At 36.3% G+C, this 1,153,433-nt stretch overlaps 2 protein-coding genes across 2 annotated transcripts; one reads left to right on the top strand and one right to left on the bottom strand.

The window, feature by feature from the left end:
• Window positions 1–158,217: 158,217 nt before the first annotated feature.
• Window positions 158,218–158,559, bottom strand: LOC145667137 (protein GVQW3-like). Its single transcript, XM_081734878.1, has one exon. It carries the CDS (start codon window positions 158,557–158,559, stop codon window positions 158,218–158,220), a length of 342 nt encoding a protein of 113 aa, XP_081591004.1.
• A 242,067-nt stretch (window positions 158,560–400,626) lies between these two features.
• Window positions 400,627–1,142,361, top strand: LOC145666310 (uncharacterized). The gene is made up of 14 exons (XM_081733400.1): window positions 400,627–400,718; window positions 500,276–500,379; window positions 622,229–622,630; window positions 819,912–819,993; window positions 1,030,240–1,030,375; window positions 1,049,129–1,049,411; window positions 1,055,843–1,055,876; window positions 1,072,817–1,073,419; window positions 1,076,207–1,076,613; window positions 1,077,206–1,077,374; window positions 1,079,465–1,079,539; window positions 1,107,275–1,107,451; window positions 1,138,074–1,138,250; window positions 1,141,989–1,142,361. Exons 2-14 carry the CDS (start codon window positions 500,315–500,317, stop codon window positions 1,142,109–1,142,111), a joined length of 2,733 nt encoding a protein of 910 aa, XP_081589526.1. The 5' UTR covers window positions 400,627–400,718; window positions 500,276–500,314; the 3' UTR covers window positions 1,142,112–1,142,361.
• Window positions 1,142,362–1,153,433: the final 11,072 nt, after the last annotated feature.

Raw genomic sequence — 1,153,433 nt, 5'->3', positions numbered from 1 at the left:
CCTCGGAAGACTTCTATTTCCATTACTGTCCTTGCTTTTATTTCCGCACTGAAAGAAAAATATATACAGTAGTTTAAATGATCAAATATCAATGTAATATCATTTACCCCTCATTTTGTAAGTTGATATACATTTCCTTTGATTAAATTACAAAATTTGCTGTTTTTTTTTTTTTTTTTTTTACAAATTTACAGTAAATTTATAAGAAAATGTGTTAGCTTTATTGATAAAAATGTAATTTTACACAATTCCATATTAATAATTTTACTTTATAGATGTAAATTGATTTATATAGAGGCTTGGCAAACAGATTGCCATCGTTTTTTGTAAATTTACCTATGATTTTTTTTTTTACAGTTCGTTCACATTTCAGATATTTACTAATAATGTTTTGTTCTTCCCAAAACATCTATCTTTGCTTTTATCTCTTATTCGCATTTCAGACTTTACAATTAATGTTTATTCTTCTCGCAGAACACTTCTATCGCCATTCCTATTCTTGCTTTTATTTCCTGTTCACATTTTATATGTTTACTAATAATGTTTTTGTTCTTGCTAAAGATTTCCTTCGCCATTCCTATTCTTGCTTTTATTTCCTGTTCACATTTTAGATGTTTACTAATAATGTTTTTCTTCTTGCTAAAGATTTCCTTCGCCATTCCTATTCTTGCTTTTATTTCCTGTTCACATTTTAGATGTTTACTAATAATGTTTTTCTTCTTGCTAAAGATTTCCTTCGCCATTCCTATTCTTGCTTTTATTTCCTGTTCACATTTTATATGTTTACTAATAATGTTTTTGTTTTTGTTAAAGATTTCCTTCGCCATTCCTATTCTTGCTTTTATTTCCTGTTCACATTTTATATGTTTACTAATAATGTTTTTGTTTTTGTTAAAGATTTCCTTCGCCATTCCTATTCTTGCTTTTATTTGTGTTCACATTTCAGATCTTTATTAATGATGCTTCTCTTCTTTTTTAAGGCTACTTTCGCCATTCCTGTTCTTGCTTTTATTTCCTCTTCACATTTCAGATCTTTACTAATAACTAACTAACTAACTAACTCTATGGCCTATGGAACCCGGAGGTTCAATGCCGCGTTCACAAAAGCTCTCCACTGACTTCTATCCTTAGCTAACTGCATCCAGTTTCTACTTTGTATTCCTATCTCTGCGAGATCCATCTTAATATTATCCTCCCATCTGCGCCTAGGTCTTCCTAATGGTCGTTTTCCTATGGGTCTTCCAGTCAAGACTTTGAAAGCGTTTCTACTTTCTTCCATTCTAGCTACATGGCCTGCCCACCTAAGCCTCCTAGACTTGACGACCCTAACAATGTTGGGTAAACCGTATAAACTATGTAGTTCCTCGTTATGAAGTTTCCGCCATTCCCCATTCTCGTTCCTCTTGGGTCCGAATATTCTTCTCAGGATCTTGTTCTCAAATACTTTCAGTCTATGTTCTTCCCTCAGAGTAAGTGACCATGTTTCGCAACCATACAGAACAACAGGCATGATTATCGTTTTATATATTTTAAGCTTCAAATTCTTCGACAGAATTCGCGACGACAAGAGATTTTGAATCGAATAGTAACACGAATTCCCTGCTTTTAGTCGGCATTTAATTTCTTCGTGAATATGATTTTCGTCTGTTAATATTGATCCTAAATATTTGAAAGTATCCACTTTATCAAAAGTATTATTTAATATTTTAACGCCTCCACAATTTGAAGTATTACGGTCCCGACGCACTTCCATGTATTTAGTTTTCTCTGCATTTACTTCTAAACCCATGTCCCTGCAAGCATTTAATAAGATCTCTGCATTTATTTCTACTGTTCTCCTATCATCCCCTATTAGATTTACATCATCAGCATATGCCATCACCTGATGAATGCCGTTCAACTCTAGGCCCTGGTTGCTATCTTTGATTTTCCTTATAGCGTATTCCAGCACAAAGTTAAATAATAATGGCGACAACGCATCTCCTTGTTTCAGGCCATTTTCGACGTGAAAGCTCGTGGACAAAAATTTTCCTACCCGGACTTTACTTTGGGATTCACTTAAGCATAACTTAATTAATCCAATTAGCTTTCTCGGTATTCCAAGTTCTGTAAGAACGTTGTACAATGTTTCTCTCCTAACCGAATCGTAAGCCTTTCTAAAATCAATAAATAGTTGATGTACCGGCGTATTGTATTCCCATTTTTTTTCGAGTATTTGGCGAATGGTAAATATTTGGTCAATAGTTGATCGATTTCGTCTAAATCCGCACTGATAATCTCCAATAATTTCATCTGCGTATGGGGTCAGTCTTGCTAATAGAATATTTGAAAGGATTTTATAGGATGTTGACAGAAGAGAAATGCCTCGATAATTATTACAGTCAGTTTTGTCGCCTTTCTTGTGAATTGGAACAATGATTGATTCTTTCCATTCTTGTGGCAATTCTTCCTTGTTCCAGATAAGGAGAATGAGTTTGTGTATCTTGTTCCACAATTTTTCGCCTCCAGCTAAAATTAACTCAGCCGGAATTTCATCCACACCCGGAGATTTGTGTTTCTTTAATTTCTTTATAGCGGCTTCTACTTCTATTCGATTGGGTTCTGGAATATACGGTTCTGCGGTGTGTATCTCCTTTTCTCCACGCGCATTAGTTTTTGGCTGCGTGTTCAGCAAATCGTCAAAGAAATCTTTCCATCTATTTAAGAGGCTATCCGTATCGGTGAGAACTGTTCCGTCAGCTTTCTTTAATATATAAGCACGAGGTTGATAGCCTTTCTTAAATTCGTTAATCCCCTTATACATGTCCCGAATATTTTTATTTTTACTATTATCTTCAAGTTCCTTAATTTTAGCTTTCAAAAAATCGCGTTTCTTTGTTCTAAAAGTTTTGGAAGTTTCCCGCCTGATATCTGCGAAATTTTGTGTAGTTATTTCATTCGGATTTTGTAGCCACCGCAATTTTGCCTGTTTTCTCTTCTCTGCTAGTTTAATGCATTCTTGGTCGAACCATGGTTTGTTTCTACGTATTTCCGCGTGTCCCAATTTTTCTACTGCTGAACTTTTAATGCTATCTCTAATTTCAATCCAAGTATCCTCAACACTAGTGCACTCCGAGTCTTCTAAAACCGAGAATCTATTCGAAACTTCAATCTGGTATTCCTTTCTTACATGGCTCGCTTCTAATTTCTTTAAATTAAATCTCTCAGTTTTCGGACATTGAATATTACCTTTATTGAACGATAACCTCTCCCGTATTATCGCTACTACTAGGTAGTGATCAGTGTCACAATCAGCCCCTCTAAACGACCGGACGTCAATTATGCTAGATTGCCTTCTTCTATCTACTAAAACGTGATCAATTTGATTATGTGTTCTTCCGTCTGGTGATGTCCAAGTGTATTAATGAACGTCGCGATGTGGGAATTTTGTACTTTTTACGATTAGGTTTTTGGATGTTGCAAAGTTCACGAGTCTAACACCGTTGTCATTACTTTCCTTATGCAAACTTTCGTTCCCTATGATCGGTTTGAAAATATCCTCTCGTCCTACCTTCGCATTGAAATCCCCTAATAGAATCTTCATATGGTATCGCGGGAGTTGGTCAAATATCCGTTCCACTTCTTCGTAAAAACTATCTTTTATATCGTCACCCTTATCTTCAGTTGGAGCATGTACATTTAAAACAATAATATCACACCACCGTCCCTTGAGAGTAATAAAAGAAAGTCTGTCAGTAACAAATTCAACCCGTTTAATTGCTGGTAATATTCGTTTGTGAACGAAAAACCCTGTTCCTAACTGGTGATTTTTATTTCCTTCCCCGTAAAAGAACGTAAAATTTCCGGAATTCTCAGACCCATTTCCTTCCCATCTAACTTCCTGAACTCCTACTAGGTCCATCCTGTATTTCTCTAACTCACTCGTAACAGATTTTAACGCGCCTGCCCTATAAAGACTTCTAATATTCCATGTTCCAAATCTCATGTCCATTTTCTTTTGCCGAGGTCGTGCCAAGTTATCAGTCCTTGTCCGAGGCTTTTGTGAATGTTTCTGAACAAGTACCTTTTTTTACAGGATGAGGGTGTTAGCCTTACCCAAACCCCCAAGCTGGAGGACCACTCCTAATCGTCTGTCCGCGACTGCTTATTCAGTATATTCGCAGCTAACCTCTATATCTAGAGGCCTTCTCCTCGATCCGCAACCTGAGGACGCGCCATGCCGTGGTGACAGGAACCCACGTTAATCTTTACTAATAAACGTTTTTATTGTTCCTAAAGGCTTCTCCCTTGTCATTCCTATCTTTGCTTTTATTTATCCTTCACAATTCAGTCTCCATTAATAATCTTATCCTATTCCTAAGGGTTTCTTCCTCCATTTTTATCCTCGCTTTCATTTCTTGTCCATACTTCAGATCTTTGCTAACGGTGGTTTTCACTTCCTATTGGTTTTGTTTTGCCCTTCCTATCCTTGATTTCACATTTCAAATCGTCACTAATAATGCTTCCTTTATTTTATTTCCCGTTTCCAATTCAGGTCTTCTTTAATGACGCTAGTTAGGTATCTAAAAACCAGTCTCTTGTTCTGCTGCCTTTTATACAGCTTCCTCAATTTCATTCACCATTGCTTTCGCCTTTTTAATGTCTATTTTAATTTAAAATTATTCATAATTTTCAATCGAAGTTACTAATATTTTACTTATTTTCATTTCAGATTCCACTGGAAGAGCAGCTGAAATCAGATTATAAATTGAGACAAGCTATTGAATTTCTTTCCTCCGCCTGGTTGTGAATTCGGTTGGATGACCTGTTCCCAGAAAATGTTTTTACAGAGACAAAGCCTATGAAATAAACAGGATGACCACTTTATCTCGGACTTGCGGGCTTTCTTATAATATGTTGAATGTTAAAATTTCTTTGGTTTAAGGTAATGCTCCGGGACAGTGGACCAGCCCTACAGTATTTGTGGGATGCGTTATGAATTTTATGTACCATGACCTGGAATGTGTAAGAGCGACCATACCCTGTGACCTAGTCACCCGCGGACAAACCTGTGATCCGATATTCCAGCAAAATCCTAAGAACATGAAACTTAGTTATACATACAGAGTGTAAATGAATTTCTAACAACTATGTTTATCTCCTTCTCCCTTTCTCTCTCTCTTATGACTTTCCTTCTTCTTCTTTTATTGTTTTTTTTTTTTTTTTTTTTTTTTTTTGCTTAGAACGGTGTCGACAGTTTGATGATTCGCTTGCACCTTACTCGGTCCCAAATATCATCCTTTATTAACTTCTATTCTTCTAACTCCGTAATCAGTCTTCCCGTCTTCTGTTTGGTCTTTGCTCTCTTTTCACTTCTGCTTCCATCTTTCTTTCTCTCGTGCCGACATAATTTCTTGTCGATTATTTTATCTTGTACTTTCCTCAGCATCTTAGCCATCTTAACGCTGTCTCTTATTTTTTCGTTTCTGATCTTATCCAACCTCTTAACGCCACACATCCATCTCTGAGCATTTTTATTTCGTTCACGTCTAGTTTTCTTCTTTTACGTCCTCTTGATTTCCCAACTTTTTGCTCCGTACAGGATTGCTGGCTTTACTACGGTCTTGTAGGCTGTTCTGTGAAATGAAATGAAATCTTTGAGTATTACGTCCCACGGTTATGCCGGGTAGGCTAAAGGAGACGGTGATTATGAGAAATGAATAAAATGGCGGAATGAAGAAAGTGGGAGGAAACGGGAAAACCCCGAGAAAACCCACGCACACGGTGTTTGTCCACCACAAAGTTCACTTGGAGGGGGCTGGGATCGAACCCGGGATCCCAAGCACCAGAGATGAACGCTCTACCACTGAGCCACCGCGGCCCTGTAGGCTGTTCTGTGAACATATGTGAGCAAATTTGGGTTCTCATTGGAATTTACATTTTACGAAACTGACGCAAATAAGTTTTCGCCTTCAACGTAGGAGACATGAATTTGATTTTTGTCTACTACGTTAGGCTATATGTCCATATCACAATGAGATCAGTTCTGCAGGATGACAAACTCCGAATAACTAGAAATGTCGTAATCAAGAAATAATGGTATCATCAAAAATCGAACACATAAATACTGGAGCTTGTCAAATGGATATTATGGATCCACTATTAAATTTTGGGTACTTTACAATTTTGTGAATAGGGCTCACGAATATTTTGCGAATAGGAAGTGTACTGCACTTAGGAGCTCAGCACTCCTAAATACTTTCGCAGTCGGCTCCTCTAAGAATTCCATTCTCTCCTCCTCCCTTCTTCTGCACTCCTTCGTCCCTAAATTTAAATCAAAACTTACCTAAACAAAGCTTAATTAGTGAATCGCCAATTTATTACAATTAAATGCTACTTACTAGATTCTACAAGCCAGAAGTACTGTACAAAAAAATAAGTGGGAAAGTTGTCTTGAGATTTCTTATGCTAGCGTTAATCATATCAGTATAGTAGAAAAGAGATTTAGTTCATGAAATAATATACAGACTGGTCCAAAAGTGTCGAAACTCTGAAATAAAATCCAAATCGTTCAGAATTGGGAAAGAAAGGTAAAAGTGATGATAAAAGACGAAGGGGAAAATCTTTTGAAAGATATGGCACTATCGGCCGCCATCTTGAAATGGCGGGAACTTTTTTAGGTGGCAACCCTATCGTATGAGTCATTAAATAGAATTGAATTTTTTTCAAGAATCCAGTGGTGAAATGGTTTTCGTCTACGACCAAACGTTGCAAAGATTTGCACTTACCTTGAGATAACACTGCGGGTAATGAGTGGCCTACTGACCGATATTACAGCAATTGTTCAATGTGCAATTCCTTCTGAGCAATCGTCAAGTGTATTCACTGCTGCCAGTCATTCATTAACCTGCCCAGCATGCTGGCACACGCGTCAATAATCCTGTGTTGAAGGGGTTAATGTTCCTGATCTTGGTAAGATACACAATGGATTTCACTTAGCTCCATAAAAAAAAAAAAAAAAAAAAACATTAGAGTGAGATCTGGGGAACGCAGTGGTCATTCCACAGGTCCTCGCCAGCTTATCCATCTTTGTGGGAATTGCTTATCGAAGTACTCGCTAGCACATAATCCGAAATGATAACATAATCCCTATCATGTTGATAGAACAAAGGGAAAGAGCCTTCCTCTAACGCGACGGACGGCAGAATTTCCTCCTCAAGCATGTTACGGTAGGTAATTGCATATAAATTGTCCTCAATGAAGAATGGGCCTACAACACGGGTACCCCACACACCATCACTTTGTCAAAGCCAACGATCCGAAAATCGTCGTACGAATGTAGATTGTTGTCACACCAATATCAGTGATTTTGCTTGTTCACCTCGCCCGACACAAAAAAGTGACCTCGTCGAGAACAACATGTCATATGCGAATCGAGGATTCGGTCTGATCTGTTTCGCGGCCCACTCACAGAATTCGACTCGGCAGTCTGGATCATCCTCAATTAGATGTTGGAATAGCTGTATCTTGTGTGGGTGCCACTTATTCACAGATACGATTCACAGGATGGACGTGCGGTATACACCACATTCTTGGGCTAGGGGGTGCGGGTGGAACTTTTCGCGAATTATGTTAACACAGCAGTGGATGTACCTTCGTTCGTCGCTGTGCGAGGTGTACCTGATTTGGTTTGTTTTCTACCGACCCGGTTTCCTTAAATTTCGCTATAACTTTCCACACTTCACTATTGAAAATAGGCTCCCGTTCTGCATCATGCGCGTTTAAGTCGTCTGCGATCTGTCTTTTGCTGCGGTCTCCTGAGATCAACACTTCTCTATCCCCTCATAACTTGTTAGTGCCATTCCGTGTTACGTAATCTGAAAGAAAAAAATAATCTGTTAAAACTTTGCAAAAACATTTCACCACTAGATTCCTGAAAAAATTCAGTTCTATTTGATGTATCTCAAAATAGGGCTCCCATTTTAAAAGTTCCCGCCATTTCAAGATGGCGGCTGATGGTGCCATATGTCCGTAAAGATTTTCCCCCTCGTCTGTTTTCCCCCTTCCGTTTTCCCACACTTCCGGACCGCCCTGTATACTGTGCACATATCATAAACGTTTTCTCTTCACTTAACACTATTCGATGTTCCTTGATTTTAGAAAACTTATCTAATATTTTTTGAAAGTTGGGTAGATGTCAGGTGACTTTCGATTGTCAGAATAGGCAGAGCTTTCAATTTGACATCTTCCATGGAGTTTCTCTGGAAGTTTTGGAAATTCCTGGAAGCCACACCGACAGAGGTGAAGATATATGCTGTACCATTACTGCATAGATTCGGGGGCGCTTCTATGTTAATGTAGATAAGTGTTTTTGTACTTATAGACCAACTGAATAGATTCGAAGGTATACGACGCTTCTATCAAATGCAAAAGATCCTTTATTTTGCTCTCTCTTTCAAAAAGATTTGAAAAATAAAATTAATTAATTAATTAAAATTTTACACCTTTAAGAAATTTTGCTCTTTAGGCATATGTCTAATCGGCCTAACGAGAAATACGAGCCTCTCTCTGGAGAAGGATAACAGTGATAATTTCAGAAGGGAGACTGAAAAAAGTGCAAAAAATTGTGCTAAAAAAAAGATACTAAAACACAGGTTGAACCTAATCAGAGAAATGCCCAAGGGTAAGAAATTTCATAGCTCGGGGAAAGAATTGTAGGGGAGAAAAGAAATTATAGATATTATTAAGAAGAGGAAGAGAAACTAGTTGGGACATTAGCTAAAAAGGAACTGTATCGTAAGGGACGTCCTAGAGAGTATGATGGTAAGGAAGAGAGGGAGAGGGCGAAGGAGACTACAGTTAATGGACGATATCAAAACAGAAAAATCGTACGTGAGGACCAGGGGCGGATCCAGGACGAACTTCTGGGGGGGGGGGCGGTCGGTAGTAATACTGCTACTTAGAGCTACTTTTAAGAGCTCCAAACTTTTTTTTATGGATGGGTTTATTTATATATAAAATAAGAAAGTTTACTCTTCTGGGCCTGGATCCGCCCCTGGTGAGGACGAAGAGGTTGGCTGAATACCGTAGAGCATGGAAGCGTATCAGTTGCGGAAAGTGAACTGCCAATAATGGTAGAATGCCTATGGTGATGATGATTATGATGATGATGATGATGGGGAAGAATCAGCACTGAATCACAATGTGATGGAGAGGACAAATCACACACAGGTCACTTACGGTCAAGAAATTGTGCCCTCCCTGTAGAACCATACAGTATGCTTAGCACGTATCCTTGTAATCTTCGCCGTTCTAGAATTAATTGAACGACTGTATTTGGTACCTTTCCTTATCACACGATGAAAGACATCTTTTTGTAAGCTCATCTAAATTGTCAAAACTGCAAGAAAGACCACTATATACAACCTAAGGATTTTTTTTTTTTTTAGTATTGGTGGAAAATTGGTCAGAAAATCTACGAACACTCTGTATACTATATAGAATAAACATACATAACTTAAGAAAAATGAAAACCCTCAGATTTGAAGTCTAATAAAACAAAGAAGTATAAAAAACAGAGTGAAGCGTGAAAAGAAGTATGCGTAAATTTCACGCATCACTGGCTTTGTACTGAAAAGAGAAGGACTTCTCTTGCCAGAGTCATGGTCGCACAAGATATACTGCCACTCCCGATACCATCTCTCAAACCAATTCGTGGGCGAAGTTCGTTTGTAGAATCGTGAGTGGACGAAACACCTTCCAAAAATCTTTGAAAAAACTACAAGAATGTTACTTCTTTAAACATTAGGCCAGGATATCAGTTGGACGATCCATCTGGCAGTGGTTATGAGAAACAATGGTTGAACACGTCAACACACTGGAAAAAGGGTTATCTTCCGAGTGCGATCTTCCAGTAAATCATCTGCTCGTTCACTCTTCTCTCCAACAACAGTAAAGAAGATAATAATAACGAACCATTTACAGAGGATATTTCTTTCGTTGGAATCAATTTGTTTTCCACATTCCCTCAATGATTTCGTGTTATCATTGCAACTGATACACCCACGAAACTAGCTTCCTATAGAATACAACTTAGAGTAGATCACGCCTAGCACTTGACTTTTGAGTTCAATACGCTACATCGAGGCTTTTTTGTTCAGGGGTTTATAAAAGAAGCATCGTTCATTATGGTGCTCCAAAAGACCAAGTCAGTAGCATCATCAGGAACCTGAGTTCCAGCAGACAAACATTCTGCGATGAACCCAGGAAATGGTCCGACAACCCTCCCCCCATCACGCAAAATGTTATTATACCGTAGCATCAAACCCGCGTGTCACTGTTTGACAATATTGTTCATCACTTCTTCTCCCTGTAAACCATTTCTCTTCGTCTTCGATATTGAAAATTTGCGAGTGATTAATACACACACAGTATCATGGTTGGATAGCGGTGGTCCATAGTAGAACACTTACTTCTGGTATGTGGGGTTCGATCCCAGTTCACACTAAGTGCGTTTTATGGTAGTTGTGCTTGGGTTTGGGTAGGTTTCTTCCGTTTCCTATCACTTTCGTTATTCCACAATTATCATCCACCTCATCATCACCATCTGCCTTAGCTTATATATAATACGGGTTTGAGACCTAGTGAACGAGAGAGAAAGAGAGAGAGAGTGAGAGAGAGAGAGAGAGAGAGAGAGAGAGAGAGAGAAAGAAAAAGGTCCCCCTCTTAACGGGTGCATAACGCAAAATCCCTTCTTACTTACAGCCTAAAGCCTTTTCTATTTCAACTGTGCCCCTTCTCGAAAGAGGAGTAACAAGTTGCTGCGACTGAGATTGAGACTGCGACTAGTATTTATTTTCGTTGTTGGCCAATCGACAGAGCGTTAATTTTCCTTTGGAATAAAATCTAGCAACTGTCATGGAATCGTATGAATTATTTTCAATGCACTGGCGAACGGCATTGCTTCGTCCTTTTGCACCGATCATCTCAACTATTTCTCGAATCTTTCCATAATAGTTCATATATATATATATATACAACTGCACCTCTCGTACAACTTTCTGCAATCTGTTTTCAGTTTAAACGAGTCCCCATTACGGCGAAACTAAAATACCTCTAATTTTACAGTAATTATGTGATATCTTCAAATAGATAAAAGATAATCGAAAAGTGGAACAAGAGCTCCCTAGGCAATATTATTTTACATGAAATACCGTTATCATAACTCAGTTATCTGCTTTCCATTGCCAGCCCTTTAGAAATTCGGCATTTATTTTCGCGTTTCTAAGTGCCTGCAAACGGAAAGCTACTGGGTGATTCGTGACAACGGTAACTTATGTAAAATAATATTGTCTAGGGCGATCTTGTTCCACATTTTGATTATCTTTTATCTATTTGAAGATATCACATACTTAGTTTAAAATTAGCGGTATTTTAATTTCGCAGTAATAAAGCCTCTTAAAGATCCCAGCGAGAGAGCAGACTGATCATAGTGTCTTGTCTGTAGAGAGCACTAAAATAGTTTGAATGTAATGGACACGAGAAGTATAGGTGTGTGTGTACGGTCTATTGTGTGTGGATCTTCAATACCATAACGATTCCAGCGAATGCCAATTCTACAATCAAGTGATTTAGAACGTATAGTAAGGGTACAAGAGGTAGGCTGGTCGCAGCTTGGAATTGTCAATGGTCCATCGATGGCGTACACAAGGCAAGTGGAGGGTTCTCGCTGCAGACGTATCCGTACGAACGCACCGAGAGTGCCTGGATACAGTGATTGTTCGGGTCACTTTAACTGGCAGAACACCAACCGTCTGATCTTCCGTGTTACTTTCACATGAATATCCCTGAGATTTGGTTAACGCTGAGAATGTCTTCGTAATATCAAGAGGAACTGCAGTAGCCAAGCGGATGGTGGGTGTTGGTATTCACTGATAAAAATAATTTCTCTCTCCCGACACACTGACGCCCGTATGCGCATCCCCAGACATACAGGTGAGAGTAACAATATTCTCTCACTGCAAGCAAATAATGTACTAGTGCTCCATTTTGCTGAAGACATACTCGATCGATAAGTCCTCGAGGTTACAGTCGAGCGAGCTACCAGTCTTTTAATATCTTAGGTTACATGGTAGTAGCACAGTCAAACGAATATGGGCTGAACAGGTATGTTGGAGATATTGCAGCCCAAGTCATGCCATGAAGAAGATTCAATTTCAACTCTTCAAAGAATTGATGATTTTCTTAATAATCGCGATAGACCTTTTACACTGCGTACTTATAAAGAAAAAATCACCTGAGGAAACAGTCTGGAAAACGTTGAATACACTGACAGTAAGTAAACTAAATACAAGAAGCCCCGCGTAGCGTAGTCGCTAACGCTCTCGCCTTCGGTGCGAGCGGTCCCGGGATCGACTCCCGGTCGGGGCATTTGGTCGAAAAAGTGTAAAAAGCTTTTTCAGGCTAGTTATTCTGAATGAGGTTTTCCTCATTAACACCAGGAAAATGCCTGGGTGGTACCTAACGTATAGGTCTCAAGCCACTTCCTTTCTTCTCCGGATAGCGTGCTCACCGAGGAACGTCATCCCTCATGCGTGACGGGCTGAATGGCCATAGGTGCCAAAAGCACAGAAATCTAAATCCTAAACTAAATACAAAAGATACAATACATTATGCCTGCAATAAAACACAACAGTTGCATAACTATCTGTAATGAAACGTGAACAGGGTGCGAACTTAAATCTCACATAGTAGGGATAATGGGATTTTTAGCTCACCCTGTACATGAAATAAAAAGTACAAGTGTTGATTTGCAGAAGCGAAATAGTGACACGCCTACAGAGGTCGGCGAACGAAAACAAGAGTTGAAAGAGAATCTACACGTACTAACTGAACCAGAAGCCTCGAGAATATGGTTGAAGATTTATAGCCTTCAGTTGGAACAGAGTTTTGGCTTATCTAATTTCTCTTTATGCAATAACATGGCGACTCCTTCTGTTGCCTTTGGTTTAGTTTAACTGGAACCAATGCACAGGTTATACTTTTACAACATTATAAATTACCTCAAACAGACTACAACTACCGAAGTATTCCTTACTCTTTTTGTCTGTTGGGATACGGTAAGCTTTGGGTTCTTAATACATGGTAGGGCTTTTCAAATACTAAAGAATGTGTTTGTTATCAACGAACTTAAAGAAATATGTGTGTGTATGTGAATGTCTGTCTATTACTTGCGATTTTTTCAATTTTGAGCCCTGAATTCGATGGAACATCAAAAACTGTCTCAATGTCTCAGAAGTGATGGGAATTTTTCGCGTTATTCTTGCCGTTCCCAAGATATTGGCCAAAAATGTTCCGGTTTTGGAAGATTTAAGGAGTCATATATCGGGAATGTAAGTCATAGAGTAATGATATTAGGGTTGATCAATACCAATATTGATTCAATAAATATTACGTCATTAGTTATTGATTCAATAATTATAGCGTCATTAGTTATTGACTCAATAATTACTGCGTCAATAGTTATTGACTCAATAATTACTGCGTCATTAGTTAATGATTCAATAATTATTGCGTCATTAGTCAATGATTCAATAATTATCGCGTCATTAGTTATTGATTCAATAATTATCGCGTCATTAGTTATTGAGTCAATAATTATTGCGTCATTAGTTATTGAGTCAATAATTATGGCGTCATTAGTTATTGAGTCAATAATTATTGCGTCATTAGTTATTGATTCAATAATTATTGTGTCGCTAACTATTGACTCAATAATTACTGCGTCATTAGTTACTGATTCAATAATTATCGCGTCATTAGTTATTGAGTCAATAATTATTGCGTCATTAGTTATTGAGTCAATAATTATTGCGTCATTAACTATTGATTCAATAATTATTGCGTCATTAGTTATTGACTCATTAATTATTGCGTCAAAATAAATATATATTTTTTCTAGTTTCATTTAATTAATTGTCTACAATTTGTATTAAAATTTTTTAATTATTTTATTACAATTATAATTTATTATCTATTATAATGTATTATCTATTAAGTTTAATCAAATAAATTTCATATAAACTTCGAAAAAAATTATCTTTCTAAGTACGTTCTGGCAATGTCCTTCAAGCGTTCTCAACTGGTGCATTGATTCATATATGTTTCATATTTGGACAAAAGTTAAGCAAAAATTAAAATTGCATAATTAATCATAACTTAGGACTATATTCAATAATTATAATGTGTATTGTAGTGTTGATAATGTCAAAATAAAAAGCTTGTTGAATGTATTCTTTAGTTTCAGCTTCATCTCAATAGATGGCGTGGTTATTGTATAAGATTATTTTTTATCTTTACAAAAGAATTCGTTTTCGCCTCAAAAACTACGCATGAAGATTTACAGTCATCCATATCATGTTGTTCAAGTTAATGAAAAAAAATGAAATGAAATCTATTAGTTTAACGTCCCATGACTATGTCCTTTTAGAATAAGAGAGATGATGGTGAAATCAAGTGAATGATGATGGAAGAATTGGTGGAATGAGAAAGTGGAAGGAAACGGAAGTACTGTGAGAAAGCCCACGAACACGATGTTGTCCACCACAAATTTATTTGGCTGGGGATCGAACCAGAGACCTCAAGCACCAGAGGTGAGACCTCTACCACTTTTTTCTTGTTTTCTTTTAAGTGAACTGATTTATCAAACGTTCTTCAGTGACTTAATTACCTAATTTTCACTAAGTTTTTCTTAATTTTTACGTTTTTCCATTAACTTATAAGGACAGAAAGACGAGAATAGAAACATTGAGAACAATTAAAACTCCAGAGATTTACCCACCGAGAATCGAGCTCAGGACCGCGTACAGAAAAGACGTACGCGCTAGCCACTAGACCAGCTGCCAGGGCACCACTGAGATCCATCATGCCCCCTTTAATTTAATGAGATCCATCTATTGGAATGTATCTCACTTTCGATGTTTCCTTTCCGTAATATACTAACAGTATTAAAGAATTTCTTTATTTTTAAAGATTGTTCAATCGTAAGAGATGATGTTGGAATTTGAAGAATGGATAAAAGTGTGTTTAGCTTCAAGTTTCTAATGCTGAGGGTGTGTTCACTGTTAATAGGATACTTTAAAGGTTTTAGCGCTATACTTCATTTAATTGGGAAAGCTCCTTCGTGGCTAAACGGTTAGTGTGCTCGTCTTTGGCGTGGAAGACAATCATTCTATTTCCAGCGAGAGCTCATGTTGTTCGGAACCCACATTATGCCGTAGGCCCACGTCTCATAGAGCCTCGCAGTTGAAACGGATGCTAAACTCAAAATCAAATCAAAACAAATCATTCCATTGGATGTGTTTGTCATAATTTCCCGTTACAAGTGAACATAGCGTGATAATTTTGTAAAAACTATTTTGTAAAAGTGAAGTTCATCAAATAAAGTTATTGATCAGTTATTGAATTTGTTCATTACTGTCGTACAGTGAGAGTTATAAGTTTGTATTTTTGTCCAATCATCTGTCCATGATAATTCTTGAACAAAAGCGTATTTTTGAATTCTCTCTTTTTTTTTTTTGTTCATCATATAGCTAAAGTGATTATCTCGAACGATTTCGTTAATGTAATCAATCCCTTAACATCTTCAAAGCTAACGGCGAAGTTAACGGTCAATATCTATATCCCGTTGTCTATATCATCCCCTAGCTTCTATGCAACCCGCATAGTAGCAAAGATATGTTGGTTGTCTATAATAAACGGATATGGTTCTCTTTACTGTCTTTTAGCACAATTTATTTTCTTTTATTCTAACGTTATACTTATAATAAAAAAAAATGTAAATCCTTCTTAGAACGGAACACGGGTCCCATTGCTTGATGATTCGTTATGGTGTTCATCTCGATGTTTAACCTAGCAATATTATACCTAAGTATAAATAGGGTTTGAGTAATAGTGTTGGATCCTGAAAGTTGTCAGATCCATGAATCACCAGACCCAACGATCCGGACGAATCCAGTGACCTACAAAGACCAAAAGGAAAACACAGTTGCTCAGTAGTGGAGTGCTTTATCTTGTGCGTGGGGTCTCTGGTTCAATCATCGTCCAAGTAAGTTGTGGTGGACAACATCGTGTCCGTGGGCTTTCTTAGGGTACTCCCGCTTCCTCCTACGTTCTCATTCCATCTGTTCTTCCCTCATAATTCACTTCTCTTAATCATCATCTACCTTAGCCTAACAGGCATAATTGTGGGATGTTAAACTGAAATATTTTACTTCATTTCATTTTACGAAGACCACGAAACTTCAACATATACATTGATAACAGCAAGTTTGCTAACTTCATTCTAATAAAGCATGATTCTCACACTCTCATCATTTCATCTCTATAGATACAGTATATGGAGAACTTGGACCACTTTAGAACTCACCTTTTTGAACATAGACATATTACATGACCAGTTCTTGCCTTCGGCATAGACGACCCGAATTCGATTCCTGAGCATCCTTGTGGCTACGTGCTTAGCATAACGATTTGGATTCCTGGTACGAATGCATGAGACATTGAGAATAAGTCCACATCTTAGTGAAATTGTTCTTGCAAGATTACACTCACCAAAGAGCTAGATTAAACGTATAATATGTTATTAAATTCTGGTAGACAGTGAAAGGGCTCACACAGAAGTTCAAATTCCATCCGGTAGATGGCGATAGCTGAAGACTGTTTGATACCATTCTACACCAAGATGTGTAGCTTCTACTACTTTTATTTTAATAGGATAAAAAGTGAGGTACGGATAACTATCGTTAAACATACAGTTACTCGTTAAGATATAAAGGGATTCACTCCATTAACGAATCCGACCGTGATAATTACTCTACTTCTCTATTGCTTTCGTTCAACCGTTATCGTGTGAAGTAACGGACAGAGTTACAGTCACCGTTACCCGTTAAGATGTTCACGGACTGGCTCCATTAACAAACTCGGCCGTGATAATCGCTCTAGCTGTCTATTGCTTTTGTTCAACCGTTATCGTGTGGAGTAACGGATAAACATAAGTCACCGTTACCCGTTAAGATGTGCACGGATTGACCTCGGCCGTGATAATCACTCTAGCTGTCTATTGCTTTCGTTTAACCGTTATCGTGTGGTGTAACGGATGGACGTAAGTTTCCGTTACCCGTTAAGATATAAAGGGATTCACTCCATTAACAAATCCGGGCGTGATAATCGGTCTAGCTATCTATTGCTTTCGTTCAACCGTTATCGTGTGGAGTAACGGACGCAGTTACAGTCACCGTTACTCATTAAGATGTTAAAGGATTGACTCGTTAGCGACTTGGTTGAGATAATCGCTCTAGCTATCTATTGCGAAAAAAATAAATAATTTCCATCCCTTCAAGAATTATTGTGTGGAATGATGGGCATACTAGATAATAATGCCTTCGCATGAAAATCCAATGAAAATAATAATAAAAGAAATAGTCCACATGTATTTTCTTTCACCAAGCTAACACGCCTCTATGTATCTCCCTTATATATCCTCATGACATACCTTTTAGCTGAATGATCATTTTGATTCTGACGAGAACGCATCCGCTTCCAAAATATGTAATTTATTCTGATTGCATTTGTGTGTCCAGCTACGATTGTAAACATAAAACTCAAATGTACTATAGGAATGAAGCTAACAGCGGGTTTGAGATATGAGATAAACTTTCTTCTTGCTACTGCATATAGTTTCAATTTTGTCTCAAATTACTGTATAACCACAAATCCGGTTGCTTTCTCTAATGTCTTATTATGTTGAATGGGCACAACACAAGAAAATTGTCACGTTCCATGGAATCTCAGAGACACCAGATGGCTCTAAGAATATTGAGAAATCAAACCCACTAATATTACCTTCGCTAAAACAGAGAGTCGGAAATTGAATATGCCAAATTGCTTTATATGACACTACATTCAGTAAATGAGTATAACATAGTTTGCTAACAGTTATACAGGATGTTCGAATTGAAACGTCCTAATTACAAATGCCTCCCCGCTGATCTAGTTGCTAGCGCGCTCGCCTTTGGTGCAAGGAATTCCGAGTTCGATGCCGCTGGGAGAAACTTTAAAATTGACAAACTCATCACGGTGTTTGGGATTTTACCTTAAACTATACGTTCACGACTCATATAGCCCCGGTGCTGAAGAGAGATGCTAAACCAATCCACTTCACTTGCATTTGATACATCCAAGTGAATTACACACTAATGAATGGACATATTCCTAAAATTTCTGTGAACGTACATACAATTTTACGCTAGATAAGTTGCTCCATATACGGCATCTCTGTTTTAATGATTTGGAATCCTTCCAAAAATTTGCCACGATTATCGCTTTGGTTGAATACACCATGTCCTTGAGAGTTCTCACAAGAAAAAAAAATAATGTCAGGTGATCGCGGTGACTGGGAAATTGGACCGCTTCTTTCAAATCCCTTATCCAATGTGTCCAAATTGCCCAATGTCGATGTGGAGGTGCTTCATCGTGCTGGAAGAAGAGACGTGCATGTTGATGTTATATGTAAGGGAACGTGATATATATGTTCCAGTTACAATATCGTTCAATAAGTGACACCAAATATTGATCTTTCAATCTTTGAACTGTTTGGCTGAAACTCCAGGACTGGTCGAGGATATTCGGACACTCGTACAATGTGGCGATTTATCCGCCTAGATAAGTGATGCTTTCTATGAAAATAGTACATTGATCAAAAGGTTATTGTCATTCCCGCGCTCCAGAATGTCTTCGACACAAACGTAGAACAAAAACTTTCGGGACGTGGTGCATCAGAAGGATATTGAACATTAGGTGCGTGGGTAAGGTATCGCATGAAAGAGTATTGTAAATGGCAGGAGAAGAAAAGCAGTATGCTGAAGAACATTTCGAAAAAAAACAATTGAACACATTATGAGACTCGGAGGAATCACGCTGTTGACTAGAAAAATATATGGAGAGAATGTCAATGCTAGGGATGGCCACATTTTCCGGAAAATGGAAAACGGAAAATATTTTTTCCGGAAACCGGAAAATTGTAAACTGAAGACGGAAAATTTTCCGGAAAACGGGAAACGGGAAATTTTCCGGAAAATCGGAAGACGAAAAATTTTCCGGAAAAAACGAAAAACGGAAAATGTGATTTCCGGAAACCGGAAAACTCTTTTTCCGGAAATGGCCATCCCTAGTCAATATCAGAAGGAAAAATACCAAATGTAGGCCGCGATTAAAATATATATAGACCAAGTAATCCAAAATGTATGAAAGAAAAACTACAAGAAAGCAGAAACTCTGGTACAGAGTAAAGAAGAGTAGAAAGCTGAGTCAAAGACAGCTGAACCAAGAAGAAAAAGGTACACCTTTACAGGAACAGGTCAATCCATATTTCAATTATACAAAAGATATGCTCATTTCCTACAGTGTTAAGAAGCACATTCTTCACAAAGCACCTCATTACTCAGATATTCCTTTGCAAACGTAGTATTTTTGCGATTCTCACTTTCTATAGTGTCGAGCAGTGGCGTACGCAAAGAAGAGGCAATGGCGGTCCTAGCCTCGGGTCGGGGGGCCTAGTCCCCCCAGTTTTTTCAATGGCAAAAATAATTTAAGCTATTATCTATACAGGCTGGCCCAAAAGTAGGTGTACACCCCTGCATTGATCAAGTATAACATTCTAGTTTATGGGTTTATTTGCTTCGGCTCTTCCGCGCTTAAGATGTAAGTAAAAAACACAATAAGAACAAATAATAAAGAAACTAAGTCTACCTGAAGGGTAACAATAAGAAATGATATAAAATGCAATGAGCTGATCATTACGGTACTGTATACCTGAAAGTTGATAGCAAATTCATGATGTACCTATCATACTCTGCGTCTGGCTTCTCCCAGATTTTACAGTAGTTTCTTCTAGATCCGCCACTGAGAAGGGGTTCGAGTTTTAACCTCCTTTTGATCCATACATCATGAAAAATGAACATTTATTATATTAAGAAATGTAGACAAACATATTGAATCGATAGGCCCATTCACTTAGGTGCTTGAACTCCCCTTTCCGCCCCTTGTTGTTGAATTCTACACTGTGTTGTTGTTGCGTACACTACTGGTGTTAAGAGACCACATCACTGCGAAATTAAAATACCGCTAATTTTACAGTAATTATGTGATATCTTCAAATACATAAAAGATAATCGAATCGATAATCAAATACATAGAGCTCCCTAGACAATATTATTTTACATGATTCACCGTTATCATGACTCACTTGTCTGCTTTTGATTTCCAGCTATTTAGAAAAAAATGAAATGAAATCTTTCAGTTTTACGTCCCACGATTATGCCGTGTAGGATAAAGAAGATGGTGATGATGAGAAATGAATGAAATAGTGGAATGAAGAAAGTGGAAGGAAACGGGAAAATCCAGAGAAAACCCACGCACACGGTGTTTGTCCACTACAAAGTTCACCTGGCGCGAGCTGGGGTCGAAGCAAGAACCCCATGCACCAGAGGTGAACGCTCTACCACTTTTCAGCCATTCAGAAAATCGGCATTTATTTTCGCGTTTCTAAATGGCTGCTAGGTGACTCTTGATAACGGTACCTCATGGAAAATAATATTGTCAAGGGCGCTCTTGTTCCATATTTCGATTATATTTTATCTATTTGAAGATATCACATAATTATTTTAAAATTATCTGTATTTTAATTTCGCGGTAATTAGACCTCTTAAGAATCCCAGGCTTTACTAGTGATACGTAGACGGTAAGGATATTAATGTTAGATGGGTTCATTTAATTAACAAATGTATTAATCTACATAAATATCTCGATCATCACGGGTAATTGACCTTCGGATTCAACTCCAGTACCTCTAGCTTATGACGCAAGAACATATAACCTTAACCTATGCCCAATAGATTTCATACTGAACAGCGAGCACCAAAATAATGATTAAACACAGTGCATCATCGTTTTTAAAACCAGTCCAAAGAATATGAGGAGACAGTAATTTGATTTCAATGCTAGGAAGTTGGTACTCCGTTATAAAATAAAAATAAAGAAAATTAGAAATACATCTATGCAGACATATCGGTGATTTTATTGTTCGCACTGATTGGAGTCGAACTCTTTGTTCACCTGTCCTGGTGTTCATGTGTGTAGCGGTGAGTATAAGCACTTTACCCTTCAATCTCTCAATCTGTTGCCATTCCATTTCTTTTTCCTTCTTTCTTTTAATGTATTATGTACGTGAATGACCGCCATTTATCGAGAGGCAACTAGCAACCAAAACGTATTCTTCGCATGGGATTGTCTACAATGCAATGGAACGAGGAGTCATCCTCTCCGCACATTATCCGATCCCAATTAAAGAGTTATCGCCCTATCACATCTTCAGCTATCATCTTTTCGGGCTTCGTTTTATTTGACTTGCGGCTGCTTTTGTACCGAAAGATATTGTTAGTGGAAGGTAACAAAAAGCGGGAGGGGGGATCTTAAGCCCCCCGTTCACTCTCTCCATTTGGGAAACCAGTTTTTGTACTTTTGTACACCTATGAGGTTTTCCAGTTTGATTTTTTTTAAAATCCACTTTATGGCTGTTGTAAAATGTTCCTCTTTTTTATTCTTGGCTTTTTATCTTTATTTTTTATATCCCAATGTATTTCTATCTCTTTCTTCTTTTGGTACAGTCTGCCTCGATTTTTCCCGCCATTCCATTCGGCTTTGCAATCTGAGCGACGCCAGAATGATTGTCCCATAGTTTTGTGACTTCTCAAAGAACCTATTTTTTTTTAGTATTATTATCATCTCGTCTTTCGGTACTTTTTTGAAAGAAAGGAAATAAGACATAAAAATAGTTTGAAAGAATGAGACATGAGGGAGATGTGAAATTTCGCACTTTGGTGATGCAGGAGATGGCTGGAATCGATTGACACAAATGCAAGGTAAAACTCAAGGCCTTTCACACAGCTTTGAACCCTTCTGGTGACTGTTCACTGAAATACTCGTACATACACATATTCTCAGGTTTAGGCATTAAACTTTATGTTTGTGGAAGTCATTGTGGTATGGTGTTTCAAAATCCCTGACAGAGATGGTGTGGGTCAATGAAAACTTGACTCATGACCCACTGACCCACTACCACCGTATCCCACGGCCCACTGGACCCATGATCCACTCTGAACTACGGCCAACCATGACCCACCAACCACTGTGACCCATTCTGACCTACCATAACTCTGACCCATGACCCATGCCCTTTTCTCCACTGACTAAAGAGTTTACACTTGTAATAAAACAAAGCTGTGAAATTATCATTAATCGAAGTTTGAATTTCTACGGTAAATCGTTCAAACACCGCTCTGTTACAATACCAGTGGATCTAACCTTTACGATATACAATGGTGAAGTGTTCGTCATGGACCATATTACAATGAATTTCAATTTAATTATCATATATAATTATTTTCTTATTGAATTGAAGATACTTTTCAGTGCAAAATAAGAAAGTCTGAAATGAAGATAAAGTAGGCTAACGTAGATGAAAAAATAAAATAAAATAAAATAAAATAAAATAAAATAAAATAAAACTGTAAAATTCGATTCCGTCTCGAGAGTTTGTGTAGACCTATGTCCCATTGCTATTATTGCAATTACAAATATCAATATCCAAAAGTGCCTAAAGTTCTTTTTTACTTAAATATACTCATTTCAGGTAACTAAATACAAACAAATGAAAAAGAAAGAAAAATGGAAGCCTTGAAGGTAAAATGTAGACAAATTCACCAATGTTCAGAAGATTCTGTCTACAATACGCTGAGCAGAGTGGGTCGGTGGGTTAGAGTGAGTCAGGACGGTGGATGGTGAATCACAGTGAGTCACGTCCTGTTCACTCACGACCCAATGACCCAGTCACAAATCTTGAACCATTTGACCCACGACCTACTGGCCCACACCATCTCTGATCCCTGAAGCATACAGAATTCAGTTGATGGTTCGTAATCGCAGTGCCCCCACCAGCTGATCAGTGTTATCATCATCAATGTTCTGTCACTATTGGCGGATCACTTGTCTCAAGTCTAGAAGCTTCCATGCATGATGTATTCAGCTAACAACTTTGTTTTGACGTAAGAGTTACCTATCCAGCAATTTCAGCCTTTCCATTCTCTTTATTACGTTTCACCATACTTTGTTTTATACCTATCATCAGATAATTTCTTCTTGCTTAATATTCAAACAAGTTTATTTACTTCTTTTAATTATTTTTCTATTTTCTTTTTCTCTCCTCCAAACACTTACTCTTATTTACTACCATATCTTGTGTCACATTTCTAATAACACAATTTCTTCGTAAATGATGAAGTATCCAGTTTTTCTTTCCTCTTTTTTGAAGTCTTTTTCATTTCTTCTTTTCTTATAATTTTCAATATCACTTACTCACTGTGTTTTCGTTTTATCCTGCTAATTTTCCAATTCTTCTCTACTCTTATATCATTTTTCCTAATTGCTACGTTTCTGCTTAGTACAATTCAATTGCCTGCATAAACATTTTTTTTTTTTGTAATTGTAATTTCATTTAATGAGAATAAATATTCTGCTGGAAATTATCTTATACAATGATAATTAGAGATGCGCACGAGATGAGTCGAGACAGGATTTTCCTGACAAAATTCGAGTCGAGACACGGCTCTTCCAATAGTAAAATATACATTTTTCTAGTCGAGACATCACTTTTACAGCACATTTTCGAGACGAGACAGCCATAAATCTTGTCTCGTGCGCATCCCTAATGATAATTAGAATGTAAATGATTCCTTGTGAAACCTATTGTTATTTGATTAGGAATAGAATTAGGAATTAGGTTTCTGGGCTTTCGACATCTATGGCCATGTTATCCAGTCACTTAGGACGGACGACATCACTCGGTGATCACGCTATCTGAGAAGAAAGAAGCGACTTGGAACCTATATGTTAGGTACCATCCCGGCATTTGCTTGGTGTGAATGAGAGAAACCCAGGAAAATCACTCGGGATTGCTGGCCTGAAAAAGAACTTTTACAACTTTTCGATCCAGCGTCCCCACCAGGAATCAAACCCTTGGACCGCTCGCCCCAAAGACGAGAGTGTTAGCAACTGCGCTACTCGGGCCACTATTGGTATTCGAGAAGCTTGAACAATTCTACGTTTTCAGGACAAGACAATGTTCGTTCTCAAATATAAAGCGCCCTTCTAATGTGTATTCAGGAGACAAAATTTAGCCGAAAAAACACCATATTACACTCTGGTAAATATGGTACACAGGGTGTTTCAAAACAACACCGACAACGTTTGGGAGGTGATTCCTGACACCAAGATAAGACGAAAATATAGACCAACCGACCAACCTGGGTGCACAAACACTTTCTTTTGGAGTTATAGGCTGCCGAAAACATGAAGAAATTAAGTTTAAGGGTCCATAGATCCAAAACTATGAACCCTACCGTAATCGACTTAAGACTTCACTTAGGAACTTAGTATGTGCCCTATCCAAATATCCATGTTTTAGAATTATAAGGTACTCACACAACAGTTTTTATAGAGGGAGTTTGGCTAATTTGAAGTGCTCATGAACCGCAATACTCTGGAATAAGAATATTAGGATAGGGCATATACTAGTTCCTAAGTGAAGTCTGGACCCGACTATTGTAAGTCCCATAGTTTTGGAGCTATAGACCTTTAAAGTTAATTTCTCGATGTTTTCAGTAGCTTTGGAAAGGAAGTGTTTGTGCACCCAGGTTGGTCTATACTTTTTGTCTTATCTTGGTGTCAGGAATCACCTCCCAAACGTTGTTTTGAAACACCCTGTATATGACATTAGCAGAAATATTCATTCTTCTCACGGGAAGAAAATGCTTATGCAAAATCTTTGAAGTTGAGAAATGGATGAAATATAATATATATAAGGACGAGCAATACCTGTCCCTATCGATTCTCGGTTCATTTTCCCACAAGAAGAATAAAGTCTAATGCAAAAGGATTCAAAGTTTCTAAATATATGTAACCTGGACTACAGAAACAAGGTTTCGGTTGCCTATCTCACAGGCACTATGATTTCACTGTATAATTTTCTTAATAAATTTGACCACCTCATCTCCCATCGGCGTCGAGTCGAAAGCCGATAAAAATGACTTGGAACGTGTTTAGATCTAGTGAGAAGATATAGCCTCTATTGGAGGAGCCTGAAAAGATATATCTACTGGTAGTTGTGAGTGACCCTTCCTACGTGAAAGTCTCATGACGGTTACACACAAACACCCCCCCCCCCCCACAATTTTACATATTAGTACAGAATATAGATAGGCTATAAAATCGAACAATTTCTTGACAATACATGTACTTTCTGGAGTGGGTTAAAAATAGAGGTGCATAGGAATACTGAACACTAACTTATTGGGAAATCCCTTCATAAAACACCTTTGGGAAGGCCAAAGAGAAGACATAGACGTAAGACAGAAAGTTGGTTCTTAGTAAGAAAGCCATAATTCTGGCTGAAAACGCAAGGCACAAGATATCACTGCTTTTTCTTATGGCTTTTACTTTTCGTAGATATTTCTTAATCCGTAGGTTGGTTTAGAGTTTATCACTTCTTTTCAGCGCAAAAGTTGTGTAAACGATACCTATGTTGAGCTCCTTCCTGTTTAAGCGGTTAGCGTAGGGAGGGAGCTCATGTGCGGTTTCGGTTCCCGGCAGAGCTCATGTGCTTCAGATTCCACGTTAATCAATAGGTGCACGTCTCATATAGCCTCACTGCTGAAAGGAAAGTTAAAATCAACTAAAATCAACTTAACGAGACTTATGTTGCTTTTAGGTGGGTTTGGTTTGGTTTGTTTGAGTTTAATGTCCCATGATTATGCCTGTCTATCTGTAAAGGAGTCTTGGACCTACTGATTATAGTGAAATCCGACCCGCTTTTTTCATTCAATTATTTCCCCACTGGAATGGAACCCGGGACCGCGGATACCAAAGGCAATCGTGCTAGCCACTAGGTGGCTTTAGGTGGGATCGAACCTCGTACTGCACAGTAGCCAGTTCGCTACTCTTAATTAAGTATAACAATTTTCTGATAGCCATATTTTACAATAGAGGGGCATAGTGGCTCAGCGGTAAAGCTCTTACCTCTGGTGGATGGTCTGATTTGATCCCCGGTCAAGTATGTTTGTGGTGGGCAACATTGTGTTCGTGGGTTTTCTCGGGGCCCCCCACATTCTCATTCCATAAATTTCTCCATCATCATTCAGTTACCTTAATCATCCGTCTCCCTTAGCCTTAAAGGGCATAATCGTAGTACGTTAAACTGAAAGATTTCATTTAATTTATATTTTACAACACTTGTCCTCAAGATTGCCAGAACATTTTACTTTTTTCAAAAAAAAATAAAAATAAATAAAAAATAAGGTTCTGAAATGAGGCTCAAAAAGTGAAAGAAAAATACCTCCTCAATTTCTGAAGGTATTTTAATAACGTGAAAGACGTAGAAATCACGGACAATTGAGAGAAAGATTTTTATTGCTATTGCATTTTAGTTTGTGTATAGCGACTGCGGTTATATTGGACAAGATAAACAGCAAAAGGTGGCTTGGCTTGGTTTTCAGACGCATCGTGGTTGAGGCCATGATTTCACAGACAAGAATCTAGCGCCCACGACAAGAGAAGACAAAACAAGGGAAGAAGCAGCTCATATAGTAACCGAAGAGGGGACAAGATTACACCGTAATTCGTGGTCGCAAAGCCCACAATTACTTGCGTCGTGACATCGACCTGTCTTAGATACCGTGGCAACTTGTAGTTAGTGACGCCATTTTCTTCTCTCAAGTGATTGTGTTTTGTTTTTATATTTTTCTATTTTCTTCTCTCTCCTCCCATCTACTTGAAAGATAACAGTGTATATATTTCCCCTCTTTTTCACTGAACAATGAGGCTTGTTTTCACGTGACAGGAGCTGGCTACACTGCCACAGAAGAAGTTGGCGACAAAGGTGTTATTATTCTGTGACATGCTGCAAGGTTAAATGGTTCTCGTGATGAGCCTTTTTTTATCTAGCGTGTACACACATATAAAAACGGTAAAGGGCTTTTAAAAGTATTTAATATGACTAAACATTTATTTAAAAAGGGTTTGTTGCTGTAATTTTCTAAATTTATTTATTAGTTTAAAACTCCAAAATAAAGATTTAATGATACCTTATATCCATATATGAAAGAAGTGGTATAACCATAGAGTTTGTTTGTTGTACATTAAAAAAAAAAAAAAATAATAAACTCATTACGTTCATTTTTATTTTTTATGTGTTTACATGTTTTTCCTTGCTTTTATGTAGAGGTTATGAAAATATTATTTTTTAGCGCTGCATAGAATATGCTATCATCATAATCGGCTGGATTATCAACTCATTATAATTAGGGAATAGCCATAAATGGTCCAGTAAAATATTAATTTTGAAAATCGATAAATCGGGACAATATGCGTCCCGACGAGTGTCCGGTCGGGACGCGGGACAAATAAGTCAGAAATCGGTACAGGCCCGACAAAATCGGGACCGTTTGTAACCCTGGTTGCAGCAGACCTGGATTAACGCCTAGGCTGAATATGCTGGAGCCTAGGATGGCCTATTTGACTCCCTCCCATATTTCTTACATATTCAAGAATAAATTAAATTGTACAATAAATTTTTCATGTGGGCATTTCTGTATTATAGATTATGATATAATTTTTCCTTTTCGGGTGGTCCTGGTCTTACAAATTTGCTTTGAATAATGAGATTTGTGTAGCCAGACTAAGTCCTGGACCCATTAGTCCTTGTTTATGCATCGCAACTGTACGCGTGAGTTTATTTGTCGCGCATGTCACGGAACATCGAGTAAATGGTGCTGTTTATGCAACACTTTTCTTCGTCTCGATACACAAATAGCATAATTTAACTCAATGTTCCTGGACTCTCGCGTACAATTGCGATACATAAGGTTTTATAGTTCACACTTAAGTCTAAAGTATAAAACTTTCTTCACGTATTAAGTAGGTACCAAGAACAACAGCAGCTTCAAATTCGGAAAGTGGAAATACATTTGAAATGATGCTATTTTTTGGATGGCTCCGGGTTGCATCCCACAAAGGCGCTTCTTCTTCTTCTTCTTCTTTTTTTTTCAAATGATTCCTTGCAAGTTTATGAGCAGAACATGATACAGTACAATCATAGTAAACAAAACTAAACGTTGGCTTGTAGATAACGAAAAAAAGGAAAGAAAAATGAAAATAGAAATAACGTTCTGCGTAGGTAGTTTTGATTTAAGAGGTCTAATTACTGCGAAATTAAAATACCGCTAATTTTACAGTAATTATGTGATATCTTCAAATAGGTAAAAGATAATCGAAATTTGGAACAAGAGCGCTCTAGACAAAATTATTTTGCATGGGGTACCGTTATCACGAGTCACCTAGTAGCTTTCCGTTTGCAGCTATTTAGAAATGCGAAAATAAATGCCGAGTTTCTAAATGTCTGGAAATCGAAAGTAGATAAGTGAGTCGTGATAACGGTATCACATGTAAAATAATATTGTCTAGCGAGCTCTTGTTCCACTTTTCGATTATCTTTTATCTATTTGAAGATATCACATAATAACTGTAAAATTAGCGGTAATTTCGTTTCGTCGTGATGGGGCCTCTTAATTTGCTTTTCAATTTAGTGCACCTTACAGCAGCGAAGCTATGAGATGTGTATCTACAGCTTGAAGTGGGTTCCGAACCATAGGAGCTCCCGTCAGAAATCGAACCCATGTCTTGCACACCAAAGGCACGTACGCTAACCATTTAGTCATGAGGGCGCTCTGGGTAGGTAGCTATTTGTATATACAAAGTTTATGTTGTTATTCCAGTTTCAGTAAATCATATTCAAGTCGTTTGACTGAAAATTTTGAGAAAATAAATTAGATTGGGGGTGTTCACTTTACTGTCGGGGGGGTCGGTGACTCAGATAAGTTTGATTAAACAAACAAACAAACAAAACATTGATTTAGTACACACCTCTGATGCTAGGAGTCTGTTGTTCTACCCCAGGCCAAGTGAATTGATGTTGGGCAACATCATGTCTGTGGGTTCTCCCGTTTCCTCCCGTATTTTCATCCCACCTATTCTATTGTAATCGTTTACTTTCATGTATTACCTGGCTTTTTATAGTGTAAAAGGCAGAAGCGTGGAACGTTCAACTCCAGATTTCCTTTTATATACGTAATTCGAAAAGTGCGGAGTTTCTCCTTAGACGCTTCAAAATTTCCATCAGATTTAGAATTCCTTTGATGCAGTCAAGTCTGTTAGTAGTAGCAAGTATGAACATGATCAACACAGTAACTTAATAGTAGCAAGTGTGAACATCATTAACACATTAATTTCCAACGTACAAAATAACGAATAAACATGACTCGAACCCTCGACTTCTACAAGACAAGGGTCATCTTAGGTGGACAAATTGTAATTACTGTAAAAGAAAGTAATAATTCCAACGAAATTACAAGAGGAAAGAGAAAACTTTCTAACATGTTTCTGTTATATAATGTTTTTATTTTACATTGCTTCGTGAAATTTTAAAGAACTTCTGTTAAAATCTCCTAACGATTTCCAACAAAAGATTTTGAAAATGTAATAAAAAGAGCATGGCTTTGTAACTTAATTATGCATTTGCAAAAAAAAAAAAAAAAAAAAAAAAAAAAAAAAAAAAAGCTACGTGTGTCTTATAATGTTTAGCAGATAATCTTAGTTTTATTATCAATCAATAATGGCTGAACCTCATATGAAACGTTAACCCTTCTTGATAGCTATTTAGTCTTTCACCTGCTTTAACTAACTAACTCTATGGCGTATGGAAACCGAAGGTTCAACGTCGTATTCACAAAAGCTCTCCATTGACTTCTGTCGTTAGCCAACTGGATCCAGTTTCTGCTTTCTATTCCCATTTCTGCGAGATCCATCTTAATATTGGCCTCCCATCTGCGCCTAGGTCTTCCTAATGGTCGATTTCCGATTGGTCTTCCAGTTAAGACTTTGAAAGCGTTCCTACCTTCTTCCATCTTTGCTACATGACCTGCCCGCCTGAGCCTCCTAGATTTGATAACCCTAGCAATGTTTGGTAAACCGTATAAATTATGTATAAAGGTAAACAAGAAAGTTCTGTCGCTTTTTCACCCACCACCTTCGAACATCAATATGTCACCTAAGACGTATCTGGGAGATCAAAAATAGTCCCCATCCGCATCGACGAACTTCTGTCAACGTTCTGAAAGGTCATGGATTCCATCGCGGTACAACTTAGTGGGCAGTGAAGCGAAGAAACTATCAAGTGGGCACTAGCCAACTGACCACCGTTCCCCAGATATTGGCCCAGAAAGTTCAAATTTCGTGAGATTTAAGTAGCCATATCTCGGGAACCGTAAGTCATGAAGAGATTTTACGAATTGTTCAATTTTGAGCCTTCCATTTTGAGCATATGTCTTCGTAAAACAACATATTGTATAACGTTTTAACAGAACTCTTAAACAAAACACGTGGAAAAAATTGAGTACTGAAGGAAATTATAAATGGATAGATATATTACAAGAATTGTTTAATAAGTATAATAATAAAGTACATAGAACAATTAATATAAAGCCTGTATAAGTTAATAAGAAAAATTAATTCTTCTTAAGTTCCTTCTGGCAATGCTCTTGGAGCATTCTCAACTGGTTAATTACGGGAAACTGTACTCAAATTGTCTCTCCATTCTGGAATTGTTCACAAAACCAATTTCATAAAAAAAAAAAAAAAAAAAAAAAAATTGCTGATGGTATGTTAAAAGATACCGAATCCGTGATATTCACACAATTCCATGTTGACTGTGTTATATTGTATATATATATATAAATATTCTAGAAGCATCTCTCATTCATTTTATCCTATCATTTGCTTGCAATTTTATTTTGTATAAAAAGAAAAACTGATGTTCTTGTAATTCCATTTTTCTTGTCTCTTTGATTTAATGTTTAGACAAACAGAAACAAAAAATTCAATTTTAGATAATGTTTAATTGAACATGATGGCTTTTCAATATAATTTGGCTAATGTGTATTATAATTAAAAAAAAAACACTATATATGTATAAACAAATTTCTTTATTTCATTCATTAAAAAAAAACTAATGACATGACATGCATTTATCAAGCAGACAAGGATATTACGTTGGTGAAAACGTCTCGAGTTGGCTTGGTGCCCTGCGAGTCAGCCCTGAACTCGGGGATATCAAGAATGTCGCCGCTCGTCCGTTGGGATGACAGGTTGACAGCTCGCTTGGAGACCTACGGGACCTCTGACTCCCCCCTCCCCCTCACTGTGTAAATAGATACACCAGAGACTAACACAAAGTGTTCTAAAATCACATATGTAAAGCTCTGAGGAATATGGAGTACATATATATGGGCATTACAATCGGAATTAAATGCTTTCAGAGTTTTAATTAAAATACCGTTAATTATTTTGTTCTATCTTTCCCTCTGGTTTAATGTTTCTTCTGTAGTTGGTATACACACATATGATAATAACAATGCTACGATAGAAGAGAAGAAAGTAAGGTGACCGTGAAGTACAGTCGAACTTGAGATTTGAACGGATTTACACATTCTGTGACCCCTACATACGGAAAACGTGATTTTCGGGTGTCTGTCCACCTACCCCAGGGCCGGCCATGTGTGAATGTCCAACGCGTCCATTGGCACGGGGCGACAAAATCTCTCACAACTATTTAAAACAAATATTTCTTGTTGGAAACAGACTTCGTGATGATGATAATAGTTAAATTTACTAAGCTGACTTTCTATTTGAATACTACATTCATAGATCATGTTAGATCGCATTAGTTTAAGAACACATGGACAGTGCTAAAGCAAATGGTTAAACAAATCCCAGTATAAATTACTTGATTGTTGTCAAATACAAGAACTGAATTCTCGAACAGTAGCGAACACCTGTTCCAATTAGTTATTTATCACAATTTTGATATGAAGCCAATCTTGTCTTTGTTACAAAGAAATTGTTTATCATTGAAGGTGGAAACATTTTTTAAAAAAAATTAACAGATGTAGAAGGAAAATCAAAAAAAAAAAAAAAAAACAAAAATAAAAGAGCTACTTGCACTGGAATTGCAAACTGATATATTGAGATTGATGCTCGATATTAAATTTTATGAAAAAGATTAATTTCTTTCCTCTACAGGTGTGTTTGCTTTATCTTACAGGTTGACTGCCAAGGTGATTTGAAGGTACTGCTCCCAGGAGGCCATAAATTTCTTCTTACCTTTGGCTCAATTATGGATAGTCATGTCAAATTTTTGTCGCGATATTTTGCTTCTCCAGAAATTGCACCAATGGGAGCCGAGCACCATATGTCATGCTCATGTTCTCACAGTAATTTGTGACAATGAGCATCATATATGATGCTCAAGAACCTAAATAGGTTAGTAATTTGTGATATCGAGCATGAGCATCATATATGGTGCTCATGGCCCCCTCAGAAAAATAAGGTGAGCACCACATATGATGCTCATGGCAGTCAACCTGTTAACGTAATAGATTATTATTTAAAAAAAAAAAACAGACACAACGAGATAATATTTGTAGTGTTTAGGTCTTTCTGAGTGCTAGTACTCTTTCCCTCCCCTTCGTTGTTCATCATTGGGTAGCATTCTTAATATCGTGGCTTTTAAGAATTGTTCTAATGGTCCAACTGATCTCAAGATATGGACAATAAAAAATCGGTTCACCATGCATTTCTATGGGAGTAATTATGCTTTTCATTATTGTTAGATAGATTACCCGCAGTGTTGTTGAGAGAACCGGGTTAGTATAACGCTTAGGATGCATTATACTTATATGTTGCGGAATACAACGCTAAAATGAAACTAAATGGCTCTAAAGACTGAAATATGGGGGATGAGTGCACAAGGGAATCAAGTCCATTTTTTTTTTTTTTTTTTTGGTCATTTCGGACCTATTTTAGATTTAAGATCTTTAGCTGAAGCACGGTGCGAGCGGTCCTGAGTTCGATTCATGACGGGAACACTCGGTTGGAAAGGTGTAAGAGCATTTTCAGGACATTCATCCTGTGTGAGGTTTTTCCTCATTTAGACCAGGCAAATGCCGGGATAGTACTTAATATAATGGTTCCAGGCCACTTCCTTCCTTTCTTCCTCACTAATCCTCTAGGCAGTGTGATCACCGAGGAACGTCATCCCTCATAATGTGTAACGGGCTAACATGGCCATAGATGCTACAATGCCAGAAATCTAATTCCTAATTCTAAGCCCTAATATATCTAAAGCTCCTTTGAGTGCTTAAAAGGGCATTACGGTGGTAGAGCGCTTACCTCTGGTGCGGGAGGTCCCTGATTCGATCTCCGGCCAAATAAGTTTGTGGTAGACAACATCCTGTCCATGTTCTTTTTTCATTGTACTTCCTTTTCCTCCCACATCATCATTCCATCAATTCTTCTATCATCATTCACTTGCCTTAATCATCTGTCTCCCTTAAGAGTATTCATCCCAGCGAAATTAAAATACCGCTAATTTTACAGTAATTATGTGATATCTTCAAATAGATAAAAGATAATTGAAATATGGAACAAGAGCGCCCTAGACAATATTATTTTGCGTGAGGTACCGTTATCACAAGTCACCTAGTAGCTTTCCGTTTTCAGCCGTTTAGAAACGCGAAAATAAATGCCGATTTTCAAAATGGCTCGAAATCGAAAGCAGATAAGTGAGTCGTGATAACGGTTTCTCATGTAAAATAATATTGTCTAGGGCGCTCTTGTTCCACATTTCGATTATCTTTTTATTTGTTTGAAGATATCACATAATTACTGTAAAATCAGTGGTATTTTAATTTCGCCGGGATGAAGACTCTTAAACTGAAAGATTTCATTCCACTTTTCAGTCCACATAGTGTAATTAACTTACATAGTGTAAAAACAGTGTTCACTTTTCTATGTATTTAAGCGAAATGCACAGTCACAAACATAAATATACAGAGATAAAAGACTTTGGCTCCAACCTCTACTTATTTATGTCCGTGGCTGTACAAACTTTTATATCCTTTTCTCGTAAGTTTGGTTCTAATTGGACTTGAATCTCTTGTGCTCTCAAACGCCCCACATTTTCTTTTGAAATATTCGTGCATCTTACGGTACTTAATTTAATTTCATGTAAAATGTTATATTTAAGCGTACGCTTATGAAAATTTATGAAAAAATAAACCAAACTCATTCACGTGCATAGGCGGAGTTAGGAATTAGTTACAGGGGGGCACGGTTAATACAAATCAGAATTGAAGGAGTAGAATTTTTGTTCTTTGTCAAAAAATTGGGGGGCAATGCCCCTATGCCCCCATAGCTCCGCCCATGTTCACGTACACTATGAAACTACTATTTTTTTTCTTTTCCCCTTTTTAAATGCACTTTTAAATAAAATGGCGCAATTTAAAAACGATTTTTCTTCAATACTTTATCCTTTCTGATTTTGTTTCGTTAGTTGCGTTCTTTTATAACAGCAGAAGACAACTGCTAATGAAGCAAACTTTCTCCTGCAGCTGTGAACCCACCCTCATCAGCGAGGCACGAGCTCCAAGGACGTGCAAAGGAAACGTTGTAAATAGCTGACTAAAAGGAAACGTTGCATACTTGACACCTCGTCAACGAACACCATATCACTTTCCACCTTCTAATCGCCTCTCTGGCAAGCGCAAGGAATTCTGGGAAAGAAGATCATTACTGCCACATGGAGGTGGAGGAAATTCCACACAATTCCTGGGGTTGTTCTTCTCCTTCTTCCCCATTCGTTTTTGGTCCAAATACACATACACACGTAATTAAGGGGTTCGGCCAGTTTTGATTGACATCCACCTGATGACGCCACTGTCCGGAGTCTGACGGAGGTCACACGGTTTGGATGTGAGTGCTTCCTTCAAATGAAAACTAAACGAAGATTGCCAGGTGCATAGCATTTATTATATTCTGTTCTATTCGTTTGGAAAATGTCTTCCCATATTTCTCTCGACGTCTCTTCTTTTACACCCACCTTTAGTTGACACTATATTGATTGGTCGGAGCTTATATATATAGTGGCGGATCCAGGATATGATCAAGGGAGGGGCTATAGCCATAGTTTGCCTCTTTATCCAGTGTAAAGCAAGATTGAAGTCCATTTTATCCAGTGTGTATCTGAGCGTCAAGGGGGAGCTATAACCCCTATAGCTCCCCCTTGGATCCGCGCCTATATATATGAGAGATTATATGACACCGAGGTTATGTGAGAGGTGGACCTAAATTTTCAGGTGGAATCAGTCGTAACCACAGTAATACGTGCAGATCAATAAGGCTCTCCTACCGGAAATCGAACCTGGGTGCCTGTATAACAAAGGCATGTGAACTTCCCACTGGCTAGGGACATGAGCGTTGTCGTCTCGTTTTTAGACACGAGACGAGACGAGACGAGAAATTTCTCGAGTCTTATGAACACCGCCAGTTCACTGAAGTCTTAGATCTCAGACACTGTTTTCATGAACGTTCACCTCTGGTGCTTGGGGTCTCGGGTTCAAACCCTGCTACCGCCAAGTGAACTTTGTGGTGGACAAACACCGTGTGCGTGGGTTTTCTCGGGGTTCTCCCGTTTCCTCCCACTTTCTTCATTCCACCATTTCATTCATCTTTCATCATCACCGTCTCCTTTAGCCTAACCGGCATAACCGTGGTACGTAAAACTCAAAAAGTTTATTTCATTTCATTTTCACTGTTTTCATGATACATAATTTATATAGTATTAAGACTATAAATTGATAAAATGATTGTACGAAAAAAATGAAAAGCATTTATTAACGTTTAAAGCAACGAAAGGCATTACACAATATAATCCAATAGTATAAAATATAGTTTAAGTGTTGTTATACTACATCCTTCATGAATTTTTCGTAACGCGAAAAGATTCTCATAATTTCTAGATGAAATTGAGAAAAACAATCAAAGCATAAATTTTGTCCATACATTTACAAAAGGTGACGAGATGAGGGTAGCTGTTCGAGAATCAAGACGGAACGAGAAATAATTCTAAAGGAATCAAGATGGGACGAGACTAAAATAGAATTACGAGATAAGACTGGAAAACCTTATTTCTCGTTTCGTCTCGTGGGCACCCGGGTTCGATTCCCGGGAAAGCTCCTGTGGTTCGGATTCCACGTTAATCAGTAGCTTCCGTCTGATATAGCCTCGATGCTGAAAAGGAACGTTAAACTCCAAATCAAATCAAATCGTCTCGCGGGCAATACTGGAGAAAACAGAGAAGTGTCTGCTCTTTAGTTGAGTTGAACGGTATGCAACCTGCAACATGATAGTGCGATGTGGGTTATCTAACTTTAGGAGTTTCTGAAATAAAATGTCAACCCCTCATAGGATATGCATTTTACAAATTCTAAATAGCCAATGGTTTCAACCCTACAGTTATCTACAAGTATGCCAGGCTTACGATGAGGACTTGTATAAAAGACAAACATAGAAACATTCAACTTTATATATTCTACAGTGTGACCAGAAAGTCCCTTTACTCCTGCACTTTCTTTTGGCCTAGCTATGAAGACATTCGGATCTCGCGAACTCCGATAAATAGCACATTCATCAGAGAAAATAACGCATATCCGAGCAAAAATAGTGGAGAATGTCTCTAACAAGATCCTACGAACGGAACTTTAAACGGGAATTCAGATTATTATCTAGGATTTATTTCCGAAGCAAGCACCCATACTGGCAATCGAACTCGGAGCCACACATATAGTAACCAGACATGTCATCTACTCATTCAACAAGAACTACATATATATCTTTTATTATTGTTGCGATAAGTACTGTTCTAAAGACTAAAATACGTATAATCGGTTACATAAGAAAATCAGACTTAACTGTTATTGTATGGAATTTGGACATTATTATTATAATTATTGCATTTTTTTTTCAAATTTTAGGAAGATTGGTTTACCAAAAACTAATGTATATATTTACTCTGCCTGTCCGTTCGGGAGACAAAAAATCTCAAGAATTACTTAATGGTGCACCATTATTTTGGCCAGGGTGTACAGGGTGGAAATTTAGGAATCGAGTCCGTTAAAGGAGGTGGCCCATTCAGTTTATCGCAAGATACAAACAACCAAAAATATAGTTTTCCCATGTATTCCTATGAGAGTAATTATTAATATCACCCTTGCTTGATAGATTACCCCACAATGCTGCTGAGATTAGCGGGTTAGTATAATCCTCAGGATACAATCTGTTCCAGAAATACAACATTAAAGTGAAAAAAAATGGCTCTCTACTCGACAAATCAAGATCTAAATATTTTCTATTTTAAAATATTGATTCATTTAAAAACATATGCCATTTGATTTAAAGCAAAATGTTATGTTTAAGCCTAAGCTTGAAAAAATTTAGCTTGTTAAGCTAGTTGGTCTAACAAAAACCGAAACCAAACTATTTGAAGTGGTGTACATTGCAACAGTTGTAGTTCATATTTATTCATTTGTTTTCGGTACGTTTATTTGCTTTGTCAAGTGAGATATTTGAATCAAATATCTAATTTAAAAATCTATTAAGAAAAGGGTAGTTCAATATATTTTTGACTAAAACTAGGTGATCCTGCGCTCTCTACATAGCGGATCATTCACATATGAACATGAATCTTTTTCCTTGTCATTCCTCACAATATCTGTACATGTCCCTTTATAGATGCAAGTGAAAAGAGGTCTTGATAAAAATCAACAAAGGATACCATAAAGGGGAGATTTTTTTCGATTATTTCTTCAATATCTCTCAACGTTTGCAAGATTTGAGCCTACTTTCGGTTGGAGTTTCTAATTCATGTATGATCAGTGTTTTCTTTCTTCATGTATTCAGTATATAATAAGCAAATACATTACACACACAATTAATTATAATATCAGTGATATACTGTGTTCATTGGGAAAAACACTCCAAACAATAAAGATTCATCTTAGACTGGAGAGATCGTTATCTTTTGTTTTTCATTACCGTTTGGAAATGAAACAAACGCCGGAGAGATATACTAACCCCATATTCAATTGCGTGGTGTTGGAATGTATAATTCGTATAACGATGCTTTACTTTTTTTTAAAAAAAAATCAACACTTCCAGTGTACCTCTTAAAATGTAATAAAGAAATAAGGACCATTTTTAAATATTCAATTAGAACTGAACAATCTACACAAAATTTGCAATCGATCAGTGAAAATGCCATCTTTCTAGAGCCTATGGTTCCCGAGAACTCACTGTCGAAAAGATTGGCCACAAACATATAAACTTTTCTTGATCACAAACATATAAACCTAGCATTTTAATATAACCCCATCAGGAAGTTGTCCTTTGTACCCCATCAGGTACTTGTCCAAAGTTGCCGACCTTTTGCCGAGGCGGTAAGCGGTCGAAAATCGTAAAATAAAACGCCCTTTGTCGACTCTTTGCCAACTGTTGCCGACCGTCAGAGTCGGAAAACCAGTCGGAAAGACCTCTTTCCGACCCTCTGCCAACTCCTTATGCCGGCCTCTTTACAACGGCAGCGCCGGCTCATTTAATGCTCATTTCCGGCTGTTTACCGACTGCTCGGCAAAGCATCTATTCGTCGCGGTCGAAAATCGCGCTGAAAGACGCCGACGTCCGGCGCCGGCAATCCGACCGCGGCATCTGGTCGGCATGGACAAATTTTCCGACTGTAGGTGACAGAATCCTGATGGGGATAGATAGTAATATCGTATTATGTTGTAAAAATATACTGAAGCAGTTTTCTGTTAGCCTAAATTCTCCATCTGTTTAGCATTTCACTGTATGATACGACATATTTTTACACCAGCAGCGCCAATAATAATAGTTTAAGATTTTTTTTTTTTTAAATCAGTAAATGGTAGAGAATGTGATACTTATCGTGAGCTTCAAGGGCTATCGAACAAGAGGTTAGGAATCACTATTCTTGAATTTTGAACAAACTGAAAATAAATAAAATAAAAGTATTTGGTATGTTCTGGCAACACTGTCCGCAACTCTACTAAAGTTTGAGAAAGACTAATCGTGGATATATAGTGGAGCAAGAAGGAAATATTTCTGGAGGTTGTCAGAGGTTCAAAAAGATTGCTGGCAGTTTTATATCAACCTCTCGAGGCTCTAATAACTGTCCTTCTGTTATTATCGGTGTCAGCCAGGAATAAGTTTCCCTAGATATCATATCCTCCAGTTCTTTAGTGAAGGGCTGTCTTCACTCGCAGACGCCTGATTTCTTTGGGCGAGTTCCGCCCACAGTTAGACAACTGTCTAATACCTGGAGTCTCGAGATTGGCACTTAATTTGGCGACCAGTCACTGCAGATGCGAAACCATCATTTTCTATCCCACTTATTTCTTTTCCTTCTATCTCCTTCCCACTATTTCTATTTCTTTCTTTCTTTCTTTCTTCTTATTGCTTCCCCTTTTCTCTCAAGTATCGTTTCCTCATGTTGCTTCATTTTTATTTTTATTTTTATTTTCTGTAAACTCTTAGTAATACTGGCTGGCTTTTGGACACTTAGTCACGAAAAAAAAAAAAAACGCAGCCCCTGGCTCAGGTCCCACGATTCCTGGTCCAGAGTCAATAAGCTAGGATACATAGGACCACTCTCTCTAAATTTTGTAGTGGGTACTTTGGACCTTCCGCAAATTTCGGGAGGAGAGTGAAGAACCACAAAATTTACTTCGGAAATTTCTAAATTTAAAAATTCGGTATAGTAATATATGATTAGTAGAGCTCCTTCGTGGCTAAGCGGTTTGCGTACGCGCCTTTGGCGTGGGAGAGCCGGGTACGATTTTTGGCGGAAGCTCATATGGTTCGGATTCCACGTTAATAAGTAGGTCCACGTCTCATATAGCCTCGCTGCCTAACGGAACGTTATACTCAAAATCAACTCAACTAATATATGATCTGTGTATGTACCTCTGTAAGTTTGGTTAGTCCATTTCGTCCCCTTTTATGAATTAAAAAAAGTGACAAAATGTAAATTTCCAAGGCTTTTGACCTTTTATCATATTTGATGAGGCTTTATTAATAGTTATATGGTTGAGTATAGGGGTACATTCTCTTTTATAAGACGTAGGTTTATTGATGATCCCGTCTTAAATTTTGGGAGGGGTGTGTTGACTCACCCCTTAAATTTGGAAATAGTGAGAAAACAAAAATTGGTAAATGTTTTCTAGGACTCGAATATATAACTTTCTAAATTTAGATGTTCCAGCTTGTTCCCTACTGTGGGCGGAAAGTTGCCAAAATATTCGTATTATTATGTGTTTACAACGTTGTCGGTTATTGGCCACATTTACCTTCTTTTATAAGCCTTTACTACAACATACGGTTATATGGTTGTATGCAAGTCTCTATTCTCTATTATAGGACATAGCTACATTGATGCATTCCTCTTAAATTTTGGTAGGGGTATGTTGGCCCACTCCTTAAATTGGGGAATTGTTAAAAAAAATAAACAATGGTAAATGCTTCTATGTCTCGAAATATTATTCTGTAGATGTGGATGGTTCAGAACAAGATCCTGAGTCGAATATTCGGACCCAAGAGGAACGGGAATGGGGAATGGCGGAAACTTCATAACGAGGAACTAAATAATTTATATGGTTCACCCAACATTGTTAGGGTCGTCAAGTCTAGGAGGCTTAGGTGGGCGGGTCATGTAGCTAGAATGGAAGAAAGTAGAAACGCTTTCAAAATCTTGACTGGAAGACCAATCGGTAAACGACCATTAGAAAGACCTAGACGCAGATGGGAGGACAATATTAAGATGGATCTAGCTGGGATAGGAATACAAAGTAGAAACTGGATGCAGTTAGCTAAGGATAGAAGTCAGTGGAGTGCTTTTGTGAACGCGGCATTGAATCTCCGGGTTCCATAGGCCATAGAGTTAGTTAGTTAGTTAGATGTGGATGGTGCACCTTGTATTTTTCTATGATAAAAGAAATGACAAAAGTTATAAGTAAGTAAGTAACACTATATTTTGGCTGATAATTCGAACGAGCATGAGACAGGGTTTAGAATGTAGTACTCCTAAGTTCACTAAGATGAAGATTTACTGCAAGATATAATCATATGGATAAGAATATTGGTATCTGCTTTTGAATACGAGGACATGGGTTCCATGATACACCACTTGAAGGGAATTTTGGGAGGGGGTCACCATTAAATTTTGAAAATTCTCGAAACTAAAAAATGGAAAACGATCTCTAGGACTAAGGTATACTGTATATACTTCAGTAAATTTACATAGTCCATGTTGTTTAGTTCTATGAATAAAAATTTGAAATAAAAATCAAGTTTAAGAACTTTGTGACCTAACCCATCCTATAAGAAATGATTATATATACTGTAACACATAATTATATGAATAAAAGCAGGGTCTCATTTTGATTTATTAAACATGAATATCTTGAGAGATTTTCTTCTTAAATTTTGGGAGGAGTACATTCGTCCATTCCTCAAATTTAGGAATTGTCAAAAAAGTAATCTTATCTAGAATTTGGGTGTATATACTTTTCGTAAATTAAAATGGCTCGGGTTGAATTCTTGCATGTATAAAATACTGTCAAAATATGTATCAAATGGATGAATACAGGATTATGAACTGAAATTAAAAGAGACAGTGATTCAATGGTGAAATGACAAGTGTGGAAGCACAAGGGAGAACCTAAGAAAACCCACGTACACGATGTTTGTACACCTTGTACCGTAAAATATTATTATTAAAATTTGTAAGATCACGAATTAAAATCATGTACAAGCACCATTTTGAAGTTAAGGGAGTTAGAAGTAAAAAAAAAAAAAATAACTACAGGATCCCATATAATGGCTAAACAGTAAATAATAACAGTAAAAGAACGTCTAAAAACAAAGCTTTTCTTGGACGTACTAAAAAGAAGATAAAATGATGAAATTCATTGAACACTCTTATTAAGATTGAAACAAAGTTTTTATGGTATAAACATTAAATGGGACTAAGGCTAAAAGCATTGGAAACTCTTTCTAAGATTGATGAGATAAGTTTTTATGGATTAAAAATTAAATGAGATTAAGGCTAAAAGCATTAAGCATTCTGTCTAAAATTCATAAGATAATCATTTATGGATTAAAAATTAAATGGGACTAAGGCTAAAAGCATTGGAAACTCTTTCTAAAATTGATGAGATAAGTTTTTATGGATTAAAAATTAAATGAGATTAAGGCTGAAAGCATTGAGCACCCTTTCTAAGATTGATGAGATAATTATTTATGGATTAAAAATTAAATGAGATTAAGGCTAAAAGCATTGGTAACTCTTTCTAAGATTGGTGAGATAAGTTTTTATTAATAAAAAATTAAATGAGATCAGGACTAAAAACATTGGGCACTCTTTCAAAGGTTGTTAAGTTTCAATGGACTAAACATTGAATGCGTAAACATTGGGCGCTTCTTCTAAGGCTGAGTAATTAAGTTTTTATGGATTAAACATTAAATGGAACTAAGGCTAAAAGCATTGGGCACTTCTCTTAAGGCTGAGTAATTAAGTTGTTATGGATTTAATGGGTCTAAGACTAAAAGCATTGAGCACTCTTTCTGAGATAGATGAATTAAGTTGTTATGGATTAAACATTAAATAGGACTATGGCTAAAAGAATTCTATGCTCTTTATAAGGTTGGGAGATTGTTTTCTTTATGTATTAAACGTTTAATTTGACTAAGGCTAATTCATTGAGCACTTTTCGTAGGTTTGATGGATACATTTTTTTTTACGGATTAAACATTGAATGAACTAACAGTAAGACTAAAAGTAGTAAGCTTTCTTCTTGAAGTTGGGCGATAAAGTTTCTTATGGATAAACATCAAATTGCGCCAATGCATTTATTCTTCACCTAATTTTTTTCGTTTACCCTACAAAATAAGAACTCTTTCTTTTTGTGCATTTTATAAAAGAATTCTTTTTTTAAAAATTTAAAACTATTTTTTCCAATCCAGATGTGGTTATGTTGCTCACATTCAGTTTAGTGGCTGTAGAACCGACGTTGATTCGTCCTGATAACCGTGATGTATGACAAACAAGCTCTGCATGAATTAAAATGAATAAAATGAAGAAAGAGGGAGTTCAGCGGACTGTATATGGATCATCTTGTAAATCATCATACGTTCTACGATCACTAGTTCTTCAAGGGACCGAAAAATTAAGAAGTTTTCATGGATGATCGTATATAGAATACGTCTAAGGAATGTCCCACAGATTCCATACCTGTCTCTGGGAATTCAGACTCGCAGTAGAAACTTTAAGAATAGCGAAAATGTTAATGGGATTTCCCGGAATTTCAAAGGGATGTATCTGTTACGATAAAAGCAATTGAATGCTCAAAAATTGTCCTGTGACTACCTTGCAGTGTTCTGAAATTTACCAGAAAAGTTTCATAAGAAGCGCCGTTTCCGAAACATAGACAGAAATCTGGATTCATATAGGTTGTACACGGACCCATCGGTATATCGATATCCTGGAACTTGCATCTCTGTGCGCCTCAAAAAATTTCTTTTAACATTCATAATGGTTCCTACCTTCTCTTTTAACTTCACTGCACCCTCTGTCAAGCCACTTTTGGAATATTTCTTTCCAAACCATGCTGTATTCAGATAATAGATTACCAATATTAGTTTTTGATGATCACGATTTTCTAGAGTAAAGACAAACCAAGGAAGTAAGATTAAAAAGAGAGAGAGAGAGAGAGAAAAGACGTTTTTATTCAGAATCTGATATGTTGCAGAGGTAGAAGACTTGTCTGCTAAAGCAAAGAACGTAAGGTTCTTTTCAGAAGAAAATGATGCTAACAGTTTCTGGGTAAGGAACAAGTCATTCTTACAATGACATGCGATGGTAAGAGGCTTTTTTATTATTGATATTAGAGTGACATGTTTGTATGTAACGCATTGTCTACATATTAAATCATAACAAAATTACTTTTTATTATTTTTTAAAACACATTTTGATGCTCATCATGCTATTGTCTGGAAGAAAGAAATAAAAAAAAAAAAAAAAAAATGGAAAATGATAATTTTCCCCAAGGTTCTAACCAAAGTTGTTTTGTTAGCTGTGTCTGTCATGGAGGCGACTTTACCGCCCCTGACAATCATTCTTTTCTGAGTGGGAGGAGCTTGTGTCCTCATCACACAGGTTACCTCCCACCTGTCAACCTGCCCTTAACAAGTGACGGGTACCTCGCCAACCTGGATTTTTGTGGAGTCCTTTTTACCTTCTGCGGCTGCACTGATAGGACGAGCATATACGTTCCTTCTCTTCCCTCTTGGTTAGTTTTTTAGTACTTTTTTTCTCGTTTGGTTCTTTCTAAAAGCTGAGTGTGGTTCTGTAGGACCGAGATAAGATCGAGGACTCTTTCTCTTTCTCTCGCTTGGTGGAGAAGACGACCCGACCGCTGGCCACTGTGGGAAAACGTAGGGTGTGGCGCAAGGACGCATTGAGCACGCGAAACAGCAATCACGTCCTTATGCTGACAGAATCAATCTTTTCGCACTGCCCATCTGAAACTCATAATCCACCAGGTTTTACGACAACGCGTAGCTTCTTTCTCACAGTGGAGCCTAGATTTATAGCGGAGTTTCATAATTGAGGTCGTGTCTGTCCCTTATTTTTCATCCTGGTTCTCTTTCTGATTTGCTTCTTCTTCTGTCGGAAGACAAGCGCCCCGTCATCTACATTTATAAGGACGGCTGGAGGAAGAAGGATTAAAATACGGTTGTGTCTCTTCGACTGCTGGGAACACGGGAAGACTCCCCCAAAATCCAATTCCCTCAGCCGCCTTTCTTTGTTTCTTATGTACAAAGAAACCAATCAGAGACTTTGATACTCTTCTCTAGACCTTATTGTCTTTCCTTCGTTGTTCTTTTTTTTCTCTTTTACTGCCGTTTGAGGACCCCCGGTAGACACATTGGCAGCTGCAATCCATAACACCCTTTCTACCCAACGCCGTTCACTGCTTACGGTGCGGACAGATATCTTCAAGATTTTTCAATTAGCTATATCATTCTTCATCTCTATCTTCATATTTTATATAGATATATCCTCTATCATATTTCTTTCTTTCTTTCTTTCTTTCTTTCTTATAGATTTAATTTCTTTTTCTGGATGATTTCTTTTCTTGCTCAGTTAGTGGTATACAGGGTGAGCTAAAAGTATCTTTTCACTCAAACATTGGAAGAGAAAACGAAGAGCAATTTACTCTTTATTATTCTTTTATTGTCACACGTTTATGATTCGGGGCTAAAGGAGACGGTGACGATGATAATGGACGAAATAATGGATTAAAGAAAGCGCTAGGAAACTAAAGGATTCCGAGAAAACCCACTCATATGGTGTTTGTCCACTACAAAACCCACATGGTACGAGCTGGGGTCGATTCTTACTCCTTTCACTGTACAAATCTATACAAAGTTTGTTCAAAGTGGAAGCCACTTTTTTTTTTCTCAATGCACAGTTCATATTATTGACTCATAGGACACAGAACGTATTTTTAAATTTGCACTTAACTCTCTTGAAGGATAACAGTTGTTCAAGCACATCATTGTTTGATATGACGGCGAATGAATGCGGGCATATTTCTTCTCAACGTTTGCTTCCACCAATGGTGAGTTCTTATTGTATAAAGGTAACTAAGAAAGTTATGTCGTGTTTTCACCCATCATCTTCGAACATCGATATGTCACCTAAGATGTACCTGAAAGATCAAAAATAGTCCCCATCAGCATCGACGACCTTCTGCCAACGTTCTGGAAGGCCATGGATTCCATCGCGGTAGAACTTGGTGGACCGTGAAGCGAAGAAGGTATCAAGTGTATTTTGCATTTCTACTAGGGATTTAAATTGGCATCCTCTAAGGGATTTTCCAAGGGTGATAATCAGACGGTGCAATGTCCGGCGAGTATGGTGAATGCAATAGTGTTTCCCTTCCAAGGTGTAGAATGGTGTCCCGGGTCGTCCTAGCTACGTAGGGCTTAGCGTTGTCCTGTAACAGGAGAATCCCTGTGCGATTCAGAAGTGCTGGCTCCAGAGTTTTGAGTTTTCTTGAACATGGCTCAGCTGCTGATAGTACACAGTAGCAGTGATGCTTTGACCAGCTGGTGTTAGTTCCCGATGCACGATTCCGCGAGCATTCCACCAAACACACAAAAGGACTTTCTTCTGGTGCAGTGCTGGTTTCGACTGTTTTGGAACCGGTTCATTTGGTGCTAACCAATGATGACGGCACCGTGGAGGTTCGTACAGAACCCACTTCTGATCACATTTCAACTTCCTGTCCAGAAATGGCTCCTACCTCAGACGAGACAGAAAGAAACACGGATCTCTCCTCATGTTGCCTTCTGGCCCGGGGCCAAATCATATGGGACTCATCGACCCAACTTGTAGTGCTTCCCAAGTTGATGGAGGTGCTGCCGAATGCTTTTCCTCTCACACTGAATTGTACCTAGTTCTTCACATGTCTGGCCACTGTTAGCCTCAATTACTGCCTGAAGATCTTCATTTTGTACATGTGTTGGTCTTTTAACACGTGGTACGTCTTCGAGTGTTTCGTCACTGTCCTTAAACTTGTTGAACCACCGCTGCACTGTCCGCCCGACCGTCGTACAGCATACAGGCCCTTATGACGCTCTGTGGAAGTCCCATGTTCACTCTGTCCTTACGCAAGTTCACGGTGTAACAGAACTGCCACATCAGGTAGTATATTGGATATGCCCACAGCAACAACTGACCTTCGCCTTGTTTACATTCGCATTCAACTCACGGTGTGAGGGCCAATTGAACACAGACCTCCACAAAAAGTGACAGAACTCTCTTGGTTACCTTTATATTTACACCAACATTGTAGCACAAAAACACGTTCCTCTCTGGTTAGTTCTTGACCCATTATAACAAAACGAGCTACAGACATAACACAACAGTACACACTACATTGGTTACACTAGATGGGCGAAGCATGACATTCTTTCGCCACTACTTCCGGTAGCATTTGTTTCCAATAGGTTTCAAAGAAATATGTTTGATATTGAACTTATAATGTTTGAACTTATGCTTCGTCTTGACCTGTTGGGTTGGACTATAAGTTATAGATGTGTCAGACAGAGAATTAAGATTGATGAACAAGATAAAAATTGGTTGACTAGAACATATCTTTGACTCGATTTCTAGAATGTAATACTTTAGTTTACTAGTAATTTACAAATTACGAATAATCACGAATAATTTAGTAATACTTTTCGGCAATCGTGATTTGTGCAGTGGTTTAATTTTCTTGTATTATATGAGGTGTGTCCGAGAAGAAACCGAACATTCGAAATAGTGCGTCAACCGGCAGAGGGAGCGCGCTGCGGGGGTGTTGAGCACACCTAGCTGTAAGTTTAGACAGCAAACTGCCATTTACCTCATTTCACTATGACCGTTAGTCGCCGAGCTACAGCCGCTGAAGTGAGCACGTGCACAAGCTATTCGTCGGATAAATGATACTAACAGTGACAATGGAAAGAGCTTGAAAAACAACGTGCGTGTGTGACATTTTGCTAGAAACTTGGTAAAATACATATTTAGTCTACAAAGACATTTTAGTTGCTATTGAACTAGTTCAGCTTCTCGTTCAAAAGAAACACTCATGGGTTCAAAGATCAAGGTGATGGTGTGTTTTTGGAGTGGAAAGCCATTGTCCATCATAAATTTGTATCAAGTGTCAGATGGTAAGCAAACAGTTCTACCAGGACATTTTAACGAGGTTGCGAAATGTTGTGTGCAGGAAGAGGCCTGAATTGTGGGGAAATCAGACTTGGATGGTGCACCCCGCCAATATGTTTACTCACGATTTGCTTCTCATCCGCGGGGGCGCAGTGGCTCAGTGGTAGAGCGTTCACCTCCAGTGCTTGGGGTCCCTGGTTCGATCCCAGCTCGCGCCGTGTGGACTTTGTGGTGGACAAACACCGTGCTCGTGGGTTTTCTCGGGGTTCTCCCGTTTTCTCCCACTTTCTTCATTCCACCATTTCATTCATTTCTCATAATCACTGTCTCCTTTAGCCTAACCGGCATAACCGTGAGACGTAAAACTCAAAGATCAGACTCTCGTTGTGCTCCATTCACTTTATTCCCCGGACCTAGCCCCAGCATTTTTTCCTGTTTCTGAAACTTGAAATCATATTGAAAGGATTTCGTTTCTAAACCATAGAGGAGAATCAGGACAACGCGACAAGAGACCTGTGCACCATCCCATAAAGTGCGTTCCAGGAAGCTTTTCCAAAAATGGAAGAAACGTTGAGAACGGTGTATTGCCAGTAGATGGGGCTACTTTGAGGTGACAGTGCTTGAAATATTGTACAATAAGCAATAATGATGTTATAGTAAAATTCTGGTTTCTTTTTGAACATACCTCGTATATACGTTGTGCAATGCCCAGGGCCGTGCCGTGGAAAATCAGCGCCCGGGGCGAGAGTACACGACAGCGCCCCCATACATATATTCCAAGCAATTTTTCCTATCTTTTTTCCCTTTTTCTCCCGAATTTTTCGCCCCCCTTACTTCGGCGCACGGGGCCGTTGTCCTGCTCGCCCCTCCTCCCACGGCACGGCCCTGGTAATGCCTGTTTCCAGTGTCAGTGGCTCATCAGTGGCGTCCACGGTACAGAGGTAGATAGTTTCTATGGGTGATGTGATCCTGTGACGCTCCGGGAAGTCAGGTTGCTTACGTAACAAGGTTTCATTTTTTTGTGTGTATTAAAACTGAGGTGGTTAGCGCAACAGTGGTCTAACCCGCATTTTTAAAAATGGAGAAAAATCAAGTTAAACTTAAACACTTTTTTTTTTTTTTTTTTTTTTTTTACAATATATATATGTACAATGTATGACACATTCAACCACTTGTGGTTGCATTAGGTATATTGTACAAAAAGCACATGTATTTAACTTTAACTTGATTTTTCTCCAGTTTTAAAAAAATGTGGATTGGACCACAGTTGCGATCACCCCCTCAATTACTCCCTCTTCTTCTTACGGCGACAGATCAATAGCGAAAAGCCTAAAGTCCTCAGTAGAATCGAACCCAAGACTATACACACACATAAACAAACAAGTATGCTTGCTATCGAGCAACATGAAATAATATTTTATTTACTTGTGAGCAACTATAGTGAAATAACTTTATATTCTGGGAAGTTATTAGGAAACTGAACGTAAGAGTGACTGCCTTGTCATATTCTTCAGGAAACAACATGACCTGCTCTCTTCGTAAGATGTATAACTTTGACACAAAACTATTTATACACTTCAAAATATACTGTAATTAGGTTAACCTTATTGAAATCACCTGGTTGAAAAGCAAGCATCGTGTGACTGAGGGGTTTGTCATTGACTTCCTGTTAAAGCTCCAAAACACGGCAACCCGCAGCTTCCGAAACTGACGTCATAAGTTGAAGGAAAGCTCTGCGGGGATTCTTTTGAGAAACAACATGGCGACCGACGACAGGCATCCGGACAAATACAAACTAGAGCTGTCAGAAGACGTCTTGACATTGAAAGGCGTAAAAGAAAAAGAAGAAAAGGGGGGACAACTGTCCAAACAACCTGCCAATCCTCTAACACTCACTACAACAGCAAAAGAGAAAAGACATATGAATAAAAAAAAAAGAAAGTAAAAAGAAAGAAACTTGGTGCAAGACGAAATTCTTGTTCAAACGACAACATTCGTGGCGAGTGGCTTCTTCATTTATCGTTGTAGAGAAGAAGAAGGAATCAAGGAAACATATGAAAGATTGAAACTTGTGATACATTTGCCTGATGACGTACACACATATGATGCAAAAATAGTCCAAGCATGTATCGTAAGGGTGTGTCTTTTTAATAGACCGTACAAGTCAGCATATGGCCTCGTACACCATATTCATCTCAAGCTATACTTAAGGAATAAGTGGCTGTTCAGTGGAGACTCACTAGGGAAGTCACATTGGCAAAAATTAAAAAGAAAACATACTTTCGAGACAGTAGAATTTTACGCTGTTTTTTCTTTCTTTACGTTGGTTTACTTTACCTTGATTTGAGACTATCAAATTTCATCCTATTTTCCACTGAAAAGTGTCTACTATTCAACTAGGCAATAATTATATATGATAATTAAATTGAAATTCATATGACCAATGACAAGCACTTTACCATTTTATATCGTGAAGTCCCGGTATTATGACAGAGTGGTACTTGAGCGATTGACAGTAGAAATTCAAACTCCGATTAGTGATAATTTCACAGCCTTGTTTTATTACAAGTGTAAGCTCTTTAGTTAGTAGAGAAGAGGACGTGGATCATGGGCCAGAGTTGATGACAATAGGTTTTGGTGGGTCAGAAATGGGTCACAGTGGGTCAGACTGCTTCATGGTGGGTGATGGGCCGTGCATCACGGTGAGTGGTGGGACAGTGGGTCATGGATCAAGTTTTCATTGACCCACGCCATATATGATTCTTTGCTGTAGAGTGTGATAGACCTAAGCAATTTTTAATTTTAATGTTTTAATTTATTTTTAAAAAATACTGATGTTCCATCTAAGAGACCAGACCACCAGGACAAACATGTAAGACTATAGTTTGAGAAACACTAATACAAAAGGCGTCCCTAAGAAAGACAATTTACAATGCATGATATTGTCGGATGAAAACATAGTTTTCATGTATGTCTCCTAGTCGTTGTCATTCGTTTTCCCACGCATTCGATACTAGGAGGAATGTGTATGATAATGGAAATGCATGGGAGGCGACGCAGCAAGGACCTCTCATCCCTGGCTCCACCCATTCAATTCGGGGGCATCACGTTTCTAGTCAGCCACCCTTGAGGAGATAGAATCCGGTGGACACATTCTCTTCCATCATGTGAAGTGCAAGCAGACTGTGTTGTGTGAGAACTCGAACAAATCCCAACCCTTCTGGTCCTCACGAAGATAACGCAAATGTAACATTCTCGACAGAAAGTGCGTGCGGCAAGACCATAGAATTCCAGCTGATGTCACGTGTTCCATCCATCCACCCACCTCATCTCTCTCTCTCATCTTGGGAAATCACGTTTGTTATCCGTAACAAAGCCTTTGATAAATTAACAGAGGAGTTTGTCGTCAACGTTCTAAATATAAGCTTTCTATAATCACCTTGTTTTGAATTTACGGGTACAAGAAGTTATTCTTCTAATATTTTTCCAACCAAAACAAATATCAAACTTATTTTAGAATTGCTTTAATTAATATTTTCATAGAAATTATATAATAGAAACATATCAGCCAGCACTTTCTCATTTTCTATAAATTATTTCACAAAACAAACATTTATTTATCAACGAACTTTAAAAAGTTTGTTACTGAATTCTCTCTCTCTCTCTCTGTCTGTCTCTGTGTGTGTGTGTGTGTGTGTGTGTGTCTATTATTTGCCCTCCATTCGATAGATCAGAAACTATCTGGAAATTTTCGCGTAACTCTTACCGTTCCCGAGACATTGACCAAAAAGGTCGGATTTCGGGAGATTTAAGGAGCCATATTTCGGGAACTGTAAGTCATAGAGAGATCATATTGGTGTTGGTCAATACCAAAATAACGTTACCTTCTGCTGTTTTCTAAAATGTGGCCCTATATTGGTCAAACGGTCAATGATTGATGGTTGTGGTTATTGAGACTTTTTCTCAGGATCACATCTACATCATATCACAGCAGCGTTTCCCAACCGGTGTGCCGCGGCACACCAGTGTGCCACAAATGGGCCGCTGGTGTGCCGCGAGGAAATCGAAACAAAATTATTAATTCTATAGCAACCGAATTGCAAGACATAGGAAAAGAAATGTATATTTTTGTATTTCACATTACTATGAATTTCTACCATGGAAAAAATACTGTAATTGAAATATATTATTCTACATCTATTACTGTGTAGCAGACAGTATTTCGGCTCGTACACATTTGCACGGTTAGCTGCTATGTTACGCTTCAATTAAGAGTCATACTAACACCGATAAATGGAAGCACTTGTACGGTACGCGTCAAATGAACGTTCGTAGAACACTCATTCGCACGTGAATGACAGAACAACACTTTGTTCAATAGCTGTGTTTTGACTTCCACGCATCAGAAGCTGTGTGATTGCAATAATATGCACCGGTTTTGGTTAAAACAGCAAAGTTAAAAGTACAAGACATTTGTTTGTTCGTTCGTTATTTAGTGATATTCATTCTTACTGAAAGGTTGGATACAGTTTTCGAAAAAGAAAGTGTATGTTTAAAAATCTGAGTCCTTTATTTCATTGCAATTGTTATCTATTTTAAAATTAGAATAAAAAATAAGCGTAATGAATTAGCATGGGGGAAAACCAGTGATCGAGCTTTCATCTCTGTGAGAAGGAGATCAGTAATCACAGAAAAAAATCACATGGTATCACATGGTATTTTATATTTGCAAATAATAATAATAATAATAATAATAACAATAATAATAATAATAATAATAATAATAATAATAATAATAATAATAATAATAATAATATCTATAAGTGTGCCGCGAGAATTCAAGTTACACCCGTAGTGTGCCGCAAGTTGAAAAAGGTTGGGAAACGCTGTATCACAGTTTCAGCTATTTTAATCGAAATCCAGAATATCACTATCTTCGGCTGTTTTCAAAAAAGTGGCCTGGAGTGGCCAAATGATCAGTGATTTGTGGTTGTGTTCGTTGAGATTTTTTCTTAGGAACACCATATCTACAACATATCACGGTTTCAAGCAATTCCACCGAAATCCAATTTCCGTAAGGATTGTGCGCGGTCCTTCGTCATTTCGAAAGGAGCATTCCCCTGCAACCCTTTTCTCGCAAAAACGAGAAAGAAAACGAATTTCCTACTTTGAAGTCATCTTTGCATCGGCAGAGCTTCGTTTCTTTAAAGTGGCCCTTTTAATCAAGGGGACACTTTTTTGAAAAGTGGCTCTTTGCCCCCCTTAACCTATTTTCCGAAAGAAAAAAAATACGTATCGATTTATTTTCGGTACCAAGTTTGAAGAAAATCGGATGACGAGAAGCCCTTGTGAAGCTATCTCCTTTATACTTTCACTTTTTGGACTTGACGGGTGTTTGCCCCGAATCTTCAATCCGTATAAAACCTGTAAAAGTAAGTAAGAAAAACTAATTCTTTTAAACTTCGTTCTGGCAATGCTCTTGGAGGATTCTCAACTGATTTTCTTTCTAATATCTCCCAATATTGTTGAATATTATTTCAATTGAGATTATTAACAATTCACGGTTAGTAGGGATGGTACCGAGACCGAGACGGACTTTTATATACCGAGACGAGACCGAGACCGTGTATTGCTCCTGGATAAAAGTTATCACGCTTGTGTGATACTCTCTTTTGTAACTTCTATTTGAGTTCAACAGATGGAATGTATTACACTGTTATGCACCACATCAACTTCCAATTTCTGGTTGGAAGTTGCCAAGTTACATGGTAATACTATAGTGTACTGTTTTTACAAGATGTTAAATATTGATTTTAGCTGGATACGAACCTCTGTATTAACTGTTAAACGCTGTCGTGTTCTGCAAGTAGACGTCTATAAGGTGTTAGTTTGGGTCCCAACTTCCTTGCAATTCAATGACTTCGAAACAGTTCTTAGGTTCTCTTCGATTGAAACAGCTTTCTTTTTAATTATCGCAGTTCTACGATGAAACTTCCGAGATTCCTTCGTGAAAACTGAGCTAAACTTTGGCCCGATGCAACGGAGTCGCCACCCTCGCTCAAATGGCTTAGGGAAAATGAAACTTAGAAGATGAACAGATTCTAGGGGACATGAGAGTTAACGTTTGTGAAAGTATGAATAGTGTAGTACCAAAGTATATAAAAATGTATTAATGATTGACCTTAATATACAATCTGTAATTATAATAGTTATAATTAAAACTCAAGTAACGTAATTTCGGTTAAGTCTGTTTATCATCAATGATACAGATACAAATTCTATCGACAAAATTAAGAATTTTAATTGGATTCTTCTCGGTATTTATTATCATGCATCCTTCTTCTGAACAGTAAGGAGAACGGACTTTTACAGACTCAGTAAGATACAGATTAAAATGTTAAATATTCAAATTTATATTTCTTCGATTTGGAAGAAAACTTTTAATGCTTTAAACGCAGGTATGTTTCGGAAGCAAACGAAGTACACGGTTATTACTATTATTCACTATTCTTCATTCGACCGGTCCTTTATATATATTTTCTTTATTTTTTAATAGTAACTTCTTATTCTTTACTTAATAACACAATTACCATTTTATTAATACATTCATAATAACTCATTCAGCAAATAATTCGTTCTTTCTTTATACGTTAATAAATACCAAATCATATTTTATTGTTTTTAAATAACATATACCGACGTACATATACTACGAAGCTTCCATATCTACCACTTTAAGCAAACATTATCTACTCTGAGTCAATTGGTCCGTAAATTGTACAGTAATCATTAAGTTTAAAGATATTCCAATTCTGTTTCTGCATGCTTCGATAGACAGTTATATACTAGTAAATAAATGATATTGAATAATTTAGTAGAGAACTTCTAAATTGACATTACAAATAGTCGTAGAATTTAACAGTACACATGAAATTTGGAATTACTTGGTTATTTTCATATTCCGAAATAAATCATTTGGAAGATAATATGGTGGCAAAAGATGATAGGGGAGAGAGAAGAATCTCTCCCGAATAGTTTAAACTTTAGCAATTCATTTTATTAATTATTCCTTCCTTCTCAATAAAATTTTATAATTATTTACTCTGTTTTACCTGATATGTTATTTTAATATTTCAAACTCGGCTTTCGCAGGTTAATACGATATTTTCCAAAATAATCACCAACTTCTAAATCACTATGTTAATACACGTATATATTTTTTTTCGTTTCGAAAACAATTTATTAATTTTCTGTAATTTCAAGTTTTACATCTTGAGATGCAGATCAAAAACCAATTGTAATACAAATTTAAAATTCTGAGATACGGATTAAAATCCAAATTGTAGTTCATGAACATCTAGTAATGCGCTAGGTACAGGTATATTTTAGTGGCGCATTACAACCGAGACTGACTTTTAAATACCGAGACGAGACCGAGACCGAGACAGACCTCTATAAATCGAGACGAGACCGAGACGAGACTTAGCTCAGTCTCGAAAGTCTCGGTCTCGTCTCGAATATTGATATTGATTGATACTAAAATTGCCTTCACTCAAAATTTGTTTCGTTGCTGTGTTAGATAATATGAGAACGGTTGACTGATGTACATTGGCGTATTTAGGGGGTGGTTATCGGGCTCAAACCCCTCCCGAAATAAATTTGTGATATTTTTTTGCATTGCACGTACAACCCAAATATTTCTTACTCGTTTCTCAAGCCTCTCCGGAAACAAAATTCACTGCTGATACAAATAGAATTTTCTCTCTCTGTCTGTCTGCCAATCTCTCTCTCTCTCTCTCTCTCTCTCTCTCTCTCTCTCTCTATATATATATATATATATATATATATATATATATATATATATATATATATGGTCGCGGTGCCACCTAGTTCCGCCCTGCATAGGTTCCCGGGGCCCAATTTTAATTTTAAATGGAAGCAAGGGGTGAGTGGTACCTCATTCGATAGACCTTGAAAAACTAAAAAACGTTGTGGCAAAAGATCTTTCATATCGGGCACTGTATTCAAAATGGCCGACAAGACATGTTGCCTCTATCAGATAGAGTAAAAGGTGCAGTACCACTAATATCAAAAAGGTTGAGCATAAATGAACCAAACAAAAACTCAAATAGAAAATGTCATGTGGCACATCGATTGATATTGTCGCGGAGGCTCCCATGGCCACCCTTCATGGGGGTCCAGGGCGCAACCTCAAAATTGTAAATGGAAACATGGGGCGAGTGATACCTCGTTCAACATATTTTAAAAACTAAATTGTGCTGTTGCAAGAGATTGTTCATATGAGTCACCGTTTTCAAAGTGACCACCAAGACATGGTACCTGCATCAGGTAAAACGTCCAGTATCACTAATATGGAAACACCAGAACAAATATTCGAATAGGAAATCACAGAGGGTATTTATCATTCTATAGCTCGGGAATGTTGCAACAGTCGAAAAGATGATTAGAGTGAAAGTGCCATAATGGAAAGGAAGAAATCTAACTCCTATAAATTTATCCTAACCTCACTCCGTAAGTGAGTGAAGCGGGAAGGATCGGTGAAATTGCAAATGAGAGCCTTAGTTTTTGCAAATTGTATCTACGAAACAAAGTTATTTGAACTGTGTTTTTATACGAGATAAATGTCTCTGTAATGGGATAAAGTAAGATGTAAAATTCTTGTTAAATGGTACCTTCCATTTTGATTGCGGGCAATGATTTGATGCAAAAATGAATCAACTGAAATGCGAAACCAATTTGTCGAACAATGCAATTTTAGAACAAAGTTTACAAACGTTGATTTTGTTCAACAGTCGTCTGCATGATATTAGTTCGCTTCTTTTCCTTCTATGTCTTCTTGCGTGTGATAGAATATGAGTTTCACTGAGATGTCCACAGTCACATTCCGAATAACTTTCAACGGTAATTTCAGTTGTGATCCTTAGTAACGAAACGGTACATACTGATGCAGATATGTCCCAAAAATCTTGCACGCATTGCGTTAAATTATCAGGGGCGAAGAGTCGGTAAAATGTTGTTAAACTTGAATTTCACCTTATTTTTATTCACCTTATTTCACTTTATGTTTATTCATTATAGTACCAGTCATTTGTACACACAACTGTTTCAGACAAACCATATCTATTGCAAATAAAAGTGAGGTTCTCATTTGAGTTTACCATTCATTCCCGCTTCACCCACTTACGGACAGATCGGAAAGATAATTTTCTATCATTTCCCCTTTTGCATCATGTCAATTATACTTTAATAATTTTTTTCTCCGTTGCATTATACTCGATCCGTGGAATGATAAATAGCCTCTGTACTTTCCTACACGAGTTTTATTCTGTTCATTTATCTCCAACTATTTTCATATTAGGAGTCTAGTGGTACTGGACGTTTTATCTGATACAGGCACCATGTCTTGGCGGCCATTTTGAAAACGGTGACCCATATGAAAAATCTTGTGATACAATACTGTTTAGTGTTTCAAAATGTATCCAACAACGTATCACTTGACCCATATTTCTGTTCAAAATTTCTAAGTTTGGCCCCCTTGAAAGGCAGCCGTGGGAGCACTGCGAGAACATTACTCGACGCGTCCCATGCCTTTCCTGTTTCACTTTCTGACTGTTCGTTTATCTCCAACTGTTTTCATATTAGTGGTACTGGACGTTTTATCAGATACAGGCATAATGTCTTGGCGGCCATCTTGAATACGGTGACCAATGTGAAAAATCTTTTGCCACAACGCTTTTTACTTTTTAAAGACCTATGGAACGAGGTATTATTCGCCCCATGTTTCTATTTAAAATTTTAAAGTTTGGCTCTGGTACCCCATGAAGAGCGGCCCCGGGAGGCTCCGCGACAACACTATTCGGTGTGGCTCATGGCATTTCCTATTTGAGTTTTTGTTCGGTTCATTTATGTTCAACCGTTTTCGAGATATATTCGTGGAAAGATTAAAATGGGCCAAAATGGGCTATATATATCCGCGGACCCAGTATATGATCAAAGGAGGGGCTATGGTTTGCCGCTTTATCCAGTGTAAAGAAAGAAGGATTGAAACCCATTTTATCCAGTGTATACCTGAGCGTTAAGGGGGGCCATATAGCCCTCCCCTGTTATGTGATATATATATATATATATATATATATATATATATATATATATATATATATATATATATATATATATATATATATATATATATATATATATTAAAAATGCTGAAATTTTGTACAAAATTGGGAAATTCTAGATACTCTGAAATATCACCAGATAAACAATGTTGCTAAAAGCAAAATAAAGTTGCATTTTCTCAAATTGCGCTACGTAAAGTATTACATATTTCTAATTTAGTTATTTAACAAAACCACAATAGCCCATACATTATTTAGTGTAACAAAGGACAACACAGTATCATTAACATCAACAATTTGGAAATCTCTAATAACTCAAATAGCATTGACCGTGCAATGCGCATGAACTGTAACTTAGCGTCAAATACTGTGATCATGGTATAATATATTTCGAATGAATGAGGGAACAAAGATACAAGAAACGGAAAATTTAAATGTTTCTAAAGACTTTACTTCGAAAACGCGCTGACATATCACGTCTCATCATGCAGATGCTTCCAAAAGACTTAAATGCTTATAACGCCATTTACAACAATTGTTATTTCAAATCGTTTCAGAGATACCAAACACATTGGTAGTGATTGTTATACTGCTTAAAATGACGTATTTGTATTAAATTTTTATAATGATTATTGCTTTCCTTTGCTTCTATAACATTACAACAATAGTTTTTTGTGGTTTTAATTACAACAAGTGGCAGTTACATTATTTTAAGCACCGTTGACCACTTAAATAAATTGCTAAATATTGTTCTAAATATGTGCAAATAACGTAGATGAACTGCAAGATATTTTAAAATCATTCGTAGTTTGTTTTATGGTGCAAGAATGTTTCAAGAGAAGACGTTTTTCACAGTCTTTGGGCTACTTATAATGTTAATGTTTAAGTCTTCGTTCCAGCAATAGATCTAAATGCGAATTGTAACTGAAATTAAATTTAACTGATATATTTTCAGTAACACTAGTTGTTCCCTATAAGCCTTAGGCCTGGTGTACACTTTAGATTAAGACCGTGCTTAATTAAAAGTTCTAATTACATTTCACTTGCTTTAGTTTGATCACCAATCACCTCAAACTCGATCCATACCATATAGCTATATGCAATTATTCAAGGACTTACAGTTAGTAATATACAGTGTTCACTTTTGTTTTGTTTTGTTTTAGTTTAACGTCCCACAGTTATGCTAGGTCGGCTAAAGGAGACGTGGAGCTAATGATTATAGTGGAATCGGAATCACTTCGATCGTTCAACTTTACCACTACCGGAAATCGAACTCGAGACCACGCGAACCGAAATCAAGAGTGCTAGCCGCTAGACCAAATGGGGGTCCTCACATTATGTTGATTTAAATCATTCAGTCAGTGCTGCCAGATCCGAAGATTAAAAAGTAGCGTGTCTGTACTCCGAAAGTAGCGAATTCGAACTATTTGTAGCCCAAATATATAGAAATGAATACTGATTATGCTAATGAAATAATTTAATATGAGCTGGAAAATGTGCTGGACGTATTGCAAGAAGAAATTATGATCGACGGGCGAAAACAATTCTAGACTGGACACCACAAGACAAAAAAGTCCTAGGGAACCTCCGCATACAAGAAGGTGTGACGAAATCAAGAGCCACTGAGGAGTAACCTGGAAAAGAATTGCCCAAGTTAGATAGTTGTGAAGACTTGGAAAGACCTTCATCCAGCAATGGATTGATAATGGTTGATTATGATGATGGTGATGATTTTATTATATCTAAACCTCGGAGGTAAACTAAACCAACTTTTACTAGGTAAGGTAGGGTAAAAATGGATCCAAAATTTAATGAAAATCATATAGCGAAAAAAGTATTTTTGGCTATTCAATCCATCATGTTGCAGCAAAACTACGAAAATTAATACAAAAGAAAACTAGAAAGTTAAGAATCACTTGTTTTGGCGAGTGAGAAAAAAATAGATACAGATAACTCGAATTACCTATTTACTTATATAATATGTATGTCCATGTTTCGCAAGTAATTTTTAATCAATACAAAATGTCAACGTAATGAACGCAAGATTAGTTTTCTCGAATAAAGATTGCCTGCACCGTTGAGAGCTCAGGAATAAGATTAATCTATGTTACGGCACTGGATATGTGCTTACGTAATGCATTACGACCTTATGAATTTGTATAAGCAAAAGAATGCACTTAAAATGAGACGCGAATTATGCGAAACATCGGACTTTGATTCTAACTTGTTTTGTGATCCAACTTGAGACCAAAGATGAGTGCAGTTGCTCCCACCACAAGGTTCAGGACGTTCGTGTTATAAAGTGTCAATTAAACACGGAGATGTGAAATGGTAATAAAGCATTTCATCAATTTCAAACAAAATACGTATATTGTAGTAATAATTTACCCTATTTGTTAAAATAATGAAAGTTATATTCTGTTTTTAAAATGACAGTAAAAGAAGAATGTATTGAATAATAAATGAGAAATTGTAAAGTTTCAATTTCGGTACAATTAAATACACTCGTGCTGCTATGTGTTGTGTTATCCGTTAGAAGGTATTGAACAATTCTGATTCAAAGGAAGGAAATAAACTACTGCATAGTACTGGAGTTAATTTAACAGAGTTTAAATATATAGGCAGTTCTGAGGTTATATGAGACAAAGTCTATTGCTGAAAGTGAAATATGGGTTCTATTAGGGCTTTAGGGTGATATACCCACTGATCATTGAACCTGGAATACGCGCATGGAAAGCATTAGCACTAGCAAATTAGCTATGAAGAGGTACACCATACCATTATTCTAAGTCAAAATGAAAGGAAAAAAATAAGCGGAAACGACAGACTGTACGAGAATAATACTTTCACTATTTTAATTTCAACTATTTATTTCGAGACTTTCGAGACTTTCGAGACGAGACAGAGACTTGGTACTCGAGACCGAGACCGAGATCAAGACAAGCATCTGGTGACCGAGACGAGACCGAGACCGAGACGGTGATTTTTTACTCGAGACGAGACCGAGACCGAGACCGTTATTTATCAATCGAGACGAGACCGAGACTGTACAAAGTCTCGTCTCGTCTCGTCTCGATACCATCCCTAATCGGTTTGTATTCTCCACGAGACGAAAAATTTCTGGAATTTCGTGACCAAAGATCTTAGATCGCAAACACTTTTGGTGTTAGATGATTCATAGTATAAAAACTATAAATTGATAAAGAGATTGTAGAAACATAATGAAGACAATTTTATCAAGGTTGAAACATATATTTTAATAATAAATATGCCTTAAATGTTGTTATATCACACTCTTCGTGATCTTCTCTTGACACAGAAGCGTTCAGGTAACGTCTATGAAATGAAATCTTTTAGTTAACACCCCGCGACTACGCCCTTTAGGCTAAGATAGATGGACAATTAACGCAAGTAAATGAAGATGGAAGATTTAGTGGAATGAGAGTGTGCGAGAAAAACGGAATACCCCGAGAAAACTCAAGGACACGATGTTGTGAGGATTATACCAGGGACCCCATGCACCAAAGATAAGTGTTCTAACACTGAGGCACTGTGCCCCCCGCATATTGAAAATTGAAACCCCACAGGACAAATATCGATTTTGGTCGTAATAAGAAGAACAATACCCGGGTTCGATCCCCGGCGGGAGCTCATGTGGTTCGGATTCCACGTTAATCAGTAGGTCCACGTTTCATATAGCCTCGCTGCTGAACAGGACGTTAAACTGAAAATCAACTCAACTCAAGAAGAACACTTTAATACTGTAATTTTTCATTTAGATTTATCAAGTGAAAATATTCTACAATTCTTGCTTCCCAGTTCAGAAGTCTTGAATTCAAATCTAGTGGACAAAACTCCTGACTACGAATTTTGCAGGGTTTTACTCGATCTCACCAAGCAAATGACGAGGTGGTACATTTAAATAAAAATCCTACCATTCTTTCTCCCCACTTTTTTTTTCATTATTATTTACTGTAAAATTATTTCAGTGGCTGTTAAATTGGCCTAGATACATAGCCTACACACATTTTTAAAAATAGAATTTTCCAAGCCAATGAGTGAACAATTTGGTACTCGGGAAGCCTGGAAGAAAAAAAAACAGAGAGAGTGGAGGGGAAGACAAATTAATTTTTAAAAATGAAAGTCGTTAACTCATCTCAAGAAAGAAAAAAAAATAGAAAAAAATTAGAGACAAAAAAAAATCTTTAATACAATTGTCTCTTCAAGAAGGATGTCACAAAATTGTTCGTAAAAGTAATAGAAGCGTCTTCCAGCATTGTTTCCGCTACTCTGGTTGACTTTTTTTTGTTGTTGTTTCCTTATGAAATTCTTTTCTTTTTTATTAATTAAATTATCCTTTCTTATGTGAAATGAAAAAAGAACTAAAAAGGAGGGGATGTAAAGAAGAAGCGAGGGTAAGTGAAGAAAAAAATAAATAAAAAGAAGAAGCGATAATCTCTCAAGTTTCACGCTAAGTTTCCTCTGCAAACGACCAAAGATCTTGTCACATCACTTTGTCCCCCAGCCAACAGGGTTTCCATATCATGTTACTAGGTACTAAAACAGAATTTTAAGAATTCCACTCAATAAAACTATTCGTATCCTTAGTTTATCGTATTCGGATTAGATTGTTGTTCTTGGGTTGTTGTTCTTTTCAGCAGCGAGGTTACATGAGACGAGGATCTACAGTCTAATGTGGGATCCGCGTCGGCAATTGAGCCCGGTATCCTACTCCAAAGACCTGTACACAAACCATACGTATATCTACGAGGGAATTCGTACACAGACCAGAGATGGCCATCTTGCAGTCGTAGGTCATTCGGCCTCGCACGAGCTCAGAGACTCCGCTAGCAAATAAAATGAGATCTTTCAGTTTAACATAGGGGCGGATCCAGGACAGACTTTTTTTGGGGGGGGAGGTGGGTTGTAGAACTGCTACTTAGAGCTACTTTTAAGAGCTGGAAACTCTGGGATGGGTTTCATTTATATATAAAATAAGAAAGGTTTCTCTTCTGGGGGAGGGTGATCTTCCCCCTGGATCCGCCTCTGGTTTAACATCCCATGTTTTATGCCCTTTAGGCTAAGGGAGACGGATGATTAAGGCAAGTGAATGATGATGGAATAGTTAGTGGAATGAGAATGTGGGAGGAAACGAGAGTAAGCGAGAAAATCCACGGACACTATGTTATTCATCACAAACTCACAATGCCTGGGTCAAATTAAAAAAAAAAATCCTCGCATCAGAGGAAAACAGTCTACCACTGAACTACTCTGCCTTCCTGCATTATTGTTTGTGTCTTTTCTTTGATAGTTTATCTTATAATTTGTTTCAACATACTTTAGGACTGATAGTTCTGAAAGGAAACGCGATGTTGCCAACTCTTATTGAAGAAAAATTACAGCTGTTCCCTAATGAGAAGACAAATTAGAAGGAATATCATTACTTGATGGAAGTGTAATTTACTTCAAGAGTACAGGGTTTTTTGTTCCCTCTGAAAGAGTAATCTGAACAGATCTGATGTGAATCAACTCCTAATCATCCATTTGGGAAATACACGAGATATATTCAATCGTGCTCATGAGAGATACACGAGATATCAAGGATGTTATAAAATAGATGATCTGCCCATACAACAAAATCGTGAAGCCATACGTCACAGTTTCGCCACACCTACTCTGCCCACTCCGCACCACTAAGATCGCAATGTTTCGAGCCAACAATCATGGCGGAAACGAGAGTAGCGAATCAGACGTGCCGGCTCAGACGATGCTCGGTTGTTTTTTGGCTTCATTGGGTTCACATGATGAAGATAGGTATGGGCATATCCTCTATTTTATAACATCCTTGCGAGATATATTTATTCGTACTACATCATCACAAATTCCATCTTTCCAGCACTTTCTTGTACCTAGCGACTTTCTTCCATTCGGAACAAAGTGTTGAAAAGTCGTCGATTTGCCTCTATTTTGACGAAATAACTCGTCCACACAAGACTTTTGATCCTCATTAGGGTTATTATATTCGTGTTATGGTATAGCTCATCCAACTCATGGTTATACTGTACCTGCCATTTCTTCTATATTTTGATCTCTTATTGGGCCGGAGATCTTCCTTATTACTTTTCACAAGAAGATTATTCATTTCTTGTTTCTAGATAAACTTTCATATCCATATAGTACTACAGATTAGATCAGTGTCTTATGTATTATAACAAGGTGTTCAACTTCGACTACAGACTGCAGTGACTCAAATAGTTAGCTGAAGCTAAAGTAGGCTCTGTGCCTTGCTTTAATGAACATCATTCCTAAGTATTTGAACTAGATGCAGATGCTAAAGTTGCTTGCTTTAGGAAGAACTAAAATCCAGCAATAGAGAAAGAATATTGTCTGCAACGGAAACAGACATCGGCACATCTGTTAGCTGCTAACAATTAATTGCTAGCGTTGCTCACAATACAGAATTTAAGACGTTCTCATGTCGTCTCAAATCTTGTCTAAAAACGAGACAAAAGTCGACACGAGAAGTATATTTTCAAATTCGAAATGAGACGAGAAACATTACATTTTTAGTTGTGTTTTCGAGACGAGATGATAAATTTCTCGAATCTCATGCGGAACACTATTTTACTCAGATCTTAGACCTTAAACACTGTTTTAGGTTACATGATCTAATGCACAAAAGTTATAAATTGATAAAGAGATTGTACGAACACAATGAAGGGCATTTATCAACGTTTAAAGTTACGCAAGATACGCAAGTTAATACACAATATAATTTAATAATGAACATACAAGATTTGCCCGTAAAATAATGAGACTTTGTTTGGTAAGAGAAATTTATTGATTCGATCACTACATATTGTTAAAATTCTTCAAAATAGTCTTCCTGGGGGTCGATACATCGCTGTCGACGTAATTCCTATGTCCCAAAGGTTTCCTGGAAGTTAGCTGCCGTAACCTCTTTCAGAGACTCTGTAAGAGCTGGTTAGATGGCGGGAATATCGTCCAAATGGTGACCTTTCTCTTGAGATTTGGGAACAAAAAAAAAAAGTCTGGTGGGTTCACATCGGGACGGGACGGTGGTTTCGGCAGGGTTCCAATCCCTATACGGGCCAGGTAGGCGGTGTGTGCTGGAGCGTTGTCGTGGTGGAGATTCTAGCGATCCGCAATCTCCAGTTGTTTCCGTTTGACGTTTCTGTACAGGCGCCAAGTCCTTTTTTTGTGCGTGCAGAAAACAGCCTTTGAGCCTCGCGTGATCCTTACTGCGTCAGAGCTCCCACAAGATTGCCGCCTGCTGCATTTCTTACGTTAGTTTAGACCCCAACCACATATCACCGAGAAGCTCGCTGCTGGTAACTGGAGCGCCGCGAGGTGGCCAGTCTCATTATTTTACGAACAAACCCTGTAGTTCAAATGTTTTTATATCACACCCTTCGTGGATCTCTCTTGGCGCGAAAAGATTCTGATAACTTCTAGATGAAACTAATGAAAAAAAATTGAGGGCATAAATTTGATACATAAATTTACAAAATGAAAGTAGAAACTTTTCGAGACGAGACGAGACGAGAAACGCTTTCCGATAATCTAAAAACGAGAAATAATTCTTCGAGTATCGAGACGAGACGAGATTCTCGTCTCATTTCGTCTCGTGGTCAGCACTATTTAAAGTTGATGACAAAGTATGTAAAAATAAATCAATGAATCAATGAGCCAATGGAAATTAAGAGATGAAGTAAAGGACCACCTTGGTTGAGACTTCATTGTATAATCATGGCTCCATTGTATATGTCAGTTAATATTCAGGAAATTGTATCAAATTTTGCATTATTTTCTCTTTAAAGAATCATTACCAGTCCTTATTTGTGGTATAGTATAAGAATACTACATTAGTTGGCACCATTGGATGCTTCTTTGGCGGCACAAGAAGAGAAAAAAGTAATCTTTTTTCATCTCCCAATTTCGTTGTGTTCCAAAGCACACCTGTTCCTCTCAGATGACAGAGTTTGATATAGGAAAGTCGTAGCATCTGAGTTCTATTCCATCTTATTTTGTTGTCTTTTCAGTTTGTTTTTGTTTTGATTTGTCTTCTGCAGAAAGAGAAGATGCCTGTGAGACGGATGACAACAAGAAATGATTCAAAGAGAGGACCTCCTGCGAGACGTGTCGGATGTTTCAACCAAGGTGAGAACGGATTCCTGTCATACAATTTTATTTGCCGACACTCTGGGCACCATTTTGTTTGGCAAACGTCGTACAAACTCCTAGAGGGCTATGGCCGGTCGTAAATGAAAAGCTTTCATGTATCTCGACCATCACCAAACTTCTTCGTCTTAACGAACAATATAGAATCTCTTATCCCTCTCTCTCTTTTCTTCCATCTTAAATTCTATTATATCCCTCGTGATGTACACTGACCAGCCAAAACATAATGACCATCCGTTACTTTTTAAATGAAGTCGTTGTTAGGCTGATATAAGAGGCTGGGCTCACTAGAACCGCTCGCCAGTAGATCAGTTAGTGTGATGCTTGTGTATAGAATGGGGAAGGTCAGTGATAAATCAGAGTTTAATAGTGGCCAGATTGTAATGGCGGGACGACAGGAAACCAGCATCTCGGAAACAGCGTGACTTGTCGGGTGTTACTGAGGTACTGTGGTTAGTGTCTTCTAAAAGTGAGAAAAGGGCAATGAAATCATCACCAATTATAAAACATGAGGCACCCACACCTCATTCAAAACATCAGAATCCGTTGACTATCAAGATTGGTACAATAGGATGAACCACATGAACAGCCGCTGGGAACCAATGCACATATAACCACATAGCCACACGAGAGAGCTCTACTTTTTCTCATGCCTTCCGGCGATTTCAACATCTTATCAATATTCTGTTCAGATTTTATCAATATTCTGCTACAAGTACCGTTATCATCTGGAAACCATATACACCTAACCCCTCTATTTCCTGCCAGAATACCGTCTTCGATATGCAGACCCTATTTCCTAGTTAGATGAGTTAGTTAATTCATAAATGAATTTCATTGTTTGAACTAAAATTTGGTCGTGGGTACCAAATCATTTACTGATCCATTTATAGGATTAGGAATTAGATTTCTGGGCTTTCGGCATCTTCTATAGCCATGCCAAATATGAGAGATGACCTCTCTTGGCGATCACACTACCCAAGAAATTAGAGAGGAAGAAAAAAGCATGGAACCATTATATGAGGTACCGTCCCGACATTTGCCTGGTGTGAATAAGGAAAACCCAGGAGAACCTCACCCAGGATAGCTGTTTTGAAAAAGCTTTCACAATTTTTCGATTGAATGTGCCTACCGGGAATAGAACTCGGGACCTCTCACACCAAAGGCGAGAATGCTAGCGAAGACGCATGCAGGGTCACATACGCAGTAGTAAACGTTTAGTTGTTCAACTTTTCTGTGACTAAACAACTGTTTTACATCCAGTCCTGGAATGAAAATTACGTATTATTATTATTATTATTATTATTATTATTATTATTATTATTATTATTATTATTATTATTATTATTATTATTATTATTATTATTGAAGAGAAACGAGAACCCAATATAAACCCTGGATAATAGCAGGCATTTTGGAAATGATGGAGAAAAGAAGGAAGTTCAAGATAACAAACAATGAAGAGGAATACAGAAGATGCAGAAATCACATCAATAGAAAAGCAAAGACGCCCAGAGAAAACTGGATTAACAATTTGTGCAAGGAAATTGAGGAAAATATAGTCAAAGGCAATACATAAACTGCACATAGAAAGGTTAGAAAACAGTTCGGTGAGTAAAAAAAAACGCACAGGCATTCTCATAGACAAGAACAAGACAAGGCTAATAGGAGAGGAGCAGATAACAAGATGGACGGAATACATTGAGGAACTCTACAAAGGAGAAAGAGTGAACGAAGAAGAGAGAGAGAAGGAAGAAGACGTCGATGAAAATGAATTAGGACCATCAATTTTACAGTGCGAATTTGACAATGCTTTGGAGAAAATGCAACATGGTAAAGCCCCAGGAATAGATCAAATACCAAGGATCTCGGAATAGCAACAAAGAAGAAACTATTTAATCTTATTAATGAAATGTACATCTCGGGAAAAATACCAAAAGACTTGGAGAAAAACATATTGGTATCTATCCCGAAGAGAGAAGGCGCACGTTAATGCGAAGAACACAGAACGTTAAGTTTGCTTTCCCATGAATGAGAAATACTGTGAAAAATTATCGCGCAACGAATAGAAGGAAAAATCGAAGAACGGCTATAGGAGGACCAGTTTGGATTCAGGAGGAAAATGGGAACAAGGGAAGCAATACTGAGTCTACAGCTGATCATGGAACAGCACATCAGGATAAACAAACCAATTGTGATAGCATTTGTAGATATAGAAAAAAGCTTTTGACACCGTAGATTGGAATATCATGCTAAGAGCGTTGAAGAATGTGAGAGTGGATTACAGAGTTGGAAATAATATACCAACTTTATAGAAACCAGACAGCTGTTATAGGAAGAGATCAGAAGGAAGCAAGCATAAGTAAAGGAGTGAGGCAAGGATTTGGACTTTCACTTCTCCTGTTCAACGTCTATATAGAAGAGGCTATGAAAGAATTCATGATAAATACGAGAAAGGCGTAAAAGTAAATGGTCAGGTTTTCAGTGGGGATGTTCGATATAAGGCTGAGGACCCATCGAACTTCGGGAATGAAAATTTGTCGAGTTGTCATCGGTTACTCGAAAGAGTTCGAGTATTTGAAATTATCGAAGTTTCGTGTAGGTCTATTATTGAAATTTCGAGTATTATCGAAGTTTCTGGTATTATCGAAAGTTCGAATATTATCGAAATTTCGAGTATTATCGAAAATTCGAATATTATAGAAATTTCGAGTATTATCGAAAGTTCGTATATTATCGAAGTTTCGGGTATTTTAAAGTTCTAGTATGATTAAAATTTCAGATAATTTTGAAAATTTGATTACAGAAATTTCGGGTATACGCGAAACTTCGAATATTAACAAAATTTCTGGTATTCTTGAAACTTCCGGTATTATCAAAATTTCGAGTATCATCCAAACTTTCAATATTACTGACATTTCGGTTAATGTCGAATCATGGCCTGTCAAGTGTAATTTTCTCAAGTCGAGTTCCGAGCCGATTCACTGTTTTTGACGTGGAGTTAGATAAATGGTTCGCTCGTTCAACTCGTTTTAACTCGTTTTGAAATCATGGCCTGATTACACTGAAAAACGAAAGCCATGATAAATGTAAACAATAATATGAAATACTTTTAGTGTTGCTCACGAGAGGGGACACTGCTCGCATCTCGTCTTGTCTCGATAACGAGACCACAAGAGTTTTTTTTAATAACGAGGTTAGTTCTCCTCGGTTCAACTGAACCGGTGGCTCTAGCCGGCTCGGTTGGATGAGCTGTTGGCTCGGCTTACTTCTCTGTTCGGCTCGATAGTGAATGAGCTGTAAGCCGAGCTGCTCGAGTCGTTGACAATTCTAAACCCTGGCCGAGGAGTTTTGAAGATATTTGGAAAGTACCCTATAAATTTAACAGTGTTTGGCTCGAGCCCGAATACTCAACCTAGACCCTCAACCCAAATTCAAAAGCTCGTGAACAATGCCCTTAACTCCTAGACTTCACGACTACTGAGGTTGGCAATCAACTATTTTTTTTAGTATTCAAATACAAACAGCCTATCTTTTATGTTTATAAGTCATTATTATTATTATTATTATTATTATTATTATTATTATTATTATTATTATTATTATTATTATTATTATTAATTTGAAGTAGTAGTAGTATCATTGATAATAATTATATTGTCTATGTAGGATACTTGAAGAGAGTACTTGAAGCTACACACAGGATTTTGCTGAACTCGACTCGAAAACTGCACCCGAATTCGAGTCGAGTTGAAGGAAATTTTTCGAGCCGAGTTCTCGAATCCGTACGAGTAACGTAGTATGCCATTTTAGTCAATGTTACATTATATGAAAATGTTCATATAGCTGTCAAATAAGAATTTGTTCTTGCATCTACATTCAGCGATTCAGGACATGCAATAATAATAATAATAATAATAATAATAATAATAATAATAATAATAATAATAATAATAATAATAATAATAATAATAATAATAATATGGTTGTAGTAGTACGAAAAATTGAAGTAATAAGAATTTTTTTCACATATTCAAAGTTTCGGACCTAAAAGTAACGCGTTAGTAACGCGTAACTTTCGAAGTAGGGTAACAGTTACTTTTTGGGGGCAAGTAACGGGTTACTAACGCGTTACATTTTAAGAGAAAGTAAAGTAACTTGTAACGCGTTACATTTTTAGAAGTAACTTACCCAACACTGGTTCCAATCATCATGGGTTTTGTCTTTCTAACATTTATTTTCATCCTATATTCTTCACAGTCCTTCCCCAACTTTTCTAACATCCTATCCGCACATGTCCCTTTACAACACAAGTGGAGGATGTCTTGATAAAAATCGGGAAAGGGTATCATAAAGGGGACGTTTTTAAAATTATTTTTTTAATATCTCGCACCGTTTGCAAGATTTCAGCCTACTTCCGGTTGAAGTTTCTTATTTATGTATGATCAGTGTTTTCTTTCTTGTTGTATACAGTATGTAATAAGAAAATACATTACGCACACAATTGATTATAATGTCAGTGATATATGGTGTTCATTGGACAAAACACTCCAAATAATAGATTCATCTTAGACCGGATAAATGGCTGTCGTTCGTTTCTCATTATAATTTGCCATGAAACAAACACCTGAGAGATATACTACCCCGTATACAAATGTGTTGGAATGTATAACTCGTAGGATATGCTGCTTTACTTTTAAAAAATGAAATTAAATTAAATCTCTGAGTTTTACGTCCCACGGCTATGCCGGCCAGGCTAAAGGAGACGGTGATGATAAGAAATGAATGAAATGGTGGAATAAAGAAAGTGGGAGGAAACCCACAGGGTGTTTTTCCACCACAAAGTTCAATTGGCGGGAATCAGGATCGAACCCGGGACCCCATGCACCAGAGCTGAACGCTCTGCCAGTGAACCATCGCGGCCTCCACTCTTTAAAAAAAATTCAACCATTCCAGTATAACTTCAAAAATGTAATGAAGAAATAACAGCCGTGCTTTTTAAAAATATTAATTAGAACTGTACAATCTACACACTTGCAATCGATCAGTGAAAACGGCATCTTTCTAAGGAATATGGTGTCCGAGAACTCACTCTCTAAAGGATTGGCCACAAAATACATTATAAGCTTTTCTGGACCATAAACATATAAAATTAGCATTTTAATAAAGAATACAGATAGCTGAACCTGCGCTCTCTACACAGCTCATCATTCACATTTGAGCATGAATCTCCTTGTTATTCCTCACAACATCTGTACATGTACCTTTACACACACAAGTGAAGGACGTCTTGATAAAAATCGGCAAGAAGTAACATAAAGGGGAGATTTTTTCAACATCTCGCACCATTTGCAAGATTTGAGCCTACTCCCGGTTCGAATTTCCAATTATGTATGACCAGTGTTTTCTTTCTTCTTGCATGCAGTATGAAATAAGCAAATACATTACACACACAATTAATTATAATGTCAGTGATATATGGTGTTCATGGGCCAAAACACTCCAAACAATAAAGGTTCATTTTAGCCTGGAGAAATTGTTATCCTTCGTTTTTCATTATCATTTGGCCATGAAACAAACGCCTGAGGGATGCACAACCCTTTATACAACTATGTTGTGTTGGAGTGTATAACTCATAGGATATGACGTTCTACTTTTTTAAAACATCAACACTTCCATTGTATCCCTAAAAATGTAATAAAGAAATGTCGGCCATGTTTTTTTTTAAATATTCAGTTAGAACTGGACAATTTCACAAAATTTGGAATCGATCAGTGAAAACGGCGTGTTTTTAATACTTGTGGTTTTCGAAATCTCATTTTTGAAAGGATTGCAGACACACATATAAACCTAGCATTTTAATATATAGATTAAAAGTTAACCATTATATTTTCATCTTCGTTAACAATGGAGGGAGAACAAAGAGAAACACAGAGAAAGAGAGAAGCTAAAATGTTGATTTTGTTGTAAGAATTAGCCAGCTAATAAGTGAGTGATAGTTTAAGAGTAATTTTTGCAGCAGAGTCAAACAATATTTAAAAAAAAGGAGAAGAAGAATTGTCAGAAGTGGATCGCCAAGGGATATGTCCCTCTTACACCTGCTCAATGAAGTTAATTACTTTCACGTGATTAACCAGCTCGATGATTGAGTTTGAAAAATCTTTCTTTGCACGCAACCAATTTTCTCTATGGTCTCCTTTTTTCCATTCTCTCAAAAAACAATCGTTACCTCTTTCTATATTATGGTGGTGGGCATACCTTTATAAAGTTCCGTGCTAAAAACTCATTCCAAGAGTTTTAAAAATAAAGAAAAAGTACTTGAATTCTTCAATTTGTTGTTTCTCGTTTTTTTAAAGACATCAAGATTAAACATTTTATGAACTGATTTGACTAACTTTTACGTTTAGTTGAAACAGTTAATCATTCTTAACGGCCGCTGATGAGTAATTAGGAACTATTTTTTCTATACTAATCACTAATAACTTTAGTAGTAAGGTACACTATTATTGACCTCAAATAAATAAATAATAAAATTAAAAATTAAAAAAAAATTAAAAATGATATCAGAGACATTTAAAACTAAACTACTGGCATAACAGACCTAGGGCTCCAGGCCTTACCACCCGGCTTATTGCACTCATCTTTCTGGGCTAATCTGTAGTCAGCATATCGGATTCTCAGATGTTAACAAGAAACAACAAACAAGATACACAGAAAATAAAAGAAAGACTCGACTTATACAGTGGGTTTTCGTTAACTCGAAGCTGGAAAGAATAGAAAAGAATTCTAGTTTTTCGAGTAATCAAGGTTCGAGATACCAAGGTGACCCCAACAAAAATTCGAGATATCGAGGTTCCGCGTTTTTCATGAAAAGTGACTATACAACCTCTATAACTCGAAGTTTTATTTCTTTAATCTCTATAACTCGGAGTTTTATTTCTTTAACCTCTATAACTCGAAGTTTTATTTCTTTAATCTCTATAACTCGAAGTTTTATTTCATTAATCTCTATATCTCGAAGTTTTATTTCTTTAACCTCTATAACTCGAAGTTTTATTTCTTTAACCTCTATAACTCAAAGTTTTATTTCTTTAATCTCTATAACTCGAAATTTTATTTCTTTAACCTCTATAACTCGGAGTTTTATTTCTTTAATTTCTATAACTCGAAGTTTTATTTCTTTAACCTCTATAACTCGAAGTTTTATTTCTTTAACCTCTATAACTCGAAGTTTTATTTCTTTAATCTCTATAACTCGAAGTTTTATTTCTTTAACCTCTATAACTCGAAATTTTATTTTTAACCTCTATAACTCGAAGTTGTGAAAGTTCCTTAAATTAAATAAGATGACTAGTAAAAATAAAATACTAGACATAAGTAAAACACAATTACAGTGCACTCGAGCTATCGACATCACATCAAGAGAAATTCGATTTATGTAGATGTAAGCTTCGAGTCGTAGAGGTTTGCAGATACGAAAGTTCGAGTTACCGAGGTTTTTAAATATGATTATAAAACTCTTAAAATTCAACTTGTCGAGGTTGTATAATAGTTTTTAAACATTCGACTAACAGACGTTATTTTACATTAGGTGTTGTGAAGAGCTCAAGGGAATGTGAAGAAAATCGAGACATCAAGGATTCGAGTTATCGAGGTTAAACTATAGTTTTTAAATTACCATTAATTCGTTTTCATTTATCTATTTATTTTTATTTTTAATTTTATGTTGTTCTAGGCCGCGCTAAATCATAAATTTACCATTCAGCTCTGAACAAAAGATCTTCGTCCATAATGGAAGGTTATCTTTCTACTCTAGTATAACTTTTTGATATCATCCACAGTAGAAGGTAACCCTCTTGCTCTAGTAATCCCTTTTGAAAAAAAAAAAAAAAAAAAAAAACTGGTTGAGATCAAATTTTACCATCGTTTCAAATTTTGCTGCAGGTGGCAAGGTTATTCACACATATAAGAATTTCATGCTTTCTATTAGTATATTACTGTACATGACTTATGGCCGTGTGCACCAACGAAGTTCAACTGTTAAACGAGGGTCATAACCAAGTAAAAATTGTTTACTCGTGGTGTCATTATTTTTTCCATCACAGTTACGATCACTGAAATTAGAACGACTCTGAACTCTGTGCACACTATCTCGAGAGTCGAAAAGACCGGTATGCAATATGCTTTCTTCATTTGTTATTTTGTTAAAGGAAGATTAGAGACAAAAGACGACAGCCAATCAGAGTCGATTTTACAAATTGACCCGAAGTTTACTTAAACGAGATCTACTGAACTTCGACTTTCAATGCTTCAACAAAAGTCCTGGAACCACGTTTAAACTTGAAACTTTAATGTTGAATGCATTTGAGTGAACGCTCGTTTAAATTTTGTTGGTTCACAGGCTATTAAACATATAATAATATTTTACACCTGATTCTGTTTGTAAACATCAATAGGCCTATTTGCTTATTATTTATAAACACACCCACGTGCGTTTCTACCACAAATTACTACATGAAGAAAACGACAAGAATCATCTTCACCACTTGTTCATGTGATAGAAGAGAAACTCCAGCGCCACCGCTTCTCAGAAGAAAGTATAAACATCATGCATCGCCATAATCAACACTAGTTTCGGAGGTCAACTCCCCTCTCTTAGCTTGCCTGGAACTCTGAGAGATCTATACTAACCCAAGCCTCTTAGCTTACCTGGAGCTCTGAGATATATAACCTAACCTCAACCTCTTAGCTTACCTGGAACTCTGGGACATCTAATCTAACCCACGCCTCTTAGCTTGCCTGGAGCTTTATGAGATACTAACCTAACCCAAGCCTCCTAGCTTCCCTGGAACTCTGGAAGTTCTAATCTAACCCACACTTCTTAGCTTCCCTGGAGCTCTGAGAGATCTATACTAACCCAAGCCTCCTAGCTTGCCTGGAGCTTTGACAGATTCCTAACCACAACCTCCCAGCTTGTGTGAAGCTTCGTGGCTTTCTTTTACGCCTTGCTTGCTTGGAGCTTTGCGAGACTCCAACCTCTCTTTGCTTGCCTGGAGCACTGAGACTCCTAACGGATTTCCAGTCGGCTCGCCTGAAGTTTGTGAAAAGCTTTCCCTAGGTTGCTTGGGCCTTGGAACACCTATTCACTCTATTTAGTGAATTTTTGTATTGGTCTTATTGTTAGCACCACAATATAGTGATTCTGTATTATATTGTTTTACAATAGTACTTTTTATAATAAAAGGTCGTGGGAGAAAATAGATTCCTATGTATAAATTTCTCTACCTTCTACCTTATCAATGTAATTTTACAATATGTATTTCTCAAACTCAAGCAGGAAGCAATTTCTATTGCTCTTCCCAAATGACGTCCTTGGTTGAGATGTTAGAATTTAATGGCTATTACTTTTTAAGAATTTAATGGCGATTACTTTTTTAGAATTCAATGGCGATTACGTTTTAGAATTTAATGGCGATTACTTTTTTAGAATTTAATGGCGATTACTTTTTTAGAATTTAATGGCGATTACTTTTATCTAGAAACGGTTCCTTAGACAACAAAGGGTAGCCCATCTATAATTGCAGTGATTATTCATTAAGAATTGAATACAACTGTAGTATACAGATGAGTTTTTGTGAGAGTTGGAGAGACATTTATCCAGTAGCGGATTGACAAGGGTTGATTATCATGATAACAAGCATAACGCTTCAATAAATTTCATAATCATAAGGTTCCAAGTTCAAGCTTACAAGATACGGGTTCGTGGCTCACATATTATTCAAACAAAACTTTTCTTAACCTCTGAACATAAAAACCCGAGAATACTCGTATATTTAATTTTATCGAAAATATAAAATCCCGAGTATACTCGTGTTAACTTGAATTTACCCGTACATATTTTTAAAATACGATTTTACTCGTTTTCTTATGTTTCTGTGTATTTTTGCTAGATAGTGGTGTTGAAGTTGTTGTTTACGTGTCTTTCCGGTAGATGTCACTTTAATCTCCTCCATTCAGCATTGCAGTTTGTTTTCGTCCGTAGCTGAATTAATTACAAAGTCCATAAAATATAAATAACTATTTAAGTATACTTATTGGCAGTGGCGTATTTACGATTTTGTTTCGGGGAGGCTTTGCTAACTTTCGTGGGGGTCTTTGCCTGAAAATGTGAAAATTCTGCAAGATATTTCATATAATTTACTATAGTAGCCCTAAGTAAGATTTCGGGGGGGCTTAAGCCCGGAAGCCCCCTAAATACGCCACTGCTTATTGGTATTTTAGTACGGTTTATGTGTTTATTTTGATTGTTCCAATGCGTTTTCTTGATTATTTTCCAAAGTTCCATAGGTAAGATTGGTTCCATTGCAAGCACGAGTATACTCGGGATTTTTTAAAACGATTTTCCAGATGCATGTATCTCATTACTGAGTGGAAACAATCAATGCTATCATCATCCTTTATAACGTTCTTAAGTAATTATTTCTGTTTCTGTTCAAAATCTTTATGTTAAGAGGTTACTGTCATATAAGATAAAAACAGTGATATCTTTAAATATACATAGATATAGACGCTGGACAAATGCCTTTCCAACATTATTTTTTGTATCTGTTCCTTCATACTCTTATTATAAAACAACAATTCACTTTGAATCAGCAAATATGTTAATAAAAGTTTATTATAGAAGAAGAATTATTAATTGTCTGTCGGATCAACGCCGAGGCCAAAGTGCTTAAGGTAGAAACTTGAAATTTGATCAGTACATATGGCTTGTAACGCGTAAAGAACCACTAAAAGGAATTTGGAAAGTCAACTTGGAAGAACGGGGTGTAGGTTGTAATTATTATATATATATATATATATATATAAGATACGAAATAAAAGGAGTTGGGGTAATTTACTAAGGTGTTCATATGAAGTACTAGAATTCATGCGAAACTTCAAATTCGGACGAATCCCATATTTTCTCCCATTCACCATAGGTTGGCGGGCAATATGACTAGTCTTCCTAATCTCATCAAGATATTTTTTTCTTGATCATTCTCTTTCTGATCTTCTTTCTGTTTTCCCTTTCAATCATACCTTGATCCAGTCTGAGTATCGAATAAGGTGACCAATCATGTTGTTCCTTCTTTTTCCTATTATTTGCATGATTTTTCTTTCTTTATTAGCTTTCTTTAGCACGCCTTCACTTTTCTTCTTCTCCATTTACTGGATTACTAGCATTCTGTGCCAGCACCAGACTTCAAACGCTTCCAGTTCCAGAACGCTTTCTTCACCGTCCACGTTTCTGACCCATATAGTGCGACTCTCCATATCAAGGTCTCGACGAATCTCTTCCTCACTCCCGACACCTCTTTGGTGTTAGTCTTCTTCTCTTCCCAATGGAAGCCTGCTTTTCTTGTGCTATACCGGAAGCCACGTCTTCTCTGCCTGCGAAGATTATACTTCAGAGATGGCATGGGTCAATGAAATTTAACCCTCGAGCCACTGACATATCATCTACAGTGACCACTCTGACCCACTACCCACCACCCACCGTGATCTACTATGACCCACTAAGTCTCACCACTCACTAAAATCCGTCGTCGTCAAATCTGACCCATGATCCACGCCATAGGCGTCTCTGGCATGCTAAAATTGGGGGGGACGGGGACGACTAGAGTACTAGTCGACCCCAACTAAAGTTACGTCAAAATTACGTGTAAACTGGAATCTAGTTTACTAAATGGGTCCCCTCTTTCTACCTTTACCAACACAATTCATCATAATTTTCTTCTACCACTAGTAGGCTACCTGTCCCCCCCCCCAAAAAAAAGAGAGAAAAATTTAGTTTCTATATAATTTGGTTCTAGGTAATTTCTTCACTTTGACATTCCTACTGGTAAGTTCTTAAACGCATTTGCAGCAATCTAGTTTTATATTCCTCATATATTTCGAGTTATTAGATAACAAAATCTGTCTTACGATGACACGTAAGTTTTAAAACAGTCTCTAAAAGAAGTCTTACGATGACACTCTTGATTTGATTGCGAATTTCGAATTTTTCATTTTTCTTCTTCTGTATTCTTAATAAACTTAAAAGGTATATTATCTTCCCTGTTTTTTATTTCGCAGTATGTTTCTGAATTTGTCCAATGAACCATCCTCGTTAACTTCATTTCCCGTTTCATTGTCTAAAATATAGTTTGTTCTTGCTATCATCCCGTTCCTCAATGTATTCTTTCCATCTTCCTTAAGTTGTAATTCGCTTATTTAGGTTCATTTCCATCTGTATTTTCTATATCCCTTCTATTTAAAAAATATATACCTGCATATAGATTATTCAAATTTTGATATCCTTTTTAATTCCTCTAGTCACCTTCGCTTCTATGTGTATTGTCCCTGCTTTTGTATAGATTTCCTTCTTACGAAATTCGCAGATTAACTTTCTATACATCCTTTCCTTCCCTTCTCCAGTCTTTCTTTGTCATGGAATCCAATTGTTGCTAGTTAAGCAATGAAAAAAAGTGTGTGCCTGCAGCCGAGACTATTTTGACTAACCAAGAACTATAACTTTAAAAAAAAGTGGCACACTGTCACAGTCAGGCGGACACACACATGTCAGGCGGACAGTTGAATCACACCAACCTAATATTTCCCAACGGACATAACTTTTATTTGTTCTCCTATGTTTATACTTCTTCTATATACATCTAAATATTTTCAGCATTGATCCATTTGGGGGAGGACGCGTCCCCCTGTCCCCCCCACCAGAGACGCCCATGATCCACGCCCTCCTCTCTACTGACTAAAACGTTTACACTTGTTAGTTACAATACCTTATCTTTACGATATAAAATGATAAAGTGTTTGTAATGGGCCAAATTATTCAATTTAATTATCATATATAATTATTTCCTTGTTGAATTACAGATACTTTTCAGTCGAAAATAGAATCAGATTTGACAGGCTCAAATCAATGTAAAGTAAGCCAACGTAAAGGGGAAAGAAAGTGTGAAATTCGACTGTGTCTCGAAAGCCAAGTAGTAAGTCCTATTGCTATTATTATAGTTACAAATATCCGTATCAAAAAGTATCTGAAGTTCTTTTTCCATTTAGATATACTCATCTCTGTAAGTAAATAGAAACAATGAGTAAGTTCACTAGTTGTCCAATAGAGTGCAGTTGTATACGGGTGGAGATTCTTGCTTTCATTAAATTGTACTGTGTAAATAATAAATAGAAAGATGGGGTTGCAAGATTTTTTAATGACAACTACAAGATTCTTGCAGCGTGGCAATCTAGCTTTAGATAATTTTGTTTCGAATGTTAGTCTGTGCCAAAGAAGGACAAAGACTTGAGTTGTTAGTAGAGGAAATGAGAAAAAAAAGATAGAGTGCATAAAGAAAATATATACTAAGAACGAAAAACTGTGTAATTATATATATATTTTTTTTAGCTGCTTGTATTTTAGCCCGAAGTAAAAAAACAGGTCAATGGAAGTCTTTTGTGATCAGATAACACGGATAGTATTATCATAACATGTTGCAATTTTATAATTCATCTTGGTTGAGTCTTCAGTAAAGAAAGGGCGGAGAGGAGAAACTTTGGAAATTAACAAACTGTTGATGCCCTAGAGACAAGCTTTGCTTCTTTGCTCTATTTCGTTGTAGATGAACGGTTAGAATAGGCAAATGAAGCGTTTAATTTCACATAAGATGGTTATCTCATTTCCAGCACGTGTCCGTCCGCCATGGTTTATTACCAGACAGATTCATCTGTTTCCACTTCAATGTGATGAAGAAGTTTTGCTCCGTCTTGGGTCTTTACAAAAATTAACAACCAGGTAGGTGGGTGGGTTAGAAGCAAATTACAAACTTCCTCTGTGCTCTCTAATACAGGTTTGCGATAACTTAGAAGAATCAATATTTCTTAACTTGGAGACAGAATTTTATCCAAGGGACATCAAATTTTCACATCAGAGCATTGAGGCTGTGGATTAATATACAAGTATACTGTATTTTTCTCCTGTTTTCTGCAGACGGTTACAGTATCTCTTTGGTAGGGATTTTTAAAATATTGTATATACAATGTGCTTGCACGTTTTCCAATCAAGTTGGATGCAAGCTTGGCCGACTTGAAATTCAAAACTTACAGCAACAGGTTTCCAAGTTGTCTTTTCTACTAGGCATTGAAAACCCAATTAACAAATATCTGACTCGTAATTTTTGACTTGTAACGGCTATCCTAGTAGTTATGCAATTAATCAAAAAATTACGAAGCAAATGGGTCACTTTAGTTTGCACGCCGCCAGTCATGCCGAATTCAGTCACGGATCGCCACTACTTCAAATTTTCGTAACCTAACATTTGAAAGCAGTGGCGCGTAGGGGACCGTGACCCTACTTGACCTAGATACGTCAAACAAGAAGTAGCCAATGTATAATAGAGCAGAATTAGAAAATACATAACTTACACACCCTAATAGCAGATACAACTTGCAATTCACTTGCTGTAAGCTTGCATCCGGCTTGATTGGAACGTGTGCAAGTATGCCGCAAATCGAATTTCAGTAACGAAGTTACATGGGGTCAACTTTGCATTCAGTGTTCCATTCAAGCTTGACGCAAGCATTTTACATTAGCGACAAGTCAACAGCCAATGAATGGCCAGTGACGCTATGATGCTCTGCGAAGGATCTAAAATATCGCTTGCAAGTACAACAAAAGGCAGATTGTATGAAAGCACGCGTTGAAAGGGTAAGCCTAAAAAGTCAAAAGCCAACTGACCGTAAGCTTTCTTGCTACTTGGGCACATTTATCGAACCTTCACCTTAAGCAGGGGGTCAAGCACTGGCGGATCCACGTGGGGGGCGGAGGGGGCGACCGCCCCCCCCAAAGGTATTCTACTTCCAGCATGTATCGTTCGGAAATACAAATATTGTCTTTTCCCGGTCGATCCAATCTGTGTAACAAGCCTAGTAGAGTCTAATCAAAATGTGTGGTACTTAATGGTACTTAATATAGACATATTTGAATTGTGAATACTTCTGTCCGTAGTTCCTTGGGACGGTTACCATAGGCCGCAAACGAGAGAGAATGATTCATACGTTGAACGAATAGCTGTAGGAAGAAGGAAAGGCGGTTCTCTTTGTGAACTAAAAATTATATTTTAAAATTGTATCCTAGAAAAAAAATGTGGGGATGGAATTCAAAACCTGAAACTTCAATTACCTTTACCTTGAATAAAGAGAAATATAGAATATTCAGCGCTCCTTACTGTAAAGCTCTCTAAATCTGAGATGAGACTTTTAGGTTGGTTGATTGATTGATATGTATTTACGTCGTTTGTCAAAAGTGATGCTTTACAGAACGAGAACCAGAGTTTAAAGTTGGATCTGAACCACTGTAGTGCGTTCGATGTTCACTCACCGGGCATCAAACCACAGAACCTCATGCATCAAAGATCAAAGGTACTCTCGGTAGATACTACATCAACAAAGAACTGTGACTTTTGAGGTTCAACACGGAAACATTCATTGTGACTTTTAATGGCATTTCATCTTTTCTTGGGAAATAATACAAGCTACAAGCTGTTGTGGTTTTGATCTTCACACAGGCCAAACAACTTAAGCTAGAAACTTGAAATTCGGATAGTAGATAGGATTTGTGATCTAGGATAGCACTAAGGAAGGATTTTTGGGAAATTCAAAGAAAGGAAGGGGGAAAGGGGTGGAAATTATTTTAATAAGATGGTCATTTCTAAAAATCCCTTAAGGTTAGAGACTTGAAATTTAGATTGGGATTCCTAATTTAAAGTAATTTGACACGCGTTTCGACATTTTTTGATACTTTAGTAAAATGGGGAAAAAATGTGGAAAGAAAAGGGGCGGGGATTGCAATTATTATAATAAGATATTTAAGAATCTTTGAAGGTTAGAAACATGGAATTTGGTATATGGACTTCTCACTTAAAACAAATCAATACATATTTCAGCGTTTTTGTATTCTTCTTCTTCTTATTATTATTATTATAAGATGACTATATCTCGGAATCACTTACGGATATATGAAAGTTGCTAGTTTGATTATTCATTTAAAATAATGAAACATGGATTTGAGCATTTTTTGCCACTTAACGTAGGAGGGCAAAAATAGAGGTAAGACCGTGAGAGTTCACTAAAATGTTTGTGAGGTGTTTAAATTTCGTGACAGCGTTTTAGCTCAATCCAATTCTATATGAAAGACACAGAAGGAAGAACGCGAAATATTGTGTCACAGTACCACGTAGAAGCATTTGCTATATTGTGCGAAGCCGTATTCCGAAGAAATTGGGGTTCTGGGAGCGAAATCCCACCTAAGCGAAGGCTACTATAATATACTTTTATTGTTGTTGTAAGCATGACTATAATTATACATGTTTCTAAATGCTGCTTTTAAGAAATTACCTAATAGAGCCAATTTCCAACCCCCTGTTCCTAATCTGGTCTAATGCGTTTTCTTCTTTACATACTCAATTATACCGCTGCAAAAGCGGAGTATTCGGACAAAATACCCTATACGGTGCTCATGGTTCCGGGTTCGTTCCCGGTAAGGGTACATTTTAGCGAAAAAGGTGGTTCGAATTCCACTATAATCAGTAAGTGCACGTCTTTTTTAGCCGTCATGTCATTGCCATGGAACGTTAAACTCAAGCAACAAATCAAAATACCCTATGTACAGCGGTCTATACTTTTGTAATAATGTCCTATATTTGTCTTCTTGCTCTCTCCTGTTTAAGAGGAAAATTCCTGGATGTACCAGAAATTGAATTCCTTACACATTCATCTTTAAATACATCAATTGAGTACAGTTGGGAGCTTTTATTGAGAAATGAACAATTCCATGGGTGTCAAAGTTTATCAGTCAGTGACTCCCCAACTCCTCGTGAATCCTGGGTTCTATACCAATCATAGAAATGTTTTCTTCACCTTTGATACGTCAGAAGATTTTGGTACAATTTATATAGCCGCAATCTTAACGCGCACTTAAGGAAATGTCAACAATGTTGACAAACTGAAATCATGGTGAAAAACGAAACGTAACGCAAATTTAACATCTTGCCCTCAGGAAATGTTATTCGCATAGCGCCAGAGATCAAAGATGATGTCCCTCTCAGAGAGGCACTGAAAAAAAATGTCATGGATACGGATCGACGACCGGAACATACTCTCTCATTCTATTGGATAATGAAACTGATAGATTTATGTCAAGCTTCATGTTTTCTTGCGATCACTTTAGTGAAACAAAGGGAAGCTATATTTATATACACAGAGGAGAAATGGGACAGGCTTCGTGGCAGATAACAATTAACAGAATAAATACCATCGTCAATATAGCGCTTTCTTTTGTGTAAGTATTGTTTAATACAGCGCATCTGATAAATCGCGGTGACTAAGTGTGAAGTGAATCATGATACCGCCACGCCTCCGAAACGGAAGTGCGTATTTAATTTAAATCTAGAGAAAGAATATAATTTCATTTTTTAAAAGAACTTACAAATTCGGGTCATAACATATTATATGGGAATCAAGTTTACACCCCTCCTCCAGCCCCGGATTCATGTGTCCCATTTTTCCAAATTGAAATTCTGGTCACTTTGAGGCTATGCTTATCTTCCAGGAAGCGAACCGCCCCCTCCAAATGATTCTTCTGGATCCGCTAGTGGGGTCAAGTAAAATGAATCCCATATACAGTTCTTATTTTGTATTATTTACAATCACTGGATTAGATGTAGTTAATAATACGACATCTAAAATATAATTACGATATTTATAAATCTAAATAAACGGTGTTTTCCTTATGCATGCAGAATATAATTGGATATTAAAACTTTCTTTAACGTTTGTGTTTATGGACAAAACGGTTGCCGCGCACAACAAAAGAAATATTGACTCTGCACATATTCTTTAAACAAATCTAAATTAACATTATATTGTTTGCCAACCATTAAAATATCCGGTATTTAGTATTAGTTAAAAGTATAATTACCAGTGTGTTGTTTTTTAAATTTAAATAACAATGATAATAGATAATTACCCACGAAATACATTAAAGGTATTAACACAATTATTCAACATGCAAATTCAACGTTGATTTGTTTACATCCGTTACTTTCTCATTTGCTCACCACTTCTAATTCCAAAGCGTGATTACTTCATAAACACTCTGATCAAAACAATGCTCTTCTCTAAATGTAATATACAGGGAATATTTTCAGTAATTGTAGTCAGGATTTTTCCTTTTTGTATGATAGAATCAGCACTTCAGTGTAAAATTACAACGCATAACTGACAATATTGTTGTCATATTGTCTTTGTTGAATTATAATAAAAATGATGCTATTTATTTGATATGGAAGAATGTTATTATCATCAGAAGTAACAAGTGTGTCACTGTTAGAACATGTGAGAGGTACAGTGTTCCCTTTAATTTTATTTAGTTCGACACAGTGGCGGCCGGTGGATTGTGGTTTCGGGGGTTGCAGTACGAACGATAAGAGACAGAAGATATGAAGTTGACTCATTGACTAATCAACATAACTTTAGATGCAAATGCTATGTGACATGTTAAATTAAATAAAATTCTGTTTTTAAAAACTAAAAAATGCAGAACATTTTATCCGATTAATCACCTTAATTAATTTAGTAAGTTCATTCTCCTCTCTTTGATTGGAGCAAATCTGTCTAATACATGCTGGTTAAACTCTGGTATTCTTATTGTCAGGTCTTTTTCGATGGAAAGCATAACCAATGGTGATAACCTTTCTTGGGACATTCAATTCCTTGAAAGTGTCAATTCTTTCTCATGTGGAAAAAACTTTTCGTCTTTTGTTGACGCCATAGATACTGTCAATATTAATTTCAAAGCTTTGTAGATTTACTAAATATTTTTTTCTACATTATTGCCAACGATTCATTCTAGCAAACTCAGTCCCTGACAGTGATCCGAATTCCTCTTCAGCGTTGACTGAAGAGAGTTCGTAGCAGAGATTAGTGTTATAGAAAAATGTACATTGAACACACTTTATTCACAGTTTATCCAGGAAAATTTAAAATAAATTGAGGAAATGTATCTGGTGCAAACAACACTACTGCATAAGATATCCTGTAAATTTAAACTGGATTTTTTTTCGAACACTCTCCTGAATTGCCCTTTGCTTGTTTTATCTAAACCTTAATTGCAAATTTTTCCTCAGTTGAAAGCTGGTCAATGTTTTTTGTAAGTTATTTACAGAAGTCATGGTATACATTCGTTCAGAATTTGCAGGTTATTTACAGAATTAGAGCGCACACAATGAAATTAAACCTAATAATTAAAAACCAAACCAGCTGATACAAAATAGGTACTGGTATATGAATTCCGAATATCACATATTCATACATCAACATACACACATGTGCGTAAAAAACTACATTCCAAATCATCCGTCTTGCGTGTTACGCAATGCACGATGAACACAATATACTTCCACATGAGGCGAAACAAAGCTTACCAAAGTGATATGTTCTTGAAAAGAAACCTCGATGGATCAGCATGTAACAGAAGTCAAAAAATCAAAGAACATCAAAACAAACAGCCCTGCCAGTTCTACATCCAGAAATGTTAACTGGGAGGGGTCCAAAGTATTTGAGGGAGGTCCAATACGTCTACATAATATGGAACCTGTCTTATACTGCACCCGAAAAGACGATAAGTAATTCTTACTTACTGTCACCTATATTTTTTTAGAAAAAAAATGATAGAACGATAATTTTTATAAGAAAAGAAGAGTACATGAGGAGGCATAATATAAAATATTTAGAATACATCAGTCGTTTCTCTGTTAAACAAGTATAGTTTATTAAGAAAGTCTACAAATATTAGTCAAGTTTCGAAATTTTGGGGAGGTCCGGACCCGGTGAACCCCTTCGTGGCTACGCCCCTGAGCATTGCTAACTAGTCCCAAATTCAATGTGGCGTTCCGCATCATACAGTTTTATGTGGAAATTATCAAGAGTATAAAATATACTTATTTTATAAAAGAAATATGTTTATACTAAAATACTATCCACAGAGGGGGAGGAGAGCGATTCTACATACAGACTTATTAATATTTGATTCACAAATTACTGTAGAAGAAGCCTTCATTATCAATATAAGCTAAGAATTAACTTGTAAATGCGGGTCTACTTTCATTCATTTTCTCCTCTACTAGATGTTTTCTTTCTTATTTTGTAATTTTTCAATCACTTTTTTAAATTGTCATTATATTGATTTGCCTCAGTATGGTCCCGTAATTTAAAAATATGAATGCATAAAAACAAATTCCATTTGTTAATTGCTAGTGAAAGAAAATTCAGAAATCTTATTTAGCGCGACAAACCTTCTCGTTCACTGGAAACCGTGCTGTGTTGCAGAAGCACTGCAACGACCAGTCCCTTTAACTTCTGAGATAGGGGAAAGGAGACTTAACATTCGCTCCAATTGCCGCGCTGAAGGAATCTGGTCGTTGCATGCTCGCTGCAACACAATGTAAATTAGAGACTCTGTGACGGATTATTTTTCGCTTTTTGAAACGGATTAACGGAACGGACAGTTACAGAAGTAAAAAATATGTTATTTAAAGTGTATATATGCAAGTATTAAAAAGTATTTTTTCTGTTCTTTACTACTGTTGATAATAATATTTTTTTCTTGAAATACTTTGGTCTTTGCGCAACGCTGCAACACTAACATTAGCCGCCACTGGTTCGACATAATGTTTCGATTTAAAAAAAAATGACTTATCTTTGAACAATATTTGTAGCTAAATTAAATTAAAGTTTAGATAAAGGCCAATGCCCCTCTTGGCCATATGGTTAGTGAAGTCGTCTTTGGCTCGGGGGACCCGAATTCCATTCCCGATCAGAGTTCATCTGATTCGGATTCTCTGTAGATCCATGTCTTATATATCATCGGTGTTAAACGGGATGCTAGGTTCCAAATTAATCAATCAATCAAAAAAGGTAATCATAATTGTGGATTAAATCTTATTACTGTCATATTGCTACTGTCGTAATGGAAAGCTTAATAAATGATTAGCCTACCTCAGTTTGAATTTCATCGTAATGGATAGTGTAGTAATCGTACAACATTAGTGTTATTTCGTTAAAACCAGTGTTGGGTAAGTTACTTATAAAAATGTGACGCGTTATAAGTTACTCTACTTTCCCTTAAAATGTAACGCGTTAGTAACGCGTTACTTGGCCCCTAAAAGTAACTGATATATTAGTTCGAAAGTGGGGCCGCGGTGGCTCAGTAGTAGAGCGTTCACCTCTGGTGCTTGGGGTGCCGCGTTCGATCCCAGGCCCCGCCAAGTGAACTTTGTGGTGGACAAACACCGTGTGCGTTAGTTTCCTCGGGGTTCTCCCGTTTCTTCCCACTTTCTTCATTTCCACCATTTCATTCATTACTCATCATCACCGTCTCCTTTAGCCTCACCGGCATAACCGTGGGACGTAAAACTCAAAGATTTCATTTATTTTCTACTTCGAAAGTTACGCGTTACTAACTCGTTACTTTTAGATCCGAAACTTTGAATATGTGAAAAAATTCTTATTACTTCAATTTTCCGTGCTACTATTACTACCATTATTATTATTATTATTATTATTATTATTATTATTATTATTATTATTATTATTATTATTATTATTATTATTATTATTATTATTATTATTATTATTATCGCACGTTCTGAATCGCTTTATGTAGATGCAAGAACAAATTCTTACCTAACAGGCATATCCACTATTATAAAAGGTACATATCCAATAATGTACTAAAAATATTTTAGAATATTTGCGTTCCTTTCTCTGTTGAATCAAATGTTAACAGAACTTTCTTTCCACATAACTTTTGGTCATTATTGTGTTTCCATATAATAATAATATCTATTTTTAACTTGCCTCCCTCCCCCGTTTCCTTCATACAAAGCTCCTCATAAGAAAGAGTAAGAAAACTTGCTGTAGTTTTTTTTTTAAATTTTTAACGTTGATTCTTCTTTTTCTCGTTTCTTTTGGTTTCATCCTTCTTTATTTCTTTCATTTTTGGTTTCGAAGGGGGGTCTGGACTCCCGACCTCCTTGGCTATGTGCCTGATCCCAGGCAAGTTCCCCCTCTGAGAATCGAACTGGGTTCATTCGCACAGAAAACATGATACTGTGGAGGATTGTCGGATATTGAAATTTCTGTACCTACATTTTATACAGGGTAGCGCAGATAAAAGTAGCCCGTATAAGAATAAAGGAAATGTAGTGAAATTACACAAACTAAGAGCTGAACTGAACTTACCACTTATTTACAATGAAAAATAGAGTGAAAAATAGATAGGAAAAGTACATTTATAGATGTTGAAAGTGACCCCCTGCGAAATCAATTCATAGCTCTTCACATGTAATCATATTCAGATGCACCCTACGTAAAGTTCGGATATCGATGGCTGCAACTTCATGGCTAATGTTGTCTTTCAGTTCCTGTATCAGTGTGGATTAGCTTCATAGATCTTGCTCTTCAGGCATTCCCACAGGAAGAAATCACGTGTTGTTATATCCGGCGAATGTGGTGGCCACAAACTTTTACGACAGTTCGTTCCTCAGTGAAAACATCATGGACTCGTTCCAGGGATACCTTAGAAATGTGGCATGTTGTTCCATCTTGCTGAAAAAAAAAGAACAGTATTGTTTCTCGTATTCAGGGAGTTGAGCACAAAATACATCAAAATTTCCGTATATGCAACAGTGTTGAGAATAGTGTCAAAGAATATCGGTCCAATGATGCGCGTTCCTGTTACACCACACCAAACGCTGATTTTTTTCATTATGGAGTGGTTGCCGACAAAGAATGTTAGGGTTCTCCATTGCCCAGTATCTTGTGTTCTGTGAATTCACATGACCGGAAAGATGAAACCATGCTTCATCACTCATGATGTAAAGGAAAGGGTCTAACAAACCATCCTTGATGTTATTCAAAAGCCACTTGCAGTAATATGCACGTCGATTGTCGTTGTATATTATTGATTGTTGTATGTCGATTGTTGTATATTATTGATTGTTGTACGTCGATTGTTGTATATTATTGATTGTTGTATGTCGATTGTTGTATATTATTGATTGTTGAACAAATAACAATTCGATAATTGCATAAACTGTCCATTGTTGTAGTTGTTTACTGAATTTCAGAAGCCGAAATATTGCATTCGCATTCAAAGGGGATGTGGACTACTTTTAACTGCATCACCTTGTACGAAAGGTCTTATAAGTAATACTAATACCAAAGCGCTCTGCTAATACGACCATAAAGTGCCAAGACTCTGTGACACCCAACTTCAGCTGCGTTATGGTAAGCGTAAGCGGGCTAAAACCTGACTTCGGACAGAATTCTCGGACAAACACATTGCAAGATAGACGTGTTGTATGTATATCTCTACTGCGATGTTTTATAAAAAATATTTCTTATTTTAATGATTAATTAAAAATAGTTTCGGTACATTCATAAAATTAACTGTTTTATACTTAAATTCTGGTTTCGGCTCGGCGACTAACCTCTGAGACACGGAAGTCTTTTCTATGTTAAGAAGACAACGTGATTAAAGCGTAGGACAAACTTGCTGGCGTTTGAAAGCAGCGCTCCTTCTTTCTTTAAGAGTATTCATCCCGGCGAAATTAAAATACCGCTAATTTTACAGTAATTATGTGATATCTTCAAATAGATAAAAGATAATCGAAATGTGGAACAAGGGCGCCCTACACAATATTATTTCATATAAGAAACCGTTATCACGACTCACTTATCTGCTTTCGATTTCGAGCCATTTTGAAAATCGGCATTTATTTTCGCGTTTCTAAACAGCTGAAAACGGAAAGCCACTAGGTGACTTGTGATAACGGTACCTCACGCAAAATAATATTGTCTAGGGCGCTCTTGTTCCGTATTTCAATTATCTTTTATCTATTTGAAGATATCACATAATTACTGTAAAATTAGCGGTATTTTAATTTCGCCGGACGAGTAAAAGGGCTGCTGTGTTGCCACGTCTTTCACCTACTCAGTTACTGCAACGCCTTTGCTTAACCATATCCCTTCACCATATGGCAATGCCGTGTCAGTTAGCCTACTCGCCACCAACGTTTTCCACGCTATACTTGTGTTTAAAAATAGGAAGAAGATGTCAAGACATAATACGAGCATGTTCAGAAACATTTTTACTTACTCTGAGGGAAGAACGCAGTCCGGAAGGATAAAACCCTGAGAAGAATGTTCAGACCCAACAAGAACGAAAGTGGGGAATGCCGTAAATTTCATAACGAGGAACTGTATAATTTATTCCTTTTGGTTTGTTTTCAGTTTAACATCCCACTGATATACCTGGGCGGCTAAGGGAGACGTGGATCTATTTATTATAGTGGAATCCAAACAACTTTTCAGCTGTAGCCCCATCGGGAATCGAACCCGGGACCACTCACACAAAGACAAGCGTGCTAGCCACTGGGCTATATAATCTATACCGTTTACCAAAACATTGTTAGGGTGATCAACTCTAGGATACTCTAGTGGGCAGGCAAGAATGAAAGAAAGTAGGGACGTTTTCGAAGTTTTTATTGGAAATCCAATCGAAAAACGTCCATTAGGAAGACCTAAGAGCAGATGGGAGAACAATATCAAGATGGATCTTGTAGAAATAGGAATACAAAATAAAAACTAGATCCAGTTGGCTAAGGACAGAAGTCAATGGAGAGTTTTCGTGAACGATGTATTGAATATCAGCGTTAAATAGACGATAGAATTAGTTAGACATAATTCTAGATGAAATAGTTTTACTGTATCAGGAACGTGACACAAGGCTAGCCTCCGAAATATTGGTGGCTTTTCGTTTGTTTTAGAAGTCTGCACGCATTCTGGGCTATTTTACAAACTCAGGCATTCGTATTCGTGATGTTTACAGCAGAAAAAAAATAAAGAAAAAATAAAAGTGGAATGAGTTGCTTCTGGAATCTTCTTTTTATTTGTCATATCTTTCACACGTCCACCTTCTCTCTTTCTGTTCTATTGTGCTCTCGACTGTCGCGTAACAGATCTCGTTCTCAACGTCATTCCCAACCGCACTCATATTTTATCTTTCTATCTTGTTACTCTTCTGTAGCCATGTAATGCGATGTCCTATGATTCTCTTCTTCTTCTGTTGTCACTCCGGAGGTCCTTTGAAGATGCCATGCAGCGACACCAACTCATTCATCAGAACACGTTTTTTGTGTGACGGGCGACAAACACCTTCTCTTCCTTGTTTTCTTCGTGTATATAGATATATATATATAAATGAAACACCAGATGGCGCAACCATATAACAGCTGTGTTCATAGTACACGGTCAGATTGTCTCTTCATCTCAGTAAGAAATTATATCTCATTTTGAATGCTCACATCTGAAATGCAAACATTAACAGAACATGCATACAATAACCTTACTATACAGATACAAATCTCACAAAGCTGTCCTTACTTCATTTTTACTTATCTTCATCGGAGAATTTAAGAAATACTAGCTGGAATTTAAGAATAAAAGTGCTTTATCCATCTGAGGTTAGTGGAAAGGCTTCTATCTTAGGATAATACAATAGTAAGATTAATAACTGAGATTACTGGTAAGACTTGGATCTGAATATTCTCTAAGACTTCAACTGAAGTTAATAACATAACTTAACATTTGAGTTTAGAGCAAGACTTAAGATCTGAGGATAATAATAACGTAGGATATTAACGTGCTAATTACGTTATCGGTTGATAGTAACAAACCTTAAAAATGAATCAGCTGATCATACAGTAATACGATGAGGAAACATAACATTCATCATCATAGAAGTCTGCCATTATTGGTAGATCACTTGCTGCAGCTGAGAAGCTTCCATGCTCCACGGTCTTCCGCTATCTTCTTCGTCTTCACGTAGGATTTCTCTGTTTTGATATCGTCTATTAATTGTAATTTCCTTCTCCCCTCCCTTTCTTTCCTGCCACCATACCTTCTATCACGTCCATCATGATCCATACAGTTCCTTCTTAGCCAATGTCTCAACCAGCTTCTTTTCCTCTTCTTAATAATATCTAAAATTGTTTCTTTCTCCCCTACCATTTCTAATACCCTCTCATTCGCTTTACGCTCGACCCAACTAATTCTTTCCATTCTTCTCTACACCCACATCTCGAAAACTTCCAATCGTTTTTCATCATTTTTGCATACTGTCCATATTTCTTACCCATTCAGCACAATGTTCCATCCGATGGATTTTATGAGTCTTTTTCTCAACTCTTTATTAAAGTCCACAAAAAAATATCTTCTTCCTCCTAAAGACTTCTTTCGTCATTCCTATCCTTGCTTCTATTTCACGTTCACACTTCATATCATCACTAATAATAGTACCCAGGTAAGTATAACATTAGGTCAGGTTATATTACATGAAAATAGAAAATCTATCCCTATAGAGTCGAATATTTTGTTTACAGGAGTCTTGAATATTGTTCAGTCTTATTTTTAAAAAAAGGCCACCCATCTCTCTTTAAAAGGCTATAATTTGACAACTACATAGGAAATTCAAATAGTTTTTTTCTAAATAAGGATTCCATTCGATGTGAGAAAATAAACATTTCCTTGATTTAATTCCAAATGTGGATTTGAGAACTGGGTCCAAATTAGGGATGGCCACATTTTCCGGAAAAATGGAAAATATTTTTTCCGGAAAGCGGAAAATTGAAAACGGAAGACGGAAAATTTTCCGGAAAAACGGAAACGGAAAACGGAAAATGTGATTTCCGGAAACTGGAAAACTCTTTTTCCGGAAATGGCCATCCCTAGTCCAAATGTCATTTAGAGTACAGAACTCTTCAAGGAAAAGTAAGTGGCTAATTGAAAAAAAAAAAAAAGACTGTACGTAGTTAGTGTACCAATTAAAACTTACTTTTCTGATCAACAGCACAACCATCTAAAGGGTTGGATAAGAGATGGCGCTGTAAACACTTAGTATTGGGTAGCTTTGCTCTCAGTTTTTATTCAATTTTTACTATTTACATTTCAATATTTTTGACAATTTTGATATTTGTTACAATTTTAATATACTGTGATACAATTTTAATATGTTCATGCGCCGCTTATCCTTCCCTATTACATTAACAGCGTGAAAAACAATTATAATTAAAACAGGCTAATTCGGCCATTTTGGCACTAGCCATCTTAATACATAATCTTATTTCAGAGAATTTTCATTTAAAACAAAATTAGTGAAACAGTCCACAGGACTCTAACGCAGGGACTTCCTTCATATAAATCTCTCGTAAGGGAGGTAACTGGAATTGGAACTGGAACCGTCTAAAGATCATTAGCGTCCATTCCCGGATCTTCAATGAATCATTTTTTTCTCCTGTTACAAACAATTAGCCTCATGCAATTGTCACCAGGTGTCACAAGAAGGTCCGGCTGGTATTCTCTTGGATAACGCTACACTTAGATTGTGACCTATGTGGAAAAAATTGGATTTGTTTATTTTCAAAATATATTATAATATATTAAGTTATAATCAACGTGTAACAGATTATCAAGCATCAATTGAATGATAATTTGATAATACAAATGATAAAATGGATTCTTAATTAGGTTCCTAGTATTGAAACTTCTGGGCCTAACATGTATGTTTTTTATGTCTTTGTTAAAAATATGACAGTAGGTCTATTGACCATTTTTTCAATGGCTATGATTTTACCTATTTCAAGTAATAGTTATATCTTGATTTTAGAATTGATTTTAGAGTGCAGATCAATTTTAAGAGTACCATAACTGCACATCCAGTTTGGAAAAAAATCTTTCACTCTAACGTACCATGAACATGTCTGTTAGGCTAAGGAAGACGATGATTGATGCATGAATGATGAAGGAAGACTTGTTGGAATGAGAAAGTGGGAGAAAACGGAAGTATCCCGAGAAAACCCACGGACACGATATTGTCCACTACAAACTTACTTGGCCGGGGATCGAACCAGGGACCTAACGCACCAGAGGTAAGTGCTGTACCACTGAGCTACGTGCCCCCTTTCCAGTTTGGTTCTTATAACATATCTAAGATTAATGGTAAGACTTGTATCTAAGAACAAAACTTGCGTCTGCACTTAGTAATAAGGATATAGGGACAAAATCGCTGGGCCAAAACCTAACCGCCCAACATCCCGCAAGTTAAAATCTTGCAAGGCCATAACTTCGCCGTCCAAAACCTTTTCGACCAAAATCCCACAAACCAAAATGTCACGAGGCCAAAACTTCTATGATACTGAGATGAATTGTAAGATTTGCATCTGAGAAAAATAATAAAAAGATGTACATCTGTGGTGCTGGGGTGAATTGTAAGATTTGCATCAGAAAATATAATAAAAAGATGTACATCTGTGGTGTTGAGGTGAATTGTAAGATTTGCATCTGACAAACGGTAATAAAAATATGTACATCTGTGATACTGAGGTGAATTGTAAGATTTGCATCTGAAAAACGATAATAAAAAGATATTCATCTGTGATACTGAGATGAATTGTAAGATTTGCATCTGAGAAAAAATAATAAAAAGATGTACATCTGTGGTGTTGAGGTGAATTCTAAGATTTGCATCTGAAAAACGGTAATAAAAAGATATTCATCTGTGGTACTGAGATGAATTGTAAGATTTGCATCTAAGAAAAAATAATAAAATGATATTCATCTCTGGTGTTGAGGAGAATCGTAAGATTTGCATCTGACAAACGGTAATAAAAATATGTACATCTGTGATACTGAGGTGAATTGTAAGATTTGCATCTGAGAAAAGGTAATAAAAAGACATAGAATACATCCGTGGTACTGAAGTGAATTGTAAGATTTGCATTGGGAGTAATGATAAAACTTGCATCTAACAACTGAGAGTCAGGATAAAGCTAGTCATATTACTTGAGAATTAATTAAATTAAAAGTTAAGTGTCTGGCCTTCAGGGACTTTTAAATATAATACACAAATTGAGCATCCGAAACATAAGTGAAGTATGCTCTTTTACACACGTTTCACTCTTGTAAGTTATTGAAGCATTTTCTGCCTTTTCGCTCTCCTACCTAGATCCTTCTCTAAGGATAACATTAAAAAAAAAAAAAAAAAAAAAATCGCGAGTTCAGAGTAAAGTTGGAAGAAATTGACTATATATCTGGAGAGCAGTCAAAAGATATTGGCAAAAGTTGGTGCTGAAACTTCTAGAATGAGAGTCACGTAGAGTTCTTGCGGCTACATCTTTGATGTGTGTTTTATGCAAGAGACAGATTGGGGAATAAATAGCATATACCTTTAATTTCCTGTTCTAAAGTAATTTATGTTTAACTAACCTACCTCTCCGAATATGCAGAATACAAGTGCGTGCGGGATATGTTATTCTTGCAACTAATAAGCGAAAGACGTAGGTGTTCTTTTACCATACATTCGGAAACTGTTTGACAGAGGCTTTTCCCAGTTCTATTTTCGTACATTTTTTTTAAACCAACCCAACTCTTGATTGACAGAAAGGTATTTCAAAGGTGAAAGACGTATATTGGTCCCCTGACGCCTAGCGTGTCGCAGGCAACGTACGTCAAATGTCAACATATGATGAGCGCGTCGCCCGTCACGTATTCTTACTCCGCTTTGGAGAAACATTTTCGTGGGCTGTCGGTTTCGATGCACGAAACTGTCAGTTTGTGCGACAGAAGAAAAACAACCCACGTGAATGCATGATTCTCAAAATATGATCTTGGTTTCAAACGTATATATACATAACGTATATATACGTATATATATAACACATGTACAAAAGAACACAGCGTTATAATCGCCGTGTCACAACTTCAAGACATGTAAACCAAGAATATGTTTCCCAGAATGCTGTGGGCAAGAGACTCATCATGTTTGTGTCAAGCGTAAATTTGACAAATGTCATGTGTCAGTCAGTTTGATTCCGCCCTCTTTTTATGCTATACCATTACCACAAGTAGAAAATAGGATTCACTTTTGATAAAGAGAACTTTTATATCTAAGTGTCAGTGGAAATAGTTTTGTATACGGACTATTTATTTGTATATTTTAATTTCTTTACTCTAAAGTGGTATGAGAACAATAAAAAGTAGAAATATAAAATTTATCAGCTGGAGCCAAGTATAAGAATATATTTAACCTGTAAGAATATAGTCCCAATTCACTGTTACACTTAAATGTATTTCCATGTCCCTGTGTGTGTATATATGTGTGTGTGTGTGTGTCTGTTTGGTATTTGCGAATATTTCAATTTTGAGCCCTGCATTCGATAGAGCATCAGAAACTATCTAAAGAAGTGTTGGAATTTTTCACGTCACTCTTACCGTTCCCGAGATATTAGTAAAAAAAAAGTTCCAATTTTGGGAGATTTAAGGAGCCATATCTCGGGAACCGTACGACGTAGAGAGATAATATTGGTGTTGACCAGTGGTCACCGGTTGCTATTTGGTACCAAAATGTTTACCATCCACTTAGGTATTGATCAACATCAATATTATCTCTCTATGATTACCGTTTCCGATATATTGGCCCAAAAGGTTCGGATTTCGGGAGATTTAAGGAACCATATCTCGGGAACCGTAAGTCATAGAGAGATCATACTGGTGTTGATCAATACATAAGAGGATAGCAAACATTTTGGTATCAAATAGTAACCGGTGGTCACTTTCTAACTGATCACCGTTCCCCAGATATTGGCCAAAAAAGTTCTGTTTTTGAGAGATTTAAAGAACTCATAGAGAGATTATATTTTGCGAATTTTTCAATTTTGAGTCCTCCATTTTGAGCACATATCTTCGTAAAGCAACATAACGTAGAGCGTTTTAACAGAACTCAACAAAACATGTGGAAAAAATTTAGTAATTACTCAAGGAAATTATAAATGGATAGCTATATTACAAGAACTATTTTATAGGTATAATAGTAAAGTACATAGAACAATTGGTATAAAGCCTGTAGAAGTTAATAAGAAAAATTAATTCTTTTTAAGTTCGTTCTGGCAATTCTTTAGGAGCATTCTCAACTGATTAATTTTTGATTTCCAAATACCCGTTATACAAGGATATGAGAAGCTTTATATAGGTTATAGAACGGATATGTTCATTATCTGTCAAAAACCATAAGCTATAGCAAATGAAAACGAGATATTTCACTTTTCTGTCTTATAATTTACATCCTTTAGGCTAAAGGAGACGGAAGATTAATGAAAATAAATGATTTTGAAAATTTATAGAATGAGAATGTGGGAGGAAACAGGTGACCTTAAGTAAAAACAACTTTCAGACACTATTTTATTCACCACAAACTAACTTGTTCTGGGATCGAACCAAGGGTCCCCTTGCACCAGAGATAACACTCTACAATAAATGATAGCGATAATGTTTTCTTGTGTAGTTGATGCTGTGTCCTAATGTCATAATAGATTACATCTATTAACTCCGTATTCTAGTTAGAAATGGAATTATAGTATCATTTTCGATTTCAATTTGATTATCACACAAGTGAAAAAGGTAACACATTGTGACAAGTTTTTTTTTTTTAATGGATTCAACACAGTGATGCCAGATCTAAAGATTAAGAAGTAGCGAGGATGAGCTCCAAAAGTACTGGATTTGAACTATTTGTAGCCGGAATTTAAAAATGAATACTTTTGCAACTACATACTTTTACTGATGATCCTTACTGATGTAATGCAAACACTTGGAGTTGAAAATACATCAGATGTAGAGGTAGGCAACGGTCAGATGGCGACTGCAGCTCAGGTGGCGCTGTTGAAGGTGGCGTGTTAGTTCGAATTCTGTTCCAAGTGAGAAGGAGTACAATACAACGGTAGTGTGCAATGAACTCAGCAGACCACAATAGGATAAAAATAGTGCCCTTTCTGGTTTTCAAGGAAATACATATTTGTTTACCTTAGTTTTGTGGGCTCTGAGATACAGTTTACAAAATTTACAGTGCGCTTTTTCACTTGTTTAATTTGTTTGCTAAATTCTTTCTAAGCGAGCCATGCATTTTCAAAGTTTTTATTATACTTACTTCACCTACTCTTTATGTTAATATGGAAGAATAAATAATTAAAGATAGCCCCAAAAAGTATAATGTCGCTCAATTTGATATTTTGGTAGCGAGAACAGTTAAAAAAATCTTTCAATCCTCCACCTGTAGCTCAATCTGACACCATTTGTTCAGTATTGCAAGAACAGTTTACATTTCTTCCCTTATCTTCTCCATAATCGGAAACAGAATAATCTACTGTACTATTTTCGGTTTCAATATTTATCTACACAGAAGAAAGACTGTAAGAGATAGCGGGAAACTTCTCTCTCTCTCTCTCTCTCTCTCTCTCTCTTTTTTTTTTTTATGTGGAATCAGGATCCCAAGATCAGAAACCCAGCTTTCTAAGTTCATGTTCTCCTACTTAAACCGAAAACCACACTGAGAAAAAAAAATGTAGGTGGCGTACTTAAAAAGATAGGTTGCATGCGTAATTCCTGTAGTTTCTGGACTTAACGTACAACAGACGTATAACTGAAAACGCATGTTTTATAATACTTTGTGTATAAGTGTTCCATCTGTACGTACCTTCCGTATGAAACAATATAGGCGGTCAGGATCTCACATGCAAATGGACGTGTATAACATATAGTTGAGGAATGTATATGCATATGCATGTGCAATACGGAAAACTGTTAGATGTCAGATATCCTGCAACGGCATGATGTTACATCTAAAGGCAGTGCGTATGTAGCATATGAATAATATATACTCCATACTGATTTCTGTAGTAAGCAAGAGCATTCCGTATATTTGTATAATATGCCACTGTCAGGAGAACGGATTCTTCTCAGTGCACAATAGTTTGAAAATTTACTGCAGTTTCACAAGTAAAACGAACCCTCTTGTTTAATAATCCTACGCATTATACATATGAGACGCATTTTCTTTTTCTTAACAAATCTTTCAAGATGAGTGGCAATTGCCCACTTTTTAGCAACCCTATTGTTGATAGATTTCAAACACAAACAATATGATCATTTTCGAAATTTGGAAGAAGGTGTCTACCAAGTCTTATTCAATTCGGATAAATTTTGCGAGAGTTACTGGAACAGACAAACAAACGCACGGAAACCCATATTCGTATATGCCAAACTCGCTGCTCTCACTTCAAATATTCCTTACTTCTTGTGTAGGAAGTGTCATTTCTAATCTTAAATCCCGATCTTTTTCTCGATTTCTTGTCTCTAACTTTAGTTTTCCCAGACATTATTTTGAAATAGGGTATATAAGGGAAAAGAACGAGCCAAGATATACCTGCTTGATTGACGTCATTTATCTGATTCAGATGAATGGAGTAGAGTTTGCTAGCAGGCAAAACAGAAACAAGTTGTCATAATATTTCAGTGTGATAAGAAGTTACATGTAGTCAATATTTAAAATCCAACTGTTATATCATTAATCCTGTGAACATTCTGTACTTCAATTCTACATGATTCGCTATCAGTTTACAATGTATAGTCTTGAATAATAGTAATAATAACTAGACACAAAAACATATGACCGAAACGTGTTCCGTCGGCTGAGATTCGACTGCATTTTCATGACACAAGTCCTTGCAAGTACAGCTCACAGATGACGAGAAGAACCCTAGCAGAAGTAGTGTGACGTAGGTATGGGCTCGCCCACTTTTCGCCCGGGGGTTTCAAGTGACACCACGGAATAGCACACATATAACTTTACTCGGAGTAGCAGACAACATCTAAGTATAGACCACACCTCAAAAACCGAAAATGGACTTTACCGTGTCGTTGACCTTTCCCCGCTTCCCCTGTTTTAGGGTTCTTCTCGTCATCTGTGAGCTGTATAGGCTACCCAAAAACGCGCTCATTTATTTAGACAGTTTTTGAGCACTATAAAGTGTAGGTCTGACCGTGGTTAGATCACAATTCCCCCCCTATGAATACTACGTCCCTGGATTTTTAACTGTTGAGACACGTAAAAGTAAAAATGCGTACCAGGTCAAAATTAACAACGTCCATGAACTGTAGCAGCACATAACGCACGTATGTATCAACGTAGATATTCCAGAACTGAAGAAAAACTCCTTGTGCTATGCATCGAACGGATCTGACTGATATGTTAATCACTCTTACTGGAGTAACATTAGGTAGAAACCAATATCGGGTTTCCATTACTTTCTAGTCTCAAATTACGTACATATCACATACCCCCCCTTTTGATTTCAAAAAGTGTCGATTGGACTCACTATGATAGTCCCTAAGATAGACGTCATGATGGTTTATGCCATCTTAGATAAAGCCTCACCCTCAGAAGCGATAGCGAAGATTTCCTCCCAATTACTGCTGTTATATTAAACTTGCAAGGGTACATCCAGACTTTTGAATCATTGTAATTGTGAGAGTATGGTCTCGATAGAAAAAGAAATACATACAGTGGCGTGCACGAAGGAGAGTGTACGGGCTTTAACTCCACTCTTCTTTAAGATATTATGAGAAAAATGCACATTTACCGTATTAAGATATTATTAGAAAAACTTGAAACGAAATGGACTTGAAAGCGTGAGCACTATCCTTTGAAGAAATTCTGTCTGGGCTTCTGCTCCAATCAATTTTCAAATTACTGTCCTCGTCTTGTATTCAGCTTCCCGTGGGTTCGCAACTTGGTACAACTGAGATTATCTTATACTAGAAAATATAGGGATGGTCCTTTTGCAGAAAAAAATTCAGTAATTAATACCTTATCATTGCTTTCTATGTTTAGAGTCATAAAATGGTCATAGAACGGTCATAAAAATAAAAATTTAAACGTGTTAATATCGGAATTAATATGAGTTTTTGTGTTTTGCGCTCTTACACCGAAGATATTAAGAACATGAACTACTAATAACTCAACGACCGAGACTTGAATGTGGAGCACAGACCATCATACAAGATTAATCCCACAAGGAGGTAGTACCCCACCACACAATTCCGCCATCAAGAGAGATGGATTACTGGACCTGCGTGTTAGTATTAAGAAATAAATAACCTAACAATTAACTCTGACTTAGTTTCATTGCTGTGTGGGATGCTTAAAAAAAGAAATTCTAGAGAATCGTTGTGCTAAAAATTTGAAGAGAAATATTCCCCTCACGAAATAGCTCAACGATTGACCACTGTTTCCCCTCCTTTTCTCTTGTCTTATAAGGGCAAAAAAACATTCAGATGACAGATGTTACCACTCTGCAAGATCCTCCATAGCACGAGAACATTTCATTTCCCCGATTCACATTGACAAATAACGCCAACTTGCCTGAAGGGGGAGAGATAGCCGTCCTGGACGACACAAGACAAACCCCCTTCACCCCTTCCTGCAATAACTCACTACTCTCCTAAGGGTAGCAAATGACACACATACACACACACACATGTCAAATATATAGAGAGAAGCAAGCGGAGAGGAAGTTCGTAGATTGGAAATAGGACGGGAGGAATTCCTGATATTTGTCAAACTCATTTCAGAAGAAGAACTCACAAAGTTGGGAAAGAAGGGACAAATTACCTGAGGACTGTAGATGCTCCCTGTTCGCTAATAGAGGATTCGGGTTTACAGGCATTTTATTGCCCCAATAATGGCCTATCCTTGAAAGTGAACTGTACGCTCTCCCTCTCTCGTTTTCTACTGACCAGTACGTACCAGGACTTGGACTCCTAATGGACACCACGCCTTCTTCATGAGTGTGTACCAGGAGAATAATGTACACGCTACTCTACAAGAATAATGGATCTTGCTTTAGTTTTGTTCTATAAAATATGGTCTTCACCATATCTACTACTTTAGGAGAAACTTTTTTTTTTTTTCAGAAATATCTATTTTGATTCTCCTTCTTCAGAATAGCTCAGTTAAGAGAATGGATTGTGGTCATATGTAATTCCGTTTTGAGAAAGAATTTACTTAACCTATTAATAATGCTCCAAAGTTTTATACAGGGTGGCTACAAAGTCTCGTTACGCCCTGAAAATAAATAACATAAACCACTAAACGTAGGTAAATAACTACACGGAAAGAACTGAATGACATGAACAACAATGCTTTCGAGAAGTTTTATTGAGATAGGAAACATTAAGTGTCCAAAGGATCAGTCTGTCGACCGTTATTCTCATGACAAAGGATAATACGCCACCAGAGTGCTGTTACCCCTGAAAATAAGTAACATAAACCACTAAACGTAGGTAAATAACTACACGGAAAGAACTGAATGACATGAACAACAATGCTTTCGAGAAGTTTTATTGAGATAGGAAACATTAAGTGTCCAAAGGATCAGTCTGTCGACCGTTATTCTCATGACAAAGGATAATACGCCACCAGAGTGCTGTTACCCCTGAAAATAAGTAACATAAACCACTAAACGTAGGTAAATAACTACACGGAAAGAACTGAATGACATGAACAACAATGCTTTCGAGAAGTTTTATTGAGATAGGAAACATTAAATGTCCAAAGGATCAGTCTGTCGACCGTTATTCTCATGACAAAGGATAATACGCCACCAGAGTGCTGTTACCCCTGAAAATAAGTAACATAAACCACTAAACGTAGGTAAATAACTACACGGAAAGAACTGAATGACATGAACAACAATGCTTTCGAGAAGTTTTATTGAGACAGGAAACATTAAGTGTCCAAAGGATCAGTCTGTCGACCGTTATTCTCATCACAAAGGATAATACGCCACCAGAGTGCTGTTACCCCTGAATATAAGTAACATAAACCACTAAACGTACGTAAATAACTACACGGAAAGAACTGAATTACATGAACAACAATGCTTTCGAGAAGTTTTATTGAGACAGGAAACATTAAGTGTCCAAAGGATCAGTCTGTCGACCGTTATTCTCATCACAAAGGATAATACGCCACCAGAGTGCTGTTACCCCTGAAAATAAGTAACATAAACCACTAAACGTAGGTAAATAACTACACGGAAAGAACTGAATGACATGAACAACAATGCTTTCGAGAAGTTTTATTGAGACAGGAAACATTAAGTGTCCAAAGGATCAGTCTGTCGACCGTTATTCTCATCACAAAGGATAATACGCCACCAGAGTGCTGTTACCCCTGAATATAAGTAACATAAACCACTAAACGTACGTAAATAACTACACGGAAAGAACTGAATTACATGAACAACAATGCTTTCGAGAAGTTTTATTGAGACAGGAAACATTAAGTGTCCAAAGGATCAGTCTGTCGACCGTTATTCTCATCACAAAGGATAATACGCCACCAGAGTGCTGTTACCCCTGAAAATAAGTAACATAAACCACTAAACGTAGGTAAATAACTACACGGAAAGAACTGAATGACATGAACAACAATGCTTTCGAGAAGTTTTATTGAGACAGGAAACATTAAGTGTCCAAAGGATCAGTCTGTCGACCGTTATTCTCATCACAAAGGATAATACGCCACCAGAGTGCTGTTACCCCTGAATATAAGTAACATAAACCACTAAACGTACGTAAATAACTACACGGAAAGAACTGAATTACATGAACAGCAATGCTTTCGAGAAGTTTTATTGAGACAGGAAACATTAAGTGTCCAAAGGATCAGTCTGTCGACCGTTATTCTCATCACAAAGGATAATACGCCACCAGAGTGCTGTTACCCCTGAAAATAAGTAACATAAACCACTAAACGTAGGTAAATAACTACACGGAAAGAACTGAATGACATGAACAACAATGCTTTCGAGAAGTTTTATTGAGACAGGAAACATTAAGTGTCCAAAGGATCAGTCTGTCGACCGTTATTCTCATCACAAAGGATAATACGCCACCAGAGTGCTGTTACCCCTGAATATAAGTAACATAAACCACTAAACGTACGTAAATAACTACACGGAAAGAACTGAATTACATGAACAACAATGCTTTCGAGAAGTTTTATTGAGACAGGAAACATTAAGTGTCCAAAGGATCAGTCTGTCGACCGTTATTCTCATCACAAAGGATAATACGCCACCAGAGTGCTGTTACCCCTGAAAATAAGTAACATAAACCACTAAACGTAGGTAAATAACTACACGGAAAGAACTGAATGACATGAACAACAATGCTTTCGAGAAGTTTTATTGAGATAGGAAACATTAAGTGTCCAAAAGACTATTCTGTCGACCGTCATTCTCATGACAAAGGATAATACGCCACCAGGTTCTTTGCGACATTTTGCCGAGCATTGCAGTAAAAGTTCATTCACAGCTTGAATGAAAGCTTGTATCACAACTTCTGTCAGTTCAGCAGTGGTGTCGAAACGGTTTTGTGCAACGATGCCCTTTATGAACCCCCATAGCGCATTATCACAGGTGATAAGGTCTGGGCTTTATGGTGGCCAGTCAAGTTGGGAGGGGAAGACGCGGACTACCGCGACCAATCCAACGCCAAAGAAAGACTTCCGTAAGATATTCACGTACAGTAAGGGCATAATGCGCAGTTGCCCCATCATGCTGAAACCAACATTAGCATTTATCACGGGATAACAGGAAAACTTACATTAGTTTTTATCAAGGGGTTACGGGACTTTGTGGCCACTCTGTACTGCAACTGCAATTTTTTCTCTAGCGAATATGATTGCCATGTACGCATAATTGAATTTAAAAATATATACAGGGCGTTGTTACACTATTTCTTAGTTTTATGAGGTCCATAATCTACGTCGTTCCCCGACTTAAACCCATAGTACAGCGTAGAATTTCAATGTCAGAAGATGTGAAATATCATAAATATTACTTTGTCCCATAAGCTATCCAATTATTTTGTGGTTGGCGCTAACAACTTTGAAACAAAAGTCTTGGATTTGTTTTCGAGTCAGATCACACAGATTAAAATTTGATAACAACTTACATGGCATTCAGTATATATATGTAAAGGTAACCAAGAAAGTGCTGTCGCTTTTCCATCCACCACCTTCGAACATCGGTATATCACCTAAGACGTACGTGAAAGATCGAAAATAGTCCCCATCAGCATTCACTACCTTCCTCCAACTTTTTGGAAGGTCACGGATTCCATCGTGGTAGAACTTGGTGGGCCGTGAAGCGAAGAAGGTATCAAATGCAAAATGCACCTCTACTAAGGATTTGAACTGGCGTTCTCTAAGGTGATTGATCAAGGAATGAAACAGGTGATAATCGGACGGTGCAATGTCCGAATACTATGGCGGATCGAATATTGTTTCCCATCCAAGACGTAGAATGGTGTCCCGGGTCATCCTAGCCACGTGGAGCTTAGCGTTGTCCTGTAACAGGAGGACCCCTTTGCGATTCAGAAGTGCTACCTCCAGAGTTTTGAGTTTTTCCTGAACAGAGCCCAACTGCTGACAGTACACAGTAGCATTGATGCTCTGACCAGCTGGTAGCAGTTCCCAATGCACGATGCCTCGAGCAGTTCACCAAACACACAGGAGGACCTTCTTTTGGTGCAGTGCTGGTTTCAGTTGTTTGGAATCGGTTCATGGGGTCATAACCAATGATGATAGCACTGTGGAGCTTCATACAGGACCCACTTCTCATCACATGTCAACACCCTGTCCAGAAATGGCTCCTTCCTCAGACGAGACGGCAAAGAAACACAGGTGTCCGCTCGCGTTGCTTTCTGGCCCGGAGTCAAATCATGTGGAACCCACCTACCAAACTTGTAGTGTTTCCCAAGTTGACGGAGGTCCTGCCGAATGGTTTGTTCACTTACACTGAATTGTAGTCCCAGCTCCTCACATGTCTGGCCACTGTTAGCCTCAATTGCTGCCTGAAGATCTTCATTTTGTACATGTGTTGTTCTTTCGGCATGTGGTACGTCTTCGAGCGTTTCGTCATCGTCCTTAAACTTGTTAAACCACAACTGCACTGTCCGCGTAGTCACGACACCCTCACCAAAGGCCTGGTATATCTTCCTCTCCGTTTGACCCCAGTTTAAACTCGTATATCATATACACCCTTATGACGCTCTGTGGAGGTCCCATGTTCACTCTGTCCTTACGCAAGTTCACGGTATAACTGAATTGCCACAATTAAGTAGTATGTTTGATATACCCACACCGACAACTTACCTTCACCTTATCTCCATTCGCATTCAACTCACGATATGAGGGCCAAGGAACACAGACCTCCACACAAACCGACATATCTTTCTGCCGCTTTGTGTGGAGGTCTACATATATATACTGTTTCCAGATAAATTTAAATATTAAGTTTCACAAATAAAAGGAGAGAAGAAGCGGCAAATAAGCTCATTCATTGCCAAGGGAATAAGGTCCAGTTTTTGACATTTTGGAGACATTTTGTCTTTGAGATCTTTATCTGAAGCTCCTTTACAGATGGTGATCAGAAAAATGGAAACACCTGTAGTCGGCAACACGTCAGATGTATGGGTTGGCAGTGGTGTCACCGGACCGCTTGTGATGGTGTGTTAGATCGGTCTCCATACTACGTCAGGCGCAGTGGAACAGCAGTGTCCAGTGGCTGCAGCAGACGGATTTAGTGTAAAATGGGAGACTTCTCAGATTTTTAAAGAAGGCAAATTGTTGGTGCGCGGTTATGTGAAGTGAGTGTGACGGCAGTGGCTAGTGTGTTAGGTGTGTCGCGTGGGTCAGTGTCGAAGGTGATGACGGCCTACACAACACACGGGAAAACCACATCGGGGAAGCGGAAAAGTGCGCGGAAGAAAATCATGAGTGACAGGTCACGCCGGGTATTAAAGCGCATTGTCACGCAGAACCGTCGTGCCACTGCGGAGCAAGTGACGGAGGAACTCAATCAGCACCTCCCCCACCCTGTTTCGACAATCACAGTCCGCCACGAATTACATGACATGAACTTACGGGGTCATGTTGCACGGGCGAAACCGCTCATCAGCGACCATAACGCTTTCGCACGCCGCAAATGGTGCCTCGACCATGCAACTTGGACTGTTGAGGACTGGAAACGTGTGATATGGTCGGATGAGTCACCCTTCACCCTCTTCCCAACCACGGGCCGTGTTTATGTGTGGAGAACGCCCAAAGAAGCTTATGATCTGCAGTGTCTCCGCCCAACTGTGAAACATGGTGGCGGCTCGGTGATGCTGTGGGCCGCAATATCATGGTTTTCATTGGGTGCTGTGGTCACACTTAGCGAACGAAACACTGCCAACGATTATGTCGCAATTTTAGGAGACCACTTGCATCCTATGGTCCGGATGTTGTTCCCGGACAATAACGCCATCTTCCAGGATGATAATGCACCCATTCACACAGCTGGCGTTGTTGCAGCGTGGTTTGAGGAATATCGGGATGAAGTTCAACACCTCTCCTGGCCCGCGCAATCCCCAGATCTCAACATAATTGAACATCTGTGGTCCGTCTTGGAAATACGACTCCGGCGACGATTTCCACCTCCATCCTCTCTCACAGAGCTGGCCGATGCCCTGCACGAGGAATGGTGTAAAATTCCACTTGCTACCATTCACGACCTCTATGCCTCCATCCCACGTCGCATCAAGGCTGTTCTGAAGGCGAAAGGTGGCCCGACACCATATTAATCTGGCAAGTTGCAATTTCGTTCAGATGTTTCCATTTTTCTGATCACCATCTGTAAGTGTTTATCTCTATCTGAAACTCCTTTTAGGGCTTATTTCTATCTGAAGCTCCTTTTACAGATTATCTGTGTCTGAAATTTCTTTCAGAGGTTATGTCGTTCTGGAACTCCTCTCAGAGTTTATCTCTAACTGAAGCTTTTCCAGAGTTTATTTCTATCTGGAGATGCATTCAGAGCTTATTTCTATCTGAAGATCATTTCAGAGTTTATATGAAGATCCATTCAAAGTTTATCTCTACCTGAAGATGCTTTCAGAGCTTATCTCTACCTGAAGATGCTTTCAGAGCTTATCTCTATCTGGAGATCCTTTTAGAGCTTATGTCTATCTGGAATTCCTTTCACAGTTTATCTCTATCTGAAGCTCTTTCCAGAGTTTATCTCTATCTGAAGATCTTTTTAGAGTTTATCTCTATTTGAAATCCTTTCAGAGTTTATCTCTATCTGAAGCTCTCTCCAGAGTTTATCTCTATCTGAAGATCCTTTCAGAGTTTATCTCTGTCTTAAGATCCTTTCTGTATCTATCTCTATCTAAAAATCCTTTCAGAGTTTATCTCTATTTGAAGGTCCTTCAGAGTTAAAAAAATTCATGTCCAAATATTGTAAGTAACTAATAATGTAAACAACAGTGTGCATTTTTCCACGTACTTTAATGGTACCGTACGAAGTTTAATCTCTGTTTTCTCATAACTTTCTCGGACTTGCTTCTATTGTGTTCTGAGCATTCCATATGAAGATCTTAGGGACTCGCATACTCCTGGATTAGAAGTTTCTACCTCGAGATCGGCCACGGTAAGAATAGTAATTGAAACTCCGAGTAAAGGTAATTTCCACACAAATAAAATCTTAACTTTTATTCATGTATTCTGTAGTTACTCGCCAATTTTTCGAGAGCCGAGACGAGATTAGCTTCTACACATTTTATGGGACGAGGAAACTTTATTTCTCGTCTCGTTGGTAGCAGTAGTAACATCCCACGAACTGCTAGTTTCTCGTTAGACAATGTGTGGTCAGCGTATGTTCTTTTCTTTTAGTTAAAGTAATTTCTTATTGCCTCTCTCTCTCTCTCTCTCTCTCTCTCTCTCTCTCTATATATATATATATATATATATATATATATATATATATATATATATATATATATAAATGTAAGTGACTATGTGACTACTTCGTAACTCTTAAACTACCCAACAGATATCTATCAAATTTTCAAGATGGATGAGGTTCTGGCCTCGGACTGCTTTAATCATTTTACTTTGACGGTGTAACTTAGGGGAGGGAGAAGGGATATATATATATATAAGATCGAAAATGACTGATATTGTTGCCGAATCCATAGTTTTCGAGGTCACTAAGATGAACAGTGACATTTCCAATGCTGGTTAAATCCAAATTCAGCCCCTCAACTTGGGAGAGGGGGAGATATATAAAAATAATCGAAAATGACTGATATTAGTGTCGAATCCATAGTTTTGGAGGTCACTGAGACGAACAATGTCACTTTCAATGCCTCTTAAATCCAAATTCAGCTCCATTAGTACTCCGAAGGGGGATGGTGACACGTAAAAATAATTGAAAATGATCAATATTAGTGTCGAATGTATAGTTTTAGGGATCCCTAAATTGTTTGTTGACAGTATTGCGCCCTTTATGTCCAACATGAAAGGTATTTTTCCCGTGAGAAAAACGAGCATTCTGCTAGTGCTGGATAAAATTAATAATTCTGTCATGATCGAGAATCAAACCCAAGACCAAGCACATTAACTTCAGTCCATTATCTGAATCCAGCGGCTTATTCTTTATGTCTGGCCTGAATCAGATATCACTTCTGTCTGAGTCAGATTCACTCTTTGTGATGGACAACCGTTGAAAGTTTCAACCCTGCAAACACGATGTATTTGGACTGTAAGTACAGAGTTTGATAGCCATTTCCCCTCCTTCTAATTTGTCTTACGAGTGATTAAACAACTATTTGACACATACATCTAACTCAATTAAACCTTATTTGGGGGAGAAAGGAAAAACTTTGACATTGTATAAGAGAGGGGGAAAACGTAGGAAAAAAATATCCTAAAAAAGCCGTGTTTTAGGGTAGATATAGCAGACAGGGGTGCCTTCCCTTCTGTGTTTGTGTGAAGGGAGATTTGGGGATATGTTATGTGACGAAGCGACACACATTCATCACGTTAACTGCTCCGAGTTGTAGCACAATAAGAAGGGAATCATTTCCCCCTTCTTTCTCCTTCTAATTTCAAAGGAAAACAAAATCATTCATTTAGAAACTAAACCAAGGCAAGGAAAGGAAAGAAATGATGCTTCCGTTAATTTAAAATATTTTTGGAAAGTTAATAATATTATTATTGAATCAAGTAAATAAATAAATAATATATTTTTATTGCTTAATTGAAAATGAAATGAAATGAAATCTTTGAGTTTTACGTCCCAGGGTTATGCGGTTAGGCTAAAGGAGACGGTGATGATGAGTAATGAATGAAATGGTGGAATGAAGAAAGTGGGAAGAAACGGGAGTACCCCGTGGAAACCCACGCACACGGTGTTTGTCCACCACAAAGTCCACTTGGTGGGGGCTGGGATCGAACGCGGGACCCCATGCACCAGAGGTGAACGCTCTGCCACTGAGCCACCGCGGCCCCTCGCTTAATTGAGACGTTAAATTGGAACTAAAAAGTCTAAGTGAATTACCAGTATTATTACTCATGGCTATGTTTAATACTATATTTTAACATTTGAGATGATACAAGAAACATGACAACACTGTTATTATTAATAATTATTATTTTGTCTATTACACTGAGAAAAACTATATGCCGTACGTAAAAACGTAGGTTACATGTATAAATCTTGTAGGTATTGAACTTAACGTACAGTAAACGTACAACTAAAAAAGTATATTTTATAGTACTTTCCATACAAGAGTTCCGAATAAGTGTTCTTTCCGTACGAACGAAAGAACTGTACATAGGCGGTCAGGATCTCACATATAGATGTACGTATGTAACATATTGCTGACGTATGTAACATACGTATATGTATGTAATATACCGAAGATGTCATACATCCTGCAACGGCTTGATATACCGTAACACCTAAGCGGGAAGAATATGTAACATATGAATAACGTATGTTCCGTATTGATATCCGCAGTAAACATAAGGATTCCGTATATTTGTACAATATCATTGTCCTGATAACGGATTTTTCTTATTGTAGCAGGTCCTGGGACTAATGATGTATTATTATTGTTATTTAGGCTCGGACCTGGAAATGTCTCTACCACTTTTCTGAATCTTCAGCTTCCTCTTTTAACTCCAAATATTTTCTTCTATTCTTTAATCGGTCAGTTGTGTTATTATTATTCCAGGCTTTCCTTCCATCTTTCTTTCTATGGCGGTATGAGGAAAATAATTTCTTCGCAAGATGTGACCAATCCAATTGTTCTTCCTACGAAGGATGCTCGTTCAAAGCATCCTCTTCTCTTCTATCCTTTTGAAAACATCTTCATTTCTTACTCTCTCTGTCCATTTTATCTTCTCCATCTTCCTTCAACACCACATTTCGAAGCTCTCTAAATATTTCTTCTCTAACTTCCGCTATGTTCAAGTCTCTGAACCATACAGTCCAATACTCCATATATAGCATTTGACCAACTTCTTCTTTAGTCCAATATTAAGCCTGCTAGTTAAAAGCGGTCTTTTCTTGTTGAATTCTTCTTTGGCTACGGCAATTTTTGACCTTAAATCTTTGGTGTAATAAGCATCTCTCGTCAAAAAACTTCCCAGATATTTGAAATGATCCACCTCTTGAAGTTTTCTATGCTTTACTCTGAGCCGTAAAGGCGTGTTTTCCATGGGTTATTCTCATGACTTTGACATTTTTCGACATTGATTTTCATTTCATATTGATTCTTAGTGTCAACTACTTTGTTCATTGGGGCCGCGGTGGCTCAGTGGTTAGCCGGTGGGTGTAGCCGAGCGGTCTGAGGCGTTAGGCTGATGATCGTGAAGTGAAGCCCATTGGGGGTTCGAGTCCCTCTGAAGAGCAAGGGTGGAATTTTAACTGTCCTCGATGTTTCTGTGTTCGTGTCCCTGTCGTGTCTCGTAGTCCTGAGAAGTGGTTAAAATAGAAAAAATAGTCAGGAAGTTTAAAAAAGTGGTAGAGCGTTCACCTCTGGTGCTTGGGGTCCCGGGTTCAAACCCTGCTCCCGCCAAGTGAACTTTGTGGTAGACAAACACCGTGTGCGTGGGTTTTCTCGGGGTTCTCCCGTTTCCTCCCACTTTCTTCACTCCACTATTTCATCATCACCGTCTCCTTTAGCCTAACCGGCATAACCGTGGGACGTAAAACTCAATAATTTCATTTTTTTACTTTGTTCATTATCTCCTGTGGTCCTTGATCGCTTCTAGTCATAATAACCATACCTTGTTTATGATCTTCCTTTCAACCTTGAAATCTCCAATTTCTATTAATGCTTCTTTCATTAAAAAATTAATGTAAATGTTGAATAATTGGGGCGACATGCTATATCCTTGCCTGACTCCTCTTGCGATCTCTACACTATTGGTTTATCTTTATTCAAGCGCAACTTCATTCGTTGTTCTATATACAGGTTGCGAATGAGTCGTTGGCTTTAAGTATTTTCACAAGTTTGATTTAATTCACCCGGTCAAAGCTTAGTGGTATTAAAAGCACAAAAGCAACTCTTTCTTTACTTAAAGAACTCGCTCTGATATAATTCTCATCAACCCAATAGCATTTCTGGTGCCCTTTTCTTTCCGAAATCCAAGTTAATCTTCCTCCAACGTCTCTTCTACCTTCTTTTCAGTCGCCTGTTCAGTATGCGTTAGAGAATCTTTCCCGTGTGGGAAATAAGGCTCATAGATATGATCACTACGCTTCTTTGCTTAATTTTTCTTGGGTATTGCAACCTTTGTAATCTTTTTACCATTGTCCACTCAGAAAGCTCTTGTTAATACGTGAAGTCAGTACTTTCATTGCATTGTCTTCTAACTCCTTGAGCAAATCTCTTGGTGTGTCGTCGTCTCCAGTGGCCTTTCTCCTTCGCATGTCCTTCATGGCTTGTATTACTTCACTTTCCAATATACTGGGCCCTTTTTCTTCATCATCCACCTCTTCCTTTGCTTCAATCGCAAAAACTTTTTCTGACGATTCTTGTAGTCATACAGATCCTTTATGTACTCCTCTTAGATTCTAATGATTCTTTTTTGGGGCCGCGGTGGCTCAGTGGTAGAGCGTTCACCTCTGATGCTTGGGGTCCCGGGTTCAATCCCAGCCCCCGCCAAGTGAACTTTGTGGTGGACAAACACCGTGTGCGTGGATTTTCTCGGGGTTCTCCCGTTTCCTCCCACTTTCTTCATTCCACCATTTCATTCATTATTCATCGTCACCGTCTCCTTTGGCCTAACCGGCATAACCGTGGGACGTAAAACTCAAAGATTTCATTTCATTTTCTAATGATTCTTTGATGGTCAGTGAGTACATGGCCTTGTTGACCTTCGATACCAAACGTTCGTATATTTTTGTTAGTTTTCCCTCCTAATTCTTGTGCTTCCTGATACATCAGATCATATCTGCCACGCTACTGAAGTTCGATTATTCCTTCAAATATTTGTCTCATATACTTCTCTTTGGCTTTGTCCATCTCTCTTCTCAATTCATTATTCAGCCTTCTGTATTCTTTGATGTCCGTGGTTTTTGCTCTTCCGTGTTCCTCCGTCTTCTTAAGCATTGTTTCAGTTTTCCGTGGTTTTCTCGGTGCTCTTTCCAATGTTGTAGTGGAGTGTCTAGTAGAATCTGTTTAACTTTTCCCCACCTATTTTCTTCACTGCCTTCCATATCACCTATTGTATGCAATTTTTCTTCAATTTCTTCTTTCACACACTGTTCATACTTCTTAGTCGTTCTATTTTCGATTTCTCCTCCTATTTTTCTTGATTGACTTTAACCAGCTTTGCACTTCCGACACTAGGAGATTGTGATCTGAATCAATGTCTGTTCCAGATAGCGTCTTTATGTCTCGTACACTATTCCTGAAACGTTGGTTGACAACAATGTAATCGATTTAGTAGCGTTTCTTATCTCCTACATTTCTCCACGTGTACAGCTTATTTTTTCTCTTTTTCTTAAAGCACATATTCGTCACCACTTTATATTATTGTTACTTACAGAGTCGATAAGCATCATTCTCGTCTGTTTCTTCTACGTAGTCCAAATGATCCCACCACCTTATTCGAGTTCCTTCTTCCACTACACTGTCGAAGTTTCCCATTACTACGGAGTTGACCTTGCCTCTTCCTGATGAAACATGTCACTAATGTGTGACATGGGTACTCCTAACCAGAGAGGGCACTATAGGGGCGAGGAGGGGCGACCGCCACCCCAATATTTTTCTTGTCCCCTTACCCCCATTTTTCTATGTACGACCGATGATTACTACTACTACTACTACTACTACTACTACTACTACTAATAATAATAATAATAATCATGATATGCACAACCGATAATAATAATATTCAAAGCAAAACAAATATGGTTGCCTCGCCTCCCCAAAATTCTTCTTTCCTCCCCTCTTGCCCTCTATTATTACGAGTCTGGCGCCGCTACTGCTTCTAACAGTAACATGAATAGTTCTAATAATGACATGAATACCCCTGACACTTACATGAATATTCCTAACAGTGACACACACATTCTTCTAAAGTGACATGAATGCTGCTATCAGTGACACACATACTCCTAAAGTGACAGGAATACTCCTAACAGTAACATGAATACTGTTAACACTGAACACACATATACCTCTAAAATGACATGAATACTGTTATCAGTAACATACATACCCTTAAAGTGACAGGAATACTCCTAATAGTGACATGAATATTCATAAAGTAACAAGATTACTTCTAACAGTGACACACGCATACTTCTAAGAAACATGAATACTGTTAACAGTGACACAAACATACTTCTAAAGTGACATGTATACTGTTATCAGTAACATACATACTCCTAAAGTGACACAAATAGGTCTAACAGTGACATGAATACTCGTAAAATGACATGATACTCGTAAGTGGCACACATACTTCTAAAGTAACATGAAAACTGTTATCAGTAACACATACATACTTGTAAAGTGACATGAATACTATTACCAGTAACATACATACTCCTAAAGTGACAGAAATACTCCTAACAGTGACATGAATACTAATAAAGTGGCATGAATACTCCAAACAGTGACACATATAGCTCTCTTAATGATGCACATATTACTTCTAATAAACATCCGTTCAGCTTTGTGATGTTTTGATAAACCAATATTACTCTAATTTAATTTTCGTCCAAATTTAGATATATTTCCTGCATCTTTCCTTATACGAAGATTTTTAATCGAAGAGAACGGAAAGTGGGCAAATACATCTCTCTCTCTCTATCTGTCTCTGCATTTTCTTCCCCGCTTAGCCACCCGTTAGAGATCTTAGAGAGAAAGACTGTGAAAGGACGCAAGGAAAGCTAAAAGGGAGGTGTGTCTCTTCGGTTGTGAAGTCCAGAGTGAAATTAGCCATTAAATCTGTAAAATGTACGACCCCAGGAAAAGAGAAGAAAAGGGGGAGAAAGATAAGTGAAAGAGACGAAGCTTTTCTCCAGTCTTTCCCGGTTTGTAAAAAGAACAGAACTCATACTTCTGTTCGAGTGTAGAGGGCTCTTATCTCAAGGAGGTCAACATGTCTTTCTGAAACTCACATATGGATTTTATAGCAAGCACACTATTTCACATTGATAACTAAATAATACTGTACAAGTTAACTTTTTCTCTCTCTCTCTCTTCGGTTCTTCTTCAATATATCTCTGTCTTTTCCATCATTTTCGAACGGGTAAGCGGCCACGATGGCTTAGTGGTAGAACACTTCCTTTTGTGTGTGGAGTCTCCGACCACACGAGATTCTGGAGAACATCGAATCAGTGGCGGATGTAGAAGGTAAAAATTGGGCGGGGGCTGGGCGGCCAGAACCCAGACTATGATAGGTATATCATGAGTTTACTATAAACTTCCAACAATATATAAATAATAGTTTAAATTATTCTTGCCACTCAAAAAAGTGGGGTCGTAGGCCACCGGCTCCGGGCTAGATCCGCCACTGCATCGAATTCGTGTGTTTTCCCGGGATTCTCCCGCTTTCTCCCAAATTCTTTCTTCACTAGTTATTTAATATCATTCACTGTTATTAATTCATCTGTGGGGCCGCGGTGGCTTAGTGGTAGAGTATTCACTTCTGGTGCGTGGAGTCCCTGATTCGATCTCAGCTCGCGCCAAGTGGACTTTGTGATGGACTAACACCGTGTGTGTGCATTTTCTCGGTGTTCTCCTGTTTCCTCCCACTTCATTCATTCCACCACCTTATTCATTTCTCTTCATCACCGTCCCCTTTAGCCTAGCCGGTTTAACTGTGGGACGTAAAACTTAAAAATTTCATTTCATTTTTTTTTCATTACTCCACTTGTCTCTTTTAGTCTAAAGAGCATATCCGTAGGGAGTAAAACTATTTTTCATTTCATTTCACTTTCACAACTGTTAAAAACCGAGATCTTTATTAGTGTTCAGTTGTTTGTTGAGGTTTAACGTCCTTTTTTAAAGCACCGAGGCTGTATGGGACGTGGACCTACGTAGACGTGGACATGGACGTGGAATCCAAACCATCACAATACGTCCAACGCTCTCCCGCCGGGAATCGAACACGGGACCATGTACACCAAAGCCCACGTGCTAAACAATAGACTAATGGGGACGGTTATTAATGCTCAGAAAGCGCACAAATATTAGGAACTAACCATTTAACAACTACTATAATTTTGGAAATATATCTAGTTTAAACTCACTTAGATGATTAATGTGAAATCGAAAAGTTCTACTTGGAAGTTCGCCAAAGAAAGGGCGTAACCCTTTACTACCCGGAACCGGATAATGTGCAGGTCCGTCCAGAAACTTATGCTGTTTACAGGCGAGATACTTTATCAAAAACAACAGCAATGTTATTTCCAAACTACAAAAGGGTCTTTTGAATTCTGACCTTCAAGGGCTCAATACATTTTAGATAACCTGGTAATATATGTAGGGATCGGAAAACTTGGTGGATATGTAAATAAGGTGAGATTATAGTTTGAGTTCGAATCAATCTGAAATTAGTTTGCTGACTGCTTTTATCTTATGACAGTTCTATACTGATTTCCTCTCGGTTAAGTATAAAGTAGTATCTTGGGATAAACATTATTTAAAATCAAGGGTAAAAGTGGATCAAGAAAGGTACGGGGACGCATGACGTAACGCCGTCCCCTGTGCCTAACTTTGCTCATTGTAATCTTTAGGCAGTCGATTGACGCCATATAAATTTTTAGAAGTGGGGGAACGACGTCCTCAGCGTTCTCCCTCACTTTTACTCCTGTTTAAAATGCTTTACCTTCTGTAGAAGGCTACGTGCAAATATCAAATAAACATTATAACTCTGAAATATAAATATGGACAGGAGAACTAAAATAGTTGTGAGGAAAGAAAAGCCAATGAAGAAGTGTTACAAAGAAAAAAGAAAAATAGATCAATTTGAAGAAAAGGCTAAAAGAGAGAAAAGAAGCTGGTTAAAGTACTGTTAAAGAAGAAACTGAATTTAAAGGAATGTGATATAAAGTATAGTAGCAGGTAAAGAAGAGAGGGGAAGAAGTTGATTACAATTTAGGAATGATAGAGGGAATAAAGTATATCAAAATAAAGAGATTATCAGAGAACTGCATATAGAGAGGCTCTCCATTTGCGAAAAGAACTTACCAATAATAGCAGGAAACTTACGATGATGGTGTGTGTGTATATATATGGCATAAACGAAAAGGTCGCTTCAAAGCTTTTTCTCTGCAGAAGAAAGGGTCAATAGACTTGTATTTCTTTCACGTGAAAGGGAAGGGAAGGGGAATCTGTACAGATAGAGAAAATATTGAAAAGGCTGCATCTGAATGCAAGCAGTAAAATTTTCAAAACAGCGTCATTTCGATCGAGTGCTGTAGGTAGCGTAGGATTCGCATGTCTTGTGTGGTCATCGAGCGTACAAGGGGTCACAAAGTCAATGAAAAAACATTACCCTGAGTGAGCTGGACTTTTCCAAAACGCTCCTTTTTTTCCATTTCTTTTTTGTATGAGGAAAAAGCGCTCCATTTCTATCTGTGAATGTGCTGTTATATAGAAACGATGCTTTTGAGGCACAACGCGGGATTTCGAACGCTAAAAAGACTTATCGTTTAAGCTTTCTAGAGTTTTGTTCATTCAGTCGCTTATTCATCTGATGAACCCAAAATAAAAGAGGAAAAAAAAAGGATCGAAAGTCTTTTCAAGGAATAAGCAATGGTGTGTCTCATATACTGTCCGTCCTTGCCTCTATACTCGAAGCATCAAAAGCTCAAAAAGGCTAAATTCCCGATCTCTTCGACTTTTATTTTTTTTTAAATACTTTACTCCCTTCAACACTAGCTTTTATGTACGTCCTTCTTTCCCCCTCCCCCCGATTCCTGTTTCTATGACCTCAGTCCATCCGTCTGTCCATTGATTTCCTTCCATTTTAATGATTTCTCTATCATCTGATGGCAGCCAGATTCATCTGATGGACTTTTGATGGCAAAGTTCCGCCCGAAGCATTAAAAGATTATTTTACGGCTTTTTATTTATTTATTTTTTTTATCTTGGTTGCTTTTCACTCACTTCCTTCTTCTACCCTTCGTTTTCTCTGTCTTTTTCTACTTTTCGCATCATCGTCATCTCTCTATGCTTTTGGAGTCCACTTTTTTTTTTTTTAATTTTTGGTAGAGGTTGATATTACAACTTTATCTTAATGAGAAAGACAGAATCCATATTTAAGATACACACAAACAGGTCATATGGACTAGCAAGCAAAATTTGTATTTGCTAATAATAATGCTCAGGTCCTTAATTTGAACAAATCACACGGTGGGTAATTAGCAGAGGGCTCGTTCGATCTCCGCCCACGTTAGCTTCTAATGAACTATTTCGTGTCTTCCCGTTTCACCCACATTTTCATGCGACTAATTTCGCTATGTTGATAGCGTACGCGCCCTTTAGCACGGGAGCAGACATGGAGTGGGTCAGTGGGTCGTGGACCAACAGGACGTTCCACCACCCAGCATCACCCATTTTGACCCACTACGACCCACCGATCCACTCTACTCAGTGCATTGTAGACAGCATGTTCTGAACACTGGTGAATATGTCTACGGTTTACTTTCAAGGCCTCCATTTTTCTTCCTTTGTCATTTGTTTCTATTTACTTACCTGAGATGAGTATATCTAAGTGAAGAAAGAAGTTAAGATCTTCATCCCGGCGAAATTAAAATACCGCTAATTTTACAGTAATTATGTGATATCTTCAAATAGATAAAAGATAATTGAAATATGGAACAAGAGCGCCCTAGACAATATTATTTTGCGTGAGGTACTGTTATCACAAGTCACCTAGTGGCTTTCCGTTTTCAGCTGTTTAGAAACGCGAAAATAAATGCCGATTTTCAAAATGGCTCGAAATCCAAAGCAGATAAGTGAGTCGTGTTAACGGTTTCTCATGTAAAATAATATTGTCTAGAGCGCTCTTGTTCCACATTTCGATTATCTTTTATCTATTTGAAGATATCACATAATTACTGTAAAATTAGCGATATTATAATTTCGCCGGGATGAAAACTCTTAAGGCACTTTCGATATTGATATTTGTAATTGTAATAACAGCAATAAAACTTATTGCTTGGCTTCCGAAACACAGTCGAATTTTACACTCTCTTTTCCCCTTACGTTAACCTACTTTACCTTGATTTGAGTCTTTCAAATTTCATCCTATTTTCCACTGATAAGTATCTGTAATTCAACAATGAAATAATTATATATTGATAATTAAATTGAAATTCATTGTAATTTGGTCCATGGCAAACATTTTAGCATTATATATCGTAAAGGTCAGATCCTCCGGTATTGTAACAGAGCGGTGCTTGAGCAATTGACTGTAGAAATTCAAACTTCGATTAGTGATAACTTTAGAGCCTTGTTTTATTATAAATATAAGTGTAAACTTTTTAGTCAGTGGAGTGGAGGGAATGGATCATGGGTTAGAGTTGATGACGATGGGTTTTGGTGAATGGTGGGTCAGAGTAGATTATGGTGGGTGGTGGCCGGAGTTGGTCACAGTTGATCACAGTGGGTCACGGTGGGTTGTGCATCATGAGCCAAGTTTTCATGGATCCACGCACGGGAGACCCGGGTTCGATTTCCAGCAGGAGTTCATGTGGTTTGAATGTCACGTTAAATTGTAGGTATACATCTCATAAAGCCTAGGTGATGAAGAGGGTCACTAAACTGGCGAGGGAACATTCCGATTTGATGAATTCAATTGTGAAAATTGTTGCTACCACTGGATTCAGCACGAAAAGAAACAGAGAAAAATGGTATTTAGTGGCAGACCGTATTCAGGGTGGATGATAAGATAGAACGCGAGGGCAAAGTGCGAAGATAGAACGTAGAAAACGTCTAGAAATGCCATGTTAATTTTGAAACGAGTAGAGGGATTGAGATCAAATGTTGAACTTGTAGAAGCTTCATTGAATAGACTTAATGTGAACCATAGGGGTCATCTGAAAACCCGCCATATTGGAATTAGCTCAAAAAGAATATACGGGAAAAGGGTCATGTGGCATATGGCTCTTAACGCACACCGTCTATTGAAATCAATAGTGACCGATACAATTTGAGACCTCTGTTTAATTGCAACTGTTATGGAACTTAAGAATGATTTTGCGGTTGATACAAAAATGGAGACAACAGTGGGCACATTTGAGAAACGATAAAGACAGACAATCGGGCTCGTCACAGCTGTCTCCGGTATTGAAATGGAAGCAGTAGTCGATAGGTGTCATGAATGCGCTAGGTGCTGTTTGGAAATATCCAATTTTGTAGAAAGCATATCTAATCATAGCTTAGAATCTTTGTGCTTTAAACTGGAAGTGGGTGAATAATTGCAAGTTAGTGAAGTTGTCCCGTTGTCATATTTTGAAGTCAGATTACAGAAAAATTGGCTGTTATATATTTTACGAAATTCGTATACGGACGGAAGAAGAAGACATTCAACAGTTGTATGAGTGACGTGCAACCATCAGGGTTAAGGAATGGGGAAAGTTCAATATTGTCCGGTTTCTGCACCAACTCTTCATCTTTATTGGTTCTCCATGAATTAAGGAGGAGCAGCAGTTTTATCTGCTATATAGAAGGCCAGAAAACGTCTGTCATGAACTCTTTCAGATTGTCCTTGGTCATATTCGCACTTTTATCAGCATATGAACAAATATTGTGTGGATCGGGATGTTGGCTGGAAAGTGGCCTCATTCACGTTTGTGGTTGTTCCTCATTCACATCACTTTACGACAATATTGACACATTGCCACAGCATGGAACGTATTACGTACGTCTCAAACTGTATTGACCACTATTGATTTCAATAGATGAGGTGCGTTTAGAGCCATATACCACATGACCCTTTCCCATATATTCTACTATCGCTAATTCCAACATAGCGGCTTTTCAGATGCCTCCCATAGTTCACATTAAGTCAATTCAGTGGAGCTCTACAGGCATTCCTCATATCCAACATTGACCTCAATCCCTCTACTCGTTTCAAAATTAACATGGCATTTCTAAACATTTTCTACGTTCTATCTTTGCACTTTGCCCTCACTTATTATCCACCCTGTATACGGTCTGCCACTAAACACTCTTGTTTTTCTCTGGTTCTTTTGGTGCTGAATCCAGTGCTAGCAACCATTTTCAGCAATTGAATTCAACAAACGGAATGTTACATTGTGAGATAAAATCAAATCGGTCCACCAATCCTTTCATAACAGGGACGCCCGAAGAAAATTTTCTAGAGGGGTGCCCATCTCCATGGTTGCTATACTATGTCTGATATTTTTGGTATTTAATATACGTGGTTTGCTATACTACGTATACATTTTCGTGAGCCGAAAAGGGGTGGGCGGAGCCAAGGAGTGAATATTTTAACAGTACAAGAAATCGTAGTATCTGATGCTGAAAGAATGTTTTCACAACTCAAGATAATATAATACCTAATTCAGAATATTTTCAAAACAAAAGACAATATAGTATCTGATGAGAATTTTTTAAAAAATGTGCAGAATGAATGTTTTCAAAACAAAAAGAAAACAATATTTATGTTGAAAGAATGTTTTCACAACACATGGCTACACAATAAAATTAGTGAATATTTTAACAGCACAAGGAAATGTAGTGTCTGATTTTGGAAGAATGTTTTTACAACTCAAGGTAATATAATATCTAGTACTGAATATTTTCAGAACACAAAACAATAGAATATCTGATGGGGAAAGATTTCTTTCATCTTGTGGAGAAGGAATGTTTTCACAACACAAAGAAATATAATAATTATACTGAAAGAATGTTTTCACAACACAAGATTACACAATAGAATGAGTGAATATTTTAACAGCACAAGGAAATGTAGTGTCTGATTTTGAAAGAATGTTTTTAGAACTCAAAGTAATATATCTGGTGCTGAATATTTTCAGAACACAAAATAAAATAGTATCTGATGAGAAAAGATTTGTTTAAATCTTGTGCAGAATGAATGTTTTCACAACACAAAGAAATACAATATTTTTGCTGAAAGAATATTTTCACAACATAAGGCAATATAGTATCTGATACTAAGCAATTATTCTCATAATAAAAGGCAATATTAAATCTTATACTGAAACATGTTTTTACAGCTGAAGACAATATAATACTTTATGCTAAAACAATGTTTTCACAATAAATGCAATACTAGTAATAGTAGAAGGTCTATAAGACGTCGAGCCAGCAAATAAATTATCTCGAGTCAGTTGGCTATAACACAAAGAACACAAGGTTTGACCACCAAAATTTCTCTTGGTATGGAATAGTATCCTTGTACTACTCTGTGAGAGTTCCTTCGTGGCTAAGCGGTTAGCATACACGCTTTTGGTATGGAAGACTCGGATTCGATTCCGGCAGGAAATCATGTGGTCCGGATTCTACGTTAATCAGTAGGTCTCGTCTCATATTGCCTCGCTGCTGAAAGGGACGTTAAAGTCAACTCAACTAAACTCTTATCACTGATCCACTGTGTTCTTGTTTGTGAAGAAAATACCATCTGAAAGAAGTGTTATCAACTGTCTGTATTGTTGATGAGAATTGTAGTGGATGATAGTATCTTCCCTTTTTCCTTTTCAATCATTCTGTTGACGAACGTGAAAGGGGTGATGACGTAACGAGCGCCTTGTGTGAAGGTGTGATTGCTATTTCTACCATTTCACTCTTGGTCTGTTTTTCGTGGCGTTTCGTACACGCGCGAGTGAGCGGACATTTATCCATCCATCTTCTTCTGACATCCGAGTCAACCCCACTCCCCTTTCTTTCACCCTCTCAAATGGACTGGAAGAATTTGTGTGATTTCCACTTCCCGTCGGCTGGCTGTCCTGCTTTTAACGATCGCGAAATTGCTAAGTCTAAACTGCAAGAATTCTACGATTACACAATAGTAAGAAATTTAATATAGTTGCATGTAAGTGTTTACAATGTACTTGTGAGAATTATTCCTATCTTTCGTAATTTAATCAAACTTTCTAAAATTGAATTTGCCTGTACAAAGGCTGTACTAAGCTTCCTAATTACACATACGCGAAATTTTGTTTCCTGTAAATATTTGAAGTAACAAAAACATGATTTTTTCCCTTTGTTTTGGTCCCTGAGTCCTCACAACCACGTTAGAAGTGTTCGAGTGTGAAATGGTTTGAAATTGGTTCTGCTATTTTGGACAAACCGCACGCTCTAAGTTTTTAATACTTGTCCAGATAAAGAAAGAAGAAAAGTTCTGTCCCTTTAGAAGAAATAATGGTAATTTAATTCCCATATATCTAGATATATATTGGGGTTAAATTTTTATTTATTTATTTATTCACATAATCAACGCTAATTTAATTACTAAGTACACTTGTTTACTTCTTTGCTTTACTTTATGTGTTATTAACTTTTTGGTGTAACTTTATTACACTGTTACGATAGTATTTGAAAGTTAAAGAACATATTAATGTCGATTCATGGTCGAAAACAAGAAATATTAAATCAGAAATAATTATGTAATTATAACGTCAAAAGAAAAACTCTTATTAACTTACTTTACTGGAACTGTATTTACTTTGTAAAATATTCTTATTTGTTTATTAATTTACTAACAGCTTATATTTATTTACTTTTCTAAAAATGTGCTTATTTACTGATTACTTTATTATTATTATTATTATTATTATTATTATTATTATTATTATTATTATTATTATTATTATTATTATTATTATTATTATGTATTATATATATAATAAAGGTTCGGGCCTGGTAATATTTCTTCCACATTTCTTGAATATCAGCTTCCTCTTTTAACTCCCAATATTTTCTTCTATTCTCCAAACCATCAATCAGTTGTGTTCTTCTTCTTCCTGTTCCCCGCTTTCCTTCCATCTTTCCTTCTATAGCAGTATGAAGAACACAATTTCTTCGCAAAATATGTCCAATCCAATTGGCCTTCCTACTAAGTATATTGACTGAAAACGTCCTCTTCTCTCCTATCCGTTTTAAAACATCTTCGTTTGTTATTCTTTCCTTTCATTTTATCTTCTCCATCTTCCTCCAACACCACATTTCGAAGCTCTCTAAATATTTCTTCTCTAACTTCCGTAATGTCCGAATATCTTAACCATATGGCCCAATGCTTTATATCAGTGGTTCTCAACCTAATTCCTATCATGAACCCCATTTTATCACATCCTCTTCCTAGTGCCCCCTCTTATGGTTTTTTGTTTGTAATAAGCTTGTGTGGGACTTTTGATATATCTATTGCGGAGATTTCACGATATACATCTATTTCTATAACAGTAGAATTCATTTCTTGTATATAGTGGATACAGTAACTTTCCAAAAAGCGAATGGATTAAAACCAAGTTTGGTCAGTTCATTCATATTACAAATATCGAATCTGACCCGTCATACTGTTTCAAACTGGAAGCCGTTTGAAAATTTTAAAACTCATAACTCCCTTAAGTTTAGGGGTCATATGATAAGTAAATAAAGTGATTTCTTATTTTGGTTTTAAAAAACTTGGACAGTTGTTTAAAAAGTTATTGGGCATTTTAATTTCCGAGAGGTTGCAACTTTGAGTTACCTCATATTGTGAATTTGGTTTATTGTTGTGTATGTGTTCAGTACTATCAAAAACTAGTAAAAGAGACTTGTTTACATTTAAAATTTAGGAAACAAAATCCCACACCAAAAAGCTACCTTTATTATGGTCAGCTTACTGGAAAAACAGACTATTCGCTCACACACATATACGTATCTCATTAGCTTTGAATTTAATTGTATTTCATTATGCGGGTTTTGTTGCATTTGTATTAGTCTGGTATTTCAATATGTACTTCTCATTAGTTTGATATCGTACCTCTTTCATTGAAATTCATTTTTAAACAACTGTGCATCTATTGAAAATATTTAGTAGAGCTTATCTTTTGTTGTTCTTAACAGTATGTACCACATAAAAATAAAAATATGCCTATCAGAACAAAGTTCAAAATAATATTTAAAATTATTTTCCAATATTAGATTCTAATAATGTCTTCCGATTATCTTCGGGACCCCCTATGGGTCGCGACCCTCAGATTCAGAGACCCTGCTCTATATATAGCACTTGATCAACTTGTTCTTTAGTGCAATACTTCTGAAATATGTTTCTTTACTTATTACTTTGCTTAAGTGCTTTACTTATTACTTAAGTGCTTTACTTATTTACTTTGCTTAAGTGCTCATTATCTACTGGTTTACTTATGCATGCTTGTTTAAGAAAGTTAACTTCCCTTGTTTAATAATTGTGGCGTGGACTCTGGATTGTTCTCTAATGGAGGTTGATAAGTCATGAGTTTAATCGAGGATTACTTGCCTCAATATCGAGCTCGTTAACCATTGCATATCAAAAACTATAGTTGAAGAAGAAGTCAGGGAAATGAAATGAATGGAACTCCATATTACGAAGTATCACTCTACGCATTGTAATTTTCTATATTCATCCTTTTGTTTATCTCTTTTGACGGTAAAGTTTTCATTCTAATTGCGAGTATTTAAAACACGAGAATGTAGGTTGAAAATAACGCCCATTTATCTAAATAACATGAAGAATTTAGACCCCCCTAAAAGTTAAAAATATTCACTTTTAGCAATTTTCCTGTGGGTTAGTCCCGAAAACCTACAATCATGCCAAATTTCAACTTTTAACGTCAACCGAAAGTACCTGTTATTTTGTCAGTGAATGAGTGAGTAGTTCATGTAGTTTTATATTTACAGATGTAACTTGAGGTAATGCAAATACTGCAGTAGGTGATTCGTACCATCAAAAGAAGACAAAAATTCCTCTTGCATGTTGTCGAATTCCGGGTCGTGTACAAGTGACAGGGGTACAACGTGGAATCGAAACTCAAATCTTGACAATTGGAACAGAATAGAAACATGTGCACATCAATGCACCATGCAAGAGGAGGACTTTTTTGTCTTCTTTTGGTGTGCCAAATCACCTCCCGAAGTATGCCATCTTTCTGTTCCGTTGCAATTGTCACGATTCGATTTTCGATTCCAAGTTGGCAAACCTGTCACTGCATTACCTCCCATAACACCCTATATATATATATATATATATATATATATATATATATATATATATATATATATATATATATATATATATATATTGTTAATGGATTTTAATAATTCATTTTATTAATTTAAAACATTGTTCATTTTAATTTTAAATTGTAAGAATTCTCAAAAATTATTTGTTTTAGTTATAGTATGTGTAATGTTTAAAAACATAGTCTGCAAATGTAAATAATGTAAATTATTTATGTAATTGTAAGCATCTTTGTAATTTCATGTTTCACAGCAACACATTGCATCGGACAGCGTTACGTAAGTTATATAAATACAAAATGCTAACATAACGCTCCATTTGAAGAGAAATTTGTTAACACAAATTTCTTCAAAATCTCATATAGACGTGGATAATTTTTAACCCAAATTTTAAAAGCCATCCACTGTAATGCACGCATCTTTGGTTGTATAAATATTCCAGTCTTTTTGGTCAAAAATCAATAAAAAGTAAAAAAGTAAGTCATAAAATGTTCGTAAACAGTCAACAGTTAATAAACTAAAGAGCAACAACAGTTGTTATCAAATAATTAGCAAAATAATAGAACTCCAAAATTAACTTAAAAATCGTATCGCTAATAATTAATAAACTAAATTTGGTGCTAAAATACTCCAAAAACTGCAGCATTACGCAAAAAAAAAAAAAAAAAAACTTTCGTAAATTACAGGTCAAAAATCATCAAATTGCAAATATAAATCAGATAACCTTTCCTACTTATACATTAAAAATTAATCACCCACCTAAATTTACATAATTAACCTATATTTCGCTACACAAACACATACTTCACACACTAAATTTTAAACAAAATACATATTATCTCTTATAACAATAAATCTGTTTTATTTAACTCTACAATTCTATTTTACCATCTCAAAACAATAGTAAAAAATCCCCAAGCTCTATGTCCTAAGCACATTATAAATACATTCTTAAACAAATTAATTTAAAATGTACCTTAAACTATTATTACCAATCTAAATACGCTCAAATTCGCTCTACCAAAATTAAAGCTACATTCCACTCAAATTTTACAAAAATAACAACCCATGTTAACAATATATATATATATATATATATATATATATATATATATATATATATATATATATATATATATAGAGAGAGAGAGAGAGAGAGAGAGAGAGAGAGAAAGAGAGAGAGAGGATACAGGATGTCCCAGGAGGAAGGGGTAATATTTTGGGAAATGGTAGTATGGGTGATTCTAAGCAAAAAAGTTCATATGGACATAGATCCTAATCTCAACGATTTGAGAGCTACAGGTTTTGAACCATTTTTTACTTTATATTGTGTATTGCTCACCCTGTAGTTATTCTAGAGAAGTGCCACATAGCGGATTAGAAAGATGATGGAATGGCCTTTCCAACGATATGAAATATGTGGCACTGGCGTCTTTGAAAGAGGAGTTATTGAGGGATATTTGGAACCAGTGTTGCCATCCAATAACCTTAACTTTCTTAAATTTTCGGCAATAGCTTCCCTTTCAAAGACAACACTGCCACATGCTGCATACCGTTGGAAAGGTAATTCCATCACCTTTCAAATTCGCCATATCTTACCTCTTCACACAACCTGTCACTCTCAAATCGTTGAGATTACGACCTATATTCATATGAACTTTTTTGCTTAGAATCACTCATACTACCATAATACTGCCCTTTCCTCCTGGGACACCCTATATATATATATATATATATATATATATATATATATATATATATATATATATATATATATATATATATATATATATATGTGTGTGTGTGTGTGTGTGTGTGTGTGTTTCTGTACAACCTTAACTTTAATATTTTACAGTACAATGATCTTGTGAATAAGATCTTAAAGACTATCTCGTTCTATTTTAAACACTCTGTATATAACTTGAAAGCGAACTTAGAAACTTCGACATTGCTTAGACGAAAGTGCTGGACTCTAATGTTCACATTTCCTCATGAAGCTAAAACTGAGATAAGATTTGAGACCAAAGTCTTGTTGGACATTCCATATAATTCGGCGACGACAGAGAATTTACAAATATGATTTATTCATTCATAAATTACTATCTACCTCAGTGAAGGACAAATAAACAAAAGATAAAACAAGACTTCGATGCACACCTGCTTTTGTTTGTAATGTCTTCGGGCAGTGTGTTCAGATCCTTTTATTTTCTTCCACCATAGCACTTTGGAAACAACACAAAATACTTTGAATATATTTTTCCTCATTCTCTTCTATTGTGGCGGGTATTTTCCTTGGTTTCTTGGTTATCAGATTCACGAAGCTTCCCGAAGCTGTCACCGTAGCATGGGCTTCTCCACGATTGATGGGATGAAACGCAGCGGGTGAAAAACCCATAGAGCATCTCTCACCAGTCCTCTGTAATAAGGACAACCAACAAATACAGATTAGTTCATCAGAACAGCTTTTGCGGTGCTTTTACAACTAAAATGAGAAGACAATGTATCTTGCTTTTTATTTATTTATTTTTTTAAAAAGTTCGTAGTGCGAACCCTCGATACAATGGCATCGCTAAACTTTGTGTAAAGAGAACTTATAGCATCTCTCCAATCAATATCAGGATGATATTAGTTTGACTAATGGAAAAATTTCTTATGGATTGTAATCTTATAAGTGGAAGTATTTTGTGCAAGCACACTGAGAAAAGAAAATCGTATGCGGAGTATGTTAAAAAAAAACAAAAATAACGTAAGTTACATGTGTAAATCTTGTAGTTTTTGGACTTAACGTACAGCAAACGTATAACTGAAAGCGTATGTTTTATAATAGTTTCCGTACAAGTGTTGCATCTATACAGGATCTCTCATACAAATGGACGTATATAACATAGAATTGACGAATGTAACATACGTAAATATACGGAAGGGTCCATTTAGTTGTAGTGTGACATCTTCAAATTCGAATTTTATCTAGCTCGAATTTTGTCCATTTTTTGTCCATTTTTCTCCACAAAAGAAATAATTTTGTACCACTCAAATAAACAAGCAAGAGACATTTCAAAATTTGGTCACACCATTTAGTTGTAGTGCGACATCCTGAAATTTGAATTTTAACTAGCCCATAATTTTGTCCAATTTTTGTCCATTTTTATTCACCCAAGAAATTTTTTTTTGCACCATTCAAATAAACGAGGAGGGCCATTTCAAAATTTTGGACACTTCTATCACCTGTAATGCGACATCTTCAAATTCGAATTTTAACTAGCTCAGAATATTGCTCAATTTTTGTACACCCAAGAAAAATTTTTGTGCCATTCAAATAAACGAGGGGGGGAAATTTCAAAATTAGGACACTTTGATCACCTGTAGTGCAACATCTTCAAATTCGAATATTAAGTAGCTCAGAATTTTTTCCAGTTTTTGTCCATTCAAGAAAACATTTTATACCATTAAAATAAACTAGGGAGCGCTACTTCCAAATTTTGTCACTTTGATCACCTGTAGTGGAACATCTTCAAATTCGAATTCTAACTAGCTCAGAATTTTGTCTAGTGTTTGTTTATTTTTGTCCACTCAAGAAAAAAAATACGCCATTAAAATAATCGAGGGATGGCCACTTCCAAACTTCGGCACTTCGATCACCTGTAATGCGACATCTTCAAATTTGAATTTTAACTAGGCAAATGGTTATCGATCTGAACCCAGATATTCACATTGTCAATATCTTGCGATGTTTGGTTTATGTTGAATTTTGAATCGGATCCCATTGAGTGCCCAAAATGCAACTTTGTGATATTTTAGTACACATATGAGACTACAATCTGGAGAATTTTGAATAAATTCACAGGGACATTTCTATGTGAAGTTCAAAATTCAAATTTGAATTTGAATTTTTGAAGTGTTAATTTTTATTGTACAGGTTTCCCCAATATAATACAACTTGTAGACCAATCTTTAAGCTTTCCTATGGTGTTTGTTTTACGTCCTTAGTGCACATATTAACCATTTTATGACAATTTTTAGTAATCATTGTAACTGAAAAGATGCCCTTTTTGACATTGTTTAACACCCTGTATGGGGATACTTTCAGGAGGAGAGAGGTAATATTTAGGATTTTTTCATCTCCCACTGTAAGAAAGCTGTGCACCAATTTTACAAAAATCTGAGATGGTCAAGTCTGATGACTTATTGATTTGACATGGAATGACCCTTGTACAAAAATTTACAAAAATTGGACAAAATTCTAAGCATGTTAAAATTCAAATTTGAAGATGATACACTACAGGTGATCGATGTGTCCAAAATTTCAAATGGCCCTCCGTTGTTTAGTTAGATGGTACAAAATATTGTTTGATGGTAAAAGTGTAAGAAAAATCGGGAAAATATATAAGCTAATTAAAATTTGAATTTGAGGATGTCACCCTAAAGGTGATTGAAGTATCCAAATTTTAAAATAGCCCTCCTTCAAAAGTGGACGAAACTGTAAGCAAGTTAAAGTTTCAATTTGAAGATGTCGCACTGCAGATGATCGAAGTGACCAAGTATTGAAATGGTCTTTCTCCGTTTATTTGAATGGTACAATTTTTTTTCTTGGTTGGACAAAAATGAACTAAAATTGGACAGAATTCTGAGCTAGTTAAAATTTGAATTTGAAGATGTCGCCCTACAGGTGATCTAAGTGTCCCAAATTTTGAAATGGCCCTCCCTCGTTTATTTGAATGGTACAATTTTTTTTGTTGGGTGAGCAAAAATGAACAAAAATTGGACAAAGTTCTCGGCTAGTTAAAATTCAAATTTGAGGATTTCGCACTACAACTAAATGGTGTGGCCAAATTTTTAAATGGCCCTCTTTCGTTTAATTGAATGGTACAAAATTGTTTTTGGATGGACAAAAATGGACAAAAATTGGACGAAATTCTGAGTTAAAATTCGAAATTGAAGTTGTCGCACTGCAAGTAAATGGTCATTATACGGAAGACTGTTAGATGTCAGACATCCTGCAATGGCATGATGTAGCATCTAATTGCAGTGCGTTTATAGCATATGAATAACGTATAGTCCGTACTAATTTCTGTAGTAAGCAAAAGGATTCTGTATATGTGTACAATATACCGCTGTCCGGAGAACGGATTTTTCTCAGTGCAACAAGCAGGGGGGTCCACTGGGTACGTATCTCCCAGAAAAATCCGTAACGTGATATACATTTCCACATTTTGTTAATAAAATTATACTTACTTAACAAAGAAATTTTAAATGATACTAAAGATTTGATCTTACTCATCATCTATACTGTTTTTTTTCTGACGAAAACAATTAGTTTTATATATATATATATATATATATATATATATATATATATATATATATATATATATATATATATATATATATATATTTTGTAAGAGGTGGTCGTACTTAAAAATTTATTATCTTTCTTTTCCTGCAAAATAAGACCCGTTCGATACTACATAATAGTGTTTTATATTATTTGGACCCCACCAAACTTTGGATTCCTCCCAACAAAAAATTCTGGGTGCTTGCCTATGCACAAGTAACATTATTATGATTTTACACAAGAAAATTTGAGAATACGTGTGGTAAACTTTTATATTATGGGATTTCTCAAGGTTCTGTTTACAGAAACTGCAACGTAGCCAACATGAGAGGCGAATTTGTATATATATTTAAAAATCATTGTTTTATAGCTATATAATATATCTGAACTTTGACTAACAATTAGTTTAAACTTGAATTTATTCTGAAGTAAAATAGTGGATAGAATTAGCGTGAAGAAAATGAAATGATATCTTTCAGTTTAACGTCCCACGCTTATGCCCTTTAGGCTAAGTGAGAAAAATGATTCAGACAAGTGATTGACGATGGAGGAAATGGTAAAATGAAAATGTGGGAGGAAACGGGTGTACTCCGAGAAAACTCGCGGACACGGTGTTGTCCACCACAAACTTACTTGGACGGAGATCGAACCACGGACCCCACGGACCAAAAGTTAGCACTCTGTCACTGAGGCACCGTAGGAAATAGGAATGAAGGATAATATTTGAGGACACTCCACAATGACGTCTGCGATCTTGAATTTTACTTGATAATCTTGAATAAAAACCATAGAATGTGAACTGAAATTACAACCCAGATTAGTTCTGGAATACCAAGAGTATAATTCTTTACTTTTTATGTTTTATGTGGTATGTGCATGCGAATTGTGTCGTCAAATACAGTGGAAAGACATAGTAACTGAAGAAACTCAAATACGGGTGAGAAATAAATTGAATGATGCAATATGCGAGAACACTCTATATTGTGAATCGTCCAAATTATGTACAAGTCACGACCACAAAGTAAGTGTACTAGGGCCCTCGCGGGCAGAGGGAATATGTTATTGCTATGTTGGTCACACTGTCGTGTATCTTAGCTCCTATCCAGTGGTAAAAGTGAGAAAGGAACGCGATGGGAACGCCGTTTCCCGCTCCCAGAAAATATCCGTGGCGTTCCCCTACTTACTAAAAAAAAATACAATGGACAAAGATAGGCACGGGGGAAGGCATGACGTACAACGAGATACTTTGTATCGATTGATAATTACCTGTATTTTTGGGCAGAAAGTGCTTCTACATAAGCACTATACCTGATATAATGTTAATTTAAAAATAACAAAAGAAGAATGTTTTTAATATATGTAAGAAATATACATTATTGTATAATTGGTTGCTAGGTAGTTGTTTATAGATACATAATTAACATGTTTGATAGTTAACAACAGTTTGTGTGAATATACGTTAAAAGAGAATCAACGAATAAATTATTTACTACTCATCATCGACTTGTAATTTCAGTATAAAAGGTGAGAATACTAGTGGATATAATTACGGAAGATATTTTAAGGTGTGAACAATTACGGCCACTAAAGATTTACTTATGTTATTAGCCGAACCAGGGTTGGCGACCACCTTTGGTGAGTCGTTGTAAAATTTTGGTTTACCTCACCTGGGAGCTTTGTAAATTCATATCCTGAAGTACAAAGTAAGGGGTGAATTTACTTCAGTAATAAGGTTCATGTCTACGAACTTAACTATACTTAGAAGTGGTAAAATAATCACAAGAAAAATTATGCTCGGTGAGGCAATGGAGAAAGAAACTGGTGACAGTGGTAACGACGAACAAAATACAGCTCCTGTTGTACCTGAAGTGTTGACATTTGAAGACAAAATCTTAATGGCTTTACAGCGACAAGAACAAAAGTTAGCCCAGATGTCGGAAGAATTAAAGCATACGGTTCAGCAGAAATCCGAGGAATCCAGTAAACAGTACGAGGAATTAAGTAGACGGTTGGAGCAAATAGACCAAAATTCAGAAGATACGAAACAATCTGTGATCCAGGCGGTGAAAGACCTTACATTACAATTTGATGAAAAGTTAAAAAGAGTATCAGAAGATTGCCAGGATAATTACAACCATGTAATCCAAGAAGTCAATTGTGTAAAAAAGGATTTGGAAGTAATAGAATCTTCTGTACGGCAACAAAAGATTCAGGTTACGGATAATTCTAACCAAATACGTGCAAATACTCAGTTGATATCTACATTACAAGAGGATATTAGGATGTTACAAATTAAGGACAACGCATACCACAACAACATGGTTAATGATCATTTGGAGTTCCCTTGTTCACAAGAGATGACCTCGCATTCACCAGTAACAGATCAACGTGGACCTCATATTATCTCATCTTCAAGTAATCCATCCGATGAGGACATTATTTTGGAAGGAATTCATTCAAGGAATAAAGATGGGCGGAAAAGAGATGGTGGAACCACAGATAATGCAGTAGGTAAAAATTGTCACTCAACACGAACACGAAATGGTGAAAGGAAGGTAAAGTTAAGTGTAAAGATGAGTGAAATACGTGCTATGAGTAAGTTTAGTGGTAAATGTAATGAAAATGCTACCTCTTTCTTAGAAAAATTTCAAGATGAGTGCAATATAATGTGTATAGATAAATCGCAATAAATGAAACTAATCCCTCATTTATTACTCCCACCATGTTCTTTATGGTTTAAAGCAGTACGAGATCACATCAATACATATGAGGAATTCAAAGCAGCGCTGATTGCAAATTACGAAACGACTTTTTGCTTGCAAACAGAGATGCCACGATTAGAAACCAACCTTTTAATCCTCGTTTGCACAAATCTGTTGTCGATTTTGTCGTAAATACATATAACGAATTAAAAGTCGTAAATCCGTTGCAATCGGAATCCAGAGTGATTGCATCAATTCGAAATTTGCTACCGTTTAAACTACAACAGATCCTGTTTTCTACCCAGTGTATGAGTCTTAATCACCTATTAACGCTTGTCCAATGTTATGAAACTCAATACCACGCTCAGAATCATCAAGCAGGATTAGGCAAAATTAAAAACAATTCAGATCACCTTGTACCTGTTCGGAATCTAAATATCCGTAATGCAGACAATACGGAATATAACCTAAGTCGAGCAAATTTCAACAATCAGAACGGACAAAATAGGCGAAGATATGTTGGGAATCCACCTAACCTAATTAATCGTGGCAATCCGTATGTTAGACCATATAACCAAAATAGATTTAAAAATAGACGAAATACATGGCGAAATTCCAGGAATACAATAAACTATATGGATACACGTAATCGTAATTCAAGAGATGGCATTTCGCATCCAAATCAAGATAATGACACAATTCCTGTACAGAACAATAATACGGGACATAATCACGATTGTGCAGTACAATGTACTTTATTAGAATCATATGCAGGTACGAATTTAAATTGACTGCAATTGATGAAGTAAGGGTTGAGCCCATATCAGCTATAGATTCTTATCAACATTTATCTTCAAATTTATGTGTTAATGTTAATAATGAAAACAACCCTTATGACTTTTAGATATTTTATCATGTCTGTTTCAACAAATGATAATTTTCAAATGATTTTAATTCTTTCTTGTTAATGTGAAGAATTATAATTCGATTCGTAATTGATTAATCACAAAAGGTTATTTCCATTATATTGATCTGTGTTGAAACTTTGTTGTCAAAGATTATGTTAAATATAAGATTCATTCTATTAAGCTAATTATTCGACGGCTGTCTTTATGAGCTACCTTATATGTTATTCGAATAAGATCCTTTTGTATCATGACGCCTTATTGATATAATGTATATTTTAAAATATCATCTAACATAATTACTATATGTATAATGCGCCCTGGAAAGATCAAACATCTTTTTCTTAATATGATCGTTTTTAATAATGATTGAAACTATTGATCATTGTGATTTATGTTTTAAAATGTAATTGACTTTTACAATTTTTGACTTCGCACCCTTCAGTGATTAGATTAATAAGCGACGACGTTTCTATAATAAAATATAAATATTAATGAAATAAAAGATTTATTATAAATGTATTTCTATAAAGGAAGCTTAATAAAGTTATATACGAGGGTCGATCAAAATGTAAAAGGACGTAATTAATAGAATATCATTATTATAAACGGACCAGTGGTTCTTAAATATAAAAGCCAAGCTCGCTTGTAACTTTTATATTCAGTCCCGTCGTCGGGCGACATTTTATACAACGAGATACTTTGTATCGATTGATAATTACCTGTATTTTTGGGCAGAAAGTGCTTCTACATAAGCACTATACCTGATATAATGTTAATTTAAAAATAACAAAAGAAGAATGTTTTTAATATATGTAAGAAATATACATTATTGTATAATTGGTTGCTAGGTAGTTGTTTATAGATACATAATTAACATGTTTGATTGCAAAAACAGTTTGTGTGAATATACGTTAAAAGAGAATCAACGAATAAATTATTTACTACTCATCATCGACTTGTAATTTCAGTATAAAAGGTGAGAATACTAGTGGATATAATTACGGAAGATATTTTAAGGTGTGAACAATTACGGCCACTAAAGATTTACTTATGTTATTAGCCGAACCAGGGTTGGCGACCACCTTTGGTGAGTCGTTGTAGACGTCATGCGTCCCCGTAACTTTTCAGATCCACTTTTACCCCTGCTCCTAACCCCCTTTCCAGCAAGCCCAATCACGCGTCAGTACGACCAAAACTGTGGCCACAGTAACGTCTCTCGTGAAAGATGTCGATAAACTCTGCCGCCAAGTGTGAGATTCGCAGTCTTATAAGTTATCTCGTTGTGAACGGCAAATCTTCGTTTGAAATTTTTTAACAAGATCAAAACAATTGAGAAGGGCAATACAGGACAAGAGGAGGGGAGTGCTGAAGAAGGGAGTCTGCTTTCAGCACAATACTAGACCGCATAGGTCAATGCAACAAAGCAACTTTTGGAGTCATTCGAATGGGATGTTTGGAACCAGTCGGCTCATTCCCCTGACTACTATCCATTTCATAAAGATAGGCCCCTGACTTCGCGGTGCTGCCGTGACGTCCAGTCAAAACTTATATTTCATTGTCGTACCTCGTTGGAATTGCTGGAATGTTGTCTTTTCAATATTTAAGACATAAAAATTTTCTTTGTACTATGTAGTGAGAAAAAATAAAAATCAATGAAAAAGTGCGTATTTTTTCGTAATTTTTTGGTAGATCAATGTTTATAGAGCTATATCTCAGAAAAGAGATCACGTGAAATAATTTCCTGTGTAAAATATGTAGGTGCATCCATTAACTATTAGTTGTGAAAAGTTCAATTTTCATCACTTGATATTTTTTGTGTAATTAAAACAAATGTACGACGCTCTGATCTCCTTTACCATGGTAGGTAGAGAAACGTACAAAAGACTGTTCGAAAATTTGGAAGTCTAATGTTCCAAATATTTGGAACTATTAACAAAAAAGGGTTTAGTTGGTAGAGTATTTATTTAAAAAAAAAATGTTTACTTCAACATATTCTCTGAGTTAAGCGATGAGCCATGTTGCAGCCCAATCTTTAAATTCCCCGCGCTTATATGAAGAAACAGCATACAGTAAATGGAAGTGCGGCAACGCTGTCGTGCAGTGTTGTCGCGTTCAGGAAGCTTGTAGCGCGAAGCCTACTTCATAAGAATGTAATAGGAAAAGTATTTATTATAACCTTTCACAACATCATAAAAATATTAATGCATGTACACTCATGTCCAAAATTATTGTCGCATGTCTATAAATATGTTATTGTAGGAATATAATTTGATAACGAATTCGCCTGGTATTTCTTATAATGTTAGTATGTGTATAATCGGCAAAGACATGTAGGCTATGTGGAAAATTTCATGTCAAAAGAGCAGTAAATAAGAAGAATAAAACGAAACTAAAATTTTCTTATCCATTTAGCAACATTTTGTTTTACTCATGCTAATTTTCGTATTCTTTTCCTATGAAATTTACCACAAATATACATTTCCCGACTCTACATATAGTGTCAGTATTAAAAGTACCCTGCAAAATCATTATCAAATTATATTCTTACAAGAAGACAGTTATAGATATGCGACAATAATTTTGGACATGAGTGTACACATTTCAATGTAATCGAAATAAAACATTGAAGTAACACATTCAAAAACACATCTCTTAATCTATTTACTTCATTCACTTTCGTCATGGCTTTGTTGACTCATCGCTGCTCCTGCTATCTTCCCTAATATTTATAAACAATGGCTCCATTTCTACCTCAAGATCTATCAGTATACATATTCTCCAGCTTACGAACATGTTAAAAGTTAAAAAGAAATGTACTGTAGCCTTGGCAATCACGTGTTCACCCAAGTTCTGCGATCAATTCCCCTGCCGAACGAAAGAAAACAATGCAATGAGTAGGTGACGAGGGTTGTATTTGCGTCTAATCACGTCGCACTGATTAAGTCTTCAACACTTTCCTTCGGTTCGTAGGCGTCAAAAACTTACACACGCGCTCATATCATATGGGTTCATTGCAATGAGACGGACGAATGGGCATTTATATTTTCGCGAGTATATCTTGTGCTTTTTGATTTTTAAAAAATGGATATTCCTTCACGAGCGGCGGTATTACAAAAAGAAGAGGCAAAATGTTTAGCGATAATGAAATTGCAGAACTGATGAATGACTCCGACTCAGACGGTTATGAGTTAGTATATAATAGTAAGGACATTGATTATTCTGTGCTCAGTGGCGTATCCGGGAGTGAACAAGATAGTAACTCTATTTCAAGTAAACCTGAGGCTGCGCCGAAAAAAAAAACGCGTCATTCCTATTCAAAGGCAGATTCTAATGTAGCTTAGAGCTCTTAGATCTGAAAACAGATTTTCTGTGAAGTGTAAACTCAATATTACATATCAACTAAGGTTGTATCATATAATAAACCTTGTGCGTGTTTTTGTTTCTGTGCAAGTGTATTTTGTACTGCGTGCAATAAGTGAAAAACTGACAAAAAGCAACAAAGTTTCGAGGACCATCACATGCAAATCCAAACAAGATAAGAGTTCGCTTTTCTAATTTTGAACACTTGGTACATTTACTGTATATCCTGTTAATTTCTAAGAAATTGGTTTAAAATCTGTGGAGACATTATATTTTTTAAAAAAATCTAAAAAGTGCCGGACAGTGTGCATGACAAGTTTAAATACCCGTCCGGCTGAGAGTGTATACGCGTCAGGAAAATGTGGCAACGTAGCACTCCGTATAAACTTCGATAGCGAAGGGCGCAAAGCAAAGAAAATCATAATGTCATATTTGTGATTGCTTATCTTTTAAAACAAGTCAAAACAGTTTGGTTGAAAAAGCTACTTTAAGATCTTTCTAAAAGTTTTTTCAGATTGTTAATACACCGCAGCAATTCAGAGATAATGATGTCTCACTTTTTGCTGAATAACAAGAAAATTACTACGAGTTGAGTAATGAAATTTTCAGAACTTGCAGGTAGTATATGCATCTACATATCGTGCACAGGAAATTATTTCATGTTATCTCCTTTCCGAGATATAGTCCTATAAACATTGATTTACCAAAAAAGTACGAAAAAATACGCACTTTTTCATTAATTTCTATCTTTTTCTCATTTTACAGTACAAAGAAAATTTTATGTCTTAAGTATTGAAAAGACAACATTTCAACAATTCCAACGAGGTACGACAATGCAGCATTAGTTTTGACTGGACGTCACAGCAGCACCTCGAAGTCAGGGGCCTATCTTTATGAAATGGATAGTAGGCACCTTCAGACTATCATTTGTCCATCTCCCTGAAGATGCACATGGGTGGGGAAAACATTTCAACTGACGAGAAAGTGAAGGTGGAGATGAAGAATTGGGCAAAAGAGGTGACGGCAGACTCCTTTGAAAATGGTATAAAGAAATTGATCCCTCGTCTCACTAAGTGCATCGAGATGGATGGCGACCACATGGAAAAATAGTTCACATAGGTACTGATGCAACCATATAATAGTTTTGTTTGAAATATTTTTTAAAATCCACAAAAATCTAGTACACTTATTTTCTGGACGTGCCTTGTGTGTTTTCTGTGTTGCATATAAAAATATAAATAAATAAATAAATAAATAAAAACAAAAATGGTGGAGGAAAGAGTATAGTGTATATTTAAAGAAAAAAGTTTTTTTTTTTTTTTTGCTTTTTCAGCCCTTGTTCTCTCCTGGGCGCTGGGCGCTAAACTTGAAGAAACACACAGTTCGAAACTTGTAAACTTCTCTATATGATGCCATCACAAATCTCTGATTACTTCAATTACATTTCTGTGACTCTTAAGAAATCGGACAAAACATTCCGTTGGATGAACGAGCTTCTCATTACATCTTTAATAGTAAGCGCTTGAGATTAGTAATAGTTGTGGTTGCAATGTTGCTCAATCGATAGTTAACGCATGACAGAAATGTCGTATTGAAACATCGCCTTAGCAGCTCCGGTGTATTAAACGTTTTGATCGTGTAACGACTAACAACTCCTGCGGAGGTGATGATTTCTCCCCAGGCGTCCCTTGGCCACTGAAAGGGACTAAGGTACATAGAAAATAATGAAGCGTGAAAGATAGTTTAGCTGCCATCACAAAATGAGAAATGGGCTACTCTACCATTCGATAGCAACATGGTGTCCCTTAAGAAAAAGAAGGATTTTGTAATTAGGATGTTTCTGCAGTTTGGGCGCGGTGGCGTCACCTCTCAGCAGGAAATCTTCTCGTGTTAATGTGGAAGAACAAACCATATTGAAATTGCAATTTCCCCCCCACCTAACCCCTCTGTTTCAAATATTTGACCCTCTTTTATTTTCTAAAGTTATAAAATAAGTCAGTTAGAACTTATTTTGTGTCTATAATGTTTTATCCCGCTATAATGCGCGTTCGTTTGATCCGTGTGGTCTCGTGTTCGATTCCCTAGAGGACATATACGAGGGAATGCTGAAAATTAATGTGTCCTATTTGTTTACTAGGACGTAAACAAATATTTTATTTTGAGTACCATTGCATTGTATTAATGACACTTTTGTCTTTAAATGTTACAGGTTTCAAACTTGTTATCTCTGGGGCCCAAGACCGATAAAAAAAAATAAAAAAAAAATACTGGCACATAACAATATTATGTCAGTGAAACGGTAACAGCGTACGGAGATCGAATTTCTCACAGCAGAAGGTGTGTTCCCCATTCATATGTCTAAGAGAATAACGGTTACTGGGCGGACTGTGCAGACATTAGTACTTTCAAACATTGGGCTATAAGTGCTCGTACAAAAATTCCCGCGAAGAGTGAACCCTCCATTCGATATGCAGAAATCTAATTCAAGAGACCATTTAGAAGTGGCCTTGTGAAGGAAACATTTTCTAAAATTCAATATTTTAATAATACAATAGATCTAACGTAGATAGAGAATAAAATAACTTTTCAAATAACCAGTTAAGAAAACAGAAAATTTCAATTAAATATAAATTTTAAATTTGGCTTAAATACGAATTTCAAGAATATTATATTTTTACGAATGAATTCACATAGTTCGCATTTTAACGAATTTTTATTGAAAATGTATTTTTTTTTAATTTCCTGATATCTAGTGTTGCCTATGAGAAGAGATATTTCTCTTTTTTAAAAAATGAAATTTTTGAATTTTACGTCCAGCGGTTATGACGGCTAGGCTAAACGAGACGGTGATGATGAAAAATGAATGAAATGGTGGAATGAAGAAAGTAGGAGGAAACGGGAGAACCCCGAGGAAAACCCACGCCCACGGTGCGTCTCGAAAACGAGACGAGAGTCGACACGAGAAATACATTTTTAAATTCGGGATGGGACGAGAAAAATAGTTCTCGTCTCGTTTTTGAGGTGAAAAATTTTAAGTCTCGTGGGCCGTGGGACTATTTCATCCGAGAATTAGATTTCAGATAGCTTTAGTGTTAAATGATTCATAGTAGGGACCGCGGTGGCTCAGTGGTAGAGCGTTCACGTCTGGTGCTTGGGGTCCAGGGTTCGATCCCAAGCTTTGTGGTGTACAAACACCGTGTGCGTGGGTTTTCTCGGGGTTCTCCCGTTTCCTTCCACTTTCTTTGTTCTACCATTTCATTCATTACTCATCATCACCATCTCCTTTAGCCTGACCGGCATGACCGTGGGACGTAAAACTCAAAGATTTCATTTCATTTTCATGATTCATAGTATAAAACTAAAAATTGATAAAGTGATAGTACAAATACAATGAAGAGTATTTATCAACGTTAAAAGATATCCAAATCATTAAACAATATACTTCAATAAAAAAAATATGGTATAAAGGTTGTTATATCATACTGTTTGTGGACTTTTTGTGACGTGAAAGGATTGTGATGACTTGTAGATGAAATGGAGGAATTATCAGGGTACAAAACTCCGAAACGAGAAGAAAAACCTAATATATCCAAGGATGTTATAAATAGAGGATCTGCATATGTTTATTTATCCTATTAAATCGATGAAGCCAAAAAAACAATCGAGCATCGGCACGTCTGATTGGCTACTCTCGTTTCTGTAATTGTCTGATTTGCTACTTTTGTTTCCGCCATGATTGTTGGTTCAAAACATTGCGATCCTATTGGGCGGAGTGGGCAGAGTAGGGCGGGCGAAACTGTGACGTATGGCTTCAAGATTTTGTTGTAAGAGCAGATCCTCTATTTTATAAGATCCTTGAATATATGTAAAGAGATATTGCTAAAGTAGGAGGAGAGCAGGTATTAATTGCTCCATCAAAAGACAGCCATCCTGTAATCTAGAATGCAAATAAGAAAAAAAAATATATATATATATAATTGTCACAAGCGAATTGTAGAAAATAATGTATCAGGGGGCTTGTAGCCTACAATATTTTCACATAAAATTTGTTCTATTTTGTTCTATACCAGGGATGCAAATAACCACTCGCCCGGGGAGAGTGGTTCATCGGTGCGGGAGAGTATTTAATATCATACCGAAGGTAAGTAAATGATTTCTATTGTGGGGTGTGGGTTACTAGCTTTTTCCTTGGGCGAGTAATATTTTGTTTCTTATTTGCATCCCTGTTCTACACACTCACGTTTATCCCTTATTAACATATCAGATATATAAAAGCAATGGAGCAGAAGACACAGGTTTGATTTCCGGTAGAAGCTGATGTATCATAGTTCGAATTCCATGTTGAAATGTCTCATATAGCCTCGCTGCTGAAAAGAACGCTAAAGTCTAATCAATCAACCAATTAACGATACTTATGTTGGTTCTTGATTTATTTATACATTTACACTGAGAAAAATCCGTTATTTGGACAGCGGTATATTGTACAAATATACGGAATTCGCATGTTTGCTACGGAAATGTGTACTGAGCATGCAGTATCCATATGCTACATATGCACTGTCCTTTTCCCGTTTACATGTTAGACCCTACATCATACCGCTGCTGGATATCTGACATCTAACAGTTTTCCACATATTTCATACATATACGTATTTACACACGTCAGCTATATCTTATATATATATATATATATATATATACATGTCCATTTGTTCACATCCTGTAGCTCTCAAACCGTTGAGATTAGGACCTATGTTCATATGAACTTTTCTGCTTAGAATCACCCATACTACCATTTCCCAAAATATTGTCCCTTCCTTCTGGGACACCCAATATATATATATATATATATATATATATATATATATATATATATATATATATATATATATATATATATATATATATGTGTGTGTGTGTGTGTGTGTGTGTGTGTGTGTGTCCATTTGTATATGAGATGCTTGCTGCTTATATACAGCCTTACGGAAAGTACGTATAGATGAAACACTTAAACGGAAAGTACTGTGAAACATACGTTTTCAGTTATATGCTTACTGAACAATGTTATATATAGTTGTACTTTAAGTCCCAAACCTACAGAATTTACGCATGTAACATACATTTTTCATACGCCATATACGATTTTTTCCTCTGTGTGTTTTTGTACATTAGTAGAGTTGTGTATCTTTAACCATCATTGGATATCAAGGATAATAACCAAATTTTCTGATGATGAGCCTTTGTGAACTATTTTGTTTGGAATAATCAAGAGTACTTGTTCGTTGATTGAGATAACAATACAGAGTGGATACTTAGTGATGGCTAACGAATTTTCCTTTTTCACGATATGACTTGATCGATCGAGAAGACGAAATTGGATGAAAACAATGATTTTGTTGATCAACTTTCTTTTCTTTTCTTTTGTTTTTTCCGCCTTTCTGGTTCCTCTACTTTTCGTCCATCTACTGGGAGTGATCCAAATGAGGGGAGGCTGAGAGGGAATCGGGGTTTGAGTCACGAAAGACGCAATGACACGGCCATCAGCGTCACCTGTTCTCAGCTGATGGGAAAGTCGTTAGCTCCACACTTGATGTGTCTTAGATCAATTCTCAAGGAGCCTGCGAGAAGGAAAAAAAGCGACTTAAAAAAACCGTTGGTAACTGCTACGAAGAAAATGACCTTTTGCGTTTAGCTCATACTATACATGTTTCTACTATACCAGTGTCTCTCAACCTATGTTGGGTTGCTGTCTCAGAAGTGTTCCAAAAAACTCCTGTAATCCATCAATGTAGGCCTATTTTCTTCAACGATACCTTAAGTTACTTAATATCAAGAAATCATAACTCAATATTTCATAACAAATGAAAATGCATCAGAATATCTGTGAGAATTGTTAAATATATCTATCTGTCTAAATAAAAAATTAAGTAACTATATTTCCACTTAATAGCTCTTGAACCATGCGACAAATCTATATCAAATTTTCAACATAGATAATATTCGGGTCTTGGATGGTTTTTATCATTTAACTTTGATGGTGCAACTTACGGGAGGAGGAGGGGGATCATATATATATATATATATATATATATATATATATATATATATATATATATAATGAAAGTGACTACATTTGTGACGTAATTATTCTTGAACCAGCCGACCGATCTCGATCAAAGTTTCAACATAGATGAGGTTCGGCCTGGGATCCTTTTTTCTTTTACATACTATTATTTCACTTTGGCAGTGCAACTTATGGACGATGAGGGGGGGGGGGATATATAAAATGATCGGAAATGATCGATATTAACGTCGAATCCATAGTTTTCGAGGTCGCTGAGATGAACAGTAACACTTCCGATGCCGTTTAAATCCAAATTCTTCCCTGCAACTTGGCTGGAGGGGAGAGAAGGCATATAAAAATGATCGAAAATGACCGACATCAGAAAGCGCATCAATAATAGCAAAAGTCACTGACTAACGGAAAATATTACTAATTTTTCTAATTTAACCCAACGAAACGGGTAATTGACTCTGAGTTATTGATAATGATTTGTTGTATCTGAGCCTTTATTTAACCCACTGCAGTGTAAAAATTCAAAATGTGCCTGATTGTTAACATTTTCCAAATTTATTTATTTTGAGTGTACCCAGAAACCACCACACGTTTACACAAATACTAATGTTCAAAGTTCGATATTGTTACGGCCTGGTTCTAATACACACAGCAAAGCCCGTTCATGTTCAATAGAATTTCTTCCATTTTTAAATAGGTAAATTGGAACAATACAATTTAATTGCAATTTAACCGTAACAATACACAGAGGGTTTCATTCAAATCTTCGTATTTTCTATTATAAGGAAGTATTAATGAAAGGATAAACAATTTAAGAGAATTGAAAAAAATACTGATAAACTTTATTTTCTACACACTAATTCATCTTAACATTTGCCTCATTGGTATCACGAACAATATCAAGTTCGTATTTAACTTCTTGCCCTGTTATCGTGTTGCAATCGTATCACGGATTGGGGTTTTTAACTCGGGAATGCTATTCATTGGAGTCGCCAACAGAGGATCCTTTAACGTATGCCCAGAGGAAGAAATACAGGTGAGTGAGGTCCGGTGAGGTCACCATGTAGGTCCATCGTGTCCAGTTCAGTGGTTAGGAAATGTCGAATTGAGAGATTTTGAAATATCCAGACCACTTGTGGGAGAGCTCTATCGTGTTGGAAGATGATGTCCGTTACAAAACAATTATTGGGGGGTACAGAAACTACTTTATCATGTCCTAGTACACAAATCCTGTTATTGTAACTTCGTTAATGATCCCCTTCATTAGACCATACCAAACATTCAATTTTGGGCTCTCCAGGACGGACTTCTGGGGGGGGGGGGCAGTAGGTCGTAATACTGCTATTTAGAGCTACTTTTAAGAGCTCTCGGATGGGTTTTATTTATATATAAAATGAGAAAGTTTCCTCTACTGGGGGAGGGCGATCGCCCCGATCGCCGCCCCCCTGGATCCGCCCCTGTCCCGGACATGCTCTATGTACGCATATGGGTTTTCAGATCTCCAGATTTGTACGTTATGCCGGTTGACAATCTCCGACACACAAAACGTTGCTTAGTGTCAAAAGAGATATGATTTATGACAAAGAAGAGGCAGGATTCATGACAAAACACTGTAGCCAAGGGCGCCCATCAGGGAAGGTAAGGTGGGGCGCTCGCCCCCTATAGGAAATTGTACTTGGGAATTTGGGAGACCCGGGTTCAATTCCCGGCGGGAGTTCATGTGGTTCGGATTTCACGTTAATCAGTAGGTCCACGTCTCATATAGCCTCGCTGCTGAAAGGGACGCTAAACTAAAAATCAACTCAACTTGGGAATATCGAAAACCCAATAGAATTTTTACATTAGTTACAGCAAAATTTGAAACTATATTTGAAATATAGCTTATACTTGCCCCCCCCCTTCCTTCGAAACTACAACATGAGCGCCCTTGACTGTAGCATTTCCGTATCAAATTCTTTGGCATGGGCTTGTCATCTGGTTTCAGTTGTTACACAATCTTAACTTTATACTGATACAACCGAAGCCGCTTGTCCAGAACTTGATGCACTATTATTGGAAGCACTATTGAATTGCCTAGATCAGCGTTTCCCAACCTTTTTCAACTTGCGGCACACTACGGATGTAACTTAAATTCTCGCGGCACACTACGGGTGTAACTTAAATCCCCGCGGCACACTCATAGATATTATTATTATTATTAGTAGTAGTAGTAGTAAATAGAAAATACCGTCGTATTTTTTTCTGTGATTACTGACCACTTTCTCACAGAGAAAAAAGCTCGATCACTGGTTTTCCCCCATCGTAAATCATTATATTTATTTTTCATTCTAATTCAAAAATAGAAAACAATTCCAATGAAATATAGGACTCAGGCTTTTAAAAATAAACTTACTTTTTGAAGACTGTATCCAACCTTTCACTAAGGAAGATCACTAAATAACAAACGAACAAACAAATCACTTGTACTTTTAAAACAGATGGAGGTAATTTGTATGAGTGTTTGGTTTGTCGAAAGGATAGAATGAGATTTTAAAATTTCAAGTTACGAAATAACCTGTAACAATAAAGAAGTAATAATAGTCATAACAATGATAATAAATACTTTTTTTTGAACATTAAAAATGTACAGACAGGTAACACAGTGTGAAACTTATAATTAATTAACATGGTTATTATACGTTACAATTTTAAAATATTAATAAAATTATGTTTTCGAAATAGTCTGTGTAGTAGTAATGTATGTATATTACAATTATACACATTAATATATTACAATTACAGTATTTTTTCCATTGTAGAGGTTCATAGTAATGTGAAACAAAAATACACATTTTTCCTGTTTTGTAATTTGGTTGCTATATAATTAATAATTTTGTTTTCATTTCCTCGCGGCACACCAGCGGCCCATTCGCGGCACACCGGTTGGGAAACGCTGGCCTAGATGCTTGGTGGATGGATTTTTTCGGGTTTCTCTAAAAGCCGTTCCATTTTCTCCCACTTTTTCATCTGAGACACGACGGCGGAGCTACATCAGATTGTTTTAGGACACTGTCGATTTTTAGAAACTTACCGAACAACAGCCTAATTGATTTAGCATCAGGTGCCCTGGAAACCACAACATGGGTGCCCTTGGGTGCAACTCCTCTGTATACTCGTCTGAAATTTCGTTGTGGGGAAACCACAAATTTAGTCTCAGTATATCACACCATTGTCTGCACGCATTGTTAAAGAATCATCTTTTTTATTTATACGACCGTAACGCAGAGTAGTGAATAAACGGACAATTTTAAGTTATGAAAACAAAACTTGAAGATCTGGCTTTTCATTTGGAATTATAGTTATTACACAATTTATAGTACTTCGTCCACAGTAATTAATTGAAATTGAGGAGATTTGAACGGAACACTCTGTATTATTGTGTATCAAATCTCAAATCCCAAATCTTTTTGCCCAAATTTAGGGAAATTTTAATTTTCTTAGTTAGCAACACTGCGCGCAGACAAGTCAAATTGATGTCAACAATTAGGTATCCAACCGAGGTATCTACCCGACAAGTCTTAAAGAGTTTCTGTCTACAACGAAGTAAGTTACAGGAAAAAAAAGAAAATTAGAAAATTCTCGAATTTGGGACTTTGAGAAGGAAATTCGACATCCAGAAGAAAAAGAAACTAATATGATAAACTAGGGTTCAATCATATTTGACCAAAAAAAAAAATATCCCGACATCTAAATTAGTGTTCATACAGGAGTGACCCACCCGTGTGTGGCACTTTGGCCAGCTAGGTCCGAAAGGGTTAAACTGAAAGATTAACTTTCATTTCATTTTTACACTATTTTTACCATGAAACACTCATGAACTGCAGCACATAGTATTTGTAAGTTAGCAACACTGAGCATTCATGTACTGCGTCTATCTTCTATTAGAACTACGTGTAGTGATTTTGAGTAGTATGCTAAGTGGGGTAGTGCAATTCGTGTCTGCAATACACCAAGCGTTAGTGGTGTAAGCTAATATGGGGCGATTTTCAAAGAGAGCAAATTTTTGGAGTGCGGTTAATTAGAATAGCCTGTGAGTATCTTAGGGGTATCGAAAACAACAGTGATCAAAGTGACGGAACTACACAGTTAGTGGAAAGGTATAATCGGAGAACTGGTGGCCATTTCAAGAGTGAATATATATGTAAACTAAGACTAAGGAGATTAATGTTACCCACAATTCAAGAAGAACATTTTTATAATGTAGATATATTCTGGACGAGACGAGGCGAGAAGCAAAACAATTCCTGTCTCCTTTTTGAAACGGAACGTTTGATGATAGGTGTCATTACACAGTATTGTTAATTAATATGACTTAATGCCGTTATATCACAACTTTCGTGGACTATTCGTAATGCGGAAAGATTCTGAGAACTTCTAGATAAAATTAAGAAATAAAAACAGTACATAAATTCAGGGGCGTCATTTAGGGGGGGCAGGGAGGGGCAATTGTCCCCCCCCCTGAGTTTGAGATTTATATAGACTTTATCAAAAGAATAATGGTAAATCAGTGAAAAACGAGAAATTTTACTTAAATCAAGGGGTCTTGCCCCCCCCCCCCAAGCAAAATCTGAAATGATGCTCCTGCATAAATTTTGTAAATAAATTTTAAAAAATGAGATGAAACGAGAAAACTTTTTTTCTAGAATCGAGACGGGATAGACTTCTTCAAATTTATGGGGCGAGATCAGACAGCTTAATTTTCATCTCGTCCCATCTCGTGGGCAACACTAAGTGAGACAGATCGCCGAATATGGAACAAGTTTGTCGTAAGAACCTTTGAACAGATGCGACCCAAATTTAAAAAAAAAAAACTACCTCTTGTGCGTGAGGTCCCTGGTTTGTTCCCCGGCCAAGGAAGTTCGAGGTGGACAACATCGCCCACATAGCACAAGTACGTCCACGGGATACCCGAGACTGAGCCCGCAACGGACGACGGGACATCCCGGGATTATCCGAATGTTCTCCCGGGACATCCACAGGATTTCCGAGGGGGACCCAGATGTCCGCTAATATCCCACGATAGGGATATTCAACGGGACCACGAAGGGGTGTCTATTGGTTTTCCCTCGGACCCCCTGTCCCATCTGGGACGTCCCGTGGACATCCTACATGGGAATCCTTCAGGACGTCCCATGCAGGACGTCCATGGGATGTTTTCTCATTGTCCCGATAATCTCGGGAACCGAATGGGATGATTGGGATCAAAATGGGACATCCCAGGGACGTAGTATGCTATGTGGGCGTGTCCGTGGAGTACTCCCGTCTCCTCCCACATTCACATCCCACCAATTCTTCCACCATCATTCATTTGAATTAATCATCCGTCTTCCTTAGCGTAACAATCATAATCGTTGGACGTTTAACTGAAAGATTTCATTTGATTTTTTTTTTTTAAATTTCATTTAGATCGAAACTGAATCAGCATCTGAATAACCTGGCCCTGTAATAACAGTGAGGGAAACATATGCGGGGTGTGCAGAACTCTAACTGGTAAGCGTTTAGATAAGCACTCGGATAGAATTTGACAGCGTTCTCTTCATTCTCTGGCGATTAAGTTCCGATTTCATTAACCAATAGAATTAATCAGATTGGATAAGTATATGATGACATGGCCTTAACTGCCACTTAAGCAAATAATTTTGCTAAACTTTTCGTTTAATTTAAATAAACTTTTGTTATTTTCTTCCTTAAATAAAGCTCACCGAATTCATTTCCTTTATTTAAAACATCTTACTTTATTTTATCGCCACGCCAAATTTGATTCACTTTTGGTAATTTTTACGGAATATCATAATAGTTTTGCTATGCTTAATCATTTTTTTTTGTTAATTTATGTAAAGTTGTGTGTTAAATACTTTGCCATATAAGTAACTACATAAAAATAAAAACAAATGTAGCAAACAACGCAACGCATCCGAAGATCCGCTGCGTGTGGTTAGTCGTTTCAATTACCCGACGTCCGTGTTTTCATTAACCATGCAAACAGCTAATTGTCATCGTCTCCTCGTAGTGACAACCCATTCATGCTAATTGCTCGCCGACAACATGTCACAAGATAGTCATTTGTCTCGGCTAAAAAGGTGTTGACAGATTGGTTTTCCTTTTTTTTTTCTTTCTTTCTTTCTTCCTCCATTGATTAGAGAGAAGATCGCTCGACTACAAAGCGAAACAGCAGATGGTAGCATAGAATAGCGACACATGCGCTCGCTTTTCAATTTAGTACTTTTATTTAATATATATATATATATATATATATATATATATATATATATATATATATATATATATATATATATATATATATATATACATATGCTAGCGAATCAACAAGTGGAATTATTGACAATTACTGCTCATAATATTCTGCAACAAATGGCGGCTCTTCAGGGGATCACATAAAAAAAATGTTGTTGCTACATGTTAAGGGAAGAGAGCTAACTTAATGTACAAATACTTTTATATATCTTTCCGAAGCTCTATGAAGCTTTCTTCTCTCATATTTTGAAGTTTTCGCTACAAGCTAATGGAATAAAGATAACCCAATACACAAATGCTTACAGCTTTCTTTCATTAGGTCTTTAGTTTTCGCTACAAGCTAATAGAATAAAGATAACCCAATACACAAATGCTTACAGCTTTCTTTCATTACGTCTTTATTTTTCGCTACAAGCTAATGGAATAAAGATAACCCAATACACAAATGCTTACAGCTTTCTTCCATTAGGTCTTTATTTTTCGCTACAAGCTAATGGAATAAAGATAACCTAATACACAAATGCTTACAGCTTTCTTCTATTAGATCTTTAGTTTTCGCTACAAGCTAATGGAATAAAGATAACCTAATACACAAATGCTTACAGCTTTCTTCCATTAGGTCTTTATTTTTCGCTACAAGCTAATAGAATAAAGATAACCCAATACACAAATGCTTACAGCTTTCTTTCATTAGGTCTTTAGTTTTCGCTACAAGCTAAGGGAAGAATTCTTAACTAATGTACCAGTTCACAGCTTGCTGAAACTGTATGATGTAGTGACGTATTTAGAGAGTTACCAGGCTCAAGCCCCCTCTCAAATTAATTTGTTAATTTTTCGCACTCCACGTACAATAATCCCTCTTACTATTTCTAAGAATTTCATATCTTCTTACCATTTTCACACGCTCTTTGTTCAGAAACAATATTATATTTGTCAAATTTCATTCCATGTAAGAACTGTGTTCTTTTTCTCTCTTTCTTTCTTTCATTCTATCCTTCTGTTTCTTTTTCTTAGTTGTTATTATCTTTTGTTTTTCCTATCATATTTTTGACAGTTGTTAGTTGTGATTCAAGTCGGCAATCATAAGTAACAGCAGAACTAAGAAGAGCTGAAAAGCGAAAATTGTGTTCACACCAACTTGCACTGATATCAAATAATGGAAGTTTTAGTTATTATAGCAAAGGAATATTTACATCGTTTATTCATAAAGGTAAATGTTTGAATTAAAGAAAATCAAGAAGGGGGAATAAGTAGCCCGGGAAATTAGATAGACCAAGAGAATGCTTCCTTTTTCTTCTATGAATAGAATAAAAGGTTAGATTACTGCTAAATTCTTGTGTGTATCGTATCATATCAGATTCACCAGTCTGTAATTCTAGCCATTAAAACTGCAATCAGTATATTTCAGCTTCAACTTGTCTTAACATTTTCTTTCACTAAAAACGTACACAGTTAATACTGAATATTTCTATTTTTTTTTCTAATATGAAATCAGTTAAGTTGAAATGAGATCCCAAATATTCAACATGTGTTTGCAGGAGCGTTATTTCAGATTTGTCTTCGGGGGTTAAGATCCTACACCGACATACGATTTTCACTTTTTTTTTCTAGTACAGACTATTAGCAGACAATCGATTGAAATATATTTAATTCTCAAACTCAGGTGGGCAATTGCCCTTCTTACTTCTCCGTGTTGTGTATACCCCCCCCCCCCCCATGAAACAAAATCCCAAATACAGCACTGCTATGAAGCTTTCTTCCTTTTGGTTACAAGTTTTCACTACAAGCTAAGAGAAGATAGCAAACATAATGAATTAATTCTTGTATAGAACTTTCTGAAGATATATGAACCTTTTAATACTTGCAATATATAACAATGCTTATTTATAATAATTATTAATTTTTATTTTGCCGAATGGACTGTTTATTTATACATTGGATCAATAAATATACAATTAAGTAGCGGATTGTAAGTATCGTTAAGGTTATCCTAAGGGTGATGTTTCTACTCCTAATAATAACACGCACACAATACTTCGTAATATGTTTTCCCTGTGGAGGAAAGTGTTTATTTAAGATATTTTCTCTCTTTTCTTTTCTTTTCTTTTACAAGATTGAGAGAGAGGTTCATCCGAGTAGTACCAGGTTTTGGGATCATGCATATTCTTGCTAGTTTCCAGGTCTTTCTTGGCATGTTCCGGAGAGCTTTAGGCGTGATTGTCTTCGGATCACCTGTTGTACTTCTCTTGGTGTTGTTAGTGCTTCTGGAGGGGGTGCATCTTCAAACACTGTGTCTTCAATGGCCTGGCGGACCGCTTCCTAGGTGTCGGCTGGTGTGGATAAGTTGTTTGGTTGAAAGGTGTTCTCCAGATTATCAGCGAATAGTTCCGCTTATTCCTCTCGCTCGTAGAGCAGGCCTTGGGGACCTTGCAGTGGGTAGTTCCGTTTACCGGAAGAAGGTCTTGAGAGCACTCGGACCAATTTCCAAGGGTCTCTGTTCGGTGTGTTCAACTCTTGAAGTCGTTGGTTCCATGATGCTAACTTTAAGCGCAGCAATCTCTTACGCACTCTGGATGTGAGGTTGTTCCAGAGTGTTTTGTATGCTTTGTGTCGTGTCCTCTGCCATTGCCTTTTTGGTCCATCTCTTCATGTGCACCAGAACCGTTGTGCGGTGTTCTGCTGCATTTGTGGATCTTGCTTCTATTGGTGTGGTTCTTGTTGCCAATCTTAGAGCTGATTGCATATGTGCGTTGAGAGTCTCCATCGTAGTGTCCAGGTGCTCTGGCGTATCCACTGGAAGACGTGGGTTCACCATTTGGACCAGCATTTGCCTGTAGTATCCTCAGTCCGTGGTAATGAGCTTGGGAAGGTTTGAAGATTGGATGTGTGTCTAATGGCGATAGTCTGAATTAAGGAATATGGTCTGAATTCAGGGAATTCAGGGATTGCAGTTGTGCCATCCAGTAGGGCGAGGTTCGCTCCTAGTACCATGTCCAATACATCAGGTCTATCACCGTTGTAGGGGTAGTGCGTCGGTTCTGTTGGGGCCGACGGAATGAAGTCAATGGTCCGCAGTACTCGATGAAGTATGTAATCTTCCATGTTCTTTTGACACCCTGGAATTCTATTCGTGATGCTTACTGTTGAGGTCACCTCCAATCAGGACACGATGTGGGAGTCGTTGCAGGATCCGAAGATCTCCATGGTCCCAGTTCTTGTTTGGTGGTCGATATGTTGCCAGTATTTGTATTGGTCCGTCCGGCGAGTGAAGTGTGATGCCCATGACCTCGAGGGATTGGAGGTGGATGGAGGAGTGTGTCATGAAGTAAGGAGTTTCTGATCAGAATAGCTGTGCCACCCTGTGTGAAGGCACCAGGGCGGTCATTCCAGTGGATTGTGTAGTTGGGGAGGCGGAAGGAGATGGGTGATTTTAACTTGGTTTCGAAGACGAAAGCTAAGTCTACACGCTCTCGCCGGAGGAAATCTTCGAGGATTAGTTTTTGGGTGCGGATCCCATCCGGGTTCCAGTGCACTACCCTGAGGTCACAGGAGATTGAAGTTTTAATCTGTGCCATCATAGACCAGTGAGGTGACCAATTCAAACATCATTGTTATGCGGGATACTGGATCCTCAGTGGTTAGTATTTTTCGTAGGCCTGTCTTTATCTTTTCCAGGAAGGTCTTGAGATTCAGTCCCTGGAAAAGGTCTCTGATGTCCTTAACTATTGTTAGAATTGAGGTCGTGTCGCTGCTACCTTGGCGGTCTGCTGGGGTTACGTCAGTCCTGGCGTTCTGTTTTGGTCTCTGTTGGGCTTCTGCTCGGTGTGGTATGTTGCCTTGGGGCTTGTTGTTGCTGGGCTCTTTGTTGGAGTCTGTCCTGTTGGAGGTGACTGTTGCGTAGTGGTGGTTCCTTTGCCGTGACTGGTAGCAGCCTCATTTTGGCATGGTGCTTCCGGCTTCCTTTGTGGCTGTCTTCGTGCTTTGGCTGCTTTGAGTGTGAGCCACCCTTGGTAGTTAGCTGGGTAGGAGCCATCACAGTTTACACATTTGGCAGGTGTGTCCCGGCTGGTTTTGGGACACAGTGTGGTTAGAGTCTTCACATTTGAAGCACCTGGGAATGGCTCGGCACATTCTTTGTGAGTGGCCCATACGATGACATCTATGGCATTGGAGCACATTTTGGCCACGGTACGCTTCCACTTCCACTCGATAGTTGAACATCGTTTAAGTTATGTATCTCGGAGATTCCCGGCACTTTTCTAACGACACTAGGAAGAGATGGAATAGGGGCCGCACACCGTTAGGGTCACTGCGTCCCTTCAGCTGCCAAAAGTCTTGCAGTGAGTATTCTAGATCTTGAAGTTCGTTGAAAATGCCCTGCGGCGTGGTGTCAAAGGAAGCCTGCGTATCACCGCCTTGAAGTGGCGCGCAAACTTAGGTATCTCTGATGCAAACGATCGGTTAATTTGAATGCAATATATATTTCTATTTTCTCGTGATCTGCCATTGAGTGGCAGGTAAACTTGATATGTGCTGGGGCGCCTTTTATATCATATCTTCGTGAATTCTTGTTGATCCTCGTTGGTAGTGATGACGTAGTCGTCTTCGGGTCACATGTTGAATGATCACTTTCGTCGTTTGCTGGGTGTTGTGGTGGTCGAGAATCTTCATCGTCATCATATGTAGCGGATATTATAGTATTGAATTCTCTTTTCTAAATCTCAGCGGTGCCGAAGTTTTTGGCTGACAATCAGGTCCTATTCGTGCGGTTTGAGGTGCTAGGCTGACAATCAGAGGCTAAACATAGTGAGTCCGAGACCCACTAAAGAGAATGATCGTTATCTTTTGGTTACTGTGTTCGTGTCCCTGTGGTATTGGCTTAAGTAGAATTTGAATAAGATTAATTAGAAGACCATGAAGCCAAGTGTTCCAATTGGAGTGAACTAAAAGAAAAAGTGATACAACACCTATCTCTGCTACGCAGGGTCCCTGGTTTGATCCCAGACTACACATGTTTGTTCAGAACAACATTGTGTCTGTATGTTGTCTCAGACTTCACACTTCTAAATTTTTCTAGGCTTAAATAGGAAATGAATAGGCCCCACTCCAACTCATAATCCTCTGTGTCATTGAATTTGTTGGTTCCTAAGTCAGAAGAAAATTTTTGGAATCTTACATACATATACAGACGAAATTTGAAATAATTTTAAGTCGCGTTTATCGTCACGCTTTAAATCGAGCATTATTTTAATACATACAAGTGTGTGTGTGTGTGTTTAATATCATTCTTTCTAGAATTTATCCAATTTAAATGTGACAGTGTTATATTTTAAATTCTTACAATCCAGTTTTACTAGGCAGATAATTTAGTTTTACGAAATATTTGATCATGTAAACTTATATATATATATATATATATATATATGTATGTATGTATGTATATATATAAACAAGCTCTAAAAGACAAACCTCGTGTACAGGGGTAACAGTGAGGGGAAACGCGGGAGGAATCCGTTGCCCCACTTTCAAACAATACCTTTGGCCTCCCTCCACTTCTTAGCGTCCCTTGGTAGGCATTGAGGACGGCATGACGTCATATATTCTCCTATCTTTTCAAATCTACTTTTACCACTGCTCGTCTACATTATTAATGTTTCACACATCAAGTACTAGGCCGAAACTCGTAGGCTCCCACTAATAGAATACTTTCATCGCTTTGCTTCATTGTTGATTAAATAGATTAAGTGAACAGCATGTAATGCAATTCCAATATATATTTCCAGGGACTCAGTGATAGAGGGGTATCTAATTTGATCTTAGGCCAGGCGAGTTCATGGTGCAGATCACGGTGTTCATGGATTTTCTGTTCTTCCGTTTCCCCCCATATTTTCATTCCACCAATTCTTTCATGAGCATTCACTTTTATTATTAATACGTCTACTTTAACCTATAGGGAACAAACGTGAGTAGTAAAACTGAAATATGATTTCAAATCTGTTTTTTTTTTCTAACGTTAAATAATTCAATATTACAAGGGTGAATCAAAAAGTAAGGTGAATTGTTGATTTACAGAAAAGCGTACAGAGATACGTCGATGAAGCTTTACTATGTTTGAAGTATGGTATCACACTATTATTCGAAGAAGGAACCGTAGTTGTCTAAACATTTATTCCAACGTGGCACCAAATCATCCATGCCCTGTTCAAAGAAATGTGGTTCCAGATTACCTAACCAGATACGTGTAGCCTGTTGTGCCTCTGTCAGTGTCTGGAAACGCTGCCCACGGAGATGTTGCTTCAGGGGGCCGAACAAATGGTAATCCGACGAGGCTAAATCAAAGCTATACGGAGGGTGATCGAGAATTTCCCACTTGAACCCGCGGAGGTGTGTACGGGTCCGTTCGGCTGTATGTGGACGTGCGTTATCATGCGGTAACAACACGCTCTCTCGGAGTGCCCCCCGCTGTTTCTGCCGTATGGCTGCTTTCAGCCTGTCCAGGGTTTGTCAGTAGGTGTCTGCATTAATGGTCGTACCCTTTTCCAGAAATTCAACATGAATAACACCGAGAAGGTCCCAAAAGAAAGTAGCCATTGTTTTCTGGGCAGATGCTATTGTCTTGCATTTCTTGGCCTGTGGTGACGATGGATGTTTCCATGTCATGCTCTGACGTTTGGATTCAGGTGTCCATAGAGGTATCGGAGTTTCATCGCCCGTTATGATGCCATGAAGGAATCAATTTCCTTCGTCGGCATAACGTGTGAGGTGGCTCAGGGAAATGCCCATTCGCTGGTTTTTGTGTTGATTACTCAAAAGCTTGGGTACCCAGCGCGCACACACTTTTGTGAAGCCCAGTTGGTCATGGACGATACCGCTTACGGAACCATAAGAGATATTCAATTCATTGGCAATGTCCTGCAACCGCACTCTTCTGTCTTCACGAATCATGGCATCGACGACAGCCACATTCGTGTCGGTGATGGACGTTGATGGTCTGCCACTTCTGCCATCATCTGTGACAGTACTCCTACCACTTGCAAATGCGCTACACCACACGTACACTTGTTTCAGCGACATAACACTATCTCCGTAGACCTGCACCAATTCTCGATTAATATCACATGGTTTTGTTCCCTTGGCCCAGAAAAAACGAATGACACCGCGCACTTCCTCCTTGGTGTAATGTTCCAGTCGTTGCGCCAACTTTGAGTTGTTCTCAGCACCAGACGGGTGGACATAGAATGTTGTACAAGCCGTCACACTTCTATTACCAGATTACCTGTAACATGGAAAAGAATTAATTAGCTACACACAATACTATGGGTTTGACAGGCAATTTCACCTTTGTATTAAGCCAGGGGTACCCACAAGGGGGGGCTGAGACGCAAACTGCGTCATTGAAATATTGTGGGGGGGTTAAAAATCCATATAAATATGTTTGATGGGGGGGGGGTAAAATTAATCGAAAAGAAGATTTTTTTCATGGAAGAACACCTACGGATAGACAATTGGGGGGGTGCGTCATGGACATAAGGGGGGGTGGGCACCACTGATTAAGCACTTGAAGAAATTAAAACGAATTGAAACTGATTATATAACGTTGAAGCTTTTGTGATGAAGATGGTATACAAGTCTCTCTCTCTCTCTCTCTTGTATCTGATAATTTGCCTGTTGGGAGTACCGGGTTCTTGTTTGGAACCCCTGCCTCCTATATGGGCTGAATGAGCATGTTTAGTAAACGCATATTAGCTGATGTTGAAAGGCAACAGTCGCACCTTCGTGATGTATGTCTGTTAATACCGATAGATGGAATTAAGTAGTGGTCCTGATTTTCATACGAAAACTTTAGTAACTACCACATCTAGAAGGAAATATTGTAACTGCTGTAATTAAATGCATTATAACAAACTTTCTCGCTTCCTAAAACAAATTGTACTTTCTTTTATGTCAAACAATCTTTCTTTTGACAAATACTAGGTCGTCCTTTTTCGTAAGTATGTGTTTAGTTGGAAGCACTGCCATCTAGAGACAGAGAATCTCTCTCTCTTCTCACTGCCGCTGCTGCATGCAGCTGAACTTAGAGAGGAAGATTGGATTGGGAAGAAGGGAAAGGGGGAAGCGATGGAAAATCCGGTCATAGCCACATCGCGACACAAACAGGAACCCTCTGCTCTCTTTCGCCCTCGTGCCTAACAATAATTCATCTCAACGCTTTGCTTGACAAATTTGCGTTCAACTCGATTCAGTTTTTTGGTCTCCGTTTTGTGTCCGAGAGATGGCGCTATCACGCCCCATCAGACACGACGAGCGGTTTAGTTTGATCTCAGCTTCTGACTTTTTTTATATTTGTTTAGGACGAAGGAGGGAGCGATAGTCTTTTGTGTTGTTTATTTCTTCTTTTTTTTTCTTTCTTCCCCTTCCGGAAGTGTGCTTGGCTTTTGTCGCACGACCCACATTGTTGATGTTGAGATGTCTTTGTTGTGGCAACATGCTCCATGCATCTCTTCAAATGATGGCGATGCCAACTTTTTTTTTTTTTTTTTTTTAATGTTCTAGTCTTAGTGAAAGAAAAGAGAGACATGACACTTTGAAACTTTTATTTTTATTTTATTTGTTCAATTTTCGGAATCATAAAAAAATACTTTCACTGTTGATTTTTTTTGTTCATGTCAGGAGAACATATGTCATATACATTACGAGTTACATCATACACTTGCTTCTCTAAGAAAATTCTAATCTACTGTACTTACAGTACTAATGGCAAGGTCGTAAAAAAAAAAAAAAAAGGTTAAACCTTAAGAATAAAAGAATCCTTATTCCAAGGATATGACTAAAAGTGCGATTTTATGAAGGATAAAACTGGAAACCCAATCGGGAAACTACCTGGACGAAGATGGGAAGACAACATTAAGATGGATCTCACAGAAATACAAACTAGAAAATGGATCCAGTTCGCTAAGGACAGAAGTCAGTAACTTGTGAATCCGTCATTAATCTTGAGATTCCATAAGCAACACAGTTAGATAGTTAAAGTTGAGAATTTTGATGATTTACAACCCTCCAACCGTTGTTACTGAAAATGAACGTTATTTTCCGGAACAACAAACTGATCAATGAATGCAAATAACAACGTAGTGGGTTCCTTTCTCCATCCACAGGCCCTGACTGAGTTTAGTCCGATGAATCGTTTATTAATGAGATGGCGGAGATTTCTCCAAGTTTCAACTCCCATCCTACAATCATATGTCCTTTCAATGGAACACTTATATTAACGTAATTACAATTGGGGTGTGAAGTTTTGAAAATTTTGAATACAATAATTTTAAGAGCAAAACTTTAACTTTAGAAAATGGTTTTTAAACACATTATTATTATTATTATTATTATTATTATTATTATTATTATTATTATTATTATTATTATTATTATTATTATTATTATTATTATTATTATTATTATTATTATTAAGTATTCTGCCTTTCGGCAGATCCTGGGACTAATGAGCTTTTATTATTATTATTATTTATTCAATTTCATATTTGGGTATGGAAATGTTTCTTCCACGTTTCTCGGTCTTCAGTTCCTCTTTCAACTTTCAGTATTTTCTTCTATTTTTCAGATCATCGATCAGTTGTGTTCTTCTTATTCTTCGTTTTCCTTCAATCTTTCCTTCTATGGCGGTGTGAAGAAGACAATTTCTTCGCAAGGTGTGTCCAATCCAATTGGCCTACCTACGAAGGATGCTGGATAGAAGTGTCCTCTTCTCTCCTATCATTTTAAAACATTTTTATTTGTATCTTTCTCTGTCCATTTTATCTTCTCCATTTTCCTCCAACACCACATTTCGAAGCTCTCTAAATATTTCTTCTCCTAACTTCTGTAATGTTCAAGTCTCTGAACCATACAGTCCAATATTCCATATATAGACTTGACCAACTTCTTCTTAAGTCCAATGTTGATCTTACTAGCTAAGAGTGATCTTTTTTTGTTAAATGCTTCTTTTGCTATGGGAATTCTTGATCTGATCTCTTTGGTGCAGTAAAGTGTATCTCGTCAAAATACTTCCCAGATACATAAAATTATCGACCTCTTGAAGTTCTTTTAGTTCTACTCTGACCCGTAAGGGCGCGTTTTCACGGGTTAGTCTTATGACTTTCGACTTTTCGATGTTGATTTCCATTCCTTTTCGAACACATGTTACGATGTTGTAAATTAATTAATCAGCCTGAGAGTTACTTTTTTTTTTTAATATCATAAATTTGGACACGGTGGTTTAACGGTGAAGTTCACTGCTCTGCTGTGAGGGAACTTATCCCAGGCCATCTGAGTTTGTAGAGGACAATATCGCCTCGGTAGATTTTTTCGAGGTCCTCTTTTTTCTCCCACATTATAATTCCACCAGTTATTTTCATAAACTTTTAATGATCATCCGTCTCTTTTATCCTTAAGGGTTATACCTTTGGTATGTTAAATTAAAGATTTAATTTTCTTTCCTTCAATGTCTCTCGCAATTATTTTATTGATTACAAATTGATAGAAGCTGGAGTTTTACATTTCTGTTAAATTCACTTTACGACGCAAGGACTATTACAAATAGGGGAAAAATGATACATTTAGTTTAACGTTGCCGGTTAAGCTCCGAAGAGAACGAAAAGTTTTAGCTTAACGTCCCACGTTATACCCTTTAGGCTAAGGAAGATGGATGATTAAAGCAAGTGAATGATGATAAAAGAATTGGTGGAATGAGAAAGTGGGAGGAAATGAGAGTACCTCGAGAAAACCCACCTATACGATGTTGTCCGCTTAGTCGCGGATCGAACTAAGAGCTCCACGCACCAGAGGTAAGCACTCTACCATAGAGCCACCGTGCCTCCCTTCTGAAGAAGATGAAGGAGAGAAAATAATTGCAATGTGTTTGTGGAATAAAAATATGAAAAGACGGGAGCGAAGAACTCCGCGAAAATTCACCAATACGATATTGTTGACCATCCGTTCATATATCCTTAGATCTAAGAAGGGATCCTTCTGACCAGAAGTAAGTGTTCTACCACTGAACTACGATGCTGTTGTAATAAACAAAATTTACATACCTCTGTGGAAGTATTATCTTATCTGAAAGTAAAATTGGTATCCAGTTTTTAAGAAGAGGTTAGATATCGTCTCTGCTATAACATAAACATCTTTTGTTTTCAAACGGATAGGAGAGAAGAGGAAACTTTTAGCTAGCATCTTTTATATGAAGGCCAATTGGATTGGACACATCTTGCGAAGAAATTGTCTTCTTCAAACTGCCATAGAAGGAAAGATGGAAGGAAAGCGAGGAATAGGAAGAAGAATAGTACAACTGATCGATAATATGAAAGAAGGAAGAAAATATTGGGAATTAAAAGAGGAAGGTTACGATCGAGAAACGTGGAAGAAGCATTTTCAGGCCAAAACCTAATATATATATCTAATTATTTCTAGTCAGAAGAATACCTTCTTAGATCTAAGGATATATATATATATATATATATATATATATATATATATATATATATATATATATATATATATATATATATATATATATATATATATATATATATATATAACACCTCATTAGTCCCAGTACTTGCCAAAAGGCAGAATAGTGAAAATAATAATATTGTTATAAACGTAAAAAAAAAAGAAAAAGAAAAATCTTACGGTAGTCTACAAATTCACGAATGATTCATATAGAGAGTAAAATTTTAGAATTTGAATATGAATAAACGACGTATGAAACAGAAAGTACTGAATTTAAGTTTCGTTATAAATTTGATTTGACTTCCATGATAATAAAGTGTTAGAATGACGTATATGATTGCATGAATTTGATGGACTGTGGTATAAAAAAAAATCTGCTAATGCATTTGTATATTTTCAGCATCGAGGATATATCAGACCGGATGTATTGATTAATAAGTAATACGTATAATATTATTTTGGAGTAACAATGGGGGTGGAACGGTGGCTCAGTGGTTATTTCCTGTTAATGAAATCAGTTATGCGGGCACTAGTCCATTAGTGTGTCACAAATTTCCGCGTACAATTGGCAAAGTATATGGAAAAACTGTAATTCAGAGTGTGTCACAGAAGATGTTAGAAGTGCATGGTACTGTCTCATTTATGACTTATTGCCTACAAATGAGAAATTGCTTTCTATCCATCGTGTAGTGCAAGCGGGGTGTTTTTTATGTGGTCAACTTGATACTTTACTACATAAGGGCCGTGGTGGCTCAGTGGTAGAGCTTTCACCTCTGATGCATGGGGTCTCAGGTTCAAACCCTGCTCCCACCAAGCTAACTTTGTGGTGGACAAACACCGTGTGCGTGGGTTTCCTTGGGGTTCTCCAGTTTCCTCCCACTTTCTTCATTCCACCATTTCATTCATTTCTCATCATCACCGTCTCCTTTAGCTTAGCCGGCATAAGCGTGGGACGTAAAACTCAAATATTTTATTTCATTTTTTACTTTACTACATCGCATCACGTTTTGTATTTTAACACAACCAATTTGAGATTCCTTGTGTTTGATGCTGGGACATATTTATCGACAACCAGCATCTACTTTGTCTCCCTCCGTCTTTCGATTTTCTAGCCATCACTGGTACCCGCAGACCAAACTAAATGTGATTAATTGGATGAACGGACATTTTATATTCTATATGTTACAATATCCTACCAAGTTGTCATATTTGAATTTTATCTGGTATTTACAAACTCGGAGACTGCATTTATTTAATATAACTTCTCAAACAGAAACAAAAAATTTTTGCAAACTTCTTACGCATTTTGTTTGTACAACACTAACGTATTTTTTGTTTCCTGTAGCGACTCACTTCTCTTGATTTGTTGTGTTTCAATGTATTTGTCAACATTCATATAAAATAAAAAGTTAAAAATGTGGTAGACCGTTCACTTCGGATACGTGGGATCCCTGGTTCGATCCCAGCTCGCGCCAAGTGGGCCTTGTGGTGGGCAAATACCGTATTCGTGGGTTTTCTCGGGGCTTTCCCGTTTTCTCCCACTTTATTCATTCCACCATTGCATTCATTTCTCATAATCATCATTTCCTTTAGCCTGGCCGGCATAACGTGGAACGTAAAATTTAAGGATGTCATTTAATTTTATTTTGGAGTAAGAATAGGCAATAACGGTACCTTCAAAAGATGTATGCTTTTAAATTTATACTGGGATTTTTTTTTTTGAAAATAACAAAGAGCAGTAGAAAACTAAAAATGAATCCTAATCATTCACATTTGTATCCGTGGCAAACACGTTCACTGTAATCGAACCCGGAACCACGCACACAGAAAGCTTTGCTTTAGCTCGTCGCGAATTACAGACACGAACGGAAACATTCTGTTATGAAAGTAGAGTTCCTTCATGGCTATATGCTTAGCATAGACTTTTTTGGCGCCGGAGATCCGAGTTCGATACCCTTTTTGAGTTTGTGGTTCTCATGTTAAACTGTAGGGACACGCCTTATATATTCACGCTCCTGAAGCGGATTTTAAATCGCCAATAGATCCAATACATCTTTGTTATAGAAGTAGATTTGCATAATATTAAATAGATAGGGTGAGTTGCTCAATCTCCATACCAGGCATATCCTTTGCTAATGCCTAGAGGATATATATTTCTCCTCCAGATAGACATTAAAGTACTAATAAAACATTGAAAATGCCAGGAATACAGTCTAACATTTTTATAAGAAATTGTTACTGTGTGTCAGGCAACCACGCTTAACGTCTACGTGTTGTTGGTTCCATAACTATCTTAGCACGCTTTTGTTCAATTTCGCACTCTCTCACTCAGGAGTAAACCTTTTAACCGCTGATTTCTCATTGTTCGATAGACTTGAAACTTTGTACATATATGTTTTTGAGAAAAGACATACATAATATATTTTTTAATGTTACTTTATTTATCTCGTCTTTAAGTTCTTCACACCAATATACTACAGAATATGATTAATATTAATATTCTCTTTTTTTCTTTTATCTTCCATCGTGGTAAAAAATTCTAGTGCAAATACGTTCAATTATTCAGTTTGAAGACTTCGAATAAATGGTTGTCACATCAAGTTTTCCTGCTTCTTTTTTTGTTTGTTTGTTTTTGTTTTAGTATTTTACCGTTTCTTAACCAGGGGGTCATGGCAATATTGTTCTTATGTCACGTAAGATTTTTTTTTTTGTAGGGGGAGGGAGGACGGGTCTCGCTTTTATAATATAACAGTTGAAATTCACCGCACGACGAAGGGACAAGTCTCTGAGGACATAAGGGCTGTAGTGGAACAGACGAAATAAACGGGAGGATACGAACCACATTTTGGTCCTCAAGACAATTTGTCCTTCTTGGTTATGTACAGTTGACCAGGGACTTCACCCGCAAAAAAGAAGACAAAAACTCTCCAGAGATTGAGAGCTAAGGGACATCTTGCGACTTTGCGATCTGATCATGGCTTAAGACTTTTTTTTGTCTTTTTCTTTTTTCTTTTTCTTTCATTGTCCATTTATGTGCTGGAATGACGGCAACAGACGACACTCTTGCCAAATGAAAAAAAAATAGTTGTTTCGTTGTGAATAGCAAAAGAAGTTGTTCTTCTTTACTTCAATGCCAGGAAAATAAAACTGAAAAACCGAACGCAAGAAAAAGTAACAAAAAACACAATAAGACACGATTAGTGGAATTTTACGCTAAAATGAAGTTTCCGAGAAATTGAATTTGAATTTGTTTTTCAATACCGTTCTTCCGAAGGCTGTTCTAAAGAAGCATTTCCGGATGACTTTTTTTTTTTCCTTAGCATTACAAATGTAATATTGTGACGGCAACTTCAATCAAGATTGGTTATTTTTGTTTGTTTAATTTCTTTACTATTTGAGTTACTTATTTAAAAAAAAAAACGTTTAATACAGTAAACCCACAATTTTGAGTAGGTTAATTATCCATCTCCCATACTCGTAGGCACCGAACTTGAAATCAAAGCTTCCTATTTCATTTCATTTTCACACATATTTGCAGGTTTGTATTATCCGCTTGACTTTTCTGAAGAGGACGTGATTAATTGAACTCGTCCGATGCTCACCAAGCTTGAATTGCTGGACGGTCCCGGGTTCGATTCCAGATGGGGACACTCGATCGAAAAGGTGCAACAGCTTTCTCGGGTCAGCCATGCTGAGTGAGTTTTTCCTGAGTTTTCCTCATTCGCACAAAGCAAATGTCGGAATGGCACCTACCATAATAGCCCCAGGCCACTTCCTTCCTTCCCCAGTACTTTCTTAGTCTTCAGTTCCTTGGGTAGTATGATTGCCGAGTGACGTCATCTCTCATATGTATGTTGGGTTAACATGGCCATTGATGCCGAAAACTCAGAAAGCTAATTAATAATTTTTATCCCTGAATTATTGGATAACCTTAACAAGCTTAGTATAAAACAATATGACAAGCTTAATATGCAGACCTTTAATTCCGGAGCTATAGGCAACCGAAGTTGGAGTTTGGACATTGACACACTATTTAAAAAAAATCAAGAAGACGCCTCACCAAGGGCGTCCATGTTGTGGTTTCCAAGGGGGGGGGAATATAAGCGACATTTCAAATATAGTTTCAAATTTTGCTGTAACTATTCTAAAAATTCAATTGAGTTTTTGATATTCCGAAGTACAATTTCTTCAAGGGGAGCGAGCGCCCCACCTTGCCCCCCTAATGGGCGCCCTTGCGCCTCACATCTCAAATTTTTGAGATCTGTACAAATTGTTCCCTTTTATGCCTTGTAGGTTTAAATTTTTGACATTCTTATGGTTTGTCTGTCTAAAATTTATATTGTTTCACCCAAATTGGACTGTTAAGGGTTCCCAAGATTTGAAAGAGGTACATTTAAATTGTGATAATTTTGTCACCTGTAACGCTTCATATGTTGAAATATTGACTTACTCGAATTGTGATAGTATCACTGTAAAATTTCAGGACAGATGCATTTATACTCAACCCAAATGTTGTCAATTTTTGTTCGTAATGGTTTATAATCTTGAAATTTTAAATTGCAGGATTTGAGTGGCTCATATTTAAATTCTTCCTAAGATTAAAAAAAAAAAAAAAAAAAAAAAACTTCTTATGGACTAAACTTCGAATTTAACAGCTTCAACATATAAAACGTTGTAGACGAGAGAATTGCTAAAGCAAAATTTGAATGTACCTCGAACAAATTTTTGGGAAAAATCAATTATCCAACTTGAGAAAGACTACTAAATTTCAGATTTATGAAATAAATTGCCAAGAAGTTTTAACATACAAGTTATAAAAGATAGAATTGACTATAGCATGAACTCCGAAAAAAAAAGTTTACGTAACGGCCCGATTTGTGGGCCTAAGTCGCTCCATGCCATCTGTTAATGATTGGTGGAACTACGTTCATCCTAGCAAAGAACGCTTGGTCAGCACGCCGTGTCGTCCTATCGCTAACCTGCGTACCGGGACTTTTTTTTTTAGATCTATTGGCGGTGACGTCTTTTATTCAAGTGACTTCCCAGTTTGCCTGACGACGCTGATTGGACGCCGAAAATTGGGGAAGCACACGCCAGGAATCGAACCCAGTACCACGTGGACATAAATCCAACGCATTAACCATTAGATTACGGAGTCCCCATAGAACGAACTGGTTATTGTATGTAGTATGTAATGTATTGTGTTGTTTAACATGCATCAGTTCCCATTACAAGAGTAATTTCTTACAGTCTGAGATGTAAGGTGAACATCAATAGCAAATCCTGTCTTGTGTGAAGAAGAGGTGTCCAAAAGTGAGAGACCGGCTTTCGGGTTCGTTCGAGTTGATCTCGAGCTCGATAATTGTGCGAGTGCAACTTTGAAGACAGTGAGCCTGAGTGCACGTGAGTAGCCCGAGTGAACCCTGATTACAAAATGGCCACCTGCTAAATCGTACATGTGGCTCTTTGTTCGTTTTCAGATAAGGACACATTGAATAACCAGTTTCTTATCACTTTCTTTAATTCATTCGACACAGATAACTTTTCGGTAGCTTAAGCTTCTATATTGGTCTTTCAGGATCTATTTTTCAGAAACCACTGTTTTAATTCTTATAAAATCAGCTTTGGTACAAGTGTCAACTGAACAAGTACTGTAGCAGTCTTCTCTTAACTAGAAAGCATGAAAAAAAGAGGAAATATGAAGGAATAAATTTTAAAAAAGAATAAGCTTAACGCGAAAGAACTTCCTGAGCTGAGGACGCAAATGCAGACTGTGCAAATGATTCCGGGAATTGCTACCTGAGTCCCAACCTTGTGTTCCGGATTTGCAACATGAGCCTGCTCTCTTCATTTCCCTCACAATTTCCCGAGGAAAAGATATGCCTCCCCTCCCCCAGCTTGAAATCTCTCCAGCCTCCTCCTTTTATCTTTTCCTGTTCCTGGAAATATCACAGAGAAACAGAGACTTTCCAGCGACCACTATTATGTATGATAATTTCCCATAAATAAAAGTAGTTTGTAAATATAGCAAGTTGTCACAATTACTTCACACGTTTTCTTACTATACAGTTAGTCATAAAACATTCCCGGAATATAAAGATCACCCATTTCTATGTGCTTTCAGTTATACATGTACAGGTACAATATGCTTCAAAAGTTTATAAAGCATACAATGTTCAAAGATAAATTTTAGTGAAATTATAAAAATCGCTTGCAATTAAGAATCACTGTTTATTAGTTCTTAATTTAATGTAGCAGCTAGCACATTTACAAGGGAGTATCAAAAACTAAGGTTACAAAGCTGGAGTTTCGTCTGTTATAGAGGAATGAGGAGTATGCGGTAATTTTAATACATGGAGTTGGCAACAGTGCAGAGATTCAGGATTCGCCACCTATGGCACTAGTTGTAGGTAAACACAAATGGCGGCTCGTTTGGAAAATTGGTCTCGCGAAAAAGTCCGCTTAGTTATTAGATTTCTGTGGGCGAAACATGTAACTGAGGCTGAAATTCACCGGCAGCTGGTAGAGGCTTACGGACAGACTGTAATGTCTCTTTAGCACGTGGCAGAATGGTGTCAAAAGTTTGTGATTGGTAGAGAACATGTCATCGATGAGCAGCTCAGTGGTCAATCCAGCACGACATCATCATCGACCATCCTCCCTGCAGCTCGAACCTCACACCAAGCGACTTTCAACTGTTCCCACACTTGAAGGAGTACCTAGGAGATCTTTTCGCTTCAGAGGAGGAGGTGAAACACTTCGTGAAAACGTGGCTGAACGCTCAAGGACAGGATTTTTACCAGGAGGACATTTTAAAAGCTGATTCCACGATGCGATAAGGGCCTCAACCGATATGGAAACTATGATGAAAAATAACCTAGTGTATGTACTGTCTGTTGGCTGTATTGGTTGTACGAAATAATATATACACGTTTCACTGCAAGCTTTGTAACCTTACTTTCTGATCACTTCTCGTGGCTGAACAGGCAAAGACAGGATATTTACCAGAAGGGAATCTTCAAACTCACCCCACGATGCGATAAGTGCCTCAACCGATATGGAGACTATGTCGAAAAATAACCTAATGTATGTTCTATCTGTTGGCTGTATTAGTTGTATGAAATAATATATACACGTTTCACTGCAAGCTTTGTAACCTTACTTTCTGATCACTTCTCGTGGCTGAACAGGCAAAGACAGGATATTTACCAGAAGGGAATCTTCAAACTCACCCCACGATGCGATAAGTGCCTCAACCGATATGGAGACTATGTCGAAAAATAACCTCATGTATGTTCTATCTGTTGGCTGTATTAGTTGTATGAAATAATATATACACGTTTCACTGCAAGCTTTGTAACCTTACTTTCTGATCACTTCTCGTGGCTGAACAGGCAAAGACAGGATATTTACCAGAAGGGAATCTTCAAACTCACCCCACGATGCGATAAGTGCCTCAACCGATATGGAGACTATGTCGAAAAATAACCTCATGTATGTTCTATCTGTTGGCTGTATTGGTTGTATGAAATAATATATACACGTTTCACTGCAAGCTTTGTAACCTTACTTTCTGATCACTTCTCGTGGCTGAACAGGCAAAGACAGGATATTTACCAGAAGGGAATCTTCAAACTCACCCCACGATGCGATAAGTGCCTCAACCGATATGGAGACTATGTCGAAAAATAACCTCATGTATGTTCTATCTGTTGGCTGTATTGGTTGTATGAAATAATATATACACGTTTCACTGCAAGCTTTGTAACCTTACTTTCTGATCACTTCTCGTGGCTGAACAGGCAAAGACAGGATATTTACCAGAAGGGAATCTTCAAACTCACCCCACGATGCGATAAGTGCCTCAACCGATATGGAGACTATGTCGAAAAATAACCTCATGTATGTTCTATCTGTTGGCTGTATTGGTTGTATGAAATAATATATACACGTTTCACTGCAAGCTTTGTAACCTTACTTTCTGATCACTTCTCGTGGCTGAACAGGCAAAGACAGGATATTTACCAGAAGGGAATCTTCAAACTCACCCCACGATGCGATAAGTGCCTCAACCGATATGGAGACTATGTAGAAAAATAAACTAATGTATGTTCTATCTGTTGGCTGTATTGGTTGTATGAAATAATATATACACGTTTCACTGCAGGCTTTGTAACCTTACTTTCTGATCACTTCTCGTGGCTGAACAGGCAAAGACAGGATATTTACCAGAAGGGAATCTTCAAACTCACCCCACGATGCGATAAGTGCCTCAACCTATATGGAGACTATGTCGAAAAATAAACTAATGTATGTTCTATCTGTTGGCTGTATTGGTTGTATGAAATAATATATACACGTTTCACTGCAAGCTTTGTAACCTTACTTTCTGATCACTTCTCGTGGCTGAACAGGCAAAGACAGGATATTTACCAGAAGGGAATCTTCAAACTCACCCCACGATGCGATAAGTGCCTCAACCGATATGGAGACTATGTCGAAAAATAACCTCATGTATGTTCTATCTGTTGGCTGTATTGGTTGTATGAAATAATATATACACGTTTCACTGCAAGCTTTGTAACCTTACTTTCTGATCACTTCTCGTGGCTGAACAGGCAAAGACAGGATATTTACCAGAAGGGAATCTTCAAACTCACCCCACGATGCGATAAGTGCCTCAACCGATATGGAGACTATGTAGAAAAATAAACTAATGTATGTTCTATCTGTTGGCTGTATTGGTTGTATGAAATAATATATACACGTTTCACTGCAGGCTTTGTAACCTTACTTTCTGATCACTTCTCGTGGCTGAACAGGCAAAGACAGGATATTTACCAGAAGGGAATCTTCAAACTCACCCCACGATGCGATAAGTGCCTCAACCTATATGGAGACTATGTCGAAAAATAAACTAATGTATGTTCTATCTGTTGGCTGTATTGGTTGTATGAAATAATATATACACGTTTCACTGCAAGCTTTGTAACCTTACTTTCTGATCACTTCTCGTGGCTGAACAGGCAAAGACAGGATATTTACCAGAAGGGAATCTTCAAACTCACCCCACGATGCGATAAGTGCCTCAACCTATATGGAGACTATGTCGAAAAATAAACTAATGTATGTTCTATCTGTTGGCTGTATTGGTTGTATGAAATAATATATACACGTTTCACTGCAAGCTTTGTAACCTTACTTTCTGATCACTTCTCGTGGCTGAACAGGCAAAGACAAAATATTTACCAGAAGAAAATCTTCAAACTCACCCCACGATGCGATAAGTGCCTCAACCGATATAGAGACTATGTTGAAAAATAACCTCATGTATGTTCTATCTGTTGGCTGTATTGGTTGTATGAAATAATATATACACGTTTCACTGCAAGCTTTGTAACCTTACTTTCTGATCACTTCTCGTGGCTGAACAGGCAAAGACAGGATATTTACCAGAAGGGAATCTTCAAACTCACCCCACGATGCGATAAGTGCCTCAACCGATATGGAGACTATGTCGAAAAATAAACTAATGTATGTTCTATCTGTTGGCTGTATTGGTTGTATGAAATAATATATACACGTTTCACTGCAGGCTTTGTAACCTTACTTTCTGATCACTTCTCGTGGCTGAACAGGCAAAGACAGGATATTTACCAGAAGGGAATCTTCAAACTCACCCCACGATGCGATAAGTGCCTCAACCGATATGGAGACTATGTCGAAAAATAAACTAATGTATGTTCTATCTGTTGGCTGTATTGGTTGTATGAAATAATATATACACGTTTCACTGCAAGCTTTGTAACCTTACTTTCTGATCACTTCTCGTGGCTGAACAGGCAAAGACAAAATATTTACCAGAAGAAAATCTTCAAACTCACCCCACGATGCGATAAGTGCCTCAACCGATATAGAGACTATGTTGAAAAATAACCTCATGTATGTTCTATCTGTTGGCTGTATTGGTTGTATGAAATAATATATACACGTTTCACTGCAAGCTTTGTAACCTTACTTTCTGATCACTTCTCGTGGCTGAACAGGCAAAGACAGGATATTTACCAGAAGGGAATCTTCAAACTCACCCCACGATGCGATAAGTGCCTCAACCGATATGGAGACTATGTAGAAAAATAAACTAATGTATGTTCTATCTGTTGGCTGTATTGGTTGTATGAAATAATATATACACGTTTCACTGCAGGCTTTGTAACCTTACTTTCTGATCACTTCTCGTGGCTGAACAGGCAAAGACAGGATATTTACCAGAAGGGAATCTTTAAACTCACCCCACGATGCGATAAGTGCCTCAACCGATATGGAGACTATGTCGAAAAATAACCTCATGTATGTTCTATCTGTTGGCTGTATTGGTTGTATGAAATAATATATACACGTTTCACTGCAAGCTTTGTAACCTTACTTTCTGATCACTTCTCGTGGCTGAACACGCAAAGACAGGATTTTTACCAGAAGGGAATCTTCAAACTCACCCCACGATGCGATAAGTGCCTCAACCTATATGGAGACTATGTCGAAAAATAAACTAATGTATGTTCTATCTGTTGGCTGTATTGGTTGTATGAAATAATATATACACGTTTCACTGCAAGCTTTGTAACCTTACTTTCTGATCACTTCTCGTGGCTGAACAGGCAAAGACAAAATATTTACCAGAAGAAAATCTTCAAACTCACCCCACGATGCGATAAGTGCCTCAACCGATATAGAGACTATGTTGAAAAATAACCTCATGTATGTTCTATCTGTTGGCTGTATTGGTTGTATGAAATAATATATACACGTTTCACTGCAAGCTTTGTAACCTTACTTTCTGATCACTTCTCGTGGCTGAACAGGCAAAGACAAAATATTTACCAGAAGAAAATCTTCAAACTCACCCCACGATGCGATAAGTGCCTCAACCGATATGGAGACTATGTAGAAAAATAAACTAATGTATGTTCTATCTGTTGGCTGTATTGGTTGTATGAAATAATATATACACGTTTCACTGCAGGCTTTGTAACCTTACTTTCTGATCACTTCTCGTGGCTGAACAGGCAAAGACAGGATATTTACCAGAAGGGAATCTTCAAACTCACCCCACGATGCGATCAGTGCCTCAACCGATATGGAGACTATGTCGAAAAATAACCTCATGTATGTTCTATCTGTTGGCTGTATTGGTTGTATGAAATAATATATACACGTTTCACTGCAAGCTTTGTAACCTTACTTTCTGATCACTTCTCGTGGCTGAACAGGCAAAGACAGGATATTTACCAGAAGGGAATCTTCAAACTCACCCCACGATGCGATAAGTGCCTCAACCGATATAGAGACTATGTCGAAAAATAACCTAATGTATGTTCTATCTGTTGGCTGTATTGGTTGTATGAAATAATATATACACGTTTCACTGCAAGCTTTGTAACCTTACTTTCTGATCACTTCTCGTGGCTGAACAGGCAAAGACAAAATATTTACCAGAAGGGAATCTTCAAACTCACCCCACGATGCGATAAGGGCCTCAACCGATATGGAAACTATGATGAAAAATAACCTAGTGTATGTACTGTCTGTTGGCTGTATTGGTTGTATGAAATAATATATACACGTTTCACTGCAAGCTTTGTAACCTTACTTTCTGATCACTTCTCGTGGCTGAACAGGCAAAGACAAAATATTTACCAGAAGGGAATCTTCAAACTCACCCCACGATGCGATAAGGGCCTCAACCGATATGGAAACTATGATGAAAAATAACCTAGTGTATGTACTGTCTGTTGGCTGTATTGGTTGTATGAAATAATATATACACGTTTCACTGCAGGCTTTGTGACCTTACTTTTTGATCACTCTTCGATCTTTGCTACCTTCTGTATACTACTACATTTTGTTGATAGGTTTCTGTGAGTTCTTGAAATATCCTAATTAAATTATTTCGCAGTATTTATCATAATTTAATCGAATTTATTATTATTCTCCTTTGGTATACATAAAATACTAAACATTTCATTTAAATTTAGTCTATAATACCAAAAAAAAAACTTCCTTTTCGCTCAAGCCATATAAAATGCTAAACACTACATTTTTGTAGCAAAACTTCTTAACGCTTCTACTTTGTTTAACCTACAAAGACTAAAGCATTCCACATCAAAAGATCACTTTTAATCAGCAGCCTTAATATTGGACTAAGGAGAAAAAAAAAAAACTGGTCAAGTGCTATGTATCGAGTATTACGTATACTGTATGATTCAGATACCTGGACATTACGGAAGTTAGAGAAGAAATACTTACAGATCTTCGAAATGTAGTGTTAGAGAAAGATGGAGAGGATAAAATGGAGAGAAAGAGTAACAAACAAAGATATTTTAAAACGGATAGGAGAGAAGAGGATGCTTTTAGCTAGCATCCTTCGTAAGAAGGCCAATTGGATGGGACACATCTTGCGAAGAAATTGTCTTCTTCATACCGCCATAGAAAGAATGATGGAAGGAAAACGAGGAATAGGAGGAGGAAGAACAACCCATCGATGATTTAAAAATAGAAAAAAATATTGGGAGTTAAAAGAGAAAGCTGAAGATCGAAAAACGTGGAAGAAACATTTCCAGACCAAAATCTAAAATTAAAAAAAAAAAAGACCCCACATTAATCCCAGAACCTGCCGAAAGACAGAATACTTAATAATAATAATAATAATAATAATAATAATAATAATAATAATAATAATAATAATAATAATAATAATAATAATAATAATAGTTGAATAGCGCCAACATCAAATTTCACATAGTTGTTCAAATGATACAATTTTTGGGTAAGTTGACAAAACCGAAAAATTGACAATGTGCCTAGTCAAATGTCCTGAATTTTGAATTGTAAAATCTGATCACCTTTCAGTTGTGGATTTTAAACGTGCTTAAAAAGTTCGTTACTGAATTCTGTGTGTGTGTGTGTGTGTGTGTGTGTGTGTGTGTGTCTGTGTGTGTGTTATTTGCGAATTTTTCAATTTTTAGCTCTCCATTTTGATAGAGCATAAAAAAAAAACTATCGAATTTTTTGAGTCAGTCTTTTCGTTCCCGAGATATTGGCAAAAAAGTTCCAATTTCGGGTCATTTAAGGAACCATGTCCTGGAAGCCGTAAGTCATGGAGAGATTATATTTTGCGAATTTTTTAATTTTGAGCCCCCCCATTTTGAGCATGTGTCTTCATAAAACAACATATCGTAGAACGTTTTAACAGAACTATTAAACAAAACACGTGGAAAAAAATTAGTAATTACTCAAGGAAATTATAAATGGATAGATATATAACAACAATTGTTTAATGAGTATAATAATAAAAGTACATAGAGCAATTGGTATAAAGCCTGTAGAAGTTAATAAGAAAAATAATTCTTCTTAAGTTCTTTCTGGCTCCTGCTGTTGGAGCATTCTCAACTGATCATTTCTGAGGTCATAAACATCCAGATTTGTTAAATCATAGGGTACTTTATTGTAACTTTAGTAGGTTGAGATAAATAAGTATATAGGTAGATAGAGAGATGAATGGAGCGGAAACAAAAAGGAACATATGCATATACATGGTCGCATATATGTACATATACACGCACACACATCCATGCGCTGTGAATTCATCTACTCATTGATTGAACAAACTTGCCATTTGAGGATGACAGGAACATTGTTGAGATCAAAAGCCGCGTTTAATCGGGCAGAAACTGTCCTCCGAGATCAATATTCCACGCTCCACAGCACATTTTGCATACAACAATGGGATTGAGAGGCCTGCAGTATTTGATTACACAGATATGTTGGACATTGATAATCTGACACACGATCTGATCATCCCTTTCATGCTATTATGTGCTGTTATTTCTTTAAAAGTGACACACACGCATCACAGCGACTACTCATCTATCAACTGAGTCTCTTTACATAACTACACAAAAGCATCGCCGATTGAATGTAGGGAGTTCTAATGCAACGTTTTTACAGAAATGAGATTAACGCAGAAGACTGAATTTTATTAAAAGAAAATATCTTACTGGCTTTACTTGCATCAATTTATTATCTGTAACGCCAGTTTTGAACCTTGTGATATTTACCAATTAGCTTTATCAATTACCAAGTTCATATAAGAAAAACATTTTTAACCCTAAAAACACCAAGATGGGCCCAATAGGCCGTTATACATTAACCAAGCTTTTTTTTTAAGTGTAAACTAAAATTAACCTAACCGAAACTAACCTAACCTAACCTAAACATTGTAAAGCATTAATATTCTATAACAAAATCCTTTAAAATAAGTTTATAATATGTATTGATAAGTATTGATAGGCATGGGTCCAACGGACCCACCTTGGGCATTTCTGTATGTAAAATACCTTGGTGTTTCTAGGGTTAATAAATCTCATTTCAGTACAAAGACTGTGTAAGACGTGAGTCTACAATACAATGTCAAATTGAAACAATATGTACAATGTGATCTAGGAGGGATCGCTCATTTATCAAACCACAGGCGATAGCTGTAATAAGGGTCGGGTTTAGGGGGAGTACACCGGTGCATATGCACACCCCTTCGTTGTAAATATACACTATCTAAAATGAGAAGCTTGCAGTGAAAATAGCAACACTTTCGTATGGATTTATAAGTACCCATCACATTCTAAGTATCCATGATTAAAGAAATTCCTGATCTACAGCAGCAAGCTAATTATATACTGAAAATTGTACTGATACAAAACAGCTGTGGCTCATTTGCTAAATCTTTGGCTTTGCATTCGGAAAGTTGCGCGTTCGATTCCCAAGACCAGACACAGCATTTCTAGGGCATCTCCTCATTCACACCACAGGTGCCTAAAGACATTTAAAAATTCAAATTGAATTCAAATATATTGGTGATTATTGGTACATCCCCGTCATAAAATCCTGGATCCGGCCCTGGCTGTAATTACAATTAACTCATTAATGAATCCAGAGAAAGAAAACAGACCAAATAGAACAAAGATTTCTTGAGGCAGAAGCAACAAAAGTTTGTGTACATTATCAAAAATTTTGAAATGGTATTCAAGTAAGTCAATGCATTCGAAAGTTATTGGAGAAACAAAATTTAGTGATAGGAAAGTACATTTGCTCCCGAAACAGACTACATGACTCAACATAAGATAGAAAGTAAGACAATTATAGCTTATAATAATTTTAAGTTGAGGACAACTTAAATGAAATGAAATAAAATTTTTAAATTTTACGTCCCATGGTTATGACGCCCAGGCTAAAGGAGACGGTAATAATGAAAAATGAATGAAACGGTGTAATGAAGAAAGTGAAAGGAAACAAGAGAACCCCAAAGAAACCCTTGCACAGGTTGCACTGAGAAAAATCCATTCTCCGGACAGTGGTATATCGTACAAATATACGGAATCCTCTTGTTTACTACAGAAATCATTATGGAGCATACGTTATCCATATGATACATATGCACTGCCCTTAGATGTTACATCATGCCGTTGCAGGATATCTGACATCTAGCAGTTTTCCGTATATCACATGCATATACTTATGTTACATTCCTCAGCTATATGTTATATGCGTCCATTTGTGTGTGAGATCCTGACCGCCTATATTGTTTCATATGGAAAGTACATATAGATGGTACACTTATACAGAAACTGTTATAAAACATGTGTTTTCAGTTATACGTCTGCTGAACGTTAAGTCCAAAAACTACAGGAGTTACGCATGTAACTTACCTTTTTAAGTACGTTGTCTCCCACAAAGTTCACTTCACTCGACCTGGGATCGAATTAAGGATCCCATGCACCAAAAATGAATGCTCTACTACTGAGCCACCTCGGCCTCTAGGACAATTTAATGAATTATAATCACTACCCTTATTATTATAATTCTACAGATTAATTACATGGATAAAACTATTCAAAAAATTATATTATTTTACATTTGTAGCACATAGGGACGTCATTTGTCCGGTGCAACTATAAAGGTGTTGATGAATAAAGGAATAAGTAATTTATTATTCAACATATTTAAGGCTTCCGTTTCAGCAACTAATCATAACTTCTTCAAAATTGGATTTTGAGAAATAAAAAGCATCTTAAGTTTGATCTAACAGACTTAGATTTGATCGATCTATGTATCAGGCCATTATTTTAATAACAGTGCACATTCTAGTAACTATAAATATCATCAACGAAAGTGAAACAGATTTATAATTTTGGCACAGATTTACTATACGAATCGACGTATTTGTAAAATTTACGGAACAAATTTATAATATTTTAATAGACTAGTGTGTAAATAATCTAAACATGTTGTGTTCTTACCTTTGAGACGTGTGTCTACGTTGAAATACATTAATGAAAGTCTATCTGTTAAGCACTGATTCATTCGTAAAAAAAGCCATTAATCACAGTATACAAAATGAAGTGAAGTAAAATATATGAAGTCAGTGTGCTAACTTATGACGCGCAACCATAGAATTGTTCGAGACTTAATAGATCCAAATATTTGTGAAATTTACATTAGTAATGCATTACTTTATATTGGAACACAAATATGCAAGCAATGAAAACATTATCGGGATATTACCTATAACGTCCTTAGTAACGTACAAATACACAATCCAACACTTAAAGTAAGTACTTTTACACCGTATATACTAGTATTATGCGTTATCCTCCTTTATATATGTACCTACCGTCGCTGACGCGCCTGCTCATACAGACGCACTTTCACGTTACTGCTCGGGCCCCTCTCACTCGGTTAAACTGTTCACTCGAGCAAATGGTTCTACCAAAAACAAAATTTATAAGTAAAATATGATATGAAACACTTTTCGTGAAGGAATGAAAGGGTTAAAATAAGTAATTTCAGTCATTGCACCGCATATTGAAATGGGTTTTGAATGATAGTGTAAGTATTGTATATTTAACTATTTGCTGAAGCGGAAGGCGGAAGAATACAAGAATGCAAATAGGGTAGAAGTAAATGCGGGAATTTCCACGTCATACGTTAGTCATGGACGTGTGCGATGGATGTAATGCAAACATACTACTTTATTACAAAGAATTGTGTGATAAAGAGCGTCATATTATAAAGTTTCTGCAGCGTCATGGTATGATGAAGTGTAAAATCAACTGTGCAAAGTGTGGAAAAGAAGTAAAAATTCAGGAATTTCTCCTTACAGTGGGCTATTTGTACCTGGCGAAAGCACTAAAGCCGTTTTGAAGGTAAGAATTATTACGAGTATTTTAAGTGTGTTTGAAGGTAAGAATTATTACGGATATTTTAAGTTTTTTCCCACTATCTTCGTTTATGCGTATACCCCCGTCGCTGACGCTCCTGATTCCTAAGGACGCACCCCCTAGCTACCACTCGTCCCCCTGCTGCGCCCCTGCCCTGACTCAGTTAGATAGCATTCGTGTTTTTTCAGTGGCCACCTAGCACATGTTGGTTTGTGGTTTATTACTACGTCCTCATTTAGTCCATGTTCTGCAAGAAAAAAAAAACGGAAAATGCAAGAAATTTGCCAAAATTAGGTACAACAGTCTGCTCGAGTAATGCCCTGTTAGATAGCATTCATGCTTTTTAGTGGTCATCTAGCAGAAGTTAGTCAATGTCTTTTGTACAATACTTCTTAAGTTGTACATACTCTGAAGTTCTCCTAAATTGAATCTGCACAATACAAAAATGATTGTTTACGATACAGAGAGTCAATTTATTGAAAAAGAAGTATGATATATATATGCAATGAATTTTGTATGGATTCGTACAATAAATCTACACCACAATTTCAATATAAATGCTATCGTGAAATAGTTAACTGCAAGATTTTACTAAATTTCGGTTGTAATTAGTTAACGAAGTTAGTTTCTTCCTTAAAATAAAATTTCAATGCCAGTATTTTATGGTATGCCAGTATGAAAGAAAAAGCAACATAGTTGGGAACAGGGTCGGATTAAGGAATTTCTGAGGAGGGTGCACCAATAACTACCAGTACATTTGAATTAATTTGATTTTAAAAAAAAAAATACCTTTATGCATCTGCGATGTGAATGAGTAATCGTCCTGAAATGCCAAGTGTCTGCTCTTGGTGAATTCTTTTCTTTGAACTTTTAGAAAATTGACTTAAACTATTAATCTTCCAAAACTTACCTTTGTTTTAAGCCTAAACGGAAACACGACAACAGAAAATTTTGAAAGTGTTCCTATTTTCATTGCTTTAGATAGTGTATATTTACAACGAAGGGGGGTTCACGTGCACCTTTGCAACCCCTAAATCCGGCCCTGGTTGGGAATGTACGACATTACACAAGAATCTCATCCATATTTCAATACAATAGATAATATTTATAGGTCATAATTAGAATAGCATCATAATAACAATAATGAAGATATTCGCTCATCAACATTAAGGTAACTTCAAAATTTAAAATGTGAAAACAGATATTGAATCAAAATAGAATATTTATGAGATGCAACGTGGACTATTTAAGCAAAGTCAGCTATCAAAATTCTCATCTGAGCAGGAACTTGTTACGGAACCAAAATAGTCGCTAACAACAGAAGAGCAGGACCGAAATTCTTAACATAATTTTAAAACACTATTGCTAGTTGTTTTGGAGCTTAAAGTCTGTTTTTAACCCCGAGGCTATATGTGAACTTACACTTCAACATGGGATCCGAACTACAATAGATCCTACCGAGAATTGAAGATGGCTCTCCCGCACCAAAGGTGCGTATGGTAACCATATAGCCACGGAGGATATTACATATTTTTTTAACGAGTAGCAATGTAATACGTGCACACCACGTGAAGGAATTTAGTTTGTTTGGAATGATATTTTCTACTAATATTGAAACCGGAAGTGCTAGTACATTTCTATCACTTCCGGTTTTAGTGGAGGTTAGGGATGTGCACGAGACGAGTCGAGACAGGATTTTCCTGACAAAATTCGAGTCGAGACACTGCTCTTCCAATAGAAAAATATATATTTTTCAAGTCGAGACATCACTTTTACAGCACATTTTCGAGTCGAGACAGCCACAAATCTTGTCTCGTGCGCATCCCTAGTAGAGATATTAGAAAATGAAATGAAATGAAATCTTTGAGTTTTACGTCCCACGGTTATGCCGGTTAGGCTAAAGGAGACGGTGATGATGAGTAATGAATGAAATGGTGGAATGAAGAAAGTGGGAGGAAACGGGAGAACCCCAGAGAAAACCCACGCACACGGTGTTTGTCCACCACAAAGTTCACTTGGCGGGGGTTGGGATCGAACCCGGGACCCCTAGCACCAGAGGTGAACGCTCTATAGAGATATTAGAGTGAAGATGGAACATATCCTTGGGAAGCTTAATTGATAGCATAAAATCGCTTATCTCTATTTATTACCGTTTTTACACAGTAAATATGAAGGGGTTTTGGTAATCAAATTCCTTAAGAGGTCCCATCACTGCGAAATTAAAATACCTATAATTTTACAGTAATTTATGGTAATTTTACAGTAATTACCACGATCATCTTCAAATAGATAGAAGATAATCGAAAGAGGAATGAGAGCTCGCTAGACAATATATATTTTACATGAAACACCGTTATCACGACTCACTTATCTGCTTTCGATTTCCAGCCATTTAGAAAATTGGCATTTATTTTCGCATTTTTAAATGCCTGCAAACGGAAAGCACTAGGTGACTCGTAATAACGGTATCTCACGCAAAATAATATTGTCTAGGGCGCTCTTGTTCTACATTTCGATTATCTTTTATCTATTTGAAGATATCACATAATTACTGTAAAATTAGCGGTGTTTTAATTTCGTCGTGATTAGGCCTCTTGAAAGGAAGGGTAAATGAGGTAGTACTTCTTCACGAACGTAAGTACAATTGTAATGCCGAGAAACTCTACGAGATTGAGAACACACCAGGTAATGAGGTTCATTTTAGGTGTTAGAGTAAAGTTGATGCTACATTCAGTGGGAGGAGGTTTGTATCGGATAATTTTGTAAAAACGCTCAGCTCTGAATTTAACAAATACTATAAAACCAATTGAGCTGAATTCGAACCAAAGAAGTTTAAATTACAAATAATACGATTTGAAAGAGAAAGAAAAGTTAAAGATTGGGAAAAGTACAGCTAATGCTCCAGATGTGTATTGTGTGGAAATTGCCTCCGGAGCATCGAATGGTGTTATTTCCCATCGCCTCGTCTCGTCAGTGACCGATAATCATGACTCGACGATTCTTTTGGAGACAGCTTTCGGAGGAAGAAACGTTAAAAAAGAAAAAAAGAAGAAAAAGAAAGAATGAAGACAATAGCCCAGTATGTCCCCTCGCACACTCACAGACCAAAGAAAGAAAAGAGAGGAGAAGAGAAGGAAAAACCGCCGAAACGAACGAGGTGGCGAAAGGTCACCAAGAAATGGGACTCCCACGTTCAGGCGTGACAGGGAGCCGACCAGAACCAACCGATTTGTCGACAAGAAGATTAGAATTTGATGATAGGGGCATGTCGCAATGTCTCACATCCAAATGTCCTTTCGCTCAATGTTGCAAACTGATCATATATTCTTTTAAATATTTGTATTTATGCTTTGAAGGTTGCACAGACTTTTGTCCCAAACCAAGGTGCCCACAAGGAAGTCAACACAAAACCTTTCAATCTTTAGTTTAACGTTTCACGATTATTTCCATTACCCTAAAGAACACGATGATTCACACAAAGTGTTATAATGATGGAAGAATTGGTGGAATGAGAATTCGGGAGGACACAGGAGTACTCCGAGGAAACCCACGGACACGATATTGTCTATCACAAACTTACTTGACCGGGGATCGAACCAGGGACCCCACACAACAGAGGTAAGCGCTCTACCACTGAGCCCCGTCTCCTTTAGCCTAGCCGGCATAAACATGGGACGTAAAACTCAAAGATTTCGTTTAATTTCATTTCACCCACTGAGGCACAGTACGACTGGCCTTACACGATTTATCTGGCTTTCGGGATCGGATTACGGAACACTTTTCCATATATATATATATATATATATATATATATATATATATATATATATATATATAATTTTTTATTTGTATAGCCTTGCTTTAAAAAAGAGTTAATATTATCTTCTTCATCACCACAATTTTCATTCTGGCATTACCGGCAGATACTTCAGCCCAAGTAAAAATGTATGTACAGTAAAGCCCCTTCTTTACGATTGCTTTCCAAATTGGCCACTGATTTAAGGTGTGAAATTTTCCGTAAAATTAAGCATGACCAACCTAGACAGATTTCATCCTAAATTGACCAGTTTTTCGAAGTTAAATATCTTCTCTGGAACTTTGGATGACCAACATAAGCAACTATACTGTACAACAAACACTATGAATTAATTGTGTCCGAGATAAACTTTTTACGCAGAAGTTGTGAACATGGTTGACTTACAGCGTTATAACTGAGAGATGACAAACTAATTTATTTTGTATTAGCTGTAAGCGTCGGTGGTGGCTGGGTTTTAATTCAGAACCTGAATGAAAAAAAAAGGAAGTCTATTACCCGGCAATTTATCCTTTGCTGTTATGTAAGCCCACATACCCACACTGCAGTACGGGTTGCATACAAGTGTGGCGTTCTTAGAAACTGCGAGAAACCTTGCATATTTTCAGTCCCCTGCAACCCTTCCGGAGCCGCAAAATCAACAAAACAGCTTCGTACGGGATTAGGTTCTTGTAAAGATCTGTGGGGTATGTGTACAAAATTTGGTAGCTGTAGGATACTTCTTTCTTTGTAAAAATGTGATAGAAGACAGACAGACAGACAGACAGACACACACACACACACACACACACGTTAAAGAAAGAAAAAATACAGTGTTTATATCTCCTCCCCTCCTTGATCAAATGAATAAAACCTATAAAGCTAGCCATTCTCTTTTGGAAGAAGAAATTATAAGTGTATGCTTATTTCAACTCGGAGAATTGATTAACGAGTAGGTAGCAACACTGACCAATCCCAGAAGGTGATCTGTTGAGGCTAACAATAGTAAGGTAAAAGCTATTGCCTCACGACACAAGAAGCTACAATCAAATGCCTATTTTTCTTTTCTCTCACTAATTTCCTTCATCGTTTTTGTCTGGATGTTTCTATCAGACGTGACGTCACGTTCTGGTGGCAGTAACGTCTATAAAGAAATACAATTCAATGCGACTCCATTACGACACCTAAAGTCATCCTTCTTCACCAACCATACTCAACGTCTCTACCAATGAGATTCCTTCTCTCTTTTTTGGTTCCATGTTGCAAGGGGAAAACACTGATAGTTATCCTATTATGTATATTTCCTCGTACGATACTTTTTTTCCATTATTATTATTTTAAATAACCTAAAAGTCAGTATTGTTGCCAACGAGACGAAAAATAAGGTGTTTCAGTGGCAACGCTACAGGGGGATACGAAGTGGCGACCGCCACCCCAATATTTTCCCTCGCCCCCTTCACCAAGGGCGCCGATTTCTCTGTAAATTTGGGGGGTCCCATTCAGATGCAGAAAGTATATATATGAGGATTTTAAGACAAATTGCATTCAAATTATGCCAAATATTGTACATTCATAAATACAACAGGGGCCCACATGAGCTTTGGGGTCTCGGACCCCCCAGAATCGGCGCCCTTGCCCTTCACCCCCATTTTTCTATATGTAACCGGTGAATAATAATAATATCTACAATCTATAATAATATACAGAGCGAAATAATTGTGGTTGACTCGCCCCCCTCCAATTTTTCTTGTCTCTCTTCTTGCTAAACCAGTGAGCCTAGCGCCACCACTAAGGTTTTCTCGTATCATCTCGTAACTTTCGTAGCAATCTCGTCTCAAAATTATTCTAATCTTGTTTCGAAATTTATGTATAATTTATACCCTGACTTTTTTCTTAATTTCATCGAGAAGTGATAATCCTTTTGCGACACAAGAGATACACGAAGGGTGTGATACGTATAACAACATTTATTAGTGGAGTATGTTGTGTAAAGACTTGTATATATTTAAACGTTGATAAATGCTCTTCGTTGTGTTCGTACAATCAATTTATCAATTCATACTTTTCTACTATGAATCACTAAGATACTAAAACAGTGTTTGTGATCTAAGACGGGGGTGAAGTAATGTTGTCCACTTGTCTCGTGCAATTTGTCTGTCATATTTTTCTTACTATCTCGAATTTTAAAAAATGTACTCAGTGGTAGAGCGCTTACCTTTGGTGCGTGAGGACTCTGGTTCGATTCCCAGCCGAATAAGTTTGTGATGGACAATTTCTGTCCGTGGGTTTTCACGGGGTATTCCAGTTTTCTTCCACTTTCTCATTCCACCAATTTTTCCATCTTCATTCACTTGATTTAATCATTGTTTCCCTTAGAATAAAGACGATAATCATGAGACGTTAAATATTTTATTTTCAAATATTTCATACAACAATAAGCCAAGTAAGCATTTTTATTTATTTATTTATTTATTTATTTAATTATTAAGTTAGAATAGATGTCTGGATTCATCATATGGCATCACACAACGTATCTTTGTATTTTGTTAATTCGATGAATTTTAACCTTTCTACGACGACCAGGGATTTGTACGAAATAGTAGACCCTCACGTTGGTGGCCTCAGTGATCCCCCTAACTATTACAGAGTCAAGATTGATACATCGTTGGAAAGTTTATGGAACACAAATTCCAATGAGGTAACATATGTGCAATTCCCGCCCTGTTCGTAGAATAAAAAGGAGGAGAAATAAAAAAAAGGCATTTAAAAATATGAAAAAATAGAATTTGGACGGGCTGACAACCTTACAGTCACCCTAAATTGACAAAATTATGCTAAGTGTATGCAACTCGCTTGTAACACTAATATGAAAAATGGTAACCATTGCTGCAATACAAAGCGAGATACAAATTCAGAACAAAATTCCTATAAAAACGTCCTGTATATCATTTTCGAACTGTTGTTGCAGACCTTCCGTATCGCAGCAATAACTATTTAAAAGCCTTTAGGTCATCAAACAATTAAGGCGAATAGAGAATTATGCTTCCACACCAATTCAGTAAAATATATATTGTCTTTCATAGAACCGTCCTGGTGTAATTTACGTCAAAAAACTAAGACTAAAAAAATGGCCAACTTTGCCCCCTCCCTCCCATGTGAACAACAAGTACACATACAGGGTATTACTTCATTGTTTCATATAACAATTTTTGTGAGTGTATCCCCAAGGGGTAAATAGCCCCCTTTAAAAAAGCTAATACAAAAAAATAACACAAACTTTACCCTCCCAGTCCGCCATGTTACCCACACATACATAAAATTCACATTGGCAAGAAGACATTGATACCAAAATTACCTTCCTAGCTTAATTCGGGGCTGAGCTATTGAGGTTTAAACCCTTAACGCAGCAGCTGCGTCAATGGACGTTAATGGTTCAATAAGTTATGAGTTATTGGTTGGTTGATTAGGATTTTAATGACTGTTTTCAGCACTTATGCTATATGAAACGTGGCCTACATACAGGGACATAAGCAAAGGGTGGATCCTTAAAATCTGAACGCCCGAAACCTCAACTTCTCTGTTAATTTAATCTAATGTTAAAGGTGATGTTACACATTTTAATATAATTTTACCTCATATTGAATTTGCACTTCCCGAAATAAATTTCTGCGTATGTCCCTGCCTGCCTAGTGAAGTTCCCACTGGAAATCGAACTCCCACTGAAAACATTACATATTGTACACTACAATAAAGATTTCTTTTATAATATTTTAGAGAGTATTATAGAGTATTGGTGTTGCATAGTCCAACCTGATTTTAGTATGGAGATTGGAGATGCTGTATCGTTGAATTATAAGAACTTCACGCGTAAATAAAACAGAACATAAGATTCAGTATTTTCTTACGAAGAAGCAGGGAGTGATAGTTTATAAATTTACGTGTGTGTGAAAGAGAGGGGATAGGGTGAGAGAAGAGCGGAAGGAACTGTTGATGTGTTGTCTCGTCACCTCCAACCCCAACACAGCCATCAACGAACGATAATTGACTATCGACCCTTCTCACAGCCATCCCCAATCGATCAATCGATACACAAGGCTTTCGACAATTCTTCTTAACACAATTTGGCTGTGATGTTGAGGTTCACATATATGGCAAGCGGCAACTCCTACAATGACTTTTGAAATAAGTTTGCGATCTCCCTCTTTAAGATATATACTAACAATATATTTGCTTTATTAACTTGTAAATAAATAAGTTCTTTATCAATAGTGAGGTTAAATTGGATAATACTTAGAGTCTAAAGTGAGATCTGAACCGCTGAAGAGAGTTCAATTGACTCTCACCGGGAGTTAAACTCGGCACTTCCTAGACCAAACACAGTGCGTTGACCACTAGGCAGCCAAGGAGGTGAACCAACTATCAAAGGATCATTTTTATTTGTACTGTATTTCAATGTTTAATGGAGTCATTTCCAAGTATACAGTTTCTGACGTCACAGCTCCTTCTTATCTTCTCAGTTTGAGGGGAAGGAGATCGCACGCAGCCTGACGTTGATAAAAGACAGTATATAGTTACTATGATACAAGAACATGAGTAACGTAGTCGATTGTTTTGCAGGCATACTACTCAATGATGTTTTGTATTAGATTGTTTTGCAGGCATATTACTACATGATGTTTTGTATTAGATTGTTTTGCAGGCATACTACTCCATGATGATTTGTATTAGATTGTTTTGCAGGCATACTACTACATGATGTTTTGTATTAGATTCTTTTGCAGGCATACTACTACATGATGTTTTGTATTAGATTGTTTTGCAGGCATATTACTACATGATGTTTTGTATTAGATTGTTTTGCAGGCATACTACTACATGATGTTTTGTATTAGATTGTTTTGCAGGCATACTACTACATGATGTTTTGTATTAGATTGTTTTGCAGGCATATTACTATATGATGTTTTATATTAGATTGTTTTGCAGGCATACTACTACATGATGTTTTATATTAGATTGTTTTGCAGGCATACTACTACATGATGTTTTGTATTAGATTGTTTTGCAGGCATACTACTACATGATGTTTTGTATTAGATTGTTTTGCAGGCATACTACTACATGATGTTTTGTATTAGATTGTTTTGCAGGCATACTACTACATGATGTTTTGTATTAGATTGTTTTGCAGGCATACTACTACATGATGTTTTGTATTAGATTGTTTTGCAGGCATACTACTACATGATGTTTTGTAGGCATACTACTCCATGATGTTTTATATTAAATTGTTTTGCAGGCATACTACTCCATGATGTTTTGTATTAGATTGTTTTGCAGGCATACTACTACATGATGTTCTGTATTAGATTGTTTTGCAGGCAAACTACTACATGATGTTTTGTATTAGATTGTTTTGCAGGCATACTACTACATGATGTTTTGTATTAGATTGTTTTGCAGGCATACTACTACATGATGTTTTGTATTAGATTGTTTTGCAGGCATACTACTACATGATGTTTTGTATTAGATTGTTTTGCAGGCATACTACTACATGATGTTTTGTATTAGATTGTTTTGCAGGCATACTACTATATGATGTTTTGTATTAGATTGTTTTGCAGGCATACTACTACATGATGTTTTGTAGGCATACTACTCCATGATGTTTTATATTAAATTGTTTTGCAGGCATACTACTCCATGATGTTTTGTATTAGATTGTTTTGCAGGCATACTACTACATGATGTTCTGTATTAGATTGTTTTGCAGGCATACTACTACATGATGTTTTGTATTAGATTGTTTTGCAGGCATACTACTACATGATGTTTTGTATTAGATTGTTTTGCAGGCATACTACTACATGATGTTTTGTATTAGATTGTTTTGCAGGCATACTACTACATGATGTTTTGTAGGCATACTACTCCATGATGTTTTATATTAAATTGTTTTGCAGGCATACTACTCCATGATGTTTTGTATTAGATTGTTTTGCAGGCATACTACTACATGATGTTCTGTATTAGATTGTTTTGCAGGCAAACTACTACATGATGTTTTGTATTAGATTGTTTTGCAGGCATACTACTACATGATGTTCTGTATTAGATTGTTTTGCAGGCATACTACTACATGATGTTTTGTATTAGATTGTTTTGCAGGCATACTACTACATGATGTTTTGTATTAGATTGTTTTGCAGGCATACTACTACATGATGTTTTGTATTAGATTGTTTTGCAGGCATACTACTACATGATGTTTTGTAGGCATAATACTCCATGATGTTTTATATTAAATTGTTTTGCAGGCATACTACTCCATGATGTTTTGTATTAGATTGTTTTGCAGGCATACTACTACATGATGTTCTGTATTAGATTGTTTTGCAGGCAAACTACTACATGATGTTTTGTATTAGATTGTTTTGCAGGCATACTACTACATGATGTTCTGTATTAGATTGTTTTGCAGGCATACTACTACATGATGTTTTGTATTAGATTGTTTTGCAGGCGTACTACTACATGATGTTTTGTATTAGATTGTTTTGCAGGCATACTACTACATGATGTTTTGTATTAGATTGTTTTGCAGGCATACTACTACATGATGTTTTGTAGGCATACTACTCCATGATGTTTTATATTAAATTGTTTTGCAGGCATACTACTCCATGATGTTTTGTATTAGATTGTTTTGCAGGCATACTACTACATGATGTTCTGTATTAGATTGTTTTATAGGCAAACTACTACATGATGTTTTGTATTAGATTGTTTTGCAGGCATACTACTACATGATGTTCTGTATTAGATTGTTTTGCAGGCATACTACTACATGATGTTTTGTATTAGATTGTTTTGCAGGCGTACTACTACATGATGTTTTGTATTAGATTGTTTTGCAGGCATACTACTACATGATGTTTTGTATTAGATTGTTTTGCAGGCATACTACTACATGATGTTTTGTAGGCATACTACTCCATGATGTTTTATATTAAATTGTTTTGCAGGCATACTACTCCATGATGTTTTGTATTAGATTGTTTTGCAGGCATACTACTACATGATGTTCTGTATTAGATTGTTTTGCAGGCAAACTACTACATGATGTTTTGTATTAGATTGTTTTGCAGGCATACTACTACATGATGTTCTGTATTAGATTGTTTTGCAGGCATACTACTACATGATGTTTTGTATTAGATTGTTTTGCAGGCGTACTACTACATGATGTTTTGTATTAGATTGTTTTGCAGGCATACTACTACATGATGTTCTGTATTAGATTGTTTTGCAGGCATACTACTACATGATGTTTTGTATTAGATTGTTTTGCAGGCATACTACTACATGATGTTTTGTATTAGATTGTTTTGCAGGCATACTACTACATGATGTTTTGTATTAGATTGTTTTGCAGGCATACTACTACATGATGTTTTGTATTAGATTGTTTTGCAGGCATACTACTACATGATGTTTTGTATTAGATTGTTTTGCAGGCATACTACTACATGATGTTTTGTATTAGATTGTTTTGCAGTCATACTACTACATGATGTTTTGCAGTCATTAGTGCAGTCACTTTATCACTTTATAGTATTTTTTATACTATAAATCATGCATCACTAAAACATGAACTTGAATACTTGGGTTGACTAATGTTGAAATAAGCCACTCGTAAAAGTTTCACGTCGCTGAAATAAGCGTCTCGATTCTTATTCCGTAAAGACACTAAAATTGTCATGTTTCTTGTCTCAAATTTAGAAGAATGCTATTCGTCTCATTTTTGAAAAGAAACGATAAATTCTTCGAAACGAGATATTTCCTAAATAAAGTGCTTTGTCTTCTAATTAAGGTCATTTCGTGATCACTGTGAGTGTGTTAACTTTTCAATCAAAATGTTACGTTTATCATTGAGATTTTAGATGCTTATATAGACGCAAGATTTTATCTACTGCAACTGGCATCTTTGTTAACAGCACCTGAGGTCAGACTCTTGGATTAACCTGGAAATGGACTTGGGAGTTTGATGAAAGGATAGATTTCGTCTTATTTTACGAGATGAGATTAAGATGTAACCTTTCCTCGGGGTGCTCCTGTCAACGGGTCTCTTCCTCGTAATATTTGGTTGGTTGCAAAAGAGGGATGGGGAGAGATGGGGGCGAAGGAATGGAAAATGTCCAGTGCAATCCTTCTCTCATCTGTAAAGTTACCGAAGCAGCTTAGAGGTAACTCTGGCAAACAGCTTCAGGGGACAATCTCCTCCGAAAGTTATTATTGAAGTTTAACTAACGTTATATCAATTTAATACATAGTACTTACTTATAGGTGCGTTTTCCCAGTATCAAACTTAAAACCAAGATTATTTACAAAAACTGGGTATATGCATATAGGATGAACCTAAAAGATGTGTACAAACTCCGGGAGGTGATTCGTGACATCAAAAGAATACAAAAATTCCTCTTGCATGTTGTTAAATTCAGCGTCGTGTACGAGTTACAAGGGTGCCAACTTGGAGTTGAGTTGATTAGGAGTTTAACGTCTCTTTCAGCAGCGAGGCTATATAAAACGGGACCTATTGATTAATATGGAATACGAATCACATGAGCTCCCACCAGAAATCTCTCACGGCAAAGACACGTACGCTAACCACTTAGCCACGAAGGAGTTCAAGGCACCAACTTGGAATTGAAAATCGTATCCTGACAATTGGAATGGAACAATATATGAAAGGGTGAACAATTAATATTGATATGCCCTCGTAATGTTTAAGCTAATAAACCAAAAATATTGAAATTTTGAGCCGCTAACATATGAGCAGGGAGACATTGTTTAGTACATTCTGTGGTACCACAGGGTTTAAAGTGTTGCCAACCCAAAATAAAATTTGTGTTTTTTTTAACGGCACTACCATACTTTAGCTTATTACATATTTCAAATCTACATATAAAATGAAAACTTACACTACCAGACTTATCATGCATTGTTGCAAACTAAGGACGCTACAGTATCATAAATATCGAAAAGCAACCTAATTTTGGAAGGTTCTGCAACAGTAATAACACAAGTGATACAGACGGGGAAATGCACGTCCAAAGTAAGTTATAAAATAACAGACAAATTCTGACCAAAGCATATACTATTTAATAAAGAATATCGTTTACAGTTTCGGCAAAGTATATTTGCCTTCATCAGACTCATTATCTGTAGTTAGTATTTTATTATATTTTAATAAGCACATGCGCAAATTTTCAACTTGGGCTGGTTTTTATCCTCTTTTTCCCTCTAATTCTTCACAGATTTCAACCTCAACAAATGAGTTTATTTCCTGAAAGCTCATGACAAGTTTCATCAAAGCCGGACAAATACTACAACAGTTCATGTGAAACGGAGAGACAGACAGACGAATCGATAAATACAGAAATACATATTCATTCGAATGTTAAAAGCTTAATGCACTCGTTCCACTAACAAGTAAGGGACCATATGGTTGTCGCGCAAATCAGATGCAGACATACGCCATCCGATTGAGCATGAAAAGATATGGAGGACACAGAAATATAAGGTGCTAAGGGCCATAGGGAGCGGAGCGAGGAAAGAGGAAACATTGAATGTCGACAAAATTGGAGAAAGTCAGGAATGACGGGAAAAGTTAATTTCGTGAAAACAGGGAAAGAAAGTCAACCAAAAGGACGAAACTAAACATAGCAAGGGCATCAAGGACGAAGAAAGATCATAATCAGGGTTGCCATCCGGACCGCAGTGTTGCCAGCGCTGCATAACATTGATATGGAAGATATAGCACAGTATAGCAATTCATGCACAAGGAAAAATATTAGTAACACAAAAGACAATTGAAAAGACTCTGTACACGTGCGTAAAAAGGTTTAACGTAGTCGTGAGTGAATATTACACCCGCGTGAATACAAATGGAGGAAAACAGAGAACAGTACGCACCATTTGTAGTTTAATTGCAGTTGACGTGAAGGTCATGTGTACCCCCTTCACTTTCATGTCTATATTTGTCCTCCCTCATGTACATTATTCACTCACGACTATCGTTAAATCTTTTTATGCACGAGTACAGAGTCTTTTCAATTGTCTTTTGTGTTACTAATATTTTTCCTTGTGCATGAATTGCTATACTGTGCTATACCTTCCATATCAATGTTATGCAGCGCTGGCAACACTGCGGTCCAGATGGCAACCCTGATTATGATCTTTCTTCGTCCTTGATGCCTTGCTATGTTTAGTTTCGTCCTTTTGGTTGACTTTCTTTCCCTGTTTGCAAGAAATTAACTTTTCCCGTCATTCCTGACTTTCTTCAATTTTGCCGACATTCAATGTTTTCTCTTTCCTCGCTTCGCTCCCTATGGCCCTTAGCCCCTTAAATTTCTGTGTTCTCCATATCTTTTCATGCTCAATCAGATGGCGTGTGTCTGCATCTGATTTGCGCGACAACCATATGGTCCCTTACTTGTAAGAAAAGTTTTGCCGACTTACAGTGTTATACAAGAGACCTCAAATTTTGCGTCTGCTCTCAAAAATGAAGCGGGAAGTTTATTTCCAGTGGGCAGTCTTAACCAAACCTCCTTAGTGCTCGAAGACATGTTATGTCTTTAATAGTACATTTTATTGTAGTCGAATTAACAATAAAGCGTACTAATATATTTAAATGTTTACATAATTTAATTCTGGAAACCTTAACGAAACTTTTACTTTCACAAAAATAATTAAGGATTTAGGATCTAAATCCTAAATCTAAATCCTAAATCCTTAATTATTTTTGTGAAAGTAAAAGTTTCGCTAAAGTTTCCAGAATAAATCAATTTTTCGCCTACAGCTCCAACAATTAAGTTTTCTAGAATCAAAACTTTTCCATTCATTGCTCCAACAATTAAGTTTTCCTGAATATAGATTGCTTTGGTTGCCTTAATTAACTTTTCCAGAATATTTTCTTCCCTTCGTTACCTCAACAATTAACTTCACCAGACTTTTTTTTTTTTCAACCTATAACCCCAATTAACATTTTAAGAATAACATTGTTTTCCAGTCCATAGCTCTATCAATTAAGTTTCTAGAATATATACAGTTTTCAGTCTATAATCCAATAAATAAATTTTCCAGAATTAAAATTTCAGTCCATAATCCCCAATAATTAAGTTTTCCAGAATAAGTAATTTTTTTGGTCCATAACCTTGACTGTAGTCGTTATTACTTTGTCTCTATTATAATGCCATAAATATCCTAGGTTCGATTCCCGGTGAGGACACTCGGTCGAAAATGTTTAAATACTTTTCCAGGCCAATCATCTTCAGTCAGGTTTTCCTCATTCACACCAGGCAAACATCGGGATGGTACCTAACATAGGTCCCAGGCCGTTTCCTTCCATCCCTTTCCTCGGATAATGTGGTCGACAAGGAACGTCATCTCTCATACGTGACGAGCTAACATGGTCATAGATGCCGAAAGCCCTGAATTCTAATTCCTAATCCTAATTCTGTAATGTCAAAATGACACAATTCTGTAAACTAATTATTTGAAACCTGCATATCATAACATATACAGTCTTTATTCATGTGGTTACTAATGTTGGTGAAAGAGAATATTCCGTTTCTACTTATCTTCAGATTACACCTTGTTTTATCATTAATTTTCCTATTGAAATTCTCTTCCGTTTTTTCCATATATGTTATCATGAATATATCTTAAGAGTCTTCATCCCGGCGAAATTAAAATACCGCTAAATTTACAGTAATTATGTGATATCTTCAAATAGATAAAAGATAATCGAAATGTGGAACAAGAGCGCCCTAGACAATATTATTTTACATGAGAAACCGTTATCACGACTCACTTATCTGCTTTCGATTTCGAGCCATTATGAAAATCGGCATTTATTTTCGCGTTTCTAAACAGCTGGAAACGGAAAGCCGCTAGGTGACTTGTGATAACGGTACCTCACGCAAAATAATATTGTCTAGGGCGCTCTTGTTCCATATTTCAATTATCTTTTATCTATTTGAAGATATCACATAGTTACTGTAAAATTAGCGGTATTTTAATTTCGACGGGATGAAGACTGTTCATCAGATGTGACATACAATTGTTCGTTAACTTGAAGCAACATTTGCCAATCATATCATGCTTTCTCTCTCTTGATCTACTATTTACTGCAGAAGGCTATCCTCAGTTGATGTCGGAACGAAAGTTGTAACTGAGTTTTGATTACACTCGTCCTTTTGTGGTTTTCGTCTTCCTTTTCTTGCTTTGACGGTGAGTCGTGAGTTACCATTTCGTGTATTTTTGATGGCCGCAGCGAAACAAATTGAGTTTCTGCTTTCGCGTCCTTGTATTCGGTGACATCTGCTGAATTAATCGAAAAAGAATAATCTCCTCACAACAAGAGGTTTTTCGTAGTGACCAGATGCCGGAGGAAAACTCTATAGGATGGAGGAGGTATCTGGAGACAAAACAATGTCTTGCTTACAACCTCCTGCAGGGTTTCAATCAGTGCTACCAACTAGAATAAGAAATCGTGTGGCGTCATATGGATCTGAGATAGGTAACGGGCATTTATTTGTTTTATAAAATCTCAACTACAACCTACGAGCTCAATTGGAACTAGAATAAACTCGAGAATAAGATAATAAAGAAGAGCGCGATTTAATTTGATTTGATTTTTAGTTTAGAGTCCCGTTCAGCAGCGAAGGTATATGAGACGCGGACCTACAGCTTAACGTGGAATCGGAATCACACGAGTTCCGTCTGGAATCGAACCTGAATCTCCAACGCTAAAGGCGCGTGTGCTAACCGCTTAGCCACGAGAGAGCTCTAAGGCGAGCACGAGAAAAATATACATTAATTAATGAATGAAACAGCAATATCCACCGTTATTGGTGGAGATACTGACAGATTGACTTCGTTAATGAATTCGGTCGAAAAACTCGCTCTAGCTGTCTTCTGCAAAAAGCATAATTTTAAAAAAAAGGTTTTCTTCAAGAGTTATCGTGTGGGATAGCGGACGGATGAACTAACGTCTCCCCAGTGTCTCATCCTAATATTAACAAACAAAACAACAATGTGAAAGGAAGTTGTCGGATATGACTACTATCCCGGCATTCCCGTGGTGCAACTGAGAAAACTTCGGAAATAACACAACCAGAACAGCCTGCTGCCTGATTCAAACCGCAATCTTTCGATGCCGAGACAGGAACGCTAGCCACTATCTTGCATCCAAGTACATTCTGTTATTAATTTATTTATGTAGAGCTCCCTCGTGGCTAAGTGGTGTGCGTACGCGTTTTTGGCATGGAAGGCTCGGGTTCGATTCCCGGCGGGAGCTCATGTGGTTCGGATTCCACGTTAAGCTGTAGGTCCACGTTTCATATAGCCTTGCTGCTGAAAGGGACACTATTTTTAAAAAAAAAAATCAAATCAAATCAGAGTAATTCATGTAGCAAATACAAGGAGAAAATGGCATATACATATTGGCTGGATAAATCGGATATATCCGGATTCCGTAAGAATTGTTTCCGTTTCACACATTGACCGTATGCCATGTCGCTTAAGGATTGGAGCAGCCATCTTCCTGTTGCAGTATATATGCCCTCTCCCAGAATCTTGTTGATACAGATATTATACGTATACAGAGGGTGTATGGAACTATAATACAAACATTGTAATATAAGAACAGATTGACAGGGAAGTAGGAAGCGTAATTTGGCAGGAAAAAAGTAGAAAACACAAGTATTGGACGTAAGTGATAGGTATCATGTTTGTGATGTCCATATCCCTCAGATAGTTGTCTCCTTCCCCACTTCTTTCCTTTGTTATTGGCACGGAACATACCCCTATTGCAGCTATGACTCTAAAAATGCCGTAGTTGGAATACAGGTAATCATTTAGTGTTGCCTATTGTCGAGTGAGGTTGTCATCTATCTAGTGCTTCTGGTGTTTTAGGCAAGATTACAGCACAGAGGTCCCTTCGAAAGTTTCTCTTTTCGACAAATACAACGTTTACCTATAAGTACTCTCCTCTTTATTCCTTCCATTGTGAGTCACTATAATTAAGTGGCAGACTTCTCTTGTGTATGGGATCCTTGAATCGATCCCAACTACCACCACTTTTTTTTTTTTTTTTTTTTTAAATATTAGCGTCCTGCTTTCCATGCAGTATACGAACACTACATATTGCAGTATATTCTCTACGGCCTTGGTTAAGTATTTTTCCCACAGACAACTACATTGATGTTATTTTCTAGTATTGGCCACTTGTTCCGTAAGTTACCAGATACCCTTAAGGTTGCAGGGTATTTTTTCCGTCTCCGTGCAGAAGAATCCTAATATTAAAGGTCTTTGCCTTGCGATCGAAAGTCCAGTAGTTTGTCATTCTGACAGATTTTCTAGAATTGGATTAAACTGATTAGCGTTTAAGGTTACTTTTCAACACCGAGGCTTTATGAAACGAGACCTACTGCTTCAAGTGCATTGTATCCGAGGCAAAATACCCCCAAACAGAATCGAAACCAGGATCACACACAGACAAATATCTCTTAATTATTTTGTAGATCCGTCCTGAAGACAAGAAAGTCTTTAGGTCTTTAGGCCTTGATGGATCAGCATAAATTTTGTCCAGGGTGTAAAGGGTCAGAAATTAGGAATAGATTTCGTGTATGAAAGTAGTATACAAGCCGGAAATCGCAGAAACCAATCACTTCCGGTTCTAATGTGACCGTTAAAGAGCAAAAACGGTAATAGATAGCGAGAAGCGGTTTCCTGCGTTCGATTAAGCATCCAAGAAAATATTCCATGTCTATCCTTAGCTCAGTAGATCTACTAAAACCGGAAGTAATAGAAATCCGTTATAACTTCCGGTATGAATATTAATCTATATAGAGAAAATGATATGAGACACCGAGAAAAGTTTTTTTGGAATCCATTTAGCATTCTAAGACTGGTATCACTTTCTCTCTTAGCCATCTGTACAAACCGGAAGAGACAGAAATTAACCACTTCTGATTTTCATATTGATAGCTATACAGTAAAATACTTAACTCTGTATTAAATCCGGAAGTGGTAGAAATGCACTACTACTCCGGTTTTAGTATTAATTGAGAGAATATCACATTCTACAAACCAAATTCCTTACCAACCAAACCAAATTCGCGCTGTACCAATGACAATATTACTTCTTATTTAATAATTAATTTGATGATTTTAACGTATCCTACGTAATTTGATGTTCCAGGAATCGTTTACACATTTTTGTTAACTTGTTTCTGGATTGAAGTTGATAAGTCTTGTTTTTCTTTTAAATTTTTTGTTCGTTTTGTTTTACGTCCCTATCCAACAGTTAGGTTATGAAGGATAGAACCTACTATAAAGGCGGGCTCCAAACACCACCGGAACTTGAATCCTTTGCAGTTGGACTAGTTCTCAGACTATCATGCAAGGAAAACAATTACAATATAGTCCTTTCCCACCACACAATCTTGTTTTCAATCTTTTAATTGAACTAGCTTTTAATTCAATAGCCTAAACACTCTGGTCAATGCAGAAGCACACATTATATCCTCGTATTAAGTGTATGCTTTTACCGGGAAATGACCCCAAGGAAAACATAGGTATAAATGAAGTAAAATGAAATTAAGACTAGCAGTTTAAAGTCCGACGATTACGCCCTTTAGGCTAAGGGAGAAGGATGATTAAAGAAAGTGAATGATAATGGAATAATTGGTCGAATGAAAATGTGGGAGGAAACAGGAGTACTACAAGAAAATTCATGGACACGTGGTTGTTCCATCACAAATTTATTGAGCCGTGAATCAAATCAGGGATCCCACGCATCAGAGGTAAGCACTTAGTCACTGAGTCACTGTGCCTTCCACAGGTATAAGGTAACCTTTCGGTTGTATAGAAATTACCTGCTACTTCGACTTGATTTTCAGTTATTAGGATCATACAGTGGGACCGTGAATGAAAGCAATTTTTTGTGATAGATAGATAGAGCGATTAATTTAGATTGAGTTCCTTATAAGAGTCAATCCTGTAACATTTTCACAGGTAACAGTGACTTGATCTTATAGTATAGTTTAAAATCCACTAGATCTCCTAGTTTCTATGCAACTTGTACAGCAACAAATCATTGTTGGTTGCCTGTGGCTAAGGCTATGCCTTATTTTACTTCAAGATCATTAACCTTAGTTTCCTTTGATGCTCGTTAATCTTTGTGTCAGAAATTAATCAAATATCTATAATATTGCTTGGCTTTTATGCAACCAGTACAGCACCAAAACATTGTTGATTGCTGAGACAAAAGGATATGTAACTTTTTTTTTTTTTAATGCAAGATCATTAGCCTTAGTTTCGAGTGATACTCGTTCCTCTGTTTACCAGGAATTAGTTTTAAATCATTATTCCCTAGCTTTTACGCAACCTGTACAGCACTATAGCATTGTTGGTTGCATATAACAAAACTATACTTTTTTTTTCTTTTTTGCTGCAAGAATATTAGCCTTAGTTTCGTGTGATTACTCGTTACTCTCTTTACCAGGATATATTTTTTATTAGATTCGTATTATCATTATGAGTAATTAATTAAGAAAAACCTCTCTTGCTGTGACGTAACACGTGCTACAGTTGAAAACCTATCAACTGCTTATGTACGTATGCATAAAATAATTTCTGGATAGGTTTCTATACTATGCTGTCTGGTTCATGTTTTATTCGTTTGACATTTTTGTGTATTATTGTGCGTGGGACAGGAGCAACGTGACAATTCGAATGTATTTCCCTCAAAACAATATGTTAGCAGTGCGGAGACAGCTGAGACTGTCCAGAGGGACGAAGTGGCATCGCTTCTTCAGAGCCCCCTGGTGTCATGTTATTATCTTCAATCCCTTGTGGTGGTGTCCCAAGGGGGGCTTTCTTCAAAGACGCCACAAACGTAATCGCCTCGATGAGTGTCCCTGGAGTTCTTCCACCAGCGGACGACCTCAAGTGTCGCATCCTCACGCACGTGATGCTGTCGACCCACAAAGAGAAGTGTCGGAATGTGATGGGCTTCTCTCTTACTTTTTCCCCAATGGTCCTCGATTCAGTGTTGCAAACCATTCATCTTCGCCATCGTTGTAGTATAAAAAAAAATTCTTAACATAGAATGATATATCCTCCTCCAGCATTTTTCATTTTTTTTTCAAAATATTTGCAAAATATTGTAGAAAAACTAAAATTTCTCTTCATAACTATTTAGTATTTAGAAAATGATAGTTAGAGAAATTGTTTGTGAGCTCCTCCCTGGTTAAGCGGTTAGCGTACACGCCTTTGGCGTGGGAGACCCAGATTCGATTCACGGTGGAAGCTTATGTAGTTCGTATTCCACATTGATCAGTAGGTCCACGTCTCATATAGTCTCGAAGCTGAACGGGAAGTTAAACTCAAAATCACCTCATCAGAAATTGTTTGTACTGTCGCTTCAATGGCGTAAGCAGAATTTCATCAAGGAGGTTCAAGTATTCCTTCGAGATAAGAGTGATTTTTGTTTGTATACCATGTAATAAATATTTCTTTTTTTCATAATTACTTACGCAAGGGAGGTTTAAATCCCGAAACACCACTGGTCTCTATATTCCTAATATGACTATTATCAAGGAAAGAGTTTTTAAATAAATTAAGAGAGAAGCAGCCCATACATATGTACATATGATGATAATAATATGTTTATCATCATCATCATCATAGGTATTCTGCCCTTATTGGCAGGTCACTTGCAGCAGCTGAGAAGCTTCCATGCTCCACGGTCCTCCCCTAACCTCTTCGTCTTCACGTATGATCTTTCTGTTTTTATATCTTTAATTAATTTCAGTCTCCTACGCCCCCTCCCTCTCTTTCCCGCCACCATACCTTCTACGACGTCCCCCATGATACAATTTCTTCTTAGACAATGTCCCAATCAGTTTTTCTTCCTCTTAACAATATCTAGAAGTGTTCTTTTCTCCCCCAACATTTCTAACACCCACTCATTCATTTTCCGCTCCACCCAACTAATTCTTCCATTCTTCTCCACACCCACATTTCGCAGGTTTCCACTCGATTTTCATCACTTTTACGTAATGTCCATGTTTCCGCTTCATACAGTACAACACTCCACACGAAGCATTTTATGAGTATTTTTTTCAACTCTTTATTCAAGGTCCCACAAAACAAACTTTTCTTCCTCCTAAAGGCTTCTTTCGCCATTCCTATCCTTGCTTTTATTTCACGTTCGCATTTCATGTCATTACTAAGAATACTACCCAGATATCGAAAACTATTCACTCGTTCTATTTTCTCCCCTCCCACTTTTATATTTGACACAGACCTCTTCGTTCCAATCAGCAATCACCATGGCTTTTGTCTTTCTAACATTTATTTTCATCCCATATTCTTCAAAGTCCTTTCTCATTTTTTCTAACATTTTATTGATTTTCTATTCAGATTCTGCAACAAGCGCTATATCGTCTGAAAATCTTATGCATCTAATCATTCTACCTCCTACCGAAATGCCATCATCATCATGTAAACTCTTTTTCACAATCTCTTCTAGATAGACATTAAATAGTGTTGTCGAACTTCCCTTCCAATTGCACTCTCTTCCGTCAGCTCTTCTCCTATCCTAACACTTACTTGTTTGTTCATGTATAAGTTTCTTATAAGCAGTGATGAAAATTTTCCGGAAAATTTTCCGATTCATAAAAACATGCTCCACTTATTCCTACATCGTTGTTTAACCGTGATGTGAGGTGGAAAACTTTCTTCTATATTTTTCCGGAAAATTTTCCGTTCTTAACAAATATCAGTGATCAAGTAACAGTTCCTCAGTATTCAAAAAATTATTGAAATCATGTATAGAAATGTTAAAAAGTGAAAGATCATTTAAAGAATCTGAAAATTTTCATGGCTCAGACAATTTTCAGTACTATGTAGGAACAAGTGAAACAATTTTTCATGAATCGAAGTATTTTCTGTCTTGTATGGAAAAATTGAAGAACTTTTTATGAGTCGGAAAATTTTCATCATTTTGAAGCAAAAAGTAAAACAACTTTTTGTGAATCAGAAAGTTTTATTGCTCTGTAGAAGCAAGTGAAAGGAATATCCATGAATCGGAAAATTTTCATCACGATGTAGAAAGAAGTGAAAAAACTTTTCATAATCCGGACAATTTTGGATATTATGTATAGTGGTGTTTAGTGGAAAATTTTCCACTATATTTAACTGCACATTCAGCTATAAAATTCAATTCCTGTAGAGGGAAGTTAGACAGCAACAAATTATCATTTTTCCAATTATCTTTCGGAAACCAGAAAATTTTGTAATATTTCAAGTTGGGAAGTAAAAATATATAGTGTTTATCTGTGTGTGTGTGTGTGTGTGTGTGTGTGTGTGTTTGTGTGTATATATATGTGTGTGTGTGTGTGGTGTGTGTGTGTAAAATGCAGGGAACACACATCGAGTTCGTAGAGAACAAATATCCCATTCCAATATTTAAAATGTAAGAAGAAATTGAAAAGAAACCTTTTTGAATTTATCAATTTCAGAAACAGAAAATTCCACTATTTCTTCACATGTAGGACTGCCTATATAATGAATTAACTACATAAAAGTTCCTTATGAAGATTATTTTTGTAACAGAAAATAAGAAAAAATGATTTTATTGTGTTTAACACTCGTAAATCATAATTTCAATATTGGAATTTTGTATAATCTACATCTTAGAGCAGGTATTTGTATTGTAAAACTACCATTATTATGTATAAAAATGTATTAGAAATAATGACGATTCGATAGAACAAGTATATATATACAGTAGTGGACCCAGGATATGATCAAGAGAGGGGCCAAACCATTGTTTACCGCATTATCCAGTGTAAAACAGGATTGAAGTTCATTTTATTCAGTGTATACCTGAGGGTCAAGGGGGGCTTATATATATATATATATATATATATATATATATATATATATATATATATATATATATATATATATATATATATATATATATAAGAGAAATATGTTTTTTTATTTTGTAAATTAAAATGAAATTACTTCTTGCTTTTAGAACGCAGCGCCAATAGTGCAGCTTTTTATGTTTCCTTTATTATTTTATTGGAAGAACAGCTACAAAAATCAGTTTCCTTATTACTTATATTTCACTTTCTCTTTTGAATGAATATATTGTTGAGGCATGTTATTGATTTTATTCAAAAAAAATTATTTTTAATAAAAAAAATATATTTAATAAATTAAATGTTAAAAAACTAAGTGTTATCACATAACGTAAACACGTGTGTGTGTTTATGTGTTAACATCAATGTTGTGTGTATGTAATAAATGTTCTACGGCTAAACGCTTGGTCGTCAATTCGTAAAATATTGTAATTTGTATTTGTAATGTTTTTAAATTGTCATCAAATTGTCACATTGTAACATTAACACACTTTAACTATAATATAATCGTTGAGTTCGCAAAAATTTGTAAGTCTAAAAATTTAATCACGATATAATTCGGGTAAAACCAACGTTTTACCAATAGCTAAAATATACAAAAAGTCAACAACAATAAATTCCAAAATGTCTAAAATATTCATATAAAACCTTATAGTTTTTAAAAATTAAAATCAGTCTCAAAAAATCAATCTCAAAAATCATTATACATTAAATATTCGCATAATTACTCATATCACAGTAATTAATTCTCTATAATTCAAAATCCAGTATTAGATCAGGAGATCTAATAATTCAATAAACCATTATAATAAATAATGGTACACAATAGTCGACCATTCTAAACTATTAGCAATAATATAAAAATCGTCCAAAACATCAATAGCAGTTCCAGTCATCAATTATATAAAAATACGTGTATCTCAACTATGTTTAAATTCATCGTGGTTAACTTCCTAGCTGCTTAAAAATATATAATCTTACATTTATATTCAGTCAACAATCAATCACAATAATACACAAGCTTTAATAAAAATACAAAATTTTAATTCAAAATCAATTAATGTAATTTCTTTCCATCATCCTGTACCTACTCATTCTAAATGGTAAATAACAACAATCTTCAACCGTCATTTTACATTTCATCCCCATGCTATATAAGCACAACGGTGAAAGGTTGTTATGGTGGAGATGCTGGTTTTTGTAGCGTTATATAAGCACAACGGTAAAAGGTTGTTAATATGAATAAATAAATGTTTATTTCCTTAAAATGGTCAGTATTTGCTTTCATGAGTTACTTAAACTCGAACTTAGGGTAGTCAAAAATTTACATTAGGCACTTTATATTATATCTACGTATTTATAAATGCTGCAGTATGTAAATCTATAAAAGTAGTAAAGCTATGAGAAAACCGTCTTATGCGTATTAAACTGACGAAATCTAATATTGTAGGATCAAAGGTGGATCCTGAGGGAAGAATGCATTGAAGTTTTTGAAACATTCTTGAAATGAAGAAGCGTTAGATTTTCACTTCATGAAACTTTTTAAGACAATATTTATTACCAATAAATTTTACGGCTAAACAACGATGTAGGAATAAGTGGAGTATGTTTTTATGAACCGGAAAAGTTTCCGTTTCAAAATTTTCCGGAAAATTTTCAGAACTGTACAGAACTGAAAATTTTTCGATTCATGAAAAATCGTTTTACTTGTTCCTACATAGTACTGAAAATTGTCTGAGCCATGAAAATTTTCAGATTTTTTAAACGATCTTTCACTTTTTATCTTTTCTATACATGAATTAAATCAATTTTATGAATACTGAAGAATTGCTTGATCACTGATATTTGTTAAGAACTGAAAATTTTCTGGAAAAACATACTAGAAAATTTTCCACCTCACATCATGGCTAAACAACGATGTAGGAATAAGTGGAGTGTGTTTCTATGAATCGGAAAATTTTCCGGAAAATTTTCATCACGGATGTGCAGTTAAATATAATGGAAAATTTTCCACCTAACATCACTATATATAATATCCAAAATTGTCCGGCTTACGAAAAGTTTTTCCAATTTTTTCTACATCCTGATGAAAATTTTCCAATCTATGAAAATTCCTTTCACTTGTCTCTACAGAGCAATAAAACTTTCCGATTCACAAACAGTTGTTTTACTTTTTGCTTCAAAATGATGAAAATTTTCCGAATCATAAAAAGTTCTTCAATTTTTCCATGTAAGACAGAAAATATTTCGATTCATGAAATTTTTTTTACTTCTTCCTACATAGTACTGAAAATTGTCTGAGCCATGAAAATTTTCAGATTCTTTAAACGATCTTTCAATTTTTAACGTTTCTATACATGAATTCAACCAATTTTATGATTGCTGAGAAATTGTTACTTGATTACTGATATTTTTTAGAACGGAAAATTTTCCGGAAAAATATAGCGGAAAATTTTCCACCTCACATCACTACTTATGAGTCTTCGTTCTTTCCATTCAAACCCTATCTTCTTTAGAACTCTCAACAACAATATGTTGGTATTTGTAACTAATACATAAACCGAGGTTCCTTTGCAATTTGCATCAGAATAAAATAGTGTTTTGCTGCAGGAAGAATATTGCTTTAAATACTGGGGATCTTGGCTTTTTGGGCTATTTTTGAGACTTTCAGTCAAGCAGCTACTGCATCGTCACTATTTATCCTAAGATCATGGTTCATACCTCATTCTCTTCAGAATAGAGCTGGCTTTCAAATGGTACCACTTGCATGCTCATACCATATACCAGAAGCGGGAAAAATGTCAAAGTGAAAATTTCGGAGGGAAAAATTTTTTTCTCGAACTTTGGCCCCCCCTGGACCCCCCTGTGTGATCGTAGCCATCTAAAAAAATCTGATAAATAGTACTTGGTATACTGAATATGTGTGCCAAATTTCAAGTTTCTATCTTGAATAGTAAGGGCGGGAGAATTTTTATCAAAAATTCCCACAATGCCCCAAATCACCATAAAACACTATGATCTCAGGAAAAAAATTCCTGAGACATCCCTAATTACCCTAGGACTATAATCCGCCAATCATTCTCTTCAGAATAGAACTGTCTTTCAGGCGGTACCATTCACATGTTTCCATCATGTATCTAAGGCGGGAAATTCCTGAAAAAGGGGATTTTTGAGCAAAATTTCCCTTTTTTCAACTTTTGCCCCTCTGGACCCCCTGTTTTTACGCAGAAATAGGAAAAAAACTTCTGGTAAATACTACTCTGTGGACTGAATGTTTGTGCAAAATTTCAATCTTCTACGTGAAAAAATAGGCCCGCCAGAAAAAATTTCCCTACCATGCCCCACTTTTACCCTATACAGAAGTATATTTGGTTAAAAAATCACTGAGATGGCCCTAATTACCCTAGAATAATAGTTCGACCGTCGTTCTCTTCAGAATAGAACTTCCTTTCAGACGGTATGACTCGCGTGGTCGTATCATGTATGTGAGGCGGGAAAATGACGACAAACGGGATTTTTGGGGTAAAAAATCCCTTTTTTTTAACCCTTTGCCCCTCTGGTTCCCCCTGTTTTAACACTGACATCGAAACAAAAAATCTGGTAAATACTACTCGGTGGACTGAATATTTGTGCAAAATTTCAATCTTCTACTTCAAAAATAAGCCCGCCAAAAATATATATACCGACAATGCCCCAATTTTCCCTATATAGAAGTATATTTTTTAAAAATTCCCTGAGACATCCCTAATTACCCTAAAATAATAATTCGACCGTCGTTCTCTTCAGAATGGAACTGCCTTTCAGGCGGTATGACTCACGTGGTCCTATCATGTATGTAAGGCGGGAAAATGACGAAAAACGGGATTTTGGGGGTAAAAAATCCCTTTTTTTACCCCTTTGCCCCTCTGGTTCCCCCTCTGTTTTAGCACTGACATCGGAACAAAAAATTTGGTAAATACTACTCGGTGGACTGAATGTTTGTGCAAAATTTCAATCTTTTACGTTCAAAAATAAGCCCGCCAAAAAATAATGAACATAGGCTTAAAAAGGGAAAAAATACATTTTAAGATTATGACGTCATCACCTCCCATGTCTGGACGCAGGACGGTCTGAAGCCATACGTAATGTCTTCTACAATGTCTCTGGACTTGAAAAAAAAAAACCGGACGAAAAAGCTCAAATAGAAGAGAAATAACGCAATGTACCATGAAAAACGCGTATGGTACAAAATGTACCATAAGATCCCCAAAGGGTTAGAACTCTCAACAACAATATGTTGGTACTTCTAACTAATACATAAACCGAGGTTCCTTTGCAATTTGCATCAGAATAAAATAGTGTTTTGCTGCAGGAAGAATATTGCTTTAAATACTACTACTACTACTACTACTACTACTACTACTACTACTACTACTACTACTACTACTACTACTAATAATAATAATAATAATAATAATAATAATAATAATAATAATAATAATAATAATAATAATAGATATTATGATTTTCCCTTAGCCTTCTGGATACATGCTCACTTTAGGTGTACGATTTCGCACGTTCAGCCAGATTTGTGCTTATACCTTCAGGTAGGCATTGGGATTTGTTTTTCTTCCTAGAATATTCAAATTCATCTAAATATCGATCTCATATTTTTATCGTAAAGATTTCTTCTTTCTTCGTATGCGATAGTAAAAGATGAAGTGACAATTTCATGCACCTACAAATACAGAGTCCAAAAATCCACAAATCAAAAGTTTACTTTAAAATACGATTGCTGTTAAGGATCTAGTTTCTTGACTATAAGCGATCCTTGATCGTTCAATGGACAAATATTAATTGACGTTTACATTATCTTGGCTTGCTTCCATTTTCCGTGTGAATCTTTGTGAGTCAAGGCTTAAAAATATGTACAATGTTATACTTCAAAAGAAAAGTGTGCTATATATCGTTTCAGGTTCGTAGCAGACTTTCCCTAAAGAGAAAGAATTGAAAAAAGCTATGCCATGGAGTTGAATTGTTGCCTTTTACTATAGCATTACTTTTAAACATTGATTGATGTCTGTAAGTGAATATTTAAATTATGTAGTAATTCCTACTTTGTTCTTGCGTACGTAATATCCTCATCATAATTCTTCAATTACTCCTCAACTTCTTAATTCCCTTATTTTCACACATTCTTTCACAATTTAGGAAAGAAGAAACTGGCCACACTATCCCTGCTTTTCTAGGCTAATAGTTTATCTATTTCTATTAGGCAAAAGAGTTAAAAACTTGCTTACGTATAGAACACCCACACAAATACATGAAAACTAGACACGTGATTAAAAGAGAGATGGTGCCTCAGTGTATGCCGTTGTGGTATCAAGCGGTGAGGCAATAACGATCGGGGATTCGAGTCCCTCTAAGGACCTTGATAATTTTTAACTCTCCTCGATGTATCTGCGTTCGTGTTGCGTCCAAAAGCACAAGAAGTAGAAAAAAGAATGAAGAAAAAGAGGATTTTCTTTTCTTTTTTTTTTTTGCAAGTTTTAAGAATCTCGGTTTAAAGTTAAACTAAAGCACTTAGCGTAACAACCCTTTATTTCTGAACCTGAGCTGCTCCAACGCCATCTGTTGGCGACTGGCTAAACTACGTCCAGGATAGCAACAAACACATAGTCAACGCACAGTGTCGCCCTGTTTCTAGACTTAGTCTCAGTCACATCTTTTATTCACGTGACTCCCCAGTTGGCCTCACGACGATGGGTGGAGGCTGAAAATTGGGAAAAGTACCGGCCGGGAATCGAACCCGGGACCACACGGAGTCCAGTGAATCCAATGCTCTAACCACTAGACAAGAAACTTCCCTTGGTACGACAAATATATGATTCATTCGCAGCCATGTGCGTTTGTGGTGGACACAGGTAACACCATGACTGTACGTTTTCTCGGGGGTTCTTCCGTTTCTCTGGATATTTTAACCTCACCAATTCTTTCAATAATCATCTGTCTTCTTTAGCCTAAACGGCATAATTGTGAGATGTTGAAGATATTTTTTTTTTTTAAAAAAAAAAGATAATCTATTAGGGATAAATACTGTTAAGAGGCCTCATCCCGGCGAAATTAAAATACCTCTAATTTTACAGTAATAGAGTGATATCTACCAATAGATAAAAGACAATTGAAATGTAAAACAAGAGCGCCCTAGAGATTATTATTTTGCGTGAGGTACCGTTATCACAAGTCACCTAGTGGCTTTCTGTTTTCAGCCGTTTAGTAACGCGAAAATAAATGCCGATTTTCATAATGGCTCGAAATCGAAAGCAGATAAGTGAGTCGTGATAACAGTATCTCATGTAAAATGATATTGTGTATGGCGCTCTTGTTCCACATTTCGATTATCTTTTATCTATTGGGAGATATCACTTAATTACAGTAAAATTAGCGGTATATTAATTTCGCCGGGATGAAGTCTCTTAATTGGTACTAAAATAATGGACAAAGTAGAACTAAACGTAATCTGTGATATTCTCTATGGTGTTGCTACTTTTTGAAACGTTACCAATTGTTTGTTAGTACTGGAGAAACAGAAAACTTACCATTAGGTACAGATGAACAGCACTCTGTTTTGCAGGTCACTAGAAATTCTAAAAGTAGTGAAACAGTTGATGGTGAAAAATCTTGTTATTTACCAACCATGCACCGCTTATTTCCGTTTCGTTGAAAGCATCATCAGCGGCATTTCCTTGGTCCGTAATCTTGTCAGTGGGGGGGCTTTCCTTCAACCTCCTCCCCCATTTAAACAATTTCCTCTTGAAGGAGAATGAAAAAAAGAATTGGGCGCAAGGGAAAGTTAAGAAAATGGGTTGTTGACAACGGTCATTTGCTTTAACAAAAGAACTACCACATAGATAAACTACCGTCAACACGCTTCAACTACATTTTTTTAAAATTATTTTTTTTTGTCGTGGATGTCTCTCCGACGGACCACCCAATGACAATGGCAGTGGTAGTAATCGCTTCAGAAGGCTACCTTTGGATGGTGACAATAGGCGATCAGATTACGTAGATAAACCTAGTTTAAAAGGCAAAATAATGAAAGAAAAAATAAATAATAAGTATCTACTGAGTAGGAATCTTTAAGTGCACCTACGTGAGCACTGTTCAACAATTTGGGTGACCAAGTGTTCGAACACAAACAGCAATTGGATTAAAATTTCGTGGCCATTCTGACTAAGTGCACGGCTATTCGAAGCGTTCCTAACGCGCTTTTATGGCTCATGCGTTCGCTTGGAATACGCTCACCATGTATTTAAATGTGGATGGTTAATTACAATGAATGCGTTGCAAACGCGAAAGGAATAAAAACACGCAGAATATGTAGGATCGAGTGTATACTTGGTGCGTTTCGGAACAATAGGCCGTCTGCTGTTTCGGAATCAGTAAAAGATGTCTAAAGGAAGAGAAAATAGAAAAAAAAGACATGTTGCCAGGCAAGGGGATTTTAGCAAGAAACAGCTGCTTGGAAGATGCTTTGTGTAGAATATTGGAATTGTGCTGTATAAAGTTTATGCGTGTATAACAAACGAAAATTCACAAAAAATACAAGAAAATTCCTAAATATTAGCTAATAACAAAAAATCTATGTAACACAATAGGGTTATTTGTCGTGATTCGCATAAATGAGAGTAAGTGTGTGGTAGTAAGGCCTGGAAATCCTAATTGACTCACAGTATGATTTATAACTCTGGCGAAAGTAGAATTACCGAGTAGCCATCTAGGTCGCATTCGGTGTGGGGGGTAACGGATCGGAAACGCATCCTCGAATAGCCATAGTCTAAAAGATAAAACACTAAAAGAAATAATTAAGTATCTATTGAGTAGTAATCTTTGAGTGCCTCTACGTGAGCACTGGACAACAATTTGGGTGACCAAGTAGCCGGATTCAAATCTTATGGCCATTCTGACTGAGAATTAGGATTTTTTAAAAAAAATCAAAATTATGGTGTTCATAAATATGGTATTTCTTTCATTTTGATGGCAATACTTCCAATTACCAAATGGCACTCTTCACTTTCATAGACACACCTCACTTGTTACACTGGGCGAGAGGAGAACAATAATGCTATAAATCTCCCTGATAAACAATGTCAAAATGGTTGACGTTACACCAATACACGTAATCAGATTATTCATACGCATTCGTAACTAATGAGAAATGCAAGGTACGTTACTTATAGCGATGGATAAGCCACAGTAGGTTACCTCTTGCGAGTATTTCAACAAATCGATAAACCTCATTGGGCGGAATAAAATGGTATGGGTAATTGTACAGAATTTTCGAGGAAATCGGCATAAACAAGTTTTTTAAACTTAAAAATTTAGTGTGATTCAATATCATTAAAAAAAGAAATAAAACAAACCATTTTAGAATTACACTCAGCAGAATCATGCTAGAATCCTATCACACTAAAAAAAATCAGAATAATCACGTAAAAGAATTACCCAACCTTTTGAAAATTTCAAATTCCCATAGAGACGATCTAAAATTGTACAACTTTTCGCACTATGAAGTCTGTGTTATATAACAGTATTGATGTGATATGATTTTGAGTTTAGTGTCCCTTTCAGCAGCGAGGTTGTATAAGATATGGACCTACAGCTTAATGTAGGCTTCGATGCGTATGCGCTCCAGCTGGGAATCGAACTCGTGCCTCCCTGGCTAAAAGGCGCGTCCGCTAACTGCTTAGCCACAAGAAAACTCCTCTAAACAGTATTCACTGCAATATATGGCCAATACCCTTTATATATATATATATATATATATATATATATATATATATATATATATATATATATATATATATATATATATATATATATATATATATAATTATAAAAAATTATTTTTTTCTCTAAGGTTCTGTAAACCTCAATAGTTTTCCAAGGCTCATGGACAATTCCAATAGATAGTTGCTTTAATAATAATAATAATAATAATAATAATAATAATAATAATAATAATAATAATAATAATAATAATAATAATAATAATAGTGCGACACATAAAGACCTCGGAGTAGTATTCGATGAGGAACTTACATTTACTGATCCCATTACTGTTACTGTGAAGAGTGCTATGAGCATATGGGTATTCTTTACAGATTTACTGAAATTCGCGATCTCAAATCACTCAGTATTTTCTTCAAAGCTTCTGTATCTTCTAAAATTGAATATTTCTCACCGATATGGAATATGACCTATGCTTGAAACTTAATAAGTTTTGATTCTGTTCTTAACTTTTTTCTTTCCATTGTCGAACAAAGTGTTCCATCAGTGCGTAGTGTTAATAAAAGATAGCTCGAAACAAGCTTAATATTTAGACTCCACTTATTCAACGCATGGTTGCAGACTTGTTGTTTTTCCATAAAATTATCAATGGCAATATTAACTCCGAATTATTGGTCTCCGTTCTCAATTTTTGCGTACCTTCTCGACTTACTTGCAGTCCTATGCTACTAACATATGTAGCACCGAGACTATCAATTATACAGCGCCCCTTGTACTTCAGGCTCGCATCATTGTATAACAATTTATTGTAGCCAAACTCAAACTATCACTTACCTCAGTATGATGTGCTTATTCCGTAGAAAGTACGAAAAACTCGATTTAGGGGCCGCTCAAAAATTTTGTGGGCCCCTGATCCAAAAAATGCAATATATTTCATTCAATCAAAAATTTTCTTGTACGTTTCATATCTGGAGAACTACATAGCCAAACTCAAACTACCACTTAACTGAGTATATTATGCTAACTCCGTTAAAAAAAAAAAATTAAAAAATACGTAAACTCGATTTAGGGGCCGTTCAAAAATTTTGTGGCCTCTGATCCAAAAACTAATTATTGGCCAAGATCGTAATCATGTGATCCATTTTTGGACCATTCCTAAAATTCTTGTTTGTTATTTCTTATACACTTTATTACATTGTTTCAGTGTAAAATGGGTATAGATCCGCATTTGAAACATAAATAATAATAATAATAATAAATAGTATGTCAGAGCTAATGATTGATTCCTTATCGGATAGTGGTATTTAAATACCAGTGAACATTCACGTTTGAGTTTTAAACCCAACACAGAAAAATCTATTTCTATTTATTTCCACGGCATCTAATTATATAGTTGTGACAGAAACTCATTTACAATCTGCGTAACAGTGAAACGAATATTAAAAGTATTCTGTTTCTCTTCTATGCAAAGTCCAGTTATTCTCTTACGTAACTGTTACGTATGAATGTTGTAAGTATGAGTATTTTGAATAGCGTAAAACCATCTGTCTGTCAATTGACTCCTTTTTTTTTTCCCCTAACAACTACCAAGTGTCTCCGATCTGTCAAAAGGTTTCACAATAAGTCGTGACATAGGTTCATGTTTTCCCAATGTTCATGAGCTCTTTGCGATCAGCCACAGAGGACTGGTGGATGTCGTCCCAGAAAGCCAGTTGCCAATTGCGAAGGCTCACGCGCTGCTGGAAACAACACGCAGAGATTTTCAACTGAAAAGAGAGAAAGAAGGAAGGAATGAAAAAAAAAGTTCCAATTGACACACAGTACTTAGTACTTAGAAAGGTGGGACAGAGAGTAAAAGATCACGATGTTCATGCTTGTAAATACACATACCTGGTATGTACAGTTTAATTATTTTTTTGCTTTCGTTTGTCAAGTTTTGTAACATGTATGTGACACTTATAGGTCTACACTAATTTTTTTTCTTGTTTGCGTGTTTAAAAGAACATATTTTTACTTGTTTTTACAACTCGAGAAAAACTCAGTTTTTTTCTTCCAATACTCAATAAAAAATGAAAGTATTGTCTATAGATATAAGTTCCTAACATCTACCGAAAGTACAAAGTATGTTGGGGAGAATGTAATGAAACCTTTCAGTTTAACGTCCCACGATTATGCCCTTTAGGCTAAGGGAAACGGTGATTAACCCTTTTAGGATTTCCATTTTTTCAAGTAAATTTTAGACTTTCAGTCAAACAACTTCTGCTTCTTTACTATTTATACTAGGATCATGGTTCATACCTTTTTTTTTTTTTTTTTTTTAAGAATAGAGCATCATTTCGAACGGTACCACTCGATTGTCCGTGTTATAAACCAGAAACGGGAAAATCGGGAGTTCTTTCGAAAGAAAAAATTGCGTAACTTTTGAGCCCATCTAGCCCAGACCTTGGGTTTACCTAGGAATCTAAAAATCTCTTGAAAAATATATAGTTATGTACACAATCTGTATGCAAAGTTTCAATCTGATATCTTGTAAACTAAGAGCGGGAATTTTTTTTTTTTAAAAATTTGCCTTGAGATAAAAAGTCAAGCCCCTCCGTCCCACTTGGTGCCGCCAAGTTGACCATTCGGGTCCAAAACGCATCTGGGGTGTTCTTTGGGCAATGCTTGACTTGACCAATAAAAGAAACGGGTTCAATACATGATATATGAGCTTAATAATCATTTAAATACATCACTACTCCATGTTACAAATTCGTACCAAAAATTCCAAAAGGGTTAAAGCAAATGAATGATGATAGAAAAATTAGTGGGATGAGAAAGCGAGAGGAAATTGGAATTGGCGGAAATGGAGGAAATTTAGCCCGAGAAAACCCACGGACGATGTTGTGCGCTACAAACTTACTTGACCAGGACTCGAACCCGAACCCACCCTTAGCAACAGGTTCCATCTCATACAGCCTGAGTGCATTACAATTCATGAAGAAAGATCCAGCATGAACTCCCCGTAGCCCATTTGGCAGTCTGTTTTCTACTGAGTACTTTTACTCATGAGACGAGTCCCATCTCGTCTTGTAAATTTTGCTCTTAATTTCACCTAGGAGTTATCAAAAGCCTTTCGCGTCGCGAGAGGCAAATAAAGGGTGTGATATACAACATTTAAACAATACTTGCTAATTTGCGTATCTTTAAAAGTCGTTAAATACATAATCATTCTATCAATGTATACCTTTTATGCTTTGAATCATGTAATACTTAAACAGCGTATGAGATCTAAGAGTTGGGTAGAGTAGCGTTGCCGACGAGAATCGTGTAATTTTTCATCTCGTCTCAATAAACGATAGGAGAATTGTCATGAAACTCGTAACTTTTATCGAGATAAGACGGAAAATTTGTTGAACACTGCTTACAGATGCATGAATGGTGTTTTGTAAATGCTTTAACTTTGCCATTTCTATTATCTTCGCCAGTCGCTACAGTCTTTGTCAATATCTGTGGTTTCCAGGTCTGTCCCCTTCTTCGTTTTGTTTATTGAGAATATGGAAAAGCACACCAGAGAGAATAGGGAGGTTTAAATTTAGTAAGAAAGGAGAAAACATGATCCATATTCTGTATCCAAATAGGATATCGCAATCCTAGTTGGGAATCTCAGAAAGCTGTCTTTAACACTTTAGGAACTGAGGTTTCTCTCTTTCCTCTATGGCACTTAAAACTTTTACGTGTTAATTTCGGTCGCTTGGTTGGATTAGGGTTTCAGCACCGAGGCGATATAAGCCGCGGACCTACAGCTTAACATGGGATCCGAACCACATGAGCCCCTACCAGGAATCGAACCTGGGTCTCCGCTTACCGAAGTCATCTTGGTACCAGGTGTCCCAAAATTAATAAAATTAATAAGCAATCCACCATTATTGTGTGTGTGTGTGTGTGTGTGAGAGAGAGAGAGAGAGAGAGAGAGAGGAGTGTTTGTTAAAGAACACGCATACTACAGACTCACATCGACACACGAAGCGGTATGCGTACCAAATCTCGCGGCCAAAAGATCCCCAGCCAAAATCTCGCATTGCTGAAACCTCGCGGGCAAATATCTCTCCCAGCTAAAATCTCACGTAGCAAAAATCTCGTCGCTCAAAACTTCGCGGTCCAAAATCCCGCCTGGCCGAAACCTCTCTGTCCAAAATCTCCCGCACCAAATCTCGTTGGACTAAAACTTGCAGACCGACATCTAACCAGGTCAAAACATCACTATAACAATATAGAGTAGGCTACATAAGAGTTTCTGGGGTCATAATAATAATAATAATAATAATAATAATAATAATAATAATAATAATAATAATAATAATAATAATAATAATAATAATAATAATAAAGACTTAAGTCATGGGATCAGAAACGCTTACTTTAGATACTAGAAGCATAGAAGAAATAATAGGTTCAAAAAATGGATAGGCCTAATAGTGGAATAAACTCAAATTAGTGAAAATCTTATCCATCCAATATACTTTAGTTCAATTATTTGGTAAATATGAACTGCGAATTTGTCGTATAGTGTCAGTAGGCGCATCATCACTTCAGCAAAATACATTTCATGCAACAGTGGGTAGGTTTAAATTGTGTAGATAGATTGATGGGATGCACGTCAAAGGAAGTATGTGACGTCGTTACGCATGACACGAAGCCTCGAATTATGTAATTGTCATTATACCTATAATTACTATAGTTCATTAAATATTTTTAAATGATCATGTGTTTCAACGTTTTCTAAATATGGATATTTGTTTTTGGGACACTCTGTATATTCGCTGGAAATGTTTCTGGGTAAATGACGCTTTTATAGGATAAACATGTTCGAACACAGAAGAAGCAAGATAATATTACATTCATTACGATTTTGGTCGCCGGTAGATATGGTCTATTCTAGGCATCCCAAACCTTCACATAAGCGATAAGCGTACCAAATTTCACATAAGTAAATCCCCACGCTAAGCGGGTTTGCATATCCAGGCTCCTAACTATGAAAATATTTACGATCACTCCAACCCCAATCATTTCACAGATTCAACCTGTTGTATATAAGTTATTAGGACGTAAAATTGAATGTAATTTATACGAAAAACCCTTTTATGCATTGCAAGACCTGTAACGTCCAAATATTCACCACAAACTTATAGTTGTATCGACATAAACAAACAAACAAAAAAAGTGTGGAGCAGGAAACCACTTTACACAAAAGTCAAAAGAGGTCATTGAAGACATACGAACTGGTCGAGCGGTTTGTGTCACTAGTCTATCAATCAGAAGTTTCTGTGTTCAAACTCTGTAGAAAATATTCGGTTTTTTTTTTTTTTTTTTTTTTTTGTTGAAAAGTGTGTTCCTATTTTCATCAGAGGACTCAGAACATTTCTTTGAATAAATCTTTGGAAACTACTTTTCTCTCAAATTCGATTAGAAGCGAACATTATATGAATTGAAAATCTAACATCCACAGCTGAGAACAAAATATTAAGTATGTTCAATATGTCATTATTATCCTTTGATTTGTAGTGAAAAACTAATTATAAGCATTGACAATTTCAGAAGATTCTCCCCCGGTAATGGTCAATATATGAATGAGAAAAAACTGATAAAACATTATTAGTCTACTTTGAGCATGATCGAAGATAACTTATGGCCATGAAGAGGAAATTTATGTCGACAGGGTCTCAAATTCTCCGACAGGTCATGCCCTAAAATCTTAACTGTTTGAAAGGTATCCTTAACAAATAGAATATTACATTTATTTCTCCTTCTACGTTTTGAAATGGAAAAATCATAATTTTAAATAGAATTATAATACGATAAGCATAAAGATTTATACAACTAATAAAGTAAATATTTTTGTGTAAGCTATCGATTTCTATTCGGATTAAAACTCGAATACTCGTTTGCATCAAACTTTAAAGTAATTCCTCTCTCTATATATATTTCCTACTGGAAAGCATGTTTAACTCCAATTACTTAATCAATATTTTTAATAATATATTTTTATTGTAATACTCTTACTATTCAATGTTGTATGCACTTAATTTCTCAAAGCAAAACCTCACAAATGTATAATTGACTAGTAAATATTATCAAATAAATTATCATTTAGTTTACGTAAACATTGCATCGCCTGATTTGAAACTTCGTATTTTAAATAATAATAATAATAATAATAATAATAATAATAATAATAATAATAATAATAATAATAATAATAATAATAATAATAATAATAATAATAATAATAATAGTAGTAGTAGTAGTAGTAGTAATAAAATCATAGCCATATCTTTATCAGAATTTCAGGCTTAGTCAGTAAATGAATTCAACATATTCTCTATTCGAAGCTCTATTTAATCGAATCAGATAGAAATACGAAGAGGAACTTCGAGAACAGGTAAAAGAAAAATGTTACTTTGGTGGGTTTGGAAGTAACTTTTAAGAGTTTTTTTTTTAACAAATTACAGACAAATGCCTTGGACACTTTTTTCTTTTCTTTAAGTTAACTGATTCACCGAACGTATCTGACATATGAGTAACTTGTCTCTATTTTCTACTCGGTTATACACGTTTTACACTCTTTTCCATTAACCTTGAACGACAAGAACACGAACACAAAAACATCCACATAGGTATGACAGTTAAAATTCCTAACTTCCCCCACGGGGAATCGAACCCGGGACCACATACACCTGGGGCACACGTGCTAGCCACTAGACCAGCGGGAAAAGCAAATGAAATGTATTTTGTAGTGTCTGAAGTTTATAGCTATTTCACCCTGTTGTAGTATGTCTATTGATGTTTTAATGTTTACCGTATTCGTTACTTTGAGGAATGATATATATTATTGATATAGGTTTTATTACATATTCGGCCATAAATATTATATAAATTATCAGAATTATTCATGATCTTCCATGGAAATTCACTGGTGCATGCGCAGTAGAAACAGAAGAACACAACTTTCTGATGTTGGTCAGAACACAAATTTCTAACAGGATGTCTGAATTCCTTGGTGGAAAGTAGTAGTTCCCAACCTAGGGACCCGCAGCTTCCTCCTGAGTAAGCATGAAGAGCGAGTAAGGTGGCGAAAGCTACTGGCATAAAAGAATTGTGCAATAAATAAATAAAGCACTACTTATTATGACTTTCAAATTCAGCTTGACAATTTTATAATTGCCGTTTTACAAAAACATCATATTGCACTAGGAGGGTATGCAAAAGTCTTGCTGGAAATAAATATAAATTCCTGGGATTATTATTATTATTATTATTATTATTATTATTATTATTATTATTATTATTATTATTATTATTATTATTATTATTATTATTATTATTATTGGTCTCCTACTTCTTGGCCAAGATGTGAAATATTCACTACCTTCTTCATACCGCTAAATCAATTTCTTCACTGTTTTCTCGTCACAGCTCATACCCCTAGCTATCTGAATGGCAATTTGTCTAATTGTTGCTCGACCTATGATTTTCCCTCGCATAGTAACAGATAGTTTTCTACAGCTTTTAGAGAGAGGTATTTTGACAACCTGTAGAAATTTGCATTGTGATTCGTATTAGCAATGACAGTAAAGTGGATATTTCTGTTCCTACTGTGCATAATCAGTATCATTATATCAGAAGTATTCCGCCATTACCAGCGGGTCACTTACCGCAGCTGAGAAGCTGCCATGTTCCACGATCTTCTGTTAACCTCTCCATCTTCACATACGATTTTTCTGTTTTGATATCGCCAATAGCCTAATTCTGTTTCTATACAGTCTAATTTGTCCTCTCCCTCTCTTCCCTGCCACCATACCCTCTAGCACATCCGTCATGATACAGTTCCTTCTTAACAGTTTCTACAGTTTCGTCCATGTTTATGTCCTATAAATACAGTAAAATACAGTAAACGAAGCATTTTATGAGTCTTTTTCTTTACAACTCTATTCGTGGTCCCCTCAAAATACTATTTCCTCCATCCTAAAGGCTCTTTTCGCCATTTCTATCCTTGCTTTTATTTCACGTTCGCATGTCATATCATCACTAGTAATAGTACTCAGCTATCGAAAACTAATCACTTGTTGTTTTTTCCCGCTCCTACTTCTATATTTCACACCGATCGCTTCGTTTCAATCACCATGGATTTTGTCTTTCTAACATTTATTTTCAGCCCATATTCTTCACAAGCCTTTCTCAAGTTTTCTACATCTTACTAATTTTCTTTTTAGATTCTGCAACAACAACCATATCAACCCCAAACCGTATACACCTCACCATTCTATCTTCTACGGAAATTCCATCTTCATTATGTAGACTCGTTTTCGTTATCTCTTCTAAATAGTTATTAAATAAAATATAATCGGCGGAAGATATAACCTCTGTTGAACTCATCTTCCAATTACACTGTCTGTCTACTGTGCATGCACCAGTGAATTTCCATGGAAGATCATGAATAATTCTGATAATTTATATAATATTTATGGCCGAATATGTAATAAAACCTATATCAATAATATATATCATTCCTCAAAGTAACGAATACGGTAAACATTAAAAAATCAATAGACATACTACAATAGGGTGAAATAGCTATAAACTTCAGACACTACAAAATACATTTCATTTGCTTTTCCCGCTGGTCTAGTGGCTAGCACGTGCGCCTCAGGTGTATGTGGTCCCGGGTTCGATTCCCCGTGGGGGAAGTTAGGAATTTTAACTGTCATACCTATGTGGATGTTTTTGTGTTCGTGTTCTTGTCGTTCAAGGTTAATGGAAAAGAGTGTAAAACGTGTATAACCGAGTAGAAAATAGAGACAAGTTACTCATATGTCAGATACGTTCGGTGAATCAGTTAACTTAAAGAAAAGAAAAAAGTGTCCAAGGCATTTGTCTGTAATTTGTTAAAAAAAAAAAACTCTTAAAAGTTACTTCCAAACCCACCAAAGTAACATTTTTCTTTTACCTGTTCTCGAAGTTCCTCTTCGTATTTCTATCTGATTCGATTAAATAGAGCTTCGAATAGAGAATATGTTGAATTCATTTATTGACTAAGCCTGAAATTCTGATAAAGATATGGCTATGATTTTATTACTATTATTATTATTATTATTATTATTATTATTATTATTATTATTATTATTATTATTATTATTATTATTATTATTATTATTATTATTATTATTATTATTTAAAATACGAAGTTTCAAATCAGGCGATGCAATGTTTACGTAAACTAAATGATAATTTATTTGATAATATTTACTAGTCAATTATATATTTGTGAGGTTTTGCTTTCAGAAATTAAGTGCATACAACATTGAATAGTAAGAGTATTACAATAAAAATATATTATTAAAAATATTGATTAAGTAATTGGAGTTAAACATGCTTTCCAGTAGGAAATATATATAGAGAGAGGAATTACTTTAAAGTTTGATGCAAACGAGTATTCGAGTTTTAATCCGAATAGAAATCGATAGCTTACACAAAAATATTTACTTCATTAGTTGTATAAATCTTTATGCTTATCGTATTATAATTCTATTTAAAATTATGATTTTTCCATTTCAAAACGTAGAAGGAGAAATAAATATAATATTCTATTTGTTAAGGAAACCTTTCAAACAATGATAATTTCAGGTCATGACCCGTCGGAGAATTTGAGACCCTGTCGACATAAATTTCCCCTTCGTGGCCATAAGTTATTTTCGATCATGCTCAAAGTAGACTAATAATGTTTTATCAGTTTTTTCTCATTCATATCTTGACCATTACCGGGGAGAATCTTCTGAAATCGTCAATGCTTATAATTAGTTTTTAATTACAAATCAAATGATAATAATGACATATTGAACATATTTAATATTTTGTTCTCAGCTGTGGATTTTAGATTAGCAATTCATATAATGTTCGCTTCTAATCGAATTTGAGAGAAAAGTAGTTTCCAAAGATTTATTCAAAGAAATGTTCTGAGTCCTCTGATGAAAATAGGAACACACTTTTCAGAAAAAAAAACCGAATATTTTCTACAGGGTTTGAACACAGAAACTTCTGATTGATAGACTAGTGACACAAACCGCTCGACCAGTTCGTATGTCTTCAATGACCTCTTTTGACTTTTGTGTAAAGTGGTTTCCTGCTCCACACTTTTTTTGTTTGTTTGTTTATGTCGATACAACTATAAGTTTGTGGTGAATATTTGGACGTTACAGGTCTTGCAATGCATAAAAGGGTTTTTCGTATAAATTACATTCAATTTTATGTCCTAATAACTTATATACAACAGGTTGAATCTGTGAAATGATTGGGGTTGGAGTGATCGTAAATATTTTCATAGTTAGGAGCCTGGATATGCAAACCCGCTTAGCGTGGGGATTTACTTATGCGAAATTTGGTACATATGAGCCAATGATATAACACGTGATGGTTCAAACATAAGCGAGAAAGTAAAGCATATGTTATCATGAAGAAAATATTTTTTTTACATAATTAAATCAAAAAGATGAAACAGAAGCAGCAAACTAATTTGTTAGTTCCTCGTTCTTTTGGAAGAAAGCGTGCAAAGGTTAGAATTGGAACTTGAAGGTAATGTGCATGCCTTGAGGCTAAATGAAAAATGGCAAAAAAGAGTCTCCAGTGCTGGAGGTGAAGTATCTGCCTTGTGACCCCTGTCTTTCTCCTGTCGGTGCTCCTGTAGACCACAGAATCGTGCGTGACCTGTCCTTTCAACAGTCTTCACGGAGATATCAATTCTCGTTGACATACTTTGGAAACTTCTTGTGTACTTTTAAACGACATAGATCCACGATCTCTGCATTTGTACAGTACTTTAAATTTAGTACAATTGATCTATTACTATTTAAAAGAATAGTGCATTCTGTGCTACTACAAACCTAGTAGCATTGACGTTGCTAGGCTATCTTGTTTACCGCGCAACTGAAACTATAGTGTCCAGATATACAGGGTGATTAAAAAAAATATGTATTTGGAACAGATATACTTGAAAAAAATAGAATACAAGTTGAATGTATTGAATATATCTATATTTATTCAATATGTCCTCTACCACTGGTACAAAGAATATCACAGACGTAAGTCTACTCAAATTCTACCCAAATTCAGGCAAACATGTCTACCGTCTGCTATAGAAGTAGTGATTCGAATTTTCAGCTCTTCCAGGCTTTTTGGCAGTAGTCGGACGTGGAAGTGGTTCTTGATATATTCCAATAAGCAGAATTCACAGGAATACATGCGGGCCAGTCCATGGTAACAAACGTACACTGGTAGACCTAAAGCTATTAAGGTGGCAGACTACTAAAAATGATTCAAAAACTAATTATTTTTCTTTTGCCCGTTTTTCGTAAGTGAAAAGAGATAATGAAATGTAACTTACCACAATAATAGGTAATGTTATTCTACACCCGAAAATATGAATCGGAAGAATTTTCAGTGTTGCCATCCATTGAAATTACAGTGTGGCCTGAACATGAATTACCCGAAAATCTAGGTTAAGGCAATTATTAAAATAACAAAAAAATACGTCTAGAATGAACCACCATGAATAAATTTGTTATTAATAACTGATAACAGAATAGGAGCTCACTGAATTTTTCAAAAATGAAAAGAAAGCAAAGAAAAATATTGGACTATTTTACAGTGAAAGAGAGCAGTAACAACTAAAAAAAAAGAAAGTCATATAAACTGCATATAAATTGTTCAATTTATAATGTTTCTTTTTATTATTTTCAATCTGAATAACTCAGTGTGCTACAATATCAATGCCAATAAACTGCGTACATGTGTTTCTATTTTATGGTTATTTGTGTTATTGTGTTTTCAACCCGACTAATTCAGTGTACCAAACTAGTTTTGAGGAAGAGAAAGGTATGTACATATATTAAACATGCTGAAGTAATTTTTTCTAGTACTGTACTGTATATTGTTATGATTACCTTACATACGTACATTATTTAAAAGTAGCTGTCGTGGTATTGCTTATTAAAATTTTACAATCAAGTAATACTAGAAATCCTATTCTAAAAATACACCAATCACACTTAGGCCAATTTTCTGTAAGTTGGCTACCTGTCTAAGTTGGCCACTTATCAATGGAACCGATAGTGGCCAACATAGACAGGTTTCATTGTATTATACTATTGGTTAAAATGTATGTAGATCCCAAACTGAGAAGGGGGACGATTGCTGCCTCCGTAAAGCCCTAAATGACGCCCCAGGAAGTAATGCATTGGTCCAGTCATGTTGGTTTATAATTTTCTTCATATTTTCATGTGAGGATTCATTTGTCCGAAAGTTGAGTTGATTTTAGTTTAGCGTCCCTTTCAGCAGCGAGGCTATATGAGACGTGGACCTACTGATTAACGTGGAATCCGAACCACATGAGCTCCCGCCGGTGTCTTGGTGTCCTTTCCAAACACTGTGTACCTCTATACATAATGGAATTACAAACTGAATAAAGTTTTCTGATCAGAAGTAAAACTGTTGTAACGTCATTAACAGCCACACGCGAACTCCTAATAAGTAATTACGTTGAGTGTTGTCACCATTAAGAAGAGTTAGCTTATTTCAACAGGGGTCAGAAGACAAATCAAATCCGAGCTGTTATATCCGATAAATCAAATCCGAGTCCAGCAGGCTAACGGGAAGGGGGGAGGATGAGGTAAGTTACTTTAACATGTAAAATGTAACTTACCTCTTAATATGTAAAATTTAACTTACCTTACATATTAAGAGGTAAGTTGCATTTTCTTCAGATACAATCCTCTGTATAGGTATAATAGCTTTATGAGATGTTGAACTTAGGCTAGTGACTAACGTTCTTGTTTCGCATTCGAAAAATTTCCGGGCTCAAATTCGATAGTTAGTCATCCTGATATATATATTAGTTTTCTTTTTTCCCTCACATCCACCACACGAATCAAGAAATTTTACTTTAAATATCTTTCCGATTTTATTCCACTTCCTTCCCCATTAGTGTAGACTTTTGAATTTAAATTTGATTTTTAGCGTTCCTTTCAGCAGTGAGGCTATATGAGACATGGACCTATAGCTTGACGTGGAATCTGAATCATATGAGCTCCAACCGGGAATCGAACCCGCTAACTGCTTAGTCATGAGACAACTCTTGTAGATTTTTAGTATTAGACTGAAAGTTGACCTCCCAGGTTGTCTTTGGAAGTGTGGATAGTAAGCAATGCTACCTTTTTAAAATTCTTGGCGCTAAGGATTATGTGCTATCTGTCGCACTTTTAACTGGGTGGTCCTAGTTGTCACTGTATTATAACTTGCGTCATCGTCAGCGTGTGCTTCATATAAGTATGCTCTGATGGCGGCTCTTAAGGGACCACGTCCATAAACATTTAACTTTTATCACTACTACAAGGTAAGAAAAGAAAACTTTACGTTTGTTAAGCCTCCTTTCTTAATTATATATAAAACCGATGCGAGTTCCTTCAAGAGCCGCCACTAGTTGTTCTTCAAAGATTAATTTATCGCTTATGGAGCTTCAGATCGTCTTGTAGCATTCAGATGAGTTTTTTTTTGTGTGTGTATTTCTTTCGTGTTTAATTCTTTTTTAGCCATATTGGCAATATGTCGTGTCGTAGGCGTGTCCAAGACTGGAACAAAAAAATCAGAAAAAACAAAAGAAAGGAGCGAGTGAACGGGAGGGTGTGCCGTGTACCACAATGATTGTGTTTTGTTCTTCCGTTGGAGAAGTTGTCGATAGAAGCAGGGTAGGTCGGGTGATGAATGACCCTGGTGACCTGGAATTGAGATTCCAGCTGACTCTTCTCACCATTACAGCCGTGAAAGAGCGCAGCAGGAGTTCGACAGCTTGGTCAACCGTCGCTCGTCAAAGAGGACGCCGACTCAATCAGATAGAGAGGCATCCCATATAATAGCTCGGAGGTATTATAAAGATAATCAACTTAGGATGTTACAGCAAGAATCAATTTATTTAATGAGTACCATTCTACATACATTATGAAATTACCGATAACGACAGATTCATTAAAATATAAATTATAAACTTTTGTATTTTTTTTAATTTCATAGAATAAATGTGTAGCGTAGAGAAAGATGTTTGTTAGCTGTCGTTAGTTCCACAGGAAACGAATACCATGTCTACAAATGAACAATATATACGGTATATTATTTCTGTGTATCAAACAATGGTGGATGTTGAGGGTAATCATATCAGTAAATAAAATATATATATAATTTAAAGAATACTTACCTTTTATTATGGACAGATATGGATCGTATCAGGGGTAAAAGTGCGGGGAACGCGGGGTAATGCAGTCCGGCACTTCTAGAAAATATCTGTAGCGTCCCTCCACTTTGTAAAAAAATACAATGGGCGAAGATAGGCAAGGAGACGTTACGCGTCCCACTACCTTTTCAGATTCACTTTCACTCCTGGATCGTATTAGTAATGCTGTCCATGAGAAGAGAAATCCCTTGTCTTGTTTCGATTCTCGAAGTTTTTTTTTTTTTTTTTTTTTTTTTGTAGACTCGTCTCGCCTGGATTTACAACAGTACATTGTATATTTATAATTTTGGGCCATAAAATATTCTAAATTTGTACTACGCTGGCTGATTTTAATATCAGAAGAAGAGAAGGAAAATAGATATAAAGTTAATGTTAATATATAAAGATATTCAAAACGTTTAAAAAATAATAAGACTTTGGAACGTCGTTGTCAGGATAACCAGGTATAAATAAATGGAATCAAAAAAAAAAAGGACGGAGTATGTATTATTTAATGGCTCAAATTTATTATAAAAGGAACCAGTGGTTTATGATCGTTGTTGTATTATACGTTATAATCGTATAATCGTTTCCTTCCGCCGAAACCCGGGAAGGAAGGTCCGGGAAGTGAAGGAAAAGTTTGATTTATATCGTTGTATATGGTGCCGAAACCCGGGAAGGAAGGAAAAGTTACCGGGAAGTGAAGGAAAAGTTAATTTAATAATCGTTGTATATGGTGCCGAAACCCGGGAGTGGAAAGGAAAAGTAATTGTATCGTTTTCGAAGCATAGTAAAAAGCGATCAAGATTGAGCCATATATTAATTGTACTTTTTTAAAAAGTGGCCGAATTATATATAGGAACATTATTAATGTTACCGATAATGGAACAATGGACAACCAAGTAATAAATTCATCCGACAACATGTTGGAAGCTCTAAGAGAAATATCACGGCAACTCAAAGACCAATCACATCAAATCAAAGAACAGGCTCAGGACCAAGCTGAACAGTTTGCTAAGGTGAACCAGCAATTGGAAAGGTTGGATCAAAAGGTAAATCAGCAAACTCAACATTTTGATGAGCGATTAGAGCAATTGCAACATCTTAATCATGGCTTACAACAACAATTGCAACAAATGAACCAACAAATTGTAGTCAAACTCGAACTTTATGATGAAAAAAGGGAGAAGATAGTACAGAAATTCACAGACTCACAAGGTTCTGTAGATATTGTAGAAATTGAAGTTACAGTTAATAAACACATAAAGCTGAGTGTAATGGATCAAAACAACGAGAATGCAGAGAACGATGGTTGTTCCCAAGAGAATCGCCATGACTCCAGAATTTGTCTTCCATCCCGTGGTAGTGCACAGACCAACAATAACTTACAGTGCTTTGATTCTGTCCTGTTTTGCAAATCCTTGAAGCGAAGGGAAGCAAAGAACTTACTTCCGATAATATTGCGAGGCTAAAATGGTTTGATAGAAAAGGAAACAAGTCAGATGCAAATTATCCGCCTGGTAGCGAGGAGGTTATTTCCAAGAAGCAGGACAGTGACACAGCAGATGCCCAGAGGAAGATTCCATGGAACCGAAACCGTGGTAGGACAAAATACCGTGAATATTGTGGCAGAAATGGGTACAGCCTTATTAGAAGACACGACATTTCATCACCAGTCAAAAGGATGAGGACTGAATCGAATGTTAGCGGTAATATGGTCGAACTTAACCTTAGTAGTGTCAGTAAATGTGATTGTGTGACTCAACCTAATTCTAGTGTGGTACGATTACGTTCGCCTAAGAAACATGTAAGCATTAGATCTAATCACGTTCGATGGAGATTTCGTAGAAATCCCATAGATAACGAAAATTCTCAAAGTAAGAAACAAAGAACTGTAGATGTAAATAACACACAAGACTGTATTCCGGTTTGTGATGCAACCCAAACAAATTAATTGGTCATGTAACTTAACCTAATGTAGGGGCGTCTAAAAGGACATATCAAATTGATTCTTAATATGGCCAAATGCCTTAATGTTATGTGTTTTCTTTGATATTTGTATTATCAATTTCATTATTCGTGTTCTATGTTATTGAAGTATATTTAAAAGCATCTTTGTAATGCTAGGGTATATGTTGAAGTTAATAAGTTTGTTTTCTATAAGGAATTTATTGGTCATGTAACTTAGGATGGATTTTCGATGTCAGAGAAGATTGTATTCAATTGATTTTGCTTTCATTATGATTTCGTTTGTTATTCGTATCTTATTTGAGCTCTATGATGTTAATAAGACGTTAATTATTATGCTGTCCTGATTATTATCGATATTTCAATCTTAATCTATATTTTGTTTAACTATATCTTATATTCGATCATGTTATGTTCAAAGAATAACTATATAAATATCACATACATCTTTCTCGAAATATTCTTCGTGAAGCCTAAGTAAATAATTAATAGCTTGTAACCTGCATTTAATGGACCCGAAAAAGGACTTAAAATCAAACAACTTGCAAATGAAATTTCGAATGTGCCTTATTGTCGTTGAAATGTATAAATAAATGAAAATGATGATAAAGTTTAAAATAAATATGATGATAAATATAATAATAATATTGTTATAAAATTAAATATGATATATATGTATATTTATATGAATTGTAATTTTCAAGTATACGAGGTGCATTCGAAAACTCAAATGATTAACATGTAAAATAAACCATCCAGAATTCTTTTTCTTTTTATGAAGTTAATGAATAAAAAGAAACGTCCGTCGGGCGCCATAATATACAACTGTACATTATATATTTGTAATTTTGGGCCATAAAATATTCTAAATTTGTATTAGGCTGGCTGATTTTAATATCAGAAGAAAAGGAAAATAGATATAAAGTTAATGTTAATATATAAAGATATTCAAAATGTTTAAAAAATAATAAGACTTTGGAACGTCGTTGTCAGGATAACCAGGTATAAATAAATGGAATCAAAAAAAAGGACGGAGTATGTATTATTTAATGGCTCAAATTTATTATAAAAGGAACCAGTGATTTATAATCGTTGTAGATTCACGAAAAGCTCTCCTCGTGTCGTTTTGCAAATTTATGTACAAAATTTGTGCCGTGATTTTTTTTGTTAATTTCATCTAGAAACTGCCAGAGTCCTTCAGCGTTACTAGAGTCGCTGTTACGGGAACCTCATATTTCCATATGCTTGAGCGTCACTAGAGGTCCGTGAAGTACGTGATATGACATTTAAACCATATTTATTATTGGTTTAAATATGGTACACATTCACCCCGTAAAAAGAAGGCCAAAATGTCGAAATCGAAAGTGAAATCGATGTTGATTGCATTTTCTGACCGTCGTGGCATTGTCCATAAGGAGTTTGTATCTCCTGGACAGAATGTAAATGCAAGATTTTACGTGGAAGTGCTCACGGAAATAGGATCACACGCGTGCGACCAGACCTGGTGGGGAAATGGAAGCTCCACCATGTCAACGCAGCGTGCCACGGCGCGTGGATTGTGAGGGATCTCCTGACCAAATTCGGCGTTTCCTAACACAATAGTCCCAGAACGCTTCCTTCCTTCCCCAATTCTTTCTTCCTCTCCAATTTCCCGGGCAGTTTGATCCCCGAGGGACATCATCTCCTCGTACATGACGGGCTAACATGACCATACATGCCGAAAGCCCAGAAATCTAATTCCTAATCATAATCCTTAAATCGGATGATTCTCTTTGAAACACTCTGTATTATGGTGAACAGACATTTGTTTCCCTAGTTAATAGGCCATCAAAATTAATGCTTAAACTTTGTCAATCTTTCATTAAAAAAAAAAAAAGTTTCTCCATTTGATCTTTAGAATAAAATTGCATACAACAAACCTGTTATTAAATCTTCATTTGGGGCATAAAAAAAATTATGAGATGTTTTATTAGCTATATTGTAAATACAGCGTGCGTACTTACAACAAAGATTTACTAAAAACATTAATAAAGACGAATTTATTTCCGTAGTAGCGACCTCCCTTAGGAATCACATTTTGCAAAACCCTATGATTAGCACGGGGTAACTTAGCTTGTTAGTGAGTTTACTTTTTGATAGATATATTAGTTGAACCTGCGCTCTCTACACATCACGTCATTCACAAATGGGCATAAATCTCATTGTCATTCCTCATATCTGTACATGTTCATTTACAGACACAAGTGATAAACGCCTTGATAAAAATCGGTAAGGGGTACCACATAAAGGGAAGATTTTTTCAATAACTGGCGCCGTTTGCAAGATTTGAGTCTACTTCCGGTTGGAGTTTCTAATTCATGTATGATCAATGTTTTCTTTCTTCTTGCATGCAGTATGTAATAAGCAAATACATTATATACACAATTAATTAGACCTATAATGTCAGTGATATGTGATGTTCGTTGGGCAAATCACTCCAAACAATTATAAAGACTCACCTTAGACTGGAGAGATGGTTATCCTTCTTTTTCTTATCATCATTTGACCATGAAACAAACGCCTGAGTGATATAGAATCTTGTATAGAAATATGTGGTGTTGGAATGTATAAATCGTAGGATATACTGCTTTACTTTTACAAAATTTCAACACTTCCAGTGTACCCCTAAAAATTAAAAAAAAAGAAAAAGAAAAGAAAAGAAATAACGGCCATTTTTAAATAAATATTTAATTAGAACTGAACAATCTACATAAAATTTGGAATCGATTAGTGAAAACGGCATTTTTGTAGAGTCTATGGTTCCCGAGAACAAACTGTCGAAAGGATTGGCCACAAACATATAAACGTCCACAAATTATCTTTTCTAGCATTTTAATATTAGATAGATGTGATTTTTTAAATATCTTATTTCAATTTCTTGCAAATAATAATAACAATTTTTATAGATTATTTTGTTCTTCACAGCATCTGTTTGTGGACACAGCCAGTGCTTAGAAGTGTGAAGGGTAGCTGGAAGAACTATCGATCAGCCGTGTCCAAGGGTCCACATTGCTAAGACAAGTTCAATTACCTGATTAATTGCACAGCTGTACGGAGAAAGACACTGAAAGAAGGACGCTACTCAAACGAGACCCAGAAGACACTCCAAGTCGAGAACCCAATTAACGGAGACGAGGGCGCTGGCAAATTGAGAGACAACCAACACCTTGCCCTCACGCTGACCCCCGACAACACAACCTCATGATGCTGGGGTTTTGCAGGAGACAGAAAACTACCCCTCTCGGAGTCCATGAAATGTGACGACCACTGCGAAAGCTAAGTATATTTTGTGTCGTGTTTGGTGCATTAGGAACCGCAAACGATCCACGTTTTCTCTCTGCAATTAACGTCGGATGATGCGATTTGTCTGGATGTTAAGATGGCTGGGAAGGGGACAAATACAAGGAAAGCAAATCACACGTTACGCCTTAGATGTCAAATGACATCACACTCTACTCATGTTATTATTTGTCTTTGTAGATAATCAAACCAACGGAGGAAAACAGTTAGCATTCGTGCTGCTTAAGAGCCTGCCTTACTAAAAATAATACGAAAATTATCATTTTCTTTTGCTTGATTATTCATCAGTGAAAGGAGATAATGAAATGCAAGTTGCCACAATCATAGATAATGCTATTCTACAACAGAAAATATGAACCTGAAGAATGTTCAATGTTGCCATCCATAGAAATTACAGTGTTGCCATAAAAACAATTTCCCTAAAATCTATGTTAAGGCAGCGAGTAGAGGAACAAACTCAACTGCATTTGGTTGCGTATCATATTGTTTTGGTTTCCTGTGAACTACTTTTAAAATAATAGTTGTATTTAGTTTGTAATAAACTAAATAGTTTTAACATACAGTTATTAAAACTAAATAATAATGTTAATTAAAAAGTAGTTCACAAGAAACCAAAACAACATGATACGTAATCAAATGCAGTTCAGTTTGTTCCTCTACTCGCTGCCTTAATTTAGGTTTTAGGGAAATTGTTTTTCTGGCAACACTGTAATTTCTATGGATGGCAACACTGAACATTCTTCTGGTTCATATTTTCTGTTGTAAAATAGCATTATCTATGATTGTGGTAACTTGCATTTCATTATCTCCTTTCACTGATGAATAATCAAGCAAAAGAAAATGATAATTTTCGTATTATTTTTAGTAAGGCAGGCTCTTAAGGTTAGTTTAAAGGGACAGGTTTTGCCGACAGATGGCACTACAGTCTTCGTATCTCTCCCATGTATTTTTTACTTTTCACGAAACTTCACGATTTCTCATACAAATTTCAACGTAGAGACTTCACATTTTTAGAAAAGAAACTCTATAATCAATCGAAGGCAATAATCCGTGCCGATTTTTTTTATCCTGAATTTTATTATGGCAACGAACTGTTTCAACAATGAAAAAATTAAATAAAATATCGGCACGGATTGTTCCCTTTGATAGGTTATGAAATTCCTTCTCTAAAAATTTGAAGTTTCTAGGTTGGAATTTGTAAGAGAAACTGTAAATTTTTGTGAAAGGTAAAAATACATGGGAGAGAGACGAAAACTGTAGTGACATCTATGGGCAAAACTTGTCCCTTTACATCAACCTTAAGAGTCTGTCTTACTAAAAAATAATACAAAATTTGCGATTTTTCTTTTGTTTGTTTTTCATAAGTGAAAGGAGATAATGAAATGCAATTTACCACAATCATAGATAATGTTATACTACATCAGAAAATATGAACCGGAAGAATTTTCAGTGTTGCCATCCATAGAAATTACAGTATTGCCAGAATAACTTTCCCCCTAAAATCTAAGTTAAAGCAGCGACTAGAGGAACGAACTCAACAACTGCATTTAAATACGTATCGTGTTGTCTTGGTATTCAGTGAACTACTTTTTGAATAACACTATTATTTAATTTTAATAACTGTATGTTAAAACTATTTTGTTAATTACAAACTAAATATAACTATTATTTAAAAAGGAGTTCACAGAATACTAAAACAACATGATACGCAATCAAATGCAGTTGAGTTTATTCCTTTAGTCACTGCCTTAACTCCTTGGCTCGATCTCAGCTTGTGCCAAGTGGTCTTTGTGGTGGACAAACATCGTGTGCGTAGGTTTTCTCGGGATTCTCCCATTTTCTCCCACTTTCTTCATTCCACCATATCATTCACTTCTCATCGTCACCGTCTCCTTTAGTCAAGCCGGCATAACCGTAGGACGTAAAACTTAAAGATTTCATTTCATTCATTCACTGCCTCAACTTAGATTTTGGGGGAGTTGTTATTATGGCAACAATGTAATTTCTATGGATGGCAACACTGAAAATTCTTGAGGTTCATAATTTTTGTTGTAGAATAACATTATCTATTATTGTGATAAGTTGCATTTCATTATCTTCTTTTACTTATGAATAAACAAGCAAAAGAAAAATGGTAAATTTTGTATTATTTTTAGTAAGGCAGGCTCTTAATCGACAAGTCCTGGGCCCAAATCTTCGCGACTGGCCATCCCAACAGACAGTGGCGTAACCAGGAATTATGTTTTGGTGAGATTTCAACTGATGCAATTCCAGGACAGGAAGTATTTTCCAGTTTTTAATTGTCTCTATTTGTAATTACTACTACACTTACAACAGCTATTATTATTATTATTATTATTATTATTATTATTATTATTATTATTATTATTATTATTATTATTATTAATAATAATAATAATAATAATAATAATAATAATGACAAAATAATAATAGATTATTAGCCCTATTAGATTATACGTTTTGCTGTATGTTTTACTGGTTGCTTAAATTAAATTAAATGAAATTTTTCAGTTTGACTTCCCACGGTTATGCCCTTAGGCTAAAGGAGACGAATTAAGGCAAGTGAGTAATGATGAAAGAATTGGTAGAATGAGAAATGGGAGAGAAAACCCACGTACACGATGTTGTTCACTACAAACTTACTAGGCCAGGGATCGAACCAAAAATCCCACGCAACAGAGATAAGTGCTGCTCTACCACTGAGTTACCTTGGCTCTTCCCCTAACTTAAATCTTACATTATTATTATTATTATTATTATTATTATTATTATTATTATTATTATTATTATTATTATTATTATTATTATTATTATTATTATTATTATTATTATTAGTAAGTATTCTGCCTGTTGGCTTGTCCTGGATTAATTAGTTTCTTTTTCTTTTTTAAGGTTTGTGCCTGGAAATGTTTCTTACACGTTTCTCCATCTTCAGCTTCCTTTTCTAACTCCCAATACGTTCGTCTATTTTTTTTAAAATCATTGATCAGTTGTGTTCTTCTTCCTATTCCTCTCTTTCCTTCCATCTTTCTTTCTGAAGCGGTATGAAAATTACAATTTCTTTGCAAGATGTGTCCAATCCAATTGGCCTTCCTCCACGCTTCCTCTTCTCTCCTATTCATCTTCGTTTATTACTCTCTCTGTCCATTTTATCTCCCCCATCTTCATCCAACACCACATTTCGAAGCTCTCTAAATATTTCTTCTCTAACTTTCGTAATGTCTAAGTCTCTGAACCATTCAGTCCAATGCTCCATATATAGCACTTGACCAACTTCTTCTTAAGTCCAATATTAAGACTGCTACTTTAAGAGTGATCTTTTCTTGTTGAATGCTTCTTTAGTTATAACAGTTCTTGACCTAATCTCTTTGGTGCAGTAAGCGTCTCTTGTCAAAATACTTCCCAGATACTTGAAATTCTCGACCGCTTCAAGTTCTCTTTGTTCTACTCTGACCCGCAAAGACGCGTTTCCTTGGGATGACGAAGAGTATGGTACGACAACATTGTAACCACATGTATTATTGGAGTGTGTTGTGTAATGACTTATGTATCTTTAAAAGTTGATAAACGCTGTTCATTGTGTTCGTACGATCACTTTATCAATTTATAGTTTTTATATTATAAATCATGTAACACTAAACATATGAAATAAAATGATTTTTTTTTTAATTTTACGTAGGACGCTTCTGCCTTTTAACCTTCACTGGACCACGTACACCAAAGACACATGTGCTAGCCACTAATACACCAAGGAGGGCAGAACAGTATTTGAGAACTAATGAACTAGTTTGCCTGCGCGACCTGCGAAATTTCTCGTCTCGTCTCGATACGCGTTTTTCCAGTGGCGGATCTAGAGGCGCCATCCAGAACCCGGACTATGATAGATATATAATGAGTTTACTATAAACTTTCAAAACTATAACTATAACAAATAATATTTGGTCTAGGAATTAATTCGTGCGGGTGGACAAGAGATGGCGCAACGAACGGAGCGTCCCACAGTTCCGTGTATCCACACATGTGTTGCAAACCCCTGTCATCGCGTATCGTTCGTAGTATAGGGCAGTGGATTAAAGCGTCAACAACACCAGTTTGTAGTTAAGTGAACATGGCGCAATTTGTGCCTGATAAAGTGTTTTTGCGGGTTGTCCTGCTGCATTACTTTAACATGCAGAAAAGTGCGACTGAAAGTCATCGTATTTTGGTGGAAGTGTATGGTGACCATGCTCTAGCTGAGCGAACGTGTCAGAAGTGGTTTGCACGGTTTAGAAGTGGTGATTTCGGCTTGGCAGACCAAGAGCGAGCTGGACAGCCAAACAAATTTCAAGACGAAAAATTGACAGCATTGCTCGAGCAGGATTTGTGTCAAACGCAGGAACAACTTGCAGCAGCATTAGGCGTTGATCAAACAACAGTCTCCAAACGCTTGAAAGCCATGGGAATGATTCAAAAGATGTCACATTGGGTTCCACATGAATTGAAAGACAGAGACGTTAAAAGACGAAAAACCATTTGCGAATTGCTGCTTCAACGACAGAGCAGAAAGGGGTTCCTTCATCGAATTATTACGGGTGATGAGAAGTGGATCCATTACGAGAACCCTAAACGAAAAAAGGCCTGGGTGAAACCAGGTGAACCAGGTCCATCACAACCAAAAGGAGATGCAAAGGTTATGCTGTGCATATGGTGGGATATGAAAGGTGTGGTGTACTATGAGCTGCTGCAACCGGGTGAAACTATGAATGGAGAACGTTATCGACGACAATTAATGCGTTTGAAGCAAGCTCTGGCCAGAACACGACCAGAATGGGAGAACAGACATTATAAACTTATTGTTCAACATGATAACGCTCGCCCACATGTCGCAAAACCGGTCAAAACCTATTTAGAAAATGTCGGATGGGAAGTTTTACCCCACCCGCCGTATTCACCAGACGTTGCTCCTTCGGACTACTACTTGTTCGATTGCATGAACAACGATTTGATTGGACAGCGGTTTACTTCTTCAGAAGATATCGAAACATGGGTCTCTGACTGGATCGCTTCCAAGGATGAGGACTTCTTTCGCCACGGAATCCGTACATTGCCGGACAGATGGGCGAAAGTGGTGGCTAGCGATGGACAATATTTTTCTTAAGGTATTTATATTTTGTGTTTGTACTACAGCTTCAATGTGTGCGTACCAACCGCACGAATTAATTCCTAGACCAAATAACTTCAATCAGGGCCAGATTTAGTGTATATTCAGATCCGTTCTGAATATACACTATCTAAAGTGAGTCACTGGAAGTGGAAATAGCAATACTTTCCTAAAATTTCATCTCATGTTTCCATTTCGGGTTTAAAAGAAAGCGGTTTTGCTAAACACAATAGTTTAAGTCAGATTCTCATAGACATCACAGATGCCTAAAGGCATTTAAAAAATTAAATTTGATTCAAATGTACTGATAGTTATTGGTGCACCCTCTCAGAAAATTCTGGATCCGGTCCTGACTTAAATTATTTTTGTAACTCAAATAACTGAAGGTCTAGCCCCTCAGACCCCGAGATAGATCCGCCACTGCAAGTGCACTAAACAGGTCCTTTCCACTATATTTTGTTTTATTCTAAAAGAGCTGGATCGCAGGGCCACACCAAAATGTCGTATCTTTTAATGTATTAAGCGAACTTTGTTCATTTTAGTATACCAATATTTTAGCAATTCATGCAATACTTTATAAGGCCAGAACATATTGAGCACATTGCAGTTAGGAAAGTGGGCAGGGGATAAAATAAAACGAGAGAGAGACAAGATAATATTTTTAATTATTTTCTTTCGAAATTTTCTCTTATCCCCTCTCCTTCCTCTCTCTCTCTCTTAACAATGCCTTTTGCAAATACACTCCCTGAGAGTCTATGTTCTCTGATACACATTCACCTCCGCCCTTACCTACAAAACGACCGAGAAATTTACTAGATAGGGTCCCGCCTTGCATGCGCGGCAGCCATCTTCCAACCCCCGGACAGATTTACTGCAGGATGGCGTGACCAAAACCCAGCCCCAGGACCATATCTTCTCTCTCTCTCTCGTCGGTGAGTTATTGGTAACGGCTTTGTGTTTAGTGTGTTGTGTCGACCCGCCCAGAGCAGAAGCAGTCTCAGTCGTTTGACAGGCGACACATGCATCTCCTGTTTGTTGGACTCTTCATCTGTCGAGGATATCCTTAATGACACGTTCAATGATACCATTCTTGTTAAATGAATCGGCAATTATGTTCCCAACAGTCGATTCTAAAGATGTTTCTGTCTTCATTTCTCTCTCTTTCTCTCTTGTATGTTTCCATTCTCTGTGTGCATTAGACTGTGTCCAAGTGAATCCCTTTTGTCCTTTAGCACTATCTCCCTTTCTGGTAAAAGTAAACTACTTTGTTCTAACTTGGAATGTTCATGGACGCACAAAATGTGTTATCGGATCAATGACCCTTACCATCATATTGGAATCTCTTCATTTACCAAAATAAAACTTGTGATTTAAGTTTGATTTTTACGATAATAAACATAATACTTCACAAATTAATGGTTTCTCCGAACAAATGCAACTGCAAATCTTAATTAATCTTCAAAGCTACTAGACTATAACTTAATATTTATGAATCTAAATTTTCTATGTTCCAGTTTACGTCTTTTTAAGTCCCTGTCCAACATCAAGGTTATGAAGGATTAGACCTGCTATTAACATGGACTCAAAATAGGGTGGAGCGAAAAAATCAAATTTTCGAGGATCGTGTTCTAATAGGGTTTAAAAGTTGCGTATTTGCGTGTTAATCAATGGAAATGTAATGAAAAATATCACTCTTTGGATCTTCAGTTCTCGCAAACAGCCTAAATTTGAAAAAAAAAATATGAAAAGCACCAAAATTTACCTTTACGCGAGAAATATACAGATTACGTTTTTAAAAAAAAATATAGGGTTAAAAACTTTATTTTAGTTGTGTGAAGTCATGTTTGTTAATAATTCGTTAATGTGAGTGATTTTATATTTGGTCTAGGAATTAATTCGTGCGGTTGGTACGCACACATTGAAGCTGTAGTACAAACACAAAATACATAAATACCTTAAGAAAAATATTGTCCATCGCTAGCCACCACTTTCGCCCATCTGTCAGGCAATGTACGGATTCCGTGGCGAAAGAAGTCCTCATCCTTGGAAGCGATCCAGTCAGAGACCCATGTTTCGATATCTTCTGAAGAAGTAAACCGCTGTCCAATCAAATCGTTGTTCATGCAATCGAACAAGTAGTAGTCCGAAGGAGCAACGTCTGGTGAATACGGCGGGTGGGGTAAAACTTCCCATCCGACATTTTCTAAATAGGTTTTGACCGGTTTTGCGACATGTGGGCGAGTGTTATCATGTTGAACAATAAGTTTACAATGTCTGTTCTCCCATTCTGGTCGTGTTCTGGCCAGAGCTTGCTTCAAACGCATTAATTGTCGTCGATAACGTTCTCCATTCATAGTTTCACCCGGTTGCAGCAGCTCATAGTACACCACACCTTTCATATCCCACCATATGCACAGCATAACCTTTGCACAGTGAATATCTCGTTTTGGTTGTGATGGACCTGGTTCACTTGGTTTCACCCAGGCCTTTTTTCGTTTAGGGTTCTCGTAATGGATCCACTTCTCATCACCCGTAATAATTCGATGCAGAAACCCCTTTCTGCTCTGTCGTTGAAGCAGCAATTCGCAAATGGTTTTTCGTCTTTCAACGTCTCTGTCTTTCAATTCATGTGGAACCCAATGTGACATCTTTTGAATCATTCCCATGGCTTTCAAGCGTTTGGAGACTGTTGTTTGATCAACGCCTAATGCTGCTGCAAGTTGTTCCTGCGTTTGACACGAATCCTGCTCGAGCAATGCTGTCAATTCTTCGTCTTGAAATTTGTTTGGCTGTCCAGCTCGCTCTTGGTCTGCCAAGCCGAAATCACCACTTCTAAACCGTGCAAACCACTTCTGACACGTTCGCTCAGCTAGAGCATGGTCACCATACACTTCCACCAAAATACGATGACTTTCAGTTGCACTTTTCTGCATGTTAAAGTAATGCAGCAGGACACCCCGCAAAAACACTTTATCAGGCACAAATTGCGCCATGTTCACTTAACTACAAACTGGTGTTGTTGACGCTTTAATCCACTGCCCTATACTACGAACGATACGCGATGACAGGGGTTTGCAACACATGTGTGGATACACGGAACTGTGGGACGCTCCGTTCGTTGCGCCATCTCTTGTCCACCCGCACGAATTAATTCCTAGACCAAATACTTTTTATTTTCATAATGACTTTGCAGCTCTTCGCTCATTTCTCAACGTTCTTTTTTCATGAAATGGCCCAGAACTCACTACGAGAGAGGGTTACAATTCTAGTTCCACCCACACCCTACCCAACTTTCTTACCAAGTAGGGTATGCTAAATTATGTTGATTTAGTCAAGGACGTTGCCTTATATTCAGATTTTTTTAAAATCATATTTTGGCATTGTGAGTCTTGAGAGCAAAGTTGCTCTAATGTAGCCATCTCTGTTTTCTTGTCCGCACACTTTTCCTGCAGATTCTGTGACAAGTTTGACACATCTTCCAACTTCCTGAGTATGGCATGGAAAATTTAAGAAGTCAAACTCATGACCAGATTTGTCGTACATAAGTGATGTCATACATAAGTTTCTGTTGTCATGCTTTCGAACACTGGCGGGGAGACAGCTTACATTTTCTCCAATCTATCAGCTCACTATAGTCCGTGGCATCAAAATTTATTGAAGGTGTCATAAAAGTTCTAACAAATTTCCTTTTCGGATCTTGATTTCTTGTCTCTAGCACTCTCTTGTGACCTACTCTTGTACGTATTTTCTCTCATCCACTGTCATAGCCAATAATATATTCTCTGGATGACAGAAGAACGCGTTTCTCTCAATCACAGGATAGGTGATTCTTTTAATGTTGTTTAGCAAATGTCTAATTGTTTGAACTACATTCAAAATATATTTAGGTCATATTTCACTGACTGATATCTCTTTTTGTCGAAGCAGATAGGGGCATATGTCTTTATAAAGTAGTTTATAAACACTTTGAGTTCGTTAGTAGGATTAGTTTGAGAAACGTACAATCGTAAGACCAGGTTTGTATACGTCAGTCATCGGAAGTGACTGAGAGGTCCAGGATCTCTTATAGTCACATCTGGAATACACTGTTTTGTCTGAATTGCTCTGTTAGAACTTTTATGGCACCTTCAATAAATGTTGATGTTACGAACGACAATGAGCTGATAAATTGGAGAAAATGTCAGTTGTTTCCATCCCAGAGCTCAAAAGATTGACAACAGAAACTATCTTATCACTTGTGTATGACAAATCTGCTCGTGAGTTTGACTTCTTAAATTTTTCATGCCATACTCAGGAAGTTGAAAGATGTGTCAAACTTGTCACAGAATCTGCAGGAAAAGTGTGCGGACAAGAAAACAGAGATGGCTACATTAGAGCAACTTTGCTCTCAAGACTCACAATGTCAAAATTTTGATTAAAAAAAAAAATCTGAATTTAAGGCAACGTCCTTGACTAAGCATACCCTAATTGGTAGAATGGTTGGGTAGGGTGTGGATGGAACTCGAATTGTAACCCTCTCTCGTGGTGAGTTCTGGGCCATTTCATGAAAAGAGAACTTGAGAAATGGGCGAAGAGCTGAAAAGTCATACGCTATAAAATTTCTTTTAAAAAATTAATCTGTATATTTCTTGCCTAAAGGAAATTTTAAATTTAGGACATTTGCGCGAACTGAAATCCAAAGTGTGATATTTTTCGTTACTTTTCCATTGATTAACACGCGAATACGTAACTATTGAGCCCTATTAGAATTCGATACTCGAAAATTTTATTTTTTTGCTCCACCTTAACAAAAAACCACTACCGGGCTTGTGCCCTTCAAGCTAGTCTAATGGCTAGTACGCGTGACTTTTGTGCAATTTGTCATGATTTCGATTCCCAGTGGAAGAACGTTAAAATGTTAACGTATTGTTGAGGGTCGGATTTTACCTTTAACTGTAGGTTAACCCGTTTCATATGCCGAAAAGGCACTTCAAACAAACAAACAAACAAAGGACTAGGCTACATCCGGTGCTCAAACTATGGAGCATGATCAATCCTCTCCGTATAGACCGTTCTTCATCACACTTTCTAGCTTGCTGTAAGAGTTTTAAAGCTAGAAGGATAAGACTGCTTTCTACTCGAATGGTATGTGGTCAACCCATTTGCTTACATTGTCATTAATTTTATTTTCCAAAACGAATTTCTTTTTTACCTCCTCAATCATCTGGCGACAACAAAAATTCTATCTTCACCAAGAATGAAAGCCGTGATCATGCGCTATAATCTAATGTACGGTATATTAATAATTGTGTTACGGTAGCACACTATATTTACAGAATATGAATCAATAGGATTATAATATTGATTACAGAATTTTAATGAATAGGACAATATTATTCCATGAGAAACGTGAAAATTTAGTTACATCGGAGATCTGTCCCCCCCTCCCCTCACAACCTCATATGACGTTTCTGATTCAAATCAAAACTGTTTCGGTGAAAACAGGACGTATAGTAACCCTTGCTTTAATATTAGATATAGCTTCATAATTTTAACATTTTTCTCTCTTAAGTTAACGATTTAACGTGCTAGCTATCAATTTGAATTATCACAACTTTGAATTCAAAAGGATACAACCATTTTTGTTGTTGACTCTGAAAATCAAAAGCTATACGAAAATTCTAAAATTAAAGAGGAAAAGTAATTTATGAAATACTACGATCACAGATCACCCAACTAATATTGGCCGTGTGTCAGTTCCAATCCCGTGTGAGTTCGTGTAATTCCATGAAGCTGTTCGCAGCAGTGCAGTGCCATGGACAGTCAATGCTCGGGACGAAGGTATACGACGGCGTCCCCGTACATATGAGTGATGCGACACACTAGAGGCGAAGTACCACCATGGTTGGCGAGCAGCATAAGAAAATTTTCAAAAATAAGCCCTGCTTTTCCTTGAATTTGAACACTTTTTATTACTTTTTACCTTCCATTTTATATGTGTGCATATGCATTTTCCTAACAAGAGTAACATTATAAGACCACTTCCAAAAGCAGGAAAAGGATTTAAGTACATATTAGTAATATTCCAAGTAATTGTTATTCTCTCTTTTATTTATTTATTTAATTTATTTATTTAACAATCACCAGATACAGCTCAGAGGCCATTTTACATTGGATATCCAACAACAATAATAACAATGGAAAGGATTTGGGAAGGTATCGGCCAGGGCCTGTTTAGTAGGTACCATCCCAGCATTTGCCTGGTAGGACTGAGGGAAACCCTGGAAAACCTCAGTCAGGATGGTCGGTAGCGGGATTCGAACCCACGACCTCCCGAATGCGAAGCCAACGCTCTACCACTTGCGCTACTTCGCTCGGATTATTCTTTCCTTCTTTCTTTCGTCCCCTTGCGCCCCCTTACTTCGGCGCCCGGGGATGTTCGCCCCGCTCGCCCCCCACGGAGCGGCACTTTTTAGCAGGAAAAGGTATCATATTTACAACAACCTTACAAACCATTGCAGAAGAGAAGCCACCCCAGGGACAGTAAGACTTAAGTGGGACAGAGATTTTTTTTTTTTTTTTTTTGGTCAAGTACCGTAACAATTGAATGAAAGAATATTAGGCGACAATCAGTGTCTGCATTTAGTCTAAAGAAAACAAGAAAAAAGTTAGAAACAATTAGAGCCTCACGATTTAATTAAAATTCCCTGGCCGCCTCCATTCATCAAAAGGAAAAAGACCTATTTGCATGCTGTTTAGGCGCTCTTGGAGGTCTCATCCATTTAAGTGTCACCCTTTACATACTCACGGGGGAGGAAGAGAGAGAAGTGTTTCCCGTCGCTACTTTCTCAGTCTGCAATCAGAGGAATTATTATGTGAAAAGGAGGGAATGAAATAAAAGAAAACAATTCTTTTGTATATTGTTTTGGTATGTTACAAATTGGTTATCTGATTCTGTTTCTTAATAGTTATTCACAATAGATAATCACACAGTGAAATAGATTAAAAATATACATCGACATCTAGACATACGGAAATACTATAATTACCGTACAAGTACCTATATATCTTTGACTAAGAAGATCCATACAGTTGATTCCAAGATATAGACAATCAAAAATCACTTCCTCATGTATCATATGACAGGGATTTGCCCCTTGACTACCAGGCAACCTTTCTAGCGGTAAAGTTGTGTGGGTTGCATATATTTAAGTAATACTTCAATTTTTATTAAGGAGTTTGACTATGGCAAACCAAACTTATTCACGTGGTATGCACTGTGGCACTGTTATTTATTTAAGACTAGGAAACAAACAAACAAACAAACAAACAAAGAATCGGTCCAATTTACTTTTATTAATATATCATATCATCCCTACGTTCACCAGTCTAAAACAAAATATCCAATTCGTACTTAATTCTGATAGCCACTACTGCTGAAACTAGTATTTCGTTTGTCTGTTTATATATATATATTTGAATTCAGTGTCCCTTTTGTAAGCATCGAGACTATATGAGACATAGATCTTCCGCTTAAGGTGGAATCCGAATCATCATGAATTCTCTCCCACCAGAATTGAACCTGTGACCACGTGCAACAAAGTCGCGCGTGCTTGTCACTAGACCAAGGGAAGCACTCTGTTACGTCATGATTTAAAGGTAAATTTAGTAATATGTACTCTATGAACTTTGTTATAAGTATGTTCAATATAATGCAGCTATAATTCATTTCTCACTAGAATATTCAAGACGTCTATTAAATTTCTCCTTGCAGGTAGAGAACACGAAAAGGTTTTTCCAGGATTCTATTACTTTTATCTAAGGAGATGGTTAACTGTGACTGTTGATTTAGCAAGCATCTTCGTGGGAACTTGGCCCTAAGGTGCAACAGAGAGAGGTAAGGTGCAGCACCAAAAAGAAAACGCCAACTTGATTCAAAGTGGACTGACCAAAAGTTTTACCACATGAACACAAACATCTGTAAACGGACTGCCAAAAGGGTAAACACCGTATGTATTCGCTGAGCAGAAACTTTGCGAGATTCATCACGCGTAAATGAAATAAATCTAATCTAATCGCTTTTCCACAAGTCGCTTATCAAACTGGACGCCGTAATGAGATGTAAATTGGAAACGGCTGCAAGGCATTTGGTCTTGCATTTCGCATCCTAAGAGAATTAATTACCCTCAAAGGCCGCCACTTAAACTCTATAAGGAGCTTCCGCTGTGACTTATTATACAGCTTCTTTTCGGTGCAATTGTTATCCACTTCCGCGCTCCAAATCTCACGAGATATATGTGTTGCCGGACAACACAGAAATCTGCACAAGAAGATGAGGAAGAAGGAGAGGCCAAGAAACAGTTTGAAACTCAAACAGAGCGGCTGTAATATGAAAACAAGGTAATAAAGGAGTTAAACCCTTCCTTAATTACATTACCTGAGGCGCGTTATTGTTTCTTCAATGATTGTAGTTATTTTCCACTCACCCAGTGAAACTACTCTGAAGGGTTTCTGAGATGGAAGCAACCGTCTGCAATAAATACTCTTCTTTTAGACTATACAAGGAAAATGTACTCTCTAGCAATATATCTTGATTCATATACACAAGTACAGCTTTATTTATTTTACGGCATTTATTTGTTAACTCAACAAACCATGTGCTCAATTATAAAGTTGGTATAACATATAGGCTTTTACTTCAACTTTATACAAGTTGCAAATAAAATATGACATCCCAAACAACAAAAAACATAAAAAGTAAAAGTTTCAATTCCAAATTTATTTCTAGGCTATGAGTATTCATATTTATTTATTTTCCTTAGCTCAGTAGTATTTCTTTATTTCTATTAGATTTATTTGTAAGATTAGTAACATTATTGTTATTATTATAGTCGTGTCGCAGTATGAACTGTCTTTCAATCGCTAAAGCACAAAACAGCACTCTTGTCATTGGCTACTGATGACTTAATTCTTTTTTTTTTTTGCCAGGAAGGCAAGATTGTCTAGCGATACTTCATTTTTTAATTGCATATTAGTATAAATTTATTTAAAAAAAAAACGTGTTTCTCAAACTGAAGGGGGCTTACTTTAGCCCCACTGTCCTCATAAAAGACGCCCCTGCTTTAGTTAAACCACTTTATCTTTTTAAAATTATACAATATTATTAACGTAAAGTGACCAAACTGTCCAAAGATAATTCATATATCAAATTGATAGATCTCGTTGTGCTGAACAAAATGATATAGTGAAAATCCTCATGCGTAGTTTTCGACAAAACCGAAAAAAAAGATTTTCTGTAATCTTAAACATTGATTCTATATGATAAATACGTCACCTTTAAGATGAAGTTTATGCTGAAGTATGTTTTTTATGAATTTCTCGTTATCACATGTGTCAGTATAGTGTGCCCGGGAAGTACGTATACTTCTGTACCTTACTAGTTCCTTATTAGGAGATTTAATTTATTTATTACTAATATTAGTAACACATTTTATTATTATAGTCATGTTGCCGTATGAACCGTCCTCTAATCGCTAAAGCAGAAGACAGCGCCCTTGTCATTGGCTGCTGATAACTCTGTGACCTTGAAAGCACTCTGCTGTTGCCACGTCACGCTTCACAAGCAAAAACCGTAACCGATTGGGGAAGTTTAGGGGTCTGCGATAAATGGCAACACAGCATTGGCTTCATGTGATTGCAGGTCAGCGAGGGCAAATGAGAGGGTTGGGCCAGGCCGGGAGTAACAAGGGCGGAAGAACAATTCAATAGCTCTGCCGAACAACGTTGCAAAGCGACAATTTCTGTCACATTAAGATTTTAACGGGAAAACGGTACTGCAAAGTTCCAATTCTATGTAACATCATTTGATATAAAGGCATAGTTTGAAACTGAAGAAGTAAATTTAAAGCTTATACATAATCAACATATATATTGTTGTCACTTGCAACTTTGTTTGGCGGAGTCATTCACTTAATGTTTGTTGATGTAACTAATATTGTTGTCGTTGTTCTACTGTTGGTGGTCTGAGTTCGCCTCACTCGATCATTCTGTGAGCTCAAATGGAAGACAGAAGTTTGTTTTCTATTGAAGAAAGTTGAAGTGTATGTGTGTGTGTGCTCATCAATGTCCTCAACCTAGCCCTGACCTCACGATATCCGATAACTCGTTGGTGGGTATTATCAAGATGCAGTTTGCCGAGCGTCGCTACAGAAGCAGGGTGAACTTCAACAAACAGTACTTGATGCCTTCGGTATGATCGAATCTGTAGTCTTGGAAAAAATATCATAAAGAGCATGGCGACGAATTCAATTGTTAATGCAACATAATGGAAACATATGGATCCTTTGGACAACGAACCGTAAGTTTATTACTATATTATTTTAATAAGAAATTAGAAAGGAATAAGGGTATACGTCATTTCCACAGGTACTGTAAATAGCCTCTATAATGAGATGCAGCCCAAAATTGTGAATAATTCTTGATCTCTTATTTTCGTTAAAATATGTTATTTAACAAAGCAGAGACAAATATACTAAGTCAGGTTTTCTCAAGATAGAGGTCGCGATTTTTAGGGGTGTTGCAAGAGAGTTTCATGGGGTTGCGAAGATAAGCGGAAGACAGATGAATTGACCAAATTTGGTTTTAACCCATTCAATTTTAGGGAAGTTACTGTATCCACTATATAAATAAATGGATTATACTATTATAGAAATAGATGGATATCGTGAGATCTCCGCAATAGATAAATTAAAAATAATACACAAGCCTATTACAAACCAGAAATTATAAGGAAGGTTGCTGGCAAGAGGATGTGATAAAATGGGGGTCGTCATAGGAATTAGGTTGAGAACCACTGTACTAAGTGATAGATGTCTTCAAACTCAAAAATAATGCAGGAGCATCATTTGGAAAGGGTAGGGAGCAGTTGCCCCCTTGAGTTTGAGGAACACTTTTAAAAAAGTGTGTACTAATAGAATACTTAAAAAAAACCTTCAAACTCCTATGTCGGTAGACACTGCCCCCTCTCTCTGGGCAAAAACTGAAATGACGCCACTGGCAAAATGAGAAGGTTAAGCTCTAATTCTCATGCGTAAAAATTGAGAAAAATATTTTTTTTACAGCTAGAAATATGTCATTTTGTTGCCAATAATCTATACTTATGCATAGTGTAACTTAATTAACGTAACAATCATCTGGAGGTGATTACTGACACTGGGATAACCAAGAAAAGATCATGTGAACATATAGCATATTGGGCACCTTGACAGAGTTAACGAGGGCCGAAAGTGTGGGAACAGTACGTTCGAAGCGGTAGATATTGACGTGGAAAGAGACACAAACGAACGTTCGTCGGGAAGATCACGGGAGATGTTCAAACTGTCCGCCATGGATAGCAATGACAACGCCAGGTCATGGATTGACGAACCTGTTTGAAGACAGCTGGACCATGGCCAACAATTGTACAGGCGTTATGGACATGCTGTTACAAGTCGTTGACATATTTGACAGAAGTAAAATACACCACACTTTTAATATGTCCCCATGGATAAAAATCCAGTGGTTTTAGGTCGGAAGACCGGGCAGGCCAATGCATTGAACCGCCACGACCGACCCAACGTCTTGTGAAACTGTTGTTTAACCACCGACGGACATTCACACTGAAGTTCGCGGAAACCTCATCATGCATCTACCACATCTTGCGGTGAATCGTTAGGGGAAGAATTTCCAGTAATTTGGGCAATGTATCCTTCAGGAAAGTCAAATATTGTGCTCCATTCAGTCTACAGGGTAAAATGTATGGACCGATTGGTTGATCATGGACAATACCTCGCCACACATTGAGACCAAATTGGTGTTGAAGATGAGTGACAAGCGTACCATGGGGATGCGGATTTGTCTGCGTATGAGTGTTATGTATGTTGATGATATCATTTGTTCCAAACGTGACCTTGTCAGTGAACAGTACTGATGGTTGAAACAGCATGATGGTAGTGGTCTATTGCATGAACCACTGATAGAACTCTTCATGTGATTGGAAATCCGCTTCTGTTAGTTCTTGTACCCTTTGCGGGTTGTATAGATACAAGGTATTTTCATGTAACACACACCACACAGTCATGTGACTAACATGCATTTCATGGCTATGTTCCCTCGTACTCGTACCTGACCCATTGTCTGCAGCTTAGCGTACGCGTCTTTGGTGCGGGAGACCCGGGTTTGATTCCCAGCGGGAGCTCATGTGGTTCGGATTCCACGTTAATCAGTAGGTCCATGTCTCATATAGCCTCGCTGCTGAAAAGAAACTCAAAATCAACTCAACTCAACTCATCTAACATACGTTCGTTCATAGCGGGATAAAGCAGTATCCACATGGGCAGGTAGTACGGTCCCTGTTTCACACACGCACTGATAAAGTGCTGCAAAATTTATGCCACACCGATAAACTTATGCATGATGGATGGTGTCGTTAGGATAGATCATGCTGGTTCACGCCCATCGCTATCTGCACGAGTGTACACGAATAGCATGTCGGCCTGTTCGTGGTTCGAATAACACACTATGTTTTAGTCGAGCATTTCTACTTGTTCTATTCAACATTCACAGCACAATGACCGCGCTCTTGTACTGTAGCGTCTTGAATACAAGCGCCACCTTGTGTGGGAACCGAACAACTACGTTTTGAACACCAGAGCCACATGTAGACTTTCTAGACCATCGTCTCTAAGTTTATTGGTTTTCGATATCTACCGCTTCGAACTTACTATTCCCATACCTTCGGACCTCGTTAACTCTGTCCATATATTCATAAGACTTTTATTTTGCTTATCTGGATGTCAAGGATCATATCCCGACGTTCTTTTAGGGTAGGAACATGCCGAAGATACCTCGCGATCGAGGTCGAGGTTTAAGTCGCGGTCGCACCTTCGATACTGGCACAAACACATGGATTCAAATGGGTAAGCGCATGTCCAAGATGTACGCTACATCGCGACCTAGAGGTCGACCGCGAAGGTGAATTAGTGGTCGCGATGATGAACAACTGAGTTTTTTTTTTACATCGATGTTCAGCGGAAGCACCGCTGTGGCTCGTGTTCTCATTGGCTCTCCCTGAAGCGCTGCACGGAATAAAATTTTCATTTGTTTAGAATTTCGTCTGTAGAGAATTGTGTGTGTCTATGCTCGAGAGGTTTCGCTGCACTATTATATTTAATTATGTAAGACATATTAATAGAACTAATGAGGAATGTTCCAGCAAATATGGAATAAGAAAAACAAACAATATCATAATAGGCACGTTTTAAATAGAAAATGGAAGAAAATAGCAAACTGAAATGGGAATGTCAGATAAGTTATTTATTTGAGAATTATACTATAGCTTATTAAGGCAGTGGCGGTCACAGGGAGGGCGCTTTTTGGCTGAAGTCCGTAAGTTGTAGAATTTTTAAAGAAAAAAAGAAGCTACTGTTAATCATATCTATGGTTAAAACCTGCATGCCCCCCTTCAATTCCGAGATTAATAAAAAGGGTTTCTTCTAAATTCGTTATTGATATAAGGTAAAGAAATACCGGTAAAGACATTCATGTATCCATAGGGAGGAAACGTCGAATAATGGAATTGCAGTGCCGAAACGTCATTTGCTGCAGTTAATACCTCCTCCTCCTCGAAACCTGAAGACATACCTGATTCATTTATTTATTTATTTATTTATTAAATTTTATGGGAAACGATTTCTCGCCTGAGTGCTGAAAGAGGGCATTTTTTTTTTCACAGAAAATTGAATAAAAGGTAAAAGTCTTTGATTTAGAATATTGATAGAGATGAACAAGAGATGAGACCCAAATATTTTTGCGAAACAAGAGACGAGATTTTGACATTTCTCGTATCTCGTCTTGCGTCCATCCATATTTATAAACTGTTCGGTCCTTTCAATTACAAAATATGGTTTTGCAATGATTTTTATGCATTGACGGAATAATTTCCATGCGCCACAGCAATGTTTCTCCTTAAACTGAGAACTTAACAGCGAGGGTGCGACCTCCTCGCTATGTGCGCCCTTCATCAATCGCGACCTAGACATCGAGGAAGGGACCGCGACTTAAACCTCGACCTCGATCGCGAGGTATCTTCGACATGCATTTAACCTTACGTTAGTAAAGTTACACCCTGTACATATAATAATGTGTGTTGTGTTTGAATAGAAATCACATAGAAGATAGCCACCTAGAAGTACCAAATTTAATACACAGCTAAATCTTAGCAGATCTAATTGCGCACGAAGCAGTTTGTTCTGTTTTTAGCTCGATAGAAGGGGAACAGGAAAATCAATAGTTATGCACATTTCTTCTATGATAATTTCTAAGACCGCCTAGTCTGTATGCAACCCCCATTACTTCCATGTCGTGCGGGCTTACATAACAGCAGAGGATAAATACACCGACAATGGAATATAAACATTCGTCTTCCTCTTGCTTTATCTAGGTTCTTAATTAATGCTCGGCTGCGATGAGTGATTACAGCTAGTAATTGACACTTTTAATTCTACTGGAATCAGATTGTTTATTTGTTTAGTCATTGTGCATGTAAAAAACGAGTTCTCTGTTAACTAATAGATTGTACTTATTGTTTTATTCCGTGACATGCATGTTCCAAACAATGACGCTTACTCATAAGGTTCGTAATTATCGGTAACTTGAAGTTTCTCCCCTTCCATATTTGTTTTAAAATAAATTTGACATATATGAGAAATTTGGATTACTTAATAGAAATAATAATTGAGAATACAAAAATTTTTCTTAGTTTGGCTGTAAGCATTTATGCTTCATTTGGTACTATTGCAGATGTATTGTTTAGAATTTTCATTTAAATTTTAATTCTAAAAGAAATTGGAAACCAGTAATAAGTCTCAATTAAAGAGAAAATTCAGCTTCCTATGATTTCAGAAAATCTTTATCATAAGTACTAGTGATGTATGCAAAGTGGGGAGGATTCTGGGTTTTAATTCACCTTGAACAGGGTATTATGATAAAAGATATTATGATAAAATAAACATTTATCACATTAAGATATAATTAATCTTCTCCATCTTCCTCCAACACCATATTTCAAAGCTCACTAAATTATTTATTCTTGGACAGAAAGAGTAACAAACGTACATGTTTGAAATGGATAGGGGAGAAGAGGACGTTTCCAGCCACCATCCATCGTAGAAAGACCAATTGGATTGGACACATCTTGCGAAGAAATTGTCTTCTTCATACTGCCATAGAAGAAAAGATGGAAGGAAAGCGAGGAATAGGAAGAAGAACACAACTGATTGATAATTTGAAAATTAGAAGAAAATATTTAATTAAAATATTAAATTTAATTGACCTTTAAACTCAACGTTTAATGCATTTGTTCTGTACAGCATTTCCCCCTAATTTTTATTCTAAAAAGCGATTAGTAAAGTTTTCAGCTAGAATCTGACAAAGTCTAAACTCCTAGTATGACGGACAATAACTCAGAAATGGTTATCTGCAAAGGAAAACATTTTACATGTGTTGGAGTTTCACGACCGAAGCTATATGAGACGTGAATATACGTAGAGCTTAACGTGGAATACGATGCACATTAGCTTCAACTGGAAATCCAACCCTGGTCTCGGTAATACCTCATAGCCACAAGTGTGTGTATGATTTCTTCACCACTGGAATCGCATCAGATATCCTTCACACGAAGAGTGAGCAATCTATCACTGGGTTTCCATGTTCCTCTGAAAATCATTACAATTACTTTTAATTAATTCGTTTATTATAAAACGTAATAGTTATAAATTAATGTTATTTTAGAACATTACATTTAATTAACGAAAGCGAAAGAGATAGTAACGAAAAGGGTATATTTCTTATTGTGGCTATTATGGTGGATGACGACCTACATCTAATGGAATTGTGGCGAGTTTTGGGCCCTCATCACAGGATTCTGCATTAGGTCCCAACTTCGATTCCATGTGGGGACATTTGGTCGAAAAGGTGTAAAAGCTTTTATAGGCTAATCATCCTGAGTGTGATTTTCCTAGGTTTTCTCATTCACACCAGGCAAATGCCGTGATGGTACCTAACATAAGGTCCCATGCCGCTTCCTTCCTTCTCAAATAATTTCTTCTTTTCCCTTCCTCGGATAGTGTGGTCACCGAGGGACGACGTCCCTCATACGTGACGGGTTAACATGGCCATAGATGCCAAAATGCCAAGAATATCTTAATACTAGATTCCCGGTGGGAAAGGTTTCAAATTTTTTCATAATTCACTTTAAACTCTGGATCCAGGTTTCATATAGCCTCGGAGCTAAAGTAACGCTAAATTCTAATTCGACCAAACAATTTAGCCCTCATTTGGTGAGCATTACTTATTGCTTACACTGCCCACATCTCGAGGGTAAGCACAAACAAGAACTAATTATTGATATAGACAGGAGCACGAAAAATACCTATGCTTCTAGCAATTTACAAACTCAGGTACTACACAGGATTGAAATTGCAGTCACATTTTTAGGAAGTAAAGCAGTTTACCACTAAGCCACTAGTAAAGATTAAAGCAGAATTCTTTCTTACAATCCATTGTGTGTGTAATAATACATAAGCAAAGCCAATATTATCAGCAGCAGTAGTTGAAGCATTTTTGCTCCTTTTCCCGCTCTCAGCAGAAACCAATCAGCCTGAGAGACTTTTCCCTGGGACCACCGATTACCTTGAAATATAGATCGGAAATGAAGACATATGACAATTTTTCCGTTAGATTGAATTTTGGGATCGAGATTAAGGCTGAACCTCTAGTTCCGGGTCACGTCTAACCAATAAGCTTCTAGTTCGGAGGTGACGGTGACAAACGACAACTGGCACGGCTACGGTTCTCTCCCTCCATCTCAATATTTCCCCTCCCCTCTCCTCTATCCCAATAGGTGATGTGGCCAATTTAGCAAGCTTCCCTCTGATAGATTGACACTATAAATGTCAAAAGCTTTTCTTTTTTAAAATCCAAATGACTGACGAATGTGCTTGGTTTCCGTATGCTTAAAGTTAGTTAAAGAAAATGTTTCAACTTCACTCAATGCTACAAGATAAGGTAATATCATATATAGAATTAAGATTTCTGGTTTACAATAACATATTCTGTAAGGCCATATTATTATATGATGATGTGAATTAAGTTGTACACGCAGTTTCTGTTTCAATTTCCAATATTATCTATTCTGGCCAGTTTATCCATTGGCCTTGTGATATTACTGATTCAGACTGTTGCTCAAGTCTTTTCCCTTGGTGCGCTGTAGTCGAACTACATTAGAATGAACCGAAAAAAATGCAAAATTGTCTTTTCAAGTTGTAATACCGCGGAGAAGTTGAGAATTAGGAGGATTAAAAAGAAGTAAAAAAAGAAATAAAGCTGCTTTATATTTTCCGGTCGCGCACGTGCCCTAAAATTTGCGGAAATTAGAAAATTCACATTTAGAAAGATTCACATTCGTACGACACTTTTTATCTTATTTAACTTATCAATATTTAAATGTAATAGCTCCAGTAAAATCTTACTTGAATCAATAATGATTTAGAAAAATAATTGCTTAAATCGGTCAAGGTACTCTGCTTGCGCAACGGCTGTCAATTCTAAGAAATTCATGCGCTTGTTGTAAGAATTTTGCAATTTTTCGGTCCCTCTACTAGGCACGTTATAGTGTCATGTGCTCTAGTTTCCACTTGCCAGCGCAAATGAAACCTCTTTTATGATACATATAGACCTACTTACTCTATGGTAATAACTACGTGGGTACTCGGAGGTAACACAGTGAGTGCTTATTCGATTATCTAGTAGTTACTTGCATCCTGGACACCACTAACCAAACATCATAGCGATTGTGCATCTGAATTTTGTTTGTCATTAGCCTACTACGGATTGGCGGATTGATTTTTAGACTTGCAAATTATGGTATGAGGACTTATAGAAAGTCTTTAGGAAAGTTATGCTCTTCCTTTTATCTCCCTGTCGAAAATTGACCGCAAAAAAGACAAGATATAGGAAGAAAAGTAGGTTTCATCTGATTTCTGCTAGAACCAGACGTATAGAAATCAAACATTGTGTTTCTAACTTTGGTCACCATAGAACAAAAAGGGTAATATATAGCAAGAAACGATTTCATGAAATGGACTCAGGGTCCCAAGAATAAATTTTAGAAGTTTTCTCGTGGCTATATAGTTAGTGTGTGAGTCTTCGACTCAGAAGACTGGGTTAGATTTCCGGTAGGTTCTCATGTCGTTTCGGATTCCACATTATTTGCAGGTCTATGTCTCATATAGTTTCGGTGATAAAATATATGCTAATTTCCAAATCAAATTAATTAATTTCATCTACTAAGATCAAAGGCTGTAGAAATCTACAATCATATTCGGTTTCAATATTGATCTCTTTAAAGCAAAAATGGTAAAAGATAGCAAGAAACGACTTTTTAATATGGATTCAAAATTCATCTTTGTTGCCTATTAAAGTCGGAAGTAGTAGAAATTGACAATATCCTATTTGATCATCCTAAAGATAATTGTAAAACTTAAAAAGAAATCTTAGCCGAATTTATATACGTAACCTACTTATTTAAAAATAAGTACATAGGCAGCATAATGTACTATGAATGTTCTGAGAGATCCCTGATGGCCAAGCAGTTAGCTTAATCGTCTTTGGCAGTGATCTGGGTTCGATTTCTGACGGGAGCTCATATGGTTCGGATTCCACGTTAAGCTGTAGATCAACGCTTCATATAGTTTTGCTGCTGAGAAGGACACTAAACTAAAAATCATATCAAATCACATCGATCACCAATAAGTGTTCCGAAACTTTGCAGTAAACCCCTGTACAATTATGCAACCACAATTTCGCTCGAGAATGTATGGTTGCCTATAATCATGATATTTTGACGTATCTAAGGGAGCATCCATTATGATATTTCATAGCTAGCTTCGAAAATTACCATTAGGTCCATAGGATGGCCTGGAAACTCTACTCTTTCAAATAAACAAACAAAAAAGAATTATCAGAATTGGTGCACCTAAATCTAAGTTATGCGAATATGCCCAGAACATGTATATATATAAAAGGTTGGCTTGGTTTCTTTTAACATCCTACGAGCTTAGCCCTAGGCTGCTAAGGGAGAGGTGGACCAACTGATTATAGTGGAATCCGAACCACTTCTTTCGATCAACCGGGAATCGAAGCCGGAACTACGCACACCAAACGCAAACGTGCTAGCCACTAGGCCAAGCGGGGATCCATATATAAAAGGGCTGGATTGAGTATTTCCTCTTTTGTTTCGAAGTCGATTAAGAAAGATGGAAATAGGCCTAGATAAAGAAAAGCATTTTTATTGAAAAATGGATTTAGTGTCCCAAGTACAGCTTTTATCTTTACCAATCTCTCTCTATTGCAACCGGAAGAGAAGTACTTCTACTACTTCTACTACTTCCGGTTTTAATATTCAAATCATATAATTTGGAAACCTTTCAATGCAACTCACTTTGTTTCAATCTAGAAGTCAATTGTAAGAGATTATACCTTGTATCCCAGTGGAACTTGTTTATTCATTTCGTATATAAAATGACTTGCTACTCTCAGTGAAACGGCACTGACTCTACATGACAGTTTGCTGAAGAAAAGATGTTTCTTGCAAGTAACTTGAATAATGCGATGCATAGAAGACAGATTCTACTACAAACTTCAAAACTAATTCCAGAAGAAGTAGGGGACGAGCACATTGTACAAACGAACGCATCTGTCAAAAAGAGTTCCTTAATTACTTACCTTTTCCGTCACCAGCGTCAACCCTTAACTAGGAAGGAAAAGAGTGACTGTCGGAGAAGCATTTACTTAGCGTCGTCACCCTTGTACGTATTTAAACGGGAGCTACTTAGCTGTTCTTGATGACCCCTTTAGCTTCTGCAGCGAGCGACTATATATTGCGAGTAACTTTCTTCCCCGTTCATCAGCAGGGCCGAAGAAAACCAAAGAAATGAAGTTTCTGTCATCCTCTTCCAATAACATTCCACACGTCGCGTCGCTCCCCTCTGACACTTGTACTGCTCTTAGATGCTGTCGCATTCCTTCCTTTCTACCTACTTGTAAGTTGTTACATGTCCTCTGGCCCCATCCCCTTGAAATTAGCCATGGCAGATAATTACGTTTCATAACTCAAGCAGGACTTTAATTACCCCAAGGCTGTCATCCGACTTGTCAACGCAACCAGAAGAGGAAAGGGAGACACTTTTGTTTCCCCTTCTCAGCTCCACATCAGTCCTCCTCTATGCTTTAACAATTACCAACAGATATTATCGAAGTATAGTGGAATACTGGCGGGTTCTTCATTCAATTTCTGGAACTACTGTGATCCACAGTTCACTAAGTATTCTCCCAGTGCTCACACTTAACAGAAATTGTTATAAAATCATGCTAAGCATGATGTGTCTGATAAATTTTTGCAGAGGAGAAGATTGCGAACTAAGTTTGTTGATTACAAGTAACATCAGACGTATGGCAGTGTTGCCAGAGGTACAATTTTTATTTGATACGTATTTCCTAATTTTGTGCGTAAGTTTTTCAAAACAAACAAACAAAAATGGTATGTTCAAGCTAACCACATTTGTGTAAAAACAGTTGTATACATTAAATCTACTTCGTACTTTATGTATTGCGTTGAACATATAAAACTATTTCACATGTCATCAAATATGAAAGTATTTACAGGGTGGCACACAAAATGATTAACCATTTTTAATTGAAACTTTTATTAGTAAGAATATTACAGGAAACTAGTGCCAAAAGAAAAAAAAATATATTGTGGAGAAATACTAATACAGAACGTATTCGGTATGGCTGGCTGTCTTATTTAAACGAACACGCATGTTATTGATTATTCGTCGGTACATGTTTTCCGTAATTTCACTGGATTGATTAACATTGATTCCCTGGAAGCTCATATAGAAGTGATTTCATGTTAAGCTGTAGATTCACATCTTATATAACCCCAGTAATTAAAAAAGGACATTAAATTCCAAGCAAAACAAACAAAACATTGCTTTAAGAAAAAATGAAATGAAATCTTTCAGTTTAACGTCCTACGGTTATATCCTTTAAGCTAAGACGATGATTAAAACAAGTAAATAATGATGGATGAATTGGTGGAATGATAGAGTGGGAGGAAACGGAAGTATCCAGAGAAAATCGATGTTATCTACCACAAACGTACTTGACCGGGGATCAAACCAAGGACCCCACACACCAGAGGTAACCACTCTACCACTGAGCCATCGTGCTTCGGAATCTAGGGACCACAGATCAGAAATCTGACAAAGTTTTTTTCTCAGTTCCACCAGGGGAATGTTGCGTGGTACCTTTGAATATAGGCGTCGGTTGATTTTCGTTTCCACTGATGTTGATGCTATTGGTTTTTGATTTGTGATCTATTCAACATCTCCTATAGATCCCTTCTATGTTCTGCACTTGATACCCAGGTTCGATTCCTGATTGGAGCTCATATGGCTCAGATCTCACGTTAACCTGTAGGTTCAAGTTCCGTATGGCATCGAAGCTGAAATGGACGCTAAAACCGAATCCAACCAACTATCCAATGGACTACTAGCAGAAATGACCATCCCTCCAAGTGCTTAGGTGTTACACAAGGGCGTCGATCCTGAGGATGACCAGGTGGCCGGCCCCCCAAAAGCTCATGTAGGCCCCCTTATTGTATTTGTGAATATACAATATTTGGCATAATTTGAATGCAATTTGTCTTAAAATCCTCATATATATGTCGTCTGCATCTGAACGGGTCTCCCCAAATTTACAGAGAAGTCGGCGCCCTTGGTGTTATACTCCCATATTTATCATTCTTATCCCAAATTTACCATATTCTAGTTTGATTGTACCATTTTCGATTAAAAATTATGTCCCCCCCCCAAAAAAAAAATCATGGCGTAATCTGCGCTCTAAATGCTGTCTGTGAACTCTCCTATCTTCTACAGTAGATTGGTTCAATATCAGACATCAGACCAACTTCGTATTCTTGGTTTCAAATTATAATGAAGCAATTGGATGATCCTTATCTATATCTATATCTATATCTATATCTATATCTATATCTATATCTATATCTATATCTATATCTATATCTATATATATATTTCTATATATATATTTCTATATGTATATATATATATATATATATATATATATATATATATATATATATATATATATATATAAACTAAGTAACTAACTCTATGTCCTATGGAATACAGAGGTTCAATGTCACATTCACAAAAAACTCTCCTATGACTTCTGTTACTTCTGTTCTTAGCCAACTGGATCCAGTTTCTACTTTAATTCCTATTTCCACGAGACCCATCTTAATATTGTCCTCCCATCTGCGCCTAGGTCTTCCTAATAGTCGTTCTCCGATTGGACTTCTAGTTAAAACTTTGAAAGCGTTCCTATTTTCTTCCACTTTGGATACATGATCTCAGCCTCCTAGATTTGATGAATTTTTTCTTGAAACTTATTTGTTAAAATTAAAAGTTTCACTAAACAACGTGTTGATGTCTTGAATTTGCTGCTGCTTGTTGCTAATTGTAAAAGTAAGAAATTGATGTATTAAAAAAAAAAAAAAGTCATTCACATAACTTGAACACTCTGACTTCTGTCTATCGCCATTTTTTCTCCAAATCCAACTTTTTTTGGGGGGGGGGATTTAAAAACTACAATAATTATCCCACCTACTAGGATGGAACTGAAATTGAAGTCTCAAGCTTTATAAGTTATTATGAACTAGGAATACGATCGTGTCCATTATGATTAATGAGACGTTATGATTAAGTCTTTAAGATAAACTTCACTTTAACAGTAATATTTTGCAAAGATGATATATCAATCGATAGTTGGCGTTGAACTGAACAAAATTACATAGTCGACGGTAAATTCACATGCGTAATTTCCGAGAAAGTGGAGAAAAACAACTTTAATTGCAAATTGATAGGTTTTGTGTTCCCGAAATATATTGTTTTTTGTTTATTTGTTTGTTCTATTTTAAAGAAACATATTCTTAAATAGTAAACTGTATCTACAGGGTGGCCCAAAAGTAGGTACACAGTACCGTACTGATCAGCTCATTGCACTTTAAATCATTTCTCATTGTTACCCGTCAGGCAGACTTAGTTTCTTTATTATTTGTTCTTAATGTGTTTTACTTACATCTTAAACTCGGAAGAGCCGAAACAAATAAACCCATAAACTAAAATGTTATAGTTGATCAATGCAGGGGTGTATACCTACTTTTGGGTCACTCTGTATTCTAATTTACCTGTAACGGTGATACATATTTGGCATATATTGATTTATTTATCATTAATCCGTTAATAGTTTAATAATAAATAAATAAATATGCTTTTAACGTTGATGAACAAACTATTTGTAAAACGGTAAGAAAAAATAAAAGTACAGTACTTGTTATGTTCTAAACAAACTATGAAATTGGATTACAGTATAACCACCAGTGTCGTATTTACGATTTTGTTTCGGAGGGGGCTTTGCTAATTTTCGAGGGGAAGGGGGGGTTTGCCTGAAAATGTGAAAATTTAGCAAGATATTTCATGTACTTTACTATAGTAAGTAAGATTTCGGGAGGGGCTTAAGCTCGGAAGCCCCACCTAAATACGCCACTGATAACCACGTTTACCTGTACTAACTGGGACCAAAAGCAATCCGGAAAATCAAAAATCCGGATAATCCGGGTAATATGGATAATAAGTAAAAGAAATTCTTAAATAAACCGACTTACCATTGATTACAATAACTTTTCACATCATTTCTTAACAAAGAATTGGTCCACTGTCTTCTGTTTCAAACACGTGTGGCTTTAAAATGAAGCATCAAAGTGCTTTCTCAAACTCGACAAAAAGCATTCTATTTACAGTATTACCATAATTTATTGTACAATCTATCAGGAACTGTACACCTAATCAAAATAAAAAGCGAATGTTTGGTGTACTTATAGTTACGTTCTTACTATCACAGTTAAGGGGCCTCATCCCGGCGAAATTAAAATACCGCTAATTTTACAGTAATTATGTGATATCTTCAAATAGATAAGAGATAATCGAAATGTGGAACAAGAGCGCCCTAGGCAATATCCTTTTACATGAAAAATCATCACGACTCAATTATCTGCTTTCGATTTCAAGCCATTTTGAAACGCATTTATTTTCGCGTTTCTAAGCGGCTGAAAACGGAAAGCCACTAGGTGACTTGTGATAACGGTACCTCACCCAAAATAATATTGTCTAGGGCGCTCTTGTTCCACATTCAATTATCTTTTATCTATTTGAAGATATCACATAATAACTGTAAAATTAGCGGTATTTTAATTTCGCCGGGATGAAGCCTCTTAAACATTATTATGTATGTGAACATTAAACTTAAGAAATGTCCACAAATCTGATCCAGATTATCCAGAGATCACGAGCAAAGAGGGCCGGATGAACGAGGTTGTATTGTATTTGGAGTTTTATTGCATCAGTTCAACAAATCCAGGGCCAGATTAAGGGGGAGGTCTTAGGGGGGATGTAGCCCTAGGCCTCCAGGAGGACAGGGACCTCTACTCTCATCAAAATCTCAACAGACTATCTAGAAAGAATCATAAAGATACAATCATCACCATAAAATAAACTATGACCAAAAATATAAAACCTATTCCCTTAACTTTCCTCCTGTACTTTCACAGAAATGCATTAGGCGAAGTCAGCAGGGGCCACATATATTTTCTAGCCCCGGGTCCATATATTTTCTAGATGGGTTCATCCGGTTCTGAATTTATCTCAAACATTTTTTATTATTACCACAGCATATATCCTGTAATAAAAAAGATCTTTTGTTTAGTAATTAGTAACAATAACAATATTCAATAATATGCTCATAACGTAGCAACAAATCAGCAGTGCAAAACTGTTCAAAGAGACAATCTACTTTGGAATGACAAATTTTGCTCCTTAGTCAGCTGTGACGTTGAATGTTATATTAGCATGAGCAGTAGCCCAGAAAATTTTGATCTGCAACTCTGCCTTCGCGGTAAGCAAGAGAGTTGTTTTGTTTAATACTGAAAGTGAACTAGAGTATAAGTGAAAGTATAAAGTAATTTGACGAATATATCTCCCATTTCTTTCTGCTATAATTGAAACTTGTAAACCATGTAGTATTTATATAATATGTCAGTCAAGTTATCATGATGGGTTAGAGAGCTTTTGTTATTTCTTTAAAAGCACTTGCAATTTCAACGGCCGAATATAATTGTTTCGTGCTCATTATAAACCATTTGAAGGAGTACTCCGTCAATTTACTGGTTTTTCATTATAGTTTTATGAATGTCGCTTAATGTTAAAGAATGATCATACGAAGTATAAAGAAAAAAAGAGGGAAATAAACATACTGAATCCTTTTATGGATCAAATTTATTGATATCAACTTAGTAGGTGGTCTCGTTCTTTCGAGTGAGTTTATGAGCGACAAGTCACAAAAAGCAAATAAGAAAAAAAATCATTTTACCTAAGACAAAACACTAACGCCCTGCGTGAGCTTTTACAGGGCAATTTGCAGACGATTTTTTTTCTACTCCCACAAGTACTAGTTGGATTGGAACTAGATTTTTTTTTTTTTTTTTTTTTGAAAGGACGGAAAGAGCATGTAGTGCACAGGCAATTAAGGGCCAATCCTTAGCACCCAAAGAGTCTTGTAGATGTTGGTGGAGATACCAGCGACTTGTCTGTGTCGTTTTAGACCTGTCTTAAAGACTCCTTAATTGTTTTTCTTCCACATTATCCTTAACGATCCCCGGCTTAACAACCGCTAAACGATCTCCTCCATCATATGCTTTTATCTTCTCTTTCTTCTTCTTCTTCTTTTCCTTTTTGTTTTTTATCCTTTCTGCTCGATTCTCTGATAACAACATTGATTGAATTTAGTAAGAGTAGTGTCCAAAAGTTGTCGGTAGGGGTCTTGATGACTAAGTGCCGTATAACACACAACTTTTTTTAAAAAAAAATTATGGTTATATTACAAAACTCTTCTGTGGGAAAATGTTCTTCCTAGATACCACTTTTACTCTCACTTCTTATCTAGTAACTGGGCACATCGTAGTATAATGGTTAGATCGTTAGACTGACGTCCACATGGTCGATTCCAGGCAGGTGCTCCCAATTTTCGGCGTCCACCCAGGGTCGTGAGGCAAACTGGGGAGTCGCGTGAATAAAAGATGTGATGGCCACTAGGTTTAAAGAGCTCCTTATACGCCTTTTAGATACAGGGCGATGCAGTGTGCTGATCACGTAGTTCAGCCGGTTGCTAACAGATGGCGTTGGAGCGGATCAGCCCACAAAAAGGGTTGTTACGCCCAGTAGTTTGATGTAAGCGCCTTTGGTCATGGGATCCCGGGTTCGATTCCCGGCGAGAGAGAATTGATCGCATTAGAGTAAGTGATATGCACCGAGACATGTGGCGACACTTGTTTTCTCTTAATTTTGTCAACTTTTAGATTCAATCAAGAGTGTGACAATTTTTGCTGACGATTTTGCTTTAGTTCTGAATGATAGAACTTAACGCTTTACTTGCATTAGAACACCACTTCTCTTGGGAGGAGTCAAGTCAAGCAGTACCAGATCTGGCCAAAAACAGATGAGTGACCATTCCTACTCACAAGATGGTATTAGCATTGTGACATTCACTTAGCTACCTGAGAAGAATTGAGAAGCTACTTGGAAGAAGGAAGTAGCAAACTCCAGTCTAGAAAGCCAGAATTAAAGACGAAGGAAACGGATGTGTTGATCACACATCAATTGAAAGTCAAGAGTGACACAAATTGGCTAGTAGGCTCTGAGTCTTTTAAGGGCTGTTGCGCCAGGAGGTTAGTTTCTTTTGTTTCTAATTGGTTCAAGTTTAATTTTCCTGTTCAACTCTCAGGTTATACTACATATGAAGCTAGAATTTATATGAAATCATAATCACCTGAATTCCTACCGGGAATCGACCACGGTCCTTCCACACTAAAGGGAAGATAGCTAATTATTAGTCTGACACATTCCCTCTGAATGTGCCTCCCTATTTCCCTTGCATTATCCCTGACATACAGGTGAATTTAGGCATCTAGGTTTCAAAACCGTATACAGAAATAATAATAAAAAAAACGACCAAGGAGAGGGGAGGGATACGGGACGAAGTAAAGTCAGTATTAAATATAAATAAGTTAGTGCTAAATTTAACGTCCCGCGATTTTGCACGGAGGCTAAAGGAGACAGTGATGAAGAATATGGAATGAAGAAAGTGGGAGGAAACGGAAGAACCCATGCACATTGTTGATTGTTTATCATAGAGCTGGGATCGAATCAATGACCCCCACATCAGAATTGAGAACTCTACAGTTGAGCCACCACGGCCCCTGTGATTAACTTAGAACTTTACTGTTATCCAATAAAACATTTTTTTTGGGGGGGGAAGACAGTGGTAAATTAGGAGGCCTTACTTCTCTCTAATTACACGTATGAGCGAGTCATCACTTTGATAATACACTTTCCGGACGGGACGTTCTCAAGACTTTATCTCTTAGGCAATCCAAATACATATCCTAGTATTGTGTGTTTAAGCTATAATGTTATTATGTTTTACACAGACACTTACTTTTGTGAGTGTGTCTCTTAACAAATAAAACAAAAACCATGCTATTTAGTGAGTGGCCAAACTAATGTCTTCACAGTAAGGTTTGCCAGATGCTATACAATATATGTAGGTGATATGCAATCATCATTATTGAGGGGAAGCTGCTTCGTAGACTTTGGATAATGAACCCGGTACCGTCTAACATATATATCAGCACTCTTCCCTTCTCTGTCACTTATGAAGCTTATGGGGAAGGGAGATACATAATAAAGCCAAGCCTTCACCTGGAAGTAGTATTTCCTTCTGTATCTCCTCACGTTATACATCTCCTTTTATATATATTGCCACAGAGTCCCATATCCCCGAGCGCCACGACCACCTGATATAATTTAAAACAGCCGTTGTCTTGAGGTAGGACGGTCCTTTTCTTGTTTATTGTAGGGCATAAATTCCCTAGTGACAGAGTAATTAAATAACTAGCTAACCGCCCTTTTCTCTGTCTGCTGCACGCAGAGTCGTAGCTACAAACATTTAGAGGCAGAGAAGTAGCGCTTGAAACACACTTAATTATAGGCCTCTTTGCTTCCATTTTCACTTCTGTTAAAGTCTTCTTACCAAAGCTACGAAACAAACACTTTAAAACCTACAAAAGTGTAACTTTCGAAGTACTATTAAGATTACAACATTTAAATACAGTGTAACCTCCCATAACCGACACCTCTGTAATAAGGAATTATTATTATTATTATTATTATTATTATTATTATTATTATTATTATTATTATTATTATTATTATTATTATTATTATTATTATTATTATTATTATTATTATTATTATTATTATTGACTTGGCACAAATATGGGCGCGAGTATTATTATGGGACAGAACTCTCCCTTTTACGGACACACTCCAAGAAGGACACGACATTGACAATTTTCTTCTCCCTTTAAGACTTTCTCCGCTGGTCTAGTGGCTAGTGCAAGCGCAATGCAGTGCCGTGGGGGCGAGCTGGGTGACGGCTCCTGGCGCCGAAGTAAAGGGGGCGCAAAATTCGCGAAGGGAAAAGAAAAGAAAAAAGAGAGGAAAATTTACATCACATATTACTAATATGTATTTAAATCCTCTTCGTGTTTTAGAAAGTAGTCCTATAATGTTACTTATGTTAGGAAAATGCATGTACACATATATAAAATGGAAGGAGCAAAAGTAATAAAAAGTGCTCAAAATCAAGAAAAGCAGAGTTTATTTTTGAAAATTTTCTTACTCTTCGGATCAACCATGGTGGTGATTCGCGGTTGGTCTATTGACCTCACTCACATCGTCTCGGGCGCTGATTTTCTACGGAGCGGCACTGCGTAAGCATCCTTAAGCATCCTTATTGAATGGTGTCCCTTGTTTGATTTCCGGTGGTACAGCCTTGAAAAATTGAAAGCATAACAATGGTTCGGATTCCATCTTAAACTGTAGGCCCACGTATCATGTAGCTTCGGTGCTGAAACGGATGTTAAATTATAATCAAACAAACATTTTCCTGTAACGTTTATGTAATCTTTTGAAAATAATACAGTTTCTTGGGGTGGGGTATTTTCAGCGATTGCACAGTTGCAACATATATATCAATCAACTCGCCTTGATGAACGAAAGCGGCCAGCACCGGAATTGGTCACTTCCGGTATACGGTACCTAATACAGTTTCAGGAGGTGCGGTGTTTCCAGCGATTGCACACATGTTTATCGAACTGTGTACTGGAAGTGGTTTACTGGAAGTTGTGAATTCCGGTACCAATCGCCTTCTATTGTCAAGACGAATTGATTGATATAAATATTATCTGTGTGCAATTGTTCGAAATACTCGTTTCCTGGAAACTATTAGGTACCACATACCGCAAGTGGTTGACTGGAATGACCGATTCCGGTACCGATTTCTCTCTTTCGTCAAGTCGATGCATGTATACACTAGCCGGGAATACCCCACCTCTGGAAACTGTATTAGAGACCGTGTAGTGGAAATGATTGACCAGAAGTGACCAATTCCGGTACTGATTGCTTTCTTTCGTCAAGACGAGCTGATCGATATATATGTCGCATGTGTGCAATCGCTGGAAACCCTCTCCTTGAAACTCTTTTATTCTCACCCTCTTCATGACTGACAGATATTACTTTCAGTTCATTCGTATATTCAGCACAGAAAATAGTTTACTCAATTTGAAAATGAATCTATAATGCAGTGGAGTAAAATCTCATCTCCACAAAATGTCTTCGTCATAAGTCAGTGAGTCACCTCACAGAAAAGCTGCCAACTGAATTTGAAATGGGCCGCAGTGGCTCAGTAGTATAGCATTCACTTCTGGTGCATGGGGTCCTTAATTCGATCCCAGCTCGCGCAAAGTGAACTTTGTGGTGAAAAAACATCATGTAAGTGGGTATTCTCGGGATTCTCCCGTTTTCTCTCACTTTCTTCATTCCACCATTTCATTCATTTCTCATAATCGACGTCTCCTTTAGCCTAACCGGTATAACCGTAGGACGTAAAACTTAAAGATTTCATTTCATTTCATTTTCATTTTTGAATTTGAAATTTTCCATTTCTCTATCCATAACAAATTTTCAGTATTTAATAATATAATGTTGCATTTTCTTATTTTTTTTTAGTACGGTCATTATACAAATACTTGAGAATAAAAACTACTGTTTCTGCAGTACTCATATTTCGCAGTATCCACCCTTATGAATAATCCAACAATGATACTTTTGTCTCTTTACAAAGGGGAATTTCCCTATCATTCATCCAGAATTATTTCGTACAGAGAAGAATATTTCGATATTAGCTTATATTTACTTTTATCACAAATGTAAAAAAAATAAAATAAAAAAATGAAATATTTGTTTTACGTACCACTATTATGCCGGCTAGGTTAAAGGCGACGGTGATGATGGGACATTGCAATGGTGGAATGAATAGTGTGTGGGGAAACGGGAGAACCCCGAGAAAACCCACGAACACTGCGTTTGTCTACCAAAAACCCACTTCGAACTGAGATCGAACCAGGACAAGATCGAGCAGAGGAACGCTCTACCACTGAGCCACAGTGCACCCCCCCCACGCACAAATGTAAGGGGAATTAATTGTAAAAGTATGCATAGAATTACCACATTACTTGTGATTAATGTAAATTTGTGTAACTTCTATGTATGAGGATCTGCTTGAGGAGATCAAATTTCCCCATTTATACACGGACTTCACATTTTTTATTAGTGTATTATTATACGGGTGATTCTATTTGAATGATCCATTTTTATGAAATCCTGATGTTTTCATATTTTTCTTATTGTACTATAAATTGGTCCCCAATAGAGATAACATTAATTATCATTTTCATTTTTAATTGATTAATTATTTTGTTTTATTTTTTATTTTCAGGTACATAAAAAGACGACGTTGAGATTTAACAAAGAGGAGAGAATAGCCAGTGTAAAATTACAAGTACGAGGACCAACCAATGAAGCGGTACAAGACACTTTTGTCCAGAAATTCCACAAGTCAGCTCCAACATTAGACGACTCATTAACAAATGGTGATGATCATTCACACAAGATCATGTATCTGAGAAGATAATTGATATAGTGAAAAATTCAATAAGCAGCATCCCGAACTCATCTACGCGCTGGAAAACCGTGCGTTTCACCGTTTTGGAAAATATGTTTACAACACTCACGTTCTGCAAAGTCTGGACGTGGAGGGTTATGCTACTTGAGTTGCTCTGGGCACTGATCTGTTCTAAGACGTTAGTGCAAGTTCTTTAATGGACCTTTTATGTGTGTGGTATACGGCAGACACAACAGTCGTGTGGGCTTATGAACTACCTAACGAGAATATAGAATGGAATCGAGATTGTCTCAAAGTCAATATATGGTTAGTCTTAACTAAGAACAAGATGTACGGTGCATTCTTCTTTGTTGAATCAACAGTGAGGGAAGTAACCTACCTCGATATCCTCTATATTACTCGAATCGCAAATCCAGAAAGTTAGAATCACGGTTTCCACAAGATGAAACACTATCACGTTTGTAAAATGTGCCCACGATTTACGTCACTCAAAACAGATTGTTTGGTCGAGGATCGGATTGAATGTGGGCAGTTCGATCTTTGGACTTTTTTTTTTCTGCCTCGGGATTCATAAAATAAATTGTGTACTGAACGGAGAAGAATGTGATTAACGCGCATATCCTAAGGCAAATTCAAAATTTATGTCGAAAATAGAGCTTTATTTGTTTGTTTTTGTAATCACAATTTCATTGAATTGATTATTCTAAGAGATGAGGGCGTTCAAATATTTTTCGTAAACTTATTTTCATGGTGCGAAGAAAAGGTATTACAGATATAATAGCTCGTATTTTCAACATCACTAAATACATAAAAAAAAAAAAAAAAAACTTCTTCTGATGTGTCATCCCAATTAGGCAAGTATGACTTTCTTTAAGATTTTCTTTACATCTTTGTTTCTAATTTCACCAAAACGAAGTTGATTTCTATACAGGATGAGTCAAAATTATGCTCCCGATTTCAATGATTATTATTTTCCTTTTAATAACACGTATGCAAACAGCGATTACACACACTGATTGATGACCTCAAAAAGTTTTTTTTTAACATATTATAAATATTCAATATGCGATCCAAGACTCACACGGCACACATCAAGTACTACCATGAGCAAAATAAATGACGCGTCTCTTTATTTTGAAGTTTTTTGAAAATATCTCCGTTTTCTTTATATGTTCGAAATTTCGGAAGGTTTCCCCAGCAGGACAGGTTAATAACAAACCCGTTTTTAATATTTGTGTTAGATATTAGCTTAAAATAAAGAAATTAGAAGCAAAAAACATTAAATCGACAGAAATCTCGAGAATTACCAACTCTGCTAAAGTGGGAAATTTTCAAGAACGCGAGGGAATTCTGCAGTTCAACACGAAGCAGCGACATCTATGTCGTTGAGAGAAGCGTGGATTAGATCTACAAACGAAAATTTTAACGAAATATTTCTAGTATGTCTTATTATATGCATTATCAGCGAACTCCAAATATATGAATCTATGCTAAGTATTAACGTATAGATAGTGCAAATAGTGGAAATTACCTATGGAAAAAGACGAATTGTTAGCCCAATCGTAATGAAAAATCGTCTTTACTGTAGAACAGGTTCGGCTTACGTAAGAGAGCAAATAGCTCAGTTAAGTAAAACAACGAGTTTGTATACCGAAGGTAGACGGTTCGAATCCCGTGGAAGTACTGTTGTCATTTTTATCACTAAGGTTATTTTATTTATTTTTTATTTGGGAAAGAATCAAATTGTAACATATGTGTAAAACTCATGACGATACCAAAAAAAGAAAAAAAAGATAAAATATCGTCGCATTTGCATTAGTGTCTCTAATTTTTGTTTGCAAACAGATTCGTAATTATTTCCCCTGTGCTCACTGATGCATAACGAATGTTTTCCAGTAAATGTTAATTCTAATTTGGAGAATTTTATAGTTTCACAATGTTTCTCACTACATAGTCTTCTATCTACGTGTTTGGATATTTTGATAACAGATTTCCCTATTAAATGTTTAATTTTCTCTATAAATATTTGTCTTAAATTGAAATTGTTTTGATTTTACTACATAAGCAAAGTTGCCCGAAGGAGGGGAGCTCAAGTAATAGATATTCTACGTAAAAGCAACCTATTGTAGAATGATGATGCTTCTTACCTTCAGCACATAATCTTAACGTTAGAGAGTCAGAGAGAAAAATCCTGGTTTTTCCTCCTCTATGACCACCCATCTTAAACCTCTACATATCATTGTTCGTCTCACATAATTTCGGCTCTCCAAAGACATTCATATTTATTATTATTATTATTATTATTATTATTATTATTATTATTATTATTATTATTATTATTATTATTATTATTATTATTATTATTATTATTATTAATGAATATGCCACCCTTACATAATGTTGTAACTTTACAGATCTTAGTTTAAAGTGCTTTCTTTAGTAATAATTTGAGCAACCACGTCACAAAATTTAAAATGTATGAGGGGGCACGACGTTTTATTTCCCCTCCTCTCTTTTCAGCACCCTCCAACAGAAGGTATATAATTTCTGAGAAGCAGGGCAGACAAAATGAATAAGAAATATATTTAGAGCATCCTTTCCTCCTTCGTGAATGTAATATCACGTAGCATTTTTTATTCTACTGAAGACGACTCTAGGCCGTTATGGTTAGGTAACAAAAGAAATACCTAATATATTTATAGCGCCCCTTATCTGTAATATAACCTCTTCTTTATTTGTTCGAGGCTTCCTTACACAACCAAGGGTGACAAAAAGAATAGGAAAAGTGTCTAAAGATTACAAAAGACTTTATATTTTGTCAGAAACAAGGCAGTATATACACAACATTGCTTTCGTTAACAAGTGTTTCACCCTTGAGTCGCTTATAAAATTATGCAGAATAACTTTTGCCGATCATTGTTCTAGAGGGATTTGTCCAGGATGGTTTGGTGTCGAGCTAATAACGATAAGTATATTTATTTACATCACTGTTAAAGAAATAGCAAACTTTCTGAAAGGAACTTACTTAGGAAACAGATCTTCCTTCTACTTAGCCAGAGCCCACTCTGAAAAATTGCATCTGGCATTCTGAGTGAAAGTTCTATGAGACTATTAGAAAAATATATTCCCGTTTTCACGCTGATGGTAGAGTTTCTTAAACAGTTATTGAATTACGTTCGAAGGGTAGGCGTAAATAGCGCCCCCGCAACAATGTGGCGTGGGGACCGCACAAGCTGCAAGGCCAAAAAATATACAGAAAGTACGCAGGGGTGGAGCAGGCCAAATTTTCACACGGGCAAAGTGACTTTTTGGCGCCCTTCCCCTAGTAGTAGCCTATATTTTACATTTTATCATAGTGTTTTTAATAGTTTAAACCAGGAGCGTCATTTCAGATTTTGCTTTGGGGGGGGGAAGACCTCTTGATATAAGTAAAATTTCGCGGTTTTCACTGATTTACTACTATTCTAATGATAAAATCTATATACATCTCAAACTCACGGGGGGCAAATGCCCCTCCCTGCCCTCCCTAAATGACGCCCCTATTTTAAACCCATTTTCAAAAAGAAATCCATTACCTAGGAAAATTTCACAAAGAATATGGCCCGCTATAAACAATACCAACTCCACCCCCCCTGGTCTAGTGGCTAGCACGCCTGCCTTCTGTGGTACCGGGTCCAATTCCCGGTGGATTACTGTTGAACGATAAAAGTGGTTCGGATTCCACTATAATTAGTATCCACATCTCCCTTGCCCATTAAGGCATAACCGAGGAACGCTAAACTCAAGCAAACAAACAAACAATACTTAATTCCCGGCACTCTTTATTCTACATGCCATCTCTCAATTTCTCGATACAGCCCCCTTAGTACTATGAAACTCTCTTCTTCCATAGTGAAATGGAAAAAGATCATATAATTGCCACTACTTTACAAGAATATAAACCAAAAACGTCAGTAGAAAGCACATTATAAAATTTACTTTTTGAGGCTCGTTTTGGTGCCCCTTGAAAGTACGGACGCATAACTAAGGACTGCGGAGGAGAGGTTAACCTTCATGTTATGCCACTGGTTTGACGTGTTTGAAATGTTCAGTAAGTGATCAGTTGGTGAAATAATTTCGACGGTTACTGATGTTTAAAGTTTAGCTAAGACAAAGCTACCTAATCAAATACATTTGATATCGCGATGTCACAATTTGATTTTTCCTCACATAAAAAAGATAAAAACAATAGTAATAAAAACCCTTACTCGTACTGGGCTTTTAACTAACTAACAACCTAATTCTTACAGACTAGTTGCTCTGACCAACTGAGTTTCGATTTCTTACGCGAAAGAAGTCTGTTATATTAAGAGGCATGCTTTTCATTATCAAAACTGTTCGAAGTAATACGAACATGGCTTAAGAACAGAGACGGAACTGAATTACCACTCGATTGACCTTGAGGGCAAATCACCAAAGCGTAGCTATAAACGTAAGTTCAGCATGCATTTCTCTGGAGTTGTGTTCAGTATTCCTATCTGCCAGTCATGCTTGTTCGTAGGAGTAATATGTTACAAACCTAACCTTTCGATAGAGCACAATGACAGAGAATCAAAATTAATGAATTCTTGCCCTTGTGAACTTGGGATACCACCATGTGCAATAAAACTGTCGCGTCTTCTGAAGTGATATTTTTTCGAAAATAACTCGTTTTCCTTTATATATCCGAAGTTTTTGAGGGTTTCAAAATGAGGAAACGTTACTGACAAACAAGGACGCATTTAGGTGGGTCCAGGTGGTCCGGACTCCCCTCTGAAATCCCAACTTCTCTGTAAATTTAGCCTAAATTTAAGGATTATCTTTTAAATTTTATTATAATTTATCCTAATATTGAAGTCGGACTTCTCCCGAAATAAATTATTGCATACGTGCCTGCTGACAATTTTCAATATATTCCTTAAATAAGTAAAATAACAAAATTAGGAGCAAAAAGCTTCAACACGGGCTAACTTTTGTCCACTGCCAATATTGTTAGAAGGGATATTAATAGCAAAAACTGCTAGGCAATGCTAAACCTTGGAACTTCACTCCGAACAGCAAGCTTATTATTGAGAACTACATATGAAACATTTTATCAAAACTTATCTAGCTTTTACCTGGCATGAAATTATTATATACACCAAAATTCACTCTCCTAAAATGTGTATCTAAACATTGCTCTACGTATCTTCGAAGCAATGAAAATTATTTATCGAAATATGTGAGCAGGGAATTCTAACAGCCAGCCATTTTATTTAAATCGTAGTAAACCCTGTAACCGGGCGTTAACGTGAAGACAAAGCTTGGTCCATTGGTAAAGTGTTGGAAGAATATAAACTCAATGTTCGTAGGTTCGAATCTATCCACTCACCATAACATTTTGTTCGTATGTGTAACGATGAAATAAGAAAGAAAAAATGTATAACCATTAAGACAAAACTTCAACCAAGTCTGAAGAGAAAAATACTAAAATAGTAATACAATGACGTCAACCAAAAATTATTTCCTGTAGCGTTTGGACGAAATTACAGCTGTTAACAATTGCAGAAATAAAAACAGGCTGTAATGCAGTCTAGACTTCTGAATGCATTTACTTCCTGAAAACTTCCGTCTCGTCTTTGGTATGCCGTTAATCATTGTAAAACCTTTCAATTGGAAGTGAAATGACACAAACTAAAACAGTTTTAAATCAATAAATGTCTATGTGTAAAAGTAGGTGTCTTTTATCTGTAGTTCTGAGTTCCTTTTACTTTGAAGTGACAAATGAGAGAAGAAAGTATGGTGTTCGAAAAAAAAAATCAAATTTGAGATTTCAACGAATTTACACGTATTATAGCCCCTAACACCGAAAAAGTTATTTTTCGATACATGTCCATCAGTTCGTCCGTCCGTTCGCTACACTTTTCTGTGCACTCGCCTAGAAGCCATACCTCGCCTAGAAGCCATACTTGAACATACCGTAAATTAGTTGAAAAATTTACGGTATGTTCAACTTATCTGCACCAAATTTTAGTTTAAGATTTTCATAGTATTTCCTATAGTTTTTTTTATTTCCCTCCTACTCCCAAAACAAGGGTAGTTTCCTGTACGATGAAAATAAAAAAAAGATATTTTCTCATAACTGGCTCTAACGATCTTGTTTTCTTTCTTTTTTTATAAATCAATATTTAATTAGCAACCCTATTTTGTGGTATAAGGCATTTATCTGAAAAAATCTACAAGGGGTAGTTTATACTAAGGGGGTGAGTTTTTTCTCAGTGATTTTCTCAAAATGGACTCAAATGTTTTCGTTCATATTTCATAAATAAAGATTTCATTAATAACTTATCAATATGGCATAACTCGTTTGTCCTAAAAAAATGCGAGGGGTAGTTTATTCTTGGTGGAGTGTTGTCTGGGCGATTTTCTCAAAAACGACTCAAAAGAGTTTATTCATATTTCAAAAATAAATATTTCGTTAATAACCGAACAATATGGCAAAACTCGTTTGTCCTGAAAAAATATGCGAGGGGTAGTTTACTCTTGGGGGTGTTTTTCCTCCACGGTTTTCTCAAAAATAAGTCAAGCAATTTTGTTCGTACTCAGAAATAAATATTTCATTAAAAACCTAGTAATATGGAATATCTCGCTTACCCTGAAAGAATCCTCAAGAGATAGTTTCTTCGGGGAGTTATTTTTCCCTCACGATTTTCTCAAAAATTACTCGGACAATTTTATTGATAATTCATAAATAAGTATTTCATTAATAACCCTATATTTTAGTATAAGTCATTTCTATGAAAAACAATTACAACGGATAGTTTATTTTTGGGGTCAAGGTTTTTTCCCCGAAAATTTTCTCGAACGACAGGCGATTTTGTTCAAATTTCGCAAATAAATATTTCATTAATAACCAAAAGTATATCTTAACTCATTGTTCGAAACAATTCCCAAGAGGTAGGTTACTCCTGACGTGTTCTTTTTGAACGACTTTCCCAAAGTGACTCATTTGATTTTTTTCATATTTCATAAAAATGATTGCATTAATTGGTCTATTATATGTCTAATGAAAATGTGCTCAAAGTGTGAGTTAGTTTTGTAGTATGGATTTTCTTCAATCGAAGTTTTTTATTCGATAATCTGACATTCGATGTATTTGAATAATACGATAATTTTATTCGTATTATCCAAATACACACTTCAGTAACAACTGCGGCCTAACACAGTTAAGAAATTGAATTGAAAAAGTTTAGTGCGGTGGCCCTGTAATTGAATATTTTTTTAGAAACTCCCTAGCTTTTTGTGGTAAACTCAGGCTTTTCTTTTTCGAGCGACAAAAGAGAGAAGAAAATATAGTGATTGTGAAAATAATATCAAATTCAGATTTCAACGGATTTACATGTTTCATGGCGTCTACATACCGAAAATGTGACTTTTCGACACCCGTCCTTCCGGTCCGTCCGTTCGGCACACTTTTATATGCACTCGCCTAGAGGCCATACCGTTCAACTTATCTACACCAAATTTTAAACTTAGGGTTTACTTAGTATTCTTACAGGAGCTTTTCCATTTTTTCCTACCACCTAAAATAAGTGTGGTTTACAAACAGCCGAAAATCGAAAAACGCTATTTTCTCAAAAATGGTTTTAACAATTTTGTTTATTTTTCATTAATCAATATTTAATTAACAACCCTATATTGCAGTATCAGATATTTCTCTTAGAAAAATTTACGAGGGGTAGTTTATTCTTGGAGGTGACTTTTTCTCGACGATTTTCTCAGAAAAGACCCTGGCGAATTTTGTACACACTTCATAAATAAATATTTGACCTTACAACATGGTATAAGTCAATTGACCTGAAAAATATATGAGTAGTAGTTTATTCTTGGACTTGAATTTATTCCCAGTGAGTTTCTCAAACACGACCAGTTGGCAACCCTGTATCTCGACAACGAAGCTGAATTCGAAAACTGCAAGAGGACCATTTGTCTCCTTTTGATGTCACGAATCACCTCCCGAAGTTTGTGGACATCTTTCAGGTTCACCCTTAATGAAGCTTCTTTTCGAAAAGTTAACTATTAACTTTAGGCATTGTTTATCTTTTTTTAAATCACAAATGTCGTTATTAATTTTAAGGCAGAGAACTACTTCTGAGAGAATAGATCTTGAAAAATAATTTTAAAACTTAGACTTTTGTTTTCGAGACATTCCTGACAAGACGAGACATTTTACAAGCTATCTCGTGTCCAAAACATTTGCCTCGTATTATCTTGGATGTCACAAAGCGCGTCTTGTCTCTTTCTCGAGATATGTCTTATCTCGTGCGCATTCGTTAACACTTGGGAAGGATTATCTTTCTACTCAAAGCATTGTTTTTATAATGGTTGCATATTTATGATAATTGCTGTCCACATAAATTACAGTCCTTTCAGTTGAATTAATTTTTATTATTATTATTATTATTGAAATTGCAATATCTAGTTTAACGTTGGACGATTATGCACCTACGCTAAGGGAGAATGATGATGAATGAAATGGTGAAATGAAGAAAGTGGGAGGAAAATGGAAAATCTCAAGAAAACACATACCCATGCACACGGTATTTGTCCACCTCAAATTTCACTTGGCACGAAGTGGAATCGAGCCACGGACCCCCTGCACCAAAGGTCCCTGCAATGCTTTATTATTATTATTATTATTATTATTATTATTATTATTATTATTATTATTATTATTATTATTATTAATAATAATAATAATAATAATAATAATAATAATAATAATAATAATAATAATTGAAGCGAGCTTAACGAGTTTCAACCGTACGACTCAACCAACGTTTGGGTGCCTGTTCGTTCGTCTGCTCCTCTCATAAAAGACATTTCATTTTAATGAAACTAGTAAGTGCCTTCTTTTAGCTCTGCGAAGTAACTATTGCTTGGAATATGAATCTGCAAAACATAAGAGGTAAAATTAACCAAATAGTGCAAGTTTCCACTTATATATACAAAACAATTTTGCAATATCAACTACGTGAATCTTGTCCCATAAAGAAGCCGAAACCCCTACACCGAAGAGCCCTCCGAGATTTGATCATTGTCCACACGGACTGAAATTGTCATTTGAAGCCAAGACTTTAATATGAAGCCAATAATTTCTTTAAAATAGACGGAAAATTCGGAAGTTATAAGCATTTTCATATTTTTGCCTTTTCCTATAAGGGAGCCGTAGCCCCCTATACTGAAGACCCCCCCCGGAGATTTGATCATTGTCCACTCGGACTGAGTTTGTCATTTGGAACCAACACTTTAATACGAAGCAAAATATTTCTTTAAAATAGACCAAAAATTCGAAAGTTATAAACATGTTAATAATTTTGCCTTTTCTCATAAGGGGGCCGTATTAGCCTACACTGAAGAGCCCCACGAGATTTGATGATTGACCACTTGGACTGAAATTCTCATTTGAAACCAAAACTTTAATATGAATCCAAAAATTAAACTTTTACATCAATTTAAACTGACTGGGTTCCAGTTCCCCCCACTATTGTTTAGTTTAGTTAAGTGGTAATTTGTGACAGCTTCACATCATCAAAAGAATATTTCACTTCCCCTCCCCTCCCCCAGGAGTTCGTGCTGGATCCACCACTGGAATCAATAGACACTCTTCCTATTCTTTTTGTCACCCTTGATTGTGTAGGGGCTCCCTCGTACAAATAAAGAAGCGGTAATATTACAATCAAGGGGCGCTATTTATTAGGTATTTTTTTAGTTACCTACCCCTAACCGCACAGGGCCATCTTTCGTAGAATAAAAAATATTACGTGATATTCCAATCATGAAAGGGGAGAGGATGCTGTAAATATATTTCTTATTCATTTTGTCTGTCCTGCTTATCAAAAATTACTTTCTGTTGGAAGGCTACTGAAATGAGAGGGGCAAAATAAAAAGTCGTACCCCCTCCTACATGGTTGCTCAAATAAGTACTAAAGAAAGCATTTTAAACTAAGATATTTAAGATTTAAACTAGGAATCTAAGATATCCTACATTATGTAAGGATGGCATATTCAGGATTATTATTATTATTATTATTATTATTATTATTATTATTATTATTATTATTATTATTTGAATGTTTTTGGAGCACCGAAATTTTGTGAGACGAACAATGATATGTAGAGGTTTAAGATGGGTGGTCATAGAGGAGGAAAAACCAAGATTTTTCTCTGTCTGACTCTCTAACGTAAAGATTATGTGCTGAAGGTAAGAAGCATCATCATTCTACAATAGGTTGCTTTTACGTAGAATATCAATTACTTGAGTTCTCCTCCTTCGGTCTACTTACCTTATGTAGTAAATTCAAAACAATTTCAATTCAATACAAATACATTGTAAAACTTTTCCCTAATTAAACATCTAGGGAAAATTAAACATTTAATAGGGAAATCTGTTATCAAAATATCCAAACACTTAGATAGAAGACTATCTAGTGAGAAATATTGTGAAACTTTATAAAATTCTCCAAATTAGAATTAACATTTACTGGGAAACATTCGTTATGCGCCAGCGAGCATATGGTGAGCAGTGAGCACAGGGGAAATAATTACGAAACTGTTTGCAAACAAAATTAGGGACGCTAATGCAAGTGCGACAACAGCATTTTTTCTTTTCTTTTTTTTTTTGGTATCGTCATGAGTTTTACACATACGTTACAATTTGATTTTTTCCCAAATAAAAAAATAACCGTAGTGTAGTGATAGAAATGATAAGGGCACTTCCACGGGATCGAACCCGCTACCTTCAGCATACAGACTCGTTGTTTTAACTAACTGAGCTATTTGTTTTTTTACGTGAACTGAGCCTGTTCCGGTAAAGACGATATTTCATTACGATCGTCCTACCAATTCGTCCTATTCCATAGATAATTTCCACTATTTGCTCTATCTTTATGTTAATACTTAGCATATATTCATATATTTGAAGTTTGCAGATAATGCATATAATAAGACATACTAGAAATATTCGTTAAAAGTTTAGTTTGTAGATTTAATCCACATTTCTCTCAATGACATAGATGTCGCTGCTTCGTGTTGAAATGCAGAATTCCCTCGTGTTCTTGAAAATTTCCCACTTTAGCAGAGTTGGTAATTCTCGAGATTTCTGTCGATTTAATGTTTTTTGCTTCTAATTTCTTTATTTTAAGCTAATATCTAACACAAATATTAAAAACGGGTTTGTTATTAACCTGTCCTGCTGGGGAAACCTTCCGAAATTTCGAACATATAAAGAAAACGGAGATATTTTCAAAAAACTTCAAAATAAAGAGACGCGTCATTTATTTTGCTCATGGTAGTACCTGCAAAACTTTTCCTAGTATGTCAGGGTCGATGTCGGCTACGGGTGCTGTGATGCGTTCACGCAATTCAACTACAGTTGTAGCAAGTGGCGACACAAATACTCTTCCCACAGAAATGCTATTGAACTAGCACAACGGACTTAGTCGCATGAAAATCAAGCACACTGAATGCTCTTTGGGTTGTAGAAGCCATATTGCTCACTTCGACTAAACTGCCTCCTTATAGACGTGTACATAACTACGCCTCTGCAATAAAATGAGCAAAAAAAAAAACTATTTGAGATTTACAACGACTCACCAAAGGTAGTCGTCAACCTGGTTCGGCTAATGATATAAGTAAATCTTGAGTGGTAGTAATTGTTTACACATAAAAATATCTTCAATAATTGTATACACTATTATTCTCACCTTTTCTATCGAAATTACAAGTCGATGATCGGTATTAAATGGTTTATTAGTTGATATTCTTTCAACGTATTTTCACTCAAACTGTCTTGCAAACATACATGTTGATTAGGTATCTATAAACAACTACATAGCAACGAATTATACAATAATGCATATTTCTTTACATATATTAAAGACATTCTTCTTTTGTTATTTTAAATTAACATTATATCAAGTATATTGCTTGAGTATGAGCACTTTCTGCCCAAAGTACAGGTAATTATTAAACGATACAAAGTATCTCGTTGTATAAAAATGTCGCCCGACGATGGGACTGAATATAAAAGTCACAGGCGAGCTGGGCTTTTTTATTTAAGAACCACTGGTCCGTTTACAATAATGATGTTACATTACTTATGTCCTTTACATTTTGATCGCCCCTCGTATGTATCTTCATTAAATTTCATATATATATACATTTATAATAAATCTTTCATTCCATTAATATTCATCTTTGACAACAAAGTTTCAACACAGATTAATATAATGTAAATAACCTTTTTTGTTTAATCAATTATGAATCAAATTATAATTCTTCACATTAACAAGGCAGAATTAAAATCATTTGAAAATTATAATTGGTTAATGAGAATTAAAGAAAATTAAATTAAGTAAAAATCAAAAATTAAACGTAACCTACGTTCAGACGAACAAAAGGAAGAAAATAAATCTATTTTTACACAAACAGAAAACACCCTTTTTTTTCTTAGTCTCCTTCATTCTTATTAATTTGAGCAAGAATGTCAGGTGCAACTAGTCTCTTCACTAAACGCATCCATTTTTCTCTTGTATACTGGGTAGGCCTCCAAACTTTCAACTCGTCTATATTACGAAGTCCAATTGACGTACCCGTTTTAGCGTTCAACAATTCAAAAACTTTAGGGTTTATTTCCTTAAAACATAAATAAGGACCTGAGAAAATGTCACAAAATTTATAAATCTTCTTTAACAACGCATTACTTTGTGAATGTTGTTTAACAAAAACTAAGTCATTGATCTTGATTCGATATTTTCCTTCTTGCAAAGACTCTAATTGAGAATTACGTTTCACAAATTTGTTATGTCTTCGGATTTTTACCATATTCACTAAATTGGAAGAATCTACGATTGTTGAATTTTCTAACTTGACATTAAAATGTTGTTCCACAGGGAAAATCAAATCAGAACCGTTATGTACATTAGCAGGAGACACGCCCAAAGTGTCTGATATCGAATGATTCAAAAGATACGTGATTTGATTGACATGCTTAATCCATTCGGCATGTTTATCTTTACAGAAGTGTCGAAACAACATACCAAAATTACGATGCACATTTTCTACAACAGAGCTGCTAGGGTGGTACGGAGTTACGAAATGAATTTTAATGTTAGCCTTGTTCATAGCTTTGATAAACACATCACTTTTGAACTGTGAACCATTGTCACATAATATGTGTTCGATAGGACCACAATGTGGAATGTATACGTTCAAGATTTTATTTACGATAGCAGCGGAAGTTGCTCTACGCAGAGGATAAGCTACCACATAACGCGAAAAGATATCCATGGTAGTAAGTAGATAAGTTTCTCCGGTAGCTGCTCTTGGTAACGGTCCATATAGGTCGATAGATAGAAACGAATGTGGTCTCTCTGGTGTTATTGAGAGCATAGGTTTATGTACAGCCTGGTAGTTATGTTTGATTCGCATACATTCAACACAGTCCTTGATGTGGTTTTTGATTTGAACTCTCATTCCTCTCCAATAAAAGGATTTGTTAATCAATGCACATACCTTTACATAACCAAAATGACCAAAATCGTCGTGATAGGCTTTTAATATACGGGTTGTCAGCGTAGGTGGAATGCAAATTTTGTTTCTAGACTTGAATTTGAAATCTTTAATAAGTAGAATTTCGTTGGATAATTTAAATCTAGAATTCCATTGTTTGGGGCAATTACATCTCTCACTGCATGAAGACAAATGCTCCATGATTTGGTTGTATTCCGGATAATTCATTTGATGTTCTCTTAGATCTTCCATTGAAATGGTAGCTATTTCATCCTGCAAGACCTTAAATTCGTTGATGGACAAAATATGTTGTTCTTCTCCAGGAAACAGACGTGATAAGGTATCTACGGGTCCATTATCTACCCCTTTAATGTGATGTACTTCAAAATCATAAGATTGAAGCTCCAACGACCAACGAAGTAGTCTGTTATTATATCCTTGTATACTGTTGAGGTATCGTAATGAATTATGGTCGGTAAGTACTATGAAATGACATCCGCTGAGGTATGGAGCAAATTTTTGTATCGCAAAACGTACGGCCAAAAGTTCGATTTCCGTTGTGGTGTATCCTTTCTCAGCTTTCTTCAAAGTACGGCTAGCACAATGGATAACGGCCGGTTCCTCAATGGTTGGATTTGGTTGCCAGAGTACTGCAGAGATTCCAAGTTGAGAACCGTCGCACTGGACATAGAAAGGAACGTCATATCGAGGGTGATTCAAATGGATGTTTCGCTTCACGCTCTCCTTCAACTTATTAAAACTGTGTTCTTGAATCGGACCCCATTGCCATGGTACTCCTTTCTTTATAATCATAAACAAAGGTTGGGCTATCTCAGCAAATCGCGGGATGGCTTTGCGAAACCAATTGAAGAGCCCTAATACTTGCCGTGTCTGTTTCACATTTAACGGCGCAGGCAGATCCTCTATGGCTTATACTTTAGATTGACTGAATTGTAAACCAGAAGCATCAATTTGATAGCCAAGAAATTCTATAGAATTTTGTAGACATTTTGATTTCTGTAGGTTGACAGTAAGACCCGAACTTTCCAATCTATCCAAAACTATATCTAAGTACTTCAAGTATTCCTGCGGATTCTTTCCCATTATCAAGATGTCATCAGCGTAGGTTATCACGTTGCTGCGCAAGTCTTGTCCTAAGACTTTATTTAAACAGGAAGCTAACGCCGCACTACCATTGATAAGCCCAAAGACTACACGGTTGTACTCATATAAGTGACCTTCAAAACTAAATGCCGTGTACGGTTTCGAATCCTCATGGAATTCGACCTGATTATAAGCCATTACGAGATCTAAATTTCCGAAGACTGCATTCCGTTGTAAAGAGGCTAGTATTTCTTCCACTGGAGGATACCTCACTTGTTCCAGATCAATATGGCAATTCGTGCGTCTCAAATCCAAAACTACACGTAGAGAACCATTTTTCTTAGGAACTACATGTAATGGATTAAGGTGAATGCTTCGTGAAGGCCTAATGATCCCATCTCTTAACATATCGGTAATTTGCTGACGTACATTTTCCCTGTATCGGTAGGGAATTATATAGGGCTTAGTCACAATGGGTTTATCTGTCTTAACCTTAAAAGAATAAACAAAATCCTTACAACACCCAGGAAGTTCTGAGAAAACATTTTTATGTTTATATAGAATATCTTTAAAGTGGGTTTTTACTGTATTATCTATAAAATCAAGACTACTTTCAAGTGACTTAACACACTCAGAAAACAATACATCATCTTTTGAATCCATCAAATTTTGTGTGACTTTCGATTAGTTGATTATTTAATTTATCGCTTTCTGAACTTACAGAAACATTATTCAATACATTAGGAACATTATTATACTGACAAGCAATATCATCTGATTTTGGGATCAGTTTCTGAACGATTTCCTGAGGTATGCCGGGTATAGTTAACGTTTGATTTCTAAAATCAAGCATGACACGCAATTGAGATAATAAATCTAAACCAATAATTAATTTTTCATTCAATTCCTTTATCACTAGAATAGGGATTGATATTTTCAAATCTTGAATAGATATTGTCACACGAGTAATTCCAGCTACTCTCTTTTTATGTTTGCCAGTAAAATCGACTATAATGAGATTCTCAGCCTTTTGTAATTTAGAATTCGAGTAATTACTAGTAATTGCTTTCCATGATGAATATGATAATAGAGAGGCGTTTGCGCCTGTGTCAAGTAGAGCTTCGGTGCTTAACCCATTGATTTTGACAGGTATTTTAGCTGTACTGTATGATTTTAAAAATACAAAATTTTCTTCAACATCAAAACCATCATTGACATTATCATCTTCGGACCAACAACGATTTACTACAGGCATAAATTGATACTGACATCTATTCACTGCTATTTCCGAATAATTATTTACAGATACGTCATTTAAAAGTTCGTTTTCATCATTAACATGAACATGTAAGTTTGAAGATAAATGTTCATAAGAGTCAATAGCTGCAATGGATTTAACATGATCACATAAATTTGAAAGTAAATGTTCATGAGAATCTATAGCTGATATGGGTTTAACCCCTACCACATCAGCTACAGTTAGTTTAAATTCATACTCGTGTATGGTTCCAATAAAGTACATTGTACTGCACAATCGTGATTATGTCCCGTATTGTTATTCTGTACAAGAATTGCGTCATTCTCTTGATTTTGATGCGAAGTGCCATCTCTTGAATTACGACTACGTCTATCCATGTAGTTTACTGTATTCCTTGAATTTCGCCATGTATTACGTCTATTTTTGTATCTATTTTGGTTATATGGTCTAACATACGGATTGCCACGGTTGATTAGGTTAGGTGGATTCCCAACATATCTTTGCCTATTTCGCTCGTTCGGATTGCCTAAATTCACTCGATTTAGATTGTGTTCCGTATCGTTCGCATTACGGATATTTAGATTACGAACAGGTACAAAGTGATCTGAATTGTTTTTAATTTTGCCTACTCCTGCTTGATGATTCTGAGCGTGGTATTGAGTTTCATAACATTGTACAATCATTAATAAGTGATTAAAACTCATACACTGGGTAGAAAACAGGATCTGTTGTAGTTTAAACGGTAGCAAATTTCGAATTGATGCAATTACTCTAGATTCCGATTGCAACGGATTTACGACTTTTAATTCGTTATATGTATTTACAACAAAATCAACAACAGATTTGTGCAAACGGGGATTGAAAGGTTGATTTCTAATCGTGGCATCTCTGTTTGCAAGCAAAAAGTCATTTTCGTAATTTGCAATCAGCGCAGCTTTAAATTCCTCATATGTATTGACGTGATCTCGTACTGCTTTAAACCATAAAGAACATGGTGGGAGTAATAAATGAGGGATTAGTTTCATATATTGCGATTTATCTATACACATTATATTGCACTCATCCTGAAATTTTTCTAGGAAAGAAGTAGCATTTTCGTTACATTTACCACTGAACTTACTCATAGCACGTATTTCACTCATCTTTACACTTAACTTTACCTTTCTTTCATCTTTCCGTGTTCGTGTTGAGTGACAATTCCTACCTACTGCGTGATGTGTAGTTCCACCGTCTCTTTTCCGCCCATCTGTATTCCTTGGATGGATTCCTTCCAAAATAATATCCTCATCGGATGGATTACTAGAAGATGAGATAATGTGAGGTTCACATTGATCTGCTACGGGTGACTGCGAGGTCATCTCCTGTGAGCAAGGGAACTCCAAATGATCATTAACCATGTTGTTGTGGTATGCGTTGTCCTTAATCTGTAGCATCCTGATTTCCTCTTGTAATGCAGATATCAACTGAGTATTCGCACGTATTTTAGTAGAATTATCCGTGACCTGAATCTTTTGTTGCCGTACAGAAGATTCTATTACTTCCAAATCCTTTTTTACACCATTGACCTCTTGAATAACATGGTTGTAATTATCCTGGCAATCTTCAGATACCCTTCTAAGCTTTTCATCGAACTGTGAGGTGATGTCACTCATCGCCTGGATAATAGATTGTTTCGTCTCTTCGGATGTCTGCTCCAATCGTTTACTTAATTCCTGATACTGTTTGCTGGATTCCTCGGATTTTCGCTCCACCGTCTGTTTTAATTCCTCATACTGTTTGCTGGATTCTTCGGATTTCCGCTCCATCGTCTGTTTTAGTTCATTGGACATCTGAGCCAGATTTTGTTCTTGTCGCTGTAGAGCCATTAAGATTTTGTCTTCAAAGGTCAACACTTCAGGTACAACAGAAGCTGTACTTTGTTCTTCGTTACCACTGTCACCAGTTTCTTTCTCCATTACCTCACCGATCATCATTTTTCTTGTGATTATTTTACCACTTCTAAGTATAGTAAAGTTCGTAGTCATGAACCTTATTACTGAAGTAAATTCCCCCTTCTTTGTACTTCAGGATATGAATTTACAAAGTTCCCGGGTGAGGTAAACCAAAAATTTTACAACGACTCACCAAAGGTAGTCGTCAACCTGGTTCGGCTAATGATATAAGTAAATCTTGAGTGGTAGTAATTGTTTACACATAAAAATATCTTCAATAATTGTATACACTATTATTCTCACCTTTTCTATCGAAATTACAAGTCGATGATCGGTATTAAATGGTTTATTAGTTGATATTCTTTCAACGTATTTTCACTCAAACTCTCTTGCAAACATACATGTTGATTAGGTATCTATAAACAACTACATAGCAACGAATTATACAATAATGCATATTTCTTTACATATATTAAAGACATTCTTCTTTTGTTATTTTAAATTAACATTATATCAAGTATATTGCTTGAGTATGAGCACTTTCTGCCCAAAGTACAGGTAATTATTAAACGATACAAAGTATCTCGTTGTAGATTGCATTTCGGAAATAAAATACATTAGCAAGAAATTATCATTACTGTTCGAATAATAAATTAACGAAATCAGAATCATCATTTTGACTCACCTGGTATTTATGTTCGTTTGTAGAATAACGTTCCGAACATTTTTAGGAGTTTTGAAACACCCTGCATGAAAGTGATGGAAGGTAAAAGTGATTTGATGTCACTTAATAAAAAAGAAAGTTGATCGTTCCGCATCATTGTGATGTGCTCAGTGGACACTACTATCACATGTTATATAAAGTGTTTCGAAACAACACCGACTATGTTTGGGATTTGATTCCTAACACCAAGATAAGACAAGAAGAACAGACCAAACTGGGTGCACAAATGCTTCCTTTTGGAGTTATAGGCTGCCGAAAGCATGAAAAAAAAATGAAATTTAAACGTCCATAGCTCCAAACTATGGGACCTGCCGTAGTCGGGTCAGGATTTCACTTAGGAACTAATATGTGCGATATCCAAAATCCAAAAATACATGTTTCAGAATCCTAAGGTACTCTTGCAACAATTTTTATGGAGGCAATTTGGCTACTGACATATAATTTGAAGTAGGCCTACTTACCAACTACCTCTAGAAAAGTTGTTGCTGTAGTACCGCAGGATTTTGATACAAGGATATTTGAATAGGCCCATACTAGTTCCTAAGTGAAGTCTTGATCCGAATAGTTTTGGTGCTATGGACTTTTTAAAGTTCATTTTTTCATGTTTTCGGCAGCCTATAACTCCGGAAGGAAGCGCTTGTGCACCCAGATTGGTCTATACTTTTTTTGTCTTATCTTGGTATCAGGAATCACCTCTCAAATGTTGTCGGTGTTGTTTTAAAACAGCCTGTATACTCGTTCATTTGTCTTATTGGAAGTATTTTGTTTTACCAGTACTCAGGAGTCTTGAAGTCTTGCAAAGTAAATAATTGCTCTATTTCTCTCTTTTTATAAAAGTTTTTGTCTTTTTTCTTATACGTAATAAAAAATATGCTTTCTCTCTGTCTTTTTTTTTTTTTAAATCTATATGTGATCCTGTGAGAAACATGAATGGTCTACAGGTTTCTTTGAAATTGCTTTTCTTCAGGCAATACTGTTGATGTTACAATTTTCTTTTTTATTTTATTATGATAAAATAAAATAAATGGTATTTGTGGAATGCATAACAAAAGAAAATACACATACTCTTGCGTATCAACAACTCACCTTCTGGGAAGTTTGGCAAAGCGTGATTTTTTTTCCAGTGACCTTGAATGTTTCTCTGATGCTTCAGCCTCCAGAAATTTTGGGAGTCTTGCAGTCTGTGGAGTCAAGTTGTTTGCACGCAACAATATAACGAGACATCAACAAAGACAATGCATTGCGTAACTTAAGTTCTTCAGACAACTTTTGCTCCAATCATTAGTGTATTTCCATTTTGAGACGCTAACTACTTTACTGTAACAGTAATTATGAAACAGAATTTATTCCTTTAAAAAAAAAATCCGTGCAATAAAACCTTGAAAAATTTAGTCTAATTTTGAGTGTTTTTACTTGCTATCCATAGAAGGTTATGTTTTCTTTTCACGGAAAATATGTTCATTGTTTCCTGTTTTCCATATTAACATCAAAATTGTGGTTTATTTTCTTGTTTAAGAATTCCATCTGTGTGTATTGATGGTGGCAATTTGAATTACCGTGTATAAAAAGGCCAGAACACGGGGAACGGGATTCACAATCCTATCCTTGGACTACTGCCTTACTGACCTCGCCTAGCTGAATGAAACCTTCCAGTTTAACGTCCTACGTTAGGCTAAGGGAGACGATGATTAAGGCAAGTGAATGACGATGGAAGAATTGATGGAATGAGAAAGTAGGAGAAAACGAGAGTACCCCTAGGAAGCCCATGGACGCGATGTTGTCCACCACAAACTTACTTGGCCGGGATCGAAGCAGGGACTCCAAGTATAACAGGTGAACGCTCTACCACTGAGACATCGTGCCCCCTCCCTAATTGCATTAGGGTAAGTTTCCTAAAACTTACCCTCAAGTAGAACACTTAGGTACTCCAATACGAGGGTATATCCAAAAATTCTCGGCCTGATACTGAAATATCGGCACTGGTAATAACCCGTTGATGGCATATAGTGCCACCTATAGAAGATATTATGTATCAGTTTGATTTGAACCAGTCGCTGTGATTTGAGCTTGTTTATTGCACGACAATGCTTCAGTCCATACGACTGTGGTTATCAGGGCTCTAGTGCTAAATGTGGACTGTAGAGTGGCTGCAGACTCTCCTTGAAACTACAGTCTTTTACTACAGCCTTGGCAACTACAGTCGTGTGGCCTGAATCATTGTCATGCAGTATGCAAGTTTAACACACAGCAACTGATTCAAATGAAACTGATACACAATTACTTCCATAGATGGCACTATTTGCCATGAACGGCTTATTACCAGTAAAAACTTTTGAAAATACCCTCGCACCATAACTTGTCCACGAGACACCCTTTGGATGTCTTCATATCCATTCCCAATTTCAGAACATTCAAGCTTGTAATAGAAACTTCAAAGATAAAGGAAAGTATCCACGAGATTTTCCTTGGTTTTCAATGAGATTTGGCTATAACGGGACCATATTTGGATTTCAAAAGTCGTTTTGTGATTATCCCAGAAAGCATCCAGGTGTATCCCAAAGGAATCAAGCTGGAAGCCCCATTTACAGAATATAAGCTGATATCTAGATCCCCACAGGACGTACATGGGACGTCTACAGACAAAAATAGGACTCCCGTGGACATACTGATGTCGGAAACCAGCGTCCCAACCTCGAAGAGATATCCTGTACTGTGGTGTGGGTGTGGTACATAGGGAACCGATAGCTTTGGGAACGGAAAGGTCAGGATTGTAGTCTTCTTCGACTCTTCCTCTTTCCTAACACCATATTCTCTAGCACGTCATACAATTCTTTATTAGCCAACGTCCGTAAATATAGAAATATGGGGCGATAAGAGTATGGAATACAGGTTCTCGTTTTTGAGTTTCCAGTAACAGTGGGTGTTTATCCTCGTAATGTAGAGGCTGCTTCTATTGAGAAATGACTCGATCATAAAGGTGTTAATTGGCTTGACTATCGTACAGGATATCAGTAGTAATCGTAAAACATTTGAGAAACATTTTCCATGTTTTTGATGCATTCTATAGTTTATTGTAAACCATAGCTGAAATATTGTATTCTCCACTACTAGTGCTTCTTCACCAACATTGCATTAACCTTCTTGAAAAGACTGACGCTTTCATCGGAATTGATGAAGAAATTCCAGAAATTCTGTTGTGGCTATTGTCGAATGGAAAGAGATCAACAACATTCTATTATCTTGGATTTTTCTCTTTCTCATTCTTTTGCCTTCTTTGATCTCTCTTGAATCTGGACGTAAGGCTAAAAAGAAGACGAAGAATAGAATCGGTAAGGACAATAAGATGGCAGACTTGTTGTCGCCAATAGATCACTGGAAACTGAAAGCTTTTTCACAGGAAGATGCGCTCGGCTGGGAAAGTCATGTAGCGTCTTTGTTCAAAAGTAACAGCAATGTCTTGTGTCTTCTGTGTTCAGGCAAGTCCTTTGGACAGAAACACAAAATGGATAATGAATCGTACTTTTAATTATTTCTTTAATTTAGCACGTTTTGCGTCCAGAATAACCAGCACATGGCAAACCGTCTCTTGTGGGGGCTTCCCACAGCCACGGCTTGCTGTTATTTTATCATTTGTTCATTTCATTTCCTTCTTTGTCAACACATAATGTCCTGACTCGCTTGAAGAGTTTTGACTGAACGTAGCATGTACAAAAATCAGTTATTTTTTCTTCTTCGTTTGTAAGTGTACAAATAAATAATAGGAAAGACTCTTCTTCAGAATCGGAAAAGTATAATATGCATTCATTTAGTAAACTCCCAGGTACAACCTGAAAGCAGGAATGAACTGACTTGCCATCCGAGAAATGCCCCTATGACATTTTTTTATAGTGTCTCTCGAAATAAATTACAGTAAAGCCCGATTATCCGCGAGTGCAACGAAAAACAATTAACCCTGCTGCAATCGCGCTCAATTATGTTCATAAGTAGTCTCTGCCGACTGACATTCCATAATCAGTCGCTGCAAATAAGTAGGCCTATTGTGTAAAACATAACTAGAATGTTAGGAATGATAATAAAAAAAAGAAAAAAAGAATCAAAAGATTGTGATGAAATAAAATGAAATCTTTTAAGTTTTACGTCCCAGGGTTATGCCGGTTAGGCTAAAAGAGACGGTGAAGATGAGAAATAAATGAAACGGTGGAATTAAGAAAGTGGGAGGAAACGGGAGAACCCCGAGAAAACCCACGAGCACGGTGGTTGTCCACCTCAAAGTTCACACGGCGCGAGCTGGGATCGAACCAGGGATCCGAAGCACCGGAGGTGAACGCTCTACCACTGAGCCTCCGCGCCCCCAAAAGATTGTGATCTTGGCCAAGAATTTTAGGAATGATTCAAAAGAAATGCAGGAGCTCCTCAGTGGCTAAGCGGTTAGCGTACGCGCCTTTGGCGTGGGAGACCCGGGTTCGATTCCCGGCGGGGGCTCATGTGTTTCGGATTCCACGTTAATCAGTAGGTCCACGTCTCATATAGCCTCGCCACTGAAAGGGACGCTAAACTAAAATCAACTCAACTCAAAAGAAATGCATCAAAAGATAGCAATCTTGGCAAATAATTAATTTTTTGATCAGGGGCCAAAAAAAATTTTTGAACGGGCCCTCAATCGAGTTTTCGTTTTTCTTTCTTTCTTTGTTTCTTTTTCTTTCTTTTTTTAACGGAATAAGCACATCATACCGAGTGAAGTGATAGTTTGGGTTTGGCTACACTATATGTGTAGTTCTCCACGTGTAAGACCTACAAGAAATGTTCTGCCTGATGGATTGACGAAAGTGAGAGGGAACGTACGCATACGGTGTTTGTCCACGACAAAGTCTAAGTGCCGGGAGCTGGGATCGAACTAGGGACATTACGTACAAGATTTCAGCGTTCTAAAACTGAGCCCGCTGTTACATTAATGAAAGTGCATGATAATAAAAGGAATTAGTGACATGACAATGTCGAAGAAAACGAAATATTAACCGAGTGATGTGTACTTCGTCCATCGTTTCGAGAACATACATTGTTCCCATCTTCAGGGTCAGTATGAGATAACCAGATAAGAGAGTATATACATTCAGTTTCTCTGTCTAGATTGGTTCACTCGTACTGACCCTGAAGATGAGAGCAATGTCTGTTCTCAAAACGCTAGACGAAGTACGCATTAACTGGTTAATATCTCGGGAACAGCTGTTTCCAAATGTGAATTCTCTTTGGCCAATGTAGACTTTTATTTACTTTGGTAATAAGATTTTCTATATTCTTTTGCGAAAATGTAGTTATTTTCGAAGAGAAGTGGGTGGCCAGGTTTTAAAATAAGATTATACAATTTTTCGGTTCTGTATATGAAAGACTCGACTCTTTCAGCTCTTCCTGCTGTTCTAGGGCCTAGCCAACACCACCGTGCGACGTTTCCGGGTTCGATTCCTGGTGGTTGTCTTGAAATTTGAATGCATTACAGTGATTCGGATTTCATTCTCAACTGTAGGTCCACGTCTCATATGGTCTTAGTGCTGAGAAGAACGCGAAACTCCAATTCAACAAGGGGACGCGATGGTTCAGTGGTAGAGCGTTCACCTCTCGTGCATGGAGTCCTTGGTTCGATCCCAGCTCGCGTCAAGTAAACTGTAGTGGACAAACACCGTGTGCGTGGGTTTTCTCGGGATTATCTTGTTTTCTCCCACTTTCTTCATTCCACTATTTCATTAATTTCTCATCATCACTATCTCCTTAAGCCTAATCTGCATAACCCAGGGGTGCCCACAAAGGGGAGCTATGACGCAAACTGCGTCATTGAAATATTTGGGGAGGATAAAATCTATATAAATATGTTTGAGGGGATGTAAAACTTAATCGAAAAGATTTTTTCATGGAAGAACACCTACGGATAGACAATTGTGGGGGGAGGTGCGTCATGAACATAAGGGGGGGTGGGCACCAGTGCATAACCGTACGTAAAACTTAAAGGTTTCATATCATTTCATTTTCCCCATTCAACAAATCGACCATTTTATTATATATAGAAAGAGATTTTATATACTGATATATGTGTAACTGCAATTTGTTTGATTAAGGAAAATTGTGTGCGTTGGAAAAGAATGTAAAGAACTGAAAGAGATGGCCAAATACACGTAATATGTATGTATGTTGTAGATTTGAGTTGTGTGTGAGAATGTGTCACCTTGTAACCTTCTACCCTAGCGTCAGCAAACAGATCGTTAAGTGGGGGAAAGTGAGCCTTATAGAGGAGACGGAGAGAAAGAGAAAGGGCTACAGATGCCAGCAAGTGAGGATCTCCTTCTGATGAGATGTGATGGGAGAGAGAGAGAGAGAAAGGATTTACGCGACTGTAATGAGAAGACGCGAGAGGTTGAAGATGGTTGTCGTCTTTTCGTTTCTTGAGGGACGGACAGACGGACGTGTAACATAGAATGAGTGGCAGGTTCATTTTGGTCTCTCCCTCAGTCAAAAAGAGAAAAAACTCCTTCACAGAAGAAGACAAAGCGACTGGGTGGACGTGTGGAGTGGAGATGCATGCTCTAACTTTTTTTTTTTTTTCCTTTTCTTTTAACTTGCTCGCTTACCATTTCGAAATTACCGATTTACAGATTGTATCGCTGGCGGCCAATGAAAGTACAACAACAAGGTTGAATGCGATTCACAGCATTTGGAGAATGGTGTTCATACATTGCATTACGAGAGAGAAAATTAAAGGGATCAGAACTCAAAGATAACACAGTTATAAATAATTCTTTTTCTTCATCGCATTCTTCTTATACACAAAAGTTTCTTTAAAGCCACCCAAGAGAAGATGGTTCTCTTTCTGTTCGTGTTTCTCGTAGATTACTAAAACGACTCATTGATTAATTATCGGAGTTTAAACCTCGTTTTTAACAATTCGGTGTATCAGACATAGACCTACTGTTTAATATGGAATATGTATGTACAGTACAATTACACACTAAATATTTTCAACGAATTTAAAAAGTTCGTTCCTCAATTCTCTATGTATCTGTGTGTGTGTGTGTGTGTGTGTGTGTGTTTGTTCTATTATTTGCAAATTTTTCAATTTTCAGCCCTCCATTCGGTAGAACATCAGAAACTATCTAACAAAGTCATGGAACTTTTCGCTTCACTATTACTGTTCCCATGATATTTTCCAAAAACAAATCAAATTTCGGAAGATTTAAGAAGTCATATCTCGGGGGCCACAAGTCATAGAGAGATGATATTGGTGTTGATCAATACCTAAAAGGATATAAGTAAACATTTTGGTACGAAATTGTAACCGGTGGCCACTGGGCAACCGGTCAGAATTCCCCAGATATTCGCCAAAAAGTTCGGATTTTTTGAAATTTAAAGATCCATATCTCGGGAACCATAAGTCATAGAGAGATGATATTTTGCGAATTTTTCAATTTTGAACATTAACAGAACTCTTAAAGGAAACACGTGGAAAAAATGTAGTAGTCAAGTAAATTATAAATGGATGGCAATATTACAAGAATTGTTTAATGAGTATAATAATAAAGTACATAGAATCAATTGGTATAAAGCCTGTAGAAGTTAATAAGAAAAATTAATTCTTCTTAAGTTCCTTCTGACAATGCTCTTGGAGCATTCTCAACTGGTTATTTTTCTTTTCCTTTTTTCGTTTTTCTTTGTTTAAATAATTTCGGGCCGAACAGACTAATTGTAATTAGGCCTAAACTTTCCTCAATGAACTGGGAACGGACTCGCTAATGAATTATATGTAACGCTATGGAATTTTGTTTCTTAATAGTGGCGAACGGTGACTCAGAAATTAGGGTAAGAGCTTGCATTGATGATTTTTGAACTTTAGCATCACTTTCAGCACAGAGGTTGTTACATGAGACATGGACCTATAGTTTATATGGTAGAATTCAAATCATCATAATACATTCAAATTACTATGGCTTTCGGTCCCATTAGGAATCGAACACGGGACAACATGCACTAAACCGCGGTGGTCTAGTGGTAGAGCGTTCACCTCTGGTGCATAGGGTCCTTGGTTCGATTCCAGCTCGCGCCAAGTGAATTTTGTGGTGGACAATCCGGCAAACTGCAAACTTAACTTTCTCGGAAACTGCAGCAATAATTAAGTCTGTACCAATAATTCGATTTAGCCCAAAGCTGCCTTTACCGTAGACTTAAGGAGCCTAATTAATTTTTAACATACATCAGAAGTTATTAACTCAAGTGTTTAACTATTGCTTACAACAAATAAAGTACGAAAAAATGTAGGCTCTTACAGAACATCGTAGTCTTTTTACTGTTTCTTACTAGACAAGAACTTACTTCTTCTTGCTAGGCAAGGGCTTACTTCCTCTTGAAACGTGTAAGACACATAACTGCGGAAATGAATCATGTCACTACGTCTAATTTATCAATATAAAGTACTTTTATAAAGTGCATGGTTAAAGTTTACGATGTAAAGATTTAACTTTCTTAATATTTTAAGTAATTCTTGGCACTTAATTTAACTTCGAGGATGCAAAGTGCAGTGGCTTTTCTTTTTCTAGCTGGAAGCCCTTTACTCGTGCCTTGCATTTTCCACCAAGATCAAACTGTGGCATCACAGTTGCCACGGCAACCGAGAAGTTTTGTGAAGGAATAGCACTTTCCCAGCAAATGGACTTTGCATTTCAAACGGATTGCTCATGCAATAAAACTGCTGTCGAGTGCGTAACAGACTCAATGCGTAAATATACTTTCTGTATGTCAATATACGCGATAACCAGATAAAAATCATAAGTTCATTAAAGCTCTTCGCTAAGATATTATTATTATTATTATTATTATTATTATTATTATTAATTTTAGTTACTAACTTACTGACAAGGGAGAACATAAAAAGAAAAGAAAGTGACGCAGATGGTGTTTGCAAAATGGTATTACATGATCTAATTAGAACAACTCTCCAAAAGTGCAGAATTGTGGGTGTTCAACATTTATGATGCCCGAAACTGGGCACCCAAATTTCTGATTTACAAGAAAAGGTTTCGAAATAGTTTATTTATTTATTAGTTCATTTAAAACCTTTTTACAGATACAACCTGGCTCACTTTCTATATTTGTATTACTCTTTATAATCTTTAAAGTTCTTTATAAATACTACGTGGGTCACTTTCTATGTTTTCAATATTTTCTATGACCTTTAAATTCTTCATTTAAAAAAATAAGTTTATTGAAGAACGTTTAGATCGGTAAACTGAGTATATTTACTTCCGAACTCCCTCGTGGCTAAGCAGTTCGCGCACGAGCATTTGAAATGGGAGACTGAGTGAACTTATGTAGGTCTAATTCGGATCACATGTTAAGTTGTAGGTCCACGTCTGACATAGCCTTGCTGCTGAAAGGGACATTAAAGTGAAATCGAAACAAACCATTTATTTCATAGCGAAAAAAAACCGCCACTCCTTTCTTAAAAGGGAGGATTTTAGATTTAGCACTTAGATGTCAAAACTAGTACGGTATGTTATCTCACTCTAGTAACACCGATAACGAACTAATAGTTAATAATTTGTTTAATATTTTGAATCAACAATCGCTAAAATGATAGTGTTACTTGTAAACAAATGACTCATACAGTGTAGATACGAGGGTAAGTCAAAACTTATCCAGAATGTTGACATAACTCTTCTTACATTGTTCATTTGACTTCTGCCTAGTTTGTTTTATTGTTATGCTGTTTTACTCACTATGAAAGTTTGATCCTAATTCCTTCATTCGTCTTATGTTGCAGTTAGATCATGGTTGCTCCATTAAAGTTTGCACCAAAGAGGAAGAACGACCGGGGATCCGGTTTTTGTGGTCGGAAGGTGTATCAGCGGTCGCAATCCATCTAAAACTTTCACCACAATACGGGACCACTGTCTTGCCGCAACTGAGTGTCTACGCATAGATTGAAAAATTCAAAAAAAGTCGCACAAGTGTTACGCACGAGGAATGAGCCAAATGTGCATCTACGGTCACAAATGATGACAACATGGAGCTTGCACTGACATGATTCTGTTAGACAGACGAATGACTATTGATGAAGTGGCACATAATCTGGAAATTAGTCATGGTTCTGTGTACGAAGTTATTCACAACAGACTTGGGTTCCACAAAGTTTGTGCAAGATGGGTTCTAAAACAACTCACAATGTTGCATAAACTTACGCGCTTGGAGACATGCCAAAAACATTTGGATCTTCATGGTAACGAATCTGATGGCTTCTTAGACAGAATCATCATTGGTGACGATAAAATGGATCCATCATTATGAGCTGGAGAGTAAACGAAAAAGTACCGGTATGGAGTGGATACATGTACAATCGCCCAGCAAGAAAAAGTTCAAAACCCAACCATTCGCAGGAAAACTGATATTTACCGTTTCTTGGGATGCACAACGTCCAGTACTGGAACATTATCAGCAGAGTGACACAACAATAAACAGTGTGTATTTCAGTCACATGTAGGCATGGGCGCGAGACCAAACGAGACGAGAACTGAAACAAGTCTCGTCTCGTCTCGCAAAATCAAAAGCTGTTCTCGTCTCGCGTCTCGTCTCGTCTCGCAGACCTAAGTTCTCGTCTCGCGTCTCGCAAAATTTTGGAAGTCTCGTCTCGCGGTCTCGCGCGAGACTTCTCGCGTTGGTCTCGCGGTCTCGCAAATCAATACTGGAATAATGTAGTCTTCATTCGACCCTTTTAAAATAATGTATACTCAAAGCTTACATAGTTTTGTTTCATAGTTGCATTGTTACACAATGCTTATCCACTCATTCCGATTCACAATGCTTGATTTTACACCCCACATTCTCGGTATTAAAAAATATACTCAATATAAACTCAAACTTATATTCAATACAAACCGTCTTTCGCAAACTGAGGAATGGAATGAAATTCACGCAACGAACCAAGCTCATCGGAAATAATATTTCAAACTGTTTGCAATTTGAAACACTAGTTTTTTCCTCAAAATCAAAACAAAACCATAAAAAAGTAGTGGAGTACCGACAGCATTTTTCTCCCCAGTGACGACGCTAGCTTTAAGTTCTTCGGGGGGCAGATACATTTTCAGGGGGCGGCTATTTGCCATGCCAAATATGACATATTTATTACGTTTGACTTATTTTACATTACATTGTGTAATTTCGTTGCTGTTTTTATATTAGACCTATATGATTATAACTTAAACTTATTTCAGGTAAAGTTTGTAACTAACAAATAAGTAACGTCTGCATATGAAATATTTTTCAATGAAACTTTTGAAATCTAAACATAAATTGAATTACTTTCGTGTATGCTACGAGTAACACATTCGCCCAGTACTATATGCTACGCATCTCTCTCTCTCTATTTATATATATATATATACGGAGAGAGAGAGAGAATTTACGAGGAGTTGCTGAAAATGTCCTAGTCCAATCCAGAAGGAGTGTAGGTACTAGGTAGAAAAATGAAACCGCAGTTTAGAAAAACATATCTCTGTATGTACAAATACAAATTTGCATATTAATAATGAAATTCTTATTGTTTCTCAGGCTTCTGAAATGATTATGTGTGCCCAAACAGATAATTTCACGAACATCCAGATCCTAACTGTTATAACATTTTTGTTACACCAAGGAAAGTCACCGAAGTATATTAATTAGGAAATCAGTGAAACACCATGGGACTCTCATCCGTTATATACAGTGGTGAAGAAGTAAATGGCTTAGTATAAACGTGGCGATTTCTCAACAAATTATGCTTTACATCCAGGATGATTAAAAGCAATGACTCTTCCCGAAATCATGGATGCAATTTGTGACAGTATTCTTGAAAATTGCAGCATTTCAGCCAGTGGTGGATATAGCCCGGGGCTGGAGGGCCAAGGCTACCCCAGTTTTTGAGTGACAAAAATAATTTAAGCTATTATTTATATAGTTTCTAAAGTGTATAGTAAACTCACGATATACATATCATAGTCTGAGGTCTGGCTGCACCCCGCTTTCTTAGTTTTTACCTTCTCAGCAAAACTTGTGTCAGAGATTCTGGGCATTTCTTTGGAACTCGTCGGTAGCATAATTCAGAATGGCTTGGGTATGCTCAAGTTCTCGACATAATGGGTTCCCAAAATATCTGTCAGGAGAATAAAAGAGTGACGGCATTAAGAGAAGTCTTCTTTCGATTTGACCGTAATGCTGATCAATTTCGCTCACGAATAGTAACCATAGATGAAATATGGTTGTACCACTATGATCCTGAATCGAAACAACAGTCAATGGAGTAGTAGCGCTCATTTCTCCAACGCCCCAAGAAGTTCAAGACACAGAAGTAGGTTGAGAAACTGTTTGCAACATTCTTCTGGGATAAGTATGGAGTCGTACTCATAGACTACCTCCGCAACGGTCAAATAATTAATCCAGAATCTCTACATTACTTACAAAACTGAAAGAAAAATTCAAATTTCAACGCACTGGAAAATGAAAAGAAAGGAATTCTCTCTCTCTCTCTTTTTTTTTTCAGGAGAATACATCTGTCCATCAAGCCCCTGCGAACACAACTGACATTGCATAACCTAGGATTTCAATGTCTAGATCATCGTTCTTATTCCGCAGATTTAGCTCCGTCTAACTATTACGTGTACTTATTTCCCAAACTTAAATAACACTTGAAAGGACGCCATTTTAGATCTGATAGGGATAGTGCTACGAACAGTGGTGCGAGGAAATCTTCAGTTTTTTTAACTTTTCTGCAAAAACTGGAGCACTGCACAAGGTAGTATATTGACTTTCGGGGAAAGTGTAGAAGAAGTAAAACTTTACCATTCCACGTGCACTCCTTCTGGGGTTGGGCTACGAATTTTTCAGCAGCTCCTAGTCAATATGGTAGACGTCACGTCACTACTTTGAAACAAAATAAGTAAGGGAGCAATAGTGTAAGCCAATTACTAACTAAAGATCAGCACTCTGACAATACGTTTTATTGGGAATCAATTTAATTCCATAAATTTATTATTATCATTTGCAGGAAGGGAAAACACAACTCATTTTATCCCCTTCAAAAAAATTAAGCCCTGGTAGTTGCTAACTAAGCTGTTATAAGCACATCCTCTGAATATTGAAAGCTGTGAATAATGTTTCAGAAAAAATAAGTATAGAACCTTTAAATAAAACAAAATATGAAACTGAAAACTTCAAACCTGGATAAATACAAACAAGTTATGAAACTGGTTTTACCTTTCTTTTGTTTCCAATCGAAGTTGATCCAATGAGAAGAAAACAAGTCGACCAAATCTACTATTGCTCGCTAGGCACAATAATTAAAAATCATAAGAAGTATAACTAAAATTTACCTCAAAAGGCGCTGAATTAGAAAACAGAAATACTCAGACGCTCAAAGAAGAAAGCTTGAGGACTTATCTACCACATAGTAAATCCATGGAAAGTACAGTAGACTACAATTTGACAATGAGATTGATTATGATACTGATATAAAATACTACATGTAGAATGTTTAAAGATTGTAGGAGTTTAGGGGGGGCAGTCTAGGTAGCAGTCAGAAAGCAGAAGTAGCTACTAAGGGGCGATCGCCCCCCTTGCCCCCCCTCTGGCATCGTAACTGTTTCTCTCCCTCAATTTCTGACGAATAAAAGCTAAGCAGATATCAGTTCTGGTTTTGGTGAGAGAATCCGTCTTGCAGCCATAAATCCATTTATCCTAAATTTATGTTTACGGAAAGAAACAACTGCTTTATTTTGACTAAAAAATTTTCCTTCTTAAACAAGCCAAGAGGCCCTTTTTCTGCCTTCATAAAACAAGTTACCGTAAGAAAACAATTTGGTGGGCAGGGGGAACAAATCTGTTCTAAACCCAGAGGCTTTACATCACATTGGAACTAAACACTTGCCTTTTTCCCTCATATATATATATATATATATATATATATATATATATATATATATATATATATATATATATAATGCATTGAAAATAGGAAGAAGAAAGTCAGAGTATCAGGGACAGGCAGAAACAGAGAGAGAGAGAGAGAAGATACGGTATCCTCTGACCGACGCCTCGAATTTCTGCACTGAAGGAAAAATCAAAGCGAGCTGTATATTGTTGAACTAGGATATTTTTACCGAGGGTGCAATAACAGAAGACCGGAAACCGCAGCCGCGAATATGCAATGTTACCTAAGTTCATTGTTTCCATCTACAAAATTTTCCGAAAAGACGTCTTCCAAATATGTTCTCCATAAAGAAATAAAAAAAATGCATTGTACTGATGTTTGCTATCCTGCTTTTATGATTTATCAAGATGTAGTCTCATCATCAGGAGGAGGGTGGATACACAAGGCAAAACGTGTCGTTTTTTTCCCCCGATTTTCCTCCCCCTCCTCAAGAACTTTATGACCAAAGATCTTGGCTCACGACCCCAAAGAGAAAATAAAGAAAACAGTGTAGATAATGGAAGAATCTATTTTATTACATTTTGGGAAAGTAGTGACAAAAAAAGAAAAAAAAAACTAACACAATCTTTATTTCTTGAATCTTTTGTCATGAGGAAATATCCTAAAATAACTAGATTTTGATTTACCTTGTTAACTTAAACCTATCATGAAATCAGTAATTGTGACAATCTGACCAAACCATTTCAAGAAGCAAGAACAGCTAACTAAGCATCTATCAGTGTTGCCGAAAAGTCACAACACTTAACCCGTTAACTAGATACTTTGAAACTTCCAAAATAACAGTAAAACAAAAAAAAATCAATAGAAATTTCATAATACAAAGGAAAATTGTATTTTTTTATTTCCACTAGTCGACACTAGTAATTTCCACTAGTAATTTATAGTAAATGTTCAAATAAATGCTAGCCCAAAAGTTAAGAAATAAACTATTAGTTACTGACTTGCCTTCGTCTGCGATTGTCTCTACGATTTCAGGTGATGATGTTGTGTGGAAGGGATGTTTCGATGAGAACCATGCACTTCTAAGGTATCAATTTTGTAGAACATTAACATCTTTGGGGAGTTCATAATTATGACAGCATTGTTCCTTACTGCAACGTACAGCACGAACGCACAATATTGATTTACCTTTTCTGGACCCATTCTGTTCGAGGTTTGGGGACGAGCAAGTTCAAACAAATTTTCTTTAAATTTGACTTCACTCGAAATAAAAATATGTTATATCTACTCAAGAACTCGGTTCAAAAAATCTCCAATTCGACTCGATATTTGCTCAAGTTTCGAGTAGTGTCGGGACCAAACAAATTTAATTCTATAGTATTAGTAGTTTTTATATTAACTAGTGATAGATGCGCTCACGAGATGCGACAAGAGGAAAAATTAGTCTATCTTGAGATGTCGTTAATGTATTATCTCGAAACAAATATGAACTGTTTCTTGAATATCACCAGCCCTGGTCACGAAGCGAGACAGATTTGATTTTGTCTCGCCCAATCTCTATCTCTCGCCTCAAAAACAAGATTAAACAAAACAAAATACGGAAATTTAGCTGTTTGTTTAGGCAAATAGTAAACATTTTCACTTTCGGTATGACCAGGCCTGAATTCAATTCATTTTTGGTGTTTATTTAGCGTGGTAATGGTACAAGAGGAGTTACATAAAGAATAAATATGCGAAATCAGTGGACAATTTACTGAAGATATTTTCAGCAAAACAATTATTGTTGTTCTCCTTCTTTTGCGAAAGCTTCATCCTCAACCATATAAGTAAGTGTCTACACGTTCAGCCGAATCTGATCGAATTCATCATCTGAACCGTCTAAATTCTTGTCAGCTTGTCAGAACTTTTCTCGAAACTGTTTTCGTATTTAAAACATGGATGATAAGTTCCGAAGGCTTTTGGCAACAACAGATCCTTTCATTTCTTCTTTAGGCAAATCCTTTCATAAGAAAATGAAGAATTTGTCATCTGAAGCTGTAAACCTTTTAATTATTTCCAACACGGAAGCTGACAAAAATTTAGACGACTCAAACGAAGGAGATGAAGGGAATAACTTCCATGGAGATTCGGCTGAACATGTAGACAATACCTATAGAGTTATTCCATGTGGAAACGACAAATTATGCCAAAATCTTCGTGCGGTCGCATTCGAGATTTGAGTATTTGTCTGAACACTTATCAATATGTGATAGGAAGGAAAATGGAATGGTTTGTAATGCACGCCATTCATGTTGAAGATACGACCATAGTTGAATATTAAGTTATGTTCATTTTCTTGGAGCTCTATCGAGATTGAAAAAATAAATAAATAAATAAATTCAAAATTGCACTATAGATATGTGGACAGTCTTTTTCTTTACCACGTAGTAGTGACGCAAATACACATTTTGGGTTACGAAATATTTGGATCTTTTTAGTCCAAGTCGATGAATTAAACCAAAATTATATTTTCGGAAGAAGTATTGAAAAATTTGTTGTGTCAAAGGGAACGTAATTTTGAGAGAATAATAAGTATCATCTGTACTTTCTATAGAAAAAAAATCATCTTTTGTGTTTCTAATTCTTATTAGTGCTAGTGGTATAAAGTATATAGTGCATAGAGAACGGATGCTGAGCTATGCCCCCTCTAACTTCTGATCGGAAATGACTAAAACGCTCAAATTTGTGTTTCTGAGCATCACTAAAGTATCTGTTTTCATGTTGTCACTTTATATTGTTGTTGTTGCTCCAAAATACAAAAAGAAGAAGAAGAAGAAGAAAGAAAGAAAGAAAGAAAGAAAGAAAGAAAGAAAGAAAGAGAGAAAGAAAGAAAGAAAGAGAGAAAGAAAGAAAGAAAAGAAAGCAATACATATCAATCTCTAAAACAGATGTGACCATTACAACTTTTTGAAGCTCCAACGCTACATCAAGATTGTTGTGTTGTCTGCATTCCAGGGTCTGAAACCGCTACAAACAAAATCAAATTTTGCAAGTAATTACAAACAATCGTGAACTGAGTCTACTAAAAGGAGTGAAAACAGAAAAACACGACTCTCGTTTGTGATTGCATTCCTTTCTACACCCGGACTTTGTTTACAAGAATGTTTTTGTGTAATTTTACAGCTGCTAAGAAACGTGAAGCAGCAAGGAACGTGCAGCCACGTAAACACATGCCGGGACAGAAGTAAGTCGAAATACAAATTGAAATTTTCACCACTTGTGGAGGAAGCATATTTCTTGCTGGAATCAAAATATTGTTAGTATTCCACTGTGCCTTTTTGTTCCACACGGTTTAGAACTTTATAAATATTTCTGGTTATTATCATTCACATAATCGACCGTCTTGCTCGATTTTTCTCTTTCAGGTGGAATGACTCTATATGGTTGAGGACTAAGCTTTCGAAAAATAAGGGGGAGAAGAACAATTGTTTAACTGAAAAATTAAAATGACTTCATTAAGTTTTATTTTAGTTAATAAATGACTGGTAGATTGACTCTGTCCTAGCTATTGAAGTAGACAAAGTATCTTTCCCTCTCGAATCTCAAACTTTTTCAGACGCAGTCCGCTATATGGATCCGCAATTTTGAATTTTTAAATTTTAATGTCAAATTAGTAAGTTTGTAATCAACAAAGTCAAATGCACCAATGTACCAAGTCCAGTTCGCCAATTTTACTTTTTCCAAATTTTGTCCTCCATTCTTTTTTATTTGATGTCAAATTGATAATTAACAAGATCAAAAGCCTCATTATAGCAATTTTTTTTGTCCATTTTTACTGATTTTGAATTATGACCACGTTTCAACCATTTGATCCATAGTTTATCGATCTCTGTGCGTCGCCCTTTTGGACCGTCGGTCTCCTGGCTGTCGCTTTCTTTGTGCGTCGCCTTTTGACCCGTCGATCTCTTGGCTAACGCTCTCCTGGTTGTCGCTCTTTTATCATCACTCTCTTTGCTGGCGCTCCGCTGTCGGTACACCCATGTTTATTACAAAACTCGATCCTGACATTATTAACTATCTTCTCTTCAATATGTATGATGGTACTTGGAAAAGAATACCATATCAATATCACAAATGTAAACTATGCGAGACCGCGAGAAGTCTCGCGAGACTTCTCGCGCGAGACTTGCTGAAGTCTCGTCTCGCGTTCTCGTCTCGCAAAAGATATCAGGTCTCGTCTCGCGTTCTCGTCTCGCAAAATATTATAAGTCTCGTCTCGCGTTCTCGTCTCGTTTGCGAGACGAGACGAGACGAGACTTCTCGCGTTCTCGCGTCTCGCGCCCATGCCTAGTCACATGCTTACTGACAGGCTAATGTCTGCAATTCGAGGCAAACTTTTATCTATTTGAAGATATCACATAATTATTGTAAAATTAGCGGTATTTTAATTTCACCGTGATGGGGTCTCTTAATTCCCCCCCCTTCATTCCAACGTTGTTGTGATATCGGAAAAAGAAATCATACAAAAATGGATTCCAGGATTTTCTCTTTATTCTTTCACTTTACTCTCCGTTGACCCTATGTGTAGTGGAACAAGAGAACGGAGAATAAGATAGAATGAGAGAAAGAGAGAGAAAGAGAGAAAGAAAGAGAGAGAGAGAAAGAAAGAAAGAGAGAGAAAGAAAGAAAGAAAGGGAGAGAGAGAGAAAGAGACGGAACAGCTTCATTTGAATGTAGGACTCGTTTCTTTCCTTTTCAAAACTGAAAAAATAAAGAAAAATAAAAGAAACAAAAAACACCAAAAAAATGTTCAGAGGTCTTGTGAAAAGTTACAATTCGTCGCTGAGTGATGCGACCTAAAGTTTCTTTCTGCCGGCTTCTTTACTCGGAGACATAAATTTGCACCCCATGTCGTTCGAGGGCTTATTGCAGAGTTTAGCGAGAAGCGGGAGCAGTTACTTGTGAACTGTAAGCCCATTCCTTCAGAATGGAAGGCTCCCTCCGGTGACACAGAGTCCTGAGTGCCGCAATCTCTTTTCTGTCACCTGGTGTCATATCAATAACGAGACTCAGAATCCCTCGAGACAGGGACTCGACTCTTTGCGACGCCGTCCGCATGTTGATCGTTCTACTTGCCTCGCTATCTTCGTTCCCCCGCGACACATTATGTGGCTTGGCCCTTGGCAGACTGAGATATCACCACAAACGGGGAGGAAGGGAGAGACGTCTCCTTTGGGACGACCTTACGGCGGTGACTCGGGTCACCCCCAGTCATTACTCACTCCCTTCTTCCCTTCCCAGAAAGCAACCCCCACCACTTTAGTTTCGTCGGAAACCACCTCTACCACCTGCAGCCGCAAAAGCCACTATGTCGCAAGACATGGCAACAGATTCATCCATCAAGACCCGCAAAAAGTGCTACGTGCCTGTCCTGCAAGTTGCATACTTTTTCAGGATAGAAACAACCTGCTTTAAAAGTGGTCGTGTATAAATGTTGAGGTCTTTACACGCGATTCTTTAGCTTTCCAGACTTTGTTTTTCTGTTTTCCCCTTCTTTCCCTGTACAGCTTTTGTGCATTCAGTAAACGAAAGTGAATGCCAATAAATAATTATGCGTGGTTCTTAATAGTAAATGAACACTGTCCATTATAAGAAACAATCAAGCAGTATTTATTTATTTCTAGATTTCTTAGTGAAACCAATTAGAGGCGAAAAGCTCCTTTCGTTGGTCATCACCGAGACTATATGAGACGTGAACTTACAGTTTAAAGTGGAATCCGAACCACCGTAGTGCGTTCAAATCACAATGCTTCCCTACCGAGAATCGAACCTGGGGTCCGTCCATCAAAGGTCAAACTAATCACTAGACCAGCAGGATAATTGAAGGTAAAGAGAAATTTCGAATGGTCCTGTAACATGGAGGGTGAATATAATATTTAATCGTTAGCAGATTGTATTTATCTTTGAGTTTAACGTCCCACGATTATGTACTTTAGTTTGAGGGAGACGTTAAGGCAAATGAATGATGATGGAAGAATTGGTGGAATGAGAAAGTGGAAGGAAACGGGATTACCCTCGAGAAAACCCACGGGAACGATGTTTTCTACCACAAACTTACTTGGCCGGGGGTCGAACCAGGGACCTTAGGCATCACAGATTAGCGCTCTACTACTGAGTCACCGTGCTCCTTGCAGATTGTATTATAATTACAAATTAGCACATGTATAATTATGTATCAGCACAATTTATTATAATTATATACAGATTAATCGAAAATACCAAAATTACTTTTTTATCCTTTAAGTAATCTCTAACCATAAGAATAGCATAATTATAAACATTCGAAAAGTGAGCATGGAAAAGATTGGGAAAAATTAATTGGGTGGCAGAACTGTAATCAGAAAGGATTGTAAAATAAGTGTCAGATAGCTTTAAAAAAAATACATATACTATTACTGGAAACAGCTACCTTGTGTTTTCATGGTTTACGCACATGTCTTCAGTGTAGGGGTTCCCGGTTCGATTATCGGTGAGAGCTCATGTGGTTTGGATCTCGCTTGGGGGCGTGGTGACTCAGTGGTAGAGCGTTCACATCCGTTGCTTGGGGTTCCTGGTTCGACCACAGCTCGCGCCGTGTGGACTTTGTGCTGGACAAACACCGTGCTCGTGGGTTTTCTCCCGTTTCCTCCCACTTTCTTCATTCCACCATTTTCACTCATCTCTCATAGTCACCGTCTCCTTTAGCCTAACCCGCATAATCGTGGGACGTAAAACTTAAAGATTTCATTTTCATTTGGATCTCGCTTTAAGCTGTATATCATGTCTGGTATGGTCTTAGTGTTGAGAAGAATGCTAGACTATAAATCAATTAACCAATAAGCTGTGCTGTTAACGGGACCTAACGCTTTTTAGATACAATTATACTTCGAGGAAGGTAATAAAAGGTGTAAAGACGAAGAGATCGTTGGGATGAATACTTCTTAATTTGCTGCAACTCAGCTTCCAATTAGGGCATAATAGTTACAATGATTAAATAATTCTCCGCTTTTGAACTCCTGCAAATGTGAAAGAAACTTGTAATACATGTGGTAACTACTACCACTACTACTACTACTACTACTACTACTACTACTACTACTACTACTACTACTACTACTACTACTACTACTACTACTACTAATAATAATAATAATAATAATAATAATAATAATAATAATAATAATAATAGTAGTAGTAGTAGTAGTAGTAGTAGTAGTATTTTTGTAAGAATTCCGTTACATGATCTTCACATACCATAACATAAATTATTACATATCTGTCGGTCCATATGTGCAAGGACATACAAGGATTTGTTTGATTTACTTTGATCCAAAAATACCTGACTGGTCTACAATGTGCTTTTTTTTTTCAAGAACACGTGTCTACATACATACTAATCCAATGGATTCATTACTTAAATTCTTTTATAGGAGACATTGATTATCAGACAGCCAATTAAATTAGAATAATCTTTGTTTGTTGAAACGTTTCAATGAAAACACGTTTTTTACCCAAATAAGTGGCATTGTGATGAGGATTGTAAGAATAATTAAGTGGTATAAACTCATTTCAATAGTCGCATAGTGTCATCAGTGGCCCAATTTTTGTTTTCTCTTTGGCGTGGGAGATCTAGGTTCGATTCCCGGTGGGGGCTAATGTGGTTCGGATTTCACGTTTATCAGTAGGTCCACGTCTCATATAACCTCGCTGCTGTGAGGGACGTTAAACTCAAAATCAACCCAACTTTTTGTTTTTTCAGAGAGTTTAACAGAACCGAAAGATATTCATACACAGACTGGTTTCGAAATTATTCACTAATAAATCAAATAGATGAGATTAAAGGGCTGCAGATTGCGTAAGATTGGAGCAATGATAGGTTGTATTGTTTAGTAAGAATTTATAGATCAGTAATTGATTTTAAAATTGTTGTAAGATGATTGAAAGCCTTGAGTATGTTGAAATTAAATATTGGGGAGAGAGTAGGTAATTCGAACTAAATAAATTCTTCTAAAGTTACGGATTCTTAAGGTCAATACATTTAAAAGGCAAAAGATGTGTAACTGATTTCAATGGCGTATACAGAATTTCGTCTAGGGAGTCAAGTACCCAAGCTAATATCGTCTCACAACACAAGAGGCTTTTTTGATCGGTTGATTATCCATAATCCCTTTCAGTGCAGAGGCTATATGAGACGTGGATGGGCCTATAGCTTGACGTAGGAGCGGACGCGTAAACTAAAGCATATTACAATGTTCTGAATGGTCGAGTCTTAAATAATGTAAACTAAGTTTTATTCCTTCACATTTCATTTTTAAAAAAGATTCGTCTTATAAAAATGCCTATAAAGTTCTTTTAAGTCTTTTCTTTAAAATATTTTCAGTGTATCTCTGTTTTGATGTTCCTCTGCACACAACGTGGCCTCGGAACAGGAACATCAAAACAGAGATACACTGAAAATATTTTAAAGAAAAGACTTAAGGTTAGTGTAAAGGGACAAGTTTTACCGATAGGTGTAACTACAATCTTCGTATCTCTCCCATGTATTTTTTTTTTTTTTTTTTTTTTTTTTTACCTTTCACGAAAATTTATAATTTCTTTTACAGATTTAAACCTAGAGAGTTCAAATTTTTAGGGAAGGAACTCCATAGCCTATCAAAGGGAACAACCCGTGCTGAATTTTTATTTAGAATTTTCTTTATTGTTGAAACAGTTTCATTGTTAAAAATTTAGATAACCATTTCAACAATCAAGTAATTTCAACAATGAACAAAATTCTAAATAAAAAATCGGCAGGAATTATTGCCTTCGATAGATTATGAAGTTCCTTTTCTAAAAATTTAAACTCTCTAGGTTGAAATTTGTAAGAGAAATCGTGAATTTTCGTGAAAGGTAAAATATATATATGGGAGAGATACGAAGACTATAGTGCCATCTATTGGCAAAACTTGTCCCTTTAAACCAACCTTTAAAAAACTTCGTAACCATTTTTACAGCGGCCCACAGACAGAGATTGGTAATAATCCTTAGATTATAGCAGCCTCAGGAATTGATATTAGAAAAAATCTTCGTAGCCCGTGGCGTCCTCGGGAGAAAGTTTTCGTAGGTAAGTGATCAGCTTCGAACTGATAATTTACCCGCCTCGTCGTCTTCTTTTATAACTATCTTCTTGGAGGGAGAACCCATGCAGGGGCAGTCGGCTTTTTCGTAGTGTTCCGAATCCTCTTGGTTTCTTGCTGGAAGTCTGGTCGCCTTCCGTCGTCTGCTATTGTTTGCTTATGATTGTAAAAATATGTGTTTGTAATGAGGACATGAGGCTTGCAGTGCGTGTAGGTTACAGATGGCCCGAACCGGTTTTCGGCTCTGAACTGATCCAGTTCTAGAAGATCCGGTTCCGGAACCGGGTTTTTGGAGCAAGGTTTGGAACCGGTTCCGGATCCGGTATGGAACCGGAACTTTGTGGCCATCCCTACGCTAAACCCGGGCTGCTGGCAGGCTGTGAACAGTGTGCTAAATGAAACGGTGGAAGCGACAGGTAGGCGCCCAGGCGGCGGCCGCTTGTCTCATTTGGCTAGACAAACTGGAAAACTTATTGGCTAAACAGGCAATCTCATTTGGCTAAACACCCACTGGTGGCTCAAAATTTTTTTGGGGGGGAAAGCGGGTCTGGGCGGGGAAGGTACAAGTGCATGGTCCTCTTTGCAGTGTTTTGAAGGTAAACTTTGTGCCTCCTTTACGGTTCTTTGGGGGGGGGGTTCAGATTCAGGTCTGAAACCGGTTCCGGATCCTTACAATGTAACCAAGAGGAAGCTCGCAAGATTTTTGTTTAAATATTGTAGTACTGTAAGTGTTTTTTTTTTTTCCCTTCATAATATCTTGTTAAAGAGGGTGGGTAGGTAAAAATCTAGAATTCTCCCTTGATATTAACTGGACGCATGAATGACATTTCAGCTAAAAAGTGACGTGGGAGCACTGCAATGCCTCAACTCAAAGTGGCACCCAAAGATAGTACGATACTGTAAACTAAAAAACAAATTACTTAAACGCTGTTTGATATACTTTCCATGAAAGAAATGTGACAACAGGGCATAAAAGCTTTGGCTCTTGATAAATTTGTCAAGTTACGTCTCATGAGCTGTAATAGCTACATCTACTCTTGTACTCTTGAGTATAACATGTTTTCCTTAAGTGGATCACTATAATACGAAATACTTTTACTTCATTGATTATCATTGAACATTAAAGCTACAACAATGATGACACATATTTCAAATAACTGATGCTATGTTGCCAAATGTATTATTTCTTATTATTCATGTATAAGTCACACCCTTAAATTTCGGCGATTTGAGGGATCATCATCATCATAGTATTCTGCCGTTATTGGAGGGTCACTTGCCACAACTGAGAAGCTTCCATGATCCACGGTCTTTCGCTAACCTCTTCGTCTTCACATATGATTTTTCTGTTTTGATATTGTCCATTAATTGTTGTCTCCTTCGACCTCTCCCTCTCTTTCCTGCCACCATACCCTCTAGCACATCCCTCATGTTACAGTTAGTTCTTATCAAATGTCCCAACCAGTTTTTCTTCCTCTTCTTAATAATATCTAAACTGTTCTTTCCCCCCCCACCATTTCTATCAACCTCTCATTCGTTTTCCGCTCAACCCAACTAATTCTCTCCATTCTCCTCCACACTCACATTTCGAAAGCTTATAATCGTTTTTCATCGTTTTTATGAAGAAAATACACGCAATAATACCTAGTATTTTAGTAAAATTCAATTACATTGCAGTTTAGCGCTTAAGTATTTAATTCTATGGTTTATTAAAACTGAATGTTTATAATTGCGGCAGTAGCTTACATTTTGTGTCTAGTTTAGTATCAAGGCAATTCAGTTAGCATTGTTATTAACCACCTATCTAGTGGTCTATCAAATGGTCTCTTTCCTTCAAACTTTTCGACTAAAATCCTATTCACCCAGTATGTAATTAACAAACAAACAAACAAAAAGCTTCCTTCATTATCGGGAGGTTTGGTCCTGAAACCTAGCTGAGGATTTCCCAGGGTTTTTTTTTTTTCTGAGTTGCACCAGGCAAATATCAGAATAGTGCCTTCAGAAATATACAGACTTATTTATACTTATTGTTATCATTTGTTTATTTACTCACTTAACGAACTCCCATAATATAGCACGTAATAGTGTCTACAGAGGCACGTGTTGAAGCTATCTCTCTCGAAAAAATATTGTGAAAGTGAAGTGTTGCCTTATAAGGTATACCTGCTTCTGTTGAAAGATCTTTGTCTCGGCTCGCATTAAGTTATGGTAATTCTTTCTCGTCTAGTTTCATGGGACTTCTAAGGCGAATTTACATTGAAATCATGAACAATCAACAACAATTGCGGATCTAGAAGGTAAAAAGTGGGAGGGGGAAGCCATACCCGGACTACGATAAATATATCATAAAATTACTATAAATTTTCAAAAATATATAAGTAATATCTTAAATTATTTTTGTAACTCAAAAAACTTATGGTGCCTTGGGCTCCCGGCCCCAGGCTAGATCTGCCACTGATCAACAGCAATTATAAAGGAATGAATCGGCTATACTTAAATGTACCATCACGTCATTCGCCTGGTGGATATGATTTTAAAAAGACTGCAATAGCTCCTTCGTGGCTAAGCGGTCAGCGTATGCGCCATTGGAGTGGAAGAACCGGGTTCGATTCCAGGGTGGAGCTCATGTGGTTCGGATTCCACGTTAATCAGTAGGTCCCACCTCATATAGCCTCGCTGCTGAACGGGACGTTAAAATAAAATTAACTCAACCAAAAAATGCTTCAAAAATCAGCTGGAGAGGCTACTGGCGGAATCGAAGCCGGAACCTTCTGTTTCCTAAGCAAATACTCTAGCTACTACCTCACATCCGGTCAAAAGATTGTTGTTGATTTTAATGACCCGGTAGAGGTTAGCGTGGAAGGCTATAGCCTACCTGAAAATTGGTTAAATTAATTAATAAGAAATAGTGGCGTTTCCTAAACATTCAACATTTAAGCTTAGAAAACATAACCTGACTAAATTGAACATAACTCCTTACTTGGTTGAAGTGTTTCGTCCAGTTGACAGAAAGAAAGAAAAAAACAGTTCATACTTTTCAGTTGAATTAATTGACTGTTATGTACGTCGTGATAATAAAATTAAAAAATAAAAAGAAAAAAATCATCTGCTCCAGTTGTAATTAGTACGTTGTGTTTAGTGACAAGTGTCTTCTGCTTCCGCTGTCCTTTTGATAAACAAAAGGAACTTAAAAAAAAACAAAAGGTTGTAGTTGTTGTAGACGGAGCGAGAGATATAAAAATATGGCTGTCGTTGGAAGCAGCTGACTGTGGCATGTTGTTCTGCTTGGTGAGTCTGTGACAATGCAAAACATGAATATGTTAAAGACAAAACAAAGTGTTGTGTCCTGCGAGCAATTCTTTTTCTCTTCCGATGGGCTACTCGAAATGAATTCCTCTCCTCTCCTCTCTGCCCCGTTTTATTCTTCATTACACTTTTGCGTCTTTTCTTTTGTTTATAATGTTAAGTAAAAAAAAAAAAAAAAAAAAAAAAAAAAGACAAAGAATTCCGACATCAAAACTCTCCAGTTCAAGAACCTCTAGTATCTGATAACCAAACCATATTAATTCACTATACGGTATACCGTATTCTCATAGGAAACTTAGCTTATATAATGCAATCTACATTTATTTATATTTTGGTTTTACGTCCCACGTGTCTTTTCTTTAGACTAAGAAGATGCTGGAAAGTGAACGATGAAAAAGACAATACAACATCCATGTCTTTACCAGGATTCGAACTCGTTATAATGACATCTTGCGATCTCCAGCATAATATTTTAGACCGCTCCACCGGGCCAACTGGCTTCACTAATTTCTTTTCTAAATGAAGTGAGGATTAGGAACCGGTGCGCGGAACCGGATTAGCTCGTCACGTATAAGAGATGATGTTCCTCTGGGATCACACTATCCGAGGAAAGGGAAGGAAGAACGTGGCCTAGGACCAAGATGTGTGAATGAGGAAAAACTTACTCAGGATAGCTGGGCTAAAAAAGTTTTTACACTTTTTTCGACTGAGTGTCCCCACTGGGAATGTTTCTAAATGAAATCAGCTTTGACTATAGAAGTATAGTAGGCTGAATTCTTCTTCATAGCTAAGTAGTTCGTGCTTTCGTGCATGTTTGCGGGTTCAATCCCCATTGGGTGTAGCAACTCTAATAAATCAACTCCGGTATTTTACATTAGCTTATGGTTTGCTCGCTAAGCACGTGACTTTGGTGCAGGGAGTCAAGGGCGCCGACTTCTCTGTAAATTTGGGGGGGGGAGACATTCAGATGCAGAAGGCATATATATGATGATTTTAAAACAAATTGCATTCAAATTATGCCAAATATTGTATGTTCATAAATACAATGCGGAGACTCACATGAGCTTTCGGGGGGGGGGGGCAACCTCGGTGCCCCCAGGATCAGCGCCCTTGCAGGGAGTCTACACCTGTGTATGTTCTATTCCCGGTGAGAGAGCATTGAAAAATTTGAACGCATTATTGTGGTTCGGATTATTCTTAAACTGTAGTGGGGGGAGAGGCGGTGACTCAGTGCCAGCCCTCTCTACTGGTCTAGCAGTTAGCTCGTACGCCTTAGGTACACGTAGTCACGGGTTCGATTCCGGTGGATAAGACTTTGGATTTTTAACTGTCTTCGATGTTTTTGTGTTCGTGTCCCTGTCAAGTCCTGAACAGTGGTAGAAAGAGAGAATAAGAATCAGGAAGTTAAAAAAAGTGGTAAAGCGCTCACCTTTGGTGCGTGAAGTTCCTGGTTCTATTCCCGGTCAAATAAGGTTCTGTCCGTAGGTTTTCTCGAGATATTCACGTTTCTTCCCACTTTCTCATGCCAGCAATACCTACGTCATCATTCATGTTCTTTAATCACCCGTCTCTCTTAGAGTAAAGGCGATAATTGTGGAAAAGTAAACTGAAAGATTTGATTCTCTTATAGCCTCGATGAATAAAGGAACGCACATCGAATTTTCTCTTGCTTTTCTAGATTAAATAAATAATACAACAATAAATACTACTATTGGTTGATTTGGAGAGTAACCTATCTTCAGCACCGAGACTGTACGAATCTATGAAGGCTTCAGATTGGAACTGACAAAATACGAAAACCTGATTGACAAGGTAAGAGCCTTTTTTGAATAACAAGAATAAAATTCAGATTTGAAATTGAGAAGTATGGCCATTAGAGTAAATTTGCATCTGAGGTTATAAAAGACGTAAACTTACAGCTGAACATAGGATTCGAACCCGGGTCTACCGCGTCAAAGACACGTCTGCTAACTATTTAGCAATGGGTAAGCTCTGATACTACTACTACTATTTATTATTATTATTATTATTATTATTATTATTATTATTATTATTATTATTATTATTATTATTATTATTATTATTATTATTATTATTATTATTATAGTAAGAATACACCTTTTATTAAAAGGTATTTTGCAAGTCACTTTTGATAGCACATAATGGTAGTAGTTTAAGGACACAAGTCGAGGTTGTTTTTTTTTTTTTTTTTTTTAAATAACTCATAAACAATACAAGTGCTAATTAATCATCGGATGACTCAGCTATACCTTTTGAAAAGTTGTCAAACGCAATGCTGTTGTAATCTAGAATTAAAAACGCCTCCAGTAAACTACCTCTGCAATGACATTTATGTTTGAATATTTGCGATGCTCATTTGTTAACTGACAAAACGGAAAGTATTAAAAAGGAGAAAGGCATGCAAAGGCGATTCTGTCCTCTGAAAGCTCTCGCATCTTTTTTTCTCCAACAGTTAGATGACAAGAGACATTCCATTCTAGTCAGCAGGCGGCTGAATTGCATTGTGGGACAACTTTTATTTCTTAAAAAACTAGTTAACGATATATTACAAATCCTGTTCTTTTAATTCTCGCAGATAGGTGAACTGGGATTATATTATAAGTTTAAAAAAAAAAGTCAAATCAGTTCTAGATCAAGTTGTACTTAAAATAAGGAACTGTTTTGTTTTTCTACTACAGTGAGCAAAAGAAAAAAAATTAGATCCCACACAATTTTTGTTGTATTTGACAGAGAGACAATGTAAAAACCGGTTGAAAAATCTCGCAAACAATGCCAGTAGAAGTTCTTTCTTTTGTAACATATCAGATGTCACTGGACTTTTAATTGCTTCCATTGTTGCAAGACATATTATCCCAATTGGTACATTATCCAATTGATAAATAAGTTATCTTCTGTTCATTAATTTGTAACTCTTCGTTCAACCTATTGTATGTTAATACTTAATACTTGCGCATGAATATTCTATTTGATTAAATGAATGTATTATTTTGAAATGCGTTCTGTGATAACACGAAACATACTAAAGAGAATTACTTAATCAGTAATCCACTTAATGAGAAACCCCCACCCTATCACCTAAAAAATTGATTTGGAGAAAGCTTTCGATACTGTCTGACATAATGAGTTAATCTATAAATTGTATTCCTACTACTTATCAGCTGTCTATTATTCGTCTTATACGTGATGTAATTGGAAAGTTTCAAGACTGGACAATTAATGTAAGAATGACACTACGAATTCCCTTCGAAGTAGTCCTATGGTGACTGAATACAGCAATTCCAACAATGTTCCGACTTTTAGAAGCATTCCTGGAAATCCTCTTCTGAGACAAATTTTATCCCTATTTGGTCAAATCTCTTCCCTTTGGCAGTTTCAATTTCTGAAATGCAGAAACCATAGGGCCAAACCTGGAAGGGGGCTCAGATGACACAGGAATTTGGAATTAGGTTAGTGTTAGAAGATTAGGAGGCATTATCGTGATAATAAAAATTATCGTGATGTAGGATCAAATTCTTGGCATGCCAGACTGTCGGTCTCTTGAGCCAAATATTTTCGCGAAATCATTCGAGAACATTTTTATAGTATAACTGGCTAATTTTATGCCTTCTTCGAGTGTATTCATTGTGCACAACATCGATGTAATAATAATAATAATATCACTCAACTTATTTCACATTCGAATGACTTTGTCTTGATCTTCTCTGTCATATTGAGTTTGGGCCCTTACACTGCAAAATTGCCTTTTAATTTCGGGGACATACCCATATATACGTACATTACTCACCACCATGCCTAAGATAATATTCAATAAATATAGGTGATTTCTATCCCGATTTAAGAGCACTTAGGGAATCAAGCGCATAAATAATCCAACTCGAATATTCAATATAAAATCACAATATTCACGATAACATTCTGCTGTAATACTGAAGTGCTTGATATTTATTTCGGCTAGTGCTGGATGACTGGGTCACTGGGTCTGTGTATGTCTCATCAGGCGAGACCCAGACTCGGGTGACTCGGACAAAAGTCATGACCCAAGTCATTCGGATGACCGGTGCTATTACGTCATCTTCTGAGTATTCCGGACTCAAAGAAAGCTGAAGCTACCACCAACCTCATTGATCTCCTCCAAAAAGAATGCGTATCTTTAATTTTTATTGTTCCGGATGGATAAAAAGAGTTTCTCAACGATCTTGTACAATTTCTTTATGAGCAGGCTCAGTGGTAGAACACTCACATCAGGTGTGTGAGGTTCTTGGTTCGATCTCCGGTCAAGTAAGTTTGTGATGGATAACATAGTGTCTTGGGGTTTTCTCAGGGTACTCCCATTTCCTCCGATATTCTCATTCCACAAATGCTTTACTTTCATCATCATTCACTTGCCTTAATCATCTTTCTCTCTTAGCCTAAAGGGCATAATCGTGGAACGTTAAACTGAAAGATGGATAGACAATTTCTTAGTTTAAAGAATTCTCATACAATGGTACAATTCATTTAGTTACACTTTTACAAGTAAATGAAATGAAATCTTTTAAGTTTTACGTCCCACAGTTACACCGACTAGGCTAAAGGAGACGGTGATGATGACAAATGAAGGAAATGGTGCAATGAAGAAAGTGAGAGGAAACGGGAGAACCCCGAGAAAACCTACGCACATGGTGTTTATTCACCACAAAGTTCACTAGCTGGGATCGAACCAAGGACCCCATGCACTAGAGGTGAACGCTCTACCTCTGAGCCACCGCGGCCCCACTTTTAAAAGTAGTATGCGTGTAAAGGAGTATATTTATCTTTGGTAAGAAAGGACAAACAAATAGTCTGACCCACGAGACGAAAAGTATGTTTCCAAATTCGAGACGAGACGAGAAACAATTCTCGTCTCATTTTCGAGATAAAATTCTAGACGAGACGAGAAATTTCTCGAATCTCGTAAATAGTACTAGTTCCCCAATATTTTATCTCAAAGACCATTTTAGTGCTACATAATTTAGAATAAGAAAAGTATAAATTGATAAAGTGATTGTGCGGACACAATGAAGACGATTTATCAACGTATAAAGATATGTAAGTCATTACACAATATACCGGTACTCTAAAAACAAATACATGGTTTACATGTTGTTATATCACACCCTCCGTGGACCTCTCGTGACATGGATGGATCCTAATAACTTCTAGATGAAATCAAGAAATAAATCAGGGAATAAATTTTGTTCATAAATTTACAGAACGAGACGAGAAAATGTTGTACAAAAATTTACGAGACGAGGCTAGAAAACCTTATTGGTCGTCTCGTTCGTGGGTTTTCTCGGGGTTTTCTCCCACATTATCATTCCACCAATGCTTCCATCACCGTTCAGTTCCACTAATCATCGTCTCCCTTAGACTAACAGCCATAAAGTGGGGCGTTAAACTGAAAGTTTTGATTTTTTTTTGGCTTTGTAATTGGCTACGTCGTACAGTACATACATAACAATTTATTTCTTTCAGCCGAATAAAAAAGAAATAGGTATTTTTGGCAACGAATGAGACGCTTTTTAGAGTTACATAAGTTTTTTTTTATTTTCTCGTAAACTACGCATGTGAATTTACTCACAAGCACGTTGTTTTGTTCACCGAGATGTGATCTATCTACTAATATGAGTCTTAACTTCCAAAAAATGGATCAAAAGATTGCGATCTTGGCCAATAATTAGATGTTGGGTCAGGAGTCACAAATTTTTTGAACGGCCTCTAAATCGAGTTTTCGTATCTTTAACGGAATAACCACATCATCCTGAGTTAAGTGGTAGTTTTGGTTTGGCTACAGTATATGTAGTTATCGAGATATAAGGCGTACAAGAAAATATTTGATTGAATGAAATATATTGGATTTTTTGGATCAGGGGCCACAAAAATTTTGAATGACCCCTAAATCGAGTTTTCGTATTTTTAACGGAATAACCACATCATCTGAGTTAAGTGATAGCTTTGGTTCTCCAGATATAAGGCGTACAAGAAAAATTTTGATTGAAATAAATTGGATCTTTTGATCCAAAAATTAAAATCTAAGACAATTATAGGCTATTTCTCAGTAACCTTATTACTTATATCTACGTCGTTCTGCGTAACAAAAGGGCATATTTCAATATCAGTTCTTCTACAGCATCCATTTTTACTTTTACAGAGAAATTCGCTTTCCTCCATTTCCTCGAAAATTACACATGAGATTTTTAGACTCATGCGTAAAATTTTGTTCAATGCAAAAAGATTTATGGATTGGTATATGTCTCACCTCTCGTCAATGTATTTTCCATTAAACTCTAAAATATTCTAAATTTAGCTGCTAAATAAAATATACAGGCAAATTTATGATATGATCCGACCAGGTGCCCACCCAAGGATTTTTGTTGTTGGGGGTCCAAGCTTTGGTGGGGTCCAGTTCTACAACCCGCTGCTTGTATATAGTGAGTTTAGCGTCCTATTCAGCAGCGAGGCTATATGAGACGTAAATCTACCTTTCAACGTGGGATCCGAACCACCTGAGCTCCCATCAGGAATCGAACACGACAAATGCCCGTACGCTAACCGCTTAGCCACGAGGAAAGTCTATCTATGTAGAATTGAACGGGTATTATTTTGCACCCGAAATGACGATAAGGAATATTGTAAAATACTTGCAATATGTTTTTTTTTTAAAAAAAAAAAAAAAGAACTAGATTGTTTTTATAAGAGAAAGAGTACAGATGAAGTGTAAGATTAAATTTTCATTTTACATCAATCATTTCCCTGTTAAGCAAGTTATTGAGAAAGTGTACAAATGTACATTGAGTTAGGAAGTTTTGGAGGAGGGTGTCCCGAAGCCGGTGGACTCCCTGTCAATGTGCCCCTGGATCGTACGCAGATTGCCCAAAGGTCGTTAAATTGTATAAAATTGAGTTTCATTTAATTTAATATTTTTACAGCAAGATGTTATAGGATAGAGTAATAAGGATTTTTTTTTCATACGTAAGTTCTTTCTTCATATCCTCTTTGTTCTTTGCATGGTTTTGAGAAGACATTGGTCTCCGATCATTTTCGGAGATCTGTCACATGGAGGCTTCGTTTGACACGCTTCCAGTGTGTCGTGCGTGTGGCATCTGCTTTTAATGTCCCCACGACGCTTAGAGCAACGTTAAAATGCTGATCACGAGAGGCGTTAGTCGATTCCACATTCACACGATTAATAATCGGGAGAAAAAACACGGTCTCCAAAGCATATGGCTTGCCAAAGGAGAAAGAATTCGGTGACTGCCACTCGCGTCACGTATGCTATATGTGTTACGCAAATGACAAACTTCCAAACGATTTCTCTAGCACATATTAGATATTCAGGGGAGTCCAAAGACACGTTTAATCGCTCATAGATTGTATAATTTGTATTTTTTTAAAAAAAGACGAATAATTTCCCGTTGCTCTACTTTTCTAACGTGTAGTTTTTAAAGAACTAAAGTTTCCCTATAGCTCTGTTTAATTCACGAGATCATTATTGAGATTAATGCGTATCCATTTTGCTTATTTTGTTAGAATAATTACTGAAAGCAAGTGCAGCCTTTATTGTGACGGGGTTCTAGGAGGGTAATTGCAGCAAGGCACTACCATGAGGCCCAGAGTCAAACGCCGCCGCGACATCTTGAATGAGTCAACTTCAAGAGGTCCTAGGTAAGACATCAGCGCGAAGCCTTGGACGAAAGTCCTGGACAAGTCACTTCCACGAAGTTGTGGATGAGACAACTGCGCAACGTTGTGCCTGACGTACCGCTTCAAGGCTCTGAATTAACTATTTAGACGACGCTCTGGCTGAGTCGCCGTCTCGACGATTTCGACTGGGTACATCGTAATAAGAAACTTTTATTTACTTTGGGGACACTCACTACAATGAACATTTTAGGCTTTTATTTATATACAGTGGTCCCGGGTTCGATTCCCGGTGGGGACACTCAGTCGAAAAAGTCTAAAACCGTTTCCAGGCCAGCGATCATGAGAGAAGTTTTCCTGGGTTTTCCTCATTGACACCAGGCAAATGCGGGGATGGTACGTAATATATACTGCTTTCTTCTTTCTCCAATTCTTGCATCAAAAGTAAGCGCTCAACCACTGAGCCATCTTCCTCCCTGAATGTTAAAAGACGGGTTAAACTTAATTGACTTACAAAAATGCCTTTCTGAGTTGATTTTTTGTAGTTTGCATACTCATACAACAGCAAGGTTATCAAGGACGGGGCGTCCTATTGACGTGAACTCTGAACCACAACCAGCCCATCATACAAAATCAACTTCCACAGTGAAGGCCGTTTCCCACCGCACTATTCCGTCTCGAAGATTATAAGCTGTATCTCCTTTCAATAACAAATACAAATACACATACCCAAGAAATATAAATATTTCTGACATGTCACGTTTTTATTTTACACTTGAAATTCCGTGTTTCGTACCCAGCTAAAATTCAATCTTTGTTATATACATATATAGTGCACACGAACAAACAAGGAGGGATAATAAAGAAAAACGAATGAAACCTGTCATATTTGCGTGAGTGCTTAGGATTTCCTTTGTTCGTTAAAAAAGACCAGCTAATGACGTAACGAAAACTGAAAAAAAAAATACTAATAAAAAAATAAAAGGTCCGTCTTTTCTCTCATAAGAAGAAACAACAGAGTGTTTATAAATTCAAATGCGGTTTTTATCAGTAAAGCTGATTTAATTGTCCTACGAAAAATTACACGGTGCGACGATCAGAAGTCAGTGTCAAAGCTTGGGGACCGGATGCAATGTTGCCGCGTAGTCTCAAGGACTACAATTCTTTGGTTATTATTCCCCGGTGTGACTTCGTTACAGAAAGATAATATGATCTTGCAAATTGCATGGAACATTTATGGTGTACAGGAGGTTGCTTTAAAAAAAAAAGTCTGCAATGATTGTATGTAGTTACTCAACAGCTAATTATCTTTGTCAGTTCGTGAGTTTTTATTTGTTATTACGTGTTTCTATGTAATATATGTGAAAAAAAACAGAAACATGGCTTCAATTGTAAATATACCAGGAATTCTTCAGTTTAATTACTGTTCGAGTGTACTGCATATACAAGGTGATTCAGGTTGACATATTCAGCTAGAATTCGCTAATTAACGGTAGATCATGTTAAATTTATACACCAGGATATTCTGGAAGAAGGATATTCCACAGAAAAGTCATTAGATCTCTAATGCGGCTGACATAAGGTCAAGTTCAGAGATAGAGTGGATCAGTGGATCGTGAGTCAAGTGGGCCATGATTTGTGAGTGGGTCCTGAGTCAATAGAACGTTACACACTGAGGCCCACCACCCATAATGACCCACTTAGACCCACCGACCCACCTTGATCATCCAACCTAGATGACTCACTATGATTCACAGACTCATTCTGCTCAGTGCATTGTAGACAGCATTTCAACACTGGTGAATAGGGATGCGCACGAGTCGAGTCAAGACAGGGTTTTTCTGACAAAATTCGAGTCGAAACACGACTCTTCCAATAGAGAAATACAGATTTTTCGAGTCGATACATAACTTTTACAGCACATTTTCGAGACGAGACAGCCACAAATCTTGTCTCGTGCACATCCCTACTGGTGAATTTGTCTAGGCTCTACTTTCAAGGCCTCCATTTTTCTTCCCTTTTCATTTGTTACTATTTATTTACCGAGATGAGTAGTATATTACCTAAGTGAAAAAAGAACTTCACACTTTTGGATATTGATATTTGTAATTGTAATAATAGCAATAGGACTTTATTATTTGACTTTCAAGACAGTCGAATTTTACACGTTTTTTCCCCCTTCCTTTACCTTGGCCTATTTACACTAAAAAGTATCTGTAATTCTACAAGGAAATAATTATAGGCCTATATGATAATTAAATTGAAATTCATCATAATGTGGCCCATAACAAACACTTTACCATTTTATGTCCTAAATGTTAGATCGATCGGTATTGTAACAGAGTGGTGCTTGAGCGATTGACCGTAGAAATTCAAACTCCGATTAGTGATAATTCCACAGTTTTGCTTTGCAATAAGTGTAAACTCTTTAGTCAATGGAGAGGAGGGCGTAAATCATGGGTCAGAATTAATGACGATGGATTTTGGTGCGTGATGGGTCAGAGTGGGTCACGGTGGGTGATGGGTCAGTGAGTCATGGATCAAATTTTAATTGACCCACGCCATCTCTGTGCAGGTTATGCCGAATTACAGGACGGTTGTCGAAACAGTGTATTTAAACAACATAAATTACTGTATTTGCTATGTGCAATAGGAAAGTTTGAAGCTGAATGTGGTAGGTGGTCCCAAATGGAGAACATTCAAATTTGACCGCGTTATAGTGGTTCGGATTTACTGTTTGATTCATTGATTGATTTGTTTGTATTGATGCCCTTTCTCAACAGAGAGGTTATATAGGGCGGGATTTGTAATTTATAGATCTGAGTCAGTGAAGTACATTCAATGTTCTTCTTCCGGGAATCATACCCGGAATCTCTAGAAACAAAGATACACACGCTAGTCACAAGATCAACGAGAATTTGGAATTGCCATTCTACTCGTGATAGAAGGTGAAAGAATGAAAAATGAAATCTTTAAGTTTAACGTCCCACGGTTATGCCGGTTAGGCTAAAGGAGACGGTGATAATGAGAAATGAGTGAAATGGTGGAATGAAGAAAGTGGGAGGAAACGGGAGAACCCCGAGAAAACCCACGAGCACGGTGTTTGTCCACCACAAAGTCCACACGGCGCGAGCTGGGATCGAACCAGGGACCCCAAGCACCGGAGGTGAACCCTCTACCACTGAGCCACCGCGCCCCCCAAGGTGAAAGAATCATTCGTCGAGATTTAGAATTTCCACTCTTAAAGCAAATACCAGTGTCGAATGGAATTTCTTCGTGGTTAAGCGGTTAGCGTACGCGCCTTTGGAGAGGGAGAGCAAGGTTCGATTCCCGGCGGGAGCTCATGTTGCGCGGATTCTACGTTAATCAGTAGGGCCCGTCTTATATAGCCTCGCTGCTGGAAGGGACGGTAAACTCAAAATCAACTCAACCAGTGGCGAATCTAGAAGGTCAAAATTGGAAGACCAGCCAGAACCTAGACTATGATAGGCAGTGGCGTATTTAGGGGGGTGGCTTCCGAGCTTAAGACCCCCCCCGAAATCATACTTAGTATAGTAAAGTAAATGAAATATCTTGCAGAATTTTCACATTTCCAGGCAAAGCCCCCCCCCCCGAAAGTTAGCAAAGCCCCTCCCGAAACAAAATCGTAAATACGCCGCTGATGATAGGTATATCATTAGTTTACTATAAACTTTCAAAAATATATAAATAATAGTTTAAATTATTTTTGTCACTCAAAAAACTTGGAGGACCCAGGCATTCCGGCCCCGGGATAGAAAAAAATGAAATGAAATCTTTAAGTTTTATGTCCCACTGTTATGCCAGCTAGGTTAAAGGAGACGGAGATGACGAGAAGTGAATGAAATGATGGAATGAAGAAAGTGGGAAGAAATGGAAGAACCCCGAGAAAACCCACGCACACGGTGTTTGTTCACCACAAAGCTCACTTGGCGCGAGCTGGGATTAACCAAGGACTCTCTACACCAGAGGTGAACGCTCTACCACTGAGCCACCTCTGTCCGACCTCAGGATAGATCCGCCACTTGCAAACACTTATGGACGGTGCAAACTCCCAAAACTTTTAACCTCGTATAAAATAATTTGATTTAAAGTTTATGAATGTTTGGTTACTTTCTTTTGTCGGAAAGTCACCATTATAGAATGCAGAAAGCGTCGTCTTTCATCTTCCTTCCACGGGAAGACTATTTCTTCTGTCTCGACCCTTCTCAACCTCCGAAGATGTCCTCCGCTACTTTGTTCCTTTCCTTCCTCTCTTTCTTCTTGCATCTAATTCAAGAATATCGTATTATCCGCTCTTTTTTTTCTTTCCCCGCGTTTCTTTCCAGCCGTATCCTCAGAATGAAGTGTTCTTCGCAGCACATTCGTTATCGCATAGCTAAAACGCGTATTAAACCGTTAGTTATGGACCCATTACACGAAAATTATGAGATAAGGCAAATGCTAGGCCGAGATTAGCACTTTCACAGCCTAATAAAGAATGTCCTCACTGCGAAATCCTTTAGCGGTTGCACTTCTTCCACGGAGGTTGGGGAAATACGCTCTCAGTGCCTCAATGGATAAAACAAAGGGGAAAAAAAGTTCTTGAAGGTCCAAGGCATTAGATAGAATAAACTAATTTTTCAAGTCGACAATACTTTATATTGTTGTATAATTAAACTTTTCATTAAGCTAAGTTACAACCCTTAATATTGCATTAACATTTCTTTGTTATAAATCTTGCTTGGATTAAAAAAAAAAAAAAAAAAAAAAAAAAACTAGAAGAGCAAAACTAAAGAACTACTAACCAATTTTATTCAAATATTGAAAGAGATTGATAAACAAGTACGAGCTCCTCTCTTTCGTAGTCTAGGCCAGTGGTTCTCAACCTTTTTTGATTCACGTCACACTTTTCTGAAAGTCAAAGGCATTGTGACACGTTTCATATTTTTATAAATAATAATAATATCTATTATAAAAATTAAATCAATTAGTTTTTTTTTTAAGTAATGACTCTATACAGGGTGGCCCAAAACTAGGTATACAGTACCGTACTGATCAGCTCATTGCCTTTTATATAATTTCTTATTGTTATCGATCAAGTGGACTTAGTTTCTTTATTATTTGTTCTTAATGTGTTTTTACTTATATTTTAAGCTCGGGAGAGTCGAAGCAAATAAATCCATAAACTAGGATGTTACACTTGATCAATGCACGGGTGTATACGTACTTTTGGACCACCCTGTATAGCACTAAGCATTATTGCAACCGTTGGAGGTGTTGACTGCTACAGTCTGTCTAGATTTTAATTAATTTGTTGTGGTTTTCCTGTTCTTCTCTATAACCTCAAACGCATTGCGTGTAAACAGGCCCAACATAATTACTTCTCTCATAAAGTATTTATCTTATCTTACCTTTAATAAAGAAATCAATTGTCTTTCTCCTCTTCTTCTCCTACAACTGAAACTTTAAGCAGAAAACTCATCCTAATCTATCAAAACTATGGTTATAGGATTTACTCTGAGATTTTGAAATCAAATACAAAACCGGTAGGATTTATATTATTTTATTTACAGAAAAAAAAAGCAGAAAGTTCTTCCCGCCTTAACTAAATAATATTAGTATCTTTTGACTAAGTTATCTTCATTTCTGGGTTTAAATATTTCAATTTCTGTGTGCATCACTCAGCACCAGAGATCCCTAAATTCTTCTAATCGGAACCCCACTGTCCGTCACTTCGAACCACCTTTAACCGATGTTTACTTCTATCAGGAAAGCCTGACTCCAACTTTCCATCAGTAATAATAAATAAATAAATAAATTAAGACGAACTCCCCTATCTTAGTGTTCTGGTTACGTGTTTGGTTCGATCCCCGATATAGGGGATTTATTTTGTAATTACCGTATAGCCTTATCGAAATATGATTCAAAGACTCTACGTGGTTGTATTTTTGCCTTTGTGCTTACTTCTGTTTTTTTCGTATTGTACTCCTGAAATACTACAAGGTTTTCTTGTTGTTCTCGAAATCACTAAAATGTAACATTATATCGTTGTTCGGCGGGGTGCTTCACTTATTTACTTCAATAGTAATAAAAACGGTGTGCATGTATAATCTTAACTCTATTGTACTGTACTTATCTACCATAAGAAAATTTAATTCATATTCAAAATTACATATAATTCCATGATTATATTTCTACTGTATTTAATAATAAAAATAACAATAGGCATTTATATTAATATAATCATATAATTTTTGAGGAGAATAATTTGGTGTGCCGTATTGAGTTATGTATTTAACTGATGCTCAGGCCTGTAGCCAGCCCAAAAATGTAGGGAGGCCCGGCTGAAGTTAGGGGGGGGCGATGCAACCATATTATGGTTCATCACCATATTATAGTTCATTTGCCAGTCTACCGTGAAAATTTTAGGGTAGCCAGCCAAAATTTAGGGGGGCGGCCCCCTAGACCCCCTGGATACGGGCCTGCTGATACTGTGCCTCGAATAGAAAGAGGTTGCGGAATACTGCCCTAAAGAATGGAAAGTCACTATATGTGTTTGGTGTCCGCGCTTTACCGGGGATAGGTTCGGGTCGGCTTGTGTGTGGTATTATATTTCTCTATAACTACTTTGAGCTCCTTCGTGGCTAAACGGTTAGCGTACGCGCCTATGGCGTGGAAGACCCGGGTTCGATTCCCGGTGGGGGCTCATGTGGTTCGGATTCCACGTTAATCAGTAGGTCCACGTCTCATATAGCCTTGCTGCTGAACGGGACGTTAAACTCAAAATCAACTCAACTCAACTCTATAACTACTTGCTGGATCTGAAGGAGTAACCAAAGTGGATTCAACAGCTGGGATATTAAAGTGTGGAAAGCAACAGGAAAGTACCACCGCTATTTTTCCTAGTTTACTGTACGAAGAAGAGGAAAAGAATTACCAAATACAGTATTTCCCTTCGAAACGTCAAAAGGAATATATTTTTGTTCTCTCTCAAGATAAATAAATTAACAAGGGGACGTAGTTAAAGGAGACTTTCCAATTGACAGCAATGTTGGTAGGTTGAGTTGATTTTGAGTTTAACGTCCCGTTCAGCAGCGAGGCTATATGAGACGTGGACCTTCTGATTAACGTGAAAGCCGAGCCAGATGAGCTCCCGCCGGGAATCGAACTCGGGTCTCCCACGCCAAAGATGCGTACGCTAACCGCTTAGCCACGAAGGAGGTCTAGCAGTGATGGTAGTTGATCATAATATGACTACAAAGGAAATTATCTCATAGTAATTAAATTTAGTAGCTTCGCTGTTCGCAGAGGCCTACGACTGGCCAGATGGCTTTGATTGAATGATGTACGGTAATACATTAGTTTCCAAGCTAAGATCTTTCTTGTCTCCCAGACTGTCTGTTAAACATAGGTTACAGAGCAGCATCACAGTAAATTAATATTGACTGACGAAGATAGAAACTTGCTTGAAATAATTCTAAAAATGTATTGAAATAATTAAGTTCACAATAAATAAATTAATAAATAAAACATGTCACCTGGTAACCCTGACTTAGTAGTTCTTTCCCCTATAGATTCTGTTCTCTCTGAGGAGAGCTATTTAGGAGGATTGAAGGATTTCAATCTACTTAAATTCCATTCAAGTTTCGCCTTTTTCGCTCCTGCAACGAAATTTGTGAGTTGACAAGAAGAACGCGGCTACGATAGGGAATCCCCTGAGGGTCTTCCCCCGATCACTTTCGCTTTTTTAACGCTTTGTATATATCAAGGTTGGGGAAGACGGTGCTACAGGGAGGGAAATTCTATGGTAATTACCGTATTCATACAGAAATATCGTTGCGGATGCTAATTGTCACATCTTAATGCCCTAGCGGCGAAGGACATTCATGCATACTGTTACAGAAGATTAATTAAGTGACAAAATATACGTTTGCATATGCTTTTTGGCAAGCCAAAAATTACAGAAGATGCTCCAATGAAATGTTTCACCAATGTATTCAGTGAAATAGGTAACCAAGTAAGTTCTGTTGCTTTTTCACCCACCATCTCCGAACATCGATATATTACTTAAGACGTACCTGGAAGATCAAAAACAGTCCCCATCAGCATCGACGACCTTCTGCCAACGTTCTGGAAGGCTATGGATTCCATCGCGGTAGAGCTTGGTGGACCGTGAGGCGAAGAAAGTATCAAGTGCATTTTGCACCTCAACTAGTGATTTGAACTGGCGTCCTCTAAGGCGATTGTCCAAGAAATGGAACACGTGATAATCGTACGGTGCAATGTCCAAGGAGTATGGCGGGTGAAATAGTGTTTCCCATCCAAGACGTAGAATGGTGTCCTGGGTCATCCTAGCCACGTGGGCTTAGCGTTGTCCTGAAACAGAAAGACCTTTTTGCGATTCAGAAGTGCTGACTCCAGAGTTTTGAGATTCTCTTGAATACTGATGAACTGCTGACAGTACACAGTTGTATTGATGTTCTGATCAGCTGGTAGCAGTTCCCAATGAATGATGCTGCGAGCAGTCCACCAAACACACACAAGGACCTTCTCAGCAGTGCTGATTTCGGCTTTTTTGGAACCGGTTCATGGGATGCTAACTAATGATGACGGCACCGTGGAACTTCGTACAGGACCCACTTCTCATCACATATCAACAACCTGTCCAGAAATGATTCTTTCCTCAGACGAGACATTAAAGAAACACAAGTGTCTGCTCGTGTTGCCTTCTGGCCCGCAATCAAATCATGTGGGACCCATCGACCCAAGTCTTGTAGTGCTTCCCAAGTTGATAGAGGTATTGCCGAATGATTTCTTCATTGACATTTAATTGTAGTCCCAGTTCCTCACATGTGTGGCCACTGTTCACCTCAATTACTGCCTGAAGATGTTAATTTTGTACATACGTCGGTCTTACGGCACGTGATGCGTCTTCGAGTGTTTCGACACCGTTCTTAACTTGTTAAACTACCGCTGTACTGTCCGCGTAGTCACGACACCCTCACCAAAGGCCTGGCATATCTTCCGCTATGCTGTAGCGGGGTTTGACCCCAGTTTGAACTCGTACAGCTTACACGCCCTTATGATACTCTATGAAGGTCCCATGTTCACTCTGTTCTTACGCAAGTTTAGGGTGTAACTGAGCTGCCAAAACCAAGTAGTATATTAGATATACTCACACCCACAACTAAACTTATCTCCATTCGCATTCAACTCACAGTGTGAAGACCAATTGAACACAGACCTCCACAAAAAGCGACAGAATATTCTTTGTTACCTTTATAGGATTGTTAAGACTACCACTCCATTAGCATAAAACGTGGAGGAAAATGAGTGAATAATTGAATATCAATCTAATTCATTTTTCTTTAATTTCTTTTTCAGTTACGGAATGATCTTCCTTTTCATTCCTTATTTTTAATGTAATGCACTTTCCATTTTCGTGTATCATAATAATGGGGATTGAGCAAGTTTTGATTTGAAGAAAAATTATGTCAGGAAACAGGTGACGCTCCTGTCCAATGATCTTCATGAAATGATACAACAGAAATGGTGATGGGGTGACAGGAATTATCTTAGCAAAACTGTCAAGTATGGTTCACCAAAATATTTTATAGTTAACTTTTTGATTACTGAATTTTGTATGATCACCATTAGTCACTTTCTAAACCTTTGTATCCTAAATCGCATCTATGTGAATGGTATTTTATTGTCTGTATTCTATCCTTAGCAACGAATATACCTATTTCATTGTGTACCTTGTAGCATACATTAATGATATCAGTTTATTCCTTAAAGATAGTGGAGCTCTGGCAACGGCAATTTTAAACTCGTAACCCTTTGAACCGTAATTCATATTTTAAATCTCCAAGTTTAAGTCTGAGTACTAACATATATGCAATTAAGTAACATAGAGGCAACTCCTCTGCAAACAAACTAAAATCATTTTGAGCTATTTCGTTTTGATATAAGTGTACCAATCTGTATGGAATAACGTTCAGAAAACAGAAAAAAATTTCTAGATTAGACTGCGGTTGATTAGACGGAAATCGAATCTTCCGTCTTTGCTAAATTATTATTATTATTATTATTATTATTATTATTATTATTATTATTATTATTATTATTATTATTATTATTATTATTATTATTATTATTATTATTATTATTATTATTATTATTATTTTATTATGTACGAAACTTGAGATGTAAAGAACATAAGAAATTGACGGTTCTCTAGTATTGTTCTAATTTTAAAACTTCCAACCCTGTGTGGTTGCAGTTGACTTTTAAGAGCCGTGGGGACAAGGGGGATGCTGTGTCAGAGGAGAGACGGAAAGAAGCGGAAACGCTGTTTGTGTAAGACGACGTGTCGCTCCCTGTCGAGCAACTACAAATCACAAGACCTCCGGCTCATTCATGTCGAGTCCCGGAATGAAACCAGTTCAATTGAATTAGTGTTTTTTTTTTCTTTCTTTCTTTTACAACAAAAAAATGCCATGAGGGAGGAGAGAGGGGTTACATTAGAAGGGGAAGAAGAATGACGCGGTCTCTTTGTCATACCGCCAAGGGTCATATAAAATAAATTAAAACCAGGAGCAACAGCTTAGTACTTCTTCCCTACTTTGTCTCGGGTCTCTTACCCTAATGTATTTTCTTTTCCGTGTCACAATACATGATTAAAAAACACAGAAGAAATGAAAACAAAGGGAACATGTGACAATTTCAGTAGCACCGAGAATTAAAAAGGGAAGAACAATGTTGATCAATGGATTAGATAAATCGTTCTGCATCTTGCAATACGTCGTATGTTAAAATTTGGGTATTTTTTTTTTTTTTAGTTAACACCAGTATTGGATCTGGTGGCACTTGTTTCGTCATCTGGCAGGGTTTTTTTTTTCCTCCCCTGTAAAGTTATGATTTTCAACATACGACCTATTGCAAAATACAGAACGAAATGTGCCATATAAAAGTTATGAATATCTCTACCGTATTTACTCGAATATAAGCCCTTTCTAATGTATATAAAAATGAAATCTTTCAGTTTAATGTCCCACGATTGTGCCCTTTAGGATAAGGGTGAAGATGGTTAAAGCAAGCGAATGATGATGGAAGAATTGGTAGAATGAAAATATGGGAGGAAACAGGAGTACCGCGGGAAAACCTACGGACATGATGTTGTCCACCGCAAACTTATTTGGTCAGGGATCGAACTAGGGACTCCATACAGAAGAGGTAAGTGTTTTAGCATTGAGCCACCGTGCCCTCTGCATCCTAATGTGTCGGTTTTGAGAATCCGATCATTGTTTATATAGCTATAAGATCACTAGATAAAGTTCACGCAACTACCAAACCAAGTCCTATCGTTGGCTACAAAATTAATTACTTTGTTAGAAATACATTTCCAGGTAAGTTGCCATTAATACCTGTATCCATTCTGATATGTTTGAATCTACTTGCAGTGTTATATCTACCATAAAGACAAAACATAAAGGTAGAAACAAGAAACACTAAACTACTTGTAGATAGTGGAAAGACTAACGTGATTCCGTATCCTATCATTGTAGGCAACACACATTACTTCACTCCCTGCAGGTTGCATAGAAGCTAGGGAATGTTTAAAAAATTCAAACGGGACACGGATTGTCATCGTTACAAGTGAACATGTTAACGGATTGACTCCATTAACGAACTCAGCCGAGATAATTGCAATAAGGAAATATATTTATCCTTGTACCATAGGCAACCAACATTTCTTTGCTACTGTGCAGGTTGCGTAGAAGTTAGGGAATGTTTTTTCTTTTAAATGGAACATAGATAGCCAGTGGCGTATTTAGGGGGGCTCACCCGGCTGAAGCCCCCATTGAGTACGAAGGGTTTTTTTTTTAATGTAGCCCTACTTGCAGTGATAAAATAAAAACTCACGAAATTGTCACCTAACGTCCCTTGTCAGAATGCAGAACAAAAGGCAGCATATCTGCAACAGAACGACCCATGCTTCTTCACCTCCGCCCCTCTTCCCACCACACACACATACCAACAACAAACACTTTTAACAAGGGAATATGTAGCGGAACGCTTTAAAGCCTCACTCCAATTCGGCTCTATCAATTCTTGGCACTTTTCTCCAGCGATGTATTAATACAGTGTATATATCTATATCTATATCTATATCTATATCTATATCTATATCTATATCTATATCTATATCTATATCTATATCTATATCTATATCTATGTATACATATATACACAGGGTCGGAGCCAGGATTTTCTGAGGGGGTGCACCAAATAATTGGCAGTACATTTGAATTAAATTTGAGTTTTTAAATGTCTTTGTGCATCTGTGGTGTGAATGAGGAATTGCCTTGGAATACTCTTAATGAATCCTGTACCTCCAACCTTCAGAAAATTGAGTGAAACTATTGATTTTGCAAAACTCACTGCCAGCTTCTCACTTTAGGTAGTGTATATTTACAACGAAGGGGGGTGCACGTGCATCTTTGCACCCTCCTAAATCCGGTCATATATATATATATATATATATATATATATATATATATATATATATATATTGTGTGTGTGTGTAGTAGCCATACTTGCATATCTGGATTCTTATTCAACACAAAATAGGCCTATGTTGTATTTAGTTTTGCTCCAAAATTTTCAGCCCCCTCTTTGAAAATTCCTGGATACGCGCCTGTAGATAGCCACCGTTACCAATGAAGATATTAACGGATTGACTCCATTAATGAATTAGGCCGAGATAATTGCAATAAAAAAGCTACTTATCCTTGTATCATAGGCAACCAACATTACCTCGCTAATGTGCAGGTTGCATAGAAGCTAGGGAATGTTATATATTTTAAACGGAACATGGTTAATGATCCTTTACTCGTTAAAATGTTTACGGATTGACCGTTCACGAATTATAGTGTGGAGTAACGGATGTACAGATACACTAACGTTTCAGTCTTAAAAGTCCCACTGCATTACGCTAATAAAACAATTTTATAATTAAAGAGCATATACCGATATTTGTCAGAATTTCTCATGTTTGTCCAAAAACGTATTATGTGATCATAAATATCAATCACGAATTTTAGCCTCACATTCCTTTTAAAAGGTCACTTATATTCGAATTAATACGATATTTATAAAATTTCTACATACGACAGCTGTCTATTTATACAGTAATCATTAATAACAATTAAGGGAAAAGTGAAAGGAAATAATAGCAGGCATTGATAGCATTACCATTAAAATATTTAGTTTGTTTTTATGGTTGAACCATGTCTTCCTAATCATAATTTCCTAATTTGAAAAATATTTTTGTACTTTGGTTACAAAATACAGGGTTTTTATTTTAAAACAACGTTGCCATAAAATAGGGCTTATGTGTTGCTACTGAGCATGATATTATGGTCAAATATCATAAGAATATTTTCAGTGATTAGTAGCAGTTTCGTTGAAATATCTTCCTACACAGCAAGAAACCACAAATAAAAAAAATTAAAAAGAACTTTCGTGGAACGTAAGAGGTAAAACTTCTACAATACTAAATTTGACTGTTCCCAGTTGACGAAGATTAGAAGTATTTAAAGAAGCCACCTGCAAATCATGTATATGAATATTGAATGAAAGCAATAATGTTAATTAAAGATCACTGAAGTTATAATTCGTGCGGATAACGCAATAGAATACGATGTTGCTTGAGAGCAACAATGTCAAATAAAAGATTAAAGCTACCATCTGGAATTTGCCTGATAAAACTGCTAAAACTCAGGAAATACCACGATCACGATTTCCAATGTCCGTATTCGAACGAAAGACCTCCCGACTCTAATACTAAAAAAGATCTTTCTGACTTATTTTCTCTTTCTCAAACTTTTCATAACTACTTGACTCGGCAGGAACATCAACACTAAGGAGGCCGCGGTGGCCCAGAGCTAGAACCTTCACCTCTGGTGTGTGAAGTCCCTGGCTCGATCCCAGCCCTCGCTAAATGATCTTTGTCGTGGACAAGTAGATTTTCTCGGGGTTCCCCCGTTTCTTTCCACTTTCGTCATTCCACCATTTCATTCATTGTCATCATCGGAGTCTTATTTAGCCCACAGCACACTGCATATAATCGTGGGACGTAAAATTGAAAGATTTCATTTCACTTTGGTTTACAAACACAGAAACACCGAAGATAGTGAAAAACAACCCTGCTCTTCAGGACTGAATCCCAATGGGTTTCGCCTCACAGATCGACAACCTAACACCTTACACCGCTCGACTACACCTTACCTCACTACTGGTAGCCAATAGCTTATGATCGCTTCGCAAATCTTTGGTACAGATCTGAGTTGATACTATGAGACAACCATTTCTCACTTGACTTTGTCGGTCATAGTTTTTTTTTTTCTCATTCTCAGTACAACAGACGACTAGATATACGGAGCATCAAACAAGTTCATTTTAGCAAAAGTATCAATAGTGAAGATGATTGTTTTGCAAATATACCACTTATAGCAGCATGATTACTGGTAAACTATCAAAATTTATCTATACAATTTACCGTAAGTTGTTGGTATTTCTCTCTGTACCACTGGTCAGAAGGAAGGCAACGTCTGGGTAAAGGTAGGACTTCACATTTTATAGTCTTCTTCACCTGTAGCATGGTAATACACTGAAAAAAATCCTCAGCTTCACACTCCGATCGGTTTTAATCCCCCCAGGTACCCATCTATTCCATTCAATTAGATGGCGGGTTTTAACCTTTGGACGAACTTCTGGGCTTACTTCCTTGCCTTCCTTCTTGATCTTGTGATGTCATTGGTATAAATACGTAGTTGTTTGCGGAGCGATTACAACTGTCGCGTATCCCTATTTTTCATTTGCCTGTAGGTTGGTTCTGTGTTCATTTGACTGGACTTTGCATTTTATAGATGTTCCTTTGTGGAGCTCCTATGTGGAGGTAGGATGGAGGTTTTGATGTTTCTCCAAATAATGATTACGCATTTCACATTGGATAGTTGAAATCTTAACTCAGACTAGAGTGATAGAACGTTGCCGCTCGCAAACGGACCGATCGTGAGACCCACTTGGTCCTTACTGACTGACCAACAGCGGATTTATGATGGTCAGTTACTATCAGTTAGTGCCATTCTAGAAACAACAATAATAATTGCATTGAGAACAGGCTGTGAATCAACCAGTTGATTTGCGTCATATGGCTAGCCATAGCCCTTCGTCGGCAGTAACGGAGGTTTAGGTCTGTGGAGAAATTAGGAGTCTAGAAAAGCATAATTTTGATTGTATGCATTGTATGATGGGAAACATAGTTGGTAGGAAAAGAACGAAGACTAGGTATACACTGAAACAAAAGCTTTTAGAACAAAATATTTTGAGGGGAAAGGAAAGAAATAATGAGTGAATGAGAAAATCACACAGTTCGGAACTTCACAGTGGTTATCACTCAGCAAACTACTATCCATTTCATAAAGATAGGCCCCTGACTTGGCGGTGCTGCCGTGACGTCCAGTCAAAACTTATATTACATTGTCGTACCTCGTTGGAATTGTTCGAATGTTGTCTTTTCAATACTTAAGACATACAAATTTTCTTTGTACTGTGTAGTGAGAAAAAAATAGAAATTAATGAAAAAGTGCGTATTTTTTCGTACTTTTTTGGTAAATCAATGTTTATAGGACTATATCTCGGAAAGGAGATAACATGAAATAATTTCCTGTGCACGATATGTAGATGCATATATTACCTGTAAGTTCTGAAAATTTCATTACTCAACACGTAGTAATTTTCTTGTTATTCAGTAAAAAGTGAGACATCATTATCTCTGAATTGCCGCGGTGTATTTACAATCTGAAAAAACTTTTAGAAAGACCTTAAAGTAGCTTTTTCAACCAAACTGTTTTGACTTGTTTTAAAAGATAAACAATTACAAATATGACATTATGATTTTCTCAGCTTTGCGCCCTTTCCTATCGCAGTTTATACGGAGTGCTACGTTGCCACATTTTCCTGGCCCTATACACTCAGCCGGACGGGTATTTAAACTTGTCATCACACTGTCCGGCACTTTTTAGATATTTTTAAAATTTTATGTCTCCACAGATTTTGAATCAATTTCTTAGAAATTAACAGGATATACAGTAAATGTGCTAAGTGTTCAAAATTAGAAAAGCGAACTCTTATTTTGTTTGGATTTGCGTCCTCGAAAATTTGTTGCTTTTTGTCAGTTTTTCACTTACTCCACGCAGTACAAAATACACTTGCACAGAAACAAATACAAGCACAAACTTTATTATACGACACAACCTTAGTTGATATGTAATATTGAGTTTACACTTCACAGAAAATCTGTTTTCAGATCTAGGAGTCCCAGTACTTCTCTTTAGTGTTGTACATTTCGAAGCACTTTCCCACGCAAAGTCCAACTTTATATATCAGGCAATAAACCAGGGATGCAAATAAGCAACAAAAGTTTACTCGCCCAACAAAAAAGTTACTAGCCCACATCACATAATAAAAATAATTTACTTAACTTCCATATGATATTAAATACTCGCCCGCACCGATGAACCACACGCCCCGGGCGAGTGGTTATTTGCATTCCTGCAATAAACGCTAATATTTATTAAAAACTTTCTTTCACCTTGCGGATGCTACGTACTTGTAGTTTGGATTCCACGTTTATCAGTGGGTCCACGTCTCATATAGCCTCACTGCTGAACAGGACGTTCAATTCAAAATCAACTCAACTTTTTTTTTTTTTAACTATAAAACTTCATCGGTAAAAACGGCTGAAACACTTTATATGCGGAATACTCTGCAGATAGCCCAGCATTTTGATCAATTCCCGGGACACCACTAAACAGGGGTTTTGCGTTTACTTGAATTTTATCGCTCCAAGCTACATCAGAATCTGTCTTCGAATAGGAACGACACGTTTTTTTTCTCTCTTTCCCGGCGCAGCCTCAGGTTCACTTGAAACCGAGTTAATACCTTGTTCACTCCCGAATACGCCACTGAGCACAGAATAATCAATGTCATTACTATTCATTACTAACTCATAACCGTCTGAGTCGGAGTCATTCATCAGTTTTGCAATTTCATTATCGCTAAAAATTTTGCCTCTTTTTTTTTTTGTAATACCGCCGTAAAGGAACATCCATATATATATATATATATATATATATATGCGTGTGTAAGTTTTTGACGCCTACGAACCGAAGGGAAGTGTTGAAGACTTAATCAGTGCGACGTGTTTAGACGCAAATACAGCCCTCGTCAGCTACTCATTGCATTGTTTTCTTTCGTTGAAAGAAAACAGAGGACCCATTCTGTGTTACTGTACATTCGGCAGGGGAATTGATCGCAGAACTTGGGTGAACACGTGATTGACAAGGCTATATTTATTTTTAACCTTTAACATCAGTGATGTAATGCTTGAATTTTCGGTAGGCATACGCTCGATCGTTTTCAAAAGTATAGTGTATACACAAGAGTACTTGGCGCATACGCACCCCAATATACGTTCATTCTTTCGTAAATTTAAGGTGAGTATACGCTGGATTATAAAAATTTTAGGTAGGTATACGCCGTATACTCCCGCATACGCCCCATTACTTCCCTGTTTAACATGTTCCTAAGCTGGAAAGTGTGTATACTGATATGATAGATCTTGAGGTAGAAATGGAGCCATTGTTAATAAGTGTTCAGGAAGATAGCAGGAGCAGCGATGAGTCAAAAAACCCATTACGAAAGTAAATGAAGTAAATAGATTAAGAGATGAGTTTTTTGATGTTTTACTTCAACGTTTTATTTTGATTACATTGAGATGTGTAATGCATTATTATTATTTTTATGATGTTGTGAAAGATTATAATAAATACTTTTTCCTATTACATTCTTTATGAAGTAGGCTTCGCGCTATAGGCTTCCTGAACGCGACAACACTGTACGACAGCGGTGCCGCACTTCCACTTACGGTATGCTGTATCTTCATATAAGCGCGGGGAATTTAAAGATTGGGCTGCAACATGGCTCACCGCTTAACGCAGAGAATATGTTGAAGTAAAAAAACATTTTAAAAAAATAAATAAATTACCAACTAAACCTGTTTTGTTAATAGTTTCAAATATTTGGAACACTAGACTTCCAAATTTTCGAACAGTGTTTTGTACGTTTCTCTACCTACCGTGGTAAAGGAGATCAGAGCGTCGTATATTTGTTTTAATTACACAAAAAGTATCAAGTGATGAAAATTGAATTTTTCACAACTTACAGTTAATGGATGCCTCTACATATTGTACACAGGAAATTATTTCACGTGATCTCTTTTCTGAGATCAGAGTTTTTTCTGATACTTTCAAACGTAAATAGCTACAGGAGTTGAGTTGAGCCCGCCCCGCTGGTCTAGTGGATAACACGGGCGCCTTTGGTGCGCAGGATCTCGGGTTCAATTCCCGGTGGGACAGCATTACGATGGTACAGATTTCAGCTTAAAATGTAGGCCCATATTTCAGATAACCTCAGTGCTGGAAAGAGAGGCTAAATGTCAACAAACGAGTAAAGTGTAGGACTTAGATTTGTCTTGGAGACAAATGGTTAAACATTTCGTCTTCGGCATAGGAGACACGGGTTTGAATTTTGATTGGAGTTTGGTTGTACCCTGTATTACGTTGAAGACACACATTTCACCTAGACTTAGTGCTAAAAATGGGACTTTGAACTCCGAAGAATGAATCAAGAATAGGTCTTCTATAGGTCTTATTTCGTTTTTTTCGAATATTGGTGTTACTAAGCTATATAACCAATGCCAATATTAAAAAACGTATCCAAGAAAACTTATAAACAACGTATCATTGACGATCAATTGATTCTCTTGCCATACGCAACGAAGTAGACACAATTATCCCCGAAGATAGTCCTGACCCTTCTCAACGTTGATGTTGTGAGTCGGGGGTCGGGGAAGGGGAGGACTTTCTATGAAAAGAATAGCCCATAAACTAAAGTGTTTGGGGATAGCACGTACGTGAGGCTACAATTCAACTAGAAAAAGGACCATAGCCTTCATGTTCATGTCGCCATAGGACGTGCAAGTCATCCCAAAATTCGTCATTTCCGGGGAAGAAGCTCTTTTCTTCTGCTCTAGTATCATTTGATCTCTACTGTCTCGTCTGAGGGGAAGGGGAGACGAAGAGGAAGAAGGCGAATTGAAGGAAAAAGATTGCCCAAAGGCCAGAAATCAATAACGTTTGATTTCCTACAAGCAGCGTTCATTTACGATGTTTGTGGCCAAAGCTACTTTTCGTTTTCCTTTTTTTTATCGTTAAAGTAGGGGGAAGAGGTGAACAAGAAGATGCAGTGAACGTTAAATGTTATTGAGTACGACATTTCATTTCATTTTATATAAACTGTAAATTATTACAATTTAACATTATAAATTTTTTTTCTTGTCTCTTACGCTGTGTGGACGCGAAAGTTGATCATTAAATTGCAGCGATTGAAAGACTTCCAAACCAGACATGTCGTGGGTTAATGAAAACGACCCATCACCCACGTGACCATGACCTACTGGACAAAAGACCCACCATGACCCACCACCCACCAAAACCCATCCTCATCAAGTCTGGTCCATGATCCACGCTTTCCTCTCCACTGACTAAAGAGTTTACACTTGTAATAACACAAGACTATGAAATTACCACTAATAGGAGTTTCAATTTGTATGGTCAATCGCACAAGCACAGTTGTGTTACAATACCGGTGGATCTGACCTTTATGATATAAAATGGTAAAGTATTTGTCATTGACCATGCTACGATGAATTTCAATTTAATTATCATCTATAATTATTTTCTTATTGAATTGAAGATACTTTTCAGTGCAAAATAAGAAAGTCTGAAATGAAGATAAAGCAGGCCAACGTAAAGGAAAAGAAATAAAATGAAACAGTGTAAAGTTCGAGTGTCTTGAAGGCCAAGTAGCTTTTTGAGTAACAAAAGTAACGGAAGATTTTACTTATATATTTTTGAAAATTTATAGTAAATACACATGATACACCTATCATATTCAGGGTTCTAATTGCCCCCTCCCAGTTTTTACCTTCTAAATTTGCCTCTGGCTGTATGAGTAGTCTGTAAACACCTGTTATGTTAACGAAGCTACAAGAACGCTTTATGAATAATCTGTGAACACATGCTATGTTAACGCAGCTAAAACAATTTTGTATGGGGAATCTGTGTAGTGAAATTAAGTATGCCTGCTATGACAACACAGCTAAAACAATTCAGGTGCGCGTTTCGAAAAGAAGAAAGTCGAATGTGTTCTAACAAATTGCTTTCCCTCATTTGCAATGTTCATCTCTTCTCCCTTGCTATTTCGAACAGTTCATCATAATCTTCCTCTCATTTCACTCAACTATTTTTTTATTCTTCTCTATACTCGCATTTCGAAGCTACGTGATCGTAATCGCATTTTATAATATGCATGTTCCTGCAGGGTAATGCTGAATACTGTACACGAAATATTTAATAGATCTATTTTCATTAATTTTTATTCAGTCTCCAACAAGAAACAGTTTTTGTTTCAGTAACTTTCGTTTTCAATTTTTCGTCTAAAGTAAACAAGACGTTTTTCTTTACTGTCAGTTTCTAATAATAAATTACTCTTACATCGTTTATCAATACACAGTAGCTAACGATTGCTTAGTGCTTTTGTTTCTCTTCAAGAATGTGTCATTGCCAAGGAAACTTTGTTTGCCATGAACTGTAGTCGCCCCGCAACTACACTATACGTTGGAAATGTGAAGAATCTGACTACTAATAGACAGCAGTAACGCTAACTTAAATTTGGTAGTAGAAGAGGATGAACAATGAATCTCTTGCAGCAATCCATTGTCTTCTTCATAGCGTCATAGAAGGAAAAGGAGGAATGGGAAGAAGAAGAACACAACTGATCGATGATTTAAAGAATAGAAGAAAATATTTGAAGTTAAAAGAGGAAACTCAAGATCGAGAAACGTGGAAGAAATATTTCCAGGCAGAAACCTTTAAAACTAAATTAATTAATTAATTACATTAAAATGAAACCTAGTTAGTCCCAAGACCTGCCAAAAAGGTAGAATACTTATTAATTATAATAATTCATTGACGAAGACTTTATTTTAAATTTATTAAAGAAAGAATAATGTTTTATCTTACTTTGTTACGTGAAATATGAAAAGTACTCAATAGTGTTAAAAACGAACTTTAAAAATTTCACTTCAAAGTTGGATTGTTTCATTCAACAGATTCCGTCTGCGCCGTTTGGTTAGGCAACCATCTACACATTTTCAAGCGAAAGGTAGGAAAGATGCTTTCTAACCCCCTCTGACACTAACAAACATAGACATAGAAGAAGAATAGCTAAAAATTATAGAATAACGTAAAATATACGCCTAAAAGAAAAAAAAACAACAATGGTTGTTTATTTTTTGTCTATATCATCTTTTTCGTTTCAGTTGTTCAATATTTCCTCATGTGCGTTTGTTCATATGCTTGTATGTCCGTTTTTCATTTTCACCCAAGTACCAAGAACGATAAAATACGACATATCTATGTCAGCAACGAAGATGCACCTAACATTTCTACAGGTATGCAAAGAGTTAAAACACTAAATATTGGGTAGCAGAAGTTCCTCAGCTCATTTTATTTCCACTTCTCAGCCGAGGTCGCTGGCGTGGTAGTAATCTTTTAATATCTCTTTTATAAGCGAGATAGTTTGGTGAGGAACAGTATATACTGTGAGGATTGATATTATATGACGGTCTGTGCACCCGCCTTCATAACTTTGACACTGTATAAGAATGCGAGAAAAAGAGGGAAAAATCATCTACCCTTCTGAAGTGAAGCACGTTAAGATGGTTCCCTAAATCAAGGAAAATTAAAAGGGAATGCATTTTTGCACATTACTATCTACAGACGCGCACCCAGAAATTTCTGTTATGAGAAGTCCAAGGTTTGGGGGGGGGGGGGCGGAGTCCAATAATATAGGGCACTACGTTTATGTAGTATCGAAGGTTGTTATTTTACAGTCGAAAAATAAACAACAAGTAATTTTTAAGTACTGTCACCTATAGGCCTACTGTCACTAAAAATGAAAAATTAGGTCGTTTTTAGCAACAAGAAAATAGTTCAGATGTTGAGTAAGTTCAAATCTTTAGTCTATGTCAAGCATTTGTCTGCTAAACAAATATAGTTTTATTAAGAAAGTGCACAAATGTATGTCGAGTTACGATTTGGGGGGGAAGGTCCGGGCCCGGTGGACCCCCTTGGGTACGCCCCTGACTACATATCAAATATCTGTTTTGCATCTGTATAGCATCTATTTTGCGCTTCTTGCATTCGTAAAGAATATGCAGACACTATTTTCCACATACATACACTATTTAGCATTAAGAGTCCAATCACCGCGAAATTAAAATACGGCTAATTTTACAGTATATCTTCAAATAAATAAAAAGTAATTGAAAAGTGGAACAAGAGCTGGCCAGACAATATTATTTTACATTAGATACCATTATCATGACTCATTTATCAGCATTTGATTTCCAACCATTTAGAAAATCGGCATTTATTTTCGCGTTTCTAAATGGCCGCAAACGGAAAGCTACAAGGTGACTCATGATAACGGTACCTCATGCAAAACAATATTGTCTAGCGCGCTCTTGTTTCACATTTTGATTATCTTTTATCTATTTGAAGATATCACATAATTACTATAACATTAGTGGTATTTTAATTTTGCAGTGATAAGGCCTCTTAATCTCACTGATTTAGTATTGTAAAATGTTAATCTTAATACGATATGATTCTTTCTTTGCGCTATATGAATCTTAAAATCTGTCGTAGTTTATATAAAGGTGCCTTTAATTAATTGCTGGGAGATTATCTTGATAAACAAAATCTATGCAATCGATATCAATCTTAACCACCACCTTCGCATCCTACCAATTACAATTCATGCTATAAGTGGCGACAACTTGAAGTAACAAGATGCGTTCTTGTAAGCGATTGACGAATTCCCTCTCATATATCAGCTTTCTTCTGTTGTTGTACCCTCCCCGATTGCTAGAATCGATTTCCATTCTTCTCCCCCGTCCCTTCCCACGGAAGGGTAAAAAGATGTGTGGTGGTGGAAGGGTCAAAATAGTCCCTGTGTTCATTTCCCCCTCCCCCTCTGCTCTTCCTCCTCCGGCGAAAGTGAGTCATTCATCTGCAAAGGAGACATCCAAGCCCTTTCTCTCCATACTTTCAGCTGATTGACTTCCAACGCATTCGGATATATGAACAGAGAACTAATTCATTTACGCACTAAACGAACGTTTACTTGTCATGGGTCATACTAGAAAGGGGTCATCAAAGGGTGAACGTTCATTGTCATTGATATTGTCCATTACAAAGAATGAAGTGGTACGAAATAAGTTGGGTGGAAATATTTTCAAACAGTACAAGCATAAGCAAGGGAGACGCTGTAGCCTAGAGGTTTAAGAGCTGGACTCATGTCCGAGAGGTCCCGGGTTCGATTCCGGTGCTTCAGAATTTTTTTCGTCCACTCAACGTCGAGAGGTAAACTGGGGAGTCATGTAATATGCTTGTTAGAGGCAAGGCGACGCAGAGCGCTGACCACGTACTAGTAGCTAGACTGTACGTAGTTCAGCCGGTGACTAACAGATGGCGTTGGAGAGGCTTAGCACCAACAAAACTGGATGTTGCACCATGTGGTTTGGTTTGGTTAGAAGACTAAACAACAAAAATTTTAAGAATAACCCAAAAATGGATCGAAAGGTTACGATCTTGACCAGTAATTAGTTTTTAGATCAGGAGCCACAAAATTTTTGAACGGTCCCTAAATCGAGTTTTCGTATTTTTTTACGGAATAAGCACATTATACTGACAAGTAACACTTCCCGAGTGTAACACTCCGATTTTGATAAAATTTGCTAGGTAGATACTACACACGAAATAAACGAATACGTGTGTCTTTTTTTATTTTCTGCGGGAAAACTGTTTTAGAAGCAAAAGCCTCCACCCAAAATTTTGAAATTTGACGCACGAAAGGCAAAAACAAGTGAACCAAAGTTAACGAAATTGTACACAAATATTGTAGACGTAAAATGAGGGAATACGTGTTTCGTATTTTCCTGGAAAAACTGGTTACGTGGGGCAAGGATCTCTCCAAAACTTTGATCATGAAATAACAAAAGTGCTAATAACAGTACGTCAGATGTGTGTAAAGCACATGTAGAATTGCAGCGAAAGTTTGTGTAGGGACAATGAAATAAATGAATACGGTTTTTTTTTTATTTTCTGCGGAAAAACGGTTTTTGGGGCAAAATCCCCATCCAAAATTTTGGAATTTGACGACCGAAAGGCAAAAACAAGGGAACCGAAGTGAATGAAATTATGCACAGATATTGTAGACATAAAATGAGGGAATACGGGCTTCTTATTTTCCTGAAAAAAAAAATAAATAAAACCGTTTAGGTGGGACACAGACCCCTCCAAAATTTGATAGTGAAATATCAAAAGTGCTAATAACAGTATGACAGAAGTGCTTGAAGGACATGAAGAATTCGAACGACACATTGTGTAGCGACAATGTACAAAAAATAAACGAGTACGTTCTTTTTATTTTCTGCGGAAAAACGGTTTAGGGGGCAAAAGCCCCCACCCAAAATTTTGAAATTTGAGGCCCAAAAGGCAAGAAGAAGTGAACCGAAGTGAACGAAATTGTGCACAGATATTGTAGACGTAAAATGAGGTAATTCGGTTTCGAATTTTCTTCAAAAAAAGAGGTTGAATGGGACAAGGACATTCTAAACTGTTGATTACGAAATATCAAAAGCGCAAATAAGCATATGTCAGAAGTTCCTAAAGAGTATGGATAATTGCAACGAAATTTCGTATAGGGACAATGCGCAAAACAATAAACGAAACATGTTTTTATTTGTGCGGAAAAACACTGTTGGGGAATAGGCCCAATTGTATAGACACTATGTAAAATAAGGCCTTTCGTGTTTCTCAAGTGTCTCTATCCGTTTTTCTTCAAAGTTGTCACATCAACAGCAAACAGGAAATTAATCGACATGTGTTTTGTTCATGCGGAAAAACATTCTAAGGGTTAAACGTGCCTCCTGAAATACTAGAAAATACGCTATACTGTTTGTGCTTCTTGTTGTTCTGCCAAATTTGAAGAAATCGGATGGAGATACTTGTGAAGCACGAAGGGCCTTATTTACATATCCAGTATCTACATACAGGTACAATTTCATTCGCTTCGGTCCACTCAACGCCTCGGTCCGCTCAACAGTTTTTTTTTCTTTTGAGGAAAATACGAAACATGTATTCCCTCACCTTATCTCTACGATATTTGTGCACAATTTCATTCACCTCGAACCACTCCTTCTTGCGTTTCGGGCCTCAGATTCAAAAATTCTGGGCGGGATATTTGCCCACTAAAACCGTTTTTCCGCAGAAAATTAAAAAAAAAACGGTGTTCGTTTATATTTTGCGTATTGTCCCTATACAAAGTTTCGTTGCAATTCTTCATGTCCTTTACGCACATCTGACATACTCTTATTAGCACGTTTGGTATTTCGTGATCAAAGATTTGAAGGAGTCCGTGCCCCATCCAACCGGTTTTTCCAGGAAAATACGAAACCTGTATTCTCTCATTTTATGTCTACAATATCTGTGCACAATTTCATTCACTTCGGTTCCCTTGTTTTTGCCTTTCGAGCGTCAACTTTCAAAATTTTGGGTGGGGTCTTTTGTCCCCTAAAACGGTTTTTCCGCAGAAGATAAAAAACACACATTCGTTTATTTCATGGGTAGTACCTACCTGCCAAATTTAATCAAAATCGTAGTGTTACAGTTGGGAAGTACTACTTGTGAGTTAAGTCATAATTTGGGATTAGTTATATTATATGTAGTTCTGCAGATATAAGGCGTACAAGAAAATTTTTGATTGAAATATGTTGGATATTTGATCAAAAATATTAGGGGAAAAAAACAAGAAGTAGTATCACGTGAAGAAGTTTGGTTTATATGGTGCGAGATTTTTCTCGATATTGAAAACGAAAGTGGTAATAGAATTTTATCACTTCTGTGTTTAGGAGCGAGATTAGAGTGGAGATAGATTTATTCTTCAAACGCTTAATTGACTACAGAAAACCAATTCATGCTATCTATTTCGGTTTGTTACTCTACAGTGATCAACGATGGGCATGGGGGGCTCAGTTGTAGAGCGCTTACCTTTGCAGCATGGGGTCCCGGCTCGATTCCCGATCAAGTAAATTTGTGGTGGACAACATCGGGTCCAAGAGTTCTCCCTTTGCTCTCACATTATCATTCCACCCATTCTTCCATTATTATTCACTTGCCTTAATCATTGACCTCTCTCTGCCTGAAGGGCATAATCGTGGGACGTTAAACAAATATTTCATTTCGTTTTCATTTCTACAGCAATCAATGTTAAAACCGGAGATGGTTGATTTCAGCCACTTCCGGCTTATATAGTGGGTTAAGAAAGAATATAGTACTTATTTTTTGAATGTTAAATTGACACTTCCCCTCTAAAAATGTGCTTTGCTCGTTTTTATCGTTTTTGCTGTTTGTAGATTCAATATGGTTGTAGTGAGTTTCTATCACCTCTGGATTTGATAGAAAGGTAAGGTTGGGAAATGTATTCTTAGATTACATAAAACTCCTTCAACATACTTGATTTCTAACTTTTGACTCTCCATATTGTGGTCCAAAATTCTTGGCAGCATCCCATCAAGTTTTCTAAACTCATAACGTTCTTTCCAGATTTCATAACAAACATCAGATCTTCTACCTCTTCCTAACGTACCATCTTCTTTATTCAAGTCCTTCACTATCTCTTTAAAGTTGCTTTTAAATACCATTGGTGACAGGTGCAGAGATGGTCACCCTCACTCATTTTTGCCCTCAAGGAGGACCGCCCTCACCCTTATTTCGGTAGATGAGGGTGTCTGAGGGTGAGAGTGAAAGAGTCTATTGAGGGTGAGGGTGGCTGAGGGTGAGGGTGAGGGGGTCAACTGAGGGTGAGGGTGGCTGAGGGTGAGGGATTCGATTGAAGGTGAGGGTGTCTGATTGCGAGTATGAGGGAATCAACTGAGGGTGAGGGTGGCTGAGGGTGAGGGTGAAGGTGTCGGTTGAGGATGAGGGTGAAAGTGTCGATTGAGGGTGAGAGTGGCTGAGGGTGAGGATGAAGGAGTGGACTAAGGGTGAGGGTGGCTGAGGGCGAATATAGGTAGTCAACTGAGGGTGAGGGTGAAGGAGTCATCTGAGGGTGAGAGTGGATGAGGGTGAGGGTGAGGAAGTCGATTGAGGGTAAGGGTGAATGAGGGTATGGGTGAGAGAATTGATTGAGGGTGAGGGTGAGGGTGGGGAGTCAATTGAGGGTGAGGGTGAGGGAGGGTCACATCTCTGGACAGGTGACATCCCTGTCGAAGTTCAGGGAAGAGTCCTTACCTCTGGTGTGTAGGGTCTATCGTTCAATTACAGGCCACGTGAATTTGTGTGGCCAACATCGTACTTCTGTATTCATGGGTTTTATAGGCGTTTAGCCGGTTTCTCCCACATTATCATTCCACTAATTCTTCCATTATCATTCACTTTCATTAATTATCTGTACCCTTACACTTAAAGAGCATAACCGTAGGATTTAATGTTGAAAGATTTCATTTAATTTTTAGTGTCAAGCAAAAATATTGTAAAACCACTCTTTACGGCATTATGAATCCATTGCAAAAGATTTTTTGAGTTTAGCGTCCGATTCAGTAGCGAGGTTATATGAGACATGGACCTACTGATTAACGTGGAATCCAAACCACATGAGCTCTCTCCGGGAATCGAACAGTCACGAGGAGCTCTAGGGCACTATATTTTTACAATTCAACTTGGTTTGTTTGTAGAGATGGTTACGAGAAGAGACAAGGCACAATTTTTCTTTTGTTGAGAACAAATACATTCCGAGACATTTTTTGAGACGGGACATCCTGAATTATTGTCTTATATTGGTTTAGTAAAGAATATGATTCAGTTACGGTCTTTTGTTTTTGCGGTAATGAACCTACAATTCTTTAAGTTGGTTAGTGAGGTGAATAAATCTATCGATTAACTTTTGCAGAAAGAAATATAGAGTACTTTTAAAGAAGCTTTGACAATACGATATCGAAATAATGTTTCTCTTCTGTGGTCTTCTTTGATAGACAACACAACAGAAGCAAAGAAGTTAGGGTGAGTCAGTGAGTGAGAGAGAGAGTTTACCACATACATCAGGTTAAGACTAAGTGAGCAACGTACAATATTCTTTACATTCATGTCTCTTTCGGGAATACTTAGATGGACACAAGTCCCTTTCGCCCAGTTTACCCCGACTTTCCCTATACCCAAGTGAACTGTTTGTATCCGCTATCCCATTAAGCTTCGGTTGTCCACCTCACTCAAGCTTTGCACGACGCCAGAATACTTCACTGCAATTTGGCCTGTCTTTTCTCTTCTACAAGCTAGAAAAAGAAACAAGAAAACAAAAACCTGGTAGCCATACCACTAACGGAAATTCCAATACAACACTCTGGAACAAATATCCCAACTCATAAAAAATAATTGTAATTCAATAAGGAAATATGTATATTTTTTAAAATGTTAATATTTCAGTACATAAATTAAATCCCTGGTTTAGGAATTCCGAAGATTCGTCACCACAGAAATAAAAAGCTATGAATCCAGTCCAATCACATCATTATTCCTTCCGTAAGATTCTACTTTATACATTGTATTAGCCTGGGCCGCGGTGGCTCAGTCGTAGAGCGTTCATCTCTGTTGTATGGGGTCCTTGGTTCACTCCAAGGAGCTTTGTGGTGGACAAAAGCCGTATGTGTGGGTTTTCTCGGGGTTCTGCCGTTTCCTCTCACTTTATTCATTCCACCGTTTCATTCATTTCTCATTATCAGCGTCTCCTTTAGCCCCACTGTCACAACTGTGGGACGTAAAACTTAAAGATTTTCGTTCCTACTTTCAAAGTATTGGTTTTTCAGAATCTTTCTGACTAAAATTATAAAATTATGTGCATGTTTCGCAAGTTTTCTTTTCTTTTCTTTTCTTTTCTTTTCTTTTTTTTTTTTTGATTCCTCAATTTAACTATTCCTAAATGTATTTGGCTACGTAAACGTGTTGTAACTACATCCATTTATTGTTTTACTTTGTTCGTGCATTTCTTTGTATCTTTTACCTACGAATATTCCTCTTAAAACATCTGTTTAAAAATGAATTTAAATCTGTAAGTTTCACATCCCAGGATTACGCCGTCTAGGATGAAGGAGACGGTAATGATGAGAAATGAATGAAATGGTGGAATGAAGAAGTTGGGAGGAAACGGGGAACCCTAAGAAAATCCACGCACACGCTGTTTGCCCAATACAAAGCTCACTTAACACTAGCTGTTATCGAACCCAGGACCCCATGCACTATAGGTGAACGCTCTGCCACTTATTTTTTAAGAAAAACTTCTTGACTAATTTTCTACTTCACCTAATTTTCAGGCCTACTAGACTCGACAGAAACATCGAGGACAGTTAAAATTCGACTCTTGCTACTACTGAGGGACTAGAACCCCCAACGGGTTTCACCTTACGATCATCAGCCTAACGCCTCAGACCGCTCGGCTACACCCACTGGAGACCACTGAGCCACCGTGGCCTCAACTTTTGTAGAGATATGGCAATTTTGTTGCTACCTTGTCTAACATTAGTTAAAAAGACAGAACTTTTAGTTTATTTTTCGATTATTAGCATATAAGACAGCACTTTGTTTCATTTTATTCTATTACTAGCTGAAATACCCATTCTTCGGATGGGTAAGATAAAATACTGTATCTATGTAAACAAACTGAACAACGAAAGAAGAAAAATATAGGTCATTTTCTACTACTTTTACATATCCCGGTAAACGCCCCCTGAGACGACCTGGTTCGAATTTTAAAAAAACGCGTCTGCCTCCAGCCGATGAGGGCTGTATTTGGAAGTCAACGCGTGTGGGAATATCACCATTGATCTCAGCGACTGTGGAAACTATGAATTTAACACTAATATCGATCATTTTGGATTACTTTTACATGTCCCGGTGAACGCCCCCCCTGAGACCCCATTGGTTCGAATTTTGAAAGAAACGCCTTGTCTTTGTCTGGGGCCTGGATCAAGGTACCCGTGACCAAAAGTTGGTAACTCTCGATCCACTCATCTAGTCCCCATGCAGCACACAGACACACAAACAGACAGACAGACACACAAAGAAACTCTTTATTTGATTTATTTATATTAGATTAGATTAGCCAAAAAGACAACTCTTCATTCCATTTTCTTCTATTATTAGACAATAAGGTAGCACTTTGTTTCATTTTTTTATATTACGTAGCCAATAAGACATCGTTCATTTTCTTTTTATTATTATCCAAAGACAATACTTTCTTTCATTTTCTTCTATTATTAGTTCATAAAACAATACTTTGTTTCATTTTCTGTCATTGTTGGGAAATAAAATAGCACTTTGTTTCATTTTGTTCTATTATTAGCTATGAAGAAAGCACTTTGTTTCGTTTTCTTCTATTATGATATTAGCCAATAAGACAGTACTTTGCTTCATTTCCTTTAATTATTAGCCAGTAAAATTAAGTTCTTGTTTCTTTTATTTTTCAAAGTGTAGGTCATGATTTATTTTGATTAATAGTCTTTACTTAATGAAGCAAATATTATGAACTGCATAGCGAACATCTAATAGAATCCTTGTGGTATTCGAAATTTAATTTCGATTACATTAAAATATAAGTGCCTAACTTTGTTTTGAATTGTTTAATCTAAAAAAGCCAACTTTTAAATCGTTTTAAGTAGGCTACATAAACAATAAACTAATAACAATTATAGTTTACTGAGTCAAAGGCTTTCGATATATCAATGTACTTTTTCACAACAGAACAAATAGGTGTATAATATGTGAAATGTCTAAGATTTCTTTTAAATGGATTATCTTTATGGAAATCATATTGTGAGTCATGTAACTTGGTCTTCGGCTTGGGCAAGTTTTGGTATTTTATAATAGAAATTGTTCCAAATATCATTTTATTTGCATTTACAAGCGTTAAGGTCCAGCATGATTATTTATTTATTTATTTTATTGGATTGGATTTGAACCAAACAGGTTAGAACCCATTTACAGTATTCATACCTTGTTTACACTATTTTTTATAGATGCTATATATTATTACAAATTCCTTTTAATATATTTTTCTTAAAAGTTTCTATTTTCCAACTTAAATCAATTTCTTTAACATTTTTACTTATACTATTACAAATTGCACTTATTTTCCAGATTGATGATTTCTGGAGTATATTAGTCGTTGGTTTTCTAGAAGAAAGTACATCAAAGTTATCTGGTCGTGTTTGGAGATGGAACATGAATATCAAAAAATGAAATGAGGTCATTACAATCAATTTTACCATTAAATATTTTATAAAGAAATAGGCTTACCATGCCAAATAGAGTTCTTCCTTGTTCTAAAATCATTATACCAAAATTAGTATTTAAAGAGTAACTGCTATCTGTCTGTGGGTATATGTGAGTTGCTTTGTATGTTAGATGCCTTAAAAATTTTGAATTTTTTTTTCCAGTTTGGCTATGTTACTTTTGACGAACGGATTCCAAATAGTGGATTCCTAATTTTTAGATCATCTGCAAACAATAATTTATTTGAATTTTGTATGTAACTAGGAAGGTCATTAATAAATAGTAAGAAAAACAAGGGCCCCAGTTTGGAACCCCGAGGGACCCCAGACAATACTGAGTAATCATTTGATCGACATCCTTTATATACAACAAATTGTTTACGATTTTGTAAATAAGATGAGAAAAGTTTAATAAAAGACAACGAAAAATGAAACTGATTGAGTTTGAGCAATTGTTTACTATGGTACGAATAGACAAGTACTCAAATAGTTGCACACAATTTCTATTTAAAAAAGATTATAATTTTGATATCAGACTAGCAATTAGTTAGGCCTATAACTTTTAAACTTTTAACCATATTGTATACGTGGTTATCAACTTTGTCAATAGTATAGTATTTGAACACCCTACACATACATAATAAGAGTTGGATGGCGCTGCTCAAGAGGAGGAAGCCATCCTTTGATTTTTTTTTTCAGGAGTAGCCGTCGCTAGCTAACACATTGTATAGAGAGTTGGTTTGGAAACCTAGTCAGACAACATCCGAATGTGCTCTCCCACTCCATCTTTTGGTAATTAACGGAGCTGGAGCTGTTGGGTGCTAGTATCGACCGACGGTGGTGTACAACCAGAATGAAAAGAAACAGTGAAACAACCGTCACTCCTTCGTCCAAGAGTGTAATTTGGCGGTCAGAAGGGACGTGGCTGACATACAGAGGGCAGTCGGGTCAAGTGGAGAACAATCTCTGGCACTGAAGTTGATGTTAGAAGTTGGAACAGAAGAAGAAAAAGAAGAAGAAGAAGAAGAAGAAAAAGAAGCAGAAGAACAAGAAGTGTGAGAAGACCAAGAAGGGAGAAGGGTTTGAGAAGTTGCACAGAAACGAAAAAAAAAAATCTTTGACGCTTGTAGTCGACAGAACAGAAACAAAGGCTGTAAAAGAAAGGGTTTGGCATTTTTGTCGATATTCTATAGACCATGTTCCGTCGTCATTGATAGCGTAACAGCAACGTAGAATAGAATTTGATTCATCACATAGTGGGATAGGGCCAAAGATATTTGAACACACGTAACAAAAAAGAAATCACTAACATGTAGAAAGCTGAAATCTTTTACATTTTGGAGCTGACAAGAATGGATATCCTTGAAAATATGAGCAACGCATTTTACTATTCTGTGCGTTGCTAAGAGGCCTAACCACTGCGAAATTAAAATACCGCTAATTTTACAGTAATTATGTGTTATCTTCAAATAGATAAAAGATAATCGAAATGTGTAACAAGAGCGCGCTAGACAATATTATTTTGAATGAGGTACCGTTATCACGAGTCACCTAGTAGCTTCTCGTTTGCACCCATTTAGAAAGGTGAAAATAAATGCCGATTTTCTAAATGACTGGAAATCGAAAGCAGATAAGTGAGTCGTGATAACGGTATCTCATGTAAAATAATATTGTCTAGCGAGCTCTTATTCCACTTTTCTATTATCTTTTATCTATTCGAGTATATCACATAATTACTGTAAAATTAGCGGTATTTTAATTTTGAAGTGATCGGGCCTCTTAACTCTGTATTTCTAATATCGAAAGTTCGAACCCAGCTAGCTGCGTAAGACAAACAGTGGGCAGCAAAAAGAAATCAGCTAGTCTTCTAACTGGAACTAGTCTTCATTCTCTCTTCCTTCCTTCACACTAACTAACTAGCTCTATAGCCTATAGAACCCAGAGGTTAAATGCTGTGTTTACAAACGTTCTCCATTGACTTCTATCCTTAGTCAATTGGATCCAGCTTTTACTTTGTATTTCTGTTTCTGCGAGATCCATCTTAATATTGACCTTCCATCTGCGCCCAGGTCTTCCTTATGGACCTTTTCCAATTGGATTTCCAATTAAAATTTTGAAAGCGTTGCTAGTTTCTTCCATTCTGCTTACATGATCTGAGCACCTGAGCCTCCCATATTTGATAACCCTAACAATGTTTAGTAAACGCTATAAATTATGCAGTTCCTTGTTATCAAGTTTCCGCCATTCCCCATTCCCGTTCCTCTTGGGTACGAATATTCTTCTTAGGATTTATTCTCAAATATTTTCAGCCTCGTTCTTCTCTTACAGTAAGCTATCATGTTTCATAACCATATAGCACAACAGACATGATTATCGTTTTATATATTTTTTAAGCTTCAAACTCCTTGACAGAATTCGCGAGGACAAAAGATTTTGAGCTAAACAATAGCAGGAATTTCCTGCTTTTGGTCTGCTTTTAATTTCTTCTTGGACATGGTTTTGATCCTAGATATTTGAAAGTCTCCACTTTGTCGAAAGTATTATTTCATATTTTGATACATCCATAATTGCAGTATCCTTCACACTAATCTCATTAAAATATTCACTCTTATAAAGAGCATTACGTTCGTTCGTACTTCAATATTCGTTGTTACACAAGACTCAAGCAATAGGGCCATTGGTAACATAATCTCATGCATTAAGCGTTTACTATCTGAGAAGAAAGAGTGTAAAAACAACCATCATTTCCTTTACATTTGTGCAAACCTCTGTCTTCCTTTGTCTTTTTTTCAAATACTACTCCCAAATTTTGTAGAAAAGAATTCTCGTTTTCCCTTAAATCAACTGTTTCTCTTCCTTACTTTGTCACTTTGTTCTTAAATGAGAAAAGTATAGCGTAGATAGATAATTTGGCGTTGTTGAAGAGTCTAAATGTCAAAAGAAGAAGAGTATGAAAACGGAGTTGCATATGTAAGAGAGATTGATTAATTATTGAATATAGCATGGCATTTTGTATTGACGTCATCATTGGTAATGATGTCATGTATATATAAAGAACGGAGGAAGATTCCCACTAATTTAACATGGGACCACAAGGAAATAATACTTTTTTCAAACAAAAAAGTGAATAATCGAAATCGGTCCACCTATGTCGAAGTTATGCATGATCACACACCAATTAAGGTATAAACAGTGTCAACCATTGGCGAGTTTTATGGTCTTACTCCAAATACTATTCTTGCATCCTTATGAAGTTTGCATTGGGTCACACCCGTTAAGTTACTTCATGGTGTTACTTCGAAGACTATCACTACATCCTCTTGAAATTTATATGTAACTAACAAGAAAATTTATTTATTTATTTAATATACAACACAACAGGCTTAATGCCCAATTATAGTGTGTACATACAGTAAATATTACATATATAAATTTCTTAATTATTTCTACAGAAAATTTCTTGTTTCACATATGATCTGAACCTGTTTTCTGAAAGACTAAATACATCCACTTTATCAAGCTTATTTACAATATCATTGTATAATTTCAAAATATTCTCTTTCAAGCAAAAGGAATAATCAATATCGGTGCACCTAAGCAGAAGTTATGCGTGAACACGCACACACACACACACAAACAAAGAGTGTCTCCCAGGGCGAGGTTTCATCTTCAGTATCAAAATGTCCTGTTCTAACTTTGACGATCCAGTTCTTAACAGTGACGTATCACGCAGCATGGACCCCAAATTGTTTGTAGCATCTCATCGTGGATAGTTTTTGCAGACTGCTCTTGGAGGAAGAAGAACTTAAATGCTCTACTAGGTTCAACTCCAGTGAATTCCACTTACTGACCCACCATCTTTACTCCTCATCTGCAACAAAAATAGATTCAGTCGTCTAAGTGTTTTAGTTTTGGGTCACAAGCATATAGAAAGATGTAGCGTTTAAACAAAATAAAATTTATTGAAAATCGGACAATAGGAAGTGGACAAAGCTAAAGACTTCCCAGCACTTCCTCGTATTATGTACTATTCAAAAATGATGAAAGTTTACTTAAGAAAAAAGAAAGAAACATAAATGAAAAATGAATTGAAATCTTACGTTTCAGGTCCCACGGTTATGCTGGGTAAGCTAAAGGAAAAGGTAATGATGAGAGATGAATAAAATGTGGAATGGAGAAAGTGGGAGAAAACAGGAGAACCCCGAGAAAACTCATGCACACGGTGTTTGTCTATCACAAATCTAACTTGGTGCGAGCTGGGAGCGAACCAAGGACCCGTTGCACCAGAGATGAACGTTGTACCACTGAGCCACCAATGCCTAAGAAATACACAGACAAAGCAGAAACGCAATGAGGCAATATTGGGAAAAGTTATAGAAAGAATAACATTATCTGTACACACAAAACGAAAATAAAATAAAGGTTTAAGTGAGTATTTGAGAAGGAACTACATCCTGAGGAACACGATAGAAAATGTGGTGCAAGAATTAAAATAGCAAAAAAGTACATGTCATAATAATAATAATAATAATAATAATAATAATAATAATAATAACAATAATAATAATAATAATAATAATAATAATAATAATAATAATAATGTAAAGGTAAAATCTCTCTACAACTTTTGTTAGATTATTGAACATCCTCTGCATGATATGAGATACGAAATGATGTGAGATATGAACAGATTTGAAGCCGTGCGTGCTTTGCCTCTTCTGAAACAGAAGGGTTAATATCTTAAAACGTGATCTGTTGTTCTTGGCACTCTCGTTATCATGTGGACATGATTGCTTTAGCGGACGTTCTAACATGATATGGATGGTTAGAGCACATGATCACACGATGGAAAAAGGGTGGGGTTACCAAGAGACACCTCCCTGCTCCACTAGAAGTTATCGGTTTTAGTCGCACCCTTCGTAACAGTCAACTTGGATCTTTGATTTCCCCTGAACCCCCCACTCTTGATGTCTTGGGTGTGACACGTTGGAAACATTTTTTTCCCTTCCTGGTTGTAATTGTGATAAATAGTACTGTTAGCTATTAGGACAAAAGTAGGGGCGTAGGAGTTTATATGGATTATGCTGCTGTGCAATATCAAAGCAATGCCTGTGTACAACCAGAGGATGTATTTAGTTGAGTGTGCGTAGGGTCTTAACACTGGTTTCTATTTCATTCCATTTTTTCTTTTTCCATTAAATGATGGTCTCCTCTTCTGCATCCGGCAATATGTTCCCAGGGATGAAAATCACTGATAGCAAACCATGCGTAGCTTCTTATTAAACTACTCCGGTTAACCTTCATTTATTTTTTAAGATTAAAACGATGGCATACCTTTCCATCGAAACCTTCTTGATTTTTGACTTCCCTCGGTAGAAGAGAAAGAAATTACGAGGAGGAAAAAAACATTTTTGTATCTACGGTTGGGAAAATTATCCACGCGATGGAACCAACGGTTGTCATTTAGCGAGAGACCAATAATTACACACAGAGAGAGGTACAAGGGCAAAAAACTACAGCTTTTAAGGATTCCACGCCCACTATTATGAAACTACTACTTAGACCAAAAAATAATTTGCTATGAAAAGCATTAATGGTGTGTCTCTCTCTGTCATTTTCTATGTATATATATATAAAAAATAGGTATCAGATATCAAAGAAACAAAACATTTAACTCCATTTGAATATTACTTATATCTGGTACAGTTTGTAGTTCAGGCTTGATCATGAATCTAAAATGTGGTTTGGTCAACGAATAATATATGATGATTAGCACTTGAATAGGAAACGATCTTTTAGAAACTATTCATTCAAGTAATTTCGTCTTGGTACAAATTTCATCACGAACTCTCTAAATTCACACAAAGAGCAGCTGGCACAAACAATACACCTTTGTTACAAAGATGTCCAGGGACTTCAATTAGAAGTGGATACGCCGATGATCGATCATAAAAAATAAAATAAAATTTAAAGAAAATTACACAAGGTTGTCGTAATAATTAGTTGTAAAAATAAGAAGTACAGCAGTTTGATGGCGGGAAATCTTCAAATTTCTATGTTGCGACTAATATTAAAGAAATTATAATTGAGTTTCGTTTCACAGTATGAAATTACAAAAAACTTTCAAAATATGTCAATTCAATCCTCAAACTTAAAATAGTACATATGTAACTGCTGGTTGCAATAGAAGAATAAGATCAAAGATAGAACTTGTTCCTGAGACACTGAGGCTCCATATGAAGAAACCATTAGTCGCTTCGCTATCTCTTTCTCTTTTTGGTGTATGGCGATTAACATTAAAACTGATAAGAGAGAAGTGGACGATTTTTGATGAAATGGATACTTTCAAATATCTAGGATCAACATTAACAGATAAAAAAAAATGACGCAACAGCCCATTTCGTGGGCCTAAGCCTGCTCCAGCGCCATCTGCTAGCGAGCGGTTGAACTACGTCCGGTTGTGATGCTCTGTCTCTAACAGGCACACTAGGAGCTATCTAGAACTAGTGTTCGTCAAGTCTTTTATTCATGTGACTCCCCAGTTTGCCTCATGACTCTGGGTGGACACTGAAAATTGGGAAGCACCGGCCGGAAATCGAACCAAGGACCACGCGAACATGAGTCCAACGCTTTAGCCACTAGACCACATTTTCCACATTTACAGATCAACAAATCAAAACCACGAATAAATTAAATGTTGATTGAAAGAAAGGAATTCGTGTTATTATTCAAATCAAAATCCTTTTGTCTTCGCGAATATTGTTGAGGAATTTGGAGGTTAAAATATATAAAACGATAATCATGCCTATTGTATTGTACGGCTGCGAAATATGGTTCCTTAGTTTAAGGAAGAACGCAGACTGAGAATATTCGAAAATAAGACTCAAAGACGAATATTCGAACCCCAGACAGACGGAAGTGGAGAATGGCGGAAACTCCATAACGACAAATCGCATAATTTATAGGGTTTACCCAACATTGTTAGGGTCATTATACCTGGGAAGTTCAGGTGGGCAGGGCATGTAGCCAAAAAGTATATTAATTTTTATGTGACAATTTTGGATTTGGAAAATGAAATTTATTCTTTAAACTTATACTTCAAGTACAGGAAATTGCTTTAAGAAGTCCTTCGTCACTCTCAAAAAATGTATAAAATTCCTTACAAGTAAATTTTAAATTTTCCCTTATACAGTTCCCGTCATTTATTTAACATTATAACAAAATATATTAATCGCTGATAGATGGCGAAAGGTGACAATTTTAGATTTACAGAATAAAACTTACTTTTTAAATCTATACTTCGAACTAGATACAAATTTGAAGGAAAAAAAAGTTCATAAAGAGGCTGGTAAGAAGTTTGTACAGGTCAACGGCTTTAATCAAAATAACAGCAATATTTCCGGCCAGGCCGGTGAAAACTCGCAAATTGGCAACCCTACACTTATACACATATATACAGTATACCCGAGTCTACCGTTCTGCCCCAGCGGATGCATAATGCACTTCCAATCCTACCAAACGCACAGTTTAGAGCTTTACCACACATTATGGAGATTTTTCTCGCCTTGACTACGATGTTTCTCGCACTCTGTTGTAGTAGGTTACCGGTATTCACTTTTCATCATTTGTGAGCAAACACTTCGGAAATGGTTCGAACTCGTTACTCGTTACGTTTTATGTGATAGAAATTCGATCGAGTATGTTTGTCAGTCATATCATATGGCACCAAAACTTTAGTTTCTTCTTGTGGCCTTCTTTAAATGATTTAATACTATTGGTGATGCATGTTTAGGTGATTGCCGATGTCATAATTATTAACATGTCAGTCTTGCTCGACTTTTACCAAAATATCAATCTTTTTTGCTGTGCTTGATAGCCCAGTGCAAGAAGTATTTTGAACATTGAAATTTCAAGTGCGAAAGCTTGGTTGTTGCTTCTGACAGGGGCGGATTTAGAGGGGGCGATCGCCCCCCCCCAGAAGAGGAAAGTTTCTTATTTTATATATATAAATAAAACCCATCCCAAAGTTTGGAGCCCTTAAAAGTAGCAGTATGACAACCCACAGCCCCCCTCCATAAGTCGGTCCTGGATCCGCCCCTGGCTTCTGATAACGTATCTTGCCCATAAATAACACAAATTTCTTCAAGGCCTGCAAAGGATTTACATCTTTATTGAAATAAAATTGTAAAATGTAGCGGAATTTTGCGGGAAGTTCAGTGATCTTCATTGTACAATACTTTATGTCTGATTACAGATTGCAGATCTACTAGCGGGACCCGGACAAATCCGCCAAATGACAAATCTGCCAATTACCAAATGCGCCAAACGCGAAAATGACCAAATGTGCCAATTGTGAAAACGGACAAATCAGCCAATTGACAAATCTGCCAATTACCAAAACTGCCAATTACTAAATCTGCCAATTACCAAATCTGCCAATTACCAAATCTGTCAAACGCGAAAATGACCAAATGCGCCAATCGCGAGAAGGACAAATCTGCCAATGGACAAATCTGCCAATTGACAAATGGCACAGGGGCTGGTTGGCAGCAGGGGCTGGTTGACGAACTGCATATAACTCCTTCATTAATTAACATAATGAGCTGTTGCTGCTGTTAAAAGAGCGACCTATGGATGCAGTTGCCACCTTCATATGAAATTTGTAACTTGCGGATTATGGCATCTATTAGGTAAAGAGTGTTTTTGCCAGTCTGAAGTATTTTTTTCAGTTCTCCGTCACAACATAACAGAATCGTCACTACTTTGAGTACAGAGGTAAGTAATATAGCATTAGTTAGATCTGAACTTTGTTTTTATAGATACTCAAACAATAAAACGTAAATGCCAAACAATTGCTGAGTAATTACGACTTTGTTGCACAACATGGGCTTGGGGTTAGTTGGCTTATAGCATTTGGGGTTGGTTGGCAAGTGCGCCAAACAACCCTGTGTGGAATTTTATTTCATTTTACTTTTATTGTTATATTGTTTGTTCTATTGTTATGTAGTTTACAGTTCTACCAATATTTTACTTCAATGTTATAGAATAGCATGCACGTATTGGATTACTGTCAAAATTTAGAAATCGAGATAAGACTGTATGCCAGACTGAATTTTCTGAATAGGCCTAATTCTCAGGATCAAGAATATTTTGTATGTGCTCTTTTGTTACAAAAATAGAGGCCTAGCTATTGCTTTTTCTTTCTTTGTGGAAAGTAGGAAATAAACTGCATTTCTCAATAATTCAGCTAAAACATATCTTAGTTTCTCTTAGCTACTTTGTGAACAGCGGGAAATAAACTAGCTTTCTTGATAGTTCAGTTATTTTAATTACATTTTGAAATAATATGAAGAATTAACCTACACAAATCATATTAAAACTGATGTGGTTTGATAATCTTGTAGCTTTCAATGTCATGACAACCAAGCTAACTGAAAGAAAGAAGTTTTCATATTTCATAATGCTGATTCTTTTGAACGTTGTAAATAAAAGTCATTTCAAACTTCAAATAGTTTGAAATTCATTGCAATATATATAATAGAATTTTAAAAAATAACGTTTGTTTCTAATAAATCCATTTTTTTTGGTTTTTCTATATTTAAAAAGTATGCCAACTAGCCCCACAATATCAGCCAACCAGCCCCTTAGTAGGGGTCGGTTGGCATACTCCGTTTTAAAAGAAAGAAAAAAATTCTCGAAAACTGTAAGCAACAAAACAAAAACAAAAAATGAATTTATTAGAGGAAATATTGGTCTGTCCGTATACATCCATTGCAATACAGTGCACAATCTGTTCACAAAAAAATAAACAATGAAAAGTTCGCCAATCAGCCCCGGTCTCCCCTATATGTTTAACAAGTTGGTTATTTTGTGAAAATCGGAGAGACATATGATGTAAAATTTCAATAAATCGTACATGCTCTAACGCAACGAGAGATAATTTGTTTGTAATTATGTGTTAATTTCGATGAATTTATAACTGTTAAAAATGAATGTTCTTGTTATTTGCTGAAGTGATTGCCCCCTTTCTGCACTGAGGTTATATTTTGGGGGCCCCCGACCTCTTGGACATTGCCATATATACATGTTACAGTTGGCAATACTTCTTAAAATGACGTAGTTACGAGAAATTTTTAAAGCGATCGTTGCTTGTTTTTGTACTTTTGACACTTGAGTAGTGTTGTAAAATTTCCGGAAATTTTGAACCCGTTGGTAAAAAACCGTTTTTTCCGGTTTCTTTCCGGAAAATTGAAAAAATTGGGAAAATAACCAAAGTCTTTGTATCAGGTTAATTTTACTAGTAATGGAATCGTTTTTCCTCAAATGCGTGAAAGTTATTAGTTGAGAAACTTCAATATTGCGACTATTTAAAAAAAGAAGCAATCTAAAATAAAACTGTTGTAATTATTCTTTTGAAAATTAATAGTCTGCACTCATTTCCTTTATATGCTATTTTAGTCGTTTATTCGTGCTTGTGCATTAATTACAGGACTTTAACAGCTGCATGTACATCTACCATCATGAAGCGTTTCTGTTGCAACAAATAGAGTTCTTGAATGAAACTGAGTTCTTAATGTACTCTTTGATCTGTTGAAATTTTGTTAATTTTAACCAAATTACTTCTTAAAAGAGACAGCAGTATGCAAATTTCACTAATACTCATCCACTAAAACATATAATTACTATTATTTAATATTCTAATGTGGACTTTTATATAAACTTTATGCATAATATTTTGTATGTAAACAAATACCTGTTTTCTAGTGTGACAAATTATATAAAAATGAAAGTGACTATATTTGTAACTTAACAACTTTTGAACCACCAGACCGATCTCGAAAAAATTTTCAACATAAATGGTGTTTGGGCCTACGATGGTTTTTATCATTTCACTTTGAAGGTGCAACTTGGAGGAAGGAAGGGAAAATACATATTGAAAATGACCGACATTAGTGTCAAATCCATAATTTTCGGGGTAGCTGAGATGAACAGTGACTCTTTCGATGCTGTTTAAATCCAAATTCATCCCCGCAAATTGGGAGAAGGTGAGATGTATTTATATAAATGATGGAAAATGACCTATATTAGTGTCGAATCCATAGTTTTTGGTGTCGCTGAGATGAAGAGTAACTTCTGATGCCGTTTAAATACAAATTCGGCGCCATAAATTGGGGCGTGGGTTCGATGCTGTCTAAATCCAAATTCATCCCCGCAAATTGGAGAAGGGGAGATGTATATATATAAATGATCGAAAGTGACCGATATTAGTGTTGAATCCGTAGGGTTTGGGGTCGCTGAGATTAACATTAACACTCCCGATGCCGTTTAAATCCAAATTCAGCGCCGTAACTTCATTGAGGGCGAAGGATTGATATATTAAAAATGATCAAAAATGACTGGTATTAGTGTCGAATCCATAGTTTCTGGAGTCGCTGAGATGAGCAGCAACACTTCCGTTGCCGTTTAAATCCAAATTCAACGCTACAGTTTGGGGGAGGGAGAAGGGAAAAATGACCGAAAATAGCCGATTTAGGATTTAGATTTCTGGACTTTCGGCATCTAAGGCCATTTACCCCTTCACGTTTTTTGAGGGATGACGTTCCTCGGCGAGCACACAATCCGGGGAAAGGGAAGAAAGGATGGGGGAACAAAGGAAGCGGCCTGGGACCTAGGTTCCACCCTGGCATTTGCCTGGTGTGAATGAGGAAAATCCAGGAAAACTCATTCAGGGTGGCTGATCTGACACTTTTTCGACTGAGTGCCCCGAAAATGACCGATAGTAGTGTCGAATCTATAGATCTCGGGGTCGTTGAGATGAACAGTGACACTTCCGACGCCGTTTAAATCCAAATTCAGCCAACATCAATACTCCTAAAGGAGGAGGATAACGTAAAAGTAATTGAAAATGATTGATACAAGTGTCAAATTATTGTTTTTGGGGTACCAGTACATTATTGACAGTTTTGGTGCCCTTTTTGTTCAACATGAAACGTATTCTCCCCGTGCGAAGAACGCTTTTTTGCTAGTATTTATTAATAACGAACGGAAGTGTTAAATTTTTAATATATTTCTCGCTGCTCAAATTTACACTTATGCGGTGTATATGTATGTGTAAATAGGATAATCTCTCCTTCTGAGTTGTTCTAAAAATATACAATTAATAAAGAGGGATTTTTACCAGAAATGAGAAAACTAAAAATTAAACTTTAAACCTGTTGCTTTAAGTACTTTACTGCTAGCTAAATACATTGTATATATGCTGAAGACACGTTACAGCAAATAAGATTAACATCAGGCGAAGAAATAATTTTTAAATTGTATTTGCGGCTTTTGCCGATATTTCCGAAAGGTTTTTTTTTTTTTTTAATGGGTTCAAAGTTTCCGCAAATTTTACACAGCACAAGTAAGATACGTATCTCCATAAAATATATATTTCATTTTAACATACCGGTATTAATGATTCTGGCTTCGTTATTTTAATTCTTCCCTCTCATAAAGCGGGAACTTCATAAGATTACTTAAGATAATTTAAATGCATCTATCTTAATTTATTTTATTTTAGTATCTTTTGTAGCCATAACTCCATTCTATCATGGTGTTAACATTAAAAGAGAGGTACACATACATTTATTGACACAAATTTTCCCTATTCTAATACAAGAAACATAAACACTCAATGATCTTAACTGTAAACTAGTAAATATAAAATATTTTTCATTTTAAAAGCATAACGAAGTAAAATATTCGAAAATTTCAATTTTTCCCAAATTTTCCGTTTTTTTCCAAGCTCGGGAAAAAAAACGGTAAAAAATTGTTTTTCTTACCCAAAATTTCCGGGTTTTTTTCCAGGCCTTCACAACACTACACTTTATCAACAGTTTTTGGTAGTTGCGATTACCACATATTCTCCAAATTTCACGAGTTTTAGCAGTATTGCCAACTTTAACATTCATTATATCTCCTAAACGGTGTAAAATATCAAATTGCTGTAAACGGCATTATGATCATTACATCTTTTGACAATAATCTACGTAATTAAATGTGATACTTATCTCAGCTCTTTTTTCGAAATAAAGCCCATTGCAAGAAGTCAAGTTTTGAATTCCTTGTAGCTATTTTCTTCTGTTTGAAAGAATTACATCATATGCTGACCATAGTATTCGACTTTCGATGTGCAACGCACCATCCATCTCACTTGCGTCATTACTGTTGTAGGGACACCCAAAATTAGGAAGTTTCTGGATTTTGTGATATTATAGCATAAATAGTTTCCAACACTGAACAATAAAAGTGGTATTGTTTGTTTTCGATTTGTATGTAGACTTAAAATTTGTAATAACTTAACGCAGTGCTATTCAAAAAATAAAACTTGTGTTGAGTTGGCAACACTTTTCATCCGGTGATATTAACCAATAAGTGGCTAGGTGTCCCCCTTCCTACAGTTGCTTCATGCAAAGTTTCGCTTCCCTCCCTCTTTTAGTTTTTCTGTTATCACGGTTGGACATTATAAATGACGCACCCTGTATATATATATATATAATATATGCGAAATGGTGTCTAGTAGTAAACCAGAAAAAGACCCGCACACTGAGAATTAGTCGACGACGTATGGAACCGGCCGGGCTAGCCACTTATGTCCTACCCGTACCTCCTAGACTGGTAACTTCTTGTCCATGGTGAAACTTACAGCTTTCCCTAATGATAGGAAGGCGAACAGGGAGGGCTATCACCAACATGCTGGCCGGCACGGTGATTTTTGCCAAATACCTTCAGCTTGTAAACAATCATGCTAGGAAACAATAAGCCAAGACCCTCATTCTCCGGAAGCCGAACTGTGTCTGGGCAAGGCAACGTTCAGAATCACATGCAGGCAGAGGGTGCTAAGAATCCCCGGAGTTGCACACTAGGTTGCCATTTAAAACTGACCATGGCTACATATAATGCAAGATCCCTGGCTTCAGAAGCAAGATTTCAGGAGCTGGAAGAAGAGCTACAGAAATTCAACTGGGACATCGTCGGATTGAGCGAAGTAAGAAGAAAAGGAGAAGAATTAATCGAATTGAAGAACGGACACTTATTCTACTACAGAGGATGAGAATGTGGCAAGACCGGCAGAGTGAGATTTCTTATCAACGAAAAATTGAAAAACAAGGTCCTTGAGGTATATAGTATATCTAGTCGAGTAGCAAGGCTTGCAGTCAAATTCTCCCAGAGACAAGTGATTCAAGTGTATGCACCTCCCACAACCATTCAGAAGAGGAAGTGGAAGTGGAAATGGAAGATAGGTTGTTGTGGAAAAGAGTTGCAAAGACCTTCATCCAGCAGTGTATTGAGAACGGTTGACTATGATTATATATATATATACAGGGTGGTAGGTAACTCCACCGACAAACTTTGGGAGGCGATTCCTTATACGAAATGAAAGAAAAAAGTTCTAATAAACATGGCCCGAAAAATGCCTCCTTTCAGAGTTATGATCCATTGAAAATTCGCAAAATCATTTTTCAAAACTCTCTAACTTAGAAACTATAGGACCTATCCCAAGCGGTTTAAGGAATTACACAGGAACTGGTATAAGCTCTATCTAAATATCGATGTTTCAGAATTCACCGGTACCAGCGAAACGAACGCACCACTAGTACTTCAACTTCCTTTTTACAGTTCCTTTCACCGATAACAGAGGATGGTAAAACATGGATATTTAGATAGAGAACCTTAGATACACCTTTCATCCCTAGGAGGGTCGCAGGAGGATGATATGTAAAAAGTAATGTATGTAGGTATGTCTGCATGTATCTATATTTTGTCTAGCATAACTCTGGAACGTCCGGAGCAATTTTAACGAAATCTGGTGCACATATTACTTATAACCAGGAAAAAATGTTGTAGGGGTGAGATAGACCTATCATCCCCAAGAGGGTCACAGGGGGATGACATATACAAATGATCGAAAATAACTGGTATTAGTGTCGAATTCTTAGTTTTCGGGGTCACGGAAATATGTGGTGACAATCCAGATAGCGTTTCAGTCTCAGTAGAGGTCAGATACCCCTACAATCCCTAGGGGGTTTACAGAGGGAATGACGTACAAATAATCGAAAATGAGCGATATTTGTTTGGAATCCATGGTTTTCGGGGCTGTGGAGATGAATGGTGCCATACTCGATGGCGTTTCTGTCCAAATGTGGCTAAGAAACCCCTATCAACCCTTCGGGGTCACATGGGGGATGACATGTATAGTCGGTATGAACCGTATAATCAATCATTGAAATGTATATTGTTAGGGTAGTTGGGAGTTCAAATATTTTTATAAACCTGATCTCCCCGTTCGAAGGACGGGCATTTCAGCTAGTTTAACCAATAAAATACAAACCAGGGACATACACAGGCGATAGGTTCTGGTGGTCCGGTCTCAGCTCCTCCCCAAAAAGCTGCTTTTCTGTAAATTTAGTCTAATTTTAGGGGCGATTTTTCAAATTTTAAAATTTGTAAAATCCTCAAATTGAAATTGGACCCCCCCCCCTCTAGAAAGAAATTGCTGCGTATGCGCCTGATACAAACAGTAGAGGGAAAGTGGGTTGGATTGATTGTTACTACCGTTTTAAGAGTGATTCGCCCAATTAAATAGTGATATTCATTGGTTAATCTCAATTTAGGTGACAATCACTTTCTCCTCTGCATCGATCGGCATCAGAGTGGATAAATTTCGAAATAAATTCCAGCGAAAAATTGTATGGGTGTTGAACGCCTATCAAAAATCCTCTATAAATGTTTGATCCTACAAGCAACTATCTACTTAGTTAATTATTAGTGTTTAGCATTTCTTTCCAGCACCGAGGCTATATGTAACTTGGACCTACAGTTTGAGATGGGATCCGAACCACAGCAATGCCCCTAAACTTAAAACCTCTCCCACTGGAAATCGAACCCGGGACCTCCTGTGTGGCAGACATCTCCTAGGCACTAGACCTGTCTCAAATCCAGTCTCATGCGTAATTATAATATGTGCTTATCCTAGACACTTTTGTCCGATTATCAAATGAAAACCACCGATTAAGTTGAAAATTAGGTATATATATACAGTTACAGCAGTAATGAAAGTGATGTTCACTTTTGTATAGGTGAAAATTCTTTGCATCTCCTTAACATGCACAACAATATGTTCAAATAATATTTCGAACGTTAAATAAACCACTTGTAGACCTTGTAAACATATTTTATATTTAACTTAATAGTCGTAACAAGGTACAACCCTTTTTAGTAAGAACACTGTATAAAATGTGAAGTTTCAATACTATAAGAGTATCTTCATCAGACTTAAACACACTTTCTAGCGGGACGGGACATACGCAGGGTCTTGACACCCCGACTTGTTTGTAAATTTAGTCTAATTTCAGGTGAAATTTTACAAATTTTAATATAATGTAGCTTCACATTGTATTTGGACTCCTGAAAAGCTTAGGGCCTCTCCCAAAATAAATTCATGCGCAGTCTCTGGCTATCCATATTACTCGCACTTCATCGCTAACAAAAAAACCACTTCACGGTTTAGTTTGTATTGAAGAGTTTGCCAGAGAAAACATGTTGTGTAACGTTCTTTTGTACTTACAATGTGCCATCGCGGACGTAGTGGTGGTGGTGGTGGTGAGATATTGGGCGGGTGGGTGGGTGTTATTATTATTATTATTATTATTATTATTATTATTATTATTATTATTATTATTATTATTATTATTATTTATCTTTCTATGACTATACTAAGCAGAAACATGTCGCGTAAATGTGTTTGCCGTGCAGAGCAAATTGTTGTTTTTAACGAAGTGAAGCGGAAAGTGGAATTTCGCTCCTATCATAAAGAAAGCCTATCACTTGTACTTTGGCTGTAAAGTGGGAGATGTAGACAAGAAGTCAGCACCACATATATATGTTATAATACTTGTTCTACAAATTTGCGGGACTGGCTACACGGAAAAAGGCCATGCGTGCCATTTGCAATTCCAATGATATGGAGAGAACTGACAGATCATACTCCAAACTGCTATTTTTGCATAGTTCTTCCAATTAAAGGTCTATCCAAAAAAGAAAAAAGTGGACTGCTATTTATTCAAATATTCCTTGAAACGTTCGTCACTGTGCCACACTCTGAAGAACTAAAGATTCCACAACTTCCCGTACCTTACTCCAGTGTTTTACCCGATGAAGAGCAAAAGGCGAACAATGTCGACCCACATTGTCAAATTCTGCTGCAGATTCATCGTCTTCCACCGATCCTAACCTACTCAACCTGAATTAAATTACCTGGGGTTGTCAAAAAGTGGCGCAGAACTGCTGGCATCCAAACTCAAGAAGTGGGGAGCTTATTCTGAAGATCTAAAAGTGTTCGTGTTTTGAACACGTCAGATTCCCTAAACAATATTTTCAGTGGAAAGTGACATATTACGTTGTAACAATGTAGGCCTAACTGGTCTTATGAGTAAACTTAACATAGACGATAATCTCGATGAATGGCGGCTATTCATAGACGCATCAAAACATTCTTCAAATATATTCTGCGTAAACTTCCACAAATTGCTGAAGCTAAAATCAGGTAAGAATCCTTTTTAGCACTCAAATTCGCTAACTTCTCGATGATCCTGAATTTGATGCAGTGTTAGAAAATGAGGAGAGCATTGCATGAGATTCTTTCCGAAAAGTGGTGACGAATGTTTTTGGAAAACGAGCGGTCTCAGAACTATAAGGAAGTAGAGGTGCGCCAATACCTTCTACCAAGCAATAGGGTGTAATGTATCACTAAAAATGCATATGTTGCACTCCCACATTGTTTTCTTCCCAGAAAATTGCGGAGCAGTCATTCATGAACGTGGAAAACATTTCTACCAAGTTATATCTGTGATGGAGAAACGATATCAGGGCTACTGGAGCAACTCTGCTCTTGCCAATTGTTGTTAGACGGAAAATTCCCGATTTTATCCCAATTTCCCCTTTTCTCGTACAACACACACAGACACATATTATCATGATACCATTTAAAAGCCTGTTTTATTGTGAAGAGAATGACGTATAAGTCATGATACTCAAATAAATAATAGGGGCAGCGGTGGCTCAGTGGCAGAGCGTTCACCTCTGGTGCTTGGGGTCCCGGGTTTGATCCCAGTCCCCGCCAAGTGAACCTTGTGTGGACGAACACCGTGTGCGTGGGTTTTCTCCCACTTTCTTCATTTCACCATTTCATTCATTACTCATCATCACCGTCTCCTTTAGCCTTACCGGCATAAATGTGGGACGTAAAACTCAAAGATTTCATTTCATTTCAAATAAAAAATACTGTTCGGATTCATTTGATTTTATAGTTATCTCACTTTCTTCCTATATGAAATTTGGTATTGTCTAGCAGAACTGAGAAATATTTTTCCGTCATAACTATTGTAGGTATTACAATGAAACTTGGCACATGTATTACTTATAAACTACAGTACTTTTAAAGATACATTATATTTGGGTGCCTGTAGTCGGGGCCGTACCAGGGGGTGCTACATTTGAAAAAAGGGACTTTTGGACGGGAAATTTCCAATTTTACCTTGAATTTCCTTCTTCTTATACATCATGTACACATGCGCGTAGTACCATTTGCAAGCTTGGTTTATTCTGAAGTGAAGTTTATTCTGAAGTTATATGAACCAAGATAATCGGATGAACAGAACTGAAGCAATAGCTATTTAAGTGAAAGACCAAATAGAAAATTCAAGAATCTAAGTGTCAACACTACATAACACACATTTCTATCAATTACACTTAAACTCGAACCAATTCATCATTTTAATTTTTATTTTCGTATTCAGCATCCTCATTTGCATAAGAAAATGCACTTTTCTTTTCCGAAGTATTAAAATAGTTAAAAATTGTAGTCTCGGGTTCGATTCCAGTGAGAGGACATTAAAATTCAAACGCTTTACGTCACGTCTCATATAACCTAAGTACAGCAATGTCATACTAAACTCCAACAACCAACATCAGTAAACATTCATTTTGAAACATAATTGCGAATTTATAAAAGTAACACACATTAAAACCAAAATACCCCTTTTCCGCTCTCTTTCATAAATAATTCTTCTTCTTCTTTTGTGTAATACTGTGGGATGATGATTGAAGAATTCATCTAAAATAGAATGATAGTTCGGTGACTTATCCATTGGCAGATTTCTCCATTGGCGGATTTGTCCATTGGCAGATTTGGTTATTGGCGGATTTGTCAATTGGCAGATTTGTCCATTCTCACGATTGGCGCATTTGGTCATTTTCGCGTTTGGCGCATTTGGTAATTGGCAGATTTGGTAATTGGCAGATTTGGTAATTGGCAGATTTGGCAATTGGCTGATTTGTCCATTTTAGCAATTGGCGCATTTGGTCATTTTCGCGTTTGGCAGATTTAGTAATTGGCAGATTTGTCCATTTTCACAATTGGCGCATTTGGTCATTTTCGCGTTTGGCGCATTTGGTAATTGGCAGATTTGGTAATTGGCAGATTTGTCAATTGGCAGATTTGTCCATTGGCGGATTTGTCCATTGGCAGATTTGTCCATTTTCACGATTGGCGCATTTGGTCATTGGCAGATTTGTCCTAGGCCCCTACTAGCTACAACTGTTAGCTGCCAAATGATGTTAGACTTGACTTGGATGCGACTCATATACTCTGAGATTTGATTCACTAATGCCATCTCGTGTGCAAAAGGCTCATTATCTTTTTAGACAAACAGTATATACGTTGGATTACTGTATCTCCTTAATCTTAGTTAATTTAAATTCCAACCAATAGGCAGAACTGATAAATTTGAAAAAACACACATCATGTTTCATTTTAAAAAAAATAAATAAATAAAAGTTACTCTGGAAAAGTTTTCTTTACGTTAAGTATAAATTTATCTACTCACTGTTGACTTGTTTCAAGCTCAACAACAAGAATAATATTTTTATTTCGAAGAAAAAATAGCAAAATTTTCATGAAAATCGGGTCAATTTTACATAATGTACTAACACAATACCCGTTGTTCACACGGAGAGAATACTTTTATTTTGGATATAAAAGCTGAATTTGAAATTAAACTGCATCGGAAGTGTGACTGTTCATCTCAGAGATCACAAAAACTATGGATTCGATTCTAAAATCGGTCATTTTCTATAATTTTTAAATATCTCCCGCCCGTCCCTAAATTGCACCGTCAAAGTGAAATGATAAAAGCTATCCCAGGCCCGAACAGTGACGACGCCAGCGTTAATTTCTTATGGAGGCAAAGGAGGGGCAGAGACATTTTGGGGGGCGGCTATTTTTGCATACCAAAAATGATGGTTTTATGATGGTTGACTTACATTTCAATACAACGTGTATTACTTTATTGTTTACATATTATATAATTATAAATTAAACTTATTTTAAAAAAGGTAACGTCTATATATGAAATATTCTTTTCCGGGTTCGATTCCTAGTGGGAGATATTGGCATTTGAACCCATAACACTGGTTCGAATTTCACGTTAAGTGGTATGTCTGTCTCTCTCGGTACTGAGAAAGATACCAAACTCCTATCTAACCAATCTAATTGAAGATACCTTAGTGAATCTAGATTTAACTAATTTCACCGGCCCTGAAAGGGTTCGAAAGAATGTTTCGAATAAGATTTATGTACTTTTCTCCTAGAACCCGAATCTGCAATTAAAATAACAGGGCTCCTATATAATTTTTCAGTTTCCCCGACCACCCCTAAGTAGGGGAGCGGGAGGCAAATTTTAGCATAAGTAAATTTCTCCCAGCAAAATATTAACTTTTTATTTCATACATTTTTCATCCGATGCTTGTTTCTCAAGATATGTTGGAGTATGAAGTAGCAAAATTCACCCTATATATATACACTTTCATCCCTTATTTTAATGGGTCTCCTCCATTTTTAAGTCGTTTAAAAAGGGAGCATAAGTGGTCAAACATTTCCGATAATATGTAAGTTCCTGCAGCTGGTAACATCCACTGCAAATGTTTTCAGTGGTTAACATTTACAATTACATTACGAAAGAAATTTGATTAATACAGCACTACGTACTTTCAATCAAACACAATATCCAACCTGGCAATATAAAATACCGGATACTCCGTAAATGTACATTATAATACAATAATTTCAACAATTTTTTTTTTTTAAATCAGGATTTGCAGACTAAATCGGCTCCTCCAGATTTTGAGTGTCGCTTCCAAAATTCGTTAAATCGAGGGATGAGTATATATAATTATAATTATTATTTTCATATTCATTGAAAATGCGAAGTATCACTTTAAAATAAAATAAAATTACCGCTGCACTGGTAACTTGGCAGCAGATCTACCACCCTTCATTTCCTGTCTACTAGTCAATTTAAAAAATACGTAAGAGTTGAATTATTATTTAAAACTCTATCTATAAATTCTAATCCTTGGTGGAACCAACAATTCAATGTGTTTGTTGATGTGTGTATGCACTGCGAAATTCCATTTAAACAAATTCAGATCTTAGGTCACTGCACAAGAGTCAGACATTAAATGGATAATCTCTCTATTACTCACAAAACTGAAAGACAAATTGAAAGTTCAATGCCACAAAAACTTCATACATATAACACAACTGACATCATAGGGTTTCAATGTCTAGATCATCCCCCTTATTCCTTAGATTTCGTTTGATTTGACTATTATTTATCTCCCAAACTCAAGTAATAATTTCATGAACGCCATTTTGGACCTGATAAGGGTAGTGCTTAAAACAGTGGTGTGAGAAACAGTCTACAGATTTTTTTTTTTTTTTTTTTTTTAACTGGCCTTCGAAAACTAGAGTACCATGTAAGAAAATATTACATTTCAGGGAGAGAATATAAAATAGCCAAAATTTCTTCATATCACGTCCACTACTTCTGGGTTGGGCCACGAACTTTTCAGAAGCTCCTTGGTAATTTCTGCTCAATATGGTAGACGTCACGTCATGGCTTTTGAGACAAAAGGTAGAAATAGTACATACTAATTACTAGCTACAGATCAGCACTCTGACAATACATTTTATTGGGAGCTAATCGGTTCATTCCCATACATTTATTATTATTTGCAGTAAGGGAAACCATAACACTTTTCATTTCCCCCAAAAATTAAACATTTGGTACTCACAAATTAAGCTGTTATAAGCCGATCCTGTAAACACTGAGTATCGAGAATAATGTTTCAGAAAAAAAAAAATCTTTATACAAACGATAAAGAGTAACTGAAACCTTCAAACCTGGATAAATACACACGAGTTATTTAATATATATAATTAATGGTTTTACTTTTCTTTTGTTTCTAATCGAAGTTGATCCAATGCGAGGAATACAACTTGACTAACTCTACTATTATTGTTTGCTAGGCGTACCTCTGTTTTCAGTTGAATCGGATCTGCAATGCAACCAATTCTCCAAATAAGAATGTTGTCTATTCCTACTATTCATTTCTTATGAATATTAATAAAATTAAAATTCATAAGAAAGAACTTTAACTGAAATTTACCGGAAAAAGCGCTAAATTAGAAAACAGTAACATAATGCATTCTCAGAAGTTGAAAGAAGAAAGCTTGAGCAGTAATCCTCCGCATAATAAATGGATGGATAATATAATCTGACAATGAGATTGCTTATGGTACTGATGTATAAAATACCATGTTTAAAATGTTTTACGATTGTAGGAGTCTGGGGGCCAGGAGTAGCCAGGAGTCTGGGGGCTTGCCACTTGCCTTCTCTGGCGTTGTCACTGGGCCCGAACCTCATCTATGTTGAAAATTTGATCCAGATCAGTCGGGTGGTTCAAGTGTTATGAAGTCACAAATAATCACTTTCGTTTTTACATATAGAGATTTTTTTAAGATTAGGTAAATTTATCATAAGGTAACGAATAAGGATAATTGCTAATTCTTAACGGTAATTACACCATATTGAATCAAAGTAATTTTTATGAAATTATCGTGAAAAAATATTTTATTATCTCTTCTTTTGGATATTTGTACACTTGAGCGTATTTTATTCATTTTCTACTTCTCGTTTTTAACACTCATACTTCTTATTTACTTTCCAGCAATGGATTTACTCGTATTTCCGAAGTCTCAAATATGGTGCACACCAAGTTTCATTAGATTCCGCATACATTTTAGGTAATTTATCTTGGAATATAAAGACAGATACTCAAATGTATGTTGAGTGCAATGGCAGAAAATATTTATTTTCTTGTGATTTTAAAATTGGGCTCAATAATTTTGATAATTTTATCTTTCGAAAACGAAAACTTTTAGTTTTATGTCCCACGATTATTCCGGCTAGGCTAAAGGAGAGGGTGATGATGAGAAATAAATGAAAGGAATGTGGGAGAAAACGGGAGAACCGATAGAAAACCCACACACTCGGTGTTTGTCCACTACAAAGCCCATTTGGTACTAGCTGGAATCGAACCAGGGACCCCAAGCAATAGAAATGAACGCTCTACCATTGAGCCACCGCGACTCTTATTTTTCAAGTTATTAACAATGAATTTGGTGTTGATTTTGTTGGGCGATATTTTGGCATCAAACAAAAGGTGGTTTTCTTTATAATTCTAGAATCCACAACTCATGTTATGATTTATTATCTAGTTCAGTATCTGCTGTATGCCGATGGCGCACAGGAGGCTTCAGAAGATAAAAGGAAAACCAAGAAAGAAAAACATTTTGGACGGGATTAGGGCAGAAGGTTAATGATACACCTGATTCGCGGAATCCGTAGGCTCGTCTCCTGATCTTGGAGTGCCTCTGTTTCCAACCTGGTCGAGTCATTTTTCTTTGTCATCTTTTGATTCTAAATTATAGAGTAAGTTGCACAGGGGATCCTCGTCCTTGCTGGGCGAACACATGACCCCATTCACTTAACCTTCCTCCTGTGCCGTTTCCCCCAACTGCTAACTCCATGTTTGCGTGATACGAATGTATGTGTATGTGAGTGATTTTAAAAATCTTTGATTACACATACTAAAATGAGTTTTACATCTTGTCCATGCTATGTAGAACGAAAGCTAGCCTGGGAATAAAATCATTATTAGCTGACTAATTCTTTCTGAAAAACAATACAATCATAATTAATATCTTCGTTCTTTTAGAGGCTTTACGAAAAAGTTATTTTTGAATTAAATGGGAAAGCAATACTATACTACTACTACTACTACCACCACCACTACTACTACTACTATTACCACTCTTACTACTACTACTACTACTACTAATACTACTACTACCACCACCACTACTACTACTACTACTACTACTACTATTAACACTCTTACTACTACTACTACTACTACTACTATTACTACTACTACCACCACCACCACCACTACTACTACTACTATTACCACTCTTACTACTACTACTATTACTACTACTACTATTACTACTACTACCACCACCACTACTACTACTATTACCACTCTTACTACTACTACTACTACTACCACCACTACTACTACTACTATTACCATTCTTACTACTACTACTACTACTACTACTACTACTACTACTACTACCACCATCACCACTACTACTACGACTACTATTACCACTCTTACTACTACTACTACTACTACTACTACTACTACTAATAATAATAATAATAATAATAATAATAATAATAATAATAATAATAATAATAATAAAGCGCTAAGAGGCATAAAATTATTAATTACTATTGTGTATATTCTGGTTTGAAGTCATGCCAAGTGAAAAAAAAACTTAGTGGCTAATATAAAACTGCTTGAATGATAATTTTATAAGATTTTTGGCTCGACACAACTTCAAAAAAAAAAAAAAAGTAAATAATAGTACTAAATTATTTTCTGCTTTTAAACACTTTCTTATTATTATTTTCTACTTTTTAGTGCGTTTTTGAAGTTGGTTATTTTTCTTTTAAGTTCGTTTAAGTTTTCTGCTTTCCTTGTCCCAGACGCTTCTCGTAGTGAGCAGCCCGTCACATATAAAATGGATGGTATTTTGGCAAAAGTCAAGCAAGACAGGCATCTAAATAGGATTTACCTCCGTCCGGTATATTACCGGATAGTTCGGTTTTCGACATCCTTGTCCAGTATGACTTCAAAACCGGACGTTAAAATGTCCGGTAATTTTCCCTCTTACTAATCCTATTCTCTGTTCTATTCAGATTATTTTGGAGTGACGAAAGGAATCGTTTGTCGATGAACATGGTTAAAGTAGAGCTTATAATTCTCTTTGATATCTACCTATTAGTTCTGGGGAGAATATATATATATCTTATATATGTTAATTTTTCCTCTTACTAGTCCTATTCTCTGTTCTATTCAGATTATTTTGGAGTGACGAAAGGAATCGTTTGTCGATGAACATGGTTAAAGTAGAGCTTATAATTCTCTTTGATATCTACCTATTAGTCCTGGGGAGAATATATATATATATCTTATATATGTTAATTTTTCCTCTTACTAGTCCTATTCTCTGTTCTATTCAGATTATTTTGGAGTGACGAAAGGAATCGTTTGTCGATGAACATGGTTAAAGTAGAGCTTATAATTCTCTTTGATATCTACCTATTAGTCCTGGGGAGAATATATATATATATCTTATATATGTTAATTTTTCCTCTTACTAGTCCTATTCTCTGTTCTATTCAGATTATTTTGGAGTGACGAAAGGAATCGTTTGTCGATGAACATGGTTAAAGTAGAGCTTATAATTCTCTTTGATATCTACCTATTAGTCCTGGGGAGAATATATATATATATATCTTATATATGTTAATTTTTCCTCTTACTAGTCCTATTCTCTGTTCTATTCAGATTATTTTGGAGTGACGAAAGGAATCGTTTGTCGATGAACATGGTTAAAGTAGAGCTTATAATTCTCTTTGATATCTACCTATTAGTCCTGGGGAGAATATATATATATATATCTTATATATGTTAATTTTTCCTCTTACTAGTCCTATTCTCTGTTCTATTCAGATTATTTTGGAGTGACGAAAGGAATCGTTTGTCGATGAACATGGTTAAAGTAGAGCTTATAATTCTCTTTGATATCTACCTATTAGTCCTGGGGAGAATATATATATATATCTTATATATGTTAATTTTTCCTCTTACTAGTCCTATTCTCTGTTCTATTCAGATTATTTTGGAGTGACGAAAGGAATCGTTTGTCGATGAACATGGTTAAAGTAGAGCTTATAATTCTCTTTGATATCTACCTATTAGTCCTGGGGAGAATATATATATATATATCTTATATATGTTAATTTTTCCTCTTACTAGTCCTATTCTCTGTTCTATTCAGATTATTTTGGAGTGACGAAAGGAATCGTTTGTCGATGAACATGGTTAAAGTAGAGCTTATAATTCTCTTTGATATCTACCTATTAGTCCTGGGGAGAATATATATATATATCTTATATATGTTAATTTTTCCTCTTACTAGTCCTATTCTCTGTTCTATTCAGATTATTTTGGAGTGACGAAAGGAATGGTTTGTCAATGAACATGGTTAAAGTAGAGCTTATAATTCTCTTTGATATCTGCCTATTAGTTCTGGGGAGAATATATATATATATCTTATATATGTTAATTTTTCCTCTTACTAGTCCTATTCTCTGTTCTATTCAGATTATTTTGGAGTGACGAAAGGAATCGTTTGTCGATGAACATGGTTAAAGTAGAGCTTATAATTCTCTTTGATATCTACCTATTAGTCCTGGGGAGAATATATATATATATCTTATATATGTTAATTTTTCCTCTTACTAGTCCTATTCTCTGTTCTATTCAGATTATTTTGGAGTGACGAAAGGAATCGTTTGTCGATGAACATGGTTAAAGTAGAGCTTATAATTCTCTTTGATATCTACCTATTAGTCCTGGGGAGAATATATATATATATCTTATATATGTTAATTTTTCCTCTTACTAGTCCTATTCTCTGTTCTATTCAGATTATTTTGGAGTGACGAAAGGAATCGTTTGTCGATGAACATGGTTAAAGTAGAGCTTATAATTCTCTTTGATATCTACCTATTAGTCCTGGGGAGAATATATATATATATATCTTATATATGTTAATTTTTCCTCTTACTAGTCCTATTCTCTGTTCTATTCAGATTATTTTGGAGTGACGAAAGGAATCGTTTGTCGATGAACATGGTTAAAGTAGAGCTTATAATTCTCTTTGATATCTACCTATTAGTCCTGGGGAGAATATATATATATATCTTATATATGTTAATTTTTCCTCTTACTAGTCCTATTCTCTGTTCTATTCAGATTATTTTGGAGTGACGAAAGGAATCGTTTGTCGATGAACATGGTTAAAGTAGAGCTTATAATTCTCTTTGATATCTACCTATTAGTCCTGGGGAGAATATATATATATATATCTTATATATGTTAATTTTTCCTCTTACTAGTCCTATTCTCTGTTCTATTCAGATTATTTTGGAGTGACGAAAGGAATCGTTTGTCGATGAACATGGTTAAAGTAGAGCTTATAATTCTCTTTGATATCTACCTATTAGTCCTGGGGAGAATATATATATATATATCTTATATATGTTAATTTTTCCTCTTACTAGTCCTATTCTCTGTTCTATTCAGATTATTTTGGAGTGACGAAAGGAATCGTTTGTCGATGAACATGGTTAAAGTAGAGCTTATAATTCTCTTTGATATCTGCCTATTAGTTCTGGGGAGAATATATATATATCTTATATATGTTAATTTTTCCTCTTACTAGTCCTATTCTCTGTTCTATTCAGATTATTTTGGAGTGACGAAAGGAATCGTTTGTCGATGAACATGGTTAAAGTAGAGCTTATAATTCTCTTTGATATCTACCTATTAGTCCTGGGGAGAATATATATATATATCTTATATATGTTAATTTTTCCTCTTACTAGTCCTATTCTCTGTTCTATTCAGATTATTTTGGAGTGACGAAAGGAATGGTTTGTCAATGAACATGGTTAAAGTAGAGCTTATAATTCTCTTTGATATCTGCCTATTAGTTCTGGGGAGAATATATATATATATCTTATATATGTTAATTTTTCCTCTTACTAGTCCTATTCTCTGTTCTATTCAGATTATTTTGGAGTGACGAAAGGAATGGTTTGTCAATGAACATGGTTAAAGTAGAGCTTATAATTCTCTTTGATATCTGCCTATTAGTTCTGGGGAGAATATATATATATATCTTATATATGTTAATTTTTCCTCTTACTAGTCCTATTCTCTGTTCTATTCAGATTATTTTGGAGTGATGAAAGGAATCGTTTGTCGATGAACATGGTTAAAGTAGAGCTTATAATTCGCTTTGATATCAATCTGCGATGCGCGTAATTTACTGAAAAGTTCAACGCAGGAAGATTTACTGAACTTATCAAAACTGCTAACGGTCAATAAAAGTACATTTTCAAGAGTACAGCTAGCACTGCTTCACCCTCAGCTACATCTTCCAATTAAATAATGCATCCAGATCCAGTAAAAATATCTAAGGATTTTGAGACATTACCAGCCCAAGAAGAGCTGGCAAGACTTATTTTTCAAGTATATATTGTGCATGCCCAGTGGCGTATTTAAGGGGTGGCTTCCGGTCCTTAAGACCTCCCCACCCCCGAAATTTTATTTGCAATATTAAAGTAAATGTAATATTTTGCAGAATTTTCGCATTTCCAGGAATAAAGTTAGCAAAGCCCACCCGAAACAAAATTGCAAATACGCTACTGTGCACGCCATAATTATATTCCCAATTATACATTTTTTTGTTTTAAATATGGCGTATTATTGAAGGTAGACTACAAAAATTACATGTGCAGACTTAACCAAAATGGGAATAAGTAAGTTTTATAAATGCCACAAAAGAAACTAAAGTTATTAAATTCGAACTCCGAACCGCTCGGTTTTATGTGAAATAACCACTTTCAGGTTATTCACAGTTTTGACGACCGATGATGTCACAATCTTAAGAGTCTTCATCCCGGCGAAATTAAAATACCGCTAATTTTACAGTAATTATGTGATATCTTCAAATAGATAAAAGATAATTGAAATATGGAACAAGAGCGCCCTAGACAATATTATTTTGCGTGAGGTACCGTTATCACAAGTCACCTAGTGGCTTTCCGTTTTCAGCTGTTTAGAAACGCGAAAATAAATGCCGATTTTCAAAATGGGTCGAAATCGAAAGCAGATAAGTGAGTCGTGATAACGGCTTCTCATGTAAAATAATATTGTCTAGGATGCTCTTATTCCACATTTCGATTATCTTTTATCTGTTTGAAGATATCACATAATTACTGTAAAATTAGCGGTATTTTAATTTCGCCGGGATGAAGACTCTTAAAGAGTATACTGAATGTACTTCAGGAGAACGTACGGTATTTCCATTTCCAAAAGTTGGTAACTCTACATGTAAATATTGCTATGCTATATTTCGATATCTCGATTCATCGTTCGACATTTTCAAGTATCGATATCGAAATATTTTTGATCGATATTTTTCGATATTTTTTTCCGTCTAATACAATATATTAAATGGAAGTGATCTGTGTAAGATCACATCATACCACACCGGTTGAATTGTTTGATCGCTGATTGTATTAGGGTTTAGCGATCCTTTTAGCATCGAGGCTATATGAGACATGGATTTAGAGCTTAACGTGAGATCCGAACCACACGAGCTTTCACCGGGCATCTGAAACATTTGAAACTTATTTGGGAATATAGTTATCATTCACCTCGAACTGTGTTTCTATCAAGTTGCTTTGATTAAAATGTGTGTCCTCAGAACCAGTAGCGTACACAGGAATTTATTTCGGGGGGGTCCAAGCTCAATATGGGGGTATTTTATATTAAAATTACTAAAATTGCCCCTAGAATCATGCTAAATTTATACAAAAGTCGAAATTTCGGGGGTGGGGGTCCGCACCCCCAGGACCCACCCCCTGCGTACGTACCTGCTTAGGTCTGGGTACATAAGGTAGTTCAAAATTTATGCTAAAAAAGAGAATTTCAAGAGCAGACGCACCCAGAATTTTTTATTGGGAGGGGTCCAATGCTACAAAACACTACGTCTATGTTGTATTCAACTGGTGTTATTCTATACCCGAAAAAAAAAAACGATAAGTAATTGTCAAGTGTTGCCACCTATATTCTCAGCAAAAAATATGGAACTAGATTGCTTTGTAAGGAAAGAAAGAGTATAAATGTAGTATAAGATCAAAATCTTCAGGCTACATCAATGATTTCTCTGCTAAAGAAGGTAGTTTTTATTAAGAAAGTTTACAAATATATGTATATCGAGTTACCAAGTTGGGGGGAGGGCAACCTGGTTGATGCCCCTGATGCTGCGCCTCTACTCACGATCTCTTCAAGTTAGGACGATGAAAAGTCAGTATATACACTTATCATTAAAAACAAGCGGACACGTGCTTTTGAAAATTCCCATTTTTAAGGGCGGAGAATGAGGGTATGTTCTATACTTTTGAGTTACATTGCAAGCTACGTTGACTGTTCTTTGTGATTGCATCACGGGAAAAAGATTTGCCAGTTGAAATTATTCTGGGAATATTGTGAGCCTACCTTCCTGAAGCTGGGCTGCTATTACGTCACGTCGCTTTGAATAAAGGCCCTATCCTAAGGGGGTAAGAGGTTCAAAGTTTATGCGAAAAAGCAATGTGTTACGGGTTTTTATGATTATTTTCTAAACTTTTGTTAAAGTGTGTATCCTAAGAAGAAAAGGGAGTTCGAATATTTTCCATAAACTTATTCTCCCCGTGCAAAGAACGGACATCTCTTCTGGTGCCTTTCTATTTCAACTGTGCCCCCTTCTGGCGCTGCTGTCGATGTGTGTTTTTCCGTACCTCTTTCAAAAGAGGAAGGACAACTTGCTGTTGCCAAGATTCTTCAATAGTTTGATGCGAACAGGTTTGCCACATTGAATTATCTCCCGAGCTTCACTGTACACTGTCTTGTTAATCATTGTAAGTAGCCTTACGATCTTCACTCGCCAAGACCAAACAACTGAATGACAAATTGGCAACACTGCCGAGGTCATGAAGTTGTTTCTCCAAGGCAAAGGGAAGGTAGATATAGGGCCGAAGTGTGTTTCACATGTTTTCCGAGGACACATTTGAAAGAAAGGCTCTAGTTTTCTTATAGAACTTATAGTTGTTTGATGTTGTTCTATACAAGATCGAACAGCTCAGTTTCTCAATGATTATATAATTTAGCAGTACATTTGTTAGCCGCCCGGATAATTTGTACTTTCGAGTGACGACAGAAAAACACAAAGATGGTAATCTTAAAAAAAAAAAAAAAAAAAAAAAACTTATTCGAAATTTCAACACATTTACACGTTTTATGATTTCAACGTGCCAGAAAAGTGAATCTTCGATGACTGTTCTTCCGTCCGTTCGTTAGTTTGACCGTTCCTCCTAATGATTTCGATTTGCCTGTAGGCCATGTCATTCAGCATATCTGAAAAAAATAAAGTTTAAACTTAACTTTTTAAAGGAAGATTCCATAGGACAAGGGGACGAGATCTCTCGTGGTTAAGTGGTTAGCGCAAGTGTTTTTGGCGTGGAAGAGCTTGGTTCGATTCCTGGCGGGAGCTCATGGGATTCGAATCTCAAGTTAAACTGTAGGTCCAACGGTGGAGGCAAATCCAATCTAAACTGTTAAAGAATTGGCCAGAGAACTCCATGTCACATATTTCATCTGGAGTGTCTTGAGCACGTATCGAAACTCGGTAAATGTTAACGTCCCAATAGAAGTAGCAGCGAGTGGACATATGCAGTTTCCTGCTTACTGGAACCACTTCTGGACTGAATGATGACAGGGAATGAAAAGTGGGATTTCTACCATAACATTATACGTAAATGACAGTGGGTACTTAAAGGATGGGCGCAGAAACTGTTAAAATAGGATTTCTACCCTTGCAAATTGATCTTGAGTGTTCAGTGGGATATAGTTGGATAATTCATTTTGAGTTCTTGCCTCAGAGCCAAACAATCAATGCAGGTGTCTATTGTTAGCAACTTGAACAAATATGGACTGCGTTGTTGGAGAATTGTCCTGCTCTGTTTATAGCAAGAATATGCTCATCTATGAAAATAACTCGCGTCCACACATGGCGAGAATGACCTATGCTAAGATCGAGAAGTGTGGCTGGAAGAAAATTCCCCACCCTGCGCTATCACCAGATCTTGCACCAACAGACTACTGTCTTTTTCCCAAACTGCAAAACTGCCTTTTTGGGAAAACACTGCAAGATGAGGATGGCGTGTGACAAACAGTGACCGAGTTCTTTGATTCCAAAACTGGTGACTTCTTTCAGCGGGGGATTCATCAACTAGTTGACAGGTGGCGTAGTATTGTGGATTGCGATGAAGACTATTTAACTGACTAACGCTAGTGTTCCAGGTAAGTTATAGTTCTTTTCCTCACGGTGCAAAAATATAACACTACTCATGGTGTGATCCGGTAGAAATATATCCAAGATTGGGTATTGTAGGATAGTCGCATGAACATAAGTTTTCTGGAATTTTTCCTAGATATTGTATAGCCTATCCTATTCATATTAATCACAGACTTATATTAAGAGGCCCCGTCACTGCCAAATTAAAATATCGCTAATTTTTTAGTAATTATGTGATATTTTCAAATAGATAAAAGATAATCGAAACGTGGAACAAGAGTTCGCTAGACAATATTATTTTACATGAGATACTGTTATCACGACTCACATATCTGCTCTCGATTTCCGGCCATTTAGAAACTCGGCATTTCTTTTTCTCGTTTCTAAATCGCTGCAAACGGAAAGCTGCTAGGTGACAAGTGATAACAGTATCTCATGCAAAATAATATTGTCTAGCGTGCTCTTGTTCCACTTTTTCGATTATCTTTTATCTATTTGAAGATGTCACGTAATTACCGTAAAATTAGCGGTATTTTAATTTCGCAGTGATTAGGCCTCTTAGTGTATATTTACAAGGGACAAGAAAAATCTACGGATACGCTTTGTAAGCTTATTCTTGCGGCCAGATCCTGGTGGGGAGTGCTTCTCTTTCGAATAGCAACAGTGCATATTGTTGTGGAAGAACTCGGCGAAACTCATCGACGAAAACTTATCATCGAAGTCAAGGCAGAAGCAAAAGGGCTTAACACTTGAGTTTTAAGTTCACATTTTTGGCAAGAAAAAGGGAGAGAGAAAGAGAGAAGACAGAAAGTGGCGAGGTTTTTGGTAGTGAAGCATGTAATTGACGCACGATAAACAGAAAGATTGGTTCTGACGTCGATACGCTTCTCCCTGCAGCTGTTTATAATCAGTACATCAGAGTTAGCACCAACTTTCCATAAGCAGCTTCCGAACACCCTTTGCATTCATTTCCACTACACCAAAGTTCATTGAATGTTCTGCAAGATGCAAAGACGAAGAGAGAGCATGAAGAGTACGATGATGAGGCAGAAGATGAGACGAGGGCGGAGGGGAGCAGTCGAGGGACTTTCTAACGCTGGAGGCGCAGGAGCGAATCTTTTGAGTTTACTTTCGTAATAAGATAATGGCAGGTTTGATAATAAGGCATACGGAATGAGGCTTCAATCTCCCATTATCCAATTTTAACTTAATACTTTCATAAACTTGTCCAGAAGAACATTTTTCGCACTGTCATAACAGTATTATTAAGCAAAACGTGTTTCTTATGATTTTTCGGTAAAAAACTGCTGTTTGTCAACTGATTTCCCCCCTGATTTTAGTGGTACTTTTTTCCCCTCAAAATATTGTACAAACATTTTAATGTTATAATAATAAAAAGAAGAATTTGCGAAGTACAAATTATTAAGCATTATTAACCATACGTTCATCAAAAATCATTTAACACACACACATGAACTAGACAGATTTGTTAAAAGAATCCGACTACGGACCTCTTCTTGAAAACCCTTGGACTCTTACCTACAGCTGGAATTAAATCAAACAGACATGATTTTTTTTCCGTCCAATTAGTCATTACGCAAAAATTATTTAAAACGACTGGAAGCTTTCGAAATGTTGGTGTGGAGAAGAATAGAAAGAATTAGTTGGGTCGAACGGAAAACGAATGAGAGAGTGTTAGAAAAGAACAGTTTTAAATTTTATTAAGAAGAGGAAGAGAAACTGGTTGAGACACTGGCTAAGAAGAAATTGTATCACGAGGGACGTTTTAGAGGGTATGGTGGCAGGAAAGAGAGGGACAGGGCGAAGGAGCTTATAACTAATGGACGATATCAAAATAGAAAAATGCTACGTGAAGACGAGAGAGTTAGCGGAAGAACGTAGAGCATGGAAGGTTCTCAGTTCCTACGAGTGACCTGCCAATAATGGTAGAATATCTACGACGCTGATATTGAGGTCTTTATGTTGACCCAAAGGATTGGAATTTCCTTTGCACTGTTGACAGAATATGATCTTCTCAAGCAAGAGTGTGGTAAAGATTTTTTGAACAAAACTGTTCATATTCTAAATTTGCTTTTATTTTATTATATTTATATGTATGTTCATTTTTTTTACCAATTCGAAAGAAAATAGCATTTTACTGAAACTTTTATTTGCTTTTTCGCAAAAGTGTGATTTGTCCTAATATCCAAAAACTTACAATAATAATAATAATAATAATAATAATAATAATAATAATAATAATAATAATAATAATAATAATAATAATAATAATACCCTCATTCCTAAGCACCAAGCAGCAAACAGGATAGTAAGAAAGTTTCCAATCACCAGAACAAACATTATTATTATTATTATTATTATTATTATTATTATTATTATTATTATTATATGAGATTATTTTATTTTATTTAATTTATATTTTAAGTTTTGGGTCTAGAAATGACTCTTTCCATCTTTCTCGATCTTCAGTTTCCTCTTTTAACTCCCAATATTTTCTTCTATTTTTTTCAAATCATGAATCAGTTGGTCTTCTTCTTCCTACTTCTCGCATTCTTTCCATCTTTCCTTCTGTGGTGGTATGACAATAATCATAATTATGATTATTGGCTAATTTATTGGGGACTCCAAAATCTGTTTGACATAAAAATTTATCGATAAAGCATTTAGTCAACTGATATTAGAAAATGAGTACTATAGCAAATATCGTGTAGAAAATGTAGACATAAGAGTATTAAATTGTAGAATAAGGAATCAATCGACGATGATTCCGTTAAATTCGAAATCGGAGATAGTACAAAAGAGCTCCAAAATGTTTTAATTTAAACTGATCACAATCTTCTATCTTAAAAGTCTTACAGAGTATCTGTCATATAGATTAACGGATATATTAAATTCATGACAAAGAATTAGCTAGCAATATTTAAAAAAAAAAAAAAAAAAAAAAAAAAAACATAATTTTCCCAATGATATTTTAACTAGTACAATAAAATATACAGCGTGTTTCAAAAAACACCGACAACGTTTGGAAGGTGATTCCTGACACAAGATAGGACAAAAAGTATAGACCAATCTGGGTGCACAAGTGCTTCCTTTCGCTGTTATATGTTGCCGAAAACATGAAAAAAAAATGAACTTTCAAGGTCCATAGCTCCATTAATATGGAAACTACCCGGGTCAAGACTGCACTCAGAAACTAATAATTGCGTTATCAAAAAATACATGTTTCAGAATCCTAAGGTACTCACGCAACAATTTTTATAAAGAGTTTGACTGTGGGCAGATAATTTGAAGTACTCACCAACTACCTCTATAAAAATTGTTGCGGAAGTACAGCAGGATTCTGAAACTTGGATATTTGGATAGGGCACATACTAGCTCCTAAATAAAGTCTTGACTCGACTACAGTAGGTCCTATAGTTTTGAACCTATGGAGCTTTAAAGTTCATTTTTTCATGTTTTCGGCAGCCTATAACTCCAAAATTAAGCATTTGTGCACCCAGGTTGGTCTATACATTTTGTCTTATCTTGGTGTCAGGAACAGAGTTGCCGTGAGTCAATGAAAACTTGACCCACGACCTACCATGACCCACTCTGACTCACGACATGCCATGACCCACCATCCACTCTGATCCACCACCCACCACGAACCACCCTCATCCAGTGACCTACTCTGACTCACCAAAATCCATCGTCATCAACTCTGACACATGATCCACAGCATCTTCTCTATTGACTAAACAGTTTACATTTGTAATAAAACAAGACTGTGAAATTGTCACTAATCGGAGTTTGAATTTTTAAGGTCAATCGCTCAAGCACCACTCTGTTACAATAAAGATGGATCTGACCTTTACGATATAAAATTATAAAGTGTTTGTCAGTAAGGAAATTGAAGCACTTCAAAGTGTGTGTGTGGGGGAAGGGGGAATTACTGTGTGCCTAAAATATACTTGTACTAAGAGAGTATTTTTGCAAGTGTTAATTTCTCAACGCATTCCAAAAGAAACTTCTATTCGTAGGAAAATACCCCTGTACAATACGGAAAAGGTTATGATTTCTCAGTTCACAGTATTTTTCTCACAAAAGACTTGAAAAATCAGTTTTCATAGTGTATAAAGGTGCTCGGGTACCCTATGTGAGAGCATCTCCATAAAGAATACTCGTAATTTGTGTAATCACTAAAACACCACGTTAAATTTAAGTTACAAATATGCATAATTGCAATTATTATGAACATTTATTAAAGCAGTTTACCTGATAGTTTATAAAAAGCAAAGAAGAGACTTATTAAAAATTAAGTACAAAGTTGAATAACACCAATAAGTAGGGATGCACGCGAGACGAGAAATGGAAAAGTCTCGTCTCGTCTCGCAACCTCAAATGTTGGTCTTGTCTCGCGTCTCGTCTCGTCTTGCAAATGTAAAGTCTCATCTCGCGTTTCACATAAAATATTGAGTCTCATCTCACGTCTCGCATATATTCTCGCATATAAAATTTGCAATGTGTTATTTAATGGCTGTTAATGAATGATGATGTGATATTCTGTCCGAAGCAACGTATTTGACCTAAAAGTCCTTTGGCACGGTAAATCCATGGTGATTAGCCATTGCTTTCCATGGGATGAATGTTCATAACATCCTAAGGAGATGGAACCTAGAGTTCAACATGGTATCCGAACTTGTGTCCCCTCCGCTCCAAATTAAAAGAAAAGTTGTGCTGGAATTTGATTGCTGGACCATTAATTTTCGTCAAATTAATAGCATAATTTACAGCAAAACCAGCATAAATTGTTGCTGGATCCAACATTGTTTTCCAGCTTAGAGGTCTCCAGCAATATTTTCCAGTACGACATGCGGGCACATTTTTGCCCCGAAAAAAGTCGCCAATGTAATTAGGATATAAAGAATATAACGTTTCCGTATATGTTTTTCTGAACTCATTGAACCAAACGCGGTTTATTTTACTATATCTATATGTAAATTGCTTCGTCTTTATTTAACCGGATTTCAACCTTGTCTTTGTCTGCTTCTAGTCCGAGGAATGCTCTAACGTCACAATATCCAAAATTGACACGGATTGTTCTTTTAGAATAGGTTTGAACTTTCTTTTCAGAAAGTTTAAACTCTCTAGCATTAAATTTGTGGAAGCAACAGAGAAAATATAAAAAGACGTTACTTATGTAGGAGAACAGTGCTGCCATCTATTGTCGTCTATCTCTCTTTACACCAACCACCAACGAATAGCATTACTTGTGTCAACGGACTTGTGGATAACGCAATATGTTAACAATTGCGAGAATCAAAATATCCAGCAAACTATACTTGATACGAAAAAAGCTTTCTGGATCAATTTCCAGATTATACAGTTGAACTAACTGCAGTGTTTATAATGATGTTTAGAAACTAAAGAAGGCTTTAATTCTGAAAATCAATCTTGAATAATAACAAATCTCATAAAATGTCTATTGCCCCAATCACTTTTTTGTTCCTGGAGGCATTAACGCTCAATTTAGAAAACTCAATAAATGTAAAATCACTAAATATACAATTAAATGTAATTCATAAACGTTGCGAGACTGCGAGAAGTCTCGCGAGACTTCTCGTGCGAGACTTAACCGAGTCTCGTCTAGCGTCTCGCCTCGCATGGTTTAGTCTCGTCTAGCGTCTCGCATAAAATTTTCACTCTCGTCTCGTGTCTCGTCTCACAAATGCGAGACGAGACGAGACTTCTCGCGTCTCGCGTGCATCCCTGCCAATAAGCCATTAGTAATACAAGTATACAGTATCCATAACTTGTAATTTGCCACCTTAAAACAAATCTGAAATCGGGTTTATTTCCTGTTGGCCTCCAGAACTTTTTCATGGTAAATCATCCGCAGCGGAATGATGTCCATCCTTCAGCCAAGAAATAACTAGCTCATCTACTTTGAGCTTGTCTAGCGGTGGGTCATTAACATTGATGAACAAGTTAGACAATGTTTGAGCACTTAGTCTATTTCTAATATCAGTCATCTGTAAATGCATAAGGGGAAATCCCCGTTCGCACTCTGTCGTGGAAATTGATAATACTTCTACCCCATTTCTGCAACTTCTCACCTACAATCTGCTTGTTAAACTTCAGTCTGATAACGATTTTTCTCGGTCAGTTTTGAAATACTCAGCAAGAAGTATCATCTCTCTATCACCATACAACATCTTTTCCATATCCACCATGTCAGTTTTCAATGTCGACTCATGGGGAACAGAAACTTCATCTACCATGCCTTCGATAGGGAATCTTGTGAATAAATTATCAATTAAAGCCTGATAAACTGATGATTTCTTATTTGTTTATAAATTTAATTTTTGTAATTACACATGAAGGTTTGATGCCATTACCAAGTTCCCTCCCCCTTAGAAAGCAAAATGGAACGAGGTTCCGGGGGAAGTATTCAGAGGTGAATGGGAATTTAATTCCTTCTCCCCCTTCAATTACCATCTGCTGTTTGTCATGGGCCAAATTATCATGAATTTCAATTAAATTATCATAGTATAATTATTTCCTTGTTGAATTATCGTTACTTTTAAGTGGGAAAAAGGATAAAATTTGAAAGTTCCAAATCAAGGTAAGTAGACCAACGTAAAGGGAAAAATGTATAAAATTTTCCATATAATTATGCGTACAATCCAAACTTAAAATTTCCGTGTAATTAAGCTTACAGTACAAATTTTATGTCTACATTTTTCTCACAACTTTATGGGTAGATTGCCTATGCTGTAAGCGTTCCGTAGAATAAGCATAAGCTTCAGCAATTATTATAGTAGAAAGCAATTGATATATGAAGCAAAGCACTGTATTTTTTGTTTCTGATTTTTTCTTAACTAATATCGACCGTTTTCGATCAGTTTTACAAAACAATTCACTACTAATTTTCCATATATAGAAATCCCCCCCCCCCCACCTATAAAGGAGAATTTAAAAAAATGCTAGGACACATTCTGTTTATTGTCAATAAAGAGTTAATACACTGAATTTCAGCTCCATAAGGTTAACGGCCTTCGAGATACTCAATTTTTTTTTGGCAAAAATTCGGGTCCTCACTACCTCCTTAGGATATGTAATATAATGAAAGCAATATAACATCCCAGTTTGGATGTTATACCAAAAGTTGTATATATACCAAACTATAGACCAAAAGTCATTTCATTTGACTTTGCAATTTGGCCGTGATGATCAGGTGCACATAATTGCATTCATTTTTTAATATAATAATTCATATATTATAGTGATTCAAAAATGTGTTTTTTCCAGTAGTTAGCTCCTCTAAAAACTCTCAGGCTGTGCACCTCGAAAGCCAAGTAGTAGTATAAGTCCTATTGCTATTATTACAATTACAAATATCAATACAAAAAAGCGCCTGAAGTTCCTTTTTCACTTAGATATACTCACCTCAGGTATGGAAAAGGAAGGGAAATGAAGGCCTTGAAAGTAAAACACAGACAAATTTACCAGTCTTCAGAAGATACTGTCTACAATGCAGTAAGCAGAGTGAGTCGGTAGGTCAGACTGAGTCGGTGGGTCGCAGTGGTTCATGGTGGGTGGTGGGTTGCAGTGGGTCACAATAAGTCATATGCTGTTGACCCACGACCCACTGAACCAATCAGAAAACTTGACCCACCGACCCACTCCATCTCTGGTCAGGAATCACCTCTCAAACGTTGTCCGTGTTGTTTTGAAACGCCTTGTATATTTTAGCTAGATGTGCATGAAAATTAAGAACTAATACAACTTACTTTAAATGAAAGTTTAACGTACATTATTTAGAAAATACTGTACTGGTACATTTACCATTTTATATTAGATCCTGATTTTATTTTTAAAATTAAAGGATTTCTGTATTTTTACTCTCTGACAAGGCTTCTAACCTACTAAGTTTACAGTAATTATTATTTTCCTTGTAGCTTATTGGGTCAGTCATTATTTTGTAATATTTTTACAAGTGCTGTAACTTATTTCTGCTTACGAGCTGTTCGCAGCACTCGAAATAAAGTTATTATTATTATTATTATTATTATTATTATTATTATTATTATTATTATTATTATTATTATTATTATTATTATTATTATTATAAGATGTCCATATCTCGGAATTCTTTAACGATAGAAATATGAAATTTGATATTTGTATTTTTATTTAAAATATTAAAACCTGTGTTTCAGCGGTATTTTTCTTTTCTTTTTTCTTTCTTTCTTTCTTTTCTTTTCTTTCTTTCTTTTTTTTGTAATTATCAAGAAGGGAGAAAAGAAGTGGTAGGAAAGAGAGAAAATGAAATCTTTAAGCCTTATTTCCAACGGTTATGTCGACTAGGCTAAAGGAGACGATGATGATGAGAAATGAAAATAGTGGGATGAAGAAAGTGGGAGGAAACGGAAAACCTATGTATACACGATGGTTGTCCACCGCAAAACAAACTTGTCGAGAGCTTGGATCGAACGAAGGACCCCATGCACAAGAGGTGAACGCTCTAAAACTGAGCCACCGCAAACCCGGGAAGAGGGGGGAGGAAAGAGAGGTGAAAGTTGCAATTATTATAATAAAATATTCATATTTCGGAGTCCTTTAAGATCAGAGACACGACATTTGGTGTTCGGAATTTTAGCCTAATACAATTAAACATGTTTAAGTATTTTCATATATTTGACCTACAATGGAAGAAAAAGGGGTGAAGGTTCTTCCTTAACATGCCCATCGATTTTTTTTTTTTTTTTTACGAGGTACCGAGTTCAAATAAATTCTATATGAAAGATACTGATGGTAGAACGCAATATATTGCGCACAGTAACATACGGCTGCATTTGGTAGTGTACGTATATACTCTGAATACTTATATTGACCGTACTTTTTGCATACACTGTAAATATTCCTTAAACTCATAAATAATTTCTTTTTAAAAATTGGAATTTTTATAGTAATTTTGGATGTCTGATTTTCACTGTAAATTTTCAGAATATCCCCTGAAAACTATTGCTCTCACTATTGAGTTCTCCTATCTGGTCTATGGTCTGCCCTACTCATGTATAATAATAATAATAATAATAATAATAATAATAATAATAATAATAATAATAATCTGTAATTAATTTCGTTTTAGCCATTGTATCTTACCGAGTAGCTAACCTCCTAACACTTCCAAACAATGACGTTTTAAAATCCCTCAGTATCAAACCTTCCCTAGTGAGAAATAAAATTTCTGACCTAATTTTTTTTGCATAGAATTGTAAATGGCCATATATCATGTGAATAGTTATTAAGTGAAATCAATTTTCGCGTACCCACTAGAACAACACGATCTAGTGATCTCTTTTACACTCGAGCTGCAAGAGTAAATATTGTCCAAAGGTCCCTTATAAACCGAATTATAAATAAGTATAATCAGTTACCAGAAACTGTAGATGTTTTTTTCTAATGAGTATACTTTCAGATCCTTTATAAATAAGCTATCTTTGTAATGTTCCCGTTGTGCTCTACCATCTTGGCTGAAATTGTTGTGTTACATGTATGTTAAAATGTTTCAGTGTAAAATGGCCTAGTGCTATATCTGAAACCTATTATAAATAAATAAATAAACATACAGATAACATCATTGTTTGATGAAATTATTGTAGAAGGTACATCTTTTAAATTTGTATTTACAACTTGCAACTAATAATTTGAATTAACAAGAGTTAGTACAAGAGTTATCTTTCATATCGTTCAAATATTTAAATGAGAAGTTACAGGTCCAGAGAGCATATATTTAATCACCCCTAACCCTAGCAATAGGAGCTAAATACGCGGTTCTGATTGATTGAAGTTATCCGTTTCTCGCCACATAGCATACATACATTAGCACAAGTCAAACGCTAGCTGCTGTTGGTCCTCGTGGTCGAGCATGCTAGCTTCTGGCGTGGGTTCAAACCAGGTCCAACGAAAGGTTTTTAATTTTTTTTCTAAATTCTCAGAAGACTTTTATCATTAAAATTAGACGAAAATATACTCACTTGTCCTTGAACTAATACATAATGCACGAATTGTGCTTTTCCCACCATTTACCTAGAGATTTCTGATAGCCCCTATAAACAATGACGTTATAAACCAACAAAAGATTAGTTAAATTTACATTCAAGTTGCAGCATCCGATCGTGACGTAATGTCACGTGGTAATTAGTCCACTTTGTACACACAACTTAATTGATAGAAAAAAAGTGATTTAGTTACGTTAGGGAACAAAGCTGAGCGAGCGTCAGCTAGCGAAGAGGGTTAGAAGCCCTGCGGGGCTCGTTTTATTCCACCTTTGGCCCCATGACAATATCACGTGACATTACGTCACACTCGGTAGTGTAACTTCGATTAATATGTGTACTACTTGGGCGGGCCGACAGATAGCTCCAACCAATCAGAAACGTGTATTTAGTTCCTACGGCTAGGGTAAAGCGCAAAAAATGTCCAGAGACAAGGCGTAAAATTCACTGATTTTTTTTAAAGAAAGAAATTCTCTTTTTGAATTTTTTAAGAAAAAAAAAGAAATTGTTTATCAATTGAAGCATAAAAGAATGAAATTACACTGCTTTAGAGCTCTTAAACTTTCTCCTATTATACAATTCATGCTTAAGGTGTAGATAATATTACAACTCTGATCTACAAGATTGATTTGAAGTTTTAATTGCAATGTAGAAGAAAAAAATTCCATACAATTCCCATAGTTATTAGAAGCGTGGTTTCCCTAGAGCAGCTTCATAAAACATTCAATTAATATATTGTTATATGAACCTTGTTCTCCGTGACTCAAAACATTTGCGTGTTTATCAATGTACAAAAGCCAACTAACTCTTTTGATAACTTAATTAGTGTTTTTAAGACGAAGTTGGCTGCAAACTTATTTAAACGTTTCGGACCCGTCGCCAACTTCCTCAGCGTCAATTGTCTAGTTTTCAATAACCGGAAGGTGCGGAGGCTAAGAAAGCAGAAAACGTCCATCGGGGTTTCAGACACTTTGTAATTAAAGATCCAGTCTGTTTTTTTAAAGTGTAAATATCTTGAACGTTTTTATTACAACACAATAATTAGGTTTATAAGAACACGCAATGCTACGCGATCGTTTGTCAACACATGAAAAGAGGTGGAAGAAATACTAGTTAAAAATAAGCGATTTAAGAAGTTAATCAGTAAAGGGGCAAATAACAAATAAATTTCCTCTTGGGTAGGCTGAAATAGCAATATTTTGCTGCTTCTTCTTCAGTAACAGGTATGGAAAATACGATTTATTGTTAATACTTTTGAAATCCTTGTCCTGTATTATTCTAGTGATACAAACAGCATATATCCCTTTCATGACCAGGTTGCTAACTCACATATTTTCTGTTATCAATCCCGCGTTCGACTTCCGTTTGGGATATTTGCTTCACACACACACATACCCAAACCCCAGCAGTGGATCGGATCCTGTTTTAATTAGTAGGCCCCATTCTATGTGGTCTCTTGCCTTCATATAATCATTTTTCTTCTTTTTGGGGAGAGGGGGTTCGAGTGGACAATTGAGAAGGAAAAAAAAAGAAAAAAATGCTAACCGAGTTCCAATAACCTTATTTTTACTCATTTTCTTTATTTAAAATATACATTTTTTTAAACAATTGCCCTAATTATTTTCTGACTAAAAATTTATTTTTCTGATAAAAGTACTTTTTCCGCGGAACAAGTTATCACACTTTATTTTTCTCATTAAAGTCCACACAGGATAGCTTTGCAACCCAACCGCTTCACCAAACGGAACTACATTTTATTGACTAACCCTAAAATCCCAGATAGCAGTTAATTGCGTGGACAATTTCCCGGACATAAGCTTGAATCCTGGACGTATGGTAAGTCCAGACGTTACAATTTGTATGCAGTTGGTTCGTAGACGCCAGTCTAGAAGGCATTAGATAATTTATGATAGAATCGTAATTTTTGATCAATTATTTCTGGTGACATCCCTCAACTTTAGCTGTGCGCAAGAAAAGTTGATTTAAGCTATAAAAAAAATGTAAATGCCATTGGAATACTGTTTCTACGAAGAAATGTTTGCATTAGTATTACAAGTATATAAATATGGTACTGGTAAAGTTTAAGAACACTGCATTTTGCAAAATTTACAGACAAAATTGAACGCTCTGTATACAAAGATATGTTTCTGTAAGCAGTGTTTCTTTAAAAAAAAAAAAATCCAGGGAGGCACACTTAGTACTTGGAGAGGTACTGCTGGCACTATTCTATTATTATTATTATTATTATTATTATTATTATTATTATTATTATTATTATTATTATTATTATTATTATTATTATTATTATTATTATTATTATTATTATTATTATTATTATTATCATCATAGGTCTACACATATTATTTTGGTCTCCTCGGGGGCACTCTCAGAGCTCCAAGGGGAGCAGTGCCTCCAAAAAACGTGTGGAAGAAACACTGTCTGTAAGTGGCTTATTTAAACCGTAAGTAGTAAGTTCCATTTTATGTTTACAAGTGTAGGGTTACTAGTCTGTAACAATTACAAGTGCTATACGACGGCTACAATAAGTGAGTACATATGAAGCTAGTTATATTAGATTTAATTTTCCGCCGCCATACTATTTTTGCATAGTGTACAAATCTATATTTTATTTTATAAGTATAGTGCTATTACCGTGAAATAATTACAAGTGCTATAGAAACTTGTATCATTGTGAAACCTGCTTTAAGGTACTTGTAAATACAACACACAAACATTAACCTTACCTATACTATAATATCCTAACATAATCTACTCTACCCTACCCAACTGTTCTACTGCCTACTCTACGTTCAGTAGTTCAATTCTACTTTACTCTACTAGCATAACCTACCTTATCATACTAACTTAACCTAATGTATTCTACTAAACTTACTATATCCTAACAGGCGTTAGACTCTACTCCACTAACCTAATGAATCCTAATTTTTTCTGCTTTACTTTACTTTACTTTAGCACAGGTTGTTGCGTACAATTCACATTAATATTTTATTGTGAATATACCCACAATCAGCGGCCTATTTACGATTTAGTTTCGGGTGGGCTTTCCTAAGTTTATTCCTGGAAATGTGAAAACTCTACAAGATATTTCATTTACTTTAAAATAGTAAATACAATTTCGGAGGGCCATTAAGGAGGGGAGGAGGAGTAAAATAAATGGCATCCATGTCCGGAATACCCCCTTAAATACGCTACTGCCCACAATCGTTGCTCTCTCTGAACTTCATCTGAACAAAAGAGGGTACTGTTACGTTGTTGACTTGGAATATTTTGAACAAGCATAAGAAGATACTTCTTGCTAGAATTCTGATTTTCCAACAATTAAATTTCATCTTGCTACATAAAGTATTCTCATGTCATTCAGTGCAAAATATCTTGCAAAAGGATATTAAGATAATTACTAAAAGAATTTTAATTTTAAAAGAATTATTTCTAGTGCTTTGTCCCTTAAATTTACCTTCGTCAAGTGAGCTATTTTCATAGCGCGCAAAGCAAATATTTTGCTGGATTGTAAAAGAAGAATGCTAAGTGAAAGAATTATGGATTTCCATCAATTACTTCCAGTGGTTATCTTAAACTTTTCCTGTACGATAAAAGTGACACTATAGTCTTATCTGTAAATTCTGCTGCTGTAATAGATAAAAATTAATTGTGTAGGACAAGTTTAGGCACACCACTTGAAATAATTGTTGAAAAATTTAATAGTTTTACTAACTTTCTTGTTATTAACCTTCAAAAGATTTGAGTTGGGCGACATGACAATACCCTACTTAGCATAGTTGAAATTTAAGGAGGATACCAGAAGTAACTGTTAAAAGATTAGAATTATATCAAGAATTATCTCCTGACGCTTATGTAAATTGAAAAATTATAATTCTTTCACGATTTGCGTATAAATATAGGGTCAGGATAAATGCCATAAAAATTACGGTGTAAAAGACACAAAGCAACCTGTGCTAGGTATCCACTAAAAAGCACGGATGCTATCTAACCGAGTCAGGGCAGGGCGAAGGGAGTGGGCCCACGCGGCAGGTTGCTTTGGGCCCACGCTGACAAGGCCCTCCTTCAGCGATAGTGGATATACGTGTAAGCAAAGGTTATGACCACACGTGTGTGTCTCGGTGATACGAGTTCCTATAGCACTTGTAATGGTTTCACATTAATAACGATACATTTGTAAACATAAAATACAGCTTTTGTACACCGTGCAGAAATATTCCTCCTTTGAAAAATAAGGTGCAGTATTACTTTACGAGTCCACAGATTGTAAAATGTACGGGAAACTTTGGAAAAGTCTTTAATTTGCTCATTTTATGTCAATAATGGAATTCAACAAACCCCTGCGGGCAGTGGCGTATTTAGGGGGCTTCCGGGCTTAAGCCCCCCGAAATCTTACTTACTATAGTAAAGTATATGAAATATCTTGCAGAATTTTCACATTTTCAGGCAAAGTCCCTCCCTAAAGTTATCAAAGCCTCTCCCCCGAAACAAAATCGTAAATATGCCACTACCTGCGGGGCTTCTAACCCGTTCCTACTACTACTAGACTCCTACTCCTACTATTACACGGAAAATAATACCTAATACAGCCATCTTTCACATGCACTTACTTATTTTAACAAATGTAAAGCATTCCTAATAATTTTACACTAGTAATTCTACACTTGTAAACACGAAAGACAGCTTATTTACTTACTGTTTAATTCTTCCACCTGCAGAAATTTATTCCTTATAAACATGTCTTTTTATAGAGAGTATTGAAAAATATCTGTAAATTTTGTAAAATGTGTTGTGCCTAAACTTGAACCCTATGAGGCAATTTGTTTTCCAATTAATGAAATTTCGTTGAGAAAAATAGATGGATAATACTGCATTATCTTTAAAGAAAATACCAACCTCCTTTGATAGAAAACAATGTCATTTGCAATCATGCTGTGATCACTCAAACATAAATTAAGTGGATATTTTTATAAGTGGTTATCTAGGACTTTTCTGAATCGTCAGTGAAAAGATGTTAATCAATTAATTTCAATGTAAGTACTGTACATTCAACATTCTTTTTAAAAATATATATTATTTTTGACATGCTCCAAATTAATATGTGTTATTTTTAATAGTATATCAATCCTTTATTTATACAGCGTTGATAATGATATCATTTTTACCTTAAAATACACGCACACATCGATTAGCTCTTAGAATATTTACTTTTAATGGATATTTCAGGTTTTCATTCGAGAATTGAAACTGTCAATCATAGATAATTGAAAAGAATAATTTATATAAGTTTAAAATTTCTTCATTTGAATTTTAAGTACAAAAGATATTTTAAAAGATGTAAGGGCATTTATTCCGAAGTTGGTCGTTCCCTTAGTTTTCGATAAAAAGCGTAATAAAAGCTAGGAAAATTTTAAAAAGCATCAGTTTTTAGGTCCGCTTTAAAAGGGTAGGGTAAAGTAGAGTAAGGTAGGGATAAGTAGGGTAGATTAGGGTGGTGTTAGCTTGGGGTTCGTGAAGCTGGGATCCATTTTGTTAAAATTAATAGACTGTTAATTCAAGTCTCTGCGTAAGGATACGAACTGAAGTGTGTCTGTACACCTGTAGTCACGAAACACTTCTCTCCGCTTGCCTAATAATTCCATGATTATATCCACTTATAGAAAAAATAAACACAAGTTTCGCTCTCCTTACGTATTGTCAAGCACACAAACGAGGAAATTATCCATTTCTTCCCTGTAAATTTTCAAAATTTTTCTGGAAACGAACGATCAACTTCGGAACATTACCTGGTGGGCGCTCTACAATTGAATCGCCACTGCTCCAACGTCATTTTGTTGTTGAAACTTAATTAATATGGTGTGTATAATTAATGAGAGAATTAATATTGCCTCATACTTATTACATTACCATATATTTACTTCAATTACGAATTACGCTCTATAAATTCTTTTAGATCAGATTTCATTTTACTGACAAGATAGATGAGTAAAATTAGATTTTTACTTCATGTTAAAGAAAGTATTTATTTGGGAAAACTTCCCAATCCACGCTGCAGCTGCGCATCTATAATTAAGGTTACTTTAAAAGGATGTAGTACAAAATTTTTAAATTTCACGTCCCACAGTTATACTGGCTAGGCTAAAGGAGACGGTGATGATGAGAAATGAATGAAAATGGTGGAATGAAGAAAGTGGGAGGAAACGTAAAACCCCGACAAAACCTCGTACACGGTGTTTGTCCACCGCAAAGCTCACTTGGCGTGAGATGGGACAAAACAAGGATCCCATGCACCAGAGGTGAACGCTTTACCACTGAGCCACCGTAGTCCCAGGGTATAATACAATAGGAGTAGAGTACGGTTGGGTTATCTTAGAGTTAGAAAAATTTGAACGCGTATTGCCAAAATCAATCGAGTGTAGTTTCTTGTGTCCGCGTAAGGATACCAGCTAAAGTGGACATTGTAACTTTTGCCCGTTTTTTATGTTTAAATTGTCGGAGAGTAGAGCCAGAAAGATATATACAGGGTGTTTCAAATCAACACCGACAACGTTTGGGAGGTGATTCGTGACACCATGATAAGATGAAAAGTATGGACCAAACTAGGTGCATAAATGCTTTCTTTCTGAGTTATAGGCGGAAAACGTGAAAAAATGAACATAAAGGTCCATAGCTCCAATAGTATGCGACCTACCGTAGTTGGGTCAAGACTTCACTTAGGAACTATCCAAAAATACATGTTTCAGAATCCTGAGGTACTCACACAACAATTTTTATAGAGGGACTTTGGCTATGGACAAATAACTTGAAGTACTCACCAACTACATCTATAAAAATTGCTGCGGAAGTACTGCAGGATTCTGAAACTTGGATATTTGGATAGGAAACATACTAGTTCCTAAGTAAAGTATTGACACGACTATGGCAGATCCCATAATTTCGGAGCTATGGACCTTTGAAGTTCATTTTTTCATATTTTCAGCAGCCTATAAGTCCGAAAGGAAGCATTTGTGCACCCAGATTGAAAAATGGTTAAATGAAATGAAATGAAAATTTTACTTTTCATATCTTGGTGTAGGAAATCACCTCCCAAACGTCGTCGGTCTTGTTTTGAAACAACCTGTATATGTATGGAACTAACCTATATTTGTGCCATTCTAGTTTACAAAACCACAGATTTGTAAAATTTACTGAAGAAAATTAGCGGTTGGTCCACTTGCGCCGTACATTACCTAAGTGCATTACCATTCATACTTATATGTAAAAGCATTTGATTGACTCTACGGGCTCTGAATGAAAAACTAATTTTTGGCCAAGATCGGAACTTTTTTATGCATTTTTTATCATTCCTAAAATTTTTGCCCAAGATCGCAATTTTTGATCCATTTTTTTTGTATCATTCCTAAAATTCTTCTTTTATTTGATCTCGTAAAATACGTGGTTTCTGAGAGACATCTTAATGTCGTAGAATTTCACTTTTTATGGCGAATGAAGCGAGAAATTAAGTAAAATGTTTTGGTTAAGATTTCGTGGTTGCCTGTTTTAGTAAAGGAGTCATGTAAATGCAACGAAATAACAAATGATGGCCTTCGTGTAATAACAATAGTGACATGCAATGCAAAACGCCAAGAAAATTCTAGAGCTCTCTTCTGGCTATATGGTTAGCGTATGGGTCTTTGGCGCGGGAGACCCAGGTTGAATTTCCTGTGGTTGTTCATGCTGTTTGGATTTTATAAGCTGTACATCTGTATCTCATATATTCCCTGTGATAAAAAGGAATGTTAAATCCTAAACCAACTAAATAAATTCTGTCCATAATTTTCATTCTCTGTTCGTTCCTTCTATCATATCTCTATGATTCAACAGCTCTATCTTAATGCCGTTCCTACAAGATTTTTCTTCTCTTCTTAATTTTATTTGCCAAAGCCCTAATCGTACTAACATACCTCTTTTCTGAAATCAATGAGATGAAGCAGTGTGCAGATTTGGTGAGATTAAAGATGAGTAACCCGCAGATGGTGTTGGCATTAAGACGTCCACCCAGCTTGAGGACAATTAGGGAGCTATTTAGAAGAAAAAAAAGTAAATAGTGGACTCCAGTTTAAAATGTAGCATTAACTGCTAAGGGAATCAATGTACTGTTCACATATAATTCCAAGGACATTGGTACCACATTGTGCCCTTGGTCCCTTTAGGGTTGTCGCACTAGGACTTTAGTTTTAGTTTAATAATTGTATTCAATATCGCTTCTTTTCTTTTCTTACTATTCATAGTACTTTGTCATAAGCCTTGTGTTTGACCCAGCTAAAATTTCTCTTTCTTCTCCACATCCACATTTCAAATACCTGAAATGGGATTTCATTACCTAGGTGTAGTGTCCATTTTTTTCACCGGAGAGTAGAATGATCCCCTTGAAATGTTCCGTGAACAGTTATTATTATTATTATTATTATTATTATTATTATTATTATTATTATTATTATTATTATTATTATTATTATTATTATTATTATTATTATTATTATTGAGGATAAAAAATCCTAATTGGGCATTTCTAGGATTGAATAACCGAATGCAAAATAGAAAGCTGTTATTTTAATCAGAATTAAGAATCGGAATTCTGACATGGAAACAGAGAACTGATATCAATAAAGAGGTAACTGTTTACATTTCGGCCAATTCATTTACTTGGAACAGTAAAGGCAGTAATCTTTGCTCTAACTGCCCCTAGTGCATGCAGTGGCATGTTTCTGAACTAGTGTATTAAGTGAGTCAAAACTTGATGTATTTTACTACAAAATGACACCAAAACCATGTCTGTAAGATACATGAATAAATCATTATGAGTTTTCAAAGTTGTAAAGTTCTTTTTGATACACCCTGTATCTATATCTATCTATCTATATCTGTAGATAGATAGATAGATAGATAGATAGATAGATAGATAGATAGATAGATATAGGAAGGACTTATCCTATATATATCTTTCAAAATTAAACTTGACAATGAGGAGGTTTACAAATGTTTATCACTCAATATCTGAAAAGAAAAGCTCGGTTAAGGCTCTTGTAAACATATGGATATGTATCATTCACTATCTTTCAGCTAACAGCATTATTCAAAACTATAATTCTTTCTTTAATGAGTATATTTGGATTGCATTCTTTGTTTGAATAAGTTACTTGCAACAACGAGGCGAACATTAATATTTCGTATCTTGGCATAAATTCTGAATCATAAGATTTGAGCATCAATGATTCCTCTCCCCCCACCCCCCGAAACTTGTCTCAGGAGACAATGATTTGTAGAGATAATGGCAAGTCTTTGCAACGTGGGAACCTGACATTATGTTCAGCTACAGCTCTGACCTCTTCTGGAATGCTAATACAGCCTCCCGGCCAAGGCAGGCTTTATTATGTGTCCGTTTCGGACGAAACGTTGTGATTACCCGACAGCTTTAGAGTGTTAAATGCTGTGTCCATCGCCCGTGGACTATGGTTAGAGTGAATGAAGGTACACAAAGAAGCCTCAAACAAGAAATTAAACTCTGGCAACCGTATAATTCTGGAATATTGAACTGAAGACGTTTTCGCTTTGAAATAATAAGAGTAAAAGGAAATAAGCAAGACATTGTGGCAAAACATTGCTTGATAAGTTTATATCGCTTTCCTTACATTGTTGCTGAAAGAAAAAAGAATAACAAAAACAGACGAAGAATTTTGTGCAGTTTTGTTTACAGAAACACTGCTTTATTTCAAAGATTGTGTATAGTTATCCATATGCATTCAAAGAATTGAATAAAAATTATTTCCCTCTTCATTTGATTTTCGTGAAAAGAAACCACTTTCTAATATAAATAAAATAAAGAGTTTGTGTGTATGTGCTATGTGAGGCCTGGGGATCAGATGAGTGGACCGAGAGTTACCAAATTTTGGTCACGGGTACCTTGGTTCAGGCCCCAGACCAACACAAAGCTTTTTTTTTTTAAAAAAATCGAACTAAGGGGTTTTGGGATGGGGGGGGGGGTTCCTGAACATGTAAAAGTAGTAGAAAATGACCGATATTAGTGTCAAATTCATAGTTTTCGCGGTCGCCGAGATCAATGGTGAAACTCCGATTGTATTTACTTTCAAACTCACCCCATTCGGCTGCGGACCGGGGTCACTGGGGAGGATACCGAGACATCCTAAATGACCGATATTTTAGTGTACAACCGTGTACAATCCATAGTTTTCGCGGTCGGTGAGATCAATATTGTGACACTTCAATTAGCGATGACTTTCAAAATCAGCTACCATTGTATGCAGGCTGGGGGGTCATCTACTGGGGGAAAGGTTACTGAGACATGTACAAGTTATCCGAAATCACCGATTTTAGTGTCAAATCCATAGTTTTCGCGGTCGCTGATTTGAATGGTGACACTCCTACAGGCGTTGACTTCCAAATAGAGCCCTCATACGCTGAGGGCCAGAGGCGTTCTTTTTTTTTTTTTTTTAAATCGAATCAGGTGGTCTCAGGGGGACATTTAGCGGGATATGTAAAAGCAGTAGCAAATGACCGATATTTTTTACTTTTCGTGTTCACTTTGTTTACATACATATTTTATATGACCTATGTGGAGAATGAGTATTTCAGCTGGTAATCAATAAAACGAATTATTATATAGTAGTGTGAGCATGTCAAACTAGGTACCTCAAGTGGGCCGAACATTCATCAGTGTACAATAATGCTGTTTAACAAGAAAAAAGTCATTCTCATATTTAATGTATTTAAAACGTAATTAGTGTAACATTGTAATACTGTAACTAGCTGAACATGCGCTCTCTACCAGCGCATCATTCACATATGAGCATGAATCTCCTTGTCATTCCTCACAACATCTGTATATGTCCCTTTACAGACACAAGTGAAGGACGCCTTGATAAAAATCGGCAAGGGGTATCATAAAAGGGAGATTTTTTGGATTATTTTTTCAATACCTCGCACCGTTTGCAAGATTTGAGCCTACGTCCGGTTGAATTTTCTAATTCATATATGATCAGTGTTTTCTTTCTTCTTGCATGCAGTATGTAATAAGCAAATACATTATACATACAATTCATTATGTTAGTGATATAAGGTGTTCATTAGGCAAAGCAATCCAAACAATGAAGATTCATTTTAAACTGGAGAAACGGTTTTCTTTCGTGTTTCATTTTCATTTGGTGATGCAAAAAACGTCTGTGGGATATACTACCCCCGTATATAATTGTGTGATGTTGGAATGTAAAACTGGTAGGATATAATGCTTTACTTTTTAAAAATTTCAATACTTCCAGTGTACTCCTTTAAAAAAATGTAATAAAGAAATAACGGCCATTTTTTAAAAAAATATATTTAATTAGAACTAAACAATCTACACAAAATTTGCAATCGATCAGTGAAAACAGCATCTTTCTAGAGCCCATGGTTCTCGAGAACTCACTGTCGATAGGATTGGCCACAAACATATAAACTTTTCTAGCATTTTAATATATAGATAATACTGTAGTGTAACATCTATGCGAGTTAACTTTTACTTTGTGTTGTAATAGTATAATTAATAGAAATTGTAGGGAACAAAAAGAAATCTGGTTAGTGGATGGATACAGAACTATTATTTTTTCCCCCGATACCTAGCACCTTTATCCTGCAACACCTTTCGAGTGTTTGGTGACATGTTGCTCACACCAGCGATCTTGAAAACGAAGATCACATGCATGTCTGTTAATCTGAAAATCGCTAAGGATTTGCTCCTTTTCATAAATGAGAAAAGTTGTTCACGCTGATACATACTACCGAACATGGAAAACACGTTCGATGTAAATTTACGGGTTTCTGGAAATCGCATTTCAAGGAATGTGAGCTTATCTGTGTTGACGGTTTGAGAGAAGTTTTGCTCCCTGTATGAGACAATTCCGGACACCATACTACAGCAGGATAACGTCTGGTCACATGTACCCTGAAATGTGCAAGCCTTCATACACGAATGACGGATTCTATTTCGTAGCCTGTAGCTCCTCTTTGAACTTTTGTTTGTCAATTCTTGATCATTACAATTCTCTAGTAGACAGTGACGGCGTCTTGTGCTTTCACATATAACCAGCATCGCTGGCGATTTTTTTTTTTTTTTTTTTTAGAAGCACATCCAATGGTTTGTTGATTCGATGTGATGACGTATAAATGTTTTGATTACAGTATTCGGAACGCTTCACGCCATATCTACTGATTTGTTAAGGATACAAGTATTGCACAGTTATGAATGTCTAATATTTCTAGATAAATCATACAGCGAGTCTGTGTTCGTTGCTTTCTGAGTGATCAAACAGTTCAGTTAGAATACCACGAACATAACTGCTATAGAAACATCTCCTTTACATTGAGAATTTATTGTGCATCCCTGAGGAATATAGTGCAATAAGTAAAATCAATTACAGTATTGTTCCCATAATCCGAGCGCCTCAGAATATCCAGCAAGTGTTTCGTGTGTACTTTACATACATTTCCCCTGCTCTTGAGTCATCTATGCACTTTATCGCTTAGTTCGTTGTCAGAAGCTGGATTGAAAGCATATCATGGCATTTGTACCCGTCTTATGTTATTTTTAAAACATAATAATTTAGTGTATTCGCTTTGGGTCCTAAAAGTTCATTTTTATTTAGTTATTATTATTTGTTAATATCTTACTTTAAAATGAGTATGTACTGTTAAAATCATTCGAGTTCGTAGAACCCACGGCAGTGATGTAACTAAGGAGGGCGCCGGATTGAGGGGGAGGCACACAACTAGGCAAATATTTATTTTCAGTGTAAGGCAAGGAAAGGAGTTTTAATAAAGATCATTAAAAAAATTCCTCAGAAACTTAAAAGGACAATGAAAAAATTGAAATAAAATGAAATCTCTGAGTTTTACGTCCAACTGTTATGCCGGCTAGGCTAGGTCTAAAGGAGACGGTAATAATGAGAAATGAATGAAATGGTGGAATGAAAAAAGTGGGATGAAACGGGAGAACCCCGAGGAAACTCACCTACACGGTGTTTATCCACCACAAAGTTCACTTGGCGCGAGCTGGGATCGAACCAAGGACCCCATGTACCACTCTCTACCACTGATCCACCGCAGCTCCTTAAGAGAACAACGACTCACCAACATTAGGATCATACCCATAGAGCATAAGTTAGCTTCAAAGCTATCTTTTGAGGACATTGTATAAACCTTTGTAATCAAAAGAGCCAGCAAAGTTAAATTTTAGTTCCAGCTTTTTGCAATGAAATTAAATCTTTGAGTTTTACGTCCCACGATTATGCCGGTTAGGCTAAAGGAGACGGAGTTCCAGTTTTTTGTGTTTCCATTTAACTCACATATAATGCTCGAGACAACAGCTTGACTGTTTGTCATAATTAAATATTCTATTACAAAGCAACAGACTGTTGATTTATTCTACGTATATGCAGATCCCGATACAATTCCAAAAACATTGCGATTTGCAGTTATGAAAAGACTATAAAAATATATTAAGCATGTTATTATTAGATTTGGCAATGAAATACTAACTAGTTTGGTGTTTTATCTTGTATTATAAATTAAATTATGTACTACAATTTTGAAATCAACCTTTAAAAAAATGGAATAGGAGAATTACTATGTGATGCTAATATCAGGTGTAGTCGGGAACCGTTTTGGTTTGGTTGGTCGGGGGGGGGGGGGTACTAAGGCAAGTTCTAGCCTAACTGCGTCGCTGACCCAGGAACGCCTTAATCAAGTTTCTATTATTTTAAAAGTAAACTGCTCTTGGAACTCGAACATGGTTCTGGAATGTATTAAGTTCATATTCCAAGAGATCACTGTATAACTTAAAATAAGTAGGATGTTATTTCCCCAAAACAGTTGGTTTAATTGAATACGTAATATTTATTTCTGTCAAAACTAACTTTCACGACTTCCATTTACTAGTTTTCTGTAGTTTTCTGAGGATACTCCCGTTTCCTCCCCGCATTTTAATGCTACCAATTCATCTATCATCATTCACTTGCCTTAAGAACCTGACTTACTAAAAATAATACAAAATTTACGATTTTTCTTTTACTTGTTTTTCATAAGTAAAAGGAGATAATGAAATGCAACTTACCACAATCATAGATAATGTTATTCTACAACAGAAAATATGGACCTCAAGAATTTTCAGTGTTGCCATCCATAGAAATTACAGTGTTGCAGTGTTGCCAGAATAACAACTTCCCCAAAATCTAAGTTACGGCAGCGACTAGAGGAACGAACTCAACTGCATTTGATTACATATCATGTTGTCTTAGAGTTCTGTGAACTACTTTTTAAGTAATAGTTGTATTTAGTTTCTAATAAACAAAACAGTTTTAACATACAGTTATTAGAAATATTTACAGTTATTAATGCTATTTAAAAAGTAGTTCACAGGATTCCAAGACAACAAGATACGTAACCAAACGCAGTTGAGTTCGTTTCTCTTGTCGCTACCTTAATTTAGATTTTGGGGGAAATGTTATTCTGGCAACACTGTAATTTCTATGGACGGCAATACTGAAAATTCTTCAGGTTCATATTTTCTGTTGTAGAATAACAATATATATGATTGTGGTAAATTATATTTCATTATCTTCTTTCACTTATGAAAAACAAGCAAAAGAAAAATGGTAAATTTTGTATTCTTTTTAGTAAGTTAGGGTCTTAATCATGTGTGACCCTTAGCCTAACTGGCATAATTGTGCGACTTTAAACTGAAGGGTTTATTTCCATCTACAAGTTTAAATTCGTAGTTTAGTTTTCAGGCATAACCAGGCGACGTGTTGGAAATACTTTTTTTCCCCATCAGTGTTCTTCCTGAAAGGAAGAGGAAAAAATGAGGGAGGGAATGATATCAGCAATAACCAAGTGATTCCTTTTCCAATTTTCCGCGCAATTCTCAAGCGCCAAACGATGGAACGAAATGGATATCCGATTCTTCGCAATGTTTCAGAAGAGATTTGGCGCGTAATCTCTGGACAGCTCTCGATCACTTCGGGAATACCAATGACGTATGTGTGTGGAGTCGAAAGTTGTTGTCACAGACATTGATGCAGCTGTTCTACCGAAAGATTATCCAACGTTATCTCCGCTGTTCAGAGTGACAGCTAGAACAACGTTCGACCAAATCATGAACACACTTAATGAGAAACCATGGATTAGACAGAGATTATTAAAAGAGACGCCCTGTACTCGATGAACAGAGACAGGACAATGTGTTCGTGACATGTGATTGAAAGGGTCAATTTTGATATAATATACAGAAAGGGAAAAACAACATATATAACATTTACTTTATCTGCTCAGGTGCAGGCATGTTAATATTGGTAATTGCTATCACGACAACTTCATTATACGGTTGCAAGTACCTTTGAGAAACGACACACCTGGTGTTTTCGTAATTAAGTAACACATTCTAGTTCAGTTTTCCTCTTTTGTTTTTAATTTTGCCTTATTTTTCTTAATTTGGAACACATTCATTTCACAGTACTTCAGGCACAAAACGAAACAGTTGAATCCCTGAAACAGTTATAAATTACTCGGCACCATACTCAACATGCAGTTGGTTTTCAAGTAATTTTATTTTAATATTGCTACGACAGTGAATATATAACAATTTCATTTCAATAATTGTTGATGAAGATCCTATAATTAAAAGAGGGAAATTATCATTCTAGACTCTAATAATAATATAAATAATCACTGTTTTGATATTCTATATTTTATCAATAACAAATTACATTTACTAATAAATTAAGACGGAATTTCATAAACATTCAATAAGTATACATTTACATGGGTCAATTCATATATGAAATTGCATATGTCATTTATAAAACAAAAAAAAAAAAAAAAAAAAAAAGAAGAAAGAAAATATGTATTTTAATTATGCATTAAATGGATTAGAGAGAATAATCAATAAATAAATGTTGAACCCTTAAGCAGAAACAATCAAATCGATCGTCCCAATCTATAAATTTAACATGAAAATAGTGCACGTTATTTATTGATATTTGTTTATTTATTTTATTGATATTTATTTTAAAGCTAGTACAGTGGTTCTCAACCTAATTCCTATCACGACCCCCATTTTATCACATCCTCTTGCTAGCGACCCCCTTGTAATTTCTGATTTGTAATAAGCTTGTGTGAGATTTTTAATATACCTATTGCAAAGATCTCACGATATCCATCTATAATAATGGAGGTTCTATAATAATATAATCCATTTCTTAAACTTCATAATTCCCTTAAATTTGATCCATATGATAAAAAATAAAGTGATTTCTAATTCTTGTTTTTAAAAAACTTGGACAGTTGTTAAAAGAGGTATTGAGTGTTTTAATTTTCGGGAGGCCACCACTTTGAGTTATAGCTATTGTGGATTACTGTTTTCAATTTTAATTATATCTCAATATGCAGGTTTTATTGCATTTTTCTGGTATTTCAATATGCAGTTCTCATTAGTTTCATATCGTACCTCTTTCATTTAAATTGATTTTTAAACAACTCTGCACCTGTTGAAAATGTTTAGTAGAGCTATTTTTTGTTGTTCTTAACAGTGTGTATACAAATAAAAATATGCCTATCAGAACAAAATTCAAAATAATATTTAAAAATATTTTCCGGTATTAGATTCTAATTATATTTATCTCTTCCGCTTATCTTTTCGACTCTCAGGTTGAGAAGCCCTGCGCTAGTAGACTTACATAGTATTTTTGTATCTATTCGTTTTCTAACTTGATTTCCTTCATTGAATATGATCAAATCCTAACGGAATATTACACTCATCCATAGGTAAAGCTGAAATAAAAATACACCCTGCTAGGCAGTAAAAGTAATCACACACTAGAAGTTTCAATTTCGTTCGGTAGACGTCACGTTGTGGAGGATGTGTGCTACCATCTAACGACGGAATAGTAGAAAATGAAATATGAGTTGAGTTGATTTTGAGTTTAACGCCCCTTTCAGCAAAGAGACTATATGAGACGTGGACCCACTGACTAATGTGGAATCCGAACCACATAAGCTCCCACCGGGAATCAAACCCCGGTCTCCCATGTCAAAGGACCCATACCCCTAACCGCTTAGCCACGAATGAGTTCAAAATGAAATATGGATACCTACTGTTTTAGCCACCATTACTCGTGAAGAAAAGATGAAATAAAGTTTTACGTCCCACGATTATGCCGGCTAGGCCCAACGGAGACGGTGATGATGAGAAATGAATGAAATGATGGAATGAATAAAATGCGCGGAAACGGGAGAATCACTAGAAAGCCCACGCCACGTGCATGGTGTTTGTCCACCACAAAGCTCGCTTGGGGCGACCTGGGATCGAAACAAGGACCTCATGCACCAGATGTGAAGGCTCTATCACTGACTCACCTCACCCCGTACTCGTGAAAATGTTAACTGATTTACTTTAATGAAATATCCTAGAAAGAGCCTGCATCACTGAATTTAACCATAGCAATAATATATTAGAAGACAATCATCAATACAAATTAATATTTCTATTTGTAGATCTGAAATTATAGATCTGGCGTCTGGCAACACAAGAAGAGTCACTGGTTAGGAACTTCTGTTATTAATTATAATTAGCTCTTCTTTAATGCTTGTTGTTATTTTAAACCCATTAGATTGAAAAATAAAGCAAACATTGCTTTTACCCCACTCTTACTACGTAAAGTGAAAAAGATAACTGATATTTATTTAAAACGGAATTTTTAATGTTTCAAGTACTTTATATTTGTTTTTGAGATGACAGGAATTCCGTAATACTGTGTGCACATCCGTTTATAGTTCTTTTTACAAAGCTTAAGTGCTTATGTAGTTAGCGAAGCCATTATAGTATGGTAGATGGATAATTTCCATGTATCAGATCGTAAGCCTGCTTAATATGTGTGAGCCTTCCTCCAGTGACTGACAGTTATTATACGGTAGAAGTGCATAATAGCCATATTCAGTGTTCAAGTAAACAAACTCGCTGGTCGTGTTGCTACGATCTTTTGTGAGACGTGGCTTGTATTGTTCAAGTGAGCTGTAGGCCCATACATCAAAAGGAAGGAACATGTTGAACTTGGTTGCATATGTTACGAGAGAAGATCAACCTCGTCAGACAGGCAGCTCGCCTACGTTCAACGATCATAATCATGATAAAAAGAAAGGCATTATAAATAATTATGTAATTATGTTAGAAGGAGATATTGAGTAATTATGATTGGATATACCGTATATATTGAAATATTGAGTTACTCATGTAATACAAGGCTGGACAACTATGCTTCTTCAATTTAGTACTTGTTTTCTTTCTTTCTTTATTTTTTTTTAATACAATGATTGGAGAGGATTCGTAATTGTTTGTCAATCTAAACGTGTAATTTTACTTGTACAAGACTTCTACCTGTCACGTGGATCACGATATATCGAAGATCTATGGATGAAACCTAGATTGGACGTAAAGCTCTTGGTTACAAAAACGAATAGTCAATCCATTACGTTCATGTTTTCTACCACATGATGAATGATACTGGATGTATTTTTTTAAATAGAGAAATGAATTGCTGTTTACCTTATTAATATTTCTTCCATTAAGTGCTCTGACAGAGTTTTCAATTTAAATTACATTTGTTGCTAATAATAAGCACAAGAATCTAAACAGCTGCAACGACAACGCAGTGACAGATTCCTCATTCCAACTATAATTCCTCATTTCAAATATAAAGGGTTGCAAGTTCGATCTTAACCTGTTGCATTTGTGTTCTTTGTTTCTTTCTTTGTTGAAATCTAGCGTTTTTCAGCACTGAGGCTATATGAGATGTGAACCTACAGTTTTAAGGCTACACTAAGAAAAATCCGTTATCTGGACAGCGATGTACAAATATACGGAACCCTTATGTTTACTACGGAAATCAGTACGGAGCATACGTTATCCATATGATACGTACTTTTGCCAGTTAGATGTTACATCATGCCTTTGCACGACGTATGACATCTAACAGTCTTCCTTATATTACATACGTCAGCTAGATGTATGTGAGATTCTGACCGCCTATATACAGTTAGGGATGCATTCGAGTCGAGTCGAGTCGAGATTTAAGCCTGTCTCGACTCGTCTCGAGAAAATGTTGTCTCGACTCGTGTCTCGACTCGAAAATATGTTTCTGTCTCGACTCGTGTCTCGACTCGACAGTCTCTGTCTCGACTCGACTCGAATTCGAGTCGAGACGTCTCGAAATTCGAGTCGAGACAAAATGTACGAGTTAAAATATACGCACACATCAGCCAGACCATCATGACTACCTACCTAATTGTCAGTATGTCGACTTTTGGCATGGATAAAAACGGCGACACGTCTTGGCATACACGCAATGATCCTTGATAGGTCGCTGGAGAGAGCTGGCACCACATGTGCTCACTCAGTCACCTAATTCCCGTAAATTCCGGGAAGGGGGGCGATGTGTTCTGACGTCACGTTCAATCACATCCCACAAGGGACATCACTCAAATGTCCGGCTACAATTTCAATGAAACTTTTTTTTTTGCTGATAGAAGGCATGTATGCATCATTACTTGTGATGACAAATTTTTGCCATGGTGCATGTTTTCTATTTTTTTAAATAACTTTTAAGAGTTGTGATGTGGTTATTAGAGATTACCACAGAAGTCCCTTACTACCCTTTGTAAACGGAGCGTTAATGAAGAAAAGTGAAGAAAAACCATGTGGATACATATAAGTCCTGGGGGGAAGTCGTATGGTAGATATGACCTTGATGGCAGCCATCTTGAAATCCGCCATTTTGAATTAAGGTCAAGTTTTCAAAATGGGAATAGGGTAATATGATACATAATTTCGGGCTAGAATTTAATTAGAAAAATAATGGTGAGATTAGTTTTAAGATACACCCATTTGGGGGAAAGTTACCGGCATATTAATTGTTTTTACTTACTGTGTGCGTAAGACCCTTCTTACTTTCGTCTCAAGACCTGTAAATCGATCGCAACGGCAGAGCCCGGTTTCGCACTAGTGTTTAGAAATCTTTAAACTCACTTGAGGCAATATTTGTGGATTATTGTATTGTATTTTGCCTTTAATTAAATTTGAACCCACTTCATGATCTTGTGTAAAGTATCACTAAAAGAGAATTTCTGTTTTTATGGAGAACGTAAGCATAGCAATTATAAAAGGTGAGTAAGGTGCGTATGTATTTATAAGAAAGTTTATTTTACGAGTCTTTTGTGGTTCCGCCAACCTATACTTTAGTTGTTTTTTTTTTTTTCAAAATACCCATATCTCATAAATAAAAGAGCTATTATAAAATCTCTTACCACTATTCTTTAATACTTATAAAATTTTATTTATTGTAAAAGCACTGGCGAGATATTTCTTATCGCCCACTAAAATTATGGTGGAGCTCCTTCGTAGCTAACGGTTAGCATACTTGCCTTTGGCGTGGGAAACCTGGGCTTGATTCCCGGTGGGAGTTCATGAGGTTCGGATTCCATGTTAATCAGTAGGTCCACGTCTCACATAGCCTCGCTGCTGAACGGGACGTTAAAATCAAAATCAATTCAACTCAAAATTATGGTTTTGACTTTATTATGATGTCATTAGTTTAAACGCCCAACTGCCCAGTAATTATAAACATTGACTACATTATAAAATTGTAATTTGTGACGACTAAAGTATCAGAAATTAAAGATTATTCTTTGGGTTTTGGAACATTTTGAAAAACGTGAAAAACTGGTACTGCACCGATACAACACACCTTTTGGATTTGTCATTGTGTAAAGTGATACAAACTAAAGAAGAATTACAACTTTATGAAATTGTATTAGGACTTATTATTTAGAAATAAACACCAAATAAGTGTAATAGTTCATATCCGTATCAAATACCAAGTTTATGATGAATCAACTACACAAAGTAGGATCCAAAAACGCTCATTGCAATTTGTTCCATCCTTCAGTCGAACCAGGAACTGAAACATAAAGAGTGACATTTTCTTTTTAAAGATACTTTGTCCAGCTAAGTATTGTGAAGGTTTATGTCAGTAGAAGGAATTGCATTCCATTATACAAGCGCAATTTCACAACTTTATGTACACATTACTAAATATCGAACACCCTTGTCCATATGATTAGCGTACGCGTCTTTGGTGCGGGAGACCAAGGTTCGATTTCCGATGGGAACTCCTGTGGTTCTGAACCCACGTTAATTTGTAAGTTCACGTCTCATATAGCCTTGATGCTGAAAGGGACACTAAACTCTAATCTAATACTAAATACAAATATTTAAAGAAAAATGATGACGCACCAAGATGACGTGAATTTGGCTATCAAATCCATTTTGTGTTTTAAGTTATTTTCTAGTAGTATTTTTTCTAGGCATCCTTTCAAAAGACAGTGATGCAAATTTCGTAACTGCGAATTCCTGTTAGAAGCCATGAAATTACCCGATTAGATGCAAAATTTCCCGTCCACTAAAATAGATACCGTAAATTTACAATATCTAACAATAAATAATTTTGAAAAATATCGCTTTCGAGGGAAAAAATGAAGTGAAATCTTTGAGTTTTACGTCCCACGGTTATGCCGGTTAGGCTAAAGGAGAGGGGTGATGATGAGAAATTAGTGAAATCGTGGAATGAAGAAAGTGGGAGGAACGGAAGAACCCCGAGGAAACCCACGCACACGGTGTTTGTCCACCACAAAGTTCACTTGGTACGAGCTGGGATCGAACCAGGGTCCCCAAGCACCAGAGGTGAACGATCTACCACTGAGCCACCGCGGCCCCGCTTTAGAGGGGCCATGACGTATAGTTGAACTCATTCTCGTAGTATGAAAGGCATTATTTATAATTATGCATGATAGGATCACAAACAAAATTTAAAAATATTATGTGCATTTTCTTTTAACAAACATTATATTGTCTTTTATGGTGTGGAAGGGAATGTTATGTTCGAAAAAAAAGTCCTTAACACGATTCTTGTTGCTACACACTGCATGTTTCTAGCCACAGAAAAGATGCAGCGATAGGTAGGCTATTTTTCAATTGCTTTACATTAGCTTGATGTTTCAAGTCTTTTGTGTGTTTCTGAAGTTCACTTTTACCACAAAAGAGCTCAATATTAACATGTCTTACATAGCTTTGGTTCGATTCTCAACACGGACTGCATCTACCCGTTAAATTGTGCATCCGAAAGGCACTCTTTGTTAAATCTCGCTTATCACCGCTCATCTTAATAATATATATAACTTCACCTCGAAGCAAATGTTGCATTTCTCTCTTTCATCCTAACACAAAACAAAACTAACCACAGCTGTGACACGAGGGAGCTATTTCGAAAAGAAACAAGCTATGCTTCATAGAGATGTGTACCAAATGATAGAAGTATAAAGTATTGTTTTCTTTCCTGTTTATTGATATCACTTGGTGTTCTTAATGAGTTTACTCATTAGTTTAGAAAGAGTATATATGGAATTTGGACATATGTTGTACGTATTCTCCTGAGAAATTGATGAGACCAGAAAATTATAAGGACAGATGGAATAGGTTTAAGCGCATCTACGTGACTTTATCAAATATTTATTCTCCATAATGGTAACACGCGGAAAACTTGGTATAAGCCTACTTTTATCTTTGCCTCCCTCTGTTAGCTGTTTTGTATCATATATATCGGATGGTTTTGATATTTCTTCTGATCATTAAAGCAACAATGGTACCTGTGTGCGTGCAGAAATGCAAAAGCACAAGGTAACTTCCTATTTGTTTTGGAAACAACAAACCCATTTCACGTGTGCGAGAGAAATTGAGCACAGCGAGATCGGGTGTTTACTCACGGTCAGTTCGCAGCAGGAGTCCATGGTAAAAATTTGGCTATCTCGAAAACACTCGCAAAACCTTACAAATACAAAAGACTGCGCTTCAAAGAAAGTTTAGACACAGATGTTTCAATTTTCTTTTAGCATCGTTCTTCAGTAAAAGAGTCGGTTCATTGTATTCGAAAAGGAAAAGGGAGAAAGGGTGAATTTATATTTTATGTGGGGGGTAACGTTGTAAGTAGTATAAACAATACATACCGCTTCCGACTCTGTACGCATACACTAGCCGCGGAGTTCACACACACACACAGAATCAGAGTCCCACACACCAAGGGTGAGAGCTGTGCCACTGAGTCACAGCGGCCACGGGGCTAGGTCGAGTCCACTTTACGTTCATAGTTTCTTAGTACATAAATGTTACGATTATGAAATAGATTTTCCTTAATGAGCTGCATAAAAACAAAAGCTTTCGAAATGCATTAAACAATTAGCTCGATTTGAGTGTGAACTTAAAGTTATATCAGAGTGTAAATACGGATACGCACCAAAGCTCGAAAACTTAATACACTATTTCTCCTATATAGTCAGCATGTATCAAGCAATCATTCAGCTTTCATTTGAGAGGATGGAAATCGAAGGCCCCTGAACAACTATGTTACTAATGTGCGGAATGTATTTATCTTACAGTGAACTGCTTTGATGCCAAGTGGCCTAACTCCAAAATTGAAATTTTCCAGGAGTGAAAGTTGAAGTTCAATATCTCATGAACAATCCATATTTCTTTTATGTTGGGAACCAAAACCATAACTACTGTATGTAGTTCATTGTTTTATAACTTAGTGTTTACAAAAATCCTTTTCAAAAAATACCTATTCATAGAAGTGGATGGTACTTATCTGTACTAGTTCTTGGCATCCAAGCAGTCCATTTATTGTAATACTAGCTTAATATACCCATTCTTCGCATGGGGGCTGTATTTGGAAGTCAACACCTGTGGAAGTATCACCATTCATTTCAGTGACCGCGAAAACTAAGGATTTGACACTAGTATCAATCAATATGGGCTATTTATACATGTCTCGGTATTCCTCACCCGCTGACACCCGGCCCGCATACAGTAGTAGCTGAATTTGCAAGTCATCGCTGATGGAAGTGTCACCATTGATCTCAGCGACCGTGAAAACTATGGATTTGACACTAATGTCGATCAATTTGGATTACTTTTACTACATGTCTCGCTAAAGGCCCCCCTGAGACCCCCTGGTTCCAATTTTGACAAAAACGCTTCGCCTTAGACTGGGACCTGGACCAAGGTATCCGTGACCAAAATTTGGTAACTCTCGGTCAACTTGTCTGGTCCCCAGGTCGGTCCCAGTAAACGTCCCCCCCGAGACCCCCCTGGTTCGAAATTAAAAAAAAACGCTTCGTCTTGATCTGGGGTCTGGACTAAGGTACCCGTGACCAAATTTTGGGAACTCTCGGTCCACTCGTCTGGTCCCCAGGTCGCACAGACAGACAGACAAACACACAAACAAACTCTTCATTTTATTTATATTAGATAAGATATACTATGTAAAATAGTCTCGTATCATAATATGTGATGTACAACAAATGTTATATTATATATTATCCGTAGCTCGTGATATGCTGCAACATATTAAAGCCTCAGAATAGTTGGGCAAGCGAATAATCCAGAAGTTACGTAACCCTATTGCGTTCATGGGAACGAAAACACAATAATTATAACTATGCTAAATTACTATAGACTACCAACTGCTCATTCAGAGAATTTATGAAGTTCACTCTATCGCAATAGTTTTATACAAACTAGATTTATACTACGGATAATAGTTTTATACAAACTAGATAATCAATTATTATTATTATTATCATTATATTTACAGTACAACCAAATACAACGACATTAACTATTAGTTCTAATTAACTGAATTGAGCTGAAAATTAAATCTTGATCTTTAAAGATTAACTATTAATTTTATGCGTTCTGTACCTTTCTGAAGGAATAAAAGCTGGAATTGGTTTCAAGGCTGTTTCTGAGTGAATACTTTCTTCAAAATAATATTAAAAATTATAGAAAGATTTTCGAGACATTCGAGTCGAGTCGAGATTTTTAAGAGCCGTCTCTACTCGAAAATTCGAGTCGAGAAATACGTTTGTCTCGACTCGTCTCGAATTTTACAAAGTGTGTCTCGACTCGAATCTCGACTCGAATTCGAGTAGAGTCGAGTCGAGATTCGAGACATGTCTCGACTCGAGCGCATCCCTATATACAGTTTTTTTTTCGTTCGTACGGAAAGTACGTTTATTAGCAACACTTATACGGAAATTATGTATAAAATATACTTTTTCAGCTATACGTTTGCTGTGCGTTAAGTCCAAAAACTACAGGATTTACACATATAACTTACATTTTTACGTACTCCATACACGCTTTTTTCTCAGTGTAAAACCGAACCACCGTAAAGGTTCAAACTTTAATGATCTCTCACCGAGATCACGGAATAATGTGCACGGAAGGCGCACGCGTTAACCACTAGAACAAGGTAGAGGGGTTCCAATGTGCTTGTATGAGTAACATAGTGCTTAAGGGCTTTCCCGTTTTCCCCTCTTTTATCGTCATTTCCCGGATTATAACATTTGAAGTATATGCTTCGCAGTCTTGGTGGACAACATCGTGTCTCTGGGATACCTAGGGATTTTCTCGTTTCCTCCCACATGTTCATTCCATCTTTCATAATTATTCACTTTCATTAAGCATTTATCTCCTTTAACTTAACGGAGCATATTTGTGGTGAGCATATCTCAATTTTTACGTTTCATTTCTTGAAGAAAACAATGATAAAAATGAAATCTTTCAGTTTAACGTCCCACGATTATTTCCTTTAACCTAAGGCAGACGTATGATTAAGGCAAGTGAATGATGATGGAAAAATTGGTGGAATGAAATGTGGAAGGAAACGGGAGTACCCCGAGAAAACTAACGAACACAATGTTGTCTACCTGGTCGGAGATCGAACCAAGGACCCCCGAGCAGGTTGACATCACTAGTGTGTACTAGCCACATTGTCACGAGAGAGCTTTAGAAATAATAATAATAATAATAATAATAATAATAATAATAATAATAATAATAATAATAATAATAATAATAATAATAATAAACATTATACTAAAGAATATTTCAAAATGAAGAGATGGGATAATTGGATACGTTATGAGACACGAAGAAATTGTATTAGCTATGGAGGGAAAAGTACCTCAGGGAAGGCCGCGTTTGAAATATACGGACCATACAACGTATAATGTAGAGAAGAAAAAGTACGTAGAAATTAAGTATGGTTCAAAACAACGAAGAGCGGAAAGCTGGGTCAAATTAATCAAAAGATTGCTGACTTGAAGAGAAGAAGAAATTAGTGTAAAATAATTTTAAAATATTGTAATTATTCTTTTGGGCAACACTAAAAAAAAAAAAAAAAAGAAAGAAAGAAACAAATGTAAGTAGAGAACGATACAATTCATATGGATCTTTGTGTTGTCAGTTCATTCTACTTACGTTTTCCAGTCACTGAAATACACACTCTTTGAGCTTCGCAGTGAAAGAGAATATCCACTGCTTAGCAGAGTAAGGTGACACTTTTTTCTACTTGGGAAGATTCGCGGAAGTGAGATGCAAACTCATTATTTATCTGTGACTTTTTGTGCCAGTTGTTTGTGCAGTGGCGGAAGGATTGATTGGTAACCGAAGAACAGTAGTTTGACTCCTTTGAAGAAGAAATGTCGTCCCACCCTTCATCTTTCTTTGTCACATATGGGAGCTATTAGAAGCCTTAGTGAAGTCTTTTTGCTTCTTTTGATTCCCTCCCTTTCTTCATGTCAAAGGGAGCATGTCATGACAGACAAGACGTGAGGGAGGCCGTGTGTCAGTACCAAACACAAGAAATGTCTTAATGCTTTTTTCTTAACTCTTTGGTACAGTTTGTACTTTTGGCTGTTGTCCAAAAGCGCCCCTGCCAGATGCTCCATCAGATTTCTCTCTGTAGCTCATCTATTACGCAAACGTTCTGCTTGATTTAAGGAAAAGCACAGAACGTCTTCTCCATCCGAGAGCGACAAACGCAAATCTTGTTAGCACGCTTGTTAGGAAGTTACTAATAAAAAAATAAAAAGAATGGAGAAGAGCAAAGTGTTTCTAGTGTGGACTGTACTGAATCATCTTGTAACCTATTCGCATTTGACGATTATTACTCCGCGAGTTACAAGAAGTTTTCACATAGAGAACAGAGGTTACTAAGTTGTCATTTGCGGAAAAATTCACACCATTCTTTCTATCTTCTTTTTTTCTTTAACAAAGAATTTAAAAAAAAAGATCAAAAGATCGCGATCTTCGCCAATAATTAGTTTTTGAATCAGGGACCACATAATTTTTCAATGGCCAGTAAATCGGAATTTCCATATTTTCTACGGAATAAACAGATCATATTGAATTAAGTGATAGTTTTGGTTTGGCTACACTATATGTATTTTTTAAGATATAATCTCATTGAAGACAATTTTTTGAATAAAATACATTGGATTTTGGATCAAGTGCCACACAATTTTTCAATGGCTCCTAAACCTAGTTTTCGTATTTTGTACGGAATAAACACGTCACACTCGGTTTTAACTGATACTTTGTATTAACTACACTATATGTACTGTAGTTCTAGGCCTAAAAAAAAAAAGAAAAAAAGAAAAAAATGATTGAAATGTATCTTTGGATCTTTTGAGCCAAAAGGTTAAAAATGAACGAGTTTGTTGATTATAGAAAAGTTTGTCGTTCATGAATTTTAGCAAATCATTATAAGTACATGCTGGTGTTGTCAAAATTCTAGTAATTCATTATTAGAATATTCGAATTCTAGATTCTTCGAATTTTCGAATAAAGAATAATTGCTCGAATATTGAAAGTGAATGTTTGTATTTTGGAATATCGGAATAACAGCAAGAAAATTATTCTAATGACGAAAATTAGAATTAATATGGAATAATGTCAACAGCACTCGTTCATTCCAGAGATGGCCATTTTACGATTGTGGCTCACTCGGCTCATGATATCTAATTTCAGTAAAACTCAAGCTACCTCAACCTCGCACTCACTACACTCAATGGGACTCATGCTACTTCAGCCTCGCACTCCCTAAACTCAATGGAACTCATGCTACCTCAGGCTCGCACTGAGTAAACTCAATGAGGCTCACGCTACTCAAGGTTGTACTCATTAAAGTCAATGGGGCTCAACCTACTTCACTCTCGCACTCATTAAAGTCAATGTGGCTCACGCTACCTCAGCCTCGCACTCCCTAAACTCAATGGAACACATGCTACCTCAGGCTCGCACTCAGTAAACTCAATGAGGCTCACGCTACTCAAGGTCGTACTCATTAAAGTCAATGGGGCTCAACCTACTTCACTCTCGCACTCATTAAAGTCAATGTGGCTCACTCCCTGCCTTGCAGTCACTAAACTGAATAAGGTTTAAGCTTCAGCCTGACATTAGATCGATCTCGGGCTGGCTGTCCTGAATGAGACTCATGGCAGCCCAATCTCGCTTATTAAGCATTGCATTTGGGGTTATCAAGGGCTCTGGTTCATAACCCTCAATGGGGATCCCATTAGTTCGTGCTCGCATTAACTACTCTCATTGAGGCTCTGGCTATCCGTCCACTAATAGAACTCGCAGTCACATGGAATTGCGCTTATTTACTGAGCAGTACTTGAAGGGGTCATGGGTCATCGGGCTACTTGGGTAACAGTCTTTGTTCGGGTCATTCAGGTCTGGATCTCGCTTCTCAAATCTGGTCTGACCCGGTGATCCGGAGACTCAGTCAAACCCGATGACTCGAAAGCAGCCGAAGTATCATCTGTGCAGGGTTTACGGCAGAATTTCATGATTTGTTAATGATGTTCACTAGTCAAGCTCCAAAATTCATTTGTTTGATTTCCGGTCTGGCATTTCTTAATCAAGATCCCATGTCTTGAATATTTCCAAGACATTCTTTCATGTTAATTCGTTTCTCCATATTGAAAAATAATGTGTGAACAAAAACTATATAAAAATATTCAAGAAAACTTCGTAGCTATTAAAAAAGTATCAATTTCGTGGTCAGAGTGGAGTAGTTTGTTCACAATTTGCAGTTTTTGGTTGTAAGTCGGCAAACTTTAAAACAAAACAAACAAACAAACAAAAAATCACTCACTTGCAAATTACTCCGAAAGCATTGACTTCGGACTTGCGGTTCAAAAGGACTTTTTTTTTAAATTAGTTGTACTCCTTTGAAGGAATAGGTAGAATTACCATTAAAGAAATGTGAAGTGATGGATGACAAAAATCTAAATTTGTTGAAAATATTTAAGTTTTTAGAGTCAGGGGATCCGTTACATTCGAGGGGATCAAACAGAGAAACGATAGGAACCTAGGAGGAAAACAGGACGAACGAGAGAATGGTGTATGGCAGGGTTGGGAGTATAGTCATAAATGTTTGTCACAAGTTCAAACTCCAAATTTGACTTCCGTCATCCATGTTCTTGTTTACTTACCAGCACAGCCTCTGCATACATCAGAGAGCTCTTAAGTCTCTTATCTCGTTTGGTTGGAGGGTGAAAAGCAACGATGATGTGATCGAGTATTAAGTTGGATGTGACTGCCTTTAGATCATAGGAAGAACTGTGAAATGAAAATCTTTGGTTTGAGTTTATTGTTTCTTTCAGCACCAAAGCTGCACGAGATGTGGACCTACAAGTTAATACTTGATTTTAATTTCGAGGTTTCCCGCACCGAAAGTCCCCGTGCAAATGGACGTGTTATCTCTGTCGAGAAAAAGACATGAAAACTTTAGTCTGTAATAGGTGTATACGATTTACAAATGATATGGCGCTTGTTGTATAATCTGAAGGAAAATCAATGGATGTTAGGAATCTTGAGGAAAGGCTGTGAAGAATATGGGATGAAAATAAATGTTAGAAAGACAAAAGCCATGGTGACTGAAACGAAGCGGTCGGTGTCAAATATAGAAGTAGTAAGGGAGAAAATAGAACAGGTGACTAATTTTCGATACCTTAGTAGTATTACTAGTAATGATATGAAATGTGAACGTGAAATAAAAGCAAAGATAGGAATGGCGTAAGAAGCCATTAGGAGGAAGAAAATATTATTTTGTGGGGCTTTGAATAAGGAGTTGAGAAAAAAAGACGTATAAAATGCTTCATGTGGAGTATTGTACTGTACGGTTCAGAAACATGGACATTACGCAAAAATAATGAAGAAGCTTTCAAAATGTAGGTGTGGAGAAGAGTGGAGAAAATTAGCTGGGTAGACCGGAAAATGAATGAGATTATCTTAAAAATGGTGGGAGAGAAAAGAGCAAATTTAGATATTGTTAAGGAAAGGAAGGGAAACATGTTGTTACATTAGTTAAGAAGAAACTGTATCATGCGGAACGTGCTAGAGAGTATGGTATCAGAAAAGAGAGGGAAGGGCGAGGGAGATTACAATTAATGGACGATATCAAAACAGAAAAATTGTGCATGAAGAGGAAGAGGTTAGCGGAAGTCCGTGGAGCATGAAAGTTTCTCAATTGCAGCAAGTGACTTGCCAATAGTGGCAGAATACCTATGATGATGATGATGACGACGATGATGATGATGATGATTATAAACTACTTTGTGTGAAAATTAAATTGTTTACACAAATTAATGAACCAAACTTTATAGTCTTGAAACTTAATTTCAATTTTTATATCTAGTCACGAAGGCTTAATAGCAAAGCGCTCGCTTCTAGTACGAAGGGATTCGTGTTCGAACCTAAGCTATGTGAAGTATGTAAACAATATGTTGTTCGTGGTTTTTATTGGTGTTCTAATGTTTCTCAAAATTCAGTTTACTGTAGGGCTAACCATTCTTCTCTTTTCACTCATTAAAAATTTTGTCATTCACCTCCTTTTATGCAGACATGAAGTCCATTCACTTGAAATTTTATCTTTCACTTGAAATTTTATCATTCACCTTCTTTCATGCAGAGATGAAGTCCATTCACTTGAAATTTTATCATTCACCTTCTTTTATGCAGAGATGAAGTCCATTCACTTGAAACTTTGTCATTTACCTCCTTTTATGCAGAGATGAAGTCCATTCACTTGAAATTTTATCATTCGCCTTCTTTTATGCAGAGATGAAGTCCATTCACTTGAAACTTTGTCATTCACCTCCTTTTATGCAGAGATGAAGTCCATTCACTTGAAATTTTATCATTCACCTTCTTTTATGCAGAGACGAACTATTTTAAAAGATATATTTCACGAATAAATTTATTTCTTTTATTTAGTTAACGAATTTCCGGCTAGGGCCTCTAAAAGTCAATTTAGTTTGAAATTATAAACAATCTATAACAATAACAGTAACAACAATGGGAAAAAAGTGCATGAAAACCGGCCAGAGACTATATTTAAACGTATTATCCCAGCATTCGCCTGGTGCAACTGAGAAAAAAGCCTGAAGAAACCTGTTCGTCCAACGTATTCGAATCCGTGAAATTCCAACTTTGAAGCAAGAAAACTAACTATTAACTTATTCTCTTTCGGTAATTTCATTTACATACTTATATGCATTTCACATACGAAAGGTGACTCATGAAGAAGCACTGAGTTTCAGTTCACAAAGTCCCTGATTCGATTCTATCTTATAGGCGTTTGAACTGGACATTATTTTTGGTGAGATTTTTCAGGGTTCTCCCGTTTTCTCTTTTCACAGCTCTTCCATGTGCTTCCCTACTTACAATAAGCTTATAACCCTGGTACTTATACAGTTCATTCGTACCCTGCTTTAGGGTCTCGAGTTCAAAACTTATTCTAGAAAAGCAAAGTTTCACTCCTGAACAAACGTATGTACACAAGTGAGTGGAAATTAGTGCATGTTGGAAAACTGATGCATTATCTAGAAAAATAGATAAGAAACCAAATAAATAAAAATTTTGCATAAAATAACGAAATATTGATAGCTCATATGCTAGCGACACTTTTTATTCTTGTTTTCATGATCTTTATATATATTATGTATGTATATATATATATAAACTTGTATGTGTGTGCCTCCGAGACAGAAACAATAAACTTAGACGAGCCATGTCGGAGCCAGCTGGAGAATGTATTTTTACTCTTAGTCTCCCGAGGGATCCCCCAGCGTCTCTTTCTCTCTATGGACTGCTAAACTAAGAAAACGGCGGATACAGCGCTTCGGTATGATCTCCTCACTCTTAAGAAAAACAGTGTAAAATATGAACTTGAAATAATAATAAACTTTTGGTTATTTGAACTTAAGAGAGCCTAATCACTGCGAAATTAAAATATCGCTAATTTTACAGTAATTATGTGATATCTCCAAATAAATAAAAGATAATCGAAATGTGGAACAAGAGCGCGCTACACAATATTATTTTACATGAGCTACCGTTATCACGAGTCACCTAGTACCTTTCCGTTTGCAGCCATTTGGAAACGCGAAAACAAATGCCGATTTTTTAAATAGCTGCAAATCGAAAGCAGATAAGGGAGTCGTGATAACAGTATGTCATGTAAAATAACATTGTCTAATAGCTAGCTCTTGTTTCACTTTTCCATTATCTTTTATCTATTTGAAGATATCACATAATTACTATAAAATTACCTTATTTTAATTTCGACTAGAATAGGCTCAGCAAAAGTGAAGCAGAAAACAAGAATATTGCGAACAGAAGACTTCTTTTAAATAGGAATCTTAAGAGAGGAATTATATTGTCAAGGATGTGATAGAAGGTGAAATAGTGAGGGGAAGATCAAGAACTGCAGGTTAGGTGAGATCGTAGTGCATGGAAATGCGAATGTCTTACTGTTATGGGCGGGCGTAACTGAACTAAATGTGTGCGTACGACTAATAGAAAACAAAGGACTTAAGTTTTTAGTTCATTTTCCATTGAATAACTCTAGGAACTGTGCTCTTCTATAGGATTTGTTCGAAAAGTAGTAGGACTGAATTTAAAAATATATATATATTCACAATTTTGACACATTGACCTAATATGCCCCTTCTAGCGACTCTGTCAATCACTGAAGGCTCTTTGGAACGCAGAAACTAAAATGCTTTTCAGCTCCCTCGTTACAGTCTCTTGAATGCCCTGGACGGAGCAGTGCTGCTGTCCTTTCATGATCCTTTTCGGGCGGGAGAAGAGGAAGAAGTCTGTAGGAGAGACATCTAGGCTGTAGGATGGTTGGGGAATCTATGTGATGCCATGTTTGGTCAGAAAGTTCATGACAGTAAAAGTGATGTGGCTCGACGGATTGTCATGATGAAGCTTCCATGAACCAGCGATTGCTGGACGGAGGCGGGTTACTCGTTTTCTGAGTCTTTCCAGTACTTCCACGTAGAATGCAGCATTCACACTCTGACCAACAAACTTTCTGAGAACTACTCCTTGTGGGGACGATAATGCACCTTGATAGGGGCTCACCTTAAACTCGATCTACACTCCATGAAGGCTTTGAGATGACTGGCGACTGTTGTGCTGGTAACTAAAGCCCACCACCACCCAGCAGCAGCATTTCTTTCTTCATCAAATTTTGGAGGGAAAAGTCAGTCCTACTACCTCCCGGACAAACTCCGTATATGCCTCATCACATTTCCATCAACGTTTATGTTTATGATAAGATTGATAATGATATAATACTTTATACCAATACAGTTCATCCGTGGCTAAATATTTCCTATCGTCTTTTCGAGGTAATGATACCACTGAGATTTCATGTTGTTTGAGTTTGAATTTCACGCTAAGTAGTATGTCCATGTCTTACGAGGCCAACCCCAGAAAGTAAGTTCCCCAAGGGCAGTAGATACAATTTGCACTTGTCATAGAATTTTCTCGTATTGGGGTCCTCAATACATATGCGAAGTTTCTCTGTTGCATTATACAGTGTAGGCACTCTACGACCAATTCCAGTAACTGCAGTTCCACCAATTAAATTAGCCTCATCTCTGCAATTAGGTTTTTATGACCAAAGTATCAGATAAACTTTTTTTTTCTTATATTCAGATCCTGAACACGTATACCAATTTTGTCTGTTTATTCTCTGAACGCTCTGTATATCATCTTAGCGTATGCTACATGTTACTTTTTAGACATGGTAGCGTATATATTCTAGAAAGTGATGTTTCAAAGTTTAATCTTTCAGCTAAACAAGGTAAAACCTATATTAATTTCAACAAATAAAAATATTCGTCGCCTCAGCTCGCGTGGGAACTATTTAAGTCTCATTTTAAGGAACATTTATCATTTATTCTTTTTTCGGTATTAAAAAAATAGGATCATATGTCTACTTTAACCCAGACATAGCATGTAGTCGCTTGCTTACAGATGTTATTAGGCATAAGGATAAACATTAGAAAGACAAAAATTTATCAGAAATAACTGACGGCTGATGTGTTTATGCCAAATGTCTCCTTCCGTGGAATATATATATGTGTGTGTTTATTTTTTCATACCGAACTATTTAATATTCATTATGACGATGCGAAGGGGAATTATGACGCTTAAGTAGAATTCGCATTAAGAGAATTTCGTAGAAGTTTTAGAGAAAAGGGGAGGGGAAAACGAAGGGGGGAAGGTTAGGTGAAACTAAGAGGGTGGAAGGGGTCGTTTGAAATTAACTACCTACGAACTATCGCTTGGCTAAATGCTGCATGACAGAAACAAGTCAATAAACGAGCCCCGATTCAATCCAAAAGCCTTCCCAGAGCGAACAACTTGACGAAATGGAGTTGGCTTGGACCCAGGAAAGCTGCAACATTTCAGATGTTGACACGTTAATGGTGACAACCTGCTTTAAAGCAAGGTGTTACGCCAATGCATCCGAAAAGACTTGTGTTCGCTCACTCGTGAGAATACTGTTGTTGTCATCTTTGCATCAAACAGTGTCAGTCAGCTCAATTTATATTCCTGAAGCATAATGGAAAAGATGAGTTACTGCAGTTTGTTGTCAGTAAATATACAAAACGTTAATTTGCAATTCATTCTTAAGAGGCTCCATCACGGCGAAATTAAAATGCCGCTAATTTTACAGTAATTATGTGTTATCTTCAAATAGATAAAGATAATCGAAAAATGGAACAAGAGCTCGCTAGACAATATTATTTTACGTGAGATACCGTTATCACGATTCACTTATCTACTTTCAATTTCCAGTCATTTCCAGTCATCGGCATTTATTTTCACGTTTCTAAATGGCTGCAAATGGAAAACTGCTAGGTGACTCGTGATAACGGTACCTTATGCAAAGTAATACTGTCTAGCTCGCTCTTCTTCCACTTTTCGATTATCTTTTATCTGTTTTAAGATATCACATAATTAAAATTAACAGCATTTTAATTTCGCAGTGATTAGGCTTCTTAAGTACACTGGAAACTATTTTCTGACGTACTCTTCATTTCTATTTCCAAGACAAGGCTACTCAAAATTTCTTTGTAAAGAGGGATTAAGTAATAGTAAGCGTTTTCTGACTGAGGTACTTAAATTTCAACGAATTGTATGTACTACTTACTGTCTTTATTCCTTTTCTAGTAAAATTAATAATAGTCTGGTATTTATTGTTGGTTATACGAAAGCGAAAGAGCAATGAAGATTTAAAAAGAAAACGTCAACAAAGAAAGAAACGTAATGCGAAAAGTATTGAGATAGATATAAAGAGATGAATAGCTCTTTTAAATTCTGGCTTTCTTTAAGGTAAATTATAAACTTCCAGTCAAGCAGCTACAGCATCATTCCTATTTACCCTAACATCATGGTTCGTACCTCATTCTCTTCAGAATAGAACAGCCTTTCAAATGGTACCATTCATATTTCTCTATCATGTCCATGAGGTGGATATTTTTTTTCAAATTTTGAGCCCCTCTGAACCCCTGTGTTAACGCACAGATCGCAAACTCAACTGAAAAATACTAAGGGGTATACTAAATGCGTGTACAGAATTTCAAGCTTCTATCTTGAATAGTAAGGGAGGGAAAGATATTTACGAATGTGGCCAACAATGCGCCAGATTACTCCAAACGTAATATAAAAATTTCCTGAGGCATCCCTATTCAACCTAGGGTCTTGGTTCGTACATCATTCTCTTCAGAATAGAACACCCTTTGAAACGGTTCCATTTACTTGTCTTTATCTTGTATCTGAGGCGGGAAAATCGCGAAAAAAGTTTTTTTGTTTAAACATATTCCTTTTTTAAAAATCTTTTTTCCTTTCCCTTCCTGACCCCCCTGTATTAACGCAGAGATCTGAAAGAATATGAAAAGTAGTCTACTAAGGGTGCACTGAATGTGTGTGCAAACTATCAATCTTCTAGGTACAAAAGTAAGTCTGTCAAAAAATAATAAAAATAGGCATAACAAGAAAATATTTTTAAGTTATGACGTCATCACTCCCTATGTCTCGATGCAGAAAGGCGTGAAACGATACATTGGTACGGTACTTTTTAAATCGAATAATGAAGGCACTACTTTAGTGCCTATATAACTATAGATACTAGAAGTTAAAAGGGTTAGAGGTCACTTTTCGGTTCTACAATTGCAATAGATACTCAAAATGGTCACCATAAGCGACACGACCGAAGAAAAATAATGATTTTATTCAAAGACTCTATTGAAATATCTGATAGATAAAGAATAGGAAACATTATACACGGGTATAATAGTACTCTACTACTAATAGTAGTTAGTCTATAATATCTCCCTCTTATATACTGTATATCCCTTTAGTTCTTCTGAAATGTTGCCTTTTGCATTTCCATAGGTCCATCTTATTCTAAATTCTTAAATCTGTCAAAGGTTATTTTGTTTCTGGTCACTTCTTGTTATTATTAACTGTAATGATTCTGTTATGAAAGTTTATTTTCGTTATTTTTCCTGTACTTAGTAATTTTGGGAAATCGTGTCTTTTTCATTACAAAATACATTGAAAAAAGTGAAGTGGTGAAAAGTGGAAATTTCGAAGGCAACTAGGTTTGATTAAGTCGATATTTATCAACTTCTCGGAACAGATGGTGTCACGATTTGTACCAATCAGGAAGCACGACACCATAAGTAACAGAACAATGGAAGCCATTTTAAAAAAATCAATTCTGGACATGCCCAGCCAAGATTCAACTCCTTGTGGACACGATAAGATCTCTGTTTTTTAGCATGTTTCATTTCTGCAGAGATACTCAAATACGCAGCCTGTTCAATTCTTCGATTGTATGATTGTTATCTTTTTGCATTGTTGGCAATAAAACAGAGACAAGAGAAAGAAACACGCAGGGATTATTAGTTTAGTCGCTCTCAATTATTGACTGCATGGAGCATGTTTGTCACATTTTTATATAAATGAAAGAAAATGGAATGTTCTCTTTAACAAAGCAACAAAACACCATATCATTATATCTCTACTAAGAAAACCGCCCATATCTCACATACAAATCTTCAATTATAGCTATTTTATAAGAGTAAAATTCTGCATAACTTATATGCAAACAGTGTCTTGCTCATTCACTTTCTCTATTATTAACAGGATTGTCAACATGTTCTAAAATGTGCCAGTAGGTTGTTCTGTGTTCCATATTCTATATTACAGAGTGTTAGAATATTCTATATTTATTATTCTACTTATCTACAATGACTTCACTTCATAACAATGTCGATTAACACGGGCGAATTCGGGTTTCAATTTTGGTTATGTTGTGTCATGACCACGATTTTAATTAGTGCATACAATTTCGATGTTTAATACGTTTTACTAATCTTCTAAATTTTTCAGTGTAATAGAGGACATGGCCATTAAGGCTGCCTCGTACTATTTATAAACCCATCTACTGGTTCAAAATTGGATAAGTTTTCAATTGAATAGATACAGTGTTGCCACACTAGGTACAATTGTATCAAATTAAGCCCTTTCTGTCCTTCATTGGCCCGTTGGTACCACGCTGCCATTTACAGCCTCTTTTGTGAAAAAGTTGGTACAATTATACTCAATTCAGCATCATTTAACAAATATTTGTTACATATTCAAAAGCGTCAGTAAGGCTTTTCCTACATCCCATGTCTGCTCGACTCTTTAAAAATGCTGTTGAACATTCATTCTGTGACGTTGCAGCTCATAACTTTGTGTGGAAAATTCGTAATTCGAACTATATCTGGAAACAAATAACACTAGATAGGCGTATCCATGCTGCGCATGAAGGAGACGAGAAAGAAGCAGTGAGACGGGAATTTTAGCTCGAAATCTTGAAATTTATAATAATGTATTGTGATGTCTTTCAGAGAATGTTCTAGGACCTGAACCGGTTTTACAAGTTTTGTAAGTGTCAGTTTACTTACTTTATATCCTTCTACGGTTGTGAGATAAGCGAGAATAAGATGCAATAATTTATATTTTAATACTTTATTATAACATGCTGTTTACATATAACTCGGAGATGATTGAATTGTTCCTCATTTTATATATTTTTTCATGTATGGTCATAATACCGTTTTGGTTTATTGATCACTTTGAAATAGAGGCGTGTTTGGTTTCCTTATAATACATACCGTACCGAAGATAACTGTTTTTCTTTTAATTTGGGGGCTCTGTTATACTTCCTACTTGCGAGAAAAGTTTCATCTACGTCCACGGTTGTTCAGGGTCCTCCTATTTGGATTTTTTTTTTAAAGAGAACTTTCTTGATTTGGACTCTTGGAAGAAGGAGGGGGGGGGGGTGTTCTAGAACTTTACCTCTTTTAGTTTCGTGTTATAGAGCCATGTATTACACTGGTATAAAAAATAACGAATTCAGCCCTTTTTGTTTCAATTTGGTAGCTACTATTTTTCCAGCCCACTCCAGAGCTAGGACTGTGGCAACATTGAATAGATAGTAATAACTGATTGACGTAAACAATAAGATCTGTTTCGACGTGGTTCGTGAATCTGTTGTATCAAGTCTGAGGTGATTTCACAAATGATTCAAACCTTGTTACATTGTAATTAAGTAAGTTTAGAGTGAATGGCAAGTAATCAAAGGATGAACATATGTTCAACAGAAGTGATTAAATGGCTATAATTACCAAGGTGTGATTGAGTTATTTATGCAGCGTTATCCAAACACTGTACAGAGATCCTCCATTGTTGAGGATTGCCAACCGTCCGGTATTTTACCGGACAGTTCGGGTTTTGACCATTTCCAGTGTCTGATACGACCTCAAAATTGGAAGTTAAATGTCCGGTAATTTTTCTTCTTACTAGTCCTATTCTCTGTTCTATTCAGATTATTTTGTCGATGAACATGGTTAAAGCAGAGCTTATAATTCACTTTGATTCGACCAGCCGTACAGGGAATTTCCGTAAGATTTGAAGACAGGAAAATTTACTGAACTTATCAAAACGGCTAAAGGTTAACAAAAGTACATTTTCAAGAGCGCAGCTAGGTCTGCTTTATCCTCAGCTACGTCTTCCCATTAATTAATGCATCCAGATTCAGTAAAATGAAATGAGTTTTACGTCCAACTGTTATGCCGGCTAGGCTAAAGGAGACGGTGATGATGAGAAGTGAATGATATGGTGTAATTAAAAAAGTGGTAGGAAATAATAGAATCCCGCGAAAACCCATGAACACGGTGTTTGACCACCAAAAGACCAAGTTGGCGCGGGCTGCAATCGAACAAGGAATCGGAAATAAACGCTCTACCACGGAGCCACCATGCCTTCTCTGGACAAGAATAGAAAGAATTAACTGGTTCCAACAGAAAAGAATTGAAAACGTGGTAGAAATAATAAGAGAGAAACGAAGAGTTTGAGATGTAATTAAGCAGGGGAAGAGAGACTGATTGGGACATTGGCTCAGAAGGTAGTGTATCATTAGGGACATGTTACAAGGTATGGTGGATAGAATTAGAAAGAGAGGCGAAAGAGGTTACAGTTGATGAACAGGATTAGACAAGAATTTTAGAAATGATCCAAAACATGCATCAAAAGATTGCGATCTTGCAGAATGAGTTTTTGGAGCAGGGGCCACAGAATTTTTGAACAGCCCAAATCGAGTTTACACACACACACACACACACACACACACACACACACACATATATATATATATATATATATATATATATATATATATATATATATATATATATATATATATATATATATATATATATATATATATATATATATATATATATATATTTACGGATTAAGCAGTCATATTAAGTTAAGTAATAGTATGTGTTCAAATTTTTAAATTGAAATGTATTGAATCTTTTGATGCATTTTTGGATCGGGGACCACAACATTTTTGAACGACCTCTAAATCGAGATTTCGTATTGTTTTACAGAATAAGCACAATAGTTTGAGTTTGGCTACACTATATGTAGTTCTCCAGATATAAGGCCAGCAAGAAGTTTTTTGATCGAAATATATTGGATCTTTTAATTCGAAAAGAGAATTCCTATGTGAATATACATAGGCTAAAGACCATGGTGCAAAGAAGGTCTGCAGTTGGCAGTGAAGTAACCTACCAATAATGGCGGAATGTCTAAGATGATAATTTCAATACATAAACCTATCAAAGAAAAAAATCTTGTCTTCCTTACTTTAAGTTAAAGCAAACTTTACCTTTAGTAGCATTTGGTGAGTTGAAATAACCATTTCATTGGAGAATAAAAATTGTCGTGAAATCAAGTCACTCAGCCAAGTCTTGAACAAATTGCCATGAAACGAAAGACAATGGAAGAAACGACTTCTCTGCATTCCAATCGGTGTGTGCGTCGTCATCGCTTAGGAGGCCATTATCTTGATGTGGGACAGGAGACCTCGTTGAGAAGAACCACTTAGCGGGAACCACAACCAATTGACTACCAATAACACATAACGACATAATGGCGTCCTGGTAAGCCATTTGGGTGGCTCCGAACAAAAATGCCACTGACAACAAGAATAAGTGTTCGCGACACTGTAGCCAACTACACACGATTTCCAAGGATCATAGAACAAATATCTAAAAATTAAGTTCTCCTTGTCTTGTCTAAATGTTTTACCAAAAAGAAGGTTCTAGCCCATTTACCAAGCAAAACTAGACAAAGTTATTACACCAGTATAGGTCACTGTTCGTCTCAGCGATCTCGAAAACCATGGATTCAACACTAATATTGGTCATTTTATATCATATTTACATAACTTCCCCAAGTGAAATGACAAAAAGGTCCCATGGAAGCACCTCGTCTATGTGGCAAATTTGATCGAGTTCGGTCGGGTGATTCAAGGGTTATTAAGTCACAAACGTAGTCACTTTCATCTGTATAGGATGTATAGATAAATGTCTCAAATAAGCTTAAAGAAATAAAGTAAGTAGGAGCCTATCAAGTGTTTTCCTTTGAAAATACATAAAACTGCAAAACATTTGACGAGTTCTTCAGCTAAATGGTTATTTGTGACTGTTGCTGGCAGAGAACGTGGTTTGATCCCAGGAAGCTCATCAGGACCGTGGCTTGCTTACTGTAAGTTCATGTACAATATGACGTCAATACTAAGAGGAAAGTCGAATTCCAAACAAACAAAACTCCAAAAGTCTTCGGAATTCCTAGGGTTGCAGATAATTGGAACTATGACTAAAATATATTGACGTCTAGAAAATGAACCTAACGAAGGAAAAGGTGCCACGGGCCACTAGTTAGCCATCTTTGGTCCAAATTGCTGGTTGTGCGGAAGTATCTGAATGAAGACAAAAAGGTGTGTTATCATTATGATCATCAATCACGTGGAGAGAATCCAGCTTTCACTTTCTTTGGATGATTCCCCCCTCTCTTATCCACAATTATCATTATCAGGCAAAATACCGCTTCATTTTCCAATTTTGTGTAATTCTATCATTGCTGAACTCTTTTCTACCCATCCTCTTATTATTTGTGTTACAAAATGGTCTTCTTTCACACTAGATATGATTAATGTACTAAATTGTATATGATGATCACCCACTTTCATTAATATACTTGAGGGTAAATGGTATAAGCGTGGGACGTTACACCAACGACTTTGTTTGCCATTATTTCTGTAGCAATACTTCAGTCAATCCATGGTAGCTATTCGATGCCACTTTCAAATATGTTCTACAAATCTACACATATACCATCAGCAACTGCGCACTGCCTCATTACCACATCAAATTTTCATTTTTATAAGAATATGCTTCAAATACTGTCAATTCGGTTAATTAATCACTACCTATATACAGAATCAGGGGCGGATCCAGGGGGGGTCGATCGGGGCAATCGCCCCCCCCCCAGAAGAGGAAACTTTCTCGTTTTATATATATAAATAAAATCCATCCCAGAGTTAGGAGCCCTTAAAAGTAGCATTATGACAACTCACCGCCCCCCCCCCAGAAGTCGGGCCTGGATCCACCCCTGTACAGAATGTATCAAAAAGGACTTTACAACTTTGAAAACTCATATTGATTCATTCATTTATTTCACAGATGTGGTTTTGGTGTCATTTTTTTTTTTTTTTTTTTTAGCAAAACACGTTGTTTTGACTCGCGTAGTACACTAGTTATTAAAAAAAGGCACCGCAAGCGCTAGTGGCAGCTGGAGTAAAGATGGCTGCCTTTACTAGTTCCGAGAATGCTAGCTGTGTGTTTTGGTTTGAAGAATCCAAATCTGTAACAACTCTGCAACCTAATTTTCGTACAAAGTATGATAAAGATCCTCCCAGTAGGCCTACTATTTATCAGTGGCATACGTATTTTGTTGAAACTGGATGTTCGGTAAGACACAACAAGTCTTCAGGTTATTCTCGCACGTCTGAAGATGTAGAGCAAATGAGATAAAGCTTTGTGAACAGTCCTACAAAAACCAACGTGGCGCGGCGTTTCAACAAAACAGACACTTCTGCCACTGATAAATATTAGACCTACTGGGAGGATCTTTACCATACTTTGTACGACAATTACGTTGTATAGTTGTCGCAGACTTGGATTCTTCAAACCAAAACACACAGCTAGCACGCTCGGGACCAGTAAAGCCAGCAATCTTTGCTGCAACTGCCGCTAGCGCTTGCGGTGGCTTGTTTCTGAACTAGTGTACTACGTGAGTCAAAACTTGATGTATTTTGCTACAAAATGCCATCAAAACCATGTCTGTAAGATAAATGAATAAATCAATTTGAGCTTTCAAATTTGTAAAGTCCTTGTTGGTACATTCTGTATAACTCACAAACCTTAAACTGGAAACTTAAACCTAATAATCACTTAGTAACTTGTTAACTTGTTATATATATATATATATATATATATATATATATATATATATATATATATATATATATATATATTTATGATGTCTGTACATTCTTCGTCGATAGATGATTATATTATCCACAGAAGATGTATGACTCAACAGATAATGAATCTGGGACCACACATTCCCGTTCTCTCTTGTAGGTGTTTGTGTTAAATACTGTCTTTGATTATGTAATTCGTACACTATTTAATCTATTTTGGCCACTAGACATTTAAAATATGTAAATTTTTAAATAGAGATCTTGAATGTGGATTTTATTCTATTATACGGTAACTAAGAATACAATACTTTTGATACTTTTTTAAAATTATAACTTAGGAACATAGAACTAATCTTGAATTATCAGTAAGTAAGTTTATGACAATCATAATGAATACAAGGCGTATAGACTTAGTATTCTCCACAGTGCTAATAGTATTTAATTAATAAGAACATTATGTATTGTCAGTGGCGTATTTGGGATTTTGTTTCGGGGGCTATGTATGCTTAAGACATGAATAAGCACTTATATTTTTCCTTTTGGGTGACGACAAATTTTAATAAAATTCATTTTCCTTCCTTTAGAAGTTCATTTTCCTTCCTTTAATAGTTGTATAATGACACTTCGAGGTTTGAGGAATGAAAACATTGAGTAAGAGGAAGGGGGGAGGTAGAAATAACTGAAAGGTACGATAATATTTAAATTATCAAAAAGAAAATGCGCGGGGAGGCATGAAATTCGGTGGCGGCATATTTCAGAAAAATAAGTAACCTATCGTTTAAAATTAAATACAGATCTCTTGATAAGGAAAAAAAATACAACTCATTTAAAGGAAAAGGCGAAATCTGAATGAAATAATCAAAAAATAAAACAGTTATGAACAATAGAAAGACATTATATAAGGAGGAGGATACTATAAAAGAAAAGAAAGAAAAAAGAACTTATAGTTCTTACATAGAATGAAATTTGACAAATACAGTATTAGGTCTATTTCTGAACAAAGAGCATAAGAAAATGGAACGTCAATAAATTCTTAGGAATGGTAAGAAGGATTATTGTTATACGTGGAATGCGAAAAACCAACAAATTTATTTCGGTGGAGGTTGAGCCCTATAGCTCCCTAAATACGCCACTGTGTATTGATAATTGATAGTTGATCGATGCACCTTTGATGCGATAACTGCACGACACCTGTTAGAATAATAAAGCTAACATTAAGAGTCTTCATCACGGCGAAATTAAAATACCGCTAATTTTACAGTAATTATGTGATATCTTCAAATAGATAAAAGATAATTGAAATGTGGAACAAGAGCGCGCTAGACAATATTATTTTACATGAGAAATCGTTATCACGACTCACTTATCTGCTTTCGATTACCAGCCATTTAGAAAATCGGCATTTATTTTCGCGTTTCTAAACAGCTGAAAACGGAAAGCCACTAGGTGACTTGTGATAACGGTACCTCACGCAAAATAATATTGTCTAGGGCGCTCTTGTTCCATATTTCAATTATCTTTTATCTATTTGAAGATATCACATAATTACTGTAAAATTAACGGTATTTTAATTTCGCCGGAATGAAGACTCTTAAGGGATTATTGGAAGTACGATTTTAAAAAAAAATGCGTTAAATATACAGTGAAACAATAACATTCAGTATAATCCTTCAAAGATTAGGGTGCGCAAACTATGCGCTGGTAAAAATTATAGGAAGCCGCCGGTGACTCAGAGGAAGTGCGTTCACCTCTGGTGCATGGGGTCCTTGATTCGATCCCAGCTAGTGCCAAGTGAACTTTGTGGTGGACAAACACAATGTGCTTGGGTTTTTTCGGGGTTTTCCCGTTTCCTCCCACTTTCTTCATTCCACTCTTTCATTCATTTCGTATCATCACCGTCTTCTTTAGCCTAGCCGACATAACTGTGGGACGTCAAACTTAAAGATTTCATTTTTGTAAATTGTAAGCAAACACGATATTTGATTTCTGAATTTGAACTAAAAATTATACCTGAGGCATTGTGTAATTTCGATTAACATTGTCATTGTTGGGGAAATTCTGTGTTTAATACCCGTTGAAGTTAATATGGCTCTGGTTACACACTTTCCATATAGCAACGACGTTTTAAACGGGGTGTCAAACTTCAAGAAAATCATGCTATCGTTGGAAACATTGAGAAAGATACTCACTCTCATAAGCATTGTGGTTCTTGGTTACTGAATTCTCAGCTTATTGAGAGAGTGGAGAGCTAAAACCGCAATACTTCTGAAAGTATTTATGACTACTTACAAGTTGACCGAAGATCTACTGTTTATAAAAAATTTTCCATGACTGTCCCATCAACGACAACCACAAAATGTTTTCAAAGTGCTTACCTTACTTTTGTCATCTCATTAATGCTGCTTACACTTGGTGTGGATTGTATCTGACAATCAAATAAACAATTTGATTGGTGCTCCCACTGTTTCTCTTCCGCATTGGTTGATTTCATGAAAGTCTCACTATTTCATTTTGACACTTTTTGATTTTAATTTAATCCTACTATTTCATTTTGATATAGTAGGATTAGTAGGATCATTTTTATTTAGCTTATGTTATTCTCACTACTTCTTTTACACGTTTTGTTGATTTCATGTTATTATTAACATATCATTTTTTCTTTTGGTTTGTTTAATTTGTTCCTATCATTTCATGTAAATATTGATTTTCTTAAGAGGCCTCATCCCGGCGAAGTTAAAATACCGCTAATTTTACACTAACTATGTGATATCTTCAAGTAAATAAAAGATAATCGAAATGTGGAACAAGAGCTCCCTAGACAATATTATTTTACATGAGATACCGTTATCACGACTCACTTATCTGCTTTCGAATTCGAGCCATTTTGAAAATCGGCATTTATTTTCGAGTTTCTTAACGGCTGAAAACGGAAAGCCACTAGGTGATTTGTGATAACGGTTTCTCATGTAAAATAATATTGTTTAGGGAGCTCTTGTTCTACACTTCAATTATCTTTTATCTATTTGAAGATATCACATAATTATTGTAAAATTGGCGGTATTTTAATTTCGCCGGGATGAAACCTCTTAATACAGTAAAACCTGTCAACTTGGCCACCTGCTCATTTTGGCCTGGTTCGTCTTGAATCTGCGTTTTCCCATAAGACATTCATTACTTATTACTCTGTAAGTTGGCCACTTGTCCATCTTGGAAGTTGGCCGCATTGAAGCAATATTTATACTATAATGATAAATTTACCTGTGTGTCTTGACCACGCGAAATACCGTTTCTTTATTTTTCTTAACACTTTCTATTCCCATATGAGAGGCAGATGTTCTGTATTTGTGACTGGAGACAAAGAAGCATGGATTCCCACTATTTGTTCTTCAAGGTCAATGACCAAAACACTATCCTAATAAAGGGGGTGGTGAAGTAAGATGTGAATAAGAAAAAGCACGTACAGGAATTCAGGAAATGGTTGTACTCTGTGTTTACCCTGTCTGTTTTGGTGAAACCATTAGCTACTGTATATCGTCTCCTTTCATCAGTGGGGAGCTTTACTAATTCTGAAAAATTCTCAAGATTAATGTGTTTTCAATCAGAATAATTCAGTGTACCAGACTAGTTTTCAGGAAGAGAAAGGTATGCACGTATATTAAACATACTGTGATAATTTTTTCTAGTACTGTATATTGTTATGATTACTCCATATACATTATTTAAAAGCAGCTGTCGTGCCATTGCTTATTAAAATTTTACAATCAAATAATACTAGAAATCCTATTCTAAAAACACACCAATCACACTTATTTTCTGTAAGTTGGCCACGTGTCTAAATTGGCCACTTTTTGATGGAACCGATGGTGGCGAACATAGACAGGTTTCACTGTACTTGTTTACCAAGCTGGTTCATTTCAATTTACTTGTACCATTTCTTAATGATTTCGCTTTTGTTTTCAAGTTGTTTTCACTATTTCATCTTCATGTTGGTTAATTTATGTCTGCATCTAAAATATTTCTTGCCGATGTTGATTGCACTCTTTAAACTTCTGGTGGTTTCGCAGAGAAATCACCGTAAAACTTACAGGTCTTTACCAGAATGGATATTTCATGTGAAATTTCAGCATTTTAGTACAATTAACCAGCATTTGATAAATGATATTTTGACAAGTTTGAAATTGTTAACACACTTCTAGTAACTGAATCCGTGTTGGGTTATAAGAAAAATACCTATAACTTTTAAGAATAGAAAAATATTACTTATTGTTTATTCTGGATTAATCGTAAAACAACTTGATCAGTTATTAAATACTTTTAAAGTCTTTCCAGCCTTAGAACAAAGTAGACACAAACAAAGAGAAGTATATTGCTCCGCGGCTCACACGTGCTTCAGCAGCGAGAGACGTGAACAGCAAGATCGTCTGCTAGCTTAGTGTCGTCGCATAATTTGCCTAGTGTAAAGCTACGGTTGGTTGGTAAATAATTAACGCATTAACTACAGCTATGCTGGAAATGTATATTTTCTCAAAACATATAAACGAGATTGCCTCTGTTTCTGTTGTCCTCTTTTGTGTTTTATAACACGAGACGAAGATGGATTATTGTCACTCATCGTCGCCATGAAACTCTGCATTCTACAATTTCAAATGAGCGGGGTCGACACGCGAACGCATACGCATGCGCAGTAAATACTATATGTCCAAGTACAGGTATGGTTGAAATAAAGCTACATCTATTGCTAAATATTATGTATTTTGCGTTTCTTATCACAAAATGCAGGATAAATTCAGATATCTTTATTCGAAATTATTATTTTACTAGGGATTATATTGCGGTAGGATACTAGTGCAGTGAGAACAACAACCAATCACTGGTCATCGATCGACTGGTAGTCAGGTGGGTTAGTTTACATCTACTTTTTTCTGAGGCTGGAAAGAGAATAGATTAACATCGCATCACTAAGACTATTTTAAGAACAAATGGAGTCTGCTTTCTGCCCACAGCTTCTGCGCATGCCATCCTGAATGGCGTATTTAAAAAGTCGCGCCATTTATTCAATTGGCGTGTGTCTGTTCTACAAAGAAATTATTGTAAATTTTCCGGTGAAAATGTGGCGTCTTCGATTGCCAGATATTCCCCGGGAAAATTCCGCTATTTTTAAAGAATTTTTTTCAAGATTGTGGTTTCATGATATGCATTAATCAGTGCTTTTTGTTAAAGTTGCTTGGCTTTATGTTATTTTTACTATTTCTTTTTGATATTACTTGAATTTCATGCTATTCCAACTATTTCTTTTTGATATTAGTTGATTTCGATTTACCCAACTACTTTTTTCAATATTGGATGGTTTCATGTTATTCTTTCTACTTGTTTCTCATATTTGTTGATTTCAATTTATACCTAGTATTTCTTTGGTTAATTTCATGTTATTCTCGCTATTTCTTTTTAATATTAGACCCTAGTTGATTTCATGTTATTTTCAATATTATAATATCCTGGATGGTTGTGTTTATAAACATCTAACACGTGTTTCTATTTACAAACATCAACCATGTGCGTCTTACTATGGATTACTATGGCTGTAGACGATACATACAACAGCGACACCATTGGTCACGTGACGAGGGAACAGCAGCGCCACCGCCTTACTATATAACCGAGAGGATTCCAAAGAACGATATCAGTCTGCGACTGGTCATCCTTCCTTTAGCTTGCCGTGGAGCCCTAGGAGATACTTATCCCAAAACCTGTAGCTTTGTTTCAGAACTCTAGGTTTCCCATCTGCCCTCTTAGCTTACTCGGAGCTCTGTTGGGCATCCTAACCTCAGTCACGTAGCTTGCCTCGATTTGTAACCTCCTCGCTGCTTGCGTGGAACATTAGGAATCCTAAATCCACTCCACCTAGCTTGCTTCGGAGCTCTGTAAAACTCCTTCCTTAGGCTGCTCGAACCTTAGGTCACTTCTCTTTACCCACCATAGAAAATTTACGTTATAGTAATATTTGTAATATACTGTTTATAATAAATTTTGTTACCTATCCCTGCACAAGCAAAATTTTACAATATTTGTTATTGACGAATTATCATCCATAGAATAAGAATACTATAATTTGTTGATTAACACAAGCAGTCTATGATGGACATAACCTGTAATTAAACATCAGTGTTCTAACTTTCTCACGTTTGATTCCAATATCACTTCAAATGATTTGTATTTGCAACCTAATTGTATAGACACTTTCACACAGTCTACGGGTAAAACGAGAAATCAAATTTTCAAATAACCAATCAAGATTCTCTTAAGAACTTAATTTAAGTGAGGATCCTACACGTGGAAACTGAACTATTAGTTGAAAGGGATGCTAAACCCGAAATCAAATCAAATCAAATCAAATCAACAGCTTCGAAATGAAAGAATAATTCAATCTTACTCATTGAGTACTACAGAAAAAAAAATGAGCTAAAAGGAGAAAATCAAGGGGGAAAGGCCAGTAGAGACGGTGAAGACGAAGTTCTTCAATAAGGCAGATCTTCTGGAGATGGTGTGATGTGGAACAACCTTTTCTTTGAGAGCTGATTTTTACATTATAGTCGACGTTCCTGCCAACTGGACCGTTTTTAAGCCCCATCCGTGGCTCGGAGCTCAGATTAATAAAATTTGTCCTGTCCTTTATAACCTCGGTGTTGCATAACATAAAACATCTAAGACTCAAAACTCAGAAATTAAGATTAATACGCTTAGTTAAATTTTGAGCAATAAACGCCACTTTTCGAAATAACATATACAATGTACAATTTTCAAACTATTGTGTTAAATGTTAGCTAACCTATTGCCCGAAATAACAAACTCTCGCCAATATTACACTTAGTTCCATTTCCTTCTTCTTTACGGTGTATTTCTGACAGTGTCTTCAAACGATTGATGGATAACATATGAAGTTGTTTCCTATTATTTTTGCGATACCAATCTGACTCACACATTCTTTAGTGGAAAAGTTAATAGTGATTTGTGTTTTGATAAAATAATTTGTACTCTTTTTGTTCATAAATTTTATGATGTGTACACGACACATTGAGGTTCTAGGAAGGTAATTGGCAGGTACTGAGTACTGGGCATTCTAAGAACGTTTCGTAATTAATGATGTCGTTTCAGAGAAGGTTATGTACAAGTTTGTTCTTTATACCTATGTGTCCTTTGAATATTTTTGTTTTATTTTTACGTGTGCTTCATCCTTATTCTCAACATATCCCTAATTATGTCAACTAGTTTCCCGGTATCCAAGATTCTAAGAAAGTATTATTGGTTTATATTATAATTTTTACCTATAGAATTGACATTAAATGAAACTCATGAAGTACAAGCATTCTTTTGTTGCTATTGTACTGCCTCTAAAAGATAACTGACGAGTTTGAAAAATAGAGGCTGAAAAAAAAAAAAAAAAAACTTAAAGATCGACCCTAGTTTGACATGAAAATCCTGTGATACACTACACAGTAGCACTTTACCGAATCATATAGATACACTAGCGTCAATTACTCGCTTTGCTGGGTTAAAATTAAAAAAAAAAAAAAAAAAAAAAATAGTAATGTATTCCGTTAGCCACTCACTTGTTACTATTGTTGAAGCTCACTCTGATATAGGTCATTTTCGATCATTTTTATATACCTCCCCCTTCCTCTTCCCTAAGTTGCGGGGCTGAATTTGAATTTAAATGGCATCGAAAGCGTCACTGTTCATCTCAGCGACGACCCCGAAAACTATGGATTCGGCACTTATATCGGTAATTTTTCGATCATTCTTTTATATATATATTTCTCTTTCTCCAAAGGTTACTGGGCTGAATTTGGATGTAAACGGCATCGGAAGTGTCACTGTTCATCTCAGCGACACCAAAAACTATGGATTCGTCACTTATATTGGATATTTTTGATCATTTTTACGTACCTCCCTCCCTCCCCCACTGCTAAGTTACACCATCAAAGTGAAATAACAAAAATAATCCCAGGCCCGAACTTCATCAATGTAGAAAATTTGATCGAGATCGGTCGGGTAGTTTAAGAATTATTAAGTCATAAACCTAGTCACTTTCATTTTTATGTATATAGATAGATAAATTCGCCTCTTTCCTTTCCATAATTTCTCTTGTTATTTGCTTTTTTGAATGACAAAAATAATTGAAGCTAATATTTATTTTTGAAAGTTTCTAATAAGTTCATGGTATACTTATCATAGTCTCGATTCTCCCCCCCCCCTGCAATTTTTACCTTCTATATCTGCACATTGATTTCTTTTAAATTCTGTAATTGTTTCGTTGTAATTACATCCAGTGTAAAATAGTTTCACTGCCGTATCTGAAACTCTGTTAATAGTGATGAAGGAAGTTTATTGCTGAGCACTGCGTCTGTACGTTGATTGCGACACCGTACATTTTGGTAACGCACTCTCAGCTCAGGAAATTGTTGAAACAATCAATTAGTTTGGATAATAACATTTTGCAAGTATTACTTTGTGAAATTTTGATATTTATTTATTTTTTAGTATTTAAGAAAAGAATGTGCAAATTTAAATTCCAACGAATCACCGTAAATGGAAAGAAAATGGTCAACAAATCAACTTATTTATGACCCATGGGGTAAGTCAAACAACGGATAGACGTTCATCCCTTTGCACTCAAACTAGACCCGCCTATGACTACCAGTATCTATTGGGAGCGCCCAAAACTTTCCAATTGGGTGATTATCCTCTTCCAATTTATAATTTGAGGTAAAATTTTCCAGCTTTTTGGGGAAACCGCAACCCGCCTTCGAGGTAGTTTGGGACGGTTGTAAAATTGAACGTTGATGTTATTTGTAGTTTTATCAAGATGGAAAGAACGAAACCTGTAGTTTTGCACCTAACATCTAATTATCTGTAATTACTTCAATAAAACTCCACCTATAAGTGTAACGGGTTAAGTGTCAACCCTTTTTACAGATGCTTTGTGAACATTTGACTCCTCTCAGTGACTAGCAATTTGTAATTACTCTTTCCCTTTTTTTATTTTTTTACTCATTCGTCGATTAGACTTGTTTTCCATTCTTTTCGTGTGGAAGTATTTTTCCTCTTGAGCTGCGAAACCATTAATCTCCTACTAATTATATAGTTTAATTCATCTGGTACTTAACGTGTCCTGCCTGGGTCATCTATCATATTCTCTGCTGAATCTCCCTCTTTTCTCAGTGACCATGGGCTGACCCGAACTGAACCACGACGAAATTAGCCAAAGTTTCTGGCAGACGCTCAAAAGGTTTCTGAGACGCGAGAGCAAAGTGGCGCCGGAATTTGACAACAGCCACTCCTCCTACGGAACAACGATTCATTCACACACACTAGCACTAACACTAACACATGGACGTAGGTACCAACATACAAATGTTTGTACTTAAAACTCATTAGAGTTTTCCTCTCTCTCTCTCTCGCTTACAAACATGTAGTCACACCTCCCGCTTCGAATGATCAAACATTAAGTGAGGCCCTCCTCAGCATTAAATCCTTTCTGTGCTAATGAGCGGTAATTATGCAAGAGATTATAGATCTTCAGAAAGAATGATATAGTTTAGAAAAATGACATCCCCTTAAAAACAACTTAAGAGTCTTCATCCCGGCGAAATAAAAATACCGCTAATTTTACAGAAATTATGTGATATCTTCAAATAGATAAAAGATAATCGAAATGTGGAACAAGAGCGCCCTAGACAATATTATTTTACATGAGAAACCGTTATCACGACTCACTTATCTGCTTTCGATTTCGAGCCATTTTGAAAATCGGCATTTATTTTCTCGTTTCTAAACAGCTGAAAACGGAAAGCCACTAGGTGACTTGTGATAACGGTACCTCACGCAAAATAATATTGTCTAGGGCGCTCTTGTTCCATATTTGAATTATCTTTTATCTATTTGAAGATATCACATAATTACTGTAAAATTAGCGGTATTTTAATTTCGCCGGGATGAAGACTCTTAAGAACATTACATCTTCAAATGAAAATATTTCATTAAATTCCTTAAAATTGCGAAAAAAAAGTCACGTACCTCTAGATGTCGTTTCACTGGTAAAACATGATTAAATCTCATCTAGTGCGTTCAGTGCACAAGGAAATCAAATCCACTTTTTGGTCAATTTGGACATACTTCCATTCCATCTGTAAGATCTCTGTCTGAAGCTCGTGGGTGGCACAGTGGTAGAGTGTTTACCTCTGGTGTGTGGGGTCCCTGGCTCGATCCCCGGCCAACTAAGTTTCTGATTAAGAACATTGTATCCATGGGTTTGTTTGGGGTATTCCCGTTTCCTCCCACTTTCTTATTTCACCAATTTTCCCATCATCATTCGCTTGCCTTAATCATAGTGTCTCTTGGTCTAAAGGGCATAAACGTGGGATATTAAAGTAAAATATTTCATTTCATTTTCTATCTGAAGTTTCTTTTCGAGCTTAAAAGATTTATGTCCAGATATTGTAAATAATTATTATGACCTAAGAAATAGAAAAGAAAACGATACTGTTGACTTTCCCATGTCTTAAGAGTCTTCATTCTGGCGAAATTAAAATACCGCTAATTTTACATTAATTATGTGATATCTTCAAATAGATAAAAGATAATCGAAATGTGGAACAAGAGCGCCCTAGACAATATTATTTTACATGAGATACCGTTATCACGACTCACTTATCTGCTTTCGACTTCGAGACATTTTGAAAATCGGCATTTATTTTCGCGTTTCTAAACAGTTGAAAACGGAAAGCCACTAGGTGACTTGTGATAACGGTACCTCACGCAAAATAATATTGTCTAGGGCGCTCTTTTTCCATATTTCAATTATCTTTTATCTATTTGAAGATACCGCATAATTACTGTAAAATTAGCGGTATTTTAATTTCGCCGGGATGAAGACTCTTAAGTGTAAAAGTTTTTTTCAGGCCAGTCATCCTGAGTGAGTTTTTCCTGGGTTTTTCTCATTCGCACCAGGCAAATGCCGGGATGATACCTAACATACAGGTCCCAGTCCACTTCCTTTCTTCATTTTTACTCGGATAGTGATCGCTGAGGGACCTCATCTCTCATACGTGACGGGCTATCATGAGCATAGATGCCGAAAGCCCAGAAATTTAATTCCCATTAGGGCCGGATTTAGGGAGGGGTGCACCGGAGCACGTGCATCCCTCCTCCGTTCTCAATATACACTATCTAAAGTGAGAAACTGGCAGTGGAAATAGCAATACTTTCCTAAAATTTCATCTCATGTTTCCATTTCGGGCTTAAAAGAAAGCGGTTTTGCTAAACACAATAGTTTATGTCAGTTTCTCATAGACATCACAGATGCCTAAAGGCATTAAAAAAAAAAAATAAATTTGATTCAGGTGTACTGATAGTTATTGGTGCACCTCCCTGAGAAAATCCTGGATCCAGTCCTGATTCCCATGTACCTTTAACCATCCCCTACAAAGTTTAGGTCTCTTTCTCACTACCATGGGGTCATGGTGGCTCAGTGGTAGAGCGATTACCTCTGGTGCGTGGGGTGTCTGATTCGATCCCCGACCAAGTAAGTTTGTGGTGGACAACATCATGGTCGTGTGTTTTCTCGGGGTACTCCCGTTTCTTTCCACTTTCTCATTCCACCAATTATTCCATTATCGTTCACTTCCTTTGATCACCTTGTTACTTAACCTAACAGGTATAATAGTGGGACGTTAAATTTAAAGATTTCATTTTATTTTTTCTTTCTCACAACCTGGTAATTGGACTTGATTTTCTTGTGCAATGAAAGCGACATATCAACTCACGCATCACCATTCGTTTATTTATTGAAGTTTAGCGTCTCTTATGAGAACCGATGCTATATGAGATTTAACCCCACAGTTTAAGGTGGAATCCGAACTACCACATTGGGTTCCAATTTCAATGCTCTCCCATCAAGAATTGGATCTGGAACTGCGGGCACTACCCGAAATAGCCTCTAGGCCAGCGGGATGCTACGCTGGAGTTACCTGTACAAGTAGGTTGTACAGCTAACAATTTTGTCAAGATGGGTGGAAACAAAGATGTAGAAGAGTGGCAGAAAAGACACATTATGTTTGCACGTCCCCATGGGCAGAGAGTCAATGACGTTGTCCGATTTATTTGTGTATTAAGGAAGACTATCTGATACTTCTACAAGGAATTGGTTAATATGTGTGTGAGCGCAATACTGCATTTTGACTGTGGTTCCGACAAGATATTAACTCAGAGATTCAAGATCCAGGTTTTAGGCCTGTTCAAAGAAATCCGATAGGAATTGCTGCAGTCCCTGCCATCCAATTTTCGGAGGCTCATTGCGAAACGAACTTAGTATTTGGAGTCAACATTGGACTATAACGCACTGGAAAGTTCAATGTGCATGAATTCTATTATTGTATTCCAATGAAGCGAGGCATCGAGTATACCGAAAGGCAGTGAAGCATTTCGTCCCAGTGTGTACAAGGTGTAGCTAAACTTAAGGAAGTTCTGTTATGTATGATAGTAATTTTCGCATCACGAATTTTTCCAACAACACAGGTAAATTTGGGTACGAATTACCTTGGGACATACTCAGTGACCAGGTGCTTTTATTTCTCCGGCATTTTATGTTGAATATGCAAGAGACATTGTTACCTCCTAAGATGACAACTCCTGTGTGTTCAAAGAGCTTATGTACGTTAATAATTGGAGGAAAAGCGAGTCATCTTATCGCACCTGGTCTAGCTTGCCAACTCATACCCATAATTTGAGGAGAATTCAGGCACCTGATAGCACCTGGTTTAGCCTACAAACTCATACACACAATTTGAGGAAAATTCAGGCACCTAATAGCACTTGGTTTAGCCTCCCAACTCATACACATAATTTGAGGAAATTTCAGGCACCTGTTAGTACTTGGTCTAGACTATAAATTCATACACAAAATTTGATGAAAATTCAGCCACCTGGTCAAGCCTGCAAAATCTTCAGATTAAACCCAATTAAGAATCTGTAGGACTATTTGGAGTAGCGGGTGAAATACTATAAGCATCCGTGCATCCCATTTCGTTTCAGTTATGAGATTTAAAGAAAAGTGGTCCTGTTGCAAGTACGTCCCCTTTGTTTAATAACCTCAGTGTTGGATAAACATACAAAATTCAAACCTACTCCTAAAAAAAAAAAAAAAAAAAAAAAAAAAAAGACAGAAAGAATCTGCATTATGAGAGTAGTAGTTGCATTAGATGAGAATTTAAAACCTATCTTCAGGGTAAAACAAGATAGGTAAACGAAACAAGGCTTAGGCTTAAGAAATAAGGTTCAGGTAAATACCTACCTTCATAAGACTCCGAAAATTAATAGTTAAAAAAATATATAAAGAAGCAATAACAAACATGTCGTGAGTGTAAAACTCAGTTTGACCAACGCTTCCAAAAACTTTGATGGTGCCCATGCTTCGAAACGTCGATTTCTTATAATTTCTTGAAATGAAATGTAGTGAAATATTTCAGTTGAACGTCCCAGGAGACTATGATTAAGGTAAGTAAATGATGATGGAAAAATTAGGGAATTAGAAAGTGGAAGGAAACGGGAGTAGTCCGAGAAAACAAACAGACACAATGTTTACACCTCAAACTTACTTGACCGGGGATAGAACCAGGATAAGCGCTCTACCACTGAACCACCATGCCCCCTTATATTATTTACATATACGGAATTGCATACAATATTAAAATCAAAACTGATTATTTCAACCCCTACCCGAGAACTTTCCTCCAATGTAAACTGAGAAAAATCTGTTATCCGGACAGCGGTATATTGTATAAATATACGGAATCCAAATGTTTACTACGGAAATTTAAACGGAGCATACCTTATCCATATGCTACATACGTACACTGTAAAAAAAAAATCGCTGTGTTATTTCAACGACATGCCAATGTGTTAACACGATTGTGTTAAAATATAACACAAACAAGTGGTTAGAACCACTAACTCTCCATTTGGAGTTGTGTGTCAAATGCCGGTAGTTGAAATGACACACAATCTGTGTGTTAAATTAACACAAGTGTAGAATCTTCGGTGTTGTTTTCTACGTGATTGCCAAATATGTTGGGCATCTAATTATAAAGGCTTATGAATTGAAGCTAGACCCTATAGACAAATACAGTAGAAAGAAATACTTAAACAAATCCAGGTATACGCAAAATTTCATCTCCCACATTTGATGCATTTATTGCTTCTTTTTCTAAGCGACTGTGTACTAGAAGCAACAAACGCATCAACTTCATTAGATGGCAACTGTCGCCGATCATTTGAAAGTGAATATGGAAGAACTATAAAATAAAGTAAATAGACACTCGTCATTTTGTTATAAAATTACATAGCAAGCAGATTTTATCTTATCCCGAACGGTTATTATCAAATATACGTGGCTTAAAGGAGCACTCTGATTAGCCAAATTCAAAAGACCTCAACAATTTATCTCTCTACAAGCGACGTTTTCTTCATCACCTCCGTGGCCAAGTTGGAAGAGCACGCGGCTAGTAATCGAAAAGTTGGTGGTTCATGCCCTCCCCCGCCACTGCAGTAATTTTTTGTTTTACTTGTTTAAAGTGTTTTTTTAGACTCAGCATAATGTAAACACATTACGCATATAGGCGATTTAACATATTTTGAGGGAGTAATTTTGTGGTTCATTAACGCTTACGGCACTTGTCAACACCGGTTGTGTGTTAAAGACGTAGCACACCCCCTGTGTTAAACGCCAACACCGCGGGGAATGTGTTGAACTAACACTGCATAGTGCTAGTCAAGCTTGAACCACGACTGCCCTGTGTTAAAATTGAGTTGAATTAACACAACCATTTTTTGCTGTGTACGTACATATGGCACACTTATACGGAAAGTACATGTAAAATATACGTTTTTCAGTTATACGTTTGTTGTAGGATGTTATACAGAATTTACGCATGTAACCTACGTTTTTACGTACTCCACATATGATGTTTTTCTCTGTGTACATCGGGCATAACTGACATGATGTTTTATGTTTTGAACATTTCGTATTCTTTAATTAAAGATAATAATAAATCTTTGTTACAAAGGTAATTTTAAATAAAATTATGTTAAGAAGTATGTTAAGTGTGAAACGCTGTCCCTTCTTCATCCGAGAATTAACACAGAAAACGAAACCTATTTCACTTGACCATCGAAGGAGAATTTCTCTAATCAATTTTCCTAACATCATATACTTTCAGATTTGCCATTTTCGGCAAATTGCTCTCCAGGTACCGTGTCGTATGCATAAGCACGTGCTGCGGAAGGTCACAAAGGTCAACAGGTAGCCAGGTACACACCGACTTTGTACTTGTTCTTATTTGCTTTCTTTAATAATAATAAAAAAAAAGTGACAGTGATATAATATGTGGACTGCAAAAAAGCGGCAAAGTTCGGTGAGAACTTAGCACCGACATTTCTCACTGTTGCATTAGCATGGCTGTCAAGCAGCACGACATTGCGCCATATGGCTACCCCGCGGTATTTTTAGGAGTCCACTGGAACGAAGTAAATTTAACTCCACGCATAATCGTCGTAAAAAGGACAAACGGTGTACTTGTAAACAAATCATGACGGCGGCGGCAGGAGGCCTGGTTCCGGGTTATGGAGAGCTCTTTCTTTCTTTCGGTTTTTTTTTTTTTTTTTTTTTTTTTTTTTATCTCGTCGTCGCTTCACACTCTACAAACAAACTCTGTTGTCTCGAACAGAAGGCGGCTTTGGGAAGCACGCGCGAGGGAAAAGCCACCGAACAAGTGTTGTCAGATGAAAATTCTCAAAATTCTCTAGATTTTGCATTTCATAACAATGCGCGAATTGTACTCCCGTCTCAAAGGTTGTGTTCTACCTTAAAATATTGTGGTTCTATAGATGTAACACGTGGAACTTGTAAAGACAATCCGGTAATTTTATTTCTGCGTATCAAAACTACAATACAAGATTTTCTTGTAAAATTACAAAGAATCACTCAGTGAGAATTTTTCTACTTTTATTTCGCTGACAAACTGTATTACAGAGAGAACGCGCAACAGTTTCTTTTTTAAATTAGCAATGATTAAATTATTAGAATTAATAGTTTAATATAAGTTATTACTATTATTTTAACTAGTTATTGTGCCTGAGTCTTCTACCCATTGTGTACTGTCGTTTAAAATCACGCTTAATTAAAAACTCTAATTGTTTGCATTTATTTACTAACGTTCTGCTAGCTGGGGGATTTGCCCCAAATCTCAGCATTTGCTCGGATTATGACCTTGCATCTCATATTTCAGCCTTTGGTCCCGTTCTTTGCAAGACAATAATACGTTTATGGCATAATTCTTTGCGAAAAATTTAAACCCCTTTCTTCCTTAGAGTGCATAGAGAAAAACCGTAGGTTACAAGTGTGAATCCTGTAGTTTTGGACTTGAAAAACGACAATATGTAGCACCTTGCAGCAAACGTATAACTACAGATTGCGGCAGAGCCAACTAAGCAGTTTTAAGGAGCAGTTAAAAGTAAATCTGGATATATATATAAAAAATGTTTTGGTTTTCTAAATTAGTACAATATACCATTTTACATTCATTTAGTTTTGAAAATAATGTCCTCAAGATGGCGGCCGCTAGCATCAATACATTGTTGTAGACGATCCTTGAAGTTTCGAGTAGCTCTTGCACACATATCGCGGGGTATGGCATTTATTTCGTCAATAATCCGCTGTTTTAACTCTGGTAGGGTGTGACTCCATACAGAAGCGAGCAACTGCCCCAACGTCCATTCCATTTCTCTACTCAACCAGCTTCCAAGATTATTTTTGAACAAGGTATTCAACCAAAGAAGAAAAATAACATCGGCCGTTCCGAAGCCCATCTCACAAATACATTGAAAGCTATGACTGGAAACCAGAAGCATAATCAGGATAATATAACCTAAAGTACAGAAACTATTAACACACCAGTAACCAAACGCGCCAAAAGTCAAAACAATACCAGGAAATACAACGACACCACAACAGCGAAGAAGATGCCACCGATAAGCTCGAACACATTATCTCGAAAACCATAGAATTATCCCAGAAACAACTAATCACACGAGTTACTGCAGTACTTGCTCTCACCGTACAAGATATCAAGAAATTCAAGCAAGCAACAGCCGCTGTCTCAGAAAAAAAAAAAAAAAAACACCTAATTGTAAACCACATATCCTAATATCACACGATGGAGATATATTTATATCATATCCTACAGATAAGATCACACACGCACAAGATTTTCGAAGGTGAATTCCCGGATTTTGCTCTCGGCTTGGTTTGACACAGATACACTGTACCATGATGTCGACATCATCAATTTATCTTTCATGCAGGAAGAGAGTGGCATCTAACATTTGCTATTTTGTCCAATGTATATGAAGCTTGAAAGACCATTGAAGAAGGCCTCACATTCTCGATGCAATTTCGAGAGGACGATATCGAAGGCAGCATGAAAAGATAGTGAAGTTGATACCTGTTCTCTGTGCGTGTTGCTCCATAATTGTGATTTGTCAATGGAAAAGTATTAACGGTTTCTGTTGAGTGAAGTACCGGGCTTGCGCTCCTGCTTTTCATGTGAATTGATGACTTGACTGTTCGGATTATGATGTACTTGTCCACGAAAGATTGTCTGGTTGCGTATCCCTTGTTCTTAGATGGTGTTGTGGTTCTACATGATTGATTGGAGAGGCATCTTTGACGTCTACAGAGCAGTGGCGGATCTAGAAGGTAAAAACTGTGGGGGGCAACAAGAACCCAGACAATAATAGGTATATACGAGTTTATGAATTTACTATAAACTTTCAAAAATATATAAATATTAGCGATTACTGTTTCTGTCACGCAAAAAACTGGAGGGACTAGATCCGCCACTGCTACAGACGTCTGGCATCCGGTAGAGCTGTCTTTTTGGGTTTGCTGTTCCAGTAGTTGCAATTCGTAGCTGGTTGGAGGTCTAGATTGTTTTCCAGAAGTTGGTTGCACGATGGTTCCTGGAGTTTTCTATGAGAGATATGTCGAGAGCCTTGTGAAGCTGGAAGATGTGGTTGTCTTTGAAGTGGTCGGTGATGGCTCGGGCTATTATGTTCCATAGAGTTTGGAGTGAGTGAAGATGGTACTGGGGTGCAAGTTTCTGAGTTGGATGTGCATACTGAAGGGAAGGATGAATTGATACTCAAGAGGTAGATTTGTCTTTTGATTTCAATTGTAAGGATGGGAGGAAGAAATAGAGGGAGTGAGTGCTGGCGGTAAATAGCGTTCTTCTCTGTTTCGTTCAGGTGGGTGGCAAAGATAAGCCGACGATTAACATGGACTCCCAGATATTTGGCAACGGTTAACGGTGTTTCATTCATTGTTAGAGAGATGGCTTTCCCTTCCATGTTTCGTGTGAAGTTCACAACAGCTGTCTTTGTGACATTTACTTGTACTTTGCTATTGACTGTCCAGTCTTTTAAAAGCCGAGGTACGTCATTGTAGGTAGAGAGATGTAAATCTAAAGTTGCCGTAGCTGACGAAGATCACTGTGTCATCGACGAAGGAAGTGAGAATGATATTTGGAGTTGTTGACATGTCGGAGGTGTATAGAGCGTAGAGCAGCAGGGAAATGCACTATTCCTGGAGCATTCCAGTTTGGATGCTCCGTGGTTCGATCACATATCCGCTGTAGGCAACACGAAAGGTCCTGTTATGCAGATAGAAGCTCCATCTTCTGCTTTTCTTTTATGTGGGGGAAGTGAAGTGTTCCTATTAGTTAACTTTGTTGTCCATTGACAGAATGACATGTACAGTCCTTGCTACGGAGTGTTAGCCATCTTCTTTTGAACAAAGAGAAGCACTAGTTGACTTTCTAGGTGGTCCTAAGCGTAGCAGCTATGGATGTGTTCCACTCAAACAGGCAAGGAAGAAGCACTGAGGTTGGCTGTCGTTCTTCTGGGAATTATATATATATATATCTCGGTTTTGGAGGCTAGATGGATATATGTGTGTGTGTGTGTTATTTTTTTTTTTACCTCAATAGTTTGTTGGTAGCTTCATATATTGCTTGGTGGAGTCTGAATAGATCTTCTGGTTTTGATATTGAGGTGATTATGGCTATTATCTATTCTATTATTTACTTTAAAGTTGGTTGTCTAGTGTCTGGTTTCTCTTCAACCCTTTTTCCCCTTGTTTTCTTGAATAAGACGATTTCTGATTTTGAGTGGCGGTTGTATCCTATAAAGAATCAATTTTTTTTTGTGAGCGCATAGTAAATTTCTTCTTTCTGATGAGTGTGAATCCGAAATTCTGTTTTCAGTTTAGAGATCTCGTGGTCAGTTACTTGCTTAAGTACGAGGACTTCGTGAAAACCAGCACAACAGACATTTTACAAGTGTCAGGCTTCTGAATGACAATTCTCACTCACATGTTGATCAATGTGTTCGAAACAAAATCGATCAGTTTGATTAGAAGAAATTTCACCACTTCCTCACCTAGACCTCTTCAGGCATTCATCTCTTTAACTCCTTGAAACAACATATGAATGGTCATTAATTTGCTTCGTCTGAAGAAGTTCAATTTGACGTCTGAAGATGGTTGCATGCTCAAAAATTTATTTCTAAGAACAATCCAAAATTTGCGAAAAATTGTAGTAGAATTACAGATAGAGGATGAGGAATTTTCTTTTGAAATTTTTGGATTCGTTATCACAGCAAATCCCAAATAGGGAAAACCGGACTAAATGAATTCCACCAGTTTTAATTTAAATATTATTTACTATTATGAGTATTCAAATAAAAACATACAATGTTTTAACAATATGTAATACAAAATTGAAAGAAAACTGTTCTTGAAAATTGTGGACGTATAAGATCTTAGTTCATATATTGTACTGATTGTTAACAAAATATTTTAAAATCTAAAGACTTTCAGAGCAGAATAATATAAGACATACTTATCGTTATAGAGGATGTTTAAAACAACACCGACAATGTGTGAGAGGTAATTCCTGACACCAAGATAAGACAAAAAGTATAGACCAACCTGGGTGCACAAATACTTCCTTTCAGAATTATAGCCTGGCCGAAACATGAAAAAATGAAATTTAAAAATCCATAGCTCCAAAACTATGGGACTTACCGTAGTCTGGTCAAGACTTCACTTACGAACTAGTATGTGCCCTATCCAAATATTCAAGTTTCAGATTTCTGCAATACTTCCGCAGGAATTTATATAGAGGTAGTTGATGAGTATTTCAAATTATATGTCCGTAGCTAAATACTCTTCATAAAATTTGTTGTGTGTGTACCGCAGGATTCTGAAACATGTATTTGTTGATAGCGCACATATTATTTCCTCAGTGAAGTCTTGACCCGACTACGGTATGCCCCATAGTAATGGAACTATGGACCTTTAAAATGCATTTTTTTTTCATATTTTCGGTAGCCTTTAACTCCGAAATGACCGATTTTTGCACCCAGGTTGGTCTATATTTTTTGTCTTATCTTGCTGTGAGGAATCGCCTCCCAAATGTTATCGGTGTTGTTTTGAAACTCCGTGTATAGTGAGACGTAACAAAGTGCTCTAAATTCCTTGGAATTTTCCGTTCTCTCAAGGATAATAGTGAAATACATCTTAGCGAAGTGTAGTCATCGTAGTTCGTTGGATCACTGCATAATTAGGGTTGCCATAATTTTTTGATCCAAAATATAGACAGACCTAAATGACGATCTATCAAAGATGATGCCAAACACAAAACAAATATTTTGAAATTTCTTATCTAAGAATCACCTTTTTCGGTTGTCACACATTTTTTACTGTAATACTTAAAAACATTATTGGAAATTAATGTTTTATAATTTTTTCATTAACAAATATAAGAAATCATGCAATTAAATTACGTATATTAAATCTAACCCAAAGAACTCTGAAATGGAAAAATGAGACACACTTTAAAAACAACCTACTTTATTAAAAGTAACTAAAATATGTTATATGATGAAAGCAATCCTTTTCTCCTGAGATTCTAGTGATTCCCACTCGGAAAGTTTCGGGCAAGTCAAAAACTGTCAAATACGGACTTTTTCCTATTTCATGGTTTGTAGGTACGGACACGGACACGGACCCAAAAATACGAAGAGTCCGTACAAAATACGGACATATGGCAACTCTATGCATAATCTTTTTTTATCAGCTGATTTTTACTGAGAAGAAACTGGCTTAGAGCAAAACAAAATTTTGTATCTTAGTCAGAGAAGTTGTTGAAAGCGAACACTAACTATCTCATCAGTTACTAGTTTGAATCTTATTTCCAACATTTTCAATAACAAGGACATAGTATGCATCTAGTCATGTAAACAGAGTTCAAAGTTTGTTTGTCAAAACATTTCAGCTAATATTTACAAGTTAATTAATAATAACAATCCAATGTTCAAAAATACAGACATCATTTTAAGCAGGTCTATCTTAACATTATACAGTTCACCTTAGATCATGGTACTATCTAAATCGTAATAATAATAATAATAATAATAATAATAATAATAATAATAATAATAATAATAATAATAATAATAATAGTACTAATAGAAAAAGAAGAAGAATTAAGGAAAAGAAAAGAAAATATTAAATCGAATTTCACATATTTATTACAAAATGACCCAAGTGTCTTGGCTCCTGTGATGAAAAGTAGATCAGACTTATAAATGCACTGAATATATATTGTGATTTCGTATCTACAAAATTGTGGAAGAATAATAGTGTGTGTTAGTCTTCAATATTTTCTCGTATATTTCAACATAAGAAATTCAAACTGATGTGTTTTTTTCTAAAAATTGGTAATAGAAAAAAATATTTGTTTTCTTTATTTTAATTTTGTTCGGAAATCCTATTGTAAATACCTGTAAACACGTTAATTACAGTATGTTTTTTGTTATTTAGTACTTACTTCTTTCATCATCATTATAGGTGTTCTGACATTATTGGTAGGTCATTTGCCGCAACTGAGAAACTTCCACAGGATACGATCTTCAAATAACTTTTTCATCTTCACGTACGAATTTCTGTGTTAATATCATCCATCAACTGTAGTCTCTTTCGCCGTTCTCTCTTTTCCTGCCAGCATTACATTCGTTTTCCGCCCGATTCAAGTAATTTTCTCCATTCTTCTCTACATCCACACTTCTAAAGCGTTCAGCTTCATAGCTTTTGAGTAATGTCTATGTTTCCACCCCATATAGTACAATATTCCATACCAGGCACTTTATGAGACTTTTTTTCAAGTTTTGATTAAAGGAGAGACAAAACTGACTTTTTCCTCGTAAATGCTTCTTTCCCATCCTATCTTTGTTTTTATTTCAAGTTCGTACTTCATGTAATCACTAACAATATATTGCTCAGGTATCAACAACCAATCACCTGTTTTATTTTCACCCATCCTACCTCTATTTTTGACACCGATTGCGATTTTCCTTTCAGGTCTCGCAACAAGTACCATGACATTTGCAAAGAGTATACATCTAATCATTCTACCTCCTACCGAAATACCATTGTTATTATGTAAGACTTTTTTCACGATTTTTTCTAGATAGATATTAAATAATATAGGCGAGAGACAGCATCCCTGTCAAACTTCCTTTCCAATTGTACTTTCGTGTGTCATTTGCACCCTATTCTAACACTTATTTGTTGGCTCATATTTAAGTTTGTTATGAATCTTCGATCTTTCCTTCCAACCCAACCTTCTTTGGACTCGCAAGAACAATTCTCAGTTTACGTGGTCAAAAGCATTTTCTAGACAGTAAACATAACATACACATCTTTCCCTTTTTCTATAAGTGTTTCACTGTTACCCTTAATAATCCAATTGATCTCTTGTGCCCTTACTTCTCCTAAAGCCGAACTGTTCCTTATCAACTTCCTAATTTGTTTCTGTAAGGCAAACTGAAAGTACATAAAGATTAAGCTTTCAAATGTTTCTGATAACGATAACAAATATATTTACTTACTGAAGGAAAGCAGAATAATCTATTTATTTATCATTTTAGTGGAGAATTTAATTCTTCATGTTCTGAATTACTCTTTCAGTCTTCTGTGGTACATTGGGTGTTCCAAAGCGGATGATATTTTCCCAGGTGGACATCAGTTATCCAGGAAATATTTTCAATTCAATTTAAGAGTATATACGAACAATATTTTCAATTACAGATTAGGGGAGCCAGATGGAAGGGTTTATTGGGCAGTCTGTTGCACATGGCTGTAATAAAGCAAAAGTCTTCATGCACGAAGAGTTCAGTATAAATGTATCTGATTGTCTCAAAAGTCCCCTGACTGATATATATAAGGTGTCTCAAAAGTCCCCTGATACAGGGTAACTATGTTACCAGAGTTAGAACAAAATGTAAGAGAGAACACTGTCTCCAAATATGTTTTCAATCTAAAGTGAACGATTTTTTTTTTAAAACTCTTTATGCGCCCAATATTAAATGAAAATGAAACATTGCCATTTACCTGGACCCACAACGTAAGTGAATGAAGTTACTGTCTTTTGCGCCAACATATCGATGACCAGGCACCATTTCAAATAGTAACTGTAATTTGAGTTAAATTACGTTTTAAGACTTAATATCAAAGTTGAAACATCGCAAGTTAAAAGAAAAAACACACATGTAATAACAAATCTCATTTGAAAATAATTTCGGTTTAAACTAGCTGTGATTACATCCAACTTCGAAATTGAACTTCTGGAATGCACAGTACGAGTGTAGCTAAAAGAAATAAAAACAATAAGAACGGGCAGGATTCGAACCTAGGACCATCCACATAGAAGTCTCTTACACCAACCATTTTTTATTGCAATCAAGTACAGTGATTTATTGATTCATTACAAATATTAGATTACATAAATTATATACTTTCTCGAATGCTTTTATAAATATACATATATACAACAGTTTAGGCAAATTACATTAACATTTCATAACAATGTTATATCGTAGTACAGTATTACATCTGAAATAACTTATGTGGTGGCCGGCTTTTCTTTTAGCTTTCTCTTTCGAATCTTCTGTCTCATTCGAATCCTTCTTTTCTGCCTCTTTCTCAAGAGCAAGCAATTCTTCATCGTTTAATTCATCATAAGCCTCTACTTCATCGTCGTCGTCATCTACAACCATTCATCCAACACACCATGCCTCAAATCTGCTGTTTTTTAAGTTATAGATTCGCGCATCCAAGTGACACACTCATGCACATTTCTATTGCTTTCTTTTAACTTGTTCTTCTCAAAAGCCAAATATGTTTACGACGATTTGTTTAATTTTCTCTTAGAGCTTCGCAAAGGGTGACTTATGTCTGAGTATTTGGCACTACTTTATCAGACTGCTCTATCAAATATTAATCAATTATCACAGAACTAACAAACTTTTACTGCCTTAAAAGCGTTCCTGAACAAGAGAAAGTTCATTATGCATCCTAAAACTAAGCTACAAGAAGTCTACGTTCAATGTCAATGGCGCACGCACAGAATCAACTTTTGATTATTTCATTCTATTAGCTTCTCAATGTAGCTAAAGAAAAAGTATATGAAAGACTGTGTAGAGCTGTCCGTGAGTGAGTGGATAGTCATGGTTTAATAGCTCAGATGTTCGTGGTTCGAATTCCGTCTCGAAAGCTGAAGAGCTTTTTTAAATTCTTAATTTCTCGGATTTTAAGATCTTTCTCTCCCTCGGTGAAATCCTTGCAGTTCGGAAACTTTCCTTCTTCTGTTTCACAAATCTTGAACATTGACTCCCCTTGTTCCTATTTACGATTTATTCGATCCTTCGTCTCATCAACACTTTCCAGGGATAGGTATTAGCAGTGATGATTTCAGACTAAACCTTCCAATGACCCAATGGGGGATTTCAATACAGAGGCGGGTTAAAGTAGTACGTCGAAAATAATGGTAATCTTTCTTGAACAGAATCAGAGTAATTCTCCCAGAGTGAACCCCTTAAAATTATCACTGGGTATGAGGTGCTCTTCGCTAATGCAGCTAACACTGCCATCGACATCAGATTTCTGTTTCTGTGTTGAACATCAGCGCTCTTCTCGTTTCCTGGATCTTTTCAATCAGTTTTCCACCTTATCGTAGGTTACAGTGATTCAGAGAACATTTTCGGTGTTGAATGTCTTTATAACATGGGCGATATCTGCCCACAATAGTCAGTAGAAATATTGTCTCGTCTAGATGTTCTTTGCTTGGAGAAATCTTTGTAAGGGAAAGAAAAGGCGTTAATTACCATTTTAATGTTGTAGAGAAAGAAATGTATAGAAAAAAAATAGAACTTGAGTTAAATGATAGAGTAAACGTTATAATTAGAGATGTTATATTTGCAGGAATTAAGAACTTACAGCTTCAATGTATTCGATACTCACCTCCATATGATAAGTAATATTCTTCAATATAAGACAATCTCATTTTTCATCAGCTCATGAAAGTATTTAACAGAATTTTTAAAAAGTCGATGAGTGAAAAAAATCTCGTCCTTGAGGAATTAAAACATCTACTACAAATATAAGTACGTTTTATATTGGCAAATATGATTATTATTGGCATAATAGAAGTATATTACAAACACAAGTCCACTCAAGTTTGTAGTGAACAAAATCGTTCTGAGTTTTTCTCAAAATTCTGCCAATTCTTTCAATTTTATCTTTCAGACTATGCTATTGCAATGGATTCAGTTTTTAAAGAATAGGTGTTATCTCCTTTGTTAACTTTTTATTCAAACCGGAATGGTGCAAGTTAACCATTTCCCGGTTTCAACGTTGACTGGTATAGAACAAAAAGGGAAAGAGGTAGCAACAAACATTTTCCTTGGGATCGATTCAACGTCTCAAGGAAAGGTAATATCTTCACCCTCATATCTCTACTAACACCGGAAGTGGTAGAAATTTACTACAACTTCCGGTTTCAATATTCATCTCCGTAGAGTAAAACGTTATGAGATAAAGCGATGCGTTTTTTTTTAAATCGATTATTCATTCCAAAAATTGGTTCCGTCTACTCCTTTAACCTTCTAGCCAAATATTATAAATAAATATTTAAAAAGGAAGCAAGAAATTGGCGTGCAATTTGGACTACTACATTCGAAGGATATATTTCCATCGCTGACTTCATTCCTCCAGTGCCAGCGGAAGTTCTTCATATCTGCTACCACTTCTGATTTGAATATAAACTTAATATCGAAAACGATACAGGGAACCAGGAAAGGCTTTTTGAAATTGCTTCAGTATTCAAAGAATAGATTCAATCTGTGATCTTATTCTAGTATTACAATCGGAAGTTATAATCTACTTCGACCAGTTTTGGTATTGAGTTCGCTTAGTTCGGAAGTCTACTGTAGTTTCACAATGGGAAACAAAAGTCGCTTGTTTGTTTTCACGAAATATTTTGCTCACTCAGACATATTGCTCTCGCTCTTGGTGAAAAGAGCAGTGTTGACTTTATTTTGTAAAGTTCTGCTTGTGGAGTGTAGGTAGAGCACAGTTAGAGCCAGGAACGTAGCCATGGGGAGGTCCGGGGGTCCTGACCTCCCCCCCCCTTCGAAGCCAGAAATGAAATGTTATCATAATTTTCCGTCATAGATTCTCTGCAGTTTCAAACATGTTACTTCCGGAACAGTTTTCTGCTGCTCCTTTAACCTCTCATTTGGAATAATGGAAACAAAACAAGTTATGTGGAAAGAAATTTTCGTTAACATTTGATTCAACTGAGAAAGAAAGACAGATGTTGCAAAATACTTTATAAGATATTATTGGATATGTACTTTTTATAATAGCTGAGGTCATAGTGATAGGAAAATTGTTATATTTGAATGATCAAAGGAAGGAAAGTAAATATTGTAAAATCTTTTTCAATACTTTTTTATATTCTTTTACTCAAGATTTCTTCATAGTTTGTTATTAAAATACTTACTAACATATCCTCATTTTATTGTCCTAACAAACCACTATATGTTGCCAGTAAAACAGTTTAGATTGATCTAGTTTCTGTGTGATAACCACAGTATTTCATGTTACGACCCCCCCCCACGTATTAAAAAACCCTGATTAAAGGAATGAATATATGTTGCCAGTAAAATAGTTTAAAATGATCGAGCCCCTGGTCTGATGAGTACAGTGTTTCATGTACGGACCCCCCCCCCCTTTTACGAAATTCTGGCTACGTGTCTGGGTAGAGCAAATAACAGTCCGGAATAGTTTTTTTCCGCTACCGGTTTTTATTACAAAATTCCGCTATAATACACTACAAGATAGATATAAAATTCTCTAATGTTTGGTTATTGTAGGTATTCTCTTGACCTGACGGTCTCGGGAAGGAATTCTCACGAAGTGAGCTACGTGAGGAGGTGCAGGACACTCCCTGCTCCACTGCAAACAAAGAGGGGTTCCAGTCTCGACAAGGGTCCGCTGCAAGCTAGACGAGGTTGTGGTTAGTAATCTTCCTATGCTCCACTGCAAGCACAGAGAAAGATAAAGGTTTCTCCACAAGGCTCCACTGCGAGCCAGGAGGAAAAGGAAACCACTAGTTCCACTGCTAATTAGAGGCTTTTGGTTCAGGAGAGGTACTTCCTAGGCTTCACTACAAGCCAAGAAAGGGGATTTGACCAGTCGAAACTGATGATTGTCCCTGGAACCCTCTCGGTTATATAAGTGCTCCAGGTGAGGCGGTTATGCTGCTGTTCCCTCGTCGTCGTGTGACCAGTGGTGTTACCGTTGTCTCCGTCGTCTGCAACCTTAGTAAACCATAGTTAAGACATACATGGTTGAAGTTTCTAAATAGAAGACATGTCGGTTGTTTGTAGGTTTTCTGCCATCATTGACAGGTCACTTGCCGCAAACTGAAAATATCTTACTTTTTAATACAGTCTAGGGCAGCCTTCTTTTCTCCTCCCTCTTTTTCCTGCTACTCTGCTTTCCATTTGAATCTCAAAATATATTTCCATCTAAGCCCAAAAGTTGTTTGTCTCTTCTTTTTGATTACATCTAAAATTGTTCTTTTCTCTCCTTTTATTCCTTATAGTTCCTCTTTCGTTTTTATTTTTATAAATTCTTTTCCACCCTCACATTTCAAAACATTTTTACTTTATCTATTAAATAATTTCGAAGATCACCACTAATAGTAATAAATATATTAATTTTTACTATTTACAATCTCATACTAGAAATATGCCTAACACATTACATTTTAGAATAAACGAGAATTTTCTTCATTTTCATTGACATGGGGAATAATCAATGAAGCCAATACAATATCATAGATCAGACTCCATTTTGAACGTTAAAATCTAATCTATATGTAACTGTATAAAAATGAAAGTTACTATGTTTCTGACTTAATAACTTTTGAACCACCCGACCGATCTCTATCAAGTTTCAACATAGATGAGTTTCGGGCCTGGGATGTTTCTTATCATTTCATTTTCATGACCCAACTTAAGGGAGGGGGAGAGAAGATATATAAAAATGATCGAAAATGACCGATATTAATGTCGGATCCATGGTTTTCGGGGTCGCTTAGATGAACAGTGACGCTTCGCATGTCGTTTAAACCCAAATTCACACCTGCAACTTGGGGTAGGGGAAGGAGGAGATATATAAAAATGATCGAAAATGGCTGATATCAGAAAGCGCTTAGTAATAGTAAAGTGAACAACTAACGGAACGTATTTTTCGTACTTTAACCCAGTGAAACGGGTAATTCACGCTAGTACAATATATAGTGAAAAAGAAAGTTAACAGTTATTGTTCATTGGTTCATTTGGACTTTAGGATCCTTTTCAGCATGGAGGCTATATGAAATATAGACCTACAGCTTAACGTGGGGTTCAAATCACAATGAGCTTCTACCCGGGTCTCCCGTGCCGAAGTTAGCCAGATAGACACGAGCAGTTAATATTTAATTGATAGGTATTTGAGAATAAACTTTTAAAAAAATCCTATAATTAACTGCACTAGGAAACAAGAAATAATGACGAAATTATTAATGGAGTAGGCCTATGAGTTTTGCTTAGTTGTGAAAGAGCCAGATTGTGACGAACGGGATTTAGTATTATCGTTGGCTTTAAATTAGCACGAAAATTTGAACGCGGCTCAGTTGGCGAACACATAAACCTCCTTGCAAGGTCAACTCTCACACAATAAGCCGTCCTCCACCACAAGAAGGGTGGTTTACAGAATTATGCCACATCATCATCATCACATCATTATTATCATCATCATGGGTATTCTGCCATTACTGAGAAGCTTCTATGCTTCACGGTTTTCCACCAACCTCTTCGTCTTCACGTTCGATTTTTTTGTTTTGATACTGTTCATTAATTGTAGCTTCCTTCGTCCCCTCCCTCTCTTTCCTGCCACCATACTCTCTAACATGTCCCTCATAATACAGTTTCTACTTAGCCAATGTCCAACCAATTTCTCTTCCTCTCTTCAATAATATCTAAAATTGTTTTCTCTGCTTCACCATTTCTTACACCCTCTCTATTTCGTTTTCAGCTCGACCCAATTAATTCTCTTTATTCTTCTCCATACCTGCATTTCGAAGGCTTCCAATAGTTTTCCATCATTTTTGTGTAATGTTCATGTTTCTGCTTCATACAGTACAATATACTCCACACGTAACATTTTATGAGTCTTTTTCTCAACTCTTTATTGAAGGTCACACAAAATAATATTTTCTTCCTCCTAAAGGTTTCTTTCGTTGTTTCTATCCTTGCTTTTATTTCACTTTCGCCTCGTACTAATAATACTACCTAGGTATCAAAAAATACTCACCTGTTCTATTTTTTTCCTTCTATTTCTATATTTGACACCGACCGCTTCATTCCAGTCACCATGGCTTTTGTCTTTCTAGGATTTATTTTCATTCCATATTCTTCACAGCCCTTCTTCAAGTTTTCTACCATATTATAGATTTTCTTTCCAGATTCCACAAGTGTCTTGAGTAATAGATGAAATATAATATGTATATATGGTGTTTCAAAAACAACACCGACAACGTTTTAGGAGGTGATTTCTGACATCAAAATAAGACAAAAAGTGTAGACCAATCTGGGTGCGGAAATCCGTCATTTCGGAGTTATAGGCAGCCGAAAACGTTAAAAAAAAATAATAACTTTAAATCCAGAAATACATGTTTCAAAATCTTGCGGTATTTCCGCAACAACTTTTGTAGAGGTAGTTGGTAGAAGGGTTTTCAAAAAAGTGGCCTCGTATTGGCTAAACGATCACTGATTGCTGGTTATGTCCATTAAGACATTTTCTCAGATTCACAATATCTACAATATATCCCGGTTTTAGTCATTTGTTCCGAAATCCACAATGTTGTTATCTTCGGCTGTTTCCAAAAAAGTGACCCTGTATTGGCCAAGCGGCCACTGATTTGTAGTTGTGCCCATTGAGACTTTTTCTCAGGAACACCACATCTACAACATATCATGGTTTCAAGCAATTCCACAGAAATCCAATTTCAGTAAAGATTGTGCAGAGTCTTTTGTCATTTCGAAGGGGCATTGCGCAAAAATGACAAAACCCGTATTTTCTACTTTGAAGTTATCTTTGTTTCGTTTCTTTAATGTAGTTCTTTTAAAAAGGGTCCTTTGTCCCCTTAACCTATTTTCCAAAAGAAACAACAACAACAACAAAAAAAAAAAATACGTGTCGATTTATTTTCGGTCTAGTATATATGTGCCAAGTTTGAAGAAAATCGGGTGACGAGAAACCCTTGTGAAGATATCTACTTTATACTTTCATTTTTTGGACTTGATGGGTTGTGTGAGTACCACAGGATCCTGAAACATGTATTTCTGGATAGCGCAGGTATTAATTCTCAAGTGAAGTCTTGACTCGGCTGCGGTAGGTCTCATAGAGTTAGAGCTATGGACCTTTCAAGTTCATTTTTTCATGCTTTCGACAGCCAGTAACTCCGTAAGAAAGCATTTGTTCACCCACGTTGGTCTATACTTTTTGTCTTATCTTGGTGTCAGGAATCACCTCCGAAACATTGTCGGTGTTGTTTCGAAACACCCTGTAAGTACTCACATATGCTAGCATTATCTTCGTCTCTCTGAAACTCTAATGAAAAAAAAAAAAAAAAACACGAAACTTAAAATTCTTTCGCTTAAACGTTTGCATCAGGTCAAATTTTATCCCTAGACTTGGAGAAATGTTTGACTAGTTGGCAACATTAGAATTGCGAAGTGCAGGTGAATGTTGGAAAACGAATGTCGATGGAGAGCGACGTCTGGCAACCAGGGCAAAACAGACATCACTTTGTAGAAGCAAACAGCCTTCTATTAAAGATAGGTTTCTCTTGTCAAATCATAATAGCCTTGGAATGCGTTCCATAAATTTCATCTTTTCTTTTTTTCCTTCGCTCTTGAAAACAGCAGTTGGCCAGAGAATTTGACGACATCTAATTTATTATTGCAAATTAATGGTATCACCCACTTCTCCACAACAACTACTTCCTCATCCAATCTTGACAGAATATTATACTTGTCGAGCGCAGGTAAAACAAACAGTTTTAGACAAGAAATTCAGGACGTGAAAAGAAAAAATGAATTTTTAATTGTGTATGTAACGAGAGCCGTCGTCAAGAAAGATATATATATATAAAAAAAAAAAAAAACGTTTCGACAGACAAGTTGGTTGAAATGACATGGACTCAGGCGGTGAAGTAGAAATATTTTAAATATCAATCAGAGCCTATAATGTAAGCTCCCACACTCCGCCATTTTTTTTTCACATTTCTAATGTAGCAATCAAGTACGTCCTGTGTTCAAATCCTATCAAAGGACCTGCATGGTTAATACATCTTTTACGCATTATCTTTGTCGAAATGTATACATTTCCCCTACTTGTTCCACGTCCATTTCCAAAGGAGAGAGTACACTGGAGCTGGAACGTTTAATGCATTGGAGAAAGCTGCTTCTCTTCTTAACTAACACCGTTGAAACCGGAAGTGGTTGATTTCTATCACTTTTGCTTTCAGTAGAAAGATTAGAGTAGAGATAACTAGGGACGTTTAATATATAAGTTGCCCTAAGCTGTAAAAAGTTATTTTTTTTAAGAAGCAATTTTAAACTATACTTAGCTGGGTCTTTTCTTGCTTCTCCACAGAATCCCCACTAAGATTCAGGCATTTTCCCATCGTTGCACTAATTTGTTCAAACCCTTTGTAAAGAAAAAAAGAGCTAAGTTAGATTTGATTTTTAGCTTATTGTCTATTTCAGCAGCGAGGCTATATGAAACGTGTACCTACAACTTATAACATGAAATCCGAACCACATGAGCTCCCGCGGTCACTTACTCTGCGGGAAGAACATAGACTGAAAGTATTTGAGAACAAGATCCTGAGACGAATATTCGGACCCAAGAGGAACGGGAATGGGGAATGGCGGAAACTTCATAACGAGGAACTACATAATTTATATGGTTTACCCAACATTGTTATGGTCGTCAAGTCTAGGAGGCTTAGATGGGCGGGTCATGTAGCTAGAATGGAAGAAAGTAGAGACGCTTTCAAAGTCTTGACTGGAAGACCAATCGGAAAACGACCATTAGGAAGACCTAGGCGCAGATGGGAGGACAATATGAAGATGGATCTCGCAGAGATTGGAATACAGAGTAGAAACTGGATGCAGTTAGCTAAGGATAGAAGTCAGTGGAGAGCTTTTGTGAACGCGGCATTGAACCTCCGGGTTCCATAGGCCATAGAGTTAGTTAGTTAGTTTTCCCGAAAACTACATATGGAAACCTGCACCGTAACATTTTATTCATATGAACAAAATTTTTAGATTCATAAATGTTTCATTTCTAGACATTCTTTCTCCGTTATTAAGGTAACAAAATTGCAAAAATTTTTAATTTACATTTATCTTTATTCTCCTTTAGCTTCTGTACCCTGCCTTGACATACACTGTTAAGTATGACTGCGTTTCGTATGGAAACACTTTATTTCATACATAAAAGTATTAAGGGGGTAGACTATTAAGAATGCTACAAAAGCTTGTAAATGAAAAGAGATATGAAATGTAACTTGCTACAATAATAGATAATGTTATTCCACACCCGAAAATACGAATCAAAAGAATTTTCAAAATTGTCATCCATAGAAATTACAGTGTGGTCACAATATGAATAACCCAAATATCTAGGTTAAGGCAGAGACTAGAAAAATGAACTCAACAGCAATTTATGACTTATCATGATGTCTTGGTTCCTTGTTAAATACTTTTTAAATAATATTTGTATTTATTTTGTACTCTTTATTAGGAAATTATTTATTTTGTACTGTTTATTCTTGTTTTCTAATGGTGTCCATTATACAATATAACGCGGAGTTTGGGAAGTAGAACTTTTTAACCTGAAGTGATACACAAATAATGGTTATACCAAAATGAAGCCTTGTTCATGCATGTATTTTTAAACTAGAAAGCAACGATTGAAGTACACTACGAACCACACAGTGTTGCCAGATGTAATCGAAAGTGTAATTTTTTCCAATCATGTAAATTGACTCATAACTCATACGTATGGATGTTCTGTCGTTAATTTTCAGTTTGTTTAGTTGGAACAGTATGGAAACTATGGAGCAGAGAGAAGAATTTTTCATTTCCACCGATAATTTATCGAATGAGACCTCTGTAAGGGGAAACTAGGAAAATCGTAGTTTTCATAAATTAACACTCTAAATTGGCAACCCTGCTGATGTTTCAGTGTATCAAAAGGTGTGTTAAGGATCTGTCTACATTATGCAATTCTTGAAAACAATGAAAAACAAACTTTGAAATTATCATGATAAAACGTTTACTTACATGCACCCGACAACACTGCTATTTATTTCTATGGAGTTACTTAAAGCAAGAGATATATAAGAACAGTTCTCGAACTATTCAAGACCTGGAAACGAACATTCGCAGAGCCATTGGTGACATTAAGACTTCTAATCTTCATAAAGTTGCTGGTGAAACGTGTGAACCAGGGTTTAAATCAAAACAGGGACACTTCCAGCGTCTGCTGTAGAGCTGGCAACTCATTTCTGATAGTAGCCGTGTTGCTGGGTGTCCCTGGTCTGAATTTCCCACGTTTTATTATTATTATTATTATTATTATTATTATTATTATTATTATTATTATTATTATTATTATTATTATTATTATTATTATTATTATTATTATTAAAATATAGAAATGAAACTGAACCATAAAACGTGGCATTTTTTCAATTTCAGAGTTATTTATCAACAAATTTCGATCTTCTGTGTGTTCGTGAATAATTATTCTTCTTAATCGAGAACAAGTACCGGTATATTTTATTGTGTTGTCAGAAATGCCGTTGACTCCACGAAACCCTTCTATCATCACCTTATACTGAGCCGAATGATACTAGAAAATGCTTGTTCTCCATACATGTCATGTGGAAGTTTTGAAAATACTATTTCTCGTCTGATATTTTACTTCCTTTCTTTCATTCGTTCATTGTTTTGTTTTCTTCTTCCTTCAAACACCAGAGCACAAATTTCGTTTCTTGGTACTTGAGTTTTAGTCATTCTTTACTAGCACTGAATTTGACGATAACAAAGAAAATACTTCAGACTAAAAGTTGACTACACTGACACACTTATTGATAACTTATTATCTCTGCTGTTTGTTCGTGGAGAATTTTGTGTTGTAGATTATACATATAGTGAAAAAAAATCATATATGTTGTCAATTTGGACGAAAATTTCCTTTATCCCATTCCGAATAATTTATGTCAAAAAATCGCACGAAATGGGATTTTTCACACGGGTTTGCACCACTGTCCTGATGCCAGTGTACAAGTAGTTTTGGTTGCATAACTTCTGGGGTAGAATATGACAACAAAGATTTTCAAATTTTCCAGTTTAGAGCAAACTTATTCGTCACGACTTTTGATTCGTAACAATTAATGTAATTGGAAATATTTGCCTTGAAAGTGTCTCCGAGTAGCCGAATGGACAATGCCGTCTTTCCTGTGTGCGTTGTCCTGGGTTCGACACCCAGTAGAGAGGTAGTTCACTCAGAATTAAACCAGTAGTAGTTCGGATCCTACTTTCTTTTTTTTTTTTTTTTTTAAAATAGGTCCTGTCTCATCCTCAGTGCTAAAATAAAAAAAAAAGACGTTAAACGCATTCCAAACCAAATCAAAATAGCATTTGAAGCTGATTAATTTTTGGAGTAACTTTTGATAATGTTTGAACTAACGCAACTCTGAAAACTTTTCTTTAAAAGCTGCTGGTTTTTGTCTCACTAAAAACAAGAAAAGAATCGTAAAACATGAAAGAAAAGGGAGAGAAAAGATGTAAAATAGATTGATTATCTTGTTGTATGTAACGTTGGACTAATGTAATGCACTTACTTTCTTCTTGTTGTTTCTTGGTTGAGTTGACATGGTTTCTTTTATAATTATTTGTTGGAAACTGTCAACCAATGCCTCTTACGCTTCCTGAGTTTCCATCTTCCACCCTCTCAAGCAACATTGGCTAAAATAAAAGAGCGATGCAGGCAGGACAGCTGAAATATTTGTGGAGTTGCTGATTGGTGAAATGGATGTTTCTAGTCTCTGGCGTCGATAGAAAGTAGAGTAAACTTCGTATTTCGTGAACTGGAGCTGCGCCAATCTCTAACAAGCGCACACTAAAGGAAAGTTTGGCTGCCTGTGTTTCCTCAGTGCACACAGCTCCAACAAAGAGACTATTTGCACTACACAAGAATCCTTTTCTTTTTTTCTTTTGATATCAAAACAATCTTTATGCGATTCAAACATAGGCTGCTGAGAAAGGAAAACAAAGTGGATTCAGAAGCGTGAATGTATCTGCTATTACAGATTTTCATTTTAAAAAATCCTTTGGTTTTTCAAAGAAAGGGAAAGTAAGTTTTGTAGAGGATAGAAGTTTAAAATAATGGCTTGTATTTGATTAATCTTGAATGTTGTTGTCTTCGTGTAGATAGAAGCATCCAACATTGCTTCTGGGATTTCTTAAAAAATTCATATTGTAAATTTTTCGACAACAATGAATTAAAATTTCGAAAGACATCACAAATGAAGGCTCTTCGCTTCTTATTTATTATTTTAAAATTTCCAATGAATAACTAAAACATAATAAAGCATATAAGCAGTGCCGTATTTACGATTTTGTTTCGGGTGGGGGGAGCCTTGCTAACTTTCGAGGAGGGGCTTTGCCTGAAAATGTGAAAATTCTGCAAGATATTTCATATACTTTACCATAGTTAGTAAGATTTCGGGGGGCTTAAGCCCGGAAGCCCCCCTAAATACGCCACTGCATATAAAAAAGGTACTAGCCACCGAACTAAACTTTCATGTTCCCACTTCTCCGATTAAATTATCCCTAGTAGTAGAGACAACTTTCAAACCGCTTGCTGTAAGTTTGTATTGCAAGTCAGCCAAGCTTGTGTCCAGAATGATTGGAAAGTGTGCAAGCTGGATTCCAGTAACGAAGTTACATGGGGACAACTTTGCATTCAGTGTTCCATTCAAGCTCGATACAAACCTTCTACGCTGGCGGCAAGTCAATAGCTAATAAACGGCAAGTGATGCTATGACGCTCTGCAAAGGGTCTAAAGCATCGCTTGCAATTACAGCAAAAGGCAGATTGTATAAAAGCATGCGTTTCAAGTGGAAGCGTAGAAAGCCGAAAGCCAAGCACGAGCCAACTGGTCAAGGGCTTTCTTGCTATTTGGGATGTTATGCTGTGGTTAATACTGAAATATTCATAAGATGATTCGGAAAACTGTCTAAAGAAAACCATTTCGCAAGAATAAATTATACTTGTGATATTATTCCCATAAAAACGTACTTATGTCATATTTTAGGGCTGTTTATTAAATATTTATCTGTAAAATATGAACAAACTCATTACAGACATTCCGACCAACTCTCAACATGTTATTTTGACCTTACTCGAAGTGTGTTAGAAGAGTAATAAAATTGGGAGCACTGCGCACGAACCGAGAACGCCGCTGCCTCCACTTTTATTTAGACTACAATTAAGTTAACCCTTGAACTAGTGATAGGCGAAACGGTTCACCTCTCTGAGCACCATTCAACGGTTCACTCACTAAAAAAAAAAAAAAAAAAAAAAAAAAAAAAAAAAAAAAGAAAAAGAAAAAGCCACTTCATTTGAACGGCTCAGCTTCTCACTTATATTTTTACAACTAGGAGAAGGGTGTGGATTTTATAACTAAAATCTATTATCAAATTACATGCATTTTATACAACACATTTTAAAAAGAACAATTTCAATTTTAGATTAAAACATACCATTGCTAGCAAATTAAATAAAGAAAAACAGTTACAATTTTAGATTAAAGCAAGTCATAACAGATGGAACGTTACTTCCCCTTATTATTATGTGTATTTTTTTAAGAGAATAAGAGATTGTTTCCTTATTATGACAAACATCTTCATTCCCTTATTATAAGCGTTTTGAGGTTTTAAAAAAATCCATATTTAGTAGGGCTATTTAATTTATCAAGAAACTTTTAGAGGCAGCTTGAGAGTTCAGTTCATTCTAGAATCATTAAACAATTAGTAACAACCAGAACAACAATAAAAAAAGGACCTATATTTAAAACTAACATAATGACATATTTACCTGAGAAAACTGAAGAAAAAACCTGGAAAATTCAATCAGGATGGCTGGTAACCAAATTCGAACCCAGGTCCTCTTGATGTGAAGGCAGAGCACTAGCGACCCACGCCTGTTTAGTTTAATTTATTACGATACCATGCGCCTTGACAATCTTTCGGGCATCAACTCGATAACCATTAGGCTGAGTGCTGATTTCAGTTTTGTCTCGGGGATTTTCAGGGGCACTGAGAAAAATCCGTTATCCGGACAGCGGTATATTGTACAAATATACAGAATCCAAATGTTTACTACGGAAATCTGTACGAAGTATATGTTATCCATATCCTACATACGTACTGCCCTTTTACAACGATATTTTTACACTGGTTCTTCCTTTTTATAATAATAAAATTTGAGCCATTGAAACAACGTACACTCTGTTCCTTATTTCATTCCATTTATTTATATATTATTTTTTTAGTTGTCCTGCCAACCACGTATTGACAATCTCATTATTTTTTGACATCTGAATATCTTTATATATTAACATTATATTTATTTTCTTTTTTTCTTCTGATATTAAAAATCAGCCAGCCTAGTACAAAATATACAACATACCGTTGTATTTTTCCCGCTTACATATTACATTATGCCACTGAAGGATGTCTGATATCGAACAGTCCTCCGTATACCTCTGTTACATATCGTCAGCTATGTGTTACATGCGTCTATGTGTACGTGGGATTCTGGCCACTTTTAGGCCTATACAGTTCTTTCGTTCATACAGAAAGTACGTTTTTTCGGAACACTTATACGGAAAGTACGTACAAAATATTTTTTTTTTTCAGTTATACGTTTGGTGTACGTTAAGTCCAAAAACTACAGCATTTATACATCTAACCTACATTTTTACGTACGCCACATACATTTTCTTACTTTCTCAGTGAGGCGAAGTTAAAAATAGCACTCTACATCCAGTGGTAACCGACATTAAAATGATCTTCATAAAGCAGAAACGATAAGAGATCGCAAGAAGATTGTTTTTGGAATTGATTTAATATTCTAAGAAGAAGTACTATTTTCACTCTTAATTGTGTCTTCAAACCGAAAGTAGCAGTAATCAACCATTTATTGGTTTTAACATTCAACACATTGAACGATACCAAATAGAGAGAAGTGTTTTTTTTTTCAATCAATTAAGTGTCCCAAGAATATATTCCACCTCCTCTCTAATTTCTCTACTAATACCGGAAATGCTATAAATCTGCTACCACTTCCAGCTCCAATATTAACTAAGGAAATATTAAGCCATAAACTACTTCACGTAATATACACGTGACACAGGTATTTGTTTTGTTATATGCTAACAGTAACTTACTGAAATTTTTCAGAAACCTGTCTTTATTTCTGTCATATTATTTTTAAAATTCTATATGTTGCAAATGTACACTCATGTCTAAAATAATTGTCGCATATCTATAACTCTTCTCGTAAGAACATAATTTGATAATGATTTTGCGGGATACCTTTAATACTGATACTACGTGTATAATCGGGAAATGTATATTTGTGGTAAATTTCATAGGAAAAGAATTATAAATACAAAAAATAGATTGAGTAAAAGAAAATGTTGCTAAATGGACAAGTAAGTTTCATTTTCGTTTTATTGTTCTTATTTACTGTTCTTTTGACATGAAATTTGCCACATACACGTCTTTGCCGATTATACACATACTAACATTATAAGAAATACCGAGCGAATTCGTTAACGAATTATATTCCTACAACAACATATTTGTAGACATGCGGCAATAATTCTGGACATGAGTGTACATACCAAGCTGGAATACGCGTCCATAATGTGGAATCCTAGTGCTCAAAAATATACACACCAATTAGAAGCAATTCAATCAAAATTTGTTCACTATTTAATATATAAAGACATCCAAATTTCTATCTTCGATATGAAAAATATCTTGAACTCTTACCAAGCTATTCAATGTATTCTCTTGAAGCAAGAAGAGCTAATTTCTTTCTGTGCTTTTTTACATAAACTTATACATAACGAGATAGATTTGCCAATATTATTGTCCGAAATGTCCTTTCATGTCCCAAACAGGAAAATGCGCTCGGGGCTACAAACATTTCATGAACTACCACAGCGTAATAATGCATTAAGTATATTGCCTATTAGGAGAATGTGCACAATATATAATAGTGTCCAAATAAAAGGCCCTACAATTGATATATTTGATGTACATATAAAAGATAGTTTGACTACATAGTTTAGCATGTAGAACAAATATTATGTAATTTAATCATTTATGTATAATGCTGAACACTGGCAATGGGTATGCATCTGTTGTGTTCAATATACAGTAAATAAATAAATATTTAGCACAAGAGAGAAAAACATGATTTTGTGATCGTTTTCTTTTTATTTCTTTCATATTATTACAAATACTATATGAAAAATGTTATATTTATTTTCTTTGTTTTTATTATCACTGAGATCTTGAAATTTACCAGTAGCACATCAGAAATCCATCCAGAGTAGATTAATATAATGCAAATCCAAATAATTAGATGTTCAGAACGAGAGACATCGAAAATAAGGTTGTTTTTGGAATGATAATTTATTCCATTTTTTTTCTGTGTTAATATCTTGTGGTGTTAGTAGCGGAAACGAAACGGAAAGAAGAGGACAGAATGACTCCTGACGCATGCCAAGAGGTCAGAGGGTTCAATGCCATCCTAAGCATTTGTTATGCGAATTGCGTTGATATTTTCCCTTTCCAGTTCTCGTTCAGTGATTAGGCCCAAAAGGATGTGCTTATCTGATTTGAGGGTGCTGATTCGCCCCAGCTAGCAGTGCATCTCTTCTCCCCCTCTCGCTCCCACACACATTGGAAAGAAAAACATACACACGGAGAAACAGAAAAGGAGAGCAAATGGAAGAAACCGCTGGGCAAAACAACCGTTACAGGTCATGCACCACATCCATATGATTTTGGAAGTTGCTTTCTCATGGACGGACAATCTAAAGGACCACCTAACTAGCCAACTGTTTCACGAGTCAGGAGGATTCATTAGTGAATCGGATGCAGCACAACAAAGGATAACAATAATAATAATAATAAAGGAACATTATGCAAATGGACAGCCTCCGAGCAATTGAAGTTGATTTGCAGAGACAGTGAGCGAGGCATTAGGACGACACATGAATCTCATGTCACTATGTATTCACTCTAAGACCACTGCATAAATGTTTTTTTAACTTCACTTTTCCGCAAACGTTACGGCTTCTTTTCAGTAGTTCTTTCTTTTAAAGTTTAACGTCCCACGATTATACTCCGAAGCTAAGGGAGATGGTGATGGAGATAACCACACTAAATCATTATTATTTTTCTTCAGCCCTCATCAAAGTCTTTTCATCTAATCTTAAGTGAACGTAAGCACACAGTAGCCTATAAGAAATTTAAATCAGACAAATATTATGCGTTATCAAGAGTTCCACAGGGCTCCAACCTAGTCCCCTTGCTATTTCTATTATTTATCAAAGATCTTCCAGATCATATATCCAACAGTGAAAAATTATTGTTCGCTGATGATCTCAAAAAATCAAGATAAAATCAGTGCATGATTGCCTTCATTTACAACACGACTTAGTAAGTATTGCAAACTGGTATTCAGTCAATAAACTTGGAAAAAAAATTGAAATCTTTAAGTTTTACATCCCACACTATGGCGGCTAGACTAAAGGAGACAGTGATGATGAGAAATGAATGAAATGGTGGAATGAAGAAAGTGTGAGGAAACGGGAGAATCCCGAGAAATCCCATGCACACGGTGTTTGTCCACCAGAAAGCTCACTTGGTGCGAGCTGGGATCGAACCAAGGACCCCACACACTCCGACAGGAGAACCCTCTACCATTGAGCCACCGCGACCCACTCAATAAACTCACAGTAAACATAAATAAATGTAACGTATTATTGTACCCTTATATTTGATTATAAGCTTAGTAATACTCTATAAGCAGACCTAATACAGTTAAAGATCTAGGTGTTACATCTGACCCGAAATGAACGTTCATTAAACATAGAAAATGTTACTCCTGATGCGTTTAAATTATTAGGATTCATAATTAGAAATGGTAAGGACTTCAGAAATATTGTAACACTCTTGAAAATGTATTACTCATATATACAGTTGGAATATGCTGTTGTAGTTTGGAATCAGCCGCAACAAAAGTATCGGCAACAAATTGAAAGAGTTTAATCAAAATTTCTAAAGTATTTGATATACAAAACAAGTGGAATCTATCTCTCACTCGAAAACTATAGTATACTGGTAGACAATTTCAATATTTTCTCATTAGAACAAAAGCGTAATATTGCCGATCTGGCATTCCTCCAAAAAATACTTCTGAATGAGTTCGATTGCTCAAATTTTATATCTTCATTAAACTTCCGTGTTCCTTGAATTAGAACTTGAACTAATAATCCAGATGTCTTCTATTGCAAAACGATTAGGAACAACATAATGCTGAAGTCACCAATCTTGAAAATATGTTCTGTCTGTCTGTAGGGCACTAAGAAAACTGTTGTAAAAATATATTGTATTATTTCAACACTCTAATTGGGCCTGTTGTGTTGATAAACACATTCCATAACTTCAGCACGTCACGATTTTTAATCGTCAATTTAAAACGCAGTTGCAGGTCAGAACAAATTAATAAGTATAATTGGGAACTATTTTAGTATTTTAATTTCTCCTTCTGAGATGATGGTTCACTGGATGTATACGTATAAGTCATACATTTTCTGAATATTTGTTCCATTCTTGGTATCTTATTTCTTGCTTCATCTGTAGGTCAGTTAGGGGCTGAGATACAAACATACGAGAGTAACTGTGTGAATTCTGCAATTTTCTAGAATACTTAGAATTAGGAATTAGATTTCTGGGCTTTCGGTATCTTTAGCCATATTAGCCCGTCACGTATGAAGGATGACGTCACTTGGCGATCACATTATCCGAAGAAAGGGACGGAAGGAAGTGGGGCCTGTATGTTAGGTATCATACTGGTATTTGCCTGATGGGAATGAGAAAAACCCAGGAAAACCTCACACAGATTGGCTGGCCTGAGAAGGGTTTTATAGTTTTTCGACCGAGTGTCCCCAGCAGCAATCGAACCCGTGACCGTACATTTTTCTAAAACGCTTCACGTAAACGGCCTTACCCTTCAGAATGGCTTGGAAGCAGGAAGGTTAATAAAAACATTTTCATAGTTAAAAGTCAAGTATCGAGTTAAGTACAGATCAACTCCATTCTTAATATTACACATGAAGTTAAGAAAACAACGAAATCATACACTTTTTTATTTTTATTCATGAGCTAGTTGAAGTATATTCGCGGGTTATCATTTTAACATCACTGATTTAATTTTAAAATTGGCAGCCAGAAAATCCAGTATAGTTAATAGTTTTTTTTTTTTTCAATGAAATTGCAAACATAACATTTCCAGGTAAACGAATTCGTAGTTGGCGAGAGAAAAGTGACCTCTGACACACAGAAAGCCTGCAGCGGAAAGACAACCTGGGAACCGAAATGTAACTGAGAAACAAGGGACGGTCATGCATGGAGTTCTGTAATCACACCTGGAAACCTCCGTCCGTCAGTCAGTAGCCGCGCTATCGGGTGTTTCATCTCAGATGCTGGCCGCTCCCGAGAACACAAGAGAACTGCTTTGGGAAATGAGGTGTCAGTGTACCAACAGCCATACATCATAAAGGAAAACGGCTCAGCTTCTACAAAGGGACTCGCACCGAATATATAAACTGGTTTTTGTTTTCAATGTACGAAAGCGAAGAAAATTGCCGATGGCTACATGTTCTCATATGGTGTACACGCATTACATGTTATGGTATTTCTGTCACTTGGGATATAAATATAGATCTGGTTTCACTTCTTACTCAAAGTGATGCAAGTACATAGACTTACATTGAATTAATTGAATTGCGCAGTTAAAATTAACTATTGCCTCCCACTTCACTTAGGTTCACAATTTCAATCATTCTGTGGATGAATAAATGGGCCTTTCAGAGCACAAGAGATTCAAGTCCAATTATAATTATCAAAGTTGTGAGAAAAAGAGACATAACGTTTGTATGCTCCATTTAAATACATGGGAAAGTGAACACTAGTTATTACATTATAAGAGCTATTTACTAGTTGGACGTGAATCTTTTCAGTACAGAAAGAAGCTTCAGGTAAAGACATACGTCCTAAATATGATATATGTCTAAAATGATCTAAACTGGACTTGAATCCTTCGTGAACTCAGTGGTAGGGATGCGCACGAGACAAGATTTGTAGCTGTCTCGTCTCTAAAATGTGCTGTAAAAGTGATGTCTCGACTCGAAAAATGTATATTTCTCTATCGGAAGAGCCATGTCTCGACTCGAATTTTGTCAGAAAAATCCTGTCTCGACTCGTCTCGTTAGCATCCCTACTCAGGGATCCAAATGAATCAAGGATTACATGAAACATAAAATATTATTAAACTTTCATTGAGAACTGCAAAGGAAGTGTTTTGGAAGAAAAGTTTATTTTTGTGGTATTTGAATAAAGAGTTGAAAAAATTACTTTTTTTTTTTTTTAGTTTAACGTCTCATCGAGGCTACGGGAAACGGTGATAATGAATGATATTGTGGAATGGAGAAAGTACGAGGAAAAGTAGAATACAGAACACGATGTTTGTCCATCACAAATTCAATTTGGCTCAAGCTGGGATCGAACCAGGGACCCCACGCATCAGAGGTGAGTGCTCCACGACTGAGCCACCGCGGTCCTTATATATGTAATAATTCCCAAGTATCATTAATTCCTGATCGTAGTTATTACACTATGTGATCAAAAGTATCCGTACACCCCCAAAACATACGTTTTTCATACTAGATGCATTGTGCTGCCACCTACTGCCAGGTACTCATTATCAGCGATCTCAGTAGTCATTAGACATCGTGAGAAAGCAGAATGGGGCGCTCCGCGGAACTCACAGACTTCGAACGTGGTCAAGTGATTGGGTGCCACTTATGTCAGAAGTCTGCACGCGAGATTCCCACACTCCTAAACATCCCTAGATCCACTGTATCTGGTGTGATAGTAAAGTGGAAACGTAAAGGGACACGTACAGCACAAAAGCGTACAGGCCGACCTCGTCTGTTGACTGACAGAGATCGCCGACAGTTAATGAGGGTCGTAAAGTGTAATAGGCAGATATCTATCCAGACCATCACACAGGAATTCCAAACTGCATCAGGATCCACTCCAAGTACTATGACAGTTAGGCGTGAGGTGAAAAAATTTGGATACTGCCCGGCCTGCGGCGGAGTGGTTACACGACCATAACATCCCTGTAATGGACTGGCCTGCACAAAGTCCTGACTTAAATCCAATAAACCACCTTTGGGATGTTTTGGAACGCCGAAATACATCGATACCTCTCCTCAGTTCAGCACTCCGTGAAGAATGGGTTGCCATTCTCCAAGAAACCTTCCAGCGTCTGATTGAAAGTATGCCTGCGAGAGTGGAAGATGTCATCAAGGGTAAGGATGGGACAACACCATATTGAATTTCAGCAGTACCGATGGAGGGCGCCACGAACTTGTAAGTCATTTTCAGCCAGGTGTCCGGATACTTTTGATCATATATTGTATATACATGTACGATTCTTATACTGACCATAATATTATGTTCCAGCATAACTCCGACACATGTGATTAAGTCTGTAGCTATTTGAGAATGCGTTTTCGAAGCGTTGCCCCCCAGAGCGAACGCGGCCTAGGTGGTTATTTGGTAACTTTTCTTTTGCCATAGTTATAAATCATACTGAAGCCAGTCAGGGTTTCCAGATCTTTCTTGCTAAGCCCAGGTCTATAATAGCAGAGTTCCAGTACTCTGCACAAAGCATCTTCAAAGCAGCTGTTTCTTGCTAAAATCCCCTTGCCTGGCAACAAGTCTTTCCTTTTTTCCCTTCCTTTTGACATCTTTTAAACAGCAGGCGGTCTATTATTCGGGAACGCACCAAATACGCTCGAGCTGACGTTTTCTCCGCGTTTTTATTGCTTTAGTGTTTGTGATTAGCCATCTACATTTACATACATGGTCAGCGTGTTCCAAGGGTACGCATGAGCACTTCAAACAGCCGCCCTGTACAATCAGAAAAAGTGGGTGCCCCACACTTGTTGGCACCCAACAAGGAACCATAAATGACAACCTGTTTGTTCTTGCTCACTCGGACACCTGAACACATTCATCTTTCATCGCTTGTTCAGTGGTGACGCAAAGGGAGTCCTCTATAACACTCCTAAGTGCACCAGGCATTGGTTGTGGCCATGTGACCAAGGATGTTATAAATAGAGGATCTGCCCATATGTATCTTCATCCTATTAAATCGATGAAGCCAAAAATCAACCGAGCATCGGCACGTCTGATTGGCTACTCTCGTTTCTGATTGGATCCTTTTCTTTCCGCCATGATTGTTGGCTCAAAACATTGCGATCCTATTGGGCGGAGTGGGCAGAGTAGGGGTGGCGAAACTATGAGGTATGGCTTCAAGATTTTGTTGTAAGAGCAGATCCTCTATTTTATAAGATCCTTGCACGTGACCCTGTCCCTCACACTCAAGACCGTCCAGGAAAGATTATGATCTCTGTATGATGGAGTTGTCGACAAGTGGTGCATTACGAGGTCCTTCCATCTGCTCAGACCATAACTGCTGACCTCTACTCTCAACAGTCACAAAGGCTGCTCCGTGGATTGCGGAAGAACGAGCTGGCATTGGTGAATCTCAAGGGTGTACTGGTCCTCCACGACAATGCCAAGCCAAATGTGGCAAAAAGAACCCGGAGACCTTTCAGTAACTTGGCTGGGTGATAGGGGAATATAGCGTTATACACCATATTCACCAGACCTTACATCAATAGATTACCACCTGTTTCATTCCCTCGAAAACCAGCTCCGTGAGAGATCCTTCACAAGTAAGGTAGACCTGTGGAACGCAACTTCTTTGCATCCATGACCGCCGAGTTTTATCGCCAGTGTATTGTGCACTTGCAGGAATGTTGGCAAAAAGTGTTGAATGCTGATGGAGCTCACTTAGAAATCTAAAGTTACATACCGTCCACTCTACTGCTCTGTATTTATAAATGCTCAAGAACGGCAAGAACTTTTCAGGTTACCTCGTAATAATAAAACCTACGTTTGAGGTAAGAGATGTTACTTATTCAGGTTGGTAGTTGAGCAGGTTTTACACAGCTGGACACTAGCAATCGTTTGTTGATTTGTTAAGAGCTTAAAAACCCGTTTGGAATAAGTAAAGAGGTGAGTTCAACATAATTGAGCAGAGATAAGTATCTTTGTACTTCTGTAAATTTGGAGGGAAATATTTGTGTTGTTTTGAATGTAGGAATTACTGCTAGATTTATTTGACATAGGTCAGAATTCCATGACTTTATTTCGTTCTGCGGCGATGAATCTTCTATATTTTAAGCAATATGGGTATTAATACGGTAAAGGAAAACGTATTCCAATAGGTTTATTCTTTCGAAAGTTATTGACAAAGGAACCATTTTACTGTGGTGACTGTGCATAAAATATTAATCAGATTAAGGGACAGTGATAGAATGTCTACAAGGAAATCAAATATACCTTGAGGACCAGAGGACTGAAACAAGAACCTCAAAGGACTACTCAACAATTCTCAAGCCAACAATTGTTCCAAGTTGGGAGTGTTAGCAGTGGAGTATGACCAACAATAAGGTGGTGCAATGAGGCGTACAAAACTATCAAGCGTGAAATCGAAGAATGCTACAACCACGGCAGCATGCTGTGAACTTCATGACCACTCTTACAATATGATGTCCATCACAAAAAAGTTAAAAGTTCTTGGATTAATTTTATTTAGAACTGCTTTAAAGAAAGGAAAACACTACAGAAAAATGTGTCATATATATGTCATATATACACAGGGGCGGATTTAGGAAAAAAAAAGGAAATCTTTAAGTTTTACGTCCCACGGTTATGCCGGTTAGGCTAAAGGAGACGGTGATGATGAGTGAAAATGGTGGAATGAAGAAAGTGTGAGGAAACGGGAGAACTCCGAGAAAACCCACGAGCACGGTGTTTGTCCACCACAAAGTTCACTTGGTGGGGGCTGGGATCGAACCCGGGACCCCAAGCACCAGAGGTGAACGCTCTACCACTGAGCCACCGCGCTCCCCGGCGGATTTAGGAGATGCAACGGTACACGTGCACTCCCTACCCGTTCGTTGTAATATATACACTATGTAAAATGACAAGCTAGCAGTGAAAATACATAGCAACACTTTCCGAAAAATTTCTGCCGTCATGTTTCCGTTTGGGGCTTTAGGGAAAGCGAAGTTTTGCAAAAATAATAGTTTAAGTCGATTTTCTGAAGGTCACTTGTTAGACTTGTGAGGCCGCGGTGGCTCAGTGGTAGAGCGTTCACCTCTTCTGCGTGAGATCCTTGGTTCGATTCCAGCTTTGTGGTCAAGTGAGCTTTGTGGTGGACAAACGCCGTGTGTGGGGGCTTTCTCGGGGTTCTCCCGTTTCCTCCTACTTTCTTCATTCCACCATTTCATTCTTTTCTCATCTCCTTTAGCCTTACCTGCATAACTGGGAGACGTAAAACTTAAAGATTTCATTTCATTTGTTAAACTTGTAATGTACTTGATTGTAATGTAATGTACTTGAGAGTAAATAAAGCGGTTTGAGATTGTTTTTTGTGTGTAGCTGTTGAAGTCGAATTCTAACTGCACAATTCTTCTGAAGTCGAATTCTTCTGTCGAATTCTAGTCTTTTGGTCTTCAACACGATACTCTTTTCTTACATAATGCTGAAGTTTCACAGAACAACATAAAAGTGTGTCTGTTAGATCGTTAGAGACACTTTGAACGCTTACTGTAAAGCATCTTCTTCCTTTCTTCAAACCATTACGGGCTGCCAGCTGCAGGCGAATAATTGTATTTTTTTTTAAATCAATTTATTATTTTATTGATAAATCACATTGACCAACATGTGCGAGAATGAGTTTCACCTATGGTAGTATTTTTGCTGTAACATTGTTGCCAAAATACGCTATTTTATTTAAACAAATGTTTTTTTTCTGAATACATAAAAAATAGTCTTTACAACTGTCAACGCTGCAAAACAACATGCTTTTTTTTGTCCCATCCGATAAATATTGAAACGTAATAAACAACTACATTAAGAATTACTTCTTTTTCCTTAATTTTTTCTGTTCTTCGCAATTATTTATAAGCAATTTGCAATTTTTTGAATTATACTTCTGGTCATTTAAACAATTACTAAAATTCAACGTTACGATTTGCCTCAATGGTTTTACTCTCAAAATATCTCCATGGACAACTCTAACTTCTATCATAAAAATCATGTCTCTATCATTCTTACTTCAGAAAATATACTCCATCAAAGTTTGGGTTGCATTTCTTTTGAAACACTCTGTATATTCTTTAAACTAATTCCATGTCCTAAATCTAGAAAATTAACTTAGCCACAACTTTTATGATTTTTTTTCCACAGCTATAAATGTAATAATTATTAAGAATGGTATATGCTCAATCTCTTACAGCTTTTTCCGCCAAATCCATGTTAGTACAAATTACAACAATTTTAATTTCAAATTCAACCTCCTGCGGCCTAGAGAGAAACTCTACCATTGACACGAGACTAGTTTTTTTAAAGATGTTATTCAGAGGAAAGTCAAGGGCTTGGCTTCAAATTTTGTTCGTTTTCTTATGTGTGAAAACACTCATTAAAATCGTGATAAGTGACCTTCCGGAATAAACACAAGATTGATCGGTAACTATTCTGTAGAGATAGCATCTACCCTTACTACACCTTCTTCATTATAACCGAGTCAATCTAATTAGCAATTTACAAGTGGTAGTAGTAGAAAAAAAATCGATCGAGTGGGAAATCTTCTTGGAAATAAATGTCTGTTTATTAGACCTTCTTGACATAAAAAAGAATAGAAAATCTTGCATCCTAGGACGTTTAATCACGCTGTAGATCACATAAAGTAGGAACCCAATAGAAGGGTGTTTGTTCAGCAGATTTTTTTTTCTTTCTTCTAAATACGGCACATGCTGACTGACTGACATTGTTATTCAGGTGCAGAGTCTTTGGTTGAGGTAGATGCATGCAATGAGGTCTTCTGTCCTGTCAAGCAACCTTTTCTCTCTTTAAGAGTTTCGAGTGTTGGGAGACTTGGTTAGTAGTCAGACCATGTGTACGTGATCTAACTAAAAACCAGAAAATGTTTTCGTGATAAGAACCGAATAATAATAACAATAAGAAAAATAAAAGAAAACAAAAAGAAAATTGTAATCATAAACCTACATAGCTCTTGTCTGACAGTGGAGTAACAACAGGAGATGGTGGACGGGATCCATTTCAAGGGGTCGGACGTTTTGACTACCGCCCACGGAGAGCAAGGCGGCAAAACGCTACAACTACGGAAATAGTGATTGAAAGTGCTGTTTCTCGTGACAACCGTGAGACACACGTTGTATCCGATTCTCATCCTTGTGTTATGGTCACAGGTTTATAATTGCTGATGATGTAAAGTAATGCCAGTCCAAATAACAAACAAACAAAGGAAGTTGTGCTCGGGCCATGAATTATAAATTAGGATAACTTGTAAATGAAACCCAAAGAAGTTTTACCAATGTATTTCGTTTGACGTCGAAACATTAGTCCAAATATCAAAACAGTGTAATCTTTCATACGTTCTGGCGTCTATCTATCATTCTCAAATCACGTCGTATGGATTTTAAAAACAAATATTAGTATTATTTTTAATCCCTAACATAAATTTAATTTAAGAATAACTCACTCATTCTGGAGCTCGAAGATTCAATGCCGCGTTCACAAAAGCTCTCCACTGACTTCTATCCTTAGCCAACTGGATCCAGTTTCTGCTTTGTATTCCTATTTCTGTTAGATTCGTCTTAATATTGTCCTCCCTTCTGCGTCTAGATCTTCCTAATGGACGTTTTCAGATTGGACTTCCACTTAAAACTTCGAAAGCGTTCCTACTACCTTTCATTCAGGCTACATGATCTGCTCATCTGAGCCTCCTAGATTTGATAACCCTAAAAATCTTTGGTAAACCGTATAAATTATGTAGTTCCTCGTTATGAAGTTTCTGCCATTCCCCATTCCCGTTCCTCTTGGGTCCGAATATTCGTCTCAGGATCTTGTTCTCAAATACTTTCAGTCTATGTTCTTCCCTCAGAGTAAGAGACCCGCGTTTGGCAACCATAAAGAACAATAGGCATGATTATCGTTTTATACTGTATATACTATTTTAAGCTTCACATACTCAACAGGATTCGCGACAACAGATTTGGAACTGAACAATAACATAAATTCCCTGCTTTTAGTAAACATTTACTTTCTTCGTGAATATGGTTTTGATAAAAATGAAATGAAATTTTTGAGTTTTACATCCCACAGTTATGCCGGTTAGGCTAAAGAGACGGTGGTGATGAGAAATGAGCGAAATGGTGGAATGAAGAAAGTGGGAGTAAACGGGAGAACAACGAGAAAACCCACACACACGGTGTTTGTCCACCACAAAATACACTTGGCGAGAGCTGGGATCGAACCAAGAACCCCATGCACTAAAAGTGAACGGTCTACCACTGAGCCACCGCGACCCAATTTTTTTTTTTTTTTTTGGTAAATATTGATCCTAGATATTTGAAAATATCCACTTTATCGAAAGTATTATTTGATATTTTGACGCATCCATAATTCGCAGTATTATGATCCCGACGAACTTATGTATTTAGTTTTCTCTGTATTTACTTCTAAACCCATATTCCTGCAAGCGTTTAATAAGGTATCTGGATTTCTTTCTATTGTTCTCCTACAATTCCCTATTAAATTTACACCCTATTTAAGGATATGAATGACAAGAAAAACCTTTCGTAAGGAGAAAATTTTATTTAGTTGGTAGTTTAATAAAGCATTTCAATAAGATTAGTGAAAAATGTTTTGTGAAAAGCTTGGGCTGTACCGAGAAGAAGCAAGTGCATTACACAAAATTGATTCAAAATGTCAAGAATTATTCCATATGTGGATAGATAGATAGAGAAAATTAAGTGGGTAAAATATAAAAACACTCAAGGAATGTTTGAAATAGGTGAAGCGAAAGAATAATATCACCGAGGACTTAGAAGATCCCTTCCTGGTACTGAATGCGAACTCTAAACCAGTCTCTGAGAATGGATTGTAGTGTTTACACTGTTTCCGACCTCCAAATTGCAAAAACTGACGAAAATATAAGAATGCGAAAAATCCCAACATGGCCGTGGTAGCTCAATGGTAGAATTGTTAGCTCAATCGGTTGGGTCAGTTGCTCGGCAGACGCCGTGCTGTTCACACCGCTGTCTCTGTAGGTGTGCGAGTGGCAGTGTTGAGTGTTTTTTTTTTCAACTCACGCCGCATTGTCAAGTGGAGTATTTTCTGCTATCAAGTACTTAGTGTTTGCTATTTGCTAATTTCATCATATAGTCTAGTGCGAAGTACTGTTTTCCATTCTCAGTGCACCATGTCAGTTATTCGAGTGAATACTTTACGTTTATCATTCCAAGACGTAGTAAATAAGCCTAATACATTAGTGTTACATGAATGGATTCGTAATACTTTCAATTTGCTTCCAGATCAAGTTGTCAGTATTGAGTTCGATTATAGTCGCAAACAGTTATATCTAAAGTTAATATCGCAAGTGATTTGTGAACAAATTCTCTTTCGAGTGAATGGAAAGGTCACTTATTCAGATGAGCTTGGTACATACAATATTTTAATAGATTCCGCAAGTTCCAATGTAGTGACAGTTCGTTTACATTTGGTACCCACCGAATTAGAAGATCAACATATTACCCGTGTCCTATCTCAGTATGGTGATATCAAATCCATTACAGATGAAATGTATTCTACTGGCCATATCTACGAAGTCCGAACTGGTAGAAAGATAATACGTATGTGTATTAAGCGCCCTATACCTTCTTATGTGACTATATGTGGTTTACGATTGTGGTTAACGTATGGAGGCCAAGTTAAAACCTGCGCTATCTGTGACTCCCCGAATCATTTTTTGATGGAATGTGCGAAGCGCCGTCTCCCTCCAGCCGTATCGGCTTCCCTCACCAGTGCTCCAACACCGCCCATGCCCGGTTCTTTGAACAAAATGGATACTTTACCGGATGTGCATTCATTTACCAGCTTTCCTGTATTAAGTGAGAAACGTCCTCCGACTTCACAGGAAAACCTTCCATCGCCAACTATGACTTGTGATCCTACTCTTTCAAGTGCACTCACTATAAATGAACCTACTTGTCAACTCGATGTCCCCAAGAGTTTTACCAATGCACCTATCACTAGTACTCCCGCTACTGTCTCCCAGAGAAACCTTGAATCCAATACAACATCTCAGAGTGACTCATCAACCTCCAGTACCATTGTGACGACTTCTCCGAATCCTCCACAACAAACTCCTCCTGCTCCAGCATTTGCAAAATCGGAAGAGGATTAGTTACCTGAAACCGCCGTAAATACTCCGTTGTCAGCGATCACGGATGACTCCCGCCAGGAAATGAGTGTTTCATATGAGATGGATTCTCCAACTACAGAAGCTTCCCAGTTTTCCGCTCTACCCGAAAAGAGGCGTAGAAAAGGCCGATCTCAGTCCTCACCCCGTGATAAATCCGATCGAGCCAATAAACATCAGAAAACTAAAAGTGTTCTCCCTGTGAACCATAATTGTGTGTCTGGTTTCACGAGGTCACGAGCAGATCCCCATCAAAGTGAACTAAGCACTAAGGTAAACGATGTTGTTGCCCCTCCAGACAAGTGATCATAGCACCTCCCACTTTAGGATGTGAATATGTGCGACAGATATTACTCGTCTTTGTTGTGTCAAGTGCATTATGCCATTTCTTGGTGCAATGTTTATTTGGTGTATTTTTCTTCTTTTGTGGCCATTAACTATGTTTGCAACGCGTATAGCCACCATTAATATCAACGGTATTTCTAGTCTTACTAAGCAAAAAGCATTAGCCGATTACATCACCAAATCAGATCTGGACATAATTTTCCTTCAAGAGTGCAATATTGATCATTTCTCCTATCTCTTTAATCACATGTGGGAAATCAATCCTTCCGAAACTGGTTCTGGCACAGCTATTTTATATCGTAAAGATATTTCTTTAACCGACTTTTCTAAATTTCCGTCAGGTCGCATTATTACAGCCAATTATGACAATATACATTTTTGTAACTTATATTCACCTTCAGGCAAGAGTTCCGAGCGCAACTCTTTCTATCTCACTGACGTTCCCACGGAGTTACATTCTGGTACACGAGATTTGATCTGCGTAGGAGACTACAACGCAGTGTTAGATCCTATAGACTCAAGTTTTGGTTACAATACTTCTCTTACACTGCGTAAATATGTTCAAGACTTTAAGTTAGTTGACGTATGGCGTCATTATAAAGGTAACACCCCAGGGCACACTTTCTTTCGACAAAATGGATCCTCACGTTTGGATAGGATCTATGTCAGTACCACCTTAATTAATTTTGTGCGCTCCATAAACGTTCAACCAGTATGCTTTTCTGATCACTGTGCTGTGGTTTGCACCATTGATTTACCCATCCGTAAGTACTTAAAGTCATCCTTTGTTTGGTCGCTCAATAACAGCATTTTAACTGACGAGGATCTTCAGTTGCTCATTACCAATAGATGGAATTATTTAATGCAATTTAAACCTCACAAGAAAAGTTTGTTTTCATGGTGGTTATATCAACTTAAGCCTTCTTTTCAGTCTATCTGTAAACAGCACAGTAAAGACAGGTCCTCTCTTCTTAAAGAGCAATATAATTACTACTATAACTTATTATGTGAATATTATAAAGAACTTGCTCAAGGAGTAGACGTACTTCCTCGTATTAAGAAAATTAAGGCACTCCTACTAATTTTACATCGTAAAAAGAACCAAGGTTTTTTCACGAGAGGCAAAACGACAATGCTTCAGCATGAAGTTGCCTCTTTACATGCAGTTAGCCGTGAAAGGCGAAGAGGTAAACAAAACCTTATTTCCAAGGTCACTTTTCCTAACGGTGACGTTCACGAGCATGATCGCGTACTCTCAGCTCTGTATGATGCATACCAGAACCTATATTCCCCCGCTCCAACCCAATCCTCTGAACCTTGCTTCGAACATCCGATCGGTTCTATCACCCCGGAGGCTCGTAACATCTTCAATGAGCCCTTTACAGAACGCGAAGTTCGCCAAGCTATTTTTGCGGGGAAGTTAAACAAATCTCCGGGACCTGATGGTCTTACACTAGAATTTTACCGCCAATTTCACGGCATTCTCACGCCTTTTCTCACAGAAATGTATAACGAACTCCGAGTCACACCCACGTGGAGCTCTTCTTTTACGGCTGGCATTATGGTCCTTGTACCTAAACATGCAGGTGTGCATGATTTTGATAATTTTAGACCGATTACCCTCCTTAATGTTGATCAGAAAATTTTGTCACGTTGTCTTGCCTCTCGTTTAGAACCGTTTTTAAATCAGGTCTTACATAATGATCAGTATGGCTTAAAGCATACCAAACCTATGTACTTAGCATTAAGTAATATACGAGAAGGTATTCATTGGTGTCAGAAAACTAGTTCCCCACAGGTAGCTATATTAGCTCTTGATTTCCATAAGGCATTTGATAGGTTGTCACATGATTATATGTTTACAGTACTTGCAAAATATGGTTTCGGAGACAGTTTTCTTAATTTGATTAAATTTCTTTATACTCAACGATATGTAAAATTAAAAGTTAATGGTGCACTTACAAATCCCATCAATGTACGTCGAGGCATTGCACAAGGCTGCCCCCTGTCTTCCATTCTGTATAGCTTGGTTCTCGTGCCCTTTCTTTCAAACTGGAACAACACATTCAAGGTATACAGATTGGTGCAACAACCTTAAAATTACAAGCATTCGTCGATGATATACATTGTTTTCTTAACAGTCCACAAGAACTGTCACGTGTTGAAAATCTCATATCGAACTATGAGCGCATTTCAGGTGCTGTTCTGAATAAACAAAAGTCACGCCTGATGTGTATAAATCCGGCTGACCAACACGTGTATTTTTCTACGATTTCTTGTACTGATCGCATCAAAATCTTAGGTGTAACTTGGCAACGTCGCATAGCAGACACTATAGAATACAATTTTCATACCACAACATGTACTTTGGTTGCACTCATTCACCAAAGTAAAGCCCGGCATGTAAGTCTTGCAGGCCGAGTTTACCTGTTAAATGTTTTTATTTTTAGTCGTCTTTGTTTTTTGACACAATTATTTTCCTTGCCGAAGAAATACCTCAGTGTGATACGAAAACACACAGGGCAACTGCTGTGGCATAATCACTGCCTAAGAGTAAGTCACGAGACTGTGTGTTTATCAAAAGGTGCTGGCGGTCTCGGTCTTAAAAATATTCAACTTCAGAGCTACTCGCTGTTACTGAATCGCGTGTGTCAAACATTATGTTTATATTCCGACTCCCTTTCCAGCAAGGCTTTGTGTGTAACATTACGTCATATTGAGCTACAAGCTCCCCTGCATACACAACCATGGGCTAGCATTGTGCCATACCTCAAGGACGTATTTATTGATATTAGCTACTCGCTTATCGCACGGAGTCACCTTGAAGACCTTTCCGTAAAGCAATTATATAATCAATTTCACTCTATCACAGTTTCTGTTCCCCGTATAGCAGAACATTACCCAATGAAAAACTGGACGCAAATCTGGGCGAATATTAATGCACCGATATTGTCCCCTGCCCTGCAATCTCTGTGGTACAGTGTTGTTCATAATATATACCCTACAAACGGGAGACTCTATGAATTGGGTATCCGCAGCCTCTCTTTCTGCGGCACCTGTCATGCTCTCGATACTTTACAACACCGGCTCGATAGTTGTTCAAAGAACGTTACAATTTGGTCTCACTATCAAAAAATTATTGCCCGTATATCCCGAACAACTCCTTCTACTATCACTTGTCCGTCACTAATGTTATTTCCTGATTATCGCTTTTATCCTTGTACTAAACATAATGCAATTCTGTGGATCACGTCCCATACTATAGATATTCTTTTATGTAATGATTTTAATGGTAATGTGACTTTGTACATCCACCAACTTTTGTTACGCATGCACACTATTGCATTTCCAATTCGTAAACAAAAGTTTGCTAATTTTCTTGCAGCAATTTATTAATGTGTCCATTGTATGTTTGTTTATGCTTTCTGATGTAATTGGCTGCTAAGAGTACAACTTTTGTTTATTTATTGATTTTGATGTAATCGATCGATAACAGTACAATAAAGTATTAAAAAAATGGTAGAGCGTCCCACTCTGGTACGTGGGGTCCTTGGTTCAATCCCAGCTCGCGCCAAGTGGACTTTATAGTGGACAAATACCGTGTGCGTAGATTTTTCGTTTCCTCTCACATCTCCTTTAGCCTACGCAGTATAAAGATGGGACGTAAAACTGAAATATTTCATTGCATTTCATTTTCAATCCCAACATGCTGGGATCATTTGTCTGAAACTACAGTGGAATCGATGCAGTTTTCAACGTAGCAAGTGTTCACAGAAGTACTATTTAGAGAAGATATACATAAATCAATGAAAAATATTGTATTTTAGACTAGAACAATCCAAACGGTATTGGATTTTATATTTTATAAGTCTGCATTCAATTGTATTCATACTAATGAAGATACGCCTCCACTCAAGAACGAACCTATAATTACACATGTGTAATAAACCATCGTGTTCGTTGAAAACACATTTTATTTACCCTTATATTTTCATTTGATACTGTATTATATTAATATGCATTACCTTGGCACATTGTAATATTTTGTACTGTCGTTTTTTTTTAGTTTAACGTCCCACGGTTATGCACCGAGGCTAAAGGAGACGATGATGAGGATAATGAATAAAATGGTGAAATGAAGATCTGGGAGTAAACAGGACAACTCCAAGAGAACCTAAGTCACACGGTGTTTGTCTACCACAAAGTTTAATTGGCGTGAGCTGGAATCGAATCAGGGACCCATATATCAGACATATGGGACCAGAGACCCATGGGCTCTGTAACACTGAATGACAGCAACCTCACATTGTAATGTGAATCAATAGGTACAGTCAAAACAATATTAAGTACAGGTATGAGCTATCATTTTTTTAAAACCTCCAATCTACGTATACTTAATATTGTTTTTAACTGTACAATGTGAGCAGAGACATTGTCTGCCTCTGAAAATAGGATTACGACAGCGTAGATAAAATATAAGTTCACTAATCGGCAGCAAAATTATTTATTCAGAGCCAGTATTGCAGTACGACAGAGGAAGAAAATAATTCCTTTCTGTTTAAATGAAAATTGTTAAGATGTAGCTATCTCTAAAGCTTAAGATAAGAATTTTCAAGCGTAAAATTTCACATTGAATCTTTAAAAGATACACATCGACGTAATTCGAATTTCCAAATCTTTGGATCACCTAGTGGCGATCCTTAATATGGCAGTAACATTCTCATTTGGTTCCAATTGAATTAATTTTCATTAACAAATTTTATTCTTTAGGTAATAGTTATTGTAATTCTATTTTTGCTTTATTATTATTATTAACGATCATTCTAAGGTCATAATTTTACATATTCAAACTGTAGTTATTGTGACGTAAAAGAAAATGTGACTCGTCTGAAAAAGACATTTATACATTGCAAGAGACGTAACTTGTAATTATTTGCCCCAAACTCAGTCCTATCTGACTATAAACAAATCTTAGTGTGAAACAGAAAACCACTTTATACAAAATAAATTTAAAGTCGAAACAGTCGAGCGGCTCGGGTGAATAGTTTGTTACTCATGTGTTTGTGTGCCTAAGTCCTGGAGAATGGCTTTTTCTTCTCCTAACCTACTCAGAGATTGAGAACATTTCTTTGAATATTCCATTGACAACTTTCTTCCTTTCAAATTCGATTAGGAAACAATATTATTCGAGTTGTAAATGTAAAATGACATAGCTTAAAACAAGGTATTAAGTATATTTACTATTCTATATTATCCTTTCAAGTGCGAGAAACTAGGACTCAATTCTCTGTAGCTCATGAGGTTCGAATCCCATATTGAGTTAGGGGCTCGTATCTCACATAGTCACGCTGATGAAAGGGACATTAAACCAACTATTATCTTATGATTCTTAACATAAAGCCATTCCTCAAGTTCTTCTTAACAAATAAAATAGTTCATTTGTTTATTGTTATATATTTTGAAATGATAAAATCAAAACTTTTGTCGAAATGAATGAAGAGATATTTACATTGTTCTTATAATTACCATGTATAATACCAATTTCCATGAGAGGAACGTACCTAACTCAAATTAAAACTCGAATACTGTTTCGTATTGCACTTTAAAGTCCACTCTTATATAAAAATAGTGCTAGAAATTAAATCCCAATTAATTAATTGATTAATTTAACACAGTAAGAAATAAAGCATAGTGTGTCGCAGAAAAATGAGAGTAATTTCGAGTATACGAAAGTTAGGAATTTATAACATCAGGTTGTCTAAAAAGCATTGAGTATTTGGAGGTGAAAATTGAGATGTTTATTATCATTTAAAAGTAATCTTATGAAGTCATATATGCATCATTTTATTCCATGACGTTCTGCTATTATTCCCTCAACAACACAATGTCGTCACTATATAACCTCTAATTCGGCAGAGATCGAAACAAATGATAGTCTGACGGTGCCACGTTTGGGTATACGGTGTATGTATAAAACTTTCTAGCCAAGTTCTCGCAACTTCCAACTGATCTTTAAAGATGCATTCGATCTGGTGTTGTCGGCGTGGCATACAACACCCTTTCCCTGGACTAGTTCTGGCCGTTTCTTTTGATTTGTTAGGGTAAAGACATACCGATGAGACGTCGCGATCGAGGTCGAGGTTTAAGTCGCGGTCCCTACATTGATGTCTAGGTCACGATGGATGAAGGGCGCACATAGTGAGGAGGTCGCACCCTCGCTGTAAGTTCTCAGTTTGAGGAGAAACATTACTGTGACGAGTGTGAAATTATTCCGTCAGGCATAAAAATCACTGCAAAAAACACATTTTGAACAGTTTATGAATAGGAATGTACGCGAGACGAAACATGAGAAATGCTAAATTGTCGTCTCTTGTTTCGCAAAAATATTTGAGTCTCATCTCTTGTCTATCTCTATCAATAAATCAAAGACTTTTACATTTTTTCAATTTTCCGTGAAGAAATACCCTCTTTCAGCACTCAGGAGAGAAATCATTTTCCAGTAAAATTAAAAGAAGAAAAAAAGTATGTCTTCAGGTTTCGAGGTGGAGGAAGTATTAACTTTAGCGAATGAAATTTCGTCAATGCAATTCCATTATTCGACGTTTCCTCCCTATGGATATGTGAATGTCTACAGGTATTTCTTTACTTTAAATCAGTAACGAATTTAGAAGAAACCTTTTTTTTTTATTATTTATTAACTTCGGAATTAGGGGAGGGCTTGGAGTTTTTAAACATAGATATGATTAACAGTAGCTTCTTTTTTGATTCAGAAATTCCATAATTTACGGACTTCAGCCCGAAAGTCCCCTCCCTGTAACCGCCACTGCTTTATATAATGATAAGCTACAGTATAATTCTCAAATAAATATGAATAACTTATTTGACATTCCCATTTCAGTTGCTATTTTCTTTTATTCTCTATTTAAAACGTGCCTATTATGATGTTGTTTGTGTTTCTGACCCCATATTGCTAGAACATTCCTCACTGGATCTATTAATATGTCTTTCATAATCAAATTTAATAGTGCAGAAAAACTTCTCGAGCATAGACACACACAATCCTCTGCAGACGAAATTCTAAACAAATGAAGACTTTATTCCGTGCAGTGCTTCAGGGAGAACCAATGAGAACACGAGCCACAGCGATGCTTCCGCTGAACATCGATGTAATAACAAACTCGGTTGTTTATCATCGCGACCACTAACTCACCTTAACGGTCGACCTCTAGGTCGCGATGTAGCGTATATCTTCGGCATGCGCTTACCCATTTGAATCCATGTGCTTTTGCCAGTATCGAGGTAGCGACCGTGACTTAAACCTCGACCTCGATCGCGAGGTCTCTTCGGTATGTTATTACCCTTAGGTGTACTCCAGCTAGTTGTCCACAGTACAAGTCCGATTGTATCGTTCTACCTAACGACAGCAGTTCGTGATGCACGATAACCTTCCAATCCTACCAAACACATAGGATAGTACCAAAAGAAGTAGGAAGGCACTACATTTCAAGTTCCATTCAAATCGGATAAATATGACGAGGTTATCGTTGAAAAGACAGACAGACGGACAGATACTCAAATTCCATCACTTTAGTTAACTAATAGAAATATCTTTATGTTTGTTTCAGAGTGAACCTCCTGCATTTGGGTTTAAACTTCTTTTAACGATGTCTACTTCTTCTGTTGATAGTACAAGTGAAGTCGCTAATTATTTCGTGCAGTTCATCAAAAGGTAAGTATTTTCTTCTTCTATGAGTTCATGTCAAAACAAGAATGAATTGGTATTTTCCTGGTTCTTGGTTATACCGGGTCCTTTCAGTAGTCAAACAACTGGCGCGATTGGTTCTCGTGCAGTTAATTCTGAGTTACTGCGAACAAGAAATAAAAATTAAGAATTAGAAACAGCGAAAGGAGCATTTAGGAAGAAGAAACTCTTTGAACAAAGAATTGCAAAAAAGACTACCCAATAACTTGCGTACGCGAAGTATGATATACAGTATGAGCCAAAACAAACAGTTCTGAAATTCGCTTACGGATGGGGCGCAGGTGCAATGAGCTGTACGCGCCACGTGTGTGCTTAGTTGTGTGTAGCCTAGCGTAGTATGCAGTTGGCGTGAAGATAATGTTACTTACAACAGAGAAGAAGGTGTTTACTGTAGAGCCCTATTTTCGCTTATAAGATGTGGACAGCATCTCACTGCAGGAAGTGAGCGCACACGTCTACTGTATTACTCTGGAGCTATGGCACCACATCAATCGACAGTTGATTATTGACACATTTTTGCATGATTTGTACTGTTTCTGCCACACGAAACAACAATGGATACAGCAAGATGAAGCTACTGCCCACACTGCAAGTGAGCATTTGTCTTTCTGCTCATGAAAGTTTGCACATCGTTTGATTTCCCGTGAAACGGATTTTCTATATTTTTCCCACTCCCCTGATTTAATGGTTCCAGATTCCTACATATAGGGTATGCTGAAAAAAAGCAATTTTCCAAGCAGATAATCTCCTATCACTATACCGAAGTTAAGAGAGCAAATTCGGTCATTTACTTTGTCATTCCAGCAACCAGTTTTCACGAACATGTTCATCGATCTACAGAACCGCTATGAGGAGTGTGTGCGAAGTAATGGTCAATATTTTGAACATATCGTAGTGTACAGGCGCGATTCCCCTTAAATTTACAAAAATTGTTTGTTGAATAACATTTAGTTGACATCCATTCGATAATATTTCTTATATTTCGTTATCTTGTACAACAAATAAATAAATAAATAAAACAACGAAGTGATTTCAGTACTATTTGTTTTGCCGCATACTGTACGTTCGAGAAGAGATAATCGATGGCACTTTACTAACACATTAAAAAAGAAGAAAAAGACATTTTATGACATTATCGCTAGAATTCTGCATGGGTTACTCTCGCATGTATTATAGTATATTATGTAGATAAATAATTCCTTAATTCTGTGCCTGGGTGATCAATCCTTTGTTTAAAGTTGTTAGAATGACTTTGTAGCTGAACATTTGTCATATAATAATTTTACAATGATTTTATTCAAGATACGAACTTCATTTACAAGATGCATTCAAGTTATAACTAGGGATGGCCAGAACCGGTTCCTAGTGGAACCGGTTTTCGGGTCTGAACGGATCCGGTTCTAGAAGATCCGGTTTTTCGGATCCAGGTCTGGAACCGGTTTTTCGGATCCAGGTCTGGAACCGGTTCTTCGGATCCAGGTCTGGAACCGGTTTTTCGGATCCAGGTCTAGAACCGGTTCTTCGGATCCAGGTCTGGAACCGGTTCTGAAACAGAACCGGTTCCTCGCAGAACCGGTTCCGCTGGAACCGAAACTTTGTGACCATCCCTACGCTAAACCCGAGCTGCTGGCAAGCTGTGAACAGTATGCTAGATGAAATGGTGGAAGCGACAGGCAGGCGCCCAGGCGGCGGCAGCTTGTCTCATTTGGCTAAATAAACTGGGTAACTGGCAAACTCATTGGTTAAACAGGCAAACTGGCCAACTCATTTGGCTAAACACCCACTGGTGGACCAAAATTTTTTTCTGGGGTCACAAGCGGGTCTGGGCGAGGAAGGCACAAGCGCATGGTCCTCTTTGCATTATTTTTGAAGGTGAACTTTATGCCTTCTTTACGGGTCTTTGGGGGCTTTCAGATCCAGGTCTGGAACCGGTTCCTAAGATCCGGTTCTGGAACCGGGTTTTCAGATCCATATCTGGAACCGGTTCCTAAGATCCGGTTCTGGAACCGGGTTTTCGGATCCAGGTCCGGAACAGGTTCCAGAACCGGTTCTAAAAACCGGATCTCCGAGAACCGGTTCCTTGCGGAACCGGTTCCGCCGGAACCGGAACTTTGCGGCCATCCCTAGTTATAACACCTCCTATTTTTTCACTAACGAATCACACGGCACACTTCTCAACGTAATCTCCCTCAGCTGAACACATTTTCCACAACGTTAACGCTGTGATTCCATGGCTGCAGCGAACGCTTCTTTAGAAATCTGTTTTGACCATTGGAAAATCGCTGATGCAATAGTGGCACGGCTAGTGAATATCCGACCACAGAGAGTGTATTTCATCGTTGGAAACACCCAAAAGTCGCGTCAACATTGTGTGTCAACATCCCACGCTCGTAGCTGTCGTCTATCAGCATTCATGACACCCGCCTGGAGAACACTTTTTCGCATTTTGAGGTCTTCATGCATTATTGTGTGCACAGACACCACGGAAATGCCACCTTTGGAATCGATGTGTTCCACACTCATTCGGCGATTCTCCAAAACAGCAATCTAGAACAGCCAATGTTATCGTAACAATTTAGTAAGGGAAATGAAGAAAGGACAACTTACTTAGCCGGGAGAGTGTGCTGCCATTCTTGTAGTAATTCGTTGAGCCTATTCAAGTTCAGGTATACGAATCCATACTTGTTGTTGAAATAGAGGTTTTTTATACTGTTTTGGCAGGACACTTTCCCTTTCACCAGAAGTTGTTTACAATATTTTACTATGCTGATGAAATATCTGGCTTTGAAAAAAATATTGCTATTGCCTTTATAGTTTTATCTTTTAAAGTGAATCTAAAATTTTTAAATTAAACTCAAATACATTTATGTCTATTCATATTAGACAACACAACATAGTCAGACCGGCTTATGCAAGGCCGAAATTGTCTTGATTTGTTCTCACACGACGTTCTGTCTTCTTTGAACTGTCGTACCGACGAGCGCAGGTTAGGCACATCCATGACATCATTATCACGTGTCTCACTCAACTGGCGATGAATTTTAAGCTGTGTCACACCAGGTAAATGGAGAAAACGAATGATTACACGCTGTTCTTGTAGAGTAAATATCTGCATATCTTACTCTTGAATCACAGTGTGCAAGACATTGCTGTATACCGGGTGGATCCAGGGGGGGGGCGATTGCCCCCAGAAGAAAAAACTTTCTTATTATATATATATAAATAAAACCCATCCCAAAGTTTGGAGCCCTTAAAACTAGCAGTATGAAAACCCACCGCCCCCCCAGAAGTAGGTCCTGGATCCGCCCCTGCTGTATACCTAAAGAAATGAACGATATGGTTAGTATACTTGTGTAATTTTATGCACTTCGAACTTGTTTTCTTATAATTGCTCTTTACAAACACAGAAATTTCCTGCTTTCTTGTTATATGTAACGTTGTAAGGACTACAAGTGACATCTAATATATAACTTCACTATCTAATTTTTTAGTCTTCATTCAATATTTCCCTCTGCAAAGATGTTTTAAAAGAAACTTGATAAAAATGAGGGAGAAGAAAAGAAAGAAGAAAAAGAGAGAGTTGAAGTTGAGTCCGCAGAGACTGTTCTTGTAATTTTCGTCGTCCTCCCTCGGAGACGTCTTCCCTACCCTTCGTTCCCTTTTTATCGACGTCGGGACGACAACGACATGACAGAGCGACAACCACTTAGCTTTGATTTATCTTCAGCGTCGGGCATGCAACAGGTTCCCGTAGGAGCTCAAGAAACAAGGAAGGGACGACACTCAAAGAAGTGTTTAAAGAAAATCTTGTGTAGTCCCCTGACAGACTTTATTGAGACTTGGAATTTTAGTTCGTTTTCAGCGGATGATGAGGGGGAAACATAAAGAACCAATGAACTTTGAAAAGCTCTGTTTCCGTTGCCTTCTTTCTCTTCATCTACAATAATACTTTCCTTACAATGCTTTTATGGGTTTACTTTTCTGGTTTTTTTTTTTTTTTTTTTTTTTTTTTTTTTTTTTTTTTTTGCTAATGTCAAATCTTGAAACTTAATACTTTCCTTACAATGCAATGCTTTTATGGGTTTACTTTTCTGTTTGTTTATTTGCTAGTGTCAAATCTTGAAATTTAATACTTTCCTTACAATGCTTTTATGGATTTACTTTTCTGTTTGCTAATGTCAAATCTTGAAACTTAATACTTTCCTTACAATGCTTTTATGGGTTTACTTTTCTGTTTGTTTATTTGCTAGTGTCAAATCTTGAAATTTAATACTTTCCTTACAATGCTTTTATGGATTTACTTTTCTGTTTGTTTATTTGCTAGTGTCAAATCTTGAAACTTAATACTTTCCTTACAATGTTTTTATGGGTTTATTTTTCTCTTTGTTTATTTGCTAGTGTCAAATCTTGAAACTTAATACTTTCCTTACAATGTTTTTATGGGTTTACTTTTCTGTTTGTTTATTTGCTAATGTCAAATCTTGAAACTTAATACTTTCCTTACAATGTTTTTATGGGTTTACTTTTCTGTTTGTTTATTTGCTAGTGTCAAATCTTGAAACTTAATACTTTCCTTACAATGTTTTTATGGGTTTATTTTTCTCTTTGTTTATTTGCTAGTGTCAAATCTTGAAACTTAATGCTTTCCTTACAATGCTTTTATGGGTTTACTTTTCTGTTTGTTTATTTGCTAGTGTCAAATCTTGAACTTAATACTTTCCTTACCATAGGCGCCGACTTTGGGGGGCAGGATACTTTTGGCACCCCCAATATTTAAAAAGTGGGGTCTTCGCCCCTCCAATATAATCCAGTCTAGGAAGGAGAGGATAAAGCGGAGTAGCGGACCGAGAACTTGGAGGGGGGAAGAAGAAGGGCTTCATCAAACAGTTGATAGAAAACGGCTGAATATGATTATGTTCATTGTTTGGCCCCCCCAATATTTTCTTCAAGTCGGCGCTTATGTTCCTTACAATGTTTTTATGGGTTTACTTTTCTGTTTGTTTATTTGCTAGTGTCAAATCTTGAAACTTAATACTTTCCTTACAATGTTTTTATGAGTTTACTTTTCTGTTTGTTTATTTGCTAGTACTTACTGAACAGACCCTGGCCGATAACTTCCCAAACCCTCTCCACTATTATTATTGCTGTTACGTATCCAATATAAAATGGCCTCTAAGCTGTATTGTTAAATAAATGGTTAAGCTTAACAAATTTGAATAAATTTGAAACTTCAATCAATCAATCAAATAAATAAATAAATAAATAAATAAATAAATAAATAAGTGACATCTCTAGACAACTCAACTTACGATATCCCATCCTCCAAAATTGTGGCACGAATCGTGGCTTCAGCTGTGGACAATGATGGAGGTCAAGAGCAAAGAAATCTTTACTACCTGAAATTTTTCCTAAGTGAACAAGCGAACACTATTATTATTATTATTATTATTATTATTATTATTATTATTATTATTATTAGCTTTTAGGAAAAGATAAAATCTCTTTAACTTCCCTTGGTTATGCCGCCTAGGTTAAAGGAGACATTGAGAAATTAAAGAAATGGTAGAATGAAGAAAGTGGTAGAAAACGGGAGAACCCCGAGAAAACCCACGCACACGGTGTTTGTCCAACCCTATTCACCAAAGATAAGCACTCTGCCACTGAATCACCGTGCCCTCTACTTATGTACTTATATGAATTGTATGCCTCGTATGTATGTCTTACGTACGCCTATGTTCTGAGTTCAAGATAAAGTTGTTGCCTACAAGACAAGTGTTTAGGCTGTCTCGTCTCGAAAAGGCGTCTTCAAAGTGATATATCGCTTTGGAAAGTGTATCTGTTTCTATTGGAAGAGCTGTCTTCGCTCATGTGTACTAGGGTTACCTATGAGATAAGAACGGAAAGTGCCTCGTCTCTAAAAAAAAAAAATGTTTTAAAAATTAGGTCTCGGAAAGAGTATTTATTTCTATTGAAAGACCTCTTCTCTACTCATATGTACTAGGGTTGCCTACAAGACAAAGGTTAAGGCTGTCTCGTCTCTAAAAAGAGTCTTAACAATGGAAACTCGTCTCGGCAATTGTTTCTGTTTCTATTGTAACAGCTGTATCTACTTTTGTATAGTGGCAACTATATCCGCCCCCCCCCCGTCGAAAAATCATTGCTACACTAAGGACATCATGAGAAAGTCTGACAAGGGAGGGTCACGAAGTGGTTCCCCTGAGATCTAAACGAGACAATCGTGTTTGCATTTGATATGTTAAAACTAGACGAAACCCAAAGTTATACGTGCCGAGCGGAATATCGTGAGTTACAACTTATTTTGTAATGTGAAAGCTACAAAGCTGGCAGAATAGTTTGAATCGAGTCATTTTTTCGGAAACAGTTTGGTAAATGGAAAGCTCGGCTAGTACATATCCCATCATTTTCAAGGATAAAAAGGTTTGCCCCATAGTCCCAGACGGGGTCCAACTGAAAATGTTCAAATGACAAGGGGGATCAAGTAACATACCGCTTGAAAGCTGTTGTAAAATGAAAGAAAATGAATTAAGTCACGATAACCCTGTGTAAAATGGCGGCAGGTCAAAATGTAAACAGAAGCTTAATTGAAAATCTATGGCCACCTTGAATCCAAGATGACCGCTTAAAACCTATGCCATTCTATTATGTATTTAAAAACAATAGGAAGACTAAAGAACAATTGAAATTCGATTCACTTCAACTATTATTTCATTCCGTAACAACACATATATGTTTTGTTCCTAATGCACATTCGTCACGGTTCTCTCGATATCATTTACGTGAATATAACGAATATGTGATGAACACACAACTCTGACTTCCTATTCATAGGGCTAAACAAAAGTTGAATACCTTCGAGTACTTTTCAAATTTTGTCATACGTAGTTCATACATAAAGGACTTGCTGCACCAGTCAGGCCCTACTGTTAAGTATTTGTGATGCTTGCATTTGTATGCCATTCGTTGGTTTGATCGCAATATTTCAAGCAATACCAAATACACAAAAACATTCATTTACAAGATTGGCGAACAGAACCAAACCATGTGTAAGTTATTTCAGTACATCGAGCTGCGTCAAATTTTGCTGGTTCCGTCACAATATTCCAAGAAATAGCATATTTATATACACTCATTTTTCAGGATGGCAGCCATATCTATGATTAATCATAAACGTAAATACCACATTTTACTTCTCCAACACCAATAGTTTAAGATGGACATGCATTCGATATATAGTGCTGCATTTTGATCTCAAGATGTCACGTTTTTGAACATTTTGCATTCTTGTCACCTCCTGATCAACATTAATGCCAAATTTGGTTTTCCTGGCCTCGGCAGTTTGGTAGGCTATCCTTTCCATATAGGTTTTAAGCGGCCATCTTGGATTCAAGGTGGCCATAGATTTTCAATTAAGCTTTTGTTTACATTTTGACCAGGGTTGTCGTAGAAAGTCGAAGCTTGCTCCATCTTCTTTCATTTTACAACAGCTTTCAAACGATGTGCTACTTAACCCCTCTTACTATTTGAAAACTTTGGTTGGACCCCGTCAGGGACCGTGGGGCAATTTTTTTTTACCCCAAAAAGTGTGTCCTTGAAAATGATGGGATACGTGTTCGTCGAGTTTTCCATTTACCCAACAGTTTCCGAACAAATGACTCGGTTTAAACTATTCTGCCAAGTATTTTTTTTTTTTTTTTTTTTTTTTTTTTTTTTAGCTTTTACTTTGCAAAATATGTTATAATTCACGATATCCCGCTCGGTGGCACGTATAACTTTGATATTCGTCTAGTTATAACATATCAAATGCAAAAATAATTGCCTCGTTCAGATTTCAGCCGAGCCGCTTTGTGATCCTCCCTTGTGAGCAGTTGTGGTTTAGGGGTTGATTTGAATCTGTTTACTAGGTTGTAGCTTAGGAGCTGGTTTTTCATGCTGAACCCATTCTTCTTTTTCTTTCCATAACGTAAAAAAATGTAATAATTTCGGGAAGAAATAAAAATAATTTTACAATCTTCTTTTGCTTCATAAGTGTTGTAGTATTAATAAATATAAGTAGGAAATTGTCTTTTATAGGAATTGTTGGAAATCCAAGAGAACTGGAGGAATCTGAAACCCATCAACTAATCCTGACCTTGGCTGTGTTTGTGGCTTGTGTGAAAGGTGTTGTTTTGCTGTGGTCTCGAGACACTGAATAGAATTTCCTTGTAATTACTTAATGGTCTTTGATTCCATTTTCTTTTCTCTTGTGATGTCGTTACAAACAGGCCAGTCACGACGTTGGTTTTATATTGATTCACAGTTCAAACTTAATAACACAAAATATTTTTTTTCTCTCTCTCTCTTGCTCTCCAGAAATTGCATCTTCACCCACTGTCCTGCTTCTAACGGTAAACCTAATTGAAAAGTGACGTGGGGGGTCACCAGGGGTCTTCTTTCCATTTGATGTCTTTCATTTTTGCTCCAGACCGCATTTGGCACAGTTCCGAAGGTAGTATCTCAATCATGAATCTGTTACTGCAGGAGCTACGTGTATATCTCTCTACAATTTACCTCTAGATGTGTAGCCTATGTTATTACGCACTTGTCTGTTTTAATGCGATAACGGAATTGTCAAGAGCCGTATGGGTTTACTTCTCGATAGTAGGAAAGTTCAATTTATCATTAGCTGTATATATAATTGTTTGCTTACTTGTAATTTAGCGTTCTTTTCGACAGTGATCCTGTGAGACGCAGGCCTTCAATTTAATATTAAATCCGAACCATCCTATCTCGTTTAATGTTTTCTACCGGGATTCAAACCCGAGCTTACGTTTATAAAAGGCGTGAGCGATAGCGTGTATAAAAGGCGTGGGTGGAATATGGAATTCGAACAAATGGAAGAGCGCTCATCTCTTTTGTGTTCTCTCGGGATTTTCTCGTTTCCTTCAACATTAACATTTCACAAATTCTTTCAAATCATCTACATACTTTGAATAATCCTCAATCTCCTTTAACCTATATGACACAAATGTTTGACGTAAAACCAAATAAAAGTAGACCAACAGGGGAGAGCTAGTATAAGTGTAGTGCAGTTATAAGCCTCCTTGTGCTCCAGCCAAGAAGGGCTATGGAAAGCCGATAATCTCACACTCAAGTGACTGGGTCGTACTTAGTGAATCAGGTCTGAAGTCATTGCAATAGAATTTGTATAAATTCTCTTTATAAGAAAGGGACAATAAACTCTAATGAATTAACTACAGTCCTTAATATTACTTTATGGTCTACTGGCTAGCTCAAGCGCCTTTGGTGCACAGAGTCTCGGGTTCGATTCCCGGTGAGACAGCATTGAAAAATTTCAACACATTATGGTGGTTCGGATTTCATCTTAGCGATAATTATTCTTGTTATACTGTACGGTTGCGGAATATTGTCGATTACTTTAAGGGATGTAGACTAAAAAAATAAAATCCTAACGTGAATATTCGGATCCAAGACGGACAGGAACGAAAAATGGTGGAAAATTCTTAATGAGGAATTGCATAATTTATACAATTTACCTAATATTGGTAAAATCATTAAGTCGAACATATCAACGCCAATAGCAACTTGCTTACATTTTGTTTTGGGACGTGTTTACTCTACTTTGACGATATGGAATATTTTAATAGGCAAAACAAAATACTTTGCAATTGCAGAATCACCATCTTGATATTAATCTCGTCGTATCATATTCCTTGAAAAGTATTGTCTTAATTCGCTCCTGGTGACCCTTATTATTTAAACAAGTATCTCAATGTTACTCTAAATCATAGTACCGTTTTTTTAAAAAATGGTATGTTATCTCCTTTTTCTTTCATCGACAAACAGTACAGAGCTAAAAATGGTGGTGTTAAAACGACTCAATTTGTCTACCATTTGTTAAGGCGTTGTTTCAACACCAACACCACCGCCTTTCTAGAGTATCTTATTCAATAACTGAACAGGCCTATATATTAGTTATTTTGCTGAATAATGCTTTACATGGTATATATTTGACATTTATATCAATAAAGGAAAACCTATGATAGTTTCCTACATTACTTAACGAAAATTGGTGTGTGTGCATATGACTTTTCTGACATCATACGTTGTCAACCCAAAACAAACCACTTGCCATGACAACCCTTTTTTTGTACTCAGTCTCTCCAACGCCATCTGTTAGCAACCGGCTGAACTATGTCCAGCCTAGCGATGAACATGCAGCGCTCTATCTTTAACAGAGTATTCAGGTGACTTCCCAGTTTGCCTCACGACACTTGGAGGACGCCGAAAATTGAGAAGCACCGGTCAGGAATAGAACCCGGGACATGAGTCTAACTCTCTACCCACTAGCCTAAGGAGTCGCCTATACGTTGTCAACATCATCAGAAATATACGCTGCTTTCTTTTCTTGGTATAAACGTCAAGTATACCGCGTAAAGTTTGGCATAGCAAAAATAACAACTAATACATACTCTCACCATCAGTATTAGCTATTTATGATACCCTAGGAAGACGATGGCGTTCGTGTTGAAATAACACCTTAACAGTGGTAGGCAAATTGAGTCTTTTTAACTCAATCAATTTTTGCAGTGTACTGACTTCCAATACTCAAATCGACAGGTCATCAATTAGATTGTTTTTCAAGATTGATTTTTCAGTCTATTATACGAATGCCGGGATGATACCAACCAATCTACACTCTGGTCGCCTTCTTTTTCCGAAAACACATTCTCATCTTGTTTCTTTTTAAATTGTTTTCAGTGTTCACAGGCAACTATGACGATAAATAAATATAATAATTAATACATTCTTTGTCATTTAATTGCAGTTTAATGTCTCTTTTCGACATCGTGATTCCATAGGATATAATAGTCCAACGTGGAATCTGGACTACCAATATTCTTACCGGCAATCGAACCCAGGAACACGCGAATAGAGAGTGTGCTAATCATTTGTATGCTCGGTAGCGTGTGCATAAAATAAATTTATCCTAAATGAAATATAAAAGAAAGCGGCATGTTTGTATACGATTTTTGTCTAAACATTTTAGGAATTAAAGCAATATATCAGGTAAACGTTCAAAATACGTGAGTTTACTGTATTTTGTTTGTCCTTTAACATAGAAAAATTAAATGAAATCTTTCCGTTTAAGAGGATCCTCGACGCCGAAATTAAATTGCCGCAAATTTTAAACGTTTCCCTAAATGTTTCATAAACTTATAAAGATGAGAAAAATGGCAAGTTGTTGTTCTTTTAACAATGTGATTTTCCAAATGATAGCGTAGTTACAACTCCTCTGAATGTCTTTTTTATGTAAAAAGCTAGGAGCGAATTGTTTTTTCGCGTTAAAAAGTTGATTTCCTAACTTTCAAACCACGGAAAACATTCAGAGAAGTTGTAACTGCGCTATCATTTGTAAAATTATATTGTTAAAAGAACAACAACTTGCAATTTTTCTCTGCTTTATACGTTTCTGAGATATTTACGAAAAAGTTTAAAATTTGCGGGCAATTTAATTTTGGCGTCGAGACCCCTCTTAATGTCCCACTCCCAGATTATGCCCTTTAGGCTAAGGGAAACAGATAATTAAGGCAAGTGAATGATGAGGGATGCATCGGTAGAATGAGAATGTGGGAGGAAACGTAAATAATTCCAGAAAACCCACGAATACAATGTTGTCCCCACTAACTTACTTGCCTTGGGATCGAACCAGAGACCCTGCACACTAGAGATAAGCACCCTAACGCTAAGCCACCTTGCTCCCTACTTGAACATAAAGTTAAGAAAAAGATTCATAAAATGTTTGGGACATAAATGTGGATATTACGCAAAAAAGAAACAATGAAAAAGAGACTGGAGATGTTGGAGATGTGGGTGTGGAGAAGAACGGGAAAAGTTTACAGCGCCAAACGGAAATTGAATGTGAGGAAGTGTTAGAAATCGTATGGAAGAAAAGAACAATTTTAGATGCAACTAAAAAGAGGTAGAGAAACTTGTTGGGACATTGGCTAAGAAGGAAGTGTATCATAAGGAATGTGCTAGGAGGTATGGTGCTAGAAATAAAGATGATTGGGCGGAAGAGGCTACAATTATTGGACGATTTTAAAAAGAGAAAATTCTCGCACCAAGACGCAGAGATTAGGAAAAAGACCACCGTGATACATGGAAGTTTCCAGTTTGTGGCTAGTGATTTGCCAATAATGACAGAATACTTGTGACAGTGATATATATACTAGGGAGGATCAGAAACTAAGGTTACCAGGCCAATATTTCTAAAGTTTCGTCTGTTGTAGAGGAATGAGGAATATGCGGTAATTGTAATACATGGAGTTGGCAACTGTGTAGAGCTTCAGCCATCCACCACCTACGGCACTAGTTGTAGGTAAACACAAATAGCTACTCGTTTGGAAAACTTATCTCGCGAAAAGGAATCCGCTCAGTAATTCGATTTCTGTGAGCGAAACATATAACCGCGGCTGAAATTCACCGGCAGCTGGTAGAGGTTTACGGACAGACTGTAATTCTCTTCAGCATGTCGCAGAATTGTGTTGAAAGTGTGAGGCTGGTAAAGAAAATATCACCGACGAAAAGCGCAGTGGCCAACCCAGCACTGCATCAACAGATTTGAACACAACTTGCGTGGAGGAGCTGATTCAGGACAACAGGAGGATGCTCGCACCTGTTCAGGCCGTCGCTTTGCTTCAGACGAGGAGGTGATAACGTAACTGAATACACAAGGACAGAATTTTTACCGAGAGGGAATCTCCAAACACATCCCACGATGCGACAAATGCTTTAACCGATATGGGGACTATGCCGAAAAATATCCTAATGCATGTACTCTCTGTTGGTTGTATTAATTGCATGAAATATATATACACGTTTCACTGCAGGGTTTGTGTAACCTTACTTTTTGATCATTCCTCGTATATATTAGTAGTGGAATCATTTTATTCCTAAATTTTCGGAAACTACAGTGTACACTATGGTAGAATGACATAATTCCTATCTAGGTATAATTTTAATTATTTACAGTGTCTAATATCACATTCGTTCGCTTATTTTCATTGTATGTCCACATTATATGTTAAGTTTTTCTTGTTTTCTAAAATTAAAAAAAGAAGTTCTATTACTTCATTTGTCTGCATTCTTCACGTCTCGTCTTTGGCATTTTGGAGAGATCAATCACGTTCCGTCGGAGGTCTTGGCACACACTGAGGACCTCTGACCCTTTCAGCTACACGCGATTCGCCATTTAGCAGTTCATTATGGACACGCTTGTTTACAGAGCTCTTACTATGATCTATGGCTTTAGCGTATAGATTGACAGGGATTTCTCCGACTCAATTGCTTACATCTTACTCTGCATAAAAACGGAAATGCAAATAGTTACTTGTGTCATGGAAAGGATGCTCCACCAAACTACGTAAATTTCGAGATTTCACACTTTTGTTTCAAATGTGTTGGTGCATTTATATTGTTGCAAATAAGATTTCGAAGTATATATCATAGTATCTGGACATAGATAAAGCACTAATCTGATTTAGACAACATTTTAAAATATCTCTTTCAAAAAGCAGGGAAGTGGCATGTGCCTGTATTTATAAATTGCCTTAAGAGTCTTCATCCCGGCGAAATTAAAATACCGCTAATTTTACAGTAATTATGTGATATCTTCAAATAGATAAGAGATAATTGAAATATGGAACAAGAGCGCCCTAGACAATATCATTTTGCGTGAGGTACCGTTATCACAAGTCACCTAGTGGCTTTCCGTTTTCAGCTGTTTAGAAACGCGAAAATAAATGCCGATTTTCAAAATGGCTCGAAAGCAGATAAGAGAGTCGTGATAACGGTTTCTCATGTAAAATAATATTGTCTAGGGCGCTCTTGTTCCACATTTCGATTATCTTTTATCTATTTGAAGATATCACAGAATTATTGTAAAATTAGCGCTATTTTAATTTCGCCGGGATGAAGACTTTTAACAGAAAAGTAAAAGAGGGAGTTATATACTATTTTGATTTAGGATTATTTAGGATTTAGATTTCTGGGCTGTCGGCATCGAAGGTCATTTAGCCCTTCACATTTTGAGGGATGACATTCCTCGGCAAGCACACTGTTCGGGGAAATGCAAGGAAGAAAGAATTGGGGAAGGGGCCTGGGACCTATATGTTAGGTACCACCACGGCATTTGCCTGGTGTGAATGAGGAAAATCCAGGAAAACCTCATTCAAGATGACTAGCCTGAAAAAGCTTTTTACACTTCTTCGACAGAGTGCCGCCACTAGTAATCGAACCTGGGACTGCTCGTTCATAGTATTTTCACTAGAAAGAAATGCGGATGACACATTTGCTGTATCTTCCTTTTCTTTCCCCTTGATTTCAACTATAAATTTGCAAACTTCCTTGAAATGTAGGGGAAATAAATTTATTTATTCGACAATAAATCAGTAGTTATCGCCATTCTCTACTTCAACCTTTCCCAACCTGTTGTAAAATTTTGGAATTTAAAATGAAATTGTATGCATCATGATGCCTTATAATCTAATCTTTATACAATACGTTTTATTTTTTAGCATGAAATCTTTAATAATAAGTTATATTGGATTTTGAGATATCAGTGTAAATCCATTGGGGGCTCCGTAGTGGTTAGAGCGTTGGACTCATGTCCGCGTGGTCCGATTTCTGGCAGGTGCATTCCAATGTCAGGCGTCCATTCAGTGTCGTGAGACAAACTGGGGAGTCATGTGAACATAGGACGTGACGGCCACTAGATGTAGAAAGCTCCCGATACAACTGTTAGAGACGGCGACGCAATGCACAATCACACTATCTGGAGAAAGGAAAGAAAGAAAAGATTGTGGAAGGAACGAAGCGGCCTGGGACTTATATGTTAGGTACTATCCCAGCATTTGCCTGATGGGAATAAGGAAAACCCAGGAAAACCCGCTCTCAGGATGGCTGGCCTGAATAAGCTTTTACACTTTTTGACCGGGTATCGAACCCGGAACAGTTCGCACCAAAGACGAAAGCGTTAATGACTACGCTACGCTACGCATATTTCCAACAGATCTCCATTACAGCGTCATCTTCCTTGGCATTAATATACTGACAATTATGATTCAGTAGTCATTATAATCGGGTTAGTGTTAGATTGAACGCTAATTTTAGATCGATTCTTACGATATTAATTTTTGTTTTACTAATCATCATTCCCGTGACTAGAAGTAACCAATGTCTTTCTACTTAATAGCGGGAAGCCTGAATAATAAAATTACATCTTATGGTTTGAATAGTTCTTCAGTTATTGGCGACGATATTGTGATACCTGCTACTTTTTGTTCCTATCTTTTAGCCTGGATTTTTTTATTCTATACACTAGACTTCAGAATTATAGGTTGTACATGATTTTTTTGTTGTTTCTTTTTGATACTGAATGAGCAGAGACCAATCAATGTCTTTTCAGATAGGAGAGCACGACCTCACATTTCTGCCGGCAAATTTATCTGTTGCTTTTTGTTTGAACAAGAAGCTGTGTTGCTTGAAGCACAATGGCTGTTGATTATCTTTCCCGTTTTCTCCATGTCCAAAGTCTTTCGTCTTGGAGGCCTTGTCAAGCGAGGGAGTTTCTGTTCTGGTGCCCGCCTCTTCTTCCAAGATCAGGGGACGTACAGATGGATAGCAAGGTCGACCCCAAAAAACAAAGACTGCTGTTCGAGCACGAAAACGCTGTCGCACCAACGAAACCCTTATCGCCTTCTTACCCGGCTATTATGCCTTATTAATCATCGATGTCAACAGAGAGCTGGGGCCTGCCGAGCCGGTTTTCACATGCAGGAGAATTAAATATTTCACGAGCATCATATAATGTTGGGCATTAAAAGCCAAATTATTTCGTGATTCCCACGTCATTTGTAGAGGAAGATAGCGAAAGAGAGTTGTGTATTTGGTGGGAGGCGTCTTTCTCCCATCCATGTCGGAAACAAAAGAGTGTAAGCAGCCTCGTTGAGGACGCATATGTTATGGACCTCCAACGTTGCTGTCCAGCGTCGACGTACTTAACCTGCCTGACAATCCTTCCGCAACATATACCTTTCTGGATGCATATTTTTCACTCTTAATTACATTCATTTTCCTTTCACGTAGTACTGGAGGTTGTTCCAATACTTTCTCTGGAACTGATTTGTGTTTTGCGAATACGTGTTGCAAACGTGTGTCTCAAATAAATGGAAATTTTGATACTAAATTACCTTCTATTTCATTTATATTCCGTTAGAAGCCGATGTTATATTCGGAGGTTTTTGTACTGGCTTTGTTCACATCTTAGCAGCCCATATTAACTGAAGATTTTAATTCTTTCGATATTAATTTAATTTGTGGCATTCATAATTCTAGGTTCGATTCACAATAAAATTCCGGTCACCATTAGTATATAACCATGAAGCATGAAATACGGAAAGTTCAAATTGGTGACATATGCTGAGCTTCGTTTATTAATTGATTTGTTTAAGTTTAACGTCTCTTTTCAGTACCGAGACTATATGTGACATGGATCTGCGAGACGTGGATCCTGTTTAACCCCTCGAGCCACAAGTTCAATACCCATAAGCCCAGTGTTGAATTCAGACTTTTGTACAAGGGGGACAATAAAAATTTAAGGGGTGTGTGTGTTCTAGATTGCAATAGAGCAGCAGGAATCTGTCGCAACAAAACTTGCATCTTGTTATTGTCTGCTTGGTTGCAATGACCAACATAGCCATTTTTCACTAACTAACGTTGTAAAGCGTTTGTATCTAATTTCCAAGTTTTTATTTAACCTCGATTTTATATGAAAACACGGTTTGTTAATTAGAACAATTAGATTGGACAAAAGAAGAAACTAATTTTCTTTTTTTTTTTTAAAAAAAAAAAGTCTGCTTTTAAGACTTCCTATTTCCGAAACAAATAAAAAAAAAAATATTTCAATGCATGTGTGTAGATAGGGGCCGCATATATACTCTAGAGGGGGCTCAGTACCCTCTTGAACATGCCTGAATTCAATACTGTATAAGCCACTACGAGAGGCGGTAATTTTAAATCACCAAAATAGCAATTTTTGCCTGTCATAAAATTGAACATAATTTCATATAATAAGAAGGGAAACCAACAGTTGACAGCATATCGCAGTTTATTCTCCAGTGGCATTCGTTTTCGTTCGTGTGGAAAAACAACAGATGGCAGATTATGCATCATTTCGTCATTATTATACGTGTAAGTTGAAGTTGCTCTAGACTTGACATGAGGGTCCAGACATAAGGGTTCGGAGAGGGGTACGGACATGAGTGTCCGGATAGGGGTACGGACATGAGGGTAAGTACGCGTACATACGTTGAACTGGCTTGAGCGGTTAAGGTGGAATCTGAACCACGTTAAGTGCTCATATCTTTGTAATGTTTTTCTACTGGTAATCGAACCCAGGACCACTTGCACTAAAGGCGCATGTGTTAGCCACTAAACCACCTTGAAGGGATATATTTATTGATTTATGTGAACGTTCTTTGTCAGTAGTGGGATTATATAGAACGAGACCCACAATTTAAAGTGGTCTCAACTATTACAGTGTTTTTATGCTCTTCAACTGGGAATGGATTACTTTGTGTTTTCTGTTACTTTGTGCACAAAAAGCAAATGAACTAATCACTAGACTAGCAATGAGAGTTTGATGGAGCCTATATAGATCCAAAGTCTCTCGGTTCGATTGCAGTAAAAACATAACGCGATTCATATTAATCGTGAACACACTAACTGCTATATGAGTTAAATTTAAGTCATGCTACTTTTAAACCATTGATGTTTTCCAGTTTTGCTTAAATCCTGTTCTGCCAAATAACCCTCCAACACTTTGCAACACATTTTTGATATCTTATCTTTTAGGCAGAACAGGAATTCTGTCTAATCTTTGCAAAAAGGAAAAGATTTCAGGGGAAAGTAATTGTAATTATTTTCCCGACAAGTACAGTCGTTTACAGGATCCCTTGATTTTTGTATATCATTTCAGCGTCCCTGAAACTACATTATCAATCATAGATTACTATTATATCATAGATCACTACTATTTTATTACGAGTATATTTAATAGAGAGAGATATCTACTGGCCGTATACAAATTCGCCGATGTTTGTTCGCCGTATACAAAGTTTCGGCGCTTGTCCTTAATTGTAGTTTCCTGTGTAAAATAGGAATAATCTGACATTTATGAAAAATAATATGAGTGAGGTGATGTATATGAAAAAAGGAAATTAGGTATAATGTAGGTTAATTATTTTCTTTTTAATTTTAAAGTAGCCCATGCTATCTGTAATGTTCCCTCATCGGAAATATTTTTCTCTGCCAACCTTATTATTTAATTTTGCTTCTGATGATAGTGTAAAATAGTTGGATTTTAAGTGCTACATCGTTTAAGCACATGCAAATTGCAAATTAAGTAAAATGTTTAATAGCTTAACAAAAAACAAACAAATGTAATGTAGTAACGTAAGAGTTTTTTTTTTTTTAAATGATAGTGTCAACCGTGCTAAATTTTAACAATTGGTAGACAATATGCAGTGTTCCTAGAATTTCTAATTACAACTACTATATACTTCCAAATTAAGTTGATTCCATTTAGTTAGCTGATTTGAAACATATTTTATTTTGTTTTCTTGCCACACCAGATGAATCTTTTCAGAGCACTATGTACTGAAGACAAATCATGGAATTCTGAAGTATTACAACATATACCTGATAAAGATCTCCGGTCTTTTCTTTTTCAACTATCCTATATGAAGCAGTATACTAAGCATATCTATATTTTCATAAATTTTCTCCTGTCACTCTTAAAAGGGAAAAATAATAAAATGCAGTAATTTACAATAATAATACTTTATAGGTTTGATAATCTGAGAATTTTTAGAGGGAACCTGATCCTTCTAACTACAAGTCTGCAACTAACTAACCAGTAGCATATTTAAGGACATATAACTGCCCTGCAAAAACGTGGATGGACTCTCTGACGTGAAATGAATTCTACATGAACCTACATTTTCTAAACACTGACTTTAAAAAAAACTGAAATTATAAGTCTTCCGCAGGTTATTTAGACAGTACTTATAATTTCTTTCCATAAGTTCATTATACAAGAAACAACAATTAAGGGCAACACTGAAGCTTCCTATACATTCGAGTAACAGACATCGGTAGATATACTAGTAATAAAATAATGATACTTATTATCGCTTATTTAATTTAAGAGCTTCTGAAATTATATAAAAGATAAAAGGAAAATGTCAAGAAAATAATTACTAATAAATTTCAACAAATCTGAATTTGTCTTTCTACGAAGATGAGACAGAAGGAGATTAGATAAAATATGATCAATGATGTGTTTCAAAATGTTGGAGAGTCATTAAGCAAAACAGGAAGAAATAAAAAAAAACACGACACCACTATAAGGCTGAGGATGGTGTAAAAAGCAAGATTTGAACCGCGGAGATATAAACAGTTGGTAAAGAAAGTAGAGAAAAAAAACTGTGGGATTTAATTTGAAAGGTAAAGGAAGTAGAGAAATAACTTCTATGGGATTTAATTTGAAAGGTAAAGAAAGTAGAGAAACAACTTACATGGGATTTAATTTGGAAGGTAAAGGAAGTAGAGACACAATTTCTATGGGATTTAATTTGAAAGGTAAAGGAAGTAGAGAGAAAACTTCTACGGAATTTAATTTTTAGAAAAATAAAAAAAAGTAGAGAAATAACTTCTACGGAATTTAATTTAAAAGGTAAAGGAAGTAGAGAAATAACTTCTATGGGATTTAATTTGAAAGGTAAAGGAAGTAGAGAAATAACTTCTATGGGATTTAATTTAAAAGGTAAAGGAAGTAGAGAAATAACTTCTATAGGATTAAATTTGAAAAGTAAAGAAAGTAGAGAAACAACTTCTATGGAATTTAGTTTGGAAGTAACTGAGAGTGAAATTTAATGTATTGAAAGAGTGACAAAGAAGGTAGTCCTAGTTAATGATTCTGATGAAGGCAGAGATATATTACACACCGGTTTAATCAGATTTTATTTTCATGTAAGTTAGCCATAGTTCCAAAGCTGAAATGAAGATTATTCATATAAATTTGTATCAAAAACTGGCGGATATTTTGCCATAATATTTCTTCTCTCAAATAACCTGAACTTGGCTACATTTCCTAAACAACATGAAAACCGGATACCAGTACCAAATATCATCAGTCATTTTGTTATTTTTGAAGTTAATAATGAATTGTCAGTTGCATAATACGGATAAAAATAAACGAACATCTCGTTGATAAAGGTAGTTTGAGAATAGCATTATGTCAGCCATCAATTTTCACAATACCTTAAAATAATAATGGCACTATAACAATGGGAGGGAAGCTAATTATTTTTCAAATTGTTGTGAAACATTGCACTATTCATACTCAGGGCAGCATTAAAAATGTGGAGACGACATCAATTGGAAGCTAATTGTTCGTATCACTGAAAGTCGATCCATCCAGTGATGCATAGGAAATTATTTCCCGACGACATTAATTAGAATATGATTAATGCATAGAGGCTATAGAAAAAGAATCGAACAGAGAGTTTCCATTTACAGGATTAAACACATTGGTTCCCATTACATGGTAGAACGAAAACGGGTTGAAATTTTGTACTTGGTACTTTTTTTTTTTTTTTTTTTTTTTTTTTTTACGAGGAAAACTCCCACGACAGATGATGGTGTTTTGTTTTGCCGAGCCACGCGGCTTCGGATGTGAATGGGCTGTCGCCAGTCAACTCCTATTTGCTGCTATCCTTCTTCTTCTTCTTCTTCTTCTTTTTCTCTCCCCTTTGCTCCCTCGTTCTTGCGAAGATTGAACACTGAGAAATAATGGCCAGTGCATGGAGCCTGCCATTGTTCGACTGTCGTGGTGAGAAACACGACATTGGGCTGGAGCCCAGGGATAAATGGTGTGCGAGACCCAGTTCATCAACTCTTGCCCCTTGTTTCCTTGGAATTGAGTCACGCCAATGGAATTTACGCAGTGATGGAACTTATTGAGCTGGGGCTAACAACGCTGGACAACGATAAATTGCAATACCATTCCACTTCGCTCTGTGACTCTCGTACACTTGGGATTGGCAAAACAGAAACAACCGAGAGAAGCGCATTGTTCTTGTATGAGCAACCGAAGGACAATAGAAGACAACCAGTAAAAGAAATCCAGAATAACTTTTCTTTCTTTTTTTTTTTTTTTTTTCATTTGTTCCCAGCGCGTTCAGTCAGTGAATTAGAGAGTTTTGTGAAAAAAGGGTGTTTGTTTTCAGTGATATAAAAGTAGCTGTATTTTATTAAGTGAAGGAATGTATCTGTGTTGGGTGATGCAATTTACAGCTGTCTGAATGACCAGAAGACTCTGCTGATCTTGAGGTTCGATATTATACAAGTCATCATGACAAGACAGTTTTTCTGACACTGCTAGACGAAAAGAGAGGGAGAAGCCACCGGACTTGGAGTGAACGATAGAAAAGAAAGAAGGAAATAAAATGAAAAAAAAAAGGGACAATTACCTCGTGTTGAAGTGCCAAATAGATCTGAATACAAGTGTAGCGAGAGGGGATGATCAAGCTTTCCTTTTGAGTGGCGTCGGTTGGTCGTCTCCCCAAGAGCATCATGGGAAGAAAAGAGGGAGTGAAAAAAAATGAGTTCTTGGATGAGGCTCCTACTTTCCTGAGAAATGGGGCTTTTCTTCTCAGAATGCAAAGGTCGTTGAAGCATGAAGTCGGAGTCTTAATGGAATTCCTGATGACAGGCTCGATTTTGTAACCTTCTTCTTCAGGATGAGTTGATAGGATTGTCGGCTACGCTTTCCACTTTTCAATTGTCTCTCGATTGAAACATCACGGGACACAACAAGCTGGCCATGAAAGTGACCCCTCGCAAACAAGCCGTTCCTCAAGCAATGACCCGAAGCAAGAAATTAACAAAATAAAAACAAAAACAAATTCTTTGATGCGTAGTTCAAAACTTTTAAACAACTAAGAAGAAGAAATTTAAAAAGTGAGAAGATGGAAGTATTATGTTGGGGGAGATTTTTCCAATTAAAGATGGACGCATGACACTTCATTTTTGAAAGGGAGAGACGCGGATGAATATCTTTTGGAAAACCAATCTTTTATTTGAGGTGCCAGAGGAGGTGATACAAATGTTTTTGTTTGTCTCTTCTCTTTTCTCTCTGTGCCTGGGCCAAGAGCAATAAACCTAAAGAAAAAGGTGGAAAAAGTGTGAGAACAAATGAAGAAGCATTATGCCATTTCACCTTTGTGACTTGCATTTCACTACTTGAACAACTCCAAATAAGAACATATCGATTTAAACTTAATCCGGTGTCGATATAAATGAACCTCGTTCATGAGTTAATTAGACTGTTCTCGTGATAATCATAGAAATTAAATATTTGTTTAACGTCCTACGATTATGCCCTTTAGGCTAAGGGAAACAATGATTAAGGAAGTGAATGATAATGCAAGAGTTAGTGAAATGAGAATGTGGAAGGAAACGGGAGTACCTCGAAAAAGCCACGGACACAATGTTGTCTACTACAAAATTACTTGGCCTGGAATCGAACCAAGGACCTCTCGTACCAGAGTTAACCACTCTACCAGAGTTAAACCCTCTCGTGATAATCATAGATTAGTAAATGACTTCAAACCATGGCACTGTAGATTCCATATTTCAAATCTCTAGAAAGTACCATTGTAGGAGTGTATTTATTTTTTGAAATGTATGCAACCTATTGAAACGTAGAGATAATTTGAGATTATGGATAGTGACTCATGAAAGGACTTCCAATGATTAAAAAAAAAATCATTGGAGTGCACCAAAAGTATACCGCCGACTTATATTATCTATTTCATATACGTAGATGATACAGGAAGTAATGCCTCCAAGACCACTTACTTGGCCAATAGTACTACAAACATTCTCAATTGTTTATCATTAATGCACTGTTGTTTATGTTATAGACTGTTACTTGATTCACCTTCCTATCTCTTCTCGTTCCAGAGCAATCCAAAAAATCCAGTGATGACATCTGGTTGAAACAGTGGGCTGTCATTGAATTTCTGACTGAGGAAGATTGTGCATCCAGGAACATTCATCGCCGGCGACGAGTCGTGGATACACCATTATGACCCGTAAACGAAGCGTCAATCACCTCTCCTTTCCTCTCCTCCGTACCGCCACACGTCCTCTCCTCCGCCAAAAAATTGAAAGTTGTCCCAGCATGCGCCCTGCAACTTTTGGCTCTCTTCCCCAAACTTAAGGATCACCTTAAGAGGCCTCAACCCGGCAAAATTAAAATACAGCTAATTTTACAGTAGGATAATTATGTGATATCTTCAAATAGATAAAAGATAATCAGAAAGTGGAACAAGAGCGGCCTAGACAATATCATTTTACATGAGATACCGTTATCACAAGTCACTTATCTGCTTTCGATTTCGAGCCATTTTGAAAATCGGCATTTATTTTCGCGTTTCTAGACGGCTGAAAATGGAAAGCTACTAGGTGACTCGTGATAACGGTGTCTCATGCAAAATAATATTGTCTAGCGCGCTCTTGTTCCGTATTCCGATTATCTTTTATCTATTTGAAGATATCACATAATTACTGTAAAATTAGCGGTATTTTAATTTCGCCGGGATGAGGCCTCTTAACTTAAAGAGTCTTAAGGCCCAACGCCACAGTTGTGATGCGCAGGTAGAAGCAGCAGTTTGTAATGGTGTCACCAGCAACCACCATAATTCTCTCCCCCCCCTCCCTACGACATGAGAAACCTTGTTTCACGTTGGCGTAAGTGTGTTGCCCGTAATGAGGACTAAGTTTAAAAATGATGCCATCATTTATAGCTAACATTGTAAGATTTCCACTGATACTTGTATCGATGCTATCTGTCAAACACAAAGGTAGCACCTTGGAAGCATTACTTTCCGAATCATCCTCGTACAATAGTAATCATGGATTACAAACAATGAAATCCATATTCAGTCAATTGAATAATCAGAATCACAAAAGAAATCAATTGCGATTATGTTTCCCTTTATTACGATCTTTATTTTAACTGGTTTTAACTTAAGTTTTAGTTGTTCCGCCAGATCTTCAAGTTATTATACAAAATAGGTTAAAATCGCGCTTAATTAGAAGCTCTAATTGTTTACATTAAACAATATTTTCTTTTAAATTTTGATCATCAACTATCCCAACTTTAAATCATCGAAGAATTCATTATTTACAGCATTGTGTTGACTAAAGAGACCTAATTACTGCGAAATTAAAATACCGCTAATTTTACAGTAATTTGTGATATCTTCTAAGACATAAAAGATACTCGAAATGTGGAACAAGAGCGCGCTAGACAAAATTATTTTACATGAGGTACCATTATCGCGAGTCACCTAGTAGCTTTCCGTTTGCAGCCATTTATAAACGTGAAAATAAATGCCGATTTTCTAAATGGCTGGAAGTCAAAAGCAGATAAGTGAGTCGTGATAACGGTTTCTCATGTAAAATAATATTGTCTAGGGCGCTCTTGTTCCACATTTCGATTATCTTTTATCTATTCCAGGATATCACATAATTACTGTAAAATTAGCGGCATTTTAATTTCGCTGTGATGGGGCCTCTTGAATCATTAAATAGACACTTATAATACACAATTCTCATAATCAGGCAAGCGATAGGCCTCTGATTACGAGGAATGTAGGTTCTGTAGCAAAGGAGAAAGTGTCTTCATTCTGTGCTAGGTTCGGTGAAATTTTATATTCTCAGTTTTGGGTCTTGGACTTGAAAAGCTGAGATTTATAGTTAGCACATATAGAGAACTGACGAGGAAACGGTCTCAAGTGTAAACAACCGATTTAGCTGGGGTCCGGATATGTGTTACGGGAGACCAAATTAGGAGACACGTATTTTAGCGTTTGGGCCCATACGCAGAAATTTCCGAAATACGGGGCCCCAAAGTGCCCCCACATGCTATAACTAGGAAGTGAATAACGTTACTTGTACACAACCGATTTGGCTGGGGTCCGGATGTGTGTTACGGGAGACCAAATTAGGAGACACGTATTTTAGCGTTTGGGCCCATACGCAGAAATTTCCGAAATACGAGGCCCCAAAGTGCCCCCACATGCTATAACTAGGAAGCGAATAACGTTACTTGTACACAACCGATTTGGCTGGGGTCCGGATATCTGTTACGGGAGATCAAAGTAGGAGATACGTATTCTGGCGTTTGGGCCCATACGCAGAAATTTCCAAAATGCGGGGCCCCAAAGTGCCCCTACATGCTATAACTAGGAAGCGAATGACGTTACTTCTACACAACCGATTTGGCTGAGGTCCGGATATGTGTTACGGGAGACCAAAGCAGGAGACACGTATTTTGGCGTTTGGAGATACGTGTCTTTTACTTTGGTCTCCCGTAACACATATTCGGACCCCAGCCAAATCGGTTGTTTACACTTGAGACCGTTTCCTCGTGAGTAGCCAAAATTGTGGATTGAAGTAAAAATTAAAAAAAAAAAATTATTCTTCAAGTTCTATGGGTCCAAAAGCGATTTCCATGTTCACCTCAATCATAGGTTGGTGGGCAACATGCACATTTTAAAACTTTTCTCTCCCTTGGGAGAGCTGTTATATATATTGATCAGGTCTCTTCTTCGTAACTGAATCTAAATATTCTATCCTTGGTCTTCCTCTTCCTGGTTTTCCTTTTGTCTTTCCCTCTATCAGCATAGTGATCTAATCAGAGTGCCGAATAAGGTGGCCAAGCATGTTGTTTCTTCTTTTTCCTATTATGTTCATGATCCGTCGTCCTTCATTAACTTCCTTTATTACATCTTAATTCCTTTTTCCTTTCGGTAAATGATATGCCCAGCATTCTGCGCCAACACCACATTTCAAATGCTTCCAGCTTGGGTATTTAAGCTTTTCTCAATGTCCATGACTCTGATCCGTAAAGCATCACGCTCCATACTAGGGTCTTGATAAATCGTTTACGAACGTCCAACGACACATTTCTTGATTTTAGCAGTCCTTCATTCCTATTGAACGTTTGTTTAGCCTGTGCTAGTGTGGACTTTGTGGTGGACAAACACCGTGTGTTTTCTCGGGGTTCTCCCGTTTCCTCCCACTTTCTTCATTCCACCATTTCACTCATCTCTCATCATCACCGTCTCCTTTAGCCTAACCGGCATAAAACTTACGTAAAACTTACAGATTTCATTTCATTTTCATTAAAAAAAAATTACAATGGCAAAGTTAGGAAGGGGGGACAGAGTGACGCCATGCGTAACCCTACCTTTTCAGATCCAATTTTTCCCCTGTGCATGAGGGTGCATTAACGGGTTTGATGAAGATCTATTATTCATGAAGACAGTTACTAAATAGTTAGAATTGTTTTATTTCGTGCAGGAGTACTGGTTTGATTTGTAGTGAGAGTATATGAGTTGAGATCCCACTTTTAAATTTACGTGCACTTCTCGTTAAGCCTTGGTTCTGCAAAACGAAAGTCAATCAATTAGCTATCCTTTACTTTGGTTTAATATAAACTGATTGGACAATTTTACTGAATTCAGTTCAATTATGAGCAACCAAGTGTGATACTATTATCCCCTCTTTTGGAATATAGTCAGTTTCCGATTGTGAATTATGATATAAATAATTTTATATTTGCTGGTGTTTCTAGATAAAGTTTAGTGTGAGTATATTGTAATATAAAAATTTGAGTTTTTGGCATAAAATTATACAGGGTGAACCTGAAAGATGTGCACAAACTCCGGGAGGTGATTCGTGACATCAAAAGAAGAAAAAAATTCCTCTTGAATTCCACGTTGTGTACGAGTGACAGGGGTGACAACTTGGAATCGACAATCGAATCGTGACATTTGAATTGAATAAAAAGATGTGTACAAACTATCTCTGTCTACACAATTGCCTAATGTAGCATTTTGCTGATATTCATAGACACATTTAACTAGTTTTGGTGACACGAAACACTTCCCGCAGTTTGTGCATATCTTTCTGTTTCGTTCCGAATTTTGAGGATTCGATTATCGATTCCAAGTTGACACCCCTGTCACTCTTACATGATGCGGAATTCGACAATATGCAAGAGGACTTTCTGTCTTCTTTTGATGTCACGAATCACTTTCCGAAATTTATGCACATCTTTCAAGTCCACCCTGTATATTGCATACAAGGCCGGTACCAATTTCTTGCCCCTTATGAAAGTAAACAAATATTATTTTTTTAAAAAAAATTCTTAATTAATAATCCAGTCTTTCTTTATTTGCATACCATAAATATGAAAAACGTTCACTTTACATGTGAACCTTCATTTAATGGTTTCATATGAAGATTTGCCTGGAGCTATGAAACCACAATAATCTTTCGCATAATTATTAACAGCATGCAGAAAGCCACATAGCCCATACCTTAGAGCTAACACGGAACTCCACTTTCTTTTGTTCTTTTCCTTATAGTCGTTCCTCTTTGCGCCATTACGCTGGATTCTTGTTTCCTTAATGTATCAGCGAAGCGTGTGATGATTTTCTCAAGTATCTTGTCCAATATAAATCATAACTGTTTGTTTACAGCCAAAGATAGCGATCGTGTCTGCGTTTCTTCATGTATGAATTTTAACAAATGTTAATCACTAATAATAATCAGTTACGAGAACTTATTTCACTTTCGTTACAATGAGCAATGTGTACGGATAATATCCATTTCGAAGCAATTATTCTAGAGAATAAAAATGTAACATATTCGAAGTACAACGGCTTTGTTGTTAGTAGGTATCATATATATACACAGAAGTTAATCTGTGTATTGGTTTGAATACTGATTAATAACTTCCGTAAGTGTGCTCGAAATGGTTTTGCTTAACACCTTCATGAAAGGATATAATGATTTATGATGTGGAAAAATTCTACTCATTGCAAATTAAGTGGAATTAAAGCATATTTTTTACATTTAAATTCAGTTTTGGTAAAATTTTCCAACCTGCAATCATCTTCAACGTTTATATTACGATTATCTTCAGCAAAAGGCAATTATGTACGTGTTAGCAGTCATGGTAGGGTTATTGTCCCGCCTTTTTTCCAATTTTTATGTACAGGGTGGCCAGAAAGTACCCTGAAAATAAGTAATATAAACCACTAGACGTACGTAAATAACTATACGTAAAGAACTGAATGACATGATCCTGAATGTTTTCGAGAATATATATCTCCTTGTTCAACTCCTTTTTTTCATCTATCACTTTCATCAATCATCACCTCTTTTAGATTAAAGAACATAACCCTGCGACGTTTCTTCATTGTTGATTCCATGATGTTAGTAGTTGCTTCTGAAGTGGGACGAAGAGATTTTTGACATTTTGAAAATCAACAAATCCACTTCTGAGTTCTGGTTTAGTTTAATAGATTCTAGTTTTTCTCTTTTTGTTTAATTTGTTTAAAAGTTGCTGCATGTATGATGATAGAGATTCCTTCTTGAAGGTACTAAATTCTCTTGCTGAGTCCTGCAATTTTCCAAGATTATATTTTACATGAAGATGCATCAAGGTATTATCATTATGGGAAAAGTAAAAATTGGTAAAAAGAGCTTAATCAGGAATACTTAAAAAAATCAGAATCACGCTGCGAAACATGTCAGAACGCTGCCTGAAAACCATATAATACATTGCCATCCTCATAAGCTATCCATTTTATCAACCATTTGATTGTCTTATAACTAAAATGAAAGACACGCACCTAATATGCAATTTGTATCTTTACTAGAAATGAAGTAGTGATTTCGTAGTAATCAGCGGTTCATTTTCCACGGAAGTTACTCGATAATTTCTGTCCTACATGATGAGGAGCCTCCCACAACTTATCAAAAAGTTTCTTATGTTTTTTTTAAGAAAGAAATTTTCTGAAACGATGCCACAAATCTTAGATGGTAGTGTCTAATTACTTTTGGAAACATTATTTGATGCAACCTCGAAACGTACTGCTAGAACTCTCCCCCTCCTTAGTTTTGGCTCTTGTATGTGTGTGTGAGTGCTTATCAAGGCTAACGGAGTAGTAAGGTATCTTCACTGTCCGCATAAATAAAGTTTAATTTTGGACGAGTAAACCGAAAATCATAGAGCAGAGACAATTAAAAGCGCACACTATAAATCATCCCAGTAGGACAGGTAAATTACATAATGCCTAAATAACTACATTGAAAAGGTATTTCATGGAAAAACAGGGACAGGAGCCGCTTCCAGATTTTTTTTTACTAGACCTGGTCACGCCTATTGTCAAGGAAAAAAGAAGTATTTCATCGGACAACGCTTGTGATTATAGTTTTGCCCTATCTGCGGTCTACCCAAGGGTATCTACCCCTCTCTCTCCCACAACGGTTTTGTTTCTTTTTTTTTTTTTTAAAAAAAAAAGTACTGTAATCGTTCCTTTCTGTGAGAATTTTGTGAAATGTGGACATGGGTTGAAGGGTGATAATCATGACATTTTCCAAATGTTTTGAATTCTTCGTTGTCATAAATACGAAAAAAAGCCCTTGTCGCCAAAAGGTTTGAAAGTATTAAACAATAAGTCATCTGAAGGATTATTTCTTTTTTAAAAAAAATTCTCAAACTTCAACATTTTTTTTTTCAAAACGAAAATTACTTGGTTACTTCTCTCCCTTTTATTTTCAGTTTCTAACCTTTTACTTTGGTATTTGTACTTTGTGGACTTCACATTTGAGCCCCACATATCACTACACGTCTTTTCGATATCCCACAGGCACCTTACCAGTCATGGGACATTGATGTTCGCAGTAGAAATTTTAAGTATCATGGAATTATTCACGGGATTTCCTTGGATTTCAATGGTATAGGAAACATTAAAGGGACTCGAGTCCCGAGCGAAGTAGCTCAAGTGGTAGAGCGTTGGCTTCGTATTCGGGAGGTCGTGGGCTCGATTCCCGCTGCCGACCATCCTGACTGGTGTTTTCCAGGGTTTTCCTCAGTTCTACCAGGCAAATGTTGGGGTGGTACCTGCTAAACAGGCCCTGGCCGATACCTTCCCAAATCCTTTCCATTGTTATTGTTCTTGAATCCAGTATAAAATGGTCTCTGAGCTGTATCTAGTGATTGTTAAATAAATAAATAAATAAATAAACCTTAGTAAATGGGGAAAAAGTTAAGGAGCTACGGTTAACATATCCCACATAACACAACACGTTCTTTGGACTCACATACTTGTCTGAGAACATTCAGGCTTACCGGAGAAAGGGCCTATCAGGATGCAATGATGTGAATAGACTTTGAGGGAGATGGCTGAAATTCAGCTGAAATGTAAAAAAAAATATGTAGATTCTATATTCTAAAAGCAAATACTCCTAAAATGTATGGAACATAGTTAAAAAACGCGAAAAATTAACATTAATGTTAATGGAAATCAATGAACAAAAATGAAATCATCCACATATCTCAAAAACTAAAATAAGAAGATGGCTAATTGAAAGCTTATTGCAAAGACATAATGAAGAGCTTAAAAACGATGTAAAGCACGTAAGGTAAATATGGATAAAACATTGTCAAAAAGCAAATCGTTTGAGTAAAATAATTAATAATGATAAGGTATATGCACCTTCTTCGAATTATCCAGGGCGCCCCATGCTGAGGTCACGTGCTTGATGTATCTCATATCTGGATTTGGAATATCCAGATTCTATTTGGAAAGCAACTTGACTTTGACCTGATCACGTGACACTGTCTGGACCTTATGGCAAACCGGATTGGCCCTTTAAACATAATGGAAATATCTAAGGAATTTGCCATGGATTCCAATGGGACATAAGTAAGGAACAGTAGAGAAAACATAGTAAATAGGAAATATTAATGGAGCTACGGAACATACATTCCACATAATACAAGACGTCCTTTCTACTCACACAGGTATCTATCTCGGGTATCTAATTGACCACAGTACTAAATTTAAGGATAATAGAAATATCTACCGAAATCTATTATAATGGGATGGATTATAATTGGATGCGTTTGTCACAGGACTACATTTCTCATATATGTTTAAGAGAAATCTCGCGAGAAATACCGTTTCCTAAACATAAACCAACACCTAGATTTCCACAGGGTGTCCACTGACAAAAATAGGACGTTACAGGGACATCTTCATATCTCGTGATTGACGTCTCTTGGATATACCAAGAGACGCCTCTGTGTAATGTGGATCATTCTATGAAACGTGAAACTACAGTTTAATGTGGAAACCAAAGCTCGAACCCAATAATCCTCTTAAAAACCAAGAACATTCTCCCATCCATTCCCTACAATATACTTATTATTTCGCCGCTGATTTCATTGCTACAGTCACTTACTACTTATATTTATTCATCTCTTCTACAACAAAAGTATACGTGTATTTTGTACGTCTTTGAATAACACATCCACACACAAAAACACACAAGAAAGTTCTGAGCAGCGTATCCCAGTGCATGGATTCGATATATTTTGGTACACAGAATCCAAATTTCAAAATGCCCCAACAATTTACCGTGCCAAGTTTGTTTTAGGGCGAAAAATTATGTGCTGTATTATGTACCAAATTGCGCACTAAAATTTGCTGAAGTTTTCCGTGTATAAAAAATACTGACACAGTCGATCGTCTTGAGGTTTCGAAATTTGGATTCTGTGTAACAAAATATATCGAATCCATACGCTGGGATACGCTGATCAGAACTTTTGTCTCTTGTATGTGTATGTGGTTGTGTAATTAGTTAAGAGAGTTCCCTCGTGGGTAAGCGGTTAATGTATACGCCTTTGACGTGGAAGACAAGGTTCGATTCCTGAAGGGAGCTTGATAGTTCGGATCCCACGCTAAGCTGTATATCGACGTCCCATATAGCCTCGTTCTGAAAGAGAGGCTAAATCCAAAAGTAAATCAAATCAGGACAAAGAGTTGAGAAAAACAGACACAAAATGTCTTGTACGGAGTATTGTACTCTGCGGGACAGAAACATGGATACTACACAAAAGTGACGAAGAAAATGGCTTTCAAAATATGAGTGTAGAGAAGAATGGAGAAAATAGCTGCATTGCATTGAAACTAATGAATAAGTGTTAACTATACTAACTAACTAACTCTATGGTCTATGGAACCCGGAGGTTCAATGCCGCGATCACAAAAGCTCTCCACTGACTTCTATCCTTAGCCAATTGGATCCAGTTTCTAATTTCTATTCCTATCTCTGTGAGATACATCTTAATGTTGTCCTCCATTCTGCGTCTAGGTCTTCCTAATGGTCGTTTTCCGATTGGTCTTCCAGGAAGACTTTGAAAGCGTTTCTACTTTCTTCCATGCTAGCTACATGACCTGCCCACCTAAGACTCCTAGACTTGACGACCCTAACAATGTTGGGTAAACCGTATAAATTATGTAGTTCTTCGTTATGAAGTGAACGCCATTCCCCATTCCCGTTCCTCTTGGGTCCGAATATTCGTCTCAGGATCTTGTTCTCAAATACTTTCAGTCTATGTTATTCCCTCAGAGTAAGCAACCATGTTTCGCAACCATACAGAACAACAGGCATGATTATTGTTTTGTATATTTTAAGTTTCAAATTTCTCGACAGAATTCTCGACAAATTTCTCGACGACAAGAGTTTGAACCGAATAGTAACACGAATTCCCTGCTTTTAGTGAACATTTAATTTCTTCGTGAATATGATTTTCGTCTATTAATATTGATCCTAGATATTTGAAAGTATCCACTTTATCAAAGTATTATTTAATATTTTAACGCATCCACAATTTGCCGTATTACGGTCCCGACGCACTTTCATGTATTTAGTTTTCTCTGCATTTACTTCTAAACCCATGTCCCTGCAAGCGTTTAATAAGATCTCTGCATTTATTTCTATTGTTCTCCTATCATTCCCTATTAAATTTACATCATCAGCATATGTCATAACCTGGTGAATACCATTCAACTCTAGGGCCTGGTTGTTATCTTTGATTTTCCCTATAGCGTAGTCCAGAACAAAGTTAAATAATAATGGCGACAACGCATCTCCTTGTTTCAGGCATTTTCGACGTGAAAGCTCGTGGACAAAAGTTTTCCTACCCGGACTTTACTTTGGGATTCATTTAAACATATCTTAATTAATCTAATTAGCTTTCTCGGTATTTCAAGTTCTGTAAGAACGATGTATAATGTTTCTCTCCTAACTGAGTCGTACGCCTTTCTAAAATCAATAAATAGTTGATGTACCGGGGTATTGTATTCCCACTGTTTTTTTCGAGTATTTGTCGAATGGTAAATATTTGGTCGATAGTTGATCGATTTCGTCTAAATCCGCACTGATAATTTCCAATAATTTCATCTGCGTAGGGGGTCAATCTTGCTAATAGAATATTGGAAAGAATTTTATAGGATGTTGACAGAAGAGAAATGCCTCGATAATTATTACAGTCTGATTTGTCGCCTATCTTATGAATTTGAACAATGATTGATTCTTTCCATTCTTGTGGCAATTCTTCCTTGTTCCAGATAAGGAGAATGAGTTTGTGTATCTTGTTCCACAATTTTTCGCCACCAGCTAAAATTAACTCAGCCGAAATTTCATCTACACCCGGAGATTTGTGTTTCTTTAATTTCTTTATAGCGGTTTCTACTTCTATTCGGTTGGGTTCTGGAATATACGGTTCTGCGGTGAGTATCTCTTTTTCCCCACGCACATTAGTTTTTGGATGCGTGTTCAGCAAATCGTCAAAGAAATCTTTCCATCTATTTAAGATGCTATCCGTATCAGTGAGAACTGTACCGTCAGCTTTCTCTAATATATAAGCATGAGGTTGATAGCCTTTCTTAAATTCGCTGATCCCCTTATACATGTCCCGAATGTTTTTATTTTTACTATTATCTTCAAGTTCCTTAATTTTACCTTTCAAAAAATCGCGTTTCTTTGTCCTAAAAGTTTTGGAAGTTTCCCGCCTGATATCTGCGAAATTTTGTGTAGTTATTTCGTTCGGATTTTGTAGCCAGCGTAATTTTGCCTGTTTTCTCTTCTCTGCTAGTTTTATGTATTCCTGGTCGAACCATGGTTTGTTTCTACGTATTTCCGCGTGTCCAGATTTTTCTTTTGCAGAAATTTTAATGCTATATCTAATTTTAATCCAAGTATCCTGAACACTAGTGCACTCCGAATCTTCTAAAACCGAGAATCTATTCGAAACTTCAATCTGGTATTCCTCTCTTACCTGGCTCTCTTCTAATTTCTTTAAATTCTAATGAATAAGTGTTAGATATAATAATTAGGTGAGAAAATACCAGATTTAAATTACTGTACTTGAAAAGATGAAGAGAAACTGTTGAGACATTGGCTAAGAAGGAATTGTATCATGAGGTGCGGTGGAAGGAAAAAGAGAAAGGGCAGAAGCTACAATTGGTGTACAGAACTAAAATACAAAATTGGTTATATCACGAAGATGGTGTGAGCTAAGTACTGTGTTCCACAGAAACTTCTTGGTATCCGGCAAGTGATCTACTAGAAAAGCAGCATACCTATGATAAGAATGATAATCTATACTATTTATCATTAATAAAGGATCTATAATCTCTATTTATCATTAATAAAGACATTTAAGTTACTATGGTAAGGCTGTGTAGGCCATTATTTCGTCTTATCTACATTTAGTTGCAGAGTGATTTGCTTACAAACTGTAAGCAAAATACTTGGATTTTCTTGCATTACCAGTCAGTATATCGTTCACCTATCTAATCTAGATTGTCGCGAATGTAAGTAGCTAATTGAGACCAGATAATGCTACCTTTCTGTTACAACGCATTACTCATTTTACTGAAACTTCTCTTTATCAACGTTACGATCTTCTTGGAACACATATTCTTGCATTATGTTATATATAGATTATCTCTCTCTGTCTTTTAACTAACCATACACTTTCATACAGGACTCTGAGTAGTTAGCGAACCGTGTAATCTTTTTTTATATTTTTAATAATAATACCTGTCTGCTACAGAGCACGTGGTTCAATGTTGACTTATATCATCTGAAGGTACGTAGATGGTCTCCGATTACTTCACTGAAGCGAGCATAGCAAAGCTTCTACCATTCCACCCAACTGACATTTCTGTGTTGTCCGTCGGTCGGTTACACCATGATTCTAACAACACTCATCCAATTATCATGAAACTAAGCATGTGTCTTCCTTCAACTATTGTTTTACGTAACTTATCAAGAACAAGAGGTAAAGTATTGAAAAATATACCCCGTGTTGTAAGTTTGAACACATACTTGCAAGATAATTTTCCAATAGAACCATGTCAAATCATTCATTATTAAAAAAAAAATTAGTATTTAGTTTCTGAAGAGCATTCTGAATATCCCCACAGCTTACGTTTAAAATTTGCCAAGAATGAAAGGATGTGAATTTAGTCCTCCATTCAATTAAAAACCATGTTCCACAATAATTTTAGTTTATGAAATTTTTAATTTTGGTATAATATATCGTATATTTTCGTTGAGGTTTTCCAATCATCTCCTTTGACGGAGTTAAGACTAATAAAGAATAAAATACTGGATTCAATTTCCTACCTCCCCGAATTTTTTGAGTTGCACGATAGCCTCACTTTCGAAAAATTATTTGGTTTTGATAAAGCCTTATGTATATTTTCTTTAACTCTTTTCCGTAAACCTCCAGTGGGATTGAAATCAGTGAAGAATGAGTGATAAAATTAGCCTCGTAATGTGGGATAGATTAGTTCTCCTTCTCCCCCATTAAAACATATGATTGACGACAGTGGCGGATTCAGGATATGATCAAGGGAGGGGCCCAATCATAGTTTGCGCTTTAGCCAGCGTAAAGCAGGATTGAAGCCCATTTTATCCTGTGTACACCTGAGGTCAAGGGGGGCTATAGCGCCTGATTGGTGATATATATCTCGTAAAGATATTATATGTTCATCAGCAGTAATTTCTCCATGAAACAGAGGAACAGCCTATTCCCTCCATTTTGTGCCTTTCTAAGTAAGATTTAAATTATTCTAAAACCTGCTTTTTCCTGAGTAAAATTAAGTCCATTCACTGCCTTACTACAAGCAAGCTTCATGTCGTCTGCTCTGTTAGGGTACAACGCCGTTCGGGTTAACATTCAATTGCTGTCGTTGGTGAGAGGGATATTTTCTTCCGAATGAAACCGAACAGACACGAACATAGCAACGAAGCAAAGGAAGCTGTAAGTTTAGCCTGTTCCTAGCAGTGTGTTGGACATAATAGAATTTAGTACATCATACAGTTCAGTTTGTTTATGTAATTTTAATTTACTAAAGAATTAAAGGAAATGATTTATCCTTCTGTATAACGTTGTATGTCATATCATTAAATTTTTCATAAAAATCGGGAAGACTTAAGTTTCCATACTGCTTGTTAAATCTGTGCAGATAAGACAACAACGGAACAGGTGACTGGTGCCTGTTTCAAGTTTACAAATTCGGAAATTTGTTTGCACAAAAATAAACTAGCTGGTGTCACATAGATCAAGTGAAATTGAGTCCATTTGGTTCAGTGGATTTTATGATAATGTACGGTTATTTTAAATGGAAGATCTAGTCCTCAGTTTACAGAATTTAAAACGAAAATAAAGTGTTACACTCACAAGGCAGGGTACCTCGGTGTAACACGCCGATTGAGATGAGATTGCACAGACATAAAGAACATCAAAAAAGAAGCGACACGTGTGTTTTTATATCGGCCAACAAGCGCATTGAAAGGGTTAAATAGGGGCATAAAAATGGGGTCAAAATGCGATTATGTGGAATATAGCGAAAACGAGAAGAGATATCGGAAAAGTTTAAATGTACAAAATACTACCATAGTCGAAGCAAGACAATAAGGTAGAAAACACCCATGAGAAGAAACCAGAACATCCGGAAATGGACCAATCATGTGTACAACATTGTCAAAATGTGTTACGTGAATGAGCGAAAAGGGTGGTAAGGAGCAGGAAGAAAGAAGAAACGAAAACAGAAAATAAGTGTTTTTGCTTTGGGCGCATATGTTGCCCGTATGTGAAAGAGACGCAGATTCATCCCAATGCATGAAGATGGGATAATACGCAGAAAGGATGCAAACGCCATTCGTATAGGCAGCCAGCGAGACAGTACTACGCAGCGGGTTGCATATATTGTGTAATGGGAACAATGATGAGATAGATGTTCGAAATGAAATTGTGTGTAGGCAGTAGGAACACAAATCAAAAATGTTACTACTACTGTTATGTTGTACGCGTATTTCCGTAGTTGTGTAATATTGATATTCATGCGTGTTACAGATATTACTGTTGCTGTTTATCTTACGTATGTGGAGCAGATGCTATTACAGTCTACTTTGGTATGAATTTTTGTTTCCATTAAGCGATATATGCAACCCACTGTGCAGTATTATCTCGCTGGCTGCCTATACGAACGGCGTTTGCATCCTTCCTGCGTGTTCTCTCATTTTCGTGCATTGAGATGAATCTGCGTCTCTTTCACATACGGGCAACATATGCGCCCAAAGCAAAAACACTTATTTTCTGTTTTCGTTTCTTCTTTCTTCCTGCTCCTTACCACCCTTTTCGCTCATTCACGTAACACATTTTGACAATGTTGTACACATGATTGGTCCATTTCCGGATGTTGTGGTTTCTTCTCATGGGTGTTTTCTACCTTATTGCCTTGCTTCGGCTATGGTAGTATTTTGTACATTTAAACTTTTCCGATATCTCTTCTCGTTTTCGCTATATTCCACATAATCGCATTTTGACCCCATTTTTCTGTCCTATTTGACCCTTTCAATGCGGTTGTTGGCCGATATAAAAACATACGTGTCGTTTCTTTTTTGATGTTCTTTATGTCTGTGCAATCTCATCACAATCGGCGTGTTACACCGAGGTACCCTGCCTTGTCAGTATTTTATAAATAAGAGCCATAAGTCTATGAAACTGTTGATCGGATGTTCATCAAGTGATAAATTGACATTTTAGTCATGTTTATTTTGCCAGTGAAAGGTGTTTGGAATATCTAGAAATTCAGTGACCATTTTGTGTGTTTGTTTGTTTGTGTGTGTGTGTGTGTGTGTATGTGTGTAAATAGTGGGTGTCATGAACACTCCCAAAACCATCTCTATTAAAGCATTACATAAAGACATTTAATTACACAAGAATTGGTGGTCAATGAAAATATGAAAACAAACAGAATAATAGAATGTGTGTTTAGTGCCAGAGGTTTCTTTAGCAAAGCAAGAATTGAAACATGCAAGGTGGTCCAGAAGTGGGCGTACCCCTAATTGTTGTTTTCTTACGGTTTTAGGTTTTACCCACATTTGTTTGGTAATATGGTGGTACCTAAATTAGAAGAAAATGGTGTCAAATACACTGTTGTGATACAGCAAGATGGAGCACCAGCGCACTTATCTACCTGAATCAGGCGTTTCCTGGCTGCTGGACTAGAAGAGGGTGTGCATCTTCACCAGCTCCCTTTACCTGGCCTCCAAGAAGTCCCCATCTGACGACACTAGACAATGCTATCTTGGGTTTCATAAAGCAACAAGTAAGAAACAATCGATATCACACAACGCAGGAATTAAGAGCAGCTGTGGAACACGCCTTCACCCTCATGACTCCGGAGTTTCTCCGCAAAACATCTGCGAGAACTAGGAGCAGAATTCAGCTGTGTTACGACATGGATGGTGATCATACCGACGTTTATGACTCTTAAGACCCTTAAGACTTCAAGGTAAATGTGTACAGACATTCTACCATAACTAAAACTATAGACTGCTGAAACTAAAGGGAAGATGTACACAAACTTCCCGGACCACCCTGTAGAAGTCATAGAGAGGGTAGCAAGTCAATGAACAAGAGTTACTACATAGAAATACTGAATTTGATTATAAAATATGATTAAAAGGTTGCAAATTATTTGCTGAACGCAACTACCTTTGCTAAAACTTTGAATAGAATTCAAAATGCCTAAAAAGCTCTGTAGCAGAGGAAATGCTTAGCGAAATAAGGCGACGTTTTCAGTTGTCCTTTGTTGCAATATTACTTCACAAAATAACAGGTGTAGTAACTTTGAACATTCTTACAGATGGGAAAAATATTTCCATGAATGTTGATACTAGAAATCGATCAGGCGCAGAATTGGCCGAGTATGTGTAAAAATGTAATGAAGTCTTTAATTTCGCACGGTGTTGTTATTTAGGCTAAAGAAAACGGATGATTATGAAACAATTCGTGGGAAGATGACAAGGAATGAAACGGGAAAACTTCGAGAAAATCCATGAACAAGGTCAAGGTATTTCCATGTTAATATTATACATTGTATTTGACAATGCCGATCGGAAACAGCTCCACACATCACTGATGCTCATGCAATATGGAGCAATTTTTTCTATGCTTCACAATTTCTTTCACTACTCGTATTTAAAATGAATCGAAAACGAGAGATTGTCCTTATCCTTCCACTGGGTTTGAACAGTATACGTTCAATCATAACTTTCGTAAATATTATTAAATTTTGACGCAATTGCGTATTTCGTGTGTATTTATTGAGGTTTTCACACAATCACCACTAATTGCTTGGAGTTAAGCTTCAACTGTTAAAGGCTATCATATGTGACTTAGCCTTCTCAGCCGAATAATTTAAAACATATATATATAATGAAGAGTTTGTTTGTGTGTTTGCCTATCTGTCTGTCTGTGTGCGGCCTGGAGACCAGACGAGTGGACCGAGAGTTGCCAAATTTTGGTCAGGGGTACCTTGGTCCAAGCCCCAGATCAAGATGAAGCCCTTTTTGCAAATTTCGAACCAGGGGGTCTCAAGGAGGAGTTTACCGGGACATGTAAAAGTAGTAGAAAATGACCGATATTAGTATCAAATCTATAGTTTTCGCGGTCGCTGAGATCAATGGTGATACTCCCACAGGCATTGACTTCCAAATAGAGCCCCCGTGGGTATATTCAACGCCCCCGTGGGAAGCATGGGTATATTCAACTAGTATATATACCGGTATATATGATAACTTTCATAAAGAAAATTTGTTTTCGTTAACTCTTTGAAGCACGGTGGCACTTATAGTATACCACCTTTTACATAACGTTTTAGGAACACCGTGCCGCAAAGAGTCAAAAACGGACTACTTTTTCTCTGAGAATTTCCAGGCATCTGAATTGCTTGGAGTTGAAATGACCCAATAATGGATTGCATTCTACCCGATTTTATATAACAAATTTTTGGTTAAAAATATTAAAAACACACAGATTTTTATAGAACATAGAATTTGTTTTGTTTGTTGGAGATTAAAGACTTACTCCTGTAGAATGGGTTTAAATTAGTGAGAGTGGCAAAGGGAGAAGTTCGCTTTAATAATGCACAACATCAGTAGTCTATATACGAGGTTAGCCTGTGCTGTAAGGATTAAACAATATATTAATGCACACTGGGGATAGCAGTATTCTTCGACAAGTCAGGAACAAGTCAGTATATTCGTCAGGAATTTCACATTTTGTGGTGGCAGGAGGCGAGATTGTGTGGTGTATAATGATCTGCGTTATGGGGGATATAGACTGTGTACCCTCCAACTACACCCGATTTAAGTTCTATACTCGTGGAATGAGTTCCTGTCCTTCATAACCTCTTTTTTGTATAATGATACAAAACTCAAAAAGTCAACTCAATTCAACTTTTTGACTCAGGTGCCTTAGGTAAGGTAGTTCAACTAGAATAAAGTCAGCTTCACAGAATTTTTGGTTGTTTTCCTCTGAGTTTTTCGAGTGGTTGGTCCAGTGTGTAAGAGAGCCAGACGCTTAACTAGGCCTTCTACAAAGTGCACTTCACTGGTCTCTTCCCCGCTTTCCACGTGTATATTTAACAGATCATCAAAATCTTGTCACTATCAATTTAGAACATTTCCGTATTAGCCAGAATTTTTCTGTTTCCTCATGAACAACAATCCTTGATTATTTTCTTCTATTTCCACAATATTATTTCGCGTATTCTATCATGTGGCACAAGTAACATTGATTTTACTAGTTTTGTACTTGTCCATGCTCACTATACTAGGATATGTTATTTTAATCTTGCCCATTTTTTTTTTTTTTTTTTTATTCATTTACATTTTTACTTTGGTATTATGGTTTGCCTACCGTGATATACCATGATTTCGTTAGCTGTTTTCTTTGAAAGTGTCATAGTTTCCCCAGGTTGGATCTATGTTGATGTTATTTGTATTATTATCACTATTTTTGTCCAGACCTATCTAGTATATTCTGTAAAACTTCAAATACATTACCCATTCTAAACTGATAGTCCATCTTAGACTATGGATTCAATATCAAACTTTTCTTCGGTTTCATCCTCTGTGTTTCTTTTGATTAACGAAAGTGTTTGCAGTATTTGGGCAATGATCAGAATTTGAGGGTTAGGATTAGGAATCAGGTTTATATGGCTATATTAGCCCGTCACATATGAGTGATGACGTCACTCGGCGATCACACTATCCGAGAAAAGGAAGGAAGAAAGGATTGAGGAAGGAAGGAAGTACCATCCCGGCATTTGCCTAGTGTGAATGAGGGAAACCTCAATCAGGATGACTGGCCTGAAAAAAAGCTTTTACACTTTATCGACCGAGTTCTTCAACCCGGAATCGAACCTGGGGCCGCTCGCAGTATCAGAATTTCAGTTACAATATATTCCTAATCTTTAGATCCTAATATCTAATATGGTAGTACATGATATCTCAGATGACCCACCAAAGATTGATCAATTTGATTTGTGGTATAATCGACCGGGAAAACCTACTTATTTTTGTAGGTATGTCTATATAAAGGAAGCATTAGTGGAATTAATTAGTAGAATTTTGGATGCTGAGAAATTTATCAATTTTAGGCCTACTCTACTATCGTGTTTTGTAAGCTTGATTTGCTGATCATTGGAAGGAACATTCCTTATTTGTCTATATTTTTGTTGGAATCAACTATATCGACTGTAATCGACTATAGTCGACTACATAAGTCGTATTGGAAATTGATTGAAAACACGTCTCAGTTGTTCGTAGAAACCAGGGTTGGCTGGTTTAAACCAAAAAACAAAAAAAAAAAAAAAAAAATGTTCGTAAAAGTGTAAGCGTTTGTAAAATCTTGATGAACACACATTTGTGGGTTATCACGTTTCACTCCCGTATATTATTCGTATTATATTCAGACCTAAATTCCCCATTCATTACTCAAAAAGATTATACTACAAAAGCAACTTTTTTATATATAAGTTTATAAATGTTTATTTTGTGATTTTTTGTAGTTATTATTATTGTTATGAAATTGCAATCAAAGAAAAATTCTAAATATTCTTTCGTTTCAATGTTTACTATTGATAAAATACATCGAAAATGCCGTACTTTTGTGTGTGTGTGGGGGGGGGGTCATACAGACCCCACGAGAGGCATTTAGTGAAATAAGTATCCTTGGTATCTATTTATGTATAAATGAGTCTGAGCCAAAGTAGACTCAAATAATTCGTATCTTTATTCACTTTTCTTATTGATTAAGTCGGTGTATTTCTTTAATTTGGACCAATAAAAGTCGTTGTTAACTAACTTGAACTAAATTAGTTCTTCTGTACTCCGTAGTACTTTGAAATTGTCCATATGTAATTCTGTATAATGGTTTCACTTGTGCAACTGTTTATCTTTTTGTCCTTCTGAAATGACTCTTGACAGTTATATTAAGAAGCATGTAAAGATCAGTACAACGTATTTTTATCAGGATTCCTTCGTAAGTGAGTCGGCAGACGTATCGCATTTGTGGCCAATTAATCCCGGTTCCGAGTTCAAGTGGAGGACACTTTCTCTCGGATGTAACTCGAGAAGCGGTCTTTATTCCGCTTTAAGCTTATGTGACCCCTTCGAGCATAACCCGGTTGTTACATAATAACGTCAAGGCGAAACAAACTTATTTCTGTCCATATACTATATGATATGAATATATAGAGCAAATTATTTAAACCATAAAAACCTGGTTTAAACCAAAAAACGGTTTTTTTGGTTCTTTTTAAATAAAAACCATGGTTTTTGCCAACCCTCGTAGAAACTATTTTAACCCAACCGTATCGCCGGTAAGATATTGTTCTTAACAAAAATTCCCGTTCAAACAAATTAAAAGCTTTAGAAATGAAACTAGAAAAGTTTGTAAAAAGTGGTAAATATACAAGTGCTAAGTACTAAGTAATAATAATAATAATAATAATAATAATAATAATAATAATAATAATAATAATAATAATAATAATAATAATAACGTTGTGATCCTAGTGATTTAAGAAGTTAGTTGTATCGTAAAAGACGGCTTCCTGATAGAACAATTCACTTTTGCCTTTAACTCCCTCCACAAAGTAAATCTATTCTACAATCAGAAAATCCTAGAGGTGTATATTTAATGCTTTCAAAAGTTTGCTTGACGATTTTTTGCAATTATGAAAGCCATGACTTCAATTTGGATATTATCTCCCTCATAGGTGGATGGGAGGTCGGGTTCGGTTTTAGAGAAGAGCATATCTGTAGTTTGAATTCCATATTAAACTGTAGTGTACTTCTAATACAGCCAGGGCCGGATCTAAGATTTTCCGACGAGGGGTGCACCAATATTACCTCAACATTTGAATTAAAAGTGAACTTTGTGGTGGACAAACACCGTGTGCGTGGGTTTTCTCGGGGTTCTCCCGTTTCCTCCCACTTTCTTCATTCCACCATTTCATTCATTACTCATCATCACCGTCTCCTTTAGCCTAACCGGCATAACCGTGGGACATAAAACTCAAAGATTTCATTTCATTTTTACATTTGAATTAAATTTGAATTTTTCTAATTTATTTATTATTTATTTATTTATTTAATATATACAACACAACAGGCTTAATACCCAATTACAGTGTTGTGTACATACAGCAAACGTTACATATATAAATTTCTTAACTATTACTACAGAAAATTTCTTGTTTCACATATGATCTGAACCTGTTTTCTGAGAGACTAAATACATCCACTTTATCAAGCTTATTTACAATATCATTGTATAATTTACACAGCCTGCCTTTAGACTTTGTGGTGTGAAAGAGGAATATTGTTTTGCTTCGTGAATCCTTTTCCTTCAACCCTCAGAAAATCGACTTAAACTATTGCTTTTGCAAAACTAAACTTTATTCCTTAAACGGACATATTTCGGCGGAATGTTTCGGAAAGTGTTGTTATTTTCACTGCTAGCTTCTCATTTTAGATTATTTACAACGAAGAGGGAGGGGTGCACGGTCCTGAATCCGACCTTAATTTCGGCCCTGATTATATCCATAATAGTAAGAAAAAATAATCAATTAAGAAAACAATTATAATTATTTAGAATTGATTAAGTATTATTAAAGCAAAGTTAAAACACTTTCAAATTATTGTTTGTTGCAGGTGAATAGCATTTCATCTCCATATATGACATCATAATCAGTTTCCTAGTGTTGAACACATTGAAACTTAAAACATTGTTGAGAAGAATTATTTCAGTAAAAAATTATTGGCAAAAAAACACCTTCCCGTATAATGATATTCATCTGTATTAGAAATTCATACAATGTATACATGATAGTTGTTGTTACGTTTGATAAGTGGGTATATTTTCTTTTTTATCATCCAATGTGTTTATGACCACACCTTAACATAAAATTCAATACAATGGTACAGCATATAGTTGTGAATTCATCAAGCTACCCCCCTGTTTGAAACAACATCCCATCGGAGAACAAGTGTGGGATGGGAACACGCTTGCTTCTTGAACCCAACAGATCAAGAGAGAAGCCACTTTTCCACCTACGCACGAGTGTATGAGTAGCAAGGTCATCGGTTGATCACCAGGTGGCAGCGTTGTTCTTGTAGACCTCTGGAGCTGCTGCGGAAAATTAATGAGCCAACTTTAACCCCAGTCAGTCAGCTTCCAAAGCGGGAGATAAGGAGCCGCTCTTTTAAATGTTCTATGCTCACAAGACTCAAAGCGACAATACCTGTTTACACCATAAACATAAATAGTATTACATACAATATTAACGACTTAAAACATCTTACTGTTATTACAAACCTTAGCTATTGTTAATCCTATTATTATTGTTATTGTTGTGCATAATGATGTACGATGAAGGTTGTACGCGAACTCAATTGAAGGCTCTAATTGTTTACATTTCAGAAAACGTATTTATTTATTTATTTATTTATTGAGTTTGTCCATCAACCAAAATGCATTGACACAAATATTAATGCTAAATTCTTTTTTTTTTTTTTTAATCTTTCAGATTAACGTCCCACGATTATGCTCTTCAAACTAAGGGAGATGGGTGATTAAATCAAGTGACTAATGATGGAAAAATTGGTGTAATGAGAATGTGGAAGGAAAGAGAAGTACCCTGAGAAAATCCACAGACACGATGTTATTCACCACAAATTTACTTAGCCGGAGATCGAACCAGAGAACCCACGCACCAGAAGTAACCTCTTTACCACTAAGCCACCGTGCTCCCTTGCTCAAATCTAAAGATGGTTACGTTTCTTGTTCTAATAATAAAATACAAAGCACGTTCATATTCTCTAGCATAAGTACTAGGGGCACACCCACGGAGGGTCCTCTGGGTCTTTCTCTTATAAAAACAACCTGATTCTATTATCTTTTTTTCCTGAAAATATAAGTGGAAGTATTTTACTGTTACTTATAGTCTTTTCGGTTACAGAATAATACCCGTTCATTACTATATAGACGTAGTGGTTTGCAGTATTGGGCCCCTACCCCCGTCAAAGCTTGGATGCCTCCCAACAAAAATTTCTGGGTGTGCGCCTGATCAGTACACTCAACAATTTTACTTTAATTACGATCTTCGTAGGCAAATTGATTGCTAGTAAAGAGATAAGTCATAATTAGTATTCTTAATGATTTGTGTTGGAAGTTAATTCGTGTTGTCTAATCCCAAATCATAGATCGACCATACTTTTACTGATTTTTTTGTTTGTTTTCTTAAAACATATCTACTTACTTCATGCATTTTCATTATTTAAAAAAAAATTAAAATACATAAATAGTAATGAATTAATCACTGAGAAAGTAAACAAATCCTAACTATATATACATTTTATTATAAAACTAGTAACTTGACTGTTTCACGAACTCGCATATGTTGATGATACCAAGTGTGTGTGATGAAACCAAATGCAAAATTGTCCCAAATTATTAATTTTATAATAAAATTACTTTGCTTTTTCTCACCAATTAATTTATTATTCAATTAAAGTAGATAGTAAGCAAAGCTGATATAAATGGAGAATATTATAATACGTTTCAATTACTTATGTATACGTATACCATTTTATCTATATATTTCGAAAACTTGTTAAACAATAAAGATGCCGTAAGCAAAAAAAAAAAAAAAAAAAAAAGCAAAAAAAAAAAACCTGTAGGAAGCATACCAACCTATCTTCTTTTATTGTTAGTAAAACAGAGAATGGGAGCAATGTTTATCATAATTTTCATTAGAATTGTCTAGTTAAATTATCTTTACATTAATATGCGGATTGAAAAATTAAAATAAAATATCTCAGTTTAACATCCCATTATTATGCCTTTTAGGTAGCGCCGTAAATTAAATTTTTCTTCGGGGGGGGGGGGAGGGAAATCATTAATACACGTATTTGGGCCCCGTAGAAAAAATGTTTTCTAATTCTTGGGCTTCCTCTTTCCATCTTTCTGTTACTCTTTATGGGTCTCCCCGCACGGCAAGGTCTGCGGGGCCGTTAGTTACGTAACTGGGCCCGTTCCATACATGAGAAATTAAATAAGGGGACAATATTGACATATCCCAAAGCCATACGAATAAATATTATTTCTAGGGCCCTTAATAGTAGACATTTTCTACTGAAATGGGTCCACGACTCATTTTTGTTTTATTTACCTTTTGTATGCTGTTTTGTTTATGTAATGTAGTAAACCAGTTTGATGCTTCATTTATAATTTCACGTTCGTATCGTATATGGAATAAGAAAAATTTTGTCTTAAAGTGGGCCCCCTCGAACGGCGGGAAGCTTCTTTGAGGGGCAATTGCCCCCTGCTTCCCAGAAGTTACGGACCTGCCTTGTCTAAGGGAAAGGATGATTAAAGCAAGTGAATGATGATGGAAGAATTGGTGGAATTGAAAGTGGAAAGAAACAGAAGTACCCCGACAAAACCCATGGGCACGATGTTGTCTATCTGAAACTAACTTAGCTGGGACTCGAACCAGGGACCCTACTCATCAGAGATAAGCACTCTACCACTGAGCCACCGTGTTTAATCTATCAATATATCTAAAACTTAAAGATTACATTTCATTTCATTTTATAAAATGCGAAGTTACTGTGTGATCACTTGGAGTAGTAGCCCGTTTTGTGGGTCTGAGCCGCTCCACTATTTGTCATTCGTAAAAATTAAGCCAAAGTGCTCAGAAAATTGTTAATTCAGAAGCAAAAAGAATGGATTAAAAGGGAATAAAGAAACTTGTAACATTTTCATCCTATTACCACTACATGCGTTACTGCACAGTATTAATACTTAAAAGAAGGATACATTTATTGTATCGAACTCATTATCCTTACATCAGTGGTAGAGCGTTCACCTCTGGTGCTTGGGGTCCTGGGTTCGATCCCAGTCAAGTGAACTTTGTGCTGGACAAACACCGTGTGCGTGGGTTTCCTCGGGGTTCTCCCGTTTCCTCCCACTTCCTTCATTCCACCATTTCATTCATTATTATAATCACCGTCTCCTCTATCCTAACCAGCATAACCGTGGGATGTAAGACTCAAAACTTTCAGTTCATTTTATCATTACCCTTACAGAAGATATGGTGGCTGAGTGATATAGCATTTACTTCTGGTGCATGCGGTCCTTAGTTCGATCCCAGCTCGCGCGAAGTAAGCTTTGGGTGGACAGACACTCTGTACGTGGCGACGTAAAACAAACATTTCATTTCATTTCATTTTTATTATCCTTACACTTATAGAAAGTAAAAGCATCATTATAGATTGATCCTTGAAAAAATAAAGTATCTACGGCAGGAAACACAAGACTGTCAACATAATGTTAACCATTGGTATTGGTTACCAGTTTGATATTTATCCGAGACGGCAAGTCTTCGTCAGTTATTTCTTAAGAGCAGAAAAAAATGTAAAATTGTAAATGTTCTTATTACCTTTTTTAGTACATGAGAGAAACATAGAAACATCTAGAAGGCAATGAATGGAATGAGATAAAAGTTCTACCTTTTTCAGCAAGACTATGGGAGACGATTATGGTAGTGGAATGAAGAAAGTGGGAGAAAAAGGGAGAACCTCGAGAAGATCCACGCTCACGGAGTTTGTTTACTACAAAACCCCTTCACGCGAGCGGGGATCGAACTAGAGCCCTCATGCACCAGAGGTAAACGCTTAACGACTTAATAGTAATTAATCATTCCAATGGTAATTCATTTCTCTACAATACATCCTCTCTGAGCTGTATCTTAAGAATTAAAAAGGAAATTGCAAATAAATAAATGAAAGTAATATTAATCGTTTAGTAATTTCTGGTCATTCCAGGAAGACATTAATGGGAAAGTTAGTGCACGCTGAAACGTGAATCCTCTGTCGATTTCTACAGACGAAGAGTACCACATATTTTTTTTTTAAAGTATAATTACCTGAGAGTTATGACCGTTGACAAAGAGTGGAGTCGCTTGTTTTTATTAATTTACACGTTGATTAACTGTAACCTTATAAAACCTATATGAAACATGTTAGTTGGTTACCAGAAGAAGAACCCGTGCATTTTTTTTCTTTTAGCTAAGCACGTCACGAACTTCCCGGTGGTTCATTAGCCAACACGAATTCCTCACTTTGGGCTCTTCTTTTTTAATAAACCCGTCTGTCAAGTAGCCATTCGTCATTAGATCATTTATTAATTAATAGAAATGCAGGCAATAAGTACTCTGTTTTCTATTTTATTTTTGCACAGAAAAACTCCGTGTAAATTTGCTTCTGATTAATAGTACTGGTATGAGCACCACTATTTTTTTTTACATTTTTTGCTTATAACTAATTACTTGCATGGACAACGTAACCTGTATTTAAATAACAAAGCTGTTTATTTACTGAAAAGGTATGCGCTATTATGAAAATTGAACGCCGAAAGCAATATCTGTACATCTCAGGTAACTTCCGTTTTCTCAAGTTCCGGTTTACTTTTTTCTCACGCGTAAATTGCTTTAGTTAGTTTGGAGTTTAGTGTCCCTTAGAATACCGAGGCTATATAAGACGTAGACCTACAATTTAAGGTGAAGTCCAAACCACCCTAATGCGTAGAAATTTCAAGGTTCTACTAATGGAAATCGAACCCGAAACCTAGTGCACCAAAGACGCGCACGCTAACCACTACACTAGTGAGTAGGCCTACTCACACGTAAACGTTTGTTGGTCTGCTAGAGTTTGTGATGATGTTAACACAAGTCACCAAAATTTACAAATGAAAATGATTTTTTATTTATTTATTTTTTTTTTTTTTATTTCGAGGACTGAATTATCTTTTAATGGATAAGAGTTCGAGACTTTATATGAAAGGGGGAAAGAACCAGCAAGACGGCATCAAATTAGTTTTTGTAATTTTATTTGTTTCTTCTGTAACAAAATTTCATTTCCAAGTTTAAACATTTTCTAGAGAGGCAGTCAGGTATTTGGAATTGCAGCTTCAAATATGCTTTTTCTTTTATTTTTAATTCCTGGATTTCGTTTTTCCTTTCAAAGGCACCAGGTAGAAAATTTTCGAATATATACACACATGGAAATATACTTGGAAATCAATCACAACAAATCTCTTCTCCTATTATTATTATTATTTCCTTTTTTTTAAAAGAAAATATTGGCCCTTTATTCGACATGCGCCTCGTGGATATATTATTACAAAATATTCTTGCAGTCTTCAACTAATATGCACTTTCTTCTTGAAGGTAATTTTAATTAGTACGATATTTAAAATAATTGTAGATTGATAGAGTGTTATATGCTCAAAACATTAAAAGGAGTGCTTTGAAAGCTGCCCATAGTAGGATAGTCCACAGTGGCGGCGATTGCAAATTAAAAGTGTGTGTGTGGGGGGGGGGGGCAAGACATGATGTGAATATTTGTATATCAATGTCAGTTTCCATGGTTATTTCCAATACTATGTTTGACGAAAGGTTGTATAACTAATAGGATACTATCTTTTTTCAGTTAAAATACCGTACATTGTATTTCATATTTTATTAAGTTGACAAGAGCAGCGCAAGTGGGTACTAGCTCTTTGTACTCTTAAACAAGAAAGTGTAAGAAGAGATTTGATTTCTTGCTCGTGAACATCTTAAAATCCTGTCTGGAAAATTGTGTGATCAGATTACTTAATAATAAATTTGCAAAACAAATAAATAGGAAGGATAATATTAATCATAGTAATGAATAATGAGGCTTGTTTTGCAGAAGTTGTATTGAAACTGGGGATTAATGAACAACTTATATTTTTAATTCTACACATGCTATTAAATGTATGTTATTACTCTTAAAAAATGAAAAACGCTAAATATTACAAGCATATGCTACGACATTTAAAGAAATACGCAATTGCAATATTAATTGTTTTGAATTAAAATTAAAACGCAATTCCTGTAGCTTTCTTAGCTTCACAGGAAGGCAAATAACCAATACGTACTCACGAAACGGTAAATAGGGCCTATTATATGGCACCATTTTTTTTTTATGAACCAGTAATACATACAAAAACTTTACATTTCCAAATGAAGCTATATACATTACGAGATCAGTTCAAAAAAATGGGGGACAACTGCCCCCTCTTGTACCCCAAATCGCCGCCTCTGGTAGTCTATAAAACATTTTGACTAATGAAACTGTAATTACTGCAGGAAAGCTACCATAAAGCAAGTGAAATAGAGTAAAATGTTCAATATCAATAAATTCATTACCGAATAAATATTCCAATTGTTTCCAGAAAAGTGAGAAAAACATTTTATTGGATCAAAATATCCAATACAGGGTGGCCCAAAAGTAGGAATACACCCCTGCATTGATCAAGTATAACATTCTAACTTATAGGTTTATTTGCTTTGGCTGTTCAGAGCTTAAGATATAAGTGAAAGAACATTAAGGACAAATAATAAAGGAACTAAGTCTACCTGATGGATAACAATAAATATATATATATAATGTAATGAATTGATCAGTACGAGTCTATACACCTACTTTTGGGCCACCCTGTATATTTCAAGCAAAAATTTTCTTGTAGACCTTATATCTGAAGATCTACATATAGTGTGGTCAAACCCAAACTATCACTTACAGGGGGCGCGGTGGTTCAGTGGTAAAGCGTTCACCTCCGGTGCTTGGGGTTCGATCCCAGCTTGCGCCTAACTCAGTATGATGTGCTTATTCGTAGAAAATGCAAAAACTCGATTTAAAGTCTGCTCAAAAATTTTGTAACTCCTAATCCAAAAAATAATTATTGGCCCAAAAGATCCAATATATTTCAATTATTTTTTTTAGGCCTTATATCTGGAGAGAACTACATATAGTGTAGCCGAAGCCAAACTATCACTTGACTCAATACGATGTGCTTATTCAGTAGAAAATACAAAAACTCGATTTAGGGGTCTTCTAAAAATGTTGTGCTCCCTTATCCAAAAACTAATTATTGACCAAGATCGCAATCTTTTTCTTTTTCTTCTTAAAATTCTTGTTTTTAGTTCCACTTGGACAATAAAAGATAGAAAGAAGCAACTTTTCTTTCTTCTTATAAAAAATGAAACAAAAGAAAAGGAAAGAAATATTGTTGAACTGAAAGAAGTTAGATTTCGTGGTGGTGTGTATGGCTGCAGGAGGAGATTAGTTGTAAAAAAAAATGCTTCTGGTTCCTTTCTCCAGCGGGGAGCTTTCCTCCGGCTGTGCCCTGCCTACCAGTCCATCTACAGAAGAAACTCTTTCTTCTCGGATGTCTTGCACGAGCGTACAATCGTGACTCACGTTCTGGATTCTAACCCGATTCCACTTGGTGAGGTGGGTCTGGTGGGCGGCTGCAATGGACCAGTGGGCAGAGTGTCTCCCCCATCTACTTACTACCAGGGTGAAGAACTTGATGTCCACATCTCGAGCAACGCTTTCACTTTGTATGGTGTTTATGAGTAACATGTCTTCGCATAAAGGTGCTGATATCCTTTCCTTCTTTTTTCTTTTATATACCTCAGTGCTTGCTACATTGTTGCCAAGCGCTTACAAGAAACTTATTATGGGTGGGACCAACGACTCTCATGATTAGATTGCTTGTCTGTAGTGTGGAAGACCCGGGTTCAATTCTCGGTGTGAGCACATGTGGTTCGGATCCGAGTTTAAGCTCTTGGTCCACGTCTCATATAAACTCGGTATCGAAGAAGATAGAAAACTCCAAATCAACCAACCAGCGCTAACTCTCTTATCTTTGGTGCGAGCGGTCCCGGGTTCGATTCCCGGTGGGGGCACTCGGTCGAAAAAGTGTAACAGCTTTTTCAGGCCAGCCAGTTTGAGTGAGGCTTTTCCTGAGTTTCCCTCATTCACACCAGGCAAATGTCGGGATGGTACCTAACATGCAGGCTCCAGGTCACTTTCTTCCTTCCCTTTTTTATTCTTTCCCTTTCCCCGGATAGTGTGCTCGTCGAGGGACGCCATCCCTCATATGTGATGGGCTAACATGGCTATAAATGCTGAAAGCCGAGAAATCTAATTCCTAATCCTAATCCAAATAAACCAAATACCGAACAATTCATTTCTCTTTATAAAAATGAAAGGAAAAAAGTATTGTTGAACTGGAAATAGAAGTTAGAATCCGTGCTAGTTTTGTATTGAGTTGGCAAAAATAGAAATTTGTCAAAAGAAAGAAAAAAATATGCAAATAATAACAATAAGAAACTCGATTAGTACATTGATGTGACGTGGCAGTAATCATTAGAGTATAAGTCTGAGTTTGGATTTTAAGTTACAAGGATGCTTATGAATATTTTTGGAATTTGCACTGTTAATCACATATCAGAAATAGGATACAGCGGTCCTTTTTAGAGACAGGAAAACGGTAACAGAGAAGGTCGGAACTATATTTTTATAACCCTAAGAAGAAATAATAAATCCAAGTACTTACCTGTTCCTTTGAAGATGGTGTTGATAATAACAATTATGTATCTATCTCAATAAACCCTTTTGATGGTGTTCATCTAGAAAATCATTATGTTATCTTTTCAAGATATGTAATCAACATGCTATACTACCCGTAGCAACAATTAATTATAAATTTAACATGTTTCACTATAATAATGGACGAAGCTATGAGAATGTCACCATAAACTTAGGTAAAATCAAACTGTTTACAGGATATACTGACAGAGACATCTGTCGTTGAAAGAAATAGCCATGAGTTCTGTTTTCTGAATTTGGCAATGGATTGTACTTGTTCCCCTTGCAAAGTTTCAATTGTATGAACATCAATTTTGTTTAAATTAGAATTGAGCGTATATTTGAACTGGGGAATTCATATTTTCTCATGCGTTGAAATATTGAATTATTTGAAGAATTTCATTGTTACTAGTCCAGTACCGTACGATTTCATCAAGGTGGAAGGCGTTGAAGCTCCCAAATTGATGATATGTCAGGAGTTTTGTATACATATCTTAATACGTAAATGATTAATTTTCCATAATACAAGTGCCTTGTTGAAGGGGATTAAAACCCGGAACCTTCACTGTTGCTTTCCCTATGTGTAATAATTGAATATAGTAAAGTTCTTACAAAATGATAGAATAGAGACATAGAGAATCTAAATACGACATAACTAATCTAGAAACACTTATTCTTTATTTTAAATTATAATTGAATTTCATTGAGTAAATTTTAATGAGATTTTTACCCCAAAAATGGAAATTTCTCTCAAAATTTGGAGGAAAAATAGAAAATAATGCATTGATTATGACATTAAGTGTTATGCGTATTGATTATCTGTTTGTTTATCGTAAAATTTTGTGGAAATTTCCTTTTTTTAAAAAAAATACAGATCCATGTTAACATTTGATCCTTTCCTGTTCGAATTCTGCACTTACTACCTTATGTAAATAATGAATGGTTAATTTCTTGAAAATATAACTCAAAGAAAGGTTGTTACATAAAATTTAGCTGTCTATATAGGGTCAGCCCATACACTGCCATCGCTACTACTTTTGGCTTTTTAGTCTGGAGTTGAATACCTGTAAGTTAATTCAAGTAGCTTCCCAAGTACCTTCTTTTGTTGGTTTAATAGTGATCATTCAGTGTTCTTATCAGGAATGAAACCTAGGACAGTGCACCGAAGGTACTTCTACAAAAACGAGCACACTGTAATGCAATCAGATTCTCAATATGCCTTGTTCTCTGTACATATAATTATTTGTCAACCTTTTTACGTTTGTGCTATTTACTCAAAGTTGTTGAGTAAGTTTCCTTGCTGTTTTAGCACAATGTTCAGTAATATACTTCATTTTCTTCAATTTAATCTTGTCCTTATCACCAAGATTAAACTGCATTTATACTGTCTTTGGAGGTATTTCTGTTTGTCAACCTATTTTATTAATTGAGGGAAGTGTAAAGTTTCTCTACAGCATCAAGGCTGCATGAGACAGAGCGTTCTGATTAAAGTGCAATTTGAATTAGTACTTTTGTTTATATCCAGGACTCTTTGCATGTATCTATGCTTAGTCCAGAAAATCGAAACAGTTTGAGCACCCTAATTACCAGGCCTCTACCCGGATAGGATCCATAAGCCTGATAGCTCCCTCCAGTATCGAATATGTGTAAATATGAACTCTGAAGATCAGTTGATTGAAGTGTTACCAAAGAACACAATGTGAAGCAGAACGCATTGTTTAGAATAGAACTCTAACCACTAAACTGAATTTCATCCGAGGCTTAATACATCTTTCAAATTGAACGAGAATTCAATTGCACACAAAGTACCTATGCTGGCCACTTGGACAACAAAAATGATACAAAGAATAGATGAATAAATTCTTATGAAGACGTTTAAATAGCTTTAGTCTTGGTATCAAGTTAAAAATAAATCAAAAGATATAAAATATTAATAGAAGTGCGCATCACCGGGTTAAACTTTTTCGAATCCACTTCTTAAATTAAATTATGTTATTCGGTAATTAAAACTAAACTATTAATTCATGAAAATACGAGAAAAGAAACTGATTAAAAAAATGTAGAAAAAAGAATATAAAACTGGAATTTTATAAGAGAAATGAGTTATCCTATATCGTAGGGTTGTTAATGAAATATTTATTTATGAAATGTTAACAATATTGCCTCCATCGTTGTTGAGGAATTGTCCGAAAAGAACTTACTCCCAAGACTTAACTGCCACTAGCTAAACATTGGGCTTCATCAAACACATTGTCCAATGTCTCTAATGAAGCCTAAGGTTTGCTTAGTTGGTGAAATGGTTACAAGTCGATATTTTAGTTTAAAAAAATATTTTGATTTGTTCAGAGATTTTGTGTTATTTCTATTTTGAATTACTAAAGAGAAGCTAACATGGACCAGATATATATGAGAATAGCATGTCTGTTGACCATTGCTGGGTACTTACGGAGAAGTACAACGATGTGTATTTATGGCTTCACTTCGCCTGAGAAAGACATAATGAATTACTTCCACCATAGTGCATGGTATCAGAAACAAGACCTTTTGTGGGTGGAGAAGTGGTTTTGGAAACCATCCTGGACGTTGATCATAGCGGATCCATTTCTAATCTGAGATAGCATTCCAATGGAGGAAACGTTCCCGGTTATTCCTTACACTCAAGGTTAACTCACACCCATAGTGTGCCGTACCCATGCTGTGTTGTGATCCATAAAGTTTTTTTTCAGACTTCGACATAAAACATTCATTGGGTTGTCCTTGTTTGCACATATGACGTGCCATATCTTTGTCGTTTCCATGTCGTGATCCGACAGGCCGCCTTGAAGAGAAACAGTCCGGTCGTGGCTCGTCGGCTGCGATCCTCCGGCTTTCTTCGGGGCACACGAAGTTGACCAGAACCAAGGGAAATGTTGTAGAAAGCAGTAGAAGCACGGCATGGTATGTGTGAGTGGTCGTGGCCGTGGAAGGGGAATGGCTTCAGAGAACTGCATACATCCAGACATCGATTATTCTTGGCCGATATCAACTCCTGTAGTCCAACTTTTTTCCCTTATCGATTGCACAAAGCCGCCAAACGGCAGTGGTATGGGATATGTCTAACTTGTCTGCAATGGCATGGAGCAACCGAACGACACAGGTATGGTATATGCCTAACTTGTCTGCAATGGCATGAAGCAACCGAATGACACAGGTATGGTGTATGCCTAACTTGTCTGCAATGGTATGGAACCACCGAACTACAATGGTATAGTGTATATCTAACTTGTCTGCAATGGTATGGAGCCACCGCTGCAATGACACGAACGACAATGATATAGTGTATATGGCTAAATCATCTGCAATGCCACGAACACTTTTCCTAGGTTATAGTTCCACAGTGTTCCTGAGAAGCTCACCCGAGCATTATGTTGATAAGTGTCCACGGGGCTCATTTTGCAATGGTGTGTTACCTGAATTAAACTTGTCAAACCAACGACGAATGGTACGTTCATCCGGCAAATATGGCGAAAATGCAGTGATATTTTTTTTTTTACGGATTTCTGTGCAAAATGTCAGTTTGAATTAGTAAAAATGAAATAGAATGAAATGTTTTAGTTTAACGTCCCACGATTATGCCATTTAGGCTAAGGGACAGGGACACGTATGATTAAGGTGAGTGAATAGTGATGGAAGAATTGGTGGAGTGAGAACGTGGGAGGAAACGGGAGTACCCCGAAAAATCCCACGGTCACGATGTTATCCACCACAAACTTACCTGACCGGGGATCGAACCAGAGGTTCCACAAAGAGGTAAGAGCTCTATCACTGAGCCACCCTGCCCAGTTTGAATTCGTAAAGAAACTAATTCGCAATTATGTGTTCTTCATGGTGGACCTTCATACGACTCTGCTCAGCAACGCATTGTCTCCTGTCTGGGTACCCAAGCTTGTTTGCTGAACAAGTACACTCTCTATGATGTTAGATCCGTGATCTTGTCCACGCGTATGTTGTGCTGCTATGGTGATTTTCCAACTAGATGTCAATCAGGACATTTCATTCTTACCTATCTAATAATAACTTGGTAAGAAGACTATCTGTGAAATTAAAACTTTTGCCTTCCTTTTCGTACAATTCCAAGCGTTCGATAATTCGTGATAGTAATTTTGGTCCTATCCTACTCGAAATTCCAGTGTAATTGAAAATATCATTTGCTGCACGCAACAAACGGAAACTGAATTTCTTTGCCCATTTCCCCAGCAAAAAATGTAAGGGAGCTAGATGGTTCAGTTTTCTATTTTGAATCATTCTTAATTTTCACCGGGAGATAATGGTTTAAAAGTTGATAACAAATATTGGATATGTGAAAACTGAAAGCTGTAGATTTTTAAAATTAAATTGACAAGAGTATCTACCTGGCAACACTGACGATATTTTCCATTCTGTTACATTTTACAGTGAGACACGCGTGCGCTGTTAAACATACGAAGGTAATTTTCCCTTTCCCCCTCCCACCACCTTCTTCAGCCTCTCTGAGTGCATAGTTATACAGTTATGTAGTCTATTGCCGTAATTAGTTGCATTGTGTTATAATTATCAGAGCTATTATCATCCTTGTTATTGGACCTCATTTGCCTAATCAAGCCTTCGTGGGACAATCGCGCAATATATATGAACCCGTCGAGAAGTGAATGCAGAGAGCACAGAGCGAGTGCCGCAGGCTCCAAAACGTGTTGAAAACTCCTACCCAAGACCTCCAATGCAGGTGGGTTATCCTTATGCATCTTCAAACAATACGCACTTCATTTCTTTTTCTCCACTCCTCCTCCTCCAAACCATCTAAAACAAAATTATCTTTCTTGGCCTTTCAGTTTTGTTCGGATCTTGTCTACGTAAAAGATTTTTTTTAACATCTATAGGCGATCAATGGTACTAAAATGAGACGATATTCTACTTCTAATATACTATTTTTAATCATATGGCAGACATAATTATACGTGTATATATAAAAAGATGGGGCAACATAGTCTAATTGTCCGTCCATCTGATCCGGGTTCGATTCCCGGCCGGTGCTTACCAATTTTCGGCGTCCACCCAGAGTCGTGGGGCAAACTGGGGAGTCACGTGAATAAAAGACGTGACTAATACTAGGTCTAGAAAACTCCTCATATGTCTGTAAGAGACATAACGACCCAGCGCGCTGACTACATGTTCGTTGCTGACTACGTAGTTCAACCGGTCGCTAACAGATGGAGTTGTTGTGTCTCAGGCCCACATAAAGGATTGTTACGCCAAGTGGCTTTGATTATATATATAAAAAAGAAGCACAGGTTCTACACACTAACTTTCAGAGAATTAGTAACCGAATTACTCACTAGCAAGAAAATCACTCACGCTAGGAAACACTCTTCTTCTTCTAGATTTTTTCAGAAAAAAATATTTATGAACTGTTGTAAGATCAATATGAAATATTAAATTATGAAAAGGTACAATGGACAGGTAACTTCTTGTGAAATAATAATAAAACAAAATAAAAGTAGTTTGATGTCGGAGGTGCGTTTTCTTCGGGGGATTTTTCTGAAACGGCTCAGATGATTTTCGTTATGTTCATAAATACAGAAATGTTTCATGAACATCCTACAATCTACCTTAAACCATCTTTCTTGAAAAGTCCATAAAGAGTAGTTTATAATATGATTGGTATTAGTTATTATTTTCGGACAATTTTCTTTGAAACAACTCAGGCCTTTGTTCTATATATAAATTATAGACCTTCGTTCTATATTATGTTTTCTATATAAATTGCTATTTCATTATAATAATCTGGTATAAGTGATTTCTGACGAAGACATAACAAAAGGTTAGTTAACTTTCGGAAGTGAGTTTATCGGAATATTTTATCGGCTAAGGCGAATTAGTACATATTTCACAAGTATCATCATCATCACCATCATCATTAGTATTCTGCCCTTATTCGCAGGTCACTTGCTGCAACTGAAAAACTTCCAAGCTCCATGGTCTTCAGCTAACTTCTTCGTCTTCACGTACCATATTTCTGTTTTTATATCATTCATTAATTGTAGCCTTCTTTTCCCCTCCCTCTCTTTCCTACCACCACATACTCTAGCACGTCCCTCGTGATACAGTTTCTTCTTAGCCAATGTCCCAAACAGTTTCTCTTCCTATTCTTAATAATGTCTAAAATTGTTCTTTTCTTCCCAACCATTTCTAACACTCCGTCATTTGTTTTTAGCTTGACTCAACTAATTTTCTCTATTCTTCTTCACACTTGCATTTCAAAAGCTTCCAGTATTTTTTAAAAATCATTTTTGCGTAATGTCCTTGTTTCTGATCTAAACAATACAATACTCCACATGAAACATTTTATGAGTCTTTTTCTCAACTCTTTATTCAAAGTCCAACAAAATAGTCTTTTTTTCCTCCTAAAGGCTTCTTTCACCATTCCTATCCTTGCTTTTATTTTACGCTCACATTTCATATCATCACTAATAATACTACCCAGGTTGGAAAACTAGTCACCTCTTCTATTTTTCCCCTCATATTTCTATATTTGACACCGACCACTTCATTCCAATCACCATGGTTTTTGTGTTTTCAACATTCATTTTCATCCCATATTCTTCACAGCCCTTTCTCAAGTTTTCTAACAACTTATTGGTTTTCTCCTCAGATTCCACAACAAACGCCATATCATCTGCGAACCGTATACACCTAGTCATTTTACCCCCTACCGAAATGCCGTCTTCATTGTGTTGGCTGTTTTATCATTATCTCTTCTAGATAGACATTAAATAATGTTTGCGAGAGACAGCATCCCCGACGAACCTTTCTCTTTCGATTCATAAATAAATGTTTCATTAGTAAACCTAGAACATGGCATAGGCTATTTCTTGTAAGCGATTTACAAGAAGTAATTTACTCCTGAGGTGAGGTATTTTGGGACAATTTTCCCAAAAAGCCTTTAGGCGATTTTTTTCATAAATAAATACTTCAATAACAAGAATTCATAATGGCACAACCCGTTGGTCATGAAAAAAACCTTACAAGGGATAGTTTACTCCTGGGAGAATTTCATTCAAAATTTTCTGAAAATACCTATCATATTTCGTAAATAGGTGCTTCAGCAGTAAGTAAGGTATGACATATTTTAATTTTAACCAGTTTAGAATGCTTCAAGAGCATTGCCAGAACGAACTTTAAAAGAATTAATTTTTCTTATTAACTTCTACACGCTTTATACCAATTGTTCTATGTAATTTATTACTATACTCATTAAACAATTCTTGTAAAATATCTGTCCATCTATCCATTTATAATTTCCTTCAGCACTATTTTTTCCCACGTGTTTTGTTTAAGAGTTCTGTTAAAACGTTCCACGATATGTTGTTTTACGAAGACACATCCTCAAAATGGAGGACTCAAAATTGAAATATTCGCAAAATGTTTCATCTCTCTATGACTTACGGTTCCCCAGATATGGCTTCTTAAATCTCCTGAACTTTTTTGGGGGGCCGGGGATAATATCTGGGGACGGTGGCCAGCTAGCCAATGGCCACCAGTTATCATTTGGTACCAAAATGTTCACATCCTCTTAAGTATTGAGCAAGGTCAATATAATCTCTCTATGACTTATGATTCCCGAGATATAGATTCTTGAATCTCGCGAAATAGAAATTTTTTGGCCAGTATCTCGGGAATTTTAAAAGTGACGTGAAAAATTCCATGACTTCTTTCAGATAGTTTTTGATGTTCTATCGAATTGAGGGCTCAAAATTGAAAAATTCTCAAATGACTGACTCAAATACACACACACACAGAGAGAGAGAGAGAGAGAGAGAGAGAGAGAGAGAATTCAGTAACGAAATTTTTAAATTTATTGAAAATGAAATCGAGAAAGTATAGCACCGTGGGCCGTACCTTTTTGTTTTGATTTTGATATTGCTATACTTTGCTTGCACCATTTTGTTTTACTGCACGTAAATAATTATGATCGAAAATTAAAGCAATATGTTATTCAATGCCTCTAACATACGTGACATTTAGGTGTATATTTTGGTCAAAGACAACGAAAATTATTATTTACGAAAATATCTAATAAACAGAAGTGATTAATAACCTATCAAATGCTTTTAATATGGGACACCTACTCGCAAACAGATCTATACATCTCGTTGTTGAAAGCGACATCCCGTCCCCCCTACTCATTGGATAAAAGCCCTTTGACATAATGCACAGCGTTGTTTGTAAATTGAGAAAGAAAATTGGTTTTGAAATGCAATTATTTGTCACTTGTTGAGCGTAATTGGTGTTTAATGAAACCGTAATAGAATGTCGGTGTCAAAGAGAAACGGCTGCCTTTTGATTACGAAACACAACGCCTACAAATTCTATTGATTGGCAAATGATGCAGTAATTGACACTCAATTTTGTCGAAAAATATCTTCTATTAGCACCACAAAACACTAATATCTTATATACAATAGAAATTCAATGTATTAACATGGTCATTCACATCTCGTACGTATATTTAAATAAATGGTATCGGTACTCTCTCACCAACTCCCTTGCTGAAAGTGTAATTGGATTCTCCACTAAAAATTCACACCAACAGGAAACTACTGTAATTGTTCCTGAGTTTACGATGACCAACAAAATAGTTGCATACGATTTGTTATTATTTAAATATTTATGAAATACGAGGGGAAGCCAAAAAGTAAAGGGACTGGGGAAAAGGTACATTTGTTCTAATGACACAAAACTGAAACATACATTATTTTTGTACATAATCTCTCTGCACTCTGAGAAAAGGTACATTTATTCTAATGGTAGAAAACTGAAACATACATTATTTCTCTACATAATCTCCCTGCACTTCAACGCACTTTTCCTAACGTTTCACAAGTTTTTTTTTTTTCTTATTCCGTCGGAAAAAGTCACCTGTAACAAATTTTACACCTCATCAATGACTTCTGCATTGGTTGCAAATTTTCTACCGAGTGCTTCTTCCCCTAAGCGCTTCGTAGATTTACCTTCGCGATAAACAGTTATTACCATATTGCGCTTGCATTCGACGAATAATTTTCGCAGGTTTAACACCTTCCGCATACAAAAACCTAATCATTGCCCTCCGAATCACTGCCGGAACCCTCATTTCCTCCTTGGTGCAGATCGACAATAGAATTGTCATGTTTAACGGTCTGCTATAGTCCAACAACTTACTCGGGAATAAGAGTGATATGTTGCATAGGAATGTTGCAGACGACACTAACGCACTAGTTCAGCGCTGGATACTAGGAGTGTTACCAAACGCTAGTGCGAGAAATTGCGTTAAGTCCCTTTATTTTTTGACTTTCCCTCGTATTAATAAAATCATTAATATCGTTTTGAGAAAATTACAATATTGTATTAATGAAAAATAAATATGAATTCTGTAACGTCACAATATTATATCCTTTAGACTAAAGGAGACTTATGATTTAATAAGAGGTAATGAGTAAACCTAATTATGAAATAATTAGTGGAATGATAATTTGGAGGAAACAAAAGAAATCTGAGCTAATTCACGAACACGAGGTTATCTCAAATTGTCTGGGAATAAACCAGGGATCCCTTTCATCAAATGAAAACGCCGTACCAATGAGAATTAATGGTCATTTGTAAATTTTATCTATGTTTGAAATTATTATTATTATTATTATTATTATTATTATTATTATTATTATTATTATTATTATTATTATTATTAGTAGTAGTAGTAGTAGTAGTAGTAGTAGTAGTAGTAGTATCTGATAATTCAAGATTTTGTTTACTCGAATTACTTGTACGTTGGTGCAATAGTAATAATGGAAAATTTTCCATGTTCATCTGAAACCTGAAGTTTGTAGACAGAAGCAATACAAGCAATAGCTATTAGGTTCTTAAATCATACTAAAATATAAATATACAAATGAAAACAATATTTCTTTAAAAGAAAAACAGATATATAGAAGAAAAGGTACAACATAGAAGGAAAATACAGTGCAACGACATTGCGCAATTATTTCTGAAGATTAGATAATTGATAATCTCTGTAATCTATGGATAATTAACGAGAAGCAGAAAGTGCTGAAATTGCGCAAATTTCCACTCCGACGTTGCCAACAACAGGATTCAGGAAATTTTGACCGAAATAAAATGTATAAACGTCATTCCTTGTGAGACATATTTGTATTATATTATAATATATACAAAGCAAAATAAATATTTACAGAACATTTCACATTTAAAGCTTGAATCCTTTGATTTAAAACCTACAACTTTTAAAAATGTTATACGTGGCTTCTCATGGTTTATCTGTGAATTCCTAAAGTCTGCGAAGTCGCTACTTTTGACATCAATCCTTTGAAATTCCTTTCACTATCGACATCATTTTCATGGCAGTTTCCGTTTAGATCTCTAGCCAAACAGAAATCACCGTATGAACATCAGGAGCAGGGAAGGGGGCGCGATGGCTCAGTGGTAGATCGTTTACCTCCGGTGCTTGGGGTCCCTGGTTCGATCCCAGCTTGCGCCATGTGGACTTTGTGGTGGACAAACACCGTGCTCATGGGTTTTCTCGGGGTTCCCCCGTTTCTTCCCACTTTCTTCATTCCACCATTTCATTCATTTCTCATAATCACCGTCTCCTTTAGCCTAACCGGCATAACCGTGGGACGTAAAATTAAAGATTTCATTTCATTTTCAGGAGCAGGGAAGTAAAATTGACTGAAGTAGTAGTGTCTATGAAAAGCTTCTGGCCTATTTGTTGTTCGACGCAGAGCGGATAGTGAAAGGACAGTTACTAAGATACGTGGTAGACATACCTGAAAAATGTAAACAAATACTTGTTTGTGATTGGCCAAAACTGGAAAATGTAAACAAATCCTTATGTCTGATTGGTCGAACGCCTTTCCATGATATTTAAAGGAAACTTCTAGAAATAGTTTTTTTTTTTTAATTTTATATAAATTTGTTTTCCTTATAGTTTTCCAATAACTATTTTCTTACAGTTTTAATTTTACAGGCAACCTTACAGTTAGACATGATACAGAAAACTATTGACTGGGACATGTTTCCCCATCCTCTTCTCTAACGACGCCCGTGCACACATATAATAGCGATAACTGAAAGTACTATTGTTATCCATTATTTTGTAATTTTTTCCCCTAAAACGACTTGCGTTTTGGTGACTGTTTTTATTAGTCTAGATGCTCATGGTAATGATGGCAACGTTGCACAAGAATTAGTCGTAGAAGCGACAGTTCTATTAGCGACAGGAACTGTTACCTGTCCTATGAGCGACCGATTCATTTACATTGCCTCTGGCGTTTATAACGTCCGAACAACCTTGCTATGAAAAAAGTATACGTGCCAGTGATACTGTTTGTCAAATATATTTTTCTTCTATTGTGAATGCAAATAAAACTTATCTTAATTTTGAGTTAGATTTGATATAAAACATATCAAATAACTTAACAAGACAACAGGGATATTTCCGTGAAAAGTATATTCCTATATAATTAATTATTGAAAATTCAATTGTAACATCCCCTTTCTTCAAAAGCTCTGCTTTCTGTACTTATTTTAATTCAAATCTAATTACCAACTAAGCAAAACAATATATATATGGAAAACTTAAACCTGTAACAGTTTTGCCAACTATCTACTTTATAGATTTCCTAACATTCTATGAATAAAATTAGAAAAAAAAATCAATAATAAATTACAGCTTTTGAGATCCCTTATATTGATTTGCTACATGTGTAGGCAGATGTGATATTGACAGAAGCCTGCTCAGTATAAGTTCCTAAGTATGGTAAAGACAGTTGCTCGTGTGTGTGTATTACATAGATAATTTATTCTGACAAATCCTCCTTTCCGTTACTTTTACATATGCCAACGCCATGACCAAGCCTGGATAAAGTGTAAGGGGTAGTTAAGGAAAATATACTAGGTACAGCATATTCTTTAGTTTGTTAATAATACTTTCATGCAATGTTTATTAAAGAACGCTTTATACTTATTAATGTAAGCGTAAGGTTACATCTGAAATTTATGATTAAGCAAGAAGAATGTTAAGGGTGTATTTTCCTTGTAATTGTGAAACGGCTGGAAGAAATAAATTTTTCATAGTACATTTTGTTAGGTTCCAAATCACACTAGCGTGAAACAAATTACAAAAGAGGTAACCTTATTTTCTTCCATTATTTTAGTATGAACGAATTGGTGACTCATAGGCCAGTTAACAGAACAAATCGGTCGCTCATAGGACAGTTAACTGTTCCTGTCGCACATACGACTGTCGCAAGTAAGACGACACCGTTGCACAATATTTTTTGAGCAATTTCCAATTTTGTTGCCTGCTCATTAAGGCTTTATTTGTATCAACAGATAAGGGAATGAAAGTTTGCGCAATTTCAGTGAACTCAAAAAATACAATGTAAGTAGAAACGTGAATTTACTTTTATCTTTCTTTTTGTGGTAGTAACTCAACAACAAAAAGAATATACTAATTTTGAGAAAATAAGTCATTTAGTAAATTTTGAAAGGTGAGTCATTTAATTCACTTTAGAAAGTGATCCATTTAATGATTTTTGAAAAGTGACCCATTTAATAAATTTTGGAATGCGGGTCATTTAACAAATTTTGAAACGTGGACCATTATTATTTTAAAAATGATCTTAAATGGTTGGTTTTAGGACCTTATATGCAGTATAATCGTAATTCAACCATCAGAAAGATTCATTTCATTTCATAATCTATCAAGAAAGTAATCGCATCACACTTGTCAGTAAAATCCTTATAGCTTTTCTAAAAAATATGTTATTTGTACATACGCAACGTTTATTCTGGTATGAGTTGATATTTCACAATGTTATCTGTGGAAAATTTTAATAACTGGAAAACTGATAAATTTGATTTTTTTTTTAAATATTTATGATCTATTGAGAAAAAATGGGTAGTATTAGTGTCTTACCACTATCCTTAAACACTACCAAATTGCATATTTCAAAAAGTTGCTTCAGAAATTCCTGAAGAAAATAGAAAAAAAAGAAGCTGAAACCTAGTGATTACGCTTTTGGTATCATGAGTGCAACGAGAGAGAAGACTCTATAAAATTACGTGTTATAACAATAGAGCAGGCGGTTCCATTGATATCGGAAACCTTCCTGTGTTGTTAGGGACCAGCGTGAACATCACGACATTTTGGAAAACATTCTCGAGTGATCAGAGTGTCACGATGCGACGCCCAAGAGATAGATCTCAATGTAACGAGATGAGTAGCTGGTGGAGGTGATTTTGCTGTCATACACGTCGTGAATAGGGTAGAGCATCATACTTGAGTGTGAAGCAAAAATGTCAGGATGTTGCCTTCCTGCATGATTGCCAACTATTACAAAACAAAAACTTTTCTTTATACATTAAGAGGCCTCATCCCGGCGAAATTAAAATACCGCTAATTTTACAGTAGTTTTGTGATATCTTCAAATAGATAAAAGATAATCGAAATGTGGGACAAGAGCGCCCTAGACAATATCAGTTTACATGAGATACCGTTATCACGACTCATTTATCTGCTTTCAATTTCGAGCCATTATGAAAATCGGCATTTATTTTTCGCGTTTCTAGACGGCTGAAAACGGAAAGCCACTGGGTGACTTGTGACAACGGTGCCTCACGCAAAATAATATTGTCTAGGGCGCTCTTGTTCCACATTTCAATTGTCTCTTATCTATTTGTAGATATCACATAATTACTGTAAAATTAGCCGTATTTTAATTTCGCCGGGATGAGACCTCTTAAGGAGGCTATGTGGTGATTTAAAAACTAATTATTTTATGAGTTGGAACAAGAAGTGTTGTGAGTAATTTCAAAATATAATATTGTAGATACTTAAAAAGAGGAAAATGTATTAGTTATGTGCTGTTTTAGACGAAATGATACCCTTTGGAATGTGATACAAGGTTTGGAGACTTTAAAATCAGGAAGGGTAGGCGGTTTTAAATGGGGAACGGTATTAAACTAGCTTGTCAGTTAAAATTAAATTCCTGGGAGAAATCCCAATGGACTTAAGATTAACAATCGATGATTTTGAACAGAAGATGAGTGGTCAGCACACCACCAGTTTCATACTCGAACAAAGTCTGCTACCTATTTCTCTCAGTTTGCCGTTTGTCCTTTTAACGTTGTACGACGTTCCATCTGTTTTTTCCTAGCTATCACGTAAGTAAAGACCATCCCAATACAGATTAGCTTTAATTATCTCGTAGGAACTGGAAGACCGTTCTGATTAGGAAATTAGGGATAGTTCTGAGATAAGACGAAGAAATTACCACAGGGCTATGGTTGTCTATCAGACGATAATTCAATCAATCCCATCTCAAAAACATGTAATGAAAGTTATATATCGTCTCAAAAAATGGATGTTTCTATTCTCTGTCTCGTCTTGTGGGTCATCTGTCATAGGACTGTAGTGAATGAGAATTTAGCACCCGGCAGCAAACGATCGGTCAATAAGTTGGGGAACTATCTTATAGAGTTTAGGCTTCCATAATTTCATCTCTCCGTACAACATTTACCTTCCAGTGATAAGGTAGAGTGTGAATAACAATGAATTTGATAAATTTGGAAGCCAATGATAATTGAATTCAGATAATATTTTAAAAATTCAAATTTGAATTAAGAAGAATCCTAACCAATAGAGAACTAAAGGTAATGCTTAAAATACAAAGAAAATACTTGTTAAGGAGTATATTTCATTTTAAAGACAATTTTCCCCTTCCATTTACTGTCCGAAAACTACAACAAATTCTACCTTTCTGTATACGGTTGCAGAAAAACACCACAAAACTTGGAACGATATAGCAAAGGAAAGGGAAAACATTTATTGAACACAAATTGTAAGAACATTCTTAGAGCTATAAATTAACGAAAGTTTCAAAATATAAAATTTTGAAACACCTTAAAAACAATGAAATCTAACTCAAAAATCCATTAAAATAGGAACTGTTACTATTCCGATCATCATGTTGATGTTTAAGAAAAACACCATACATGGACAACGCAATTTCGAAGGTACGGTTAAGTGTCAGAATATTTCTCAGCAGTTATTCAACTCATCGAATATCCATTGTATAGGTAGAGAAAAGCTCGGAAACAAGTATACTCTGTATAAATAATACTAATTCAACATAACTTATTGAATCGTATGGGTTTGGTCGTATAGATTCGAATCATATGGGATTTGTTGCATAATGTCGAATCGCATGAGCTTGGTCGTTAGGGGATTTAAAGGCAAATATATCGACTGGTAGTTTTTAGCTCTGAAAATAGGTGTCTTCTCTCGTATTAATTACCTTTTCGCTCGTGTGATATCTTCCGAAGCTTAATAATGTTACTCTGCAATCCGGACAGTAGACTAAATACTTTATGTACCCGAAGAAGTGAAGAATTTACGTGGCAATATTTTCGACATTTGCCCGAGCCTGACTAATGTTCAAATAAGCCTGACATAAAGCAGGTGAGGAAAAATTTAGTTTTCAAATTGGTACGGTTGAAGGTGACGAACAAATTTCATATAGATTCACTTCTGAAAAAGACACTAAACTGAAAGTCAAATTAATCATCAAATTCTTCATTCATTGTAGGCATAATCGTGGGACGTAAAACTGAAAGATTTAATTGCTTCATTCACTGTAAAGTCTTGCCCGAGGTGTCTTCCATCTTAACCTAGGACTTATACAACCCAACAAACAAAGATGCATTGTGGGTTGCATACTTGTCGGGCAATTGAACTGATTTCCTTATTATCTGCAATATTTGAATGCAACATGAATAAAGTGATTGTAAGAAAATACGAATTCAAATTCACTTTTGCCTGACTGGGTATACATATAAAGAAAAATCTTTCTGGGAGTTCAAGGTCAGCAATACTTCAAAGAGGATTACAATAGAAAAATGTTGATTTTTAACAGTGTTCACCTGTAACATATAGATAATAGCAAAACAAATGACAGTTCCTGCAAAATATTAAATTGGAATGTTTAACATGTCTGTAAGATCGTATCGTAATTAATTCATTGATCATTATTCTCTTGCATGATTTGAAAGTCTTGACCTCGTTGACTCAGTGGTAAAACTCTCATCTCTCGTGCATGGGTCCCTGTTTCAATTCCAGTATTGATCAAGTGAGCTTTGTGATGCTACATGAATTTTTCGGGGGTCTCCCATTGTTCCAACTATAGTTCAAAGAAGAAATTAAACAAAAAAAAAAAACAAGTTTCTTTTTAAAGATATGCCTCAAATAAGCAAGTTAAAACATACAAAGGGAACATGGAAGCTCAGTGGTAGAGCGCTTAAAGTCTGGTGCGCGAGGCTCCTGGTTCGATTTCTTGCCAAGTAAGTTTGTGGTGGACAACATCGTGTACGTGACTTTTCTCGAAGTAATCCCGTTTCCTCCCACACTCTCATTCCATCAATTCTTCCATAATCATTCACTTGCCTTAATCATTCGTCTTCCTTAACCTCGGAGCATAATCGTGGAACGTTACACTAAAAAGAAGTCCTTAGTGGAATATAGCAGAGTTTCGGTAATTCGATTCTACTTCGGATTACCAAAAACCCAGATTATACGTAAGAGGATTTATTTTTAAAAATTAGAGATTTCGTTTTAAGTACAATGCGGTATAAATAATAATTTGTACTAAGTTTATTTTTTAAATCAGTTTATTGTTATCTCTGTTTTCAATATAGTGCACTAATATTCTTGAAAGTCTGATGAAGACACAGTTAGTGTGTTCAAACTGATACGTGTTTGTATTTTTATATAATTTTATTACATAGCCTTGCTCAGTGTGTTAATGTGTTTAGCAGGGGCGTAAATAAGGACCCCGCAGACCCCGCATTATGGGGGGCGGCAAGCCATCATGGGGCCCCAAATCGTGAAGTGGGATGTGGAGAAGGGGCCCCACTCCACGCTGTCTGTGGGAGGCCTCGAAGCCTTTAGTTACGCCACTGGTGTTTAGTTTCGACAATATGAAAATACGGCATAATTCAAAATAATTAATATTTTTTTCCCTAACTGCATAGTGAGTGTCCCAGAATTAGCTTAAATCAGAACTGTTCCATATTGTTTCTATTTCGACAGCTGTCCCCAACGATTACTTCACTCACATCACTTTCCAGGCCCGCAACCAGCCACAGAGGTTTGAGGGACCATGGATATGTCAGGGGGAGCCAAGTCACTATAAATTCTCTTACACATATCTAAATTGTGTTTTTTGTGTTGAGGTTTGGAGGGGCCACGAAAAGTTCAGCCTCCCTCTGGTTGTGGACCTGTCACTTTCTGCAGGAGTTTTTCTTGTAATTTTGCCTGAGTCTAGTCTCTGTAGTCCCTCTAATTTCGCGCGTATAAGAACAAATGTTTCTTTTATTTTTAGCACTCATTTTTAAAATCAGAAAATCATGTTAAGGCTTACTACAATATAAAACAAAAATCAAGTAGGTATCCTACAAACAATCAGAACACTATCGAGAAAGAATCAAATGTATTTACATTATTGTTGTACTTAATTACATAACTATGTATTATACGCTGATAGTTAGGACAAACAACCTAGTTAAGATAGCCAACAACGCAACGGACTTCAAAGGTGCTCTGGTATATATAACGTAACTTTTAATTTCATATTGATTTCATATGGATTTCCACGTCCTAAGTTTCTTTCTAAATATGCTTTCATTACATTAAAATAAAGTCTTTAAGCTTAACGTCCCTCGTTTATGCCCTTTAGGCTAACATAGATGGATTATGAGGCCATGAATGATGATGGAAGAATTGGTAGAATGAGAAAGTGGGAGGAAACAAGAATACCCCGAGAAAACCTACGGACACAATGTTGTCCACCACACACTTACTTGGCCGGGATCGAACCAGGTACTACAAGCACCAGAGGTAAGTGTTCTACCACTGAGCCACCATGCCCCTGCACTTGACCACTTTTAGTTATAAGAAATTCTATTCTTTGATGAACCACGGTTAATACTTCTGAGTTTTCAGTTTAAGCATGATTTTGATTTTCTAACTTGTTACCTGCCTTCAGATATGAATTAATTGCTTATTACTAATTATTTGCTTATATTTATTGTAAATATCCTATATGCATCTTCTGTAATTCTATACTGCAGATTGTCTTGCGCAAATAGGGGTACCAGACGTCATCTTTTATACAGATATGTGTATTTTTTGGTACGCTAAAAACATTTTTTTTCTTTTTTACGAAAATAGAGAAATGTCTCCTTTTCTGGGGTCACAAACAACTTTTTCAAGATTTATTTAGGATTTAGGATTTAGATTTCTGGGCTTCCGGCATCTATAGCCATTTAGCCCGAAACATATGAGGGATGACTTCTCTCGGCAAGCACACTATCCGGAGAAAGGGAAGGAAGGAAGCGGTCTGGGTCCTAAAAGTTAGGTACCATCCCGCCATTTTCCTGGTAAGAACGAGGAAAACCCAATAAAACCTCATTCAGGATGCCTGTTCTGAAAAAACTTTTTACGCTTTTTCTACCGAGTGCCCCCACCAGAAATCGAACCCGGGATTCAAGATTCATGTATATAATACGTTGTATTTGTGAATAATTGTTAATGCTACTACTGCTGCAATGATGAATTTTTAAGGAAAAACAAAATATCTAGCTATAAGTAAGGAGGAGGGAAATTAACATTTCCTAATCAGTTTCATGGATGTTTATTTGTTTAAATTATATTTTCTTGCTAAGGCATTAAGAGATCCGTCTTCTAATACAAATATTTTTGTGAAATCTAAAAATGTCCTCTTTTTTTCAAAGTTCGTGAAATGGTAACTCTATACACAAACCACATTGTTAAAATTTTAATTATTTTCGTTTCTTGAAGGAAGGTTAATCTGAGACATACAATTTAAGGTAGAATCCAAACCACCATAAATGGTTCAAATTTCAATGCTTTCTTACCGGGAATCAAACCTGAAACTTCATGTACGGAAGGCTACTCCCTACACTAGCTGTAATGACTCTTTTCTTGTTTTGAGAAACGAAATCTTTTGCTACTGTTTCTAGTAGTTAATTTATACACCAGGCTTCGATATCACTAAATGTCAATGAATAAATGTAAAATGAATTTGTTTTCTGTAATTGAGTAAGCGGATAAGTAAAATTGAATAAAGTTGGTTTACAATGTCCAACAGCTTTGGAGGATAATATTTTGAGGTAAACTTGGAAACTCTAAAGTCCTTAATTTTTTCCCATTTTTTAAAAAACAATATCTAAAGTATTAAGAGTTTTCAACAAAGGTTCATCAGTTGTTCTCTGTCTATGTTGTACTGTTCTGAACATAAATGAGGATCTATAAAAATGTTGATAACTGAATATAAGTACAGTGAAACCTCTCTAAAGCGGACAGCCGTGGAGAATAAAAAAATGTCCGCTATAAAGAGGTGTCCGCCTTAAAGATGTTTCAATATTTGTTTTACTTAAATAAGTAAACAAGGTAATATGTAATTGGAAAAAATATTTTTTGCATGAATCATATATTTATGAATGTTGCCAAAATGTTACTATACCTGCATTATCCTCCGCCATCCAATATTCTATGTTCGAGGGATAACATGGAAATAAGATGTTATAGTTCTCTGCATTTTACTCTTTATCACTTTACTACGTTTTCAGTATGTCGCTTTAATTTGTGATTAATTGCAGTCCAGCAGTGTCTTTCTTGGGACAATATGCTTGTCCGCGGGAAAAAATACCAAATTTGTCTTCTGCTTGGTTAGAGATTCAAGCGGGACAGTAGAATAACATGTCATCCCAAACGGCGGACAATTATCAATCACTTTTGCGTCTAAAACAGCTTGGGTGGGAGTGTGATGCAAGCAAAAGGCATGAGAGCGTTGTTAAATAGAGGAGCTTCGTCTGAGAAGGCGAAATGCTGTCACAATGCTTCCTTGGTGACACATGTATGAATTAATAAAAATTTATTTTTACTGTACTTTTCAACTTGTTTCTAGAGGAAGTGTCCGTAATTCGGAGGTATATAATACATATAAAAGACAGAAAAGACTGTCCGTGTCCGTACTAGAAAGTGTCCGCTTTAGAGAGGTTTGCCAATATGTTTTTTTCCTATTACAGTGATTGGGGATTACAAAATATGTCCGTTATGGGAGGTGTCCGCTTTATAGAGGTGTCCGTTAGTAGAGGTTTCACTGTAATAGAAATTTCAATTTGGAGAAGAATAAAGTAATCGTCTCATATAGCCTCGATGCTGAACGAGACGTTAAACTCAAAATCAACTCAAGAATACAGAAAAAAGAATAAGTGCATGGAATCGAAAACTGAGCCAGGAAATAATATTAATTCTTATTTTAAAAAGAGAGGTTTAGGTGCTTTGTCTTGTCTTACACTTAATCATTTAATACATTCAAGTTTTCTTCTTCTTCTAAATCTTTTTTTCCCAGTTAGCTGAACTAGGCTTTTCGGAATACTATCCTTCACTTGTTTCTATCTTGTGTCTCATCCACTGTGACACCACACTGCACCATATCGTTCTTAAGAGGCCCCATCACTGCGAAATTAAAATACCGCTAATTTTATAGTAATTATGTAATATCTTCAAATAGACAAAAGATAATCGAAAAGTGGAACAAGACCTCCCTAGACAATATTATTCTGCTTGAGATACCGTTATCATGACTCATTTATCTGCTTTCAATTTCCAGCCATTTAGAAAATCGGCATTTATTTTCGCGTTTCTAAATGACTGCAAACGTAAAGCTACTAGGTGACTCGTGATAACGGTACGTCAATCAAAATAACATCGTCTAGGGAGATCTTGATCCACTTTTTGATTATCTTTTATCTATCTGAAGATATCACATAATTACTGTAAAATTAGCGGTATTTTAATTTCGCAGTGATAGGGACTCTTAATATAATCTCCGCACTTCTTTTTCGATCGGATTTATACTCGTTTTTCATTCATTTCTATAGCATCCACTCGGTGAGCTATGTATTGCCAAGGTCTTCCTGCACGTCTAAATAATTAAGATCTATCTTCTTGTCTTAATAGTAATTACAAGAGAATATATATATATATATATATAATGCACAGAAAAAACGTGATAAGTAAGATGATCCTTAGCCATAAGTAAGATAAGTGATGATCCGTAGCCAACCGGATCCAGTTTCTACTATGTACTCCTGTTTCTGCAAGAACCATCTTAATATTGTCCTCCCATCTACGCCTAGATCTTCCTAATGGACGTTTCCCGATTGGATTTCCAATTAAAATTTGAAAGCGTTCCTACTTTCTTCCATTCTGGCTACATGACCTGCCCACCCTGAGCTTCCTAGATTTGATGACCCTAACAATGTTCGGTAAACCTTATAAATTATGCAGTTCCTTGTTATGAAGTTTCATCCATTTCTCATTCTCGTTCCTATTGGATCCGAATATTCGTCTAAGAATCTTCTCAAATACTTTCAGTCTACGTTCTTCCCTCAGAGTCAGCGACCGTGTTTCGCAACCATACATAACAACAGGTATGATTATCGTTTTATATATACTAAGCTTCAAATTCCTCGACAGAATTCGCTATGACAAAAGATTTCGAAATGAGTAATAACACGAATTCCCTGCTTTTAGTTCGACATTTAATTTCTTCGTGGATGTAATTTTGGATTGTTAATATTGATCCTAGATATTTGAAAGAACCCACTTTATCGAAAGTATTATTTGATATTTTAACGCATACATAATATGCAGCATAATAAAAATTTTCACAAATTAAAAACCGTGAGGAATTAATATACTCAGACGGTTTCTGTTTATATTTTCTAATCATGTATTAGTAGAAATTAAAAGACTAAACATAATGAAGGTATTTGAAAAGGGGAGAAGTAACAGGCGATAATATCATTTTAGGAATAATCTTATTTCAAATAGCATAATTGCTAAAAGACCTAGCAGAAGGTAAAACAGCAATAATAATAATAATAATAATAATAATAATAATAATAATAATAATAATAATAATAATAATAATAATAATAATAATAATAATAATAATAATAATAATAATAATAATAAACGATATATAGATGGAATATTTCGCACGTCAAAAAGATAAGATTAGTAGGCGATCATCGTGGCAGAATAGCTGCCAGCAATGAGACAATCCATATAGTCCATTCACAACACAAGGGAGACATTACTGGCACTTATCACCCTAAGCCCGGCACGAATGAGGGATGAGGTCCATCTGCCAACACATTATCAGTATAGGGGAAGGAAGGAAGTGGCCTGAGACCTGAATGTTAGGTACAATCCCGGCATTTGCCTGGTATGAATGAGGAAAACCAAGGATAAACTTAGTCAGGATGGCTAGGTTGAGAAAGCTGTTTCACCTATTCGACAGTGTCCCCACTGGGAATCGAACCCGGGGTCAAAGCCACCAAAAGGCGAGAGCGTTAGCGACTGCGCTACACACGGAAATCAAACCCAATTACAGAAATTGTAAGAAAAAGATACCTAAAGTTTTTACAGTAAGTGAAAAGTACATTAAAATGCTAACACTGTTTTCTTTTTCACATTATAAGGGTTATTTACAATACCTTGACATGAATCCTTTAAGCTCTGATAGAGATCTTAATAAAGAAATATGTCCAATATGACGTAATTTAATTGTACACTAAACCCGCCATATAATAATAACAAATGTTTTTATTTATTAATATTATTATTATATATACTCGTATATATGGGAATATTTATGTATGGAAATCCAAACAGTTGGCAACCCTGCTGTGTAAACTACCAACCTTCACGCTTTTGTGAAGAATCACGAACAAAAGCAAAAGCGCTGTAAATGATAATAATAACGAATTTGAAGCGGGTAGTTTACAGATTGTCGGAGTGGCCCGTGTTTATCTTGTTGTCGACATTCTAACGTTGTAGTCCAGTGCCAAAGATGGGCTTTCGCTGAGAAAGAGTGTGAGGAACGGAAAGCGTATTATCAATCATGGGCATGTGGCAGGACTCTCGGAGCTTAGATTGCAGGTGTCTTGCCAGAAATGGATGCCTTTTGCTTGTTTTTTTTTTTTTTTTTTTTTTTTTTTGTTGTTCTCCATAGCTTTTTTTTTTAACCCTCTCTTCTCGTTGAATGCGTCGTCTTCCAGCAGAAAACTGATTGTCGTGAGCTGTGAGGCTGCGTTTCTCTCACGACCAAAATTGCGATCTATTTTTATGTCCTCTTCGCTTCAACTGCGAAACTTTCTAGCCGGAAAAACTCTGTGAAACAACTACCTTTTTCCTCAACTCAGGCGGCAGCTATTGCATTCATTGACGCATACGGTAGTTGATTTTTTTTTTTTACAATATTTGTAAAAGAATAAAGAAGAGAGAATTTCTTTTTAATTTTTCATTTAAACATTGAATAAGTTACTTTGCTTCAAATTTTTCCATACGGGTTACTGGAGACACAGTTGCTGAGTGATAGAGTGCTTACCTCTGGTGCGTAGGGTCCCTGGTTCGATACTAGGCCAAGCAAGTTTGTGGTGGACAACGACGTGTCTGTGGGTTTTCTCCTCCCACATTATTATTCCACCAATTCTGCCATCACCATTCGCTTGCCTAAATCATCCGTCCCCCTTAGCCTAACAGGCATAACAGTAGGACGTTGAACCAGGCACGTAGCCAGTATTTCTTAATAGGGCGAAATACTGTGGTTATTACACTAAGGGTTCGATTATTCTATACTACTTTACTTGCAACATATATTGGTTCATTTGGCCAGGATTTCGTAATGGGGGGGGGGGGAAGAGCGTGACATGAAATACTGTGGTTACACACCAGGCTCGATCAATGTAAACTATTTTACTGGCAACATACCCATACTGGTCTGTTAGGACAATAAAATGAGGATTTGTTAGTAAGAATTATAATAACAAACTATGAAGACATCTCGAGAAAAAGAATATTTAAAAAAGTATTGAAACTGATAGTCTTAAGAGGTCATTCGAACTCGGTTCTCTCGTCTTCTTGGGCCGCGGTGGCTCAGTGGTAGAGCGTTCACCTCTGGTGCTTGGGGTCCCGGGTTCGATCCCAGCCCCCGTCAAGTGAACTTTGTGGTGGACAAACACCGTGTGCGTGGGATTTCTCGGGGTTCTCACGTTTACTCCTACTTTCTTCATTCCACGATTTCATTCATTACTCATAATCACCGTCTCCTTTAGCCTAACCGGCATAACCGTGGGACGTAAAACTTAAAGATTTCCTTTCATTTCATTTTCATTTCTCTTCTTCTTTCTTCTTATTTTTCTTATCTTCGTTTAATGCCGTCAAGGATAGCAATGATATCTCTTTTGGCAGTAAAGACATCCTATAAAATGGATTAGTGTTGCCCCGAAATTGAAAATTTCTTTAACAAGTGTAACTGGAATACGTGTTGCGAAGGTCATATTATTGGTGATTGTGGGCATTTCTTAAGTTCTACCTAACCGGTTTATTGATCTTCATTTGTAGCTCATAGAATTAGCATGGAGCTAGATGGAATTTGGAATGCTCCGTTACAATAATATCCATTTTAAACTGCCCCCCCCCCCCTGCCACATAAAGCTCCTTATAAGGAAGAGTAACCAAACGCTTGCTATAGCTTTATATTTGTAAGCAGATTCTTCTTTTTCTCGTTTCTTTTTGTTTCATCCTTCCTTATTTTTTTTTCATTTATGGCTCCGAAGAGAGGGGGGGGGGAGGCTACGTGCCTGCGTTGAATTGAAAGATTTCATTTCATTTCAATTTGATCCCAGACTGTATAAGTTCGTGGTGAACATGTATGTGGATTTCCTCAGGATTGTCGTATTTCCGATTGCATTTCATTTATCCCATGTAATCATTCCCATATATTATTATTCATTGCCAGTGTCTCATTTAGGCTACACGGTAAAAATCAAGAGATCATAATTCAAAACGACATATCAAAAATCATTATACAAAACGGCCCATTTATCAATAACTCGAGGCATAAGTGCACCGGCATTCTCCATAGACGTTCATAGAAGGAGGTCCAAAAGTTCAAGACCAAAATTAGAAAATAAAACCACCAATCACGTAAAACACGGACAGAGCACCACCAATCTCCGCAGTTGAGTTTATGTAACTGTATGACACATACTAAGATATGCCTTAGGGGACAACAGTCCTTAAGAGAGCATATCTTACCAGCTGTTTTGTGGTACTCTGTCCTTGGAGCGATCTGCAATCAGCATATCGGCTTCCCTCACCGTTAATACTGGCTTCCAAGACCAGAGTTCGCTATTTCGTTCTGTAAAGTTCCTTCCCAATTGCCCTCAAGACGCCATACTGCCATCACCATTAGATGAGTACAAAAAACACCCATCTTTCCTCTGGCACGGCTTGACTTCCCTGATCTCAAGAGAAGCGCTTTTCCAGCGCGACTAGGATGTTGGCCAACATTCATTATCCTCGTCTGTTCTTTATTTGAAATTCATAAAGACCAAGGGCTAATGGACATCTCAAAGTTTCGAGCATCAACTTTCTAAACTTACAGTCACCAAACTCTGAGTATACTGAGCCAAATTTGTAATCAGAATATTTATAGGGCAATACTAGCAAATACAATATTTCAAGGAATTCAGATATTTCCAATCTAAACTAATTTTTTTTGGAGTTACAGCCCATGACGTTTTATTACCTGCCACATGGCTTTTAGTTGGGTGATATGTGAGTGTAACTCTCTATTTGGTTCATAATTTTAACTTTTTAAAAAAATCACTAGAAGTCGAACTATATACTACCCTTAAATAGGCGGCCCTTCTTATGCGACCTCAAACAATTGAAGCAAAATCTCTTCGAGAGTACCAAAATCTGACATAGTTTGTGGATTAAATAACTAAGAATGACTTCTTTATACTCAGAATGGATTTCTTATCTCCAGGAGATTACGAGTTGAACATTCTTAGAATGATTTTCTTATCTGAAAGAAATATGAGATAAACAGTACAAAATAGATAGCTTACTTTTAGGGATATGGTTGAATATTCTTAAAATGTCTTCCTTATCTTAGCGGATTCAAAGTTGCTTTTTTTAAAAAAATGACTTCGTTATTTACAGGGAATTGGAGTTGAACATTTTTTTGAATAGCTTTGTTATTTTCCGGGGATAGAAGTTGAACCTTGGAATGCTTGCCTTACTTTCAGGGAAAGAAGTTGAACATTTTTGAATAGCTTTGTTATTTTCCGGGGATAGAAGTTGAACATTCTTGGAATGCTTGCCTTACTTTCAGGGAAAGAAGTTGAACATTTTTGAATACCTTTGTTACTTTCCGGGGATAGAAGTTGAACATTCTTGGAATGCTTGCCTTACTTTCAGGGAACGAAGTTGAACATTTTTGAATACCTTTGTTACTTTCCGGGGATAGAAGTTGAACATTCTTGGAATGCTTGCCTTACTTTCAGGGAAAGAAGTTGAACATTTTTTGAATACCTTTGTTACTTTCCGGGGATAGAAGTTGAACTTTCTTGGAACGCTTGCCTTACTTTCAGGGAAAGAAGTTGAACATTTTTGAATACCTTTGTTACTTTCCGGGGATACAAGTTGAACATTCTTGGAACGCTTGCCTTACTTTCAGGGAAAGAAGTTGAACATTTTTGAATACCTTTGTTACTTTCCGGGGATAGAAGTTGAACATTCTTGGAATGCTTGCCTTACTTTCAGGGAAAGAAGTTGAACATTTTTGAATACCTTTGTTACTTTCCGGGGATACAAGTTGAACATTCTTGGAACGCTTGCCTTACTTTCAGGGAAAGAAGTTGAACATTTTTGAATACCTTTGTTACTTTCCGGGGATAGAAGTTGAACATTCTTGGAATGCTTGCCTTACTTTCAGGGAAAGAAGTTGAACATTTTTTGAATACCTTTGTTACTTTCCGGGGATAGAAGTTGAACTTTCTTGGAATGTCTGCCTTACTTTCAGGGGAAGCGAGTTGAACATTTTTTGAATGCTTTCTTTACTTTTAGGAGATAGTAGTTGAGCATTCTTTGAATATTTTCCTTACTTTCAGGAGATAGGGGATAAAAATAAATTAGAATGAATTTCTTACTTCAGGCAATTGTAGTTAAACATTATTTGAATGACTTTCTCACCTTTAGGGTTAGGTTAGGTATAAATATAGAAGATGAACATACTCCTGGAAATAGCAGCTGAAAATCATTTATAATAAAGAAAATGAAACTTCATGTTATCAAATATTTGGAGCAATTTTCTACATGGGAAGCACGCTGGCTGAGTGGTAGAGCACTTACCTCTGGTGTGTGGTGTCCCTGGTTCGATCCCCGGATAAGTAAGTTTGTGGTGGACAACATTGTGTCTGTGGATTTTCTCGTGGTACTCCCGTTTCCTCCCACATTCACATTCCACTATTTTTCCATTATTATTCACTTGCTTTAATCATCCGTCTCCCTTAGCCTAAAGGACAATAGTGGAACGTTAAACTGAAGTATTACATTTCAATTTTTTCCATTTTTCAATTTTCTACATCATTCGATGAAATTTGCGGTACTAAAATTGGTTTAAGTATAATTCACAATAAATGAGTCATATTGGTGTACAGCATAGTTAAATGAATCATATTTAGCAAATTCCTAATAATTGCAGGCAGGATGGCTACATGCATCTATGTCATGCATCGTAAATCTATAATACTATGAAGCACTTAAACTTTCAAATAGCTATACAAATGTTGATAAATTTATTGCCTATATGTTGTCCTATTGTCTTGAAATAGATTGTTGTGTTAGGTTACTTGAGTCAAGAACAAGCGCTTTATAGATTTTGTTTTTTGAAAATATAAGGGTATTTTCTAGACCTGAAAATAAATTATGGAAAATAAAGCTAGCGGTGCGGTCAAAGGACATTAAACGATTATTTTTCTCTTTAACGCTATAATGTCTGTTTAGAACATCTTTGTCGCATCTGCCTCACCAACTGAGCGTTCTCTCAAACGCCGTGTGTCAAACTCGCGACCCGCGCACTTCCTTCTCACGACATAACACAACACAGCCTTGTCACCACACAAACGTCCTGTTTGACAAATTGCACATCGTCAGGGTATGTGAACAGGGAGGTTGTTAATCATAAACACATTCGCTTTTTGTTCCTCCGTTTTATACATCCGTTGCTCGCTTGTTTTCTGTGGCTTCCCTTATGGAGAGATGACAGATTCGTAACAAGACATACAGTACACTCGTAGAAGTTGTTTTGTTACAAATACATTAACTTAGCGCGTGAATAATGAATCTTTAAATCTCGTACAATTCATTTTTCATATGTGATGAAGTGAACTCGTACGCGCCTTTCAGTGGATTTTGATGCATGAGAAATGTAACGCTTTCTCACTTCCTGGTATGTGTTAACAGAAATCTGCAGCGTTCTACTAATTTAGTTATACCAGTATTTTCCATTGTTGTTTTATACTCTATATCAGAGGTTCTCAACCGATGTGTCGCGACACACTAGTATGTTACGCAATCACTAAAGGTGTGTCACAAAACTTAAAAATCATGAATAATTTAATAATCATTAGTTAAAATCGAGACAGACCGTACCTGTTAACACCTCTAACGGTAGCAATAATGTTTAGTGTTATATAGAGTCACGATAAAACTAATTGGTTTCACTATTATAATACATATATTATTATTATTATTATTATTATTATTATTATTATTATTATTATTATTATTATTATTATTATTATTATTATTATTATTTATAATAAGCATATCAAAATGTGTCACGATATCCTTTACGGTTAGTGAAGTGTGCCGTCATTAAACAAGGTTGAGAACCATTTTATCCACCACATTAGTAGTATGTAATATAACGATAATGAAGCTCAGAAGGCTATGGTCTATAAAGAGACATGCTTTACTTGACGGCGCACACTAATACATAGTTGGTACGTATTTAGTATATCGATTTATACACTACACAAGTAGTAATCTCAAGTGTACACCCCATGAATGAATTTGGTTGTATTGTGTGATTACTTTTTAAATAATATTAAAACCGAAAGTGAAAGTAGATTTCTACCACTTCCGGTTTTAGTGATGGATCATGTTCATGGGGCGCTTAATTGCTTCGTTTCTCATTATCTCTTGTTTTCACTCTATGTACATCAATATTGTAAAACTTCTTTGGTAGATAGACCTAGGTTAATAAAATCAGAGTCTCGAATCGATTCCCACTACTGCTTTATTTATGAAATCTCATATAACAACAATATTTACAGGAAATACTTTCCCTAATTTGTAAGATAGAAGCAGGTAGTCCTTGACGGTACGGGTGCGGCCGCGGGCAAGATCTGTACAGAGCCCGAAGCAGGCCAGGCAGAGTGGCGTAAGGAACCCCAAAGCTTTGAAGCAAGCAGTGAGGGGGATAAAAGTCACAGAGCCCCGAAGCAGGCTAAGCAACTGAGGTTAGAATCCCGACAGAGCCCCACAGCAGGCTAAGCCAGGAAGAAAAGAATAGCCAAGAGTTTCAAAGCACATTAGAGACTTTGAGGGTAGGTTACTCCTAGTGTCCAAACAAGCAAGAGGAGGGAGACCAGAAGACTGGTGCCTGTCCGCTGGTTGCTTCCAATATATAGGCTTCCCATAGCGGCGGTGGCGCTGCTGTTGTCCTGTCATCATGTGATTCGTAGGAGCGTATAGTCCGTCGTCTGCTACTCGTAGGAATCCCACATAGTTTGTAGTATTGCAACGTAAATCCATTTGGTGATATTTACATACAGGAGCATTTGGTATTGTTTGTGTACAGAAGCACGTGGTACATTACAATATTGAAACCGGAAGTTTTAGTGGATTTCTATGACTTCCGGTTTTAGTAGAGAGTTAAAGATGAAGATAAAATGTGCTTTTGGGACTCTTAGTCGATTGGAACAAACCGGTTCTTGTTATCTATTACCGTTTTTGCTCTATAGTGGTCACCGTTAAAACCGGAAATGGGTCGTGTGTACAACTTCCGGTTTGAACACCACCTCCATAAACGAACTCGATTTCTAACTTTTGATCCTCATCCAAAACAAAATTGATGGTTCTTGAGATTTTCTTCCTCCCAGACGGACCGACGGACAGAGCAAAAATATAAAGAAATTTTGTAAACCAAATATGAACAAAAACACCAGAGGTGCAAAAAGTGCAGCCAAGTTCGTCAGCCTCAAAAAGTGTTGAGATGAGGATGGATGAGCCAAGTTCCTTGGCCACTGCATCTGAAAGGAACACTGGAACTTGGCGCGAGATGTCTAACATATTCGAATACATTAAGATGTCTGTTCCTAGTTTCACGGCCGGGACATTTTAGCCCTAAGGTTACTGGTGACCCCCAAATCCACCACATTCACAAACACCATCCCTAAGGCTCGTTAACACCATTTACTTTGTCACTTCGTGGAGGAATATAAGTTTTCCTTGTCTGGGTTTCGAACAACCTATACTGTATATGTGCTTTACGGCCTTAGCAAAGTTGATATTCCTAAGGTTGGTGGAATATCACGCCCACCACCACTATCCCTAAGGTTCCTTAACATCATTTTTCTTGACACCTCGCGCCAACTTCCAGTGTTCCTTTCAGATGCAGTAGCCAAGGAACTTGGCTCATCCATCCTCATCTCAACACTTTTTGAGGCTGACGAACTTGGCTGCACTTTTTGCACCTCTGGTGTTTTTGTTCATATTTCACTTCTTTTTGTAGTTCACCATGTCAATATCGTATATTGGGATTCTCAATTATGGCATATTGCTGGATTTAAATTTAAAATTGTACATTTTTAGAGGAGTCATAATGTGTCACATACAATATTAGTTCCCAAGGGCTCTCCCATCGGGAGTCGAACCCAAGACCCTGTACAAGAAAGGCGCACATGCTAGCCACTAGAACAGCGGGGAGGATTTATTCTATTAAATATCTGTCAGAGAGTTATGTCCAAACGAGATTCTGATTCATTTATCCGAACTACAAAATCACGATCGCTAACATCTCATTTTTCATTACCTAAATACGAAGAGTATCAACAGGGCCCAAAACCATTGATGCTGAATCCTCGCTGCTACATCACTAGATATAGCTGGTGTTTCAATATACTTAGTTGTTCTCTACCTTTTCACATTGCAAAATTACGGAGTTCATTACATGACGCGCATGTTGCGCAGTTTCATACTGCCTCGAGTTTTCCTTCCAATGATATACACCTTTCAAATAGATTGTAAACTTAATAATATTTGCCACCAACATATCCTAACGGTATATAAAACTACATGAACTGACATAAATTAAAGGGGTGTTTCCGGTTGAGGTGGAAAGTTGAAATGATGAAGGGGGATGAAGAATTTTCCCATGTTATTTAATTTTTTTTTTTTTTTTTTTTACATATAATCTCATGTTTTAGGAACTTGGAATTGGAATAAAATTTGAAATTTGCTAAGCTTGTACGTTTTTACTAGTATTACCTAAGTAAATCATTAAAAATAAACAATTCCAACTTTAGAGTGGTTTTATGGGGAACTAAAAAATCTTTCCCATGGTACGTATTTATATGGGACACTTTTTACACCCCAAAATTATAGGGCACTTCCTGTAGGGCTACAGTGATTAAATTTGACATGATTGTAGCTTTTGGGAACTAACCGGAAAATTCACCGGAAAAAGACAAAATATTGGCTTCCCTTGTCTGTGTTCCCAACCACGAAATTTACGGCAGTATGTACGTGTCTTAGTCCACGTTTTTAAAAGTTAACTGATTCACAGAACGTGCCTCATTAACTTGCTTAACTACTTATTACTAGCTTTCATTGATTTTACTCGCACACTGAGAAAAAATGTGTGGCGTACGTAAAAACGTTGGTTACATGTGTAACTCCTGTAGTTTTTGGACTTAACGTACACTAAACGTATAATTGAAAAAGTATATTTTAAACATATTTTCTGTATAAGTGTTCCGAATAAACGTACTTTCCGCACGAATGAAAATACTGTATGTAGGCGGTCAGGATCTCACATACAGATGGCCGTATGTAACTTATAGCTGACATATGTAATGTACGGAAGACTGTTAGATGCCAGACATCGTGCAATGACATTGTGTAACATCTAAGCGGGAAAGAGGGCAGTACATATGTAGCACATGGATAACGTATGTTAAGTATTGATTTCTGTATTAAACATAAGGATCCCGTATATTTGTACACTATACCGCTGTCCGGATAACGGATTTTTCTCGGTGACCTTAGCTCATTTTTCTATTAACCTAGAACGACAGGGATACGAACACAGAAACATCGAGGAGAGCTAAGATTCTAAAGACTCTTCCACCGGGAATCGAACCCAGGACCCCATACACCAAAGACGCACGTGGTAACCAATAGACCAGCGAGGATGGCACCAACTCGACCACTCGGACGATTGACAAAATTATCACTATACACATGATGTGTTCAATGACGGAATCGTTCCTGATTTCTGATTGTAAGGACATTTTTTTTTTTTTTTTGCCAATGAAAAATTTTCCATAGCAAATTCCTCAAATGTCATTATCAAGCTGTTATAGGGTACCTTTATGGAGAGTTTCGCATCTTTATCTCATTAAGAAGTACCTAATGGCTATGGACAGTTTTTCGCCCATAAAAATTCATCCTTCTATCGCATTGGGAAGTACCTAATTAATGCTATGAGTGAGTCAGTCAGTGAGTGAACCGATTTCTGCTTGGCTAAGGACAGTGTTCACCCATAAAAAATTTCCTTTAGTACATTACTTAAATTTCAGACCATCCCCATACTCAAGTCATTATAAGGTACCTTTGTGCAGAGTTTCACACCTCTGCCTCATTGGCAAGTACCTAATCAATTTGATGAGTGAGTGAGTGAAACGATTTTTTCCTGGCTAAGGACAGGTTTTTTGCCCATAAAAAATTCCCATAGCACATTTCTCAGATTTCGGACTTTTTCCATACTCAGGTCGTTATAGGTTATCTTTGTCCAAAGTTTCACGTTTCTATCTCATTGGAAAGCACCGAATCAATTTGTTGAGAAAGTGAGTGAATCGATTTTTTTCCTGGCTAAGGACAGTTTTTTGCCTATAAAAACTTTCCCATAGGACATTCCTCAAATTTCGGACTTTTTCCAAACTCAAGTCATTATAAGGTACCTTTGTGCAGAGTTTCATGTTTCTGTCTCTTTGGGAAGTACCAATCAATTTTATGAGTGAGTGAGTGAAACGATTTTTTTCCTGGCTAAGGACAGTTTTTTGCCTATAAAAACCTTCCCATATGACATTCCTCAAATTTCGGACATTTCCATACTCAGGTCATTATAAGGTACCTTTGTGCAGAGTTTCATGTCTCTGTCTCATTGGGAAGTACCTAATCAATTTGATGAGTGAGTGAGTGAAACGATTTTTTTCCTGGCTAAGGACAGTTTTTTGCCTATAAAAACTTTCCCATAGGACATTCCTCAAATTTCGGACATTTCCATACTCAGGTCATTATAAGGTACCTTTGTGCAGAGATTCATGTCTCTGTCTCATTGGGAAGTACCTAATCAATTTGATGAGTGAGTGAGTGAAACGATTTTTTTCCTGGCTAAGGACAGTGTTTTGCCTATAAAAACTTTCCCATAGGACATTCCTCAAATTTCGGACATTTCCATACTCAGGTTATTATAAGGTACCTTTGTGCAGAGATTCATGTCTCTGTCTCATTGGTAAGTACCTAATCAATTTGATGAGTGAGTGAGTGAAACGATTTTTTTCCTGGCTAAGGACAGTTTTTTGCCTATAAAAACTTTCCCATAGGACATTCCTCAAATTTCGGACATTTCCATACTCAGGTCATTATAAGGTACCTTTGTGCAGAGATTCATGTCTCTGTCTCATTGGGAAGTACCTAATCAATTTGATGAGTGAGTGAGTGAAACGATTTTTTTCCTGGCTAAGGACAGTTTTTTGCCTATAAAAACTTTCCCATAGGACATTCCTCAAATTTTGGACATTTCCATACTCAGGTCATTATAAGGTACCTTTGTGCAGAGATTCATGTCTCTGTCTCATTGGTAAGTACCTAATCAATTTGTTGAGTGAGTGAGTGAAACGATTTTTTTCCTGGCTAAGGACAGTTTTTTGCCTATAAAAACTTTCCCCTAGGACATTCCTCAAATTTCGGACTTTTTCCATACTCAAGTCATTATAAGGTACCTTTGTGCAGAGTTTCATGTCTCTGTCTCATTGGTAAGTACCTAATCAATTTGATGAGTGAGTGAGTGAAACGATTTTTTTTCCTGGCTAAGGACAGTTTTTTGCCTATAAAAACTTTCCCATAGGACATTCCTCAAATTTCGGACTTTTTCCATACTCAAGTCATTATAAGGTACCTTTGTGCAGAGTTTCATGTCTCTGTCTCATTGGTAAGTACCTAATCAATTTGATGAGTGAGTGAGTGAAACGATTTTTTTTCCTGGCTAAGGACAGTTTTTTGCCTATAAAAACTTTCTCATAGGACATTCCTCAAATTTCGGACTTTTTCCATACTCAAGTCATTATAAGGTATCTTTGTGCAGAGTTTCATGTCTCTGTCTCATTGGTAAGTACCTAATCAATTTGATGAGTGAGTGAGTGAAACGATTTTTTTCCTGGCTAAGGACAGTTTTTTGCCTATAATAACTTTCCCATAGAACATTCCTCAGATTTCGAAATTTTTCCATACTCAAGTCATTATAAGGTACCTTTGTGCAGAGTTTCATGTCTCTGTCTCATTGGGAAGTACCTAATCAATTTGATGAGTGAGTGAGTGAAACGATTTTTTTTTCCTGGCTAAGGACAGTTTTTTGCCTATAATAACTTTCCCATAGAACATTCCTCAGATTTCGAACTTTTTCCATACTCAAGTCATTATAAGGTACTTTTGTGCACTGTTTCACGTCTCTGTCTCGTTGGGAAGTACCTAATCAATTTGATGAGTGAGTGAGTGAAACTATTTTTTTCCTGGCTAAGGACAGTTTTTTTGCCCATAAAAAAATCCCATTGCACATTTCTCAGATTTCGGACTTTTTCCATACTTAGGTTATTATAGGGTGTCTTTATGCAAAGTTTCACGTTTCTATCTCATTGGGAAGTACCTAATCAATTTGATGAGTGAGTCAGTGAGTCAGTGAGCCTGAAAACTGCATATTTTGGGGATCCAGTACTCGAATATGATTGAAGGTAGGAATGTGAGGTTTGGCCTATGAGTAAATCTCTCGGATATCTCCTCACATTCTAAATTTCATGTTTGTACCCTTAATAGAATCGTTTTTACAAAGCCTCAAAATCGGCGATTTTACCCAAAACTCTTGTTCGTGTATAATATGCCTACGGCAGTGCAGGCCAGTTTTCATTTTGTTCGCGGAACTTGGCTGCCATGCACTGCCGTGCATGTTGATTTCGTTTTTAAAAATAGCCAGTTAAGCATTTTTTTGCAAACAGAAAAAAAATATTGCATTTAGAACGATTTCTTCTTGTTCGTAAGAGGCACTGTGGCTCAGTGGTAGAGCGCTTACTTTTGGTGCGTGGGGTCCTAGGTCGATCCTTGCTCAAGTAAGCGTGTATTGAACAACATCGTCCTCTTCCTCTCACATTCTCATTCCACCAATTCTTCCATCATCATCATCATCATTCACTTGCCTTAATCATCCGTCTCTTTTATCCTAACAGCCATAATCATGGGAAATGGGGACGATTTTCTTCTTATTCGTTAGCAACGTTGTCTCATTAAGGTGGTTCGGATTCCATCTTAAAATGTAGATTCACGTCTCATATAACACCGGTGCTCTAAAGAGATGAATAATTTCAATAATAATAATAATAATAATAATAATAATAATAATAATAAAATTAAGGTCATAAACGACGATACATACTATAAACGTGATCCGCAAACCACGTCCGGGCTTGAATGCAATGTAATTGCCGAGTGCACAGATTATCATATAAGATTAATTCTCAAAGTATATATTGTTTCCCAAAGTATATACTTGTTTCACCTGCAAGAGAACTCCCAAGTAGTAAGAAAGCTTTCGGCCAGTTGGCGCATGATTGGATTTTGGCTTTCTACACTTGCACTTTCAGCACGTGCTTTAACATAATCTGCCTTTTGTTGTACTTGTAAGCGATGTTTTAGACCTTTCACAGAGCGTTATAACATCACTGGTCGTTCATTGGTTATTAACTTGCCGCCATCATAAAACGCTTGCGTCAAGCTTGAAAGGAACATTGAAGCAGGTTGCCCCCATGTAACATCGTTACTGGAATCCAGCTTGCACACTTTCTAATCAAGCTGAATGCAAGCTTGGTCGACTTGCAATGTACGCTTATAGCAAGCGATTTGCAAGTTGTCTCTGTTACTAGAGCTGGATTACAGGACCACGCCACCAGGAGATTTTTTTGTTTCACGTCCCACGGTTATACATCGAAGCTAGGGAAAACGGCGATGATAAGATGGATAGATAATAATGGAAGAATAAAGAAAGTAGGAGAAAACAGGACAACTTCGGGAAAAGTCATACAAGTGGTGTTTGTCTACCACAAATCTTACTTGGTGAGAGCTAGGATTCTATACAAAAGAGATCACCCTACCACTGACCCACGGCGGTCCCCGAGATAATTTATACAGGGTGTTACATAATGTGTCAAAGTATTTTGGGAACAGACTCCTCACATCAAATTAAGAAGGAAACGTTCATATGGACCTGTGCTCAAAAGTGGATAGTTTCAGTGTTATAAGGTGCCAAAAAACGTGAAATAAATGAACTTTAAAAGTTCATAACTCCACTACTCTGGGACTCGTCGGGTCAAGACATCACTGAGTAACTGACGTGTGAGCTGTCCAGATATTCATTTTTCGGAACCTCCGGTACCTGCACAATCATTTTTAGAGAGGCTGTTTGGAAGTTCTTGATCAGTCTCCACCTACCTCTCTAAAAATTGATGTCCAAGTACTGAAGCATTCTTAAACATGGATATTTGGATAGTTGACATACAGTTCCTCAGTGATGTCTTGACCCGACTACGATAGGTTCCATAGTAGTGGAACTATGAACTTGTTTCAAGTTTTCGGCACCTTATAACTCCGAAACTACCCACTTTTGAGCACAGATCTATATTAACTTTGTCTTCTTATGTTTATGTGAGGAATCTGTTCTCAAAATACTATGACACATTATGTATCACCATATATATACAAAAACAATTACTAGGTACTGAAATGATACTACAGTGAAACCTCTACTAACGGACACCTCAATAAAGCGGACACCTCCCGTAACGGATATATTTTGTAATCCCCAAACATCGTAATAGAAAAAAACATATTGGCAAACCTCTCTAAAACGGACACTCTATAGTACGGACACAGACAGTTTTTCTTGTCTTTTATAGATATTATTACGGACACTCTCTAAAAACAAGTTGAAAAGTACAGTAAAAATACACTTTTAGTAATTCATACTATGTCACCAAGGAAGAACATGAGGGTGTGACAACATTTTGCCTCCTCAACCGTCTGTTCAGCAACCCTGAGGAAGGGTCTCTGTTTCGCAACACCCTTATGTCCTTTGTTTGCATTCCACTTCCACCCAACCTGTTTCAGAAACCAAAGTGATTGACAGTTGCCCACTAGTGTTGCCACGAGACGAGACGAGACGAGACTTCAGGCTGTCTCGTCTCGTCTCGTGCAAAGCATGTCTCGTCTCGTGTCTCGTCTCGAAAAAATGCGCTCGTCCCGTCTCGTGTCCCGTCTCGAGAGGTTCTGTCCCGTCTCGTCTCGTCTCGTTTGTCTCGTTTTGTCTCGTCTTGTCTCGTAAAAAATATAGCAGCATACCATGGGAACGAAAGTTAAATGTAGCAGGCTGCACCATGCTAATCAAGATACAACTAAGTTACAAGTATTAACCAGAACACAAAGACAAGAAATGTCACGGTAACTACACCGTGAATCCTTCACCTCTGGTGTATGTGGTAGTCGGTTCGATCTCGGTTAGTGCCATGTGAGCTTTGTGGTGGACAAACATCGGATGTGTGTGGGGGCCGCGGTAGCTCAGTGGTAGAGCGTTCACCTCTGGCGCTTGGGGTCTCGGGTTCGATCCCAGCCCCTGCCAAGTGAACTTTGTGGTGGATAAACACCGTGTGCGTGGGTTTTCTCGGGGTTCTCCCGTTTCATCCCACTTTCTTAATTCCACTATTTCATTCATTACTCATCATCACCGTCTCCTTTAACCTAACCGGCATTACCGTGGGACCTAAAACTCAAATATTTCATTTCATTTGATTTCATTTTTCGAATGTGTGTGTTTTCTCGAAGTTGTCTAGTATCCTACCACTTTCTTCATTCCACTAATTTTCCCATCATCATCCATTCGGGGTGGGCCAAAGTTGCCTAAAGGTCTTAAAAATAAATTCAAATAAGCTCACAAGGCAAGGACAAATAATTTACAATATAATATATCTCTGCTGTTAGTTGTCTGAGGCTTCTCGACCTTTTTTTTTTTTTTTTTTTTTTAACATTTTGAAACATTGAAATTTGTTTCACCAGTTTCAATACACGAATATACAGTAAATTGCTCATAGGTACGTTGAAGATGAAGACACTAATGTCAAATAATGTTTACACGACAAGCAAAGTTCGATGTAAAGGTGTCACCATCCACGACACTATCGTATACTATCAGCCCACTTGCTTTATAGTGTCTGTATACATACATACATACATATATATATATATATATATATATATATATATATATATATATAGAGAGAGAGAGAGAGAGAGAGAGACAGACAGACAGACAGACAGACGGACAGAGAGAGAGATGGAAAGATATATAGATAAATAGAGAGATAGATATGTGTGTACACTTTGATTTCATATATTCCAGCCTTTGGGTTTCCATACCAATCCAAAAACTACTTTTCATTTTAGCAAGTTTAGATTTGTTGCAATTATTTTTTTTTAAAAAAAAAGAGCTCGGAACCAAATAATTTTATTGAGTAATGGAAAGTATTTGATTGAAATTTTATATGTTACTGCACAGTAAGCTCTACTTAAAGTGCCATAGTAATGGGAACTGAACGACACATCGGACCAAAGAATGCTTGGGGCCAGTCTTCACCTCCATGGTACAAATCTGTTCCCATAACCGCGGGGTGTGTGCCACTATATGGTGGTTGCCCCGTTTGTGTAACAAACTCATGACAGTACACCCAGATTAGCTAGTGGTCTAAAAAAAAGTTGATTTTTGGGTGGCCATTTTGGATTAAAGTTTCTTATATTGTCGTGATCTATTCGCAATCATACAACGTCGAAATGTTGACACATTGGGTACGGGGATTCGAACTTGTAACCGCAGATGATTGTATAATTTATCAATGAGGCATGTTGTGTTAATGCAAGAATTGATATCTTAATCAATCCATCTTAGTTTTTTCTTGCCATTCATTAGCATATTTACTTGGCCCTGTATAAAACTTTTTCGTAATATATCCACCACCGGTTATTAACCACTTTATTGAAACGATCACAATATTATATTTTAGAACTGGCCTTTGAAATTAATTCTTTATTATATTTGCTTTCCAATTCTTTTAACTTCGTTTGTAAACATATTATTTTGGCTTTGTACATACTGTTAGACTTCAGTTTTTCGTTCTCTTTACGCAAAAAGGAGAGCTCTTCCTTTGGTTTATGCCCCTCACTCTCCACAAAACAAACGAAAAATAACATAAACAAAGAGTTATTTTTCATTTCAGTCACAATAGTTATTTCATCTGGCTGCACCCCAATGTCGGATTTGTTTTTTCTTTAAACACCTAACTTCCGTACATTTAATTCTTTCATTATTTACATCAACACGGTTCCGTATAGTAAAGGTAAGTTTAGTGAAGGCACGTCTTGTTTAAACTTTTTCCTGGGTAGAATATTTAGAAGCTCACATTTTAAATTATGTCCATAAGCTTCGGGAATAAAATGATCGGAATAGACGCTGGCGTTTTCAACTTTAAAGATATCTTTCCGACAGCATTTCTTTCGCCAAACTTTCCGCAAAGGAACCGAGGGAAATACATGATAAATAACTTTGGAACCCGTAGTATTTCTACTATAATTGTGACAAATACTTAGTGTAGAATTCGACATGCTTATAGGCTAACACGAGCACTACAGTAATTAATGTTTTCTTAATACAGGAAAGCAAGAATCACTCACTTTCCTGCAAAAATCAAAGAAACAAACAAGGGTGAATGACAAGGACCTTGGGCGAAAGCTGTTTCTGCTCCCGCCGTGACGTCATAATTTTACTGCATCTTCGGTTTTCAAAGAAGGGTAGTTATGACGCGACCTTAAAAGAGGAAAGGAACAGTAGGGTCGGCGAACCTTGGAAGCAGAGGGCAATTTCGCACACTGGTCAGATCAAACATTTCCGCGTATCAAAACGAAGGTCCCCCTGTAAAACCTCTTCATTTAAAGTGTTATTGTTAGTATCATAAATTTGCTGAAAGCAAACAATTTGAAGGGTTCGTCGATAATATCTGCTTTTTTTGTCCTGCGCCCGCCTTCCAAACGAAGAGGTGAATTTTACAACATGACTGCTGTATAATAAGCGAGCGATTGGTAAAATGGTAAAAGTGTATATTTATGTGTATGTGTGTGTGTGTGAGAGAGAGAGAGAGAGAGAGAGAGAGAGAGAGAGAGAGAACGAGAGAAAAGACAAAATTTTAGTTGCAAGATGACATACTTCAATTGCCGTTTTCGGTTAATTTCGGTTCATATAGCAAAAAGAATACCGCCACCAGAGAATCCGCCATCTCAACCAGAACTTTCAACTACAGCCTGTAATGAGTGTAGACCTTATCCAGTTTTCAAATTGAATAGATGGGGTGGTAGTTCGGTTTCTTGACCTTGTAAAAATCTTCCCTGTCTTTGATTTTGTTTGTCATCATTCCAGCCAGAAATGAAAAAAAAAAAAAGAAATGAGAATTCCTCAGTTTACAGCAAGGGGAATTGGGGACAAGACATTAAGGATGATATTCCTGGAAGCTCATGTATCACGATTGATTCATTCAATAGACAGAGGACACTTTTCTATGAAGGCTTTTCAACATGTTTTCTCACAAAGGGGATTTTCCTTTTGCAATCTATATGACCACTGGCAATTTCAATCTTGGCCATTCCCGCCAGCGTTTGCATTTTCGAGACACGAGACGGGACGAGACATTTCACGAGACGTCCCGTCCCGTCTCGTGTCTCGTCTCGTTTTCGAGACGGGACAAGTAGTCTGTCCCGTCTCGTGTCTCGTCTAAAACGGTTCCGTCTCGTCTCGTGTCTCGTCTCGTTTACGAGACGAGACGAGACGGGACACGAGAAATGTCTCGTCTCGTGGCAACACTATTGCCCACTGTTTGGGATGACACATCATTCTACTGTCCCGCTGGAATCCCTAACCAAGCAGAAGACAAGTTTGGTATTTTTGACCACGGGTACACATATTGTCTTTAAAACAAAGTAATTACTGGACTGCAATTAACTCACAGATTAAAGCAACACACCGAAAACGTAGTAAGTAGCGATAAGTGTAAAATGTAGAGAACTATAACATCTTATTCCCATGTTGTGCCTCGAACATAGGGAATTGGATGACGCAAGATAATGCAGGTACATAACATTTTGGTAATATTCATAAATGCGTGATGCATGCAAAAATATTTTTTTCTAATTGCATGTTGCCTTGTTTACTAATTTACGTAAGAAAATATTGAAACCTCTGTAAGGCGGACACCTCTCCACAGCAGACAATTTTTGATTCCCCACGGCTGTCCGCTTCAGAGAGGTTTCACTATATAAGCAAACTTACTTTCCGTCAGATCTCCATTCTGGTTTTCATATAGTAATATGCCTTCAGTAGGCTGTGTTAGGGGCAGAATCGGGACAGAATCTGTTTTAAATTAATGCACATGCCGTTGATAGATAAAAAGAAGAAAGCTTGACTTGTTAGTAGTTTTTGAATTATGATTTGTGATACGTAATCGGATCATGGAATGAGATTTATGTTAAAGACGTAACCTGGAATATTGATTAATTGTTAAATATATAGTAGAAATTGAAACGTTGCTTTTAAATGATAATTAGGCTATGAATTTTTAGCATTGATGAAGTATAACAATATTGGCGCAGTCGGTAGGATTTGTAGTAAACGCTAGCAGAGACATGTTCAGAGATCCTATTTATGTTTATTTGAAATGTAATGGACAAATTATCAAGTTTTTACTTGATACAGGAGCAGCTGTTTCTGCTATAGGTTATAAATCACCTTTGTTAAAAGACACTTCGATCGAAACTTTTCAAGGTCGTTTGAATAATGCAGACGGATCACCTATTAACACCGTGGGAAAATGTAAGGTTACTGTAGAAATTCAAAAACTACTAACAAGTCAAGCTTTCTTCTTTTTATCTATCAACGGCATGTGCATTAATTTAAAACAGATTCTGTCCCGATTCTGCCCCTAACAGGCTGGTGAAAAAGCTTGTTGGAAATTCTCACTGTTCTTAATTGAAACGGAAATGACTGTCAATAGGTCATATAGTGTGAGTGCATCTTGCTTAATTACAAATCATATCTATGGTTGCTAAATTCCTTGAACGGAAAGTCCAATTGGAAAACGACCATTAGGAAGACCTAGCCGCATATGGTGGGGGGGGACAATATTAAGTTAGTTAGTTAGCTAGATTGCTAAATTCTATTATGGTCGACAAACCTGGATATTAGTTCTATGAAACGGAGAAAAATGATTACCTCATTTGGTTCACCTTTTAAATTTTAAAATAGGAATTTCTTGAAAAGAAAATCTGAGTTTAGAAGGTTACGCCTTCCCTTGAGCCAACAATTTATGGATACAAAGAGCTTTGTGAAGGATTGTTCCTTCAACGGTAGAATGTTTCTCAGTATATTAACAGTTGATGACTATATAATTTTAAAAAAAAGTTAAAAGTCCGGGCGTGCCGGGTATTCAGAATAGCAACTCCTTGAGCACAAGAAATAAAGCGGATGTCTTTTACTGTTTCATTTTTATATATAGGAAAAATATATAACCATTTATCTTAGGAGGAAAAATCACTGACAACAACGTAGAAAGACTTTCTTGTAGATTATGACAAGTGAAACCACCCTAGCGAGTACCAGTTTTATTTCATTGTGGAAAGAAACAAGATAAAAAAAAACTTTCTGAGAGGAGTCTGTATGTGTACGGATAGCTGGAAGAAAAAGACCATTCGTGAGTGTTTGGAAGCAGCCTGGGAGCGACCTGACCCGAAGGCAACATCTCTGGACGTGACACTCGGAAGGCAGAGTTTTTGCTTCTGCCAATCCAATACCTGGCGTTTCCTTCCAATCACCTCGCTTAGAAACATTCTTCCATTTTCACGGGTCAGCTCCCAGTGACCGCGAAAGAGAAGCCTTTCGAAAAACACAAGTGAGCATCTTTGAACACGTTCAATGGCTTTGCATTCGATAATCATCTTTCTTGCTCTTCTTCGCTCTTTCTCCTAACATCTCGTGTTTCATTTGTTTTATAGTTTAATTAATATATTAAATTATGTAATACATTTTAAATGTATTATGAGCTCCCTCGTGGCTCAGTGGTTAGCATACGTGCCTTTGAAGTGGGAGACCCGAGTTTGGTTCCCGGCGGGAGCTCACGTGGTTCAGATTCCACGTTAAACTGTAGGCCCACGACTCACATAACCTCGCTGCTGAAAGGGACGCAAAACTCAAAATAAATTTTAAAAAATAACTATATTGTATCATCAGTAGCTTCACGGCTTTGAAATAATGAGTTATTATATTGTTTTGCTTGTAATTTTAATTTATTCTTTATGTTTCTTTAATTTCTTTTAAAGTCATCAGCATGTATAACTCTCTCTCTCTCTCTCTCTCTCTCTCTCTCTCTATATATATATATATATATATATATATATATATATATATATATATATATATATATATATATATAAATGAAATAGACGTTGTACCAGTATTGGCTTCACGGAAAGAGGATCCAAAAGTTCCTATAGTCCAGATGGTATAACGTCGTTGGCTTCCCGCGCTTAGACCTGCTCGTCACTGGGGGTGTGGTAAGAGGATAGCCAATCACCACCCTTCAGATTTGCCTAACTTACTCATCGCAAGGTCACTCAACCTCAACCATCTACTGCACTCAGCGAGCCACGAGTGGCAACTCCGCTTAAACGTCATTACCGCTTTTCGCGGAAACGCAACGACGTTATACCTTTCGTTCTATAGTCTTACTTATAAGATTAATTTATCAGTGAACAAAAGTGTAGTATTTTCCCGGTCGATCCAATCTGTGTAGCATATGCCTGCCAAAGAGTAACTAAAATGGGAATGAAATATTTCAGTTTAACGTCACACGGTTTGTCTTTTTATAGATAATAGAACAATCTTTGGAATAAAATTGTGGGAGGAAAAGGGAGTACCCGAGATAATCCACGTAAAAACTGACTTGGCCGGGATCGAATCAGGGACTCCACGCACTAGAGGCAAGTCCTTTATCACGAAGCCACCGTGTCCCCAATAACTAGAATGTGTGGTACTTAAACAAGCATACTATCATTTGATCCGTGGATATTACTAGTCTTACAAGGTACATTCGCGAAGTGCCCCCTCGGGATCCGTGTAAAATTGATTTAAATGCCAAGTTCTCCGCAGCCCAATGTTTATTGTACTAATTTTAGCGACCCATACGGGTAAATTGCATATTTATGGACATTCATATATCCGAAATTCAATCATACACTACTATAACGCTCAGAAGCAAACTGGTTTTAGTTTCTCTAGATGTAACTGGACATGAATATGGGCATATGCAAAACAAATTGGATCAAGAACTGCTACTCTGACACATGTTACTCACCCCGGCCGCCATCTTGTATCTGCCATATTGGATTCAACGTTTGGTTTTTCAAATGTGAATAGATACAAGTGATACATCAAATTCATGTACGTACATTTCTCAGAAACTCACTGGTGCAGTGAATTTTACTGTAGAAATAGACAGAAAGAGTAACAAACGAAAATGTTTTAAAACAGGTAGGAAAGAAGAAGACACTTTTAGTTAGCATTCTTCATAAGTGGGCAAATTGGATTGGACACGTTTTGCGAAGAAATTGTCTTGTTCATACCGTCATAGAAGGAAAGATGGAAGGAAAGCGAGGAATAGGAAGAAGAAGAACACAACTGATTGATGATTTTAAAAAAATAGACGAACGTATTGGGAGTTAGGAAAGGAAGCTGAAGATGGGAAAAGGTGCAAGAAACATTTCCAGACCCTATAACCTAAAATTACATATATATATATATATATATATATATATATATATATATATATATATATATATATATATATATATATATATATATATATATATATATATATATATATATATATAAACTCATTAGTTCCAGGACATGCCAGAAGCCAGAATACTTAATAATATATTAGTATCAGATTCAACTTCGAAATGAATACCATCTTATTTTTAAAATTTTCACTGGAGAAAACTAAAATACCTTCTCAGTTACATCATTTCAGCTTCTGTTTGGACAGGGCAACACTCTTTGATATAAGTATACTTAATTAGCCTATTATATTATTGATTAAAATATATACATCCCTTACACTCAATGGGGTAATTCTCAACCTGAAGGCCCTTAAGGGGCACGTTGGCTTAGTGGTAAGGCGCTTACCTCTGGTGCATAGGTTCCTTGGCTCAATTCCCGTCTAAGTAAGTTTGTGATGGATGAGATGGCGTCTGTGGGTTTTCTCGCGGTATTTCCGTTTCCTTCCACATTCGCATTCCATCATCATTCACTTGCCTTGATCATCGTCTCCCTTAGCCTAAAAAGGGCATAATTGTGGGACGTTAAACTGAAATATTTCGTTTCATTTCATTTCATTTTCAACCTGAAGGTCACTGTATCTTCTTGAGCAAAATTGAATTACTTCACATTATACAAAAAGAAAACACAATATACTAGTCCAAATATTCACTGTTCTTAATTTAACAAGTTTACATAAAGATGTGCTCCTTAATTATTAAGTTATTCTTAGCTGTTAGTTGGCGTATATCCTCTCCATCTGGGCATCGTTTTGTAAAATGAATGTTCCTTTGGTGTGCGTGATTGTCAACGAAATCAAGAGCTGGTTCTATCTAATTAATGGTCAACAATCTTCTTCTCAAGATTTAATTAAAATGTGAGAAAGTATTTGCATTTTCTTTCTTGCTCCTCATTCTCTTCTGGCCAAAGTTGTCTGACCTTCCAGGCGATTCTTTTAATGAAATTCAAAAGTTTTTTTTCATTTGCTTGTTTCTTTTTTAAAAAATTCTTTTACGAGTCCAAGCCCTGAATCAATCAATCGGAAATGTTTTTGTATTTTGCCGCAGTGCATGGAGAAATCGCAGAACATTTTTTTTAATAGATAAATAAAAAGAAGTTCCGTTGCTTAATAAAACATTCTGAGATCGACAATTGTGTTTTCAAAAGGTTGACTGCTTTCACAGCACTATTTGTTTTAGGTAAGTTCAGTTTCAAACAACAAATTCTCCATTAAATGAGAAAGATAATAAACGTGACAATTGAAGATAGGGGAGTACCAGTAATGATGTATTGTCACGACACCGAGGAAAAACAGTACTTTTAAATCGTAGTACAGTCAATGACTAAAGGCTATAGCTTTTATATACAAGCTATATATACAAGATGTTTCAAAACAATACAGACGTTAAAGGTTTATAGCTCCAATACTATGGGAGCTACAGTAGTCGGGTTAAGACTTCTCTTAGGAACTAATATTGCGTTATCCAAAAATATATGGGTTCAAAACTGGGTCTACAGACCTGCGGTACTCACGCAACAATTTTTATAGAGGAAATTTGATTACGAGCATATGATTTGAAATATTCAACTACATCTATAAAAATTGTTGCGGAAGAGCGTAGGATTCTGAAACATGGATATTTGAATAGGGCACATACTAGTTCATATGTGAAATCTTGACCGGTTGATCCCATAGTATTGGAGCTATAGATCTTTAAATGTAATTCTTCCATGTTTTCGGCAGCCTACAAGTTTACATTATCATTTGGTGATGAAACAAACGCCGGAGATATACACCGCGTACACAAATGTGTGGTGTTGGAATGTATAACTCGTATAATATGATGCTTTACTTAAAAAAAAATCAACACTCCCAGCGTAATCCTAAAGAAAATGTAATAAATAAATAATGGCCATTCTTTAAATATTCAATCAGAACTGAACAATCTATACAAAATTTGTAATCGATCAATGAAAATGCCATCTTTCTAGAGCCTATGGTTCCCGAGGACTCACTGTCGAAAGGATTGGCTACAAATATATAAACTTTACTTGACCATAAACGTAAAAACCTAGCATTTTAATATACAGACTAGCTGAACCTGCGCTGTTTACACAGAGCACAGTTCTAATATGAGCGTGAATCTCCTTCCCACTTCTCACTATATATGTGCAAGTGCCTTTATGAACACAAATAAAGGACAGGAAGACTCTCAAAAGGAGTGAATTGCTATAGACAAACATATAAATGTAGAGTTTCAATATATGGAATATTGGGATGAGTTTGTGGTAAACTTGGATAAGTAATAGATTATATCAAATACAATTTCTTTTTCTTATAATTTCGTATCCGAATACGCCTCATTGTGGGACTACAAGCCTGCGAAGTTACCAGCTTGCAATAGGTTTGTTATTCAGATTATAGCAAAGTGCCTGAAATGTCCGACAACCCGCTATACGTAGCTCCTGTACTGGTTGCCTTTTACAAGGGTGAAATGAAATGAAATGAAATGAAATTTTGAGTTTTGCGTCCCACGGTTATGCCGGTTAGGCTAAAGGAGACGGTGATAATGAGTAATGAATGAAATGGTGGAATGAAGAAAGTGGGAGGAAACGGGAGAACCCCGAGAAAACCCACGCACACGGTGTTTGTCCACCACAAAGTTCACTTGGCGGGAGCAGGGTTTGAACCCGAGACCCCTAGCACCAGAGGTGAACGCTCTACCACTGAGCCACCGTGGCCCCCACCTTTCACAAGGGTATCAACGTAGTTGCAATTAAAGTAATAGGTCCAAAACGACGCCTAAAATGCGGAATACAAAAATAAAGACTTTTTTTTTTTTTTTTTGGAAATTTCAATGAGAACTGGCAAATCTACACGAAATTTGGAATAGACCAGTGAAGACGGCATGTTTCCAGCACTTGCGATTTTCGAGATCTCATTGTCGAAAGGATTGGCTACCAACATATAAACTTTTCTAGCATTTTAGTATATAGACTAGCTGAACCTGCGCTCTCTACTCAGCACATCATTCTGTTATGACCATGAATCTAATTCCCACTATACATGTTTCCTTACTCACACAAGTAAAGGATAGGAGACTCACAAAGGAAGTGAATTGCTATGTATAGATGTTGGAGTGAGTTTGCAGCAAATTTGTAGAGGTAACACGATATCAAGTGGAAAATCTTTTTCGAATAAATCCATATCCGTCCGAGTACGCCTCATTGCGTCTCTTGAGGCCTTTGAAGTTGCCAGCATGGAATAGGTTTTGCCATTCAGATTTATGCAAAGTGCCTGCAATGTCCATCAACCCGCCATACGTAACTTCACTACTGGTTGCCTAACACCATAGTTTCGACCTGCAACAATGTTAATCTTATTAGACTAGTGCTATTTTGTGGGAAGTTGGATGTAGGAGGCATTTGTGTTGAAAAGCAGGTAAAGTGCTTTTTATAGTTGATTTTGGTATTTTCAACTGGAATATGTTATTTACCACGTTGGTGTCTGCTGATTTCATGCTGTGGTGAGAAAATAAAAATGGCTGCCAAAATGTGAGAAATTTTATTCTGTGCGCATATGAAGAACTTAATTCATATGATTTATCCAAAACAACGTTATTACGCTACTTATGTAGTTATCCTTTACATTCTAATAATTATAGAAAAAAGGAACCACCATTACAAATTAATTTAGTGCTCAAAGATCTACATTAATCATTCATGCAATCACTTTCAATGATTCTACTTTTACATATTGAAATACACTTCAAATTTCCTTTCTTGCAACTGGAATTTTAAGATTTGCATCCAGTAGACGAATCACATGCAATTATTTCTACACAGGAACTTGGTATTGAAGTAAGGACTGTAATCTTGGTCCAAGTTTTTCACCTTCTTTGGTCCAACCCTTTTCTTTAGGTGAAGGCAAGTTGAGGATGTTTTATGTCGCCTGTCTCCAAACCATAACTTCGTAATGTGCTCTTTGTATGTGGAATGTTACGGCGTCAGTTGCTGGAGGAAGGGCTTCAGGAGCTTGGTATTTATGAAACAAAGTTACTCTTGCCTCATCACAAGTCTCCTCTTTTTGAAAGTTATAAATCCTACATGCAATTGTTTTTGCCTCAAGTGCAGCTTTACCAAGATTTTGCAGACGCTGGTAATTTTAACAGAATGTTATCCACGTTTTCTTCTTACCATGACCAACTATACGGGAAACAGTATCGCAGCCTGTAATGGCATGAAATTGAATTATAGAACTCAGACCTTTTATCACAATGGACAACTTCTCACAAAATATGTGAATAGGTATGTATTTTGGTTTTGCTACTCTGCCCATTTTTAGACACAGTTCTTTGCAATTTAGTCGACTGTAATGTGCTATTAAAAGTATCAGAACATCAGTATCTAGTGCTAAACCACAACATTATCAACTTGAGTGTGTAAACGATTCTCTTATATTCTTCTTCATGATTCGGCAACTAAGGAACTTATATCCAAATATGGGTCTGAAGATTTCACTATGTCTTCTTTCTCGAATCCTCCAGAGACAATAGTTGTTTTGTTTCCAGAAGTTTGAATAATTAGCTCCTATGAAAGCAAGCGGGCAAGGACTTCTTTATTTTCTGGAAGTGCCAAAAATCTTTCCCAGTTATTTGGCAAAGGAACGCCTCTGTTTTCAACGTTCTTTGAAGCGTTTCTGTCTTGTTCTTTCTTTTATCGATTGTAATCTATGGAATTATCTCTCATTTGCCTTGCTTTAGTCAATTCGTTTGTAATAATTTGATCATCAAGTCCAAGAGAAAACATTTCTCTTGTCTGAGATGCAATTTGTGTACGTAAATTATACGACAGAGACCACCTGCACAGTGCTGAATATGAGTGCTGAATAATGCCCCCTCCTCTCTTCCCTGTTGCATTAAGCCATTCTTGGCTGTGATCTGGATCAACTTCATTGAAGATTTCATTTGATCTTTTAGCGACCCAATTTCTAAGTTTAAATTCTTGCAATACATCAGGATGAAGATTATGCATCTCTGCAATATATATGACTCCCCATCTTGCATAGTTAGCGTGGTCGTATCTTAAGAAATATTGCAACATCTTAAATGCATATATATATATGCCCAAATCCCATATTCCATCCCTTTCAGTTCTTATGAAAAGTACAAGAATAGAAACCATGTTCATATATTTACACCAGAAACGAAAGTTTGGTTTCTCACTTGTGAAGCCATTGAAGAATTTAGACAGTATGGTTTGAAAATTGATTATTCCTAATGAATTTATAAGAATATTACAATCATGATTCATGCAATTTAACAAATACTGACCGAGCTCATTATCATGTTCTTCGATGTAATTAAGAAGTTTTGGAAGGAGAAGTTTCCACATAGCTTGAAATGTGATTTTGAGAGCTCTAATTCCTTTGGCATAATCTTTTGCCAGTAGAACATTTGTAGCTGTAGTTTCACTAGAAATATTGCTTTTTACCCACACTTGGGGCAATCCAGAATCACACATATGCTGTCACTTTCAAGAAGTTCATACGAATATACAAGCCTTCTACTCCATGAATTTATATATTTCTGCATTCACCCTTCTTTCACTTCAATGTCATAAGATGTGGAAAAAGAGCTTGAACAACAGTAAATATTATATATTTCTGTTGTTCGACGGAAACGGAATAAATGCTGTCTCCGGGACTGTCATCAATCAGCTTAGGAACTCCGAAAACTATGGATTTGACACTAACATCGGTCGAAGTGGATTATTTGTACGTGTCACCCGTTCCTCCCGCTTTTCTCACCACCCTAGCCAATAGAGGTTGAAGTTAAACTTGCAAGGTATAGGGAGTTTCACTATTTATCTCAGCGACCTTGAAAACTATGGGTTCGACACTAAATATTAATCGTTTTCACTTATTTTTATTTGAACCCCCTTCCCCTACAAGCCGTCGGGGTGCTAGGAATGTCTTACAGTATACGCTATCAGAGTATCAGTCATGTGTATCAGTGGCGGATGCAGGGGGGGCGATCTTAAAAGTAGCTCCAGGTAGCAGTATTACAATCCACCGCGCCCCCAGAAGTCCGTCCCGGATCCGCCCCTGTTGTGTATCAAGTATGGTTGTAATTACTCCAGGTGTTCCATAGGTAACCTGGCACATACAAACTCTTCGTACCGTTTCAGTACCATTATAATAGCATCGTTTTCTCCTTCCACCCATTCCTCTGAAGGAAGGGGATTAGATAGGGACGACTAACCCATACACAGTATTCACCGTCTGGTAGTAATGAATTCTTGCTCAAATTTTAATCAAAATTGGTCTTGTAGTTTAGGGAGAGATGTAGCATATATACACATACATAGAAAATATATATTAACGTTGATTTCATGTTTGTTACTCATTTACTTGAAACTTTTAACTGTAATTTACAGGGTGGCTACAAAGTCCCGTTTTCCACTGTTTCAGATTGTGAAAGATGGCTGATACTTCCAATTACAGTAAACCACATAGTAAGACAGTGTCGTGCCGTGGAAAATTAGCACTCGAGGCGACAGTATACAGCAGTGCCCCTACAAATTTTCCCTCTCTTTTCTTTCCTTTTTTTCTTTTTCCTCCCGAGTTTTGCGCCCCGCTCGCCCCCCTCACGGCACGGTACTGTAGTAAGACACTGGCAGAAGTGCGTGCAGACTTTCGGACAAGGTTTTAACGAGATCTCCCTCGAAACAAACACTTTTAGAATGGGAAAAGAAACTATTCATCACAGGAAGTGTGAAGGATAAGGAAAGAAGTAGCATACCGTCCACACAGCAGCAGAAACATTCGTTTTGTCACAGTGTCCGTGGAGAGATCGCCGTAGAAGTCTCGTAGTCGACCTGCAGAACTGGGTATAACCCGGTCGAAAATGCCAAAGCACATGAAACAAGACTTAGGTCTACACCAATATCGACCTATTCCCTTGCAAGAATTATCGGGTGCAGACATGGACCAGAGAATAGAGGCATGTGCGACACTCCTTCAGACGTTCGACACAATACAGAAACGCGGCAAAGTTATCTTTACCGATGATTGTGTAATTTACAGGAGTTCTCGCGCACGCAATGTGGTCTTTTGGTCCAAGGACAATCCACTCTTTTATGAAGACTTTGGAACAGAATCCACCACATGTGATGACATGGCAGGCATGGAAAGCAGACGCGTGTTTGGGCCGTTCTTTTTCGAAATGACGGACATCTGGACATATCGCAGAACTGGTTTGTTCCTTTCTTGGATAAGCACGAAATCAAACAGACATGTTGGTTTCAGCATGATGGGGCACGTAGCCCATTATGCCCTCGCCGTACGTGAATATCTTACGGAGATCTTTCGTGGGCGTTGGATTGGTCCTGGTGTTCCGGATCTTCCCGCACCAAATGCCTAGCCACCATGAAGCCCAGACCTTACCATCTGTGATAATGTGCTATGAGGGTTCATAAAGAGCATAGTTGCACAAAACCGTTATGATACCACTGTTCGAACTGACAGAAGCTGTGAAACAAGCTTTCACTCAAGTTATACCTGCAATGCTCCGCAAAATGTAGCACAGAATCTGGCGGCGTATTAACCATTGTCATGAGAAGACAGTCGATAGACTGACCCTTTCGACACTTAATGCTTCCTATCTCAATAAAACTTCTCGAAAACATTGATGTTCATGTCATTCAGTTCTTTCCGTGTAGTTATTTACTTGCGTTTAGTGGTTTGTGTTATTTATTTTTGGGGCAACGGAACTTTGTGGCTCCCTGTAGAAGGTTTTAGAGAGAAATTGCAGCTTGGCAAACAAAATATTTGAATTCAGCATCTTCTAATTATGTTTAAAAACCTATTTACCTGCTATTCACCAAAAATACCTCCTGGTCGATTAGTATGTATCTTTTTGAAAAGTTGTACCGGTCTATACGGGCTCAAAAAATGGCCCCTAAAATGTTGAATAGAACAATAACGACACGGATTTAGAAAATTTGAATGAGAACTGGATAAGCTACACAAAATTTGGAATCGACGAGCGAAAACGACACTTACTTTCTAGCAATTGTGGCTTTCGAGATCTCATTGTGGAAATGATTCGCAACAAACATATAAACTTTTCTAGCATTTTATTATATATACTAGTTGAACCTGCGCTCTCTACACAGCGCATCATTCGCATATGAGCATCAATCAGCTTGCCATTTCTCACAACATCTGTACATGCCCCTTTACAGACAAAAGTTAGGGACGTCGTGATAAAAATCGTAAAGGATACTATAAAAGGGAGATTTTTTTCGATTATTTTTTCAATATCTCGGACCGTTTGCAAGGTTTGAACCTACTTCCGTCTGAAGTTTCTAATTCATGTATTATAGGTTTATTCTTTCTTCTTCTATGCAGTATGTAATAAGCAAATACATTACATACACAATTAACTATAATGTCAGTTATATATGATGTTCATTGGGCAAAACACTCCAAAAATAAAGATTCATCGTAGGCTGGAGAAATGGTTATCCTTCCTTTTTCATTATTATTTGGCCATTAAACAAACGCCTGAGATATATACAACCTCAATATACAACTATGTGGTGTTGGAATGTATAATGCGTAGGATATGATGCTTTAGTTTTTTTTTTAATTTCAACACTTTCAGTGTACCCGTAAAAATGTAATAAAGAAATAATCGCCATGTTTTTTTAAATATTCAATTAGAACTGGACAATCTGCTCAAAATTTGCAATAGATCAGTGAAAACGTGATCTTTCCAGAGCCTGTAGTTTCCGAGATATCATTTTTGAAAGAATTGACCACAAAGATATAAACGTCCACCAACATATAGTCTAAAAAACTCCAAAGATGGCAGCACAGTTCACTTGCATTGATATTGGAGAAGGTTTATTAAAATACAAAGGTTTTGAACAATAATTTTAAAGCATAAATTTTATGAAAAAGGCGTATTTAAATAATTTATTTAAAGTACACACATTTAAAATGTTTGTCTATGCTAAAAGTGAAATCACATATAACCGTAAATGAAAGATTTGACAGCCAAAGTTATAGGTTGGAGCTCAGGCGCTTTTAATGGCTATTGTAGCATTTTAATATATAGATAGATAAATAGATTTTTCTCTAAGCATAATTTTCTGTCATTAAATATCACACGAATACCGTATTTAAACATGCGGTCATTATGCTGTGTGTAGTACGGGAACAGGAAGTAATATTCGGAGCGAAAAGAAACAAAATAATACAATATATTTTCAAAATTTAGTAGAAGAAAAATGTGAAGAATATAATGCGATTCTTTGTCATTTCCAGATTGCCAAAGAAGTTAGGAACGAAGAAAAAACTAATCTTTAAAGGTTTTTCTGTCTTTTTTTTTAATTCTGCATAGAGTAAAAGAGATGGAGGAGGAGGAGGAACATTCCGTTGGTTGTGTAAATGCCGCTTGTTCCTGTAATAGCACATTAATTAAGCCGATTTCTTTGCAACGGAAGATTGAATTTTAACGACAAAAATCCAAGTTAATGACAGTCCTAATTGTCGCAGGCGGGGAAAAGAAAACGACTCAAGTTTGAAGGGATTTCTCTCATCTGCTGAGGCCAACACATTAAGAAGTGGAAGCAATTAGTCATTTATGAAGTTCTTAATTACATATCCTTTTTCTTTTCTTTTAAAATAAGGAAAAAAAAGAACATAAAGAGATTAATGTCCCCTTGTTAAGGGAAACGTAAAGAGAATGAAAAAAAAATGTCGCATCTGCTGTTGGTAAAGTTGAAAGATTTCCTCACAAATGACTTGTTTCGATCTGGTCAATTACGTCAAACAAACAGCGTTATTGTTAAAACAATCATGTCTTCCCTCGTGTTTTGAGATCTTCAAGAAGTTGCCGCGTAATTTGTGCAAAAATATTCCGACATTAATACTACACCAAGGACCTCTAGTGGTAATAATATTGAATCTGCTTTTTCTTTTGTTCTTTTGTTTTTAACGACTTTTGAGTCGTGCTTGCATTATCACCTAGTTAAGAGAGAAAAAATTGTCCATGAAATTGTGTTATGGAGCCGTATAAAACCCTTCAGTAATAACACTGTATCCATTTACGGGGTCGTTACATACCTTTTTCTATCTGGATTCTCAAAAGAAGATTTGACGTTTATGTCCTCCAAGCCAACAGATCGGCATAGCCTCTGCATTAGCCGGGCTCTTAATTATCCAATATATTCATGTTCTTTACTTTTTTTAATACTTTTTTGTTACTTCCTTTATTAATCCTCATTTTTATTATTTTTCCACCTCTTCCTTTTATACTCATACAGCTTACAGGTAATTTCCAAGTCTAATTAACGGAAGGAATAGTCATAAGACCGTGCTGCATGATTCGTTCAAAATACGTTAGCGCCCAAATATGCACACAAGGATGCAATTGTGCATGTTCGATTATTCAGAAGAAGACTTGGCACTCTATGATTAAAAGTGATACATTCAATATATGAAGCGTTCAGTGAATAAGGGAATCAAGTCTACTTTTTTGTTTATTTTGCACATACTTGTATTTTATGTTTATGATCTCTATCTGGAGCTTCTTTCATAGCTTAAAAGAATTATGTTCAAATAACTTTTAGTGTTAAAAAAAAGTTACCCTTCCGTGTATCTAAGTGTACCATACGAACTCATATCTCTTTTTCTTACAGTTTTGGCAATTGGATTTGATTTCCTTGCATTCTGAACGCTCTCTCTCTCTGTCTCTCTCTCTCTCTCTCTCTATCTATCTATCTATCTATCTATATATATATATATATATATATATATATATATATATATATATATATATATATATATATATATATATATATATATATATATATATATATATAATGAAAGTGACTACATTTGTGATTTAACTCTTGAACCATCCGACAAATCTTGATCAAATTTTCAACATAGATGAGGTTCAGACCTGGGATAGTTTTTATTCTATCAGTTCACTTTGATGGTGCAATATGGGGGAGGAGAAAAGGGAGATTTACAGTATATATGATCGAAAAATGACCGATATTAGCGTCGAATCCATAGTTTTCGGGGTTACTGAGACGAACAGTGACTTCCAATGCCACCATCCGAATCCAAATTCTTCCCAATAAGGGGGAATGGTGACATATAAAAATAATTGAAAATGGCGAATATTAGTGTCGAATTCATTGTTTTTGCTGTCCCTAAGTTGATTAGTGACAGTTTTGCTGCCCTTTATGTCCAAAATGAAACGTATTCTCCCCGTGCGAAAAACGGATATCCTGATAATTACGGCACTGCTAAAACTAATTGACATATAGTTAAATGTTAGCAAAATATGCCACTAGGAATATTTTAATGAAAAAATTATGTCTTTGTGCTGGGATATAGTTGGAAAACTCTATATTTTGTCATTTTCATGGTCAACAGTGCTAATATATTACTAGTTATGGCACAAATTCTTATCGTTCTTGACATTCTTAAAAAAATACAAAACAAATTAAAGTTTAATATCTTGTTATAATACAGTACTTGTACCAGAAACTTTCAACCTAAGATATATATATATATATATATATATATATATATATATATATATATATATATATATATATATATATATATCTATATATATATATCTATATATATATTAATAAACCAATTTTCAGTTTTTACTTCCTCAAATACTGCTTCTGAAATAATGATAATTCAGCAATGAATAAAGATGGAATACTAAAGTTTGTTTTAAAGATACTAATAAAGTTTTCTAATACTTCATCAATGACTTTGTAATCACGATGGAAAATAGAGTGAAACGAAATTTGAAAACTTGACACACATAGTACCATAGATGCCTGACGCTTAAGGTTCAGATCTCTTATCGCTCAGAATGTTTCAATATACGTTCCATCAATCTTACAAACTTCGGAGAAAATTATTAGTGTGTTGCAATTCATAAGCGGTTTGAAGTTATTTTAATTACATAATCATGTTGAGATGTTTTTTCCTGTGTGTGAAACTTAAGAGCTTCAAAAACTCTGAAGTTTTATTGTTTATGTATGCGTTCCTTTATGACCTTTAGGAGAAAGAGTTTGTGTCTAGAATGGGTTGACGCCAGAACTTATGGACTCCATGCAATTATTTGTAACAGTTGCTTTCACGAGGGAACATAGAGGCTGGCTGATAGGAGCTCACCACTTCTGTGAGGGATTGCTGGTTCGATCCTAGTCCATGTGAGTTAATTGTGGTCATAACGTCGTGTCCATGGGTTTTCTCTGCACACTCTAATTTTCTCCCACTTTTAAAAGAGTTTGGTTTACCAAAACTCTTTTATATACATATATATACAGGGGGTTGATTAATTCGTGTGTCAATTTCATTTGTTCACTGTGTAGAAGTGGTTGGAGGTAAAGCCGTGCAATTTGGTGTAACTTTAGACGAAGGACAAGGAAGGGGCTAAACCATAATTTGCCGCTTTATCCAGTGTAAAACTGGATTGAAGTTCATTTTATCCAGTGTATACCTAAGGGTCAAGGGGGGCTATAGCCCCTATAGCCCCTCCTTGTTCGGTTGCATGAAGTCCAAGTTAGAAATCTCAAAAGAGTGTTCGTCTAATTTCTAAGTGTTCGTCTAATTTCAAAAGAGCGCTCTAACTTCATGAACAAGCTCCATCCTTTGACTGGTGTATATCTTTCGGCGATTTCTCAATTATATATACTCCGTTTTGGCTAGTCTTACTATACTTCAGATTTAATGCAAAGGCTTCTCAGGCGGAAACATCAAAAATATATAATATCATAGTTCGTTTTTTTAAAGAATATCAAGACAAAATTAGTCACTACTTATACAAAGATCATTTGTAGAATTATGCACCAGCTTTAAGATTCATCTGACACTCTATATTTCACAATAATTGTAATTTACTTTACAATTCTGTAATATATGTCAAGCATACATGACGTCTTGATTAGTAATCTTCTGTGTTCTATATATCAACATTTACATAGTGATTAAACTGTTTCCTCTGTAACCAAATCAATGTCATGACAACGGATAAACAATCATTTCTACCTAACAACTGAAAAAGAAAGATTAAAAATTATATTTTTAGAACGTTACACATTACATTTTCTTCTATTTCTTCTACTATGTAGCTAGTGGAAGTTAATATAGTATTTTCTGCCCTAAGTGAAAAATAAAATAAACAACATAAACACACGTTATCGTTGTACGTTCGTCCGGGAGAAAGAAAACAACAAGAAATGTGTATTCGTTCCAGGGGCGTCATTTCAGACTTCGCTTGCGGGGGGCAACAACACTACCGACATAGGACTTTCACGTTTTTTCTAGTATATTAGTATACAATCGATTGAAGTATATGTATTCCTAAAACTCTTGGGGGGGCATTTGCCCCTTCCTGCCTCCCTAAATGACGTCCCTAATTCGTTCGTATATGATATACAATAATCAAAGATGAACTTTATTATGTTATTATGTATGACTTTATTGAATCGTGCCCCACAAGGATCTAACTTTGGACCTTCTTTTCTGTGTTATTTAGCAATGAAATAGTTGAAAAGTAGCTTGGGTAACATTCATAAGTCCTAAACGGCACAAGACCTAAACGGCATAAGTCCTTAAAAAAATATAAGCACTGGACCTAAATTTTAGGTCTAGTGCCGTTTAGGACTAGTGTCGTGAAATAAATTTTAGGTCCAGAAAAAAATCAACAAATAACGCTAAATTACTAATGTAATATGCAACACAATACGTTTGAAAAAAACAATACATAGTCATTTAGGGGTGTAGCCTGCAAACTTTTCTAGGGAAGTAGGCTTTTTAACATATTAAAAGCAAATCAAATGTATATTTCCAAATTACGAAAGCTTCAATAAGACAATAAATATATAGACCCTACATATTACACACATACATAAATACATATATTATTATTATTATTATTATTATTATTATTATTATTATTATTATTATTATTATTATTATTATTATTATTATTATTATTATTATTATTATTATTACATTTTCGGTTGTTACCTTTTTGAAACCAGGGTCTTGACAGTGCGTGAATTTAAAACTACAGCTTGTGGGAAATGTACGAATAAGTCAAAAGTCAAAAGAAATCGGAAATTGTTCATGAAATTCAATGCGTTTGACTGCGTTTATCTTCTGTACTCTTACGAGGGGGAGTCAAATGAAAACCATAATTATTTTTTTTAAATATTATTTATTGGTCACACAGGGTACAGAAGTAAATCACTTTTCAACATAGTCCCCTCCTCGTTCAATGCAAGTCCGCCAGCGCTTCGGAAGAGCCTGAATACCTGCAGAAAAAAAGTCTTTTGGGCGACGGCGCAACCACTCGTGCACCGCGTTGTGTACCTCTTCATCGGAGTGGAACTTCCTGCCGCCCATTGCTTCTTTGAGCGGACCAAACAGATGGAAATCGCTCGGTGCGAGGTCTGGCGAGTAAGGGGGATGTAGGAGGCATTCAAATTTCAGGTCTGTGATGGTCGCAACCGTTGCACGCGCCGTATGGGGCCGTGCATTGTCGTGTTGCAACAGCACACCGGCTGACAGCAATCCACGTCGTTTCGTTTTGATGGCAGGCCGGAGATGATTCGTTCCAAAAGAGAGTCAGCATAACCTTCCCTGCAGACGGCTGTGTCCGAAACTTTTTGGGTTTCGGTGATGAGGAGTGGCGCCACTCCTTGCTCGCTCGCTTTGTTTCAGGCTGATGGTAATGCACCCATGTTTCGTCACCAGTGACGATTCGTGACAGGAAGGCATTACCGTCACGTTCAGCACGCCACAAAAGGTCTTCGCACGCATCAACACGACGCTGTTTCAGTTCAGGCGTCAGTTGTCGGGGCACCCATCTTGCAGACACCTTATGAAACTGGAGAACATCATTCACAATATGATGTGCCGATCCATGACTCATGTGTACACATGCTGCAATTTCGTCTATTGTCACACGGCGGTTTTCCAAAACGATGGCTTCAACGGCTGCAATGGTCTCTGGAGTCACTACGCGCCGAGCCTGGCCGGGGCGTGGAGCATCGGCCACAGACGTAACACCATTTGCAAATTTCCGGCACCATTCATAGATTTGTGGCTGACAAACACGCATCTCCATACTGAACCTTCATTCGCCTAAAAATGTCAATCGGTTTCACACCTTCACTTCGCAAAAACCGAATCACAGTACGCTGCTCCTCGCTGGTGCATGTGGCTAGTGGGGCTGCCATTTTGGAACTGTTGTTGCGCCGGTGTTTGTGCATCTGCCGGCTGCTGCCATCTAGGAGACATCCGGCATACTATCGTAAACAGGCATGCCAACTTACAGCTCACTGGCGCCATATGCGGATTTTTATTTCTACTTTTATGGTTTTCAGTTGACTTACCCTCGTATATAAAAGAGTTAAGATAAGTGACTTTCTGGGCATATTACAACGAGTAGAGTCGTTAAATTTAAATTTTAAAAAATCATTTTCTTACGGAAGCAGGATATAAGAAAGAATTTTTGGAAATACTACGTATCGTAAAAAGGGTGGGGGTAAGATTTTTTATAAATAGTAGTATATCTCGTAAATTTCTGAAGCTAGTAAAATGAAACTTGGCACATAAACTTTCCACTGTAAAAAAAAAAAAAAAAAAAAAAAAAAAAAAAAAAAAAAAAAAAAAAACCTGAAAATTCAACACATAAAAGGGAAAGAGCAAAGGGTGCACTTTCTTTAATGTTCGAATTCCCCATTACTTATTCAGAAAATATTTATAAAGTAAAGGATTAGCTTAAGCTGGATGCGTGAAACTCGGTATTTCAGCTATTAACTAAAAGAAATAAAATATATTTCAGCGTCTTGAAAATTACATTTCTAAGAGGGAAGAAGGGTCAATTTCTATAGTATTAAAATTTCTATGCTCATGAAATTTGGGTAGAAAACTCTTTTTACTTTAGGTCTGAGTTCGTCCAGTTAAGCAAACGAGAGTACAAAGTGGATGATCAAAAGAAAAGAATGTATGCACGTGGTTAAGTGCTCGGAGAAGGCTGCAGAGCCTTAACTTCGCCACGTAAAAGAAGTCATAAATAAATAAATAAATAAATAAATTAGGTTCTTTTAATTATTTTAACATGATGACGTAGTTTAATTTTTTAAAAGTGTTTCTTTCACATTTTATTATAAACATTGTTAATTTGCTGTAATTATTAAACACAGATTAACCCCCACTTGGGGTGCCAAGAGTTTGTTTTGGGTTTTAAGCCATCATTTGCGTCTGTGACATAACCTTAGATTTTAACTTCACGTACAATAAAGGCTCAGGTCTGAAAAATGTAGCATGTCTGAAATAATAATAATAATAATAATAATAATAGTAATAATAATAATAATAATAATAATAGTTAATTACAACTGTAATAGCTATGTTAGTAATACTAGGGTATGACAACTATTTGCTACGAAAAGAGTTGAATATGATAAATATATATGTAAAAATAATTTACTTCAAATCAGCACAAAGAAAGCAAAATTTATGCTCTATAACCAAAACACAACATTATGTTACTAATACGAGGTCCACAGTGTGGGAATAGAAAAAAAATAGACATTACGAAAGATCTGGGAATCACATTTGATATTTTGTTAATATTTTGTCACCATACAAATGCTATCATGGAAACAACAAGAAAGAACAATAGATCTTATTTATTTATTATTTCAGAACAATAGAATATGTATTTATACAAATTACTTGTAAGAACTAAGCTAGAATCTGGTTCTGTAATTGGCACGGACGCGATGGTAGCGTCACAAGGGATTTTCAGGTCCAGTGCCGTTTAGGACGTGTGCCTCGAAATGATTTTTAGGTCTTGTACCGTTTAGGACTAGTGCGCCGTCCCTTTTACATATCTTCCTCTACTCATTACATTTCCTTTTAGTTCATAGATGAATTAGTTTTGAGTTTTCATTCCTTCTGTTCCAACTTTCTTTAGCATGTTAATCATAAAATTCTAGTCCATTTCATCAAAATGCTATTCTAAATATTCAATGCATACACAATCTTCCTGTTTTGCCCTCAATTTGATTTTTGTTAAAGTCAATATCACAACAATTCTATATATCGTTATCAATCAATCGATGAAAGTCATCAGATCTTGACCAAACTTGGCATACCAAAAACCTTGATGTACCTATTGCTGGTATGGAATATTATTATGTATATAACTTTAGTTCTCAAGCCATGAGCTATCAAGATTCCCACTGAGACTTGGTCAATTTTTTTTTTAATATTATTTATTATTTATTAAAGGGATTAGATATGAAAGTGTAATATAAATTGTAATCAGAAGTTTGTTTGCGTAACATGAGAGATGCAAAAGCTCTTAAAAATCGGGATTTTTGAGGGGAAAAAAGTCGAAGTTTTTGCCCTACTAAATTTTGGTCTTTTTAAAAATATTGTTATATCCCGAGTATGGATCTTTTTACAAATAATCAACACACGTTTTTATTTATAAACATCAACCATGTGCGTACAGTGGCAGACGCACTGAGAAAAAATGTATAGGTGGTGTACGTAAAATCGTATGTTACATTTATAAATCCTGTAGTTTTTTTTTTTTTTTTTTTTTTTTTTGTAGCTGATACTTTATTTTAGTTCAAGCACAACACAACAGGCTCTAGGCCCAATTATTGTGTTGCCTTTGACAACGAAATACATATTAATACAAAACAATGAGATATACAAACAATTAAAAGAAATACACATAACAAAATAGACAATTTAAAAAAAACACATTCATATTGTCTTTAGCATATGAGCTCCTTATATGCCGTTTTCAAAACATGCCTGTTTAATTGTTCTTTTGTACACACTTTCCAACATGCTAAATATATCAATATTGAAGTCTTTTTCGACTTCATTGTGGAGAGTGCTTATCCTCCATATAGGAGATTTCCGAAGGATATTTGTTCTTGCCTTTCTTTGATAAAACGTAGATGTGTTTCCTATCCTCGTTCTGGTTGATGGGACTTGAAACCAAAGTAACGAACGCAGCTCAATAGAGTCAATTTTATCATGTATTAATTTATATAAAAATATTAGATCATTATATCTTCTTCTTTCGTATAAAGTGGGTAGTTGATAATTTTCCAGTAACTCTCTGTAAGATTCATATTTCGGGTAAAGCCCAGTTTTCCTGTACGTTAGAAGTCTTAGGAATTTTTTCTGTATTCCCTCAATCATATCACAGTATTTTTGCATATTTGGTGTCCACACAACAGTCGCATATTCTAACTTTGACCGAACGTAAGTGAAGTACAATTTCATTAAAATTAAATCATTACGAAACTCTTTACCTAGCCTCATGATAAAACCAAGGTTTCTATAAGCTTCGCTCGTTACTGTTTCCATATGATGTTTAAAGGTTAAATTTTGATCAAAGAAAATTCCAAGATCTTTGATATACTTGGGAGAGCTTAATTTTGTCCCATCAATCGAATAAGTATAGTCTACATAACTATTCTTACGTGTAAAACGTAGGAAGTTACATTTATTTACATTCATTTTAAATTTATTTTTATTACACCATTCCATAATGTTAGTTAAGTCTTGTTGTACTTTCTCGCAATCATCAATTGAATCTACCTTAATATATATTTTGAGGTCGTCTGCAAATAGAAGACAGTTAGCATGTTTAATCCTAGTCGGCAAATCATTCACTGCTAAGAGAAACAAAAGCGGTCCGAGATTTGAGCCCTGGGGAACTCCTGACAAAGCATTGAACTTTTCAGAGATGCACCCTTTATAAACAACTGATTGCCTACGGTTACTTAAGTAGGAAGATATTAACTGTTTGTACTCTTGAGAAAAGTGGAAAGAGTTTAATTTGGCTAGTAAAATGTCATGATCCACTAGGTCGAAGGCTTTAGAAAAGTCAGTATAGATTACATCCACCTGATTACCTTTATCTATCTCCGTTGAGATGTAGTTAGTAATGATGGCCAGGTTCGTGGATGTTGATCTATCTCGTACAAATCCGTGTTGATAGGTCGATAGCACGGGTTTCACATGATTTAGAACACGTTGATAAATAATCTGTTCAAATACCTTTGAAACTGGTGACAATACTGATATGGGTCTAAATTTATCTATATCTCTAGTTCCGTTGGCCTTCGGTATCGGACAGATTATGGTTTCTTTCCACTTTTCTGGAAAAATTCTTGTCTTTACTGAGATATTCGCTATAATATGTATGGGATATTTAAGAATGTCCATACAACCTTTCAGTATATAAGGTGGTATGCCATCTGAACCACAAGACGTTTTTGGCTTCAATTTTCTTATCGCTTCTTCTACTTCTTCCATTTTTATTTCATTGAGTACTAACAGATCTAATGTATCATATACAGGTTTATCAGGAGTGTAATGTTGTATATTATATTTAGCACCGATATCTGAGTATACTGACCGAAAATAATTAGCAAACGCATTAGCAATATCGTTGTTGTTTTTTAATTCCTGACCATTAAAGGTAAGAAACCCAGTTGAAATATGTTTAGTTTTACTTTTAATGTAGTTCCAGAAATAACAAGGGTCCGTGCCTATTTTATTTTCCGTTTCTAATATGAACGTTCTAAGATCTTGTGATATTTCTAGTTTTATTTCCCAGCGCATTTTGCGAAACTCCTCCCTGTGAAATGAAATATTCCCCTTTCCACTTTTCCACTTTTCGTGATGGTATGATTTTGCTTTAAGTTTTTTAATGATACTAGCCGTAAACCAGCACGGATAATTATGGTTAGTGAGTTTCTTAGGAGGAACACTTGCACCTAAAACGTTATGAAGTATTTCGTAAAATTTATCTACTACAACATCAACATCATTTGAAAGCTTAAGACAGTCCCAATTCACATTTGATAAATCATTATACATTTTTAAGAAGTTAGCCCTTCTAAAGTTGTAACCCTGGAAGTTATTTTGGGATTTCATTTTTGGTGGTCGTTTATATGACCATAAGATTACCAGTGCTGGATGATGGCGATCTTCAGACACCAATGACATTTCCGCTCTTTCAACTTCCACTCCTTCTATGTTAGATATTACTAAATCTAATGTACGATTATTTTCGTTTCCAACATTGTTATATGTACTTAGACCAAACAAGCTCATGAAATTATACAAACTTTTACAACTGAAAGCACATATTTTATAATACTTTTGTGTATAAGTGTTCCATCAATATATACTTTCTGTATGAAACAATATAGGCGGTTAGGATCTAACATACAAATGAACGTATGTAACATATAGCTGACGAAGGTAACATAAGTATATGCATGTGATATACGGAAAACTGTTAGATGTCAGACATCCTGCAACGGCATCACGTAACATCTAAGGGCAGTGCGTATGTAGCATACGGATAACGTATGCTCCATACTGATTTCTGTTGTAAGCAAGAGGATTCCGTATATTTGTACAATATATCGCTGTCCCAAGAACGGATTTTTCTCAATGTGACAGGTACACCAGCGACACCACTGGTCATGTGACAAAGGACCATCAACGCCACCGCCAAACTAGAGCAGGTATAAAACCGGAAGTACTTCACATTTGATATCAATCTACGACTGGTCACCTCCGCTCCCTTAGCTTGCTTGGGGCTCTGAGAGCTACGTAACAAAAAACCCGTGGCTTGCTCGGAGCTCTAGGCCTCCTATCCTGCCCACTTAGTTTGCTCTGAACTCTGTGAGATATTTAATCTCAGCTGCTCACTTTGCGTGGAGCATTGTGGCTTTCTAACCCCCCCCCCTCTACTTGCGTGGAGCATTGGGGATCCTAAATTCACCAAAGTTGGCTTGCTTGGAGATCTGTGGAGATTCTTCCCTAGGTTTCTCGGGCCTTGGAATACCTTTCTTGGCCCCGTTATAAGATAATTATTGATATTAAAGTGATTTTGTATCATACTGTTTACAACGAGAAGATTTCTATTATATATATCATTATCTTTCTGTCTCTCTGTATATATATATATATATATATATATATATATATATATATATATATATATATATATATATATATATATATATACAGTTTAATGGAGATATAACAGTACGTTCCACCTTGATTTTACCATCATAACACTAGAAAACATTGAATTATTCCATTCTCAAGAGAAAATTCTAAAATCATTCAATAATCAAAGAAAATCGGTCCTGCGATAGGACAGAAAAAGTGCAAACCAGTGGACGCAGTGGGTTTTGAGAATCAATGAATTCTTTATAGAGCTCTTAGATTAAATTTTAATGAGAAACAAAGGTTTAATAAAATGTTTAGCAGTTAGCAGTAACAGTTCTGAAAGTGTAGCAGGTTTCCTGGAATAAAATTATCGTTTAAAATGTATGAATAAACTAACATTTTATTGTAACTAACATTGATTGAGGATCCTAAAATTCGAAGAGAGAACGGTGGCACGGTGGATCAATGGTAGAGCGCTTATCTCTGGTTGCGTAGGGTATCTGCTTCGATCCCCGATCAAGTGAGTTTGTCGTGGACAACATCGTGTCCGTGGATTTTCTCGGGTACTCCCGTTTCCTCCCGCATTCTCATTCTACCCATTCTTCCATCATCATTCAGTTGCCGTAATCATCGTCTTCCTTAGCCTAAATGACATAGCCGTGGGACGTTAAACTGAAAAGTATCATTGTATTTCGAAGGAAGAACGTTTAAAACACTGTACGCAAATTCGATTTCAAAAATCTTGACACGATATAGCAGTAAAGAAAGAAGGAATTCTGTAAATAATTGTGTTAAAATAACATTATACGCAAAATAACCGTTCAAAACTTTTATTTTGTAAACTGATTTCTCTGAAGGTTAAGATAAAATGTTTCCCGAACAAAGAACAAGATGTAAACAAGATTTTGTATCAAAATATAAATGGATTATTATCTCTTTCTTGATTAATAGTACTTTTTTCTTGCCTACCAGATTGAATTTAGGCAAGCAGTAAAACACATTTTACTACTTGTTAAAATGTTTAGGCAACCTAAGTGTCACTTCGGATATAAGGGTTGCATAACTTACACCTTACTGATAAAAACTGCGAGTTTGAAAACCAATCAAGACAGCCAGCTATGGAGTGAACGTAGGACTCACAAGCACTGATTGTTGTCAGGAAAACTAAAGTTAAACTTGAACAAGAAAGTAATATTACAGTCGAAAAATAGTAATATTCCCGTTTTTACACGAAATTCCCCTTTTTGCGGGAGAATTACTTCCATCCCCGACCCCAAAAAAGCCGGCCTTTTTGTATCTCTAGTGTGTAATATACACACTTCATTGTTTCCAAATCTCTTTATCCAGATGAGGAATAAGTTTAGTGAAGTGTTATGTTATAAGAATAACACATAATAAGTTCATCCACTGTCAAAACTGATTGTTTCAAAAAATGTGGCGTGACACCTTCATACTGTAACCCCTTCAAGATAGAAAAAGCAAACATTATAACAATCTCTTATTAAAAGTTAATTACTGGCATAAGGTAGGAAATAATAAGATGGTGGATTAGCTATTTTGTAAATGACGCGTACTTATAAAATGCATTTCCTCAAATAAATGAGGAGGATTTTTTTTTTTTTTTTACGCAAACAAAAAACAAGTTCGCTGCTATAATTTTTCGATTATCGCAAGTAGCCGTATGTGTACCTTAAGATCATTTATCACTAAGGTAACAAACAACATTTTTTATTAGATTCTTTTTTAAAAACATGTTTTATATTTACTTATTTGTTCAATTTCTTTGTGCCAACAGGGAGATGCACCAGGCAGAGATCCAGGCAAAGAAAGTACTGAAACTTCTGAAGGAGAGAGATAAGCAGATAAAAGAATTGAAAAACCGCGTCAAACAACTGGAACTTGGAGATTGTTATGTTCCACCTTTAGAGTTATCAGCGTCCTCATCATCGGCCCCTTCTAGCTATGATCTAGCGTGTAGTTGTAGATCTATCTTGCCAAGTGAAATGCGAAAGCGATCTGTGGCCATCGTGAACAGAGAAGAGACCAATGTTAAGACTGTAGCATCCAACACTCTCACAGCATTCAATACAGCATCGTCTCCTAGCGAAGAAGGCATCCCCTGCCACCTATCGGATGTTTCCAACATCAACAGCTCGTCTGGAAGGCAGTTTCGCGCTGAAGAACGCAGTGACATAAGGTAGGGCCTTTTTTTTTTAAAGTTTATTTTGAGTAGATTTTTTAAGACTTCAAAACAATGCTATGTGTAAATTATGAAAAGTATGTGTATTCACCCTCTGTCAACAGATATGAGAGGAAAAACAGCAAAACATAACTAGACACTGTTTTCTAAGATGGATTCTGCCTTCCAAGATTAGATTAATTTCTATTCTCATTCATACGAGGTGTAATCAAAAAGTAAGGTGAATAATTTTATTAGAAACAAAGTAATAAGCTTACATGGAATTTGATTTAATCTCCTTCAAAGTACTGTCCTTGGCTAGCAATGCACTTGTCCCAACGTTGAATTCATGACTGGAAGAATTTCTGGAAGGTTTCTTTTGGAAGGGCGTTTAGCTGTTCTGTCGCGGCCCTCTTAATGTCCAAAATGGTATCAAAACGTTTTCCTTTAAGCATGGTTTTAATTTTTGGGAAAAGCCAGAAGTCGCATGGTGCTATATCTGGAGAGTACAACGAATGTGTACAGATACGAATATTTTTCGGCCAAAAACTCGCGGATCGAAAGCAAGGAGTGGCACGGCGCGTTTTCGTCGTGAAGAAGGAAGCCATTTGCCCATTTAACCAGTGGTTAAAATGCTTTTTGCAGGCGTATACGAGATGTTTAGTTCTTTGGAAAGCTGTTGAATAGCCATTCGCCTGTTTGAGCAAATTATTTGTACCACTTTTTGGACATTTTCATCTATTTCTGACGTCAAAGGACGTCTCGATCGTTGCTCAATTTCAACCACTCCTTGCCGCTTTTGAATCGTTCATACTACTTGTAAACAGTCTTTAACGTCACCGCTTCATTGCTATACACTGATTTTGACATTTCGTGAGCTTCTTTGTCACTTGTTTTTGCAGCTTAGAACAAAATGTTGGCGCGCGATACTCTTAATACGCCCTCACTCTTTTGCCTCTAAAAGCCACCGGCCTCTAGAATTCCGGCTTCCTCATAATTCGTTTAAACACGGCACTGACTGTACCAGAGGTTTAGACTACCGGGCTTACTAGTTGAAATGGATGCAACGTCGATAAATGGCAGTGTGTAAGTATATTCAGCATACTTCACCAACCTTAATTTTCATAGAATATGGATTTAGCATCACAAGACATCATTTTCCTACCCTTATCCCTCAACTGAAACCAGAAGTGGGTGAATTCCACTTAGGGATGCGCACGAGACAAGATTTGAGGTTGTCTCGTCTCGAAAATGTGCTGTAAAAGTGTTGTGTCGACTCGAAAAATATATATTTTTCTATTGGAAGAGCCGTGTCTCGGCTCGAATTTTGTCAGGAAAATTCTGTCTCGACTCGTCTCGTGCGCATCCCTAATTCCATTGTAGCTTCCGATTTCAATATTGATCCTCAATGAGTAATAACGGTAATAGATAGCAAGAAATATTTAGTAGTATTAATTTAATTCTCAAAGAATAGGTTGAGTCTAGAATTTATTTTTTCTATTGAAAGCTGAAGTTGCAGGGATATGTCGCTTCTGGTTCCAATATTTGATTCTGTTTATCCGTTTGTGTATCCATGCGTCCGTCCATAGGCGCCGACTTGAAGAAAATATTGGGGGAGCCAAACAATGAACATCATCATATTCAGCCATTTTCTATCAACTGTTTGATGAAGCCCCTCTTCTTCTCTCCCCCCAGTTCTCGGTCCACTACTCCACTCCACTGCGAAATTCACGACCTAAGTCAAATTTACCTAAAGCCAATAAAACAAATTCAAGTTCAAAATTTGGAAACTTCACTGCAACTTTACACACCATATTGATCTTCACTTGTCATATCAGTGATGCCATATTGTTGGTTGAAACTTCAGTGTTCTATTAAACACAGTTTTGAAAACGGCTTTTTCTATTCAATAAGAAGGCTGTTCCTAATATTTAATTAAAGGCATGATGATGCTTATGACAGAAATTCTTGCTCCTCTTTGTTAATTCTTCCTCGACTGGATTATATTGGAGGGACTTAAATATTGGGGGGGGGGGCAAAATTGTCCTGACCTCACAAAGTCAGCGTCTATGCGTCCGTCTCTTCAGGAGACACAATATCTCAAGCACCAATCGATGGATTACCATAAAGTTAGGAACAGAGTTGATTATTGAAGGTGATCTATCAAGCGGAAGTGGTAGAAATCAACCATTTCCGGTTTTAACGTTGATCAAAAACAGTCGTATGTAGCAAGATGTGGTTTCCTACAATCGATTAAGCGTCCCAAGAATATATTTTATCTCAATTCTTATCCCTCTACTGAAACCGGAAGTGATGGAAATCTATTACAACATCCGGTTTCAATATTGATCTACAGAGAACAAAAGCCTTAAGAGATAACGAGAAGCAATTTCTGAATCTATTTCTTGTTCTGAGGATAGATACCATATTCCGTTTTAACCCGTATTAAACCCGGGTGTGAAGAAATTAATCATCGGTTTAAATGTTCATCGCTACAGAGTAAAAACGAGTTTTCTGCATTGAACTAAGTGTCCCAAAAATATATTTATTTTCCACTGTAATCTCTGTACTAGATGTAATAGAATTCTACCACCTCTTTCAATTTGAATATTAATTGAGGAAATATCACGCCAGATAAACCAATCTCCTTTACGTGGTGTACACGTGATGCTGCTACTGCCATACATTAAAAATGATAACATATTGTAGTGTACCATGTGCTCCTACTTACAAACATCTGACACGTTTACGAACAACAACCATGTGTACTTTAGGATGGTGTACTAGATCTTACGTTAGAGTACTTACTACAAGTTGTAAATGACGGAGACATCGGCAACACTTACAGTCACATGACGACGAGCGAACAGCAACGCCACCGTCTATATAACGCCTATATAACGGAGAGGATTTCATGGACAATCACCAGTCACTCCTCATTTGTCACCCCTCCTTTAGCTTGCACGGAGCTCCAGGAGACACCCAAGCCAAAGCCTAAAGTTTGATTTGGAACTCGGCTTTTCCTTTCCTCTCGCTTAGCTTGCTTCGGAGCTCTGCCCAAATTCCTAACCTCAGTCACTTTACCCTGCTTCGGAGTTCTGTGGCTTTTCAAACTCCCTCTCTGCTTGCTTGGAAGCATTACTTATTCCTAATTCATTCCACTTAGCCTGCTTCTGAGCTCTGTGACTTTAAACCTCCTTTCTGCTTGATTCGCAGTTTAGGTATCTAAATGACTTCAAGAACGCACTAAAAAGCAGAAAATAATAAAAGCGCTAAAAGCAGAAAATAATTGCTATTATATATATATAAAGATTCCCCATGTCTGTTGCAAGCCAAACAAATTAACGCTCCATAAAATTATCATTGAAATCAATTTTATATTAGGAATTAATTTGTTTGACTTCGGACAGACCTCGGATTTTTTTTATAGATAACACTAATGTATTATTATTATTATTCTTTTTACTTTTAAAAGAGCTATGTTATTATTATTTTCTACTTTTGAGCTGTTTTAAAATCCTTTTTAGTGATTTTGTTTAAGTCGATTAATACCATATTTAAAAAAAAATATCATTTATGACTACAGCATGATTTCTTCTAGTTTCGAAATCTATCGTAGGTTCACTGTCTGAAATAGAACTCATTTGTTTCTTGGTGAAAATAGGAAACCAGAATTCTGCTTGGGAAGTTACAGAAGTAGACCGTTATTATCCTTATAAGAATTTTGCAAATGCTGGTGGGATCGCTCCTCCCCATTCTAAATCTTCCGTATATTATGTCGTTATTGATCCTGAAATGAATTTTAGTACAATGAACTACTTAATTATGGCAGCAAATAAGACACGTAATTTTTACGTATAGTTGTAGTCGAGGGCTCTAGATAATTATCGAGCGTGAAATTTACGCGCAATAACACGTAAAATGTAAACGAAATAATAAAGAAAATAAAACGCTGCAAACAAGAAGGAAACCCAGTAAAAGCGCACGAAACGCGCTAGCATACCCAACTATCCATTAAGCCCTTATAGGAATAACTAATCAGTGAAAGCACTGTTGACGGCGGAAGCATGTGTAGTTGTGAGGAGAGACGATTGTGCGAAGTGACAGCATAGCAGCTGTACATACATTTTACGCACAGTAGTAATATAGAGTTAATATAATTAACCAAGTAGACTCTTCTTCACATTGTAATTCAACCTGCAAGAACATCTCTAAGAAAAGTTTCTAATCAAATACAATACACTAACCGATTTCTTTCTTTTGTTTTTACGTAATTATCTGTGCCTTACCATTGCTATACCCTGGCCGGCGAACGATGATTTCTGACAGCTCAGCTCGCGAGGACGACTGAGGAGTGCGGTGTTGCCAAGTGCTTCTCGCGCAAGGAAAGAATCGTCTGCTTCCTCGTTGAGGGTGAGAGAGGGGGTGAGTGAAAGTTTGGCAATGTGCCGTGGTTACCATGGAGACGCGACAGGTTTTGAGCCTAAGGTTGGTTGACCTGCTGTCTTCTGCTCGCTCGCCGTAGCCTTGTGCAAATCTGTCAGAAATCATCGTTCACCATCCAGGGTATAACACTGCTGATTTTCTTCATTCTTCTCTACATAAAACGGGAATAACAAATTGTTATTACGCCTAACTAGCTTGAAAATGTAATGCCGCGTCTTACTCGGGGGTGGTAGTTTGTAAATCACTGCCATGAGACGGTCCTGACAGAAATAACACTTCCTTCTTTTATTCTCTCTAAATTAATTTATACATAAGTTTGTTATGAGTCTTCGACCCTTCTATTAGGATTAGGATTAGGAATTACATTTCTGGGCTTTCGACATCTATGGCCATATTAGCCCGTCACTAAGATTAGGATTAGGAATTAGATTTCTGGGCTTTCGGCATCTATGGCCATGTTAGCCCTTCACTAGGATTAGGATTAGGAATTAGATTTCTGGGCTTTCGGCATCTATGACCATATTATCCCGTCACTAAGATTAGGATTAGGAATTAGATTTCTGGGCTTTCGGCATCTATGCCCATGTTAGCCCGTCACTAGGATTAGGATTAGGAATTAAGATTTCTGGGCTTTCGGCATCCATGGCCATGTTAGCCCGTCACTAGGATTAGGATTAGGAATTAGATTTCTGGGCTTTCGGCATCTATGGCCATGTTAGCCCGTCACTAGGATTAGGATTAGGAATTAGATTTCTGGGCTTTCGGCATCTATGGCCATGTTAGCTTGTCACTAGGATTAGAATTAGGAATTAGATTTCTGGGCTTTTGGCATCTATGCCCATGTTAGCCCGTCACTAGGATTAGGATTAGGAATTAGATTTCTGGGCTTTCGGCATCTATGGCCATGTTAGCCTGTCAGTAGGATTAGGAATTAGATTTCTGGGCTTTCGGCATCTATGGCCATGTTAGCCCGTCACTAGGATTAGGAATTAGATTTCTGGGCTTTCGGCATCTATGGCCATGTTAGCCCGTTACTAGGATTAGGATTAGGAATTAGATTTCTGGGCTTTCGGCATCTATGGCCATGTTAGCCTGTCAGTAGATTAGGAATTAGATTTCTGGGCTTTCGGCATCTATGGACATGTTAGCCCGTCACTAGGATTAGGATTAGGAATTAGATTTCTGGGCTTTCGGCATCTATGGCCATGTTAGCCCGTTACTAGGATTAGGATTAGGAATTAGATTTCTGGGCTTTCGGCATCTATGGCCATGTTAGCCTGTCACTAGGATTAGGATTAGGAATTAGATTTCTGGGCTTTCGGCATCTATGGCCATGTTAGCCTGTCACTAGGATTAGAATTAGGAATTAGATTTCTGGGCTTTCTACATCTATGCCCATGTTAGCCTGTCACATATGAGGGATTGTCAGCAATCAGGCTATTAGGGGAAAGGGAAGGAAGGAAGCGGTCTGGGACTTGTATGTTAGGTACGATTCCGGCATTTTCCTGCTGTGAATGAAGAGAACAAAGGAAATCCTCAGTCGGGATGGCTAGCCTGAAAATACTTTTACACTTTTTCTACCGAGAGTCCCCATTGGGAATCGAACCCGGGACCTCAATCCTTCTATTCCATTTCGACCTGATTTTCATTAGGACACCAATTAAAATTTATCAGCAAAATAAAGACCTATATTACAATGAGGTATTGAAAAAATTAGTCGAACATGAAGTTGATCAACCTGTATAAAAGAATTCTATGTATTTCCCTCTACGTCCTGGCGATACATTAAAAGAAATTACAAAGGTCCTTACGTGTTTGGCAGGTTGTTCTGGCGTCCATTACATTCAGCGCCATGTAATCAGTCCTTTGACTATTTTAGATGCTGCCTCTAGGCAACACACATAGAAAGAGTGACAGGTGATTTGTGTAACAAAATTGTAATTGCATCACTGATTATTATCGTGTTGTTGAATAGTACAGTCAACGAAGGAATCAGTCACTTTCTTTTCTAGATAAGTAAATATTAACAAGTAAGTGATGCAGATATTTTCCTATGATAGTAACGGGACTTCTACAACAGCAATAAATAATAAGAATTTCTGCTCATTTCTTACAACAAAGGTTGACAACACTGATTTTTTCTTTGTTTTTTATTATTATTATTATTTTGTGTTGTGCCACATCGTTTCTCTTTCTCTCTCTCTCTCTCTTCTTATGCTTTGCATCGTTAAATCGCGCCGCTTTCTGTTAACGGCTGGTTGATTCATATTTGCATTTTAAATGCTCCAAGACAGGATTTGAGCCTTCATGTCTGAGAAAGCATGGTCGGGAGGAGAGGGCGCTGAGCCGCCGGCGTTCGGAGCAGGAATTTATCTTGTGTGATGTAATGACACTGGCATTTGTGTTTGATCTGCAAATGACGGCGCTGACTCGGCAGGCAGCACCGGCAATTTGCTCAGCCCATGCAAGTCCCCAGTGTAAGACAGACTATATCCGAGTACTACCTCATTATAAGGGGGACTCAGAAATGGGCTGCAAATAGAACATTAAATATTAAAGAGCCCCTTCTCCTCTTTCGTCGTTGTAGCTGAGCGAATCAGTCAGTGAGAGGGGTTATTTTTCGTTTCATGGTAGAAGGTCATTCTACTCGAGAAACTCACGAGTAAATATTTGTGAATTCATTAGCTCTCTACCTGTTTGTTGGTTGCAGAAGGATCCAGGGAATGTTTTTCTATCTGCTTCCAATGCACATGACCTACGTTAACTACTGTAGCCCTTAGATTCAGAGAGAGAAAAATCTTCTCAGCTACTGAGCAGAAAATATTTTTTAATTAATCTTTCGGAACGCCACAAATAAGTATGAAAAGACAAAGACATTTGAAATGCAACTTTTTTTTTTTTTCATTGCACTGGTATAGTCTTGTTGAAAAAAATGAACATCCTTTGGAAGTTCCTCTGTTCTTATCCGTATTAAAGATTGCAGAAACAAAGGTGTACTGAGTTATGCTGAGTATAAAATCCGAACGTCTGTATGTTCTAGCATAACGCTGGAACGCCTGAAGCAATTTGAACTAAACTTGATATACATATTACCCAAAGTCTGGGAAAGAGTATTGTTGAGATAAGACCTCCCTAGCACACCTAAGAAGGGGGAAAGACATATAAAAATTATAGAAAATCAATACATTAGTTTTGAATCCGTAGTTTCGGAGTCCATGAGCTTATTGGTGACATTTTCCGATTTACTTTAAGTCCAATATCAGGCCCCCAGTGAGAGTACCTCTTAGCACACCTAGAGGCAATACGAGGATTGACATATAAATATGATCAAAAACGACCGATGTGAGTGTCGAATTCGTAGTTTTCGGGGTCGCTGAGATTAACAGTGATACTTCCGATGCCGTTAAAATCCAAAATCACTTCGTACCCCTGAGAAGGAACGGTGACTAGTAAAATTAATTGAATATTAGAGTCGAAACCATAGTTTTCGGGATCCCTAAGTTGATTAATTCCAAGGTCAGCTCCTAGTTGGGATAAGACACTCTAGCATTCCTAGGGGTAATATAGAGGAAGACATATAAAATGATAGAAAACAATCAATATTAGTGTCGAATCCATAGTTTCCAAGGTCACTTGGATAAACAGGGACACTTCCAATGTTGTTTAAGAACAAGTTAAGCCCTCATTCGTACTGCGCCCAGAGGTGAAGTGGTGACATGTTAAAATGTCGAAAAAGACCGATATTAATGTCGAATCACTAGTTTTCAGAGTCGCTAAGTTAATTGGTGGATTTTTTGTTGTTATTTAATCCTTATCCGGGCAAGGTATTTTTGTAACGTAGACTGCAACTGGGACCTTACCAACTCTATTAGCCTTACCAACTCGACATGTTCAAAACTTTAACTTCGACTAAAGATAGAAGAATTCAGAATTTTATGACATCGAAATATTTATGGTTATTAAGAAATTCGAAGAAAAATATGAAGCTACTGGGCCTGGGAGGCCCCGGTTGCCCGGATAAGGGTTAAATTCAGTCCCTAGTAGAGGCAAGACTCCCTAACACTTCTAGGGGCAATGGGAGGGGCAGACGTAAACACGATAAGAAATGACCGATATTAGTGTCAAATTCATAGTTTTCAGGATAGCCTTGATAAAGAATGATATTCCAGATGCCATTTACGTTGAGCTTCAGCCGCCATTTAGACCCTGGAAGGGGGTGAAATTATAACATGTAAAAACAAGTGAAAGTGACTGATACTAGTATCGAATTCATAATTATCACGGTCGCTGAAATGAATAGTGCCGCTCCCAACGCCGTTTAAGTCCAAGTTCATTTTTATTTGCAGAGCGTGGAGTGGGAGAGGTAAAAAAAATAAAACGACAAAAATGACTGAGATTAATGTTGAATTCATAGTTTTCTGGATCTGCAAAACGTCTGATTCGTTTCAAATGACTTTCGGCAGATAATGAGTACCCACTTAAAGCTGGTTATTTTAATCATATCAATTTAATTTTAAAAGTATTCTGTGGAATTAGGGTGTTTTAATTTTTTTTAAATGTCAAAAGTCAAAAGTAATTTATGTCAAAAAGTAGAGCATCTTCTGTGTTTTTATCATTGCATTTTCATCGAAATAAATGTTTTAAGCAGGAAGGGGGTTCAAATATTTCCCACAAATATATTTTCCCCGTGCAAAGAACGGGCATCTCAGATAGTGTATATATATATATATATATATGGTTATTATAAGTGATTGAGATGATTTCATAAATTCAGTAAATGAGATATTGTAAAAAAAATCAACAAGTAAAAAAACTCCAAAAGTTTTGTTTGCTGCAGGTGTACTTCAGATTTCTCCCACAAGAGCGCAGCAGTGAGCAGTGGCAAGATGGCGACAGGCGCCGAGAAAACGTTTACTGTACTTGAAATGCACTCACATCTGTCTGCGATAACAGTGCAACGACACTTCAGGACGAAGTTCTATAAATATCTACCAAGTGCTAACTCCATTCAGCGATGGTGTGTGCAGTTTAAAGAGTCAGAATGCCTCTTCAGTCACATTAACAATGCTTTTGAACTCATTGATAGGGACATGCTGCGTCGAGTGTGGTAAGAACTTGATTTTCGGCTTGATGTCTGTGGAATCACTAAGGGCGCACATATCAAACATTTGTAATTATTAAAAAAAAAAAAACTTTTTGTGTTTTTCTACATGTGCGATAAAAGGTATCGCAATATATGCACTAATACAGTTATTATAGAGCTGTGACATCGCTCCAATCATTTATAATAACCCTGTATATATATATATATATATATATATATATATATATATATATATATATATATATATATATATATATATATATATATATATATATATATATATATCGTCGATCCAATGCCAACACCGCGAATGTACTAAATTTGATTTTGAGTCATAAGCACATAAGCATTTTAATATTCAACTTTCCCCGAAAAGTCAATATATAGACTTAGGTTCATGTTTTGGGAATTGACGATAACTTCTAATATATTCATATTTCACAAATGGGAGTTTGATATTGGAATCTGTGTGCCACAAAAAACATAAAACTGCACTTAGGTGAAAATAGCAAAATTTGCACATATATATATATGTGTGTGTACAGCTCACAGATGACGAGAAGAACCTTAGCAGAAGTAGTGTGACATAGGTATGGGCTCGCCCACTTTTCGCACGGGGGTTTCAAATGACACCACGGAATAGCACATATATAACTTTACCCGGAGTAGCAGACGACATCTAAGTATAGACCACACCTCAAAAACCGAAAATGGACTTGACCGTGTCGTTGACCTTTCCCCGCTGCCCCTGTTTTAGGGTTCTTCTCATCATCTGTGAGCTTTTTTTGTATGTATTCAATAATAGTATAGTTATATACTAATAAAAATCTACTTATATCGCTGGATAACTTTAATTTTCTGTAAACGAGATTTAATTTCAGAACTTATTATTACTACTTTAATACCACTGATTTTAAGATAAGGTAATTGTAAGTTATTTCTTTTGACTTGTTGCTAGCGGTACAAATATTCAAGGTAAGAAAAGCACAGTGACATTACCAATCAAGAGTCTTACGGAAGCGTACTGATGCTTCTTGTACACAAGCAGCAACACATTAACTGTGTATGCAATGCATCACATATGTTAGTTAACCGTAGGGTTTCTTCTGTCGATAACGTAGTGAATCAAAATATCTCACGAATGGTGTAAGTTGCCGTTACAGCTAATTGCTGCTTTGAAGTTTCTCTCCTCTCCCTCTCGGAAGATACTTTACACCTTTTAGCATCCTCTACAGTACACTTTATCTTTCCCTCGCCCTCATCTTGTTCGTCGTCTGATTTATGCCAGCCAAGAAACTTGTTTCCAAATGCATACTTTCGATCAGGACGAATATGTTGTCAGTGGATAATTATCCAGTTTCTCAATCGCAGGTGTCAAAAAATAAGTCCCTTCTGCTACGTCTCAAAGTGACTATGAGCAGTTAATAATGTTATTTATGTTTTAATTTTTTACTTTGCCGAATCAGAACTGTTAATTATTATTGTTGTTTTGCTTGTAGTTACCAAAGACAGAGACGAAAAATATAAAGTTATTGCACTTATTATGTATTCTATTTCATTTACATAAGAGGTAATAATAGGAGTTGTTACTCCATGAAACTTAAACAGTCATGAATCATATTATTACTAATAAATGAAGTGTTACAAAATAAATAGTACGTAAAAGAGATTTATCACGATTTATGTGGTAACGTAAGATGTACCGCTGAAGCCAAATTGAATATACCTTTGTGCAGTTTGCGTTATCCCGAGTTATTGAGATGGAGTGGGTCATTGGTCGTGGGTCCAGATTTATGAATGGGTCATTGGGTAGTGGATCCAAATTTATTAGTGGGTCAGTGAGTCGTGGGTCAACAGGACGTGACCCATTGCAACCCACCATCCACTGTGACCCACTCTGACCCATTGGCCCATCGACCCACCATGACTCACTATGCTTAGTGCGTTGTGCGTCTTCTGGACACCACTGCTGAATATGTCTACGTTTTACTTTCAGGGCCTCCATTTTTCTTTCTTTTCATTTGTTTCTATTTACTTACCTGAGATGAGTATATCTAAGTGGAAAAAAAAAGAACTTCAGACACTTTTGGATATTCATATTTGTAATTGTAATAGCAATAGACTTTACTACTTAGCATTCAAGACACAGTCGAATTTTTGCAGTTTTTTTTCTTTTTTACGTTGGCCTACTCACGAAGAAATTAAATGTCGATTAAAAGCAGGGAATTCGTGTTATTATTCAGTTCAAAATCTCTTGTCGTCGCGAATTCTGTCGAGGAATTTGAAGCTTAAAATATATAAAACTATAATCATGCCTGTTGTTCTGTATGGGTGCGAAACATTGTCGCTTACTCTGAGGGAAGAACATAGACTGAAAGTATTTGAGAACAAGATCCTGAGACGAATATTCGGACACAAGAGGAACGGGAATGGGGAATGGCGGAAACTTCATAACGAGGAACTACATAGTTTATACGGTTTACCAAACATTGTTAGGGTCGTCAAGTCTAGGAGGCTTAGGTGGGCGGGTCATGTAGCTAGAATGGAAGAAAGTAGAAACGCTTTCAAAGTCTTGACTGGAAGACCAATTGGAAAACTACCATTAGGAAGACCTTGGCACAGATAGGAGGACAATATTAAGATGGATCTCGCAGAGATAGGAATACAAACTAGAAACTGAATCCAGTTGGCTAAGGATAGAAGTCAGTGGAAAGCTTTTGTGAACGCGGCATTGAACCTCCGCGTTTCATAAGCCATAGAGTTAGTTAGTAAGTTGGCTTACTTTATCTTAATTTGGGACTTTCAAATTTCATCCTATTTTCCACTGAAATGTATCTCTAATTCAACAAGGAAATAATTAGTTGTATACGATAATAAAATTGAAATTCATTGTAATATGGCCCATAACAAACACTTTACCATTTTAGATCGTAAAGATCAGATCCACCAGTATTATAACAGAGCGGTGCTTGAGCAATTGATCTAAGGAATTATAACTTCCATTAGTGATAATTTCACAGCCTTGTTTTATTACAAGTGTAAACTTTTTATTCAGTTGAAAGAAGGGCGTGGAACATGAATCAGAGTTGATGACGATGGGTTTTGTTTCGTAGTGGGTCAGAGCGGGTCATGGTGGGTTGTTATGAGTCAGTGGGTCATGATTCAAGTTTTCAATGACCCATGGCATCTCTGCTGACTTCGATGCCACACAAAATCGAGTCAGCATTAAAACAATAAAGAAGATACCATACTTTGATGTAGGAGGTAAAAAATAATGATGGTGGAAAATGTGCTTAAAAAGAAGTATTAAAGTGCTTCAGAGTAGTATGAACGGGCATTCCTCGTCCGTGTCGATTAAAATCAAGGAATATAGTTTCCTTCAATACATTGAAGATGAAATACCGTAATTGCTTCTATTCCGCACTATTAGCTTCTCAGCGTGATTTTTTTTTCTAAAAATTTCATTATACCAAAGCTCATGTTAGCTCTTCATATCCATACAGTTTACCTTACACCAAAATATTTATTCTTTCACACACTTCAACCGTAGAGAGCTTGAAGACTCCCAACCTCGTTTCAGTTCTTGACTTTGATACTTCAAGTAAACTCATCATCTTCTTAGCTTCTCTGGCTCAAGCACTCACCATAAAAATGATGTTGGTCACCTTTTCTTTGCGGAACTATTTTGCTGTAAAAATATTATCTATGCGGCGTAATTTATACACGTAAACAAATATAGTTAATGGAAAAACAATGTATAGTTATGATTCTCCTACAAACTAACTTGTGGAGGAGCACGGTGGCTCAGTGGTAGAGCGCTTTCTCTAGTGCGTTGGGTCCCTGGTTCGATCTTCGGCCAAGTAAGTTTGTAGTGGTCAAAATCGTGTCATGTGTTTCCTCAGAGCACTCCCGTTTCCTCCTACTTTCTCATTCCATTAATTCTTCCATCATCATTCACTTGCCTTCATCATTGTCTTCCTTAGCCTAAAAAGGCGTAATCATAGGACGTTAAACTGAAATATTTCATTTTTTAAAAAAACTAACTTGTTTTACAGTTATTAATTTCGTAATTCCGTAGGTTTTGAAGCATGAATATAGGCCTAGCTAAAATCAACGGCTTTACGGTATTATAACAAAGCGTTCCTCTATGGCAGAGGGGTAGGTTCATGTGGCACTGATTCGATTTCCATAAGGGCAAGAAGTCTCAGCGTTAACTAACATTGACGAAATTGTAGAGTTACTTGAATTAATTGGTCTGTTAGGTTGAAGTTCAGCGTTTCTTTCAGGGCAGAGGCTATACAAGGCCAGGACCTACAGGTTAAGGTAGAATCCGAATCACCGTAATATGTTTAAATTTCAAGGGCTGTCACCGAGAATCGAATCAGGGACAACGTGCATCAACGACACAACGACACAACGACACACACTCTAGCGACTAGATCGGCGTGAGTGTAACTTTAATTAATATATATATATATATATATATATATATATATATATATATATATATATAAGTCCATTCAATAAATAACCAGAAAATTTGTTTAAAAAATACAAAACTTAGACAAAGTTTGTGCTTCTTTGTGATTTTTGTTGGTATCCTAGAATTATTATCAGATGGGCCTGGCTCGCCTGCCTCTCGAACGGGATGCTGGGAATCAGTGAAACAAGATGGCGGCACCCTTGCGGGTTTGCACCAACGTGAAGCAGCAGAGTGTTATTAAATTTATGTTAACTGAAGGGTTCAAAACCAATCGAAATTCACCGTCAGAAGTTGTTTGAGTCGAATCGTTGAGGTTTGTAAAAATGTACCCAACTTTCATGGTAATACGAGTGTATTCCCATATCAACTCATTAACTCTCGCAATATTGTTCTCCGTGACTGCACAGACAGAGCGTCCTGGGTATGGCGAATCTTTAACACTTCTTACACTCCGTTTGAACTTATCTGCTCACTCGTACACTTGTATTCAACTCAAACAACTTTCACCATATTGCACTGCCATCCGACGGTGAATATCGGTTGGTTTCAACCCTTCAGTTAACATAATACACCGCAAAACACCTTGATGCAAACCTGCAATGGTGCCGCCATCTTGTTTCAATGATTTCCAGCATCTCGTTCCCGAGGTAGGCGTGCCAGGCTCATCTGATGATAGTTCTACGACACCAACAAAAATAATTAAGAAGCACAAATTTTGTCGAAGTTTTGTATTTTTATACAACTTTCCCGGTTATTTACTGAATGGACTTGTAATTAACCATGATATAAAGAGCTATAGATAACTGCTATTCGAGTCTATATGTTCCCCGCAAATCACCGAATTACATAAATCCCAATTGACCATAGTCCTCTTTGGATTTTTAACAGCATGATACTTTGATATAAAACAAGTCACGAAAAAGGAGGATTGTTAAAATTTTAAAATTATTTAGTTCAGTGAAAATAGATATATAATCCATATTCATTAGCATTTAGTAATAATAATAATAATAATAATAATAATAATAATAATAATAATAATAATAATAATAATAATAATAATAATAATAATAATAATAAATGTTTAAATATCATCCTCATGGCATAGGTAGTTATAATTGTATTTGGCGCATAATTGTAATAAATTAGATTTGTTGGTGTGGCGATGGTGAATAAGCAGGGTCGTAACTTCTGGGGGGTAACTGGCCCTCCAGGGAAGCTCTCGGCCGTTTGAGGGGGGCCCATTTTCAGACAAAATTTTCTTATTGCATTTGCGATACGAACATGAAGTTATAAATGAAGCATCAAACACGTTCACTACATTACATAAAGGAAACAGCACACAAAAGGTAAATTAAACAAAAATGAGTCGTTTGCCCATTTCAGTAAAAAAGAAAAAAAAAAAGTCTTCTATTAGGAACCCTAGAAATAAAATTTATTCGTGTGGATTTGAGACTTGTCAATATTTTCCCCTTAGTTTGTCATATATGGTACGGACCCAGGGTAGTAACTAACGGTCCCGGATACCATGCCGTGCGGTAGCTCACACAGGCTCCGGGGGGAGGGGGGCACAAAGAGTAAGAGAAAGATGGAAAGAGGGGCCCAAGAATTAGAAAAACAACTTTTTCTAGGGAGTCCAAATACCCGTATTAATGCTTGCCTCCCCCCAGAAAAAATCTAAGTTACGGCTCTGTGAATAAGTATTACAACCAGTAATACTTAATTGTAAACAAATTGGAGCGCTTAAAAAAGTATCCATTTTATTGAATTAAGATATTGTAAGTAAGACAAACCTAGATGTAAGATCTCAGCTATAGTTTATATTAGTCTGAAGAACATTTACTTAACCAAAAAAAAAAAAAAAAAAAAAAAAAAAGTAGTGAGGTTTTAACTAGAGGGACCATTTTGACATACAAGATGACATAATTTTGCAAGCACAATTGTAAATGAATGTTTTGTCCTAACTTCAAATGGAATTTGTATTTAGTGGCGGATCTAGTCAAGGGAGCTAGGCCCCCAGTTTTTGAAGTGACAAAAATATTTTAAGCTATTATTTACATACAGTAAAATCTGTCTTTAACGGACCCTTTATTAAACGGAAACTTGTAGTAAACGGAAATATGTCACGGTCTCATGAATTTACTGGCGTAAATCGCGTTAAATTTCCTTCATTAAACGGAAAGTGTACTACGCGGACAACGGAAATCAAAATAAGTCTCTTAACGTAAAATTTCAAGGTTCGGATGCAGCATTTAGAAAGTTCTTAGACATCCTATGAAAAGTTTTTTTTATTATTTTTTTTTAGCAAAACAAACAGTGATGTGCAAACCGATGCAGATATAACGGATATACATGTTTTAATTGAGAATTATATGGAAAGTCTGAAAGAAGAAGAGATGGAGGAAGAAAAGAAATAAGGCATTGAATTGGAAGAAGAGTGTAGGCTAAAGACTTATCACGATTCTGTCAAAAGTTTAAAGGAACTGCAACATTTGCTTTACGTTGAAATTACACTGATATACTTAGGCTCTCAGACTAAAATCTCTGTGGAAAGTAGCGATGAGTGCAGAAAACCTTCCTTGATTATTGGAAAAATTAACGTGTGTACAGTATTGTTTCTGTTAATTGTAAGTTTTGTGTGTATTATTTCGTAGTAAAAATAAATACTGTAAATTGACTAAGGTACTTACATCACTTTACTTTATCTCAGTACGTCCATTATATGCATGCACTTCTTTTTCTTCACAGTTCTACCTTCGTTAATCGGAAACCTATCTTTAACTGAAATTTTTGCGATTCCCGTTCGGTTCCGCTGAAGACAGGTTTTACTGTATTTTGAAAGTTTATATTAAACTCATGATATGCCTATCATAGTCTGGGTTTTGGCTGCTTCCTCCAGTTTTTACCTTCTAGATCCGCCACTGTTTGTACCTCAAGATATTTAAGGAATATTCACCAAAAATTGGGTTATATCCTGAAACTGAAGCATGTAAATGAGTGTAAAAGATTACGTAAACCTCGTCTTGCAACCGCTACCTGAGATCAAGAACAAACAGGTAATAGATTGTTGGTGTAATCAGACCTCTGAGTATTTGTATCATTAGACAAATATAGAGTGTGAATTATTAAATTACAAGTAACTGTATCCGTTCAATTAAGACAGTAACTAACAACCTGTGATGGCTGCCAGGGAGAAAGTGTGTGTGGATGTCATTTTTTGTTGATTCTCGTATGATAAGTGATTAATTATTAGTGAGAAGACCAGAGAAGAAAAAGTGCCGCTAAAAGAATCAATTAAAGTCTCTTTTTCTTTCTTATTATTTGCCTTGAAGTTGATAGCAACCAGATATTTCGAGATAATAGACGAAGAGAGTGCGAAAGATATTGTATCCTTTGTACTCCTTTGTCCATTTCCCAAGTTCTTGTTTGAGATGATATAACTCACGATGCTTGGTGGTATATGATCTCACATAATCTTGCGCAAGTCAAATAAGGTTAGTTGTTGGAAAAAGCAGTCACTTCAAGCAACTTGAATCATAATGACAACATGTGATGTGTGGTGGAGAGAGAGAGAGAAAGGTGGAATGCGTGTTGCAACCGAAGGTATACTCAGTCGACGTATAATGGCCCAGAGTGTGCAACATTGGCTATGGCTGGCAGGCTCTAAATCTTCTGCAGACAAATATTGTTTCTGAAAAAAAAAATTGCGTGGACAGGTTGTCAAGTGTTGTAGAGGGCGTTGTTGTACAAGTGAGCGGAAGGACATCTCGAAGGATGGTGACCTACATCCTGAAAGTAAATGGCATCCTCGCGGACGAAAGAAGAAACAAATTGTGAAGAGAAAAAGGATGATGAGTAGGTTGTACAGCCTCCCACCCACACCTTCTCTGCTTGTCAAGATTTAACGAAACGAAAGGACTGTCAGAAAATCAAGTGAAATAATAGGTTCGGTGACATTAAGTTCTGGATTATCTACTTGGAAGAAGAGAAAGTACTGTACCTACCGCGAGTAAGAAACAACGCTTTAATGTGAGCATATTCTGATGAGTTTTAAACTGCAGTCTTTATTGTAATAAAACGTTTCTATTGGAACTTATACTGGAAATATAGTATACAATATTATATACAGTTTAGTGCTACCCACGAGACGAAAATGTCTCGTCTCAAAAACGAGACGATAGTCGTTACAAGAAGTACCCTTTTGAATTCGAGAGGAGACGAAGAAATTCAATCAAGAGTCTCGTAGACAACACTAGTTCACCCAAGACTTGCCATGATTCATAGTATAAAACGCTATAAATTGATAAAGTAATTATTAAAACACAATGAAGATCATTTATGAATATTTTAAGGGTCTTCATCCCGGTGAAATTAAAATACCGCTAATTTTACAGTAATTATGTGATATCTTCAAATAGATAAAAGATAATCGAAATGTGGAACAAGAGCGCCCTAGACAATATTATTTTACATGAGAAACCGTTATCACGACTCACTTATCTGTTTTCGATTTCGAGCCATTTTGAAAATCGGCATTTATTTTCACGTTTCTAAACAGCTGAAAACAGAAAACCACTAGGTGACCTGTGATAACGGTACCTCACGCAAAATAATATTGTCTAGGGCGCTTTTGTTTCATATTTCAATTATCTTTTATCTATTTTAAGATATCACACAATTACTGTAAAATTAGAGGTATTTTAATTTCGCCGGGATGAAGACTCTTAAGGCTCATTCCATGTGAAATGAACCAATGGCATTTGCCCTTATGTCATGGATTTTCTTCATATTTTGTCTGTGGGTAGATACCCATGAGAAATGACCACAGGAATATTTGCAGATTTTTATCTCTTAAACGGACCTCAGGAAAAATAAATGAAAATCTGGCATTTTCCGAGACTTCTGCCGCGGAAAAATCGACATGTAATGTTAAAAATTCTGTAACTCCCTTATTTTTCGGCCAATTGAAGTGTTTCTGGTGTCAAATTAAAGCTAATAGTCTCTACTATTCAGAACTACTGTTGAATCAGAAAAAGTGGTTCATAGAAGAGAGATACAAACTGTGAAACACAATTTGTATGATTTTTATGTTATTTTTGTAAAAAATCATATCTGCTAAATCACTGAAAACACAACCTCCATATTTTTACCTCAGATTCACCTAAATATGTATGTTCAATAGTGCAAAAATGAAAAGGGTGTTTTTTGTGGTTTGTCAGTAAGAAATTATAATGCAGGGACACGACTTATGGCACGTTATTAACATTTAACATTAACATGTTATTAACTATAGAAATGTTGCATTTTGTTGGAATGTTTACTACATGGGTTACATTTGGCTTGGTTGAGATGAACGCGTAACGTGCAAAAATTAATATATTGAAACATTATTTTATGAATACGGAAGGATATCATAAATATTGAAGGAAGTCAATTGCAATGACATTCTCGCTCACTCACTCCCCATCACACATACCCACGTTACTATTACTAGTGGGTCTAATGACCAGGTGCCTCACGTGAATTTCAAAAATTGCGCCGTATAGAGTGGATGGCCGCCATTTTGAAAAAGTTTGCCGCCATTTTGAAACTGTACATTGGATCACTTGATTGTTAGATACACTAAATTTTATACGTCTTTTGCTTCTATTCTCAAAATTTCAAGTCAAAATACTGAAAATTACGACCTGGAGTGTAGATGGCCGCCATTTTAAAAATCGACCGCCATTTTGAAAGTTGATATTGCTTCACTTTATTGGTACGCACAGTAAATTGTATATGTCTCATGCTTCTATTCATACAATTTCAAGTCGAAAACCCGAAAACCGCCCTATAGCGTGGATGGCCACCATTTTGAAAATCTGGCCGCCATTTTGAAATTTTACTTCTGTTGTATTCTATAAAGCAAATTTCGAGCGTCTCACGGTTCTTACCTCAAAATTTCGTGATATTTTGTAATATTTTCCTTGCTTTTTTTTTGCTAAATACACAGTGGTATTGAAATAAGTCACTGTGTCTTGGATACTCCATGATTCAGGGACAAGGGTTAATATTTGGACTTTCTCATCAACACTGCTGGCAGAAAACTTTGCGCAAAGTCTCTCCATCAGACTTTCACAATCCTTGCATTTTTTGTCTTCATCCACCTCATTCTTACAGGACTGGGGCCCTTCAGTACCAAAAGCGTTTGCTGCTAACCCTGTGAAACTGGCAGCAAGACGACTAGCCTTATATGTTAAGTATGTGCCTCTTCTGTCCACTTTTCTTTTGGTAGCTTTCAGTGGTGAACAGTTAAGTAATTCATACGCTTTATTAAGTTTTTCTGAGACAGATTCATCTGGTTCGTAAGCGTCATCAGAACCAAAGTTGATTTCACTGTCCGATTTGCTGCTGTTTGCTATCACTGCTTTCCTGCAAGATATACACAATTTCGTGCCAGGAATTAGTTCAATATCTGTAAATCTTCTGGAAAATGCCAGCGAAACAGATTTTAAACTTTTCACTACCCTTTTCTTATGCTTTTGAAAAAGATCAATGTATGTTCTCTGCCTGTCTTCATAAAGAGATAAATATTGCTTTAAATGGAAATCACAAATAAATTTCAGGTCAGAACATTTGGCTCTAAGTCTGAAAGTTCCACATCACTTGCTTTCATATCACACACGGAAGTTACTTTCCTGTCTGGAACTTCCTCACATTCCTCATACTGCCTGCAAACCGAACACTGGTCACCTGGTTCCATTTGTAACATTGTTAGAATAATTTCAAAATACCAAATAACAGTCACTCAGTAACATTATATATATATATATATATATATATATATATATATATATATATATATATATATATATATAAACTAATCGCCGAACGTCAGTGAGGCTCCTACTTGGACTCGATCTGCGTTTGGATTTTCCTGTGTCTGTCTGTACCACGCTACAGGGCGCAATTTTCGGTACTTTGATACGAAATTTTTAGGATAGGACTACGAGATACCCTAAACTTGCTGTCTAGATTTTGGCGGTGATCAAAAGTAAAATTTCAAAATGGCAGCCATCCACTCTTTACGGCGCAATTTCCAGTCTTTTAACACGAAATTTTGAGGTAAGAACCGTGAGACGCTCGAAATTTGCTTTATAGAATACAACAGAAGTAAAATTTCAAAATGGCGGCCAGATTTTCAAAATGGTGGCCATCCACGCTATAGGGCGGTTTTCGGGTTTTCGACTTGAAATTTTATGAATAGAAACATGAGACATATACAATTTACTGTGCGTACCATTAAAGTGAAGCAATATCAACTTTCAAAATGGCGGCCGATTTTTAAAATGGCGGCCATCTACACTCCAGGTCGTAATTTTCAGTATTTTGACTTGAAATTTTGAGAATAGAAGCAAAAGACGTATAAAATTTAGTGTATCTAACAATCAAGTGATCCAATGTACAGTTTCAAAATGGCGGCAAACTTTTTCAAAATGGCGGCCATCCACTCTATACGGCGCAATTTTTGAAATTCACGTGAGGCACCTGGTCATTAGACCCACTAGTAATAGTAACGTGGGTATGTGTGATGGGGAGTGAGTGAGCGAGAATGTCATTGCAATTGACTTCCTTCAATATTTATGATATCCTTCCGTATTCATAAAATAATGTTTCAATATATTAATTTTTGCACGTTACGCGTTCATCTCAACCAAGCCAAATGTAACCCATGCAGTAAACATTCCAACAAAATGCAACATTTCTATAGTTAATAACATGTTAATGTTAAATGTTAATAACGTGCCATAAGTCGTGTCCCTGCATTATAATTTCTTACTGACAAACCACAAAAAACACCCTTTTCATTTTTGCACTATTGAACATACATATTTAGGTGAATCTGAGGTAAAAATATGGAGGTTGTGTTTTCAGTGATTTAGCAGATATGATTTTTTACAAAAATAACATAAAAATCATACAAATTGTGTTTCACAGTTTGTATCTCTCTTCTATGAACCACTTTTTCTGATTCAACAGTAGTTCTGAATAGTAGAGACTATTAGCTTTAATTTGACACCAGAAACACTTCAATTGGCCGAAAAATAAGGGAGTTACAGAATTTTTAACATTACATGTCGATTTTTCCGCGGCAGAAGTCTCGGAAAATGCCAGATTTTCATTTATTTTTCCTGAGGTCCGTTTAAGAGATAAAGATCTGCAAATATTCCTGTGGTCATTTCTCATAGGTATCTACCCACAGACAAAATATGAAGAAAATCCATGATGTAAGGGCAACCATAAAATCTGATATTGGTTCATTTGACATGGAATGAGCCTTAAGGGTTTTCACTACAGCAAAATTAAACTACTGTTAATTTTAGAGTTTTTCTGTAATATCTTCAAAACAAATAAAAATATTTTTAAAGCAGAAATGTAGTGAACTAGACAATACGATTTTGCATGTAACACCGTTATCACAACTCATCTATTTGCTTTCGATTTGGAACTGTAGATAGATTTAGCATTTTTTTTTTTTTTTTTTTTGCGGGTTCTGTAAAAAGCGGCATACCAAAAGCAGATAGGTGTATTGTGGTAAAGGTATCTCATGTAAAATCGTATTGTCTAGTTCACTACGTTTCTGCTTTTCGAATATTTCTATTTGTTTTCAAGATAATACAGAAAAATTCTAAAATTAGCGGTAGTTTAATTTCGCTGTAGAGAGGACCTTAAGATATGCAAGTCATTATACAATGTGTTTCAATAATAAATATGCCTTAAATGTTGTTATATCACATCTTTCGTAGACCTCTCGTAGCGCGGAAGGTCGTGATCATTTCTAGATGAGATTAAAAAAAAATCAGGACATACATTTTGTAAACAAATTTACAAAATAAGACGAGAATATTTTTGTGAGAAAACGAGGAAACTGTTCCAAGAATCGAGACGAGACGGAAATGAATTATTCGACAGCAGATACGAGACTTTTACAAGATTTAGGAGACGGGAAAACAAAACCTTATTTATTGTCTTGTCTCATCTCGTCGAAAACACTAATGCAGCATATTTTATAATATTCTCCTATGTAAGTTCTGTAGATTAACCTTCAGTTTTTGTATCTTGAAGTTAGTGTACCGATTTCAGTATCCAGGCTATATGAAACCGTCTATGGTGGACCTACAGCTTATGGTGGAATCTGAACCACCTTATTGCGTGCAAATCTTAATACCCCATCAGCCGCTAGACCAATGGTACTCAACCTTTTTTGACTAACGGCACACTTTACCGAACGTTCAGGACATGGCGACACATTTGTTTGATATTTTTATTATAAATAATAATAATAATAATAATAATAATAATAATAATAATAATAATAATAATAATAATAATAATAATAATAATAATAATAATAATAGTAATAGTGAAACCAATTAGTTTTTATAATGACTCTATACTAGCACTGAGCATTATTGCTACCACTGGAGGTGTTGACTGGTACAGTCTGTCTCGATTTTAATTAATTATTATTAAATTCTTTATGATTTTTAAATTCTAAAATTTCGTGACACACCTTAGGGGACTGCGTGACACGCCAGTGTGTCGTGACACATCGGTTAAGAACCACTAGACTAACGGGGAGTGATGATTATCCTTCAACGTCAGACCCGCAGGTAGGGAGGCTAGAGGGTCTCGGTTTCCTTAAGACCACTTTCAGCCCTCTGAAACTATCGATTATTATTTGTTTAGATAAATATATGTTCAAAAATTAATCAACATTTACTTTTTAGCTTAACGTCCCACGATTATACATCGGAGCTGAAGGAGACAATGATGATGAGACGGATGATAATGGTGCAGTGATGAAAGTGGAAGAAAACTGGAAAACCCTAGAAAACCTGTGTACACGTTGTCTATCCACAAAAGTCACAAAGGTCAAGAAATTCATATAAATTTATCATCGCAAATAAATATATAATAATAACTTCAAGATATCCGGCCTATTGCTTCTCTGACAGAAGGCGACAAAGTTTTTTTTTTTTTTTTTTTTTAATTGGCAGTTCTGGATATTCTATTTATATTGACTTAAGAAGAATAGCATTCATTGCGAAGGAAGGATGGATTTAGTCTTTTCTCGTTTTCAGAAATCAAAGTGTATCGTCCGAAGTAGCGTTTCCATTATTACGTAATGAACATTACTGGCAACTAAACTCGGGAAGTTCAGTAATAGAGTATTCTTTTCTGATACTAAGGGTTTTTCATTCGATCTTAAACCATGTGAGTTTGCGATGGACAATATCTTGTCCATGCAATGGCGCCCATGTTGTGGTTTCTAAGAGGGGGGGGGGCAAGTATAAGCGACATTTCAAATATAATTTCAAATTTTAATGTAACAATTCTAAAAATTCTATTGGCTTTTCGATATTCCGAAGTACAATTTCCTCTAGAGAAGGCGAGCGCCCCATCTTGCCCCCTGATGGGCGCCCTTGTGTCCGTGGCTTTTCTTGGAATTCTTCCATTTCCTCCCAATTCTCATTTCACCAAATTTTTCTTAAACATTCACTTTCATTAATGATCTATCTGATTTGAGCTAAGTGGAATAACCATGGGACGTAACATCAAATAGATATTTAATTTTACTTTCCTGGAAGCAAGTGCACCAAAGGACAGCAGGAAGGGCTAATGTGCAATATGTGTATTCAGTATACAAAATGATAGACTAGACTGTCTAAAGCTTAAAAAAAAGTACTCCTCACATTCGAAATAGGTAAATATCACCCATGTACACTCATGTCCAAAATTATTATCGCATGTCTATAAATATGTTGTTGTAGGAATATAATTTGATAACGAATTCGTCCGGTATTTCTTATAATGTTAGTATGTGTATAATCGGCAAAGACGTGTTTGTGGCAAATTTCATGTCAAAAGAGCAGTAAATAAGAACAATGAAACGAAAATAAAACTTTCTTGTCCATTTAGCAACATTTTGCTTTACGCATTCTAATTTTCGCATTTATAGTTTTTTCCTATGAAATTTACCACAAATATAAATTTCCCGATTATGCACATAGTATCAGTATTAAAAGTACCCTGCTAAATCATTATCAAATTATATTCTTACAAGAAGACAGTTTTAGATATGCAACAATCATTTTGGACATGAGTGTACAGTGTAAAGTTAAAGCTTCGCTCTTTCATGACCTCAGAACATAGAAAAGCTGAGGTCATGGAAGTGCTGAGGGCACTTTTTCCCCTAGATGTGTTCGAGCGCCCCTATTATATAAGGATCAAATGTACTTATAAGCCCGAAGTTAATAAGATTAATACAGGTGAATAATTCACGTCCTTACCAGGGATCGAATCCGGGCCGCCGGTTGAAAAGGAGACAACCCTTTCCGACTACACAACTATAACTATAAGAACCATGTTCTGTAGAAATACTTAAAACCATAAAGCTCAGTGACAGAGCGTTCACATCTGGTGCTGGGGGTTCCGGGTTCGATCCCCGCCCCCGCCAGGTGAACTTTGTGGTGGACAAACACCGTGTGCATGAGTTTTCTCGGGATTCTCCCGTTTCTTCCCACTTTCTTCATTCCACCATTTTATTCATTACTCATCATCGCTGTCTCTTTTAGCCTAACCGGCATAAGCATGGGACGTAAAACTCAAAGATTTCATTTCATTTTTTTAAAAACCATAAAACATAATAGTCCCTCATCTGAAACCCGAGACATATCAATGGATTCCTCTAAATGATAATATCTGTATTATTTTGCAACAAGCATGATGATGGAGGAAGTTCATGTAAAGTCATCGTACTCTGGGATACTTTGTTATTTTCTTTTTTTAATATTGACGAAAGATCGATTTCCGTGAGTTGCATACCTGTAGAAATTGTAATCAGAGGGAGAAAAGAGTCTAAAGTACTACGTCTGGGATAGTTGTGTTGTGTTGTGTTGATCACAAACATTTCCTTGAGCGTTGTACTTCATCTGTCAACGCATCGCAAAGCTTCAATTTGGATTGAATCCATGTGCTCCGTAATAATAACTTTGGCGCGAGAAACAATTTCGTTCGAAATGGAGGAAGATGTAGCACTTGATCTGCCAGGGCGGATTGAATAACACGGAACCTGTGATTCTTCTCCGGAGTAATCGCCTTCCCAGATGGGTTCTGCGGTCGAGAACTTCTTTTTTTTTTCTCTCTCTCTCTCTTCTCCAATTCTAAAACAAAAACATTGCTCGTCATTTTCGGTCCTAATAACAAATGCACGAAATGACCAAAAGGAGGGTGTGGGAATGTCCAGCGGCTGCGATGACCGACCCAAGTTCTACAGTGAACTCACGCATACAGGCTACAATATGATGTTCTTCATCAGGACATAGCATAAGCATATTTACAGCCCCTTTTTGCGGTTTTCCATCATGGACTGGGCTCACAACGTGATTTTTATTGTTACGGACTAACTAACTGAACAAGTCGCTTTGCAATATCTTGGTGTTCTCATTCAAGTCCTCCAAAGTTACACGACCTGAGACCGAAATATATTCTCAAAGCCTAGAACGTGGTCTTTATTTCAAAGAATCGTGCCGTTAGAGAAAAATCTCAAAAACACTTCTTTCGAAGTGGTTTTAAAAAATCACTTGTTCTATCTTCTTTTTCTCTTTGGTATAATTTGCAAATACAGCCGAATCAGGAAGGAATTCCTGTGAACAAACCCTTAAACGATCAGTTTTAGTATTTGGTGTTTCCTCTCTACCACACAAATATCCACAAAATGATATCAACAGATTTCTACAGTCAGTTTTACCACAAAAAAAAAAAAAAAAAAAAAGTTTTAAAGGTTTCGGGAAGGGTTTCGTCTACATAATAAGATGAATGCGTACAATATAACGTTCATACAGTTAAAATATTTTATCAAACTTTATGATAATAATATCTTTATTATTAACTGATTTGTCACGATTTCAAACCCAGTATGCCAGTTTCTATAATTCTTTCATGGTAATGCAAGGTAACAGAAGACTCCTGGTTTGTCCGTATGAGAATTTTCTGACAGCTCACATTTTACGTGGTAAAACAGAATGACACGAGACATCTGTTTTGGTCATATTAAAATGTGTGGCAAACCAGCATGATGTGAGACTTCAACTTTTATCATTGTCAAACCTTTATGACAGCTTACCCTTCATGTGGTGAAGCAGATATTGTGAGACTCTGGCTTTGGTCATTTGAACATTCTTGACACACAGCTCACCCCTCATGTGATAAAGCAGGGGGAGGTGAGCCCCAAGCTTTGGTTATGTCAAAATTTTATGACAGCTCACCTTTCATGTGAAGAAGCAGGGTAATAGGAGACTTCGGATTTGTCCATGTGAGTATTTTTGAAAGACAACTCACCCTTCATGTGGTAGAGCACGTGTTGTAGGACAGCTCACCGTTCATGTGGCAAAGCAGGGTGGTATGAGAAAGTAACTTTGTTGATGTAAGTATTTGTTAACTAGTGCGATAACTGATCTCTGTTCATTACAGTATAGGCTTGTGGGTAGCAGCTACGCTTTGTTCGGATAGTGGTTAAAGAATTGCCAGTACAAAATGAAATTGCTCTAGCAGTAAATAGCCGCCATTACGTTAAATCCAGAGGAAAGAAACTACGTCTTATACACATCAATAATTTACGAGAGTAATGGTCATATACAAACGTATCTGGTCTAATCAAGCAGTGGCTAGCTTAACATATTTTTAGTGTAATTCAGTATTTTACAAATTTAGAGAGCTAAAAAGATTTGAGGTTCAAATAGTAAATTCCATTTAATGTGGTCAAGTGAATGTACACCCATGTTAAAAATTATTGTCGCATATCTATAAATGTGTTGTTGTAGGAATATCATTTGATAACGAATTCGCCCGCTATTTCTTATAATGTTAGTATGTGTATAAACGGCAAAGGCATGCATGTGGCAAATTTTATGTCAAAGGAGCAGTAAGCAAGAACAATAAAACGAAAATAAAAATTTTCTTGTCCATTTAGCAACATTTTAGCCAACTCACGCTTGTGGCACTATAGCGGTCTAATGTTCCTGTTCCTCCGTTTTCGGCGGCCTATAACTGCGAAACTAAGCACTTTTAACCTAGGTTCAAATAAATGTTTTTTCTTATTTTGGTATGAGGAATCACCTCCGAAGTTTTTCGATGGGGTTCCCAACCACCCTGTATATTAAGTTGCCGCGATTCTTACATCTTAATTTTATATATAGTAAGAGCTTTTAGTACAAAACTGCAGTAATATGCTACTGGACATAATCATTATTATTATTTTATTAATAATAATTAATTAATAATAATAATACTCCAAAAGGTATTCAACTTTTTAACCATTATCAACCTGAGGTCCAGCGTAGCGGTACCTTTATTTAAAAAATACTGGTTATCCATCAAGTAGCCCTTGAAATTTTCTATCTTCCAAACGGACAGGTACAGTCAATAGTTTTTGATAAACAAAACTCCTTAAAATGCAAGAAGAAAGTTGACATTTCTGTCTTTTTCGAAAGCTGTATGTGAAACCTTCTACAGTACATTGGAAGATTACCCTTTCCCAATATTTACGAAGCTGCCGTATCAATTAATTGGCTCTCCTCACACAGGAGTTCGCAAAAAAGACTCAAGAAGGTAACATGTAACTTGAAACTCCAAAGGTCCACGATCAACAAGAAATGAGGATGCTCTTAGTTGTTTAGTAGCAACTCGCTTCGCTTCTTTTTACGTTATTTATGATTTTTGTGCTGAGTCTGTCGTGGAAACGAACGGTCTCAAAGGGTTCCGCATACCGCGATTGGTTGTTCCACAGCACGTCGACCTGACAAAGTGATTGCAAAGATTGTCCCCCCGCCCAAACAGCTTTCAGCGGCTCAGACATATTACATCTCAACCTCTCTCTTCAGATCCCCACACAATCTTCGATTCTGGTTTTCACCTGAAATATCAGAACGACCGGATTTAGACCTTTTTTTTTTCTTTCTTTGTATCCATTGCGTTTCATAACTTTATTTATTGCGTATCAACAGAGAGGATGGAGATTCTATTCTTGAGCAAACCACCTGCTTTTGGAACTTGTTCTTCGAGAAGTCACTAATTCATTGTTACAAATTGGACGCAAAGGAAACGCAACGAACAAAAGGAAACAAGGTAAAAATCCGGAATTTCACTTCATAAGCGCAAGACATAAGGACAAGAATGTCAGTTATACAGTTGTCTCTGTTTGCACGACCTTTTGTGTTTGATACAAGTCTTTCCAGTTTGTGTCTTTCCTTCTGTCAAACTGATGGGAATCTTTTTAACTACGTAATATACGGTCACATCCAATAAAGGTCAATTATTCTTTCCCAGGTCATATTTCCAGGATTTCCTGCAAAATAAATGCTATTCTGATTAGATATTGTGTCATCTCTGTGCCTTTGCGTGGAAAAACAATATATATAAACGCCTACAGTAATATCTTGGTATCGGTTTAAGAGTCTTCATCCCAGCGAAATTAAAATACCGCTAATTTTACAGTAATTATGTGATATCTTCAAATAGATAAAAGATAATCGAAATGTGGAACAAGAGCGCCCTAGACAATATCATTTTACATGGGATACAGTTATCACGATTCACTTATCTGCTTTCAATTCCGAGCCATTTTGAGAATCGGCATTTATTTTCGCGTTTCTAAACGGCTGAAAACTGAAAGCCACTAGGTGACTTGTGATAACGGTACCTCACAAATAATATTGTCTAGGGCGCACTTGTTCCATATTTCAATTATCTCTTATCTATTTGAAGATATCACATAATTACTGTAAAATTAGCGGTATTTTAATTTCGACGGGATGAAGACTCTTAACGCGTGTTATGTTACCAGTTTATAATAACGCCTATTGGCTTTTATTCTTCTTGTTTCTTTGAGGGAGTATATTGGCTTAGAAGTAGAATACTTACTTCTGCTACGTGGGGTCATTGGTTTGATCCCCGACCAAGTACGTTTGTGGTGGGTAACATCGTGTCAGTGGGTTTTCTCGGGATACTCCATTTTCCTTCAACATTCGCGTTCCACTGATACTTCCATCATTATTCTTCTACAAAGGGCATAATCGTGGGACGCTAAACTGAAAGATTTAATTTCATTTTCATTTCTCTTCTTTGAATTTCAATTATTTCATTTGACTGTTTTCTTCTTCGCTATTCGTATGTTGATTGCTTTTTGTCAAAATTAATGTTTTTAGGATTTTAGTTTACCAATCATAACTTCTTTATATACTTACCCTGTTCGTCAATGTGTCCGTCCAAACTCCTTTATAGTATATATTTAGCCTCTCCGTCTGTTCGTCCGCGAGTCAAGAAAATTTAACAAAGAATTTGATGGATAACCATCCATTTTGGCTAGGGATGCGCACGAGACGAGTTGAGACAGGATTTTCCTGACAAAATTCGAGTCGAGACACGGCTGTTCCAATAGAGAAATGTACATTTTTCGAGTCGAGACCTCACTTTTACAACACATTTTCGAGACGAGACACCCACAAATCTTGTCTCGTGCGCATCCCTAATTTTGGCCTGGATACAGAGGCTCAAAAGTTAATACATTTCGTTGATTCAAGTGATCCATTCAGTTGATCCGAACATATGGTTCCTTATGTATTCCCATACAGGTTATTATAAATGGATTGGTGGTATGTAACCCAACTGTACCGAAAGGTCAGATTTATTGCATGTCATTCAGCTGCTTTCAATATTCTATCAAATCTCCGTCACATGGTGTACACGTGACGCTGTTACTTGTTAATTATACATAAAAAATGAAATGAAATATTAAAGTTTTACGTCCCACTTTTATGCCGGTTAGGCTAAAGGAGACGGTGATGATCACGGTGAGAAATGAATGATATGGTGGAATGAAGAAAGTGGGAAGAAACGGGAGAACACCGAGGAAACCCACGCACACGATGTTTGTCCACCACAAAGTTCACGTGGCGGGAGCTGGGATCGAACCCGGGATCCCATGCACCAAAGGTGAACGCTGTACCACTAAGCCACCGCGGCCCCATAACTATACATAAATTTAATTAATATGTAATTACTTAAACTATCAGTAATAAATTTATAATATTAAAATTTATAACTCCGCATTTAATTTTTAGAATGTACGACGTCGTTAAAAAGATTTGAAATAAAAACTGTGAAACGAAACCGTTAAATAACTCCCGTTTATTTCGAACGAAAAAGATTATTACTTCCCCTGTCGTAAATCAGAAGGCTATGAAATCAAGATAGTGTAGATATTCAAAGATCCTTAATATATCTAATCCATTTCATTGTTTATTTAATCTCATCTAAAATAATTATCGCCCCCATTCAATGATAGGAGTTAATTATTTTCTTTATATGTATGTATAGTCATCCACAAAAGATGTGTTTTATACAGAAATTGTATGAAATAGGGTATTTGTTGTTGATGACTGTTCCATCTAATATGTGCTGTCAATTTCAATGAGTCCACATTACGTCAATACGTGTTGAACCAGTTGTGATTGGTGAAAATGAAAAAAAAAAAAGAAAAAGAAATGAAATATTTCAGTGTTGCATCCGCGGTTATGCCTGCTAGGGTAAAGCAGACGATAATAATGAGAAATGCATGCAATAGTAGAACGAATAAAGTGGGAGTAAAGGGGAGAACCCCGAGAAAAAAACGCCAACACCGTGTCTCTTCACCACAAAGCCACTTGGCTCGAGATGGAATTGAACCAGGGACTCCAGGCACCAGAGGGAACCCTCTACCACTGAACCACCGTGCAACCACCGTGCAACCACCGTGCAGTTGAACTTAACGTGCAACTGTCTGTAACATCTTTCAGCAAACGTGTAACAGAGAACGTATGTTTTATACCTAGGTAATACATTCTGTATAAGTGTTCCATCTATACATACTTTCTGCATGAGTCAAAGAAATATATATAGGCGGTTAGGACCTCACACACAGATGGACGTATATAACATACAAATGACGTATGCAACATATGTATTCGTATGTAATATACGAAAGACTGTTCGATATCAGACATCCTGCAGCGGCATGATGTAACATCTAATCGGGAAAAAGGATAATATATGTCCCGTACAGATTTCCGTAGTAAACTTATGGATTCCGTATATTCGTACAATATATTGCTGTTCGTATAACGAATTTTTCTCAGTGTATATCACGATGATGAGATGGATGACAATGGTGGGATGGGAGGAAACGGGAGAACACACGCACATGGTTTATGTCCACCACGAATTTTACTTGGTGCGATCTAGGATCGAACCAAGGACCGCTTGAATCAGAATATGGATACTAATTAGAAAGAATAGACTTATCTCCACCCTTATAGCTCCACTGAATCCAGAAGTGGTTTTAATATGCAACTACTTCCGGTTTCAATATTGATGTGCGTAGTAAAAATAACAACAGATAACAAAGATAGGTTTATTTTGGTGTGGATTATTCACGGTCACAAAAAAGACTTTTTATACACTCTTAATCTTTTATTTTAACCGGAAGTGGTAGGAATATATTAACACTTCCTGTTTAAATATTAGCCCTCATACAGTAAAACTGGTAATACACAGCTAGAAATACTTTAATAATATAGATTCAGGGTCTGAAAAATAGGTTCCGTCAGCAACCATACTCCCTACTAAAATTGTCCGTAGCAGAAATCTGATTCTTATAGAGAAAATTTGATGCAATACTGTTTCTTAGAGTTAAAATTGTAATATATGGGGAGAAATAGTTTTGATTTGGATTCAGTGTGCCAAGAACAGGTTCCATCTCCAACTTACTTCTCAATTGCAACTTGAATTCCAAGGAGGATCTAACCTGGAACTGGAGGTGCCTCAGCTTTCCAGTTTTTTCAGTGACAAAAATAACTTAAAGCTATTATTTAGATATATATTTTTGGAAATTTATAGTAAACTCATGATATACCTAATCTGGGTTCTGGCTGCAGCCCGTTTTTGTCTTCTAGGTCCGCCACTGCCTGAAGTTATAGATCAGGTTTAAATATTGAATTCCTTTAGTTCGTAAGTTCATTGAAGTTTGACAATGTAAAACAAAATCCGCTTGTTTATTTTTTTGTTTTTAAAAATAAATAAAACAAGTTTGTAATTATAATGCAAGTTATAAGTTGTGTTACAGAGATAAGAAGATCGAGATAGGAGCTAATGAAGATATGTTTTGACTCCTTTATTCTGGACAGAACTTCACAATTGAATTCTATTGTAAACCTTTTCCTAAGACCACACTGTTAAACATGTATAAGTACCTAATAATAGCTGTTCTAAGTTTTAAAAAAAGACGTTTATTTGTTATGTTTTTCTTTCTTTTTTTTTGTGATCATCAACTAATAATTTCCAAACATAATTAATTTTTATGTTTCCAAATCGAGGATTATTTTACAACATAACTTCCTTTTAACGGGAGGCCTGTTATCAACAATTAATTTTGGCTATTTAACTTTTTTTTTTTTTTTTTTTTTTTTTTTTTTGTTCTTGGGCAATAAGAAGCTTTTAATATCTAGGAAGATTCAACAGGTTTATCTGGAATATTTTTCAACTTTCATAACCGCACATATGCATTTGTGATGTGTGATATACACTACATAATTGCTACTCATATGGCCGCTACTGCAATCAACTAGGTATTTGTGAAGGAAGTATTTTTTCTAAAAGCTTCAGGGTAATTGTATGATTCTCATGCCTTCACATATCATGACTTTTAATTGTCTCCGCCAAACAAATTGCGCATCCTTTTCTCTCAAAGAACTTTTTTTTTTTTTTTTTTTTTTAGTTGTGTCTTCTTGATATCCATCTTATCTACATTAAGCGAATAGGAAAGAGGGAGGAGTTGATTTCAGAAACTGCAGTCGCATTTTTCTTACTTTACCGACGAGGAAACTTCAGCTGAGTGTCCGGGAGTTTTGTCTTTTACGTTATTCCAGTCATTATCCGTTGTTTATAATTGCTTCCGCTCAAAAAGCATCAACAACTTGTAAAAGGTTGGTTGGGTTTGTGGTCGCTGGAGTTTGAGGGGTGAAAGAACTGCTCCGAAGAGATAGCCGGTCCCTTTTTAGCTCCTTGTCATTGGAGTTGCCTTCGGTGAAACACGGTGCGGAGTACGATATCTTGACAACAGCAATTATACGAACAGTCAGTGTGGAAAGTTACTCTGCTACAAACACGCTGAGGAAATTCCAACACTCGATTAGGTTCAATGAGCAACGTACTCTTTATTTTTTTCTTTCTTATTTTTTTAAATGATTGTTTATTCTTTGCCTCATTTTCTTACAATACTGTCTTCCATCAATTTGATATTATTAATGTGATTTATTACAGCGTTATACCCTGCTGTGTACCCTGTTTTAAGAACAATTAATTGCATCTCAGGATGCTAAATCCACTTTTCTAACAGTTACCAAGCAATATTAATATCCCACTGAGCTCCTTTTCCTAAATAAATCGATGATTTTTCTAATGGTAACATCACCAGTACAACCACAAAAAATTATTTTTCAAATAAAATAATAATAAAAAAAAACAAAGTTCACTGTTTCCAAACCACCAACCAGGCGTAGGTGAACGTGGCCTGAGTGATCAGGAAACCTTAGGCTGACAATCACGAAATGGAACAGTCTTGAGTTCTAATCCCAATTCGGACGTATGTGTGCTCATATATATATATATATATATATATATATATATATATATATATATATATATATATATATATATATATATATTAAAAATTGACTATGTGACTTCGTACATCTTCAACCACCCAACCGATCTCGATCAAATTTTCAACATAGATGAGGTTCGGGCCTAGATGTTTTTTATCATTTCATTTTGACGGTGTGACTTAGGTGAGGGAGAGAGGAAAAATATTCAAAAATTATCGAAAATAACCGATGTTAGTGTCGAATCCATAGTTTTCATAGTCGCTGAGACAAACAGTGATACTTCCGATGCCGTTTAAACCCAAATTCAGCCCCGGAACTTGGCCAAGGTGGACACACAGAGAGAGAGAGATGTAAAATGATAGAAAATGGACGATATTAGTATCGAATCCATAGTTTTCGGGGTCGAACACTTCCGGTCCAGTTTAAATCCAAATTCAACTCTTATGTCCAAACTGAGAAGTACCGGTATCCTCCCTGTGTGAAGAACGGGTATTCTGCTAGTTTCTGATATTTAATTGTTTCTGTCCCTGTCGTTTTGCTGATTTCAGTGTATGAAACAAATCAAATAAAACAAGATAAAATCGCATAAGCCTAAATCAAGAAATTAAATATATTTGGCATTTCAATTTACTAATGGTTAACATTCTCGCTTTGTAATTAGGAGGTTCTAGGTTCGAATTCCAGGGTCAGCTATCGATTTTAATTTACATTCTTTGTCAGTATCAAGCCGAATAGGATCATACTTACAGTTAAAAGTGGTATCTGAACCACTGTAGTACGTATGCTGCTCTCCAATGGGAATCACCATTGCGAATTATCTTTATAAGCGCTATCTGGAAGAGTGTTAAGTAATAATAGCTCATTTGTTCTTTATCCCTCATGGGATTTCCACTTTCTGAGGTAAATTTTAGACTTTCACTCAAACAGCTACTGCTTCCTTACTATTTATCGTAGGATCATAGTTCATACCTCGTTTTTTTCTTTTTTCTTTTAGAATAGAGCATTTTCTCCAACGGTACCTCTCACATGTCTATATCATACATTTGAACCCGAAAATTCGGGAAAAACCTGACTTTTTAAAAATAATCATCCCTCGAACATTTCACCCCTCTGGCCCGGCCTTGGTTTACGTAAGGATCTGAAAATCCGTAGAAAAATACGTTGTTATTTACACAATGCGTGTGCAAATTTCAATCTGTTATCTTGAAAACTAAGGACAAGAAAAATGTTTGAAATTTGCCTTTTAAAAAGAAAAACGTCACACCACTCCGCCCCAACTTGACGCCATCAAGTTGGCCATCCGGTTCCAAACTGCATCTGGGGTGTTCTTTGATCCATGCTTGACTTGACCAATAAAAAATAAAGCCATGTTATGTGAGCTTAATAACGTGTTATATGAGAGAGTCGTACCATAAATCCCCAAAGAGTTAATAATATTTATTTAGCATAACCAAATTACTTTCATTAATATAATTTGATATTTGAAAGCTTAAGAAATTTAGAAAGTCACGGTGTTTCAGTGGTAGAACGCACACTTTTAAGCGTAATGTCCCTAGTTCGATCCCAGCCGCATCAGGTGAGTTTTGAGGTGGACCAACATCCTGTGCGTCGGGTTTTCTTCTGTTTTCTCCCACTTTTATTATTCTCCCACTTCATTCGTTATCACCATCAATCTCTCCCTTAGGCGTAGTGCATAATCTTCTAACACTAAACTGGATATTTCAATTTCTTTCAAGAAATTTGGGAGCCAATAAAAGTTTGGCGTAAGTCATCAGATCAGACTTTGGTAAGAGATGAGCTGAAAGTGGACTCAACCATTTACTGATTAAAAAAATATATATATATGGTAAGAATAACAAATGAAATTCCATTTACAGTAATGAAGTAAAGTTATATTTTATTTTACTATTGAATGTGTATAGATATAAACCAAATGGTTGGGAATTTGACTTCTTAAACGCTGTGATCCAACCAGATTCCTTAATTTGTAAAAACAAAAATTGACTTTTTTGCGGCTACATAGGCTAGTTTCTCTGAAAATGCATACTCTATCGAGACCTCTGTCACTTTTATACAGTATAATAATATTCGGTACGAATAAAACTTTAATAACTACATATTTTGTTCTGTCCAAGAATTTACAATGTTGCACAGAGACTGTTGCTTATTGTTAAAGGCACAAGCGACATCTGCCATTAAGTAAATGCAGTATAATACAACGATTTATTTTTGTAACCCTTACGGTTGAAATACATTGAAAAATGAGAAATGATACTTTTTAGAACACTTAAAGACAGAATTTCAAATATTTTGAATATATTTTTATTGACATTGTTGATGGTTATATATTAAAATGCTAGTCTCCATGTTTGTCTCCAATCCTTTCGCCAATGAAATCTCGAAAACCGCAAGTGCTACAAACGTGCCGTTTTCTCTGGCCGATTCCAAATTTTGTGTAGATTGTCCCGTTCACAATCGAATGCTTAAAAAACGTGGCCGTTATTTCTTTATATTTTTTAGGGGTACACTGGAAGTGTTAAAATTTTTTTAAAAAAAAGTGATTCATCATAACCTACGTGTTATACATTCCAACACAACGTATTTGCGTATATTTATATCCGTAGAGGTTGTATATCTATCAGGCGTTTGTTTCATGGCCAAATGATAATGAAAAACAAAGAATAACCATTTTTCCAGGCTAAGATGAATCTTTATTGTTTGGAGTGTTTTGCCCAATGAACACTATATATCACTGACATTATAATTAATTATGTATGTAATGTATTTGCTTATTACATACTGCATGCAAGAAGAAAGAAAACACTGATTGTATATGAATTAGAAACTTCAACCGGAAGTAGTCTCAATCTTCGAAACAGTGCAAGATATTAAAAAAAATAATCGGAAAATCTCCCCTTTATGGTACCCCATGCTGTTTATCAAGACATCTTTCACTTGTGTCTGTAAAGGGACATGTACAGATGTCACAAATAACAAGGAGATTCTTGCTCATATGTGAATGATGCGCTGTGTAGAGAGCGCAGCTTCAGCTACTAAAGTATAAAAGTACTTGGAGAAGTGAATGGATCATGTAATGCAGTAATCATTCTTACAAGTGCACTCTATTATACCGTAATTATCTTATTCTCTGAAGTTCTCAGTACTTGCAACTAATATTGGTGGGGACACTCGGTTGCAATAGTGTAAAAGCTTTTTCAGACCAACCATCCTGCATGAGATTTTCCTGCGTTTTCCTATGCCGGGATGGTACGTAACATATAGGTCCCAGTCCGCTTCCTTCCTTCCCCAATCCTTTCTTCCCTTTCTTCGACGAGGGACATCATCCCTCATACGTGACGATCTAACATGGCGATAGATGGCGAAAGTCCAGAAATTTAAATCCTAAATCCTAAACTTATATTGGTGCATTAAAAGTGATTTAGTAGCCAAAAATGTATTAGCCCAAGGAACTTTATCGCAAAAGCTGTCTGTTCGTGTGTCTCTTCATGGTCAAGTGACTAATGTGTGCATTTTCTGTGCGCGTGATCCCAGATTCGGTAGGCATACTTGTCTCAAATATAGACCCGAAAAGTGGATAGGATCCCACTTTTAACAGTATGTCCAGTCTCACATAGTCTCAAATCTGAAAAGAAACGTTAAATTATAAGGAATAATATATCATGGTACAGGGACAAGAGTGTTAAGTAATTGGACATAGACATTCTAGCGGATCAACAGATATTTTAAGATAGAAGATAAACTTAGCTTCTATAACAGCGCTGTCCAAATGGCGGCCCGCGGGCCGCATGCGGCCCGCCAAATCATTTTCTGCGGCCCACAAAGCTTTCACGATTCACGATTTTTATTACTGATAGTATTTTGATTTATATTTATTCATTCGTTTAATGTTTCCACTCTTCTTTCGAAGTAACGCATCCACTTAGCGCTTCTGTACAACAAAAAGGCGCGGATATCCACGGCAACACCTTTTCATAAAAACTGTGAATTTGGTCGGAAAAGAGTGTCAATGTTTGATAATACTTATTTGTGTGAAAGTGCATTTACCACCATGAAAATTGTGAAGAATCGCTTCAGAAACTGCCTTGGAAATTCTTTTCTTTTACATCTCCTGTGGCTCACAATAACAGGAATGGATGTAGATATCCCAGCCCTTGTAAACGCTGCTAGTCACCCTCATTTGTCACAGATTGAATAGGTAATATTTCAAATACCTTTTTATATTTTTCTTTTGTAGCGTAATAATAATAATAATAATAATAATAATAATAATAATAATAATAATAATAATAATAATAATAATAATAATAATAATTATTATTATTATTATTATTATTATTATTATTATTATTATTATTATTATTATTATTATTATTATTATTATTATTATTATTTAGCTGCGGCCCTCCACTTTACTAGTAAAGACGGTTATGGCCCTCAGGCTCATTATAATTGGACACCACTGTTCTATAATCTTTGTAGATCTAAAGATTAAAGTTTATTAAAATATTTTGTGTTGGCCTGTTTGCAGAAGTGCTAACACCAGTAATTTTAGGTAGAATGAGGCGTAGTTTATGACAAGAGTGAAGTAAAGATATGTGTTTGTTGAGGGCAGAAAGAGTTATGGTTTTGTGCACATGCACTCATCTAAAAAAGAAGAGAAAGAGAAAATTAAAAAAAAGAAAGATGGAAATGGCGATGATCTTTTGAAAGAAAGTTTGTTAATAAGCAATGATGTATTATGGATTGTGAAGTAAACAAATAGCTAAAAACAGAAGTCTGTTGATTTAAGTTAGTTACCAAGTAATTAAGGGAATGTTATAACTAGTAAATAAACATTTAACAGTGTTTCAAGATTACGTCTAGTATCCTATAATATCATATGTAAAATAGTTGTCATTTTCTGGGTTGGCCATTACTATGATTTGTAACTACACATTCGAAGTGTGAACGTGAAATAAAAGCAAGGATAGGAATGGCCAAGGAAGTCTTTAGGAGGAAGAAAATAATATTTTGTGGAACTTGAATAAAGAGTTGAGGAAAAGACTCATGAAATGCTTTGTGTGGAGTATAGTACTGTATGAGGCAGAAACATGAACATCACGCAAAATTATGAAAAACGACTGGAAACCTTAGAAATGTGAGTGTGGAGAAGAATGGAGAGAATTAGTTGGGTCGAACGGAAAACGAATGAGAGAGTGTTAGAAATGGTGGAGGGAAAAAAGAACGATTTTAGATATTATTAAGAAGAGGAAGAGAAACTGGTTGAGACATTGGCTAAGGAGGAACTGTATGTATCATGATGGACGTGCTAGAGGGTATGGTGGCAGGAAAGAGAGGGAGGGGGATGGACGATATCGAAACAGAAAAATTGTACGTGAAGACGAAGAGGTTAGCGGAAGACCGTGGAACATAGAAGCTTTTTAGTTACGGCAAGTGACCTCTCAATAATGGCATACTAGCTATGATGATGATGATGATGATGATTCGACCAAGTTGAAAGTATTTAGGCAGGCAGTTCAGATATTTAGTACAAGAGGTTGCCGACTGAAGTCTATGTTATGCTAATTGTAAGAAATGTCATAAAGTTTAATCAATCAATCGTTCCTAGAAAGAAACCTATCTTTTCCCTTCAGATTATTTAATGATAATTCTACTCACTAACAGTTGTACATGTGCGTGAATACCAGGGGCGCACCAACGGGGGAGGGAGGGAAACCCAACTCAACACACATTTGTACGCTTTCACAATAAAATTATAGACCCTACTTCTTTAACAGGGAAATGATTGATATACCATAAAAGATCTTACACTTTATCTGTTCTTTTTTTGTTATAAAAACAATCTAGTTCTATCATTTTTCTGAAAATATAGGTGGAAGTATTTTACAATTTACTTATGGTCTTTTCGGCTGCAAAATAATACCCATTCAATACTACATGTACGTAGTGGCTTGTAATATTGGACCCCCCCCCCCCAAAAAAAAAAAGAAAGCTTGTATCCTTTCCAACAAAACATTCTGAGTGCGCGCCTGGTGAGTACGGTATATTTTGATGTAATGAAACAAGTTTCACGGATTCAATCATCTAAAGAACTGTTTGTATTTCATATTTGTAACAGACGCTGGTTCATTGTAGACAATACCCAGACTCAATATAGATCTCAAAACATCCGTAAAAGACTTGTTTATGTTCATGAAGCTGATTAACATTGATTTAAACTCATTTGTAGCGCAATAAAACATTTACCAGATAGCACTCGGCAGGAATCTTCCCATCTCTGCGACACTGATTGTTGACGCTCATAATTTTATTGCAGCCTTTGCTCACCTTTCTGTGTGGTTTCCCTTTGGACCACCTGCAGTCGATGAACAATAGAACAGATCTCATTTCTTCTTCTTCTTCTTCAGCAGACTTTTACTTGAGTATTCTGTACACGAAGAAAGCGAACCAGGAAGCTTGGGGCGTTGCCACTGAAGGCTCCCGTAGAGTGCAAATGACTCCTACTTCGTGCACTGGAGCTGGAGGTAAGAAACGTGGTCACCTGCAGGTCGAGGAACCACGCGTGGTGCGAGCATTTGAACCCCCTTTTTTTCAGCGCCGCTACATACACCGCCCAACAAATACCAACAATGGATGACTCCACCCGGTCATGAGAAAAACGATTTTGATTTTCCCTTTTTCTTTTTTTCCCTGCTTTTCCAATAACTATAATGTTTAAGGAAAGAACGGTACTTGTTTCTGAACGTATCTAGTCAATAAAAAAAAAAAAAAAAAATTAACAATACGTGTACTGATCAGGTGGAATTCCATCTGGTTGACTGCAAAAGAGCAACAGGTATTCTTGGCATCGTTATTTTTTGTATTCTAGTTTCATGATGATATATATATGTAAAAGATTGCCTACTAAATAAAATTCGATGTATTGAAAGAAATTGGGATTTTTTAAATATTGTATATGGTTTTTAGTCAACTCAGTAAATGCTTATGAATTTGCTATGTCCTAACATTGGTATTATTATTAAGTTCTTCTTCTTCTTCTTCTTCTTCTTATTATTATTATTATTATTATTATTATTATTATTGTTATTAATAATAATAATAATAATAATAATAATAATAATAATAATAATAATAATAATAATAATAATAATAATAATAATAATAATAATAATAATAATAAGTATTCTGCCTTTTGGCAGGTCCTGAAACTAATGAGCTTTTTTTTTCGTAGATTTAGGCCTGGAAATGTTTCTTCCACGTTTTTCGATCTTCAGCTTCCTCTTTTAACTCTCAACATTTTCTTTTATTCTTCAAATCATCGATCACTTGTCGTCTTCTTCCTATTTGTCGTTTTCCTTCCATCTTTCCTTCTATGGCGGTATGAAGAAGACAATTTCTTGGCAAGATGTGCCCAATCCAATCGGCCTTCCTACAACGGATGCTGGCTAGAAATGTCCTCTTCTCTCCTATCTGTTTTAAAACATCTTGGTTTTGTTCATTTTATCTTCCCCGTCTTCCTCCAACACAACATTTCGAAGCTCTATAATATTTCTTCTCTAACTTCCATAATGTCCAAGTTTCTGAATCATGAAGTCCAATACTCCATATATAGCACTTGACCAATTTCTTCCTTGGTCCAATATTAAGGCTGCTAGTTAAGAGTGATCGTTTCTTGTTGGATGCTTCTTTGGCTATGGCAATTGTTGACCTGCCAGTGGTATAGGCAGCCATCTAAATCGTTTAGTGAAAGTGTTGTGCGATTACTGATTGATTGTTTGCTTTGGAATTTAATACTTCTTTATATCATTAAAAATGAAAGGAAATGGAATTTAGTTTTACATCCCACGATTATGCCCTTCAGGCTAAAAAGAGAATACTTATAAAAATGTGGTTATATGAGAGTGTGAGGAGAAAGGAGGTCCCTGAGAATTCCACAAACATGACGTTGTCCACCACAAACTCAAATAGGCCGGAATCGAATCAGGGATGCCTCACACCAGAAGTAAGCGCTCTTTCACTGTGCATTCGTGGCTCCTGAAGTTATACAAAACATGGGCCTACAACTTAACATGGGAACCGAAGCACAAGAATTCCCGCGAGGAATGGAACCCGTGTCTCCCACACCTACAGCGCATATACTAACCAAATACCATAAGTAAAATTTTGGAAGAGATATACGAGGGTGGATTGGAAATTTCGTGGTTTAAACTATAAAATTAGAACATATTTGGATAAGTTATCTTTTATTTTTGCACATAATCCCCCTCGACCGAGATACATTTACGCCACCCCTCCGGTAACACTTTTGTACTACTTTCAAAAAATTATTCCTGGGGCCCTGCAAAATATCCGAGTACAGCACTTTTCATCTCTGCATCCGAAGAAAATCGCTGACCATAAAAAACTTTTTCAGGTTTCTGAACAAGTGAAAGTCCGAGGGGTCCAGGTCAGGTGAATAGGGTGAGTGCGTCAACATTTCGAACCCACAGGAATGAATTTCTGCCATGGATGCAAGGAACGTGTGAACGTGTGCGTTGGCCTGGTGAAACAACATTTTTCTTCTTCACGTCTCAAATTTCAGACAGCTCCGCCGACTTAGTGCCTTATAAACTCCTCACCTGAAATGAAATTTTACACAATGACTACGCAGCTAATGTATAGAAACAAAATATAATTGTTTGCTTTCTAGTCAGGCCACGAACTTTTCAATCTATACCCTTGTATATACATGAAAAATCAGGAACTAGATTTTGCTGTTTGTAACGTACTTAATTATCATCTACTCCTCGCATAGATCTACTTGACTTCGGCTTTGGTAGACGTTTCTTAAAAGCTCATCAAAAGTATGAGTGTAATATGTAGTTTATAGGAATGAAATAAAGAGAAACATATAACCTATTTATCAAGTTCATCATATGTATACATCCCCTAAACGTTGTGTGTAGACTTCTGTAAGTTTCGTCTGTTCCACGTAATTGTTGCCTTGGAAGTAGTTCTACAATATACGTCATTTTCATTGAATAGCATCATTTCGGTCTTTGATTGTTCCTTAATCATATACTTTAGCCCCCGCTCTAAGACACAAGCTATTGCCTATGACAGAGCGAGATCCACACCAAATCGACTCCTACCAGCACTTGGACCCGGCTCCAGTGATGCCAACCCGTGGGGAAAATCCTATTTTATGGAATTTTTGACATTAATTTCTCGAAAAGGGATAAAATGAGTTTTTGTCATGATTCGCTGCAAATATTGGATTTTTCAACGACAATAAGTAAGACAATTTTCCATGGGCGGAAAATAGACCAATGACTCCTCAACAATTTTGAAATCACTGTTAATTGTCAAAATTTGATACGGGAAAACACATGCTAGTGCAAAAGTAACTTGTGATTCTCAAAAAAAAAAACAAAAAAAAAACAAAAAAAAACGAAGAAATGTAAATTGTGCTCTGTATTTTTAAATATAAAGAAAATAATTGACGAAAATGAAAGTAAAATGCAAAATGAGAGAAAAAACAACTTTGGAAACGTTTTACACAAAACGACTAGAGTTGTTCTCCTAACGTCCTTTCGTTCATTACAATATAATGACACGAAGGAATTATGTAAATACTAAATCCTGACGACAAAATGTCCTTTTTTTTTTCGCCAACATCTTCAACTGTCTCTTTCAATAACGAAAAATGGTTATTCATCAACTACTTGATAAACGTAGATGATCAAAATTTACGAGTAGTTTAGTCATTTATTGAAGAAAATGTGTGACATTCAAATTTCATATTTCATTTGTTTTTTTTTTTTTTTCTTTAAATAGTATAAGTGCGAAATGCAATAGTAGAATGCGAATTTCTCGAGAGAGGATTCTATAATGTTTCCGGTTGGCATTACTACCTAGCTCTTCGGCATCAAATTATGAAAGCTAGTTATTTTGGCACGCATATTTTTTTAACGCTCGAGCCTAGCCATATGAACTAAATACACGTTTCTTATTTGTTGCACAGGGTCAAGGTGGAACAAAACGAGCCCTGAGGGGCTTTTAACCCGTTCCTACTACTACTACTACTATTGCTGCTAGTACTACATCAACTACTTATACTATGGATTTGTATTACAAAACTGCACGCGTAACGTAAGTAAATCACTTTTTTGAGTGTTATTTACATCTTATTTTAATGAAAAAAGTGTTATGAATTTTAAAAAAATATCCTTGGGCCGGGTTTCAACTAGTGGTGGGCACAAAAACCGGTTTTTGAAAATTTTCAAAAAACCGGTTTCGGTTTTTCACCGAAACCGGTTTCGGTTTTCTTCAAAACCAGTTCGGTTTTTCACCGAAACCGGTTTTCGGTTTTCTCCAAAACCGGTTCGGTTTTTTACCTGGTCCGGTTTCGGTTTTCTTCAAAACCAATTCCAGTTTTTTTTCCAAAATTTGTTCTATTTCTGACCAGAATGGTGTTTCGTTGTTCTCAGGAAACCGAATCCATTTCCACAGAAATAGTTTTATGTGTTTTCGAAAAGTTTTCACCGAAACCAGTTTCGGTGAAAACCGAACCGGTTTTGGAGAAAACCGAACCGGTTTTGGAGAAAACCGAAACCGGTTTTGGTGAAAAACCGAATCGGTTTGGGAGAAAACCGAAACCGGTTTTGGTGGAAAACCGAACCGGTTTGGGAGAAACCGGTTTTCGGTTTTTATAGAAACCGGTTTTCGGTTTTTATAAAAACCGGTTTTGCCCATCACTAGTTTGAACCCAAACCAAAAGCAGTTATGATTACAAGCCTGTTGCGCTAGCACGCTCGGCTACGAGAACCTACAGCAATTAGGCTTTGATTTCTGCTATATATATACATGCTACGTGGCGAGAAATGGGTAACTTCAACCAATCAAAAGAGCATATTTACCTCCTATGGCTAGAGTCGAGCGTGATTAAAAATATGCTTTTTGCACGAGGACCTCGAAATCTTAGACAACGCGCACGCGAAATCCTACACTGTGGTTATCAAATCAGTCTAGAGGAAAGTTACTTATAACTTGTTGAACCCCAACTCCGACAAGTTCGTTACCCAAATTTTAGTGAATTTCAGCGTTGCCAGACTCACAGCTCGGAATTATTCCAAAACCTGATCTAAAATTATGCCAAATTCGGTCAAATTATGCTAGATCCTCATAATTACTTCAGGAGTTTTAAAATAAAAAAAAAACGAAGTTGAGATACGATAACGCAACTTAAAATACGCAGAGCGCAAGAATGTGTGCATAGAACTCAATACTTCACGCACCAAAGGTTTAACTCAATTAAACTAGTGCAGTCGTTGCCAGACTCAATAGCGTATATATCGAATAAATGAACGCAAAGTCTTTGTTTACATATTTTGAAAGAAAATTACCTCGCAGCATAAGCAGAGTTGGGAATTGTCTGCTAGTGGGGGGGGGGAGATGTTTGGTCGGTCTCGGGCCTTTTACTTCAGGAATAAAGATGGTCATGAAGTCAGAAATAAAGATGGTGAAGTTGTCAAAAAGTTGGGGGAGAATGGCCCCCATAGCTCCGCCCATGCCTCGCCATTAAAGATTAGAAAGCCCTGGGTGGAGCCACCAAAAAAAAAAAAAAAAATCCCAAAGCCGTTTCTAACTAACTTCGGAAAATGAGACTGCCTGTATGGTTTACCGACTATATGAATCAATGGAAGAGGATAGATTTCTGCCGTTCTTTTTCTTCCCACGACCAACTTCTTTCTCATCTCCAGGTTTTGCGGCTTTTTGATAAACTTGCTGAAATTATGCTAGGTGCTGAATTTGGTTTTTTTTTTTTTTTTTTTTTTTTTTTTTTTTTACAATGCTAGCATGTTGAAGGCATGCCAGCCCCTTACAAGGGTTACGCCCTTTTCTCGGGAAGAGAAGGAATATTAATATGGAAAGGAGGCAGCAGGGATGGTCTAAGTGATTTAATAATTTCTATTAACTTTATTGATCATAAATTATATACTATTAAAGTACCATAGTAGGCATTATGGCCTTTAACCATAATCATTAGGATGGGTGATGAGATGGAGATGAGAGTGAGGTGCACTGAACGCCACAACACAGTAAAGGGAAGGGTTAGTTAGACGAATGCATGTTATCTTCCGATCCTGGGGCTGCTCAGGATCATGATGAGAGACACAATGAGCCCTGTTAGAAGAGATGGATTACTGTGCGTATGATGGGAAGATGTAGTGCGAATCTGAATGAATGGCAAAGGCAGCTGCGATGTCTTGATCTGGATGATTTGGTGGGAGTGAATAGCGGTATAAAGTAAAGAGGAGGGAGAGTGGCGGGTGCCGAACAGGATGTTGTGGAGCATAATCGATATCACTGTGTAGAATATCAAGGAAAAGAGGATGTTTCTGAGCCAGTCTATTGGTGATGTAGGAAAGTCGAAGCTTTTCAATGTGGTACAGGATGTGAGGAAAGGAGATGCGATCATACAGATCTTGTGTAGAGCTGGGTAGCTTTATACGATAAGCAATACGCAGGGCATGTCGTTCTAGGATCTTGAGCTTGTTGTAAAAGGTTGAGTGTGCAGCGACCCAAGCTGTGAACCCATAGGTGAGGACGGGTCGTAGGAACACCTTATATGTTGTGAGAATGGTATCTGCTCGTAGGCCCCAGGTCGTGCCAGAAAGTCGGCGAAGAAGATTTAGTCTATTGTAGGCTTTGGTGATAATCTGAGCTAAGTGAGGACGCCATGTGAGGTGAGTGTCGAATGTAACGCCGAGGTACTTAACGTGTTTGGTAGGTTTGATGGGAGTATCAAGAACAGTAAGGTTCAAGCGTGTTGGGTTTCTATGGACGCGGGACCGTCTCTTAGGGTCAAGAAAAACTATTCCTTGAGTCTTCTCAGAATTTAAGCGTAATCGCCATTTCGAGCACCAACTAACAAACATATCAATGGCAGATTGGAGTGCTATGTTCAATTGATGGATCGTTTTGCCTAGAGCAAGAAAAGCCGTGTCATCTGCAAACTGGAAGAGATGTACATTTGAAGGAAGTGGAGGAAGATCGGCAACGAAGAGCAGATACAAAGGTGGAGATAATGCTGAGCCCTGTGGAACTCCGGAATGAATAAAGACAGGGTGTGATAAGGAGTTGTTTACAGATATGTATGTTATGCGACATGATAGAAAGTTGAAAATGAATCGGATGTAGCAAATTGGTAGTTTACAGGACAGAAGCTTAAAGAAAAGCGCAAGATGCCATACCTTATCGAAAGCTTTCTCAAGGTCGAATAGAAGTAAACATGATGGCTGTGAGCGGTTAAAATGATTCGTAATGAGATTGGTAAGGCGTAAGAGCTGGTCATGAACACCAATGCGAGGACGGAAACCAGCTTGATGGAGTGGAATGATGCGATGGCGAGAGAAATGTGGATGAAGTCTGTTAACAAGAATGCGTTCGAGAATTTTGCAGAAAACAGTGGTTAATTGGATTGGACGGTAAGATGATACTGAGGTAGCTGGCTTGTTAGGTTTTAGAAACATTAAAGTCTTAGAGGTTTTCCAATTGACGGGAATGAAACCGGTACGTAAAATGAAAGTGAAAATATGGGCTAACAGGAGCAGTAAACAGAAAGGACTCTCTTTAATGTGACGGTAGATGATAAGGTCCATGCCTGGAGCAGTGTTACGTTTGCGAGCTGTGACTTCACGAATTTCAGGAACTGTGATAGGTGTGGTAAGTTCGTGATGAGCTGGAAAGGTATGCTCTGTACTGGGTTGAAGATGACGAGATTCAACATTAAACGTATATGCAGGATGGCGTCGTTCAGATCTTTCAGGAGGAAATGGCGTGAAGATGGTTTGTAGGTGATTCGCAAAGGCATCAGCTTTGGCACTATCTGACGTGAGTGGATGATCACCGTCAATGAGAGGATAAGGTGTTCGAGTGAGTTTGCCAGTCAATGCATTAAATCTCTTCCAGTATTTGGTAGGATGTGAAGTTGCGTCCAGTGTATTGCACGTTTTGACCCAGTTTCTAAGTTTATAGGCTATAACGTAGTTACGAACCGTACGTTGGAGTTGTCGGTGATGGCGTAGAGCCTCTTCGTTCTTTGTACGTACGTAATCTCGGTAAAATTGTCGAGAACGTTTGATCATGTGAAGGTATTGAGGTGGTAATCGAGGACGCCATGGATGTACTTGCGAGGTAGGTATATTCTCGGCAGATGCTGTATGGATAGAAGAGGTGATAGTATCCAGCGCCGAGTATAATTCGTCCTCAGTATTTGGTGGCTCGAGATGTTCAAGCTTAGAAGTGAGATGAAGTCTGTAGTTATCCCAATTAGCCTTGTCAAATCTAGGGACCTCCCTCGGTGGAATATTTACAGAACAGTGGTGACGAAAAGAACGTTTGATAGTTAACTTGACTGGAAGGTGGTCGCTGCCAAGAGGGTCTAAGACTTCGATATGGCATTTGCCGCCAAGGGTAGTTGAGGTGATGACAACATCCGGTGTGGTATCTGAGAGAGGGCGTGTTGATTTTGGAAGTTTATGCAGAATGCAAGGTATGCGTGTTGTAACGAAGTCCTGGAATTGAGCTTTCTGGCAAGCGGGTCTACTATGGATGTTAATATCGGCCATGATAATGAAGTGGCGAAAATTGTTAGCGATATACTGAAGAAAAGAGTATGGTATTGCATGGCCGGGCCGAACGTAGATGGTCGCCAAGGTTATGTATAAAGCTTTGAAATAGACGGTTGTGATAAGATATTCTGGAAGGTTGGAAATAGGAGCTTGGAAAGTACGATAAGGTAACTGAGAAGCAAATCCAATGAGTACGCCGCCATTGGCGCGCAGGGCTGGTGTTTGATTGTCGGCTCGAAAGATCTGGTATCCTGAGAACTTACAAGACATGCGAGGTGTGAGATGCGTTTCGTTTAGTAGAAACGCTGATGCATGTTCTTCCAGAAGAAGTTGTTCGAAGAGAGGTTTATGTTGATTGAGGGAACTGATGTTGAGAAAGATAATAACGATATCCATAAAGAAATTCATAATCTCAAACAGATGTTTCCAAGCGGGTGGTGTGAAAGTGAACTCGTTGGCCTGTATAGGTGGCATTGAAGGTAACGTGGAATATGCAGCGGGCAGCATACTGTACTTGTTGTAGTACATGCGGCCGTAGAAAAGGATGCACGTTTTGTAGCGTTAATGTGATGAACTGAAGAAGTTGAGATACTGTAACTGGCTGCGAATCAGGTGGTATATTGGAGGAAGGAGTGGGTTCGGTCATTGGTTCACTTTGAGTGCGAAGTGGTGCCACTAAGTGAGGTTTATCCGGTGAAGGTGCGGGTCGAGCTTGACACTTAAAACTGTAAGTCGGGTGTTGTTCAGGACAAGCTGAGCACTGCGGTGGGCGCTGCAGGTTCGGACAGGTACGTGTGGAATGGAGTCCAGCACAGTATCCGCATTTCAAGTTATTCCTGCAGTTGGCGCTGGTGTGCGTGTTATATTCTTGACAACGCTCGCAGCGGATTGGTACTGGTCGTGCAGTGCGTGAGGGCTCGACACGATGCCGTTTGCGATATATATAAGCTCCGTTATCAAGAAGCTGGTTGATGGTGTCCTGCGATTGAGATAACACTCGGACCATGTAAGTGGGACCTCGGTCGTTTCTAATGCGGATGCACTTGGAAACTTTGTGCCCTTCCTCTGTGAGTTCGTGTAGAATCTCATCGTCCGTAAACTCAAGATTTACACCTCGTATGACCACGGAAAAAGCAGACGTGCGAGGTGGCGGAGGCGGCTGTTTGATTCTCCGGTCAGTCAATTTAGAGAGTTGTGCATTCTTGCCAAAAATTTCATAACTGAACTTGTTACGAATAGTGGTAGCAAGATTCTGATCAGGAGATTTGATGATCATCCCATTTCTGGTGGCAACAATTTGAGAGATCTGAGCTCGCCGATAATATTTAGTGAGTTGAAGATATATTTGCTTTTCGTTCTGATATTTTGCGTCGAAATTTGTAAGTAAGAACGAATATATTGGTTGCTTTGTGCTGTCAGATAGCGATGGGAACTCCGTGTCGTCGATTCTAAGTCGCTCACTATCAGAGTCTGAGATGCTATCCCGGCGATGACGTTTCGGAGATGGTGCGTGATGGTGACCTATAACTGGAGATCGTGATCTTTCCGGGCTATTCTCGGTACGGTGTGAATCTCGGTGCCTACGTCTGATATCCGAATCTGCAGAGGATACGGTAGGACCAGCTATTACCGTAGGAAGTCCGACATGTTGTCCTCCAGTCGCCATATCGGGTCAACCAGTGCTGGGCCCCAGGCCCACTGGCCGAAATGAGAAATGAGCAACAATGAGATGTGAGATGAGAAAGAAAATAAGATGAGTGTAATGAGTTTCAAAAGACAAGGAACCCTTCGAAAGCGATAACTTTCGTCTATCCTGTAAGTGCCGTATATGTGTTATGCTCTCAGGTACGTATTTCAATACCTGGTCCTCGCTGACACACTAACAAACACAAGACAGGCTAGGTTTCTTGATGAGGTAAGTATGTGAATTTGGTCATAACCGTCCATATTAATGTACTTGATTGTCACAAAATGAATGCGTGAGATGTTCTTTAAATAAAATCAAAATATGTAAATATGTTATCAACACAAGACGGAAATCTATTCTGAGAAATTTAGCAAATAAGTATGATAAAAAGTGTCCGAAAGGTAAAATTTGGGCATCGTCGTAAACGTAACTGACATTTGTGCTGACAGAGAGATCTTACTGCCATCTCGGTATGATGGATATCAATTGTATCGACGCATTTGTCTCAAAGACGCTCTTGTGCTGAATAAAGAAGGAAAGGAAATTTATTTTTAATTTCAGCATTTAATTACAAAATATACGTAATGATTCAACTACCTGCAGATAGATGAGGCCAATGTTTCTGCTTTTGTATACCTAACAAGGAAGAAAGCACTCGCTTGCGGAGAAACTAATCATAGTATTTGAAAGACCAATTCATGCTGATCGCAACAAGCTAATAAAATTAATAAAATTCCTGTACGGTTGAGAACTTTTCGAGAGATTCAATGTTAAATGCACAATTTGCACACGATTTGTACAAACCATTTTTATGTTTCGGTTTCGATAAATCAATGATTATGGCAGGAGATTTGTACATACATAGTACGAAACTTCTTCATCCGGAAGTTATGATGTACCAACAAAACAATCAAATAAAATTCGTGTCCAAGCTCATGAATCAGTTATGATGACCGCGATACATTGGATTGTTTCAGTTTGCTTTCCACAAGGCAGGTTATCGAACAACTTATATATCTTTTGAATCACCTGTTGAATTTGCTTATGCAACGCAATTTGACATAAAATGTTAATGGTGCAAGGAAGTCTTTTGCCTACGTCTTCATAGAACAGAAGAATAACAGTAATAAATTTTCATCTCTAACCTATCGGAGGCGCGGTGGCTCAGTGGTAGAGCATTCACCTCCGGTTCTTGGTGTCCCTGGTTCGATCCCAGCTCGCGCCGTCTGGACTTTGTGGTGGACAAATACCGTGTTCGTGGGTTTTCTCGGGGTTCTCTCGTTTCCTCCCACTTCTTAATTCTACCCTTTCATTCATTTCTCAGAATCACCATCTCCTTTAGCCTAAAACCGGCATAACCGTAGGACGTAAAACTTAAAGATTTCTCTAACCTATCATTAATGTCAACAGTATAATGGCTAATTTTGACTACTAAAGAACCTGTTAGTTATTGCTAAACAGTTTTTTTTCTGTTACCTCCGATAGATTTCAATTCGTATGTCTATATTCGTAACTAATAATGTTGTACTTAACCCGTTTAAATGCACATATACTCATTTTCTCATATAAACTTCAGAGTTGAATCTCTTGAACAGTTCTCAACCGTACAATAACTTTATTAGTTAGTTGTAATCAGCATGAATTGGTACTTCAAATGGCATGCTTAGTTCCTCTGTAGGCGATTGCTTTCTCCCGAATTTCCCTTGTAAGGGTTTGTCCCAAGTTTCAATTGTTTATATTTGTTCAAATTTTTCTACTCGTATTCTATTTTTTACTCGTTATTATTTTTAAGCTTTTATATATGGTACTTGTACCGATTATGGCCCGGGTCCATAATATGGCCCACCCAATATATCTCTGCAGATTTACGTTGGTGCTACTAGATGGCAATATAAACTGTCCTCTGAGCCGCGCAAATGTTTACGCTTGTCATGAGGACATAGTTTATATTGTCATCTAGTAGCACCAACGTAAATCTGCAGAGATATTGTCTGTGGGCCATATTAGGGACCCGGGCCGTAATCGGTACAAGTACCATATTATATTTTTGCTCTTCAGAAATATCTTTGTATATCGCCTTCAAATAGTTAAATTGCACATTTTCAGAGTCCAAATACTTCATTTCGCTCTTTGTTTCTTCCTTCGGTTTAACATCCCACGATTATGTCTATTAAGCTAAGGGAGACGGTTGATTTTAGGCAAGTGAATGATGATGGAAGAATTGGTGGAATGAGAAAGTGGGAGGAAAGGGAAGTACCTGAGAAAACTTATATTACCACACCACAATAAGTATCTTACATGTACTTTTCCACCTACGCATCATGGCGAGGTTTCTGAAACTCCCAGTTAAGTTTAGCGCAGAATTAATTTGTGTATGATTAGTTTTGAGTGCCACTTCGGCTGTGGATGCATGTTTTTAGTGTATTTCTAGGTTAATAATGTCATCAAAATATAACCAGACTTACTGCAAGAATTGCAAACTAAGCAAATGATTCTATTGACTTTAGCATTCCTCGCAAATAAGAAAGTAAAATGTACTTATTTTAAGAGCTTGCCATACTAAAAATAATCCAAAAATTGCAACTTTTCTTTTGCTTGTTTCTCATAAGTGAAAGGAGATAATGAAATGCAACTTACAACAATCATAGATAATGTTATTCTACAACAGAAAATATGAATCTGAAGAATTTTCAGTGTTGTCATCCATAGAAATTACAGTCTTGCCAGAATAACATTTCTCCCAAAATCTAAGTTAAGGCAGCGACTACAGTAGAAGAACGAACTCAAATGCATTTGATTACGTATCATATTGTCTTGAAATCCTGTGAACTACCTTTTAAATAATAGCTCTATTTAGTTTGTAATAAGCAAAATAGTTATAACATAAAGTTGTTAAAGTTAAATAATATTGTTATTTAAAAAGTAGGTCGCAGGATACCAAAAGAGCATGATACGTAATCAAATGCAGTTAAGTTCGTTCTTCTAGTCGCTGCACTAACTTAGATTTTGGAGAAAATGTTATTCTGGTAATACTGTAATTTCTATGAATAGCAACACTAAAATTCTTCAGATTCATATTTTCTGTTGTAGAATAACATTATCTATGATTGTAGTAAGTTGCATTTCTTTACCTTCTTTCACTTAGTAGGGAGAACAGACGAAAATTAGTAAATTTTGTGTTCTTTTTAGTGTTAAGCTCTTAAGTGTAATTTATGAAACTGTTTGGTTTGGGAGTATCAGAAAGAATATTATAACAGGTTTTTAGCTAGTACATTAGAGTTAGAAAAGGTTTTACCCACTTTCCTGTTAAATTCTATTACCAATAAATGTTGCTATAATTTAAAGTAAGGATAGCCACTTTCAGCTAGATTCTTTGCATCTGTTAGCTACTTTGTAGAGACACCTGTTGGGAACAATGATTCCCATCCTTTATTGTTTCGTCCTTCATTTAATAACCACCCCTTAATCAAAAGGATAATATGTTTTCTGAACGATTTAGAGAATTCATTCGATGTTGACCGAAGTTGGTACGGAGATAGAACTTGACTCGCTTAGTATGCGTGTAAAATATTTTCCTACGCACACCTTTCATTCCGAACTTATGTTCCAACGAAGTTGAGATTTAAACAGAGTAAAATTTTCCAACATATTTTGCAAATTGTTGCTTGTTCTGTATTCTCTTTCTCTTTCATTATTTAATTCGTTATAGATTGTAACTGGAATTTAGTTAATAATAATAATAATAATAATAATAATAATAATAATAATAATAATAATAATAATAATAATAATAATGATAATAATAATAGTGTATTTGTCTATTACTAGCGTATATGCAACCCACATGCGAGCACCGTTTGACGGGTTGCTTCCATTTACTCTATTTGCCCTAGAAGAAGATAAATGCATATTTACTCTATCCTCTATTTGGTATTTTTTATTATTATTGATTATAATTATTAGTTAAGCTATTGGAGATTCCAAAATCTATTCAAATGAAGAAAACTAATAGATAAATAACTTATTTAAATGTATTAAACAATAAGAATAATGAATTATAATATAATTGTCAACTGAGCAGATTATGAAGCCTAATCACTGTGAAATTAAAATACCGCTAATTTTACGGTAATTATGTAATATCTTGAAATAGATATAAAAGATGATCAAAATGTGGAACAAGAGCGTGCTAGACAATATTATTTTGCATGAGGTACCGTTATCACGAGTCACCTAGTAGCTTTCCATTCGCACTCATTTAGAAATGCGAAAATAAATACCGATTTTCTAAATGACTGGAAATCGAAAGCAGATAAGTGAGTCATGATAACGACATCTCATGTAAAATAATATTGTCTAGCGAGCTCTTGTTCCACATTTAGATTATCTTTTATCTAATTGAAGATATTACATAATTACTGTAAAATTAACGGAATTTTAATTTCACCGTGGTTGTGCCTCTTAAGACCGAATGCCAGAATGTTGAAATATAAAAATTTATTGAGTTGAGTTGATGTTAGTTTAGCGTCCCTTTCAGCAGCGAGGCTATATGAGACGTGGACCTACTGATTAACGTGGAATCCGAACCACATGAGCTCCCTCCGGGAATCGAACCCGGGTCTCCCACGTCAAAGGCGCGTATGCTAACCGCTTAGCCACGGAGGAGCTCTACAAATTTATTAAATTCAGAATTAAATTAATAAATAAGACTTTGTAACTCTCTTTAATATTTCACATTTAAAATTGAATGGAATTACTGTCAATCGTGTCTTCACCCTGGAATTTAATAGTCTTATACTATAGGGGGCACCATGACTCAGTGGTGCCCTCCCCGCTGGCGTAGTGGCTAGCACGTGCGTCTTTGTTGTACGGGGTCCCGGGTTCGATTCCCGGTAGGAGAGCCTTTGGAATTTTGACTGTCTTCGATGTTTCTGTGTTCGTGTCCCTGTCGTTGTAGGTTAATAGAAGAGCGAGTAAAACATGTATAAACCTAGTAATAAGTAGTTAAGCAGGTTAATGGGGCACATTCGGTGAATCAGTTAACTTTAAAAAGAAGTTTTAGAGTCCTTACCTCTGGTGTTTGGGGTCAGTGGTTCGATCTCTGGCCAAGTAATTTTGTGGTGGAGAACATTGCGTCCGTGGGTTTTATTGGGGTACTCGTCTTTCCTCCCACTTTTTCATTCCACCAATTCCTCAATCATCATTCATTTGTGTTAATCATCGTATCCCTTAGCCTAAAGGACATAACTGTGGGACGTTAAACTGAAAGATTTCATTTTATTATACTACTGTATATTCCTAAACAATATTCTTTACAATACTTATTGTCTAATACATTTGAATAAATTACTTATCAATTAATGTTCTTCTTTCAAATAGAGTTTGCAGTGTCCAATAACTTAGCCCATAACAGTCAATAATAAAAATGCATTTATCTTCTTCTAGGGTTAATAGAGCAAATGGAAGCAACCCGCCAAACTGTGTTCGCATGTGGGTTGCATATACGCTAGTAATAGACAACTAGTTCTTCCTCGAATTCAACAGAAATGAAATTTCTAGATTAACAATATTAACAATACATGGCTATGCTCTTGAGGCCAAAGGAGGCGGATAATCAGGGGCGTCATTTAGGGAGGGCAGAAGGGAGAAACATGTCTTTTAAAAAATTGTAATAAAAACGTGAGAATCTTATGTCAGTGGACATTCCTTCCCCCTCCGCGCAAAACCTGAAATGATAGTACTGCGGGTGAATAATCAAAATCAATGACTGTGATACTAAATTTGTAGTGGTCTCCCAGCGGGAATCGAACCCAGGACCATGTGCATCAAAAACACACGCATTGCCTCTAGACCAACATGGAGGGTTTCGAATACAAGGAAGCAACAAATATGTTATTAATGATACCACTTGAGAGGATTTTCTCTCGGTTCCCTTCGTTCCTCTATACCTTGTACAGTGAAACTTACCGCAGTTATCTTTAATTCAACAGAAAATATTCATCTTATACAGGGCAACTTATAGACTAATTATAGTACATGATTATCTAAGAAGTTTTAAATCTATGTTGACAAATAAAAAAAAAGAAAGAAAGAAAGCACGTAATTGAGATAGGGGATTGTCCATTTAACATGTTTTACTGTAATTTAGTATTCGTTTACACTATTCATCGGCCATTACACTAAAATACAACAATCTATATTATATTGAGCTTCTGTATTTATAACGTTAAATTTAATTGTCGCATATTGTGCATACAGCCAAGTAGAGAAATTAAATTAAATAAAATATTTAAGTTTAACTTATCCCACGATTATGTCCTTTTAGGCTAAGGGAGACGTGTGATTAAGGCAAGTGAATGATAATGAAATAATTAGTGGAATGATAAAGTGGGAGGAAACGGGAGTATCCCAAGAAAACCTACGTACACGATGTTGTCCACCACAAACTTACTTGGCCGGGGATCGAACCCCAAACACCAGAGGTAAACACTCTACCACTGAGCCATCTTGGCCCCCGCAGCAATGTAGAAAAATAAACTGAACACTCGCTAAGCATTATATTAGATTTATTCCATCTGGTGGATAGGATGGGTGAAGGGATGGAATGTAATTACTATATATGAAGGTGCCCAGTTCAAGGACATCATTTAAGGTCACCAAAAGAATGAAATAACGTAAAAATTTAGTTTAGAACTTGAAAATGAATACTAGTCTTGTATCGTACGTTTATTTTACTTGAAAACTATCACTTGTATACGAGATGATAGATTTTAAGGTGGAGGCCAATTTAACAAACTGATTGAGAATTTTTCTTCACTTGAAAAGCATATATATTAAATACATTACACGGTCAAATATATGCATACAAATACAAATTTACGGTATACATAAATACATTATACGATCAGATATTATATTCATTATTCCTTATACACACTCACTTACGACTACTGCAGTGATTCTTGTTATTTCTTGGACTTTAGCATCTCTTTCAGCACTGAGGCTATATGAGACGTGGACCTACAATTTCACATATAATTCGAACCACTTTAATGTGTTTTAATTTCAATTGTCTCCCACCGTGAATAGAAGCCTGGACCCCGTACAACAAATGTGTGTGCACTAGCCACTAGACCAGCAGGGAGAGCTATATTGGGGTGGTGTGTTATTTCTTGGCTACCCTGTATAACATACAACTACATTAGAGAAACATTTAGTTATACATACGTTCACCTTTTGCACATGACCCGCTGCAAAGTATGAAACTCCAGAACACACTTAAAGTTGTATAAGACAGATGATTTGGGGATCTTCATTGGTTATCTTCCTAGGAATTTACTCAATTCAAGTGATTAAAAGGTGAGTAATTATTTTTATAGTTTTTTTTGCAAAAAAAAAAAAAAAAAAACATTTTATTATTTTATTGATAAATCACATTGCCTAACAAGTACGAGGATGAATTATACCTGTGGCAGTATTTTTGCTCGAACATTGTTGCCAGAATATGCTATTTTATTTTAAAAATATGTTTTTCCTGAATACGTAAAAACAAAAAAAAAAGCCTTTACAACTGTCAACGCTACAAAACAACATTCAGTTTTCGGCCCTTCCAATAAATATTGATGCGTAATAAACATTTACATTAAGGATTGCCGCGATTAATTCCTTTCTCTCTTTCTCGCAATTGATTACAAGCAATTTGGAAAATTTTTGAATTACACTTCTGATCATTTAAACAATTACGTACTTAAATTGAACGTTACGATTTGTGTCATTGGTTTCATTCCCAAAATATCTCCATAGGCAATGCTAACTTTCGTCCCAAAAGTGATGACTCTATCATTCTTATTTCAAAAATATATATATTTGATCTAAATTTGGGTTGTATTTCTTTTGAGGCAGTCTGTATGATGGCATTTTGGTCACATTTTACTTTATTTTCTGTCTTAAAGAAGAAAAAAGAAATTAAAGAAACGAAAGATTTCCTCGTACATAAGAAATGAAATCTAGAACTTACAATCTCATGCTCATAAACTTTAGATTAAAGAGAACGAAAGATTAACCCTTCCACTACCAGTTTTTTTTTTTAACAAAAGGCATTAGTGTATGGTTATTTTGAATAAAAACTTCATTAAAAGTAACCAAATCCCCCCAAAATTTCCACCATATGTTTCTAAAAGGTGTTAGGAATGGGACCTATATGTCCCACTGGTTTTCTTTTGGTAGTATATATATGTCCCAGGGGAAATGAAATGAATGATCAACCTATATTTGCACTTAAATGTATAGGCATAAAAATATTCCGAATGTGATTATAAATACAGAAGTTTGAGAAGTTGGTACGTTAACACAATGACAATCCCTTTATTGTTATATTTAAACAAAGTATGCATTAATTGCAAATTTGGAGCGAACCGATTGACCTTTATTGATTTTCATAGAATTTTTTTTAGTGCATCAATGATCTCGTGAACGAACAGCGCATGCAAATAGTTGAATATGGCACATCAGGGAAAAGCATAGTGGTTTAGAAAATTGTGTTCGCAGAACAAAACGAAAAGGATTTCGCTCTATTTCTAATGCTAAAAATTCTATTTCCCATTGTTTACAATAAGAATTCGCGCCCGAAATGCTTTCCAAAGGTTAAGTCTATGGGCATCCCGTTTTTCGGTTATTTTTCCTCAATGGTATGTCCGATCGGGACATGTGACCCCTTACGACACTCAGTGCGCGCTCTCAAACCACCATGTCGCATTTGGTTAAAGAACGGTTCCGGGATCTCGGAGGCAGTGTTTGTTCCAGACATGTTTTTTGGGGGGCACTGCCCCCCGGAGCTCTGAGACTCCCGCCGGAGGAGACCAATATAATACGTCTATAATATAATAATAAATAGAATATTACCATCAGTGCCCCCCGGAACATTAAGTGTGCCCCCGGAAACATTTTTTCTGAAAGAACAACTGCTCGGAGGAGTATCCGGATAAACGAAAGCCTACGAGTAAAGAGAAATTTCGCTCCAATCAAAGCAGTCCTTTATGAGAAATTTGTTTAATTGATATCAATCCTCCTGTAGGTATTACACTATGAAACAGTGTGAAGGTTTGTCACTGGTTGTACTAGAACAACAAATTGCCACTTGTTGTACTAGAAACTATGGTGTGACACAGGCAAAAAGGGCTAAGGAAAGTGAATCATTATGAAAAGAGAGAAAGGATGGAATGAGAATGTGGGAGGAAACAAGAGACTTGATGTTGTCCACCACAAACTCATATGCTTGGGGATCGAACCAAGAAACCCTTACAACAGAGGTAAACTGCCACCACTTTTTAACCACAAAAATATTTATTGTTATTGAACAAAGCTTTAGATTCAATGTGAATAAAACCACTTTACACTTAATAATGGGGCAATTAACAAGTTTTAGAATAATATAGAAATGCTAGAAATCTCTAAACAGTTCTCAGGATAGTCTACATGGTTTCTCTGGGAAGTAGTAGAACTGATTTTTTCCCGCTAAAATATGGTGTAAAAGAGTTACTACACTGAATGGGTAGTGGTGGGTCTTAGCTACCAGTGCACCAGTCGCCAGTTATCTCCAAACCTTTGCGGAGTGTAGATCGAGTGTAAGGTGAACCCCTTGCAAGGTGACTTGTCATCTTCTCAAAAAATGAATCGTTTGTTAGAGCAGCGTTACGCGCTGAAGTTTCGCCTCAGACTGGATAAAACTGCGAGTGATCATGATATGATCAAGACTGCTTATGGGAGTGATCCCAGAAAATGTCCGCATGAGCAAATCGAAAATGAAATGGATGTTGATATATATATTTTTTTTTTTTTTTTGACTGCAAAGGAATAGTTCACAGAGAGTTTTTTACCGCCTGGTCAGACTGTGAATGCTGCATTCTACGTGGAAGTACTTGAAAGACTCAGGAAACGAATCGCCCGCATCCGTCTAGCAATTGCCGGATCATGCAAGCTTCATCACGACAATGCGACGAGAAGCACCGCCTTTGCTATCATGGATTTCCTGAGCAAACATGGTATCACACAGCTTCCCCAGCCACCCTACAGCCCAGACGTCGCTACTAAAGACTTCTTCCTCTTCCCCCGAATGAAAAGCGTCATGAAAGGACGGCACTACCATTCGGTCTAGGCCATTCAAGAGGGCGTAACGAGAGAGCTGAAGAGCATTCCAGTTTCTGCGTTCCAGGGAGCCTTCAGTGGTTGACAGAGTCGCTGGAAACTGTGTTGATGCAGAAGGAACATATTGATTCTGCATGTCGATATGTCAAAATTTTGGATATTTTTTTTAAAAAAAAAAAGATATCAGTCCTACTACTTTCCGGACAAACTTTGTATTGCAGATTTTGAACCTACGACCTATTCTTTCGAATGCAAAAAAAAAAAAAAAAAAAAAAAAAAAAAAAAAAAAAAGTTCAGAAACACAATATACTCTTTTCACTCTATGTAAATATATTATTAGAGGTAGTGATACAATGCATATAGAAGCAAGCAAAGGATTCTTGTGAGTTAAAATGGCTGAATTCATTATTTTTCTCTTGACTCTTTTCCGTTCCAAGCAATAGGGATAAATTACCACCACTGAACTATTGTGACTTTAATATGGTTGTTTATGCCTAAAATATTTACCTAACTCTTCTCTGCACTCTACCGGTAAAATAATTTCTTCTCTTTTTGTTTTTTAGACAAAAAGAATTCATTCATGTCTTTTTGTTAGAATTGCAAATACTGAAAAATAAAATAACAGTATAATTTGGGACAATTAATTTTCCGGCTACGATTTCTTTATGCGACGAGATTACGATTTTAAACTCGTGCCACAAATCCACAAATCAAATTTTAAACAGAAAAACAAAGAATACGATTTCACTCACAGCTGATAACAGTCGTGGCCTTGACTCACGCGATTTACGATATATAATCACGGCAGGTTGAATCGTAATATTTTCGAAAGAAAAAAATGGAAATGAATGAGAAAAAAAAGTACGGAAGTTGTTCTAAGCTCCCTTAAATAACCCTTTCTTTTAATGTAATGTCACTTTAATCTTTTCGAGCAAATATTTCTCGTACAGCGTTATTACAACGTTTGTGGCCGAAAGACTATTGCAGAGAGGAGTTTCAGAAACGTTTATATAAATATAACTGAACTAATTAGGTGTTTCTGACATGATTACATAATGTAAATAATGTGGAAAACTTCTAATAGAAATCATAAAACGTGAAATCTGTGAAAATCTTAAAATCGGTCTATTTTTTCACTAAAACACTTTTTCTGTCTATTGTTGCTCGAAATTATAAGTTAACAAGCGTCAATTACTGGCTTCGCTTGATTAAAATAAGAAAAAAAATACTACTATGTTCCGTTAGTCAGTCGCCTTTTACTATTACTCAAGCGTTCTCTGATATCGGTCATTAGTATGTATCTCCCCCTCCCCAACTTTTAGGGCTGAATTTGAATTTAAAAAAACTGCATCAAAAGTGTCACTGTTCTCAGTAACTCCGAAAACTAAGGATTCGACACTAATATCTGTCATTTTCAATCATTTATATATATATATACATACAGTGGCGTATTTAGGGGGCCTTAAGCCCGAAGCCCCCCCCCCGAAACCTCACTCACTATAGTAAAGTATATGAAATATCTTGCAGAATTTTCACATTTTCAGGCAAAGCCCCTCCCGAAACAAAATCGTAAATACGCCACTATACATACACAAACACACACACACACACACACACACACACACACATATATATATATATATATATATATATATATATATATATATATATATATATATATATATATATATATATATATATATATATATATATATATATATATATATATATATGTATCCCACTCCCCTAAGTTGCACCGTCAAAGTGAAATGATAAAAACCATCCCAGTTCCGAACCTCATCTATGTTCAAAATTTGATGGAGATCGGTCGGACGGTTCAAGAGTGATGAAGCCACAAACATAGTCTCTTGGAGTTTTATTTAAATAGATAAAAGGGGAAACAAATTTATTTATTTAAGTGTAAAATAGAGTACATACAATGCACCAAGGTATCTCTTTATATATATATATATATATATATATATATATATATATATATATATATATATATATATATATATATATATATATATGTATTCGCTGTTCAACTATAAAGGAACAAAGACCGTTATCCATTCTTCACCAACTCAATAAATCTCCTCTTTTGTAATACAAATTTTCTCTTTAATTGAAAGATAGTATTTACTTAAAAAAAGAAAAAAGTAAAAAAAAAATTCGCATTTGCAGATGGTTGTTGCATTCTTGCAAGGAACAAAAGGAATATTCTGAAAACAACTGAAGGAATTTCCAAGCAAATGTAAAAGAATTAGAAAAACAAATATAAATAAATGTTCATAGTCACTGAATGCAATTTTCCTCCAGCGAGTGGTTGCTTACTTCATTATCCGTTTCCATAGCCCAGAGCTCCAGCGCAAGGACTCCAACTCACAGAATATATATCCTTCACAATGCACAAAGAGGATTTTCTGAATACATTTAATACTATAGACTCGTTAAGTTTGGATTGTAATTAGGAAGGGATAAAATTAAACATTTTCAGCTTATTCACCAATTTACCCCCTAGTACAATAGAATAGTTATTCAAATAGATTTCCTCATGACTGCTCGTGATCAATGGAGAGGTGGTATACCTTAACCAAACATCTTCGAATGATCATTTCTATCAGTTTGTAATATTTTTTATGGTTATTTCTGTCCATTTAATTTTATGTATTTTCAACTATTTGAGTGTTTTAAACACAACCTACCCTTCTGAAGAATCAGTGTTTGGGGGTTATGGCAAGTCAAAATGTTGGTGTGTCAGGGGCGTGATTTTGGGAGGACAGGGGACAACTGATTTTGGGGATCCAATACTACAAGCCATTTCATCTATGAAGTATTGAACAGGTATTATTCTGGACCCAAAAAGACGTAAGTAATTGTAAAATACTTCCACCTATGTTCTCAGAAACTGATAGAACTAAGTTGTTTTAATAACAAGAAGAGTACAGATGAAGTGCAAGATCAAATTTTTATGTTATATCAATCATTTCCCTGCTAAACAAGTATAGTTTCACTGAGAAAGTATGTCCAGTTAGTAAGTTTTTTAACTGGTCCGCACTCGGAGGACCCCCATAGGTTCCCCCCACTATCCAAGAATTCCCCGGAAACCTAGAATTATTTTTCCTCACTGTACATATAAGGTTACCACTTGTCTCAAATTTTAGGAAAAATTTCATAGTTCCGATTTATGCCTTTGAGAGTCACATTATATGGCGGGGCACCAAATTATCCAAAACACTTACAATATATGCGACAGAAATTCCTAGCGACATTTTGTTTCAGCCTAAGATGTGCTGACTATGACTATCAAGATATCGATATGGTTCTATCACTAATTTATTTTATGTTGTCAGCAGTGACACCGTCAAGGATGTTATTCATTCACCAGTCCAATGACTCATAAGTTCTATTTAACTAATCACCAATAAGTTGGTATTATTAGTTTTTTTTATATTATTATTTTGTGTGCTCTTGGTTTAAATTTTCGTTCATGAATATATTTATTTGTTTCTAAACGAAATGTTTAAACCTATGTTAGAACAAGTACATTTACATTTTGATTTTGGTAGAATACTGAAAGAAAATAGAAACCAATTAACACTGGAAATATTACCAATGAAAGAATGGAAGGACTCTTCAGAAAGAAGTTTATAGAAATCATTCGGGATTTGGATGGTGCGGCTAACAAAAATCCAAAAGAAATCAGGCTAAGAATTTGAATTTCGGGCCTTCCTATTCTTAAGCGACAACTCTAACCGTTAATATATCAATCGCTGGTTGGTTAATTATAGCCATATTACATTAGGCCACTGGTTTCGCCACCGGTGGCGCAACCAGTGGACGGATCATGTGGCGGGGCATTGCAGTATACAGAGTCTATTACAGTAAGGCAACTGCTAACGCCACCAAGAAATTGGTGGACGAGCTCAGCAACTGTCCGGGCAACCATTTGTGACGCAGGACACACTTGGGCCATTGTTCTTAACGTAGCGTATTACACTAGGTCACTGGTGGTGCCACCAGTAGCAGGTTCAAGAATTGTTAGATCATCAGCTCACTCTGTGACTTATTAGATGGCAATATATTGTCACTCTGTGTAGTGTTGGTTGTTTCTTTTGATTTGTTGGCAAGTAACAATGAAGGTGGTGACGGAAATGCAGTGAAGTTACAAATTCATTCCCAAGGACAAGAAATTGGACATTCCAAAGCTCAATAGTTTAGAAAATGACGACTTTGACATTCGAAAGTAATTTTTTAAAAAATTAGTGTCGTCCGCACAAAGATCATCAAATACTGTGTAATATAGTCCTTTATCTTCCCTTGACATCAATATTGGGTGTATGTACACTTGCGTCTTTCTTCGCCTCCTCTTTTTAACCGAGGGCAAGGAGAAGCATAAAATATACTTTCACTCACTGAAGCCATTTTCTCATGACAATATTCGTCTAGTTTTGGTTGCGCCACTGGCCGACGATACGGGAGAGTGTAGTGTAGCCAGCGGTTGCGCCACTGCAGTAACCCAATGTAATAGAGCCCTAACCCGCATTTTCTTGAGGCCACCAGGGAAAAGAAGTTAGCACGTTTTATTTACCGAGAAAGTGTAGATTCGTCGCAGAAGTTATTAAGAACGGGAAATGGGAAGGAACTTCAGATAGCAAAACGCAACTTACGATACATGTGAGGATGCATTTGATATCTTTTTGCGTCTTGTTACAGTGTATGTGTTCATGGACACTGTATATGAGCCCATTACAGGCCAAATCAATCTAATGCTCGCTTTCAGTACGTCACTTTAATTCTTAAATAAGATTCAAATTTTGGAAGAAGACGTTTCATTATCTTATAATGATAGAAGTATTAAAGAAATAACTTGCAACACTGTTGGTGTTGTGGAGAACATGCCATGTAATTACAGAGTGCTTGAGGATTCGTCTCACGTGGTGTAGTAAATAGCCTACCAAACACAACTGTTTTCAGGAAAGAACTTGGTCGTGAAATGTCGAGAAATTAATAATACACTTCGTTGTGTTTTTGCTGCAAATTCTATGGCAGAAAAAAAGTTATTTAATAACAATTGCAAAGGAGAAAACATGGAAATATATGTGGCCTGGTTCTAGAAATGATTAGTACTTTCTTTCACTAAAACTGTGTGAAGTCAAAGACAAAATGAAGTGTGTCGTATCAGACGTGGTTAACCGAAGTGTATATGCATAAAAGAAATATTTAGTCTATCGATATAAAAAAAAATGTAATCCTCTTTTTCATTCTGAGAAATGAAAATGATTAGATGCATTATATCATTATCACAACGAACATTCTACCAATATTGGCGAGTCACGTGAGGTGAATTGAAATCGTCCAATCACTGCTCTTTGCCAATCTCTTCATTTCCATTTCAGATTTTTCTTTTTTAATGTTATTTAAACCCTTTTCTTGCCATGTTTCGTTAATATTCTGTCATGTCAATTTTACGTCCCTCAGAATACGAGGGTTGTTACAAAAACTCTAACGTACACATAATTTTTTTTATCTCTTTAGGACATATCATCGAACCTTCATAGGAAGTCATATCAAATTTTGTGTTAAGATCTGCTTTCAACGTGTTTGTGCGGATAATGAAAGGTACTGTGTAATATCTGCGTTTCTACGGTAAAATGGAAAGATAGATACACGACCATATAGCAATTTATCATTGTAATCCGGGCTGTGGTTCCTGTGACTAGCAACAATACGCTTCATTTGAAACTGCCATAAAACGCTCAGAGCCCTTGTAAAGAAAAAGAATGGGATACGCCCAGCCCATCTCCCAGCTATAGCTAATAGTGGAGGGAAATTAATTAGAGGGCAAGCTTCTGCATAGTTGAAGAAGATGAAGAAATAATCAGCATCTTTGTTGTCAATCGGTGCGTATCAGTGCATGTGAAGGCAAATTCACATCCCCTTTCGGTACTAGGAGCCGCTCCGGTACCACCGATTCTCTCAATATGGTCACAACCCGGCAAAATCTAACCCAATACTGGGAACTCCAGAAAGCTAGAAGGCTACAATCCTTAGCCTGCCTGCGGATGAGGTATCACGGACACCAATGGTTCGCATGGGCTCATGGATGAACCTCTCCTCACGCTCGAGTGTGGCAGGGGGGGGGAAGCGTTTGTGACCAAATGACAAATTGAAGTATTGCATGTCTTCATAAGAAGGGTATAATACCACAAAATACCATCACCGTCATGTTAACTACATTGGGTAATAATGTCAATTTCTTTCGTTGCAGGGGCCGCGGTGGCTCCGTGGTAGAGCGTTCACCTCTGGTGCTTGGGGTCCGGGTTCGATCCCAGCTCCCGCCAAGTGAACTTTGGGGTGGACAAACACCGTGTGCGTGGATTTCCTCGGGGTTCTCCAGTTTCCTCCCACTTTCTTCATTCCCCATTTCATTCATTACTCATCATCACCGTCTCCTTTAGCCTAACCGGCATAACCGTGGGACGTAAAACTCAAAGATTTCATTTCATTTCTTTTCTTTTGTTGCAGTGAACAAATGGGCAGCTGAATTTAGGAATAAGGGAACCATTATTGAAGTTGAACGTCGACCAGGAAGGTTCGTTCGACCACTAATCCAGCAAAACAATAACGAAGTCCATGAAAGTCATGAATAATTGACGATTGGCCATCAAACAAACTGACTAGGCTGTGAGATTGTCAACTACAAACATTGATAGAATTATACTCGGCGTGTGGGAATAAGAAAAGTTTCAGCGAGATAGATACACAAATTTTTAATCCCTGACCAAACATGACCAGGTGCAATATTTCAAGGGATGATCTTCAGCTTTTTCAAACTCAGAATTTCTTCCGCAAAAAAAATATTGTTAATTATCTCCAATATTGTTTCTCTATCCCTTGCTTTACAGAGATGCATTCTCTTTAACATCTCATTCAATGACTTCCTAATTGTATTCAGTATTTTGCATATCACATTTGTTCCCACGTTTGTTTACGTTTTTCTTTTCTTGCTTTCCTATCGCACTGGAAAAATTTAAGGGGTTTATTAAACTTACATGTGTCAGTTACAGAAGCCTTGTTGAACGAATGTATTCTCCTATCGACCCATTCGTCTGTCGACAGATGACAGAGAAGAGATAACGAGAACGGTTTCTTATATGGATTCTGAGTCCCAAGAATAAGTTCCACCTCCTTTCTCATCACCTACTAAAGTCCATTGTAAGTTTCAATCTTGATCCTCATAGAGCAAAAGTACTAGTACATAGCGAGAAACGGTTTCTTGATATGAAGTTTGTGTCTCACAAATATTTTCAATCTCGGCTCTAATCCCCAAATTCCAGTGGTTTCAACCTTGTTCATTTGTTGTCCTTTCGTAACGCTGCATATCTCACACCATCCTGCTTCCCATGACGAAGACAAAATGTCAAGCATGTAACGTCTTTGAAGTTTGCTGTAACTAAATTTGAAATAGTTATTACAAGTAGCGCCTTATTAAAAATTTTACAGTTTATTTTTATCAGTAGCTTGCTTGCTATCTGTGTCCCCAGATTGAAAACCAAGTCATTTCCGGGTTTGAATACTAACTTGTCTCTCTAAAAGAAGAACGGTAAGAGATGGCGAGTTTGGGGACCTGTATTATTATTGTTTTTTCTTCCCTTTCACCTTATACTGTATTCAGTAATAATATTGCCTAAACTAAACTAAAACATTTATGAGGTCCTCCGTGGCTAAGCGGTTAGCGTACGCGCCTTTGGCGTGGGAGACCCGGGTTCGATTCCCGGCGGGAGTTCATGTAGTTCGGATTCCACGTTAATCAGTAGGTCCACGTCTCATATAGCCTCGCTGCTGAACGGGACATTAAACTCAAAATCAACTCAACCATATGGAGGACTCTGGCCAGTCAGACTACTTATTTCTTAAGTGATTGAGTGTACTCCTATCACTGTTACCTTTGGCTTTCTAGACCAGGATTCTCTATCTATTAAATTAAGTAAAGCCCCTTTCTCCTCATGATACTGGATTAAAGCCGAATATTCTGCTCCTTAACCTTTTGTCACTCGCGCTGTTGGAAAAAAGCAAACAGGTGAATAAAAACTAATGATTTTTACGAACGGTTGCATTAGCGGATTCACCCTCACTGCTATGCCTCAAGTGGTTCTTCTCTCTCTTCCTCCTAAAAGCTCGCTGACGTACTGCAAATGTACTGCAAATAGTTTCGTCTGTGTTTGCTTTTTTCAAACGCGCTAGTAGTTCCGTGATAAAAGTAGCAACCATATACTTCTATGGAGTTTGAAATTTTCCAACGCGCGATCGTTAATGTAATAATTACTGTTTATGAGTGAAGTTTGGTTTTTCTAAGCAATGTTTCCTTCTTGAATACAAGTGAGATACAGAAGTGGCTTGACAATATTAACGATGACTTTGATGCTAACTATCGAAACTTAGTGGCTGCTAAAAGTGATGCGGATTTAAGTAATGAAAAAGTGAATGAAGATGATATTGATCATGATAGTGAAGCAGATAAGAACAGTGTAGATGCAAACGATATGGAAATGAATTATAGTTACAGTGAAAATAGTGAAGATTATTTCATTGGGAAAGACAGAAAAACAAAATGGAAGAAGTAACTGTCAACATCTGCAAAGACAAAGTGTAAAAACATTGTGAAAAAGATGCTACGACCGAAACTTACTGCTAAGGGTATCACTGAGTAAATTCATGCTTTTTTTGGGGAGGGATTTTTCTATATTGCCGTAATTGATAAAATTGTAAAATGTAGTAACAAGTATTTGGACAAATTACGAACAAGTTTCGAGGAAGAACGCACTGCAACTGTACAGCAAGTTCAAGAGCGGAATTAATGGCTTTATTTCGACGTCTTTATTTGATTGCGACGAAGAAGGAAGCACGTGATGATGTAAGATCACAGTGGGCATGTGACGGAACAGGAATTTCAATCGTAAGAGCAGCAATGAGTTACACGAGCTTTTTACTACTACTCAGGGCATTAGATTCGATGATTTAAAAACCCGAAGCCAGAGAAGAGATATTGACGAGCTATAGATATACATTGACTTGACACCTAGTCTTCTGTTCCAAGTGCTGCTATCGGCTAAGGAATTCACTCCCTTTCGCCAAGGCTCTCTCGTTTAGCAACAGCTGAACCCTTATTAGCTCAATGCGTGGCTGTGCGATGGTTTAAGCTTTAGTTCGCACTTTTGCCACGGATCAAGACATTTTGAGAGCACTATAGCAACAATTCGAAATGTTCTAGTAATTTACTTAACAATTGCATGCGTTACTTTATATAAATATTACTAAGTATATTGTTTGTATCTCAAATTGTCAATGTTGGAAAAAAGCAAACGCGCGAGTAGTTATGTTACTAAATTTGGCGCGAGTGACAAAAGGTTAACCTGAAATCCCAAGAGTTTATAGTATGCAACCCCAAAACAACAGAGCCATTCGGGTAGTCTAACGACTGGAAACTTTCGAAACGGGGGGGGGGGACATGAAGAAGAGTGGATAGAATTAGTTGGGTCGAGCAGAAAACGAATTAGAGGGTATTAAAAATGGTGGGTGAGGAAAGAACAATTTTAGATGTTATAAAGAAGATAGAGAGGAAACTGGTTGGGACATTGGCTAAGAACTGTATCGTGAGGGTCGTGCTAGAAAGTATGGTGGCAGGAAAGAGAGATTAGGGCGAAGAATACTACAATTAATGGACGATACCAAAAAGAGAAATCGTACGTGAAGACAAAGAGGTTAGCAGGGGACCGTGGAGTGTGGAAGCTTCTTCATTGCAGCAAGTGACCTGCCAATAATGACAGAATAGCTATGATGATGAAAATGGGCGGCGATTGGGGGGGCAAAGGGGGGCAGTTGCCCCCCACTTTTTTGAAGCAACCCATTAATGTATATACCGCAGTTTCATTTGAAAATATAAAGCTTTTGTATGCATTACTGTTTCATAGAAAAATGGTGCTATACGAGATGCTCGTATAATATTTGCCTTTGCGTGAGTATGTATTGGTTGTCTTCCCCTGAAGTTAAGAAAGCTACAGGAATTGTGTTTTAAGTGCAAGGGAATACAATCCAAAAATTCAAGCATATTTTCAATCCAGAAGTATAGAAGCCAAAACTGCTAAATCCATTTTCAGTTTTGTCAGGAAACGAAGAAGTGATGCCCTTATGTTTCAGAATTGTTGAACAATTTCTTGTTTAGTGGTCCCTTCTTAATACAAGTGAGTGAAATCAACCTCTAAACAAAAAAAGTTGTTCAACAATTCTGAAAACATGAGGGCGTCACTTTTGCTTCGTTCCCAGACAAAATTCATTAGCAGGTTTTGCTTCTATATTCCCTTCTTACAAAGGTTCGATATGTTAGTTAGTCACTTAAAAACTAATTGCGAGAACATTTCGCAAAAAAAAAAAAAAAAAAAAAAAAAAAAAAAAAAAAAAAAAAAGAGTACGGCATTTCACAAGTTATTCTTTTAATTGCACAAAAATTGACAACTCCTAAAATGTCTTCTCTTCTTTCTTAAGTAAGGAATATTGATTAAAAAGAGCGTAATAAGAAACAACTTCTATCTTTTCCATTGTTTTGTAATGTAATATACGAGTAAAGTGGTGCATCTTCAGGGATGTGCATCTTCAGGGATGTAAGTGTGTATACAATTAAATTTAGTGATCCAACATAATTCTAGGTTTAAGGATTATTTTGTATAACGTAGTGTGGAGTGATTCTAAGTATTTTGAAGTGTTCCAAGAAAGTGAAAACTGCACCTAATGGCAACAAACATGTTTCGGGAAGTTGCTAAAGAAAATATTTCTTTAAATGTCATAGCATATGCTTGTAGTATTTACTGTCTTTCATTTTCTGAGAGTAATAACATACATTTAATGCCATGTATGGAATTAAAAATATAAGTTGTTTATTAATCCTCACTTATATGGCTTCTAGAAAACAAGGCTCATTGTTGATTACTATGATTAATATTATCCTTTCTATTTATTTCTTTTGTAAATTTATTATTAAATAATCTGATCACACAATTTTCCAGATAGAATTTTAAGATGTTCTTGAGCAAGAAATCAAATCTCTTCTTACACTTTCGTTATTTAAGAGTATAAAGGTCTAGTACCTACTACCTACTTGCGTTGGTCTTGTCAGTTTACTTAATAAAATATGAAATACGATATATTGTATTTTAACTGAAAAATATAGTATCCTATTAGTTATACAACCTTCAGTCAAACAAAGTGTTAGAAACAACCAGAGAAACTAAGATTGATATACAAATATTCAAATCATGTCTTGCTCCCTCACTTTTAACGTCCAATCGCCGCCACTGATGATGATGATAACCCGAAATGAACCCAGACTTTCTGCACTTCATGCACTTGCACTGGGCATTCATGAAAACATGATAATAATACTGCCTAAATACTGAAAAGTAGTTACGTGCCCTTTTTTCGCGTCAGCTACAGAGTTGAAGCTGCTTCCTTTATTCTAATTACACTGAAGAGCTCAATTCCAAAAGAGCCTAAGTCAAAAAAGTCAGTTTTTCAGGAGACGATTTTTTGTGTGTGGTTCCATCATTCTATTTCTGTGAAAGAAAAGTAATCTACATAAAAGAAAATTGTAAGTGCTTACTTTTCGTAAAATAACGGTGAAATTATCATCTATAGCAAGAGTTATATAACCATTTTTAGGCGTGAATCAGAAAAAACTTCAGAGAATACTGTTGACTAAGGACATTTTGAAAAACAACAGTGTTTTGTTTTGCCTACAATTAATTGGACTTATGGAGTTTTGGCATGAAATCCAGTTTAGTATACGGAGATGCTGAAATGGAACTTAGTAGAACCAATATCTCAAAATTGACAAAAATTAACTTAGTCTCTTTTGGAATCCACCCCTTCATATTGCTTTCGTCTCTCCAACACCAACTTGTATTTCATGCTTTTCACATCTTTTTCTCTAGTTTATTAGCATCATGTTAATTTTCAATTCAAATTTCACAACAAGCATCATATAATCTGAAAAGCAGTTTTTGTCGTGTATTATGCCTATTTTGTTGCTTTAACATCTGTTCCTGAAAGGGTGTTTCCAAGTAATCATGTAGTTTCACTATATCATTGTCAAGTGTTGTTTAGATTCCCGTCAATTGTCTTTGAATAACGTCACCTAAGGAAATGGTTCAAAGTTTGTGTGTAGAATTTTTCAATACATTTTCTGTCGCTCTGTAAGTTTTATACAGAGACGGATTTGTTGGTTATTGTAACAGACAGATTATTCTTTCGGTTTGCCGAGAGATGTTAGTTTTAGAGTTTATACTTGTGGAAGATGTCTAGCAGCAAGAACTAATTTTGAGATATATCTCTAAAACTAACAGAGTCATAAAGGAAACATAAGAACCCGAGTTTTATCTAGGGATGGGCAAAATAGTTTTCTTCTAAAAACCGGAAACCGGTTTCTAGAAAAGCCGAAACCCGAAAAACCGAAACTGGTTTTTGGTGAAAACTTTTGGAAAATACATAAAACTGTTTCTGTAGAAACGGATTCGGTTTCCGTAGAACAACGAAACACTATTCTGGTCAGAAATAGAACAAATTTTGGAAGAAATCCGGAACCAGTTTTGAAGAAAACCGAAACCGGATCCAGTGAAAACAGAACCGGTTTTGGAGAAAATCGAACCGGTTTTGTAGAAAAACCGAAGCGTTTTTTTAAAAAGAACCGAAGCGATTTTTTATGTTTTCTAAAAACCGGAAACCGAAAAACCTGTTTTTGTGCCCACCACTAGTTTTATCATCATTTTTTTAAAACAAGATTTCCTCAACTCAAACTCAGTTTAAAAAAAAAAAAAAGATAATAAAATCATGTCTTTCGTAAACGTTTAAAATGAGCCATGCACAAGTTACTCTGCTTTCATTTAGTCTACGGCCTTGTGCATAAATGTATTGCTTCAATTTTTGCTAACACTGCATTCTACTTATCGTTGTGTTTATCATCCATGGAACAAAGAATCGAACCTCAGTCTCTACAGCTAGTAACTTTAAAGGTAGCTCGAGTGAATTTTCTCCCAGAAGACTTATGTTATACTTCTTTCCTTATTCTGATGGTTACTCGTAGTTTTACATACTAGTTACCAAAAAAAGTGTTGTTGGATTTCCATGAAGGAGTACTCGCCATACCTTTCGTTTCGAGGTAAAAAAAAATGAAGATAGATATTCATGAGTGATTTCTCTTATGATCTGCTGTTTGTGGTTTCGATAGTTGAATGAGAGAGTCAGTAAAAGTAAGTCAATACGAAAGCCTCAAACAGCATTATGCTGGTCTGTTACTCAAGGTGAAACTGGAGGATACAGTGTCTCAGTGTTAGAGCGCTAACTTCTAGTGTATGAGGTCCGTGGTTCGATCCCAAGTAAAGTAAGCTTGTGTTGGACATAATTATGTCTATGGATTTTCTCAGGACACTCCATTTTCCTCCTACACTCTTATTTCACTAAATCTTCCATCGTCATTCTCATGCCTTAATCATCGTCTCTGTTAACTTAAAGGGTATAACCGTGGGACGTTAAACTGAAATATTTCATTTCGTTTCATTTTCAATGTTAAACTGTGACGAAAGCAAGGATGTTATAATTAGAGGATCTGCCAATATGTATCTTCATCCTATTAAATCGGTGAAGCCAAAAAGCAACCGAGTATCGGCACTTCTGATTGGCTACTCTCGTTTCTACCATCGTCTGATTGGCTACTTTCGTTTCCGCCATGATTGTTGGCTGCGATCCTATTGGGAGGAGTGGGCAGAGTAGGGGTGGCAAAACTGTGACGTATGGCTTCGAGATTTTGTTGTAAGGGCAGATCCTCTATTTTATAAGATCCTTGGACGAAAATGCTAGAGAAATAGGAAGAGAAATATTCCGAATATTCGGAGGGATGGTATATGGTAAATGAGCGACAATACAACAGTGGTTTAAGAAACGTGGACGGCAATGAATCAACCATAGACGTAACAAGTATGGGACGTTCACAAGCCATAGGCAACGAGGCACTTTAAGCGACTATTGACTATTGAGAGCGATGATGCCCGAGGATTGAGAGAAGCATTCAATGCAGTGCAGAAATCATTCGCCAACATCTTCCTCAGACATAAAGCAAACTGATGGGTTTCCCATGAATTGACTGGAGATTAATTTTGACTAAACTGACGAATATTTGTTAAACATTACTTAATTACTAGACAATATAGAGAACAGCAAGCGACATCTGAAAATGTCTTTCTCTGTTGTCTTGTCAGGGAATAGATCCGTTTCTGGATGGAGTACAATAAGAAGTGAGTACTTTCACTCCATTGACCTTTCTCGCGACTATAGACTATGGTGCTCGTCTTTGGCGCGGGAGATCTGGATTCGATTCCCGGCACGAGTAGATGTGGTTCGGATTCCACATTAAGATGTTGGTCCACGTCTCATATGGTCTCAGTGATGAGAGGGATGCTGAATTTTAGTCCAGGCATGACTAAAATTCACTTCCAAACAACCAAAATCACAGCTGCATCAATAGAAGATTATCCTCTGGCGATTAATACAGCAATATGCTACAGGCAATTTGAATGTGTGCATGAAAAGTTGAAGATCGTGCAGGGAGTGTTTGTGAATTTCATAAATGATTATTCTGCTTCAGCTTTATGGTAAGCTACATGTTGCTGAAGTCACCGGTGACAATATTATCCATTGTGGTTGGGAAATCTAATACATCTTCCCACACATTATTTCGTTGGCTTACCGTTTGTTCCGTTTCAGAGACAACAGCTTCGAATCCTTGACGAGATTACTCATGAGCTGTTGTACGATTAACTTCTCTCACATTAATTGTGGACCTGGGTGCAGTTGTCTAACCAACGTCCCATGATATCTTGAGATTTTTATAGAATGTAAATCCCTTTATATCAAGCACAAATATTTGATTTAAAGTCTTAAAAAAGGATAATACCAGAAGTTGAAATTCTGTTTAAAAAAAATATATAGTTTCCCTTTCGTCGTGCAAAATAGTCTATCTGAAGGTAAGCGCTACACTTTATGGGGACAAATAAAAAATATTCGTCCAACAAATAATTGTTATTCAGCTCTAATCGTGAGATTTTAACATGTAATGGGTGACACTGTAAATACATTTGCCTCCTTTTATGGTATTCTCTCAATACTGACAACGAATAAAGGAAAACAGCGGATAAATAATGTGACAGCGGTGCAGTGTTCCTCTTGACGACTTTACTCGCTCGTTACACAGCCCCTATGAATAGTCCTATAAATGTGTGGAGAATCAAGAGATATAAGTAGAAAAGTAACATGGTAATACAATTTTCTGGTATTGTTAAGTATTTTAAATCGGAGTAATGCCAGAACCATATATTTTCATTAATCACCAGCTGAACCTGCACTCTCTAGACAGCGCATCATTCACATATGAGCATGAATCTCCTTGCCATTCCTCATAATATCTGTACATGTTCCTTTAAATGAAAGACGTCTTGATAAAAATCGGGACGGGGTACCATAAAGGGGAGAATTTTTCGATTATTTTTTTCATTATCTCTACCATTTGCAAGATTTGAGCCTACTTCCGGTTCGAGTTTCTAATTCATATATGATCAGTGTTTTCTCTCTCCTTGTATGCAGTAAATACATTATACACACATTTAATTATAATGTCAGTGATATGTAGTGTTCATTGGGGAAAACACTTCAAACAATAAAGACATCTTAGATTGGAGAAATAATTATCCTTCGTTTTTCATTATCATTTGGCCATGAAACAAACGCCTGAGAGATATACTAACCCAGTATACAAATATGTGGTGTTGGAATGTATAATTCGTAGGATATGATGCTTTATTTTTTTTAAATTTCAACACTTCTAGTGTATCCCTAAAAGAAATAACAGCCACTTTTTTAAACATCAAATTAGAACTGAACAATCTACACAAAATTTGCAATCGATCAGTGAAAAGTACATCTTTCTAGAGTCTATGGTTTCCGAGAACTTACTGTCGAAAGGGGCCACAAACATATGAACGTCCACAAACATACAAACTTTTCTATTATTTTAATATATAGATAACATTTCTACTGCGATCCTGATTCGGTACAGGTACAGGGCCGGTCAGACATCCAAAGAACGTCCATGAGAAGGTACCTCAGAATACTTAAAGAAAAATTAACAATGAGAAAGCCGATTTTGTCCCTCATAGATCAATAGCAAATCAATTTTCTGACAAGTTTAAACTACCCTGTAGGGTTCAATTCCCATGTAATCTATCAACTAAGTTTCGTATGAATTTTTCATCCTTTAATATACTTTGTCTTCAATGTTGAATATCCTTAGAATTGAGTTGTTTTTGAGTTTAATGTCCCTTTCAGCAGCGAGGCTATACGAGGCGGTACCTACTGATTAACATGGAATCCTAACCACATGAGCTCCCGCCAGGAATCGAACCTCCGGATCTTCTACGTCAAAGACGCGTACGTTAACCGCTTAGCCACGAAGGAGCTCTGAATATCCTTAGATTACAGGGAATAATTAATGATGTTTGGTATCTGTAAATAGTTGCATATTTGGATATTAGATATTCTAATTTCCGGCACACAAACGAACAAACAAAAAATGTGTACTGAGTTGTTTCAGTAATTAAGCTACTTTTTTCCTTCAAGAAAAGAAAACAAAAATGCAAATTGAGGAACATTACTAGTAAAAAAATTCTTTGTATAGCCCAGTATATCATCATTAGGCAAAAAGGAACGTCATCTTAAAATCATTAGTGTTTTTATCTTTTCTAAATCACTGTGTGCCTTTCCAGGATTATAACAATGATTGCTTCAGAGGATCGCTCGTTATCTCGTGGAAGGAATGTACAAGAGAAACCACACACTCCCTTGCCCTGCTCTAATAACTTCTTTGGGGGAGGGGAGGGGAGAGGAGAAAGTGGCATATGTAGTCGGATGCTGCAAAGGATCGTTTTGATCTCTCGGATGTGGCAGATTGTTTACACAAAGGTTATGGTGATGCAAACGAGATACTTCTTTGATATGCCACCTGACTCGTCATCCATCTGGCCTCAAGGAGCATGCTTCAGTCCTCATCATCAGCGCCTCGTCCCAGCCGATAGAGCGACGACAGAGCAGATCACCTCAAGGAATTTCCTCATAAAAATATTTTTCAAGCGATGCCAACATATACAGGTTGTTTTTCTCACAAAGCACTAAAAATAGTGCCCTCTCCCCTCGTCGTCTTCATGAAGGAATTTAGAAGATTATATGATCATATTTATGGTTAGACATGCAACAAAGGAGTACACAGCGTACATTGCTGAGTCATCGAACTTTTCAAAAATATTAACTAGTCCACAGGAATGGCTCAGAAACCACTGAAACACTTCTCAGTTTGATAGAATCAACGAGTGTTATAATTTAACGACTCGGCCTGTTCTGTCTCGTACCCTGATCAACACATTTATACCGCTAATATATATGATCATGGATTGAATAAGAGCTACTAAAGACAAATTGGTCCATCATCAAAACTTTAAGTGCCTTTTGAACGAATTTAAGCCTCTGACTAAAGAATGGTCGATTTTCTAATAGTCACACTAACGGCCGTTAGACTTATTGAAGTCAGACTGGAACTGTATCAGTTCATACAGTTACAAAACTTTTCCTTACAGAAACACAACCACACGCACTCATTAGAGAACGTTTTGCTCACAGTTTGATGCACCGAAGGCATCGTACAATCGACATTCAAAACAGTAAATGCTCACAACGATTAATATATTACCAGTAGAACCAGTAGGTCTAACGTGAATTTCAAACAGGAGAAGAGGCTGCGATGGTCTAAGAGAAATCTGGAATAAGGTTTTACGGTTCCTTAATTTAGCCACGTTTTGGACAACTCATCTTCACACCCATTAGGTTTATCCAAGTTGAGTGGGGAGGAATTTTTGAGAGGCTGGGTGATACCTTAAACCGTTTCGAAACGAAAGTAGAACACTGACATTATTGAAGTTCACAGGGAATCGAACCCAGGCCATCTTGTAGAATACACTACTGTAGCTCTAAGATTTTCAAATAAATAACACTAAGTTAAATGGAATTTTTTGCGAAAAAACCGAGTAATCTTGCACAAAATGAAACACATATTTAGAACAAGTCCAGTGCACAGAACAAAATGTTCTGGATGGAATAATAAAAAAAATTAAGTTATAAAATGAACAAATATGTTTTTATCAACTGCATTCACTGTTTATTAATGGAATACATAATAATTGTTATGGAAAAGATACAAGATTCTAAGTACATTGATCAAATCAGCTTTTCCTTTTCTTTCCTTGCGGTTTGATTTAATTTTTCTCTTGGGAATTATTATAAATATTTGTAAGTGAAAATAACTTGGAAAAGCGAGTATTTCGTAACGTTATATCGATGGTCGTGTTCCCGTTTCATTAAATTATTTACGTATCGCCATTTGGAACCTAACTATAACTGTTGAAAATAACAAGTAGTGGTGTCACGTGTACAACAGGTGGAGGAGTTTAGTTTGTATGGCGGGATATCTTCTCAGTTAATATCAGAACCGGAAGTAGTAGTAGGTTTTATTACTTTCGGTTTTAATAGAGAGAGAGATTACAGTGGAGGGAATATATTCTTGAAGTACGTAATTAATTGCAGAAACCGACTTCTCTCTATTTATTACGATTTTTACTCTATAGAGATCAACGTTAAAGCCGGAATTAATTGATTTCTGTCAGTTTCGGTTTGAATACAAAATTAAGGAAGAAGTAGATAATTATTCTTACAACGCTAAATCCATTTTAAAAACACATTCTCTAGCTATTTCTTATTGCTTTTGCTCTATCATCATCATCATCAGTATTCTGCCATTATTGGTAGGTCACTTGCCTCAACTAAGAAGTTTCCATGCTTCACGGACTTCCGCGAAGCTCTTCGCCTTTACAAGTATTGTATTTGGGAGGGTATTGTGTTTGTATGATACTATAAATTGTGTGTTATTATTATTACACACTTTGGAATTTAACAATTGGACTTGATTTAGTGAAAATAACTATTTTTATTTATTTAAAATTACAAACTCTAAATTAGCATGATTATATCAATGTTGTAGTCACATTTTAATTTTCATTTCTTTCAGTTCACTTACAGCTAAATTATATTACAGACACGAAAGCATTTCTATTTTATGTTGACTTATTTTGTATGTATGTTTCTTAATCAATAAAACTATAGATTGTTTCCTTTGTCCATGCTATAACCATAATCTTATTTGAGCTTAAATCTACGTAGTTCGCACTTTCATCATATTTGTTGAATTTCATCAATCTCGAAGCAAATGACCTGAGGGACGCCAATCAAAACGAGATAGAGAGGTGAGTGAAGAGAGTGTCGAAGCTTGAACGATGAACACGTAATCGCGCGGAACCACGAATTTGAAATTAGAGGTCGGAGCCTTGCTCTATCTAGTTCATAAAGAACATTATTATTATTATTATTATTTTATATAGCTATGAATTAAACGAGACTGTTTCATGTCTGAAAAGTATTATCTCGGCTAAGTTTATTGTCGCTGAAACATCTGTATACTCGCACGTGCCGCGCTGAACTCAAGTTCACGCCATTTCCATCACCTGTAGATTGGACGAGTGGAGACACGCCAATGGAAGGACATTAATCAACCATAGGAGTCTTCGCTGGAGGACCAACAAGGACTACAAGCAAATGCAAATACATTTACCTTTTCCGTATATTTCTTTTTATTTTACCATTTTCTTCCCCGTTAATATCACAATCTGTTTCAAATTTAAATGTGTTTTGTTTTATTTGAAAGCGACCTAGGTCCGATCCCATTATCTTTTAATCTACCAATTTTAGTTTTCAAAATCATGAGACGGCTTGTCAGTTCAGTATCCCCTGACGCTTAACTTCTCTCTTATTCTCTGAACTTCTGAAACTGGCATGCCCGCTGCACAGTATGTAATACTTATGGCGGAATATGAAATTTTATGTTTTCTTATGTAAATGTTCTTAGTCAAGGCAGACTTTAGTCCACTTACATTACGTACCTGATGGAAAAACTAAGTCTGAAAATCAGGAATAGCGTAACCAGTTCCTTTCTCTTGTGGTTAAAAAAGTAGGTTGAAAATTAAGAGCTGGTGTTGATTAATATATTAGAATTTAGGATTAGGATTAGATAGTCAATGTGTGCAACAAACTAAATTATGGTTTCATTAACATATATTTACATATACAATTTATTATCCTTTGATACAAGACACTCGGGACCTATTATAGTGTCAAGAGAAAAGGATTTTCCCGAAGGAACTCTGTATAAGTGAACTACAAGAAAATAATGGAGTGAATCTTGAATCAGTTTTTAAATATATTAGTGTTGTCATGTATGAAGCAAGATGTAATTTTGCCATTGCCGTGACACAAAATGTGTTACAACTGAAAGCAGAAAGCAAAAGAAACCAATCCCGCAGCTGAGGCTCGTCACTCTTATGAGAACAGCATAAAATAAAATAGAATTGGATGAGAATAGCTAGTGCAGACTCCCTCCTGCTGTGAGTGTTGGCGACATGAAGAACGTGGCTTGTTCAGGACGTCTTCAATGCCTTGGAGACTGGTCTGACAGTGGTTGAAGACTTGTTGATGGACCAGGAAATGCAAAACGTGTCACCCAGTTGACATTAACTTCCCAGAAAATAACAGTGTTGCTATCCGACACAACGATTTCATGACTTGAGATATTAAGAACTTTAGTTTTTTTTGTGTGTGTGTTTTTTTTAAAAGTTAATTATAGGTATGATAGGCCAAAGAAGAGGGATCTTTGATAAGCTTCAACTTCGGAGCTTTAACTCGCAATTACTGCCTTCCTTCACATTTTAATAAATGACTTGGATGTGTCATTGTGACATTGTGGCTGTTTTGACACACACTCACAGAATTATAGTTCAATAATTTAATCATAGTAACGGCCCAAATGTATAAAGCAAAATTAACATTACGTAAAGGACTTACTTTTTCATTTTTCGTATGGTTTTGTGTGTTTTTAAGATTATTTTCGAGCTCTTTCATGGCTATATGGTTAACATACGGATTTCAAGTTAAGCTGTAGATCCACTTGTCACATAATATCGATGCTAAAAGAAACTAAAATATAGACAAATGGTTCTCAATCTAATTCCTATCACGACCCCTATTTTATTACATCCTCTTGCCAGTGAACTCCTAATAATTTCTGATTTGTAATAAGCTTCTGTGGGATTTTTAATATACTTATTGCACACATCTCACGGTATCCATCTATTTCTACAATAATAGAACCCATTTCTTGTATATAGTGGATACAGTAACTTCCCTAAAAGCGAATGAATTAAAATCAAATTTGATCAGTTCATTCATATTATACATATCGAATCCGATCAGTCATACTATTTCAAAATGGAGGTCAATTTTAGATCTTCATAATTCACCTAATTTTGGGTTATATGATTAAAAAATAAAGTGATTAGCTATTAGAATTATCGTGCAGCAAGTCTTTGCAACAGGTTTTCTGTAACGAAAACTTGGACAGTTCTGGCTGAATATCCTAGTCTGGTATCTGCTGCTTTAAAAGTAATAATTCCATTTGGTACATCGTACCTGTGCGAAAGTGATTTTTCTTCCATGGTAAGCATTAAAACAAAGACAAGGAATCGCTTATCAGTTCAAAATGACTTTATAATGTGCTCCACGAAGATTGTATCGGACATTGCCGCACTAGTGAAATTACAGCTTGCTCACGTATCTCATTAGTTTTCAATTTTATTTTATTTCAAACTAAAGGTTTTGTTGCACTTGTATTTTTCTGGTATCTCAATATGCAGTTCTCATTAATTTCGTATCGTACCTCTTTCATTTAAATTGATTTTTAAACACAACATTTCTTTTCCTGTTGGAAAATGTTTAATTGACCTATTTTTTGTTGTTCTTAACAGTATGTATAAAAATAAAAATTTGCCTATCCGAACAAAGTTCAAAATAATATTTTAAAATATTTTCCGGTATTAGATTCTAATTATATTTATCTTCGCGACCCTCAGGTGGGGAACCTTGCTATAGAAGAACAAACATTATCAGCAAGGCATTTAAAGTAAAAATTATACGAAGAGGTTTTGAAAACATATTTACTATTTTCGTTCTAAGAGGGATCTTATTACATTCTATTAAGAAATTTCATAATAAAGAAGTTACTAGTTTGCAGTTTTAAAATGTATCATAAAAAGATCACATGCTGTCACTGATGGAATGAATGATTTTCGTTACTTGTTAACTTGTGAAACAGCAAAGCACTGGTCTCATCATGCAAAACCTGTCTTTCTTCTTCCGCTCCGAGACATTGTCACTATTCAGAGAAGGAGAAGGACTGGTTTCTCATCAACCAAACGGAGATGTGGACACGGCATACTTCACTCCACCCATCGCAGCTGCTGGACCGTGACGGTGAAAGTGGATGGCTTACTGTTTCGCAATCTATGACCATTCAGTAAGTACATCTTCGATTGTATTGTACGGGATATGTGATTTACGAACAACTTGGCATTAAAGACAGGCACGAACCAACTTCATGAGGAAAGAAGTAATTGTGTGGTGTGACAGCGATAAGAACCTTCGACAGGAGCCAACCTGCTCTGCTCTGCATTAAGCCCTTACGAAATCTCTCTTCGCCACCACTTACATTTTATGTGGCCATCTTGTGTTTTTTGCTTTCAGAACACAAAGGCTCATCGTTTCAGCTGTGAATTAGTCCCTGTGTATCGTCATGTTCAAATTAAATACATAACTGATACCATTTGCTTTCAGTTGAGTGTACGCCTACTGACTTAAGAAAATATCTTTTATTACTAATACGACCGTACTTTGTTCTTTAATACACATATAAGGCCTCAGTGGCTCAGTGGTAGCGTGCTCCAGAGCGTAGGGTGCCTGATTTGATCCCAGCTCAAAATAATGGGCTTTGTGATAGAAAACACCGTGTACGTGAGTTTTCTACAGGCTCTTTGTTTCCTCCTACTTTCTTCATTTCACCGTTTTTATTCGTTATCAACATCAAGATCTCCGTTATCCTCAGTGCATAACATGGGATATTAAACTATACTATGTTCATCAAATGCTATAAAAGTGGAAACCTAGAAGCTCAATCGGTCCTTATATTTTGTTGATTGCCAAATAAAAAATGTTCATCTGTTCCATCATTTTTACATTTGTTTCATTAGGTTACTTCTCTGTTTGTTTGTTTGTTACCTTTGTAAATTTCAAGAATGACAATACATTTTGTTTACATAATTATCGTCGTAACTTATCCTTTTGCTGCAAAATTAATTAGTAAAAATTGGTCACCTGCTGCTTATCCAATCCAAGTATTCCAGGATATTTGATTGGTTGGAGTTAACAAGGCGATTTGTTGACACGATATCAAGAAGTTGGAGCATCCAAAAGAAAATTACCAAATAACTTTATTAAGCACTAGCAGAATTGCCTGAACGGTATACAACCCACAACCAACGCAACTAGTTTGGGTTGTCTAACTTACAGGCATCTAAATATTTTACAGTTTTTGCACCACCAGAATGTGATCAGCTCAATCCCCTTCGAGTCTAAAATTAAAAAATGGTTTCGTATAAGATTAGATATAATTAAGATGTATCTGCCTATGAAATTTTGTGGCACTGCACTGTTCCTTTCTATGTGAAAATCTGATGAGAGATACAGGTGTTATTATATTACTTCAATTGGTAGTAGGATAGTTCAGTGCAAGAACACTTCTAATGGGAAGGTTAAGAAATATTGCCTTTCACAAAGCAATCGAAAATCGTTATTTTGAAGAACAGTAACACAGACAGCAAGGGATTTTTTATTAATATAATTATGTAATAGGGTACCAACTACAACATCCCCCTCCAAAGATTCAATCAAGAACTGATTAAATTTTTAAGCATTGTATAATGAAAAGTAAAATACAAAAGTAAAACAATGTTCTTACAAAATGCACTGAAGGGAAGTGTCTTTTTCGTGAAGTAAGATCAAGAAATCGAACAAAGACTGAAAACACTGATTACAAGGATTAAACGAACTACTTTTTTGGTATTCCTAAAAACTTTATCCTTCCATTTTAGAAGTCTTAACACCTTAACATTATTTCTTCATTTACACTCACCAAAAAACCTTCTTCAAATAAATTGTAAAGCTTCATACTTAAACAGTTATAAAACCACCACCGGCAAGTATGTACATACAATTTTTTATTCATATACAATTCTTTAATTCAGTGTTATATAAACGTCTATTCCACCCCTCTTCATCATCAACTTTTCTGGAAAACTTTTTCTACTGTTTCTTGATTTTGCCACACTGTTTTTCTAAGAAGACACTTTTCTAGGTTCCTTCTTGTTTGTCGGTGCCCTGTCAACAATTTGTTTTGCCTGCTGGTAAATTTCTCTTCTTTCAATATGTTTCAACTACTATCAATACTATGTCTTTACTATTACCATAATATCTGTAATTATTGTCATGTTTCTGATGCATAGGATTCTCTACCTATCTTTGTTAGTGACTCTTAGTCAGGAGCGCACCCAGAAACTTTTATTGGGAGGACTCCAATATTACAAACCACTACGTCTATATAGTATTGAACAGTATTACTCTGCATAGTTTTATTGAGAAAGTATACAAATGTATGTTGAGTTAGAAAGTCTTGGGGGTGGGTCTGGACCTGATGAACCCCCTTGGATGCACCCCTACACATCTCAATAGTGCATTGTGTAGTATGGAAGATGATGGATGCATGATTTTGTTAGTGCCTACGTCTGCGATTGAAATGTGATGTATAATGTAAATATTCCCAATCATTATTCACTTGCCTGAATCATCCGTCTCCCTTAGCCTAAAGGGCATAATCGTGGGACGTGAAACTGAAAAATTTCATTTCATTTAACTTTAAATTTCAGCAGGAGCTCTCTTGTAGATATATATATGGCTAGCGTACCCGTTTCTGGTATGGGAGACCCGGATTGGATCCGCAGTGGGGGCTCTTATGATTCCCTCTTTAAGCAATAAATCTACGTCTCGTATAACCTTGGTGCTAGAAGGAACTGCAATACTCCAGTGAACTCGAAATTTTGGCAAATAACTTGGTGGATATGTTAGAATACTTTTGATGGTTTTACCATATTGAAACACAAATAGAAGGAAACTTTTCCCCGTAGCAGCTGTCTTCACTCACTTCTTCATACTCAATGTCCTTCGATATCTTCTATACGTCACTACTTGTCACACGTGGTCACCAAGAAAATCTTTTCATCATCTTCAATCCACAAACAACTTATGGCATCTATCAATTGAGTACCGGTAATTTCATAAGGTTATTGCTGGTAGACCACACTTGCAGGACATACGTTTATGCAGCACCTCAATGACAGGTCATATTTCTCCTTGCATATGATCATGCATGACTCTGCATCCACGTATTGTTAGATGCTACATAAACTAGCATAACCATACTAGATTTTGACAGTTACTGCAATCTAAAGTAAGAATTCGTTAGTGGTCCTCAGCCGGAAACACTTAAATTCATACAACTCGTTAACACAAAGTGATACAAGTTCAGAAAAAGAAAGAAACATTGCAAGCAGCTGCATGCAATGTCGCACTATAACATTATTCTTTTTATTTCTCCATAACAATTCATGAACTTTAAGTTACTCCAGGTAGTTAAGTCAAGGAAGACGTATCTGTTTTTTCTCTGCAGTGTCCACTTTTTTTCTTGTTGGCTATAAAATACCGTCGGCGAACGATTTACGGCACAATCTGTGAGGACATGTCACCTGGCCACACCCGTAGATTGGGACTTCTTTGGTGTCACTGGCCGCTGTGCACTCGACCTTACAAGATATACGGCTCCGTTTATGAAAAAAGGGAAGTGAACCATGTACTTGGAGATAGGTGTTGGTCACACACCCCGATACTAGGCAATGTTTGAATGCTTCACAACACTGGTATAATTTAATGGATGAGCGAGTGCTTTTCTATCATTCCTTTAGCTTTGGACGTCTCCACGCTTCCTGAAACTCGTAAATAGTCAGACTTTAGATCTTTAGTTCTAGTAAAGATAACAGAGCAGGTATGATACCAACGTTTTAAATGGATATTTGACTTGAAACATTGACATCGTGGAGTGCATACTGAATTGGGTAGCTATCTATGAGCTTTGCAGAAGGTTCTGGTTCGAAAACAATCTGTGTTATTAAGGCATATCCTTATGGGATCAAAAGATCCAATATATTTCAATAAAAAAAATGTAGGCCTTATATCTGGAGAACTAGATATATTGTAGCAAAACCCAAACTATCACTTAACTCAGTATGGTGTGCTTATTCCGTAAAACCTGTTGACGGCTCAAACCGCTTAACGTATGTGGTGTGCAAGTGTGACGTTGTCAGATTTCGATTTCTTTCGTGTACAGGCATAACGTGAAACATTAACGCGATAATTTACAATATTGAGAAACAAATTCATTCTTACAAATTTATTAGTGCTATAGTGACATATATCATAAGGACATACCTTTGAAATTGTTTTCTCCTAATACAGGAACAAAGCGATTAGACAACATCACTCAACGTCCATTGTATATTGTGAAAAGGAGGACTCGCTTTAAACGTCAGGAGGATTGGTCCGACTGTAAGAGTTTGGTCAATGTTCTACACACATCTCAAATTTACCATCAATGAAACAGTATTTCAGTTAACACTGAAACATCATCAGTTTGAAAGCTAATAAACAATAATTATTAAATTACTTAATGAGTTGTACACTTAAGCTCCTGTTAGAGACAGCTATAATACAAGCGGACAATTAATATATACCTTAAATAGTGATAGACTAATCACATTATCGATTGTGGGTTGTTTTGGGAGTCACGATTGTAAGCAAATAAAGTTGGACATGCAATAAGTTATAAGACAGCAGATTATGAAATAAGTAACAAGCTTTGAGCTCGTGATTGTTTTAATACAATTTACCATGTCTGTGGTTGAGGAAGATACAACAGAAGTCTTATTGTGAGAGGGAATAATTCTTTCTGTTATTGGAATGAATTATGAGTTAGGCTTAAATGGTTGTGGATATCTTAAAATACACAATAAGTACTCACTGTCAGTGTAGTTACTTGAATAATTTTTCAGTGTACTTGATTAATATTTAGCAAACACAGTGGTAAAATCCAATGTAGTATCAGAAGCTAAGATTGAGACTCATTTGAGAATAGAATCAGTACCAATCTACAGTTTCTTAAATCATTTTTTCAAGCACTCCCATCGAAATTTTCCTACTCACTCAATTCAAACTTTAACAGTTTCTGCTTTTCGTAATTTGATAGTAGTTTCTCAAAGTAACAAAAGAGCTCTGTCCAGTGGTATAGTAGCTAGCGAGCGCGCCTTTTGCGCACGTGATTCCTAGTTTGATTTCAACTGGAAGAGCATTGTACTTTGAATTCATTATGGTGTTTCGGATTTTCCACTTTAAATGGTAGGTCCAGCTCTCATACAGCCTCGGTGCTGAGAAAGGTCACTGAGCTTCAATAAACAACCAATATACTAAGATCGGAAAAGAAAATGTTCAGTTAATGAAATGGTATGCCTTAAAAAAAATAAATGTTTTAACAATGAAAAATATAATATTGAGGATATGTTTGTTGCTTGTCTATATCATTATACATCATTGGAAAATCCTTATTCTTTCCTTTCTCCCGCACATTCGAAATCCAAGGAATAGGAATAACATCTCTACGAGTTGAATTTCACTACTCATGTGTCATTACATTAAAATAACATATGGATAAATAGTGGAACGCTCGGTAGATCGCAGTCTACAATTTCAAAACCTGGAAGCATTCATTGATATTTGTGGTGGATAAACGATGAGTGAGTTCTCATTTCTCTCCGCAAACTATTGCAATTTTATTCATTTGCATTTATCTTAGTTTTATTTAATTAAGTAGCACTATACCTGTAGCTTAAGAAATCCAAAGTTGATCACCATACAAACAAAACCTCATCATTGGATTATTCCGTGGATAAATTCAATACAATGATAATTGTTACTATAAACTTACTAAAATTGTATCGAACTTTAAGTATGATTTCTTTTCTTTTTCCATATTTTTTAAAAAATATTTTCAACTAATTTTTTAAAAGATTGTTATCAAAATCATGAAAACACACGAAGAAAATGTAACTTACCTGATTAATAAAACTTTAAGCACTGTTAGCAGAAGAACTTTGAGTTATCATGGAATGGAAACTTATAAGTCATAAATAGTTTCCAGTGGAATATTATACCAGTCATCACGTAGTACGGCACGGCTCTAATCAAGTCCAAAACATACTCCACTCAACAGATCAGATATGACTGTTGTTGGTAACCGCAATGCTTTGTAGCAGGTCCTGGAGGGCATGTGCTAAAGGTTATATATATAGACTTCTAAAGGGTTATTCGTCCTTCACATAACTTCAGAAGAAGAAGTCACGTGGGTTAAAAGTCTGCAGATCTTAGTGGCCACCTTTTAAGTTTGGTTATACGTATGTCGAGATATGGACGATCCAACGATGCAGCAATACTCGATATTCACATTTACGCTTGGTGATCACTAGTTCATTTACATATAGGTTTAATGGCATGCTGATAGATAACTACATATCGCGTTAGAAGTTGAACCTCAATAATCTTCCCTCTTATAATAGTGCAAACCCTATGTCTCTGTCGAAATGAAGCCATTTGTAACGTTTGAAAACGTTGTAAGTACAGTGTGAAAAATTAGATCACAAAATTACACTACCCAAACAATATACGGAAGATAATTTTAAAAACAGTATTTCTTATAGTGAATTAACTATCTCTATGGCCTATGGAACCCAGAGGTTCAATACCGCGTTCACAAAAGCTCTCCACTGACTTCTATCCTTAGCTAATTGGATCCAGTTTCTACTTTGTATTCCTATTTCTGCAAGATCTATCGTAATATTGCCCTCCCATCTGCGCCTAGGTCTTTCTAATAGTCGTTTTCCGATTGGAATTCAGGTTAAAACTTCTAGAGTGTTCCTACTTTCTTCTATTTTAGTTACATGACCTGCCCACCTGAGCCTCCTAGATCTAATGGCCCTAACAATGTTTGGTGAGCGATAGAGATTATGTAGTTTCTCTTTATGGATTTTCCGCCATTCTCCATTCCCATTCCTCTTGGGTCCGAATATTCATCTCAGGATCTTGTTATCAAAGATTTCTTACAGTGAGAAAAAAATGAATTTCAGTTTTCAATTTTCTAATCGCTTCCAATGACTCTGATGTAATTTACGAATAACTTACGCATACAAATAACTTCAAAATCGAGATGAATGTATGGGCCGCGGTGGTTCAGTAATAGAGCGTTCACATCTAGTGCATAGGGTTCTGGGTTTAATCCCAGCTCGCTCCAAGTGAACTTTTTGTGAACAAACACCGTGTGCGTGGGTTTTCTCGGGGTTCTCTCGCTTCCTCCCACTTTCTTCATTTCACCATTTTCATTCATTTCCACCATCACCATCTCCTTTAGCCTAGTCGGCATAACTATGGGACGTAAAACTTAAAGATTTCATTTCATTTTTTTTTTTTCGAGATGTAAATTTTGTGTACATTTTGACATTTTGGCCCAAAGCGCTAACAACATGATGAGTGGCGAATTAAGAAAACTGGCCACCTAACTTCTTATTATTATAACAGAATAAGTAAAGACGACTAACAAATTGTTGAACTATGTTTATATCTTATTAAACTAAATTGCGAATTATTTTTTGTGGTGATGCGCGAATCTTCCATCCTTCATTATACAGTTTTTCGCGATATTGAAATATTTTTTTATTTGATTGCAGATATGCTTGAAAGGAAAAGACGGAATTTTTGCTGCAAGGCAAGTCCTTAAAACTGGTACAGGATACTTGACAACGCAATTACATGTTGAAACACATGTATTACATATCAACAAGCTGGTAACATTGCTATACATCCTCCGTCCATTAAATAGACCTCTCTTTGTCAAACTAAAAATCCCTTGTTTTATGGAGCATTGCTATATATAGAGAACATAAAAGCAGTTTGTGTAACGAATGCGACAGAATTCTATGTTTATTAACTATAAAAGTGGAAATTAAAAGGGTAAAAGAAAGTTGGTTGCCTTGCTGAAGAATCGCGTCTAAGTAACATTAACTTCTGGAATTGACACAAGTGGCTTTTGCAGTGACGCTCACTGTCTCAGCTCTGTTTATTCTCAAATAGCTCCTTTATCACTTTTATTCACTCTTTGCTAGGGTCTCTCGTATATCTTTTTTTCATTCTTTCTCTCTTTGTACTCTATATCCTGTTATCTCTGTGTTGCAAATTCGTTGTTAGACTCGAATAGTTTCAAATATGAAGATTAACGAAATGTTCTGATAAAAAGAAGTAGACAGACATATCACGGACAAATACAAGCGTGTCAGAATTTATCATTAGTAATATTATACGGGTGTAGCCAGCAGGCTTATGTAGGAGGGGCCCGTCGTTTTTGAGCGAGGGCAGACACAATGTACAAAGTTAAAAAAAAAAAAAAGAGAGTTCCAGCTAGTGATTTTGAGGCCTAAAGAAACCGGAAAATTTTGGTTTCCGTCCGGAAAACTAAAAACATTGTTTTTTTTTTTTTTTTTTTTTAGCTTTTTTGCTTTTCTTCATAAATATTATGTAGATCCTATCAAATAATTCTTATTATGCTTAACCAAGAACTGCAGCTCCGGATCAAATGTTATACCTTTGTGCATAACTATTTCAATTTAAGCCCTTGTACACAGACTCTATCTACATAACAATGATTTTCTTTGAAATTTCATTTAATTTCTTTAAGATTTCCTGAGAAAAATATTTATTTATTATTTGTGACTAAAATACACCATAATTATTTTATTAACAGCTATATCTCACTTTCTAGTTTACACTAAGTATAAAAAACTGCAAACTGAAAAAAAAACAGAATAAAAACGTTTTTCTCCAAATTTTCCATCTGAAAAAAATTAAATATTAGTTACAGCATATAAAAACATGTACTTATAAATCAGTTTAGTACCGTTGTAGCAGATGTGGAAGCAAGCTGTGCATTTGATCATTCCTAACACGGAAGAGATACCATACTATTTTTCGATCTGTAATGATCGGTAAATAATTTACCGTAAATTATTAAGTATATGTATACTTTGTTATTTTTAAATAGCTGAAGCGAGGAAATCTTACGATGATATTTTAAAAGCTGATCATTTGGGAAGGGGGGGATTCCAGCAAATCTTTTGGGGAGGCCTTGCCCCGAGGAGCATTCCCTGTGGCTACACCCCTGTTTAGTTAGCTACTCTCTTCTTTTCTGTCAATGTAATCATCATATCAGAGCAGAAGCAATATAATAACATTTCGAAGCGAATTATTGTTATTAATTTGTGGAGTGAAGGTGAAAATCATCTCAGCTTTATTAGAGACTTAAAAAAAGCAGATTGAGTATTAATATCTGAATGTAGAGTAAATAATTGGTACAGAGGACTGAGAAAGAATTATAAATGAACCACATGTATGTCAGTCAAGAATCTTAACCGATGAAGGTAGGAAGATGATGTTAAAATACTTATTCGAATAAATATCTGATTGAAATGGCTGGAAAACTTGGAAATATCTATTTGAAATGTAGCAAACATTGTGAAAAATCATTGTTAGGTATTTCACGCCCTTTGAACATTATCGGCAATCATATGACTTCTGCAGTGAAGTTAGAAGAATTTTCCCCACTTCTTAGTCTATTATAAACTGTGATGAAACAACATGGGTATACTACTTCAACCCTCACGAATTTTAGAACGGAAAAATTAAACTCCAATGTAGAGGTTCTTGACGTTTTGCAAGAATGAATGAAGAAGGAAACGAAAGATTTATACTCTTCTGGTACTAAGAGAGTTCCTAAGCGCCAGAACAAGTGTATCGCGGATGCAGTAGACTTGTACGGCAGAAAAAATACTAGATATGACATCACTCGGCGATCACATTATCCGAGGAAAGGGAAGGAAGGAAGCGGCCTGGGACCTGTATATTAGATACCATTTCTCACCGGGAATCGAACTCGGGACCGCTCACATCTAAGACAAGAGCGTTAGCGACTACCAATTATTCTACTTACATTTGCTGTTAATCTCGTATAACTTACTGCTATAAACGAGGGACGTAATACTCGTTTATAAGATTTAATTTTGCATAAATATGTATTTATACTTTATTCAATACAAGGATGAAACGTCAGCGTCAAATGAAGTTTAGTTTACGGAATGTATTACCAACGTAAAAAATGTATGTAATTTTATGCTGCTTACTATGTCAAGTATAGAAAGAAAATAGCTTCTCCCTACATCATTGCTATAGAATACCCCACTGTATACCGCTTTTAACCTCAAAATTGTGCTATAGCTCAGTGACCGTTAAGTATTACTGTATTTGTCAAGGCATTGATGTGTTTGCTTGTTAACTCGAAGCCTTCTGTCCAATCTTATTGCAGTTAAAAATTGACAAATACTTTCCGTTTTATGTGATCACTATTTCCTTCACATAAAGACTGAATTCTGAGAGGTTTACGTGCACGACTGGACTACAAGTGACATTTATGTACGATATTCTTGGTTGAGGTTTTAGATCTTATGCGTCTGGGGAGTAATTTTCAAGCAGTGCAGGTATCTCAGCAATGGAATTATGGTTAGGGTAACGAAGATATGAAAACCACAAAAGTCATTTAATAGCCCAACGGTACATTCTATCGTGTCTTGGATGTAATAAGCCCTCACCACAAATCCTTTTGAATTTATTCAGTTGAAGAGACAAATAGTGAACTTTTCCAATCACATGGATACAAACTAGCGACAAAAGGACCTTTATTGTTCAGATACATGGTGCTTTACCTCTTTCCCTTTTCGTCTCCTAGAAGACAAATAAACAGTAGAACAAGAAAAGTGTACTGCATACTGACAAAACACATGTTTGTTTCTTTGTAAAATCAAATGAATTAGTTTCTTTTCATACTGTCAAACTGTAATAGGTTCTAATGGTTTGGTTCCTTTTCATACTGTAAAACTATTATACGTTCTAACGGTTTGATTTGTTTTCGTACTGTGAAAGTACGATAGGTTCTAACGGTTTCGTTCCTTTTCATTTTGTAAAACTACGATAAGTTGTAACGATTTCGTTTCTTTTCATACTGTGAAACTACGATAGGTGTAGCGATTTCGTTTCTTATCCGACTGTGAAAATACGATAGGTTATAACGGTTTAGTTTCTCTTCATACTGCAAAACTTTTATAGGTTCTAACGGTTTCGTTTCTTTTTCATATTGTGAAACTACGATATGTTCTAACGGTTCCTTTCTTTTCATACTGTAAAACTATTATACGTTCTAACGGTTTCATTTTTTTCATACTGTAAAACTATTATACGTTCTAACGGTTTAGTTTGTTTTCGTACTGTGATTGTACGATAGGTTCTAACGGTTTCGTTTCTTTTCATATTGTAAAACTACGATAAGTTGTAACGATTTCGTTTCTTTTCATACTGTGAAACTACGATAGGTTGTAGCGATTTCGTTTCTTTTCCTACTGTGAAAATACGATAGGTTATAACGGTTTCGTTTCTTTTCATACTACAAAACTATTATAGGTTCTAACGGTTTCGTTTCTCTTCGTACTGTGAAACTACGATAGGTTCTAACGGTTACGTTTCTTTTTCATATTGTGAAACTACGATATGTTCTAACGGTTCGTTTCTTTTCATACTGTGAAAGTACGATAGGTTCTAACGGTTTTGTTTCTTTTCGTACTGTGAAAGTACGATAGGTTCTAACGGTTTCGTTTCTTTTCGTACTGTGAAAGTACGATAGGTTCTAATGGTTTCGTTTCTTTTTTATACTGTGAGACTACGACAAGTTCTAATGGTTTTGTTTCTTTTCATACTGTGTAACTACAATAGATTCTAATGGTTTTGTTTCTTTTCATACTGTGTAACTACGATAGGTTCTAATAGTTTCGTTTCTTTTCATACTGTGTAACTACAATAGGTTCTAATGGTTTCGTTTCTTTTCATACTGTGTAACTACGAGAGGTTCTAATGGTTTCGTTTCTTTTCATACCGTGAAACTACGAGAGGTTCTAATGTTTTCGTTTCTTTTCATACTGTGAAACTACGATTGGTTCTAATGGTCTTTTCTCTTATCATACTGTGAAACCACGATAAGTTCTAACGGTTTTGTTTCTTTTCATAATTTGTAACTACGATAATTTCAAATGGCTTTGTTTATTTTTATACTGTGAATCTATGATAGGTTGCAACCGTTTCGTTTCTTTTCATACTGTGAAACTGCTACAGGCTCTAATAGTTTCGTTTCTTTTCATATTGTGAAAGTACGATAGATTCTAACGGTTTCATCGCCATCATTTCCAAACATTGTCAAAATCTGCAAATGATGCTTAGAAACTGTGAAATGGGGCTCGAGGAAACAATCTTAGCCACAAATGGTCAACTTTGTTATAAAACATATTTATTTATTCTCTACAATTTCGCTTCAATTTCAATATGTATATCTCGGCAACGTATCCAGTAAATGTCTTTTCCCAAAAGAATATTTTGATTTCAGAACCAGAAATGATTTTCTAAAAAAAAAAAAATCGGTTCCAGTTCCGGTTCCGGTTTCGAAACCGAGACTTAGTAAAACCCATTTATACTCATCCGTTTTGTTACTATTAACAACGCTGGTAAAAATTCCGACATTTAGAAATTTACCAGCACTAATTCCGAAAGTTAGAAGGGGCGCGGTGGCTCAGTGGTAGAGCACTTAGCTCTGCTGCGTCAAGTCCGTGGTTTGATCCCCGGTCAAATAAATTTGTGGTGGAGAACATCATGCTCGTGGGTTTTCTAGAAGTACTCCCGTTTCCTTCTACTTTCTCATTCCACTAAAACTTAAATAATTGTTCATTTGCTATTTCTTAGCCTCAATGGGATAATTGTGGGACGTTAAACTAAAATATTTAATTTCATTTCAGTAATTGTGTATGTGCTACTTTGAGTATTGAATTCCCATAGTTTGAAAATATATCGTATTTTCACACTGTGAAAGGAAACTCACTTGTTATAAATTAAGATAAAAGTAGTTGTGGATGGTAGTGGAAATTGATGGCGGTTAAAAGAAGTATCAAATGTCATCTGCCTAGCACCAAGTACAGTTGTAGGTTGTAGAAAATTTGATTGTAAACAATAATATATCTTATAAAAATTCGCTTTTCTTTCCTTGTTATAATGACAGAGGAGAAAGAATAGGGGTGTTTGATTTGATTATTTATCAGCTTAGCTCAGGGTTTCTCAACCTGGAGGGCGCGAAGGTAAGCGGAAGAGATATAAATATAATTAGAATCTAATACCGGAAAATAATTTGAAATATTATTTTGAATTTTGTTCTAATAGGCATATTTTTATTTTTATAGCTACTGTTAAGAACAACAAAAAATAGGTCTACTTAATATTTTCAACAGTTGCAGAGTTATTTAAAACTCGATTTAAATAAAAGAGATACGATATGAAACTAATGAGAACTGCATATTGATATACCAGAAAAATACAAATCCAACAAAACCTGCGTATTGAAATACAATTAAAATTGAAAACTAATGAGACACCTGAGCATGATGTGATTTCACTAGTGCGACAATGTCCGCTTCAATTTTCATGACGCACATTAGCAAGTCGTTTAAAATACTCAATAACTTCTTTTAACAACGTCCATTTTTTTTAAAAAAAAGTAGAAGTCACTTTATTTTTTTATTATATGACTTAAAATTAATGGAGTTATGAAGTTTTAAAATTTTTGAAACGGCTTCTATTTTGAAACAGTCTGACGGATCAGATTTGATATTTCTAATATGAATGAACTGACCAAATTTGGTTTTAATCCATTCGCTTTTAGGAAAGTTACTGTATCCACTATATACAAGAAATAGATTCTACTATTACAGAAATAGATGGATATCGTAAGATCTCCGCAATAGGTATATTAAAAATCCCACACAAGCTTATTCCAAACCAGAAATTATAAGGAAGGTTGCTGGCAAGAGGATGTAATAAAATAGAGGTCGTGATAAGGAATTAGATTGAGAACTACTGGCTTAGATAAATTGAAGAGTAGGGATTAACATTAGTATGTGTCTGAGGTTTTCCCACTCTACTGTTACCACCTGTTCGATGACAGTGTTATGAGAAAGGGACAAAATTTGTTTAGTTGGCACAACTGTTGAACAGAGGTGGTAGAACAGCGAGGTCCAACATTTACTGATAACGCATCATAAAAGTGGCAAAACTTAAGGCGCGGCAAATAACACGTAATGATTTATGATAAAGGAAAAGGTAAGTAACAGGTAAATTATTACAATGTATTTTTTTTATTCATCCGTCCTACGCAACTGGAAGTGTATATTGGCGTATTTATATGGACTCTTTAACGCATAAAATGTCTTTTCGGGCGCTGAAAATGTTCTTTCACGTAACTAAAAGTTCTCGCTTCAAGTTCTTCTTCTGAGGGATCGGATCGCATTAAATGTCATGTTATATATTCTTCCTTCAACAGGATAAATCTTATTGGAAATTTATCAGATGTTTATTACTAAAGTAACACGCTACTCTATAGAAAAGTTACTTGTTATTTATAGACTCATGGTTATTCTTTACACATTATGTAGTCACGTTGAAAGGAAATTCTTTATTTTATACAAGAAATAAATACAAACATTTGATTAAGCTATCAAGAATGGTTTGTTTCTTTTCGTTATGAAGAGCATAACATTCGTTCATTCAGATATCATTAGTTGAACACCCACAAATTTGCAGGGGCGATTCTTCAATATGTGATTTGAAGAGCATCCTTCAGGTAAAAAGTAATATTACAGTTATGCGTTAATTGTAGTATTATGGGAATGAAAATAAAGCTTAAATACACAGAGAAAAATCCGTTCTCCGGACAGCGGTATATTATACAAATATACGGTATCCTCTTGCTTACTATAGAAATCAGTACGGAGCATATGTTATCCGTATGCTACTTAGACACTGCCCTTAGATGTTACATCATGCCGTTGCAGGATGTCTGACATCTAACAGTTTTCCGTATATCACATGTATATACTTATGATACCTTCGTCAGCTATATGTTATATACGTCCATTTGTATGTGAGATCCTGACCGCCTACATTGTTTCATACAGAAAGTATGTATAGATGGAACACTTATACAGAAAGTATTACAAAATATGTGTTTTCAATTATCTGTACGTTAAGTCCAACAACTACAGGAATTACGCATATAACCTATCTTTTAAGTACGCCCCCTACATTTTTTTCTCAGTGTACTACAACATTTAGAGCCATAAAGACACCCGTACTTTACCAATCTCGTATTGATAATCCTAAAGTTTTTTTTTTTTTTTTTTTTTTAAGAAATAAATTGTTTGACGCAGTAGTGTGTTTACATATAAGTTTAATAGTCTTTTAGTAAACATTTATAGTCCAGAAGGTATAACATTGTTGGCTTCCCGTGCTTAGACCTGCTCGTCACTGGGGCTGTGGTAAGAGGATAGCTAATCACCACCAACCGTCTACTGCGCTCAGCGAGCCACGAGTAACCAAGCTGGCCACTCCTCATAAACGTCACTACAACTTTTCGCGGGAACGACGTTATACCTTCCGTACTATAGGAAATGTTGAGTGTTTGGTGTAGTGTAGACAATTTGTATATACAAGGAACACATTACTCTCTCACTTGCGTGTTGTTGATGATGTAGATGGCTTCCCTCTTATAAACTTGGAAACGGTTCGTTCTTGTATATCGATAACGAGATTAAACGGGACGTCCACTGGATTCACCATTTATCCAGTAGAACTTACAATAAGAATACATGGTAATTGAGTGTTACTTCTCATAGGAAAGGTTGAGTTCAGTATTAGCGCTGCTGGCTTTGCTCTTTACTGAAAGATATTGGCCTACTAGTTACGGGTGATTATACTAGAGACCGAATGAACAAGAGAGTCTTCGGTTTATGTACTATGGAAGGAACAGTACTGAAAACGTAGAAATTTAAGTCCAAAATCTCCAAATGTGCAGAAAAGTGTTAGTTTGTCAAAAATACAAGGAGGTATCGTAAAGTTTTAATTAGTATAGTAAAAGAATCAGAATACAGGGATTGTTATGATTTGTAGTTGTCAACCCCTCTCAATGTAGTCACCACCCAGATTTATACATTTCTCCCAGCTTCCTTCATTTACGAATATCGTCATTGTAGAAGTCTGCACATTGTGCTTTAACTACTCTTCCATCCCATGAATGATGTCATCTTTGTTGTCAAAATAACGACCACACAACGAATTCTTCATTTGGCAAAACAAGGAAAAGTCACTTAGGTGCAAGGTCGAGAGAATAAGGCTGACACCGCAATGCCTGGAAGCCACACGCCCTTGCTTTATCGACAGCAACTTGAAATGAATGAGCTGATGCATTGTCAGCTAGGAGAGCATGCCGCTGCGTTTCGTTTTCAGAGCATTGCGCAATTTGTCCAGGGAATTGCTGCAGTACTTCCCAGTGACGGTTTGTCTTTTTGCAAGGTAATCTTGGGTCGTCTGTGAGGGGCATATGACCAGTTTGGAATTTCCTTTTCCACTGTACAAGGTGTCATAAGATGGACAATCATCGTCATACACAGCCTTCCCCTCGTCATGAGTTTGTCTGGCATGATTATCCTACAAATGGAAGAACTTATCACACTGCGAGGATCAATCTTATCCATCTTGCACTTTGGTCACATTTAGCACATCCTGTAAATAAAAACAATTATTAGCAGCTAATTTCCGCAACATCATGCACATAAGAACCAAAAATAACAAAGTCAAAGTTTCATCATCATATCTTAATAACTTCCTGGTGATAATTAAAACTTTACGATACCCCCTCGTACCTTCATCAGCATAATTAAGTACGAAGTCCTTAGAGTGTTACAATTTGTTGCATGCCCAGTTTTTACATGACACAGAAGTTATACAAGGAAGACAAACAACATAATTCACATTCGCAGATATAACTTTTTTCTTTTCCGGCTGGTCTGGATGATTTAACAAGTGAATAGTAGAAAATAATACTAACAAATCCAGGTGAGTGAAATAAACATAAAGGTTTCGATAAAATTTTAAAAAATAAATTTCCAACTTTACTTTTTTTAAGTAAACAATGTTTTTTTAGATACTTAGTATAAGATATAAATCTCGCGGAGAGTACTATCCAAAACCTTTTGCTCACGTGCTATCTAGTGGTGAATGTCTTTAGTGCAAATGATCCCGGCTTTGATTTCCAGTAGGAGACCATTGAATGCATTGTTGTAATAAAGATTCTGCCTTTAAATTGTAGATCCACGTTTCATGCTGAAAACGAGCGCTAGATTCAAGGAAAACAAGAAACAAAACGTCCTGTTTGGACTTTATTCGAAGGCGTTCTATGGGAATACATTGATTTTATTCTCGGAGCTTCCATATATTTTTTTTCAGCTTTGGAGAATTTTGCCACAGTTCCACTGAAGGTACAGTATCTTCATCCTAAACACTTGCATTTAGAAACAGCTAAGCTCTCGTGCATGCTAATTGAGGGCAGCTGAATGGAGATGAACTTATTGTTATTAAACTGATAGACGCTGTCGCCTAATTGTCACAGAGAAATGTTATCGTATAGGTTCTATTCATCTTGTAATAGTAGAAATGTTAACAGGTTACGACTTATCGTTGCTAGGGCTCAACCCGTATAGTAGCATATCCAATCACTACAAGCATTAGTCATTATGAAGTTTATTCACATAATCTTAGCAATACTTATCCTAAAAGCTCCTTTACATACCCATACATTAATACATAAACAGGGTTTCTTATCATATGGTCTAACAATGTATTTAGTTGGGGTCTACTCTTGTACTGACATATTCCAAACGATCGTGATTTCAATTCTTATGTTTGGCGTGGGAAACCCGGGTTCGATTCCCGGCGGGAGCTCATGTGGTTTGGATTCCACGTTAATCAGTAGGTCCCGTCTCATATAGCCTCGCTGCTGAAAAGGGAGTTAAACTCAAAATCAACTCAATTCCAATTCTTATGTTACTTTCCGAAGTATGAAACCAACAACAAAATGAATAATAATCATTCTTCTTTCTCTAATAATTATATTTCATGACACTCACAGAATCACTATTAGTTAACCATCAATACTCCTAGTACACATCTGACTGATTTGTACTCACTGAGCAACGTTATCTGGTCTGTATTGTGGAAATTGTATAATCCTCTGAGTATTCGACATATTCTAGTAGAATGTCCCGAAAACTCAGATCTCATAGAACATTTCAAAGTGCCGAACAATATTAATGATTTTCAGGATGTTGTTATTTTGTTTGTGTCTCCAATCTGCTAAAAGTCCTCTGAATCTTTTGTTTCTTTATTCCTTATTACCTACGTTTTGCTTTACTGTCTTCTTTTTTCGTTTCTAATTCTTAGTGTGTTTTCTCTCGTTTTATCACTACTTATTTGATTTCGCGTTTTTATATGTATTTATTTAGGTTATGGTTCAAAACTTCCCAAATGTTAAACTTTAGCATTTTAATGCTCGCTTACTTTTACCAGCGAATCAAGGTTTAGATACTACAGGTTATTATTCTTAGAATGGTGAAGATTAGTTTTAGACGTCTGTAAACTAAAATAAATTCTAATTTGTAGCCTAGATTAAGATACAGATGTATAAAACTTAACTTTGTCATTCTGAAAATGATAATAATAGGAAGTGAAAAGTTTAGTTTCGAAATTAATCCTTGAGATAGAGTAAATTGATGATTAAACGTTTATTCTATTCTACAATTATAGTGCAGACATAATAATCTAAATTATTGTCTTGTGAAACTCATTTATGTTGATAAAGTTCGCTATACGGTGTAGTAAGGATTATTATTTATGTATTTATTTATTCACTAAGTTTCATACAGCATAAGGCTATGTGGCTGAAACTAAACAACATAAGAAAAACCAAACAAAAGAGTAACAAATACAAAAATTTAAAAAAGGTTCACTTTTGAATTTACAGGTCCGCCATTCTCTTCAACTGAGTTCTAGAGTTTATTTCAGTAAAATGTTGAAATCTGTTGAAACACTATTACTCATGCTAGTCTGTAAAACAAGGAGCGCTGAACAATTGATAACCAGGTGTCTCATAAGTTATTAAATTTAGATAACGAGTTCGCCGCGGAGGAACACGAATGTTAATCTGGTATAACAAGAATTCAGAGTCAATGTTACCATTGATAATCTTATATAGATAAAATAAGTCAGCAGTACGACGTCGTTTGACAGGAGTACTTAAGCATTAAAGATATTAGTTAATGTCTCGAGTGATCACGTAACTCGGGAATTCTAAATCTAACTACGGCAAGAAAGAAGTTTGAAACCAAGTCAGTGTGAGATAAATTAATTGGTACAGCCATATTCCATACAAGTAAACAATATTTAATAATCGGGGAGATGAAACCCTTATATAACATCGTAAGGGCAGGGAGACTTTCCCCATCGTATTTCCCCAAATCTAAAAAGTAGACCAAGTATTAGAAAAAAGCAATGGAAAAATCTGAAAGACTGCAAATATTAGTCCAGAGATTGATGGAGAATGATTAACTGTGTGGAAATTAAAACACAAAATGAGTTTTAGCGACGTTGATGAAATATGAACAATATTGAAAATAGTTGAAATAAGAACAACCGGTTTTTGAGTAGAATAATCCTAGAAAGGCCTGGTGGAAAGAAAAAGAGGTTGAAAAAGAAGACGAAAATTAATGGACGATATCAAAGATGGTATTACTACCGTCAAAAATAACCGATTAGGAGACCATATTGCACAGAAGTCTTGCCGCAAGTGATCTGCCAGTGATATCTATGATAATAATAATAATAATAATAATAATAATAATAATAATAATAATAATAATAATAATAATAAATATTATTTTCTGATTTTGTCATGGTACATTGCCATATTTAGCCAGCACAGTAAAGAATGAAACGTGAAGGATATATCTCCAACAGGAATGTTAGTGAGAAAATATAGTTGGTTAGCTTAAGGTATTTGAGATAATCAATATATTGTTAGTTAGCGTTGACTAGTTAACTATCTTTTCCCACTAAATTCTCCTACTAATTACCTATCTTCCCTTAATAAAAGATGTTAACTAACCTTTTAGTATTGACTAGTTAACTAGTATGTATGATTCTGCAGTTGTTGATTAATCGTCTTGCTTATGTAAAAATATCATCAAGACAGTGATTGATATTTTATTGTATCATGAATTTTAAACAATCCATGATAGATATCTCAGAGGATTACATACCTCGTAATTAGAAATGTACCCATTGTGATTATTATTATTATTATTATTATTATTATTATTATTATTATTATTATTATTATTATTATTATTATTATTATTATTATTAATCTTTAAGTATTTTGCCTTTTGGCAGGTCCTGGGACTATCTGTTTCTTAATTTTCAATTTGGGCCAGGAAATGTCTCTTCCATGTTTCTCTATTTTCAGCTTCCTCTTTAACTCCAAAAATTTTCTTCTATTTTTCAAATTATCGATCAGTTGTTTTCTTCTTCATCCTATTCCTAGCTTTCCTTCCATCTTCCCTTCCATGATGGTATGAAGAAGATAATTTATTCGCAAGATATATCCAATCCAATTGTCCTTTCTAAGAAGAATGGTGTCTAGAAGCATCCTCTTCACTCCTATCATTTCTAAAGCATCTTCCTTTGTTACTCTCTCTGTCCATTTTATCTTCTCCATCTTCCTCCAACACCACATTTCGAAGCTTTCTAAATATTTCTTTTCTAACTTCCGTAGTGTTCAAGTCTCTGAATCATACAGCCCAATACTCCTATATATTTATAGCACTTGACCAACTTCATTCCTAGTCCAATATTAAGTTAAGAGTGATCTCTTTGGGGCTTTAAGTATCTTTAGTCAAAATACTTCCCAGATACTTGGAATTATCGACCGAATCTTAATTCCGTACCTGGATAAAAAGAGTAAGCATTTGTCGTTTCCAGATATTTGTTCAAAATCTGGATAATAAGAAAGGAAATCAATTACCCGAGTATTTATCCTCTGCTGAAGCCCACACACTCAACATGCATGCAGTGGGGTTGTATATAGGCAAGGCGCTCTTAGAAACCGTGAAAAACTTGCATACGTTTTTGTATACATTTTACTCACCCCCAAAATTTGAGCTGAAAATCGAGAAAAGGGTTTCGTACGCTGTTATATCTAATTAAGATCTATCTGATGCAAAATTTTCTGGGTCCTTCCTGTGCTAAAGACTTATGACAGACACAGACACAACAAATTATTTTTTATTATTATTACTAGCTGTAAGGATCCGGATCTTAATTGAGAGAATGGATAAATTAGAGGGAGAAGGATGTTTCCACTACTGGATGTTTATCCTGTATTGTTATGTAAGTCCGTTACATCAAAACAAAGTGCTGGTGGCGTACAGGCCCGGCGTTTTTAGAAAATAATAAAAAAAAATGTGGATTTACTTTTACCCTCCTAGAAAATACCCCCGGCCGGAAATCGAGAAAAAGGCTTCGTAGGTGATTAGGTTTAGTGAGTATCCATCCATGTGCAGATTTAGTGGCTCTAGGTAACATTTAATTATTATTATTATTATTATTATTATTATTATTATTATTATTATTATTATTATTATTATTATTATTATTATTATTATTATTATTATTATTATTATTAAAGATATATATCCTAGTGTTTGTGGAACATTTCGATTTCTACCTAGAATACTATGTATACCTACAATCGCATTGAGAAAAGTCCGTTATCTAGACAATGGTATATTGTAAAAATATACGGAGTCCATATATCTACTAGGGAAATCTGTAGGGATCATACATTATCCATATGTTACATACATGCTGTCTTTTCCCGCTTAGATGTTACATCGTGGTGCTGCAGGATGTCTGACAAATAACCGTCTTCCATATATTGCATATGTATACATATGTTACATATTTCAGCTATATACGTCCATCCGTATATGATATCCTTACCGCCTATATACAGTCATATGGAAAGTACGTATAGAAAAAAACTAAAAACTAAATCTATGGCCTATGGAACCCGGAGGTTCAGTGCCGCATTCACAAAAGCTCTCCACTGACTTCTATCCTTAGCTAATTGCATCCAGTTTCTACTTTGTATTCCTATCTCTGCGAGATCCATCTTAATATTGTCCTCCCATCTGCGCCTAGGTCTTCCTAATGGTCGTTTTCCTATGGGTCTACCAGTCAAGACTTTGAAAGCGTTTCTACTTTCTTCCATTCTAGCTACATGACCTGCCCACCTAAGCCTCCTAGACTTGACGACCCTAACAATGTTGGGTAAACCGTATAAACTATGTAGTTCCTCGTTATGAAGCTTCCGCCATTCCCCATTCTCGTTCCTCTTGGGTCCGAATATTCTTCTCAGGTACGTATAGATGAAATACTTATTCCGAAAGTACGTATATAACATATGTTTTCAGTCATACGGTTATTGTAGGATGTTATATATAATAGTACTACAGGATTTATATCTTTCTTTCTCTTTGAGTTTTACGTCCCACGGTTATGCCGGTTAGGCTAAAGGAGACGGTGAGTATGAGAAATGAATGAAATGGTGGAATGAAGAAAGTAGGAGGAAACGGGAGAACCCCGAGAAAACCCACGTACACGGTGTTTGTCCACCACAAATTTCACTTGGCGGGGTCTAGGATCGAACCCGGGACCCCAAGCACCAGAGGTGAACGCTCTACCACTGAGTCACCGCGGCCACCTACAGGATTTATGTAAGTCCAAAAACTACAGAATTTATGTATGTAACCTACGTTTTTAAGTACAATATATACATTTTTTTCTCTGTGTACTCTTCAAAACAAACAAGTATTTTAATAACAATATTGATGTCAATGATAGTGATGATAATTTAAGTTTCAAATTTGGGCATAGTTTAGTACTACATTTGGCCACAATGAAAAAAAAAAAACAAAATCTATCTATTAAAATGCTACAATAGCAATTAAAAGCGCCTGAGCTCCAACCTATAACTTTAGCTTTCAAATCTTTCGTTTACGGTTATGTGTAATTTCACGTTTAACAGAGACAAACATTTTAAGTATTTGTACTTTAAATAGTCTAAATTAGTTAACTATATCTTTTTCATATAAAATTATTGTTCAAAGCCTTTGAATTTTAATAAGCCTTCTCTAAAATCAATGCATGTGAATTGTGCTTCCATCTTCCGCGTTCTTTTAAATTATGTTTATATGTTTGTGGAAAATCCTTTCGACAATGAGATCTCGGAAACTACAGGCTCTAGAAAGATGACGTTTTCACTGATCGATTGGAAATTTTGCGTAGATTGTCCAGTTCTAATTGAATCTTTTAAAAAAGCATGGCAATTATTTCTTTATTACATTTTTTAGGGTACGCTGGGAGCGTTGAAATTAAAAAAAAAACTAAAGCATGATATCATATGCGTTATACATTCCAACACCACAATGTTGTATATTGGGGTTGTATATGTCTCAGACGTTTGTTCCATGGCCGAATAATAGTGAAAAAGGAGGGATAACCATTCCTCGAGTCTTAAGATAAATCTTTATTTTTTGTGTGTTTTGCCCAATGAACACCAATATAACTGACATTATAATTAATTGTATATGTAATGTATTGGCTTATTGCATACTGAATGCAAGAAGAAAGAAAACACTGGTCATACATGAATTAAAAACTCCAACCGGAAGTAGGCTCAAATCTTTCAAACGGTAGAGATATTGAGAAAAAATAATCGAAAAATCTCCCTTTTATGATACCCCTTGCCGATTTTTTTTTTTTTTTTTTTAAATCAAGACGTCCTTCACTTGTGTCTGTAAAGGAACATGTACATATGTTGTGAGGAATGAGAAGAAGATTTATGCTCATATGCGAATGATGCGCTGTGTAGAGAGCGCAGGTTCAGCTAGTTTATCTTTTAAAAGTTCATTTTTGTAGCTTTACAGCTTTTGCAAGCCTCGTGGACATTGTATCTAGTACGACCTTGACCTATTGCTGTAAACCATGCGACCAAATTTTCCGGTAGAATCTCATCGTGAAAAGCAGCGTGTGATGATAGGCTGGGATCTTAGAGCTGATGAGGACGACGCCTGCTTCAATTAAGCCTCCTCATTTAACCTTTTCAACTCTTCTTCATCCCCTCCATCTCTCTCTCTCTCTCTCTCGCTCGCTGAAGCTTCGGGAGTAGTTTCACCAGAGAGTTTTGTAGAGGCTACTGATAAAAGACTGTGATAGCAAGTACCGTGGTTTCAAATGGCTTTATCGTGCTGGCCACTAAGACCTCGATGTTGTACATACCGTTGCCCTTCGAAAAACTTTTGAACCGCAATTAGTAGTTAGCACGAATTTCCTTTGTGCCACAGATCAGATAATTTAGATGGAGTAATGAGCTAACTTTTTCTCCTCAATTACGGAAAAAGTCATTTTAGATTAAAAGGTATGAAGTAATGGGTTTTGATGGATTACGAAAAAAAAAAATATTATCTCGAGTTCAGAGCAACTCAAATACCAAATCCATTTGGTAGTAGTTATTTTTTGATGAAAATTGTTAAAGTTTCTCTGTTTTCATTGTCAAACAATTTATTTAATTTGTGATTTATTGCATCTGAAAGTATTTAGCAGATGTCAAAATTGAATATAATAAATCGATCTAGGTAAGTTCAGTCCCAATTTATCTTACATACAGAGGAGTTGCCTTAATATCGAATGCCTTTTGTCAGCTTTCTCGAAAAAGAATGAATGAATTGAAAGAAAAAAAAATTAGTTCATAGTTCAATATACATTCATACATACAAACACACATACATACACACACACACAATATATATATATATATATATATATATATATATATATATATATATATATATATATATATATATATAACTAATTTTGTTCAATATAGAGGATGTTTCAAAAAAACACCGTTAACGTTTGGGAGGTGATTCCTGACACCAAGATAAGACGAAAAGTATAGACCAACCTGGGTCCACAAATGCTTCCTTTCGGAGTTATAAGCCACTGAAAATATGAAAAAAAAAAATGAAGTTTAAAGGTCCATAGCTTCAAAACTATCATACCTGCCGTAGTCAGATCAAGACTTCACTTAGAAACTAATATCTGCACTACCCAAAAATACATGTTTCAGAATCCTAAGGTACTCACGCAACAATTTTTATAGAGGCAATTTGGCTAGGGGCATATAATTTGAAGTACTTACCAACTACCTCTATAAAAAATGTTGCTGAAGTACCTGGGATCAATATCTAGGATTTTGGGATCTAGGATCAATATTAACAGACCAAAACCATATTCATGAAGAAATTAAATGTCTACTAAAAGCAGGGAATTCGTGTTATTATTCAGTTCAAAATCTCTTGTCGTCGCGAATTCTGTCAAGGAGTTTGAAACTTGAAATATATAAAACGATAGTCATGCCTGTTGTGCTGTATGGTAGCGAAATATGGTCGCTTATTCTGAGAGAAGAACGTAGACTGAAAGTATTTGAGAACAAGATCCTGAGACAAATATTCGGAGCCAAGAGGAACGGGAATGGGGAATGGCAGAAACTTCATAAGGGGGAACTACATAATTTATACAGTTTACCAAACATTCCTAGGGGTCATCAAATCTAGAAGGCTTAGGTGAGCAGGTTGTGAGCCAGGATGGAAGAAAGTAGGAACGCTTTCAAAGTCTTAACTGGAAGACCAATCGGAGAACGACCATTAGGAAGACCTAGATGCAGATGGGAGGACAATATTAAGATTGATCTCGCAGAAATAGGAATACAAAATAGAAACTGGATCCAGTTGGCTAAGGATAGAAATCAGTGGAGAGTTTTAGTGAACGCGGCATCAAACCTTCGGGTTCCATAGTTACTTGGAAAGAGATAATAAAGCACGGGAATCTCTGTAACTAGTAAATGATCATACTATATGATATGGTAATGCATATACCACTTGAACCAAAAGAATGTCGCATACAAAAATGATGGGGTTGATTGATGGGAAATGCGTTCTAATTTGACCAATATTTGATGATCTTTTATGTTGACATTTTTCATTTTCTAATTTCGAATCGGTCTTCTCATGCGGATATGTGCAATTTTAGGTAATAATAGTATTCAGAAACTACGTGTATAAAATATCTTTTAGCATATCGTTAGAATATTTCATTGTTACTAAACCTGTTTAACAGGTACGATTTAAAATGTTTATATTTAGACAGTAATTTTGAGACTCTTCTTTGTTATGTTCTGTCATTTTGGATGTCTTCGCAGCCTGTGATAATGTAACATTAATGAAAACGTCCTGAATGTAACAACAACACAATAACCATCAGTCCTTTTAAACCTTCATTAATGGTTGAAGATGGGCGGGGAGGTATTAAGACAAGAGCTTCTTATACACTTCGTGATTACATTTGTGGTTAGAACTTAGTCGTATTTTTACGCTCCAAACAGTTCCACTTTTTAAGTAGTATTTTTGGTCTTTAATTTCAGTCTGAAAAGTATCATTTTAATTTTTTTTGTTGTTGTCTGCATCGCCAACTAAAAGCCCTAGTAAGCCTTCAATTGAAAGCATCTAACTCTACCTGGCGGAAATCTTGAACAATGACTCGTTGAAGAGGAGGTGCGGATATGTGCATAATTATAGCCTCAGAAAATGTATACGAGTACTTGTAGAATCCAGTCTATGGTGGGATGACAGTCGCTTCTTCATTGGTTGTGTGATGGTTTAATATCGGTCAAAATGCTATTTCTCTCACGAAGAGAACGGATGCATTCACGTTGTTACACTCACAGGCCAGAGTTTAAAAGGTTTCTTCAGGATTGTTTATTCCCAGAATTGATCATCTAGTGTTGCTAACTCATAGGAAGTAAATGCAATTAAAGAAAATATTTAATGTAATTATTTCACCCATTTTCCTCATGCATTTTTAAAGCGAGTGACGATATTCGTTTAAAAAAATCATATTCAGGAGATGGAACTTTATACTGATTGTTACACGTCCTGTGTACACAGCATTACTCTGTATTTTGCAATCTATCTTTCTATCGTGTGTGAAGGTTCTATAGGTATCCGTAGAATATTTTAGTGGTGAACATAAAATTGTTCTCCTTTCTGATTTTAGAAATCTGACATCCCTAATAATGACCATTTTACCCAGGGAAAAATTTAATCACTTTTTATTTTGTTCCGTTCAATGTTGGGATGTCATTTTACCCCTCAGAAACGTAGTTTCAGCAATTAAACTTTCTAAGTAATAAGTGTTACAAAACATCATAGAAGTCAATTATGTTTTACATATTGGAGCTAATAGGATTCAGAACAATTTGGATTCAATATTAAAATCGGAAATGATACATTTATTACTTCTGGATTTAATAGAAGCATAAATAAAAAGATATTTAGACAATAGTATTTTGCATGAGATATCGTTACTATGACTCACCAATCTGCTTTTGGTTTGCAACTGTTTATAGATTCGGCATTTATTTGCGGTTCTATAAAAGTCTACTCTCCCAATGAACAGTGTGGACTACTATGATGATATTGATATTATATAAATACATTCTATTAACTACAATTGCATTGTGTGTAGGTTATAACATAATGTAATATTGGTAATGCTATATACAAGGGAAATTCAAAATGAAATACCCGGTTTCAGAAATTTATTATGTGAAATCACAAATATATGTTACAGGTAAAGTGAAACAGGTAAAGTGTCAAAGGTTTCTTGGAACATATTCACAAATGCTCTATGTGATCATCTCGAGTAACACGGAACACATCAAGCCGATAGTCATCTACTGCTAAACCTTTTCCAGCATGTTGCGGTCAAGGCTGCTGTGATGTGGGCCCTCAGATTATTCAATGTTGTTAGAAGTGGTGGTACGTAAAGATGATCCTTTACAAAACCCCATATGAAGAAATCATAGGGAGTCAAGTCATGTATACACTAATCACAGATTTGTTTACGTGATAATGAAGCACACAGAAAGATCACACTGCCTTCCATTTTCCTTCACTGCTCGCTACTGATTCCTAGAGGTAGAAAATGGAAATACTGTGTGGAAACCAAACTTTGCAAGTTAACCTTTCCAAGCGCATTTCTCGCAATAACATATGTTCATTAGATTTCACAGAATAACTTTCTGAAATCGGGTCCATCATTTTGACTTGCCCTGTAGAATTATTAGCAGTTTGCGTAATATATTGACACCTCTTTTATTATTTCATATTATAGCAAGCTTCCAGAGACTAGATTACAAGTCTGTATTTTGTTTCTAAGGAATTTTACAATGTGTTTGTAAATGTCGAAATTGATCAATATGTAAGTTAATAAAATAATATTTGATGTGTAAACGTATTTAGATGTCTATTAGGTCAATAAGTTACCATATAGCACATATTCAAACCCACAAAACGACGACATTTTGTTGCTAAAAAAGATATATATGAAGGGCCACATTACTTTCAATAACTTATAACTTAGGGCCCCATCAAACCTAAAAATACGGCACTGCGTACAGTACTGTATTCGTAAATTGTTCTTGGGGTATACTTAATGTTTTTTTTTAAGTGTACTACAGTAAGGATTTGAAAATGGGTGATAAATAAAAAAAAAACTTTAGTGACTATGGAGGAGTCTATTCATAGAACTTCGGCCTACCGGCTTTTTTTTTATCTGGTCTGCACTTCCGCTACATTAGGCAGGATACTTAGGAGTCTACTGTACATTTAAATATTTATTTAGTAGATCTGGAAGTATATGCGTATCTAGGGGAGCCAGGTCTCCTAGCACATTGTCGGTCTCCCTAGAATATCGTTGTACGGCAGATACGGTTCTCTAATTCTTAGAATTAAGGAGCTATCCCCTTCTCTAGCAAAATGTCCTAGTTATGCCAATGCCTGTGAGTAAAAAATGTAGAACTCTCCTTGTATATTATAAAGAGTGGTATTGAAAATTGCACAAAACATTCGGTAGATAATTAACAATAATCGCAATTCGAATTACAAATTTACTAATTACATTTCCTTTATACACACTTAATAGAATTTCCTCAATGTTTGTATTTGTAATATGAGAGTAGGTTTCAGAAAAAGAGTAACATTGTATTATGATTAATTTGCAATGTTAATTATAGTTAATGGACGGTTGCTTCAAGTAATAACAAAAAGAAACAAACAACTAATTTATTTTCGTGTAAAGAGAGATAAGATGTCTGACCAGTTGTCGGAGGTAGATGTAATATTTGTGTTCGCAATATGTGGTTTGCCAGCGAAATATAACCTCACTTTTTTTTTTTAATCCTCCCCTCTCTCCTCCCGTTTCTTTACTTACTGAAATATTTCAAAGCTAATCACACTTTGTAAACTGGATTTAAATTTCACAAACTCTTTTTTTTTCTTTTTTTAAACATTTAATGAGTATTAAATACTAGCTGTAATGAAAGTGAAAAACATGAAGTACTAGGTACGGCTACAGAGCCTTTTTTCTGCTGTTAATGTTAAAGAAATATATATATAGCTGTGAGTTATCACGAATGTTAAAAAGGAACTTATTAAATGACCACATGAAATGTAGGAAAAAATAGAAAATGAATTTATGCGGTATCAACCAAAGTGTTAGACTGTATTTTGAAAGCACGTGGGCGAGGACAGCACAGCTTCCAGTAGAGGTCATAGGTCAACTTTCACTTCTGGAACGGGTGCAGTGCTCCCAATCATGGTTACATTTTTTGCTTTGCATGTCAAAAAAAAAAGAAAAGGAAATAAAAAAAGATGAAATCAAAAATTGAGGACGCCGGTTAGTTAGTGCCGGCATACAATAGTGGAGGGAGAGAGAGACATATATATGTGTGTGAAAGATGGTCTCTTTAGTGACATTTCATGCCTGAAGGCAGCTTCCAAGTATCTCATTCGTTTTGTTCTTTTCAATGATCTATTCAAACGGAAGATGTCATTGAAGGCATCTAATATTGTGTACGAGCCATATTTCAAGTCTATCATTTCTTTTTTCTTATCTCTGAAGGCGCATCCATGTTCCCCTTTTTTACTATCTTTTGTGTTCAATGTATAGAATTCTCCGCATACAAGTTCAATAATCTAGGATGTTATTTCGTTTGGTCACCAGTCATCATTATCAAAACCCGGACACCTTCCTTCTGATTGCTAGTTTTAGAACAAGCAATGCCTTGTCAGTTTTTCTTTGTCCTTTTCGGGTGAACTGACAACCCGTCTAACACTTAATGATCACTTCTTGGAATAATTTTTCAGCCTTTCTGATTGCGAAATGATTGAATTTCTTTTCCCCCACCCCACCGTCTTCCTTTCCTACTGTTTCCAATGTACAGAAGCGACGTCCAATGTGGTTTCAATTGCATGAAACTCTGTCATAAAAGAGTCTGATCATCATAATAATAAACGCAAAGAATAATAAAGAAATAACGTGGCAACATATTGTTTTCTTGTAGGCAACAAATGTTTAGCAGTTGGTCCACTTACAAATTAAAGATGAAGACAATGTAATAATCAAATGCCGGGCGCTACCGTTCTTTCTCGCAAAAGATGTTACAAATGTTTCAATAATGACGTTTTTGTATTGTTCAAGTTGTTCATCAAATACCATGACGAAGGAAAAACTCATACAATAAAATTTTGTTTTCTTCTTTTTATGCCAACAGCAAAGAAAATGGCGAAATATTTCGCAAACAAAGCGAAAAGATGCTGTAACAAAATTTTCATATGTGTATGTTTTTGTACATATGATGTAACACAAAGATCACCCCATTTTAAAGTGTTTTGTTCTCTAGATACAGGATAGTTTATAAACAGCTTGGTAAGATAAAATTAATAACTAAATCTTTACTTCGGGGGGGGGGGGGGGAACGGTGGCTCAGTGGTAGAGCGCTTACCTCTGGTGCACGGGGTCCCTAGTTCGATCCCGGCCAAGTAAGTTTGTGGTGGACAACACCGTGTCCGTGGATTTGCTCGGGATAATCCTGTTTCCTGCTACATTCTCATTCCACCAATTTTCCCATTATCGTTCATTTGCCATAATCATCTTTCTCCCTTAGTCTAACAGGCATAATCGTGGGACTTTAAAACTCAAAGATTTCATTTAAATCTTTACTTCTGATGTTCTACTCTCTTTGAATGATTGTATTTTAAGTTTATTGGGAGTTAAAAGAAGAAACTGAAGATTGGGAAACGTGCAAAAAACATTTCCAGGCTCAAAACTAAAACGAAAAAAGAAAAAATTAATTAGTCCCATTACCTACCAAAGTGCAGGATATTGAATAATAATAATAATAATAATAATAATAATAATAATAATAATAATAATAATAATAATAATAATAATAATAATAATAATAATAATAATAATAATAATAATAATAATAATAATGATAATAATAATAAATACATCAATATGGTCAGTCCCAAATTAACGTCTAGCCTGACTAACCTTAAGTCTGTGGTAGTATGCAGCCTAGGTGCAGCATATTTGGTTCTCTCTCGTCCGCCTTATATGTTACAGAATAAATTCATTTGCCATGTGGGCATTTCTGTCTTTGAGATTGAAATATGCTTTTGCAGAGTGATCTTGCCGTATAAACGTGTTTTCAACAATAAGAACAGAATAGGTATAAGGGGAAAGCGTGTATTGATATACAAGCTTTACCCTTGTATCTATTCCGTCTATCAATACAAGACTTACTACTCACATTTCCTATCCCCTATAATATTGTTTGAGATACATTTGGATTGGGAACTTTTACCCGGGGACACTACAGAGGGATCTAAAGCTAATGGGAGGGATTTCTGGAGGGAATTTTCCTGACATTCTCCCAATTTTTTCCCTGTTTAAGTATGTTATGGGCCCCAATACATAGAATCTCTGGAAAGCTTGTTTCATGCTGAAGAGAATGAACTATAAACCATTACTTTCTAATGAACAGTGTTGATGTAATGGCTATTTTACTGCGAGTTCACGATTTTATTTATACTAACAGGGTTAATGGGGCCCAGGGACTTACTCCATTGTCCATGGCACCTAATTTTTTGTGTTACGTTTATCGAATGGTCTAGGTTTGATTCGGATGTCCGGATGACACGTTCATGTCCGTTCCTTGTTAGAATACTAATGTATTATTCCCAGTGGCGGATATAGAAGGTAAAAATTGGGGGGGGGGGGGGGGCAGCCGAATCCTAGACTATGATAGGTATCAAGAGTTTACAATTTTTCATGGGTCTGTAGGAGTTTCCAACTTAACTCTCTCCCAATGGATATTATGGCGAGGTATGACGTTGACATTGTGGACCTTAAGTATTGCATAACATAAAAACAGTAACTGAAACTATATCTAATGTTTCAAAGATTTTCCAATAAAGAATAAAAGGCAACGCTTACCATAAATTTTCAAAAATATATAAATAGTAACTTCACTTATTTTTGTCGTTCAATAAACTGGGGGTGGGCAAAGCCCCCATGCCCCAGGCTAGATACGCCACTGATTATCCTTAAATCATAATGCATTAGTTGTTTTAATGCATTAGTTTGTTTACTCAGAAGAATCAGCGCTTCTGCAGCTTGCATAGACGTTTTGCTGCACAAACCTCCTGCAATCACATTTAATGACCAAATGTTTCTTCTTCTGTGTTATTATGTCCAATATTTTGTTGTGAAAAACGTACCATTTGTAGCTCAAATAAATACAGACCAGAATCAATTACATATTTAACAGCCCACGCAAACACGACATTTGTGGGTTCATTTCCTCAAAGGAATACCTCACGACACACACTTGGGAACAAGTTTTGTAAATCTACCGTTCGTTTGTGCTTATTCCCTTTGATTGTCCTGCACCGGTTACTTCGACAACTACATATTCTTTGTATGTTGTCTTACTTTTCTTTCTTTCTTTCTTTTTAATTTTCTTTTGAACTTAGACGCGTCACGTTTCACCGATTTATAGCTCATGCTTCGCGTCCGCAACAGGTGGGTATTAAAAGAGATACAAAAAAAAATGTTTGTAGGGAAAAGAAACCTGGCCGGAACGAATTGTCACATAAGAGTTCCGTATGATTTTTTCGTATCTGTGTCCACTCCACAACCACATATCGTCTTTGCAACACCCTGGTGAGTGACGCTGGGTTCTCTGGCCCGTGTTTGATGAACCTGTGCAGGCAATTCTTCATGTGTTACGCTCTATGTGTTTCATGGTAGCTCCGCAGGCTATGTATTACACGTCATTTCGCTAAAGTAATGGGTTTTAAGCATTCATAGCAGTCCGGTTATTGAAGATGGTGGTCAGGCTTCAAAAGAAAAAAAAAACTGCTTTGAGATAAAGCTGGAATTGGAGTTAAGACTGGAATTGCTTTCAAAAAACGTGAGGAAGAGAGAGCGGGTGCAGTTTTTTTTTCTGAAACAACAATTTGAATAATGCATGAATAAAAGTTGCAGTTAAGAGTGACACGATTGTGTTTCGTTTTTTTACTTATTTATACATGTATTTCTGGTAGCCATGGAAAACTTCAAATAAAGATATATTGCCTCATACTGAATATCAGATTAATGTAATCCTTCATTATTGTTATGACCTCCCACAAAAAATAGTGCTCATAGGATATAATGAAGACCCTCTGATAACATAATCTTCATTGAGAAAGATGCTACCTGCGTAATGAAGAAATTACGCCAGGCTCTGAACCACCAATCAACTTCAAAAGGAATGTATTATTTCAGAGGGAAACAAAAAAGAGAAGAGAGAAATCGAATGAAGAAAAATATTGGAATTTAACTAGAAGATGTAGTACAGGGAACATAGGGAAATAGTTCATATGAGTTGTACCCCAAGTAGATTTGTGCAGGTATCTGAACATCTTAACCCCACTCCCGCAGAAATACATTAATAATATGCAAATGGGTAAATGTACACTCATGTCCAAAATGATTGTCGCATGTCTATAAATGTGTTGTTGTAGGAATATAATTTGATAACGAATTCGCCCGGTATTTCTTATAATGTTAGTATATGTAGAATCGGTAAAGACAGGTATGTGGCAAATTTCATGTCAAAAGAGCAGTAAATAAGAACAATAAAACGAAAATAGAATTTTCTTGTCCATTTAGCAACATTTTGTTTTATTCATTCTGATTTTCGTATTTATAATTCTTTTCCTATGAAATTTACAAAAAATACACATTACCCAATTATACCCATAGTATCAGTGTTAAAAGTATCCTGCAAAATCATTATCAAATTATATTCTTACAAGAAGACAGTTCTAGATATGCGACAATCATTTTGGACATGAGTGTACATATCTTCTAAGATCGATGAATTTTTATTTGTTTGCAATTTACAGTTTAAATTAATGAAAAAAAACTGAAAGTTTTTGAAGTGTGGATGTAGAGAAGAATGAAAAATAGATCGGTAAAAAGGAAAATGAATTAAGAATTATTAGAGATAGGGGGAAAAGATAATAATTTTAGATGTAATAAAATGAGGAAGAAAAACTGACTGGGAGGCTATCTGAGAAGGAAGGTGCATCATGAGAGACGTGCTAGAAAGTGCTGTAGATTAGACACGGTGGCTCAGTGCTAGAGTGTTTACTTCTACTGCATAGGGTCCCTGGTTCGATCTCCGTCCAGGTAAGTTTGTGGTGGACAACATCATGTTTGTGAGTTTTCTTGGGGTTCTCCCATTTCCTCCCACATTTTCCTTGCACAATTCTTCCATCATCATTCGCTTGCCATAAGAGTCTTTATCCTGGCGAAATTAAAATACCGCTAATTTTACAGTAATTATATGATATCTTCAAATAGATAAAAGATAATCGAAATGTGGAACAAGACAATATCATTTTACATCAGATACCGTTATCACAAGTCACTTATCTGCTTTCGATTTCGAGCCATTTTGAAAATCGGCATTTATTTTCGCGTTTCTAAACAGCTGAAAACGGAAAGCCGCTAGGTGACTAGTGATAACGGTACCTCACACAAAATAGTATTGTCTAGGGCGCTCTTGTTCCATATTTCAATTATCTTTTATCTGTTTGAAGATATTACATAATTACTGTAAAATTAGAGGTATTTTAATTTCGCCGGGGTGAAGACTCTTAAATATTTGTCTCCGTTAGCCTAAAAGGGCATAATAGTGGGAAGTTAAACAGTAGCGGCTTTAGCAGGTAGGTCGGGTAGGCACGAGCCTACCCATTTCTTTTAAATATATTTTTTTAGGGTTTGACTCATAATTAGATTATTACCTTTTTATATCAATTATACCAGATTATTATTCAAGTTATTCAATGGCTTATATGTATATATCCAAAAGTATCAATGAATATTTCCTGTTGCCATTTATCAATCAAATGTGTATATGTATCCATGAGCGAGGGAGCGGACCTACCCAAAATTAAAATTCTAAAACCGCCCCTGATGTTAAAGTGAAAGATTTCATTTCATTTCATTTAAGAAATACGGTGGGAGGGGGGAAAAGACGTTGCGATAGCAGTTACAGTTGCTGAATGGCATTGAAACAAAAAACAAAAAACAAAAAAAAGGGGGGGGGAACGGAGAGGTTGACTGAGGACTGTAGCAAATAAAAGCTTATCAGTCTTCAGAAAGTGACCACAGCACACTACCTATGCTGGTGAAGATGTTTGGCGTTTACCGATCCATTATGTGTCTGTGTACAGTCTTTTTATATCCAAAAGTCCTGGGTTTCAATCCCGCGGCAGATCATTGTAACAGAGATTTTTCTCAGTTTCGATATTTATTTCCCGGGCTAGTAACTGTAAACAAAAAAATTGTCTCTCTATGTCCCATTACTAATAGAATCCAGTGTAAGTTAAAAGATTCACAGCTATATCTGGATCAGTAAAAGCACAAATTATTATCCAAGTTTCGTTTTGATCGAAATAGAATGCAGGCCTGGCCTCTGATTTCGAGTAGTGTTTACTTTCTGTGAGTTTGGTTGCGGGTTTGACTGCAGTGGGGGCAGGATACTATTAGTCTTGGGTACAAATTCGAATAGTGTTTCCTTTTAAAAACAATTAGTAAATTTAACGTCTCATGTTTGTCTCCTTAGGACTGGGAGATGGATAATTAATGAAAATGTATAATTATGAACGGTGAGGGCATGGGACGTCGACCCTGGGAAATGAGGTTGCCAAAACGGTTCGTTCAGCCTAAAATCTGCTTGAGTCTACATATTTGTGTAAAATCATCATTGATGACTTGTTAGATATCTAACAAACTTGAATGCTCCTCTTGATGCTTGGGGTCCCGGGTTCGATCCCGCCAATTGAACTTTGTGGTGGACAAACACCGTGTGCGTGGGTTTCCTCGGGGTTCTCCCGTTTATTCCCACTTTCTTCATTCCATCATTTCATTTATTACTCATCATCGCCCTCTCCTTTAGCCTAACCGGCATAACCGTGGGACGTAAAACTTAAAGATTTCATTTCATTTTTGAATGCTCTTCCTCTCCAAAAGTTATACAGAAATCAGTGTCACTGGTTTAGGGTTTCTCCACGAGACAAGACCCGATGCTGTTTGATCTCTAAAAGGTGTTGTGAAAGTGATGTCTCGTCTCGAAAAATGTATATGTTTCTAATGGACAAGCTTTGTCTCGACTCGTCTTGGGAGCAGCACAAGATATGGTAGGGAACGGGAGAACCCCGAGAACGGGCGATGTTGTCCACTGTACACTTACGAAGTAGTCTTTCGAATCCCATTTTAGACAGAAGGGACTGTTTCACATAGCCTTGGTGGTCAAGAGGGGAGTTATATTTCAATAAACTCTGATAAAGACAGTAAGGGAGATTAAGTGAATCCGTGTAGAGATATTAGAAGTATTTTGCAGTTAAAAAAAGCTACATATCCTTTCATTATAGGCAACCGACGTTAGTTTTTGCTGTGTAGGTTACACAGAAGCTAGAGAGTGTTATAGATTTTAAATGAGAGACGGACACTTACTGTTATAATCACTGCTACTCGTTAAGATGTACTGATTGACTTTAGTAACGAAGTCAGATGAGATAGCCGCTATAGATATCTATTGCAAGAAAGAGAATTCAAAAATTAGCTTTTGCTCAAGAGTTGTTATGTGGAGTAACGGACACTAGCATTACAACCTTATGAGTCCGCTAGTAAAGACTATAATAAAGAAATTGAAGTAAAATTTATTTGATAAATGGTGTTGCGTACCTGCATCATCCTTATTACTCTAATTTAGCGCAATGGTTCATTTAGGAAATTATTTTTTTTTATTTTTCTTCCTTTTTTTAAGGAACTGGAATTTTAATGATGCCATATTACTGGTTTCTTTTTCAAGCCTACTTAAATGTCTGTTGCTTTTTAAAACGAATTTGCATTATATATAAAATTTACAGAGTGGACGAAAAGTAACTCCCTATTTTTAATATTTTTCCCTCCTAAAATATTGTAGGTATAAAGTCAATTTTTAACACACATTTCGTTTATTATATACTATTTTGTGTTTTCAAAAGTTACAACTCAATGTGTGCTCCAGTAATTTCTAGACACTGTCTCAATCGAACAGGTACGTTTGCTATGACCTTCTTGAACACCTCAGCGGGAACACCACTTATAACTGACCTCACGGATCATATTCTTAAGTTCGTAAAGAATTTGTGGTTTGCTGTGATACACCTCTTCCTTAGCACATCCCATAAAAAGAAATCACATGGGGTGAGGTCTAGACTTCGCGCTGGCCATTCTGTGGGACCTTGGCGACCTGTTTAGCGTCCTGTGAAGCATTCATCGAGCCATCGCCTTACAGCAAGGTGTAATGAGGCGGAGCTTCACCTTGCATAAATAACAGTTCATATGACTCATCCCATCCAGAAATTGTAGACCATTCAACATTTTCTAACATTTCCAAGTATCTTTCAGTGTTCATACTACCTCTCAACAGAAGGGTCCAGTAATACGGGAATAAGTTTATCCACACCATACCGTCACTTTTGGCTTGTCCTGAATTTTTTCAACGTTCTCTTTGGGATCACCTTCTGCCCAATAATGGCTATTATCACGATTAATGAACTCCCGCTACATGAAACACAACTTCATCACAGAATTTTTTTCAACCAGGTGTGGATGATCTTCATTCCATGCGAACATCATTTCACAAAATTCAACACGTCTATCGCAATCATCTGGATACAACTTCTGGACATAATGAGGCTTCCATGGTCTATAATGTAACTCTTTGTGGAGAATTGCGTAGACAGAATAGCGTGTAATGCCACTCTCTCTTGCAGCCTAATGCCACTATTCTAACATTAATAGAAATTCACAATTCAAAATATTGAGTTACTTTCCGCACACCCTGTATTATTATTTAAATTTGGTTATTAAATATTAAAATTATGTACTTATAACGAAATTTAATCTTCACAAAGTACAGGACATATCAATAAATTTGAAGACATGAATAAGTTGAAAGTAATAGTTAATTCTTGAGAAAACAGGAAATTAATTCACCACATACTGATGGTTAGCTAAATCAATATGCCAAGAAGTAATGATAGCACCAGGGTCGGATCCAAGGGGAGTGATAGGGGCAATTGCCCCTCTCCAAAGGAGGAAACTTTCTTATTTTATATATAAATAAAACCCATCCCAGAGTTTGGAGCTCTTAAAAGTAGCTCTAAGTAGCAGTATTACAACCCATCGCCCCCCCCAAAAGTCCGTCCTGGATCCGCCCCTGGATTGCACAGGTCACTTATTCAAGATCATTAACACTTGTAATCAAATAAAATAAATGTCAAAATGAGACAATCTTATTAAATGCATTATGATGAAGAGCAGATATAGATGAAACTTTCAGAAGAAAAAAAGAAGTAACTTGTATATAAGTTTCCACCTTTCTTCTTTGCTCCTTATTTATTTACGATTTATTATGATTACTTTTGAAACCAAATAATTGTATCTTCCGTTATTACTAAGGTAAGGTAAAGGTAACCCAGTTCCTCATCCACCCCTCTCCCTCCTCCCATTATGACCCTGGTTCTCTGCAAGTAGTGAATTGGTGGTTTAGTTCAGAATGCATGGTTCACGTTTTTCCAACAACTTTACAATTATTTGTACACACTTTTCTTCGGAAGAAGACCACATTCTGCCGCAGGTCATTCGCATCAGACACCAAAACACCAGCGTCGTTGAACTTATTATTTGCTTTTATTGCTTCTACATCTTGCTTTTATCGTAAATTGGTCACTTTTTTAATTTAATAAAATATCTTTTTGTGTTGTTCAATACAATTTAATCGATTTTTACAAAGATATACTTTTTAATCTTCAATAATTACTGCATACAGATATGAAAATACAGGGTGAACCAAAAGTCTTTCGAGACCCTTCGAAATAGAGCTTTTTTTGTGGGTAAGCGGTTAGCTTACACGCCTTTGGCGCTGAAGATCCGGGTTCGATTCCCGGCGAGAGCTTATGTGGTTCGGATCCCACGTTAAACTGTTGATCCACTCTCATATAGCCTCGATGCTGAAAGGAACACACTAACTCAACTTAAATGAAATCAAAATTGTGAAATCTGAGAGGAAAATATGGAATATTTTAATGGAAGGTGGTACTACGGTAAGGGTGCATCTTGTAGAGTACCTGGTGACCATGGATGCCATCTTGAATACAAATCCAAAATTTCAAAGACAACATAGGCCTATAACATATCAAATCAAACCAGCGTGAGCTCAAAAATTCAAAGATGTAATTGTTTCTGTCATATCAAAGGGCTATGGTTTGCACTAGTGCTGTTAAAATTTTTCGAATATTTTTTCTACTGTTATTTGAATGTCCGAATATTCGTTTCCAACATTTGAACAATTATTCGTTATTAAAACAATTGTTCGAAAAAAATATCTGATATCCGAATAATTCGACCAATTATGTTGGTAGCCTATAACGACAGTATATGTAGAAAAGTGGCTACCCATGTTCCGTTTAAAATCTATGACATTCCCTGGCTTGTATGCAACCTGAACAGTAGCAAAGCAATGTTGGTAGCCTATAATGACAGGATATGAAGAAAAGTCCCGTTTAAAATATTCGAATACTTGAGTAATGAATTATTCGAATTTTAACAGTACTATAATTTAGTTCTATAGTTTAGTTCCGCACATGTGGTTCTCCATGTATCTTAGAAGTGACAGCCCCTCTCTACTACCATCTCCTTTCTACAGATTTGACATTTCTCTGTTAGATTTCAAAATAAAAGAATGTTGAAAGACTTTTGAGTACCCTTCATATACTTCACTTATTCCTATTGTTACCTAATGGTGAGTACCACAACATAAAGGTACAAGCCAGCAAATACCATTCGAATTATAAAATCGAGACGTCTAATATAGATGGGAAATGTTGGGGTGTATAGAATTAAAGTTGTGAAAAAGATTCTTTTTAACTTCTACTGCCGCCACTGTAGAACCCAGCCCGCTGTTTGATTCGGGGTTACTTACTTCTGAAACAAACTCAAGTAGTCCGCATCCCACTTTGAAAATTTGGTTCCGATTCATATAACCATTTGCTGGAAAAGATCTTTAATTAACATTAACAACTAACTGAACTCCGAAGTGCCTTCACGAGACGAGAAGAGACAAAATTTTCTTGAGAAGATACTAGACGATATAGTAATAGTAAGATATACACTTTCCGTGGCGAGATATCACTTTCACGATATCTTCTCAGTAGTAATGGCAGTACTTGGTCTCACTTTTGTCCCCTGGATCCCTGCCTCAGGACCCATAGTCCTTGGCCCGGGGTTAATGACACCTAGGACCCCACCTACATTTTGGCAGGGGTACCTTGGCTTACCCCCTAATTTTTGGCTGGGGTACATAGGACCACCCCCTTAAATTTTTAATTACCAAATTTTCAAAATTGAAGGGGTAGTCGTATGTACTCCTCGGTCATTGACCCCGGGCCAAGGATCATGGGTCCTGAGGCAGGGACCAGGGGACAAAAGTGAGACCAAGTACTGCCATTAGTACTTTCTCGAAACGAAGCAGCATAACTTTTGTCTCTCATACGCAAACCTAGTTACCATATGCACCCTTCACCGCAAGACACCGGCTTCGATTCTCGGTAAGAGTTCACGTGTTTCAGATAACACGTTAAACTGTACATCTACATCTCATAAAGAAGCGAAAAAGAAGAATTCAACTTCCAAAATACCCAACAAACCTACAATCGGTATTGTATTGATTTAGCACAGGACAAAACACAAAGATGTGTTTTTATTTCTGCAAGGATAAATTTAATTTTTCCAATCATAGTATAAGTAAGTTAAACTTGTACTCCAATTAATTTATGGGGTCGCGCTGGCTCAGTGATAGAGCGTTCAGCTCTGGTGCATGGGGTTCTTGGTTCGATTCCAGCTCGCACCAAGTGAACTTTGTGGTGGACAAACACCGTGTGCGGTGGGTTTTCTCGCAGTTTTCCTACTTTCTTCATTCTTCTATTTCATTCATTTCTCATCATCACTGTCTCCTTTAGCCTAACCGGTAGATTCGTAGGACGTAAAACTTAAAGACTTTATTTTATTTTCAAACAATTTATTTTTCTTTAAACAAAACACGGCAATATCTCTTTAAAACAAGAATTTTAAGAAAAAGAAAAAGGATCAAAAGATTGCGATCTTGGCCAATGATTAATTTTACACTGCACAGAAAAGAATTTTTGGAATGACCCAAAAATGAATCAAAAGATTGCGATCTTGGCTAATTAATTAGTTTTTTGATCAGAGGCCACAAAAGTTTTGAACGGCCCTTAAATCGAGTTTTCATATTTTTTTTACGGAATAAGCACATCATACTGAGTTAAGTAATATTTTGGGTTTGGGTACACTATATGTAGTTCTACAGATATAAAGCATACAGGAAAATGATTGATCCAAAAAACCTTGAGGGGAATAGTGATATCATATCTGTAAAGGTATAGTTTATTTATCGATTGTGAAAGTGTTAGAATATATTATGTTGGTGCTTGTGTGTAGTTCGTTTCGTGAGCTTAATTCTCCCAATTAGGTCTAACATGAAGGCGAGAAGATTGAACAATTTGCGATGATGAGAAGTATGTACTTGCTCTTTGAAGTAATAGACCTTCATAACTAGGCAATTCCAACATTTTGTGGGATTTTCGTTACGCTTCTGTAAACATTACAGGATGTTTACTTTATTAACACGGTTTTTTCTCAGCTTTTATGGCCCGTCATTTTGTATTGCAAATTATTCTTTTCCTGTAACTTACACGAATCCTCTGTTCATTAAGCTACAATTGTTATTTGTCTTAATATGCACTTATCTTATATTTTCAAAAAAAAAAAAAAAAAAATACTTGGCGGGACATGACGTCACGAGTAAATTTAAGGTAAAGCGTGACAAGTGTAGATCACGATTTTAGAATTGAAAACAATAATTCAAATTTACTTTTACCAATTTTATTCTTGAAACACCAATTGCTGGGAAAAGCTGTCTGACTATGAAATTTGCAAAATAAATTCAATTGTAGGATTGGTCAGGTTCTTGCAGATTATGGATTCGCATATCATAAATTCTTCTTTAAGTCTTTTCTAGAATTTAAAATTTCGGTCACTTGCTCTCTTACTTGTTGTGAAGGCACACATAGAAGGGCGCAGTAACTAAGTGGTAGAGTGCTCACCCCTTGTGTGAAGGATTTCTGGTTCGATCATACGTCAAGCGAGTGTCTTGCTGACTACAATGTATTCTTCGATTTTCTCTGAATTACCTCGTTTCCTCTCACATTTGTATTGTACCGATTCTTTGATATCGATTGCCTTTAATTACTCCTCCGTGTTCTTTAACGTAAGGAACATCAGCATCGGTAGTAAAACTAAAAAATCAACGAAGGATGCATGACTGAAAGAAATCCTACTCAGAATGCCTACTTTGGACCCTCCTTGAAGTCAGGGTATATTTGAAAACTCTATTGAGAGCATATCTGAGATTTATACTCTGAAGGAAATACCCTGTATACCTATTGAAAAATTGACGGAATACGCACTTCTGAATTGTGTATGCGTGGCTTCCTTTACGCTAATAAGGACCAACATTCACAGTTTCTGAAATACAAAATAGGGCCTGTTGAAATTTAGCTTTTTCGCGATTTTGAACAGCCCAAGCTCTGAAATTATGCACTTTTCGCCATAGATCCATATGAACTTTTTCTCTTATTTTGATGTGAGGAATCACCTCTTACAGTTTGTCGGTATAGTTCATTAACACCCTGTATATGAATCAACAAGTATGTGTTAGAATATGGGAGGAAATGACAGAGAAGAGTGCAATTGGAAGAAGAGTTCGGCAGGGATCCTATCTCTCGCCAACATTAATTAACATCTAGTAGAGATAGTGAAAAAGAGCCTAAATGAACAGAAATTTCAGTACGAGGTAGAAAGATTAGGTGTATACAGTTAGCAAGCAAATGATATCGCACCTTTTGCGGGATCTCAAAAGAAAATCACTAAGATATTAGGAAACTTGAGTAAGGGCTGTGAAGCATGTAGGAGGGTAGAAAGAAGCCATGGTGATTGGAACGAAGCGATTTGTGTCAAATATAGAAGTAAGAAGGGAGAAAATAGAACAAGTTACTAGCTTTCGATACCTAGGTAATATTATTAGTAATGATATGAAGTGTGAACGTGAAATAAAAGCAACGATAGAAATGTTGAAAGAAACCTCTAGAGGGAAGAGAAGTCTATATTGTAGGACCTTGTTTAAAGAGTTGAGAAAAAGACTCATAAAATGCTTCGTGTGAAGAATTGTACTGTATGAAGTAGAAACATGAACTTTACGCAAAAAGATTAAAAACGACGGGAAGCTTTTGCGATATGTGTATGGAGAAGAATGGAGAGAAATAGCTGAGTAGAGCGAAAAACGAATGAGAGAGTGTTAGAAATAGTGAGGGAGAAAAGAACAATGTTAGATATTAATGAAAAGAGGAAAGAAAACTGGTTGGAGCATTGGGTAAGAAGCAACTGTATCATAAGGAACGTGCTAAAGGGTATGGTGACAGAAAAGAGAGGAAGGGGCGAAGGAGACTACAAATAGACGATATCAAAACAGAAAAAAAAATAAAAATGAAATGAAATTTTTGAGTTTTACGTCCCACGGTTATGCCGGTAAGGCTAAAGGAGACGGTGATGATGAGAGATGAATGAAAATGGCGGAATGAAGAAAGTGGGAGGAAACGGGAGAATCCCGAGAAAACCCACGCACACGGTGTTTGTCCACCACACAGTTCACTTGGCGGGAGCTCAAAACAGAAAGATCATATGTGAAGACTAAGAGGTTAGAGGAAGACCGTGGATCATGGAAGGTTCTCAGTTGCAACTAGTGACCTGTCAACAATGGCAGAATACTTATGATGATGATAATGATGATGGTTCATTTTAAATTAGTGTAAAATAATTTATTTTTATTTAAGATTTACTAATAAATTAAAGAAAAAGAAATACAATGTAATTGATGATAATGTCTTTCGGCTTTTGTTATTATATTTCCAAGTTTCTTGTGAACGTCACATAACCTAGGATTATTTGGGATTTTTTTAACTAAACAGTAATATATTTTCCTTTATTACTAAATATAGGAAATCAAGAACGCTGTCCGTTTCCTACGCCCACAAGGGTTTTTGAAAGTATGTTACATAACATAACATGATTGTTTTCAGTTTCTTAATTTTGATTTTATTTTCAAATATATTAAGTTTGAATCCTCGAAAATTTTTCATATGTAGAACACTAGCCACGCAAAAGAAACTCGGAAAATTTTGATACAGTGTCGTCAAAGTAACAAGGTAATATTGCTTCATCACTGAACTCACAGGCGGGTTTATTGGGGGCCCTAGATCTGCACACTTGCATGACCAACTTACATCAAAGATTTGTTTCATGATAAGTGTTGGAAGATTTTTTTTTTACCCACACATGTACAAACATGCTGTCCAACTTAGTAGAAGAATGAATCGGAGGAAAGAGTCACGTGATTTCTTCCACTGTCGTGATTGGCGAACCTAAATATGAATCAACCAACATGCATGAACGAACACATACACGGTAAACATGCATGAAGAACGGCAAAACCATCATGAGTGTGTACAGAAGATTTTGTAAACTTTCAACATTGATGTTCAAGACGATACACGATCAATTTGCCTGTGATTTTATCAATTTTTCATGCATGTTGGAAGGTTCCTTAACCCATGTTTCTGCGTGTATGGGTCGTTTTAGGGCGCAGGTTGTGCCCATGTTTTTCATTGAAAATGACAAAATCGAACTTCTTTATATCATAATGATGTTCTTTAGAATGCTAACTGTGAAAGAGAACTTAGCATGAATAACAATTTAACATAGTTAATTGTCATAGCAAAGAATGTATACCTTTTAGATTTTTCGGGGAGAAGTGTGAAATTTGGAGGGACTGGTCACTGCAGATTATCACTGCCATCAAATCATGAGAATCGATTATTAATATGTTTAGACTTTTGTTATGTATATTCCTTTTTTTTTCTCTTTTTCGTAGCAGTAACTGGTCGGACACCTCAGATGCGACAATCTTTCTGCCCACGAATACCATCAGATATGCCTTCCGGGAACATAATCCTGTCTACTAAGCACTATAGAAATTAGCGTCAATTTCCATGGACATCCAGAGAAGAAACAAATTATCCGTGACTGTGCACTGCCATCAACACCAAAATGCCCCGAGCAAATAAATCCAACAGGGAGAGAGAGGGAAAGAGAGAGAGAGAGAGAGATGTTCTGAGAAGCCTAAGACAAAAGTGGTTTTCGCCTTGGGTTAAGGATGTCTCTCCACAGAGGTCACTTCCCTGCCTCTCCGACATCTGATAACACTCATAAATAATGAAAATCATGAGAAGCCGTTCCTCATACACTAAGTCACAATTCGTCCTGGTCCAAACCCACGCCAAACTATTTTTTAAAAAAGAGACAAAAAAGAATGTATTGTTTTAAGGACACGATGTGATGAGAAAACATGTTGTATGACATTAAGACATGGAGTGTGGCATGTAAAGTGACAAAATACCGGTACTTTTCAACAACTGATTTCGGTCCACCACTTCCTTGTTTTTACGTCTTGGTGTAGCATCTTTGTCCCACGTTTATCTCGTTCGGTCTGTAAATCAACCGTTGTGTTTCCTGGTAGGCACATCCATCTTTTGACCTAAATAGTTCAGCTGTTTCTGTATAAATATCTTACGATGTAGATACTCTATCTAAACAAAATAAATATCGTGCTACCTAACGGCAGGCATGGTGTACATACACCGCCTAGTACTCTCAAAGGTTACAAGATCGATCCCAAGAGTCAGCACAAATCAAGGTTGCAACATGTCTTCGGGCTTGGGTTGAGCCGGGATACTTAAAATGTCATTTTACCTAGGTATATTATGCGTTGCGTCTTGCTTTTCCTCTTTTATTAAGACCTGAAAAATTTTACATCGTTCTATTATTAACGTTAATCAGGGGAAAAAATCATTACAGGTATTCTGGCATTATTGCAAAGTAACTTACCGCAACTGAGAAGCTACCATCCTCCATGGTCTTCCGCTAACCTCTTCGTCTTCACTTAGATTTTTCTGTTCTGTATCGTCCATTAATTGTAGTCTCCTTCGCCCTCTCCATCTCTTTCCTACCATCATACCCTCTAGGACGTCCCTCATGATACAGTTCCTTCTTAGTCAATGTTCCAACTAGTTCCTCTTCTCAATAATACCTAAAATTATTCTCCCCCCACCATTTCTAACACCCTCTCATTCGTTTCTCATTCGACCCAGTCATTTCTTTCCATTCGTCATAGATCTAATTAAAGTATAACGTCGTTGGCTTCCCGCGAAAAGTTGTAGTGACGTTTATGAGGAGTGGCCAGCTTGGTTACTCGTGGCTCGCTGAGCGCAGCAGACTGTTGGTGGTGATTGGCTACCCTCTTACCACACCCTCAATGACGAGCAGGTCTAAGCGCGGGAAGCCAACGACGTTGTACCTTCTGGACTATAAGAAGAACAAATTTACACTGACCCGCAAAACTATTATGACCTGCTACTTTTTGGTTGAAGTCCTTCTGCTGACGTAAGAGGCACGGAGCAGAGCAGAACCTCTCGCAAAACTATAACAGGGGTCTCACTCGATCTGTCAATGTGATGCTTGTGCTTAGCATGAGGAAGGCCAGCGATATATCAAAGTTCTATAAGGGTCAGATTGTGATGGTCAGACGGATGCAAACGAGCATCTCGGTAACAGCGCGACTTGTCGGATGTTCGCAAGCATGCTTAGTATCTTCAAAAAAAAAAATGAAAAAAGGACGGTCAGATCAACACCAAATCACAAGACGTAGGGCGACCACACCTCATTAAAAATGTCGTACGTCGTAGACTGTCAAGGTTGATACAACAGAATAGGTTGTAAATTGTAACACAATTAGCAACAGACTCTAACGAGCAAAGTACGAGCGTATCTGAACACATAGTCCACCGTACATTGTTAGGTATTGACAACGACTGAAATGGGCACGTGGCCATTGTCATTGCCTGCAGACAAAGGTCACAATGTTTTATGGTCCGATGAGTCACGATGCTGCATTCATCATATCGATGATCAGGCCAAAATCAGTCGTCTTCCAGGGTAACTGCTGCTCGAGACGTGCACAGTAGGATGACTACAGCCTGGGGATGGCTTCTTATGATTTGAAGTGCCTTCACATGTTCATCTATGGGCCTAGTTCTGCGTGTGAAGGGCACCTTGACGGCTTCTATCTATCGGCAGTTGATTGCTGATCGTGTACACACATTCATGTCGGCCATGTTTGCAGCTGGCAATGACATTTTTCAGCAGACAATGCTTCGTATGACAAGGTAAACGTTATGCTGCAGTGATTCGAGGAACGCAGTGTAGGATTTCAGTTGGCGAAATGGCCCCACAAATCCAATAAACGCCTTTGTCATGTCACTGAACGTCAGATCCGAGTTTATCATTCCCCTCTGCGGATATACGAGAACTAAGTGACCCGTGTATGTAGGTGTGTGCGCCATGCCTTCAGCGTCCTACCAAGGTTTCATTGCTACCATGTGAAACCGCATTGCTGCTGTTCTGCGAGCCAAGATGGACATATTAGATATTAAGTAGATGGTCACCATGTTCAGGCTGGTCAGTATAAATCCTCATGTGTAGTTTTTGAGAAAATCGACAAAACTATTTATGTAAAACTAAAAATCAATACGCGTACTGTACGATTACTATCCCGTGTAGTACAAACTTACCAAGATTTACATCTTGACCATAGGAAGATGACAGTGCATAATATGATTAAACATATATAGTTAAAAGTTGTTATTAATTCATTTAGTTGCCTGCATTTTTTGAGAATTCTTCTGCTTGTAAATTGTCATCTTATGAGAAAATGAGTTTACTTCGTGCATAGTCTGAAGCATACGAGGGTCACTACGAAAGTTTTGAGATGTGAAATAACTTACATACTTAAAATCAATTTAACAGTTACATTTTCTCAAAGTATTCACCATTACACTGTACACACTTTTGCATCCTCGAAAACCACTTTTGGAAGCAGTGTTACCAGTCTTTTTCTTCAAGTGTTGAAAGTTCATTCTCGTAAGCCACTACAGCTTCTTCAGGGCTGCAAAATCTCTTCCCACGCATACGATCTTTGATCCTGGGGAACAGAAAAAAATCACACGGGACCAGGTCAGGGCTATACGGCGGAAGAGTCATAAGTTTGACCTTCGTAGATTCTAAAAACTGAATTGTGATGTTGGCCGTGTGTGCGGACGCGTTGTCATGATGAAACAGGATCCCACGCAATCCAGTTCTTGTACGCCGTTCCCGAAGCTTCTGGAACACTTTTGTTAGGCAAACAGTGGTGTACCACTGAGCAGTAACAATCCTTTCTTCTTCAAGTGGAACAATTGCAACATACCCAGATTTGGAGAAGAAAGTTGCGACCATCTTCTTCCCCACACTTCGCGGTCGCTTCACTTTCGTGGGTAGACTGGCATTTGTTTTCAGGGTCAAATTGACAGATCCAAGTCTCATCACCAGTAACAATGTCAGAGGCGCGTCGAGAATTGCCTCCATCAAATCTTGCAAGCATTTCTTCACACCATTCCACACGCACACGCTTCTGCTGTTCAGTCAAAGTGTGAGGCACCCAACGAGATGAAACCTTCCTGAGCCGAAGATGATCATGAAGAATTTTTGTTACTGCTGGCGATCCAATGTTCACTGTAGATTCAATGTCCTTGAAAGCTGTTCGAGGATTTTCTTGAATCATTTGTTCCACAGCGGCAATGTTTTCATCTGACACAGCTGTTGCCGGACGTCCAGCTCTCTCTTCATCTTTAAGCGATGTCCGGCTTCTTCTGAATTCACCAAACCACCGAAAAATTGAAACACGGGAAGGAGCAAGGCCCCCAAATGCCCCCTGCAAACAGTCAAGGCTTTGTGTCTCGTTCAAATTACTTTTGAAATCGTAAAGGATCATTGCCCGAAAATGTTCCCTTTCAAGCTTCATTCTAGACAGCCGAATACTGCTCACATCAACAAACAAGTGAAGGCGACACGGCCACGCCGATAAGCGAGGCGAGTTGAAACTTGCTTCGCTTCTTCGCTCTGGATACCACTACCGAACGTAATTGTTGGAATTCAAATACTGTGCCACAACAATGCGTATCTCAAAACTTTCGTAGTGACCCTCGTATTACCGAAATCAAAGAATGACAAAAAATAATTTTTAAAAAATACCGAAACGCACCAAAAATGACGAAAAAACACCGAAACTTAGGGAAAAATGACAAAAAATGACCTAAAATAGAAAAAAACTAAAAGCTGAAAATTTGCAAAATATGCAAAAAAAAAGAAAGAAAGAAAGAAAGAAAAGAAAAGAAAAGAAAAGAAAAGAAAAGAAAAGAAAAGAAAAGAAAGAAAGAAAGAAAAAGAAATATGCATTAAAATTATATTTCTTTGTTTCAGAACGGAGTATATTCAAAATGAAATGAAATCTTACAGTTTATCGTCACATGATTATGCTCTTTAGGCTCAAGGAGATTAAAGCATGTGAATGATGATGGGAAAATTGGTGGAACGAAAAAGGGGGAGAAAACGGGAGTACTCCGAGAAAACCTGCGGACACGATTTTGTCCACGACAAGCTTACTTAGCCCGGAATCGAACCAGATACCCCACACACCAGAGGTAAGCGCTCTACCACTAAGCATTATGGGTATTATATCCACGATACCAGAAAAAATATGACGTTTCATCAACTTCCACCCCTACTTATTACCGATTATTTGTGGGGCCAACTTGGGATTCATCAACTTTTACACTAATTGCTCTACGAACATGGAACAAGTGTCATTCTAGTGTTCTAACACTAACGTTAGTGCTTTAATAACATGAAAGTTATTAGCGATAATTATTGGGACCAACTTGAGATTTAGAAACGTTTACACTAATTGATCCGCAAATATGGGGTAAGTGTAATTTGTTAGTGCTCTAAAACTAACCATAGTGCTCTAATAGCATTAGAGTTATTAGCGATTATTAGTTGGGGTCAACTTGAGATTAACCAAAGTTTGCATTTACTACTGCACACACATGGAACAAGTGCCATTCGTTAGTGCATCGTTGGAATACATTAGAATTCTAACACTACTTTAAAATTGTAAAAGTTATTAGGAATTGTTAATGGGGGATGAATTTGAGATTTATTAACTTTTACACTATTTGTCCCACAAACATAGAATAAGTCTCATTCTGAGTGCACATTAGTGCTCTAACACTAATGTTAGTGTTCTAATAGTAAGATAGTTACTAGAGATTATTTGTATGGGCAACTTGAGATCTACCAACTTATATAATAAATATACTACAAATATGGAACAAGTGCTATTCATTAGTACATCGTTTGTGCACATTAGGTTAGTTCTATCAGTTTCAAAGTTATTAGTGATTATTAGTGAAGGGATAACTTGATAGACCAAGGAATAGATTTCGAATTAATTCAAAAGTAAAAAGAAACCAATCAAATATGCTAATGAATTATTACAACATACATTTTGTTCTAAAGATGAATCTAACACCTTCATTGAAATTTTTGTTTAAAACAACGAGAAGGACGTTTTGACAATGTTAATGAGTGTTGCAACCACACAAGCATTTGCTGATATAGAATTTGAAAGAGAAGTTTGGGATGGAGATTATGTTCTTGTGAAGTTTGATGTCCTGTTGATTTTTTGATTGGAATTCAGTGAAACTTTTCACCACCTCGGATATATGAGACGTCCACTTACAGTTTAAGATGGAATCCAATCCACTGCAATGGATCAAATTTCAATACCACTCAACCAAGAATCCAAATGGCCCCGTGAAGCAGAGGTCGCGTGCTAGCTCACAGGGTTGAAAAAAGTATGTGTTAAACAGGGGCGTCATTTAAAATTTTGCTTGGGAGGGAACAAGATTCTTTATAGATAGATAGATAGATAGATAGATAGATAGATAGATAGATAGATAGATAGATAGATAGATAGATAGATAGATAGATAGCGCATCCCCAGAATAAAAGTGTCGTAACTCTGAAATGTCAATTTTAAAAGTAAGCCAAAGAAATTTGTTATATCTAAAGGAACTTCACTATCTCGTCTCTTTTTGAAAATTGTAATGTTATTTCAATATGTATAGTAATAATTATTGCAGACAAAGTCTTTCTTAAATACATACACATTGCAATTATTACACGTTAAAAATTGATAACAATTAAAAATCTATTTTGAGTTACGACAGTCTTATTCTGGGGGTGCGATAGATAAAGAGAGAGAGGATAAATAGATGTACACCCATGTCCAAAATTATTGTCCCATGTCTATAAATATGGTGTTGTAGGAATATAATTTTATAACGAATTCGCCCGGTATTTCTTATAATGTTGGTATGAGTATAATCGGCAAAGACATGTATGTGGCAAATTTCATGTCAAAAGAGCAGTAAACGTACTACAAAGGTTAAATTGTTTGTGCCTATAGCTTTTAGACATACTCTAGGCATTACTTAACCTAATGTTTAGATACAATAAATATTTAAAGAAATCACTTGCACTATTCATATTACTAAACTTCTTTTTTATTATTTCTTGAAAAACGAAAAAAAAGTTCATTTGCACTCTGATTTTTTAATACTGTACATTTTCAAATCATTTTAAAGCTATAGTCTATCCGGGTGTTAACTATATATTCATTAAAGTATATTAGATCACGCATGGTTCATATTGTGGAACACAAATGGAAAAGCAAAGAAGTGTATGCTTCTATTTACTAAATACTTCAATAGTAGTCATACATTATTGATACATTGATCATTTTTCCGCAATATCTTAAAATCAGTCATTTAAAGAACCAACAAATTAATAATTAACAACCATCTCTATTCTGTTTCAACCATGTTTCCCAATATGTTATCTTTCTAATAATATTACCCATCTCTAATATATAATAAAACGTTTCAATTATTAAATAATGGAATAAAAAACTTACGCAATATAATGGAAAATAAGAAAAATAATACGAAAAAACACGACAAAAACATATTTATCAATTGTAGGAACTTGTGTTCTATTGCATTAACTACGAAGCTGCAAAACTATAGAGATACATAGGTTTGAGGGCAATAGTTGCCTCAAACCTAAAGAAATTTCTTTAATTCCAAATTGACCATTATATTCTTTCTCTACAACAAATTTTATCTCTGTCATATTATATATACAGAGTATGTATATGTGTGTGTGTGAAACTTAGGGGGGCAATTGCCTCCCCTGTCCCTCCAAATGACGCCCTTGATTTTAAAGTGAAAAGAGAAATTGTATGCAGTTGAAGGATATGTTAAAATTTACTTGCGTAGTCCGTAAGAGAATGAAATGAACGTAATTCTTGAAACCTGTAATGTCTGTCATCAGCGATGGCTGAGCGAAGAAGTAACAAGGAGAAGACAAATGGAGCTCCACTGCCATCTGAAGCAGGACAAAATCTATAGATGCAGGGGTCATTGTCCGATGCGATGCGATGCGATGAGCAGGTGACCGTTGGAAGTCCACAGCAATCAACCGTCAGGCATACATACTTACATATAGTCACATATGTATATAAATTGCCTGAGGCACTTTGATGTCACCCGGAGTAACAAAGCAACTCCTCATATGAGTCTCTCACAACAACTTTATGGAAGACACAACGAAGCACGGGTTTCTAGGAAACGTAACAAATGCATTTTTCTAAAACAATTTGTTTTTTCGATTTTCCAAGGAAAGTACAACCATTATTATTACGATAATATCTCGTAAAAATAAATCATGATTTGACAATTACTTTCTGTTCCCATTTTCTGTCAGGTGCACTCTGGCAGGGAAGGATCTAGGGGGGCGATCGGTTTAATCGCCCCCTCCAAAGAAGAGGAAACTTTCTCATTTTACATATAAATAAAACCCATTCCAGAGTTTGGTGCTCTTAAAAGTAGGTCTAAGTAAGAGTATTACAACCCACCACCCCTAGAAATTCGTCCTGGATCCGCCCCTGCACTCTGGACGATATGAAATAACTAAATGCATTTAATTCTCATTATGTTTCGACACTATAAGATTCCCTTTCTGATATTGTTCCCTCTTCTAGTTATCCTGGATATCATATCAAATGAAAAACGAATTGAAATATTTCCGTTGGCTGAAATTCAGCTTAAATATACAAGAGACTATCTAGATTATATATTCCAAAAGCAAATTGTCCTCAAATATAGTCAAAAATCACGAAACATGAAAATTAAAGTCAACAGAAAATCAATGAAAAAAATGGTCCACATTTCTTAAAAAAAAAAAAAAAAAAAAACTATATGGAGGCTAATTGAAAGCTTTGTGCAAAGACATTATGAAGGACTTAAAAACGATGTATAGCACATAAGTTAAATATGGATAAAACGTTGTCAAAAGTCAAGTTATAATGATAAAGTATATGCATATTCTTCGAAATAACCAGGGCGCATCACGCGGCGATTACGTGCTTGAAACATTTTCACATCTGAATTTGAAATCTCCAGACTCCATTTAGCACGCAACGTGACTTTTAATCTGTTCACGTAACACAGTCTGGCCCTTATGGTAGACCGGGTGGTCCTTTCAATCGAAGTTCAAATCGTATTATGAAGAGTTTATTAATATGTTTCGTAATGGGACACACACAAATATAAAATGTAACCTCGGATGGCTAAAGACTTTCGTATCATTGATATTTTTAACTGAAAACTATTTCGACACGAGGTTCACAAGTCGTACATAGTTTCTTAGTAACACAATGATATAGTATGGATTGCAAGCCATGACCAGTGTCAAAGTAACGCGTTTCCTTAAAGATGGAAGTCGCTTTCTCAATTTAGTGACTTAGTCGCTTGATCTAATGACCTCTTATCAGGGGCGCCGGAACCGGGGGGCAAGGGGGGCAGTTGCCCCTCCTGAAATTTTCAAAGGGGGCAAGATACTCGTTTTGCCCCCTCACTTTCAGACTGTAAAAACATCACACAACACTGATTATATGAACTAAATTTTGCTTTTTATAGTAATGTGAAAAAAATTCTCTATTCTAGATTCATTTTTCTCTTTGAAACAAGGGACCGGCCACTTTTTCTGCCCCCATGTTAGATAGAAAGAGTTAGGAAAAAGAATTGGAAATTCTCTTTATTTCCATTGGTATACATTCTTTAAACACTGTAAATTCTTTTAAAATTGTTGTTTAAGTAATCGTAAGTCTGAAATGTGAAACGAGTCGTTGAGCGAGATTTTAAAGTTTTAAAAATATAACAGTTTAAATGAGTAACAGGATATTTAGGGCCTAAATACATTTTCCATAAAGTTAAATTAATGTTCTTACAAACAATATGCAGAGTGCAGTAAGTTTTATAGTGAGGAGGAAAAATGTATAAGGTAGGATTAATAATTCAGAGCATATGAAAAATGCGAACTCTATTGTCGTGTCGTTCGTTTAACCCTTTCACTACAATTTTGTTCGGAATGAGAAACATTAATATATGGCTATTTTAAGTTGTTTTCAAACGAACAAATATATATAAAAAAAATTTTCACCGTTTCGTTTTTCGACGTGGGAAGGGTGGGACATTATGTATCCCTCTGATATGTTTACGTGGGACCTATATGTCCCAATGGTATTGACATGAATGATCATCTTGTATTTTCAATTATGATACGTATATTGTCAGAAAAAAACAGTTGGGTCGTATTTATAATTACAAATATTTTACATTTCGGCATCCTTTTCCAGATTTCAGTACATGCAACCACTGCTTTATCACTAGCACATTGTTCCTCACTTTCATCTGTTCTATTATAACTTTCATTGTTCACGTTCACTTCCACTACTGTCTATTTGATAATGTTAATGAATTCTGTGAACCACTAGCAGGCTGCTGTTTACCAGTGGAACATCGGTTCATAGCAATAAAATGCGGTAAATTACCAGGGGTCCTCTGAGAATGTATCGTGGAACACATATGTCCCAGTGGTAGTGAAAGGGTTAAGATATGAGTGCAGAACCAGAACACCTGTTTCAGCTCTCCTTTCAGACCAAGCTTGTAAACAAGAATAAGGAAGACAGTCACTGCTTATAATAACTCCGGGTAGTAGTGTTAGATATTTAGCTCGCAGTGGTCAAGCAATCAGTGGACATTTGCATAGTACGGGTAATTTGATGTCACTCCTGGATGAAAGAAAAATGGAAGTGCCTGTTCTCAGCCAATGGATTAATCGACAGGATAACTGGCTTAGTGCTGATTGAAAGAATGAAATTTTATAGATTATGGGACATGCAATATAGGGAGACTTGGTAGCAGAAGTTAAGGAGTCTCCATTTTATGCAATCATAGCCGACTCCAAGACTGATATTTCAAAGAAAGAACAGTTGTCTCTGTGTGCGCTGTATTGACTGTGATTCATCAAACCCAACAAAATATTTATGGAAATGATCACTCCACATGGCACAAAGTCGGAAACAGAATTCACGATCAAAGACATTCTAACGAAACCTAACCTGAATGCAGAAAATATACGCGAACGGTGTCATGATGGTGCAGCTATCATGTCAGGACGAGTGAATGGTGTGCAGAAGATAACTTCGACTCAACATCCGAAAGTTGTATACATTCATTGCAATAATCATGCATCATGCATTGCTACTCCATTGCAAGAAGTAGCACGAAAATGCGAATCTTTGTGTGACGTGCGGGCCATAGTGAAAGACGTTTGAAACATCAACTTGGATTCTGCAAAACGATAGACAACATATGCACGCCGACATTGTTCTTGAACCCTATAAAACTATCAACGAAAGTAATCATAAACATTTGCTGTCTGTTTGTCCTACAAGCTGGAGTTTAGGCGAAAATCTCAGATTTCAATCTACTACAAACGAATTCAAATCACGTTGGAAAAGAACCATCAGTAATACGGTTGATGATCAAAAAGTAATTCTAAAAGGGTATTTGAAAAGAATGAACACATTCGGAATGATATTTTTTCTGATAGTCAGTGTACGTGCTTTTGTACCTTGCGGACAACTGGCGAAAGTGCTTCAAAATTCTGAAGCTTCTTCTGGAGCTAAAAGAGCAGCCGTGATTCTATCTAGAGGACACTCTGAGAAACCTACGAACGAACAGTGCATCTGAAAACATCTATAAGGAAGCCAAGGAAAATGCAGACAGACTACACTTAAAATTGCCCACTTCATAAAGATCAAAGAGAACACCAATTAGGTTGAGGAGACTGATAATCCTTCTATAGCAGCTACCCTAGAACCTATATCAGATCTTCCAAAAATTTACTTCGAAATCATTGACTATTTGTTGAATGAAGTGCAGCGTCGTTTCAATCAGCCAGGCCTCAAACAACTCATAAAACTCTAGAAGATACTTTCTGCAGGAGCTATATGTGCTGGTGGGCCTCTCTCAAAAGAATATTTGAAGCAGGAATTGGGAGTTCACTCGTCGGATTTTAACCGGGATAGATAATGAGCTCAGCTCAGCCTGCTTCCACCTACTTTGATGACGACTGAGTCGCTGACGACCATCAGAATATTAAAAACTATTAGTGCTGAAACCCAAACTGTTCGTAACCTTCTCGACCAAGTTGTTCATCTAGGGACTTTCGTTCTCACTATGCCAGCTTTTTGAGCATTTGCGAAAGATCATCACCTATTTGCGTCGTCTAAAGACATATTTGAGGACGTCCATGACGCAGGAAAGATTGGCTCATCTGCTGTTGTTGCATAAGTGTAGCGACCAGACAAACACCATTGCAAGAGAATTCATATCAAAGACAAGCGAAAGAAAAGATACGTACTATTGGTCAATTTTGAAAAGAAATAAATGTAGAATTACGTAAGTGAAAATATTATGCGTATTATAACCAATTATTTAAAATACAAAATAGCACTTAAAATTCAATATAAACTTGAACTATTTCTTATTAATTGTGTCGTACTTTATTAGTGTGAAGTGAAGTAAATATAATGAAATTAGGAAGAGAGTTGAATGTAATAACAAACTGGATGTACTGAAATAAGTGTAGTAAAAAATACAAATAACTTTGGAAAATTAGTGTAGTTGAACTTTCTATATAAATTTTATGAAGTCTTTAGTGAAAATTCTATTTTTCCATTTCTGGCACAAAGTCAAGTAGGTAGAAAAAAATATATTTTCTTATTTTTTACTTGATTATGTAGCCTGTTTTATAATGTTCAAGTTACTTTCTACTGCAAAGTGCTACAAAGTTTATAGTTCTAAATAGCAATTTCTAATATTACAGTGTACTGCAACACCAGAACTGGATTTTTAAAAATATAATTTTAATTTCCTCATTTCCAAGTGATTTAAGTAGCTTTAAGATTCTTTAATAGTGTCCGTGTGGCCATGTCCAATACAGTTAAAAATATGTACCAGTATATAAAACGGTAAAATTTGTACTTACAAACAGTCATTGTGTGGAGTACAAATTTTACAATTTTATATGTTTTTTATTCTGATTTCAGTGGTTGAAAATTTCTGCACCAGACCAAAATCCAGCACAAATCTGACACGGGATTAATTAATCTAAAGATGTAAACTAAGATGCCTTTAATAGATGGAAATTTCACTCTCACAAAACTGTTTACAGCTTCATTATATTATTATTATTATTATTATTATTAACGAATCAAATCAAATTATTGTTACATTACAAACATATATTCGTATTATCTTACCTATGTTACATTCCCGTGTCTATTTTCAAGACAGCAGTTTGCCCCCCCAGCTGGAAAATACTTCCGACGCCACTGCCTCTTATGCTCTTTACCAAAACAATTCTGAAAAATAATTAGTGCCTAGCGAACAGTTTTCTCATTTTCGGAAATTTTCTTTAATGAATTGACAAGATTGATCTACAGTGGCGTACTGTTGGTAATTTGCAACGAGAGAACACTAAGGATACGGTGTTATTTTGCATAGAAGTAAGCAAATACAACGACGGTTAGCATATAAACCCATTCGGCAATTTGTGTTATTTAGCTTTCACAGTTTTATACAGTGAAACCTGTCTTTAGCGGAATCGAGCGGGACTTGCAAAAATTTCCGTTAAAGTCAGGTTTCCTCTTAGTGGAGGTAGACCTTTCCTTTCCTTTCTTTCTTTCTTTTCTTTCTTTTCTTTTTTTTAATACATGCTTATAAAGGGGCATACTGAGAAAATATATTGTTGTACGTACATTTTTCTTTTACAGTACTTCTTTCTTCTACGAATAAATACACAAAAAAATTACAGTATGCACACGTTTTCTTTATTTTTCTAATAACCAAGCAGGGTTTTCTGTGTACATTGCTGCTTGGTTGCTTGACTTTCCGCAAACACTTTAGCCTGAGAAATTATACTAATTGAATCAGAATAATTTTTCCGTAAGGCAAATTTTTTGCAGTTCCTTTAAGCTTCTGAGAACATCTTGATATGTATTTATTCTACACTCTTCTTCGAACTCGGTATCGTATTCCTCTTCTTCCTCTATCTCGTTTTCTTCTTTCCGACATTCCGTATGATTCTTGATTGCGGGGATTAAGAACAATTTGTGGGGGTGAATATGAGTAGTGGTTGGGGAAGGTCAACACTGTCAGGACATATTTAACAAAAGAACGAACATTTTATCGCAAACAGTGTAATGTACCGGTATATGTCTCACAGAACGTCTAAACATCTAAACGCTGTAGTCCGGAACACAGAATTTTCTTTTAAATGTTTATTTTTGTTTCCGTTGTCCGCGTAACACAGTTTCCCTTAATGAAGGGACTTTTACACATTTTGTTCTCCAAAATTCATGGGACCGTGAAATATTTCCGTTTAAGACAGTTTTCCGTTTGATAAAGGGTCTGTTGAAGACAGATTTTACTGTATTTACTTCATTCTAACAAATGGAAGTGGAAGGAATATTTACTAGAGCTTGTGACAAACATCTTGGCATTTCAGCTAAACGAATAACACGCAAGCTCTGACACGACGTTGCCGAGTGCTAAGGGGCGTGGCTATGGCTAAGCAGACGAACTACAGCGCGATCAGGTGACAGAGGATAGACGTGGATGTGTACAAAATAAACGTGGCAATACCGCTGGCCTCTCATTTGCTAGCAAAATTTAAAGGAAACTTGAAGCGCCGCCTGCAAATGCCAAGATGTTTGTCACGCCGTTTAGTACGAACAGAGTGGTATCCAAAATTGCATAGTAGACTTGTGCTGTCTATGATTTTAAAAGCATTCTATCCATTAAAATTATTTGGGGAGAACTTTAACACCTACAAACTTGAACAAGAAACTATTAAATTAATTGGAGCTTTGACTGCATACAGCCCCGTATCACTCAAACCCTTTAGTTTAAGTGTTACACAGAGCAAAAGATGAAGAATTTGAAATTTTCTCGGACTCTGAATAGATGAGTATCTCATTACTTGTAATAGATCCTGATCCTGTTAACATGTGTTTACCTTTATTATTATCTTTTTGGATCAAAAAATCCGATATATTTCAATCCAAACTATCACTTAACTCAGTATGGTGTGCTTATTCCCCTGATCCAAAAACTAATCATTGGTCAAGATCGCGATCTGTTGTTCCATTTTTTTTTTAATTCTTGTTTAATGACAAATCTAGCGATTTATAATTTCATTTTACCTCAAACTAGCGACTTTCTTGTATCTATCCGGCGATTGTACTTGGTTTACTGTTGAGAGCACTGCGTGGCATATATGGGACATGCATGAGCTTGTTTATAGATTTTCAGGTGATTATTTTGATCTTTTACAGGCTTATATAGATATTATCATTTGAAAGATTTTTTTATTTTGTGGCAACATTGAGAGAGACGGATTTTTTTTTTTTTTTTTTTTTTTAGAAGGAATTAATTTTCAAGGTATGTTAACGTTCGCCAGACTGAGGAAAAACCATTGGGCACTTATAACCCTAGGGACTTACATCTGTAATAGTACCGGTACCTATACTACTAACTTCTTTATTTTTTAGAAGGAGCATGATAGCCCAGTGGTAGAGCGTTTACCTCTCGTGCGTGGGGTTCCTGGTTCAATCCCCTGGATAACATCGTGTTCGTGGTTTTCTCGGGGTATTGCCATTTCCTTCCACATTTTCATTCTACCAATTCTTTCATCATCATTCAATTATCTTTATGATCGTCTCCCTTAACCTAAAGGGCCTAATCGTGGGACGTTAAACTGAAATATTTCATTTTTTATTTAGATAATAGAGACTGCATTATTGTTTCAAATAAATATTCAGGATGCATTTTACTGAATATTGTATCATACTGTTTCGCTGTAGCTAGAAAAAGTACCTGCAGTATGTGTGTGCGCATTGAAGAATTCTTGTATGCATGTATGTGTGTATGAGTGTGTGTGCCTGTGTATAGGAGACAAGTTGTTAAACCGGAGCATGTCGCCGTGGTTCCTTAGGGGGCAGATCACGGCACAATAATTAGTCAGCAAACTCTCAGATGTTGGTACTCCCACAGAATATAAAATACATTCGTTCTTCAACGAAACTTTGGTCTGCCAACATATTTTCTTACATAAGGACAAGAGGAATCCTGTTCTCCTCTCTGCGTGACATGTTAAGCTCATTGCTGTTTTCGTATCAAAATATGAAATAAATGTGTTGTTATACTCTAGACTTTGACTGTCTTAGAAGTATAATCTTTTTAATCCGAGGGGTGATATAAATTCTCTTGCATGATACTCAGGAAACGACGAGGTTGGAAATAAAGTAAAATCTGGTATACAGCATCGTGTGCTTGGGTTTTCTCGGGATTCTCCTGTCTCGTCCCACATTTTCATTCCTTGAATTCTTTCATGATAATTCACTTTTATTAATCAACCGTCTTCTTTAGCCTACAGGGCATAATGGTAAGACGTAAAACTATAGAATTCACATTATTTTATTTTTAATATCCATGGATATGGCCTCTACACTACAGAAAAGAGGTGATGCATGTTTACGAATACAGTATAGAGTTGTCCCAAAAAGAGGGGGAGGAAGGAAAGAAAATGGCAGAAACCGAGGAACTTACGGAAAAAACACAAACCAATGATGTTATCCATCACAAGTTTACATGACGAGGAATCGAACCAGGCATCGATCGGACCAGACAGATGCTTGAGCATTCAACCACTAAGTCACTGTACCCTATAGCGGGCAAGATAAGCTATAAAGTTCTCTGACAATTCAGACTTTCCACTGACTCGTTCCACATTCATTGCTGTCAATGTTTATTTTTTCGTATTGTGAATTCTCTTGAGAGCATGTTTTGAAATTATGCTCTGTAGGTAATCCCTCAGGCACATATTACACATTGCGGAAATATGCTACTTTTTGGACGGCATACGTATAATTTCCTTTACACTCATATGGTATGCAAATTCATGGTTTCTCTTGTGTTCCAGTGTAGCTTTACCACACTTTTGGACAGCTGGAGCTGTGAAACTAATCACTTTTCCTCACAGATCTGGTGTATATAAAAATTTTATTATCTTGGTACCAGGAATTACCTCTCAAGCATTGTCGATGTTGTTTTGAAACACCCTGTACATAAGATATAATGGTGTTTACAAATTACTGTAAGGGGCGTACTCACAGGAACTCTACCGGATTCGAACCTCCTCCCCAAAAGAATTCCTAACTAAACTTATATTTGTACACTGCCATAAAACTATATTTGTTTAACAGATAAATCATTAATGTACCATGCCAATTTGAACTTACACTTCTTCTGTTATCTTTCACTCATAAAAACGATCTATTTTTTTTTTCATTTTTTTTCTGAAAATATAGGTGGAAGTATTTTTCAATTATTTATCGTCTCTTCAGGTGCAGAATAATACCCGTTCAATACAACATAAACGTAGTGGCTTATAGTATTGTACCCTGACCCCAAAGCTCGGACTCCTCCCAACAAAAGTTTCTGGATGTGTGTCGAATGTGTGTCACCGAATTTCCTGACAATGTTAAGCACCCTGCCTTAAGACGCCGTTAAGGGTTATTGCTGACCATACACCTTCCTAACTAGATATTATATGTTGTCTGTCTTTTGATTTCATCGCCGTTCTTTTAATTTTCTAAAGCGAGCCACTTTATTCAAATAGTTCTCCAGTTACCTCATGTTAGTTAAAGTCAAAATTATGAACTCACACGTGGATCCGACTCTGAATCGTTCACATGAAGGACGCGTATTACACTACCCATTAAGGTTCATAGTACACGATCAACGCCGTAACTTAGATTTTTTTCTGGGGGAGCAAGCATTAATATTTGGGCCCCTAGAAAAAGTTGTTTTGGGCCCTCCCGCAAAATTCAAAAATAAACACCTTCTTTCCATCTTTATCTTACTCTTTTTGCCCCCCCGGAGCCTGTGAGCTCTCCCGCACGCCCCTGGGCCCGCTCCATACACGACAAATTAATTAAGGGGACAATATTGACAAATCTCAAAGCCACACGAATAAATAATATTTCTAGGGCCGCTAATAGTAGACTTTTTTACTGAAATGGGCTCACGACTCATTTTTGTTTTATTTACCTTTTGTGTGTGTTGTTTTGTTTACGTAATGTAGTGAACCTGCTTGATGCTTCATTTACAATTTCATGTTCGTATCGTATATGAAGTAAGAAAATTTTGTCTTAACGTGAGCCTCCCTCGAATGATGGGGAGCTTCCCTTGGGGTGGCAGTTTCCCCTTGCCCCCACAAGTAACGGCCCTGTACACCATATTCATAGATGAATGACAAAGGAGAAAAGGTTTGTCTAGATAATTTTGAGACTATTATATTTTCCCATAGGCATCCATTTAAGTTGAGGAGACAAATCTCCTTTGGCTGAACTGTAAACAGTCAGCGAACACGCTTCACTCGCCGTTAACCTTGGCTAACTACATTCACTAACACCTTTGTTCACATGAGATAAACAAAGGACTTGATGGGTTCCATTACAGAAATAACCAAAACCGCTAATCAATCACTTACCACAGTTGACAACCGATAACATTCGCTTTGTTACGGTCACTAACAAAAGAATTATGAGAGCTTTAATCTCAACATATCTTAAGGGAGAAAGTGCTAGGCGCTCTTGCATGAGGTAAGACCCTGATTCTTGTGATGCAGGCCCATTGGCGAATAAAACGTACAAATAAAAGACATACCATCCTCTACAAATATAAATTTCTACTATTTGTGTGAATTAGAAACATTCGTATTTCAATCACTACTATAAACTATTTGTCCAGGTGGGCAGGGGCCTCCACTCTGATCAAAATCTCAACTGGTTATTTAAAAAGAATCATAAAGGTACAATCATCATCATTAAATAAAATGTGACCAAAAATATGAAACATATTCCCTTATCTTCCCTACTGTACTTTCACGCAAATCTATTAGGGGTTTTTGCTAGCCCCGAACCTCCAGAGGGGTTAATCCAGAACTGTACTTGTCTCATACACTTTACAACCATTATTTCCTAAAATAGAGCTTGTAGTAAAGTATATACTACATCAGAGGTGTACATAAGAGGGGGGAATTCAGGCTTTTAGCTCAGTTCATGAACAATATCTTATGAAAAATAAGCATTTACATATTGAGATATGAATACAAAAATCGTGAAACGATAAAAAATTTAGGAGCTTCAAAGTTGCTACAAAGGAAGAAAGATATCTATTTTTAGCTAATAAGCAAAAGTGGGGTGATGACGTTACATTTATATAACTTTTTCTAATTACTCACACGACTAAAAATATTCGATTGTTCCGTTGTCAAGCAAGGATCAAAGATAGATTGTAAGGAAGCCTTACAGATATAAGGCTCACAGTACATGAGATGAGAAAATGACTTTTATCAGCTCTACCTCCCCATTAATCAAATTCAGTTTACACTGTTGTACTGTATTTCCTTAATTACATATAGTTTTCTTTAAGTCATGAAATAATGGAAAATAACCCATTATTTTCTATATGGAATATTCTATCATAAATTGCAAGAAATTCACTCATATACTAGTAATAAAAAATACTTGTAGGTGGAATAATCCGAGGATAGTGGCAGAATTCTGTAGTCCAAAATTCTTTTGTAGGCGAGATAGTGTGGTCAGAAACTGTCGATATTATCAAGGTTGCTCTTACCTGATGGTCTGAACCCACGCCAACTGCATCGAATTCAGTCTTGGTTCGAAACCAACGTTAATATTGGATTCCATCCCATCCTTCATAAGGTTGCAAAATACAAAAATGTTAAAAGTGGAGCAACAACCAGTATTTTAAATGAATAAGCAACGGGTAAGTGGTAACAAAAGTTGAAGAGAAACAAACGAAAGAAAGAAAGAAAAGAATTTAATTATAAAGTCATTAAAGAAGAATCTGTCTTATAGATGTATATGACAGCACTTCCCACTAGTCGAGTGACTATAGGGCGCGCCTTCAGTGCAGGGGTCCCGAGTTAGATTCCTGGCGGGGGACTCTTCGAAAAATGAAAGGCATTACGTTGATAATTGTTCTATTTTAAACTGTAGATCCACGTTTCATATTGTGTCGGTGCTGAAGGGACGCTAAACTCCTATTTAACTAAACAAGGAACGTAGACAAGAGTATATATGGCGGAAAGTAAAAGACAGATAAACCCTTTAAAACAGTAGTGTGTTTAAGGAAAAATGTAGATTTTCAATTAAGTATTTACTCCTTTAGCGCTATTCATCTGAGCATCATGGTTCACACTTCTTTGTTATAGAATAAAAACAAGCTTTCAAATTAGAACAAATTTTCGAGTGGATGGCGTACACAAAAAGAGAAGTTTGAGATGAATCGGGAAATTTCCCACCATAAATCCCTTTTGGGAAGTTTTGTACTCCCTGGACCGGCCCCGACTCCACATACCTAAATACAATCTACCTTAAAATGTAAATCTGTCCTTTCGTAACTCATGTGCCAAGTCACATTACAATACCTTTAATAGTGACGAGGGAAAATACCTAGGTAATATTTCCCAATCCTGTTCGAAGATCCAAAAGTTCAAGTAGAAACAGTGACAAAACACGAACCGAAACAAAAAATCTTTAACCATAGCACAATTCATTCCACTGACACTGTTCATACTTTTTTTTTTTTAAGAATGAAGTAAACTTTTAGTTGCCTTGCATATGTGTGCGCAATGCACACGAGAAGGGAAATTTCCCTCCAAAAATCTCTTTCGGGATGTTTTGCTGTATGAGTAAATAGAAGTTGAAAGGGAGGGAGAGCTGATGAGTCATTTTGTAATATCATGCACTGTGGAACTTATATCTGTAAGCCTTTCTTATAACCTACCTTTGATAATTCTTTAGAACGGAACAACCAAATATTTTTAGTCGTGTTAGTAATTACACATATTGATCTTAGAAAAAGATACATAAATGTGACGTCTTCACTCCGCAATTGCTTGTCAGCGAACAATAGAGACTTTTTTCCTTTGTAGTAACTTTTAAATAGTAAAAGGAAAGAAAAAATGTAGTTCTAATAAAGAACAGACCTCTGAGACGGCTTAATAAGCGACATGTGACCATGATATAATGTGTATGCTATGGCATGTCCACAGGTGAAGAAAAAATAGTTGATTTTAAAAGGATATTTCTTATGTTTATAATGAGATAGCGAATAATCGAAGCACAGTGTTCTTTTTTTTTTAAAAAAAAGTTAGAAGACCATACTCTCGCAATTGTACGTAGGAAAGATCTACTTCAATAAAAGGATAAGAATACAGTTTTCCCCGGGAAAAGTGGGATGCCAGTTTTTTTTTTTTTTTTTTTTTAAGATAAAACAAGACTTTACATGGAAATTTCTGGCATTCAGCAAGTTGTCTATCTGCTAAGGATAGTTTACAAGAAAAGAGTCGAAACTGTTTCGTCTCAAAAGGGTGTCGTGAAAGTGATGTCTCTTTCTATTGGAAGAGCTGTGTCTCATCTTGTCTCGTCCTGTCTCGTGATCAACCGTATCTACCATTAAACAAGAATTTTTGGAACATAAAAAAAAATGCATCAAAAGATTGCAATCTTGACCAATAATTAGTTTTTGAATCAGGGGCCACAAAATTTTTGAACGGCCCCTAAATCGAGTTTTCTTATTTTCTACGGAATAAGCACATCGTACTGAGTTAAGTGATAGTTTGGGTTTGGCTACACCATATATAGTTCTCCAGATATAAGGTCTATAAGAAAATTTTGCCTAAAATATATTGGATCTTTTGGTCCAAAAATGATGATGATGATGATGATATTCAGGTTACAAGAACAATAGTTTAATCTTCTGGGGGATAGACCTGCCAAAAGTAGTTGAACTAGTATTCTGAAAAGTTATTGAACAACGCAGTTTCTAGCTACAAGATTGAGAAGGTTTTGTGTTGACAGTGGTTTGATACAATTCCGCTTCGAGACTTGGATCTTGTTTTGTGAACAAATTCCCAGATTTACAACTTTCGTGTTTTTTTGTCAACTTGACAATAATGATGACCAGAAAGCTATGTCATCATTTAGGGTCTGGAACTGCGAGATAGCATCCTGCTTTAAATCTTGAGAGATCATAAAATCCATCACTGGCTTTGTCATTAGTCCTTGTACTCGTTGTACAGGTTTCATCTCGTTTTGATTCGTCCAGTCATTTCTCTCCTCCCAATCAACACAATGTATTTTAACTTTTTTTTTCCTACTACATACACACACACACACACACACACACACACACATTAAATTATTTCTGAAATCATTGAAGTGGTTGTTCTACTACCAGTAAGAATTGAAAGTAATTTGTTGGTGAGATCATATCGTACGCTTACAGTTAGTGGTTCTAGTTTCAACAATATAACTAAAACTACTTTGGCAGATACTTTCTGCAGCTTTTAGCCGGAAAGAAATGACATCATATGTTTCCTTTCATCACTGTCAGGTCACTTGCAGCAAACTGAAGAAGCCGTCTATATTATATGGATCCCATTTAATCTTTTCATTTTGACGTAATAATCAGCAATTGTACCATAATCAATCTTTGTCTTTCATTTCGTGTTTTACCTTTCATCACACTTTCTGTAATAGAGAAAGCTAAAATAAACTAAAAAAAACTTGAGAATTTATCTTTCAGTGGCGGATCTAGAAGGTAAAACTGAGGGGCAGCCAAAGGCCATATTATGATATGATGGATTATAGTGAGTTTACTATAAACTATTAAAAATATATAAATAATACCTTAAATTAGTGTTATCACTCATAACTGGGGACTAGCCCCATGGCTCCGGGCTAGATCCGCCTCTGTTACTTTCAAGCGTGCCATCTTGTTAACTTTGATGTGACCAACAAAATCTTCGGATAATACGAAGGTAATCCCAAAAATAAAATCACCTATTTTTCGGTAATATGAGTGGATGTTAAAAAAATTCGTAGCCCAACCCAAAACGAATGCAGAAAGAATAATGAAATTATACTGTTTTAAAGAACATATCTCTCTGTACAAATACAAATTTCCATATTAATAATGAAATTCTTATTGTGCTGTTAGGCTCTTTAAGTGGTTATGTGTGCCCAACTGGTGAATTTCACAAACATTGAGGTCAGAGCTGTCATCAAATTCTTGTTCCACCAACAAAAGTAGGGATGGGCACGAGTCGAGCCGAGTCAAAGGTAGTTTTCTCGAGTCGAGTTCCGAACCGAGTTACTGTTTTTGAGATCGAGTTTCGAGTCGAGTCGAGTTTGATACATGGCTCGCTCGTTTAGCTCGTTTTAGCTCGTTTTGAAATCATGGCCTGATTAAACTGGAAAGCGAAAGCCATGAGAAATGTAAGCCGTACTGTGGAATACTTTTAGTGTTGCTCACGAGAGGGGACACTGCTTGCATCTCATCTCGTCTCGATAACGAGACCAATACAGTTTTTTTTTTTTTTTTTTTTTTTTTTTATAAAAGGACAGCCTCAAATGTCGTGAGCCCCAATATATGTATATACTGTAGTTTTTACCATCAAAGCTGAGACCTGCACGGTCGTATTTCTGAACCTAAGCAGAAGCCCAACCCGGGTAGTGATGTCAACGGGCTCGGCTCGGTTCAACTGAGCGAACAGCTTGAGCCGGCTCGGTTGGAATGAGCCATCGTCTCGGCTCAATTGAGCCGATGGCCTGAGCCGGCTCGTTCGGGATGAGCCACCGAATCGGCTCGGTTCGGCTCAGGTGAGCCATAGGTTTTTGCCGTCTCGGTTAGGTGACATGTTGACTCAGCTCACTTCTCGGCCCGGTTCAGCTCGATAGTAGATGAGCTGTGAGGCGAGCCACTCGATCCCTTGACAACCCTAAACCCGGGCCGAGCACCGCGGTGATTCCAATAACTGCTAACTCCAGAACAGAAAAATAACAGGGTTGCCGGGGTATTCTAAAATGGATATAGGCCTATACATGATGTGTCTCATGTAATCCCTCTTTAATCAAATTGATGTCGGTATCAATTTATCTTCTGGTATACACCTTTATGCTATAGCCGTGTTGAAGCAGCTCTCACGTTATAAATACTCGTTAAGTATTTATAAATACTTAACTAATACGTAAAATTTACCATATTTTCCAATATATTATCATATATATATCTCGAATTACCCCCTCCAACCATAATTATCAACATTAAATCTCCTTGTCTTTATACTGTATATGTAACTGTGAATAGTTGTGTTGAAATGGCTCCCATTATAGTAGAATAGAGCCCTTTTTTCACCAGAATTGGAGAACAGTGCAAATTTCTCACCAAAATTGGTATAATTTTGCCTTATTTCTTACGAAAATTAATACAAATTTCCCTTATTTTCACGAGAATTGGAGAAAAGTGCAAATTTCTCACCAAAAATTGGTACAAATTTCCTTCATTCTCACAACAATTGGTCAACAGTGCAAAATTCTCACCAAAAGGCATGCAAATTTCCTTCATTCTCACAAGAATTAATCAACAGTGCAAATTTCTCACGAAAATGTATGCAAATTTCCTCTGATCTATTTTATCATATATTTTAATACAATTTTATGTTGATTTATACAATTTATGCTGATTACTTACTGTTTTTTTTCCCAAGTCTTTAAGAAACTTGTTTCTTGCTTCCTTACTCCTCGCTCAAGAGGTGTAAAATAACCGAAGGAACTTCAAAACATGTACACACAAGTCTTTTTGTTAATCTTGAACGCAGCTGGTCTTGGTATTCAAGAAACTAATTCTAAAGAAAGAAGACACCTATAATGAAATAATGGCATGTCGTAAGGTGACCTAACTAAAGGAGAAAGGCAGAAAACAAAAGGATAAAAAAGTAGTTGTTATCGAAGAATGTCCACATACCATTGAGGCAGGGGGTCCATTGTTTATTGAATAAGAAGCTTTTGTAAACGTATGAGAAGCTCTTATGTAGCTGTCACATAATTCCATCATTTTGTCAATTAAGGAAGTAAGAAAGTGTCAGTTTAATGTAACATATGGATGTTTGAAAATAGTCTAACCGTAGGAGGTGAGAAAAAAACATGTGAAATGACTTTTAGAAACATGGGAAACTCTAGATAAAGAACAATTGTTAAAAGATATTGACTGTCTAAGATGGAAGGCGTAGGAGGGAGAGAGCCCTTTGACGGGTGAAGAGTAACGAAAGGAACATAGACACCTGCTTGTATGTGTGTGTTCCAATGTGATGGAGGTGGGGAGCGAACTGTGCTCTCCTATGGAGTAAAAAACCATGTTTAATGGGAGAGTGTGACTTCTACCGCATGGAAACTGAAAAATATACGAAAAAAAGAAATAGGAATCATTATTCTAAGGACAGAGAATTGAAGAATGAGATAGTTAAATGTCACTTTTTAAAAGTTAATGTATTGTTCCCCATACTCAGAGACCACACATAAGATTGGAGGGGCGAAGTGTGCTCTTGTTTTGAGTAAAGGACCAGTTTAAATTGATGTGGGAATTGTTACGCATTTTGTTAAGACCTTGCCACATACGTAGAGGGGAGAGAAAGGGTGGATCTTGCTACCTGAGTTGCAAAGAGGAAAAAGAGACTGAATGAATCGTGTGCGTAAGGGAACTTTCACTTTTGTGCTTTTGGAAGAAGTGTTGAAAGAAGATTTTTTTTTAAAGATATTTCCGTATAAATGATTTTATCCTTTTAAAAACTAGATTATTGAATTAATTATTTATGAATATTAATGAAATGATAATGAATATTAATGAGATGGTAATGAATATTATTGAGGGGGTATTTTATGTATTGATATTGTATTTTCAGTAGCTGATATGTGATTTTAACATAGAATATCATCTTTTGGATACTGTATGGGTCTAACGGTGTACGAAGCTTAGACGAATGACAAATTGCATGTATTTGTGATTAGTTTGTAAGTGGGTACATGTATGTGTAGCTGATATGTGATTTTAACATAGAATATCATCTTTTGGATACTGTATGGGTCTAATGTTGTACGAAGCTTACACGAATGACAAATTGCATGTATATATGAATAGTTTGTAAGTGGGGTACATGTATGTGTAGCTGATATGTGATTTTAACATAGAATATCATATTTTGGATACTGTATGGGTCTAATGTTGTACGAAGCTTAGACGAATGACAAATTGCATGTATATATGAATAGTTTGTAAGTGGGGGTACATGTATGTGTAGCTGATATGTGATTTTAACATAGAATATCATCTTTTGGATATTGTATGGATCTAAGGGTGTACGAAGCTTAGACGAATGACAAATTGCATGTATATATGAATAGTTTGTAAGTGGGGTACATGTATGTGTAGCTGATATGTGATTTTAACATAGAATATCATCTTTTGGATACTGTATGGGTCTAATGTTGTACGAAGCTTAGACGAATGACAAATTGCATGTATATATGAATAGTTTGTAAGTGGGTTTATGTATGTATGTATGTATATTGGTTTTTGATATCGGGACAGGAATATATGTATCATATTGTAGACATATTATCTTTCGTTTGCATGTAAGTGTTTTAAGCATGTGTTGTTGGTTGCGTAGCTTTAGGGGCTATACTAGGCTGGATGCAAACACCTAAAGTGTTTCTATTCTATTAATATTGGATTGTAGCCTTATTTTATCGTATTGTAGAGTTGTATATGTTGTTGTGGTGATATGCTATGTGAATGCAAACACATGAATTGATTATATTGTAGCCCTATAATTTGATTGCTTATGTATATAGATTACCTTGAATACCATGTTAGAATGTATATATTGTGATTTTTTACGTATTTATCCTCTTGTAATATTCATTGGATCGTTTGTTACTCAAACTGTGAGGGTGAACACATCATGTTACCTCAAAATGTGATCATGCCAAAGATGTTCTAGTGGTATTTGAAGCACAAAGAATATCACTGTGCTATAACCCATTTACATATAGATATCTTTTCACTACAGTATTTTAATGTCTTATATTGCTACCTTTACTTACTTTTAAGATGCTTGTTCACCTTATAGAAGACATTATGACGTCAACATGGTTTCCAACTTAGGGTCATTTATTGTAGGAACATAAAATACGTATAAATAACCTTATATGAAGCATATGTATTCTTCCTTTATCTTATATAGAATACAGATACTTCGTATTATATCAATATTTGTTGGAGAAATAAAACATATTATTATAAATTGTAACGCTTTATTGTATTTATATAGTTTACAATATTGTATTTTCCAATATTGGCGTATTGATATACATATATAAATATATTTAAATAAGATATTTACTATACTTAGAATATTTTTAATAACTTATTGACATATTTACATTATATATACGTACAAGTACCAACTGATAGGAAAACTTATGGACATATTTGATGATATTATGACCATGTTATGACATTATAGTACCTTTAGACAGTCTACTATTTACATATATACAGAATACCATTCATTTCACACACTTAATACTTTGATAACCATATGGCAATGCTCTATAGTCAGTAATACTGTTATGATTTAATCGTCGTCTTTTATTTTGAACTTTTTGATGTGTTTTAGTTTCAGACTTGGATACGATGACAAACCCAGGCTTACGAACAATTCTTCCTGGATTGTGTAACTGTTTTTTGTCAGCTTTATCTCGAACTAGTTGATAAAAATGATCAAAGTTAATTTCTTGTCGTGTACGATGATTTAAAGTAATTCCTCTAATTTTAAATACATAATCTACTTTCCCTGTTTGAACTTCTTTCATTCTATAGGCATAATTTTTTGGTCCTAAGCCTATAAATGCATCAATTTCCCACCCATCAGGAACTTCATTAGTTAACTGACCTAAATAGGAACCCAAAGAAAGTGGAGGCTTTTCATTACGTGGTTGTACAAACATAATACTATCAGTGTCGCAGTACAATACACGCTCAGGATTTATAGCTGTTAGTAACTCATAAAGTTTTAGACGCGCCCAAGAGGTGATGAAGGCTGCAAGGACAACATTGAAAAATTTCCATGGTTTGTTTTTGTTTTCAATGTTTTTATATGATACAATGAGATGCCGCTCTCCAATAGGCAATACAGTTTGTACCTCATATTGGGGTGCCCATAGATAACTTAAAAATTTTTCTGGAGTATCTACAATTACAGATTGAGATAAATCTGTTCGCTGTCCCCATTTCCCATACAACGAATTGAGAAATATTTTGGAAATATATCTTAGACCAGGATTTGATTGAATGTTATTTTCCGTTAACTGAATGCATTCATGTTCATAATAGTCTGCAATATATTTTTCTTGATCTTGTTTAGTTTTGCACCAGCTAGGAAATCCTGAAGACTCCTGTTTCATTTTTAAGAAGGAATTGACATAATCTTTAAACAGATTATTTTCTGATCCAGATAATTTGAATTCCCAAATTTCAATAATTTGTAGAATTTTGTATCCGAGATCTAAAGCCACATGAAGTTCAGGAGTACAGTATGTACCAGTAAGGACACGCTCGGCATCATTATGGGTGCAATTGTTGTCACTTTGTTCCATACACGTACGGCATAACCCAAACAAAAGGCGATCATTACATGTATATGGTAAAATTGGAAAATATAAGTCTTTGGGAGGCAAGATACTACATTTCACTAATCCATGAATACTTTGCACTTGTGGAAAGTCAGGCCCCTTGTATATTATAGGTTTTCCTATAGGCAATGGCTTACGTGCCATTACCCAGGGGTAAAGACTGGTAACATCATAATATGACACAAACTCTTCGCTGGTACATTCGTACAAGGCATTAAAACATTCTGTACGTCCCCCATGAAAACTATCTTTAGGTACCAGATGATCAACAAGATCATGACACTGTGTTTGAATAAACTGTTGTAATTTTTTATCATTTTTTACCATGAGGTCCCATTCACATTCCCACATTGCAATGACATTAAGATTTAATTTTTTAAGAAATGCTATTTTTGTGGTGGTGTTTTCATACCGATCTTGTAATGATGTACCTTGCTTAGAGGTAGAATCTAGGGACACGTGTCGTAGTGTAGGATAACAGTTTAAACATCCGTGATAGTAACATCCATGAAATTCGTAAACTGTATTTGTTTTACTTTGAAATCCATCAACCTTATACCTCCCGAATCGTTTTTCCAAGCCATTTCCAGAATGGAAAATTTCACTACCAGTAGTACGTTCTAAGTATCGTAACCAATACATTGCCTTTAGACTTTGACGATCACGATGGTCAAACCCACAAGGTGGAATAATTGGAATAATTTCTTTGGGTAAATATAAGGTACGATATGTTAGTATTGCCAAACTAGCAATAGTTGACGAGACGATAAAACATTGAATACCATTTGTTTTGTCTTCAATTAAGTTTGAAAATTTAATGACAGCCTCTGCTAAAATTTTAACATCATTCCGACAATATTCAATCATTTCCTTTTGGAGATTATACTCCTCATTACTTGCAGCACGTTCTTTGTGCCATATGATAAGTTGCTCTCGATCTTCAGTGCTCCTTGAATCAGGATCAAAATATTTTAGATCAGGAATTTTGCCTATATAATTTTGGTTTTCTAATGTATTAAACAAGTATGGGAAATCTCCCTTTCGTAAATTTGCAGAAAGACCTAACGTCTTAGGTAATTTAGATAATTTAACTCCCATATACAAATATGTGTCACGGAAGTAAATCTTTTGTCCTAAACGCATTTCAATAATTTTTTGCCCTGACATTATTACTTCAGGTGTAAAATGATGGTTTATGATCAAAGTTTTAGCACAGAATTGCATATCATAATTACTGCCATTATGGGAAAGCACAATGATTTTTTTAAACATTGCTCGAGTTATTAATACATGATTAACAAATTCTTCAATGTTGTTGAAATCAAATGAACGGAACCCATTTTTATCACCGCATACAAAACATGTATCATCAAGTTTCATGTCCTTACACTTGTAACAAGCATGAATACAATTTACAAAATTTACATGATGTTCTTGTTCTCCCTGTTCATTTTTAGGAAGCAACGTTGTTTCTACATCAAAGATAATATACAAAAAGGTATCTACATGTTGCATCATAGCCGTTTGAACAAAACAAATATGGTCATCGCTTACATATGTGTAACATGTTTTACAATAACGTTCACCACATTCATGTTTAGACTTGCGTGAACGCATGTCATTCATAGTACCACAACGGACACAAATTTTCTTTGTTTCGCATAAACTTTTTCCGCAAACATTTATCGCTTTATGATTAGCAAAACATTCTTCTGAAGAAAACAGTCTATGACAATCAAGGCATTCAACTTTAATATTATTATCATTATTAGAAACATTATGATACTTTTCGCACATTGGACATTTGAAGTTACACTTATGATTTTGTGTATGATGATAACCTTTCAAACAATACTGACAATATTTCCGTTTGTTTAATAGTGTTGTAATGTTGGTAATTAATTCGTAGTGTCCTTCACTGTACAAAATCAAAATTTTCTTTGATGCATGTATTCCAGGATAAATTACATTATAGTTTCGAGTTAATCCGTTCTTTTCGTAAACAACAATTTGATAATGAGGCGCTAGCTTATTTTGAAACTTTTTTACATCATCAATAGTACATCCATCATGGATTTCAATGTCAACTTTAGCATTGACACACAATTGCTTTGCTTGTTTCATCAATCGTTCGGGATGATTTTTCAATTGATATACATAGTTATAACGATGATCAGCCTTACCCATTCCAAGAATAATACTTTTAGGAAGACAATACACATCCTTTTCTACAGGAATAGTACATTGTTCCATGTGTGTTACAAGATCAACAAATTTTGATGAACCCCTTGTTCGTCCCCTACCTTTACGTGAATCAACAATATGAATTTTGAAATTTACTTTATCACCTAATAAATAATTTTCATTACTATTTAAAACATTTTCAATTTTACGAAATAGAATGTCGGAGCTTAAATCAGACTTTTGACGCCACGAAATGTATATTGGTTTATTAATGGTAGAAGCAGAACTTTCTATTGTTATACCAATATACATATCATCATCGGCATCATTTAAAACGTGATCCTTTACAAATTCAAATAACAACTGAATATATTTTTCAGGATCATCTATTCCGCTAGTTTGCATACGTTCAATTGTAACTTCCTTTCCTGTAAGTCCAAAATAAGCATATTGTTTGGTTGTACTATTAACAATACGAAAATATTCATTTGTTTTACCACTCCCATACATGGTAGGTTGTGATACAATATCAGTATTAGGACTTGGAAAGTTTATAAAATTTTCCATGAAAACGCTAAAATCATTTGTAGTTAAACTATTAGCTTTTCCTTCAGACACAAGTTCCATAAACTTTTCACGAGCTAAATTTTTTATATTATCTTGACGAAAGAAGCCTACATGATATAAATCAATAATATCTTTTGCAGACTTACATTTTTTCAAAACAACATGAGGATCACAACCAAAATGCATAAACAATGCCTGCAATAACTTGGAATAAGCTTCATTGCTTACCCTTGCACCCGTAGCATGACATTGTGTTATCACTTCCCATGTAAATAAAACTTCGTTTGGATTTTCATATCCACGTGCTTCCTGTGCTGACAACATGGTACAGATGACAGACTGTCCTTCCATTGTATGATTGACACACTAAATATGTAATTGCAATTTGAATTTTTGTCTTATACAGTAAATATTTTATACAATGATGTACACAGAACTTTGATATTTCTTTTCACAGTTTTTAAATAACAAGGTTTCGTAAGTAGACTTTTATGATATGATTCACAATGTGTTGACCAAAGATACACTTTTTAAGAATTTTTTACACTTACCAGTAAGTATAATAATAAAACTTTGCCAAACTTGTTTCAGTTCACAACAGATTTAGTTGTAAGTTTACCGACACTGCAGTTAAAAGCTTGTCGCCAATTGCACTAACACTTGCCGTTAACTACAATCATAAAACTTCCCGTAACTTTTTCAGTTTAGTATCGATGCACTACCACTTGTCACTCACTAGGTATATTTAAGTTCACCGAAGATATACTTTTAAGTTTATCGGTTAATCCTTTAGCACTTTCCGATAATTGTAATTTACAAAGTGCCGTAATAAAATTGTTTTAGACTAATTACAACACGCAAAGTACAAACAGGAAGTGTGTTTACTTTTTATGGATTGTTTATTATCAACACTAATAAATGGAAATTCCAAGAACTCCACACGAAGATTCCCGAAGATTGCCGAAGGTTCCCGAAGTTTCCCGAAGTTTTCCGAATATTGCCGAACCTAAACGAAGATGAACATAAGAGTTTATCCACAATTCCTGTACATGTTGGTTAATGTACCACACGAATGGTTCCGAAAATTGCCGAACTTAACCGAAGATGGACATAAGAATGTATGAACAATTCCTGTACACGTTTGGTAAATGTAACTTCCAAAAGACTTGTAACTTTAAGATATATTTCAAAGTTTATTATTAGATGTAACTTTGTAAGAAAATTGGTATTTTAAAATAAATGATTTAATAACAGAGAGTATAAGAATGATTGGCTTTACTTTAACAGTAGTAATTTTATAGTGCGCGGCGCGGCTTGCTGCGCTGGATTTATACTTTCAAAATTTAATCTCGTACCCAAAGGCACTTAGTTTTGTAATCTCGTACCCAAAAGCATTTGGTTTTGTAATCTCGTACGCAGGTGCTTTAACATATTTTAAATTAGTAACAATAATATTACATAATGTGATATAATTTGTAAATGCACTATTAAAGTTTGCAACACTTCAAATAATTATAGCTACTTGTTTTGTATGCTTTTCCATTGTGTTATCGGTCTAAAAAATTCCTTTGTTAGTAACGCTAAGAATTTGTTTGTTGCATTGCTACAGGTGTTTAAACAGGTTTAAACCGGTTTAAACTAGTTTATTGTTTTTTGTTATACAATTATTCAGTTCTGCAGGAACTTCGTTGTTAATTTTTTTTATTTGTTTGCTTCATTAGAAGCTCAGAGGAATTACATTTCGAAAATATTAAAATTATCAAAACATAAACTTGAACATAAGAAAGTTATTTTTAACACATCACAAGACGATTAAACTTAAAATTTATTACATGGAACTTTTTGATTGTTAAATGTGCAAGTAAAATTTAAGTCAGTGTTGCAATTTAATACAGAAACTAAAAGTAAAGTGTCGAAACATAACTTAAAACACAATGTTGCAATCTAAATTGCAAAAGAAAATTAAAAATACAACTTACAAACAAAATGTACAAACCGAAAATAAAAAGTGCAGAAACAAAATTTTAAAAACAATGTTGCAATCTAACATACAAAACGGAAAATAAAAAAATATAGAAGCAAAACTTAAAACATAATGTTGCAATTAAAAAATGCAAAGCTAAAAAATACAGAACCAAAACTTAAAACACTGTTGTCATCAAAAATACAACAGCAAAAGTTTAAAATACAATGTTGCAATCCAAATTGCAAAAGAAAAAATTAAAAGTACAAGTTTAAAAATTGAAACATTCAAAACTAAAAATATAGAGTCAAAATACAATGTTGCAATCCAAATTGCAAAAGAATATTAAAAGTACAACTTTAAAACACAATGTTACATTACAAATTCAAAACAACATTAAAATTACAAGTTAAGAAATATAATTGGAAACTAAAAACTAAAAATGCAGAAGAAAAATTTTTAAAACACAATGTTGCAATCTAAAATACAAAAGGAAATTAAAAGTATAACATTAAAACACAATGTTACATTACAAAATCCGAAATAACATTAAAATTACAAGTTAAGAAATAGAATTGGAAACTGAAAATAAAAAAATACCGAAAGAAAATTCAAAACAATGTTGCAATCCAAATTGCAAAGAAAAATAAAAAATACAAACATGAGATATACGAACATTACCTAGTAGTATACGGACCTTATTTCCCCAAAATGTGTTGCAAACTCATGTCATTAAAAATAATGACGGTAAAAGTCCAGCTCCGTATACTACTAGGTAATGTTCGTATATCTCATGTTTGTATTTTTTTATTTTTCTTTGCAATTTGGATTGCAACATTGTTTTGAATTTTCTTTCGGTATTTTTTTATTTTCAGTTTCCAATTCTATTTCTTAACTTGTAATTTTAATGTTATTTCGGATTTTGTAATGTAACATTGTGTTTTAATGTTATACTTTTAATTTCCTTTTGTATTTTAGATTGCAACATTGTGTTTTTAAATTTTTTTCTTCTGCATTTTTAGTTTTTAGTTTCCAATTATATTTCTTAACTTGTAATTTTAATGTTCTTTTGAATTTGTAATGTAACATTGTGTTTTAAAGTTGTACTTTTAATATTCTTTTGCAATTTGGATTGCAACATTGTATTTTGATTCTATATTTTTAGTTTTGAATGTTTCAATTTTTAAACTTGTACTTTTAATTTTTTCTTTTGCAATTTGGATTGCAACATTGTATTTTAAACTTTTGCTGTTGTATTTTTGATGACAACAGTGTTTTAAGTTTTGGTTCTGTATTTTTTAGCTTTGCATTTTTTAATTGCAACATTATGTTTTAAGTTTTGCTTCTATATTTTTTTATTTTCCGTTTTGTATGTTAGATTGCAACATTGTTTTTAAAATTTTGTTTCTGCACTTTTTATTTTCGGTTTGTACATTTTGTTTGTAAGTTGTATTTTTAATTTTCTTTTGCAATTTAGATTGCAACATTGTGTTTTAAGTTATGTTTCGACACTTTACTTTTAGTTTCTGTATTAAATTGCAACACTGACTTAAATTTTACTTGCACATTTAACAATCAAAAAGTTCCATGTAATAAATTTTAAGTTTAATCGTCTTGTGATGTGTTAAAAATAACTTTCTTATGTTCAAGTTTATGTTTTGATAATTTTAATATTTTCGAAATGTAATTCCTCTGAGCTTCTAATGAAGCAAACAAATAAAAAAAATTAACAACGAAGTTCCTGCAGAACTGAATAATTGTATAACAAAAAACAATAAACTAGTTTAAACCGGTTTAAACCTGTTTAAACACCTGTAGCAATGCAACAAACAAATTCTTAGCGTTACTAACAAAGGAATTTTTTAGACCGATAACACAATGGAAAAGCATACAAAACAAGTAGCTATAATTATTTGAAGTGTTGCAAACTTTAATAGTGCATTTACAAATTATATCACATTATGTAATATTATTGTTACTAATTTAAAATATGTTAAAGCACCTGCGTACGAGATTACAAAACCAAATGCTTTTGGGTACGAGATTACAAAACTAAGTGCCTTTGGGTACGAGATTAAATTTTGAAAGTATAAATCCAGCGCAGCAAGCCGCGCCGCGCACTATAAAATTACTACTGTTAAAGTAAAGCCAATCATTCTTATACTCTCTGTTATTAAATCATTTATTTTAAAATACCAATTTTCTTACAAAGTTACATCTAATAATAAACTTTGAAATATATCTTAAAGTTACAAGTCTTTTGGAAGTTACATTTACCAAACGTGTACAGGAATTGTTCATACATTCTTATGTCCATCTTCGGTTAAGTTCGGCAATTTTCGGAACCATTCGTGTGGTACATTAACCAACATGTACAGGAATTGTGGATAAACTCTTATGTTCATCTTCGTTTAGGTTCGGCAATATTCGGAAAACTTCGGGAAACTTCGGGAACCTTCGGCAATCTTCGGGAATCTTCGTGTGGAGTTCTTGGAATTTCCATTTATTAGTGTTGATAATAAACAATCCATAAAAAGTAAACACACTTCCTGTTTGTACTTTGCGTGTTGTAATTAGTCTAAAACAATTTTATTACGGCACTTTGTAAATTACAATTATCGGAAAGTGCTAAAGGATTAACCGATAAACTTAAAAGTATATCTTCGGTGAACTTAAATATACCTAGTGAGTGACAAGTGGTAGTGCATCGATACTAAACTGAAAAAGTTACGGGAAGTTTTATGATTGTAGTTAACGGCAAGTGTTAGTGCAATTGGCGACAAGCTTTTAACTGCAGTGTCGGTAAACTTACAACTAAATCTGTTGTGAACTGAAACAAGTTTGGCAAAGTTTTATTATTATACTTACTGGTAAGTGTAAAAAATTCTTAAAAAGTGTATCTTTGGTCAACACATTGTGAATCATATCATAAAAGTCTACTTACGAAACCTTGTTATTTAAAAACTGTGAAAAGAAATATCAAAGTTCTGTGTACATCATTGTATAAAATATTTACTGTATAAGACAAAAATTCAAATTGCAATTACATATTTAGTGTGTCAATCATACAATGGAAGGACAGTCTGTCATCTGTACCATGTTGTCAGCACAGGAAGCACGTGGATATGAAAATCCAAACGAAGTTTTATTTACATGGGAAGTGATAACACAATGTCATGCTACGGGTGCAAGGGTAAGCAATGAAGCTTATTCCAAGTTATTGCAGGCATTGTTTATGCATTTTGGTTGTGATCCTCATGTTGTTTTGAAAAAATGTAAGTCTGCAAAAGATATTATTGATTTATATCATGTAGGCTTCTTTCGTCAAGATAATATAAAAAATTTAGCTCGTGAAAAGTTTATGGAACTTGTGTCTGAAGGAAAAGCTAATAGTTTAACTACAAATGATTTTAGCGTTTTCATGGAAAATTTTATAAACTTTCCAAGTCCTAATACTGATATTGTATCACAACCTACCATGTATGGGAGTGGTAAAACAAATGAATATTTTCGTATTGTTAATAGTACAACCAAACAATATGCTTATTTTGGACTTATAGGAAAGGAAGTTACAATTGAACGTATGCAAACTAGCGGAATAGATGATCCTGAAAAATATATTCAGTTGTTATTTGAATTTGTAAAGGATCACGTTTTAAATGATGCCGATGATGATATGTATATTGGTATAACAATAGAAAGTTCTGCTTCTACCATTAATAAACCAATATACATTTCGTGGCGTCAAAAGTCTGATTTAAGCTCCGACATTCTATTTCGTAAAATTGAAAATGTTTTAAATAGTAATGAAAATTATTTATTAGGTGATAAAGTAAATTTCAAAATTCATATTGTTGATTCACGTAAAGGTAGGGGACGAACAAGGGGTTCATCAAAATTTGTTGATCTTGTAACACACATGGAACAATGTACTATTCCTGTAGAAAAGGATGTGTATTGTCTTCCTAAAAGTATTATTCTTGGAATGGGTAAGGCTGATCATCGTTATAACTATGTATATCAATTGAAAAATCATCCCGAACGATTGATGAAACAAGCAAAGCAATTGTGTGTCAATGCTAAAGTTGACATTGAAATCCATGATGGATGTACTATTGATGATGTAAAAAAGTTTCAAAATAAGCTAGCGCCTCATTATCAAATTGTTGTTTACGAAAAGAACGGATTAACTCGAAACTATAATGTAATTTATCCTGGAATACATGCATCAAAGAAAATTTTGATTTTGTACAGTGAAGGACACTACGAATTAATTACCAACATTACAACACTATTAAACAAACGGAAATATTGTCAGTATTGTTTGAAAGGTTATCATCATACACAAAATCATAAGTGTAACTTCAAATGTCCAATGTGCGAAAAGTATCATAATGTTTCTAATAATGATAATAATATTAAAGTTGAATGCCTTGATTGTCATAGACTGTTTTCTTCAGAAGAATGTTTTGCTAATCATAAAGCGATAAATGTTTGCGGAAAAAGTTTATGCGAAACAAAGAAAATTTGTGTCCGTTGTGGTACTATGAATGACATGCGTTCACGCAAGTCTAAACATGAATGTGGTGAACGTTATTGTAAAACATGTTACACATATGTAAGCGATGACCATATTTGTTTTGTTCAAACGGCTATGATGCAACATGTAGATACCTTTTTGTATATTATCTTTGATGTAGAAACAATGTTGCTTCCTAAAAATGAACAGGGAGAACAAGAACATCATGTAAATTTTGTAAATTGTATTCATGCTTGTTACAAGTGGAAGGACATGAAACTTGATGATACATGTTTTGTATGCGGTGATAAAAATGGGTTCCGTTCATTTGATTTCAACAACATTGAAGAATTTGTTAATCATGTATTAATAACTCGAGCAATGTTTAAAAAAATCATTGTGCTTTCCCATAATGGCAGTAATTATGATATGCAATTCTGTGCTAAAACTTTGATCATAAACCATCATTTTACACCTGAAGTAATAATGTCAGGGCAAAAAATTATTGAAATGCGTTTAGGACAAAAGATTTACTTCCGTGACACATATTTGTATATGGGAGTTAAATTATCTAAATTACCTAAGACGTTAGGTCTTTCTGCAAATTTACGAAAGGGAGATTTCCCATACTTGTTTAATACATTAGAAAACCAAAATTATATAGGCAAAATTCCTGATCTAAAATATTTTGATCCTGATTCAAGGAGCACTGAAGATCGAGAGCAACTTATCATATGGCACAAAGAACGTGCTGCAAGTAATGAGGAGTATAATCTCCAAAAGGAAATGATTGAATATTGTCGGAATGATGTTAAAATTTTAGCAGAGGCTGTCATTAAATTTTCAAACTTAATTGAAGACAAAACAAATGGTATTCAATGTTTTATCGTCTCGTCAACTATTGCTAGTTTGGCAATACTAACATATCGTACCTTATATTTACCCAAAGAAATTATTCCAATTATTCCACCTTGTGGGTTTGACCATCGTGATCGTCAAAGTCTAAAGGCAATGTATTGGTTACGATACTTAGAACGTACTACTGGTAGTGAAATTTTCCATTCTGGAAATGGCTTGGAAAAACGATTCGGGAGGTATAAGGTTGATGGATTTCAAAGTAAAACAAATACAGTTTACGAATTTCATGGATGTTACTATCACGGATGTTTAAACTGTTATCCTACACTACGACACGTGTCCCTAGATTCTACCTCTAAGCAAGGTACATCATTACAAGATCGGTATGAAAACACCACCACAAAAATAGCATTTCTTAAAAAATTAAATCTTAATGTCATTGCAATGTGGGAATGTGAATGGGACCTCATGGTAAAAAATGATAAAAAATTACAACAGTTTATTCAAACACAGTGTCATGATCTTGTTGATCATCTGGTACCTAAAGATAGTTTTCATGGGGGACGTACAGAATGTTTTAATGCCTTGTACGAATGTACCAGCGAAGAGTTTGTGTCATAATATGATGTTACCAGTCTTTACCCCTGGGTAATGGCACGTAAGCCATTGCCTATAGGAAAACCTATAATATTCAAGGGGCCTGACTTTCCACAAGTGCAAAGTATTCATGGATTAGTGAAATGTAGTATCTTGCCTCCCAAAGACTTATATTTTCCAATTTTACCATATACATGTAATGATCGCCTTTTGTTTGGGTTATGCCGTACGTGTATGGAACAAAGTGACAACAATTGCACCCATAATGATGCCGAGCGTGTCCTTACTGGTACATACTGTACTCCTGAACTTCATGTGGCTTTAGATCTCGGATACAAAATTCTACAAATTATTGAAATTTGGGAATTCAAATTATCTGGATCAGAAAATAATCTGTTTAAAGATTATGTCAATTCCTTCTTAAAAATGAAACAGGAGTCTTCAGGATTTCCTAGCTGGTGCAAAACTAAACAAGATCAAGAAAAATATATTGCAGACTATTATGAACATGAATGCATTCAGTTAACGGAAAATAACATTCAATCAAATCCTGGTCTAAGATATATTTCCAAAATATTTCTCAATTCGTTGTATGGGAAATGGGGACAGCGAACAGATTTATCTCAATCTGTAATTGTAGATACTCCAGAAAAATTTTTAAGTTATCTATGGGCACCCCAATATGAGGTACAAACTGTATTGCCTATTGGAGAGCGGCATCTCATTGTATCATATAAAAACATTGAAAACAAAAACAAACCATGGAAATTTTCCAATGTTGTCCTTGCAGCCTTCATCACCTCTTGGGCGCGTCTAAAACTTTATGAGTTACTAACAGCTATAAATCCTGAGCGTGTATTGTACTGCGACACTGATAGTATTATGTTTGTACAACCACGTAATGAAAAGCCTCCACTTTCTTTGGGTTCTTATTTAGGTCAGTTAACTAATGAAGTTCCTGATGGGTGGGAAATTGATGCATTTATAGGCTTAGGACCAAAAAATTATGCCTATAGAATGAAAGAAGTTCAAACAGGGAAAGTAGATTATGTATTTAAAATTAGAGGAATTACTTTAAATCATCGTACACGACAAGAAATTAACTTTGATCATTTTTATCAACTAGTTCGAGATAAAGCTGACAAAAAACAGTTACACAATCCAGAAAGAATTGTTCGTAAGCCTGGGTTTGTCATCGTATCCAAGTCTGAAACTAAAACACATCAAAAAGTTCAAAATAAAAGACGACGATTAAATCATAACAGTATTACTGACTATAGAACATTGCCATATGGTTATCAAAGTATTAAGTGTGTGAAATGAATGGTATTCTGTATATATGTAAATAGTAGACTGTCTAAAGGTACTATAATGTCATAACATGGTCATAATATCATCAAATATGTCCATAAGTTTTCCTATCAGTTGGTACTTGTACGTATATATAATGTAAATATGTCAATAAGTTATTAAAAAATATTCTAAGTATAGTAAATATCTTATTTAAATATATTTATATATGTATATCAATACGCCAATATTGGAAAATACAATATTGTAAACTATATAAATACAATAAAGCGTTACAATTTATAATAATATGTTTTATTTCTCCAACAAATATTGATATAATACGAAGTATCTGTATTCTATATAAGATAAAGGAAGAATACATATGCTTCATATAAGGTTATTTATACGTATTTTATGTTCCTACAATAAATGACCCTAAGTTGGAAACCATGTTGACGTCATAATGTCTTCTATAAGGTGAACAAGCATCTTAAAAGTAAGTAAAGGTAGCAATATAAGACATTAAAATACTGTAGTGAAAAGATATCTATATGTAAATGGGTTATAGCACAGTGATATTCTTTGTGCTTCAAATACCACTAGAACATCTTTGGCATGATCACATTTTGAGGTAACATGATGTGTTCACCCTCACAGTTTGAGTAACAAACGATCCAATGAATATTACAAGAGGATAAATACGTAAAAAATCACAATATATACATTCTAACATGGTATTCAAGGTAATCTATATACATAAGCAATCAAATTATAGGGCTACAATATAATCAATTCATGTGTTTGCATTCACATAGCATATCACCACAACAACATATACAACTCTACAATACGATAAAATAAGGCTACAATCCAATATTAATAGAATAGAAATACTTTAGGTGTTTGCATCCAGCCTAGTATAGCCCCTAAAGCTACGCAACCAACAACACATGCTTAAAACACTTACATGCAAACGAAAGATAATATGTCTACAATATGATACATATATTCCTGTCCCGATATCAAAAACCAATATACATACATACATACATAAACCCACTTACAAACTATTCATATATACATGCAATTTGTCATTCGTCTAAGCTTCGTACAACATTAGACCCATACAGTATCCAAAAGATGATATTCTATGTTAAAATCACATATCAGCTACACATACATGTACCCCACTTACAAACTATTCATATATACATGCAATTTGTCATTCGTCTAAGCTTCGTACAACATTAGACCCATACAGTATCCAAAAGATGATATTCTATGTTAAAATCACATATCAGCTACACATACATGTACCCACTTACAAACTAATCACAAATACATGCAATTTGTCATTCGTCTAAGCTTCGTACACCGTTAGACCCATACAGTATCCAAAAGATGATATTCTATGTTAAAATCACATATCAGCTACTGAAAATACAATATCAATACATAAAATACCCCCTCAATAATATTCATTACCATCTCATTAATATTCATTATCATTTCATTAATATTCATAAATAATTAATTCAATAATCTAGTTTTTAAAAGGATAAAATCATTTATACGGAAATATCTTTAAAAAAAAATCTTCTTTCAACACTTCTTCCAAAAGCACAAAAGTGAAAGTTCCCTTACGCACACGATTCATTCAGTCTCTTTTTCCTCTTTGCAACTCAGGTAGCAAGATCCACCCTTTCTCTCCCCTCTACGTATGTGGCAAGGTCTTAACAAAATGCGTAACAATTCCCACATCAATTTAAACTGGTCCTTTACTCAAAACAAGAGCACACTTCGCCCCTCCAATCTTATGTGTGGTCTCTGAGTATGGGGAACAATACATTAACTTTTAAAAAGTGACATTTAACTATCTCATTCTTCAATTCTCTGTCCTTAGAATAATGATTCCTATTTCTTTTTTTCGTATATTTTTCAGTTTCCATGCGGTAGAAGTCACACTCTCCCATTAAACATGGTTTTTTACTCCATAGGAGAGCACAGTTCGCTCCCCACCTCCATCACATTGGAACACACACATACAAGCAGGTGTCTATGTTCCTTTCGTTACTCTTCACCCGTCAAAGGGCTCTCTCCCTCCTACGCCTTCCATCTTAGACAGTCAATATCTTTTAACAATTGTTCTTTATCTAGAGTTTCCCATGTTTCTAAAAGTCATTTCACATGTTTTTTTCTCACCTCCTACGGTTAGACTATTTTCAAACATCCATATGTTACATTAAACTGACACTTTCTTACTTCCTTAATTGACAAAATGATGGAATTATGTGACAGCTACATAAGAGCTTCTCATACGTTTACAAAAGCTTCTTATTCAATAAACAATGGACCCCCTGCCTCAATGGTATGTGGACATTCTTCGATAACAACTACTTTTTTATCCTTTTGTTTTCTGCCTTTCTCCTTTAGTTAGGTCACCTTACGACATGCCATTATTTCATTATAGGTGTCTTCTTTCTTTAGAATTAGTTTCTTGAATACCAAGACCAGCTGCGTTCAAGATTAACAAAAAGACTTGTGTGTACATGTTTTGAAGTTCCTTCGGTTATTTTACACCTCTTGAGCGAGGAGTAAGGAAGCAAGAAACAAGTTTCTTAAAGACTTGGGAAAAAAAACAGTAAGTAATCAGCATAAATTGTATAAATCAACATAAAATTGTATTAAAATATATGATAAAATAGATCAGAGGAAATTTGCATACATTTTCGTGAGAAATTTGCACTGTTGATTAATTCTTGTGAGAATGAAGGAAATTTGCATGCCTTTTGGTGAGAATTTTGCACTGTTGACCAATTGTTGTGAGAATGAAGGAAATTTGTACCAATTTTTGGTGAGAAATTTGCACTTTTCTCCAATTCTCGTGAAAATAAGGGAAATTTGTATTAATTTTCGTAAGAAATAAGGCAAAATTATACCAATTTTGGTGAGAAATTTGCACTGTTCTCCAATTCTGGTGAAAAAAGGGCTCTATTCTACTCATTATGAATGATTAATAAAAGGAATAATTCAAAATTGATCGCTTTTCTGAATATCTTATCATAGGCTATATGAAGAAATTAATAATTTTTCAGTATTAACATATTACTTTATTAGTCTGTTTTTCTGTTAGTATGAATCATTATAAAGAATTCTAGTGACAAAAGAAATCATACTTAACTTTAAATTATCTTCATAATACTCTTTCGTTATATTTCTAAATTGTCTTTAGCTGTATAATTTTCCTATGGTATTTTTAAATTCCTCATATTTAGAATTTCTTGCGAGAAGAATAATCGTCATCTAGTTTCTACGTATTATTATTATTATTATTATTATTATTATTATTATTATTATTATTATTATTATTATTATTATTATTATTATTATTATTATTATTACCAATATTTGCAAAAAGCCTATTCCGGATAACAATGTTGTTATTTGTATAATATGGGCAGCTCGTGGAAACATAATTGTATGCCACATTTTCTGACTTTCGAGTAAGTATGAAAAGAAAGTTCATCATTCCTATGCAATTCGATACAACGACACATACCAAACAAGTTTTCCTTGTGGTTTAATACCAATCCAATCCACCTAAAAACTTAATTTTACCAGAAGTGACAATTATGATGATGTTCGCTAAATCCTCTCATATCATGGTAAAAATGAAATGAAATCTTTATGTCCCACGGTTATGCCGGTTAGGCTAAAGGAGACGGTGATGATGAGAGATGAGTGAAATGGTGGAATGAAAAAAGTGGGAGGAAACGGGAGAACTCCGAGAAAACCCACGAGCACGGTGTTTGTCTACCACAAAGTCCACACGGCGCGAGCTGGGGTCGAACCGGGGACCCCAAGCACCAGAGATGAACGCTCTACCACTGAGATATCGCACCCCCCACATATCACGGTAAATAAAGTGCTGACTTCGCTTCTTCATATCTTGATGGCCGGAAATTCTCTTTTATCTTATTCATTGGAGGCAAACGTTCTTACAGATTTAGACTGGACTGCAACTGAACACGTATGATTTATTGTTCAACAGCCCTGCAACTCTGCAAGTAAACAACCAAACGGAATCTGTAATCAGAGGTCCCTACAGAGGTTCAGACTTTTCTTTATTGAATAGTTTTAAGCTCTTTCCTTTTTTATAGTAGGCAATAAAAATAGGAGAAGAACAATATTATTTTTCTGCGGCAGTGTGTCATTTATTTGAGCAAAGCTATGGTAGTCAAAAGTTGCAGACACTCCTCAAATAACAGGAAGAATCCCACAGCTATTTACAGCTGCTTTCACGAAATATTTACATATGTGACACTTTGCGTACTGAAATTATTATTATTAATAATAATAATAATAATAATAATAATAATAATAATAATAATAATAATAATAATAATAATAATAATAATAATAATAATAATAATAATAATAATAATAGTGAATATCTACAATATATTATCATTATTCATACTTTATCTTATTTCTGACAGCAGTGTTACATACATAATTTTGTCTTCTTCAATCACAAGCCACTGTTGTGCTTATCCGATTCAAATCTCTCCTCCATATCGTTCTGCCTATTTACTCAGTAAAGTACTACTAGACTAATATCCATTCACAACAATTCTTTGATCCAATACTTGATCCAATTTGTTTTGTATATACCCACATTCATGTCCAGTTCCATCTAAAACTAGTGCAAAAACAATTTTGTTCCCGAGCGTTATAGTAGTGTATGATTGAATTCCGGATATATGAAGGCCCATAAATATGCAAATTACATATAGGCCGTTAAAATTAGTGCAATATGCATTGGGCCGCGGAGAACTTTGCATTTGAATCAATTTTACACGAATCCCGAGATAACACTTCGCGAATGTAGCATAGATTGTGTCTTAAAGTTACTCATATACAGACCATGACAATAGTCTAGGAGACAAAGTTTGTGTCTGTCTCGTATCGAAAAAGTATCGTAAAAGTGGTGTTCTCTTAGGAAGTGTATTAGTATCTGGAAACGTATGACTTCATGCCCACCATCAGCCATCTTTTGCAGAATTAAGTGAACGAGAGATATATTTATTTATTTATTACTAAGCTACCAGATACAATCTCAGAGGCCATTTTACACTGGAGCACTCAACAAATCAACAATAATAACATTGGGAAAGGAAGGGGAAGGATGGCGGCCAGGGTCTGTATTTTAAGGTACCGTCTCAACTGAGGAAAACCCTGGAAAACCTCAGTGAGGATACTGAACTCTGGATTCGAGCATGGGACCTTCCGATTGCGAAGCAAAACGCTGTAATAATAATAAATCTTTGAGTTTTACGTCCCACTCTTATGTCGGCTAGGCTAAAAAGGATGGGGATGATGAGAAATGAATGAAATAGTGGAATGAAGAAAGTGGGAGGAAATGGGCGAGCCCCGAGGAAACCCATGCACACGGTGTTCATCCACCACAAGGTTCACTTGGCGGGAGCAGAGATGGAACCCGGGACCCCATGCACCAGAGGTGAGCGCTCTACCAATGAGCCATGGCGGCCCTTAATAATAATAATAATAATAATAATAATAATAATAATAATAATAATAATAATAATAATAATAATAATAATAATAATAATAATAATAATAATAATAATAATAATGATGATGTAGTGTCATTGATAATAATTGTATTGTGTATGTATGATATTTGAAGAGAGTACTTGAACTACACACACGATTCGGCTTTAAGCTACCAGATACAATCTCAGAGGCCATTTTACACTGGAGCACTCAACAAATCAACAATAATAACATTGGGAAAGGAAGGGGAAGGATGGCGGCCAGGGTCCGTATTTTAAGGTACCGTCTCAACTGAGGAAAACCCTGGAAAACCTCAGTGAGGATACTGAACTCTGGATTCGAGCATGGGACCTTCCGATTGCGAAGCAAAACGCTGTAATAATAATAAATCTTTGAGTTTTACGTCCCACTCTTATGTCGGCTAGGCTAAAAAGGATGGGGATGATGAGAAATGAATGAAATAGTGGAATGAAGAAAGTGGGAGGAAATGGGCGAGCCCCGAGGAAACCCATGCACACGGTGTTCATCCACCACAAGGTTCACTTGGCGGGAGCAGAGATGGAACCCGGGACCCCATGCACCAGAGGTGAGCGCTCTACCAATGAGCCATGGCGGCCCTTAATAATAATAATAATAATAATAATAATAATAATAATAATAATAATAATAATAATAATAATAATAATAATAATAATAATAATAATAATAATAATAATAATGTAGTGTCATTGATAATAATTGTATTGTGTATGTATGATATTTGAAGAGAGTACTTGAACTACACACACGATTCGGCTTGATTTGGCTCGACTTGACTCGAAACTCGAACCAAATTCGAGTCGAGTTTCGAGTCGAGTTGGAGGAAAGTTTTCGAGCCGAGTTCTCGAGTCGAGTTCAAAGATGTCTGTTTCGAGTCGAGTCGAGTTTCAAAGAAAACTCGCTCGAACTCGCTCGTGCCCATCCCTAAATGAAAGTCACCGAAACAAATTCATGAGAACATCAGCGAAATACTTTGTCACTTTCCTCCGTCACATGCAGTGGTAAAGAAGTGGGTGGCACAGTTTAAACGTTGCGATTTCTCAACAGATGATGCTCCACGTGCAAGAAGACCAAAAGCAGTGACTTTCTCCGTAATCGTGGATGAAATTCATGACATTATTCTGGAAATTCGCAGAATTTCAGCAAAATGTGTGGTAGAGATTGTGAACGTTTCTTGGGAATGCGTCGGAACATTCTTCGCAACATTATTTTGGAATAAGAATGGGGTCGTTCTTATAGACTACCTGCCCAAAGGTCGGACATTTAATGCAGAGTACTACTAACAAAACTGAAAGACAAATTGAAAGTATAAAATGAAAGAAGGGATTCGGTTCCTGCAGGTCCCTGTCTTTCGACCACTGCAAACACAATTGATGTTCATGATTTAGATCATCCTTCTTATTCCTCAGATGTAGTTCCTTCAAACTTACTTTGCAAACTTAAACAACACTTGAAAGAACGCCATTTTGGTTTGATAAAGAGGTGGTTAGTTAGTACTGTGGAACAGTGTTTCGAGAAATAGTCTTCAGATTCTTTGTTTAAGCGTTCTGCAAAACTTTGAGCGCTGCCGTAGTTTCACACTGTGAAACGAAAATAACATATTGTTAAATCATCATTAATGCCCAGGATAAACATCGTCAACTTATAATTTCATTCTAGATATATGTGTATGTATGGTATATACCTTACTTCTCAGTAACTACTGACTAGATCTGAATCAGATTTGGTGGCCAAATAGCCCATGGACTAAGGAATAGTATTTGCTATACTTCATGACCGGGCTCGGTCGGGAAAAGATTCGTCCCGTCTCGGTTTGCCTTGTATGTGGCACTTTATTCCTCCGTAACTACTGGCCAAACCTGAATGAAATTTGATCCTATCGTTTAAGAAATAAAGCTTACTACATTTAGTGGTCGAGCTCGGCTAAGGATAGGCAGTCTTGGTTCGAAACAGAGGGTGTGTTCGACAGCTTTGCATGCTAGGATCTTCTGAGTTCGTTTCAGCTTAGATTATTATTAGTAGTAGTAATAGTAGTAGTAGTACTAGTGATAGTAGTAGCAGAAGTAGTAGTAGTGATAGGTTGCAAAATCATATAGGCCTAGGTCATTACATTTTCGGTTATATAGGGCTCGTAGTGCTCAGTGCTGTTCAGGGATATACGCTGGGGGTTGATCCTGGAGTCCGGACCCCCCTTAAAATCCCGACTTTTCTGTAAGTTTAGTCTAATTTCAGGGGTGATTTTACAAATTTTAATGTAATTTGTCGTTATACTGAATTTGGGGATGGACCCCCAGAAAAACTTTCGACACCCGTCTTCCCAAATAAATTCTTGCTTATATGTACCTGTTAGTGCTTAATGAAACATCCTATTTTAAGTACATATAAAACTACATGAACTGACATAAGTAACGGGTACTTCTGGTTGACATGGAAAGCTGAAATTTGGCACGATTGTAGCTTTCCAAGACTAACCCACAGAAAAATTGCCAAAATTGAATATTTTAAATTCTTTGTGGGTCTAAAGGTGGGACGAAGAAATTCCACATGTTATTTAAATGGTCTTTTTTTTTTTACCCACAGTCTCATATTTTAGGTAATTGGAATTGGAATAAAGAGTTGAAATTCGCTATTCCTGTACATATTCGTTAGCGTTACCTAAGTAAATCACCTGGGAACTGAAAAACTTTTGTAATTTATATCAGACATCTTCTACCTCCAAAATGTTTAGGAACTTCGGGCAGGATTAGAATGATGAAATTTGGCATGATCGTAGCCTTCTGGGACTGGGAACTGGAAAATTGCCAAAAGTGAATATCTTTTTTTAGTTTTTAAGGGGTCTTAATGGGGATCAAGTAATTCCATTGTTATTTAAATAGGGGATTTTCTTGGGATACGAAATCTTATATTTTAGATAACTGAAGTTGGAAAACAAAGTGTAAATTTGTCAGATTTGTGGGTATAAGAGGTGCGAGGACGTAGGCCGAACAAAAACGTGGGTCTGAGGATGGAGCCTCCAGCTAGTCGAAGAATAACCTATTATCAAAGGCGTTAGAGACAGTAATATGTGAAAATTAAATAAATAAACTGAAGAAAACGAAATATACAATATTTTGGTGTGTAAAAGCAGTGACAGTATGTAACGGACAGTAATCCTTTTAATTCTGAAGTGTTATGGCCCTTCTATATTACGTCATAAAGTCTATTAGTGTCTTCGTTGTGGATTTGATAATATTTTTAAGCTTGGACGCTAAGCCAACTTTCTATTTCTGTAACCTTCGAAAACAATGGATCCATTTAGAAGTGTCGCTGTGAAAAGAACATGTGAAAATACTATGTAGAAAAAGACAGAGATACTTGTTATGCTGCTGACATTTTCTACGTCTATCTAACATTGTCACAACATCTTAATTCTCTTATTTAAACAGCTATCTTCCTTTCTCTGTGTCATCCAAAGGAAAAGATACTGCATTGTCCAGAAGAAATTCCATCACCTGCTGCAACCTGCAAAAACCTTTTAGGTAAGGAAATCCTTGTCGCAAAAGTTGTTTGTGTCACTTGAGTGGAATGGACCAATCTGCCTTGACACCTTGCAGCAGCCAGTGGTCGGTAGCGGGGGGTCAGAGGAGGAAGCTACTATGTTCCAACCGTTAAGATAAATCAACAACGACTTGCGACATCTGTGAATGTGGAGTGGATTTATTTTAATTGCTACTCAAACGACGAAGCCGGGCTTGTTCCTGTGAGACGTGATCAGAGTCCAAATGCCTCTCTTGAAGACGTTTGTTTGGTTATAAAGCACAAGCGATTGCCTTGTTGGGTCGTTTGACTACCTATAAAAGCTATCATTTCCACATTTAAGAAAAGTAATAGGCAATGTTCGTAGATAGAGACTACAGCTTGTAGATTAGATTAAACGATTACAAACTAAAGAGTGGCTGGCAGTGTAGAGAGTTCTTGTCGCAGATAGAAGACTCACTTAATATATTCTGTTAAATATACGAGGATTTAGCCTACGCTCTTTGGAATCTGTAAATTCCATCGTTACTTATTTCTTTCTTCTAATCTTAAAGTAACTTAATATTGTGCAAATAAAAGTGTTCACGACACACATTTGCACTAAAACAGTCAAGACATTTTTGTATTGCTATATTAAAAGTGTTAATGCTCTTAGTATCATATTCTTTTATTTTGTAAAATACTACATTTAATTATAAAATATTTTCAGTGTTTGAGAGACGTAAGGTTTAAGAGAGTCACTACTAAATTAAAATACCGCTAATTTTACGGTAATGATGTAATATCTTCAAATAGATAGAAGATAATCGAAATGTGGAACAAGAGCGCACTAGACAATATTATTTTACATGAGGTATCGTTATCAGGAGTCATCTAGTAGCTTTCCGTTTGCAATCATTTAGAAACGCGAAAATAAATACCTATTATCTAAATGGGCGGAAATCGAAAGCAGATAAGTGAGTCGTGATAACGGTATCTCATGTAAAATAATATTGTCTAGCGAGATCTTGTTCCACTTTTCGATTATCTTTTATGTGTTTGAAGATATTACGTAATTACTGTAAAATTAACGGTATTTTAATTTCGCTGTAATGGGGCCTCTTAAGGGAAAAATGCAAAGATTATGCATATTCCAATTGAGAGTTCTTATTGAGCTGAAGAAAATGGCAGTAAATTCTGATGCCGAGCATTAAACCAAGAAATACTTTTTTTTTTTTTTTTTTTTGTAAATGTAAAAATAGAAACTGTACGATCAACACGCCACCCATCAACGTGAAGCAAATACTGAAATACATCCTCGTAAAACTTTTCATTTTGAGACTAGCAAGATAGCTATACACATTATAGATCAGTGGTAACCAACCTGAGGGACATGAAGAGTGAGCAAGGGGGCGTATGGGGCGCAAGCTATAACAGAAATAAAATTTAAAATGATGAATATAACACAACTTGTAATAAGCATTTACTCCTTACCTTTAGCAAACTTCTAAACAATATTTATTTCACATTTTGTTTTTCCTGTTCCTGTTCAAGACTTCTACTGTAATAAAAACCAAATACTTATGCAAAATATTATTATTATTATTATTATTATTATTATTATTATTATTATTATTATTATTATTATTATTATTATTATTATTATTATTATTATTATTTTGTTATGTATTCTTTGGTAAATTTATCTTATTATTTTTTATTTCTGTCTTTGAATGAGTGTACTTTAATTAAGGTGTCAATTGATTTGAAAGTTACGCTTATATTCTTTTATGATTTTCATGTATGTTCATTTGTAACTTTGACTATATGTGTGTTCCTTTTAATATGTTATATACTATTTTTTTCTACTGTATACTCATATCAATATGTTATTTTAGTCTCATGACAGGGTGTACTTGTTTGAGATGTACTTAAGATGATATTTCTGCTTATTTGTTTTCTCATTATGTTTTTCATTGTATTTTTATCTGTAATACCCACTGCATGTATTTTTTTGCATGTTTCATTTTTATGTTATGCTTAAATGTAAGCGCCCTATATTTGTATAATCCTTCTTGGGGGCACTTTGTGGCTGTAGCTGTTTGTCCCTAATAAACATTATTATTATTATTATTATTATTATTATTATTATTATTATTATTATTATTATTATTATTATTATTATTATTTTATCAAAAAATGAGTAGAAAATTCTATTTCAGTGTATAAGATGGTAAAGGCAAAGGAAAAAGTTAGTGTGGTCGTTGGCATTGATTTTCCTCACAACTTTCTTCATATGCGAATGCTTTTCGATATTTTGATTTTATTGTAGTGTGATATCTTGCCCGCTCCCCATCACACGCAAAACCTGAAATAGCGCAACTACCAACATTCGACAGCAATATTTAATTTTGTGCAGAAGTATAGCAAAATACATAGTTAAACATAATTTGAGTTATTTTGTTTATAATACTCCTTAGTTATACGGGTTGAATGCCAGTAGACTATAGTACTTCTTTTTAATTTCTTTAACCTCGGTCACATGTTACATTGTTTCGAAAAATTCTTAGGGCAAATGACCGAGGACTCATAATCCATTTAGAGACCTTACTACTGATCTCTTGTTCGTTTGAAGTACAAATGAATAATAAAAATTAAGACTACTTTTTCAAGGAACTTAAAAAAATTAGTTACTGAATTTTCTATGACTCTTGTATGTGTGTGTGTCTGTTTCAATTTTGAGCCATCCATTCGATAGAGCATGGGAAACTAATTGAAAGAAGTGATGGAATTTTTCGCGTCACTCTTACCGTTCCCGAGATATTGACCAAAAAAAGCTCCGATTTCGGAAGATTTAAGGAGGCATATCTCGGCAACCCAAAGTAATAGAGAGATTATATTGGTGTCGATCAATATCTAAGAGGATGATGAACATTTTGGTACCAGATAGTAACCGGTGGCCACTGGCCAACTGGTCACCATTCCCCAGATATTGGTCAAACAAGTTCCGATTTCGGAAGATTTAAGGAGCCATATCTCGGGAATAGTAAGTCGTAGAGAGAGATGATATTTTGCGAATTTTTCAATTTTGAGCATGTATCTTCCTGAAACAATATATCGTAGAACGTTTTAACAAAACTGTTAAACAAAACATCTGGAAAAAATTTACCACTCAAGGAAATTATAAATGGATAGCTATATTACTAGAATTGTTTAATGAGTAGGCTATAATAATAAAGCACATAGAACAATTGGTATAAACCATGTAGAAGTTAATAAGAAAAATTAATTAAGTTCGTTCTGGTAATACTCTTGAAGCATTCTCAACTGGTTAAACGTCGATTTGTTATGTGCCTGTATTAAGGAATTATACCGCATTAAAACAATTATTTGTAGCTTCAAACGTTGGAATTCTCACACTACGAAATGTGTGAAGATCTTGCTGCGTCACGACTGCTTACAAGTACTCGTTTAAATGGTTTTGTTAAAACACTGTTAAAAGTGTTTGCTCGTATAAATTACTGTTGATGTTCTCAGGAGTAAAGGCAAATATAATCGGTTTAAACTCAACACTTCCCGTTTGCATCGGCTTTCAATTTGTTATTCTCATATCGCATCCCATTCAATGGTTGAGCTAACAGTTAAAAAGCAAATTTTCTCATGCTAAGAATAACCCGAGTTTATTAGTACAACCTTATTGTTGGCCTTCAATCACCTCTTGTAGGTTGGGTTGCTTCCATGTTTATAAAATTGTTTTATTACTAAAATATTTAAATAACAGAAATCACTAATACTTTTGTTTCTTTCTTACAATAAGTGTGTATTACTTAAGAGAGTGTAAGGAAGGAAAGTCTGTTCTGTGGGACCTTGAATAAAGAGTTGAGAAAAAGACTCATAAAATGCTTCGTGTGGAGTGTTGTACTGTATGGGGCGGAAACGTGGACATTACGTAAAGGTGATGAAAATCGACTGGAAGCCTTCGAAATGTGGGTGTGGAGAAGAATGGAAAGAATTAGTTGGGTCGAGCGGAAAACGAATGAGAGAGTGTTAGAAATGGTGGGTGAGAAAAGAACACTTTTAGATATTATTAGGAAGAGGAAGAGAAACTGGTTGGGACATTGCCTAAGCAGAGATTGTATCATGAGGGACGTCCTAGAGGGTATGGTGGCGTGAAAGAGAGGGAGGGGGCGAAGGAGACTACAATTGATGGATGATATTAAAGCAGAGAGATCGTACGAGAAGACGAAGAGGTTAGCGGAGGACCGTGGAGCATGGAAGCTTCTCAGCTGCGGCAAGTGACCTGCCAATAAAGGCAGAATACCTATGGTGATGACGACTTAAGAGGTCTAATCACTGCGAGATGGAAATACCGCTAATTTTACAGTAATTATGTGATATCTTCAAATAGATAAAAGATTATCGAAATGTGGAACAAGAGCTCGCTAGACAATATTATTTTGCATGAGGTACCGTTATCACGAGTCACGTAGTAGCTTTCCGTTTGCAGCCATTTAAAAACGCGAAAATAAATGCCGATTTTCTAAATGGCTGGACATCGGAAGCAGATAAGTGAGTAGTGATAACTTATCATATTAGTTACTCTCAACATTTCTATTGGATTGTGAAAATACGAAGAGAAACGCATTATCATGAAATCAGATGCACCTGAAAATTTGGGAATAGTCCTCATCGATGCTAGTATTCTGTATCCAACTATTGACCAGACTATAACCCTAGAAACGGTATATTAGATTTAGGAATTAGATTTCTGGGCTTTCAGCATCTATGGCAATGTTAGCCCGTCATGTTTGAGGGATGACGTCCCTCGGCGATCACACTATCTGAGGAAAGGGAAGGAGGGAAGCGACCTGAGTCCTGTATGTTAGGTACTAACTCGGCATTTTCCTACTATGAATTAGGAGAACCCAGGAAATATCTCATTCAGAATGGCTGGTTTGAGAAAGCTTTCACATCTTTTAGACCGAGTGTTTCCACCAAAAATTGAACCCGGGATCGCTCGCAAGAAACGGGATATAATAAAGTAACACGTACCTGGAGAATCAGGAATATTACCCATCGGCATCAATACCGTGTATACAACTATCAGTCAAGCTATGACTCTAGAAAGAGAAAGGGCATATCGTGAAGTAAGACTTACCTGGAATATCATGGATGGTCCCCATCGGACCAGTATCCTGTAGCCAACTATCAGTCAGAGTGGAACTTGGACCAAAGAAGTCGTCCACTGTCACTTTATCGAGAGTTGTCGCGTCGAATGGAACAAATATTAACCCAATGGTGCAATAGCTGGGAAAAGTTCAGAATGCATCGGGACTCAATTAAATCAAGTAGTGATGAGTGATATTAACAACACGTCGCTTCGCGTTACCTTGAAGCAAAATAATACTTCTCAGATGTAGGAGCATTGTCTCCAAGCTTTTTCTACTTTTCATTCATGCATTCTAATTGCTGCAAATACACAGTTTTATTTATCGTTTGGGCTGGTGGCAGCAGTTCGAGACGCATGATATTCCAGGAATACAAACAAAAGTTGGATGCAGTCAATTGATCAACATGTCATTGTGCAACTGGAAGAACTACGAAACAGAATCGGTTCATGTCATGTAAGCAGCGTGCTTGCGGGCTGACGATAAATAAAGAGGTCTTGACTACAGCATATCAGCATGGTAAACGATAATCGGAATCGAACCTTTTCCAGAGCACAGTGCAGAACGTTTTTAATAATCACATTCTCGTGTAAGTTGCAGGAATAGTGTGTTTTCCAGACACTGGATTGGAAGAAGGTTATCTTGTAGAATGCCCATTAATAGTAGTAGAACTAAACCTTATGGACGTTTAGGGAATTTTCAAAGCTGAGTTCAATGATGTGAAAGTTTTAGTTGTGCTATCAAAGAAAGGGGCAACAATATATATATGTTGCTCTGATTTCCAATTGTTGAAATATGTTCAAACATTTGAGAAAGTGTGCTGAGTATGATGGTGGGCATATAGAAAATACACACCGTTCATCAGTTGTACACTTCCAAACTCCTATGCGTAAATAACGGAAGTCTTATAGAACACTTATGTCTGTTTGTCCACCTGCCTGTCGATAGATATCAGAGCTAAAAGATGAGATAGTGAAATGGGTTCGGTGTCTGAAAAAAAGTTTCCATCTTCTCCCTTAAACATGTAGTCAAATGAATATAGGCAGTAATTCAGCGTTGTTCATCACATAGTAAAACTAGTAATAAATTGCAGGAGACGGTTTCTACAAATGAATTCAGCTGAATGATAAATATTACATCTCTGCTCTTTTCCTGTACCGGTAACGTAGTCGCTAATGTACAGCGGTGGACACTTCTAAATGGTACAGCCATATGGAGATTTACGGCTAAGGTGTACCATTTAGAAGTGTCCACCGCTGTACGAGCGTTTCCGGATTCGAATGCCGGCGGGAGTACTAACATAGAGCATAGAGTTAGTTAGTTTTTTTCATTAAAGAAAAAAATCAATTTTGATATAACACTGCGTATATGTTATATGCGGCTTTTATTAATTCCTACACCTTTGGGTTGAAATCAATCAATAATGACGGAGTGAATTTGCTCCGCATCCCAAGTAAAAAACAAAAGTTCAGCGAAAATTTGATAAAAGTTCTCCAATTTTTATGACAAATAGTGGAATTGGTAAAGAGAAAAGCGATGCAAATCTCTAACAACAATAATGTAAACAAACTTTATCTCATTTTTTCAATGCATACAGGGGCCGTGCTCTCCCTGCTGGTCTAGTGGCTAGCACGTGCGCCTTTGGTGTACGGGGTTCCGGGTTCGATTCCCGGTGGGAGAGCCTTTGTGATTTTAACTGTGCTCGATGTTTCTGTGTTCGTGTCTCTAGCGTTATAGGTTATTGGAAAAAGCAAGTAAAATTATAAGTAGTTCAAGTAAAGTTACTGAGACACGTTAGGTGAGTTAGTTAACTTTTAATTTAAAAAGTGGTAAAGCGTTCACCTCTGGTGTGTGGGGTCCCTGATTCGATCCCAGCTCGCGCCAAGTGGGCTTTGTGGTGGACAAACACCGTGCGCTTGGGTTTTCTCTGAGTTTTCCCGTTTCCTCCCACTTTTTTCATTCCACCATTGCATTCATTTCTCATCATCACCGTCTCCTTTAGCCTAGAAGGCATTACTGTGGAGCGTAAATCTTAAAAGATTTAAGTTTTTTCAATGTATACAATTAATGGAAATTATGATGATGATGATGATGATGCCTGAATAAGATGTAACTAGGACTGAACCAGAATCATAAATCAAACTGAAACGACACAGAAAGTATTGTTTTCATCTAATTTGTAGTATCAGTGTCCGATGGTTAACCATCTTCGCGCATTAATTAAACATTAAATGCTTCATAAGTAGAGGTTGTATCCCATTCAGTCCATCAGTGCATTGTTTCCTTGCGCTCGGTTGCTCTTCCTTCTTTGCGTATTGGCCACACTTGGATGGTGGCAAAGAAATGTGAAAGTTCATTGTATATTGTTGGTTGTGTGATACACCTGTTGATCTATTCATACGACGCCTACACAACCTCTATTTATTAAGTTTGGTGAACAAATCACGTATGGTTACAACTGATGTGAGGCACCACGCTTTCATGTAGCAGCCCGGAACATGTTTCCGCAATAGGAGCACCGCTACGAACGAATAGTTATCCCGTCAAGTGCGGCGACCTGTTTTTGCCACGCAGAATATCTAATGAACGAGATAAATCATCTAAGAAACCCTCCGGGCTCCCTCACCACAAAGCATTAATTTTCAAATTTTAAAAGAAGTTCTATTTTATTTTTTTCTCTTTCGACATTCAATAATAATAGGTTACTTACTACCTGATATATCGATTTCCATTGATCGTATTGTTTTCGTTGTTTAATTTCAATCACGAAATGAAACGTAATATTCTTTAAAAAGACAATTGAAAAAGGATACATCTAAGAAAGAGATTAGGACTTTATCAAGAAATCGAGTTTACAATGGTATTAGTACTATTATATTACAAATTGGGTTAAGAAAATGCTATTTCTGAAAAATGATTTAAGTATCTATATAACATATGGGAAAAAATCACCTAAATATACAGGGTGTTGAAAACAATACTGAAACAACTTTGAGAAACGAATCTTCACAGATCATGTTTATAGTTATATTAGACAAACATGAATGCACCAATGCATGATTTCCAGGTGTGTCAAAAGCCCGCCCTCCTTCCCCCCGTGTTTGCTACTTTTTATCAATAATATAATAATAATGTGAAAATTAGAATGATAACATATATTTTCTTTGTTTTTATTAATTAATTATTCAGGCCAGAAGTGCTATATTTATTTGCACAAGCTACTAAAAAGAAGAAAGTATAATATCGAATGTAATAAAAAATGTATAATTGTACTGATTATTATGAAAATAAATGTATGAAAATAAATGTTAGAAAGACAAAAGCCATAGTGATTGGAACGAAGGGGTCTGTGTCAAATATAAAAGTAGGAGGGGAGAAAATAGAACAAGTGAATAGTTTTCGATACCTGGGTAGTGTTCTTAGTAATGACATGAAATGCGAACGTGAAATAAAAGCAAGGATAGGAATGGCGAAAGAAGCCTTTAAAAGAAAGAAAAGTCTGTTTTGTGGGACCTTGAACAAAGAGTTGAGAAAAAGACTCATAAAATGCTTCGTGTGGAGTGTTGTGCTGTATGGGGCGGAAACGTGGACATTGCGTAAGGGTGACGAAAATCGACTGGAAGCCTTCGAAATGTGGGTGTGGAGAAGAATGGAAAGAGTTAGTTGGGTCGAGCGGAAAACGAATGAGAGAGTGTTAGAAATGGTGGGTGAGAAAAGAACACTTTTAGATATTATTAGGAAGAGGAAGAGAAACTGGTTGGGACATTGCCTAAGAAGAGATTGTATCATGAGGGACGTCCTAGAGGGTATGGTGGCGGGAAAGAGAGGGAGGGGGCGAAAGAGACTACAATTAATGGATGATATTAAAACAGAAAGATCATACGCGAAGACGAAAAGGTTAGCGGAGGATCGTGGAGCATGGAAGCTTCTCAGCTGCGGCAAGTGACCTGCCAATAAAGGCAGAATACCTATGATGATGATGATGTACTGATTATTTGGCTGTTGTTATGTAAACGGGTTTGTTGATTGGTTGTCACGGTAATTGACTTGGTTACTAAGGAAACCAGGTATGTGTTTACTGTTGATTATCACGATATAATGTGCAGAGACATCGTGTTATACAGAAGTGTATGGTAATTGCTGAAAAGCTAATTATTATTATTATTACAAAATATATTGTGTTATAAGTGATTTAACTGGTGTATAACCCTTCAGTGAGTTTAATAATTGTTAGTAGATAATTATACAGGATGGCCCAAAAGTAGGTATATAGTACCGTACTGATCAGCTCATTGCATTTTACATTATTTCTTATTGTTATCCATCAGGCAGAGTTAGTTTCTTTATTGTTTGTTCTTAATGTGTTTTTACTTATATCTTAAGCTCGGAAGAGCCTAAGCAAATAAACCCATAAACTAGAATGATATACTTGATCAATCCAGGGATGTATACCTACTTTTGGACTAACCTGTGTTCGAACTTTATTATGAAATATTAACTAAAAATCGAAATGAGGTTATAAAATCTACTAATATCGAAGAGTCCTTTCAATTTCTGTCATAATTTGAAATGGCATCGCTGGTCACTTTGAGCTATAACCCTCGGAAAACTAGTCGTAATGATGTTAAATGGGTTGTATATAGAGAACGAAATAGCGCATCGAGGTCAGTTAAAAGAACATAGTGATTATTTCTAGCCTAGATTCCCTTAATGTACCAGTGAATGTGGAATTTGTATAACTTTTTAGTTCCTGATCTGAAGTATAAAAAACATAAGCTAATTATTTGAAACATGTTGCGTATCTAACAATTAGAAACTTATTACCTAATCTAATATAAATAAAATAAAGAATTTGTTTGTGTATCTGTCTATCTGTCTGTATGTGGCTTGTGAGAACCAGACGAGTGGACCACCAAAAGTTAACAAATTTTAGTAACTGGTACTTTGGTCCTGGCCCCAGACCAAGATGAAGAGTTATTTTTTTTCAAAATTCGAACCCGGGGTCTCAGCGGGGACGATTACCGGGCCATGTAAAAGTAGTAAAAAAAAAAAAAAATTATCGATATTAATGTCGAATTCATGGGTTTCGCGGTCGCTGAGATCAATGGTGACACTTCCATTAGCGGTGACTTTCAAACTCAGCTACCATTCTATGCGGACCGGGTTCACCTGCGGGAGGGGGTTACCGAGACATGTAAAAATAATCCAAAATGACCTATATTAGTGTCAAATCCATAGTTTTCGCGGCCGCTGAGATGAATGGTGATACTCCCACAGGCGTTGACTTCCAAATACAGCCCCCATCGCCTGGGGATCAGAGGCGTTCTTTTTCTTTTCAAGGTTTTTCAGAGGGCGTTTACCGGTATACACAAAAGTAATAGAAAAGACCGATATTTTTCCTTTAGTTGTTCAGTTTGTTTACATAGATAGTTTATCTGACTCATGCGAAGAATGAGTATTTCAGCTAGTTTAAAATATATAACTCGGACATTTTTTTTTTCAGTATTAAGTACATGACAAACAAAACTGTACACTCACTTTTCCAATTTCTTTTGTGAATAACATCAAAAAATAGTGACAACAATTTAAGTATTATTAACCCAAACAAAACAATTAGAAAAATAATGTATTCGTGGCTCCGTAAGTTAATTCCAGCATTCAAACATTTCAGATAACCGAGTCCTTTCCTAAGGAAAAGCAAGAATGTATTTACACAAGGTAAAACAAATACTTGGTTTTCAACATAAGTTTGTTGTGTGCCCTAGGTTCGATCTGTATTTCGACTACTTTTCAATCTGGCATTATTAGCTCGTTTCTTTACTTACAAGTTCAACTTATGCAATCCTGCATATCATTGATGTTGTTTAGGTTTCTTATCTAGAACTTTATCTGCTCCTTTAAGTTATGTACCTTATTGTTTTTGCATGTGATGTTGACTAAATTTAAATATGCAAACAAAGAAAATAATACTTTTCTTTAACAAAGAAAAGAGGTTAAAATACGAAACTCAAACTTCTCTTCTTTCCCTTAAATGCAAGCTTATGTCACATTCTCAGTCTGACTACTCCTCTCTACCAGCTTCAAATATTTCCTTTGAAGATCCTAGTTACGTTTGCATAATGATAACAGAAAAATGAACTGATATATTGTAGCCCTATCAGATAGCAAAAATTATTTTATTCAAAGAGTTTCTTCTTTCCTTCATTTATAATTGTGCTTCAATTAGAAACTCGGGTGGTACAATGGTTGAGCGCTTCTGGTACGTGGGGTCCTTAGTTCGATCCTAGGTCAAGTAAGTTTGTGGCGGACAATATTGTGTCCGTGGGTTTCTCGGGGTTCTCCCGTTTCCTTCCATATTCTCATTCCACCAATTCCTCCAAGCTCATTCACTTGCCTTAATCATCCGTCTCCCTTAGCCTAAAGGACATAAACGTGGGACGTTAAACTAAAAGATTGCATTTCTTTTTCATTTATATAAAGAGAATCCTAATTTCCTTCTCAAATTTGGAAAAACTCTATAAACGCAATTTAAATACTTGTTCGGTCTATGTTTCCACATAAAATCATATTAGTTCATGAAACAAGTGATTTACTGAATTTCAGCTTGCAACAGTTAAATTGTAAATTTAAGTTCTGTAGAACTAAATTTAGTCTTCACGTTTTCATTACAGCTATTAATCTCCCTAAATACCTACTTTCAAAAAAATAATACCGTTGAACGTTACCCTAATTACTCTGTCAACCATGGAGTTACAAATCATTCGTTGGGGAACTTCTTCGATTGGAAATTGATCATTCTTCTAAAAAAGATCAATTTTCTTTAAGATTCGCTATTGCTAAATTGCAAGACTTCACGCCTTTGGCGCGCAAAACCAAAGTTCGACTCTCGTTGGGAGTATATAGATATAGATCCCAGGTTCAGCTAGAGCTCCTCTGTAGCTAAGCTGTTAGCGTACGCGCCTGTGGCGCGTGAGACCCGGGTTCGATTCCCGGTGGGAGATCATGTGGTTCGGATTCCACGTTAATCAGTAGGTCCACGTCTGATATAGCCTCGCTGCTGAAAAGGGACGTTAAACTTCAACTCAACCCAGGTTAAGCTATAAATACACGGTTCAAATTAATTTTCCTTGATTTTTTTTTAAATAACATTTTCCTTCAGGACACAGGAAATTGAAAATGAGAAAAGAAATATGGTACAAACTGCTGTTTCTACACTTTTTGAGGGTCTGAAAAATGTGAAGAATCAAACACTTAGGTTGCTGTTACACGCGTCAAAGATATTGTGAAGAATTATCGCACGAAGGTTGGAGAAGGAAGCAGAAGAAAGACTTTCGGAGAATCAGTTAGGATTTAGATAGAAAGAGGAACAAGACAAGCAACTTCTTAGGATAAGTAACAGGTGGTAACTTCTTTCATAGATATTGAGAAAGCGTTTGATAATGTGGATTGGAGTATCACATTCAAGGCACTGAAGAACCTGAATATGAACTATAGAGATAGAAGAATAGTATCAATTTTTACAAGAAGCAAACAGCCCTCATGGGAGGAGAACAAAAAGAAAGAACCAAGAATAAGTACCCGGCTACTTAAGGCGATCGCAAAGCGTATTTATTGCTCATGTGTACGCTTGGAATACGCTGACCATGTATTTAAATGTAGATGGCTTCTCACAAACGTGAAAGTAATAAAAATACGGAGAAAACGACAGCTCGAGCGTATTTGGTGCCTTTCGGAACAATAGACCGCCTGTTGTTTAAAAGATTTAAAAAGGAAGGGAAAAAAGGAAAGACGTGTTGCCAGGCAAAGGGATTGTCAGCTCGGGCGTATTTGGTGCGTTTCGGAACAATAGACCGCTTGCTGTTTAAAAGCTTTGAAAAGGAAGGGGAAAAAAAGGAAAGACGTGTTGCCAGGCAAGAGTATTGTAGCAAGAAACAGCTGCTTGGAAGATGGTTTGTGCAGAGTATTGGAACCCTGCTACTACACACCTGGACCTTGCAAAAAGACCCCGAAACCCTGACTGGCTCACAGTATGATTTACAACTCTGGTGAAAGTAAAATTACTGAATAGCCACCTTGGCCGCGTTTGCTACAGGGGGTAACGCATCAAAAACGCTTTCTCAAATAGCCTAACCCTAAGCAAAGAAGTAAGGGAAGGATGTGAACTATCTTCACTACTGGAGCTTGCCTTATAATGCTCGGGCGCCATGCCTGCGGAGCATGGTAGGATTAACTCGCTAGCAGTCTGCCTCAACCAGTAGGTCAACTGGTAGGCACTCAGGACTTCGGTCTGGCCGTGCAGTGGGCGTATTCCACTTCCTCAGAGAATGGGGGTTACATCGCTTAGGCGAGTCAGAATTAGGGGACAAATTCTGACGGTGCACAATGTGCACGTGCATAAAATTAGCGTATTGAGGAATCGCGGGCGGGGTGCATTACATTCTTGCGGAACCCGGCCATTAAATAGACCGAATGGTCGCGGGCATGCAACTAAGCGTGGACCAGTAGACCACTAGCATCAACGTGTCTTTACTACTGTTCAACATCTGTGTAGAAAAAGCTATGAAAGAATTACTGGCTAGTAATGAAAAGCGCATAAAAATAAACGGTTAAATATTTAGTACAATTAGATTTGCGGACGACAAAGCAGCAGGACGGTAGCCAGCCCAAAAATGTAGGGGGCAGAATTCGGGGGGTCGATTCAACCATATTATAGTTCATTTCCAAGCCTACCGTGAAAATTTTAGGGGAGCCGGCCCCCCTTAGAGCCCCCATGGATACGGTCCTGCAGAGCAGTAATAAAGAACGAAGAGGATCTGCATGGAACACTCCGTAATTTGAAAGCACGTCTGAAACAAAAATGCAAAATGATAATAAGTAAAAAGAAAGAAAATAAAGGTAGTGAAATGTAGAAGTAACGGACAGCAAAGAGCAAACATCTGCTTACTAAGAGGAAGAATTGAAAAAGTCAAATCCTTCACATTATTTGGGAAATGTAATCTCCTCAGACAAAAGAGCGAAATAGACGTAGCTTCGAGATAGCACAAATAAAATAGGCATTCATCAGGAAGAGAGAAATACTGACATCAAAAATATATGTCGTTGGAAGTTAGGAAGAGATTAATGGAGACATTGATATGGAGTGTCACACTATATGACTCAGAAACGTGGATACTGAAGAAAGCAAAAGCATAAAAACTGGAAACTTTCGAAATGTGGTGCTGGCATAGAATGCTGGTTATCCGGTTATCTGGTCGACGGTGAAGAAGAAAAACGAAGATGTGCTAAAGGAAGCTAACGAAGAACTACAAATCATGAAATAATGGAGAAAAGAAGGAATAACATGATTGGTCACCTTGATCGACATTCATAATGGATTAAGTCATTATTGGAGAGAAAAACAAAAGGAAGACCGGGAAGAGGAAGACCAAGAAAGAAATACCTTGATGCGATTAAGAAGAAGAGGACGTATTAGTCTCTCAAACTGCTCTGTCAAGAGCGAAAAGTATTTTAGATGCTAGTCATATTGCCCACCAATCTATTGTTGAGAAGGGAAGAAGAAGATAAAAGTCCAAAATTTTCCTGAAAAGAAACTTAGAAACAAATCTTCGTTTTTAAAGAACGATTTCTCCAAAACAATCTTCGTTTTCGAATCAAAAGATTCAATAGATTTCAGGCAAAAAATTTTCTTGTAGGCCTTATATCTGGAGAACTACGTATAGTGTAGCCAAACCCAAGTTATCACTTAACTCGGTATGATGTGCTTATTCCGTAAAAAATACGAAAACTCGATTTAGGGACTGTTCAAAATTTTGTGAACCCTGACCCAAAAACTAATTATTGGCCAAGATTGCAATTTTTTTTATTCATTCTTTTATCATTCCTAAAATTCTTGGCCAATACCGCCATCTTTTGATTCTTTTTCTTTTTCTTTTTGGATCATTCCTAAAATTCTTGTTACAGGATGATTTGTCCAAACTTTTGCATCTTTAAGAGCACTGATAATTCTGTGATACAACTTTTCTTTAAGGTGAGATAGTGTAGTGGGAAATGATCTGTAAGTGAAGGTTTATGATGGTCTCCAAAACCTCCAACTCCATTAAAGCCAGGCATGGACTGACCCATCGGAACATGTCCCGGTGCACCCTCGAAAACATGACACTATAAATAAATGTGTAAGTTATTTATAATAAATTCCTACAGTTGTTACTGATAAAGATACTGTAAAAGGGACAGTGCACCCTTTACATCAGAGCGCACTCGTTAGTAGCCTAGCCCGGGTCTGATCGAAGCCACATTAATACTTGGTTCTGCCCTTCACAACCTCGGTTTTGTATAAGGACATAAAAGAACAACAGTTTCAGTCAAATGGCACCGAGTGACGTCTAAGATAATACCTTGATAATAGATTTTATAGCTTTCTTTATCCATTCTGTTCCATGAACAGTTACCTTCCTTTTCTCTCCTAAGATACCGATTAGGTATGATGCAATTGCGTATTGTGACGCACCATGTAACCTGGGTGTCGCATACTTTTGTCATGAGCTAACAAGATTAATATTCTGTCATAACTGAAAGTTCATTCTTTTTACCTAAGTTCTATTGCAAAGAAAATTCAGGTCCAGCATTATCCGACTAAGTGAAGACGATATAGGTAAAAACGTTATTAGCTACATTTGGAAAACATGAAGATAAATATTCTTGACATCCAAGACAAAAGTACGTGTTTACATTATATAAAGCAGTTAGATCATATTCACCGACGTAAAAGGACATTTTATTTTCTTTTTACATTTTAAAATTGTTTGCGTTCTTCCCAACACTGGCAAAGTTTGCTTTGCACTGCAGGTGTCTGATGGTTCTTGTACACGCTACAACACGGACACTTGTCTAATTTGTTCTTCGGTGAAAGCTTGCTTTCCTGTCATGGACATTAACGTTACTCAAACAGCGACCAAACAAACAAACACCAGACTATTAGAAAGGCATCCCACAAGGTGATGCACTTGAGCCACTCGTTGAAGGCGAAGAAAATTGATCCTGGTTTCGAGTGCTCAACACTATGTGACACGTATTGGTTGTCCGAAGACACTTTGACTCCAATTATTAGCAAGTGTATTTGTCGTATATTTGGCCAAGCAAACACCAAATATGTATGTGTTATTGAGATGTCCCACGACTGCTTCGTCTCCTGTTTCATTTAATATTAACTGAAGTCTATTTTGTTCTCCATGGGAAAGCCATCTTACTTGAAGCACTTAGAAACTTACACTTACCGAGCTGGACAATAACAAACAAAGAATAAGTTTACTGTCAGCAGAAACATATTCTTCAGTGCTTACAGAATAATTATGCTTAAATGTGTGCGAACGAGAATCATTTTACATCCTTTACTTGGCAGCCACAAAACGAACAAACACGGTTTAATAGGGATACAAATTTACCTCAGCTAAAAGTCCTTTGCACTCAGATAATATAAACTCTGGGTGGAGGCAGTTCATGTCGTAGGTGTTAATACTCGTACTCAGCCTCAACGCACGAAGGTCAGAAGGGTGGTTAGATTAGTTCAGAATGAAATGTTCTAAAATACGTTTTATTATTCATCATAGGTATTCTGCCATTATTGGAAAGTCACTTGTCGTAACAGAAGGTTCCATGTTCCACGGTCTTCCGGTAACCTCTTCGTCTTCACGTAAGATTTTTCTGTTTTGTTATAGTCCATTAACTGTAGTCTCCTTCGCCCTCTCCCTCTCTTTCCTGCCATCATACCCTCTAGCATCTCTTATGATACTGTTCCTTGGGCTAGATCCGCCACTGTTTGGTCTCAATATATTGTGGTAAACTTATTTCCGTATGATCCGGATATTCATACTACCGGCAAATGTCCAGGAAATCATCACCGTCTTTATATCACCCGTATTTCTTCTGTGTCTATATCACGATCTTCCACCGCCTGGCTTAAGCGAGTGGTCTGAAACATTAGGCTAGAATTCGCAACACTTTTCAGTTGCGGGTTCGAATATCTGTCAGAGCATAAATGCTATATGTTGTCCTTTCACCATTTATTTTCTTATAATAATTTCTTATTGCATACTTTAGCTCAAACGGCAATCGCGTGAAACGTAAAACTCAAAGATAAATAAAATAAGTTATAGAGTTCTAGGTTCTACATAATACAATAGACAGTATGCTAAATACCCAGTCTAAATGAAGCTATTAATTACCTGCCATAAATAAACCACAAGGATCCACTACAGCTAAAACAGACTGTGGTACGTTGATTGTAATAGAGCTTCGAACTTGGGAACGGGATGACTCTGTTTTATCGCAATCCATGTAAACATGTGGTGGACAATGTGATTTTTTCTGTTTTTCTAACTTCTTTCTTTATTAAAAAGATCCAATATATATTTCAATCAAAAATTTTCTTGTACGCCTTATATCTGTAACCAAACCCAAACTATCACTTAACTCAGTATAATGTGCTTATTAAGTAGAAAATATGAAAACTGAATTTATGGGTCGTTTCAAAAATTTTGTGGCCCCTGATTCAAAAATTAATTATTGGTCAAGATCGAATCTTTTGATGTTTTTTTTTTATCATTCCTAAAATTTTTGACCAAGTTAAGATTTTTTTGATCCGTTTTTTTTTTATTATTTCTAAAATTCTTGTTTATTGTATTATATGTTTCCATATCATTCAATTACAAATGCCACCCATTCTGTCTTGCTATTTGTGTAAGTGTGAGACGTCAAACTAAATCGTTTTCTTCCTGTAATTTACTCTTATCCCAAAGACATCGAAAGAAGAAAATCTACTTAATTATGTGTGGGAAAGTGTTGACAGGCATCTGCAGCATATACAGCTCACACTCGGTTTTCCTAACAGATTCATTCAGAAAGTTTTGATGAAATATCTCATTACTTAGGTCTGTGTACTCCATAAAAATCTGTGTCCATATTAAGGATTCTGTCCTCTGCCACGAACCTCAATTAACACCCAAGTGTTAGGTATACAAGGTCGAGTAAAAAATTTGGAATAATAAAGAGTGGCAACTGATAATAGTTCTTAGTTGATTTGTAAACATATTTTGTGTCTATTAACAGGGGCTGCGGTGAATCAGTGGTAGAGCGGTCACCTCTGGTACATGGGGTTCTTGGTTCAATTCCAACTCGCTCTAAGTAAGCTTTGTGGTGGACAAACACCATGTGCGTGGGTTTTCTCGGGATTCTCCCGTTTCCTTCCATCATTTCCTTCATTTCTTATCATCACCGTCTCTTTTAGCGTAGGTGGCATAACAGTGGGACGTAAAACTTAAATATTTCCTTTAAAGATTTGTGTCTATTAACAAATTCTAGCAAGAAAAGTACTTCATAGTGAACTCAAGTAGTTGAGAGTAGACTATATAGAAACGCACTGTTTTATGCTAAATTATTTACAGACATATCTTACATGATGTGATTTGTTTTTAGTTATCAAACTTTTAAATATTGCAAGAAAAATGTTCAGTTTTCTTCTAAACTATATATTTTTAATATTTATAGAAGCACTAATTGTACCATAAATAATGTCGATATGTAACATTGAAATAGAATAATAAAAATATTTTCTCAACAATTTTAGGATTCCATGTTGTGAGGGAGATATGAAATTGATTCCTTCGGTTCCTGCGGCCCAACAAATTCACAGTTCACCAACAAACAAGGTAAGTGAATGAATCGTAGTATTCCTATTAAAAATAATAGAAGTTTCAAACATATTGTAAAACTCTTATTTGTGACAATTAAAACAAGATCGTGACACAATAATGGAAATAAATTGGACTTTCAATTGCAGTCTCTTATTTGGCGAAACTATTGCCTCCTCAGCCCCTGTGGCGAATCGAATTTTGATCTTCCTTTTATTTAGAAACGAATTAAGTAAATCTTTTATATAGGTTTAATTTTAATATTTGAGGTGTTTTGTATCACAAAGGAATTAGTAACCAGACCAAGATTTTGGAAGGAAAAATGTGTTAATTCTAGGCAAGGAAGTATAATTGAAACTTTCGACATACGTTATAACTTATGCTAACATTTTTCTGTCGTTTTTGTAAGTTCAAAACTCAATACTGGAATCTAGCGTATAATCACGAGTTACTAATTATTCAAAATACACTACATGTGCTCAGTAAAAATCTCTAAATGTTGTTTCATTGAGTCAAAACAGACGTTACATGTATTGACGAAGAATCGCCTGCCATTCTACTTGTACCTAAGTCTGCAAACACATCGATATTGTTTGGTAAAGAACTGTGAAGAGTATGGTAGTGAGCAACCATGTTCACATACCTTCGATTGCTGATATATCAGGTGATCAGGTAGATCAGGGAAGCAGCGCTGTCTGTCATTCCTTGCAAGGGACTTGCACATTCCAGGATACACATGGTCGATCATAGATGGTCGATCATTCCGCTAATAGATGTTCCTTGAACACCCTCATAATCCCAACAACCTGACAACACTATTCACATAGTAGTCTAAAACGTTAGTGGTTCTTAGTCAATTGAAACCACAGCAAAGACATACGCTTGCCAGTTTAATATTCAGCAGACGCCGTGCAACCTTCAAAACAGAAAAGCACACACCCTTTATTGTGTTTGAGCGTCGAACTAACAGAGCGCTACACTGTCTGTCATGTCTGTCATGGCCATGCAGAGTATGTGTATGCCATCCTATGGTATGATCACATTGTGTGGGCTATTGGCCGATTGTCACTGCGTGCAGTTCTTTTCTGCCCATTGTTTCCACATTGACATCACTGTCATGCTGATGTACTTTCACATGCAATAATTTTGCAGTATGAAAATCTACTTTCTACCAGCAGGTTTATGATGTTGTAGTCTGCTGTTCACATTCCTTTCTTTAATGCGACGTCAACAAAGTGACATTTATGCACAAGTTTCTCGTTTGTTTGTCCGTGCTCCATTACTGGAGTGCTGCGTACGCCACTGTTCCATGGCACCAATGCAAGCAGTAAAGCGAATGCTATGGCAGTTATTTCTAAGACACACTGTGTCTCGGGGTCTATTGCGTCTTAACATATCTGAAAGGGAAACTGTTTGATACGTTCTATTCTACTAGGCAACGAGAAAATGTGTTTCAGTAAATATTATAAAGCAAAGTAATTGGAAAATTCCTTTGTTAGGCCAAGATTTCCGTAAATTAAGATGCAATGTGTGTGTGTGTGTGTGTGAAGTAACTTACTGTTCTAAATCGTTATTGGATAATTGTGGCATATGATATTAATCTGAAACCCAGATGGTCTCAGACTTATGCCTTTGTGACTGAACTGGGATTAACTATAAGCATGGTATACGAAGTTGAGTATCTCTGAAAACAAAAAAAAAATACAAAATATTTCTTTCCATTATTTAAATTATAAATGTGTTAGCGTGTACTTCCATAAATGTCCTACAAAATGAACAAATAATAATATAAAAAAAACGTGATTATCTAAATTATGCGAGATGTAATTTTTCAGTACATGAAAACGCATTTCTTTGCCCACCCTGAATATTCAGTGTTATTTCCTCAGAAAAGTATTGTTTCATTTGGAGGCGGATTTAGAAGATAAAAAGTGGGAGGCCAACCACCCAGCCTATGATAGGTAAATCATGAGTTTATGATAAACTTTCAAAAATATATCAGTAATAACTTCAATTAACTTTGTCACTCAAAAAACTGCAGGGCCTAGTCACCCCCAGCCCCAGGATAGATCCGCCTCTGGCTTCATTATAATTGTAATATAGAAGTAAGTATCGTAAAACGGTGATTTTCGTGTATCGCTCTAAATATCTTTTCTTTTCTAATCCGAACTATGCACTCCAAATTGTCAACTAACTGTGGCACCCCAAATTTGTATTTGTACCATTTTTTTTTTGTTTTGTTTTTTATTATTATTTTATTTGTGCAATTATAGAATCAGTCAACCTCCGATAAAGGCACTGCAGGGCCCAGATCTGACTGAAACTGTGGTTGTTCGTAAGTGGTACTCTGCCGTACGAATACTGTGAGTTTGGCTAATTTTACTTCAGCCATTCTTCGTGTAGCAATTTTCACAAACAGCAGGGTAATGTGTTTAGACAATACGATGGCTAAGAATGACATGGCCACTTGCCTTATCAATGACGTTTTCATTAAACCCCTCTCTATTAATCAATCAATCAAGCTGAAGAGAGAAATATATTTTTGTACTTTTAAATATAATTTTTAAACTTCCTTTTTTTCAATATTTTGATAAGAGATCAATATTTAACCAGCCCCGCAATATTGCTATGTTATTAATATGAAACTTGAGAAAGTACGGTATTCAGTGAGGCCCGGATTACCGTGTAGACATAATAGACTGGTACTGAAGATATTTTCTTGCTCTTCCCCTCCTTATATGCTACATAATTAATTAATTCACTGTATTAAAAATTTCTCGTGCAGGCGTTTCTGCATTACAGATTATAATATGCTCTTCCTTTTTGGAGAGTTCCTGCTGTATTAGAGTGTATTGAACAGTGACACTTTGTGTGCCCGCGACTGAGTGCTGGAACAATTATTAACAACAAATTGGTCGTCGTAACTTGCAACAACGTCGATCAGAGGCGTACCCATGGGGAAGGAGATTCATCGTGTCTAGATTCCCTCAAATTTCCTAACTCAACATACATTTGTACAATTTCTCAATAAAACTATACTTGTTTAACAGGGAAATGATTGATGTAGCATGAAAATTTGATCTTACACTTCATCTGTACTCTTTCTCTTATAAAAACAGTCTAGTTCTAGCTGAAACGGGCTCACCCAGGAGAGACCCATGAGGTCCAGATCCCCTCAAAACTTCCTAACTCAACATACATTTGTACACTTTCTCAATAAAACTATAGTTGTTTAACAGGGAAATGATTGATGTAGCATGAAAATTTAATCTTACACTTCATCTGTACTCTTTCTCTTATAAAAACAGTCTAGTTCTAGCTGAAACGGGCTCACACACCGGCGACCCATGAGGTCTGGATTCCCTCAAAACTTCCTAACTCAACATACATTTGTACACTTTCTCAATAAAACTATAGTTGTTTAACAGGGAAATGATTGATGTAGCATGAAAATTTAATCTTACACTTCATCTGTACTCTTTCTCTTATAAAAACAGTCTAGTTCTAGCTGAAACGGGCTCACACACGGGTGACCCATGAGGTCCGGATCCCCTTAAAACTTCCTAACTCAACATACATTTGTACAATTTCTCAATAAAACTATACTTGTTGAACAGAGAAATGATTGATGTAGCATGAAAATTTAATCTTACACTTCATCTGTACTCTTTCTCTTATAAAAACAGTCTAGTTCTAGCTGAAACGGGCTCACACACGGGTGACCCATGAGGTCCAGATCCCCTCAAAACTTCCTAACTCAACCTACATTTGTACACTTTCTCAATAAAACTATACTTGTTGAACAGAGAAATGATTGATGTAGCATGAAAATTTGATGTTACACTTCATCTGTACTCTTTCTCTTATAAAAACAGTCTAGTTCTAGCTGAAACGGGCTCACCCAGGAGAGACCCATGAGGTCCAGATCCCCTCAAAACTTCCTAACTCAACCTACATTTGTACACTTTCTCAATAAAACTATACTTGTTGAACAGAGAAATAATTGATGTAGCATGAAAATTTGATGTTACACTTCATCTGTACTCTTTCTCTTATAAAAACAGTCTAGTTCTAGCTGAAACGGGCTCACCCAGGAGAGACCCATGAGGTCCGGATCCCCTTAAAACTTCCTAACTCAACATACATTTGTACACTTTCTCAATAAAACTATAGTTGTTTAACAGGGAAATGATTGATGTAGCATGAAAATTTAATCTTACACTTCATCTGTACTCTTTCTCTTATAAAAACAGTCTAGTTTTAACTCAAACGGTCTCACACACGGGCGACCCATGAGGTCCGGATTCCCTCAAAACTTCCTAACTCAACATACATTTGTACACTTTCTCAATAAAACTATAGTTGTTTAACAGGGAAATGATTGATGTAGCATGAAAATTTGATCTTACACTTCATCTGTACTCTTTCTCTTATAAAAACAGTCTAGTTCTAGCTGAAACGGGTTCAACTACGGACGACCCATGAGGTCCGGATCCCTTCAAAACTTCCTAACTCAACATACATCTGTACAATTTCTCAATAAAACCATACTTGTTTAACAGGGAAATGATTGATGTAGCATGAAAATTTGATCTTACACTTCATCTGTACTCTTTCTCTTATAAAAACAGTCTAGTTTTAACTCAAACGGTCTCACACACGGGCGACCCATGAGGTTTGGATCCCCTCAAAACTTCCTAATTCAACATACATTTGTACACTTTCTCAATAAAACTATACTTGTTGAACAGAGAAATGATTGATGTAGCATGAAAATTTGATGTTACACTTCATCTGTACTCTTTCTCTTATAAAAACAGTCTAGTTCTAGCTGAAACGGGCTCACCCAGGAGAGACCCATGAGGTCCAGATCCCCTCAAAACTTCCTAACTCAACATACATTTGTACAATTTCTCAATAAAACCATACTTGTTTAACAGGGAAATGATTGATGTAGCATGAAAATTTGATCTTACACTTCATCTGTACTCTTTCTCTTATAAAAACAGTCTAGTTCTATATGAAACGGGCTCACCCACGGGCGACCCATGAGGTTTGGATCCCCTCAAAACTTCCTAATTCACCATACATTTGTACACTTTCTCAATAAAACTGTACTTGTTGAACAGAGAAATGATTGATGTAGCATGAAAATTTGATGTTACACTTCATCTGTACTCTTTCTCTTATAAAAACAGTCTAGTTCTAGCTGAAACGGGCTCACCCAGGAGAGACCCATGAGGTCCAGATCCCCTCAAAACTTCCTAACTCAACCTACATTTGTACACTTTCTCAATAAAACTATACTTGTTGAACAGAGAAATGATTGATGTAGCATGAAAATTTGATCTTACACTTCATCTGTACTCTTTCTCTTATAAAAACAGTCTAGTTTTAACTCAAACGGTCTCACACACGGGCGACCCATTAGGTCCGGATCCCCTCAAAACTTCCTAATTCAACATACATTTGTATATATTCTCAATAAAACTATACTTGTTTAACAGGGAAATGATTGATGTAGCATGAACATTTGATGTTACACTTCATCTGTACTCTTTCTCTTATAAAAACAGTCTAGTTTTAACTCAAACGGTCTCACACACGGGCGACCCATGAGGTTTGGATCCCCTTAAAACTTCCTAATTCAACATACATTTGTACACTTTCTCAATAAAACTATACTTGTTGAACAGAGAAATGATTGATGTAGCATGAAAATTTGATGTTACACTTCATCTGTACTCTTTCTCTTATAAAAACAGTCTAGTTCTAGCTGAAACGGGCTCACCCAGGAGAGACCCATGAGGTCCAGATCCCCTCAAAACTTCCTAACTCAACCTACATTTGTACACTTTCTCAATAAAACTATACTTGTTGAACAGAGAAATGATTGATGTAGCATGAAAATTTGATGTTACACTTCATCTGTACTCTTTCTCTTATAAAAACAGTCTAGTTCTAGCTGAAACGGGCTCACCCAGGAGAGACCCATGAGGTCCAGATCCCCTCAAAACTTCCTAACTCAACATACATTTGTACAATTTCTCAATAAAACCATACTTGTTTAACAGGGAAATGATTGATGTAGCATGAAAATTTGATCTTACACTTCATCTGTACTCTTTCTCTTATAAAAACAGTCTAGTTTTAACTCAAACGGTCTCACACACGGGCGACCCATGAGGTTTGGATCCCCTCAAAACTTCCTAATTCAACATACATTTGTACACTTTCTCAATAAAACTATACTTGTTGAACAGAGAAATGATTGATGTAGCATGAAAATTTGATGTTACACTTCATCTGTACTCTTTCTCTTATAAAAACAGTCTAGTTCTAGCTGAAACGGGCTCACCCAGGAGAGACCCATGAGGTCCAGATCCCCTCAAAACTTCCTAACTCAACCTACATTTGTACACTTTCTCAATAAAACTATACTTGTTGAACAGAGAAATGATTGATGTAGCATGAAAATTTGATGTTACACTTCATCTGTACTCTTTCTCTTATAAAAACAGTCTAGTTCTAGCTGAAACGGGCTCACCCAGGAGAGACCCATGAGGTCCAGATCCCCTCAAAACTTCCTAACTCAACATACATTTGTACAATTTCTCAATAAAACCATACTTGTTTAACAGGGAAATGATTGATGTAGCATGAAAATTTGATCTTACACTTCATCTGTACTCTTTCTCTTATAAAAACAGTCTAGTTTTAACTCAAACGGTCTCACACACGGGCGACCCATTAGGTCCGGATCCCCTCAAAACTTCCTAATTCAACATACATTTGTATATATTCTCAATAAAACTATACTTGTTTAACAGGGAAATGATTGATGTAGCATGAACATTTGATGTTACACTTCATCTGTACTCTTTCTCTTATAAAAACAGTCTAGTTCTAGCTGAAACGGGCTCACACACCGGCGACCCATGAGGTCTGGATTCCCTCAAAACTTCCTAACTCAACATACATTTGTACACTTTCTCAATAAAACTATAGTTGTTTAACAGGGAAATGATTGATGTAGCATTAAAATTTGATCTTACTATTCATCTGTACTCTTTCTATTATATATATATATATATATATATATATATATATATATATATATATAAAATACAATTTAGTACTATCATTTTCTCTGAATATATAGGTGGAAGTATTTTACAATTACTTATCGTCTTTTCGGGTGCAGAATAATACCCGTTCAATACTAGATAAACGTAATAGCTTGTAGTATGGGTCACCCCCCTTAACGCTTGGGCTTCTCCATACAAAAATTTGTAGGTGAGCTCGATGCCTGAGCTCGATTAAAATATAAAATTTTCTTCATATATTGAAACAGAGTGCTCAACAGCAAGAACAACACCTTCAAATTTGGTAAGTAAAAGTATGTTTGAAATTATATTACATTATTTTTTGGACCTAAGAGGAATAGGAGTCAGTTCTAGAAATATAGCCTAGGGCGAAATATTGTGATAATCCGGCCCTGTATTCAACCACATTTATCTTTGTTTATTTCTATCATAAAACAGAACAACGAAATTGCTTCCGTTTAAAGCCACAGAAAGAAAAGATCTATACGTGACACATCTTGAAGATCATATTTCGGAAGCAATTTTTCATTTGTAACACCTTTTCTTTGATGTATTACTTTATAATATGTATGTGTTATGTTTACATTATCTTCTGAACTAAAATCATAATTTGTGTATGATTTTTTTTTTTCATATAACCTGAAAATTGTATCAGAAAGGGAGGAGCGAATGAGATAATCTAGAAATGGATATATATATATATATATATATATATATATATATATATATATATATATATATATATATATATATATATATATATATATATATTTTCAGGCAGGAAGTGTATTATTTTTTAATTCTTTGTTCTTATATTTCTTTTTTCTTACATTTTGAGCACAATAAATTGGAAATGCCTATCTTCCCCAAACATAATAACACCCTTTCTTTGTAGTTCCTTGACAGAAGGAAGATTGTAAGCCTCCACTTCTATCTTAGCCCCGTGTTTTTTTACATTTTTCGGAAGCGAATCGTGGACCACAGAGAGTTTATTTTGAAGGGTGAGAAAAAAAACTGCAGAAATAGGAAGTGGTTCAGCTCCTCTGATATGTATGAGAGCCATGATGATGTCACGTAATCCAGTAGTTTCGCCTGGCCTCTGTTCAACTTTTGTGGCCGGACGAAAGAATGATGGGATAACTGCCTTTGATGCGGTATCCTCATACACATATACACAAACTTTCTATCTATCTGTCTCTCTCTCTCTTGCAGTGTGTATATATAATTTCACTCGTTTCCCGTTTATTTGTGTGTGGATGTGTCTGTGTATCTCGAATTCCGACCCAACTCACGCGAAATTACGATTTGTCTTGTAAGGCGATGGTGATTTTGCACACAGTCCAAGCGCACCTGAGGAACTGATGAGTTCGCTGGCTGGGATTTGTATAGGGGAAGGTGGAATGGGAAGGCCACTTCGTAGGTTGTTTCAAGTCACGAGAAAGCAAGCCAATCACTTTTCCTTCTGTCCTTCTGTTTCGTGAAAAAAAGTAGAGAGAAACAGAGAAGGTAGTAAATATATAACATATGAGGTTTGATTTCTATTCTTACCTTCAGGGTAAACCACTAAATGAAATAAGTTACAAACATTATGATGCAATAATTCAATGTATTTGCCAGTAATGCTTCAAATACGAAGTTCAATTCTGTTGTAATTTCTTGAAGTGTCTTGTAGGTTGAAATCAAATAAAATAGTTGCTAATCTATTGTCTCAATATTATGCTCTTCAGGCTAATGGATACGGATATTTAGTGAAAGCGAATGATAATGAAATAATTGGAAGAATGATAATGTGGGAGGAAATGGCAGAGAACCGCGAAAATCCTCGAAGACGATGTTGTTCACCATAAACTCATATGACCTGGAATTCCTTGCACAAAGGTTGAGTGCTCTAGAACTAAGCCATCGTACCTCCGTTTTCGAAGGGCAATTCAAATTTTAAGAAAATGAATTTTGTAGATATTTGTAATACTGTGCCGTGGGGGGAGCGGGACGATGGCTCCGGGTGCCAAAGTAAGAGGACGCAAATTTCGGAAGAAAAAAAGATATAAAATGGAAGGAAAAAGTAATACAAAGTGCTCAAAATGAAGGAAGTGCAGGAAGGTTTATTTTTGAAAATTTTCTTACGCTTCGCTCCAACCATGGTGACGCTTCGCGGCTGGTCTGTCGACCTCAATCATATATGTACGGGGGCGCTGTCATATACTCGCCCCCTGGGGGCGCTTATTTTCCACGGCATGGCACTTGATATTTGTTGGGTTATAGCTTCAAGTTCCTTTCATGCACCGAGATTATATAAGATCTGGCCCAAAAATTTTAACATGAGTTCCGACCTGGAATCTAACCCAGATCTTTAACGCTAAAATCAGGTTCTTATCAACTTTTCCGCAAGGAAACATTTTCCTCGTAACTCGTAAATTATTTTTTCATTAGTATGTAAGAGAACAGAAATATTGTACACCACTGCCGCTAGAGTTCTGTATGCCGTACTGTTTTTCCATCTCTGTTACACGTTAACAACGAGTGCTCGCATATTTTAAAACAAACTGCATGTTTCTATCTATTACCACTCCTGAGAAAAAAATGGAGATGTTATAACTTGAAGGCCCATTGTATGACTAACTCTTGGAGTTTAATTTTTTATTAACTATAATCTTGTTCAGAGATAAACAAACATGAATTCATAGATCTCACCCAGTAGGACAAAATAACATACTTGAGCGTAAAATCTCATGCTTAGTTTTTGAGAAAATCCCAGAAAACTATTTTTTATGAGTTTAGAAAGTATGTTATTCATGACCAATCTGATACGGTTGACAGAACGGAATATATTTGCTGTTAAGTAGCAGATTATATCTATTGCTTTCTTTTCTTCTAACATTGACATATATAGGAGGCGCATCTAGAAAGTAACTTTCTCACGCGTTTCATAGCTAGAGCCTGTCTATTCCACCTGTGCCATCGGAAACTTTGCGAACTATACTTCGGTTCCAACCTTCGCCACCCGCTGACGGAGGAAACCCTCCCTTTGCTTACGGAAAAGAAGTGAATGACCTCCGCTGTGTTGCCAATTTGCCATTTAGTCGTTTGGTCTTGACGAGTGAAGATTGTAGGCTACTTAGAATGGATAACAAGACAGAGGACAGCGAAGTCCGTGAAAAAACTTATTCTGGCAACGCTTCCACATCTAACAATTGAAAGATCTCTGCTGCAACAGCTTGTCCCTCCTCTTTCGAAGGAGGTACGGGAATCACATATCAACAGCAGCGCCAGAAGGGGCATAGTTGAGATAGAAAGCTCTAGGAAGCTATATAATGCGCGAAGCGACTACGTGTACGTGAGAGAGTAAGGTCCTAGCATGGCTCATGCGTCAGCAGAACTTCCCTGGTACTCTTAGTAGTCTCGTGGCAGTGGTTGAATATGGACGTTCCTATCCTAGCTCTCGTCGTGTGTGAAGTGCGAGCAGTGATAAAGTTTTTTAATGCACAGGGTATAACAACGATTGAAATCCATCGTCAGCTGTGCCAGGTCTATGGGCGTAACGTCATAAGCAAGCAGATGGTGCGTTGCCCACACACAGCTGGCCAGATAACAGATCTCCTGCAGCAGTTCGGCTGGGACATTTTGGATCATTTATCGTATGGCCCGGACCTCGCTCCGAACGATTACCATATGTTCTTACACCTCAAGAGATTCCTGTCAGGTCAGCATCAGCATTTTCAAAATGACATAGAGGCAGTCAAACGGTGGTTCCTATCTCAGGCGACCGAGTTCTATGGCACAGGTATAGACAAGTTGGTCCCATGGTATGACGAATGTCTGAATTCCGGAGGTGAATATGTTCAAAAATAGTAAAGCATATTCTGTATCTGATACAATAAATATTTTCATTCGATCGTGTTTTGTTTCTGTTCAAGGCCTTTGAAAAGTTACTTTCTGGATGCGCCTCGTACTTCTATCAGTGACGCATATACTACTTGTCATACAAAGAATAAGTAGAATAATAATGTAGTATTGTTGGAATCAATTTATGCATATAATAATTACAATGTATCCGTAGGAGCTATCAACCACACATGTCAAACTGTCCTCGAAACCAAATAAATTTGCCCACATTATTACGATGGCGTTTCAATTTAATTTGTTTTGCAGACACAGGCTGATTGAATTAGTTGTCCAGTGTTTGTGAATTGGCAGGAAGATTATTTTGGAGAAAACCTCCAGGAGTGAAGTCAAAACCTCTAAAACAAAGAAGTGGACTGATTAACATATGAGGCTGGAAAGACGGATCTCCCACTGGCAGCGTGTGGCAGTAAAATGTACGACTATTGCTATCCAAATATAATGTCCTGTTGTCCAGATAAATTAAGCCGTTAAATTGTTGAGTTCCAACGTAATAATAATTGAGACTTCTCACGCGAGGTTTCGATACCTGATGTTGCACTGAATATCAGCCCCCATTTATCATCATTTTCTTACAGTGTGGGAGAACAATGCCAAGTAAATACAAACTTATTAACTCTCAGTGGCCAGAGGTTTTTATGTAGCGTTACTAGCCCTGTTCTTACACATAATTTGTACATGGTATATCTACAATGATGTAATTGAGTTAAAGGAAAATATTGTGTCATGGTTTATACTCGGATCAAACAAAGATACAACGAAATAAGATTAAATTTAATGAATTTTCATGAAAGTTATTCATCTTCACAGCCAGTTGAGCATTTTAGTGGGAGCAATATGAAATTTGAGATGGAAACATGAAATTTAAGAGAGATGTCTTAATGCATGGACCATTGTTGTCCATACGGGCGTCAATCCTACTGGAGACACCAGGGAACCTAGTGGCTTCCAATATTCGTAAAACGGTTTTCGTTCTCCCAAATTTTCAAGTATCTTAAGTCAATTATGACCCGAAAGAGGATCAACCACGTAGCAGTTTGCTACGTTCACAAAACAATATTAGATCAAATGGATATGAAAAAAGTAGCACAAAAGTTTGTTTCCGATTTTGAGAAAAAGGAAGTCATTTTTTGGCCCTATGAAGGTGAAGGTGGAGTAAACTGTAAAATAATGAACTGTTTTGATTTAAATAGCAAGTTTAGTTTAGCTTCAAAAAAAGATAAAACATAATTTATATATATTTAACTATACATTAATGAGCCTCATTTTCATTAGTTGTAGGCTTCTAGGCCTAAAACTTGTTTTCAAAACTTTATTTTTTCCGAGTATTCATTTCACACTACCTTTTATCATTATTTTGTTTCTGACATACGCTGTCGTCAAAAGTTTCCGGACAGATCAAAAAACAAGGAAATAGTAATTTAGGTTTGTAATACGGTGCAATTTTGGACAAGATACTTGGTAGTTTAGGAACACAGTGATACTTTTAACATCAGAATAACATAATAACGTTATCCAACAAAGAAAATTGTCAAATTCTTTAAATGTTCTTTTCGTCAAAGAAACTGTCCTTTGCCGCTTTCACTCGTTTCACCAATCGGGGCATGTGGCTTACAAGTTTTTGAAGATTTTTATCTGAATTATTATTCCAGGCGTTCTGCAGAATATCAAACACATCAGCACCAGATGTTGGACAGTCTTTTCGTATATTTCTGCCAAGCTGTTGCCAGAGAAGTTCGACGGGTAGAGACTTACACAAACAAAATATTTCGAATTGGTTGCTTTCTCTATCGAATATGTATTGATTAGCTCATAAAAATGTAAGTTGAAGCGCCTGTCCGGAAACTTTTGACCGGCAGTATACACTTGGTATCATTTAAGTTTAACTAAAATTATAAAAAGGTTGAATTTTACTGTTTAAATAAGCAAACAAACTGTAAAGTGTGTGTGTGTGTGTGTTTTTTTAGTGCCATATTTTCCAAAAAAAAAACAAAAAAAAAGTATACTATCAAAGGTAAAAATAAAACATTTTTTAAAGTTTTTGTTTGCTTTTTTAAGTCAAAAATGTTTTAAAATACAATGTACGAAAACTATTTTTTTATTTTCCGGGGTGAGACCTCCGAACCCCACTTACCTGGGGATATTTCATTTACCCCAGTTCCCCCGGTAGTCTGTCCCCAAAGCTCATGTGCTGCTGATGCCAATTATTGTCTACAACTTATAACAATATTGTCAATTTAGGGTTGGTGTGCCTTCTGTAGCATCGCATCGAATAATTAGAAAACATCAGTTTCAGACAAATCAATCGGTTTAGGAAGAGATCATCTCCAAAACCTTTCCTTTAACAGTCAATAACAGTTTTACTTGAAAGGCATATTGTTTGCAGGGGGCATTGTTGCTTAGTGCTGTGATCAGTTTTTGATTCGACCCCAGATTACATGAGTTTCTACTAGACAACAAGATGTTCCTTGGATCTTCTAGAGGTTGTTCCTCATTCGTACTTCACCAATTATTTGATACTTATTCACTTAGGCCTATAGTAATCATTCATTTCCTTTAGCTATAGGGCTTACTCAAGTAACGCTATTTATTATTACAGATTTTTTTTTTTTTTTTTACATAAACGTGGGGTATTAAATAAAAGCTACCTTTTATTTTTATAACGTTTACAGAATATAACAGCATCAGAAAATGGGATTAATAATAGAGATTGTGCCATTCTGTCTGTCCTTACACTCAAACAAATTCTCAATGTACAAGTATGTCTTCTGTTATTACAACACTTCGATTCACCCGCTGACTGCCTTTCCATTCATGATTGGATTAAAGCTTAGGATGCCTTTTAGCATCGTAGCTACATGAAAATTGGACCTACTGTTAAATGTGGGGTTAGGGGCCGAACTACTCATCCGGCTACCCGACAATCGTTGAGTGGGCCAAAGTAATAAAGACGAAATTGCCTATTTCTAGATGGGCCAACTCTGTAGCTGAACCAGGTTGTGCCAAAGATTGCCAATTCGTCCCTGTAAGGGATCCGAACCACGTAAACTCCTCTGAGAATTGAACCCAGATGTCCTGGGTAGAAAACACGTACTGTAACTACATTATTTCCTACTCTTATTTTCTACTACTCACTGGGACCTCTCCTTTATTACTCGTACATCGCTGGCCGTACACAAAGAATAACTTTCTAATTTTATGTGAATAAAAATCCTTTAAGAAAAAGTAACTTACATGGGTAATTTTTATGTTTCCCCAATGGGGAACACACTATTAATCCCTGTCCAAGCTGAACTTTCTTTCTTTGATTCAAAACGTTCCTCTTCAGCAGCAAGGCTATGTAAGACGGGTACCTACAGTTTAAAGTGAATCCGAGATCCCACAATGCGTTCAATCCTCTCTTACTTGTAATCGAATCCGAGACCTTATGTATTAAAGTTATACAGCTAATCACTTAACCAGCAGGGAGGACCCTTCATGGAATTGAAAAAAATAAATAAAATGAAATTTTTAAGTTTTACGTCCCATAGTTGTGCCAACTATGCTAAAGGAGACAGTGATGATGAGACACGAATGAAATGTGGAATGAAGAAAGTGGAAGGAAACGGGAGAATCACGAGAAAACCTACGTGCACGGTGTTTTGCCACCACAGAGCTCAGTTGGTGTGAGCTGGGATCGAACAAAGGACCCCCTATCACTGAGCCACCGCGAGCCCTTCATGAAATTGAACACTTGACTAACACGTTATGTAAATGGTAATCTAAAGAGTCAGACCACACGCCGACATCAGAAAAGACTATATTCGTTGACTGACAGGTGTGTTTTTGTAAATATTCCGCTGAAATTGCACACACAATTAAAAAGAAAAATAATACAATTATCACGGACTCTTATAAGAAAATTAAATTTGTGCTTGTGTTGAAATGTAATTGAGGAAGTGTTTTCTGAATTTAAACATCATTGAAAATACTATTAAGCCTAAGTTTTATTGTCTCCTATATACACAACACATACTGGAAACTGACAGATTGTTTTCAAATTTATGCCATCTACTCTTCTTTTCAAATTAAATAATGATTTTTTTCAGCAAGTAACAACATAGGACATACAATGTGTCGTAACTCCATAGTGGGTGAAAAATCTATATGTGCTGTGTGTGTATATATATAAAGAGACCACACACATTGTCTTGTGTACATGAATACCGAACCCAGCCATCAGCTTTTATGCAAATCCCAGATAGGACAATTCTCTGGCATCGCCCCCCTTTCCCCGTCGCCCCCTCCCCTTTAACTTACTACTACTGGAAATGTTGAATTCATAAAGTATGCTGACAATGTGTCCTGCGCCAGTGGTTGAGCAGCGGTCTCCACAAAAGCTCCGGTTTGCATTCCATGCAGAGCGTTGTCAATGCTTGGGATCCAGTGAGCCCACAACTTCAATAACCGCTTCAACTCATCGCCTCTTAAATATAATTAGTCGGAGGAATGTACGGTACACGGACTCTGCCATGCTGTATGTGTGTTTGTATTTATGTGTGTGTGTGTGTGTGGGAAATGATTGACAAGGAGGGGTCGCGTTTTGTGTGTAATAACTCAGTTATCTGTGATGATGGTTTCCCAAAGCGAGTGGCGGACGACAACTGCAGCCAGAATTTCGCGTATTCATCTAGAATGCGTATCAGCCACACAGACACAGAGCAAATATTACCCTTGTAAAGCAATGCCAGCAATTTCTAGTATTTAAAGAGGTATTTCGCTAGCATAGATCCCTCCCTAACCCCTCGTCATCTCCCTTTTTTCTTTCTTTGTATGAAACATCAAATATTTTTGACAAAAACAACAGCATATCTGAAATTAAATTCGGGAGTGAAATTTTATAGAAAGATGTCCCGAGAAACTGCGGAAGAAAAGAAAAAAAGAAATTTCAAACTTTTACCCCTCTTCACATTCTCCCTTTTTTCTCTTCTTTCTCTCTTTCTATATTTCATCGTCACACACATACACATGCATATAACTATGCATAGCATATCAAATACACATACAGGAAAAGAGCATGCTATTGGAATATTACTGTTCAAGGGCGCCCATCAGGGGGGGGGCAAGTTGGGGCGCTCGCTCCCCTATAGGAAATTGTACTTGGGAATATCGAAAACCCAATAGAATTTTTACATTAGTTACAGCAAAATTTCAAACTATATTTGAAATATCGCCCCCCCCCCCCCCCTTGGAAACCACAATATGTTCGCCCTTGTTACTGTTCAGTGATCTGAAGCATTGAATCACTTTGCAACTCCGTAGTATTCTGTGATTTACTTATGTACTGAAATCACTAACTATGAATGAAAAAAAAATCATTACTTTTATTCATGAAAACATAGAGTCAATTCTGTAGGTGAAACTGAACTAAAGATCTTTGTAATATCTTAAATTTTGTATTTTTTTTAAAAAAATCACAAGAACAGGATTTGTAATCTTTCTTAAATCATTGGTGGCAGAAGCAAGGTGTTTGCAAATAGTCAAAAAGCACTGTGGTAATATATCATGTTTATAGTATTTCACTAGATAAAAATAATTAACATTTTAGATAAAATCATGAAAAATGGGAAGCAATTATCTTGTGGAAAATTAGACTTCAACAATACTTCTTATTTTTTCAATCATTAGTATAATAACAATATTTTTTATGTCATTTGGACTTTTCTAAGATTTTGTAAACTTTAAAGGCCTTTTGACAAATTAGAAAGGCAAAATACTTGAAACAAACCAGGACAATTATTCATATAAAAAGACCAGGCTTTGAACTCTGGGATCATCCTGCACCTTTGAGTCTCAATGGAGAATTCTCCGAGAAGTTTCTACGAACGCAAAAATTTCAAATACGGAAAGAATGACCACTGGCTGCTCAAAGCTAAGCAGATTCTGCAATAGGTAAAGTATGACAATAGAAAACTTAAACTGTCTATTTGCACATAACATAAGTTTGGGAGATCTCTGAAGCATAGTATAACAGCATAACTTGTTATATATAGGTCCTCAGTCATATTTTTCTCTATTTTATATCATTAAATTCACTCAAAACAGATTTCCTAGCTTTTATAGTGGCACACAATTATTGAAATAAAATACACCTTTTACTTATGCATACATACTTTATATGATGGTTCGTGAACTATTATATCGTTTATTTATAAAATGTTGTTATTACACCTCATCAAATTAACACATTAGAATCAATTTTTGATTCTATTCTTTTTTCCGTATTTTCTTCTTCTTCTAACTAGTTAGTGCATATTTTAAAATTACACATTGCCCAGAAGTATAATAAAAGATATTTAGAATTACACCAAAAATAAAAAGATATCGTTACAATAGGCGGCGCCAGGATTTTGATATTGTGGGTGCAAGCTGGGAAGCTATAAGACATAGTTAAAAATATTAACATGGTAAGCAATAAAATCTATTATGTGGGTCTACATATTTAAAGGAAGTTCGTATAAAGGTACACATGTGTGAAAGTTATGGATTTATCAAAGAAATATCAAAATTTTTAAGTTTTTTTAATGGTATCAATTAAAGAGCTTTTATAAGAACATTCTTCTGTTGAATGGAATCATGGCTTTAAATTCTTCAATGACATCTTTAATATCTATGCTCACTGAAATCGAGTTTTCAACGGAAAGCAACATTATGGAGTTGAGTCTCTGTTGAAGCATAGTCAATCATAGTTTGGACTTGACATAATTCATCTTGGAGAAACTCTGTTCGCATGAGCAAATAGTAACCGTAATCACTGAAAACTTTCTCATCAATCTGTAGAAATTCACATACACCCTCTCTCTTCCAGATTCTTGCAATCACTTTAGCCAATCAAGAACTGTAGATGGAGAATTGTTCAAGCGCCTTGCTTTGCATTATTGACCCTTAAGATCTCAAAAATAATCGCTAACATTAGAAAAAAACTAGAAAAACACTGTATGATAGCAAGTAACTTATGAGAGACTCAATAAGTCACTCAAATATACTCGTATCCAAACATAGGAAACATAGAAAGGATTATTGTAGGAAATCTGAAAATCGAAGTTAATGTGGGTGTAGCTGCACCCACTGCACCCACTGTAGCGCCGCCTATGCTCTAAAGTGACAGGTGGATTTCAATACTTGGATATTCAGCTTATAATCGGGCTAGTATTAAGTAAGTTTATAAATTATCTGTCCTGTAATTAAGCTTACATAATGTTTCAAACGTCGAACTCAATACCATCAAATGATTTCAGTTGAATGACTACATTGTTACAAAAGATATCCATTATACTACTGTATTTTCTTCCTTAACAGAAAAGACAATCAATATGTCTTCTCCCTCGTATCTCAAGCATAGGCTTGGATCTCGTATTTTCTACTCTGTTCCAAGTTTATTTACGTTTTAACACTTACGGAACATCGCATTTTGTGAATACCACTGTGCAACGGTTTGTTCACGCAGTGCAAATTTATGACATATTTTCTTCCAACAGAGAAATGAATCCGGCTGTTCACAACAAGTAATGCTCAAAATATATCACTGAATGCGTTTTTACATCCAAACTTTAAGACATTTTTAGGATATATTCTAAATTAGCACATTGCTGCGGGGAATTAGAGTTGATAATAATATTAAGTACATGGAAAAAAATATGTGCCAAAATACTAGCTATACACATTTACATACAACTTGCACTAACTTTTAAAGTGTAGTAGAAAGCTGTAGGAATATACGTATAGTTTTTATGAATGTGTATTAGCGTAAATCCATAGATTATTTATGTGACAAATTCTCAATTTTTACTCTTAGCATGTTTAGTTCTGCGGTGCCTCTGTTGTCTTTTTCCACGGCAAGAGTCTTCATCCCGGCGAAATTAAAATACTGCTAATTTTACGGCTTCAAATAGATAAAAAGATAATCGAAATGTGGAACAAGAGCGCCCTAGACAATATTATTTTACATGAAAAACCATTATCACGACTCACTTATCTGCTTTCGATTTCGAGCAATTTTGAAAATCGGCATTTATTTTCGCGTTTCTAAACAGCTGAAAACGGAAAGCCACTAGGTAAGTTGTGATAACGGTACCTCACGCAAAATAATATTGTCTAGGACGCTCTTGTTCCATATTTCAATTATCTTTTATCTATTTGAAGATATCACATAATTACTGTAAAATTAGCGGTATTTTAATTTCGCCGGGATGAAGACTCTTTTAAAACAATGAAGTAAAATCGTCAACAACTGAGTGAAAGATTTTAAATGTTCCATTTATAGTCATATTTGTGCCTACACTGCCTAAGTACAGAAAAATAAAAGATGTTATTATTTTTTAGATGTTTCTCTCCCATGCTGAGATGAAAATATAGTAGATCCTGTTAATATGCGTATTAATTCGAGGGAGGGATCATAACTGCTGACGCCGAGCGAGGTGGGTCTGTAGTCGTAAGGGCATAAAGACTAATACGAATAAATATATATATATATATATATATATATATATATATATATATATATATATATATATATATATCCGTTTTCAGTGAGAACAAGAAAACGTTGTTGCACTGACAGCTTAAGTCGAGTTGATGCTCTAACGCCTCAATAGAAAATCCCTCAAACAGAAATCCTGCGATGCTCGTTTGTTTTCTACAAAAACCTTTGACAGCGATTATTCTTCCAGCCAGGCAAGGCAACATGTGGACTGCAGTACCGTCTGTTACCACGAAATCAGTAAATATTTATAAAACGAAACAGTCAAAGGGTTTGGAGCTGCTTGAATAATAAATATTTCTCTCGTGCGTGGCGCATCTCACGGAGGGAGGGGGAGGCAGAGGTGCAGTCTACATGCATTAATGAAAGTTTCAAACTGTAGATCACATACGTCAACTTCCAATATAATGGAGAGATTTTTTCTTAGTTTCTGGATTTCAATAAATGAGAAAAGCAATCAAATTTTGAAGACATTTATTATCAGGGGCGTCATTTGGGAGAGTGCAGGGGGACAATTGCCAATACATAATACACACACACACACACCACAGACATACATACATATATATATATAGCATATATACATATATATATACCATACATACATATATATATATATATATATATATATATATATATATATATATATATATATATATATATATATACCATACATATATATATATATATATATATATATATATATATATATATATATATATATATATATATATATATATATATATATATATATATATATATATATATATATATATAGCATAAAGTAGTAGTAACATGCTAAAGAGGAATCTTAAACATTATTTCTATGCCAAAGGATCTCCTCCCTCCTAAGAAAATACACAATAATGAAAAATGAAATGACATCTTTCAGTTTAACCTCCCACGATTATGCCATTTATGCAAAGGGAGACGAATGATCAAGGTAAGTCAATGATGATGCAAGAATTGGTGGAATGGAGATGTGGAAGGAGACGGGAGCACCCTAAGAAAACTCATAAACAAGATGTTGTGCACCACAAACTTAGTTCGCCGGAAATCGAACCGGGATTTCTTTCATTACTTGGAAATAATCTGAATAGAACAGAGAATAGGACTAGTAAGAGGAAAAATTATCGGACATTTAACGTCCGGTTTTGAGATAGTACCGGACAAGGTCAAAAACCGAACTGGCTCTTAAAGTACCGAACGGTTGGCAACCCTAGGGGTCCACGGGGACCCCTAGCGGACCCCCCAAAAATTTCGTAACCTGACATATATTTGTACACTTTTTTGATAAAACTATATTTGTTTGGCCGAAAATGATTGATATAACATGAAGATATGATCTTACACTTTATCTGTACTCTTTCTCTTCTCATAAAAGCAAAAGAATTCTGTACTTTTTCTGAGCATATAGGGGGCAGTAGCATAAATCACTATCGTCTTTTGGGTGAAGAATAACACTGGTTCAATATTACATAGGTATGGTGTCTTATAGTGTTGAACCCCTCTACATCTGGACTCCTCCCAAAAAAAAAAAAAAATGTCTGAGCGCGCGTATGATCCCTTGTGATATTATTTAATAAGTCTTTGCAATAGGTATAGAGGCTGCAATTGGGAATTTTGATAATTACAAATATGTTTTGTCCGTCTATTTACACGTAATTGAATGGGCTGCAAAAAAAAATTATACAAAATGAAAATTACACATTTATATCAGCTTATTTTTTTTATCGTCATAGTTTTACGTGAAAAATCTCATGCATTTTTAAGAAGGTTGAATAAATGATTCTTATCTCTAGTGAATACAGTATTTTGAATATGCTATCTTAAAAGCAAAACACTGTAAAATAGAAAGTCATAGTTGCGCTCTTGGTCAAACAAAACGAAATAACTGCGTAAGTGATAGACAAACGTTTTCACGAAGCGGCCAAAGGAAAAACAAAAATTGTTTTGGCGATCCAATGTAGTTTACTAAAAACAAAAATGACACTTTTACTAAAGTCTTCGAATACTAAGCCCAATTAATATTTGAAAAATAATGAAAGAGAATGGGATAAATGAAATTGTAAAGCCATATTTGTAATAAGCTCTCAAAATCTGGTCCGAATTGGATTGCACTGTTTCTCAGAAGTACAATGAAATTCGTCAGAGTAGCAATCATCTGCCCTATTAATGAACCATATCATACTTTGCAAAGTTCCGCATATATATTCTTCAGCTATAAATTGTGTATTTAAATTTTCCATCACATAATATATTACATTATTTATATGATACCAGCTGAAATGTAACTTCTTTGTACGGGAAGGATAGTTTTATTGGAAATATTTGAATCTCTTTCCCATTAATATACTTATTTTAATGAAAGTATAATTACATAAATACAGAATATACTCTACTTTTGGCATAAATTTTGAAACACCCTACTTCTACAGAATATGCCTTTAGTCAAATTGATATAATTAACAAATCCAATTTGAGGTGGGTACTATATTCCAAAAGTGTTTTCAAATGGGGTCACCCTGAAACCTACGAATGGGATTTTCCACCACATAGTATATTGCGGCATAGAGAGTGTCAATGTTCATTTCACCGACCCCGAAACTATGGATTGCACACTAATATCTATCTTTTTGGATTATTTTTACGTCACTCCATCCAATTCACACCCTTTGAGGTGTGTTACTTCCACAGTATAAAGGTAACCAAGGAAGTTCTGTTCCTTTTTGTGGAGGTCTGTGTTAAACTGGCCCTCACACCGTGAGTTGAATGCGAATGTGGATAACGCGAAGGTCAGTACTTGGTGTGCGTATATCCAACATACTACCTAGTTGTGGCAGTTCAGTTGCACCGTGAACCTGCATAAGGACAGAATGAACCATTCGGCAGCACCTCCATCAATTTGGGAAACACTACAAGTTGGGTCGATGTTTCCCACATGATATGACTCCGGGCCAGAGGGAAACACGAGCAGACACCTGTGTTTCTTTGCTGTCTCGTCTGAGGAAAGAGCCATTTCTGGACAGGGTGTTGAAATGTGATGAGAAGTGAGTCCTGTACGAAGCTTCACGACGCCGTCATCATTGGTTAGCATCCCATGAACCGGTTCCAAAACAGTAGAAACTAGCACGAGAAAAAGGTCCTCCTGTGTGTTTGGTGGACGGCTCGCGGCATCGTGTATCAGGAACTACTACCAGCTGGTCAGAGCATCAGTGCAATTGTGTACTGTCACTTGTCAGCAGTTGTGCCGTGTTCAAGAAACACTCAAAACTCTGAAGTCAGCACTTCTGAATCGAAGGGGTCCTCCTGTTACAGGACAATATTAAGCCCCACGTGGCTAGGATGATAAGGGACACCATTCTACGCCTTCAATGGGAAACATTATTGCGTCCGCTATACTCCCCGTACATTGCATCGTCCGATTATCACCTGTTCCATTCCTTGGACAATCATCGTAGAGGACGCCAGTTCAAATCCCTAGTAGAGGTGCATAATGCATTTGATTGCTTCTTCGCTTAACGACCCACCAAGTTCTACCGTGATGGAATCCATGGCCTTCCAGAACGTTGTCAGAAGGTCGTCGATGCTGATGGGGACTAATTTTGATTTTCCAGGTACGTCTTAAGTGACATATCGATATTCGAAGATGGTGAGTGAAACAGCAACATAATTTTATTGGTTACCTTTGTATATAGGTCTCCTAGTATAATTTTCTTTTCAGGTTGTAAGTCATTTCCGAGCCCTTCTTAATGTATACTATTGCTAAATATTTTTAGTTATTAAATAATCAAGCAATTTTGTTTGTAAATTTCCTGATATTGAGCTTAGCTTAACTAAAAATTGAGCACGAATTGAGCGCACTCGTTTTGAAAAACTTAAGTTTGAGCGTGAGTTAATCATTTTTACACTGAGTTTAAGCTGAGCTAAGCTCGTATCAAAAAAAGAACGTTTACAATCATATATGTACAATCTATGTCTTCGGCGTTGCCTCTGTAAATTTCCAATCCAGTTGGCATGCCCGTTCTGACCAAAACTTGAGCTTAAAATGTCATTGGGGTGAACTTGGACCCCAATGCAGATAGGGGTGAACTTGGATTTTAATGCTATCGAGAGTATGACTATAAGTATCAGAAAAACCGAAAACTATGGATTCGACATTATGGACATTGGTCATTTTCTGTAATTGTTACATGTCAATCCCTCTCATCGCTCTATGGATGTTATGAAGTTAACGTGGGGTCTAGGAAAATTCGGTGTAGGAAATTTCGGTGTAGGAAAATTCGGTGTACGAAAATTCGGTGTACAGAAAATTCGGTATACGGAAAACTCGGTGTGGGGAAATTTAGGTGTAAGGTAGATTCGGTGTAATACATATTGAATATTACCACTTACGATAATTTACGACACTTATATTGTGAAAACGAAAACCATAAAATGTAACGAATAAAATGTTATTACCTATTTCAAGAAAAGCAAATTTATTTTTTGCCTTGAGTCCAATACCTCTTGCATGTCTTTTGCGGGGTATTACTATAAATTACTTTCGGTCACACAATGAAGCTGACACTTTTTGTCACAAATAAAACAATTACAGCTAAAAGTTGAGAGAATAGTTATAGAAACAACTAAAAACACCTTTCATATAGTACATCATAGACCATATACAGGGTGATTTTTTTTAAACTCACGGATTTCATTTGGGTTTAGAATTTCTAACTGAAGTCCGATTTTCATGCGGTTTTTGGCAAATTGTCAAGGAAGAATGGGAGATTTATGGAATTATATTTACTGGTTTAAATTCATTTGGGGTAATATCGGCAACGTCTCTAGAAAAACAGTAAATATTCGCCTGTGTATTTTACAGTTGAAATTAGGTGAGGTGCGGTGTGGAGATTTGAGTTTCTTCGTTAGATGGCAACCTAGCGAAAGTCAATAAGAAACAGGAAACTGGTTGTTGTATTGAAGATTATGCTGTGCTACTCTATCAATATGATCAGGACACAGTTACAATAATGTACTCTTTGGAGTAACGTGATTTTATCGTTAAAGTTTTTGGAGAACGGAATCTGTTGTTGCTACGCAAAGGGCATTTACACGCAACTTTGCCTCACGTTCTGCCACAAACAGGAACATAATATTGTTGTTAGTGAATAAATTGCAAGAAACAGGATCGCTTCTGAGTGAGAGAGGGAAGCATCGAACCCCGCTGGCGGATGTTGTGGAAGATGTCATTTGCCGACTCTTAAAGTCACCCAAGAATTACACAGGCCTACAGAAAAAAAAAAATTCTTGGTGTCTAAAATTTTAGAGCTGATTTTAACTATGTGTGGGGCGCTGAATCCAATAATGTAAGCAGTTTTTTTTCTATCAGCTCTACTTTGGTAGATACAGGCTACTGTACCAGTAGTGTTATTTACGTTACAATGTATGTGGAAGAAATATTACAATCCAAAATAAATATGTAAATTATAAATGATGTGACCACTATTTCTGCATGCTTCTTGCAATAGTATACAAAATAAGCAAAAGAAATACAAATATTCTCGTAATAACAAGTTTGAATATGATCTTATAAACTTTGCAACTCAAATAAATCCTACTGTGCTCTATAGAGATTTCTATTTGGAAGAACGGCGCTCTTTTCTCATTAGTGCTGCTATCTGTCGGTACTAAACGGAAACTAGTCATATAGTAGTTCCAGGAACGTCCACTAGATTGCATTGGTATTCTACTTGGCTAGTGGATCGTAGTTGTTGTCTTGCAGGTGGAGTGACATGTTGGAACATGTGAGTTTTGTTCTGAAATCATAACTTGTATCGCGTATACTAAGGCTTTATATTTAACATCCGTGTTAGTGGCCTGAACATAAAATGAGTTCAAGTCGAAGAAGTTGTGTTAACCATCCTGATGTGTTTTGCTACATATGTGGTGAGTACACATTTAAAGACAATAGAAAACATATCAGTGACTTTGTAAAAAAAAGCATATCATGCATATTTTGGTGTACGCCTAGGGGACCAAGATAAAACGTGGGCTCCACATATTGTGTGTAAAATGTGTACTGAACACTTGCGACAGTGGACAACTGGAAAAAGAAAAAGTCTTAAGATTGGTGTTCCAATGGTTTGGAGGGAACCCACAAACCATGTTGATGACTGTTATTTCTGCCTGGTAAATGTTACGGGTATGAATAGAAATAACCGGAACAAGTGGACATATCCTGATCTGCCTTCAGCAAGACGTCCAGTTGTTCATTCCGCTGAAATACCAATCCCAACGTTTCACCACTTGCCAGAGCTTTGTGAGTTTGAAAACGAACGTAGTGAACATTCTTGTGACATGGATGATGGAAGTGACAGTGATTATGAGGGAATGTCAACAATTCCTCAACAGTTTAATCAAGATGAGCTAAATGATCTAGTTAGGGACCTTAATCTTTCAAAAGAATCGTCTGAATTACTTGCTTCCAGATTGAAGGAGAAAAACGTACTAGAACAAGGAACTAAAATCACATTCTACCGAACAAGGGAAAAGGAGTTTTTACCATTTTTCACTGAAGACACAAATCTCGTATTCTGTCACGATGTTAGAGGTCTCCTAGAACACATGGGTCTTCCAGAATACAATCCAGATGATTGGCGCCTGTTTATTGATAGCTCCAAGCGAAGTTTAAAATGCGTCCTTCTACACAATGGCAATAAATATGGCTCAATTCCAATCGCTCATTCAACACGACTGAAAGAAGAATATGAAGCAATTGCTTTGGTTATGGAAAAAATTAAATATCAGGACCATCAGTGGGTGATTTGTGTGGATTTAAAGATGGTGAACTTTCTTCTTGGACAGCAAAGTGGCTACACAAAATATCCTTGTTTTCTATGTCTGTGGGATAGCAGAGACAAAGCAAACCATTGGTCAAAAAAAGAGTGGCCGCAGAGAGACGACATGGTTGTTGGTAAGAAAAATATTATTAACATGCCTATTGTTGAGTGTGACAAAATCATTTTGCCACCTCTACATCTCAAGCTCGGTTTGATGAAGCAGTTTGTAAAGGCGCTAAATAAGGACGGGCCGTGCTTTGCTTACATGGGAAACAAGCTACCTCAGATCAGCACAGAAAAATTAAAAGCTGGAATGTTTGATGGTCCCCAAATAAGACAACTCATGAAAGATCCGGCTTTCGTGGAGTCCATGAATTAGACTGAACGTAGAGCTTGGACCTCATTTGTAGAAGTTATCAAGAATTTCCTTGGCAATAATAAAGCTGATAACTATGTTGAGCTAGTGAACCAGATGCTTAATGCATTCCAAAAACTTGGATGTAATATGAGTATCAAAATTCATTACCTGCACAGCCATTTGGACCGTTTCCCAGACAACGTAGGCAGTCTGAGTGAAGAACAAGGTGAAAGATTTCACCAAGATATTAAAACAATGGAGGACCGCTACCAAGGAAGATGGGATGCCCATATGATGGCAGATTACTGCTGGAACCTAAAAAGAGACTGTGCAAAGAAACATTCAAGGATGTCACGAAAACAAAGCTTCCGAAGTGTTGAATAGATCGTTTTGAACAAATTATTTGATTTTTTATTCATAAAAACTATTATAAAATGTAGTTACAGAGTTATTATGTACTTGATGTTTGTGTTTATATGGTTTTCATTATTTTCAAAGTGTTCCAAATAACAGATTTAAATGTCATAGTTTTCTTTTCACTTACAGTAAAACAGCACCTATGCAATTTTCAACGTTGTAGCAGGTCAGTCTTGCAATTCCTATATCTCAAAAACTAAAGCTGTTAGGGGAAAACTAACGCCATATTTGGATTCAGCGTCCCAATTCTACTTCAAATCAGCTAAGAAACACCCGGCACCAAAACCACTGTAAGCCAGTGTTATCTCTGTCATTTGTATCGAGAAACCGGCTATAGCTATTCAACATGTTATTTATGTGTATTACCACTAACACTTAATTTGTATTCTAACACTTAATTTGTATTCTAATACTTAATTTGTATTCTTCAATTTCGCTTCAAATATTCAATATCTCTTTCGAACTGTAAGGTACACTGGCGAATATTTGCTGTTTTTCTTGCGGCCTGCTCGATATTACCCCGGATGAATTTAAACCAGTAAACATAGTCCCATAAATCTCCCATCCTTCCTTGATTATTTGAAACAAACCGAATGAAATTCGGACTTCAGTTAGAAATTCTAGAGCCAAATGAAATCCGTGAGTTTTGAAAGAATCACTGTATATACATATGTAAGATGCAAAATCTATATTGATCAGAAAAGTCTTAGTGGAACGGACAATATAAAGCAGGATGGTTTTATCAGATAATAGTTGTACAAATAGTTGACTTCTCCTCCAATCAGACACTTCAGTTTGTTTGCCTTAAGTTAAGGTAAACAAGTACTGCAACCCTATTGACTCCTTATTGACTTCTTCTCCAATCAGGCGTAGATACTTTAGTTGAGGCATTTAGTTTTACACCTTTAAGTAACATAAATAAACTATGTCATTTTTGAAGACTTTAGATTTAAATATTTATTAATAAAATAGACATGAAATCATTAGAACATTTTTGAAAAATCTGCAATTTTCAACTTTACCCATCCAGTAACCTACATTTATTTTTGGAAGTAGAAAATTCTAGGAGACACCCTCTAAATCACCATAAAAACAGTTTTAAATTAAATGTCGATTGGTAGCGATGGTCGCTTTGCTAAATCACATGAACGGACATCGAAAAACGAATTTCTCGTCATGTAAGGGCCATGAAATGTTAAAATCCGTCGAAATGTAGAATTCAAATTATTTCAGGAACACAATTTTTTAAACTCCTTATAGTAGACAGTAAAAGTATGTTCTACACAAAGTTTGAATTTAAAACTAATACGCTCATTTACCTTCAAACTTAAATTTCTAATGGATTCTATGGTCTACTACAACAAATCTTTCTTTACACCTAGTATTCCTCACACCGAATTTTCCGTACACCAAATTTTCCGTGCACCGAATTTTCTTACACAGAGATTTCCTACACCGAATTTTCCTGCTCCCGTTAAACGTGGACTTAAAGGGGTATGAGGAGTGCCACTATTCATCTCAGAGACCCCGAAAACTGTGGATTGCATACTAATATAGGTCTTTTTTAAAATTATTTTACACGTTCCCTACTTCCAAGACACCGTAGGGACGATAGGGAATCTTGCTGTCATTGAGGTCTTAATTTGGGCCTAAGGGGTATCGAAACTGTCGCCAGTTAACTTAAGAACCCCGAAAATTATGAATTCGACATTAATATCAGTCATTCTCAATTATTTTTATGTCTCTCCCTGCCACTGCCCCTAGATGTGCTAAGGGGGTCCTACCCTCTCAGTATAATTTAATTTCTTTATTATTTATTTCAACACAATATGTATGATGCTCAATTTCAGATTGTAAGTAATATGTGTATCAAGTTTTGCTAATTTCTCCAGCCGTTCCAGAGATGTTAGAACATACACATACATCTTTTTATATATAAGTTGATTATCTACTTATTAATAAAATTAGTCGGTTATTTTCATATAGAAACATTAGAAACATTATATTGTATATCTTGCAATTTTCGTACCATTTTCTTTTTAATTTGATTGTATTGTTTTGATGGACTTTTCTTAATTAAAAAGTACTCCGTTTGTTGTGTTTATTCCCTGCAATTATTAGCGTACATGTTATTTCAGACTGGCCTTTGTACAGAACAAGTTAGATCTCAATTACGTAGATGCTTATTTGTTTTTTCCTTCCAGACGACAAAAAGTTTTATTTTTTAAAAAAATCAGGGAACAAGTTTTAAATTTCTACTGAGGATTCTTTTCCCATCTGTAAGTTATAAAGCAAATTCTGTTAAAATAAAGAGAAAGAAGAAAATAGAATATAACGACAATAGATCGTGAAGATAACAAGATTTTACGCAGAAAGTCAAGTCGTATTCCGTTCCTGAAGTCTTCGTCGCATGAGAATGTGCATAGTCTGTGGAGACACATCTTCCCTTCAACGGGCAGATGAAACAAGCGACATTCCAGCGTCCGACTTTATTTCCAGTGGACTTTTTTTTTCTTTCTTTCTTTTATAAACCAGCTGTGGTTACCAATTGGAATGTCTTTACAAAGGACATTTTTGTCTATTGCTAGTGATGATGATAATGATGATAACAATACCAAATGAAAGATACATATTACACAAAATTTTCTGACGATGGTTTGTAAGATTGCTATCAATCTGACAAAGTTCAATGACCTCGTGCAATCAGGAAACGGAATCTTGTTGTCTTCCAGTGTCGTTTTATATCAAATGACAGATCGCATCACAGTATAAAGAGAGGGAAAACATAAAAAGATACATTGTAAATGTATTAATTTAATTCTAGCGAAGCAATTATAAGTGATACATTTACTTATATACACAGGATGTTACAAAAATATGTCACAATGTGTCACAATATGTCACAATGTGTCACAATATGTCACAATATGTCACAATGTGTCACAATATTTTAGAAACAGATTTCTCATATCAAAATAAGAAAAGATGTTCGTATGGACTTGTGCTCAAAAGTGGATAGTTTCGGAGCTACAGGGTACCGAAAACATGAAACAAATGAACTTTAAAAGTTCATAGCTCCACTACTATGAGACATATCTTAGTCGGGTCAAGACATCACTGAGGAACTGGTATGTGAACTATCCAAATATCCATGTTTAAGAATGCTCCAGCACTTGCACACTGATTTTTAGAGAGGTAGCTGGAGAGTAATCAAACTATTCTCAAACAGCCTCTGTAAAATGAATATTTGGATAGTTCACATACTAGTTCCTCAGTGATGTCTTGACCCGACTACGATCGGTTGCATAATAGTGGAACTATGGACCTTTAAAATTACTTTTTTCACGTTTTCGACACTCTATAAGTAAGAAACTATGCACTTCCGACTATAGTTCGATATGAACCTCTTTTCTTATTTTGATGTGAGGAACCTATTCACAAAAAAAGTGTGACACATTTTTGATACACCCTGTATTATAAATGTATTAAATGTAAATACAATATAAACGGTACATTAAGTACACGCATTAGGTTTTTCAAGTGTTTTGCCCGTCTCTCTTTCTTATGATCTATAACTGATTCAGTAACAAGAGGACAAGGAAACGAAAAGAGTAACTTCTACAGAATCCATTCGCTAACCTCCATATTCCAAAGGTTTTCTTTTTACATGTCCAAACCATCGAAATCTACTTTCTTGCAGTTTTTCTACTATTTGTTTCACCTTTACTGTTCCTCGGATCAGTTCATTCTTAATTTTGTCCTTACACGTCATTTCAATTCAAGCAGTATCTTCATCTCCACAACATGTAACTTTTGTTTTTCTCTCCTCTTTGTCTTTCAATATTCTGCTTCGTGTAAATATGGCACGTCTCACTAATGTTTTTGAAACTTTTCCTTTAAGAATCTTCATCCCGGCGAAATTAAAATACCGCTATTTTTACAGTAATTATCTGATATCTTCAAATAGATAAAAGATAATTGAAATATGAAACAAGAGCGACGTTTTGCGTGAGATATCGTTATCACAAATCACCTAGTGGCTTTCCGTTTTCAGCTGTTTAGAAACGCAAAAATAAATGCCGATTTTCAAAATGGCTCGAAATCGAAAGCAGATAAGTGAGTCGTGATAACGGTTTCTTATGTAAAATAATATTGTCTAGGGCGCTCTTGTTCCACATTTCGATTATCTTTTATCAATTTGAAGATATCACATAATTACTGTAAAATTAGCAGTATTTTAATTTCGCCAGGATGAAGACTCTTAAGGTGTATTGGTACCGTACGGTCACACAATCCTTCTATCCTATTTTTTTCTTTTTTATTTTATCCAACCGTTGCTAATTTTGCTGTTTACATCTATTCCTACAGTATTGAATTTCCTCGCCCTTCTTCGTCCAGTCGTATTCTTGAATTCTCGATTACATTTTTCCTGAATGGTCAATATAAATATTCTGTCTTGGTTTTACTACTTCAAGCCTTCTGTTCTTCAATGTTCCTCTCCAGGCATCTAATTTCTGTTGCAGTACTGCCATGGTCTCACTCACCAGAACGATGTCCGAAAACAGCATATTCCAAGCTTGGATACCCTTTCTAAACTTCTTTACCTGAAAAACTGGAACTTACCGGATTAGCATGGCGTTAAACTACATTTCTCCCTCAAAACAGATCTGATGCGACGTGGAATAGGGTCGTAGAGGTCATAAATAGTATTTAAAAAAAAAAGAAATATTACACTATTTTGCGTATGGTACATCAGCTCCAGCTATCTTAACGAGAACATTACATCCTAGAATGTGGCATAATTCATTTTGATTTTATTTATATATATGGGGCACGGTGGCTCAGTGGTAGGGCGCTTAACTTTGGTGCGTGGGGTCCCTAGTTCGATCCCTAGCGAAGTAAGTTTGTGGTGGACAACTTCGTGGTCACTGGTTTTCTCGGAGTACTCCAGTTTCGTCCCAGTTTTTGATTCCACATATTCTTCCATCATCATTTACTTGCTTTGATCATAGTCTCCCTTAGCCCACAAGGCATAACCTGGCACGTTAAATTCCGTGATTTCTTTTCATTATATTTCTATGTCTCTCTCTCTCTCTCTCTCTCTCTCTCTATATATATATATATATATATATATATATATATATATATATATATATATATATATATATATATATATACCTGTATATATACCTGTATATATATACAGGGTGGTAGGTAACTCCACCGACAAACTTTGGGAGGTGATTCCTTATATGAAATGAAAGAAAAAAGTTCTTATAAACATAGGTCGAAAAACGTCTCATTTCAGAGTTATGAACCTCCGAAAATTCCAAAAATCATGTTTCGAAACGCCCTGCCTTAGAAACTATAGGACCTATAACAAGCGGTTTAAGGAATTACACAGGAACTAGTATGCGAACTATCAAAATATCTATGTTTTACCATCCTCCGTTATCGGTGAAACGAACGCGTTATTAGTACTTAAAGGAGTATCCCTATACCTCAATTTCCTTTTTTCCGTTAGTTTCGCCGATAACGGAGGATGGTAAAACATGGATATTTAGATAGTTCGCATACTAGTTCCTTTGTAATTCCTTAACCCACAAACGCCCAAGACCAGTTTTATTCGTTAGCAACTGCATTGAACAATACCGTGTTACATCGAAAACCTGAGAAGAAAACTGAACGAAATTCGTACAACAAGAGAACGGGTAGTGTGCCTGAAGTGGAACAACGGGGGTTTGGCTAAATGAATGATATAGCCCATGTAACGAAGTGAAAAATAAAGTGGGTCACTGGTGGCACAAGGGGCGTTTAAACCGCTTGGCATCGGTCCTGTAGTTTCTAAGGCAGAGCGTTTCGAAACGTGATTTTTCGAATTTTCGGTGGTTCATAACTCTGAAAGGAGACGTTTTTCATCCCATGTTTATTAGAACTTTTTTTCTTTCATTTCATATAAGGAATCACCTCCTAAAGTTTGTCGGTGGAGTTACCTACTACCCTGTATATATATATATAATCATTAGGTTGACACGTTATTGAAGTGAAATAGAGAGTCCAGATGTTAATTTCTGTGTTTGAGCAATAACTAGAGAAAAAGTATAACAATAATGTTACAGTGGATTTCTGGTTTTATATAATATGGACAAGGAGTTGATAAGTTGCATCTACGTGATTTTCTAGTGGGCTGCCTTCCAAAGTAACAGAGTTAGCGAGGACCACAGAAGACTGGCAGCGTCTTGTTTGAGATGATTCTGCCTCAGTTCAAAGAGAAAGCGAGAGAGAGCTGCTGCACTATGCAAACAAGGGCTAATGGCCAATTTAACTCCCGATTCACCCAGAAGCAAACTTCGGATTAATCATGGCCAGTTGATTTCTATTCCGGCTGAGAATCCCCTTCATGTGTAGGCAACGTCTTTATCCCTCAGAGTGTCTGGATGGCGAATATATGTATAAATGTTCGTGGAAGTAGAATCCGGAATTAAACGGAAAGGAAATCAACACAGAACAAGAATATATATGTGAAAATTTAAACAAGGCAGTGGATTTATACACGTGAGTTTTCAAGTAGCCGAACGACGAAACTCTTACCTACAATGCCCTCTCCGTTGGTCTAATGATTAGTGTCAGCGCCTTTGATGAATGAGATCTTTTGGTTTGATTCCCGGTGGGAGAGTTAAATATTTGAACGCATTAGTGTGGTCCAGATTCTATCTTAAACTGTAAGTTCGCTTCTCATACAGCCTTAGTATTGAAAACGGACACAGGTTCCGGGTTCTCTTCTCACTGGGAAAGCCTTTGGAATATTCAATGTTCTTATGTCCCTGTCGTTATAGGTTACTGGGAAAGTGAGTTAAACAAAATTAAGTGAAAACCTTGTAATAAGCAGTTAAGCAACTTAATGAGGCACGTTCGGTGAATCAGTTAACTTTTAAAAAGTTCACTCGGTGCGTGGGGTCCCTGGTTCGATCCCAGATAGCACAACTGGGCTTTGTGGTGGACAAACACCTCATTTGTAGGTTTTCTGGGAGTTCTTCCGTTTCCTCTCACTCTACTTATTTCATCATAGCATTCAATTCTCATCATCACCGTTTCCTTCAGTCTAGGCGGCATAACCGTGGGGCGTAAAACTGAAAGATTTTTCTTATCTGCGGTATATGGTTGATGTTCAGTTCATGATAACGATTGGAAACTTATACAGAGACTTACGAAACAACACCGACAACGTTTAGAAGGTGATTCCTGACACCAAGATAAGACAGAAAGTATAAACCAACGTGGGTGCACAAATGCTTCCCTTCGGAGTTATAGGCTGCCGAAAACATGAAAAAAGAACTTTAAAGGTCCATAACTCCAAAACTATGGGATCTATCGAAGTCGGGTCAAGACTTCACTTAGGAAATAATATGTGCCCTATCCAAATATCCAAGTTTCAGAATCCTGCGGTACTTCCGTAACATTTTTTACAGAGGTAGTTGTGAGTACTTCAATTCGTATGCCCATAGCCAAACTCCCTCTATAAAAATTGTTGTGTGAGTACCGCAGGATTCTGAAACATGGATATTTGGATAGGGCACATACTAGTTCCTAAGTGAAGTCTTGACTACGGTAAGTTCCATAGTTTGGGAGCTATGGATCTTTAAAGTTCTTTTTTTCATGTTTTCGACAGCCTATAACTCCGAAAGGAAGCATTTGTGCACCCAGATTGGTCTATACTTTTTGCCTTATCTTGGTGTCAGGAATCACCTGCCAAACGTTGTCGGTGCTGTTTTGAAACACCCTGTATAAAGCCAAATAGATACTCTATTAGGCCTTTATTTTTTCTTTTTGTTTTTACTTTAGAGCGACAAATGGAGAGAAGAAAGTTTTATGAACGTGAAAAAAAAAATCAAATTCGAGATTTCAGCGGATTTACTGTGTGTGTTTTCGGATGATTTTCTCAAAAACAACTCAGGAGATCTTGTTCATATTTCATAAAAAAATATTTCATTAATATCCTGATAATATGGTATATCATCATAATATTAGCCTTTCTTTCTCCTGAATTCTCATCAATTCATTTCTCCTGAGAAAATGTATGAGGAGTGGTTTATTCCTGGGTGAGTTCTTTTTAAAATAATTTTCTCGAAAATGACTCAGGCGATTTTCCTTATATTTCATAAATTAATATTTATATAATATTGCATAAGTAAATAACTTCCATGAGAATTTCCACAAGGGATAGTTTATACTTGGTAAGTTTTTAAACAGTTCTGTGAAATACAACTTGTGAGATTTTGATATCTTATACAAATATCTCATTGATAGTCCTAATATTTAGCGAAAAAAAATTTCTTATGGAAAAATCTACAAGGGGTGGATCACGTTTGGAGGTAACTTTTCTTTGGGTGAAATTTTCCGGAAACGCCCTATAATTTTGTTTCTAATTTACCAGAAAATGTTTCATTAACCCTCGCAGGACCGAGGGGGGGGGTTACAAAGTGCCACTGTTTTGAAATTAGACATTTTAATCGTGAATATGTGTGACCTCATACTCAATAATTTTATTTTGTGTCAACAAGTTTATAAAATATTTATTTCCACGGGACAAAACTTTCTCTTTTGTTTCCTTTGTGAAGAATAACAGTTCAAAAATGATATCTCAGAATGTGCTGAGGGCTTGGTCCTGCGAGGTGCAGCACAACATGATTTAATCTAAGGAATCAGTTTAGTGTGGTAGCCTGTACCATTTTTTCTGTTTCAAAGAATTGAACAAATATTATACATAGAAATTTGTTCTATCCTCATCAGATAAGGAAAAAAAAGAAAATCAGGAACTTACAATTAGATCGCGATATATCAGATGATCGGAGCAAGATCCTATAGAATTCCATTTTGAATATTTTAAAAGATGATGTTTTGATAGGTTCAAAGGAGATGAGAGATAATATGTAGATGAATGTAAGGGAAGTCCTTTATAGCAGTGTGGGTTGATCTGATTTCAGACAGAAGAATATAAACAGGTTTTACTTTTGCGGTAATGAAATTTTGAATTAGCTAAGTACGTATTTAAAATAACTAGCAGAGTTGGATATATCATATTTTCAAACTTTAGTTTATTTGCACAGCAGCAATATTTCTGGCATAAACGATGAGTTGAAGTCCTCAAGGAACCATTGTTACTCACGAAGCAAAAGCGGTCTCTTTGCTCCCTTATTTCAATAAATATTCTCTTTTGTTTAATAAATTGTCCAGAAGTTATTCATGAGTGGTCCCTGGACAGAAGATACCTTCATTCACTCTACTAACTCTTCGTACTGTTATCTTGTGACTGTGCATATCATATGCATTATCATATCTTTCCTACATTCAACATTATTCTATTCAGTCCCCGATAAATGAATTAATAAAGAGAAAACCACATAGCCCAATGAACTTTACTAGTTCTTCTGGACAAACACCGTGTACGTGAGTTTCCTCGGGCTTCTCCCGTTTCCTCCTACTTTTTTCAATTCCACCATTTCATTCATTATTTCATCATCACTGTCTCCTTTAGCCTAGCTGTCATAACCGTGGAACGCAAAACTCGAAGATTTCATTTCATTTCATTTTACTAGTTATCCTACTAAATGCAACTCCGTTCCCACCAGAAGGCGTAACCTTCTAATGGGTGCTAGCCTTCGGGAAAATTTAAACATGAAATGAAAAAGGTGTCCATGAAAATGAAATTCTCCGGATATATATTCAAGTTCAGACTAAGAAGTCAGCATCGATTCATATCTTTACTTTTCATACGTGTCTGTATGTTTGTTTGTGTTTGTGGGGTCACGGTTTGCTTACCTTGTGTAAGTTCAGTTTGTATTAGTCTTCAGGGCATAGTTGTGGGATGTGAAACTAAATCAACAAGCAAATAGTTATCAGAGTGAAATATTCTGTAACTGAAATTAAGATGTTTCACTATTTCACCGTCAGTAAAATACTATTGCCAGTAAGTAGAGAGGTGAAGTCAAAGGAAACAACTTAGTCGTTAGTTTACTTAGTTGGATAAATTTGTTCTTGCATATTATTCAGTTACGTTGATCGAGATTCTGTTAAAAGAAGCGGAAACATTCCATTCGGATTCTTTCCCCCGGCCCCGATCAGCTGAAGAACTGCAAAAGGCAGAACAAGCAGAGAAATTTGGTATAACTTTCACTCTACAAGGAAAACAGAGAAAAGGGAGGGAGGGGAGGGGAGCAAGTATTAGAACATGGGAAATTAGCCTAATCCATTGAGGAGACCGCAGGGGTCGTGATTAGTTGTCCTTGTGGATAAACGTTGGAAGGAGCTTCTGGCCAGAACAACCCGAGGAATGGCCTCGTTTCATCCGAAGCAATTAACATTGTCAGGAAGTAACGAGGGAGGTTCAAGTTCTCTGTCAAGGGGCAAGGGGGGACGGAAGGGGGAAGCATCTTTTGACTCGGGGCGTCGGAAGCCGTCGACAAAGTCCGCAAAGTGGTGCTTTAATTAATTGCTGAGGACGGTTTCCTTTGTCGGAGAAAGCCCTGTCTCCTTGCAGAAATTAAACCATAATATGCTGGCGATCGATTCTGCACGGAGACATTACACAACCTACCAAAGAACACAAGAAGGCTCAGGGGGTGAGGCTTGTTCTTTAACAAACTCCACAAAAGTTACCCTGGGATGAGACGTTGGAAGTTACACTGTTCTTTGCTTTGATCCATTTCGTTTTAATTAAAAGTTTGTGGTGGAACCTTTTGCCCCGGATAATATCTATGCTTGTGTGTATGTGTGTTTGTTTAAAAGGTTGGTCCTCACGATTGAATCTATTACATGCAGCGCCGGCGACAAAGCAATTCTTCGTTGCGTTTATTCTGGGGTCACGCTTGCGCTTTCAGCTCGTTGCCCTTACGACAATACACAGACCAGAAAATCAAAGAAATGTAGGCACAAAGAGAAAAATTAATTTTCTTTCTGAAACATTTCACGTTTCAAACTATAATTTCTAGTAAATACTACATATAAAATCAATGACTAAGTTTTAATTTCAAATTTTTACCTGTAACAGAACACTCCTAGCATTCTGGAACTTAAGTAATTTATTGCTTAAACTTCAATTTCAGTCTATCTCCATAAATTCAATAATTCATTGTGAAAAGTTGATCAACCCATGAAAACAAGTTGTTATATATATATTATGGTTTTATAATTCCTGTCTAAAATGTATTACAATCAGAAACTTCTCTATGGATTGATGGGTGTAGAAGGAGAGAAGGGTCCTCAGAGAGAAGTTTTAAGATAATTAGAATTTCTTGAATATGAATATGCCTAAATATTCATACAAAACGAAGTACCTTTGGTTTGAAGAATAGCGTAACGCAATTAATTTGTTATTTGATTAAATTGACTACCGGTCTTATTTAATTACTCTTAGGCTTTCTCAGGATGGCGTGGAAGATGCTTGCAAGAAAGTAATACAGGCGATTAAAAAATTCAACATTTTTATTAAGCTCTAATTGATATACATAAGTACTATTAATCTATCTACAGTATACTGTATAAATAAAAATGAAAGTGATTACGTTTGTGACTTAATAACTCTTGAACCACTCGATCACTCTCGATCAAAATTTTCATCATGGATGAGTTTCTGGTCTGGGATGGTTTTTATCGTTTCACTTTGACCGTACAACTTAATGGAGAGGGAGGGGCATATATATATATATATATATATATATATATATATATATATATATATACTGTATATGTAAATCACAGAAACTTATCTATTGTTTTCGCAAGTACCTGGAAGGAAAATTTAAGTATATAAAAGTCATTCTATAAACATAATTTCAATGAATTTAAATTGAATTTGTAAAAAGTACTTGATTATTTTTTTATTTCGTAAAAGATAGGCCTGAGAGAAAATATTTCTTATCTTTCAACTTAAAAAGAATGTTCTCAATATGATTTTCTTCAGCTGAATAAGAACTATCAATTAGTACTATTGTTGTTGTTATTGTTGCTATTTGCCAATAATATTTTAAAATTTATTTTTGAATCAAAAGATTCAATATATTTCAGGAAAACAAAATTTCATGTAAGCCTTATATCTGGAGGACTATATATAGTGCAGCCAAATCCAAACTATCACTTAATCAGTATGATTTGTTTATTCCGAAAAAAAGAAAAGAAAAAGAAAAGAAAAGAAAAGAAAAGAAAAGAAAAGAAAAGAAAAGTTGGTTTAGGGGCCGTTCAAAAATTTGGTGGCCCCTGATTGAAAAACCAATTATTGACAAAAATCACAATGTTTTGATCCATTTTATGATCATTCCTAAAATCCTTGTTTTTATTTTGTGTATGAAATTTTAAAGTTGTCAATTGTTTTTGAGCTTCTTTGTTTATATTTTAAGTCCTTTTCGATATTGAGAGGACATGAGATGTGAACTAATGTACCTTAAGATAGGATCAAACTACGTTTATTCTCACCAAGAAGAAAACCTTAGATTAACACACCATAGATGCCAACGCCTCCCATTTATCGAGAGGATCTCATCAGTACATTTTATATAAAGAACTTGATCTTTCTATAAAGGCGATTAACACTTCATTTCCCACTTTCCGTATAATCGAAGTGAGTGAAAGCTTTCATACTCTGTTAATACTCGTTGCACCTGGGAACAAGCAATTGAATTTCTTTGTAATTGGAAAGCGTACGTATTTAGTAATTGTAGTGGCGTTGAGATAACCGTATGATTAAGACTAAGAAATCGTGAAAAAGCAAAAGGCATTAAATCTCAGGACTGTTAATAAATAGACAACGGGATCACATCTGCCAGATATCCACAGACTTATAAGTATAATTAAGTCAGCTTTGAGATGGAAAGCATGTAGAAGACGTGATGTGAAATGATTACATCATAAAGCATAAATCCTAATGAAATCCTCGATCTACAATTCCATTAAAGTATACCCTTTCATATTGCTAGTCATTGATCAACAAAAAAATTTTAAAAAAATGTTAGAAGTATGAACGGTAATTGTCTAATCCTGTTTTCTTTTTTCACATAAATGATTCGAGCAAGAGGTACATATTTCTACAACACATATACCAAATGGACACTCAGTTCTATGAGTACACGCCGAATGTTTTAAATAAAAAGGTTACAGATTTCAGACTGAAAGTTCATTATCTTGTCAGTCAATTCTCATTACTTTTTCTAATTTATTTATTTATTCATTTGTTTAACAATCGCCAGATACAGCTCAGGGGCCATTTTATACTGGATATCTAACAACAACAATAACAGTGAAAAGGATTTCTGAAGGTATCGGCCAGGGCCTCTTTAGTAGGTACAATCACGGCATTTACCTGGTATTATTGAAGAAAACCCTGGAAAACCCCAGTTAGCGTGGTCGGCAGCGAGAATCGAACCCTCAACCTCCCGAATGCGAAGAATTCTCTGCCACTTGAGCTACTTCTTGTTCGAGATATACTCGTATATCGGCATAACATCAATATTGTACCTTGGGAAGTAAAATTTTATAGGAAATTATCTAGAACAAAATTCTACACATGACACAGATCTACACTGAAAAAAACATAAGTGGCGTATGTAAACACGTAGGTTACATGCGTAAACCCTGTACTTTTTGGACTTGGTACAACCCTATGTAACATCCTGCAACAAACATATGTTTTATAAGTACTTTGCGTACAAATGTTCCGAATAAACGTACTTCCATATAAAGGCGCCCATCAAGGGGGCCAAGGTGGGGCGCTCGCTCCCCCCTAGAGGAAATTGTACTTCAGAATATCGAAAACGCAATAGAATTTTTACATTAGTTATAGCAAAATTTGAAACTATATTTGAAACGTCGCTTATACTTGCCCCCCTTGGAAACCACAACATGGGCGCCCTTGCTTCCATACGAACGAAACAACTGTATATGGACGATCAGGATCTCACATACAGATGGACATATAAAGCATATATGATTATATAATATACTTATACGTATAATATACGGAAGACAGATGTCAGCCATTCTGCAACGGCAAAATGTAAACATTTAAGCGGAAAAATGGCAGCATGGATGTAGCATATATACTCTACTTCTTACAGATTTCCGAGGTAAACATATGGATCCCGAATATTTGTACAATAAACTGCTGTCCGGATAATGGATTTTTCTCAATGCATTCCGTTAGATATTATGGTAATAAATCGCAACACGACATTGAAATAAACGGAGTAATTTCTGTCCTATCTATATTATATTCAAAATCATCTATAACGTTTTCTATTACAGCAAACTCCCGATTATTCGTGCTAATGATCGTACTAAAAGTTACAAATAATAGGAAGTTTGAAGTTTTATTTGTTTCTGTAACGCTAATAAATTAGACGCTAGGTATGTCAAAATACGATATCATTTATATTATATACTATATATATCTATGTATATAAACAAATAAAAATGAAAGTGACTATGTTTATGTCTTCATAACTCTTGAACAACCCGACCGATCTCGATCAAATTTTCAACATGGATGAGTTTCTGGTCTGGGATGGTTTCTATTATTTCACTTTGACAGTAGATCTTAGGGGAGAGGAAGGGGGTAAAATGATCGAAAATGACCGATATTAGTGTCGAATCCATAGTTTTCGGGGTCGCTGGGATGAACAGTGATACTTCCGATGCCATTTAAATCCAATCAGAGAGTGCTTAAGTAATAGTGAAAAGTGAGTGACTAAGAAACATATTACGAATTTATTTTATTTTAACCCAGCGAAGCGGGTAATTGACTCTAGTTGATTCTAATTAAATACATAACTGGCATTGAAATTATGGTATTAGATTTACCTTTCATAAGCTTTTTTCTTTCAGTTCCTTCACTTAACTACTGTAGTATTGTGTTTATTCTACAGCTGTGTTTTGATTGCTGCTGTTTTTGGCATCACGCGCGGTGCTTGTTGAGAGAGCTCAGTTCTTGAAAAAAATTGTCATTTCAATCTTTTGAACACTTACAAACCGAATAATCCGTGAACGAATAGTCAAAACAGTTTGTTGTAATGCTTCAAAGCCATTATGGCAATATTCATATTAATAACCATAACATGATATTGAAATTATGTTATTCGCTTTTGTTTTCTATATTTTCTAATCAAAATCTGGGTAAGGAGTAAAAAGCAAAGTCCAAAAGTCCAAAATGGCTGCCTGGCCTGGTTCAGTTATTTCTGTTTACCAAACTGAAATAAATATAAATTGTAATGTTCATAATTAGTGTTCAGGATTTATTAAATAACTAATTGCGATTTCTATACTCGATGGAGAACAAGTTATCCAATGAACTATTTTAAAACATATCTGATTTTAAGGTCACGTGAAAAATGACCTCAAAATCGGAATTTTTATATTTATTTCTATCCCAAATTTGAGGTAATTTTTCTCATTTTATAGTCAAATCTGTTTGAAACTAGTTCCTTTGACTTCAGCGTCCTTAAATTACCATAAAAAGCACAATTTTAAATTTACCCAAAAGTGGACACTTTTTACTATAGGCATGGACTGTATTTCTTTGCAATAAATCAAACACATATATAAATAAGTTGTGAACTTGGTTTGTTCGCATGTGTCGTAGCTGTTTCTCAGAGAAAATATTACATATAGTTACGTCATTTGATTCAAAACTTATATGATAATTACTTAATACTAGACCAGAAAACTTAAAATTTGGCACAAACATAGCATTTGTGACGCAAATAAATTTTAAAATGCGTAAACTGGAAATTTCCTCCACCAAGAAGATGCTTAGATGATAAGGGCCATATTTACATAGTTATATGACTCGATTCAAAAACCTATAGAAGACTTCTTGTAAGTTTGGACATCTGAAATCTGTCACAAATGTAACATTTATGATACAGTATATCATCATTCATTTATTTTATTTATTTCATGTAGGTAACACATGCTTAATGCCAAGTTAAAGAGTCGTATACATAATAGTTTAACATACACTATTATACATACATTATAAACATATACAAATATACATCGTCTAATTATACATAAGTTATTGCCTGACAATTCTTTTGAACTTGTTTTCTGACATACTAAACACATCTACTACATGAAATCTAATCTTTTCGTCATATGAAGCACACATTCTCCACAGAGGAGACTTACGCAATATGTTAGTTCTTGCTTTTCTACAATAGAATGTCCCAATATTTGCTGTTCTAGTCTTACCTGTTGGGACACGTAATAATATTTCTAAAACTAGTTCAGGACAATCAATTTTACCGGTTAATAATTTATGTAAGGACAACAAATCAAAAACCCATCTCCTTTTTTCAAATGTTCGAACGCTAAAATTCGTTACTAAGTCTTCATAAGGGACATACCTTGGGTAGAAACCGGGTTTCTTGTATGCTAGCATTTTTTAGAATTTAAACTATATTTTCTATTGCGTCGGAGTATTTAGTGACATTTGGTGCTCAAACAGTACAACGGTATTCTAATTTTGACCGGTATTCTATTCACATACAGAATAGACCGGTAATTTTGACCGGTACAACGGTATTCTATTCACATACGAAAAATATAACCTTATAAATGTTGATTCTTTGTAGAAATCAGTCCTATCCTATAAATTAAACCTAGGTTTCTATATGCACTACTCGCTATCTCGTCAATGTCTGAGCAAAGGTTAATTTGCTATCAAATATAACTCCTAGATGGGATAGATAAAGAAGTGCCACTTATTGTACAGATAAAGTTGATTGGATTCTCTTTCTTCGTGAAAGATACAGATTCACATTTGGATACATTCAGGACTAATCTATTCTTATCACACCACATTTGAACTTTCTCCAGATCCTGTTGAAGTTTCACGCAGTCATCAATTGAACTTACTTTGGAGTATAATTTGAGATCGTCAACAAAAAGAAGAACTTGTGTAGTTTTAATACACTTGGGAATATCATTAATAACAAGAAGAAAAAACAGGAGACGTAGATTAGATCCTTGAGGGACTCCCGATAGAGTATTAAACTTTTCAGTAACAAATCCGTTGTATGAAACATATGCAAGTATGACACAAGATACTCCATTGCTCCTTTCGAAAAATTCAGAGATGCTACTTTTAGTAGCAAGACATCATGATCAACAACGTCAAATGCCTGGCTAAAATCAGTAGAAACAATAACTACTGGACCACCTTTATCTAATTCTGTTGCTATAAAATTTGTTAAAATTGTTGTTTGTCGAAGTAAACCTATTACGTAAGAAGGCGTGTTGGTAAGTTGAAAGAACAGTTTTTACATAATTTAAAATTCGCGCATATAGGCTAATATACTTTCAACAATTTTGGCAAAGGGCAACAGAATAGCAATTGGTCTGAAATTTTCTATTTCTTTCTTGTTTCCAGATTTTGGTATTGGACACACTAAATTTTCTTTCCATTTATCTGTGAAAGTGTTTGTTCTAATAGAAATATTAAATATAATGCAAACTGGGTATTTAAATATATTACTGCAACCTTTAACAACATAAGGGGGAATGTTATTAGGACCACAAGATGCTTTTGGTTTCAGCGCTTGTATAGCACTTACTATTTCTTCGAGTTTTACTTCATTTAATTGAAAGTTATCTAATATATAACATTCGGTCCGATTAGCAAGCAAAGAGTCAACGTTGTATTTGTACATTATTGACTCTTGACATTGTTAACATTTGTACATTTGTTACGGGTACTTTGTTGTAAATGAAAATAATGTGCAAATGCCTGTGCTATTTCATTGACATGTTGGAAAAATGAAATGAAATTTTTAAGTTTTACGTCTCATGCAGGCTAGGTTAAAGGAGACGATGATGATCAGTAATGAATGAAATGGTGGAATGAAGAAAGTGGGAGGAAACGGGAAAACCCCGAGGAAACCCACGCACACGGTGTTTGTCCACCACAAAGTTTACTTGGCGGGTGCAGGGTTTGAACCTGGGACCCCATATACCAGAGGTGAACGCTCTACTACTGAGCACCGCGGCCCTACCTTTGAAATGTTGGATATCGAGTATTGTATGTAAGGGAGTTTGATTACAAATGCTGTGCTCTGCGTTTAATAAAGCTCCAGATCTGGCTTGGGTCTTTTTTCGATAGAACATTTCGAGTTTAAAATAAAAGTTTTGTAGGCTAATTTTTGTCAGATTTTATTTCTTTACTCAGTCTCTCAAATTGATCCCGATCATAAGTATTCTGCCATTATTGCAGGTCCCTTGCTGCAACTGAGGAGCTTCCACGCTCCACTGTCATCTAATAACCTCTTCGTCTTCACATATGATTTTTCTGTTTTGATGTTGTCCATTAATTGTAGTCTCTTTCGACCTCTCCCTCTCTCCCTTGCCACCATACCCTCTAGCAGGTCCCTCATTATACAGTTCCTTCTTAGCCAATGTCACAATAAGTTTCTCTTCCTCTTCTTAATAATATCTAAAATTGTTCTTTTCACCTCTAGCATTTCTAAAACCCTCTCATTCTTCTTCCGCTCGACCCAGCTAATTCTTTCCATTTTTCTCCATACCTATATTTCTAAAGCTCCCAGTTATTTTTCATCATTTTTGCTTAACATCCAGACTTCTGACCCACACAGTACAACTTGTGATGCAAGTGAAGAGAAAAATCTGAAAACTAGACATTCCCCTTTCAATTGAGAAAATTAGGTGGAAGGTAACAATTGCGTCATGTGTTTCAAAACCTAGGGTACTTTCTGTAGATGTTGAAATTTAACATAGATGTAGGATCTGTGATACAAATAATGCAAACATTCCGATAACTGAAAATTTCCCACTCCAAGGAGGGAAATTAGGGATCAAAGCCAAAATTACATCACTTGGTTCAAAGCCTATAGGGTACTTTCTATAGACGTAGAAACTTGAAATTTGGCAAATCAAGGATTTCTGATACATGTAAAGCAAAAAATTCGAAAACTGAAACATTACCTCTCTAAGTAGGAAAATTTGGGAATCAGGTAAAAATTACGTCATTCGATTCAAACACCTACAAGGTACTTCTCATAGAGATGGAAACTTGAAAATTTTGCCTAAATGTAGAATTTCTGGTAAAGAAAAAGTCCGAAATCTGAGAAATTCCTCTCTAAGGAGGAGAATTTGAGACATGTTCAAAATTACATATCGTTACGTCATTTACGACAATGATTCAAAACTTACAGAATACTTCGTGTAAACATGGAAAATTCAAATTTGACACAAGTGTGTAGGATTTGTAACAGAAATAAAGGGAGAAAGTCCGAAAACTCGAAATTTTCCCTTGACACATTTGATTTATTTTTTAAGGTAGTCACCCGCCACAATATTGACTGCTGCTGAATATCATTGTATTTCTAACAGGTTTTGAATAGCACGATTACCATGAGTAGCACGATGACATGACCTTAACTCATGGGGCTGTTTTTTTAGGTGTGGTAAGTTTATCAAAGAATACGACAGCAACAGGTCTCACATATAGAGGACTTCAACGTCGCGATCTGCAGTCAATGTGTGTAGTCACACCATCTCTTATGCGAAATGCATTCTGTGCAACCATGTACAGTGAAACCTGTCTATGTTGGCCATCATCGGTTCCATCGAAAAGTGGCCAACGTAGACAGGTGGCCAACTTACAGAAAATAAGTGTGATTTGTGTATTTTTAGAAAAGGATTTCTAGTATTACTTGATTGTAAAATTTTAATAAGCAGTGGCACGACAACTACTTATAAATAATGTGTATAGAGTAATCATAAAAATAGAAAATATTACTATAGTATGCAAGAGCGCCGATTTCTCTAAATTTGGGGGGCCCATTCAGATGCAGAAGGTATATATATGAAGATTTTAAGACAAATTGCACTCAAATTATACCAAATATTGTATACTCATAAATAAAATAGGGACCACATGAGCTTTGGGGGGCCCGAGCCCCCTCGGTCCCCCCCCCCCAGGATCGGCGCTCTTGATAGTATGTTTAAAATATATGCATACCTTTCTCTTCCTGAAAACTAGTCTGGTACATTGGATTATTCGGATTGAAAACACAACAACACAAACAACCATGAAATAGAAGTGTATGTACGCAGTTTATTGAAATTGATATTATAGCACACTGAGTTATTCAGATTGAAAACAAGAAAAGCCAAGTTATAAATTGAGAAATTCATATGCAATTTATAAGACTTCTTTTCAGTTGTTACTGAATGGTGGTTCATTCTAGACATACTTGCTTTTCTTTTTGGCAGATCTAGCTCATTAACAACAGGTAGTTAACTACAATATTAGAATGTGCATAAGTGTTTTCCTCGGAGCAAAAGATGTTTTGAGAAAATCTTGAGGGAATTCATATCTAAAAACCTCCGCTACCTTTTGACATGCAGTCAGGTGCCAATAAATGACAATTGAGCTTTAACCTTGAGAATTTTCCGGAATTACTAAAGTTTCCCACTGATGAAAGGAGCCGATATAGCTAATGGTTTTACCAATACAGACAGGGTAAACAAATACGTACAACCATTTCCTGAATTCCTGTACGTGCTTTTTCATATTCACATCTTCCTTCACCACCCCTTTTATGACCCTTTTTTCTGGCCATTGACCTCCAAGAACAAATTGTGCGAATCTATGCTTGTTTGTCCCCAGTCACAAATACAGAACATCTGCCTCTCATATGGGAATTCGAAAGAGTTAAGAAAAATAACAAAACTGTATTTTCCGTGGCCAAGATACGCAGGTAAATTTATCATTATCATCATAGGGTAAACATTGCTTCAGTGTGGCCAACTTCCAAGATAGACAGGTGGCCAACTTATAGAGTAGTAAGTAACGAATGTCTTATGGGAAAATGCAGGTTCAAGACGAACTAGGCCAAGATAAGCAGGTGGCCAACTTAGAGAGGTGGCCAAGTTGACAGGTTTCACTGTATAGATATATGAATTGTGCAAAAACGTTTTGCAAAAGGAAATGTCGAAGGGAACGTGTGACATCATGAGCCATGACACGAAAACCCGAATGACGTAGTTATAGTTGTAATTATTAGTTATAGTTCACTAAATACTTTTAATCGTATACAAGTATATAAGTTATTGCAACAATTTCCTTAAAAAGTAGTTATTTACTTTTAGGACACTTTGTATATTTATTGCAAGTTTCTTTTAAGTTACTCATAACAACCAAAAGTTTTCTACTCGTTTTCTATTACTAATTTACATTTCTTTTTATTTTACACTTTATTTTAACTTATTTGTTACAACCAGTATTTTAATTTGCTCATTTCCTTACATTCTTATTATTGATCCAAATCGATTCGGCGAGGATGTCTTTAAAAAGAACAAGGATTACTGTTGAAGAGTCTTGAAGGAGACTTGAAAAGCTGTCCTTTATGCAAAGGATTTCCCATCTCCCTTATTCACCACTGATAGTCCGCAAATTAAAAAATGAAAATGGAATCTTTTAGTCTTACGCTTATGTCGTATAGGCTAAAGGATTAGGATTAGGAATTAGATTTCTGGGCTATCGGCGTCTATGACCATGTTAGTCCGCCACGTATGAGAGATGACGTCCCTAGGCGATCACACTATCTGAGGAAACGGAAGGAAGAGAGAATTGGGGAAGGAAGGAAGAGGCATGAGACCAGGGACATACCCAGGGAGTGGGCCCTGGGGTCCGGACCCCCCGAAATTTTGACTTTTCTGTAAATTTAGCCTGATTTTAGGGGCAATTTTAGGAATTTTATTATAAATTATCCTCATATTGAGTTTGGTCCCCTCCCGAAATAAATTCCTGGGACCTATATGTTAGTTACCATCTCGGCATTTGCTTGATGTGAATTAGGAAAACCCAGGAAAACCTCCCTGAGGATAACTGGCCTTTTTTTTTTTTTTTTTTTTACACTTTTTCGACCGAACGTTCCCATGTAAGCTAAGGAGACTGTGATGATGCTAATGAATGAAATAGTGGAACGAAGAAAGTAGAAGAAAATTGAAGAGCCTAAAGAAAAACTCCACCCACAGTGTTTGTCTACTCAGGGGCGGATCAAGGCAAAATTATCACCCGGGCAAAGTGACTTTTTGGCGCTCCCCTAGTCCTAGCCTATATTTTACATTTTATTACAGTGATTTTAATATTTTAAACCCATTTTTCAAAAAGAAAAATTAATACTGAAATACATGATATACGTATATTTAGTACTTAAAAACATGCATATGGTATCAATTACATTGTGTTTTTATTATTATTATTATTTATGTATCAATATGTAAAACAAAACCAATATCGAACAGCATTTATTGAATACTATTAATGCTGACATCAGTACTGCTATATTCTAAATTGTTTTGTTATATTAATAACATCAGGAGTCATTCTACCATATGTCCGACTATGTAACAATTAATTCTAATAACTTGAAATACCAATAAATACATTTCACCAGTGGCGTATTTACGATTTTGTTTCGGGGAGGGCTTTGCTAACTTTTGGGGGGGCTTTGCCTGAAAATGTGAAAATTCAGCAAGATATTTCATATACTTTACTATAGTAAGTAAGATTTCGGGGGGGCTTAAGTCCGGAATCCCCCCCAAATACGCCACTGATGTTGAACGTGTTTTACTCATAGCAATATAAACAATCCTTTTCATGTAGGTCCTGTACTATGAAACTCTTCTTCCATGACGCAGGGGCGGATCCAGGACCGACTTCTGGAGGGGGGTTGTCATACTGTTATTTTTTAGGGCTCCAAACTTTGGGATGGGTTTTATTTGTATATATAAAATAAGAAAGTTTCCTCTTCTGGGGGGGCAATTGCCCCGATCGCCCTCCCCTGGATCCGCCCCTGCCATGACAGAATGGAAAGGATTATGTAATTGGCGCTACTTTACAAGAATATAAACCAAAAAAGTCAGTAGAAAACACGTTCTGAGGCTCGTTTTGGCGCCCTATGACTGTGGCCCCCCGGGCAGTTATCCGGGTTGCCCGGCCCTTGGTCCGCCTCTCTGTCTACTAGTCTGTAATTGAGGTTTATAATTGTCATCGTGGATATTGATAATAATATACTGTGCATTGTGTTATAGAGAATCTTTTACTGGTCTGGATGTCTGGATATGGTTGTGGCCCATAATGCTACTGTAGTAAGAAGTTTGAAACAGGGTTTTCTTAGAGTTTTTTTTTCCTCTGTCTTTGGAGGGCGGGAGGAATAGATCCATACATCCTTACCACCGTTCTTCTCCATCAAAAACAACCCTTCAACATTTTTTAAACTTTCTCTCTCTCGCTTTTCCGTACAACCTTAATGCGTCGGCCGCTGCTTTCTGGCAATGAATACCATCATAAAAATCCACAGAGACATTACTCGTTCATTAGGGGAGCCTCGCATAAGCGCTACCATCACCACGTTGCGGGGAGCCATGCCTACATTATCCAATCATGATTCACAATTTTCACTTCCCTCGCCCCCTCCCTCTCCTAACTCAACACAGGGTAAAGTAACAGAAAAAAAAAGCGAAGAAAATGTTAGTAACAGGACTTGGCCGTCCACCGACGCCTTATTGCCGCTATATTAGCGAATTAATGCGATTACGACTCGATTACTATATAACGACTCCATCTTCCGCCTCTGACGTCGGGGTTCAACAAAAAGACAAAGTGATTTTTGTGTCTTCTTTTTTCTCCTTTTCGAAAAAAAAAATGTTATGTGTATATGTAGGGCGCCTTATTAACACATTCTCCCGCTGTGAGGCGTTCCTAATGCACCTGCTATATTAGCTCGCTCTGGTGTCTCGGTGAGGCATTACTTGGACGTGGCCTTTTTCACGAAGCTGCCGGTGATTTTATTATCACTCGCGTCCCGCCTGTAATGAAACGCGCCACAACCGCCTGATTTATGCTCAAAACTGTCTGCGAGGGATAAAGCCTGTAAAAATCAGTGGCGCATTTTCTCTTCAACTTCTGCACAAAATGTCTTCTCTCTCGCTCTGTACAAAGAAGATGTCTTGCTCGCTCCGAGGACTTTTCTTCCTGATGAACAGCTTGATGCAAATTTATGTTTCCGTGACAGCCAGGGATAAGGAGTCCTCGGCCTGAGATACATAAAGTTCCTACCTCAATGCTCTGTGTCGGAAAATAAATGTCTGTGGCATCCCTTGTACAAAAACTTTGCTCTCTTCTTTTTGTTTTACTTTAGTTGGGAGGGGTGGAGGAAGTAATGTAACTAATAAGCGAAGTTAGTTCAGAGTTAAGACTTGGGCTCCTCCACTGGAGAGTTGAGTATTGATTGTCAGCTCAGGTCAAATCTCGCTCACACAAAGAAAACACCATCCTTTCTACCATTTCGCAGTTGTTTGAGGACAAAACAAGAAAGTAATATTGTATAAAAATACATTGTTTTCCATATTATTGTATCTGTTAATAAGATATGACACTATATATATGTAATTGTCCAATTAATTTGTAGGGGATAGACAGAAACATGTTTATTTATGTGTGTATGTGGAGAGAGGTAATGTAGAAGACTTAGTGGTTTGTGACATCATCTCAAGAAGATGTTTATAGTTAATGGTATTATAGATCGTTTCTATAATTTTACTTTGATGATCAAATGATCATCACCTGAGATAATTTACCATCAGGTGACGATAGAATTTCAGTGGAAGTAGTGCGTTTATTCAGTGCTTCAAATCATTTTGGGGTCGCGGTGGCTCAGTGGTAGAGCGTTCACCTCTGCTGCTTGGGGTCTCGTGTTCAAACCCTGCTCTCGCCAAGTGAACTTTGTGGTGGACAAACACCGTGCGCGTGGGTTTTCTCGGGGTTCTCCCGTTTCCTCTCACTTTCTTCATTCCACCATTTCATTCATCTCTCGTCATCGCCGTCTCCTTTAACCTAACCGACATAACCGTGGGACGTAAAACTCAAAAAATTCATTTTAATTTTCAAATCATTTTATGAACAGTTTGGAGAAGAGAGGTACGAAATTGCCAGACGGTGAGTTATATGGAACGTTCCGCTTGTCTTACAGGGCCCTCTATCATGGAGTTCTCCAGGAACATTCGAAAATCTTACATTAAAACGTGTGCCATCTGATGTATCATTGGAAAGATTATGAAAGAAAAAATGTGGGAAAAAAATGTTTCCTGTGTAGCACTGTTTACTTAATGGCTCATTTAAATTTACTACAATACAGAAGACGGAAGCATCCCAAACATCTCCATGATATTCGGTTGTGGTGCCCTGCAGGAAAGCTATTCCCTACAAGAATTCTTTGTTTACATTATTATTTTAATGGTTTATCAGATGACATACCATTCCATTTGGAATTTTTGAGTGTCTTTTCAGGGCTCTCGAGTTTCCTGTGAAGGGAACAGAATGCACCATTCGATGCTCTCTTGGACATTTCCTTACCTATATTACTTTTTGATTCGTTCTTTAATAGATCCGCGATGGCTCAGTGGTACAGTGTTCATCTCCGGTGCGTGGGATTTCTGATTCGATCCGAACTCGCAATAAGTTATAAAGTACTGTCCATATCGTGGTGGACAAACACCTTGTGCGTGGGAGTTCTCCGGCTTCCTCCCACTTTATTCATTCCAAAATGGCATTCGTTTCTTATCATCGCCGTTTCTTTTAGCCTAGGCAGCATAATCATGGAACGTATAACTTAAAGATTTCATTTCATTTTTATTCTTTAGTCAATTGCGATTTATGAACATTGGACTTTTTATCTGAAACATCCGGTTTATCTATCTTTCTCTACATATATAAAAATGGAAGTATGTATGTTCCAGCATGATTTTTTAAAGCCTGGAGTAATTTCAACCAAATTCGGAACATACGTGACTTACAATCTGGAAAAGAGTACGGTGGTGATAAGATAACCATAGAGTAGGAGACAGAAAGAGGGATACATCTTTACGATAGCCCCTAAAATGTTAGGTTACACTTCGTGACTTGAGACAATGTTGGTTGCCTACACAGTAGGGGCAATACTTTCATTGATATATGAATCAAGTGAAGGCGTTGATCATCGTTATTTATTTTATTCAATTTCTTATTTTCAAATATTTTGCATAAACATTATTCTTCCCGTGCAAAGAATGATCATTTCAGCTAGTATAGTATAGTGTACTATAAAAGTTCCCGACTATCCGGTCTAATGTAGCGTATAACTGAAAAGAAGGATAGGCCAGGATTCTATAATAAATCACTTGCTCCCCTACTCGAATCAAATTCGACTCTTACCGGTATTCATATTCTCTGACCCTTTAACACAGGCCAGTACTTTATAAGTGTTTATTATGAACTGTGAGATACATCATAACAAATTATTGCAGAAAAAGGAAATCTAACAATGAGTACATAATACACTCTTTAAGATAATTTTTAGTGTCTTAGTTGCAGAAAATATAAAACGATATACATAGTAGGTACAATTTTAAAATAAAGAAAACATTAAAGCGAAACGTAGGGCTAATTATTAAAAAGAATGATTTAAACTTGTTTTAATGTTCGTTAAGAAGTCATTACACAAATGTAAAACTCTAGAATAAGATATAAAAGCTCAAAACTTGCAATTTTTAGTTTTTATAAAAGTCTTTGATAAATTGCTGCATCTCCTTGGTATGATGCAGTTTTTATAAAGCGTTAAGAGTTGACTAGTTGGTCCAAAGCCAGATAATACGGAGGCTGCATAGTTGAGAGTCTACTGTGTGTATATGTAATATAGTACTAGTTTTATTTTATTTAGTTTAACGTTTACGTTTATTCTCCGAGGCTAAGTAAGACGGTAATGATATAAAGGATGATTATGGTAGAATAATGAAAATAGCTGGTAACGGGAGAACTACACTAGTGGGAAGGGATCCATTGGTATTAATTTTTTCACCGAGGTCAAGAGAAAAATTTCCTCTATCTGCCACCAGACGTCATCAAGTTATTCTGTTGCTAGAAAACAGGAGGAAGGGCTATGAAGAATATGGAATGAAAATAAATGTTAGCAAGACGAAAGCTATGGTGATTGGAACAAAAGGCTCAGTGTCAAATATAGAAACAGGAGAAAGAACATACTATTTTGTAGAACCTTGAATAAAGAGTTTTAAAAAAAATCATCAAATGTTTCGTGTGGAATATTGTACTGTATGGGGCAGAAATATGGACATTACACAACAGTGATTAAAAACAACAGGAAGCTTTGTGGGTATGGAGAAGAATTAGCTTTATCAAGCGGAAAACGAAAGAGAGGGTGTTACATATGGTGAGGGAGAAAATAACAATTTTAAATATTATTAAGAAGAGTAAGAGAAACTGGTTGGGATATTGGTTAAGAACGAACTGTATCATGACGGACGTGCTAGAAGTTATGGTGGCAGGGAAAAGAGGGAGGAAGGCTGCTATTAATGGACGATATCAAAACAGACAATCGTACGTGAAGAGGTTAGCGGAAGACCGTGGAACATGGACGCTTCTCAATTGCAGCAAATGATCTACCAATAATGGCAGAATATCTATGCTGATGACTTTGGTGATTGTGTGATATTTGGTACGATCAATGTACAAAAGAATAACGACCACTTTTTGGTCATTTTGGACATATTTATCCTAAAAATATCAATCTGAAGATCTTTTCAGGACCTAAAAGATTCAAGTCCTAACCTTATAAATAATTATTTTAATGTAAATAGCAGCGTTTACTTTATGTCTGTTCTGGACTTGATTCCCTTGTGCTTTTAACCCCTCGTTTCTTGTTTTCTTCCTGAGAGAACACTACAATCCCCTCCTTATTGACATTACAAGCGTCACTACAAGCACTTAGTACTTATTTAGGTGCATTGAAGATTTAAAAAATACGATAAATTTATTCTCTCATGTCAGAGTGGACAAGTATTAAATTTGACTTCTAGACATGTTGTCAAAGAGCTGATGAAGACGATATCCAAGAGCGTGATCTCGAATATAATTGGTAAGTAGAAATTCTTGTGCACACTTTTTTTCTTTTGTATGTGTGTTCTATTTAAAGCCTGAAATAATAATAATAAAAAAATGGAATGGCTTGGTTGTGCATGCTGCATGAAACACAATTGAATTATTGTTGGTAATGATAGTTCAGTAGAAGATAGCTTTAAAGCATGACAGTCACGTTGGATTCTTTTAAACATCCGGACAATTGAATCAACACAAAAACACAAGGAAAGAAAGAGTTTTTGCAATGGAAACGTTTCCTTCTCTCTCTCTCTCTCTCTCTCTCTCTCTCTCTTCCTCTAATTGATAACAAAAGAATTTTTCACTTGCCCTGATCTTCCCTTCCTTCCCTCCCTGGGTGTAGAAACCACTTGATGAATTATTCATTGTCATTGGTCACTATCGATCGAATGAATCTCCGAATCGAGTCCAGCCACCGAGATAAAGGAATGCAATCGTGAGCATGGCGTAATTACCCATTCAATGATTCTTTGTGGCTGCTGTACAACCATTTTAAGCGTGTTTACTTATTCAAATAACACGGCTTTTAACCCACACACATACACAGCGTATCCTTACCTTCATTACAGGCACTATAAAATGTTGAACCTGAGGAACATCAGCAGAAGCGTTATTTAGGAAGAGCAGGAGGGGACAGTTGCCTCCCCCAAGAGTTAGATGAATACATATACTTTAATAAATTGTCTACTGATATACTAGTACAAAACATGAGAGTCGTATGTCAGTGGTGCTCTTGCCCCCCCCCCCTCCAGATTGAATTCTGAAATAACGCCCCTGAACATCAGCCACATGTCTGTTACGATTTTCTACACAGTTCTTCGTGTTCGTGGGTTTTCTCGGAGTAATCCTGTTTCCTCCCACTTTTCATTCCACCAATTCCTCCATCATCGTTCATTTGCTTTAATCATTGCGAACTTACCGCTAATTTTACAGTAATTAGGCGATATCTTCAAATAGATAAAAGATAATAGAAAATTAGAAGAAGAGCTCCCTAGACAATATTATTTTGCATGAGATACCGTTATCACGAGTCATCTAGTAGCTTTCCGTTTGCAGCCATTTGGAAACGCAAAAATAAATTCCGATTTTCTAAATGGCCGGAAATCGAAAGCAGATACGTGAGTCGTGATAACGGTATCTCATGTAAAATAATATTGTCTAGCGAGCTCTTGTTCCACTTTTTGATTATCTTTTATCTATTTGAAAATATCGCCTAATTACTGTAAAATTAGCGGTATTTTAAGTTCGCAATGATTAAAGCAAATGAACGATGATGGAAGAATTGGTGGAATGAAAAGTGGGAGGAAACAGGATTACTCCGAGAAAACCCACGAACACGAAGAACTGTGTAGAGAATCGTAACAGACGTGTGGCTGATGTTCAGGGCGTTATTTCAGAATTCGATCTGGGTGGGGGGCAAGAGCACCACTGACATACGACTCTCATGTGTTGTACTAGTATACCAGTATATTTTAATTTTGCCGTGATAGGGCCTCTTAATCATTGTCTCCCTTAGCCGAGAGCAGTCGTTCTTTCAGAAAAAAATGATCCGGGGGGACTGCTGGTACTATTTTATTTATTATTATATTATCGACATATTGTTTTGGTCTCGTCCTGGGGGTACTCTTAGAGCTCCGGAGGGGCAGTGTCCCCCAAAAACACGTCTGGAAGAAACATTGGCCATAACTGTAGGACACTAAACTGAAATACGGTATTTATTTTTTCCACACAGTACTTCGGAACGTTTCGCCATGTTTCTTTGAATCCTCCTCAATGTAAGGATTCAGATTAGCCGTTGCAATAACAATAACTATCTTTTGTCGATGACGATCCAGGAACCTTTTCGATATAATCTTCATATTAAAAAAAAATATTTTGTGATGATGGTAGAGTTTATGGTATGAGATTGAGGTCATCGTTACCATTACCATTTCACAGAACACATTTTCTGAATCCAGCGTCTGAAACCATACAAGGACAGACTAGAAAGTTCTTACTCTCGCCATAATATAAATTAGTTAAGAATCTGCAATTGGAGCCACAGACGCAAGCTTTACATAATCACCTCGTATCAACTTTCATTTCTCACATCCATGAGTAAGTCCATAATAGGTTCCATTTGCATAAAAGTCTGTTGAGTTGAAGACGAACTATGTTTTTACCGTATTAGTGACTTCATCATCATTCGTAAAATGCCTTCCCCGAAAATGTTTCTTAATATTCTCAAAGACATAGTATCGGATGGAGGCAGATCGGAAGAATATTGTGGGTAGGGCAAAGATTCGTAGCCACATTGGAGTACAAAAGTTAGTGTTTATATTGTTCAGTGTGTCGGTGCATTGTCCTCTAGCAGAAAAAAAAAACAAACTTCTGGAGCAATTTCGGACTCTTTGCATTGACAGCATCCTGGATCCTTTACAGCCTGTTCCTGTAACATGTTGTTATGCTTGTAGTCTCTTTTTGTGAGTAATTCGTCAAGATCATACTTTTATGGTCCCAAAACTCGGACAACAAGATCTTCATGAATGGATGCTGCACTTTAAGACTATTAACCTTTAAACATAAACGCTGGTGTAAAATCCACACCAAGCCATTTCATTTTTGTGCTAGCAAAGGAAAAAGGATTGTTGCGCCCTCAACTTATAGGCCCTCTGCTTTTGCCTTCAAATCCCGATTGTATTCGCCCAACACTCAATCAGTTTTTGTGAAGTAGACGTGGTGTGTGGATCATAAAACTTTGGCTGGTGTAAAATCCACCTCGCGCGTGTGTTTGTGTAATATAATTTTTTGCCAAGTTTTCAGTCTATCTTTTTTAAAATCATGTGTTTAATATTAGGGATGGTCACGAGCGAGCTTTCTTTGGAACTCGACTCAACTCGAAAATACATTTTTAAACTCGACTCGAATTCGGGTCGAGTTTCGAGTCGAGTCGAGCCAAAACGAGCCAATAGTGTAGTTTTAAGTACTCTCTTCAAGTATTCTACATAGACAATAAAATTATTATCAATGACACTACTACTACTACAACATTATTATTATTATTATTATTATTATTATTATTATTATTATTATTATTATTATTATTATTATTATTATTATTATTATTATTATTATTATTATTATTATTATTATTATTACACTGTGTATAGACGTGAAAAATATACGGTTTGTGTCTGAATACTAAAATCTAGTTGACTTTAGATCTCGGTAGCCGTAAAGTCTAAGAGACAAGGTCATCGTTCACAAGTTTCCGGGTTCCTATCCCGGAAGAGGGTGATGGTAACCATGGGGTCATACGTTTGCAGGTACCCACCAAAGTAGTTGCCCTAGGACATAAAGTACATTCTCAGGGGAAGTGCATTCCTTGGCATATCTTCACCCAGAAGCTGGTAGACCTCGCAGCTTAATTTTCTGCGTAATGATTGTAAACAGTATAGTATGATACAATGAAAATTATAGCACCTTTTCTGTTTCTAACTATTCATTCTCCCTTATCCTAATAGCTTAGATAACAAAATACTCTTAAAATAAAAAAGTATTATTGTTTAAAGAGACCTAATGATATGTGGATTGTTGTTTTGTGCTCCCCTCCCTACTTCTACAATACGCACTGATTGAAATTTCACCGAGAAGCACTCAAAAGACTGATAGGTCTAGGACATGATAAATCTATTATACGAGATTTCTTTAATGTAAGACAATATAGTTTGGAAGTTGCCTTTTAATTTCAGAACTATAATTTGTAATGCTTTTGATCAGGGGCGTCATTTCAGATTTTGCTTTGGGGGGGCAAGACCCCTTGATATTAGTAAAATTTCGCATTTCTCACTGATTTACTACTATTCTATTGATAAAATCTATATACATCTCAAACTCAGGGGGGGCAAATGCCCCTCCCTGACCCCCTAAATGACGCCCCTGCTTTTGATCTTCACTGAATTTACAACTTCAATGGTATCTTGGAGTTGAGAAAACTGGGAGTGTAGAGATTCACTGAGGGAGTACGCTCACACCTTCGTGCAAACTGCGATGCCCCAGCAAAGAAACAACTCCATCTTTATCCCATTGTTGAATACCGTTCAAAAATAACCTCTGAAAAACAAATACTACAATAAAGTTTTATAAGTAAAGAGAGATCTGATGTATTTAGAAGCACTATTTCGGAGTAATATTTGGAAAACTTAAATGAAAAACACTAATACTGTCCTTTTGTGTTATAAACAGGCATTTTTTTATATTATTCAAGATTTCTCGCAGCCTTAGCCCTGAAAAGGACTATAATGCTCCTTCAAAACAAACATTCCACGGGATCTATTGAAATATTCAATATTTTGATATTCGTGGAAAACGCTACGCATTACTACCAGAAAAACATTATAGACACGTCCTTTGGACAAATCAGCTAGGTGGTGCAGCGGTGACTCAGTGGTAGAGAGTTCACTTATGGTGCATGAGATGCTTGGTTTGATTCAAGTTCACGCCAAGTGAACTTTGTGTTGGACAATCAATGTGTGCGTGGGTTTTCTCAGGGTTCTTCCGTTTACTACCACTTTCTTCATTTCCTTTGTTTCTCATCATCACCGTCTCCTTTAGCCGAGTTGGCATAATCGTGGGACGTAAAATTTAAGTATTTAAGTTCATTTCCTTTCAAATCAGCTAGGCTGCTGCTTAGGCAAGGTTATGAGTATGTTTTTCATATCTTCCTGTTGACTATTTGTGGCCCAACAGCCCAATAGGAGGCAGTGGTTTGGTGGCTTTATCACTTCAAAGAAACGTACAGGGCACAAAACATAAAGTGCATTTGGTAAAATACGAAACACATGAGCATAGACATTGTTCCAAACAGCATGTTGTAAAATATAACCAGTTGGTCTCCGAAGAAAGATGGGAGATGTTTTTTTTTCTTTTTCTCATCCCAATCACGTATAACAGTGCTCGTCAAAAGACTCAGGGAACAGGGGGAAAAGTGCGGGGTAACGCGAGGGGACACCGTCCTCTAACTTCCCAAAAATATCTGTGGCGTCCCCCATTTTATAAAAATTACAATAGGCAAAGATAGGCACGGGGGACGGCGTGACGTCATGCATCTCTCTATCTTTTCAGATCCACTTTTACCCCTGTCAGGGAGATAGATACAACCGCGGTTTGCAGAAGCGGATATAACATGTTGCCAGATATTTATCTATGGATGTACAAATTTTTCGTCGTAATACGGAAAACCAATTTTTTTAGTATTGTCTACAGATTTTATGTAGTGTAGAAGAATATACTCAAAAATATTTTGCAACGCATGCGTTTTTTTTTTCAGTGAGGTCAATGAACTATATATATATATATATATTACTCTTTGAAGGTATCCTGCTAGGGAGAAAATGGGAGGACGGATAACTGTCAACGGAGTGTTTCGCTGTCTTCCTCTTCCTTTTCCCCCTACCCAGTTTTGTCTCTCTTTTATCCTACAAGAGGTCTGTCAGAAAGTGAAAATAACAACTGGATCTTTGTTTCACATTATGTAGATCTCAACTGTTGAACTTGCCGCTATTTTGACATAACCACACTGATACACTTTCATAAAGATAATAAAACATGAAGCATTGTTGTTGGTAGATGAATGATAAACAGTTAGACCTAAGATCTACCGAGTCTCTCCCATAGGTTTTTCTAATATTATTGCACTGGCTTAATTTCTTGGTGAATGCATTTGTTACGTATGTATGCGTTTGCATCTATAATCGAGTTTTGTATGTAGGTCTAAAGTGAAAATTGTTACGTTAAGGAAATTTTAACTAGCAACACTTTTATTTTGCAACCCCTTCGCTGTCAAATGGCGAATATACTTGACGTGTATGTATGCGGTCCCGGCTCTGTTCTCGACAAGTTTGCTTGCCTCGGTTTCAACAAGCGGTAGGAGCAAATTTATTTTTTTAGTTTATTTTCTGTGCAAAGCTCTCAAAGTTAAGGAGACGAACTAGAGTACCAAAGCAAGATAAGGGCAAGGGACCCATGGCCCCATTTGAACTAATGAAAAATACTAAATACTGCTTCAAACCATTAATTCTTCAAAATAGCTTACAATAAAGTTATCGAGTTGGAAATTTACACCTGATTGTACAAGCACTTACTTGTAGTCTTCTTCACAGCCGAACCAAGAACTTCTTTAAACGAGGGCCCAGTTACAAGAAGATCCATTGAGCCATATATATAGTCACTTCCATAAAAGCGACATCTGATCTCTAGTAAACAAACTCGATCCATTTGATCATATTGAATCATCTGTGCCGACTCTAATGGTGCAATTGGTTTAAATGGGTCGGTTCATGGCTTGTTCACGACAGAACCGAGCTCAGAAAAACCGCTCACATGTCACGTCTATCGAGCGGAGTTCTCACCTCAAGCGAGCTTCCTCGAGCTGATTGCTCATCCCAACCGAGCCGGCTCAAGCCGATGGCTTACCTGAGCCGAGTTGGCGGCTCACCCCAACCGAACCATCTTAAGCCATCGGTTCAATTGAGCCGAGCCGGTGGACCATCCCAACCAAGCCGGATCGAGCCTTCGTTCAATTGAACCAAGCCGAGTCGGTTGACATCACTGCCCGAGTTGGCCTGCTGCTTGGGTTCAAAAATTCGACCGTGCAAGTCTCAGCCTGGATGGTAAGAATTACAGCCTTGATAGTATATGCTTATATTGGTGCTCACGACATTTAAGGCTGTCTCGTTATAAAAAGCTATTGTTGTCTCGCTATCGAGATGAGACGAGACACGAGCTATGTCCCCTCTCGTGAGCAACATTAAAAGTATTCCGTATTACTGCTTACACTTCTCATGGCTTTCGATTTTCAGTCTAATCAGGTCGTGATTTCAAAACGAGTTATAACGAGCTGAACGAGTGAGCCATCTCCCAAACTTGACTCAAGTCGAAACTCGACCCTAAAAACAGTGACTCGAATCGGAACTCGGCTAGAGAAAATTACCTTTGACTCGACTCGAAACTTGACTCCAATTCGAGTCCAGACGAGTTTTAATTCGACTCGTGCCCATTCCTTTTTAAGACATACATATATAGTTATATAGGCCAATATTATTCTGGTAAACTTATTTTTTAGCTCGCGCCGTGTGGACTTTGTGGTGGACAAACACCATGCTCGTGGGTTTTCTTGGGGTTCTCACGTTTCCTCCCACTTTCTTCATTCCACCATTTCACTCATCTCTCATTATCACCGTCTCCTTTAGCCTAACCGGCATAACCGTGGGAAGTAAAACTTGAAGATTTCATTTCACTTTTATTTTTTTAAAAAAGCCGTAAGGGAGAGAACACCAACTGGACAGTGTTGTGCAAGAGGAAGAAAGAATAAGGAACCTATTTGATTTTGTTGTGGGTGATGAAGAACTAATTCCTAACGATTCTAGTGTCTCAGATGATGATCTACTACGTGAAAGTGGACATGATACACATGCTAAACTAGAGTGAGAACTAGAGTACTAACTTGTACGGGTACGATATGGAGGAACTAACAACAGAAGGAAGAAGAGAGAAATATTCATGCTTATTCGCTTTTTCTAAGGATATGACCGTCACTGCTTACGCTCCCAAGTCCGGAAGAGTCGTTGTGGCATGAACAATGCTCAATGACAACAAAATTTATCCAGACACAGGTGAGGAAAAGAAACCTTATGATAACTGATTATAAATTACATAAAGACGGCATTGATGTTGTTGACAAGCTGTGCGGAACGCATACTGTGTCAAAAAAAAAAAATTGTAAGCATTGTACACTTACAGTGGTTTTTGCCGTGATAAACGTTGCAGGCATAAATGCTCTTGTCATTTTGAAAAACAACATTGGAGTGCAAAACCAAGTAGCCAGAAGGAACTTGGTTTGCAGCTTTGCAGGGCCTATTATTGCATCTAGGCTACCTCTATATTCCCTGTCCCTTTATCTGAAAGCAATAGTCAAGCGCATTGCTAGTCTTGAAGATAAACCCAAAAAGCAGATAGAAAAGAGAGCTTCTGGACGGTGTAAAATATGCCCACATCAAAAGGACAGAAAAAGTCAATCTTTATGCTGCAATTGCAACAAGTTGAACTGCAAGAAGCACAGCCTTGTGTATTGTGAAGAGTGTGCCCCCAATTAAGAGTCTTCGTCCCGGCGAAATTAAAATACCGCTAATTTTACACTAATTATGTGATATCTTCTAATAGATAAAAGATAATCGAAATGTGGAACAAGAGCGCCCTAGACAATATTATTTTACATGAGAAACTGTTATCACGACTCACTTATCTGCTTTCAATTTCGAGCCATTTTGAAAATCGGCATTTATTTTCGCGTTTCTAAACAGCTGAAAACGGAAAGCCACTAGGTGACTTGTGATAACGGTACCTCACGCAAAATAATATTGTCTAGGGCGCTCTTGTTCCATATTTCAATTATTTTTTTTATCTATTTGAAGATATCACATAATTACTGTAAAATTAGCGGTATTTTAATTTCGCCGGGATGAAGACTCTTAAACCTTTGCTCTTCCATTTGATGTGAGGGAAATTACAGTTAATGTGTAATACGGTTAGAAAAATTCCTATTTTCTATTTTCATGACTTAAGATATTCTATTTTCATTCTACATGATATTAAAAGAATTTTTTTTATATTCATTTAGTGGAGAAAGTTCAAGTACATGTGGTTTTGAATATTTGTAAGTAATGAAAGTTTAATGTTATTTTTTCTGGAAAATGTTTGAAATGAACACACGAAAAAACACACGGAATTGTTTAATATATTCTTTCCCTTAACACATAAAAGCACTAGAAACACTCACTAAAACTTTTAACACATATATTATAATATTTTATAGCAACATATAAAAAATATATCATAAAAACAAGATAAAGATATTTTTCTTTAAAAATGGCAATGAAATCAAAAATCTACTGGAAAAAGTGATCATACCTCTTAGTAAAGGTCAATTTTATATAATTTTAGTCTTAGATCCCAAATACATACAGTAAATTTCATGTAAAAAATATAACAGATGGAGCGTAAAACACCCTGCGCGTGTGTATGAGGGTTAAATACCAACAATGTTGTGTGGCACATAGAATAATACACTTAAGTATAACAAATCGGAATAGAAGAAAAAAAACGTAACTGACAATGCTAAGAAGGATATGTAGAACATAACTTTAATTTAACGTCACACGCTTATAGCCTTTAGGCTAAGGGAGACGGATGATTATTGGAAGTGAATGATTATGAAAGAATTGGTGGAATGAACATGTGGAAGGAAATGCATGAGTTGAGTTGATTTTGAGTTTAACGTTCCTTTCCAGCTGTGAGGCTGTATGAGACGTGAATCTACTGATTAACGTGGAATCCAAACCACATGAGCTCCCGCCAGAAATCGAACCCGGGTCTCCGGCGCCAACCGCTTAGCCACGGAGGAGCTCGTGGGAGGAAACCGAAGAACTTTTAAAACTAATGAACATAATATTGGTTGATTATTATTTAAGAAATACCAAAGAAAGAATGAAAAGTGAGCAGGAACTTAAAGAACAAAATATTGTTTTTAAAAGAAAATGGGTCCCGTTAAAAAATAAACCGAACTATACTAAAATCTTGGGTTTCAAATAACACTTACATCAGTGAGTTATACAGTATTTGGAATATCTTAATGACTTCTTGCCTACTTGTATTTAATTACATTGTTTTACCGTTATACGTGGTATTCAGAAGTACAAACATTATCCATATATATAATCCAACGGAGAAGTTATTACTTGTAATTATGTTATAAACAGAGTATGTGTGCATCACAAACGTTACTGACGGTGGCCGAGAGAACAGGAAATGAAACGTCCTGATCCATGAGAGATAGTCCGAGGGTTGAGAGTTGAAGAAATATATCAGAGCAAGATACGTAAAGAATCAAGCTATTTCCCTTTGTCACCTGCACAGAGGAAGATATGTTTCATATTAAGCCGTATTTCTTTTCATGTAGGTTGTTAACGGTAAGACATTAAATGGTCATTACCCCAAGTGCAATAACTTGGAACCAGAATAACTAATATTATGCTACCATATTATTCATTGTTTTTGCGAAAGGAATTAATAATACGCGTATCTTTAAAGTACGAGGGCTAATTAATACAGAACGATCATAAATGGATAAAACATAATTATCTGTGGGCCTACTAATCCTCCAAATGTTGATGGGCTTTTTCAAAATAGTCCCCATTACATGCAATGCACTTGTCTCAACGTTTTTACCAGTCTTCAAAGACATGGTGGAAGCAATTTTTGGACAGATTCTTGAAAAGCGCCTCCGCAGCTTTCACCACTGTCTTGAAGATGCGAAATACTGTTCCCGGAGGTGTTTCTTCTACGTTGAAAAAAGAAAGAAATCCAAAGGGTCTAAATCAGGGCTATGTGGAGGATAGGGTACACTGGAAACGTTGATCGTTCCAAGATAGTCAACAGAATTTCTGTACTGTTCTACGCGTGTCACTTCCATATTGCCTTATAAGAAACTGAAACTACGTGTGCTTGAACGGTTGTCATGGTTACATTCCTGACGCCATGGCGTTCAAACTTGCTCGATCTATTCATCACTTCTTCCACTACACAGACTTCTTCCACTTCGTTTTCTGTGCATTGCTGTTGTATTCACCTCATAAGGACTGATGATCAGTTTTTATTATTCTTCTTACGTATTTGATAACATAACGTAGAAACATGATTAGATGTTCGATTGCCGGCACTCGGTCGAAGAAGTGTAAAACGCTTTTTCAGGCCAGCCACCTTGAATGAGGTTTTCCTGGGTTTTCCTCATTCCCACCAGGCAAATACCGGGATGGTACCTAACTTATAGGTCCCAGGCCGCTTCCTTCCTTTCCCAATCCTTCCTTCCTTCCCTTTCCCCGGATAGTGTGCTCACCGAGGGACGTCATCCCTCAAAACGTGAAGGGCTAAATGGCCATAAGATGCCGAGAGCCCAGAAATCTAAATCCCCCCCCCCAAAAAAAATGATTACCGTAAAAAATAAATGTCATATTTATTATATTAGATACTTCAAAATTGTTTAAAACAAAGTTTTATTCAAGTTAAAGTTAAAATATTTTTTGGGGGGAGAGAGTCCCAAAGCTATGTAACCAACGCTACCTCCACACTCGTATTATTTAAAAGAGTATAACACACATAAACAATTTATCGAATGAACTCAAATCATTCCAAAATCATTCCATACAAAGCAGACGAAGCAGCGGATACTCACTTAGTGCACTGATGAACTGAAATATATTTGATGAATTAATAGGAGTAAGGGCAAATTTAATTGGTTAACTGTAGGATTTAAGAATCATTTGTACCTTCGTTACTTTTTTTATTAACATATGAAATAAAAAATTAATAATAAACATTGTGAATAACGAAGTTATAAATATACATACTTTTCAACTTAACGAAAACACTTGAACCCGGCAGCGGTCATATTGCGATCTCATCGCCCGCGCCGGGTTCAAATCTGTTGAATTCAAATCTGTTGAATTTGTGGAACAATCTTAAAGAACATAGACAGAATATATATATATATATATATATATATATATATATATATATATATATATATATAACACTGTGTTATAAATATATATAACTGTAACACGCATTACTGAAATAGCAGCTCCCTACGAGAACGTTAACCCGTATCGACTTGACGACAAAGAAAGGAAATGACGGTTCAACATTATAATAAAATTTAGAATGTCCAACCGTAATAACGGAGAAACTAAAAGAGACAGAGAAACGAAACTTTGCACGAAGCAACTAGAGAAAGGAAGACACCTGCTCGTATATTGACGAACATCACCGGATGAACAGTGTTAACAAACCAAGAGAAAATTGTGTTTTTTTGTAAATCGAATGATCTAAATTGGATATCATCATTGGAAGGAAATATGCAAATAAAGATAAAAGAGATAGTAAACGCAGATCAGTGTTGCAAACTTTCGAGAAATAATTTGAAACATGTGTTAAATGCAAACGCCGTTGCAGCACTAGCCGTGCCATCTTTTACAATCCATACTTCTCAGCTTTAACAAGATACCGAATATCTCAATCAGTAGGTGACTTTAATATCTCACATAACCACAGTACTCATGCTCTACTACGTTGCATTATTGGTTTTAAACCATACTGCACTAGTGACCTTTTACGAGTTATTGTATCTTTTCCAAATTCAACTTTTCTCTTCTGTTGATGGCAACACTGTTCAATGGACTTTTCTAGACGTTTCTAGGCGTAAACGGTTCTTGTCAATATTTAATTTAAGATGTACAAAGCGTCAGTACCTCACTCCATGCGTGTGCCAAAGGGGTTTGTACATATTTCACGTTATATCTCGAAAAGTTTGCAACACTGATCTGAGTTTACCATCTCTTTTGTCATTATTTTCATTGTTGTATAGATCATTCTATTTACAAAAACAATTTTCTCTTGGGTTGGCAACACTGTTCATCCGGTGATGTTCGTCAATATACGGGAAGGTGTCTTCCTTTCTCTAGTTGCTTCGTGCAAAGTTTCGTTTCTCTGTCTCTTTTGCTTTCTCCGTTATCACGGTTGAACATTTTAAATTATATTATAATGTGGAAACGTCATTTCATGACATTGTCGTCAAGTCGGTACGGGTTAACGTTCTCGTAGGGAGCTCTAATTTTCTAATACTTGTTTACGGCGATATAGAATCCATCTAATATATATGTATCTTCCATCATTTTCAAACAGACCTCCTTGCTCTTCAAAGTTTTTCTATTACAACCTGCAGATCTGTGTTGCTGTTTGCAAAGAGGACGAAACCATCAGTGAATATTATATAACCATGGTTTACAAAGATTTACGAAATAAAAGGAATGTGCTTCATTGCTCTATACTTTCTTCCTCTCAGAGCTCCTCCGTGGCTAAGCGGTTAGCGTACGCGCCTTTGGCGTGGGAGACCCGGTTTCGATTCCCGGCGGGAGCTCCTGTGGTTCGGATTCCACGTTAATCAGTAGGTCCACGTCTCATATAGCCTCGCTGCTGAACGGGACGTTAAACTCAAAATCAACTCAACAACTTTCTTCCTCTCAGTTTTCCAACTGGATCATAAATCATTGATTATGATATTGATAATCTATAGAGTTATTACAAGAAATACTTATAAAATATTAAGAAAATAGGTAAACAACTACATTCATCAAAAGTGTGCAGAGACGAAGAATACTTTTGTTTTATAAATAAAGGATAATAGTAACTGTTCCATATGGTTTATTAGCCGCTGTGGCTCAGTGGTAAAGCGTTCACCTGTGACGAGTAGGATGTCTGGTTAGATCCTGGTTGTTAAAGGACTTTTGGATAGGCCCTATAAATATAATTAGGATGGTTAACGAAAGAATAAACAATATGATCAAAATATGTTGATCAATTATTGAGAAGATTAAATAAAGCCATGATGTTATTTAAATGGATAAGGTTATTTAAAAGTATGAAATATAGCTTACATTGATGGATACACCCCACGGTTATACTCTATAGAGTAGAAAAGACGGCTGACTAATGAAAATGAAAGGTTACGAAAGGACTTGGTGTAATGAGAATGTAGAAGGAAATGGAAGAACTCCGAGAAAATCCATGAAGACTATGCTCTGCACCACACAGTCACACGACCTAAGGTTGAATCAAAATTTTGTCCACGAGAAATGGCTTTTGGCATAATTGATGGTGGTTAACGAAATGTTTGTCTATGAAATATGAACGAAATCACTTGAGTTCTCTTCGCGAATGTATTCCTAGAAAACTTACCCTCAGGAGCATACTATCCTTTGATATTGTTTCTATGAGAAACGAACTACGTTATACTACAGAATTATCAACTGTAATACCAACTCAGAAAGATTAGATTAGAGTTTACAGTCACTTTCTGCCGCCAGGCTGTATAAGTCATGGTCATACTGTTTATCATGGCATTCGAACTACTTGAGCTTCTACTGGGAATTGAACCCGGGTCTTCCGCACCAAAAGCGCTTACGTTAACAATATAGCCGCACGAGGGTGAATATATTAAGTACTTAGAAAGTAGTAATACAACTTAGAAAGAATGTATTAAGAATATCGATATACCAGCTTTGGAAAAAATCGATTTTCACCTTTCTGTAATCCATACTTATGGATGCAGTCGAAAACTTTCCTAGGGCATTTGAAAAAAGATATACAGTATATTGAAAATGTTCCTAAAAGTAAAGGATAAGTTTCTGGAAGCAGTTGGATAGAATCATATCCCAGAACATCTCAATTGATTGTATGAATCAGGAAACATAACCATACCACTACAGCACATTACGCAGTAGCCCTGTAGTCAGATAATATTTGGTTAGTATATGGAGCTCTATCAGCACTAATTCTACTACATTTTGATTCAAGTTATTTCTAAAATGTCTCACGATGTTGGATCAACGCTGGTAATTCTGTACTCCTACTGCAGATCACGGGTGCCAAGTCAGGCGTGCTAGTCATTCGAATACACAAGAATAATACAAAAGTAATTTCATTTGAATAGACAATACTATTTGTTTGAAGTGGATTTCCTTCCCAACTCCATAGGTTACAAAATCGAAGATAGTCGATTCAGAAATACTGTAGAAGTTTGTTGTTAACCTTAGGCTGTGCTGTGTCAATTTGTGACGACGGACGACGGAGCTACAGGTTTATGTGCAAACGAACAATTACATATTCAGTCAACAGCCACACGAGAACCCAATTTGGTTGCATGCCATATCGAAAATTTGGTGAAGATCTCTGTAATGGTCAGCTTGTTTACAAGTTGACTTCCAAATCCTTGTGAATATCATTCTTTATAATTTTATTACAGGTAATCGGTTGACTTTCCCACCATTTAAAAATAATGTACAGTTACTAAATTTATGATTACGTAAATCAAAATCAAATAAAGGATGATTTTTTATGACTTGAACATGATAGAAAATATGCTGTGTATATGTTTGTGCTATATATGTTTAAATCAAGAATACACTATAGAAATGAACCAGAAGTTAATGAGAAATGGCTTTAATAGAGACAGTGCAACCCGTTTTGCGTGACTTGTTACACAATAAAAGTATTTAAAAGTAGATAACGTAGTTTAACCACTAGTTTCCTCAACTTTAAAATTTATTCGCCATCCTCATCAGCTGAGATGATGATTCATTTTTCTCATTCCCTCCGCGCTAGTTTTGCCTCTATCAAAAACATTGGTTCTGTGTCGAAAGAAAATTGTACCTGGACCGTGTACCTTCGAAGTTTGTAGCAGGAAAGGGAAATAATCACAAATTCTTCAACAGTACAGGAACGAATAACACCTTCTTGGACGGAGAGTGACATTTGAGCGATGTTGAAACAAACTAAGTGGTAGAAAAGCCCGCTTAACAGGTCTCGCTCATTTTTCGACTATGTGTACGAATTAATATTGCTGTTTTTGAAATGGTGTTTATAATTCAAATTCAATAGCCTTCTACTTCCTCAATAATGCTGTCTCCCACCTTCAAGTTTCAATCACATGCACTAACCTCGTACATTCATGAAACTCACGATCAAAACGACGACATCGCTAAATAATATTGTTTTCTCCCCTCGTAGTGTATGTTCTCAATTAAACTGGATTTTGCAACATTTATTATTACAGCGTAACAAATTGTTTAGATTCAGTATTTACACATTTTGATCACAATTGAATATAATTGACCACGTTAATCTTACGTTAGTTGGACAAATTTATTTCTCAGGTCGAGGAGTGATTACACTATTTTCGTTGACGCAAGTATATGTATTATTTTGGTGCAACTTGAGGTAGGGGAGGATATATATATATATATATATATATATTTGGTCTAGGAATTAATTCGTGCGGTTGGTACGCACACATTGAAGCTGTAGTACAAACACAAAATACATAAATACCTTAAGAAAAATATTGTCCATCGCTAGCCACCACTTTCGCCCATCTGTCAGGCAATGTACGGATTCCGTGGCGAAAGAAGTCCTCATCATCGGAAGCGATCCAGTCAGAGACCCATGTTTCGATATCTTCTGAAGAAGTAAACCGCTGTCCAATCAAATCGTTGTTCATGCAATCGAACAAGTAGTAGTCCGAAGGAGCAACGTCTGGTGAATACGGCGGGTGGGGTAAAACTTCCCATCCGACATTTTCTAAATAGGTTTTGACCGGTTTTGCGACATGTGGGCGAGCGTTATCATGTTGAACAATAAGTTTATCATATCTGTTCTCCCATTCTGGTCGTGTTCTGGCCAGAGCTTGTTTCAAACGCATTAATTGTCGTCGATAACGTTCTCCATTCACAGTTTCACCCGGTTGCAGCAGCTCATAGTACACCGCACCTTTCATATCCCACCATATGCACAGCATAACCTTTGCACAGTGAATATCTCGTTTTGGTTGTGATGGACCTGGTTCACCTGGTTTCACCCAGGCCTTTTTTCGTTTAGGGTTCTCGTAATGGATCCACTTCTCATCACCCGTAATAATTCGATGCAGAAACCCCTTTCTGCTCTGTCGTTGAAGCAGCAATTCGCAAATGGTTTTTCGTCTTTCAACGTCTCTGTCTTTCAATTCATGTGGAACCCAATGTGACATCCTTTGAATCATTCCCATGGCTTTCAAGCGTTTGGAGACTGTTGTTTGATCAACGCCTAATGCTGCTGCAAGTTGTTCCTGCGTTTGACACGAATCCTGCTCGAGCAATGCTGTCAATTCTTCGTCTTGAAATTTTTTTGGCTGTCCAGCTCGCTCTTGGTCTGCCAAGCCGAAATCACCACTTCTAAACCGTGCAAACCACTTCTGACACGTTCGCTCAGCTAGAGCATGGTCACCATACACTTCCACCAAAATATGATGACTTTCAGTCGCACTTTTCTGCATGTTAAAGTAATACAGCAGGACACCCCGCAAAAACACTTTATCAGGCACAAATTGCGCCATGTTCACTTAACTACAAACTGGTGTTGTTGACGCTTTAATCCACTGCCCTATACTACGAACGATACGCGATGACAGGGGTTTGCAACACATGTGTGGATACACGGAACTGTGGGACGCTCCGTTCGTTGCGCCATCTCTTGTCCACCCGCACGAATTAATTCCTAGACCATATATATATATATATGATCAAAAATTACCGATATTAGTGTCGAGTTCATATTTTCGGAGTAGTTGAAATCAACAGTGACACTTCCGATGCCGTCTAAATCCAAATTCAACCCACAATAGTAATATATATATATAGGCCTATTACTTATTATTTTCTGATTTTTTAAACATTTTAACCCATTGAAGTGAGTAATAGACGTTAGTTTTCCAATAATTACAGTTTTGCCTTACGGAAGTGAATGGGTCACAGGGGACTAGATATTCCATTGTCCGTGGCACCTATTTTTATGTGCCTGAATATTCTCTCTTATATTTCTCAAATGGGCTATGTTTGATTCAGAAAATCCGTGTGACACAGTCATGACCCTTTCTTGTCACTGGCCTTAATGGTAGCATAGCTCGCTCGAGTTCTACTTTGCTATGCACTTGTAGGCAGGGGGGTCATTTAAGGGGGCAGGGAGGGGCATTTGCCCCCTCTGAGTTTGATGTGTATATAGATTTTATCAATATAGTAGTAGTAAGTCAGTGAAAAACGCGAAATTTTACTTATATCAAGGGGTCTTGCCCCCCCCCCCCCAAGCCAAATCTGAAATGACATACTGCTTCGAAAGATTTGTGTTTACAGCGCTCGCGCAAATTTACGGCCAATTGAACTCGGGAGTCGGGCTAGCAAGTTTGGACATCGGTGCGTTGGAGAAATTTATAGATTGGGAATACCACGAACATCAACGGATTACATCTGAAACAATACGCCATTATACTAAGGTACCTTATGCATTCGCTAGAACCCTCCAGAAAAGAATATCTTTCCGATAGAATTTTGGAACTCAGTTCTTTCCCAAGTGACAAACTGGGAAACTAGAATTAAAAGGAAAGGAAGGGCTAATGTGACTGAGTAGTGCTGCGAGGGGTCCCGAATTCGATCTCAGGCTATGTGGGTTCTGACAACATAATCTTCATGATTTATCTCACGGTTCTCTCGTTCCTCATTTCACAAATTCTTTCAGAAACATTCACTTGCATCAATCATCCGTCTGTTTTATCCTAAATTTATGACATTAATGTAAAAGTTTCACTTTGTTTAATGAAAAATAGAAAATAGGAACTAGAAGAGAAAATTATTTAATTTTCATTATTTTCTTTGAAAAATCTTTCAGAATGTCCCTCCCAACAAATAAATGAGCTCTAGGTGCTTATGTTTTCTGTACTTCAGAGATATATAATTACGTGTATATTTGTCGGGTCATTAAAAGCGCAGAGTGATCTATTCTCCGTAGAGTTCAAAGATTTTTTCAACATTACCCATAACTTGCAAAACAACTGACTAATAACAAGTATCATACATTTTCTGTTGTCAGGAGACCAAGACAGGTCTACACAATATAATACATGAAATACTCTTTTTGAAACCCTGTTTTATAAAATGAAGAATTCGGAAAGCACACATCATATATTCATATACTCAGGGGACCAAAAAATACAGTCACATTCATTGAATTTCCAAGATTATTTTTAACTCATGACATACGGTGTTCCTACTGTTTCTTTATTTTAAAAGGATTAAATTTTGCTGCATTCAATTCTAAGTCAAAAATAGATTTTTACCTTTCTTCATTCTCCCTGTATTCCAAGGTAGATGTACTGCTGTAGTTAGGGATGCGCACGAGACAAGATTTGTGGCTGTCTCGTCTCGAAAATGTAATGTAAAAGGGATGTCTCGACTCGAAAAATATATATTTCTCTATTGGAAAAGCCGTGTCTCGACTCGAATTTTGTCAGGAAAATTCTGTCTCGACTTGTCTCGTGCGCATCTTTAGCTGTAGTTAATTATATAATTCAATAGACTTTCTGTTGCTGCCGTTCATTTTCCCTGCAAGCTCATTTTTCACAGAGAGATGGGAATAATAATATTTAGTTATCATTGCTTGGAAGTATACCACCAGATTATTGGAAGTTTCAGAAAATTTCCTTCATGAGCGCGGGTCTTTCAATACCGGGTGATGAAAATAGTACTACGAAATCTACTAACCCACGTTGATCATGAACAAAAATGATCTCGGAGGGGGGGATTTAGTGCCCCCGGGGTACTCCTTGAAATCATCGCTGTACCAGACACCGAAATTAAACTCTGGTTGACTAATTTCGACGAAAACTGATTTCGTTTTCGATCTACTATTGTTAATGAAGAAAAGCGAAATTTTGCTCTTATTTTTGTCCTTCTCATTAAATACCAACTTCCGTTTAAGCGAATACTTTTTTTCTTGTAGCTTTTATTTCGTTCCTGTCAGCCAAATGGTGGGTTTGCATTTATTTCGCGATCACCTTGTTCTCATTTCTCCTCCCTTTTCCATAACAAAGTTGTCCCTTTATGCCAATCATTCAAGTGCTGTTAATTCAACTGCTGGAAAAAGAGGCGGAGAGATTTTAAGGAAAACATTATATAAATGGTACGCTTGTTGTTGCAGGCAATAATCAACTAAGTCTTCTTAAAATGACTCCGCCGTCCGTTTCATGAGCCTGTTCTTTATTTCTCTTTCTTTTTTTTTTTCCAGAACTTGTTTATGGGAATCAAGTTTGACACAGTCTCGGTCTCCCCTCTTTTAATCAAGACTTCCTCCCTCCCCCCAAACGCTGTATCACCTGCTTCCAGCTCCTTTCGTATTTATTTACTTTTTTTTAAGGTCAAGGTTGGAAAAGTGGATGAAAGGCTGTCATGGATCTCGGAGTCTTGGCCACTGACGCAGTAATTGAGCCGACCGAGCTAATGACTACCCTGAGTCGCAGCCAGGTTAAATGTCATCTTCCAAAAACCAGGGTATTTTCTAGTTGTAATCACTTGCAACTTACCTCCCCTTTGCGCGCGCATCAAACAGTGACGTCACTGCGCCGGCAAGATGGCCTCTTTGGACGGACACTATAATTCAGCCAATTTATTACACGGCGCCGTGATTACATCTTTTGGCGGATGATTTATGGTTTTGGGTCCGAGTGGCCGCGCCCACAAATCGGGAACAAAACTCAAATCCCCCTCCCCCTCTCCTTGGATATGTATCCTCACCAGGACAACGGCTATATGGACAAGGGCAACTGGTAAACTTCGTATTGGTCACGGAGGTAGTTTCTTAAACGAATTCCAACAACACGATCAGCAATGCCTTTCACCCTCGTGTTCTTGGCGATACGCCTTGATTGAATGAACCAACTCAAGATGAACGTATTTGTTCATTATATCTCGAGCATAACAGATACAAGCCATCCTTAATGACAGTTCTCTTACGGTCTAAGTTCAGGTTACCTCAGTGGAACGTGTTTGAGACGTTGTAGCGGAGCGTTAATCTATAAAGTAAATGCCACGAGTTCGATCACAACTCTGGAATTAAGACTTAATGATAAACCAATATTGTTTATTATATTAATGAAAGGAGATTTAGACACTTTTACACACTAAATTCTCTGTACAAATTCAATAATACACAAAGCCTGACTGGACCAAGATTCGAACCCAGGATCTTCGGCGTATGTGTCAATGCTTTAACCACTACCCATCCAGTCCACTCTCAGAACAACCATACAGTAGTCTGAGTGGAAAAGCACCGAAGATTGGGAGAGTGTATGGCTATTCTGGGAGCGGGCTGGGTAGTGTAATTGTAAAAAAATCAGCATAGTAACTCAAGATTCTGGGTTCGAGTCTCGGTCCAATCGTATACTTTCCCACTCTTTCTGCATTACACCGTTGCTTATGTTCATCTTCTCCGAAGTATTCACCTTGCCCTTACCCATCATTTCCCTTAATTGGCTAATCAATATATACTGTATTATCAATCATTCTCCATTAGCCTGCAAGACATGACATTCAGACATTTAGATTGGCAACATTTGGTATTAGTTTCTTCAGTAAAGAAAAGGTCATGTAGTACAAATATCACTACATTTTACCTAGGTATAATACTATTTCCGGTACTTGAATGAAACTGTAATTTATTTATATATTTGTTTATTCATTAACTGAAGTGTATATTCTTTGCAAGGGAGGATAAGTTTTTTGCAAAATAATTGAAATTATAGCAGATAATGTAATGTAGTTCTTCCTGATTGCCATATAAAATCAATATTAACAGCCCAAAATCATATCTACGAAGAAATTAAATGTCGACTAAAAGCAGGTAATTCGCGTCATTATTCAGTTAAAAATCTTTTGTCATCGCTAATTCTGTCGAGAAATTCGAAGCAAGCTTAAATTATATAAAAAGATAATCATGCCGGCTGTGTTGTATTGAAACATGGCCGCTTACTCTGAGGCAAGAACGTAGAATGAAAGTGTTTGAGAATAAAACACTGAGACGAATATTCGGATTCAAAATGGACGGGAATGGGGAATGGTGGAAACTTCATGACAAGAAACTGCATAATTCATATCGTTTACCAAACATTGTTAGGGTCATCAAATCTAGGAGGCTCAGGTAGGAAGGTCATGTAACCAGGATGGAAGAAAGTAGGAACGCTTTAAAAGTCTTAACTGGAAGCTTAGTCGGGAAAGGAAAAGACAATTGGAAAGACCGAGGCGCAGATGGGAGGACAATATTAAGATGGATCTCGCAGAAATAAGCATACAAAGAAGAAACTGGATCCAGTTAGCTAAAGATAGAAGTCAGTGGAGAGTTTTTTGTGAATGCAGCATTGAACCTTGAGGTTCCATAGGCCATAGTGTTAATTAGTTATCTGAAAGTAAATAAATGAATGAAATAAATATATAACGAAGAGCAACACATTTATTCTATCAAGTTATGTAAGCCCGCATAACAAATACACATTGTTGGTTGCATACATGCAAGACATTGTTAAGAACATTCAGAAATGGGCATAAATTATGACCCATCGCCAATCCTCCCTTAGGCTAAAAATTTAAAAAAAAAAGTTCGTGCACTATTAAGGTGGATCTAGCTGTGCACAAAATTCTGTGGCTGTATGTGACTCCTTCATATCATATGTGAAAAGATGATGATAGAAACACATTATATTATTATTCTTATTGAAGATTAAAAAGATAAAGATGCCTTCAATGGAGAAAAATCTCTAATTTTAGAAAAACAGTAAAGAATTCAAACTAACATAAAGCAAGCATTTTAGAAGAATTGTTACGAAATTTCGCGTGTAAAACATACAGATCTGAAAGATTTATACATATAACGCAGGGTCTATTGGTTTTTATTATAGATTGGCTCCTTTGTGGCTAAGCAGATAATGTGCGTGTTCTTTGTGCTCACGGTCCTGGGTTCAACATTCTTGAGGTTCTTGTCTCGGCTACGAAAGGTACTAATGGTTCACATCCCATTTTTTAAGCAGAGGTCTCGTTTCATATAGTCTCAGTATTGAAAGGAGGCGTTAAACGTTGCTCAACCATATCACAATCTATTAGTGATATGTGGAGTAAATAACTTTAGAAATGGAAGTTAGAGATAAAAGAAACAAAGCAAAAGCTTTGCAAAAATATATATAAATGACATCAATTCTCCTTCATTAATAATCTGGCATATATTTGGTTCGAAATTAATTAGACTTTTTGCATTTGATTATTCAATGATGAAGGCATATTGAGTTTTTTACATGATAATATCTATGGAACATGTATTACAGTGATCAGAGGCTTTAATGTGAGTTACCTTGGGTTCCATTTCCGGTGAAACAGTTTCCGTGTTCACTTTGTATTATTAGGCGATCAGAAAACTTTTTGAATTAACAGGTATTAAAATCCTATAAAACAATCCAGAAATTATAACATCGCCAGCTTACGTGTATGCACTGACTATTCATCAGTCATTGAACCTATACAATCTAGCTAGTAACGTCCATAATTCTTCCTGAGCCTTAACTATGGGAAGTTTAGTTCTAGTTTACAGTGAAACATAGCATACTTTACAAAGATCAATATATTAACTATTAAATATGCAACCAGCTATGCATTGCTCCATTGTTGGGTTTCTACTCGCAAGGATACTTGCGTACACTGGAACAAATAAATCTTTAATTTTTACATCCCATTGTAATGGCGTGTAGGCTGAAGAAGACGGTGATGATGAGAGTGAATAGAATGGTGGAATGAAGCAATTGGGAGAACTTCGAGAAAACACACGCACACGGTGTCTGCCTACCGCAAAGTTCTCTTAGCAAGACTTGGGATCGAAACAGGGATCCCACACACCAGAGGTAAACGCTCTACCACTGAGCCACCTCTGGCTCATTTGCATACATTGGAGTTTTTACCTCTTTTCAGAACAGAGACTATATAAGAAGGACCAGTAGGAGTTTAGAACTGCACTAAAGAAGAAAACAATATTCGAGATTTTGACAGTAGGAAAAAAAAAATAAGATGTGTTTGTAAAGAAATGTTATTCTCATGAAACCACTACAGCATTATTCTGCACTCAAAAAGGCGATAAATAATTGTAGAATATTTCCACCTATATTTACAGAAAAAAAAATGATAGAATGCTTTTATAAGAGAAAGAGTCCAGATGACGTGTAAGATCAAATGCTCATGTTACATCAATCACTTCCCTGTTAAACAAATATAGTTTTATTAAAAAAGTGTACAAAGTATGTTGAGTTGGTAAGTTTTTGAAGGTAGGGGACCCTCGTGGTTGCGCCCCTGTTAGATAATCTCCTCTAGAAAAACTAAAAAGTAAAATTACACGATGGACTCTGTATTGTCGCATTGGTTGTATATGTGGGCGAACGCGTAAATTAACAGTTTCTAAATACTCCATTTTAACATTTTCCATGTATTTTGAATCAAAATAATCCGTCCTCACATATGGAAAAACTTTTTCACAAGAGCCTTGACGTTACAATATATAGGAGGTCACCTTTGTACACTGTACAATCTTCATTCAGCTAATCTACTATTCTGCTGATAATGATCCAGACGACGGGGATCAGAGGGAGAAAGGAAATTTCATTCATTCAGTGGAAAATAGGATTTAAGGCTTCCTGTGACAGGACAAAATAGCGGAACGACTTTTTAACGTATGCTTTGGAGCGACACGCCTCACAACCACTGCAAACAAACCATCAGCCAACGCAATGGTTCTCCTGTTAGTCGTACTTTCGTGAATCAATTCGTAATGTCTCCAGTTTCTACAAAAGTTTACAGTAAAACTTCTTCCATTTCTTCGAATATTTTTTCTGTATATTAGGAACACACAGAGATATATTATGTACATCTCTATTTCTGTATATTATGAGATTGTACTCTGTTAGTACGTCCGTTCGTTACTCCACACGAAAAATCTTTAATTAAAGTGAATTTTTAATTCTTTTTCCTTTTTCAGTAAACAGCTAGAGAAACTATCTCGGCCAATCTCGTTAATGGAATCAATCCGTTAATAACTTAGCGAGTAACGGTGATTTTATCAGTGGCTATCCATATCCCATGCGTGGACGATGTAATTTTCGCGTCATCCCCTTTACTGTCTTCACCAGAGTTTATTTTAATTTACATACATCTGGAATACATTTGGGACGTTTTCTTTTTAAATGTCTTCTATTTGTTACACATTCTAAAATAAAATGAAGTGAAATCTTTACGTTTTACGTCCCACGGGTTATGCCGGCTAGGCTAAAGAAGACGGTGGTGATGAGAAATGAATGAAATGGTGGAATGAAGAAAGTGGGAGGAAACGGGAGAATCCCGAGACAACCCAAGCAGACGGTGTTTGTCCACCACAAAGTTCACTCGCCGAGAGCTGGGATCGAATCAAGGACCCATGCACCAGAGATGAACGCTCTACCACTAAACCACCGCGGCCCTACACAATCTAAAAATCTATCTCTGAATCATGCCTGTAGTACGAGAATTTCTTCTATGTTTTGAAAATGAAATGAAACGAAATCTTACAGTTTAACGTTCCACGATTATGCCCTCTTTGTAAGCTAAGGGAGACGATGATTAAGCAAACGAATGATAATGGAAGACTTGGCGAAATGATAATGTGGAAGGTAACGAGAATACCCCGAGGAAAGTCACGAACACGATGTTAACCACCACAAACTTATTGGGCGGTGGATCGAACCAAGGACCCCATACACCAGAGTTAATCGCTCTATCACTGAGCCACCGTGGCCCCTTCACTGATCAATCGTATTCCCAGGTCATTTTACTAGTCAGGAAGTCGGTTTTAAAAGCGGAATTTTTGAACTGCCTTATTTTATTTAATGAATAGTCTTCCACAAATGCTTGTGTTAGCACTATTTACTACTACTACTACTACCACTATTATTATTATTATTATTATTATTATTATTATTATTATTAATAATAATAATAATAATAATAATAATAATAATAATAATAATAATAATAATAATAATAATAATAATAATAATAATAATACGTATTCACTTAAGGAAATGATGCGTACAGAATTAGCAGCAATTAGTTTAAATATCCTTCTAATCTTTGAAATGAACTATTGTTTATATTGTCTCTCCTTGCTGGTCTAATGGCTATTACACGTGCCTGTAGAACAAGAAGATCCCAGGTTTGATTCCATGTTGGACACCTTTGAACGCACTACAGTGGTCCCACTTTAAACTGTAGGTCCCCTCATATTATAGTCTTGCTGCTGAAAAGGAAGATAAATAGAAATCTATCAGTCAGTTATTTATATTGTAAAAAAAAACTGTCGAAAAAACTCTCCATAGCTTCAATTTTGGTAGATGTATAAAGCTTTAATTTCCTCGCAAAATTTGTAGTTGAAATGTAAGAAAAGTGCATAAACAAATGAAGATAGTTGCCGATCATAAAAAGGCTAAACATGACGTGCAGAGCATTTGAAATATAATGTGTTCCTTTTTATTATTCAGCTAATGATTGGCTTCTAATCCAATTAGACGCAAACAAGTAAAAGTGGAACGCTTTTTAATATCTATTGAAAGCAGGTGAGATTAGGCATCTACAGCGATACGTATCTGCCGTCAACAACAAACCAATGTTTCTGCCGAATGTTCTCTTTGGATTTCGTTTGCACCACAAGTATTAAAAGTGCAAATGAGTTTGGGACATGGACTGAATCCCTAAAGCTTGTCTCGTGAAGCAATACCGCTATCACACGTGCATTAAATGAGAAACAAGTTGTGCTTGTGTATATAGAAGTAAGACCCGTCTAATAATGTCCAATTTAAGATATATGTGGGTAGCTGGTGGATTTATTTTATTTTAATTATTTATGTAGCCTATATCACAAGGATTAACGACAGAAAAGACCTACCGCAGTCCAGAGTAGAAATCTCTGCAAGATTCTTTCAGCTGGAATGGAAGTTGCGTAATGTTGCATCCTACACACTCAGTCTCATGCCTTTATTGGAAAAAGAAATTGTGTTTGTCACCTGTTTAATGCATTGGAATGCATATTTCTTGTCTTCTGTGCCATTACAGAAGACGGGATTGTTCTAACAACCACAAATTACGTCAGACTTTAATACAAACATAGTTTTCCCAATCCTGTCTTTATTACTTTCCAACTCAGCTCATTAAATGTGTCCTTGTGATTAAACAGCATTTTGATTTCTATGGCACGATAATCAGGTTAAAATCTAATACGAGAAACAGTATAAAAATGCGTTCAACATGCATTATTATTTGTATATTTTAGTAGCACATGTACCTTTGCTGTAAACGATACTGGGTTCGATTTTCAGTAGGAAACAAAATTATTCGCGTTGTCCCAGCTTCATTTGTAATTAAGAACCTACTTGAATTAAGACGTAGATATTCCCAGTCTGAAAACGTAGAAAGCCAGACCACATAATTTAATGGAATGTGCACTGTATGGGCCGACCATAGCTCGTGTGGCCCTAAGACTACTTAACACAAACGATTAAGAATTTAGTACTAGTTTTGTTATATTTCCTGACGAAGCGTTTTTGACAGCAATTCTGTGGCACAAGTATTTGTGCACCTCATGTTTCTTGTCATATTTCGCAGTGACACGGTGGCCCAGTTGTAGAGAGCTTATATATGGTGTAAAGGAATTCTAGTTAGATCCCAACTCATGTGAATTGTTGAATTGAAATCTTTGAGTTTTGCGTCCCACGATTATGCCGGTTAGGCTAAAGGAGATGATGATAATGAGTAATGAATGAAATGGTGGAATGAAGAAAGTGGGAGGAGACGGGAGAACCTCGAGAAAACCCACGCACACGGTGTTTGTCCACCACAAAGTTCACTTGGCGGGGGCTGGGATCGAGCCCGGAACCCCAAGCACCAGAGGTGAAAGCTCTACCACTGAGCATGTGAATTTGCGGTAGAGAACATAATGTTCGTGGTTTTTCTCAGGATTTTTCCGTTTCCTCCCACATTCTGGTTCCTCCATTCACTTTCATTAATTATTCGTCCTCTTAACCTACAGCACATAACCCTGGGACGTAAATCGCAAGACTTTGTTTTCGCGTTTGACGATGAGACCCCACTTTTCTACTAAACATTTTTCAATAAGATATGATATACATATGCAAAGATTAGATATAAAAAACAGATGAAAGACTCCCTTGTGAAGGTGAATTTTAACCTTGTAACCGTCTTTATAGAAACCTTAAATGTCCAATTTTGGCCCTTAAGAGCCTGTCATACTAAAAATAATACAAAATTTACCATTTTTCATTTGCTTGTTTTTCATAAGTGAAAGGAGATAATGAAATCCGACCTACCACAATAATCGATAATGTTATTCTACAACACAAAATATGAAACTGAAGAATTTTCAGTGTTGCCATCCATAGAAACCACAGTGTTGCCAGAATAACATTTCCCCCAAAATCTAAGTTAATGAAGCGACTAGAGGAACGAACTCAACTGTATTTGATTACGTATCATGTTGTCTTGGGATCCTGTGAACTACGTTTTAAGTAATAGTTGTATTTAGTTTTTAATAAACAAAATAGTTTTAACATACAGTTATTAAATTAAATAATATTGTTATTTAAAAAGTAGTTCACATTATACCAAAACAACATGATACGTAATCAAATACAGTTGAGTTAGTTTCCGTAGTCGCTGCCTTAACTTAGATTTTGGAGGAATGTTATTCTGGCAACACTGTAATTTCTATGGATGGCAACACTGAAAATTCTTCGTTTTCGTATTTTCTGTTGTAGAATAACAATATCTATGATTGTGGTAAGTCGCATTTCATTATCCCCTTTCACTTTGAAAAACAAGCAAAAGAAAAAAGGTAACTTTTCTATTATTTTTAGTAAGGCAGACTCTTAAATCTTACGTGATCGAGATATATCTCAATCTATACTGCAGTAATCCTATATGCTATTCCTTCACTAATGTTTGCATTTTTAATTTCTACCACCATTCTACTGTATTTCTGAAAAATGCATGCATTATCAACTTTTAAAAAAAAATAATCAATTCAAGGATTTTTATATAATACAACTAAGCGTCTAAAATTTGATTTAATTTATTTTAGGTCTTATATGTATAAAAGTGGCTAAAGATAACACATTATATCTTTAGAAATTAATTTTTGGAAAGTATATCCGCAAGTTTTAGTTTGATTATCGTCAAGTGAACATTGTCGAGCATTAAAAGAAGTGTTTGATTAAGAACAGATGAAAAATCATTGCCATAAAGGGCAGCCATTTTCTTGTAATATCGTTTTTGTTTCACCTCCTTCCACGTTGAGTGGAAGGGCTTTCAACTCCTTGATTCCAAACAAGCAAGAGAAGGGAAGGGCTACACGACACTCGAGGGCATTGCAGAATTTAGTTGGCTCTGCAGATATTGGTTTCAATCCTCCATATTCTCAACAGTCCCTTCGTGGCCGAAGCCAAGCTGGCCAGCGAAATTGCTCGCCGGCGTCAATTGTCGGTGTGTGAGGGCCGTCTGGGAGATGAAGCTCATTCGGCAAGAAGCCGCAGGGGTTCCACGGTGGCCCACAGCCAATCTCAAAACCTCCCCTTCCTCAACAAGGAACTCAAATTGGCTACACCGAATTTTCTAGTGGATGTTTGCAATAGGTTAGGTTCCTGCAACAGTTTATCCCACGGATAATAGCTATGTTGGCTGAAGAACTCCAATGACAATATTTCAAGTGCTGCTGATTTACTACTGGACTAAGGCTTTGCACAAAAAAATGAAAATTGCTGCTTTCCCACCTCAAAATAACTCCCTTTCTTGTTATTAGAGCTGTACACAATCAAAGCCTGTAGTAACAATTATATTCTATACCTGCCTACTGGTTTCTTTGACAAAGCGGCTTATTTTGTTTCTAGCAGTAATAAATTATTATATAAATATCTGAAAAGAATTCTTTCATATTATATCTATTGTTTTTAAATACAACGTTTTCATTGGTTTGAAGTTTGTCTAACAAGTTAGAGAAAACTTACAAAACTTACCTCTCATCCCCCTCCCCACACGCAGTGTTATTTGTGGATGTATGTAGCTTCTGGCAGAGAATATTCAAGTTGGTTCGAACCTTGTTTAGATAGACAAACGCCCTCACCGAAAACCCTATTCAAGAATAGTAGCTTACCTCGGCTGCTTTGTAGAGAACATTGACACTTTGTGATCAAAGTGTGTCACTATTTGGAGTGTGTGTGTGTCACAGTTAGCAGTACATGTATCACCACTAGAAGAGTTTAAGAGGCTTCATCCGGGCGAAATTAAAATACCGCTAATTTTACAGTAATTACCGGTATGTGATATCTTCAAATAGATAAAAGATAATTGAAATGTGGAACAAAAGCGCCCTAGACAATATTATTTTGCGTGAAGTACCGTTATCACAAGTCACCTAGTGGCTTTCCGTTTTCAGCCGTTTAGAAACGCGAAAATAAATGCCGATTTTCAAAATGGCTCGAAATCGAAAGCAGATAAGTGAGTCGTGATAACGGTATGTCATGTAAAATAATATTGTCTAGGGCGCTCTTGTTCCACATTTCGATTATCTTTTTTCTATTTGAAGATATCACATAATTACTGTAAAATTAGCGGTATTTTAATTTCGCCGGGAGGAGGCCTCTTAAATAACAATAGATGCAATCAGTTATTTAACGTGTCAATTTTAGCTTTATAAATCTAGTTCATAAATAATCTCTTACAACAAAACCAAAAAACTGTCAATCATTACATAGCCACACACACACACAAAAGTTCTGTGGAGTAAATCCCAGAGTATGGAGTCAATGTATTTTGTAACATAGAATCCACATTTCAAAGAAACCAGGACGATTGACGGCATCAGTTGTGTTTTACGGGCGAAAAACGTGCGTTATCCCTATACAAAATCGCTCAAGTTTTTCCCCCATAAAAAAAATTGACACAGTCAATCCCCATGGGGTTTTGAAATTTTGATCTTTTTTGTAACAAAATGCATCGAGTCCATACTCTGGGTTCCGCCGCACAGGGCTTTTTTTGTTTAAGTGTAGCTGTGCATTCACTGCAAATGACTTGCTTTTAGAGTTACAAAATTTATTTTTCCCAAAAACTACGCATGAGAATTTACTCACAACTATATCATTTTGTTCAGCTCCATAAGATCTATCAATTGATATATTTCTCATCTTTGGACATTTGTTTCCTTTTTTTCATATGTTTTCTAATGTTTATTTCTAAAAATAAAATTGAACATTATGTTTTATTGTATTGGAAATACTTTCACTTCTGCACTATTTAGATCTACAAATATTATAAACGAATGGAATCTGAAAAGTTCCTAAAATTAAACAAGAAAATTGCAACTTCAAATTTTTCCAAGTTTTGCACATTAACACATACTCACCAAAAAAACATCAATGTCAATATTTTGTACTACCTGTAAACAATCCTCATTGTCATGTTTTAATTCAGAACCTGGATAAAAAGACTAAGGGGGGACACGATGGTTCAATGGTAGAGCGCTTTGCTCTAGTACATGTGGTCCCTGGTTCGATCCCGGACAAGTAAATTTGTGGTGTGATGTCCGTGAGTTTTCTTCAACATTATCACTCTACCAATTCTTCCATCATCATTCACTTGCCTTAATCATCCGTCTCCCTTAGCCTAAAGGACATAATCGTAGGACGTTAAACTAAAAGATTTCATTTTATAAGAGAAGAGAAATAATTCTCATTCCACCAATTCTTCCATCACCATTCACTTGCCTTAATCATCCGTCTCCCTTAGCCTAAAGGACATAATCGTTGGACGTTAAACTAAAAGATTTCATTTTATAAGAGAAGAGAAATAATTCTCATTCCACCAATTCTTCCATCATCATTCACTTGCCTTAATCATCCGTCTCCCTTAGCCTAAAGGACATAATCGTAGGACGTTAAACTAAAAGATTTCATTTTATAAGAGAAGAGAAATAATTCTCATTCCACCAATTCTTCCATCATCATTCACTTGCCTTAATCATCCGTCTCCCTTAGCCTAAAGGACATAATCGTAGGACGTTAAACTAAAAGATTTCATTTTATAAGAGAAGAGAAATAATTCTCATTCCACCAATTCTTCCATCATCATTCACTTCTCTTAATCATCCGTCTCCCTTAGCCTAAAGGACATAATCGTAGGATGTTAAACTAAAAGATTTCATTTTATAAGAGAAGAGAAATAATTCTCATTCCACCAATTCTTCCATCATCATTCACTTGCCTTAATCATCCGTCTCCCTTAGCCTAAAGGACATAATCGTACGACGTTAAACTAAAAGATTTCATTTTATAAGAGAAGAGAAATAATTCTCATTCCACCAATTCTTCCATCATCATTCACTTGCCTTAATCATCCGTCTCCCTTAGCCTAAAGGACATAATCGTAGGATGTTAAACTAAAAGATTTCATTTTATAAGAGAAGAGAAATAATTCTCATTCCACCAATTCTTCCATCATCATTTACTTGCCTTAATCATCCGTCTCCCTTAGCCTAAAGGACATAATCGTAGGATGTTAAACTAAAAGATTTCATTTTATAAGAGAAGAGAAATAATTCTCATTCCACCAATTCTTCCATCATCATTCACTTGCCTTAATCATCCGTCTCCCTTAGCCTAAAGGACATAATCGTAGGATGTTAAACTAAAAGATTTCATTTTATAAGAGAAGAGAAATAATTCTCATTCCACCAATTCTTCCATCATCATTCACTTGCCTTAATCATCCGTCTCCCTTAGCCTAAAGGACATAATCGTAGGATGTTAAACTAAAAGATTTCATTTTATAAGAGAAGAGAAATAATTCTCATTCCACCAATTCTTCCATCATCATTCACTTGCCTTAATCATCCGTCTCCCTTAGCCTAAACGACATAATCGTAGGATGTTAAACTGAAAGATTTCATTTTATAAGAGAAGAGAAATAATTCTCATTCCACCAATTCTTCCATCATCATTCACTTGCCTTAATCATCCGTCTCCCTTAGCCTAAAGGACATAATCGTAGGATGTTAAACTAAAAGATTTCATTTTATAAGAGAAGAGAAATAATTCTCATTCCACCAATTCTTCCATCATCATTTACTTGCCTTAATCATCCGTCTCCCTTAGCCTAAAGGACATAATCGTACGACGTTAAACTAAAAGATTTCATTTTATAAGAGAAGAGAAATAATTCTCATTCCACCAATTCTTCCATCATCATTCACTTGCCTTAATCATCCGTCTCCCTTAGCCTAAAAGACATAATCGTAGGATGTTAAACTGAAAGATTTCATTTTATAAGAGAAGAGAAATAATTCTCATTCCACCAATTCTTCCATCATCATTCACTTGCCTTAATCATCCGTCTCCCTTAGCCTAAAGGACATAATCGTAGGATGTTAAACTGAAAGATTTCATTTTATAAGAGAAGAGAAATAATTCTCATTCCACCAATTCTTCCATCATCATTCACTTGCCTTAATCATCCGTCTCCCTTAGCCTAAAGGACATAATCGTGGGACGTTAAACTAAAAGATTTCATTTTATAAGAGAAGAGAAATAATTCTCATTCCACCAATTCTTCCATCATCATTCACTTGCCTTAATCATCCGTCTCCCTTAGCCTAAAGGACATAATCGTACGACGTGAAACTAAAAGATTTCATTTTATAAGAGAAGAGAAATAATTCTCATTCCACCAATTCTTCCATCATCATTCACTTGCCTTAATCATCCGTCTCCCTTAGCCTAAAGGACATAATCGTAGGATGTTAAACTAAAAGATTTCATTTTATAAGAGAAGAGAAATAATTCTCATTCCACCAATTCTTCCATCATCATTCACTTACCTTAATCATCCGTCTCCCTTAGCCTAAAGGACATAATCGTAGGATGTTAAACTGAAAGATTTCATTTTATAAGAGAAGAGAAATAATTCTCATTCCACCAATTCTTCCATCATCATTCACTTGCCTTAATCATCCGTCTCCCTTAGCCTAAAGGACATAATCGTAGGATGTTAAACTAAAAGATTTCATTTTATAAGAGAAGAGAAATAATTCTCATTCCACCAATTCTTCCATCATCATTCACTTGCCTTAATCATCCGTCTCCCTTAGCCTAAAGGACATTATCGTAGGATGTTAAACTGAAAGATTTCATTTTATAAGAGAAGAGAAATAATTCTCATTCCACCAATTCTTCCATCATCATTCACTTGCCTTAATCATCCGTCTCCCTTAGCCTAAAGGACATAATCGTGGGACGTTAAACTAAAAGATTTCATTTTATAAGAGAAGAGAAATAATTCTCATTCCACCAATTCTTCCATCATCATTCACTTGCCTTAATCATCCGTCTCCCTTAGCCTAAAGGACATAATCGTACGACGTTAAACTAAAAGATTTCATTTTATAAGAGAAGAGAAATAATTCTCATTCCACCAATTCTTCCATCATCATTCACTTGCCTTAATCATCCGTCTCCCTTAGCCTAAAGGACATAATCGTAGGATGTTAAACTGAAAGATTTCATTTTATAAGAGAAGAGAAATAATTCTCATTCCACCAATTCTTCCATCATCATTCACTTGCCTTAATCATCCGTCTCCCTTAGCCTAAAGGACATAATCGTGGGACGTTAAACTGAAAGATTTCATTTTATAAGAGAAGAGAAATAATTCTCATTCCACCAATTCTTCCATCATCATTCACTTGCCTTAATCATCCGTCTCCCTTAGCCTAAAGGACATAATCGTAGGATGTTAAACTGAAAGATTTCATTTTATAAGAGAAGAGAAATAATTCTCATTCCACCAATTCTTCCATCATCATTCACTTGCCTTAATCATCCGTCTCCCTTAGCCTAAAGGACATAATCGTAGGATGTTAAACTGAAAGATTTCATTTTATAAGAGAAGAGAAATAATTCTCATTCCACCAATTCTTCCATCATCATTCACTTCTCTTAATCATCCGTCTCCCTTAGCCTAAAGGACATAATCGTTGGACGTTAAACTAAAAGATTTCATTTTATAAGAGAAGAGAAATAATTCTCATTCCACCAATTCTTCCATCATCATTCACTTGCCTTAATCATCCGTCTCCCTTAGCCTAAAGGACATAATCGTAGGACGTTAAACTAAAAGATTTCATTTTATAAGAGAAGAGAAATAATTCTCATTCCACCAATTCTTCCATCATCATTCACTTGCCTTAATCATCCGTCTCCCTTAGCCTAAAGGACATAATCGTAGGACGTTAAACTAAAAGATTTCATTTTATAAGAGAAGAGAAATAATTCTCATTCCACCAATTCTTCCATCATCATTCACTTCTCTTAATCATCCGTCTCCCTTAGCCTAAAGGACATAATCGTTGGACGTTAAACTAAAAGATTTCATTTTATAAGAGAAGAGAAATAATTCTCATTCCACCAATTCTTCCATCATCATTCACTTGCCTTAATCATCCGTCTCCCTTAGCCTAAAGGACATAATCGTTGGACGTTAAACTGAACCAGGATGAAAGAGTAAGCACCAATTGTTGTAAGGTCCCAATTCAGAATCTGAGTAAAAACCACATAAGAAGAATACTCCCTTATCATTCCATTACGCCGGTTATTGTCCCCTGCTTTTATACAAGCCCCCATAATAAAGAGGTTATTTTGGTTGCATATAGGCAAGGCGTTCTTATTCTTACAAACAATTAGAAAAGAAACGTGTAGAACATTTTACTTCCATCGGTTGCTTCCTCCCCACTACAAACCGAAAAAAAAAAATGTTTCCTATGCAATTACATCTAGTAAACCTTTATCTGTGCATCATACTTGATGACTCCTTTTTATGCGAAAAGCACATGACAGACATACACATTACTTTTTACTCATTATTTAAGACATGGTGAAAATAAATGAAAGACAAAATAATTATGATGGTAACACTGTAGTTGGTATCAAATAGAAGGAAAGCAACTATTTTTCGGTACTTGGGTAGCAGTATTATTATTATTAAGATAACCAAGAAAGTTCTGTTCCTTTTTGTGAAGGTCTATATTCAATTGGCCCTCACACCGTGATTTGAATGCGAATGGAGATAAGACGAAAGTCAGTTGTTGGTGTGGGTATATCCAACATACTATCTGACTGTGGCAGTTCAGTTACACCGTGAACTTGCGCAAGGACAGAGTGAAAATGGGACCTCCACAGAGCGTCATATGGGCGTGTATGTTGTACGAGTTCAGATTGGGGCAAACGCCGCTGCAGTGAGGCGGAAGATATGCCAGGCCTTTGATGAGGGTGTCGTGACTACGCGGACAGTGCAGTGGTGATTTAACAAATTTAAAGACGGTGACGAAACACTCGAAGATGTACCAAGTGCCGGAAGACCAACACATGTACAAAATGAAGATCTTCTAGCAGCAGTTGATGCGAACAGTGGCCTGACATGTGCGGAACTGGGACTACAATTCAGTTTGAGTCTAGAAACCATTCGGCAGCACCTCCATCAACTTGGGAAGCACTAAAAGTTGGGTTGTTGGGCCCCACATGATTTGCATGATTTGACTCCGGGCCAGAAAGAAACGCGAGCAGTCACCTGTGTTTCTTTTCTGTCTCGTCTGAAGAAGAAGCCATTTCTAGACAGGGTATTGACATGTAATGAGAAGTGATTCCTGTTCAAAGCTCCACTTCCGGTCATCATTGATTAGGATCCCATGAACCGATTCCAAAACAACCAAAACCAACACTGTACCAGAAGAAGATCCTCCTGTGTGTTTGATAGACTTCTTGCTCCATCGTTCTTCGGGAACTGCTACCATCTGGTTAGAGCATCAATGTAACTGTATACTGTCAGCAGTTGAGCCGTGTTCGAGAAACACTCAAAACTCTGGAGCCAGCGCTTCTGAATTGCATAGAGGTTCTTCTCCTGTTACAGGACAACGCTAAGCCCCACGTGTCTAGAATGACCTGAGACACTATTCTACACCTTGTATGGGAAACATTATTGCATCCGCCGTACTCCCCGTAAATTGGACCGTCCGATTATCACCTGTTCCATTCCTTGGACAATCACCTTAGAGGACGCTAGTTCAAATTCCTAGTAGAGGTACAAAATACACTTGATATCTTCTTCGCTTCACGGCCCACCAAGTTCTACCGCGATGGAATCTATGGCCTTCCAGAACGTTGTCAGAAGGTCGTCGATGCTGATGGAGACTATTTTTGATCTTCCAGGTACGTCTTAAGTGACATATCGATGTTCGAAGGTGGTTGGTGAAAAAGCAACAGGACTTTCTTGATCACCTTTATAGTATTGTTATTATTATTAGTGAGAGCATGAAATGACGGTATGAACTGTGGGCATAAAATAACGGTAAGGGGAGGAGTGGCGAATAAAGCATTTAGGGAGCAGAAAAATTTATTTGGCGAGTCCTTGAATAATCTTAACAAAAGACTCATAAAATGTTTCATGTGGAGTATTGTGGAGAAGAGTACCACACAGTCAACATCAAAAGTATGTTCCTCAACGCCATTAAGTTGGGTCCAGTACTTTTCTATTACAAACGCCAGGACAGATGCGACCTAACATATCAATCAGTAGACGACAGCCTGTGGAAGACTGAAGCACGCTTTAGCTGTGGATTTGATGTATGGAAAAGTTTATTCATTTTCAGATAAATCTATCTTGCTGGGAGGGTGTTGTCTAATGAGCGCTGAATATTAAGGATAAGTTATTACAATTAGTTGTGTGCATAATGTATTATTTCTCTACATTTTGTAAGTGAGAAGAAAGAAAGAAAACAATGACCAATTTTTTGGTTTTGGCCGGAATATTTTCTCAAAAATAACTCATGTAATTTTCTTCCATTTTCGTAAATATACCTTTTAGTAACACCCTCAAAGTTCCATGTAACTCATTTGTCCTTGAAAGAAGGCCACGAAGATATTTTTTGCTGTTTTTTGTTGTTGTTTTTATTTCGTTAACTTTTTAATGGTAAATTCCTTAAAAAAAAATATCCACAATGAATAGTATACTCTCGGATGTGTTTCTTTTTTCTTACAGGTTTCTAACAGTAAGAAAAGGAGCAAGAAAATTTTGTGCGTTTGCCGTACCATTTATTTATTTTTCTTGAAGCCATATAAAAATTCAAACTTATATTAACTCCATTTCTTAACTTGAATTGTGAGAAATTAAATAGCCACAACCCATTTATTCCGTTTTAAACTTTTACTGTGTTTCCAAGAACAATGAAACAATGCATGACATGAGTTAATAATGTGGGAAGAAACGAGGGAACCCATGGTCACGATGCTGTCCACCACAGATTCAAATGGCCAGGAATCGAACTAAAGACCCTCGTGCCAGAAGTGAACACTCTTTATCATTGAGCCCCAGCTAGTGTAGACACATGTAGTTTTAGAATTCAATTTCTTGTTGTCTATTAAGGACTCAACTATCAAGATAGACCGTGCCTTTCATATATATTTTTTTATGTTAGTTGTAATTAACTTCAAATTTGCGTTTCTCTAGTTTGTTAATTTTCCTACCGAACGTAACAAAAATGGAAGATGAAGCATCAACTACCATTGGCGTTAAAGAATAATCTAACGAAATTATTTTCACAAGGTGACAAGAATCCCTACAGAAGTAGAAGCCCGGCAATCCAGTTGAGTTTTCACGTGGTATTAGAACTAAAGCCAAAAGAGCTTAGCCAACTGATCATGTATATACAAGCATCTTTTACGTTGTGATATTCTGAAATTTTTTGTAGGTACATCCCTCCCTCAGCTCTGTTGGTTTTGTGGTAAGCTTATCTGTGAATATGTAACACGTATCTGCTTCTCTACTTACAATACGCATACAAAGGCACTCTCTTTCCCTCACCCCTAGACCTGTTGCCTTATCTCCTAATGCCGAGCAGACAAACAGAGCGGTGAACTGATCCTTTCACAGGATTTGCAATGGACTAAGCAATTGAGGAAGAAGAGTTAAGCCACCGACAGCTCACAATGTTGTTACTCTCTCGTTGGATCCATGGATGAGCAACCAGCAACATCTGCGTAGAAACGACATAGAATTTCATCCGCGCCTGCCACGCACAGTTACAGTTTTTTTGGAAAAGGAATAAGATGATGAAAAAGCAACAAAGGCTTTTTAAAAAAGGACAGCAAACCATGTGAAGATTAACAAGTCCACAGCAGCATCTAAAATTGTTCTGGACGTCGAGTGTTCAATTTCTGGTGTGTAAACATACTGGAATTACAGGGTTTCAGCTTTCTAGCTTCTATACTTTGTGCTGCGTTATTAACTTCTCTACAGAAAGTTCAATTTTATCACCCGTATCGTAGGTGTCTTGTGCATGAATTTAAGTTAGAAGTAAATTAGAATTTTCCAAACATTACACTGTTATAATGCTTAGTGATATTACGTCATATGAGATACCATAGTGTGATATCACTATGATACCACGAGCCACTATATTTGTTCTATCGCTTATTGTATCAATTTCAGTAATGAAGTTAATTATGTAAATACTTGTGTATAACCCTCGCGTTATACCAAGGATAATGTTTTTAATATATTCCTCTCCATGCGTCCCATTTCTTTTCGTCTTCAATATTAAATGCAATTAATAGAATCTATTTTCCTCTTAAGAGTCTTCATCCCGGCGAAATTAAAATACCGCTAATTTTACAGTAATTATGTGATATCTTCAAATAGATAAAAGATAATTGAAATGTGGAACAAGAGCGCCCTAGACAATATTATTTTACATGAGAAACCGTTATCACGACTCACTTATCTGCTTTCGATTTCGAGCCATTTTGAAAATCGGCATTTATTTTCGCGTTTCTAAACAGCTGAAAACGGAAAGCCGCTAGGTGACTTGTGATAACGGTACCTCACGCAAAATAATATTGTCTAGGGCGCTCTTGTTCCATATTTCAATTATCTTTTATCTATTTGAAGATATCACATAATTACTGTAAAATTAGAGGTATTTTAATTTCGCCAGGATGAAGACTCTTAAGAATACACAATTTCCAAAACTTTGTTTTATTTATACCTTAAGGTGCAAGGAGAACATTTATACAAAATTTCAAGATTTTACGCTTATAGTTTCGGAGTTCAAGCGAACAACAAAAAAACAATTCCAGTCCCACCATTTCACCTTAGGATATGTATTTCACAAAGTTTCATCTTAACTACAGCCCATAGTACAAAGGATGCACAAAATGTCAAGGTTCTAAGTATAGTAGTTTCGGAGATCTGTTGATGACTGATGATAAGTGATGATAAGTGGATTTACTCATATATAAATCTATATAGCCCCTAAATGAAAACGAAAGTGACTATGTTTGTGACTTGATAAGTCTTGAACCACCTGATCGATCTCGATCAAATTTTCAACATAGATGATGTTTGGGCCTGGGATGTTTTTTATCATTTCAGTTTGATGGTGCAACTTAGGGAATTTGGAGTAAGAGATATATAAAAATGATCGAAAATGACCAATATTAGCGTCAAATTTATAGTCTTCGGGGTTGCTGAGATGAACAATGACTCTTTTGATGACGTTGAAATCCAAATTCAGCCCCGATTAGTACTCCTGAGGGGGGATGGTGACATGTAAAAATTATTGAAAATGACCAATGCTAGTGTCGAATTCATAGATTTCAGGGTCACTGAGATGAACAGTGACACCTCCAATGCCGTTTAAATCCAAATTCAGCCCCGCAACTTGGGGGAGCGGGTGGGAGCATATATATATATATATATATATATATATATATATATATATATATATATATATATATATATATATATATATATATATATATATACAGCAGAGCGTCGATTATCCGAACGTCGGTCAACCGAACGATCGCTTAACTGAACTGTGTACTCGCTCGCACCTGTTACTCTCCCACCCTACCGTCCATCATCCCCCTCACTCCCAAACCAAGTTTCCCACAGTAGTCGCCGCACTGAGCCACCGCTGGTGGAACATTGCTTCTAATGGGGCCTTCATAAGGCGCTGCTGACCAGCCAAGCCGCCAGTCGCTGTGTTTCAACAATCATGACACTTCTGTCGGTTTGGCACTGGCTGTAGAAGTAGCGGCAGTATCAAAGCTGTTCACGGCAACAGCTGCGCCAGCTTAGAGTTGAGGCGTGCCGCTCCGCGCATGGCAAATAAACATGTACAGTTCGATTATCCGAACAAACCAGTTTTCCGAGCACCCATGTCCCCCAATTACTTCGGATAATCGACGCTCTACTGTATATATATATATGATCGAAAATGACCGATATTAGAAAGCGCTTCAGTAACAATAAAGAGTGACTGGCTAATGGAACATATTACCAATTTTTCTAATTTTAACCCAGCGAAGTGGATAATTGACGATAGCCAAGAACAAAATTTCGCTATTGGTAAAGATAAACAATAAGGGTACACAACAAGAAAGATAATCTTGTTGTGTAATGGAGACTAAACGGTTCCACTACAAGTTAATAGTACTGTATATATTTTTTATATACACTAAATATATTATTCCAATAGAATAGGAATTATTACTGCCTCGGATTGGCAAGAACAATCTACTTTCTAGCGTCTTAAATAATATTTTTTGTCGGTTTTCTCAAAACCTGAAAAAGAGTGTTTCCTCACTCACACTTGTTTTGTTCAATTCAATCTTATCTTTCACAATCCGTAATTTCAATAGAAATTCAAGTTTAAAAGTAAATGTTAGTTTGGCCTTTATTTCATTTACCATATCATGTATTGTCGTTAAATGGGCACCCAGAAAAGTTTGTTGGGAGAGGTCCAACCTTTGGAGGGGGCATCAAATACTACAAGTCCTACGTCTATGAAGTATTGAACGGATACTATTCTCCACCCGTAAAGACGATAAGTAATTGTAAAATACTTCCAACTACATTTTCAGAAAAAAATTATAGAACTAGGTATAGTTTTTATAAGAGAAAGACTATAGATAAAGTGTAAGTTTAAATGTTCATGCTACATCAATCATTTTCCTGTTAAACAATTATAGTTTTATTGAGAAAGTAAACAAATGTTGAGTTAAAAAGTTTTGAGGGGGTCCGGGCCCAGTGGACCCCATGGGTGCGCTTATTTAGCGTCATAATGAAGAACTTGATGAGAGTATAGTTTAATTTTTACCTTTGTAGATGTTGTGGTTCTTGTACAGCATTATTTTTAGGTTCACAGAAGAATTTGTTTTCTCGAAAACTACGCATGAGTTTTATATTGACATATAACATTTTCTTCAGCTTAATGGTAACTATTAATTGGTATATGTCTCGCTTTAAACATTTTTCTCTGTTAAAGGCTAACAATATTTGTTGAATTTATTGAAATGAAATGAAATCTTTGAGTTTAACGTCCCACAAATATGCCTGTTAGGCTAAGGGAGACGATTATTAAGGTAAGTGAATGGTGATGGAAGAATTGGCGGAATAAGAAAGTGGGAGGAAACGGGAGTACCCCCGAGAAAACCTAGGAGCATGATGTTGTCCACCACAAACTTACTTGGTCGGGGATCGAACCAGGGACCCCACATACCAGAGGTGAGCGCTCTACCACTGAGTTTCCGTGCCCTCCTGGAATTTATTTGAATCTATAACCAACAGAAATATCGGTTATGAACTCGGATTTTACATTATTACCAAAATACGTTGTCTTAATTCATTCTCAATACTACGAAACTGCTCTACTAACTCCAAAAGATTTTCTAGAAACTTCTCTACTATCTCCACAGGGTTTTCTAGAAACTGCTCTCTAACTCCACAAGATTTTCTAGAAACTTCTCTACTATCTCCACAGGGTTTTCTAGAAACTGCTCTCTAACTCCACAAGGTTTTCTTGAAACTGCTCTCTAACTCCACAAGATTTTCTAGAAATTGCTCTACTAACTCCACAAGATTTTCTAGAAACTGCTCTACTAACTCCACAGGGTTTTCTAGAAACTGCTCTCTAACTCCATAAGATTTTCTAGAAACTGCCCTACTAACTCCACAAGATTTTCTAGAAACTGCTCTATTAACTCCACAAGATTTTCTAAAAACTGCTTTACTAACTGCACAGGGTTTTCTCTTGGCACAATCTTAAACAGAGGAGAATTTTCTAATTATACAGTATATATTCACTTTCGGCGTTGAAATTAATTTACACAATTGCTACCTTGATTGTTCAGTGACAGGCCCTATTATGCAAAGGGTTCTTGGTTCGATCCTCAGTTATATGAGTTTGTAGTATAGAATATGAGTTTGTAGTACCAGTTCTATAACAACCAAAGGTGGAATTTTGAATTAAGGACTTTTCTTTGGTGCACGTGGTGATTGGTTCGATTCAAGCTGGCGGTAAGTGAGCTTTGTGATGGACAAACGTCGTGTGAGTGCATTTTCTCTGGGTTGTCCAGTCTCCTCCCAATTTCTTCATTCCACCATTTCATTCATTTCTCATAATCACTGTCTTCCTTTAACGTAGCCGGTATAAGTGTCAAACTTAAAGACTTCATTTTATTTTATTTTCTCTTTTTTTCTTCAGTTCCTTCTCTAATTTTTCTCTCTTAACATCTACCTTAATTCCTTCTACTTCCTCAAACAACGTTTTATAACATTCTGAATTTTTAATTTCATGTCACTGGAAAGTCACCGCATATATATCAACTTCAACCTTTTTGATTATACGAAGTCGCTACTGTATTTCATTGGTGGCTCATTTGGCCAAGGAGAAAGAGTAAAATTCTAGATGAAATTTATTCTTTCTCTCTCTCTCTCTCCCTCTCATGTACTATCTCGAATTGTTAATTCAACTCCTGAAACTCTGGGACAAGAGCGGAAGAAAATTCATTGTTGCCAGCCCGTAAATATTAATCCAGTATGACTCCTTTATTGTCCTTCAGGGGGTGGCTACGAAGCATCGTCTTCGGAAAACAATCCTTTCCGAGTCTATTGGGAGTTGTCGCTTCTTTTACTTGAAATGGGTACAAGTTATGAACCCAGTCACTTTCATGCCGTCCCAGTAGGAGAAGAGAGAGATGCCGCCTTGATAGAGCGTACTTTTCTCTATTTATAAGGTCTCCGACCGATTACCCCAGAGCGGAGGTCTTAGCCCTCTTAAAATACAAGCATTTACTTTTAATTTTTAACTCTTGATATAAAGTTGCAAGCGGTAACAGGTCTCGTGGGACCTCTTGCACTATCTTAAGAGCAAAATTATTGCTTTTGTTTTCTTTAGTAGCTTTTCCAACGGATAAAAAAAAAGAAAGTGAGAAGATCGAAGAAGGGGTCATATTCTACCTATATAACCCTTTTCTCCTCCTGCGAAGAAAAAAAGGGAATGCTTTACGCATAAACATTTAAGATTTTTGTACACTAATGAGATTATTTGAAGGGAAAAAGCAAATTAACGTATCATAATGAAAAGAAAAGTGTTTACACTTTCAAGATGTACAAAGTAAAAATCAGCATGTATGTACGAACCAGCGTTTTTTTTTTTTTTTTTTTTTTAAGATTTTTACTTTTGCGTAGCATAGGGTTGCCATAATTCAAAAATGAAAATCCGGGTCACTACTAAATTACGAGAATCTTTGAAATGCTTAAAATGAAAAGAAGTGTTATATACTAATTTGCTTCATTAGATAAAGTTATTCAAGAATTATATAGTCACATTTTTAGTCATTTTACTAGACCTTTTCCTCCCTAGTTAAGCAAACGTAAGCAGATGATTTACCCCCTCCTCCTGGTAAGCAAAATTGCTTTTTTCCACTTCGAATCTGTTATGTTTCTCTGCCTGTTTTTGCTCATACATGGTATGATATTTCCTTTCACACGTTTTGTCTGTTCGGGTTTTATTTATTTATTTATTTATTTATTTATTTATTTATTTATTTATTTATTTATTTATTTTTTTAAGAACGGTTGGTTCATTGACAATGTGTTCTGGTGGTATTTGTTATCTTCAAAAAACTTCTTTCGTGGAAATTTTACTTTATTTCTGAAATCCGGAAATTTTACTTTATTTAAGCGTTCCGAGAAATACTTTCGGGACACCGGGAGGCAGATCTCGATTCCGTGATGATCCCGGATTTTCCGGGACAAATGGCAACCCTAGTAGCAAAATGCGAAACAAATTTGATATTTGTAAATTTTGTATTGCACTCTCGGCGGCAGCCAATAAAATATTATTATTATTATTATTATTATTATTATTATTATTATTATTATTATTATTATTATTATTATTATTATTATTATTATTATTATTTTATACAGTGAAATAGTAAACATTTTCTATGCATCATAAACAAGTATGATAATGAAAAGCGAAGTAAGGAGAAAGTAACAGCAATTTTAAAAAGTTTTAACTTTGACATTCTACAGATTGTTTAATCTGGTAGATGTTTCCGAATGAATCCTTATAAAGTTTTTATTATGAAACAAATATATATAATAGGAGGTTAGGGATGAGCAATGCTAAGGTCCTGTATTTTAGTAAGTAGCCGAGTTTTTGAAAAGTAAGCTGCAACCTTGATTTAGACAATCGATTGAGCCACTTTCTTTACAGATACAGTAGAATAAAGTGTAGAAGAGGATATGGTCTCTGTCATCAGTTCTATGGTCTCTTTCCAATAATTTTGTTTGTAGTCAGTAGTAGATTATGTTCTTAAGAGCCGACAGACACCTAAAAGTAAACGTCGGGTTTCCAAGAAGACTAATCACTGAGCTTTAACTGTATGTAAGATTGAAAGAGAATCATTCTGTCATAAAAGAAAGATAATGATAAACTATTTTCTGTTGCAATAATAGCCCACTTCGCTAATAAATTATGATCATAGATATATCGCATTTTGCGATACTATTTTTCGTTTGCGGATTTTGTGTAGCAAAGTAAGATGCGATACCGCTTAAATGAAACGCTGGTATGAACTTATTTATAACTATATCTGGCAGTATTTAAAGTAAAGATTTGCGGGACGGGCGAGAAAGGCGTATCTACAGTTAAATACAAAGGCTCATCATCATCGATAGATTTCGGTTTCTTCAAGAGTTGTGCCTTGTATTAGCAGTCAGTTGTGGATCCAAGGGGGGTGGCTATAGGGGTTATAACCTCTTCCCCCTTGACGCTCAGGTATACACTGGATAAAATGGTCTTCAATCCTGCTTTACACTGATAAAGCGACCAATTATGGTTTAGCCCCTCCCTTGATCATATCCTGGATCCGCCACTGTATACAGTGATAGAACGAGTAATGTTTTTCGTGACTCGTGTCTCAACACAGTCCTGATTCGAACAGATACGGTTGGCTCAGAGAAATTAAACATTTCTATATCGTATATATAAAAATGAAAGTGACAACGTTTGTGACTTTATAAGTCTTGAACCACAATACCAGTCTCAATCAAATTTTGAACATAGATGAGGTTCGGGCCTTGGATGGTTTTTATCATTTCACTTTGACGGTGCAACTTAGGGGAGGGGGAGAGGGGAGATACTTAAAATGACCAAAATTGACCGACATTAATGTCGAATCTATAGTTTTTGGGGTCGCTGAGATGAACAGTGACACTTCCGATACCGTTTAAATCAAAATTCAGCCACGAAACTTAGTATAGGGATGGGAAGATGTATATAAAACGATCGAAAATGACCGATATTACTGTAGTATCCATAGTTTTCGGGGTCACTGAGGCGACCAGTGACCCTTCCGATGCTGTTCAAATCCAAATTCAGCCCTTTATTTTCAAAATGAAACGTGTTCTCCCCGTGCGAAGAACGGGTATTCTGTTAGTGTAATCTTAACTAACATATTCTGTCCTTTCTCTCTTTTTTTACTTCTGTCTCAGTAAACCTATAATTTTCTTGTGTTGTTATCTGCTTCGGTGTATGTGTCAAAGCATTTCACTGAAAGCTAACCACAAGATCTGTCAAATTATAACCCACCATTATCACAGGAAAAGAAAGCTACACATTCTAGTTATTACTGATATCGATGTTTAATCGAGCGAGAGTGTAAAATTTGTTGTAGAATATAAGAGGTACCGCTGAGGTACTACTGTAGTATGGGAAGATGAATAAATTATGTAATGAAATTACATTTAAAATATTCAGGATATGGTACCTTGATTAGGAAATGTGACATCGGCAATGGAACAGCTCGAGTACTGAGTAACATTAATCCACTTTAAAATTCTGTAGTAAATGGTGTAGAACTCATATATATCATCTCATTCTGAGTCATTGGGTCATACTGGGTCTGAGAAGAGAGACCCTGACAAAAGAGACCCTGGGTCATACTGAGTCGTGACCTAAGTGACCCACTTGACCCGGTCGTTAGTCCCTATGTCATCACTATCATGCTCGATACGGATAATGATTACTCTTAAACGCGGTGCGCTCTGCGCTTGCGCGGCGAATGTTACCCCAACTGTCGTTACAAAGCGAGCCGAAATTCATGTTAAAACGGGCAGACTATAATCTTGGAGAATAGTTTATGCAGCTATACTGTCGAAAAATAAAAAAAACGGATATGAAGATTTGTATGTAATCAAGGAGCAAGTTTCGAGTACGTGGGTCACTGTTACGAAGATTCAAACAACAAAAGATGCATCTGTTACTATCTATTTTATTCATAAATAAATATCCGTGAAAAATAAAAAAAAAAGCATGAACCCTATCTTATTGGCAGCGAACGGGATATTCTTAATAGCATGAAAGACCATGTTTTTTTTTCAAAACTACGTATGAAAACGTATTGTCAGGTAAGTCATTTTGTTTAGCTCTATGTGATCTATAGCTTGATATTGGTATATCTTCAGGCCTTTCTTTTCCTTAAACTTTACTTATATTTGAGGAGTTTTATTTACATATAATGTTGTAGAGGTAGACAGAAGGTCACTTTACATTGAACACATTAAGAATGGAAGATAAAAACGAATCACGGGAAAGAAATCGTCCATAACTCATATGTTATAGACATCAATGTGGATTCGTCTCATGAGACAGAAGAAACCCTGAAAAATCCTCAGAGTATATCTAGGGTTGCCTCTAGAGACGAGACAAGACAAAGCTATTTCTATAGAAACATACACTTTCCGAGACGAGACAAGGCTCTTCCGATGAAAAAAATAGTTTTCAAGACAAAACAAAGCTTGTAAACATACTCTTTCCGAGACGAGATTAAGCTCTTCGAATAGAAATATACACTTTCCGAAGTGAGCCAAAACTCTTCTAATAGAAACATACACTTTCCTAAAGGAGACAAACTACTTCCAATAGAAACATATACTTTTCGAGACGAGACAAAGTTCTTCCAATAGGGACATACACTTTCCGAGACAAGACAAACCCTCTTCCAATAGAAGCATACGCTTTCCGAGAGAGACAAAGATCTTCCAATAGAAAGACACACTTTCCGAGACGAGACAAAGCTCTTTCAATATGAAGATACAGTTTTCTACACGCGACAAGGTTCTCTCATTAGAAATATACACTTTCTGAGACAAGACATCACTTTCACGACACTTTTTTGAGACGAGATACATCTGAACTTTCATTCTAGGAACTGTAAGTATGACCAATCTCAGAATTTTAGTCAAGAACCTCCTAAAACACGAAACCCCCTCCGACTTCTCCGACTTTATTTTTACATCACGGTGAAGAAGTAGTTGGATTAGATTTATATAATTTACAACAAAAAATGGTTATTTTATTCTTGAGTAGAGCTAACACGCTATTCATTATTTTACTGTTTTATCTTACATTATCCCATTATATGCATTATCCTCAACATTTATAAAGATGCCTTTCATTTGATACAGTATTCTAAATGCAACAAGAATAATCAAACTGGAAAATAGAAAACACAACTTCTCTTGAGAGTCAGATAATCTTGATAGAATTTACTTCATATGTATTCTATCTGAAACAAGAAAATTAGGAAAATTAAAAATGGATCAAAAGGTTCCGATCTTGGCCAATAATTAGTTTTTGGATCAGAGGCCACGAAATTTTTGAACTTCCTCTAAATCAAGTTTTCGCATTTTCTACGGAATAAACACATCATACCTACACTATACGTAATTCTTCAGATATAAGGCGTAGAAGAAAAACTTTGATTGAAATATTTTTTATCTTGGGTCAGGAGCCACAGAATTTTTGAACGAGCCCTAAACCGAGCTTTCATATTTTCTGCGGAATAAGCACAGCATACTGACAGTTAGTTAAGTGCTTCTTTGGGTTTGGCTACACTGCATGTAGTTCTCAAGATAAAAGGCGTACAAGAAAATTTTTGATTCAAATATATTGGAAATGAAATGAAATGAAATTTTTGAGTTTTACGTCCCACGGTTATGCCGGTTAGGCTAAAGGAGACGGTGATGATGAGTAATGAATGAAATGGTGGAATGAAGAAAGTGGAAGGAAACGGGAGAATCCCGAGAAAACCCACGCACACGGTGTTTGTCTACCACAAAGTTCACTTGGCGAGAGCAGGGTTTGAACCCGAAACCCCTAGCACCAGAGGTGAACGCTCTACCACTGAGCCACCACGGCCCTCAAATATATTGGATCTTTTGACCCAAAAATTGCAAATATCGTGTACAAAGTTTACTGACCTACCGTATAAGAATAATTAATGTACCTTTCTTAGCAGTGGAGAAGTTCCACGTTTCAATCTTAGTATCGTCCATCCTGGCTGAAAATTTTCCGTCAGTTCCTCCAAATGAATACTATGATGATAACTTAAAACGTACCTCCTAGCTATCGAAAATGCACACGTACTTAACATTACAGAGTTAGTTTTCTGCTTAGACCAATTTCTGCAGAGAATTGTGAAGAACCTACTGTTCGTAATATTCATAAAATTCTTACGTACAAGACATGAAAATATCAACCGAGTCCTTCTGCAATATAAATTTGTACAATTTCAGCTTTGCTTCTTATGATTAAGGTACAAAAAAAATGTATTCTCTTCCATCTCCCACCTCACTCAGCAATATTAATCATTATTATTTATTTATAAGTGTTTTAGATCCAGATCTATATCCATTTCACACTGAAACAATGTGTGAAGCGACCAGTATTTATTATTTATTATTTATTATTATGTTGATTTCCCACATATTCATTTATTGTCTGCCTGAGAAACATAATTTTTATTAAGATTTGTCATCAGCGTTGTGAAGCTATTCTTTTTTCCCCCTCTAATTACATAAAACAGTTTTGTATACATCAAAAACGCTAAACATTCAAAAGACTTAGCTAATAAAATTCATTTACGTCTAAAAATTCGGTGAATGTTTTCTTTCTTAGTTTTGTGTTTTCTTTGCTGAATCGTAAAAGTGTTTGTTTACGTTTATGTAATATTTATATCAATTTGTATTTTATGTAATAAAGCTGAAAAAGTTCCTTTCACAATTATCTAACCATTCTAACGTCAAAAGTGGGAAATCATCTCATCAATACGTGTCTAAAGTCAGCAAAATCACCAACAAATTAAATCCTTAAATACTCCGTTCAACCCCCAAACGGGGAGTTAGTCTCTTAAGTCAGTAGAGAGGCTATTAACAGAGTCAGTCCGGGGAGTTCACGGGAGTCAGTCGGCGACAATATTTAAAGTTCGTTGAAGTCAGTCTTTAGAGTTGGCTCAGAATCAACATCGGAGTCGGTTACTCAAAAATCTAGCCGTACTATCTTTAATCCGGTCAACGGCAGGATCTAGCTCAGTGGCTAGAGAGTGAGTTCACGTTATAACCAGAACGGAAAATCACCGGTCAATGATCAAGAGGGCATCAAAAAGCCTAGCAGAAATAATGAAACAACAGGTACTGTGATATTAAAATCCATCCCTTCCTTCCCTTACCCCTCACCCACACTCTCTCTCTCTTCAAATTTCTTAAAATCCTCGCTTTTATTTCTCTGATATTAAAACGGGTGTCGTCCGGTTCCAAAACCCGTTCTTCCAATAAAACACATCCGAAAAATTTCTCATTGACGACACAGCTTTTTTGAAAATCCTTTTCAAATTAAGCACCCGTAAAATGGTGCAGATGCTGGTTTCTTCTTTACAGCCTTTCAATTATTTTTTTCTAATCATTTTCGCCACTGCTTCCCCTCCGTCTCCCTGATTCGCAACCTATTAGTTTACCTTCTTTCTCATTCGCAAAATTTGTTTTTCTTTTCTCTTCAATCTCTTCAATAACAACGTATATAAAAAAATAACAAAAAAGAAAGAAGAAAAATTTTTAAAATAATATATACCATATTTAGACAGACTTGAAATTGTTTTTAAAATGATTTTAAGAGACAAAAATGATGCTGACATGTGACAAACTATTATGCAATGATGCTGGCCTAAAGTATAAGGAACGTTTTATAATTGATAGTCTGGGTGTTACATATGTTACTAGCGTATGATTGCGAGTAAGGCGAGAAAATTGAGAGCAGAGATCAGTAAATTCGGAATTAATTTTCTCCCTGCTAATTTTATGAAGAAATAGCAAGTCTGCATTCATGCGTCGTGTAAGTGGAGTCTGTATATGAAATTTGTTTAGGAGCTGTGTTTCCTTAAGACTACGCACTGAAGGAACTCTTTGTCTGACAATGGTGATAAAAAAAGATAAGGACAGAATCAAAACGCGATAAGTTTGAAACACAGGTCATATTTCATATCGGTAAGCAATATTCAATTTTAGGATATACAAAAGCTTTGAAGAAAATACTGAGTGATTTGAGATCGTGAATTTCAGTAAATCTATAAATAATACCCAGTATTCTCATAGTACTCTTCACAGTAAGGGTAATGTGGTCAGGAAATATAAGTTTCTCATCGAATGCTACTCCGAGGTCTTTATGTATCGCAACTCTTTCGATAGGACTGTTATTAATAAAATATTTGTGATATATTTTATTTTTCTACTAAAAGTGAAACATTTTTGAGGGTTAAGTTATAAATTCCAAGTCACACACCAGTCAGTAACTTTAGCGAGAATTTGTTGAGGTCGTAGGGTATCATCTATGGTAGATATTTTATGAAAAATTTTACAGTCGTCAGCAAAGAGAAGAATGTTTGTAGATTGGAAAGATAGACGTATTACCATCTAAATAATTGTGTAGTGGTTAACCTCACAGTTGTGTTTACTTTCTTTTAAATTTTTCTACTAAGAAAGTAGAGTTAGCGTATCTGGTAGGAATATTTGAAAAGATATTTGAATTTTTTTTTTTTTTTTTCGTTTCTTTCAAAACATCATACATCGTATTATTACAAACCATGGATTTAGACAACCATGCCGAACACATATTCTATGCGGGTTGCCTATAAGTTTTCATTTACAGCTATGCGTACGGGTTGCCTATAAGTTTTTCATTTATGGCTATGCATTTGGACTCTAAATCTTGACAATTTTATTATTTGAACTAAACCAATTTCTGTGTAGTAGCACTCCACGATGAACTCTGGTCGGCCATACGTTTTGTATTTAATTGCCCATAGTCATCACCATTGACATGTCACTTGGTGCAAACTGAGAAGCTTATGATCTACGGCCATCAGACAATTTGCTCTTAACATAACAGTGTCCGTTTTCTCTGTCCAGTAATTGAAGCATCTTTAGCCCCTCTCTCTTTTTCCTCCCCTTGCACCCTTCATCACGTGCCACAGTATACCGATTGCACTTACAGTTAGAATAGTTCCAACCTATTTTCTTCAGTAAATAAGTAACAGAAGTGATCTAAATTTCAGTAATTACATTACAATGGGAAAAGTACATTTGCTGTTGATTTACCACCACCACCACTACTACTACTACTACTACTACTACTACTACTACTACTACTACTACTACTACTAATAATAATAATAATAATAATAATAATAATAATAATAAAAATAATAATAATAATAATAATAATAATAATAATAATAATAATAATAATAATAATAATAATAATAATAATAATAATAATAATAATAGGCATGGTGGCTCAGTGTAGAGAGTTCTCCTGGGTTCCTGATTAAACCCCAAGACGTGTGAGTTTGTGGTGCAAGATCACTGTGAAACGTTCTCAGTATTCTGTTTTCTACCATTTTCTTAGTTCCATCGCTTCGTTTATTATTATCATCACCATCTCCCTTAGTATCGGAACACAATCGTCGGACGTTAAACTTTTTTTTAAGGAAATTTTTCAGTCCCCATGATTATGTCCTTAAGGCTAAAAGGAACAAGAGATTATTGGAAGTGAATGATTACGGTATGAAAGAATTGATGGAATGAGAATGTCCGGAAAATCCCGAGAAAACCCACGAACATGATGTTGTCCGCCGAAAACTATCATGGACTGGGTTTGAATCCGAGACCCTTCGCACCAAAAAGTGAACACTCCACTATTGAGTCACTGCGTCTCCTTAAATGTTAAACGTGAAACTAAATTATTCATTTTAGGCCGCGGTTGCTGAGTGGTAGAGAGTTCACCTCTGATGCATGTGGTCCTTCGTTCGATTCCAATTGGCGCCAAGTGAACTTTGTGGTGGACGAACACCGTGTGAGGGGTTACTAGAGTTTCTCCCGTTTCCTCCCACTTTATTCATTTCAAAATTTTATTCATTTCTCATCACCTCCGTCTCCTTTTGCCTAGGCGGCATAATCGTGGGACGTAAAACTTCAAGATTTCATTTTTTAAATTATTAATTTCGTTTCCTTCTTTTATAATTACATTCAAAACTTAGAAAAGAAGGTGATATATAATACAAGAATTTAGTACAACAACACCTATAATTAGTTGTATGAACGAAAACGTTTCACCAATACAATAAGTACCCTTCAGACGTTTGAGAAATTGACATATCAAATCCATGTTGGAAAAAGTTCAGATTTCTTCCCTCATTCTCCAACCAAATGCACTCTGCTTGTCTCGATCTCCCACAAAAGGGAATAAGGGAGAGAAACGGGCAATTAATTGCGAACGGCGTTAATGAGAGGGCCAGCGCTGCAATCCCTTAGAGAGGCACTTGTCAATGTTAGACTAGCCATGTCATTGTTTCAACATCCTCTGCTCTTGAATTGATTCTCATCTGTCTACGTCGCAAATGCTGTCATTTACGAGCCTCCTCCCTTAAGAGCTTCCACCATTTCAACGGATTCAACAGTTGGCCGCATCGAGAGATGGTAAAATCGAAACGCACCCGTTCATAACGTTCAGTTTGGAAACCAAAATCTGTCCAATGACTTGATTGTCATTTATCTTGAGTCAGGAAGGACTGGGGAGTGACTTTTTCATTGAAGACGGATAGAAAACCATCATTTAATCAAGGTGGAAATGTCACTTCTTTCATCTTGCACTTTTTTCGTATTGTGTGACAGTGAGTGTAGTGAATTGAAGATAAAAACAAAAGGAATCTCGCAATGTGAATTCAAGCCAGACATGAAGCATTAAGACAAATTTAGACTTCATCCGTTATTTGACTATTCCACACCGGAATAGACAATTTCTTTGTCATTTGTTACGCTACAAAAGCTTATAAAATTGGATGTATTTAAGCGACTTAAGATATTCAAGGACGAACCTAATGATTCAAGCTTGTACTTGAATCTTTCATAGAAATTGAGAAGCAAAGGTTCTCATGAAATAAATGCGTATAAAAGAGGTTATATGTATCGTACTCTCGAAATCCAGACCATTTGCTTCTCATATTACTTGGTTCCCCATTACTATTACAAAATAGCGTAAAGTATCTTGGTGTCACTTTTAGGGTTATCTTAAAATTAGAAAAGCGCGGGTTCTAAACTGTAAGTACTGGTGTAAATTTGTGTATCACGAATACTGAACTGGAATCCTTCGGACCATTTTATTTTAGTGATTTCTTTGTTAAGTGACTCTTTCAATATACTTTTCTAACGAAACTAAAGTAGAGCAAATATAGTTTTTGCTTTTCATGTTTTATTAAGTTCAACAAATATGAGTCTCGAATTGTAAAGTAAGTATTGAAGTAAGACACCTGTAATTGTAAGGATATATGTAAGGCAAGTTTTTTTTTTTTAAAAAAAAAAAGAAAGAGATAGAGAGCTGACAGATATTGTTCATACGTTTTTTTTCCTGAGAAACACAAAATAATTTCTAAATTTTTATCATAAGAAAGGTAAAATATATTTAGGAGTCTTGGTCCATCTCTCATAAAATTTGTAATCATGATTGAAGATTGTTACTTGAAATCGAACTAGCATACAAAATTACCACGGTTTCACAAAATATCAAATCACATCAAAATGTTTACAGCATAAACATTTTAAGAGAAGAAAATAATAATGAATCTAAACAAAATGCTAAGAATACCGTAATTCAATTTGCAATCATTTCTGAATATACATATAAAGAATGGGTGAACATATAGACTAAGTAATAACATAAGACTTGTTCAGCTGAACTGGACAGAATGGTCATCAAAGAAATAAGTACCCATAAGATCATACAGTAGTATTCACAGGTTGAACCAAAATGTATATGATTATGCCACATTTTTTTCATATTTTCCACTCCCTTCAACTTTCTTTAAAAAATCTCGATTTTATAAAATCGTATCATAAAATTCTACACATGCTACGTCTTTCGTATTGAACAAAACTAGTAGTAATAATTTGACAGTTTTCTACGTTCATCTTGTTTCTGTCATCTGTCCAGTCGACATTTAGCAAGGAAAATATTATTTCAACAATTGCGTTGTGAGCAGATATTGCATTATTCTTAACAGTTCTGTGTAGTCGTCAGCAGAACAATTATTCATGTAATTAACCTACCTCTCAGAAACACTAAGAGATTTCTATGTAACTCTCTGCTTTTCTACGTACAGTTTCAAAACACTTATTTCATCAAGCAACACCGAGTCATCCACAACATTCTTTTTCTTTTAGAAACAACACACTTTTCTCTACTTCTTTCCAATCCGGCTCTTCTTCCAGCATTAGGGAAACACAGATACTTCAGTATATTGTGAGATCCACTTCTCCAAAAAAAAAGCGGGTGTTTTTTTTTTTTTATTAAGAGATCATTAAGAGGGGGACGAATATAGGACCTGAAGATTGGGTGCTACCCACCAAAATCCGGTAATATGGCAACCATAGTCACTTTCGACAAACATCTCTTTTGGAACCTCCACCTCTCCAATTTACAAGGTAATATTCAACGTTGGATCAACTTGTTACACAGTTTGAAAGACACTAATTGGGGTCTAAACACCCAACTTATTCTTTATACACATAAAGTTTTTGTTCATTTCGTTCTTACGCGTGGACATATTGTCTGATTATTGGCTGCACAGAAGGTTTATGATAAACTACAAGTCCTAGAACTATATGTCTTACGCATTGCTTATTCCTTACCACCACGAACGCCAACACAAGAGGTCTATCGCTGCACATCTATACCAACACTCTTTCTACATCTGTACAGTCCTCGTTATATTCAACGCCACAAAGCAGACGCTCATCTGATTTTCCATGAACTCTTAGACCAGACTCCAGCTCTACCACGTCACTTATTGCATACAATGTAACCTACTTACTGAAACAATAAAACATAATGATAAAATAGAATCGGATTAATAATTACTTGTCAAGTTAATACCAAATATTTTTAGTTTCAAAACAGGTACATCATCAAAAATACTACAAATAATATTTGTCAGACTTTAAAATTCATGCTTTTGTACTGATAAAAATAAATTAAACTAAATTGAAAGAATTGGTCATTCTTCTTAAAATTACAGATTTTGGATTCAAAGGAACTAATGATGATCCATTTCAAGTATTATACATTGGTATCCTTATATAATATAGTATTAATATAGTATAATATAGTATCCTTATATAATGTAGTATTATACATCTATATTATGTAAGCAATATTCACTATGATATCTATTGTCTAGTATTTTCTTAATAAAATCTCTTTCAATAAGTTTTCTCCTGTCACTTAATGCATGTAATCCCCAAAATTGATTCCAGTATTCATAACTACGCGAGTAGTAATCTCTATTCATTTTATGGCATAGTAGCCTAATAAAACATTTTTGGGCTTACTCAATTTTGCTATCCATTGTCATACCTACACTATTTCAAATAACTACAAACTTTAATCTTGATCTTGCAAACATCTTGTATAAATATAAATATGAATTGTCATTTTTAAACTCAGGCCATTTTCTGAAAATAACCCCTAATATTCTTCTTGTCCGTTGGATTTTATCATTAATAAGGTAGGTAAATTTAATATTTCCTTCAAACACTATACCCACATCTTTAATCTTTTTGGCTTCAGGCAATGTTACTCCGTTAACTACATATTTGTTCAAGTAGTTAATAATAATAATAATAATAATAATAATAATAATAATAATAATAATAATAATAATAATAATAATAATAATAATAATAATAATAATAATAATAATAGCCTCATTTTCTCGTAGTGCACTCTGGATATTGCATTCATTGTACTGCAGGCTAATGAATCTCTGGCGACTGGTGACACCAGGATAAATATGTTTTAATGAGAGGGGGTGCGATTGATGTTTCTTGAATTCGTTTTGTTCATGGCAGTCCGTGTTTGTTTAATTTTGTTGATGTGATAGGAACATATGATATCGATGCTGACGTTCCCATTACAGACTATTAATAATAATAATGGCTTCCTTTAGCTTTTTGTTTCAGTTACAAGTAAAAAAAATAAAACTCCAACTCCCTATCAAAAAAAAATTGCCCATTCCTTGTTAAGGTTTCTTATATTAGATGTTACTGTCTCTTTAAAGGACTGAGAATATGTTAATTGTATTGAAGTATGGAAATGAAGAAACTCCATTATACAGGAGTTGAAGGAATCACAAATTGGATCTCAGTCCCACATATCATTTAACTATTTATTTATTTATAAAAATATTGTATATATATATTCAACACAACAGGCTCTAGGCCCAGTTACAGTGCTGTTCCTTAAAAATACATTTACCCACAGACCGACAGTTATATATATACAGTAGGAAGTCGAAAATCCGAACTAATTAGGACCATAGATAGTTCGGATTTTCAAATTGTTAGGATTTTCAAAAATGACCGAGAAAATGCCATTTAGGCTTAAATATGCTGTACGGTATGCTCTTTTATCGATACTGTGATTATATAGTACATACAGTAATTACAATACCGTATGTAAGGCTACAATGCTTCTGAAGGACCTGCTCGTACACTAAATTACACTGTTCTTGTAACTCACACTTAAAACTGAACTTGTATAGGCCTGAGGGAAAATAAAAATAAAAATATGTACATATGAATGAGATTTTGTAAAAAACACTGATTTCACACAACGCCGACGGACAACCCTATTGTTTGTTTATCTCTAGCGCTAAGACAAAATGTAAAAAGCTTCTAGGGACTGCGTTCGGATTTTTGACGTTTGGATTATCGACGTCCTACTGTATATAAAGATTATACATTTATATATTTTCATTATTACATATATATTTTAAATCTATTCTTATATACTGTCTCCGACATTCCAAAAGCATCTATATCAGATATCCTTTCAATTGCAGTGTAGGAAGCAGTCATTCTCCATATAGGAGACTTAGTGAGGTTATTTGTTCTTGTCTTTTTGTAGTAAAATGTACTGCTATTTCCTACGAGGGTTTTACCTGACAGGACATACAATTGAACCATCGAAGTAAGATTGCGAAGTAAGTGGGACAGTCAATTTTACCATGTAGTAATTTGTGTCAAAATGAAAGATCCGTATGTTCTCTCCGTTACTTCAAAGTGTGCATATTGAAGTTTTGTACTATTTTTGAATATCATTCATATTTTGGATATATGCCAGTTTTTCTACAAAAGAGTAATTTCAAGAATTTTGATATTCTTTCAATCATTTCGATGTGTTATAGTGTTTTTGGTGATCAAAATAGAGTCGCATATTCTAATTGCGATGTCACAAAACAGAAGCAGAGTTTCATTAATGTCACATGGTTTTAAACTCTTTGCCTACCTTACAATAAAGCCAAGATTTCTATATGAATTATTAATAATTGTTTCAATATGATAAATAAAACTTAATTTAGGATCAAATAGCATTTCTAGATCTTTAATTGAGTTAGGTATCTCTAAAATGGTTCCTTCAATAGAATAGTCATGTTTAATGCTGTTTTCTTTGTAGATAAAAGAACGTGCTTTGCATTTATTCACGTTCAACTTAATCTTTTCATTGTCACGCCAGTTCTTAATATTGCGTAAGTCAATTTATAGTTTTAAAGTTTTCAAGCCAATTATTTTTGAAGAATATTTTAAGGTCGTCCGCGAATAAAAGAGTATAACACAGAGATACTGGATCTTCAATAAGGTGTCATTTTCTAATGTACATATACTTGATTATTAAACCAAGTAGTTCAATGTGCGCTCTTCACATATATAACACGTGTTATGAGAATGTTGTCTTAAAATCCTGCCGAAGGAAAAGAGCATTGGCTGTCGGAAGTTAGTGAACCGTGGGAAGGAGTAGGAAATCCGGGTCTTTTGGTCGATATATCCTCTTAGCGTCCCCCCGTTCACCCCTTCTAGGTCACCTGGAGACTTCTCTCTCGTCTCAAGATCCCTGTGCGCGCATACTAAACTTCGTTCTGATTAATTATGCACGCTTCTCTCCCGTGCCTAATTCCCTCATGTAATTAGTCCACAAACTAGTCTCCCATACTGGCTCTATATTTCACCTGGAAATATCAGGAGGGTTCACGGAACAAAAATTCAATTTATTTCTCCAGACTCTGGTCCCCCTCCCTCTTCTTCTTCTCCTGTTTTTCCTCGTTCGTAAAGAAATCCCATCTTCCACTCACATTCTTTTCTTCTACTTCCTTTGTGTTTTATTTTCTTTCCTTTCGTTATTTGTTGAAGAAGTCATCTCTCTTTATGAAGTTGTAGCTTCTGACTTTTAACAACTTTCAGTGAACTATAAAACATTGAAAAAAAGAAACTATGGCAGATGAGGCAATGCAATTGAAAATATGTTCTTTATTTATATAATGAGCGCATTGTCATTATTTCAATGACTAACAGGTATTAAGGAAATTGCTTGCTTCAATCCTTTTTTGCCTTTACAGGCCATAATCCATGTATTTAATGACTTGTCAATACAATTCTCTCTCTCTCTCTCTCTCTGTCATACACACACACACACTATATATATATAATTCTGCTTGCGCAGGAGTAGAGGAGTAGATAGAGCAAATTACAGTCCGGAATCGTTCCCACTACCAGTTTTTATTATAAAATCCTCTAAAAACAGTATTTTACAGAAATACTACAATAATGTAAATTCTCTTGTACACTCATATCCAAAATTATTGTCGCATATCTATAACTGTCTTCTTGTAAAAATATAATTTGATAATGATTTTGCAGGGTACTTTTAATACTGGTCCTATGTGTATAATTGGGAAATGTATATTTGTGGTAAATTTCATAGGAAAAGAATTATAAATACGAAAATTAGAATAAGTGAAACAAAATGTTGCTAAATGGACAAGAAAATTTTATTTTCGTTTTATGGTTCTTATTTACTGCTCTTTTGACATGAAGTTGTCACATACATGTCTTTGCCGATTATATACATACTAACATTATAAGAAATACCGGGTGAATTCCTTATCAAATTATATTCCTACAACAACATATTTATAGACATACGACAATATTTTGGACATGAGTGTACAAGGTATTAATAGGTGTCCTACCGGCATACCTGGCTGTCTCGGGGAGGACTCCTCAGCAGCGAACTACATGAGGAGGTGTAAGACACTTGCTGCTCTACTGCAAGCAGAGAGGGGTTAGAGATCCCAACAAAGCTTCATTTCAAGCTCGGCTGGGTTGTGATTAGTTATCTTCCGCTGCTCCGCTGCAAGCAGAAAGAGAAGATAAGTTTCCCACAAGGCTCCACTGCAAGCTAGGAGGAAAATGAACTCCACTGCAAGCTAAGGCTTTGGGTTTATGTGAGGTACTTCCTATGCTCCACTGCAAGCCAAGAAAGGGGATTCGACCAGTTGAAACTGATGGCTATCCATGAAATCCTCTCGGTTATATATAGGCGCTTCAGGTGAGGCTGTGGTGCTGCTGTTCTCCCATCGTCATGTGACCAGTGATGTCCCTGCCGTCTCCGTCAACTGCAGCTGCACTACTCCATAATAAGGTGCACGTGGTTGTTGTCTGCAAATAGGAGCACATGTCTGATGTTTGTAAACACAAGCATATGGTATATATATATATATATATATATATATATATATATATATATATATATATATATATATATATATATATATATATATATATATATATATATATATATATATATATATATATATATATTGATAATGAATTATATCGACAAACTATAAGACGTGCTTCCTCACAACAATATAAGAAAAAATTTCATACTGAACAGTGGGAGGAAGTGCATAGTTTCAGAGCTAGGCAATAAAAAGCGCGAAAAGCAAATTGTAACACCACCCGTTATCTCAAACACGAGGAACCATGGATTGGTTCTCCATATCGACATCAAGAATGTCAATTACTGTATGCGCTATCCAAAAATGTGTATTCCACCAAAGTGAAATGGAGCCGGAAAGGATTCCCCACAGAACATAATTCCCAAGCATACTGTCAATAAAATCTTCAGATATGCTCGAAGTTGAAGGTGAGTTTAATGCAGGCAAAAAGTAAGCCATGGCTGCAGCGAACACGTAATGCGTCGGCAGGAAGTCCCTTAATGCTTGCTGTGATTTGTTTTCTCACGGTATGGTTCACGGCTTCTTCAAGCACAAGCGTCAAAAAATGCATCGCGTTAAGGTTTCTTCCGAACACAATGAACCGTAGACCTGACGTTCCTAACACTTCCGACTTCCTAATACGAATTACATGTTCATTGTTGTAATGACTTACTTTCTGGTTAGTTTGGACCCACCTTTAAATCCAAAAATATCTGAGAATTCTGTTGGAAATATATTTGAGAATTCTGCTCCATGGGGAATCCCTTGAGTTTCCATTGCGCAATGGTGAAATTTGTATTTTTGGATACTCTATAGTTAACATCATTAACGCCGATATGGACCGCCAGTCCACGATTCCTTGTGTAAAATAATGTGCAATTACAATTTTTGGTCTCCACGCCTTTCAACAACCGTAGCTCTGAAGCCATGCATTTTCCGCCACAGGTTCAAATGAACGATTTTCTTATGTTGTTGTGAAGAACCACTTCTTACAGTTTCTGGGAATAGTTCATTAGCAACCTGTATACAATGAAACCTCTTCACCTAGCTCGTCTTGAACCTCCATTTTCCCATAAGATATTAATTACTTATTACCCTGTAAGTTGGCCACCTGCACATCTTGGAAGTTGACCGCATTGAAGCAATTAGGGATGCGCACGAGACGAATCGAGACAGGATTTTCCTGACAAAATTCGAGTCGAGACACGGCTCTTCCAATAGAAAAATATACATTTTTAGAGTCGAGACATCATTTTACAGTACATTTTCGAGACGAGACAGCCACAAATCTTGTCTCGAGCGCATCCTTAGAAGCAATGTTTATCCTATGATGATAATGATAAATTTACCTGCGTATCTTGGCCACGCAAAATATCATTTTGTTATATTTCTCAACTTTTTGGTACTCCAATATGAGACAGATGTTCTGTATTTGAGACTGGAGACAAAGCATGGGTTCCCACGATTTGTTCTTGGTGATCAATGGCTAGAACATTACCTGATAAAGGGGTGGTGAAGGAAGATGTGAATAAGAAAAAACACGTACAGGAATTCAGGAAATGGTTCTACATATTTGTTTACCCTGTCTGTATTGGTAAAACAATTAACTATATCGGCTCCTTTCATCATTGGAGAACTTTATTAATTCTGGAAAATGTTTAAGGTTAAAGCTAGCCATCTCAATTGTGAACTATTGGCTCCTGATGGCTTGTCGGAGCTTTTGAGATATGAATTCCTTTAAGATTTTCTCAAAACATCTTTTGCTCCGAGGAAACATTTGTAGCTAATTAAACATAATGTAATTCTTTCTAGTACTGTATATTGTTATGACTGCTTTATATATATTATTTAAAAGTAGTTGTCATGCAATTACTTATTAAAATTTTACAATAAAGCAATACTAGAAATCCTATTCTAAAAATACATCTATCACACTTATTTCCTGTAAGTTGGCCACTTTTCAAATGGAACCGATGGTGGCCAACATAGAGATGTTTCACTGTAATAGTTAATCGTTATCCATCCACTGTTGGATGAAGATATCTCCACAACCATCTGTCTTGAGAACTTCTCCTTCATGTACGCTATAGTGTTGGTCACACCAGCTTCTATGAGGGTGTTTTACATATCTTTTTGGCCCCTGGTATTTATCCAAGAATTACTTTTAACAAATGGGAATCGTTTCACATTGTGAAACTATGGTAGAATTCCAAACCATACGAATTCAATACTCAAACTTGAAGTAGTACAACTATAACTACTAGTTATAATAGATTAATAAGATGAAAAAATAGAAGTTATTCCTTGGATCCTGAATCCATATCAAAAAGCATTACTCACTACATTTACTGTTTTGTTCTATGGAAATAAATGTTTAAACCGGAAATGGCTAATTTGAACCACTCCGGTTTGAATAGAAAGTTAACGGAGGAACTCGAACCTATTCTTAAGACGCTGAATCGATTGCCAAATACCACTTCTCGATATCTCTTACCGTATTTCCTTTGATAGTTGTCGACAGACAAACACATGGACAAAGTCATTCTATAAGACTTCTGACACTTATGCATAGATAGTTTGGAAGTATAAATTGCGAATTCTCTACCGATTTCTTTAGTTTCGTATTTATGATATGAATGTTTCAATTTTGACATATTCGAAGAGTATTATACCTATTATATGTACTGAGAAAAATCCGTTCTCTGGACAACGGTATATTGTACAAATATACGGAATTATTTTGCTTACTACTGAAATCAGTATGGAGCATACGTAATCCGTATGCTACATAGGCACTGCCATTAGATGGTACGTCATGCCGTTGCAGGATGTCTGATATGTAAGTCTTCCTTATATTACATACATATATGTATGCTACATTCGTCAGCTATGTGTTATATACGTCCATTTGTATGAGAGATCCTGACCGTCTATATTGTTTCATACGGAAAATACGTATAGATGGAATAATAATAATAATAATAATAATAATAATAATAATAATAATAATAATAATAATAATAATAATAATAATAATAGCAGTAGTAGTAATAGTAGTAGTAGTAGTAGTTGTTGTTATTGTTGTATCCTAAATCATTATCAGCTAGGATGATTGGATATTCATATTGCAATATATAAGGCACAGATACTTTCCTATTCGGTATAGGCTAATTAAACTCACCAGTGATAAGATAAGGTTTCCTGATTGATTTCTTGATGTCCTTTCCCAGTAATGGCAGACTTTATAGGAGGAGACATACAGTTTAAAGTGGGATACGAACAGCTGCAGTGTGTTCGATGCTCTTCCACCTGATCTCATCCACCAGTAGCACGTGTGTACTCAATAAATAGGCAAACACTGCTCTGATGTGATACCACTTCGCTTTATCCCAGGTTTCCTGAGACACACACACACACATATATATATATATATATATATATATATATATATATATATATATATATATATATATATATATATATATATATATATATATATATATATATAAGGCTGGGTAAACCCTGAGGCGGATTTGAACACAAGAAGTAAATCCTATTTCCACCGGGCACCGAACTCGGACCTTTCGGTTGGAAGATGAAGACCTTACCAACTACACCCGTGAAACTATTGCAATGCAAAGAACACCGTATTTGCGCGTAATATCCGCACTGTTTTAGTAAATATTAATAATAAATGGGAAATTTAATTACAAAATTTTTACTCTTGAATATGTGTGCTGAAGGTAGCATACTGCAATGTTTCTGCGGTGACTACATTTCTTTTAGGTTTTGCGTCTACTGCGAGGCCATATATTCTAAGAAGAAATGCATTCTCCTTGGAAGGTGGACGTATCAATAGCGTGGACGTACCTAGGAGTTATGTGTGGTGGCCCAGCGCCTAAGAAGCTCGTTCTAAGTGGTTCAGCTGATGTATAGCTGCTGTAGGACAAGAAGCATTCAGTAAACGGCGTAGTTTTGTTTTCTTTCCGCGACTGTTAAGCCACACCACATATAGAGCAAACCCCCAGAATTCACCTGTCTCGTTTCCAAGCGATGCAAAATTCATGGACACTTTGTGCGGTTTCATTTGTGGTGAATGTGCGGTCGGAGATAGTTGACCAAAGCCAAACCAACCGTTATAAACTTGATTCCATCTTCCTACGCATCACTCCACACCGCAAACGTATTTGTTATGCCGAGTGGAGATGCAACTGCTCTGATTTTTTGCTTGTTACAAGCGCCTCCGAGAATCAACCGTATATATACTTGCTTTAGTGTGCACTTAAGACCAAGAATAAATCTTAAATAACTTGTGTGTAACCGAAGAAAGAAACAACCGTAGTACAATATTTAGTTCTATTAAAATATGCATTCGTGTTTCTCAAAATAATAATAATACAAAATTGTTATGTATATCAAGTACTAAGTAACTCCCTGCAACAATAAACTTATTCTACATTATAAAAGTACGAGGATTAGTTACTAAGTAAGTTACAAATAGGAACACACGAAAAACAAGAAGTATTTACATGGTAAATAGTTTTATTTTTAACCGACTTCAAAAAGATGAGATTCTCATTTCGACCTGTATGTGTATGTGTATGAATTTATGTATGTATATATATGTAAAGTTGCGGAATATATATGTATTTGTAAGGAATATATATGTATGTATAAGACCTTCCGTTATATATGATCGGAGAACCGTTTGTGCCCAATTATAACCAGGAACAGTAAATTTTAGTTTAACTGTGTTTGTTTTTAGAAATTCTTACAGCTACAGGGTTAAACATATGATCTCTCAGAACAAGGTATAAGCGTTTATTTCTTAAGGCTGCAGACTACTAAATATTTTTGAAAAACTATTTTTTCTTTTGCCCTTTTTTCGTAAGTGGAAAGAGGTAATAAAATGTAACTTACCACAATAATATATAATGTTAATCTAAACCCGAAAATACAAATCGGAAGAATCTTCAGTGTTGCCATCCATAGAAATTACAGTGTGACCAGAATTTGAATTACTCAAAAATCTAGGTAAAGGCAGTGACTAGAAAAATGAGCTCAACGGTAATTGACTTATTATGCTCTTTACGTTCCTTGTTTACTACTTTTTAAATAATCTTTCTATTTATTTTATAAACATTACATAAATTATTACAAAATAAATAAGTTACTACAAAATAAATAGAAGCATTATTTAAAACGTAGTAAACAAGAAACATAGACAGCATGATAATTCATCAATTGCCGTTGAGTTCATTTTTCTAGTCGCTGCCTTTACCTAGATTTTTGAGTAATTCAAATTCTGGTCACACTGTAATTTCTATGGATAGCAACACTGAAAATTCTTCCGATTCGTATTTTCGGGTGTAGAATAACATTATCTATTATTGTGGTAAGTTACATTTTATTACCTCCTTCCACTTACGAAAAACGGGCAAAAGAAAAATTATTAGTTTTTCAAAAATATTTCGTAGTCTGTCCCCTTAATCTCAAATGCTCAGATATCAAGAATGAGAACTCGGTTCCCATCAGTGCAGTGATGAATGTTATTTATATTTAAAATGCATATATAAAATTATCAACAATTTTCGAACCATTGCTGGATTAAGGTCTTTCAAATATTTCTTAACAAACTTCTATCTTAGATAATTTGTTTCCAAGATGTATGCAATGTTACCTAATTCCGGCACACCACCTTGTATTAGGATGCTGTGTAGGTCTCTACGCTTCACTTGTGATATTTGATTTTAAAAAAATTATGGTAAGCCGGTAATATATATAACACGTTGTTAAAAAAGAATAACACCGTTGTATGTATGTATCTATAAGGAATATATATTTTTCTATGTATTATGTGTGTATATATGTAAGGTCGCTTGCAATTATATCGAGAAAAAATGGTCGTATTTCGAAGTGGTTTCAACTAATCAAACAAGCTATTTTCAAAGAAGGTTCTTACCTATAAAATATTCGAATTTTTCAGAGGGTGCCTGTTGACAACTTGGATTCATGACATCATGGGGCCTGGGCCACACCCGAACCCTACCATCTGCGTGTACCAACTGCATATGTGACTCATCGACCATGCCATACGTTACCAGTCATCTAAGTTCTAATGCTCTTCAACCCGATATGTGCGTTATTGAAAACGACCGATATTAATGTCTAATGCATATTTTTTTTCGTTATTGAGATACTAAATCCAAGTTCAGCTCCATCGACATTGGATATAAGAAAAACTGAGAGGTTGGGGTGGAAAGGGATGACCTAACGGATCTTTACTATTACATTTTGATTCAAAATTATATACTAAGGAGAGGAAAGAAAGTTCAAATACTTTCCAAATCTATTCTCCCGTGCGAAGAACTGGCATTTCAGCTAGTAGTTAATAAATAGTGAGTAAATTACGATGGATATAAAATGGAATCAAAACTGTAATTTAACATCCCACAAATACGCCTTTTAAGCTAAATAGGGGTGGGCACGAGCGAGTTTTGTTTGAAACTCGACTCGACTCGAAACAGACGTCTTTGAGCTCAGCTCTAGAACTCGGCTCGAAAAATTTCCTCCAACTCAACTCGAAACTCTGATTCGAATTCTTGTCGAGTTTCGAGTCGAGTCGAGCCAAAACGAGCCAATTCGAGCAAAATCTTTGCGTAGTTCCAAGTACTCTCTTCAAGTATGCTGCATAACTATATAATTATCAATGATACTACTACTACTACTACTACTACTACTACTACTACTACTTCTTATTATTATTATTATTATTATTATTATTATTATTATTATTATATTATTATTATTATTATTATTATTATTATTATTATTATTATTATTATTATTATTATTATTATTATTATTATTATTATAACACCGCATATAACCATGAAAGTAGGCGGTGTTTATCTGAAAAGTGAAAACTAGTTGACTGTCGATCTCGGTCGTTGAAAAGTCTTCAGGAGGCAATAACATCGGTCATGAGGTTCTGGGCTTGAGTTTTGGAGGAGCAAGTAATCGGGTTCGAGCCAAAAATTGTTAGTAGTTATAGGGCACCGGTCAAACATGTTCAAAAACTGCTTGACCCGGTTTTTGGGTTGTCAACGGCTCGAGTGGCTCGAGTCACAGCTCATTCAATATCGAGCCGAACCGAATCGAGCTGAATTCTTACCCAACCGAGCCAGCTCGAGGCCTCGATTCAGTTGAGCAGAGTCAAACCCATCAGAGGGACTCGTTTCAATAAAGCTGGCTCGGCCAAATGGCTCGCATGAGCCTGGTCGGTGGCTCATTCCAATCGAGCCGGCTCCCGATATTGGCGTCCTGTTGAAACCGAGCCGAAGGCTCATCCAAATTGAGCCCTCTCGAGCAGTTTGCTCAGTTTAACCGAACCGAGCCGAGCCGGTTGACATCACTATCAAGGTTGAGCATCTGCTTGGGTTCAAAAATTCGATCGTGCAGGTCTCAGCCTTGATGGTAAGACCAAATACCTACTTATATTGGTACTCACGACATTTGAGGCTGTCTCGTTATAAAAATCTATTGTCGTCTTGATATCGAGACGAGACGATACACACTAAAAGTATCCAAGAAGATGCACTAAAATTACGAGACGAGATGCACCCCTGTCGTGAACAATACTAAAAGTATTCCACCTTATCGCTTACATTTCTCATGGCTCTCGCTTTCCAGTCTAATCAGGTCATGATTTCAAAACGAGTTAAAACGAACTAGCGATCCACTTATCAAACTCGACTAGACTAGAAACTCGACTTCAAAACAGTGACTCGGCTCGAGAAAATGACCTTTTACTCGATTCGAAACTCGAGTCAAATCTAGTTTTAGCGAGTCGAGTTTCGAGTCAAATCTAGTTTTAGCTGAAGAAGACGCATAATGAATGAAACTGAATGATAATGAAGTAATTGATAAATTGAGAGTGTGGGAGGAAACGAGGGAAACCTGAAAAACTCACAGTCGGGCATGATGTAATCCACCATATAGTCATATGGTCTGGAATTAAACCAGAAACTTCTCGCATCAGAGCTGAGCGTTTTATCAATAAGCAACCATGCTCTCAAATAATCAGTAGAATGAAGAGAGTAAATAAAACCGAGAAAACTTCTCAAAACTCAAGGATATGATATTTAAACTTGCTATGCGTGCCATTGAACCAGAAATCCTTCTCCAAAAAAAAAAAGAAAAAGAAAAAGAAAAAAAGAAAAAAAGAAAAGAAAAGAAAAGAAAAAAAGAAAAAAGAAAAAGAAAAAAGAAAAAAGCAATCGCTCTGTTACTAAAACATCTTTCGAGAAGATTCTTAATTACTTTTGTTGGTTATTTTTCGATAATTAAAGAAAATTTTAAGAGAAAAAGGGAAACAGCTCTATATTTTGCATTTCATAAAAGTTGAAAAACAAAAGATGGATTTAGAGAAAAATGTGTAACATTGATAAGAGTGAACAATTTTTGTGTATGCGAGGGAGCAAAACTCCAATCACTGGCGGATCTTACCTTGGGCTGAGGGACTTAACCCCCCCCCCCGGTTTTTGAGCGACAAAAAGAATTGAAAGCTATTATTTATATATTTTTGAAAGTTTATGGTAAGCGTTGCCTTTTATTCTTTATTGGAAAATCTTTGAAACATTAGATATAGTTTTCAGTTGCAATATTTCTATTATGCAATGTGTAAACCAATACTTGTGGTTCACAATGTCAACGTCCAATCTAGCCGTAATAACCATCGGGAGAGAGTTAAGTTGAAAAAAATCCCCAGGAGCTATGAAAAATTGTAAACTAATGATATAAATATCATAGTCTGAGTTCCGGCTGCCCTCCCCCTTCAAGTTTTTAACTTCTATATCCGCCATTGGCTCCAATCAACTTTACACCATGATCTACCTTTGTGCTCGTTGGAAAAATCTGTTTGAGATGGATAGCCTGCATCATACCTCACGACAAACCCTGATAATTATATTGTTACAGAGTCATTATTGGAAACTTCGTACTACATTTCGTAACAAGAGCTCCTTCGTGGCTATGCGGTTAGTGTACGCGCCTTTGACGTGGGAGACCCGGGTTCGATTCCCGACGGCAGCTAATCTGGTTCGGATTCCAAGTTAATCAGTAGGTCCACGTCTCGCTGCTGAACGGGGCGTTAAACTCAAAATCAACTCAACTCATTTTGTAACAATTGATGTTTCAGTGGCGTCATTTCAGGTTTTGCTTGGGGGTGAGAGGCAAACTCCTTGATATATATATATATATATATATATAAAATGAAAGATTTTAGTTTAACGTCCCACCATTATGTAATTTATGCTAAGGGAGCCGATGATTAAGGTAACTGAAGGGTGATAAAAGAATTGGCTGAATGTGGGAGGAAACGGGAGTAACTTAAGAAAACCCACGGACATGATGTTATCCACCACAAATTTACTTGGTCGGGAATCAAACTACGGACCCCACGCACCAGAAGTAAGCTCTAGGCATGCGCACGAGACAAGATTTGTGGCTGTCTCGACTCGAAAATGTGCTGTAAAAGTGATGTCTCGACTCGAAAAATGTATATTTTTCTATTGGAAGAGCCGTGTCTCGACTCGAATTTTAAGGGGGCGCGGTGGCTCAGTGGTAGAGCGTTCACCTCCGGTGCTTGGGGTCCCTGGTTCGATCTCAGCTCGCGCCGTGTGGAGTTTGTGGTGGACAAACACCGTGCTCGTGGGTTTTCTCGGGGTTGTCCCGTTTCCTCCCACTTTCTTCATTCCACCATTTCACTCATCTCTTATTATCACTGTCTCCTTTAGCCTAACCGGCATAACCGTGGGACGTAAAACTTAAAGATTTCATTTCATTTTTTTCGACTCGAATTTTGTCAGGGAAATCCTGTCTCGACTCGTCTCGTGCGCATCCCTAGTAAGCTCTCTGTCATTGAGCCATGGTGCCCCCTCGATATACATACAGTTTCACATTTTTCATTAATATTTTATTATAATATTAATATATATATATATATATATATATATATATATATATATATATATATATATATATATATATGTGTGTGTGTGTGTGTGTGTGTGTGTGTGTGTGAATTTCAGGGGGGCAAGTGGGTCCCCTCTGCCCTCCTCCAAAGGAAGATCCTGCCTACTCGCATCTTAAAAGAAAGAACATAGAGCTTCCGAAAAAAGAGACAGGGAATTCCTTCTCCTGGAACATGCATGTTCATTTTCCTTTAATCCAATCAAAGCTAAGCGCCTTGTTTGTGTTGGTTCCCACGCCTTCTGTGACTCTCGAAGTTCGATTGCGCTAATCATGAAGTTAAAAGATACAGTCATAAACATTCTAAGAAGAAAATAATCTTTGACTTGTCGCCTCAGAGCAGTTATAAAACTTATTCGTTCGTGAGTAAAACCTTCTATCTCTTCTCTCGTTAGCCTTCCTAAGCAGCTGAACCCTGTAAATCATGCCTCCTATAGTTTCGTTTCAGGGGAAAGACTTCTGAGTGGCACCGTCGCATTCATCATTGAGTACTTTATCGGATGATGGCAACTATCGATATCAGAAATAACCCAGCGTCTTTATTGAAGACGACGGGTCGTTCATCGTGGCCCATCAGGGAAATTGCATCTGTCCTATAACTCCAGCCACAGCACAGTGTCAGAAGTGCTGCGAAGTTGCATTGAATAAGCTACAACATATATTTAATCACGTCCAAGTAAACCTGTTGTTAATTTCTTTTCTCTTTTTTTTTATTAGGAATTCGTAGTATAGATATAAACTTCCTTTTGTTTCAATAGCAAAATCAAGTAGGTGTCGGAACTTAGTGGCTCCTGGTTCGAGCCTATGATGATGCATCTGCATGTTTTATGGATACAACTTCTGGGCTTATGGCATGTTATATCTTTGCTATAGGTGCAAAGCACAAGAGTACTTCCAGAGTAGCGTGGTGAGTAACTTGGGTGTTTTTGTGAGAGTTATTCGCTTCCATACATTGAGGCAGAATGTTCAATGCTGATCCCGGATCGTTCAAATGAAATGAAATCTTTCAGTTTTACGTCCCACGATTATGTCGGCTAGGCTAAGAGAGACGGTGATGATGAGAAATGAAGGAAATGGGGAATAAAGAAAGTGGGAGGAAAAGGGAGAACCCCGAGAAGATGCACGTACACGGTGTTTGTCCACCACAAAGTTCACTCGTCGAGAGCTGGGATCGAACCAAGGATTCCATGCACCAGAAGTGAACGCTCTACCACTGAGCCACGGCGGCTTCTAGGATCGTAAGACAAGCAGTGAGTGACCTAGAAGCATTACGAAATACAAGCTTCTTTCTAGAAAGCTAAACATTAGAGTAGTTGTACTCACCACACATCACCTAACTAAAAGGAGTTTGGACTGCTACTACATTTCGTGTGCCAAAGAATTCAGTATAGTTAGCACAGCATGATAAAAGTATATTTTATTTATTTATTTATTACACGTTTACATAAGAAAATAATCTGCTCATGTATAAATGAGTAGCGTTAATTAGCAATTGTACGATGATTTTCAAGCCAAAATACACTATTACTACATTTTTCTCTAATAATTTCTGGCAGTGGCGTATTTACGATTTTGTTTCGGGAGGGGCTTTGCTAACTTTCGGGGAGCCTTTGCCTGAAAATGTGAAAATTCTGCAACATATTTCATATACTTTACTATACTAAGTAAGATTTCGGGGGGGGGGGCTTAAGCCCCGAAGCCCCCCCGTAAATACGCCACTGACTTCTGGATAAAGATATGGATTCATATGTTGGTTAATCAATAAGTTTTTGCTAAGTACGGGTAGTATTTTGCTACATCCAGAGGGTAATCCAGAAAATAAAGACCGTTTAATTATACAAAATAAAAAACACAATTTTCATTGTGAAAAAATAATTCTGTTACATATCTGAAGCTTCCTTCACTTCTGTACATAATCACCACCTTTATTTAATCATTTGTCGTATTTGTTCGTGAGCTTCAGAATTACCATATTATACTCTTTTGCAGGCAGTTCATTTAGCCAGACTCAGAAATATTTTCCTTACTTTATTTTTAATTTCTTTTAGCACAAATTTAGCTAATTTATATCTTTTTATGCAAGTTTGGCATATTTTAGATAAATATTTAGCTACTTTCCAAAGGCCTCGTTGGGAACACTGGTCACAATATATATTTCAGGCAAAGCTGGACAGCCACTGGTATAAGCGGGCGAAGTAGGGTTGCCAACTGGCCGGTTTTTCACAGGCCTGGCAGGAAATGTTGCTGTTGCCGGTGACCGGTACAAACTTCTTATGATCGGTTTTCTTTTTTCAAATTTGTATCTAGTTAAAGTATAGATTTAAAAAATAACTCTCATTCTGTCAATCCAAAACTGTCACCTTTCTTCATCTATCAACAATTAATATATTTTGTTCATCTGTTTACCTAATTTTAAAGAGATTACAGGGACTGTGTCAGGGAAACTTGGAAATTTACTTTTAAGGAATTTTATACATTTACTAAGAGTAAAAAAGGACTTCTTAAAGTAATTTCCTGTAGTTGAAGTGTAAGTTTAAAGAGTAAATTTCATTTTTATAATCCAAAATAGTTACGTAAAAATTAATATACTTACATCTATTATGATAATTTAAAGAAGTGTCAGCTACTGGTAAATACAGTAAAATAATCAATACTGATTTCAGTTTCTCATTTGTAGCACAATGTATCTACTAAGCTTATTAGTGAATGTACTAAGAATATACAGAATACAGGTGCTAATGCACTTTTGTTCACGATAGTACATCTCCTTCCCATGAATGGGTCCGAACAGTGATACTTCATACTTAGACCTATAAAATAGGGAATTTTGAGGCGGTGCCGGTTTTTATTTTCCAGAGTTGGCAACCCTAAGGCGAAGAGAGGTAAAAACGAAGCCAGAATAAATGGAAATTATAAGAGTAAAGACATTGCAGACATTTTGAGGGTATCTCAAAACTGCTTTGGGCATCTTGAATGATTAATCGTCTATTTCAGTGATCTTCGTTGACGACTCCATTCTGGATTCCGGAATGAGTTAGCATTACTCGTACAACTTCCATTAATCGTAACTAAGCGCTACTGGAGAGCTACCTGGAGAATGGAGACTCGAACTAAATGTAATCCTGGTTGCATATATAGTAGGGTACATTTTGCGGCCTCGATAATTTGTATTTGAAGCACAAATTTTGAATGCTGGTGTCAAATTACAATTTGCAATAATCGAGGTATTCTGTAGAGTTTCAAGGTTAGTGATGATTGACGGATTTGATAAAAGCCTAGCAAGAATTCTAGTACTGGAGTTGTCTAGAAAGAGCCTATCCGGTTTCAATGATGTAAAAAGACTTTGGAGAGATGGTTGAAATTCAGCTCAAATGTGGAAGAGACGATGTAAATTCTATATTCGAAAAGCAAATTGTCCTAAAATGGATGGAACCTAATCAAAAATCACCTAACATGATCATTAACTTCAATGAAAAATCAGTGAAAGAAATGAATTCGTCCACATATCTGAAAAAAACTATAATAAGGAGATAGCTAATTGAAAGCTTATTGCAAAAGACATAACGAAAGAACTTAAAAACGATGTATAACACATAGGGTAAGTATGGATAGAACATTGTCAAAAGTCAAGTTGTTTGAGTAAAATCAATAATAATGGTAAAATGTATGTATCTTCTTCGAATTACCCTGGGTACCCCACGCGGAGATTACGTACTTGAGATATCTCACATCTGGGTTTGGAATCTCCAGACTTGATTTAGCACGCGATGTGACTTTTGACCAGATCACGTGACACAATATGGTCCTTATGGCATACAGGATAGGCCCTTCTGTTGCTTTAAAATGTGAAATTTTAATACGTTGAAGTTACTTACCTCTGCAGAAACTGTAAGGTCAAAGAGAAAGTCACGCTTTAAACTGCAAGAGACGAGAAATTTTTCCGGAAAAGTAAAGAAGGGGAAAAAACCAAAGGTATACAGACAAGAAAGAAAAAAAAAAGGACACACAAGTGTGGAAAATAGAAGAATAGGAAGGAAGACAGAGAATGAAATTAGGATGGAAAGTGAGAGAGTCGTTGTAACATGGCGACACTAGTCGAGGGCGAAATGAAAGAACAAACCGCACGGAGCGAAAAATGGATATTCTTTTGGCCCCAAAGGAAATTAGCATCTGCGTCTGAAATGAAACACAGCGATGCAGATGCGTGCTTCCAGATAAACAGTGTCACTGCCTGGGCGACGAGAATGAGTTCAGGCGGATTACTTCGGATCTTTCTCTAAAGAGACGAATAAAAGAAGGGGAAAAAAACTTAGCGTCAAGGGAATGATAATAGAAGCAGGTCCAGACATTACGCTCGATACTACACGTTAAAAAAAAAACGAATTAAAGAAATATAACACGTGAACACAAGGAAAACCACGCACAAGTTTCATTTTAGTCTTCCTCGTGTAGTCTGAATATTTAATGTACCACCTTAAGGATTTTTATTCTTTTTATATCATTACTTCGCATAGTAAGTGTGTGTAATTTCGGACTAAAATTCCGGTAATATGTCTCAAGACTAGTTCATCCACGTCTTTCTTTCAACCGAAATTCGAGGTTTTGTTTGTATCTACTTTTTCCTAATACGTTGATTACTGTACAATCCATCATACCTTCAGAAAACATACTCCATGACTTACTTGGGGGCACTTGGTCGAAAAAGTGTAAAATTCTCTTTCAGGCCAGATATTTTGAATGAGGTTTTCGTGAGTGTTCCTCATTCACACCAGACAAATCCCGGGGTGGTACCTAAGTTATAGGTCTCAGGTCACTTTCTTCCTTCCCTTTCCCCGGATAGTGTGACCGCCGAGGGATATCATCCCTCAAACGAACCGGGTTAAATGGCTATAGATGCCGAAAGCCCAGAAATACAAATCCTAAATCCTAATCCATGTCTTACTGTCATTGCGGCACGGGATACCCGAGTTCGATTCCTAATGGAAGTTTATGTGGTTCGGATCTCGTGTTAAGAGGCCCCATCGCGGTGAAATTAAAATACCGTTAATTTTACAGTAATTATGAGATATCTTCAAATAGATAAAAGATAATCGAAAAGTGGAACAAGAGCTCACTAGACAATATTATTTTACATGAGATACCGTTATCACGATTGACTTATCTGCTTTCGATTTCCAGTCATTTAGAAAATCGGCATTTATTTTCGCATTTCTAAATGAGTGCGAATGGAAAGCTACTAGGTGACTCGTGATAACGGTACCTCATGCAAAGTAATATTGTCTAGCGCGCTCTTGTTCCACATTTCGATTATCTTCTATGTATTTGAAGATATCACATAATTACTGTAAAATTAGCGGTATTTTAATATCGCAGTGATAAGGCCTTTTAGGCTATAGGTCCACGTCTCATATAGCATCGATGCTGAAAGGGACGTTTAACTCTAATCCAACCAACAAATTACTTGACGTTGAAGTTGAAAATCATACTTTGTTAGAGATCTTATCTGCTGCAGCAAATGAAATTTAAATTTAACGTTCAATGGTTATGCTCTTTAGGCTGATGATGGATGATTAATGAAACTGAATAATTATAAAATATGGAATGAGAATGTAGGAGAACCTCGAGAAATTCTATGGTTACGATGTTGTCCAACAAATTTTTGTTACAAATTGTTGTCCAACAATGTTGTTACAAATTCACTCGACCTTAGATCGATCTTATGTTTCTACAGCTTCTAAGCTTTCTACTATTGAGCCATCGTGCCTCCAGAACATGTAGTAGTTTTGCTGCTTAAAGGCATCATTCTTCCATTATCATTCACTTACCTTATTCATTAGCCTCCCTTAGCCTAAAGGGCATAATCGTGAGACGTTAAACTGAAAGATTTTATTCTTATCTGTATTCAGTAAATTTCAAAAAAGTTGTGCAGAGGTATGGAGGAGCCCTCAATATAGACAGAACCACTGTGACGTTCTATTTCTTTGTGAAGATTATGGGTCTACTTAATACTTTTCGTTTGTATTTTTTTTTAATTACGTTCCTTAAATTAATGAAAATTATTAAAAGCAAGGCATTACGCATCAGATAACCTCATTTATATTAGAATAAACGTCACAAAAAGTGAGGTAACTACTTTTAACATGGAAATAAAAGAAAAATATTAAGTTTTTAAGGATCTTTAACGCACTTCAGCATTAAATTTTATTTTTAAAAAAGATGAAGAAATAAACATAGTTTAGTAGTTTTTTTTTCGCTATTTACTTTGTTGACACTAATATAAACATTAAACTATATTACACATAGTAGTTGAGAATTAGTGTTATGGTTAATAACAACATTCGACAACAAATTCACTTTTTTTTTTAAAGTATTAAAGCCTAAGTCAATTAAGATGGTAAACAGGTTCCTGAATAATTCCAGACAATTTATTCCTTTTGAAACTACTTTTTATAAACATTAACCATAATCCATTACAATTAACTTCAAAAAAGGAAAAGGTTTATGCTTCTGTGTTTAATAAACGCCACTGCTGAGTATTAAAATATTTTACAGTTTATAGAAGTAATACCTACTTGATTTGCATTTCACGACGGAAATTATTTCCAAGTGGTCTTGAATTTAAAATATACCTATATTTTTGTAGCCTTCAGCATTTAGTGTTGGAATATATATTTATGAACATTGGTTCCAAACACTGCGTTATAAATCGTTCGATATAATAAGGGGCAGGTGAGTTTCTTAAACGACCGAAGACGGACATGAATTGTCAAACAGATGCGTCATATACTTATATACATAAAAGAGAATTATTTCTTCCAATGGGTAACCGCTCAAAAGAATCCATTTAGGATTAATTCAGGAGACACACTAGCTCAACACCAAGGACAGAGGCTATGCCATCATTGTTTCAAACGTGATCTAAATTATGAGGAATATCTCATTGGTTTATCGTCTGGGCTACGGTGTTGAACAACCTAACGGTATTTTATGTGATAACATTTATGGTCGCGAGTGACCATTAACTCGTCACTTACGTTCTGTATGTTTTAAACGCCCCGTAATTCCTTTCAACTCTAGAAATATATAACATGGGTTGGGCTGTTTCTCTTCCCAATGTATTTATAATTCGGAAAATAGTTCTTTCCAGACGCCGTTAATGGTTCATTTTAATGCTTTCTGAACATAATCAGACAATAATATAGAGGAACTTATGAATTGGGGACAGGAAAAAAATCAAGTCTATTTAAGATATAGTGTAACTTGGAACAAAATAGATGGAAAACCATCCTATAAAAAATTGTGCTAATAAAAATAAATGAAAGAATATTTGCTAAGTAATGCGGTAACATTGGGTTTCATTCTCGGTGGAAGAAATGTTTCATTGACTATTTGACTTATATTTGTGTTATGTCCTTCGTCAACAGCGAAGCTATAAAGACATATTGATGCATTTTCGTTCTTGGTCAGCGACAGGGTATATAGGACGAGACCTATACTTTAAAGTGGAAACTGAATCACTGTGCAATATTCTCTAACTGGAAGTCAAACCAGGGACCTCATGCATCTAAAGTCTTCGTGTTAATCATCATACAAGCAAGTAGAACTCACGGGAGAAATGGATTTCGATTCCAGTCTAAGGATCATTTCTATGTTGCTTACCACTTTCCTCCCTCTTCCTGTGATAAACATGTACTAACATTTCAGATATTATCATTGCTATAATAGTACTGATAGCCCTTGAACATTTTCACCAAAAATGGTGTGACTTTAGAAGAGTCTGAACAAAAGTGTGAGGACAGAAAAGCTCGAGTCAAAATAACCCTGCGTCATAATGACCCTGGTCAAAAGGACCCCGCGACACAAAGGCGCTGGGTCAAAAGGGCCCCGCGTCAAAAGGACCCCTCGACAAAAGGACCCAGGTTAAAAGGGTTCCACCTCAAAAAAAAGCCTAAGAGGTATAAAAATGCTTATTAAATTAAAAAACTACGTATTCTCCACATGTATGTTCTTACAGCAAAATTAAACAACGTTTTCCACAGAATGTTTTTCATACTAATATGTAATTTTATACTTTGATTCAGAAGCGGGAATGGAATTTTAGAACTAAGGGAACAGTCATTAATAGATTATGTCTGATCGGGCTATGTCACAGTAGAGTTGACTTTCAGTTTAACGTCCCTTTCAGCAGCGAGGATATATGAAACAGGGCCTCCTGATTAACATGGAATCCGTCCCACATGAGCTCTCACGGGAATCGGAGCTATGTCACAAGAATACAAGCCCAGAGAGACAAGGTTACAAGCAAATTTTCTTGGATAAGCGGATTAAGCATTAGTGATTGTTGCAAAACAAAGAACAACCAAATAAAATCAAGTTTCCTGTTTGTTACTAACACCCACTGATATTCTTCCTTCTTTTGGACAAACACTTACTAAGGGAACACTATCCCCTTGTGCACCCTTAATTTCCACGTCTGTTTTGATTTCAAGCTCTTTGGTCGTGGGGGCCGTTTTCATCCTTTAGACCAGGATCCTCTTGATGCGGGCCCTTTTGTCGTGGGGCCCTTTTGACGCGGGGCTGTTTTAACTCGGACCTTTGTGTCGTTCCCCTTTTGTCCGGGCCCTTCTGGCATGAAATCCCACAAAATACAAGTTCCATCAAATTACATACTTAATTTGTATCTTAATTTGTTAATCTGCTCCCATCCATTCGTCATACCAAATTACTGTATTAAATGACTAATTACAACCTGTATATGCCCTTCAATTGATTTCTTTTCTGTTTCTGTTGTGTTTTTTTTCAGACACTGTTTTACTCGTTTCATTTATACTGTAGTTACTTCACAGTTCGTTTTGGATTAAAATAATTCCGGTTCTAAATACTACATTTATAATTCGTTATTCAGTTCCTGTTCTGTGTAGATCGCTGCAAAAGTACTAATTCTTTGGCAAAACATAAAGTAATAATAGAACACAATCTTCTTCCTTTCTGATATGACAATGATCATGATAGTAGATGTTATAGAAACAGGATTATAGTAATGAGCAAGTAGTAAGCAGTAGAAGTCTGCACGGGCTCGGGCTTACAAAGCATATATCACCTCGGACCCCGGCCGGGCTCAGGCCATGAATTTTTAAATATACCACCATATTTCTCGGGCTTTCCGGGCCTAAATACTTTACAACGATATACAGATGGCGATCAGAAAAATGAAAACACCTGTAGTTGGCAACACGTCAGATGTATGGGTTGGTATTGGTGTCCTGCCGCCCGCAGTGCCGGACCGCTGGTGGTGGTGTGTTAGGTCGGTCTCCATACTACGTCAGGCGCAGTGGAACAGCCGTGTCCAGTGGCTGCAGCAGACGGAGGTAGTGTAAAATGGGAGACCTCTCAGATTTTCAAAGAGAGCAAATTGTTGGTGCGCGGTTATGTGGAGTGAGTGTGACGGCACTGGCTACTGTGTTAGGTGTGTCGCGTGGAACAGTGTCGAAGGTGATGACGACCTACACAACACACGGGAAAACCACATCGGGGAAGTGGAACAGTGGGCGGAAGAAAATCATGAGTGACAGGTTACACCGGGTATTAAAGCACATTGTCACGCAGAACCGTCGTGGCACTGCGGAGCAAGTGACGGAGGAACTCAATCAGCACCTCCCCCACCCTGTTTCGATAATCACAGTCCGCCGCGAATTACATGACATGAACTTACGGGATCGTGTTGCACGGGCCAAACCGCTCATCAAGGACCATAACGCTTTCGCACGCCGCAAATGGTGCCGCGACCATGCAACTTGGACCGTTGAGGACTGGAAACGTGTGATATGGTCGGATGAGTCATACTTCACCCTATTCCCAACCAGGGCCGTGTTTATGTGTGGAGAACGCCCAAAGAAGCTTATGATCTGCAGTGTCTCTGCCCAACTGTGAAACATGGCGGCGGCTCAGTGATGCTGTGGGCCGCCATATCATGGTTTTCATTGGGTCCTGTGGTCACACTTAGTGGACGAATCACTGCCAACGATTATGTCGCAATTTGAGGAGACCACTCGCATCCTATGATCGGATGTTGTTCCCGGACAATGACGCCATCTTCCAGGATGATAATGCGCCCATTCACACAGCTGGCGTTATTGCAGTGTGGTTTGAGGAACATCGGGATGAAGTTCAACAACTTCCCTGGCCCGCCCAATCCCCAGATCTCAACATAATTGAACATCTGTGGTCCGTCTTGGAAACACGACTCCGGCGACGATTTCCACCTCCATCCTCTCTCACAGAACTGGCCGATGTCCTGCACGAGGAATGGTGTAAAATTCCACTTGCTACCATTTACGACCTCTATGCTTCCATCCCACGTCACATCAAGGCTGTTCTGAAGACGAAAGGTGGCCCGACACCATATTAATCTGGTAAGTTGCAATTTCGTTCAGGTGTTTCCTTTTTTCTGATCACCATCTGTATATTGCAACCTCTAATTGCTGGAAATAAAAATACAGTTTTGCGTTAATTATTAAGTTTCTGCAATTCGAACTTATTTCGGGCTCATTTGATTATCACACGAGCTCGGGCCGGGTTCGAGCCTATATATTTCGGACTCGGGTCGGGCCTCACAATGTAAATTCACGGGCCGGGACTGGCCAGGCCTAAAAATTCAGGCTAGTGCAGACCTCTAGTACGCGGTACGTTTCTCATATGTACGACAGAAGTACATTAGAAAAGGACAAAAGAGATAACAACAATACGTACCCCATAGACATTAAGTTTATTTTTTTAAGTTACAGTGAATTGGAGGAGATTCATCAAATTATAGCATCTCTGTCAGTGGAATGATGTAGTGAGTTTTTAAGAGTAAGAACGGTGAGAAAAAGAATAAAAAAAAGAACCAGAAAAAAAAAACTCTGGAGGAGTAATAAATATTTGAAACAATCAAGTTTCACACATTAATAGGTGTGTAATTGAATTTCGTCGCAAGGTACGTGATTAAATTTAAATAATTTACCTTCCAGAAGGAGGATGAAGATGCATGGTGGCTTGTGACGTAGGCTCCCTTTTGGGACTCGTCCGCGGAAGGGGTCGAAATACACGCAAAAAAACGAACACAGGAGAGGGAATACGATGTGTCAACTTAAAGGAGCAATGAGTGGCGTTAAAAATCACTGGCTAGTCGACGAGGACAACTTTTTTTTTTTTCTTTTTTTTAACGTGAAAATGAAAGAGAAGAGAGCAGGCCTTGCATGAGTGGACTTCAAACGAACTTCAAACGAAATATCGCAAGCACACTTGTAGCATTTCTGTGTCCATATCATTATTCACATAACCAGATAATGACATATATGTATATTAAAAATGTACAGGGTAGGCCAAAAGTATTAGTACAGTATAATAAAATTTTAAAAATGAAAATGAAATGAAATCTTTGAGTTTTACGTCCCACGGTTATGCCGGTTAGGCTAAAAGAGACGGTGATGATGAGTAATGAATTAAATGGTGGAATGAATAAAGTGGGAGGAAACGGGAGAACCCCGAGAAAACCCACGCACACGGTGTTTGTCCACCACAAAGTTCACTTAGCAGGGGCTGGGTAATAAAATTTTGAAAAAATACGCAACAGACAGGAATGAAATGTCCCTATACATGTTAAAGGTGAGGGGGAGATGTTACCGACTATATCGCACTTCTAGTGGCCACCTTGAAACTTTTTAGTGTTATTTGCCGTCATTTTTCTTTTCAGGTTCACTGATTGAAGATGATCCTCACGAAAACTGAACGCATAGGGATTGTTCTGATGTCAGGTGAATGATGTGGGACAATCATAGCAGATGTTTTCAACCAGCGCCATCCTGAAAACAATCCTGCCTCATCCAACACAATTGATAACCGCCTATCCTAATTCAGGGATACAGAAGCTGTTGAAAAGAGATCCGGGATGGGTCAACTTCATCGGTTACAGGCGAAGCAACAACAATAGTAGGATTTGGCATCCTCTCACAAAAGCTGTCAAAGGAGCACAAACGGTGTGTCTATGGAAAGTGTCATAAGTCGTACACCCACACGGAGAATGATAAATGCAAATAAGCATCCGTTCAAGTTGCAGTTACTTCAGCATCTGACTGAAGATGATTCTTTTGACAACGGACGCTAACATTGCTATTGGTGTTGCTTCGTCAGTGGCCATTTTAGGTTCATCCGTCTGCGGCCTGTCTTCAGCAACTACTGTATCCCTAAATTTGGATATGAGAGTACCAAATATGAAGGGTGAGATACGATTATTTTCAGATTGGTGATGGTTGAAATCATTTGCGATTACTCCCACATTTCGTTCACCCGACATTAGAACAATCTCTATGCATTCAGCTTTCGTAAGGAGCAACTTGAATTAATGAACCTGGAACAAGAAGTAATCAGAAAACCGCTAGAGCTAGTCAAAACAACAACCAAAGATGCTGAGCAAATTTTAGTGGTAGGTGATGCGTCACAGACAACCTTTCTTATTTGAAATTTTGATTTGATTTGGTTTTTATTTTAGCCTGCCTTTTAGCAGAGAGGCAATATGAGACGTAGACCTACAGCTTAACGTGGGGTCAGAAATACATAAGATCCCACCGGAATCGATCCCGGGTCTCCGGTACGAAAAACGCGCTCGCTTAGCCACGAGAGAACTCTACTTGAAATTTTGAAGTTGAATCAAATATGGTAGGTTTCAAAATGGCCGCCGAAAACGCAGTGTGGTGGTATATATATACACCTCTTATATATATACAACTCTTGGGAGGTGACTCCTGCCACTGAGACAAGAAAAAAAAGTTCTCTTCAACTTTCTCCTATCGGACATAGTTTCAGATCTACAAGGTGCCGAAAGCGTGGGAAAATGACTTTCGGACGCCAATAGTTCGGAAACTATTCAACATAAAGAGGGCGGGTAAAAAATTCACTGAAGAAGTCATACCTGCTCTATTGAATTTTGCATGTTTCACAATCCTACCGTGCACGCGCAAGGGATTCCCCAAAGGAACGTAGGGAGTCCCGGCTAATCTGCCAAATGAAACTTGGTCTAAATGGATATGAATTGATAGGCTTTCTACTAGGTAACAATAACTCGTTTGTATTAAGTCGATATCTGGAACAAATACAAAATGGCGGACACCTTCATACTCGTTGTGTGTGGTTGCATAATCGCCAGGAACGGATGCTAGCCAACTGTGACGTTCTGAGTATTAAGTGTAGTAAATTTGTACTCAAATGACCTAGAAAGACACCTGGAGTGTCGGTAGAGCATAACACATGAAGCAGGGTGATTCACATGTGTGGAAACACTTAACGAAAAATGCCCAGAAATGCACTCATACTCAGTAAACGTGAGTTCAAAGCATCGGATATGTAAGGATTAGCGTCAAGAACATGAAAGCCATTGCCCATTCACCAATAATATTACCTCAAACCTATGCAATATGATGTGCACGGTTGCATACCAATAAGGATGCAACAACTGAGGCCAAGTTGAAATTGTGCAATTGGACTCACTAAGAAACTGGGTAAGCTAAATGAATCTCACTAGTGGGATCGCATGCTCGATATTGAAATATGGCCAATGTGTGTGTTGATATCAACATGTAGCTAATGGAAAAATGTCAACATGTCCCACTACTGCTGGGACATCGTCCCACGTGCGAAAAATAGGAAAATAACAACTCGGGTCTTGAAGCTGAGGCTGTGGGCTCCCAGTAGGGTTGGAAACTGCGACCACGCTAGCAAAAGGTAGCGCTCTAGCCCTGAGGTTCGAAGGAGCCTCACTTTCTTTGTGTTCATTTCTTTGAGTAGTACCCACTTTGTTTGGCAAGCCCTCTTGTACAGCCTCCAGACATACTATTGTGTTTCATTTTGTTACTCCTATTGCACAATTGTAAGCAATCAGAGCTTTTAGACGTTTCTTCCTATTTCTCATGTCGTTTTTCCATAGGTATGGTGTTCCAGCTGTAGTGTTACATATGCCAAATAGGTTCATTTTCGTCTTTGTCTTGGCATGTGCACTGTGTGTAAGATACGAATTTCTAGAGGTATTTTTCTATATTTCGAGTACGTCATATGTCTCAGAAGACGTGGGACATGATACAAGTTTGTTATTTTCACGCTTTATCAGAATTTGAACCATCCATTAAGAGATTTCTTTTCATATGTGTCGACTGTGGGGCAATGTCCCAAACAAAGAGGGACATTGATAAAATTGTGTTCTAGTTACGTTCTACCAAAAGGTGCACCAGATGTAATAGCAGAATGTACAACGTTATTTTCCTAGTTTTCGCACGTGAGACGGTGTCCCAGCAGTAGTGCGACATGTTGACATTTGTCCATTAGCTACATGTTGATATCAACACACACATTGGCCATATTTCAATATCGAGCATGCGATCCCACTAGTGAGATTCATTTAGTTTACCCAGTTTCTTAGTGAGTCCAATTGCACAATTTCAACTGCATCCTTATTGGTATGCAACCGTGCACATCATATCGCATCGGTTTGAGGTAATATTATTGGTGAATTGGCAATGGCTTTCATGTTCTTGACGCTAATCCTTACATATCCGACGCTTTGAACTCACGTTTACTGAGTTTGAGTGCATTTCTGGGCATTTTTCGTTAAGTTTTTCTACACATGTGAATCACCCTGCTTCATCTGTTATGCTCTACCGACACTCCAGACGTCTTTCTAGAGCATTTGAGTACAAATTCACTACACTTAATACTCAGAACGTCACTGTTGGCCATCATCCGTACCTGGCGATTATGCAACCACACACAACGGGCATGAAGGTGTCTGCCATTTTGTATTTGTTCCAGATATCGACTTAATACAAACGTATTATTGTTACCTGGTAGAAAGTCTATCAATTCATATCCATTTAGACCAAGTTTCATTTGGCAGATTAGCCGGGACTCCCTACGTTCCTTTGGGGAATCCCTTGCGCGTGCACGGTAGGATTGTGAAACATGCAAAATTCAATAGAGCAGGTATGACTTCTTCAGTGAATTTTTTACCCGCCCTCTTTATGTTGAATAGTTTCCGAACTATTGGCGTCCAAAAGTCATTTTCCCACGCTTTCGGCACCTTGTAGATCTGAAACTATGTCCGATAGGAGAAAGTTGAAGAGAACTTTTTTTTCTTGTCTCAGTGGCAGGAGTCACCTCCCAAGAGTTGTAACACTTATTTTGCAACACCCGAGGAGAATTCAAAAAGTAAAAGCATATTTGAGAAAAGCTGTACTCATTCTAATGATAGAGAACTGAAACATACCTTATTTTTCTACGTAACCTCCCTAGACTTCAATGCACTTTTCCCAACGTCTCACAAGTTTTTTGATTCCGTCAGATAAAAAAGTTTTTCGGTTGCATCTGTAACCAATTTTGCATCACATCAATGACTAGCTGATGATTGACGTTTAAATCTCTTAACTTCTGGTGATGATGAATGTTTCCAAACCATGCATATTTTCCGGTTTAGGATTATATACACAAGTTCCTTAGTCTTTGAGGTCGATGGCCTGCCGGATCTTTCATCGTCACAAAAGAAGTTCTTCCCTGTTTGAAACGCTCTATCCATACGTAGATCTTTCTTCGCGATAAACAGCTGTCACCATACATACTGTGCTTGCATTCGACGAATAATGCCCGCAGTTTCACACCTTCCGCATAAAAAAGCGAATCACTGCTCTTATTTCCAACGACTTATGCAGGAATACGAGCGACACGTTGTCTCGAAGTGCTGTCAACTACACTCACTCAGCACTGGTTACTAGCAGTGTTGCCAATTCCTGAAAAGAGAAATTGCAAATGTGTCTACTTTTTGAATTCCCTTCGTATATATATATATATATATATATATATATATATATATATATATATATATATATATATATATATATATATATATATATATAACAATTATGATTTTAAAAAGTTTCTATCATAAAAACCTTTGTAATACAAATCCTATGACACCAATCAAATTAAACATTAAAAAAAAATTATCAGATCGTAAATCAAGTATGCTAAGTAAAACCCAATAAACCCATTTTTACTCAACCCCAGCCCAGAAATTGGAAATCCTAAATCCTAAGGGAGACGATGATTAAGACAAGTGAATAACGATAATAGAATCAATGAAATGATAATGTGGGAGGAAACTGGAGTACCCTGAAAAATCCAGGGATACGATGTTGCCTACCACAAACTTACTTTGCCGGGGATCGAACTAAGGAACATCCCACACTCCAGAAGCAAGCCCCTCTACCACTGAGCCACCGTGCCCTCTTCAAATTTCATACTATAGTGCTGCCAAAATGTCTTGATCCGTGGCAAAAATGCGAATTAAAGCTCACACCCTCGACACACTCAGCGTTGAGCCAATAAGGGTACAGCTTTGCTAAGCGAGAGAGCGGATGACGAAAGGGAGTGGAATTCGTTCAGCCGATAGCAGCGCTTGGAACGGAAGACTAGGTATCACGTCAATATGGTATATGTATAACTGAATGGTAGCTTTCAGCTCTAGGAGAAAAGCTAATTTCCTTGTAAACAAGGTACTGAGAAATTTGGACGAATTTTGAATACGATTTACTTTTCAGGAAGTTAATTTTCGAATTCAATATGATGTAAACTCATTTTCTACGATGAATCGGTTGATTTCAGAAGTTCTAAAGATTACTAACTGAACCTGCGCTCTACACACAACGTATCATTCGCTTATGAGCATGAATCTCCTTGTCATTTTTCACAACATCTGTATATATCCCTTTACAACATAAGTGAAGGTCGTTTTGATAAAAATATTCAAAGGTCGTCTTGATAAATATATTGATTTTTTCGATTATTTTTTCAATACCTCGCACCGTTTGCAAGATTTGAGCCTACTTGCGGTTGGAGTTTCTAATTCATGTATGATCACTATTTTCTTTCTTTTTGCATTCAGTATGTAATAAGCAAATACGTTATACACACAATTAATTATCACGTTAGTGATATATGGTATTCATTGGACAAAATACTCCAAAGAATAAAGATTCATTTTAGACTGGAAAAATGGTTATCCTTCGTTTTACATTTTCATTTAGCCATGAAACAAACGCCAGAGAAATATGCTAACCCCGTATACAAATGTGTGGTGTTGGGACGTATAACTCGTAACATATGATGCTTTTCAAAATATGAATACTTCCAGTATACCAATAAAAATTGTAATAAAAAAATAACGGTCATTTTTTATAAATATTCAATTAGAAATGAACAATTTAAACAAAATTTGTAATCTATCAGTGAAAACGGCATCTTTCTAGGGCTTGTGGTTTCCAAGATATCATTGCCGAAAGAAATGGCCATAAACTTATAAACGTCCACCTATAGATATTAAATACTCAGTAGAAATAATGTACCATATTACGAATTTAATTCCAAAGAAGATCCGTAAGTCATTGGAATTACCATTAATTTCTTGCTTATGCTTTTGGCATCGTGTTTCTGTAAACACAGTTATATGCGTATTAACTCCTTATCGTATGCCGTGCCATATATGACACATACCCTTTTTTCACTTTAGCTTTTTTTGTGTTTTATCAAAGGCATCAAATGACTGTTTTGTCTGCTGTGTGAGATATTGACGTGTATGAATAAGAGATTTTGGTGTCATCTGACGTGTTCTTTGTGAGTTGTAAGTGTGTCATATATGGCACTTAATTATTTCTCGTCGGAATTAAGTGAAAAATCTAAAAATTCAAATTTTAATTCATTTTTTAAGTTCCCATATGAGGATTTCCAATACTGACTATTTTCTTTTTGGCTAAAAGAAAAAATCATGCAGAAAGGGGTTAATGAATTATTTAGCATTAGAAAGTGACTGGACCAATGAACCCATTGAAATGAGTAGTTAAATCGTATAAACCAAGTTGAAACCTCTGTCACATGAAGCTCATGGTTTATTGGAGTTATTTGGAGGTTTCCAATTTCTGTACAAGATGTGATATTCAACAAAATAGGCTACGTAATAGTTGCACAAAAATAATAAGAACTCTTGTGAAAATGATAAAAGACTGATTTATGTTATAAATTTAACCAGATTAAGTTTAACCAAACTTGATATGAAATGAAATCTTTTAATTTAACGTTCCTCATTATGACCTTGAGGATAAAGGAGATGGACAATTAAGGAAAATGAATGATCAGGGAAAAATTGGTGGAACAAGAGTGTGGGAGGAGACAGGAGTACTCCGAGAAAACTTACAGACACAATGTTGTCCATCACAAACTTACTTGGTCGGGGGTCGAACCAGTGTTTGTTTGCACCAGCGCTCTACCACTGAGCCACCGAGCCCCCTTAACCAAACTTGAGTTTAATTAACGGCGGCATGGTGGCTCAGTGATAAAACGTTCACTTCTGGTGAGTGGGGGTCCCTGGTTCGATCCCAGCTTGAGTTAAGTAGGTTTTGTGGTGGACAAACACCGTGTCCAAGAGTTTTCTCGGGTTTCTCTCATTTCCTCCCACTTATTCATGCCACCATTGTATTCATTTCTCATAATCATAATCTTCTTTAGCCTTACCAGCATACGCGTGGGACGTAAAACTGAAGTATTTTATTTCATTTGTTTGAGTTTAGTTAGACAAGTGTTATAGTAGTGCAAGGAATTTTACTATGGTGGAAACATATCTTTCGTCAGGGGTGCCCACAAGGGGGGGCTATGACGCAAACTGCGTCATTGAAATATTTGGGGGGGTAAAAATCCATATAATTATGTTTGAGGGGGGGAAAAATTAATCGAAAATATTTTTTTTCATGGAAGAACACCTACGGATAGACAATTGAGGGGGGGTGCGTCATGGACATGAGGGGGGGGGGGCACCACTACTTTCGTTGTTGGTTGAGTAAAATTTCCATTCGTGTTATAAATCCAATATTCTCAGAGTCTTCATTTATGATACGATTTATGCCAAGACAAAAACAGATATTGATTTCATTGCATGTTAGTTAAAGTTAGAGAAAAGTGTTGAATTATTTCCCGTAAAAAAAAAAAAAAAAAAAAAAAAAAAAATGCGTAAAGTCTAACCGTTAACATGGAAAACAATGTAATCTTGAGATACGAATGGAGGATTAATTGATGACAACTTTTAAATAATATCGAAAGCATTTGTGTGGGAACCGAATCGTTCGTTTGATTAATCTCCTTCTGCAGTTGTCAATGAGCGTTGTTCATCCCGTATGTGGTCATTGCAGAGACTCAAGAACTCTATCAATCTCCAACAACTAATGCCGATCAGATGATAAATAGTTCATAGGCTGGGACAAAACCCCGCTACTAATTCCTCTGGCTCCCACCAGGCGGCTCTGCCGAACAATAGCGGTAGAACTGGGTTTTGCCGCAAAGGACCCCAACGTGGCATGATCGATTGCCGTAGCAGTTCGAGAAAGAACCAAATATAATTTACGAAAAAACATATAAAGTGGCATGCTGTGGAAATCACTACATGGGCCACTAGATTGTTTTTGCTTCAGCTAATATCTCCGTCCGAGACTGCAAATCCAGCAGAGACTTCTAAAATGTGATCGCTTTTAAAAGGCTATTTCTTTGATCTCTCTACACGCAACACCCACAATTGTCATAACTTAGAATTCTCTTTTTCTTCTTTGTTTTTATAGGATGTTCCCTATAACATATGTCTCACGAGGTTTTAACTAACTCTTTTTTCTTCTTCTTGTTTTAACACGGAGATGAGTTCCAGTGTACATAATACGAACTTTGAGGAATCACTGACGTAAGTAAATATAAAATTATTAAGTTAATGAAGACATAATATGTAATAAAATAAGTGGGGCAGTGGAAATGTATACTATTGCTCTAAATAATATCATCTGACTTCGCTACGAAATTAGTGACGGATCATGAGGGAGGTCACGTCGGTAAAAATTAACTTTTATCACTTCAAAGTAAGGGAAGAAAACCCAACCAACGTTCTTAATCTTGCATGTTGACGTGGGGCCTCTAAATATAGGCTAATTCCTTACAATTAACACCAGAACCTAATTTGCTCTACTTGGTTTCTTAATTATTTTAACTCTTCTTGGATCAAAAGATCCAATATATTTCAATTAAAAATTCTCTTGTACGCCTAATATCTGGAGACCTACATATAGTGTAGCCAAACCCAATCTATTAGTTAACTCAGTATGATATGCTTATTCCGTAGAAAATACAAAAACTCGATTTAGAGGCCGTTCGAAAATTTTGAGGCCCCTAATCCGATTGGCCCAAAAGATCCAATATTTTTCAATCAAAAATTTTCTTGTAGGCCTTATATCTATAAAAAAAAAAAAAATCATATAGTGTTGCCAAACCCAAACTATCACTTAACTCAGTATGATGCTCTTATTCTGTGAAAAATATGAAAACTCTATTTCAGGGCCGTTCAAAAATTTTGTGGCCTCCGATCCAAAAACTAATTATTGGCCTAGACTGTAATCTTTTGATGCATTTTTTTTTAATCATTCCTAAAGTTCTTGTTAATTAATACATTGATACACTTATACATGGATATTATGAACACACACACACACATATATATATATATATATATATATATATATATATATATATATATATATATATATATATATATATATATATATATATATATATATATAATCACTACGTGGGTGCTCCGGGGCTCAAGCATCCATTGGAGATTTCTAATGTGTGCTCAGCATCTATTGGAATTTTCTCTCTTCCTTTGGCCTATATTGCTAAATACATTTGCAATAGAAGAACAAAATTTACCATGTTAAAGTTTTGTTCAATACAAAGTTTAGATGATCGTGGTAAAAATACGTAAAGAAATAAATAAGTAAATTAAAAATCCTTACACATTTCATTTCATTACAGTACCCTGTGTGCCCTTGATGGTTATTCATGCCTATGAGACCCCCCCCCCTTAGTTTAAATCCCCTGGTCTATCAGATCTGTTAAAAAGAAATAGAATACTAAACTCGAAATGTGATTTATCTCAGAAATGCCGAAGCGTGAGCATCCATTGAAAAAGTTAGAATCCGGTACCTTTAAGTACATACATATGACATAATAAAACAACAAATTTTCAACGAACTTTTTTTTTCTTTTTACTGAATTCTTTATGTCTGTCTGTCTCTCTCTCTCTCTGTCTCTGTCTTTCTCCCTCTCTCTGTATGTATGCATGTGTGTGTGTGTGTGTGTGTGTGTTATTTGCGATTTTTTCAATTTTGAGCCTTCCATTTGATAGGACATCAAAAAATATCTAAAGAATTTTTCGCGTCACTCTTACCGTTCACGAGATATTGGCCACAAATTGTCTGATTTCCGGAGATTTAAGAAGCCATATCTCGGGAACCATAGAGAGATGATATTGGAGTTGATCAATACTTAAGAGGATAAGAACATTTTGGTATCAAATAGTAATGGGTGGCCACTGTCCAACTGGCCACTGGTTTGGCCAGTGGCCACTAGTTGATATCGGTACCAAAATGTTTACCATCCTCCTACTTATTGATTAAGACCGATAGCATCTCTCTATGACTGACCGTTCCCGAGATATTCGCCAAAAAGTAGTTCCGATTTCGGAAGAATTAAGGAGGCATATCTAGGGAACAACAATCGGAACTTTGATAGCTGATTAGTGTTAATGATTGGAATACGAATCGCTATTACAGGGTGTATCGTAAATTTGTTGGGTAAATAATTGAATCAGTGTATGTAAGATAGTTGTACACTTATTTATTTATTTACGAACATAATTCCAGATATAGCTAAACGCCAGTTTACAATAGAATATCTAACAAGACTAAGAGATTTATGTAAATATCTATTATAATGCAATAATAATAATAATAATAATAATAATAATAATAATAATAATAATAATAATAATAATAATAATAATAATAATAATAATAATAATGACAATATGTAAGTGATAATAAGAAGGTTGACAATAACTGACTGAAGTTTATCCACCAAAATGACGTCGCAATGCAGTTACATGCATCTTCCGAATTAAATAAATACGGGTGTATGTGACATTTCCTTGTATAGTTTAGCAAGCCTGTAGAACAGAGAACGTTGAACTATTGAAAGTCTAGGTCGTACTGTATGAAAAAGACATGTGTTTCGTATTTGTCTGAAGGGAATTGAGAAATACATGTAGATAATACAGGTGGAATAAAGTAGGAAAGTCTCTGGTAAAAAGATCTTAGGGTAGGCCGCGGAGAGCAAAAATTTGGAAAGAAAATGTATCTATACAAAGTGTGTAATAATAGTCCTAACAGTATTGCATTTAGTACAAAATTTGATAAACTAGAGATCTGCTTATACAGCGATATATATTCTGTGTCCTTTAGCCATAGATTTAGTGTTCTGGATGACATTGTTGCGCATAATTTCAAAGTTTATTGTATTCCACCCCTGATTGCAGCAAAGGGAGTGAATTCCAACTTCGTTTCTATATTCTGCGTTTATATTCACAATTATTTAAAAGTTCAAAATATTTTTCGTTGATTTTCGATTCCACAATTTTGTAAAAGTCCAAAACAATGGCGTACGCAGAAGTTCGTCAAAGAGGAGGGTTACGCTCGCAAATTCATATAATTTCAGGTGTTCGTATACGTATCTGAATAGATATGATAAATATTTATTGTTGCATAACATGTTGCTGAAATGGATTAAAATAAGAAAAACTCTTTGCGTACACCACAGATCCCAAATATTCGACACTAATGGGATTCTAACAGGAATTAACAAGAAATTACGTTTGGAGAAAATAATACATTAAAATAGTGAAGATGTGCTGCCATCTATAGCTGAACCTGTTGTTAAGTGAAACTCATACTGTACTAGTTTAAACCAGTGTTTCTCAGCCGATGTTTCGCGACACACTGATGTGTCACATTCCCCTAAGGTGTGTCGCGAAATTTTAGAATATAAAAACATCATGAAGAATTTAATAATAATTAGTTAAAATTGAGATAGACTGTACCAGTTAACACCTCCAGCGGTAGGAATAATGCTCAGTGCTATATAATTATTAGGAAAACTATTGGGTGTCACTATTATTATTATTATTATTATTATTATTATTATTATTATTAATAATAATAATAATAATAATAATAATAATAATAATAATAATAATAATAATAATAATAATAATAATAATAATAGTATCAAACATGTGTGTCGTCGGTCAAAAAAGATTGAGAACCACTGGTCTAAACAATAATTACTCGCATAAGGATTCCTAAGGGAATTTAATGAATAGACAAGATTTAAAATGTGAAAAATGGCCCAACGGTTTCCAAGCTTACTAGCTTTAAAGGTTACATTTGTGTATTTGCAATTCATATTCCCCAGAACACACTAAGTGTCGCTTCAGCATTTGTAATTATTATTCTGATGACTATCGCTTTCTAACGTTGTCATTGCGACTATAGTCACACAAGACAAACTACTTCCTCTGTTTTTCATTACGGCCTTGTTTCTCAATTCATGGTTACGCTTTGCACATGCTTTCAGAGCATTAGCCTTCTTCAGCTGTAATTATTTGTTATTAAGCCACGGCTATAAAACGCCTGTTTACAATAATGCCATTCGCATATCATATGCCTTATTTTCTTACAAAGTAATAATCAGTTTGGATATGAGGAAGATTGTGACTGTGACAGCGATGAGAACAATCCCCGTCGTCTGTGGACACTTCCGGCGCAATGGTTGTCGCCTCACTGACTAATGCATTTTCATGAAACAATTACTGCAACCTCCAGGGAGTCCACGAGCCACCGTGACTAATTGACGCTCTAGCTGGATGGAATGGAGTTTTTTAAAAAATAAATATATTTAACAGAAAGCTCTTGTGATTTAGCCGCTCACTTGTTGAGGTAGCATTTTTCTTCTCTAGCAGCCAAAAAGGGAGATGTGCCAACATGCTTTCGTTTATACTCTCCAGATTACAATTCACAAGAATAAAGAACAATCTGCTCCAAAATATATATATATTACTTATCGTCCGATAAATATACTCACTGTTTTTGTGACATGGCATGAAATTGAGAAATAGTCACTTGAATATGTTTATATGATGCATGCAACTGTGGGTCAATCACAGCTAGAATACACTGTAACTTGGTAAGCAGGCGCGGCGCGCACCCAGAAATTTTGTTGGAAGAGGTCCAAGCTTTGGAGTATTCAATACTACAAGCCAGTACGTCATGTAGTATTAAAAGGGTATTAGTTTGCACTGGAAAAGACGGATAAGTAATTGTAAAATACTTCCACGTATATTTTCAGGGAGAAAATGTTGGAACTAGCAGGGGCGGATCCAGGACGGACTTCTGGGGGGAGGGTCGTAATACTGCTATTTAGAGCTACTTTTAAAGAGCACCAAACTCTGGGATGGGTTTTATTTATATATAAAATAAAAAAAACTTTCCTATTCTGGGGGATCGATCGCCCCGATTGCCTCCCCCCTGGATCCACCACTGGGAACTAGATTGTTTTATAAGCGAAAGAGTACAGATAAAGTTTAAGATCAAATTTTCATGCTACATCAATCGTTTCCCTGTTAAACAAGTATAGTTTTGTTAAGAAAGTGTACAAATGTAAGTTGAGTTACAAAGTTTTGGGGAGGATTTCGAACCCAGTGGATCTTCCCTTCGTAGACGCTCACTTGTTCGTGATACTGGAATTGGCAAACAACAAACTGTGTCATACAACCAACTACAATTATTTTACCTTTGTACTCCAAAATAACACAATATAATAGCACTGCCGTTATGTACATTTGTATTCAGCTTTTAATTGCTCCGTAGATTAATTCTGGTATGAGTAATACTATGAAAACCTTAGATCTACCTGTATTACCAAAATTACCTTACTATTTTCTGCATCATAACTACATCATTCCATGTGTTAAAGTACTTAAGAGGACTAATCACTGCGAAATTAAAATACTGCTAATTTTGCATAATTATGTGATTATCTTCAAATAGATAAAAGATAATCGAAATGTGGGGAAAAGAATGCACTATACAATATTATTTTGCATGAGATACCGTTATCACGAGTCACCTAGTAGCTTTCCGCTTGCAGCCATTTAGAAATGCGGAAGTAAATGCCGATTTTCTAAATGGCTGGAAATCAAAAGCAGATAAGTGAGTCATGATAACGGTATCTCATGTTAAATAATATTGTCTAGTGAGCTCTTGTTCCACTTTTCGATTATCTTTTTATCTATTTGAAGATATCACATAATTACTGTAAAGTTAGCGATATTTTAATTTCACCGTGATGGGACCTCTTAAGACTTCGAGCCAGACTTATTTGAGAATAAAATTTTTTTGACGTACTTTCTTGTTTAAATGCCACAGATTTGAAGCCCTCTTGCTTTCGCCTTAATTAAAAAAATGAGAAAAAGAAGCATTGATTATAGAGACAAATTTTAATAGATAGCAATCCTGACATCTTTCATAAATAGACCCTCATTTTTCAAAGTAATAAAATTATCCCCGCTTCGAATGTGAACATTATAATGAGCCGAGTGAATATACAAATTCTCAGGCAGCTTCATTTCCCTTGGGATTTGTCATCTAATCAGATCTATTTTAACTCCGAGATTCAAGTTTATAAGAATTAGAAGAAGGTGAGGGTGTCAGCCGAAGGAAGAACTAATGTTTCACACCTTTGGATTGTTTATCTTCAAAAGAAAAGCTGCCCGATTGATGATGGAAACATGTCAACTCAAAATGGCTTCTTTGTGTTTATGACGTTCATATCATAATTGGTGTTTCCTGTTTATTAATTCCATTCTGCTTTCGTTTACTTACGATGGTTGAAACTATTAAAAAGAAGTTACGTCCAACAGGCTTCAACTGACAACACGGGTGAGGAAACATCCTGTAATTGTAGAAAGTGCAATGCTGCCAACTTGCTGTTTCAAAAGTCCTAGTATTTTTATAACGCACTGGATAATGGTTATTTTTATTTTCATCTCATAGAACATTTTTTTTTTTTACTTAGAAACATGCGCAATCCATGTTTTTTCAGACATCCAAAATATGATGTTCATAAGTGTGCACAGTCAGCAGAAACCTTCCGTCAATCTGTCTTTTAACAGATCATCATCATACGTATTCTGCCATTATTGGCAGGTCACTTGCTGCAAATGAGAAGCTTCCATGCTCCACGGTCTTTCGCTAAGCTCTTCGTCTTCACGTTCGCTTTCAGTTTTAATATCGTTCATTGAGTATAGTCTCCTTCGCCCTCTCCCTCTCTTTCCTGCCACCATACCGTCTAGCACGTCCCTCATTACATAGTTCCACCCAGTTTCTCTTTTTCTTCTTAATAATATCTAAAATTGTTCTTATTAACACCACCACTTCTAACATCCCATCTGACACGCTCCACCCAGCTAATTCTTTCCATTCTTCTTCACACCCACATTTTGAAAGCTTCCAGTTGTTTTTCATCATTTTTGTGTAATGTCCATGTTTCTGACTCATACAGAACAATATTCCACATGAAGCATTTTATAAGTCTTTTTCTCAAATTTTTATTCAAGGTATCACAAAATAGTATTTTCTTTCTCCTAAAGCCTTCTTTCGCCATTCCTATAATTGCTTTTATTCCACGTTCATACTTCATATTATCACTAATAATACTACTCAGGTATAGAAAACTAGTCATGAGATAGCGAACTTTTGAAAATACGGATTTTGCGTCCCAAGAACACTTTTCATCTCCAATCTCCACTCTTCTATCTCTGAAACCAGAAGTAAGATATATATATATATATATATATATATATATATATATATATATATATATATATATATATATATATATATATATATATATATATATATATATATATATATAGGGTGGCTCAAAAGTAGGTATATACCCCTGCATTGATTAAATATAACATTCTACCTTATGGGTTTATTTTCCATGGCTGTTCTGAGCTTAAGATATAAGTAAAACGGCTTTAAGAACAAATAATAAAGAAACTATGTCTATCTGATGGATAACAATAAGAAATTATATAAAAAGCAATGGATTGATCAGTACCGGGCTGTATATCTACTTTTGGACCAGCCAGGTATATCTTCCAGTTTTAACATCGGATCATACTTCCGTTAGTTAGTTGGAACAGACTTTAGTTTAACATCCCCTACAGCACCTAGACTCTACGAGGCGTGAGCCTACAGTTTGAAGTGAAGTCAGACCAAATGCGTTCAATGCTCTCCCACTAAGAATCGAATGATAATAGTCGGGCAGATTTGGGGGGGAACCTTACCATGTGACATAAAGTTTTTTCTTTGCTTTTTATTATAAAATAGAATGTCCTTTTGCAAATTCCGACTGATGCCACCTTAGCATCCTTGGACACTTGTCAATATTACGTCATATATGACGTCACTGTTTCACACCTCTAATTTAAGAAGTAAACGCTTATGCATGAGTTAAAATCTCAGTAACACATCATTCGCACACAGTAAAAAGACAATATTTGACAGGATACATGTAATCAGACCTTTACACAATTTGGAATATTTGAGCTCCTTCATAGCTAAGCGGTTAGCGTAAGCGCCTTCGGCGTGGGTGACCCGGGTTCGATTCAAGATGGGAGATAATGTAGTTCGGATTCCACGTTAATCAGTAGGTCCACGTCACACATAGTTTTGCTGCTGCTAAACGGGACGTTAAACTTAATGTCAACTCAACTGAATTTTTAACATTTTGGTGTCCATCCCTAGTATGGGAACAATACAGTGACGTCACAATTTTGGAAAAATATTCATTTAAAAAAATGCATTTTAATAATTTGTTGTGAACAAAGTATTTAAACAAATTGGAGCAAACTAAAGGAAATGGCAAAGGAAAGTATATCCTGAAACACTACATAAAACTTTTAAGAGAGCTTGTAACAGTAAGCTTTATGTTTTTTTAAAAATCCCTTGATTTTTGCCTTTGTAATAACTAAAAAATAAGAACTGTACAAACACAGAAATTGTAATTTCCATTCAGTTTCACTCTTTAAGAACGCGAGGGATTGAATATCAAATATGATATACGAACAAATTTAAACAAAGATTTCAGCTCTTCAGCTAAGGGTCCATATACTTAGAATCACTATCATTGTCATCGGTATCATATTTTGATCATGAACCTTCATTTTCACTTCCAATTTTCTGAACCATGGTAAATCCGTTCAAACACTTTTCAGATGCACCACATTTATAATAGGTTGTGCATGACAGTTTTCCATGTTTACAAGTTCAGTTACTGGATTACAGCTGACACAACTGCAAGCAACGATTTCGATGAGTTCAGTCGGACCTATGCTGTCAATGGCTGTAATCGGGAAACAAGTATTCTCACGTACACTCATGTCCAAAATTATTGTCGCATGTCTATAAATATGTTGTTATAAGAAATATAAGTTGATAACGAATTTGCTCGATATTTCCTATAATGTTAGTATGTATACAAATGGCAAAGACATGTATGTGGCAAATTTCATGACAAAAGAGCAGTAAATAAGAACAATAAAACGAAAATAAAACTTTCTTGTCCATTTAGCAACATTTTGTTTTGCTTATTCTAATTTTCGTATTTATAATTATTTTACTATGAAATTTACCACAAATATACATTTTCCGATTATACACATAGTATCAGTATTAAAATTGCCCTGCAAAATCATTATCAAATCATATTCTTACAAGAAGACAGTTATAGATATGCGACAATCATTTTGGACATGAGTGTACATCTGAGGCCAAGTTTACATCTGGCGGACTTTGTGTGCTGCTTTCCAGAACACGATTTGCAGGTGGGTTTGTTTTAAATATTCATTCAAAGATTTGTCCTTCGGAGATAAAATTTTTAAATTGGGAAATGTATCTTTCTTCGATACGAATAAGTGGTACCGTAATTGATTCATTGGTGAGGTTTTTTTTTTTTTTTTTTTTTTTGCCTCCATACAAAAGAAGAAACAATCGTCTATCTGTATGAATTAGGTCACCTTCATCAGCGTCGCTTTCGTTACAAACCAAAGTTTCGGACCCATGGATTTTCATGGTCACTATATCGTCTCCAAAGAACTCCATTACATCTTTAATCACTCTGAAACGAGTAGTTCGGAATACATAAGGAGCACCAGTGGCGTATTTACAATTTGGTTTCGGGAGGGGCTTTGTTAACTTTCGGGGGGGCTTTGCCTGAAAATGTGAAAATTCTGCAAGATATTTCATATACTTTACTATAGTAAGTAAGATTTCGGGGGGGCTTAAGCCCGGAAGCCACCCCCCTAAATACGCCACTGAGGAGCACTATTATTGTATAATTCGTACAGTTTAATAGGAGTCCACATGTGAGTTGGATCGTTTAGCATCTTTTCAACGACAAACGATAAAGCTGAATTCGTGGACTGAGAAAACGTTCTCCCTTGCTTATTAGCATTTTCTATGTTTCGTTTCCTTACAAAAGCACATCGACAATTCACGTGGCATACTGCATTTAATGCGTACCTCGTTCATTGCATATCGTTAGTTGCTCCTTTTTCAGTTGCTTTCCTGTGCTGGTAATTGTTGAATGAAATTCATAATAAGGGTGCCATTTTTGTGGATGTTTACGGTCACGTTCTGCACATTTTCCCCCCTCAAAATATACACTATTTCTGAAACTGGAAGGATGGCATTGATGGCCTTCTTTTACTTGGTAAAGGCTGTGAATTCTTTTATGATTTGTCGAGATTTGCTCTCTTTCGAGCATGTGTAATGTGTTTAGACTTGTTAGATACACAGGTCCCATGGCATCTGATTGAAGAATTAGAATCATTTTGAAGAGGACGTTCTAATCTAGAATGGTCACCTTGCTTACGTTTACTTGCATCAATAATAGAGAGAACCCTTTGTTGTCCAGCAGTTACCAAATGTTCGTCCTTCCCACGATCGAAAAAGCAATTGGACTCCATCACTCACATGTAAAATAAAATTACAAATAATAATAAATAAATAAAAACTACACATTGCTTATATATTTAAAAATATCTCAATGGCTGCAGAGATATTTCCATGCTGTAAGGAAATAAATCAAGAGATATTAATTTCGATGATATTCTAGTAGTCAATATACAGTAGAGCGTCGATTATCCGAACGTCGGTCAACCGAACGACCGCTTAACCGAACTGTGTACTCGCTCACACCTGTTACTCTCCCACCCTACCGTCCATCATCCCCCTCACTCCCAAACCAATTTTCCCACAGTAGTCGCCGCACTGAACCACCGCTGGCGGAACATTGCTTCTAATGGGGCCTTCATAAGGTGCTGCTGACCGGCCAAGCCGCCAGTCGCTGTGTTTCAACAATCAGCACACTTCTTTTTATGAATAAATTTACTGTACAGTACTTCTTTTTGGCAAATAAACATGTACAGTTCGATTATCCGAACAAACCAGTTTTCCGAACACCCATGTCCCCCAATTACTTCGGATAATCGACGCTCTACTGTAAGTTTCAGAAGATAATGCTTCCCGTACCTATCAATCTCCTCTTCCTAAAAGAGAATCGGGAGATAAAATTAGGAATTGCAAATCATTAAAACAAACGGTACATAAATATTACTTTCCTCAGTGAAATACCGCAACGCTGGCAGGATGGCTTCATTCGGAATATGAAAGAAAACGTTCCAATCCATATGAGGAGAAAAAAAAAAAAACACTGTACGTATTAGAGTAACACAAATATTTTTATCCCACTTCTTATCTTTATACAAGTTTTACTGTAATGCTTTCATGAGTAAGAAATATTTATTTTCTATTTTTCTTTGTCATTTCCTTTAGTTTAGTCCAATTTGTTTAAATATTTTGTTTATAGGGAATTATTAAAGCGCATTTCTTAAATGAATACTTTTCCAAAATTGTGACGTCACTATGTTGTCCACATAGTAAGAATGGTCACCAAAATGTTAAAAATTGAGTTGAGTTGACATTAAGTTTAACGTCCCGTTTAGCAGCAGCAAAACTATGTGTGACATGGACCTACTGATTAACTTGAAATCCGAACCACATGAGCCCCCGTCTTGAATCGAACCCGTGTCATCCACGTCGAAGGCGCCTACGCTAACCGCTTAGCTATGAAGGAGCTCAAATGTTCCAAATTGGGTAAAGGTCTGACTACATGTATCCAGCCAAATATTGTCTTTTTACTGTGTGCGGATGATGTGTTACTGAGATTTTAACTCATCCACAAGCGTTTACTATGTAAATTAGAGGTGTGAAACAGTGACGTCATATAAGACGTAATATTGGAAAGTGCCCAAGAATGCTAAGGAGGCATAAATCGGAATCTATAGGCAGAACATTCCATTCCATAATAAAAGGAAAAGGAAAGAAACTTTATACCATGTGGTACGGTATAGCGAATTTTACTATTGCTATCTCCTCGACTAATAATTGCTTCCGATTTCAATATTAGCGTTGCTAACGAGATGAGAAGTACCTTTTTAAACTCGAGACGAGGCAAGAAACATCATAATTCTTGTCTCCTTTCAGAAATAAGAAGAGATATTTCACTACCCTCGTGAACAACATTAGCTTACTCACTGGCGTCACTGGTATGTAAACTTTGGGGGGGGCATCAAAGAAGGTGATTTAAATGGTAGTACCTAGCCCAGCTTGTTTATTATCTTTGATTCCATTTGTTACCTTTGTGCTTACCTTCACGAACCCCGTGAGACATATCAAGTACTCTGTTATAATCGTTTCACAGCCTGAATATTATATTCCAAATAAATATAATAGATATTATTTATGTTATTCTGTCGTTTGTAAATAAAATAAAATAAAATAAGAATAGAATATTGAATATTTTGTACTTCAAAATATTGGGGGGACACGTCCCCCTCGTCCCCTCCGTCAGAGACGCCCGTGAGCTTACCGAAATCTTAGATCTCCAACATTGTTTGAATGTTACGTGGTTCACAGTATAAAAGCTATAAATCATTAAAGTGGTTGTACAAACATAATGAAGACCATATATCAATGTTTGTAGATACGCAAGTCATTACACAATGTAGTCCAACAATAAATGTGGTTTAAATGTTGTAATATCACACCCTTTGTGGGTTTCTTGGGACGCTGAAGGATTGTAACTTCTAGATAATAAAGAAAAAATCATGACAAATTTTGTACATAAATTTAGAAAATAAGACGAAAATGTTTCCAGCGAAATGAGGTTACAAGCTTTTTCAGAATTGGGACGAGACGATAAAGATGTGTTCGAGTATCGAGACGGGCTACTAGCTATTAGACCAGCGGAATGCACCGTCTCCATCGTTTGGATCAAGCTGCTCTCTCAACTGGAGTTTAGTGTCCCTGTCAGCACCGAGGCTGTATGCGACGTGGACTTACGGTTTCATATGGAATCCGAACTAGGTCTTCATGAGAATCGAACCCTGTTCTCCGAATATATGTACTTGCCATATAACTACAAGAGATTTCTCTCAGCATTTTATTTATTATTATTATTATTATTATTATTATTATTATTATTATTATTATTATTAGTATTAGTATTAGTATTAGTATTAGTATTATTAGTATTATTAGTATTTTGTATACCATACAACAAAATATGTTCTTGGTTATACTAAACATATACTAACAGTGGCGTAACCTGGCTTAATCTCCACCCTCAATTCGTGCAGTGATATTTAACATGGATTCTGTTTAAAGCAGTATGTTTTATTTGTGACCTCGATATTACGATGTTATTTTTCTATAATTTGCCACAAAAAATAAGTATAGTAGAGTCATGTTCGAAAAAACTTACCTCCCAATAGTAGTATCTATATTTAACTCTTCACAGGATTTCAGCAAACTAGGTATATGCTGTATTCTTCACCCTTTTCAGCTTTTTATCTCTACCATATGGGTTAAAATTTACTGTCTGCGGCTTCGAATAGATAACATTAAAAGATAAATTAGAGTTTAAGTTATTAAAATTATCATTGAGCTTATTTGTATGTGTAGGGCACGAAATTTCAGGTTTGTTTCACCTTTTTCCAGACAGACCTAATTTGTGCACCTTTGGCGTGGGAGACCGGGGTTCGATTCCCGGCGGAACTCATGTGGTTTCGATTCATTTTAATGAGTAAGTCCACGTCTCATATAGCCTCGCTGCTGAACGGGACGTTAAACTCAAAAATCCAATCCTAATTTATGCAAATTCTATTTCCAAGTTAAAATATTTGGTCGTAAATGAGGAATTAGTGATCGAAAATTTCGTGAAACGTGTATATGTTATATAGTTATGTGTTTTTCTTTCTGTCCCTTTGATGAGTTGCTGGCTACACCACTGACATAGAATGAGTGTTAATAAATAACCTTTTTTGTTGTTGTTGTATGTAAATTTAGTACATATTTCTCTTTGCAAACTCCTTCCAAATCCTGCACCGTGTCACTCTCTGATATGTAAGAGTAGCAATTTTAGAAATAGACTTGTATCAGCATTGGTCGGTGAATGCTCTTTGCCAGAGAAAACTAAAATTAATGCAGTTGTATGATGCATTTTTTTTTTTTTTTTTTTTTTTTTTTTTGGTTAGGTTTTAGAAATGGGTTTTGTACTATAACTCCTTTCTAGAATTATGGGAGCTTTTGGTAAGTTATAAAGAAGAAGAAGAAGTAAAAGTCCCGAAGAGCAACGTCCTAGCTCCGGTTTCGTTTTTGTTTGTTTTATTAGAAAATTTTCCGTTCCATTGAGTGTAAAAACTGCTTGAAAAGCGTATTCGTGAAGATTTCTCGTATATCTCTTAGCGTCTTGTTTCGTCTCCTGTTTGAGCCCCGACCCCTGCCGTCTGAGTTATGTGTTGTGAGCCTCGACAGTCACCTGCCAGCACGGCTAATTAGAACTCACGCGGCAGCCATAAACAAGGCTTGCTAATTAGAAATTCTGAGCAGAATTAGTGCTGCAATTAGTGGCAACAGGGAAACAAACCATGTCACACACATCTCGAACGGATTGTTTTACGATAATGGTCACAATCTCCTCGGTGTATTGTTGGAACCTCCCTTTTCAACAATGCTTGGTGTTTGTCGCTTGCAACAGGATAACTTCCTCTTTCGGAAGAAAAGCTGTTTTTATGGTGAATGGTGAGGGCGTTCGAATGCCGTTCTCTTCTCAGGAAGTTGGTTATCTTTCACACTTTGTTTTGTATTCAGTGACGAGCTTTGTTGCTGCTGTTAATGATTTCGCATTTCAATGTAATTTATACATCCTTTGTGCGTCGTTCTGCTGCTCAATTACACCACACAAGGCTCTGGAATAATGACACATATGTGAACGACTCAATCCCTTCATATGAAAGGAAAACACGAATATTTACATTGTATGCACAAATGAAGAAAACTCTTTGAAGAGGCAACTGTATACTAGAAAAAAACAAGAATGAACCGAAAGATTTCCGCAATTACTAAAATTTGAATTCTTTGTGCAAGAAAATGAGGAGAAATCTTATACTGTACAAGGTGTAACGGGAGGTAATACAAATACTGCGCAGATGATTCGTGATCAAAAGAAGACAAAGAGTCCTCTTGTATATTGTCGAATTCCGTGTTGTATACGAGTGACACGGTTGCCAACTTGGAATCGAAAATTGAATCGTGACAATTGCAACGGAACAGAAAGGTGTGCACATACTTCGGGAGGTGATTCGTGACATCAAAAGAAGCCAAAAAAAAGTCCTCTTTCATGGTGCATTGATGTGCACATCTTTCTATTCCGTCGCAGTTGTCACGACTCAATTTTTGATTCCAAGTTGGCAGCCCTGTCACTCTTACACGACGCGGAATTCGACAATATGCAAGAGAACATTTTGTATTCTTTTGATGTCACGAATCACCTGCCGCCGTATTTGCATTACCTCCCGTTACACTCTGTATTTTAATTTGATTTAATTGAATAATATATTTAAAGTGCTAGAACAGCGTTAGCCAAGTCGTATAGCACTGTAAAAGATAATTGAATATTTTGTGCATAATACAATTCAAAGGCTTAAAATTCAATGTTAGTATCATATAAGAGTATAATTGAACATTTCATAGTTTAAAACTGAGTCATATAAAGTAAGATATAACAATGGAAAATAGTCTAAATGTTAATGGTTAGATTGTCTGATAAAAAATATAAATACAGTGTGTCCGTTAAGTTGCACAACCCAAAGTTTGATTGCGTATATCTTTCGAACCAAGAACGATAAAGCCATGAGACTTGAAGCAAATGTAAGGGTGTTTCATGTAGATATTTTTGAGATGATGACCAATGTTGGGATTTGTAACGTTTTTATGTAGTGACGAAAGAAAGCACTGAAAGTGTAAGATAAAAAAAATACAAAATGAAGAAAATCAATATTGAGTTACAGAAAACTGATTTCCTGTGGGTGAATCCGTGTGTATATATGCAGTATGCATCAACTTTTATTCATCGGTTACAAAGTGACAAAGTTGATGCAGTGTTGCCATGCAAAAAGACAATGTAATGCCAATCCGTAAAATGGGTATTTTCGGCATAAACGCGGCCCATGGCAACAATGTTGTCGTAAAATTACTCCAACAGGTGTATTTTAGGTTAATTAACGATAAGCAATGAGAATTTGCACATAATTGATGATCTGAGTTTTTCGCACCAATGGATAAATGTTGATGCATATTGCACATGTACACACGGATTCATTCACAGGACATCAGTTTTCTGCAACTGAATATTAATTTTCTTCAGTTTGTACATTTTTTATTTTACGCTTTCAGTACTTTCTTTCGTCACTACATAAAAACGTTACAAATTCCAACATTGGTCATTATCTCAAAAATATCTACATAAAACACGCTTACAGCTGCTTCAAGTCTCATGGTTTTATCGTTCTTGGTTCAAAAGATATACGCAATCAAAATTTGGGTTGCGTGACTTCACGGACGCACTGTATAACTATTTATAAAAGAGAATCGTATATGAATTGTTGTTATAACAGGATAAAACATTGTAAAAGTACTAAAAACCTAAGACAACCATAATTTCTAAGAGTCCGATCTTCTGTTATTAAATATAGGAAGTAAGGTAGTTAACACAGATTTCTATATTTTGATATACGATATGATTATTTCGATATTTGATAACGTTTTTATATTTTTTTCAATATTTCGGTATATCTATCGTTCCGGTTTTTGATATTAAAATCCGGTTAAATGATTCTCATTTATGTGTTACATTTATGTTTGAAAATTTTTGATTGACGCTTAGTAAAATTTTATTCTGCTTCTTCCCTGACAGTTTGAGTCTCTTCATGTATTTAAGGGTCTTCACTACAGCGAAATTAAACTATCGCTAATTTTAGAGTTTTTCTGTAATATCTTCAAAACAAATAAAAATATTCGAAAAGCAAAAACGTAGTGAACTAGACAATATGATTTTGCATATGATACAGTTATCACTACTCATCAATCTGCTTTCGATTTGCAACTGTAGATAGATTTGGCATTTTTTTGCGGGTTCTGTAAATAGCGGCATACCAAAAGCAGATAGGTGAATTGTGGTAAAGGTATCACATGCAAAACCGTATTGTCTAGTTCACTACGTTTCTGTTTTTCGAATATTTTTATTTGTTTTGAAGATATTACAGAAAAACTCTAAAATTAGCGTACTTTAACTTTGCTGTAGTGAAGACCCTTAACATGAATCTGTGAAACCGAGTATTTATTATAAGTTTAGAATTTTTGATAACTAACTGGTTCATACTTTTGCTGTGTTAAATAACTTACACTAAAACTACAAATCGCTGAGTGAAACCACGTTTAGTCTATTTTAAAAATAATAAACGTTATTATTTTTAAAATAAACGTTGCTTTGCCAAGCGATTTGTATTTTTAATGTAAGTTAGAATTTTCGAAAGAAGTTACAAAAGAATATCCAATTTTTGTAATTCAAAAATAAATAAATAAATAAATAAATAAATAAATAAAACCAAAAGTTATCGCTCACTCTGTGAAGTTCCAACGGCCGTGAGTGGAGGCAAAGGAATCACATTTTCCTCATTTCGGCACTGATGAAGATGAAGTGTTGGCAGTAAACGAGACGAGACGAGACATAACATTTTCTTGTCTTGTTACGTAAATTTTGTCTCGTCTCGTCTCGTTTTGAAAATTTATGTACAAAATTTATGCCATGATTTCTTGCTTAGTTTCGTCTAAACCTTAGAAGCCTTCCGTGTTACGAGAGGTTCACGAAGAGTAACGTAACAACAAATTAAACCCTATTTATTATTGGAGTATATTGTGTAAGGACTTGTAAATCTTTAAACGTTGATAAATGCTTTTTATTGTATTCGTACTATCATTTTATCTATTTGCAGTTTTTATACTATCATCAATTATGTAACACTAAAACAAAAATTTCTAATCTAAGACTTGGGTGAGCTAGCTTTAACCACGAGACGAGACGTGAGCAACAATGCGTTTACTTCCCCAGGATGCCCAAGGAACCCATTTTAAAAAGACAGGGTGAACTTGAGAGCCACATTGGAACAATAGTAGAATAAGAAAATGTTCTCGGTCCCATCGCACAGTGGGGCGAAAATGCAAAAAGCTGGCCAAAAGTAAAAAAAAAAAAAAAAAAAAAAAAAAGTAATTTAGGATTTTTTTTATTTAGTTGGCTAAGTGATGTTAGAAGGGCCCAAATCCATAAATAGAATAAGGTTTTTACTTTATTCCGACTACCTGAGCCACTCTTAAGTAGACCCTTCAGCAGGTCAAATGCCTAGAGAACAATAGAAGAATTGTGACGCGTCCGTTAAAACGGTTGTAACTTTCGAACGCGTTCATAGTTTTTAAATCTGTAAAGTTTTCCTATGTCGTACTGGTAAGTAGAACAAGTGTATGAAGTGACAAATTAATTATAATGATGTAATAATTTATAATTTGAATCGCAAGTCAGGCAAAATTTTCACATTGTTTATATATTTTATTAACTTAAAGCGTTGAAAACACTATGTGCACCCTCGTGCACCACGTTCATAGTTTGTAGAATGGTAGTCTGAATATTAATTAATGCTATCGACAAAAACATAGCTGCCAAAACGTGCCAATTACGAAGCGTGTTGATGTTAATAATAGTTCATTTAATGTTACAGTGACAAGCCGTTGCCGTTATCATAACCGAATCAAATACCAATAATTTGTGTCATTTAAGTAATAATACATTTCTAATAAATAAGAATGTAAGTAACAAGTAATTGTTCATCAAAGTAAGTGAAGAAAGTGAATGTTGTTAAAGATACATTGTGAAAATTACGAAGTATGTTGACATTCTTTTTGTTAAGCAATTTTGGATCCGCCATTTTTTTTTTTTAACTTTAGTTGCAGAATCGTAATCAGCAACCGCAATAACCCCTTTATCGCCACTTTTGAGAACATTTCTACGACTTTTTCGACTTCTGCAAATTTTATTCCGCCATTTTTTTTCAACTTTAGCTGCAGAATCGTAATCAGCAACCTCAATAACACCTTAATACTAAATTTCATTTAATTTGAATTTAGTTATCATATTTTGGCCAGCTTTTCGCGTTTTCGCCCCATTGTGCATCGTGGATTACTGTTGCCACAAGACGAGACAGGATTTTTCTTGATGAGATACGAGACAATAAAGACATCTTTCGATAGATAAAAGATACACTTTTCGAGGCGAGAAAGCACATTGAAGGCATCTTTTTTCAGATGAGACGATCTCAAATCACGTCTTGGGGGCAACACTATCGGGGATCGAACCGATGTCCCTCAGTTGCTAAAAAGATGCCTTACCGACAATAGTGCTTCTGCTCTCTATCCTTAATTATAAGAAAGGCCTGCGGTGGCTCAGTGGTAGAGCTTTCATCTCTGGTACATGGAGTCTCTAGTTCGATCCCAGCCCGCTCCAAGTGATCTTTGTTGTGGACAAACACAGCGTGTGAGTTTTTTCTCGGGGTTCTCCGTTTCCTTCCACTTTATTCATTCCACAATGCATTCATTTCTTATCATCAAGTGAGATTTCATTTCATTTTCTACTTATAAGGAAGCATAATTCAACTCCGCGGTGGCTCAGTGGTAGAGCGTTCACCTCTGGTGCTTGGGGTTCTGGGTTCGATCCTAGCCCCTGCCAAGTGGACTTTGTGGTGGACAAACACCGTGTGCGTGGATTTTCTCGGGGTTCTCCCGTTTCCTCCCACTTTCTTCATTCCACCATTTCATTCATTACTCATCATCACCGTCTCCTTTAGCCTAACCGGCATAATCGTGGGACGTAAAACTCAAAGATTTCATTTCATTTCATTTCAACTCTCGGGAGAGTGATTAGGATTCATTTGTGTTTTGCTGAGGTGAACATTACGCGTACTGCCAAATCTTACTTAGACTCCACCTGAAAATTATTCTGAACCTTGAAACTAAGATTGAGGTTCAGGAACGATCTCTCTTTTTCATTTTCTGTTCCTCAGTTCACACGGCTTCAGGAACAGGAACAATAGTCCTCAGCCTGTCTCGAATCACCCCCCTTCCCCTCCCAGTCACACCCTTTCCTTTCCTGCAATTCTGCAATTATCACTTTCTGTGTTGCTTCTATTGGAGTGCAGGCGTGGATTGCGGTTTTATTTCCGTCTCGACGGGGTGTTGCTGCGCATGCCACAATCACCTGCACAGCAGAGACATTGTCACCGGTTGCCATGGTGACAACACGACATTGGTCGAAGGACTCTCACGACAGGTTCAACTCAATCCTTTTAGTACAGTTGTCGTCTTGGTTGGGGACACTGGCGACGCCTACGATGTTCATGCGCACTCCACCCACCGGGCGCTGCGACGGAAACTGCAGTTTCTGCGACTTTAACCTGAAAAAGAGAATTTCTATATTAAGAAAAGGTTGCAGTAAACCGTTTCTTTGTTCAAAATAAGGGGAAAATAAAAACGCAACATCAACCTTTGCGGAATTTCTTAAAATATTTGCAAAATAGAGTAAGGAAATTATTCCTCACTGATTTCGAGATCATGGGGGGAAAATGTAACGATCTTATTATACATACTAATATAATTGTTTAAGTGACTAATAACAGCAATTCGTAGGCTTGTCTCGTCCAACCGCGCCGACTTTCCACAATTTATGTGGACAGGGGCGGAACCAGGGGGCGATCGCCTCCCCCAGAAGAGGAAGCTTTCTTATTATATATATATATATATATATATATATATATATATATATATATATATATATATATATATATATATATATAACCCATCCCAAAGATTGGAGCCCTTAAAAGCAGCAGTATGACAACCCACCGCTTCCCCCCAGAAGCCGGTCCTGGATCCGCCCCTGTATGTGGGTGCATATCAATGACGGGATGTATTAGTCTATATGTTTTCAGGAAAGTCTCTATATTTGATTGATCTATTTTTAGTTAAAATCTTTTATGAACACTGTCATAAAGGGCTGTGCTGTGATAAAAGTAAAATATACCGGTACTATAAGGATAAGTTGGGTCTGTCTTAGGTCAATCGGTAACACGGCTGACTTAAATGCAAGATAAACTGTTTCAAACCTGGGTCCAAACAGAAGCACTTGTGGGTGCGCCGCACCCACAAGATTATTTGTGTGGGTGCCAGAGCCCCGGAGCACCCACGTAGTCGGCGCGCGTGATCTCGTCTATACTTATTATTTATTTTTGTAAGCGCTGTCCTATTTACTGCATGGAAAGTCAAATGCATACGCAGATATTTCTTTCCTTTTCTTTTTTTTTTCCTTAAACATATGAAATGTGATCTTTCAGTTTAATATTCCATTATTATGCCCCTTAGGCTAACGGAGACGGATGATTAAGACAAGTGGATGATGATGGAAGAATTAGTAGAATGATAATGTGTGAGAAAATGAGAATACCCCGCGAAATCCCACGGATACGAGGTTGTCCACCACAAACTTACTTGGCCGGGGATCAAATGAGGGACCTCTCGCACCAGAGGTAAGCACTCTACCACTGAGTCCCTTTAAACATACGGTATATCAAAACTTACCTCACACCCTTTCATTTCCCGGAGGTACGGTGGCTCAGTGGTAGCGTTTACCTTTGATCCGTGGGGTTCCTGATTCGATCTCCAGCCAAGTAAGTTTGTGAGTAGGGATGGCCACATTTTTTCGAAAAATGGCTTTTTCGAAAACGAAAAACGAAAAATTTTTCGGTAAATGAAAAACGAAAAATTTTTCAGAAAACAAAAAACAAAAAATTTTTCGAAAAACGAAACATTTTCGAAAAAACGAAAAACGAAATACGAATTGAAAAATTTTTCGAAAAAGCGAAAAACGAAAAAACGAAAAATGAAATTTCCGAAAATCGAAAAACAGATTTTTCGAAAAAGGCCATCTCTATTTGTCAGTGCAATCTCTTGTCCGTGTGTTTTCTCGGACTACTCTCGTTTCCTCCCACTTTCTCCTTCCACCAATTCTTCCATCATCATTGACTTGCCTTAATCGTTGTCTCCCTTTGCCTAAAGGGGATAATCAAGGGACGTTAACCTGACAGATTTCATTCCACTTCTTTCATTTCCTGCATTTCTACAATTAACAGTGGATTCATGGTAGAGGTCGTATCAGTACTAGGAGTACTCAGAGATATATTGTGTTTTCTCTTGAATGCTTCAGCTGAGGGAAATAGTAACTCTAGGCTTTCCATATACCCGTAGTTGTCTGATAATTTGCCAATCAATTTGAATTTTATTTATTTGTTTATCAACAAACTTTATGATTCATTTTATTAACAATAAATAACAGTAACAATAGCAAGTAAGAAGGAAGTCATTGTTTACTAATCAAACTGATGCAAAACCTTCGGAAAATCTCAGACAGCATTCTTGGATGCCAGATTCGAACATGGCACTTCCTATATGGGTAACAATAACGCTAACCACTACTTTTACGCACTTTTAAATACTTTGAGATGCTATTTGAGGAACCATTTGTTCAATGCTTTTATATTTGAACTACTTTTTGTAAATCCTTCACGACTTATGAAGTGGTATATTTGTATTCAAAGTATTCGGATAATCATTTGTGTAAACAGCATCTTATTTGCTTTTAAGAGAACTCGTGTATGAACCTTAAATACTGTTTATTGAGTTTTCATTTGGGGGGGCTGGGTGGGGGGTTGACACAAATGAAATACTCACTTTGAAGTCTAGTTGTAAACTCACCTCTGCAACAGATCACGAGGACAGATTTAGATCACGCGTCTAACGTCACAGACTCCGTACACGTCCAGCAAACAAGCTAAGATACTCAGTCAGGATGCAGTGCATTGTTGAACAGAGTTGTATGAAAGTGCACCATGAAGAATGATTTTCTTTAGAAAAGCAAACGGGAACATTTCGTATCGCCAATTCAAAAAAAAAAAAAAAAAAAAAATTAATAGTGCGTTTAAGTCCCAAAAATAGCACTTGAACGTACCATTTGCCGTTGGCTTGTAAAATTTGGTTCCAGTGGAATAATATTACAAAACAAGCCCCATATGACTGACCAACTGACCAACATTATGTTCATATGAGCTCCTGAGGGACACTGTGGAAGTTAATCTTCAGAAAAGTGTTCGTGTCATTGTAGCTAGTTAGGCATACACCATACCACTATCTTTCGGAGGCCCCGTACAGTGGACCAGGTGAAAAAATTGGATCATGGATACCATATAAGGTGACACCGATCAACGAGAATCACCATACGACTCTGCGTAGAGTAGTCCCTAACGCTTTCGCCTTTTGCGCGAGCGATCCCGGGCTCGACTCCCGGAGAGGTCGAAAAAGAGCAAAAGCTTTATCAGGTCAGCCATCCTGAATGAATTTTTCCTCACTTACACCAAGCAAATGCCGGGATGGTACCTAGCAATGATCCCAGACAGCTTCCTTCCTTCCCCCGTGCTTTCTTCCTCCCCACTTCCTGGATATTGCGATCGTCGAATGACGTCATTCCTCATACGTGACTTGTTAGCATCGTCATAGATTCCGAAAGCCGTGAAGTCTAATTTCTAATCTTAATACCAAGAATCGCCATCTGGAAGTGAACAGCTCTCTGACTGTAAGGAATGGTCGACACTTCAGATGAAAAATTGCTCTGCTATGAGAATCGGAAACTGAGAGGACAATGGTTAGGTTGAGATCAACTTCCAGGACGGTTTCCAAACCCTCTGGAAGATATTGTTTCAGGTATAGTGATCTAGACTATCATGTCTTTCTCCATCAAGGCTAAATCACTCGTTACAACGCTGAACTCCATGAAATGCACAACAACTTTGTCCGCAAACATCTAAACGGCGTGACAAACATCTTGACATTTGAAGGCTGCGCTCCAAGTTCCCTTTAAATGCTGCTAGCAAAGGAGAGGCCAACAGTATTGCCACGTTTATTTTGTACACACCCACGTCCATCCTCTGCCACCTGATCGCCCTATAGTTCGTCTACTTAGCCATAGCCACACCCCTTAGCACTCGGCAACGTTGTGTCAGAGGTTGGGTTTTATTCGTTTAGCTGAAATGACAAGATGTTTGTCACAGGCTTTAGAAATATTTAAAAGGCAAGGCGTCGTCCTCGTCTTGGGTGACAATGATCATATACACATGTCGTTCAAACGACGTTTCACACTCCTCATACTTTTCCGTACAAAACCCTTCCTCGCTCAACGTATTCTCCTGCGTCTTTCCACCGACTACAATCTCTTCAAGCATCTTGTATCATTCCTGAAGGGAAGACATACCATGATGACTTCTTCCCATCGCATGACTTCTTTCGCCGCGGGATCCAATCATGATCTCAGTGATGGCAAAGGTTGGTATGAAATTAAATGAACTCTGATACTGATCGCATATTGGGATAAAAGTGGATCTGAAAAGGTAGGTGATGCATGACGTCACGCAGTCTCCAGTGCTTATCTTTGCTCTTATTTTTAGGAAGTGGAGGGACGTAACAGATATTTTTTGGAAGTAGTGTAACGGCTTCCTCCCGCGTTCCCCCTAATTTTTATCCCCGCCGCAACATGGTACAAAAGGTTTGGCAGAAGATAGACTCTCGACTTGATGTGTGCCGTGTAACACGAGGTGCTCACATACAACACTCTTGTGATATGTTTGAAGAAGATTTTGACAGTTTACCTTTCGTAGCATGTCTCAAAATATCATAGAATAAATTTCTGAAATAGGATCCATCATTTTGACTTGCCCTGTATTATTGACTTTTCTTCTCTTAAGTCGCTGAATTTAGCTTGTCTTTACCAAGGATGTTATAAAATAGAGGATCTGCCCTTACAACAAAATCTTGAAGCCATACGTCACAGTTTCGCCACCCCTACTCTGCCCACTCCGCCCAATAGGATTGCAATGTTTTGAGCCAACAATCATGGCGGAAACGAAAGTAGCCAATCAGACGATGGCGGAAACGAGAGTAACCAATCAGATGTGCCGATGCTCGGTTGCTTTTTGGTTTCACCGATTTAATGGGATGAAGATACATATGGGCAGATCCTCTATTTATAACATCCTTGGTCTTTACTGACAATACCTAATTTTTAAACAAGTTTATCATTTAATGGTGTAGTTTGATAATATGAGTGCTATTCCAACCAACGTCATAAAAAATCAGATTAACGCAATTAAAACAAAATAATAACGTTATTGAACTAAACAAGGAATAAATTAGTTAACATATCTAATAACGAGCAATAAATACATTGTGTAACACGACACTAACATCTACGCATTACAAGGAGTTGCAAGGTAGATCTTAAGAGTTGGTATGATGGCCAGTGAACATTAAGTATACGAACAATAAATGGGACTTCGTTCTCTGCTAACAGAACTGAAACCTCTTAATTAACAGGAAGAAAGTAAAAACCTTGCTATTTATTGAACTAAGTAATGTACTCATCAAAATATTCAAAATTTATTTTTAAGTTTAATATCGAAAAGTTTTATCTAATTATCAGGGGAAATAATTATTTTACTTTATTTTAACATACATTAGAACACGGTATATTCGAGAATCATAAAATATATTTGTATATTCCGAAAACTTTGCCCTAATATAGATATGATGACGGGGTTTATTGGAATTGAAAAATGAAATGAAATCATTAAGTTTTACGTCCCACGGTTACGCCGGTTAGGCCAAAGGAAACGGTGATGATGAGAGATGAGTAAAATGGTGGAATGAAGAAAATGGGAGGAAACGGGAGAACCCCGAGAAAACCCACGAGCACGGTGTTTGTCCATCACAAAATCCACACGATCAAACTAGGGACCCCAAGCACCGGAGGTGAACGCTCTACCACTGAGCCACCGCGCCCCTTATTGGAATTGAATAGCAGTAGGAAATGTTCATTATTATTATTGGCAGTAGTGGTAATTGTTGTAACAGTAGTAGTAGTGGTGATAGTAGAACTTGGATGTTTATGAATAATTGCATGCAATATTTATGTAAACAATGAACCACACGTTGATTAGTTTGAGAAATAATACAGGACTAGCATAATGATTCATTCGTTTTGAAAAGGCTATATTTTCAAAAGTATTACACATGCACACATGAAACATATGAAAAGAACCACAAACTCGCCAAGTTTATACACCCTCTACAAATATTCAATATGTAGTGACACGACACACGCCTCATTCCATACATTTTGTAGCATAGTCCTGTCAATTGTCTGCACTGCAGCACTGATGTATTCTTTGAGCTTGATTAAGGATTGAGGTAGTAGGAGTACGTAAGCAAGGTGCTTAACGTACCCCCACAGTAAGAAATCGCAGAGTTTTACATCAGGAGATCTGGGAGACCAGCAGAACAAAGCTAGGTCATTCTCACCAATACGCTCAATTCAACGATGAGGAATTTCATTAAGGATTGCGGTAGTGGAGGTACATAAACAAGGTCCTTAACGTACCCTCATAGTAAGAAGTTGCAGGGCGTTAAATCAGGAGATCTTGGAGGCCAGGCAACAAAGCTAGGCCATTCTCACCAATACTCCCAATTCAACGATGAGGAATTTCATTAAGGATTGCGGTAGTTTAGGTACGTAAACAAGGTGCTTAACGGTAAGAAGTCGCAGGGGGTTAAATCATGAGATCTGGGAGGCCAAACAACAAAGCTAGGCCATCCTCACCAATACGCCCAATCCAGCGATGCGGAAGTTCATCGTTTAGATAGTCACAAACTGAAATGTGACAATGAGGGGATGCCAAACTCTACACAATACAAACTTGGTGAGTTTCTTGTTCTTTTCATATATCTTTCATGTGTGTACGTGTAATAGTTTTGGAAATATAGCCTTCTCAAAACGAATGAATCATTTATGCTAACCCTGTATAGCCTGGCAAGAATGACATGATGTCTGAGACAATGAAATAATTGTGAGGCTACATTGTATTGCTATCTGTTTACAACAGTTTATCTACGTAGAATAAATCTAGCTAATCTTCTGCATCTAGCGATCTAATCGCTTCTTATAGTATTTTAACTTTAATTTTAAATTCTGTTAGCGATCAAGTAATTGTGGTTGAGCTATATCTAAGACTGTGAGTTTGTTAAATGTATCGAGAGCAACCATGTCCGAAGTGAAGGTGGTATACAGCATTCGTGACCAGATATCATTAGAGAAAAGGAATACAGGGCCCTAGGTGAAAGGGATCGACGAACATTGAAGAGGATTGTCAAACACCAGAAGAGTAATTAAGGCACAACTGACAGCATAATTTATTCAGCATCTGTTTTTATAATCAGTTCTCGACAAGAGTAGCACAGTCTCAATATCCCTGATCAGGTAACGATTTTGAAACCCTTGATCAACATAGACAAAGTGGTACCACAAAAATAGGTGTCGAAGACATAAAACACGAAACAACAATGACTGGAAGATAGTGATAAGGTTTGCTGAGAGATCCTTCTCTCCTTGTTTACAATAACAGGTAAGATGCACTTTCGAACATGCCCCAAACTTCCTACTATCTAATATCGTGACAGGCCATTTCTGGTGTAAGTCGTAATGTCACGATATTCTGTTGGTCTTGACACTACTCTCAAAGAATAAAGTTACTGCAGTGACTAAGTCGACATTTCCGGTGATAGAAGCTTTCTATGGTACAGAAATAGTTCTGCAATAAGTTCAGTCTTCCAATGTGATGATGCGTTTATACACACAACAAAAACTGTTCAGACATGGTTTGAGGAACATTAAATTCCTCACCCCCCACCCCACCCCCAGCATACTCAATCTCCTGACTTGAACCTTATTGAGCGCCCATCAATTTTAGAACAATGAGTCTAGCGCGGATTTCCTTCTCCGCCACGTAAGCTACGTTATGATACAGCTCGCACTCCAATAATATATAGCTATGGGCATAGATGGTCCGACACTAGTGAAGTTCGTGTACGATGGATAAGTTATAAGAATGACATAGGTCAGATTGTGGCGTCTCAAAAGGTTGAAGAGTTCGATAAAAGCCCTACTGAACGTGTATCAATGCTAGTGTCATAAGGACTAACTGTCGACAAATTTAGGAGGGTACCACAAGATTGATTTGTCTGGGCGAGTGTCGCATTCAGCAACTGTTCTAGGCTCACAGGTACAGCACGGCATATCACCTGATTACATGCCGTACAGTCCCATGGAGTGTGTCTCAAAATTTTAGAATTTAAAAATTTTAAAGCACATAATTGGTCAAAATCAATTTTGAGGTAGATTATACAGATCAACGTCTCCAGGAGAGCGACAATGCTCGTTACTATTAATCACTATTTTCTAGAAATGTACACCTTACACTATTAAATTTATACGTATTAGTAATAAAAAATATAAAAATGTGTGTCGAGATGTAGTGAGGATTCATGTCATCAATCAAATAAGGTTGGAAACCATTAACTTAATATAACCGTCGTCAGTTAGAAAATATTTCTTATGACCATTAACCTTTCACTCGCTTGTTTGGGATATTATAGCTCCAGACGTCACCCACTCCTCGTCCGAATTCAGCAAAACGAACGACTTGATTGTCACACTTTACATGTGAATTCGACCATAGGAAGGAGGAAGAAAGTTTGCTGGCCTTATTAATCACGATTTTTTCTCCACTCAGTGCGTAGATATGCGTAGATGTGTGTTAAGCAGAAGCTCTATGAGGAACTGAATATCTTCTGTATAGGGTCACTAGCGCATTCCTAAAACGTGGCAAAGGCATTGTAGAGAATTGTTTATATGACACGTACTAGTTTCCTGATGGTTGTATACAGTGGCGTATTTAGGGGGAGGGCTTCCGGGCTTAAGCTTCCCCCCAGAATTTTCACATTTTCAGGCAAAACCCCTTCCCCGAAAGTTAGCAAAGCCCCTCCCGAAACAAAATCGTAAATACGCCACTGGTTGTATACGAATACATCATTGGTACACGGTATCACGTTCTCTTGACAGATTTGGCACTTAATGCCCGCTACATGTGAGCGTGTATCGTCATGAGGAATGATTACATCGGGCGTTATCACCCTGGGACTTTTCCTTGGTATGGCCACATGCAATTTGTTGAGCATCGAGGTGTAGCGTTCTGCATTTACTGTTACACCGGGTTTCTTGAACTTTAACAATGGTCCTTCATGGTCGAAAAGAATAACCTTGCCGGTGTATGGTTGGGTTTTCATTTTCTTCGCCTTTGGCGATAAACGTGGCTCCACTGCATGGTTGGTGCTTTGGTCGAGGGTTCGAAACGGTAGCACCGCGTCTCGTCCCCTGCCATAATGTGCAGAAGAAAGTCGTCACCATCTTCGTCATATAAACAATAGTATCACGCAGAGATGCTTTTGGTCTGCAGTAAGAATTCGCGGTACCCATTGTACACACACACTCTTTACGATACACGATCCATGGCCAGCGCACGTACACTTTTACAGCGATCTCGCATATAGCAGTTTATCAACTCCTGCTACGAGACTATCATTGATGATGACGTGTGTCTGGCCTGCACATGAAGAGTCAATTGTGTGTTCCTGATCTTCCTGAAACATTTATGCTGAGCTTTTTTTACAGTTATCTTCGAGACACACTTCTCTCCCTAAATTACACTCGTTCTGCTGTGAATTTCAGGGAGCTTTCATGACAAGAATTTAATCACAGAGTGAAAATGAATTCTAGATTGGTTTGTAATCGAAGCCATGCCTTTTTCGTGCTACCATAGTCAAACACCATGGATTAACAGGCAATCTAGTATACATGCATGTATATTACCAACTATTGTGATACTCACCTAACACACACTTTCTTCGAAGCTCAGTAGAGAGTGCGCAGTGCTGGCCAAGCAGGTTCCATTTGTATATGCACGGGCAGGTATCTCCTCCAGTTGAAGAGTAGAATACTACATTAAGCATACGAAACTTCTAACCTAAGCATTTTCAAAGTAATTTCCTAGTGGCACCACCGAAGATAAGTGAATTGGCAGCTATATCATTTATGGATAGCATTCTACTATTCTACTGCGGTTGATGTATACCATTGGAAGGAGTAACGTACTATATTATAAATACTTACAGCATTCTATTGGAAAGTCAACATTTTATCGGCAAGCATGGGAAGCTATCATTTTATTACAAAGGTTCAAAGTATTCTACTGGAAAGAGTGATAGTATTCTCTTGAAAATAGTTACAATGATAGCTATAGTTAGACTACGATAATCATGCCTGTCGTGCTGTATGATTGGGAAACATTGTCGCTTAGTCTGAGGGAAGAACATAGACTGAAAGGATTTGAGAACAAGATCCTGAGGCGAATATTCGGACCCAAGAGGAACGGGAATGGGGAATGGCGGAAACTTCATAACGAGGAACTACATAAGTTATATGGTTTACCCAACATTGTTAGGGTCATCAAGTCTAGGAGGCTTAGGTGGGCAGGTCATGTAGCCAATATGGAAGAAAGTAGAAACGCTTTCAAAGTCTTGACTATAAGACCAATCGGAAAACGATCATTAGGAAAACCTAGGCGCAGATGGGAGGATAATATTAAAATGGATCTCGCAGAAACAGGAATACAAAGTAGAAACTACGTCCAGTTGGCTAAGAACATGAGTCAGTGGAGAGCTTTTGTGTATACGAGATTGAACCTCCCAGTTCCATAGGCCATAGAGTTAGTTAGTTGAAGACTGTATTGTTTTGGAGGAAGTCGAAGTATTATATTAGAAAGAGCCATAGTATTATATTTTAGAGAGTGATAGTGTTCTATTCGGTTAAAGCGTATTGTGTCGAAAGGAGTCGTAATATTATATTAAAAATAAAGCTTTCTATTCTTATGCCAATATTGCATTAGAAGTCATAATACTACGATTATCAGGAAAGAGTGATGACATTGTTAATGGAAGATATTTTATTCTAAAAGTCAAAGTATGAAAATAACATATTACTGAACTGGAAAGATTTAAAAAGTTCAGTTGGAAAGAGCCATAAAAGGAAATCTTTGAATTTTACGTCCCGCTGTTATACCGGCTAGGCTAAAGGAGACGATGATGATGAGAATGAATGACATTGTTGAATGAAGAAAGTAGGAGGAAACGGGAGAACGCCGAGAAAACCGAAGTACACAGTGTTTGTCCACTACAAAATTCACTTGGCGCGAGCTGGAATCGAACCAAGGACCCCATGCACCAAAGGTAAATGCTCTACTACTGAGTCACCACGGACGTGGAAAGTTTTATAGTATCCTATTGAAAGGGGTTCATATTATGAAAAGTCTTAATATTCTATTGAAAAGAATCATGTTAAATTAATGGATAGTCAATGTCAGGGGTTGCACAGGATCCTAACTCCCCCAAACTTCGTAACTCGACTAACATTTGTACGCTTGCTTAACATAACCAGTGGTGCCCACCCCCCCTTATGTCTATGACGCACCCCCCCAATTGTCTATCCGTAGGTGTTCTTCCATGAAAAAAAAATCTTCTTTTCGATTAATTTTACCCCCCCCTCATCAAACATATTTATATAGATTTTAACCCCCCCAAATATTTCAATGACGCAGTTTGCGTCATAGCCCCCCCTTGTGGGCACCCCTGACATAACTGTGCTTGTGTAATAGAGAAATGCCTGACGTAGCCAAAAGAATTGATTTTTCACCTTCCTTCTTTCCTTTTCTTATATAGGTAATCTACAGTGTGGCCCAAAAGTAGTTATACACTACCGTACTGCTCTGCTAAGCGTAAAGGCCTTATCTCCATTTCACATACTTTCGAGAAAATAAGCAAAACGCGTTTTGGCTTAGGCTGTACGTTAAAATTTGTTGTTTTTCAGTAAAACTTTATTAAATATATTTTCACGATCTAAAATTTGTGTGGTAATACAGTTAAATATTTTTGCTTATGAATTGCCACTTAAGGTCTTTTTGCTTACTTGCAGGTACAGTTTTGAACATAAGGTAAACACTCACGACGTCATTATCTCCTACCTATTGGTCAAACCACTTCAATTTTACTTTAGATAGATGCAGAATTGTACTACGAACATTCCCATACCAAAATCTTGATTTTCGAAAAATATGGAGTTAAGGTCTTTTCGCTTAGGACGGCAGCGTACTGATGAGCTCATTGCATTTTATGTCATTTCGTATTGTTATCCAGCGGGTAGACTTAGCTTCTTTATTATTTGTTCTTAATGTGTTTTTACTTATATTTTAAGCTCGGAAGAGATGAAGCAAATAAACCCATAAACTAGAATATTATACTTGATCAATGCAGGAATGTATATCTACGTTTGGGCCACCCTGTAGTTCTAAGATCTTCTAAGAATACAGATAACAGTAATTAACAATTACTTATCGCCTTTTGTGGGAGGCTCAATTGGGAGGTCATATATTGGAAGAAAGTAGGAACGCTTTCAAAGTTTTAACTGGAAGACCAATCGGAAAACGACCATTAGGAAGACCTAGACAAAGATGAGATGACAATATTAAGATGAATACAAATAGGAATAAGAATAGGAATAAGCAAATAGGAATAATCAGAAATAGGAATACAAAGTAGAAACTGGATCCAGTTGGTTAAGGATGAAAGTCAGTGGAGAGCTTTTGTGAACGCGGCATTGAACCTTCGGGTTCCGTAGGCCGTAGACTTAGTCAGTTATCGCCTTTTCGGGTGCAGAATAACATAGGTTTAATATTACATAGACGTATTGGATACCCCCCAGAAAATCTTTGTACCCTCCCCCCAATAACTTGGTGCGCACTTGGTCAAAGTATGCTATTAGAGAGTTTCTCCCTTAGCCTTAAGGGTATAAACGTTGGAAGTTAAACTGAAAGATTTCATTTTCTATTAAAGTCAGTATTCGATGGGAAAAATCATGATTTATTGGAAAGAATCATTATCTTCTATTGAAAATAGTGTGATTGATACAAATCTCATATTTGACATCAACTATAGAAAAACAGAATTACTTAATAATAAGGGAAAAAGTGAAGCCAAATAACCGTTAATATTTTGCTTGTAACTATTAGATTTATACCCACCACAAATAAGAGCTCGTTAATTCTTTTAAACCACATATAGCGCATTTACATATGTGATAATGGTTAAGAGTCTTTCAACTTTATTCTCCCCAGCGTAGTTTGCTTGTCTCCTTCAATGTTTCTCCTTTCATAAAAAAGAAAAGTTTTGGGTCCAAAAATCCATTGAGGCATCCCTTTCCCATCCACGAGGACGGAAGTTTCTTGGGCGGAAGGGATGCGAGCGTTAGAGGCTGTCAACAACATGAAATAATGCGATGCTCAGGTGCATTGTGTGGAGATGGCCATTTCCCCCGTAATTACCCTTGGCTTGCGGTGCGGTGGAGGATCTATGCGGATTATCATATGAAAATCATTAACGTAGAAGGCCCTGTAATTAAAATCGGAAGTCTTAATGAAAAACGTATGCTAAGCAGCAAGCGACGCTGGCTTTCATTGAGGGAGCACAGCTTGGACAGTTGTCGGATGCTGACATCGTGTATAACGACCCGCACTTAATTAAAATTTAAGATTGGGGCCAGCTATTCAAGATAGGACGCTTAATGGCTTAGAAAACAACATATTCTTCTAAGTCCTGGGAAAGACGATAGTTTTTTTTTTCTCGAAAAGAAAATCCATGGCATCTGTTAGGGTTTAAAAAAAAGCATCTACTAAAGAAAAAGTGTTCCCCATTCTTTTATATTTTTCCCTCCCTTGCTGTAAGTATATAGATGCGCTGGAAATCTCATTATACGCGCGTAGTAATTAACCAAAACGAGATCAGAGCTTTTTCCACTTAAAAACTGGTGAAAGAATAACACGTCTCGCCCTGGCACCATTGACAGATTCTTCTCCTCACGATGAAAACATATATTCCTTTAAACGCCTGCTCAATGGATTGTAGGCACTTTAATTAACCTATCGGAACATTCACCTGTTTGGTCAACCACTTTTTTCCACTTTTCATTTTACGACTGGGAAGGTAAAGTGTAAGAATGAAAAAGATTAACAGAATGTACGTAAATTCTTTCCTCGTGCGACTGTAATCTGTATCTAGATATCTGCATACCAAAGGTGAGCACCATCATTCAAGTCCACAACCGTCACCCTTAAATCAAAATTTCTTCCCGGCCCTCACACACCTCGACCTCATTCTCAGATAATATTGATTCCCTCACTTTCACTCACGCTCATGGGCGCCCGAAAGGGAGGGTAGGATGGGACTGGGCCTGGGCCCTCTGGCTTACAAAAATGTATAGGTAATATAGCAAATCACGTATTCTACAAGTGTAACGTAAATGAGATGTCAAGGTACGTAGATCGGAAGTACCATAGTATTGAGTACTATGAACATGATGTGACATGTTCTAACAAGTAGGAACAAAGTTACAAGGGATTAAATATTCGGTTTTGTTAAAAGTTTCTTTTTTTTTTAACTGCTTACATATATGTCACAACCAATCAATAGATGTCTTCAATAAACGTAGTGACTATGGTACAGTCTACAGCAATTTGATACCTAAACCTATTCTGGGGATATGATGAACATTGTAAAAGCTTGCAACTAAAAAACTAACTAACTAACTAACTTTATGGCCTATGGAACCCGGAGGTTCAGTGCCGCGTTCACAAAAGCTCTCCATTGACTTCTATCCTTAGCTAACTGCATCCAGTTTCTACTTTGTATTCCTATCTCTGCGAGATCCATCTTAATATTACAGTAGTAGTCCCCGACGTATGGCCAGCCGAGTCAGCAAAAATTTCTCGATTCTGATTGGCTGAGAGAGGTCACGTGACGTTAGGCCCCGCCCACGCGGGAAATTCAAATTTTCCAGGTCATGTGGTATGACGTCATGAGTCACCCTGCGGGGAAATCCCTCACTAATTTGTTCCCTTTTACGGGTAAAATGTGTGTTTCTGATTGGTTGATAGCTGTCACGTGATTTTAGACCCTGCGATATTTGAAATTCGTTCCCTTTTACGGGTAAGATGAGTGTTTATGATTGGCTGACAGAGGTCACGTGATCTTAGGCCCAGGGATTTTTTAAAATTCGTTCCCTTTTATGGGTAAGATGAGTGGTTTGGTACCTTGAATTTGATTGATTGATAGAGGTCACGTGATCTTAAGCCCCTGTGACTTTTGAAATTTGTTCCCTTTTTACGAGTAAGATGAGTGCTTTGGTACCTCGATTCTGATTGGTCGACAGAGGTCACATGATCTTAGACCCGCCACACGGTGAACAGAATACGTGGGAAAACCCCTCACTTATTTGTTTTATTTTATGTGTAAGATGCGTGTTTTGGTACCGCGATGTTGATTGGTGGATAGAAGTTACATGATCTTAGCCCCAACCCCCAATGCTAGACATTCAGAGTGCTATGACGGCGATCCATCCTAGACCGGGATCTTAGAATTTAGTTCCCTTTTTATGGTTATGCGTAAAGTTCCCATGAAGGGTTCAACCTCCTCCTTAAATAACCCTTTTTTTTGGTATCATGATATTGTACTGAAGTTTACCTTAAATATTATCATTCTCTGTGACAGATAAGATGATTACCAGCTTTCTTACCTTGATGGAGATCCTGTCCTTGAATTAGTAGCCTATGTCTCTGGAAGTAACAATGGTGAAAGAGGGGTGTCGCTTGTAGATTTCTTATAACACATTGTTGTGAGTTTAAGCGATTTTTTAAACGCTCAGTAAGCGCTTCATTAATGGAAACAGTGTTGCCAGATTTTTTTTTACCGAAACTGCTCCGATTCTTTTCGAAACGGTTCCGCAGAGTGCAAGAAATTTTAAACTAAAAATTTTTTCGAACTAAAAAATTTCAAAACTAAAAAATTTTCAAACAAAAAATTTTCGAACTAAAAATTTTGAAACAAAAAAGTTTCAAACAAAAAATTTTCGAACCCAAAAAAAAAATTTCGAACTAAAAAAATTGAAACAAAATTTTGTCGAACTAAAACATTTTTAAAACAAAAGTTTCGAACTAAAGATGTAAATCACATCTAAAAATTTTCAAATCAAACTTTTTATCGAACTAAACTTTTAAAATTTTCGAACTAGAAATTTAAACCAAGTTTTAGAAAAATCCTAAGAAATGTTTCTCCAGGAATCGAACTCAGGTCTTTCAAACCAAAGATGTGTATGCTAACCGCTTAAATGAATTCGGTTTTAATCGATCTTGGTGGGTTTCGAACCATGGTCCTTGAAAAGGATACACATATACTTTAAGAAAATAAATCTGACAGTGTAACGCTTCTCAAATCAAACTTTTTATCGAACTAAACTTTTAAAATTTTCGAACTAGAAATTGAAACCAAGTTTTAGAAAAATCCTAAGAAATGTTTCTCCAGGAATCGAACTCAGGTCTTTCAAACCAAAGATGTGTATCCTAACCGCTTAGCTATGAATGAATTCGGATTTAATCATGCTTGGTGGGTTTCGAACCATGGTCCTTGAAAAGGATACACATATACTTTAAGAAAATAAATCTGACAGTGTAACGCTTCTCAAATCAAACTTTTTATCGAACTAAACTTTTAAAATTTTCGAACTAGAAATTGAAACCAAGTTTAGAAAAATCCTAAGAAATGTTTCTCCAGGAATCGAACTCAGGTCTTTCAAACCAAAGATGTGTATCCTAACCGCTTAGCTATGAATGAATTCGGATTTAATTATGCTTGGTGGGTTTCGAACCATGGTCCTTGAAAAGGATACACATACACTTTAAGAAAATAAATCTGACAGTGTAACGCTTTCGTTCGTGGATTAAAATAAAATGCTGATAGACTTCTTTGTGTGACGACATAGAAGCACATATGATTGAAAAAATGCAAACGTCAGCGGATCGCATTACTTTTTGTTTTACTACGAACGTGTCAGCATGATTCATGGAAAAAAAAGCAAACATTGACATTCTCGTATGGAATATGAGGAAAATGAAATGTCGTCACAGTTACGACAAGTAGTGACATGATCCTGGCAGAAGGGAATTGGCATCGGAATTGCGATACTAGATGTTGTAACTATTGAGAAACGTGAATGACGTCACGATCGATTGTTACACATCGTTTTGGTTCATGATTCATGACAAAAGCAGCGAGCGTTTTGATTGGTTCGTTGTGATGTCATTTTATAAATTTCCTCGTTTCTGATTGGCTGATGGTGACATCGTTTTCACAACGACCTAAATAAAAATCTAAATTTCATTTTTCAAATCCTACATCGCTCTCAACTGTGAAGTGAAGAAGATCTGCTTTTTTAGAAGTGTCTTCATTTAAGCTTTACTGCACCGACTTTGTGTTCATTGAATTTGAGGTAAGTTCAGTGAGATTTTATTTGTCACCCAAGATTCGAAAATCATTTTATTTTATATTTGTGGGGGTGGATCACTCATACACTGTTTTACTTTTAGTACGAAATATTTAGACTATGAAGAAATTAGTGGAATGGGAAAGTGGGAGTACGAATCAGGAACCTCCACACATTAGAAGTAAGCACGATAAACGATATGGTTTAGCGTCCCTTCAGCGAGCACCCGTCGGGAATTGAACCATGGCCAGAAAAATGTGTGCGCTTAGTTTTGAAAAGAATGCATTACAAAATTTCAGAAACTATGTCTGAGAATAATATGGTTCGATTCCCTTTAAAAGCATTAGCGGCCCCTTCAGCTTAACGTGATATTCGAGCAATCACCTGGGATTGAACCAAGGCCAGAGGCGTGTACGTCAACCATTTAGCTTAGTTTTGAAAAGAATGTATGATAACGCATGAGAATATTAAATTTCAGAAAAGACTTGACAGCGATCCGATGTGGAAAGCAAACCCACCGAGGATTGAACCAGGACCTTCCACGTTAGAAGCATGTACGCTAACCGCTTAAATAAAAAAGAGTGCATGAATATTTGGTTAAAAGATTTACGCTATACAGATTTTGTTTTGACAATTACGTATGTATAACGTTAATGGTTGGTGAATCTCTTCAACTTGCAAACGCATCATTTAAAGGTCGTTGTGAGTAGAAAAAATGCTTACGCGTACTTTGTCACATCTCAGTACTGTTGAAACATTCATTCATGCATTCTTTTTTTATCACTATAGAATGGTAGGTCAGTTACATGCTGATGTGATGCTCTCGAGTTTGACAGCAATAAAACACACATTTCAGTAACATAATTATTTTTAAAAAACTTTGATTTTTAGTACACGTGCTTTCATAATGAGATTCTGAACGTCACCGCCAGGAATCAAACTCAGGACCTTTACATGAATTGCTTAGTTAAGAATTTATCATGAATGTTATGATTTCCCGAACTAAGCGGTTAGCATACGTACCTTTGGCGTGGGAGACCAGGGTTTGATTCCCGGCGGGAGCTCATGTGGTTCGGATTCCACGTTAATCAGTAGGTCCACGTCTCATATAGCCTCGCTACTGAAAGGGACGCTAAACTAAAAATCAAAAAATCAACTCAAATTCACGCTGCTCAATTCCTTTTTTTCCCATTACATATTTGTTTTACCGTACCTGTTTGTTTGTTTTCATTTTTAATCATGGTCCAATCGGGTTTTACTGTTCGCAATGAAATCACTCGTCATTATAGACGATTTATGTACGTTTATGTATTATGAGGTGTGCACGTCAACCATTTAGCTTAGTTTTGAAAAGAATATATGATAACGCGTGAGAATATTAAATTACAGAAAAGGCTTGACATGCCCCGACGTGGAAAGCAAACCCACCGAGGCTTGAACCAGGACCTTCCACGTCCGAACCATGTACGCTAACCGCTTAGTCACAATAATAATAAAAAAAATACGCTATACAGATTTTGTTTCGACAATTACGTATGTGTATCGTTAATGTTCGATGAGTCTCTTCAACTTGCAAACGCATCATTTAAAGGTCGTTGTGAGTAGAAAAAATGCTTACGCGTACTTTATCACATCTCAGCACTGATGAAACATTCATTCATGCATTCTTTTTATCACTATAGAATGGTAGGTCAGTTACATGCTGATGTAATGCTCTCGAGTTTGACAGCAATAAAACACTCATTTCAGTAACATAATTATTTAAAAAAAAAAAACTTTGATTTCTAGTACATATGCTTTCATAATGAGATTCTGAACGTCACCGCCAGGAATCAAACTCAGGACCTTTACATGAATTGCTTAGTTAAGAATTTATCATGAATGTTATGATTTCCTGTTTATCAGGTGATTAAGATTTTTCTTTCTTCTTTCTTTTGTAGTAAATTCACGCTGCTCAATTCCTTTTTTCCCATTACATATTTGTTTTACCGTACCTGTTTGTTTGTTTTCTCCTTTTATTAACATGGCCGAATCGGGTTTTATTGTTCGCAATGAAATCACACGTCATTATAGACGATTTAACATTGAAGGCAGAATGCTCGAAGTTCAATTCAACGCACCGCCCGTAGGAACCGATATCATACAGTATGTACATAACAGTTTCCAAGCAATGCTGGACCATTTGTTAGCCAATGTCGACGATGAGACGATGGTTGGTTTATCAGTAATATCACCACGCAACACAAATAAACCGTTTTGGGTGAGTTTTCGCCAAGCACGAAACTTGACACTGGAAACGATGTGGGCCTCCTTTGAAAGAGTGTTACAAAGTAACAATGCATTTCTCCTGCACGAACCATTCACCGTGCATTTTCATCGTGTGGATATTCCACGTGGCTATGGCGGTTTGCGGCAAGGAGTACTTCAAAACGAAGAATTATTACGTTGCAAGCGAGGGATTGTACGTGTAAGAAATCAAGATTCAAGGTGCCTGGCGTACGCCCTTGTTATTGCTATTGGCCTGAAAAAATACAAGAATGTAGATGTGAAACGACATAAGCAGTATAAACATCAATCGAAATGTGTTGTGGACGATGAAGTGGATGCGTTATGTGCAAATGCAGGAGTGAATTTGGATCATGGTGCCAGTGTAAATGAAATACGACAATTCCAGTCATACCTCAAAGAATATAAAATTACAGTGTATACCAGTTTCACAGGCCATGACATCATGTACGAGGGGCCCAACGACGAAAATCGCACTCCCATAAATTTGATTTGTTTGGCTGGTCATTTTGACATCATCCAATCCTTAACTGCTTGTTTTGCAACCAATTTCTACTGTGAGGCGTGCCATAAAAAGTATAGTAAACGCAATGAACATGTGAAAAATTGTCCTGTAACGTGCTCCAAATGTCTACAGAGACCACTATGCGACAAGAACCAAACGCTGATATTATGCAAAGACTGCAATCGTCAATTTTACGGCGAACAATGTTTTAACAATCATCGTAATATTGTATATCATCAAGGGGAACCTGTATGCAAAATGGTGAAGCAATGTACTAGATGTTACAGAGTTTATTCTTTTGTGCATACAGGACAACGACTTCATGATTGTAATGAGATCTTTTGCAATGTTTGTAAGAAGATTGTTCCGGGATCACATCAATGTTTTATGCTTCCCGATCGACAATGCTTGAAACCTGGTGTTCCTTCACTCATGCACGCAAAGAAAGCCTTGTTGATATTCTATGATATAGAATCTATGCAGGACACGAATATTGGCGATAATACGTATGTACACATTCCAAATTTATTGGTTGCACAACAAGTATGTTATGCATGTGTTGAAAACAATAATATCCAGCAGTCTTGCAGTACGTGTGGTCAGCGCCAGCATATTTTCCAAGGAGAGGATCCAGTTTATAATTTTCTCCAGTACTTGCGGGAACGTCGTCCCAATATAAATAGGATTTTCTGTGTCGCGCACAATGCTAAGGGATACGATGGACATTTGATCCTAAAGACCATGGTAGAACAATGTCAATGGAGACCTGACGTCATATTAAATGGGACCAAGATACTGAGTTTAACGTTGAATAATCTGACGTTCATTGACTCGTTGAACTTCCTACCTATGGCATTAAGTAAATTGTCAAAAGCGTTCAATTTACCCACAACCAAAGGCTACTTCCCGCATTTCTTCAACACCAAGGAGAATCAATCGTATATTGGACCACTTCCAGAAACGAAGTATTATGGTGCAGATGAAATGGCCGTCGAAGACAGGAACAAGTTCATGCAGTGGTACAACGATCATCGTAATGACACGTTTGATTTTCAGAAAGAAATTCTCAAGTATTGTATTCAAGATGTCAATGTACTGCGACAAGCATGCGTTTCGTTTATGACGTCATTTGAAACAGAAACCAAAGTGAATCCCTTCTTGGAGACGATCACGATTGCCAGTGCTTCCAATTTAGTATTCCGCCGGAATTTCCTTAAACCCAACACCATAGGAATTCTACCGGCACATGGCTATCGATGGAGAAGTACCCAATCGATCGCTGCAATGCAATGGCTGGCCTACATTGAAAAAACCGAAGAAAAACAAATCTTACATGCGGCCCGACAAAAAGAAGTGTTTATTGCGGGATTCCATGTTGATGGTTACTACCAAGATCCTGAGACGTTAGAAGAGCACGTCTACGAGCATGCCGGCTGCTTTTACCACGGGTGTAAAGTATGTTTTACTACAGGCCGTAATCAGCCCATCTACAGCAATCCAGAAGACACCATGGAATTCCGTTATGAACGAACACAACGCAAAAATGCAAGACTGCGTGAATTGGGGTACATTGTACATGAAATGTGGGAGTGCGAATTTAATCAGTTCTTAAAACAAAATCCTGCAATGGCGACGTATCTGAAGAATCACCCGTACATGAACCGCAGACCATTAAATCCAAGAGATAGTTTTTTTGGAGGAAGGACCAATTGCGTGAAATTGTACCACCAAGTCGATGAAAAAGCGGGGGAAGTAATAAAATATTACGATATTGTCTCGCTTTATCCTTATGTAAATAAGTGTGCTAAATACCCTGTAGGCCATCCACGAATTTATCTACAGGGTGATGAAAATATACCACCAATAAATAAAGTCAATGGTCTAATCAAAATGTCGATATTACCAAGTCGCCATCTTTATCATGGTCTCCTGCCTTACCGATGTAACAAGAAACTACTCTTTCCACTGTGTGCTGCGTGTGCCGAAGAAATGAACCCAGACCCTACAGCAACGTGTACGCACAACGACCAGGAGCGATGCCTCACTGGAACATGGGTATCATATGAAATCCAGAAAGCAATAGAATTGGGATATCAACCAGTGGAAATTTTTGAAATTTGGGATTATGACATTGAACAATATGATCCCATCACGAAAACAGGTGGCTTGTTCACGGAATATATCAATACATTTTTAAAATCAAAAATGGAAGCGTCTGGCTGGCCTAGTTCCTGTGTCAGCGAAGAAGACAAATCAAAATTCATACAAACCGTCCTGGAGCGTGAAGGTATTGCATTGGATCCGTCCAAAATTGAAAATAATCCTGCACGAAGAAGTTTATCTAAGCTTTGTGTTAATGCTCTTTGGGGAAAACTTTCGCAAAGATCAAACTTTAGCCAGACCACAATTATTGATCGGCCGGAAGAATTTTATGAAAAACTCACTTCCCCCGACATTAAACTCCATCAAATTGTACCCATCAATGATACGATGTTGTATGCGTTCTGGGAGTACAATGAACATGTGCCTGTTCAAAACCGAAACACCAATGTCGTGTTAGGTGCATTTACAACATGTCAGGCACGTCTGGAACTGTACAAGTACCTGGAAATGTTGCAGGAACGTGTTTTATATTTCGACACGGATTCTGTAATATTTACGGAGAAGCCCGGGGAGCCAACCATTAAACCTTCTACGTACTTGGGATGCTTATCGAATGAGATGGAGTCTTACGGACCACGAGCATACATCAAGACATTTGTCAGTGGAGGACCAAAAAATTACAGCCTAGAAATATACAATCCGGATACCAACGTCACCAGTTACATATGCAAAATTAGAGGATTTACATTAAATTACAATGCAGGACAACAATTAAATTTCAACACGCTAAAAGAAATGATTACAAATCAATGCCGTGGACAAGTCATCATCACTATCCCCCATAAGATATGCAGGACCAAAGACCATACCATCGTCACACGCAAAGAAGAAAAAATGTACAGTATCCAGTACACAAAACGTCGATTTAAAGAATTCAATTCTTATGATACGGTTCCGTACGGGTACGTTAAAAAACAGAAGATGGAACTGGAAAAAGAAGATGAAGAAGAAAAAACTGTAAATACCCAATAAGGCCGCCATTTCTTTTTTCCTTTTCCTTTTTTTTCACTCCTTAACCACAAAGCAGCAACACCAAGAAGAAAATGAAGTACCCACAAGAGTTTATAAACCATCAACACAACCATCAGTGGAAGAAATGCAGTCATCTCGTACCCAAGGGGGAACCTTGACCATAAAGGTGCAACAGCTAGAAAAATGCAGTACCCAGAAGAGTTCATAAACATCCATCGGTGAAAAAAATGCTGTCATCTCGTACCCGAGGAGGAAGATGAGCCTAAACAGATCCATCATTTACGAGTAAGTTTTATTTCTCTCTTATCAATATTGACTCATTTTTATTGTTTCAGAAAAAAAGAAATTCTTAAATTAATCCGTCGTTTCTTCTTTTTTCTTTACAGGATACGGCTACAACATTCGAAGATGATGACGCGTCCAATATATTCATTAATTAGATCCTGTATTTATTATGTTAATAAACATGTATAGGAAGACCACATACCTTTCGTTAAATACAACAAGTTGAAAAAAAAATGTGTTTTATTATTTCTTGAAACCCTGAACACTTGTTTTCAAATCATGGTAATCTTGAAAATTTAAGGTGGAAAATATATTCAAGATTTGGTTTACACGATTTTGTTCGAAAAATAATTAAAGAATTTTTTTAGTGTCCAAAATTTGATTTTTAATTTAGTTCGAAAAATTTTTAATTTGAAAATTTTCAAATGTGGTTTACATCTTTAGTTCGAAACTTGTTTTTAAAATTGGTTCGAAATTTTTTTTAAATTTTTAGTTCGAAAAATTTTGATTTGAAAATTTAGTTCGAAAGTTTTTAGTTTAAAATATTTTTCGAAAAATTTTTAATTTTTTTTAGTTCGAATTTTTTTTTGGGTTCGAAAATTTTTTGTTCGAAAATTTTTTGATTTGAAAATTTAGTTCGAAAGTTTTTAGTTTAAATTTTTTAGTTCGAATTTTTTTGAAATTTTTGTTTCAAATTTTTTAGTTCGAAAATTTTTTGTTTGAAAATTTTTGTTTAAAATTTTTTTAGTTTTGAAATTTTTTTAGTTCGAAAAATTTTTTAGTTTAAAATTTCTTGTACTCTGCGGAACCGTTTCGAAAAGAATCGGAGCAGTTTAGGTAAGAAAAATCTGGCAACACTGTTTCCATTAATGAAGCGTTTACTGAGCAATAAATCGCTTAAACTCACAACAATGTGTTATAAGAAATCTACAAGCGACACCCCTCTTTCACCATTGTTACTTCCAGAGACATAGGCTACTAATTCAAGGACAGGATCTCCATCAAGGTAAGAAAGCTGGTAATCATCTTATCTGTCACAGAGAATGATAATATTTAAGGTAAACTTCAGTACAATATCATGATACCAAAAAAAGGGTTATTTAAGGAGGAGGTTGAACCCTTCATGGGAACTTTACGCATAACCATAAAAAGGGAACTAAATTCTAAGATCCCGGTCTAGGATGGATCGCCGTCATAGCACTCTGAATGTCTAGCATTGGGGGTTGGGGCTAAGATCATGTGACTTCTATCCACCAATCAACATCGCGGTACCAAAACACGCATCTTACACATAAAATAAAACAAATAAGTGAGGGGTTTTCCCACGTATTCTGTTCACCGTGTGGCGGGTCTAAGATCATGTGACCTCTGTCGACCAATCAGAATCGAGGTACCAAAGCACTCATCTTACTCGTAAAAAGGGAACAAATTTCAAAAGTCACAGGGGCTTAAGATCACGTGACCTCTATCAATCAATCAAATTCAAGGTACCAAACCACTCATCTTACCCATAAAAGGGAACGAATTTTAAAAAATCCCTGGGCCTAAGATCACGTGACCTCTGTCAGCCAATCATAAACACTCATCTTACCCGTAAAAGGGAACGAATTTCAAATATCGCAGGGTCTAAAATCACGTGACAGCTATCAACCAATCAGAAACACACATTTTACCCGTAAAAGGGAACAAATTAGTGAGGGATTTCCCCGCAGGGTGACTCATGACGTCATACCACATGACCTGGAAAATTTGAATTTCCCGCGTGGGCGGGGCCTAACGTCACGTGACCTCTCTCAGCCAATCAGAATCGAGAAATTTTTGCTGACTCGGCTGGCCATACGTCGGGGACTACTACTATTACCCTCCCATCTGCGCCTAGGTCTTCCTAATGGTCGTTTTCCTATGGGTCTTCCAGTGAAGACTTTGAAAGCTTTTCTACTTTCTTCCATTCTAGCTACATGACCTGCCCACCTAAGCCTCCTAGACTTGACGACCCTAACAATGTTGGGCAAACCGTATAAACTATGTAGTTCCTCGTTATGAAGCTTCCGCCATTCCCCATTCTCGTTCCTCTTGGGTCCGAATATTCTTCTCAGGATCCTGTTCTCAAATACTTTCAGTCTATGTTCTTCCCTCAGAGTAAGCAACCATGTTTCGCAACCATACAGAACAACAGGCATGATTATCGTTTTATATATTTTAAGCTTCAAATTCTTCGACAGAATTCGCGACGACAAGAGATTTTGAACCGAATAGTAACACGAATTCCCTACTTTTAGTCGACATTTAATTGCAACACTATTTAAAATTATGTAATTGCAAGAACTTAGTGTAATCAAAATTACACTGACAAAAATCCGTTATCTGGACAGAAGTATATCGTACAAACACACGGAATCCTTATGTTTACAACGGAAAAAGTAAGAGAATGAAAAAAAATACAAATTGTATTATATACATTTGAAAGGTACATTCTTAAGCTATTTTTCCACATAATCGCCATGCAAATTAATTCACATATTTTTTCAATACCGTGGCATAAGTTTTTCAATACCGTCGCGTTAGAAATTTGCCGCCTGCGATTTCAACCACTGTCTTACACCGGCATATGTAGTTCGGCGTCAGTATTAAAGCGTTGTATAGCGAGCCATGTCTTCATCGCTGGAAAGAGGTAGTAGTCGCTCGTCGCGAAATCCGGGCTTATGGTGAGTAAGTGGTCGAACACCTCCCATCCAAAACCATCCAAGAGTTTTTGGGTACGCTAGGCCGTGTGTGAACGTGAGATGTGAAAAACCATCTTCGCGCTAAGTTTTTCCCGGCGCTTGTTTCAAATCGCGCGCCTTAAGGTGGATCACCACCCGGAAGTCAGTACATATTTTAGCTCATTTCCTTAACTACTACGCAGTGAAACATTATGTATTATAAATATTGTACTGTAAGATAAAGTCACGTTTCAGCTACAACACAAGATACTGATTCATTTGGTTGTGTCTTTTGATATTGAAAAAGGTAACAAATAGAAGAAAATATTTGATTCGTTTTACAATGAGCACATAAGATGGCACTTGATGTTAGATCTTACTAGAAGTGGTTAATTTTATGAAATGTTTATTTGAATGTGTAGAGTACTTTGAAAGTAACGATCTTATCACGAAATAGATATATTGTTTCACCGTTTTTCGTGTTATGTTTCACATTTTATTTAAATATTAATTCATATTTAAGGAAATAGATTTTGAGAAGAAACTTGCGCAGAACGTCATAATGCGTTCTTGCCAAATTTGTACGTTTAATTCCTGGATTCTAGCGTTGCAGTTCGAGAATGGGAACTTAGCTGTGAATTGCAGTAAGGGTCGAAAACTAATTTCTCGAGTAAATATCCACGCAGAATCCCATGATTACTCCCTTAATTACCTGGCACCAGTAAACACTCAACACTACCTGGCAACGCCGCACAATTCAAGCAGTGTTTAGCATAGCACCGAGAACATCTAGTGATCCACCTTAACTTTCTCAGTGTTTCACAATAGCGCACATTGTAACACGTCACACAAAGCACAATAAGAGAGTCACATTCCTCACGCTGGATGCATACTGAGTGTGGCAATGTTCTGACATCAAGGCGGCAACTCTATCCTCGCCCACTGTCACAATAGGCCTAAACATCTGTGATTTTACAACGATAGTATCTATTTTTGTATGTACTTACTAAGTATTGTTTATATTTACGGGCAAAAGTGCTATTTTAAAGGCACAAGCAATTAAGAAGAAGAAGAAGAAGAAAAATATAAAGAAGTAATATAAATATTTGTATATATCGATATATTTCTTGATTTCGTTGCTATAACGACTTGTTTATCTGTTTGGTGTCGTTGTTATGGTAAATATGAAAGAAAGTATAGAACGAAGTGCCATCTTGTATAGACTGAATGTATAATATTTTAATATGACAAAAACGATATATGTTGGAAGTTAATATATATATTCAAAAGTGCATAATTGTGTTGTTTGATTCATGATAATCTCGTGAACTGTATAAATATACATTTCGAATTAGGGAATGTAACGTAACGACTATAAAATAACGTTACAACTTTCTGGACAGCCCTCGTACATACCTACTGCCCTTTTCACGCTTAGATGTTACATCGTGCAGCTGCAAGGTGTTTGATATTTAATAGTCTTCCGTATATTACATATGTCAGCTATATGTTATATACGTCCATCTGTATGTGAGATCCTTTCTTTCGTGCGGAAAGTACGTTTATTCGGAACACGTATAGGAAAAGTGTTATAAAACACGTTTTGAGTTATACGTTCGCTACAGTATGTTACTTATATTGTACCTTAAGTATACAGTTAAAGACAACAAGATTTACGCATGTAATCTACGTTTTTACGTACGCCACATTTTTTCCTGCTTTCTCTCTCAGTGTATCAAAAAGATTGTTGTAATTTCATAGAAGCCAAGTAAATCAAAAATTGTTTTAAGAAGTTCCCACAAATGCGCCATTTTAAGCAATAGAGCAATCTCTAACCATGTTTTTTGTTTTTCCTTTATATCTGCCGAACAGCTTGAAAAATGAAATTGTTGTAAACGGAATTATGGTCTTTACGTTTATGCAAACAATTTATGGTTGTATCTGATAATAAGCAAGTACTTTTTCGAAATGGAGCCTTTTGAGAAAATAAACTTTTCAATTCCTTATAATCAGTGTTGCCAATAACCACTTATCAACCACTTCTATGATTAGTATAGTGAGTTGACTTGGCATTGATATTATTATTTTCTGATTACCGGTGTACAGTATTAGCTATTCTTAGGATCATGTAAGTGAAACTTATATTATTGTAATATCAATTTGAAGGGTCGCACCTGAAAAAGGGTAAAGAAATAAATATCAAATACAAAGGAAATGAATAAATATTAGGCCTATATTAAAACCCATAACACTTTTCCAAACAGAGAAAAATAATATAAATAAAATGTAACTCCACCGAAAAGTCTAACCCTCTTCAGAAAACTAAAGGAAAAGAAACAAAATCTTACGATATCTTCGGTGTGCACTATACACCCTATGATATCTTCGATTGTTTGAGTACAATCAATGGAGGTAGTTTTAGAAACAAAAGACTTTTAAATAAATAACGATACAAACGAATGATCTCTGAAATTTTCCAAGGAAAAGATGTGTTGTTTGTATTTTGTTCTGTTGGAAGTTTGAAGTGGTTTCCCCGTAGACTGTGGCTTTCTTAAGGTCACGGCTGTCGAGGGATAATCTGCATGAGTCCACCATCAATCGCACACCGCGCCCCAACATCAATCTTTCAGCCACGAGCCGCCTTTGACTTGGAGATGGGGACATTTCCAATCCAAATTAACTTGCCCTAAATAACAAATGGTCCTCCTTCAATCTCGCTACGTTCAGTATCCGCCTTCCCAGCAGAGTTGCCATCTTCCCAAAGCCAATAAGCCTCTTCCACTTAATATATATTTACAGTTGGTGATAGTAAATATATTTATATAAAGTGTGATGCGGTCGGTCGTTTCATCCATCTCTCTTCCAGACTAGATAATATAGTAAATAGAACTTATTCTCTGTACGATCTTGCTAAACGCACCAAAGTCAAATGCCGGTTTGGTTTCAAGCCCATCTAAGTACCATGTCCAATCCTCAACATGGTGTCCATGTTGCATGATCATTTCAATTAACATTTACAGGTAGTCCTCACACACCATTATGAATGAGCCGTATTAATTGGTTAGTGCCCTATGAGTTAGGTCGCTCTCCTGTGTTTTACTGGAATAATGTTTCTTACCGTTTCAACTACTGGATTTCGTCACTTATTTCCAAAGAGTTTTGAACTAATGTACAGTATGTCCGAGAAGTCTGTAAATCCCTATACCTTACTAGTTTCTTATTAGCGAATCATTTATTATGTTACTAACACTAGTAACACTAATATTATTATTAATTATGTTTCTTGTGTTGACGGTAATATAGCTCATGAGCTTCCTCGTGACTAAGTGGTTAGCGTACGCGCCTTTGGGTGGGAGACCTGAGTTCGATTCCCGGCGGAGCTAATATGGTTCTGATCTTACGTTAAGTTGTAGGTCTATGTTTCGCATAGCCTCGCTGCTGAAAAAGAGGCTAAACTCAGACTATATTACGTTACGATACAGCTGATATTGTTCTCGTCGTTATTATTTTTTTCCATTGTTGGTGATTTGAATTCGCCTCACTCAATCATTCTGTAAGTTGCTATAGTGATACACGATGGCAACTGTGTATCAATAAAAAGGGAGAGTTTATTGAGAAATTGACACAGATTAGTTCTGTGTTTCATTGTTCATAGAAATTAGAACGAAACACACTGTTGTTTCGATTATGGAGTGTCACTTTCTTTCGGTTGAAGATTTGTAGAAAAAAAATTGGTACTTTTTTCACCATTTTTGCTTTGTTTTTGTCCCCAGTTCATTTATGCCCAAAGAGTTCTTCACTTATTGACTCTGACGCATGGCTTGGGGAAAACGCCACGAGCAAAAAAACACAAGGATATCAAATAGGAGAAACACCACTGAGACAAAAACCCACACAAAGATTTTTAGATTTTTTAGGAAGTGATTCTTCTTTCAAGTATTTTCTTCAAAGATCTCTTTTACTTCGAAGAAAGAAGATTTCATAGCTCATCTAGCCTGAAGCGTTGTATGTTAAAACGTTTCTTCATTTTTCATTTTTCTCAAGCACAACTAATTTATTATTACCCTTGCAATTTCGTGCCAAATATTATTTTTATACATATGAATAATTAAACCTTCAAAATGTATTTGTGCGAAATGCAAGCACCGTTGAGGGTTAAGAGACAATAAAAAGTTACACAAAGACTTCTTTCGAAAGACTGTTGTTTCTGGCAAAAATTGGTTTTTTGCAGAGGTGTTAGAAACGTCACATGTTGACGCCTTGTATTGGCTCGATTACGAGGTAATTCGGCTTCTTTTGTTGGCATCTGAGCCGAGATTTATAGATGCTACTCTCTAAGACAACTTATGACCGAATAACGACAGCTATAAACCTGTAACATCCTGGCAGTTTTCGTTAACGAAGAGAAATTAACAGCTTGTACAGAATCTGGTGTTTAAGACTCTCGGGCTGATGAAAGAAGCAAACGGCGAGAACTGTATTTCTGTACACCAGACGGTACAACAAGACTATGTCACTTCTATCAACAACAACAACGAACAAATAATAAAAAGAGAGAAAAATCTTAGTTTTATTTTTCTTTGAGAAATTAACAAGTAAAAAAGCTTACGAACCAGCCATTCCGTGTTAATTGTTTTTTTTTTTTTCGTACTCTTTTACTTGTCAATGGTTGTAGGGTGGAATAAAAGGTGGGGGAGGGGGGTGAAGAGAAGTGGAATAGAGTCGTAATTAAATTTACGACGTGACGTATAGACAACAAAACCCTTTTTTCCATTCTTACAAATATATACAACGCGTTTAAATGTTAAGTAATGCAGCTTTTTTTTTAACACCATTCACGAGGTTGTAGCACTAAAACTGAGCAGCCAATCATTTTCAGAGTATTTTATCGTCTTTTCTTTTCTCTTTTATGTTTACATATTTACTTTCAAGCTGTGAGAAATTTCAGTTTTATTTTTATTTTGTTCTTGCGCCAGTTTTATATCTATGAAACTGGAAGGATTGAAAGCACAATGATGGCTATTCTTTTTCTAAGCCTTCTTCTCAGTTAGCTGGGATTGGCTTGAAGAAAGGAAAAAAAAACTGTAAACAAAAATAATGATGTATAGGGTATAGAGATCGTAATTCAAGTTTTTAATTTATTATAAACAATGCGAAGTATGATTAGTCACGTTCAAGATTTTCAACAAACTTAAAAAGTTTGTTACTGAGTTCTCTATGTCCGTGTGTGTGTGTGTGTGTGTGTTTCAATTTTGAGCCCTCCATTCGATAGAGCATGGGAACTTAATTGAAAGAAGTGATGGAATTTTTCGCGTCATTTCTACCGTTCCCGAGATATTGGCCAAAAAATTTCCGATTTCGGGAGATTTAAGGAGTCATATCTCGGGAACGGCAAATTATAGAGAGATTATATTGGTGTTGATCAATACCTAAGAGGATGGTAAACATTTTGGTACCAAATAGTAACAGGTGACCACTGACCAACTGGCCACCGTTCTGCAGATACTGGCCAAAAAGTTCCGATTTCGGGAGATTTGAGGGGCCATATCTCGGGAAGTCATGGAGAGATGATATTTTGCGAATTTTTCAATTTTGAGCCCTCCATGTTGGGCATGTCTTCACAAAAACAACATATCGTAGATTTTTTTAACAGAACTCTTAAACAAAACATGTGAGAAAATTTAGTAGTCAAGGAACTTATAAATGGATAGATATATTACAAGAATTGTTTAATGAGTATAATAATAAAGTACATAGAACAATTCGTATAAAGCCTGTAGAAGTTAATAAGAAAAAGTAATTCTTTTAAAGTTCGTTCTGGCAATGATCTTGGAGCATTCTCAATTGGCTTGTCTCTGTATTCCTTAGAGTGCTCTGCAACAGAAATGGCAATTTGTCAGTTTTGCCGACGAGACGAGAAGTACTTTTCTTAAATCGAGATGAGACGAAATGACAATCCTTGTCTAGTTTTCTGGACGAGAAATTTCCCAAGTGTTGTAGTTAGCAATAGTTCACCCAAGCATTAGTTCTCAAACACTGTTTTAGTGTTACATCTTTTATAGTATTAAAATTAGAAATTGATAAAGGGATTGTACGAACACAATATAGAGCATTTATGAATGTTTGAAGACAAGAAAATCATTACACAATACAGCGCAAGTCAAAATGATGCACCGGATTTCAGAAGTTTATGCTGTGAAATCTAATCAATGTGTGTTGTTGGGAGACATGTGCTAAAAAAAAAAAAGGTAAATTGTCAAAAAGTTTTCTTCAAACATATCATAAATGTTCAATGTGAGTATCTCGCATAACACGGCACACATCAAATCAATAGTCTATCTCCTGTCAAATATTTTGTACAGTTCACAGATGACGAGAAGAACCCTAAAACAGGGGTAGCGGGGAAAGGTCAACGACACGGTCAAGTGCATTTTCGGTTTTTGAGGTGTGGTCTATACTTAGATGTCGTCTGCTATTCCGGGTAGTTATCTGTCTGCTATTCCGTGGTGTCGTTTGAAACCCCCGTGCGAAAAGTGGGCGAGCCCATGCCTACGTCACACTACTTCTGCTAGGGTTCTTCTCGTCATCTGTGAGCTGTACCATGTTGTGGTTAATATGAGTAATGAGTGATGCTGGCACGCAGATCATCTAATGTTGTGGGAAGTGGTGGTACGTAAACGTGACTCTTTACAAGATTCCACATGAAGAAATCACGTGGAATCAAGTCGTGTGCACACTAATTGTTTACATGATAATCAAGCACATAGAAAGATCTTTTTTCTCTAGTCAACGCAATTTTCCTTAAGAGTCTTCATCCTGGCGAAATTAAAATACCGCTAATTTTACGGTAATTATGTGATATCTTCAAATAGATAAAAGATAATTGAAGTATGGAACAAGAGCGCCCTAGACAATATTATTTTGCGTGAGGTACCGTTATCACAAGTCACCTAGTGGCTTTTCGTTTTCAGCTGTTTAGAAACGCGAAAATAAATGCCGATTTTCAAAATGGCTCGAAATCGAAAGGAGATAAGTGAGTTGTGATAACGGTTTCTCATGCAAAATAATATTGTCTAGGGCGCTCTTGTTCCACATTTCGATTATCTTTTATCTCTTTGAAGATATAACATAATTACTGTAAAATTAGCGGTATTTTAATTTCGCCGGCATAAAGACTCTTAACTACTCGTTGATGACTTTTAGCGGTAGAAAGTTTAAACACTTCATGGTAACTAAAGTTTAAATGTTAACCCTTCGAAGCGCATGCGTCATAATAACATTCGACTGTGTTAAGGTAAAACGCCATAAGCCTCATTTCCAACTTTTTTTCAGGAGAGCAAAAGAACAACCTCTAACTTCCATTTACATCCTAGCAAGGCACATGTATAAAAAGTGGTTTATTTGCCTTAATAATACACACAAGCTTACAATATTTTTCTCACGTATGGCCTGACCTTTAGTGAGCTGAATAACATAAAGATCCACATTTTCACTTTTTTGAGGGTTACAACCTTTTACCTTAACACCGTCGATATGTTTATTTAGATTTCAGACAATCAATTTCTGAAATACTCTTTTTCGGTTTAACCTGTATATACCAATAATAGGTATGGTTTAAATGTTATCCTTCATGGATCTTTCATGGAGCAGATGGATTCTGATGGTTACTAAATAGAATTATAAAAAATATCAGTTCATGAATTTTGTACATAAATTTACAAAAAGAGACAAAGAAAGCTTTTTGAGGATAATCGAGATTGCACAAGAAAGAATTCTTCGAGGATCTAGACGAGACTAGAATATCTTACCTCTTATTTAGTCTCGTCTCGAGAGCAACACTAGGTTTTGGGAACTGGGTTCAGGCTCACTGAGGTTCTCGCTCACAATCTGACCCTAGCTGAACACTTTGGGGTCGCACTCAGGTTCGTTATCTTCAATGGGTTTCACACTCAACTGACTTCATTGGGGTCGCATTCGTCGGACACGGGTTCGGCTTACGTTAATATGAGTTCGCACACAATTACTTGAGCCTGCTCTCGTTATTATACCTGAAGGTGCTTCGCAGAGTATTCACAATTAAGCTTACTGCAACGAAATTTCCAATAGATAAAGGAAAATCTCTTTATGATCTCTTTCCTTCTCAAAATCTCACTCTAAATTGACTATCAATATTAATTTAATTGAATGTATTTCATTCTAGCTTCTGGGGAACAAAACACTGGGGAATTCATTGTTTGTTCTTACAAAATAATTCACAATAAATTCTGTTACACAGAATAAAGAGGATCATCTGATCCATATCATTTTATTATAGGCAACCAACATTTCTTTGCTACTGTACTGGTTCCATACAAGCTAGGGAACGTTATAGATTTTAGACGGGACATGGATAGCTACTTTTCTACATAGCCTTTTATTGTAGGCAACCAACATTTCTTTGCTGCCGTGCAGGTTGCATACAACCTAGGGAAAGTTATAGATTTTAAACGGGAAATGGATACTTACTTTCCTACATTTACTTTTATTATAAGCTATCAGCATTTCATTGCTACCGTAGAAGTTGCATACAACCTAGGGAATGTTACATATTTTAAACCGAATATGGGTAGTTACCGTTAATGGATCGTTACCCGTGAAGATCTTAACGGATTGGCTCCATTAACGAATTCGTTCGAGGTAATCACACTAACCATCTATTGCAAAAACAAAATCCACAACTCGCTTTCGTTCTAGACGGACGGATGCATTAATATTACAATCTTATAAGTCTCAATGCGTGATGCTAATAGAGAGCAATTTCTATTTTTTGGGTTATCTGTATAATTTAATTCCTTTGTAGAGGTATAGCGTCCCTTTCAGCAGCGAAGCTATATGAGATGAGAACACAAACGTAGGATCCAAACAATATAAGCTCCTACCACCAATCGAACCCAGTCTCCTGCTCTTACGCTAACCATATAGCCATGAATTTTAAAATTAGTGTCCACCATTTAAACATTAATGCATTCCTTATCTTTAATGTTATCAATATTTTGAAAGAAAAGTTTAATTCTCAACAGCATACGCTCTACATCATAGCTCGCATCAGTTGTCCAAACAATGACAGTAACAAAGAATAGTACGTAGCAAAAGATTGTCTTCCCCAAATGAGGAAATGTTTTTCAGAAATTATTTACAAGAAGATTACAAATACCATTCTTTATTAGTGGGTATTGCTTTTTTTTTTTTTTTCAAGATTTCGATTTTAACGAAGAAATAACAGCGTCTGTGTTTTCCTATTATAACATGAAATAACATTTTATTATTGTATTCTGAAGAGAAAGAAAAACAGGAAAATTTCAGGAATCAAAGAAATGTCGAATGCTCGATAGTAAAGAAATAAAGGGAAATCAGGGGACGCAGTAGATTTTCTAATTTCAACGAATTGCATGGAAAGTTCTAAAGAGTAAATTTTAAGACCAAAAGTGTTTTAGTAAGTATTTTAATAGTATCAGCAACAATCCCTCTAAAAATGTAGTTAGATTTCGAAGGAAACCATTATCGTTTACAATCTATGGATAGACTAAAACTTCAGCTAATAAGGTTTTAGTAGATAAAGACATATTTTATGAATGACATTACGCACAACAAGTGTATCTATCTACTTACCAATATACAGAATCCCTAAACATTTGTGAGAAACAGCACTTGAATTCAAATGAAGTATTTATAATCACAGCAATTTGACATATCAGACCTTCATATCCAAGTAGAGTTGCCGTCTCTCGGCGATGAACATGAACACACGCTACAACATTGCTAGAGTAATTGTACGCACCTGTGTGAACGCATTTTCGCATTGGTGCATAAACGTGTATATCAAAATAGTTTAAGTTCAATTATATGACTAAGTACACAGAGCTGTAATAAACTTACGCAAAGTTATAAAAATACGTGTATAATATAGTTGGCACAAACCATAAAAGTATAGTTAGATCCTACTGAAATCATCAATAGACTATAGTTACCTAGTGGTAGAATGATCACCTCTTAAACGAGAATTTCCTGATATTATCTCAGGCGATGTGAGCTTGTGCGGGGACAACGTCGTCCATTGATTTTCTCGAAGTTCTCGCATTTCCTTACACATTTCCGTTTTCGCAATTTTTTTCAAAATCATTCACTTTCACATTAACCATCCATCTCCTTTAGCCTAAAGAGCATAACCGTAGGACGTAAAACTGCAAATTATTTCATCTCATTTACGAATCACAAAGAATCACTAGCCACATGAATGAAATGCAGTGAGACACTGCATCAACAGATGTATTATGTCTATTTCTTGTGATTCTAGCCTTCTTTTGTTTTCTTTGATTTAGCGACGTGCCTTATCAGAAGTTAATCCAGTATCATTTTATTTTCTACTTGTCTCTACTTTCAAAAATCTACTTGTATCTCAGATGTGGATTTCCTGCTTTCTTGTTAATTTTGTATTGCAACACCTCATCCCGATTTGACATTTTGTCCATTGTTATCCTGATGATTGCGCTGTCTTCTGCAAAAAAGAAATCAAATGACATTAACAAGATCCTTCACAATCGTGAACCTAAACAAATTTACACTGATCTCAGTTGATGAGTTGTATATCTGACTTGTACACGTACAGAGGAACTATTATCGGAAACGGTAAATAAGAGTATATGTACAATTTAAAACAAACGAACAGTTAACGAAGTTTGATTCAGATCAGGGGCGTACCCATGGGGTCAAGCGGATCCAGACCCTCCCCCAAACTTCCTAACTCAACATACATTTGTACATCTTCTAAATAAAACTCTACTTGTTTAACAGAGAAATGATTGATGTAGATTGAAAATTCGATCTTAAATTTCATCTATACTCTTTCTGTTATAAAAAACAATCTAGTTCTCTATCATTTTTTTTTCTGAAAATATTGGTGGAAGTGTTTTAAATTTCTTATCGTCTTTTCGGATGCAGAATAACACCCGTTCAATACTACATAGACGCAGTGTCATTTATATCTGAGAAAAAGTAGTTACTATCAGTGGTGTACGGAACGGGGGGACTATTCCTGGATTTAGCCCACCTTGAATAAGATATCACGGAAAAATAAACATTTTACCATATTAAGGCACATATACAAAAATTACTCTCGTCCTAAAAGGGTATGACATTCGGTGCTTGAGCCCCTTTGATGGACTTCTGCGTAAGTCACTGGTTACAGTTAATATGGAATAAAAGATATACTATTGATATAAGATAATGCACCTCATTTTCGTTTAGTCGTGTAATTATGAACGTCTGGTGCCTATGGTACATTCGGCGAGTTTTCCATAGTATTAATGAAAATAGCGGATGCAGTACTCTGTCTTCTGCAAAAAAAAAAAAAAAAAAAAAAAAAAAAAAAAAAAAGGTAGTGTAACAGCTCTTTTGATCCGTTTCCTGGCATTCTCATTACATTAGGAAACGTTTTTGAATTGATTGATAGCACAGCTGACTTTTTGAAAATATATTATCACCCTTTGTTGATTCCATTGTAATCCTTATTTACTAATGACTTCTTGAATTATTGGGGCTCTGTATAATAGTACGTTGTTTGTCCCTTCGAAGAAAGAACACAGTAAAGAAATGGAAAATCATGTCATCACAATAGATTCATCATATACAGTAGACTTCCGAGTATCCGACCTATTGTGACGGACGGTCAGGCCGGATAAGAAAAAAGCCGGATAGGTAATTGTTCTATGAACTCACTTCTTTGCCCCAACAATCAAGGATGCCGATCCTGGTGGCCCGGGGGAGCCAATTCTCATGTGGGCTACACGCATTTTATGAATATGTATTTTTACATGTATCTTTTATTGTTATATGTATTTTTTTAATGAATATGCAATATTTGGCATAATTTGAATTTGTCTTAAAATCTTCATACATGCCTCCTTAGGCCCTTGTCTGCAACCAAACACACATCTGAATGACCCCTCTCCCCAAAGTTAAAGAGAAATCGGTGCCCTTGCACCAATATCAGAAACAAAAATTAAAAACCAAAACTCACTATTATAATACACTGTTATATTCAAATCTTCACTCTAGTGCGATTAAAGAAAAAACATTAAGCACATCCAAAGAACAATTTACGAATACAGTACTATACGTACAGTACAGTTATAATAAGGAACAGCTGTACTGTATTGAGGCAAGGTCGTCGATTTTTCTGTAAATTGGGAGGGGGGGGCATTCAGATGCAGAAGGCATATATATGAGGATTTTAAGACAAATTGCATTCAAATTATGCCAAATATTGTATATTCATAAACACAATTCGGGGGCCGACATGAGCTTTGCGGGGCGCGTGGGCCCCCGTGGCGTTTTCCCCCTTGTATTGAGGTATGTTACACACTGAAGAAACAATGACCAAACAGCAGAAGAACGCTGCTCTTTTCCTGTCATAACTTGTATTTTGCACACGACACGTAGGAGGATCGTAGCAGACGCCCGCTTCCAATGCATTGGCAAGGATAGTACAGAGGTCGGATCGAGTCACGAGCCGTATACTCTGGAGTCTACTGTATTGTATATAAGTGCAAAAATCGATGGAACGATTTAAAAAAAATCCTATCCATTAAAAACTCTTCAACGACATCCAGGACCACCAACGTATGCGAAGTAAGTTTTTAAAATATCTTTTTTGCCTAATAAGAACTACAATTCTGTGTCAGGATTTTGATTTACGTTTTCATAGCTGTGAAGGGAGAATCTTGAATAGGCAAAAACTTGAATCCTCGTCTCGAAATTACAAGTTTGAGAACCGCAGCTCTACAATATGATCCATTTTTTAAGCACAGTTTCTTTCCAATTCACATATTATTCCATTATAGAAGTGAACTTTGGTTTTTAATAAAATTAATGACTGTGCTACTGCGAAATCCTGTACCTAATCATAGTTAAGCGAGAACGTCAATACGTTTTATTTTGTTCTCAGAGAAAGTTAAGGGGATACGAATTAATATTGAAAGGGAACTTGTAATGTAGGCTGTTGACGCAACTAAGTATTTGACACCAGTATGGAACCTTTTATCACCTATACATGAAAAATCACAGCAGATGAATCCAGAGCATGTGTAAGTTGTTTAACTGCATCGTGACATGTGTAAACATTTGCTAATTGTTTCGATTACAATTAACAAATGAAGTCCATTGTGGTCTTAGACAATGCTTATACCTTTTGAGGCTCTTTTGATTCCAGCTGCAAGTTCTGTGCTTGTTCACAACTTCCAAACTTGTTAAGAATGTCGTATGTATAGTGTTACGTATAAACAAAACATACATAAAACTATGAAAGACTAAAGCCATGTAAATTGTATACAGAAAAACCAGTAACAAATTTTCTATCTTTTGACTGGAAATCTTAGTATTACAAATTTTACTATAAACTCACCTGCCACAAAGCCCAGAAGTTAATCGTATGAAAATGTAATGGAATTTTCTACTTTAACGTCCAACGTTTATGCCTGTTAGGCTAAGGGAGACGAGTATGCCTTTCATGCCAAGGGAGACGAGTATGCCTTTTAGGCTAAGGGAGACGATGATTAAAGCAAGTATATGATGACGGAAGAATTGATGGAATGTTAAAGTAGGAGGAAGTGGAATTACCATGACAAAATTCACGGACACGAGGTTGTCCACCACAAACTTACTTGGCCGGAGGTAAGCGCTCTACCACTGAGCTACCATCCCCAGCAGCTAATCATATGAAACTGAGGGTTGTTGATTAGTACACGATCATTGGTAAACTGTTTGCCTCAGAAGTCCAAGTAATGATTTTGATACCACGGTAAATAATAGATTCTGTCGATGTCAAATAGCCACCTTTCCATTACATCAATCAATAATACATTTATATATGTAAACTAGCTGGGACCCATCATAAACAGTTAACCCAGTAGGTTCAGAATTATACAGGGTGACTGGTAATTCGACGCATTCCTTGCAAGGGGATATTCTACAATTACTTTGGAACATTTTCACCTATATGAACTGGGGGTCGAAAATCAATAGTTTCTGAGTAATTTGCACATGTGTGATTTATTTGAAATTTGCCGGCTTACGAGATGTGCGAGAGAAAGTTTTACCCTGGCCCACTTCCATATATCGTAGAGCGATGAAATTGGTACATGCGTAATTCTGCGTACCTATGTAGATTATGTAGCAATGTACAGCTTGTAATTCTGCACTGTTGCTCTGTTATAAGTCCGAACGTGAAGTAAGGTGCAGTGGTCCAAAATCCATTACTGCACCTCAGAAATCAGAGTGGTAACATCGCAGAAGTACTTGCTCCTAGGAAATAACTGCATGGTTGGGAAGAGGTGGGATGAAGATGGTGTGAGATCAAGAGAAAACGCGAACTATGACGGATTTCATACCCAGGGTCGTGGATCTGTCTGGACAACATTCGAGCAGTGAATGGGTATGTTGTTTTCCAGGAGGCGGACGCTTTTTTTCAGCGTACCACGCTCTGTTTCTATTTTTCACAACCTTTTGTTGGTGCTAGAGTGTTAAATGTGTTATTTTGTTATGACTTTCCAAGGTTTACCTTTGTAGAAAACTTATAACATTAGATTATCATTGCAGCATTTGATGCAGTAATGGTCGTAATTTAGAGTTGTTAAAGCGATGTATTCAATTACTTTTTATTTATTTATTTATGCAAGGGAATGACTCAAGGAAAGTTTCGGACCTTCAACTCCGGGGTCATATCGGTCTTTTAGGTGTTTCAAGGATTTCGGAAGGAACTGGCTCTGGACTTGTAGATGGTACCATACCTGTCTTCGCCTGGTGGGAGTGAAGAAAACCAGGGAAAATCTAGTCAAACTAAAGACAGCATTCCCACGTACCACCACCAAAGGAAGTCCGTGCTCAACTCTGAGCGACCAAAGTGAATGATCATTTTATTTGGGATCAGCATGGGATTCCGACTTTTTTGTAAATTTAGAGGTGCAATTTTGGAAATGTTAATATAATTTAGCCTAAAATTGTATTTGGACTCCCATGAAATCTTAGAATTTCTCCAGAAATAAATTCCTGCGTACGTCTTTGGCTATCCTCATTACTCGTACTTCATCGTATTGAACACATCAGAATTCCCTGGAACAGTATTTTCAGTGGAGAGTAACATAGTATGTTGTTACAATGTAATTGGTCTTATGAGTAAACTTAACATAGAAGATTTTTCCGATGAATGGCGGCTATTCACAGACGCATCAAAACTATTCTTCAAATATATTCTGCATACTTTCCACAAATTGCTTAAACTAAAGTCAGGTAGTGAATCCTTTTTGGCCCTCAAATCCGCTAACTTCTGAATGATCCTGAATCTGATGCAGTGTTAGAAGATAAGGAGAGAATTGCATGGGATTCTTTCCGAAAAGTAGTGACGAATGTTTAGGGTAATGAGCGGTCTCAGAACTAATAGAAAGTAGTGGAGCACCTAATATCTTCTACTAAACAATAGGGTGTAATCTATATATATAAAAGAGAACGTACAATTCTTTGTCCGCTCATCACGCTAATACGGCTGAACCAATTTCTTTCATTTTTGGGGGGTTATTAGGATTTGGACCCTAGATGGTTTTTATCATATCACTTTAATTTTTAATTACCAGTGTCTTGAGATAATTGATCATTCAATTGTCCATAACGTACAAATCCTTTGTTATTAGTTCATCATAGGTAAAAATAAACGTATTTATATGCAACCCGCATGACCGTGTCACTCGGCGGGTTAACATAAATGACAGGCGATATAGAGCGGAAAATAGCTTGAATCTTCTGTTTAAAATTTTTTAATTGATTTGCTTATTTTTACAGACACTTTTACAATATGCCAGCACCGGGATGACCGCAGCGAAGCGGGGCGGGTTAACATAAATGACAGGCGATATAATGTTAAGATTTACTGCAATCTTCTATGGTTTTTATCATATCACTTGAAAGCGAAAAAGTAAAAATTATCTAAGTAACAAAGTTTATTGCGTTCCGGGGTGACCGCAGCGAAGCGGGGTGAACGCTGCTAGTATGTCACTAAAACTGCATATGTCACTAAAACTCCCACATAGATTTCTTCCCAAAAAATTGCGGAGCAGTCATTGATGAACATGGGGAACATTTCTATGATGGAGAAACGATATCAAGGCCACTGGAACAAGTCGGTGTTTGCCGATTGTTGGTGGACTATCGCTAGAGATGTTCCAGAACCACAATACAAGAGACATGTAGAGTCTCTAATGTTATAACTAAATGCATATTCCTCTCTTTACGTACGAACATCACTTTATATATATATCTTTATTTTATATCTCACTTTTCCCTATATAAAATTTGGTATTGTGAAGCATGATTGAGAAATATTTTTCCCTCATAATTATTGTTGATATTACAATCAAACTTGGCACATGTATTACGAATAAACTACAGTAGTTTTAAAGGTATACTATATCTGGGTACCTTTAGCCGGGGCTGTGCTAGAGCTGCTACATTTGAAAAAAGGGATTTTTGGAGTAGAAATTCCCAATTTTATCTCGATTTTCCCTTCTTTTCTACATTATGTACGCATGCGCATAATGCTATTTGCAAGTTTGGTTTATTCTGAAGCGAATGACATATGAATCATGATACTCTAAAGAACAAAATTGAAGTAATAGCTACTGAAGTGAAAGGCCAGATAGAAAATTCAAGAATCTAAAAGTGTCAACACTACATAACACATATTTCTATCGATTACACTTAAACTCGAAAAATTCAGCATTTTTTCTTTTTACTTTCATTTTTGTATTCAAAATCCTCATTTGCATATAAAATGTACTTTTCTTTCCCGAAGCGTGAAAAAAGTTAAAATTTGTTGTCCAGTGTAACTGATCTTAATTGTTAGCTATATGCTAAGCAGTGTTATAAGCATGCAAAATGTCTTTACCAAAGGGACAGTAATTCAAGACATTCTCACTAGATGTCATCAGCTACAATAACAGAACTGTCGTTATTGTCTATTGAGTGCCGGCACATGCAAGTATTCTAGGAAACCAGTGTGCTGACAGAACAGCCAAAGAAGGCCACATTGACAAATCTTGCACTGAAGTACTCTTTTCTCTGCTTTGATCTTAGTAGTTATTACCTTTGACGGATGTGCTTTCACTGCCAAGCAGCATGATACCAGGGCAACCGAAATAAGCTCAGCTCATATTAAACCTTTTTCGGGCAATTCGCAGACTTGGCTTGCGGAGTATTGGATACTCACATCACACATTTTCGTGGCGTTAACTGTCCGTATTGCCAAGATTGTATTCTTCCGCTGAGTATCCGGCACATTCTTGTAGGATCGAAAACGAGATGAAAACTGTGAGGTTTCTGGCGTTGTCTCGAATTCAAAAATGTACTTGTGATCCCGTGGGCATCTCTAGAAGTGATGTTTGCATGCGAAATGAGAATCCCTGGATTTACTTATAGTTAATTTTGTAGCACAATGTATCAGCTATGGTTTATATTGTAGCGCCAAGAAAGTTACTTCCTAACGTCCTATAGCCAGGGGCGGTTTTAGGATTTTAATTTTGGGTAGGCCCGCTCTTTCGCTTATGGATACATGCAGGTATACACATTTGATTGATTAATGACAGTAGGAAATTACTTTTACAGTTGTGGTTAATGCTGCTTGTTAAATAATTATCTACCATTAATATAAATAGTGGAAAATATATTTACACTTTATTGCATCTTTTAGCGTTTATACTGTATATTTTTCAAAATTTTTAGATAGGCCTGTGCTTACTTGGCCTATCCGCCACTGCCTATAGCCTTTGATGAGAGGGGTTTCGGGCTCGATTTCCGGTGGAGACACTCTGTTGAAAAAGTGTAAAAGTCATCCTAAATGAGTTTTCGTCGTTCACACAAGGCAAATGCTGATATGGTACCTCACACAATAGTCTTAGGCCGCCTTCTTCCCTTCCCATTCCTTTCTTGTCCCCAGTTCCCCGAGCAGTGTGATCTCCGGGAGACATCGTCCTTCCTCCGAGACGGGAAGATTACCCTCTTAATTTATTGATCTACATTTGTAAAAGAAATTACATGTCCATAGATGCCGAAACCCGAGAAATCTATTTCCAAATCCAAATACTAACTAAAGATACTTACTAGTGTTCATATTATTCAAGTACTTGAAGAAGTAAGTAAAAGAATTGATCTAAAATATATAATTGAATTGACAAGACTCCATAATACTCTTTAAAGAACAATGTTCCCAAAGTAATGTCATTTATATTTCGTACAGGACGAATATTGTTTTGCATTTCCTTTTACTTTGCAGGCAGATCTTTGCGGTGTTTGTTCCGAGCGACCAGCATCATCTCATGCATGGCGATATCAAGAGGTTCCAGTTGTACACGCCAGATGTCAGCAGGTGATAGATGGTCTACACCACAGTAACCATAGACTGCAGCAAGGTAAGAAGAAAAATCTCTCCTCATTTATCAAAATTATTAGGCCGCTGTCACGAAATCGGCGAACGCTGCTCTTTGACGTGTGATAGTAATTTTCAACCAAATTAACGTATGCGTTCGTTCTAGTGTTATTTTGTGTAGGATCCACTTCCTGATGGACCACATTATTCGTGGTTTTCCATCATGAATGAAATATCATCTCACGAAACATGCACCTTCGTTTGTCTGTCTGTCTGTCTGATGCTGAAAAAAAAATATAAAAATAAACAAAAGTATATAATGAAACAAATATGTTAAAATTATCATGTCTGGTTTCTGTATTGGTAAGGTTGAAATTTTATTTTCATTTCCTGTCATCCCGTATCATCTTTACAGTTTTAGAAAATTATAAAATTAAAGCTCGGTAAAAATGAACAGAGAAATAGCTTGGATGTAAATAAAGATAGGGAAGAAGACGTTAAATGTACGATGTTCGTAGTGGCGGATGTAGTCCAGGGCTGGGGAGCCTAGCCCCCTCTTCAGTTTTTTAAGTGCCAAAAATAATTTAAGCTATTATAAAGGTAACCAAGAAAGTTCTGTTGCTTTTTCACCCGTCACCTTCGAACACTGATATGTCACCTAAGATGTACCGTAAGACTTTGCACATGATTTGAGGAATTTTAAAGAAAATCGCATGTAACTTACAAACGTAATGATTTAGAACACTGTATTTTAAACATATAATAATAGCTAGATATATCAGGAAAACATTCGTGCAAGTTCATTAGTAAACATTCAGTATGACCATAGTTATTCAAATATAAACTTTGGTGCAAAGTAACCCCATAGTTGGAATACTTTGCACAACATACAAAACAGTATGTTCAACATACGAACATAACGTTTCTGTGCAATGTTTTCAATTCAGTATTTATACATTTTACTTTCTACATAAAACTGCATACAGTTTGCAAATATTGATATTAGAATGAGGGTACTGGTATCGATACTTAGTATGAATTACTAATATTTGTGAAGAAAATTATGTATTTTCTGGTACCGGCACAGGAACCACATTCCAATGGTTTAGCATATGTCCCACACAAATGCCAACTCAGGAACAGAAAAAAAAAAATCCCCGTAAACTGATTTGCTTTGGTTATTCCTTCTGTCCAAGAATATCATCCCAACCATACTTAGTGGAAGATTTACGAGGTTTGGGACTTTCAGACTGAAGTCCAACCAAATTGCGTTTCTTTTTCAAAAAATCTAATGCTAATCATTCCTATGCGTATAAGCTGCAAGCCCCCCCCCCAAAAAAAGTCCAGTTATTTCTAAAAAAAAAAAAGCCTTTCTGAGTGAAGCCTTTCTCAAACTACTTTTCTGGATCCGCCACTGTTCATAATTTATTTTCGAACAAGAAATTCATTCCGGCATCTACCTAATAGGAAATTTACCTAAATTTAGAATGCAGGAGGTTCCAGTAGTAATAATTTCCTATCTAAGAGGTATTTTTGACGTGTGCAAAGTAACCCCGATTAGAGGCTGAAACCGCCTTCTTTCAGTTTTACTTTTTTTTATGACTTTAAAACGTTTCACATTTCAATTTCAACTATTGCATCAAAGTCCCATTATACACAGTAATATTTTACGAAACTGACATAACTTTGACAGAAATTCTTTCAAATTTTGTCGGCCTTTAGAATGATTGCTTTAAATGTCTCAATAAGAACGAACCCTCCCGGTAATTAGAACTGATGTTAACCATCAACATTATAGCTAAAATACAGTTAGATGTTTTATCTTACGGTGGCAGTTGAAACTTTCTCTTTACTATTCATGGTTTTGCCAACAGAGGACTCTGAAACTCTTTTCATGTTTTCTGCAAAGTAACCCCTAATGTGCAAAGTACGTTACCTGGAAGATCAAAAATAGTCACCATCAGCATCGACGATCTTCTGCCGATTTCTTAATTGGGATTACTAAAGATATTAATAAACAAGACTAGTTCCCCTTCCTCTTTTATGCATTCCCTTCCGCCTATCCTGTTTCCTAGTTCACTGAACGCAAGAGTCATCACTTTTCTGTTGAACAAAACCAGAAAGGACACGTACTCAGAAGGTATTCACCATGAAGTTTGGACAGGTGCAGTATCATGAAAAGAAACACAACGGACTATTGGAGATCTACCAACTCCATGCCTTGATAATACCATTCTGTGGGTTCATCGCCACAGATCCTCTTGGATAAGATACCTGACTAATGAAATAGAAAAGAAGGAGAACATCATTGAAGATACATCGTGAGAAGAGAACTCGACGCCGCTAGGAGCTCAACAGGATTGGATCCAATTGTTGGCTGGCTTCAGTGTATCCAAATTCCTCCATAGAGATCCATTTATCGACTCAAATGACCAGAACGACACCAGTCTAATCGGAATAATTCAGGCTAGTGCTCTTCGTTTGCTTTACAATTCAATCCTCTCTCTTTTTTTATTACCTTTCCCTTAACTAGTCATTTTTTATAAAATTGAAACATTTGAATTTCTTTGAAATTCAACCATAGCTTTACAGTAAAGTACCGTGTTGGGCATTAGTTTCATCCCCACTTGTTACATTCATTTTGTACATAAATGTCTATAGATTATTCTGAGGTACAAACTGATGATCCCACGCCACGGCACATAGTGGCACAGCATGGCACAGAACTGGAGAGATGTACAGTGGGGACCATTCGCAAATGTAGGAAAATATTGGATCAAAAAGGATGGAGGATATTATGAAAATAAAAAGGAATTGCTGTAGCAGTGGGCCAATCATATTGCAGGAGGAAATGATTATAGGTAGACAAAAGCAATCATTGAGTAGATATTAACTATCCAGTGCATGCTTTTGCCATTTGGTTACGTTTTATACATCTTGCTATAGCCGAAATAGTACAAATCTAAACGGCTATATCATGTATTTATTACAGGCCCGTAGCCAGCCAAAAAATTTAGGGGGGGGGCGGTAGAGGTTAGGGGGCCCGACCCAATCATATTATACTTCATCACCATATTATGAAATTTTATGGGACCAGCCAAAGTTTAGGGGGGGCGGACCTCCTTGCCCCCCGTGGATACGGGCCTGATTTACTATGCTCTGCTGTGGTTCTAATTGTAATTTTTCCTAATTGTAATCTCATATACTTGAATTTTGGAAACGTGTAAACCCTAAATGGTAATATATATATATATATAAATCAAAAATTCATGCACTGTAGGGTTAAGGGACAAATTGAGGACATCACAGTATTTCTCTGGTGGGTACCAATCTACACAAATGCTATAAAATAAGTTGAAGGGAAACGGGGCTCTAATACAATGAACATTAAAGTGCAGTGAAAAGTGGAAATATATTTATATATATTAATTCATGGTGCACATATTGTAGTCCTACAGATGACACACTTGCCAAACTAAAATTGATTTGAGTATTCGGGAATTTCTAAGCATTAGAATTTTATTGAATGGATCATAATCTATTCTCCTTAAATGTTTCTAAAACACCAAGAGTATTACTTTGAAGTGCAATGTCCTTCTATGTGCGAGGGCCCAGGCGTGGCTCAGTTTGCCCTATGTAAAGGCCACCACTGTGCAAATAATAAAGTGGTGGTAAGAATATCAATGAAAACTTCTTGATTTTGCAAGTTTCGTCTCTATGTAATCAGAGTAATGTTTTACACAGTTCAATATTTTGCAGTTAGACTGAGAAAAATTCGTTCTCCGAACGTACAGATATAAGGAATTCTCTTGCTTACTACTGAAATCAGTATGCTACAAACGCACTGCCCTTAAATATTACATTATGCCGTTGCAGGATGTCTGACATCTAACAGTTTTCTGTATATCACATACATATACTTATGTTACCTTCGTCAGCTATATGTTATAAACGTCCATTTGTATGTGAGATCCTGACCGCCTATATCGTTGCATACGGAAAGTACATATAGATGGAACACTTATACGGAAAGTATTATAAAACATGGTTTTCAGTTATACGTCTGCTGTAAGTTAAGTCCAAAAACTACAGAATTTACGTATGCAACCTACCTTTTTAAGTACGCCACCTACATTTTTTTTCTCAGTGTATGTTGAATGAAATCTCTTACTTTGTTTAACCCCTTTCTGCATGATTTGTTTCTTTTAGAGAAAAAAAAATCAGTATTGGAAATCCTCATATGGGAACTTGAAAAATGAAGTAAAACTTGAATTTTGTGCCATATATGACACACTTACAACTCACAAAGAACGTGCCAGATGACACCAAAATCTCTTATTCATACACGTCAATATCTCACACAGCAGACAAAACAGTCATTTGGTGCCTTTGATAAATCACAAAAAAGCTAAAGTGAAAAAAGGGTATATGGCACGGCATGCGGTAAGAGGTTAAGTTACAATGAAGGCGTAATTGTCAACTAATGATTCTTAGATTTGTGCCCATAATCTAAACAAATGAAACTGATCTATATGGGTGATCAAACCTGAAGAAAATGGCTGAACCATTTGAAATGAATTTTGGAATAGTTATCTTCTACCTTGAACTGGATTTTTATAAAATGCCCTAAAGATGAGCGGGTGGCCATAAGCAGGCGAGCACCCAGAATTTTTTGTTGCCAAGGGTCATAGCTTTTGGGGGAAGAGGCTCTAATACTACAAGCCATTACGTCTATGTAGTATTGAAAGTATATTATCCTGTACCCTAAAAGACGATAAGTAATTGTAAAATACTTCCACCTATATTTTCAGAAAAAAATGATAGAACTATAATGTTTTTATAAGAGGGAGAGTACAAATGACTTGTAAGACCAAATTTTTATGCTACATCAATCATTTCCCTGTTAATTAAGTAGAGTTTGATTGAGAGAGAGTACAAATGAATGCTGAGTTAGAAAATTTTGGGTGGTCCGGACCAGAGATGGAGTGGGTCAGTGGGTCGGTGGGTCAAGTGGGTCAAGTTTTCTGAGTGGGTCAGTGGGTCGTGTGTCAACAGCATGTGACCCACTGTGACCCGCCACACACAGTGACCCACTGCACCTTACCGATTCAGTATGATCTACCTCACTGCATTGTAGAGAGTATCTTCTGAAGACTGGTAAATTTGTCTTCGTTTTACTTTCAAGACCTTCATTTCCCTTCCTTTTCCATTTGTTTCTGTCTACTTACCTGAGTTGAGTATATCTAACCAAGTGAAAAAAGAAATTCAGGCACTTTTGGATATTAATATTTTAATAGTAATAATAGCAATAGGACTTATGCTACTACTTGGCTTTCGAGACCTGTGAGTTTTTAGAGCTAACTACTGAAAAAAATACATTTTTAAATCACTGTAATATAAAAATTATTATATAAAAAATTGAATGTAACTATGCGCGCCTGATCATCACGGTCAAATTGCAAAGTCAAATGAAATTACTTTTGGTATATAGTTAGGCCTTAATCCAAACTGGGATGTTATATTGCTTTTATTATAATGCATAATATCCTAAGGAAGTAGTGAGGATCCGAATTTTTGCGAATAAAAAATAGTATCTCGCAAGCCGTTGAGCTGAAATTCAGTGTATTAACTCTTTATTGAAAACAAACAGAATGTGTCCTAGCATTTTTTAAAATCCTCCTTTATGTGGGGGGGGGGGGACTTTCTATGTATGGAAAATTGGTAGTGATTTGGTTTATAAAAATGATCGAAAACGATCGATGTTATTTAAGAAAAAAGTTAGAAACAAAAAATACAGTGCTTGGCTTCATATATCCATTGCTTTCTGCTATAATAATTGCTGAAGCTTATGTTTATTATATGGAGCGCTTACAGCACAGGGCAATCAACCCATAAAGTTGTGAGAAAAATAGGCATAAAATTTGTACTATAAGTTTAATTACACGGAAATTTGAAGTTTGGATTGTACGCATAATTGTATGGAAAATTTTACACTTTTTTCTCCTTTACGTTGGTCTACTTACTTTGATTTGGAACTTTGAAATTTCATCCTTTTTTCCACTGAAAAGTATTGATAATTCAACAAGGAAATAATTACTGTATACTATGATAATTTAATTGAAGTTCATCGTAATTTGGCACATGGCAAACAGCAGTGTGGTAATTGAAGTTGAAGAAGGAGGGAAATTCCCATTCAACTCTGAACACTTTTCAGGAACCTCGTTCCCTTTCGCTTTCTAGACGGGGGAGGGAACTTGGTAATGGTATCAAACCTTCATGTGTAATTACAAAAATTAAATTTATGAACTAATAAGAAATAATCAGTTTATCAGGCTTTAATTGATAATTTATTCACAAGATTCCCTATCGAAGGCGTGGAAGATGAAGTTTCTGTTCTACATGGGTCGACATTGCCAACTGACATGGTCGATATGGAAAAGATGTTGTATGGTGATAGAGAGATGATACTTCTTGCTGAGTATTTCAAACCTGACCAAGAAAAATCGTTATCAGACTTAAGTCTAACAAGTAGATTGTCGATGAGAAGTTGCAGAAATCGGGTAGAAGTATTATCAATTTCCACGACAGAGTGCGAACGGGGATTTTCCCTTATGAATTTAAAGATGACTGATATTAGAAATAGACTAAGTGCTCAAGCATTGTCTAACTTGTTGCTCATCAATGTTAATCGCCCACCGGTAGACAAGGTCAAAGTAGACGAGCTAGTTATTTCTTAGCTGAAGGATGGACATCATTCCATTGCGGATGATTTGCCGCCAAAAAGTTACAAACAGGAAATAAATCCGATTTCAGATTTGTTCTAAGGTGGAAAATTACGAGTTACGGAAAATGTATACTTGTATTACTAATGGCTTATTTGTGTTATTCAACTTTGTACCTAATTTTTAGTAAGTCTCTTCTTTGCATTAGGTAAACTACTTTGAATAAATATTCATAATAATTGCAATTATGCATATTTGTAACTTAAATTTAACGTGGTGTTTTAGTGCTTACATAAATTACAATTATGAGCATGCTTTATGGAAATGCTCTCACATAGGGTACCCGAGCACCTTTATACCCTATGGACAACTGATTTTTCAAGTCTTTTGTGAGAAAAATACTGTGAACTGAGAAACCCTAACCTTTTCCATATTGTACAGGGGTATTTTCCTGCGAATAGAAGTTTCTTTTGGAATGCGTTCAGAAATTAACACTTGCAAGATTACTCTCTTAGTACAAGTATAAGTTATTTTAGGCACACACTAATTTCCCCCACCTCGAACTGTTTCAATTTCCCCACTGACAAACACTTTACCATTTTATATCGTAAAGATCAGATCCACCGTTATTGTAACAGAGTGGTGCTTGAGCGATTGACTAGAAATTCAAACTCCGATTAGTGACAATTTCACAGTCTTGTTTTATTACAAGTGTAAACTCTTTAGTCAGTTTAGAAGAGGCCGTGGATCGTGTTCAGAGTTGATGACGATGGATTTTGGTGAGTCAGAGTAGGTCAAAGTGAATGAGAGTGGTTCATGGTGGGTGGTGGGTCACGGTGGGTGGTGGGTCAGAGTGGGTCACCGTGGGTGGTGGGTCATGGTGGGTCGTGAGTCAGAGTGGGTCACGGTGGGTGGTGGGTCAGTGGGTCGTGGGTCAAGTTTTCATTGAGCCACACCAACTCTGGTCCGGACCTGGTGAACCAGCGCCCCTGCCATAACTAAAGGAAAAATATAATATATCATGAGCTCATCAAGTTTAGAAGATGAAACTCGGGACAGAAACTCCTCATTACAAATACACAGATAGGTGTTCTGTGTTTTTTAATACCCGTTTTAAGGGGGAAGGGGCTATATGTATTTTCCACCAGAGTAAAATAGACGTTGTCTGATGTTTGTAATAGCATCACGGGGAAAACAGTTGACTCTTTTGAAATGAATTTTAGAACATACTTAGTACTATCATGTTAATTTGATTAAAGGGCGTATATTTCTATTATGTGGGTTGTGTGTTCAAAAATATACCAAAAATAGATTATGTTATAGTTTTTTAATCATTTCATTTTCATTGAAATGTGTATTCTAAGGGACCCTACGAGAGAAATAATACCAGAATTTTTTCCTAATACCAGAAAGTTATATAAAGTTCCCTCATGTGGCTAGATTACGCATCTTCAGCACGAGAGGCCAGGTTTCGATTCCCGGCGGGAGATCCTGCGTTAGGATGTAGGTCCATACCTCATATAGCCTCATTACTGAAAGGAACGATAAACACTACTTAGCAACCAAAATTTTATTTTTTCGCTTGAGGAAAGCGAGCCAATCCACCGCTCTCCCTTAAGAACCCGCAACTGCTCAGAGTGATCGTTCACTGTCGAAGATATAATACCTTATATCTGCTGGAGTATAAATTTTTGTTTGTTCGGTTTGGTTTGCACTGATGACATATAGCGAGACAATCATGAAATCTCAAGCAGAGAATCGTTTGATCGCTGCATTGGCCTCCCATCTAGCGGCATTTACTGAACTGCAAGTTTTGCAGGGTTTGAGAAAAAAGTAATAGTTCATACAACCGCTTGTAACCAACATAAGCTACTTGAATTATTCCCAATCTGTAAACCGTAGAACCATTCATAAATGAAAGAAGTGAGAGACTCATAACGTTTACTGCTTTCGTTTTCTCTTTAAAAAAAAAAAAAATGAAAATGCAGGTTGAATCTGTAAACCACTAAACAGAGTACACACAAAAGTTAAATTGACTTCAAAGTATTTCTTCAGGTCTAAGTTTTATTCACCATATACAATTACAAATGACGCGGCCATTAGTCCATTTCTTCTTCGTCTTGAATGAAATTTTACATTTTTAGTTTATTTAACATAGTATTACGAAGGATTAGCCCAACGTTCAATTATCCTTAGTTTTGACTGAAAGTTCCAAGTGTCACATGACATTATCTTGCTAGATGTTACTTAGTAATTAATAATATAACAGTACGAACCCTTAGTTTCGTACTGTTACAATAATACATTACTCATCTATCTATTATTTGCAAAAATGGATGAGTCAAAAGAAGAACGAGGTACTTTCGGGAACATTTGTTTCCGTTGGGCTTGGAAGAAATGTGCTGCATACGAACTTAACAATGGATATGTTTGCCTTGGTCCACGGGTCTCTTTCACATTCCTGTCGCCAGGGACAATTAAAAAAATGCCTCCCCATCGATATCAATAAATATTCCGTGTAGGAAATTTTAGACAATGAATAAAATATACATAAAAAGTAAAATATAGACCATTAAATAGCATGCAATTTTGAGTTTCAGTTAATAAAGTTACAATTGAATTGATTACTTATAAATGTAAGGTCTGAGAAAGTTTGCCGTCCAGGATCCACGTCCCATATTGGCCCATGCATAAATATGGCCATGGCTACGAGTATAAACATTATAAAGAGAGAGAGAGAATTGTATTTTCAACGATCTTAAAAAGTTCGTTACTAAATTCTCTATGTCTATGTGTTATTTGCATTTTTTTTTTTCAGTTTTGAGCCTTCCTTCAATAGAGCATCAAAAACGATCTGAAAGAAGTGATGGAATTTTTCGTGTCATTCTTAACGTTCCCGAGATATTAGCCAAAAAAGCTCCAATTTCGGGAGATTTAAGGAGTCAAATCTCGGAAACCGTAAGTCATAGAGAAATGATATTGGTGTTGAAGAATTAATTTTGAGCCCTCCATTCGATGGAGAATAAAAATATATCTGAAAGAAGTGATGGAATATTTCTCGTCACTCTTACCGTTCCCGGGATATTGGCCCAGAAAAGTTCCAATTTCGGAAGATTTAAATATTATCATTTTTTTTTTATTTAATTAATTGCCTACAATTTGTGTTGTAACTTTCTAATCATTTTATTACAATATAATTTATATTAATATATACCGGTATCTGTTGAATTTAACCAAATAATAAATTTAATATACAATTTAATATAATTTCGAAATAATTAATTCTTTTTTAAGTTGTTCGTTCTGGCAATGCTCTTCGATCATTTTCAACTGATTTTGTTTAAATTTTCGAAACCAGAAACATTAAAGAATAAAGAAATCAAGTACAAAGAAAGTGAGGAAACGTATTACTTGAAAATGTAGGCCCTAGTTATAGATCGACCTATGCTTTCTAAACTATACTTTGGCAAATTGAGTCTAAAATATTCGAGTCTAGAATTTATGTGATTTGACCTGCAACATTGCAGTTTATTTTCATAATTAAAAAAGCTTATATTTTACAAATTATTTTAAATATAGTTTACGTTAATAGTTAAATATCAGAACTTCCACAGCCTTGTTGCCTATAATTTCCTATTTTAACTTCTAATTTAGCTAAAACATTCATAATTAAGTAAAATATGAACTGCCACCATTACTTATTAATAAGCATTATGCAATTGTTTACAGAATTTCTTCCAATTCACAATAAAATATTTCTTAATCCTGTTTGACAATACAAATTTGATACTTTCGGAGAATCGAATACCCTCTCTCTCCCTCTCTAGCACTCTTACCCTTCTAGTATACTAGGAAAATACGACAAACGGAACGAAATATAGCTCTTAGCTTTAAAATATATACAGGGTGTTAATGAACTATACCGACAAACTAAATGAGGTGATACCTCACATCAAAATAAGTCAAAAAGTTTCTTTGGAAATGTAGGGAAAAGTGCAGAGTTGCAGAGCTAGGGCTGTCCAAAGTCGTGTAAAAGCATTTCAAGAGGCCCTATTTTGAATTCGAGAAATCATGGAGTGGCGGTCCTTGTCAGTGTAAAAGAAGTCTCACATACACAATCCAGAAATGCATATTTCATTAATGTTCAGTGGGTGTAAAGAGTATTCCATACAGGGTGAAATTCCCAGACATATCATTAACCGAATTTCGTGATATGCTCAAACTTTATGATTGGTCCAGAGTAGCCATGAACACGGAATCCTTTGGCACGATGTCCGAAATGTTAAGTATCGTCAACAACACTGTCTTTCGTACTCGGGAAAAAACATGCTGCGATGTTTTCTTTCACGCTTATAAGTGAAGAAAACGTAAAATATATCGTGACGAAATACATCGCATCACAAGTTATTAACACTTCCGACTTACCTCCAAAAAAAACTGAAATGAAATCTTTAGTTTTACGCCCCACATTATGCCGGTTAGGCTAAAGGAGACGGTGATGATGAGAATGAATGAAATGGTGGAATGAAGAAAGTGGGAAGAAACGGAAGAACCGCTAGAAAACCCACGAACACGGTGTTTGTCCACCACAAAGTCCACACGGCGCGAGCTGGGATCAAACCAGGGACCCCAAGCACCGGAGGTGAACGCTCTACCACTGAGCCACCGCGCCCCCGACTTACCTCCCAAGCACTGGATGTCGATTGTTGTTCAGGCTTACCTCCTGCCTACTTTGGACCCTCCTTAAAATCAAGGTATATCTGAAAACTCTATTGAGAAGACATTTGAGAATTATACTCTGTACAAAATACCCTGCACACCCATTGAAAATTGATATAATATGCAATTTTGGATTGTGCATGCGTGACTTCCTTTACGCTGATAAGGACAACCATCAACTCTTTCTGGAATTCGAACTCTGAAGCTATGCACTTTTCGCCATAGGTCCATATGAACTTTTTCTCTTATTTTGATGTAAGGAATCACCTCTTACAGATTGTCGGTATAGTTCATTAACACCCTGTATATGCATATACATTATTAATATGCACATAAGTCTATATTTTATTTATAATGGTTATTACAAATTTTGGTTACTATATTTTATTATTTTTTTATTACTTATATAATTGCTAATTAATATGGCCAATTTTGGTTCGGGGAATTATTCCTAACTTAAATCAGGGCCGTTCCATTATCCACTACGTATAAACCCGTCATGTCCTAAATTGGCAACAATTGGTAGGTGCTTAACAATGCAAAATAGTGTATTTGGTACTGTAATAACATCATTACGGACCACCCACCAAAAACACAATGAATGTAGAAAGTAGAATAAAATATTCTACTTTCTACAATATTACTACACATTTTATACAATCGATATTTACTTGTTGACTGATAAAAGTCAATTCAGCTCTCAGTCCAATGTGGTTAAAACAAAATGCTACAATGTTCACACTCGGCATCATTAAAATCTTTGCAGGAGAATTACTGCAGGAAAGTCCATTACAGTGTTCATACATGTAGAACAATCTAACCCTGCATTTCTACATATAGTTGGCGCAAGATTGTCCACAGCTGTGAGAAACAAGACGAAGATCACCAGGTGCAAAAGGCTTAGAGTTTGGTACTGGTATCACAGCTTTCCTTTAACATGTTCCATCTTCATGATAACCGTCAAAATGACAGTGGAATTTCTTCCGTATGTGCTAACAATGTACAGTGAGTACTTATTGAATTGCGATCACCCTTCCATACAAGAAAATGTGGCTAGCAGCCCAGCTAACTGTATGACAACCCCAACTGGTAGTATTGCAGAGAAAGAACACACTCGAAGTTACATGTTAGCAGACAGCACATTGTTATAATGAAGGTGGGTAGGATTTATCCGCATTTAAATGGGGCATGATTGTGTGTACCCGAGTAATAGGTGCGTCAATAACCCACACAGCAATACTTGTCGCATGCATATTTTCGAAATACACTCAGCCCTAGCCAGAAGGCATTAGGTTTGGCAACATCGCACGGAAACGAATGCTCAATTGCATTCTAACCAGTTCCTACTACTACTACTACTATTATTATTATTATTATTATTATTATTATTATTATTATTATTATTATTATTATTATTATTATTATTATTATTATTATTATTACTTTTGCTATGGATCTGTATAAGTACAAGGGCAAACTTATTTTAATGAAAGAAGTTTAATGAAAATTTTAAAAAATAATCGTTAAATCACTTTTTCAATATTATTTTAATCTTATTTTAACGAAAGAAGTATTATAAAAAATTTTTAAAAGTAGTAAGAAAAACTTTCCTGAAGCAGGACTTGAACCCACGCCAACAACGATTTTCCTTACTATTAGGTTACGCTAACCCACTCGGCTACCAGGGCCGACAAAACCTAGCCTTTACTTTGTGCTATATGTAGGTCATGACTCGTGATCGCGATATAAACGTCATTCATTTTTCCTACATTGTTGCCAAGCGTAACCCCGTTCACAATGCCTTCTGGCTAGTGTATTTCGAAAATATGCTTGTCGGATGCTCCCGTTCCTGTGTAGTGTAGGTGTACAAGAAGTTGAAAGAAAATGGAGTAACGGTCTCCAAGAGATGGAACTACGGAGGCGTACGGAAGTTCAAAACGTTGAACGAGTGTTGCATCAAACAGCTAGTGACAGCCAAACGAACCATCAGTGTCCGGAAATTACATGACTAATACAATGGGGGATGCACAACATCCATATCCCACGCAATTATACGGTACACTGACACACATACAGTTCCACAGCGACTACCGGTACACGCTCGTCACCCACTCCTTACCACTCGTCACCGCAGACTTCGTTGCGTTCAGGCATAGGAACACGCTAATTGGACCATGGATAATTAGAAAATGGTGTGTTTGTCCGATAAATCACACTTTGTGCAACTCCTCTCAGACAAGCGTGTCCATGTGTGACGCCAACAGCATGAAGCTATGGATTCCTCGTGTATGGTACCTACTGTACAGGCAGGTTGGGTCGGCTGTATGGTTTTGGGATGCTTCTGTTGGCATGGATTGGGACCGTTGGTGTGTATTGACCACAGCGAGACGTCCGTTGTGTACCTGCAGGTATTAGAGAATCAGGTACCCCTATAATACAATACTTCTATGCACACGAAGACGTCATTTTCCAGGACGGCAATGCATGGTGCCACCAAACCAGGGCTGCACTTGCTTGGTTTAAAGAATATTTCACATATGAATTAGTCCCCTAGGTCACCGGATTTTAATCCTATAGAACATTTGTGGGATGTTGTGGAACGAGCTCTTCGCACCATAACTCCTGCACCAACATCTGTGAGCTCGTTGTGGGATACCATCAGGAACATATGGTATCAGATCCTCGTGGAAACATATCAGCAACTACCAGAATTCGTAGCACGCTTTGTTCAGGTCGTCCTCTGAGTAGGCTAAAAGTGGATCAAAAAAGTATTAAGTAGGTGGTCGTAATTCAATGAATACTTAGTGTAGTTCCTACAGTTTTGAATAACATCTCCGTAAATACAAGGAACATAATAAATAAGAAATCCATCAATCACTACAACTGGTTTTATTTTCTCCTTTGATCAATTGCAATATAGTCGTAATATATGTTGTTGGACACTTTTTCGAATTTATCATTATAGTAGTTATAAGTCCACTCCATCCTGACTGCGACTGTAATCCAACAAGTCATTAAGGTTGAGAGGAAATAGATATTGTGAAGATTGGTCCGTAAGAGATCTTACTTGTTGAAATTCACTTAAGTCTTCAACGACCGTTAGAGAAAGATTTGTATTTCTTTTTTTCATTGGATATAAGCACTCTCGGATAGTTGCGGTGTTAATAGAAGACTCAATTGGAATTCTCATAACTGCTATCTGACTTTCGACACAATGAATCCCTCCCATAGTACGAAAAGTACCTTTGCTATCAAGACTTCATACATTTACGTCAACATTATCAAAAACAGTTTGCCTGAATGAATAGCCGGAGAACCAGCGTTAATGATCGATGTTAGGTAGATTGTGGTTGCATGGTAAGATGCTCGCATTCCCATTATTGAACTACGTTTATGAAGTGTTTTAAACAGTATAATCGACGTAGGTTTAGAACAATGTTTGTCCATATTATATGCGTGACAGAAACGATCTAGGTCTTACAGCAAATACGAGAGTGTGATTTATAACAACACACTTTCTTTCAACTTACTGGGATTCACTTCAGTTTCGTTTTTTGTAACTTGTGACCTAAAAATATCAAGACTTTCTGGAATAAGACTTTTGGTCCCTCGGAATTACTAGTATTCTTAAAATTTGTACTTTCTTAATAGTCTTTCTCCGTAACTTTTCATGCACGTCGCCTCTTTTGTACACTAGCTTCACGAATAGAATGTACACAATTTTTACAACTACAGTGTCTACGTTAAGTTCATTTCCACAAATTACACAAATGAAATCAAAATTATTCTTTCTTTTTTATACAGACTGGCTCAAAAGTAGGTATACAGATCTGCATCAATCAAGTATAACGTTTTAATTTGAATAAGTTAATAAATTTATTTGCTTCGATTTATCTGAGTTTAAAGTATAAGTGAAAAGAAATTAAGAACAAATAATGAAGAAACTCAGTTAAGCTGTATGGATAAAAATAAGTAAATGATATAAAATGCCATGACCTGATTAGTACGGGACTGTATATCTACTTTTGTTCCACCCTGTATATTAATGTGTCTTAGGTAACCTGAAATAATATAAAATTACTACACTCTTGTCAATGTAATATATTATACTGAGTTAAGTTTCATCAATCAAAATGATATGGAAATTCAAGTTTAAAATTGATTATGAGTAAATAAATAAAATCTAAAGTTCTAGTTAAAGAGAACCAATCAGAATACTAAAGGCATACCAATATATTCCTACATTTCAAATTATAAACCAAAAACCTTACAGTAAAAAGAACCTACTTGATACTCATTAAGTACTTCTCACTTTTACTGTACAAAATCACTTAGGACATACAAACTTCATAAATCTCGCACTGAAACTGACGCATGAAGATAGACAGTGTCAAAGCTGGGGTACGGCATGCGCCTAGGCGGCCCGGCAGGATGACTTTCCTGCACCAGCAGTCATTTGGTAAAACCTCTCTGGACATCATTCCCATTCCTATAAACCTATTAATACGTATATCATTTTAAAGCTAATAAAAAAGCTAAAAGTTATATTTAAAACATTTTTGCAGCGTTATTAAGTTTTTTAGTAATAATTAAAGCCCGGAATTAATGGCGAAATAAAAAAGCCCGAAAATGGCTGGCAAAATTGCAAAATAAATACCCAAAAATGGCAGGTAAAATGGCAAAATAAAATAAACAAGCAATCACGAACTTTGGGGGAAATAGATCCTAAAAATGTAAAAGCTATAATAGGCTATAAATCGTTTACTAATCGAATAAAATGTTTCTTTTTTCACTTTGTACTTACCACTTAAAATTCTGGAAAGTTGCGCAACCCGTGAAGGGACGATATCTAACAATTCATTAGCCATTCTTCAGTAGTAACAATGAAATAATAACTTATAAACACTATCACATTTTATTCACACACGGTTACATTAGCACAAACATTCAAAGCACAAGAAATTATCAGGTGAAGTCATTTTACACTACACTAGCAGTTTATTTTCACTTACGAAAGGTTTTTAATATTTTTTGTTCCCTGAAAGTATTAACATCCTTTAAGATTTTCAAAGGAAAGACTTTGTCTCCTGTCAGAAAGAATTCGCTTTAGATGTGAAAATGATCTTTCCACATCTACAGATGTCACTGCAGCATACTTGAAACATGTAATTTGATAAGAATCCATGTCATTGTCAACAGTTGTATCAGCATCACCTTCCATAACACTAGCGATGTCCTTCAATTTTCCCAAATCGGGATTAGCACTTACAACACGATCACACTTACGCCGAATGTACTCCCCTTGTCACCAGGTACAACACTCAAATCGTTGAGAGTATCATTGAAGATTTTTCAGAGAACTAGCGAGAGCCTGTTCTTTTTTTCAAGCTTGGCAATAGCATCTGGCAACTTTGCAAAATGTGTTGCAATGAAGACTAAGTCCTTTTTCAAGGAATTCTCCTTAAGCAAACTTTGAGCCACCTTAATTGAAGACGCATCATCCTCATCAAAAGTATCAATGATTCTTTTGATGGGTTCAAAGTTGTTAGCATAATAGAGAACAGCTGTAATCCATGTACCCCATCTCGTTAAGACAGGAAGTTCAGGGGCTAATTCGCGAAACGCACTTGTTCGCGAGGGAGCTTTCAGAAATACCTTTTTTCACATTTGACCCAAGAAGGTCAATGTCAGGAAAATGAGAACGAACTTCCTCTGCAATTCCATATAGCGCGTGTGCTAGACAGGTGACATGCAGCATACGTGGAAATAGAACATTAAGGTCTTTTGTTGCACATTTCATGTATGCAGCTCCGTCTGTGTCGTAAAAAGGACCTTATCGTACTTTACACATTCTGGCCACAGAATACGCAACGATTTTGTAAAAACCTGTGCAATTGCCGTGCCATTTACTTTTTCCAGACCTTCTGATGCAATCAAAAATGTTTGTGTGCCTTCTTCTCCTCCCAAAGTTCCAATTACAACATTGGCGTGGAACGTCCTAGAAAATCGCAAGTTTCATCAATTGAAATCCATATATTTTTGTCAGCAACACTTTAACGAATATCTTCAATAGTTCTGCTATACGCACTATCAACATAAGTCTTTCTCAAAGATGATTCACTTGGAACTTTTTGCTTTTTGTATTTCTCGAGAAAGTTTCTAAAGGAAACATTTTCTAACTTCCATACAGGAATGTCCGCGTTAATTAGAGCTTCACACAGATCATTCGCAAAACTGTTAGTACGCGAAGTGGGATTCGTGACTGTTCCAAGAAGATTTTGAACCTTTTCATCAGCTGATTTGCATGTCCTTGCAGAATTGTGTTTTGCAGTGCTTATATGATGTGTTACAAAATAACGCTTTTCAACAGAAACCACAGTTTCACATAACTTACAAAACAGTACAGAACCGTCTGTTGAAAACACAGTACGCCCGAACTCACTCACAAATTTTCCAACTCCTGTTGCCTAGAAAGAGCAAGTTTCGGCATCTTGAAATACTGAAACGCACATAAATACCAGTTCTGTATCACGCAGGCCTAAGATTCACAATAACTGCCAACCTGGCTATTTCTTGAAAGTAAGCATCTTCGTTTGTCATTCTATGAATCGAACACGGCTTCAAAAATCCAAGAACTGAATATGCGCTAGCATCCCCGCCCTTCCACTTGTCACATTCCAACTGGAATAGACCAGTTATTATCAGACACCGAGATCGCTTGGCCAGATGAGAGCGACTCAGATCTGTGGTATGCTGTAATTCATGAGTAAATAAAGAGTAGTTGGAGAAAACCTGTGGCAATGGCAACAAATTGCTTCTAAATTGAGAAATTGAACTCTTCCTGAAAATATCATGAAAATTGCAATAATGGTACTTATGGCATTTTGCAATTAATTCCGGGCGTTAGTAATAATAACAAAAGTATTGAACATTATATTGAAGAATCTACTTTTTCAGCAATTTATTTCAATAGGGCAATATATACTTACTTTAGCTAAAAACATGTAAGAACATAATTTAAAGAACGTAATGTGAGGAAGCTAACTTCAAAAAATCATATTGATACGAGCTGGCATAATCAAGTTATTGACGTTTCAATGTAGGTATGCAAATTTACACGTTTAGGACCGGGGAAAGCAAGAGAGGGGAGGGTTGGGAACTTTTGAGGATATACTCCCCTTATGATGCTGTAATAACTGTCAAAGTTTCAGCTTTTTACTAATTAGTCCCGACAAAAGCCTATTTTTATTGACTGGACATTTGTATAGGCATTAAGGAGAGGAGTAGAACATTACTACTAAACTACATGAACCAATCTTGAAAATTTCTAAAATGATCCTTTTCTTTCTTTGTAGTTCTTTCAGAACAAGAAACGTGTGTTCGTCTAGAGAAGAAAGTTTGCGAGACAGTGTTGGATATTTTTGAAACTCATATGCTACCGAAAATTTCCACTGTGGAGAAGGTATCGGTTTGCGCTCAAACGGACAATGAATTAGCAGCTGCCTCCACAATAGATGCCTGTTTACAAACAAACTTAATTTGGAAGAATGACTCGGCTACTTTTGTCTATGAAGAAGATATGTTCAGCTGTACGCCAAGCGCTTCACAGTGGCGTCTCGTCGAAGTCAGAATAGAAAGGTAAGATGGTCAGACCTTGGTTAAATCAAAACACACACGTAATAAACATATGTGTGTAGAGCATATAACGGAAGTAAAAACAGACGCTACTTAACTCTTCCGTACGGTCAGGTGGCAAACGTCTGAGCAATAGGTGGTTAGTATGTAACTTTCCAACTAGATTAGTTCTGAATTTCTAGTCGGCTCATTCATTCTTAATTCAAATCGCCTTTTATCCCTATAACTATCTGCCACGCGTGTGGAGACTTCATACACTTTCAGCGCGTCAATCTTGATATAATTTAATGTCCCTCAGAGACCGTCATATGTCATAAAGATGACTCCTCTTGTGCCGTAGTGCTTCCGGTAAAGTTCCGCCTTTATTTTGGCGAAAAAGTTGTCACCAAATTCATGAAAACTCTTGTGCATTGCGCCCACGTACTATCTTAATTTTGATCCGCGCACGTTCCTCATCTTTCCGAGACATATTCTAAAGTTCAGCTTGAGCAGATTTAGGTAGAGCATAGTATATCAAATTACAGTCCGGAATCGTTTTTCCCACTACCCAAAATCTTCTATAAACAGTACATTACAAATATCGCTTTAATGTAAATTCTCTAATACTGGGTAAGAGAGGTGACTCAAGGCCCAAGAGCCTAGGGTAGGTTCTCAACACAACAAGCAAGCTAGGTGGGGTGGATTTTACGATCCTCAATGCTCCACGCAAGCTGGCGGTTAAGAGTCACAGAAGTCCGAAGCAAGACAAGTGACTAAGGTTAGGAATCCTGATAAAGCTCCGAGCAAGCCGAGTGGGAAGAGAGTTCCAAGCAAACTAAAGGGTTTCTGTTAGATATATCATAGAGCTCCGAAGCAAGGTAAAAGTGGAAGGTGACCAGTCATAGACTGATGCTTTTCGCTGAAATCCTCTCGGTTATATAAGTGCTCCAGGTGAGGCGGTGGCTTTGGTGGCCCTCTCGTCACATGATCAGTGGTGTCGTTTGTGTTCGCGTCGTCTACCATCGTAGTAAGTCGTAGTAAGTCGTACACGATTGAGGTTTGTAAATATAAGCACGTGTCGGTTGTTTATAAATAAAACCAAGTGGATATTAGAATATTTTTATAGGGAGTCCACTTTCCTCCTGTACTTTATGGCACTGCTGCTTTTGACTGAATAACACATAGTCGTTACCATTAGCTACAATTCATCACCTCACGTTCCCTTACCATCTACGGAACTGCTATAGTTTTGGGGGACAGCCCTCTGATGTGAGAACAGTGTTGCCACTTTTTACCAAACGTATGTAACTTTTGTTAATTATTAGATTCTAAATGTCATCGTGATAACATTGCGTAAGTAGATTATTCAATTTTTGATTTAGACAAAGCTACTAAGTGGATCTTTTTAACATCACAAAGTGAATGGTTATAAAACGAATTGTGAAAATTTATTGGAAAGGACATTGGTATCAAGCGATGTCTGTTATTTTCTAAATTCATGCTTTATTGGCTCAGTTAGAAAAGATACTCAACCAATTATATTACCGTATTTTAAGGACTATAAGACGCATTTTTTCTTCGAAAAATTGCCTCCAAAATTCAGGTCCGTACTCGAAATTAATAAAATAAAATGTCCAGTGTTTGATTTAAAATTCCCGCCAGTCTTAAAAATGGCCATATATTCGAAGCCGCGGGAAACTTGTCTCTATCTGGCAATATTGGATCCAACTGGCATAAGCAGAGCACCTATGCTACGAACATGAGTTGCGGGGATTCACAAGCTTGCTAACACTTGCTAATAAAATTTGTAAAAATATTACGGTATTTTTTAAATCCTTAAAAGTTAAGGTGCGTCTTAATGCAGACAAGCCTCATTCAGTGATTTACATGGATATTCGAGGGTTATCGCAAAAGTCATTTTATACGGAAATGGAAGCGAAGCAAGAAATTCCGAAAAATGTAAATGGAAGGGTAGTATATAAATATTATATGTAGGGAGTTGGATAAACATTCATACATATAAGAAGAATGAATCGTTCGATGGATATGTGTTTCACCTAGAATTACAGCATTACAAACCATTACAACTACAATTAGAATTATGCGTAAAGCCCAAAAGCACATACAAGTGGCATCGAGAGTTCTTCAAGGTTTCAGTTCTGGCTCATAGGCTCTGGTTCTGTAGCGTTAGTGTGGAGTCATGAGCGTTCATGCACTACTAGAGTACATACAGCAACGCAATGTAAAATTGCACAAAGTTATAATTGTTATGACGATTATTGCAAGTTAAATCGCAAATTAAGCGTTGTGTTGACGCATACCGTTACGAATTGTGCCTGATGATCCTGGTGTATAGTAGATTCTTTGGGAGACTTGTTCGAAGAACTCTAGATCTCACTGGTATGTTTCTGGGCTTTGCGCATAACTGTAATTGTATCTGTAGTAATTTGTGATGCATTTCGATGTGAAACACAAATGAAACGAAAGATTCACTATACTCATATGTATGTTCATCCAACTCTCTACATGTAGTATTTACATATGCACTACCCTTCCATTTGCATATTTAAGAATTTCGTGCTTCGTTCCCATTTTCGAGGGGAAAATGTCATAACTCTTGCAGTAACCCTCTAGTAAGCAAACTTTCGAAGTGTTGTGGCTTCTAGTAAATGTTAACGGCCATGAACATATGTTTCAGATTCGGTACATTCTGCCCATTGCGAAATGCTCATTTCAAAGAAACTATTCAGGTGCTGCAAAAATTGTATTTTATCAATATTCCGTATCTTCATAGTATTCGAACTGACCTTGGATCCCAAATCATATCAAGACTATGGATAAAATATTATGAAAGATATTGCATTAAAAGTCGAATGATGTCCCCTTATTCACCTAATGCCAATAGACTCGTCGAGAGAAAATAGCGAATTTCAGAACCTATTTGGTTATTGTAAGCAGCTAAAATATGAATATTTAGACAGAAATAATTTTATCTGTGATATCAAATCATATATATATAGGAAAGTATTTTATGTCGAAATTAATGTTATATTATAATTAAAAGTTTTGTCTTTGTTCAAAGTTCAAATCACAATTCTCTTGCTTTCTTCAATCAAAGTTGCCTATTATATACTTTGTGCTTTAACAGTTGTATATCACATTCTTAAAAGGGAAAACTGTACTCGTCATCTGCTGTAACGAAGGTAAATGTTCTCGTGTTCATGCTGTCTATTGATGCTTATGTGCAGCAAGAGCGAAGATCTATTATATCTTATGCACCTAGTTCGTTCAGATTGTCTACGTGTCTATGAAGAGGAGTATGACAAGTGAAAAATATTGTATGTTAATTGGTGAAATGTAACGAGAAAGAGTTGGATTGATTATACTGAATGTATCTAATTTATCTTAAGGTTGACAGATTAGGTTACTGTTGTGTGCTATTCCATCACATTGCGATCATAATCTCAGTAATTAGCGCTAAACATATATAATAAGGTTTGAACAGATACAAGAAAGGTATAAACTTGGTACACGTAGCGTAAAATTAACTATGTTAATGTAGTTATTGGTATTTATTTTGAAGTAAATACTATTGATACGAACGAAAGGTGTAGGAAAGGGTCTCGTCAGGGGTTTGACGAATCTTGTTGGTAACTCGAGGAAGATAGTTCGATACCTCGCAACAGGGAAGATTTTATCTTGTAATTAAAGCCTATGGCGGAGACGGAAGGGACAAAATGAATATGTTTATTTATATGAACAAAAATATGTTTATTTCTTTTCATGTATCTAGCAATTTTGTATCTATATATATTGAAATATTACTATTTCAGTTTGGTAGTAGTAGTAGTAGTAGTAGTCTGCGAGAGACCGAAGTATAAAGTTCTACTTTGGCAGTGTAAGATCAATCTCCTTCAAGATTCTCCTTCAATGCTGCCCCAATATGCAAATAAATCTTTCTTTGAAAGTGACTCAACTCTTGGTCACCGACAATACACACTTAAAGGAAAAATTATTTTACGAATACTGAGCTCTTTCGTAATTACTTATTACTACTCGATTTGTACCTTTCTTGAACATTTAGGTGATCGTCTTAAGAAATACTCGACGCACCATTTATTTTTGTGATAATGAGTGTTTATTTACATTACTTGTTTAACTAGGCTACTTGAATGCCCTATACAGAGAACTACATCACAAATGGAGATTTAAAGTTCCATGCGAAGAGGATTTAGCTATGAAATAGTTGTCACGAAAATCTTAAAGTACAATTAATTAAATTGATTAAGATGAAACAAAATGATAGCTAGACACTCCATAGGTCATTTAGCGGTAATTTATGAGAGAAACTTCTTTCAGAATGTATCATTTAGAATTCAGAAATTTACATTGCAAGGATTACTTACATAGGCCACTTGGTTTGGTCCCAGCTTCATGAAGCACACGCAACGGAAATTTATACACTTTGCGCACTAATCATAATATTTGTCCTTTGGGTCATTTCATTACAAACGTCTCTTCACAAGCACTTCGAGGAATTGAAGATACTTCTTTTGAGCACAGTTCCTCCTCTGTCCTCTGTGGTGGAGCACTGTTAACTCCTCATTCTCTTGGTGGCCCAAACTGCTACAGGCAGAGTGGCTAAGGTTCATGATCGAACCCAGGATCTCTCGGATAACAGTAGTAGTGTAGCACACCAAACTGAGTGCATGGAGCCGTCTTGGAGTGTAACGAGTTGAAATAAACGCATTTCGTTTGAGAGCCTCTTGCCGTGGATGGTTAGTAAAATGATGAGTTCAACTTTAGAATAATCTTGGAGATCAGGGCTTCGTTGCACAGTAACTCCACGTACGATATAAATATCAGTAGTAAGACCTCTCTTAGTTTATATACATATGTAGTAGCTGTTTGCGGAACTTTACTTTCTAGCAAACGAATTTCTATTTCTTATTTAGCTACTAAAAGCTAAAAGAGAATGTTGGATCCTGCGTTCTCTTCTTATGTTGTATGGATACACAAGAATAAACTGTGTTAACTAAATGATGTTTTTCATTTTTCAATCTTTTTAAATAAAATTCATTTATTAATTTTTCATATTTTCCTGCTCGTGTAGGTGGTGATGTTAGAGATTCATCACTATATATGTGTGTGTGTGTCTGTGTTATAGATAAAATTTTATTTGATGAAAGACACTTTTACAAGAGGCTTTTGATGATACACTTAAAACAGTCCTTATTCCCTTCTTCTGTAAGCGAAAAACAATAGTACTAACATACGAAGCTTCCCAGCAAAGCTACATGAAACGGAGACTAATGTGGAATTCGAACCACATGAGCTCCCTCCGGGATTCGAATTCGGTCACCCACACCAAAAGTCTCCTCAGAAAATAATTCCAAAGACTGGAAATCGCTATAGAATAACATAAATGAAATTTGTTTGTTTAGAAACAGAACCATGTAGTCTATAGATCACAAAACAAATACTTTTTTTAAAAAAATTTAGATCTACAATGTGTTCACTCTAAGTATGATTGTCGTTTATTGTGCTTTTATTTATTTATTTGTTTATTTGTTTATTTATTCACAAAGTTTCATACAGCACTAGGTGAATTAGCTGAAACTGAAGGCAAAAAGAACATATAGTACACAACATCCAAGGGAAGCGTTATTTCGAAGAACAAAACAAGTTTCTGCATTAAACCATGGAGGGAACTGACGCGACCTTTTCGGTTTTGGGGAGACAAAGTCTTCAACAACCGCTGAAATAATATCCGTAAAAACTGAGAGCATCGTCAATATTTCCATTATTCAGTATACACCTTGGAACTAAATCAAGGGCACAATTTATACAGTCCCACTATACCTTTTTCTATTATGCAATGAACTGTTTAGGCTCGAAGCTGTTGTTTTTCGATGACTGACTACACAGTGGAATATCGATGCCCAAAGATTCATGTTCCGATGGAAACAAATTTCTTTGTGGAGCAATGTCAAGTTCATTAAGAGAGGAGATCACATAATTAAGTCTATTGATAAATTAAATTCACCAAAAAGAACAATTTCGCATTCATTAAGGGCTGACTGCAAGCACAGAATCCCTATAATTCTCGAGCAGGGAAATAGAAGAGTTTCTGTGCAGTCTATAGTAACAGCCATTTTTTTTTTTTTTTTTTTTTTTTTTTTTATCTGTTTCAAGTTTAATTTCAATATCCTGTGCGTGACATTTTCATAATAAACCTACTTATGTAAACTCATAATGAAACTTTTACCCATAATATTCTAGCAAGAAGTTTCTCCCTTCCTCCTCCATTAGCAAAAATGCTTCCGAAGGTGTCCCCTACCTTTTTCTTTAATAGCTACATCTCTGACGTACATGTAGGTATTGGTACATTATTTAAATTAGTTTCCTTTATTTCTAAGCTAAGATGATTTGATCTGGTGTATTTGTTCTTTCAGTGAAATGTGCGAGTCTGAGTCTATAAAAGAACTGGTAGGTCTGTTTCTCTATTCTTTAAATACGTATTATAGTATGTATGTATGTAATATAGTAGTAGATACATTCAGGTTAAGAACAAATGAAACATCTACCTCGCTTGCAGAAACTGTACAACCCTCTGAATAGGAATTATTTACTAAACAGAGGCGTATATCCTTATTTTTTTTTAGAGCTTACCGTACAACTCTATACAAAGATCCTTCTCTTCGCTTTGTGGCATTTTTCTGAATTTATTCACTAACAGGCAAAAAATGAACAACATACAGGGTGGCCACAGCCTGTAAAAACTGTAATATCCGTAAAAACTGAGACCTTGATAAATGCTAATGTAAATTTCTCTCTTGAAGGAGTCCGGAATCAAAGAGACATGTTGCTTTCAGCATGATGAGGCACCTGTTCATTATGCCCTCGCCGTACGTGAATATCTTACGGAAGGCTTTCCTGGGCTTTGGATTGGTCATGGTAGTCCGGATCTGCCCGCACCATTTGCCAGGCCACCACGAAGCCCAGGCCTTACCACTTGTGATAATGCGCTATAGGGGTTTCTAAAGGGCTTCATTGAACAAAACCGTTACGATACCACTGCCTAACTGACAGAAGCTGTGAAATAAGCTTTCACTCAAGTTACACCTGCAATGCTTTGCAAAATGTCGCATAGAACCTGGCGGTATATTATCCTTTGACATGAGAATGACGGTAGACAGACTGATCCTTTACACTTAATATTTCATATCTCAATAAAACTTCTCAAGCATTGTTATTCATGTCATTCAGTTCTTCCCGTGTAGTTATTTACGTACGTTTAGAAGTTTATGTTGCTTATTTTCAGAGGTAAAGGGACTTTATAGTCACCCTATACAAGTGTAAGGAAGTGAGCTATCTAGAGTCTCAAGAATAATGTAACCTTGCAATTTTCCCTATCGTGAAAATATGGAGAAAAACTCTACAGGTATATAAAATTGAAAAGGAGTATCTTATAGAAATAATTGTCGAATCACACTACATAAGCTTCTCCGTTACTCCTGGATGTCTCCGTAACAAGTGGAAAGTCAGTGCGTCACACAACCATCAAAGTTGAACATCAATATCAAAAGCAGCATAGTAGAGCCAGCTCCAAATATCATTTTACATTCCTTTGTCTTACAAAATTCTATTTTGTAGATTATATGCTAAACATTTTTTTTTAATTCAACCTCCCATTGGGTTCAGGCCGAGTTCCTAACTTTAATAAAAGTTCAAAAGCATGTCGTCTATTTATTTCAAGAATAACATAACTCAAAATTAATAACTTTTCAGGAGTAGCGTTTAAAAGTTTCGAAAAGCAATGAAAACAAATGAGCCCAAGAACGACACAAAGTGCTCTCTAGCACCCAGTTTTAGAAGCACATCTGTGAAATTTTTACCAGAGATAGACATGAAGTTTAGCTTTCATTTTCTGCCCGTAAGTCAATGAGGGCGATTTTTGAGTTATGTCACTCTTGAAATAAACAGACGATGTATATATATATGCTATATATTTCTTCAGCATCTTCACCTCGTTAGATTAAGTTCTTTGTTTTTTTAGATATGTATTTTATTTTGATAATCCTAAAATTGGGTTCTTATTTTGTGTTGTCACTAAAATGTACTTTTCTTTTTGTAATTTCAAGATAGTATTGCAAAGTGCACTTCGCTTCCTTGCTAATTAACTCAGTATTTATGCATGGTATATTTTAATATTAAATAATATATATTTAAGTTATGTTTATTATTTAGTATAAGTCAGGCCTGACTCTATTTATTTACTCTAGTATAGTTTAATATATATTTTTATTATGTTTTATTATATGTAAATATATGTATATATCATTAGAGAACTATCCCAATCATTTATATATATACTAAAATTCTTATATTACTATTTCAGATAGCTAGATTAGAAAATTCATTCTCGTTCTTTTGTTTATAGGTCCTGGGTAGAGGCTAGTTTTTTCGAATGCTCTTGTTTGCTTTGGACTTGCAAAAATTTTCCACTGCTTCTGAGGTTTCTGGAGCCGTTGCTAAGTTGAATTTTTTCTACTTTTTCGTCTTCGAAAACATATAAAAAGGCGGATTTTTTAAATGGCCGTGGCTGTTTCAGTGCAGGAGGCCTGTAGGTTAGGTGGTTTCGCTGGTATGCTATCAGTCCAAAGGAATTTGATCAAGAGAGCTCTTTATCCCGGGAAATGTCCTTTTAGATTTGTTACTAGAAGTTCTTTGGATATGTAGATCCGAGGCTTCGCAATCCGCGCTAGAGAAAGTGGTCTATAACTTAGGAAATCCCCGAGATAGGAGTAGGAAATTATATGCCTGTCAGGAAGTTGAGTTCTACGTCAATATAATGGCTAAAATGGGCTCTTGTTTTTAAAGTTAGAATGGAATGATGAAATTCATTCTTGGGTCGTGCCTAGGAAGAGTGTGAATCCAGGACGATTAGGTTATTGAAATCTCAAGATACTGGAGGTTTTCCCCTTGTATTAGAATCCAGGTTGCGATTTGGATTCTTTCCCCGGGCAGTCAGTGGGGCCTATCTGGTAGTATTTAACACTGCTACTTTCGTTTACGAAATATTAAGAGTGTTTCGTTTACCTTTTAAATAGAGTCTTGAATGCAAGGTTTATTACGATAGCTGAGCCATGAGAGACGGCTGCCTCTCTCACCATCATGATGTCGCCTGCAAATATCATATTCCAATTCTTGGATATCCTTTGTAAGTTCGTCCATCACAATTGCAAAAGGTATGGGCTAAGACTAGATCTCTGGTGAAGTCCCAATTTAACTGTGAGCTCTTCTGTTATTCCACTCTTGTCCTAGATTCATCATATGTATATCTTGAATTATACAGATGTATATGTGCAGAATACATATTGTTCAGTGCCCACCAAATAAGATCCCGTGAAACTGTATCATACGCTTCCTCTAGGTCGATGAAAACAATATTGAGGTTCTTCTGACATTCTCTGTACTTTTCCATTAGCATCCTACATGTACATATTGCATCTATTATTGACTGTCCTGGCATGAAATCATACTTGTTTTGTGTTATTTTGATCCCTTCCCTCAATTTTTCTTGTAGCACTTTCTTACAGAGCTTCATTTCACGATTCACAGGTTTAATTCTCTAGTTATTGCTACATTCTTGCATATCTTTGCTTTCAACAACCGACATAACGTAATGGCTTCTCCATTCTTGTGGCATATTTCCTGTTTCTAATATCATATTAAAATGGAGTAAACCACTACACTCATTCTTTACCTAAATTTTTCTATGCTTCGATAGGAATATTAACTGGTCCTGGGCCATGACTACTTTTCATCATTTACATGACATTTTCTACATCTATCATAGTCACAGGCTGAGCAAGTCCCTGATTCCTGGGTAGATTTTCGCAAATTTCCCTCGGGTTTTCTTCATTGAGAAGTTTCTGGAAATACTCCTTCCACCTCTTGTTTGTCTTCTTCTTACTTGTCAGAACCTAGTTATTTTCATTCTTGATGCAATATCATTCTATCATTCTTTTTACTCTTTCTTACCTTCGAAAGCTTGTAAATAAGCTTTCCTTCTTCTTTTATTTCCAGATTGTTGCACAACTTATCATAAGACTTGCCTTTTGCTACACTAACTCTTTACTTGGCGCTAATTCATAATTCTGAAGAAAGTACGCTTCATATAGACCAGTGGCGGCTGGTACTATATGTTGCATGGTTGTGCAACCGGATTTTTTTTTTAATACTAAAGATATTTTTAGGTATTAAAGTAGTGTATCAGTAAAAATAAACCTTTGCTCTTGAGTGCAAGACAGTATTGATGCATTTCTAAAAAATTGAATTAAAAAAAACTGAAAGAGAGAGAGAGAGATTTACATTTCCAGTTGCAGCGAGCTTTGCCACTGGAAGCAGTAACGTTGAACATATAGTGGCGAGCGCCTATCTCTTAACATGGGGTGCCTTGCTTGCAGTTGCAGCTCGTTGCGCAACTGGTGTATCGTCAGCTTCTGTAATAGTTACAAATCCCACCGCTTGGCAGTGCTTGACTCAATTGATTGGGTAACATACAGACGCTTGGAAGAAAGAAGTTATTCACAAAACAAACTCGCAAAGAACAAATACGCGTCTGGTGGTAGTATTGTTTCTTTCTTTCGTAGTATCGGGGGAGTTTTGCCCTCCCAAAGTTGGGTGGTTGTGGTTCTAAATATTCATTATGATTAAAACAGAGGAATTATCAAAATATAAAATAATTCTGTATTTCAAATTTGTGCTCGTAGCGGTGCAGTTTTTAAGAATGTTTACTGCCTCAAGAACTGTCCCTATCGGTTCTCTTTCAAGCAAGATGTTTTCCTTTTTTCTGTAGGGGGGGTATTGTCATATTACCAGCCATGAAATCAAGAGATTCTATCATGGAACACCAGGAAGTATGTCTAATGAAAAACTGAAGTATAAATGTAGTCAACTGGACTTAATACTGTATTTATGATATTTCTTCCCACTCCACCCAGTTAAGTAATTTGTAATTAATTTCTCATCAATACTTTTTATGGCCATATACTAAAGAAGATGATGGGAATGAATGAAATGTTGGAATGAAGAAAGTGGGAGGAAACACACGTACACGGTGTTCGTCCAACACGAAGCCCACTTGACGCGACCTGGGATCGAACCAGGGGCCGCAAGTAATTTAGAATATAGGAAATAATTTGTGACACTGAAAGAATAATAATCTTACTATGCACAGAAGTATACATATTATTTTTGTGTTTAAGAGGTTGCTTGATTTTGTTTTCACAAAATTTCTCCAATTTACAACATCGTTACAGTTAAGAACTGAAATAAAGAAGACACAATAGTCAAACATACATATAATATGATGTACAGAATGAATGGCAAACCAAATCAAATCAAATGAACATTGATAATAGCAGAAATATCTAGTCCTTGTAATTGCAGTTCGTTCTTTTTTTCTACTTTGTGATATATACCTACCATTCCCAAAAGAGAAATTCCTATATTCAAGATATTTTCAGCATCAAATTCAGTGATTTCGAATTCACGGTTAATTCCCATCGATTGAAAACTAACAAATCATTCCAAATATTAATATTTAGTAAATCATGTCTCGAAGGAGAAAAAGTCCTACCACTGCAGGGACGGTGCCAGAAACACTTGATGGAGTGGGCGGAAAGAGGTGGACCTAGTTGCTGGGTGGGCGGACAATGGAAATGAGAACTGGGCAATGTAGACATGTTTTTGACAATAATTACGTTTCATTTTTTATACTCATTAGTTAGCTAAGGCTCAGACAGAAATAGGGAAGGAACAAGGATGTGGGAAACAGCTGTCTTGGCCTTATAGAAGATACAATTCCGCCATTCGCCTGATGGGACTGAAGAAATGCAGAACTTACGATGGGCTGCGAGACCGTGGTACACACTATCTTAATTTCCAGTTTTTTAAAACAATAATAACGGTGTGCCTGTGTAGTCGAAGTTCAAGACAGCTTTACCTCCTGTCCCTCCAAGAATGCACATGAATGCATAGAAATAAAAGAAGGTTCAAACAACACAGATTAACAGATAATCCTCTACCTTTTGTTAATAATATAAAATACACAATAAGTAGGTAAAGTAAAACCAGATTTTTTTGACGTGATCTCTATATGCAACAGCAAAGACATGTTACTAAAAGAATAGGGAAATTCGACAGCATGATTGTTTGATCATAGCTTATACACATATGTTTGAAACTGAAACTCAAGTTAGCAAAAAAAATATTATTTTATATATATATATATATATATATATATATATATATATATATATATATATATATATATATATATATATATATAAATGGATAAAGAAGTAAATAGCAATTAACAAAACTTCATCATGATCCATAGAAAGAACAATGTATTTTAAACTATGAAGAGCTGATCACGTGATACGAACAAACTTACAATAAACTCTTATACCTGCACCTCAATGAAGAGCATTTTTCATTACTAGCATGTTGCGCTAGCACATGCGTTTTTATGTCCAGAATCGAATCCGTTTACCACATCCTCTACAGCAATATTCATTACAAGTTTTCTTTCTACTGAGAGGAAACAAAGATCGCTTAGGCGACCATTTGACATTCGATTTCTTAGATATGTTTTAACCCGTCTAAGACACGAGAAAGAACGTTCACATGGTGAACTAGATACAGGAATGGTGACAGCAATTACGGCTAATTTGTGAATTTCATGAAAGCAATTTTGAAACGATCCATTACTTCAGTAAACTGAGATACGGAGGTAATTTTGCATTGCTTTTCCTCCTCATAACGTTTCAAAACTTCCGGAAGAAGTTTCAGTTCCAACTCTGCATTATCGACATCACATCCATAATGACGTGCAAGTGGTTCAATCTCCTTAAATGAGAGGAAGTGTTCACTTTTAGGGTGAAGACTGATTATCCCACTGCTTATAGAATACCTGTATTTTCTATAAAACGCCTATTCTTGCATTTCTGCAAGTATTCTGTCATGTACTGGAAGAAATATCCTAAGTCTGTAGTCTTCTTGGGATTGGATATCTCCTTGCCCAGTCATAATATACTGACGTAAATGATTGGGCAGTGATTGTGTTCTGGACATTGGACCCGTTAGAGATATACTGTTATTTTCAGCAAGACTCAAAGACTCTTTCCAAACGTTTTCGTACTCCTCGACTGTGTTTCTAATATCAGTAAAATAATCCACTACACCCTTCGTAACTAAAACAGCATCAGCCAGTATGCTCTCCTTGTCTTGTAGATAATCTGACAATCTTTTCAACTTTACAAGAAAAAGTGTAAACAAGTTGAGTTGGAACACAAGCTGAAAATTCACTTCACTCAATGGACATCTTGCTTAAGAAGAGCGACAGCGATTTTCATTACTTATCTCAGCAAGTGTTAGAATAACTGCCCTAAACGTTATCTTCATAGCCACACAAGCTGCAAAATAAGATAAAGGGTAAAAATATTTCGTTCATAAGATACTTAATGCCATAAATAATACTATATATTGAATACCATGAGAATATCCCATGGAAACATCCCTTTACGGATCAGAGTAGAACAAAGAGAACTTGAAGAGGTCGATAATTTGAAGTATCTGGGAAGTATTTTGACGAGAGACGCTTACTGCACCAAAGAGACCAGGTCAATAATTGCCATAGCTAAAGAAGCATTCAACAAGAAAAGATCACTCTTAACTAGCAGGCTCAATATTGGACTTAAGAAGAAGTTGGTCAAGTGCTATATATGGAGCATTGGACTGTATGGTTCAGAGACTTGGACATTACGGAAGTTAGAGGAGAAATATTAAGAGAGCTTCGAAATGTGGTGCTGGAGGAAGATGAAGAAGATAAAATGGACAGAGGAGCAACAAACGAAGATGTTTTAAATTGGATAGCAGAGAAGAGGACACTTCTAGCCATTATCCTTCGTAGAAAGGCCAATTGGGTTGGACACATCTTGAAGAAATTGTCTTCTTCACACCGCCATAGAAGAAAAGATGGAAGGAAAGCGAGGAATAGGAAGAAGGAGAACACAGCTGATCGGTGATTTGAAAGATAGGAGAAAATATTAGGAGTTAAAAGAGGAAGCTAAAGATCGAGAAAAGTGGAAGAAGCATTTCCTGGCCCAAATATAAAAATTGAAAATAAAAAAAAAAAAATCCTCATTAGTCCCAGTACCTGCCGAAAGTTAGAATACTTAATAATAATAATTGAATACCATAAGAAGATAGTACATTTGAAGCCGTCATTTTCTGTGTAGTATCACTGACGACACCTCAGCAATATACAAAGGACGTGATGACCGATTAGTGGAAGGTCATTATGATGATGCATTGTCCTGCCCGAAGGTCGATCTTTGACCCGAAGATCCCTGGGCAAAGCGAACCTATGATGGCTTGCCATAGCCTTCCATGTAACGTCAATAACGTCCTAAGAACGGGACCTAGAGTAGGATCCAAATCACTTGTGTTCCCACTAGGAATCGAATCCAGGACTCACCGGGGACACTGGAAGGTCAATAGGAGTAACATTAGTTTGCATGTATTTATTTTCATGGTAACTGTGTGGGCAAAATGTGGACCAGTAATAATCTTCGATAACTACAGCAGGAAGCGCGCGTTAATCCAAATATTTGCTTGAGCTCTTCGGGTTATTAAATTGTTTGTCGTAAAAAGGGAGTGTTCAAAAGCCACAAATCCAGTTACAAACGAATATTTGTCAAGGTTTAGTTCTAATCTAAAACATGTACAGTACCGTATATGTAATTAAGCATTCAAAAGTCATTTGAAAGAGTCTTGTATTCAAGAAAAGTAACCTGATCTACTCCAATAATTCACAACTACTGTTTTTGTTTGAGCAACCAGTCTAAAAATATCAACCCCGCCGGCTAAATGTCATTCGGACAAGCGCAGAGTTCGGATTACGGTGGGTTTGGATTAACAAGAGCAGCCTGTACTGCTAATGGAGAAACAAAACACGGAAATGTGTAATTAAATGAGCCCGAATAAAAGCAAGTCACCTATACTCATGCCCAATAAAACAAGCTACCAATCGTGTTTACACCATGCGAGGGGAAACAATATTATCAAATTTAGCTGTACTTACTTTATTGGTCCACAGCAATTTGTGAATTATCCGGGAATGATGGGGAAATCCCCCTTTAAAACTAGATATATCATGTAAGTTTTAGTTTTTTTTTTTTTTTTTTTTTTTTTTTTTTTTAAATTCTTTTCTCCTAGAGTAAAAACTGGAATTAGAAAGGAAGGTTTACATGGATTGTGATGTCAAATAACGGAATTCAAGGAATAATACGCGTAAACACATATTTCTCCTATCAGTATATTTGAGAAGGGTTGGGGAGCGACATTTTAGTTTTCTTTCCTAAAAGGAACTTCACAGTAACAGCAATACTAATAATGCGTAAAACAATAAAAATCACGTATATGTCAAGAACTAAAATTCAAGTAGAGATATTAAGTAACAAAAGTTTTTTTTTTCTTGTATTATGTGTCTGCGGCAATTACGAGTGATTATTTTTACATTTTCTTCCAACCCTACGAAATCGGTTTAAATGGTTTCGTAGTTCACGAGGTCCTGGAATTTAAAGCCCTCGTAATTTAAAGGTTAATCACGACTTTTGGCATCATTATATTACTACCAGTATCTGTCTTAAAATCATTGTTCATTGCAGAGTTAAACAGAGTCCTAGAACCCTTTACATTGCAATCCAAAGTAATACCTATTGCTTTTGAAGTACAGGATGTCACCTTCGTTACTCTACTTCTGTTAGGGTGGGCGGATGGGTGGGCGAGGCCATCCATTGGGTGGGCAGTCGCCCACCCCGCCCACCTTTAACGCCGTCCCTGTACCACTGGTCTAATTCCTAGCTCTGTGTCTTTCATGCACATGATCCCGTGTTTGATTTCCGGCGGAAAGCATAAAAAAATAATCTCAAATCATTCACTTTCAATAATCATCTGTCTTCTTTAGCCTAATTTGTTGGAATGTTAAACTATTTTTTTTCAAATTATTATTTTCGAAGGAAAACATCTTCTTTATAGTAGAACAGCAGACAAAAATACGTGGTTACTGAAAATGGACTTTTTGTCCCTTATATTCATACAAAGAAATGCTAACAAAATGCGTATTGTCGGAGAGACGTGTTTCTGTACCCTAAAGAAAATAAAGCGGAAAATATTTGCGACAGCGATGCTTTTTATTCAGAAAAACTTGGCGAGCAGCGTTTCAGATTTCAATGAAGTCATATAAAAATTTGAAGCTCGAAAAGAACGAAGAAAGACCTTTTATTTTAAAATAATGCATAGTTTATTTAATTAAATAATTTTTAACTGCTTGCTTGAATATATGCAATTTCCTTGCTTTTTTCTTTTTTTGGGTGAACGCCATCATTCATGGCTTACAGCACATACTATATATTCGATTTATCTCTTGTTCAATAACACAAGTGTAGAAGTTTTGTACCTGGGTATATAAATAATTTATGAACGTACATTTATAGTGGTTGTTTCAAATAAAGAAAATAGCTTATATATTAAATCAATATTAGAGAATACACTTCAATCAATAAATATACAAATATAGCTTAAAAAGACTTTCCTCTTCATATTTCCTGAATATTTTTTGGATAAAACTCAAGAACGCTGGGGGAGGGAAACACTTACGCGTATCTACATACCTTTGATACTGCAACCGGCACTTCTACAGACTACGAACCGCTACTGATATAGACCTTCATTCTCCTTAGGTCAAGAGAAGAACTACTGCTTCCGGAACTCCAGTAGTTAATGAAACCAACGACACGTAAAAACTCAAATTACACGTCATTTTTTAGAAGATTGTGTAAAGCTGTCTTTTAGATAACAATAAAAAGAAAATGAAAATTCTAGAAGAGAATCTAAGTTCTAGTTTATAAATAATTTTCAGTTTTCGACATTCGTTTCGTTTGGTTTATATATGAGGAGTCACATTCGCATTGAACGCGATAAATGCCTGACTTATTTAGTGGATCAACAAGATATAGGCCGAACGAAACGCAGTATTAACACCCAAATTAAAGAACATATTAGACAATCAAAAAAGTCACAAGAAGAGGGTATGTCGGAATTGACGCTTCACTTAAACAACATACAAACAATATAAAGCAGGTTAATGTGATAGATTCAGCAAAAATAAAGAAACAACGGAGTTTAAATAATCATTCGTTATTCATAAATACAAACCAGCTTTAAATCTGGATACTGGCAACATTGATAGAGTCTGTTACCTACCTTTGATGCATTTTTAAATTTGGCAATAGTGATGTAACATATACATCGCGCTTCCTTCGATTCAGTTCACTCTTTTACGCTGTGCTATGCTCGTGACATTTCAGGATCTATTCTTTACGTTACATTTATTTAGTGGTATGTATTCTTTGTTTTACACCTTTTATCTCCTGTCCATTTTTACCCTTGTTACCTTGCCTCTGAAGACGAAACTAGCTTGTCTTTCCGAAACGTATGGAAAATATTTAGGCTTCACAAGGGAGGATTCATTAGTAAGTAGTCAATTTTTTGTTAATTTAAATCACCCTCTCAGGCGCCCATCTAATTCTTATAAATTTTAATTACACTCTTGTAAAATTTGACTTTTCAGGTTTTCATTCTGGATTCTTCAATTTTTTTGTAATTTCTTTCTAAATTTGTTTAAAGGAAAATAGTGATAGGCTTCAATAAGACTTGCGTACTGGGTGAATAATTCCAACTACCCTTATTTTTGGAGTAGGAAGAAAATTCAACCCCTCTCCTCTCGAGACTCTTATGCTCAAAATTTGATATGGATACATTGAGCGATATGACCTCTAGGCGATGAGAAACAGACGAACTTACGTACAGACACTAAAAAATCATTTTTTTTTTTTTTCGGTATGTAGGGGCTTGAAACGTGTAAATCCGTTGAAGTCTGGAATTCTACTTTTTTTTGGCAGTTACCTTATTTTTTTTTTCTCTTATTGTCACTCGTAAGTAAAAATAGCCCCGAAGTATAGCTCTTACTTTGTTCTGGGCCTCAGTGCATTCGTAAATTGACCATCGCTGGTTTACAGGGCCTCCACTCACCTGGAAAACCTGGAAAACGTGGAATAGTCAGGAAATCCAGCTAAGTACTAAAAAGTCCTGGAAAAGTCAGAGAATTTCACTAAAATGTCTGAAAACCTGGAAAAGTCAGGGAATTTCATAACTTATTGTTTAAATTTCATTTAGCTACAGCAGGCACTTCTTATATAATGACAAATGCTTGAAAGAGGTGGCAACTCTTGCTACTGGAGCCAGTGGTTTAATATTTCCACTTTAAAAAATAAATATAACAGGGCATTTCCTGGGTTAATGCATGAATGTGTTTGACTTCTGCATTTCTAATGTTTAAAGTCAAAGAGTCTTCTGCACTTTTACATGCATTTAAAAAAAAAAAAAGTTTTGAACTTTTTTTCTTGCTACCAAAGTGGAAAAAAAAAATCTCTAATAGGTGTACTTCTATAGTGATGCATGATTCTTGAAAATAGATAATCCAGTGTGCCCTGTTACTATATAAACACTTGCTCTTTTGTTGTTAGTATCTAAAGATGAGACAATTCAGATTCCTGGGATGGAAAAATAATGTTAGATCGTTTTTGAAATTACTTGGAAGCTAATGTAGCTTTCATAGCAATGCCAAAATTCCTCTAGCCCATGGAAGGGAGTTTTTCAAAACAAAAGTCATTTTCTCGTTGGCAAATTTTTTAAACGTACATCTTCACTTTATGTTCAGAATTCTGTCTCAGATCTTATCGGTGTTTCATTTTCGAAAGCACTAGAACAATGCACTGATTCAATGTGCTAATTTTTTGGAAGTCTAATTAGGTTGAAATAATTTAATGATTACATTAATTGCAACCTAGAGATACTTCTATAGATGTGTGTATTTAATGAATTGAATGTAGCTATTTCTCTTGCAGATAAATTAAATCAGTATATCTTTTGTAGGGCAGTATATCTCATGATAATGGCTACAAACAAGAAATCCTACTTTAATCTTTGATTGGATGGATGAGAAGTTAAATCCTGAATGGGCCAAGTTTCTGAAGCCAGTTGAACACAATCAGTTTCAAGCGTTTTGTTTCAACTGCAAAAAGATCTTCGAGTTGAGTAGTATGGGTCGTCAGGCTGTAGTCAGTCATATAAAAAGTAAATCATACACGAATGCAACAGGACATAAAACTCCAAAAATAAGTGATATATTTGAACGAAAATGTGATGCTGTGTCCGTTACTAATGATTCTTCAAACCTGAAGGAAAGTTCTTCAATTAAAAATGCGGAACAAACCATGCCTCTTCCAAAGGAAGAGGGATCTAAAAGTAATGAAAATACTGTGATGAATTACGCTAAAAGAGGTGAAGTTACTCGAACTGAAGTATTGTGAATTTTAAAATGAGAGCAAATCATTTTTCCTACAATTCAAGTGTTGATATATCAAATCTTTTCAAATCCATGTTCCCCGATAGTAAAATAGCTAATCAGTTTTAGCTTGGTGCAACAAAGGCAGCGTATATAGTTTCATATGGACTAACACCTTTTTTTAAGGAAAAGCTGATGAGTCAAGTTGAGAAATCTGAAAAGATTGTGGTTTGTTTTGATGAGTCGCTCAATTCGATAGTTCAGAGAGAACAAATGGGTATAATAATTCGTTTCTGGGACGATGATTTGCGAAAGGTTTCATCTAGATATTTGACTTCCACCTTTCTTGGGCATACAAGGATATCAGACTTAATGGAGAAGTTCACAGCAGTTCTCGAAGATGTCCCTTTTACAAAATTACTTCAAGTATCAATGGATGGACCAAATGTAAACTGGAAGTTTTTTTTAGTGGACTTAAAGACGACCTAAGTAAAGAACCTCGTAACCCTATGCCATTGGAACTTGGATCATGTGGCTTGCATGTGGTAAATGGTTCTTTTCAGGCTGGTCACACAGCAAGTGATTGGAAAGTTAATAGTATTCTCAAAGCAATGTACTTAGTTTTCAAAGATAGCTCTGCTCGTCGTGCAGACTTCATTGCCATAACTGGCCATTCGGACTTTTCACTGAAGTTCTGTCAAATCCGTTGGGTGGAAAATGCAGACGTTTCAAGAAGAGCCATGGAAATCTTTCCCAGTGTAAATAAATATTTGAATTCAACAAGTAAATTACCGTCCACTGTGTCTGTAAACTGTTTGCGTGAAGCCTGTGAAGATCAATTGGTATTGGCGAAAATTGCTTTCTTCAACACAATTGCATCAGTACTTGAACCATTCTTGAAGAAATTTCAAACCTCTGATTCAATGATACCTTACTTGAATGATTCATTTCTTGACGTATTGTTCAATTTGAAGAGTCGTTGTATAAAGAAACAGATCCTGCAAAATGATTATACAAACCTGTTGAAAATTGACATGAACTCCTAATTTTCTTCCTGTACAATCTATTGATGTAGGATTTTCTACTAGAAAACAGCTAACAGTTAGTAAAGTGTCTGAAAAACAGAAGCTAGAATTTTTAAATCAATGTCATAAGTTGCTTGTAGGAACTAACTGAAAATGATCGAAAGAAGTCCTATTAAGTATGGCGTTGTACGTGCAGTTTCTTGTTTAAACCTCACAGTTATCCTTCAAGATACTGGTAAGGCAGAAAATCGGATGATTACATTACTCACCTACATACATGTTAATAACCACATATCTTCAACGCAAGGAGATGTGGCAAAACAGCAGTACACCCGATTTCTTTCAGATACTAAAGTCCATCAGCAGCTCAAGGAATTTTCTCTTGAAAATGATAATCTTTGTCAAATGTTCGGAAACATATTAACAGACAACAAAGAATATAAGAAATGGTGGTCTGTCGTGAAATTAACATTTACGCTTTCGCATGGCAACGCGAATGTTGAAAGTGAATTTTCTATTAACAAAGAGTTACTAGTGGAAAATTTGCATGAAGAGACAGTTGTGGCTCAAAGAATGGTTTATGACTCAGTTTATGTAGAGGGTGGTCCATTAAAAGTGAACTTGACCAACAAGATGCTTCAATATGTACGTTGCTCCCACTCAAGATATACAGATGCATTACAGAAAAAGAAAAGTGAACAATCAGATGAACATAGAAAGAGACTGCAGAAGAGACACATTCAATCTCAAATAAGAGAACTTGAAGCTAAGAATTCCAAGGTTATTACAACTTTTTCTCGCGAGGAAGCAGACATTGATAAGAAATTATCAGACTTGCAAAAACTTTTGTAATTATGTATCATCAGTACCGAAAGCTCTCTTGACAGACAGAAAATATACTGTATATCTGTAGTAAGTCTCACAAATAGTCAAACTGATGATAAAATGTTTTAACTTTTGAGTCCTTCCATTAACAACTCTAACGGTTGTAAATGTTTACTATAATTACTTCTGTGAAAAGGAAAAATAATAGAATACTTGTAGCAATAAATAAAAATAAACAGCCATACCCCATCCAGGGTGAAAAGTGAAGTCAGGCTCAGATTGAAAATGTTGCGCACTTTCATAAATTCATTAGCGACATTATTGACCAGAAAGTGTACATAAACAGCGTACAGGATATTTTCATATATATTTTTTTAAAGTTACCAAATTTCACTTTTTGCCTTATCCGGCTATTTGGTAGGGGACATTTCATAATTTAAAAAAGTTTTGTTTCTTTTCCTTCATGAGCAAATTCTATTTTTCTATGCACTGGTACAAATATGTGTTTCAAAATGGTCTACCTGTAAATTTCTGAGAAGTGACCTGGAAAACCTGGAAAAGTCAGGGAATTTGATCTTGGAAAATGAGTGGGGACCCTGGGTTTAGAACACACACCAGAAGTACACAGCTTTCAAGCTTCAAATTGCTCGTTGACGGAACAGAAAGAAGGAAGAAAGAAATGGTTTGCAAGAAAGACTAACGTTGGACATTACAAAAGCCACCTCTTCTTCCTTTTCCCACTGCGTCTATCATTAGTTTACGGCTTGAAACCTAAATGTCTCATTCTAAATAAAACAAAGAAATTGAAATACAATGCAGGTAAGAGATGGACACCCCCTCACTTTTCCCATCAGGCGGCCCTGGTAAGTACAAGTGAGGGCATCAATAATATTTGAGGCTGGCGAGTGAGTTTGAGTGTGAGGGTAAGTATTAGTTAATATAAGGACATATTTCAGGGTGAGGGTGAGTGAGGGTAACAATCATATTTGAGAGTGACGAGTGAGATTGTTTGAGTGTGAGGATAAATATGAGTTAGGGTGAGGACATATTTCAGGGTGAGGGTGAGGGAATGTGAGGAAATGAATTGAGAGTCAGAACAAGTAAGGTAAGAGTTAGGAAATACATATGAAGTGTGATCAAAAAATACGGAACAATTTTGTAAGAAACAAAGTAGTAAGTTTACATGGAATTTGATTTAATTTCCTTCAAAGTATTGTCCTCGGCTAGCAATGCACTTATCTCAACGTTGAATCCATGACTGGAAGCATTTCTGGAAGGGTTCTTTTGGAATGGCGTTCATCTGTTCTGTTGTGGCTCTCTCAAAACGTTTTCCTTTACGAGTAGTTTTAATTTTCGAGAAGAATCAGAAGTCGCATGATCTAGAGAGCGCAGTAAATGTGGACAGACAGATTTTTTTTTTCGGGCAAAAACTCCCGAATCAAAAACAAGCTTTGGCACGGCGTGTTTTCGTGGTTGAAAAGGAAGCCATTTACCCATTTAATAGGCGGTTAAAACGCTTTTCGCAGACCCATACGAGATGTTTAGTTCTTCGGGAAGGTCTGGAATAGTCATTCTCCTGTTTGAACAAATCATTTGTGTCACTTTTTGCACATTTTCATCTGTTTTTGACGTCGATGGACGTCTCGATCGTTATTCGTTTTCAACCGATTCCTTGACGCTTTTCAATCGCTTATACTACTTGTAAACAGTCTCCAATAACTCCGCTTCATCGCCATTCACTGATTTTGACATTTAGTGAGCTTCTTTCGCCCTTTTTTGCTGCTTAGAACAAAACTTAGTTGGCGTGCCACAGACACTCTTAACACGTTCTCACTCTTTTGCCTCTGGAAGCCAACTAACAAGTCACAACGCATTGAAACTCGACGATGACTGTACCAGAGGCTTAGGTTACCGGACTTATTAGTTGAAATGGATACAACATCGATAGATGGCACTGTGCACCTACATTCATCGTACTTTTAGATCACACCTCGTATCTCTGATACATATAAAGCATGAATCGCAGAACATATAAATAGAGTGGTGATTGTCATTCTTAAAGAGACCGAAACTAATTTTTTTCATCATTTCCATAGCTCGACCAAGAGACTCAAGTGAGTGCAAGTAATATACGAAGTAACGATACCACGAGAAAAGAAATCACGAAATTGACGAAGGAGCTGAGTTGTGTAACTGGTAAACTGAATGAAGCGAAGCAGATGATGGCCCACATCGAGACAATGAAGCAACTTAAAATTGAGGAATTAGAGAAACAGGTTTTGGCTGAAAGGAACAAAATGAGAGAAATGACTAATGTGTTGAAAGAAACCATTTTAAAATCAATCTGGCAACTTTTAAGTAAAAGCAATGTTAAATATCCTGTATATAGAAGTTGGTATAATATATTAGATTATTGTAAGTCATTGGCAATTTCTGTTGATGTCTTAACAGCTAAAATGGAACTGAAAACTCTTGCAATGAATAATCTAGCACCACTACCTGTTGTTTCAACTAAACACACTGAATGCAGTGTTAAATGTGGCTTCAAAACTAAGAGAAAGTTAGGTAGAACAAGAAATGGGGCTCAAAATATTCATAGCCGAAAATATGGACAAGAAGTTAGATCTAAAACTCAGAAAATAGAATCAAACTCAGAAATCTCTTCGTTGAAATCCCAAGTTAAAAATCTCGCCATACAGGTAGGTAGTCAAAACTTTTGTAGTTTTTTTTTTTTTTTTTTTTTTTTTTTTTTTAAGACAGCTATTGATAATACTAGGGCTCTCCAGAAAGTAAAGAACGATTGCGCATCGCACACGGCGCCGACCCCCACAACTGCGATCACGTGCGCGACAGATAGCTCCTTCCTTCACCTCAGTGTGAGGCGAGTCTCAGTGCTGTGCGGTCACGCTACTTGTTTTTGCAGCTATTCAAAATGGCGGCTCCAATCGAAAATCCCACTACATGATGGGCAGTACGGAGTGCCATTCGTTTTCTGAACGCGCAAAAAGTTAATCCTAATGGAATTTATAGGCAAATAAATAATGTTTGTGGTGATAGTGCAATAAATGAGTCATCAGTGAGGAAACTGTGTATTACGTTTAATCTAGGAAGGATCAGCGTGCATGATGAAGATCGGAGTGGTAGGTGATCACTTCTTACGGAAGAATTTAAGGAAAATGTCGAAGGAAAGATTCAGGAAAACCGACTTGCTTGGCACCAAGTGATTTTCACTTATTGCCTTTTGGGGTGGTAAACAGTTTGCAAACGATGAGGAACTCCAGCAAGCAGTGACAGCCTGGCTCAAATCTTTAACGATTGAGGAGTATAACATCGGCATTGAAAAGCTGGTCCCACATTTATAGCAAGCGTCTTGACAACTAGGGCGATTACTATAATATAATATGTGCTGATATCTTTCGTTTCTATTTAACCATACCAAAACATTCCTTACTTTCTGGATGACTCTCATATTTCAATACGTAGATTTTATATTACATTAACAGAAATGTCCATTCTTCGCATGGGGACATAGGTTTATGAAAAAATATTTGAACTTTCCTTAGAATATTCATTTTAATGAAAGTGTAACTCTGTTCTCCGCAGAAATGTTGAACCCATACTCTTCTTAGGTATGTCCTTAAATCAGAATTGCATGATAAAATCTCAGCTTGAGGTAGGTACTAACTATGTTTCAAAATAATAATGAGTCAAGTGTTTTCCCGTCGTGCGATCACAAACAACGATCAACGTCAATTTTAATGTAAAAAAAAAAAAAAAAGAAAAGAAAAAATCATAGAGAATACTCCCTCAACCCCTTAAAATGAAAATATTCAAAAGCGAAACGTGAAAACTGTAACTATCTCCTTATTTTAAAGAAGAATCTTATATACCGACTTTCATTTTCGTACCTTGAAGGTCTTGTGAGTTACTGTATTTATTACATAAATTTTTAATCCCTTCTTCCCCCTTTAGGAAACACATAATTAAAGTATCATGATAATAACTTACCTCAAGTTATATATTATGTTCTACAGTTCATTTCAAATTGTTCAACCTCATCCTCGTGATGCGATTCCAAGCAACTTGCAACATTGCTCTCAATGTGAAGAAAAAAATTATACAAAATGACCCCTAAAACGGAAATTAAAAAAAAAAAATGGACCCGCGTCTTCTTATTTTTAATGGAGAGCTTATATATAAAGTTTCATCTGTCTAACTTAACAGGATTAGGAGACGGGCCCGTATCGACGGAGAGCTAGAGTGGACCGGCCCCCTCTTAATTTTCACTGCCTCCCTTAAAATTTTCACGGTAGGTTTGCAAATGAACTATAATATGGTGATGAACGATAATATGGTTGGGTCGGGCTTCCAACTTCAACCGCCCCCCCCCCCCTACATTTTTGGACTGGCTACCGGCCTGTCAGGAGAAACTAAGTTCATCACAAATAATGAACTGTCTCTACTCCCTTTAGAATACACATTTTAATCAAAGTAGAATGATACAAAATCCAGTTCAAAGTAGAGGATCCAGTTAAAAAATGCATGTCAAATTTACGGGTTCAGGTGGTTTTCCCGTGATGCAATCACAAACAAGAACCTTTACATTTCTGTATAATACATTTGTCGATAAGTGTATGAGTTCAAAATGTTTGCCTTATTCTCTTATTTTTAACAAGAGATTTATCCCAACCTGTGCGAAAATAAATAAATAAAATACAAGTTTATAACGAAGATAGGAGATTCAAGAGACGAAACTTATGAAACAGTGAAAGTTGAAATGGTGTAAGTCCCTGTAAAAAAAAAAAAACTTGGACACAAAAAACAGTTTTAGATAAATCAATCTGTTAACAGAAAATGCGCAGTAAGTTATACGGTTCATTCTGAAATATGACTGATTTCAACAGATAACTGAAAGTTCTAGTGATAAAGGAAGTAACTTTTTCGTTTATCAGAAAAGTGATATTCGTTAGACAAGAAAATATACCTTAGACACAAAAACAAGATCTAGATAAGTCAATCTCGATATAAATAAACGAAATTAGAAGAAAGAGATATGAAATCATAACGTTTTCTGCTTGATTTTAAATTTTGCTTTCCTATTTAGCCAATAGTGTTACTTCTTGCGTTGAAAAATAGTTAAAGCTTATTTAATGAAATAACGCTCATTGGTTCATTTCAAATTGTTATCCTGCTCAACCTACCGCATACATGTATGTAAAATTGCTACCACATCAGAAAAATAATGAATGATATTTATGTTATTAAACAGGATTAATTTCAAGTACATTTTGAACAAATAAGTTAAATTAAGGCAAAAAAGGTGGTATTTTCATTCGTTATAATGAAATTCGAAATTCTTTAAAATAAAATATTTTAACATATATTAAATAGGGAAAAGGGGAAGGTACCTAAAAATAATTTATTGATTTTAAACAATTAGTTACATTGGCAGCGACATTTTTAAAAACTTATTTATTTTGTTCTAGGTTCAAGGTCTTAAAAAAGAGAGGAGACAGGGTTTACGCTTGATTGACGATCAGCCATCAGAGATCCGCGAACTATGGAAGTTTTATAAATCTATCAATAGAAATTTAAAGAACGTTTTGAAGAAGCAAAGGTTTCTAGCAAACAATCGAATGGGAAATAAAGAATATGCTGCTTCATTGTCTAAAAGACCGGGAATGAGACAACCAATGGCAAGAAATCCGGTGAGAAATGTTATAATTGAAAATAAGACATATGAAGACGTAAATGCAGAGAAAACAAGAACTCATTGTCTTGAGAGTCGTTTAAAAGCAGCAACGGAAATGGCTGCCTCTCAATCGAAAACCATTCAAGAATTAAGGAAAGAACTTAGTGAATGTTACAGCACTATTAACAACCTCAGAAACAGGTACGTTGTAAACATATATTGTTAAAAACAGTAAAATTCTTAAATGTATAAAATTCTTACATATTCTCCAATCAAAGTTGTGGAACGTAAGCAAGGCTGGCCCTAGATAATTTGCCTCTCCTCTCTTTCTCCAGAAAGAACACATTTTAAAAGCCATGATATTAAGTACGTTACAACAATAAGGGAGAGGGAAAATGCACTCGCACTCAGAAAGGCCTAAACACTACAAATACAATCTCGTTATGTCTGTTTTTTAAATTTAAATAATAATCTATTATGTTAGTGAAAGATAAAGCAAATACACCTGCAGAGGAAAGATAGTAATTCTTTTTATAGAATTCAATATCGAGCCTCAACCTCAATATATCAGTTTGTGATTCCAGTGCAACGAGCTCTTTTATCTTTATTTCTTGATTTTACTTCTACATCTGTTATTTTTTTTCTAAAAAACTTGATTCTACCTTCAATGATAAAGAAAAACTTGTTTGTGACAAAGACAAGATTAGTTTTCATATCAAAATTGTGATTTATTTGTATTTACGTACTGACTCATTGGGTATTTAATCTAAACTATTGTTTAATTTTCCCTTAGACTGTCGCGTTGTGAAAGAACCAGCAACAACAAACAAGAGCTTATCGAAAGTTACAGGAAAAAAATTCGTGAATTGGAAAAGTGTCTTACGGAGTCTGCAGATACCATCCAATCACTGAGAAATGAAACTCAAAAAAACAGGAATATTATCATGCAGCTAAAAACTGAGGTATTAATGACATGTAATACTTGATTCATTTGTTCCATATCTATATAGTTTCGTCTATTTATTTACGTAGAAAGTAGGAAATTAGCAATTACCTTAAATTTTTTAAATGCGAGAAGTGCTTAGTTAAAATAGCACATGTTATTAAGACAAAACGGGTGAGTAATTCGCTGTTGTTATGTTTTTACTTTATTGAAAGGTCGAAGTTTGAGTTCTGTAACAATTTATTTGCTTGATATCTGATGAATAATAACAGTTCCATCAAGGTAACATGGTTACAGAGAACTACGTATTTGGAGAAATAATAGTTATGTATAATTAAGTAATACGAAAAATAGTGCAGCTATCTAGTTCATAGATTTCTGAGTATTCAACATATTGATGTGATAAAGAGCAGGGTTGTTTTGAGACTTGAAATCATTGTAGAAATTGAATTAAATACAGGCCATAAATATTTATTTCAAGTTCTTATAATTTATTTGTTAATAACATTCGAGATATAAGAAAAATCATTTTAACTTAACGTAAATTAATAACAATCGTTATTAACAATAACAATGTTATGTTTCATCTACATTTTAGATCTACCCTTCAGAACAAAACTTAAACCGCTGGGTGACTGCAATCAACTAAATTATTTTTAAGAGTGTTCTCCTTACCATTATAACACCACAGTTTGAATTATTAAAATCTTGTTGTATAATTCATCTAAAATTATTATCACATTACTATGAGGATTATTGAAGGATTACACACTAGTTTCTATCACATAAACACACTATACTTCGCAATAATTATCAATTTCTTTACAGCAATGCGATACACGTCTATATTATACAACGTCTTGTTGAATTATATATTGATAATTATATATAAACAAGTACATGGTAACCAAAATGTTTCCTTAGTAACCGGATCAGTGTCATAACGAGTAAACAAACATTTCTACCTAGCGACGAAAACTTTTATAACTGTATAAAAATTTTACATAATCTAAGTAAATCAGTGTCGCTACTTATCTTTAGGATTTTATATCGGTACATATATAGAAGGATTTCTACATACACTGCAAGTAATAATTACTTACTGTAACTTTATTTGTAATAATGATATTATGCGAAATGTAATTATAATTATTAACTTGATGTATGTAATTTACATTATTATGTGTTTTACTTTTGTGTTTATATATAAATGACGTGTCCACTTCACATGCATTTTAACACCGTGCTAAATGTATGAAAAAAGGACGAAAATAAACACAGTACAATACAATAAACATTCACACATCAACATTACTCATGACATTAACTATAACATGTTTTCTTATACTTTTAATATGTAGCTAGTGCCCGTTAAAATAGCACTTATGTCCTAAATACTAGCTAAAATAAACAGAGTACATACACGTTATCGTTATATATGGCTCCCGAACTAACGGGATTCTTAAATTGTTTACAATTTCAGAAAGAATCCTGGGGCCGGAATACAATTAGAATCTTTGCTAGTTCTTGAATAATTTCTTGAACCTCTGTTTAGTTTAAGTAATCATGTTTATAAGATACCATCTTCTGTTGTTTGGTGCTTCTGCTTCTTCGCAGCCTTCTGCATAAATATCATAAAATTTAATTTCAATTTAGGTCAAGTTTTAAGTATATTTATTTAGTATATATATAATATACCGGGTGTATAAAAAGTCCGGGGTCATAAGTAAACCAGCTGTTTAGTTCAACAGGTTGTTAGAACGGAACTGAGGTCACGAAAATGACACGGAGAATGTGCAGATTGTTGTATGAAGGAACCTAAAACACTTAGAATCCGTTTCTGAACAGTGTTTTAGAGTCTATTGTTAGTATGGTGAGGGCCGAAAAGAACAGCGTGATGAAATGGCATCATTGCTATTTCATTTAACATAGGACACCTTACCACTGTGAAGACCAAACGGCTGGTGCGATTGGAAAAGTTCCACCAACTATTTCCTCTATTATTATTAATCTTTTCTTAATAACGAAGTTAGCCTATCGTCCTGGACTTCTGATACACCGGCATACGTTAAGCAAAACTCAAAAGTACATTTTTTTCCTCCTATTTAGGTAGCTTCTGTAAACTCAAAACTTCTTGATGTTGATAAGCAGAAATCAAACCTGCAATTGAGCTGGAATACTGAGGTAAAACCTAACATATATTTTCTGTTTCTTAAAATGATATTTGACAGGAATCGGTCAATTTACTATAAAATATACGTTGTTTATCCTTAGTTTTGGTGAACATTTTGTTTTTTCCATATGCTACTATTATTTTGTTTTCCCTTCACATTGATACATAGAACAAGTGCTAATAGGCAAATTGAAGAATTATTCATTTTTGTTTTATTTTTTAATTTTCTTTAAAATAAAAAATAGGATCTTTGCGTTCGTTATTTAATCAAGTTTTACAGCTTAAGTATTTAAATTTTATTTATTTACTTATTCTACGCTGTCCTCAATCGGGAATGACAATGTTGCTGTACTTATAACTCACTTTTGCTGGATTTTATGACCGTTTTTCAAAGCTGAATAACAATATTGCAGTTGGAGATGACAGGTTAAAGTAACTTATCTCGGGAATTTGTATCGAAACTTTATTTATAATAGAATGATAAAGAAAAATCCGAGTACTGGACTAGCAGAGACTCAAAATCTTATATCCCACTTCTCAGGAGCATGCTCTACCGCTAAACTACTAACGACATATGATAAGTTGTCTAAGTTCACTGATTATTCTTCAAACTCTAAAACCAGACTTTACCTGACAATTATTTGGCAGACTCAATCCACTCTTTTGTGCATATGTTTGATTGAGGATTATGTTCAATATGTAAATATTTTAAATTGTTTTATTTACGAGAAGTTGAGTTTATCAGAGTTCGAGTTGCTACCAGTCTAACAACAGAAACGGCCTAACGGTTTGCCATAAGGACAAGACTGTGTCATGTGATCAGGTCAAAAGTCACATTGCGTGCTAAATCGAGTCTGGAGATTCCAAATCAAGATGTGAAATATTTCCGCTTGGGGCGCCCTGTGTGAGGTGCAAGTAGCTATAGATGTAATTTATGCATACGAATGAAAACACCCATATATTATCACAAATATGGTGGAGTGGCGAGGGATATTTAAATACTAGGTAAATTACCAAAAATGTAAATAAACTGCTTTTGCATATGTAAATTTCTTTTGGAGTGATAAGGGTGATATTTTTTGGAGCCGCCACTCCTACCATTGATAGTTGATAGAGCATAAAAAAACTAAACAAAACAAGTGCACCACTCACACTAATTGATAGAAATACACATTATGCACAGCACAGATACAGTAGATATATATATTTTACACTAGAGATTTGTTTGACCTCTTAAAGTGAACTGCCAAGCAGATAAACAATAAAACAGACTTCTCATGTTAATGAGTTCATTGTTTTTGACTGTTTGTGTACAGAGAGGAGGACTAAAAAAATAACATTTTATATGGTTAAATTTAAATTTTAAATTGTATGATGCAGTTGCATGGTGATTCAGTGTTGCCTTAATGTTTACTTTATAGGTAGTTTTTGCTAACGGAGGGACTGGAGAAATGTTTACGCTGAATTTACACGCCAATTGGTACTTACCCACATTTCCATTTTATTAGAAATCAAAATTTTGTTTCTTGAGGGTGAAAACTAGTGATGTTTTTAACGGTGTTACATTTGACCCAAAGTATGTTAGATTAAGGCTAGCAATGCTTTATGTTTTGCTATTTTTCTTGTTTAAAAGCTTAGGAGAGGCACCGTTGTATAACGTGACAGGCCTGGCAATTTTACTTGAGATTTTTACTAATGATTTTAATATTTTATAACAGAAATCGATAAGAGTGCCACTGCACTATAAATAAGTTTTGTTTACAGATTGGCTGTTACTTAATAACGCTGAAACAGTCATGGTAAAATTAGTTACTGCTTAGAAATTTGTGGTCGAAGGTTGATTGAGTTGAAAATTTGAACATGACGTGTTTAACAATTTTATAAAGTTTTACTGTTTTGGAACACTTTGTAGTTGGTTTATCACTATAAAAATTTAATATTTATGTACACTGTTTACTAACACAATTGTGGCACGATACATGATAGTACATGTATATAATTTTACGGGACTCCACGGGAAGACGATCTTTACACTGTTTTGGGTTGTAACCTTTCGAATATCGAAAAGTTTGAAGCAACTTTAGATTCTGGAGTTTAGGAACTAATTTTTTCGCGTTTTAGCCACAACTAACAATTTCCTCACAATCACCACGAACGGGGTTATTAAACTTCACATTTCCTGGAAAAGCAGGGACTCGCTTTTCCAAGAATTACTGACAAAAGGTTTTGATGCCTGAGGCAATGCCTGTGTGTGGTTTTTTTTACCAAGCAGCACTTTGAAAATCAGCTTGCGCTAGCATACAAGCATACTTTGTGTGATAGGTGCTGCCACCACTGTTGAGAGCGGCAGTTTTAAAATTTTTTGCCCAAACAGAAGTTTATAACAACACATAAATAAATAATTACTATTTTTACTGAAATAAACATTACAAAGAATAGTTACACTTGATTAAACACACAGAAACTTAGAAAAATATATACAGAATTCAATACTATTACTATATACATGTAATATGTGTAGGAAGTCTTTTTTTCACTGGCTTTTTTTAAAACTGTTTGCTGCCATCCAGACGCCATTACTCCAAGAGAGAGAGAGATAGAAACATTTGTGTTATGATTAATTTTGACAATAATACAAGATTTAAATGTTTTGAACGTTGGGAAACACGACGATAATTATAGTCATGAATTTTAAACGGTCTTTCCAAGAATTGGTGAGCGTAATACGTTAATATTAATAATTTACACGTAAAATAAGTTAAAATAAAATACAAGTTTTTAAAAGTGCAGTGCATCATGGGAGAAAATTATAGGCCAGATAGCTGATGGTAACGAACTTGGGGTGAAGCCAAGCTATGAGCTTGGGACTTGCGAGATTCTTTTCAGAGGTGTGAAATCAACACCTTTAGAAATAGGAAATTTATTATGTTGACCCTAAAAATTTTATGGCTTTTGAAACAAAGCCTGGAGAGTGTTTGTAAGCAATGTTTTTACCTAGTTATTGCTATACCAGAGGAAGTTACCAGTATACTTCCTATACTCAAGGTTTTATCCTTTCTTGTTTATTTAGGGATTTTTTCACCCACTAGGAGTTATGGACCTTACACAACTTTTGCAGCTCAGACTGATGTCGCCAAGAAAAAATCTCTGTTCAAGCTATCTCTGTAGCCACGAAGTTCAAACTTCTATACATGAAGTAAATGCATATGATATTATTTTTTTATTCATCATATGTTGAGTATGTACGCTGGATATTTAAATCCATTAATGCATATAATATATACACTTTAATTCCCATTAATGAGATGCACGCAAAATTTAAATGATGTTCATAGCCTGTAAAGGAATAAAATACATACATGAAATACAATATACATCAAAATTGTATTAATACTCTTGTATTACGCTCGGTGTTTACCCAATAATATTCATAAAAGTTACATAATCATTAAAATGAATGCTAATGAATAAGCAATTAATTTGATCACAAATTATCATATATTTACATATTGATAGGGAAATGTGCACTCATCTGCATTTTGATATGCAGATGGAGGAGAAGGCACTTGGCCGTCTACAGTATCCCCCCTTTGATTCTAGGTGCTGTATTTACTAATACAGGACGCAGATCAACAGGGTGCACATTTCATATTCCTGTAAACAAAAAATATTACATGAATCACACAAAGTAAAAAAAACAACCAAAACATTATTACAAGCAACAATAAGCAAAATGACTAACTATAGAGAATTCAGGTTGACCTACATAAATATACCTGAATACAAAATTTCCAATAACTATACCATACACAAATTTTACTATAATAAAACATTCTATCACTACACTATATATACTAAAGTGTCACAATTAGGTGTTGGATGCTTTTGGTGTGATTTCTTGGTGCGGCTCCTGTGTATCAGTACCACCAGCTGTTTTTTATACATACTTCTTTAGTAAGAAGGCGTTTCTGGTCATTTTGACTTTATTCGTTGCAGGGTTTGCTAGTGTGTACATGTTTTTGCCCGTGGCTGCAACGATTTTCCACGGACCCGAAAATAAGAGAAGGAGTTTCTTTGAAACACCTGCTAGAGCATTCGACTTTGGGAATACTTTAGATAGTACAAGATTACCCACATTCTACACTATTGTACGGTGTGACTTGTTCAAGTTTTTTTGTGCAGCAGCATTTTTTTGTGATTTCTTCTTGCTACATTAACATAATATTGCACGTTATGGTGCTGATTTACTTTTGGGATTTTAAATATTCTTGCTATGTCTCTAGACATAGACTGGCCAAAATGGCACTCTTAGGCTGACACGCCAGTGGTCAGGTGTTTCGCCGAATTTAGACATTTTTCTATTTTCTCCAAATATTTGGGCCACATTCTCTGGTTATTATGACACAATTTACGTAGTAAACGTACGGTTGCCTTAACAGCAACTTTTGCCATTTTTCCCTGGGGATAATATGGTGTGGAAGTTATGTGCCTGATACCTAGTTTTGCAAGCTTTTTTTTCAGCGCTCAGACTGGAAAGGTGATTCTCTGTCTGTCAAGACGAGTTTCACACTAGGATTTACTTTCAAGTATTCTTTCAACTTTCTTACTGCGGTGGTAGTGTTGGCCTTTTTACATGCATACAATTCCACTAGTTTTGAGAATGCATCGTAGAATACGAGAACATAATGGACTTTCCCAATTTTTTTGTTATTGGCCCAAGCCAATCGGTGCATACCAGGTAGCCTGGCTTTTGTACGACGATGGGATTTAGTGGTTTTGGACGATAACAGTGGGGTGGGGTGCTCTTTTGACACAATTCGCAGGAAGCACAGTATTTTTTCACGCTTGCTTGCATTTTTGGCCATACAAAAAATTCAGTCAGAAGTGGAAGTAACTTACTAGCCGACATGTGCCCTCGATCTGAATGATAACACAGGCCTACAGAAAAAAAATTTTTCTTGGTGCCTAAAATTTTAGAGCTGATTTTAACTATGTGTGGGGCGCTGAATCCAATAATGTAAGCAGTTTTTTTCTATCAGCTCTACTTTGGTAGATACAGGCTACTGTACCAGTAGTGTTATTTACGTTACAATGTATGTGGAAGAAATATTACAATCCAAAATAAATATGTAAATTATAAATGATGTAACCACTATTTCTGCATGCTTCTTGCAATAGTATACAAAATAAGCAAAAGAAATACAAATATTCTCGTAATAACAAGTTTGAATATGATCTTATAAACTCTGCAACTCAAATAAATCCTACTGTGCTCTATAGAGATTTCTATTTGGAAGAACGGCGCTCTTTTCTCATTAGTGCTGCTATCTGTCGGTACTAAACGGAAACTAGTCATATAGTAGTTCCAGGAACGTCCACTAGATTGCATTGGTATTCTACTTGGCTAGTGGATCGTAGTTGTTGTCTTGCAGGTGGAGTGACATGTTGGAACATTTGAGTTTTGTTCTGAAATCATAACTTGTATCGCGTATACTAAAGCTTTATATTTAACATCCGTGTTAGTGGCCTGAACATAAAATGAGTTCAAGTCGAAGAAGTTGTGTTAACCATCCTGATGTGTTTTGCTACATATGTGGTGAGTACACATTTAAAGACAATAGAAAACATATCAGTGACTTTGTAAAAAAAAGCATATCATGCATATTTTGGTGTACGCCTAGGGGACCAAGATAAAACGTGGCCTCCACATATTGTGTGTAAAATGTGTACTGAACACTTGCGACAGTGGACAACTGGAAAAAGAAAAAGTCTTAAGTTTGGTGTTCCAATGGTTTGGAGGGAACCCACAAACCATGTTGATGACTGTTATTTCTGCCTGGTAAATGTTACGGGTATGAATAGAAATAACCGGAACAAGTGGACATATCCTGATCTGCCTTCAGCAAGACGTTCAGTTGTTCATTCCGATGAAATACCAATCCCAACGTTTCACCACTTGCCAGAGCTTTGTGAGACTGAAAACGAACGTAGTGAACATTCTTGTGACATGGATGATGGAAGTGACAGTGATTATGAGGGAATGTCAACAATTCCTCAACAGTTTAATCAAGATGAGCTAAATGATCTAGTTAGGGACCTTAATCTTTCAAAAGAATCGTCTGAATTACTTGCTTCCTGATTGAAGGAGAAAAACGTACTAGAACAAGGAACTAAAATCACATTCTACCGAACAAGGGAAAAGGAGTTTTTACCATTTTTCACTGAAGACACAAATCTCGTATTCTGTCACGATGTTAGAGGTCTCCTAGAACACATGGGTCTTCCAGAATACAATCCAGATGATTGGCGCCTGTTTATTGATAGCTCCAAGCGAAGTTTAAAATGCGTCCTTCTACACAATGGCAATAAATATGGCTCAATTCCAATCGCTCATTCAACACGACTGAAAGAAGAATATGAAGCAATTGCTTTGGTTATGGAAAAAATTAAATATCAGGACCATCAGTGGGTGATTTGTGTGGATTTAAAGATGGTGAACTTTCTTCTTGGACAGCAAAGTGGCTACACAAAATATCCTTGTTTTCTATGTCTGTGGGATAGCAGAGACAAAGCAAACCATTGGTCAAAAAAAGAGTGGCCGCAGAGAGACGACATGGTTGTTGGTAAGAAAAATATTATTAACATGCCTATTGTTGAGTGTGACAAAATCATTTTGCCACCTCTACATCTCAAGCTCGGTTTGATGAAGCAGTTTGTAAAGGCGCTAAATAAGGACGGGCCGTGCTTTGCTTACATGGGAAACAAGCTACCTCAGATCAGCACAGAAAAATTAAAAGCTGGAATATTTGATGGTCCCCAAATAAGACAACTCATGAAAGATCCGGCTTTCGTGGAGTCCATGAATGAGACTGAACGTAGAGCTTGGACCTCATTTGTAGAAGTTATCAAGAATTTCCTTGGCAATAATAAAGCTGATAACTATGTTGAGCTAGTGAACCAGATGCTTAATGCATTCCAAAAACTTGGATGTAATATGAGTATCAAAATTCATTACCTGCACAGCCATTTGGACCGTTTCCCAGACAACGTAGGCAGTCTGAGTGAAGAACAAGGTGAAAGATTTCACCAAGATATTAAAACAATGGAGGACCGCTACCAAGGAAGATGGGATGCCCATATGATGGCAGATTACTGCTGGAACCTAAAAAGAGACTGTGCAAAGAAACATTCAAGGATGTCACGAAAACGAAGCTTCCGAAGTGTTGAATAGATCGTTTTGAACAAATTATTTGATTTTTTATTCATAAAAACTATTATAAAATGTAGTTACAGAGTTATTATGTACTTGATGTTTGTGTTTATATGGTTTTCATTATTTTCAAAGTGTTCCAAATAACAGATTTAAATGTCATAGTTTTCTTTTCACTTACAGTAAAACAGCACCTATGCAATTTTCAACGTTGTAGCAGGTCAGTCTTGCAATTCCTATATCTCAAAAACTAAAGCTGTTAGGGGAAAACTAACGCCATATTTGGATTCAGCGTCCCAATTCTACTTCAAATCAGCTAAGAAACACCCGGCACCAAAACCACTGTAAGCCAGTGTAATAATTGAGCAAGGGAGTTACTAACACTTCTGGGATGCAGATGCGAACTCCTTCCCGGTCACGTTTACACAAACGCCCGTTCAGAACTTCAAAACGGTGACAAGCACCATTCACTCGTGGTGAGTTTGTCTTTTTTTACTTTTTTATTTTTTTATAGATTGGATTAGAAGACTCCATCTTTGGTAGTATGGCCATCATTTTCCTTAACTCACATGGAATCTCCGTAAGGATGGTCATCAGTGACTTCTGGAGGATAAGCTTCCGTGCAGCACTGAAGTTTTTTTGTGTGAGGAGGGTACCTTGAGTGATACTTACTCAAATTTTGTTTGACTTAACAAACTTAAATTTAAAATTAAAATTCGACAGCAACATTGCCCAACGGGTGATGCGCTGGTTTGTAAGTTTGCAATAAAGAATGAACTTAAGAGCAAGGTGGTCGCTGCGAATTTTAAATTTTGTTTCTACAAGATACTGTTTGAACTTCACAACCCCATTTATGAGTTCAAAAAAAATTTTTCAGTTACTGAATAATTTTTTGCGCTGCATTGAACACACGTGATGTGAAAGCGATAATTTTAATGTCATTATTATTATCACGCTGATACAATAAAGCGGAGCACGCGAAATCACATGCATTTGACTTTAAAATTGGTTGTTTATCAGGCAGGACGGTTTTGAGTACGACTTCTTTTTGGAAGATCTCCTTGATCTTTTTCATCGCTGCCTGATGTTCAGGTTCCCACTTGAACCTCACATTTTTCTTCAGCAGACTGAACAACGGATAGAGAACTTTTGAGTACTTTCTGCTGAAGCACCGGTAATACTGGTAGTAACCTATAAATGAACGAAGTTCTTTTACATTTTTAGGTGTTTTGAAATTTAACACCGACTTTACTTTCTCCGGATTTTTGCCAATTCCGTGTTGAGAAAGCTCGAAACCAAGTATGTTAAGTTTTTTTCTTGCAAAATTGCATTTTTTTAGCCTGAGAGTTAGGCCACCTGCAGTGAGTAAACCCAATACTTGGTTTAAGTGTTCTATATGTTCACTGAAACTTTTGTTGGCTACTATCAGGTTGTTAACATATGCGCCGCAGTACTTTTGTGCTTTAGTTTTAATGATCATATCGAGTGCACGAACACATGAAGCAAGGCTTTGCTTAGTTTTAAAAGGTAATTTCTGAAACACGTAGGAAATATCTTCGTGTAAAAATCCAAGATATTTTTGATCGCTTTCTTTTGCTTTAATTTGTAAGAACATCTCTGTTGCATTTACGCAACTGAACCACGAGTTGTTGTAGATGTTTTGGAGAACAGACAAGGGGGGCATGGGCCGGTTAGATAAATCCCCAGAAATCTTTGCTAAAGCTCGACTGTTGATACACACATGTATACGCCCATCGCTTTTTGCAGTTACAATCAAAGGATTAATATACGCTGTAGGTTGTTTACGTATTACTCCCCATGCTAACCACTTCGAAATTTCATTGGATATTTGGTTGCGATAACGCTTAGTGTAAGGATATAACTTGGTTTATATTGGACGTTTGTCCGTTACTCCGATCTTATGCTCGTAGTTAGCTATGCAACCAGGCTTGACATAAAACAAAGCTTGATGCTTGACCAGCACAGCTTTTAAACTCTCTCTCTCTGTGAGTCTGAGAGATCTGAATAGTTCGAAACAAACTTTTTAATGTCTGAATGGGAGGCGCGAGTTTTTATTTTCATCCACTCTTTTGGTGTGAATACGTGATTTGCCAATTTTTGGGTACTTGGGAAACGTTCATCTTCCAAGTTTGGTGCACGAGTTGCCTTCTCTCTTGAGGTCTTACACTTATTTTGTGCATAGACTCCTATGGCCTTCCGTTTTTTGTCTGATGGGAAAAATCAAAATTTACATTTTCAATTTCATTCATTATAGAAAATGGTTTGCTGCACTTACTATTCCACTTTAAACATCGAACTACTAGATCTTCAGTCTCGCAATCTACAGATCTAAATGCTACTTCTACATCATGTGGATGTTTTAGATGCAGAAGGCCGGTGTCATAGTCTAGCACGGCACGAGATTCGGTGAAGAAGTTGGAACCTAATATCAAAGACCTATTTAAACCAGATATAATAATTCCTAACGTATGATATTCCTTCCCTTGTATCTCAATGACTAAAAGAGTCTGACCCACTAATGTCGCTGCTTTATTTTTAAAAGCCAATGTGACTTGAATATTTTTCGCACTTAAAAATGCTGGTGGGGGATTGCTATTTGAGACAGTGTCCCAAAATTCCTTCGAGATAGCAGAGCATGTTGCTCCTGTGTCTAAAAGACAATTTACATCTTTTCTAAATAAACTAACATTAATTTCAGGAAGTGAAACTATATTATTTAACGGTAACGGTTCGTTACTCGTATCAAAGACGTTCTTGAATATACCATTTGCTTCCTCGTATATTTTCCTGTTTAAATCAATTGGTTTTCCATTCCTACTTAATAACACTAATTTATTTTTAACATTGCCCTCATCAAAATGCTTTGTGCTTTTTATTTTCATACAAAGCTCACAATTTTCTTTTTTTAAAGTACAAAACTCTTTCACTGCAATCTCACAAGAATTTTCATTGTTTTCATTTTCTAAACAGGTTACTGACTTACGCATATACTTGGGATTTAATTTTGCCAACTCGGTTGAACTAGTTTTCTCCGTGTTCAGCCTACCGTCGCCGCAAGCATGTGCGGACAATTCTCATTCCCTGTCAGAGGGAGATGAGGGGTGGTTACTCCTGTTAAAACGATTTGTTTATTTCGGTGGAGGGGGCGCACGATCATACCTTTTTAAGAGCTGAATTTTCTCTTTCTTCCCTCTAAAGGAGTTTCGCTGAGGTACCGCATTACGCATGTTACCCCTCCTACCGCGGGCTCCACAATTATTTTGGTGGGTGTGCGTGTTTCCACCACGTGACCAACCAGATGACCCACTTCCGCTGCTTTGGTTGCGGGGTGGTGATCTTTGATTGTTGTTGTTTTGATTGTTTTGTCTCTGGTAAGGACGCTGCATTTCTCGATTTCGCTTTGCTTGCGGACGAGACAGCTGCTTACCACTCTGGCCTAGGGAGCTATTTTCTTCGTTTTTCACGCTAACCTGTAGCATGTTGACTCCCTTTTTGGGGTATTGCTGGAAGAACTGCTCTCGATTTGTTATCGAGGACTGCAGTTCTTGCACCAAATTTAAAAGTTTTGCAATTGTTTTCGGGCGAGACGAGACAATAGCCCGAAATAACCAATAAGGAAAGTGCCTAGGAAGAACTTTCAAAAGTGTGGAATCCGTCATTCTCGGCTCGAGAATACTGTTTTTGTGCAACAAGTCCAGCAGATATTCTGCTGGGGACTTGTGCACCCGACTGTCAAAGTGTGACGTGAGAATTGTAGCCCGTAAGTTAGCAAGGCGTTCTTCGCTTAGATAGCAATTCCTAGACTCAGTCACAAAATCTTCGTAAGAGTTAATTTTCCCCCGATTTATCTGGTACCACTGGTAGGACGTGTTCCGAAGTGCCCTGGGTAAAAAGCTTAGTTTCATATCCGGTGGTACCCCCGTGACCTTAAAGTAACGATCCAGATTCTGTATGAAATTGTACGTTTCAGTTTTGGATTCAGTACCAATGTACACAGGCAGAGTGACGTCACGGTGTATGAGGCCGAGCGCAGTTGCCAGATTTTGTCTCGTCTCATGGGCACATGAGCGAGACGTTGAGGGAACAGGGTCGATCTCGTGGGTGTTTTTCAGGTTTCCAGGTTGAGAACCGGGCAAGTCGCGCCTTGAGGAGCTGTTCTGGGATGGTGGTCGTTCCTGAGTGGACGAGACGGAGATATTGGCGAGACGCCCCTCAATAACTTCACTTGTTTCTTTCTGAACAGAGTTCTTTCACTTTTCCATCTTTTTTTCGAGCTGGTTGCAGACATTCTGCACGGTGTCGTGCATCTGTTTGATGCTCCCGTTACACTCAGAACGGATCTCCTCGAGCTGCGTTTCTTGCTCGATTTTCTTCCTAAGCCTGGCAAGTTGGGAAGCGAAGCTCACCTCCACTCTCCTGACCTGGTTATTTAAGTTTTGCGTGGTCTGTTTAACACGAGACGTGACTCGCTGTAATCCCTCAGACAATTCTGTATAATTCTCGTCCAGCTTGCTGGCTGTCTCAGCAACGCGAGAATTAAGTTCTTCTCGAGCGCCTTCGATCTCCCCCCTTAACTCGACGGTGGTGAGTTCCAACCGTTTGGTTAATTCACGCTCGCTGTGCTCAAGTCTCGAACTCACGTTCTTTAACTGGAGTTCGAGCCGTGCATTGCTCGTTTCAATGGCCTGTTCGAGACGTTGGTGCATGTCTTTCGATTTCCTACGCACCTGCTCCAGGCCATTTTCAATTCCCTGCTCTAAACGTAGTGTGCTCTGCTCTAATTTGCTACAGCTACTTGCTAAATTCATTGAACTTTCTTCTATCTTCCTTTCAAGCTTATTTTTTAAACTTCGCGAACTTTCTTCCAATTTAGACTCTAATTTACTCTTAAGGTTACGCTGTCCTTGTAAGATTTCACTTAATATGGCCGCAAGATTTATACCACTAATATTTCTTATCTCATTATTAACTGGGTTATCTGCAGTACTCGGGTTGACAGTCGGTTTTACTGTTTCTTCCCGGCGAGGCACTTCCGGTTCCCTACTGGTGGATGGCGGAACCGTTTCCACCACATCTGTGTTTACTACATTAACATCTGAGAGCTCGTCTACTCTTTGAGTAAAATTTTCATTTAAAAACTGGCTTTCCATTTTGCCGATTCTACGAGCCTGTGCTCTCATAACTACCATGAAAAATAACACGAAATACAAAATTTACTTCCCCCCAAAACTCTAAGAGCCGGAATTCTCTAACACAGTATATTCAAATTTTCACAAAAATCAAAATTCATAGGCACAACAAAAATACATTTTAAGACACACCAAAGTTCTTGGAAATATTGTTGGGGTTGAAAACACATAAACCGAAAATTTAAACCAAACGTACACTGACCATAAAGTATTCTGTAAGAGAAATACTTATTCGCCCTTTACGCTGTTGGCGCCACTAATATTGGCGCAAAAGCGTGAGATATCGTGCCCCACGCTGGGCGCCACAAATATTGTGAGGTGCAAGTAGCTATAGATGTAATCTATGCATACGAATGAAAACACCCATATAATTATCATAAATATGGTGGAGTGGCGAGGGATATTTAAATACTGTGTAAATTACCAAAAATGTAAATAAACTGCTTTTGCATATGTGATAAGGGAGTGATAAGGGTGATTTTTTTTTTGCCAATGCTACAATTGATAGTTGGTAGAGCATAAAAAAACTAAACAAAACAAAATTTTAGGGTTAAAACTTATAAAGTATGATCTTAGGGATTTTTGACGACAGTTATGGTTTTTGCAGCTACTTGTAAAGAGTTTTAGAATGTAATAAGGTTCAAATAAAAAAAATATTTTAAACACAGGTAGCAGCCTGTTTATGTACTTTTTACACTTATAATTGTGTCTTATTTGTTTTTTGGGCGGATTACTAGAATAAGGAGAAATGTTGTTTTGACTTTTACTCCTGAAATAAAGACATATAGATTAGCATTTGGGTACTTACCAATTAGGAAAGTAGACACCCTCACTATACTGTTGGAAGATTGATATTTATTCCTTTTCATGAATAAATGGGTGATGGAAGTAAACATTTACCACTTTCATATACAAACACTTATTAGAAATTTTCTTTAAAATGGTGCACCACTCACACTAATTGATAGAAATACACATTATGCACAGCACAGATACAGTAGATATATATATTTTACACTAGAGATCTGTTTGACCTCTTAAAGTGAACTGCCAAGCAAATAAACAATAAAACAGACTCCTCATGTTAATGAGTTCATTGTTTCTGACTGTTTGTGTACAGAGAGGAAGACTAAAAAATAACATTTTATATGGTTAAATTTAAATTTTAAATTGTATGATGCAGTTGCATGGTGATTCAGTGTTGCCTTAATGTTTACTTTATAGGAAGTTTCTGCTAACGGAAGGACTGGAGAAATGTTTACGCTGAATTTACACACCAATTGGTACTTACCCACATTTCCATTTCACTAGAAATCAAAATTTTGTTTCTTGAGGGTGAAAACTAGTGATGTTTTTAACGGTGTTACATTTGACCCAAAGTATGTCAGATTAAGGCTAGCAATGCTTCATGTTTTGCTATTTTCCTTTTTAAAAGTTTAGGAGAGGCACCGTTGTATAACGTGACAGGCCTGGCAATTTTACTTGAGATTTTTACTAATGATTTTAATATTTTATAACAGAAATGGATAAGAGTGCCACTGCACTATAAATAACTTTTGTTTACAGACTGGCTGTTACTTAATAACGCTGAAACAGTCATGGCAAAATTAGTCACTGCTTAGAAATTTGTGGTTGAAGGTTGATTGAGTTGAAAATTTGAACATGACGTGTTTAAAATTTTATAAAGTTTTACTGTTTTGGAACACTTTGTAGTTGGTTTACCACTATAAAAATTTAATATTTATGTACACTGTTTACTAACACAATTGTGGCACGATAAATGATAGTACATGTATATAATTTTACGGGACTCCACGGGAAGACGATCTTTACACTGTTTTGGGTTGTAACCTTTCGAATATCGAAAAGTTTGAAGCAACTTTAGATTCTGGAGTTTAGGAACTAATTTTTTCGCGTTTTAGCCACAACTAACAATTCCCTCACAATCACCACGAACGGGGTTATTAAACTTCACATTTCCTGGAAAAGCAGGGACTCGCTTTTCCAAGAATTACTGACAAAAGGTTTTGATGCCTGAGGCAATGCCTGTGTGTGGTTTTTTTTACCAAGCAGCACTTTGAAAATCAGCTTGCGCTAGCATACAAGCATACTTTGTGTGATAGGTGCTGCCACCACTGTTGAGAGCGGCAGTTTTAAAATTTTTTGCCCAAACAGAAGTTTATAACAACACATAAATAAATAATTACTATTTTTACTGAAATAAACATTACAAAGAATAGTTACACTTGATTAAACACACAGAAACTTAGAAAAATATATACAGAATTCAATACTATTACTATATACATGTAATATGTGTAGGAAGTCTTTTTTTCACTGGCTTTTTTTAAAACTGTTTGCTGCCATCCAGACGCCATTACTCCAAGAGAGAGAGAGATAGAAACATTTGTGTTATGATTAATTTTGATAATAATACAAGATTTAAATGTTTTGAACGTTGGGAAACACGATGACAATTATAGTCATGAATTTTAAACGGTCTTTCCAAGAATTGGTGAGCGTAATACGTTAATATTAATAATTTACACATAAAATAAGTTAAAATAAAATACAAGTTTTTTAAAAGTGCAGTGCATAATGGGAGAAAATTATAGGCCAGATAGCTGATGGTAACGAACTTGGGGTGAACTTGGGGTGAAGCCAAGCTATGAGCTTGGGACTTGCGAGATTCTTTTCAGAGGTGTGAAATCAACACCTTTAGAAATAGGAAATTTATTATGTTGACCCTAAAAATTTTATGGCTTTTGAAACAAAGCCTGGAGAGTGTTTGTAAGCAATGTTTTTACCTAGTTATTGCTATACCAGAGGAAGTTACCAGTATACTTCCTATACTCAAGGTTTTATCCTTTCTTGTTTATTTAGGGATTTTTTCACCCACTAGGAGTTATGGACCTTACACAACTTTTGCAGCTCAGACTGATGTCGCCAAAAAAAATCTCTGTTCAAGCTATCTCTGTAGCCACGAAGTTCAAACTTCCATACATGAAGTAAATGCATATGATATTATTTTTTTCTTATTCATCATATGTAGAGTATGTACGCGGGATATGTAAATCCATTAATGCATATAATATATACACTTTAATTCCCATTAATGAGATGCACGCAAAATTTAAATGATGTTCATAGCCTGTAAAGGAATAAAATACATACATGAAATACAATATACATCAAAATTGTATTAATACTCTTGTATTACGCTCGGTGTTTACCCAATAATATTCATAAAAGTTACATAATCATTAAAATGAATGCTAATGAATAAGCAATTAATTTGATCACAAATTATCATATATTTACATATTGATAGGGAAATGAGCACTCATCTGCATTTTGATATGCAGATGGAGGAGAAGGCATTTGGCCGTCTACACCTGGGTAATTCGAAGAAGTTGCATATAATTTATATATTGATTTTACTCAAACAACCTAACTTTTGACGATGCTCTATCCATATTTACGTGCTATACATCATTTTTAAATTTTTCATAATGTCTTTGCAAAAAGTTTTTAATTAGCCACCTCCTTATTATAGTTTTTGAGATATGTGGACAACTTCATTTTTTCATTGATTTTTCATTACTTTACTGTTCATGTTTCGTAACTTTTACTATGTTTCATCCATTGTAGAACAATTTCGTTTTTGAATGTAGAATCTACGTAGTCTGTTCTATCTTTAAGCTAAATTTCAATCATCTCCCGATTTTGCTTTTTGAGATAATTGGAGGAATTATTTGCTTTTCACTGATTTTCTTTTAACATTAATGTTAATGTTTCGTGGTTTTTCACTATGTTCCATCCAAGGGCTCCCTAGAGGCAGGGAGGCAAGGTGGGGCGCTGGCCCCCCTAGAGAAAATTGTACTTCAGAATATCGAAAATCCAATAGAATTTTTAGAATAGTTACATCAAAATTTGAAATTATATTTAAAATGTCGCTTATACTTGCCCCCCTTGGAAACCATAACATGGGCGCCCTTGGTTCCATCCACTGGCGTCTCTGGCATGTAAAATTTGGAAGGGGGGGCATCAAAGAAAGTGATTAAAATGGTGCTACCTAGCCCAACCTATTTATTATCTTCGATTCCATTTGTTACCTTTCTGCTTACCTTCACGGATCCCCTACGGTATATCAAGAACTCTGACATAATCGTTCCACAGCCTGAATAATATATTCCAAATAAATATAATAATTATTATTTATTTGTTATTCTGTCGTTAGTAAAGAAATTAAATTAGAATGAAATATTGAATATTTTGTAGTTCAAAATATTGGGGGGACGCGACCCCCTCGTCCCCCCGCCAGAGACTCGTATGGTTCCATCCATTTTAGAGCAGTTTGCTTTTGGAATATAGAATCTACATAGTCTGTTCTATATTTGAGCTGAATTTCAGCTATCTCCGCCAAAATCTGTTCACATTATTGCAACCGGATCGGCCATTTCCATTCTAATTGAACGTCTTCCAAACGCACTGATATTCTGTAAAAATAAAATAGTTTCGTTATTTAGTACAATTTTAACTTCCTGTCTTTTGTTGGAAAAAGAAATACAAATCATTTTCCACCCACTTTTTCGTATCCGTCAGAGTTAACCTGCAATCGGAGCAAGAATTAAGATAAATACCTCAATTATTCTACAGATCAGAAGTGCTCAATTTAGTTTACTTGGGTTCATTTTCTCCTATTCATGGTTAACCTTATGAATCCTGGATTACAATGATTCACAAAAATGTAAGTCAGATTGAGCGAAAGTAAGTCTTATTTACTTATTTGTATGCTTCCCTTGTTGGGGAAGATCTTGATGTTTATTATTATTATTATTATTATTATTATTATTATTATTATTATTATTATTATTATTATTATTATTATTATTATTATTATTATTATTATTATTATTGTGTCTTCAGCTTCTCCATACTATAAGCTCATTTTTCTAAAGCCCATTATACATAATCATAGTTTTCCATCGAATGCTGTATCAAACTTATCTTTGATAATCATTTGGTAAAATAAGTTTGCTAAAACTTTTACACGCACTATAAACGATCAAATACAAAACTTAATTTTGTTGCTCATTTGTATTTCTTCACTCAATTGTTATATTTATTTATTTATTTATTTGCCTGTTTTGCATACAAATGAGAGTATTCTCTAGTGCGCATACAGTTGTCAAAATTACAAAATAATTATATATATATATGCTATTAAAAATCTTACAAATAGGGTAATAGATAAATAACCATAACTTTCATAAGCTTACACATTCCTAACATAATTAACAAAAGACATTTGTTCATTGTCTTCAAAAAAAAAACTCATTTACCGAGTAGTAACACTTATCTACTAATAACTTGTGAAGATCAGATTTAAACAGAATACGATTTATTTCGCTTTAGAAAGTCAGGTAACTTTTTGAAAATTTTTGTACAGTTAATATATACGCATTCTTGAAAAAAAAAAAAAAATAGAAAAAAGAACTTTTTGGGGATAACATGCAAATTATTAACGAATCGAGTATTGTATTTATGGACTTTACTGTTTTCAATAAATAAGTATTTGCTACTTATGGTAAACAAGATAATTTTATATAGATACACCCAAAGTAATGGTAATGTGTTTTGCCCTCGAAAGATGGACTTGCAAGTCAAGACAATCCAAACACAACCGTTAGTGTTTTCTCTTATAAGCGAAACGTGCTAACACATTCAATAGAATAACCCCTAAAAATAATACCGTAACTTATTAAAGAATGGAATTTTGCATAGTGCATTGAAACTAAAGCCTGTGTTGTAACATTACCTACCGAAACAAATACTACTTAATTTTTTGTTGAGTTGCGAAATATGCTTATTCCAAGTTAGTTTCGAACCAATGGTGACACCAATAAATTTAGTTCAGATAGAAAAGTCAACTTTTTTGTTATTTACCATTCCATAGGGAATAAATTTATTTTGAAAAGAATAATAAAAATTTAGCAAGGAACTTTGATAGGCGTACAGTGCAACGCGGTACGATACTCGTTTGATGCAGTTATTTAAAAGTTGTTTAAATCGTGAATCTTAAAATACACGAGCAGTTAGAACTATGAATCGTGCATGTGAAATGTGAATGCTCACCAACCTGTAGTCTCTGGTCTTGCCAGCCTAACTTCAGCCACAATTTTTTTCCAAGACTTCTTTGTGTTGGTATTTATTGTAATATTCTTTAAGTTTACAGTTGAAACATGATGCTGCTTGTAGGCATCAATATGCATTTCAATTGTTTCCCGTGTCCAAGTTTAGTGCCACCGCACGGTGATTTTCTTTTTCTTTTTCTTTTTCTTTGTTTTTTGTTTTGTTTTTGTTTTTGTTTTTGTTTTAAATGCAATGTTGTGCTATTAGTGAACAGACCAGAGTGAAAGAAAGAAAGAGTTGAGTTAGTTTGAAAGAAGCGTGGTATCTATGCTAGGTCATTATTGCCAGAAGCAAAATACACATCAAAGTAGGTAGCCAGATCTTATCAATGTTGTCAGAACCCAGATTTGAAGTCGGTTCATATTTATGAATAAAGAATGATTCTCAAATCTCTCATTGTTGTTGTTTTTCCTGAACCTATTACATTAACCTGTTTTATATTATGTGTATGTTGCTTTAGGTGAATAATGTAAAACAGGTTAACATAGTAGGTTCAAGGAAAAAACGAGAGATTAAAGAATCATTTTTTATTCATACTACAATAACATACACAGTGAGTTGCGTCGCTCTATCTCTAACAGGCGTACCAAGAGTTTTCTGGGCCTTGTGTCCATCACGTCTTTTATTCACGTGACTCCCCAGTTTGCCTCATGAAAATTGTAATGTACCGACCGGGGATCAAACCCAAGACCATGCGGACAAGAGTCCAACGCTCCTAACCACTGGATAGAGCTCTCTAAATGCGAACAACACATATGTTAATGACAGAGAATCTCACAGCAGTAACTTCAACTTCTATGTGTATTGCAACACAGGAAACTTACACAGGAATTGTTCGAGGTCTATTTCATAAACATTTAGATCGTCGTTGGTGAAAATGGCTACCCCATAATGTTTGATAGACCTCGAACAATGGGAAATAAATTTTATGTTATTGATCATCATTGTTAATTGTAAGCGTGTTCATCCAATGTTCAAGCACACAAAAGAAATGCATGTCTTTGAGCTCACTTCTAAAAGAACATCAAAATATTCCATCTTATTTCCCAGCCCTTGCACATTTTGAGAAAATAATATTAAGAACACCAGATTTCCTATTATCAACTTGAACCTCTTAAAACCTACTGTTAAATGGGATAAGCTGGTAGTTTACATAAGACTTGTTTTCAATTTGACAGTTAGAAGAAACTGCATATTTGGGTTGTGTCACAGGCCTTGGTCTAATACAGAAATATCAGCTGAAGATTCAACTGTTGAGTTACACATGCCATGAGTTACCCAATGGAATTGATACACGCCATTTTTATTACGATGATTGTTATTATAATCGTTCTTTTAACATTTATAATCACTATTATTAATTACTAACACTACCATTATTATTAATCAAGCGTGTAGACCTACTGTACCAAACTAAATGAAAATAAGAAAATATTAGTGATTATAGGCATCTACCTTATTATTCATATTTTTTAGAACTCCTTGTTGCTTGAAGAAGAATCCTATTTTCCAGAGTCCTCTTGCAGAAATCTTGACAGATTCAAGTTTATTTTAGCTCAGTTTAGCCCGCCGTCAGTTCTATCATCTGATTTCATTCAGTTCTACGTATTAGTTGACATTCTGTTTGTCTCATCTGATCATTAAGCTTTCGTTACACTAAACAATAGTTCGTCGTGTGCATTATTGACTAGTATAGCAAGAATATGCTATATAATTTTCAACACATTTGGTGCATCTATTTTCTCGCAAAACGCCCACCACATTTTACAATTATTCCTATCAAGTGTTGATATTATAGATTTCAAAACAGAAAAATCATTGTCATCTCATTTCCATCGAAACTAATTTTAAGTTTTAAATTATTAAACGAAAACATTGTTGATGCCTCGCGGTAATACAGGTGCAACAATGAAAATAATTTAAGCCTAATCTCTGGTTACAATAAAAATACAATAAAATAGGGGTTCGAGGCAATATGGCGTCGATATAGGACAACCCATCTCGAACTCCAGTTTAATATATCTTTATTTTTCTACAAATGTTACTTTTTAGTTCTTTTGAGTGTGATACAAACTTTTACAAAGTGTGGGCGTTCTTGATGCTACTAATCTTACTAATTACAATGTTTATAGTAACTGACAATTAGTTTAACACGGGCAATTTCGGGCAAGATGACTGTACCACTTTGATTTACAATTTCGGTTGTAATTTTGATATTATATAATGTTTAACAATTTAGCTTAATTCAATTCCTACTTTTTAGTAGTGTAATAGCCGACATGGCTAATGGCTGCGGTATCTAATTATTTAACCACAAATGTGTGCAGTTTAACCACAAATGTGGTTCTAGAACAAGAACAAATATAATCCTTGTGAATTGGTAACAGTGAGTAAGTACAACATACGAGGACCCTTCAGAAAGTACTCTTCGATTGGTTAAATAAAAGAAAGAAAGACCAAAGTAAATAAAAAGAATGTTTATATACATCTGAAAACTACTTCTTTGTTCTATTTTTCAACCTAGTTTCCATAAACATTCAAGCATTTATCATATCTGTGCACTAGCGTAGAAATTCCATCAGTATAAAAATCTCCCTCCTGTGCCTTGAGCCACCTGTGACCGCATCTTTCAGCCCCTCATCATCACTAAAGTGCCGAGATCATATAACACAGTCCTAGAAATTTGTGGAAATTGATCAGAAAGCTCCGAGATTGTAAAACGTCGATTTTCCTTAACTTTTTTCCACCAATTTTCTGAACGAGTTCATCAATGACCACTGATGGCCTGCCACTTTTCTCTTCGTCATGAATGTTTCTTCGTTCACTTTTAAATAAACGAACCCATTCACGAACAAATTCTTAACTCATCACACTTGGTCCATACACGGCACAAAGTTCCCGATGAATAGCTACTACCAAATATTGTTATGCCTTAAGGAAACGTATAACAGCTCGCACCTCGCACTTGACCGGGTTTTCTATTCTAGCACACATTTTGAGATGCTACAAAAGTGGAAATAGTAATTAGACAACCTTCACTCTACCGCACCTGGATGTAGACTGATCTACCGCTCACATCTGTGCAAACATAGTAGCGCTGCTCCCATTACTTCACGCAAGTAAGGTTACTTTCCAAACGCGCCTCGTAAGACATGAATAGCATATAGTATACTTTAGTACCAGTATTTTAATACTAAAGACTATAGATTTAGTTCATTGGTCCATAGAACTATGGGATGTATTTCGAGCTCAGGCATTCCGGCGACACACGGAGATCTCGTAAACCTATTACTAATTAATAAATACCGAAAATTAATAATTAATTTTGGTAATTTGTAGCAGTGCAGAATGGAGCAGTTTCACTCTCCAGAGTCCCTAACAAAATGTACATCTGATTTTAATTTATCCATAACATTAAATGTAAAATTATCTAGGAATAATTCTAAATTGATTTGGCACTTTGATAGGAATAAATCGCTGTACTAAATTAATTATATATAATTCCACTTACTATCTTGACATAAAACGAAAATCATGTCCTTTCGAGTATCTAGAAAATCGAAAAACGAGAACTTGAGTTGTTTATAGTGATGCTTTTGTAGATTATTGTTAGATGTCTCTTGTCCCAGTACATCATGATATTGTATTGCACAACTGTTACAGGCTTCACAACAAGTATCGCTACTCTGTGAATTCAAAGAACTGATGATAAACCAAAATTTTCGGAACGTTTAGAAACACACACTGCACAGTACTGCTTCCTCTACTAAAGCTTGCGGCTATTTCGATTTGGAAACTTTCACACAATGTTTTATTCGATGCTTTCAGCTCGCTACAGTAAGTGGCAGGGCCTCCTGGGCTCCTCCACAAATATGGCTACTTTCTCCAATACTTTACATAGATTTCTTGTGGTTATAAGGCTGACGTACACTTCTTTGGCGAGATAGACTTAGATTCGATTCCCAGTGGGAGTTCATATGATTGGGATCCTATGTTAATCTGTGGTTCTACTCATATAGCCTTGTTCTAAAGTAGATGTTTAACTTCAAACGAATAACCAATGAGACGTTAATTATAGTTTTTTTAAAAAATAAGTAACTCCAACACCACTCTTTCTAATATAGGAGACTCTCGTTAATTCGAACAAAAGTCTATTCCCTTCGAAAACTGTATTGAAAATGTCGGTAAAAAAAATGTGGGTAAATCGACCTTATGAGCTTCCAATTTGGATAGTTCCAAGTAACACAGTGCAGAAATTTTTAGTGTTCGAGCGATTGCAAAGGAAAAATTGACATGAGTATTTGAATATTGAACCAAATTTAGTGTACACTTTATGATCATTTAGCACAAAGAGAATGTTAATTCATTTTATTTCTGATACCATAGAGATTAAGATATTGTTGCGTCAGTATTCTTGATATGATTTGTATTGTTTTAAATTTGAAAAGAATTGTCAAATTTTATGACACAGAAATCATATATATAATACTCGTGTATGAAGGAATCAACAGATTTTCTCGTACTATATCCTCGGGAGTGAGTGTCTGATTAATCAAGAAATGGACAGTGTGATGCAGTGGCGGATCCAGGATATGATCAAGGCAGGGACTAAACCATAGTTTGCAACATTATCCAGTGTAAACCAAAACTCCTCGACAGAGGATGAGACAAGACAAGAGAAGTGTAAAGCAGAATTTAAGTCCATTTTATCCAGTGTATACCTGAGCGTCAAGGGGGGACTATATCCCCTATAACCCCCCTTGGATCTGCACCTGCTGTGATGTAATATCTAGTTCCGTGTCCGATCCTCAGGCCACTTACACTTTTCACTTATATTTGAATTTATATAGTAAATTATTTTATTTTCGAAATTCAAGAAGAATTTCAGGGAAGACTTTATACAATGGTGTAGCCACTGGGAGCCCATCGGGGCCAGGCCCCCCAAATGATTTCCTGGACCCCCCAAATGACCAGCTTTTAAAATATCAACGTAAGATTACTTCATTTCACTCACTTAAAAATAACAAAGTTTACATATAATTAATAATTTACGGTAAATTATATTTTTATATGGCACAGTAAGTACATTATATTTTTATATGCTGTAACTAGTATTTTAAAAAACATATTTTTTTATCAGATGGAAAATTTGGTGAAAAACAACGTTTTCATTCAGTTTTCAGTTTGAATTTCATTCGTTTTTTTTTTTCTGCTACTTGCTATAAAACAGAAGTAAGATATAGCTATTAATAAAATAATTATGGCGTTTTTTAGTCACGAATAATAAATACATATTTTTGACAGAAAATCTTACAGAAATTAAGTGAAATTTCAAAGAAAATCAGTCTTTTGTAGATAGGTTCTGTATACAGGAACTTAAATTGAAATAGTTATGCACAAAGGTATAATGTTTGGTCCGGATCAGTAGTTCTTGGTGAAGCATAATAAAAACTACCTGATACATAATATTTATGAAGATAAAGCAAGAAAAGCTAAAAAAAACAGTTTTTTTTTTTAGTTTTCCGGACGGAAACCAAAATTTTTTTTCTTTTTTTCTTTTTTTTTTTTTCAGGCCTCAAAATCATTAGCTGTAACACTTTTCTTTTGGCTTTGTACATTATAGCTGGGCCTCCCACAAAACGACGGACCCCTTCTAGATAAAAACCTGCTAGCTACACCCCTGACTTTATAAATATTAGTAATAGTTGAATTAATGCTTCTCATTCAAGCTTATAATATTAGCCATAGTTTAAGTGTTGCCATATTTATAGGGTCTATTGTAGTATTATATATTATCCTTCCCTGTCTCATGCTTCTCTAGTTTTCCATTAAAAAAAAAAAAAAAAAAAACTACATATAAATATAATACGTACGACGGTAGTCATAAAGTTTCAATTATCACTTCGAAAAAATTAAGCTTCCACCATGAAGCTTGGCAATCGTGTTAGTTCTTCTCTATATATTTACTCTTGAATGCGACACATTTTTCCCAATGATGGATAACTTGGCGGTAGAGAACTGCACCCAAAGCCCGGGCCCGAAAAGTTTTGGAGATTTTCGACCTGAGCCCGGCCCGGCCCGATAAGTTTTTTAAAATTCTTGGTCCAAGCCCGGCCCGGGCCCGATAAATTTAAAAGTTTCATTTTGTAACATTTTTCGCGGGCACACTTCTTCAACGTTTGCCTTTATTCTAATTATCGTTTAACGAAAGTCAATAATTATTAAAGAATTGCAATTAATCGGCCCCAGCCCGGCCCGACTTGAAGATAAATCAGTGTCGGCCCGCCCAATCCCGGCCCGGTCCAAAGAAATAACAGAGTCGGCCCGCCCAAGCCCGGCCCGTGCAGGTCTCTACTTGGCGGAGACCTTGGTTGTAGAAGTCTTCATTTTGGCTGTTCAGTTAACTTCGTCGTCATTCCGGAAATACTTGCCACACAATGGTTTCTTAATCCGCAGAAAAGGGGAAAAATCACCGGGTGTCATCTCTGGAGAATATAGGAGGTGAGGCAAAATTTGATATCCCAAAGAAGCAGCATGTGTGACTGTGCCCTGTGCAGAATGAGCTGGGCGTTGCGGTGGAGCAAAAAGACAGCTCTGGGAGAGCTTTCCTCGATGCTTCCTCTTGATATCCTCCTGTAACCTCGTCAGGACATTTCGGTAGTATGCTCCTATGATGGTTTCTTTTTTACAAGCATAATCTTAGCAACACACTATGTCAGTGTCAGAAGACATTCAGCATCACCTTGCCCGACGATGGTTGGATTTTCGCCTTTTTCGCTGTGGTGAATCCACAGTTTCCATTGGATTGTTTTGTTCCTTTGTCTCAGGGTCATAGTAGTACACCCAGCACTCGTCCTTAGTGGTTAGGCATTTAAAGAAGTAATCTGGATTGGCCTGACAGAGCTGCAATATTTCCTGCTGCCTCCGTTCGTTCATTCTCAGGCTTTTTGAATGGGTGTGATCAGCGGGCGGCGACCTTTGTTATGTACAAAATGTTGTGCAACTTGTTGGAAACTGATCCATGACTGATTTTCATTTTTTCCACTATCGCCTCAATTTGTGATACGCCGGTCTGCGAGCACTAGGGCCTCCATTTCTCTTGTGATTGTTGGTTCTTTACAGAGAGATGGTCTGCCACTTCGTTCTTTGTCATTCAGACTTTTCTGATCACACTGGAAGAGTCTGCACCACCTAACCACTGTGTCATATGATGGTGCATTGTTGTACTTCCCTTCAAATGTAGAAAATTAATTAACGAATGATACTCCACTTTATCAATCAGCTGCGCTATTTTGTTTTAGCTCCTCTAGCGGCGTGCGACGGTGCTGTGGCACAGGAATTTCATTGTGTACCAGAACTACAGACATGGACCTGCAAAGAAACAAAAAATATAGTTTATCTAACTAAAAAGTTGAAAGTATTTTCGCTACGTAAGAAACACTCATGCTCAAAAGTCTAGCTACTCGCCATTCTTTAGTGATCTAAGTTGGATCTTTCAACTACTAATTAAATTGCTTAGCAAAGAAGATTAAAGGAAGCAAAAAATATGTGATTCCGTCTATGAATAAAAGTTTTCTTTAAAAAATTATATTCTACTATGAACACAATAAATCCAAATGTTTTATATCCAATCATTAAAATTTGAAACCCAAATGTTATATATGCTCTTATTTTTAATTTTGCCGCAGTTTATACATTTCTAAAGGTTGAGAAAGTCTTGATAATATTACAACATAATCTTTTATTGTTTAAAATAATAAAAGAATAAGTTGATCAATAGCTGAAAGTTTTTGTTGTTATTATAGTATTGTGGTGTGCAAAACTGAACATCTCTACTGAAATCTAACTTTTAGTTGATTAAAAACAAAAATACTGAACTTTTCTTTTTTCTGAGGTTTTAGATTTTAATCATTCATTGATTGTTCGTATATATATATATATATATATATATATATATATATATATATATAAGATTGGTAGGCATAGGACAAATGGAAAATTGCTTAAGTGAATGTACAACTTAAGCACATTACAGTTGATAATTTATTGTAAAAACTTTCTGAGTGTAAACATCATAAGTTGTTGTTATATCTCTCTTGATCTTAATAGTGATGATGAAGGATTATGCGCATATAATGTTATGCCAAATTTTGTTCAGGGAGTATTTATGCCAGAATGTAATTTGGATTTCTCTGGTCGAAAAAAAAAAAAAAAAAAAAAAAAAAAAAAGAGTTTCAGATGCTTGTCTATTTTGTATGGTGGTGAATTGTCCATAATATGTACTTATGAAATGTTGTTTCGTAACTTTAGGTTGCTTTTAGAGTCCTTTTCCTGAAGCAGTCTTGTACTTATCATTTTTCGTATTTTTTATTATTTATTTTTTATTTTTAAATTTTATTTTATTTTTATTTTTTATTTTTATTTTCATTTATTTATTTATTTATTTACTATTTTTTTTTTCATTTTCTATTTTTTGTTGTTTTTATTTTTATTTATATATTTATTTTTGGTCTAACGCGAGAGTTCGTTTGAGACATACGTTATCGCGTACATGAGATATGAAAGCATGCAGCACCTCAGAGATTAGAGAAAAATTCTGACCTCTTTTTAACTTGTTAGGGTATACTTTTAGGGTTCTATCTTCGTATTTTAACTTTGTACTTCGTGAAAATCTTTTGTAATTTGTATGGACAAAGTAAGGAAACCTCATTTTTTTAAAAGTTGTTTTGGTATCATTGATCTTAATTTAGATTAAATCTCTAATCAAAGTAATATTTTTTCTTTCAAAATTTAAAAATTCATTTTTATTTCTCTTCAAATATGCTAGTAGAGTATCACTGTAGTTTTCTGTAATTTACAAATGACTTTCTTTTATGTAAATTAGATAAAACTGACCCAAAGTGTGGTCATTCCTTATGAACTTTATGACACAACATTGTAATAGAGAATATCTAATTTGGACGTGATTGTATATACATTATTGATTTTAAAAGACATTTCTTAAAAAAAAAAAAAAAAGAAAAAGAAAAGAAAAGAAAAAAGGAAGAAAGAAAGAAAAAGAAATTTTGTTTGTACAAAATAACTTTCTTACCACTCAACTTTTGTTAGCTTATCATTTCCATCTATTTTAGATTGCAACGTTAAGATTGAAGTTACAAGAAAAGTCCATAGAACATCAACAATTGCGAGAGGCCAATTACCTAGAGACCAGGAAGATCAAAGAACACGTTGGTGCTGCTTTAACGGCAGCCAGTGAAAGAATGAGACATATTGAAACAAAAATGGAACAACTCTGGGATGGAATAGAGGTACAAATATATTTTGTTTAGTATCATTTCTTCAGTAGAATGTACATCCCCAATCTATGTACCTTGATTTGTCAGGATCACTCACATTATGAACTTAAGTTTCTATCATATTTGTGTTCATTCTAAAATTAAAGATATACAGCGTTCAAAGAAAGGTTAGAACCGAAATAAACAAATCTAGTCATCGAACAAAATATTTATCGCGTGCTCATGTGTCTCTCAGCAGCAGGGTAACTTTTATGATGGGAAGATAAAAACTACAGTTTCATAAGACGGAAAACAGACATTGAAAATAACTACACAGATGAACTCAAAAAGTTTAATTCATGTCAATGTCACAACATCTCAATTGCCAGTTCACTATACTGCTGTGAAAATATATTAAATACATTTAAACTCAAATTTTAAATTACATACATTTTCTCGCCGTTTTATAAAGGCTTTCTCCTCTTAGTTTAACATCACTAAGCGGAGACTCAACCTTGACTTGAATATTCTATCAAGCTGTCAACTTAACATATGATGGTTCTACAAATTTGGAGGCTTTGGAACGTTTTTCTAAGCTAGATCACGCCATACTCCGGAATGTAAAATCGTCTGGGAAAGGAAAGAAATTCCTCTTAATATTTTTGGAATAAAATTTTTCTCAATGGTAACTTACTCGAAGTACATAAAGTGGCACCGTTGTCAGAAGTTTGGAATTATTTATAGTAATTTATACAGAGTGATTCAGAAGGAATGTCACATAATTTGTGAGGTGATTCTACATGTAAAAATAAACCGAAAAAGCCCTATGAACATGTGTCCGATTTTCGATTTCTACGGAACTGGAGCCGGTTGAAGACTCACACATCCATGAATGATTATGAGGACAAGTGTGAATATTACTTACCGAAATGCTGTGTAGGCGCTGTGGGGGACAGAATAATGGTGGGACAGATGACTGATCTATCCTACATGAGGTGTAAGGGTTCTCCGACAGATGGCAGCGCTGTGACATCGCACCGAGGCAACAGCTGAAAGCGTGCCCAATGTGCAATCGTGGATTGGATCAGTGAGCAGTCGTGAGGCCGTGTACGTGTCGTACTTGAGTGTTGCATCGATTCACGGTACCAGACAAGTATCCCAGTATCTGAATAACACATTTCCTCAACGATAGATTGGCCATGACGGACCCATTAACTGGCTTTCCAGATCACCCTAACTATAGCACGGCCAACAAGAGATGGTCTCTGACGTTTCTTACCACATGCGCTGGAACATTGCAGCCCCTACTTTGATACCAGTGTTACCAACCACGATCACTCTGTCTTATACCATTAATTAAATTGCCACTACAGTTACACCGAAAAAAAAGTTGACACGCGAGTAGTGGCAATGTCACTGCGAGCTGTCAGAGACGTTCTCTTACTGGACGCACTATAACTCCACTAGACTTCTGTTTATGGGGCTGGTTAAAGGGGATGTCTAGGCTTCGAAGGTGGATACATGTAAAGAACTTGTCGCTCGCATCCCCGACGCTGTTGCTCGCATTAAAGCCCGCCGAGATGATGTTCGATGTACAATACCACACACCCTTCAACTCGTTGACAAGTACATTGAGATGGGTGGGGGATTTTTTTAAACACCTCTTGTAGGATGGATCAGTCATGTGTCCCACCATTATTCTACCCACCACAGCGCCTACACAGCATTTCGGTAAGTAATATTCACACTTGTCTTCATAATCATTCATGGATGTGTCTAGTCTTTAACCCGTTCCAGTTCCATCACGATTGAAAGTCGGACATATGTAGTAGGTGGGGGATACCTGACACCCGGTAGCTGAAAAATCGCCTTTTTTTCCATGGTCTCCTGAGAGCAAGGACTCAATTTTCCACTGTCTCACGATACGCTATGACCCACGCCCCGTCCACCCATGGTCTTTTACGACCTCCATGTTAGGGGTGAATTTGTTCCCTTTTATGAGCACTTTTAAGGGGGTGTACTCGTTCCCTTTTATGATCACTTTTCCACCCCCTACGAACACATAGCAGAACATAAGACTACGTAACATAACGAACATACAGCAGAGCAGATTGAACTCGTACCCTTTTATGAACACTTTTTCAGGGGTGAACTCGTTTCCTTTTATGAGCATATTTTTCAACCCCTATTTTAACATAGGAGATAACACATAAGATTACGAACACATAGAAGAGCAGATAACACATAGCACTACGTAACACACAGCAGAACAGATAACACATAAGAGTACGTAACATAACAAGGGTGTACTCGTTCTCTTTTATGAGCATATTTTTCAACCCCTATTTTAACATAGGAGATAACACAAGATTACGAACACATAGAAGAGCAGATAACACATAACACTACGTAACACACAGCAGAACAGATAACACATAAGACTACGTAACATAGCAAGGGTGGACTCGTTCTCTTTTATGAGCATATTTTCCAACCCTTATTTTAACGTAACATAACGAACATACAGCAGAGCAGATTGAACTCGTTCCCTTTTATGAACACTTTTTCAAGGCTGAACTCGTTCTCTTTTATGCATATTTTTCAACCCCTATTTTAACATAGGAGATAACACATAAGATTACGAACACATAGAAGAGCAGATAACACATAACACTACGTAACACACAGCAGAACAGATAACACATAAGAGTACGTAACATAACAAGGGTGTACTCGTTCTCTTTTATGAGCATATTTTTCAACCCCTATTTTAACATAGGAGATAACACAAGATTACGAACACATAGAAGAGCAGATAACACATAACACTACGTAACACACAGCAGAACAGATAACACATAAGACTACGTAACATAGCAAGGGTGGACTCGTTCTCTTTTATGAGCATATTTTCCAACCCTTATTTTAACGTAACATAACGAACATACAGCAGAGCAGATTGAACTCGTTACCTTTTATGAACACTTTTTCAGGGCTGAACTCGTTCTCTTTTATGCATATTTTTCAACATAGCAGTTACGAACACATAGTAGAGCAGATAATAAACACAACAACCTCCATTTTAGGGGTGAATTTATTCCCTTTTATGAGCATATTTTCCAAACCCTATTTCAACATGACAGAGACTACGAAACATGACGAACATAGAACAGGGGGTGTATTCATTTTCTCCATCCCTAATTGAACATAGCAGAAATTACACTGAGTCTACGTAACACACAACAACCTCCATTTTAGGGGTGGACTCGTTCTATTTTATAATTACTTTTCCAACCCCTATTTTAACATAGCAGAAATTACATAAGATTTTTTTCAACCCCTATTTTAAGACAATGAATACCTATGTAACTTGAACCGATTTGGATGAAACTCAGCATATGGGGGTTTTCGACAATGCTGAGTACGAATATCATACCTATTTTTACCTGGGTCCTACAGTTTATGTGGCATACGCCCTTTCTATGACAATTTGAACCGATTTGGATGAAACTCGGCATATGGGGGTTTTCGGACATGCTGATTACGAATATTATATTTATTTTTACCGGGGTCTTATAGTTTATGTGGGATACGCCCTTTGTATGACAATTTTAACCGATTTGGATGAAACTCGGTATATGGAAGTTTTCGCACATGCTGATTACGAATATTATATTTATTTCTACCTTGGTCTTATAGTTTATGTGGGATACGCCCTTTCTATGACAATTTTAACCGATTTGGATGAAACTCGGTATATGGGGGTTTTCGCACGTGCTGATTACGAATATTATATTTATTTCTACCTTGGTCTTATAGTTTATGTGGGATACGCCCTTTCTATGACAATTTTAACCGATTTGGATGAAACTCGGCATATGGGGGTTTTTGGACATGCTGATTACGAATATTATATTTATTTCTACCTGGGTGTTATATTTTGTGGGATACGCCCTTTGTATGACACTTAAAACCCAATCACTCATAAACGAAGCAACATATTGAGGTGGTGTTTCCACATTTAGCAATTGGTCATTAACTACTAAAAGTTCCAAAAATAATGACCATCGAGGTCAAAGGTCAACATACTTAAAACCTAATCACTCGAAAACGGATCCATATATTGAGATGGTGTTTCCAAGTCTGGTAATTGGTCATCAGGTACTACAAGATCCAAAACATTGACCATCGAGGTCAAAGGTCAACCTACTTAAATCCTAATAACTCGAAAACGGATCCATATATTGAGATGGTGTTTCCAAGTCTGGTAATTGGTCATCAGGTACTACAAGATCCAAAACATTGACCATCGAGGTCAAAGGTCAACCTACTTAAAACCTAATCACTCGAAAACGGAGCCACATATTGAGATGGTGTTTCCAAGTCTGGTAATTGGTCATCAGGTACTACAAGATCCAAAACATTGACCATCGAGGTCAAATGTCAACCTACTTAAAACCTAATCACTCGAAAACGGATCCATATATTGAGATGGTGTTTCCAAATCTAGTAACTGGTCATCAGGTACTACAAGTTCCAAAATAATGACCATCGAGGTCAAAGGTCAACACACTTAAAACTTAATAACACGAAAACGGACCCACATATTGAGATGGTGTTGCCACATTTAGTAATTGGTCATCAACTACTACAAGTTCCAAAATAATGACCATCGTGGTCAAAAGGTTAAAGTACTTAAAACCTAATCACTCGAAAACGGAGGCACATATTGAGGTGCGGTTTCCAAATCTAGTAATAGGTCATCAACTAGTACACGTTAAAAACGTACTGACTTTCGAGGTCAAAGGTCAAATATTTAAACCTTAATAACTCGTAAACGGAGTCAGCAAGAGATTTCTGTGACCTATTCATTTTTTTTTTGCTCCAAGCAGAAAAAGTGAAGAATGAATAAATTTTAGTGACTTATTTGCTATTGTACTAACGAGAAAAAAATCAAAACAACGCCATTTTTAACTTGCTCAGAATTTCTGTACATTTTGGGTTATTCAAAATAATTTGGATGGACTAACGAAAAAGAAAACAAAGATATGCCATTTTAGCTAGCTGAGAATTTAAAGAAACAAAGGGAACCTACTCAATTTTCTATCAACGAGAAATGCCATATTTCAACTACCTCAGAATTTATGTCTTCTCGTACTAATTAAATAAACGAAGGAATATTGTACCAATGCGAAATGCCATTTTTTCTAGACCATGTTCTAATATTTAAACAAACGAAGGGGTGAATTTGAGTGACCTATTCAATTTTGCACCAGTGAGAAATAACCTCCTATTTTAAATAAACAAACAAACGGATAAATTTAACCGGCTCAGAAGTGTACTATTTAAACAAACGAAGGTCTCTTGAGCGAGATTTCCAATTTTGTAGCAAGAAGGACTATTTTCTAACTAACTCAAATTTGGATGGAGTGTTTAGTTTTGTTCGAACCAGAAAAATTTGATTGGATTATTTCCTTATGTACCAACTGGGAAAAGTGAAGGAATAAATTTGGGTAGAATATTTAGTTTTGTACCTAGCAAAATAAGAAAAAGAAGTGAAGAACGAATAAAATTTGAATGGTCTATTTTCTTATGTACCAACAAACAAAATGGAGCACCAGCGACAAAAAAGAAACCGAAGGAGGAATAAATTTGGGTGACCTAATCAGTTTGTAATACGCAGAATCAGCATTCTATACTTTTTTCTGCCATTCATTGGGGTTGTCCTATTTCCTTTTGTACCAACGAGAACCATTTTTAACAGACATAGAATTTGTACCAAACAGAAAAGAGGAGCTACACGATTAAACAAAGCAATCAATTTTAACTAGCTCAGAATTTATGTGCCTTTTGTAACGAAGAAACAAATATGAAGGAGGTTCATTTTAACTAATCCTGCTGCGAGTAGATCAATTAGTACATAGTAAAAAAATAAAACAATATGGCATTATTGCGACTTTCATTTTCGAATACATACGAATTAGGCTACTATGGCAAAAAATTCTACTCTCTCCTTATGCTTTAGAAACCCGTTAGTAGAGCGTCGATTCAGTAATCCGTATTGGAGTATACCGTTTATACAACAAACAAGCTTCTTAGTCCCACTCCAGAAATTAGAAAACAAATTCTTTCTTCTATGTTCTTCGGCACGCATTTTAGACCAAGGGCAGCAAGACACTATATTAAATAACACTTCTGCTGTATAGAAATTCGATTCTCTCGATCTTCTGCTTTATTTGGAAATTATCCACATCTTAGAATTTATCAGGTTACACCTAGTAAAAGAAAACGAACAGATAATTTTGAGACAGTTCCATATGGGTAAATACAGTATTAGTAGAAACGATAGTTTTTAATTAAGTAGAGATAAGGAGAGAGTGAAAAAAAATGGAAAATTAAATTTTAAATTATTATTATTATTATTATTTTAGAGGTCAAAAGGAAGAATAAATGAATTTGAGTGGCATATGTACGGAATTTAGTTTTGTACCGGACAAAAAAATTTGAATGGAATATTTTATTTTGTATCAGCTGGGAATTTAGTACTGTACCATTGTATCAATTTAAGTATTTTGTACTATTTAGTACCACCGAGAAGGTGTAGAATATTTAGTTTTGTTGGCTTCTTTATTTTGTATTAAGGACTAAAACCTTTAACACATACTTGGTTGTGTGCATTACAATGGCAGAAGTTTTTCATTTCCCTGTGGTACAACGTAATGCTCGCCCCGCTTATTCTAGGTCTACAGTTAGATATTTTCGATTGGATAATGGTATACAGCCACGTTTTGTTGAGCACAATGCCCACTATAACGATGTGGTAGACAATTATTTGATGGATAGATATTTGTTTAATAGTCGATATAACAAATGGTATATGATAGAATTTGTTAAGCATTTATCGCAGGTAGATATTAAGATAGACTTTTTGTCGTTGGTTACTCGTTTAACCTCACACAGTTCTCTTTTCCAATCAGCTACCTTTTTGCCCATGAAAACTAAGGGTAATAGTTATACCGTGATAGCTTTCTTTCGCTATGGGGGAACGCAGGACACTTTGGATGAGTTATTAAAGTTTTGGAATCATGTGTGCGAGTTCAGGCCAAGTATCCAGATTGCGGATTTACTTGGTTGCTTTACACGATGTGGTACAACTGGCCTTTTTGCGGTATCTCCTGATACCTATCTGTTGGACCTCGCGGTATTTGGAAACTTGGTGAAAAAGAATAACAAATGGTTTTTCTCACAATAAAGCTATACATATAGAATTATCCATTATGGCAAAAAAAAAATACTACTTTCTCCTTATGCTTAGTTGGAGTAGACTTCGATAACAAGAACGATACATTGTGTAAGAATTTCCAATTAATAGCGGTATTGCACTATACTTATAATAGTCTGTAGTAGTGCAGTTTATTGTAGTCTACTAGCAATAATGATCTCTAAGAGAGTTATTAGGTAAAGATAACAATTACACCGGCATTCTGCGAACACATTTATACGATCCAATTTCTCAGATTTAAACAAAGAAAGACCATATTCTGCTACTCAAACAAACGAAGGAATAAGCTCTGAATTTCTATACTTTTTTGTGCTATTCAAATAAACGAAGGAATAAACCTATTCACTTTTAGTTTTGTACCATCCACAAAAAAGGGAAAAAGGACCATTATAACAAGCTCACTATTTTTATACCATTTTGTATTATTCTATTTCATTTTTGTAACAACCAGAAGAAAAGTGAAGATGATACATTTTATATATGTTTGGGTCATCCCGAGAACAATTTAAATTGCCTCTCCCGTCACTAAATGGGTATTGACGTGTGTTTAGCGAATTAGGTTTACAAAATACTATCGGCGACGCTAAAGTCCAAAGTTTCCCGGTCACTAACTAAATTGCGTAATAATTGTGTAGAACAGACTACATAGCAATTAGCGTAATATCATGCATGGCCATTTTTGATCACCGCAGAAGAAGAGATTATATCAAAGTAAGAAAAGTTTTCAAAGTTCCATGTTGCTGCAGATATTTAAACAACGTTATGAATGGGTTACCTAACAGGTGTATTGCCTATTGCTCAACGATTCAATTATTTTTAAACTTTCTTTCCTCGTCTAAGTCCAAAAAGACAAATATATATTTTTGCATTTATGTATTTTATTATAATGGAATATAAGATTATGGAGTATATTTGGAAATAATAGAACATACATCATGACGTTATATTAACGAATTATTTTGCATTGCCTTGAAACATATTATTAAACACGGCGAATGCATAGAATGCTTTTATTGTAGGTATATAAGTAGATGTGTCACACTTGATTTGTTTTTGCGGAGAGTAGAAAAATGACTAGCATGGAAATTGCTTATGTTTCACCTAGAGAAAAAGAAATTCAGCGTGAAAACGAGAAACCAATACTGTTAATACAGCCGTCTGACCCTGATTTGCCAGATGAATTACGTGATAAAGTGAGAATCATATATCCAACACAAGAAATAGAAGATGTGTATTATTTTAGACGCTATAATAGGTATAATGATGAAATACTCCCGGAAAGTGATGATGACAGTGTTTCAAATATTACCTGTTTTGGAGTGGAAGCTAATGAGTGCGAATGTACTAGTGAGAGTATTAGTCATACATGTGTTATACAATTATTTAATGAGTATACACCAAATTCAGTATTATTATGTGAAGCATGTTCTAAACATAATGAGAATGAAAAAGATCACAACTGTTTGCTGCAGTAAGATTACGAATTATTGCAAAAGGTGTGGACGATCATAATTAAATGTGAAATGAGAGAAAAAATCTATAAACTCTATTTAAAGAAGCATTTTAAAAGTTGTAATATTAAGAACACTTATACTTTGGAGAAAAAATTTAATCTGGTATATGAATACATTACAGAGTGTGATTATTATATCAACAAAATAGTAGAAATGTTTTTAGAAAAAGATAAACAATTATTTAATTCTGTAAATGAACACTGAGCCCACTGTAGCATATGCATTTGATTGTGTAAAAATAGAAGAACTTGAACTGTTAAATGGATCAATCTGTAGTATTGTAATATTACAAACATTGTTCTCTGGATGACCCAAACATATATAAAATGTATCATCTTCACTTTTCTTCTGGTTGTTACAAAAATGAAATAGAATAATACAAAATGGTATAAAAATAGTGAGCTTGTTATAATGGTCCTTTTTCCCTTTTTTGTGGATGGTACAAAACTAAAAGTGAATAGGTTTATTCCTTCGTTTATTTGAATAGCACAAAAAAGTATAGAAATTCAGAGCTTATTCCTTCGTTTGTTTGAGTAGCAGAATATGGTCTTTCTTTGTTTAAATCTGAGAAATTGGATCGTATAAATGTGTTCGCAGAATGCCGGTGTAATTGTTATCTTTACCTAATAACTCTCTTAGAGATCATTATTGCTAGTAGACTACAATAAACTGCACTACTACAGACTATTATAAGTATAGTGCAATACCGCTATTAATTGGAAATTCTTACACAATGTATCGTTCTTGTTATCGAAGTCTACTCCAACTAAGCATAAGGAGAAAGTAGTATTTTTTTTTGCCATAATGGATAATTCTATATGTATAGCTTTATTGTGAGAAAAACCATTTGTTATTCTTTTTCACCAAGTTTCCAAATACCGCGAGGTCCAACAGATAGGTATCAGGAGATACCGCAAAAAGGCCAGTTGTACCACATCGTGTAAAGCAACCAAGTAAATCCGCAATCTGGATACTTGGCCTGAACTCGCACACATGATTCCAAAACTTTAATAACTCATCCAAAGTGTCCTGCGTTCCCCCATAGCGAAAGAAAGCTATCACGGTATAACTATTACCCTTAGTTTTCATGGCAAAAAAGGTAGCTGATTGGAAAAGAGAACTGTGTGAGGTTAAACGAGTAACCAACGACAAAAAGTCTATCTTAATATCTACCTGCGATAAATGCTTAACAAATTCTATCATATACCATTTGTTATATCGACTATTAAACAAATATCTATCCATCAAATAATTGTCTACCACATCGTTATAGTGGGCATTGTGCTCAACAAAACGTGGCTGTATACCATTATCCAATCGAAAATATCTAACTGTAGACCTAGAATAAGCGGGGCGAGCATTACGTTGTACCACAGGGAAATGAAAAACTTCTGCCATTGTAATGCACACAACCAAGTATGTGTTAAAGGTTTTAGTCCTTAATACAAAATAAAGAAGCCAACAAAACTAAATATTCTACACCTTCTCGGTGGTACTAAATAGTACAAAATACTTAAATTGATACAATGGTACAGTACTAAATTCCCAGCTGATACAAAATAAAATATTCCATTCAAATTTTTTTGTCCGGTACAAAACTAAATTCCGTACATATGCCACTCAAATTCATTTATTCTTCCTTTTGACCTCTAAAATAATAATAATAATAATAATTTAAAATTTAATTTTCCATTTTTTTTTCACTCTCTCCTTATCTCTACTTAATTAAAAACTATCGTTTCTACTAATACTGTATTTACCCATATGGAACTGTCTCAAAATTATCTGTTCGTTTTCTTTTACTAGGTGTAACCTGATAAATTCTAAGATGTGGATAATTTCCAAATAAAGCAGAAGATCGAGAGAATCGAATTTCTATACAGCAGAAGTGTTATTTAATATAGTGTCTTGCTGCCCTTGGTCTAAAATGCGTGCCGAAGAACATAGAAGAAAGAATTTGTTTTCTAATTTCTGGAGTGGGACTAAGAAGCTTGTTTGTTGTATAAACGGTATACTCCAATACGGATTACTGAATCGACGCTCTACTAACGGGTTTCTAAAGCATAAGGAGAGAGTAGAATTTTTTGCCATAGTAGCCTAATTCGTATGTATTCGAAAATGAAAGTCGCAATAATGCCATATTGTTTTATTTTTTTACTATGTACTAATTGATCTACTCGCAGCAGGATTAGTTAAAATGAACCTCCTTCATATTTGTTTCTTCGTTACAAAAGGCACATAAATTCTGAGCTAGTTAAAATTGATTGCTTTGTTTAATCGTGTAGCTCCTCTTTTCTGTTTGGTACAAATTCTATGTCTGTTAAAAATGGTTCTCGTTGGTACAAAAGGAAATAGGACAACCCCAATGAATGGCAGAAAAAAGTATAGAATGCTGATTCTGCGTATTACAAACTGATTAGGTCACCCAAATTTATTCCTCCTTCGGTTTCTTTTTTGTCGCTGGTGCTCCATTTTGTTTGTTGGTACATAAGAAAATAGACCATTCAAATTTTATTCGTTCTTCACTTCTTTTTCTTATTTTGCTAGGTACAAAACTAAATATTCTACCCAAATTTATTCCTTCACTTTTCCCAGTTGGTACATAAGGAAATAATCCAATCAAATTTTTCTGGTTCGAACAAAACTAAACACTCCATCCAAATTTGAGTTAGTTAGAAAATAGTCCTTCTTGCTACAAAATTGGAAATCTCGCTCAAGAGACCTTCGTTTGTTTAAATAGTACACTTCTGAGCCGGTTAAATTTATCCGTTTGTTTGTTTATTTAAAATAGGAGGTTATTTCTCACTGGTGCAAAATTGAATAGGTCACTCAAATTCACCCCTTCGTTTGTTTAAATATTAGAACATGGTCTAGAAAAAATGGCATTTCTCATTGGTACAATATTCCTTCGTTTATTTAATTAGTACGAGAAGACATAAATTCTGAGGTAGTTGAAATATGGCATTTCTCGTTGATAGAAAATTGAGTAGGTTCCCTTTGTTTCTTTAAATTCTCAGCTAGCTAAAATGGCATATCTTTGTTTTCTTTTTCGTTAGTCCATCCAAATTATTTTGAATAACCCAAAATGTACAGAAATTCTGAGCAAGTTAAAAATGGCGTTGTTTTGATTTTTTTCTCGTTAGTACAATAGCAAATAAGTCACTAAAATTTATTCATTCTTCACTTTTTCTGCTTGGAGCAAAAAAAAAAAAAATGAATAGGTCACAGAAATCTCTTGCTGACTCCGTTTACGAGTTATTAAGGTTTAAATATTTGACCTTTGACCTCGAAAGTCAGTACGTTTTTAACGTGTACTAGTTGATGACCTATTACTAGATTTGGAAACCGCACCTCAATATGTGCCTCCGTTTTCGAGTGATTAGGTTTTAAGTACTTTAACCTTTTGACCACGATGGTCATTATTTTGGAACTTGTAGTAGTTGATGACCAATTACTAAATGTGGCAACACCATCTCAATATGTGGATCCGTTTTCGTGTTATTAAGTTTTAAGTGTGTTGACCTTTGACCTCGATGGTCATTATTTTGGAACTTGTAGTACCTGATGACCAGTTACTAGATTTGGAAACACCATCTCAATATATGGATCCGTTTTCGAGTGATTAGGTTTTAAGTAGGTTGACATTTGACCTCGATGGTCAATGTTTTGGATCTTGTAGTACCTGATGACCAATTACCAGACTTGGAAACACCATCTCAATATGTGGCTCCGTTTTCGAGTGATTAGGTTTTAAGTAGGTTGACCTTTGACCTCGATGGTCAATGTTTTGGATCTTGTAGTACCTGATGACCAATTACCAGACTTGGAAACACCATCTCAATATGTGGCTCCGTTTTCGAGTGATTAGGTTTTAAGTATGTTGACCTTTGACCTCGATGGTCATTATTTTGGAACATGTAGTACCTGATGACCAATTACCAGACTTGGAAACACCATCTCAATATATGGATCCGTTTTCGAGTGATTAGGTTTTAAGTATGTTGACCTTTGACCTCGATGGTCATTATTTTTGGAACTTTTAGTAGTTAATGACCAATTGCTAAATGTGGAAACACCACCTCAATATGTTGCTTCGTTTATGAGTGATTGGGTTTTAAGTGTCATACAAAGGGCGTATCCCACAAAATATAACACCCAGGTAGAAATAAATATAATATTCGTAATCAGCATGTCCAAAAACCCCCATATGCCGAGTTTCATCCAAATCGGTTAAAATTGTCATAGAAAGGGCGTATCCCACATAAACTATAAGACCAAGGTAGAAATAAATATAATATTCGTAATCAGCACGTGCGAAAACCCCCATATACCGAGTTTCATCCAAATCGGTTAAAATTGTCATAGAAAGGGCGTATCCCACATAAACTATAAGACCAAGGTAGAAATAAATATAATATTCGTAATCAGCATGTGCGAAAACTTCCATATACCGAGTTTCATCCAAATCGGTTAAAATTGTCATACAAAGGGCGTATCCCACATAAACTATAAGACCCCGGTAAAAATAAATATAATATTCGTAATCAGCATGTCCGAAAACCCCCATATGCCGAGTTTCATCCAAATCGGTTCAAATTGTCATAGAAAGGGCGTATGCCACATAAACTGTAGGACCCAGGTAAAAATAGGTATGATATTCGTACTCAGCATTGTCGAAAACCCCCATATGCTGAGTTTCATCCAAATCGGTTCAAGTTACATAGGTATTCATTGTCTTAAAATAGGGGTTGAAAAAAATCTTATGTAATTTCTGCTATGTTAAAATAGGGGTTGGAAAAGTAATTATAAAATAGAACGAGTCCACCCCTAAAATGGAGGTTGTTGTGTGTTACGTAGACTCAGTGTAATTTCTGCTGTGTTCAATTAGGGATGGAGAAAATGAATACACCCCCTGTTCTATGTTCGTCATGTTTCGTAGTCTCTGTCATGTTGAAATAGGGTTTGGAAAATATGCTCATAAAAGGGAATAAATTCACCCCTAAAATGGAGGTTGTTGTGTTTATTATCTGCTCTACTATGTGTTCGTAACTGCTATGTTGAAAAATATGCATAAAAGAGAACGAGTTCAGCCCTGAAAAAGTGTTCATAAAAGGTAACGAGTTCAATCTGCTCTGCTGTATGTTCGTTATGTTACGTTAAAATAAGGGTTGGAAAATATGCTCATAAAAGAGAACGAGTCCACCCTTGCTATGTTACGTAGTCTTATGTGTTATCTGTTCTGCTGTGTGTTACGTAGTGTTATGTGTTATCTGCTCTTCTATGTGTTCGTAATCTTGTGTTATCTCCTATGTTAAAATAGGGGTTGAAAAATATGCTCATAAAAGAGAACGAGTACACCCTTGTTATGTTACGTACTCTTATGTGTTATCTGTTCTGCTGTGTGTTACGTAGTGTTATGTGTTATCTGCTCTTCTATGTGTTCGTAATCTTATGTGTTATCTCCTATGTTAAAATAGGGGTTGAAAAATATGCATAAAAGAGAACGAGTTCAGCCTTGAAAAAGTGTTCATAAAAGGGAACGAGTTCAATCTGCTCTGCTGTATGTTCGTTATGTTACGTTAAAATAAGGGTTGGAAAATATGCTCATAAAAGAGAACGAGTCCACCCTTGCTATGTTACGTAGTCTTATGTGTTATCTGTTCTGCTGTGTGTTACGTAGTGTTATGTGTTATCTGCTCTTCTATGTGTTCGTAATCTTGTGTTATCTCCTATGTTAAAATAGGGGTTGAAAAATATGCTCATAAAAGAGAACGAGTACACCCTTGTTATGTTACGTACTCTTATGTGTTATCTGTTCTGCTGTGTGTTACGTAGTGCTATGTGTTATCTGCTCTTCTATGTGTTCGTAATCTTATGTGTTATCTCCTATGTTAAAATAGGGGTTGAAAAATATGCTCATAAAAGGAAACGAGTTCACCCCTGAAAAAGTGTTCATAAAAGGGTACGAGTTCAATCTGCTCTGCTGTATGTTCGTTATGTTACGTAGTCTTATGTTCTGCTATGTGTTCGTAGGGGTTGAAAAATATGCTCATAAAAGGAAACGAGTACACCCCCTTAAAAGTGCTCATAAAAGGGAACAAATTCACCCCTAACATGGAGGTCGTAAAAGACCATGGGTGGACGGGGCGTGGGTCATAGCGTATCGTGAGACAGTGGAAAATTGAGTCCTTGCTCTCAGGAGACCATGGAAAAAAAGGCGATTTTTCAGCTACCGGGTGTCAGGTATCCCCCACCTACTTATGTTCATAGGACTTTTTGGGTGTATTTTCATATGTAGAATCATCTCACAAATTATGTGACATTCCTCCTAAATCACCCTGAAGACACACCAAAAGACTGAACATGATGCAAACAACTTTTAATTTGCATAATTATCACCCGTTAACCGCTGACGTACTTGACAACATGTTTCCGAACAACACAGCTCTTCCCTTGGTAAGTCCATTCCATTTTTATCACTTGATATTTCTATTCTTTTTCTTCCTATTGATAACCTCCGTGATCAAGACTCCAGGGGACAGTCGAAAGCTTGGAAACTTAAAAAAGAAATTCAGGAATTACAAAAATCTGTAAGTAGACTGATAGAATTTCTGAGCGTGGTTTTACATTGTCATAAACAGTTGTTTTGGACTTAATGTTTGTTTTAAATAATAATAAAACTTTATTATTCACAGAATTCCTTCTTTCTTTACTTGTATAGCGCGTCAAAATATTTGAAATAACAAACTTGTGAATGGATTTTTAGTTTTCTGTTCCGATCCTCAATAAATTTCATATGTAGTTGATGTTTTAGTTTATTCTTAAATTTTGAAACATATATTTGTTCCACGAAATATACTATATTTGCAGAACAGTAATTGCTAGCATTATTAAAATTTTCACTAAAACATTTTTAGAGCGCCCTCATGGCTATAATGTTAACGTACGTGTCTTTGATGCGGTAGACCCAGTGAGAGCTCATGTGGTTCTATCACACGTTAAGCTGTAGGTCCAGTTCCCATATAGCCTCGCTGCTGAAAGGAACGCAAATTCTAATTCAATCAACCAACCAAAAAGATTTTTGTCTTACTCTAATAGCTCTACAAACAGCTCGTCGGAATTAGAAAACCCACTCCATCCACCGAACTGCCCTTTTCTTTCCTATCGAATGACTAATTTTCTGTAATTCTTAATTTTTAATGTGTTATTCTCACTTTCTTTCTTTGTTTAGTTCTTCAGCATACGTCATTAAATGTTTTTTAAATGTTACGATGGGAAAAGAAAAATGGAACTAAAATTGAAATATTGCTAAAAATACCAGAGAAAATATTTGTAGAAGAAAACTTCGTTTTTTTCTTTCTTTAGAAATGGAGTTTTGTTTTCGACGCCTTGCATCTCTAAACCCAAATAATAGACGATTCTTCCATGGTTTTCAATTTTTACACAAAATGCTAAGTGATAAGATTGACTGTGGCAGTTCGTTAAGAAAAGTTAAAAATTTAACCAGTTATTGTCTTCGATTTGATTTGGTTATGAGTTTAGCGTCCCTTTCAGCAGCGAGGCTATATGAGACGTGGAGCTACTGCTTAATGTAGGACCCGAACCACATGAACTCCCACTGGAAATCAACCCCGGGTCTTGCACCGAGATATGTACATACAATAAAATTATGGTACGTCGTCCATGTTTCCCTTTCAATCCCTGAAACAAAATTGATGGTTACAATTTTGTTACGCAATCCCTAATGTTATATTTCCGTTATGTGGGAAATGTTATATCTCCTACAGTGAAACCTGTCTATGTTGGCCACCATCGGTTCCATCCAAAAGTGGCCAACTTAGACAGGTGGCCAACTTACAGAAAATAAGTGTGATTTGTGTATTTTTAGAATAGGATTTCTAGTATTAATTGATTTTAAAATTTTAATAAGCAGTGGCACAACAGGTACTTATAAATAATGTATATAAAGTAATCATAAAAATATACAGTACTAGAAAATATTACTATAGTATGTTTAATATATGTGCATACCTTCCTCTTCCTGAAAACTAGTTTGGTACATTGGATTATTCGGATTGAAAACACTATAACACAAACAACCATGAAATGGAAGCGTATGTATGCAGTTTATTGAAATTGATATTATAGTACACTGAGTTATTCAGATTGAAAACAAGAAAAGCTAAGTTATAAATTGAGAAATCCATGTGCAATTTATATGACTTCTTTTCAGTTGTTACTGAATGATGGTTCATTCTAGACGTATTTGTTTTATTCATTCTGGCAGATATGCACATTCTAATATTGTAGTTAACTACCTCTTGTTAATGAGCTAGAAGTGTTTCCCTCGGAGCAACCTTGAGAATTTTCCGGAATTAATAAAGCTCCCCACTGATGAGAGGAGCTGATATAGGTAATGGTTTTACCAAAACAGACAGGATAACAAATACATACAACCATTTCCTGAATTCCTGTACGTGCTTTTTCTTATTCACACCTTCCTTCACCACCCCTTTATCAGGGTATTCTTCTGGCGATTGACCTCCAAGAGCAAATCGCGGGAATCCTTGCTTCTTTTCTCCAGTCACAAATACAGAACATATGCCTCGCATATGGGAATTCCAAAGAGTTAAGATAAATAACAAAACTGTATTTTGCGTTGCCAACATACGCAGGTAAATTTATCATTATCATCATAGGATAAACATTACTTCAGTGTGGCCAACTTTCAAGATAGACTTCAAGATTGGTGGCCAGCTTATAGAGTAGCAAGTAAGAATGTCTTATGGGAAAATGCAGGTTCAAGACGAACTAGGCCAAGATAAGCAGGTGGCTAACCTAGAGAGGTGGCCAAGTTGACAGGTTTCACTGTATAATGGACATATCTACAATTTATATACTATAAGCTTTCGCTCATACTTCACCAAATAAGGAGAGAAAAAAAGTACAGAAGAGTAGAAAAATTAGAAAAAACAAAAGTATCCAGTTAATGGGCAATTTACAAATACTGTTCTGTTCTTTATTTTCCTACTCTCCTCTCATTGTTTCCCTATCTAATGAAGCATTTAGCGAACGCTTGTACAGAAGGTCGTTTCAAATTTATGGTTATCAAATTTGATTGATAGGTACAGCATGTGTGAACACACCGAGAAGTTGTTGTGGGTAGTTCGAAGGTGCTGTATGTTGATCTATAGGTTGGTTGTGTGTTAACAATTATTGTACATATGTAAGTGATTATATGGTTTCGAAAGTTGTAGCTTTTCTTGGGGGGGGGAGGGGGTCTACATTTATGCTCTTTCCGATATTGGTCATAGTTATAGCCAAATAAGAAAATAGTATATGGCAAAAAGTTTCCATGTAGCAAAGAAGGGTATCAACGCTGTGATGGGTAGAAAGAAAAGGGCATTCCTGCTGTTGTTAGTTTCTCCAAAACTGAGCTTTGTAGATATCGGAGGCTCAGACCAGGGGCGGACTGGCTCACCCTGCTACCCTGCAAATGCAGGGTGGGCCCCCCAAACAGGTGGGCCCCCTCCACCAATTTTAAAAAGATGTGCTCAATTAAACCTACTAGCATCAAAAATATGGCAGGGTAACTCCTGCAAACTTGTGTTTTGCATAAAAAAGACTTAAAGTTAGTAGATATAGTAGATTTAGATAGTAGAAGTAAACATAGTAGATTTCAGGCTGTTATTGGATTTGGATACCATTACCTACTCGGTTCTTTTACAAGCCGGCGAGTGGCGATATTTTAAAGAAACAATAGTTTCGTAGATATTGTTATTGTGGAAACTGGAGGTGGAGCCGGAACGCTTTTGAACTACATTGTCCTCAGACCAAGCTTCGAAGAAAGAAATCGGATCAGGCTTCGTTTTTTTTTTTTTCTTTTTTTTTTTTCAGTACGGTAAAGCGAAAAGAAATTAGTCGCCACTATCAACGATTGTTTTATACAAACCTCAAGCAATTACTATGAAGTTGCTGCCCTCGGCTCGTGTTTTATTTGTATATTACATCGAAGACCAAATCCGATAGCAGCAATTCAATTATTGTAACACCAGTTATGTGTCATTTGTCGTGGAAGATGATGTGGTTGTGTCCGTATGGATGGTAGGAGTGATTGTAAGATTACTGTAAAGAAAAAATATAAAAGTGGTGCTAAAAAGCGAAAACACAAACGAAGATGTGATTTACAAAAAGCTGCATCTGACCCAAAACAACGTAGGCTATTTGAATCTGTGAAGCCCCAAGGAACAAATGAGCGTGATGTGACTCATTTGAGTACTGCAGGACAGTTGCCAGGTATTTTTTTTTTTTTTTTTCTGTCTAAGGTGTTTATAAATTATAATGTATACACCACGCCTTTGGATGATTTCAGTCAATTGTAGCTTATCTTTCATGACCATTTTTACTTGAAATTACACAACTTTAACAGGTGAACACGAAATTAACTGAACTGTTTGCTGCGGCGTAGTGCTTTCAAACGGGTCAGATCAGGCTTTCATGGGTCAGGGGTCGAGTCAAGCCTGCTTGAGACACGGGTCGGGTCAGGTCACCTACGCTAGGGTCAGGGCTGCTCTAGTCACGGGTCGGCTCGGGTCAACTCTCTTATGCGCCGTTTCGGCTAAATCCTTCTCGGGTCGAGAGGGTCGGGTCGAGTTGAACGTCGACCCGACCCGACTCATGACCCGAATAGGTTTTAGCCGAAACGACGCATAAGAAAGTTGACCCGAGCCGACCCGTGGCTAGAGCAGCCCTGACCTGACCTGTGACCCAAGGAGGTTCGACTCGAGCCCTGGCCCGATGAAGCCTGACTTGACCCGTTTGAGAGCACTAGCTGCCGGCACTGGGCTCAGTAAGCGTTGGTGTAATTTCTAAAAGTGCTGAACACTTATGCTGTCAGTCAAATCAGTGTGTATATCGTGTAAATGTTAACTTCCCTTTAGTTATTTAAATTTATTCAAATGACAGTTACTTTCATCTGCGATTCATATAAAAGAATGCAAGTGTGGATTAAGTACAATGAAGAAAAATCAAGTGGTAGACAGCTACTTCGCCGATTACAAAAAATAAATCTGACATAGTGGTGGAGCAAAGATCGAGCTCTAAAGAGTATCTTTGATGATTTTTCGACACCTTTGCAAGATCGGAAGAGGTTCATGACGCTGCTTCAATGTCTACTCACTATTGCAAGTATGAGTGATTTTCAAGCAGAAGTCATTTAAAGCCAAGTGTTTGGTTCAGAACTGGTGTAAATTTGAAAACATTCTGGTGGCTTTTGTTTTCAGCCAACTTTTTCACCTATGTACACTTACTTCGCAGTATTTACAAAAATCTGATTTGGATTATCTAACGGCTACAAAAATGATTTGTGCGTTACAATCAGACTTAAAGCAAAAACTGAACGTGTTTTGTTCTATTGAAACTAATGCTATGGAGTTTTCAAAGGACTTGAAAAGACAATTGAAGAATGCAGGATACGATGTTGCAGTTGAAACTTCTCTCCTTGCAAAGAGAATACCAGTAGCAACTCTTCAAGCAGACGAGCTTTCCCATGATGAGGCAAGAATTTTAGATTCTCCATCAAAAGTGTTTCAGATAAACGTTTTCAATGTTATTTTCGATACTGCAATTGAGCAATTACATTCTCGGTTTATCTGCAATGACAGTCTCATGAAGGACATTGCATGGCTGGATCCTACCCGTTTCCATGAGATAAGTACTTTAGAAGAACTACCTGATTCAGCTCTCAATACTCTCCCACATTATTGCAAAGTGGAAAGAGAACAAATTTTTAGAGGAACTGCTCCAATTTGCTCGTCATTATAGGAACTATAATCCACCAATATGTAAAAAGCAGGATATTTTAAGAAATGAGCATGGCAACGAGCAATATGCACATAGTAGTGAAAAAGAGGAAAATGAAGAAGAGGAAGATAATGAAACTGAGAGTGAGGAGGAAGATGAATGGAAATGCAAACCTGCAAGACAGTGTAAAGTGTGTCTAGTTTGTGCACTGTACCTGCTTCACGAATTAAATCTTTATGGTCCATTATATCCATCGTTGTATAAAGCGTATAAGTATGTTCTAACTCTATCGTGTACCCAAGTATCATGTGAAAGAATTTTCTCGATTATGAAAGTGATCAAAAATCGGTTGCGTTCATCGCTTGGACAAGATTTGTTGGAAGACTTTATTCTTTTATACATAGAAAGATCATAGACGTTTGATTACGACAAAGTGATTGACGATCTTGTATCTAGCGCCAAAGAATTAGGTAGATATTTGAAATTGTGAGTGTAACTGGGGCATAATGAAGATATTAATATTAGGATACATTTCTGGCATTCATATTAATATTATATTATATTAGGTTATAGTATGCAATTCAGTAGAAAATTTCAACCAATTTGATATTAGAACTGATTTATGAGGAAAGAAACTTACATTATTTCTGTCAGTGCTTTAATTATTTAGTGTTTCAAAGTTGACTTGAGAATAGTTTTTACTTATTGCACATGTATATATTTTGGGTTTTCTAAAACATGACACTCATTTGTTTAAATAAATGGTTTGAATTCATTACATAAAAAACAATAGCACTATATAAATAACTGAAAGCACTAATTCCGGTATTGTGTGTGTTTATAATAAAAAATGATAATGCCAATTACACACTGTATGAGTTACTATTAAAATGTTCCTACTTCAGATTTTTTGTAATTAATGTTTTGCTTTTGTATGAATATATGGGATACTATTTATGGGTTCGAAGATGGACTTTTATATGTAATACATATGAAGAATGCCAAGTACATTTTTTTACATTTTTATACAGTGGGCCCTCATTTCAGTTTAGCAGGGTGGGCCCTATGGTTGCCAGTCCGCCCCTGAAGAATAGTATCTTATTTACTCGTATTTTATCTGGTGTTTGAGGTGATTATATATGGTTTAAGCATAGACTAACAATGCATATAAAGTATTTGTATTTTATGTGCTCATTGATGTTTGGGTGTATTGGTGTACAAAGCTCAGTTCAATCGTAAATTACATATGTATATAGCTATTTTTTTCTCCATGGCTCGTATGCATGCGTGTTCTTATTGATATACAGTATGATTGGGAATATGCATGTATGCAGATGCAAGCATACCATTTTTTGTATGTGACGTGCGTTACATAACGTTATCCTGTAGTTTGTATTGAAGGTCTTATTTTTCTGCGTATGAAAGTGTTTTAACCATGTACTAGATGTATTTTAAATTTAATCACGTATGATATTGTAGTATGACTTAATGTTTGTTTACATCTTTAAGAGCGTATGATAAGCAAAATCTCTTACATTTTGTGTATTTATATGTTATTAATACGTCTTTAATGATTGTAATTAATTTAGTTGTGCGTACCATTATATTTTACATTATCAAACACTTATATCTTATATTCTTTTAATAAAAATATTGAACTTATGATACGAAATAAATACATACTTACCATATATTTATGAAGGATTCATCTTGTAGAAGACATTATGACATCAGTGATTTATGTAGGAATAGAGTTTTCTGATTTCAAGATGCTTTACAGTTATGTTTGATTTATTGTACGAAACGATTAAAAATTTGTAAGTGCACCTCATAAAGTATTATAAATACGTATAAATAAATTTATATGAAGCATATACGGTTTGTATTCTTCCTTTATCTTATACAGAATACACATACTTATAGCAATAAAATATTATTAATGTACGTAAGTAACTTTATATGTATTATCTCTAAATACTTGATATGAAACTATATAAAGCACATGTATTCTTCCTTTATCTTATAGAGAATACACATACTTATGAATATGATACCAAATAATTCTTTGCATATAGGTATAGGAATAAAACACATCATTGAAAATTGTTATTTTTATTGAATTGTTTGTTGTTTAAATATATATATAACTAGCAGCGTTCACCCCGCTTCGCTGCGGTCACCCCGGAACGCAATAAACTTTGTTACTTAGATAATTTTTACTTTTTCGCTTTCAAATTGCAGTAAATGTTAACATTATAGCGCCTGTCATTTATGTTAACCCGCCGAGTGACACGGTCATGCGGGTTGCATATAAATACGTTTATTTTTATACCTATGATGAACTAACAAAGGATTTGTACGTTATGGACACTTGAATGGTCAATTATCTCAAGACACTGGTAATTAAAAATTAAAGTGATATGATAAAAACCATCTAGGGTCCAAATCCTAATAACCCCCCAAAAATAAAAGAAATTGGTTCAGCCGTATTAGCGTGATGAGGGAACAAAGGATTTGTACGTTCTCTTTTATAATATAGATAAATTATCCAGATATAATTAAGTTATATATTATTTGCAATAACGGTATTTATATTATTTACATATATACGATATTCTTAAATAAGATATTTACAATATACAATATACAATATTCTTTAAGTAAGATATTTACATATATGTATTATATACACATAGGAGAAGTGTTGAACGAGGGGTGTAAAGGGTCGTGAAAAATTTATGAAATTTGTCAACGTAACTTATCCAAGAATGTCATGAATATGTCACTATGTTAGGACTACGAGGTATGATTGACATGATGTTTCTTTTAATATTCACACATTTTACTATGTACATAATTATTTACATACGTACAAAGTTACACATACATACATACATACATACATACATACATACACACACACACACACACACACACACACACACACAATACACACACATATACAGGCAATGCCATTCATTCGACACAACTAATATCTTGATATCCATATGGTAATTAGTGATGTGAGATGGAAAATTTTCCGCGGAAAATTTTCCATTTCGGAAAATTTTTAACTATATTTTTCCGGAAAAATTTTCCGTTCTAAAAAAATATCAGTAATCAAGTAACAATTCCTCAGCAATCATGAAATTGATTGAATTCATGTATAGAAATATTAAAAAGTGAAAGATCGTTTAAAGAATCTGAAAATTTTCATGGCTCAGACAATTTTCAGTACTATGTATGAACAAGTTAAACAATTCTTCATGAATCGAAATATTTTCTGCCTTATATGGAAAAATTCAAGAACTTTTTATGAGTCGGAAAGTTTTCATCATTTTGAAGCAAGAAGTAAAACAACTTTTTTGTGAATCGGAAAGTTTTATTGCTCTGTAGAAACAAGTGAGAGGAATTTTCATAGATCGGAAAATTTTCATCACGATATAGAAACAAGTGGAAAACACTTTTCATAGGCCTGATAATTTTGGATATTATGTAAAGTGATGTTAGGTGGAAAATGTTCCACTATATTTAACTGCACATAGAGCTAGAAATTGAATTTCAGTAGAGGAAAGTTAGTCAGCAACAAATTATAATTTTCCAATTAGCTTTCGGGAACCGGAAAATTTTCTATTTCAAGTTGGGAAATAAAATTTTACAGTGTTTCTCTCTCTTTCTTGCTCTGCGAGCTCCTTCGTTGCTAAGCGGTTAGCATACGCGCCTTTGGCATGGAAAACCTGGCTTCGGTTCCCAGCGGGAGCTCATGTAGTTCGGATTCCACGTTAATCAGTTGGTACCGTTTTATATAGTCTCGCTGTTGAAAGGGACGTTAAACTCAAAATCAACTCAATTCAACTACTCTCTCTCTCTCTCTTTTTATGTGTGTGTGTGTGTGTGTGTGTGTGTGTGTGTGTGTGTGTGTGTTTGCAAAGTGCAGAGAACATACCTCGAGTTCGTAGAGTACAAATATCCCATTCTATTATTTAAAATTTCAATTTATTAAAAGTCATGAATATTTTCCGATTCATAAAAACATACTCCACTTATTCATTCGATTCATGAAAAATTGTTCCACTTGTTCCTACATGGTACTGAAAATTGTCTAAGCCGTGAAAATTTTCAGATTCTTTAAACGATCTTTCACTTTTTAACATTTCTATATATGAATTCAATCAATTTTATGAATTCAATCAATTTTATGAATTCAATCAATTTTATTTTATGAATTGTTACTTAATCATTTATATTTGTTAAGAACGGAAAATTTCCCGGAAAAATATAGAAGAAAATTTTCCACTTCACATCTCGACTAAACAACGATGTAGGAATAAGTGGAGTATATTTTTATGAATCGGAAAATTTTCATCATTGTACAGGACAGACAATTTTTAGATTCATGAAAAATTGTTCCAGTAGTTCCTACATCGTACTGAAAATTTTCTGAGCCATGAAAATTTTCAGATTCTTTAAACGATCTTTCACTTTTTAACATTTCTATACATGAACTCAATCAATTTTATGAATACTGACGAATTGTTACTTAATCACTGATATTTGTTAAGAACGGAAAATTTTCCGGAAAAATATAGAAGAAAATTTTCCACTTCACATCTCGACTAAACAACGATGTAGGAATAAGTGGAGTATGTTTTTATGAATCGGAAAATTTTCATCACTGTACAGGACAGACGATTTTTAGATTCATGAAAAATTGTTCCACTAGTTCCTACATCGTACTGAAAATTTTCTGAGCCATGAAAATTTTCAGATTCTTTAAACGATCTTTCACTTTTTAACATTTCTATACATGAACTCAATCAATTTTATGAATATTGACGAATTGTTATTTAATCAGTGATATTTGTTAAGAACGGAAAATTTTCCGGAAAAATATAGAAGAAAATTTTCCACCTCACATCTCAACTAAACAACGATGTAGGAATAAGTGGAGTATGTTTTTATGAATCGGAAAATTTTCCGGAAAATTTTCATTGTACAGGACAGACAATTTTTCGATTCATGAAAAATTGTTCCACTAGTTCCTACATCGTACTGAAAATTGTCTAAGCCATGAAAATTTTCAGATTCTTTAAACGATCTTTCACTTTTTAACATTTCTATATATGAACTCAATCAATTTTATGAATATTGACGAATTGTTATTTAATCAGTGATATTTGTTAAGAACGGAAAATTTTCCGGAAAAATATAGAAGAAAATTTTCCACCTCACATCTCAACTAAACAACGATGTAGGAATAAGTAGAGTATGTTTTTATGAATCGGAAAATTTTCCGGAAAATTTTCATCACTGATGGTAATGTCCTATAATCCATGTCAGTGTTATGATTTAGTCGGCGTCTTTTATTTACAACTTTCTTATGTGTCTTACTCTCGGGCCTGGACACGATGACAAACCCTGGTTGTTAGTGGTCACTGCTATAACAATATTAGCTTCACAGAGTGAGCAAAAAGGCTAAAATCAATGCATCTTATTACGGCACCAAATAAAGTTAGAGCCCATACATTGCCATTATGTTCCATCCCTATACGGCAGTGACACATCTTGCGTTGTCATTAACTTGGACAAGGCATCCAGACATGCTGCGAAATGAACAGTTACATACATGGAGCGGATGGTACGTGAAACGGGAATTCATGCAATCCCTTTTACATACTGACACAGAATCATAGTCATACGTCTTGCAAATAAAATCAGAAAAATAAACACACTGCTGAACAAGACTGCACTTATTTAATATAAAAACACATTTACACGTGACGTTTCGATCTTCTAGCCAAGATCCTCATCGTCTGAGTGTACGTCTGATGAGGATCTTGGCTAGAAGATCAAAACGTCACGTGTAAATGTGTTTTTATATTAAATAAGTGCAGTCTTGTTCAGCAGTGTGTTTATTTTTCCTTTTACATACATTGCTGTGAAATCCCCTGATGCATGCTTCATGGATTTTTGTGAGCTCCATTTGTAAATTCTGAGATTTAAAAAAATCTAAAATATACTATTTAAACCCTTTCATTATAAAGATAGTTAAATGTAAATACAGCTGAAAACGTCACTATTTTGCACCGTGCTTCACATCTAATAATAAAAAAAATTATTTGAGGCTTATTTCATTAGAACGAAAAATCCCAATCTCAATATTGAGAAAGGTAGTCTTGAAAAAGATTGAAAAAGCATTAATACAAATTTTGTTAACAAAAATTAAATATTTAATATGGAGTACAATTTTTTATTTCTTCTATTATAAGTTACTGAGATTTTGTACATGAAATCTTTGATTGCACAAAAATCACCAACGTTCACTTATTTGGGAAAAAACATGCGTTTGGTAACATTGAGCTTCATAGTGCTTTTTCAAAACGTCTTCCAATTGACTTCGATACTTTGTCGGGGTGGATTGAAAGATACTGCAGAACCTTCAAAATGAAGAAATTATGATTTAGTAATACCTGTAAATAGCGAATGAGAGATTAGTAAATAAATATGATTTTAGTGTTGAATAAGTGTGTCTCTTTGACTCTCACCATGATTGGATTTCGTATTGTAACTACATATTGGTCAAAATAATTGCAACATTTGCGTTGGATTGTGCATAGGATAATAAACACCCCAGACAAAAAATTACCAGGTGCGTACTTTATTGCTCACCTGGCGCAGATTACAGCGTTGGTTTTCTGTGATATGCTGTCAATGTGGAAGAGGATGACGTTCAAGTTCAATTTGTCACATCCTTTGAACAACTGGTCCCGCCGAACGGTCATGTGGGGGAAATATTGATGCTCCACGTCCTGTTTCAGCATATCCAATTTTTTTCGATAACATTAGAGATCAGGCGAATTAGAGGGGCAGGTGAGATATCGGGTGTTCACTTTGTGTTCAGCAAACCATTCTCGCACAATTCTGACTTGGTAAACGGTGTAGTTCTGGTCTTGATACTTGTTTTGTCCAGTTTTTGCGAGATGGGCACATCTAAATCTTACCATCTCGCAAAAACTGGACAAATAACAACACCTCATTATCCAGAATGAATGCGTAATCCACAGCCTTGACGCGGTTCTGCACCTCTATCGAGGGACCCACACCAGCACTAGAAATGCACCCCCACAACATGACACAACCCCCTTCCCCCTTCTGTACAGAGCTTTGCACACACTTAGCTTTGCAGGCTTTCCCGGTCCTCCTGATCACTCTTGAGCGACCGTTATTGGAATAGAAGCAGAACCAGGATTCCTCTGACCAAAGGATGCGTCGTTATTGGTCTAAAGTCTAGCCTCCATGATCCCTCGCCCACGACGGGCCAATTTTCTTTCTGTATGGCATCCAGCCCAGAGAGTACTCTGAAAAGCGACTAAATATGCCTACACCATGCACTTCTCGTCGCAGAGTTCGCTTAGAGACTTGACGATTGAATCCTGTATTATATTTCTGCAACAGTTCCTGCCGGGTTTGGAACCGATTTGCTAATCTCCCCTGACATCTCCACTCTGCAGGGACAGTATTGACCGTGGATTCGGATGTGCCAACGAACTGTGCCACCTCGCGCAGGATATGTCCATGTTCACACTCAATTTTTTTTTTTTTTTTAAACTCGGTCACATCCTTTTTTAACCACATGGTTCAACCTGTAATGAAATGATACTGCATCAGCATGCAAATTTTACCAACCGCATACTATCACAAATAACATACAATACTCACATTCGTGGTGTTTATAAGCATATTGCTATGCCAAGCTACTTTTTACAAGGCCCCAAGAATAGCCATATATCGTAATATTTTGTCGAGGGAGCTTATAAGCCTGTTTTTCAATCCCGATGAAGGTCAATCGAGAAATTTGTTCGAAATATTAACCTTTTGAAAAGTTCTGATCGCCATAGGAATACGTACGGGGTTGTAGAAATTTTTATTATAATTTTAACATGTGTTCCTTACGCTCAATTAACACTTGCAGTCAATTGTACTCGATTAACAATGACATGTAATTGTTAATGCATGTCGAATTATTATTGCAATCAAGCAATGTCTTTATTAAATACGAAATCAACCTTCTGTTGGCGGATTTGTCTAATAAAGTTTATGGTATATTATCAGAAATATTACATTTTAAATTTAATTGGTATAGAATTAAGTGTATATATCCCTTCACAATTAGTAATAGTAAATCGCAGTGGCGTAAATTGAAGCTTCAGCGCCTCCTCCCCGCAACCCTTAGTTACGTGCACCTACTTTCTACATACTTAGCCCCCATGGAGCTCGTGTGCCCCCCGCGCCGTGGGGGTTGCAGGAGTTCAATTTACGCCTACGAGTAAATGTAATAACATTTTATGTGAATGGATTTTAAATAATAATATTGGATAGTCTTTGCAGCATTCAGATTACTGTACTAGCGGCATAGCATAAGGGAACGTCGGTAAGACCAGTATCAACTGTTAATAAGAAAAAATACGTATTTCATTACATATATAAATTGTTTTCTTGTAATTATCACAATAATTTCTCCTGCTCCCGCCAAGTAAACTTTGTGGTGGACAAACACCGTGTGCGTGGGTTTCCTCGGGGTTCTCCCGTTTCCTCCCACTTTCTTCATTCCACCATTTCATTCATTTCTCATCATCACCGTCTCCTTTAGCCTAGCCGGTATAAACGTGGGACGTAAAACTCAAAAATTTCATTTCACAATTATTTCCACTTCAATCTTCTGGATGCGGTCTCTCGCCTTGCTTTGACAAACGGAACCTACGTATGCGCGTCACTCAGATGCACATTTTCTGTCTTTCCTCTTGTCGTAGTCTATATTTCTTGGACTTCCAGACCTACTGCAAGCATCGGAGTTTTCGTCTGCTTTCTGTCGAATGCGCATGCTCAACTACTTGTTTCTTACTCCTCCTCATCCCTTTCAATCCTTCATTTGCTTTACTTATAAGCTGGCGTATTCTCAAGTATTACCAACTCTATCTATTTTGAACTAAGTTATAGTTTCTGTATAGAACGTACGAGCGCTAACATCAAGGAAATAGAACAAAACAGAAATGGTTAGTTCAACATCTTTATGAAGCATGTCGTTATGCAAATGATAGTATAAAAATAGTTATGCTTTAATCGTAATTAAATGCATTGTAATTGTAATCGCAATTAAAGGCAAACTATTAATCTTCATCATAAATACATAGTATGTCCAGTAACGTAGCCAGAAACTCTTTGAGGGGGCTCACACATACAAACATAAATATAAAGCATTCTGTAGAATCACGGTCACCGATATGGTAGACCAAGAGAGCCAGTACCTCCGGTCCCTCGCAAATATTGCTTGGGCCCTTCACCATCTGGATATCTGACAACGAAATAGACACACAGAAACAGACCCCCAGAGTTGTTTTAACTGCTTTCTATTTGTATCTTCAAATGATATATATACTCAGGCCCAGATTCACGAACGAGCGTCTGAGGTCCGGACCCAAGATGACAAATTTCTAAGTAGTTTTTTTTTTTTTTTTTTTTTTTTTTTTTTTTTTTTTTTTTTTTTTTAAGAACGAGACTGAAGTATGGTATGCAGAAAAAGAAGCTGCCCACGAGAAAGAAATAAAGGAAACTATAGTAAAAACAATGTTCATACAACAGTGGGGCCGAGTTTTCTCGTCACAACGGTAGTGGGAAGAAGGAACTGAGACAACTGCTTATTACCTTCTAACAGAATCCACGCATTTGCTTCTGTATGCCCCATTAGGCTCGCAATTAGGGGGACCCGCCCCCCTAAATTTTTTATAACCCTATATTTCCCCTCGGAATAGCTATGTATTGCTGATTGCAGTAATATTGCATCGCACAAGTGATTAAATTTGGCATCCCCATTTCGAAAGACCACGCTACGCTACTGCTGATTTCCAGATTGGATAGTAGTCTGTTGTACTCTCAAATAATAAATGGATAAATGAACTTTTAAACTTAAATATAGGATTAAAATATATTAAAATAAATTATTAGAGATCTTTAATTAGAGATAGACTAAATTAATTCAGCAATTGCCTCTATGTGACAGGAATATTTGCTATTGCTTCCTGGATGTGCCATGCAAGCGGAGAAAGTACAGTCAATGACATCTGAACCAAGGAAAAAAGCGCAAGATATGGCCTGCAATATATTAAGTATTTCCGACATTGAGCTGAAGATAATTATGGGTTCAGGTCAAATAACTGATGACTATCAAAACAATAAAGTAAGTTGAAATCCAATCTGTGAAAAAGAATTACATTTTCTTTATAAACTTTTTAGATAATTTTTTTCTAATTGTTTACATAAATTTATCATAAAACTTGAAAGAAGCAAGATTTGATAATTATGTAGAATGGAAGACGTTGAGAATTTCAAGGAAAAGGTGACGGAAAATAATATAAAACCTCCGTAAAGGGTATCTTGGTTTGGCAGAAAGTTTTTCTATTAATTAATGTGAATAGCAGTAAGCTAAGTCTCATAAAATGCTTATGTCATATAGTTTTTTTATTACATATAAGAAAGAACGCATTCCGATTCCTTCAAATTTGTTAATATTAAATAAACCTAAGTACGGAACATTTTCGTTCATGGGCCACAGTGGCTCAGTGGTAGAGCGTTCACCTCTGGTGCATGAAGTCCTTGGTTCGATTCCAGCCTGCGCCAAGTGAGCCTTGTCGTGGACAAACACCGCGTGCATGGGTTTTCTGGGGGTTCTCCCGTTTTCTATCTTGATCTTTGTGGTCAACTGGCGATTGCAGACAATAGTTCTATATTTTCTATGATGTTCGTTGCATGGGAAAATGTGCCCACACAACTCAGAGATATTTTTTGGAACGTCAAAGGGTCACCAGTTCCGGGACATTGAGATGTTCATGCGACGACTCGTTTTAACCAATGGATATCGAGTGGAGATCGGAAGTCCGCTTATATTCCGGTAATGAGATTTCCTGTGGGATTCCTGTTAAATAGTGCTGAGCTCTTTGTGGGATAATCATACAAAGATTTTTCAACAAACATTATTAAAAGTTCCTGAAAATGTTATTTTCTTATAACTAGTTTGTTTTTGTTCCCTTGTAAAAATTCGAATTGTTTCATAATCTTCATAACACGTATACGAGTAATTATGGAAAATTAAAACTACTATAAGCACTTGTATGAGTGTATCAAAGAAAATGAGTTTCAAGATTTTATAAATAAGCATGAAAAATGAAATATCCCAAATTATGATTTAGTTATATTTTTGCGATTCGACTAGCTATCCTAAACATTCAGACTTAATTTTATGCTCGAGGTATGGCAATTCGTTAGATAGAAATGTGAGGTGATTCAAGTTCTTGAAAAGGAATACAGGGAAATGACAATAATACTGTTATAGTTTTAAAAATATTTTAAATATTTCTTAGAAGTACTATATTTTAAATTTTATCTTCTTCCGATAATGTACGCTCCCCTTTTTCTCCTTTGAAATAAATATATTGTTAATTTTGACTGTGAAGTCTCATGTTCCGATTACATACATTGTCATTTTATCTCAACGTAACTACATTAACATTTCATGTAGTTACTTCTGTAAAAATAAGAAAAAGAGAACTTTATAAACATATTGTTATAAAATTATAAAAACAAAAAAGTCCATAGAAAAAGTGCCTTTAACTGAAGAAGTGGTCTTCTTCTCCGTTCTGATAATAATCGATTTTCATCAACAAACACTGAAATGAGAAAAAAATTAAAGAATAAAAGATATATAGAAAACATTACATTTAAATATGTGAAGTATAGATTTTTTTAACTTGCAGTCCGTTTCAGATAGAAGTTCTGTAACGTGACAGAACAAGATTTAAAACTTATATCACCAAACGAGGAAAACATATTTAAAAATTATCTTCTGTAGATATTTAATCTGTTGATAGTAGATTTTCTAACAACTATTCTAAAATTAGAAAAGAAGAAGAAAAGAAAAATGGATACTTTAGAAATATGTTTATTATTACTATTTTTTGATCTTCAATCTACTGACAATTGAATTTCCATCAGCGAATTATAAAATGAAAAAAGAAGACGAATGAGTACTTTAGAAATTTCTTTAAAATAAAAAGAAAATTAACAAGAAAAATATATATGCAAAACTTATGTTACTTGAATCTTCTATCTATTGATAATCAATTTTCCAAGAACATATTATGAAAAAAAGAAAAAAATAGAAAGAAAAATGAGTGCTTTACAAATATGTTTACTGTGACTAAATAAGGAAGTTCTAAACAAGAAAATCCTAACATCTTTCTTGGATCTCTGTTCTATTGATAATCGATTTTCCAATAACATATTCAGAAATTAGAAAAGAAAAGAAAAAAATGAGTACTTTAGACTTATGAAAGCAGAACAAAGCAACATTAACTTTTCTTGAATTTTCGATCTATTGATAATTGACTATCTATCAGCGAATCCTAATGCAAAGAAGACGAATTAATACTATGTTTTCTATGACAAATTAGTTTAATGATAATAAAAACTAGATCAACACTATTTATATTAATGTTAAGTTTCACAAATGGAACAATGAACAAGCACATAAAATTTGTTAAGAATTTAATAGAATCCTAAGGATTTTAGCAAAATACATCATAAAGTATGTGAAAACAATATTTCCCCGATTTTACGGACAGGCATAAAATAGTGCATTATTTAAATACATAATGATTACGAAGAGCAGTCAGAAAGTTCCCGGAGTCCTGTTGTAACTCTTTATTACCGCAATATCCAGATAGACATCCATTCGTATAATACTAGAAGCAGTAAATTCATAAATGTCCCATATCAACCACTGTCCAAATCGTTAAATAGTTATGAGTCACTTGGAATAAAACTGTATAACAAGTTGCCTGCAACACTAAAAGATGAACATATACATAGATTTAAAAGTAAGTTATACAATTCGTTAGTTGCAAAGCCCTTTTATTCTTTACAGGAGTATTTTAATTGTTCAATAGAAATGTAAGGTATTTTATAATCTCGTGTTAAGCTAGTATTTAAAATGCATATTCTTATTGCTATTTATTTTGTAATTTCATTTCATCATTAATTTAGTTATAGATCATTTTTATTAATAGTTACGTATCGATATTGAATCATATTTTGACGTTGTTTATTGCTATGTATAGCTTAACGACGATAAAATTATTTATTATTATTATTATTATTATTATTATTATTATTATTATTATTATTATTATTATTATTATTATTATTATTATTATTATTATTATTATTATTATTATAAGTAAACATTAACTTAATCGCCTTCAAAGATGGCACCTTCGGAACACACACACACACACATGTTCCACCGCTTTTGTGATTGGTGGAAACATCGACGAAAGCCCTCTGTTGGTATCTTCTGAAGTTCAGCTGTCTCATTGGTTTTGAACTCTTCTACGTTGCCGAAACGAAAAAGGTCTATCTTTAGCTTTGGGAAGAGCGAAACATCCATTGATACTAAACCTTTTTTCAAGGCTATCAAAATCTCTGACTCAAACATCACGACTCACTTATCTACTTTTTATTTCGAGCCATTTTGAAAATCGGCATTTATTTTCGCGTTTTTAAACAGCTGAAAACGGAAAGCCGCTAGGTGATTTGTGTGTGTGTACCTCACGCAAAATAATATTGTCTAGGGCGCTCTTGTTCCATATTTCAATTATCTTTTATCTATTTGAAGATATCACATAATTACTGTAAAATTAGCGGTATTTTAATTTCGCCGGTATGAAGACTCTTAAGACGTGTTCACACTTGTTAAAATCAGAATTAAGTAACCTAAGGACTATATTGCACAAGATTCATTGTGATTGCATTATAAATGCCAGAACTACAACAACTTTCCGGGAACTTTTGACTACTCGTCGTAGTTCAAATTCCCTTCTATTTTATTTTAAATGTTTAAATATATTGGTTTACTATTCAGGTGAGTCTTTGGATGAGAAAAATGAAAACAATGATAGACAGTGAGAATTTTAGTCAAGAAATCGGCCAATATTTGTACACCATTTCATATGAACAGTTTGTCAAGACATTAAAAGGGATTTAACGACTTATGGAAGAAACAAGTTAAGTATTTATTCATGGTTTGTATATTTGTACACAGTGTCTCCAAACTTAAGTTGGATTTGTGGCTGAATCTTTTGTTGTAAGAGCAATTTTAGCTTTTGTGCTTCGGTATAAGAACATCAAAAAGATTGTAACAGATTTAGATTCTTGTATTCTCAAGAGAACAGAATAAGAAAGAACTTATGTATTCGTTTATTTTTCCTAATAAATATAGTACTTTGTACGAAAAATCAAAATTGACTTACTTTTTTATTTGAAGAGTTCCCTGAAAAAAAAAATATGTAGAGGGTGTTTCAAAACAACACCGACAACGTTTAGGAGGTGATTCCTAACACCAAGATAAGATAAAAAAATATAGACCAATCTGGGTGCAGAAATCCATTTTTTCGAAGTTATAGGCTGTCGGAAACATGAGAAAATAAACTTTAAAGGTCCGTAGCTCCAATACTATGGGGCCTACTTTAGTCGGGTCAAGACTTCACTTAGGAACTAATATGTGCACTCTCAAAAAATGAATGTTTCAGAATCCTGTGGTACTTACGTAACAATTTTTATAGAGAGAGTTTGGCAACTGGCATATAATTTGAAGTGCTCACCAGCTATCTCTACAAAAATGGCTACGGAAGTATCGTATAATTCTGAAACATGTATATTGTTGTCCCAGGGAAGGCTTTGTTGAGAAAGGTGCGAGCAAATGTACTCGAGCGTGGAGGTGTCCCGTGTAATAGCAGAAACAAAAGCCGTTTCACCCGTTTCTCATTATCTTCTAGCATGATGTAAAACACTTGTTGTTTCAATGAGCTTCCTTCACTGCACCTTTATACTTTTAAAACGTGATGCTGTTGTCCATGTACTCTCCTGAATGCTCACTGCACTATAATATGAGATTCTGTTTCGTGGTATCATAAAACAAACTTCACTTTCTTCTGTACGAATGCTATTTCTTTTTAAATCAATTGAGTGTAACGCTGCGATCAGATGACTAAAATGGCAGCACCATGCTGTCACAGTCGCATTTGCGCTGGAGCAAATGTGAGAGTGCATGCTTTATATCAGTTGCGCAGATGACGCATGAAGTGATTAGGTGGTTTCATTTTTTTTTTTGGAAATGATAATCAAGATTTTTAAATGTTTCATATATATTTTACAAAATTATATACAGATGACGGATACAGACTATACAGGTACAAAAAAGAAAGTTGAATAATTATTGTGAGTTCCAGCCACCAGTCGCACTTCATACATAGAGTTCTCATCAAATACTGAATCTAGTGTTCTTGCCGCACTCGTTGTTTCACTCTCTTCCATGCGATGCTTCTTATAGCCCGGCCTCCGGTGTGAGTTCTACTTCTGCTGATGCTGCCGCTGTTACTGCTGTTCTGATCCTAACGTGAAGAAGGAAGCTCTCCCCTTGTCTTGAAAGTATATACCCTTGGCCGGTCCTTGTGCTGCCACCTGCCGGAAAAGCCGAAGAACTATCCAAAGATGTTGCAGAAAGCATGAGACGATGTGGTGGCGCTGCCTACCACAATGAAGCAGCGTAAATAGGAATATTAGAGTAAGTAACTGTGCAAACAACACTTTCTGTATTTCGTAGTTTACATGTTATTATATTTTTTGTATACCCAGGATGACTAATTCTCAGTATAGCAGTTACTTGAATTGTACTAATTTATATGTAATATTCTATATAGCAGCGAGTGCCGCGAATGGACCGCTGGTGTGCCGCGAGGAATTCGAAACAAAATTCTTAATTCTATAGCAACCAAATTGCAAGACATAGGAAAAAAATGTATATTTTTGTATTTCACATTACTATGAATTTCTACCATGGAAAAAATTACTGTAATTGTAATATATTATTATACATCTATTACTGTGTAGCAGACAGTATTTCGGCTCGTACACATTTCCACGGTTAGCTGCTATGTTACACTTCAATTGAGAGTCATACTAACACCGAGAAATGGAAGCACTTGTACGGTACGCGTCAAGTGAACGTTCGTGGAAGACTCATTCGCACGTGAATGACAGAACAATACTGTTCAACAGCTGTGTTTTGACTTCGACGCATCGCAAGCTGTGTGATTGCAATAATATGCACGAGTTTTGGTTAAAACAGCAAAGTTAAAAGTACAAGACATTTGTTTGTTCGTTCGTTATTTAATGATCTTCGTTCTTAGTGAAAGGTTGGATACAGTTTTCCTTAAAGAAAGCACATTTTTAAAAATCTGAGTTCTATATTTCATTGCAATTGTTTTCTATTTTAAAATTAGAATAAAAAATAAGCATGGAGGAAAACCAGTGATCAAGCTTTCATCTCTGTGAGAAGGAAATCAGTAATCACAGAAAAAAAATACCATGGTATTTTATATTTGCAAATAATAATAATAATATCTATGAGTGTGCCGCGAGAATTCAAGTTACACCCGGAGTTGAAAAAGGTTGGGAAACGCTGCTATATAGGAATGAGTTTACACACACACGTATATGCGGATGGTTTCAAAATAATAGAAACATCTGCAGGTTAAAACACGTAAGATGTGTAGCGTAGTAACACTGAGTTGTTCTTAGTGGTTTTTTTTTTTTTTTTTTTTTTTTTTTTTTTTTTTTTTTTGTACGCTAGGTGGGGTAGAACAGAGGCTTGTGTTGAAGTGGAATGATACAAAATGTGAGACCTCTGTGAGTTTCAAAAAGGTCAAATTCAAAATGGTGGACTTGCATTCTTCATCTGGACTTCATGTCACTCGTCTCCCTTTGCTGATACGGTTCGATTTCTGGATTTGATCTTTGATTAATCAGGTTAATGTGGGCACTACTCATTCGTAATCTTAAGTACTCCTGTACCCGACCTGTGAATTTGCTTCATGTATTACGCCACTGCTCTTGTGGTGCTGATTTTTTTGTTCTATTCCGATTATATTATACTTTAATCCGCTCCAAGTTAAGTTATAGTTGTATTGCTTACTCGTCAGCTCATTTTTCTCTGCTTATTACGAACTAAGATGTTCGTAAGAGATACGAGAGTGATTCAGAAAATACTGCCTCCAAGGTGATACCTTTATTTGTGCTTAACAGATATCAGTGGAAAGCTTGTACTGTCAGCTACAAATGGTGGCATCATTTTTCAACATGGTCCCCATTACGGGCAACACGCGCCAACGCGAAACAAGATTTTTCGTGCCTCCGGTGAAGAATTGTGGTGGCTGCTGGTGACACCATTGCTGCTTTCATCCTCGCGTCACAACTGTAGCGTTGTCCCTCAAGGCGATCCTTAAGTTTGGGGAAAAGCCAAAAGTCGCAGGGCGCAAGATCCGGACTATGGGTTGGGCGAGGCGAATGTCAACAACACCTAGAATTTTTTTGGCAGAGGAGAGGACGTGGCGATACTCCATTGACTGAAGCTTCGTTTCCTGGTCGTAATGGTCTATCCATTACTCGTCGCCAGCGATAAACGTTCTTGAGCGCACAACCTTCCTCAGTTAGAAATTCAATGACAGTCGCTGTTTCAACCAGACGTAGCCACTGGATGCCATAGATTGCTCCATTACTCTTTAACGAGAAGAGATAGGAAGATGAAATAAGTGGCATTTTATAGCGTAAACATCAGCGCATTAAAGATAAACAGTTCAGAATGTTTGCAGTACTATTGGCCAAGTAATGGGCTTGGAGGCATTAGTTTCTAAATCACCCTCGTATTTCCATCTTCTTGTTGATGAATGGGAAGCCACCTTAATGTTGTTTATTAAGAATTCAGTAATTGAGTATATAACCATTTTGTATGTTATTTACGTTTTGAATATAGACAGTTTTCCTCCTAAAATGTCAAATTATATCAATTGTTCTTTTTCATAGTCAGTGATAATATGAGAAATAATGAGAATGACATAAAATTTTAAGTATTATAGAATTCATTTAATTTTAAATCCAATTAGGTTAAGAATTAAGAGTACTTGTTAGTTTCACAGTGTTTCTGTTGTTTCAAAGAATATTCTCTGTCATCTAATACAAGGCTCCTACTGATCTAGAGAAATCTACTTCCCTGACTTCACCTTGACCTTTGGCAGAAAATTCCCTGATTTTCATGACAGGTGTCGGATGACGTTGACATATAAATAAGGAATAAATAACGGTGAACATTTATATATGAGAACATTTATTCTATAGAGACGAATAGTAATCAATTGCTCATACGTACATTCCACTTATCTTCCATAAAAATCTGAGCAACGTTCATTATAATGATTGGCTAAGCTGTAGTTGGTATATAATTAATGTTAAAAAACATATATTTTATAAAATTTCCCTGACTTTCTCTGATTTCCCTGAACTTCCCTGACATGTGCCATTTTCTCTGAACAGTAGCAACCCTGTAATAAAATATTTTGATTCTTCATTAATTTTTCATAAAAATTATATTATTATATTGTAAGTTTGTCACATTTTGAATAGTTCTTTGTTCTTTAATCTTCAAGAATTCTATTGGTTGGGCTCTCCTCTTCAGTGACTGTCACTTCCTTTGAGTCGTTATTTTGATTGATTATGTTCCTTTGCAGAAGAGATAGTCTCCTTCCATGTAGTTCTATCAAATAAGGTATCATTATTTTCTTGCTTTGTGCTGAGTTTGGTGGGTATGTTTTGGAAGAAAAGATGTATGAAATTTTGCTCTAAACTTTTGGCAAAATTTGGTGCAATATCGCTGCTCAGTTTTTTCTGATACTTTACGAAAAACTGAAATCCGATGATCGCTCACTAGACGTCTTCATTCGTTAGTCGACTGCCAGAGACTGGCGCGTTTTGCGGGTGCGAAAAAATTCGCGACTGCACATGAGTGTCCCCTCTACATCTACACTGAAAAAAGCCTCCCGCGCTTCTTTGGTTTACGCGAAAAAAAATAAGGTTCCATACTTTTTGAACACACTTCTCATACTTTGTCGAGTTTATGGTGTTTGGTATAATTGCAATATTTTTTTTTTTTAACAACTCAGTCAGGAGCTGGTATAAATAAAACGAGTGGAACACACAAACGTACATATATCAAAATTCATTTCAAATTTAGAGGTTATTTTCCCCAACAGTTAGTTTAATGTCTTAACTTGTCCTATTTACATTTCAATCAATAAACGGAAAGTTACTGATATCTACTATAAAGAGCTGTAATAAAATGTTTACGAAAACTTAAAGAAACAGCCGGTACTTTTAACACCAAATCCTTTGTAGATAAAAATTCAGTGTATCTCAAAGAGTGAAAAAAATGAAATTGAAATGAAACCTTTGAGTTTTACGTCCCACAGTTATGCCGGATAGGCTAAAGGAGACGGTGGTGATGAGAAATGAATGAAATGGTGGAATGAAGAAAGTGGGAGGAAACGAGAGAACCCCAAGGAAACGCACGCATACGGTGTTTGTCCACCGCAAGGTTCACTTGGCGCGAACTGAGATCGAACCAGGGACCCCATGTACCAGAGGTGAACGCTCTACCACTGAGCCACCGCGGCCGCCTCGAAGAGTGAGAAGTTAGTACACTGACACTGTAAGGAAGACCCGGGTTCGATCTCTGGTCTAATCGTTTTTTTCCTCTCTGAATTTCATAATACAAGACATTCTTCCGTGTTTATTTTGAATTAAAATATCTGTGAATATAATTTGTTGTACTTGTAATATAATTTTCATGGTCATACATAGTGCGTGTTTGTGTCAAAAACAAAAGGTGTAACAAAGTATAGCTAATGACTCATTTTTTCACACACTGCTATTTTCCATCATGCATAACCCCGTAATATATGTTGAAAAAAAAATGTTTCCGCAACTTTCCAGATTTGAACCAAGGGCGTGACCTCCTCTGCCGTTAGAAACTTTTCCTGTCTTACGCGAAAGCTATATCCGGTGATGAACATAACAGTACAACGAGGAAGTTGATGCGGAGTAGCAAATCTTTCTTTAATATAATAATACTATAAATAATAATGTAAACAGAGTTACATTTTAAGACTATCAGATTATTATTGTTGTTACTGTAAAGTTGTATAATATCTAGCTTTCAATATGAACATTATACGTAAAATTTTAAATATTGAAATAGTTAAAGCTTAAAGAATGTTTTAAATTAATCTATGTAATTCTCAACAAGCATATCTTCAATTATTTGTTCTTTTAACTCTATTTTTAATATTATTTTAATTCATCATCATAGGTATTCTGCCATTATTGGCAGGTTTCTTGCTGCAACTGAGAAGCTTCCATGCTCCATGATCTTCCGCTAACCTTTCCGTACGATTTTTCTGTTTTGATATCGTCCATTAATTGTAGTCTCCTTCGCCCCCTCCCTCTCTTTCCTGCCACCATACCCTCTAGCACATCCCTGATACCGTTCCTTCTTATCCAATGTCCCATGAGTTTCTCTTCTTAATATCTAAAAATTGTTCTTTTCTTTCCCACAATTTCTAACATCCTCTGATTCGTTTTCTGTCCAAACCAGCTAATTCTCCCCATTCTTCTCCACACCCACATTTCGAAAGCTCCAGTCGTTTTTCGTCACTTTTGCGTAATGCCCATGTTTCCGCCGCATACAGTACAAGAGTCCACACGAAGCATTTTTATATATATTTCTTGAGAAGACTTACCGAAAGATGTTAACTTATTGGTTAATATACATATCTTTGTGTTGATGTTTCCTTTAATTCTAGATGGGTGCATAATTTTCAATAACATATATAGGACATTACTTGATTATGTTATTTATTAACATATTTTGATAAAATAAGTTAATAAAGAAGTTAAAATAAATTTTGTTCCAGACTCTAGTTTATCTTATGAGTTTTTTCCTGTCCTAACTTCCTCTATCTACTTCTGTATCCATGCTATAACTTGTGTTTCTTGTTATATTTTTTAATGCTTTTACTGTATTGTTATGTATATTGTATTTATTGTATTGTATGTATGTTACATATGTTGATCTAGAAAAGGCTTTTGACCGCATGAATTGGGAAATTTTGTTGGGAGTTCTAATGAATATTGAGTTGGAGTAGAAAGATCAAGGATTCATAAAGAACTTGTATATGAACCAACTAGTAAGTGTTAGAATAGGGGAGGAAATGATAGAGAAGAGTGCAATTGGAAAGGGAGTTCTACAGGGATGCTGTCTCTCGCCATCATTATTTAATATCTATCTAGAAGACATAGTGAAAAAGAGCTTGCATAATCAAGACAGCATTTAAGTAGGATGTAGAATGATTAGATATATATGGTTTGCAGATGACGTGGCACTTGTGGTGGAATCTGAAAAGAAAATCAATAAGATGTTAGAAAACATGAGGAAGGGCTTTGAGAAATTTGGGCTGAAAATAAATGTTAGAAAGACACAAAAATCATGGTGATTGGAACGAAGTGCTCGGTGTCAAATATCGGTAGGAGAAGGGGAAAAAATAAAATAGGCGACTAGTTTCCGATACCTGGGTAGTATTATTAGTGATGATATGAAATGCGAATGTGAAATAAAAGCAAGAAAATTCGGAATATAGGAATGGTGAAAGGAGCCTTTAGGAGGACGAAAATTCTGTTTTGTGGGGCCTTGAATCAAGAGTTGAGGAAAAGACTAATAAAATGCCTCGTGCAAAGCATTGTGCTGTATGGGTAAGAAACATGGACATTAAGCAAAAATGATGAAAAACGACTGGAAGCTTTCGAAATGTGTGTGGGGGGGAAAATGGAAAGAATTGGGTCGAGAGAGAAACGAACGAGAGGTTTTTAAAAATATTGCGAGAGAAAAGAACAATTTTAGATATTATTAAGAACAGGAAGAAAACCTGATTGGGGCATTGGCTAAGAAGAAACTGTATCATGAGGGACATGCTAGAGGGTATGGTGGCAGGAAAGAGAGGGAGGGGCGAAGGAGGCTACAATTGATGGACGATATTAAAACAGAAAAATCTTACGTGAAGATGAAGGCGTTAGCTGAAGATCGTGGAGTATGGAAGCTTCTTAGTTGCGGCAAATGACCTGCCAATAATGGCAGAATACCTATGATGATGAAGATGATGTATAAGATGATGTATTTATTGTATACTGCATACAATTACTACATAAACTGTGAGTACTCTAAATCTATATAACCCCTCTGAAACAGACACCTCTTATTTACGAACGAATAATACATTATTTTAAATACATTTTTAAAATCATAACAGACAACATGGCTATCAAAGCATAAAATGCATTAATTAGCTATAAATACATAATCAGAGCTGCTATTAAAATTATAACGAACAGTTTGAACATAAACGTTTCTTGATTGTCTAAAGTTTTCACATTATTTAATGATTTTGAAGAATGTGAATTTAGTAATTCTTATTTTTTTATGAAATCCACATATGAATTAACTTATTAGAAATTAAACGCAAGAATAGTGTTCGCAATAAACGTATTCAGGATTCGAAACTTGACTATGACTTCCACTAAGTGTGATAATACTTATGTAAAAGCCCCATTTTCAGGTATTGAAAAGAGTATATAAGGAAAACTAAAGAAAGAGAATGAATAAATATTATCTGAGTTTCAAAATCTTAAATATCACCTAAACCAAATTTGAAATTAATACGAGATTTGTGTTAAGTCCGTCTGGATTTTTCGGCTGGCTATCATGTTACCATGCTCAGAGTTGACTCTCGTTTCTGATAACTTTTACACCTCCTGTATTTTGCACATGTATAATGGTACTACAACATTTTGTGATACATATAATGAAATCCTCCTCCATTAGTTTTCTGTCTATATTACTGAAACATAAATTCGAGCAAGACTTTGATTTCATTTATGTCATATAGGTCGACATTTTTTTCCTTTCAATTCTGTGATAGTTCTGAAGTCGAAGATTCATTCTTAATGTGATTATAACTTTGTCTGTATTTCTAGTTACAATATGTCATTTTGATCTATTTTGTTCAAAATTTGTTAAGTAAACACGAAATTTGATCCAACAGTATGATGTGTTAGGTCACTATTAATCACTCAATAAATAATGATCTGATTTTTAAGATAGAGCAAACGAAAGAACTGTTGAAGCCTTTTCTTACACAATTATTTTAAATTTGAGTATTTCGAGTAAGATGACTGGGAAGTTTTTATCGTCATTTCTTCCAGTTAATGCTTTTCAGCACTTTGAATCAGAATTTTAAACAGGTCAAAAAAAAAAAAAAAAAAAAAACTATATTTATAGGTACTATAGGTTCATGAATTGGGTTTTGTATACTTTTACTTGACTTACTACAGCACTGGTTAAGTACACAATAGAAAAAGATTCGAAACTTAACTTCATAGTTACAAATATTCCTCAGAACGATCAATATATATCACCTGAAGTTCAGAACGAAATACTAGATGGGTTGGCAGAGATGGTACTAAACAAAATATAAATAGAATAGATGAAAGTGATCATAATTTCTTTGTTTGGAAGCATATGAAACACGAGACTCCTCTGGTGTGGAAAATTTATCATTGGTTAGGACATTTGGGGAAGAGGGAAAAGTGCAATAACATTTATTACGTCTTTTTCAACTAATCGGATCTATCATCTAAAGGTATACCAGAAGTCTTTGAAGGTTTTTCCAAAGCAGGATTTCGAAAATAATAATAATAATAATAATAATAATAATAATAATTTGTCAGTATTATGACGATGTGATGGTAGGATGTTCATAAACCATAACAAGAAGAACTTTTAAAATTAGTCCCTTTTATTTATTGCTATAATTATCAACAGGGTGCGAATTGGCGGGGGGGATGCCAGGGATTTCCCCCCCTGACAAAAATCTTTACCCCCCTGGAGAAGAAAAATTTTATCCCTGGCAGGGATAATTTTTTCCCCTCTGGAGTATTTTTAAATAGATATGAAGATAGAAAAAGGGAACAAATCTTACTTTGCGTAGCTAACCTAAATATTGCTTGAGTGAAAACATCTCACATCTCAACTGTTTTGGTACTTGTTAGTATATATATATGTGTGTGTGGGTGGGTGGGGGGGAGGACGGTGCGCATATAGGTGAAATTCATCCCCCCCTGGGAAAATTTTTCAATTCGCACACTGATTATCAACTTCATATTGTAATAATTCATGCTTGTTCAGTGATCCCTATTGTGAAAGAGTATTTTGAATTAGCCACGTTGCTGTACAGGTTTTTCAGAAAAATACAAAGAGTGTCACAGATGTACAAAGGCCAGATGCTTAAGAGGTTGATGGATCAACAATGAACTGGACTCTTGGAAACAATGAAAACTATTCAAGAGTATTTTGATGATATAACGTCTTTTCTGGATTTTTTCCCCTCAGAGTGAATTAGGTTACCTACTGAGTTATCTATTGAAACTACTCGACTTTTAAAAAAGTGTTGCACCTTAGAATTCTGTTTCATTACCACTCTAATGTTACAAATTCTGTCAACATTTGAGCCAGCTAACAGTGTATCACAAGACAGAAAACTGTATCTCGAAAAAGTAGATCAAGTTGTGAGGTCTTGTATGTCAGTTTTGGAGGCAGAAAAGAGAGTCTAGGTTTGACATGCTTACTACAGCCAAAGACAAAATTACAGAAGATTTGCACTCATATATCAGACTCTGAGTTCCCTCCGTTGAAGCTAATTCAGAAGAGTTTCCCGTCTTCGAAAGATTTGTTGTTTGAAAAATCTCTAAATATGACTTCAAGGTGAAATAATTTTCCTAAAGTAAATTTTTAATAAGTCATACGACCATAAAATATTATAAGCTAATGAGAGATTAAAATTATGTACTGGAACGAGATTTTATATCTACCTTATAGTTTTCAAATAATGTAACTGACTTGTACTTTTGAAGAACCACATAAACTTATGAAATGTCTCCTTATCGTTCCCTTTTCTGTCCATCTTACATGTCACCACACATGGTCATTTCATTTTTGACCTCTAAATTTTTCATCATAATATGTATAGTCATATATGTGAAATGCGTTAGTATTACATGATTTGCCTTGAATGATATTATTTAACTCATGGTATTATTTAACTTACTTTTTTAAAATACCATTTTTAGCTGAAAGCAGGTAAAAATATGAGAACAATATATTCTTGTACATACTTTAAAGGTTGAAAATAACTTGAACTAGAAAAACAAATAACTGAACAAAGCAACGTTTATTTTAACATAATAACTGTGTAACAGTTTCGCCAACTAACTGAATATATTGGCTTCCTCATCAAGGTTACAGTGTCTGATGAAGCCAATATGTTCAGTTAGTTGGCGAAACTGTTACACAGTTATAATGTTAAAATAA

This window comes from Thermobia domestica, chromosome 12 (genome assembly GCF_964235325.1).
Source record: "Thermobia domestica chromosome 12, izTheDome1.hap1.1, whole genome shotgun sequence".
In the NCBI taxonomy this organism is placed as follows: domain Eukaryota; kingdom Metazoa; phylum Arthropoda; class Insecta; order Zygentoma; family Lepismatidae; genus Thermobia; species Thermobia domestica.
This window is presented reverse-complemented; position numbering and strand designations above follow the sequence as displayed.

What these genes read in the sequence shown, in the direction of transcription:
- LOC145667137 (XM_081734878.1), bottom strand. Translation starts at nt 158,559, where the DNA reads ATGTCGCTGAAACAAGTGTACGTGTGGTGTAGCGCATTTGCAAGTGGT.
- LOC145666310 (XM_081733400.1), top strand. Translation starts at nt 500,315, where the DNA reads ATGTCTACTTCTTCTGTTGATAGTACAAGTGAAGTCGCTAATTATTTC. An exon ending in GAAGAACGCAGTGACATAAG is followed by an intron (nt 622,631 to 819,911) that starts GTAGGGCCTTTT and finishes CAACAATTTTAG; the next exon opens with GATTCCATGTTGTGAGGGAG. An exon ending in TAACCATAGACTGCAGCAAG is followed by an intron (nt 1,030,376 to 1,049,128) that starts GTAAGAAGAAAA and finishes CTTTCTTTGTAG; the next exon opens with TTCTTTCAGAACAAGAAACG.